The following is a 1,076,753-nucleotide window of genomic DNA, read 5'->3' as shown; positions in this document are numbered from 1 at the left end:
AATGAAATAAACAATTGTTAAAATACAACAAAATATATTTAAATTAAAAGTTGAAATAAAAAATACAAAGACTGTATGTGAGTGATGATTAATTGCTCGAGGAAATTGGGATTTTAATAAATGAATGATATAAAAAATGATAATATAAAATGTTTTTTTTTTTTTTTTCAACAAGGGTGATGGACGCGTTTGTCACATGATACTGTCCCAGGAGATTCTTTAAAACTTTTGGTAGGTATAAGAGACGATAAATTTAAACAAAAAGATTTTATTTTTTTTTCACAGTATTTTTAGTTCAAAGTAGGTTTATTTAATTTCAAGATAAATTTACGTTTCAGATTTTTTTTTTTTTTTTTTCATTTCTAATTATGCACTAATTTTTGTTTCTTTATTTATTTATTTATTTCTAGGTTTATTTTAGAAGATCGATATTTGTTGCAAATTATACAAATGATTTGTCAATTTTGAGCAAAAAAAATACGAGGCAATAATGATTGATGTATTATTGTTTTTGTTGTCAAATATTTTCATAAATAAAATGACGAAATTTTCGATAAATAATTTATTTTAAATTGATAAATTAATAAACAGATAATTAACAAATAATTATAATAATTTATTTAAAATATTTATTGATACTTCAAAGACACTGGATGAAAAAATAAATAATAATTTTGTTTTTTCTTAAAAGTAACAAACGTCAATGATTTTAAATAATCATAAACATCTCGATGTCATTAAAATGGAAAAAAATAATTTTATTATTTAAAAAAAAACGGTAAACATTGTTAATAATTAATATATAAATAAATCAATACTTTAATCACACTGAATTTAATTAAAAAAATAATAATTTATCAAATCAATGAATCTCCCAATAAAATTCTAAAATCTCTACGGATTTAATATACTAAATCCAGAGATTACAAAAAATACGAGTTTAAATTCATGTTCTTACACACTGAAAAATGTTATAACTATTTTTAAAAAATAGAAAACTAAATAACCTTTTTTTTTCAATTACATGTACGAATAAAATTTTTTAGATTCTAAAAATTTAATAATAAATTTAGTGATGTGAGAAAAAAGTATAAATCTAATGAAATGAATAATGTAGGTCATACAAAAAAAACAAAATACATTTTTCATATTTTTCTCGTATTTTTTTTTTCGAAACTACAGGTCACTCGCTAATTAATTTTGTATACATTAATTCTCTTGTTTTCAATTAATTTTATAAAAATTAAAAAAACATTTATCGATAAAATTTCAGCATTTAAATTATCATGAAAACATTAAATATTATTATTTACAATTTAACAATCTTTACAACTTTTTATCACTAAAAATTTCCAAACATAACATTCAATATTTCCAAGCTAACAATAAAATTCAGGCTATATAATTTTAACAGAAATAAAAATTTACTTTTTATTGCTCATCTTTAATTTCAAACTTTTGTTATTCATATTTATCATAATAAAATGTTGAAAAAAATCTTTTTTATTATAGTCTCTATTACAGTTCAAACACCATGATACTTGTAAACGTTTATTTTCTCAAATCATAATTTTATATTTATCCATTTTGTAAATATAAAAAAAGACATTGTAATATATTTTTTTATTTTCATGAAAATATCGTTGAAACTTTATGTCAATCTTTACATGAATAATTTTGTTTTTCCATCAATTTTACATGTATTTTTAAATCATGTTTGGATAAAGCTTTTTTTATTTTACTCAAGTGAACATATTTGTATTAAATTTATCCGTCGTTATTCCAACGATACTGTAAGTGTTATAAGTACCAGTGTATGCATTCACTTCAAATATTTCGATAAAAAATAAAAATATAATATCTTTTACGAGGCAACATTGAACGAAGTAAGTGAGTAACTTTTTCGACCAACAATGCCAAGCTTTTTCAATTTTTTTTTCATCTTTTATCCAAGGTACAGAATGAGCATTAGTTTCGCACGTTGAGGATGATCGAAAAAACTTTTTTTCTATTTTTTTTTTCGGTTCTAAAAAGACTAAAAGTGCTTGAAATTTTTTTACTGAGAATAAAGCTTTAACTGAACAACCAAAAATTATTTAAAAACTTTAAAAAAAAAAAAAAAATTATATTTATTTTTATTATTATAATAAAATTTTTTTCAATGCTCTAATTTTCTTTTAAACTTTTTTCTTTAAAAGTTTATTATTTAGTAAAATAAATAATACTAAAAAAAAAAATTATTATAAATTATTATTATTATAGTTTTATTATGCCCTATTCAATCAAGTACAATGTTTTTTTTTTTTTTTTTAATTTTATTTTTTCATTGTTAAATAAAAATACAATGTATGAATGAACGAGTAGATGAATGAACCAGTCAATAGCCAGAACCGTATAAAACGTAAAAAAAAAAAAATAAAATAAATATATATTTAGGTTAGCTTTGGTTATTGCGGTTTTATGTTGAATTTTATTCATTACCCTCAACCTATGACCCTCGTTTTATTTAACCTACATGCCTCCGCTTTTATAATATTTTTTTGTGAATAATTTTAAACAAAAATTTCAATAAATTCTATGCAGTATACTTAAAAAAAAAACAAATATATTGTTTGTATATACTCGATAATAAAATGTATTATTTAAAATTTTTTTTTAATATAAAAACTTGAGCAATCATTACGACCACTTATTTCATATTGAAAAAAAAAAAAAACACCCTACCATTTGAAATTAAAATAAGTGAATAAATCTCCAGATAATTTATCCATTCAACTGGAAATAATTTAACAAGAAAAAATATTATAAATAATACACAAAAATGTATAATAAAAAAAATAAAAAACACTTGAATGAAAAAAAAAATTAATTCGTATATGCATATTGTAATTATAATAATGAAAAAAAATATAATTAATTGAATTAAAAAATTAAAAATAAAAATAATTATATCAGGAATAATATTTATAATTTAACAAATAATTAAATGATAAGTATATTCTTTTTTAAGGATTGTAGATAAAAAAAAATTAAAAAATAAAATAAATATTATATTGTACTGTATGCTATTAAAAAAATGTTATAGAGTATATGAAAAAACAATGGAAAAAATAAAAAACATATGAAGAAATTTTACAAGTGGGTTAATGTTACGTATCCTTTTATCATCGAGCTTTTTATTTCTAATTGAATCAAATTAAGTACATCTCTTTCAACCACTGATATTTTATCCTGAAAGCATTACGACATCTTACTTTCGTTATGTTATATACAATGGAAATATTTTTTTTTTCTATTAGTTTTTTTTTTTCAATGGTGAAATTGCACTTTAGATTTAATGTTCTGAATTTTTTTCTTTTTTTTGTCGATTGAAATCTGATCCATGGGATTGATAGAGAAAATATTTTTCAATTTTAAAAATTGAGAACAAATTTACTTTTTTTTTTTAGTTTGTAAAATTACATTTTTAATATTTTTATATTTTTCAATAGTGAAATTGCACTTTGAATTTAATGTTATAAATTTTTTTTTTTTTTTTTTTTTTTTCGATTGAAATCCATGGATTTGATAAAGGAATTTTATTTCAATTTTATAAAATTTATTGACAATTATTTATACAATTTTCTTCTTCAATTTAAAGTGCAAATTTTGTATGATTATTTTTTTTTTTTTCAATAAATTGAAATAGAATTAAATTATCTTGTAATTTACATTTATAAATTTTGATTATTTCGATTTTTTAATTTCATCAGAGTCACAGGAAAAATTTCTCCTTTTTCTACAGCTTGAGCTCTGTAAAAATGATTTATAAAATCACAAATCGTCCAGCAATATTCTCAAGATAATCAACTCCTTCAAAATAAAATTAATCCCAAGTTTCATCGATCAATTTTAATTTTTTTTTCAATTTTTTTTTTTTGCCTTTTCAAATTCGCCAAAGAAGCAGCGTCTTCTCTGCACTTTTGACTTATTAAAAGTACTTATAATTTTACCAATTTTGTGAAGAATTATTGTTCAAATAAATAAAATAACATAATAATAAATTACTCCTGTAAATTACACAGATAAATATCAATTTTTTTTTATATTTTTAAATATTATTAGATCACCCAGGCAAATCGATTTACCATTTACTCCGATAACATCAAAAATCACATAATATCATGGCTCTAATAATTAAATTATATAAAAATAAAATTAGTTAATTATAATTTTATAATAAAAATAAATTACAAAATATATTTTTTCTTATTTGTATTATTAAATTTATATTATGTTTTCTATTTATGATTTATTTTCAGTCGAATTATTCGAAGAGAATATAGTAACATGTATTTCGTTCGAAGAAATAGTAAAATTGGATATAAAACTACGGAAATTGGTCGTTGCTCATGCAAGTCCAATTTGAATAGACATTTTCGATTGCCAAGTGATGCACGTCTTTGACTGAATTTTCATGTACAGGTAATATTATATTAACTTCATATACCAATACATCTTTTCAAACATATTTCCATTAAAATGAAAATATACATTATTTCAAATAATGGAAAACTTAAATCATTTATACAAGAATAATAAATGTTAATTTAAATAAACAATGAAAATAATAATATTAACGAGATAATAAAACAAAAAAAAGGCGACAGAAAAAATAGGACATTGTAATTTTAAATGAAGTAATTTACAATTAGTCTTTATACAAAACAAGAGTAGTCAAATCAAGGAAATGGATAATGAGATATTTTTGTATTCATGTCACGAATCTTTTTTGTTGGTTTTCAACAATTGAAGACATATAAAATGCAAACAAAAAAAATATATAATTTTTTTGCTTTTTAAATAAATAAAATTTTCATTATACTTTTAATGAATGTTAATATTTTTACATCATTGATATATATTTTTTCCTTGACCTTTGTAATTTAAAAATAAAAAATTTCCATTTTATAGAAAAAATATTTAGAATAGAATATAGAAAAAAAAATGTTAAATTTATTTTCGGTAAAATTTAAATATGTATTTTATTTTTTTGTAATTACTTTTAGATATTCATTGTCATTTAAAAATATTTTATGTAAAATTAGGATAAAGAAGGGTTCAAAGAAATACCACTAAACATTTCAAGTAAACTATTTTCATCGACAATATACCAAGCATACTAAACATAGTACGCTTTATCAGATTCAAAACAACGAGTAAACTTTGAGGAGAAAATAATTTTACCAATCTCAAGTTTATTCACGCGAGTTTGTATATACTATGCCTAGGTATTACAAAATATATATATACAAACTTTATAATCATCGAAAGTTTCTTAATCGATTGACGCACATCAACTGACATAAACTATTTCATTGATCTAGTACTTCAACCTCGAAGCAATCATTTCATCCAATACAACAAAGACCACTTTGTCAGTTGCACACTAAACCACATGAAACATCAATTAATTTTTATTATCAATATACTTGATAACCTTATGATTAATTTGAAAATCAATTTCATTTTAATTTTGTGCTATTTAATTGATCATCAGAGACTTGATGTTCTTGTTACAGAAATATAAATAAATAAACATTTCATAAAATATTTGAAAAGTAAATTAGAATTTAATTTAAAATAATAATAATAATAAGATTGAGTCATTGCAATATACAATGATTAATAAATTAATTTTCCAAATAAATAAATTTAAAATTTCGAAAAGATAATATGATAAAAGTAAATTTAAAAAAAAATCAAATAAATTGTTAAATGGATGATTGATTTATTTATCATAATTATTGAGATGATTTTAAATAGTCATTGTGTGATTTTGTTGATATGTTACTATGCTTGTATTATTTTAATAATTATTCATTTTTATTTTAAATATTTCATGCATTTTCATACCAACAAACGCAACAACATGTTTTTTTTATTTTTATTTTTTTTTTTGTAGAAATAATTAACCAGGATATTTCATTTCAATATTACTCGGTGTTTAGAATATTCTTTCAGCAATAATAATTAGTCACGATATCCATAAATCATGTAATTGATATAATTATCATTTAATTATAAAATATACATAATGAGATAATTAATACATAAATAGAGTAATAATTTGTCTGTTTATTTGATATTAGTATTACCGAATACAACATTTAATTATACATATAAATATAAATCATAGTTTCCGTTATTAAAATTATATTCTGTAATTTATTAAACATTGGATATTCATAGAGACAAATAGATATTTAATAAATTAATAGATTAAATTTTAATATAAGTATATATACTTTTTTTTTAATTATTTAAAATATCGAGAAGAAAAAAAAAAAAAAATTAAATTAAAAATTAATACAGTAAATTATTGTTTGTTTTTATTTAAAATTTAAAGTTAATTAATTAATAATTCTTTTATTATGTAATTTATCATAATTTTTATTTTTTAATTTGAATAAAAAAAAAAAAATTTTAAATGAATTAATTACACTTGTTTTTATGTTCCCTCTGTTTGAAACTAAAAAAAAAACGTAAATTTTTTATAAAAAAAAAAATTAAAATGTTGAGAATTGCAAGCTTGAAATAATTGTAACAATGAAAAATATAAAAATACAAAATAAGTATACGTATACAATAAAACAAGTGGCTAAAGTAAGTTTTTTTTAAAAAAAAAAATCAAGTATTGAAACGACTTGAGTAGCAGGAACGTTGTCTTTGTTAGATATTTTGCTTCAAATGTTTTGAAATCATTGCACAGACGATGAGAAATTATAAGAACTTAAAAGGTTTTTCCGGTTTCAATTGCATTGACTCACTTTTATTTATTTTTTATTTTCTTTATATTATTTTTCTTAGCTTATATTTATACAATCCCACCTCTTTCGGTCGTCTTTTATGCTACAAAATATATAACAAAAAGATAAGAAAAAAAAATTACAAAAAATTCCTCAAAGTCCAAATGAAAGTAAAAATAAAAAATTATACATCATTGTTTATTTTTAAATTTTATATTTCCCAATTATTTTATTTTTTATCATTTCAACAATCTATTGTACAAAAAAATAACATTCTTCAAATATTTTTCTTTCTTTTTTTACACAACCTCCAAAAGTCGACGTTTTTATTTATGTAATTTAAAAACAAGTTGATAGAAAAATTTTTTAATAAAATATAAAAATTAAAAGTAAAAAAAAAAAATATACGATAAAAAAGTAACTTGATTTATTCATGCAAAAATATTATAACGTTTGTATTCTTTCAAATATAAATACATATATAATTTTTTGTATTTTGAAAATGTCATCAAGGATGTTAACGCTTCACCGAGCGAAAAACCAATTTACGAAAGGAAGCTATTTAATTAAAGCAATTCATTCGATATATAAAACTTTGAATATTGTATTTTTTTAATTTTTTTTTTATTTATATTTTGTTCATTACAATTCAATAGAAATAATATAATTGAGAGAGGACAGTTAAAAATAAAATAGGTGCTAAAAATACGAATGAAGAAGAAAAAACAAATAAAATATTTGCGACAGCTTCAAAACCAATTTCCTCAATAAGTTTTGTTTGTTTTTTTTTTTTTTTAAATATATATTTCCATTTTTATTCAGCATTCAATTTATTTATTTTAGAATTTTTAATTATTGTTTTAATTAAAATGGAAATCTGATGTTGTGTGTGTTCATTGGCTGTTGAATTTTTCCAACAAAAAAATAACTGTCAATTGAGACAACCCACTAAATTTAAAAAGAAAATAAAAGATAATTTTCTTAAATATTATTTTTATAAATATATTTCAAATTGTGTAGATAAAATATAAATTTACATTGTAAAAAATTAAAATTTAGTAGCTAAAAGTTGTAGAAAAATTATAAAATATACTTAAATATATTTGTTGACTTTATAAATTGTTAAATTGTTGTATTGCAAGTCAAGAATGAAGATAACACAAGTGTGTTGATAACAATTATTCACAAGTACACTATATTCATGTTTAAAACGTTTATAGAGTTAACAATTCATATGGGTGTGTAAATTTTATACCTTGTGAAATTCATAGTGAATAACTTTGTATACATGCTGGGATTAAAATAGATTCACACCCTTTTTGTTGACTTGTTCAACATATAAATAAACATTACAATATTTATTTAACATAAACAATAGAAAAAAAAAATAATCTAAAACCTTAAAAAAATGTGACAAATCAAATGACAAAATTCATTCAAACCAATTGTTAATTTTAAATTATTTTTATCCTCATTCGATAGAAAAATTAAGAAATAAATTTTTCAAATGTCATATTATCACAAATTGCAAATTGATTTTTTAAATTTTGTTAAAAAAATAAAAATTATAGGTCATTGAACTACGGTTATTTTAGATAATCAATATTCTCAGATTATTCAGTATTAATATTGTATTTTTAGATTTATTTTAAAGTTCATTAACCCGACATTTGATTGAAAAAGAATTATGATATTATTTTTTTAAAATTAAAATTATTAATTTTGATGGACGTGGTTAAATTGTATGACGTATATATGAAAAATTTACATTTATGGTGAACTATTTAAAACGATTAATCACGACTATGATCATCGCGACAGATGAGAGAGATTTTCACATATAAACAGTCACTTGGTAACTTGGCACTAATAGATTATCCCAGTGTCCTCACAAATGTTGAAAATTTTCAAACTCAAATGTCATTATTATCATGATTATTATTCAGTCAATCTTAATTTTATAAAATAATATTTTTAAAATTGAAAAATAACCTCTTTAATGTTACTATTATTAAATTAAAAAAATATTATTATAATGTAGCTATGGTAAAGTGAAAATGATGAAAATTTTAATACGTTAATGAAATATAAATAATTAACGACCCATTAAAACTATTGTACTGTGAAAAAAAAATGAAAATGAAAAAATAAAAAAAATTGGATAAAATGAAAAATGTAAATGATGATAATAATATAAAATGTTAATAAAAAATATTTATGGGGATGATTGAGAGCAAAGCTGGTAAACAGAGTGAAATTAATTTTCATTTTTATTATCACGATTTCGAGGCAATTTAAAATTCGTCTGGCAAAAAATAAAAAAAAAATGAAAAATTAAAATTGATTAATTTATATAATATTTATTTTAAAGTTGATTATGTTAATAATAAAATAAAATTATAAATATATCGTTTACCATTTAAACTGAATTTTTTTTTTTTAAATAATTTTTTTTTTTTCGTTTTTGCCAGAAAGATATATAGCCAGTAAAAAAAAAAGGTAAAACTAAATGAAATGAATAGATAAAAAAGAAAAAAAAATAAAATAAATGAGAGCAAGAACTCATCGACAGAGAAAAAAGCAAAAGGCGACAAGAATCGCGAGATAAGCCGGGCTAAAAGTCGGATGAGGACAGAGTGGAATAATTAAAACGGGCTTCACGAAGTGGAACACGCTGATTTGGACGGTATACACGAGAATAGTTGGTCATCCTCAGCTCGTGCATGTTCAACGCCAAGTTTTACTCGTAAAAAAATTAAAAGAAAAAAAAAAGAAAATTAACTAGCTGAATTTAATTAACAAAAATGAAAGAAAAAAAAAAAGTTAAAAATAATAAATATATACATAAAACATCAAAGAAAAATATACATAAATTTATATTCTCACTTTATTTAACTATCAAAAAACTAATATTAAAATGTCAATTATTTAAAACTATTAAATATTATAAAACTTTAGATAAATTTAAATTTTTATTTATCACAAAAATAATCATTCAATTTTTAGCTAAAAAATTTATGGCTAAATTTATCAAAAAAAAAAATTCTATTTTAAATTAAATTATAAATAAACACCACAAATAATATTATTAAAAATTTTCAATTATTTACTAATAATAGAAAAAATAAAAAAATAAAAAAATAAAATTTCTCACACTTGGCTGTTTACAATGAGATAAAAATAATAAAAAAAGAATATGATAAATATTTTATTTAAAATGTCTGTTTGACATTAAGACATGTATGGTATTCAAGATATCTGAATGACGATGAGATAAGTACCAATCCATGCAAATCTATCATCCCCTTGACGATGTTGGATGATAGCATCATCGGCATTGAAGTCAGCATACGTCGCGGGAATAACCCAAGTGGATATACGAATTTGATCAAATATATATGTATATATTAAAACATACATATATACATACACATTTATGAAAGATAGATCCAATAGAATGGAATGATATGGAATTGAGAAATGCTGTGGATGGCAATTTGGATTTCTCTGTTGTCACGGACCAACTTGAATTTACCATTGAGAATTTTCATATATATATTAGACCTGTCCAAAAAAAAAGAATTTTTTTTTTTGTACCCTCCTGAGGTCTAAATTTGTTCTTTATGATGACACAAAAAAAAAAATGAAAAAATATTTTTTTTAGGATTTTTTTTGAGCCTGCTCATCGGGTTTTTGTATTTCCCATTTGATTAACACGCGCGCGTATGGCTGTATATCTTTGACTTTGCATAACTCAGTCAGCTTTAATCCTAGAAAGTTGATATTAGTCTAATTTTGTTGCTTATGAAAATACCTTCAAATTGTCACTGTACATTTTTTTTGTACTGTTTCGTCTCAAAAAGCTTAAAATCATGATTTGCAATTTAACTGCTAAACATATTTTATTTAACATGAAAATTTTCTTCTCTATCAAGCTCAACAATTTTATACTTTCGAATAATAATACTTATCCTACTAATAATATTATTAAAATACGTTTACAAGTTAAATGCATATACCTATAAGTCATAGTTTTGAGGTTTTCTTGAAACAAAACTTTTAACAGTACAAAAAAAATGTACAGTGACAATTTAAAGTTATTTTCATGAGCTAAAAAATGAGACTAATATCAACTCTCTAGGATCAAAACTGACTGAGTTATGCAAAGTCAAAGATATACAGCCATACGCGCGCGTGTTAATCAAATGGGAAATACAAAAACCCGATGAGCAGGCTCAAAAAATCCAAAAAATTTTTATTTTTTTGTAATAAAGACCAAATTTAGACCTCAGGAGGGTACAAAAAAAAAATTCTTTTTTTTTTGGACAGGTCTAATATATATACATCTATGTACACATCTAGGTTTGTATCACACGCGTTCTCTCACCAAGCATACACACAATATATATATATGCATATGTATATATGTAATATATATTTGGTTCTTGCATATCCGGCAATTCGTAACTTGGCTTCATTTGAATTATCGGTGTATCTATCAAGTGACGAGCATGGTGGTTCGTACATATTATCCTTGGACCACTTGCCTAGCTTTTAACTCATCTCTGGACCACCTCTATTTTAACTCTGATGGACCATGTCTTTCTCTCTCTCTCTCTCTCTTTGTCTATCATTTGTTCACTTGCACTGATGGTCACTGGTTAAGATGTGTTTGTTACGTAAATGTGTCGGCTACACTTGAATTTATATGTGTTCAGGGACCAAGTGTGTAAACATCTCTTCAACATTGAACAGGATCACATATCCTACTTGTTAAATTCAAGTACACCTGTGTTAAATTTGTTGTCTTGTTGTCATATATGTTTTCTATCACTTTGAAAATTTTACAATTTAGTTGTTTGTATTTTACTAACAAAAATATTTACAATATTGCTTTTTTTTTTTTCTTTATATGTATTTGGTTTGGTAATTTTATAAATTTTTATTAAGAGCTTTTTTTTTTTAAATTAATTAATTTAGTTTTTATATTATAAAATATGTTTATTTTTATTTGAAAAATAATTTTATATTTTTTTTATTTACAATTAATTGTGTTAGTTTAAAAATTTTTATAAATTCATTTATAAAAATTTAATTATTTTTTTTTTAATTTTATTTTTGATGGATAAGGTTGTTTATTTATTTATTTATTTTTAACGCTTGCTCATTAATTTAGATTATTATTATTAAAATAAATTTTTATAATAAAAATTTTTAATATATATTTCATGATAAAAAAAAATCGGATTTAGTATTATTTTTTAATGATGGAAAAAAAAAAATTTTTTAATATTTATTTAGAACGATATTTTTAATAAATCTTACAGATGAAAGGATCTCATTAATTTTTATATTATCAGAAATAGTGCATATATACTCGAATTGGAAAAAAAAAAAATTGTATATATATTTTTTTTTTAAAATAAATAATATATTTATAATTTTAAAAATATTTATGGAGTACTAATTAATGTTTGAATAATTCAAGTACGAATGCAATAACAAATAATATTATTTTAGTAATTAACTGATCATAGTGTAGATAAAAATAGAAAAAAAAAAAAGCTCATAGATTTTTATTCGTTTGTTTGACTCGCAATTTCATGCACGTCGTTGAACGCGTGCTTTAGCTCTCTTACCTTTTGGAGGATTCATCATCTAGACAAAGAGCACACTCGTGACAGGAAGCTTTTCCACTTTGGTGCGCATCATTTGCACGTCATTTTGACTGACTATGTATCATTTTTTTTTTTTTTTTTGTTATATTTTTATTCTGAAATTGTTCATCTTGTTTATCAACTCTAAATTATCAACTTCTTCCAGTACATACTCCAGAGCTTTTTAAACAATGAAAAATATTATTATGATTATTATCTTTTTATTTGTTTAGTATTAAAAAAAAAAAATGATATATACATGTATTTATCTAAAAATAAAATAGATGAGAAAAATGATAAATTTAAAACAAAATTAAAGTCTAAATTTAAATGATTTAAAATTGATATATGAAGAGTAAACATATTATAAGTGAGTATAAATATTTGTGTTGTTATTCTGGGCTTGTCGCCAACGAGGTTTGCATATTTATCGATTATTTAATACTTGTTATAACATACATGGCCTAATTTTAAACCATGTGAGTATACATACAAGAAATTCCAAGTCTTAATCATCAACATTTATAAATTGAAAATAAATTTCAATTAATATTTATTCATGTCGGTTGTATTTAAATTTTCAATGGAAAATAATATACCGATATTTTTTATTATTTTTTTATTTTATTTTCTATATAAAATTATATGTATTTTAATTATAAATTTAATTAAATTATAATTAATAATTATTATTATACAATTAATTTATATTTTTTAAGATTTTTTTGTATTTAAAATTCATTTTAATTATTTCTATGTAGAAAAATATATTGAAATCATTTTTGAAAAATATTTTTATTGTATATGTGTAAATTTAGATGTAATTTATATTTTTTTAATAATAATTTTTATATTTTTTGAATATAATTAAACTTTATTTGTTTATCTGCATCGAAATGTAAATTGTTTTTCTTTAGCTTGAAAAAACAATTACATTTTTAATATACATTTGTAATATCAGATTACATAATATTGTACAGAGAATTTCAAATCACAAGATCAATTAGTTGATTAATATTCAATGGAAATTGAATTGATAGAAATACAATATCAAATTTCATTCAAACAATAAAAACTAGCAAACATTATATACAACACAAAAATTATAATTACAAAAAAAAAAAAGAGATGAATGAGAAAATTAATTTTAAGTAATTAAAAAATAGTGTAAGATATAAATTTTACAAAATAAATGGGTTACTTAGTTTTTCATGTCTGGCAGTCAACGATATAAGTCTTATGAAATGGTTTTTCGCATTTGAAACGTCAAAAATGACCTACTTACTAAAAAGCAAGTGCAAAAAAATATAAGTAAAGGAAAAAAAAATAAATATATAAAAGACAAGAACAAGAATAAGAAATAAAAGAAAATAAAAAAAATTAAAAAATTAAAAGAATTTATAGTGGGGATAGGCGTGGTTGATGAAAACTTACGAAAAGCCTATTTTAGAGATTTGAAACGTAGCCAATTTGTACGACCCGGATACTTCCATTCTCGTTAAATAATACCCCCTCAGTAAATATAACAAAGAATCAAAAATAAAAAACTTTATAATAATAAAAATAGTTAAATCAAGCTTTCCTTTTTTTTTTCTTTTACTATTCACTTTTCACAAGACGTTTTTCTTATTTTTCAAATGGATTTTGTCTTTTACATTTCATTGTTATTCGTCACCTGAAAAGCTTGCTGGACAGATATCCTCAGTGATTTCTTTGTTAATAAAAAAAAAATGAAAGAAATGATACAAAAATTATTACCGCTAGTTTGATCATTGATTTAATTTTTTACATATTTGTTTTATAAATTTACAAAAAATATTTTGACACTAAAAATCTTTTTGTTGGTCCATTTAATTTTATAATTATTCAGAGTATATTTTTTGTAATATTTTATTTAATGTACACATATAAAAATGTTTTATTTTTTGATTGAATTTGGGTACTAGTCACGTTGGGTGAGATTTGTATATCGCTTTTCAACGCACGTATTATGCTAAAAAAATTTTTTTTTCATTTTGATGTCTTCCAATTTCATGATAATGTTACAACTCAATAAGCAACTCTACAAAATCATTTCATACATCTGTGTTAAATTTATAATAGAGATAAAAAAAAATATTTTGACATTATAAATATTATTCAATCTAGATTTTTTATATTATCATCAACATAAACTGGTTCTTGAAATATTTTTTTATGAAAATAAATAATAAATTTTACTCGGAAATAGAGTTTACGTACTCGGAAAATATAAAAAGTAAAAGCTTATATTTACTTATAATTTATAATTTATATATAAAATTTATGCTCGTAATCAATTGCAGTATATGCAAGTGCATTTTACAGTATAATCTTCAAAAAAAACTTTTCAACTTTGACGGATTTGAACTCTATTTAAATAAATAAAATATAAAAAGTTATAAATACACTCTACATAAAATTAAATATTATTTTTTAAATTTATAAAAGTAATAATTATTTATATAATTAATTAAAAAAAAAAAAAAAAACAAATTATAAACTAATATAATTATTTAACGTTCAGTAATATTCAAAATAATTTCACTCAAATGGAATAAATATTTGCAATTTATTAAATTCACGGATGCATAAAGCTCGTGAGTGTGAAAAAAAAAAAAAAAAAATAGCTGTTTGTGTAAATATTATTAACCTTGCAATTGGATTTTTATTATATTTTTTTTTCATTTAAAATAAACATGAATTAAACTGATTTTAATGAACAAAATTTGCCATGCGTATATTCAATTTTGTGACTGTTGTTTTTATTTTTTCATTATTAATAATTATTAATTTCAAAAAAAAAAAAAAAAGTACAATCGAGGATAATACAAGGATTAATTTCCATCCACTTTGTCGAGTTAAGAGAGCACATTGCTGAATATTACACGAAAAAAAATATAAAATAAAAAAGTATATTGAAATAAAATAACTTTGTTTGTAGCACTATTTATTTTTGTTGAATAAAACGATGAGAATAAAATTTTCAAATCGTGTTCAAGTGACAAGAGCTTATTGATTTTCAATACTTTTTTTATTTTATTATTTTTTTTCGTATAATAATGATCACAAAAATGGAAAAAAAATATATGGATGATGGTGATGTATACGTAACGTTTCTCTTCAACTTCGACACATGTGTATCAATAAATATCTGTCAGCATGTGGTCCACTCTTGACACGATCGACGATTCCACTTTAATTTTTTTTGCCTTTTTTTTTTATTTATTTCTATTCTACCTGAGTAAACCAATTAAGATTATCGGATAAAAATAAATAAGTTTAAAGACTATCGAAATAAAAACAAGAGTAGAAATAAAAAATAAAATATACAAAAACAAGTAATGATGCAGAATAGAAAACTTATGATTGAAAGATTGTCATGACAGTTGTAAAAAGTTTAGTAAAGTTAAAACTTAATGGGAGTTAATTTTTACATTGATTACTTATATAAAAATAAATGAAAATAAAAATGAAAAAATAGATCTGTATATTTTATAAAAGACTTACAAAGTTGTCAAGAAGTTTTTATCGCTTCATGACTACACTAATTTATTATAAACGTTCGATAATCAATTTAATAAAATCACCAACAATTTCAACAAATTAATCAGTTTAAACAAAAAACAAATTATTTCTGATTACAAGCTGCTTGTTACTTTCATTAAGTACAGTGTAAAAAACAATGATAATTATGTCTGTAAAAAATGTCTGACTATACAAGGATATTTCTACTTTTTTACTACAATTTTTTCATTTATTTTTTATCAATAGTTTAAATAAATTGTTTGATTAAAAATAAAAATTATAATGACGTAAAAATGTCTGACTATATATTGACTTTTCTACTTTTACAATTAATATAAATAAAAAAAATAAAGAATTAACATCAATTAACATTTTTTAGTATTAATTATTGTTTTTATTTTAATTTTCATTTTAAAAAATAATAATTTAATTATAGAGAAACATTTTTACTTAGCTTTAGCTTTAATCTTTAAGAAAATAAAAATAATAATGAAAATGGTCAAGTAAATTTTGTTGAATCTCAGTTTTTGGTGATTCAGCAATTTCGATAAAAATCAACACTCCGTGATGGCTGAGTGCCAAAGTTTCAAAGTTCATTTAAACACTCAACGATACCAAGTGAATTTAATATAATTAAAAAAAGACAATACAAAAATATATATTAGAACGTGAAGAAAAAAATAATAGTGAATATAAAATTGCAATATAAAAAGTAGATTTGTTGATTAAAAAAAAATACAAAGATATGAAAAAAAAAAAATGCAAGAAAGACAAAGAGATAAAAAAAAAGAAAAAAAAAAATCAAGTATATTAATCATTCTACTCATCAGTGCAGATGTTGAGCTTTGCATCTAGGATTAAGATAGTTGGTTACCTTCAAACTAGAAGCTGTAAAAAATTTGACATGGACAATGGTGGTCAAAGTCTCTGAGGGTTTTCTCTTTCATTTATACATACACATGCAAATAAAAAAAAATGAAAAAATAAAAAAACCTATAGATATATAAATTTAAAGAGATGGAATTGAGCCAAAAAGTCAACCTGATTCAAGTTGGGTCTACTGACCATTCAAGAATCCGATTATCCCTCTAGCAATTTTGGACGTGTATGTGTTTTATGTGTACATATATATTTGCACATCAACATCAACCAACACTGTTATATTTTTACGACCACATACGCATACATATATACACTGTGGAAAGATAAAAGTTTGACTATCCAAGCCGGATATAAACCTATCCTTTGACACCCTCTTGCTCTTGTGTGGCTTTTTTTATTTTTTTTTATTTTATTTTTTTTTTTGGTTCTAAAGCTTTGAACATACTCGATGCACGAATTGATGCATGGACTTTCTACTTTTGTGAACATCCAGGAAGTCATAAATTCACCTATCATTGAAAAAAAATTTATCCTTAATTTTTTTGTTTGAATAAAAAATAAATAAAAATTATTTACAAAAATAAAGAATTGTTTTAAAATGTTTTTTATACATTTATTTATTTAATTATTATTTAAAAGTTTTTTAATTAATTTATGTTTATGTTTTAAAAATTTATTGATAGTAGTTTTTAAGTAATTTAATGAATAAAAAAATTTAATTTTCATTTTTTATTTTTAATTGTTTTAAATTGTTAAAGTGAAAAGGGAAAATAACTTTGTTACCTCAAGTTGTTTTATGCTCGCTCGTTGATTGATCATTTTGGAATGTTTCAGGTATTTTTTTATTTTGATATGACATACAGAAGAACTGCTATGTATTCAATTAGGTATAGTATATATATAAAATACCAATAAATCGGCTTTAGTGTAAATTCACGTTGCAATTCTCTCTCGGTCATCTCGTGAAAATCCAATTTCCATTGTTTATTTAAGTTCTCAATCGTGATCACGTCTCTGGTTATTTCTATATACTTGAATCACAATTCAGTGTAAGCTTTTGGTCATTTGAAAAAAATAAAAAATGGCTTGTGTGAATAAATTCGTTGGTAACAAGTCCCACAGGATTTCAAGTGCCAAATAAAAATAAAAAAAATCAAAATTGATGAAAAATTTTTTAATTTTAGAAATTCATTTATAAAATCAATTTAAACAATTTCATTTTATTCTCAGTCTATATTCAATACACAGAATATTTAATAAATATATATATGAATTTTTCATTGTTAAATGATAATTTAATTTCAATGAAATAATTGAAAACGTTGATTGCAAATGTTAATTGCAAATTCAGCTAAATAAGCAAAATTCAAAATTCAATTTTATAAGCTTTTAAATTATATTTGTCTTTTCTATTCTTTAATAAGATTAATATAAATAGGAAAAAAATAAAAATCATACAGCTAGTTTATTTTGAAAAAAATTATTTAAACTTTTAAGAATTTTCAACTTCATAATTTTCGACTGGTCTTTTTATTTTTAATATTTTTTTTTACAATGGATATTTGTTGCACAGTATTTCTAAAATATCCATTGAATAAAGGACATCATGAAGAAGTAAAAAATATTTTTTTTTTTTAAATTCTACTGATGCATTTTTTTATAACAATAAAGATCTGAGGTGTCGTGCAGTCGATCACACGCTTGTGATTTTAAATAATACATGTCAATTTTTGTTTTAAAATTTTTATATTTTTTTTTTATTTATTTTTGTTTTCATTATTTGATTAAATTGTAATGGAGTAAATAAAAAATCAAATTGAAAATATTGTTATATTTATAAATCTCTGTTTGGACTGTCTGTAAATGTTAAATTTAATTTTAAAATTTTTTTCAGACTATTGCATTATTATGAAACTTGTATCCAACATATCAAACAGCTTTAAATTTCCGTCGAGGAATCTCAAAAACGAGCTGGTTACAGACACAAACGGAAATGATTTTCTACAACTATTTTCATCATGTATACATTTTTTTTTTTATCGCATTTTGTCCAAGAGTATTTTTTTTACGGTCGTTGACATATGTGAAGTATATACATTTCCGTCGTTCTTTTCATAAACGTAGAAAACCACCTCAGGACATGAAACATGGATTTGTAAGAAAAAAAAATAAAAAAGAAGTATATTCGTAAAGTGAGACCGGTTTAGTGAAGCATCATGTGGAAAAATCGAAACGGTTATTGGAAGGAAAAGTCACTTTTCTCACATAATACTTTACATTACTCGAATTTTCATTTTTTTTTCTTTTTTTTCTTCTGTTTTTTGTTTGCTATAATTTTATTTTTTTTGTTCAAAATTTATAATATATATTGTTATCAATTTTTTAAATCAAATTTAATTATTATTTTTTGTTTTATTTATATTTATAATATTAACAACAATTTAAAAATAATTGTTGGTCAAAAAAAAAAATTATATCTCATTTTAAATTAGCCTTTCTATTTAATATTCATTAATAATCTTTACTATAATCTCGTAGAAATTTTTGACTAGATGTTTCTACAGTAATGCTTATACTTGAAAAAAAACATTTTGTATTCATCTATTATCAACAATTTAAATAAATTAATAAATTTGTACTATTATTATTAGATACATTTTTTTTCCTCCGTAAATATTTTGAGTAATTAGTAGAAAAATCTTGATACAGTCAGACATGTTTACGAGTCAATAATTAAAAAACTGTTTCTTCAAAAATTTAAACTAAGTATAAAAGATTATTATTTCTTTGAATTTTATTAATAAATTAATTTATATTTAAAATTAAAAATCAACATTTATTTCATATTCAACATTGAATACATTTATTGATTTATTTTTCTTCAATGTATATGTAGTTTTTTTATTTTATTATTTCGATCAATTTGATTCGCTCTTGATCGTATTTCAATGGCTAAAAAAAAAAAAACCATATGAAATAAAAATAAAATAAAGTGTTAAAATCACATGTATCAACATTAATGTTATTTTCAACGCGATAAGAAACTAAACTTGTATTTATTGTAATACAATTTATACCTCAAAATGCATCTTAAAAGGTATGTACATACAACCTCTCACCAGACTTGTTGATGGTTTTTTTATTTTTCTATTTTCTTTATTTTTTCAACAGGGTTTTTTATGGTATTTTAATAGTTTATTTACAGAACATTTATAAAGTCAGTTGTACATATATTATATATATAAAATACGTGAAAAATACTTTCACGTTGAACTACAATTGCCAGATAGTATCGTTTGGTATTTACATTACAATGGGCAAAGGTCTTTTGGTAACAGTAATAAAACGTGTGTTCTCCATTTCAAATCACCTTTTACAAGCCCCGAAGCGTAACATTAAAATTGCCTTTCATTGTCCCTTGCCTACTTGTCTATACACAAGAAGAATTATATTTTTTTGTTCAAAAATAAATGAAATAAAACAAAAATAAAAGCCAAAGAAATAAATATAAAACTACTACTTGTTTATCATCCATAAAGTCATAAAGTTTTTTATCGTATCACTGGTTTATTATAAAAGTTCAATAATTCCAATAAACAAAAATATGTCTGACTACAAACTGCTAATTCTACTTGTTTTTTTTTCTTTTTTTTTTATTTCAATTTTAAATAAATAAATAAATAATAAATAAACCAATAACACCTGATTATTATTTTTACAATAATCTTACAAAAAAATTAAAACTAAATCCTTTTTTTTTTCGTACAACTTATAAATTAACAAAAAAATATATAGAAGCTAGATCAACTGGTATTAAAAAAAATAAAAGAATTTATCTTGTCATCTACTAAAAAAATAAAATAAATATTGTTAAGTAAAATAGTTGTAATAATTTATTATTATTATTATTATTTATAGTATTAATCCAGTTGTTGATCCCATGTGTATGTATTATATTTTTTGGTAAAAAACTTTTTCATAAAGCTTAAAAATAAATAGAAAAAAAAAAAAATGTATAAATGAATAAAAATAAATTTTTGTCTGATCTCATATAAACCTTTACTACTTTGTACAGTAGTCACGTTAAATTGGTCTCAAAGTATTATCACTATTTATTAAAACATGTGTCTGTGTATTTTTAAATTGTATAATATGACACATAATGTTTTCCTTTTTTTTAAATCAAGCAAACACAGTGCAGCTATGTTGGATAATTGTAAAATCACCAGAGACAAGGAAAACCGCAATCTGTATGCTTCGTGAGAGTTGATGGAGAATAATTCTCATGTGGCTCATTCACTCTGTATATATATATTGTATAACCAACATTTGACGCATGTGTATACCTTCTTCATTTACAATTGTAAAACACTGTGTCAATTCATACAGTCATTCCTTCAGGGAATAACTTGAAATTCATTGTTTATACTATTTATTTTTTTAAATATATTATTAAAATAATTGAAATTTATAATAGTGTATTATTTTTAAGCATGTAAATATGTAAAAAAGTATTGTGCAAATATTTTCATCTCAATATTTTGTAGGTCGTTTTAGACATGTACATTTATCAACAAAACACATGTTCAATTTTTATGACAAAAATTATGTAAAACAGTCTAAACAATACACACAGTGGTCGAGAATATTTTTAGATGATGATGACAGTACTTCAATTCACATATGACAGTATAAAAAATATTTTTGTTCTTTTTTTTTTTATTTTTACGTGACATTTTTTTTCATTATTTCAATGTGAAAAAAAAAATAATGAAAAAAAAAAAAATTGTATATAAAAGTGAATGAAAAAACAACAAGAAAATAAAACTTTAAAATTATTTTTTGTTCTTTGTATTAATTATGATATTTTATCTTGGTTTATTTTATTTTATTTTATTTTTTGTATCAACGAGATTAATGCTTTCAAAGAGTAATTGAATTTTTTAAGTTTTATTTATTCTTTATAATAAAATATATCATTTATTTTGTAGTGTTTTAGTTACACTGAGATTGTTATTTCTTCAATTAAGAAACTGTATATTTCTCTTGTGCTGAATGTCTCCAACGTAATCTTGCAAAGTGCAAAACCAAGGTGCTAAACATCTTTGATAACTTGGAGCAATAAGAGAAATGATACTCAAGCCACTTCTATTTCTGTAAATACATGGAGAAATGTTGGTCTTCATTGTGCATGTATATTCACTGTAAAACCACAGAAATCATACGTCTCTTGAAGTAACTTAAAACATTTTACTTTAGATAATCACTGAAATACACGAAATTATCTTGTTTATATATCTTCGTGGTTACTTGATAACTATCTCGTTTGATATTAAACTATTACATTAAGACTCATGTTTCTGACGTTATTTCAACTTACAACACAATCATTATTATAATAATACATTATTCAGTTTTTTATTTCTTAACAAACTGTATTATTATTATCATGATTCATTATACAAAATTTATATGAAGCTTTTGTTTATACAAATGTATGAATTACTTTAATTTATTTCACTTGCTTGATGATATTTTTGTAGAAGGTTTTTAATACATCCATCTTTTTCAAATTATTTCAACTAATATCAAACTGATTTTAACAAGTTTGTAATAATTTTCGAAAAAACTTATTTAATAAAATTGATAGAAATTTAAATTTTATAAACTTTTATTTTGCAGTAAGTAAGTATTAATTTTTTATTTATATTAAAATTTTTTTTTTTTTATTTTTAATTATATATATTCAAAGTCAAAAGATATATAATGAAATTGATTTTTTGGATTTTTATTGTAAAAGAATACAACTCAATAAAAAAACTACAATTTTTGAAAAAATAAAAAAAAATTTAATTCTTGTATAATATATTATATTGTCTTGCATTTCCCGAGTGGGACTATAATAAAAATAAAAAATTTGGGTCAAGTAGGGATTTAGAAGAAGGTGCATTTTATAAAAAAAAAAACTTTATTTTTATTTCAGACCAAGTTTATTTAAAATAAATAAAAAGAAAAAGAAAAATTATTAGCTTATTTTTAAAATATAAATTTTTACTTTTAACACGTCATTCAAATATTAATATTTAATTAGTATTTTATTAGCTAAAATGTAGTATGTATATGAAATATTCTCTAAAACTTGAATAGTTAAAAAATCATAATCATAAAATATAACTGTCATGATTTTAAATCAGTTCAGTCAATAAAAAGTAAAAAAAAAACTTTTCCGTTTTGTTAAATAAAATAGTTGCCTTTCAACTCTAAACGAATGAAAAGTTATATAGTTTTTGTTACCAAAATTTTAAAGGATAAAATTGAGCTTAAAAAAATAAATTTTATATCAATCATAAATGATATAAAATCACTCTCTGCATTTAAACTTACTTTAAAAATTTTTCAACAATAAAAAGACCTTTCAAAAAGACTCACAAATATCCAAATATATTAACTAATAAAAACTTTTCAGCTTTATTTATTTATTTCTTGTTTAAAAATCTTTATGAATAATAAAAAATTCAAGTGAACTGAAATTTCAATTTAATAAGTGATTCACTTGAAAAAATCCAACAGAAAAGTCATGTCATTAACTGTGATGAGTACAAAAAGTAAAGTAAAAAAAATATAATATTAAATAAAAAAATAAACTTTTATAAACAAAAGAGTCTTAAACTTTTAATACAGATAATGTTACAGTCTTATATACAGACTTTCTTAATTCACATACTATAATCTACAATTACAAGTGAAAAAGAGAATAAAAGTCATTAAACTACAAATATTTCCCTCAAATTAAGACTTCTATGTTTAATGTTTAATGTTATATCATTGTGATGAAAGTAACAAAGTAGTTACTCTAATTAAAAAATAAAAATAAAAACAAATAAAGTACATTCTTAAAACCATAAAACAACAATAATAATAAAATAAATTAATATGATTTATAACTAAAAAAATATTACAAAAATAAATATTAATTTAATTTTTGTTAAAAGCTTTTGTATTATTCAAAGAGTATCTATCAAACAATACTATTATAATGAAATAATTTAAATTTATAAGTATTTAATAAACTTTTACGTTGATAAAAAATAAGTATAAAATTATTTAATATGTTTTATTAATAAATATCCTTGATGAATTTTTTTTTAATTCCTTGTTTTTCAATTTTTACAAAAACTGATTTTTTTTCTTATCACATTGTCGTTTTATGAGATTAAAGAAGAAGCTTAAATAGGATCAAATTGAGTATTTTTAAAGAGAATAAAATAACAATTGAGAAAAAAAAAAAATAATTTATTAATAAAATTATTGAAGACATGGAAAAAAATAATATTAATGTCACAGTATGTCTGACTAAAAATTGATTATATCACTGAATAATACAACGTTGTATTATACATTCAGATGTACATCAATCCCAGTAACTTTGCATATCACTAAGATGTTAATCAGACAGTTAATATAGCCAAGTGTTCTATCGTAATGTATATTTCCTCCTCCTTTTCCTCTGCTCACAAACCATAATAATAGTTGGCATAGTTAAAAAATAAAAATAATATACCATTAACCACGGATAAATTGTTAATGGATACAAGTATACATTAACATAATATATCTGATGAAATTTAATGTAACACTAGGGAGTAAAATGTCACCTGACCAAGATTAAAATTATAAATTAAAGTGTAGATATAGACAAGATAAATTAAAGAGAAGGATGAAGAATGGTTTCTTATTGTTCCATTATAATTCTATATATATTAATGTGCAATGAGTATACACATGCATTTAATTTGGTTCATTGAGGATGGGTGGTATTGATGTATAGGTCAAGAATTTTCGTTCGTTCATTGGGTTTGATTAATATGACACAGGGTATCCATGGAATATTCGATAAAGTTCGTTGCTGGATGGATGGATGGCATATTCTTGTATTTATAGACTATATATCCCATGGCCGGGGTTTTATCCTTGCCATATATTTTTTTGGGTGTCAAGATTATCCATCCTATGTTAATAATTTCTACAAAAAAAAAAAAATAAATAAAAAAAACATGTTGCGTTTGTTGGTATGAAAATGCATGGAATATTTAAAATTAAAATGAATAATTATTAACAATATAACATATCAACAAATCACACAATGACTATTTAAAATCATCAATAATTATGATAAATAAATCAATCATCCATTTAACATTTATTTGATTTTTTTTTAAATTTATCATATTATCTCTTTTAAAATTTTTAAATTAAATTCAATCTCCATTATTATGTATTTCAAATTTAATTTTAATTTACTTTTCAAATATTCTACATAAAATGTTTATTTATTTTAAATTTATAATTATAAAATATCAATTAAATAATTATTATTTTTTTCTAATTATTTTGTAATTAATTTATTTTTTATTGTGGATTTATTCTTAGAATATTTAGAGATGTAATAAAAGGACTATATTTTTGATTTGATTGATTCAAAATTTTTTGACAAATCCAATTTATCATGGATATATTATTATTATTATTATTCATGACAAAATTTATATTATGCCTTTGTTTATTTCAACATTTGCATACTAATCGATACAAAAATGTATGAAAAGAATTTTCATTTTATTTTTCTGTGATCATCAAGATGAAATATTGTCAAAAGAATTCAATCCAATATTTTATATGTATATCATCATTTTTAGAAAGTCAACGGTTAATCTGTCATTTTTTAGTTACAAAATAAAATGAACTCTCTTTGATCTTTGATTTTTTTATTTTTATTTTCAAAAAACATCATAACTTTTCCATTTATTGGAAAGACAGTTTTGACATAGACAGTTTATCAAAAAGAAAAAATATTTTTTAATTTAAAAAATTGTTTCTTTAATGAAAAACTTTTAGCAATTGATTTTGTGAATATTTCATGTATATTTGTGGCTAATGCCAAAAGGACTCTGGAGAAAATTTGACCACTATATATGCATTTTGATCAGTCACCGTGAAATTGTGTCCGAATGTTTTAATTTCCCAAGAGAATTACAAACATTTGGGGTTAAAATTTGTTCTCTTTTTTTTTAATTTCCATATAATGCCCAAAAGATTTAAAAATTTAAGTCAATTATTTTATTAAATTTTCATTTTCTTTTTCAAGAAGACAAAAAAATATTTGAAATAGAATTTATCTCTAATTTTTTTTGTTTCAACTGTAAACTGTTTATAAAAATGTAAAATTTTGAATTCTATTAATCTTTTCTTTGTGATTTAATGTCCTGTAATATCATATAAATTATATGATACATAAAAAATTAAAAAAAGAGGGTTTATAATTATTTTTTTTCAAAGTTGTAAGTAGTCAAAGTTATCCTGAGATATTTAAAAAAAATAATATAATTGCAGTTTGTTTATTATCTGAAATACATAGTCAACAACATTTTGCTCTTTTAATTTTTTTTTCCATAATGTTTATAATTAAATTAGCAATCACCAGTAATTTTTCTATGAATAACATAAATGTGAATTATGTGCAGGGCTTTGTTGAATCATGAAAGATAAGTGGGTCAAAAGAGTTAATCGATAGTAAATTACTTTGAACGTGAGTGACTTATTTAAACCACTCAAGTGTCATTTAAAACACGTGTTCTTTAGAATTTCTATTTGTTTTTTTTTTTTATTAAATTTATCTTCTTTTTCTTCTTCTTCTTCTTTTCTATAACTTTGAGTTTCATAAAAAAAAAGAAGAGTATAATAGGTATTCTAAAATTATTTTAAAAATTTACATTATTTAATGACAATTCACAACTGTGAATAAAATTCATGTTTTGCATTTTAATGACTACTTTGTTGGTCTATTGTTTTTCATCGTTTTAACTTGAATATTATCTTATCATTTGTTGTCAACTTTAATAATTATTTTTATGAATATTTCCGATTATTATTATTTCATTCATTTGTAAAATATTATCTTGAATAATTTAATTTTATTTTACTTTTTTAATTATTATTTTTTTATTCATTTTCTATCTTTATTTTTATTATCATATATTTATTTTTTTTTTTACATTAATTTTTATATTTCTTTGGAATAATTTAATCAGCTTCACTCGAAATTATTTAAAACAAGCAGACGTCATTCATGCTTTGTTTTTTCTATTTTAATTCTCACTTTATTTTTAATTTTTCAAACTATTGTTTAATAGATTAGTAACTTTAGTAATTTTGATTTATTGTAAAAATTAAAAGGAGTCGGCGTAATGCGTTGATAAATTTTTATGATTTGCAGTCGACTTGTTAATATTTTAGGAAGGATCTAAAAGAGACGTCTGGATATTTTTAGGGTGGCATTAAAGGGGTGGCTTCTAGAAAATATACTTTGCTATAATTATAGTAAGTAAATCCTTTGCAATGTTAAATATTTTATTTATTCGTAAAAAATATAAATTCAATTTAATTTTAAATCATTATGTTTTTTTACTTTTAATTTTTACTCTTTTTTTATCTTTATATTTTATTTATATTGTTATTTTTTAACTTTTGTTTTTCCTCTTTACAAATCGATATATCATTGAGTATTTTTATTTCTTTTTAACAATTTTCAACAGCCAATTTGTATTGTAATTTTTTGCTACGCTCAGCATTGTCGATACGGAAATTTGAATAATATTTGTACACTGAAAAAAAAAACAGAAAAAAAATCTCAAGCGTAATTACGTACTCTGAGTAAAATATATTGGATAATGATGTATATTTGTATATTTTTTATTTGTTATTTATTAAAAAAAAAAAAATGATTATTTATAGAATTTTAACAACAGTTTAATATTAGAGTGAAATTTAAATTTACACATGAATATGCAATTGTTAATTTATTTGTTTGTTATTACAAGAAATGGAATACAGTATTTGTACAGCCACACAGTAAATGTATTACAAATTAATGTAAATTTTGTAAATAATTATTTGAGAAAAAAAACACTACTTTTTTTTTTATTTACCTGTTATATTTTTCATTTTTAATATCTAAAAAAAAATAATTTTTTTTTTACTCAAGTAGCTTGAACGCTTAGCCAGTTATTTTATTTAATTTTTTTTTAAATTTTTTATTTTAAAAACTTGATAAAGTCACTTGAGGCATAATGCTAAAAACTTTACCTCTTAGCCATTATAAAAAATATCAAAAAACTAAAAATTACAAAAAAAAAATTATGTCATCGATCTTGGCACATAATAAAGAAAATTTTCAATCCAATTATTTTTTAGCAACCAATAATTATATATAAAAAAAATGATGCACAAATCGCCAGAGGAAATGAGAAAAAAAAATAAATAAATATGAAAACAGAATATAAAAAAAAAATCTTAAGATTATACAGATGAGAAAAAAGTAGTCTAATTGATGAAAACTCGTTGAAAAGAATTCTCAACAGATTTAAATAAAAAAGAAAAATAAAAAAAACCAGCCATTGTTTTCATCATTCATAAATAAACCCTCGTATATTTTTATAAAATTAATCCGAATTAATAAAACTGATAAGAAATATTCTTTATTCTTTTAAAATTAAAATTTATAAATCTTAAAAATAATTAAACATTTAATTTTTCATATAAAACATAATAATATGTATTTCATAAATTAATTCAAACAATTTTTTATGATTAAAAAATAATAATTCATTAATAAATAAAATCCTTTGAAAAAAAAAAAAGTCAAACAAGTTTAAATGAATTTATACGAAATTAGATGAAATATAATTTAATATTATTTTAATTCAATTTATCTCATGAGATATAAATTTATTAAAACATTTAATTTAAAAATTAATTTATTACATTTTAGACATGCCATCATAAACACGCTCAAACATCAAAAAAAATTAAAAATAAAAATGAAAGAAAAATGTTCAAATGTACTTAAAATGTTAAGAGCATCATGTCATATTTGCGTTTGAACACAAAGTACGTTGAGTATATATTTACAACTTGATACACTTTAGTATTTTACGTTGTGTCAAGGGACATTGTACAATTCTGTGTATAGAGAATTGTACTGACGTAATCTTGTAAGCAACAATACAATGTTGACACTCTCTTAAGACAGTTTGTGTTTTTGATTTTTAGTGTATCACTGAGAAACAATACTAAAACTCAATGCATTTTCTCATTATATGTTTCGTAAGATACATTAAAATTCATACAACCGTTGCTTTAAAACAACATCAATACTTGCAAGCTATTCTTCAAAAGATAACATCATTATTTTTCATTGTGAAAACATCTAATTAACACATGAACCCAATTAAAATTATTTGAAATTTTACAAATGAAAAAATCATCAGTATAAAAATGACTGAACATTTACGAGCAACAAAAATATAATATCTTTATAAATTTTTATTTTATGATATAACTTTTATAGCTTATCATCAAAAAAGTCTCACTATGTACAAAAGTATCGATTATTTTTCTGTGCAGTAGTTGCTTCGGGCGTAGTCTCAAATATCTCATATATATTTTTTTAAATTTACCTCATCTTTTGCCAGTTTTCTCTCTCATTTTATCACAATATTTGCCAAAATTTTATCATTGTTTATTTTTATACATGTGATGTTAAATTTTATTATTCTTTTACATATATATTAAGAAATATATAGCTTTTAAAATAATGAAAAATATATTATAAATATGAAGCCATTAGTAACAAGTTTTTAATACTCTTGTACTATTTAAACAAAATGATTGATAGTCAAACAAAACTATGTATTTACTGTAATACATATAGTACATAACACTCAAGTTACTCAAGCATCATAGAAAATAATTTGACCGTTTTGTACAAACATCAGATCTACATACTCAACTTGTTTATTTTAAACAGATAATGTCTAAACAAGATCCAATCTATACCATTAATTTATATAAAATAAATTTACAGTGAAAAACATAATATGAAAAATAGTAATTGTTTCAACTTTTAAAAAATTTTAACTTCATAATTTTCTACTGGACTTTTTATTTTCAATATTTTTTTTTTACAATAAATATTTGTTGCACAGTATTCCTGAAATAAAGGACATTTTGAAGGGTAAAATATATTTTTTTGTGATTTTCTACTGATGCATTTTTTTTATAACAATAATAAACAATAAACATTTTAGAAATTATGGATACAGGAGCACAGATAATGTGCTCGTAATTAAAAAAATATATGCATTATAATTATCCAAGAAAATGAAATAAAACAAATTTTATTTTCAAAATTAATTTTAGATAAATTTTGTGTATAATTTATATTTTATATCGTAATATAAAAAGGACAAACATCATCGGTCTTCCGGACATTTGATTGGTCATTGTTTTTTTCTCACTTGCTCTCATACGAATTTCTTTCTGTTTGCCTTTTTCTATTATTTTTTTATTTACTTCGTTAGCAACGAAAAAACAAAAAAAAAAAGCGAGTAAACAAAATTTTTTTTGATATTTTTTTTTTAAATTGACATATTAAGCTAGAGCACAACTTAGCACAACTTAGCACAACTTTCTCAATAATCATCGGATCTCAATGCACTTGGGCTCATAATTTTGCGCGAATTATGTGTTTTTTATGTGTAAAGAAATAGATTTGAAAGAAAATTTTTTTTTTTATTATTTACATTTTTTTAAAAAATTGACATATTAAGCTAGCACAACTTTCTCAATAATCATCGGATCTTGATGCAATTAGGCTTAAAATTTTGTGCGAATTATGTGTTTTTTATGTGTGAAGAAATAATTTAAAACAAAATCTTTTAAAATATTTTTTACATTTTTTTAAAAAATTGGCATATTAAGCTAGCACAACTTTTTTAATGATCATCGAATCTCAATGCACTTGAGCTCATAATAATGTGTGAATTATGTGTTTTTTATGTGTGAAGAAATAAATTTGAAATTTTCATATTAAGCTAGCACAACTTCCTCAATGATCATCGGATCTTAATGCAATTGGGCTTAAAATTTTGTGCGAATTATGTGTTTTTCATGTGTCAAGAAATAAATTCAAAAGAAAATTTTTTTTTTTTTATTATTTACATTTTTTTTAAAAATTGACATATTAAGCTAGCACAACTTTTCTAATGATCATCCGATCTTAATGCACTTGAGCTCATAATTTTGTGCGAATTATGTGTTTTTTATGTGCGAAAAAATAGATTTGAAAGAAAATTTTGTTTTTTATTTTTTACATTTTTTTAAAAAAATGACATATTAAGCTAGCACAATTTTCTCAATAATCATCGGATCTCAATGCAATTGGGCTTAAAATTTTGTGCGAATTATGTGTTTTTTATGTGTAAAGAAATAGATTTGAAAGAAAATTTTTTTTTTTATTTTTTACATTTTTTTTAAAAATTCACGTATTAAGCTAGCACAACTTTTTTAATAATTATCGGATCTCAATGCACTTGGGCTCAAAATTTTGCGCGAATTATGTGTTTTTTATGTGTGAAGAAATAAATTTGACAGAAAATTTTTTTTTAATTTTTTACATTTTTTTTTTAAATTGACATATTAAGCTAGCACAACTTTTTTAATAATCATGAGATCTTGATGCAATTGGGCTTAAAATTTTGTGCGAATTATGTGTTTTTCATGTGTGAAGAAATAAATTTGAAAGAAAATTTTTTTTTTATTTTTTACATTTTTTTTAAAAATTGGCATATTAAGCTAGCACAACTTTCTCAATAATCATCGGATTTCAGTGCACTTGAGCTCATAATTTTGTGCGATTTATGTGTTTTTCATGTGTGAAGAAATAAATTTGAAAGAAAATTTTTTTTTTTATTATTTACATTTTTTTAAAAAATTGACATATTAAGCTAGCACAACTTTTTTAATGATCATCGGATCTCGATGCAATTGGGCTTAAAATTTTGTGCGAATTATGTGTTTTTTATGTAGGGAAATATAAATTTGAAAAAAAAAAATTTTCCCATTTTTTATATTTTTTTTAAAAATTAAGATATAAAGGTAGCACAACTTTTTTAGTAAACATTCAATCTTGATGTTATTAAACTAAAAATTACGTGTGAATTATGTGTGATTTATGTGTAAATAAATAAATTAAAAAAATTTTTCGTCAATTTATTTATTCTTTTTTTTTTTTTTTATGATAATACTTGTGTTCATAAATCCAATGAACAATAAACCTTTCAGAAGGTATGGATACAGGCGCGCGTAGCGCGCCAATGTGCTCGTATAACAAAAAAAATAAATAAATAATTTATTTAATTGCAACAATAGTGACGGTAATATTTGTGGCAACAAAATTACCTCAAGACCCTTAATAGTATTTGCTGAAGATTATTAACTATATGGCTTGTTCCTAACTCTGTATACTCACAAATTTCGATTAATAGCACATATATAGTATATGTCTCATTTCAAGTGGAGCATATGACAATAGAAATTACAATACACACATGTATATACTATAAACAGTTAGCATCTTACTGGACAATTGTCCTGTCACATGTAGATTTAATGTCTCTATTGTACAAATGATATTAATAAATATAATAGATTGTAAAGGTTAATAGTATTTATAATAAAATTTAAATACTTAAAATTACTCTTAATTACTTTTTGCAAATATGAGGTAAAACTTTATTAAATAAAGTGGTTTAATTTGTTTTTGTATACGATTTTTAATGCTTCTTGTTATGTAATTTATTATACGTATTCATCAATAGGATAAATTTATTTTTTATATTTTTTAGTTTATTAAACAAAACATGTACAAATTTTTGTAGTGTTTCTACAAATAGACCAACAAAATAAACAAGTGAATAATTATATATGTAATAATTACAAAAAATATTTCACATTAATTTTTTATTTAAATTATTATATATCATGAATTATTAAATGAATAAACAATAAATAAATAAATAATAAAAATTAAATTATTATTGTAATACTATTTGCAAATTTTAATTTTCAAAAATAAATTTAATGATATATCTTCTAATAATTATAATGTTAATATTATTATAATTTAATTTTGATTATTAATGAATTAATTTATTCATTAATATTTATGAAAAATATAATAATAATTTTATTGTAATTAAAATTTGTCAAAATAAAAATAAATAAAAAAATATAAAGATAATGTTTATATTTTAGAAGAAAATATTAGTTGTTAATTATACATTGTATTATAAATTTACAGTATGCAAGTGGTATATATAAAATACATCTATTGAGTTGCAGTGAAAATTGCACATTTTTAAATTTACGCTATATCCCAGATTGAGGTTGCAAGGTAATTCAAAATATTCATGAGATGTGGCCTCTCTTTCGTACGATACATGTATACTTATATTTATATTATACCGAGTCTTCATCATAAATACAATGAATTTTGTATAAAGTCTTCTCTCGTGAGTGTGGACACGATACGACATTACACAAACCTTGCCAAGAGATTTTTTATTTTTTTAAATTTACTCTTCTTTTTTATTTATCACGTTTCTATTTTTTTTTTTTTTTTATAGCTATACACCTTTATCCAATCATTTCCTGAGGTTTGCATTTTTTATTTATTTATATTTTTTTTATCTATGGTATTTTTCCTACAGCACGGCATAAATATGATGCGTAAACATTTTTTTTTTTTTTTTTTATTATCAATAGTTATGTCTCTCACAAAAAAAAAATAGAAAAAAAATAAAAAAAAAAAAAAAAGCTCTCTAAGGTATTGTTAGATAAAAATGATGAAAATAAAAAAATAAATAAATGAAAGAAAAATATATAGATATAAAAAAATGAATCAAGGAAATATGTCGTTTTTTTTTTCACGCATACGATGGCAACGTTTTAGCTGATCGTGCTAGACACTGCTTGGTACACCCTTCTGTCGTTTGAATCCCGTGAGAATAGACCCTTCTGTCTTGAGACTAAAAAATTGCACGAAATTTAACTCAACCCTTTTTTTTCAACATCAAAATTTCTCAGTTTGGCAATAGTAAAAATATATTGTATATTTTTTTTTATCTTCTACAAATATTTTAAATTTTCTATATCTATTTATTTTTTGATTTAAATTTTTTCTATAAAAGCTTGATAAATTTAAAAAAAAAAAAAAAAGTAAATTGAAAACTCGGTAAAAGATAATCGAATTGACGGAATTCATTTATTATTTTTATTTTACATTTTTGAATTCATTATTTATTTTTTTACTTGACTCAAATTCACATATTGGTTATATAATATTTTTTTTTTTTATTTTTATGGTAATATAAATTGATTTTTTTTTTTTCTATGACTTTTGGTCTCTTTGTTTGTGTTTGATATATATAAATTTATTTTATTTTTTTTTTTCATTTCGACATGAATGCATGCAGAGCCGTCGTCAGCGAATTTGTTTTTCATTCAGCATCAGAATTGCAATCAACCTCACGACCTTTCTCATGCCAAAGCTGTGCCTGAACCTTCTGACTCTGGCATTCGATTGATCGGCTTGTCGGCAACCATACCAGACAGACAAGGATTATTGGATTCTGCGGTGATGTACCGAGTTATTTGAAGAATAATTTTACTGCAAAAAAAATATTAAAAAATTATTTACTTTATTATTGTTTAATAAACCACAAAATATAATTCAAAAAGGAAAACAAAATTGCAAAAAAAAATAATATCCATAAATTGATTATTTTATTATTTTAAATTTATAAAATTAACAAAATATGTTTTGTATTATTGAATTTTTTTTTTTTTTTTAAATAATTCAAACAGTTTAATTTTAAAATCATCTGAAATTATTTTAAATCATTCAATATAAATACTATTACATAATAATATTTATTTTAATATGTATAAATTATTGAAATAACGATAATTGGAGATTATAATTAATTGACTATTTCGATGATGTGAATTACAGCTGATGGGCTTGTACTGAAGAGATAACAGTGCTTAAAAATAAAATTGATAATGCTCATTTCTAATGAAATAAATTTTTAAAAAAGAGTATTTTATTTTATTATTAAATAAATTAATAGAATTAATTATCAATTTATTAAATTTAATAATTGATAGTTTAATATTTATCTCAAAAATGAATGATGACAATGATTTTTTTGGTGATTTAAAAATTGCACAATTATTTAAAATTATTTGCTATTTTTAAATCATCTGATTGCACTAAAACTTCAAGTGCGTAAATCCTCTAAATTAATTACTGTTAATTACTGTCAAGTATTTTTAAATTTGTATAAATTATTAAATTAGGTTACTTTAATTTTTTTAATATTTTTATTTCAATCACATATCCTGAAATACTATTTTAACGTCTGACTAAAACTTGAGATGTTCTACTTACGCCAATTTGAATTACAAGTTGTAATAAAATTATAGTAATTTTAATTCAATGAATAACCGTTATTAGGAAAAACTTGAAAATACGTCAAGTCATTTAAAGTTATATATAATTAATTATTTATATTATTTTTAAAATTAATATATTTTTTAGTTTATCCCGAAAGTGTTTTTGTTTATTTTTGTTTTTCTCCAATTAAATATATTTCAACATTTTTTTCAATTTAACCAACAAAATATAACAAAAATTCCTCGACAAAAAAAAATTAAATAAAACGAGGCATCTTGTTAGAAAGTATTTTTTTTCCCAACCAAAATACTAGAAGCCATTGTCATAAAATAGTGGTATAAAAAAAAAAAAAATAAAAAAATAAAAAGAAAACAACAACCCAGTTTGTTGTCCTGAAACTTTTCGTCATACAATGGCCATAGTGTTCCGAATATTCGTAATGAAATGATGAGGGAAAAAAAAGGAGATAAAAATACCACAACGAGATCATAAAACATATTTTTTCGAAAAATAAAAATATAACAAAAATAAATAAATAAATGAATGTTAAACGAAACAACTTTTCCAACCGAATTTACATGTACATAAAGAATGTACGTTATATAAACATATTTTGTAAAATTGTTGAATAAAACTCAAAGCAGATTATCGTGTTTGCTTGATGAAAAAAAAAAAAAAAAAATCATTGTGACGAGTTGGATTTTATAAAAATATGTACAAAGCTATATATGACATATTCACAAGGGACAACAAGGACTCAGTATTTTATATAAACGTCACTTAATACTTCTCTTTACTCAACATGTATTTCTCATTTTCATTTCGTCTTTTGTTTTAAATAAATATAACAATATAATTAATATAATTATTATTCCAAATATAATATTTTACTATCCATTATATAAATTATAATTAAAAAAATATAAATTAAATTTTATAATTATAAAAATTGAGAAGTAAACTAATAAATTTGATATTTAATTTTAATTTTTTTTATAATTTTATATTGTTTTAAATTCATATTTAAAATTTAGTAAAAATGTGATATCGTATAATCCCAAGAAACACACAACTACGTACTCTCAGTACTGAAAAAAAAAAAAAAAAGTAAAAAAAAAAATTTCTTTGTCCTCAAAACGTGACCATTCGTTGTAGACATTTACACACACAGAGACACAAAAATTTACTTTGTACCAAATATGTTCTATTCAATTTCTATGATTTTATATATTTTTTTTTTCTTTTATATTATTTGGTTTTTATATATTATTTAATTTTTTTATTTATATATTTTTATCTCTATCCAACTTTCTCATAGAACAACTGTAACTTGATATACAATATCATATATTTGTAACGTGAAATTTTTTTAAAATAAAGCTCTGACAATTTTAAAGCTTCACTGAAGTATCATAAAGTATTATAAACCTTAGTGAAAAATGTTGAAATAAAGAGTAAAAATATGAGATGACGAAAATATAAAAAATTATTTTATATAAATTTTTTGTTATATAAAAATTAAGATAATCTATTTGACGATTTTTTCACGTATCAAGTGAAAAAAAAAAAATTCAATAAAGTCTATTAAAAATAATATAACATCTACTTGTTTAAAAAAAATAAATTAATTAAATTTATAAATAAAATTATATTCTGTTTTAAAAATTAAAAAATAAATTCAAAATTAATTTTAATTTAAAAATTAAATTGAATTTAGATTTATATTATAAATTAATTTATAAAATAATTCAAATTTGTTTTTTTTTAAGCTAAATTATATTGATGTGCGTTTACCAAGCAATTTACCCATCATTTATCGATAATAACACCCCTTTTTTTCTGGTAGGATAGTATACATTTGCATCTCTCTTTTGATCCTTCCTTTATCTCTTTACCTTCGTCCAACTATTCTCCGTAGCGTTCCTCGTTTCCATCAGCATCAGCCGGTCTGACTAAATCTAGAGCATTTCTACTTTACATCGTCTTGGTCCTCAATTTTCTCTCAATATTGCACGATGCCTTCCGGGCATATTGTCATCAATTTATTTCATAAATTGAAATTTTAATATGTTTCGTCTGAGGGATGAATCAATGTGCCCTTTACCTATATATATCCAAAATACATTTACAAAAAATTGCATTTTATATTACTTTGTTTTTCTTATTTTCCATAGCTATTATTTATTCATTTTTTAAAATTTTTTCTTCAATTTAAAAAAATGTGATTTGTAATTATATATCAATTTATTATCATGACTTATCGTTGTGTCATTATCACCTTGCATTAATGCTCTCTCCCTCGTTTTCGTTTAAATAAAAAATAAATTAAATATAAGATAGAAAAGAAAAAAAATAAATAGTTTAAAAGACAGATGAGTTGGATATATATAATGAAAGGGTTGAAAATGAGTGTAGCAATATACAAACGCCTGCGGCTTTACTTCACAGTCGTCGTCATTTCATTCGCGACGTTTCTTCCTTTTTGTGGTATACACTGGACTGTTCATTACACGTCCAATAATCTTGAGTACGGACGTTAATCTTCGTCTCTTATTGCCGGGTGAACGATCTTGAGTTTAATTGAGAAATGAGAATATTCGCTTTCTCAGTAAAGAAAACGGAGATGCTATTTTATACCAGTTAAACATTTTAGTGTGATAGGACATTTTTATTTTTATTTTATCATTATATTTGTGTGAGAAGTTTGTATTTAAGAGTGTAAAAGTGTGTGTGTGTGTGTGTTTTGTGTCAATGTATATATAAATTGTGGATTTATAAAGATAGAAATTGAGAAATGATAGTCGTCGGATGCTTATTACGTTTCAATTGGAATATCATTTGTAGATGGCTTTTCTTCATCAATAAATTATTTTTAAATTACTTTATTATTGTCGTGGATTTTTAGTTTTTAAATAATCGAAAAAAAATTAATATATGTATTTAAATTTAAATGAATTAAATTAAACAAAAATTTATCAAGTAAAATTTATTATAAATAAATAAACACTTTTTTTTTTTTAATATAATAATTATTAAAATAAAAAAACATTAGATAATTAATTTAGAATAAATAAAATAAACAATAAAATTAATTATGTAACTTTTATTTTTAAAATAAATATTATTTAACAATTTTACAAATTCAAAAGATGAAAATATATTTGCTAAAAAGCTTGAAGCTATTTGTTCAACTGAACTGGACACTTCTTGCTTTTGTAAAAGGTACAACGCCTGCGGTTTTATTTCACAGTCGTCATATTTCATTCGCGACGTTTCTTCCTTTTGTGGTATACACTGACTGTTCATTACACGTCCAATAATCTTGAGTACGGACGTTAATCTTCGTCTCTATTGCCGGGTGAACGATCTTGAGTTTAATTGAGAAATGAGAATATTCGCTTTCAGTAAAGAAAAACGGAGATGCTATTTTATACCAGTTAAACATTTTAGTGTGATAGGACATTTTTATTTTTTATTTTATCATTATATTTGTGAGAGAAGTTTGTATTTAAGAGGTAAAAAGTGTGTGTGTGTGTTTTGTGTCAATGTATATATAAATTGTGGATTTATAAAAGATAGAAATTGAGAAATGATATCGTCGGATGCTTATTACTTTCAAATTCGAACATCATTAGATATTTTTCTTCATCAATAAATTATTTTTAAATTACTTCATTATTGTCGTGATTTTTAGTTTTAAATAATCGAAAAATTAATATATGTATTTAAATTTTATGAATTCAAATTAACAAAAATTTATCAAGTAAAATTTATTATAAATAAATAAATATTTTTTTTTCTTTAATAATAATAATTATTAAAATAAAAAAACATTAGATAATCAATTTAGAATAAATAAAATAAACAATAAAATTAATTATGTAACTTTTATTTTTAAAATAAATATTATTTAACAATTTTACAAATTCAAAAGATGAAAATATATTTGCTAAAAAGCTTGAAGCTATTTGTTCAACTGAACTGGACACTTCTTGCTTTTGTAAAAGGTACATCTTCTGTGGATAATTTATTATATCACGAGGTTGCCAAGTATTGAAAAGAACAAAAGCATTTTCAGATAGTTGAAGAGAGAAATCTATATATACGTTATGGACGTTATGTTTTTAAGTACGAGTTTCTGCTCATATAGAGGATATTTAATGTACATAGATTTTACAAAAAAAATATATTATTGAAAGCTGATATTTGGAATAAGAAGTGTATATGTATATATTTTTTTTTATTATAAATTGAAGTTGATGAATAAATTATGAGTTTTCAACTCTTTTTATTCGTAAGATATTTATAAAATATTTTCAACAGTTTTTGAATAAATTATCAATCATACAGAGGTAATAAAAATCTTGGATAGATCAATTTAGTTGAGATTTTGAAAACAATTATTTAAAATAATCATTAAATATATTGCTATTCGGAATTTATGTAGAAAATACGAAATATCTAAATCAAGCTGGGAAAATTATCTATTCCACACTGGCAATAAAGACACTTGTCAGTTTAAACTTGCCAACTTACATATTTAACATCTTGGCAAATAAACAGCATCAACATATTACAACTACAATCATTCGATACATTCGACATACACAATTTACACGTAAGCAATAAAAACAAAAACAATCAAGTAAATTAAAAAAAATAAACAAAGACTGCTTTCTTTTTTTTTTTTTTACTAAAAATCAATTATTCAACTTGAATTTCAATTTACAGCTTTTGACAAGCGTCCAAAATTAGTTAGTCAAATTCTAAAAAAAATTCAATCATGAGATAAATTTATTTTTGCATGTATTTTACAGTTAACTTGAAAAAAAAAATATTTTTCATTAATTATTTTAGATATTGAAATGGAGAATGGATGGACTTTCACATAAAAATATATTATGATTATTTTTTTTTTTTTTTTTTAGAAAATATTACAAAGATAATTATAATGAATCCACTGGAAATATCGATAATCTTAATGAGTGTATGCTCGATATTTACGAGCCGATAGAAAGTGCTTTTAGTTTATGGACTTTTTTTAATGGTTTATAAAGAATTTAGAATGGAAAAAATTGATATCAGTAAAAATATTTTATTATGAAAAATTCAATAGATTGTTTTTAAAAAAAAATTAAACAGTGGAATAAAAAAAATTGAATGTTATAAAATGTGGTAATAATTTTTTTGTAATTAATTAATAATTTAAAATATTTTAAAATTATTTTTCAGTTCAATTCATTTATATTTTTTTGTAGAATAAATTAAATGTCGTATATATAAAATTTCAATTTCAATTATTTTTAATTTAAAATTTTCTAAATAAAATATAATTTTTAATTTTTTAAATATTATTATTTTGACAGGATATTATTTTAGAGGTAGTATCAAGTATCTGACGGATTCAAAAATCAGACAAAATATAAAAAAACATGTTATTTTTCATTGTCGAATATCAAATTTCATCAAAGGATTATCAAGATAAATTAATTGATATTAATGGGATCAATAAATAGTGCTGTCAACAACCAGAATGATATAAAAATTTTCAATGATTTATTTATAAAATTTAACAATTTTAATATCTTTAATTAAATTTCAAAATAATCAAATTGAATATTCATTTATTTACAAATTAGTTTATTTAAAAAAATTAATTTACAGTGTATAAAAAAAAAAGAATAAAATACTTTGTAAACTTTTCATAAATTTTTTTTTTGTTTATATTTATAATTAAAAATATTATATGAATTATATTACTTATAATATTCATATAAGTCAAAGTTAATATAAATTTACTCAATTAAAAAATTAAGAAAAAAAATATATGTATATATAAAATTTTTGATTTTAACAAGTGTTCAAGGTACTCATAGCAAAAGTTAGTGTAATTATAATCAGTTTATCAAAATTCAAGTAAAACCTCAGGGCATTGCTCTAATACATGAAAAACTTTAACAAGAGCAAAATTGGTCATATTAATGTGCAGCTAATATATCGAGGTATATTATCACAGGATAAACATATACATATACAAAATAACAAACTTCTTTGTATACATAAAATATAGATATATATTTTGTACATTGCAAGTGTACGTGCATCAAAAGTTTTAGTCAATTTTTTTTTTTCATTTTTTTTATCGCTTCTTTTTTTTGTTAACCCTTTCAAAGCAAACTATTCCCTTCAGGCAGTTTAGTTGCTTCTATAGTATCGACTGCTTTTGCGGTCAGAAGAAAGGCACAGAGCTTGAAGGCAAAGTTTTAATGACGATCCAGAGCTTAATTTATAATCCAACACTTTGCCTTTCAGACATTCTCGATTCACTTCGATTTTCATGCAGGTGTAGCAATCGATACGCGATAATCCAACTAACGGAATATTCTTTTTTTTTTTTTTACAAAATTGCATTTTATCTTAATCTACATTTTTTTATTATTTTTATTTATCTTTTACTTGTTTTTTTTTTTTTTTTTTTTTTTTCATTTACAAAGACTTGCCTGCAATTTTTCTCGCTCTATTTTTTTTTATTTTATTTTCAATTAATTATCATTTTTCAATAGCACTCTTGATCTTGCAATTTTTCAATGTCTAAATTTCATCTAGTGAATATTTTTTTTCTTTCTTTTATTATTATTTTTTGTATTTTTAGTTGATTTTATTTTTTCTTTGGCTTTCTTCAACACGTATTCCATTATACGTATGTGTTTTGGATTTATGGTGCACTCACATTGGAAAGATTTACTCTGGCAATGGGATTTACCTTTTGTAACTGGGTGCATTAACGTTAACATGGTCCATGCATGGCGATAAGCTCTCTCTAAGGGATAATTTTTGCGATAAACTCAACTAAAATGTGCGTCCTTAGTTTATGTTATCCTCGTGAGTTTTTAAGCACAATTCTCGTTGGTTACACCAGAGAGTTACACCAATGAAAAAAATTTGACCACAAAGAAATCAGAACAAAAAAAAATCATATATAAATTTAAATGTTGAAAAAAAAAATCTCATAGTGGAATCAAGCACTGGACATGTACAGTGTTTAAAAAATAAAATTAATGCTCATTTCTAATGAAATAAATTTTTAAAAAAGAGTATTCTATTTTATTATTAAATAAATTAATATAATTAATTATCAATTTATTAAATTTAATATTTATTTCAAAAATGAATGATGACAATGATTTTTTTGGTGATTTAAAAATTGCACAATTATTTAAAATTATTTGCTATTTTTAAATCATCTAATTGCACTAAAACTTCAAGTGCGTAAATCCTCGAAATTAATTACTGTTAATTACTGTCAAGTATTTTTAAATTTGTATAAATTATTAAATTATGTTACTTTAATTTTTTTAATATTTTTATTTCAATCACATATCCTGAAATACTATTTTAACGTCTGACTAAAACTTACGCCAATTTGAATTACAAGTTGTAATAAAATTATAGTAATTTTAATTCAATGAATAACCGTTATTAGGAAAAACTTGAAAATACGTCAAGTCACTTGAAGTTACATGACATCATTTAAAAATCTTCTTGGTTATTTTACCATAAAAATAACAAGTGTTTTACTCCTCGTTATTATGAGTTTTATATAAATAATATGATCCAGGCATAAAAAATATATCTATATAAAATAAAAAGCAAAGAAAAGTAAAGAAAAAAAATCAGTGAAATACCTGGTGAATTCTGACATATGAGACATGCCAAAATTGGCTCTATAAATAATAATTTTTTTTTTTTTTATTATTTTATATTTTTTTATAAATTGTCAATGAAGTGTCTATCAAATTGACATGGGTTTTGAGATATGCCAGAGTAACATGATGGTGACCGCGCATCCAATTTCCAGACTATCGCGATCGATAACAATATTCTGACAGTTTATCTCAGGTGTTTTGTGTAATAATTTATTTTAATATTTTACTAATATCATAGCTTATAATATTTCTTGGAAAATAATTTATTTCATATTCCGTTTTAATTTATTTTTAACCAGTTAGACTGCCACTCAGCTAGCTATACTAAAATTGCATAAACATAATTAATTAATTTGAAAAATTAACGAATAAAAAAGAAAAATTTTTAATCATTTTTTATAAAATTATGAGCTATATTTTAAGAAGTAAATAATTTTATTTATTTATTTTTTTTTATCAACTAATCTTTTAGTTAAATAAGTGATAATAATTTTTTTTTTCTTAATTCAATTGATGTTACTTAATGCTCGATTAAATTTATACTTCAATTATTGAAATTGAAAATCGATAATAAATGGATATTACAATTTCTCAATATTGAACAAACACTTTTTCGTGACAAATTTACCACCATCGTGATTAAAATCACTCAAATAAACGAGAATAAGTCCAAGTTATTTTTCAACTGTCTTTTTTTTAAATATAAATTTACTAGCAAGAATTAAATCAACGCGACAAAAACAACTCGATGGAAAATTGATTTTATAAATTGAAAAAAAGTTTTAAATTATAAGGAAAAATGTAATTTTTTTTTTCATCCATATGCATTGGATTTATCATTGAATAAATATTTTTACAGTGATAAAAACTTTGTCGTTTTATATTTTTTTTTTTTCTCTAGATGTCTACGCTTTGTTAATTCTTATTTACTCAAATTTCTCGCTTCGTCGTAAATTATCTTTTCTCGTTTATTGTTAAGTTTAATGTAAATTTTTTTTATTTTTTTTTATTTCACCTGCTATTTATTATTTTATTTACTTTTTCAGAGAAAAATGACCAAAGGCTTTTTTTTATTTTTCATATTTTTTAGTGGTCGTTGCTTTTTTTCTACTAAAGTCGTATTTTTTATTTTTTTTTTATATTCAAGTGAAACTTTCTTTTTAAAGTTGACTCATTAAGAAGCATTCATTTGTCATCAACTTTTAACGGTCTATTTATTTTTTTATATGTTTTATCATAGTTTTTCATATTTTCTTTTAAATACATTTTCATGTATTTTTTAAACTTTTAAAATACTTTTTTATTGAATCACACTGAATGTTTAAATTCTTTTATCTTATCAATTAAATATTTTTTTTTTTCTGGTCAAAATGAGCTTAATATTTTTCAATTTTTTCTATTATAAAAAAAAACAATAATAATATTAAATTGATAAATAGATTAATTAAAAAATCTATCAACAAAATAAAAAATAATCAAATTCATAAATAAAAATAAAAATCTCATCAAACTTATATACCAACAAATTCTATTTTTCTTTTCTATTATAAATAAAAAACAATGTAAAAAAAAAAAAAAAAAAAAAAAAACGGAAATAATACATATTCTTATACAGCGTTTTCAACTCTGATTTTATATTATATCATTCTCCTTGGTCTATTTTATTTTTTCATTTTTATACTTTTAATTTTTTGCGGAGTGTATTTATACATATATATATATATTGTCTAGCCCGCGGTAATTGATAAGACAAGTAGAGTTGCGAATACACTGCACACATTCATTTGAGCGAAAAGAATGCAAAGCTTCCGGTGACATACATGTGTGCACATATAATATATAACACACATAACAACCCTCTAGCTGACACCCTGTATTACACACATGCATATTTGTATTCTAAAATTTTGCACATATTTTATATGTGTTCATAGGAAGCTAACGCTGTAGGCGGAGTCATTATTTCGAGACGGTTTTCGAGTAGTTTACTAGAACCGCACATACACGTACACATTAATATATTTATTTTATTTTTTTTTTTAATATTTTTTATTTTTCGTATGTATTTTCAACATGTATATATTAACTGTCACATAGGCTGCCCACTATCTTAGTATTAGTATTTTTTTTTTTTTTTTTTCGTTTTTTTTTTTGTATTTTCTGGCTGGAGTATAACCACTACTTTTTGGTGCTGGTTATTCACTGCACCAAATGTTAAAATAAAAATATATATATGGTTAACTATTTTAAGTGCAACGAGGTGAAATAAAATTTGCCATTGTACGACTGGCTTAACTGTAAAGCTTAACTAAAATAAAAAAAATAATTTACTTGAAAATTTTTTTTCTTTTTTTTTTTGATAGATATATACACTGATTTTATTATAATACATATTGTATTTTTTTTATCCTGAATGTATGATCTGTATGTAATTTTTTTTTAAATAAATATATCTAGTTAATTTTATTTTTCTTTTATTATTTTAAATTTATGATTTTTTTACATATTCAATTGAGAGATGAAAAGAAAAAAAATATGAATGTTTGATTAGTATATATGTACGTGTTAAAAATATATATTTGACATGTATAAATTGTATATTTGTAAAACGTGATACAAGCTTATTGAATATTACTGTTTGACTTGGAATCATTTTAAATTGAATTGAGTTTCTGATTGTGGCTGGTATTGGCAGCTTGTGGTGGGCATTCAATGCTGTGAAATTTGTTAGATCGATAATATACTATTTGTTATTAAATTACTACAATGGCTAACTATTCTAACCACTTATTTAATACAGAAAAATAAAAAGAAAATCATATCAAGAATAAAATCAAATAATTCTGAAATAAAATAGTCTGATTAATAATTGCGTCTCGGGAAAATAAAAAAGCTTTCTTACAAATGAAAATTAATTTTGGCTCTTGATCTTTAATCTCATCGAATTTAAAATGACGTTGAAAAGAGTTTAATCAAAAATTAAACGATGGATTTTTTTATCATGACAAAAATTCATTAATTACATACCTCTAAAAGAATCAACGCTCAAGTGAATTGAAAATTTAATAGAAAATTATTTTAAAAATACAAAAAAGCTTCTAAACGTCAAGATACAGTTTATAAAAAATTAATAAATTCACCATTATTAAAATTAAAGTTAAAAATACAATTGTACATATTTTTCGAGTAAATTTTATCAGCAAATACTGAATGTTATTATTTGATATGAAAATAAAATACATAAATGTTAATTAAAAAATAATGATGGCTTGTTTTATATATAAAAACTAACTAAAAACAAATATATATTAAAAAAAGTAATTAACTTAATAATTCCCATGCGATTGTATTTCATATTTCTTGGTAAAATTTAATTAATCATTGTATTGTAATGAATGTTTTTATTTATTTAAAATTTAATTATTCAAATATTATAAAATATAAAAGATTTTTATTTAATTTTTCTATTATTTAATATACCATTTCACCAATAAAAAATATTGAATCATAAAAATAATAAATATAAATTATTAAAAATCATAGTTTATCATGATACATCACTGTTGAATACGATAACAGTGTTATTGACACAAAATCCCTCGATATTTTCTTCTCTCATCCACTCAACTCAGCAGTGGTTTTGTCATCTAACGTTAAATGGAATAACCAAGCCAAAAGTTACAGTGTTGGCAAAGTACGAGATGTCATTTGAAAGAAAAAGTATAGAGTAGAAAAAATAAATAGGGAAAAAAAATATTTAATACATGTATATATAAAACAAACAGAAAAACAAAGTATAGGTAGAGTTTGAAATAAAAAGAAGAAAATCTTGGTATACTTGTATAAATATAAACTAACTGTATATATGTATTATGTATATATGTATTTATATATACTTAGGCAGGAGGATAAAGACAAGGGGAAAATAAAAATACAAAAAGAAACAAAAATTGAAGATAAAGGCAAGTCAAGGGGGTGAAAGTTGTGCAAATGATAAAAAATACAATATAGCATATATTTATCTATAGACATATATTTACACATCAATTTTTTATCATCCTTTGACACTTTGAAAATTTTAAAATATATTTAATCTTTTTTATTTTAATATATAATGTTTTTTAAATATGCTTATTTTTTTTTTTTGATTGTCTGAACCTTTTAAGTGCCTAAAATTATCCATAATTTTTAAAAATAAATTTATAAATAATATATAAATTTTTTTTAAACTTTTTTTTTAATTTTGAGAATAATTTATATACTGTATTGCAAATATGTATATGTGAAAATAGTTGACAATGTTATTGAAATGCTTATTGAAGCAAAACACGTATTACGAAAATTTATCTAATGATTCTTTTTAAATAAAAATTCGCATAAGTGTTATGTTTAATCGTATCATTATATTTTTTTCAGCAAATTTTAAGTTGAATATTTTATTATAAATATTATTTTTATTTCATTTATTTATTTTTTTGGATCGCGTGAATAGGAATTTTTTTTTATCTTCTATTTCAAGAGTTGTTATTATTTATTTTTATTCTCAACTTGAGTGATGTTTTTATTATTATTATTATTAGTATTTTTTTTTATCATCATTCAACCTTTTTTGGTCGTTTACCTGAATGTACTTCTCAATCAAGATAAAAAATATATATATTGAAAAGAAAAGCTCATCGATTTTCAACACCTTGAGTATCAAAATATAATTTATCTCGGTCATTGGCCAACACGACTACATTCACATCACGTGAGATTCATGTCACGTGCGTAGAAAAATTCATGAGAGTTCACAGTTGGACAGAATGGGTCACACACATAACCGACGAGGTGAAAAATACTCTGATTTCAACCAACGAATACTTGATTTTTTTTTTTTTCACTACCTTTTTTTGTATATAATTTTTCGTGATTATTTAAAATGGTTTTATTTTTTTTTTTTCGACACAATATTATTATTCTAAATGAAGGGAATAATAAAATTTCAAGATTGAAATTTTTTTAGAATTTTTTTATTCAGATATATATTGAGCTTGTATTTTCTCTTCTTTTTTTTTCTAAAGAAAATTTGCTAGAATGAAAAAAGACACAAGTTCAATCTACTTGTAGTTTTTCTTTTGTTAAAATTTTTTTTTACATGGCATATTGAGTGGAAAAAAAAAGTATGTTAAAACACACAAAATATTTTTGAAACCATTCAACGATTGTGTATTTCGATAAAGAAAGAATTGAAAAACAGGAGAATTGCCAAACGTTTCAGGCAAATGACTCGAAAAATATAAAATGGATATAAGTTTAGAAAAAAGAAAAAAAATTGCGGGTGGGGAAAAAAATTAAACGAAAAAGTTTTATGTTGATTTTTAAGTACAGTGTGTATGTGTGTGTAAAGTCATTTGAAAAAGATTTCAACTGCCTTTATCATGTTTAAAAAAAAAAAAAAAAGAATATATATATTTATTGCTACTTCAATGGCTACTTTTTAAATCACTTTTTTTTTTTTTTATTTAGGATAAGTAAGTCGGGTTTTTTCATGGCAATATTCAGGTTATTATATCCATTTAAAACATTCTTATCAATATGAGATTTTTGATATCATTTTCGACCCTCTTTTACTCCACGCATTATTACTATTATTATTTTTTTTAATTTTATTTATTTTTATTGCTCAATTTTATTTTATATTTTTTTTGTCAAGGTCGTAGATGGGGATTAAGAATCAAAAGGGAGATGAAAGAAAAAAAAGTAAATAGGGTTCTGTTTTACGCAAGAAAAAAAATAATATCCTCTTATTTTCAAGAAATAAATATCATACAACAAAATATTAAGCTTTAAGTAACACATATAAATTAATTATAAAATAATCAGAAAAAAAAAATTATTATTTAATTGATTATTTTATAATTATAAATTTAAAAACAAAAACAAACATTCTATTGAATATTTGAAAGTTAAATATTAAAAAAATTAAATTTGAATTTAGAAAAAAAATAAATAAATTGTTAAACGGATGATTGATTAATTTATCATAATTATTGAGATGATTTTAAATAGTCATTGTGCAATTTTGTTAATCGAAATCGTTATTGGCACCGATACGGAGATTTCTACGGGATTGTACGGGATAGACGGGGACATTTACGGCTGTAAGTTTTCCCGTAACTTGTATAAATGTCCTCGTAAATTCCTCCGTATTCGGTACCAATGGCGTTACCGTTTGTTGATATGTTACTATGTTTGTATATTATTTTAATATAATGATTCATTCTAATTTTAAATATTTAATGATTTTTCATACCAACAAACGCAACAAGATATTTTTTTTTTTTATTTTTTTTTTGTAGAAATTATTAATCAGGATACTTTATATGGCATTTATTGTACTGGTACATTTGTCTTTGAAATATTTTAAACATAAAAAGATTGATTTGCACGATCTATGTTTGATGCGCATCCATCATCTTTTGCGATTGACCCCCTGTATTTATTTATTTAAAAACAAACGTTTCGATTGAAAATTCAAAATACGGATTTTTCCGTATTTCAAAATGATCAGAGGGTTTTTTTAATATATATTCACAAATTTTGAGAATTTTTCAGCTTTGCGTTTGTTGTTAAATAAATAAATAAAAAACACGAAAAAAATGCGTCCGTTCCATTTCCTGTATCTCGCAATCAACTCTATACAACCAACAATTTGAGTGACTACAAATTCTTAAGGGTCTCATCAATTATATATAAGTACCTACTATTTTCTTTCTCGTACAATTTCAAGTCGTATAATTCAGCATTCACTCTATCTTTTTGTTTTGTTCTATGCGACTTTTACAATAGCTATTATGCAAAATTTAACAAGGACATTATACTATTGTGATATTGTATATGAACTGGATAATGCATATATATGTTTCACGATTCCAAATAATCTAATAACATCGTTAATATGTGGAACGCACATTGCCAAAATACTTGCCATGTTGAACCACGTCTTCACATCAGCGGTTTAAATGGCAATTGTATTGTACCGTCGTCTGGTTTTCATAACAAGTTAATATTTTCAAATAATGTACATGTTATTTTATATCAAAACTTTATACGTTTTATAATTTGTTTCGACTCTTGTTATTCATTTTATATAATTTCCTTTTTTTTTGTTATTTTTTTAAATTTAACAAACTGATATTATCCTGACCAACAGTTTTTTTTTTATCACCTTCTATAATAATTAAATTTATTTTAATTTAAATTTTTGGTAAATAAAAAATTTTTTTATTCAAATAAAATTAATTGAAATAAAATAAATACAAATTTTCATTTTCATACAAATTTTTTTCCATTATCACTATGATAAAATTTAAAATAAAAAAACCTTCTGGTTATATTTGTATAATTTTTTTTTAAAATTAAAATTCATTTTAATAAAAATAAAAAATTGAAAATGAAATTTTACTATATAGAAATAAGAAAGTAGATCAATTTTGAAAATAAAAAATTTTAAATTTGAGTAAATTGAACAATTTACTATAGGATTGCATAAAGAAAATCACAGTTAAAGCAGAAAATGAAGATAATCAGTATAATGAAAGTAGATTTGAAATAATGATAATAAAAGTAGCAAAAAAAAAAAATCAATATAGTAGAACATTCTGTGGAGTTAGTCTAGTGAAAAACACAACACAGATATACCAAGTTTATATACCACAACTGATTATATCACTTTGCACGAAAATTTTAAGTGCATGCGAGCTTCCTTGTGGTATAAAATACAAACATATATACATAAAAAATATATATAATAATAATAAATACATATATCATGAAAACTTTTCGAGATTATTATACAATATATGCATATCCTCTAAATCTGAATTTCAAAAACAAGGTAAAACACTGTGTTGTATTTGATGTCTCCATTTATAGTCATTTATTATTAATATGTTAAACAGGAAATTGATGTTTCTTAGAAAACTTTTACTTCTCTTTTTTTGGTAAATTCCCTTGAGTAAAAAAAAAGGTAGATGATGAAGAGCAGATAAGATAAAATAATGATAAGAAAAATAAGAAAAAAAAACTTCTTATTGCCTCAAGGTTTTTTTCACTTTATATTTATTTATTTATTTATTTTTTAATTCAAAGGCGCCTCAGAGGATTAAGGATATTTTTACAATTAACACTGTTCATTACTTTTTTGGGTAGAAATAATTTTACAAGTGAGATAATTACCATCGGCATTTAACCTTTTTTTTTATTTATGTATTTATTGTTGTGAGCTTTATATTTTTAATTATATACTAGTATTATTTTCTTTTTTAGATTGTCTTTTAATGATGCATCTTTTTTTATTAAAGTAAAGATTAATCTTATTGATAGTTTAATAGAAAAAAAGTTTGTCTTCCAGTGGGTAACCATATGTGAATAATTGACAAAGGAATTAACAGTTGGAATTCACAATACCGTCGATCATGAGTTTGATAGAATAAAGGCTGACTAAACGCAGACTTGTTCCACTGAATTATGCATTGTATAAAATACATACTATTGTAAAATAAATTTCTTTTTGTTAATGATATTGGGTTACTAACAAACATTTCCTCGAATTTGCATATTGTTAATAATTTTATATTAATATTTCATGAAATAAAAATACAATTAAACATTTATAAAATTAATGAAAATTAAATTCATAAAAATCAGCTCTTTCTATTTTATTTAAAAAATATTTAAAAAAAATATTTTATGAAATTAATAATTTCATAATTTTGTATTAGTTTTTAGCAAACGAATTCTTTGTATATTAATTTTTTTATCATGTTTAAAATAGTCAAACAGCCAGAATGAAACAAAATTAAATTAGAGATAAATTTTTCTCATTTTTATTTCAAGTTTTTTAACAGTTAAGGTTGTTTCTTAGAAAAACAAGAACATCCAAGTATTTTCCACGAAATTATAATGGCTAAAATATATTTATTTAATTTTTATTTTAAGATTTTAATTGGTTTCTTTTTTTTTGCATTTTACCACTGCGAATATAAATTTCAGAATAAAATTTCAACGCTGTAATTATTTAGATTTAGAACGATTGAATGAAAATTTGTAATTGTTACATATTATATAAAGCTATAGCAACATACATTGACCTGATTATAGACCTAAATATATATGTGTATTTTTTATCAAAAATCTAATGAGCTTACTGCACGCTATTCATTTGTTTACAGCTCAAAATTTATGCATATTTTTTATAAAGATAAAATAAATAATAATAATACTTAAAAGCTTTATTTAGAATAAAAAAATACCTCTGAATTATTTAAATGTAATTTTCTTATTTAAAAATCAATTATTTGTATAATTTTTTTATTTTTAAACTTGAAGAAAGTTGATTCTCTTGAAAGTATTCACTTGGAAATCTGATGTATATTTTGAATTTTTTTTTTTTTTTCTTGTTACATTTATTTTATTCTGATTTCTTATTTTTTGTTTCTTTTCATATATGTGTATTTATTTATTTATTTTCTTCGCTTAAAGTCTGATTTTACAAAACTTTTCGATATATTCGCACAGCAAATAAATTTAAACTCCGCATTGCAGTATTTTTCAAACATATTTACTTAAATCTGTACAAATCTTTACTCTCATTTTACCAAAAAAAAATAATTTTTTATGTTGTTTTTCATTTTTTTTATTTAACATTTTCTTTGTAGTTATTTATTTTTTATTCATTCAAGTTTTTTATTATTGTTATTTTATATATTTATTTTATTTTATTATTTTCTTTTGTATATAAATATAGATATATAAATTCTATAGGTATTTTTTTTTCCGAGTTGTAAAGGCACCACATTGGCGGTAGTTTTTTATTTTTTTTTTTGTTAAAAACCATCATATAAAATACAACAAGTAAAAGTTGTAAAGAGAAAAATTTTTAGCTACCAGTAGGATAAATTTTGTTTCAAGTATAAAATTTAGTATTAAAAAAATTGGACAATATTTTTACATTTCGAGTATGAGTTTGTCGTATGGCTCAGGAAACAAAACGGCTATTGACGCCTCTTGTGCTTTGACCGAGACCTTTTTTCGTCTACAACTGCACAAAGTATTTTATATTTTTTTTTTTTTCAATATTGTTTATTTTTTTATTTTCTCTCTTGACTTTTTGAAGCATGTATTTTACAAATAACATCCTGTATTTAAAAAAAATATAATACAAAATATCTTGATGTGGTTGTCGGCATAAATTTGTAAAGAAAAAAATTTAAAAAAATATTATAGAAAATTTTAAATCACACATTTTATAGCAATATTCAAGTTTAGAAAAATTTACCATTATGCTAAATATTTTATTAAAAAATAAAAAGCTAAAATTTTTAAATTAAAAAAAAGGAAAATTTGTATTTTTAATTTTTTTAATATTCAAATACAAAGTTTTTAATAAAAATTTTCTAATAAAACTTATAACAATGAAAATAAAAAAAATACAGTTTTTTCTAAATAATAAATTAAATCTTTCTTATTCAAAAAAAAAAAAAAAAAAAAAACAAATGAATAAAGTAATAATCAAGTTTTTACGATGATAAAAACAACTGACATTTATTTTTCATATTTATAATTTTATTTTTTTTCTTTTGTCGTCTGGGATTAAAAAAGCAACCAGTTTGAGCATGCACTCGAGGTCATTGCTCTGGTTTATATAAACTCTTATTATAAACCCACGTGTATATATACTTAAAATATATATGCATATATAAACTACGTGCATAATAACGCAGGTTGTTCGCGACAGTCGCGGCGGTACAAATTGAATTTGTAGTTTACGGTTATATTCTTAATTAACCATAAAAAAAATACTGTGTTATACCAAGCGAATGATAACGATACATATATCCATGATATTAATAATTTAAAAATATTATTATTATATTTAATTTAATTATAATTATTATTTTTTTTTTTAATTATTAAATCTTGAAATTTTTAATGTTTATATTATGTTTAATTAGCATCTCACTTTTCTTAAATTTGTGTCATTCCGCACTGAAAAATTTTATCATTAAAAGTGTCGAGTTAATTAAAATAATGTTATTAAAAAAAAACTTTATATAATAATGTAATTTATTTATTTATTTATTTTTTTTGAAGTATTTTGTTTAGAAGTTTTTCTAAATTTTCTTTATAAAAATTGATAATAAAGAAAGAAAATGAATATAAAAAAATATGAGGTATATATAATGGCTTATATTGTGATCTGTATAAGCGTGCATTTTTCGACTATATGAATTGCAAATTGTTACAAAGTTGTTCACCTCACGTAGTGAGCTTTTGCAATCGCATTGCTCGGCAAGTTTTCTTTATCTTCTTTCTCACAATATACATACATAGACTCTCATTTTATATGATAACAAATATATATATATATAGTATTTGCACAAAGTGCAAAACGCTTTTTTGCTGACCCCGGAGTGTCATCATATAATGCAAACGTAAATATATTTTATTTGAAATACACAAGTAGCTGGAAATAAGGTGGTAAGTTTAACACTTGTTTTTTATATACTCATTTACTTTTTTTTTATTATTATTGCTATTTCAATATTGAAAAATTTATTTTACATTATTTTAATAAATTTCAGGTTTATTTAAATTCATTATAACTGAATTGATATACATTCAGCTGATGAAATTTTACTTGAAAATTTAAGTTTAAAAAAAAAAAAAAAGTTTCATTTCCAATGGAATCAATTTTTTTTATATAAAAATAAATAAATAAAAAAAAAATTGTTATTATTTTATTATTGAAAAGTTGACGCAATAAAATATTAATTAAATTTTATAAATAAAAGTTTTATATTTTTTTTAATATTGATTTTTTGGTGATTTTAAAAATTGCAGAATTATTTTAAATCTTTTGCTATTTTTAAATCATCACTAAAAACTCCATGAGATTATTAATAATTAGTGAAAAATGTTTTTAAATTTGTATAAAGGATTAAATTGTGTTTCTACAATTTTTTTTATTTCAATTACATATTCTGAAATACTATTTTAACGTCTGACTAAAGCTTGAGTCGTTCTACTTACACAAGTTTGAATTACAAGCTATAAAATTTTGATAATTTAAGGTTAATAAATAACATTTATTTGGAACAACTTGACAAGACTTTAAGTCATTTAAAATTGCATAATATTACTTAGAAAAATCATCTCAATGTTGAAATGACTTGATGACTAAAATAGCCAGTGTCAATTGAAACAATTAATTTTTTTTTTATTTTCATTTAATGCCCTTTTATTTTCATTCGAATATTATTTTGTCATATAAATTTATAAAATACTTATGTCATATAAATATATAGCCACATGTTTACCGATAAATACATACACACTTGTACGATATCTTATTTCGAATCTTAAATAAAAGAAACAGAAAAATATAAGGATCACTAAAATGGCATATTATTATTCCATGTGTGTTGTCTAACACTCTTTGAAAATATATACATGTATACATAAAAAAAAAAAATATCGAAAATAATACAAAGTATGTATACGTAAGATAAAAAATATATATCAAACTTAAAACAAAGAATTCATATAAAATGTAAAAATGAAAATAAAAAAATAAAATAAATGAAAATATGGATCTTTGATAAAACAGTTTATACAGTCCAGGGAATAAAAACGTGCACATATTTCCATATATTTTTTATTTTACATATGTACGTGTGTAAAAGAAGAAGAATAAGTAAAAAAAAAAAAAATTATAAAAGTTTTTTTTTATATTCTTTTAAGTTTAAATTCTGACGGTTTTTAATTTATTTTTAAAAGTTCACAGCTAGCTTTGAATATGGTATATAGTTTTTTAGAAAAATATATGTCCATGAGGCTACGTATACCTATATATATCCATAATTTTTTCTTTTCCAATGCGAATAGACACGAGAGAAAAATTCCAAAGACACGAACGACGCCCGGGATCTCGTAAATCTTTGTCCCTTTAGTATAAAAGTGCAAGCTAACTTTGCAATGCATTCTCCATAGCTATCATCTTTTTATATATATACGTATTTTTTTTTTTTGTTTTTAAAACTTGAGACAAAATGCTGGGGATCAGTGCCTTGCGGGAGTTTTTTTATTTTTTTTTTTTTCCTCCGGGAGGACACACCTTTTCCACTTGGATATCACTGCTGATCGATCTATTTTTTTCTTTTTTTTTTTGTTCTTCATATCAATAGATATATGTACACGTAAAAATAAATAAAAAGTTTTTTAAAATGAAAGAAAAACAAAAAAAAAAAATACACGTGAGCACACATGCTCGATAAACTTTTATGAAAATAAAATCTTCAAAATCTCTGATGCTTTTCAATTACAAAAATTTACTTTTTATTTTGACTTTTTTCATCTATTATCTACAATTTTTTTTTTGTTTTCTATTTATTTATTGTTTGCTCTGTCTGTTTTATAATTTTTTTTTTTTTTTTTTCGATAAAATGCATCGACATTTATTCGAAATGTAGTACAATTTCAGTTTGTAATCACATGAGTGTTTACCATCGATCGATATATACCTATATACATATTTAGTAAACACAAAAAAAAAAGAGGAGAATAAAAAAAAAAAAAAAATATTAAAACATGAATAAAAAAATCAGATTGTTTGCATTTTCTGTAGGGTTTAAAATTTATATAACATATTTCAGATCAAAAAATAAGCATCAATTTTTTATCTACCATACATCTAATTTATTATTTTCATTTTTGATTTTAAAAATTTATTGTATAAATTTATTTTAATCCCATCAAGTGATAAACAAACTGTGAAAACAATAATTACAAATTTCGTCCTTTTTCTTTATTAATTAGAAATTAATTCAAATATCATAAAAAAAAATAAAATACAATATAAAAATAATAATCACAATATCAATAATATTTAAAATTAAAAAATCAAAATAATAATAAAGTCACTTATTAATTTATTGGCAAAACAATCATCGATTTTTTAAAAAAGTTCAATGTATATTTTATTAAAAACAAGATGAATGTATTAAAGATTGAAAAAAAAAAAAATTGATGACTTGGTATATAAATATGTATATAAATTTTTATACATATACAATATCGATATATTGGCTTTTATAAATATATATGAATTCATGTATACTTAATGTCGATATACCTATTTATATATTTTTTATTCCATTATGCACAGTTGAACACCGATCACTCTTCTCTTTTTTTTTTAGCGTCATCCAAAGTACCATCTCATACCCAATTTTTTTCATATTATTTACTTATTTTTTTTATTTTCTCTTCATGACATCCTTACTCTTATCCTTCCACCCCTTTTCTACCACCCTACACTTTTATTTTTTTATTTATTTATTTATTTTACTTTTATTTTTTTTACTTCGTTGAAGTCACCTTTCCTCTCCATGTCGTGTTCCTATCTGCTGCCTGATGTTCGCATTCAACAAAAGCCAATAAGAAGATTACGATACGATGAGATTGGATTTTGATACTCAAGTTACTATCACATTGACAATTCTAAAATTCGAAATTAAATTCACTTCAATATTCTCGACAAATTGCCAATGAGAATATTTTTTTTTTTTTTTTTTTATTATATTCATTTGTCATTTAAATGTTCGAAAAAATAAAATTATATAATTATTTATTTAATTTTTTTTATAAAGATACTTTTGTCCCAGACACATTGCACAAGATTTTTTTAATATAATTTTTTTTTATTGAATAAAATGTTATTATAACAAAATAATTATTCAATTTTTAATCAAAATTTTTATCAAAAGATATATAATTATTTTAAGATACTAAAAAACAATTTTCATTGATTTACAAGTAAAAATAATTATTTAAAATGTATAATAATTAAAAAATAGTATAAAAATTATTAGTTTTAAATTGCTAATCAATTGCTCTACATCTGATAAATTAAAATTCAGCTTTCACGATAAAAATGTCACATGCAATATACAATTTGAAAAATTATTTTCAATCATATCTTTTATCACGATAGATGAATCTTAAAAAAAAAAAAGAAATTCATACAGTTAATTTTCATTTCAATGTCCTTGACATAAACCTGAATATTTTTTTTATATATATTTTTTTTTTTTCATATAATTAAATTCAATAACCATTGAGATATTCAAAGCAGCACGTTATTGATTTCCAAGTACCATCTTTCATATTTTTTTTTTTCAAGTAATAAAAATATCCTAATATAAAAAGGACAAACATCATCGGTCTTCCGGACATTTGATTGGTCATTGTTTTTTTCTCACTTACTCTCATACGAATTTCTTTCTGTTTGCCTTTTTCTATTATTTTTTTATTTATTTCGTTAGCAACGAAAAAACAAAAAAAAAAAGAGCGAGTAAACAAAATTTTTTTTGATATTATTTTTTTTTTTTTTAAAATTGACAAATTAAGCTAGCACAACTTCCTCAATAATCATCGGATCTCAATGCACTTGAGCTCAAAATTTTGCGCGAATTATGTGTTTTTTATGTGTGAAGAAATAAATTTGGAAGAAAATTTTTTTTTTATTTTTTACATTTTTTTAAAAAATTGGCGTATTAAGCTAGCACAACTTTTTTAATAATTATTAGATCTTGATGCAATTGGGCTCAAAATTTTGTGCGAATTATGTGTTTTTTATGTGTGAAGAAATAAATTTAAAAGAAAATTTTTTTTTTTATTTTTTACATTTTTTTTTAAAATTGACGTATTAAGCTAGCACAACTTTTTTAATAATTATTAGATCTTGATGCAATTGGGCTTAAAATTTTGTGCGAATTATGTGTTTTTCATGTGTGAAAAAAAAAATTTGAAAGAAAATTTTTTTTTTATTTTTTATATTTTTTTTTAAAATTCACATATTAAGCTAGCACAACTTTCTCAATAATCATCGGATCTCAGTGCACTTGGGCTGAAAATTTAGTGCGAATTATGTGTTTTTTATGTGTGAAAGAATAAATTCGAAAAAAATTTTTTTTTATTTTTTAACTTTTTTTTAAAAAATTGGCGTATTAAGCTAACACAACTTTTTAAATAATCATCGGATCTTAATGCAATTGGTCTCAAAATTTTGTGCGAATTATGTGTTTTTTATGTGTGAAGGAATACTTTAAAAACAAAATTTTTTTAAATATTTTTTATATTTTTTTTAAAAATTGACTTATTGAGCTAGCACAACTTTTTTAATAATTATTAGATCTTGATGCAATTGGGCTGAAAATTTTGTGCGAATTATGTGTTTTTTATGTGTGAAAGAATAAATGTGAAAAAAAATTTTTTTTTATTTTTTACATTTTTTTCAAAAATTCACATATTAAGCTAGCACAACTTTCTCAATAATCATCGGATCTGAATGCAGTTGGGCTCAAAATTTTGTGCGAATTATGTGTTTTTTATGTGTGAAGGAATAAATTTGAAAGAAAATTTTTTTTTTATTTTTTACATTTTTTTTTAAAATTGGCGTATTAAGCTAGCACAACTTTTTTAATAATTATTAGATCTTGATGCAATTGGGCTTAAAATTTTGTGCGAATTATGTGATTTTTATGTGGGGAAATATAAATTTGAAAAAAAAAATTTTTTCTATTTTTTATATTTTTTTTTTAAATTAAGATATAAAGGTTGCACAACTTTTTCAGTAAACATTCAATCTTGATGTTATTAAACTAAAAATTACGTGTGAATTATGTGTGGTTTATGTGTAAATAGATAAATTTAAAAAATTTTTCGTCAAATTATTCATTCTTTTTTTTTTTTTTTTATGATAATACTTGTGTTTATAAAATCAATGAAAAATGAACCTTTTAGAGGGGTTAGCGCGTAGCGCGTCAATGTGCTCGTATAATAAAAAAAATAATAATCATCTTGTTATAGACATATTATAATAACTATGTAAATATTCAAAAAAAAATGACAATAGAAAAATCATATAATATATTTAAAAATAAAACAAAATGGTTACCAAGATATTCACTACTGAATAAATCTTTTGTTCATAATTCTTTAAAAGTAAAAAATGGAATAATAATTAACAATTCTTATGAGGGTCATTGTTCATCATATTATGCTGAGAGCATCAAAAACCATTATGATGAATCAAAGAAATTTTGATTATTATTATTTAATTTAAATAGTACCTAATTTGCAATTTAAAAAAAAAAAAAAACAAATATTATTTAAATATTTATATTTGATAAAAATAATTTCATTAAATATTCTATTATTTTAGAAATGAAAAAATAAACTTTAAAAAGATTAAATAAATTTTTAAATTTTTTCAAGTGATTATATAATTTTTTTTTAATTATTTAAAAATATTTTTGTAAAGTTTATGAATTTTTTGAATATCTGGTTGAATAATAAATTGAAATATTTGATAAATTAATTTCATTGAATATTTTATATAAAAAAAAAACTTGAAATGACATTTTTTTTTTTAATTATTTTAAAATATTTTTATAAAATTGATGAAAAAATTAAATTGCAATATTTATATTTGATAAATTACTTTCATTGAATAATATATTATCTAAAAAAAAATAACTTAAAATGATTAAATGGCTCATTCTTTAAATTATTCAAAAACATTTTTATAAAATTGCAAAATAAATAAATAAATATTATTTTACTTTGATTTTTCTTTTCCTAATGTTCATTAAAAGGATTAAAAAATATATACATGTATATTTGCATAAAATAAAATATGATTGTATCGAAGAAAGAGCAATTATTCAAATGAAATTGTAGAGTGTTGATAAAATATTTATATGATTTATATAACGTGCGTGTGAATCTAAACAAGTAGCTAATAAACTAGATGGATTTGCTTGCATAATACATGCAGTAATTGCAAGTAAAGTTAGCTTTTACTCGAACGAACGGAAATGCAGTCAGTCGGTGAATTAACCTGCTCGATTCTCTTTGGAATATAAACTTGAATCAAATTCCAATTGGCTAGTTATTAATTTTATAAATAAAAATTTAAGAAAAATGAAAAAATAAAAAACAAAATATGAATTTTCATAAATTTAAAATATTATTATTTATTAATAATTGTTTTGGATTAATTATGATGATTAATATTCCAAAAAATGAGACAAATTTTGGTCATATTATTGATTGTGCTGCTCAATTAATTGACAACATATTAAGAAATACAGATACTGTTAAAATTTACGCAAATTTAACTCAAGAATCATCAACAGATAACGCAATATTATTGGTTAAAAAATTATTTGAGCTCAGTAAACCAGTGGTATTCATAACAAATGATTATCATGGCAACACATTGTCAATTATGGGAAGAAAATTATATGTTGCATTTGTATCTGAAATAATGGAACTTGAAATGATATTAAAATTTTTTTATTATGAAAAAAACCACAAGCAGTTTATTATTTGTATAACCTATACAAATTTGAATATACTCGATGACATTTATAATATTTCATCAAAAATATGGATCAAAGGAATACCAAGAAATGTGATATTTGTTGCCTCAAAACAAAAAGATAATAATAACCCTTTTGTAATTGGAGTTAGTAGTTATAGCGAAGGAAATTGTAAGAATCTATCGTTTACTCACGTAAGTGTTAAATATTTTAAATTTTAATTTTTATAATTTTTTTTTATTCTTTTTTATTAACAGTGATAATAACGTTATTAATATTAATTTTTTTATACATTTTAAATTAATATTTTTTAAATTTTTTTGTCTTTACCAATAACTAATAATAATTTTATTTCATAATAATTTATTTATTAATTTTATTCTTTAACTACATAACTATAAAAAAATAATAATAATAATCAAAAAATCAATTAACTTTTAACTCATATTTCCACAACTAGTTCATCATATTTTTTCTTTTTTTTCTTTGACCTTTATATTTTTTATTTTTCATTGTAAAAATAAAAAATAAAAAAAATCAACACACAAAGAAACCTATACGTCTTGTTATTGACCATTAAAAAAAAATTTTTTTTCCCTGTATTTTGACAGATTGGTCAATACTCTAATGGTGTACTGAAAAATAAGACTCTCAGTTATTATCCACCAAACGACAATTTAGGTGGTTGTGAATTGTCAATAATGATACAACCACCATTTTTACCATACATTGAAAATATAAATAAAAGTAAACCTGATGGTTACATACCTGAGCTTATTGACATGTTATCAGAATCAATGAATTTCACACCAAAATACGAGACATCATGGACACTCGATCGTGTGATTGAACATTTAAATTCAAGTGATTTACATATTGCTTTTGATATGTTACCACGTTCATCATTAGTTGGTACAAATTATAAATTTTCCATTGGTATGACAAATAAAACATGGGCTGTAACAAAAGGTGGTTACACATCAATATGGACAAAATTATTAACACCATTTGATAAATACATTTGGCTATTAATTATTATTATGATAACATTACTTTTAATTGTATCAAAAATTTCAAATGATCCTGATACACTTGAAACAATGTTAAAATTATTTGGCAGTTTACTTGGTGTTGGAGTTGGTAATATAAATAATACAAAATGGTTAAAATTATTTTTTTGTTTTTGGTTATTACCAACTTATGTATTAACACAATATTATCTTGGTTATTTGACAAATTCATTTACAATATTACCACAAATATCAGAAATAAATACGTTGAAAGATTTACGTGATTCTGGTATTAAAATTATTTGTACAAATTATGGAAAAAATACAACAAATAAATGGCTTAGTCAAAATGAAATTGAATTACTTGAAAAATGTCATGTTCTTAGTGATGATTATTATTGGAATGATTTTTATCAAAGATTTTTAAAAAGTGGAATGCTTAATAATACAGCGATTGTTGCAAATTTAGAATACGTTGATGGAAATGAAGCATTTTTAAATTTACATACCATTCAAGAAGGAAGAACAAATGTAAATCAACTTGTACATGCTAAACCTGGTAGTGATTGGATATTTCATATGAATAAATTGTATAATAGAGTTTATTCAACTGGTTTAATTGAACACTGGAAAAATAAATATAGTACTAAAAAGAAACGACAGGAAACAAATGTACGAGATGAGTATATTCATATTGATATATTAAAATGTGCATTTATACTTGAGCTTATTGGACTTTTGATAAGTTTCATAGTTTTCATTGGTGAATTAATTATTCATTATAATATTAACGATATTAATGAAATTTAAAAATGAAAATTTAAATTCATAAATAACGTATGATTAAATTAAAAATTTGACTATGAAAGTATTTGTATAATTAACTAAAATATAAGTTAGCAACTGGGTCAATTAAATAACAACATAATTAATTGCATTATAAAATCTTAAACATTGATTACAGTTTACAGCTGGAAAATAATTATATGAAATAATTTTGTTGATGATTAGAATAGCATGTGTATTTTCATGTATTAGAGTTTTGAGAATATTAATTATTGATAATTGTTGTTGATGTAATTTTGTAATTATTAAAATTTTGTGCATTATATTTAGTTTAATATTTAATCAAGGTATTTGTATTCTCTGCAGAAGATTGAGTTACAGAGAAGTTTATTTTGATATTGATTATGTAAAATGATTTAAAAATAAAAATCAATAACTGAGTGTTTAGCAAAGAAAAAAAAAAAATAAATAAATAAAATATTTCAGTCAAAAAAAAAGAAAAGAAAAATAATGTTTTTAATTTGTTTTTCAATTTTTAATATATTATTTATAATTGAGTGCTGTTTTTTCAATTGTAAACACGTTTTTACATGTGAAAAATATAATAATTGTTATAAAATTAATTCAATAAAATTAAAAATAAATTCACAAATAGCACTTTAGAATAATTACTCTAAATATTAGCAGTATATATTTATAAACAAAAAAATTAATATAATTTTGAATTTGATGAAAATAATTAAGCTTAATGAAAAATGTAATTTGCATAAATTAATAAACACAGAAAAGAAATTTAAAATAATTCAAAAAAACAAAAAACTAAAATTCATTTATTTATACCTAAATTTAAAATTTTAAAAAAATTATTTTTTTTCTTTTGATATTAATTTATTTATATAATAAATATTAGTTGATATGGTGGAGAAAGGCTTTTCATTGTTATCAGTGGTTGTGAATACGTAATCAAATAGGCCGTGAATCTCACGGGGATTACGTGAACGTAATCGGCTTACTGTATTTCGCAATGGCCAGTACCAAGAGAGTCATACAGAACTAGATTATAATTTTTTTTTTTTTTACTATTTTAATCGTTTTTTTAATGAAGTTTAATTGTTGCTATACGATAATTGTAGTATCCTATTAAATAAGCCTTCAATAGTTAAAAAAAAAAAACAAAAAAGAAAAAACATTATAAAAAAACTAATAATAATCATTAGACTAATAATGAATTAAAAAATAAAAAAAAAAAAAAAAAAGTGATAATGATTTTCTTGGGTGTACAGATAGACATTAATATTTTTATATCAGCTATTAAAATTTTATTACAACTCGACAATCTGCCTTTAATGTTTTTCCTTTTTTTTTTTTTGTTTTGTCTGCTTTATACATAAGTACATCCACTGAGATGACAAGAACGAAAAATGTTGAGAAAAACATCTCGGGTTTCCCACTTATATATCCTATCAAATATAAAAAATAAATAAAAAAAAAAAAGAAGATAACTTAATCCAGTTTCGTGAGTATATGCACAGCCGGTGAGAATCTCATGTGGGTATTTTTTTATTTTTTTTTATTTTGAATTCCATCGTACCTAGAATATCGATATATATTTTCCCTTTCTAACCACTAATGGATATTTCTTTTAAGTGGTATTTTACTTGGTAAATTGATGTACCAATTTTGATGGATTTATTTGTCACCATGATAACGTAATTTATTTTATTCCAAATTTACTTGATAAATTATAATAAATAAAAAAAAAATTAAACACATTTTTCGATATTTTCTATACGTATTTCATTATGACATTTTTTTTTTTAAATAAATATTTATTTTCAAAGTTTAAAATTATAAAAATAATTAATTATTGGAAAACTGATAATACAAAAGTTTAGAAACTATGTAGTTATTTTAGTCATCAAGTCATTTCATAGTTGAAGAGAATTTTTAAAAGACATAAGGTAATTTAAAGTTAATTAAAATGACAGTTATTCATTGAATTTAAATTACTAGAATTTTATAACTTGTCATTTAAATGCGTGTAAGTAGAACATCTCAAGTTTTAGTCAGACTTTAAAATAATATTATATGTTTAAACATAAAATACATATAAGTATCAGAGCTTTAATATTTTATTCACGTCAAAATAATTTCTATTTGATTTGATTAGCTGATAATATAACCCATCACATAATCCCTTTGCAACCCTTAAAGTAAAATAATAAATGAATAAATAAAAAAATATCAAGTAAATGAAAAATTTCTAGAATTTATACAAAGTAAAAGTTTTTAAGTAAAACTATGGAGAAAGATATCTTTTAAACAAAATCAAGACAAAGTAACATTCTTTCTTATAACCCTCAAGATAAACATTCCAAAAAACTTTTCATCAAAGATTTATTTGTCTTTATCATGATGTTGAATTTGACTTAATATATATTTAACTTTAAAATAATATAGAAAAATTAATAAATAATTTTAATTCACCTCAGTGAATAAAAGTTAAATATTAAATTTAAATTTTTCATAGAAATAATATAAGGGTGTTTGTTTTATAAAAGTAACATAGTAAATTTCTTTCTCTATTCAGTAAAATATTTTTGATGAAACAAAAATAACAAATGTCGAAATTTTATAATTTAATTTGTTACAAATTTCTCAAGTATTTTTAAAACACATACAAAAATTAACTCTCAACATTTTGTATACAATTTAATTGCGTTAATTACCTACCTGATGTTTAAGTGGCCTCACGAGACTCAAACAAATTTAACGCTTTGCTTTCATAAAGAACACATATAAATAAAATATCGTCTTTAAAAAAATTTTAAAATAAAAAGAGAGCCAGTTTTTTTGTGTAATATTACAAGATTTTATTATTCATCAAAAAATAAATGTAGACTGTAAAAAAAATTTTATACTGCCTCACCAAGTTGATATTGAAAAATAAAAAAAAAGTAATGAATAGATGATAATAAATAAATAGGCAAGAATAAATTTTATGTCACATATACAAGAACAATATTAGAAGCTATAAATCCAAGATGTAGTTGACTTGAATTTATATATTATAAATATACATGTGTTAAGTATATTCATGTCTTGTGTGTTTTTGTTTCATTATATTTTACATTCAACAATATATATCTACCATTTATGCGACAATACATTTTTGATTTTTATTATTATCATAAATACAGTGAAAATTGTTTTACAAAAATTATTATTATTTTTTCATAAAAATCATCAAAAGAAAATTTATTTTTTTCAAAATAAAAATTTTAAATTATATTGCCATTTTATTTTACATTCTTTGTGTACATAATAATGTTTTGTAAAAAGAATTGAACTAAAAAATATTAAAAAATCAAATTTAAAAATATTTTTTTGTAAAAAAAAAAAATAAATAAATTGATTTTTAGGATTTTTGTTATTTTATTAATTTATTCATGATAATGTTTTATTAGAAAAAAAAAAAAAAAAAACATAATGATATACACAGTGTGGTTTAACTTGTGGTAAATGGAAATAGTGATGACGTCCATTGGGAACATTTTGTCGTGGTCATTTCGCGAATCGTTCGCGACTAATTAGTACACACAAGGCTGAAGCCATAATGATCGCTTAAAGCCGTTCACAGTATAATACTTCGAGCGTGAAAATATATACAGATTTTACAATGCACATGTGTGACGATTCATGACCACGTATTAACCATTTATATATCACAATAAAATACAAAGGAATTTGATCAACGATAAAATTATCATTTGACTGATTTATATTTAATTTATTATCATTTGGCTTTTTAAATACCAAAAAATCATTATTATTTCAATAGAAAATTACTGTAAATATATAAGTCATTAATTAATTTACATAGTATAATTTAATGAATTGATTTTAAATTTATTTTTCATAAATTTTTGGGTTAATAATAATTAAATATAAAACAATAAAATTATATTATAATAAACTAAACTATAAACTTTCTATGATGTTTTTCAATAAAAAAATAAAATAATATTAAAAAATTCATTTTTAAATGTTTAAACAAGGGCAAATATACACATTAGGATGAATCAAATTGCCTGTTACTCACAAAAATAAAAATGATAAAATAAAGCTTAAAAAATATCGTGTATTTTCAGTTGGATCGTTATCTTTTACGATAGTTCGTTTTAACTTTTTTCAACGTTTATTGTAGGTATGTTATTATACAAGAGTCACATGCACACACACATATATAGACTATAAAATCTGTGATTTGAAATAATATTAAACTATTTTTTTGACTGTTTCTAGTAGACATTCACGGGTGTGTCTGACTAAAATTGCGTCTACACTACTTGTTTCAAATTGATTTGTCGACAAAAAAAAAATGTTTTTTATTGAAAAAAATATTTATTTCTTTTTATTTTTTTACAACCAAGATGCAATAATTCTTTTTCATTCGCAGCTGAACACAATGTATGAATTTACTTGTAAAAAAAAAATTGTTTTCAATTTGTTGTTATTTAAAATAATAAATAAATTGAAACCCTTATAATTCATTTGAAATATTGAAATATTTATTATATTTTGTATATTTATTTTTCAATGCACGATAAAGAAAATATTATTACCCACGTATTTTTTATCGATAAAATGATGAAAACATATTTTTTAATTTATCAAAAGATAAAAAAAATTATTCATCAATAAATTTTAAATTGCAATCATATAAAAATGTAAATATTAAAAAAAATAAATATTATTATTTTCTAAGCTAAATTGAATTTTAGTTAACCAATTAATACAATTATTTTATAATTAAATAAAAAATAATTTAAAATCATAATTAAATAATTTTTTTTTATTTAAATTTAAAGATTGATTTGACCAGGTTCAAGTTTTCAAGTACGGTCTTAAACGCCAAGTTCGATGCACAAATAAAAAAAAGAAAAAAAAAATAGAGACATTGAGAAACTAAGCTTTCCACGCCTCGAGGATTCCAAACGGGATTTTCGGTCTACTCTTGAAGCGTTTCTTGTTTTAGACTTTTTCACTGGTTTCATCTATTTTTTTTTTTTTTTCCACTACTCTCGTATACCGACCTAGATCCGTCGAGAGTCTGCTGGATCAATCGTAATTTTTTTTTTCTATTCTCTTCAACGTTGATAAAAGTGGTCCTTGAAATGTCCTCTTTCTTATAAAATTTTCTACAGCTATCAAGCAGTTCATCCTCTGATTCAATCTCATGTCATCTTGAGACATCAATAAAATTTTAAATCTCAATATTTACAAAAATAAATGTTCAATAATAAATTCAATATAAAATATTATTAAAAAAAAAAAAACAATTCAAACTAAAAGCTTTCAACAAAAATTAACTAATTTTTAAATAATGTTAAAATTTTAATATTTATTAATCAATTGATTGTGAATCTTTGCTATATAAATAAATTAAATTAAAAGCTGTGTACCTATATTTATCCTTGATAAACTGAAAAAGGAAAATTGTAGAAACACATATAAATATAGTAAATTGAATAAAAGTTGTATCCAATTTAGAATTCGATTTCCGGTTGCGTCAAGGGTCTCGTTAAGCTTAGTATATGGTGATCTGAATGAACATGGTTACAAACTTTAGCTTCGCACTGTTAGTAGCCAGGATATTGGCTGACAAAGACAAGGATATTGGCTGTGTTTGTAATGTACATCCCGAAGGCTCACGTTAGATAGTTTGACCCTTTAGGTGATTTAACCTCTTGTACTTTATCAACACGATATGGACTTGTTGTACAGCTATCCTATGTATTGTCCATTTTATTATCATCGCCATCATCAGCATCATCAACTGGTACCATTTATTGTTTGATGTAAACCAAGACAAGCTGCATCTAATCAACCTTTATTTTCATCTTGTGTCTCTGTATATCAACTAGAGCATTTATTGGTTACCACATTATTTTGATGATAAATTTACAAAAAAAAATTATCATTAAAAGAAAAATTTAACATTTATTCAAATTAATATTTATATTATTAATTTAAATAAATTAATTTATTGTAAAAAAAAAAACAAATTAAAGAAACAAAAATTTATATTATTGGCAATTTATTTATATTTGTTTATTTATTTACTTTACTTTATTTATTGTACCCAATATTTTTTTTTATATAATCATTATTGTATTTGGAAAAATAAAATAATCATAAATTTATTATTAATTAATTATTGTAATAAATTATCAATAAAATTGTCATATATAATCATGAAACTGAATGATTATTTTTTATTTATCTTATCATTTGAAAAATTGTTGGCAATAAATTGTTGGAAAGAAAAAATAAATAAATATATGGTCATGCTTATCACGAGCATCGAAGCATATATATTCAGCGTCGATAGAATTCACCTGCATCAGTCTCTGGTATCTTTTTCTCATCCTATCGTATAACACACAGGCGATATATAAAGTACCTGCTCTAAAACAAATGGAGCGAAGCTTGCACAGAATACACATATATATATATTATTTTGTATATATGTGGAAAAGAAAGACTGATATTCAAAGTGACGTACGTTGGAAAAGCAAATGAAAAGAAAAAATAAAAAAAGATAAAACTAAGAAGAAATGAAAAGAAAAAAAAATGAAACAAACGTTCGTCCAAACGGTTCGATGGTAATTCGACAATGAGGATTACTTTTTATCTTTTTTTATTTTTATGTAAATAAAATGGAATTAGCCCGGCGGGCAATTTAACTTCAGTAGAATATAATATAAAAAAAAAAAAAGAACAAAAAGACAATTTAAAAAATAAAATAAATAATAATAAAATAAAAAAAAATATCTAGAGGTTGACATAATTGTTACTTCTTTCAAAGTCATTATTCATTATTTTATTTTTTCAAAGTTGCAAAAGAAGTGTAACTATAAACGACAAAATTAAATTTTACTTTTTTTTTTTTTCTTTTTTTTTTCTTAGTCTTTTATAAATAATAAAAAAGCATTTTAAGATAAAGTATAATAGTATATACAAGTATCATTTTAACAAAAATGTTCATTGACCGAAAGTTGAAGGATCATTTGTAATACAATTTAACAAACTTTATGAATTATTCAAAGTCGTTGGGATTTATAAGATATTAATTTAAATATAGTGTTAATTTAAGTCTGTATAAATAATTTAAAGTTTAATCTTTAAAATTTTTTGTTATTATTTTATTATAAAATAGTATTAATCTCAGTCTTTAGAAAAAAATTAAAAAGCATTTTAATTGTTTTTTTTTAGATGAAAAATTTGAATAAAGTTTATGACATTAATCAAAATATCAAAATTTTGATAAATTATTTTTTTTAGTTTTAAAATTATAAACGTTTCATGGAGTGATACACTTTTGAAAATTGTAACCATTATTATAACGATATAGAAAAAAAAAAAAAAGACACTTTATACATATATACATTTTTTTTTTTTTCACCAAGTCTATAATAAGTTTTAAAAAGATAGTGGTAAGTAGGCAACTTATCTTGAAGAGAGAGTGGTGTGATGAATTGAACAAGTTTTATCCTCTACTTATCGTATAGCTCATTCTGCCCCTCTGGCGTTAAGTTATAGTGGCATGACACAATTCCAATATTGATACTATCGATTATACTTGTAATAAAAATTATTCTTACTTTCATTATTATTTTTTATTTTACCTAAAAAAAGAAAATAAATATAATTGCTATATTTTATTTTCAAATAAAAGAAAAGAACAAGCTGTTATTAATTTTTTTTTACTTTTTTTTTTACATATTTATTTATCATTTTATCAGTTTGACAAAAAATTAATTATTATTTTTATTTACGTATTTGTTTTTTGTATTTTTCATTTTGTCATCTTATCAAAAACTTAAGTCTATCAAAATTTATATATAACTTTTAATAATTAAAACAAAACTCGTCAAATGTCCTTTATAAAATTAAGAAAAAAACTTTTTCTATAGCAAAAAAAAAAAAGTATTTTTAATTAGTCAAAAAATAATATAATTGTTATAAAAATATATAACTACAGTTGATGTTTATATTAAATAATAAATTGAAGCAAAAAAAAAAAAAAAATTTACATTACTCACAAGTGTCGTCAAGTATAAGAAATAAAAAACAAAAACGAAATTTAAAATTAAAAAAAAAAAGCATGATTTATAAAATTAATAAATACAAAATAAATATTAATCAGATTTTGTTTCTTTTTTCATCTGTACATTGTTTACTAATACGTACAAGTTTACTAGCTGGAATTGGTATGCGATTAAACAATTTTTTTTGTGCTTCAACTACCTGTACTTTTGATAAATCAACATTACTATTTTTAACCTTATCATTTGTATTATTTTTATCATTAATCATATCATTATTTGATAAATTATCAATTTGTGTTTTATTTACATCATTTTTTATATTTAAATTTGTTGTCACATCATCATCAGTGTTTGTCATTAATTTCGAATTACTTGATTTATTATTATCATTTTTATTTATAATTTTATTTATAACATCTTCATTATTTTGTTGTTTATTATCATCATCATTCAAGTTATTATGCTCTTTATTATTATGCATTTTTAATGAATCTTCATTTGCAAATTTTATATTACATATTTTACAACTATGTAATTCTTGTAATTTTAATAATTGTTTTGTTGAAGTTGGCTGTGAAAACATAATACCATTACGATCATCAAGAAATATATTACAATCACTGTTAACTAATGTCGTATCATTATTTTTTTTTTTACCATCATCATCATCATTTTGTATAATTATATTTTTAGGTGATGGAAATAAATTGTGTACTTTTTCAAGATGTAAAAATAATGTTTCAAGATTTGGTGATATTTGACCACACAATGTACATGCCAATGATTGTGCATAAATATTTGGTGAATTTGAAATTTCTTCTGTTGTTATGTATTTTGTATTTGATGATTTATCAGTTTCATCAATTTGTACTAATGGTATTGATGTTGATGCTGTTGATAATCCTGGTACTTGTTGATTTATTGATGGTAAATTTAATAGTGTTGCTAATTTTGAATTTTTTATTGATAATGAAGATGATACTGTTGATGTTGATGGTGTATCATTATTTGTTTGTGATTGATATGCTTCTTTTGATATTGGATCAACTGTAGATATTAATGATTCAGAATATATTGGTTGTGATTCAATTGGATTACAAAAATCATCATCTTCAGTTAAATCAACTTCTTCAATTTGTCGTGGTTGTGATTGAATTGACGATGTTGATGTTGTTGTTGATGTTGCTGTTGTTGTTGTTATTGTTGATGATGATAATTCATTTGTATTATTTTTAGTTTTATTATGTGAACCATTTGATAAATCAACAAGTGCACTTACAATTAAACTATCAGATTCAGAATTACTACTTACTGGTGAATAACGTCGTGTATCATTTATTGTATCATTTAAAAATGTTTTATGTATATGTGCAAAATGCATACGTTTTGATAAAACTGTTGCAAATACTTCATCACATTTTTTACAATAATGTTGCAATGAATATAATGTTTTTTTTTTACGATTTTCATGTTTTAATATATGCTCACGAAATGCTTTAGTATGTACAAATTTTCTTCCACATTCATCACATATATTTGTTCCAGAATTTGAATATTTAATTTGATGACTTAATAATGTTTTTAAACAATTAAATGGTGCTAAACAATCTGGACATGAATGTTTTGGTGGTGCTAAAACTGATTGTTGTTGTGAATTAATTACATAAGATGATGAAGATGATAATGGCTGTAGTGGTGGTGGTGTTGTTGTTGTTGTTGTTGTTGTTGTTGTTGTTGTTGTTGATAATGATCTTGATGTTAAATTATTTTGATATATATTTGTAGAATTTGTTAAATTTTCATATGCTGATAAATCAACTGATCTTATATTTGATATAAATAATGATGTATTATTATTAATATTTGTATCATATGTTAATTGTTGTTGATTTGAAATATTATCATCATCAATTTCACTTGATATATATGTCAATGTTTGTTGTTCTGTTAAACTATCATTATTTAATAATCCAACTTGATAATTTCTTTGTTGTTGATTATTACCTTTAATTGAATTATCATTATTATCAATTTTATCATAACAAATTAAATCATTTGGTGGATGACTGTTACGATGGATTTTTAATTCAATCTCAGATACAAAATTTTCATCACATATTGCACATGTATATTCAATGTGTGTATTCAATGATGGATTTAATATATTATCAGTCTCAGTATCACATAAAATTTCAGCAATTTCACCAGTATCAGATAATTGTAATGATAATGAATCATTGTCATTAATTGAATGTAAATTTTTATCAATTTCTAATGGATCTTTTTCAATATGTATATGTAAATTAATAATAATATCAATAATATTATTTGAATTAATTTCTAAAAAAAATTCAGATATTGAATTATTATGTTTATCATAATGAAAATGTTTTAAATGATGTATCCATGATTTTAATGTACGTGATTTATTATAACAAATTGAACATTTTATACGTTTTATATTATTATCATTTTGATGAGTTAAATATTTATGATCATTTAATGCAACAACTGTACGAAATTTTCTAAAACAATAATTATAATGACATTTAAAATTACCATCATTAGAATGTTCTGTTTCATGTTCTGATAATAATATTGTTGATTGAAATTTTTCTTCACATACTGTACATGAATATATTTTATTATTTAAATCATAAATATTGTTATATGCAATTGTTACATTATGTACATGTGACATATGTGAATTTAAATGTATTTTATATAAAAATCCTTCGTCACAAATATCACAACAATGTGGATATGTGTCTTTTAAAATTTTTTTATAATGTACTTTTTTATTATGATGATGTATACGATATTGTCCATAAAATTTAACATCACATAATTCACAATTATATATTTCTTCAGCAAAATAATACATTGTATGTTCAATAAAATTTTCACGTTTTTTAAATTCAACATTACAACAACTACATTGCATTTTTATTTTTATTTGATTATTTTTAATTATATTTTTATCATAAAAATAATCTTTATAAATCCATTCACTACGATGTATATGTAATGTATGCATACGTAAATTTGTTTTTGTTGTAAAATTTTGATCACACACTGGACATGATAGCTTTGAATATTTTGATGTTTTTGTTGATGTTGAAGTTGATGATGATGATGAGGATGACGATGACGATGAAGATGAAGATGATAATTCTTTACAATGAGTTGTTTTTGTATGTGCATTACGTAAATTTATTGATGGAAAAAATATACCACATATTGGACACATTGAACATTCACGTGCAATAAATTTACGTTTATGATCATTTAATAATTCCTCAGTTGGAAAATATGTATAACATATAATACACAAATATCCATTGTCATCAATTACACAATCTGGACGATATGGTACTGGTAAAATACAAAAAGTTAATGGTTTATTATTATTTTTATTATTAACTTTTGTAGGCTTTTCAATATTGTCTTCTTTAATTGTTTCATTTTCTTCAAATGAATTATTATTTTTCATTTTTTCAGATAATCTTCGAGAAGTACGTGTTGTTGGTATTATCAATTTATTATCATCATGATTAACGTCATTTGTAACTGGTGATTTTTCAATAACACGTTTTTTTTTTATTGGTGTTGTTGTTGTTGCTGATGCTTTTGTGTTTGTATCATCATTAGTAACTGGTGATTTTTCAATAGCACGTTTATTTTTTGTTGTTGTTGTTGATGGTGATTTGTTGACAATTTTTTCTTTATAAAATCTACAATGTTGTATATGTTTATTCATACATGATGATAACCAAAAACGTTTTTTACAACCAATACACATATATTTTTTTTTATATGTTTCACATGGTCCTTTAGCATCAATTGGTGAATGATCATGTTTTGATGCAACAATTTTAATACAATGTAATAATAAATGTTTTTTTAATTTACCTGAATTTATAAATTTCATACGACAAATACCACATTCACGATTACTTGAATTTGTATGAAAACATAAATAATGATTTATTAATTTGTATTTATTTGTAAAACGTGAACGACATGCACTTGATCTATATATATATTTATTTAATTTTATTGTTTTTGTTGTTGTTGTTTTTTCATTTGTATTATTATTAATTAAATAATTTTTATTTGGTAAATTTTCTTTATTCATTGTTTTATCATTAAAATTATTATTTGATATATTTGGTTTTTCCAATTGTTTTAATGCAATATCTAAATTACGTAATTCAAGATCAATTGGTCGTTGATATACACTATCAATATTATTTATTTTTTTATTATTATCATCATCATTATTTTTATTATTAGCTATTATTGTATTATTTAATTTTTTTCTATCTTTTGGTAGACGTACTTTTTCTAGTATAATATTAAAATCACGACAATTATATTGTTGTTGTAAACTTTGAATTTTTCTTGCTGATGAACGTGATAATGGTGGTCGTGATGATAATGATGGTGATGATGATGATGTTATTGTATTTGAATTATTTAAATTTTTTCTATTATTAACAGTAGTTTTTTCAGGACTCTTTGATCTTAAATTTGTCATTGGAATATCATCACAATCACCAAGTAATGCTTCAAGTTCTTTTGGAATAGCATGTATTTGTACCAATGGACTATTTGCACCAGATCTTGATTGCATATTGTTATTATTAAATTGTTTTTGTTTTACATTTTGTTGTTCAATTGAATCATTGATTACCAATGATTTACCAATTTCTTTATTTAAAATTACATTATTTTTATTTGTTTTTTCATTGTCTTTTGATGCTTGTAAATTTAGCCTTTGTTGATTTAATAATTTTTCTCTATTACGTCTTCTTATTGATTGACCAATTGATTTTCTTGATCTTGGTCTTTTTTTAGTTTTTTTTGTAGAATTTAATTGTATATTTTTTTTATTTCCAGTAATGACATTTCCATTATTATCAAATGTATGATAATGATGTATATGTTGTTGTAATCCATGTTTTCTTCCATAAAAAACACAACAGTAATTACATTGATATCTCACTCTACCTTTTTTATTTTCATAATATTTTTCATGATCATTTACTTGATGTTTCAACCATAAATCAGGTGAATCAAACATAATTCTACAAAGTGGACATCTTAGTATCTTTTCTTTATGATATAATTGATGACGTTTTAATGCTTTAATATTTGCAAATTTATTTGAACAAACATCACAAAATAATGAATCTGAATTAATAGTCTGATTTTTTTTACGTAATTTTGTATCAATATTATTATCTTTTATCAATGAATCAAGTTCACGACTTCTAGTAGTACGAGGCGATCCTTGTTGATCATCTTGATTTATTAATTTTTTTGAAACATCTAGCTTTTTCTTTTTAGCCGGTGGTTTTTTTGTGTCATTATTTGAATCTAATTTTTGTTTATTATTTGATGGTGATGATGATGATGTTGATGGTATTGTATTTTTTGTAAAATCAATTGAATTATTTTTTTCATTATTATCTTTTGATGAATTGTCATTTATGATTGTCTCTGGTGCATCAATTGGCTCCTCTTTTATTGTGATGACCAATGGCTGAAATACAGATACAATATTTATGATAATTTTAATTTTCACTTACACTTGTTCTTGTGTTAAATTTTCTTCCACCAAATTAATTCAGCAAGCACATTAATAGCAGAGATAAAAATAAAAAAAAGAAAAAGACAAAATTCCAGTACCATATTATCACAACATTATTTTGTTTTTTCATACACCCTTTAAATATAAATATGTTGTTTTTTAATTTTCATATTACTAGGAATTTTTTCAAGGAATAAATCAATACATGGTTGAATTAAAAATTATTGCTGAGTGATGTCATGCATAGCTCAAGTTAATTTATAATGTCGTTATGGTTACTCATGCTTTCATTTTCCACGTTGATATTTTTTTATCAAAACAGTTGATTAAAATTTCATTAGATAAATTAATAATTACTCCATAAAAATAGCCACGTATTGAAAGAGAAAAAAATTAAAAAAAAAAAACAAAAAATAAATAATTGCCCAAGAGCCACATTTTTTTTATTAAAATGGAGTCGTTAAAAAAATTAATAAAAATAATTTGTTAATTTTTTGATAAAAATATTCTAATGCCAGTAGATAATTGTTGAGTAAATATAGATAAGATATGAAATGTAAATTAACAAAGAAAAAAAATAAGCAAAATTTATTGTTAAACAATATAAAAAATTAAAAAATTCTAAATAATAATTAATTTTACTCACCCTTGATGATGACTCAATAATAGGAATAACACTGAGATGTCCTGTGTACACAGTGACACGTGCCATTTTATTGTCTAATTAACAATAATATAAACACTCAATTATTTATTAATTTACATTAAATATTGGACAATTCGGCGTTTTGAGGTTAACCACAAAATTCACTCAGGTGTTTGATCAGCTAAAAGCTGTTAAAACCGGCAGTGATTATTTTAACCACGCAAAAAATATATGACAATATTTGGATAATTAATAATCACTTGATTTTAATGTAATAAAGTTATTTATTAATATCACTTTTAACACTATTTAATATCAGTGTCTTTTCATTTTTTTTTTATATTATAATAATGTATTTATGTATACCATGTTCATGTACACAACAACGCCATTCTTTAATCAAGCGCATGCGTCTGTTGATTGTTGAAAAAAAAATATTATTATAAAAAAAAAAAATAAATATTTATTATCTATTTTATTGAAGTTTATTAATCTATCTATATGTTATTAATTATACAATCATAACATCAGTTTAGAATGTAGTTTTAATAATTATCTATTTGTTTATTTATTTAATGTCAAAAAAAATAAATAAAAAAAAAAAAAGGCGATTGTTTTTACCGAACGAGTTGAAAAATATTTCAGTCGTGTCATCTAGCGTTTGAATTGTGAATAATAATTGGCGCAAGTTTTTTGGAAGATATTTGAAAATAGTTAATTGATTTAAAAAATAATAATAAAATTAATTCAGGTGGAAATATATGTGGGATCTAAATTGAATATAGTAAATGAGAATAAAATAAAGTTTTCACGTGTGTAATTTTAATTGAAAATGCAATTTTAAAAATTTAACCAATTTATTGTAATATTATTTTTATGATTGACCCTATTACTCAACAATAAATTGATAAAATATATACTCTAAAAATTGAAATATAAAAATTAATAATTCATTGATATTTGTAATTTATATTCTGTAAATATGAAACTAATAATTATTAAATTTTATTTTTCATATATTTATTTATTTATTTATTTAAAAGTCCAGCGGTATTAAATATATAATTTTATAAATAAATTAAATTTATTTAATATTAATTCTATGTATCATCTATAAATACAATTGAATATGATTTTTTATAATTTTATTACATTAAAAATTAAAAAGAACAAATAAAATAAATTTATTTAAATAAAAAAGTTGATTAACATCGTTTTATTTTTATCGATAATAAACACTGAACAAAGAATAAAAATATATATTGAAAAACAATGAATATTATAAAGAAAAAATAATATTAATCATAAAGAAAAAAATATAAATAAGATTATAAGCTTGACTGCGCTGAAAAAAAAGCTTGAGAGGAAAAAGATAAAAAGAAAAAAAAATCATTCAAGAGTATTGAGTTTGAAATAAGAAGAAGAGTATAATAATAATAATAAAATAAAAAATAGAATAAAATTGTGGATAAAAAAAAAAATATCTATATGTTCGATAGAAAAAACAATCCAATTTACTCGTAACGAATTTGATGGAATAAAAAATAACTTTTTTCTAATCAAAAAACGAAATATCATTTTTTTTTTTTTTTTATAATATGATTATTATTTGTTAATAAATTTAATTTTTGATAAATTTTTTTTATAATAAACTGTATTATTTATGTTAATTTTTTAGTTCTTATTTAATTTTGTTATTTTTTTTTTTCTCCTGAATTTATGTTTTTATATTTTTGGTAAATGAAATTCTGGTATAATATTGCCAGCTTGACAATTTATTCGAAATTTTATTTCAAGCGTAAATTATATAAAAATTTGTGAACCTATATATAGGTACACTCTTATATGACGTATTTTTTTTTTTTTTACTTTACTACAGCAAACGAGGTAATTCCCGTGACAAACGTAAAACTCATCCTGAACAAGCTTTTATTCGTTCAAAAAAAAAAAAAAAAAAAAAAATTATATATGATAAAGAATAAAATAAAAGAAAAAAAATTAAATAAACGAAAATATTATCTCATTGTATATTTTTAAAGCGATTAACAAATATAATTTATGTTTAAAAATAAATTAAAAAAAAGCTCCAGGTGATATAGTTTTTATTTTCGCTAGATATTTTTTTAATATAATATTACTTAAATTTAATGAAAAAAAAATTCTTTAGTTTTTATAAATTGGGTATCACGGTTATGAAAAATATTCAATTATTTTTGAATCATCGTGGTTTTTCATTTTAAAAATACTCGACAATATAAAATATTATAAATTGCGAGTGTAGAAAAAAATGATACAAAATTGAAAACGGTATTTAATTAAATATAAAAAAAATTTATTTAAAGTACATCACTCACTTTTTTTTTTTTCAACAGCATCAAGTAACTGCACAAAAAAAATACAATAAAAAAATGAAATAAATTGTTTGATTATTAATTAAATTTTAAAATAAAAAAATTTTTTTTTTCATTTTTTAAAAAACATTATAAATAAAAAATATAAGAATTAAATTTTAAAATCAATATTAATAATAATAATAATTAATAATAATTAATAAGTAATTTTTATAGTAAATTTTTCAATTGTTAGTTTGAATTATTAAATAGTTGAAGTATTATTAAATTTTTTCGAGAAACTAGATTAATAATTTAATGGCTGTTTAATGTAAAGTCCAATAAACAAATTAAATAATTAATTAATTAAATTAATTCCAATACTCATTAAAATAAAAAAATTCTATATAATAATATTTTTTTTAAATAGATTTTTATTTATATATATATTAACTAATAATTCATTAATTAGATAAGACATTAAAAATTTACCACTCATTTGGGAGCAATATATGAAGTTTTAGATTAACTCACATAAAGTTTAACAGACAACACACATTATTATTATTATTATTATTATTATTATTATTATTATTGCCATTATTATAATATACAAAGTGCGATGAACTTTCGGTTTAAATATATAACGTGACATGGCCTCGATAACTTTACAATTGTTCAAGTAGAACATACCCGATAATGAATAACCTTCAGTGTAACGGATGAACCAATTTTATATTAAATATATATGTATATCATCTACATGCCCGAGATATTAATATAAATTATCAATTGTCATTTCAATAAATTCAATAAATAATTTATATAATTTCTCTTTTCATATTTAAAAAAAAAATACTGATTAAAATTTAGATATTTTTTTCGAAAACTATTTATTTATTTTTATCAAATAAATTAATATACCTATATGATTTTTTTTTTGTATACCTCAATGAATAAATATTCTATGATACTGCTATTTTTATTCAATGGATTTTTTTTACAAATGCAAATTATATAAATTTTATTTTCCTTTTGTATAAAAAATTTGTAATTAGTAACGTCATTAAAATTATTAACCCACATTTATTTCCTTCTGAAGATTTTTTTAAAAATTTCAAACAATTTTTTTAAAAATTGTGTGATATATATAAAGGGAAAAATTTTAAATAATTTAAGCTCAAAAAATCCTTACAAATTTGTATTGTTTGACACTTTAAAAATATTTTTTCATCGGGTGTTTACTTTGACGAGGGAAAATTATTATTATAAAATATTGTGACCATGATATTTAGTATCATAAGTCTCATATGTCATATTTTAATGAGGTTCTTAACTTTATTGAGGGTAACTTGGTTCATATGAAATTTCTTGTATGAATAAACCAAGTAAGCAAGTAAGTAACCACCCGTTGTGAACATCATTATTATCATCAAATATATATATGTATATTAAGTTTATCCAGGTTCGACGTTGAGTTAAACAGCTGAAGAAAATTGAGTCAAATATTCTAGTGCAGCTTCTGGTTCTACATGATACCTTTATCCTTCAACAACTCATCCACTAAAATTTTAACTTTGCATCTTCATTGCTGATACATATATATATATTTACATAACACCCTCTATTTAGCATATGCAATATTGTTAATATCCAGTTGATAGATGTGATGTATATCAAGAAAAGTTATGATAACAAGCTGTCTGCTCAAACTGAAGGCCAATGTGGTCAATGTGGTTACACATTAATTATTATTTCTAATCTGTCGTCATCATTTTCACTTCAATAATTACCAAATAATATATAAATTTCTTTTTAGTAAAAAAACAAAATAGGTCAAACTTTAAAAATTTTATCAACTTTTTTTTATTTTTTTATTCCAGATAGATAGAAGGGATAAAAAGAATTTTTTTTTTTTCTTTTATAGCCAGTATGATATGGCTAGATACTGAGAAAATTTTTCTGATGATCTGCCAATGCAGCAGGATATTTTTTAAATTTTTTATCAATCCCCCTAGCTTGATGGCTCGCTCTAGACTAAGTTTTCATATTTTTTTATTTTTTTTTTTGTTTTATTTTTTATACAACTTTGATATTTAAAAAAAAAAAAAATAGAACGGAAAAAAAATTCCTCTTTTTTCGTTATGAATATTGAAAAGATAATGTTTGTAATATTTTTGATAATTTTTTAGAAAAAATACACAACGAAAATATTAGAAAAATATTTAAATCAATTAAGATTTTATTTTAATTAAAAATGAATATAATAATTATTAATAGATTGATTTTTAAATTATTTAAATTGGTTAGTAATTTATTTACATAAACTTATCATCACCTCAATTGATATTCAAATTAAACAACTTTTAATTGTCATTATGATAATGAATCTATGAAAATTTATTGTCCAGTATGAGTAACAAGTTAATAACATGAAAATTAATGCAAATAGGAAAAAACAAAAATTAAAAATAATTAAATAAAAAATTTTGTAATTTATTTTTTTTTCTTATAAAAAAATCATATATTATTTTGCAAGTTTTTATATTTTAATTTTTAATTTTTAAAATTCATCATTGATAATGATTTCAAATATTTTAATTTACTTTTTATTATTTTTCATTGAAAAATTATAAATAATAAATTGAAGCTACTTTTGACAAGGTACGGCCGATTGATCGGACGCATATTTTCCTGATTCTAATTTATTTATTTAACAACAAACGCAAAGCTGAAAAATTGTAAAAATTTTCTAATATATAAAACGAATTCACAACCGAAACGTTTGTTGTTAAATAAAAAAATACAGAAAGTCAATCTGTTATAGAAATAAAAAAAAACCTGATTTAAAAAAATCTAATTTCATGAATAATTTACTATTTTAAAACTCAAAATATGTAAATTCTTTTTTGTCAATTATAATTTGAAAACAGTTGATAAAGAAAAAAAAAAAAAAACAATGAAAAACTAATTTACGAAATTTGATGAGGGTTATTTTAATTTGAACAAAAAGTTTTGGTCTGCATTTGGCAAGAATCATTAGCTTTTTATGTAATTATCTACCAGCACAATGTAAAAGATAATTGTGAGGGATAATTATATAGCTGTGCTAAGCAATTTTAACAAAATCACTTATATATATATTGATAGTACGTGAATGAATCAAAGGGATTACACGATCCTATTAACACCTCGTAATTAACTCGAACACGCTAACACAATATATTTTCAAAAAAAAATAAATAATAAATAAATAAAATAAATAATAATAAATAAATCCAAAAACAAAAGCTCAACTTGTCAATGTAATTTACATATAAATTTATAAAAATAAAAGCAATGCAAAAAAAATTTTATTTATCTGAAAATTTTGTTTTAATATGCAAAGAAAATATACATCAATTTAGATTATGTCAATTTTTTCGATAACGATAATAATAATAAATAAAAAAATATATATTTTTATATATAAAAAAATCTGTCATAAAAACGTGGTACAGAAAACGAGTTGAATACATGAATATGAGTCTGGTCCATGTCAGACAAAAGATGTCGAATTTTGAAAAGATATGAAAAGAATATATTAGATCATTTTAAAATAGAAAAAAAAAAATATATATAATGAAAATAAAATAAAAACTTGAAGATATAACTATATATTTTCACTGACATTTTTTTTTTTAGTATGCATATAGTATTTGACCCGAGGTAAATCGTATTTTTTATATTTTGTCAATATTTTTTTTCTTTTTTTAAATGTAATATCAAAATTTATCTTACGTACTTTAATTTTTTTTTTTTTTTTTATATTATCATATTATGATGCTCTCAATTTATTTCAATTTTTTTTTTTTTTATTTCTTACTCTGTATTTTTTTATATTGATTTTTTGTAGTATGAAAATATTTTTAATTAAAATACTAATAAAGTTATTAAATTACGTTTATTTAAAATTATCGAATATCATCGAATTTTGAAATTTAAAAAACACAATGCTATCGTTTGTGGTATTGAATAAAATTTTCAATAGACATTAATAATTATTTATCGATTTATTCAAAGTATTCAAGTATATTTTTTTAATTAAATATTTACTATTTTATTTTTTAAATCAGATATTGATAAATATTATCCTCAAAATTTAAAAGCTGAATTAATAAGAACAATTTCCACTAAATAATAATTAAAAATTTACTTGATTTAGCTATCATTTAAAAATAAAATAAAAATAATTTTTCGAAATATTTTTTAATTATTGATTCAAGCTTTTGGCAATTGTTAAAGCTGTACAGATGCTGATTGAATATAATTTGTAAAATACTCATTACATATACATATGTATATACAATCATATGTGACGATAGTAAACATAAACAATAGCAAAACATGTTGACTATATATGAACAACAAATGTTGATAATGTAAATTTCCATGTTAATACAATTTCAAACACTGATAACAATGTTACACATTGATGCTTGTCAATGAACGCATAAACATTTCATAAAATTGATTTGAAATAATTCAAATGGTCAAGTGGTCATTGGACTCCATACCACTATATCATTTCTCCAGATTTATAAAATATATTTACAAATATATAAACACGCGTGTACATGATGCGTTTGTCATTTTCGGTATATTGCCGAAATTAATGACTAAAGATTCACAATATGACCACACTTCTGTCCAATAAATTTTCAGCTTAATTTCATTCATCTATCAAAATTTGCGGTTAACATTTCAATAAACCCTTCCAGGTCAATCAATATCTGTCATCATTGATATTATTATTTTATCAAATTCATTACGTGCGATTATAATTTTTTTTTTTTATTTATTAAAAATACATATAAACAAGAAAAATTTTATCAAGTGCTTAATAAATTTTTTTAATGATAAATAAATTCATTGACATTTAAAAGTGACATTTTAATGATCAAATATGACCTTATTTTTTTTTTCTTTTCATATGAATTTTGTATGACTTTTTTTAAAATAAAATTTTTCAACAATCTAAAAATCAATACTGCAATTTTTATCTCTTTCTTTAAATAATAAAAAATATAATAATCATATAGATTTATTGTTTGTCATTTGATCATTTATTTGTACGAAAAATATTTTCTTTAATAATTAATTTATGTTTCAAGGTTTTTCTGTCTTTTTTTATTTTATTTTTTTCTTATATGAATATGTATATAATTTATGTATTAAATGGATAGCAAATATTTTGTTTGATGTTAAATGTATAATTATTTTGTAAGAAAATACCTTTGTTATAACTTCAGTACTCTCAAAGTATAAATTTCATATTAGTTAATGTACTGATGATGCTGATTATGCACAAAGTTATATTTTCTATTCTTCTTTTTGATTCATCTTACTAATATTCTTGTTTTATCCTTTACATATACGTTTACCTTAGCATCAACGATATTATATTCGAATAGTTAATTCTCCAAGGTACAACACGTACAATCCACATGCCCAGAATATATTTATACAATATCATAATACATAAATATATTTCCTGATATATTCTACATGTTTTCCCTGAAGGTCAATGATGCATAAAATACATTAGAATTTAAAAAATGATTTTTTACAATGATATAAATTACCAAAATATTAATCGATAATTTATTTTTCAAATAAACAAATGAAAATGTAATGGAACAATTTTTTTTTATTACTAAAACAATTGTCACATTATTAACAATTGTTAAGAAAAATAAATTATCATAATATTTTTTTTTCATATAAATTACATGGTTTAATTTGAATAAAAAAAACAATTTTAAGGAAGCCATTGTGTCTCTTTATATGAGCAATAAAAATATAAATAAATTAATTTTTTTAACGACTTAATATATCTTGAATTTTTTTTTTTTACACTTAAATTCATCAAGTTATTAGATATTATTTAAGCAAATCATCCAGGGATGACTTGGTATACATTTTTGCATACACTTAAATCAAGTCTTTAATTTTAAAAATACATATTATATTCATTTGTTCAGTTCATTATTAACTGACTTGTTCTTAGCCTTCTTCTTCGTATTTTACTTTTAACCAGGTCAAACTAAAATCATTAGTAACCTTCTGAAAGTTTAACTGAACTTTAATTTTCTATTTTTAAAATATTATTATTTTACTGTTTTTACAGATGGTTGATTTTTTTTTTTATTTTTATATTTTATTTTCAATTTTAACAGTGGTTTTTATATTACATGTATTTTTCAACATCTGTTTTAAGCACTGTTTTTTTTTTTCTTGTATGATATACAGAAGAGATCATTATTCATTGTTTTTAAATTGTAAATTAAATGATTTATATATTTCTACATATGAAGTGTATATTTTTATGTAACAAGTTTTTTTTTTTTTTCTTTAACTTGCAAAGAGAAATAAAAAGTTTGAAATAAAAATTACCTTGAAAGGTGATAGGATGATGGTAGGGTAAGTGATAAAATTACTTGTCTGACATTTTCCCAGGGCATCTTGTATATGCATTATACAAAACACGTGTTTTCAAATTCAACCCCAAGGTGAATAACTTCACATCTCAAAGCAATGCTAAATAAAAATTAATATTTAAAAATGTAAAAAATATAATAAATACAAGAATAAATTAAAAATTCATATGTAGAGATGATGAGATTTAAGGAAATGAAATACAAAAAAGAAAATACAAATTTTTTTGTAAATTTTTAGGATGTGTGTATAATAAAAAGTGAATATAATTGATGTTGAATAATTTTATAAAAGCTTGCAATAATGTAACAATTGTATTATAAGAAAAAATTAAGATATGATGAGAACTGAATATACACCTTGCCAAGATACATTTGTAATTCATGTTAACAAAATTTATTCATATTTGGTTAATTCAAGTTGAGGACAAGTGTGGCTAAACAAAGCTAAAATATAATTTATTATTATTAAAGTTCAAAGTTACTTGTTTATACACCGTGAAAATGTTTAACAAAACAATTAATCTCCAAAATAGCGTCTAATTGAACAAAAGAAGTGAAATAACATTAAAATAAAAATCAATTTTTATATACAAAAGCGACTCATGATGCATTTTTTCCTTTTTTATTAAACAAAAGATGTAAAATAATAAATTTATGAATAAAAAAATTAGGCACTTTTTTGAAAATTACAAAATCAAATTTACAAACTATCGTAAGAAAACTGCCTAATTTTTTTATTCATATATTTATTATTTTACGTCTTTTTACAACATAAACGTGATGATGAGGATGATGATCAATCACTCACGCCAAAAAAGATGATGAAAAGATATCTCCTTACTATATTACATAATATTGTAACCGCAAGAAAAAATAAATATCATCATCAAAAGCGAAAATTGATGAAAGTAATACGTTGAAACAATATAAAACAATATGTGAAAAACTAGAAAATAAGTTAATAACACATAAAAATCGAATATACGAACGTGGAATATAAAATAAATTGCAAAAATAATACAATTCATAAACAAATGCAAAAATTAAAAGATTTTCTTAGATTTTTCTTCGATTTGCTCTGATTTTTGAAAAACGGAGTAATTCGGAAAGTATCGGAGAAAATATGCAGACAAAAATCGGAGCAAGTCGGAGATAATCGGAAAGAATGATTTTTTGGCGCAAGTTTTTCAGAAGATATTTAAAAATAGTTAATTGGTTAAAAAAATAATAATAAAATTAATTGAGGTGAAAATATATGTGCTCAAAATTGAATATAGTATATAAGAATAAAATAAAGTTTTCACGTGTGTAATTTTAATTGGAATTGCGATTTTAAAAATTCAACCAATTTATTGTAATATTATTTTCATGATTGACCCGATTACTAAAAAAAATTTTTTTTTTTAAAATTTATTTTAACAAGTTAATAAAATAAATAAAACAAATAAAACAATTTATATATCCTATTTTATTTAATTATGAGAACTGAAAAAACAAAAAGAAAAAGTTTATATCGATTCAAATTTAAATACTCTTTTTTTATTTAACTTGACATTATTGTATTTTAATTTATATGATAAAAAAATAATATTAATCAATTTTTAAAAAGTAATTTAAAAAAAAATCCCTTAAAAATTGAATTTTGAATGAATAATTTAGCTATATTAAAAAGTAATCGATCAAACAAATATTTGTTATTATATTTTTAACAATTTTTTAAATATTAAATTTTGATATTATTCATTCATTCACGTGACTATTGAATTTTTTAAATTTTTGTTATATCAAAAAAAATAGTAATTTATGTTTTTTTTTTTATAATTTTAGAATTATTAAATTATAGAAAATAAATTTTCTAATAAATCATAAAACTATGTGAATATAAAATACAAAAGAAAATTTGGTTATTTAATAGTTGTAAAATATATATTGTCAACGTATTTTCTCAATGAAATATTACTATGTTTTCACACTTAATTACCGCAGTGGGTTTCCTCATAACTCCCATAATTAAGGTATAACAATGCAAACAAAAGACTAAACTTATACCAAGCTACATGTCACACTGTTTCTACCTTCTAAAACAATCATAACAATATACACTTGCAATAATTTTGTACGTGATATACCTGGGTGTAAAAGTAGAATTTTTTTATTTTTTAATTACACTGAAATAATAGTCTTAAAACATTTAAATTTATTAAACAATTATTCAAATTTATGGAGTCTTGTGCATCGTATAATATTTAAAACAAAATAACAATAATAATCCACTTCAATTTATTAATCCTTGATCCACTAGATAGCTATTATTTAATAAAGTTTTTAAAAAGTCAAAATATTTTAAATAAATTATCAATTGCTTTAAAATAATTTTATCGGAAATACCATTTATCAATTGAAGGATTCAACATAGTAACAAGTAACTTGTACCATAGCTTTTTTTTTTAAATGATTTTTTTTTTTTTTTTTTTATTCTACTCTTTTACTCTTCATATTATTGCAGTTCAATGTACAACAATTTTCAGCAGCCGCTACGTTTCAATTTCATTTCTCCCTCTGATTCTACTTGATTTTTATACAACCAAATCCTCCCACAATGCCTCCCACTATTTTTCTATCATCCATTTTATTCAGCTTCTTTTTTTTATTTTTCCTTTTCAAACCCCCTTTTGCCATTTTTTTGCTACATGCGATATTTTCTCTTCACTCAAGCACACGTATATATTCACATTTACACACTGCATACATATCCTTGGGATTTTTATTGTCTGCCAGTGAAGAAAATCGAGCTGAATATATACATAACATACAACACACATTGGTAAAATTGATTCAACCCTTGTTTATCGCTTCATAAATAAGAAAAAAAATATATATCAGACACATTGTATTGTATGTTGTACAATATATATGGTTTTTATTATTATTATTCTGCAAAAGTTAGTCACTCCCAGCTTGTTTTAAAATCAATTTAGTGGTTTGAAAAGTCACGTGTTTTAAATCATCAATTTATTTTTTATATATAGTTTTAAATTTATCATTGATTAAATAATAATTTGTCAAATGAAATACGACAATTATTTGTTTATTAATTATACAATTAAATAGTAAAATAAAAATCTAATAAAAAATTATGTATATATAAATTTGCATGGATGAAAATCAAAGTTTTGGTATGCTAAATTCACATGGTTGATGAAGGGTTGATTATAGGATTATCAAATGATGAATAGGCTTTGGGCTTGCTTGCAAAACGCTCCTCGTTATCGAGTCGAACAGTGATGCTATACCACAATGATTAAATCATCCTTCCATTCACACATACACATCCACACACATACCAATATTCAAATACATGTCTCATTGAAACGCCTATTTTGCATCGTCGATATACTGTGCAACTCACTGGCTATAAATAATTTTTTTTTTTTACCAATTATGTCATTGATAAACTCTAAATTATGTTGAAATTTTTTTTTTTTTATTTCAGTTTTTTTAGCTCCCTAGAATTTAAATAAATTTTATATAAATTTAAAATACTTGAAGGTAAATAGAGGTCAAAAACAGACTGAAAATATTGCAGGAAAAAAAAAGTGTTTTATTTATGATTTTTTAAGTATAATAATGTGACAAATAATTATATAATGAAATTTTTTACAATTTATAAATCTCATTGTTTCGAAAAATGTAAAAAAATTTTTTTTAGGTTGCGTTAATTATCATGTTGAATATATACAATGCAAGAACAAGTATAATTATTATCTAAAGAAAAGAAAAAAAAAAAAAGGTAATAACAAGTTTTTAAAAAATTTTAAAGAATAGAAAATTAGAAGTAGAATTAGAGAGAAAAGAAAAAGAGTAGGTCTCTATATTTTGCAGCACCTCATCTAACATTTTTCAAGTGTAAAATGACAAAAGGTTGTACCCACTTGAATTTTATATTTTTTTTTTTTACTTTTCCATCTGTTTTTATATTTATTATTTTTTTTTGCTCTGTAGCAAACTTATTATATTTTCTTGAGCTACAAATTTTATGTATCATTTGTTGAATAAAAATTTGGTGTCTTTGTGTTTATAACGGGAAGGTGTATTGTATGTGAAGGGTCTTGCAATAAAATTTAAGATGCTGAGATGAAAAGTCTCATCTTGGGTGGATATTATCTACCTCGTTGCCAATAAACTTGTCAGTATGCTAGAATTTAATACATACAAAAAATTTTTAGTGGATAAAAACAAAACTCATAAAGAGTATCCACTTGACAAAAGTATTTCAACATTATAAAATTATTTTAAATTGAAATATATACAATTATACATTATAATAAAATAAAAATAATAAATCAACAATTTAATTTCAATTTTAGTATTCGTTCAATTTAACAAAATGTTTTATTGTTAATTTTTTTTTTTAGAATGATTATGATTGTGTAAAAAAAAATATAATAATAAAAAAAGTTATATGAGTATCAAATGTAAGCGTTATTGCCGAGTAATTAACTCGACACATTTCAAATACAGTTACAAGGTGAAATTGCTTGTTTTACATTTAAAAAAAACATAATAATTATTTACACAACAGTGATTATAAAAGCTCAAATTTTCATTTATAATTATTAGTGCAATAAATAAAAAAATCTAGATTTTTAAATATTTAGAAATTGTGCTTTTATATTTAAAATAAAATTAGAGAAAAAAGATTAAATAATAATTATTTTTTTCAATTTAAATATTAAAAAATTAAAGTCAAAAAATCAAGGTGGCAGATTATATTCTCCTGATACAAAAATTTAAATTTCTTGAAAACTGCCGGACCAATTTTTTTTTTTTTTTTGGCGATTATAAAATAGAAGAGGTGAAACACCTCTTTACTAATTATATTTTCCTAATGAAAAATTAAATTTTTTCAAAAACTGCTGGACCAAATTTTTTTTTTATTAGGGAATTATCAAATAGGCGAGATAAACTTTATAAAATACCGAACAACTCTTTGCTACTTATGTTCTCCTCATAAAAAATTAAATTTGTTCGAAAACTGCCGGACGAATTTTTTATTTTATCAGGGATTTAACACATCTTTGCTAATTATATTCTTCTTATACACAAATTGATTTTTTTCCAAAAACTGCTGGAGAAATTTTTAATTTTAAATGATGAATAAAATGGTAGAAGAAAAATAGCACGGAGGAAAAAAAAGAAAGCCTCGAGGGTGTTATTTAAAAAATCAATAAATAAAAAATTTTAATGGAATATTTATCGAGTCAAAAAAATTAAATAAATGAAAATAAAATTTGGGGATATTAATTTTTGGTCAAGACAATTATTGTGACATATATTAGGTGGTGATAAGATAAGACACACTAATGTATTGTCAAGACGATTCTATCACAGTATCATCCGTCTCAGTTTATTCTGATGATTAATGTAATCTTGTAATCATTGCATATTGTACAGTTAATTAACTGTCATGTTATTAATACTCACTGATCAAAGTCAACATAACACACACTCTCTAGCACATAGATTAATTATCATCAATCATCAATTTAATATTGATACTATTAATATTATCACAATATTTTGATCAATAATAATCACAAATACAAACAACTTGAATAAATAGTTGAAATAAAAATTTTAAAAAAATAAAAATACTATTATTCAATTATTTATTGATTAATTGAAATTATCATGAGTATCATATCAAAATAATCTCAGCATATATACAAATTTTAAATTAATAAGTGATAAATAAAATAAATACGATTAAAATTAATTGAAATGATTTTGTGTTGTGATAATCTCGTACTAATTACTGTGATTTTTTTATTTTTATTTTTATTGAGTATGTACTCATCGACAATTATCCCAAAACCATTGAAATATTTTTTTTTTTTTGCTTTAACACCTGATTGGTGATAAAAATATAAAAAAAAACGACGTATTTATTTTTAACTGAATAACAATAAAATAATAATTAAAATGAAAAAAATAAAATACAGATAACATAACATTCAATTGATAGTTTGAATGATATTATTATTTTTTTTTCTTTTCAAATATATTTAATATTTGAAGCTTTTAATGAGTAAATCTATGAGCTTTTTCATTAGCATGGATTTTGAACTGGACGATTACCATAAATCGATGTTATCTCATGTGTGTCAGTGTATTGGAATCTCGATTATACTCAATTTCCATGAAAACACATCAAAGCATAGGTATATAAACATTAAATATTTGTGCAGTGTGAATGTATGTGAAAAAAAAAAAATACATATAGAGAAAATAGAGAATGTAAAATTGAGAATGACAGGTCAACATGGCCAATGTATTTTAACAACATAACAACTTAAATTATTTGTCTCTATATCATAATAGTGTCAAAGCCATTTAAAATATAAAATACATACTATTGAAAAATGATATTAAATAAATGATAATTTATTTTTCTTCTATATAAATAGTATCTATGTGTTTATAATGTTTTTTTTTTTATTTTTATTATTTATATGTGTGGATTTTAGGGTTGTCGAAAATTTCAAATATGTACAGTACATTTATCATTGATAATTGTATTTGTAAATTTACTGCATACACATAAATTGAAATTTTAATTTTTTTAATAAATTCATTATTAATATTCAGTTGTTATATCAAATTATTATAATTTTTATTTTACATTTTATATTTGTTGTTGCAAAATTAAACAAAATTTTGTTTTTGTTATTTAATAATTTTCTGGGTTTAAATTATTATATAAATAAAAAGTATGAAAATTAATTTAAAAATTACATTTTTGCATGGAAATAAATAAATTGAATTTTAGTTTTTTTAATATTTAATTGTTATAATATTATAATTTTTTTTTATATGTATTTTCTTTACCACAATTGACATACAATTTTGTATCAAAGAAAAAAAATAAAATAAAATAAAATAAACAATAAAAACTCTAAAAAATACAATATCAATGTATAAATAAAAAAAAAAAAAACTTTGAAATTCCGTTTTCGTGTTACTTTAACGGTCAAAGCAATAAAATATTCAACCCCCTTTGGAATTAGATATATAACCAACGAGGTTGAATGAGATTCGTATGGACATGGTACTGAGACATGGTACTGTGTGTCTCAGTCAACAAGACCAATACCAAGAAATGAAAAAATAACAAATTATCCAGCTTCTACTTTTTTCATGACACTCTGAGGTCATAAAAACTATTTTATCAGGTACCAATGCAATTCAAAAACTATGTAGCTCCAATTCTTTGTTGTTGTCAAAAACTTTATGACTCTTCAGTCTATAAAGTTTGTTTGTTTTTTTTTTTTTTTATAAATCATTTTGTATCAACTACAAAAATACAAATACATAATAATTTACATTTCTTCAACCAAAAATACTATTAAATATATTATTTATCTATTTTTTTCTGGCTTGAATAATATATCAATTTTAAAAGTATAATTTTTCTTTTATGTTCGATTGTGAATGTCGTGGATTTTGGTAATGTAAACATTTGTAGGAAAATTATATTATCTTTACTATTCAGTGTATAATTAATTAATTTAATAATTCATTCATCCATTCATTCATTTATATGAAATACAAATAGTTTTGTTGATGGGAGAGAAGAAGACATAAAACATTTGGTGAATTGATTTTACATACGAGAGAAATTTATACATGACGAGATGAAAACATGATGAAGAATTGCTTTTGACAATACTAAAGATAATTTTAATTAACCAAGAAAATTCTACAAGTAGTTTTTTTAGCTTCATATAATTTTATATATTGTTTTTTTTCAAATTAAATATTTAACAATGAATTGAAGATTAATTAAAATTCAGTCAATATTTATTTTTTAATTGAAAAATATATAACACATCACAGAGAGAATATTTTTTTTATTTGATATTTATATATTAACCATTTGAAATTTGTGAACCTGATTGATTGAGCACTCTTTGAATTCAACACAATATTTAATTAAAATATTATAAAATAGTTTTTAAAAATTTTAATAAATTATTCGATTTTATGAATATTATATTGACAAGTGTTGAGAAATATTTTCGATGCTTTGGTAAATGTATTTCCACTTAATTAATATATATTGAATTTTTTTTCGAATTCACACTCAATAAATTATCATTGAATTATCTACAAATTGAATAATTTAAACAAGAAAAAAATTTTCAAAAAAAAATAAATAAATAAGCTCTTAATATTGTTCCCATCTAATTAGCCTAAGTTTGATGGAATTAGAATAAGTTGTTATATTTATTCTATTGGAGTTTTTTTGGAGAATATTGGAGTGAAGTTAATTTTCTTTGGGAGTTGATAGTTTAATTAATAATAATTAATTAAGATTTGGGGGTGCAGGCAGCCTGAACTTTTTTATTTTTTAACTTATTTAGGTTTTTTTTTTTGCAATCTATAGATAATTCTTTGGAGAATTATAATATGCAAAAAAATCCCATTGGGAGTTCTTCAATTTATTATTAAAAAATATTATAACTTTTAAATTGTTGTTATGCGCTGATTAATCATTTCGGTCCATTGCGCATCCCTACTCTAAATTTTCCCTCCATGCACTCTAATCTCTATCATACTCCTGGTTTTTAAAGATTAAATTATAAAACAATAAATTAATGATCAAGAACTTTTTTTATCATAAATAAACATTTCGGAGTAATTTGGAGTAATTATAAAAATAACGCTGTCACTTTGTCGATGTATGGGATTTGTGAGAAGGGATGCGCAATGGACAAAAAAGATAAATCAGCGCATAGCAACAATTTAAAAGTTATAATATTTTTTAATAATAAATTGAATAACTCCCAATGGGTTTTTTTTGCATATTATAATTCTCCAAAGAATTATCTATCGATTGAAAAAAAAAAAACTTAAATAAGTTGAAAAATAAAAAAGTTCAGGCTGCCTGCTAATCTTATAATTAAATTTAAACTATTAACTCCCAAAGAAAATTAACTTCACTCCAATATTCTCCAAAAAAACTCCAATAGAATAAATATAACAACTTATTCTAATTCCATCAAACTTAGGCTAATTAGATGGGATCCTTAATATTTGTCATAATTTATATTTAAAAAAATTAATATAAAAAATATTATTCAATATTCAATTTGAAATAAAAAAAAACTTGGCAAAATGCCTGTAATTTTTAAAATGTTTTTATGACCAGTCGTTTTTTTTTTTTTTCTTCAATGTTGAAAAGGAAGGTCAAGTGACTTTGCGATTAAAAATGATTTCGAATAATTTCTTATGATTCCAAATAATTTTAAATTATTTCAAATGGCATTTATTTATTAAATTTACATTTATTAAAATTTCAAAACTTGTAATTCAAATTGACCCAAGTAGAACAACTCATTTTTAGTCAGACCTAAAAATAATATTTGCAAATATCTGTTTAAGAAAATATAATAATAAATAATAGTTTAAAATAATACTGTAAATGAATCATCAAATATTTATAAATAATTATTAAAAATTTTATGAGTCTAGTAATTTTAGTAATAATATTATTGGATTGAAATGATGATTGAAAAATTATCATTCAAGTAAAAATAGAATATCTTGAAAAAAATAATAAAACAGTGGTGTGATGAGTAATTTTATATATGAAATAAATTTAAAAATTTAATGCTGTTGAAAAACAAAGTAAGAAAAATATACTTATATATTTATATATGTATAAAATATATGTATAAAGGTGAGAGTTTTGACTTTAGTAAGACAGTCGAGAACTCTTACGTGACTTCCATTGTACACCTTCATTTAATTTCAACACAGCATCTTCACACACGACTTCAAACTATATCTTTTCTTTTCACCTTTATTTCCCTTTTCTCTTTACCAATTTTCATACAAAATTTTGTACTCGAACGACAGTTTTCAAGTACATTTTCCATCTTGGCAAACGATACCCCAACTTAAACTTGTTTATCTTCTGAAAAAACCGTTTTTACACAAATGTATATATAGGCACAAATATTCAAACTTAATGTCTCATCCTACATCAAAAAGTTTTGTTAAAATACACTTTATATAAATTTGTATGTATATATTAAACAGCTCAACTCTGTATTATCATAGACTTATATTCTTTTTATATTTCTACATATATACCCAAGATTATTACTAAGTAAATTATTTAAAAAGAATAATAAGAGCATTATAATAAAAACAAGAAAAAATATATACAGAAACTTTAAGATATGAACTGTATAACAAAATATAAATAAATTTTAATAAACAGTTACATTTTCATACGTTAAAATTTATTTTAAATATTAAATATATCAAGCATCGTTTGCCCAGTAAAATACTTTGATTAAATTGCAGTAAAATTTTGAAGAGTAAACATAAAATATCTCAACTAAAAAACAAAGAAAATATGACTAATAAAAATATTGTTATACATTTATAAATGACCTATGGTATTTACTTGATATAAAATATAAAAATTCATGTCAAGCTTTTTTTTTTATTGATTTTAATGTATACCTATATAAATAGAGTCATACTTTTTAGACCCTATAAAATTGTTTTATTTTTATCAGTACCTTTATGTATTATTTTTTATCATACACAAGTAGTTTTTTTTTTTTTTTCAATTGGGTCAGATGTGCAGAAAAATTTCAAGTTGAAATAAAATAGTTAATCATATTTTATTGTTTTTTCATTTGAAAATTTATATGTATAAGATTCAAAATTTTGCTATAAAAATAAATAAATAGATGAATAAATAAATGAATAAAATATTAAAGTAAAAAAAAAATCAATTTAATTAGCATAATATAAAATAAATTGAAAATTTTTTTTTATATTTTATTTTTGTTAAAACACTTAGCTGAATTTTCATTATTTCATACCAACTTTCAAAAAAAATATTTCTAATATTTTGATACAATAGTATCAGTTTCAATTTTTATCACCTAAATTATTTAATTACTTGGTAATAATTGATTTTTAATAATACGTATTATTTTGTTACATTCTTGTCGACCATTTATGTTTGATATTTGTCATTTTAAAATCAATTGTGAACTGATTATTCATGAAAACTAAATAGATTTATTTATCTTTATAATTAAAAATTTAAATTTACTGGCCATAAATTCGTTTTTAAATTTTTCTTTAAATTTAAGTTGTACTGAGTTTATTCCTGGAAAAAATAACAATAATATCGAGTTAATAGTTTGTATAATTAAAGACAAAAAATATTAATTATTACTATAACTAATAATAACGTGATTTTTTATTTATTTTAAAAATAATCCCTGGTAGAAAAAATCGGGGAAAATCTGGAGGAAATCCAGAGAGATTTTTTCTACCAAAGATGTTTCTTGAATTTCAGATAAATGATAAAAAAAAAAAAGAAAAAAATATAGTTTATTGTAAATGCAACAAAGAATCACTCACATGTGGTGCACGCGTAACATATATTATTTTTTGGCCGAGTGGGCGGGATACACCCGTTCGTCACCAAGAATTTGTTAGGCTATAATCACATACTTTGCGCCATATATTCATGGCGTCAATCGGGTATTTCTTGCCCGCCCGGCCAAAAAAAAATATATTCGGCAAAAATTTCAACCCTGATGAACAAAAAAGTGTAACAAAAAGCAGTTCACCTTAACCTCTGCAGAGCTTTATTAAATAATTCAAGGAATGTGACGGATCACTTGAAAATACAAAAAAAAAAAAACCAAAACAAAATTGAATCATTGTAGTTAATTTTTAACAACATAATACAAAAAAGTTCAGTAAATTTAATAAATAAATATAGCATATGTTGTTTCATTTACCCACAAACTATAAAGTGTCAGTTAATTTTAATTTATTTAATTTTTAATAATTTGAAGATATTTAATTTTCCAGCGTTAATTTTTCTTTACTGATCGTAACCCTGGTGGAAATATTTCTCCGCCGTTTGTCAACTATTTCTCCGTCTTTTCTTCACTTTTTTGACCTTCTTCCGAAAATAACCCATGATTGGAGAAATGATGGAAATTCACAAATATTTTAAATTGAAATACTGGTTCCTCTTGTACATTATATGTTGACACAGTATATCAAATTGCTTTTCACACATCCACTTCATGTACTAATGCAATTCAATGATTTAAAAAAAAATAATAAAAAGAAAAAAAAAAGATTCAAAAGAACATGGATATTATCTTTTGAGAATTTTAAATCTTTTTAGTGGTAAAATGAAATTTAATAATATTCTTGAAGGCATTGATCGTGTAGATGGGTTAAGATGAATATCTAGAAATATTATAACAAAGTTTCACTGTCAACCTATTGGTTTGAGTGGATAAAAGATAGACAAAGAGAGAATTATATTGAGGAAAAGCTTTTAAGGAAATTATTGGATTTTCATTTTGATATTGTATTACTTGAATATATGCTAACAAAAGTTCAGCTAACTAATTTTATCTATAGGTTTTCATATTGTGGTAAATATTATTCATTTATATTTGAAATACCTGGATAATTTTAATTCGTTATATTTAAAATTATATCTGTAAATTTTTGTTAATACATTTCATTTAATTTAATTATTTTTTTTATCATTAAAATTTATCACTAATTTGTTTTTGTAATATTTTGTAAATTGTTGTTTAAATTTTTTGCAGTAATTTAATATTTTTCTTGAAAGTATATGAAGTAGACAAATTGATAAATTTTGATTGATGATTTTGAGACTTAAGAGAATATTTCATGAGTAATTTTTAATGATTAATTAGTGTCATTCAAAAACAGCAAAATAAATAACTTAATATGTTTTTTTTTTGTACCATTAGTCTTTTGTGATTTTTATAATATAATTAACATATTTTTTAATTTTTTTTCAGTTAATTTATTTGTAAATAAAATACTTGTGTTGATTGAAAAATTTATATATAATCAAATTAACTTAAATTGATTAAATTATTTAAATAATTAATGAATAAAACGTTTGACAAAAAATTTCTTTGACTTATTAAACTATTCTGAAAAATAGTAATTAAAATTTTATTAAAATGCACTTTTGTAGTGGGTTTTTGTAAAATGCATCAGATAATTAACAAATAATTTTCTGTATTTTTCAATTTAAAAATTCATCAGTACTAGTATTTTAATTATTACGTCGATATTAAATTGTAAATTGACTATTGATAATTGTACGTTAAAAATAAAATAAATATAAAAAATTAATCAATTAAAATTAACTATTCAAACAGTAAAAAAATATATTCTTCATTTTTTTAAATATTGAAAATATATTATATTCAATCTACAAAAAAAAAAATATGTTAAAAATTTTATAAAAAATTTTTTTCATCATTCCCAAGTAAAAAAAATATATTTATTGGAAATATAAAATAAATTTAATTTATATTTAAAATATATGTGAATTAAATTTGATTAATGTTTTAAAAAATATAAATTAAATTTAATTTACATATTATATTTAATTCATATGTAATCTATATCTATACAAAAAGTAAATTTATTTCATATGAAAAATATAAATTAAATTTGTACATCAAATTTTTCAATGTCAAAAATTTTATAAATTTATTTTATGTTTTGAAAATATAAAATACATACTATATAGATATAGATTACATATGAATTAAATTAAATAAATATATTAAATTAAATTATATTTTAAAACTTAATTTATTCACATATATTTAAATATAAATTCGATAAATATCACTGTTATTCAGTCATATAAATGTATAATAAAAAAAAACCAAAAAATTACATTCTTTGGTAAACAACGCAAGGTAGTATAAATGAACTTTTATTTAAAAAAAAAATTTCTTTTAATTAGCGAAAACACTATTATTTTATGAACCGCAATTTACAAACTTTTTAATTTTTTAATCATTTTTTTAATCTCAAAAAGTATTTAAACGAAAGAGGAAAAAAAAAATATGTATTTTTAAATATAAAATCAATACTTTTGATATATATTTAACGAGTCTGTTGAATTTAGTCAACATCATTAATGATTTTGATTAATCAACCATATATATCTTAATTATACCAGCGATTTTCATGTTAAAATTATATACCAAAACAAGTCAACGATTTATTCAAGCGAATACACTCAGCATGTTACGTAACATACGTTTAGAATAAATTAATGACAACAACAATTACCGAAAAATAAACGCATGAATGATTTAATATTATGAACAAAGTTCATACCAAAAAATTCCATCAACAATTTTTGATCATAAAAAAAAAAAACTACTGTCAATAAGAAAATCATTTAAAATTATTTTTTAATTTAAAACAAAAAACATATTTCATTAATAAAATATATTTAACCAGGTCATATGAATTTGATAAACAAAAAAATATATAAATAAATATATTTTTCTTTCTTTTTTGTGTATATTTTATTTATTTATTTTCAACAAAAAAAAATGTGATTGGAAGGGCACATGTAAAGAGAATATCGAGGTTGTGTATTGAAGCGTAGATTTGAATCGTTTTGTTATATATGATATATATATACTCGTGAAAAACACTTGAAGCAGCAAAGCACTTTGGCTTGGGCGTTGTTCATTCAGGCATATATAGCCTACTCGAACTCACCGAATAAACATGATTCATGGAAAAAAATAATATGAGGAAAAGGGGTTAAAAATGTTGGATAGTTTCTGTGTTCATTTTACTGAATTTTACATTGGATAACTGGACAATACAGACATATGGCTGTTTCCATCAAAAACGATCATTCAATATTTAAATTATCCAACCAGAATCAAGCTGTCTGACTTGATTCACTTTGAAAATTGAAATACTTGATTTTTTTGGTTTATAAAATATTTTTTTTTTTTTCTTTAATTTATCATTATATTTAATGTAATAATAAAATTTATTTATTTTATTAAATTTTACTTGTTTTATATGCTGTAATGGTTATAACAATTTTAGTGGTTACTGGGTTAATGGTAAAAAAAAAAAATCTTATGAATATTCAACGACTTTGAGAATACGCCCTTTTTGTATATACTTGGTGCTTCGTTTCGTGTCAATTTGCCGACTTAAAATATATACACAAGAGAGGACTAACTTAATGGTTAAAGAAAAAAAGAAAAATCGAAATAAAATTGTAAAAACAAAATTTTATGAAAAAGTTAAAAAATCTAAGAGACTTTAAAATTTATGTTTAATTAATTTCAAGATATTTTTATATAAAAGTTTTTTGTATTTTTAATTTTAATTTAAGTTGTTGAATATTTATAGTTTTATTTTTTTTTTTCCTTAAACTTTTTTGATGAATTATCAATTAATTAAAAATAATAAAAAAATATTTCTACTGTTAATAATAAAAACAATTGTAAATTTTAAAAAATTATTTAATATTATTTTATGAAAATCAAATAAATTATTGCTTTTGATTTCTCTTGAAGTTTCATTTTGAAATTCTAAAATTACACATCATTGTCAAATATATATGTGTGTTGATTTTAGAATATTGAATACTACTTGTAAATTCAATCACGTCGTATAACCATCTTCAATTTATTTCTGACAAGTGACATCAAGATCTATCGAAAGTCTTATCAACTATATGTCTGACTATTTTCATATCTGTTCTACTTGTTTAAAAATTCAGTAAATAATATATAAATATTATCTTTTAAATAAAAACTAAATGGAATATAAAAAATTTTATAATTCATATATAATATTTTTTGTTGCAAAGTATATAAATAAAATATAAAAAAAAGATAATAAATTTAAAGCGATGATTTTGAGATTTTCAAGGATAACGTTTGGATATTCTTGGATAAATAAAAAGTCTTATGGTTGTTGGATCCAAGCCAATGGTTGACACCAAAACCAAATTCAAATCTTCTTCTCTCTATTTGCACATGGAAAACTTGATTGTTAATGTATCCGTTAAAAGTTGTGGTCAAGATGACTTAAATTGTCTAATCGAGTCAAAGAGTTAATGTGTCTCTAAATGTGTGAGCATAAATTATTTTTAAATTTAAATAATAACTTTTTAGTAATCATTTATTTCTTCAATATACAATTATAATTATAATTTAAATTATATTGAATAATTATTGTTCATAATTAATTATGATATACCACATGACGTTACTCCAGATTTGCATTTAAAAATTTTAAAATTCATACTTGAATTTACAATTAATTTGATTAATATTTTTTTATTTATTTTGTGTATATAATATTAATTTAACAAAAAAAAATAATTACATAATATTTGTATGAATAAAAAAAATTATATTTATCACTGTCTTAATTCATCACAACAAATTTTTTGAGGATCACTACACGCATAATGAGAATATTCTGATTTACGTGGACAATTAGATGGTGTTACACAAACACGATGTGATTTATTTTCACACCATTGTTTTCCATCTGGTGTATAACCTATTATGGAAAATATTTATAAAATAATTATTAATTAGTAAATAAAAAATCAATGATTTTGTATTAAAATATATAAATATATTGGTTTTAAATTTAACTTACACTGACACCTGATAATAGCTAAAAATAAAATTAAAGAAATTTCAAAAATTATAAACAACTTCATATTCGAAATCAATTTAATATAAATTTATTTAAAAAATTAATCCACTGCAGACGCTTACGAATAAATGAGTTTTTTTTTTTTCGAAGCGAGTATTTATAAATAGTTAACAAGTGTTATCTTATCACTGGTGTTTCAATTATCAACTTAAATATTTATTCAAAGTTTACAGTTTTTTTCCGCCTCACTCTCATTACTGACGTAAAGAACACTATAATTTATTGTATGTTTGATATTAACCAACCACATGAACAAATTAACGCTACACGTTTAAACAAGTGTCAAAAACAAACACACATCTTAATTTTTAAAAAAAAGAGTGATGACTATAAATTACATGTATGTATAATTTTATTTTAATTTGTTAATTTGACACGTTTTTTTAAATAATCATAGGAGTGATGACTATAAATTACATGGATGTGTAATTTTATTTTAATTTATAAATTGAACAGGTTTTTTTGAATAAATATTACACATTTTTTTTATATTAGCATGAAAAATATCTGTCACTCAACGAAATACGTTAAAATATAATTAATTTTTTTTTTGTCACTTGGTAAATAATAATTAATTTTTTGAAATATAATTTGTATCAAATTATACTTGAGAAATTAAATTAAAAAGAAATTTATAATACATAAAAATTTATTAACAAAAATCTATGAATAAATTTAAAGTACATTGGAAAATTATTTATTTTCGATATTTGTGTGATACATATGTCCTGGCTGTCCCATATATGACAAAACTACTTGGCGTTATGATAAAAATGCATACTTGATATGAAAAATTTGAAAAAATAAAAAAAAAAAAATGAAATCCAGTCTTTCATATAGATACTTGGATATTTCCTTGGATAACCACGACGATATTCAGATGAAATACTGGCAATGTTGAAAAAATTTTGGAATGAGGCAACGAGAAAATTTTTACGAGCTCATCGATCACGTAAATTTACTTGCCATCCGAAAATTTGTCTCAAAAATAAAACAAGAAGAAAGAATAGAAAAAGAAGAAGAAAAAAAAATGCAATTCTGGCAAATATTCACGACATTGAGTTTAATGTTATTAGCTGATGACATTATATTATTTATTGATCATACTTAAAAAAAAAAATCTTTGTTATGAACAGAAAATATGTGATGATAAAATATATTTTTTTTGAATTAGTCAAACTCTTTCCAACACATTATAAATTAAATCTACGAGACGAAATTTTTTTTTATATTTATTATAAGAAATAAAGACTTGAAAAAAAATTAAACATACATACTTTTATTTAAATTTTTTAAACAGTCTTGTTTATATGAATATTTTTTATAAAATAGAAAAATTAAAATACTAATTTGTCATGTGATTTTTGTATCAAATGCCAATGCATCATCGACATAAAATTGCTTGGCAATCGTACCTTAAAAAATCGTCTTTCAACTTTTCGTATTATATATTTTTATATCGACTAAAAAATAGAAATTGTCAGAAGGTTAAAGAAATGTAAATCCAGGTGAATAACGTTAAAGAAAATCCGTGAATATTTATGACAACATTTTTCCATTTATATAGTTCTCATTTTAAATTTTTAACTTTTTTTTTTTTGTAGTTTTTATACTCGATACTGAATGCATTTTATACTAGAATATTTTTGTTACACAGTTAAAATGAAAAATAAAAAAAAAAAAAATTATAAAGAAAATATTGAACCCATGGGATCGAGTACCCATGTGTCTCACTGGTTGAAGTGCCCCATTGATCACTTGAAAAATAAAAAAAAATATTCAAAAATTTTATACTATAAATGTCAATAGATAAAAACAAAAATTTTTTTTTATATTGACACTTGAACCGTATCTGTTTTATAACATAATTCAATAAATATCAATTTTGAATAAATTTTTTCATTCAAATAAAAAATAAATATAATAATAATTCATAAAAATATAATTAATCAAATTATTAAATTTTATTTATTCGTAATTTATTAACAAATAAAAAAATTCTTTAATAATTTTTATATAGAAAAATTCTCATTATGATAATTAAATATATAATTATTTATTAATTAAATTCAACACAAAATTACAAGTGTAACATGAGTACTTACCCCACCACTTCATCAAGTTATTTACTTGTTATTTTGTTCATAAAATCTAGTTCAATTTACTCTTTACTTTGAAGTTAAATAAACTCATTAACACTATTTTATATACAAAAACAATTTATTCAAATAATGTTACAGTAAAAAAACATTAACAATTTAAATTCCTCAAACAAATATCATGTATTTTTAAAGTTTATATTTAATTTATTTGAAAATAGTTTAAATTTTTTATTCATTATAGTAATATGTTAATTTTTAAAATATAAAAAATATTTATTCTTGATTATTCAAAGTATGCAGAGCTTTGAGAATTTCCAATTAATGGATTTTGAATAGAAAAAAAAATGTATAATATAGTTATCAAAACAATTTCCATATTGTATATTGGTTTATTGTTTTTTTTTTTTTTCATTTGGAGTAAATTTATTGGACAACTTCTTGAGTATATATTGAGAAATCTAATATAAGCAAATGACATACAAAATTTTTTGATGAAAAACAGTGCAAAAAAAAAAAAAATGACACATATAGGTTGATGGAAAAAATAAAAATGAAAATTGTGAATTTATTCGTGCAATTTTGCCACTTGACTTACCCAAGAACCTTTCGTTATACAATGTGTCATCTTAAATAATGGTAATTCATGAAAATTACCATAGTGTAACCATCTTGAATTGTTAATAAAGATATCTTGATATTCAACAGTCAGCTTTTTTACTTTTCCACATTTTTTTTTTTTCGTATATTAGCAACGGTTAACATATTTTTATCATCATGTTCATTATCATCATGATTTTGATGTAAAAGAAAATTGATATTTCAATTTTGCGAATTATTATATTGCATATAAATTTCATATTTTATTTTTAAAAAATGAAAGAAATAACGTAAGGAAAAAAAAGATGATAAATTAAATTTTATATAGTGTTCACAATTGCTGATATGTGTTACCTATAGGTGTCAAATTTTGATTAACTTTTAAGTTTGTTTAGGTCCAACAAACTCATGTATCTCACTCACTATCTTGTGTCTTTGTTCAATGATTTTATATGCTACAACTTGCTAAGTGCTTTTATTCGTGGTTCAAAGATTTTACAATTTTGCTGACATAATATAAATTTCTTAGTTCGCATCAAATTTATATAACCGTAAAAGGTTTCATTATACTTTACCACATCTTTACAATTGATTAAATTTTAAAAATACAAAATTAATTTAAAATCAATTTATTTATAAAATAAAAATTGATAAAATATTTATTATTAATAGTAAATTTTATAATAATTTCGCTACATTATTAATCATTTATTTATTTATAAACAATAGTAATTTAATTAGCTTAAATAATTACGTATATTTTTAATTTTTACATAGCTATTATAATTTTTTAAATAACAACTAATACCATTTAATTATTTAAATTAATAATTGCATGTAAATAAAAAATTATATGCATATTTAATAGCTGTTAATTAATGGTACATTTAAATTATTTAAAAAGCCATTATTTATAATTATAATAATTGATTAATATTCAACGAAAAAGTAATAATAAAAAAATCATTATAACAAATATTTATAATAGATATTAAAATACACCCCTTGAATAAAAAAAAAATATGTGTATACATAACAAACAAATTGATACAGAATGATATATAATTTTATTTATCATTTTTTACATTTTATAATTTACAGCAGTGATGTTACATCCCCTCTCGCAATAAATTATGAACATTAGAAAAATAATATACCTTTGGGAAACAACAATAAGTTTAAATATTTAGTGTTGACTGATTTACAATCTTTAATATATTTTATTCATACGTATTCATGAGATTGTCTAATAAATTGTCACAAAGTATAAAATATATATCAAAAAATTTATTTAAATAAAAAATATTTTATTATTCATTTTAGCCGACATTATATACTTGTCGATTTAACACGTATTCTTATAATAATTTTAATAATAACTATTACAAAAAAAAAATAAAGAAAATACTCGAAAAAAATTCGTTAAAATTTATGATTGGAAATTATATAAATATGTTAGAAATTTAAAAAGAAATTTTTTACATTTCTTGAATATTTTTATTGTTTATTTATTATTTTTTTTGTAAACATTAGTTTTAGTAGTACAGTTTTAATGACAAAATATGTGATGGCCCAAAAAAGATTACAAAAGTTTTTTTTTTTTCGTTTTCTTATGTATTTTTTATATATTTTATTTGAAAAAGTTGAGAGAGGGTGATATCATAAATAAAACGACTGAGGGTGTACGTGAGAGTCTGAAAGAATGTTAGATTTTTTTGTTCTTCTAGTATATATATTTTTATTTTGTTTTATATTTAAGAAAGTATGTACAAAGATGTATATATATTTTTTGAAGATAAAAAAAGAGGATAACAACAAAATCATTCTTTCAATCCCGACAATATTTTTTGGTTAGAAAAACAGAAAACAGTAGGGTTTGAGGTAAAAAGCATCAAATTAATGTATTATTTTTTTTTTATTATTATTATTTTTATTTTGCGTAAGTGCCAAAAGTTTTAGTTGGTCATTGTTTTTTTTTATTTTTATTTTATATATTATATTTAAAAATTGATACATTTTAAAAATAAAATTTTATATAAAAATAAAAAGAAAAGTTTACTCAATATTTTATAAAGCTTCAAAGCTCTTTTTTTTTTATCATACGGTCTTGATTGAAATAATAATTTTTAATTTTTAATGTTTAAATTCATAGTTGTTTTATTAAAAGAATTAAAACTTAATAAAACTTAAAAAAAACCTGAAAATGGGTTTTATTTTTTTTAACAATAAATAATGCTTGGCCTACGACGAAATTTTTTTTGAGAATAGTTGAAATCTGTCTCTAATTGCCTGATGAATTTTAAAAATATCTACCAATGCATTTTCCAGGAGAATTTTTATAAAAGTTAAATCTTGAAAATGCAGAGTCCAAAATTAACACAGTACATATTTCAGTAGTACAAGTCAAGCAATGTCAGGCTGAAGACTGTATGACATTCAATTCTTCTAATAATATTCAATAAATATACTTTTACCATTCAAAAAAATATTTAATAACAAAAAATTGATAAATTATTAATATATTAATATAAATTTTAAAGTTTTAAAAAAAAATTAACAAATAAATTAATTTTTTTGTTTATTTTTTGTTTACACCTTAAAATTTAAATATTTAAATATAGTTAATTTAAAAATAACTAGCTCAATATTTCAACAAGTATTTAAATAAATAATATCTATATTAAAAAGCATAAAATATTTTAATAAACCCAAACACATGAGTTAAAATATTGTTAAGTTATTAAGTTTAATACAAAAAGTCATTTTGATAAAACTTTTTAAAGTGTGTATTATGTTTATCCATTTTTGAATCCTTTCAACGTATTAAGATTAAGAAAAGAGACAGTTAACATATATAAATTGTCGAGTCTACTGGGATTTAATATACATTTGAAGTAGCATCACGTAAAAAACAAGTTTTCACATTTAAGCCACGAAACGATTCAAAACCTTCTAATCTCCCACATACATATATAAAACTTTATTTTTATATTTATTATTATGTCTTAAATATTTTTCTTATATCCTTTTTTTTTTCTACCATCAAATTTTTACACTATTAATTTACTTCAATTATTATTTTTTATTAACAATAAATAAACCATACAAGTGTATACATATTTTTATTATAAATTTTGTTTATCATAAATTAAATAATAAAAAAGACATAAAAAAAAATTTATTACAAACACTAGTAATAAAGAAAAAAAAAAAAAAATAATAAACTCGTAAAAAAATTACTAGTGTAATGGATGAAAAAGTATACATCTTGGAAAAATAAAAAGCTTAATTATTTACTATTTTTCGAACAGATTTACAGCCAGTAAATAAAAGCACTATTAAATTATTTAAAAAAAAAAAATATATACCAGTTTTATGTGTATTGATGGGAATCGACAAATCGATACTGTGCACTATTACATGTCATGTAAATTGATACAAAGTAATGATATATCAAGAAGCCTACATTGAGAAATAAAAAAAAATAAATAAAAAATAGTTTGATGTATCCATATGAACAAATAAAAATCTCAAGGTTCTATTCGTCTGTTATAGTGGATATTGTATGTATAAAATTTATACAATATTGAGTTTATGACATAAATTTATATCTGTATTAAGAAGTAGAATGTTACGCTAGTTTCGGGCGTAATTTTCTTGACCTATCCTCTTCGAGCCAAGAGCCACCAAGACGTGAGCTTATTTCTTATTTTATATATATTTTTTCTTTCTTGTTCTTTCTTTGTCTTACACCCAATTTTATATTTTATATACATTTTTATTGTCGCGCAAGTAATGCAAGTCCACCGAGGATCGATGAGATTAAAGATAAAGACTTGAAAAATGTTACAACAATATATTTCATCTGTCCAACTAAATTCTTTCATTTTGCTTTACGATTTTGTAATCTGTTGGTAAAAACAAACTATATGTACTATTTTTTTGTAATGACTTATGTATATATATTTTAACTGAGTTTATCTGACTGTATAATAATTAATTTTTCATTAATAAAAAATTTAATTGTGACATGATTTTTTTTTATTTTTTTAAATATCATTATTATGATATTTTACTTTTTTAAAAACATAAAAATTTTTAGATGTATTTTTTATTATTACGACTGTAATAAAGATGCTCCATAATATATCACACTTGACCACATATTTCCTCCTCTAAATGTAATATGAAAAGTCACTTAAATTTTTTTTTTCAACATTAAAAATAAAAATATAAAAATATTGATGTATTTTTCTCGTCAAATAATTTTTAATTAAAGTAAAATGAAATATATTGTTGACTGTAGAGAAAAGCCTGTTTAAAAAATGTATTTCTAAATTTTTTTTTACCACAAATGTTTCTTACAAAAGTTGCATGATTAAATGATAAAAAAAATTTGAAAATAATGTTATTTAACAAAAATTGAGTACAATTCAACAAATAATATAGACATATATAAATTTGAACATTAAAGAGATAAAATAAAGTACCTTTGGGTTTTCACTTTAGTTGTGTATGCAATGTATATCGTAAATTTAGAAAGGGCATCGATTTCTTTGCCCATGAGAATTTGGCTACTGGCGTTGTGGCTATGTATGGTTTTGAACACCTTACCGCGATATCACCTCGCTTCCAAAACAGACACCACGAATCAATGTTCTAAATTTAATACAAACGATAACTCCAAGGTCTGATAAATACCACACATTTTTTTATTATTATTATTATTGATTATATAAAAATTCAGAGTTCATTACTCTTGTGGTTAAAAAAGTTAATTATTATTGAAATTTTTTACCTCATATTTTAATAAATTTATATAGTCAATATTTTTTTTTTAATTGATATTTTAATTTTGAACGTCAATTTGCTTTTTAAATAATTTTTTTTTAGCATACTTTTCAAGTCAAATGAACAAATGAGTTACTATTTATTCATTTGACTTGAAAAGTATGCTAAAAAAAAGTGCATAAAATTGGTCTAAATTAGAAAAAAAAACGAAGTAAAGTATGTAATTGCCATTTTTGAATGTACTGCTGAGTATAATCAAAATAAATAAATAAATGAATAAATAAGTAATGCAAAACAGTAGTTTTTTTAAATTTATCATCTAATAAAAAATGTAGTAATTGTATTACTTGAATCGAGGGGCTATTCATTGGTGTAGTCATGGTGTCATTCGGAGTGTATAGTCATGGTGTAGTATATGTACTATATACTATATAGCATGTAGTCAAGGTGTAGTCACGTTTAGTTATGTATAGTATTTGTCCTTTTTCCCTACAACTTTTTTAAAAATATTTTTCCAAATTTTTTCGCGATTACTTTGAATTTCTCCGTGATAACTCCGAATTTTTCCCTCGTTGACCTATATACGGAGAAATGGGGAGAAAATTTTTTTATTTGAAAAATACGGACGCGGAGAAACGTGAAAAGAAATACTTAATAAAAAAAGCCCCTCGATTTGAATACTAAAATAAATTAATATATTTACAAAAAATTATTTTTCGTAACATAAACTGATTAATTTATAGGATCATTTAAAAATATTAATTATTAATATAAATTTTATATTAAAATAAATACTATATGGTATTTTAATAAAAAATTTATAGAATAAAAAAAAAAAAAAAATGAAGAGATATAATGAAAGAGAAAAAAATGCCTCCTCTGTTGTGTCTTTGTTTAGTTGGGTAAATCCAGGCAATGTTTAGGGGATACAACTGGGTGAAACACAACCGCCAATAAATTGTGGCAATCAGTGAGACTGTCGGGTTGTCCTAGTATATCTTACTCCAACAAACGGTGTGTTTCGTTTTCGTTATATATATTAGTTTACTTGTGTGTATATAGAATGGACTGAGTTGACGCCACTTGGGTTGTGCCCAGTTGCACGTGACTTTTCTATATACAATGTTAAATATATATATTATATAAGTCAACTGGCTATAGTGTTGTGTACCTCTTTTTCAACGTCTAGTTTTTATTTACAATCCAATGAGTATCAAGGTGGCAGTATTTTGAAATGAATCAGCGAATTCAAAGCTTTAAAAATAACAAAAAAAGTCAAATAAAAATATTTAAAAATTTTAACTTTCAATTGCAAGTTAATGTTTAATCTTAAGATACTTGAATTAGGTGTGATGATTAAAACTTTTATCTTAATTTTTAAATAAAAATAAAAATTTATTTATATATTTAATCCTTTTTTTTTATCTTTAAAAATATTTTTCTTTTAAATTTCATAGTAAAAGTATTTTTTGCAAACTTATATACTTAGTCAAGTTTTATTTTATTATTTTATTTTTCTAAACAACAATAATAATATTTAAAATAGAAAATTATTAATTTAATTCAGTTGAGATTTAATGATAAAATAAATTATAAAAAATTTATTGTTGAAAGTAATACTCAATTTACGTGAGTCTTATTTTCAATCTTGTTTTTGTGATATATATATCTTAAATTTTCATTTCAATTTAATACCTTGAAAATTTATTCCGTTAATATATACAGTGGCAGTAGAGTTGTCAGACGAAGAGCTTTTGAAGTTTACCAATGCTAAATACATGTATAAACAAATTGAATGTATAAATTTTGTACACAGTCATATCTACAGACTGCCCCAACACACATATCTCAATTCAAAGTTTTCAAAGGTATGTCTGGACTTTGTCTATCTCCTATTCTCTCATTTAATTTGCGTCTTTCTCGTGCTCACTATCTGTACTTTGGGCAACTGGTATGCCACGATTTTCTAATAGGATTCTAGACGAGTAGAGATGTCGAGGATTAAGATCCGGACGTGAAAGATAGCCAAGATTAAATGGGTAATCCTTTAGTGCCTGATTCACTTGGTAAATCTTCAATGACTATTTATTTATTTATACTTATTTATATTTCAAAAAAAAAAAAAAAATCATTTTACAATATATTAATTTATAAAATTAATAGATCATAATATATTTATATCCTAGCAAAAATATTCAAGTGGAAATATTTATTAATTAATTATTATATCAGCTAAATTATGTACTTAATTAGAATTAAATACTAATTTTAATTACTGCATGAAACTTGACATGATATTCAATGAAATTTTATATGTATAAAATTATAATAAATGTAGTTTAAGAAATTAAAAAAAAATCTACATTGAAAAATACTGTTCTTATATATTTTAACATTTCGTAGACAAATTAAGGCTGTTTTAATTACATGAAAAACTTGATGAGAATCATAAAACTTGAGTAAATGAAATGATTCTAAAAGTGTTTGGGTTTTGGTTTGAATAAATTGGTGTCGTATACTATATACTTGGTTTGACCTTTTTTTCGCTTGAATGTTTGTGTCAAGGCTTTTGACTCTATTGACTAGGTGATTTTACTATTATAATTACTTAAAAATTTTTTTTACTTAAACTACTTTTACACTTTACATCAGCGTTGGTTGATAGCTTGTTTTTTTTTTTTTTTTTTTGGTTTGGTTTTTTTTTTTCTAAACTATCACTAGATATTAATTCAATAGATTTTATTTATGTAATTATTTATTTTGAAATAACAAAGTAGACAATATTCTACAATAAAATCTATTGACAAGTTAGCTACATCTTTTTTTTTTTTTTTTAATCACTAAGAATCGTCTGAAACGTCGAGAAAATTAAAAAAAAACATTGAGAATTTTGATTCCTTTCAGCTCAATTGCTTAGTTGATGAATGATGAAGGTTGACGAAAGCTAGTTCAACCAGGTAACTATTTATAATTGTATATATACGTCTAACTTTACCGGATAACTTATACTTAAGGCTATCTGTTTAACCACTTAAATTCTTTATTGGTCACAGAGAAACCAGTCAACATTAACCCACACCGCATATTTTTTAAGTACGCAATACTCCTCTCTAATTATTTTAAAATTAAATTAACAAAATACTTATCAGAATTAAATCAATCAAACAAAAAAATAAAAAAATAACATTCATTATTAAATAATTGTTTGCAAACTAACGAGCTTGCAAATTGTGAAAAAAATTTAACGAACAACGGAACAAATGGTAAAATTTAAACTTGACAAAATTGGTTCGTTTAGTTATTTTTTATTTTTCGTTCCAACAAAACTTGACTCTTGTGTGATAGAACTCAAGAACTCTTGTGTGGTATATCAATTATATAATTATTTTTATTTTTCACCTTCTGATGAACAAAAAAATATAATTTTTAAATTTTTTTCCTCGATCAGTAAAAAGTTTATTTAATTTAAAAATTAGAGCAACATTGTTCCAAGACTACATGAATTCTAGGTACCAATTATATCTATTTTTTATTTTTTATATTTCACTTTTTCATTGTTATATTTTATCATTATTATTTATTCATTTTTTTTAACTGTAATTTGGTGAAAAATAATATGTACACATTGTAAACAATGAACAGAAAATTGATAGGCCTTATTGATTAATTTTTTTTTTAACATGTTGCATCATGTGGCAAGTTACTTTTTTTTTCAACTCCAATATTTTTTTTGATCAACGAGGTGTTTTTAATATTCCATATGGTTTATGGGTAATCATTATTTTTATTTTCCATTTTTGTCTTGTCAAAAACATTGATAAAAACATATGCGTTATTTTCAACTGGATTTTTTTTTTTTGTGGTTTGCATAACTATATACATGAAAAAAAATAAATAAAAATACAAACAAATTTAATAGTCGTGTGAAATGGCCCAGTGAAAAACATATAAATAAGAAAATAATAATAATAAACAGCAATATAAAAAAAAATAGAATTATGTAAAAAAAAACAATTAAAAAAATAAAAAATAAAATTTTTTTTTTTTCACTGATGCGTGAAAAATTTGCAATGTACAAATATAAGAGATGAAAAATATAGAACATTTTTTTTTTCACATTTTGCGAATGTTTCATCATTTCAATTTTTATATACAATTTTTTTCATATTGTAACTAAAAAAAAAAAATATATATTTTTTGAACAAATTTTACATGAATTTATTGAGAATCCACTTTAAAATTTTTTGTTAAAAAAAAATACTAATAAAGTTAAAACTTTTGATGTAAAAAATTAGATGACGAATTGAAAAAAGAATAAATAAATAAATTCGATTTTTTATATTTTTACAGAATTGATTAAAAAAAAAGATTTTGAAAATTAAAAAATAAAGCAATGAACTGTAAAAAATTTAATATCAGCATGATAATAATAATCCAAATTTAATAAATATTTATTCGTTAAAATTAAGAAAAAATAAAAAAAAAGAATTTACAATAAAAATTCAATATTGTATTGTGAATAAAAAAAAATATATCTTACAAATGTAATAATAAATGATACACGACAATGAATTTATCTAAAAAAAAAAAAAGTTTATATACAAGACACAAGGAATAAATAAATAAAAAAAAAATGAAAAATTTATGTTGTACTTTTGTTTTCATGTAGTCTCCTTGGGTTTCCTGATTTTCAAGCTGGTCAAGCACATTTTCTAGTCTTGGGGGGATAAACTCTACTTTCCGGTGATACAAAATGTACTCTACAATAGAGTAACCATAAGAAAGGACAAAAACTCCAAAGAGACTAGCTAAAATAAAATACAAAAAAAAAAATAAAATAAAAATAAATAAATAGAAGAAGATGAAGAGGTAGATGAAGCAAATGAAGAAGAAGAAAGCCTAGAGGGTATTATCTATTTTGCCAATACACATACAAGTTGTATTGTCTATCTATCTATCTATATACTACATGTATGTAGTCTATTTATTTTCAATACTACTCTCTAGTGTGCCATTATCAATTGGATTCATGATGTTTATAAGAATCCAATGTGGGGCCTTTTGTGTGATTCTCCATCAATATATCATTATTACATATTTTTCTTTTTTACTATTTTTTCTTCTAAATAAAGTTTCAAAATGAACGAAAATTTTATTTTATTTTGATAGATATTATTTTTACAATGAAAATAAAACAATTTATTAATTTTAAAAAATGTTTTTAAAATTTTTATAATAGTTATTAAATTTACTGTTAAAAAATATCTAAAAAATTCAAATATTTATAGAGAATTGAAAAGAAAATAATTTTACCTTAATATTAACTTAACACAACTTTTTCAATAATCAACTTATATCAATGAAGTCTTGACCAAAATTATGTGCTTTTTATGTGTTTTCATTCTACGTTTAAGTTAATTTTTTTTTTTTTTTATTATTAGGAAAAAAAAAAAATTATTTTTTTTTTAAATAAAAAGTTATTGAAATAAAAAATTAATTTAAACGTAAGATAAAAACACATAAAAAGCAAATAATTTTGATCGAGAGTTTATTAGAATAAGTTAATTATTAAAGAAGTTGTGTTAACTTAATATTAAGGTAGCACAACATTGTTAAAAAAAAAATTATTTAAATAAAAAGTAATTAAAAAAAAAAATTAATTTAAACGTAGAATGAAAACACATAAAAAGCACATAATTTTGGTCAAGAGTTCATTAAAAGCCCAAAAATCGCGAGTTCCATTTGCATTTTTTTTTTTTTTATAAATAAATTTTTAATTAATTGAATTTATTTTTGTCAAGTTTATACAAATATTTTTAATTTAAATAAAACTATATATTTATTTATTTAACGTATACTTGAAAGAAATAAAAAAGGGTTGAAAAATGGTAAAAATAAAAAGAAAAAAAAAAACCTTAAAGAATAGAAAAAATTTAAATTTCCTAATAAAATTTTTCTAGAGAAAGATTAAAAAAAAAAATAAAAAAACTTTATTAATTAAATTTAATTTTGTGGTGAATCGGTCAACGATTCAGCAATATCTTATCAAAATACACATCTGTGGTGGTCACGAAGAGAACATTAATGTTCTAAAACGAGCGAGGAAACTGTGAGGTAACATTTAACTCACAAGGGTGGCACTCAAGTCATAAACTCTGGTCATTAGATTGTGTTCCCATGGGAAGTACCGAGAAAGTCTTATTACCCCCTTGTATTCATAAAGGACAAGAGAAATAAGAGAGAGAAAGAGATGTTGATTCACAAGAACCAAGATATAATCATTCACCATAAAATCATGCCCAGATTAAATTCAATTCAAAATAATAAATTATATATAAATATTCAAATTGTACAAATTAATAATTGTTAAAAATAAAGAAAAAGTATTAAAATATTTTTCAGATTATTTGCAATTATATAAAATAAACAAATTGCCAATCAAAATAAAAGTTTTAATTTATTTTATAAATTTCTTTTTGGTTTTTTCGTTCAATAAAATACAATTTCATCCTCTTCTTTTCCAATCCAAAAGCAATTAAGGAATTTCCTTCGGTGGCATTTAATTATATATCATGACAAACAGAGGGTAAAAACTTGAATTGAAAAGTTTTAAACTCCATTGAGATTACAAATATAATATATATAGATTATGTGAGTATAATTCAAATTTTAATTATCAAAATATATAATTATATTCTTTAAAAATTATACTCATTGAATTAACATTAAAGTGTCAATAAATTACTGGCAAATCTCATGGGATTTAGAGTTAATTTATCATTTAATAATTTCCAAATTTTTATAAATAGATAAAATTATCAAAAGTCAATTTATTATTGCAATGTATGAGTAAATTAACATGGATCAATAAACATTTATTACATTTACTTTTATTTAAATAAAACAATATAATAAAATTAAATAAAAATTTACAATTATACAGTGTCTTATTAACATGATTATTACGAGTAAGTATTAATAAAAATTTCTATTCTTAAAAAAAAGTGTAATAAAATATTTTAACTATGCGAAAAAGTATTTTTAATCAGTATTTTAATTTTAACTAATTATTTTACTTTAGTATGGGTTAAATAAAAATTAATACAAGCTCTCAGAGGAGATAGAAAATTGTAGAAAATTAAATAAACAAATTTAAAATCTCTCCCCGTGTCTCTCCCACACATATGCGATTGTGTCCATATTACCGTGACATCATTGTGTCGGTGAAACTCGTGGACACTCGTGGAGACTGGAGAGCGGTGTAGTGACCTATCTCAACTTTTAACTTTTATTAGAAGAAATAGTATAACAATAAATACAAAAATTATTATATAAAAATTATTATCAAAATAAATAGACATTTGTTTGTTAATTGAATTGATTGACGTAAATGTAATTATAAAATTAATAAAAAAGTATTCTAACCTCTAGAATACCCTGACATTGTAAACAAAAAAAAAATGTTATAAATTTTCAAACTAAACATTGATTATTTAAACGATAATAATAACTTGAAAAAAAAAAATAATAAAAAATTAATTAATTAAGTAAAAATGAATTTATCAAGACAGCTAATTGTCAAATGGTTAAGTCAAAAAGGAGTTGGTATTGCATCAGCCAGTAATAAATCATTGTTACGTTATTCAACAAATTCAAAACCATTTTTAACAAAAAATTATGTTAAAAAAGTTGAACCATTTGGTAAAATATTTGTTGATATACCTGGTGATGTTGAAATAAAAACAACTGATCCACATAAATATTCTGGTGAAAATACATTAATTGTCAATGTTTATTCTAAAAATAAAGAAACACCTGATGATATCATCAAGGTGAACATGTCATCAGACACTTGTGAAATAAAATCTGTTCAAAGTGATAATATTTTGCAAGGAATAAAATGTTCAATTCAAGCACCACCACGTTATGGTAATATTTAAAATAAATTATAATTAAAAGCATCAATTGTATAGTTAATAAATTAATCTTTATTTCATTTATTAGATGTTGAGGTGAAAACAACTGGTGAAGGCAACGTTGATGTAACTGGCATGGTGTCAGATATTATTAATGTACAAACTGAATTTGGTAATATTTATGGATCAAAATTACAAGGACAAACAATTAGTTTGTCATCAAGTGAAGGTGGATCAGTTACTTTAAAAAATAACATACAAGGAGATATTGAAATTAACACAGCAAAAAATGGAGTAAGATAAAAATTGACTAATGAGTTGTTGTTTAATAAATTTTTAAATTGTAATATTCTTTGATGTAAATAGACAATTGATGCTGAAAAATGTATGGGAACAAAACTTGATATATCAACTGAAAGTGGTAATGTTACAATTGGCAGTAATTATTGTGAAGCTGCAACATTTACAACAGCTGATGGAAAATTAAATTTGAATAATCTTCATATGGATTCAACTGTTGACATAAGTGGAACTGGAACATTGAATATTTGTACGTTGTTATCTTCAACTAATAATCAACTTTTTTTTATGCAATTCTAATAATTGTTATATTATTTATTTCAGCATGTTTGGATGGATCTCTTCGTGCAAATATTGGTGAAGGTGATGCAGTCATTCAAGTCGCCAGGATAACTGGTAATTCATCTGTAACATCAAATGGAAATATATTATTAAAAATACCAGAAGACAGTGAAAATTCAATTTCACTTCAAGCTGATAATTTAAATATTGACAAAACAATTGATGGACAATATTCAGATGATAAAAAAATATTTACAATTGAAAAAAATGATTGTAAATTTGATGTTAAAACTGAAAAAAATATTCAACTTACACGTGCAAGTTGGATGGATGGTTTGAATTTACAAAAACGCTCAGGATAATTGTTATTATTTTTTGTGTTTTTTTTTTTTTAATTTCAATTTGCCCTGACTGCAGGTATTTTTCATCATACTCACGTTTTTTTTTTTTTGATAATATATTTTTAACTAGAAATTACACTTTACCATGGTGAACATGGTATTTAATATTTTACACAGTAATTTTCTATTTTATTTTACTTGAACCTGTCATTTAAATTTCTAATTATTCACGTAGTTACCCATTTTCTTAAACAGTCAATACATAATTGTATTGACAGCATTATCAATTGTCATCTGTAGTTGCAACAGGTTGCAAAAAAAAAAAAATAAAGCTGTGATGTTGTAATTTGATTAAATTTAATTATTAAATTAAAATGTGTATCAGTTATATAAAGTCTTAAAATTTATTCATTCAAGTGTAAAAACTAACCAGCATTATTTCAGGACTGAGTGATCTGCAATTAATATCAGCAGTTTCCAATGTTTTAATTGTCTAATTAAAAATATCAAAATACAGAGGAAGTCATCAGGATTATATCTAAAAATAAAATAATAATACAGTAAAATTATTTCAAATTTGTTTAATTTATTTTGAGTTGATATTATTAATAGTTATTTAATTTTTTCATTCGGAAGTATACAAAATATTATTGGAGTATAAAAAATATTTATTTAGTATTTTTTTAAAAAAACCATTATAAAATTGAGATATAAATTGAGATTACTATTTTTCAACAACAAAAAAAAAAAAAAAAAAAATTGTTAGATTGTTCTTTGATAGTCGCACATCACAGTTTTTAAATTAAAAATGTAAAATTTTATGATGAAATTTGAAAAAACATTATTGATGTATTCAGACTATTTTCTTGTGCATTGTTAATAATATTTATTTGTATAAAAAAAAATATAAAATTGCACAAATAATGTTTATTCGAGTTTTTTATATACGCACTTTTAACTTACAAACTAAATGATTATTATATTTATTTAAAAAAAAAAAAATATATGGCAATGACGTTACAATAAAGGGGGCAAGTTGAGTCAAAATTAAAAATTATAATAAATACAATTTTTAATAAAAATTATTTTAGTATAAAAAAAAGAAATTGTAAGTAAAAATAAGTTTTTTTTTTTTTTTCTTTCAACATTGAGAATTCCAAGGCACTTGTCAGATCGATAATTATTTTGATAATGAATTAATTATTTTGATGAATTAGGTTTACAAATATAATATTTTGTTTTTCTCGTTTTGTTTTTTTAAATACTGTTTTTTTAAAAAAATATATATTTATAAAACTAATTTTATTATCAAGTATTATAATGGAATAATAGTTTTTTGATTTTGTTGATGAAAATTAACGGAATAAATTTATCATTAACATGCAGATAATGTAATATTTAAAAAAACCGTTATTAAATATTGATGCTCAACTGTTAATTGTAAATGAATGATGATATTTATTTTGGCACCTGACAATACTCAGCCCCCCTCGTATTTAAATTCAGCAAATAAATTTTATTTTATAATAAATTAATTTTATGGCTGTTGTTGTTGCATTTGAGCTTTCATTGCAGTAAGCATTTCTTGCATGCGTCTTAATTCAGCTTCTTTTTCTTGTAATATACGATCTTTTTCAGCAACCACAACTTTCTCTGGTTCACCAGCTCTGCAAATAATAAAAAAAAAAAATGTATAATATTAATTTACAATTAATGAGTATCATGTTTTAAACATGATTATTTATATGAATTTATATCAATTTACGTTTGTCTTCTTGGTGGAGCTGGAGCACCTTTGGCAAGTCTTTCACTACGATAATTTTCATAATGAACTTCTTGAGTAACTTCTTGCAAATCTTGCATATGAGCACTAAAAATAATCAATAAACAATTAATTAAAATAAGCAAAGAAAACAATCAATAGTTTTTTAAAAATCAAACAGCTGTATTTAAAAAAAAAAAACAAAAAAACGATTGATACTTACATGAGCATAGTTCTGAGTTTAATAAAATCACAATGATCTGGATTTTCAACTTCAACAACGCCCCATGGATATAATCTTCCACGTACTTTTCTTCCTTTAACTTCAAGTAATGTATTAGCACCACATACAGCAAATGGCATTGCTTCTTTTAATTGTCTAACTTGTTCTTTATAATCTTCATCTTCATCACTATCACAATCAGGCAATGAATATATTTTAATACCATTTTCTTCAATTTCTTCCATAATACGTTTTTTTAAATGCAATACTTCTTTTTTAGTAAGTACATCAGCTTTAGCAATAACAGGAACAATATTAACTTTATTATGTAATTGTTTCATAAATTCAATATCAAGTGGTTTTAAACCATGACCAAATGGTGATATAAAATAAAAACAACAATGTATTCTATTATCAACAATATTTCTACGATTTAAACCACTTTCATCACGTAAAAAACGTTCAAATTGATCATCAATATATTGAAATATTGCTTTAAAACTGTCTGTATTATCAATTGCATCACCATAACCAGGTGTATCAACAACAGTTAAACGTAATTTAACACCACGTTCTTCAATTTCAACTGTTGATGCATCAAGTTTAACTGTTTGCTTTGTTTTTTCTGTTAAATAATGCATTTATTTATTAGTTTTTTTTTGTCTGTTTATTTATTGTTCATTTTATGACTTACCAATTGCATCAGGAATTGTTCTTTCAGGATAAAGATCAGTCAAGAATAAACTATTAACAAGTGTTGATTTACCAAGACCAGATTCACCAACTACCATAAGAGTAAATTCAAAACCTTTTTTTACTGATTTTCTGTGTACTTGATTTGGTAAATTTGCAAAACCAACATAACCTGCTGTCTCTAGACTTGAAAACTATACAAATAATATAAATAGATTATTAATATTATATATATTTATCAAAAAAAATAAAATAATTATTATTAACAAAGGTATTTGTTGACTGAATCATTTTAGATATTTATAAAAAATTCATATAATGCTCACCGCTTTTACACTTTCATTGGACATCTTGATAAATCAAAAGAGCCTTCGTTATCTTTTAATTTTTGTTTAATAAAAATTATTTAATATCAATTTATAACTATTGATTTTTTGACAAAGCGTTGTCGTCTGTCACAGTCTGTCAAAAATGACAATTGAAAAAAAAAAAAAACAACAACTGTCCAATTTGGAAACAGGAGTGAATGAAAAGTAATTGCAACGCCGAAAAAAAAAAGGCTAGATGAGTAATATGTACTTTTTTTATTATTTTTTTTTTATTTCAATACAAAGAAGTACTGTCATTGGCTGATAATAAGTGTCACGACCAATAAGCGTACAGATCCAGAAGAAAAAAAAAACTGATAAAAAAAATAAACAGATAAGTTTGCGGGGTGCAATGTCGGAATTAAATTGAAGGGGGGAGTAATTCTGAAGGCGTGGCAAATACTTGCAAAAAAAAAAAAAAACACTATTTTTTTTGATGACATGTTATAAATATTTAAATAAATTATTATTAAATTGTCAGACGATGGAAAAAAAAAAAAAAATCAACAAAATGCTTGGACATAAAAAAATTAATTATTAAATTTGTCAATATTATTTTTATAATCTGCACAATTAATTTTAATTATTTATTGTTATTAATTAACAATAGCATTGTTGTATTTTTATTGGGCCAACAATTAAATGACTAATAATTTGTTTATAAACAACAAAAAATAACAAAACAAATTTACAGAAAAAATAAATTTTCTTATTTATTAATTTATTTGGGATAAATAAAATAATTGTTATTAATTAATAATTGTTAAACTGAAATTACAAAATACTTAATTGTTAGTTTAATAAATTCCAACAATTAATTTTCGTAAATTATAAACAATAATAAATTAAATAAACAAATCTATTTTTTCTGGTTTATTATTACAATTTTATTATTACAATTATTAGTCAAGTTTGACATTTATTTATTATTACGAGAAAAAAAAAAATTGTTAATTAAATCAATACAAGAAATAGCTTCACATTAATTTACATATTTCATTGTTAATAATTAACTTTTACTTTCTATATTAATTAATTATTAATATATTTATTGTTTTTTTTTTTACTCATTCGTTTACACTGTTTTTTAATTTTTAATTTTTATTATTATTAATAACATACTTGTAATAATTAATTAATCAAAAATTTTATTCTCATACAATTGTTAATTAACAAAGATCATTTTAATTATTTTAAATCTATCTACACTAATTAAATTGATCATCCTGTTTTTTTCTTGTTTTCATAAATTTGCCACACATTCATTCAATTTAATAATTGTTTAGTTGTTTTTATTTATTTTTCTCATCATTGACAACAATTGTCCATACCAAATGAAAAATAAAAATTATTTCTTCTATTAATAACGAGTAAAAAATATCTAACATGAAGATTAAATTAAAAAATGTCATTGGTGTGTGATTAGTGGAGAAGGAAAATATTCTTTGTACCTTTTTTTTGTTATTTAAATGAGTGACACTCTTTTTTATTCTTTTTTGTTTTCTTTTTCATTGATTATTTTGTACATGTTAATTTTTTAATTATATATTTCTTTATCGACTTTATTATCTGGCAAACATTCATCGACAAATCCAGATACAATAAACAATTAATATTCAATTTTATTTTTTAATTATATCGAACGCATGATTATTTATTTTTTGAATATTATTTTTTTTTATTCTTTTCAATTGATGGATGACTAATTAACGTGATGATTTAATTGTACAAAGATGACAATGATGTAAGGATAAAATATAAAATAAAAAAAAAAAAAATAAATCATTTTTTTATTATTATTATTTGTATGTGAAAACTACGAGATTAATTATTTCAAGAATATATTTTTCTCTTTGTTACAATTTTTTTTTTTTCTTTTTCAAATCTTTTACTTACTTTTTTTTTTTTTTACTCCAGGGAAGACAATATCCACCCGAATTTATTTATTTAAATTTAAATTGGAATTTTTCAATATTTTCATTAGTGTAAATATTAAAAAGAATTTATCTTTTTAAATAATAAAAAATTTAAAAATTAAGAAAAAAATAAAATAATAATAATTTTGTGAAGCACCTTGCGTTGCTTTTAATTTTTTTTTTTTTTTTTTGTAGTTTTCATTTTATAATCAACGATATTTCCTTCATAAGATTATAATTTTTTTTTTTTTTTTTATTTATTTATCAATTTTATCCCCAGAAAATTATTAATGTTTGTTTTTATTTTTTCTTTTTTTTTTTATTTTCATTCATTTGTTTATTATTTTTTTTTTCACTTTTTATTTAATTTTTTCTTTTATAATTACGAGGAAAATTTAATACACTTAAAAAGTGGATATTGTTAATTTAATTTTCAGCAACTTTGATTTTTTCTTCACGTGGTTTAGCACCACCATAAATGCTACTGCTTTGGCTTGATTCAGCCAGTGAATTCAATGGAACAGCAACAGTTCTTTTTTCCAATTTCAAAGGTACTCTACCTGTTGTATCTAGATACAAAAAAAAAAAAAAAATTTACCATTAATTATTTGACTCATAAAAAAAAAATAAAATTTAACAAAAATAAAATTTAAATTACCTGGAATTTTAGGGAATGCCGGATCATCTTGATATGATTTACGATCATATCCACCTGGTCCACCACGACGAGGACCACCTGGACCTCCAGGACCACCTTGTCCACCACCGTATGATCTTGGTCCACTTGGTGGTCCACCACGAGAACCATAATCTCTACTGTTACGATCATCATCACCAGCAAAATTACCATAATTACCACGATTGCCTCTCATGTCACCTCCTCTATCATTTCCATAACCACCTGGGCCTTGTCTGCCACCACCTCCCTGCGGCCTTCTGTCATTGTAACCACCTTGTCCTACAATACAACATAAACAAAACAATATAATAACAGCAAAATAAATATTTAAATCATTTTTTTTTTTATCAATTAATAATTACCATAGCCACCACCTCCAGAATTTTGTGGACCACGTCCACCACCTCTTCTGTCAAAACCACCACCTCTGTCATTTTTTTTGCCATCAGCGACATCAATTTTAATCATTATTCCTTCAACATTGACATTTCCATTCATTCGCAATGCAGATTCTAAATCTGACAATGTATCAAATTCAACATAACAGAAACCTTTAAATCTGTTTTTAAACAAAAAAACAAAAGTTAATTCAATATTATCAATTAATAATTATAACTTTTTATATTAAATTAATTGAATATATTTTTTTTTTTTTTTTGTACTATAGCTTACTTATCGGTTTCACGATCTTTGACAAGTCTGACATTTTTAACTCGTAAATTTTCAAAAATTCTATCAATGTCACGTTGAACAACACGATCAGGAAGATTTCCTACGTATGCTGTATATGGCGGTTCAGTTGGAAGTGGCTTTCTTCTGTAACCCCCGTCATTGTAGTTATTAAAACTGTAAAAATAAAAAAATTAATAAATATAAAACAATAATTAATTAATTAAATTATTATTAATAAACATATTAATATATTAAAAATTAAAAAATAAATTATTCATGTCAAAAAATAACAAATTTTATAAATATAAAAATTACATTGATAAATAATATAATAATAATAATTGTAGATACTATTGTTTAAATAAAAGACAATTGTTTAATAATTAAATAATATAATCCAAAATAAAGCCGCGTGCTCGACACCCATGTTTTACAAGTGCCTTGCGCTTCGAGAAAATGAACGATTCGCCCCAAGCATTAATCTAACCTTCAAATAATATAATTAATTATTGATATTAAACAATGATAATTGTTGATAAATAATATATTTATATTATTGAATAAATATATAGTCAATTAATTATTTAATATTAACATTAATGTTTACAATCAAGTTACTTGCCTAGAATCATCATAACCACCTCGGCCAGCCATGTTTGATGCACGAAACTGAGGGAAACTGAAAAATAGAAAGGGGGGGCGTCATTCCTCCTATCCGTCCTTAATCGTAGTTTTAATTTTTAACACAATGGGGCTACTATCGTTTGATCAGCCATTTTTTATTTTTGAATTTCGAAAATCTACTTGTTATATAAAAAAAAATTTATATTTTGTAAATTTTTTTTTTTTTTTTTATAAACAATTATTTATGTAATAAAAAAATAATTGAATTTTTTATTCTAAAATTATTAAAAATTTTTCTAATAATAATTTTATCCAATAAATAAAAATAAATTCATAATATTTTCATAAAAATAAATTGTTTATTTATTTATTTATCATTCATTCGTTAACATAATTTACAAAATATAATTTATAGTACATAAAACATAATAATAATAAGAAAAAAAAAAAAACTTTTAGACAAGTAATATATTAGACAAATTCAGGAATATTTACTGATACTTGATAAGCACAGCCATGTTCATTTGTTTGTATTTTAATTTCATATCCAGATGGTAAAAATAAATTGAGACCTAAAAGTAATTCTGGATTTTCTCGAAATAAATTACTTACTTTTGTTATTCCACTGGATGTATCAATTTTTTTAAATTTAATATCTTTCATTGTATTGAGAAAATCACTCCATACTTGAGGTTGGTCATTGAATGTTAATTTAATTTGATCAAGATATGACAGTGCATCTTCAATTTTTAAACATTTATATTTTTGTTGTAATTTTACACTTGATTGATTCTAAAATAAAATTATTAAATATAATTATTATTTTTATTGTTGTATAATTTAAAAAAAAAAGTATATTATTTACCGGTGAATGATGTATATTATCCTCACTTGACGTATGTGGAACACTCACTGTCACTTGAGAAACACAGCCTTGTTCGTCGATGTGTACATCAACTTTATATCCAGCTGGTAAAAATATATTAAATCCAAGGAATAATTCTGGATGTTTTTTAAACAAGTGAGCAAGTCTTGTTACTACTCCAAGTGTATCAAGTTCTTTTAATTTAAACTCTATCATAATGTCAAGAAAGTTATTGCACACTTGTCGTTGATCATAATATTTAAATTTTATTTCATCAAGATATGCCCATACTTTGTTCTTCAAGCTTTCTATATTATCTCCTGTACTTGAATTTGTTGTTTCTGATGCTGTTGATGGAGATGCACCTGAACCAATCTGAAGAAAATTTAATAATTGTTAATTAACATTGCCTTAATTATTTTTTCATTAATAATTTTTTTTTTTTTTTTCTCCGACTGGAGAAAGTACGGAGAAATATTTCCTCCAGTAAGCTTGACTTTATTTATGATCTATATTTACTAAATTAATATCTTACTTTGTTAATTGGTGATGGGCTTGATACAATTACAACATATCCTATTTCGGTCGGTCGTGATGGTTTTTGGACTCTAACGATTTCAATGAAATCTAAAATTGAACTCAGTCCAGTGGATGCATTCGAACAAATCTAGAACAAATTTCATAAACAAAACAATTTAGATTTTTATTTTTTTATTAACATATTGATTAAATGCCTTACATTGTGTTCCGGCGGTTGTGTTATCACAACATAATCACAGCCTTGAAACGCTTTGCTTTCTTCATTTATTCCAAGTTTAATTGTATCTAGCATTTTCTGTTGATGGAATGTTGATTTTCTCACTGCTTAATTTCAAATATGTCCAATTTTGATTCCACTTCTAATTCTACCTTAAACAAAAAAAAAAAAAAAATTAAATTCACATTATTATAAATTTGTACGTTAACAATAAAATATTTTATTGTATTTTCCATTGTTTTATTTTTATTGACTTATTTTGTTTTATTTCTAGCAGTTAGTATTCTGGTGAAAATAATTGTTCCAAAATATTTCTCCGGATTTCTCTGAAATTGGCTCCCATTTAAATTCTGTAAAAATGTTTTTCGGAATTTTTTTCCGGTAAAACACCGGGATTTTACAAAGTAGGTCAAACACGGAAAAATTCAGAGTAGTCCGGAAAAATATTTTCATCCAAGGCTTAATACTTTTTGTATATTTTTTTTGCCTCCTTTTTGCACATGTGATTATTTAACGCCTACTTTTTAACATCCCCGACGCATGTGCAGTTTTCCCAAAGAAGCTTAGCAAAGCTTAGAGTCTTCTCGAGTTATTCGAATAACGGTACATAAAATTGACAGATCGGACGCGCAAAAAAATGGCAAAACACAACGCACAGTAAAATGCCAAAATTTCCTTAAATTATAATGAGAATAATATGAAAAAAAAAAGTTGCTATGTAGATAAAAATTCAGGGAAAATTGCATTAAATTTAATTAAACTAAACCAAGTTAATCATTTAAATTCAAAAGCTTTAAAAAAAACCATAATTAAAGAAAAAAAAAAAATTCTTTGGACCACAAATAATGCACAATTAATTTTAAAAAGAATAAATCAATTATTTATAAATAAAAAACGTAACTAGAATTTACAATTTTTTGAAATATATTATTATTAAAAAATAATCATTTTTCTTACTTGATGACCTCGTGGGTGGTTTTTTTTTTTTTTTTAAAAAAAGCGTGCTATTGAAAAAAATTTTCACCCAGTTTTTTTTTTATTTTATAATTATAATTAATTACAATTATTATTTAACAAAATAAAAAAAAAAAACTACTTGATATAAAAAATGATAACACTTTTTATTTGTAAATTAATCACTGATATTTTTTTTTGCAACCAAGAAGACGCAACACTATTGAAAAGCCTAATTTGCTAAGCTATGAGAGAATACTTATGTCACTCTGTAATAAACGTCAAATGAAAAGAAAATATTTAGAGAAGGGAGTTGGGCGAAGAAGAGAAAAGAGAAAACTGCAATAGTGCATTTATGCCCATTATGTGCATTCAAGCTTTCAAAAAATATTAGGTTTTCTTTTATTAGTTTTTTTTTTATCAGTGGAGCAAATTTAAAATAATATTTATTACTTAATAAATATAAGTATAATAAATTTTTAACTCCTTTCACCTCTTTCAATAAAAATAAAAAATAATAAATATTTTTTTCTTTCTTTATTCACGAAAATTAAATTATTTATAAATAATAGCTTATATATTATTAATATTAATCTACAGGTGTTTCGATCGTTGAAAAAATAATAAAATTAATAATTAAAAATTTATTTTTAAATTTCCAGGTAAAGCTAATATTAAATATAAAATATAAATAAATTAATATTTTAATGTGGAAAATATATGGATAAAAGAAAATTTACGTGTCAATTTTAACTAAGTGATGGCACATTTATTAATTCAAGTAATAATAAAAAATAACAGGTAAATAATTATATATAAATCTATAGATTGGAAAGATGAAAACAACGGTGAATGCATTTGTTTTGCTGTCATTTTTTATATCAAACAAACTGACAACAAATTTTATTGTCATCAAATATTTATTATTAATATATTTTACTTTTAAATTAAATTGAAATATTTTTTAAAATTTCTTTATCATTATTTATTAAATATTTAATAACTATTACTGTTATAAAATCAAATTTGATACCAATAATTAACGTTAAAATTTTTTTTTTTCACAATTTATATTTTTCATATTTTACTATGTTTATAATAAAAAAAAAAAAAAAACAATAATTATAAACATTTTGCACATTAAATTCAAATTTCGCGCTAAACAATCACGTGACAAGAAAAAAAACATGGCTGCTAAGAAAAAAAAAAAAAGAGAATAAAAATAATAATTATAATAATGAAAAAAGACAGATAATAAGTAGGGGAGAGAGAGAAATTAAAAGTGAGGTTATTGGCTATCATTAAATAGAAAAAAAAAAAACCAACCAAAACCAACCGAAAAGCGCGGCGCACATGGTTGAGTAAAAATTAAATATAAAATAGTTGCTCAAAATTGTAAAAATGGATAATAATACAACAGAAAAAAAAGAACACTTTGTAGGCTCAAATACTCTGGATTCATTTACAAATATAATTCAAGATGATAAAGCATCAAGAATTAATGGTGCAGTTGCATTAATCAAACATTTGTCAAATAAAAAAAATGTAAGTACAAAATTACACTAACCTAAAATTATTTTTTACATCAATACACAATTGTTAATAATAAATATATTATTATGATTATTATTAAATTTATAAATTAATTTATTTATTAGGAAGAAGGACCAAGCAAAGAATTTCAATATTCACTGAAAAGATTGGTCAGAGGATTGAGTGCATCAAGAGACACATCAAGAATTGGTTTTTTTACAACACTAACAACATACTTGAAGCTAAACCAAGAGACAAAAGTTGATGATTTAATTCAATTAATGGATGTTGAACTTAAGCCCAATAATAGCAATGCAAAAAGTGAAAATGCAAATATACATCTTGGCAGGATTCTTCTATGTGGTGCATTAATTAAATCAAAAATTGTTGTTAATTCAGAAGTAGTTGATCAATTAAAAATAGTATCAACATTACTTGAATCTGGTAGTAAAAGAAGTTATCTATCATTTTATTCAACATCATTTTTAGTTGAATTACTTAATGATTATGATTCAAAAACACTTAAAGCAAATATATGGCCAATAATTAAAAAAGAAATTGGAAAAAATTGGAATGAACAAAGTCTTGATACATTATATATTATATTTATAATGAATGATAAATTTCCAAAACTTGTTAATACAAAATTTTTAAATGAATATCTTGATAATGATAATATAATATCAATTGATACAATTGATAGCTTGATTAAAATTGTAACAGATATACCAAGAATTCATTATTGTCATCATCCATTGTATAAAATTTTATGTGAAAAATTAGTAGCATCAAGCTGTCTTGATAAATTTTGGTCATGTATTGATAAAAAATTTGATAAACCATCAAAAACAATGGAATTTTTATCACTTGAATTATTAAATATATTAGTACCAATGATTAATGATAAATCGATAATATCATCATTAATATCACCAAATTTTATTCAATACATGTTGAAAAGATTTAATGGTTCTAAAAAAAATCGTAAAGATGTTATTGCAAATTTATTTCGTAAATTTTTTAGTAATATTGTTGTTGCATTGAATGACAAAGAATTATCATCAAAAGTACCAATTGATATTATTAAAAAACTTATAATATATCCAGGTGATTTGATGATTGAAAAAATAACTGGTACAAAAATATTACAAATGATAACATCAAATTTAAATGATAAATCAGTTAAAAAATTATCAAAAGTATATCATGAAATAGCACTAAATTCATTGCCAAAAATAATTAATGAAAAACAAGAAAATTGGATAAATGCTGAACGTCTTTATGCTGGACAATTATTAACAAAATTACTTGGTCATTCATCAGTTAATAATGAACATACATGGCGTCTTGAACAACTTAAATTTTTATTTAATAGTGGTTTTTGTGAAATGGAAAATATTGGTGTTGAATTGGCATCCCAATATCGTGATATGTTTTATCGTTCACTTGATCATAAATTACCAAAACTTGATGATTTACGTGATGTATTAACAAAACTTGTTGATTATATTAATGATAATGTTATTATTGAAAAAAATAAAATTTTAAGAACACCAATGAGTGATGAAGCAATTGAAGCATGGAATAAAATGATAACATTTATTAAAAAACCAGAAAGTGATTTTAAAAATAAACATGTCATATTAATTTTCTTTACCATGGAATTAAGTATGGGTTTACATTTATTCTTTGATACTGAATTGGCAATATCATCAATAAATGAAATACAAAGTTGTTCTGAGCGTTTAATGACGAAAAAAATTATTAATAATAAAAAAAATAAAAAAGAAACAACAACAAATGATACAATTAATGGTGATGAAGATGAACCAGAATGGGTTGAAGTTATTGTTGATTTATTATTATCATTATTATCAAGAAATAATCATTTATTACGTTCACTTGGTAAATGTGTATTTCCACATCTTTGTCCAGAGTTAACTTCATCATCAATACATCAAATTCTTGCTGTATTAGATCCAAAAGATGAAAGAGGTCCACTTGTTAATAAAAATTTTGAAGAAGATGATGAAGATGATGATGATGATGATGATTCAGATAATGATTCACAATCTGATGATACTGATGAAGATGAAGACAATGACAACGAAGGCGAAGAAGAAGAAGAAGAAGATGATGATGATGAAAATCAAGCAACATCTGATGATGATGATAATGTTGAAGAAGAAGAAGATGACGAGTCTGATGAAGATGAAGATGATGATGATGACTATGATGATGAAGATGAAACAGTTACTGATCGTTTGAAGGAAGCACTTCATCAAGTACTTGGTGCATCAGCTCAAACAGATAATGATGACAATGATGATATTGATATTGATGAAATTGACGAGGAAGAAGGTAAACGTCTTGATGCCAAATTATCAGCAGCATTTAAAATATTACGTCAAAATCGTCGTAATCAAAAGAAAAAACAAAAAAAAACAGCTGAAGCATTGACACATTTTCGTGTACGTGTTATTGATTTATTAGAAATTTATATTGATTGTGGTCCATCAATGGCAATTGCATTGGATATGCTTGTGCCATTATTTGCATTACTTGAATTTAGTATAAAAGATCAACATCAAAAACCACTTGAAAATCGTGTTAGAAGTTGTTTAAAAAAATTATCAAATGTTAAAAAATTTAAAGATCATGATGGTGTTGATGAAACATTAATATCTGATATGGCAAAATTATTAATATTAAAAGGTGAAAGATCAACATCAATTTGTCAAGAAATGGGTGATAAATTAGCTCAATGTTGTACATTTTTAATAAGATGTACACAGCAAGCTGGTTTACCACCATCAACACTTGTTGATATTTATAGTGAAAATTTAACATCATTTTTCAAAAAACGTGATTGTATATTATCTGCTGTTTTATTTAGAAGTGCATTACAATTATCATGGACTGGTACATGGCAATTAATACCAAGTATTATTGATTTTGCATTTGATAATACAACACGTTCTTTTAGACGTGGACAAGCACTTGATCTTTTAACAGTATTTTATCATAATCATAGAATGATTACAAGTGAAGAACATCAATCATTACGTGAAAAATTGGAAGTTAAATTATATAATTATTCATTAAATTGGTTTAAAGAATTTAATGAATCACAGCTATCAACAAATGATGATAAAAAAAATACTTGTATTGGCAAAGAAGCTAGACAAAAATTTGTTTGTTTATTATGGACACTTCTTAAAGCTGTACATTCACGTCATATTAAAAAAGCATGGAATTGGAAAAAAATTGGTGATGCTATGGTTGAATACAGAAAACAAGTATCATTATCAAATGATGCCAAGAGTGCATACAATAAATTGGCACAAGCAATTGGTGCTCCAATAAATATCAAAACAATAATTAAAAATCCAACAACACCAGCAGCAGCAGTAGCAGCAATAAAAACAACAGAAAATGGTGATGCTACCGCTAATGACAAGGACAATGAATCAGATGATGAGGATGATGTTGATGTTGATGTTGATGATAAAAAGAAAAATAAAAAAAATCATAAAAATAAAAATGATGTTAAAAAACAAAAAAAAGAAGCTAAACAATTAAGAGCCAAGGCAATGGCTAAAGGTTTTGAGGATGTTCATTTTGTTGATCTTGATATATTAAATGGTGATAATGATAATGATGATGCTGATGATAAACAAGAAGAAAATATGGAAATACAAAATGGTAATAATGACAATAATGAAACTGAAAATATCATTGATGAAAGCAATGATGATACATCATCTAAAAAACGTAAATCAGTAACATCATCTGATGACACTCCTGTTAAAACAAAAAAAAAGAAAAAAACACAAAAATAAATAACTATTTTTGTCATTAGTTTTTAATTATTATTTTTTATATTCATTTATGTATAATATAAATAAATTTACAAATGAAAATAATAATATATTTGTTATTTTTTTATTAAACCCTTTTTTAATTTTAATATTAATTAAATAATATTTAACAACTTGATTATTTTATTATTATTTTATTTAAATTTTTCACATATTATTATGACAAATTAATTTGGCAATAGATAAAAATAATATAAAATTCGTGCCAACAAACAAAATAATAATTCAGATACATTTTTACTGTCATTTTTTTTTTCTTCATTCAATCTTTTGTTAATACAGTATATCTTAATCTAATTGCAATAATTATATTATAATAAAACGTAAATTATTGATAAATAATATTAAGTCAAGTTAACTACGAAAAAAAAAAAAAAAAATTTATATTATTTTTTTCTTGATTTTAATATCAATTTAAAAAAAATTAATTTTAAACAATAATTAATAATAATGGTCCTGACACTGTCATTAAACTGTGTTTATTATTTTCAACTATTTATTTATTATTTATCAAAATAATAATTAAACATTACACTTGACAATAATGTCCAGAGTCTAATTTTATTATTTATTGATTGATTATTTTTAAATATCAATTCAATATGACAAAAAAAAAAAAAGAAAAAGAAATTATTGTTATCTTAAATTTACTCAGGAATTATTTAAAAATTTTTCTTTCATAGAAGTAAAAAATATCGCGATATACGCTTTCACCCGGAATACGTTGATAAACAATTTTTTTTTTTTTTTTTAATTTTGTGTAATAGTTTAGAGTGTGTGTCCAAAAAATTGATGTTTTTTTTTACGTTTTTTTTTTTTTTTTTTATTTAATAATCTAAATGTAAACAAAAAAAAAAGTTATATAATTAATTTTTATTTGTTTTTATTATTAATGTTATTAATTCAACTTTTTGTATATGTTTTTATTAGTATTATTGTTGTTGTTGTTGTTTTTTGTTTGAGTTTAATTAGAAGGCGATGCTTAAGTACTATTCTGGATCAACTTTGTTTCCACCTTCGTCATCATGTGATGGACTGTGCCATGTTAGTCGTTCCTCATAAAAACGAATGACAATTTGTGGACATTTTTCATTAGCAACACGTGCAGCAACTAAATCAGCATCATCAGTTCCTTTCCATTTCATCAAAAACATAAGTTCACCACTTGAGTCAGTTGCACCAATGATACGTTCTGGATCTAAATTTCTGTCAAAACCTAAATACCAAATTTAAAATTAAATATTACTAATCAATTATAAATAATTATATTATTAAAATGAGATAAAAAATAAATAAACAATGTATTAACGTTTTTAATAATAAATTTAATGTCTTCTCAAAAGTCTACAAAAGGTAAATACCTCTCGAGCTTATGGAAACCTATAAAAAAAAAAAATAATATATAATTTTTTTCTATTTTTATTATTGTCAATACAATCAATTTATTTTAAAATTAACAAATTGATATTTATTTATTTATCCTTTAAATTAAAAAATAATATTTGGCTTGTTTGTAAATTAAGTTCTTCTTTTTTTTTTTTTTTTGTTTGAGGGGATGTTAAACTAACCTTCGAGTTTCTTTTCTTCAGTATTTTTTTTCTTTGTTGCAAGTGTTGGTGTACTTGAACTTTTTCGTTTCTTTGATTCTTTTTCTTCATGATGACTACTTTTTCTTGAAGATGCTTCTTTTTTCTTACGTGCTTCTTCAAATTGTGAAATTAAATCTGGACAATCAAGATTTTCTTCTGGTTCCCATGTATTTTCATCATCTGAATAACCTTTCCATTTGAGAAAATATTCAACCTACATTGTCATTAAACAAAAAGAAAATATATAATATTAATAAACAAATTAAATAATAATTGTTGTTTTTATTTATTGATAATATTATTTACCTTTCCTTTGACAACTCTTCTGTCGAGTACTTTTTCAACGCTGAACTCTTCTTCAGTTTCTCCCTCAGTGGTTGGTGAGTCTTTTGTTGACTTGCTCATTTTGACCTTCAAAATTTTACAAAATTAGAAAAAAAAAAATTATCATCTAAATCAACAGGTTATCATGCATCTATTTTTTTTAAAAACAAACAACAAATCAAAATTTATTTTTCCGATTAATTAGAACAAAGAAAAAAAAAAAAAAAAAAAATTATACGTGTTTGGTTATTAGTTTGACGCACATTGGCCACCACGAGCCATGTTTAGAAAAAAAAAAAAAAAGTTAACAAAAGCCGGCAAAAAAAATAATCACCTTTAAATTGATAAACAATATAATAAAATTTAATTATCCAATATGACACACAAATAAACAATGCCTAAATAATTAAATTATTAATGACAATATGAAAAATAAAAAAATAAAAAAAAAATAAATAATAAAAGGACAAAAATGCGCCTAAAAACATTGTCTCTTGACGCAAAATGGCGGTAAAAATTTTATCATATTATTATTAATAATTAAAACAATAAATAACACAACTTATTATTATAATAAATAATAAATAAATTACTTACTTTTTTAATTGTTTTTTATGATATTTAATTAATAATATTTAATGAGTGTTTATTAATTGTGTTATCAGAAATAAATGCTGACTGTTTGCGTGAATTAACGGAACAACGACGCCTCAGTGTGCCTCGAAATTTTTTTTTTTTTTTTCTTCTCACAAATACCCTCTCGTCATACCACTCACGTATGTATAAATTTTTGTTTATGTAAGAGTGTGGTGTAACAAACGGCGTCAATTCTTACCGCTAAAATTTTACAACAAATATGGCGGAAAAAAAAAATTCAATCAATTTCTACGCATGCGTCAATTAATTTAACAATAAAAATTAATTAATTATAAATTACATTTTATTTATTAATAATTATATATTATTTATTTATTTATTTTTATAATTATTACGATTATTGGTATTAATTAATTTTTATAAATTTTATTATTTTTTTTTTTTTGTAGCTGTGAACCCAGGGTGTTCAGTTGATTCATCAAAAAAAAAAAATAATAAAAGAGGGGAGGAATAATATAATTGAAAAAAAAATGGCAGATTATTTAGGGATGATTAGATGTGATGAGAAAAAAAAATATGCTTAGAATATTGATGTAATTAAAAATATAAATTAAATGTTTATTTGATTATTGTTGTTAATATGATTATTGTTTTTAAATGATGATATCGGCTATGAAGTTTTCTGTAACATCAACTGGGTTAAATAAAAAAAAAAAAATACCGCCCCCAATTTTTTGGGACATCAGTGACGAATGCAGTGAAATAAATTTATTAATTTGGATTTTGTAAAATAAAAATTTGACAAATAAAATACCAATGATTTTGTACATCACTGGCAAGGTCTCTTCTGGGTTATTGTTAAAATAGATCATACACATCTTCATTGAAGAATAAGAGAGAAAAAAAAAGTAAATTTTTAGAGGAAAAAAAAAAATAATTAAATAAAAAAAACAAGTAAGTCTTAAGTAATAAGTTGACATATAAAAAAAAAATTTATAATAGTTATTTAATGATGTGTGTTTAAATTGAATGACATAATAATTGTTAAAATTAAATATAGATTAATGTTAATTATTTTTATTTAAGGTTTAATTAATTTTTTTGATAACCATGGCTGCAAGATCGTTGGTACGATATGCACAATCAAAAAATGTAACACCTCAAATACATCGTTGTGCAGCATCATTGTCAGGTTTTGAAATACAACATAAGACTCCAATAATATCAAAACGAATGCCAATACCAAAGGCACATTATGGTGGTCGTCATACTGTGTCATTGCTTCCTGGTGCTGGTATTGGTCCAGAATTAATGAAATACGTCAAAGAGGTAATGGCAAAATATAAATGATTAATTGAAAAACAAAAAAAGAAATAATTAATTTAATTAAAAATAAATATAGGTATTTGTATTTGCTGGTGTACCAGTTGATTTTGAAGACATTGATATTAATCCAAATGCAGATAATGATGATGATTTGGACTATGCAATAGCATCAATACGTCGTAATGGTGTTGCATTAAAAGGAAATATTGAAACACGTAGTACAGAAGCTGAAGTTAAATCTCGTAATGTTGCACTACGTAATGAACTTGATCTTTATGTTAATGTACTTCATTGTGTATCTTATCCAGGTGTTACTTCACGTCAAAAAAATATTGATATTGTTATTATTCGTCAAAATACTGAGGGTGAATATGCCATGTTGGAACATGAGAGTGTTGATGGTGTTGTTGAAAGTATGAAAATAGTAACACGCCCAAATTCTGAACGTATTGCACGTTATGCATTTGAATATGCCAAAAGAAATGGTAGAAAAAAGGTGACAACTGTTCATAAAGCAAATATTATGAAATTATCAGATGGTTTATTTTTAGAAATATCACGTGATGTTGCTAAAGAATATCCTGATATACAACACAATGATATGATTATTGATAATACATGTATGCAACTTGTTTCAAATCCTCATCAATTTGATGTTGTATTAACAACAAATTTATATGGTTCAATTGTATCAAATGTTTGTTGTGGTTTACTTGGTGGTGCTGGATTATTATCTGGTAAAAATTATGGTGATCATTATACTGTATTTGAGCCAGGTACTCGTAATACTGGTGGTAAAATTGCTGGTAAAAATATTGCTAATCCAGTTGCAATGCTTAATGCTGCTGTTGATATGTTACGTCATTTAGGACACAAACATCATGCATTAATTATACAAAATGCAATTAATAAAACAATTAATGCTGGTATTCATACACGTGATCTTGGTGGTACTGCAACTAGTCGAGAAGTCATTGATAGTATTCTCAAGCATATTAAAATTCAATCAAATTAATTATTTTTTTTTTTTTTTTATTTTAAATTATTTTATTTTATCAACAATAACAATAGTAATAATTTGACAGTTTAAATTTTTATTGATTAACTAAAACAATAAAACATTATTGATAATTCATTTATTTATTTAAGCATGACATATGGAAAATAATTAATTTTCAATTAATAATAATTATTGTCAATGAGTGTTTTGTTTTCATGATTAAAATCATAGTTGTCACGATTGTTGTACAGTCTAGAAATGTAATTGTATTTCTCATTATTTATTAATAAATTATTGTTGAGAAATACTTTGTAATATATGGACATTGTTGTTATCAACATAATTTAATTATTATTTATAAATAAATTCAAAAGAATAATAAGTTGAAATGAAATATATTTAAAAATGTCAAGAAAATTATTTAACTTTTTTTTTATTTATTTATTTTAATGTTAATAATATTTATAAAAAAAAATTATTCAAATTGTTATAATTAAATTTAAATTTCAGATGATTCAAGGCTTTTAATTATTTTTATTTTACTTGATGATTAAAGGAGGAATTAATCATTAGTTTTTCAAAGTCTAAGAATTGATGAATTTGAATTATTTGGATAATTTGTTATTTATAAATTATACAGCAATTTTTTGATTACAAGATAAATAGTTTTAGTGGATTTTTGAGTAAATAAATGAGTTAAGAGTCTACTCATTTGATATGATCAAGGTATACTAGAAGAGCAGGTTCATTCTACAAAATAAATTGTAAGTATGTATTTACATCATTAAAAAATAATACTTTTATTAAAATGATTGAATTATTGATATTTTTCTATATTTCTCTGCAACACATTAAATTCTTTTGAGTCCAAATTAACTTATTTATTTTAGATAATTTTAATTATTGAAAAATCACAATCTGATCAATAAATATAATTTTTTTATCAATTATTTAATGTGAACTTGAATTTAAAAATAAAAATAAAAATTTTTTACTTGACCTACTTTGGAAACTCTTTAAAAAAAATTAAATCAATTGAATAAATGATTACAGATTTATTTTTATCCACATTTATAAATGAATATTTTAAAATTAATTTTAAAAATTTACACAATCATTTACTTTTATGTGAATTAGTCCAAAAACCTCATGAGCTTTTCAAAAATATTTTTTCTACAATATCCCAGACATTGAATTCATTGATGTTATAAAAAAAATGATAAAAAATTTTTAAATGAAATTAAAATATTTTATTACTAAACTTGATTTTATTGTAAGCTATCACACGGTCAAAATTTTTAAAACTAACATAATTTCAATAAACATTTATTATTTGATTAAAACATAATGATTTGTTGATAATTGATAAAAAATTAGTTCAAACATTATGTAATAATTAAGTTAGATACTATCAATATTGATTATTATTATTATTTTTGATTAACAAACCTACTTGAGACAATTAATTGATAATTTTATATCCATATAGTTAGTAGATTAGATAAATTAAAGGTCAGTTTGTTTTTTGCTTATATAGACTTGATGATTTTGATGTTTGATATTTTCATATAAAACACTGCACTTGTAGTACGATTATATTTCTAGATCATTAATCTACGTAAAATGTATAAATCTGGTGCAGTACAACATTAACTGTTTCGAGTTTGATGTGTTGTGTAATATTTGTTAAATAATAAAATATATTGTATATAAAAATAAGTTAAAATGAAAATATTATTTAAAATTTTAGTGTTATTTTTTTTAATAATTGAAATTGATAATTGTGTTGGATATAGAATCCTTGGATTATTTCCATTAAATGTAAAAAGTCATTTTAAAATGTATGAGAGATTAATGAAAGGTCTTGTTGAACGTGGTCATCAGGTAGATGTTATTAGTTGTTTTCCACTTGATACACCAATAAAAAATTATACAGATATTGTCATAGATGAACTTGCTGCTGAACATATTGATGAATTTACCTATGATCTTCTTCCTGTATATAATGGTTTAAATCAGTTTAAAGTAATTGCTACTATGGTTGGAAACGACGTTTGTGATGGTATTGTAAAAAATTCTAAAGTTCAAGATATCATTAATAATCCACCGAAGAATCCACCGTATGATTTAATCATCATGGAAGTACGTATATACATTATTGGATAAATTATTTATAAATATTAAGGATTATTTTAATTTAATTGAAATTGTTTATAGTTAGTTGCTGGTAATTGTTTCATGGCACTTGGACATAAATTAAATATACCAGTTATTGCAGTAAGCTCGTCATTTTGGCCATGGACTTCAGCCATGTTTGGTAATCCTGAAAATTTAGCCGTAACAGCAAATCTATTCACTAATAATTTTGATAGAATGAATTTTTTTGATAGAATGTATAATGTTATTTTTACATTTTATACAAATTATATATTTAATAAACTAAGAACACCACAAGATGAAATTATTAAAAAAACATTTGGTCCAAGTACACCTGGTCTGATGGAATTGGAAAAGCAATTTGATTTATTTCTCCTTAACACACATCCATCATTGGACGATCCAATACCAAGAGTACCAGGATTGATTGAAGTTGGTGGTCTGCATGCTCTGAATGATGATGGTCCTGAATTATCAGTGGTAATTTTTTTGTTTATTTTTATTTTTTTATTTTTGTATATTAATAAAAGAGTAAGCTGTATTTTTTAAATTTATTTTCATCAACAGGCTGATAAAAAATGGCTAGATGAGAGCACTGATGGATTTATTTATTTTACATTTGGATCATTTGCCGTAACTGAATCATTTCCTTTGTCAACAATTCAGGCATTTTACAAATCATTTGCAAAACTTGCTCCAATAAGAATACTCATGAAAGTTAAACAACCTGAAAGACTTCCACCAGGACTTCCAGACAATGTTAAAATTTTTACTTGGATATCACAACCTAAAGTACTAAGTAAGTTTTTCGAATAATTAAAAATTTTATTTTAATTATTTACCTATATTTATTCAATTAATTGTTAGAGCATAAAAATATTCGTGCATTTATAACACATGGTGGATTAATGGGAACTCAAGAAGCTGTTCTTTATGGAGTACCAATGATTGGCGTACCACTTTTCTGTGATCAATTTACCAATGTTGATCTGTATGTAAGGAAAAATATTGCGATTCGGCTAGAACACAAAGAAATAACTGAACAAAAATTAGATTTTGCCTTGAAAGAAATTCTTAAAAATCCCATGTACAGGTAAGATTCAAAATCAACTTGAAATTTAGTGTATAAAAATTATTATTATGTTTCATTTTTCAATATAGAAACAATGCAAAAAAATTGGCTATCAAATTTAGAGATCGTCCATCAAGTCCACTTGATACAGCATGCTACTGGATTGAATATATTGGTAGACATGGAAAAAATGCACTGAGATCACCAACTTTGGATTTGGCTTGGTGGCAAGTTCAACTACTCGATGTCTATGCTGCAGTTTTATTTGCCATCACAATTATTTTAATAATCTCAGTAATTTTAATAAAATACATAGTTAAAAAATTTACTTTCCATATTTCAGACGAGAAAAAAAATAGCTAGGAATGATATAAAAACAAAAACATTTGAAAAAATTAAAACAACATTGATCAATTGATCAAACGATTACAAAACATTTTTTTTTGTTTACTATACATTATTGAAATAAATACTTCAAAGTTATTATTAAAAACTTATAGAATCATTATCAGAATCACTTGTATCTAAATTAATCTTAAATCATTATCAGTTTTTCCAAAAAAAATTTTTTCAATGATATCCCAGGTATAAAAGCCAATGATGTTATCAAATAAAAATGATAACAATTTTTTTTTTTATTAAAATATTATTCTATCTGTACTTGAATTGATCGTAAGTTATCACAAGGTCATAAAAGATTTTGTATTTCTATTTTCAATGTTAATATTCAAGTATCGATTTTATCAGCAACAGCGTTGATCATATATTTTCTTTTACATCAATTCAATGCGATATTTTCAATTAAATAAAAAATAAATGTAAAGTCTTTCAACATATTAAAATCAATTTGGCAAAAATAAAAATAAGTAAAATACAAAAAAAGCTGTTTTAATAATAGTTTATCTTTATGGAAACTATTCTAGAACTAAATGATTGACAATGATTGATCAATATAACAGATGCATCAGCATTTTAATATAATTTTTTCATTGATGTATCATCTGCTGACAATGACATTCAAATTAACTGATTGAAAATTCTTAAATCTCATATGTAATCTGTCTTTAAGACATAAATTCACCAAACATGTATTATTTTATTTAATTAAAAAATACTGATTTAGTATTGTCATTATTAAAAAAATAAAATTAAATGTTATGTAATAATTTAGCTAAATATTATAAACAATTGGTATTAATATTTCTCTAAATTTAAAATAAACTTGAACCAATTAATTTATTAAGTTTTTGAGACATATAATTAGTAGATTAAGTAAATTAATGATTAAAATGTTTAATATCAAGTCAATGTAAGTGGGAGAAAATTAAATGCACTATCAATTGGTTCAACGTAATATTTTTTATCATTATGAGTGGTTTTTTTTTTTTATATAAAAACAGCACTTGTGATACTTTCATATTTCAAGATCATCAATTTACACATGTACAGCTTGAGATGTGTAAATCTCTTGCAGTATATCATTAACTGGTTTAAGTTTTTGTTGAGTAATAAATGTTTAAGAACAGAGTGTTGTGTAATATTTATTGAATATAAAATATTGTGTATATAAAAAAAAGTTAAAATGAAAATATTATTTAATATTTTAGTGTTATTTTTTTTGATAATTGAGATTGATAATTGTGTTGGATATAGAATCCTTGCATTATTTCCATTAAATGTAAAAAGTCATTTTAAAATGTATGAGAGATTAATGAAAGGACTTGTTGAACGTGGACATCAAGTGGATGTCATCAGTTGTTATCCACTTGATACACCAATGAAAAATTATACAGATATTGTATTAGATCTAATAGCTTCTGAAGATGTTGATGAATTTACGTATGATCTTCTTCCTATATACACTGGTTTATCTCTGTATAATATGCTTGCGACTTCGGTTGGAAATGACCTTTGTAAGGGTCTTCTTGAAAATTCTAAAATTAAAAATATCATAAATAATCCACCAACAGATCCACCATATGACTTAATCATCATGGAAGTACGTTTATATATTATTTAATAAATTATTTATTAATATTTAGAATTTTTAATTTGATTGAATTTATTTATAGTTGTTTGCTGCCAACTGTTTCATGGCACTTGGACATAAATTAAGCATACCAGTAATTGCAACAAGTACATCATTTTGGCCATGGACATCAGCAATGCTTGGAAATCCTGAGAATTTAGCAGTAACACCAAATATATTGATCTATAATTTTGATAGAATGAATTTTTTTGATAGAATGTATAATGTTATTTTTACATTTTATACAAATTATATATTTAATAAAATAAGAACACCACAAGATCAAATGATCAAAGAAACGTTTGGTCCAAATACACCTAGTCTGATGGAATTGGAAAAAACATTTGATTTATTTCTCGTAAATACACATCCATCATTGAATGATCCAATACCAAGAATACCAGCATTAATTGAAGTTGGTGGTCTTCATGCTCTGGATGATGACAGCCCTGAATTGACCATGGTAATTTTTTCGTTTATTGAATTAATAATTTAAACTCTATTTTTTTTAAATTTATTTTCATCAACAGGCTGATAAAAAACGGCTAGATGAGAGTACTGATGGATTTATTTATTTTACATTTGGATCATTTGCCGTGACTGAATCATTTCCTTTGTCAATAATTCAGGCATTTTACAAATCATTTGCAAAACTTGCTCCAATGAGAGTACTCATGAGAGTTAAACGACCAGAAAGACTTCTACCAGGACTTCCAGAGAATGTTAAAATTTTCACATGGATATCACAACCTAAAGTACTTAGTAAGTGTTTTGATTAATCTCAAATTTCACTATCAATATATTTATTTGATTAATTTTCAGAACATGAGAATATTCGTGCATTTATAACACATGGTGGATTAATGGGAACTCGGGTTGGGGTAAATTTTCTGTGATCAATTTGACAACGTTGACCTGTATGTACGAAAAAATATTGCTATTCGTTTAGAACACGGAGAAATAACCGAACAAAAATTAGATTCTGTGTTGAAAGAAATACTTGAAAATCCAATGTACAGGTACGATTCAAAATCAACTTAAAATTTAGCTCATAAAAATTGTTATTAATTTTTTTTTTTTAATATAGAAACAATGCAAAAAAATTGGCTATTAAATTTAGAGATCGTCCATCAAGTCCACTTGATACAGCATGCTATTGGATTGAATACATCGGTAGACATGGTAAAAATGCACTGAGATCACCAACTCTAGACTTGGCCTGGTGGCAACTTCAACTATTGGATGTCTATGCTGCAATTTTACTTGCCATCACAATTATCATAATAACCTTAGTAATTTTAATGAAGTACATAATTACAAAATTTTATTTCCATATTTCAACAACAGACAAGAAAAAAAACTGCTAGTTTAACATCTCAATATGAATATATAATTATACAATATAAATAAAGTGATTCAAATTAAGCAATATAACTTTTAAACCTTTCACAACTAATTATTCATCTTTTCTTTATTCAAAAACTTTTTTTTGATTATGTTATTTTTCTTTATTGAATGAACATTGAAGACCAAGGCCATAGTCCTATACTTTTTAATAGAAGGGTTTCATCATCTAGTCGTATAATTTAAATCAAAGGTGGCTTATTTGTCTACAAGGCATATGCTTAAATTGGGCTGAGACATCGTAGCGAGCCAAGTGTTGCTGGTGGTATATCATTGACTGTTTAAATTTTGGTTGAGATATAAATGTTTAAAAACAGTGTTTTTACGATATTTCAATATTTGTTAAATAAAATATTGTGTATATAAAAATAAGTTAAAATGAAAGTATTATTTAATATCTTAGTGTTTTTTTTTCTAACAATTGAGATTGATAATTGTGTAGGATACAGAATCCTTGCAGTATTTCCATTAAATGCAAAAAGTCATTTTAAAATGTATGAGAAATTAATGAAAGGTCTTGTCAAACGTGGACATCAAGTAGATGTTATTAGTAGTTTACCACTTGATACACCAATAACAAATTATACAGATATTGTATTAGATCCAATAGTTTCTGAGCATATTGATGAATTTACTTATGATCTTCTTCCTGTATACACTGGTTTGGCTCAGTATGATATACTTGCGACTGCAGCAGGAAATGTCCTTTGTAAAGGTTTTCTTGAAGATTCTAAAACTAAAAATATAATTAATAATCTACCAACAAATCCACCATATGATTTAATCATCATGGAAGTATGTTTATAAATATTATTTATCAGTTATTATAATTTTTATTATACTTGATTAAATGTATTCACAGTTATTTGCTGCTAATTGTTTTATGGCACTTGGACATCGATTAAATATACCAGTAATTGCAGCAAGCACATCATTTTGGCCATGGACATCAGCCATGATTGGAAATCCTGAGAATTTAGCTATAACAAAAAATATTTTTTTAAATACTAATTTTGATAGATTGAATTTTTTTGATAGAATGTACAATGTTATTTTTACATTTTATACAAATTATATATTCAATAAACTGAGAGCGCCACAAGATAAAATGATTGAAAAAACATTTGGTCCAAGTACACCTGGCCTGATAGAATTGGAAAAGCAATTTGATTTATTTCTCGTAAATACACATCCATCATTGAATGATCCGATACCAAGAGTACCAGCATTAATTGAAGTTGGTGGTCTTCATGCTCTGGATGATGATAGTCCCGAATTAACAGAGGTAGTTTTTTCATTTATTTTATTGATAATTTAAATTTTATTTCTTTTGTTTATTTTTTATCAATAGGCTGATAAAAAATGGCTAGATGAGAGTACTGATGGGTTTATTTATTTTACATTTGGATCCATGGTTGTAACTGAATCATTTCCTTTATCAATAATTGAAGCATTTTACAAATCATTTGCAAAACTTGCACCATTACGAGTACTTATGAAAGTTAAACGTCCAGAAAGACTTCCACCAGGCCTTCCTAGCAATGTTAAAATCTTTTCATGGATATCACAACCTAAAGTACTCAGTAAGTGTATTGATTAATCTCAAATTTGACTTTTAATTTTTTCTTGATTAATTTTCAGATCATGAGAATATTCGTGCATTTATAACACACGGTGGATTAATGGGAACTCAAGAAGCTGTTCTTTACGGAGTACCAATGATTGGTGTACCACTTTTTTGTGATCAATTTGACAATGTTGATCTGTATGTACGAAAAAATATTGCAATTCGTTTAGATCACAAAGAAATAACTGAACAAAAATTGAATTTTGCTTTGAACGAAATACTTGAAAATCCAATGTACAGGTACGATTCAAAATCAACTTGAAATTAAGAGTATAAACATTGCTATTAATTTTTTTTTTTTTTAATATAGAATCAATGCAAAAAAATTGGCCATCAAATTTAAAGATCGTCTATCAAGTCCACTTGATACAGCATGCTACTGGATCGAATACATTGGTAGACATGGTAAAAATTCACTGAGATCACCAACTTTGGATTTGGCTTGGTGGCAAGTTCAACTACTCGATGTCTATGCTGCAATTTTATTCATCATCACCATGATCATAATTATTTCAGTAATGTTAGGAAAATACATAATTAAAAAATTCTATTTTTACATTCCAACATCAGGCGAAAAAAAAAATTACTAGTTACGATACGAAAAATTTTTTAATACTAAAACATCGTGATTAATATTGTTCGTTTTTCTTTTCACATTAATGTTAAATATTAATTAATATTTTTGTAAAATATATTACAGCATTACAATTTACATTCCTAATTAAATGATGTATATTTATTATTAAAATAAATATTTCGCAATAACTTAGTAAAAAAAACCTTACTCAATTTAAAAAAAAAAAAAAACAGATGAATAAATCGAATAAAATGAATGTCATCACAAGCTTATGAAACATTTTTCTAAACCATATTCCAGATATTGAATAGTGTCATTGAAAATTTGTGACTCATTTAAATATTAATAACATCAAGTTTTATCTATACTCAATTTCAACAGAATGCATAAGTTATTTCATGAATATTTTTAATTAATTAATCATAAAAAAATGTCATAAAAATCATGCAGTATATGGTAATTGACAATACTTAAAAAATACCACAATCATCTTTTCTAATATTTTAATATTCATGAGTTTTCCATATAAAATACCTTGCTTCTTCGTATTATAAAATTTTATTTAAAAGTATTATCACATAGTTTAGAATTTAAATTTATACAATTTTAATATCAACTTGTCGAATTAATTTTTCTATTTTTATATATTTAATTCTGCTCCAAAAATAATATTCTTCTTGTGTAAAATTTGTTCAATATAATATTGTCCAATAAATATTTAAAATGAAAATATTATTAAAAACATTTGTGTTATTTTTTTTAATGATACTTGAGTTTGATAATTGTGTTGGATATAGGATACTTGCATTATTTCCATTGAATGTTCGCAGTCATTTTAAAATGTTTGCAAGATTAACAAAAGGTCTCGTTGAACGTGGTCATCAAATGGATGTCATCAGTTGTTATCCACTTGTAATGCCGATGACAAATCATACTGATATTACTATTAGACCACTTGTTACTGAAAATCTTGATGAGTGTCATTATAATTTTTTTTATGTGTACAATAATGTGAGGCAATTTAAAACATTCGCAAGTCAATTAGGTAATAAAGTTTGTGAGGGCATTTTGAAGAATTCTGAAATTCAAAATATTATTAATAATCCATCAACAAATCCACCGTATGATTTAATTCTCATGGAAGTATGTTTATAAATATTATTTATTAATTATTTTAATTTTTATTATACTTGATTCAATGTATTCACAGTTATTTGCTGCTAGTTGTTTTATGGCACTTGGACATCAATTAAATATTCCAATAATTGCTGCGAGTTCATCACTTTGGTCATGGTCATCAGCAATGCTTGGAAATTCTGAGAATTTAGCTGTAACATCAAATTTATTCACTAATAATTTTGATAAAAATAATTTTTTTGATAGAATGTATAATGTTATTTTTACATTTTATACAAATTATATATTTAATGATCTAAGAGCACCACAAGATGCCATGATTGAGGAAATGTTTGGTCCAAGTACACCTGGTCTGATGGAATTGGAAAAAACATTTGATTTATTTCTCGTAAATACACATCCATCATTGGACGATCCAATACCAAGAGTACCAGGATTAATTGAAGTTGGTGGTTTACATGCTCTGGCTGATGATAGTCCTGAATTATCAGTGGTAATTTTTTTGTCTATTTTTATTTTTCATATTTTAATAAAAGAGTAAGCTGTATATTTTTTTAATTAATAATTATACAGGTTGATAAAAAATGGCTAGATAAGAGCACTTATGGATTTATTTATTTATCATTTGGATCATTTACCGTGGTTGAATCATTCCCTTTATCAATAATTGAGGCATTTTACAAGTCATTTAATAAACTTGCACCAATAAGAATACTCATGAGAGTTAAACGACCTGAAAGACTTTCATCAGGTCTTCCGAGCAATGTTAAAACTTTTACTTGGATATCACAAGCTAAAGTACTCCGTAAGTTTTTTTAATCATTTCAAATTTTATTTTAATTATTTACTTATTTGATTAATTTTTAAGAACATAAAAATATTCGTGCATTTATAACACATGGTGGATTAATGGGAACTCAGGAAGCAGTTGCTAATGGAGTACCAATGATTGGTGTACCACTTTTTACTGATCAATTTACTAATATTGATCTGTATGTACGAAAAAATATTGCCATTCGCTTAGATCACAAAGAAATAACTGAACAAAAATTAGATTTTGCCTTGAGGGAAATACTTGAAAATCCCATGTACAGGTAGGATTCAAAATCAACTCGAAATTCACAGTATGGAAATAATGATAATAATTTTTTTTTATCATCATAGAATCAATGCAAAAAAATTGGCCATCAAATTTAGAGATCGCCCAGCAAGTCCACTTGATACAGCATGCTATTGGATTGAATATATTGGTAGACATGGTAAAAATGCACTGAGATCACCAACTCTAGACTTGGCTTGGTGGCAGGTACAACTACTCGATGTCTATGCTGCAATTTTATTTATCATCACAATGATCATAATAATCCTAGTAATTTTAGGAAAATACATAATTAAAAAATTTTATTTCCACATTTCAATATCAGATGAGAAAAAAAAAAGTTTGTAGTGATAAAAAATAAATTGAGACAACCTCGAATAATAATTTATTGCACACGTTTTTTTTTATTCAATATATATTATTAAAATAAATACTTTGAAGATTTATGAAAAATTAACACCATCATTTACCAGTTTCTATTGTTTTTTTTTTTTTTTTTTATTTTAAAAACGATAATAAAAATGACAATTATTGCTATTGGTTTTTTTTTTATTCTCTGTGTTGTCAATAAAGTAAATAAATTATTTTTTTTTAATTTAAAAAATACTTGAAGAAATTTTTGAAAATTGAATAACGCCACATTATAAAAAAAATTATGGTTCTTTTTCATTGTAAAAAAGTTGAAAATCGCCACTCTTCTTAGTCCTTGCGAGGAGCGACATACTAGAAAATATAAATTAAACAAATAAATTTAAAAAATTCAAACAATCTTTTGATAAAAAAAAAAAAAATATGAACAAGCATATTTACAGAATGTCAATTAAATCAATGTCTCCTCAAGCTTATCGAACATTTTTTAATTTTATCATATTCCAGATATTAACGTCATTGAAAATTTGCGTTCTATTTAAAATTAATATTTTATCTATTTTAACAGAATGCATAATTAATTAATCATGAAAAATTGTCATAAAAATAATGCAGTTTATGTTAATTAACAATTGATTGTGCCTACGAAAATATGACAATCATTTTTTTTTTTTCTATTAATATTTATGAAGGTGTTCTATATAAAATACCTTGCTTCTTCATATTATTAAATTATATTTAAAAGTATTATCACACGGTTTATTAATTTAAATTTTCAGCTATCATTTAATTGCTAGCTCATTTAATTTTTAAAGTTATTTTATTATTTTAAAAAACTAATATTCAGCCCATCGAGAGTAAATCGTTGAATATAATATTGTGTAATAGACAATTAAAATGAAAATATTATTAAAAACTTTAGTGTTATATTTTTTAATGATACTTGAGTTTGATAATTGTGTTGGATATAGGATCCTTGCTTTTTTTCCATTAAATGTAAGAAGTCATTTTATGATGTTTGAGAGATTAGCTAAAGGTCTTGCTAGACGTGGTCATCAAGTGGATGTTGTTAGTCCTTATCCACTTGTTACGCCAATGAAAAATTATACTGATATTACTGTTGAACCTCTGGTTACTGAAAATATTAATGATTTTAGTTATAATCACTTTTATCAGTACAATAATATAATGCAATTTGAAATGTATGCAACTCAGATAGGTAATGACGTTTGTGATAGTATTTTAAAAAATTCTAAAATTAAAAATATCATTAATAATCCACCAACAAATCCACCGTATGATTTATTCATCATGGAAGTATGCATAGATATTTATTATTTTATTTATTGAATTATTTATTAATTATTATAAATCTGTATTGATAATTTCATTGAATTTTTTTATAGTTACTTGGTGGTAATTGTTTTATGGCATTTGGACATAAATTGAATATTCCAATGATTGCTGCGGCTTCATCTAGTGTTCCATGGACATCAGCCCTGATTGGAAATCCTGATAATTTAGCTATAACGAACAATATTTTTCTAAGTACCAGTTTTGATAGAATGAAATTTTTTGATAGAATGTATAATGTTATTTTTACATTTTATACAAATTATATATTCAATAAATTAAGAGCACCACAAAATAAAATGATTGAAGAAACATTTGGTCCAAATATACCTGATTTGATGGAATTGGAAAAACAATTTGATTTACTCCTTGTAAATACACATCCATCATTGAATGATCCAGTACCAAGAGTACCAGCATTTATTGAAGTTGGTGGTCTTCATGCTTTGACTGATGATACTCCTAAATTAACAGAGGTAATTTTGTTATTAATTTTATTGATAATTTAAATTTTATTTCTTTTATTTATTTTTATCAAAAGGCTGATAAAAAATGGCTAGATGAGAGTACTGATGGATTTATTTATTTATCATTTGGATCCATGGCTGTAACTGAATCATTTCCTTTATCAATAATTGAAGCATTTTATAAATCATTTGCTAAAATTGCACCAATTAGAATACTCATGAAAATTAAACAACCTGAAAAACTACCACCAGGTCTTCCAGATAATATTAAAACGTTTACATGGATATCACAAGCTAAAGTACTCAGTAAGTGTTTTAATTAATTTTAAATTTAATATTAATTATTTACGAATATTTATTTGATTATTTTTAAGAGCACAAAAATATTCGTGCATTTATAACACATGGTGGATTAATGGGAACTCAAGAAGCAGTTGCTCATGGAGTACCAATGATTGGTGTTCCACTTTTCTGTGATCAATATACAAATATTGATCTGTATGTACAAAAAAATATTGCAATTCGGCTAGAACATAAAGAAATAACTGAACAAAAATTAGATTTTGCCTTGAGGGAAATTCTTGAAAATCCCATGTACAGGTAGGATTTAAAATCAATTTGAAATTTGTATGAAAATAGTATAGAAATAATAATAATAATTTTTTTTTTTTTTCAATATAGAATCAATGCAAAAAAATTGGCTATTAAATTTAGAGATCGCCCAGCAAGTCCACTTGATACAGCATGTTTTTGGATTGAATATATTGGTAGACATGGTAAAAATGCACTGAGATCACCAACTCTGGACTTGGCCTGGTGGCAGGTTCAACTCCTCGATGTCTATGCTGCAATTCTATTCATCATTACAATGATCATTATAATCTTAGTAATTTTAATAAAATACATTGTTAAAAAATTCCATTCCCACATTCCAACATCAGATGAGAAAAAAAATAGCTAGGAATAATGAAAAAAAAATATTTGAAAAAATTAAAACAACAATCGTTTACATGATTACAAATGTTTTTTTTTTTTTCTTTTTTTTTTTATATTAATAATTGAATACATAAAATATGTCACAGCATTACAATGAATATTGTAATCAATAAAAACTGACAATAATATTTCTTATATTTATTCATACTTTTGTTCTTTTTTTTTTTTTCTTGACAAATATAATATCAATAATAATAATAGGATCAGAGACATCAGAGTCATTTGTCCGGTGAATGTTATTCGCATCAAATATCATGGATTTATATAATTCAATATGTTTTTTTTCTATTTTAAAAAGGACGGTTGGAATTATTATTATTTTTAAAATACAAATTTGTTTTGAAAAAAAAAAAACATTTTAGCCAATTTTTCTGTTTATTTATTTTATCTCGGATGGAATGAAAAATTCGTTGCGAATCGACGTCACCGATCAAATTATTTCAAGTCTTATATTATTTTTATTATTATTTATTCTTTTATTAATTTATAGTATGACTAAGTCCGCCCATTGCCAATTCGACCCAGTCAATTTTTTAATTATCCAAAAAAAAAAAAATAGTCATCATTATTTCTAATCAACAAAAGTTATTATTTATTAATCATTCACCAAATCACAGAATCAACAGTTCAAACATTAACAATAAAAAAAAATTATTAATAATTAACTAATGACTTAAATAATTTGTTTTATTTATTTTTTTTATTTTATATATTTCATTTTGATAATTAAAAAAATTTATCTGGTCATCTTAAACAATTAAATTGGCAGTATTTATTTTTCATTTATTTTGTTTTAATTATTATTAAATTTAAAAATACAATATAAAAATATAAAATGAAAAATTAATTAAAAAATGAATTGTTAATATCGAAATTATTTTTTAATTATAATGAGATCGAGGCTGGACGGATCCATCTACACATTTACTACGTCATATAATTTTAATTTTATTTTTTTTCTTTTTTTTTATTGTTGTTTACGTATATACATTTTGTTAGGGTTGGACATTGGTTGTCCAACTTTGAAGAACCCTAAATGCTGTTAACCACTTATTACATATTATTTTAACTACTTGGCATTTTTTTTTTTTTTTATTTAAAGGGATCTTTATCACTCTAAATAATCATTTGTTAATTGTTTTTTTTTTTCTTTAAAAAATGACTGTTTAATTGTCGAAATAATTATTCGTAAGTTTAAAATTTTCTTAATCAACTTTTTAATATTGTTTAATAAATAAAAGCATAAAAAATAAATAAATAAATTTAATTGTTCCCCAATTTTTCAACTAAAATTTATAAAATAATATAAATTATAATTAAAAAAAAAATAAAAATAAAAATAACTTTACTGTTTTGTTTAACAAATATTACATCAAATTATTATTTCAATTAATTGTTATTTTTATTTATTGGCCCATAACAATGATTATTCATTAAAAATCTTTCCTATTTTTCAAGTGATAAAGATACCAAAAATTTGAATTAATAAATTTATAAAACCTCATTTTAATAAACGCGCACACACATGTACAAATATTTAATAATTTGGTTTAAAATTTTTAATAAATAATCTAATGAATATTAATAATAATTCACTACTTATATATTTTATCGATATGAAAAAATTACATATTCTACGGAAAATTTTTCAAGAAATATCAAGTTAACAATGTCATCTAAAATTTCAATAGTCAAGTTATAATAATAAAATAAATATAATAATAATTATTTAATTAAAAACAGCACTAATAATGAAATTAAAAAACATGAACATTCGCAATTTTTGACCAAATCATATGATTTAGTTATTGTCGAGGTCACTAATCATTATTCTGCGAGTACAAACATCATATATAACTTTTTTTTTTTTTTATATTTTCTTTATTTTTGATTTTAAATATTTTCATATAATATATTAATTTTAATTTTTCTCTCATTTTCTATATTGTCTAGCAGTAGTAGTAGTAATAGTAATAGTAGTAATAGTAGTAGTAGTAGTAGAAAAAAATTTATTTTGTTGTTGATGTTGTTGTTGTATATTAATTAATTATTTTTGATTATGAAGTTTGTTTAATGATAAATGATGAAATTGATGATTTACGTTTGTTGATAATTATTATAATTTAAATTAATCCAGAGACAAATTGTGGCTGTCCATCTCTATCAAGTGTTAATTGTGGCACAGAATTTGTTGACGGTTGAAATGTTGAGCCTTGAAAACCCATAGCTGATTCATAAATACAATTATTATTACCTGGTAATGTTGTATAATCAGGTGTTGTTGGACGATGCCTAGTTGTTGCTGTTGATATTGATGTTGTTGTTGTTGTTGCTGTTGTTATTATTGGATTAAGTGGATGTTGAATTGTAGCATATGTATTGTCTTGTGATCCAGCACTACCACGTCTATCATTATTTAATTGTAAATTTTCTGGTTCATTAAATACTTGCATTGTTAATTCTTGTTCTTCATAAAGTTTTAATTTTTGTTCAATCCATAATGGATTTTCAGTTGTATTTAATTCATCAATAATTTGTTTTTTAATTAAACCATCTTTTTTACGTATATTATTTGGTACACTTATAACCCAATGACGTAAACAACAACAAACAACTAAAAATGTTATACCACCAACAATTAATACAATAATTAATGCAATTAATGCTGCTAATGCTGGATCAAATGTATCATCTTGTGTACCATTTGCATATGCTGGTAATACATTTTCAATAGCATAACCAATATAATATTTTTTTAATACATCATATTTTTCATCAATTGATTTTAATACTTTTTGTACAGATGCAATTGTTTTTGTTTTTGGTTCAACAACATGTATATACATATCACACCAATCATGTTTTATTGAACGTGCTGAATCAGCATGAAAACGTATTTCATCAATAACAACACGACAATTTGTTGCATTTGATAATTCATATATTATTTCATCACGTTGAAGATTAACTTCAGCTGGTGGACGTGAAAATATAACACGTATTAATTGAGTTGGTTCATATATCCATACATGTACTTTAGTCATTGCATAACGTTCTGGATATGATGTTTCTTTAGCAATTATTTCAACAATAAAACGATTTTGATTATATTCAGCCATATAACCACTTGTTATTAATTTACCATCTTGTGTTACATTAAATGGACTTGGTACAATAGCACCACTTGGTTTATCTGATTCATATTTATATAAATTTGAACTTGATACATAATAATGTAATGTACCATTTAAACCAGCATCTTTATCAGATGCTTTAACTGTTGACACAAGTTCATTTATATTTGCCATTGAATTAACACCAGCAAAATATTCATTACGTTCAAATATTGGAGGACAATCATTTTCATCAAGTATTGTTATTGTTATATTAACACGACTACGATTATTATTATTATTCCCATCATCATTGTCATTGTCATTTTCATTATTATTGTTATTGTTATTGTATGATGATGACATGTAAATATCTGGATCATTTGATGCAAATATTGTTAATAAATATGAATCTCGAGTTTCACGATCAAATGATTTATTTGTAAATATTGTACCATCAATTTTATCAATATAAAATGAATAATCATTATTACCAGCTTCAATATAATAATAAATACGTGCATGTCTACCTTCATCTTTATCCTCAGCATTAATTTGTCCAATAATTGAATTTTTAGGTCTATTTTCTGGTATATTAAAATTATATATTATATTTTTATTAAATTCAGGTACATTATCATTTGTATCAACAAGTAATATTGTTAATGAACGTAAACTTTCATAATTTGTTGGACTACCATTATCAGTTGCAACAAGTAATAATTCAAATTTATTATTTATTTCACGATCAAGTATTATTTTTGTTCTTAGCTCACCACTATCTTTGTCAATAATAAATTCATCATTTTCTTGTACATTTTTATTAAATATTTTTAAATGATAATTAACATGTCCATTTTCACCAGGATCATTGTCAATTGCTTTAACAGTCATTATAAGATAATTTGGTATACCAGCATTTTCTGGTATTTCAACAGTTGCATTTGTCAATTCAGGCATTATAAATTCTGGTTTATGTTGATTTATTGGTAGCACATGTATATTAACAGTAGCATGATCAGTATTATTACCTTTACCATTACCATCACGTGCTTCAATTTCAATTTCATGATTACCAGATTTACCAATCAAGCCTTTTGATGAAGGATATAAAAAGCCAGTTTCATGATTTAATAAAAATGAATTATCATCATTACCTTTTATAATATTATATGATATATGACCATTATCACCTTCATCATAATCAGTAGCTTGTACTTGTAAAATTGTTGCTGGTGGATTAATTGATAAATTTTCAGCAATTGTTGCACGATAATGATGTTGTGTAAATATTGGTTTATTATCATTAATATCATCAAGTTTTATTAATACTGGTACTGTTGTTGTTCTACGTGATGATACTGGTGCATTATCACTAGCCATAACAGTTATACTTAATTGTGGTGTATCTTCACGATCTAATACTGTTACTGGACCAACAATTATTTCACCAGTTTTATTATTAATTATAAAATCAGATGCATGATCACCAATTAAACTATAATTTATTTCACCATAAATACCATCATCCATATCAATTGCTTTGACTGTTGTAACATGTGTACCTGGTAATGAATTTTCAGCAATATTAATACTATATGATTTATTTAAAAATTTTGGATCTTCATCATTAATATTAATTATTTTAACAATAATATTTGCACTTGATGATAACTGTGGTACACCAGTGTCATATGCTGTTATTGTAAAATTAAGTTGTTTTGTATCTTCATAATCAATTATTTGACTTGTTCTAACAACACCAGTTATATTATCAATTGTAAAATATGAACTTGGTGGATTTATTTCATAACCAGATATATTACTATCTGAATCTGTTGCTGTAAATGCACGTACTATTGAACCAACTGGTTGTTCTTCTTGCATTTCAATATTTATTATTGGATTATCTTTTGTCCATGGTTTTAAAAATTCTGGTGGTAAATAATTAACATCAATTATTGTTATAACAAGTGTACCACTATCTTGTTGTAATACACTTGCTGATGTATCACTAACAATTATATTTAAATTAACTGTTGCAGCAATATCACGATTTAATTTACTAACAACTGATACTTGTCCAGTTTTTTTATCAACAGCAAAAAAATTTTTATATGATAATGATATTGTTGTATTATTATTATTATTATTATTTTCATTATCATTAATTAATTTACCATTTTTATCAATTGCTGTTATTGGTTCTGTTATTGAATATGCCAATACATCTTGTGTTTTACTATCTGGATCAATGGCTTTTAATGTTGTAAATACAGTACCAATTGATGAATCTTCAGTAACTTCAGCACGTTGTATTTTTGGTACAAAATACGGTGATTTATTATTATCATTTTCAATTTTAATCATAAGTGTTGTTGTACCAGTTAAACTTGGTACACCACAATCATATGCTATTATTTCAATATTATATAAATAACGTTTATCATAATCTAAATTATCAGCAACTGTTACAATACCAGTATTTTCATTAATAACAAAATCATCAAATGCACCTTTTTGTATTCTATATTTAATATCAGCATTAATACCACTATCAGCATCATGTGCTTTTATTTCTTGTACAACAAAATCAATTTTAGCTATTTCTGGTACACTTGCTGTATAATTATCATTTAAAAATATTGGTGAATTATTATTAACATCACGTATTGTTATATTAACAATTGCTGTATCAATATATTTACCATCATTTGTTTCAACCGTTAAAATTATCCAATTATTATTATTACTAGTTGAATTATTTGTTGAATTATTTGTTAAATAAATTTTACCATCTTTATTACCAATAATACTTATTTCACCAGTATTATTATCAATATTAAATAAATTTAGCTCATTTCCATTAATTATTTTATATGTTAATTTTGATGTTTTATCACGATCACGTGCTTGTATTTTTAATTGTGGTTCAAATTTTTCAGCACCTTCATCAACAACAGCACGATATGTTTTTTGTAAAAATATTGGTGTATTATCATTTGCATCAGCAAGTGATATTCTTAATGATACAGTTGTTGTTTGTCCATTACCATTATCATCAGTTGCTTTATATGTTAAATAATATTCAGCTTGTTCTTCATAATCAAGACAAGGTGATGAACCTGGTGATGGACATGGTGCAACACTTATTGTACCATTATTTTTATCAACAATAAAATGTTCTGAGCCTTGTCCTTGTAGTTGATATATAATACCATTTGTACCATATTTATTACTATCACGATCTTTAGCTTTAATTGTTACAACTGGTATACCAGATGTTGCTGTTTCTGATACAATTGCTGTATATGTTGGACTATTAAATGATGGTGCATTATCATTTTCATCAGTTATTGTTATTGTAACTGTTGCTGTTGATGATAATTTTGGATTTGTATGTAATTCTTCAGCAATAACAAGAATTATAAATTTTTGTTGATTTGGATTTTCATAATCTAATGTTCCATTTTTAACACGTATATTAACTGATGTACTACCAGTTGCTTGTTTTGGTTCAACACTAAATGCACCAGTAATATCATCAAGACGTAATGAAAATACTGAATTAATACCAACATCTGGATCTTTAACAATCATATCAAGATTTGGTAATGGTGTACCATCTGGTACATTTTCTGGTATTTCAATATTATAATCAATTTTATTAAATTTTGGTGGTTCATCATTAACATCTTTTATTGTAACTGTTGCTTCAGCAATTGTAACTGTTAAATTATCATTACCAATATCATTATTATTATTATTATTTATTATTTCACGTGCTTTTATTATTAATGTTAATACACCTGATGATGAATTATCAATTGCTTCACGATCAAGTGGTTTTGCTGTACGTAATTCACCATTATCACGATCAAGTAAAAAATAATCAAATGGATTTGTAACTAATTCATATATTATTTTACGTGGCATACCTCTATCACCATCACGTGCTTTAACAGTCATAACAAGTGTACCAATTGGATCATTTTCTTGAACAATACCAGTTAATGAATCTAAAAATTCTGGTGGACTATTTTGTATATCTGTTATTTTTATTTCAACACCAGTTGTTTCACTATTATTTCCATCCTATTAATCAAACAAAAATAAACAAATTAATCAATATTATTTTTCATTTAATTAATTATAATTAATTAATAATTATAATAATATACTTACACTTGCACGTAAAAGTAATTGATAAAATGGTCGTTGTTTATAGTCAAGTGGTTCACGTAATACAAGTGCACCAACATAGGTATTTTGACTTTGTTCAACATTGACAATACCAAATTTGCTACATGCATCTGGAAACTGTTTAAAATAATAATTTTATTAATTTAAAATTTTTAATTAATCAACACATATTTCATAGATAATTAAATACTTGAAATAATTTTATTAATTTAATTAATATAATAATTTTACCTGTGCTTGTGGTACACATTCAACAACTATATTATCACCAATTAAATCAGGATCAGTAACACGTATACCAGGTAATATTGTTGTACCAATACTTGTATCTTCAGCAGCAACAGCTTCATATGGTGTACCAGTAAATTTTGGTGGATTATCATTAATATCAATAACCAGTACATATGCTTCATGACGTACGACATTTGGCTCTTGACCATCTGGTACTTCATCCTCAAGTGTTACAAAAAAATTTATTGTATCATTTATCTACGAAAAAAAAAAAAGATAATTAAAAAATTATTAAAATTAAAATTCAAATATTATGTATCACCACATCAGCGATAATGATGAGTTGGAAAACGATGACTGATGTGATGTTAAAATTTTTTTCAACATTTAATTTTTTTTGTTGTTATATTTTTAAAAAATAATCAAGTTAATTAAAAAAATATATTAAATATATATTGTATAAAGCTTAGTTTATTTTCAAGTAGTTCATGCATATTATAAAAAATAAAAAAATCTCTGTTTCAATTTTATTTGTATAATAAAATTTAAAATTGATAAAAAATTTTTAAATATGTTAAAACAATAAAAACTAATTTACAATAAATATAAACCTTATTTTTGAAGTCTAAAAAAATTATTTTATAATAAAGCATAGCATTGAATTATAATTGTAAAATAATTTTGATTTAACTGTCTGATGATTCTCAAGTGTATCTAGCTATTCACCAAAATCTTTGCTATTTTCCTGGCTTAGTATTTCGTAATGTAAAAGCAATTTGCATGGAAGCACCTTGGGCTTTAACAATAACCACAGACTGAGGTGGTTAGCTTTGAATTAGACTAAGTTTGTTAAAATTTAGATAAAGAGAAACGAAAATTAAATAGAGAAATTTTAATCAACTATTCAAGGTATGTTCAACTTTGTCATCATGAACAAGCAAAATATCATAATATTAAATAGATTTGTTCAAAAAAATTTTATCATTAATTGATAATTAATATAGATAATTTAATAATACAATTTTGAAAAGTTCCTTATCATTTATTTTATTTTATTAAATTTCTTTTTGAAAATTTAATCTCAGAATTTTTTTAACAAAAAGAATATAATCATAATTGTTACACTGTTATGTCAAAGTACTTTCTTTAATGTAATTTCAAGGTAGAAACTCTTACTCAGCATTAAATGATAAAAAAAAAAAAAAAAAATTAGACGCAAATAAATGAGAACAATGGGGTTTTTTTCCTTTTTTGTTTTTTTGCCTGGATGTGGGGTGTTGGTACATGAATGTGTACATACTGAAAGACAAACCGATAATACAAACTGGACAAAAGGCCAGTGGACTTGATTTTTTTTTTTACTAGTAGTTTAACACGCTACCATATATATCAAATAAAAACCAGACATACGAAATAATTTTCTCTTTTTATATAACGATAAATGTTTTTATTTTTATTGATATTTTTTTTTCTTTTATGATTTTTTGTTGGTGAATATTGAATTTTATATATAAAATGTGTTAAATTTACCTCACGATCGAGTGGTTTTGACAGTGTGATGACTCCAGTTGATGGATCAACTGTAAATTTATCAGTTGACTGAATTCCATACTTGACATTTGAATTTTCTGGATCATGACCTTTTAGTGTAAATACTCTTGTACCAACTGGTATATCTTCAGACAATGGTAGACCAATTGGAAATCCACTAGCTTCAAATGATGGTGGTGAATTAACATTGTTGTTTGCTGTAAATTTATAAATAAAAAAAATTAATTTATATTCAATAACTAATATGGAAAATTATTTTAAAAATACTGATGAATAAATTGTTATATTTTGATTTTCATTTGGAAATTTATCATGATTTTTATTGATGAAATAAATTGATAAAAATATTTCAATTTAAAAAAAAACATATTGACTTTTGCGTTACAATTTTTGTTTAATAAATAAAATAATAAATTTTCAATTCAAATTATATTCATGATGAAATTTATAGATAAAAATAATTGTAATTTTTTTTTTTTAATTTCAACAGATTTATTCTGATTTTCTATTTTATTGGAATTCGAAATATATATAAAATATTGTATGTTAATTTAGTGAATATTTTGATGAAATATATTCACGACAATTTTATATTTTTTATTATCATTTTTATGAAAAATTGTATAGAGAAAAAAAATAAAAAAAATATGAAAGACTATTTTAACAATGACAGAAAATAAAATGACGTGTAATGAATCGTCGTTTGACATTGTGAATATATAAAAGTATGAATGATTTCGATTGAATATTTTCAAGGGTTAAAAGAAGAAGAAGAAAAAGGAAAAATTACCACAGTGAATATAATTTTTTTTTTTTTTGATAATGCGGTATCATCTGGATTTTATTTTCTAGTCAAGATATAGAGATTGAGCCAATCGTGATGCAATAGAAAAAATAATGAGCGAAAAAAAAAATGAACTAAATCGATTGAGGGATAAGAAAAAAATAAGAAAAAAAAAGCTTGAGATTAGAAAATGGCTGGCGTTGCAGAGAGTTTTTAAAAGAAAAAAAACCAAAAAAAAAAAAAAACATTTTAAAAGAGTATTATGTCTTTTCGACTTTACTATTTTTCTTTCTTTTCTTTTCGGAATTTTGCTTTTTTTTTTTTCTTATCTCTAAATAGGTTTTATTTTGCTTTCAAGCAATTACAAGTTTTTTTTGTTTCTAATTGATATATTACTATCAATTTATTTCAATAATAAAAAATTCAATTTGAATTAGTTAATCTTCAGAGAAAAGAAAAATTATCCTGTCAAAGATGACAAGATGTTTTAAAATAAAAATAATTGAAATTAAATTCTGGAAAATTTAGGATAATTATATTCAAGTGTTGTTCAGATGTTAGAAGCATAATTTCATGAAATTTATGCTTTGAAATATTTTTTTTTTAAATGAAATAGATTGTCGAATTATGGAATTTTCTCTATTGTTCTCAAAAAATATAAAATTCAAAAAAAATTAAAAATAATTGAAATTAAAATTTAAAACTTCTAGGACAATTATATTTAAGTGTTGTTTAAATATTAAAAGCATAATTTCATGAAATTTTCATTTGGAAATATTTTTTAATAAATATGACCTGCAGACAAAAGTCCCAAGTATTTTTAATCTTAAAAAAAATTTTTAATAAATAATTAAATTAAATTAAATTAATTCTAAAATAAACTGATTAATTATTCAAAGAATTTTAACAAATTATGTCAATAATTATTCAACATTTGAATATAATTTTTTTTTTTTTATAAATACATTTCATATGAACTTTAAAAAAAAAATTTTTAAATGTCAAATTATTAATTATCAAATGTACTATTTTTATAATTAATTTCCTTCGTATTGATTATAAATTTGAAAGCTAAATTTAAACAACAAAAATGTATTTTTTAAATATTTAAAAAATGTCATATTTAAATTGATAAATTTTAAATTATTCATAAACACATTGAGGGTTTATACAAATTTATTAATATTTATCATATAAAGTGAACGTGAATTTACAAAATATATGAAGCTTAGCTTATTTCTGTATCGACATTTTATTATTATCCACATTTATACCCACTGGGATAAGCTTCTCATACATGTGGACATCGAATCAATATATAATATATATATTTAAAAAAATATAGTAGTAATTTTTTTTTTATCTATATTCGATTTTGTACGGTTATAAACCTGTCAATCTTTACTATCTATCTCCATTCTTCAGAATTAAAAAAAAAAAAACAAAAAAAAGTGTTAAAGTTAAAGCAGTAATTCTTCATGGTGTGTGTATTTTTTTTTCTTGTCAAAAACTATGGCTACATATTACAGAATCGACAATTTTCTTGCACCACCTGTGAATTTTCAACTAAAATTGGAATCTACCAAATTCTGTTTTTACCGAAATATATATATATATCCGGAATGAGGTCTTTTCACGATTGGAAAATTTATTGCAAATGAAAGTCACGGAAATTGTATTTTATGATGCCATTTTCAACTTGCATATAGATTTTTAAATTTAATAAATCAATTTATTTGTGCATCAAGCATAATATCAAAAAATCAAATTGACATAAAAAAAAACCATTAAATAAATCAATGAATAATAAAAATTAAGGATTTTTTGTTTTAAAATTTAATGGGCTTTTAATTTTCAAGGATATATAATTAACAATAAGATATTATTTATTATTATTAACTAAAAATGTAAATTATTTTTAAAAAATTCACAAGTAAATTAATTTCGACAATTAGGTTTGTAATTTTTTTATGGTTTTTTTGTTGATGGATAAATGATTTTAGAGACTAATTTTTTAATTTATATAATAGTAAATTAAATTTATTAGATGAATATTTTAGTTTTGATAAGCTTGTGTGTTTTAATCGATACAAAAGCTCTATGGCTTTGTTAAATTTTGTGGTTGCACACACAGGGAGAGAGTATTATATGTGCAGCAGCTAGAATAGTCTCTTTCAGGCCATTTATAAACACAATAAAAAAATATATATGTATAGTTATCACATTGAGAGAAAATCGATGATCTTATATTATGTGCATAAAGCTCAAAAGGATGAGAGGTAAAGCTACTTAAACTTTGTTTTTATATACTGTTTCACATGATGAAAAAATAACAAAAAATTTTATGGAAAAGTTGTAAAAAGTTTATATACAATGAGAATAAATATAGATATATTAATTAGATAGAAAAAATCATTGATTAATATATGTGTATAAATTAAAAAATTTAGAAAATATATTTCATTTGTTTTTTTATAATGAGATGAGACTGTATGAATTTATAGAAATTAAATATCTTTTGGTGGAATTTTGTAATTTTATTATAAATTAAATAATTTATTTAATGAAATTATTATAAAAATAATAATAATCATAAAGATAATTTTTTAATAATGTTAAATAACTTTTGGTATTTTTTAAATGGTGAAATTTTATTATGAGAAGACTTACTTTTAATAATTTAATTTTGCAAGTTTTTTTTTCTTTGAAATATTTGAATGAACATGAAATGAATTTTAAATGATTATAGAGTTTGAATTTTGTAGTTTGAATTTACGGTATAAATTATAATGTAAAAATAATTATTATTTAGATGTAAAATAATATGTTTTTTTATATTTTTAATTGCTAAAAATTCTATTTTAAAAACTGTTAAATTTTGTTTCTTTTAATTTTCCAAATAAAAAATTAATTTAATGATTTTTTTGTTATATTCAATTTGCAGATTAATTTACTAATTATTTTATAAAAGTATAAAAAAAATAATATTATTGTGTTTAAATAATAATACAATGTAAATTGTTATATATTAAAAAATTAAAAAATTAACCAAATTGGATAAATATAAAAATAATTAAATTTCATAAATAAATAAAAAAAACTAGATGACTAATAACTATCTAAAATTACAGACAATTTGCTTGTGATATTATTGATCTATACTAAATGCATAATATTACATTTTAAAAAATAAATTAACCAAATTTATTACCATAATAATTTACTTATAACATCATTAAATTAAAATCAACATAAAAATATCAAAATTATTATTTTCAAATTAATTTTCTTCAATTTTAAAACAAATGAATAATTTCAAAACCACTAGCATTAATATTTTTTCATAATTGACATTTCATTTATCTTAAATAATAATAATAAAAAAAAACAAGTCCCATAAGAATTAAATTAAAGTAAACAAAATAAATAAGACAAATATAAATATATTGGTAGAGTCATATTGATTGAAAGTATAAACATTTTTTTTTTCTTATCAAGATAAAATATATGAGATAAGAAAAAAAGCTTCTATTAAATTGATAGGCTTTTGTATATTTAAGTAAATTTATATGTCAACATAGTAAAACGGCTGAATTTAGGGTGTGAAAATTACTTAGGGTTTCCGGCACCTCTGTGTATAGTTAATTCAATTTACCCGATGAATCGAAGTCACTTGTGTCACTCAGTCACCTGGAATATTGGCTTTTTCATGCACCTCTCTATATACATCCCACCACTTGATTAAATACCTCTATATTTTTTAACTGTTTTTTTTTTTATTTTTTCAATTTTTTATCTCATTCAATTTTTTTTTTTTAGTCATGAAAAAAAAAAAGAATTTTCTACTGTTTGATTGTAGATCCAATTATCAGGGTTCAAATGAACTCTAAAAGATTTTTTTTTTTCTATATTTTTATTATTTTTTTTTATCCTGCAAATAATTACCCCTATTTTTCACTAGCTACCATATTTCAACTGTCTATCTCTCTAACTTTATTTTATAAACTCCTCAGTGTATACTAAAATTTTATTTTTTTTTTCTTTTCAATTTAATTTTTATTATTATTTTTATGTTTTTTTTGTTTGCGTAGAAAATTACACGTCCTCGCTGGTTAACTACTCTTGCACATTGTGAAAAAAAAATTTAAAATTAAAAAGAATTACGTATAACACAGGGTTGCTATTTGTTTTATTTTTTTTTATTCATTTTTTCTTTTCATTATTTATTTCGCATTCGTTAAAATGTAATTATGCCATAGTGTGTATTTTATATATTACAAGAATAACTTGTGAGCTTTTCATATTGCATAAAATTTTTCTATGCTTTTTTTTTCGATAAGAAAATAATTTGTTTTACGATAAAATTTAAACGAAATATTTCTAGTATAAACTATAGATTTTTCCTCTTAATTTATCTGGACTCATATTTCATAATTATTTCGTCTCAATAATTTGAGATGAAATTTTCACGTAATATTTTTTTATAAAAAAGCTCTAATCAAATTATTTTCAGATTTTTCAGATTAAATTTAATTAAATTTAAAACTATAATGATTTTAAAATATCTGGAAATATTTAGTGACTTTGATTTGTTTTTTGTTTTTTTCGTCAATTTTAGTAAAATGTTTTGTGCATGCCAATGATGTGGATACAAGCACTCGTGGAATTGACATCTATACTAATAGAATTGAACAAGACGAAATAAATAAATAAAAAAATTTAAAAAAAAAAAACAACCGAAATAAAGGAATACAATATGAGAAGCATTATCCGATAAATGTGCTTGGTTGACTTCAACGTTATCGGAAACTCGTTCATGTCCATTTTACCCCAAACCACTACTTTATATTTTTTTTTTTTTTTTAGATAAAATATATACACACAACAATAAACCCCATGTCCAATCTCATGAAACCCCATGATTCTTTGTGTTCACAACAACAATATACATAACTATCATCCTGTCTCAACGGACTTTTTGTTTGTTTTATTTTTTGATTATTATTATATTTTAAAAAACAATTTAATAATCCTAAAAAACTTTTGAATAAATATTACAAAGAGAATATTATATTTAAATAACTAAACAAACACCTACTGTACAATCATGATAATAATTTTGATTCATACATTTATCACAAAAAAAAACGAAAAAAAAAATATATAAAAACGAAAGATCATATGTTTGATAAATTTAAAACAAGCAAACATAATTTAATTTTTTTTTTTATCATAATGAAAGAGATAAAAAATAATTATAATTATAATCATCATTAACACGTTTATTATTTTTTTTAATTTACATTTTGAGTCTTGAAAATTAAAAAATAATAAAACTGGATATATAGAAAAAAAAAAGATATAAAAATTGCAACTAATTTTTTAATAATAATAAAAATTATATATATACAAGATGATGAAGACAATCATTATCATCACCATCATCATCATCTTGAATCTTGTATTTTTATAAAGCCTTTAATGAGAGGCTATTCATGAACAAATTTAGTGACATCCATGGATAAATCCCTTCAACTCTTTAATAATAAAAAATAATAAAAATATTATCGAATGGATGAATAATAAAAATTGGTTAAATTTTTTTAATAATAATTAAATATGTACATGATGATGATGATGATGATAATCATCAACATAATTATCTTGCCTTTTCATAAATATTTTTATAACAAAAAATATAACAAAAAAATAAAAATAAATTCAATTATTTAATAATAATAAACAAAATAGATATAAAATAATACAATGATCATTATCATCATCATTATTATCATCATCTTGTGTTTTTATAAAGTCATTCAGCCATATAATCCAAAAAAAATTGGGTATATAAATAGCCCAAGTTTTTGAAATAACAAAAAGCATTTATATATTTGTACAATATGATGATGATGATGATGACAGAGATGACAATCATCATCAACATCATCAACATGATTATCATTATGATGTCATGGTGATAACATGAGTAACTGTATAAATATATATACCTGTAACTCATATATACCTTTGGCTTTTACTACTACGATCGATATAGCTTGCTCGCTGCGCGACAACATTTGAGTTGCGGATTCACTCTCCTAGTCCTGATGCAGTCTCTGGACCCGTGCATACATACATTTACAATCAGTCTGTACATACATACATACAAATACGATATGAATTTACATATATATACATCTAGTCTAGTAAATATATATAATATATATACTTGGTCGTATGCTTAACTGTTTCTCTCCACGAAATTCAATTGAATGAACGCCGTCAAAGCTCATTTGTAATTATTCAAACTGAATAACAATATTTTCATAATTATCATTAAATAACAAACTTAATAATAAACAAAAAATATATATTAACATAAATTTAAAAAAATCATAACAAATTTCATTATGATGAATAAATTCATCATAATTTTATTTTTCAGTTGAAAAATATATTTTTTCTTTTTTTATAAAATTATTTGTTTATTAGTATTAATAATAAATAAATTAAATTAGCTATATTATTTAATTTATTTTTTTTAATTATATAAATATTTATATTATTATTATTTATTGTTATATGATGATAATGATAATATAATTTAAAATAAAATACTTTTTTTCTTTTTAAATTTTTTTTGTTATAATTTTAATGGTATTTGGTCATTGTAAATGTATGTAATATGTAATATTAATATATACCTATATATATAAGATTGTCTGCAATAGGTTATTCACGGTATTGTGAATTTTTTTTGAAAAAGACATGTCTTGAGAGAAAAGTGTTTTTCCATGCGTTGCCTTCGGGCAAACGATACGAGACGAACTGTAAAGCTTCCGGTTAAACCACTTTTTTTTTTATTACTATTTTTTTTTTTTTCTTATTTCGTATATTGAGAGAAGTGGTAAAAGGATATATATCTTTACTATGTAAGTAGTTATATGGCGTGGGCGATTTTATTTTTTTAAAATATATATATAAATCAATTTATTTTTTTTTCAAACTTGATAAAATGGGCTTTTTTATGTATTTCTATTTCTTGAAAAATAAATAATGATAATAGTAATAGATTGAAAAATGAAAGATCAAAGAATATGAAAAATATATATTTGAATATTGTACGTGTTATATTTATTTTTTATTTTTTATAAATAATTTTATGGATTTTTTTAAACTTACCAATGCATGAAGACAAATGCCAAATAAATACGACAAAGAAAATGCTCTTCTTTTTGAATCTGTAAATAGAAAGAAAATATTTCATTTAAACACGAGTTATTTTTTGATTATATTTGAACATAATAAATTGAATAAAGAGAAAATAAAATGAAGAAAAAAAAAAAACAAAAGGATAGGGCAAGTAGAAATAAATAAATGAAAAAGGAAAATGATGAAAAAGAAATAAAAAAAAAATTAAAAGAGAAAAAAAATAAAATGTATAGTCAGAATGCTGAGGAAAAGATTGAAATGTATTTCTTAGTCAAGTTTGCAAACTTCCAACATCTCAATGGAAAATAAAGAAAGGAAATTCAAATATCGGATTGACATTGCAAGACTTTTTTTTTTTCTGGACGTTATTTTTTTTTTATATTCTTTGGTTCACAAAATTTTGTTGTATTTTAATATTTTCATATTATGTATTATTAAATCAGTATGAATAGAATTATTTCTATAGGATTTCAGAGTTTTTTTAAAAAGTTTGTTGATATTGGGCGAGTTATATATGAATAGTAACTGTATTAATTTCGAATCAATATTTCGAAATATATATTTACACTGGGGTGATAATTATTGGGACGTCAAATGATGTATGTATATATAAATGATATTTCAAAAAATGTCGAATACAGCTTTGGTAAAAAATTGATATTTAAAAATGAAGATTTTATGTTGAGACAGGAAGTAAATATATTTTAAATTTTAATTTAAAATTTTTGTTGTATAATAATAGAAACTCGATTAATTTTTAATCAAAATAATATGATCTTTAGAATAATTAATTGTTTAAATAATATATGTAAAATGATTTTTTATTATTTTTAAAATTGTGGAAAATTCTATTTTGAAAAAAATTAAATTGCTGCTTTTTTTTTTAACGATAAATAATAAAAGATTTTATAAAAAAAATTGGTAAAATTTTTTATTATATTTTATTTGAATAAATAAAAATATATTTTTGGGTAAAAATAATGATACAATGTATATTGTAATTTTGAGATAAATTAAAAAATTTGTCAAATTGGCTAAATATAAAAAATTGAAAATATAAATAAAATAAATTAATTACTATCAGTCTAATTTACAAAAAAAATTTATAATCATATTATTTAACTATCCATAGCATTATAACATGTGAATTTTAATTTTAATACTCATTTTTAAATGTTAAATCAATAAATAATTTAAAAATAAATTAACTTAATATAAAGCTACGAAAAAATTAATTAATTATAACATTGTTTTAACTTGTAAAATAATTTGTAAGACAGTATATAGATTCAGTAATAGAACAGTCTTCCCTCGATGATTTAAGAAAACATAAAATTCAAACTTGTGCAAATTCATTTTGGTACAATGATTTTCAATTAATAGACAAATAATAATCATGTAAAATTCAATTACAAATTTTTAAATAAAGATAAATTTTCAAGCTTGAATTCAGAAAATTGAAAATAATATTAAAAAAAAAAATATCCTAAATCAATTAATTTTCATTATTCCAACTTCTTGAGAAACTTTATTATCCAATATTATCGAATCAATAAAATCATAAAAGATAAAACAACGTAACTTATTAATTTAAATTTCATTAATTTTTTGATTAACAATCCCCGTCAATTTTTCTATGATTTTAATTTTCATCAGCTCAAAAATCATCACAATTAAATCACCAAAAATATATATTACCCATTATAAAACATTGTCATCCAAAAAATCAAATTATTTTATAACCAAAAATAAAATTTAAAAATATATTTTACAAATAATTAATATAAATACAATAAAGTTTTAAACATTTTTCCAAGTCCTACTTGTTAAAAGTTTAAAAAACAGCTTTAAAAAAAAAACAAAAAAAATAAATTAACAAGCTTTTATCATGATGAGTTACTATCTACTACTTTATTGCAAAACTTTTTTTCGCCACATATCATTTAAAACTTTACTCTCATTACTTGTTTATTCATTTTGAAAAAAAAAAATATATATTTTTCCTTCTAATTGTAAATTATATATAAAACTTTTGTAATTGTTTTTTTTTTTTAGTTGAATACTTTCAAGATGAATTTATGACAAGAAGAATCATTCAATTGAAAAAAATTAATTATTATGCTTTCCAAGATACACAATGGATATTTGGAATTGTTCGTTAGTTAGTCGGGCTATTGAAAATTATTTTAGTCACAATTTCTCGTTATCAAAGTCGTCTACAATTTAATTCTATAGTCCACGTTGAGTTACGACTTACGACAAGCCATTCGGCTTTTTCACTGCTTTCATTCATTTACTTTCATTATCACCAGGTGCACATGGCAAGTGGTATTTTCATAATGAACATTAAAAGAGTTTTTATAGAAGAAAGCCACTATTTCTTTTACCCTTAACTTTTAAATAAAAAAAATTATAAATAGAACAAATAAAGCTGAATTTTATTTTTTAAATTTTAATTAAGGAAAAAAAAATATATGTATGTATATATAATTCACACTTTTTATATTTTAATTTATTATCGTTTATTAATTTTCAAGTGATTATATAAAAGTAGAAAATTTAATTAATTTTGTTTAACGATTTTTAATGAGTTCAGACTTTATAAATTGCTTTACATATAATATTATATTGTTTTTTTTTTTTTTTAATTTTTTATATTACGTTGTGTAATAAAGGTTTTTTTTTCTTCTTTAAATTAAAAAGAAAATGTATGAAATTTTAATTGAATGATAAGAGTGTGACTTTTTATTATTTTTGTTATATTTTCATTGCAAAATAATTCTGTCTCCTTTCATTTTCCCAATAAAAAATTAATTTAATAATTTTTTGTTATATTCAATTTGCAGATTAATTTACTAATTATTTTATAAAAGTATAAAAAAAATTAATATTATTGTGTTTAAATAATAATACAATGTAAATTGTTATATATTAAAAAATTAAAAAATTAACTAAATTGGATAAATATGAAAATAAATAAATTTCATAAATAAAAAAAAAAAAAACTAGATGATTAATAATTATCTAAAATTACAGACAATTTACTTGTGATATTATTGATCTATACTAAATGCATAATATTATGTTAACTATCATTAAAACAATAATTTAAAATTGCACAAATCAACGTAGAAAAAAATAAACTTTTTCCATTTGTCTGGTCGTTAAAAACATTTAAAAAAAAAAATTAACCAAATTTATTACCATAATAATTTACTTATAACATCATTAAATTAAAATAAACATAAAAATATCAAAATTATTATTTTCAAATTAATTTTCTTCAACTTTAAAACAAATGAATAATTTCAAAACCCCTAGCATTAATATTTTTTGACTTGCATAATATATCATTCAATATATTTATTTATTCTTAAAATTCCAGTCAACTGTTGTTGAATTTTTTGATATTTTATTATCTTCGATAATATCATTTATGATTAGTTGACATTTTCGTATTGGAAAATGTACCAAACAAGTAGTTTGAAACATCTGTCGTCATTGTACTATAGGGGTTGGTTTGGTCGTTGGTCACGTATACGAATAGTTACAAGTAAACTGAACATCACGAAATATATATAATACATATATGTATACATAGTAAAGCATTGAATTCATGTTGAGATAGGGATGGTGGTGGTGATGATGGTGGTAGTACAAACTGGATAAAGTGTCTTTTGCATACAGATAGATAGGAAAACTTGATATATACAGATGCTTGCTTGCTGCTGTTACTGCTGCTAGTTTTGCAAAGCCATTGCCAAAAGTTATTTTCTTCTTAAGAGCATTTGAAATTTGCTCTTGTCAGTCAGCAAACAAACAACATCTTTGTATATTAAATTTATAAACAAATATATAAAACACATAATTAAATTATCAATGACAAATTATCTTCATCTTAATCTTCATCATCAACATTATCATCAACATCATCATAACTTTAATTATATACACAACATTCCTGATGTAATATATAATTTTTATTTTTTTCTTACAATTGCCTTTTTAGTTTTATTTAATTTTTTTCTTTCTCACGAAATAAAGTGAAATACTCGTCTCTTGAGACTTGTAAATTCTCACATAATTTTTTTTAACTTACCACATACTAATAATGATAATAATTTTGTGTATTAAATTATGATGAATTAAATTTAAGTTAAAATATATGTAGAACACAAGTTTATATGTATGTGTATGACTAATTAAGATAATGAAAATTTGATTTAATATATGTTTGTTAGGATATTATTATAACATTTGTATCTACTTGTTGATATTTGTAATTAATTTGTATTTAGAAGTGTCACATATGAAAATTCAATAGACATCAAGTTAATATATATGTGCAGTATATATACTATATTTATATATTTGCAGAGAGATAGAAATTCGTTTGGTACATTTATTATACAGGGTTCATTATGGTCATACTGGTGTGCTTTTTCAGAGCTTTTATATATGTGTGTATAGTAAAAAGCATTTGTGCAGCAATAACAACACATAAATGAGCATTGCAAACGCTAATATCCTTCATTATTCGTTGTAGTAATAAATATGTGGAGTGTACTGTGTTTTTTTTATTTTTTTTTAACACGAAAATTAGTATGCTATTTTTAAGTTATTTAAAAACACAAGCTATATGGTTGTTGATTTTTTTTTTAATTTTTAATTAGAAATACCTTTAATAAAATCTAGTTGTTATGTATTTTTTTTTTTAAGCTAGATTATATACTGCAGCATTGGTATTATATTACAAAATCTAAAAAACATTGATGATTTATTTTTATATTCTAAAGAACATATATTCTTTGGAATAATTAATTGTTTGAATAATATATATGTTAAATGATTTTTATTATTTTTAAAATTGTGGAAAATTCTATTTTGAAAAAAATTAAATTGCTGCTTTTTTTTTTTAACGATAAATAATAAAAGATTTTATAAAAAAAAATTGATGTAAAGATTTTTTATTATATTTTATTTGTAAAATGATTTAATTGTTATTTTATTTGAATAAATAAAAATATATTATTGGCTAAAAATAATGATACAATGTATATTGTAATTTTGAGATAAATTAAAAAATTTGTCAAATTGGCTAAATAAAAAAAAATTGAAAATATAAATAAAATAAATTAATTACTATCAGTCTAATTTACAAAAAAAATTAATAAACATGTTATTTAATTATCCAAAGCATAATATCATGTGAATTTTAATTTTAATACTCATTTTTAAATGTTAAATTAATAAATATTTTAAAAATAAATTAACTTAATATAAAGCTACAAAAAAATTAATTAATTGACATTATTTGAACTTGTAAAATAACCTTAATTATGATATTATTCAACTAATAAAACTTTAATATCATGTAAATTCAAATTTCACGAGTAATTTCAAATTTCTAAATACATTAAAATTCCCAAGCTCAAACTAACAAAGTACGTGAATTAAAAAAAACGTTAAATCAATTAACTATCATCAAACTTTTAAAAAAATTTGAATATAACATTATTTAATTAATAAATTTATAATATCATGTAAATTTTCATGTTTAAATAAATTTTAAAACTTTTAGACCAACGCGAAAAAATTTCTGCAAGACTGAAGAATTTGCTTCCGTTGGTCTTGCCAAATATAAAAATTAAAAAAAATAAAATCACATGGTAATCTTTATATTTCTAATTTAAATAATGCCTTAATTTTTTTTTTAAATTATATCTGTCTTGTTCATGTGTATCCAACAACAAAAAAAAATTGTACAAAAATATATTTTAAAAAAAGTAAAAAAATAAAAATTAATAACCGAAAAAGAAAAAGTAACTGTGATTTTTCAAGTAACATTAAAATATCAAATGACAAAAAAAAAAAAGAAAAAAAATACATCTTGAAAATAAAAACACCGCATGCATGTTTATTATTTTCTCGGAGTTGCATTGAGGAAGTTTTGATTTATGAAGCAGAAAGTCTGCAATTTCATTTAGAGTTAGTGGTAAGAAACTAAGTGAGGAAGAACCACCACCATCACCATCAACCTGGGGGAGTTAAACAAAAAAAAAAATGTATATTAAAGAGAAAATAAAAAATATGAAAAGAAAAAGAGGGAAGAAGAAAAGAGGCTTGGCGTCATCTCAAATGTGCAAGGTGGATTGGCCCCCAGCTAGATCCCCAGCTAGGCACCGAGACTCTCAAGAGTCCCGGATGTCGATCGAGCTAGGACTAAACGTTATTTCAAAAATACTAAATTCCATACATGTTACTCTACATAAATCTACATTACTGCCAATTTAATATTTTTTTTCTCCTTCAAATATTTCCTTAAATATTTTTTTTTTCATACAAAAAATATAGCCTATTTACCAAAAAGAAAAAATATTAAATATATTTTTTTAAATAATTATCATCATTTTTTAAATCTAGATTTATGATATTATTTTTTTTTTCTTTTTTCTAAATTGAGTTTGATAAATTTAAATAAAGAGTTAGTGATACTTGGCATGAATAAATGACAAGAGAAAAAAATAGAGATAAATAAAATGAAAAAAAAAAAAATAATGTGCTTGAAGAATTTGTACGTGACTATTTTTCATAATATACTTTTTCTATTTTTTTTATGTTTAAAAAATTGAGTGTTTGTGGGAAACATAAGTTTGAGTGTTTAGAAAAAAGATGACAATAAGTGAGACGAGACATTCATTAGTGGGTTTTATGCAAATTAAACAAGTATCAAATAATGATAATAAAGATGAAAAAAACGAAACGAAAAAAAATTCAAACCAAATAAAAATGTTGTTTTAAATATTTTTTATTATTTACTTTTTACGAGATTGTAATTTTGGAAAAATTTTAGAAAATATTTGTAGCTTTTGTGGAGAAAATTTATAGGGAATTATTTATTTTTTTGATGAAAATTTAATTAATTAAGTTTTGTAATAAAAATAATTGAAATTAATTTCTAAAAAATTTAGGACAATTTTATTTAGGTGTTGTTTAGATACTAGAATAATAATTTCATGAAATTTTTATTTAGAAATATTTTTTTTTAACAAATATAACTTGCAGTAAAAAGTCCCGAATTTCGTCTGCAGATAATGGCAAATTATAAAATTGTAAAAAAAAATAGAAACAATTGAAATTAATTTTTATAAATTTTAGAACAATTATATTTAGATGTTGTTTGTATTTTAGCATAATAATTTCGTGAAGTTTTTATTTAGAAATATATTATTAAACCAACACAACACTTTGCAAAAAATACCAAATCCAAAAGAGAAAAAAAAAATAAAAGCCAAAGAGTAACATTGTCATTCAAAAAAACCCACGACCACTGAAGTGGACATTAAATTTCGTATTGATAAAAAAAAAAAGAAAATATATAGTAGTCATATAAAGGTATGTATAAATAGCGTATATACCTATATAAATCCGGAAATTAAATATAAAAAAAACTAGATCAAGCTTCCACATATAAGAAGTAAAGTAAAAGTAATACATATATTAAATCTCTCTCATGTGTTATGTTATTTCCTCAATGTCATTGACACTTTCACAACAAAATCACATTAAATATATTATTTGAAAAGTTGTAATATTTATTTATTGCTAATTTATAAATTGAAAATTCAAAATTAAGTTAATGAGCTGTTTATTCAATAAAACAACGGATATTAAAGTGTCACATAACAAGGAAACAAAATTTAATCGAGAGAGAGAGAAGAGAGAGAAAATTGAGAGAATGAAAAGATAAATGATGAAATCAATAAAATTCCCTTTTTCTCATTAATTCATAAAATGATATTGAGGAGGAGGAGGGCTCAATATCAATATAAATCTTCCCACATAATACATTCCCATCGTTGATACGATCAAATCAATATATATGTCATATCAAATATGACATCAACATTCATCAGTTTATTAAATAATCATAAATAAACTCATGTTTATCAAAAATTAAATGTAATAAACTAAATTATTTCATTAGAAAAATATAATAGTAATATTATATCATTTGTTTTTTTATTTTAAATCAAAGAAAATTTTTAAAAATAAATTAATGTTATATAAAATTTAGAAAAATATAATAATTATTATATTAATATTAATGTAATGTAATTGAATTAATTAATTAACATTTTTTTTAGTTGTAAAATAATATTATTATCAGTATATTAGTGTAAAAGAATTAGGGGTATTTTTGAAATAATGGTAGAATTTCGAAAAATATTAAATTGCTGCTTCTTTTTTTTAACGATAAACTTCTAAATTTAAAAAATAAAATTTTAGTAATAATATTTTCTGTCTTCAGTGGCAAAACACTAACGGTTTTTTTTTTCAGTTTGAAAAATTTTTATTATTCAAAACGTGTCATTGAATAAGTTGACCTCGGTATGAGTCAACAAGATACACGATATTTGCGTTTTTTTTTTTTTTAAATATTCTTTATAATTACCAGTATGTAATTAATATTTTTATATAATAATTTTTTTTTTTAAATTACCTGATTATAAATAAATAAATTGTGATGATGATTCTCAATAATTTTATATTGAATATATAAATTAATTAATTTAACTTTAAAACTATTGGAAAATAAAATTAAAAATTATTTTTCTTTTTGCATTTTAACAGATAATCTATCAATCAATTATAATGAATAAATATTAAAATTAAATTACCGTTAAATACAAGATTATAATTCAATACTAAAAAAATTTAATAACAATAATTTTTATTGTTATTAATTATTATAAATAATATTTCTGAAGATAATAAAATAAATAAATTTTCTAAAATCTAAATTTATTTAAATAAACATAAGTATATCAAATTAAAATTTCACACACTGATAAAACTTGATAAAAATTAAAAAACTATTCAAATTATCAATAATTAGTATCATTAAAGTTAACAATTCAAATAAAACCTCAAAATTTCAAGTTTAAGTTTGAAAAAAAAAAAAAACTACTCCGAAAATTGTTGTGACTTCTGGCTTAATATTAAACTGAGAGGAAATAATTAAGTCAAGCTTTTGAGTTTGAAAATTATTGCGGTTTTTCTGTCAAAGTATATATATCATATATTAATATATATTATTATTATTATCATCATCATAGAGACAAACAAGTTGAGGAGTAGATTGCGCAATTCGGGTGAACGTAATCGGTGGTTGTGAATGCTTATATATATACATATATTTTCTAGCCGGCATACCAAGTCTTTGTTAAATTCCCAAGACAGCAAGTTCTCAACAACAAAATCTCCTTTCTATTTTTCATTTTTTTTTTTTTCATTTTTATACCCAAAAAAAAATTCCAACCAACTCTGTATGATTTTTTTTTTCTTTCCCAAATTAAAACATGTGTGTTTCCTTTCACCCCTTCAACATAATTATTCAAATTCCTAATAATATAATTATTATCCAATAATTTAATAATTTGTTTAATATATTTTTTTAAATAATTTAATAAATTATTTATATGCAAGTAAGGTCGACGGCATGTCATACATGAAAATAACGGGAAAATCCGGATTGTTCGCGCCATCATCTTTCCACCTGTTTCTCTCTTTTTATTAACCAACAAATAATAATAATAATAACAGACATTTTTTTTTCCTTTAAACAATTGTTTTACTATTTAAAAAAAAAAAATTTCTTTCAATTGTTATTCATTCATTTAATCAAAAAGAAATAAACACAATATAAGCCAGATAGTTGCATTATTGTGCAATAAAAAAAAAATATGAATAATATTTTAATAATAATAAAAATAATAATAATAATATTGTATTGTTATGAAGGTACTTACGACACGACTCCTGCGAACCCAGTCATTCTATTATTTTTTTTTTTTTTCGCTTTTCTTTTGGCAATAATTTAATCTTCGTGTCAAAAATTAATAATAATTTTTTTTGCTGGTTTTAACTAACACATATTGTTTATAAATAATATTTATTAAATTTATTATTTATTTGTTGATAATATTAACCAACGCCCACGATGATTTTTTCAAATGATGCTGAGTGATTTTATTAATATTTTTTCTCCTTTTTGTAAACAAGTTTATTTGACTTTTTATTCTCACTCAATCACAACAAATAATATATTGTTATTGTTTATCATTGGCATATAATTATTAGACAATTATTTTTTAAATATTATAAAACACTTACACACAGACACAATATTATTATAATTAAAATTATTTTATTTATAAGAGTTAAAACGTCAAGAATTTAATTTAACAAGCACACAATAATACCGTTTGTTTATTTGATAATTTTTTACTCATATTTTTTTTTCTTAAAATTTTTTAAACTTTTATTAGACATTGTTTTGTTATTAATTATTAAAAAAATAATAACAAACAATTTAGATATTTTATTAGATTAATTTTTTTATTTTTTATAAAATGAGTATTTTTTTGATGGATTTATTCCATCTGGAATTTTAGACAGAAATTCGATTACATCCGATCAAGGGGGCTCGTGAAAGGCGACTGAAATGCGATTGTGCACGATAGTTTAATTGTGTGTGTGTATGTGAGCCTTCGGGAATCCTCGGTAATCTACGTGGGAGGATAAGCGGGATTTTTTTTTTTTTTCATCTAAATAAAAAATGAATAAAATTGCAGCATCTCTTTTGCTTCTTTAATCTTATATTGTCATCATTTTATATAAATTTTTCACTCTCACTTCTATTGCTGAAAATTCAATGAATCATTTATCTTTGTTTTGGGAAAAATTGCTGCTTAAATTTATCATTTTTTTGAGTCATTTGAAATGATTTTGGTATAAAAAAAAATCACAGAAATATCCTGCTAATGATAATTAATTCATAATGACTTTTATACCAACAAAAAAATTATTTATAAATTATAAATAATTTTGAAAATTAAATTACTGTAAAAAAAAAACATTTATTTATTGTAAAATTCAAATTGTATTTTTTTTTATTGTGAAATGAAACTTTTACATATGGCTTTGTGTATTTTTTTTTTGTATTTTGTTATTAAATATATTTAAATTAATTAGCACGTTAATTTTCAACGTAAATTATTAAATTTAATAATTATTTACTAAATTTTTAATCTATATTTACGAAACAGGTATTAATTTGAAAAAAACAATAATAATGTATTATTTTATTTAAATCACGAATAGTAATTTTTGTTTTTTTAATTTAAATACTTAATATTTTAATGTATATATATATTTGATGATCAGAATTGGGTGAAATTATATTGTTCTTTATTTGTATTTTATTATCAAACGTATTTAATTGAGGTTTAATTTAAATTAAAAAAAAAAACCACTTAGTTTTACAGAAAAGTCAATAAAACAGTCAATTATTTTAAGTGTTATTAAATCTAGTATGCTATACATTTTTATTTTATTCATTTCATTTATCTTTCACTCATGTGCTGGTTGTTTTTTTTTTTTTTTTCGATTTTATATTTTTGAATATTTCGTAATTATTTAAACGAAATTTGAGAGAATAAAAACGACCCAGTTGATTCATTGATTAATCAATGAAATAAAAAGAATTCTTTTCAACAAATTTATTTAAAAGAAAAAAAAAACGCAAAATTTGCAAGATAATTTGGGTAATTACTTTCTTTATTTGTAATTTTTTTTTTTTTTCCTTTTTAATCAAAAGATAAATAGCTTAACGATCAATCTAATCGACATTATTGATAAAAATAGACTTTGAAAATAGAACGATCGTTACAAATGTTGAAAAAAAAAAAAACAACAAAAATTATCCCTCAGCAGTTTAACGTGCATTACACTCACATTTTTACACACAAATTTCAATTTTTTTTATTTTTCTCACCACTGCTTTGATGATTTAAAAAAAAAAAAATAATAAAATTGACCCAAAGATCTTGCAATTAACCGTATAAATTATTCCTTAAATATAATTTTAAAAAAAGTTAAAAAAAAAAAAAAAAAAGGATTTCTCTTGAAACTGAGAGATCATAATAAAATAATTTTATAATTTTTTTTTTTTTTAATAAACTGGAATTATTTATTCATAACTAAAAACACGCGGAAATAAATCAAATGAATATTAAATATATTCATAACTCTAGATAAGTTTTTAATATAAAAAAAAAAAAATAAAAAAAAAATTTTAAAACAATTGACATTCTGTGTTTTTGTTTTTAAATTATATTTTGTTTTCACGGTAAAAAATGATGAAAATTATTATAACTATTACGCAATCATCATAATAAATTAATTACCAAAAATTAATTTATTCTGAATGACAATGAATTATTTATTTCGGTTTTATCAAACGTTCCTTTTTGCCTATTAATTTTCTTTTTTTTTTTATTTTTTAATTATTTATTTATAAACTATATATATATATATCACTCCTGTCCTTGATTGTTTACTTATTTTTATTATTTTCATTCCATTCAATACACTCTTTTTAATCTAAAAATCACTCGCGCAATTTTCATTAAAAATTTTTATTTTCATTTATTTTTTCAAACTTTATCTATCGACATTTGTAAAATTATTTTACTTGTCAAAAAAAGTTTAATATTTCCACGTGTTTTTAAATTAATTTTTTGTTTTTTTTTTTTTTTCAAATGTTATTATTATTATTTTATTTTCTTATTTTTAACAAAACTAAATATTTGATAATTATGCTGGTTTTTGCGAGCCTTTTTTGCCAATGAGCGATTTGTGAATATGTGGAATAACACCTGTAAAATTAAATAACAAAAATAGTATAAATATTTATTGTATTTTTGTATTTCTAAAATTAATATTGATGAATAATTACCTCCTCCAGCAATTGTTGCTTTGATAAGACTGTCCAATTCTTCGTCACCACGAATAGCAAGTTGCAAATGTCTAGGTGTGATACGTTTGACTTTCAAATCTTTTGATGCATTACCCGCCAATTCAAGAACCTACATAATTATAAACATTGAATATCAATAATTTTGTATTAAAAAAAAAAAAATTTGATATTTAAATTGAGATAAATAAAAGGCGGGAAAGTCAGCCATATTGGCAGCGTCAGTGACGCCACTCAACGCGTCTTTTTTACTCTAAATAAATTTTTTTTTTTTTTTGCAATCTAACGCTTTGTATAATTACAACAACATGTTTTTATAATTATATAATTTATATTATCATAAATTAAATGAATAATATTTGAAAAAAATAAATTACCTCAGCTGTAAGATATTCCAAAATAGCGGCACTGTAAACTGCTGCTGTTGCTCCAACTCTTCCATGACTTGTTGTTCTGTTTTTCAAGTGTCTGTGAATACGACCAACTGGGAACTAAAATTTAAAAATAAATAAATAAACAAACATTAATAACCAATTACCAAATAAACAAAAAATTAAGTTAAAAATTCGAAAAAAAATAATAAACAACTCAAAAGATCAATGTTTGTTGTAATGATAGTAAAATATAAAAAAAAAAAAAATGATGTTACATTCAAAAAACATTTTAACAACCAAGCGTCATCATCAGCAGCTCCAAAAAATTCTTATAACCGTATTGAACGAATATTTTTATGAATATAATAAAATTAAATTCAATATCATTAATTTTGTTTTTTTAAAAAAAAAAACTTGAATGTCATTTTTTACTCATTTATAAATTAATCATTCATCATTATTATTATTATTATATTTTTAAATTTATGTTTGTTTACGGAAATAGCCTTGATTATTATTATTATTTATTATTTTCATTATTATTATTAAATTTGGTAGTTATCGACAGTTCTCTGCGCAAAGTTTCTGTACACAGAATAGATATTGAACGGTTGTATTTAACGACGGTTCATTAAAATAATATATTTCATCATCCAATTTACATTGACTCTTCTTTGTCTCTTGTTTATCATTATTAAAATATTATTTATTATTTTTTCAAGTCAACAATGACACACAAACACACTCACTAGCATAAAATTTTAACGTAAATATTTACTCAAAAAAAAAAAAAAAAAATCGTCAAAATGTTTATACCCTCTTAACAATGCCCAAGATAATTAATAAATTTTAAATTTAATAAATTAAAAAGTATCATAATAAATACATTATTATTATTTATAAAATAATAATAACTCATATATATTATTTTTATTTTTTATAATAAAAAAATGAGTCAACATTCAAGCATCAAAAAAATTCATCGCTATAATTATCAAATTTCATGAATAAAAAGATGATTAAAAAAATTAAATATAAATAAATAATATATTAGCATTTTGTAATAATTAAAAAAATTATAATAATATATTAATAATGACTATTTAATTAATAATAATAAAAATAATAAAATATTTTTTCGCGCCATTGTCGTTATGCAGCGTTGCCATATTTATTATTGTCGAAAAAAAAAAAAATGAATAAAAAAAAAAAAAGGAAAAAAAAAAACAAAATAATAATAATAACTTGAATTTTATGAATATTTAAATAAACCCTACTAGCTAAATAATTTAGAAAAAAAAAAAATAATAATATTTGATTGAATCAACGTGTTTTTTTTTTAAATAAAAATAAAATAAAAAATAAAAATAATATGGGCGTAAAAATGGATGAAACTGACCTGCAAGCCGGCCCTCGCTGAACGTGAAACCGCCTTTGCTTTTGCTTTGCCAGAATCCTTGCCTGTCTTGCCGCCAGCCTGTATTAATTTAATCACACACAAAAATCACCATTAGACCAATGAAACTTTGTCAGTATAATTATAAAACAATAATAATTACAATATTATTATTATTTATAATTAATAATTAATAATGTTGTAATAAACTCGCGTTTACTTACCATTGTAAAAAATTTATTTTATTTTATTCGTTGAAAAACGTATGTGAATGTTAAATTTATATATGTATATACACACGATGTATATATAGGTATAATAATGTGAGGTTAACAAGAGGGAACAACGAACCACACGCCAATGTGCACTGTAAACTTCCACCGAACGACGCCGTATGCTTTGGGAGAGAGAGAAAATGTGTGTGTCGTGTAGAGCAGTGTAGAGAGAAACATGAAGAAACAATTTTATTTTATCAAGCTTCTATAAAATTACGTTGATCCCGCCAAATACCAGTGGCGCTGATGTTGGGAAAATTGCTCCCGCGATATTAATCACGTGATGCGATTTCAACCAATCACAGTTGAGGATTAGGGGAATTGAAAAAATACTAACCTGTATTCATGAAAGTGGAAGGGGAAAATGTTTTGTTGGTGATTATTCAACGCAATTCAACGAGAGGGGGAATATTTTAGGAGTTTTTGCATTTGCGCATACACATGCGCAATTTTCTTCTTTTCTTTTCTCTTTTTTTTAATTGTTTTTTTTTTTTTTTGTTTTCCCGTTGAGCTCGATATTCAAACGGTCACCCGGGCAAAGTTTTATGTATTTTTTATTTTTTTTTTTTTTATTATAAATTTTATATTGAGCGAATATTTTTAATTGGGGGATTTATTATTTTTTTTTGATGATTTTTTCAGTTTTTTTTTTTTTTTGTAATTTGTATAGATTTTTTGGTAATTAATAAAGACTAGAATTTTATTTTTTTCTTTTGTCAAGTAAAGGTTTTAATTAATTTTAGCAAAAAATTTTTGATTAAGATTTAAAACTAATTTATTTTTTATGGGGAAAAAATTCAAGATTAGTTCAAATTTATGTCTGTCTTCTTCATTTAAAAAAAATAAAAAATTAACAAACAAATTAAGATCCCTGAAATTTTTTTTGATAAAAAAAAATGATTGAACTTTTTTTTTAAATTTAAATCAAATTTACTAATTAAGTTTTTAATTTAAAAAACAACAAGCTATTAAATTGACAAAAAAAAAAAAAAAAAGATAATAAAATAAACATACACTTACACTTGGTAAAAAGATCAGAGCTCTACTTTGCAAATGAGATCATTCATATTGATACTGATACAGAGAAATATATGTATATAAACTATAAAGCTTTTGATTTTTCAAGCAAATCAAGAAGCAGACTTACTGGGCAATGCCAGTTAATACGCGTCCACCAAACAATTCGCATCGAAATATTAAAAAAAAAAAATAAATCCATCACGTTCCAGAAGGAAAGAGTATAAATAAATTTACAATTTAAGAAAAAAAGGGTACGTAGCAATACCTTCCATACAATATCATAAATTAAAACTAAAAAAAATTACAAAAATACAAAAATAAAATTTTCCTTTTGTAAAACTAAAATTCAAAAAATTATAAAAAATAAGATATTAATAACAATGGTAAAATTCAGACTTTATTTTTGAATTTAAAAATTTATAAATTATATTTTATAACAATTTTAATTAAAATTTTAAATTTTAAAAAACAAAAAAATTAAATTTAAAAAAACAAACAATTAAATTACATGAAAAATATTTATAATAATTATTTAAATAACATATAGATATTGACAATTTTAATATTAAAAAATAATCTTTAAATAAAAATAATAAAATTCAATAGAATAGATAATTTGAAAAAATAACATTCAATTTATTGTGTCCCATTAAATTTTGATAGACGTTTAAAAATTGAGGACACATAAAAGACGAAAATTGACATAACATAAAAATATATATATGACATACATTAATAAACATTAAAAAAATAAAATGATAAATTATTATAGAGATAAAATATATATATAAAAAAATAATGATAATTTATAATCAGTAAATAAATCCATTTATGCTGAAAAATAAAATGAAAAATTAAGAAAATTGGATAAAATTATAAAAAATGTAGAGTCAAGTGATCGCACAACTGCCCTGAGATGTTTGTTAACAATTTGTAACAATATTACTCCGCATCATCATCATCATCATCACCATCATCATCACCACCACCAACTTCTGGAGATTTGGCCTCTTTATTTCGTTGTATTTTTTTAAAATAAACTTGTCTCGTTTTTTGTATACGCCTTGGTGCTGTTCTGCGGTCGCGCTACAGAATAAATTGTGTAGGTTGATATGAAAAGAAAAATAATAATAAAAAAATATTAACACAGTATTCATACGCTGACTTTGGCAAATATGAAAATTATATTCAAATTATCCAACAAAAAATAAATTGATTCTATTTTTATACAACGAAAAAAAATAATAGCTATATTAGATTTTATTATTAATAATTTAATTTAATTATTTTTTTTTTTCAACAGATATTATTGCAATGCGGTCGTTGCTGCAATTGATGATGATTATTGGCCTTATTGGGTCAATTTTAATCACCGAAGGATATGCTGAAGTAATTATTTTTAATTAATTAATATTATGATGATTTTTTATTCCTAAATTTATTAATTAAATTGTTCATAATTAGCGTCGACGTAATAAACAACGTCGTAGAACAACAACAACAGAAGTAGCATATGAAAAAGATATGAATATACTTGGTGATGAGGAGCTAAATGATGAAGCTGCTGCAAGTTCATCTGAAGAAAATGATTCTGTTTTACGAATGGATCCATGTATGGACAAGCATTGTGGTGCTGGTAAAATTTGCAAGGTATAATATTTATGTTATGAATTGATAAATCATTTGATAAATAATGTAATTAATATTTAAAATTAATGATTAATTAATCAGACAAATGGAGCTGGTAATGCTGGATGTGTTTGTATTGATAATTGTAATGAAGAATCAGATCCACGTCGTAAAGTTTGTACAAATCACAATGTAACATTTGGCAGTGATTGTGAAGTTTATCAGGCAAGATGTTTTTGTGATAGTGGTGATTCAAGATGTCGTAGTCCAGAATTTCAACATGTTCATATTGAATATTATGGCGAGTGTCGTCAAATGCCTGTAAGAAATAAAATATATATATTTAACATTCATGACAATTTGATGATTAATATTAATTTATTTTTTATGTTGTTGATAGTCATGTAAAGAAGAAGATTTGATTGATTTTCCAAGACGTATGAGAGATTGGTTGTTCAACATAATGCGTGATTTAGCTGATCGTCATGAATTACCATCTCATTATTTAAAAATGCAACGTGAGGCTGAAACGAATATGACATTACGTTGGACAAATTCAGCAATATGGAAATGGTGTGATCTTGATGGACATCCACATGATCGTACTGTATCACGTCATGAACTATTTCCAATACGTGCACCATTGATGGCACTTGAACATTGCATTGCACCATTTTTAAATAATTGTGATGCTGACAATGATCACAAAATAACACTCAAAGAATGGGGCAAATGTTTACAGCTTGATGAGGTAAATTATTATTTACATAATAATTAATAAATCATTAAACCGCTATATACAAATTAACATAAATGTATCATTGATTTTTTTGGTTTTCAGGATGATCTAGATGACAAGTGTGACGAGTTGGCTGAAGCTGCAAATGCACAATAATTTATTTTATTTATATTGATAGAAATACAATCATCAATATCATCAACATTATATTTTAATGATCTATAAATTATATATATATTAATATATTATCAATACTCAAAAATATATATTTGATTTTTTTTTTATACACAATGTGCTATTTATAATAATATGCAAAATAAATGTTGATAAAAAAAATACAACATATCTATTTTATGGTGTCAATTATTATCAATATTATTATTAATTAATTGTCTATTTAAATTTATTTTATATCAATAAATATAAATTATAATCAAAGTAAATTGTGGTGTATTTTTTTTTTTCAAGATGACCTACGTCATCAGCAGCTCGTTGCCATCTAGCGACAGTTGCATTGAACATCACCATTTTTTTTTTAACAAATGCATATAAAAAAATGCTGTCCACGTGTGCATTTTTTACTTGTACATGAAAATATTTAGCAATTATATCCAGGTGTTGGAAAAAGCACACACACAAAATATATATATTTTCTTTTTTGTTTACACGTGTCAAATTTGTTTTGGTTTCGTATTTGTGGTTGTGAAAAATAAATAAAATAAATAAATATAAACAATATTGTGATTAAATTATTGTTAACAATTGAATAAACTATAGTAAAAAAAAAAAAAAAATAAATAAATGCCTTCAGGAGCTTTGAGTTCAGCGCCATCATCATCAGTCCAACAAAATTGTCAACAACAACTATTGTTTTTTACTCTTTTATAACAATTACTCCAAATTGTCAGTATAGTAAACTTATAAGACATAATTATTAGAATTTTTATTTTGTTTTGAACAAGGAATTAATAACAATGGTTAAATTACGTGAAGGTGTTCGTAAAAATGACGAATTTAGAATAATAAAACAACAAAATAGCAAATTATCAGTCAGAGAAAAATCACGTAAATGGGTTTATGATAATTTTTTATTACATAAAAATAATAATAATAATGAAAAAGTAACTGAATCAATGATTGTAAACTGGGCAGTTGAAGCTAAAAAAATTTTTATGTCACCATCATCACCAATGTACAGTTGTCCACCATCAAAAGATTGGGTTTCGAATTTTAAAGCTCACTACAATATTACTGGTAAACCAAAAGATTTACAAATTAATCAAACTGATAAACAAATAAAACACTCAAAAAGACTTGGTAATTATATAGCAATATTATTTACTTAATAAAATTAATTTTAATAAATAATTAATTTATTTATTTTGACTTTTTCAGATAAAAAAATAAATGAGGTTAAAAACATCCAAGATGTTGATGTTGATAAAAAAGATGTATCAAATTTATGGATTGATAAATTAAATAAAAAAGATCAACAACAATTTTTAAAAGAAAAAAAAAAAGTTGAAGATTCAGTATATAATAAATATATTGAATATAAAAAAACAAATAATAATATTAATATTAATTTAATAATGTTATGGGCAATTGAGGCTAAAAATAGATTATTGTCAAAAAAATTTTTATACTCTGATGAGCCAGTATCATCAGCATGGGTTAAAAAATTCATGGATAATTATGATATCACTGATGAATCATTAAATTTAAATACTTCAAATAACAATAATAACACTAATAATAATGTGGTAATAAATAATTTAAATAAACAAAATGATGGAGTTAAAAAAAATATAAGAAATACAACTGAAGAAGAGCTATCAAGTTTGACCATTAAAAAATATATTCCATATGAATTTAAAAAATTAGTTGTTGATGCAAGACGTAAAAATCCAAATTGGTCAATTGAGACAATAAGAAAAATAACAAATTGCAAATTTATTATTGATTTTAAACAAATTGACAAATGGGAAAGTCAAGTGTCAAATAAATATAAACCACATTTTAAAAAAAGACAAATACATTTGGCTGTTTATAAAAAATGTATTGAACATAAAAATAAAAATATACCAATTAATTTATCAATGCTTGTTGAATGGGCTAGAGATGCTAAAAAAAGTATATTATCTAAATCATCACCACAATATGGAACTCCAATATCAAAAAGTTGGGTATTTAGATTTAGAAAAAGTTTTGGAATAACTGGTTCACCAAATGATCTTCAAATACCCAGTGAAAAAGATTATATCAAAAAATTTAATGATATTCTTAGTAGTGATGGTAATAGTAAAGATGATGATGATGAAGATGATGAAGATGATGATGCTGATGATGATGATGATGAAGAAGGGGAAGACATGGTAGAAGAAACTGATGATAAAAATGCTAATGAAATGAATACTATTTTTAAATCATCAAATGAAAAACCAATATTATCCGGAAGAAAAAAAATTCATCAATGGGTATTTAATAAATGTCTTGAATATAAAAAAAAAAGTTATAAAATTAATTTGTCTTTGTTAAAAAAATGGGCAACAGAAGGTAAAAAAATGTATTTAGAAAAAAATTCATTGTATTATGATACACCAGTATCAGATCATTGGATTAAAAATTTTAAAAAGAAATATAATATAACTGGTAAAGCATCAGATTATAGAATATCAGGTATTCCAAATGATTCGTATAAATATTATAATGAAGATGATGATGATGAACAAGAAGAAGAAGAAGCAGAAGGAGATGATGATGATGATGATGGAGATGAAGAAAAACAAGCAGAAGAAGAAGATGAAGAAAAACAATCAGAAGAAGAAGAAATGGATGATGATGATGATGATGAACATGAAAATTTAAATGACAACAGCAACAGCAATGACGATGATGATGATGATGAAAAAGAAACACAAATGAATCAGTGGATTTATCATAATTGTCTTGTTCATACAAATAATAATTTAAAATTGACAACTGATATAATATTAAAATGGGCAAATGAAGCAAATAAAAAATTCAATAATAATGAAAATATATTACTTGATAAATCATCATTATGGCTTGAACAATTTATGAACTTTTATGACATCAATGGAGAACCATCGGATCTTAAAATATTAAATTATCAAAATAATGATAATTCATTTGGTAAATATTACTTTCTATATGATGTTTTATAATTATAAATTTTATTTAATAATGTTTTTTTATTTTTTACATAGATGAGGATGATGATGTTGATGATATTGATGATATTGATGACTTTATTGAAGCTGATAAAAGTGATATTACTGCTAATGACGTTAATATGGCTACTGAGGAAGTTGGCATGGTTTCTGAGGAAGTTGGCATGGTTGGTAATGAACCTGTTATGATTGCTGATGAAATTGACATGGTTACTGAGGAAGTTATTGACAGTAGCATTGATGCTGATGAAATCAATCAAGTTGATGATAATTATGAAATGAATCAAATTGATGAATATGAAATTGATCAAGTTGATGAATTACAAAATAGTTTATTACATAATACTGTTAATAATAATGAGCCAGTTAATAATGAACCTGAAAAAATTATGGAACAACAAAATGATGGACCTGAAATAAATATTGTTATATCTTGTGTTCGTTCAATTTCAACTGGTGTTGTTTTTTATCCAGGTTTAACAGTTAAATAATAAAACAAGGAAATTTAAAATTAAAAAAATAATTAATCTCTTGATTTTGTTCAAAACAAATCAATTTTTTTTTCTTCTTTTTATCAAGTTACGAATTATAAATACATAAAACTATATAATCATGATGAAATTATTAAAAGTATTATAATATAAAACTTGATGGTTTGCTTAAAAAAAAAAAAATTATTGTCAATAAAATAATATATTTCTTGAATATTTATCTTGTATTTTATTTATTTTCATTTTACAATTGATGGTCTGAATATAGTTTATTCAATAATTATTTTTGTCATTTTATTTGGATAATGATTAACCCATGCTAAATAATATTCTAATTTTTTAAAATAAAATTGATATTTTTTACTCATAAAATTAACACATTTATCATCAATTTTGATTTGCATTTTTTTTGGTAATTGTGAGACTGAATTTGATTGTTCCTTTGATGCTTTTTGTTTGGCTTTCGTGAACATGTCATGTAAGTCTGATAAAGCTGTTAAAATATATAAATTATGTTGTTGTTCACTAGGTCCACTGATGATTTGCTTAAGTGAAGATTCAATCGCTTCTTTGCCTTCGTCAATATCATCATCAGGAAGTAATCCAAGCTAAAATAATATATTTTAAACATTAATAAGTACAATTAATTTATTACTTTGTTAATTCATAATTATATTTACTTCAAGTGCTTTATTGACAACACAATCAACAGCTGTTCTTGAATCGTCAAATACTTTATTGTTTTTTATATTGTCATTTAATTCCAGAAACATGATGACAGCATCATCTGGTGAATTTTGATGTTCACCATTGTAATGAAGTACAGTGCATATGTAAGAACTCAATACGTTCAACAAATTATATGCAACAAGTGGTGATGCTTTCTGAAATAAATTAATTTATTTTTAAGTTGATAAAAATAATAAATTAATAACAGCTTTAGTTACCTCTAATGATTCAATGACTGGTATGTTCATGACAACTGGTAAATTATTATTTAATTTTTTCTCAGTATCATTTGATTCATCAACAACTTCAACAAGTTTTTTTTCATCAACTTTTGTCCACCATGGCTCCCACAATGGCAATATTTTATCTTCTTCTCCATTTTTAATAATAGCTTCGAACTCTTGACGTTCAGATTCTGATAATACAGCCCAAAGTTCATCAGCATTATTTAAATCAATATTTTTTATTCTTTCAGCAAGATCAGGTAGCTAGAATTAAGTATAAAAATTATTTATCATTAGTATATTGCTTAGAAGAATTAAATATAATTATGATATTTTCAATGACCTCGTCATCGTCGTCAGAATCAACATCAGAACCATCATCATTATCTTCACTTCTGTCATCAGGATAAGAACCATCTGATTGATAAACTCTTTTTAATATTTCTTCCATTTTATTTTTATCATTTTGATTAACAGGATTTTTTAATTCTAGCTCAACACATTCTTTGTAAAATTCTTCTGAACAATCCATATGTGAAGTTGATTTATAACAATCAACTGAACAATAACACACTGAGCATCTTGGACATGTATAAATTGCTCGACCATTGTTACATCTGTTAAATTTATTAACAATAAACAATAAACAATTAAAAAAAATTCTAATTTAATTACAATAATGTTACTTACATTTTGCATATATTTATGCTACTTGAGCTATTATTTTCACTCATTGTTATATTAAGTTGTTGCTATATTATTGTAAACAGTAAAGTTGTTATTTGTTATTTGACAATTGACAAGATGTGGTTCCTGTAGTTCCATGTGGACATGTGGTTGATCAACCTCAACAAGTAGTACCAACTCTAAAAAGTACAAACGACCAGATGGCAACACTGCATGTTAATATGTTATTGTTTATATTTGCAATATATAAACACGTGTTTATTATTTATAAAAAATAAACAAATAAATAGTTAAAATACTGCTTTAAATTTATAATAATAGTTCCACTTTTTGTCTTTTAAAATTAGCAAAATAATAAATTAATTATGACTAAATAAATATTACAAAAAATTAAAAACAATTTTAATAGATTTTTATTTAATTATTATTATTGTTGCTCAATTAACAATCCATTTGGCATTTTTTTATATTTATAAACAAGACCTTTTGGTCTTTCATTCCAATATTTAATTTCACATTTATTTAATATCCAATCTGGATCAACTGCTGCTTCTTTGCATCTACTTGCCAAGTTAACATTATTTTTTTTACAAATTAATTTTCTTTTGTTATTAATATTTGGATTATCAATTAATAAATCGTCATTATTATTTGTTAATATTGTTTTTGATTCATTGAATAATTTAACACCAACTGAATCATTGTGCTTTTTAGTTTTTTTCTTTTTTGATTTTTTTTTATTTTCTACATTATTTTCTTCAACTTCAATATCTCTGTAAATAAATTAATAAATAAATTAGATTTTTATTTATATGGTATTTAAATAATTAATTTACCTTTCAAGAATTTCAGATAATTTTTTAGCAACATTTTCTTGATAATTTTTTGTTACTCCAAAATTAACAAAATCATTTTCTGATTGATTTATTCTCAATGAGGCTTTTACTCCATTTTTATCTTTAACAAAAAACAATAATTAAAATAGATTAAATTATTAAATTAACTATAAAATTAATTAGAATAAATAAATAAATACCAGAAGATGATGAAGTTGTTGATTCATTATTTTTATCACACTGTAAAAAAAGAGAACCCATAGATTCTTGAATTGCTTTTTTGGAAAATTTATCTTCAGATGAATCACTATCACTCATTTTAAATTAATCATCAAATATAATTATAAAATTCAAAATATATATCTGTTTTTATTCAATTGATCTATACTTGTCAACAATCTAATGTATTATTTATATTTATTTATTACCATTATTATTATTTTATAAAATTTTTTAATATGGCAAGTTGGCAATACTGTTTAATATTTTCTGATTGGTTGTTGAAGAGTCCTGTGATAAAAAAAAAAATCTTAAAAAAATATAAAAAAATGAAATTAATATTTGATAATATTACATCATCTTCACTGATAAATTTACCCCGTTAATTTTACTCCAAAAAATCATTATCCTATTACATTTAAAAATAAAAAAATATTAAACTTAGTTTTATAATCAATCTGAGTGCTTTTTTTTTATACTAAAATAACTTTTATTAAACTTTAATAACTTATAATTTGTAATTATTTTTTATTGAACAATTGCACAAACTATTATTGTGTTCTCTTTGATTTTTTTTTATACAAGCAATTATAATTTTTTTTTTTTTAATTTTATAAACTATTCTTGATGTTATCTGAGTAATTAGCCATGCATGTAATGATCAATTACTGTTGAAAATGCAGCAAAACCAGCAGCTCCAATTATACCAGCTTTAACACCAGCTGTAAAATAAACATATGAAAATTAATAAACTCTGTCTCTCTATTATAACAATAAATAATATTATTAATTACCTCTGAGGCCAATGATTCCTCCAGTAAATCCACCAGCATATGTACCATTTTTCCAATCACTCTGACCACGATACTAAAAATGAATTAATTAATTATTAAACAATTAATATTACTGTGTTAAAAAATAAATAAATTATTACTCACAGATTCTATGACACATTCAATTCCAGAAAATACACAGCCAATAACAGCAAAACTTTTAGCTGATGCTAATGTTGATGTTTTTATTTCACGAAAAACTTCTCTAGCTGTTTGTTGTTTTTCAACAGCAGCAACATTTGGATTAACACTTGATGTAAATAAACCAAATGCTGCACCAAGACCAAAACCCATTACACAACTCATGACACTTTTAAAAAGACAACTTTCCATAACCATTTCCATTTGTTTTTCTTGATTTGTTTTTATGTAAACTGGAATTGGTCCTCTTGGTATTATAATATTGTCTCTAAATCTAGCCTGATTACCAATTAAATGTACTGCAATTTTATCGAGTGTTGGATCATTTAAAAATACTCGTCTTTCACTGTCTGGAATTTTTGGTGCTACTGGCATTTTTGGTGGTGTAAAATTCAACATTTTTAATTATTATTTATTTATTTTTATATTCAACTACTAATTTATTTATTTTTTTTTCATCAATAATAGTAGTATCACTTGAGCAGATGTTATTTTTGTTTTAATATAAATTAGATAATATCAACGTCATTCTGTAAAATCAGCAAAACAAAACCACATATTATTATTTATTATTAATTAATTAATTATTATTGTCAAACATTGATCAACTACTCACATGTTATTGTTGAAATTAAGGTTATATACTTGAATAAAGTCTTGATAATTATTACCTATGTCTAGTAAAAAATGATGATTTAATTTAAAAACAAACAATTGACTTATCTATTTCTTTGTTTTTTAAATGATTTATTAAATTGTTTGAAATTTAATTTAATTTTTTTTCATTGAGTTTTCCAATTCTAATTCTTATTTGTTGTTGTTTATTATTATTATTATTAAATAGTGTGTGTGTGGTGTAAACAGATCTCATCTAAAATTTTTTGGTGTTTAAAAAAAACCTTAATTTCTCCGATAGAAATCAAAAGAAATTTTTGACAGAAAAATTTTTAGCCAACAGGCCATTATCGGCAAAATATATTTGCACCAGATTAAAATACAATTAATTATAAATAATTGCTATATCATAATATTAATATTGGATTAATATTCTGTCGAAAAATTTGTCTAAAAAAAATTTTTCTCCGTCATAAGTTTTTGCCGGAGGAATAGTTATCTGAATTATCGACTGAAATAATAGAGCTTGAGAGAGTAAAGAGAGTAAAAGAGAGAGAGAGAAAAAAAAGTGTAAAAACCACAACGCTGAAATAAACATAAAAAAATTAAAGCTCTAAAAAAAAATAAATAGGTATATTTAATAACCAACGCCATTATGGATTCACTTGCAAATTATGGTAGTGATGGAGAAAATAGTGATTATTCAGAAGATTCAAAGGTAAATAAAATAATTATGATTTATTAAAAAATAATATACAACTTGGGCTGAACATCCATCAATAAATATTTATTTTTACTCTTTTTTTTTACTAATCAATTAATACACCCTCACATCTACACATACACACACATCATACTTATCGAATTTTTTGTTATTAATTTTAATTTTAATCAACTATTAAATCAATTTTTCGTAAAATTTATATTTTAAATAATAACAATAGTAATCATTTGTTTATAATAATAATAATTAGTATGAGATTTTTAATTGGCTTTTTTGATGACATATCAAATTACAAATTTATGTTGTTATGATTTATTGTTGATTTATATTTGTTTTTTTTTTTCATTATAAAAATAGAATATCAAGGGGAAATCAACATCCACATCAAAGGAACAATTGAATGACAATTATGAGCCAATGCAGATGGACATGAGTGAGGTATTAAATAATCAAATGTATAAAATTTAAATTTAAGAAAAAAAAAAACAAACAAACTGGTAAATAAAATGAGTAAATAAGTATTTAATGATAATGATAAAAAATAGATGAGGTTTAGGACATGGATGTAGGGAGTACCAAAAAATATTTAATTAAATTTTCTATCAATATGATTATTATTATTATTAAATTGAATATAAAATTATTATAAAAATAGAGTAAAAAGGTCAAAGATAAAATGAGTATATAATGTAGATATTATTATTGATTATTTATTTTATATTTTTTTAATTGATTGATGAAAAAAAAAAAAATGAAAAAATCTATTTTTATAAATTGGGAATAATTGCCATTTCGTAAAAAAAATATTAACACGTAGCCTCTGTTGGTAATTCATGATACAATATCTACGCACCTTCGGCAAAAAGGTCAATGCTGATTACGAGGGTCTTACTCAAGTCTACCCCCAAGTCCTATTCTGAAGATATCGGTGAGTAGAAAATGCTGAACCAAAAAGGTAACAAAAGAAAATACAAAAAAAAAAAAAAACAAAAAATTTAGGAAATTATTTCAACTAACTTTAATTAACTAATTAAAATGTGATTTATTTATTTTATTTTTTTAAAATTAATTTGTTAATTTAAAAAAAAAGAAAATAAAGCACAAATGTTATTAATTTTAAAATCAAACTGTAAAACGGTTTTGGGAGTATTTATATTTTTTTTGAGATATAAAAATGATGAAATTTATAAAATGATATATTGACTCGAGTTAAAATGAGTCATGAGTCATGAAAAAAATGACCCAGGATAAATTGAAAATACATTTTTAATTTAAATTTTTTGCTATTTTATCTTGAGTCATTTTTATTAATTTTTTAATTTAGTAATATTGATAAAATAAATATTATATATTTTTTTTTTGTATTGGTATTTTCTTTAGGAAAGCAACAACAACAACAACAACAACAATAATTCAAGTGAAAATAACAGTGAAAATGGAAGAGGAAAAAGTCAATCACCAGTTGAATCATGCAGTGGACCAAAGTCAGATTCATCATCAAGAAGATTATCATCAAATCAGAGGTATCATAAATTATTTTAATAAAAACAAAAAATAAAATTAAAATCAAACCCGTCACAGTAAATTTGGAAACCTTTTTGTTTGTTTTTTTTTTTTTTTTTTCAATCAAAAGAAAAAAAAAGAAAATATTTAGCTTATTGAATAATAACAATCTGTGTGGTCATATCCTGCAGAATCGTAAATGTTTTACAGGAATTCAGTTGGTGATGATAAACATCGAGAATCACGTGGTGCCAGTGGTGATAGCAAGCATGAACGTCATCGTCATGAAGACAGAACATCATCATCATCATCATCAAGAAGACACAATGATGATAAACGTCGTGAAAATGATTATAAAAATAAAAAACATCATGATGATGATGATGATAATAGAAAATCACGTGATTATGAACGTAAAAAAGAAAAATATTTAACAAATAAAAATGACAAACGTGATGATAAAACAAGTGATAAATTTGAACGTGATTATCGTGATGATTCGCATAAAGAAAAAAAAAGAGATCGTGATAGAAGAAATTCTAGACGTGATAGAAAAGAAAGACATCGTGATGATATTAGTTATCGTTCATCATCATCATCATCATCAAATTATAAAGATAGACGTTCACGTTCAAGATCAAAAGAACGTACAATTCAACAATCAAGACCAATGAGTTATCGTGAAGAAAAAAATCGTAATAAATTAGCTAAACTTGAAAATCTTGGTATTGAATTAAAAACGCCAGATAATATTATTCCAACAAGTGGAATTGAACAAAATTATTATAATCCATTGACAGCATCAACACAAGGAAAATATGCTGAACAAATACAAAAAAGAAAATTATTATGGGCAAATAAGGTAATATATAATTTATAATTCAACAAAAAAAATATGTTTTACAATAAATATATATATTATATTGATGTTTTAATTTGTTGCAGGCAAAACAAGATGAGGGAAATAAAACAGCTGCTGTTGGTTCAACAAACACATGGCTGGCAACGACATTTACTCAAGATCAAGATGGTAAAATGACTGCAAAATTTAAAAGATTAATGGGTATCAAGGGTGAAGTTGCAGCAACAACAGCAGCATCATCATCATCAACACAATCACCTGGACAAAAACCAGATATACTCAAAAAACAAGAAGAAATGTTTAGTAATATGGAACAACAATATGAAGTTGCAAGAGCAACAACACATACACAACGTGGTGTTGGACTTGGTTATGCAAGTAGTGGCTATCAATTTACACGATAAATAATAATATCAATACTTAATCAAAGATTTATAATATTATTTACATTAGTACAATTAATTTTTACCAATTAAGTTTAAAAATTAATTGTCGATATTTTTTCTTTTCTTTTTTTTTTTTTTAATTCAATATCTAGATTAAAAAACTATGTGACTTATTATAATGTGAATTTTTCAAATAATTATCAAAACAACAATAATTAAACTTGTAATTATTATTAATAATAGTATCTTGTAAATGATGATATAATAATAATTAAAAAACTAAATTTTTCAAAAAAAAAAAAATCCTCTAAAATAATTGTTATTTTAATTAAGTGTAATTAAATATTATTTGTGATTAATTTATTCTCTTGGTATAATTATTTAAAAGATGCATAATTATTAACTGAAATTAATTGATTGATTGATCAATCATTAATTAATTGTTGGTGGATTTGATGTCTAGAGCTGCTGACATTGACAAAATAATTGATGCATCAAGTGGTCCACTTTCTTGTGATGCAATGTCACCAGTTGGTGTTGTTGACATTGATGATTGTGATCTTGGACATGGTCCACTTGATGCTGATCATTATTGTTGTGAGAGACATGTTTATTTTTTCATTTTTCTTCATGGTCTTTTTGAATTTCATACATTTTTTTTCAGCCAATCCAGTGTAAAATCATTCATGCCATTTTTGTCGATATTGTTTAATTATTATTATTATTATTTTTACTAGTAAACAAATTAAACCGCCTTTTTTTTTTTTTGTTGTGTATGAGTATATGTGTTGATAAATGTTGAAACATACACATACACACACACATAAACAACATAGCGCCCCCATAAAAAAAAACATTAAATAAATGTTTGAATTCTGAGCGTTACAAATGCTGAATGTCCAACGAATATATTTTTTTTCTCTCATGCAGGTGTAAGCATCAAATCGTCAATATAAAATTACAAAAATTAATATTAATAATTTAAAATAATTGTTATATTAATTGAGTGTAATTAAATATTGTTTGTGTTTAATTAATTGCCTTGGTAACATTACTTAAAAAATGGATAATTTTGTGAGAATCGAAAAAATTGGTGAAGGTAAGACAAATTAAAAAATATTAACAAGAAGCTTTGCTTTTATTTAAGAAAATAAAAAAAAAAAAAATTCTTTCTCTCTCTCTTATGCATCCGGTGTATTGTCCTCATGTTAGAGTCCCCATGTGCTTGCCAAAAAAAATATGAATAATAATTTGTTAAAAAATTATTTATTGTTACCTTAAATATTATTAATTTATTAATTTAATAATTCAAAGATGTAGCTAAGAAAGAAAAGCCCAATTATTTATAATAAAAAAATGATGATGATGATGTTGATTGAGCATGAGGACCAGCCTCAGTGTCCTTGTCTTTTTTACAATTAAATTATTAATTTATTATTTTGATGGTTTTGATAACCTCACAATTATCAATTGACAAATAATTAAAAAATAATTAAATTATGTTAACAGGTACTTATGGAGTTGTTTACAAAGGTAGAAATAAAAAAACTGGTCAAATTGTTGCCATGAAAAAAATACGTTTAGAAAGTGATGATGAGGGTATACCATCAACAGCAATTCGTGAAATATCATTGCTCAAAGAATTAAAGCATCCAAATATTGTTGGTTTGTTGGATGTATCAATGGAAGAATCAAAGCTCTACTTGATATTTGAATATTTAACAATGGATCTTAAAAAATACATGGACACATTGGGCACTGGTAAATTGATGGAACCAGAAACAGTCAAGTCCTATTTGTACCAGGTGATTATTTATTTGATACAAAATTGTCATGTTTTGTTTTGTCTTGTTGGTTTATTTTTATATTGATGTTTTTTGTTGTTGTTATTATTTAGATAACAAGAGCTGTATTATTTTGTCATACACGTAGAGTTCTTCATCGTGATTTAAAACCTCAAAATCTTTTGATTGATAAACAAGGTGGTATTAAAGTTGCTGATTTTGGTCTTGGTAGAGCATTTGGTATACCAGTTAGAGTATATACTCATGAAGTTGTAACACTTTGGTACAGAGCACCAGAAATATTACTTGGTACAACAAGATATACTTGTGCTATTGATGTTTGGAGTATTGGTTGTATATTTGCTGAAATGGCTACTAAAAAACCTCTGTTCCAGGGTGACAGTGAAATTGATCAATTATTCAGAATTTTCAGGTAAAAAATAATCAAGCAATTATCATTTTCTATTTATTTGTTTATTTATACTTGGACAATTTATTAATTTTATCAACAGAGTTTTGAGAACACCAACAGAAGAAAATTGGCCAGGTGTTACACAGCTTTCTGATTATAAAGCAACATTTCCAAATTGGACATCAAATAATTTAGCAAGTCAGGTAAAACCACTTGATGAACAGGGTCTTGATTTACTTCAAGCAATGCTTATTTATAATCCAGAAAATCGTATATCAGCACGTGCTGCACTTCAACATCCTTATTTTGATGATCTTGATTTGAAAAAATTACCTGAAACATGATTAATATTATCAACAATCCAATAATACCACTTGCTCGTTTGGATAACAGGGTCCAAGACTTGACTTATCTTTTCTATTCTAGAATCGTCATTTCGTAATTTTTTTTTTTTTTTTTTCTACTTTTTCCACTAAATTTACACTCGTGTTAGCTTTAGATTTATTTTTTTATAATTATTATTATTGATTTAATTGTAAGTAATTGTTCAACAAATTATTTGCTGACATTTGAATTATTATTTTGATAAAAATAATTCGTAGTTTTTAAGTTTTTATATTTCATAAGTTTTCAATTTAATTTTTTTTTTCTTTTTTTTCCGGTTATTATTAAAATATGATATTATATAAATTTTTTTTTTTTTTTTTGCTAATACTGAATTGTCAATTCAAATAAAATTAATTCATGGAAATGATATTTAAATAATTAAATATTTATCCTTGTTTGCAACGTGCCAAAAAAAAAAAGAAAACAAATAACATCAAACTCGGTTACTAGTAATAATTATTAGCTCTTTATTTAAAATGTACATAGTACTAAAATAATAAAAAAAAGAAAGTAATAAACAAAAGCAAAAAAAAAGGAGCAGACTGTCATATATATTTTTTTTTTTTTAAATTAATTAATTTGTTTTTTTTTTTCGATGGGTTTATTGATAAATTATTTGGAAATAATTGTTGGCATTTTATCTGTTGCCAGTGTTTATTATTATCACATGGGTTTAATTATTTTTTTGCTTTTTCATTCGATAAATTACTATTCATTTTTAATAATTATTATAAAATAAAAATAAATGGTGATAAGTAAAATGTTACCAATCAAGTGTTCAGATAATCAGCAATAAATATTAAATGATATTTTAAAAATTGTTATAATAATTTTTATACCAATTTAAAAATAAAAAATTTGATTAAATTATATTATCTACAAATTCAGCAGGTCATAGAGTTTCATATGAGTCATATAATGATTCTTATCAATCAGTAAATGTCAAGATGACTCTTGTTGTTAAATACAACATGATTAATATTTCCTGTATATATTTTAACTACTAAATTTAATTATCATATTGTCTAAAAGAAAATAAAATTTAATATTTAAATAAATATACGAATAATCATTTGTTATTTATTTATAATAATTTATTCCTAATAATAAGATAAATATAATGAGACAATTCAGGGAACAGGGAGATGTTGGTTCGTGCCTGAGAGGAAGTCAAATGATTCGTCACTCCCATTTTACTTGAGGGAGAGAATTCAGCTTATGTTTATAAACATTTTTTCTCTTCTTTTTTTTTTTTTACTGATGCTGATACATGTACCAACAACAGATGCCAATGAAATAATTATTATAGTGGGGATAAAGATATATAATCCCATGCCAATGTTCAACCGGTTGCAAATGATTTGTAAAAGTCATACCATCGTCATCGTCATCTTGCTGCTCTCAACAATACAACAACAAAGAAATATTTAACAAGACAATGTAAGTACACTCTTTTCTTCTAATTATTATTTTATTTATAATAATAAATTTAACAATAAAAAATAAATAAATATTGTATTTTAAATTATTATTTTTACCAAGAAATAATAAAATGATTAATACATTTATTTAGATACGCAATAAAATAAAATATTTTAATATAAAATTGCAAAATTTATTTCGAGGTCTTTGCTCCAAAGAATTTATTTTATTTTTTCTACTCAAGGTGAAATAAACACACATGTTTTGAAAACCAGTTGCTATTAAAGCTAATAAAAATTTATTAAATATACATGATTTTTTAAAATGATGAATTTGTTTTTTTATTTTTAGATGGGTTTGTTGATAAATCATTTGGGAATAATTGCTGGCATCATTGCTGTTGCCAGTGCTCATTCTTATCACATGGGTTCATGTCCAATAGTTCAACCGATGCAAAATTTTCGGATACATGACGTAAGTCAAATAGAATTCATAGAAAAAAAAATTGATAATTATTTAAATATAATAATTATTAAAATTATGTGTGATTTAGTTTCTGGGTCACTGGTACGTGATACAAAAAACATCAACAGGTAGCAAATGTATTGGATATAATTACACCCGAGGTGATGAGCCTGGCCTGTATACTATTAAACAAGACTCCAATCATCTACTTCTAGGTAGTAATAATAATTTTTAAATTTAAAAAATATAACATGCACTACATAAAGCAAACTTGAATATATAAAAAAATTTAGCAATGACAAATAAAATATAAATGTTGAAGGACAATTTGAGTGATGAGTCACAAATCAAGTCAAATACAAAATGAAATAAAAAATAATAATAAAGGACTAATAATAATAAAAAAAAATAAAGAGGGAATGTCAATAAGATAAATGCTCAGTCAAGTGGTCATTGTGATCATCTAAACTATACTTAAAATTTATTATTATATATATTTTATTTTTATTTTTAAATGTTTCAGGCTTGACTCCACTTAAACATGAGTATCGTTATACTGGTGAACTTACTGTTCCTGAACCAAGTACACCAGCTCTTATGACTGTTAATTTTCCACTGAGTAAGTTTAATTTTGAGGCTTGTAAATTGGGATAAATAGTCTATTAGTATATTAATTTATAAATTTATTTAATTAGGCATTGCTGGATCAGCATCACATGTTGTTTTTGCAACAGATTATAAAACATATGCTGGTATATTTACATGTCAAGGACTTAAAATAGCACATCGTCAAAGTGCCACAATATTATCACGTAGTAAAGAACTTGATCAATCAGTAATTGATGATTTACGTAGTAAGCTAAGTAAATTTGGTGTTGATCCATTTGAACTTAGTATTGTACCACAAACTGGATGTCAAAATGGTGATGATCCAGTTAATATTGATATTAATCCTGGTACATTTAGTGCTGAAAATTTTGGTAAATTATTTAAAAAAGCTGGTGAAAAAATTGGTGATGGTGTTGAATGGGTTGCCAGTGCTGGAAGTAAAGTTTATCATAAAATAACTGGAAAAGAAGAAACAAATAAATCAACAACTAATAAACCAATTCCACGTGAAAAAATTGAAACAAATGAAGTTGAATGGATTCCTTAAATTATTTTTAATATATTCTTTTTATTTTTTATTTTCCTCTTTTTATTCATACAATGTATTTTTTTTTTTTTTCTGACATGTTTCTTTGACTGAGAATTATTTAATGATGAAATACATTGTCATTAGCTCATTTTTATATTTAAAAAAAAAAAAAAAAATGCTAAATTATTGTAATTGACTTGTTGCATTTTTATTGTGTAAAATTATTTTTTTTTTTAAATAGAATAAAAAAAAAAAAAACAAAACAATTGATGGTATGTTTGTTATAATTTATTGACTGACAATATTTAATTTTTTTTATTTTGTAATTTTTTATTTTATAAAGTTGATGTTTATCAATACAAACCAGTTCCTATCATAATAAAAAAATAAAAATTAAAAAGCTATTTCAAACAATAACAAATCTATTTTAAATTATTGGAGCAATCTAATCATCATCCTTGATACTTAAATTGAGATTTGAGTCACTCAATAAACAGTAAAGTGTAAACACACTTTGAAGTTTGAGTTTTGACGCAATTTAGAGGTTGGAATAAATTGACAACACTGCACTTGACACAAGTCAACAACAAAAACAACAACACAATAATTTTGAAAAAAAAAAACAAAAGGTAAACAATTACTCAATATAAATAAAATAAACTAGTAGGATATAATTGTTGATTATAAAATAAATAAATAAATAATTTTTAGATGACTAAATTAATGGAATGGCTTTTTGGTGGGGCACTTTTTCTTGGTCCCTGGACAGCAATTGTAACTGGAACAGTATCATCATCATTAACTTCACAGTATCATGAAATAATATTATATCTTCCAATTGTTTTATTATTTTTATTTGCTATTTGGGCAGCAACTGTTGTTCTTTATAGAACTTTTACCTTCAACAATTGTGAAGAAGCAGCTGAAAGCCTTAAATTGGTAAAATATTTTTTGACGAATAAAATTAATAATATTCAATTGAACAAAAATAAATTAATGTATTTTAATTTTATAGGAAATTAAACAAGCACAAGCTGAACTTAGAATCAAAGGAATATTACCAAGAGATCCAAAAGGATCAGATCTCATGTAAATATCAACAAAATCCAAAAAATAACAAAATTATAATCCATCAATAATTTGTTGTTTATTATTTATTTATCAATCAATTGTTTTTTTTTTTAATTTAACAGTATATCATAGATTATATACTGTCTTTTTATATTGATTTTTTAATGTATATTTATATCAAATTGCTGTCAAGTCTTGCCAAGATGTGTTGATTAAAAAAAATAGCATCAAATTTACAAATTGTCAGTGTCTTAAGCAAGTTGATCCATTTTATATCAGTTGTCCAATTAATACTTTTAAATTGCCAATAAAAATCATAATCAAAATTATTAAAAAATTATATTTTTAATTAAATAAATATTGTTAATAATAAATGAAAAATAACGTTAAATATTTCACAAAATAAATTATTTATTTATCAGTCAATTGATTATTATTTTTAACAGGTTCATTGTCATAACTTGTTGGTAATCCACTTCGTCCTTTTGTTGCAATTTCAATATTATTTTCACCAAGTTTTTGTTCAAGACCTTGCCAAGATCTATTTAACAAAAAATTAGCACCAGATTTACCAATTGCTACAGTTCCATCAGCTTTACAAGCAACTGTATCCATTTTATCAATTGTACAAGTAATTTTATTTGTATTTCTTATTTCATTTGACAACATTGATACATCAGAATCATCAGTTGGTTTAAATTCAACATAATTAAAACCACCAGGTAATAATTGTCGAAAATCAAGACAATAATTAGTTGTAAAGCTTCTAGAATTATTAAATGCAAGCTCAACTTCAAATGGTGTTAGCATTGGTTTATAATAATCTTTTGAATCAAATATATCATTTTCTGGACATGCTATAACAACAAATGCATCCACCTGTTAATTAAAAAAAATAAATTAATATTTATAATAAAAATATAATTAATAAATCAATTATTATTTAATTACCTCTGGAAAATTAGCAAGTTTTGATGGATTTGGTTTTCCAACACTGAATACATATGATTTTTTATTTTTTTGTTTTAAAATATTTTTAATATTTGACAATGCTTGCATGTAATCCTTGATACCCAATGTTGCAACAACAATTCCTACGGTGTTTGCATCTTTTAATTTTTCAACTAAAAATCTTCTTCTTCTTAGCCAAGGATTTTTTGTTACTTCAAATGTCTTCAACTCATCATCAACAGTATATTGCCATGTCTTTGTTGGTATACTCATTGCCAATGATGCCAAAGTTTTGTCATTGTCACCAATAAATACACCATGATAATCTTCAAGACAAGTATCATCATTTAATATCCAACTTCTTCCAGAAATAATAGCACTTGTTGCATTTTTTGTATCAACAAAATCAACATTTGACTTGCAATTTAATGTTGTCAATACAAGATTTGGATATTTATCTTTTAAAATATTCCAAATTGTTTCTGTAAAATAAATTGATTCAATATAATTAACAGCTGATTATCAAAGTAAATGATTAATTATTTTTTCATACCAATTGAATTAGCATAATAAACAGAATAAAATAACAATATTTTTTCATTATTATCAGTAAAAAATTGTTGAAATTTATCAATAAAAGCTTGAATATTGATATTATTTTTTGGCAAAATATGAAATACTGGAAGTCTTGATGTTGGATTTAAACATGCATGTCCAAAATGTATAACACCATCAGCACCAATGTGATTGGCAGCAACTTCATCAATACAACAACTTCCACATGTTGTGTCACCAAGTATATAAACATTTTTTTTCAATAACTCTTCAATGTTTATTGCAATTTTAGCTGATTCAGATAATAAAGAATCAGGAAATTGTAAACAAACCTGTAAATATTAATAATAATGAAAAATTAATTATTTATATTATCAATAAACAAGTGATACGTGCAAAATGGAGTAATCTCAATGGCGACAATAGAAAAAAATAAACAAAAATCCACAAAACTTTTATGTAATTTTACGAAAAAAACATATAAAATTTATATTGTTATTAAATTATTTATCAGTCAATAAATATTTAATATATTTTGTAAATAAATATTATAAATAAACATATGTTATAACCTTTTCTAATCCACGTGCATTGATCCATTCAACACATTTTTCATAGCTATATTTATCACAATTAACAGTTGACGATAATATGTCCTGGTTAATTGAATCTTCTAATTGTTGACAATTAATTGTATTTGACGGTGTCATTGTTGGCAATATAATTAATTAAATAATTAAGTGTTGTTTTTTTTTTTTGACATTTGTGGTTCTGCCAATATGTCGTCAGAGGGCTAGATGTTTATTTATTTTTTTCTTCAAGAAAATAACACACACACACACACTGGGAAAATTAAACAAACATGGACGATGTCATGTAGACATAAAAAAAAAGATACATAAAAAGACTAGATAACAAAAAAAAAAAAGACATCAAAGACATCATCAAAAGCTCAAAGTTAATTGAAATGCAACAGACAAGCCCAACAGCTGCACCTTTAAGTCAAATAAATTATTAAAAACCATCAGGTAATTAAATTATAAAACCATTATTAAAAAATTATATAAAAAAAAAGAAAAAATATAATATACTTAGTGTGTAACGACATCGTGTGTGACCTTATTTATTATGATGATATATATTTTTTTTTTATGTTCAAACAACAAAATAACAACTTTCTTTAATTCACATGTAAAAAAATATTAGTTGGCCAAGTTAGTAATCATCATTATCTAGTAGGAGTCACCCAGTCATTTGTTTTTATAATTATTACTCATAAAATGTTTTAATAAATACAACAGTTATCATTTAATAATACTAATTAAATTAAACAATTAGCAACTGTTATCAATTGATAAAAAAAAATAATAATAATAAATTATAATTGATGTGGTTGAATCAATCTAGATATAAATATTGTGTTGAATGATTTACCAATTGAATAATTGAAATATAATATCAACGTTTTATTGATTCAATCAACTCAATATGACCACATGTATTTTATCAATTTTATTGTTTCAGTATTATTAATGAAGGATGATCAATATCTTTTTAAAAACTCATGGATTATTTAAAATTTACAATTGACATTTAAACGTATAATTAATTAAAAATAATAATTAAAAATAAAATGCCAAGTTTAAGAAAAAAAGTTGTTGGTTTTATGCGTCATCTTTCAATTAGAAATTTGACTGCTACTGATGGAATTGATCAGGATGGAGTTACACAAAGTGGATCGAATTCACCACCAGCTGAAATACCTGGTGGTTGTTTTGTTACGAAATATTTAAATGGGTAAATAATTTTAATTATTATTTATTAATGCATAACGTATATAGTTAATAATAATATATTTATGTTATTATTTGTTTTTTAGATTAGAAAGTAAATGTGAAGGTCCAATAATATTACATGGAAGAAATCCAGAAGAATTACCATCAAAAGTCATTGATAAACTTGATGAAAATGAAGAAATATTTGCAGCATTAACTGGACCAGATCGTGGCTTAACATCTGTTAATTTAAAACAAAAACATTTGAGTATTAGTGATCCAGATGTTGATTATATTGATATACTTGAAAAAAATGAACAACAAACAACTGGTAAGAAATTTTTTTGATTTAATAAATAATAACACGAGTTCTTCCCTGATTGTTTTATTATCATTATTAATATTAATTTTAAATTATTAAAATCTAATAAATTACATAAACATAGACATATATTTTATTTAATAAATAAAAACGACAATCAATTGAGATCTTGTGTTTAATTCAAATAAATAAATTTGTTGATATTTTTTTTTAAATAAAAATAAATTAACAATATTCGTAAGATATGAAAATAAATTTAAATGCAGTTAACAACTCGATGGATTGTATATTTTCAATCGCGCATGATCGTTGGTTAGTCATACGAACAAAAGATTCATCACTGTGTCCAATTGATAATAGTACTGTTAAAATACGTGCTGCTGGTAAATTATATGAACCAGATAAAAAATATACAATTAAAGATGATGATGATATTGATGATATTGATAAAAATAATACAATTAAAAATGTAAAATTTATTGATGATAATGATAATTATAAAAATAATGTGCATTTTAATATAGCATGTAATAATAGTTTAAAAATTAAAAAATCAATTAATAATTGTAATAATTTAAAAGATGATAAAATACATGAATTATTATCAAGTGAAAGTACAAATGATAATGATCATTCAGATGATGATAAAATTGAATTAATAATGTCAAAAATAAGTGATGATTTATTGGATATTGATGATACTGAAATGGATTTTGATATAATACCACCACCAAGTGATTTTGCAACTGATATGATACCACTGAGAAAATCAAAAAGTGCACCAGCACCATTTAAAAAAAATCAACAAGGTCAACAATTATATTATTTATCAGCATGATAATATTTATATGGCTGTTTTATTATTTAATATTATTATTAATAATAATTTATTAGTTGTTTGAATGAAAATACTATTTTAAATTAGATGTTTTTTCGATTTTTAGTTATTTTGTTTTTTGCCTTGTGCTTGGCATGAGTATTGTCATATTGACACATAAATTAACAATTAAATTAAATAAAGTATAAATTATTTATTTGATAATTGATAATAATTAGTTAATTAAATTTACAGATTGTCCAATGATTGATGAAATTGCTGGTATTGAAAATTGGTTTATTCCAAACGATGCAGCATATGGTGTAGCAACAACACTTTATGAAAAAAATCCAACAAATAATACAAATAATGGTGAACCAATTGCTGATTGTTTTGCACTTGTTGCAAGACCAAATGCTGCTGTATTGGTGCTTGCTGATGGTGTTAATTGGGGTAATTAAATTTTTTAAAAATTAATTAAACAACAAAATGAATAAATAAAATTAATAATGTGTTAATAAATTAACAGGTGCTAAAGCATGTATTGCAGCAAGATCAGCTGTTCATGGTTGTATGGAATATTTAAATAAAGCATTATTTTCATCACAAGTTAATTCACAAATGACAACAACACGTGATGTATTTATAGCATTGTTGAGATCATTTCATGCGGCTCATTCATTAATATTACAAGAACAAGGAATGTTAACAACACTAACAGTATGTGCAATATTACCATTACCAAATTATAATAGTAATAGTAATAATTGTAAAAAATATATTGCTTGTACATGTAATGTTGGTGATAGTCTTGCATATGTTTATTCTAAAAAAACTGGTGTTAGAGAAATAACACGTGGTTCACATGATATACATTGTATGCGTGATATGCGTGATGCATTAGGTGCACTTGGTCCAGTTGATGGTTCAAATCCAGAATTAAATAATTTAACACTTGCTATGACTGAAGTTGAAAAAGATGATATTGTTTATTTAACAAGTGATGGTATATCTGATAATTTTGATCCAATTGTTGGTAAATTTGCAATATTACCAAATAAAAAAAAAAATAATAATGATACAAGACAAAATAATAAAAATACAAGTGCTTATCGTAAAACAGATAATTTAAGAAAAACAAATTCAGCTGGTTTTAATGATACAAATGAATTACCAGTTGTTGAAGCATATCAAAGACATGAGCTGACATTAATTAGAATGGAAGATTTATTAAATCGTGGTGTATCTGGTGAAGGACCACCATGTAAAAGTGCTAAAAAATTATGTGAACTTTTACTTGATTTTGCAGTAAGTTATTTATTCATTTTTAAAGAATATATTATTCATGAATCATTGAGTAAATTATTAATGTTTATTTATTGGATTTTAATGTAGGTTAGAATCACAGCAGCTAAACGTAGAATATTGGAAGATACTGATTTGTATTATTCACAGGCCAAAGATGGTGAATTAATTCAATTGACAAAACTTGAACAACGTTCAAGAAGAAAAAAAATGCTGGACATTATGTCAATGGTACCAGGTAAACTTGATCATGCAACTGTTGTTGCTTATGTTGTTGGATCTCATGGTATTATTGAGAGTGATTTTTAATTATCGCCAGGTGCGATTAAACACAATATTAACATAACATGTACACGTAAATTTATTTTTACTTTATATAACAATATTACAAATTTTATTTAACACAATGTTACTATGTTCTTTTTGTTTTTTTTTTTTCTTTTTGTTATCTACCTTTTTTTTATACTCTGTTTTTTTTGTAATGATTATAAACCAGTGTAAAACTATAGTCTCATATTGTAATGTATTATTAATTATTGTATACTAACGTTTCATTTGTTTGTCAAAAAAAAAAGAAAAAGAAAAAATGATAATTCTGACGAGGAATTGACCACAAATGTGTCTTCAAAAATGTCTCATATTTTTGTAGATGTTCGATAGTCTTTTCTCTAACGAGCAATAAATATATATATAAAAGAAAAATTTAACTCTACTTGATAAAAACCAAATAATATTTATTATAAAATTAATTTTTAATCAATTTAATTATATTTTATTTTGTAATTTTGGTTTTTATAATTTTTCTACCAAAAAAATAACAAGCAGCTATTATAATTAACAACAAAAAACGTTAAAAATACTAGTATTAGCTAAATATTTATATTTATAACGTGAAAATTTAAAAAATAATTAAAACTTGTCTTATTTTAATTTTCATTAATTGATATTAATTTTTTGTATTTTATTTGTTATTTTATCTTACTTTAATAAATAAAAAAAAAAATCAAATTTAAAATTATTTATTGTTTATTTATAAAATTTAAAAAAAATTACAATTTCGTTTATATTATTTGTCATTATTTTTTTTTGTTTAAATAAACATTGAATATATACAATTATATCAAATAATTAAAAAACATATATTTATCATTAATTGCAATTAATGATGAATTAACTATTTTAATTTTTACAAATTTTTGCAATTATAAAATTTTCAGTGTAAAAAAAAATCATTATTACATCATCTTTAAAATTTTCAAAGAAAAAAAAAAATAGAATAGCATTCAGTCATTAATAAAAAATATAGATTAATTAATAATATTTGATTGTTCATGACGTTTTTAAAAAATATATAATTTCAAGTCTTTTTCATCCTGCAAGACTTGTTTGTTTTTTAAATTTAATTTCATTGATTAATTTTCACAGCTATATATCAACAATTTCAATATCAAATTGAGCAATTCTATCAATTGAATTAACGTCAATATATATTCAATTTATTTACAAATAAATCATCGCTAATTTTTTCAAATTAAATAATTTTTTATCATCTCCAAAACACAATCATCAAGTTTCCATCCACTCAATTCAACAACTTGTAAATTATCAAATTTTTCCAACGACTGTTAAAAATAAAAAATACAAAATAATTAGTTAAATGACTTGTCTTGTTTTTTAAATACAAAAAAAAAGATAAAAAGCCAATACTTACTTTTGCAAATTTACGTGAAAGACAAACGTCTTTACTTGATGTTGTAAATTTAATACATTCAACATTTTTTTCACAACTTTTAAATATCAATGAATCATTTACTTTACAATTATCCAAATGAATATTGATATTTTTTAAATTCATTAAATTATCAAATGCATATTCAAAATCACATTCATTGTGTTCACGAAGATAAATAATAATACTTGTTATGTTAAAATAGAAATTATATACAATTTTTGTCATCATAATTGTATTAATATATTTTTTATAATTAAAAAATGTTAAAAATGCACCACTTTGAGTAAATAAACCTTCAATTGCACGTCTACTACGAAATAAACGATAGAAATAATCACTGATTGGACCAGAATCATATTTAAAGTTCATACTTTTTCTGTTACGCCTTACTGTTCTTATCCAACAATCATAAGCTAATAATAAAATAATAAATAAACAATTAAATAAATTAAATAAACGAATAACGAAATAATATTTTTAAATAAATGAAATACCTTCTCCTAATAATTTTCTATCAGTTATTGATATTCTAAGTTTTGGTTGTAATATTGATAAATCAATGAGTTTCCAATAACCACGTTGAACAATTTCATTATTTTTATTAACTGACTTTCTTATTATTTTTTTACAATTTGATGTTGAATCATCACAACTATTGAGCACGTAAAAATATCTTGGTGACATTTTATTATTTAATTGTAAATATTTATCAACAATATATACTATTTGTTTATTTAATAATAATTATTGAGTTTTGTTTGCTCCAAAATGTCACACGTGCAAATACCAAATGGCTTTCTTTTTTTTTTTCCACAACCGGTCACCGGCAGGCGTGCAAAATTGGTAGTGATTTTTCTTTCGCTCGTTTTCTTCGGCTTTTCTATGCAGTTACAGGTGTTTCGGCTAGGTGTTTACTAGACAATGCAAAAATTTTGGCGACAATATATGCCATCTGTGTCTATCATGATTAAGTTTCAAAAAAAAAAAAAAAAATAGGAATTATCATTTATCTATGATAATTTTGGAAATTGAATTTTGTTTTTTTTCTTTTCGAAAATTATTTACTCATTGTTTTGTCAATCCTTTAGCAGTTTTTTTTTTTTTTATTTTGGGTAATAGATTGGTGATTATATAGGTGTTTAAAATAATTAAAACATCTTTTTTTTTTTTTTAATAATATTTATTACAACAGGATAATATTGTTATGATTATTTCAATTTTATGAAAATTATTTAAAAAGTTATCGTCAAGCGTCTCTCTTTTTTTTCTGGATCAAAATTGATACATAAAAATTGATAAAATAAATAACAAAGTAAATTATTGCAATTATATTTTTATGATTTTTTTTCAACTATAATGTTCATTTGAATGATTGATAAAAAATTTAGAAAAATTTCAAACGTCTTTCGATTTTTTAAAGATAAAATTAAATATCAAAATAAAGAAAATTTATTAAACGATTAATAAAAAAACAATGCAATTATATTTTTATATTTTTTTTTAATCATTAATTTGGTTTTATTTTATTTCACCTGCGAGTTGTATGGAAATTATATTTAAAAAAGCGCCAGACGTTTCTTTTATTCTTTGGATAAAAATTGAATGGAAAAAATAAATAAAAGATTCAAAGTTATATGTAAAGATTTAATAAAAATAAATTGCAATTATATTTTTTATGAAGACTATTGATTTATAATTTTGGTTTATTTTAATTTTGACTTTTAAAAAAATTATTCAAAAAATTGTTAGAATTTTTTTTGATATTTTCTCTGCGGATAAATATCAAATAAAAAAAATTAAAATATTAAATTTATTCAAGGTTATTAATAAAAAATAAAATTGCAATTATATTTTTATATTTTTTTAAAATTTATCATTTTGGTTTATTTTATTTAACAATTAATTTTACAGATGAATCAGCTGTCCAAGCTTTGTCAAAAATAAATACGCATTCAACAGAAAAAAAAAAAAATAAGAAAAAAAGAAAAACAATTATATCATCAGTAAAAAAGGTTAAAAAATCACAAAATATAAAAAAAGAAAAAAAGTAACAAGTAAAATTCAAGAAATAATTTTACTGTTAATTTCTTTCTCAAATTAAAAATATTTTTTTTTTTTACAATGTTTTTTTTTATAAATTTAAGCTGTATAACATTTTAAATTCATTCAATCAATTTAATTTTTTTATTATTGTTAATTAATAAATAAATGTAACAATTATTTTTAAGAGACGCCTGACTAGCAGTTTTTAAATATTTTTTTTTTTTAAATCTTGTAATCAAACAATAAGAAATTAAATTAATAAAAAGGTTGACAATTGGCACTGAGGAATATTTAATTATACAATAAGTACAAAATAAAGGACAAAATAATATTACCTTACATCTTTATGAAACAAAAAAAAGTCATTTTTCATTTTTTTTTTTTTTTCCATCAAGATAAAAAAAAAAAAAAAAAAACAAGTAGTTATTTTACAGTGTATAATCAAGCATTTAACAAGTGAGTGTAACAGTGATGAGCATTTTTTTGATAATAAATTTACAATAAATAAACGATAATAAAAAAAAAATTAAAATATTCATCATGATTGATTGATTTTTTTACAAATGAATTATACAATTTCATAGATATAGAAAAATAATAATAATAAGAAAAATGCTCAAACACAAATACAGAAAAAAAATGATTATTTAAAGGCTAAAAATGCAACGATATTGTTGATTAAATCAAACGGCATCACAGTTTCTAATTTCACAAAGTAAACAGGCACAATTTGATAAAAAAACTCGAGAATATTTGTAATATTCAATTTTTTTTTTTCAACTTCAATTTCTAATCTTAATTTCTAATAAAAAAAGTTTTTTTTTTTTGTATTTATTTTTTCTGTAATTAAAAGATATTGAAATTGAAGTTTTTTAATTATAATTAATGGTCCTTTGCACCAGGAAATAAACGTATCTAAACTCTGAATATATATTGTAAATAAACAGAGTTGTTTTTCAAACGTAAGTAGAACTATCATATTCTATTTGTTTTTCTATCTAAATAGATAATAGATAATAATATAAAAAAAAAAAAAAAAAAAGAAGTACAAAATTGAGCGAAGAAATTTGATCTCTTATTGCTTTTTTTTCTTGAAACGATCGAGTATCATACGACACAATAATGACAAATTAAAAAATTTTGAATTTAATTTGTTTACCATTTAATAATTGTCATTAATTAAAATCACTTTTAACCATATTTAGTGTAATCATTTGATTAATTTGAACATTTGGACCTCTGTAAGAATCACCAGTTGTTCTAGATGATGATGTAGCCTCTGGTGCTGGACCATCATCACTATGATTGCTTGAATTTCTTGGTGATGAACAATCACCTCTAACAAGTACAGCATTAACAACATTGTCACGTTGTTCTGGTGCAAATTGATGAAATGCACGAGTTGAAACAGCCACAGTTACTGGTCTAAAAAAAAAAAAAAAGAAAAAACAATTATTAATTAATTAAAACATCAATGGCCTTGGCCTTGCAAATATTTGTAAACAAAAATTATATAAATAAATATATATATCAAGTTAATTATCTAAAAACTAAAATTAAATATTATTCAAGTTATTTTTATTTATTTTTAAAAAAGATAAAGATAGTTGAGGCATTAAGGACAGATGTGTTTACTTGGTGTATCAACACGTGCATATTATAAGTAATAAAAATAATGAAAAATATATTCTAAGCAAAGAAAGAAAGACAAATATCTCTGTATTTAAATGAAAAAACAAAAAACCAAAAATAAGTAAGCACTTGGTGTATTTGTATAATTATAAAGATACAAACTCGTATGCAATTTCCAGTGACTCATGAACCAGTTTAATGCGTAATAGTATTTTAACTTGAGGTGAGTGAACGATGACTGTATGTGTTAAATTTGTCTTATCCCCATGATGCTTTGGGATTTTCCCTTTTTAAACTTAAACATTGGCCAAGTTGCACAAATAGAATATGCATGGTGTTTTTTAAATTTTTTTTATACTTTGTTTTTTTTAAATAGACAACAAGTATCGTTGCAGGGGGTCATGATTTTTTTTTAGCAATCAACACAAAGAACCAAAATGACAAATGTAAGCCTGTTGTTAATGCAGATATATTTAGTTTAATATGGTTTTTTTTTTTAAACTTACTCTGGGGTCCAAGAACTCGGAGTTGTTTCTTCATCTTCAATATTTAATGTCGTATTTGACATTGTTGATATGTTTGTTGATGTTGATACATCTGGATCACCATCGTCATATGATGGATCAATGATTACCCAATCTGGTGCTTTTGATGGCACAGCATTTACCAATATATTTTTATCTTTTGATGTATTGTTATTGTCAACAACTGCTGAATAAATTGGTGGATCTTCTTCTGAATAATATGGTCGTTGCAAATGATATGCACCTGTTTAGAAAAATAATATATTATTAATTTCATGATTTTTTTTTAAATAAATGATGAATTTTTATGTGTTTAAAATGTGTTTACCAGTATCTGGTGGTGGTGCACTTGGTGATAGATTCCATGGTCTCATTGGAAACCATTTTTCATTCCTAACTCGTCCGTGTATGTGTTTTGTTGCATAAACAACAGTTGGAACAATTAAAAATATAAAAAATATTATTCCACCACATAGCCAAATGTCTTTAAAAAATTCATCATCTGTAAATAAATTATTAAATATTACAATTTGTTTTTTTTTAATTTATATTATTATTTTTTCTAAAACTAAATAAATAGATACCTCCTGGAGTTGTTTTTATGGGAATTTGTTCTTTTTTTAATTTTAATTGTATCTTGTCGATACAAAGAGATGATTCTTTTCCATCAATATATAATTCAGCAACAAAACTGTTGGTAAAAAAAAAAGAAGAAGAAGAGATTAAACAAATTGTTAAATATTTTTGTTTTTTGATTTATTAATAATTAGCTATTATATTTACCCAGGTAAACATGGTCCACATTGTGTGGGTTTTTGTGATTGTGTGTCATTTTCGTATCTATTATATCGACTACACATTGTGTAGCTTACACAAATTTTTGATATGTTATAGCAGTATTGGTCAGATTGACATTCTGAATCTTCTTTACATGGTGTTGCTTTATCAGAAGCCATTACCTTAAAAATTATTCATCAAATTAATACAAATAAAAGAAAAAAAAATTACATTAAAATAATTTAATTTTATTTATACTTACAATGGTTATCAATGATATGAATATTATTGTCCAAATGAATATGCTTGTTTTAATCTGTAACAAAATTAATTTGACATTTATAAATTTACTCCATGTAAAATAATGGTCAAGAAGAAAATAAACACAGATTATGTAATCGAAAGAATTGTTTTTTAATAGGTTCATTGATCTTGCAAAAATAAAAATATTTGGGTCCAGGTATCCCATTAGATTTTTTGAATAGTCAGGTGTTTCTAGTGAAAGCAAAAAAATCGAAATGAAAAAAAAAACAAGAAGTGAATGGAACTATTGCAGTTTTTAAATTCCGGTTTTAATATTTAACATGAGTAGGCACTAATTTTATGTAAATATAAATGAAAAAAAAAAATTCATGTACGTAAGAGACATACGTCTTTCGTTTGGAGAACAAAAAATCGGAAACTCCATACATTCCATAAGCAGTGCGTGGCGTTTGCCAAGTGGATGAGTTTCTCGTATTTTTATTTTTCTATTTGTAAAAAATAATATAATATTAATATTAAAAAATAAATAAATAACTCGTTTACATTTTAATCGTGCATACATAAAATGAGTTATAAAATTAATATATAGATAAGAAAAAAAAAAAAAAATTGATGATTACGTGGTGACTAATCTGCACTTGATTTTTCTTTATAAAAAAAAATTAAATAAATAAAATATTATCAATTTACACAGCTGTTTGTTGAATTATCATTTTGATATTTTTTTTTAAGGTCATTGAAAATTTGCGCACGTTTTTTGATCATGTTTTATTGAAATTAAAAAAAATAAAGAAAAAAAATTTTTTTACATATATCGAAATTGTGAAATTTAAAAAATCCAGTTTCTTTGTTCATTTGATTTATAATATTTTATCAAAATCAAGATCTTGAATAAAATAAAGTTAAAAAAATAAAATAAAGGGCGTGATAGAGAATTGATGAGTCATTTGAATGGTCTCGTCATGAAAAAAACTGGCGTCGATCAGGTCATAAATTGCGTATTTTAATTTCTTCAATTCCAAAAAGTAAGAGATATAAATATATTTAATAAAAATTAGAAAGCCGACAATTTGCTATAATACAAATAAAAATATGATATTGGATATTAATATTATTCAACATTGGGATCATCGCACTAATGTGATTTTAAATATACAAAGAGATATATAGATTGTCTCTCTTGAAAAATATAAAATAAAATAATATTAAAGATAACGAAAAATATATATATATTAGTAAAATAATGAGCATGTAATTTACGTTTTAGTTTTCCAAGAAGCTGACCTCAATTTTAATATAAAAAAAAGCAAATTATTATCATTTTTTTTTTTTCACCCTCAGTGCCAAGTGTACATCAAACGTAAACTTGACTATTTTTTTTTCAACAATTAAAATGAGAAATAAAATTTTTTAAAAATATAAATTAACAAACTAATAAATGGATAAATAAATAAATCAAAAATTAAATTATTTTAATTGTATTTTTAATTAAAAAATAACGAGTTTAGAATTTTTTTTTTTTTAAGCAATATTTATTTCTAAAAAAAATAATTGTAAAGTAGTTATTAATTTAATTAAAAAAATAGATAATAATTTAGTTGTTTTGTTTGTTTTATTAATAAATGAAATACTTTATTTAAATAAATATTATAAAATTTTAATTAAAATGAAGCATTATTAAATGTTGTAAATAAATTTAATAATAATTTTTTTTTTCTTTATTTTCTTAATCAAGTTATCTTTAATATTAATTTGTGATAATAAATTACAAACTACCATGTTATTTATATAATCCTTTTGTTTAATATAATATATATTTTTATATGATCACGCGACAAATAATAATCGTGTTATGATTTTACAACGACTACCATATCAAAATAATTTCCAAGAAATTATCTTCACCCTTGTGTTGCCGTTTATGACGCGGGTGGTAAATTACACTATCAACTTCTATTATCACAATTTATATATTTTTCATGGTCAATTTAATTAAAAAAAATATCAAGGCGTTAAAATTTGTTAACCTTCAATTAAGCTTTTATTTTGATTTACATTAATTTCATTATCTCAAATTAAAACTAATCTAAAACGACAAATAAATTTTTACTCATTAAAATTATTTAAAATAAAAAAAAAACATAATTAATTAATTTAATTTTTTAATAAAAACAATAAATAATTTATTATTATTATTATTATTATTTAATTTCGATAGATATTTTATTTTTAAAAAAAATATTCAAAATGGCGTTGACCACCTCCCGCAATTCTACTTGTTGCATCAGCCAAATTAACAAGTAGATAAAAAAAATAAATAAATATCAATTTAATAAAAAACAATAATAATAATAATAATTTTTCCATCAAATAAATCACATTGTTCTTTAAATAATAGTAAAAAAAAAAAGAAAGAAAAAAGGATTATTTTATTTGTTTATATTTAATTACAAAAAAAAAAATAATAATAATAATAATAAAAATGTATATTTCTATTTTTAAATTTGTCAATGCAAGTGTAATTTAAAGCTAAATTTTTTAAATACTATCATTAAAATAAACATATTATTTATTTTCCTTGATATTTATTTGTAAAATGTGTAAATAATATATTTGACGGCCACTGTTTTTGATGACTAATAAAAACATTTTTAAATGTCACTATAATTTTTATGACAAAGGTCATGTATCTCCTTATTGTTTGTCTTAAAAAATATTTAAATCTACATATCTATTTCTGCTCCAAAAAAAAAAAAAATACAAATAATTTAATTTATAATATAATAAAAAAATTTTAAAACGTTTAGCTAACGTTTAAGAAAGGTACAAATTAAAAAAGAAAAAAGAAAAAAAAAAAAAACTTAGTAAGTTAATTTAGCGGGTTTATCGAAAATCGAAATTTGCTAGTATAAACTGAATAAATTTAATAATTTTTGAGTTAGATATTAGTGTTCAATTTAATTAATAATAAACAAAAATTAAATGAAAAACTTACATTTTGAAAATATTTTGTGTTATGCCCCATCTTGAATGAAGGGGTCATAATTTAATGGTAAAATAAAATTAATGTTCCTGTCACTTTTTATCTGTCCATTCACTGAATAATTTATCATTTGCAAAACACTTATAATTTACCTATTATTTTGGTAATTATTTATAATTTTATAAAAAATTTTTTATTATTTAAATAAACAATATTGTTGGAGGATAAAAAACACATCCGACTTGTTGAAGTATCAAACTTTAACTGAAGCATTCGACAAACGTGTTCAGACACGTTTGGTTTACTTGTAAGATAGTGGGGGTGGTACATCTGAACAAGTATTTTCAATATACATGGGTTTAAAAAAATCCTTGACAACACAAACACATGGAAACGGTTGGTCATCTCTAACTCACGCCAACAAACAATCACTTGTGTTGTGATGATACATTTTTTATTATTATTTTTCATTCAATTTCCTTTTTTTTTTTTTTTCTTTTTCTATTTTATTTTCTGATCTACTTTTTTTTTCTTTTGCTTTTTTGTCATAGAAATTTTTTCTCGTGAAAATTTATTTTTTAACGTTTTTTTTGTTTTTTTTTTTATTAGATTAATATTTTCTTTAAAAAACAAATTTTAAATGGAGCAAAATGATAATAATAATTATTTTTTTAAATTCAATAATGTATCCTTGTTTTTCTTTTAATTTTTTTTCAAATTATTTTTCTGAAAATTTCTTATAGAGTATTTCTTAGAATTAAATAAATACGTTAATTATTTATTTGGTAATATATTCTCTTTTTTTTTTTTCGTTTGATTTTCGCAAATTTATTTAAAATAAAATCTACAATATTTCCAAAAATTAAAAAAAAATATATTTCAAATCGAGTAAATTTGCATGATGAAATTTTAAATATTATCATTATTTTTCTCAACTTCATAAATAAGCTGGGTTGAAAAAGAGGGAGGTACAAAAAAAAAAATAATACAGGTAACAAAAAAAAAAGAAGATTTATGGATGTCAAAAGAAAATTAAAATGAACTCAAAAGAAAAATTGTGAAAAAAAAAAAAATTTTTATAAAGTTAATTTGTCATTGAAAAAAAAAAAAAAAAAAAAAAAAATTATATTAAACAACAACAACAATCATAACAATACTTGATTATTAATTATCCTTTTGCTATAAATTTCCAATAATTAAATAGAAAAAAATAAATAAAAAATTGTCTCAATTGATATATCCTATTTTTGGTGATAAAAAAAACAAAAAAATTTACCTGTTAAATTGTTATTATGACAACTAATCCCTGTAAAATTATTTTCCCCTTATGTTTAATAATTAAATATGTACATTATTTATCTCAAAATTACTCCACAATTTTTTAAATTATTTATTAATTATTAATATACAATTGTAGCTACAAATTCACCTGCTTATTTCATCAGCCCACTGATCAAGAGGCTGTAAAATAATTTAATAAATCGATAAACGAAAAAAATAAGATTTTCCAAGAATTTCGGAGTTCGGCGACCCACATTAAACAAAGATAATGAAATACAAATATATTTACAAAACTGAGTAGGAGTGACAGAGAGAGGAACAAAAAGCAAAAGTATCTTGGCAACAAGTTGATGGCCAACAACAAGGTGCATCATTTTTATTTTTTCTATACATTTATTAACTCTAATAAAAATATCTATCTATCCTTTAATTTTTTTTTATTTTATTTCAACAAGTAACAAGTGTAGGTCATCCACGTGACGCACGCAGCCCCCTTCAACAGCCCCCCCTCAAACAGTATATTAAAAACCATAAAAAAAAATAAAATATCCGCATTAATTATGTTACTATTATTATTATTATTACAATTTTCTATTTTCAAGGTTTTCCTATTGATATGAAAATGCGTAGTAAAATAAATACATTTAATTTTTATAAAATTACTACTGATATTTTTTTTAAAAATTTTATTAATTCAATTGATTTTTTTTCATTTGTATTTTTAATATGTTAATTTATTTGCAAGGTGCATTTATTTGTTATGGAAAATAAAGTGTCAATGTCCGTCCCTGGATCAGTTGATGAGTCACAGATGAAGAGAGAGAGAGAGAGAGAGGCAGGTCGTCGGCTTTACATTTGTTTTCGAGGTATATATAATGATGAGACAACACACTCACACCCGAGAGAAAAAAAAAAAAGAGAAAGATAAAATATATATAAAAGAGACCTCGAGAGTCGAGCCGATTTATTATGTTTTTTTCTTTTTAACTTTACTTTGCCGCTTTACTTAACTTGTTGTTGTGGGGATGCTGTTGCTATCCCCCCGAAAAAAAAAAAAAAAAAAAAAAAAAATATAATATCTAAACTGAGAATTAGTATCTCACTCTTACATTTTATTCTTCATGATTTTGTATCCTCTTTTTTTCACTTTTCTATTTGGCCTTCACACGTTGAGATATTTTTTATTTTTTTTTTTTATTTTTCTTATTCAATTTTGCACTGTCACTATTTTTGATTCAACATAACCTCAAAAATACTTAAACACAAGTATTTTTTTTTATTGTTTAAATTATTTAACTTGATTTTATTTATTAATAATTTGTTGGATTTTTTAATGACTATTGAAATATTGCACATTGACATTTTTATTGATTATTATTTTATATGAAAAGGGATGATTATGAATTGTCAATTTGAATAGGCAATAAGATTTTAAAATAAAGATGGCCGTTTTTGCTGATAAAAAAAAAAATAAATAAAAAACATATGAAGACGCGGATTTCAAAGCGGGAATTTAAAAAGACGAATTGTTAAAATTCATAATTTATTGTTTATATGATTATTGGGATAAATTAATTATTTCTTTATTGTTTTTTTAAGTTTGCCAAATTTATAATTGCTTGATATTGTTTTGTGGTTTGCTGAAAAACATCAAGATGCAACAAGTTTGCACAGGTTTTTTTGGATAAAAAAATATAAAAAAATACCTGCAGCAACTTGGGTGTATATAAGGAGCATAGTGGTTGATATCAGTTAATACTCTAAAATACACCCGTATTATTTTATTATATGTTGCACATTGTCACCCTGTCAACCCTCGAAAACTTTCCCTTTCAGAAAATTAAAATTCTTAGAATTTAAAAAAAAAAAAAAAAATCTTTCAAAATTTTTACAGCATGTCACTGACAATGGAAATTGATATTATTATTATTTGTTTTATTGTTATAAACAGCAAAAAATTTTTTCCATTTTATAAGAAAAAAAAAGTTAATTAAATAATTAAAAATTTAAATTTTTAAATTTATTGTATAATGAAAAGTTATGATTTTTAAATAATAAAAACTTGTAATATTAAAACAATGAAAATTTAAATTTTTTGATTATAAATAATTGATTTAATTTTAAATAAAGAGAATAAATTTTGAAAATTTTTTATTTAATAATTAGGGAATAGTAATAAAAATTAGCAATAATTTTTATGATCAATCATTTCTTTGATTGGCATTTTTCAGTTTTTCACAAGAGCGTGAAATCATCTACCTGATATCCAACTAGTTCATCTGTTCCATCTGGTCAATTTTCTTATATTTTTTTTTTTTTTTTTTTTTCAAAATTTTACATTGGTAAACAACAGATTTAAGCTGGTATTAAATGCGTCATCATTTGTTGTTTTCCCTTTTCCTATCCACCTCGTGGGTTTTTTTTTTTTTTTTTCCTATTCAGCTGATTTTCATTCACAAAAGAAAAAAGAAAATAGAAGAACACCCAGTGTGGTAGATTGTTAACTTTTTTTATTATAAAAAAAAAGAAAAAAAAAAGAAAAATCCCAGTTAAAATAATTTAATTTATTTTAATATTATTTTATGAATAATGGTTAATTTATATGAATTTTTTAGATTAAAATTTGAAGTATAAATTGATGTAATTACATTAATTAATAACATACAGCTGTTGATGAAATATTTAAAATTGTACTTGTTGTTATCTTGCCTCAAATCATCTAGAAATAATAAAATATTTATTAATCAATTTGGCAAGTAAAATTAAAGCTAAAATTAACACAATATTAAATCAGTTCACAAAATATTTTCTTTTAACTGCAGGTGTATATTTACCTGTAGCAAAATTCTTTATTTAAAAATATATCTTACATTGGTACCAATTTATTCAACTCTGTTGGTAAGTGATCATCAATTTGTGTGTTGATAAGATAGATTTTTAATCTACCAGTCGAACAGTAAGCCATTTTGTTTCGTCAGCCAATCAGAATAAATGTGATAAATGTTTATAATAATTATTAAAATGAAACGTGCATAACCGTTTTTTTGCAAATGTGAAATGCGTGAAAAGATATTTGTTTGAAAACATTAAGCTGTGTACATTAAGTTGTGATTAAGGTTATTATCAAACAATTAATGTATAAATAGTATGTTAATAATAAATAATAATTTAAATAAACAAGTGATTCATCAATAAAAGTAATAAAAATAATAAAATAAATTGTGAAAAATCTTGGCATTGCCAAAAAGTCCAAGTGAAGAAAAATGAGTGAAGAAAATCACGAGAAAAAAAGCCAAGAATTAGCTTTAAAAGTTAAAGAACATACGAGTAAATTACAGGAAGTTATTCTTACAAATTTAAGTGAGGTCGAATCATTAAAATTAGAACTTGAAGAAAAACAAATTAAACTTGAATTATCAAAAAATGAAAATGAGCAATTAAAAAAAGAAAAAAATGAATTAATTGAAGAGTTGACACAAGCAAACGAAAAAATTCAACAATTCAAAATATCAAGATCAAATATAAGAAAAGACTTATTAGATATCAGAGAAATATTAGCATCAGCAATGCTTGATGAAGTATCAATACCGGAAGTATCGGAATTCAGGCCCGTGGCACCCCATGGTGGCCCCCATGACGGCTTATTGTGGAGTATAACTATTTCTCTATTCGTGGTTCTCTTTACATTTTATCTACTTTTGGCTTCAAAATAGAGGACTTTGTTTTTTTTCGTGAAATTTTCCGGTGAAATGTAATTTCTAGTTAAAAATATATTATCAAAAAAAAAAACACGTGAATATGATAAAAAATATCTCCAGTCAGGGCAAATAATTGAAATTAAAAATTGAAAATAAAACAGTGTAATTAAAATAAAAATATATCCATTATTAGTATTTTTAATATCAACAATAATAAAATCAAAAAAATGTCAATGCATATTTTCTTTATACCAAAAATCATATCCAGAAAAATATTTAAAAGAAAAAAATTATTAAAATAAAATACTATTAATGATTTAAAAAGAAAATAATCACATATTACCTCAGCCTTAATTGTTTTTCCATGATAAATTAAAATAATGATAAATAATTAAAATTTAAAACCAAATAAATTAAATAATAAACACATGATTATTTAAAATTTATAAAATAATAATTAATTAATTAACACAAGCAAATTATATACGCTCTCACAATTTATTTATTTATTCATCATCAAGATTCTTTACACAGTAAAGTATAACATAATTAACATCATTGAATACTATATTTAATATTTTTTTTTTAAACCAAAATTTATATTTGCACATAAACTCTTTCTAACTCGTGCATAATGCAAATTAAAATACTCTTTGTAAGTTTAAATAACAGCCGAGAGATCAACTCTGACAACAAACAAAATAAACAAAATAAAAAAAAAAAAACATTTTACATTTAAATTAATAATTATAACAACAACAACAGTACATTTATTCGATGATATGTTTTTTTTTTTTTTTTTTATAATTCTATTTTTCTTTATTCAATCATCAAATTGTGACTAAAACTTTTGCTTATATTTTATTATTGTTTATTTATTTATTTATTTAATTTCTATATTTGGCATTGTTGCCTGATATGCGTAGATTATTCTTGGCCGCAATGCGATCACAACTATTGTTTAAATATTCAAAAGAATATCATCTATTATTTTTTTTCTCTTGTTGAAATCGTCTTTTTTTTTTTGTATTTTTTATTTTTTTTTAAACCATCAAAAAGCATTTCGAAACACAGATATGTATATATATATTTTTTTTTTCTTCAATATACTTTTATGAATTATATATTTTATCTAAAAAGCATAATTACGTCAACGCTTTGATTATATAGCAACTAGAGATACGCACTTCAACAGTAACAGAAATATTTTTTTTTTCGTTTTTTTTAATATATTTTTTTTTTAATTTCTCGTCGTCAAACAACAAAAATACTCTATCAACAACAAAAAAATAAATTAAAGAAAAAGTAGCAATTAGCAAAGCAATATTTTTAACAGATAAATAATGAATTTTCCATTCAAATTTCAAATTGTTGTTATTTTTTTGTTTTAAGCTTTATATTATTACTTTCATTTTTTAAAATAATATTTGACTTTTATTTTTGCCAATGTCAACGTTATATAAACTTTATTTTTTTATTTTTCAAATACTATAAATTCTATCAACTTTCGTTATTAATATAATTTATTTTTTTATATTTTTGTACCCTCAAAGTAGTCAGGTGAAATAAAACTCATATCAAATATTTTTTTAATAATTTTTTAAAAGTACAGCCTTATTTCAAAACTTGCTGTTGATAAATTTTGATAAATATATGTTATTCTACATATCAAATGTAATCTCAAATTAAAATTGAAAATACCAACTTTCAAGTTGGCAGTATATATATTTTCATCATCAAGCAAATAAAATTTAAAGAGAAAAACAAATAATTGATAAAAATAAAATTAAAAAATGTATATAAGATTTAGACCTTTTGGTGAATATAACAGTGTGGTTCCTGCCACGTTGTACAAATATATTTTTAAATCAGTTCGACAGACCCTATATGTTAATACTTTTTTTCTTGTTATTATTTGTTATTTTTTTTTCAATTAAATGGACAGTAAAATTTACCCGAGTACTTATAGGGATGCGCCAGTTGAATATTAATTATTAAATAATAATAAAAATATCTAATTATGATTATTATTGCCTCAGGAAATAATTATTATTGATGATAATTAAATTTATCATTTATTTTTTGTTTTAAGCATTGCTGCCATTTCCCTGAGGCTTAATTCAAGTGCTTGTGCATATTTACGTGCACTTGTACGTCCATCACTGTGAAATGCTGAACATGAAAATATTATTGAATCTTTACGTAGATTATAGGCACAACCATAACCATCTGGTACAACTGGACCATATCCAACAATTGTGTCGTTTCTTGTTGTTACCTGTTGAACCAAAAATTACAATAATTTAATAACAATTTGTTTAAAAAATTTCATTTAAGATTTTATATTGTTTTATTGGTTTAAAATTTTATTAATAATTTTATTTATTTGATAATTTAATTTTCATTTTACCTTGAATAAATGAAAAATGTAATTTTACGTTATCTTTGTTGATTAATAATTGATAAATTTAATTATACTTTAAAACAATAATATTGTTAGAAAAAAAAAAAATTAATTGTTTTTAAATATGACAAGTAATTTCTAACAAAATTATTATAATTAAAAGAAAATAAAATTAAAGTTAACTAGATTTTCATAAAAAATAAATCAATTAATTTTCATTAGTCTATAACTTTGTTATTATAAAATAATATCACAATGAATTTAATTGAAAATTGTTATTTTAATTAATAATTAAATAGAAATTATAATACTTTTTATAAACATTAACATCAAAGTAAATTGAATATTTTTTTGATATATTTTTGAGCAATAATAAAAACCTTCTTAATCGGTCATTATATATTTTTAAATAATTTGTCAGGAAGTAGTTTGCAAAATAGTGACTAACTTCCGTTTAAAACAAGAGGGTAAAAATTGTTTCCTGTTATTTTCTTTGTTTGATAATACCCCCTTTGTATATGAAGGGTCGTAAACGCATTTGTACAGTTCCACTTTCTCTATTTCAAATTGTCTTTAATTTACTTTTAATTATTTTTTTATAATGTTATAAATAAAATAAGAAAAAAAAAAACATGACAACAATATTAAAATAATAAAATGGATAATATAAAATATACCTGTGATGTTGACAAAGCAAAATGATGAACAATTCCAAAGCTTTCATCAGTAAATAATTCAGGAAGATTATCACAAATTTCCATTGCAGCAAATCTAAGTCCCATAAGATGATTATCAATTCCACTGCCATAAATATTATCAGCAATTTCTTTTGTTTGTCTTTTAACAGCTAAATCAAATAATTCCATAATTTTTTGTTCCTAAAAAAAAATACCAGTAATTATTTTACTATGATTTTTTAAACATTGAAAAAAAAAAAAATTACATTATTAGTGCAAGCATGATTCGTGCAGGGGTTTAACTAAAAAATATATCTAAAAAAAAAAGCAACAAATAAAGATCAACACAAACTCAAGTATATTATTTAATTATTTAATATTGAAAATGAAAAAAAATTTCTTGAATAAACAATGTGTAATTGAGAAACAAGCTAAAAATAAAATGAAACCTAAGAAAATATATAAAAAAATGATCTCGTGATATTTAACTGTGAATCCTTCACCCACTTTAGTTTTTCATCCCCTTGGGCACTCTCGAGTATTCAGTAAACACTCAATCGCGGTTGTATCTAATTGATTGCTATTTTGAGTGTATATCCTGGGGATCTTATTCAAAGCCACAATAAACAAACATAATTTATTGACAAATAAATAAATAAATGAAATGAACATCTTGGATAATCATCATTTATCTTGATGTAAAAATTGTAATTAAATAATATACTTGTTTGATTGATTGTTTATATATAAACAGAGACATGTGAATTATAAAAAAAGAAATAATAAATTAATTTTATTATCACACGCATCAGCTTTTAGCAATATTTAAGAATAAAAATTTCAAATGATATTTCAAGGATTCAGTTACACTGTAAATGGTGAACTGTACTCTTTTGATGCCATCATCTGGCGTGTAGTTTTGTAGTTCTGGATCATCTTGACACATTGCTTTAACCCATGCTAACGATTCTGGACTTGCAGCACGTATAACATCAACACGACCTTTTGAAAATCTTCGTATACTTGCACTCTCATAAGTTGCAACTAAACGTCCATGAAGTCTGTTAATATTTAATATATATTTAATGGATTTATCATGTTTTAATTTTGTTTATTTAACAAACCTGAAGTAGGTCAATTGAAGTGCCAATTGAACATATGCATCTGGACTTATTTTACAAGCCTTGACAAATTCTTTTGAATAATCTTTAAACCAAAGTATACATAAATCCAAATCTTCAACCAATCTATATATTAAAATATTAATATTTTTTATTTATTTATGCTGTAATTTATGTTGTTTTTTTTTTTTATTTGGTTGAAAAAAAAAAAATAAACTTACGCATCAAATGTTGTCATTGCTTCACGTATATTACATCTACTTGTTTCATTAATATACCAGTCAAGTTTTTCTGGTGATGGTAAATGTGATGGTACTAAATTTTCAACAGTCAATGGCATTGAATCAACTTTTTCAGTAAGCATTTCAAAAGCATTAAATATTGCTGGTGCTTCACCAGCTGAATGTTCATATGTCATGCCCCAAAAACCATCCTTTATTTTCAAATAAAAAACATATAAACAATTATTATTTAAATATTAAATTTAGCTTTCTAGAAATATAATAATGTCACACATAATATACAATTAAATTAGTGAAAGTATTTTTTTCAAAAATAATTATTATAATAACTTTAATATTTCTTAATTACCTTGAATTTACAAAAAAAAAGAAAAAAAAAAAATAATAATATATAAATAATGATATGATTATTTATTTAAAATATAAATTTTTTTTTGTTTATTTAAACAAAGACTAACCTTGCCAATGATGACGTGTACAGTTTTATCATACCAACGATTTGCACCAAGATGACGTGATCCACCACCATGTAGACAATGATGTAATACATTAGCATAATCACGATCATTCAACCATCGATCATTTTTATTATATGGTTCATTAAATGTTACTGGTAATATATCCTCATCAATACAAACAACACAAAGACAACGTTCTAAAAGCTCAATGTTATGTCTATTTTGTTCATCTATAAAAATTAAAATATTAATTATTAAAACTGACATTTACAATTGTTGACAATAAAATTCATCAAGTATAACTTGTCAAAATATTAAAACAGATTATCCAAAAAGGGGTTGAATATGTAGTTGCAGGAAGAGTTAAGAAACATCGTTAGCTCATTAAAATTGATCATTAGATTTAAAAGTATCAAGTTAGCAGAGATTAAACTTTTCATGAGAAACAAATTTATATATTATCATTACAATGATTGATTATGTTATAAAAAAAATATATTAATTACTTTTCATTAATTCTGATCGTGATCTTGCCCATACTGGACGTTTAGCTGATGTTAATATTCCAACTGGTGGTGTTCTTGGATCAGCTGGTGTTTCCATTATTTTTTGAATTTGTTGAATCAATTCACTTTCTGTTATTCTTCCACGATCAGATGCTCTAACTGGTATACTATAAAACTATTTAAACAATGTTAATAATAACATGTACATTTTTTATTTTCAACATCTTGATTATTATGATTAATCATTCATCATCAGGAAGTTACTTTCACATTAGTTTATTTATAAATAACAAAACAAAAAAAAGTTAAAAATAAATAATTATATATAATAGAAAATTGTGTGTATTTTTTTTTTATATATTTAAATTAGGCAAGTGAATTAACAAAGTCATTAAAGTCATTTTGAATATTACATGTAACGTGTTATATAAATTTTTATATTTAAAAAAAAAAAGACTGTTGGAATGACTCAATGTCTTTATGAAAGTCGTTTGATGCTCTCTGATAGTGTAAATAATTTTAATGACGTCATTATATTGCATTTATGTCATATTATTATTTATATTTTTAAAAAAGAACCATCAGATAACAAGATGGTATTTAATTCATTATTTCTATGTGTTGTTTTTTTTTGTAATTATTAATTTAATTATAATAATTTACCTGGTTGTGATGAGCAATTATAATATGATCACCTGATGTTGTTCTGTCCAGTATTATTTGTTCATCACGTATTTCACCAGGTCTACGATATATTTTTAATATCTGATGATGTTGTGCCATGCATAATTTTTGTGTTCCTCTACCTTCACGACATTTAACAACATCAACATCTAGGTCATTTCTGTAATTTAAATAATAATTAATAATTAATTGATGTTAATTTATCATGACTAAATATTTAATCAACCTGTTGATAATTATTTTTTTCAGGAATAATAATTAATGAAATACAAACATGTTTTTTTATTTTTTTTTTTTTGCATATAATATAATTCTTGTTTGTTTTTACTTTTTATGTCAATTAAGGTCAACATCTAGGCCATTTTTTAAACATCAAAAATGAATTAAAAATTAATAATTATTTTTAGTTAATCAATTGATCACAGTGTTACAATTTAATGGCGCTATTGTCAATAAATTCCAGGAATAGCAAAAACAAAAACAAACATGGTGTCAATATCTTTAGTTGTTAATTTTTTTTTTACTCTTCATAATGTGTTGATATTTGTTTTATATCTGATAATATTTTAATTAAATTTTCTTGATATTTAATTCAGTGTGTGTGTGGGTATTAATAATTAAAATGTAATAAATTATTTTTATCTGTCATTTTGGTTATTATCAATCATCAAAAAAAAAAAAAACAAGCAAGGTCAGTAATTGTTTTTTTCATTTATAATTATACATCGCCTGGATAATCCATGTATTTACGATAATCTTTAGTATATTATTTTTGTAATAAAAAAATAAACAAAAAATAAATTAAAAATCGAAATTGAATAGAAGAAAGTCTCGAGTTACTTTTGGGTGCTTAAATCTGCTACCGGATATTTCAAGAAGAATTTCGTTTTTTTTTTTTTTTTTATATAAAAATAAGATAAAGTGAAATGAAAATTGTTGTTCAGTGTCTTATCCTCTTTGTGTCTTGTCAGGCTTCATTTTGACATTTCTTATTTCCACATTACATGTACATGGAATTTTTTATACTCCAAAATTCCAGATGAATATATTTTTATTTTTTTTATTTGATGATGATTGTACAAACCTATCTAGTGTTTCTTGATAGTCAAATAATTCCATGAGAAATCTGGCAAGATAAATAGCTGCATCACGTTGAGTTGAGAAATTCTTTGGTCTTGATGCAAGTCCTGGGTTACTATTTATTGGTAAACCCAATGGAACTGTTAGATACATATCTTCAAGCCACCATTCAGTTGCCTATCAAACAGACAAATTATTACACAAATATTATTTATTTATTTACAATACATATAAATTATAAAATAAACATAATTTATCATCGTTAACATGCCAAATATTTTTATTGATTTATATGATTAAATTTTAATAATAAATATATATAAAAAGTGAAAATTTAATCTCATTTTAATGACGTGTAATCCCTTTGTTAGGTGTTTTATTAATAACAAAAAAAAAAAGAATTACAATATTGACATTTTTATAAATATTAAATAATAAATAAATAAATATTATTTCAATTTATTTATCTATTTTTTGACCTGGATTTAATAAATTATTGCCACTTGAATTTTAAATTTTTATAATTATTGTTGACCTATTGTTTTCACTTTGACATTTTCAATTTTTTTTTTTTTTATTGTTTAATAATTCATTGCTTTAATTTACATGAGAATATTATTTTTTTTTAAATTCAGTTTGAGAGTATATTATTATTAATTTATTATAAGGTAATTTGCAATTTGTATTAATTATATTTGATAATGGTTTTTATTCTCGTTTCAAGTATTGATATGGAAAAAAGTTGTGATTTAAATAAACGAAAGTTTGAGCATTATTTATTGGGTTAAAAGTTCAGTTGGAAATAATTTTTCATATTAAATTTGTTGGATAAATTAAACGATGGTATTATATATAAGTTGAAGAAAAAAAAAAAATTAAACACGTCATTTGTTATAAATAAATAATAACGATAATTGTTTTTTTTTTTTCTTCGTTAACTCTCTTGTTTAAATTTTTTATAACTTGATAAGACAGTGCAGCTTTTACGTATACGAACTTTATAATTTTAGAATTTTTCTTTTATAATTTATAAATTCAAGTAAAATCCTTTAATTGTTCATCAAATATTCCCATTTTTTTTATTAAAAAAAAATTTTGTAGCCACTTTACTGTAATTGAAAAAATTTATTTTCAAGAAGAAATTTATATTTTAAATTATTTTATTCATAGCAAAAAAAAAAATAAAAATAGAATTAAACTTAACTTTTAAAAAATTCTCAATCCAGATTTTTTCATTTCAAATTTATTTATAATTTTAAATTGTAATTTTTCATATTTCCCATAATCAAAACAGTCATTTAACAATTCAATTTAATTATTATTTTTACCAACTAATTTTCAATTTCAATTTAAACAAAAAAAAAACAAATAAAAATTCAACAAAAAATTATATAACTACAAATTTTTGTGCAAAAATGTTTTGTAAATAAATAAATTAAATTTAAAAAAAATAGTCATTATGTGAAATTTGTTAACGATGAAATAATCGTGAGAAGAAGAAGAAAAAAAAATAAAATAAATAAATAATAAAAACGAGAAGAGGATCCATGAGGAAATCATCTGGCGCAATTGCAATTCGCAATAATCTTTCTAACGCGTGTTTTATTGCTAAACACAATTTTTTTTTTTTTAAAAATACACATATGGTATAAATATATGTGTGTAATTTATAAGAACATTTAAATAATCAACTAAAATGCCTGTGGGTTTGTGATTTTTATTTTTATTTTTAAATACATAAATAAAATAATAATCAGTCATGCATTGAAATTACTATTCAGACTGTTCAGTATCAACCTATCACATTTTTAAATTATATATATGTAATTTTTTTTTATTTTTTTTATTTACTATTTTCATATATACTTGGTGTAAATAAATAAATTGATTAATGTGTGAAAAACACGTGTAAAATAAATAAAAAAAAAACACACAATATATTAATTTAATATGAAAGAAAAAAATTGAAATGAATGTTTATTATAAAGTTTTTTTGTTGATGGATAATTTATTAGTAAATATATACTTATATGTTAAAATGATGGGGGTAAATATTGTATGTATTATTAATTATTTTTGAGGGGATGGAAAATTGTAATCGATGTTATAATCGAATATAATTTGATGAGGATTTGGTTACGTGAATTTTGGACTATATATGAAACAGGGTGATTCGTTTTCGTCGCATAACATCCCCTTCATCTTCATGTAACATACATGGATATATATTCTTCTTTTTATTTTATCTTTTCCTCTCTTTGTTGGTCTTTTTTTTGTATCTAACATCATCTATTTTTGATGGATTACCAAGACCACAGATATATATTATTCAACTATAATAATTTCGTGTTTTAAAAAATGAATAAATATCAATCATGTATAAAAAATAGCAAAAAAAAAATATAGTTATGTCTTGTTGAAAAATATTCAAGACGAGGATTATATTATAAATTGGAAAATTTATTTAATCTATGAATTAACTGGGAAAATTTTAGAAATTTTTATTTTTTACTTGGCAAATGATTTGTTTATTTCGTTTGCAAGTTTTTCAGTGACTTGAAATTTATTAATAGAAAAAAAAAAAAAGCAGATGAGTATTTGTATTTTCATTATCTACTTATGCTCTTTTAACCACAATTTTTTTTTCTATTGTTTAAACAACGTTAAAAAAAATTTAAAGATACATTTTTTGAGCTTTTAAACAGAGCTTTTTTTGTTTGTCTGGTTTTTTTTTTTATTTCTTTTTTGGCACTTGTGCATTGGTATAGTATATTACAATAAAATTAATCTTCAAATAAAAATAATTAAAAATATTAAAATAATATTATATTATTAGCTTTTTTAATATACGAGCACATAGGCGCGCTACGCGCGCCTGTATCCATACCTTCTGAAAGGTTTATTGTTCATTGGATTTATAAACACAAGTATTATCATAAAAAAAAAAAAAAAGAATGAATAAATTGAAAAATTTTTTTAATTTATTCATTTACACATAAATCACACATAATTCACACGTAATTTTTAGTCTAATAACATCAAGATTGAATGTTTACTAAAAAAGTTGTGCTACCTTTATATCTTAATTTTTAAAAAAAATATAAAAAATGGGAAAAATTTTTTTTTTCAAATTTATATTTCCCCACATAAAAAACACATAATTCGCACAAAATTTTAAGCCCAATTGCATCAAGATCCGATGATTATTGAGAAAGTTGTGCTAGCTTAATATGTCAATTTTTTGAAAAAATGTAAATAATAAAAAAAAAATTTTCTTTCAAATTTATTTCTTCACACATAAAAAACACATAATTCACACAAAATTATGAGCTCAAGTGCATTGAGATCCGATGATTATTAAAAAAGTTGTGCTAGCTTAATATGTCAATTTTTTAAAAAAATGTAAAAAATAAAAAAAAAATTTTCTTTCAAATTTATTTCGTCACACATATAAAACACATAATTCGCACAAAATTTTAAGCCCAATTGCATCAAAATCCGATGATTATTGAGAAAGTTGTGCTAGCTTAATATAACAATTTTTTAAAAAAATGTAAAAAATAAAAAAAAAATTTTCTTTCAAATTTATTTCTTCACACATAAAAAACACATAATTCGCACAAAATTTTAGGCCCAATTGCATCAAGATCTCATGATTATTAACAAAGTTGTGCTAGCTTAATATAACAATTTTAAAAAAAAATGTAAAAAATAAAAAAAAATTTTCTTTCAAATTTATTTCTTCACACATAAAAAACACATAATTCGCACAAAATTTTAAGCCCAATTGCATCAAGATCCGATGATTATTGAGAAAGTTGTGCTAGCTTAATATGTCATTTTTTTAAAAAAATGTAAAAAATAAAAAAAAAAATTTTCTTTCAAATCTATTTCTTTACACATAAAAAACACATAATTCGCGCAAAATTATGAGCCCAAGTGCATTGAGATCCGATGATTATTGAGAAAGTTGTGCTAAGTTGTGCTCTAGCTTAATATGTCAATTTTAAAAAAAAATATCAAAAAAAATTTTGTTTACTCGCTCTTTTTTTTTTGTTTTTTCGTTGCTTTTTATATTACGATTTTATATAATTTTCGTAGATTTTTAAAATTTTTGATATTTAATTTAGCACTTGTTGTTTGATCAAAGAGGCTTTAAATTATTTTCTACACTAATTTACAATAATTATGAAGCTTTTTAATTATCAAATGAAATTTTATTTACATACAAAACACAGCATCAACAAAATATAAATAATTAATTAATTAAAAAAAAAAAAAATACATATATACATCATGCGAGAAGAGAAAGAACCCTTTCAACTATCAGCCTGAATTTTTTAAAGCATATAAATATAAAGATAATAAATTTGATGATGCAGTTGATGCCTCTGGCAATAATCCTAGTATAATTAAAAAAAATTTTTTAAACAAAAACATGATATTATTGTTGTTAAATTACCAAAGAGTTCAAGAGACATCAACCCCGCGCATTAGATAAATGTTTGTGTGTGCTTATTATATTTTCTCGAACGGGTATTGAGTTACGGTGATTTCAACAGACGACTTTAACGCAAATTTTCAACACACATACTCAAAAAAAAAAAAAAAACATACATGCATTTATTTATTTATTTATTTTTCGTTCTCTGTGTACACAAAATTTTCAATTCATCAGTCAGCGCAAACGCGGTCTTATCGATCTAAAACTCATACACGAAATATCATGTGTACATAGTCCAAACCAACACATACAAATATATGAAATTTAAAAATAAAATAGTATAAATATTATTGAATTTTTCTAAAATAGAAAATTGATAAATACATCATGTACATAATTATTTAATTTAATTTTCATATAATCAGTTTGTATATTTTTTTGCCTTTAAAATTTCCAGTCTTTTTTTAAATTCATTGAATTTTTTATTTTCTTGTCAGTTGAATATACTGGAGAGGTTTTTAATTGCACCCACTCGAGGGATGTATTTTCATGTATGTATTGTAGGTGGACAAGTGAGTAATTTTAGTCGGTGGTACTACTACTCGACCCAACGCGACCCGTTGCTAATGAAGTATCACGTTATATACACGAGAAATACGATATAAATTAAAAATAAAATATAAAGTAGATGAAATCAGTGGCCAATGGAAATATAACAAACCAAACTAAACTCACAAATAAACCACTTTGTATCATCAACTAATGTAATGACCAAAAAAAGCAAAAAAAAAATTGAAAAAAAAAAAAATTTCATGCCAGAGTATAATATTGCAATCAGTTTTTAAATAACTGTAATTAAATATTTTTTTTTTTTCAAAATAAAATAAGCATTATTGTTAATTGTTTTTTTATTTTTTTTCTATTTATTTGAATATTAATTAATATATTTATTTGATTTTTTCTATTTACTCATTTTTTTATTTTTCGATTTATTTTTCATTATAATTTATTTGTTGATTGATTTATTTATTTACAATTTTTTTTAAATAATAGATCATTTTTATTTTTATATTATTGTTAAATGTCAGTAATTTATTATATTTCAAGTTTATATTATGATTTAATAATGTGAATTTTAAAAATTTGAAGAATATGCAAATTTAAAAAAAAAAAGGGATACATTCGGCCTTCGTGCGAGGTCGCAGTGACCCAGATCTTAACTTGGTTTTATTTTCCCTCTCTTATTTTTGTCATCGTCTCACCTGTATATATTTTGTTGGTATATATATCTATATATGTATAAACACACCTTCCAGACTTGCCTCAGTTTTCTGATGCAATCGTTACCGCGGATTCTGCGCACCTATACTCTTACAATATTTTTTTATATATCTATTTGTCTATCTATATCTATTTACAACACCTTTCTACATCTTTCTACACTACTTGAATTCATATAATACTTATATATTCAAATATTCGTAAAACCAGTTAAATCTCTTTATTTCATTTTTTTTCCTCATTTTTTTCATTCTTTTCGTTGTATTTTATTTTTTATTCAAAATATTTGCTCAAAGATTTATTTATTTATTCATTCATGTTTATTCAGTTTGTTTGTTTGTTATTTATTTTATTATAAATAATTGACAAATGATTAACAATTTTGTTCCTTAAAATATTAGTAGCCTGTCTATAAAAATGAATAAACAAAATTAAATTGAAATCATTATTTTTTTATAGTACCTTTAATTTATTTAAAATAAATAAAATAAATTAAATTTGAATTTGTACTGAATTATATGAAGAAAATTAACCAGACATCAAATCAATCGATTTTTTAAATTATAATAATTAAAATAATTTAACATTTTAATTTTTTCATTACAATTTGCGGTTATCGATACCTTTTTTTTTGTTTTTTCATCGTTCAGTATTGAATTTAATTTAATATTTTAATGGACACTGACATTTTTCAATAAATTATGATAATTTTAAGAGTGTTGGGTCTTGATGACGTTAGTAACCATCATTGATCCATTTGACCTAAAGTTTCATTTAACTATATAATCTATAAATATATAAACTTTTTTTTTTTTTTTTTTAATCCAATATAACAAGTATATCAAATTTAATTTATCATCATGTAGATAAATATTTGATTAAAATTTATATATATTGTTTTTTCATTTTATTAGATATTAGTTTTAATTTTTTTTATTTATTTTTTCGTTAAACTCACGTGCATGGATTATTGCGAGATTGTTGCTGAGTATCATAAACGGGAATCACGAGTCTTTCTCTATATATGCCGATCACGTTCTTTTATCCACGCATGCAGACATAGAAATTTTTTTTTTTTATTTTCTATTCACTTTATAAGACATACATATACTTATAATTTTAATACAGTCGGCAGAGGATTCTTCAAAGTAATTACCATCGATCTTTGAACTGTATTTTCCATCCGACTCAATTTTATTCGAAACAATATTTCAACATTGTGTAATTTTCTATAGCAATTCACCGAGGAATTTTTAAAAACAAATTAAATAATATCTTTTTTTTATTTTTTTATTATGTAAAAAAATAAAAAAACTTGACTAAAAATTGCTCGTTATTTCAATTGAATCATGAAAATTTGATTTAAAATTTTTTTTTTTTAATTTTATTTTTATCAGAGTTTTGAGAGAGAGTGAGAGAGAGAATAAATAAACTCACCAGTCTTTTCATGTTGAAATTTTTTTGTTGTGTCTATGACTGTATATTCAACATTGTAAAATAAATTTAAAAAATTAAAAAAAAAAAAATAAGGGGGTTGAAAGGGTTTTTCTTGAGAATCGAAAATCGAGCTTTATTTATTTTTAAAAATATTTTCAATTTCAATTTGAAGACATATATTTATTTGGTAATAAAAAAAATTTTAAATATATTTTATTATAGTTTTTTTTATTGAACAAATTATTAATCTATTGTTTTTTTATTTTTTTGTTAATGATTGATTGTTTAATTATTGTTAAAATAATTATAATTACAATTTAAAATTTTAAACTTTTAAAACAATTAAATAATCAATATTTCATATCTAAAATTTTAATTTTCAATTGTTTAATAATTTTATTATAATATCATTCAATAATAAAAATTATCATATATACTTTTTGCAAGTTTTAAAAAAATTTATATAAACTCCTTGAATTTTTTATTATCGTTTAGTAAAAAAAAAATATAAAAAAATTGAAAATAAATTATAAAAGAAAATGCGAAAATCTTGAAAAGAATTGCTCGTTATTTTAATTGACTTATGACAATTTGATTTCTTTTTTTTTTTCAATTATTATTTTTTTTTATCCGCGTTCCGGGAGAGAGAATAAATAAACTCGTCAGTCTTTTCATGTTGAAGTTTTCTTGTTGTGTCTATATGACTGTATATATTCTCAACATTGTGAAGGAAATAAAAAAATATAAAAAATATAAATTTAGGGGGTTGCTGTTGTATTGCTTCAGCTTGTCGAGTACTGGATAGAATTAAAGGTTAATCCCAGTGGGGGCTTTAGATAGAGAGGAAGAGCGAGAGATAAATGTGAAATATCAAAAGAAGGGTCGTGGATTATAAAAATGAAAAATAAATAATATAAAATTTTTTTTTTCTTTTCATTTTTGATCATACACCTTCATCTTTTCTACATAACTTAATTTTTCACGTTGATATATTTTTTTTATCCTCCTTTTCTTTTTTTTTTCGCTAAATATCGAGGGTTTAAATTTTAAATTTTATCAGACTTGGATCATCATCACGAGTGATGCTATAAATATTTGCCATTTTAAAACGTTTCCAGAATACACAGTATGTTTTTTTTTACTGTCTTAAAATATTTGACACGTATATAAAAAAAGCAAAGAGTAAAAATTGGTTTAAACTCGAATAGAAATAAAAATTATTATTTTTACTTTTAAATTTAATTAGAGGAAAAAATATAAAATATATTTTCCAATTGACGTTGCTTCTATTCCGCTCGTTTGAATCTCCAAAGATTCAATCGATGAATGTTCCATTCTCAATTATATTTTTTCCGCAAAAAATATTTGAAAAAAAAAAAGCTCATTATTTATTTGTTGAACATCGTGTCAGTGTTTTTATCGAATAATTTATTTTTTCTTGAGACGATCTAATGCCAGTATGATGAAATTTTATCCATCAGTCAGTTGGCAAGTAAGATGGCAAGTATGATGAAGAAAAAATAAAATACAAAAAGAGTGCAGATGAAGTAAAAAAATAAAATAAAAAGGGACGTGTTCACTAAAGAGGGCAACCACCGACAAAGGGATCCTTGTGTAGCTATAAGAAGAAAGAAAAAAGGAAAAGGTACTGCAAAAACGAATGAAAGAAAATATAAAATGAAAAAAAAAAATTGGTAAAAGAAATTGCGTGGAAGACAGGACAGACTCGTGCGAGGATATCGATTTACCTCAAGGTCTCAGTATCGAGTAACCCAGAAAGCGTTGTATTATTTTCTTCGATATAAAAAAAAAAGCTTGAAATTTGTTCTCGTTTTTTTTCATTATTAATACTATATATAAGTATATCCTTGAGATATATAATAAAAAATTAATTACATGAAAAAATTGAAAAAAATTAACTCAAAAGTGTTTTGTGTTTTTAATTAATTTTTTCAACAAATATTTTATATTTTTATTGCTAAAAAAAAATTAATTAATTTTCTGCAGTATTTAAATAATTATTTAATATTTAAAAAATATTATAACAACTGTGTAAATAAATTAATTTATTAGATATTTTTTTTCCAAAATAAAACGAGATTAAAATTTTAAAATTTAATAATTAATTTTTATTCATCAAGATTGAGTATATAAATGAAAAAAAAAAATTTTTAAATATTATTTTAGTTAATTAGCAAGCTTTTAGTATGAAAAAAAAAAAAAAACTGTTGTATTTTTAATAATAATTTTTAATTTAATTAAAAGAAATGAGAGAGTCAAAAAAACTAAAAATTAATTAATTTTTTTTCTCAAAAATAAATACAAACGAACGAATAAAAATAATTCAAAATATTATATTAATTAATTAGCAATCTTTTAATATAAAAAAAAATTATTCATACAAATTGTTGCATTTTTAATTATTATATTATAAAAAAAAAACGCAATTATAAGATAATTGCGTTTTCTCAAAAATAAAGATAGATCAACGAATAAAAATAATTTAAAAATATTATACGAGTTAATTAGCAAGCTTTTAGTATGAAAAAAAAAATATAAAAATTCAAATAAATAATTTAAAAATAGTATATATATATTTACAATGTGTTTGTACATAGGTATAACGTAAATACATAAACATAAAAACATACACGCATACGCCAAGTGTATTTTTGCCATGTACTTGTTCCCTTGTGGTCCCTTGAGAGTTTTCTTCTTCTTCTCATATATATAGTAAAATTGTAAGGGAGAAAAGTTACTGTTGAAGTTACCGGGGGTAGCTTGGTTGCTTTCCATTCCGCTCGACTTTCAGCCTCCCTCTTGGTTAACTTCCTCAACTTACCCCATACTCATCTAAGCGCTTTCCTTTTCGTTATGGGATTAGGTACTTTTCCCTTTTTATTTATTTATTTTTTTTTTTACCAACAAAACTATATCTTTATACTTGTATTTTTACTTCTACACGCATGAAGTAGAGAGTACTATCAAACAAGGGAAAGGTAAAAAAACAACAACAATAATTTAACAAAAACTTTTTTTTTTTTTCTTATTTTCTTCTTTTGCTTTTTCTTGTATATTATTTTCTACTATATATTTTTTTTTTATTTTCTTTTAATCTCGTTTCTATATAATAAATAAAAAAAAATGTATAACCACACCAAAGAGAAAAATTTTTCAAACTTTTACACCTCTCTTCATCTTGAGTATATAAAAAAAATAAAAATATATAATGATAATACAAAATGAGAATTTCGAACGAATCAAGGCAAGAGAGGATTAACGACCGGGAATAAAAGTTTAATTGCTGTTCAGACTCGAAGGCGCTGAGAAAAATCTATATAAAAAAAAAAAAATTAGATTGCAGTACAAATGAACGCCATTTAGATTGAAACATTATTCAACTTTACTATCATTTTGTAATATTTTTTTATGGTCAAGTAGAAAATGAGAAAAATAAAAATATTGACTTTTTTATTTTTTAATTGAAACATTGTAGTTTTAAGCTATTTTAATAATTTTTAAAATATTATTTTAATTGTTATTGTTAATAAAATAATTAACTCAAAAATTACCTAGACAAAAAAAAATAAAAAAATAAAGCTCAAATGTTTGATAATAAAGAAAAAAAAATTTAATATTTTCAATTAAAAATTTTAGAGTTTTTAAAAAATAATTATAAAAGTTTTTTCAAATTTAAATGACGAATTTTAAATTGTCATTTTGAGCTGTGTAATTTTTACAAATAAAAATATTATTTATTTTTTAAAAATATATTTCTAATAACTACAATATATATTGACAAAATAATAAAATTATTTATATACTTATTTATTTATGTTTCTGATAAAAAAAAACAAAAAAGTCCCAAGAGAAAAATATTGGAATAATTGTAATATTTTCTAAACGATTCTATCCATGTTTTCCAATATATCTTGATTTTGTTATTTATTTTTTTCTATATTTATGTGGTTATTGAGGGTTTAAGATTTAGTTGCACGTTGGATAACGGTAACGAATGCAATATATATACAATGAGGGGTAGTAAAAAGGGCTAGTGATAGTAGGACTGTGTCACATAACAAAGGGGAGATATTTTTTTACACAAGCCCTTCTGTCTTTTTGGTTATGCTATCTCTAACTACATAGTTTGTATATATGTATATATATATTGGTTATAAGCGTGCAATACCGCAGACAATCCAACAGGCTTAGCGTTGTTTCAACAAGGGATTACTGCCCGACAAAACAATGCATATATATATCAACGAATTTTTGAATTTTTCATCCAACTTTCCCCTTTTGTTATTTGTTTATTTAAAATTTTAGTTTTTTTTTTTTTTTTATCGAGATAAACATTTAAATTGCCTGGATTATCAATTTTAGATTGTTATCTTTAATCATTGTCGTCATGGAATTTTAGATAATGTTTTTTACTTGGATATATTTATCATAAATTTTTATAAATGTTTTAAAATTTTATACTGGATTCAGAGATAAGTAAAGGAAGTAGAATGAAATAAATAAATAAATAGGTTGGAGAGCTTTTTCTTTAGATACAAAATAGAGCTTTATTTATTTTTTATAAATATGTCAATTTGGATAGATCTTTGAATATTCTAAACAATATATTTGTGTAATTTTCTATAGCAATTCACCGAGGAATTTTTGAAAACAAATTAAATAATATCTTTTTTTTATTTTTTTATTATGTAAAAAAATAAAAAAACTTGACTAAAAATTGCTGGTTATTTTAATTGAATCATGACAATTTGATTTTTAATTTTTTTTTCAAATTTTATTTTTATCAGAGTTTTGAGAGAGAGTGAGAGAGAATAAATAAACTCGCCAGTCTTTTCATGTTGAAATTTTTTTGTTGTGTCTATGACTGTATATTCAACATTGTAAAATAAATTTAAAAAATTTAAAAAAAAAAAATAAGGGGGTTGAAAGGGTTTTTCTTGAGAATCAAAAATCAAGCTTTATTTATTTTTTAAAATATTTTCAATTTCAATTTGAAGACATATATTGATTTGGTTATAAAAAAAATTTTAAATATATTTTATTATAGTTTTTTTTATTGAACAAATTATTAATCTATTGTTTTTTTATTTTTTTGTTAATGATTGATTGTTTAATTATTGTTAAAATAATTATAATTACAATTTTAAATTTTAAACTTTCAAAGCAATTAAATAATCAATATTTCATATCTAAAATTTTAATTTTCAATTGTTTAATAATTTCATTATAATATCATTCAATAAATAAACTTATCGAATTTTTTATTACCGTTTAGCATAAAAAAATATAAATAAATTTAATTGTTTTCCATTGTTTTGTTTCCGCATTAAATTAAATTACGATTAATAATATTTTTAAAAATTCAAAGCAATAAAAATATCTCTTTTAAAATAAATCAAATATAATAATAATTTCAGCATATTAAAATTTATATCCAAGAGAATTTATATCTGAAGATGGAATATATATTTTTTTTTCAGATCAAAGATTTATATTATGGTCTGATGTAATTCTATATTCGAAACGCATTTGTTTTTCTTTGATGTGATAATTACGGCAACATTTGATGACTCAAGTATCTGCTCCAATTGCTTTTACTTTTTTTTTCTTTTCCGTATAAACATTTACTTTTTTTTTATACCCAGCATTATATAACTTTTAAAACAAAGAAATATTATTGTCATTTTTTAATGTTATTTTTTATATTTCCACCCCATTGTCTGCACTTTTTATTATTCTATTATTATTTTTTCTTTTTGTTCAACTATTATTATTATATTTGATTTTCATTTTATAATGTAAATCAGGTTGTAGCAAAGCAAGAAAAATAAAAATAAAAAAATTTAATAACATAGAGTTTGCAATGTGAATGAATAATGAAAGCTGCAATGAAATTTTCCAAGTTGTCGCCGCAGGATACCGTGATATTAGCTTATACCTAACCACCCACTGAGAACTATAGCATGTAACATTGAAACAGCCCTTTCAAAATAGAAAAAAAAACAATCTAAATTATATACATAAAATAATTATACACATTTTTAAATATTACCAATGTTTATTTCAATTATAAAAAAATATTTTAATTAATTTAAAAATCAATTGACTTGGTAAATATATAATTGATGAGGTGCTTTTGTCATATCCTGATTTATCAACGTCAACAATTTTTTGCTAATTCATATCCGATTTAATTTTATTTATATATAGATCGATATATATATTTTTATAGCATGTATATTTTGTATATATATTGAGAGCAAAACATCATTGATAAATTGATGTTACGAACCCTCTCGGCATTCACGCCAATCGTCACAATTGTCGTTTGAGATTTTCGATTTAGCTGGAATACATCCGGAAATACATTTTCTGGCTGCTGGCCTTTTTCTCACACCAGCTTGGCAATTCAACGAGCAAAAGAAATAAATAAAATAGCAAAAAAAAAAAAAAAAAAAAATCAAAACCAATCTTTCGTACAGTGCGAAAACCAAGATTCAATCTCTTTTTTTTTCTTTTTTTCTTTTCGATGTAACTGAAAGTCTATTTTCATCATTCTATACAAATTCAACAAAACTTTTTTCTCATATATAAAAAAATTAAAAAATAAAAACAGCCAAGACTTTTAGGACTTCAAATCTTCAATATAATTTATTTATTTTTTTGTTCATAAAAAGCTCTAAACTTTATTTCGTTGCGTATGGTAAAAATCAAGTAAAAAAGAAAAAATAAAATAGAGAAAAAATAGAGAAAAAGAGAGAGAGTAAAGTTGCCTCGTCGTAAATCCATTTATTTATTTATTTATTTATGTGCCACGGGGGTCTTAACGTGACGTGTAGAATCGGCTGAGGGGGTTTGATGGCTTATATAGGTTGAGGAGGGAGCGCGAATCTCATGGGATTTTATATAGAATCAAAAGCACGAGCAAAAGAGAGAGAAAATGAATCGCAAAAGTCATGAAAAGCTCGTACCGGTACTACTCGTATAAGCGACGCTCCACTATAAAGTCTCCAGAGGCCTCAACAGTCGGATGTTGAACGGGGGTTGAAACAAAAAAATATTGTGAAATGGCAAAATTGTGTCGTGCCACTTAGTTTTTATATATATGTACATAAAAACAACAAACAAACAATATTAAAAATTTATATTTCAACTTTTTAATATTTAATTTTATCAATGATTATTATTATTATTTATAAACTTACCCAGTTGGCTGTATTGTGTCTACGTTCAACAAGAAATTGTTGAAGTTTTGGTCCAGGTCCTTGCAAAAATGAACGAACAAGTTGTTTTGATTTTTCCAAATGACTAGGTGATATTGCCTCAATTTGAGCCAAATATTTTTGCATTGTTGTTTCTAAATCTGGAACTGGAAGACTCGGTAGAGGCTCGTCTCTCTATTGAAAAAATTAAAATAAATATTAATTTAATTATTGAAAAAAAAAAAATAATAAAAACATACATATCAAATTGGATTAATTAAAAGTAAATAAAAATTGTTTGTTTTAGTGGGCGAATATAATTATTTGCCAAAGAAGGGTTTGTTTGGTTTGGCTTGTTTTTTTATTTCATTTAGAAAAAGAAAGAAAAACGAGTAGAGTAATGAGGAAAAAAAGCTCGCTGACTGCATTTAAAATATTATTATTATATTTTTTTATATACGATGATAAAGTCCCCGCATGCGATGTTGAATTTTGTCGATTGTAAAATAAAGAATCAATTGAGAAACGAAGCGTGTCTCTTTGAGGGTCATAGTTGTAGAGTCCTCTTGTGTGTCCCTGTATGTGGTATGGTTCGTTGATCAGGATTTTCCCCTTTAGCTTGGCCTTAACAAGACCAACTTTGCGACCCGACGACCCTCGTTGTACATGTACACAAAATACATAGACATATATTTTATGCCATTGCCACTCTTTACACTGCGTATACAATATAACCTCTACAATTATTTTATATATAAAGTCTTTTTATCAATTTTTTCATAGAAAAAAAATTTATAAATTTTTAAGCTTATTTTTTTATACTGAAAAAAAATATTTAACTGTTTAAATATTTTATCAATTTTAGACATTTTTAATTTCTAAATATATTTTTTAAAAAACTTTTCATTCGAAATTTTTTTTAGCTTGAAGAAATTTTTTTAAAAATTGATTACTCCGTAGAAAAAAAAATTGACAAAATAAATTTTTATAAATATAATTTCTTCAATTTAATTTAAAAAATAAATTGACTGTTTATTTTCGATATTATTTTTAAAGAGTTTAGAAATAAATAGAAAGAATCTTTTGAGAGGAAAAAAAAATTAAAAAAAATAAAATGTATAGGTAACGAGTTCAATTATGTTGGCATGAGTCAGTTGATCCAATCCTCCCTAAAATACAAGGGTATCCAATACACAACCAACAGCCATGTTCCCTCTTGAACTGAATTTTATTTTTTTATTTTTTTTTCTAACGGGTGTCTTGGTTCCCAAGGGGTTTTCTATCCAAAGACTCATTGATATGCACCGTTTGTAGTTGTACTAACGACCTTCGCACGTATATACACTATACGTGCCTTCATTCAAAAAAAATACATACATCACATTTTATTTCTTTATTTTTATATATATTACTGCGATTTTTTGATTGACAAAATTCTCAATGTAGATTTAAAATAATACTCAAGCTTTACTAGGATTATTATTGATTATTTTAATCAAATTTAATATTATTTTTATATAAACCCTTTTTGATTAAACACATTTATAAATAATATTAATATTGAGTCGATGTTATGTGTACTTTTCATTTGGCACCTTTCATTTTGCGTCATAATTCCCTCCGGACATTGCGCGATGGTATGCAAACATTGCTTGAACAAACTTTGCGTGCGTTCGTATATATATTTTTTGAAGGGTGCAAGAAGAACGACGAAGGGTTCTTCTCAATGACGATGAAAAAAAAAACGAAGAAAACAGAAATAAATAGAGAAAGCTTCAGGCTAAGAATATGCTGTATATATATATTTTACATGCGCAAAAACATCAAACCATAGACGAATAGTTTATTTATCTTGAACTTGGCAAATACCATAACCAGACATACAAATAAACTTTGCGGGGGTGTTACTAATTGTAGGGGGTGAATAAAGGGAAATATCTTGTTATCTCTTAATTGCTACGACCCCTTGTTCAATGAATTTTTTGCATCAAAAATAATTGTTTGTACCAGTCATTTGCTTTTGTCATTTTTCTCTCATATTTTTTTTTTTTTGTGTTACTTTTCTTTAAACAAGTATTTACTTTTACGTGTTTATATAATATATAAAAATTATTATTATTATTATTTATTTATTTTTTTTTAAATGTATAATATACGTGTATTTTTTATTTTATATTTTTATTTATCAATAATGTAGATATGAATTTATCCATGCGTAGCAATTATATAAATTTTGCTCGAGTTGGTTTTGGTCGTGTGCAAAATTTACTTTCGTTTGTATAAACGAGGGTTGTTCAGAGTATATATGTATTTCGTCATTTTACAAGAGAAATAGTGTCGTGTTGAAGTCTCTATACACATTTGTCAGATAAAGATAGAAAGTTTATATAAAGAGAGAGAGGGAAAGTTAGTGAGCGTTATAATCACACGCGCAAATCGCACAAGTAATTGGAGATGTTGGGTTTACTTGTGTGTGTTTGTGTGTTGAGAGACAACTCGTAACAGAGTAATATTATTTCCCCTTTCTCATGATACAACTGAGTGTACTCTCAGTGCTATATAACACGTTGTATATATATTTTTCCCTCTTGTTTCATTTCTCTTGTTTCTAATGAGCCAACCGAGAACTTGACCCTGTCGTGTGTCACACACACACATATACTTGAACATGCCGCGGGTATTATCACAGACTATCTTGTTCTCGGAGTAGATTTACCTGGAATAATATATCTGCATGTTGAATTTGATACTGAACCATCGATATGTGTATATGTTTTTTTCTCGTTCGAAATAATTTCGATAGAAAAAAATTTAGTAAAGAAAAACGAATGTTGGTATAAAAATTAATAGAGCTTCGAGACCTTTTTATTTTACAATAAATAAAAATAAATTTTTGTCTTTGTCTAAATACTTAAGTGTAAATGAGAAACAAGATTTTCTCCTTCTTTTTTATCTTTTTTGCACTCATAGAAATATTATGTTTCTAAACGCCATCCAGAAGAGGTCTCTAGGTATGCGCGGGTAATGCCTTAATTGCAAACTTTATAAAAAAATAATAAACAATAAATAAACCACGTTGAGTGATACCATCTGTTGAGTGCTAGCATCTTTGGTAAAAAAAAAAATCTAAAGGTAAAAATTGAAAAATTATGTAAAATAAATTGTGTTAATGAAAGACAAGAAAATATAAAATTTTATCATTTAAATTGATAATTAATAAATATTTTATTGATTTTTAAAATTTTAATTAATAAATAATAATCTACCTGTAATTTAATTTTCACAATTTCGTTTTTCGATTATCGAAATTTTGATTGAAAAAAAAAATTCGAAATTTCGCTTTTTTTTTGTTTTTTAATAAAGCTAAATTGATGCACAATTTTTTTAGATACAAATCATTGTTCTGGCTGTATATTTTCATGATATTATTTAACACGAGTTAATTTTTAAAACAAATTAATAATTAAATCATTGATCTCAGCCGTGTATATTGTATATATATATTACTTAAATTTTATCTTGTTAATGTTTTTGATGGTAAATTATTCCCTTGACATGTTTTGATGTACATAAGTATAATATAGATATAGATATGATAACGAACACTCTTCCATCATCAAAATATAGTAGTACAAAATTTAAGGAAGGGAAACTAATCGAGTCCCATGGGATGCATCCCGTTGGCTTAAACACCGATCAGACACCGATCAGACATTAGACTATTTTGTGCGGTCATCAGCCAACACATCTTGACTTTTATCCATACAAAATTTATCGATTATTCCTTATACGTATATATAAAATCATTTCCTCATCTTAAATTATATTATTTTTATTTTTTCTCTCATCAAAAAAATATTTAAATCTATAAAAAAAACTAAACAAAAAACGTATTTGCCTCTGGCAATTTATTTCATCTCAAAACCATTAAAAATTAAATTAAGAAAAACAAAATTAAATTCTCTTTGAAGAGAAATAAAAATACAAAAAAAAAAATTTTATAAAATGAACAATTTGCACGTAAATTTTCATCAAATATTTTAGAAGATTTTATTTATTTTGGGAGAGACTTGCTGTCACATGAAAAACTCGTAAAAAACTTTTTGGGTATAATAATGGTAATGGCAATTCGAAAGAAGACCATTTTGCAAACCACTATAAATTTCCGGACAATTTGACGAAATTCATTTCTCATTGGGCATGTCTAATGGTACTGAGTAGCTTCAATTTGTCTACATATGTTATATACTGGATAAGCAATAAACATATTCCAGGCTTTTTCAAAAATAAAACAAAAAAATGCTCGCAATTATAGAAGCGTGAATGAAGCCTTGGCTATATCACTTTCACTCGGCCTATGTATACCAATTTATTATTATTATTATAACTTAAAAAAAGAAAAAAAAATAAAACAATTTTCGTCTTGCACCATTAGTAACATGATATGCTCGAACAGCATGAAGCGAAGGGGATATATATTTTAGCCTCGTCTTTAACCTTCATGTTATTTTTTTTTTTTTTATATTTTCCTCGAAAGTATCAACGTCATCATCATTATCATTATGACCAAAAAAAAACATTGAAATTATAGCCAAATTGAAACGAAAAAAAAAAAAAATAAAAAAAAATTTTCGCTATTTATTTGACTAGAGTTTATTGATTTAGATTTTTTTTTATTTAAATAATTTTTTATATTTTAAGCTCTAAAAATTTACAAGCTCTTTTTTAATTATTTAAAAAATTTTTATTATTATTTTAAAGATAGAAAAAAATTGATTTAAATGACGCAAAAAAAATATCTATTTTATTTTAAAATATTGGTCTTAATTTTTTTGACCAACGATGGCTTTATTTATTTATAAATTTGTAAATAAAATTTTACACTTAATCATGAAATGGATTTTACATTGAAAATGGCAAAACTTTTTGTATATATATTTAGCCCCTCTTAGTACCATCAACTCTGGTGTATTGCTTTACTTTACTTTATACATTTTCATTGAGTGATCAGGGTATTTTATGTTTGTAGAGTTTATTTAACGACACGTATGTATATAAAATTCTTTGATGTTACTATTGAGATAGTCTTTTCATTTGTATATAAATGTACAATATTAATCATTTATTTAAAACATTGACGATGCTTATTATCGAAATAACGTGATAATGGATTGGAATCACCATCAAAGTAATTCATATTGAATTTGCTTCATTTTCAATTTGGTTTTTTCCTTTCGAAAATAAATATTAAATATAATTTTATATGGATGGAAATTCATGTACAGTGCATGGGCTTTGTACTTTGTAAAAAAGCAACAAAGTATAAGTAAGTAATTGACTCGAAGAAAAATGATAGCGCGTGTCATAATAGAGGGCAGATGGCACGTGACTCATGGTCGAGGGACACCACACACCGCGTGTTTTTCGACCCACGGTATGTCTATATATTTATCTACCTTATGTACAATAATAAACTCCCTTTTCTGTACACACATACCATATCAAAATTTACAAAAAAAAAAATATAATCTACAGGCTACCAAAAAAAACCCTAACAATGTTTATTTTTTTTTCTTTTCCTACATTTTTACCCTAAATTATTTTTTCTTTTATTTTATTCGACTAGATGAGTTGGTAGAAACATCTTATCATCATTATCAAGGTAATAATTTTTAATAAATAAATTAAATGAAAATTTATTAATCATAAATTTGTTACTTTGCAATCTTAGCCTCAATTTAAAAAATTATTTTCATGAATTTTTAAAAATTTTTTTGCTACTATTTCTTTTGTTATAAATAAAGTTTTTTATTGATTGAAAATTATTTATAAATTTTATTAAAAGAATGTTTTAATGTCTAACTTGATTCGATAATGTCTCAATATTACTATAAACACAATGAAAAAAAAAAAATCATACATTGTCAAGTGAATAAATTGTCAATTGAACAATGCAGAATTCACAGTTTAATTTTTAACTCAGTAATTTTCTTATAACCTCAGATAACAATAGAAATTTTTTTTTAAAAAAAACTACAATACATTTATAAAAAACTTCTATATTATATTATTAGATAATTTATTTTTAAATTTTTCATAAATTGATTTCAATTCGAAAAAAAAAAGAAAATTACAAAAAATTCATTTTAAAAACTTTCCATCAATACAAATATTGATAGAAAAAAATGGCTGAATTATTTTTTCACGCGTTGAATTGAGGTCATTCTGAATTTGATAAATTTTTTTTTGATATTAATTAGAAGTTTGTTGGGCGTGGTTCACCCAGGTTCACCTGTGCCAAGAACTGATCGATAACCCAGAGGCCCCTGCGGCCATTCCACTTCACCCTCGTATTTTCGTTTTCATTCCCCTGGCCCTCAACCCTCATCCCTCTATAATTTGTCTCTCTCTCATTCGCTTTTAACCTTTTTTTTTTTTTTCTTCATTCTATTCCTTTGTACTTTAATAATCCTCTGCGTGTTATTTTTGGCGATTATATTTCCCTCTGCTCATTATCAAGGACCATGTTATTTAATTTTTCAAATTGATCAATTTATTGGTTATACATATATTTTTTTTTCTTTTCATCTATAAAATAAGTCTCTCTTTTTTTTTTTTTTTTTTCAAACACACACAGATGTATATATTTAATGGCTTCTGGGTTTCAAGCAAAAAGTAATTTTCTTATGGTATGTCTGGGACACATCTTTTCACCCTGGCACTCTACTTTCGCTTCAGAATTATGACTTTATCTTTTCTGCACCCTTGTAAAATAAAAAAAAATAAAAACTTCAAAAATAAGAAAATAAATAAAATCTTACATTATATTTTGTTGGGTGTCGTAATACGAGTATTGCGTTTTTAAGTACAACTCAAAGTAACCGCTACTACATTGAAACTTTATTCTTCTTTGTGCTTTTAACAAAAAAAAAAAATAATAATAAGATAAAAAATATCTTTCAAGACACTATAGACTATAATAAAATACAAAAATGACAAAAGCTCATCTGTTAAATTTTAGTGTCATTGACCAATGAAAATATCAAATATATATAATTTAAAAATAAAAAAAAAAAATGACTGCAATTAGTATTGACTAGTGTGCATGTATATAATTTTTAAATTGTGAATTTTTTTTTTTATGTTAATATTGATGATAGTGATGGTTGGAGTAACAAGATTTTATTCGATGCATTGGATGCTTATAATTTACATATTTTTGGCCAGAAGGCAAAAAAAAAAAAATAGCGTTTCGCCTAGGCAATACAAAATTCAACGTGGATTTAGTCTGATTTACATTTCACGTTATGCCTTGAGGACAACTCGTAACCGCATTTTCAAATGGGGTAAAACAGGGGAAGAGAAAAAAATATGTAAAAAAAAATAATAATAAATATTATCAAAGAGGGGATACTTTCAAGCCCCTATCAATCTTTTTGGTGCGTGTTAGATATTAACCGCGATATAACTACTAAAATCAACATATATTGTTTTTATTTTTTTTTTTTTTTTACATAGTATGTAAGATGGATTTTTGAATTTCTTTTTTTTAACTTACCGGGGCAGAACAGGGTGAGCTGTCCCTTGAGAAACTGCCAATACTGGTCAACAGGCGTCGGGGGGCACCCAGCACTGAGTCTCGCCATGCCTCTGCGAAAGAAAATATATATAAAATCAATAAAAACTTGAATTATTCAATGGAAAATTTGAAATAAATGTTTATTTTGTAGGAAAAATATTTTGTTGAATTGAAGATATACACTGTTCAATTTTTTATTATTTTTTTGTTTGTTTTTTCTTTGAAAATTGAAATTTTCATGTTGTTTGGAAATTTGGGAAAAATTATTTATTGATCTTAATTTTTTAGATTTATATTTATATTTTTTTTAAATACGAGCACATTGGCGCGCTACGCGCGCCTGTATCTATACCTTCTATAAGGTTCATTGTTCATTGATTTTATAAACACAAGTATTATCATAAAAAAAAAAAGAATGAATGAATTGACGAAAAATTTTTTAAATTTATTTATTTACACATAAATCACACATAATTCACACGTAATTTTTAGTCTAATAACATCAAGATTGAATGTTTACTGAAAAAGTTGTGCTACCTTAATATGTCAATTTTTAAAAAAAATATAAAAAATATTTAAAAAAATTTTGTTTTTGAATTATTTCTTCACACATAAAAAACACATAATTCGCAAAAAATTTTAAGCCCAATTGCATCGAGATCCGATGATTATTGAGAAAGTTGTGCTAGCTTAATATTTGAATTTTTAAAAAAAATGTAAAAAATAAAAAAAATTTTTTTTTAAATTTATTTCTTCACACATAAAAAACACATAATTCGCACAAAATTTTAAGCCCAATTGCATCGAGATCCGATGATTATTGAGAAAGTTGTGCTAGCTTAATATGTCAATTTTTAAAAAAAATATAAAAAATATTTAAAAAAATTTTCTTTCAAATTTATTTCTTCACACATAAAAAACACATAATTCACACAAAATTTCAAGCTCAATTGCATCAAGATCTAATTATTATTAAAAAAGTTGTGCTAGCTTAATATGTCAATTTTAAAAAAAAAAATATAAAAAATATTAAAAAAAATTTTGTTTACTCGCTTTTTTTTGTTGTTTTTTCGTTGCTAACGAAATAAATAAAAAAATAATAGAAAAAGGCAAACAGAAAGAAATTTGTATGAGAGTAAGTGAGAAAAAAACAATGACCAATCAAATGTCCGGAAGACCGATGATGTTTGTCCTTTTTATATTAGGATTTACTAGATAAAAAAAAAAAAAATGTTTAAAAAGAAAAAACATATTAAAATCGTATTATTGAATTATAAAAATGATTTTTTTTTTGAGGGAATTTTTGCGTCCGTTCCATCGGCAGTACTATAAGATTGACCTTCTGTATTTATTTATTTAATAACAAACCTTTCGGTTGAAAATCCATAATAGGGATAATATTCATGAGGTTTTGAAAAAAAATTAATAAATTAATTTTTCAATTAAATTTTGGATTTAAAAAAAAAAATAAAAAAAAACAAATTAATCTCTAATTAAAATAAATTTTATATAGAAAATTAAAATTTCACAAAATAAAATTATGAAAATGAATGAAATTCAATTTCAATATATCAATCATTATTTAAATATTATATAATTTCATTAAAATTTACATGTATTACAATATGTTTTTCATCATATTTAAAATTAAATTAAATGAAAATTTACTACAAGACAAAAAAACAAAATTGTATATTAAACTTTCCGAAGATTTAAGATGAAAATATATATACACGTTGTATATATTGTTCATTAAAAATCCCTTTCTATATACTGTGGGTGTCTTGAGCCACAAAACTTGACTTACGACCGCGATTTTCATTAAACGTTTCGATGACAGATCGTCTCGTTTGCTTCATTCGGTTATTCTCTTTTGGTTGTTACTTCATCAAGACACAAGGGTGGGTCCGAGATTGAACGATGTCGCACGTCTTAATATCCCCTCATCTATACATATATATATACTAAAACTCGTTAACGTGACGATGTATTAAGTTCAGACCACCATCACCACCAAAATATAGGGACAATCTTTGATATAGTTTTATCACAATAATAATAATAATAATAAAGTAGTGATAAACTATCTTGCTTCAGCAATATGTTTCAGTATAAATATTATCTTCAAATTGAAATTGAAAATTGATAAAACATTTTACAAACTCATCATGTTGTAATATTTTGTTATTATATGACAAAACAAAAAATAAAATTTGATATTTGTTTATTTATTTTTATTTATTGTCTATAAACAAAAGAATGTAGTATAATGTTTATTTTGTTGGACATAATAGTTGTATATATATAGGTATAAAGAAGGGATGAAACACCCTTGTGTCCGGTTTCCTGTAAAACCCGGTGCGAATATAATTTTATCGTGAACCTTCTCAGTCTCCTCATCAACCCTATTTTATTATTAACTTGGGTAATTGAGATTTATTAATGGATATATATTTTACGTTGTATACACAGTTGCTTGATGATAGAAGAATGCTTATAAGGTTATGCACTGTGGATTTTTTATTTTATTAATATACGTTACGATGAGTTACGCTGCAAAATGAATTCTTACAAAACCACAATACAATCAACGAGGCTTATTATTCATCATTATATTATTATTCATAAATACATTTTCATTTAGTAGGGACCGAAACAAAAGGAAAATCGAATAATGTACTCTATTTTTTCTGCTTTTTGTATATAACATAAAAAAATTTGAAAATGTAAAAGAATGACTTGTTTATTTCGTTTGCAAGATTTTCAGTGACTAGAAATTTATTAATAGAAAAAAAAAAGCAGATGATTATTTGTTCTTTCATTATCTACTTACACTCTTTTAACCACAATTTTTTTTTTATTGTTTAAATAACGTAAAAAAAAAAAACAATAAAAACATTGTGGTAAAAAAAGAAAAAATTTAAAGATATATTTTTTGAGCTTTTAAACAGAGCTTTTTTTGTTTGTTTGTTTTTTTTTTTTATTTCATTTCATTTTTGGCACTTGTGCATTGATATAGTATATTACAATAAAATTAATTTTCAAATGAAAATAATTAAAAATATTAAAATAATATTTTTATTAGATTTTTTTAATATATTTTATCAAATTTTTGTAATTTTTTTAAATTTTTGATATTTAATTTAGAACTTGTTGTTTGATCAAAGAGGCTTTAAATTATTTTCTATACTAATTTACAAAAAAAATAAATAAATTAAAAAAATAAAAATACATATAGCCATGAGAAAGAAAACAGAATTTATTATATATTTTCTGTCTTTTCTAGCACAATTCTCAACAACTTTTAATAATGTATTTTATTTTGTTTCATTAAATAGAAATAATCAATAAATCCAAGTCGATAACGACCTGGCAATTTTAACACGACTATAGCTAGACATTGACAGATGACATTGAATCATTTCGATCTATATATTTATATGAAAAAAATAATAGAAAAAAAAAAGCCATTTTAGGGGAAAATTAAAGACAGAGATACATGTCCAAACAGTAAAGTCCAACTGGCAATCGATTGTTTTGACTGGTGCTATATATATATGTCCATAAACTACTTAACCGTATGTGCCAATTGATGCAACTGCAAGAAATAAAATATATATACTTATACCGGATTTTTCTTGTCAAATATAAAAGACTAATGATACTAGCTCTAGAAGTTGCAAAGCTTTCATTATACATATCCACGTGGATTTGCAAATAAAATAAAAGCAAACTTTTTTTTTTTTTTACATAAATATCGATTAATAAAATTCAACTATTTATTTATTTATCAACATTGTACATCAACAATCATTTATTCTATTTTCAAAATTTATTATTCAATTAATTTAATACAATAAACTGTATTGTCTGTTTATCTTTTGTTTCAACTCCCTTATAATTGATTTAATTTTTTTTTTCTTTTGTGTACATAAGCGAATTAAATGGAAATAAATCATAAATATTTAATGATGATCTTTTGAAATAATAGTAGTTGGGATTACAAGGGTGTGTCATTAATCTCACTGTCATCATCAACAATATCTTTACCCTATATATGATTTTATTTTATTTTTTTATTTCAAATTGTTTCGAGAACATTTATTGAGATTGGATGCGTACAGGAAATTTTGAGGAGATATATTTTATGTAACTGTCTTTTATTGTCATTTAGTACAATGAACATGAAAATTTCAATGACAATAAAATGGTTCCGTATCAAGTTGAAAATGGACAGTGCCAATAAATATATCTATGTATTTTCGTCTGTTTGAATCACTTCTTTCAGGTGGAACGAATGAGTTTCCGGTAAGGGTCGGATTCAAATATAATTGGATCCTCGTCAAAATCTTTTCAGTTCGAAATCTGTTTGATATAATATATTTATACTTTTTTTTTTTTTTTTATCAATTTATTTATTTATTTAAATTTTAAATTTTAAATTTCATAAATTTTATTTATTTTTTTTATTAATTAATTAATTAATTAATCTATTCATTTATTTATTTTTTAAATTTTATATTGATTTATTTTTTTGATAATTTGTTTATTTATCTATTTATTTATTTATTAATTTGTTTATTTACTTGATTAATTAATTAATTAAACTTTTACAAAATTTAAAAAAAAAATTGAGAAAAAAAATTATATATATTTATGATTAAATGAAGATTGATTAATTGATTTGAAAAATAAAATGAAATTTATAATGAAAAATAGAAAAAAAAAAAAAAAAAATATTAAAAGTGATTATAGACTTGTTACAAATGATAGACCTTACTATTAACCAAGTTAGATTGAGAAGATCCGTGTTTTATTGCAAAATTATAAACTTTCTATTAACTTGGCCAAGATAATATATCCTTATTTATGAGAAAGATGAATTGCTATAGTTTTTCAATTACAACAAAAACGTACAGACATTTTTATCGTTTAATAAAATAATAATAATAATTTTACATTGCTATTTAAAGTATATACGTAATCCACTTGACTATATACTTTTTAAACAAGATTATATTCTAGTCAATAAAATTTTATCCATTTAACAATATTTTTTTTTTATTTTTAAATTATAAATTAATATTATAAATATAAAATTTACTTTATTATTTATTTTTTTATTGTTTATCTTTATAATTATTAATAATTATTGAAAAAAAAAAAAAAATCTATTTAAAAAATATTTATATAAAATTTAATATTAATTATAATAATTGTTTAAAAAATATTTTTTTTTTGCTTACTATTAATTTTATTCCTTTTTTTTCATTCTTTTATTAATATTCCGATTATATAGCTATTATTATTATTTTATTTTCAAACTTGAATACATCGAAGCCTAATAAAATTTAATTTTTTTTTCCATTTCGATTAACTATTTTCGTATAGAAAAAAAAAATGATGATGATAATAAAATAGGGTGTGCAGTTAGACGCCCATTTTAGTAAAAAAAAAAAAAAATTTGATTCATCCTGTCTGATCGTGCAGGTTTTTCTTTTATATACCTAATAAAAAAAAGTAATCACAAAAAAAGCATTTTTTATATATCGTACCAGCAAAAAGTATATATTTTTTTTCTATTTGAAAAAAAAAAAAAAAAAAATAGATAATGTTATTTCAAAAATTGCTGATGAATGTTTTTTATGAAAATAATAAAAAAATATTTATATTTTGATAATAAAATAATTCAATGAATAAATATTAAAACGTTTGGTAATAAATAAGTGTGTTTATTATTTTTCCACAGGCAAAATTCGATATTCGATATAATAAAACGTTAAAATATCCTCAAATAAAATCCACAAAATGACACAATAAGTTTTTCATTTGATTTACGATTACCAATGTTGAAGATTTCACTGTTTTTTATTGTCTATCTCTGTGTAACAAGGTATTTTTTTTTATTTACAAAAAAGACCATTTGCTTTATCTTCAAAGTGTGACTGCTCACACACAAATATATAAAATAGACCAAAAAAAAAAAAGAATCCCATGGCATTATATTCAAACACCCTTATTTTTTTTTGAGTTTTCCTATTTTCTTTTTATTTTCCGGAGTTTATTCTCTTTCATTGGATATATATATATTTTTTTCTGGAGTATAAATTGCTGGCATTGGCTTGAACATATGGGGAAAACGTGCTAATGCCAGTTTATGATTCTCGTTGATAGCCATAACCCCAAGGTGGTGATGGTGGTGATGGTGGTAGCTCCATTTGATGACACCAAATGAATATATATGTGTGTGTGTTCAAGACAATGTTTGTTATGCTATAGCAAAATGTTTTTTTGTACTTAAATATATAATATGTATGTGTACATTATGTACAAGTTTAAGTTTTGTATGGTTATGTGTTGCTGATGTGTAGGTGGGTTATACAATATATACCTACTGTTATATTCTGTGTGCACATACTGGGGAGAAAATAAAGTGGAAAGGATGAAATAACGTCTTATTTTATTCATAAGGATTGGGCTACCCTCTTGTATTATTGTTGTTGTTGTTGCTGTTGTTGTTGCTTGTCGTCGTATATTTTTTCTTCAGCATACAACATATACAACTATTTTTTTTTGCTGAATGGTTGAGCATTCTTGCTTAAATTGTTATTTACTTTTTACCTTTTTTATTATTTATTTATTTAAATACTTGAATAATGATTAGAAAAAAAAATTATTATTGATTTTTTTATCAATTATTTTAATTGTTATATATTAATGGAAAATTTGGACAAAAAAAATTATTTTTTCTCTTCATTCAATTATCAATAATTAATTATGTAATAAATATTTTTTTTTTGAGCTATTTACTAGTAAAAAGATAATTTAAAAAATTTATTATCAATTTTTTATATTTTATTTTAATCATGAAATAATTTTATAATAATGGTAAAATTAAATTGATATTTTTTTCATCTAATTATGTAATTGAATTTTTTTTTTTTTCATTGAATTAATATTGACAGTAATAACATTCTTAAACTAATATAGTAAAAAAATTTATTATTGAATTTTTAATTTGAAATTTAATAATATTATAAAAATAAAAAAATTGAAAAATTTATATTTCAATAAATCATATGGTTATTTAAATTTTTAAATAAATATAAATTTTTTTTTTAAAACTTTTTAAATGATTATATAACTAAATTTCAAGTTTACAAATTTATAAATTTATTTACTTTTTTTTTCTGGTCAATTCAAAGGACAATAAAAATTTTTTTAAAAGTGGTGTCAAACGATTGTTCTGTAGTGTCAAGTCGATTGTTTGTGATGATACACGAATAAAAAAAAAAAATAATAATAAAAAGGTAAAATTAACAATGAAAAAAAGGAAAAGAAAAAAAAAAAAAAAAATTATGAAAAAAAAGGTTTAAAGTGTAGAGGGTAAAGGGCAACAATGCCGTAAGCTCTTGAGCTTTTTTTTATTTTTTATTTTTTTTTATTTCTTCATTGTCTAGAAAACTCAAGAGAATTCCCCTTTTATTTCAAAGCCCCTTTTGAAATCTTCTAAAATATATTTACAAGGACATTGCAACATAAGTAAACACTTAAGCGTAATAAAAATAAATATGTTCACCCTTATACCTGAGTTCCCAAACATGGGTTTTACCTTTTACTTCGTTTTTACCATTACCCTCTTGTTTAAAGTCTACCGACAAGTAAAAAACTAAATATGTTTTTCTAACACATGATAATAATAAAAATTAAATTTAATCATCTTGACAATTTATAATAATGTCATTATATAGTTTTATGCTGAAATATCTTTATTATAAAATTCATATTGAGTTATCAGTTGTTGAATTTATTGCTCAAACATATGAAATAAAAAAAAATATGTGTCATTAGTTTCGAAGAAGCCTATTAACGACAAATAATGATTTTTATTGGTTTGACATTCAAATTGTGTAAATATACGTGTTGGCATTGTTTTAAATTTTTAATTTTTAATCTAAATAATTTGATTTATTTGCAAAGTTTTAAAAGGTTAAGGTTATTTTCAAAACTTTAAATAGAATTTCGATATAAAAAAAATTTATATCGTTACATTAAAGGTAAAGAAGCATGAGTGCAAAAAAAAAAAAAAAGCTTCAAAAGGTATAGAGAATAAAACCACGTATATTTATCAATTTTTTATTTCGATATAGTCTCTGCTCTTGCTATGGATTTTTCTTTAATTAATTATTTATATTTTTAATTAATTTTTATATTTATCTTTAAATTAATAATTGGAAAAGCTTCATAATTATTGTAAATTAGTATAGAAAATAATTTAAAGCCTCTTTGATCAAACAACAAGTGCTAAATTGAATATCAAAAATTTTAAAAAATTACAAAAATTATATAAAATATATTATTAAAAAATCTAATGAAAATATTCATTTAATATTTTTAATTATTTTTATTTGAAAATTAATTTTATTTTAATATACTATATCAATGCACAAGTGCCAAAAAAGAAATAAAAAAACAAAAAACAAACTAACAAAAAAAGCTCTGTTTAAAAGCTCAAAAAATGTATCTTTAAATTTTTTTTTCTTTTTTTACCACAATGGTTTTATTGTTTTTTTTTTTTACGTTGTTTAAACAACAGAAAAAAAAATTGTGGTTAAAAGAGTGTAAGTAGATAATGAAAGAACAAATATTCATCTGCTTTTTTTTTTTTTCTAGCTATTAATAAATTTCAAGTCACTGAAAATCTTGCAAGTGAATTAAACAAGTCATTTGCCAAGTAGTAATAAAAATTTTCAAAACTATATATTTGGCTTTTTTTATTTTATTTCGAAAATGTTCTTTACGCTTTTCCTACTTTTACCTTGATGATATATTCTTACAAAGTACCACATTTATTTTATTCTCTGGTCAATGTTACCAATTTATAACATTTTTTTTTTTTTTTTATTCTAGTTTGCCCTATTCTTGGTCTTAATTTTTTTTCCTGTTGTCTGGGGTTCAAGACACGATCTCATTTTATCTGTACACCACCCCAACACGATTCATCCGTTTGTTCTAGCCAACCTACCGACATATTCTCTGATCATTTATATATATATCTATATATGTCTATGAATTGCGCAAGAGGGTTGGTTGGTTGGTTGGCTGGTTGGTTGGTTGTACCAGAGACAAGAAACAGGGTAGTTTGCCTCGAGGCTAAAAAAGAATAAAGATAGGGCACGTTCAATTGTAGTGGTTAAAAGAGGGCCAGGGGTGCCACGTGCACACGAGGATTATACAAGTGGATCCCTGTCTTTACTTTTAACTTTTATTTTTTATTTTTATTTTCTTTATTCTTACTTTTCTTATCTTTTATAAATCATTGTCTTTATATTTTGTCCCCTTGCACACGTTTTGCAACTGAAAAAAAATTTACGTTCAATCATACATAAAATCTTCAAAGCTTATCATCAACGAGATATCAATAGCTCTATCTATATTCTCTCTTGTAATTTTTTTTTTTTTTTTCAAAAAATATATCTTACTTTTCTTAACAATAAATAAATAAAATAAAATAAAAAAACATGTTCACAATCTCATCGTACAAAATTAGGTATAATTTGTCACCTTCATGTGTATATACAGAGCTGGTCAACCCCAATGTGAATTTACCCTTGTGACAATTTAATAAATCATACGATAAAACTATTATTTTTATTTCGAAAAAAAGCAAAAAATAAAAAAATACATATTTATTTTTAAAATATATACCTAAATACATTTTCAATTTATTATATATTTTCATTAAAAGAAAATTAAACTGTCAATGTATAATAATTGTTTAGAATATATATAACAGTGTTTTTGATAGGTAACTCTTTGAGATTTAGACATGCACAGTGGGGGTGATTATGGGGGCGTCAAATATCCGGTGATTCACATTTGAAAATTGTCAGTCAGTCAAGTACAGAATACCAATAACAAGTATATACATATATAATGAAAGCCTCGGGGGCCCCCTGTATATATGTATATGTGTTGTCATGACAACGTGTCCTGAAATAGTTATTTATTCACGCGACTCGCCTCTGGCCTCGGATCAGTCAAGTCTCCACACTCTCTTGGTTTACATATATATACATATACACAATTGCCTAGACTCTCTCTCTATATACACACACATATTTTACAACCCTCACTTGATACACCTTCTATGCACACATCAACTACCCTAGCCTACCATCCACCCATCCACCCACCCAACATAACCAATACCACCTTAACTTACTGCTCAAACATGAATCCATGTGTTGGCCTTTATAATTATCTCATTTGCTCCTTCAACCAATATTCCTAATTTACCTAAAATCAATTTATCGATCGACTTAATTTTATTTTCTATTTAAATTTATCTGCATTGTTTTTTTTATTTTTTAAATCTAATATATAGTTTATAAAATTATCATTATTATTTTAGGTATTGATAAAAGCTCTAAGCTGTTTGAATAAATATTTTTGTGTCTTAGAAAAATTTTTTGAATTAAATTTGCAATGAAATATTAGTTGTTTCATTGTTGACTGAAAAAATTAAAACTTGAATTGATATAATGGAAATTGAGCTTGAATAAAAGCTCTAAAATTAATGTGAAAAAAAATTTATTAGTCAAGTAAATTAGGGGTAATTAGGCACGCATGCTTTATTTAATTTTTTTTTTTTTTTTTTGAGTCGTTTGATATAGTATTTAGTAATTATTTTTGTGGTATTATTTGAAATTTCATTTATTTGATTTTTGAAATTTAGATGTGTAGATTTTTTTTTTTTCTTTATGACAGTGACAATCATCAAGGGGTGACAGAAGACAAGTAAGAAAGTGCTAAAATTGGCTAGTCATGATTAATTGACAGTAGCAAGTTGAACGAGACAATATCTTGTATCTGACAGTCCAGATGTGAAATGTATGTTTGGGGTGCGAATAAGAAAATTGACTGAGAAAAGGGAGAACAAAATTATTTCAGGGAGAAAAAAAAATAGAAAAAAAAAAAAAAAGGGTCTTGAACTAGTGAACACATTACAGTTACTTTTGGTATTCAACGAATTTGTCGTGATTGTCAGTATCTATCTGATACGAGATGAGATAAGCCACCATCAACATAACACCCAAGGGAATATATTTCTCTCTTTCTCTTCCTTATTTTTGCTAACTATAAAAAAATAGAAAAAAATTTTTTTTTACAATATAAAATAAAGAGCTAAATATAAATCCAATTGCATTGTTTTCCAATATATTTCTGGTTGAATTTATTTCAAATAAAAAATATGAAACTTGAAATGGTATTGAAAATCTCGAGAAAACATATTTTTATTTTTATTATTTATTTATGAAAAAATGGGAAAATTGTAAGCCAAGAATATTGTGAGTATGTAACTGGACTCGAGGAAAGAAAAAAAAAAAAAAGATAAAAAATTGATTGAGTGGTAAAAGAGGGTGCTTGCTGGTGTTGTTGAGGACCGATGAGGCGAATAATCGGATTTAGGGATTACTTGGCTCTTTGCGTTATACCAGCAACACTATCTATTGCTACCACAATATAACATTTTTACACTCTTCTTCTTTTTTTTTTTTGTAGTTTATTTTTTCATCTATAACATATAGACATGACTTTACAAATTTTATTAACACGATTATCACATTATGCGAAATCATTTACTTGTATTTTTATATTGAAAAAGAGAAAAAAATAACTTTATACTTGATCGAGGGTTCAAGTTTTGTCAAAAATTTTATTTTTCATATTAATGGGATAAAGTTATATCCACTTTTTCGTAATTCTTTTGACCTAGATAGTCACAAAAAAAAAAGTAAATTTAATTATAAAAGTTTGACAAAAGATTAAATAAATTTTTTTTGTTTTTGAATTGAAAAATATAATAAAAGAAAGTTCTTAAACAAAATAAATTACTTTTATGATAATTTCTTTTTTAAATAAAAATATTTTAATGTACTCATGAGCTTTGTAATTTTTTGAATACATTTAATTGTTCATTTATTAATTTATTATTATTTTTTTAGATTTTAAAAATCATAAAATTATTTAATTTTTCAAACATTATTTTTACATGATAATTTAAAAATTAATATCTTAATTTTGATAATTTAATTTTTAATAAAGCTATCAAATTCAAAAAAAATATAAATAATATTTTTCAATGTGATTATATTTGAGGATAAATAAATTATTTGAAATTAAATTCATTAACTGTAATTTTTTTCAAATAAAATAAATTACATATTTATTTGCGAATAATAATTTTTTCCAAACAAAAAAAAATTGTTTTATTCTCTGGTAGTAATTGTAATTAGCCTTTCTTTGCATTAAATTTTTTATTAAACAACCACCAACATGGCGTCTTTGTACTATGCAAGTAGCAAGTAGTTTCCAATTTCCATCAAAGCATTCAACGCGGTGCATATAATTTTCAGCACCCTGCGCATTATTTTCCAAGATCGCGGTTTTATTTAACAAATTATAACTGTGTAATATTAATTTCTAAATAATCTTTATATAAACAATTATTGTTGACTTGTATAAACAAAAAATGACCACTAAATTTTAACCAGTAAAAATATAAAAAATAAAAAAATAAAATGCAAATTTATCTTCAAATAAATACCAATAAATCATCAAAGGATAAAATCATAATGATGACTTTTAAAATTACATTCATATCTAAACTCTTCAAATAAAATAATAGAGAATAAAAAAAAAAAAAAAAATTATGAAAATAGCACAACTGTTGTGAATAGCGATAATGCCAATTTGATATGGCTGTTAGGGCGTTACTAGGACACCCGGTATACATCGAAAATGTCACCCCATCTTTCAAGGGTAGAGCAAGACGAAGAAAATAGGGTTGAAAGAGGCCAAAAAGAGGTGAAGAGAAAGAATAATAGATAGAGAAAAAGAGGAAAGGGGGTCACCCTTGTTCGGACTGTACCCTAATATAAATATTATTACACTTTGATAGGGTTAGCTTGACACTGGTGCATAAATTTATATTATCATTTTTTTTTTTTTTTTTTCTTTTTATTATTATTTTATCCAACAATCTTTTGGTCATAATAAAATTCCATTTTATGGCACGTGTGGCTGTAAATACCTGCTTCAAATACAGGTACATGTATTTTTTTTTATTTTTTTTTTTTTGAGTATTAATTTGAAAGGTATACATGATGACCTGATGACAAGTAGATTATTTTTAATATTATTCAATAGATAAATTATTGTTTCAATGACAATGAGAAATAATAAAAAATAAAAAAAATAGTCAAGTCATATGTCACGTATTTAAAAAAAGGGGTGATGACTTCAAGTGATTCTCGTTTGCATAGCCATGTTTTTCAAGTGACACTTGAAGAGGATTACTTCGTGACCCATCCGTATATATATTTAATCCACTAGATATTTTTTTTTATTTATTATTTGTTGAAGTATATTTGATGATATTAAATAACCAACAAATATAGCTTAGGAATAGCAATTGTGCTATATTTATACAGTTTGAAAAAAAAAATGAGAATGTTAAATATTTGACATTTTAATTAGTCAATTAATTATTAGTCTTGATATTAAAATTGGATTTTAAATTTTTAAATTAACAACTAGTCTAAATGTGAAAATTAAATTTTGAAAATTTTTATTTTTAACATATGACATTATAATAAATGTCAAAGTGAAAAAAAATTCTGAATTTAGAATTTTTTATGTTTCTATTTATATATGATATTAATAAAACAACAAAAAAAAATTTAATTTAATTTTAATAAGTAGATAATAGTTTATTTTTAAATTTAAAATGTAAAAAAAATTTTTTTTCAAGTTAAAAAAAAAATTTTAAACAAGTTAAAAAAAAAAATTGTAGATTTGGATTTTTGGACTTTTAAATTATGTTGAATTTAAAGGCTTTTTTTTTATTCAACTGTGTAATGTAATTATTTGATATTTTTATTATTATATTTAAATTTACGTTGCTAGATAATTATGATTTCTAACACGCGAGATTTTTATCAAAATGTGTATTTTTATTCAAGCACTATGTATGAAGGTCAACAATGTATATTATAAAACAATTTTTTTTTCATTAACTGTAAAAAATAGTTGAAGACCTTCTGATAAAAATAAATAAAGCAACAATAATAATACTAGTTTTATAAATAATAATAACTGTAGTTAAAATAATAAATAAAAAAATGAAAAAAAAATTTTTTCTGCTTCAAATGTTTTCCCAGTTAAAATCCGAATAAAAAATAACAAAAAGGGTCAACTAAATATTCGATATACTTTTTCAACAATTAAAAATGTTTATAATTAATAATAGAAAAAATTTTAATTATAAAAAATTACAATTAATTCGAAAAAAGGAATAATAAAATGTAAAAAATTATAGTTCGGTAACAATGACATTTTTAATAATCGATTCAACAATGTTACAGTGTTCATTTAATATTTTTTTTTTTTTCCAATTACATTCGCAATAATTAAATTTCTTAAATATACATACATACATACATTTTTTTTTTTTTTTTTATATTTATTAATGAAGATGAAGATTGACGAAAAATTCGCACGTATTAATCTATCAGTGCTTTATGAATTTTTTAAAAAATTATTTAAACAATTAAAATAATTATTTATATTATTTAAATAATTTTCTAAATTTTCATCATGATTTTACTATTGTTTAGTGATTTTTTTTATTTGTTTATTTGTGTATGCACAATGTGCTTTTATTTTTTTAATTTTTTTTCAAACTTCAAAATGAAATTTTAGAAGATTCATTCACATACTTGACTAAATTATTGCATATACGATTAAACATATTAATTTTTGTTAATTTTTATTAATTATTTACCTTTCAATATATATATATATAATTTTTTTTTCATGTGATATGCTTGGGTTTATATACTTTCATCGACGACTTTCATTTTAGCGAAATACATTTATGAGCCTGATTACTTTATTTATTTATTTTTCATTGTTTAAATATTTAATATTTATTATTCTACATAATTATTATTTTATTATTTTTTTTATAACTATAAATTTATATATTTTTGTTTAATTATTTTATTTTTATTATGGAATCAAAGAGACAAGCTCGAATCGACCTTACTTTCATTTTTACTTTCTTTCATTCAATTTGTTTTTTTTTTTTTTTTTAATTGATATATAGATTTTGTTTATTTTTTTTCTTTTATATATTTTTTATTACCACGACATTCGCGTTATATTACAGTAGGCGAATTGCAAATATCGTGGAAGAGAATATTTTTTTTTTAAATATTTATTATTCATACTGAATTTATTTATTTACAATAAAATTTTTAAGAGATTCTACGAAGAGAGAAAATTAAATATTCAAATTATTATTTTTTATAATTTCATTTATTATTAATTGAATAATAATATTTATTTATAACATTATTATTTTTTTATAACGATATATAGCCACTGTATATTTATATATGATTTTTCATATCTGGAAATAAAATTTCAATTGAATTTCGTTTGCAGAAAACACACTTGAATTTCTCACTATGAATAATCTAATTTTTTTTTTCTTCAAAAATTCATTATTAATGACTAACGGGAGTTCAAACATCGAGATTATTAATTATTTCAATCAAACAAAGGTATATTTCCTCAGTATATGTTTTCATGTCTTTTTTTTTTTTATAATTTTTTAATATTTTTTCACATTTAGGCACTGCAATATCATCGAGCATCCAGTGCATTTACAATTTATTTTTCCATTTATTTATCTTCATAATATATATGCAGCTTTATTTGTTTATTTTTTTATTATTATTATTTTTATTTTTTTTCATTTATTTCTTTGCTACATAATGCATTCGAGTATTGACGAGTAGGTGAGGACTTTTCACACAATACTGTGCAATCCTCAATTTATTAAATTTTTCAAAAAAAAAAAAAAAACAAAATAAAATAATCTATGTGATTTGTGTTTTTAATATACTATATATATTTTAATATTATTATTTTTAATTTTTTTTTTGGAAGATAAATATATCTAAATAATATATTGAAAATTTTTTTTTCAATTTAAATTGTTTTAATTATGTTTAAAATGAAAATCTTTGACTTGCCTCAAAAAAAAAAAATAAAAAAAATCTCATAAAAATACAGATATGTTTTGTTGTTTCAGAGGTGTAATTTTTTAACGAAAACACTTGAAACTTAATTATAATATTCGCACGTACGCCCCCAACCTCATTCATCCAGAGTAATCTCTGGAATTAATAATTATTCAAGCACCTAAGAATATCCTCTTTCTCTTGATATATATTTTTTCTAAATCTAAGATACTTACTTGCTAGATATTTATTTATTAATTTTTTTGGATCCTTGAGTATAGATTTTGATGCTGATTGCAATCAATTATAATCAAATACTCAAGTTCCTGATATGTTATCCTGGTTCATCAATATAAATATATTGTATTTTAAAATCAACGTAAACGTTAACTTATTGATGGAGCAATGATATATTAAATTAAAACAAATTAACCTAAATATATGTATAAATTTTTTCTCTTGGATATTTTGGATGATTTTATTATTTTTTCTTGATGATAATTCATAAATATATATTTCCATTGATCCAACCAATTTTTTTCAATTTGATAACTGATGCGTCGTCAAATTTGAGGTTCAACTTTTTTTTATTTTTTCACTATACAGTTATAATCACCAATAAATATCACACATCACTGCATCACGAAAAACTCAAACAAAAAAAATCAAGATAATACCAATAAATTAAATAATTAAAAATTTATAAAATAATAAAAAATAATGCACTTTTTAAATTTGTTTTTTTCTTTAATTTATAATTTTTTTTTTTCATCATCTTCGAGGTAGACGCGATCAGCAAATAATTGGAAGCCTGCCCTTGAAGACTAGTCACATATTTTTTTTATTTTCATCATCATCATCATATGAATAAAGATATTTTATTTTTAATGAAAAAATAATTAATATGAAAATATTATTTAGTTGATTCCCTGTCTGAAGGGATTACTTGTTCCCGTCGGGCGATGTTGAGTTTCCGTCGGTCTTCTAAATGGATTTGGATTTGCTTCGTGACTTGGTTCATTATATCTAAGTGAACTTGGCTGTTGTTGTTGTTGTTGTTGTGATTGATTATTGTAATGATTATTTGGTGGATCATCCCATGTTGGATATTGTTGTTGTTGTTGCTGTTGTTGATATTCTTGATTATTTTGTTGTTGTGTATAACCAGAAGATTGATATGTTGATTGTATACTTTGATCAATATTTGTTTCCATTTTAGTTTGTGTTAAATGATTACCAACATCACTTGACATTGGACGTTGTTCTTGTAAAACATATGTTTGATATTCTTTATCTGGTGGATCTTGCATAAGTACATTAGCCTCATCTTGAAATGGTTTAAAATCATAAATATTACGTAAATAATATAAAACTGGTACATATAATAAATTTGTAATTGCAATGCCAATATTAAGAGCTGTAAAACCAATGGCTTCAACAACACCACCAGCAATTATTGGACCAATAGCATATGCAAGACTGTATGATATATCAGCAATAGCATATATACTACCATAAACTGATACATATCTAACATCAACAAGATAACCAAGTGTTGGTAATAATGCTGTATCAATAAGTGCAATACCAAAACAAATACCACATATTGGTATCATTAAAAATATATATGATGTTGAAAATGGTATGACAAAACAGCATAAACCTTCAAGTGCTAAACCACCAGCAGCCATTAACCATTGATGTTGTGGATATTGTTTAGCCATTTTAACTGTTATTATAACACCAAATACATGAGGAAAAAATGCTGGTAACCATATCATTCCCATTTTCCAATTATCTTTTGTAATATTATCTTCCATCCATAATGATATTGTTGGTTCTAAAAATGCAAGTGCAACATTTGACATCATTAATGCACCAGCACATACAGCAATATATGGATCCATAAATAATCTCCATATTGGTACTGTTTCAACTTGTTCACGATTTTTACTATCACGTATTTGATCTTTTAATGGTTTCATAACAAGTAGCAACATAAAACCATCAGCTAAACTAACAAATGCTAATATTAAAAATGGCATTGATTTACCAGCAAATTGATATAATGCACCACCAAATGGTGGTGCAACTAAACAACCAAAACTAATAAATGCCAATGCAATACCAAGTGCTTTTGATCTTTCAGCTTCTTCAGTAAAACGATCAGCAATCATAGCTAATCCAGATGTATCAGCAAATGCTGAACCAACACCTTGTAAACTTCGAGCAAAAAATAATACACTATAACTATTACCACATGCAAATACAATTGTTGATAAAAACATAATACATAAACCAATCATCATTGGTATATCATAACCAATTTTATCAATAAGTGCACCAGAAAATGGATTAACCATTAATTGTACAATTGCTTTTGATGCAAATAATAAACCAGTTGCTGAATCTTGTCCATGATGTGCTCGTGGTCCAGTATAATTTGCTGGATATATTTCTTGATCACCAAATGTACCAATTTCTTTTAAATAATCTGGTATTATTGGTACAATAACCATGTACAACATATTATCAAGCAACAATGCTATTGATACTATAACAAGTATCAATGCACGTTGTGATTTTGGCTCTTGTAATTTATCCCATACTATTTCTTTTACCTCACGTAGTTCCAAATCAACTACTGGTACTTTAATTGAACCAATAAAATTCATGATTGCAGATTTTTTTCTTTCAACTTTTTTATCACTTTAATATTTATTTATTTATTTATTTATTTCAATTAATCAACACATACGATTTGCGAGTAATGTGATGGTGTGGCGCTTGTGATCAAAGTGCGGGGCGCATCAGGCCAGGCCGGGGACAACCTACAACAAATAACCCGATCACCCTTAGTTTTATTATTATTTTTTAATAATTATTATTTTTTATTTTTCATTATTGAGCCTGTAACGTAACTCTGAGAGAGACTACTTGATGAGGGAGCCCTGGCCCGGCCTGCTTTGCACATCCGAAACGCGATTATTAATTTTTTTTTTTTTTTCATTTTTAATAATAAATTAATTTAAATAATAATAATAGTTATGATAGTTGGAAGAGAGAGAGAAAAAAAAATTCATTTTCTATAGTTTGTCAATATATATTATACGTGTAAATATTTGATATAATGATTTTTTGTATATTAATTTATTATTCCAACGCAGCGCCAGGTGAAGGCTCCCCTCGATCAGGCGCTCTCGATGTCAACCCAAAGGATCGATATCCACGTGTCAAGTTACAGGGACACTTTTTTTATTTTTATATTTATTTATGAGTTTTTTTTTTTTTTTACATTGTCTATACGTAAGTTTTTTTTTTTTAAATATCAATAATTTTTCAAATAAAATTTATTCATTTTTTCAGATATAATTAGATTATTTTTGATTAATTAATTAATTTAAAAAAATGAGGTCAAACAAAAATGTTTGATAAAGATTTTCATCTGACTATTGATTTTTAAAATTTTTAAAATTTTTAATTAAATTTTTAAATATAATAAACTTACCAGAATTGTTGGAAAATTTTTGTCTGAGTGAACTGGCGAGACGCTGGGGCCCAGCCAACGCCGGTAAACCAGAAAATAAACCCGTCAGGGTGGACGTAACACCGTTAGTGATATCGTCAATATCCCTCGAGTCACCCGACGACTCCTTGGCAATTTCTGTCCTTGGGCCCTCCACCTTTTCAGCCGAGTCCTCTACCGAGCCTGCAAATCAAATCGCGTTGTCGTATCGAGCGCTTTTAAGTTGCACCTGGCGACCCAGAAAACTATTCTTCATATAAAAAATTTTTTTTTTTTTTTTTAATTTAAAACAAAAATAAACTACCCTTATCACAATACAAAAATATATTTATTTTTTCTTTTTTAATATCACAATTTTACATAAAAAAAAATACATAAATACACTTTACATGAAATAAATTGATTTTTTTCTTTAAAAAAAAAAATATACAATATTAAAAATAATATATTATTAACAATTATTTAAATTTTAATAAACAATATAGCATTGATAATTTAAATTTATTAATAAAAATAGGAAAAAAACATTTTTTTTTTAAATTAATAAAAACACTTGTAACTTTTGTTTATATATTGAACAAAAAAAAAATTAAAATTATTTATAAATAATAGTAAAATAATATTGTTAAAATTGATATTTGAATATATACTTACGTAGACCGATGGGCTCCCGATGTCAGGGGTGTCCCGGCGTGTCACTACGTCGGTTAAGCTTTGCAACGTCTGCCAAGTAAGTACTCCCCGCCACCGTTTGTGACGATAAAATTCATACCCCACTGCAATAACCATCCCCTGTATCATCAACACACAACTACCCTTAGTAAAGACAAAAATTTTTCATCAAATACAAATGCGCAAGCGTTAATATTATATCTTGTTTATGATTGGTTGAAAAAACGCCTCTCAATTCATCCCTACATCCCACTACTTTTAATATATAAAATATCCACCCACATATCTCAATACAATCAAATACTACCCCTATGTTTAACGTTGTATTTGCGTCGTTGTGTGTTTTTTATTTTTAACTTTTATTTTCCTCTCCTACATTTCATCCCCTGGGACGCTATAAACGCACGGGCCAGGTATATAACAAAAAAACCACGGTCGATGCTGCACGGTATTTCTGGCACCAGGTCGATAGCTCACCTGTACCACCCTCCCCTCCCCTTTTATCTACCCCTCTTTATTTCTCACTCGACTAACATACATTTATATTTAATTTTTAAAAAACCATTTATTTCTATTATTATTTTTTATCAATCAAATTACATTTTAAAAATTACATAGAAATTTTTTTTTTTTTTACTTGGAATATTTATTTATTTATAAATATTTTTTACTAGATTAATGCATATATTTTTTAATAAACAAATATTGATTTTTATATAAATAAAAAAAATTAGAGCATTGAATGAGTAGTGGTGGTCCTTATTGAGCAAGACTGCGATCATTGATGTTTCCACAATTTTCATAACATCTTTTAGTGGAGAACGCAGTTGTTCGATCATTGAACTTTCCATGGTGTTGATTTATTTATTTATTATTTATTATTATTTTTTTGTATAAATTTATACACAAAGATATTTTTTTTATGCATATAATTTTATTGTGATTCGCTTTATAACTCTATACTATTCATAGACAAAGAAGTACGTTATTTTTATGATAAAAAAAAAACTATGCATTGTAATTATTTTATAGAAGAGTTATTTTTATGTGACATCGATTTAAGTTTTTTTTTTTTTACTATTTTACATCAAAGTGTATGTCAATAATTAAAATGGCTATGTAAAGACACTGATATATTTTCTAATAAAATAACTTGGGTGTATATTTATATTTTTTTTTTTGTTTTAAAGATTATTTTTATAAATTTGTTTTGATGAATTACAATTAATTTTGTAAAATAAAAAATTTGAATCGTTGTACATATTTATTTTTAGTAAAGACAATGATATTATTTTAAATTTTGTAAATTTGAAATACACGTGATGATATTTTCAATTGAAATTAAAAAAAAGTAATCTAAATATTATTTTATTTTTAAATAATAAATAATACACATGTTTTATTGCAATATTTGAATGGATTGTAAAACTTGTAAGTGCATCACGTTTACCTGATGTAAAAAAAGATGCAACAAAATCGTGACCTGCATTTCCCCCGTTGATATATTTTTACACATCATAATCATTTTTTTTTTTTCTATAAAATTTTAGATAATATCAAGTCATTAGTAACCATTCAAATTAAACAATTAAATTAAATTGTTTATTTTTTTTTTATTTATTAACAATATTTATAAAAATAAAAAATTAATTTTTTTCTTTTTTTTTAAATATCTTTTGTTATATTTATTAATAAATAGAAAAAAAAAAAGTCAACTATTTGTTAATGTCAAAAAGTGAATGTAAATCATCATTTGATTTTTATTTTTTATATTTTTTTTATTTATAGATATTTCAAAGTTATGCATGTCCAAAGATAAATTTTGTTTATATTTTATTTTTTTATTTTTCATATTAACAAACACCATTTGAAAATAATATAGCAGATAACTTGATGAACATAATATTTCTCATGCAGTATTAAAAATATAAAAAATATAAAATATATTACAAAATGATCTGCAATCTCCACACTGACAATCAATTATCATTTTTTTGTTTCATTCAATTTATATATTTATTTTTTATTACTTATTTTTAAGTGATAAATAAAATAATCATCATAAATGTACAAATAAATTATTTATAAAAACCACAGGTATTTTATTTTATTTAAAAAAAAAGCAAAAAAAATATTTATAAAATTTAAGGGGATTTTGTTATTTATCAATTGAAATTTTTGCAATACTATAAAAAAAAAAAATAAATACTTTATACAAACCAATGAAAGATGGAATTTTTTTTTTCTTTTAATTTTAAAAAGTTGTCACGTTTTTAGATCGCGGTGGTGATTCAGTGTACAATGTTATTTTTTATTTTTCTTTTCGACAAGGCGGCAAGTTGAATACCAAATTGGGTGATGCAAAATACCGTGTAATTCGTTTCCTTCCGATCGGTTTTCTTTCAATTCTTTGCGAAATTTCATTTACGATGACGGGATAAAAATCTGATAGTTGTTAAATTGTTTTTATTTTTTATCTCAAAGGCCTCAAAGCAACACACACAAAAAAAAATTAAAATACAATTTTATTTATATTTATTTATTTTTTTTTCATTATTATTATTATTTTTTTTATATTTTATTTTTATAATTTATTTAAACAATGTACAATCATAGTGCATATTTATTTTCTCAGAATGAATGACGCGAGCAAGATTGTGAGATAATTTCACAGCAATAAAATGTAGGACAAACGAGTTTGAAAATTAAATAAACACTATAATTAAAAATTAAAAATTTAATATAATTATTAATTTAAAAATCAAATAATAATTATATTTACATTGAATAATTTTATAATTACAAAATGAAATAAAATAAAATTGTTAAAAAAAAAAAACAGGTAAATGAATAAATTATTATATCAAGATGAAAAAAAAAATATATACAAACTTGATAATTATTATTTATTTTGATTTCTAATCATTATCATCTAAATAAAATATAAAAATTATTTTTTTTCAATCAAAAATCTGAGCAATACGTAATTTTAAAAATTCAAAAAAATTTAAAAAATTAATTTAATCACCGTGTACTCTCAATTGCATAGAAAAACTATTAAAAAAAAATAAAATTAAATGAATTATATTTTCACTATCTAAATGAAGCATATATGTAAATAAAAAATTTATATATTTTTATTAATTCATTGTTGTAATTAATATTTAAACAAGTAAAAAAAAAATTTCTAAAAAAAAAAAATATTATGTCTGTATAGGGCTCGAGGCAAAGTGTAAGTTTCGAACATTATTTTTTCAATAGAAAATAACCAAAAGAAAAAAAAAAAAAAAAACAAAAAGTCCCTTTGTTTGATGAGCAAACAATGTAATTGCCTAGAATATTATATCAAGTACACCAATGTGTACACTAACGATCTTGTATTGAATAATATATAAACAATTTTTGTTTTTTTTTTTCTTTATTTATTCAATCTAATTGTTGTTATTATTATTTTCACAATACATTAGTAGTCAGTAATATTGATTGAATATTAAACAGTTAAACAAAATTTCGTAAAAGACATTTTTTTATTGTTTATCATTGTTTTGTTGTATAAAAAAATGTAGAAGCAAAAAAAAAGTAAATAACATTTCATTTTATATCAATTTAATTGATAAACATTGTACCTGACGTATGTTGTCAAATAAATAAATTTATTGCTTGTAATCGTCAATAATTTAAAGAAAAAAAAAACTTTTTGTTTAAAGATAAAATGTAATTGTTCACGTGTCATACAAATTTTTTGAATATTTTAATGTTAAAGTACATTGAACTTTATTTAAGATAAAGAAACCAAAAATTCCATAATCAACTGTCATAAACACAGACACGTGCCAATGAAATAATGACATTTTCATTTTCATTTTAAATATTTTTTTTAAACATATAAGTATATACAAACTTCAATATATGTTTATTTAAATTTATACTTGTAACATTATAATCCACAAATATTTATATATTTTTTTTCGAAATATCTTTCTTTTTATCTAATAAATAAATATATTATGTAATTTTTTTTTTCTCTTTATTTGTTTATTTTCAAAATTATATTTCATGAATATATTTTAGTTATTATTTTATGTATTTGTGGTAAACTCGATCTTGGATTTTATTATTACATAATTTTCACTGTCCTCAAAACCTTTCTCCTATCTTCATCGATACCTGATTAATGTTTGCAAGTTCGTTACCTGTCACTATATCATCAGTAATCCAATCACGATTACCTTCATTTTTAACTTTATTTATTTATAAAAAATATAAGGAAAAAAAAGAAATTTCTATTTTCAAAATATATACACAAGTTAATTTATAAAAAATTAAAATATAAACTCAAGTAATATTTAAAATCTCTTGTCATATTTGTAAAATTATTTGCATTTTTATTTTTTATATTAATTTAATTTCGATATTTAATATTAACTCATTGAATTATTTCAATCAAATAAACACTAATAAATTTTTATATATGCAATAAAAAATAATTTAAAAATACAAAATTTAATATTTTTCCAATTTTTTTTTGCATATAAATTATTACTTTATTAAATTCTATTTTTTTCTAATTAAACGATTGATAAAACAATGCTCTATATCTATATTGCTCCAACAAATTTTTCAATTAAAAAAAATAAAAAATAAATAATTTTTATTTTAAAGTTTAAGGCCAAAGGGCATTTAAATCGATAACAATAATATGACGTAGGCCATGGTCATCTATACTTGCACATATATCATGACTCTATATTTTTATTTTATTTTATTTTCATTAATTATTATTGTTTTTATTATTAGTGTCATGTAAAATTGATTTTTTAATAAAAATCTTCACACTTTCTTTATATATCTAACACAAAATATATATTTGTTCATATGACCTTTTTTTTTTCTTATGTCACCTGCAGGTTACATGCGATTGAATTTCTGATTTCGGCGATTGTATTTTAAAAACATTTTTTTTTTAATTTTTTAAATCAAAAAAATTATCTGTCGTGGCATTTTCAGTTAGATTTATAGTAGAAAGGAAATACAGAAATATAAAGAAGTAAAAAATAAAAAATAAAAAAAATATATATTTCAAGAGAAAGAGTTGAAAAGTCGTGGCAGACGTTGCCAGGCAAACATCTTGTGAATATAAATGATGTTAAAATCGATAATTTTGAAAATAAAAAAATCAACACAACTAAAAAATCTTAACTAGATGTTTTTTATTTTTCTAAATTTATTATTATTATTATTTTCATTAAAATGACCGATTTACCTTGTTCCTCAATGCATATCAAAATTGAAGTTATATATGTTTATTGATATGGTCTACAATATAATATCTTGGTGGATAAATTTACCCCACTTTGTACCATTATTGATCCAACCAGCCACGCCTTCCACCCACGTTAAAAGCCACTCCCCATTTTGTAATTTACCCCTTAGTTTCCCTCTACTATTATTACTACAAATAGTCCAAAAAAAAATCTTCTTATTTTCTCACCTCTTCAACATTTAAAAAAATATTATTTTATTCTATACTATTATGTATACCTATGTATAATAAAACCCTGAAATAAAAAATACAATAAGAAATTCAATAGTATAGACTTTGTCTTTTAATAATTCACATTGTTTTTATAAAAATATTTTATTTATTCATTTTTTCATGTGTAAAATTATAAAAATTTTATTCTCATTGTATTTGGCTAATTAATTAGTGTGAAAATTAAATTTCTTTGAATGAAAAAGATAAAAAAAAAAAAGCGAAAAAATTTTCTCATGTTTGAGAAAAAAAATATAAATTTCTATATTTATTTTTTATAAATGTTATTATTTATTAAAAATTGAAAAAAATTTATTCAACATTACACTAGTTATTCTATTTATAAATTTAATAATGAAAATTATTTTTTAAACATTATTTTGTTCGTGTAAATTACAATTTTACGACAAATTTTTTATTTAATAAATCAAAGAAAAAATTATATTATAAATTTTGTTTTTTCAAATTAAATACTTCATATGGAAAATTTTAATTTAAACACGATCAAAATTATTTGTCATTGGTTGAAATAATTGGATGATAATTTAAAAATGTTAATACATTGTTAGATAACAATTAAAAAAAAAAAAAAAAATTTAAAAAAAGGGTGAAAGTAATGTGAAGGTATATTTTCTTTATTATTCCATAAATTAAGTATCGCCTTGAGCCACCAGATATATATGCAATATATGGAACATTTGTGAGATGATATAAAAAAATTTTAAAAATATATTTGAGACCTTTCAAATGTTACCTCTGTGCATGTCTTTTTTTTTTTCTTAATTTTAAATATTGGACCTTTCAATTTTATTTATTTCGTCAGTTTGAATATCGATATTATTTATGTGCATCATCAAATGAAATTGATATAATTTTTCAACGAATAAATAAGAAGAAATATTGATAAATTAATTAACGTAAATATTATCCAATGAGTTTTTAAAAAAATATAAAGCCGTATTGATAAATAATTTTTTTTTTAAATTATGTTTGTTTAGTTTTTTACCTTGAGGATAAATTATGTGTATGTGCAGTAATTTTCTAATGTTAAAAATTAGCTATATATTTTATGAGAAAGTGAGAAGAATATAATTAACCACTTTGTGGTTTTTGTGATTATTCAAGTAACTTGCACGATGGTAAATGAAAGGATAAAAATATTTTTATTTTAAAATATGAATGAATGAATGAATGCGTGTAGGATATTTGTTGGTCAAGATATATTCAGATAAAATATTTTAAATATATATTTGTTTTACCTTTATTATTATGATAATCATTTTAGATTTATTTTTATATTTTTTTTTCTCATGCGAATTATTTTGTGTGACGACACGTACGAGCATTGAATTCACGCAATTTTATTATTTCAGTAAATTTAATTACTTGTATTTATATATAAACAAATGTAATGATTATAAAATTGAAAAACAAAATTAACATATTTAATTTAGTATTTAAGATAAGACAATTGAATTAAATATTGAATATAATTATAGAATTTTTTTTTTTTTTATATTGTGTAAATTATCACGTTGTCATGATTAAATGTTTAAAATTTAAAATTATAAATGCGTAATAAAGGGTTAATAAACTTGTGGATATTTTTAAATTTTTAATAATTTTAAGTTTTAGGGGATGATTTATTGATGGACAATATAGAATGATTCATCGAAAAATATTTTGATAATTTTTTTCAATTATTAATCTATTTATTTACTCAATAATTGTTATTAATTATTTTTTTATTTATTTGTTTACTTGTTTATTCATTTATTTACTTAATTTATTTTATATTCATTCAATTATTTATCAACTTATTTAATGATTTATCCATTCATTTATGAATTTTTTTCTTTATAAAATTGAGACACTATTAATATAATTACTTTAATCATTTACATTAAATTAAAAAATATCTAGATAATTTTTAAAAATACTTTTTAATTTTAAAAATATATATATCATATATTTAAAATTTGTTTTTATATTTTTCTTTGTTTTATCACACGAGATTATCATGATATAAAAAATACCCAAGTAGATTAAGGTGTATACGTTGGCCAATTAAGGTATATCACATGAAGTAACTATATAAAATAATAATAATAATAATAAAAGACAAACACAAGGATATATTTATTCAAAAAAAATTATTTTTATAATGTGAAAGAGGAAATTCCTTGAGCAATATTTAAAAAAAAAAAAAAGGAGCAGATCCAAGACAAAAGAAAAAAATAAGCACGCTTTTTTTTTTTTTCTTCAAGATTCATGTTTTAAAAAAGATTTCGTTAATTGAATCTCCCCTCAAGAATATATATATATATTGTTTTTTTTATTTATTTTTTATTGTATATACCTGTGTGGCCCATTATCTTGCTGAGAATATATAAAAAAAATTATTATGCAATTCAGTGAATCCGCATGTTTTTAAAATATAAAAAATAAAAAATTCATCTCTTTATTTAATATTTATATACAAACAATATATTATTATTTTTTATTTTTATTATAAATCAGTGAATGCAACCGAAAAGTAAATAGCCACAAGGGCATTTAAAAAAAAAAATGATGAATTTTATTTAATTTCGTGTGTTCTTAATTAATAAGCAATTTTTAAAAAATTAAAATTACCAATGAATTTAATAATTTAGTGTCATAAATAACACATTCAATAATCAAGAAGGTTATACGCTAAAAAATTACACAATATATATTTTTTTAACTTATTACCAATAATAAAAAAAAATATATGATTTTTTTTAATTTACATCTTTCAACATTTTAATCATTAAACAAGTGAAAAAAAGAAAAAACAAATTGAGAAGATTGAAAAATCATAAATAAAAATATAAATTAATGTAATTGTTTTTATCCATAATTTTATTCAACATTGAATCACACAATACAAATTATCATTAATTCACAATCGTTCATAAAAATGCACACTCCTCGCCATTGAAATATTTATATTTTTCTATAAAAGTTTTTTAAAAAATCAAATTACTTTGAGTGGTATTTGAATGACATATATCACCTTCACCCATTTATCAAATTCTAATACATTTTACTATTATTATTTATATATATAAATATATTTTTATTTTTCAAGTGTTATTTAAAATAATATAAAATTTAATAGCCATATTTAAAATATATTTACATGTAAATTAAAATGTAATTTATATTTGAACATAAACATTATTATTCAACACTTGACAAATATAAGATAACTAACTTTTTTTAATTAAAATAATAGTGTCTTTAAATATTGACACTGTAAATTAATAAAATAATAGTAATCAAATATACAATGGGCTTTAATGTTTGATGATAATTTGTTATTTTTATTTTTTAGTTAATAACAAGTAGGGCAAGTAATTACAAGTACCATCAAGAAAATTGAATAATTAAATTTCACAATATTTCAATGTATTTATAATGATTAAAAAAATAATAATTATATTGATAATTATAAATAAATAATCCCTTGAATTATCAATTTGTCAGAAATAAAATTGGGAAATATATTTATATACAAAGAGGTGCAATGATTGGTTGAATATCAAAATGTTGTATCGAAATATCGTTAAAATTATATTTTTAAATAAATAAATATCAAGACATATTGAAAATGATGAGATGGTTACATCTACATGAACGATGTCTAGGTAAAAAATAAAATAAAAATAAAAAAATAAATTTATATTCAGCACGGATATTAATTATCTGGGGCACAGATGAGAGATTCCTCATATGTATTCATATACACAATGGGCAAATGAATAAAAAAATAAAAAAAATCACGCAACGCATCATGTTATATATATATAAATTTTCTTAGTATGTGCATGATGCCATCAAGAGTATATCTATCACACTTGAATAAGATGCAGACACACACAAATAGTGTACATAGTTGCTTCACTTTCGCTTTTTCGCTTTAACATTTTTTTTTTATTTATTTTTTATATTATATTTTTTGCCTCAAGCCACAAATGACGACGTCATTGTTTCCATAATATTATTAATAAATAATAATAATAATATATTAATAAATAAATTAATAAATGAAAATTTTTTTTGTTATAAATGTATTTTTTATTTTTTAATTTAAAAAAAGAAATACAATAATTTTGTTATAAATTATTATTATTATTTTTATTTGTTTATTTATATTCAGTATTTAAATTTTTATTAATTATAGTGTTGATAATAATAATAATAAATTGATGATGAATTTTTAAAAATAAAAATTCATATTGCATTGAATTTTATTTTGAATATAAAAATATTTTTTTATTATAAATTATTATTATTATTGTTTATAATTATTTATGAATATTTATTATTATTTGTACTATTGCTTATTATTATCTATTTATTATTAATAATAACAATAATAAATTGTCTATCAATTTTTAAAGGGCAAAAAATAATTTTTTTCAACAAGTGAAATATTTAAATTTTTGAAAATATAAAAAATACATTTTATTTATAAATTATTATTATTTATATTTATTTATAGATATATTTTTTATTTTATTAAGCTTTAATTGATATTAATTTTGTGAAATTTATTGGATTTTTTTTAAATTGGTTAATAATTTTAATTTATTGAAATTAAATACAAAAAAAAAAAGGTGAAAATAAAATTTTTAAAATTTATATTAATATTATTTTTAAAAAAATTTATGATTATTAAAATAATAATATATAAATGAAAGCATATTTTAGAAATATATATATAATATAAATTGAGAATTGAGATGAGTTTTGAATATTCCACTAAATGCAATAGGTAAGATAAAATAAAATAAAATATATAGAAAATTTATTTCAATGTTCATATCTAGTCACAGTGATTCCCCACTTTTGAAAAAAATATATAATACTACAACAAATATACCCCTTCTTTTATGAAAAATATTACACTGATGTATCCTCCTTGCACCTTCTCAAGACTTTCTCCAAAACGACGGTCAAGTATATAAGACTGATCCATCGTTGATTTTAGACATGTTGGAGCAAAGCGTGTCTTCAACCTGTGCACAATTACAAATTTTTTATTATTATTTTTTTTAAATAAAAAATAATTAATTTAAATAAAAAAAATTAACGCGAGTTTGTTTATAATATTTGTTTTTATTAATTAATTTTATTTATTGTTTGATAAACAAGTGAATCATGAGATCAATTAGGAAATTAGCCAATAAGGCTTTTGGTACTATTCTTGCAGTTGCACTTGTGTTACCAGCATGCATTGCTGAAGGTAAATTTTATATTATTAAATTTAATTAATAAGTTTGCTTTTGTTTTTAATAAAATATAAATTATTCTATTAATATTTTAATTTAGTTAATTTATAATAATTTCGAGGCAATTTACTGTCTAGTATAATTTATTTAAAAAATATTTTTAAAATGATATAAAAATTGAAATAAATTCACACAAATTATAAATGTTATTTTCAAATATATATTTAATTTTTACATTGGTGTGTAAAATTATTATTAATATTTTAAATTAAAAATATAAAAAATAATTAAACCAATTTTGGATTTTTTTTAAAAGTTAAAAAAAAAAAAAAAATGATTTTTAAAATTCTGGGACTTGTTTATCACGCAAATTTAGTGGAATTTTTGGGCCCAATTTTAGGGTAGTTTTCTGGTCCAATTTTGGAGGAATTGTAAAGGCTTTTAAAAATAATTTGCCAAGTGATTTAAAATATTAAAATTTGAAACAACGATAGTGTCAAATGTTTTTTTATAAATTGAATGAAGAAATGAATAATTGAAAAGTGAAAATGAAAAGAAATAAATATGGAAAGTCAGGGTCAATAATAGTTTTTATGTTGATGATGCTGCTGCATCAATAAAAGATATAAATCTCGATGTCGTGATGTTTATTTCTTCCAACAAGACAAGATGATTCTAAGGTCAATAATCTTGTTTTTTTTAACTACCTTGTTATTCACTCTCTTTCATATAAAATAAAAATCGTGATGATTCTTAATGCAATAAATAGAAATTTATTTTGTTATTAATTTTCAACAAAAAAACAACTCCCACAGTAGATATTATTTATTTTTATATCTTCATATTGTCTCACGATCAAGGACAATAAAAAAGATAAATATATATTTTAAAAAGTCAACAATGATGACAAGATGCACGATTTAAAATAAGATAATAATATATTTTTTTTTTCAAATATCATAATGCATCAGTGAATTTATTTGAGTAATTTATTTTTTTTTAAATTTAATGTTTTATGTACTTTCACCTTGGCAAACAAATTACAAATGAAGATTCACTGTTCAAAATTAATTTAACAATATAACAAAAGAGAAAAATTAAAATTTTTTTTTTCTCATTTTCACTCACAGTAAAAGTGTATACTGAGAAATATTTTATAATAAATTGTCGGGTAATTTAATTTTACAACTTAATTGTCTAAAGTTTCCTATATACATATTTATTATTAATTTGAATGACAAAGACTATTGATAATTTACAAGTGAAAGTTTATTCAACTTGTTACTTATAATTTTCATTAATTATATTATATAATTTTTTTTATTCATTGTTTTGAATAGCTCCACTTGGTAACTATCTTCCTCCATCAACAAATTATGGTACACCAAATCTAGGAGGTGGTAGCTTTGGTGGTGGCGGTGGTGGTGGTGGTGGTTATAGCAGTGGTGGTTCAAGTGGAGGATACTCTGCTCCATCATCAGGATATGGTGCTCCAAGTACCGGTAGTTTTGGTAGCGGTGGTGGAGGTGGTGGTGCACCATCTCAATCTTACGGTACTCCAAGTTTTGGTGGTAGTAATTCTGGTAGTTTTAGCAGTGGATTCTCTGGTAAATAAAATTATAATATTTAAATTAAATATATAATTATTAGTTTATTTAATTTATTAATTTATCTCTAGCTCCATCACAATCATACGGTGCTCCAAGTAGTCCACCATCACAATCATATGGTGCTCCAGCTCAAAGACCACAACAAAGTTATGGTGCTCCAGCTCCAAGACCACAACAAAATTACGGTGCTCCAGCTCCAAGACCACAACAAAACTATGGTGCCCCAGCTCCAAGACCACAACAAAATTATGGTGCTCCCGCTCCAAGACCACAACAAAACTATGGTGCTCCAGCTCCAAGACCACAACAAAACTATGGTGCTCCAGCTCCAAGACCACAACAAAATTATGGTGCTCCAGCTCCAAGACCACAACAAAGCTATGGTGCTCCATCTCAAAAACCATCATCAGGCTATGGTGCTCCAGCAATACCATCAAGCAGCTATGGTGCTCCAAGCACTGGTGGTTACTCTGGTAATTTTAATTACTTTTTTATTTGAAATAAAAATATAATTGAAACTTTATTTTTATAATTGGTTTTTATTTTAAAAATAACTACAGGATCAAATGGTGGAAGTTCTGGTGGATACAGTAATGGACCATCATCTGGCTATGGTGCACCAGCACCAACTGGTTCCGGATACAGCAATGGTGGTGGTTCATCTTCAGGTGGATATAGCAATGGTGGTTCATCAGGTGGATACAGCAGCGGTGGTGGTTCATCATCCGGTGGATATAGCAGCGGTGGAGGTTCATCATTAGGTGGATATAGCAGTGGTGGTTCATCAGGTGGATATAGCAGCGGTGGTGGTTCATCATCAGGTGGATACAGCAGCGGTGGTGGTTCATCATTAGGTGGATACAGTGGATCTTCATCAAGTGGTTCCAGCAGTTTTGGAGGGTAAATTAAATACATTAAAAAATATATAATATATTATAAAAATAATTATTAAATTAATAACAATATTATTAACAGTTCAAGCAGCTTTGGTGGATCAGCTCCATCAAATGAATACGGTGCACCATCAAACACTGGAAGTAGTGGACAAAGTTATGCCAGCAACGGTGGTTATTCATACTAATAACATTTCAATTATCAATCCTCACTGAGTAACCTTATTTCAATTGATCTTGACTGTTTTTTTTTTTTTTTTTTTAATTTTTCGCTTCAACTTGCCATATTCTTACAAGTGAATTTTATATTGAAGAAAATTTATAAACAAAAAAAAAAAAAAAATCCAAAACCAAGTTTCGAGAAATATCTGTATTTTATCATTGAAACTTTAATAATATTTCAATTGAAGAAGGCATCACTTGAAAAGGGAAAGAGACAAAATTTTTTTTTTAAAAGAAAAAAATGATAAAAGTGAAAAAAAAAATGATGATATCTCAAATCAATGGTGATTTTTTTTAAAATTCTTTATCACCTGTTAATTATTTATTTTGTAAAAATGCCTTTTTTTTATATGTATACTAATAAAATTGCTGTAAAAATTTAATAAAAAAATAATAAAAAAACAAATAAGTTAATATTTATTTTTTCAATAATTAATTTTAATAATTTTATAATTTAATGGTTAATAATATGAAGTAATTTATCTAGTGTCTTGATGGCTAGGTCAATTTATTGATTTGACTATTTAAATACTGGCAAAGCATAAATAATGTAGAGGTATTTTTTAATATCAATTTATTTTTAGTTTTGTTGAAAAATAAAACTATTTTCAAAAATCCAAGAAATATGACAAATGCTATAATTTACAGCTATTTTAAGAAATAAAGGTTGAAAATATCGTATATATATTTTTACAATAAAAAAGAAGAAAAAAAAAACTAAACTTTATAAATAGTTGGAAATGAAATTATAAATATTTAATATCAGTTTTATTTTTACATGTTGGTGCACTTGACTACAGTACAACGTGAATCATTGTAATTTTTTTTTACTCTATTTTTCCATTGTTAGCTCTATTGTAAAGTTGTAAGAATAATGTCATTATTATTTTGTTACATAACAGTGTATACAATTTTATACCAATATAAAAAAGTCTTTTTATTTTCTATTCAAGCATTAATAAAATGATACAATTAGCTGGAAAATTATTATTTAATACTTGAAAAAAAAAAACAAGCTGATTTTGCAGATTAATAGTATACAATAATAAAAGTGTAGTGAAGATTAATTAATTTATATTGACCTTGAACTTTTAACTAATTACTTTTGAAGCTGAAAAATTGTAAAACTTGAATTTTCTATTGAATAATAATATTTATGGTAAAAATTATTGATAAATAAACAAAATAATAGAAATCGAAATAAATGACAAAAAAATCGAAATAATAAAAAGAATAAACTAAAAAGTTAATTTTAAATTACAAAATTTATTTCGTTACAAAATTGAATTTCGATTTTCAAAATAAAAATTTTGTTTCGTTAAATTTTCAAGTTAAGCAAGTGGTTTTTTAAATTTATTCTGTGAATGATAAGTAATCTGTTGATGAAATATGAATTATTTAAATAATAAAAAATAAATAAACCAGTAGAATATCGATGAGGTTATTCAAGTGTTGCGTTGATGGTCGCTCGATTTATTGATTAGGCCATTTTATATATACTGGGAACCCATAAATAATTGAGAGGTCTTTTTATATTTCCACTGTAGTATAGAATAATTTATAACTAAAAAAAAAAGCATAAGAAACTTTAAAACAATTCATTTTTTCATATATTTTTTTATTTTCTAACATTTACGTTTGACAAAGTTTTTACAATTTTTTTTTATCAATTATTTATTAATACACATATTGCAACATTATTATTATTAATTTTTTTTTTTTTTTTTTGCTTTATTTATTTTGATCTTTTTACACTTAACTTTATGATTATGTAAATTATTATGATTTATTAAAATTTATCAATTATTGACAAATTAATTAATAAATTAAATTAAATTTTTATTAGAATATTATTTTCTTTTTTTTTTTTTTTTTGTTTATTACATTTATTTTTTAAAATACACAAAAAATTTGATATTAATTTAATAAACAATTGATTTAATTTGATATTTTTGTTTGTTAAAAAAAAATCAATTGTTTAATTGTTAATTAAAAATACATTTTATTTATTAAAATTTAAAAAAATTTATTATATTTTTTTTAATCACAATTTAATTATGATTATTGATATGTTTATTTTTTTGGTTGATATGCTTTTTTTTATTTTTTAAAGCACTATTATTATGATTTTATTTTTTTTTAATTATACTAATTTAATTATTGATTGTATTTATTATTTTTATATCGCGCTTAAAAATACAACAATATATGTGAAATAATTTTTTTCGTTTTCTTATATTTTGATTAATTACAAAATCGCGAGATTAAACAAAAAACTTTCATAAACATTTAATTGCAATTAATAAATTTAATGAATTCAGAGATGGCATTTTTAGTATTAATTATTTTTTTTTTATATTGACAATGACAGACGGGTGACATAATGTCTGATACAGTGAAAGTTTCGTCGAATCAATGTCTTTTGATTAAAACTAAAATATAGTTTTTATGGATTTTTTAATATTTTTTTTTTAATTAATTAATTCTTTTTTTTTTTTACAAAAATACGAGACTGTGGACGAATTACTTTTTAAAGTTTCACTTTGTCCTCAGTCTGTGGTTATTTTATTAATTTAATGAGCGAGAATATTAAAATTATTAATTCTCATACTCTTCCTGTATTTCCTTTCTTATTATTTAAAATATGACTATTTTTTTATTTTCAAATTTTTTTCTTACTATTCCATTGTCTTTATAATTGTCTCTACTATTATTTTTCTTTTTATTTTATTCAGTTATTGTTGTTGAATATAAATTTTAATTATTATTATTTTTTTTTTTTTTATTTTGCAAAATTAGAATATCTAGAAATTTTGACGGACAGTAATTGAAAAATATTGATAATATAAAGTTAATAAATAAATAGAAATTTAATTTTGAATAATTTGAGAATAAAAATTGAATTAAAAAGTAAAATTTGATTTTTTTAAATAAGCTTAATAAAAAAAAAATTATTAAAAAGATAAAAATTCAATATTAATCTAAAAATTTGATGAAATTAATTTGTATAAACAACGTTTTTTAATAATTTATAAACTATATAAATAAACACAACAATTTTCAACATCAATAAATAAATTTATCTTTTTTTTTATATTTTTAAATATTCTATAAACATTAGAAAATTAAATTTAACTAAAAAAACATAACTTGCTAAAAATTTCAACATCAATTTATTATATTTGAATATCAATAAAACTATTGAAATATGTATATAAATAAAATTTTTAATTTTCAACATTATCACACGAGTGATTATATAATTTGGAAGAAATTTAAATCAACAAAATTCTTAAGTCTAAGGTTGGTGATGCAGAGTATCTCAAAGAAAAAATTACTAAAAATGAATAATAAAAATGGAAGAAATCTAAATTAAAAATCACAATACTTATAAATTAAAAAAAATTATTTCAATTGATTATCAACATACAAAAATTGAAACAATGTAAAGTCTAATACCTCAAAAAAATAATAAAATAAAAAAATTAATTTTAAATACTAAATGCATTCAACTACATATCTGTCTAAAAAATCTTTAAAAAAATTAAAATAAACATTCGAAAAAAATGGCACAATAAGATTTTAAAAAATTGACAATTATAAATAAATATAAATTTCATTATTTTTTAAAATTGAAAATAGAATAAATCAGTTGAAAAAAAGATACAAAATATTATTTAAAATCGAGTATTTTTAAATTAAAGCTAAGTACTAAATGATAAATTAAAAAAAGACAACATCCACATCACCTTATTTATTGTTGGTCACAGCTAGTGATCATGAAACCAGACATTAATGAAAAAATAATTATTCAAAAGACCGTATTTAATTGTGTTTTACATGATGATAAATATTGATTATTACTTGATTCCAAAAAATCATCATTACCATCATAGCAATCATTTGATATTAATTCAATTGTATCTGATTTCATGTCATTGTCCGGTTCAAGTGTTTTTTTATCAACACAACCGTTAGCTTTATTCTTACTGCCATAAATTTTACCAACTCCACCAGCAAGAACAGCCATTTGTTCATCTTTATCAGCTGGATTATATCCAACTATTTGTACATTTTCAGGTATATTAATAACACACCTAAATACATCATAATACGGTGATAATTTACCATTTATAAATATATTATTTGTCCAGTATGATATTACAATTAATGTCAACAATGATATCAACATTGCCATTGTTTTATATGGAAATAATTGTATATTATTTATTTTATCATAACCAGGATAATGTATATACGCTGGAAGACCAATTATATTTTCGCCACCACTCAATCTAATTACAAATGCAATAATATATGCTGACAAACTTCCATATGTATTGCAATAATTTTTAAAATAAACAACCATTAATAATTGAGGAAATAATATAACGTAGACAAGATCAGAACACAGTGACCATAATCCATATACTGATTGTATTTTCAGGGCAATTATTGTACTTGACATACCAACAATACAAATTCCAACACGTATCACCCAGATTATTTCCATTTCAGTTGCCTAATTATTCATTTTATTATTTTTAAAATATTTTTGTTGATGTAATAAAAAGATATTGACTTACCCTTTGTCGAAATATTAGCTTGTAAATATTACGTGCAAACATTGAACTTGCTGATAACATACAACTATCAGCTGATGACATAACAGCTGCTGATACAGCACCAAGACCAAAAAATGAAATAACATTTGGTGTTAAATTTTGTAAAACCATTGGTAATATAATACTTGTTTGATTATTTTCAATTGGCCAAGATCCCACATAGTTAGTCTCATTCCATGCTGAAATAAACAACAAAAAAAAAAAAACAAATACATAATCATTAAATGATAATACACATCATTCAATTTTATTTTATTTATATACAATGACAATAATATTGTAAGGTTTTGTAGACATTATCAAAGAACCACATGTTAAGGATCACACGGTATTGTATTGCCAAAGTATATATATATTTATATAAGCATCACCCTTCTTGCAATTCATGCCAACCAATATCAACACTATCCTTTTTTTTTTTCGTATATATTTTTTTTATAACGGCTTGTAAATACCATCACCATCAAACGTCAAGTATATCAGATAGAAAAAAAAATAAACTAAAGGGAAAAAATTGCATCAAGCAAGGCAGCATCCTCTTTTTTATATTTTTTATTTTTTTTTTTGTGTATTTATAATACCTATATATATTTATGACAACTAAGGGTTGCTTGGGGTGAACCCCGAGACTAATTTAATCCCCTTTTGCTACACGCTACGCGAATAAAGCCGAAATGCCGGAATAATAACTCATAAATACGTAAATTATTATTCATCATTTAAATATTGTTAAAATGAATAATTTTGTTTTTAGTTTTTTTTTTTTTATATAGTAATAAATTTTAAAATAAACGTACCAGTTGATTTTGCAATTGCACCAATTAGTACAGCTGGTATTGCCATAATAATACAAAAAAATGCAGCAATGTAACTTAATAGCTGTGCTTGGATAGATGTCTTTGATGATAGAATATGTTGAAAATATATTTGCCATGGTATACCACCGAATATTAATAGTAAAGCATTGTCAATGTATGTCCAGTATTCTTTCGGTTGGATTGTACCGATCCAGTCAATTTCCAGTGAATTTAAAGGATGGACTTTGGTGTTCATCCAGGCAAATGGAATACACAGCCACTGTTGTAATTTTTTTTTTTTTAAACAAAAAGAATACAATTTATTTTTTTAAGATTTATACAAATTTATTTAGCGATTTATTAATATTTAAATTATTTATTTGATATTTTAAATGAAGCTAAATATTAAAAGCTTATTTGAATTAAAAAAAAATATCATTTATATTTAAATAAATAAATAATGAAAATAAAAAATTGGATAATCTATTTATTGTGTCTTTATAAATACTTGTATGGTTTTTATTTGTTATAAAAGAAATTGAATTCAAATTTACTATTACTATTCGAAATATTGAAGGAAAAAATTTTAAGGATTCCTTTTGGAAATAATCTAATCGGATAATCATATTGACTATATTAATAATAATGATAATATTTCAGTAAAAAAAAAATATATAAAAAAGATGTAATAATCTTACCAGTCCAATGAAAATACAAGCAAGTTGAATAACATCAGTATAAGCAACAGCATATGAACCACCAAATAATGTATGAAAAACAGCAATAAATGCACTAAAAATAATTGAATGACTTTGTTCCATATCAATGATGATTGATATTGTTGCACCAAGTGCAGAAATTATACCAGCAGCCCAAAAAATTTCACCAAATAGGGCTGGTAAAAATAATAAACCACCCATTCTTTCACCAAATGCATCTTGAAGTGGATCCAGCATTGTCATGTACCCCTGCTGTCGCATTTTGTTGGCAAAAAATATACCCCCTATTTTAAATATATAACTTGTTATTTTTATTTACAAATATTTTTTAATTTAAATCATTTGATAAATTTTAAATATTTAATAAAAGAAAAAAATTAAATTCAATTGAAATTTCAATTACAAAATAATATTCATAATAAAGTTTGAAAAAATAAATTAAATAAATAATTAAACAAGGAAATAAATTAAATAATAATTAAACAAAAATATAAATAATTTAAATAATTTTTAAAATTATAAATAAATAAATTTATGATAAAAAAATTAAATGAGACATTGAATGCTTACCGAAGACGAGACTCAGTGCATAACCAAACGGAGCTTGACACCAAACAAGACCCTTGGTATAAATTATTTCAGCAGTACCATTGATATATCCACCACCAAACCAAGTTGCAGTCATAGTGAATATACCAAAAAATAAACCAATTGAACGTCCAGCAAGCATAACTTCTTCATCAGAATTATTGTTGCTTCTTTTTTTTTTAGCTGCCCATATACCAACACCAAGAATTGCAATGTAAAAAATTACGATTGATAAAAAACCAGCAATATTTATCATTTTTGTTGATGATGATAAATCAATTGGTGTTGATCCAAATTTATTATTGTTATTCAAGTCTGATAAAATATCTTGGATACGATCATATTTATTTACGTTTGGTAGCCTATTTTATCATCAAAAAAAAAAAAATTATTTATTTATTATTTTATTTATTTATCATTATTAATTATTAACACGTTACGATAATTATTTTTTTTTTCTAATATATTTTTTAATCTTTCAACTGGCATTTTTATTTTAACTTGGATTTTCTTGTTTTTTTTAAATTTAGAATTTTCTTTCTGGAAAAATAAAATTGATGGAAAAATTTCATGAACAGATTTTGATTTCAAATAAAAATTCCTAGTGAAAATAATTTTTTTCATTTACTAATTTTTTTTTTTTCTATTTTCTAGCGAGCAATTACGTTATCTTTTTTTAACGAGAAAATTAAAGATCGATCGGAAAAAAATTAAAATAAATCAAATCAACCGATGAAATTTTTTCAAACTTATATTTCTTTGATATTCTATATTTTTTTTTTGCCAATAAGAACTATGATTTTCTTCGATTTATTTAAACACAAATTTTAAAAAATAATTTTAAAAATTTTTATCGTAACGTGGTATAATTATTATTAATTTATTATAATAATTTTATTACCTCTGAAGACCCCGTGGGGTACAATCACGCAACAGCGGGGGACATCCTCAAACCGATACAGGTGGCATATTTTGTAGATGACCCTTTAAAATGGGTGATGATACAGGTTGATTTAAATTTTTCGAACAACAATCGCCCCACCTCAATGATGTTTTTTGGGAGGGGCTATTTCTCGTTCTAAATCCAAGACCACCCATCCTCACTGATGGCCATCGATTTTTAATCAATAATTTTATTATAAATTTACAACTCGACTATTAATAATTCAACCCCTAACTCTTTTATTTATTTATTTTATTTTTTTTCCATTATGCTTAATTATTTTTTACTGAGCTAATGATTTTAAATTAATTTATTTTTTTTTATTCTATTTATAATTATTATTATATTTTTTATGTATATTTATATACAAAATGTTTTTTTTTTGCGTGCGGCTAATGATGCTTCACTTGTCACCTGAAATAAATTTATCATGCATTAAATAAACAAGTAATTTTATTTATCAATAATTTATTTATAAACTTGAATATAATATATTTAAAAAAATTTTAATTTATTATAAACAATTATTATATAAATAATAATAAAAAAAAATCAACCCGTAAATGCCTCCAAATTTCTTGTAAATTTCTCCGTATATTAGTGCCAATAACGATTTCGATTTTAAAATATTTTAAACAAAATAATTAATTTACAAATTATTCATTAAACTTACCAAGTATTCAGGAGGCAATTTGCAACTTGAGATCTCTCACGAGCGACTATTTTCCGACGGTTGAAATAATATTTAAAAAAATTAAAATCACATAAAAAATTGCTCAAAAAACTACAAAATTTAATAATTAAAAATATAATATATAATAAACAATAATAGCAAAAAAAATAAAAATAAAAATAAACAAGAAAAAAAAAAAAAAAAAAATTCAAACCAGTTGTGATGTTGTGAAACACCGGATAATTGTCAGGAACGTAACTGTCTGACGTCTCAAGCGTCGCGGTGATCTCCCCGCACTGAAAGCACTTGGTTTAGTCTCATTTGTTCCATCGTATCAAGGATTGTTCAAGCCATAACAAATGTATATATATATTTATAAAACGAGAGAGTAGGGAAAGCAACATGAAAAAAAATTCACCACGAATAGGGATCTATTGATTTGGCAACCCTCTATGACGTCACGTACATATAAAAGGGGTGTATGTGGTTGTGTTCATTTCATCCCTATAAATTTATCATCCCCACTATCAACACTAGCACCACCAACACCACCAGGATTATCATCAACATCACCAATGTTCCAAATGTAACAACGCAAATACAAACTAATACCCAGACAAAATTTATCATAGTGATGGTGTTGATGGTGGTGGAGGTGGTGGAGTTGGTGCTGGTGGGAATGAAGCTTTTATACATATATTTTTAAAATCCAGTATGAGGGCGTGTCATCACCCACATCTTGGTGCTTTGCAATTTCAACTGCAAACATGCGCAATTGTTGTTGATATTATATAAAATTTTCATTGTAGTGGGAAAACTTGTAAATTGAGGGGAAATATATCTTGATGCAATTCAATGGATCCAAAAGTCTTCAATGACTTTAACATGGCTCTTGTAACCCTTGACATATTTTCAAGTTTTTTTATTTTCATTTTTTTTTTTTTTTAATGATTCAATTAAGGACAAAATTAATTATTAATTATACATGGTACAATGATTTTGGATTTAGCTTGTATTGTGGTTGTTTTTCTTTGGTTTTTGAATATATTTTTTTGGTTGATTAATTTTTTTGATTGATCAATGAAACGGAAGTTAAGTTACCGATGTTAGGGGAGTCAAGTTGTTGGTGTCAAGAGTCCGTTTTTATATATATAACAAAAATAAAATAATAGCTAAAAAATTGACACGTGTCAGGTGAAGCACTGTGTGTGGACAATGGGCACGTGTTACATCATGATAACATGGGGCTGATTATGGCAAGGGATCTATAATGATTTTTTTTTTTTTTTTATTTTGTTCAATTGGTTGTTAGAGGATCAGATTGAATATTATATATTTGACTCGGCAGTTTAATTGATGTCAAATTTAGCTCGTTATTTTCAAATGATTATAATGAATTAAATATTTTATTTTTTTTCTTTTCTCATTTTTGATAAATTGAAAAAAAAATTATACTTAATTAAAATTGACTGATTAAAGAATTGAAGAAACATAAATATTTTTAATTAAAAATTTTCTTCTCGTCGTTGATTTCAGAAGAATTTATCCACGGTAAAATTATTTTTTTCACAAGCTTCTGCACAAGTTTTTTTCGCGGAGAAATATTTCCAAACGTTTCTTCATCCAAGTCGACTCGGAGATATGTCGGAAAAAAAATTTGATACCTTTCTCCGCTCATTTCTCCGCCCGGATCAATTTGGGAGAAATTCGGAGTAATCGCGGAGAAATACCCGGGAATATATGAACGTCGATAAACAATCTAAATAGGTTTAAATAAAAGTTAATTTTATTCATTATTTTCATGGAAATGTGCATAAAGTTTAGCAAAAAATGTCATAGTTCATGTAAGTTACAGGAATAAAAATATTTAAAAATTCAAAATAAATCTTTCTATAACATTGCTAATTCAAAATTTTTATGTCAGATGCTATTCTGAGATATTAAAGTTTTTGTTTGCATAATGGAGCCACGCAAAAGCTTGCATATACCATGCAGTCAAGTCCGCATTGCCAAATACAATCTGCTTTGATTTGCAATACAATAAATCGTAAATCACAGAAAATTTTATTTGGGAATGCTGATACACAAGGTAGAAACTAATGTCAATTTGACGTCAATTGAGACGTCTCTGAAGTCTAGTAGTTGATGTCAAATTGACATTAGTTTCTACCTGGGAACGTTCGAGAGAATAGCGATCTATGTACTTCCCAATAATTTTAGAATCACAAAAAAAAAAACAATAACATATTAAATAATTACGTAAAAAAATAATGAAAAAAAAAAAAAAAAACGAATGAATTTATCAAAATTATAGATACTCGCAATTTACTAAAAATAATTTGATTTGAGTAATTAATTTAATTTTTTTTTAATAAATCAACAGGCTGTTTTTTTTTATTTTTTTGTAAACTATAGAGATATTGTAAAAAGCAACAAAAGCTACAAAAGCTAAAAAAGGATTTATGACCCTAAATAGAAAAAAAAACTACGTATTTATGAGATAATTTAACAATGAAAAACGAGAAATATTAAATTTTTAATAATTAATTAATTAATTAATCTATTTATTTAGTTATTGTTACGTAAAAAAGCTGCTGAAGAATTGTAAAAATAACAGGAAAGAAAAGCTGCTAAAAGAAGACGTATTGAATTGAATTTCAATTCTTCGGGACTTGATTTTTTTACAATTCATTTTGTAAACAAAAATAATCAACAACAAATAAAAATAACAAAAATTTTTTTTTCAATCAATATTTTCATTACAAAAAAAATTTATTATGGCGAATTGGGACCTCAAAAATTTATAGATAGTGTACCTTATTAACAACCAGTTTTTTATTTTACCGACGGTAGTGTGCCATCTTTGGGCCTTATAAAATAGCACCAAGGCCCAATTTTGACGGATAAAATAGTGTGAAAAAAATTAATCATGGAGGCGTGAATATTTATAATAAATATATGGTCTTATTTGCTGGTCTAAGGTCTTTACTCTTTACTTTTATTATCAAATGGCAGAATATCAACAAAATAGTGCACTAGAAGGAGAATCACAACAACCTGTTCAACATCAACTAGAACAGGTAATAAATAATTAATCAAGTAAATTTTGTAATAAATTATTATAATAAATTTTGAAAAAAATATTTATTTCGATTTTTAAATTATCAGAGAAATGAAAATCCCTTGGCAAATTCATCAATGGCAGCAGCAGATTCATTAAACATTAAGAATCCGTATGTGTGGTTAACTCAACAACCATCGGTTCACGGCCATTTCTTTTCGCCAGATAGTATTGCTTATTATTTAATAACTAATCCGATGCCACTAGATGAGTTGATGAGGAAACAATATCATCCTGGATATTTATGGTATAATTTAGATCCATCTTTTAGTCGACTAAAAATAGTATCAAAAGAATGGCATCAAACACTAACATCAGATATACGTATTAAGATGATGTACAAAGTATGCAAAGGAATATTTCCAAAAAAACAATTAATACATTATTTTACTGATGAATTGGAAATTAAAAGTATTGTATTTATGTACGCAATAATTTATTTGAATATATACTATATCATTCAAAATAACATTGATACATCATTATGTGAAAGACGTCGAGAACGCAAGAAACAGCAATTAGCTCAGCAACCACCAAAACAACAACAGCAACAGCAGCAACAACAACAACAACAGGTAATAAATAAATAAATAAACAAATGATTAATCAAGTGAAATTTGTAATAAATTATATTTAAAAAAAATTTATTTATTTTAATTTTTAAATTATCAGGAAAACAAAAATCTCGTGGCAAATTTATTGGTTCCATTGATCATGGCAGGAGGTTTATTAAATAGTAAAAGTCCAGATATGCAATCACCACCAAATGTATCAGTATCAAAAAATGTTGTTGATCAACAGATGATTCACAGTTTGGGTAATTTTCCAACGAAGAAACAATCATGTGATGAAAAAGATTCTGATAATTCAGAATCATCTGATAGTGAAACAGATTCTGATGATTTAGAATTATCTGATTATGAATCATTTGATAGAGAAGAAAGTATAGAAATAGAATTAGGTATACATCAAACACTAACACCAGATTTACGTGTACCTAAAACAAAAAAATGGCATCAAACAGTAACATTACGTTTACGTATATATATCATTAATCAGATACTAGTCAGATTATTTCCACAACACTATAAGCGTAAATGGTTTGATAATGGATCATATAATATATATGCATTTGCGAGAAGAGTTGAGGCTGATATATATGAAATGGCTAATTCAAAATCTGAATATTATCAGTTGTTGGCTGAAAAAATGTATGAACTTGAAGATAACCGTGAAGAGGAATTGAAAAAATCATGTAACGTACAACAACAACCATTACCATCAAGTGAACCAAGTCCAAGATCACAATCATCAATGTCAACAACACCAACTGGTGGTGGTTTAAATGCTAAAAATGATCTAGCATTTCTAGTACAAGAAAATAACGAATGGCATCAATCAGTAACACCAGATTCACGTAGTCGTCTTGTTTTTGAATTAGTACGAAAATTATTATTTCGATCACCAGATACACAAGCAATAGTTCATAAAAGTTTGCATGATTTTATTGAATATATTAAACAAATTGAGAGTGATATATATAAAATGGCTAATTCAAGATCTGAATATTATCATTTGATGGATGATACAGATTACAAAATTCAACAAATATATATGATAAAACATTTATTGAAAAACTCCAAGAACCAAAATTAGCTCAAAACAACAACAACAACAACAACAACAATTATTAGTAAAATTGCATCACAAGAAAGTGCACCACTTGATCCATCAATCATTTTGTGAATATCAGCATTAAACATCAAGTCCACCAACAATTAATAATAATAGAAATAAATTAAATATTAAATTAATAATCATTTAGTTTCAGTCAATTATTCATCTTTTAAATTCATCTTAAATCAAGGCAATAAATAAATCACGAACAATATTTGTAATTAGTAATTACACTTAAATAAAATATAACAAATTTAAATATTGTTGTTTTATTAATTACTTGAAAAATTCACGTTATTTTGTCACATAGTTTTTTAATCTAAATATTAAATAAAAAAATAAAAAATGGACAATTAATCTTTAATTAATATTATTATTTATCGTGTAAATTGATATCCACCACTTGTTGCTCTTGCAACTTCATACTGTTGTTCCATATTGCTAAACATTTCATCTTGTTTTTTGAGGATATCTGGTGTCTGTCCAGGTGATGGTATTGTTGATGATGCTGCTGTATGATGTCCATTAATCTTTTAAATTTTGCAGTCATTTTACAATTTTAATCTTGAGTAAATGTCTGTGCCAACCATGCAACAAATTAAATTTAAACAATTTAAATATTTAACAACAATTGTTTTTAATAAAAATACCAAGTTGACGTAAATGTTCATTTTTCAAATTTTTCGATAAAATTTAAATTCTTCTGTAGGAGGATTTAAATATAATTCTTGAATATTTTTTTTTTTTTTTTACTCAATTTAATATTATTATTTAAAATAATTTAAAATACAATTTTTAAATTTTTTTTTTTCTTTTTTTATTATAACAATAATTAATTTATAAAAACAAAAATATATATTAATTTTGTTGTTGTTCATTGGGTCCATTGATGAAATGTTTGACTAAGATTTTTAAATGAGATAGCTTTTTGAGTTTATGATTTTATGCTTTAAAAAAAAAATCTCACATTATACTAAGATCATCTCCAACCGTGAAATATGACTAAATAATTTTTAAAATAATAATTGATTCAGTTCTTTATTTAAATTATAAATATAATTAAAAAAAAAATTTATCTTTAATTAAAAAACTTCTATTATTAATTTATTAAAAAAAAAAAAAAAAAACTCTATAAAAGTGTCTGTATTAACGGTGCTATTGGAATTGGACAAAAGCTCTTATCAACAAGACAGCCGTCATTTTAGACAATTTTAATACATTTCACTGTACTCGTTACTGGTCTTTACTCTGCAAATTATTGTTTTACTCTTTACTTTTTACATAAACGTGGTCTGTTAATTACTTGTGAATTCTTTGCCTTGTATCCATCAAATATACAACTGTCAAAATATACAAAACAACAACAACAACAGCAGCAGCAGCAGCAGCAGCAACAACAACAGGTAATAACTAATAAATAAATAAACAAATAATTAATCAAGTGAATTTTGTAATAAATTTTATATAAAAAAATGTATTTATTTTAATTTTTGAATTATCAGGAAAATAAAAATCTCGTGGCAAATTCATTGGTCATGGCAGCAAATTCATTAAATAGTAAAAGTCCAGATATGCAATCACCACCAAATGTATCAGTATCAAAAAATGTTGTTGATCAACAGATGGTTCTCAGTTTGGATAATTTGTCAACGAAGAAACAATTATGTGATGAAAAAGATTCTGATAATTTAGAGTCACCTGATAGTGACCTGGTGTCAACAACACCAACTGGTGGTGGTTTATATGCTGGAAATGATCCAGCAATTCCAGTACAAGAAAATAACGAATGGCATCAATTAGTAACACCAGATTCACGTAGAAAAATTGTTTATAATATAGTACGAAGAGTATTACCAGATACAGAAGCAGTATTTAATAAAAGTTTGCATGATTTTGTTGAATATGTAAAACAAATTGAGAGTGATATGTATAAAATGGCTAATTCAAGATCTGAATATTATCATTTGATGGCTAAAACAGATTACAAAATTCAAAAAGAATATATCAAAAAACTTGAAGAACGAGAATTAGCAAATAAACCAGCAAATTTACGATTACAAGCATCTATAGACGCAGCACTAATTGAAATTGCATCATTTGATAGAGAATTAATTGAATCAATGATTTCAGGAATGTCATCATCAAACATCAAGTCCACCAATAAATAATAATAATAAAAGTAAATTAAATATTAAATAATAACTATAATTGATTAATAAATAATCAATTAATTTCAGTGAATTATTCATCTTTTAATCACAAACAATATTTAATTACACTTGAATAAAACAACAATTATTTTGGAGCATATACGAAATGGTTTTTTTTTTTTTTTTAAATTATCATTATCATCATTTACAAGATACTATTATTAATAATAATTGCAAATTCAATTATTGTCGTTTTATTAATTATTTGAAATTTGAAAAATTCACATAGTTTTTTAATCTGGATATTGAATTAAAAGAAAAACAAAAATGGACAATTAATTTTTGATTAACTTTAAACTTAATAAAACGTGTAAATTGACAGCCACTACTTGCATAAACAAATCCAACACCACGTTGTATATGTGTTGTTGCTCTTGCAACGTCATATTATTGTTCCATATTGCTGAACATTTCTTCTTGTTTTTTGAGAATATTAGGTATTTGTCCAAGTGATGGTGTTGATGCTGCTGCAAGATGTTCATTAATTTTTTAAATTTTGCAGTCATTTTACCGATTTTATTTTGAGTGAATGTCCTTGCCAACCAAGTGTTTGTTAAACCAACGGTAGCTGTTTTATTTTACTTGTCTTGTTTTGCCTGCAACAAATTAAATTTAAACAACAATTGTTTTTAATAAAAATACCAAGTTGACGTAAATGTTCATTTTTCAAATTTTTCGATAAAATTTAAATTCTTCTGTAGGAGGATTTAAATATAATTCTTGAATATATTTTTTTTTTTTTTTACTCAATTTAATATTATTATTTAAAATAGTTTAAAATACAATTTTTAAATTTTTTTTTTCTTTTTTTATTATACAAGTATTATCATAAAAAAAAAAAAGAATAAATAAATTGACGAAAAATTTTTTTAATTTATTTATTTACACATAAATCACACATAATTCACACGTAATTTTTAGTCTAATAACATCAAGATTGAATGTTTACTGAAAAAGTTGTGCTACCTTAATATGTCAATTTTTTAAAAAAATATAAAAAATATTTGAAAAAATTTTGTTTTTGAATTATTTCTTCACACATAAAAAACACATAATTCGCACAAAATTTTGAGCCCAATTGCATCGAGATCCGATGATTATTAAAAAAGTTGTGCTAGCTTAATATGTCAATTTTTAAAAAAAATATAAAAAATATTTAAAAAAATTTTCTTTCAAATTTATTTCTTCACACATAAAAAACACATAATTCGCACAAAATTTCAAGCCCAATTGCATCAAGATCTAATAATTAATAAAAAAGTTGTGCTAGCTTAATATGTCAATTTTAAAAAAAAATATAAAAAATATTTAAAAAAATTTTCTTTCAAATTTATTTCTTCACACCGAAAAAACACATAATTTGCACAAAATTTTAAACCCAATTGCATCGAGATCCGATGATTATTAAAAAAGTTGTGCTAGCTTAATATGCCAATTTTTAAAAAAATATAAAAAATATTTTAAAAAATTTTCTTTCAAATTTATTTCTTCACACATAAAAAACACATAATTCGCACAAAATTTCAAGCCCAATTGCATCAAGATCTAATAATTATTAAAAAAGTTGTGCTAGCTTAATACGTCAATTTTAAAAAAAAAAATATAAAAAATATTTAAAAAAATTTTGTTTACTCGCTTTTTTTTGTTGTTTTTTCGTTGCTAACGAAATAAATAAAAAAATAATAGAAAAAGGCAAACAGAAAGAAATTTGTATTAGAGTAAGTGAGAAAAAAACAATGACCAATCAAATGTCCGGAAGACCGATGATGTTTGTCCTTTTTATATTAGGAGAACAATAATTAATTTATAAAAACAAAAATATATATCAATTTTGTTGTTGTTCATTGGGTCCATTGATGAAATGTTTGACTAAGATTTTTAAATGAGGTAGCTTTTTGAGTTTATGATTTTATGCTTTAAAAAAAAATTCCCACATTATACTAAGATCACCTCAAACCGTGAAATCCATGGTTCGCACCCAGCAGCTACCCTTTTGTGAATTAAAAATTATTACAAGCTAAAAAAATATGACTAAATAATTTTAAAAATAATAATTGATTCAATTCTTTATTTAAATTATAAAAATAATTTTAAAAAAAATTTATCTTTAATTAAAAAACTTCTATTATTAATTTATTAATAATAATTAATAAAACAAAATTAAACATGACAATATATAATGTAAAAAAACAATAATTGATTTTATTTTAAAAAAAAATATTTATAAATTTATTTTTTTTAATTTTTTGCTCTGTTAAAAAAAACAAAGAAATTACAATTTAAATTTATTATAATTTTTTTTTTTTTTCAAATTGAATTAATTATTTAGCGTTGATCTAAATATCTAATCATCATAGGCGTATTTTATTTACTTTAATCGTTTCCAACGCTAAAAAAAAAACAGATAATATTTTTAATAGCCTCGTGCTTTTTTTTTTTTTTGCGATTTTGATTATTTACTTGCCAACGAATATATTAAAATAATTTTTAAAAATTCATACTCATAATTTGATAATTATTGAATTATTATTTTGAGTAATAATTATTAATATTTATTCAAGCTTATTGACTTTAATCGACTGTTATGTTTTTTTACATATATACTTATGATGCAAGATGTTACTCAAGACACAAAAATATAAATAATATTCATTCATTCAATTTCCAATTGGAATTATGTAAAGAATATAAATTAATTTTATTTCATCGATTCTTTTACTAATGTATTATTGTGTCAATTTTTTATTTTAGAATACTCATAATATTTTTTATTTACAAAATTTATTATAGAAAAATAATAAAATCATCTGCTCAATACAAGTTCAAGAAAAAAAAATGAAAGACTGCTTATTGCGTAAAAGATTTTAGTATATAATGATGCTTCAAAAATTAAATAATCAGTTGAGTCTCAATCAAGGGAATGGAAAGTTATTTTTTTATTTGTATTGAAAGATAGGTACGAATAAAAAATGCAGCGTTATTCACTATTTTTAATAGTGTTCTTTGCTGTACTTAATTTGTACATTATTGATGCCACCATCAACGATGTTCCTGAAGACGAATGGTGGCACAACTCATTTATCTATGAGCTATATATCCAAAGTTTCAAGGACAGTAACGGTGATGGTCTTGGTGATTTGAATGGAGCTACAAGTAAATTGGAACACATAAAAGATCTAGGAATTTCAACAGTATGGATAACTCCATTTTATAAAAGTCCAATGATTGATTTTGGATATGATATTACTGATTTTAAAGGTATTGATCCACTGTTTGGTAATTTTAATGATTTTGACCGACTTATTCAAAAAGCCAACTCATTGGATATGAAAATAGTACTTGACTTTGTGCCAAATCACACATCTGATCAGCATCCTTGGTTTGTTAAAAGTGTTAAAAGAATAAAACCATATGATGATTATTACATTTGGTTTGATGGAAAAATAGTCAATGGAACAAGACAGCCACCAACCAATTGGCTGAGTATTTTTCATATTTCAGCTTGGACTTGGAATGAACAACGACAACAATATTACTATCATGGATTTACAAAATCTCAACCAGATTTGAATTTTCGTAACCCACGAGTTAATAATGAAATGAAAAAAATTCTACGATTTTGGCTTAAAAAAGGAATTAAAGGTTTTCGAGTTGATACTATTCCTAGTCTTGTTGAAGGAAATCCAGATGAAGAATTTCCATTAAAAGATCAACCAAAAAGAATAAATTCCCCCTTTCCAGATGGCCATTATCTCAGTCAAGTTCGACCGTACTCGTATGATCCAACTGGATCTTATCCAATATTTAAAACTTGGCGTGATGTTCTTGATGGATATTCAAAGCAAAAAAAATTACTTCTTGCTGAAGCATATTTTCAACCAGAAAAACTAAATTACACAATGAATTATTACAATTATGGAGCAGATGTGCCGATGAATGTATTTCTCATTGGTATTTATGAAAATAAAACTTCAATAAGTGGATTATTGAATCTAATTGAACCCTACTTGGAGGCGATTCCAAAAGGTAAATCGCCAAATTGGGTATTTGATAATCATGATCGTTCACGAGCTGCAACACGATTTGGACGAGATCGAGCTGATCAAATGACAATGTTTACAGCAGTATTACCTGGTATTGTTGTTGTTTATCAAGGAGGAGAAATTGGTATGGAGGATCGTCCAACAACATGGGAAGAAACAATTGATCCACCTGGTTGTAATTTGGGTCCTGATGAATATCATATTGGATCGAGAGATCCAAATCGTTCGCCATTCCAGTGGGATAATACAACTAGTGCTGGTTTCTCGAAAAATAATAAAACATGGCTACCAGTACATGAAAATTATAAAACATTAAATCTTGCTGCACAAAAATTAGCACAAAATTCACATTATCATATTTTTAAAAAAGCTGTTGCGTTAAAAAAAATACGAGCTATTCGTGAGGGTAAAATAAAATTTATAAATGTCAATGAGAAAGTGCTAATTGTTATTCGATGTCCAGATGAAAATCTAGAAAATATCGAGAGTCTAGACAGAGATGATTTAATTGTTTTACTAATTAATTTTACTGATGGTCCTATTGATGTTAATCTGGCTGATTATTTACATGTTAAAAAATTTAATATGATGGTTTACGTTGCAAGTCTTACATCACACATAAAAGCTGGTTCTCGAATTAAAACTGATAATATTTATCTGCCACCTGCTGCTTCAGTTATATTGAGACAAATTTAAAAAAATTGTAGAAAAATAAAATATAAATAAAATAAAGTCTCAATATAAACTAAAAAATATTATGTATTAATTGTTTTTTTTTTTTTATCAATTTGAAAATTAAATAAAATGGAAACGCATCAAACGAATGAATTTAATTTATTTTCTTTGGTTTATAACTTTTGATTTACATGTATATTAAAAATATCAATAATTTCAAGGTATAATTTTGTTTTTGAAAATATTGAAGCATTCCACAAAAAAAAAAAAAAAATAGAAAGTTTTTTAAAATTTATATTAGAAAGATAAAAATATATTGAAAGTCTAACTGGCAATGATTTATAGCCACTTGAAAATTCTGAGTATATAAAAAGACCCCAAAATTAAAGAAATCAGTTGAATCTAAGTCGAGTTATTAAATATTTGTATTTAAAAAAATATTATTTGAGAATGTTGATTCAATGGGTATTTTTTTTGTCAACATGTCTAGTTATAAATTTTAATATTATTGATGCCACCATCAATGACGTTCCTGAAGACGAATGGTGGCACAACTCATTTATCTACGAGCTGTATATTCGAAGTTTCAAGGACAGTAACGGTGATGGTGTTGGCGATTTAAATGGAGTTACAAGTAAATTGGAATACATAAAAGATCTAGGAATTTCAACGGTATGGATAACTCCATTTTATAAAAGTCCAATGATTGATTTTGGATACGATATTACTGATTTTAAAAGTATTGATCCACTGTTTGGTAATTTTAATGATTTTGACAAACTTATTAGAAGAGCAAAATCACTGAATATTAAAATATTGCTTGACTTTGTGCCGAATCACACATCTGATCAGCATCCTTGGTTTGTTAAAAGTATTAAAAGAATAAAACCATATGATGATTATTACGTTTGGTTTGATGGAAAAATAGTCAATGGAACAAGACAGCCACCAACCAATTGGCTAAGCCTTTTTCATGGTTCAGCATGGACTTGGAATGATCAACGACAACAATATTACTACCGTACATTTACACCATCACAACCAGATTTAAATTTTCGTAACCCACGAGTAAATAATGAAATGAAAAGAATTCTACGATTTTGGCTTAAAAAAGGAGTCGATGGTTTTCGAGTTGATACGATTCCCAGTCTTGTTGAAGGAAATCCAAATGAAGAGTTTCCATTGAAAGATCAGAAAAAAAAAACAAATTTAATAACGATACCAGATGATGTTCATTCTACTCAAGAGTCAACTTACACGTATGATCCAACTGGTTCTTATAAAATTTGTCAAAGCTGGAGTCACATACTTGAAGAGTACAAAAATTCAAAAAAATGTCTTTTTTTAGAAGTTTATTTTCCACCAGAAGAACTTGAAAAAACAATTAAATACTATAATTATGGAGCAGATATACCAATGAATGTTATTTTATTAGAATTTTCAAATAAAAATTCATCAATTAGTGAATTAATAAATCTCATTGATCCTTACATTAAAGCAATTCCAAAAGGTAAATCACCAAATTGGGTTTACAGTAATCATGATCGCTCTCGTGTTGCAACAAAATTTGGACGTGATAGAGCTGATCAGATGATCATGTTGACAACAGTATTGCCTGGTATTGTTGTTGTTTATCAAGGAGATGAAATTGGTATGGAGGATCGTCCAACAACATGGGAAGAAACAATAGATCCACCTGGCTGTAATATTGGTCCCAATAGATATTTTAGAGCATCAAGAGATCCATTCCGCACTCCGTTCCAATGGGATGATACAACTAGTGCTGGTTTCTCGACAAATAGTAAAACTTGGCTACCAGTACATGAAAATTATAAAACATTAAATCTTGCTGCACAAAAATTAGCACGAAATTCACACTATCATATTTTTAAAAAAGTTGTTGCGTTAAAAAAAATACATGCTATTCGTGAGGGTAAAATAAAATTTATAAATGTTAATGAAAAAGTGCTAATTGTCATTCGGTATCAAGATGAAAATTTTAGAGTCGAGAGTTTGGACAAAGATGATTTGATCGTTTTATTAATTAATTTTACTGATGCTCCGATTAATATTAATTTGGCTGATCATTTAAATGTTGACAATTTCATAATGACTGTCTACGTTGCCAGTCTTACATCACACATAGAAGCTGGTGCTGAAATTCAAGCTGATAATATTTTTCTACCATCTGCTGCTTCAGTTATACTGACAAATTGATTTATCATCAACATATGTCTATCCATTATTGTATTTTTATTGTAACAATATATTTTTTTTTCTGCTAAAGTTGATAATATTTCAATAAATTAAATAATACTGTTTGAGATAAAAATTTATTATGATAAATTGCAAGACGTGTTTCATTATTTATACAAAATTCTAAAATGTTAAATAAAATAGAATAAGTTGATTATTTTATTTAAATCAAGACAAAATATATAGAAATAACAAAAAAAAAACCAATAAATTGGTTTGTAAAAAAAGTTACTGTTATTAATAATATCAATGTTGTCAATTTTTTTTACCAATGTTTTAATTTCAAATACACATTCAATTTAATTGTTAAATTAAACCATGTATCATGCAAAAAATAATAATCAAAAACAAAAAAAAATGACCATGTTTTATTTAACACAATTTGTCTCGAATATATTAAGAACTCGTGAAGAGGTCAGAGTCCTTCATCTCCGAATAAAATAACGGTCAAATAGTCAAGATATATCGAAGTAAAAAGAAACTGTTGATTAGTACACATATTGATATACATTAATTTACATCTCGTGCGTCATGTTATTTAATTTATTGCTTCTCTTGTCACCAGAACCTATTCGAAAGAAGTCTGGTTGCTTTTTCACCTTAATATTATCAACTCGTTGGCCATACCTTCAGGCTATATATTTCATTGCCGATTACATGTTTGACTGCTTAAACGTGTCTCGACTGTCACGAGTTCAAGGTCATTGACTTATGTTAATTTATTCTCGTGAATGATTAGGATTTTGTTACTCTTAAATCACATGTTCGTGAATTTAGGCTCTGGATATAAAAGCAGTCAGCGAGACATGGATAATCAGTTGGTCCTTGATCAAGTTATCAACAAGTTATTTCAATAATTCTATTGTAAAATTATTTAACTAAAAAATGCTAATTCGTTTGGCATTTTTTTCAATGTGTATTGGTGTAAATTTTTTTATCATTGATGCAGTTATTAATAATAACAGTCCAAAAGACGAATGGTGGAATGATTCATTTGTTTATCAGTTATATATTCGTAGTTTCAAGGACAGTAATGGTGATGGTCTTGGCGATTTTAAAGGCATCACAAGTAAATTGGAGCATATCAAAGATTTGGGAATGACAACTGTATGGATAAATCCATTTTATCCAAGTCCAATGGTTGATTTTGGATATGACATTACAAATTACACAGGTATTGATCCACTTTTTGGTAATTTTAATGATTTCGATGAACTTATTAAAAAAGCAAAAATATTAAATATTAAAATTGTTATTGACTTTGTGCCAAATCACACATCTGATCAACATCCTTGGTTTTTAAAAAGTGTTAAAAGAATAAAACCGTATGATGATTATTACGTTTGGTTCGATGGAAAAATAGTCAATGGAACTAGACAACCACCAACTAATTGGCTAAGTGTTTTTCATACTTTAGCATGGACTTGGAATGACCAACGAAAACAGTATTACTATCATGGATTTACAAAATCCCAGCCTGATTTAAATTATCGTAATCCAAATGTTAATGAAGAGATAAAAAAAAATTTAAAATTTTGGCTTGATAAAGGAATTGATGGTTTTCGAATTGACACGATTCCCAGTCTTGTTGAAGGAAATCCAAATGAAGATTTTCCATTGACAGATCAGCCAAAATGGCCCAATACAGATCTACCTGATAGTGATTATTATAGTCAAGTACGAACGTACTCGTATGATCCAAGAGGTTCATATAAAATGCTTCAAAGTTGGCGTAATGTTATTGATGAATATTCGAGTTCAAGGAAATTATTAATACCAGAGACGTATTTTCGACCAGAAGAACTTGAAAAATTAATAAATTATTATAATTACGGAGCAGATATACCAATGAATATTGTTCTAGTAGATTTTTTTCACAATTCTTCATCAATAAGTGAGTTGATAGAGCTCATTGATCCTTACATGAAAGCAGTTCCAAAAGATAAATCACCAAATTGGGTTTATGGTAATCATGATCGTTCACGTGTTGCAACAAAATTTGGACGTGATAGAGCTGATCAAATGATTATGTTGACAACAGTATTGCCTGGTATTGTTGTTGTTTATCAGGGAGATGAAATTGGTATGGAGGATCGTCCAATGTCATGGAAGGATACAACAGATCCACCTGGTTGTAATTCTGGTCCTTTGAGATATAATTTAACATCAAGAGATCCATATCGTTCACCATTTCAATGGGATGATACAACTAGTGCTGGTTTCTCGTCAAATAATAAAACATGGCTACCAGTACATGAAAATTATAAAACATTAAATCTTGCTGCACAAAAATTAGCACGAAATTCACACTATCATATTTTTAAAAAAGTTGTTGCGTTAAAAAAAATACGAGCTATTCGTGAGGGTAAAATAAAATTTATAAATGTCAATGAGAAAGTGCTAATTGTTATTCGATGTCCAGATGAAAATCTAGAAAATATCGAGAGTCTAGACAGAGATGATTTAATTGTTTTACTAATTAATTTTACTGATACTCCTATTGATGTTAATCTGGCTGATTATTTACATGTTAAAAAATTTAATATGATGGTTTACGTTGCAAGTCTTACATCACACATTGAAGCTGGTACTCAAATTCAAGCTGATAATATTTATTTACCACCTGCAGCTTCTGTTATACTGACAAAGCTTTAAATAAATTAACTTTGAAAAATATTGTAACGGAATTTTTTTCATCTTTTAAAATTAATAATCTGAATAAATAAAATAATTTTTCCTAGAATAAAAATTCATTGTGATAATAAAATGTGTATTCCATTTATTTCTCAACTGTTATTCCTAAAAATGTCTAATTAAAATAGTAAATAATTTTTTTATCATTATTTATTTATATATTTTATTATTTATATTTAATTAAAAATAAAAAAAAATTAAAATATCAAGTTAAAAATTTTTTTTTGTAATTATTAATTATTTGTAAATATTTTTTTATTTAATTATTAATTAAATAACATAATTTATAATGATTTATAAATTTTAAAATTAATCGTAACATTTTCTTTTAATTCACCTGATTAATGACATGGTATTTTTTTTTTTTTTTTTTCGAAATAATCCTAGAGGCATTAGCACTAGATTTGTCATCAGCTAAAAATTCAAATCCTAAAATTGAAAGTTCATTATCAAATCCATCGTCCTCGATTTAATTATATTTTGATTTAAAAATTTTCGCGTCATGAGTAGTCCCATCTCTCGTATTACTAATAAACTATATCGAACTCTATGTATATAAAAAACTCTTTTCTTTTTAGCCGACTGTACGTCCACACACACACTCATACACAACATATATTTGTCGGCTTCATGTCCAAATATGTCCATGATCCAGCAAACATTCATCTAGAATATTCAATCATTATATTTCTCCAAAAGAAAAAAAATATAATTAATTGTCAAATATTATATAAACAATTAAAATGACAACAGTTGCGAGTGCCTTGGCCTTGGCCGGTTCTCGTCAATCTGGTGCATCAGTTCGTGCTCAAAATGGTAATTATCAAAAAAATTAATTATTATTTATTGTAACCTTAAATTCTAGACCCACCCAATAAGTATCACGTTTTTAATTTTTTTTAAATTATACATACTCAAAAATTGAATTTAAAAAATTGTTTTATTTTTTTTTTTTTTTAAAGTGTTTGACGTAAAAAATTAAATTAATTTTTTATTTTATTTTCTAGCAAATGCTGTTTATGCCATGTCCAACATTGTCAAGAGTTCACTTGGTCCAGTGGGTCTTGATAAAATGCTCATTGATGATGTTGGTGTATGTATTTTTATTGATATTATTATTTAAAAATAAAAATAAAAAAAACAAAACTATAATTTTTATTTTTTAAATATTAGGAAGTAACAGTGACAAATGATGGAGCAACAATTGTTGCAAGTCTTCAAATTGATCATCCAGCAGCTCGTGTTGTTGCTGAACTTGCACAACTTCAAGATGTCGAAGTTGGTGATGGTACAACATCTGTTGTTATAATTGCTGCTGAATTATTAAAAAATGCTGATGAATTGGTACAACAACATATACATCCAACATCAGTTATAAGTGGTTATCGTTTAGCTTGTAAAGAAGCATGTAAATATATACAAGAAAATTTGACAATTGCTGTTGAAGAACTTGATCGTGATGCAATTGTAAATGTTGCTAAAACATCAATGTCAAGTAAAATCATTGGTGCTGATTCAAGCTTTTTTGGCAATATGGTTGTTGATGCAGCAACTGCTATTAAAATAAATGATGGTAAAGGTGGACATTTATATCCAATTAAAGCTGTTAATGTATTAAAAGCACATGGTAAAAGTGTTAGAGAATCAAAGCTCATTCAAGGATATGCATTAAATTGTATTGTGGCATCACAAGCTATGCCCAAAAAAATAGTAAATGCTAAAATAGCAATATTAGATTTTTCACTGCAAAAAACTAAAATGAAATTGGGTGTTGAAGTACTTATTAATGATCCAGAAAAATTAGAAGGTGTACGTCAACGTGAAATTGATATCACCAAAGAAAGAATTGAGAAAATAATAAATGCTGGTGCAAATGTTATTCTATTAACTGGTGGTATTGATGATCTTTGTCTTAAATATTTTGTTGAATCTGGTGTTATGGCTGTTAGAAGATGTAAAAAAGTTGATTTAAAAAGAATTGCAAAAGCAACTGGTGCACAATTTTTAACATCATTAACAAATATGGATGGTGATGAAAGTTTTGAAGCAAGTTATCTTGGTGAAGCTGCTGAAGTTGTACAAGAAGTTGTTTGTGATGATGAATTACTTCTTATTAAAGGACCAAAAGCAAGAACAGCAGCATCAATAATCTTACGTGGACCAAATGATTATTATTGTGATGAAATGGAAAGATCAATTCACGATGCACTTTGTGTTGTTAAACGTGTACTTGAAAGTAAAAATGTTGTTGCTGGTGGTGGCTGTGTTGAAGCAGCACTATCAATATATTTAGAAAATTTTGCAACAACATTAAGCTCACGAGAACAATTGGCAATTGCTGAATTTGCCAAATCATTATTGGTTATTCCAAAAACCCTGGCTGTTAATGCTGCACAAGATTCAACAGATCTTGTTGCTAAACTTCGTGCTTATCATAATTCATCACAAACACAAGTTGAACATGCCAACTTAAAATGGATTGGTCTTGATCTTGTTGAGGGTACTGTAAGAGATAACAAAAAAGCTGGTATACTTGAACCAGCAATATCAAAAATTAAATCACTTAAATTTGCAACTGAAGCTGCCATCACAATTCTTCGTATTGATGACATGATTAAACTTGATCCAGAACAAAAAGGAGGTAAATCTTACAATGATGCTATGGCTGCTGGTGAGCTTGAAGATTAATTTTAACATTAATTTTCTTTACCCGTTTTTTTTTTTTATAAATCATTCTTTCTGTTAATGTCATATTTTTTTTTTTTTTATCTTTTTTTTTTTATATTAAAAAACACAATGATTTATTTTAAATTTTCACAATATATTAATAATTAATTACTACTCGCTTGTATAAAGTATGATAAATACTTCATCTTGGAAATAAAATAATACTTTTTAATCAATAAAAAATAAAATTATTATTTTCTTTATTATTTACATTATTATTGGTCCAATTTAACATTGTATTTTTTCAGGCAATAAAATTAGTTAATTTGGTAAACGTTTATTATTTGTTTTTAAATAATCGAGTGCCTCTAAAAATGCACGATAATTAAAATCGATTCTTCCATTTTTATCAATACAAAAACATTTATAAATAATATCAAATTCTTTTAAAGACATTATCATTAATGATTTTCTAATTGACAATACTTTCATCAATTGTTCTCTAGTAACTGTTCCTGAATTTGTTTTATCGAAATCCTAAATAAATAAATAAATAAATAATGAATTTAAATAAATATAAAAAACATAATTAAATAAAGCAAACCTTAAATAAATCAATATAATTTGGTGAATAAATTTTAACAAGTTTATCCATAACTTGTGCAACAGTTTGTCTTTCTTGATAATTAAGAAATGATTTTGTTGTTGTGGTGCCTGGTGTTATATGTTGACAAGGCACCAAAAGTGGTGATTTTTCCAGTTGACCAATTGTAACAGCTTCTTCAATGGCATTTGCAAAACGTTCATACTCAACATATCCTGGTCTGTATAATACAAATTAATTAATTAATTAATAAATATATTAAATTGAAAAAATAATTATTATTATTTCAATTTTAGATGAACCTAAATGGAGCCTTGAAGATGTCCATAATTGTTTCAAGTTCAGCTTTACTCAAAACACAACGTAATTGATCAACACCACGAACAAATTCATCTCTTTTTATTGACATCTCATTGTGAGTATCAAAAGGTCGAAGAAATTCAGTAACCTAATATAATTTTTAAAATGAAATATTTATAAATATTTTGTTTATATAAATTAAAAAATAACCTTAATTCTTTGTTGAATAACTTTAGCTTTAATTTTAGCTAAAATTAAAACAATATCTTTTTCATCTTGAGTTGGTACTGGTGCTGGTTTTTCAAAATTTATTAGCTTTTTTTCTTCAAGCATTTCATTATAATATGGTACAGTTATTGGTGATGCTTCAATGTCATTTAAAAAAAGGCCATAATTAAAACCACGATCATCATTGTAACGTTGTTCAAGTGCAAATAACTCTTCACTTGCCAATAAAATACCAGCAGTACCAAGAATTTGTCTCAACTGATTTCTTGATACATGTCCATGATTTAATCTAAAAAAAATTAATATTAAAATGTAAATTAATAATTTAGATGTTTATTATTAGTTATATATTAACTTGTCATAATCTTTGAATAATGGTTTTATTATCATTTTTCTTTCTTCAATTCTATGACGTATTTTTATAATTATTTGTTCACATAATTCTCGAGTATTATTTGATACATCAATCCAATTTCTCCGGCCTTTTTCGGGTAAATTTATTATTTCTGGACCTGGTGGATCTATACGTAAATTTGGCATTTTTTCTAATTCAGCTGTTGTAAATACTGAAATGATATTTTAATAATTTAATTTAGATAATTGTTTAATGGTGGATCTTTTATTTTTTGGATTTATTTACCATGATTGATGTCATCTTCAAAAAGCTTCCAGTAAACTCGTTCATTGTCATTTGGATCCTTGTAGAGAATTATCAGTTGGTTTATTTCGTCTTCTGTTAAATGGAGTTTACCAATTGATGACAGTTGCATGGAATCAAGACCTCGACGAAATTGACAAATACTTACTTTGCCAGTATTTAAAATATCAAAATGCTTTTTTTAAAAAAATAAAGAAAAATATTATTAAATATTAGAAAAATTAATAAAGACTAAATTTAGATAAATAAATATATTTAGATTTAAATAAACAACAATTTAATTTAAATTTATTAATAATTGTTAATTAAAATTTCGATTGAAAAAAAAAATTTAATAGATTAAATTAAATTGTAATTCAATTTAAATATTTTAAAAAAATTTAACAAAATATATTGTTAATTATTGTAGCTAAATTTTTCATTAAAAAAAAACATTTTTAAAAGAAAAATAATTTTAATTTAAAGTTAATAATAATTTGAATTATTATTTAAAAAAATATACCGTAAAAAAATTCTTAACAGATAGACGACGTTCCAAAACATGTCTCTGTATTCGATGAATAATTTCAACAATTGTCATATGACTATTTTTATTATCCAAAGCTGGATGAAAAATAGTATCTTTTTTAAATGCATCACTGACTAATATTTTACCAACTTCTGGTCTTGGTAGCTTTGGCAGTTCAGCAGTTATAATTCTTCCTGGAAATTGATCCAACAAGTCCTAAAATAATAAAACAAAATTAACAAATAATTAAACCATCTTTCAGTTAATAAAATTATAAATAAATAATTTTTTTTCATTGCCCCAGAAACATGAAGCATTCCATATTCATCCATGAAATTTTGTGTGTCTTCAATGTCTTTGATAAATGCAACATAATTAATAGTATAAGCATGTCTTTCATATCTTTTAATCAACAATGAAAATTCTTCAGGTGCCACAATGATTCCAAGAAAATTTAATATCCTTGCAAAATGTGTTATTGTTATATTACCAGAATTTTTTGTTATCTAATTAAATTAATTTATAAAACATTTCAATATTTAAATTCAACAATTATCAAAAATAAAATTACCAATTCATAGTCTTGAAAATAAGGTCTAAGTGCAATTTTTCTTTTATTAACATTAATTGCAATTTGTGTTATAATTAATTTAAGTTTTCTCAACTCTGTTTTACTCAGTCGATTAACATGATCTGGATCTTGCCATTCAAGACCAGTTATCAATGGTTTTTCAGCTAATTTTGGTTCTATTAAAAAAGTAATTAATTTATCAATTTATTTTAGCTATTTATAAATTAATATTATTATAACCATTTCCATGAATTACTTCACACAATTGTGAGTATAAAATTCTTCCATCTTGAACACGAAAATAATCAGACAAGTTAAGAATTTCTGAATCTGACAAACCAATTAATGATTTTAATTGACCAGATAATATTCCAACAAATGTTGATTCTAAAAAAAATATTATTATGATGATTTTTAACCTTGAGTGTCAATGATTTTGGTGTGAAAATTATACCTGACACAAGGCCACTGGCATTTGGATCAACCGGCTTAAAAACATCCCAAATATTCAAAGGAAACCGGAAAATTGCTGCTCTTATTTTATTACAAGAATGCCAAATATCTCCCAATTTAATATTCTAAAAAAAAAGGTTTGCATTTAATGTAAAATAATGAAATAATAACCCTCTGTACCTTTTTCATTTTGTAAAATTAATTTAACATAAAAAATTTTAAAATATAAATTTTGAAAATGATTAATATATTTGATGAAAACAAAATGACAAAAAAAAAAAAATAATAATAAATGTTTACTAATGAGCTGCTTGAAGTTAGTGATCTATTTTTGTAAATTTATTTTTGTAAATAATTTTCTTAATAATAATGGCATTTTCAGAAAATCACGCTTGGGCATTCAGTGCATCCAAACATGATTTATTTTTATTTTTTTTATTTCGTAGGGTAAACTAAAAATAAATACATGGGGTTCCAATGTGTGATTCTAAAATACCAATCATTAATTCATTATTCATTGAAAACTATTATTAAATTTTCAAATATAAAATTGATTTTACAATGCAAAAAAATACGCGGGAATTAAAATTTATCATGTCATTTTTTTGGTTTGCAATATTATTATTATAATTAATTTTTTTTCCCAACAGGAAGCAGAGAAAAAAAAGGGAAATCACAGAAGGAAGTGACGCTGTAAATTAAGCGGGCTTTTTATTGATTGGCCAATACTTAATTCGCCGGTTTCTCTTCTTCTTTCTCTCCCTTAATTTTAAAGCAATTTTTATTGGTTGATTTTTTATGGAAAAAAAAAAAATTCCACCCGACAAAAGCGCACTCTTGTGTTAAATTCTTTATCCAACAAATCGATACAATTTTCAATACCGTAAAGACAAAAATAATTCCCCCATTCTTTCCAGCCTCCAAAAACCAAATGAAAATTAATATTTTGCAAATTTTAAATTTACAAAAAAATAAAAAAGCTAAAAATTAATTTTACATGTTTATCAAGTAAATAATTAATTAAAATTTTATTGTAAAAATAAAGGATAATAATTTTTAAATAAAAATAAGTTGAAGGGTACTTGTTTTTTTTGGCATGTACCTGAACCATATGCTGGCTTGGCTGGACTTGGATTTATTAATAAAAGAGGGAGGCCAAGGGAGATGAAAGGAGGGATGAATTGTCTGCGTTTAAATATTAAATTTGAACCAATGAAAATTGAGTGTGATGTCAGTAGCGTCGGTAGTGAACGCAACCCCCCAAAAATCACCGAATCACAAATACACACAAATAAATTATCCATATACATATACACAAAATCTACCAATATTGTTAAATTTTTAAGTCGTCGTCTTTCTCGTCTTTCTGATTGTAGCCCCTTCTCCATTTGGCAGCCAAAGTGTTCGGACGTTATTTTACAATAAAAATTAATTTCCGCGTTTAATTTAGCGTGGAATAAATCAAATTGTATAAAGTTTAATTAAAATATATATATCATAAATATATATATTTTACTTTTTTTTGTTTTTTTTTTGTTCATATTATAAATATTTATTTAAATATTTACAAATCAGTGTGCCGGAAAAATTAGAAGAAAAAAAAACAATTTTAAACGTGTCGATATAATAATTTATTTATTTTTTTTTTAAATTAATCTAATTTATAAATAAAAAATAAACGATAATAATGGCTGACCAGGAGAATAAGGATTTTAGCGAGGACATTGCTGATCAATCATTTGAGCAACAAAATGGTGATGCTAACAACACCACATCTAATACAACTACCACCACAACCACAACCAACACCAATACTACAGCCGCTACAAATAATGGAAATAGTGGTAATGGTACTGCTGAACCAACTGAAAATGGCCAAGATTCACAAGAAGAAAGGTAAATTTCAATTATTTAATCTCATTTTTTATTATTATAATTTTATTAACGCGCTTTTTTTTCCTTCCAATTATGAAAAAATTTAAAAAAAAAAAAAAACATTTTTTTCTCAAATAATCCTTTTATTTATAACAAATACATAAATCAATATAGTTTTTTTGTTTTTATCATAAACAATGGTTTTTTTTTTCTTTTTTTTTATCTATATTTAATAATTAAAGAGTGATAATAATAAAATTGAGTGCCGAGACGATGCTTGGATGAAAAACAAAATGGCAGACACGCGTTGCCGCCAATCATGACTATTATGAGTCATAATAATTTTGTTACATCCATTTTAATCTTTATGATGATTATTAAATTTCATGTTAAGATATTTTTGCTAATAATGAGCATTGAATTGGCATTAATTTTATATTATTATTTTTTATAGTTGTTTATTTAATAATGAGTAAAAATTAATTATAAAGTTGAATTTAATAATTTAAAAAAAAAAAATGGATGAGTGGAGACGCCGGCCAAAGGCGCACCCACGCAATGCCGGTTGGCTTGTAACCTATCGAGATTAAAGACGCGCAATAAATACATCAAAATGGCTAAAATAATAATAATAATTATTATTAACTATCTAATTAATTATCATCTCTTTATCATTGCTCCAAAATCAGCCAAACACTGATAATTTTTATCTCAATTTTACGTCCATTTTCTCGAATATTCTCGCTTTTTTTTTCTCTGCAACGCGTGACAATGATTACATCACAATAATTATTTTATATTATTAATTTATAAATGTTTACTTGTGTTAATGGGGTTGTTTAAATATAGTTTATAAGATTTTTCTATTTTTTTTTTTCATTTTTTTTGGAGCATTAGGCCTAAAATTTTCAGAGAAAAATATCTGCAAATTGTTTGTAAAATGGAGCAAATAATTTTTTTTATTTAACATAAACAAATATATATTAATGTCGACAATATAATAATTATTATTTTAAAAAATAAGGGCATTATTTTTACTAAATAATAAACAAAAAAAATATTTAAATACTCCAGAGAAAATGAACGTAAATTTTTTTTTTTTATTGGCACAAAAATGATGGACATTGATAAGAGATTATTATTATTTTAATTTGAAATTTATAAAAGCCAATGGCCGGCTACTCCATGACCATTAAATAAATTTTATTTCCCATTATAAAAAAATAAAAAATTATACATGAATAATATTAACATTAAGTAGTCTAAGAAATAATTTAATTATACCTATTTTATTTTAGCAATAATTGACATAAATTTTCTTGTAAAAAACAATATTTAATGTAAAATAATAATGATAATAAAAAAAAAAACCTCCATTTCGTTATTATCCAGTGATTGTAAAATTTGTTTTTCATATTTTTATAAAATATAAATTGTAAAAGTTAACTGTCAATCGGTAAATTTTTTTTGTATTTAAATGATAATAATATTAATTAATATATGTCTATGAAAAACACGTTCACGGTTTTTTGAATAATGTAATATTTATCTAGCCGTAGAATAAATAATTTTTTTTCTTGTAAATTTCATTTGATATTTTTGCAAATTTTTTTTTTTTCAAAAAGAAAAATAACATTTTTCTCGTGTGCAAAAAAAAAGAAATAGAAGAAAAAACGTGTTTTTTTTTTTTTTGTTGATTAATTTGCAGCTGGCTAAATAATTTCATCAATTATTTATTGAAAATACTCAAAATAAAAAATATATAAACGTGTGGATTTAAAAAAATAATAAAATTTTTTTACTGGTCGTATTTAAATTGAAGCCTTGTGAAAATAAATAAAGTTTTCATCTTTCAACGTCTCATCACGGCACAAGCACTGGAAATTCGAATCACATAATATAACTCTGTTGCACAGAAAAAATAAAAATAGATAAACTAAACAATATATATAAAAGTCTAAAATAATAATAAAATATTTAAAAAAAAAAAATAAATAGATAAAAATCACACATCTTGCCTGCTGGGTCACGCAGTAGAGTTAAAACTTGCAAATAAATAAATAAAAAAAAGTTAAAAAGTAAAGCAGTGATAAATATTTGGGCGTGACCAAAGCAACAGAGTCACTAGGGTCAAAAAAATTTAATAAATAAAACAAAAAAAAAAAACTACGAAAATTATTGTCAACAGACTACGTGGAGTGTGCCATTAACCCAGTTTATGTGGCTTGGTCTGCAGGTGTCAAACGACCCAGTGCGATAATGGGCGAGCGGCTCTCGAAACCGGCTAACCAAGATTCGTCCGACAACTCTGAGTAACGACGAGTGACTGGTACCCACGGTATTTATCACCAGCCCTAGATGATATATATAATATAAATATATTGAAAAATCATAAAATTGAATCTCAATCACCAACACACTGAGTAAAAAAAAAAAAAAAATAAATAAACAATATATATGAAAATATAAAAATGAAAATATTCCACCGCAGCTTGTGTTTTGAGTACAGATAATTAATTAATTATAAGTCCAGTATTATAAATCAAGTCAGTTAAAACAAGGATCATAAAATAATATTCATCATGACAATAAATAATCGATTATAAATTAACCGAATGATTTTTAATTTAATGACAACAAATTTTTAAATGTAATATTTTTCATGAAAAATTAATGTGCGAAATTTTTTAATTGTAATATTTGATTTGAATATAATGATAGTAATATTAATAATAAAATTTTTATATATTACATTCAGTTGATTTGAAATATTCAAATATAAAAAATTAATTTTTTTTTTTCTTTCATTTTACAACATAAATTTTAATTATTATTTTTTAATTAATTCTTTTTTTTTTTTTTTTTTTACTTTGTCTCCATTTTTTTTAAGTGATAATAGACATATTTTTTTTTTTATATGTATATTTATTTATATATATATAAAAAAAAAATATCAATAAATACAATAATTATAATTTTTTTTGTCATTGTTTTTGCAGGACTGCTAATGCAAATAATCCAATATCAATTAACGAGAGGTAAATATTAACTCGATAATAATTATTAATGAAATTTAATTTATTGAATTTTATTTTTTGAAAAAAAGCTATGATGAATATTCTTAGGACACCTTCAGACATCAGGATGGCACTGATGTATGAGATAAATTAAATTAAAATTATCTGAGCTTTAAAATAAAATTCAATAAATAAATTTGATTAATTTAAAAAATAAAAATAACATTGTACATTTACTGGATATTAATTTGAGATTAATTTTTTTGATCTAGAAAATTGTTCGTTGGAGGACTTAGCTGGGAAACACAAGACAGTGAGTAATATAAATATCTAATAAATAAAAAATATAAATAAATAAGCAATGATGCAATATCTTAGGACACCTTCAGATTTCGGGATGGCACCGATAAATGAGATCAACATTGATTTTTATCTTAACTGAGCTTATATATTTAAATTAATAATTTTTTTTAAACAATTAATAGTTGATAATAATTGCTAATGATTTTTTTATTAAATTAATAATTATTTTAGAGGAATTAAGAGACCATTTTGGATGTCATGGAGATATTGAAAGCATCAATGTTAAGACAGATCCAAATACAGGAAGATCTAGAGGATTTGCCTTCATTGTCTTTAAAGATCCTGCATCACTTGATAAGGTATATAGAAATTTTATAAATCGTTTTTTTTTTTTTTATTAAACAATATTTGCATTATTAATATGATGATTATTTAAGTCAGTTCTGCTACTGATTAAGCGTTGAAGACAATTTAGACTCCTGAAGAAAATTAATTAAATCTTAAATTATATTTTTAAAAATGTATAAAAATAATTTTACTAATTATCTTGTTTTATTTTTTGTTGTATCAATAGATCATGGCAGCTGGTGATCATGTTATCAACAATAAAAAAGTCGATCCAAAAAAAGCTAAAGCACGTCATGGTAAAATATTTGTTGGTGGTCTTTCAACAGAATTATCAGATGATGATATTAAAAATTTCTTTGGACAATTTGGTACAATTGTCGATGTTGAAATGCCATTTGATAAAACAAAAAATCAAAGAAAAGGATTTTGTTTTATTACATTTGAATCAGAACAAGTTGTTAATGATCTTTTGAAAACACCAAAACAAAATATCAATGGAAAAGAGGTAATTTTTTTATATATTTAAAAATCATTATTTTTGTTGAAATAAAAAAATTAATAAATAAAGCAATGATGTATTTATCTTAGGACACCTTCAGATATTAGTATGGCACTGATATATGAGAACAAATTTTAATTGAATTATCTGAGCTTTAATTATTAATTTATAATTTAAAAAAAAAAAAACACATTTAAACACAGTTTAATTGCTTGTTGATTGATAAATTAATTGATTATTTTTTTGGTGATTTAAAGGTTGATGTAAAAAAAGCAACACCAAAACCAGACGGTATGGGTGGCATGAGAGGTGGTGCTGCTGGTAGCCGTGGTGCAAGAGGTAGTGGACGTGGTACTGGTGGACGTGGTAGAGGCTTTGGTGGACAAGGAGGCTGGGGTCAAGGTGGATATGGAGGTGGTGGCTATGGTGGTGGATATGGACAAGGCGGTTATGGAGGCGGATATGGAGATGGCTACGATTATTACGGCGGTGGGTACGGCGGATATGGTGGATATGGTGGCTACGACTACAGTGGATACGGTAATTAAATTCATTACTAAGTCGCTCGTAGACTCGATTATTATAAATTCAATTTTATTGATAATATTTTTTTTTTTTTTTTAATTTTTTTTTATTCATTTTATATTCATTTATAAATCAAATTAATTTATTTTATTTTTTTATATAAAATGCAACAAATTACTAAATTTATTATTAATAATTATTTATTTTATTTTTTTTTTTATTTATTCAATGCAATGAGTAAATAATAATCACACTTGAAAATTAATTATTTGCGATTTATCAATCAATTTTTATTTATTTTTTATTATTTTTTTAATTTAAAAATCTTGATTCTCTTTTTTTATTTTTTATTTTTTATTTTTTAATTTAAATCGATTCTAAAAGCGACATTAGTACAGATTTTTTTTTTGTTAAGAATCGATCAATTATGAGTAGTCCACGCTTGAATTGAGATTCTTCTCTTTTTTTTTCCTTTTTTTTTTATAAAAAAAAAATATTAACTTCTTGATGATAGCTTCACTTTTTCTTTGAATAATTTATATAAAAACACTTGACTAATTCTGGTTTAATGGTGAGGATGGTGTGTGTGATATGTTACAGTAAAAAGTGTATTGTAACATAAATAATACATTTAAACAAAGATAACCAGGTTATTTAAAAAAAATGTACATGATCAAATTGAGATGTGTACGACAAGCCTGTTTATCAGTCATTAAAAATAATAAAATAACCCTCATTATCATCCAGCTTAAATCAAAAAACATTCTCTCCATCAAGCACGATCCTAAAATTATTTATTTTTTTTTAATTCATGAAACCCCTGATAAATAATTTCAAATTTAGATGATTTTTTTTTCCTCTTTTTTTAAAAACAATTTCAAAGTAAAAGTAATTTTTTTTTTTAACAAATATCCACCACATATTTATCAACAAATGCACCTTGTCCTTGATAAAAAAATAATTTAAAAATAAATAAAAAAAAAAAAGTAATTGATAAATTAATTATTAACAACATGATATAATTTATTTGAAAATTAATTAATTAAAATCTTTGAATATATATAATTAAAGAATAAAATTTAGGTGCATTTAATATTTGTCTTATACAATTGTGTTCCATGAATATACTGCAGACGGCTATGGCTATGGCGGTGGTAGTTACGATGATGGCTACAATGGTGCTCGTGGTGGTGCACGTGGTAAAGGTACGCATTAGCGTCCCTTGTATCTTTTTTTTTTTTAATTATTTTTTTTTTTTTAAATCCCATCCTACGTTTGTTTACACACCTCTTCTTACCTTTAACCCAGAAGTTTTAATTTTCAACTAATGCTTTATTATTTTCATATCATCTTTTTTTTTTCTTCTTGCATTTTGGTCTGCGTCTCACTGGATCCTCACTTTCCATCTTGGCATTATTTTATTCAGTATACAAATACACTCAGTTATCATTTTTCAAAACCTGCATGAATTTTTTTTTTTTTTATTTCAAAATTTTAATATCATATAGGAACACATTTTATCACAACTATTTTTCATATTTTTTTTATATTTTTTCAACACCATTTGATATCACCCCCCGTCCACCAATTTAAAAAAAAAAAAAAAACACTTACCACGTGGTTGCTTGTTAATTAAATATTATTTTCCGGTTTATTAAATTTTTTTTTTCAATTTTTTAAATAATTTTTTCAACGTCATTTCTCATATTTAATTCCACTTAATTTCTGGCTTTTTTTCGCGCTCCTTTTCTCACAACCCCCTGGAATAAAAAAAACGAATATTTTTTTTTTTAATTCGCCATTTTAGGTACTATGGGTTAACAATATTTTTGATTTATTTTATTTTTTTTATTTAAATAAATAAAAAAAATAAAAAAACAGGATGATATATAAAATTGGGACGCAGCCTACAGCTTACTACCTTAGCCTGTAGCCTCTATGTAGATAATTATTCTTTTTTTTTTTTAAATTTTTTTAATAGTCTTCTTATTTTTCGTTCTTTATTTTTTTATATTTTTGATATTAAATATATATTTATTATATACACCTACATGATAACAAAAAAAAAAAAGAAAAGAATTAATTTTCATAATAATAATAATTACAAGTGTGCGTGTGGTAGTTTAATTTAATTTTTAAAAAATTTTTAAATTATCACAATAAGAAAGAAAAAAAAAGAGAGTCAAGCTTTAAATTAAAAAATAATCAAATAGTTATTAATTTTATAATTTACCATTTATAAATTCTATAATAATTTATATATTTCATTTGGAATTTTTTGATTTTAATATTATAATAATTATTTAAATAATAATATATATATTCTATTTGTTGTTGTATTTTTTACAGTTTAATTATTTAGTATTTTGTTTAATAATTAATACATATAATATAAAAATAATAACTTCGGTTTGATGAAGATGATATAATCGTTGAAAAAAAAAAAAAAAAAAGAAAAGGGGGGGTTTAATTTTTGAATTAAAAATGTCCATAAAATTGGACTAACATTTTGCGTCATGGGTGTGTTTCAGGAGGCTCAGGCTACGGCGGCAAGCAGAGGGGTGGTGGTGGTGGCGGTGGTGGTGGTGGTCGCCAGAACCAAAGGCACCAACCCTATTAATGGAATTTCATTAATCGCGTGACCATCAATGCAATAATGTATTGTTAAACCGCTGGTGAGTGTCCCCTTAATCTCTCTTTCCTTACCGTCTCTCTCTTCTTTCTCTCTATCTCGTTTAAGCCTCAGCATCAAAAACAACTATCTTCCATTTTATTTTATTTATTTTTTTCTTATAAATCTCTTATCCATATTATTTATATCCCTTATCAATTTGTCCTGCATTTTTAGATAAAATACATTTTTTTTGTATATTATTTAAAATAATATATATGATCATTCAAATTAGTCATCATCATCATCATCATCATCAAAATTATGTGTGTGTGTTCTAATATGTGTGCATGTTATTCCCATAATTATATTATTATTATTATTTATTGTTGATTATTGTTTTACATCGGTTAAAATTATTTTAAAAAATTAGAGTTTACTGGATATTAATTTTTATTATTGTTAAATTAAATATTATATTTTTAAAAAATAAATAAGCTATGATGTACTTTCTTAGGACACCTTCGGACATCAGTATGGCACTGATGAATGAGAAAAAATTTTAATAAATTATCTGAGCTTGATTTATTAATTAAAAATTAATTATTTTTTTATATTTCTTTTGAGAAAAAAATATCCAGTTTACTTGGTTTTGTTTAAAATGAAAATTATTTTATTTATTTATTATGTTAATTTTTTCAATATTTAATTAATGTTTATTTTTCAATTTCAGGTTCCCATACTAAATCTCATAATGCGTCGAATCATCATTCCATTAAACCCCGTCATTATCAACAACAAGATCGCAGACAACAGCCACAAGCCAACTACTCTAATCAAGATCATCATCATCAACAGAAACAGCAATAGTTTATCTGATTGTTTATTTAAAAAAAAAAAAAACAATTTTCTTTTTTCTCTCTTAAATTATCTCTCGCGCAATAACATTAAGATAAACTATTTCTGTTTCAAGAATATATTAATATCTCGTTCACAATGCAAATGATCAACTGGCTGGATTGTTTATACATTTAATTAATAAAAAAAAAAAAACAAAAAAAAAATTAATAATAATTAATAGTAAGATAAGAAAATATTAATTAACATGTGTATAATTTTGTAATTATACATGTGAATTAATTTACGTATCGAATACATTTTTCTAGTTGGTATTAAAAAAAAAAAATATTGTATTAGATTTTTTTTTTTTCTCGTCTCTTTCTTTTGTACAAAAAAAAATAATAATATCACGTCATTATAAATTAATATCTTTTTTTTTTAATACTATAAATTCTCATTTATCCATAAAAAAAAAAAAACATATATCTTAATATTTTGTCCATTGTTTATTCGTTATAAATTATGGTGTTTTTGTGCGAAAGATATTTAATGAAGAAAAATAAAAAAATTAAAAAAAAATTATGAATCAAATAAAATAATAATTTAAAAAAAATATAAAATATGTTTTGAAGATAAATTTTAAACAAAAACAACAACAACAAAACCCACAAACATAAAAAAAAATATTGACTTGCTTTTTTTTTTTTTTTTAAATTATTTTTAATTTTTGATAATTATTGATAATTGAAATTTATTAAATTATAGTATACTATAGTCATGTAAGTTGGCAATGTACTTTTTACATGAAAAAAGAGATCAAAAACAATAATGAGTTAAAAATTTTTTTTTACTGTTAAAATTTGACAGTATTAAACGAAATTGACAAATTGAATGAAAAAAAATGTCGTAAAAAGATAATTGCTTCCTTATATAAATAAGATTAATAATTAATAATTAAATAAATTCATTTTGTGTACATAAATTGGAATTTGTTTTATTTTATTTATCCATTTCATTTTCCAAATAATACATGACAATTGATGACAACTATTGTCCCTCATAAATCCATAATTTCATTTATTTATATCAAAAAAATATTCCAACAATATCTATGGATTAATCCTCAATAACAATAACAAAATTGATTTTTTTTAAATAAACCAAGTGTCGACTCATGGCCTATCAATATTGTTATTGTTATTTTAAAAAACAATAATCAAAAAATGAAAACGTTGCTCTAGACATTTACCAATAATTCACGGACAAGCTGAATAAACAATTATTAAAATTTAAATAATTAATAATAGCAATAAAACATGACAATATATTTATTAACAATTAAAATTATTTGATTATATTTATCTATTTATTTATTTCAATAAATATTATATTGTTGTTCATGAAAATTAACCCTAAAATCGTACGACAAATCCGCAAGATGTCAGTATTTATTGCAAAAAAAAAAATGGAGCGGCCAATGAAAAACGTTGAATATCAGTGACGTATAATAACTCAAGTACCCTGTTTAAAGAATTAATAAAAAAAAAAAATTTCAGTTCAGATTGTAGACTCATACCACGGGTTCTTTCTCTTGTTAATTTTTTTTTAGTCATTGAAAATAGACAAAGAAACAATAAACAGAGATAAACTATAATAACCCCCATTTTATTTTTTTTTCAAAGTAAAAACGTAATAAATAAAAATAAATATTTTATAATAAATAATAATAATTTCATTGTTGTATTTTTAATAATTTTTTTCTACATATTTTATAAATATTATCTAAATCAATAGTATTTATTTGCTGTGTTTTTGACCATTAGTTGCATTTTTTTTTTTCTCCAAAGCTCAATATAGGGTTAGTGGTTTGAAGAGTTTGTTGTTTGATTCGTTCGTACAACGTCGTTTTTTTTTTTTTTTTTTTCTCGTTTTTTCTATTTCTTGTCCCGGCACGGAGTTAACCGACATCCCGGCATTCAGGGCAGCTCAACACGAGGTCAAGACAACGAAAAATACACCATTAATTTACAATTAACCAGGGTAAGTTGTTAATATTTATTATTTTATTATTTATATCAATTTTTTAATTGTTTATATATCCGCATTCCCGGAAAATTAATTTGTGTTCGGGCATGGCAGGTTGGATGGTTTTTTTTTTTTTTTTTCTTTTCATTTTTTTTTTGTCAAATTGTTTTAAAGAAAATAGTTTATATTTGTTGTGTATTTTTTTTTTTTTTTATTGTAAATTTAATTATTGTCTTGTTAATAATTATTGATAAAATTTTTTTCGCGCTCGACAGCGTCTAAAAAAAATCGCCATGCAGCACCGGGGCATTTTCCCCCCTCTGTCCTTAAAAATTTCCCCGGCCATTCCTTGAATTATATTTTTTTTTTGTTTTAACATTTTTTTTCCCGGAATAATATTTTATCAGCATTTGTGTGTATCAATTAACTCGTGGTGATGATTAATTTTTTTCAAGCTATTCTTCTTTGTATTTTGAGTATTTTTGCTTATTTCGTCGAGTGATACTGACGCCGAGGAAAAGTTTTTTTTTTTTATTGCGAAAAATCCTTTTGATAGTTTGAAGGAGATGCTTGAAGGCCGCGTGTGTGTCTACGTGTATGTGTTGATATATATTTGAGTAATAAATTTCACCATGTGTCTCTTGATGATTCATTAAAAAATTTTATAAAAAAAATTAATTTTCTTATCTGACAAACAATGAAAAAGAAATAATTTTTTTTTTTTTCTGTTAATTTTCAGAAGCCTCATTTAAAAAGTATAAAAACTTTAAAAGTCAAAATATATTTAAATATATATAATAAAATATCAATTGAGATATTTTATTGTGAAGGATATTTTGTTGTTAAAATTAAATAATTGATATAAAAGAAATGGTCATGGAGGCAACACCCTCTGCACAGTCTGTTGGTCGTGAGTTTGTTAAGCAATATTACACATTGCTTAATATAGCACCACATCATCTTCACAGGTAATTAAAATAATATTTAAAGATGATGATGATAATAATAATTGTATGTTTAATATATATTTTTTATTAATTTATTTAGATTCTATAATAATAATTCATCATTTATACATGGTGGATTAAATGCAATGGATCGTGCTGCACTTCCAGCAATTGGACAAAAAGAAATTCATCGTAAAATAACTGAACTTGAATTTCGTGATTGTCATACTAAAATAACTCAAGTTGATGCACAATCAACATTGGCTGATGGTGTTGTTGTTCAAGTTACTGGTGAATTATCAAATGCTGGTGAACCAATGCGTCGTTTTACTCAAACATTTGTTCTTGCTGCACAAGCACCAAAAACTTATTATGTACATAATGATATATTTCGTTATCAAGATCTTGGTATTTATGATGAAGAAGAAAATGAACCAGGACAAAGTGAAACAAGTGAACGTGAAATTGAAGATGTACGTTCTGAAAATGATGATGATGGTGGTGGTAGTATTGCTGTTACTCATCATGTGACAAATGTTGTTCAAACATTACCAGAACAACAAGTACAACATCCATCAATTATTCAAAATCAACAACCTAATATTACACATGTTTATTATCCACCACCACAGCAACAACAACAACAAGTTCATCCAAATATGCAACCAGTTATCAATGGTTCTATTCATGAGGATAGTCCTCTAATGAATCAACAACAACAACCACAACCACAACAGTTACCACCACAACAACAACAACAACAACAAGCTCCAATTTTGACTCAGCAAGTTGAACCACAACCACCACAACAACAAGTACCATCTGTTGTACCAACATACGAAAACGATACAATTAATCAAGAACAATTTATTCAGGAAACTGAAGTAATTACTGAAAAACCAGCACCAGTTGGTATTGTTAATGATGAAGTTGTTGTAAATACAACAAATGATGATGTTGTATCACATGAAAATCATCAAAAAATTGATAATTTCCAAGAAAATATTGTTGTTGAAAAAAATCAACCACGACACAATAGTGTTATTACAAATATTCAACCAATAAAACCAATGTCATATGCTGGTATGATATCTGGTAATAGTTTACAACAATCAAAAACAGCAGCAATGTTACCAAGATTGATGAATGCAACACGTATTGATGAGCAACGTACATCAACAATTGCCCAATCAAATCAAAATACACAATCAGCAGCAACAACAACAGCAACAACAAATTCAACATCGTCTTCCAATCAACAAAATCAACGTTTATCAAATCAATCATCATCACAACGTGAACAACGTGAACAACAACAACAACAACATCAACAATCATCATCACAAAATCGTCGTGATAATCAACAACAATCACGTGGTGGACAAGGTGGTCAAGGTTCATATGCAAATGCAATGCATAAAGAAAATAGACGTCGTGATTGGCCAGATCATCATCAATTATTTGTTGGTAATGTACCACATCAAGCAAGTGAATCTGAATTGAGAATTATATTTGAACGTTTTGGTAAAGTTGTTGATTTACATATACATTGTAAAACAACTGGTGGTAAAGGTCCACAAGGACAAAATAATTCAACAAGAGTACCAAATTATGGTTTTGTAACATTTGAAGATTATGCTGTTGTTGCTAAAGTTCTTGAAGCCCTCGTAAGTTGTTTATTTATTTTTTTTTGTTTATTTTAATTTATTAATTTATTGCTTCATTTATTTAATTTATTTATTTTTAAATTACAGCCAATATGTTACCCAGATGACAAAGGTCTTAAATTGAACATTGAAGAAAAAAAAAATAAACCAAGAGGTCCAGGTGAAGGTGGTAACATGAGATCAAACACAAATGAAGGAAATGTAAGGTCGTCAATGGGTGGTGGACAACAACAACAGCAACAACAACAGCAACAACAAAGAGGACAAGGTTAATATTAATTAATTAATTAATTTTATAAATTATATTTAATTTATAAATTATTATTTATTAAATAAAAGGTGGACCAGGTGGTTCAATGAGAGCTGGTGGACAACATGGTGCACGAGTTAATCGTGGTGGTTTTTCACGTACTGGTGATCGTGATGGTAATCGTGGTCCAAGACAACAAAACAACATGGCTGGTGATGGTGGTGCACCAAACTACCAAAATCGTCGTTAAAATAATAACTAAATGAAAAAAAAAAAAAAGAAAAAACAACAATAAAATGCTTTGACATTTTATTTTACAACAAAATCCTCATTGCCAAATTATATTCTTCAAATATTGAAGATTATTTTGGATTTAAATCCCATTGGTTAAGTAAAAAAAAAGAAAAAAAGAAATGACAAATACAAAAACAAAAAAAATAATAATAAATTTAATGGCCGAAATATAAAATCTATGTGGTTTTAAATGAACATTAAAATATGTTTATTTAAAAAATAATAATTCAGGGTTCCAGAAATATTATTCAGAGTGCTTAATTAGTTTATATATTATAGATTTGTTTTGTTTTTTAAGCAGTCAAGTTCATTAGTCGTGTCCAATCGTTTTTATATAAGTTAAATTAAATAATATATAATAATTTTTTTTTTTTTTTTTGTTTGTTCAATTGTATTTTTAAAAAATAATTATTATAATAATTTCTGGAGCTCGGAAATAATAGATTAAAGTCTGCTTGTAATTCTAAATTTCAATAATTATTTTTTATTATTATTTAAATATCAATGTCCGTCAATGAAAAAAAAAAAAATAATTAAAAATTAAATTAATAATAATCATGACGGTCAATGTCAATTTATTATTTTTTCAAAGAAATGAAAATAGACCAATCATTATTATATGAAAATAAAAAAAAAACAAAAAAATAATAAAAAAGAATAATAAAAATTAATAAAAGCTTAATCAACATTCCTTCTGCAAATCATGTGCCAATGTATCCTTTTTAATTGTTCAATTTTCATTTCTTTTAAATTGACAGATATTTAAATGAAAAAATAATATTTTTTTTTTGTCAAAATAAAACCAAAATATCATTTAATTGATACGAATAATAAATGCCATAGAATTATCAACTGATTTATGATGCACGTAGTAGACTTGCACATTTAGAAATTATTTTTTTTCTTTTCTTTTTTAAAAGTATATGTATAAATTAAATATTTTGTGGAGTTTTGATTTAGATCTTACGGCCTTTTTTTTTTTGTTTCCTTTTTTATTAAAAAAAAAAAAAAATCATGTTAAATTTGAAAATAAAAAATTAGTAAGCGACACAATTTAATTAGGTAATTAATTGTTCCGTCAAAAGAACTGCCGTAATATGTCAATCGACCGGAATCGACTGATAAATCATCAAAAAAATAAAAAATAGAAAAAAAAAAAATCCTCGACTGCGGCTGGTCTCGCCGTTTTGATCATTGATCCACCAAATATTTTTTCATCCTTGTCCTAATATCTTCCCGTCATCTCTCCATTGTCTCTCTTTCCTCTTCCAATTCCAGCTATATCGTAAATAAATTAACAACGTAAAATAAAATCTAAAAAAAAAACGAAAAAAAAAAATGTAAAAATAATAAGAAAAATTCCTCACAATCGCAATTGTCATAGAAAAATTCCTCTTTGCCATAAAAATTTAAAATTTTGTTTTTTCATTAAGTATCTGTATGACAATGAAAAAAAAAAGAAAATAGTTGATAATTTGCATTCTCGATTCGTCGTTTATTTATAAAATAAAAAAATGACAAACAACCAGATTTTTATAGTCTGAATGATTTTTTTTTGTTCTTTTTCTACTTGTCATTTTACAATTTTATTTAAATGTAATAATAATAAGATAATGCATAATTTGTAAAATAGTGCTACAGTGTTAATTAACAATTATTGTTTTTTTTGTATTTTTTATTTAATTTAGAATTTAAGGTGAAAATGTTTTTGCATATACGACGAATCGACAAGCAATATTACTAACAGCGAAAAAATAAATAAAATAATTAAAAAATAGTAATGTATAAAAGCTGAAATAAAAAAACAATAAAATTAAAATAATTAATAATAAATTAATAATCGGTGCACACAATGAATTGAATATTTTTTTTTTTCTATTTTTAGTTATTCTCAATTATTCAATCAATATTTATAAAAAAAAAAAACAAAAATATGCGTAACCAGTGTGCCTACTCTACCTTTTACTCATAGAAAAAAAAAAAGAAAATAAAAATTACATGATTATTAAGTGAATAAATAAATAGAAAATTGATTGATAATAATATTTAGATTAAATTGTTTATTAAAATTAAAATAATACACTTTCCATTGATTTTTTTTTATGAAAATAATTTTAAAAATCACAAAAAATATTGCTTAATAAACTGTGATAATTAAAAATTTCAAAAAGAAAAAGTAATTTAAAAATTTGTCAAGTGTAATAAACAAAATAAACAAAGACAAAAATTTAAATTTTATTATTAAAGTCAATAGCCAATCCTAGATAAAAGAAAAGATTTTAAAAAATTTTTTTCGACGTAATTTTATAATTTTTATTTCATCGATTGTATTTGTTGATAAAAAAAAAAAAAAATTGAGGAAATTAAATTTGCGATTGTGAGGGTAAAAAAAAAAAAATAAATTTTTAAATTAATAAATAAATAATAATACGACGATTATTCTGGCCTATCGTACAAAAAAAAAAAACAAAAATTAAAATGTAAAAATAATTGTAATTATTGTCAACGGTTTGGTCTTTTTTTTCGTCTCATTTTATTTATTAAAAATCGTTTTAATTCATTGTACAATAATAATAATTAATGAATAATTGTGTTACGTTAAAAAAGATGAAACCCATTGACAAAATTATTATAAAAAAAAAAAGTTATAATTAAAAATAGCGAGGTCAAAGTGGAATTAATTAAAAAAAGAAACCTCAGCCTTGTCACATCGACTCAAACGAAATAATAATTCTTTTATTACAAAAAAAAAATTTTAATAAACGTCAAATCAATTAATTATTGGTCAAGACTGCATAGAAATAGATCATTTTTTTTTAATTTTTACTATTACTATTATTTAAAAAAGAAAAACAATGAAAAAAAAATTCATCGAGAAATTTTATAACGTTTGTATTTTCTCGATAAATCAATTAAAATTAATAATACCTTGTAATGTTTTTTTTTTTTTTTATTTTGTAAATCAAGATGAATTAAAGAATAAATAAATTATATAATTAATATAGTAATAATAAGACGCAAATAATTATAACAATATTAACAATAAAAAATTGAAAACAAAAAAAACCTCAAATATAATTTTTTTCCTTTATCGATAAAATAATTTTCATATCGAATGTTTATTTAAGCAAAAAAAATTGAATTATTTATATAATTAGATTTTACAATTAGTTACACAAATAAAAATGATAATTTAATCATTTATCAATTAATTATTACAGTCATCACATTTATTTATTTATTTTGCATTCAAGTGTATAAATTTTTTAATAATAAAATCAGTGAAATAAAAATATTTATACGAACAACACAATCTTGGTGCATTAAAAATAAATAATAGATATTGTCAATAATTATAATAATAATTATTATTATTATTTAATTATTCATTTGTTTAAAGTTTGATGGATAAATAACTTCTCCTGATGATAATGAACCAAATGATATTATTTCAATTTTCATTGGCTGTTCATTAATTTCTTCTTCTTTTTCCTTTTCTTCTTCCATTGGTTCTTTTTCTTGTTTAATTTTTGTTATCAATTCATTTTCTGGATGATTATTATCATGACTATTTCCAGCAATATCAATCACCTTGTATCCTGCAATAATTTGAAGAAAATATAAATTAATTAAATTTTATTTCAAGTTACACGATCCACACAATCATTAGCATAAAATTTTTGGATTATTAAAGTAATTTAATGATTTTAATACATAAAAATATTTAAATTTATAATGAATTGAATAAATTTTGAGGAAATTTAAATAATAATATTTAAAAAATTCGTAATAAAATCTTGAAACAAAAATCTACTTTTTAAAATAGAAAAATACATTTAAAAAAAAAGCAAAAATTTAATTTTAAAAAATAATAAATAAATAATTACCATTATTTAATTTTTGTTGATGATTAAAATAATTAATTTCAAGATTACATGGTTTACCAGTAATACCATAAATATTGATAAAATCTTGAATCCATTTTTTAGTTGTTGGACTATTGCATGTATCAAAAGCCTGACAATTTGATAAATATATTTTTTTAGCTTCATTTGCCCATACCATTATTGTTTCCATGCTAATTAATAAATTATTTTTTTCATACTCAACACATCTTTCATAAACCCAATTTTGTACTTGTAATAATTTTTCATTTTTCATATCATCAGATATTATTTTTTTACTACATTCAATATCATCATTATCATTATTTATAATTGTCTTCTTATTATAATTATCATTAGTTAAAATATTATTTGGTTTTTTATTTGTATATTCATCATTTAATATGTACAATTTTAGATTATTTGGATCACCAGATATATTGAATGTTTTTTTAAATTTATGAAGCCACATTGATGACAGGGAAAATTTTGTTAAACGTGAATTTTTAATTGCTGCACGTTGTATAGCATACTTGGCCCATCCTAGAATTAAATTATCACTTAATTTTGTATTATTTTTTATTTGTTTAATACACCTTGCATATATTTTATTGTATATTTTTTGTTTATCTTTTTTAGTTTTATCTTGTTTTTTTAATATTGTTGCCCAATTTCTTATTTGTATGTAACTTGTTATACCATCACAGCCAGTTCCTTTTTTTAATTCATCAAGTGATAATGTTGGATGTTCACGAAAATATCTGACAATATTTTTTTTCATTTCATAATTTATAAATTTTCTTTGTTTACATTCATTTTGTTTTTGTTTTATTATTATTGGTTTTGAAATTCTTTCACTTTTTTTTGGACGTCCAACTTTACGTTTAACAATGCCATTTCTATTCATGTTATTAATTATTGGTATTTTGTCATTTGATACTGGTGTTGTATTGTCTATTTGATTGATTGAATTTTCCATAAACTTAATTGGCACTTTTAATGTCACAAATGGCGGTTGTTCTATATCCATTTTTACTTCTTCAATTGTTTCTTTTATTTCTTCATGATCGTTATCCGAATCTTTAAAAATAAATTAATAAAAATATCAAATATGTTGTGTGATTAAATGTAGTAGAAATATTTTTTTTTTTTAAATTAGAGGTAAAATAAATTCTGATAAATAGCAAATATTTAATAATTATTACAAAAATTATTGTAAATTAAAAATAAAATAATTTAAAAATATGACAACTTAATTTTTAAATTATTTCAAATTTAATTTATTATTTAAATATTTGACTGAATGTTTATATTATTGATAAGATAATTAATCTTTAAAAAATTTTCAAATTGATCAATTGTTACTTGATATATTTTTGTTTCTAATGTTTTAACTGGGCAATGATTATTGGAAATATTTAGACATTATTAGAATGGTAAAAATTATAATTTCTTAAATTTTATTAATTAGTTTGTTGAGCTAGAGAATTAAGATTATGTTGTCTTTAAAAGCAATAAATAAATAAACAAATTAAATAAGTAAAAAGAAAAATAAATAAACAAACAAATTTATAATTAAATGAATAAATAAATGATTAATAATTACCAATAGTAAAAAGAAAAATAAATAAACAAACAAATTTATAATTAAATGAATAAATAAATGATTAATAATTACCAATAGTAATAGTTTCTTCTTTTCCATCAACTTTATCAATATAATGATCAAATGTCAATAAATCATTACCAACAATACCATATTTTTTTTTAAAATTACGTAACCAAATTGCTGAAGCTGGTACATTTGAAAATTTTGATAAAAAAATTTTTTTAGCATCATTTGCCCATTCAAGTAATAATTTATCAGTTATTTCAATATTTTTTTTCTTATAATCAATGTATCTTTTATAAACCCAACTATGTACTTTTTTTTTTTCATCCCATGGTTTATAATTTCTTGCAACTTGATCAGCCCATTGACGTAATTGATGAGTGCTATTTAAAAAATCACAACCAGTATATTTTCTTATTTCACCAATTGTCCAAGTTGGATTTTTTTTAACAATTTCAACTATTTTTTTCTTTTCTTCATATGCAATAAATCTTTTTTTTCTTTTAGCATAATTTTGCTTTGATATTTCATATTTATTATCAATTTTTATTGTTTTTTTAATTATATTATTATTATTTATTAATTTATCATTATTATCATTTTTTTTTATTTCAATGTTATTTTTATCAATTGAAATTTTGTTACTTGTTGATTGACGAAATTTTTGTTTATCTAAAAAAGTCAAAATTAATAATTTACATTAATTAATTTAGTATTAATAATTTATTGTTGTTTATTATAATAATTACCATATCTAATGTTATTTGAAAATTGTAAATCATTTGGATTTCCAGTAATCCCAAATTTATGATGAAAATTTTTCAACCAGCCAGAAGTTGCTGGTATATTTGAATTTTGTGATAGAAATTTTACTTTAGCTTGATTTGCCCATTCCAATATAATGTCATTTGTCAATGATAAATTATTATTTTTATGTTCAATACATTTATTATAAACCCATTGATGTACTTGTAATTTTTCATCAAGTGGTTTACTATTTTTCTCAACTTGATCAGCCCAGTGACGTAGTTGATGAAAATTATTTATTGAATTACAACCACTTTGTTTTTTTAATTCATCCAATGTCCAGCCTGGATTATCACGTGCTAAATCAACAACTCTTTTTTTTTCTTCATAAGAAATGAATTTTCGCATTCTACGTTTAGAACGTTGTTGTCCTACAATAAATGGTGGTGTTTTTTTTGTTTTTTGATCATCTGATTTTTGATAATCAATTATTATTACATCTTCTGGTTCATTTTTTATTTTTACATTAATATTATCATCAATTTTGTTTGTTAAAATATTATCTTTTTGGCCTGTTGACAGAAAAATTTTCATATTAATTTCGATTATTTGTTTTATGTTTTTATTTGTAAATTTACCAATTTTTAGAGTTTCAGTTTGATGATGAGAAGATTTATCAATGATACCATTGATACTGTGTGTAAAAATTGAAGATTCCATTGATGGTGAACAGCCAAATTGCTGGGATATTTGACAAGCACTGGTTACATTTGTTATAACCAATTTATCCGACATTTTATTTGTTAATTATTTAAATTACCAAACAATATTTTTTGTACAAAATTTAGACTGAAAATAAAATAAAAAAACTTGTGATTCATCAGGGACAATAGACCAAGTGTTAATTTATTTTGGGGTTAGATTCATCAGGAAAAAAATGTATCTACTAGAAATTAAATATTTCTAAAAATTTCTACAACTTTCTACATAATACAACAATTAATATAAAAAATTATTTTAATAATTAAGAATATCAATAATGTAACTAAGCAATTCTTGTATTATTATTACAATAATTTGGTTGTTGATTGAAAAAAAACATGAGAAAAAAAATGTCTATAATATTATTTTGTTAAAAAAAAAACGTAAATATATTTGAATAAAATTGACAATTAAATACCTGGTGTTAAATAATATTTGTATTAAGACAAATTAATCCATTAAAAAAATTGAAACACGATTAATAACAATCAACAATTGTCAATTGTTTATTTTTATTTTTTATATATATTTTGTTTTTTTTATTTTTGCATTGTCGTCAGGTGGTGCCACAAGTAGAGTTTGCTAAATTTAAAAAAATTTTATCGTCTATAAATTTTATCGTACATAAATTTTCTTTTATTTAAATTTAAAAAAACAAAACAATAAACATTATTAATAATAATAATACTAGGAATGTTTATAAATACTTTATTTTTACAATTAATTTATGGAAAAAAAAATTAAAATTTAATTGTTGAAATGTTATTGGGATTTATTAAAATTGTTATTGTTAATTAACAACAAAAATATAACATTAATGTTTATTTTAAATTCAACTATATAATATAGAAATTATTTATTTAAAAATAAATGTTATTACAAATGTTTTTTGTTGGCTTATTTTATTTTTTTATTCAGTCATAATCACTCTAACAGGATTTTGTTGAATCCAATATTGAATACGCTGGTGCATGATGTTGATGTAACAATAAATTGTTATAATAAAATTTGCCTTGGACCTTGATAAACACGTGCTGATATTATATTGTTAGAAGGTACGTTTAAATTTTTTTTTAAACAACTATATAAATATTGAGAGAAAAAAAAGACAACAAAAAATTCATATTTTTAAGATGTTGAATAAAATTCATTTAGAAAATTTAAAATTGTGTTAAAAGTATTCGATAAAAAATAAAAAAAAATGAAGAATCAATTGATGAACATGTGCTGATAATATAATCTCGAAAAAAATGTTTAAATTTTTCCTTAATTAATTATAAATATTGAGAAAGAAAAGAGAGGCTTATATTTTCTCGAAATTTTTAAATTTGTAAAATTGAAACTACTTGATAAAACAAAAAAAAAAAAGATATCAATTAACAATTTAAAATGCTGATGATATACAAATAATAGTTAAAAAATAGTGCAAATAATATTCAAGTTTTTAATAAAATTCAATAATGCAATTCAACTTGTTGCAACAGCTTACTCAAAAAAGAATCACTGAGGTCAGCATTGACGATGTCAAGAGAGTCTAGAATGAAAGTAGATCGACCCAATTTTTCAAGAAACATCAAGATTATAATAATATTTTATTTACTCGACAAACCTTGCAAGTAATTATTGCAAATTAATTAAATATTTATATATAAACTTAAAAAATAATTTATTCATTTTGATTTTTTTACATTTATTACAATTTTTTTTTTTCGTTTTGATTTTTCATATATAATTAACAAGCAATCAATATAATTATATTATTATTATAGAAAATTAAGTCTTGAGATGGACACTAATTATATCCATCAAGTTTATTGACTTATTGATTTTAATTTTTATTAAAATAAGTTTTAGAAAAAAATGAAAAAAAAACAACAAGTTCTCATTAAAAACTTTGATGTACTTTGAAATTTATTTTTTCATTAAAAAATATTAAAAACAAACTTAATAGATTTTTAAGTATTTCTTTATATTGTTAAGATTATAAATATTATTAATAAATTAATAACAACTGCTGGATGATTATTAAAAACATAGTAATTTAAAAAACAAAAAGTTAAATTATCGTTTGGTTTTGAGCTCTAAAGAAATCAAATTTGATTAAAGTTTACATTTTTATCTTTTGGATATTTAAAAGACAACTAATCTCTTCTTTTTTTAACTGTAATGAAAAAATTATTAATTAAAAATAATTTATATTTAATTATTAATTTATAAAGAAAAAATAAATTAGCAACTACCTGTTATTAATTTAACTTGTCCTTCGGGTTTGTAGCTTGACTGTGCTTTTTTGTTTTTGCTAAAAAATCCAAAGCCATATCCAACTTTGTAATCTGACAGAGGTATTACTGTTGAAGATACTGGCACCATAACTAATAAATTAAACATAAAAATATTGTTATAAATAAATAAAATTAAACAAATTAAAAATTAAAAAAAAAAAAAAGATAAAAAATTGATTGCTTAATAATAACAATTATTTACGATATTAATTTACTGAATATTTATATTAATTTAATTCAAAATTTATTTTCATTGTTTGTTTAAATCAATATTTATTCAGTTAATTAAAAATCGTAACAATAAAACTTGATTATTATACAAAATATCATAATTTTAATTTTAAATAATAAATAATGTATAGAAAAATTTATTATTTATTTAAAAGTATTATAATTATTATTAACAATATATTTTTTAAAAAAATATTTAATAATTTGAGTTTGAAATCATCATAATTGATTAAATTTTCAACAAGAATTTCAGACGTTTTTCACAGATAAAATTATAATAATTAAAATCAACAAAACATATATTTTTTATAATAATAATTTTGTTCATTTATAATTTTTTTGTTTATTAAATTTTACATTATAAAATTATCTGCATATAAATATAATTTAAAATACTCCCATAATTACCAAATTAAACAAGCTAAAAAAATAATTAAATCAATTAAATTTAAATAAATTTAAATTAGATGAGAAAATCTGTAAAAGGCTTGATCGCGAGTTTATTTTACTTTACTAGATTTAAACCTACGCAATAATGACATCATCATTCCGTTATTTCCACAATCGTATGTAAAAAAAAATTATTAATAATATCCTTTAACAACTTTCAATTAACAAATCAAATTAATTATTATTTTTTTTATTTCCATAATGTCTTCAAGTGAAAGTATATATTTTTTAGCAATTTTTTTTTTTCATTTTGAAATACGAGGGCGCGGTTATTAAAAGAAAAAAAAAAAGACGTTGACAAACAAGTGTCTACGACATTAACGTTAATTGAAAAAAAAAGAACCCAAAATAATAAAAATTTTAATTATTAAAACAATTGAAAATATAAATTACAGATAATTTTTCAAGAAAAAAAAATTTTTAAATGAAAAAAAAAACAAACACAATCACCAGGTTCAAAAATGTTGTCCTCATTTCTTTTGTAAATAGTTGGCACTCCAATTGTTTCATTGATTAAACAAATAATTAAAATATTAATAACAAATTTAATCATTTTTAATTTATAATTTAAAATATAAATTTTTAAGTCTAAACTGATCAGTGGCAGTCGTTTAACTGAATCTTGTTACTTCACGTGGGCACTCGCCTCAAAATAAAAAAATACACATAAACGCAAAAAAAGAGTGACAAACGAACACAACTTATATCAAGGGAAAGTTGCAAGTGAAAAAAAAAAAATAATAATGTACGTAGAAATTGTAGATGAATTAATATCAAGGTGAAAGTCAAGAAATTAATTTAAAAAGAAAAATTTAAAAATTAGTTATTCGTTTGATATTTTTAATTATTAATAAAAATTATATTATTCATCATTAGTATTTTTAATTAGGTAAAATTAAATTTTAAAAGTAACGAGATATGATGTTGATGAAACTGGGTTAAAAAGTGAAAGGATATTAGTAGAATATAATGAGAATATCAGTAGAAATATAAAAAAAGTATTTATATTATATTTTTTATATTTATTTTGTTTGTTAATTAATGCTGGTTAAATTTGCATATTATAAGTTATAACAATTTATAACAATAAGTTATAATAATTAAAAATGATTTTTAAAAATTACTATTGCAAATTATTCATAAATAATAATTGGTCAGTAGAAAATATCAAACAAGCTTGTGGCTAAGTAGTCAAGAGCCGGGTTTACACCAGAGGTATCGTAGGTTCAATTTCAATCTAGTGCACTTAATTTGTTCAAGATTTTGAAATATGAATGATGTCCAAATATGTATTTAACTAAACTAAATTAATATATTTGCATCATCAGAGCACATGGAACAAATATCTCCTGGTAAAGAACGAGCAAACTGCAAAGATAGTCTTTTTCCTGGTTCTTTGCTAGAAAATATTTGTCCCAGTCGTCAGAACATCATTTTGCATTTCATAATTTAATAATAATTTTAATAACTTGTTTTTTTTTCTAAATTTATAATAACACTGTTCTTATCAAGTATTCCCCCAAATAATTTAAAAAATAATACAAACATGCCACGCAATGACTATATCATCAAACGTCTCAAAAAAAATAATGATAAATATTTGTTAAAATTTATTTTTATCATAATCATTGGATAAATATAAAATTAATTAGCTAAAAATAATTCAATATTAATATTTCAATTATTATACATATATTTAATAAATTTATAATTAAAATTTTTGTATTTTTTCAATTCAATTCAATTTAAATTTTAAAAAATTTAAAAATTCATTTTTTAAAATTTTATTATCAATGCATTTGATTTATTTATTTATTTATTTATTTATTTATAACTTTAGATAATCACTGGATAAATTTAAGGATAAAATATAGATACATATAAATTATGAAAATCATGATTTCTTATTTTTCATTGACCCTCTAATTGAGAATGGGGAAAGAAATAAGAATGACGATATATTCAACCCCGATAAAATACAACAACTCACGTCTCACCCTACTGTTGGATGTATAAATATGACGTCATACTGGTTTGTATATATATGATACAATAGACAAGATACATAGACGAAATTGAGAAGTCTAAATATGTACATATATATATAGACAACAATATAACAACAATGTATTCTTGTATGTCTATCTATCAAATAATCTTTTTCTCAATCCACTCGATGTGTCATCATGTTTGGACATTAAATCGATTCATCTACATCCCTTGAACTAGTCAAACTTTTACTACAATTTATTTTATATACTCTCTGTATATGTATTTCTATTTTTTTAATTTTTTTTACTTTTTTTTCCTCTTTACTCTGCTTATTTGAGTCACTTGAGTAGTAATATTTTACTCCAACGCCTGAAAATAAATCCTTCGTATATTCGTCACAACTGAGTCGTCAATTATTATTTAGATTTTTTTTTTTTTTTTTTATTTCTTTTATTCATCTTCACCCTTCTCTTATAATTTACAACAACGCATTGAGGGTGACTGATGGGAAAAGAGAGACATACTCATCTTGCACTAATTGCAGGCATTCAATTTTTTTATTTTTATTTTCTTTTTTTTTTTTCAAGTACAAGTTTATGTGATTATGGAAAAAAAAATATTATTTGTACATTATATTGTTTATTTATATTTTAATTATTTAAAATTTATCATAAATTTAATTACAAAATTATAGGGTAATTAAAAAAAATAATTTGTAAATTTTTGAAATTAATTTTGAATAGAAATTTTGTTTGGATGATTTATCAAGTAGATTCTAAATTATACAATAAAAAGAAATAGAAAATAAATAAATAAATAAATAGTTAATTAAATAATTTAAAAAATTTTATTTTAAAATATAGACATTTTCTTTTTTTTGTTTCAATTTTTCATATAAGTACATTTTGTTTTTTTTTCTGTCCATTATTTTGTCCAGTCTATTTAATTTTACACATAAAAAAAATTAAATAAACAAATTTTATTTATAATAAAATAAAATAAAATAAAAATAAAAATAATAAAAACAGTATGTATATGAATTCGTGCATGATGAAAGATAAGAAAAGTCAAAGCGCAGTGAAAACATTTCGTTCGATATTTCCTGTATATCGATCTTTTTTTCTTCATTGTCCCTCAGGCAAAAGTGTCCCTGTTCTTGACTTGTCTGATATTCCATTTTTTCGATCCCTTTTTTATTTTTAACATTTTATTTCTTTTATTTGTATATTTTTTTATTTTTCATCCCTCTATTATTTTTATCCTTACCCTCATTTTTACCTCTTATATATATTTATCTTTATTTTATATTTTCTGTGCATTTATATTGTTGCACCACTTGTTTTTTTATATCTCTCTCTTTAAAATAAAATAAAAAACCACTAAAATATATAATAATCAAAATACATACTACAAAATCCATAACATTATTCAACGATTTGTTTATTTTTTAAATAAAAATAATAACTAATTGCCAGTAAAATTATTAATACTAATTTAAAAAAAAACCATATTAACATTAAATAAAAACACCAAAAATTTATTATTAATTAATTAAAATACAACAACAATAAAACTCTATCAATCAATCAAAAAAAAAATAATTAATTCAATTTTTTATCAAATTATAAATTAATACTAATTTTTATTTCAAAAAAAAATTTATTTTCCATCCAAATAAAATAATCAATAAATTAATATATATTTAAATATTTATATACTGCAGGTGTAAAAATGAGTCATAACATGAATTTCAAAAAAGAGGGTCAAAAAAAAAGAAACGAAAAAAATAAAAAGTCTATATTTCCAATAATCATTTAAAATTAAAAAAAAAAAATAGATAAATAATTAAATGTTTAGTTACAACAACAAGTACCTATAAATATAAATAAATTTATAAAACAATGTAAAGGATGTTGTATTTAATTTATATATATGTTTAAATGAGAAACGTGTAACGAAGCCAAGCATGAAGACACAACATATGAAAGAAACCAAAGGAACCAGTGCACAGTGTTTGTACGTATATATATTCAACGAAGGGTGACTCGCGTCTGGCACCTCAATACACCCCCGCACAAAAATATATATATACATACATTTATATTTTAAACACAATAGTATATATGTATTATGATAAAAACCACCCAGTCAATATATATAGGGGATGATGTGGGTGGTTTGTTGCGCGCGCAATAAACTCAAGCATATAATCGAACTGGGAGCGCCTTCCACCCTTGGCTCTGTTCCACTCTGTTCTATCTTCACTGGCTTGTGGTTCCGTGTTTTAAAGGGATAAAAATCTTGGTGCGAGTACAACTTTAATTTTCATTTTTTATTTTAATATTTATCCAAAATTTATTGTCACTATATTAAACAACAATTAATTATTAATTTATAAAAAATTTTCGATCTTTTTTTAAGACAGAGCTTTTATTGCTTTTTTTTCTTTAAATTGTTTTGGATTATAAAATTGTATAGTTACTGTTGTTTTATTTGAAAAAATAAATTAAACAAAATAATCAATATTTTTGATTTGTATTAATTCTCTGTGGGGATTTTTTTTTATTATTTTTATTTTGATTTTACGAGCAAGACACTTGGGGGTGGTTTTTATCTTTTTTTGATCTTTTTTGTTTTTTCATAGGTGGTAGATGAAAAAAAAAAAAAGTGAAATAATCAAGTGATGGTGAATTGATGAAAAAAATTAAATTTGTGAAAAAATAAAATTTTTGTTTTTTAAATTTTTCTTTGAGGTGGAAAATTGGGGAAAATATGGCGACATTTATCCATAGATATTCAGTGTGTGTGTCGATGGTGAGCGTCGTTGTTGGTAATTCTCATGAATCGTGACTTTCAAATGACCACTAAAAAAATTAAAATATATATTATTAAAAATAATAATTAAAAATTAACTCTGATATTTAAATAACACCAAGTATTTCAAAGCTAATAATTACGGAATTATTGATTAAAACGAAATATAATTTTAAAAATTTATCAATACCTGTTTAATTGTTTAATAAATTATATTGATAATTATAAAATAAACATAAATAATAAATAAAATATGAATTATTTATGGAAATACAATAGAATATGAAAAAGAGGACGAGGCCTCGGCCTCAACGGCCAAACCGGCATCGTCCAATTGATGATTTTAAAAACGTGGAAAACACGCGCAGCACAACGAAGGTGAATAATATATTTCACCTCAGTGCATTACAATTTTACTTGTATAAAAAAAAATAAATAAAAATAAAAAAAAAAACATTAATAGGAAAAATGAAAATGAAGATTAAAATGAAAATGAAAAAATTCAAATATTCTTGTGATGGTTTTTTAATAATCACTGAGTAAAACGAAAAATAAATTAAAAAAATTATTAAGCTTTTTTTTATTGTTTATTGTTATTGCCGTTATTATTATTTAATTGAAAAAAAAAAAAATTATAAATAAAAAGAGGATAAAAGTTGTTTGAAATTACGGCTGGATAAGGGATAAAAAAATAAATAAAATGCAGGGAAAAGATGGACCAATTGGGTCTAATGCCCAAGAGACACATCAATATGTTGGACCTTATCGTCTTGAAAAAACTCTTGGAAAGGGTCAAACTGGTCAGTTGAAAATAATATATTTATTTATTTAAATTATAACAACAAAAAAAACATGTAAAATTTATAGATTTTTTGTTTTTTTATTTTATTTTTTTTCTCTGTAACATATAAAAGATCAAAGACACATTTTTTTTTTGTTCATTTTGCTATTATTTTTTTTTCTATTTATTGTGCTTTATATATTCATATTTTTTATATTTTTTATTTTAGAATTTTTATGATGGTTTTTATGTAAAATTTAAAAAAGATAAAGTTTTTTAAATTGGTAATATTATTCCTCACTTTGATATACTGAGCTTTTTTTTTTGTTTCATGCATATTTATTTATATTTTTTTTAAATAATAAAATTTGAAGAGTATTCGTATCGAACTTGAAAGTTAAATAAAAAAGGATAATTTTTTTTTTTTAAAACCCCCTTCTCAATTTCACCACCCCGTTGTATAGACTCCGCCCCATTTCAATCACATTCCACTGCACACCCGGTGAATATTTGCTTTTATAATATATCTCCCTAACGTGAATAAAATTTTTTATTAATTACTTCAGATGAATTAAATGAATTGTGATTCATGATTTGAGTATATGCACAGGGCGTGTCTCAAGTCTCAGCAAATTATTCATGTATCGTCGTTGCATTAAAAATTTAAAATCATAACTGTCATTTTTTGGAAATTTTATTCTCGTATGATTTCTCGGTGATTTAAAATTTATTAATACTGAACGAAGCGTATATGTCTCATTTGTTAAAAGTAAAGAAGCGTATCTCAATTATTATTAAAACCAAAGGGTATGCATAAAGGTCTTGTTGATCTTTAAATATATTATAAAAATAATTGAAAATAAAAAAGCACAAGTTTATACGGAGATCCCCATATCCCCATATGCTTTTTAAACTTTAACTATTTTTTGTTTTCCATTTAAACAATGTATTTGTTGCAAAAAAATAAAAAAATTTTGAGATACATTTTTTCAACTTTTAAACAGAGCTTTTTTTTTTTTCCTTTTTGCACTTACAAATTGTTTTCCTCTTTAATTCAACAAGCATTATAATTTTCAATGAAAAAAATTAATAATTAAAACAAAAATAATAATAATAATAATAATAATAATTTAGTTGATTAATTTTATCAATTGATATTTAATAAATATTTAAATTGTAAATTTTCAATAAATATATATTCAAATCGACACGTTATTTCAATGAACTTTTTAATTTTTCCATAATTTAATATTCAATGTGAAAAACAAATAAACAATAATCTTAATTTATTATTATTATTATTTTAAATTCAAATAATTATTTGGTGTTGATCTAAATATATTACTAGTCATCATGGGCGTATGTTTTTTTTTTTTTCTTTTTTGTTATTGTTTACATTAACGTATTATTATTATTTGTTTAATATATGAAATATATTTTTTACGATTAATCAGCCACTGGATATGTTTGTTGAGAAAATATATATATAATCATCTCGTTAAATATTTGATTAATTAATTAATTATCAATAACTAGAAATATATATTTTTCTTTTCCTTCACCTTTTGTTCAATTCATGAGATAATTTCTCTTCACTCTTAAACAGAGCTTTTTTTTGCCATTTACAAATTTTTCCTCTATTAATTTATTAGATAATAATTGTTAATAACATCTCTTCTAAATTTTCTAAAAATAATCTTTCATTATATAGCTGAATATTTTTTTTCTTTCGTGTAGTAATTTTTTTAATCATCAAGTATTTATTTAAATTTTTTATTTTACATTGCCTGTGGCACAATTCCACAAATTACTATACCCTCAGTAATCAATAATTGTTAAAATTTTATTATTATATTTTATTACCAACGGAAATTTAAAATTGCATGCCACTCGTAATTAATCCAGTAGACAAATTTTCTTTTGTTACAACGAAATAATATTTTTTTTTTTAAATTTTCTTTTGGCTAATTTTTGATTACCAGAAAGCACATGTCATAATATGACATATTATTTTTTTGCGCATGCTCTTAATAAACGAAAAAAAAAAAACAATTAAAATATAATTGAGAAAAACTTGTGTTCTTGAATTAATTGAATGTCTTTTTTCAAATTTCAAATAAAAATTTCAGGTTTGGTAAAGCTTGGTGTTCATTGTGTACTTGGTAAAAAAGTGGCAATTAAAATAATAAACCGTGAAAAATTATCAGAATCTGTGTTGATGAAGGTGGAACGTGAAATAGCCATAATGAAGCTCATTGATCATCCACACGTGCTTGGTTTATCAGACGTTTATGAGAATAAAAAATATTTGTAAGTAATTATAATTTATAACTATTTTATTAATAAATAAATTAAAATTTTAAATATAATTATAGATATCTCGTATTGGAGCATGTATCAGGTGGTGAATTATTTGATTATCTTGTTAAAAAAGCACGCTTAACACCAAAAGAAGCTAGGCGATTTTTTCGTCAAATAATATCAGCATTAGATTTTTGTCATAGTCACAATATATGGTAAGATAAAATAATATAAAAAGTATCTTTAAAGGAAATTAATTATATTGTTTGTTTAATTGTATTTAGCCATCGTGATTTAAAGCCAGAAAATTTATTACTCGATGAAAAAAATAATATTAAAATAGCTGATTTTGGAATGGCATCATTACAACCAGCTGGTTCAATGCTAGAAACAAGTTGTGGTTCACCACATTATGCATGTCCAGAAGTAATACGTGGTGAAAAATATGATGGTAGAAAAGCAGATGTATGGTCATGTGGTGTTATATTATATGCATTATTAGTTGGTGCATTGCCATTTGATGATGATAATTTACGTCAATTATTGGAAAAAGTTAAACGTGGTGTATTTCATATACCACATTTTGTACCACCAGATTGTCAAAATTTACTACGTGGAATGATTGAAGTTAATCCAGATAAACGTTTAACACTTGCTGATATTAATAAACACATATGGGTTACTGCTGCTGGTAAAGGTGAACTTGAATTAGAATTATCAATGATGGAAGTTGTACAAACACATGTTATACCATCAATTGATGCTATTGATCCTGATGTATTACAAGCAATAGCAAGTCTTGGTTGTTTTAAAGAACGTGAAAAATTAATACAAGAATTATTAAGTCCAAAGTAAATATAATTTATACAACAATAACAACAACAACAACAATACTTATTAATAATAATAAAATTAAATTTATAATTACAGTCATAATACAGAAAAAGTTATTTACTTTTTATTACTTGAACGTAAACGTAGAAGACCAGCATGTGAAGATGAAATGGAAGCAATGAGAAGTGGTCTAAGAAATACATCTGTACAATCAGAATCAGATCCACCAAAAAAACGTGTTGATACATGTCGTGTTAATGGTAGTGCAGCATTAAATCTTGGACAAATTAGTCATGGTTCACCATTAACACCAAGAAGACAAACAAGGTTAATAATTTAATTATTTAAAATACAAATTAATATTATTTCTATTAATATATTCGATTATTATTTTTAATACAGTGCAAGACATCATGCAAGACGTTCACCATCAACTGGATCACATACACACTCATCATCACATTCACACTCATCAACACCAGTTGGTTCACCACTTCATAGTCCAAATATTGCTGGTTTATTAAGTCCACATAGAGCATCACCAAGTTCACATCATGGACAATCATCACACAGTCCACATAGGCTATCAATTGGTAGTACAAGTAGTGCAAATGGACAATCAACTAATTCAACAATAATAAATTCATCAACTACAACAACAACTACAACAACAACCACAACACCAACAACACCAACAACAACTGTACAACCACTTAGTAGTGTATCAATTGAACTCAATGAAAATCAATCAAGTAATTATTCGAAATTATTATTTAAATTATTATTTTATTTTTTATTATATACTAATGATGTGTTTTAAAATAAATTAGTTGGTCTAACACCACCTGGATCACCTCATACTGGTGCTGGTTCTGGTGCACATCATTGGAGATCACGTTTAACAACAATTAAAAATTCATTTCTTGGCTCACCAAGATTTCATAGACGTAAATTACTTACAAGTACTGAAGAGGTACATTTAACACCAGATTCATCACCAGAATTAACAAAAAGATCATGGTTTGGTAGTTTAATGGCTACTGAAAAAGATGAAACATTTACAATACTCGTCAAGGGTAAACCATTAGCAAGTGTTAAAGCTGATTTAATACATGCATTTTTATCGGTAAGATACATATTTATTTAAATTAAATTGGACAATATTATTGAATCATATGATTAATTGGATAAATTACAATTTTAGATTGCTGAATTATCACACAGTGTTAGTTCACCAATGTCATTTAAAGTTGAATGGAAACGTGGTAATACTGGTCCAGCAATGTTTCAACGACAAGTACGTTTTCAAGTTGACATTAGTGCAATATCGAAACAACCAAATGAGCCGTTATTTGCTATAACATTTACACTATTAAGTGGTAAGTTTTTTAATTTAATTTAAATTCAATTATCATTATTATTATCATCACTTTATACTTGTAAGTGTGTGTGTTTCTTTTAACACACGAATGGATAAACACTTTAGCATTTGGCATTAATCCAATGGCCAAGTAAATCGATGCTACCTTGGCACGTATCACTTGCTTCAACTGCCAGGAAAAAAAATAATATTTTACAAAATATGTATTATCTAGTTTATGTATATATTTTTTTACTTGATCATTATTATAATTTGAAACATGTTGTTGTTGTTTTTATTTAATAATAAATTGTATTTTTTTTAATGATTTTTTAGGTAATATTAGAAGATTCAGAAGAGTTTGTGAACATATACAAGTACAAGTTTGTTCGAGAAATGTTGGTATATCATTTGGTGGACAAAGTCGTGCAGCACCACCAAGTCCAAGAGCATCAAGAAAATTTACCACAGATATGAGTGAAAGTTCCAGTTGTGGAAGTGATACAAGTGAACGTTTATTTTTAAATCCACATCCAGCTACCAGACAGGTAGTTTGTTTTAGCAAGGTATCACATGCTCATCATCATTCCATTAATCAAATAAATCCTTCATAATAAAATTCAAAAAAATATACATCTCATTATCTCATTGGGAAGCAAAATATAAATTAGAAATTTAGAAAAAAAAATACCTAATAGCATTAAATAAAATGATAGTATTCATTTTATTTGAAAAAAAAAAAAACATAAATAATTTTGTTTGGATAAATGCAGATTGACTCGGACCTGGATTCTGATAATTCAGCATTTGATGTTAAATCGCCAACACATGAAAATGGACGTCGTAGTTCAACATCTGGTAATAACAACAATCAATTGACTCGTGATGATTCAACAACATCAGGTAGTCCATCAAAAGCAGTACGTAGTAATTCTGAAAGTCAAAATACACCAGAAAAAAAATGTGTTACAACAATGAGTGGTAATAATATAGCGTGATACTATAAGAATTTCCAAATGGAATTATTTACAAATGTTGGAAATTTATGGAATGGTAAACGTCGATTTTGGTGATTACCCTTTTTTCATTGTTAAAGTGTTGATTAGCAGGGGAAGAAAAAAAAAAAAACTATTAAACTATTTAATTTATTTTTATTTAAAATTAAATGAATAATTATTGTTTATTAAATTGTGGTTTTAGTTGATAAAGTGTGTTGTCGAATTTGTCGAATATGGGCATATATATAATTCGTAATTATATAAATATATATTTCGGGACAATTATGTGCAATCAACATAAACTTGCTGTGTGTAAAAATAAAAAAAAAAACTATTATTAAATATTATTATATATATATGATAATTAATTAATTAATCAAATATTTAACGAGATGATTATATATATATTTTCTCAACAAACATATCCAGTGGCTGATTAATCGTAAAAAATATATTTCATATATTAAACAAATAATAATAATACGTTAATGTAAACAATAACAAAAAAGAAAAAAAAAAAAAACATACGCCCATGATGACTAGTAATATATTTAGATCAACACCAAATAATTATTTGAATTTAAAATAATAATAATAATAAATTAAGATTATTGTTTATTTGTTTTTCACATTGAATATTAAATTATGGAAAAATTAAAAAGTTCATTGAAATAACGTGTCGATTTGAATATATTTATTGAAAATTTACAATTTAAATATTTATTAAATATCAATTTATAAAATTAATCAACTAAATTATTATTATTATTATTATTCTTTTTGTTTTAATTATTAATTTTTTTGCATTGAAAATTATAATGCTTGTTGCAAAAAGGAAAAAAAAAAAACGTTCTGTTTAAAAGTTGAAAAAATGTATCTCGAAATTTTTTAATTTTTTTGCAAGAAATACATTGATTAAATGAAAAACAAATGATCAAAAAGACCTATATGTAGACTCTTTGATTTTAATAACAATTGAGATACACCTCTTTACTTTTAACACATGAAGCATAGGCTTTTTTCAGTATTAATAAATTTTAATTCACCGAGAAATTTGCAAAGGGGTCGACAAGTATTTTTCAAAAAAAAAAGTTTCAAGTCATTTTCTTGTTTTTAATGTTAAATAAAAAATTAATAAATTTCCAAATTGATACTTACGCTTTTTTGCCTCTAATACTACGATATTATTATTATTATTATTATTATTATTATTTTAATTTTGAATGTTAATAATTGATACACCAAGAAAGAATTTTAAAAAAAGTTTAACAACAATATTAATTTGTCATTCTTACATAGATTGAATTTTTTATTATGCTTTTCGAAATATTTAAATTTTATAATAATAATTATACGGTAATGCTGTGTTGTCACCGTGTACGAAGAAATTTACGGGGACATTACGATATACAGGTTCACGGAAAAACTTACGGTGAAACATTTTGTGTAAAATCTGTAAATGTTTCCCCGTATTTTCCGTAAATTTCTCCGTATCGGAAAAGCCGTAATGAATTAGTTGGCTGAGTAGATAGTCAAGATTAAATCCACGACAGTATTTTCAATTTAATTTTTTTTTGTTTTTAATATATGGTCGGCATTATTGCAATACATAAAACAAAAAAAATTAATAAATTTAACTAAAAAATTATATATTCGAAATTATTAGCTAGTACATATATAATATATATGTACAGCTAGCTAATAATTTATAATATAATAATATATATTTAATTTAGAATAAAACACTTATATTTACTGAAATTTTTTTTTTTTTTTTGAGGCTGAATAGGATTCACGCACTTTTACATAAACATTATTGTTTTTTGTACACACTTCTACACAATTAATTGAACACATCGATAAATAACACAAAGATTAGAAGACACATGGGCAATTGAACACAAATTAAAATTTATCGATGTGTTCAATTAATTGTGTAAAAATGGCTTGTGTACGTACCGTTAAAAATTCAACTAGAATTTTTTTAAATATTAATATCAAAATAAAATTTCAAGTGACAAACAAAAAATCATTCATTAAATTACAAACATTCAATTAATTTAATACAAATTAATAATTTAAAATATTATTTGTTTATTTAATTCAAATAAAAATGCAATTTATTTCAAACGAAAAAAATTATTCTCTCTTTGTGCTGTATAATTATATACATAATATAAAATTGTTGCAGTTTTTTGTTATAACAACACAAGGCCCATAATAAATAATCTCTAAAAAGAGCAGAAATTTTTTTTTTCTAAATTAATTAACAATTAATACAATTAAGTATATAATCGAAATTTACAAAGAAAAAAAACAAAATTTATTATGGAGCCAATTATTTGTATAAAATATTATCTCTACTCGATGTAATTATAATTTATTAACTTTTTTTTTAACACACAATATAATTAATTATAAAAATGTTAATTAATAATATTATTAATTGTATATGTAAATTGATAATTATATTAATTTTTTTTTTTCTATTAGCTAGTCAAGATTTTTAGTCAGCGCAATCTGTGATTCGTTGCAATGTTTATTTCATTATTTAAAATTAATTTTATTTATTTATATTATTTAAATAATTATTCAGTATTTTTAAATTATATTTTTTCAATACACACAACATTCATTTGTACATAAATATTCATTAAACAATGAAACGTATTTATTTATGAATAATTGCCATTTAAAATTATTTTTCAATTTGATTTTTCATTATTTAAATTTGAGCTTGATATAAACAAATTGATACTAAAAAAAAAAATCAAATTAATCTATTTATTTGCAATTATTGAAATGATAAAATTCACAGCTAATTATTATTATTATTTATAACAATTAATTGTTCACAACGAACAAAGAAAAAAAAATTTAATATAAAAAAATAAAAAAATATATTTCAATATTAAATGCAGTTGCATGTCACACGAGAAAATTAATTAAATAAAAATTTAAACAAGCGTATGTATTAGTCAATTTGGTGACACGTCCATGACAACTGACAATAAAAAATTATAAATAATAATTAAAATAAACATTCAATATAATTGAATAATAAAAAAAAAAAAAATTAAAATTTTACATTCTCATTAATGAGGCTCAAATTTCATATACCAATTAATTTATTAATTTATTATTATTATTTATTAAATAATAAATTAATTAATTATAATTTTGTGAAATTTGTTTTTTTTTTATTTTTTAGCTTTTTTTTCTAGCGATGGTTGGTCCATAGAATGGACCACCATCCCCGTCCCTGAAAAAAAATTAAAAAAAAAAACTAGTCATTTAAATTAATAAATAGTTAAACGAAAATAAAAGAAAAAAAAATTCAAATAACAAAAAGAAAGAGAGAAAAAGAGAGAGAAAAATGATAAACAATTATTTTGAAAAAAAAATGTTATTGTCCGTATGAAAATTTATAAAATACGGCTAAATGGCATTTGATGTATATGCGTATAAAATGTGATTCACATAAATGTCGTTAACTCAAATATAATTTTAAATAATCCAATAAATCCTGATAGATTGATTAGATTGAATTTAAAAAAAAATAATCATTTTTTAAACTAGGCAAGGATAGCCATGTAATCCAAAATTTTATTGAAAAAAAAAACATAAAAATCATTGCAAAAGGACAAAAAATAAAAAAAAAAAAAAAACGCTTTGTAATAATAATAATATTAATTATAATTAATAATAATAATAACAATGATAATATTAAATTTTTGTAAGTATGAAATGAAACTTAACTAAAAAAAAAAAAAATGAGAAAGATGGAAATTTTTTTGTGTAAAAACAATCGTGTTACTCGTTTGTTATAAAATTTGTATTAAAAAAAATAATAATTGACAATGAATTTATCGGTATTTCATAATGTGACTTAATATATAAATATTTAATTTTTTTTTTTGCTTATTAATTGATTAGTTTAAAGTATTATAATAATAAATGAGTTGAAACATTTTTCATGAAATGTGGCTCAATAAATTAGATAAGTAAATGAAAATTGTACAGTTGACAGTCATTAAATTATTGCTACTAATTAATTGTATTATTTATTTATAATTTTATTTTTTTGTTATTAATATACCTGTCTATGCAACGACACCATAAACTTGAATGCCTTTTTTAAAATTACATTTAGAGTGAAAAAAAAGACAAAAATAAATTTAAATTGTTTTTTTTTTTTTTTTTTTTAATAATTGCTATTTTTTTAATTAAAAAAAAATTATTATTGTTAATTTCTAAGCATAGGGGTTAATTGAAAAATGTTTTTTATTATTTTAATGAAATTTTAAATGAAATTTTTTATTACAGGTGATATATAATTTTGTTTTGAAAAAAAAATTCATGCAGATAAAAAAGATTGGTCTAATGTTCCAATAACATCGAATATTAATCCTGGACCTAATGGCTGTTTTTGTTCGTGTACTTGTTCTTATTGTTGGGCTGATTGTTGTTCTTAAATTTCCATTCGATTCAATTTTATATAAATTTTTTCGACTAAACGAATAAAAAGTCTGCGCACTCTGCAGCGATGAGACGAGTGTTCATTATTCTTCTTACAATAAAATTCGAATAACTATATTAAAAAAAAAAAACACAAATGAATTTTTAAAATATAAAAAATAATCATTAATAATAATTAATAATAAACAAATAATTAAAAATTAACTTGACTGGTATAAATAAAAAAATGAAAATTTTATTATTTTTTTTATTTTCTATGATCGTGTATATTTTTAAATATTCAATGTCTATACATATACGACCAGCATTTAATATTTTTTATTTTTCATACTTGCAATATTGTTAATTAAATATATATATTATATTATTTATTAAATTTAATTATTAAGGGTACAAAGAACAAGAAGATATTTTAATACGTATCTGTACATTGAGCGCTTTACGTCCGAGCCATCGAAATTATTATTTATAATTATTTTTTTTCCGGTCATACACTTATATCTATCAGTAATTATAATAATAAATAAATATTTTTTTATTTATTTAATTTTCAAAACTACTTATTAATATACATTTAATTATTATTATTATTTTATTAATGCATATATAAATTATAAATTATATATTTACATTTCCGATTTTTTTTATTTTACGTTAATCTCTTTTTCTCGTTGCTATACTCACGTGCAAATTGTACTTGATATTTAAAAAATTATTATTTTCATTTATCTGATTAACAATTAATTATATATATATATCTATAGGTGTGAATTATATTTATCAAAAATTAAACAACTTATTTATACTCCGTTAGAGGCATATTCAAAAAGGGAAAATAACAAAAATTAAAAAAAAAAATTATATATATATTTTGGTGGTATATTTAAAAATTATTAATTTTAATTTAATTAATGATTATTATATTTATGATTTTTACCTAAAAAAATATCTATAATTTATATTGATTAATAATTAGATAATATTAGATAAAAATTATTAAATTTGAAAGAAAAAAAATAGAAAAAAAAGAACTTTTTTTTCTTTTGTTCAAGGAGAAAATTGTTGTTCGTATTATTTATCAGGATAACAATTTTTTTTTTATTGTTTTTCATTGAGTTTCATAAAAATGGATTATAAAAAAAATTGACATGACGAAAATAGCATGATGGATTTATTATGTCAATGTTTAAAAATAAAAAATGTGAAAAAAAAAATTTTTAAAATAGGCCGATATATAATAAATTTTCTTTGTGTTTTTTAATTAATTAATTAATTAATCATTTATCCAAAAGCTTCAAATTTTCGTCAATCAATTTAATTATATTGTTTTTTTTTTATTTTTTATATTTTTTTGTATCTTTTTTGTGTTTGTTTTGTCATATTTTTAATATTTCAATTTTAAAAAATCTGTTCGACTTCAATCAGGCGTTGGTATACGCTCAGCGTGCTAACATAAATTAATTAAATAATTAATTATGTATATTAAATTTTTATCTATAAACTTATATTAATAATTTAAATTAATATATCAACACCCAATTTTAATAATTCAGATTTACAACACTCCCCTAAACACAGCCATACTAAATCCAAATACTTTTTGGGTTTTAAATTATTAATTATTAATAATAATAAATAATTAGTAGTTTATTTCAATTATTGACAATCTAGATATCTTTACTGCAACATCATTCATTCACTGATAATTTTTTTTTTTTTATATTTATATTGCAAATTTAAACAAAAAAAATAAACAAAAATAAAAATATTTGCATTTCACGAGTTGATCGGTATACTCCTGTCTATTTAACCCATAATAATAATAGTAATTATAATTAACGTATTAATTTTCGTATCATTTTAATTACGTTATTATTATTGTTGTTTTTATTTTCCTTTTTTTAATTAAATCTCGGCCACCCGCGTCGAAATGAAACAGCAAAATAAGAAAAAAAAAGTAAATAAATTTTATTTTAAAAATTAATTAATATTAAATTAAAAATAAAAGTATATGGGACAAAAATAAAAAAAAAACTGCAATATATATTGTCAAAAATTCAATAAAACTGAATAAAAAATAATATTAATTTATTAATAATAATAATGATATATATTTAATAAACTAAAATAATAAAAATTGTAAGAAAAATAAAATTGAGTATATAAACTCTTTCTCTCTCTTATACTGAATAAAAAATAACAACAATGATTATTTATTTATTATTATTTTTTAAATTAAATAGTAATTAGAAAAAAGAAAATAAAAAAATTTCTAAGAAAACCATACAGACACACGAGTGACCGATAATCGAAAAGAACGTAAAGAATTTTCATGATTTTTTTTCTTTTAATTATCTTTATCGTTTTTTTTTTTTTTTTCTTTTTATATTAATTGCAATAATAATAATTAATAATAATCAATAAATTTATATATAAGCAAAATTAAATTAATAATAATAAACATTATTATTTCGTATTTTTTTTTTTTTTACTATAATTGTGGTAATAGTATTAATATATTTACAATGTTGTAATTAATTTTCATACGTTTAAAGTACACATTTTTTTTTAAACGTGAATTCTTATAATAATAATTTACCTATTAATAAATTGTTTATTTTATTATCTCATTTTACATTAATTATTTATTTTTGTTCACTTAAAAATTCTATAATTTTTTTTTTACATGTTTTTATCATTTTTTTTGTTTTTCAAATTTATTATTTATTAAGCAATTGCCATTCATTCTACTTAAATTTATGTTTCACGTACAATAATTCGTTTTCGCCATAAGCAACATATTTTTTTTATTTTTGATTGGTCTGTACACACGGAGAGCCCGGCGACTTCGAAATACTCTTTACAGTCAACACGATTTTACAAATAATTATTTTATTTATTTCCTCTCTCTCTCTCTCTCTAATTCACTTTTTATTTTCATTTATAAATAATAAAATAACAAACCATTTGAATTATCAACAGATATTATTTAAAAAAAAAAAAATTCAATTACTAACTCATTATTGAATATATATAATTTTGTTTTTTTTATATAGAATATTAAGTTTGGTAATAAATAATGAGTTAATAAAAAAATTTAAATAAATTAATTATCAAATAAGCTGCTATTATTATCAAAAATCACATTAAAACATATTAAAAAGAAAAAAAAAAAAAAAAAAAAGACAAAATGCTTTTGAATCCAACTATGCAACACTTTTGTTATTATTTTATTTTTTGTATATATTTATAAATCATTATAACATTTTTGTCATCTAAGAAAAATTGATATTTATATAATAATAATAAAAAAAAAATAATAATTTAAAAAAAAAAAAAAAAAAATGATTGCTTTAGCTGCATTCAATGATATTATACTTAAATATTATTTAACGTTAAGTATACACAACACATTTGTACGATATCGCTCGAGTCCGCAAAGCAGCAGTTACGAGAATTGTTTTTTCTTTTTTTTTTTTTTTTTACATTGTTTATTATATAATATAATTAATTGTTGGGTGGAAACATATAGTGGCAAGGGGTCATTTTAAACAGGCAAAAAAAGGGAGAGAAAATATCTAAAAAGAAAAAATATGTTTTGGTGTGGCGAGATAGTCTTTGTCTATGAAATATTTCGACTAAAATTTCGTTTAGTCTTTGAGGTTCTTTAGCATTATTTAAAAATCCCATTCGGCATTTGATATATAACTAAGCCGCACCAATTAGTCACATTATTATTAACAAGACACTCACTCACACATTATTATATTGAAAATTCATTTTACTTTTTTTTTTTCTAAATAAATCAGACAATCAGCAACTCAATATACATATACTTTCAACATTTCATTTATCCTCTTTTTTTTTTTTTTTTTTATTTTTTATTTTTTTTAAATAATTTATATCACGCACCAGTTCAGTAAAAATTCTGTTTATTTATTATTTTTGCAGTCAACGTCACCGGGAAATTGATTAGTATAACCACGCGTTTTGACCCTTGGCTCGGAAAATGTTATCGCAAAAGGTAACACACAACACAAAACACACAACACACAAATACACACTCTTCTCAATAAACATGCATTCATCAATTGGTATACACATAAAATATTACAACAAAAATTTCATTAATAATATTATATTTATGTGTGTATGTATGTGTATGTGTTTACCTTTATTGATGACTTTTTATTTAAAATATTAAATTAATTTATTTTATTATCTATAATTGTTATTTTATTATTCTATTTTTATTTTTTTATTTTTTTAATCTTTTTTAAACATAATAATATATATAAGTAATCAATTTTTTATTTGTGTACAAATCTACAAGTCAGGAGAGACTTTTTTTTTTTTTTTTTTATCACGAGACTTAGGAACATAACATCACCATCATCATCATCATCTTCATCAACATCATTTTATCGCGCACATAATTTGTTTTTAAATATAAAAAAAAAAATGCAATGATTGGCGCCACAATAGTTTCAAATCCCGTCAATGAATATTAAATTCAAGTGCAATCACTGTTTTATATATTAAAAAAAAAATAATAAAAAAAATAAACTTGATTTAAAGCGTCTTGTCACTAATTTGTTCGTTGTCGATCATTTGAATAATTGGGATCGATCATACGGCAAACAATCACTACAATCCTTCAACGAATTTTGATAATTGATCTTGTGGTGTCATTGGTGTAACATCATTTTGATCATTACCACTTGATGCTGGTGGTACTGGTGATGGATGATGTGGCATTGTTACTGGATGACCAGTTGGTGGACCACTACCAGCACCAAGTGAAAGCATCATTTCACTTGGTCCACTTAATTCATGAGCTGGTGAATGTGTTGGTGTACCATGTGATGGATGATGATGAGGTGATGGTACTGGACCAGAACGTGGTGATGGTACTGGTTGATTACGTGGTGATGGTACGGGTCTTGGTGATGGATTTGGTTGTGGTGAACGTATTGGTGGTGGTGAACGACCAGCTTGTATTAATTGTTGTTGTCCTAATATACCAGGTGGTCCCATAACACCCTGTGGTGATTGCACTGGTGGAGGTGTTGGTTTTAAACCAGGTTGACCATATGATTGATCATTAAAACCACCATAACCTATTGATTAAAAAATACATTAATTATTTTAATTCATTCATTCAATTCAATTCAATTCATAAATATTATTAATTAATTTTCATTAAATAATTACCAAGTAGTGGCCTAATGGCCCTTTGTTGGCCATATGGTGGAGCTGGTGGTTGGGTAAACGGTTGTTGCTGTTGCTGCTGTTGTTGTTGCTGCTGTTGTTGCTGTTGTTGTTGTCTCATTGCTTGTTGTTGTTTATACCATTGTAATTGTTGTTGATTGGCTTGATGCTGTTGATTAGCTTGATGCTGTTGATTGCCTTGATGCTGTTGATTAGCTTGTTGTTGTTGATTTGCTTGTTGTTGTGATAACATTGCTTGAATTTGTATCCTGCTTGGTTGTTGTTGAGAATGAGGAACTTGTTGTTGCGGATGTTGTTGCTGCTGCTGTTGTTGGGCCATCATATGTTGCAAATTACCAGCATTTTGTTGCTGCTGTTGCTGTTGTTGTTGTTGTTGACTAGGACCCATTTGATTAACAGCTCCAGCATGTTGTTGACCACTTTGTTGCTGTCTTTGTTTTATAAATGCAGCCATCAAAGGTGGATTGCTTTTGAGTATTTGTAATATTTGGCTTTGCTGTTCTGGTGTACTTGGACTTCTGAGTGTTTGTAATAATTGTTGAAGTGGTTGTTTTGATTGCATATTTACATTTGCATTTGGTGGTCCTACACCAGGTCCACCACCAGGTACAACACCACTTCCAATAACACTTGGTAGCCTTGACATGGGACCAACTCCCATATTTAATCCAGGTTGACCAGGATGTTGTTGTTGCTGTTGTTGTACTTGTTGCTGTTGTACTTGTTGTTGTTGTTGCTGCTGTACTTGTTGTTGTTGTTGTTGCTGCTGCTGCTGTTGTACTTGTTGTTGTACTTGTTGCATTATTTGTTGTGGTGCTTGTTGTCGAAGACCAGGATTTTGTTGCATAACAGCATTTGGTTGATATCTTGGTCCCCATTGTTCCATTGGCATAAGATGTGTACCTTGTGGATTATTTGACATTTGTACAGGCATTGAACGTTGCATTGTTGGTGGTTGCATAACACCACCAACAATATTAACATTACCACCAATATTACCTACAACACCACCCTGTACACCAACTGGTCCAATATTTGATTGATTAACTTTACCATAACCACCATGTGGTGCTTGTTGTCTTGCTGCTTCTTCTTGTACTTGTTTAACAACTTGTAATACATGTGCTGGTGGTGTTTGTGTACCAGGTTTTAAACCAATACCAGTTTGATGTGGTGATGGTAAATTTGTTGGACTTATGCCTGGTTTCATAGCAATACCACCAATAACATTACCTCCAACACCACCAGGACCAACAATACCAATACCAACACCACCACCACCACTCATTGGTATAGATGGTTGTGATTGTGGTAATGATTGTGGTAGAGATTGTTGTTGTTGTTGTTGTTGTTGTTGTTGTTGTTGTTGTGGTAGAGATTGTTGTTGTGCTTGTGGTGGTGGAGCTGGTGGCTGTTGTTGCTGTTGTGGTATTGGTGTTGTTGGTGTTGGTTGACTACCTTGTATTGCATTAACTTGAGCACCAGTTTGACGTCCATTCATTGCAGCCATTCTTCTTCTTAATAATTGTGCTTGTTGTAATCTTTGTTGTAATTGTTGTTGTTTCAATTTGTGTTTTATATTTGAACAGAATGGTACGAGACATTTTGTTTCTTGGCAGTGTTTAGCATGATAACAACAAAGTGCAATAAGTTGTTTACATATTGGACAACCACCATTTGTTCTACTTTTACATACTTTAGTATGTGTAACAACTCTTTTCATTTTACCACAACTTGGTAAACGACAATTTGCATCCCGACATTGACATGCATGCACCAATGATTGTATACATCTTTGTATTGATAATTTTCTAGCTTCTTGTGGATTTTGTTGTTTTGAATTTGCTGGTGATGAACCATCATCCAAATCAAAACCAAGTCTTTTCATTTGATGACAATGACCATCTTTTTCTTTACAACTAATACATAAATCAAAATCATCACATACTGTACAATGAAATCTTGTTTCAACATGACTTTTACAATTATTACATGTATAGACAAATTTATCTGATCCTTGATTATGTAATTCATAAAGCATTGACATTGAACTAAATTTCGCTCTTCTTAATGATGAAAATTCATAATGTTTTTCACGTGCCATTGTTAAAAATGCATCACGTCCATCCATTAAATCACAATTTGTTACTGGATCAGGATCTTGTATTGGACCTAAACTTGCTGCACTTTGAGCACTATGTAATCTTATTACAAAAAATACTTCTTTATGTTTTTCCATTTCAGTAAATATTTTTGCTGATAAATCATTTCCCGTTTGTGGTGTATTTGATTTTTTACTATTTTTACGTTGATTTGCTTTTGATTTATTTGATTTTTTAGCTTTTTTTTGTCCTTTTTTCTTACCATCTGACCCAGTTTCTGATTCATCAGCTGTTGAAAATATTGCATTTGTTGCTGCTGCAGCAGCTTCAGCTGCCTCAGCTTGTTTACGTTTTTCTTCTTCTTCTTGATCAAGTTCTTTAATTTTTTCTTCCAATGAATTTGGCCAAAAATCACCCTCAAAATATGGCAAGTCAGCTGCTGATGATAATTTATCCTCCATTGCTTGTTTTAAAATATCCTAATGAAAAATACATTCAACACACATTTTAATAAATTATAATTATTATTTTTGAAATAAAAAATAAAAATAAAAATACTATTTTCATGTAACCAGTCAATCAAGTGTTTAAAATATATTGTAAAATATTAAAAACATAAATTATTGCTACTGGCAAATTAATATCAAGTCCCTTCAGACAATTGTATAAAAAAAAATTTACATTATACAAACAACACAGGGACTAAAAAAATATAAATAATTAAATAAACAAACTAACCTTGTAATCAAGTACTATTCGTTCAACAATTCCTTTGTCCAACATTTTTTTATACCATTCTTGAAGGCGTTTAGGTTTTGGAATTTTTTGATCTTGTGGATGGCAGTGAAATATATAATCATCACCTTCAGATGGTGGACATGCCCAAATATGAGCCATTGTATATCTAAAAAATGTAAAATATAAAATTAATATGATATTCGTTATAATCATAATAATAATCATCATCAATTAATTAATTATAAATTATAAATATATTTACCCAAGTTGTTTAGCATAATCTAAATAACCAAGTAATATTTCATGATAAACAGCTGTTCTAAATTGTTTTGGATCGAAAAAATGTACTGAATCAAGATATGCAACATAAACTCGTCTTGTATTTGGTGGTGTACATTCACTTCCATATTCTTGTACATGCATACCGAAAAAACAGACATCAGTACCATCAATTTCTTCAAATGCAAATAATGCTTTAGCTCTGTATGGAAATTCACCAGGCATATCACCATTTTCAACAAATCTACTTCTCATACCAGGTTTAACTTCAACAACTTTATCACTTGATGCAACAACACGTATTGCAACTTCACCAGCACGTGATTCTTTTTTACGTAGAAAATTATTAACACGTGTTTCAATATATGTACCTAATTTTGTAACTGGCAAACGTTTTGCATTAAATTTATTGTCTTTTCGTTTTTGGCCTTTTTTCTTTAAACAATTATCACAGGTATGTCTGTTGAAAAAATAAAAATAAACAACATTAAATTATTTCATCATTAAATATATATATATTTTTTTATTAAATTAAATTTAATTAATTAATTACCCTTGTGGCCATATTGAATCCATATGAAGAACACAAATTTGATGAACTTTTCTTTTACAATCAGAGCAATAAACAAATGGTTCCAATTCTAAATGATCATTTTTCATTTCAAGAAATTCGACTTTTTTAATAGCACTAGAAAAATAAAATTAATTTTTATTAATTATAATATATATTGTTTATAATTATTTAGTTATAAATAAATAAATAAATAAATATTTATATGCTTACGTTTGTGGTTGAGTGGGATCATCTCCCAAGGTAACAGTATCACCAGGAATGTCGCTGAAACATTTCTGACAGAAGGTGTATCTGTCAGAGGAAGGAACATAACTTGTTATACTGTTTCTTTAATTCATAATATTAATAATCACAGATATACCAATCCATAATTAATTTAGATTTATAATTATCCCAATTATCGTAGTATCATCCAAAGTTATTAATTAATTAATTTAATTTTTGTTTTTTGGTTAAATTAATTTTTTAGATTTTGAAAAATTATTATTTTATCATATCCAAATATTTATTATCCAAGATGACAAATAAATTAAGGACGTCAGGATGTAACACAAGGACCAAGTGACAAACAAGAATGTGTAAATGTTTACATATTTTTTTTTTTCCATGTTTCATTATTAATTCGACATAAAGACAGAGAAAAACAAAAAAAAAAAAAAATAGAAAAAAAAAGGGATTATGTTAGAACAAATGAAATGTATTATGTTTGATTAATAATAATATGATAAATAAATTAATAATAATATTAAAAATAACAACAATTACTTGTAATAAAAGTTTTTCTTTTTTTTTCTCTCCCAAGTTAAAAACAAAAAAAATTAATAAACAAATTTTAGAATAATAATAATATTGTTGTTATTGTTGTTGTTATTGTTAATAACTATTAATAATTATTATGCATTTATTTATATATAGTATTAAATAATTAATAATAAAATAATAAAACTGACCTGTTTTTGTAGGAATAATATTTAGCATCTCTTGGTATTGTACACAATTGTTTTCCATAACAACACAATACTTGTGGATTAAATGTATATTTTCTACCACAGCAATAGCCAAGCGATTGCATAACTGGATCAATTTCTTGTTCAAATACTTCTGATAATCTTGTACAATGTTTATAAACACGTGATGTTTTTTTATTATAAAGCCATGCATTATCAAACATTAACCATACATCATCAACATATTCCCATGGATCACTGTACTGTCCTGTGTCAAGTTTTTTTTTAATTGTTGATAAATCAATAGGTTTCTTAACAATATCAAAATAATCTGGAATGCCCAATGCTTGTGGATCAACTGGTTGACGAAATGGTAATGATTCTGGTACAAGTCTATATAATTTTTCAAACGTTGGCATAAGTGCTTGTCTTAGTTTATCTGGTTTAAATAAGCACAATTGTTTTTTGTCAATTGACGTGCCCGTTTGTTGTTGTATTGGTTCTGGTACCATTGGTTTTGTATCAGATGATGTATCACCACTACCACTGCTTGACATTGGTGTTCGTGGTTCTTCTTTTATTGATATAGTATCATCTCTATTATTATTATTACTACTACTACCACCAATATTACCACTATTACCATCACTACTTGTTTCATCCATTGGTTCAGTTTTTATTTCACTTTTAACACCAACTTCATTAACATTTTTACCACCATCCATACGATGATTATTATCACCAAAATCTTCTTGTTTTATTTCCATTTTAATATTTTCTTCTTTAATTGAATCTAATTTACCTTTATTATTATTATTTGTTGGTGGACTTGGTGAACTTTCATTATCTAATGCAGCTAATGCAGCCATTTGTGATGACATTGATGAATTACGTGGTGCATTAAGTGCTGCTCTTTCTTGTGATGTCATACCTTTACCAAGTGATGCAATACCACCAGTTGGTGATGGTGTTGTTGATGAACGTGGTGGTGTTGATGGTAATAATGGTGGTGTTGATATTGATAATAATGATTGTGGTCCATTTGTCGTTGTTGTCGTTGTTGTTGTTGGTGTTGGAGTTGGTGTTGGTGTTGTTGTTGCTGTTATTGATTGTGGTCCTGGACTTGGTCCACTTGATGCTAATGGTTGTTGTATTGTTTGTGGTGTATTTACAGATGGTATACCATTGTCATTTGGTGTGGTTGATGATATTGGCCGTGTATTTGAAAATTGTTGATTTGTTTGATTATTTTGTTGTTGTAAACTACTAAAAGGCGATGGTGCTTGAGGAATTGAACTTGTATTTTGCACCGGTGTACTTGGTGGTTGTTGTTGTTGTTGTTGCTGTTGCTGCTGCTGCTGCTGCTGTTGTTGTTGTACAGCTTGAGCTTGAGCTTGTGCTTGTGCTTGTTGTTGTTGTTGAACAGCTTGAGCTTGCTGTAATTGTTGTTGTTGATGTACTTGTTGTAATCTTGCTTTAACCATATCTGGAAATTGATGTTGATTTTGTACTGGTGATGTATTTGGTAAACCTGAAGTACCATTTGACGTGGGAAATTGACTAGTAGTTGCCGATGATGATGTTGTTGATGTTGTTAAATTTGCTTGTGACATTTGTTGTTGTTGTTGTGAAGCAAATGGTATTAAACCAGGATTATTAACCATATTTGAATTTGTGTTTGCTTGAGCATTTGGACTTGGTCCAGGTGGTCCAACAAGCATTCCTGGTTGTGTTTGTTGACCTGAAATTGATTGCTGTTGAGGATTTTGTAATGGCTGTGATTGTGGTTGCTGTTGTTGTTGTTGACCAGGAAATTGCATACGATTATGTTGTAAACCTGGCATACCTGGCATATTTCCAATTTGTACCATACCCGGTGAATGACTACGTAAATTTGGAGGTACTTGTCTGGGTGATGGAACTGCTGGATTAACAACATTTGGTGGTACGCACGGCCTCACTCCAGGTGGAGGACCACCTGGCCCTAATGGCTGCTGTTGTTGCTGCTGTTGCTGTTGTTGTTGTTGTTGCTGCTGAGCTAATTGTTGTTCTTTACGTTTTTGACGTTTTTCTTCAAGTTCTTTTTGAATTTTATATATTTTTTCAGCCAACAAATGATAATATTCAGATCTTGAATTAGCCATTTCATACATATCACCCTCAACTTTCCTCGCATATGCAACTAAATTATGCAATCTTTTATCAAACATTGCTTGTGGATCTGGTGCTGGAAATATTGCTTGTACTAATTTATGAACAAGATGATTACGTAAATCTGGTGTTACTGATTGATGCCATTCTTTTGTTCCTTGTACTGGATTTGCTGTAACTTGTCCAGCATTTAAACCACCAGGTAATTGTAAACTTGGTAAACGATTTTCACTAATATTTGCTGGTTGACCAGATTCATTTAAACCAAATAATTGTTGCATATTAACTGATTGATGAATATTGGCTGCTATTGATGATGGTGGTTGTTGTTGTTGTTGTTGTTGCTGTTGTTGCTGTTGTTGTTGCTGAGGTTGTGGTGGTATTGTTACTGAACCAGTTGTTGTTACATTTTGATTAACAACTGGTGCTGATACTGTTGTTGGATCAGAATTTAATGGTAATGATACATTTGGAGCAATAACTTGTTGATTACTAGTTAATACTGGTTGTACAATACCACTTTGTTGAACAGTTTGTGGTTGTGCAAGTCTTACATCAGTTGGTGTCATTGCACCTGGCGGTGGACCTTGCATAACTGGTCCAGGACCACGTATACCACGTCCTAAACCACCGGGCATTAAACCTGGTGTTGTTGTTGGACATTGCATACCCAATGAATCATATGCACGACGCATTTCTGATTGACTTGGACTTGGTTGTTGCTGATTATTATTATTATTACTGTTATTATTATTATTATTGTTGTTATTATTATTATTACTACTACTATTACTATTATTATTGTTGCTGTTGGTATTATTAATATTGTTATTGTTGCTACTATTGTTATTATTATTATTACTATTACTATTGTTGTTATTATTATTATTTGTTTGCTGATTTGTAGCAGTTGCAACAGCTGTTCTTGCATTAGCATTGGTTGCTGCTTTCATTTTATCAGCTTGTTTTAATGGTAAACATACAGGACAATCAGTGCGTTGACATTGTTTCCAATGTGTTATTATTTGTCTAGATGAACTACAATGTGGCATTGAGCATTCTTTACCGTCTTCGCATGTTGTCATATGTGTCAATACATTTTTCATTGTTTTACAATGTGGTAATGTACAACGCCATGATTCACCATTTGTTGCTGAACGTTCACGTATTTGACATTTATGTGCATGTAATAATAATACAAGTTGTTGTTGAATTAATTTACGATGTTCTGGATCAGCTGGTTGTCCACTTGTTTGTGTATTACCAGTTGATTGTCCTTGTGTTGCTTGTTGTGGACCTGGTTGACCACCAGTTGGTGCACCAGATTGTGGTTGTGCTGGACTTGGTGTTGGTGGTTGTGTTTGTTGTGCCATTCCACCTTCTTGACCACCAACATTAACATTAACATTACCTACACCAACTCCACCACCTACACCACCAATATTTCCAACATTTCCAACATTTCCAACATTACCAATACCAGCATTAACCATTGGTACACCTGGTCCACTAAAACGTCCACCTTGCATTGCCATATTTGGTCCAACTCCTCTTTGAAGTGGATTAACATAACCATAAGGACCGGAAGAATTTAATTGATTCATATTTGTCATATTTTGTTGCATATTTGGAGGTGCTTGCATTCTTGGACCACCTTGTCCAGCACCAACAATACCACCTTGATGTAATTGTTGATGTGGTGATTGTCCCCTCGTTGGTCCAACCATATGTGCTTGTTGTTGTTGTTGTTGTTGTTGTTGTTGTTGCTGCTGCTGCTGTTGTTGTTGCTGTTGTTGTTGTTGCATTGCAGCAGCTCTTGCATTTATTAAACTTGGACCATTTTGCATTTGACCAACTCCATGTGGACCTTGTTGATGATGTACACCTTGTGAATTAGGACCCATCATTGTAACAGTATTTAGTGGTTGTTTATTTAAACTATTTGCAACAACTAAACCACCACCAGCCATACCACCCATATTATTATTATTACCAGTTGCACTACTTGTCATAATTAATGCAGAATTCATTCCACCACTTGGCATTGACATTGATGGATTACTACCAGCCATACTCATTGATGACGGTTGTAAACCACCCATTGAATTAACTAATGACATTTGATTATTTGCTAATGAACTTGCAATACTACTTGGCAAATTACCCAAACTGACAACCATCTGTTGATCAACAACATTTTTTGATACTGATACATTTGGTGGTGATTGCATATTTGGACTTTTACTATTTAATGAACCTGCTGCCATGACCAATGAATTTGCCACGAGATTTTTATTTCCCTGATAATTTAAAAATTAAAATAAATATATTTTTAAAATAAAATGCATTACAAAATTCACTTGATTAATCATTTGTTTATTTATTTATTTATTTATTTATTTATTACCTGTTGTTGCTGCTGCTGCTGCTGTTGTTGTTGTTGCTGCTGTTGCTGTTGTTGCTGTTGGAGGAGATGATGTGAAAGTTGTTGTTGTTGTTGTTGCTGTTGTTGTTGTTGTTGTTGTTGAACATGCTGACGTATTTCCGAGTCTAATGCTCCATTTTGTTGACCTGGTCCAGGACCTGTCGCCGGTGGTTTTGCACTTTCAGGTGCTGAACTCCAAGAACCCGATGATAACAAATCATCAGGAAGATCATTTTCAAGATCAAACATGTCATTGTTTGTTATATAATCTAAGAAAATAAATGTTAAGAAAAAAAAAAACAAAAACATTAATAACACATTCACAAATTTAATAATTTTTTTGTGTTTTTTAAATTTAATTTATATAAGATATATTTGAGCTAATAATCAACAATCATTATTTAATTCTTTTATATTTTTTTTTCTTCTTTCAAGTTAATGATGTACCAAAGACACCAATGTCATTGTTAGTTTATTTAATAATGATGGTATTATTAGTACCGTCACCATAGCTGCTCTGATTTATCAAGCTTTTTTTTTATTTTTCAATAATTGTTATCTAAGTAATCTAAATGATAATTAATAATTTATACTCTACTGAATATTTATATAAAAAAAAACATTTCAAAACACATAGAGCAATAATACAAACAAGAGCATTTTCTACATCATGAGGATTTCAAGGTACAGACAAAAATAAATAAATGACTAAAAAATAAAAAAATAAGACATGAGACAATACACCGCACGTTAAATAATAATTATTATAAATTGTTATAATTTTTTTTTTTTGTTTAAATAAACCGCAAACGTTGTTGTAAATTCGTGCTATCAAAAAGCAGCCAAGAGCTACGATATTTATGCAAACTTCAAAGATAGTACAAGTCATGCGAAGAAATTTTAAAACAATTTTTCAAAATTTGTTTATAACAAAAGGCACCCGAGTAAATATATCAATGAAATTATAAGACAATTACTAATTTACTAAATATTTTTTTGGATCTTTTTTTAAAAATATATCAAAACTATCTACACACATGTAAAAAAAATAATTTTTTAAATAAAATAAATTAACTTTTTTATTAGTTTTAATTGCACTTTGTTTGTTTATTTATTTGTTTTATATTTTTTCATTAAACACAGTCATACCCAAATATTATTTCTTCTTGATTTTTAGATATTAATTTATTTCATATTTTCTTCATAAGCGAATGTGTGTGTTGCCGCATGTCTTTTTAAATATTTTATTATTTATTTTTCAATTATTATATTTGTCATTTGCCTGTCCAGCTTTTTTTTTTAATATTTGTGGTGCTCATTTATTTGTGATATAATTTTCTCGTCACAAATCAAAATAATCCATTTAATTTTTATGATTTTTTTTTTAATGAAAAAATGATGATGTCAAGATTTTTTTGGGGAGGGCAAGTGAATTTTGCTTTTAAAATGAATAATATTTAACGAATAAAATAAAATTAAAAAAAATAATATAATTAATAACATTTATTTGTCATTAAAATCAGCTTCTTTTTTTTTTCTTTTAATTATAGTTTTGATTGTTTAATTTTTTTTATCTTTCTTTGATGATATTTACTTCTTCTTTGGGTGTTACTGTTGTTCCAGTGTTGCTGCATTTGATGCTGTTGCAGATGTAGTTGTTGTTGCTGTTGTTGTTGTTGTTGTTGTGGGCCCTGCATTTGTTGTAAGTTACCACTGCCACCTCCCCCATAGTTATAAGAATGGTGCATCATTATAGGCGCCATATTCACTACATATCACATTTTATTTTTTAGAATTTTTGTTTTTTTTTTTTTGCTTTTAATAATTTTGTATCAATCTTTGTCGATTATTTTTTTTTTTGTTTATTTCATTTATTTTTCTCTTTATTATTACTTTTAAAAAATTAATTATTTATCAAAAAAAAAAAAAAATAATAAAAAATAATTTTATTTATGATTTTTTGAACAAAAAATGACTGGTTTTTTTTTTTTAAATAATAAATAATAGCACTCGGGTGGATATTGTTTTTTTTTATAAGAAAAAACAGTTAGTGCAGTAGCTCATGCGAGCAACAATAAAAAAAAATTAAAAAACAATAATTTTAATAGATTTTATAATAAATTTAAAAAAAAAAAATAAATAAATAAATAATTTTCATCATCAAAAAATGCTTGTATAATAACTATACATACAACATGCGCTACAATTCTAAAATTATTATTATTAATAATATATTCAAGAAAATAATATTTAAAAAATAATTACAATATTATTGGAAAAATTATTATCATTATTAACATGTATATTTACAAAAGTTAACTAGAGGAAAAAAAAAGCTACATTGACCAATTTATAAGTTTAACTAATTAATAAAAATTATATTTAATTATAAAAAAATAGATTAATTAATGTAAACTACATGCGAATAATAATAATTAATAAAAATTATTTATCTCAACAAAATGTTTAAACATTTTAATATTGTTTTTTAACATGTAAAAATTAATGCAATATTGTGGACGTTAACGTAGACAAAATGCGACTTTTGACTGTCATGTATTTGAACCTTATGGAGTCTAATAATTGACAGCTTAAATTGTCAAAAAAAAATAATCAACTTTGTTGAGATAATAATGGCTTTAATAAAAAATAACTTGAAACAAAAAATTTAACATAAAAATAATAGAAAAAAATTAAAATAATTTAAGGTCAAAAAAAAAAACTCACCTGAAGAATCAGAAGGTCCTTGAAATGTGTCTCCAAGTTTTGGACGCTTATTAGGCGGTCCATCAACCATATGATCAGCCATGATATAGATGATAATTTAATAAATTAATAACAATATTTTGATTGAGGGATTATTGTTGACGACACACCAACAATCAACACTTGATAAAAATAACGACTCCACGACGTTTTTTTTTTAAATTTATGTTTTTTGTTTTCTCTTCTGTTTTTTAATATTAAGTCAAAATATTATATTTATTTATATTAAATACATTTGTTTATATATCTTCATTTGATATATACAATAAATACCAATTACTGGTATTATGTCAATATAATTACTATATTTTAAATGTAAAAAAAAAAAGGAAAAAAAAAATTGAGAAAAAAAAAAAAGAATTTACTATTTGTCTGGTCCACCAATGTTATGTTTAATATTTGTCAAATAAAATGAGGCTTTTGATAAATCCTCGTATACGCGGTGGAGAAAATCTCCTACCGCGTTAAATTCATTATTACAATTTTGATATAAACAATTTTGTAAATAAACGCGGCGTGCTAAGCGTCCTCGTACACGCTTTGCATCGGCATCAGCCATCGGGCATTATAAATTAAATATCATTTATTGAGATCAAATAATGATCTCAATTAACTCCATTAATAATTATCACCATCAGCACCACAAATATCCATGTATCACTTGTTTATTTTGTTTATATAAACACCACATAAAAACAACAATTAATTCTTCTTTTTTTAGGTTATTTTTTTATTTTTTTATTTTTGATGATAATCATTAGTCAATAAATATACACATCAGTATGTCCAATAAAATTATTTTACTTTTTGACATAACCACCTTGTGTGTATGTTGTTGCTTTTTTTTAAATATATTAATATATTTTTTGTTTATATTTTGTTGTTGTTGTTTTATTGCTTTGTATTATCAAATTTTGATATTAATTTTAATATTGATAGGTAGATTTTGTTGAATTAATTATTAAATAATGGATGATGAGAAAAAAAAAAAATTGCGTACAACAGCCGGAGTCACAAATTGAAGCGATCGTAGCGCTTAGGTTGTGAGGATGATCGCGGCGGCGGGCAACGCTGCTTCGACGCGATGGCCCTTCCACGAGATGATAAATCAGCAAAGTCAGCGCGAATTTACACGCACTTAATTAATCATCAAAATATATATATTAAAAGCTAGATAATATATATTTATTTTTCTATTTATTTTTTTTTTTATACTGTTTCACTATCAATGTTGTTTTTTCTCTCTTTTTTTCTCATTTTAATAAACTTCTTCTTCTTCTCTTTTTTTTTTTTGCTCTGTTGGTTATTACTTTTTAATTATTAACAAAAAAAAAAATATAACCAATAAATAAAAACTTTTTTCTTTTATTTAAAAAATTTATTTATAAACAAACAAACACACACACACACATATTAATAATATATACACATACACAAAAACATTGATGTTTTGTTGTTGTTGTCGTCGTCGTTGTTGTTGTTATTTATTTTGTATAAATATTTGTTTGAATGAGATGTTTGTTGTTGTTGTTTTTTGGTTAAATATAAATTTGTTGAAAAAAAAAAAAAAAAAAAAAAATTGAATTTTGGTTTATTTGATGGATGAAGTGTGATCAACACTGATCAACACACCGTGTCAGACTGGCTGGGTGCACGCCGTTAAAACTTTTCAACCAGCCAGCGACGATAACGCACCCGCGACGGCAACTGGCACCATCTTTAACTAATATTAAACACACTACACAAAACTAATTTACCAGCACTTACTCTTCATTCATTTATGTCTGTAACACCTTGGTTTAATGGGCGCGCAAAATAGACGCGTACATTTTTTTTAATAATATTATTTTATATAATATCACATCACAATAATTCAATGTATATTTTGTTTTATATTTAATTTTTTCAATTATTATTATTATTATATGTTGATGTTATTATTATTTGCTGGTTTTTTTTTCTTCTTCTTGTCTCTCTCTTTTTTTGTGTAATCCTTATCAATCCATTTGCACTTGCTTTCCCTCGTGATAATGTTGCAATGTGTGATTTGTTTAAATAATTTTACGAGGTGATAACAAAACGGCACTTTGCCGAAATTAATTTATTTAAAAAATTTATTAAATTCACAAAAGTTTATATGTCGCGATGGGGTGTTCACAACACACACCGCGCGAGTTATCGGCCTAACGTAAAATGGCGGCCGTCCTGTTGACGAGAGTTTTTCTACGCTTGTCAGAAAATGCCTGACTGGTGGTGTCTCGGTTAAGTGGACGCCGTTGACACTCGTCAATTTTCATTGGTCAATATATACACGTGACTTTATCATACATCCTCATTGGTACATTATAACCTAGACCATTTATTTTATGTCTAATACAACGCCGACCGTTGATACAGACTATTTACATTTAAATCACGTTCATTGAGATTTTATAAATTTTTACTCATTTTTTTCAACTTTTATTGTGTTTATTAATTAAAAAATAGCTAAATAAATAAATTATTTAACAATTATAATTATTAATTTTATCAACAACAATTATTTATGATTATTATTTTTATTTATTTTATTAAATTTTTCATTGTTTTATGGAGAATGTGTCAAAAAATAAGGTTAATTCATTTTTTTTTTTTTTAAATTTAATAATTATTTTGGTAAATATAATATATTTTTTGTATTTATTATTTTTTTTTGTATCAGTGTATAAACAACAAATGTGTTGCTACCACTGTATTATGAGACCATATGATATTGACAATTGGTAGTTTGACATATTAATGTGTTCCAACACAAATTGTACACAATTTACAGCTGACTGACATTCCCCTTCTTTTCTTTCCTTAGCAACTTGTAAATTTATATTTATTTTTTAGCTCTTTAAAATTATTTTTGTTTAATAAAAATCATTCTCAATTGATTAACCTATTAAATTATTTATTAATCTACATATTAATGAGGTAATTAATTTAATTTAAAGCTATTTTTTATTAAAGTAGATATATATTTTATTGTTTGCTTAGAGTAAAATAAAAAAATCTTCAAACAAAGGGAGTAAAATTCATACACACAAATACAACAATCAAAGCGAAAGTAGCATCTATAAAATCTGTGTGTTATATATACAATATAATAATAAAAGCGCGCTTTTGTCAGGGATTGGACGAATCGGTGTATAAAATTTACAATCAGATGGCGAGAGAGTGTGTCGCCCCGTCGCAAGATGGCTTAATGATTTTTAATTTATCCTTTACATTTATTAATATATATTTATCACAAACAAACTATTAAATAATTATTTATTAATTAACAAATTTTTTAAATACCCATATTTTTTATTTTAATTAATTTGTCAAATTTTTTATACAAATTTTCATTCATTTCTTTTACTTTTTCTCTCTGTCTCTCTTTTTATCTGTCTGGTAGTTATTGTTATTATTTTTTTATAATAATTTTATAATATAGTTTAGTTAATATTTGTATTTATGTTTTATTTTTTTCATTATTTATTTTTATGAATGCAGATAGAAGTGACCCACATAGAATTTGTAGATCATGACCTTGTCCTTTAATTCATGGGGTTAAAGTGTTTATTTTTATTTTTTTTTTTATTTGTTTATGTGTACAACACGGAAGTTCAAGGAGCATACAAAATAAAATAAAGGGTATTCCCCAATTTATTTTTTTTTTTTCCTTTGTATTATATGAATCATTTAGAAATTTTTTTACTCCAAAAATAATTAAAGTTAAATTTAATTTACAAATAAAATAAAAACAAAATAAAAATATTTATAATTTAATTTTTAATTTATAAATAATTGTTTTGTTAATAACAAATTATTATTATTATTATTTAAATAATTTGTTAAATTAATTTATTTTTAAATATGGTTTAAATAGTTTATCCAAATATGGATAATTAAATTATTGATATAATTTTTTAAACAAGTGTTAAATTGATATATAAATAAATAAAAAATACAATTTGATAATAAAAAAAAAAAAAAAAGAGTGGACGTGCGAACGGCACGCGACTCTTAAATCACTCAATTCAATGCTGCCCAACAAAAACATAAATATAGCAATTCCATTGTTATAATAATAGTATTTATGGGGTTAAAAAAAGACTAACGCGGTTTGTCAAAGAGAATATGGTCTCTTTGATATAATACATGTAATAATAATAATAATAATAGATAACGTATACATAAATATTGTGTCAATTTGTTGTTGATGTTGTAGCAGACGGTGTGACGACCTCGTTGATAGACGTCAACGACCAAATGACATTTATTTGTTTATATTATTGATATTATATAAAAAATATATAAAAAAATAAATAAACAAATAAATAAACATTACAACAATAAATATTGTTTATTTAATTATTTAAATTAGCTTGTTATTTATTTTTAATAAATTTATATATTTTTTTATTTATAAAAAACACTGACGTGGTAGTAGACAATTGGTTGTATCTTTTTCTATCTATTTACTTGCTGTTTAATGTATATTTTTTTTTTTAAATATATACCTACACATTGTATCAATATATGCGGTTTGTATATAATTAATATGATAAAATTTAATTTCATTAATTTAATGATTATTTATGGATGATTTTTGCAATTATATATTTTTTTTTTTTTTTGGTCGGGATAGGTTGGGGTTTTTATTTGTTTGGGTGGTAAATATGGTTGATAAAAAGTGTCTGAATATTTGCAATAATTTTATAATATAGATTGGGTAATTATTATATATTGTGTGTGCTTTCACACGGTCGAGTTATTTGAGAGGCGCCATCGCTTGATTGTCGGGGCACGCGTACACCTCTTTATGTGCTATATATATACATATTGTACAATGTTGTAAATTTTTTTTTTTTTAATTTTTGTAATCTTGTATATTTAATTAGCCCATTCATGATGTATATTGATTTTTTTTTCTTTGTTAATTAGTGTATTTAATTATTTTGGGAATTTTTTTTTTAAAAAGCAATTTTTAATTTTATATTTTTTAATTTAATTTGACTTGTGTAATTAATAATTGTTATAAATAATAATAATAATTATTATTATTGTTATTAATGTTAGTATATGTATTTCAAAAAATTTATATTTTTTTATTTTAATTATTGATAGCTTGTGGGTAATTAAATTATTAGAGGAATTTTTTATGATTAAATTTTATTTGTAATGAGGAAAATTCATTTTGTTGCCGACAATTGTTCTTGCAATTTAATATTTTATTTTATTTTTTTCCAAGGGGTGATCAAATTATTATGTAACAATAATAATATAATTTATAAAAAGGATATTATTATAATGTAAAGTCACAATGTATGGCCTAAATTAAAATGCATGAGTCGTATTTAAATTAAAAATGAGTCCATTAAAAATCATAGGAAAATGAATGATTATATTTTGAAAAGAGTTTAATAATTTGATAATATAAAAAAGTGCTGAACATTAATGAATAAATTAATGATTAATTGATTATAATTAAATTCAAATGAAAATCAAAATTTTTATTTGTTAAGTTTTTTATTGTTAAATTTAAAATAGTTGAAAAATTAATTTTAAACATTTGAGATACAAAATTTATAATTTTTAATTACAATTTGTTTTTAATGATTTTTTTTTCAATTAATTTCCAAAAGTTTTATGAATTTAAATTTAAATTTTTTAATCTTCTTAAAGTCCTTATTATATTTTTATATGAATTTTTTTTTAAATTTTATTTATGATTTTGATATTAAAAGTAAAAATTTATTATTCAAATATTTTTATTTTTATTGAAAAAATTTAAAGTTATTATTGCTGTTTGAAAATACATGATTTGTAAATTTTGTTTTTTTTTTTTTTAAATTTTAAAAAATTATTATTTGATTTTTTAAATCACATAAAATATATTCTTCGAATTTTAACAAAATATTATTCTTTTTTCCGTATTTAAAAAAAAATTCCCATAATTCCCATAACTTTACTTAAAATATTAGTAAAAAAATTAGTAAAAATATCAAAAATTAATAAAAAAAATTAGTAAAAAAATAACCACGATGTATTTTAGTATATAATATTTTTAAATGATCGTGATTTTTTTGAATAACATTTTTGTAAAATTTATTAAAAAATGCATGTGCAATTTTTCAACGATAGTATTCTCTGGAATTGATTGGCTCTTGGTTGATCAGCCATCCTTGGTTCCAGTTTGTATCAAGTTGTTCATGGCTGCTCTGTAAATAAAATATAATTTTTAAATAAATTTATTTCAAGTTCAACACAATTATTATTCTACAATTGAAGATTTTTTTTTTTTAAGATTGTATATTTCCTACCATCAGAATAACCAAGTCTTTTTAGAACCGGTGGCATTTCTTCGGCAAATACTTTTGATAATGTTTTAGAATATTCATAATCACGTGATATTTTTCGATGATGGAGGTCTGTATCTCCATGTGGACCTTCATGATTTTCATAATAATTCCGGGCATTATTAATCATCAATCGTACATCATCACGATATTCCAACGGATCGCTGTATTTTCCAGCATCAAGTTTTTTTTTAATTTTTGATAAATCCATGGGTTTTTTAACAATTTTCAAATAATCTGAAAATTCTTCTAGATTAACTTGTTGACGAAATGACAATGATTCTGGTACATGTTGATATAATCTTTCAAACGTTGGCATAAGTGCTTGTCTTAACGAATCTGATGTAGTACGACCATCACCATCACCACCACCACCACCACCACCACCGCCACCGCCACCGCCACTACTACTATGACTAGTCGATGACAATAAATTACCGATTGAATTTGAATTACCCATCGAATCTACAATTGGAGCGATAACTTGATGATAATGTATTAAAACTTGTTGTACAATAGCACTTTGTTGGACAGTTGGTGTTTAAAAAATTAAATTGGACTTGGTTGAACTGGGTTAAATTAAAGAATTTCAGGGCGTGAACTCATAGGACGCAAATGTTTTTGGCAAAATGGAACCGGCTGAATGAATGAGAATGAGCAACTGTGATCAACTTGTAAATTGTAATATGTATAAATTGATTACTTATAAATATTTGAAAATTCCGTGGTGTTAAGTACTTTTGCCGTTCTCCGTGAATTTAGTTTTTACTGAAACAAGAAAAAATTAAAGTCACGACAGCTGTGGCCATCTTAAAATCGACCATCATCAATGATCATCATTCATCAATAACTATTAATTGTCAATAACAACAAATATTCATCAATCAGTTAATATGCAACAATTATTTGGTTTAAATGAGTCTGGTGATATGGTGCAACCAACACAACCACAATATGGTGCACCAATTGGTGGTCAACCAGGTCCACAACAAGCAACACAAGGACATTCACCTGGTAATACACAAACAAGTGGACAACCAGCTGATCCAGAACATCGTAAATTAATTCAACAACAACTTGTATTATTATTACATGCACATAAATGTCAAATACGTGAACGTTCAGCAACAATTGGTGATCCATGGCGTTGTACATTACCACATTGTACAACAATGAAAAATGTATTGACACATATGACAACATGTGAAGACGGTAAACAATGCTCAATGCCACATTGTAGTTCATCTAGACAAATAATAACACATTGGAAACAATGTCAACGCACTGATTGTCCTGTATGTTTACCATTAAAACAAGCTGATAAAATGAAAGCAGCAACTAATGCTAATGCAAGAATAGCTGTTGCAACTGCTACAAATCAGCAAACAACTCATAATAACAACAATGATAGTAATAATCAGCAACCAAGTTCAAGTCAGTCAGAAATGCGTCGTGCATATCATTCATTGGGTATGCAATGTCCAACAACACCACAGAGTTTTATGCCCGGTGGTTTAGGACTTGGTACCAGTCAATCAGTTAACATGCAACAATTATTTGTTTTAAATGAGTCTGGTCAGGTACAAGGAACAGAAGAACGGCATCAATCAGTAACACCGGATATACGTAATGATATTGTTCAAAAATTAATAAAACTACTATCATCAGCACCAGAATCACATGCAATGTTTGATAACGAATTGCATAATTCAGTTGCATATGCAATAAAAGCTGAGAATGATATATATGAAATGGCTAATTCAAGATTTGAATATTATCATTTATTGGCTCAAAAAATATATAAAATTCAAAACGAACTTGAAGATAAACGTCAAGAACGTAGAGAACAACAACAATTAGCTCAACAACAACAACCATTACCATCATGGAGACAAAGTCCAAGCTTACAATCATCAATGTCAACAACACCAACTGGATACATTGCATCACAAGGAAGTGCACCACTTGATGCATCAATTGTTCCATCAATGTCAGCATTAGACATCAACAATCAATATCAATAATAATGATAATAATAACAAAGGTAAATTAAATAAAAATCTAAAAAGAAATTAAATATTCAATTGTAGAGTAATAACTGTGTTAACTTGAAATAAATTTATATAAAAATTATATTTTATTTACAGAGAGAATAAAGCAGTCATGAAAAATTTGATACAAACTGGAACCAACGATGGCTGATCAACCAAGGGCCAATCAATTCCAGAGAATAATATCATTGAAAAATTGCACATGGTCTTTTTAATAAATTTTTCTGTAATATTATTCAAAAAAATCACGATCATTTAAAAATAGAAAACTAAAATACATCCTGGTTATTTTGTTTTCAATTTTTCCATAAAAATGAAAATAAAATTAAAGTTTTAAAACTTTTTCATTGTGACGAGATGTTTTATATATACTAGCACCATGACTAAAACGGATACGTACTGTTGATACAGACTATATTGAAATAATTTAAAATTTTTTCATTTTACATTTATTTAAATAATAAAATTAACTATTAAAAAAAATTTATTTCAGTTTTTTATATTACACAAAAAATATTTCATTCACAAAAAACTATTATTATTTTATTTGTATTTGATAAAGATTAGTGTATTTAATTATTTTGGGAATTTTTTTTTTAAAAAAGCAACTTTTAATTTTATATTTGTTAATTTAATTTAATTTGTATAATTAATAATTGTTATAAATAATAATAATAATAATTATTATTAATGTTAGTATATGTATTTTAAAAAATTTATATTTTTTTATTTTAATTATTGATAGCTTGTGGGTAATTTAATTATTAGAGGAGTTGTTTTAGATACATTTTTTTTTCTTGAGAAATGATTTTGTTAGATGGAAATTAAAATTATTATGAAAATTGTAATGAGGAAAAATTCATTGGTAAGTTGCCGACAATTGTTCTTGCAATTTGATATTTTATTTTATTTTTTTCCAAGGGGTGATCAAATTATTATGTAACAGTAATAATATAATTTATAAAAAGGATATTATTATAATGTAAAGTCACAATGTATGACCTAAATTAAAATGCATGAGTCGTATTTAAATTAAAAATGAGTCGATTAAAAATCATAGGAAAATGAATGATTATATTTTGAAAAGAGTTTAATAATTTGATAATATAAAAAAGTGCTGAACATTAATGAATAAATTAATGATTAATTGATTATAATTAAATTCAAATGAAAATCAAAATTTTTATATGTTAAGTTATTTATTGTTAAATTTAAAATAGTTGAAAAATTAATTTTAAACATTTGAGATACAAAATTTATAATTTTTAATTACAATTTGTTTTTAATGATTTTTTTTTTCAATTAATTTCCAAAAGTTTTATGAATTATATTTTTATATGAATTTTTTTTTAAATTTTATTTATGATTTTGATATTAAAAGTAAAAATTTATTATTCAAATATTTTTATTTTTATTTAAAAATTTAAAGTTATTATTGTTGTTTGAAAATACATGATTTGTAAATTTTGTTTTTTTTTTTTTTTTTTAAATTTTAAAAAACTTTATTTGATTTTTGAGATTACATATAATATTTTCTTCTAATTTAAACTAAATATTTTTTTTAAATTTATATTTGAAGAAAAATTATCATTTTCATAACTTTACTTAAAATATTGTATAGAAAAATTGATAAAAAAATAACCACAATGTGATTTAGTTTTTATTTTTAAATGATCATGAATTTTTTAAATAATAATTTTGTAAAATTTATTTAAAAACGCAATTGCAATTTTTCAATGATATCATTCTCTGGAATTAATTGGCCCTTGGTTGATAAGCCATCCTTGGTTCCAGCTTGTATCAAATTCTTCATGACTGCTCAGTTCTTTCTGTAAATAAAATATAATTTTCAAATAAATTTATTACAAGTTAACAAAATTATTATTTGCTGTTGGTGTTTGTTGACTACCTTGTATTGCATTAACTTGAGCATCAGTTTGATGTCCATTCATTGCAGCTGTTCTTCTTATTAATAATTAGGCTTGTTGTAATCTTTGTTGTAATTGTAGTTCTAATTTACATTTTATATATGGACAGAATGGTACATGACAATTTGTTTCTTGGCAGTGTTTAGCATGATAACAACAAAGTGCAATAAATTGTCTACATAGTGGACAACCACCATTTATTCTACTGGTACATACTGTAGTATGTGTAACAACTCTTTTCATTGTACCACAGCTTGGTAAACAACAATTTGCATCATGACATTGGCATGCATGTGTCAATGATTGTACATGTCTTCTTATTGATAATATTCTAGACCCTTGTGAATTTTGTTGTTTTGAATTTGCTGGTGATGAACCATGACGATAATTATGTGACTCCAAAACCGGTTGTATGATTTCAGTAAATACTTCTGATAATCTTGTACAATGTTTATAAACACGTGATGTTTTTTTATTATAAAGCCATGCGTTATCAAACATCAACCATACGTCATGACAATATTCCAATGGAGCCTTATATTTTCCAGCATCGAGTTTTCTTTTAATTGTTGATAAATCAATAGGGTTTTTAATAATATCAAAATAGTCTGGAACGCCAAGTGCTTGTGGATCAACTGGTTGACGAAACGGTAATGATTCTGGTATAAGTCTATATAATTTTTCAAATGATGGCATGAGTGTTTTTCGTAACTGCTCTGCTTCGGATTGTGCTTGAGGAGGTGGATTACCACCACCACCACCACCCACACAAGATGATGAAACTGAACTACTCATTGAATTTACGATTGAAGCAATCACTTGTTAAAACTTGTTGTACAATAGCACTTATTTGTTGAACAGTTGATGTTTAAAAATTGAATTAGGCTTGCTTGAACTATAATACAATGTCAGGGTGTGAACACATGGTACGCAAATGTTTTCGGTAGCAGTTGAAGTTGTGCGTTGACAGCGTTGTCTGACGGTCGGAGCAGGTCTGAGAATGAGGAGAATGAGCATGCACTCAGAGCAACTTGTATCTAAATCATCTAAATTGTAATAGGTGGAATAGTGCAGAATAGGGGGAATAGGTGCGTTAGGGATACTCTTTTATGGCAGATTTTCTGGCGGATTTCCACCTCCACTAGATATTCCTTCTTTTTCTCAAGATATTGCTGTACACGCAGAAATAGGTTTGTGCGCTGGCAGTTTGAACATAACTAATTGAAAAGGGTATACATAATTATTAGACATCTAGTTGGAGGTGATTGGAATAGGGTCAAATAATGAGAATGGGTCAAGAAGACTAAATAGAGACTACATAGGTCTCTGTGGGTCTCTGCCCTATCTGGTTTTCATAGTTCATGGAATGGGTATAAAAAAGAAGAAACATCTAGTGGAGATGGAAATCCGCCAGATGTCTCTTGACTGCTTGTGACTGCTCTTGACTTTAGAAATTAGAATTTCGTTTCATTTTGTTTTTCATTGTTTTTGTTAGTCGAACCGGCAAGACGTTAGATTTATTTATTTATGTACTCATTAGTCATTACACGTGGCGCATAATTAATCACGGCTATTTTGCTGAAAACTTTTATCTAACCCCAATCCCCTGACATTGTATAGTTCAACTCAGTTCAACTGTTCAACCAGTTCAACCAAGTGCAACATAGTTAATGTTAGTAGTCAAGAAGGTAATATGGCGCAATCAACACAACCACTAACACCATATCCAGAACAACCACAATATGGTGCACCAACTAGTAGTCAACCAGCTGATCCAGAACATCGTAAATTAATTCAACAACAACTTGTATTATTATTACATGCACATAAATGTCAAATACGTGAACGTTCAGGAATAAATAGTGAGTCATGGCGTTGTACATTACCACATTGTAAAACAATGAAAAATGTATTGACACATATGACAACATGTGGAGACGGTAAAGAATGCTCAATGCCACATTGTAGTTCATCTAGACAAATAATAACACATTGGAAACAATGTCAACACACTGATTGTCCTGTATGTTTACCATTAAGACAAGCTGATAAAATGAGAGCAGCAACCAATGCTAATGCAAGAATCAGTCAATCAGTTAATATGCAACAATTACTTGGTTTAAATGAGTCTGGTCAACCAGCGAATATTAGTGAAAATCGTTTACCAAGTTCACAATTACCTTGTGATTTAAATGCTGGACTATTTACAGCAAATCTAGTACCACGAACAAAAGAATGGCATCAATCAGTAACACCAGATTTACGTAATCATCTTGTTCATACAATAGTACAAGAAATATTTCCAGCACCAGATCCACAAGCAATGTTTGATAAAAGATTGCATAATTTAATTGCATATGCGAGGAAAGTCGAGGCTGATATGTATGAAATGGCTGATTCAAGACCTGAATATCATTGGTTGGTGACTGAAAAAATATATAAAATTCAAAAAGAACTTGGAGAAAAACGTCAAAAACGTAAAGAACAACAACAATTAGCTCAACAACAACAACAACAACAACAACAACAACAACAACAACAACAACATCCATTACCATCATGGAGACAAAGTCCAAGCGTACAATCATCAATGTCAACAACACCAACTGGATACATTGCATCACAAGGAAGTGCACCACTTGATGCATCAATTGTTTCATCAATGTCAGCATTAGACATCAACAATCAATATCAATAATAATAATAATGATAATAATAATAAAGGTAAATTAAATAGAAATCTAAAAAGAAATTAAATATTCAATTGTAGAATAATAACTGTGTTAACTTGAAATAAATTTACATATTTAAAAATTATATTTTATTTACAGAGAGAATAAAGTAGTCATGAAAAATTTGATACAAACTAGAACCAATGATGGCTGATCAACCAAGGGCCAAATAATTCCAGAGAATAATATCATTGAAAAATTGCACATTCATTTTTTAACAAATTTTTTTATAATATTATTCAAAAAAATCACGATCATTTAAAAAAAAAAACTAAAATACAACATGGTCATTTTTTATCAACTTTTCCTTAAAAAAGAAAATAAAATTAAAGTCCTTTTGAAAATGTAGGGATACACTTTGTGTGATATAAAAAATAAAATAAAGTGTTTTAAAATTTGAAAAAAAATAACTCATATATTTAATATTTAAATAAAAAAAAATATAATTTTTTAGAAAAAACAATGTTGATATTTTGTTGAATTTAAATTTTTAAAAACTTTTATATTTTTTAAATTTAAATCATGTAAATAATCAATTTTGTTGTCCAAATAATGTAAAAAAAAAAAGTGGAGTTGTTGATGCCAAAAGACCCTTAAAACCACGTGATACTTTTTCATTGTGACGAAATGTTTTATATACTAGAACCATGACTAGAACGGATAGGTACTGTTGATACAGAAAATTTTAAAATCATTTAAAATTTTTTCTTTTTACATTTATTTAAATAATAAAATAAAATATTTAAAAAATTTATTTCAGTTTTTTATATTGCACAAAAAATATTATTCCATTCGCATAAAACTATTATTTTTTTTGTCTGATAAAGATAAAAAAAAAAAAAATTCCCATAATTTTACTTGAAAATATTTTATAAAAAAATTACCATGAGATATTTTCGTTTTATTTTTAAATGACTTGATTTGTTAAATTTTAATCAGTAAATAAATAATTTAGACAAATTTAAAAAGTGTAGAATTTTTAAATGATATTCTCTGAAATAGATTCATTGAAATTAATATTAATTATTTTGATATTAAAAACAGAAATTTTATTATTCTAATATTTTTATTTTCATCTAAAAATTTAAAGTTAGTATTGCAGTTAAAAAAAAATGATTTATAAATTTTCAATTTGAATTTAATTTCAACATATAATATAATTTTTTTTTTTTTTTTTTAAATTTTAAAAAACTTTATTTGATTTTTGAAATTACATAAAATATATTCTCTTAATTTAAACAGAATATTATTCTTTTATTTATATTTAGGTGACTTAGTTTTTATTTTAAAATAAACGTGATTGGTTGATCAGTCATCCTTGGGTCCAGTTGTACCAAATTCTTCATGGCTGCTCTATTCTCTCTGTAAATAAAATATTATTTTCAAATAAATTTATTTCAAGTTAACACAATCATTATTTGCTGTTGGTGTTTGTTGACTACCTTGTATTGCATTAACTTGAACATCAGTTTGACGTCCATTCATTGCAGCTATTGGTGGAGGTGGCTGTTGTTGACCATTGTTGACTCAGATCCATTTGATTAACAGCTTCAGCATGTTGTTGACCAATTTGTTGCTGTCTTTGTTTTATAAATGCAACCATCAAAGGTGGATTGCTTTTGAGTATTTGTAATATTTGGCTTTGCTGTTCTGGTGTACTTGGACTTCTGAGTACTTGTAATAATTGTTGAAGTGATTGTTTTGATAGCATATTTACATTTGCATTTGGTGGTCCTACACCAGGTCCACCACCACCACTCATTGGTATAGATTGTTGTGCTTGTGGTGGTGGAGCTGATGGCTGTTGTTGCTGTTGTGGTATTGGTGTTGGTTGACTACCTTGTATTGCATTAACTTGAGCACCAGTTTGACGTCCATTCATTGCAGCCATTCTTCTTCTTGATAATTGTGCTTGTTGTAATCTTTGTTGTAATTGTTGTTGTTTCAATTTGTGTTTTATATTTGAACAGAATGGTACAAGGCATTTTGTTTCTCGGCAGTGTTTAGCATGAAAACAACAAAGTGCAATAAGTTGTTTACATATTGGACAACCACCATTTGTTCTACTTTTACATAATTTAGTATGTTTAATAACTCTTTTCATTTTACCACAACTTGGTAAACAACAATTTTCATCACGACATTGACATGCATGTGCCAATGATTGTATACATCTTTGTATTGATAAATTTCTAGCTTTTTGTAAATTTGCTGGTGATGAACCATCATCCAAATTAAAACCATGACGATAACTATGTGACTCCACAACCGGTTGAATGGTTTTGGCAAATACCTCTGATAATGTTGTACAATCTTTATAAACACGTGATGTTTTTTTATTATAAAGCCATGCATTATCAAACATTAACCATACATCATGACAATATTAATGTATTCTCCAGCATCGAGTTTTCTTTTAATTGTTGATAAATCCATGGGTTTTTTAACAATATTAAAATAATTTGGAATGCCAAGTACTTGTGGATCAACTGGTTGACGAAACGGTAATGATTCTGGTACAAGTCTATATAATTTTTCAAATGATGGCATGAGTGCTTGTCGTAACTGATCTTTTTTTGCTTTAGATTGTGCTTGAGGTGGTGGATTATCACCACCACCACCCACATAAGATGATGAAACTGAACTACTCATTGAATTAACGATTAGAACAATAACTTGATGATTACTTGTTAAAACTTGTTGTACAATAGCACTTATTTGTTGAACAGTTGGTGTTTAAAAATTGAATTGAGCTTGTTTGAACTGGGTTGAACTATAATACAATGTCAGGGTGTGAACACGTGGTACGCCAATGTTTTCGATAGCGGTTGAAGTTCTGCGTTGTCTGACGGTCGGAGCTGATCTGAGAATGAGCAACTCAGAGCAATTGGCAATTTGTATCTAACGCAATCTAAATCATCTAAATAAATTGTCAAATAAACAATCCGCCAGATGTCTCTTGCCTGCTCTTGAGCACTCTTGAGACTTGACTTTAATTTCGTTTCATTTCGTTTTTGTTGGTTGGACCGACAAGGCGTCATTTGAGTACTTATTAGTCATTACACGTGGCGCATAATTAATCACGGCTATTTTGCTGAAAACTTTTATCTAACCCCAATCCCCTGACATTGTATGGTTCAACTCAGTTCAACCAAGTGCAACATAGTTAATGTTAGTAGTCAAGAAGGTAACATGGCGCAATCAACACAACCACTATCACCATATCCAGAACAACCACAATATGGTGCACCAACTAGTAGTCAACCAGCTGATCCAGAATATCGTCAATTAATTCAACAACAACTGGTATTATTATTACATGCACATAAATGTCAAATACGTGAACGTTCAGTAATAAATGGTGAATCATGGCGTTGTACATTACCACATTGTAGAACAATAAAAAATGTATTGACACATATGACAACATGTGAAGAAGGTAGAGAATGCTTAATGCCACATTGTAGTTCATCTGGACAAATAATAACACATTGGAAACAATGTCAAAACACTAATTGTCCTGTATGTTCACCAATAAAACAAGCTGATGAAATGAGAGCAGCAACCAATGCTAATGCAAGAATCAGTCAATGCAACAGAATCAGTCATATGCAACAAATATATAATTTAGATGAGCCTGGTCAACCAGCAAATATTAGTGAAAATCGTTTACTAAGTTCACAATTACCTTATTGTGGTTTAAATGCTGGACAATTTACAGCAAGTCTAGTACAAGAAACAAAAGAATGGTATCAATCAGTAACACCAGATTTACGTAATCATTTCGTTCATACAATAGTACAAGCAACATTTCCAGCACCATATCCACAAGCAATGTTTGATCCAAGATTCCATAATTTAGTTGCATATGCGAGGGAAGTTGAGGGTGATATGTATGAAATGGCTAATTCAAGATCTGAATATAATTGGTTGGTGACTGGAAGTCCAAGCTTACAATCATCAATGTCAACAACATCAACTGGATACATTGCATCACAAGGTAGTGCATCACTTAATGCATCATTTGTTTCATCAATGTCAGCATTAAACATCAACAATCAATATCAATAATAATAATAATAATAAAGGTAATTTCAATAGAAACCTAAATAGAAATTAACTATTTAATTGTAGAATAATAACTGTGTTAATTTGAAATAAATTAATTTAAAAATTATATTTTATTTACAGAGAGAATGAAGCAGTCATGAAAAATTTGATACAACTTGGAACCAAAGATGGCTGATCAACCAAGGGCCAATTAATTCCAGAGAATAATATCATTGAAAAATTGCACATGCATTTTTAAATAAATTTTTATTGAATAAAAAATTAAAAATGATACACTTTGTGTGATATAAAAAATTAAATAAAGATTTTTGAAATTTAAAAAAAAAAAAAAAAACTTATTTATTTAATATTCAAATAAAGAGAAATATAATTTTTTAGAAAAAACAATTTCGATATTTAATATTCAAATAAAGAGAAATATAATTTTTTAGAAAAAACAATTTCGATATTTTGTTAAATTTAAATTTTTAAAAACTTTTATATTTTTTAAATTTAAATCATGTAAATAATCAATTTTGTTGTCCAAATAATGTAAAAAAAAAAAATGTCGAGTTGTTGATGCCAAAAGACCTTTAAAACCACTTGAAACTTTTTCATTGTAACGAGATGTTTTAAATACTAGAACCATGACTAGAACGAATAGGTACTGTTGATACAGACAATTATTTTAAAACCATTTAAAATTTTTTCATTTTACATTCATTTAAATAATAAAATTAAATATTTAAAAAATTTATTTCAATTTTTAATATTACACAAAAAATATTATTCCATTCACAAAAAACTATTATTATTTTATTTGTATTTGACAAAAAGAAAAAAAAAAAAAATTCCATAATTTTACTTGAAAATATTTTATAACAAAATTACCATGAGATATTTTCGTTTTATTTTTCAATGACTTGATTTGTTAAATTTTAGTCAGTAAATAAATAATTCAGACAAATTTAAAAAGTGTACAATTTTTAAATGATAGTCTCTGAAATAGATTCATTGAAATTTATATTAATTATTTTGATATTAAAATAAAAAAATTTATTATTCAAATATTTTTATTTTTATCTAAAAAATTCAAAGTTAGTATTGCAGTTAAAAAAAATGATTTATAAATTTTCAATTTGAATTTAAATATATTCTTTTGAATAATATTCTTGTATAATATGATATTATTCTCTGGAATTAATTGGCTCTTGGTTGATCAGTCATATATCCTTGGGTCCAGTTGTATCTAATTCTTCATGGCTGCTCTGTTCTCTCTGTAAATAAAATATAATTTTCAAATAAATTTATTTCAAGTTAACACAATTATTATATTTGCTGTTGGTGTTTGTTGACTACCTTGTATTGCATTAACTTGAGCACCAGTTTGACTTCCATTCATTGTAGCCATTCTTCTTCTTAATAATTGTGCTCGTTGTAATCTTTGTTGTAATTGTTGTTGTTTCAATTTCTGTTTTATATTTGAACAGAATGGTTTAAGACATTTTGTTTCTTGGCAGTGTTTAGCATGATAACAACAAAGTGCAATAAGTTGTTTACATATTGGACAACCACCATTTGTTCTACTTTTACATAATTTAGTATGTTTAATAACTCTTTTCATTTTACCACAACTTGGTAAACAACAATTTTCATCACGACATTGACATGCATGTGCCAATGATTGTATACATCTTTGTATTGATAATTTTCTAACTTTTTGTGGATTTAGATAACTATGTGACTCCACAACCGGTTGAATGCTTTTGGCAAATACCTCTGATAATGTTGTACAATCTTTATAAACACGTGATGTTTTTTTATTATAAAGCCATGCATTATCAAACATTAACCATACATCATGACAATATTCCAATGGAGTCCTGTATTCTCCAGCATCGAGTTTTCTTTTAATTGTTGATAAATCCATGGGTTTTTTAACAATATTAAAATAATTTGGAATGCCAAGTGCTTGTGGATCAACTGGTTGACGAAACGGTAATGATTCTGGTATAAGTCTATATAATTTTTCAAATGATGGCATGAGTGCTTGTCGTAACTGATCTTTTTTTGCTTTAGATTGTTCTTGAGGTGGTGGATTATCACCACCACCACCCACATAAGATGATGAAACTGAACTACTCATTGAATTTACGATTGGAGCAATAACTTGATGATTACTTGTTAAAACTTGTTGTACAATAGCACTTCGTTGAACAGTTGGTGTTTAAAAACTAAATTGGGCTTATTTGAACTGCAGGGTTGAATTATAATACAATGTCAGGGTGTGAACACATAATGGTACGCGAATATTTTCGGTAGTGGTTGAAGTTGTGCGTTGTCTGACGGAGAGAGCAGCTGAGCAGGTATGAGAACCAATAAAAACTGAGAAGCAATTCAAGCAATGAGAAGATTGGAGGAGATATTTTGCGTGGAATTGAAAGCGCAACAGACACTTTATGTATATTTGGAAATTTGTTATTGCGCTTCTAATCTCACGCAAGTCGAACGAAAAAAGTGGAAAAAAGGGGGAAAGAAAAATATATAAGGAAATTACTAGAAGTGGGGATACAGCAACTCAGTTCAACTCGTCAACCAAGGGCAACAATTTACAACAAACAGCAACAAAGTTAATGTCAGTGGTCAAGAATAAGTTGATATGGCGCCACAACCACCAACACCAAGTCCAGCACAACAACAATCTGGTGCACCAACTGGTGGTCAACAAGGTCCACAACAAGCAACACAAGGACAATCAACTGGTAATATACAAATAAGTGGACTACCAGCTGACCCAGGAAATCGTAATATAATTCAACAACTTGTATCATTATTACATGCACATGAATGTCAAATACGTGAACGTTCAGGAATAAATGGTGAATCATGGCGTTGTACATTACCACATTGTACAACAATGAAAAATGTATTGGCACATATGACAACATGTGAAGACGGTAACGAATGCTCAATACCACTCTGTAGTTCATCTAAACAAATCTTAACACATTGGAAACAATGTCAACGCACTGATTGTCCTGTATGTTTACCAGTTAAACAAACTGATAAAACAATTAGTGAAAATCGTCTACCAAGTTTACAATTACCTAGTGGTTTAAATGCTGGACAAGTAACAGCAAATCCAGTACAAGAAACAAAAGATTGGCATCAATCAGTAACACCAGGTTTACGTAATCATCTTGTTCATAAATTTGAAGAAGTACTATTATCAGCACCAAATCCATATGCACTGTTTGATAACAGATTTCCTAATGCAACTGCATATGCAATAAAAGCTGAGAATGATATATTTGAAATGGCTTTTTCAAGATCTGATTATTATCATTTAATGGCTGAAAAACTATATGAAACTGTAAAAAAACTTGCAGTAAGACGTAGCGAACAACAACAACATCCATTACCATCATGGAGACGAAGTCTAAGCTTACAATCATCAATGTCAACAACACCAACTGGTGACATTGCATCACAAGGAAGTGGACCACTTGATGCATCAATTGTTTCATCAATGTCAGCATTAGACATCAACAATCAATATCAATAATAATAATAATAAAGGTAAATTGAATAGAAACCTAAAAAAAATCAAATATTCAATTGTAGAATAATAATTGTGTTAACTTGAAATAAATTTATTTAAAAATTATATTTTATTTACAGAGAGAACAGAGCAGTCATGAAGAATTTGATACAACTGAAACTAAGGATGGCTGATCAACCAAGGGCCAATTAATTCCAGAGAATAATATCATTGGAAAAATGGGCACGTGTGAAAATAATTTAATTTTTTTAAAAATACAATGTTGATATTTTGGTAAATTTTAATTTTTAAAAACTTTTACATTATTTAAATTCAAATTATGTACCTAAATATTCAATTTTGTTGTTTAAATAAATGTAAAAAAAAAAAGAATTTGGAGTTGAAGTAAAAAGACTGCTCACCCTTGAAATTTTTTTGTTGTGACAAGACGTTTTGTATACTAGCACTATGACTAGAACGGATACTGATGATACAGTTAATTTTAAAGGCATTTAAAATTGTTCCTTTTTACTTTTATATTTGAATGATAGAATTATAAATATTTAGAAAATTTATTTTAGTTTTTTATATTACACGAAAAATATTATTCTATCCACTAAAAACTATTATTATTTTATTTGTATTTGATGAAGAGAAAAAAAAAAAATTTCCTATAATTTTACTTGAAAATTTTTTATAAAAAAATAGGTATACAAATTATTTTAAATGACTTGATTTGTTAAATTTCAATTAGTAAAAAAATAATTCAGACTAATTTAAAAAATATACAATTTTTAAATGATATTCTCTGAAATAGATTCATTGAAATTGATATTCATTATTTTGATATTAATATCAAAAAATTTATTATTCAAATATTTTTATTTATATTTGAAAATTTAAAGTTACTATTGCAGTTTAAAAATATATAATTTATAAATTTTTAATTTGAATTAAATGTCAACATTTAATATAAATTTTATTTTTTTTTTAAATATAAAAATATTATTATTTGATTTTTTAAATTGCATAGAATATATTCTTTGAATTTTAACAAAATATTATTCTTTTATTCTTTCATTATTGTTTTATTTGTATTTGAAGGAAAATTCTCATTCCCATAACTTTACTTAAAATATTTTATAAAAAAATTAATAAAAAAAATAACCACAATGTGATTTAGTTTTTATTTTTAAATGATCATGATTTTTTTAAATAATATTTTAGTAAAATTTATTTTTAAAAAGGCATGTGCAATTTTTCAATATTATTTTCTGGAATTAATTGGCTCTTGGTTGATCAGCCATCCTTGGTTCCAGCTTGTATCAAATTCTTCATGACTGCTCTGTTCTCTCTGTAAATAAAATATAATTTTTAAATAAATTTATTTCACGTCAATTATCATTTTACAATTGAATATTTTATGTTACACAATACACGTGGATTAAATGTATATTTCTTACTATCACGATAACTATGTGACTCCAGAACTGGTTGAATGATTTCCGCAAATACTTCTGATAATTTTTTACAACCTTTATAAACACTTGATGTTTTGTTATTATAAAGCCATGCATTATCAAACATCAACCATACATCATGACAATAGTCCAATGGAGCTCTGTATTCTCCAGCATCGAGTTTTTTTTTAATTGTTGATAAATCCATGGGTTTTTTAACAATATCAAAATAATCTGGAATGCACAATGCATGTGGATCAACTGGTTGACGAAATGGTAATGATTCTGGTACAAGTCCATATAATTTTTCAAATGTTGGCATGAGAGCTTGTCGTAACTGATCTGCTTTGGATCGTGCTTGAGGCGGTGGATTATCATTACCACCACCATCACCAACCACGTAAGATGATGAAACTGAACTACTCATTGAATTTACAATTGGAGCAATGACTTGTTGGACAGTTTGTCGTTGTGCAAGTATTAGATCAGCTGGTGTTATTGCACCTGGTGGTAGACCTTGCATAACTTGTCCAGGATCACGTATACCAACTCCTAAACCACCAGCTGTTCTTGCATTAGCATTGGTTGCTGCTCTCATTTCATCAGATTGTCTTAATGGTAAACATACAGGACAATCAGTGCGTTGACACTGTTTCCAATGTGTTATTATTTGTCTAGATGAACTACAATGTGGCATTAAGCATTCTTTACCGTCTCCACATGTTGTCATATGTGCCAATACATTTTTCATTGTTGTACAATGTGGTAATGTACAACGCCATGATTTACCATTTGTTGCTGAACGTTCACGTATTTGACATTTATGTGCATGTAATAATAATACAAGTTGTTGTTGAATTAATTTACGATGTTCTGCATTAGCTGATTGTCCACTTGTTTGTGTATTACCAGTTGATTGTCCTTGTGTTGCTTGTTGTGGACCTGGTTGACCACCAGATTGTCGTTGTGCTGGACTTGGTGTTGATGGTTGTGGCGCCATATCACCGCTTATTCTTGACCACTATCATCAACTGTTCAATCTAGTTTAACCAAGGGCAACTTAGTTAAACTACACAATTTACAATGTCAAAGGATAGGGCCTAGAGATGAGAGAAAATTTTTTGACAAAATGGCCGTGATTAATATTGCAATATTGACAATGCGCCACTTGCAAAATTGCAATGACTTATGACAGTTCACAGTTCCGACCAACGGAAGTAAATTTACTGTCACGGTAGCGCAACTGGCCTGTACGTCCATCTTGAAATCCATTATCAACAATAATATCAATAACGAGAAATGTCAAATATTTCTCACTCAGTTAATATGCAACAATTATTTGCTTCAAATGGGTCTGGTCAACCATAAAATATTAGTAGAAATCGTTCACCAAGTTTACAATTACCTGATGGCTTAAATGAAAATCCAGTACAAGGAACTAAAGAATGGCATCATGCAATTAAGAATAATTAGTTAATAACAATAATTAGCTCAACAACAACAACAACAACCATCATCATCATCATGTAGACAAAGTCCAAGCTTACAATCATCAATGTCAACAACATCAATTGATGACATTGCATCACAAAAAAGTGCACCACTTGATGCATCAATTAATTTATCAATGTCAGTATTAGACATCAAGTCTACCAATAATTAATAATGTAGGTAAATTAGATTAGAAGCTGCTTGGAATAAATTTATTTAAAAATTATATTTTATTTACAGAAAGGAGAATGTAGTCACGACAAATTTTATACAACTGAAACCAAGGATGGCTGATCAACAAAAACCAATTATTTCTAAAGAATAATATCATTGGAAAATTGGACATGCATTTTTAAACAAATTTTTCAAAAATTAAAAATAATTTAATTTGTTTATCAAATAGGGGATAAAATAATTTATGATGATAAATCAAGATGATTTATCAAATTTGAAAAAAAAAAATAAAAATAAATCTATTAATCTAAATTAAAAATAATATAATTTTGTTAAAAATACAATGTTGATATTTTGGTAAATTTAAATTCTCAAAGAGCTTTTTATTTTTAAAATATATTATGTACCTAAATATTCAATTTTGTTATTTCATTCACAAAAAACTATTTGTGTTTGATAAAGAGAAAAAAAAAAAAAATTCCACATGATTTTACTTAAAAATATTGTAAAAAAAAATTGGTACAAATATTACCATGATATATTTTCGTTTTATTTTTAAATGACTCGATTTGTTAAATTTTAATCTATCATGATTCAGTAAAAAAAATCAATTCAGACAAATTTAAAAAGCTGTACAATTTTTTAATGATATCATTATCTGGAATTAATTGGTTATTTGTTGATGAATCATCATTGGTTCCAGTTGTCTCAGATCTTTCATGACTTCCTTCTCCTTTCTGTAAATAAAATATAATTTTCAAATAAATTTATTTCAAGTCAACACAATTATTATTTTACAATTGAAAATAATTTCATCAATTTGTCTTAGCTTCTAATTTAATTTACCTTTATTATTAGTATTATTATTTGTTGGTAGACTTGATGGAAATCGTTGTCGTTGTTGTTGTTGCTGCTGAGCCAATTGTTGTTCAACTCGTTTCTGACGTTTTCTATCAACAATACTATATATTTTTGCAGCTATCAAGTGATGATATTCAGATACTGAACTAGCCAATCGATAATTATAGACCTCAACCTTTTTTGCATATTCAACTGTATTTTGAAATCTATCAGAAAATGATTCTTGTGGATATCGTTTTGGATATGTTGCATCTAGTATTTTATAAATGGAATCAACACGTAAATCTGATGTTACTCTTTGATGCCATTCTTTTTTTTTATATACTGGAGTTGGTGTTATTTGTTGACTACCAAGTGATTTTAAATTATCAGAATTATTTTCATCACATAAATGTTTCCTAGCGAATGATTCATATGTTTTTTTTATTAGTGAAGTCAATAATGGTGGTGCTAGTTGTTGATGATATCGTTGGCTTTGTGGTAGTTGTTGATTGTTAATCACTTTTTTATTATTAATATTATTATTTGGCTTATTTGTAGGATTTTTTACAGATTTTTTTGTATTTAAATTAGTTGATGGTTTTATGTTATAAGTTTGTTTTACTGGTAAACATAGAGGACAATCAGCACGTTGACATTTTCTCCAATGTGCTAGTATTTGTCTAGATGAACTACAATGTGGTACTGGACAATCTTCACTATCTTTACATATTGTCAAGTGTGTCAATACATTTCTCATTAATTGACAATGAGGTGTATTACAATGCCATTCACTATTTTTTGCTTTATGTTTACGTATTTGACAATTATTTGCATGTAGTAAGTATACAAGTTGTTGTTGAAGTATTTTATGTTGTTCTACATCAGCTGATTGACCACCAGTTGATACATCAGACTGTGGTATTGATGGATTTGGTGTTGGTGTTGGTTGTTGTTGTTGTGCCTCAGCATCTTCTTGACTATTAACACTCACATAATCGTCATCAGCTCCATCAACATTGTCATAAGTGGCCATTGTTGTAACATTTTTTTTCCACCATTTCGAATCATTCATTTCAAACTAAATTTTATTGATAATATTTATAGTTTTATTGGATTAATTAAGAAATTAAAAATAAATTGTGTACAGCAAGTAGTTAGTCACCAATATAGCATGATTAAATTAGCAACAATGAGTAATGAATAAACTTGTCAATGCTTGTCAACTTGTACCCAACTGCTGGACCATGCTGGACTTGCTCCAAAATTAAAGCGATCGTAGCGCTAGGTTTGCGGCAGTGGGCAACACGAGATGATGATCGATGATCTATTGATGAATCATTTAATAAATTATCAAAATTAAATAATGTTATTTTATTAATTATCAATTAACTTACAAAATAAAAATATCTGCAAATTTATTATTTATTTTGATTGTTAATATTAAGGATAAAATCATCATGGACTTTTCCAAGCAATATAATGTAAAAAATTTTATAATTTAATTTCAACAAGACTACATTGTTGTTGTTGTTTTTATTTTTTTTGACTCGACTATCTCAATTTTAATAAAAAAAATTCATAAAATTTATACAAAAAAATATGGATAATTTATATGAGGGTTTAACAATATACAGTGTTTTTATATTATATATTATTATTTATTATATATTGGTCAATAAGTTGCATCAGAATCTTATTGACTGCCTTTTTATTTTTTATTTTTTTTTCATCATCTTGAACAGCACAATGTGTTGGTACTTTTAACTGCTTTTAACCGATTGAACTTGTATTTTGCATTTGTGTGCTTGGTGGTTGTTGTTATTGTTGATTATCTTTCTGAAATTTTATAATCAAGATTTAGCTAAATAATAATTAATTTATAATAAAAAATATTTATATTAATGTCATAATGAAAATGAATTAACCATTAACTTTTTGTATTTAATAAATTTCGACACCAGTTGTGGATTACCCAGGAGCTTTCGGTATATAATATTAGCCTTATTTGGTAAATTTGAATGAAATATTTTCTTTAATTGTTCAAGTTGCTGCTGCTGTTTTTGTTGTTGTTCTAGTCGTTGTTGACGACAACCTATTTGGCTAACAGCTTTAGCAGGTTGTTGGGCCATATGATGCTGTGTTAGTTTGCTCAATGCAGCCATAAAAGGTGGATAGTTTCTGAGTATTAATAATATTCGGGTTCTCTTTTCTGGTGTACTTGGACTTCTGAGTACTTGTAATAATCGTTGCACAACAACCTTTGGTTGATATTTTGGTTCTAATTGCTCCATTGGCATAAGATGTGTATCTTGTGGATTATTTGACATTTGTACAGGCATTGAACGTTGTATTGTTGATGGCTGCATAACACCACTAACAGTACTGACACTACCATCACTTTGTACACCAACTGGTCCAATATTTGATGGATTAACTTTTCCATAATCACCATGTGGTGCTTGTTGTTTTGCTGGTTCGTTTTGTAATGGTTCAAAAACTCGTTCAACAATTTGTAATACAGCTGGTAATATTTGTGTGCCAGGTTCTAAATCAATACAAGTTTCTTGTAGAAAGACAGCCATCAAAAGTGGATTACTTTTGAGTATTTGTATTATTTGGCTTTGTTGTTCTGGTGTAGGTGTATTTGGACTTCTGATTATTTGTAACATTTGGTCAAGTAGTCGTACTGATTCCAAACCTAGACCTCCAATTGGTGATTCTCCACCTGCAGGCTCATCACCACCTGCATCTGCTCCATTATTTGGTAACATTGACATTGAACGGCTGACACTTGATTACACTTGATGAATTGAAAATATAAATATTGATAAGTATTTTTGTTGGATTAAATATTAAACAACGGATGAACGAAAAAAAAAAAACAAAGAAATATTGAGTACAATAGGTGGAGTGGGTTAGCCGCTGAACTTTGAAGACATTTGAAGATTACACCCACTATTGCACTTTATCTAAGTATTTATCCCAATTTATCCAACAATCTGAGTGACTCTAAGCAAATCTAAGGGTGGAAATTCACGAAGACGCTGGACGCGCAAACTTGAAAGTTTAGCGTTTTAACATGGCTGTCGAAATTCTATTCACCCGATTGTAGCGCCTAGTTTGTGGACGTAATACTGGACCATACTGGACAATCTTCATTATCTTTACATATTGTTAAATCACAAATGTGTCAATCAGTGTCAATACATTTCTCATTGTTTGACAATGAGGTGTATTCCAATGTCATTCATTATTTTTTTCTTTATGCTTACGTATTAGACAATTGTAGTAAGAATACAAGTTGTTGTCGAAGTACTTTATGTTGTTCTACATCAGCTGATTGACCACCAGTTGATACATCAGTGATCAGATGGATTTGGTGTTGGGGGTTGTTGTTGTGTTGTATCTTCTTGACTATATTAACATTCACATAACATAAATAATTAATAAAGAAATAAAAAATGAAGTTGTGTGCAATAATAAATTAATCACCAGGGCCAAAGAGTTCAGTCAATTTTGGATGCCGTATCAATTCGCGGTTAGAATTTTAATTAAAAAAATCGAAAAAATGTATCGTTATATCGAGGTTATTAAGTTAGAGTCTACAACAGGGATACTCGATATATTGATTTCGTGTCGACTTTGTTTTTTGTTTCAACAGAGCCTTACTGAAATAAATTATTTATTTATTTTAAACTTTTATTTTATTTTTTACAATAAAATTATGCATTTAATTTAATTTAAAGTACTGAATAAAGTTTTGAAATATAACACTCTTTTAACACTCAAGTGTTAATTTTATATTTTTGATATTTTTAATTCTAAAAAAAGTACTTCTTAGAAATATATTTAGAACTTTATTTTTATTTTTTTCAGAACATTTTTTGATATTTTTTTTTGAGAACTTTTTTGAGAACTTTTTTGAGAATTTTTTTGAGAACTTTTATTAGAACTTTTTTTTGAGAACTTTTTTAAGAATTTTTTTGAGAACTTTTCTTAGAACTTTTTCTAGAACTTTTTAAAAAGTTCTAACAAAAGTTCTCAAAAAAATTCTCAAAATAGTTCTCAAAAAAGTTCTCAAAAAAAAATATCAAAAAATGTTCTGAAAAAAATAAAAATAAAGTTTTGAATATATTTCTAAGAAGAACTTTTTTTAGAATTAAAGATATCAAAAATATAAAACCAACTGCCAGTGTTATATTTCTTTCAGCTTTACAAATAAATTAATGCATAATTTTATTGTAAAAAATAAAAATAAAGTTTAAAAATAAATAAATAATTTATTTCAGTAAAATGTTGTTGAAACAAAGTCGATGTTTGAGTTCCAGCCAATAATCCCAGCAATAACACAATAACTGATGACATTTTTGAATTAAAATTCTAACCGCGAATTGATACGGCATCCAAAATTGACTGAACTCTTTGGCCCTGTTAATCACCAATACAACATGATTAAATCAGCAACAATGCTCCAAAATTAATGGGATCGTACCATCGTAGCGTCTAGGTTTGCGGCAGTGGCCAGTGGGCAACAGTGGGCAACACGAGATGATGATCGATGATCTATTGATGAATCATTTTATAAATTATCAAAATACATCGAAATTAAATTATATTATTTTATTAATTATCAATTAACTTACAAAAGAAAAATATCTCTAAATTTATTATTTATTTTGATTGTTAATATAATGATAAAATCATCATAGACTTTTCCAAGCAATATAATGTAAAAAATTTCATAATTTGATTTCAACAAGACTACATCGTTGTCCTTGTTTTCATTTTTTTAAAAATATGACTCGACTTTCACAATTTTAATCAAAAAAATTCATTGAATTGATACAAAAAAATATGGATAATTTATATGATGATTTAACAATATACAGTATTTTTTTTCAAATAAAATATATTAGTCTGTGAGTAGCATCAGTTTTTTTCTTGACTGCCTTTTTATTTTTTTTATTTTTCATCCGCATCTTGAACAGCTTAATGTGTTGGTACTTTTAAACGACAGAAAGTGCTTGACGAATTAAACTTGTATTTTGCATTGGTGTGCTTGGTAATGTCTATTGTTATTGTTGCTGTTGTTGTTGTTGCTTATTTTTCTGAAATTTTATAATCAAGATTTAGCTAGATAATAATTAATTTATAATGAAAAAAGAAATATATTTATATTAATGTAATAATGAAAGTAAACCAACCATTGACTTTCTGTATTCATTAAATTCCGACACCAATTGTGGATTACCCAGGAGCATTTGGTGTATAATATCTGCCTTATCTGGTAAATCTGAATGTAATATTTCCTTTAACTGTTTAAATTGCTGTTGTTGTTGTTGTTGTTGTTGTTGTTGTTGTTGTTGTTGTTGTTGTTGTTGTTGTTGTTGACTAGGACCCATTTGATTAACAGCTCCAGCGTGTTGTTGACCACTTTGTTGCTGTCTTTGTTTTATAAATGCAGCCATCAAAGGTGGATTACTTTTGAGTATTTGTAATATTTGGCTTTGCTGTTCTGGTGAACCTGGTGGACTTCTGAGTGTTTGTAATAATTGTTGAAGTGGTTGTTTTGATTGCATATTTACATTTGCATTTGGTGGTCCTACACCAGGTCCACCACCAACACCAACACCACCAGGTACAACACCATTTCCAATAACACTTGGTAGCCTTGACATTGGACCAGCTTCCATATATAATCCAGGTTGACCAGGATGTTGTTGTTGTACTTGCTGTTGTTGTTGTTGTTGTTGCTGCTGTACTTGTACTTGTTGCATTATTTGTTGTGGTGCTTGTTGTCGAAGATCAGGATTTTGTTGCATAAAAGCATATGGTTGATATATTGGTCTCCATTGTCCCATTGGCATAAAATTTGTACTTTGTGGATTATTTAACATTGGTACAGGCATTGAATGTTGCATTGGTGGTGGCATAAAATGTGTACCTTGTGGATTATTTAACATTGGTACAGGCATTGAATGTTGCATTGGTGGTGGCATAAAATGTGTACCTTGTGGATTATTTAACATTGGTACAGGCATTGAACCTTGCATTGGTGGTGGCATAAAATGTGTATCTTGTGGATTATTTAACATTGGTACAGGCATTGAACGTTGCATTGGTGGTGGCATAAAATGTGAACTTTGTGGATTATGTAACATTGAACGTTGCATTGTTGGTGGTTGGATATGAACATTGCCACCAATATTACCAACAACACCACCCTGTACTGGTCCAATATTTGATTGATTAACTATACCATAACTACCATGTGGTGCTTGTTGTCTTGCTGCTTCTTCTTGTATTTGTTGAACAATTTGTAATACGTGTGCTGGTGGTGTTTGTGTACTAGGTTTTAAATTAATATCAGTTTGTCTTAAAAATTCATCCATCAAAGGTGGATTACTTTCGAGTATTTGTAATAGTTGGCTTTCATGTTCTGGTGTAAGTGTATTTGGGTTTCTCAATATTTGTAATATTTGTTCAAGTAATTGTTTTGATTGCACACTTAGATTTGCAATTGGTGGTCCTACACTCGCAGGTTCATAACCACCAGATATCCCATTATTTGGTAACATTGACATTGAACGACTAACACGTGATTAAACTTGATTGATTATCAAAATATATATTAAAATTAAATATATATATTTATTAATTTATCAATTTAATTTATAATAATTTATTTTATTTATAATATTGATAAGTATTTTTGTTGGATTCAATATTAAACAATGGATGAACAAAAAAAAAAAAAAAAAAATATTGAGTACAACACGTGGAGTGGGTTAGCTGTTGGGCATTGAACCTGGAACTTTAAAGATTAAACCCCCTATATCTAAGGGTGCAAACTCACGAAGACGCAAGTTTTACCAGGGCTGTCGAAATTTTATACATCCCAAATTTAAGGCGATTGTAGCGCCTAGGTTGTGGTTTTGTTATCATTCATCAATCATCATTAATCATGATTCATTAATTAGATTGACTTGAAATAAATGTATTTAAAAATTATATTTTATTTACAGAAAAAAGAAGGTAGTTTGAAGGATCTGATACAACTGGAACCAATGATGATTCATCAACAAATACCCAATTAAATCCAGATAATGATATTTAAAAATTGTACAGCTTTGTAAATTTGTTTGAATTATTTTTTTACCGAATAGCTGATAATATTTTAGCTGATAGCTGAATAATATTTTTTGTGTGATATTATATCACTGATATAAAAAAAAAAATGAATCTTTTAGATTAAAAAAAAAATTTTTTTTGACGTTTATTTAAATAACAAAATTGAATATTTGAATAATGTAAATTCAAAAAAATTTAAAGCTTTTTTAAGATTTAAATTTATTAAATAAATAAGTTTGCTTTTTTTTTTTTTTTTAATTTTATAAATCATTATTTTATCAATAAAAAAAAATATTCTTTCATTTAAAAAAAAAACTACTATTACTTTGTTCCTTTTTTTTTTTTAATAAAAAAATTAAAAAATAACTACGACATTTTTTAGTTTGTATTTTTAAATGATCGTGATTCTTTTGAATAATATTACAGAAAAATTTATTAAAAAACGCATGTTCAATTTTCCAATGATATTATTCTTTGGAATTGATTGGCTCTTGGTTGATCAGCTGTCCTTAGTTCAAGTTTGTATCATGACTGCTCTGTTCTCTCTGTAAATAAAATATAATTTTTAAATAAATTTATTTCACGTCAATTGTTCTTTTATAATTAAATATTTAATTTCTTTCAAGATTTCTATTTAATTTACCTTTACTATTAATATTATTGATTGTTGGTGGACTTGTTGTCCAATGATAATTGATGAATATTTGCTGTTATTGATGATAGTGATTGCTGTTGTTGTTGAGGTTGTGGTGGTATTGTTACTGAACCAGTTGTTGTTACATTTTGATTAACAATTGGTGCTGATAGTGTTGTTGGATCAGAATTTAATGGTAATGATACATTTGGAACAATAAATTGATTCCAAACTTGTTGTACAAAAGGTCTTGGTTGAACAGTTTGTGGTTGTGCAAGTCTTACATCAGTTGGTGTCATTGCACCTGGTGGTGGACCTTGCATAACTGCTCCAAGACCACGTACACCAAGTCCTAAACCACCAGCTGCTTTTATTTTATCAGTTTGTTTTAATGGAATACACACAGGACAATCAGTGCGTTGACATTGTTGCCAATGTGTTATTATTTGTCTAGATGAACTACAATGAGGCATTGAGCATTCTCTACCTTCTTCACATGTTGTCAAATGTGTCAATACATTTTTCATTGTTTTACAATGTGGTAATGTACAACACCATGATTTACCAATTGTTGCTGAACCTTCGCGTATTTGACATTCATGTGCATGTAATAATAATACAAGTTGTTGTTGAATTAATGCACGATATTTTGGATCAGCTGGTTGTCCACTTGTTTGTATATTACCAGTTGATAGTCCTTGTGCTGTCTTATCTGGTAAATTTGAATGTAATATTTCCTTTATCTGTTCGAATTGTTGTGATTGTTGCTGTTGTTGTTGTTGACTAGGATCCATTTGATTAACAGCTCCAGCATGCTGTTGAGCAGGATGATGCTGTCTTTGTTTTATAAATGCAGCCATCAAAGGTGGATTGCTTTTGAGTATTTGTAATATTTGGCTTTGCTGTTCTGGTGTACTTGGACTTCTGAGTACTCGTAATAAATGTAGAAGTGGTTGCTTTGATTGCATATTTACATTTGCATTTGGTGGTCCTTCACAAGGTCCACCACCAACACCAACACCAACACCACCAGGTACAACACCACTTCCAATAAGACTTGATGGCCTTGTCATTGGACCAACTCCCATATCTAATCCAGGTTGACCAGGATATTGTTGTTGCTGTTGTTGTACTGGTTCCGGCTGTTGTATTGCATTAACTTGAGCACCAGCTTGACGTCTTTTTATTGCAGCCATTGCTTTTCTCAATGATTGTGCTTGTTGTAATCTTTCTTGTAATTGTTGTTGTTGTGCTTGTGATCGTGGAGGTGGCTGTTGTTGCTGTTGTTGACTAGGACCCATTTGATTAACAGCTCCAGCATGTTGTTGACCACTTTGTTGCTGTTGTTGACTAGGACCCATTTGATTAACGGCTCCAGCATGTTGTTGGGCCATTCGTTGCTCTCTTTGTTTTATAAATGCAGCCATCAAAGGACGATTGCTTTTGAGTATTTGTAATATTTGGCGTTGCTGTTCTGGTGTTTTTGGACTTCTGAGTGTTTCTAATAATTGTTGAAGTGATTGTTTTGATTGTGGCATCATTAGTGGTGGCTCTTGTTGTCAAAGATTAGGATTTTGATGCATAAAAGCATATGGTTGATATCTTGGTCCCAATTGTTCCGTTGGTATAAAATGTCTACCTTGTGGATTATTTAACATCGGTACAGGCATTGAACGTTGCATTGTTGATGGCTGCATAATACCACCAACAGTATTAACACTACCATCACCTTGTACACCAACTGGTCCAATGTTTGATGGATCAACTTTACCATAACCACCATGTGGTGCTTGTTGTCTTGCTGCTTCTTCTTGTACTTGTTTAACAACTTGTAATACATGTGCTGGTGGTGTTTGTGTACCAGGTTTTAAATTAATACCAGTTTGTCTTACAAATTCATCCGTCAAAGATGGATTACTTTGGAGTATTTGTAATATTCGGCTCTGCTGTTCTGGTGTAGGTGTATTTGGACTTTGGAATATTTGTAATATTTGTTTAAGTAGTTGTTTTGATTCCTTATTTAGATTTGCAATTGGTGGTCCTACGCCTGCAGGTTCATCACCACCAGATGCTTCATTATTTGGTAACATTGACATTGAACGACTGACACGTGATTACACTTGATTAATTATCAAAATATATATAAAAATTAATAATATATATAGGTATTGATTTACCTATTTATTGATTTATCAATTTAATTTATAATAATTGATTTTATTTATAATATTGATAAGTATTTTTGTTGGATTATAAATTTTAAACAAGGGATGAACAAAAAAAAAAAAAAAAGAAATATTGAATGTAACAGGCGGAGTGGGTTAGCTGTTGAACTTTAAAAATTAAACCCACTATATCTAAGGGTGCAAACTCACGAAGACGCAAACTTGAAACACATTGAAACATGGCTGTCGAAGTTCAGTACACCCTAAAGTTATGGCGATTGTAGCGCTTAGGTTGTGACTTTGTCATCATTCATCCATCATTAAGATCATTAATCATTAGGATTTAAGATCCTGGATTCCTGTTAGTGGACAATGTGTTTCAATACAATGGCCTTTTCCTGGGATTATGTATCAGCAAAAGTCAGCGCCAATTTACATTTTACACACAGTTCAATAATTATCAAAATCTATTATATATTTCTTTAATAATAATTAGTTAAATTATTTTTTAACTGTCTTAATTTTTTTTTAAATCCACAGTTTATCTCATTTTTAATGAATTTTGCATGATTATTTCAATTTTAATTTGAAAGTTGTTCCAATTATTATTACTAATAATTTATTACTATTCGAAAAAGATAGAAAAAAAAAAGATTATACGTATACAATAATAAATTGAAGTTTAAAAAAAAATTAAATTTTTTTTAAATTGAAATAATAAAAATATCTACAATTAATAAATTTTTGTTTTTTAATTTTCAATAATTTTATTCCATTTTTTAAATTGCACAAAATATATTTTCCCATTTTCAACAAAATATTATTCATTAATTTGTATTTTCATAAAAAAAAGAAAAAAAAAATTATCTAATATTTTTCATTATTGTTTTTCAAATTAATTTTACCAAATAAACAATCACCAAAGATACTTGTTATTATTTTCATATAATTTCACTTAAAATATTGTATAAAAAAAATTGTTAAAAAAATTACCACGAGGTAGTTTTAGTTATTTATTTAAAAATAATAAAAACAAAATTATCGTTTAAAAAAAAAAAAAAAAAAAATTTAATTATATTTTTTAGATTAATTTTAAAAATGGAGATAAAATATAATATTTTTTAATTATCACGAGATATTTTTTTAATCATCGAAAAATGTAATTGACTTGATCGAAATATAATCACCTTATTTCGATTACAATCAATGGCCAATTATCAATTTTTTTTTAAACACAATAAAACCTTGAATAATTTTTTTTGTTTACTTTATCATTGACCTTGATTAAATTATAGAATATTTTATAATATAACATTCCACACAAAGTGCGATATAATAAAATACAAAATAAAAAAAAATTTATCATTATAATTTTAAGAAGAAGAAGAAACGCGATAATTAAAATAAAAAAAAAAAAAAAAATATTATCTTTGTTAATTAAAATCTATACATGAATTTATTGTTATTATTTTTTTTTTTATAATTTAATTTTTAATAGCAGTGTCAGGATGATTTTATGATTTTGTTGTTTTTTTTTCTTCCAAAATTGACTCAATTGTTTTTAACTTTTAACGTGATTTTAAAAGAAAAAAAATTCACAAAATTTATACAAAAAGGCATGTCAAATTTATGATAGTTTAACAATATGCAGTGGTTGTTTTTAAATACCATTTTTCAATGATATTTGTAATCGAAATTGATTGGCTATTTATTGGTCAATCATCCTTGTTTTTGGTTGCATCTGATTCTTGTTGACTACCTTCTTCTTCTTCATCAGAATAATTTGTTGGTACTTCACCTGGTTTAAGTAGTTTACCAACGTAATCGTATCTTTCTGCAAATAAAATATATAATTTTTATATTTAACTCAATCCTACAAATGAATATTTAATTTTCTTTTTTTATTTTTTTCCCTGTTACGTATCAACAAGTGATCTTTGATCTCAATAAATAATGAATAAATAATTTTTTTTTTAAATGTAAAATTTAGCTATGAAAAAGAAGCTAGTTATATCATTTAAAAAAAATAATTATAATTTTTTTTTCACTTAATTTAAATTATACATATTGTAATTTATCATTACATAATATCATTTTTTTTTACCTTATTTATTTTATAACAGGATAAAGTTTATCATGAGTAAATGACTCAACAAAATATTTTTTAAATATTTCATTTGATGTTAAATAAAAGTGGGTATTATAAATAATTTATTGTTTATGGTAAAAATTATTGAATTGTCTAGATATTTTACTTGCCTTTAAATTGTTCCTCCCACTCAAGTATTGAATTCATTTCAGTTGTATCTAGATCACTCAAATCATCATATTCATCTTTACCTGGAACAACTGAAAATGTTGCCAAGCCTCGACTTGCATCACGTCCACCAAATGCTGAATATGGTCCATCTATAAAAACAACATAAAACAGGAAAAATTAAATAATCAATTTTCATAATTAAAATAACAAAAAAAAAAAAAAAAAACAATAATAAATTTTATCAATACGTTATTAATTACACAGTCGTATAATCAGTAGAAAAAAAAAAAAAAACAAACAAACGATGCATTAAAAAATAAATGCAAAAAACAATGATTTCACATTTTTAATTTTTAGCTCATTTAAAATAATAATATTTTAAATTATCACAATGAATAATGACAATAATTTCAAGCAAATTTATATGCTCCAGAGGACAGACAAACCTAGAACATAACAACTGATGATATAATCAACAAATGAGATATTTCCTTGTGAAAATAATAAAAAATAAAAGTATCATTTTAACTGTTATTCAACATTGGTGATAAATAAATTATTATTTATCAATTATTTAATCAAAATGCAAGATTAATATTGATTATTGATTGATAAATGATACGAGGTCATTTGGAAATATTTGTGACGCAGGAAAAAAAATACATGTATAAATTAACAACAGTGATAACTGCAATAACATGAACGAGTAGTCATCATCATCATCATCATAAATATCTCAACAAATGAATAAATAAATTACAATAAACAAACAGATGTTTATAATATTAAAATTGATATAAAATAACATATGTTCATGTAGCCTAGGTTAACAATTTTTTTTTTCTTTATAACTTTCTTCTAATGTCAAATAAATATTTAATCTTGTGACAATAATAAGCATTTATTTATTTAAAAAATAAGACAATTAAAAATACTTCAAATAACAAGTTTAATCTTATCTTTTTTTTATATAAAAATAAATTTAAATAAAAAAAAAAAAACCACCTGTAACGACATTGATACTTCTCAAATTACAAAAACAAAAAGTTATATAAAATTTGTGTATTTACCTGGACCGTAAAATCTTTTTCCCCTGGTGACATCATAAACACTACCATTAACAGCAACAAGAATACGTCCATCACTACCTTTACCATCATATTTTTTTAACTCTTCAACAGTAAAATCACGTCGAATTTTTGGTAATTCTGGTGTTTGTTCAACAGGCATTTCTTCAGGTTTATTTTTACTTTTAAATATTTTATATATTAAAAATATAATAACACCAACAAGTATAAAATTAATTGGTGAATTAATTATTTCATGTATAAAATTCATTATAAATGAATTATCCTGTGATGATGGTGATGATGATGCCGGTTCAGAATCACCAGCTACAATATTATCGGCCATTTTGACCACTTTTACAACCAAATAAACTATCAAATTATTGTTTTATTTTTTATAATAAAATTATTGTATTATTTAAACAAAATATAGTATTACTGTAGATGTTTTATGAAAAAAAAAAAAACAGACAAGACGTTGTGTCGTCGTGGCGTGATTATTGTTGCTGTGTTATTTTTTTTTTTCATTAAAAAATTTGATGTTGATATGTGTGTGTCGGCCTCAAAGCCTAGACTTTAAAAAAGTGGGGATTTATCAACGAATGACGACGTTGATCTGATGATAAAATAATCATAACAACACCAGTTTTTTTTTTTTTTTTTATTTACACACCTTTCTTTGCTGATATTTTATTTTTTTTATTTAAAATTTTTGAGATTAAAGAGCAACTGATTATGTTTTATGAGAAAATATTTATGGCCAATTGAATTGGCAGTATTTTCAATGGAAAATTGTATTAAATATTGTTTTTTTTTTTTATCAAACATGAGTGCATTCTGGTGTGTAGATTATCAAGTTACAGGTATATCGAAATTAAAAATAAAAATAATAATTGTTTGTTTTAAATTAATTAAAATAAATAATATTGAAAAAATGTATTTATTTATTTTATTAATCGCTAATTAAAATTTATAATAATGACGAAATTATATTTCGTCATTTTGATGATAAAAATTAATTATGTATTTTAAATATTGAGTTGCATATTAACATAAATAATTATTTTTTTCATTACAATATTTAGCTTTGTAATAAAACGCAATTGAGTATTTTTTTTATTTTTGTGGATGTATAAACAAAGCCACTCAATTGTTAATTAATTTTACAAAACGATATTATTTTTTTTTTTTTAAATTTTATACTTTTTTCTTTTTACAGGTGCTTGTAATATATATTTTTAAAATTAATGATAAAATAAAATTACTTTTGGACGGTTGATGATTTAAAATTATAAAGAAATTTGTTTTTTCTTTTCGATTATAAATATGTAATTATTAGCTAAATTAAAATATTATTTGGACGGATATAAGTATATATTTCCTTTGATGAATAATGATTCATTTTTATTTTTTGTCATCTTGAAAATAAAGATACGGACGTATGTTGATATTTTGAGGTATAATTTTTGCATCAAGTTGTTGATTACACATTGGACAATTTTCTTCAGTTTCAATAATTCTATTAAAATAAATAAATAAATAATTAATCAATAACAATAATTAGAATTTGTTAATATTAAAATAGCTACCTTAAAAATTCACTTTTAATTGCTGGAAAATCACAGTGTGGACAAACAGTAAAATCATCAGCAACAATATGACGACCCTAAAAAAGACCAACAAAACAAATATTATAAATAAATAAATAATAATAATAGTTAATAATAATTAATAATTAACTTACACTTGCAATACAAAATGGAATAGTATTTTTGCATTTATCACATGTTATTTCAGTTTCTGGTATATTATTTTGACAATAAGGACAAGATGTCAATGGTTCATCTTCAATATTATGATCTTTATTTCTCGGTGGTTTTCTAACAATAGCTTCAATTTTTTTACTATATTTAGCATCAACTTGCATACGATATTCTGGTCTCATAAGCATTGCAGCAAAATTAAATGCTGCAAATTTTAAACCAGCTCTATGACATTCAATAACAGTTGATGTTAAAATTGGTACAATATGTGATGGAAATTTAGATATATTATTAGCAACTCTAATAAGCATTCTAGCACCACGTAAATGATCATTACGTTTAACATGTAAACGTACAAGTATATATGAATGCAATAAACGTATATTATTAATCATTTCAGTTGGTATTTTAATATGATTTTTTTTTAACTCTTGATACATACCAAATAATACATCATGTGCATTACGATAATTACCATTAATTTGTTCTTCATTTGCAATAATAATTGCTGTTTTAGATGCTTCATTGTATTGTTTACGTGCCATGTAAAGTCTAAATAAATATTTTGGATCTTTTGGTAATTCATCACCATCATTACCCAATAAATAATCAATAACTTGATTTGTTAATTTATCATCATTTGATGATGCAACAGTATCAATTGCCAATGTTATTGCTTCATCATTATCATCATTATCATTTGTTGTTAATTTTGCTGATTTTAATAAATGCTTTATTGCTTTTTGATAATTTTTTGAATAATAATAATATTTACCAGCTAATAAATTATTTTTTTGTGTTTCAAAATATATTGCAAGACTTTTAAAATCTTCATATCTAATATTGTTGTTAATATTGCTGTTGTTATTATTTAATAATGTATCAATTAATATATTACCATATAATTCCATTTTACCATGTTGATTTGCAAGTTTAAATGCTTCATCATGACAATTTGATAATATTAAAAATTTAATTGCCGAATTATAATCATTTAATTTTTGAAAATAGCTGGCAACCATTTTAGCTCCTTCAATGCTATTTGTTTTTTGTACAATTTCAACACTTTTTGATGGATTATTAAGATAATTTAAATTTAATCTAATAATATTATCATAATCTTTTGCTGTTTCATATGCTAATTCAGCTTCCTCATAATTACCATCAATTTCTTTAGCTTTAGCATATTGTATATTTATTATTGGTGATGTTATATTTTTAATTAATTTACCAACTTTTTGCCAATTTTTTAATTTAATATATGCTGATGCTGCTTTATCATAATATTCAGATTTTTCATATAATATACCAGCTTCATTAAATTGTTTCATTTGTTCAAATATTTCAGCACATTCTTTTTTAACTGATCTTGGTGTATCATTATCAATTGCAATATTCATACCTCTTCTACTGTCACCACATCTTATTGATGTTCTTGCAATACCACATAAACACTGTACACGATGATTTGAATTTTCATTTTCATTATTATTATTTGTTAATGCACGTTCATAATTAACAAGTGCCTTTGGATAATTACCAATAAATTCCAATTGTTGTGCATATTCTTTTGATATCAATGGTATTTCATCTGGTTTTAATTTTTCAGCAATAATTAAAGCTTGTTCCCATTGCATTAAATCTCTACGTAAGTATAATGCTTCAATTGGTTCATTTGATTGTAAAAAAAATACCTCAGCTTTATTATAATTTTCTAATAATGTACAAACATGACCAGATAATAAATTAATATCTTCAATATATTGTATTTTTTTTAATGCCCATACCATTGATATATTTTTAATATGACAATATATTTTAATAGCCATATCAATGTCCAAATTTTCAAGACAATATTTACCAAATTTATTCCAACAATCATTGTCATTTAGGATTTCACATGTTATCCATGTTTCATGATATTTTTTACATTTCAATTGATTATCAAATATTTCTAATATACGTTGATTATCAACAATATTACCAACATCTTCATGTGATGATAATGTTATTTCCATTAATTTACCACCAGGTATACCAAGTGTCAATTGTCCATTGTACATTAATATTGGTGTTGTATCAGTTGGTAATTTTGTTTCACATATATTTATTATTTTAGCACCATCAATATGATATTTTATAAAATTATATGTTACTATTGCTTGTTTATTATAAATACAAAATAATGTTTTATCATAAATATTTTGATTCCATATTATACCTTGTATGTCATTTGGACAATCATTAATCATTATTGTCATGTCATTTATTGGATCATATAAATAAACATCATTATTATCATCAATAAAACAAATATATGTACCATTTATATCTTGATATATATATTTAATACCAATTTTATGTAAATATTCATTTGAATAATTAAATGTATCAATATAAAAATATTTAATTTTACCATTATTTGTTGCGTATATTAAAAAATTATTTGTCAATACATGACATGTTATTTTAGTGTTGGTATTATTGTTCATTGTATTTTGTTCATTAAATAATTTTGTATCTTTGCTGGTATTTGATAATTCTTTGTTTGTTGTTATAGTATGTAGTTGTAATTTACCATCAAATAATACTGATGAATAAATGTCATTTAATTTAATTGAATCAATTGTTGATAAATAATCACGTTCAATAGGTGATGATTGTTTATTAATATTATTTATATTCCAATATAATGCACGATTATTTAATCCAACAACAACATGCATTGGTCCAACAGCTAGTACTGATGGTTCAATAATTGTATTAATAATACGTGATTCAAATTTAGTACTTGTTCCATCAACATCATCATCATCTTTATCTCTATTTACACTATTTGTATTATCATCATCATCATTTGTATAAAAATAAACAATAGCTTCATTTAAACTTGATAATATACATATATTATTATTACAAACACTTATTAATTTTGGTATTTTAGTTAAATAAATATTAATATTACCACTGTGTGTTACAGCAGCAAGCATTGTACCATCATCAGACCATGTTACACTACTAACACCAGCTTCACCAATAACACTTATTATTTTTTCAGTATCTTGTAAATTTTTAATATCATGAATTTTCAATGTATTATCACCACATGTTGCTATTTTATTATGTATTTTATTTAATGATAAATCATTTAATGAATCACGATGATTTTTAATTTGCATTAATTCTTGTCCAGCTTCTTTAATATGAGTTGATATTAATAATAAATAACCAGCTTCAAAACCAATAATAATATAACAATCACCATACCATTTATATGTTACAATTGGTCCATATGATTTTTGAAAACCAATGTCAATTGGATTATCTGGATTTTTTAAATTATACAAATACAAGCGTGTTTTATTTATAATTAATGATATTGTATTATCACCATTAATACGATTTGATTTTTTAGTTTCACTAAATTGTAAATCTTGTGGATCACCTTGTAATGGTATTTCACAACATGTATCACCATCAGATGAGCTTATTGTTAATAATTTATCATCACCAGCAAGTGCCAATAGTCCTTCATTTGACCATTCACCACATGTTATTTTTTTTTTATGTTTACCAAGTATTGGAATTCTACGTGAATTCATATGATCGTAAATTGATAGATGTCCTTTTTGTGTACCAACAGCAAGTAGACATGAATTTTTTGACCATGTCATACATGTTAAACCATCTCTAACACCAGCATCAACCTGAGATTTTTTACCAGTTGCTGCATCCCACAGTGTTATTATTGATGAATTATGAGTTATTATTGCTAGTACATCACCATCAGTATCCCAACCAAAACCAGTACATATACCAGATAATTGTATACGATCTTGATTTTCACCTTGACGATCATATATTGATACAACACCATCACAGCCAGTTGTTGCTAAATGTGTACTGTTACCTGGTCGCCAACATAAAAATACTGATCCAGGTCCATGTGGATGATCCAATTTATACAAAATCTATTTGTAATTTAATGATGCATATATTATTAACAAATTATTATTATTTTAGTTTATTTATTTTATTTTTTTACTAACCTTGTCAGATGACATGATGATGATTTGTTGCAACTCACTGCAAATTGAGCTCTATTGAGTACCCAAAAATATATTCAACATTTAAAATTGGGTCACATAATTTTATCACTATGAAAATATCAACATTTTATGTGTCTCTCTGTTATTTTGTTATTGATTTATTGAACCGGCTCAATGACAGTAGTCATGTATATTTACACCTGTCCATTTTGTAAATAAACTTTTGTTGTTATTATCATTTTTTAAAAGCGTGTATGTGTGTGTGTAAAATAGAAATTTATATTATCAATTTTTGGACAATTAGAAAATATACTTTTGGTGGAAAAATTTTAAATAAATAAATCATTTTAAATGTTGTTTGTAATAAATATAAAATTTCAGTAAAAAAAAAAATGAAAGAAATAATTATTTCGAAATTGCTGTTTTTTCATATTTCGATTGGAGTAATAATTACGTGAAAAAATTTCTTAGAAATTATAGAATCATAGACAAGGCAAGAGTATTTTCAATATGATTTTTTTTCCAAGAAATTGTGGGTTCATGGTTACATGGCAAGTGTCACGTAGGCCCATGCAAACTTTTAGCATCTAACACTAGAAAAATATTAGATAACTTTGGCTTGCTCTAGCTTGATCTAGCTGTCAGGTAGTTATTCAAGTTTTTCAATGCCTAGACTATATTTATAGGTTAAAAAAATTCGTACAAAATTAAATTAACTAGCTAAATTACTAGTAGCTTTATATAAAATTAATAATTAATCATGAAGTATATTGTTAATAATTTTTTAATGGGAATTTCGACAGTGATATTAATTTTAATTTTACCAATATATGGATATAACATTCGTAATGACGTTCCTAAAGCTTGGGAGTGTCACAGAAATAATACAAATTTTGAAGATTGTTTGATAGATGTGTTTCCAGTTGTAATGAGTCGATGGTCGTATGTAAATAAATTTTACAAAGGCGGTAAAACTGAATTGGCAATTAAAGATTTTACAATAAAACCTGATAAATTCCAAAGTAAATGTACTCATGTTAAAGTTACTGGTATGGAAAGTGGATGTACAGTGTCAAATTTTTATGCTAATATGAGAAATAATGTATTTGAATTTAATTCTTATAATCCGGAGTTGAGGATGACAGCATCATGTGTTTATGAAAAATATGATTCTACATTGAATGAGGCTAATGCAATTGACATTGAAATGATAATGTGTAAGTTTTTTATGGCAAATACATTTGTATTAATTAGCTTTTTGATTATTAATTTTTTTAATTATTATATATTTTCTATGCAGATGAGCCACCAATTAAACACTCCATCAGTTATGGTGTTGATCCAGTGACACAAAAAATTTACATTGGTGATTGGAATATATTTTTTGAAAGCAACCGGGTTTTTATTGATGACACAGATTCACTTGGTGTTAAAAGATATTGTAATTTTTGTGCAAAATTATTTACACCTGATCGTTACTCAAAATTGGCATTTGAAAGAATTAAAGTAGAACTTGAAAATGGAATTGGAAGAGAATTAAAAAAAATTGCTAATCAAGTTAAAGATAGTACAAATTTATAATAATTTAGTAAATTTACTAAAGTACTAGTTTCAATCTCTTCTTGTCTGTTTTTTTTTTCTTTGGCAAAATAATTTTTTTATACAAATTTATTTTTATATAAACAAACAACTAAAAGACTTGTCCTGTCGCTGATAAGCCTAGCTATTGATGCGACATTAAATAAACAAAAAAAAAAAAATAATAAAAAGTACTGCAATTATAAAATAGCTATATTTTTACAACTATTTTAAATATTTTTTAATAAAATAAATAAAATTAATTTACAAAAAAAAAAAAAAAAAATCATTTCAGTGTTTTTTTTTTTCAATTTTTAAGTTTGAAATTTTTAAATATGATCCATTGTTTTATAAAAAAAATCCAATAACCCAAGCCAAATTAAAAATAAATTTTTCAAATTATTATAAATTTTTTTCACGACTTTTAAATATAGCACGATTGAATTTTTAAATTTACCCACTTAAAAATGAAATTAAAAAAATGTAAATATATTTTTTATATCATTGCGCATGAGTATTAAAATAACAATTCGATAAATTTGAATAAAAAAAAATTACAACATGGATTATAGTAAAATTGTGTACAATATAAACAACCCGAACAACCCCAACAATAACACGATAGATAACTTGTCTAGGTTTGCAGCAGGTGATTGGTTGGTGTCCCCATGTTCACCCACACGTTGATTTGATACCTCGTGTGTTTTTGTAAAACGTCATAAGTATATATGACAATAATACATACTTTTTTTATGTATAGCAATATCAGTTTGAGCAGTGAGCGTGTGCACACAGCAATGCTTTGCAGTGTTAATTATATTTTTTTTAATATTAAATTGTTTAAATTATTGTTGAATATTATTGTCATCGAGGCTGCACTACCACCAGGAACTGGTTTGTATTTATCTTATATTTTTAACTATTAAATATATAGTTTATTTGTTTATTTTTTTATTAATATTTTTGGCTACGTGTGGTATATATAGCTTAGGGTCGATGCCGTAATATATTTTATTAATGACCAAAGCAGGTGTAGCACCTGTACTCAATTCACCTTGTACCTTCAATACACAAAAAAATTTATATTTTCTTTAAAATTAATAAAATTATTTTTTAGTTGTTTTTTAATTTTTTTAAAAATATTTTTTAAAATTTATTTTGATGAATTATTTGCCCGCAATTTTTCAAGCAAACAGGTGGCATAATTACATGAATTTTTTTTAAAATAAAAATTTATTTATAATCATTTAAAATATACAGTTTATTTTAGAAAAAAATAAATTTTTTATCATTGGTTTTTAATACTGAAATTTATATTTTTATTGTGTAATTTGTTTACTTGAAAATTAATTTATAATTTTATGTTTTAAGTATAATATTGATTATGAAAAATCAAGATTTTATTTGAATAAAATTTGATGGTTTGTTAGATACATTTTGGCATATTTAAAATTCACCATAGGAACTTGTTTATTTATTGATTAAACATCACAATATCGTGTTTTATAAAAAAATAAAATAAAAAAAATTGTCTGTCTGGATAATTTGATACACAAAGATGTAATTTATCGACATGAATACAAATTTTTTATATTAAAAATAATTGCAGATATTAGAATGATGAGAAAATCAGATGAAAAAAAATTATAAACAATAATTATTAATTAAACAAGTATTGTTGACATTCTTGTATAATAATTTTAATTTATATATTTAATTTTGTTTTTTAAAATTGAATAAATAAATTTATATGATTCTTTTTTCATCTCACGTGAAAGTTTGCAATTTATTTTTATTTTTTTCTCATAGCAATAATGGCAATCACATATTGCAATTATTCTATATGTCAACTTCCGGACCGGAAACACAAACGAAGCGTGGAAACAGGTCATTTAAATCAATATTAAAAATAACTTAAAAATTTTATTTTAATTATTATTAATCAAATAATTTAAAAATTTAATAAAAATAATTTTTGATTGAATTGCATTATTTATTTTTAATATACAATTGAGAATTTATGATGAAATGAAATAGCAAAAATTCCATTAATTTTCTTAATAAAAAAAAAAAATTGTGAAATCAATGTGACCATCTGTGTCAGTCACTATTATTTATTAAATATCATATATATCTTTTCAACAAAAATTAACCGGTAAAATTATTTAGAAATAAAATTCCTTGATAAATTACTTCGTCAATTTTTGTTTGAATTTGTTTTTTATTTAAATTTGTGAAAAATATATATAGATAAATGATAATTAGTTAATTGAAAATATTCAACGAGCTTGTGGTTGAGTAAGCAAGCGCAGTGGTAATCGGTAAGCGTAGGTGACGGTTCAAAACCATATGCTGCAATTATGGTTTTTATATTAAGTTAGTAATATCAGATTAAAATGATACATTATCACTCTTTTTCTCAACTGGGTAACTCGTTCCAAAATTCAATTATGTTTTCAATGATTCCTGGGGAAAATACCATCTGGTAAAGAACGAGTGAAGATAATCTCTATCCTGGTTCTATGCCAGGAAGTATTTGCCCCAGATAATAATTTTTGCAAAAATATCAATTTAAAAATAATAAAAAAAGTTTTATTTAACATTTAAAAATATTAAAAATTTTACATTTATTATTCAATCTATTTACAATTAATTTTTTTTTTTCAACAACATTGTGCATGAGTTTATCTTTGCACAGCATAAACAAGTTGACTTTGATAAAAAATTTGACGATGACAAGACACGTGATCGCGTGTCTAATTTATCTCAATCAATACATTGTAATTGTCAATAAATAAAAAAAAAAATAATAATGAAAAAAATACTTAAAATTATGTTTAAATATAGAAGACGAAATTGTACTGATTGAACACTTGCCTGGTAGACAAATACATCTTCAGGATTTTTTTTGGACAAATGCTGATGATGCACCATCATGGCTAGATCCAGATCAAACATTAAATTTTTATGAAACACGTACAGTACATCATACAGCAACGGTTTATCAAACAGACGATGAACAAGATCCTACAAAATTGCCAGTATCTGGACCAATTGATCCTGGCTGTGTTAATTGCATTGAGCCAACAGCAACTTTAAATGATCCAGATCAAGATATGGGTGTTCTTGTTGGTGATGATCCAGGTCCAAGGTAAAATATTCATTTTTATTATGAATAAAAAAATTTACAATGTTTTAAAATAAAATTTATAAATAATTAAATAAATCTCATTTCATTTGAATTTTTATTTTACTTTTATTTATTTTTTTTCAATTAATATTTATAATTTTAAATTGAAAAAAAACTTGCTAATTAATTTAGCAGTAAATATATTTATAAGTTGAATATATTTATGAAGATTATTAATTAAATTAAAATTGTAATTTAAATTGCTAATTTAATTGTCATTTTTAGTTTAAATAAATTTTGAAATTTCAATCAATTAAATTTAAAATATAGTCATTAATGGTAAATTAATTTGCAATGATTTATTATTTTAAAATAATTAAGATACTGGCTACTGACTGTTCTTCGTCCTGGTGAAAATGTACCTCCAAAAATTGAGCTAAAATTAGCGCGTTTATATCGTGCTGCTTTTGCCAGACAACAACAACGTCATCTTGGACTTTTATCAATAGATCCAAGACTTCGTAGAGCTGCCAAGGGTATCATAACAACTGAAAATTATAATCCTATTAATAATGAAAAAATAAACACCGTAATAAATTTTTTTAATCATAAAACTATCTAATTTAAAAGAGAATTTTAATTTAAAGAGCTTTTACTTTCTATTTTTCAGAGTATAAATACAGTACAATCATCACAAAAAATAAATACAACTCAAGTTAAAAAAATGCGTCAAATAAATTTATCATCTGGTAACAAGTATTTTCGTACAAATAGAGCTTCTGAAAATTATAATATCAAGCCAACTCAATCACCACAATACCCTGATTATTCAACGACTAAAACAAAAGATAAATTATCTTCTACAATTTTAACTTTAACTAAAACCACAACCACTGTATTCACAGACAATGAAATTATTTTACAATCACAAAATCAAGATTCAACATCAAAATTAACAAATGATGATAATAATATTACTGAAATTACAACACCTGACTATTTAATTTTAAAAACAAAAGAAAATAATAATAAAACTTTACAAACTGATATATTTAGTTCTGAAAAAATAAATTTAAATGTACAAAATATATCAACTTTAATTGTTGCAGAAAATATAAATAATACTGATGATGATTATGATAAAAATAAATTATTGACAAATATAACAAGTGATAGTTATAAATTGCAAGTATCAAAAATTGAATTGGTACAAGTAAGAATGCAAAATACAAGTATTCTAGATGATGGATCAACAAGATTAATATATTCAGTACATTTAGATGGTAAACCAGTACCAGCTGAGACAGCTGCTAAAGATATGTCATTACTTTCATCACAAGAAGTTGCATTAGAACTTGGTGCACCAGTTATTATTCAAAGTGAACGTAAATATTATATACTATTATAAATTATAATTTTATTTTTAATATATATTGTAATTTAAATATATTTTTTCAGCTTATTTAAAGGTAACACAACCACTTGCTTTATCAAGAAAAAGAGATGCTATTTTACTTGTTGGTGCTGCTGGTGTTTCATTAATTATTTTAATAATACTTGCTGCTATTATTATTGTTGTTAAAAAAAAAAAAATTCAAAGCTCTGTATCTGCACCACCAACTCAAAGTATATTGAAAAAAAATACAAGTGAATATACACCAACAACTCCAGGATTTGATAATACTGGATATACATCTGAAACTGAGGAAAGAGTATGTTTAATTTATTTATTTAATTGTTTAATTATTGATAATAATATTTATTTATTTATTTATTTAAATAATTATTCCAGCAATCATAAAACTCCAAATAATATTGAATAATATTTTTTATTTTATTATCAACTAAATTTAGTCTAATGAAATTTCGATTTACATTATTTAAACAATTTATAATTGTTCTAATAAATTTAAAAAATTCTATACTTGCTTTAAATTTTTTTTATTAGATAATTTACTACAAGGAAATAATTTATTTATATTTTATTTTTAACTTATCTTTATTGAGTCTAAAAATAAATTTTTAATGTTCAAGAATATTTGAAAAAAAAATTGCTTTAGTTGATATTTCTTTTAAATATACAAAGAGTCATTGTCTGATTATTAACGAGCCAGAAAATTTATAATTTTAAAATTACATCGCTTTAATAAAACTTTCAATGGAGACAGATATATATAGTATGAATTTTTCACAAACTTTGTGTATTGATTACAACAGAATCACCCTTTAAAACTTTTTTTTTTTTTGAATTTTATTCAAGTTTATAATATACAAGAGAATAAATTGTGAGTGGATTTTTTTTTTTTGTTATTATTTGTAGACGGATGGTACCAGTCAGCGACAAACGCCCGGAGGTAATTCGAGGTCATTGGATACTTTGGTAACTCCAAACACTTTGAATCGAGAAAATCAAGATTTGTCAAGTGAAAATGATGAAGAAAATGACGACGTTGATGATGAAGATGACGATGATAAAGTTAAAAAAGATATTACAACAAAAAGACGAGTTAATGATTCATGGAATAGCAAAAGTTATACAATTTCTGAAAAAGAAAAAAGGTAAAATGAAAATTGTGTTATAAAATAATTACAAATTGAATTTTAATTGATGAAATTTTCATATAGCTCTGAACAAAGAAAAATAATAAGAACGAATGTTGTGGAAAAATGTGAAAGTGATTCAGAGGATTCATTGGTTGATCAGCAAGATGAAAAAAATTTAAAAGTCAATAAAAATGAATTTATTCAAACAATTGAAGAAACAGGATCAACACATTCATATTTGTCTATGCCGTCTTGTAAATTATTTCCAAATATGAAAAGTGTTGAGCCACTATCAAAAATTCTTGAACCAGTCGTTGTGAGTATGAATAAATTAATTTGTTTATTTATTTATTGTAAACAAATTATTTTTTTATATAACGCAAATAATAGTTTTTCAATAATTTGTATTTCATAATTTTTTACGATTTGATTTTTAAATTTTTATAAAAAAATAACGCACCGAAGAAATTACTTGAAATTTTTTCTGAATATACTTAACTAAACAATCGAAATATTGATAAAATAAAATTTCGAAAAATATAATTTTTTTATGGAAAAATAAATTAATTAATTCAAAATTAAAAATTGTTTATTTCCAATTTTTTGTATTTGATTTCGATTTTTTTTCTACGACTGCACGCCCCAAAGAAATTACTAGAAATTTTATCGAAATATACGCGAATAAATACTCGCTAATTTAGCTGCATAAAATCATGGAGAATTTTTTTTTCCAAAGATATAAATGAAGAAAAATAAAATAATATTTAAATTTATATTTATAAAGTTTTTTATTTATTTTATTCAAGATACAACCCTTGGATATGGAGTTTGAATCACCCGAGATGCCAAGAAAAGAAAATATTTTCATCCCAAGAGATAATAAACAACTGCATAGAACAAGAAGTGCATACAAAGATCCAGGAGTTATTGGTCCTATTGTTTGGGATCTCAGGAGACAGCAAAAAGCTCTGTCAGGTCAGAATAATTGACTTTTCATCTTTTGTTTTTTGTATATACAAAAAAAAAAAATAAATAAACCAAACAATAGACTCATATAAATTTGTCAAAAATTATATTTGACAATTTATTGAGTTTATTTGTTTATTTAATAAATATAAATCAATGATTTGTATTTGTTTTTTTAAAAGATGATAAATTTATTTACAGAAACACCAAGTCAAGATGTGGAACGTCAGCAATTATCATCGGGTCCAGTTGGCCGAGCAAGAAGAAGACTTCACGAACTTCTCGAGGATTCATTAAATCTGTTTGGAACGATGAAGGATACCAAGATGAAAGATCAAAGCGCAGTGTCTTCTACATTACATCCAAATTCAATGGTAACATCACCAGACCATCTCACAATAAATTCCGAGTCTCAAGGAAAGTCTACTCAAGTCAGGTATAGCAAAAATAAGAAAGTTAATTTACAATTTAAATTGTAAATAATATTTATATATATTTTTTGTAATTAAAAATTATTCTAGTCCTGTCGAAAGTCCAATGAACCAAATGAAAAATCGTCCACAAACATCATTAGCTCGAAATATGATAAATCAAGAATTAATAATCGAGACTGGGACAAATGGAGTTCAAGCACGTGGAGCATGGGGATCGAGACCTCTGAGTGCTGGTCCATTTCATCGACCGATTCTACCGGAGGTCAATGTGACAAGAATACTAACAGACACACAACTTGCACCAGAGGATCCAGCTGTTCCTCTCATTGCCGCTATTAGAAAAGAGCTCGAAAAATTTACACCAAATTAATATTATATAATTTAACAAATAATACATCATTTCTAGTCTTTTTTTTTTAATTAAAAATTTATTCATGTCATTTTTTTAAAATTATTACAACAACCACAGTCATTGTATATTATGCGCATTAACTACAAAAAAAAAAAAATGTTTTATCATTGTGAATTTATTTTAAAATAATTTTACTTGTAATTTTGAGAAAAATTTTAGGTTTTCAATGAGATAATTAAATAATCAAATAAATTGATAAATAATTTAGTAATTTGTTTAAAAAATAATTGAATAAATAATCCATTTATTTAATAAATAATTTATTTAAATAGTTTTTTAAATTTTTTCTAATTTAAATTTGTATCATTTTGCAGAGAAATAATATAACTAAAATAAAAAAAATAAATGAACAATTGAAAGAATAATTAAATGAATAATAAAAAAATTGAATAAATAATTTAATTGTTTATTAAATAAACAATTGAATTAAACAACAATAAACAACATAAATAAAAAATTAAAATTTTAAATTTAAAAATAAAACAATTTTACAAATATAAACAATGAAAAAATATAAAAAGTAATAAATAATTTTAAGCAAGATAATTATTTAGTGATTGTATGCAATGTTCTGGCTTTTTTTTTGACTCTCTATGGAGAGGATGAGCAATGGGTACATTGGTATACGAGTAGACGAGGTCGGTTCCGTTTACAGATTGATATTATTTTTGGATCTTGACTGTAGCTCCAACATTGCCTTGTCTAATTTAAAATTTAAACCAATCATCGTTTACTTTTAAACTTGGTATATTGATGATCACGTGGTACTTTAAATGTTTCTAGCAAAAAAGATCAAATGTTAATTTTAGGAATTAAATTAGAATTTAGTTAAGCACAGTCAAACACAGTCAGCTGCTGATAGTCCAGTTGACTAGTCACATTAACATTATTATTCAGGTAAAATTTTTTTTATTCATTTATCATTAATACTTATTTATTTTCATTTAAATGATCATTTTATTTTCCATCAATCAGTATCACTTTGTTAATTTTATTATTTAAAAAATTAAAAACAAAAATTTCGATGAATTTGTGATTTGTGCTTTTTTTTTTTTTTTTAATTTGTGAAAGTGATTTTTTTTAGATAATTTTATTTCAATTATTATATAAACGCCGAGATATAATATTTAATTGAAATCAATAAAAAAATTTGAAAGAAAACGTAGTATTGATTTTGAAAATCTTTTTTTAATTAATTTAATATTTTTATTTGAAAAAATTGATAAAAAAAAAAATAATATGCAGATATTTTCAATTTGGCACTAAAAACTAAAGATTCAATTTTTTATTTTTTATATTTTAAATCGAATACATTAAATTTGCATATAATAGTTGAAAATAGAAATTGACTACATGGCGCCAATACCAGAGACAATTTATCTTGAAAATAGAAAAAAAAAATATATTTATAAACTTGAAATTTAAAATATTAAAAAAAGAAAAAAAATTACTCAATTTTATTTCATTGACTATGTAACATATTGTTTACGTTATTTTATAAATTTGTAAATTTTTTTTTTATATAAATAAATATTAACGAGGTCGTAATTTTCATATTTCATTCATAAAATTTTGAGAAAAACAAACTACGTTTTCATTCATAAAACTGGATAAATATATTTTTAGCTAATGATGTTTAATTCTCACGAACTTGTCATCACCTTTTCCAGTTTATTTATTATCATTTTGGAATTATTTATATTCATAATAATTATTATAAATAAACATTTAACTGAGCCAAAAATATTATGCCAATTTTTTAAATTTTAACCAACTAAAAAATCTTCTTTAAAATAACTCAATTTTCATGTAATTAAAAAATTTTTTTCAACATGATAATTTTTTTTTTTCATAGTTTGTTAATTTTTTAAATAATTTGATCGTTTTTGCATTAATTTTATGAGCATAAATTACGCAACAAAACACGTCATTAGTTTAAACCAAAACCAGTGTGTTCGACGTAATCAGGTCAGCCTCAAAGAAGAAAAAAAATAAATTTTAAAAGAATTAAAAAAATATATATATAATCAAATACATTGAGGCTGTTAATAAATAAATTCACCCTAATTATTTATTGACTAAAAAACATTAATCGATAATTTAATATAGCAATAAATATTTATCAAAAATTAACATAATTATGATGAATTTTTTGTTTTCTTTTTGTCTGACCACTCTGTGTGTTTCAAGTAGTTTCTCTTTTATTTTTTTAAAAAAGTATTTATAATAAAAATGTAAAATATTTAAATAATAATAGTATCATTATGAAATTTTGAATATTTAATTTGTACAATTAATTATCCGAGGTAAGTGCTATCCAGGGATTTTATTATACCTTTGGGAGCTTTAAAGTTCAACGATTTGTTTTAGCTTTAGTGATTAATGTCTATCTCGTTGGATAATATTTTCGACATATTTATTATTTAAACAATATAATAATTGTTTTTAAAAAATTACTAAATTCAATTTAATTAATTAACAATAAATAATATGAAATTAATTTACTGCAAATCAGCTGTAAAACTTTTTAATCAAAAAAAAAAAAAATAAATAAATCTACTTTTCTAAATAAAATAATTTATAACATAAATATAAATTAATTTTTAAATTTATTTATTTTTAAATTAACATAATAAATAAAGAAAACAATATTATATGTATATTATTTTTATTTTTATGTTAATATTTATTATGCCAAAAAAAAATGACAAAAAAGAGTTTTTAAATTTTCAACGAAATCTTGTAATTTGACGTTTGAAAATTTATAAAAAATTTATTATTAATATTTTTTAGTTGAATTATATTTATATCAAGTAAATTTTATGATATATTTATTTTCTTAAAATTTGCATAAACCAGTGTATTGCCAATAACATGAGTAAATAATTTAAAAAAACTGTTAAATTTGTTGTAACCAAATTTGGATCGTTGATGATCTGATTCTGATCATGAATACCATCAAAGTAGTGATCAGGGGTATGAGGTAAAAGAGGAGAAGAGTAGAAGAGTATGATCAAGCAACTTACATTTGCTATTTTCAGACTAACCGGATACTTAATTATGTATACTTGGCAAGTTAATGTACAACCGAATTTAACAATCCCAGCCAACATGACCTACAACTCCTACTCGTATTTCGTACTCGAAAAAAATAAATAAATTCACATTAAAATAATTTACTAAATATTTAAAACAAAATATCAAAAAAATTTATAATAATATTAATTTGTTTCCTTTATTTTTCTCTATTTAATTACAGATTTTTTGGAGTTATATTTGTTGATTCACCATGGCTGATGATGAGGTTTGGTAAGTGCTCAATTATTTTCCTTAAAAAATAAATTTTTTTTTTTTCCAATTAAAATATTTATAATCGTATATAATAATTTAATTTTCCTTTTTTTTTTTTCTTTTATTTTTTTCATGGTATTTTCATGACGCTGTTAAATGAACAAATAATATTTAAATTTGTTTAAAAACTTATTTATGGATGCTCAAACTTTTGCAGTATCAAATTATTATTATTTAAAATAAGGTATGTTTTAGTGTTTATTGATTTTGTATTTATAATTGTTAAAAGTTTTAAGCTACAAATGAAAAAACAAATACGTGTAATAAAAAATAAACTGTTTTACATTTTAGTGTTGTTATTTTCTATGTTTCTATGTTGAAATGTAACACACGAGTTTAGAATAAATTAGCAATACAAAAGCGTCTCAGAGAGCGAGCTTTTGCTTTATATAACTCTACAATTTTATTTTATTTTTTTTTTCAAATTCTGTATAAAAGAATTTTCTTTATTTAAACTCAGTATTACAAGAATTTTATTCATCAAGAATCTGTTTACGATTTAACTCTAATTACACAAATACACTCTGCATAAAAATAAAAATACCAAAAAAATATTTAGGTAAAGTAGAAAACAAAACGAAAAACAAAATCTATCTAATCATAAATAATTACTCATCAACAGGCTTAATAAAAAAATAAAAAATACAATTATTTTGTTGCAGTTGATGCATGTTTTTCTAGCTTTTAAATAATATTAATATTCTGAATATTATTATAATAATAAAGTATTTATTTATTTTTATTCATTTTGTCATTTCAGAAAAGATATGTATTTGACAACTGCAAAATAAAAAAAAAAAAAATAATAAAAAGAAACGATAAATAATGGAGACGTTGAAAATAAAATATAAAAAAATCTTGAATTTAATATATAATAAGAATGATGAGAAAAAAAAAAAAAAAAAAAGAAAATGACAAAAGATTGATGGAAAATGTAGGAAAAGAAGAAGAAGCAGGCAGAAACTGAACGAAAACGGGCAGAAGTGAGAGCCCGTCTTGAGGAAGCATCAAAAGCTAAAAAAGCTAAAAAGGGTTTTATGACCCCAGATAGAAAAAAAAAACTCAGGGTATGTATTTTTATTGATAAATGATAAATTACATAATTTAACAATGAAAAACAAGGATTATTAATTTTTTTAATATAATTAATTTATTTATTTATTCAGTTATTGTTACGTAAAAAAGCTGCTGAAGAATTGAAAAAAGAACAAGAAAGAAAAGCTGCTGAGAGAAGACGTATTATTGAGGAACGTTGTGGCCAAGCTAAAGATGTTGACAATTCAAGCGAAGGTATGTTATTCAATGACATAACTATACATGTAATATTAAAGACGAATAATTTTATTTTAAATATATAACTGATGGACAAGTATCACGACTAAATACTCGAAATATTCTCAACAAAAATTAACCGGTAAAATTACTTAGAAATGGAATATCACGGTAAATTGAAAAAAAAAAAATTTTAACATAATTATTCTCTACGGCGAAATTAGTATACAAAAAAACATCAGGTGTATATATTTTTTTGAAATGAAAATTGATTATTTATAAAAATAATATAAACATGAAAATTGTATTGTTTATCATATTCAAAATAATTTTGCCTCATACGGAAAATATAGACTCATGAATAACAACTGTCAATAAATAATATCAAGCAAGCTTGTGGTTGAGCGAGCAAACGCGTATAATCTTGCGTAGTGGATTGATCATCAGTTCAATTCAGATGTAGTACAAAAGTACATGGCTTCATAATTAATTAGGATAATGGACAAGAAAATTGACAAATGTAGTTTTTTTAACCATGTTGTGTATAAGGCAAATACCTCCTGACAAAAAACGAGTGAAGATAATCTCTATCCTGGTTCTATGCTGGCAAGTATTCGCCTCATACATCCAATATTTTTTGCAAAAAAAAAAAATAAAAAATTGACAAAATAGTAACACTGACATTAGATCTTATTTATTCTTAATTTAATAATTTTAATAGCTTATTTTTTGTTAATTTAAATAACACTATTGTTGTCAAATCAGTCAAGTATTTCCCAAACGGTTTAAAAAATGATACTAAAATAGAAAAATACATATATAAAAATAATGACACTATTGTCAAAGGTCTAAAAAATTATAATCAACAAATAAATAATTCATTAAACAATTTATTTATATTTTTTAAATTTACTTTTATCATATTTATTGGATAAATTTAAAATTCATTAATTTAAAAATAAATTCATTAGTTATTCAACTAAATGCTATTACTATTTCAAATTTGCAAATTTAATTTTTTTAAAATTAACTTTTAAATATTTTTATAAATTTTTTATATCACTTTGCAAATTAATCATTATATATTTTAAATTTACTAGTAGATATTTTGATAATAATGAAATATTTATTATTTTTTTTCTTTTGCGATATATTTACAGCTCATGATTTTTTAACCGGATAATTTTTGTTCAGAATATTGACGAGGATATTTAGTCGTCTTACCAATAGACAGTTACCAAAAAAAAAAAAAAAAAAAATTTAATAATTTACCACTAATTTAAATACCTATTATTATTATTTAAACAATTCCTTATTATTATTTATTTATCGTCAAAATACAACACTTTATCAACGTAATATTATTCTCACGTGATAAAAAGTTTCATCAAATATATAAAATTAACGGTTCATACAATTAACAATACACAAATAAAATTCATATATTTAATTGTTAATAAATTGTTAATAAACAGACGCGGTGAAACGCATACTAAATGATTACTACAATAAGATCTGTTCTTTGGAGGATAAAAAATTCGATGTCGAGTATATCGTTAGAAAAAAGGACTATGAGGTATTAAATCATAAAAAATGAGACAACAAAAAATACTTTTTAAATGACAAAAAACAGTATTTCATTTTCGGCTATATATTCGCAGTGTCAGTCAATGTTTTGCACGATAAAAAAAAATGAAAATGAAAAAAGATATATCACGGTTGCTTTGTTAAATGCACAAGACAAATGAAATTTAATAATTTCATATGGCTGTATGTTCAATTTTTTGATTGTATTTTTATTTTTTTTTTTAAATTGCAATTTGTTTTATCGTCTATGATTCTGTCTCGCACATTATTAACTTGTTTGTTTAATTTTGCAATTATTTTTTTTGCTCAAGCATCTACAACTCTGTCATTTTATTTTTAAAATATTTTTCTATTTCTATCATTTCATTGTCATTATGTACTTTCGCTATATGTGTATGTTGTTTTTTTAAAAATTTTTTTATTCTTCTAAAATATTTAAAAATTAATTTATTATAAAAAAAACTTTTTAAATTGATAATGAATTTTTGAAAATTATATTAATTTTATTTTCTGACAATTGTCAGCAATGGTGAAGTCAATTGTTCGCCAGTATCACAAGAAGATTTCGATTCTTGAGGAGGAAAAATACGATCTTGAATTTGACGTCGACTTTAAGGATTATGAGGTTCAATTAATATATTAAAAAAAAAAAAAAAACAATAACGTATGAATTAATTACGTAGAAAAGTATTTAAAAAAAAAAAAAACAAATAAATTTATTAAAATTAGATATTCGAAATTTACTAAAAATAATTTAATTTAGGTAATTAATTTTATTTTTTTTTTTATAAAAATCAACAAGCTGCTTTTTTTTAGTAAGCTGTAGAAATATCGTAGATAATTATGGATAATACATATTTTTTTTAGCCGCCAATAAGCACTCACATTAATATTGTTTTCAAAAAATAATTACAAACATTAATAACGATTAAATTAAATTTTAAAAAACAGATTTTAGATCAGATTTTAGATTTTAGATCAGATGAATTGTTATAATTTTTTTTTAGCTGAACTCCAGACGATTTGCACAGCCTATTGGCACAGAATGTTCGCCCTCGAGGGTGATAAATATGATCTTGAAAGAAAAAGTAGAATGAAAGATTACGAGGTAATTAATAAGCGAAAAAAAATCTTATAAATCAACATACAAGCTCCTGCTGCTATTGAATTTTTATAATAAAATATTAAAATATATTCAATCACACAGATTATACACAGATCAACAACAAAAAAAAAAACAATATTCAGATTTAATTTATTCTAAAAAACCAATTAAATTTATATATACACACATACAAAAAAATAAAAAGACAATAATAACAATTGCTATTTTAAAATATCAAGTTTTAAAAACTATAATTTTTCATAGAAAAAAAACTTGATTTCCTTTTTCCAAATAAAATTGACATAATTTTTTTATTAAAAAAATTTGACGTTACTTGACAAAAAATATTATAATAATAAACAAAATAAAAAAATATTATTATTTTTATTATTATAAATAAATAATGACAGAAATTTTTTGAAATATGAAAAAAATAAAAATAAAAAATAACTCGAAAACTTGCAACAAAAAAATTATATACAAAAGTAAAAAAAAAATGAAATTAATTAAATTATATAATGAAAAAAAATAAAATAAATGTGACAAGTTGAGAAAAATAATATTTGAGGCCAATCCGTATTCTTGTAGACGACTTGAAGGAGATTTGCCAAGAGTATTACGAACGCGTCTACGCGTGTGAGGGTCAGAAGTGGGATTTGGAGCGTGAAGTACGGAAAAGGGACTATGAGGTACATTATATATAAACCCCCAATTGTATTATTATTATTATTACGTACCTCACCCTGCCCACCCACAAACCCAACCCCCTCTTACACCACCTTTCTTAAATAAATATTTTTTAATTAATTTAATTAGTTTGGTTTAATTATCCCACAAGACGGTCACCAAGCAATTATAAATATTTTTTTTAATCGTCAATTTAATTATATTTTTTTAAAGATAAATAAATAAATAGATTAATTGATAAATTAATAAATAAATACCCTGGTAAATAAGCAAATTTTTACTCAATTTTTTATGGCTATTTTTGTAAATTCTTAGATATTTTTTTTTGTGGAAATGAAAATTATTTAGCGTGAGAAAATGAGGAAAAATTTTAGAAATAAAAATTAAAATTGTAGAAATATTAACCAGGGTAAATATTATATGAATAAATAAGTATAATTTTTTTAACATTGGTATTATAATATTAATGAGAAAATCTGAGCGAATAGTAGTGAGTGTTTGTGTATACGGTGCAAAATCATGTAAAAAATTAATATTGTTTTTTTTTTTATTTTTTTTTCTAATAATGTTTAATTGTTTATTAATTTATTATTTCATAAAAAAATTGCATGATGTTATTATTTATCGTTGTTATCAGTATCATCACCTGCTTGGTTGTATTTTTTTTTTTTAATTTTTTTTTTACAAATAATTTCATGTAATTTAACAATATTTATAAATTAAATTAAATGTTTAAATGATTTCATTAATTTATTCTATTAATTGATTTATATTTTTTTTTTAATTCCTTAATTTTATTACAGTACAATAATTATTAAACTACTTGCTTTATTATATTAATAATTTTTGTAAATTTGTAAAAAAAATATAGAGAATTTATTTATTTATCATTTTATGAAATTATTTTGATGTACATGTTTATGACTTTTTTTATGTGTTTGAATGTTTATGAGATGTTATCGAAAAGCTCCTTTTACGTACTTTCGCGCTTCGTAAAACCCCCCTGTCCCTTACATGTATAAAAAATTAAGACTCTCACCAACATGGACGTTTTTTTTTTTTCACGTTAAATTTTCTCCTCGTGGCTGATATGTGTGTGAATTAAAATAAAATAAATTTCAATGAAATCGATTAAAACAAACCTCTGTGAAAAATTATTTATGTAGCAAATATATTCATACAAAAATTGCTACATTTATTAATTATAATTAATCAACCTTTGTTATAGAAATTTAATTTTTTTTTTCAATTTTCTTACATCAAATATATCCCTGTAAAATGTTTTACCATTATTTCCTCGTGTTTTTCTAGCTACCCTTTATTTATAATTAATTATCATTATTATTTTGTTCGATTTTGCACCGAGCCACAAAATACCAGCTGATAATCAGCGAATTATTAAAAAATTAAAAATTTAAATTTGAGATTACTTAATTTATTTTATTATTAATTTATTAATAATATTTTTTAAATAATTTTTTTTTTTTTTTATCAACAATTTAATAGTGTTTTTATTTTTTTATTTATATAAAATTTTTATTTACAATTTTAACTTGTATTTATTTGAAAAAAATAAGTATAGATCTTAGAAAGAAAAAAGTATTAATTTATTATTCATTGTGTGATGCTTTTAATAATAAATAATTTTTTTTCATCAGCTTATTTATTTATGCTACATGTGAATAGTCAAATTTGTAAATTTTTGCTTTTGCATTTTATTTTGCATTATAATGAATTATGTATTTTTGGTTTTTTTTTGTAAAAAAAAATTATATAAATTTATATGAAAATATAATTTTATTAATTTTTTTAAATAAATATAAACAATTGATTGTATTTTTAATTTTTTTTTAAATTATATATGTAGATTGCCGAACTCAACAGTCAGGTGAATGATCTCCGAGGCAAATTGTAAGTGTTTTTTTTTTTTTTTATAAAAAAGTATAATAACTAAAAATTTGTTTAATTTAAAAATTAAATATTTCAGTATGAAACCAGCTTTGAAAAAAGTTTCAAAATATGAAAATAAATTTGCCAAGCTTCAAAAGAAAGCAGCAGAATTTAATTTCAGAAATCAACTGAAGCAAGTTAAAAAGAAGGAATTCACTCTTGAAGAAGAAGACAAAGAGGTAAATACAAATTATTTATTTCAAAATTATATTCTCTAGTATAAATTTAGGAAAAAAAAAACAAATCAATATACCTGAAATTTTGACTGTCTATTATGAAATAGAGTAAATATTTTTTATATATTTATTATTTATAAGAAATGGGAAATATAGACACATGAATAACAATCTGTCGGTAAAAATATCGTGCAAGCTTGTGGTTGAGCGAGCAAACGCGCTTCTGATGAGCATTGCAGAGGGGGGTTCAAATCAAACCTGTATCCTTAGAGGATTATAATATAGATTTCAATTTAAAATAGTTCGCACATAAGATAAAATACCTGTTGATTTGAGAATGAAAATAATTGTTAAAAACTGCAGATGTCTAAGGCAAATATTTACTGGCAAAAAACGAGTGAAGATAATCTCTATCCTGGTTCTATGCTGGCAAGTATTCGCCTCATACATCCGATATTTTTTGCAAAAAAAAAAATAAAAAATTGACAAAATAGTAACACTGACATTAGATCTCACTTATTCTTAATTTAATAATATTAATAGCTTATTTTTTGTTAATTTAAACAACACTATTGTTGTCAAATCAGTCAAGTATTTCCCAAACGGTTTAAAAAATAATACTATAATACAAAAACACAAATATAAAAATAATGACACTATTGCCAAATGTCTAAAAAATTATAATAAACAAATAAATATTTCATTAAACAATTTATTTATATTTTTTGAATTTACTTTTATCATATTTATTGGATAAATTTAAAATTCATTAATTTAAAAATAAATTCATTAGTCATTCAATTCAATGCTATCAATATTTCAAATTTGCAAATTTAATTTTTGTTAAATTAACTTTTAAATATTTTAATAAATTTTTTATATCACTTTGCAAATCAATCATTATATATTTTTAATTAATTCATGTTAAATTTACTAGTAGATATTTTGATAATGAAATATTTTCACAAGATTTCTTCAGTTCAATTTTGTTTTATAGACTTTCAATAGTAAGATTTCAGGATAAACGGCTATAAATTTTTTTATCATTTGTCTATTAATATTGCAAATCATATTTATTGTCTATTTGTTTATTATTCGTCTTAAAAAAAAATTAAATGTTTGTATTGTTCGTGTAACCAGACAGTAGCTTGATTTTCTTTTTATTAAATTTTTCAGTCAGAGAAACCCAAGAAAGCTGAATGGCAGATGGAGAAATAATAATACCCCAACTTTATTCCAATCCTTAAATTAAATAAATAATAACAATGATTAAATTTACAAATGAATAATTGTAAATTAATTCAAATTATTCATTTATTCATAAACTTTAAATTAATTTAAAATTTCGTTTTTTTGTTTTACCCAATTCTCACATTTTTATATGATAAAAAAAAAAAAAAAATTTACAAAAATAATAAACAAAAACTTTTAGACAAGTTAAATATTTACCCTAATATTAAATTTCAATTTTTTATTAATTTTTTCCCAATCATGTTGCATTTATTTATTTACACAATTTTTTATTTTTCATTCGAATATATTTTTTACATATTTTTCAAATAACATACAATCAAAATCAATAAAAAAAAAAGTTATTATATAGTTTTACGAGGTGAGAATGCCCACAAACGATTTTAAAAATAATCATCATAATATTTATGATAATATTAAATTGCATGATTCATTTACAAAATGCTTTTATTTGTCAAATAATATTGTTCGTTATTTTAAATAATTTTTCAACTGAGGATTCGACAAATGATACAACTGTGAAGCTTCATCGATGCAGAAATATAATTTTTTGAATTAAATGTTTAAACAATGTCCATGTCTATTTTACTTTTTTATTTATTTTTATCTGTACATATAAATCAAACAATCGAAATCAATATTTGCATATTAAACAAAATTTCGAAATATACACTGACTATTATCTTTTTTTTTACAAATGTTGTCAGTGAAAAAAAAATTATTTTTAAAACGACAATAATGCTTTTTAATAATTTAAACAATTTAGTATTTTTTTTAGACAAATTTAGATGTAAAAAATGACGTATCAATTGATTTAAAGAATAAAAAAAAAAACATTTAAATTTGGCATTTTTTTCTCTGTTAAATAATATCATATTATTTAAATAAAAAAATAAATAATATATGCAAATATTGATTTTGTATATTAAATGCAAAATGATGATACTATAAAATAAATAATAATTATTATAATATTTATTTATTGATAAATAGTTAATTTAGTTCGCAAATAAGAAATAAAAAAAAAATCATCATCTCGCAATTGATATAAAATTTGTTAAAAATTATTTAACAAAAATCAACAAGTCCATGTCTCAAGTAACTAATATATATGTTGCTCTTGCCTTATATGTTCGCAGAATCCTTCGAAAGATAAGGTAAAAATTTTACACCAATCGCAAGTCAAAAAAAAAAAAAAATTTATAACATTTTAATATATAGTTTTTATTTTTATTTATTTATTTAGTTAACTTTTTTTTTTCTTTTGCGATATGGAGATTAAATTAAATTTCTAACTTATCTAAAAATTTTAGTAGTGCCAATAGTAAATCTAAATAAATTTAAAAATAAATATTTACATTTTTTTTTTTTTAATAGCACACATAGCTTGTCTAATTTTAGATGAGGTATTTTGGATATTCAAACTTATCAATTATCCATATACCAGTAGATTTAATTTGTAGTAAATTATTGACATTTTAATTATTCAAATTAAAAAAAAAATTAAATATAATTAAGATGCATTAATTTATAACAAATTGACAGTTTTATTCAAATAAAAAAATTAGTTTAATACAATGCAAGTGCTTGTAATTAGATAAAACCATAGTTTTAACAAAAAATTAGTAACATTTTATTTAAAATGTAAAATTAATATTTAATATTCAAATAATATTTAATTATCTTTTTCTAATTTTTACAGAAAAAACCAGATTGGTCGAAAAAAGGAGATGATAAAAAGGTAAAGGAGGAAGAAGTCGAAGCATAAACTTTATTTTTTAATTATTATTATTATGATTATTATTATATGGATAAAAGGATCAATATTATGATCAAAAACATTGATGAATTATTAAAATTGTATACCTATTTGTGTTTCCAAAATTATATATTTGTCTTGTGATTAAAAAAAAAAGAAAAATTTTTAAATTTACATAGCCATGATCCTTGCATTGTTCTATAAATGTGAATATTTTCGTACTCGTTGTGGTTTTAAATTAAAAAAAAAAAAAATCATTGTATTATTGTTTTAATATTTTATGTAAATTATAATATCCTTAATGGTTTATAATATTATAAACAAAACTAACACAAAATTGTGATCAAACATAAAACAAAAAAAAAAAGAAAAAAAAATTAAAAGTCTTGATTAATTTATTTTCCTGTGATTGTTTTAAGCAATGTTTATTTTTTTTTTTTTAATTTTTAAATTTAATTCAATTATTTTGTTTAAAAGATAGTGTAAAAAATATAATTTTGTTTATTTTTATTTTTTCAAAAATAACAAAAATTAAAGGAAAAAATATCTATCAATTTAAAAAGAAAAATTTTATAAATGTTTATTTTTATGTGAAAATAAATAACTAAACAATCCTATGATAAATATTATTTTTTAAAATTGTAGCATGTTGATTATTAATAGCATTAAAAAAATAATAAATGTTTTTATTTGTTCAATTTTTTTTTTAACTTTCATTTTTATAAGAAAATTATTATTTTTAATATCCAAGTGATTATGCGAAAATGTTTCCCAAATGAATGCATAAATTATCATCAAAAAGTATATAAAAATAATCGTTGAAATATATGTGTCTGCATGTAGATCCATTACGATGGTAATTTGAGTATAAACCCTGATGAAAGTGAGATTTTATTACAGGTAATTTGATTTCAGTTTAAAATTCAATGGTTAAGGTAGGTACGTTACTAACGAGTTTTCGCTTAATAACAATTTGCTATATTGAGTTTAGTTTGATTACAAACAATTGGCATATTTGAAACAAATATACTTTTGTCCATTTAAAAAATTGCACAAATTTATATTCAATATTCAAAATCATTATTTTTCAAGTAGATTAAAATCCCCTAAAAATAATTTAATAAATTTTTTACAATTGTTAATTTCAATTTTACAATCAATACGTAAAATAATAATTAAAATACTATTTACAAATTTTTAAACTTCTAATTATAATTGCTATCAAATTAATTTTATACAAATCAAAGACAATCATAAATTATTTCGAAACTATTATTAGTTTTTCAAAGAAAAATACATTTTTTTTTTTTCGGATTACACTGTTATTATTTTATTGTTAATATTATTTTTAACCAACTCAATGTATTCATGAGATCAAAGCACATTTGCCTCCTCCTAATTGCTGGTTGAGAGATTCAAATCAATGTGCGATCCCAGCAAACAACAACAACCGAAACACGTGGTGGGCGTTATAATGACACGTAATTTGAATGTAAAAAAAAAAAAAAAAAAAACCAAGAAGAAGACGAAGAAGAATATAGTGTACTGAAAAAATAATGTGATTCAACACGAATATAATTTTGCATCAATTTTCAGTATATATGAACATAATGATATTCGAAAAAAAAAAATATGTGTTTTATTTTGTAATCAAACTGAACGTATATGTATTTTAAATTTTATTAAAATTTAAATTAATGATGGATAAAATTATTTTTGTAAAGGTACCAGAACCAATACCTGAACCAACACCACCAACTCCAGATATATCTGAAATATCACCAACACCAACATCAACAGCAGCAACAACGCCCGCAACAACACCAGCACCATCACCATTGCCTCCATTGGATTCATTGCCAATTGATCCATCACCAATACCAGATATATCACCATCACCATCACCACTACCACCATCTGAAACAACTGAGCCACCTTCTGAAGCTGCTGATGCTCCTGCCCCTGCTCCACCTACTGGTATTTTTTTTTTACAAATATTATTATCGAAATGCTCATATTTATATTGTTAAAAAAATTAAAAAATAATTAATTTAGATGGAACAGAAGCACCACCACCAACAGCTGTTGATGGAGAAGCACCAGCATCAGATGCACCACCACCATCATCAGATCCATCAGCTGAAGGACAACCACCAGCTCCAGTTGCTGAAGGTGATCCAGCAGCTCCTCCACCAGCTACTGATGCTCTACCAGCAGCACCACCAGCTGAAGGTGATGCACCAGCACCAGCTCCAGCAGCACCAGAATCAGGAGATCCACCACCACCACCACCTGCAACACCAGCAGCAGATGTACCAGCAACAGAAGCACCAGCTCCAGCAGCTCCAGCTCCAGAAACAGTTCCTGCACCAGCTGTTGAACGTAAATAAATTAATATTGATTTAAAATAAAAAAAATAAAATCATTAATATTTTTGATATTTTTTTTAAATTAAAAATTTCAGCAGCAGCATCATAAATTTATTGACTTCAACAAGTTCATCATCAGTGTATACTAAATTCAATTTTCAATAATAAATAAAAATATTATTATATACAAAAAAAAAATGTTCTTTTTGTTTTCTAATATTTGATTGAACACACACTCTGTTGAAAAAAATATCCATATGACACATTTCATTGTTTTGTTGTACTTTGAATGATAATAAAAATATCTTCATATGATAAAAAAATATAAAAAATAGAAACGTGCTTATCATTGAAATGGCATTGAATGAAACATAACTACATTATGCAAAAAAGTTTTATTTCTTTTTTTTTTTTAATCAATAATAATTATCAATTAGTTCATGATAAATTTAAATAATAATATTTAATTATTCTATTTTTAATAAACATGTTAATATTATTATTTAAAAAATATTGAAAAATTGGAAACTTTATAAATGTTACTGACGAAATTTTCGCATAATCATTGATTGGAAAAAGAAAAAAAAAATATCTATACAACATTATTGTGATAAATAAAATATAAATAATATATTATTTAATAAATTGTTTATAATATTAATAATAAATTTAAATAATTGAAATAAAATTTTTTTTTTTTTTTTTCAACGAAAATTCGAAGCAATCAATGTTGCTGACAAAATTTCCTAATGATTATTAATTAATAATATTTAAATAAAAAAAAAATATGTATATTTCTTCATTGTTGAAAACAAAATATAAATAATATAGTACTTAATAACTTATTTTGGTATGGAGAAATGCGGTGGAAAAAGTTGGAATAGATTTCTCCGTCATTTCTCGAACCACGGGTCGTTTTTGTAAAAAGTCGGAGAAAGATCGGACAAAATTCGAAAAAAGACGGAGAAATATTTCCACCGGAGAAATTATTAGATTATACTCATAGTTCCCGTAAAATTTAAATGAAAACGATATTAAAATTCAATGATAAACGGATCTTTGGATATACACATTCATGAGAGACAGTGCGGGGGACCGTGTTTTTCGCTTTTTATTTATTCATACCCATTTTTTAATTTTTATTTATTTTCAAAAAACGTTGATACTTAAAAAAAATTAAATTATTCAAATTTCAAATATTAAACTTTGTTTTTTAAATACCTGTAAGAAGTTCAAAAACTGTCTCCATATTGACCTTAACGTCTTGATAATTTCTTGACTTTGAATATCTCGTTTTGAAGTTTATGGTCCAGTTTTTAATGACTTGTGGATCCTCAATATCTCCATGTATAATAATCTCATGGGGGCCGTTTTCCATGGCATATACCATCCATAGATAGGCATCAGCATACCACTCCATTAGATTATCATCGGTGTAGCTCATATCTGCGTTTTGTTTGTACCAACACCTTTCCAATACAAATCGGTCGACAAATTTGCTGATGAGTACACGGCCAGCTAGAATACATTTTAATTTATGTTTAATAAATAAATTACTATATGATATGCAATTTATTTGTTAAACATAAATTGAAATGAATTCTAGCTAGCCGTGTACTCCTTGGAAAATTGACATTAGTTTCTACCTGGGTGATTGATTAATTAATTTCAGTGAATTTTTTATCTTTCAAACAAATATACCCAGGCAATAAATTAGTCACAAACAATATTTAATTACACTTGAATAAAATGACAATTATTTTCAAGTATATCCCTGGTGAAAATATTTCTCCGTCGTTTTTCCGTCATATCTCTACCTTTTCTCCACTTTTTTCCACCTTTTTCCGAAAATGACCCATGGTTGGAGAAATGGCGGACTAATTTCTCCATCCTTTCTTCACTCTTTCTCCATCATTTCTCCACCTAAAATTTATTCCGACTTTTCTCAGACTTCCAACTGAAAATAATTCCTCTATTTTTCTAAAATGATTGACCTTTCTCCACCCGAAATTTATTTTGACTTGTGCTCTAAATTTATGCTAAACAATAATTAGTTTTATTTCAAAAAAATATTTATAAATTTTTTTTTTTTTTTAAATTTTTTGGTGTTTGTAAAAAAACAAATAAATCATTACAAAATGTTTTTATATATATATATACATTATCATGTGTGACAATGTTTTTCGCTCTTAATTCCATTAATTTACAAAAATCAAAAAAAGTCTAAATTTAAAAAATAAATAAAAAAAAGCCAACCCAGGTAGAAAATAATGTCAATTTGACGTCAATTTGACTTCAGAGAGGTCAAATTGACATTATTTTCTGCCTGGGAATTATACAAAAATAAATAATTTTATAAATTTATTACTCACTGATAGTTAAAATTTTTTTTCCTTCAGGTAAATCATACATTTGATCAAAAAGTGGTTTATCTGCACTTTGTGGTTGAATGCCCCTACGAACTGGTTGGATAACACTTGAACTTGATTCACTTGAACCTGCACTTTCTTGAAAATTCATGATTTTAAATTCATAATTAGATTATTGTTGCAAATTTAATTTTTTTGAATAATCAATCTCGTGTAATTATAATATGACAGAAAATGGAAAATATCTTAAATACCCGAAAGAAGTCCGGAAATTGTCCCCGCATTGACCTTGACGTCTCTATTATTTCCTGACGTTGCATACCTTTTCTTGAAATTCATGCACCATTGTCTGATGATCTTTATCTTCAAATTTTCCATATATTATAATTCCATGAGGGCCGTTTTCCATGGCGTATAGCAGTCATAGATAGGCATCACCATACCACTCAATCAGATCATCATCTGTATACGTCATATCTGAATTTTGTTTGTACAAACACCTTTCTAATACGTATCGGTCGACAAATTTGCCGAGGAGTACACGGCCAGCTAGAATACATTTTAATTTATGTTTAATAAATAAATTACTATATGCATATAAATTAAAATGTATTCTAGCTGGCTGTGTACTCCTCGGCAAATTGACATTAGTTTCTACCTGGGTAATTGATTAATAAATAATCAACTCCAACCTTTCTCCACCTAAAATTTATTCCGACTTTTCTCCAACTGTTCTCCACCTTTCTCCAACTTTTCTCCGCCATTTCTTCAACTGAAAATAATTCCTCTATTTTTCTACAATGATTGACCTTCCTCCACCTAAAATTTATTCTGACTTGTGCTCTGAATTAATGCTGATGACTTTTGGGCTATAATATCAGAATCTGAACGCCAAGAGTTTGAAGCTATTATAAAAAATGGAGAAGATATTATTTTTATCAAATTGAAAAAAAAAAAGTATTTATTAGACTTGTTTTGTCATTTAAAAATTATAATTAAATAACAAATAATATATAAGTTTTACAATACAAATTTTAATGTTCAATTTAAACACATTAAAGTACAGTATGCAGTTTTTTAACGTCTGCATATATTTTTAAAGTTTTTTTTCATTTTTTTTTTATTTTAACAACACATAAAACTGTTTATACATATTCTATTCAGTTTACCGCACATTTTTATTATTATTCTAGAACATTAAATTTATGAAACCATGCAAAACAATTTTTATTTTGACAGGTAATTTATATGTTTTTTTTTTTATTATTTTAAATGAATAATAAATTTTTTAAATTTCTTCGATAAAATGTATATTCTTGTGTTGGAGGATTTAAATATAATTCTTGAATTTCTTTTTTTTTTTCTCAATTTAATATTATCACTTAATAATTTAAAATACAATTTTCAAGTTTTTATATTTTTCTTACAACAATAATTAATTTATAAAAACAAAAATATTGAATTAAAAAAAAAACTGTCGTTGATTTAATTTTGACTTTCTATTTAGGCAATTAATTAATTACATGTCAAATTAATTATTCAAAAAAAAAAATTACTAATTTTTAATTCACTTATTCCAGCTTAAAATTTAAATAATCCAAAAAAAAAAATATTAATAATAAATTAAATTATAATGTAAAAAACAATAATTAGTTTTATTTTAAATAATATTTATAAATTTATTTTTTTTAAATTTTTTGGTGTGTTTAAAAAAACAAATAAATTACAATTTAAATTTATTGAAATTTTTTTTTTTTTTCAAATTGAATAAATTATTTAGCGTTGATCTAAATAACTAATCATCATGGGCGTATTTTATTTATTTTAATCGTTCTCAACGTTGAAAAAAAAAAAGATAATATTTTAAATACCCTCGTGCTTTTTTTTTTTTTTGGCAATTTTGATTATTTACTTGCCAACGAATATATTAAAATAATCAACTTTAAAAATTCATTCTCATAATTTGATAATTATAAAATTATTATTTCGAGTGATAATAATTATTATTTATTCAAGCTTGTTGACTTTAGTCGACAGTTATGTTTTTTTACATATATTTATGATGCAAGATGTTACTCAAGACACGAGCAAACATTTTAAAAATGATAAAAAAAAAATCAAACAAAAAATTGACGTGATATTTTTTAAATCTTGGCAAAAAATATAAAATAAAAAAGATATACGAGTTTTAAACTTTTACCTATGTTTACCTGTGTTTAATATTATACCTATAGTTTAGTCGCATGCTGGTCCATTCTCATCCAGTTCCAGAGTTTGTCAGTGCCTCAGTCAGTATGCTTCAGTCTTGCTCCGGCACTCGCACCGTTAACACTCCTCATATTTCATCAATTTTCAAAGTGACAATATTTTCTATTTCATCATAAATCATACGATAAAATATCAACAAAAAAATACGATAAATTTTTTTATTTATTAATTAAATAATAAACAATATTTTACAATTAGAAAAAAAATTTTTTTTTACTCCAAAATTTGTTTAAACTATTTTGATTAAAAATATTTTCAAGTGATTAATTTGTGATTTAATTGGAGTACGTTGTAATAAACAAAAGTGTTTTTTTTTTAAGTGTGTAGAAAAATTTATTTTTTAATGAATTTAAATATAATTTTTTGGTTGTTTTTTTTTGAGTTAAAATTATCAGAGTGATTTGAGGAATAATTCAGTAATTGACGGATGAAAATTTGAATATAAAAAATTGGTGAGTTGCTAAGAAAATTTATAAAATAATATTGTTGTGATATAAACACTGGTTGATGTATTAATTATAATTTTGTTTGTTTATTTTTAATAAGTATATAAAACCGTGTTGTTATGTGATATGAAAAAAAAATATGATAGTTATTTACTTAGCTAGCTATAATATGTATTATATTAGTTTTGTCTTTTGTCTTTACAACTTCCGCAATTTTATTTTTATATACATATATAGTTGTTCTTCTAACAAAAGTCATATACATTACTTGCTCATTCTCGTCATACACCAACACAATTATGCACTACTCGTTTTCATCGTAGTATTATGAACAGTAAAGCAGTTGCTTCTCTCGACCATGAATGCAAAAAATAAAAATATAAAACGAGAATAAAAAAAATATGAAAACTCTGGCAAGATTACCACTATTCTATGTGACACGGTGATCTCTTTCCATGCAACATGCACTTCTTCCGGCAACTTTTTTATTTATTTTTTATTTTTTTTATTATTATTACTGCACGACCTTTTATTCTCGATTATTAAATAAATACAAATATGTATTGTAAGCTAATTAGTCTTTCGAAAAATATACTATTTTTTTTATTTAAAAAATTATTTCATTTAAAATATTATTGCGTTGATATAAATTTTAATTAATGTTTAACCCATTAGACATACGCCTTTTAAGTATTAGCAAATTTTGATTAACTGAAAAAATTTGCAAACAGACTAGACAAGTTATTTGAAAAAAAAGAAAAATTTTTTAACATCAATTTATTTGTTAAATTTTGAGTGAAAAAAAATTTAAAAAATTTAAAAAATGGCATTTACGTTTTCCTTGATCTCCAGTGCAAAGATATTAATTTATTAAAAATAAATTTAAAAATATAATAATACGTATATATAGCAATTTATTTAAATGATTTAATAAAAAAATAAATGATGATTATTTTTTAAATTTAAAAAATAATATTTATAAAAATATTTGGATATTTTAAATTGATGCAATTCAATATATTTATTATATTTATTCAACGACAATGCAATATTTGCAGAGTACAATGATGATTATTCTGTGACACCGGTTTGAATTATTTTCAAAGGTCAAACAGCAGAGTAAATATACACCAAGTAAAATTGTTGAATTTGCCAAAGTTATACATAAACACATGGTTACTGTGATAGACGCCCCGAAAATAAATATAATATAATACGTAAAAGCTCTATCAAAGTTTTAACTACAAATCTTGATAATGATTTAGTCGATCAGTTGTTAACATGGAAAATTATAATATTATAAAATGAATAACTAAATCGTTCATTAACTTTTTTATTTTTTTATTATACATGAATTGTAAACTGCGGAGTTGTATTTTTTTTAAATGAAAATTCACTGCGAATAAATTCTTGCTGAATTGTTATAAAAGTGACGCTACTGATATAGTAGAAATTATTTCTATTATAAAAGAAGTAATTTATCAGATTAAAAAAATTTATCAAACGTTAGAGATAAAAAATTATTTTTATACATATTTTTTTTTGTCAAATAAAAATTGAGATCATGTTATAAATTAAAACATTTATTTTTTCTTTTTCTCTGTATTAATGATAAATGATTTGTACAGAAAAAAAAAATATAACTTATACTTTTATTATTATAAAATTACCGTGTTAAAAAATGAGAAAAATAGACGAAAGAAAAAAACAACTGTCAAACGATTAATTAAAAAAAAATAATAAAGAAAAAGAAATAAGTTGAATAAAAAAAAAAAAATACAAAGTTTTTTGTAAAAACTTGAGTAGCAGAAAGTAGGAGCTAAAGACTCTTGTAAAGAGTGAAAAAAAAAACGAAAAAAAAAATTAACCCATCCCTCGGGGGAATTTTTTCAACGTCTAGGGATTATAAGTGTATATAGACTGAATTTCAAAATGACATCGCAAACTAACCCACATTGAACTCTCTAATGAAAATGACAAAATAACAAAAAAATTGAAAAAAAAAAAAAATAAAACCACCCTCGAGACTACTCTCAATATCATGATGCCAAGTCATCATAAATTTATGTCATCATTCTGTCTTTTCAATTCGTGTCGTATTTTTAAAACCAAAAAAAAATATAAATAAATTTTAAAAAATTATTATTATAAATTTTTGAAAATTAAAAAGAGAAAATTTTACAAAGATTTTTTCTTTTTTAATCATCAAAAGAATTATTAAAAAAATCATTAAGATCTGAGGATTATTTAAAAATCTAAAGAATTTTTTGAAAAATAATTTTATTATTTAAAAAAAAATGATTAATTATGTTTATTCAATTTTTTAAATATTTTTTTTTTCCTAACAATTATTAAAAGAAGCTAAAAAAAATTACTAAATAATTTTTAAAATAATAACTAATACAATTCTTTGTTTTAATTAAAATCAACCATGACAAAATCAATTATTAGTTTTAAATTTTTGATAGACATAAAGTCAATAAATAAATTAAACAAAAAATTTCAAACAAAAGTTTTAAAGTCCCTATATATATTTATTCTCAAACTAAAACCCAAAACAATTATACAACAAAGTTTGACATTTCGTTAACTCTTTAATAAAAATCTAAAATAATCAATATAACTAAAAAAAAAAAATTAAAAAAAAACTTTTAAATCAAGATGACGTTTATCTAAGTTTAAATATAATTAAATCAACCTCACAATAGCATTTCAAAGTAAAAAATAATAAAACCTAGAACTTTGATCAAGAAAATAAATTCTTATCTTGTTATTTAACTCAAACGCATAAATTTAAATTTTCGAGTTGATAAATCAAGTCTCGACAGAGCCATTAGAAAAAAAAATAGAAAATAATAGTATATATCTGTGGATTCTTTAATGTCAAAATAATATTGTAATGATACTGCGAATGTATATTATAAAATACAGATTGGGTGAACAAAGGATCAATTAAACGTAACATCGATCCGCAAAAGTAAAAGAGTCGCGTGTGCGCTTCGTCCTTCATACAATCAAACGAAGAAGATACATATATTTTATGCATTTGTGTTTAGCGATATGCAATGTCTCGAGACTCGATTTATCCAATTCAAGTTGTTGGAATTAAATATACCATAAGGGTTTTTTTTATTTCCGTAAAAGGAAGGCGCTTTAACTCGCGTAACTATATCTACAATCCGGCAACACATTTGCAACAATTCAATGGTCTTTACTCTTTATCATTTATATTTCTTTTTTTTTCCTTACAAATGCAAATTTGATCGTATAAATAAGAACTCGTGCCACTGCCAATTAAAACACTCCATATTTAGAATATACAAAATAAATATTAGCAATTTATTTTTCATTAAAATACAAAATTTCTTTCATTACGTTTTGCTTTTTTTTATCGTGGAGATTTCTTTTTTTTTTTTTCTTTTGATCATCACGATGGAATTTGTGGTTGTGGTATTAATTAAAAATTATATTGTTATTATTTTATAATGATTTAATAAATTTTGTATTTTAAAAAAAAAAAATAATTGGATTTAGCAGAGCATGGTTTCGATCCACGGACCTCTGGGTTATGGGCCCAGCACGCTTCCACTGCGCCACTCTGCTATTTGTTAAAATGAAAGCGCAAATAAATTTACATTAAATTTGGTATTTTTAGTTATTTATTTAGTTGGTTAATAATTAATTTTTAATGATTTATTGATAGCCATTTGATTTATTTAAAATTATGAAATTAAAGTCAAATATTAAAATGAAAAATTTTAATAAACAATTTTTTTTTAAATTAATTTTTTTCTTTATAAAAATATTTGAATTTATTTATTAATGCAGATTCATTTATTTAAATTTAATTAAATTTAATTTTATAGTAAAAAAGTTTGAATTGAAAAAAAAAAATATACATGAAAAAATTCCGGCTGTTTTATTAAATTTTTAATTTTTATAAGTTTGAATTGAAAAAAAAAAATATACATGAAAAAATTCCGGCTGTTTTATTAAATTTTTAATTTTTTCATCGTTTAAAAAATTCATAGAAATATTGCAATGGATACATAGCTTTTTTTTTATTACTCAGTGAATGAAAATAAAAAAAATTTTACAAGAAATATTTTATGAACAAACAAACATTGAATTTTTATAATTTGATTTAAAAATTATTGTAAATTAAAATTTAAATTCATGAATTAATTACTAGTAAAATTCACGCTCAGCTGGTATTTTCTTTTTTATTTTTTTTTCCGAATATATATATTTTACGTTGAGTTTAGAAAATTCTTGATGAATACCTAGCCACCCTGTGATTTTATACAAGAAGAGATCTGAATAGACAATATAACCAACTACTTGGAAAAAAAAAAAAAAAATCAGATAATGGGTGCGGCACCCTTGGTGGCACCTGTTTTTCAGGTACAAAAAAAAAAAAAAAAAGTAAATAATATTTACGGTATATAATATATATTTTTAATTCTCGCACTTTTCCTTATATCTGAAAGTTGTATATATAATTATACTTGTTACATTAAAAACCAATTTACCTCGATATTATTTTTCTGTTTATTATTTTAATATAGCAAAAAATTATCTAGCTGTAATATTTTTAAGTGAAAAAAGACATGAAGCTTAATAAACATGCGAGACAAATATTTATTCAAATATCATTAAAATAAATAAACACAGTGTTTTTTTTTTTTATCTAAATTATATAAATGACTAATTTTATTTTCAAAATTTCTAAACGTAAAATTTATTTATTTGTTTAATTATTTATCAACTATTTTATTAAGTTGTTTAAATTTTAATAAAATAAACTAATAGTCAAAAAATCATTCGACTAATTTTATTTTTTAACATCACTTGTAATTTTGTTTTTATCTTTTTAATTATTTCAATTTGTTTATTTAAATATTTAAATTAAAATTTCATAAAAAGCTTTTTTTATTTATAATTTAATTTTAAATATAATTAAAAAAATTAAGTGTTTTTAGTTACCTGTTACTTTTCTAGCCACCAAGGGTGGTGCAATTTCCTGTGTCACTCCAGGAGTCTAAAAAACATACCAACGACCAGCAATAAAAAAAAAAAAAGAGATTTAGCTGAATACAATAAAAATTTATGGCTAATTCTATTTTCCTCGAATTGATATATCGGAAGTTTACCCCACAAATTCTCATGTCAAATAAAATAAAAAAAAACAAACTAAATCTATTGCAATTTTTTGTTACGCAATAAATATTTATAGTTTTATTAAAATAATAATTAAATTTCAAATCTGCAAAATAATTTATTAATACTCGATCGAATCTATATATAATAATTGTTTTTTTATCCATCTGACTTTGATCCTGATAAAAAATAAATTAATAAATTTAGTCCATCACTTTCAGGAATTTATTCTCACACTTGTTAATCTTGATATGAAATTTAAAAATAATAAAAATTAAATACAAGAGTGAAATAAAAAGAGTATCAGTTGCGATTTAAAAAATATATCAAACAAGATTATAAAAATTAAAAAAAACAAATCATAATAATAAAATTGAAAAAAGGAAAAAAAAAAAAATATACTGAAGTTAATAAAAGTGGTATTTATATTGTGGCTGATAGTTGGTGAGTTTAAATACTTGCTCAAGATATATATCATCATGGCAAGATGTTGGTGTGTTGTATATGTTGTTACATGTTACCTGAGGCTGATGTTCGTTAACGTAGAAAGTGGCGCGGCTTCGTTAGTTTCACTCATGCATATATTAAATCCTAATTGTCCGTCTTTTACGATGTGCGCACGGTGGACTTGTCGATCGTTCCTATATATCGAGATATTTTTTATTTATATATACATGTATGCAAGGTCGTTGCACCTCAATCCTTTTATGGTGTATATAAATAAAAAAATTATTATTTATTAACCGATATTCTCACAAATATTATGTATATCAAACCACGTGTTTTTATAATTTTATTTTTTTTTGAAATTTTTATGTGCGTGACAGCTAACATGAATTGATGGATATATTAAATGATTTAAATTTTTCATATTCCAGTAGAAATGATTTATAATTGATTGATATGTATTTTATCAGCAAAATTATTATTATTAATATTTTTTTTTTTATAAATTAAAAAAGGGTTTTGTGTAATAAAATTTTTATTATATATAATATGCAATATTGTTTATTAAAATAATTATTTTATGAAAAATTTAATAGAAAAGCTCTTTTGGATTTGTCAAGAGAAAATCTGCTATTACATTTTTTTGAATAACAGATGAAAATCTTGGAAGAAGATAATGCAGCTGAGAAAAGTTTTCATACAAAAAAAAAAAAAAGAAAAGTAGATGTAATTTTATCTCTGAAAATATTTTTATAATTTAAAAAATATTTACTAAATATATTTATTTTATATTTTAATTGTCAATATAATAATTTAAAATTTAAAAAATTTGATCAGGAAAATCATTGTGATTATTATTATTTTTTTTAAATTAAAATTCATGCAAACAAACTTGTTGACATTTTTTTTTGTGTTTTTCATGAAATTATAATTTCAAAGGTTTTATAAAAATATTATTAAATCAACTATATTGTTATGATAAATTTTTTTAAATTTATATATTACATTACATCAAAAAAAAAAATTGATTAAACAATAAATTTATGTTTTTCAATTACTAAATTTATTGAAATAATTGAGGAATAATTTATTTGGCATTTTTTCAAGAAATTAATTTGATTAGATATATACAAAGCTCATCTATTAACTTGGTAAAATATTTTTCAAATAAATTTCCATTCAAGCAGTGATAAAACAGCCCTATTCAAAAACGTCGATAACCAATTACCCAGCATAAAAATCACGAATCTCTTTTTCAAATCGAACCATACCATTAAAACATAAAAAAATAAAATAAAAAATAAAATTTAAGCAATGATTTTTCAAATAAGGTTGTGCAGCAAGAGTCGTTTCCGTAAATGACCCTGATGTGAAGTTAATAATTTATATACCTATATACATACATCCTACGTTGCGGGGTTATTTATCTGCCAACGTGATGTGTTTACGTAGGTTTCATTGTGGGGGTGTGTGAATGATTTTCATATGCAAAATTGTTCTGAATATCGGTCGTTAACAATACTATATTATAATATAAAAAATATTTAAAAAAAAAAAAAAAATGAACACATATATAATACATAAAGGATATCACCTGGTACGTGAGGTGATCCTTTTGAAAATAATATAATATATAAGAGACGATGCTACATGACGATGGTAGAATAAGTAGGATGAAATTTATCGCAAATCAATATAGTTATTATCAAGATATACTTTGGTTAAACACATGTGGCTAAATTCACTATTTAAAAATAAAAAAATTTCTATTTTATATATTACAGATCATTTATCATGCATTTTCATCAATATGCCATTTTAAATTATTCACATATTGGATATAAAAAATAATTTCCTTTTTTTAAATTTTATAAATCAAATGTTCTTTTATGTTTTTATATATATATTATTATTTTTTTAATAATAAAATATAATACCTTTTGATGAGACGAAAAAACAATAATGACAAATTCATTTTTAAATTAATTATTAGCATTTTCAATTGTCATTTAAATTTTGTATTCATAGATGTATCATGTGACAAATATTCGTCGGCATTGAAACTCAATTTTGGATTTTAATTTCCGTTTGTAAAATAGCTTCTTATCTTTGCTTCGAAATCCGGAGCACGAACTGTTCTCAATGGTTTCTCTGTGATGTATCATCAAGCCAGCTGTGGAATTTAACTTCTATTTGTATACAGCACGTATATGATTATGTCACAGATGAAAGAGAAAATGAAATAAAATGAATGAAAAGTGTTTTATATAAATAAATAAATTACAAAAAAAAAAATACAGTTATTGACATTTTTTGATTGAATAAAAAGCAATCTTTTAAAAATTGAATTTTATATTTTTTATAATTGAATTTTATATTATTTAAATTGCATTATATCTACATTTAATTATAATATTTTTAATTGGATCAATTCCGAGAAAGCACAGAGTAATTATCAAAAAACTCCTGAAAATATTTTTGGTAGAAATATTTCAATATTGCTATTAGTATAAAAAACAATTAAATATAAATGAAAAATTTTGTAAATTATAAAAAATATGATATTAATTAAATATAATGTTTAGATAATTTTATTTTAAATTCATAATTAGTTCAGCTGAAAACTGACGACACGAAGTCAAGATGCATGAAAATTTGCAAACACAAAATTTGAAAATAGTCTATTGTTGTAGTATCAAGTTGTATATTATCATTCAAATGAATTTTAATTAGGTAAATTTATACATTAAAATAAACATCTGTATATTTATTAAACTGCATTTAAATTTTAATATGAAAAAAAAATATACAGTTTGCAAAATAAAAACGAGAAAGATCAAAGTGGTTGAAGAAAATAAATTGCAATCATATTATTTAGCTTTTTTTTTTTTGTTTAAATTTTTTAATTATTATTTAGTTTTATCTGCAGAAATTTGTCGTATCAATTTACAGTATTTGGCTGTATAAAAACACATTCAAAGCATATATATTTTATTTTATTTTTTTTTTTTTATAAAGCTTTTAAGTCCAAAGTATGTTTTTTCTTTATAGCCTCGTATATTTTATTATTATTATTTTTTTTTTTGCTCAATACTGTACAGAGTAAAATTCTGTTCTCGACACATAGTAAAAATATATATTTGAATTAGTAAAAAAAATAATTTTAAAAACCACCTTGAGAGGTTTAGAGATCTAATTTTTTTTATACATTTTTTACTGTGATAAATAAACCAAAAAAAAAAAAATAATAAAAATTTATAAATTATTTTTTTTTGTTTTCATAAAAAACTGCCATCAATGAGGTAAATAAATTTTTTTGTTTTCCGGATATTTTTTATTTATGTGTCGTTTAAATATTAGAAGCGTAATTTCATGAAAATTTGATTGAGAAATATTTTATTTAACGAATATTACCTTCAGCAAAAAATGCTGAATTTTCCCTTCAAAAAATATTTAATTTATTCATTTTTCCATGACCAATTTCAAGTCTATTTTTTTTTTTCATATTATAAATAAGCTGTTGGTAAAAGTATTAGTAGAAAATCATCATAGCTTGAAAAATATTTATGTAATTACGCATAGCAAAATATAAAACATTTATCTAGGTCATTGCGATGATTTAAAAAATAAAAAAGATAAAGAGAAAAGTGTATATACTGATAAAATTATTTACAAAATATATAATATATTAATATATAGCATAGGTGTATATATGAACTAGCTGTTTCATGGTTCATGTATATGTATATCAATAAATTACAGATGACTTGTGTATTATATATATTTACATGCTGAAAGGCGAGAAACGTTTTCGAGTCACGCAAACATTTTGATATAGCCAACAAATACAAAAGCCTTGGAGTATATATATTTAGTATGAATACCTTCGGGTGACAACTATACAATGTATTAACTTTCAAGTTATATACACTGTGCAAATGTGTACATGTATGTATATTTAAACATGTACATTCTATACATGCGTTCAAACTACACTACAAAATATATATTCATAGTTTTACAAAATAATTTTAAGTTTCGAAATAATTTATTTAATTGTCGGTAGCACTGTGTTTGCAAATTTAAATAATTTGAAATCTTAATTTAATAATTTATATTTAAATTAATTGACGAAATATTTTGAATAATTTTTTTTTTTTATTATTTGAATTCTATAAAGTGTATTCAACTAAATACATATTTTTTTTTTCGTTTTTAAATATCGCTGAATTGTAGAAATATTTTATTTATTTTTTAGCCTTTTGTCTATTTTTTTTTAATTTAAAAAACTAATTTTATTCTGATGAATTATTTTAGTAATACATGTTCAATTTTCATAAAAAAAAATTATTAATAATTATTGGATTAATCAAATCTTTTTCATCTTGATATCGTATGCTAAAAATAATTTTACTTTTTAATCGCAATTATTCTTTTTATCTCCATTTTTTTAGCTCTAAAAAATTTTATCTAGTCAGTAATTTCTCCTCTCGAGTGTAAGATAATTGCATAATAATTTTCAAACGAATAAAAAATAATTTAACCTAATTTTTTTATTCATTTCATAAAAAATATAATAATAAATATTCAATTAAATTTTTATCTAAATTACATTTATTAATTTCATTATCATCATCATTAAAATTGTTTATATAAATAGATATATCTTAGACATAAACAATTTACAAAATGTCCTAGATAATGTTTTATTTATTTATCTTTTTAATTGTTTCGATTGGAGTAAACTTGCAAAAAAAATAGTAAAAAAACAAAGACACATTCGAGATACTCAGGGATAATAAATAGCAAATATATATCAACAAAAGTATCCAACTCTTCAAGAACACGTGATATTTTTTTTCATTGTTTTTTGACATGAGATTCCATGTCCATCATTGAATATAAACACCAACACAAACAGATAAAATTGTACACAGTATAAAATTCTATGTCAGATACCCAATTAAATTTTAAATGCATTGCACGAATTCTCTCTTTATTGTCAAACATTAGATTTTATTTTTTACTTTACTAATTTTATATACTATTTGTTTTTTTATTTTTATTTTTAATCATCTCTATATGAGACTTGAACTGAATTTTTTAGTATTTTAAAAAGCATCGAAAAAAAAATACGAAAACGTTGAATTATAAACGTGATAGTAGTAGTAGTAGTATAAAAAAATTCAAAAAATATATATAATGATAGTCAAAGTGCAAGGGAGAGATAGGAAATAAAGCAAAAAAAAAAAGAGTTGGAAGAGGACTTGTGCCTTCATTTATACCATCGGAACAAAAGATAAAAAATGTAATAAATTATGTAAAAAAGATTTATCCTTGTTGAATTAAAATAAATATATACAGCTTGATTTATTTATTTTTTCAATTTAAATCAATAATTATAAGCTGTGTGTGTGTATTTTAAATGTAAATTGAAATTTGAAAGAAGCCATAGTTTTATAATATGAGTGATCTAATTTTGTTGTGAAGGCATGTGGTACATGAAGTATATTTTAACACACGTGTGCATCTTGGTTTAATATATATATTCATCTGGTGTATAGCTGCTGTATTATATTCACCAATTTATTCATATTTTAATGATTTTCCTGATAGTTTTCACTATGTACTTTACATAAATTGAGAGCATATAATTTATAATCAAATTTGGTATTTTTTAATTTGTTTTAAATGCGGGGTTTATATTTAAATTTGAAGGATAAAATTATTTTTATATGTTTCATTTTATTGTTTGTATATAGATGAATGAATTAATTATTAAATATTTTGTTCACAAGTAGAAAATTAATTAATTAAAAATGCATAATGATTAATTTAAAGAATAATGAAAAAATTAAATATAAAATTGAATATAAAATTAACAAAAACACTATTTATCTGATTAACAAAAAATTTAAAAAATAATAAATTCTATGCTTCTATTATTTTTCTAACAAATAATAAATTTTTCATTTGAAAAAAAAAAAAAACCTCCATGCTTTTAATGCAAGATACTTAGATGATGTTTGTTAATTTTTTTTTAGAAAATTGTTTACTATTTATCGATAGAGGTCAATTGAAAAGTGGAAAATAGAGTTTTCATACAAAAAAAAAAAAAAAAAAAAATAATATAAATAGTTAAATTACTATGAATGTTGTGTATAAATTTATATGCAAGATGAATTCATACTGAAAGTAAAGTGTTGTCGGGCGCCTTGCAAGTTTTACCTCGACTTATTCTTTTTTTTATAAAATCTTCAAAAAAGATTTTTTTTTTTATATTTTTTTGTTATTACACTTTGAACAGGAAGAGGAAAAAAGAAGAAAAAAATAAAACCACTCGTCAAAATATGTCCCTGAAGTAATGTAAAGATGTTTCTATTCAAAACTTTTATTTTGATGGAAAAGTTTTGATAAGAAAAATAATCTATTTACTTTTCTTTTTTATATTATTTTTTTATTAACAGTTGATAATGTTTGTTCAATTTCAAAATATTAAAAATTTGATAAAATTAACAACAAATAATTTTTTTTTTCATTAATTTATTTACAACGAAATACTTAAATATCAATTTGAAAAAAAAAATATTTAAACCCTAAAATTATAAAACAATTTAAATATAATCGTGATAAAATTTTTTTAATAATTTTTTTCAAGTATTTAAACAAAGTATAAGCTGAGTACTTTGACACGTTGAAGATGTATATTCACAAAAGTTAATTTAACTTTAGTGTCCAACATTTAATAGAATTTCTCAAGTATTTATTTTTCAAAAGTAAATCTCTATCTTTGTACTTTTCTTAATAATATCATGAAAAAAGTTGAGAAATAAAAAATTATTTTTTAATAAATTAAATGAAAGAAAATAAATGAAAAAAAAAAACAAATAATAATTCCAATTTTTATGAAATATAAATATTAAATATAAATAAAATAAAATGATAAAGTTATTAAATTTCTTTTTTATCTGGTAAATATTATAAATATATATATTAATGCAAATGAACGTGACTGAGCTATTAAAATATTAAAAAACGCCTGAAGCACAAATACAGACGATAAATTTCTATGCAAATTAAATAATCTTTTTCAAGTTGAAGATGCGATAGTGATGCACTTAATTTAAAATCTTCACTCACCTTTACTCACTTTAAAACCACTGATATGCATGACAAGCCCATTGATATTGCTATTTAATATTTTACTAAAAATTATATTTATAATTCAAGATTCGAATAAATATTTTCATACGATATTACTTTATAAAAGTTTCATAAAAAAGCTCTTTCGGATTTGTCAAAGAGAAAACCTGCTATTACATTTTTTGAATAACAGATGAAAATCTTGGAAGAAGATAATACAACTGAGAAAAGTTTTCATACAAAAAAAAAAAAAAGAAAAGTAGATGTAATTTTATCTCTGAAAATATTTTTATAATTTAAAAAATATTTACTAAATATATTTATTTTACATTTCAATTGTTAATATAATAATTTAAAATTTAAAAAATTTGATCAGAAAAATCATTGTGATTATTATTATTTTTTTAAAATTAAAATTCATGCAAACAAACTTGTTGACATTTTTTTTTGTGTTTTTCATGAAATTATAATTTCAAAGGTTTCATAAAAATATTATTAAATCAGCTATATTGTTATGATAAATTTTTTTTAATTTATATATTACATTACATCAAAAAAAAAAATAGATTAAACAATAAATTTGTTTTTTAATTATTAAATTTATTTAATAATTGAGGTATAAGTTATTTGGCATATTTTTATAAGAAAGTTAATATTATAATCATTTTCAGCATGATAGCGATATTATATTTTTAAATATTAACCGATAACTCGATGAGCTTTAAATTTAGTTCAAGAGATTAATAAGGAAAAAAAACCTCTTGATATAAAAGCCATGTTACATTTGTATCTAATTATTTCTCTTGATATACAAACACATGTATAATGTTGAGCCATGTGGTAATCCGATGGTCATACAAGTATACGCAACTGCTAAAGCCAAAATAACAAAATCGCCTGATGAATTGATGATGGGATTATCCGATGGCCTTTGATACCTTATTATATTCAAATCATTATCCGCCTACATCACATACCAATTTTTTTTCCTCTGCCAATAATCAATAATAATAATACTCTGCAAATGAACAACATGATTTTCAAATTATTTATCATAAATTAATAATAAATCCTCATTAAAATAATTATCTACAAAAATATATATCACGAAAGAAATCAGTGAGCTTGAAATTAAAAAATAAATATCTATTTTTTGTGTGCAGTTTTTTTTTTCAATATTAGAAATACAAATTAAAAAAATATTTATCCATTGGAAAATTTATAAAATAAAAACATTGCTTTTTCGTGTGTGTACACTACAACGAATTAATTTGTAACATTTTTTTTTTTATAAATAAAGCTCGTAAACAAACAAAGAGAGATTGAAAAGCTGATGAGGCATACAATAAATTGGCTGGCATTTAACTGCAATATTTTACTGTTTTTCTCGATTGCAATTTCAATGGTAACAGCTGCATAAGTTAAACTTTTCATGTGAAATCACATTCTGGAAAACCAAAATACTCGTGTGAATCTCCGACTGTTTTTTGGTTTTTCTTTCTCTTTTTTTTTTTGTTGATAATAAATTTTATTTTATATATATTTGAAATAAATTCACGATAAATATCGAGGGGCTATTGATTGGTGTAATCATGGTGTCACTCTGAGTGACTGGAAAATTCTGAAAATTTGCTAATATATAAAACGAAACTCTCTGAATATTATCCATATTATGGATTTTCAACCGAAACGTTTGTTAAATAAATAAAGTAGCGCAGTCTCTTATAGTTCACGGTGTCACTAAATCTGGCCGAGAATACCCTTTTGATAAATATATTAATTTATTTATTTATTTTTTGTTATATTGATGGATTATAAAATAATAATTCACTCGTTGCTTAGATTCGTTATACCTGGACAACTTAAGACATTTTTTTTTTTTTTTTTTCCATTTTTAATTCTCGCGAAATATTAATAACTGTTTGAGGGAACTGGAAACCTTCGAAATCTATAAATATCAAAGTCAATGAACTACAAAAATAATTTTTTTTTACAATAAATAAATATACTCTAAAATTTTATAAGGCTCAAGATAATAATTAAACACAAAAGTTTTCAAAATATACAAAAAAAAAAAAACCTTGTTAAAATAATTATAAAAAAAGAAACATAAATATTTCTACTAGATTATTTAAATAATTCATCTCTATTAATTTAAATCAATGCAAATAATTAATTATTTTCCATTCTTTTTTTTTGGAATTTTTAATTTGAATCATGTAATTAATGTGTAATGAATTTTCATTTGAAAATATTATTTTCACATATGTAAAACAATATAATATCATAACAAGACAGGAAAAAGTTAATAGGAATTGAGGGTCGGATTTATTTGCGTGAATGTCCGGCAAGGTTAACACGCATAAATTAAATGATTGACTAGATTAGTTAATTGTCCTCTCTAGGGTTACAATATTGAACAAATGAGGATATGCCTCTCCTGGGAACTAATAAACTACATGTTACTCAATCTCAACATATTCATTAACTAGTATACGTATACATTAACAGCTACATAATGTAATATATATATATATAAATATTAAATTTATATCTCACAACAAAATCAGCCTCATTAAATTTAAATCCACATGTCACAGAATTTTTTTCATCTTTTTTTTTTTATTTTTTTAAGTAACATATACTTTAACCGGATTTAACGGGATTGAAATATTTCAGTGAATCAGTTGATTTTTATTTTTTTTTTTTATAGATTTATAAAGGTGGACCATGGAATTAGTAACCAGGTGATTTTGTCATTTTTACAACACATTTTATAGTCATCAAACACCAATTTTTTTTTATACAATTTTATTCAACTTGAATAAATAAATTAAATTAATTCGTTGTAATTGATTTTATAGAAATTGTTGAATTTTTTTTTTCATATATAAATAAACAATTAATCAATAAACATAAAAATAAATATAATTTATTAATTGGTTAATTAATAAATCAATTATTGAGTTAAGATTTTATATCGAAGTAAATGAAGGAATAAATAATTAAATAAATGAGTTAATAAATCAGTAACTGATAAATAAAAAATCAAATTATTAAATAAATAAATAGATAAACAATTGAATAAATTGAAAAATGAATTAATGAATAAATAAGCAAATTTATTAATTAATAAATGTATTAACAATTGAATAAATAAATTCAAAATATAATTCATAAATTAATTTATTGATAATCAATTTTAACATGAATTTCAATTGCCAAATCTATCGAAAATAAAAAAATAATAAATATGATGAGTTGATGATACCGATGGGGCTTCAATGTGAATATTGCAGATCATATAATATATCAACTGATTGTTGGCCACAAATACCAGTTGAGTTTAAACCAGCAAGCTGTTTGGTCAAACTCATAAAAAAATTATTCAATTTTTTTTATTTTTTTTTTTTATCGGTATTATCTCGTTTGTGCTCACGAGTTTTTTATAAATCACTCGAATTATTTTTTTATAAACATGTTTGTATGTTTAACATTATTATTGTTGTATTTTTTTTTAAATCATCAATATATTAATTTTATAATTACACTATAATTATTCGAAAATAATTTTTTTTTAAATCTTTTTTTTTTATTAATTTAGTTTTAATTATTAATTATTCATTAAAGAGTAATTTAACATTAATATTAACAATATAAAAGTGACGAAATTTTTTAATTTGATAGTTTAAATTTCAAACAATCAAACAAAGTGATTATATTGTTTTTTTAATTTTATTTGAAAAAAAAAAACATTTTACAAAATTATAATTCATGTTCTGCTTTATGTTCATGTACATCAGACATTTGTTTTGTCTACAATGATATATATATAAACATAAAAAATTTATAGAATACACCACAAAATGTTAACGTAAATTTTTTATTATATTTTTATTTGAACTTATGTTATATTATACGTGGTAAACCACCCGTCGAGGACGACATTTCCAAGAGTAAAATACATCTTGACCCTTTATATGTATATAAAATGTTTTTTTTTTTTATTTATATATATTCATTTTCTTGGTATATAACCATATATAATTATGTATATACAAAATCGTATAGTACTCGCCCACACATCAGGATATTATTTAAAGAAATAAAAAATACATGACGAGTCACACCCTGAAACAAACTCGTTGAAGGCGCAATGATTTTTTATTTTTAAACTGCTATTTTTTTTTGTATTTTATTATTGTTTCGTGTTTAATATTTTTAATGATTATATTAATATGATTTCAGATGACATGGAGAGGTAAAAAAATAGCCTAAAACAACAGAGGTGATTTGAATTTTATTAAAAGATTTAAATAATAAGGAAGAGGATTTTGAAATATCAAATAAAATGGCTAAAGGCTCGGAAAGATTACCTGGTACATCAAATAGAATTAGAACTAGAGATGATGGTTGCTGTTCTGTTAATTTTTTAAAATACGTACTTCATATATACAATGTTGTATTATTTGTAAGTTTTAAAAATTATTTATTTATAGCTTTTAATTAATTTTTTATTTTGTAATTTTATTTAATTTTTTATAATTTATTTATTGTTAATTGTTTTTTAAAAAATATTTAGTTTTTAAATTTTTAATGTTAAAATCATTAAATTTTAGTTTTTGAGTTTTAAAAATTTTAACAGTTAATAATTATTTAATTTTGAAATTATTATTTAAGAAATATGTATATAAATAATAATTTGTTGGTAAGAAATATTGAATGAGCTTGTGGTTCAGTCAGCAAAAGCACTTACTTCTTGGCTAACGTATGCAAGAGTTCGAATCCGTATTGAAAATACTGAATTGTGTTATTATGAAGATTATATTAAATACAATATATATAATAAAATATTTAAGGATATGAAAATTATAAAGATAGATCCTTACTCGGTATGTTACTGTTCTATATACTGTACTGTCTTAACTATTATCGCAATTGGGCTCTGAGGCAAATACCTCCTGGCAAAGAACGAGTGAAGATTAATCTCTATCCTGGTTCTATGCTGAGAGATATTTGCCTGATACTTTTTGCAAAAAAAATATACAAAATAGTATTTGCATTTTCAATCTTTTTAAAAATTAATATATTTTAAAAAATAATGATTCAATAGTTGTTTCAATAGATAAAATATAATCGACATTTATATATAAAAATTATTGAAAAAAATAAATAAAATAAAATATCTAGCAATTTTTAGATCTAAAATACAGAACAGTACAGTAGTAATTTTGATGAATGAAATTTCAAATTTTTTAAATAAATTTTCGTTAAAAATACATATAGACATTATAAATTTCTATATATATATTTTTTGACGAATAATATATCCATAGATGGTAAACGATATGATAGAACAGGAAAAGAAACTGGTTTTTTGGAATTTGGGCATAATCATGCCCACGCATATAAAACAAACGGAATATCAAAAAATCAAAAAAAATATATACATCATACTCGAAAGAATAAAAAAAATCAAGTGACGAATATCATGTTTATTTATTTTAATATTTTATTTAGGTGTATTTGAAAATCATCGAGTCATAATAAAGACCTCATTAGCCTATGTTTACCTACATTCTATTTTTTTGAATTGAAATAATTCAAATAAAAATCCGTCGAGTCATAAAAATAAAAAAATAATTTAAACTGTCATCCTTTTTAAATTTTTTTTTTTTATATTTATTTTCTTTTCTATTTCTCAACACCTTGGAAAAATAAATTTTTATATTCTATCTAATTTCATTAGTACCAACACAACACACACTCGTAGAATAACAATAAAAAAAATAAAAAAAAATTTTATATATTTAATTTTTTTTTATACAGGTATCATTTTGTATTATTTTTTTTTTTTTAATATCATTTATTTTATATATATTAAAAAGTTTTTTATATATTTTGAGAGTGTTTCTTTAGTTAAAATATAAAATAGTAACAATAGTAATGGAGAGAAATTTATTTTCGCGCAAATCCTTATCTAAAATTAATTTTAAACTCAGCATGACTTGATTGAATATTATTTAATTAAAAAATATAAAAAACGAAAAATATTAGTAATTATTTTCTTAAATTTAACTCAAGCTGTTTGATTTTTAATTTAATTATTATAATAATAAATTTTTTTTTACAGTTAAACTGCAAATAAAGTTTATTTTTTAAAATTTTTTTAATATCATTTTCATTAAATTTATCTAATTATAAAATCATTGATATTTTTATTTTTTAAATTATTTAACACTATTCAATAATTATTTACTATTTTTAAAAAAAACTTAAAATTACAATATTAATAATTCAAATGAGTTTAAATTGTAAAAAATTGATGAGAATGAATTTTTTTTGTGTTACAGCTTTCGGGACTGATAGTAGGTGGAATAGGAGTATGGACAGTTATTGCTAAGCACAATTACATATCACTCATGGCAACATCAATTTATCCAATTCTAGCATACGCCCTCATTGTTGCTGGTGGATTGGCTATTATTGCAAGTTGGCTTGGTTGCGGGGGAGTTTCCTCTGAGAATCGTTGTATTCTTCTTCTGGTAATTTTTTTTTTTCAATTAAATTCATGAAAAACTATTGAATATGTTTTTTAATTTTAATTATATATTTATTTTTACAATTTTAAATATTACCAAGAGATATTTGTATTGAGCAATTTATCTTGTACATTAGATTTTCAATTTCCTTGTTTGTGACTTGTGTCAAGGATGCTGATAATGCTTCTGTACATACAGTGTCTTGAATATTGTCTCTTTAACGAGGTAATTTCGTCGCATCAAGTACATACACATATACATACATAGAAAATACTCTTGTAATTGATTGTTTGAAATTACCATAATAATGTTGAGGACTATTAATTCAATACCATATGTTTAGGTATATATATATTTCATCGTGTTCAAGATAAAGAAACTCAGCTGTGATATATTATTATTTTTTTTATTTTTTAAATTTTTCAACTTTAGCTTTTGCGTATTATATTATATTTATTTTCGGGGCGTCTATCACAGTAACCATGTGTTTATGTATAACTTTGGCAAATTCAACAATTTTACTTGGTGTATATTTACTCTGCTGTTTGACCTTTGAAAATAATTCAAACCGGTGTCACGGAATAATCATCATTGTACTCTGCAAATATTGCATTGTCGTTAAATAATGCATCAATTTAAAATATCCAAATATTTTTATAAATATTATTTTTTAAATTTAAAAAATAATCATTATTTATTTTTTTATTAAATCATTTAAATAAATTGCTATATATACGTATTATTATATTTCTAAATTTATTTTCAATAAATTAATATCTTTGCATTGGAGATCAAGGAAAACGTAAATGCCATTTTTTAAATTTTTTAAATTTTTTTTCACTCAAAATTTAACAAATAAATGTATGTTTTAAAATTTTTTTTTTTTCCAAACAATTTGTCTAGTCTGTTTGCAAATTTTTTTAGTTACTCAAAATTTGCTATTACTTAAAAGACGTATGTTCAATGTATATTAAAAATTCATAAAAATTTATCAACACAATATTTCGAATGAAATAATTTTTAAAATAATGTTGTTACATAAAATTGCCAATAACTTTACCTATAGAAAAGTAAATACAATGGAAAACATTTGAAAATCAATTTATATATTTTTATTCAAAAAATAAAATTGTGTCAAGATTGTAGTCAAGTGTTGTAAATCATTTTTGACGAGGTGATAACATAATCGATCGTTGCTCTAGGCATATAACGACCAACGGGAAAAACAAAAAGTTATCTTATAAACTTGGTCTTGCAATGTAAGCTATATACACAAACCCATCATCATCATGTTGAATTTTACATTTAGTTATTATTATTATTATAAAAACATAATGTTGATAGATACATATTGATATTAATATTACACGTGGATAAATGTACCAACCAGTTTATTGCACACCATTATCATGATGTCGTCATTTTTATCATTTAATAAATAAATATACATCAAGCCCCACGTTCTTTCATAAAATTCATGATCTATAATACTATATATTTACACTAAAAGATAAATTATTACTTTAACATATTTTTAAAAAAGTAATTATTTTTATCAGTAATCCACTTGTTTTTCTATAAATAAAAATAGACGAATTCATATAGAAAAAAAAAATAAATCAACAAGTAGACAATTTTCTTTAACACTCTTCAAATCAATACACAGTTAAAAATTATTTTTAATTTATCTTTACACAATTATTTATTCCCTTAAAACATTTAATTAATTAAAAATTCAACTAAAATTTTTTTTACTATAAAAATAAAAACAGATGAAATTCAAAGTCAATTAAAAATTATATAAAAAATTTATAAATCTATGATAAAATTATTTATATTTTTTAAATTAATTCATTGTTAAATAATAAATAAATAAATACCAAGTTGACAATTTATTTATGAATTTTTTCTATATTAAATTTTATTGTAATATATAGAATTTTTTTCATTGAACTTTTTATCCACAAACAAATGGAGTTGATGGTGTTGTTCATTGTACAATTGTACAATTGTACACACTCACCGGATATGTCTAATAATTTATTTTTAACACAACTAAAAATAATAATAAAATAATCATCTTATTTTCATGATGTTATTATTTGCGAGGTCATTCACTGATTCATATCTATAGAATAAAATTGACAGCATTACAACTTCACAACAATAATTAATTAATTGAATAAAAATTTTATTTTCACTTTTGTTTGGTATCAAGAATATATTTCAAATTTAAAAAATATTATTAATTTTATTATATAGTTGTATTAAAATATATAAATAATATTTTCTTTTTTATATTTTTCAGTATATTTTTGTTGTCATGACAATTTTGGCACTTGAAGCTGGTGTTGGTGTATTGGCAAGAATTCACGAAGAACAAGTTGGTCCAGAATTAAAGGAATCATTAAATCGTACATTCCTTGATAATTATTCCGTAAAATCAAGAGAAACAAAAGCCATTGATCAAATGCAAATTGAAGTAAGTAATTTTTATTTTTTTGGTATAAATTAATCGACATAGCTAATCGAGAGATTAATAATTAATTTTAATTAATTTTTACAGTTCAAATGTTGTGGTGCACGAAGATTTGAAGATTGGCTTGCAAGTGAATGGTACAAAGATGAAAAAGTTCAACATGATGGTAGTGTTGTGCCTGATAGTTGTTGCAAAACACCAACTCTTTTATGTGGGAGAAGAGATCATCCATCAAATATACAATACACTGTAAGTTTTTATGTTTTTTTTTATTAAACTTGTCTTGAATAATAATGGATAGCATTATAAATTTAAATATCATTGTTAAATTGTTTTTTTATCACATCTAGCTTTATAGAAAAATAAAATTTTCTACAATATTTTTTCTATCATTTACTTTTTTTTCGAATCAATAAAAATTAAATAAAAAATAAAGTAAATTTTTTAAAATTTATTTATATTTTTCAGGGTTGCATATATAAATTTTTGGAAACAACTAAAGAACATTTAATAATACTTGGAGCTGTTGGACTTGGTCTATCTGTTCTTGAAGTTTTCGGTATAATACTTGGATCATGTCTCTATATTAAATTAAGACATGATTTTGATGACTGAGTGTTACTTTATCACAACGAATATAATAATAATATTAATATTATTAATATAAACAATAATAATAATGGTCAAATGTTGTGCAGATATGCACAGTATGAAATAACTTGACAAACAGATATAAATCACAATCAAATTGACCAATAATATTAACTAAATAATTTAAAAAATATAAATAATTATTTTAAAAAAAAATAGAAAACAATATTAATTAAAGTCTATTATTATTTTACAATATCTATTTTATTTTTTATTGTCAAATAAAAATTTATTAGTATTTTTAAAATATAAATAACGCTGGCGTTTTTTTTTTTTTTCTTCAAAATTGGCAGTGTCATTATAACTGCCATTATCATAAAAAATTAAAATATTTATATTAAAATTGTGTATATTAAAATTAATCAAATTTTGAAGTTTTAATATTAATAATAAAATTTTCAGTAAATAAAAAATTAATTTTTTATATAAAATAAAATTTTTAAAAAAAGTAAAATTATTCAGTATAAAAAATCATAATAAGAAAAAGAAAAATAATAATAATCAGCTATTTTTAAATTGAATTTTGAAATATTTAAATAATTATTAAAATGTAGGTAAATTGGTTTTTTTTTTTATAATTAATAGTTACCTGTTTTGTTTGATTTTAATTTGACAAATTAATTTGATAAATATTATATGACTGATTGATTGATAATTATTATAATGTAAATTATATAAATAGTATTTATAAATGTAGTATTAATTTACATTTTACTTGTCTGTATATAAAAAAATAATTATAATAATGAATGATAAAAACAGTGCCTTTGATAAAAATTATGTAATAAAAAAGAAAATAAATAAACAAATAAATAAAAATAATTTAAATTTGTTGTAATAATAATTTCTATTGGCTGAATAATAATAAAATTAATTTAAAATTTTGTTATTAATGTAAATTATTGATAAAAATTTAATGTTTTTAATTAATAAATTTTTATTTATATTTAAAATTTTTTTAACAATATTTATTATTATTTGCTGAGTTGACAATTAATATTTTTAAAAGGATTTTTATTTGAAAAAATTAAATAGATAATAATTAATTAAAATGCATTATAATTATACTGGTACATCAGGATTACAATATTTTTCAGGACATTCTTCTAAAGAACAACAAACTTTTCGATCTTCACTGCGTGCAGGAAAAATATTACACTAAAGAGAAAAATTAATAAATAATTAATTGATACTAATAAACTAAATTAATTTTATTATTTTTAATAAAATAATAAATATAAATACTGGAGAATTTGATCGATCTGATTCACGGCATTCCCTGTATTTGTGTTTTTTTTCAGACAATGCACAAATTTTTGAATCATTACAAACAAGATCTCCACAACAAAATTTTAAGCTATCAAGGCCACACTGAAAAATTGAATTAAATATTATTTTATTATTTTAATTATTATTATTTATTATTATTATTATACTTGCACTTGAGTTTTCCAGTTCACATAGAATACTGTATTTTTTTGCATCAGAATAAATAGTCAAGCAAATAATATTGAATAAAATTATTATCCACAATAAACAATTTTTTTTTAATACAATCATTTTGCTGGGTAATTTTTTCTTTTAACGAATGTAAAAATATTTTATTATCAATATTATTAAGTATTATTGAGGTATTTAATATATGAATATCCCAGATTTTCTTTTATCCGCATATAAAAAAGAAGAAATAGATAAATAAATAAATAAAAATTATAACATTTCAATAGTCTTGATATAAATAAATTAATAATAAATACTTACATAGGCTGAGGTAAATCTAATTCAAGTCAACTCTATTGGTAATGTCTTGATTATTTTAAATCAAATGAAGCGTCATGTAAAAATGTACAGCTTTTATATAATTTTGTAGACAAATAAATTGAGATAACTTGGTACCGTGACATCAAATAAAATAAAATAATATAAAAAATTCAAATAATAAGCCTATAAATGTGAAGATTTTATTTGAACAAAAAAAATAATCTTATACTTTATTTGTTTTACAGCTTTTAAATGAGATAAATTTTATTTTTTTCTTGATGACGTGTACCAAAATGACTTTATTATTATCTTTTTATTATATTTCAAATTATTTTTAATATTTACAATAATTATATATTTTTAATACTAGAATATTTTTTTACTCAACACAATTAAATTACATAATAAATAAGTACAATACCATTTAAAAATAACGACCTGTAAATTAATGAATAATGAAGTATTTAAAAAATACAAAAAATTAAAAAATTCAATAATATAAAATTTAAAAATTCGAAAAATCTCAATAAATTTGAAATATTAAAAAATATTAAAACCTGTTATCCATCAAGAATAAAAGATAATAAAATCGAAAAAACAATAAATACAAAAAAATTTTTTTAAAAATAAAACAAAATTATATTAAAATTAAAAATAATTTAAAATATTACACATCACTTAATATTTAATAATAATAACGAAAACAAAAAAAAAAAATTACATCAAAATTATATTAATATTATGTAATATTGATGACTTATTTAATTGAACTTTTGATGACGTTGCATTTGATCTTGTCATCTTCAAGTTCCAATGAAAGATTTGTAATTCCTTTGACATTGGAGCTAGATGATTTTGTTGCTAATGAATCAATAAATCTTTTAATTGGTGGACTAAGTAAATCACTATCTAAATCAGCTGGATTTTGTGGTCCAGTTAATAAACTAACAGCAGTACCAACAATGACTGTTATCATACAACCAATCATACTGTACCACAAATAACTTATCTGTAATAATAAAATACAATGATAAATAATATTTTTTTTTCAACACACAAGTAATAAAGAAATTATTTACCTTATAAATTTTTGATATTGTTGATGTCCATATTGTTGTTTCTTGAGTATTAATTGATAATAAAATAGCTGTTGTCTCATTGATACAAGGACAATGATCAATTGATGTAATTTTACTATCTAAATTAATTTCATCATAAAAATTTTCAACCTGTGCACCAATGCCAATCCAAAGTACAATTATTAATGCTGTTATTGAACCAATAATAGCACCTTTTCCATTTGCCCATGGTATAAACATACCAAGTGTAAACATACCAAGTGTTACACCACCAACCATACCATTAAATGATAATGCAACTTGCATAACACTACCAAGTCGTTCAACAATAAATACAAATAAAAAACTAAGTATTCCAAAAAATATACTTATTAATCTTGCATATAATACAGCTTTATTTGATGGTATTTTAATATTAAATAAACCTTGAAATATATCTTCACATGTTATTGCCGCTAATGAATTAAGTGCACTTGCAACTGTACCCAATGATGCAGCAAATATACCAGCAACAAATAAACCAGGTATACCTGGATATTTACCCATAATATTTATAACATAAAGTGGCAATAATTGATCTGATTTTGTTATATAACCAGCTTTTTGTGGATCGCAATCTTTGTAAACAGTATAAAGTATCATTCCAGTTATAAAATTTACTGTATATATTATTATTAAACTTATTGCTGATACCCACAATGCTCTGTAATAAAAAAAAAATTAATGATTAATAAATAGCTATCGAAAAGAAAAATAATAATAATTACTTTTTAACTTGTGAAGAATTTTGGACACTTAAATATTTTTGTATTGATGATTGGTTACTACAAAACATTGTTGCCCAATAAAATGAACCACCAATAACAACACTCCAAAAACTATGACGTACTGTTAAATTTGGATCAATATTAAAAAATTCAATTCTATTTGTATTTTTACTATTATTCCATATATCCATAAAATCACCAATATCATTTATTCCCAATAAAACAATTATAAATAATGATAACATTAGTATTATTGCTTGAAATGTATCAGTCATTATAACTGCTTTCATTCCGCCCTTTAAATAAAATTTAAAAACATTAAATTATTTATTATTTTGTGCAAGAAAAAATTATTATTGTATCAAAATTATTTACCTGAGATGCGTAAAATATACAAACAACATAAACTAGTGTTACTGCAATATAAGTATCCAAGCCAGTAACTGAAACAAAAAATTATTTAAAAAACCATTAATAAAAACATGAATAAAATAAATTGATAGCTTAAATGAAATAAAATGAAATAAATAATATTGATAAAAAAATAAATAAATCATATGATTTTTATTAATTTTTATATGAAATTTTAAATTTTCAAATGAATAAACAATTAAACAATCAATTTCCATGTAAACTATTAAATTTTAAAATAAATAAATAATTAAATGTAAATAAATAAAAAAGATTAAATATAAAAATAATAAATTACCATGACTGAGTGCTAATGCTGGTGCATAAACAGCAACTGATGTATAAAGTACCATTTGAATCATGTAAAGTAAACTTGCTAATAATCTGCAATGTTTATGAAATCTTAAATTAAGATATTCATAACTTGATGTTAAACGTAATTTCATATAAACTGGTAAATAATATTTTGATGTTATTGGAACAACAATTATAAATGATAAACATGTCATCCAAAATTGTGTACCCTGTTTAAATAAAAAACAAAAAAAAATTATATAGCAGATATAATATATTAGCTATTAATAATAATAATTAAAATTATGAATATTACCTGTCCATACATTTCAGCTGGATTACCAAGTAATTCAATAGCTGTTATAAAACTTGCTGCCAATGACATTGCCATTGGTATAGTGCCCATATGTGAACCACCAAGTAAAAAATCATTATTTGTTTCTTGTTTTGATGATAGAAAACCATAAAATGTACCAATAAGACACGAGACAATAAGCATTATTGATAATACAGTATAATCAATCCATGAAAAAAAATTAATTATTACTGGATTGTTGTCATTACATTGTTTTTGTTGTTCATTTGTTTTTGATAATTCAGCTGATGACAGTGATATTCCAATGATAAATATTATTAAAATATATTGTTGCTTCATTTTTGTTATATATGGACGTTTCTATTCAATAAAAAAGACATTAATCTTCATTAATTTAAATTAAATGCACTTTGTAAGTTTTATTATTGAAATGATAAATTAATTTGTGTAAATTAAATTGTAGATGTATTTTTTTTTTTTCTAAATTAACATCTTGATACTATTTCATTTAAAATATTTATCATAACTTTTTTTTTTTTTATATTTTAAATATTGAAATAAATAGTTTTAATTTTTTTTTAAACTACAGCCAATAGCAGAGTCAATTTCTTGAGTCAATTTAAAGTCATGCTACAATCAACAATGCATTTCGAAAATTTAAAATTATAATATTATGATGTTATTTTAGAAATTTAATATTTTTTAATTTTTATTATTTTATATATTAAATTACACGATATTATTTATAAACAGAGCCAGGACGTTTGTCTGTTATTTGAGATTGCTATAAACACCATGGCTCTGTTTATAAATTAAAATTAATATTTTCAGTATTGTTTTTTTTTTTTATAATATTATTAAATTGTTGTTTTTACAATTTTTTTTTTTTATCAATCAAGGAAGTCATTAATCACACTCTTTTATTTCCTCAATTTAAAAATCACACAATTATGATTTTCGTTATTATTAACTTAAAATATATAACAAAAAAAAAATAATTTATTTAACAATCAATTAAATTAACTTACCTTTTGTTATTTTTTTAATAAAAAAATTATTATTATTATTTAAATTTTTTATAAACAAAACACATATAAATTCTTCATTAAAAATATTTTTTTTTTGTTATTTTAAAATTTACTTTTTTCAATAGTAAAAAAATTTAGTTAATAAATAAAAAATTGAATTCTTTTTTTGTTATCAATATTTCGAATTTATAAATTTTATAATTCAATATTTTTTTGATATATTTTTCTAGTAGTTGATCTCGATAACTCAATACACAAATGTAGCAATTAGGTCAGTATTTAAATGTCGATAAATAATTTTAAAAAATTTAATAAATAAGGATGAAAGAAGGAACAACTACTGAGATCAGTACGACTGAATTAAACCGGATTTTGTTTTAAGACTGTTGCTTTTAATTGTCATATATGCGCCTTTATACAATATGTGTCCCTACCACCCAACTGATCAAGATCGTTTCTGTGTTGCAGATTATTTCACATGATAATATTTTTTCATTATTATTATTATTATTTCTATCATTGCATATATATATAATATTTGCAAGATCAAGTTGTCTAGCATGCGACACACACACGTGCCAGATTGAGAAGAAAAAAATGATTAATAAAATAACTAGGAACCCCCTTTGATGAATCTTCTTTGAAATGATTGCCTTGATTCATCAGCAGCATCATATCCATAAACTTGTATAATTGATGATTAAAATGATGAATTATAAATTTAAAAAAAAAAACACACACACACAACTGTCAATAATAATTTAAAATTTTATTAAAATTACATATTTTTTTTTTTATACATTTGATTTTCATTTAAAGAAATAATAAATTTATAATTTTTATAAATTATTTTATATAATGATTTGTTTTTAAATTATAAACATTTAATTATTTTAATTATTTTAATAGTAACAAGACAAAGGTGTTGGAATTTAAATATAAAAATAAAACACTAATTACATATTATTCCGGTAAAAAATATTTTTCTATTTTGTTATTGTCACAAAGATATATAATTAAAATTTATATTTTTTTTTTTAATTAAAAATATTACGTTTATTTGTTTTTCTATTTTATATGTTGTATAAAAAAAAAAGAACGACAAATGTTTGTCGTGAAAAAATTGAGACTAACGTAAAATTGTCAAGAAGTGTTTATATATGAATTAAAATTGAACAAGTAGATCATTTAAATAGCTGATAAAAAAAAAGCTAAATTTATTTTCTTAAATATTTCGTTACAAGTTTAAGCCAGTTATAGTTACTTTTAAATTTTCAATTTTAAAAGAATGCAAGCTGTAATTATTTCGCCATATTATACAAAAAAATTTATAATAATAAAATTTTTAAAATGCAAAAAACTTGATTGACATAAAAATTAACACCATAATAAATTGAGACAATACGTATGCAATTATGTGATAAATTTACAGCAATGAATTAATTGACATTTATAATTATGTATCTTGAAAATCATCATCCTGATGATTCAGTATACAAAAAAAGAAAAAAAAAAAAAAAACAGCAACAGCAGCATTGCTTCTCATTGCGTGATGAATTTCGAAAAATAAAAATAAAAAAATAATGACAATAATAAATGAAATACGAAGAAGGGCCGAGTTGATAAATAGTAAGACATAAATGTTATTTGTAAACGGTGTACATATGAGAATTTGAATTAAAACTGGCTTGATCTAGTTGATATTGGAAAAAACCAGATGATGCAGTTTAAAAGACGCTAAACAACCAAAAGATGAATTTTTTTTTTCTTCTTTTATTGTTCATATTATTTTTTTTCTTGTAATTGTCTAATTAACAGATGATGAATTCAATCTCCAAACTTTTTAATTAACATTTTTTCTTCAATATACTATTCTCCTTAAATAATGATTCACAATTTTTTTTACATTTTTTATTTGGATTAATTAATAATAATAATAATGTTTGATATGTCAATCTTGAAATAAAAACATACACAATTTAATAAACATTTTTTTTTTTTTATTTCGTTTTATATAATCATACAACTATTATATTTATTATTGTCATTTATATTGTCAATTTTAATTTATTATTTAATTTATATATTTTTTTTTTTTGTACATATTATTCATAAGTTTAATTTGTTTTTTTAGGCTAATTGTAATTTGTATATTTTTTTTATATTAAAATTAAGTAATCACAATGCCATTGGAAGACGAATTTTCTTTATATTTGTATGTATATTTTAAAAATTTAGATAAATAAATCTATTAAAATTTGTAAATTATTCTTAAAAAAAAAAGTTGGAATATTTCTAGGCAATTAAGTATGAGACAACTATTAAAAATCCATCTACATTTTTGTGGTATCATTATCTAAATAATCTGAATTTTGATTATTTGAATATTTTGATTGTAAGCTTGTATTATTTAAATTACATTGTTGTCTTGTTTTAATACGATTAGCAATGAATGGAAAAAATAAATCAGGATCGATATAATTTTTTTTGTCTCGTGTAATATTACTAACAATCCAACCAACTGCAACAGTAATAAATAGACCAATTGGTGCATACAACATGTATGATATTTTGTATAAATAAAAATAATCGTTTGAATTAAAATTATTAATCAAATTTGTTGTGTTTGATGATACTGTCACAGTACAATTATCAACAGATGTAGGTAAACCAATTGGTCTTGGTCTTGGTTGACCAAATGCAATCCAAGTTAAAAATAATAGAGCTGTTAATGCACCAGTTATTGCACCATTTTGTTTAGCTGTTTCACAAAGCATACCAAGTGTAAATAATCCCAATAATGGTCCACCAACAACACCAAATATTGTCAAACTTATTTGTAATACACCAGATAAATATTGTGCCAAATAAGCAATACCAATACAAATAATACCAAGTATAAATGCCAATAATTTACTCCAAATAATTGAATTTTTTTGTTTAAATTCATTACCAGTTATGCTTGAATATATTGGCTTAATATAATCTTCAAGAAATACTGCTGATAGGGAATTTAAAGCTGCTGATATTGTACTAATACCAGCACTTATTATACCTGCAATAAAATCATTCATATTAATAATTAATAATATAATAATTAATTCATTATATGGTCATTTAACAAACCTGCAATAAATAAACCAGGTAAACCAGGAACTGATGACATTGTATCCATAACATAAAGTGGCATCAACATATCCATACCAAATCCTTTTCCTTTTGTTTTAAGTGGATCACAGTCATGATATTTACTGTAAATTGCTAAACCAGAAAAACATGTTGTCACTGATAATGCTGTTAGTATTGGCCAATTTATCCATAATGTTTTTCTTGCTGCTGATAAACTTCTATTTAATTTAGAGAAAAAGAATCATCAAATTAATTAAATACATGAAATATTTATTGATATTTGTTTTGTTAAATTTTTATTTAGTGGAAAATTTTATCATCATCTTACTTGACAGTTAGCATTCGTTGAACCTGAATTTGATTGACCCCATAAAGTGATAAAAATGTACACATACCACCAACAATAAGACTGAACCATGAATGACGTTCAGTTGGATCAAATGAAAAACTGAAAAACAAAAAACATCAAATAAATATTAAAGTATAGTTCAATTTAAAAATATTATGTAGACTAAAATAATGACTAACTTGTCGAATTGTATTCTTTTTCCATCTTTAGCAATTTTCCATATTTCACTAAAACCACCAGTATCATTAACAGCAGTACCAATGACAATAATTAATGATGCAAACATAAGAAATGCTTGAAATACATCTGTTGCTAATACTGCTTTCATACCACCAATACTTGAATAAAATGCACAAACAATACCAACAAGAAGTATACTTGTTGTTTTTGATAATCCAGTTGTTGTTTCAAGTGCCAATGCTGGTGCATATAATACAATGCCAGAATATAATATTAATTGTATTGATAATACAATACTAGCAAGTAAACGTGTTTTAATACCAAAACGTTTTTCTAAATATTCATATGCACTTGTTGCTTGTAGCTTATAAAAAACTGGTAAAAAACCATAACAAACAATTGGTGTACCAATTAAATATGATATATTTATAACGACAAATTGTGTACCATATACATAATTTTCAGCTGATACACCAAGTAGTGTTATTGCTGACATAAATGACACCATCAATGCAATACCAACTGGTAAAATACTCATTGATTTATTTGCTGAATAATATTCCTATTACAAAAAAAATATTTTGTTATCATTTAATCATTTGTGGTGGAAGGAAGTTTTTTCTTGAAAAATTACCTCAGTTGTTTTTTGTCTTCCTCCAGTTAATCTGTAATACAAACCAATACCAATACTTATCATCAGCATTAGTCCAATAACCAAATAATCAACCCATCCTAAAATTGCTGTTGCTTCCATTTTTTTAAACTGAAAAAAAATTTAATAATAATTTATAAAAATTAATGTATTATTGATGTTTGTAAAAGAAATAAAAAATAAATTTATTTATAATCAGATTCAAGGTCATTTAAAATTATCAAATTGTCAACAAATTTATTAATTCAGGGATTTTATTCTCATTGGAGATTAAAACATAAAATGTATATTTTAAATTGAGTAATTTTTATTAAATTGAATTTTTATATTGTCAATGTCAATTTATAAAAAATATAAAAATTTTATTTTATTATATAGCTTTATGCTCTTGTGTTATCCAGTAAAATTTGCATTTTTTGAAAGTAAATAATTTACATATTTAAATATTGAATAATATATTATTTAACTCACCAGTATAATACTGTTGAATTTATAATTTTTATAATCAACTTGTTGGATTGCCACGTGATCACTTTAATTGAAAAAATATAAAATAAAAATATTCATTGATGTAAAATTCTGTAGACTTGATTTTAACTGTTGTTCACTTGATTCAACTCAGTCAATTAATTTGGTGCTTAATGTGTTGCATTTAAAAAAAAAATAAAAAATAAAAAAAAAAATTAATCGTTGATGATAATAACGATGAACCAAGTAAAGCTGAACACACAAAAAATAAATTTTACCGATTAGATAAAGATAATGATCATCATTAAATTTTTCCAATATACTATAAATAATAATAATTTATACCCAATATTTGTTAAGTAAAAAAAAAATAAAAAAATGTCTATAATCTAGTGATAGTACTTAAAAAACTAAAAAATATAAAAAAAAGATTTTCTAACTTAAAATCAATTACATAAACACATTCGACCACTGATCAGAAAATTCTAATTGATGACAATAATAATAATGAATAAATAATAATAACAAAACTTAAATTTCAAATATTTCCCACCTAAAAATTGCGGCATTACCGACAGTCGATAAATTTCAAAAATGGAGAGAAAAATTTATAAATTCATTGTTTATTATTAATTTTTTTATCAATTGTTTTTATTGACTTGTATATTTTTTTTTTACATATTAACGTCTAGACATCTTGCCTGATGTGTGCTCCAATAAAATTTTTTCATTGGACAATAGACAGCTGTGCATTGTCATATTAATTATTAATTCACCAATGATAAAAATACACACACACACTAGTATATATTGTCAATGAAATGTCTATTCTATTATAACACTTGAAAAAAAAAATTAATATATTTACCTGAAGTAAATTAAATAACAAATAAACACAATAAAAAAAAAATTAAATATTATTTATGTGTGAGATTTTGATGACGCACAAGTAACAACACACATTTGTGTAACAATAGGATAAACTTTTGGATAAACTGATCAATGTGTTGGTAAAATAAAATGAGTATTGGTAAAATTATTTCATGTACATGGACTTTGTAAAAATGAAGGGATGACGTATGAAAAGAGGTCCTCGTAAAATCAAAAAGAAATATTTAATAAAATTTGTCTACATGTCAAAAACATTGTGTCTTAATTTTGTTGACGATAATTAATAATTTATAAAGTTTAATATAAAAAAAAAACAGAGTAATAGATATAAGTTAATTCGGTTTAAAGTGATAAAGGATTTGTCAACATGTTGGTATTGATTAATCGTATTTTAGACTGGTTCAAGTCATTATTTTGGAAAGAAGAAATGGAGTTAACACTAGTTGGTTTACAATACAGTGGTAAAACAACATTTGTCAATGTCATTGCTGTAAGTTAATAATAATATTTTAATTATTTATTTGTTTATAATAATGGAGCCCAACCCAGTATGTGTCATTCATCAAATCATCAAGTAAAATGAATTATTATTTTACTCATTTTATTATTGGAGTAAATGACATTTGTTGTTGATAATTTGATAATGCAATTACAAGTTAATTAATGATGATTATTTATGTTTTTAGTCTGGACAATTTAGTGAAGATATGATACCCACTGTTGGTTTTAATATGCGTAAAATAACAAAAGGAAATGTTACAATAAAAGTTTGGGATATTGGTGGACAACCAAGATTTAGATCAATGTGGGAAAGATATTGTCGTGGTGTTAATGCTATTGTTTATATGGTTGATGCTGCTGATCCAGAAAAAATTGAAGCTAGTCGTAATGAATTGCATAATTTATTGGATAAACCACAATTATCTGGTATACCTGTTTTGGTACTTGGTAATAAAAGAGATTTACCACATGCACTTGATGAAAATGGTCTTATAGATAGAATGTAAATATTTATAATAATCATACAATGTTAAATGAACAAACAAAATTAACACAAGTCTATTTTAAAATATTATTTTATCAATTTTTTAATTTGAAAACAATTAGTATATTAATTTTTTTACATTTATTAATTAGTTAATTAGCTAAACAACTTTATTATAATTTATTTCAAATTAATTTTAATTTTGTGTTGAAAAAAAATTGTTGAATAATTTATTTTGTTCATTTTACATGATATTTATTTATAGCTTTAATAATCGAATTGTTTTTTAATTGTAAATTTTATAATTTAACAGGAATCTTTCAGCAATTCAAGATCGTGAAATATGCTGCTACAGTATTTCATGCAAAGAAAAAGACAACATTGACATAACACTCCAATGGCTCATAGCTCATTCAAAGGGTGGAGTTCGCTAATTATTATTATTCATTTTTAATATATAATGATATTATGATTTTAATTATTATTATGAGATGAAAAAAAAAAAACATATAATTTGGATATATTTCAATGAACAACAATGATTATAAGTCATGACAACAACTTTGGCAAATAATTCTCGGGAACAATGATGATTTTAAAATGAAAAAAAAATAATAAAAATAAAGGAGGGCACATACTCGGGAAAATAATAGTGATCATAATTTGTTCATAGTTCGTACGTTTTTTTAGTCTAGAAAAAAAAAAAATATAACAAAACAAGTTATAAATTATTAAATTAAAAAAATAACAAGTTTTAATAATATTATTATGTTGAATGTTTGTTTGTATGCAAAGTGCGACAATTATTATTAATTATTATTGTTTAAATAATAAACATTATTTACACAAAAATCTCATTTAAAAAATATATCACATTTTACAATTTTAAAAAACAATTACATTCATTTTTTCATTCATTTATGTATATTTTTTTTTCTTTTGATTTATTATAAATTTATTTTGACAACGATTAATAAACAATTAATTGTTTTAAAGCCAAAAAAAGAAATAACAATTTTTTAAAAATGACTTATTTAATTATGGACATTTTGTTGTAAAAAATACTTAATGTATATTAATTTTTATTATTAAGCATCCAATAAAATCGTCAAATAATAAATTGTAATTTTATTTTCGTTGAATTTATTTACAAAATTTTTGACAGCGAATGCATGAAAAAGGAGGAAAAAAAAATAAACAAACTTGCTTGTCATTCATTCGGTGAATAATAATTATGTCAAACACACACACACACATTTATAAAAATCAATTTTTTAAAAGAGTGCATAAAAGAAGGATATATATTTTTATCTCTTTTATTTTTTATTTTATCAACACACACACTCTCGAGCAAAACACAAATTCAGTTTGATATAAAACATGGCAGCCGCAACAGACGAATTGGGTAAGTTATTATTTTATTAAATATATTTATAAAAAATATACAACAAAATATAATTTAATAATAATTAAACTTGTCAAGTTTATTAATTATTATTGATAGTCAATTTTAGTTTCAATGGATTTGTAAAATTTGGATCCATCATTTTCTTTTTATCCTTTGCAGTAAAAAAAAAAAAAAAAGTCAAATGTCATGCCACTAAAATTAATTCAACTTTAATATTAAAAAAAAAAAAAAATTTAATTGTTATTTGTAAAGGCTTGAAATTAATTAATAAATGATGTTTTTTCAGTTCTTTTGGAACGAGTTTTTTTGTGTCTTGGAAGTGCTGATACAGATGAAAAATTACAATCATCAATATGCAAATTTTTACCACCAGTTTTATTGAAATTATCAAGTCCACAAGAAGGTGTAAGAAAAAAAGTAATGTCATTATTAATACATATAAATAAACGTGTTAAAAGTCGTCCAAAAGTACAATTACCAGTTGAAGCATTATTGCTACAATATCAAGATCCATCAGCAAGTACATTTGTTATTAATTTTACAATAATATATATTAAAATTGGTTATCCACGTATGGATATTAAAAAACAAGTTGAACTTGTACCAAGTGTATTAAATGCAATTGATGGTAAACCATTATCACATCAAGATAGTTTATTATTAATAATAATGCCAATACTTGGTCATATTGAAATACCAATGGATCCAGAAAAAAGACAAAATTTATTGGGTTTAAAAGAAAAACGTAATATTGCTGCATTAATGGCAACATTTATGGTTGACATGTTAATATTACCATATGGCTCAGTTGGAACAAGTGATAATAATAATCAACAAGGACAAAAAACAATTGATTGGTCACAATTTCCTGTACCACCTGGTTTATGTGAATATGCATTTAAACGTGTTGTTGGTGATACACCACCAATACCAGAACAACTTGAACAATGTAAATTAGGAATTGTCAAATTTATAACACGTAGTTCATTTACTGAAATTGATATGTTAACACCATTAATAATAGCATCAGCTGATACACGTTTTTCTGTAGCAAATTTAGCTGATATGGAATTACGTAAAATTGTTAGTACACTTGATTGGTCAGCACCACAATTAGTACTGCCATTGTATATATTATTTCTTGGTTCATGTTCATTTACAAGTACACAAAAAGATATTAAACCAGAAATGAAAAGATTACCAGCAAATACAAGAATAAGATTAAAGCTATTACAATATTTATGTCGTGTTAAAAAAAATGCAATAATATTACCAGCAGCAATACAAATTATATTTGATTCATTGTATGGTAATAATACAAATAAAAAATTAAAAACACTTGCATTAGATTTTGCATTAAATATGGTACAACAATGTTCATTAACACCACTAACAAGTGTTGCACCAATAATTCTAAATGGAATGATTAAGCTAATAGCTGAAGGTGAACAAGAACATAAATCAATGGCATATACAATTATTGGACAACTTGGTAAAAGAATACCAACTCTAGTCAATAAAGATATGAGTTTAGTTGAAAAATTTTTTGAAGCATTAACAACAACAAATGATAATGAATTACGTAGAACAATTAGAGATGCATTAGTATCAATGTCATCATCATTTATAATGAATAATGATAATGAACAAAATATTACATTAATGAATTCATTATTATCATCACATATTGAATCAACAGAACCAAGTGTTAGATATGTTGCTGTGCATTATGTTGCAACAGTATTTCCACAAAATCATGGTCCATCACGTTATCTATTGTTAATTGCATGTGGTGATGAAAAACCAGAAGTATCAACTGAAGCAATTAAAGCATTATATGGTACATCACATAAAAATGAAAGACATACTAAAGATCATTATTTACCTGATTTTTCAAATCTCGTAACATACATTAATTGGCAATTACAAACAAGATTAAAAAATAAAAATCAAATTGTACAAATTGGTAATAATACATTGCCATATAATTTAACAACATACAATGAAATAATAACTTACTTGAGATTATGTCTAGCTAAAAGTGCTGATATTAAATTACAAGATGGTCCTGATGATAATCATCCAAATGATAATTCACCAATAATGGCTAGATATTTAAATCAGCTATTAGTCAAAGATACAAAATACATTGATGCATATTTAAATATACTGGAGCCATTAAATCGTACAAGTGCTGATAAAATATCATTAAATGCGTTGCTTGAAATTATTGGTACAATACCAGTGACAATGACATCAAGATTTGTCAGTGAATTAACATGGTTACGTACACTTTTAACATCAACAAAAACACATGTACGTGAAATTGCTGCTAAAATACATGCAATTATAATAACACATAATTTGAATCAAGAAGAATTTGATAAACAAGCTGATGAATTTATAAATACAACAATGAAAAATAAATTAATTGAAACACAACATGGTGCACTTGTTGCATTACCATATATGATTGAAAGTAAAATTATGTCAAATAAATTATTAAATGATAGCAAATTATTGTCATTAAATAATTGGAATATATATTGCAAAACAATTGATTTAATATATTTATATTTAAAAAATCCAACTGGTATTCTAGTTGAAGCAGCAACACAAGCAATTGGTATTATTGGAAAAACATATTCATTACCAATACCAGATGATGATGATGATGATGGAGATGAAAAAGTTTTGAGTAAAAAAAAAATAGTCGATACATTATTTTCAATTTTAACAAATGCTAAAATAAGTCATAAAATTAAAGAAAATGCAATAATGTCATTGGGTTTAATATGCATTGGTGAAGAATTTCCATGGACAAAATTAATAATTGAAAAATTTATAAATTTATCAAAAGAAACAAAAGATTCATCAATACATTTTACAATTGCTGATGCACTTGTATTATGTGTACAAGGTAAATCAGCACCAGAAGCAAGAAATGCATGGATTGAATTACCAATTGAATATGAAAATAGAACAGTATTTAGTTCAAAAAGTGATGAATTATTAGAATTTTTATTGAATGAATTATTAAAATTAGCACCAGATCCACATCCAAATTCACGTCAATCAATATGTATATGGTTATTGGCTATTGTTAAAAGAAATTCAAAACGTAAAGCTGTTATTGATAAATTATCTGAAATACAAAATGCATTTATGAGTTTTCTGTCTGAAAACAATGAAATTGTACAAGATGTTGGTAGTAAAGGTATATGTTTAGTATATGATACAAGTGAAGAAAGTGGAAGAAATGAACTTGTATCAAATTTATTAAATCAATTATCAGATGGACGTCGTGCTGTAACACAAGTTAATCCAGATACAAAATTATTTGAAGATGGTGCATTGGGTAAAGCACCAACTGGTGGAAATATATCAACATACAAAGAAATATGTTCATTAGCATCTGATTTAAATAAACCAGATTTAATATATAGATTTCTTCAATTAGCTAATCATAATGCTGTATGGACATCTAAAAAAGGTGCTGCATATGGTTTTTCAGCAATAGCAAGTGTTGCTAAAAATGAACTTGATAAATATTTACCAAATATTGTACCAAAATTATACAGATATCAATTTGATCCAACACCAAAAATACAACAAAGTATGTCAAGTATATGGCATGCAATTGTACCATCAACACAAAAAGCATTGGAACAATATCATGATGAAATACTTGATGATTTAATTATAAATTTAACAAATAATCAATGGCGTGTTAGAATAAGTTGTTGTTTAGCATTATCTGATTTGCTAAAATCAAATGCACCAATTAATTATGAAAAACGTTCACCAGATTTATGGAAACAATTATTTCGTGTTATGGATGATGTACATGAAGATACACGTAATACAGCAACTAAAACAGCAATGTTATTTAGTAAAATATGTATTAGACAATGTGATATTGCATATGGTAAAACAAATGTACTTGAAGCAATATTACCAGTATTTCTTGATATTGGTATAACACATAATGTCACAACAGTACGTTCATTATCATTACAAACAGTATCACAATTTGTGACAACTGCTGGACCAATGTTAAAATCATCACTTGTTAATTTAATACCAGCATTATTAACAGCAACTGATTTAGAAAATACAACACTTAATTTATTAAGTACACGTTATAGTGGATTATCAGATGATTATCAAACAACAATTGATAATGTCAGAACAAATGTTGCTAAATCACATAATGCAACAGAAACAATGAAAAAATGTACACAATATATTGATTCAACAATTCTAAAAGAATTAATGCCAAAAGTTATTGAATTAATTAAATCAAGTATTGGTCTTGGTTCAAAAGTTGCAATATCACATTTTTTAATATATTTATGTATACAATTGAAAAACGAATTACAACCATATACTGGTAAAATAATAACAGCATTATTAAATGGTTTAATGGATCGTAATGCAGCTGTTAGAAAAACAAATGCAATAACAATTGGTCATATTGTTGGTTCAGCAAAAGATACACATTTAGATAAATTATTTAATACATTAAATAAATGGTATATGGAACGTGAAGATGATTCAATAAGATATGCTATTGGACAAACATTACAATCAATTAGTAATCAAAATTATGAAATAATTAAAAATTATAATGATATTGTATTACCATTAACATTTTTTGCAATGCATTGTGTTAAAACAGTTGATAATGAAAATACAATAACCCTATGGACTGATTTATGGAATGAAATTGCACATGGTACTGAGACAGCAATTAAAAAATATTTAACAACAATAACAAATACATTAAATCAAGCATTAGAATCAGCATCATGGACAACAAAAGCACAAGCAGCAAATGCTGTATCAACAGTTGCTATTAAAATTGGAACAAGTATGGATGATACATCAAGATATACATTATTAAAAATATTATCATCTGGTTTACAAGGACGTACATGGAATGGTAAAGAATTGCTTCTTAATGCATTATCAACACTTGCATGTAATAGTAAAGAACCACTTAGTAAAGATCAACAGCTAACTAAAATTGTCACTGATGCATTATATAAAGAATGTAAAAAAGATAATTTAGAATATCGAAGACATGCACTTAAAGCATTTACTGATGTTTTACATGAATTAGAAATTGATAATTTTGTTCAACTTTATGATATTGCACAAGAAATATTAATTAAATTATCTAAAAAAAATAATGGTGATGATGATGATAATGATGAGGATGAATCAAGTGCTGGTACAACTGAAGAAAGTAATAAAAAACGTGAAAATCAAATGAAATTACAAGAAGTTGTTTATGAATCACTTGGTAAAGCATGGCCATCAAATCCAGAAAGTAAAACAACACAAGATAAATATTGTCTTCAATTTGTAACACATTGTTATGAAACATTACCAAATAGTACTAGAACAATTCAAGTTGCTATTATGACAACATTAAATCGTTTTGTTGAAAAGCTATTATTATTTAAAATGACAAATGATCAATTGACAATTGATGATCATAAAAAAATGAATAAAATATGTCAAACAATTCATGATATATTAAAAATATCAATTGGCATATCAAAATATACCAGAATTCGTAAAGAATCATTAAATATATTTTTAACAATGTCCAAAAAATTTATTGACAATAAACATGATAAACAATTTGATAATTTAAAATCATTATTTTGTCAAATATTGCCAGAATTAACACTTGATAATCAGCCAGAAGTACGAACAAGAATTGTTGATATTAAATCAATATTTGAAATTTAAAAAAATAATAAAAATAAACATTAACACATGATATTTAATAAATTACTATTTTTTTTCAATTTTGGTTTTTTTTTTCTTTTTTTTTTTTATTTAATAATACAATTTTTTTTTCTCCTCAATATAATGAAGTTTTATAAAAAAGACTGTATTGAATTTATTATTATTATTATTAAAAATTAATTGAATGAATTAAACAAAAAAAAAATGAATATTTATTGAATTTTTTTAAGTAATATTGATGCACCAGAACCTTTTTGATTTTTCAAAATTTTAGCATGTTTTTTTAATTTATTAATAAGTTGATTTTTAATATTTTCATCTTCATTTTCAATTAATAAAACAAGTAAAAAGCATCCTCTATTAAATGACAGCCATCTTTTAATTTCTTCATCATCAAGTTTATCAATAATTTGTTGACCAAATGTATTTTTATTATTTTCCAATAAATTTTTATCAGATTGTATGAGTTTTTTAAACATCATATGTAAACCAGGATGTTCAACAATGGTATATTTAGTTTTATTATCCTCCAATGTAATATCTGGATTTGTTAAAACATCAGCAATTGATTTAAATGCTTTATCAAGACTATCACCATTGCATGATTTTAAAATAGCAAGTGTAACCATGGCAATTGAACTACTACCAAGCCAAAATATTGCTTCATTTGATATGGCATCTAACAATTGATTACCAACAGCTTCAAGTAATTCTTTTTCTCTAATATCAGCTGGTTTTTTACTTGTTGTATTAGAATCACCTTTTTCTAATTGTTGAATAAATGATGGATGAAAATTATGACTGTCTCTTCTTGCAACTAAATATAATAAAACTTTTTTACCATGTTCATCATTAACAATGTCATTTAAATTATTAATTAATTCAGGAAATAAAATTTTTTTCATTAATGTTGTATCATCAATTGAATCAAAACATGCCATTAATATAATATGTCCATATTCTGATATTGCAATATCTTTAACATGTTCTTTCATTGATTTTAATGATAATTTTCTATCTTTTGTTGTACCATGCCAAATACAATTAAGAGCAACTTCTGCACCATCTTTTGTTGTTGATAATTCATATATTGAATCTCTAAGCATGACAATTAATTCAGCACGATCTTCATCATTACATTGTGATAAAAATTCTGATAATATTGTATGTACTATTGAATTACCAATTGCATTTTTATTCATAACACGAATTAAATTCATTTTAACTGCTGATAAAGTTGCTGTTTTCATGTCAGTTGATTTAGCATAAACATCAACAAGTGTTTTAATATTTTTATCTTTTGAATTTTTATACATACCACCATAAAATTCTTGTTTTACTATATTTTTTGTTTCATCATTTGCCCATGTTCTGTAGGCTGTATCAATAAGTGGTCCTGATACTACATTACTAACTAATTCAACAACATGACCACTGCAACCTAATAATATTTCTTGTCTCATATTATCATTGCCGTATTTTAAGAATTTTTTTAAACAATTTTTAGCATATTTTGAATGAAATAATTCAGCTGTTTTTGCTTTAACTTCATTAAATATTGATTGTCTTTTTTCATCTGTTGAAAATTTTATTAACCACTGAATTGTTCTTGATAAATCATGGGTAAATATTAATTTTTCAAATTTACCATCTAATAATTTATATAATTCATTTGTTAATTCAATTTTTTTATCACCAATGCAATCAGAACGTCGCAATTTTTCTTCAATTTTTTTAGCTTTCACAGCAATGTCATAAACATTTTCTAACTTTTGTACTCTACGTTTTTCTTTTAAATCTTTTTTTTCTTTTTTAAATTTTTGCCAATCTGGTTTTTCACCAGCTACTGTTGTTGCTGGTCCATTCATACCATTTTGTGGTTTTTTTTTATTGTTATTATTAAATTTACCAACATTTTTTTTTTCAAATTTTGGCTTTTTATCTGTTGTTGATTTATTATTATCAATTGATTTTTTGAATTTTTTATTATTTCCATTCTCTTGCTTTGCGTCTTTACTTAATTCACGTTTCATTTTTTATTATTTTTTTAAATATATCTAGAAAAATTAACAAGCATGGAATTATTAACCTCAAAATTGTATTAAATATTTATTTAAAGAAAAACAATTAATTAAATTAAAATTAGTTGCTGTTATTTGATTTTATTACCTTTTATTGTTATTATTAAATATAAAACTATATTTTATTTTCACTAATTTAATAATTATTGTTATTTAAAAACAACTACAATGTGGAGCAATGTGGAGTAAAAAATATCACCCTCGTGGTTTACTTGGACAATTTATTTTTCCAATTTCCAATTGCTCATTTTTGTGACGTCACGAGAAATATAAAAAAAATTCTCGGTGAATAATCGGGAATCTCCGTTCAATGGAGGAAATTGGAGGGAATAATTTCTTTTTTTTTAAATTGCCAACTAAATAAAACTTTTATTTTTTAAATAATTTAAAATATCGATAAAATTAATATTAACATTTAGAGTATGAGAAACTGATGAGAAAAATTTAATCAAATTATCCATCTAATCCTAATTAATATCTTGATTAAAATTTAAAATCTCTTAAAGGTTATCAAACTCTCTACAAAGAGAAACTCAATGCAAGGATAGTGTTTTGACCCTTTGATGTTGTACAATGATTTTTCTTACCAAATAATACTTGTTGAATTAATTATTTCTTTGATCATCATTTATGAGCTCACTAGAGTTTCATGACAGTTATCAAACCCACCAGTTATAATCTTATTATAAACTTCAAAGATCCATTGAATCCTAAATAATCCTTTGATCAAACATTGTTTAAATTTTTTTTTTATAATTGATTTAATTATATACTCACACAGTGATGTAGAAATAACTCTCCGGAGAAAATTTCTAGGCGGAGATGTTTGTAGTTCGAAAAAAGTCGGAGAAATATTTCCATCGGGGACCAGGGTTTAAATGTTAAATGGTTTTTTTAGAAATTTATTTTGTTATTTTAGGTGTTATTGTTGAAACGTGAAAATCATAATTTTGTCTGGTGAAAATATGCAAATTAAAATAAGATTTTCTTTTCTTTTAAAGGTGTTTTTTTTTAATTGAGATCAAGAAACTTTTTATCATAATCTAAATAATGAAACTTAAATAACAATAATATATACAAGTTTAAATAATTTACAAACATTTTTCTTATTTTTTTTTTGTTTTTGAGGTAAGTTTTTTTTTATGATTCATTTTTGCAAGAAAAAAAAAAAATAATAGTATCATCTTTTCTAATTTAATATCTACATTAGATGATTTCTTATTTAACGTACAATATGTTACAATTAATGTCTTTTTTTCTTTTTTAATCACATTGCTAAAAATTATTTTAATCATTAATTATTTTTTATTTCTATAATTAATTTTTCTTTTTATCAATAATACTCGCAAAATTTTAATTCCCCTGGCTTTGTAGAAATTAAATTTTTGTCATATTTGTTGTACAAAACAAAATAATAAAATCAGGACGAAATTAAGTTAATAATTAAAAACAAAAAAAAAAAATACAACAAAATGTTAAACTATTTACATTTTTGTTGTACTTGAAAATCTGTCTTTTTTTTTTTTTTAAAATTTCTAAATTTTAATTTTCTAATCTCTATCTATACACTTACACAAATCTAAATTTTTTTCAACATATTTTCTGATCATTCTACTTTCCCTTTTAATCTTATCATTTAATTTTCAACTTAAATTATTGCTGATTGTTTTTTTTTTTTCTTTTTTTTTCATTGCATAGAATTTAATCACATAATTATTAACAATTTTAAATATTTTTTCTATGTACAATCAGTATCTGCACCTGAAATTACATATTGTTTTTTTCTCAATCGAAAAATTAACTTACTATAAAGAAACAGTGCGGAAAAAAAAATCGTTTCGAAATTAAAAAAACATTTTCAAAGTTTTTTTTTTTTACCACAATATTTGTATCATTTTTTTTACGTTAATTACATAAATAAAAATTTAAATCAATGATTAAACCTGGCTGGTTTTTATGTCTCTTTCGTATTTCAAAAGAAAAATGGCATATGTCTAGTGGATTGTCAATGAATTTTTGAAAATACATTTTTAATCTGAAATAAGAAAAAAATTAGCACGTTTGCTTTTTTACTATGATAATAATTAAAATATATATTTAAAACAAATTCTGTATCACTATCAATCATTCACATTTACAAGGAAATAAAAAAACTAATTAAAACAACAATTATAAATTTTAAAAAGGATAAAATAAAAATTGAACTAGAGTTTAAGATGAAAAATTATCATCAATCATCAATAGTGATGCAGTATTCGTAATTCATAAATGTATTTAACAAAATTTACATACCAAGAATGTAAGAAGTGTTTAAGAGTGAATTAATAAAAAAAAAAAAAAAAACACCATTTAAAGGCATTTATTTGGCTGTAAATTACGTTGATGAACTTTCTTTTTTTCCAGGAAATGATACAATACTACGAATTCCCTTGACAGAAATCTACAATTTAAATGGAAAACGAAGAACCTTAATTATTAAATTAGTTTTATTCACTAAAATACATACAATTTAATATAAATAAAAATTATTTATAATTATTATATACCTTTTTTTTAGATCCATTTAAAAAATCTTTGTACATTTCTGATCGTAAATAACGTGAATAACTATCACTTTTCATAAGATGATAAACATGTGCCTGTAAAATTAATAAATTTACATTAAATTACATTAACTGTAAATTAAAAAATATTTAATTAATTTAACTTACAGCAGCAACATCAAATGACCAACGATCAGGTTCTTCAATATTTTTTTTTGTCATTTCAAATGATCTTGAATCAACATTTATTGGACAACTAGCATCTGGTCCTAAATATTCATTCCATATTTCTTGTACTTTAGCTTGTACATGACGTTGTGGTAATGTTTTTAAATTTTGTACAGCATCCCAAAATTTTAAATTTTCACCACTAAATTCTTTATCAAGAAATTTTTCAAATTGTTCACGACCAACTGGATCTTGTAATAATTCTTTAAGACTAAATGCCCAACGTTTAACTTTTCTAGCTGATATATCTTTTCTATTTATTAAAAAAAAAAAAGCAAATAATTAATTTATTAGAAATTAAATTTTATTGTTAAATTATTTAATGTAAATACTAACGCAAGTTTTTCCTGTTCCCATAATTCTACATTGTCTGATATCCATGGATTACAAAACTCTGGTTGTGTAAATAATGGATCATATTCAACGTATTGTTCAAAGTATCCAATCATTCTGTAAATAATAAATAATAATTATCAATTTATTTTTATTTATGCTTGTTTTTTTCTATGATTTTTTTAATTTGTTCTTTTGAAATTGAAATAAAAATTTTACAATAGGTCAATACTAACGCTTCAGCAACTTTTGATATCTTGATATTTCTTCTGTCTAAACGTTGCCTGAGAATATCAATTTCCTTTTTCATAGCTTCTGTTGAACGATTAATAGGCATATCAGTGTGTGTTGGTGATATTCTACCACCAGCAACACCAAGTTGTGAATGTTTACTTGCTTTTATTGGTTTTTTAGTTCTACATGCTTTTTTTATATCCATTTCTGTAGTATTGACACAACCAGGCTAAAAAATAAAACAAATAAAAATAGATAATAAAGCAAAATTATGTCGTTTCATGTCAAATGCATGTTTTAATAAAAAAAAAAAAAAAAAAACAATAAATCAAGTTACCATTGGTCTGTGAACATCCCAAAATGCACGTTCTTGACTGTCAAGTACTTTACGTTCTAATTTATCACGTTTTTTATCAACTTTACTTTGTGCTTCAGCTTGCATAAATATAAATTCCCATTTTCTTGAAAACATTTTTTGTAATTTAGCTAAATTTTCAGCTTCATAATCAGCTAATTCTAATCTTGCTTTATTTTGCATTGTTCTTTTACATAAATAAACAGCATAATCAGTGTTTTCTGGTTCCCAACAATTTGATGGCCAAAAATATGGTGTTTGAAAACGACATAATGAATGATCATTTTTAATAAGCAATGAATGGTCTTCAATTGGAAATAAATAACCATGTGATGACATTAAATGAGCAACATGAAGTGCCTCTTGATCATCAATATCCATATTTTTAACCATCCAACTTATTAAATCCATACCAGTAAATACTGATGGTATTTTTGTTATGAAATTCTTTATTGTTCTAACTGGCACTCCATTTGTTTCATCAAGCATTTTTTCAATGATAGATTCCATCTAAATACCAGCAAAAAAAAAAAGCAAGTCAAGTATTAGAAAAAAGACTGAAAAACAATCGATATTACATTTTTTTTCGATAAAGAATAAGAGATTAAAAAAAAAAAAAAAATGGTAAAGTGATACGATAAAAGCAAGCACAAGTTTCTTTTTCAAAAAGACATTTAAGATTGACATGGCTATCCAATCAATCAGCTGACCTAATTTTATATTTTTTTTACCAACAAAATAGACAAACAATTGTTCATAATTATTGACAAAAAAAATAACGAAGAATGTTGAGTGCTTTTTAATGTAATTAAATATATAGATATTTATTTATTTGATTTCATTGTTTTTACCTTTTTATAAACGAGATAATTTGGACTGTCATCTGGACATGTTACAACTGATTTTGGTACATCAGTTGTTTTACAATTTGAAGTATCTGTTGATGTTGATGTTGTTTTCGTTGTTGATTCACCATAAAATATACCAGTTGAAAATCTATTTTTATTAACGGCATTTAAATTTTCATTTGAGCCCTTAGATGAAGAGCCATCACCAGTCTCATTGGGTTTTCGCCGGGTGGCGGATTTTTCGGAGCTCATAGTTACCATATCAAAGCTAAAGGAGGTGCACCATTGCCCTCCTACAAAAAAAAAAAAAAAATTCAAAAATTTAATAAAAAAAACAGTCAATTATCTCATAAAAAAAAAGAACAAAAAAAAATAATAATTATCACTCAAGTTCTACTTGTTGCTATGTATATTAAAAAGACCAACAAAGTCAAACAAAAATTATCTTCAAAGAAAATAATAATAAATAAAAAAAAAAATTTCATCTCAAGATGGATTGAAAAATTCATTAAATTTTTCATTATTTATTAAATTAAAAAATAAAAAAAGAAGAAGAAAATATTTTTCTTTTCATTATTTTATCTTTTTAAAATTGAACAAAAAAAAAATTAAAAATAATTATGCCAATATGTCGATAAATATAATCAAACAAATATATTAACAATTAAATTATTAATTAATTTAATTGATAAAATAAACAATCAGTTAAAAATCATAGAAATAAATATAATAGATATATATTTTTTTTTTTAGCATTGAATAGAAGTGAGAGGAGACGAATGAGTATTGATTACCAGAAGTATATACTCCTCCTGCGCGAAGCAATCTACAGCTATACACATTTTATATATCTATATTTTATATGAAGCTAAAGGTGCAATCGACCGTTATGTTCAAGAGGAAACACGAGTTTGTGAGAAAACGCGGGCGGATAATCACAATTTCCCTTTGCCTTGCAAATTGTACTGATATAAAAATAAAAGAAAAAAAAAAAAAGTAATTTTGAATAAATAATGGTAATAATTTTTAGAACTACCACCTGTAGTTTTTCCCATCTTTAATTTTATTTTAGTACATATACATATGTATACCTAGATTATATATTTATTGTTTTTTTTTTTTTTATAGTACTTGTTACAACAACGAGAATTATCGTCAACGTTCGATGGACCTCGACACCCTCAACAATGCCCTACATGACTTATTCCCTCCTGCTCTCTTTTTTTATCATTTACCCACCCACATTTTAACCACCACCTTCACCACATATATATACACCATTTAAATATCTAAAAATATTACAATTGATTCTCTTTGTTTTTTTTTTTTTTTTTTATTTTATATGTACACTGAATTGGTAATTCAATCGAATAATTTCTTTTCTTGTACTTTTTTTTTTCTTTCTTTTCTTGGAATTTTTATTATTTCTTTTTTTACTTATTAATTAATTGCATTCAATTGTCGGTATTACTATATTTCTATTCAATATATTATATTTTTTTATTTTATTCGTGTGTAGAGTTAATTAACTATCAACAGCCGGAAATAATACAATGACGTCATTATTATTTTGATAAAAAATAATTAAAAAATTTATTTAAAGTTTATAATATTATTTTAATGTTTGAAATTTTTTAAAATTCAAGTTTTCATTTATAAACGTATTCTTTTGTTTGATAAAAATATATTTTTTTTGATAAACTTAGATAAATTAACTTTTGTTTTATTCGTTATTTCAATTTAATTTTCATCATAATCTTTTGTTTAATTATTTTTATTAGAGTGTCAAGGTTTTCTCTTAATTTTTTTTGAATTATTTTTTATTTTATAATTTATTAAGGGCTTGAATTTTTAAAATTATGATGTTAATATTTAATAATATTTTTTGCTCAATATTAATTCAGAGTGAGTGAGCCAAGAGTTATTCTAAGGTTCGTCAACGATTACTGTACACTCATAGCGGTTTACTCATTTTTTCTTGGTTTATATTTATTTTTTTTTCTTGAGTACTTGAATATTTTTTTCATAAAATTTATTGCAGACTATTCACTTTGACTTAAACTTGCCCAAGGACAATTATTATACGATGAAAAATAATTAGATATATATATAAAAATAAAGTTAACAATTTATTTGCATCAAAAATTTGAGTAATTGTTTATTAAAAAAATATCTATAAATATATTTTTCATTATCGACAAATTTCAAACTTTATATCACAAAAAAAAATATATATATTATCACGTAAATTAAGAAAGTTAAAACATCATTAAACGTAATAATATTTTGATTAAATTTTTAAAATAATTACACGTATATTACGTTGATAAAATTTGATGATTTTTTGTAAAGAAGATAATTAATCTCAAAACTAGCAATTACCCTCTACTCGTAAATATAAAATTGTTATAAAATAATATGCTACAGTTATTTTTTTTTTTTATATAAAAATTTTATAATGAATATAATTAGAAAAAAAAAATGATACAGTTATACTGTGAGATTCAACAAAAAAAAAAAAAATACTTGAAAGTTAAAAATCTAAATTATCAACAATGACCATTAATACTAGCAATAACTTTACAAATTAATTTAATAGTTTTTTCTTTCTATTACCTTCAATTACCGATAAAAATTTTTCACAAAAAAAAAATTGTATTATTTGTTTTTCACACATTTTCATTCAACTTTTCCCAATATTATTGCATTTTTATTCTATAAATAAACACGCTGATTTTACATTTATTATTTATCAAGTTTAATTTTTATAAATAAATAAAAAAAAACTTCCATTTTTTTACTATAAAAAAAGACGAAATTAATATAGTACACAGTAAAGATATATATTTTTTTTATTTTTATATCTTTGCCCGTTTAATTTTGTTAGTTTATCAAACTCGTTTAACTCGTTCTCGTCTATTTATTTTTTCATAAAGTTTATTTTTTTTTTTTTTTGTTACTTGTTCCCTTGGGTATCCATGAAACCCTTGACAATTCATTAGTTATTTTTTTTTCTGTTAATTTCATTTAAATGTACACATAAATACATGCACAAATTTATTTCCTTTATAATTTTTTTTTTCACCTATAGATTTTTTCTCTTATAACTTATTCAAAATTTAAAATAAAGCTACGTAAAATGTGGTCATGTAATTGATTAAAACATAAAACTAACAAGTATTTTATTATACATAAATTTCATGTATATTTTTTTTTTTTTACAATATAAAATTTAAATAAATAAAATTACGAATTTTGTTCTTTTTTTGTTTTAGTTATTTTTAGAACTGTGGAAGTTGAAGTTTTATGATAATTTTAATTCTGATAAAATGTATTTTAATAATTTTAATCTCCAGTTAATTTTTTATTAATTAAATGAATTATAATGTATGCTTAATTTGGCATATTATCACTTGAAATTCGCGCAGCCACTTAAAAACTACTCAATGTCAAGTACAATGAAATATATTCGTATTTAATTTGACACGAGTTCTCAAGGGTATTTATAATAAAAAAATAAATTATAAAATTGTTAAATATGATTTTATAGAATAATAAAAATATGATTAATATTTATTGTAGATAAAAAAGAAGATTAACAAATTTAATCATCAAAAAAAAAAAAAAAAATATTCTCAATGAAAAATTGTCAAAATATTTTTTGATAAATAAAAGATATATTTTTTTTTTTAATTTAAAAATATTACCTTGAAAATTTTATAACGAGCAATATTAATCGTCAGGTTCTATTGATCATCTGTAAATTAAAAATATTATTTATCATTATTCCCAAAGTCAAAAAGTTTTAAAATTATTACAAAAAAAAGATAAAAATATTAATAAAAAAGGTAAAAAAAAATTTCTTTTTATATTTAAATGATAACCTATATTTTATTATGAATAAATAAATTTTTACAATAAGTATTATATTGTTAAAAAAAATAAATTATAAAAAAAGAGTAAAAAAAAAATCCATTTGAACTCTCGTCAATCACCGGATAAGGGACAGGAAGAAAGATAAAATTCAACAGTTTATGGTGGTAAGAATGAAAAAAAAAAAAAAAGAGATAGAAAATAAAAAATAAATGTTGGGCACAACCAAAAAAAAATACATGTATACAAAGCAAATCTCACTGTCAATAATTTGACATAACAAAAATATAACTTATTGACAAAACCATAACAAAAAATATACTCAAAAATTAATTAAAATTTGTTAAATATCAAAAGTACTTAACAATGATAATGATAAAATATAAAAAAATTAATAAAATATACTCACTTTTTGTTAATGTTTTTTATTATGAATGAAATTGGAAAGGTCCAAAAAATATATGTGTGTATTTGGTTATAATTCCAATTTGACTTAAAAACAAATATCCAAATAATCACTTAGAAAAAACAAGGTACAACAAAATTAAATACCAAGAAAAAATTGGTATGAACTTTAATAAAAATATTTTGTAATATGAAAAAAAATATATTGTTGTTAATTGTATGTATTGTGTAGGTAGATTTGCGACAATGTCCCAACTGGCACTGATTTTATGATTCTGAATTTTACGAATGCAATGGCGCATGCGTGTGTCATTCTATCTTTGTTTAAAAAAAAACAAAAAAACAATCAAGATCTGCCACCAGGTAGCGTAGTGCCTTGACCACTTTTTTTTTTATTTTTTTTTTTACTGGGGGGTGTGTGTAATCGAGAAATCAATTTTCCACCCAAAATTGCAAATTTTTTTTTTGGCAATTTTATCAAGCAGTGATAAAGGAAATCAAAAAGAAAAATTTGGCAAAATGTAACTCTGTTAGTAAGACAGAAGACTGTAAACAAAGGTAATTTCATTTAATTCATTTTATTGTTGATGATTATTATTAATATTTGCAAAGTAGTTTAGAAAATAATAGTCAACACTCGGTTGACAATGAAAATAAATGATTTTTTTTATATTTACAATTAGAAATACTAGCAAACTTAATTTAACATTCAATTTTTATTGCAATTACATTGAAATATTAAAAAAATTTATAATTAATAGTAATTTTCTATTTGAGAAAAATTTTTAATGTAATGAATTGAATATTAAATACAATCAATACATATATTTATTTATCAATATAAATTATAAATAAATAATTTATTTATAAAAATAAAAAAACATAAATATTTTATTTTTCAAGTAAATTATTCCAATGATTATTAGACAATTTTGTATAACAATAATTTAACTAATTTAAACATGAAAGTATAATAGAAAAAATAAGTAAATAAAATTATAAATTTACAGAAAAGAAAATCATAATGTTTCTTTTCTTTTTCTATTTTTCATTCGAAATCTATTTTTTTTTTCCATTTTAATATTTCAATTAAATTTTGCATCATTTTAAACTATTTCTATTAAAAAAAATGATTACTTTTTTTTTGAATCGCCAAATCATCGATGACTCATGAGTCATGAGTAAAAAAAAAAATCCATAAAAAAGTCTTTTTTTATTTTTTATTATCTCATCAAATTTTCCTTTTCTTTTCTTATCAGGAATTATTATTTTCCATCAGGCTGACTTGTATAAAAGTTGACAAAATTGTTATTTTATTATATTTTATTTATTTCCAACATAGTCATCAGTCCACGTCGATCAGTACAACCAACTAGTCAAGTCATCTTTTGGCTTTTACAAAATAAAACAAAAATATTATAGAGACATATTAACAAGTGGCAGTAATAAAATTACTAAAATTAATTTTAAAAAAAACTCATTTTAATTACAAATAAAATACAAAGTTTAATAATTAAAAAAAATATAAAAATATGAGTGTTGAAAAAAATATAAAATCAATTAATAAAAAGCCATATTGTGAAATAATTGAACAGCCAAAAAAATTAGTAAGATTTAGATACAAATGTGAAGGATCAGCTGCTGGTATTCAAGGCATAAATAGTACACATGAAAAAAAAACATATCCAACAATTAAAATAAATAACTGCAATAATTATAAAAAAGGTGTTGTCTTGATATCATGTGTAAATAAAGAAAAAATTAATGGTAAATATTCTGTTCATCCACACAAAATTGTGAGCAAAGATTCCAAAGAAGATGGTACTGGCATACGTGTAATTGATTTTAAAATAATGAATAATACAGTTATCCTTGAATGTACTGGCTTGGGTATACAAAATACAAGAAGAAGAGATATTAAAAAAATAATTGAACAACGTGAAAAGATGGAATTTGATCCATTTAAAGCTGGTTTTGATCATAAAAATTCACTAAGTACAATTGATGTAACAGCTGTCAGATTTTGTTTTCATGTGATATTAATAAATGATGATGAAGGAAAAACAATTGTACTTGATCCAATTGTCACTCATGTGATGAGTAGTATTCGTAAGTTGAAATAAAATATATATCAATTATTAATTAATAAAATAACTTGTTGCCTTAAATTAAATTGTTTTTTATTTTTATTTTCAGTTACAAATAATTTGCGAATTTATAGATTGAATCGTTGCTCAGCTCCAGCAAATGGTGGAACAGAAATAACATTATTATGTGATAAAGTATCAAAAAAAGATATAAAAGTATTGCTTTATCAAAAAGATGATAATAATAAAATAATATGGAAACGTTATGCTGATATTATTGGTGTTCATAGACAAATTGGAATAACAATTAAAACACCAAAATATAATAGACAATCGACTGAGATAATTAAAGGATTTATTCAGCTTGTTAAACCATCAGATGGTCAATCAAGTCAACCACATGAATTTGTAATAATTCCAAATAACATTACTAGTCATAAAAGAAAATGTAAATTTTTAGAAAAACATGGATTATTTAAAAAAATACGATTACAAAAAAATACTGGTAAATATATCAATTTTTTATATTAAAATTTAATAATTGTTTTCATGTATTTACATTGATTTTTATATTTTTTCTAGATGATAATTTAAATGATTCAAATATTTCTGGAGCAAATGATTTTTCAATTAATCCAAGTAATTTTTCATCAGTATCAAATAATCAATACAGGTAATTTTTAATTTAAATTATTTAAAAAAAATAAATGACAAGTTTATGATCAATTAGAGTATGCTAAATGATTTTTTCAAATAATTGATTATATTTTTTGTTATTTTAGTGTAGATAAAAATATTAATTTGGAGGAAAATGGAACATCGTTTTATAACTTGGTGAGTGAAAATTATGAACAGCAACAAGTAGTACAACATCAATATGATCAATTTAATTTTTCATCTCAACAATTGGGACAACATCAATATGATCAATTTAATTGTTCATCTCAACAACAATTAGAGCAAAATCAATATGACGAATTTAGTTTTTCATCTCATCAAGAGTATTACAATTCCCATATGATAATGAACCACCAAAATGAAAATTATCCATTCAATAATCATGGTGGATATGATGAACAAGACTTTAATCAAATATATCCAGATGATCACAATCAATTTGATACGTTAAATCAGAATGATAAAAATTTAGCAGATCATATTCTTAATATCATTAATGAAATGTTACCTCAAATGAGTCATCAAGAATTGAATGGAGCAACAAGTGATGAAACAACAACACCACAATCAGTCTTATCATCACCATCACCATCACCATCATCATCATGTGACTATTCCATCAATGATAATTCAAGTGATTTATCAAGTGTAATTGGAAATTTATTAAGTAAAAGTCTTGGAGATGTTTAAAATATTAATTTTTAAATATTCATATTTAATAATAATTAAATATTTTTTTTTCTTTAATAATTTATCAATTGTTAATTAAAAGTATAACAAAAAAAAATATATTAAATAGACATTTATTTATCTAAATGATGTTAAAATTACAAAAAAAAAAATTATAAATTGATACTAAATTATTTCGACAAATATATATGAAAAAAAAAAAAATGAAAATTCATTTAAAATGAATGAAATTATTTGTTTTTGTTGGAAAAAAAAAAAAAAAAAGTTATTTTAAATTGAAAATAAAATAAATATATAGAGAATGTGTTGATTAATATTTTATTTTTTTATATCTTTAAATTTTAAATTAGTTGACACTTAGCTATTAAGTTGTTTCAACTAATATAATTATTATTTTTCTTAGTAAATTAAGATTAATAAAATATCATGTTGCTTGCAAAAGTATTAAAATAATTTTTAAAATAACAACAGAAACATTTCCACCAGGATTACTCTAATTATTTTTCTTGTAAACTTTAAATCTTGTTTTTTTTTTTCATTTATATTTCATATGCCATTTACATTTCAATACCCCAATTCATTGTAAGTTTCTAAAGATAAATTAAATATACTCATTCCAAGAAGATCATATTTAAATCTTCATCGATGTGATCAATAGACAACTCTGTATTGCCTAGGCCTGCCTAGGCCTAAAAAAATAATACACCAAAAAAAAAAGTTGTCAGAAAATGACAGAGAAAAGAGAAAAAAAAGGCTCCATAATTCACAAAAAGTTAGAGAGATCCCAAGTCCCAGGTTGCTAACAAGCACAGTGGTCTTCTTTGTTAGTCTACATAATAGTATAGTATAGAGACCTTGAGATTATTTCATCCATCCCGGAATGCTGACCGTGTCATCTGTGAATGGAAACAAATGCTGATTTTTTTTTTTTTTTATTTCTTTTTTTTCTACAGGCGCCACTGAAATTTTGTGTCTGGCAGTCTGGATGTGTTTAGTCTTCAAGTGACTTTCAAACAGTCAAGACAATTAATTGATCTTTTTTATAAATAATTATTCTGTTTATTTTTTAATAAAAAAATTTATAATACAATGTTGTTGTTGTTAATTTTGGGATGTTTAATAACATCAACAATTGGAGTACCAGTTGATAATGTTGCTGATAATACAAGTCAAATTTCACCTGTCATATCATCAACACCACCTTGTGTTAAATTAGTTGATGATCGTAATTTACCACAACTCAATTTTCCAGTATGTACAAGTAAACATAGTAGTGACACTTTGACTAATGTTATATTACATGGTATGGCTTGTACATGTGATCTTAATAATAATATTCAAACAAAAAGAGATGATTATCATTATGTTACTGGTGTTGGAGCATATAAAATTCATACAAGAGGTACAACATTTAATAATGCAAGAAGAATATGTGATGATGAAGGTGGTCATCTAGCTATTATTAATTCAGCACGTGAAGAACAGGTATTGTGTTTTATTATTTTAAATATCATGATGATGATATTAAAAAGTTGATTTGTTTTTCTTTAATTTCGTTAAATAGGTATTACTGGAAATTTTTTCACAAATTAATGTTGAAAATTTTAAAAATGTATCAAATCGTGAAGAAGCATTTATTGGTATTCATGATTTATTTGAAGAGGATCATTGGGTAACAATATTAGGTGATACACTTCATAAAAATGGATATTCTAAATGGAGTGAAAGATGGGGTGGTCAACCAGATAATGGTGGTGGTGTTCAACATTGTGGTGCTTTGATGAAAGAAGGTGGAATGGATGATGTTAATTGTAAAGCTAATTTTGCATTTATTTGTGAAATACCAGAAATTAAAATTCCACGTTATTAATTTAATTAATATACATGTTATTTTTACCAAAAAAAAAAAAAAATATATATATAAAAATTGTAACTTTAATTTTATAAATATAATTTTTAGAAATTTGCATTAATTTTTGTATGAAATTTTTTTATCTCAATCACTAAGAGATGAAATTTCTATCTGGAATCATCAACAAAAAATAAATAATTAATTAAATAATCATTCTAATTGATTTTATTTAAATAACAAGGAAAGTTGTTTCTAGAGGTGTAATAATTTAAGACATTTTTATTATTTAAACAAAAAAAATACGGACAAAATGACAAGCTACATGGATCATCTATACTCAGTAGATCTATTTTCATTTTTATTCCGGGTAATTATTTTTACATTAATCCTAATTATATCTTGTATAATTTTTTTGAATAAATTTTACATTTTTTTTTTTCAAATAAAAATCAAGACTTTTTAGTTTATTTATGCTTTATTTATTTTTTATTATTAATTTTTTATTATTAATTTTGTTGCTGCTTTTCATTTGTGTCTTCATAAAAAATATATATATATTTTCTTTTTATTAATATGAAAATAATAGACAGAATGCTGTGTAGAAAAAACAAAAGAAAAAAAATAATATTTATTAAATAAGTACGTTTGTGTGTTGATGATTTTTTTTTTGTGTTATTAATTACAAAAAAAAACTTGCCAATATAATTATTATTTTCGAGAAATAAATCCCATCAGATAATCATTATCAGTATATTAATTTTATAATTAAAATATTGTTTGTTTATTATTTTAAATTGGTAAATTTTTCTAATATTATTTTGTAATTATTTTAATTTTTTTTCATATACGTGTATTTTGTTCAGTAATAATTATTTATTTTTAGCCGTTCTATATAATTTTATACTATCGAAATTATTTACAAATAAATCACTCTGGTTAATAACATGTATAAACTCTATTAAATATTATCAACAGAATACTGAAAAAATAATATGTACACAAAGAGAGGATTTTTAAAAATTTTAAAATTCATCATCCAACGAAAAATCTCTCAGTACTTTTTTTTTTTTTTTTGACTTCATCTATATTATTTTTCTTTTTTTAAATCAATCTTTTACTCGTGATTAATTAACACTAATGTCTACCTAAAATTTAAAATAAATGATATATAATTTTCTACAGAATATACTACATTGAAATACGAGAATGGCAATATTTTTTTTTTCCTCAAAACTTTTCTAATTCATTTAAAGAATCTTTCACATTTTACGGTATTATTTTTTTTTTTTCTTACCGTAAACTCAAACTTTAATTAACATTAATTACATACATATAATTTTACACACATTTAAACATTATTTATTATGACACTTAATTATAATATTAGCTTTATTTTAAAATAAAAAAACAAAAAAAAATTATAACGACAATTTATTTGTTCAATATTTAACATGAATTTTTTTTTCCCATTAAATTGTAAATGTATTTTCTTTTTTTTTTATGCAAATTATTTGATTCACGTGTTTTAAATTATAAAAAAAACAATTATAATAATTATTATATTATTTACAATTATGTCATTGACAGTTTTATCAACTCTCTCGTCTTACATTATCCACAAATAACATTTAAAATTAATTTTTTTTTAATAACATTTATTATCAATGATTTTAATCGAAATCTTTTTTTTTTTTTTTTTAATTTTTTATACGATAAACAAATTGAGTTTAAAAAATAACTGTTAAAATTTTTTTTTACAATTTTTAAATTTAAATTAAAATTATTTATAATTTGTTTATTTTTTTTTTAAATTTTTTTATCGTCTTTCTCATGCTATTGTGGAAATTAAACTGGGATTTTTAAATTGTATATATTTATAAAAAAAAAAAAAAAAATTATAATAAACAAAAAATTTTGTTTTTTCAAAATATAATTTTGTAAAATTTATTTTTTCATGATAATAGTAAATATTGCTCAGTGGTTAAAATTGAAAAATACTTTTCATTTTTATTTTTTTTTTATTTTGGACCCCTCCGTGTAATTTAAATTCGCCACTTTGCGTATCGTTGATATTTCGGCTCAAGTTGACATCTTAATTCTTCAAAAACATTTGATGACTGATAGCCAAGTTGTTGTTGTTCATAAATTTTAATTTTTGATATAATTGGTTCATCATAAGTAACATCAATTGCTTCATCAAAAATTTCAGGCATCTCTTCAATCGACTCTGTCGAAAAAAAAGAAAAACAAAAAACATTATTAATCAAGAATAAAAATTATTTAATATTTAGTGTAATAAATAAAGCCTGATATATTTATATAAAAATAATTTGTTTTGAAATTAATAATTAATAAGTGTTATATTATTAATTATTTAACAACAAATAATCATTGGATAACATATTGGATCATAGGATTTTAATCATGCAGGATACAATAATAATCAAGCAATAATAAATGACATTTTTTGTTAGATAAAAAGAATTAATAATAAATAATAATCACGTATTTAATAAATAAATAAAATTTAAAAAATAAAAGTTGACAACTACATCCAGTGAATTTATAATAAATATTAAATTTCTTCAATAATAAAATAAGCAAAATGACGAAAATTAAAAAAAGCAAATTTCTAATTTTTATTTATCCAGCAATAATAAATTTTTCAAAAATTTAAACTAAAAAGCCTATTGTTGATAATATTGCTATTATTTTTATATTTTTCGAAGCAGTTGGTTTTTTTTTTTTTTTGTTTTCAAACTTACCTCATACAACTGTTGTTGATGTTAATATTTTCATCATTAATTTGTAAATGAGTTTCATCATGATGATCGTTATCACCATCAGACCTTGTTGAATTAATTATTATTTCATTATCATCATCAGTAATAATATTATCATATTCATGATTTAATTTTATTATATTATTAATATCTGGAATGTTATGATTCTTGGCAGTATATGATGTCAATTCATTTTTATGAATATAAAATGATGAACACTCTGAATCAAATCCAGAATCAACACTTTCTTGAAAACTATTTCTTGCTTGTAAATTATTTGTTAAATCAATTAAATTATCATCAATTATTGATAAATTTGTTTCTTCAATTCCTGAATCTTGACTATTACGATGTTTTTTATTTATTGTATCATCAATAAATAAATTTGTTGGTGATCTTGATGTATTTGCTTCAATTAAATCTTCAATAATACATAATGATTTATTATCATTAATATTTTGATAAATTATTGATACATTATTATCATCATCTTCATCTTGATCATCTTTATCATCATTATTACCAACAATTAATATTGTATTTAAATTATTTACACAATCATTATCAACAATCATTTTTAAATTATCATTATCATGATTTAAATTAACACAATTATTATTTACATTATTATCATCATCATCATCATCATCATTATCATCTTCATTATTTGATAATAAATTTTGTTTTTTTAAATTAATTATATCTGGTATATTATCAAGTATTGATGTCATAATATATTTAACATCATTATCAATATTATCATACTTTTTATCATAATCAATATTATTACCCTGATTATTATTATTATTATTATCTTTATCAATATTATTATTATTATCATTATTAATATTACTATTTTCATAATTACATAATAAATTATCATTATTTGAATGAAATATTTTATGTACATCAACCGTTTTTTCAATCACACAATCATTCATATTTAAAATTTCATCAATATTATTACACTCATTATTACATACGGAAGCCATCTTATTATTATTTAATTTTTTATTATTAATACTGTCATTTGTGCTGCTATCACATAAATCATCATCATCATCATCATTAGATACAAAAGATTTACATGCTAGCACAGGTACATTATTATCATCATCAGTATTATCATCAACATTTAATTGATAATTATTAATTTTTTCTTTATTATTATTATTATCATTGTCATTAACAACAATTGATAATTGTGATATACTTAATGATTTAACTGGATCATTATTAATTTTAATAATATTATTATTTTTTGTTGCATCTGATGTTGATCTTCTTAATGATACTGGTCTTGGATTTTCTTGTTTTAATAATTGTTGAAATTTATCACCAAGTAACATAACATTACTAACACTTTCTTTAACTGATTTTTTAAAATCATTTTTATCTGTTGATGGAAGTAATGTAGATGATATAAAATCTCCTGGATGCTGAAATAGTTCAAGTAGCCTTTCCAAACCTGATGTTTGTTTTGGTATATTATCATCATTTTTTAATATATTATCATCATCATCATTATTATCATTATGACAATTATGATTATTATTATTTTCAATATTTGATTGTTGTAAATTATTTATTAATACAGATGATTTATTGTTAATATTTATTGTTGATGATGTTAATGGATTATTTATAGGTAATTTTGGTAATAAATTTGTAATATTATTATCAAATATTGGAATGGAATTATCATCATCATAATTATTATAATTTTTTGGATTTTTATCAGTATTTAATGTACTTGTGTGATTTTTAATATTACTATTATCATTATCATCATCATCATCATCTTCATCACTACGAAAAACATTGTCTGAATCATCAGAATTAATTCTTTTACTTTGACTAAAATTGTATTCGACTTTTGTACTTGTAGAACTATTACTATTATTATTATTATTATCATTAATTTTACTATTATTGTTATTGTTGTTGTTGTTGTTGTTATTATTATTAGTATTATTTGTTATGGAATTGGAATTTGGTTCAACAATAGTAACACGAAATCTTGATCTTGTTTTTGTTGGTGTTGTTGTTGCTGTTGTTGTTGGTGGTGGTGGTATTTTTGTTGTTGGAAAAAAACATGTTGATGATGTTATTGAGGGTGGTGTTATTGGTGATGATGAGGCTGATGAATTTGTTGAACTTAAGGATGTTTCAGAAACACGTGATACAACAAAACGACTTCGTGATGGACTTGGTATTGGACTTGCAACAGGTGATGGTATTGGACTGGGTGCTGGTGAACGTAGACGTCCCCCTGTTGTACGTTTTGGCTCAAGCATATTTGTACGATTTATATTATCTGCATTATTTGATAATGCAGGAGGTGAACGTGGCAATGTTTGGCATGTCAGTGATATCTTACGAGAATTAATGCTTGATAAATGACTTCTATGTTGTTGACTACTTGTATCATCAGTACTTGAATCAGTTGATGATGGTTCCTCATCATTTCTCGTACAATAATCACGTATATTGATAACTTGTTCAAAGTATGGCTCAATAAGTGCTGGCTAAAATATAAAATTTATTATTAATATTATTATTATGTAGTTTAAATATTTTTATTTATATATTTTCATACCGATTTACTCCATGTTTTATCATCCAAATCAATTTGTGTAACTGTTGTATTTTTTTTCATTGCCAATGAAAGATAAGTAAGACCAGTTAGCTGAATATTATTATCTCTAAGATCAATTCTTTGTAATACTTTATTAACATCAATAACTTCAGCAAGTGCAATTATACCAGAAAGCATTAAACCAGTTGATTGCATTCCCAATTGAAGTAAACATGTATTTTTTTTTAATGAATCTTTACAAACTTCTAAAGTTTCATCTGTCATAATATTTTGACCTATATTAATTGTCTCAAGAGTTTTTGATTTTTCCTAAAAATAATAAAATCAATATAAATTAATATAAATTAATAAGAATAATAATAATAAAATAAATAATGATAAACTTACAAAGGCATGAGAAAAATAATTTGCTGAATTTTTAGTTAAATGATTATTCCATAAAACTAATATTTTAAGTCCCTTTGGTGGTCCATCATTTTCTGATTGTGTTACAACACCTTCTAAAATATGTTTAACACCTTCATCTTTGACTTTGTTATTACTAATATCCAATAATTGTAAATTATTATTAATTCTAAATAATGAACCAAGTTGTATTGCATCTTGAATATCAAAATTATTATCAGCCATATGAAGTTCTTTTATTCCAGTATTAACCTTGAGTGCACCTACTACAAACATATCATCATTAAATCATTATTTTATATATATTATAAAAAAAGTAAATGTAAATTGAAATTTTAACGTACTAAAAATGACAAATGCTCGTCCAGCAAGTGAACAATTTTCAAGTTTAAGTATACGTAAATGTGTTACAAATTGTAATGGTCTTTTAAGAATATTAATATGTTGTTGTGTTAAGACAATATCTTTAGCATCTAATTGTTCAAGTGATAATGTTTTTTTCATCATTTGTGCACATGATACCCAACCACGAGCACCAATATCAACATTACCAGATATATTTAAATTTTTAGCTGATTCATAATATTCAATCATGTCAAATAATGTTTCAGCACTTTCATCATCAAGATTTGCTGATTCTAAATCAATTTTAACAAATTGTATACGTTTAAATATTTCCTCAAGTGGTTCACATACTGATTTTTCCATATTTTCACGATGTAATGATAATTCTTCACATCGCCAATCATTTACTTCAAGTATCTATTTGGTAATTAAACATTATAAAACAAATGAAAATAATATAAAAATAATATTAAATAATATATAAAATTTAAAAATTAACAACAAATTTATTATTTAGCATATTCATTTTAATTAAACAATTTTATTACCTCAAGTTGATCTAATACTTTTTTAAGTGGTTCCGTGCAATGACGTTCACATGATTTTTTGTATGCCGATATCAAAATTTCCCGGTTAACATCACCAGCTGTGAAAAATTTTAATCCATAAATTGTTAAACGATTATTCACATTTTATTTTTATTCACACAATTTGAAATTTATTTTTCATTATTATATAATCAATTATTTATTCATCAATCAATTTTTTTCAATGATTTAATGATGAATTAATTTAATTTTAAAAATACATTGGTGATAATGGAGGTGGATGATTAATGGGATAAATATTAAAAATACAGAACTTAATGTCTGCAAAAAAATTTGTATATATTTATCAATTTTAATTCATAAATAATAATAATTATTTATAATTTTTAACAATAATAATTTTATTTTTCATAATATTAGGAGAATGGTAAATACATAAAATATTCATTGTAGATATTATATATTATTAAATCAAGGTCGTGATTTATTTATTTATTTTTTTTTTCTTGATAATATCTTGCTCTAGGATCACCGATTTAAAAAAAAATTTCAACAAAAATTTTTATTTATCATAATAAAGTATACATATATATATTTATCTATTTTTAATATTATATTTTCACTTCAATCAACGTCAATCAAAATATTTTATCAAAGAGCTAAGTGCAAAATAAATTTTTATAAATTTATTTTTTAAAAATGATAATATATATCTATATATAAAATATGAAAAAATAAAAATCATACAATTTTATAAGAATGTGTACGTGATTTAAATTGCATAGTTGCATCATAAGCATATTTTTTTTTTTTTTTTATTTTTTTTTATTTTATTGCATTTTGTGTTTTATTTTTTTCAAATGAAAAAAAAAGTTAGAGAAAGAGAGAGAAATAGAGACTGAAAAAAAGGAAAAATCAATGAAAATAGTTTAAACATTTATTTATTATTATTATTAATATTATTTATCGGGTAAAGGTAATATTATTCAACTATTTGACTATTTTTATATATCATTTCTTTATTTATTATTATTATTTTTTCCATATGTATTTTATTTTTTTCTAGTTAAAATTTTATTTATTTATTCATATATATATATTTTTTTTTTATATTGTCAAGTGTTGATTACAACATCAACAAAGAGGGTTGAGAATCTTAACATAGCGTACTTAAAATTAGTATACAGTTTACTTTTGAGATTGTGAAATCTTAGAACATTCTTTGAAGTGACATGTGCTATAAAAATAAAATAAAAATAAAAAAAAAAAAAAAAAAACCGAATAATGTTGATCAATATGTATGTCAGAATTTTATTTTTTTAATTTTTAAAAAATCATTGCACAATTATTATAATTATAATCTCACTTACAATCAATCATCACAGAGACAATTAAAAAGAAATAAAAAAAAAAACCTATAAACAATGGTAATAAAAATAGCAACAATGAGAATAATATAGATACAAGTTTAATTGGTCAATTATTTTATTTATTTTGGATCCAATGAAACTGATAGGTTTTGTCATGCAATGATGAAAATAAAATCAATTTTCATTACACATATTTTTATATGAAAAATTAATTATTAAATATAACTGTAAAATATTTATTAGTAATGTTTATATTGTCATGATATATTGATAAATAATTAATTTGATATTTTGACTTACCATGTCTCCAAGGATTTGCAGGCTCATGATAACCCGTGACGATATTTTTATCATTATCAGGAAAACTAACCATTTTAAGTGGCCATTTTTTATTTGAAAATATTGCACTACGTACATGTTTACCATCATAATCAGAAAATTTTGGTTCATTTACTAAAAAAAAACTTTCTGGTATAGAAATAATTGTATCTGTTGGTGTTGATGGTGTTGTTGTTGTTGTTGTTGTTGTTGTTGTTGTTGTTTCTGATGAAATAGTTTTATTATCATTTATTTGATTGTCATTATTCAAGGTCATATCATCATTTTCATTATTAACAATATCAGCTGTTGTTTCTGTTGGATCAATTATTGAAATATTATCTGATATTTCAGCTGATGATGATGATGCTGATGTTTCTGGTGATGGTGATGATGATGTTGTTGATGACTTGACCTTCTTTTTACGACGGCCAGTCTTTGTTGAAACCCGTTGGCTCATCTTCGAGGTCGAATTTTATTTCTTCCTCTCAATGAGCCCTTTTTTTAACCCAGCTTAACAATTAAATTTTTACTCCCACTTTTAATTATTATTTTTTATTTAATATTTATCACTTTTTATTAACTTGTTTTTTTTTTTTTCAAATTATTTATTCATAATATATAAAAATCTGTTAAGGTTTTTTTTTTTTTCAACAATTTAAAAACACACTGACATTGTTCTTTTTGTGTGTGTGTTATTATTTTAATTATTTTTGTCTGGAGAATGAACGATTAATTACAAAATTTTTATGTGTGTGTTTTATTATTGTTGTTATTAATCGTAATTTATTATTGAAGCACTTGTGTATTATTTTTATTGATAAACAATAATAAAATAAAATGAAGAAAAAAAAAAAGGGAATAAAATTAAAAAAGAAACAAGAGAAAAAACAATATATATGTTAACTGGGGAATCTCACTATTTTGTTGTAATAATTTTTACAACTACCTTGTCTTTGCCGTGGCCATTATTGTTTCCGTCAAAATAAATTATTTGCTCCATTATCCGATATCATGTACATGGCAAATGTTGTACACAGTACATACGCTCATTAAGTTTTAAAATAAAAATACATTACTCGTCGATTTTCACAATATTTTTTAGTATTAATTTTGTTTTTTTTTTATTTAGTTAATTGACACACTATCCGCCATTTTGCTGGGTTAAATAATAATAATGTATTTAACAACAGCGCTTTGTTGATATTATTGGAAACAATTAGAAATAAAAAAATTACGCCATTTTGAAAGAGGTAATTAATTGTCGGTAAACTATCGACACATTTTTATTTATATTTGAATGACATTTTAAAAATAGAATTTAATAATTATTATTATTTAAAAAAAAAAGAATTATTTTATATTAAAATTGATTAAAATATTAATATTTATTTTTTAAATATATATTATTGATATTTGTTTTAATTAAAAAAATATGTTTTGTTCAATTGGTATTTCTAAAAAAAGAAATATTCGTTTCATTGGTTTTTTTTGACCAAGAGATAAGGAACCGATTAGTTGCAGGAAAATAAAAAATAAGTGATTAGGCGATGATTCATCTAATCCGAAATTTATATTGTCATTTTTTTTTGACAATATTTAACACCTGATTTTAGTTTTTTTTTCTTTCTTGACCGGTCATCAAGAGAAACACAAAGGTTTTTCAGTGAAAATTTGCAAAATTAATGATTAAATATTTCTGGATGCGCCTGCAGAAAAACACAGTATAACACGTGATTCAGTATTAGACATTATTATTATTAAAAAAATAAAATAAACACGTGTTAATAGAATTAATTGTTTTGTTGAAAAAAAAAAAAAAAGTATTAAATCTTGAAGATAAATAATAACAACGGATTGATTTAATTTTGACGACTAAAAAAATAATTTATCAAAATGATTTTATCCTTTAAAAGTTGGTTTGTTTTGTTAATTATTGTAAAAATTATTGATGGTAAGTTTATTTAATTTTTTTATATTTTTTTTGTAATAATTAAAATCACTCCTTATCAATTATTTATTAACCTCAATAATATTTATAACTTTGGGTAAAAAATAAATAAAAAAAAATAAAATTAACAGGTTAAATTTCAAACATAAACAGTAATTTTATAATTGTTATTTTTATTAATTTATAATATCATAGTTTGTTTAAATATTTAATAAATATTTTTATTTAATTTATTTTTTTATTTATCATGTTACCACATGTTTGCCAGATAAAAAAAACAAACAAAAACTCCAATCCCCAAAATAAATTTACAATTATTATCATTATTTTTTTTTTTTAGTAAACAATTTAAATAATTCAAAACAATATTTTTTATTATGAAAAATTTCCCAACCCTTGCCAACTAAAATATTTGTCTAAATGTTTATTTATTTTTTCTCTATAGAAATTAAATTTCTATGGAGAAAAAAATAAAAAACAAAAAGAAACAGTCAATAATAACAATAATAAATATTAATTTTTATTGCAGGATTACAATTGGATTATTTAGGAATAAAAAATAAAGAAAATGCTGAAATAAATGAAAAGGAGGAATTAACATTTTCATGTTTAAATGACGACAACAATATCAATGATATTTCATTAATTTACCCTGACAATAATCATCATGTAAGTTGTTTTTCAACTACTAATTATTAAAAAAATATAAAATAAATTTACTATTTATTTAAATGAATAATTAATATATGTATTTCCTTTTTATTTTCTTTATTTTTTTGGTATCAAGGTTGGATTATCTACATATGAAATATTAATAGATAATAAAACAAAAACATATAAAAAAAATAATGCCACTTATAAAGATTCAGGATGGTATGGATGTTCTGATAATGAAGGAAACACAAAAAATATATTTATTTGGGTTAAATGTGAGTCATTTATATTGATTAATTTTAAATAAATAATTATTACAATTAAATATTTTTATTTTTAGCAATGGAGCATTTTTTTTTAACAAATAAATTTGAAGTACCAAGTGAAATTGAATTTCATTCATCACTTGTAGTTCCTTGTATTCCTACTTCTCAATCGTATGAGGTTCAACTATTTACAGACTCAGAGGTAATTAATAAATACATAAAATTATTAAAACAAATAAATATAAATTAAAATATATCACAGAATGGAAATTTAATATTGTCATTATATTGATGATGATAATTTATCTTTAAAATTGTTACATTTATCTTTTTAATTTGCAGGAAATTCCTATTAATGTTTCAAATGGTATCAAGTTTGATCCTCAAGTGGGCTTTTTAATAAAAAATAAAAGTTATATTCATGATCCTGTTGACTTCACCTGTTCAATAACAATGTATAATCGAACAGAAAATTTGATATATCACTTCCAAAGTCCAGCAAATTGTAAGTTGCTTTTTTATTAAAATATAATAAAATTTTTTCAATAAGTTGAATTTATTACAAGTATTATTGTCAATTAATAAACAAAAAAAAATATAACAAATCAATGGAAAACTTAGTCAAGAAAATTGATGAATTTTTTACTAGTAGAAATCATTAATTTTAAAAAAATTTTAAGTCTTTAAAAATTACATTTAAAATTAGTCAAGAAAATTAATTAATATATTTTAAATTTTTAGATTCTGGAGAACCGAAAATTGATACAAATAATCCAGTTGTTAATGCTATCACAGGAGATGATGTTAGAATAAATTGTACAATGTATTATGATATATCTAAAAAATTTAAAAACATATTTTACTGGATAAAGTTATCAACAAAAAATAAAAGATTGAAATCGGTTATACACTATTCAGACCTGATAAAGGCAAAGAAAACCATTGAATTAAAACTGTTGAACGTGAGCCATGAAGATGCTGGAGAGTATAAATGTATCACGATTGGTGTTAATGGAGAAAAAAGTGCATCAGTCCACGTATCAATTCATGGATCTGATGCACTAACTATAAATTTAACAGCACCTAAACAGTTTTATAGTTCAAAGTTGAACAAGATGGTTATTTTAAAATTAAATACTCAAAGCCATGCAAAGACAAACATAACATGGTACAACCCAGATGGATATAAAATCGTTCCAATTAATTCTAATGGCAAATATGCTATTAAGAACAATGACAAGTATTCAGCATTATCAATAAACAATGTCCAACTAAATGATGCTGGCAATTATACAATCAAAGTCCAAATATCTTCATTTAAAAATATGGAAAAAATCATCACTCTACCACTAATTATTGAAGGTAATTATTAAATTAATTTATTAAATATTATTTTTACTATTTGAATGTTAATCAATTTAATTTTTATCATAGGAACACCTGTCATCAAAACAATGGATAAATTACAAAATTATTATATGATTAATGATTCTGCAGAATTGTCTTGCTATGCAATTGGATTTCCCACTCCAAAAATTCAATGGTCTATTGATAAAGACAATTTAGATTATCAAGACACAATTAATCTGAAGAACGAGACAAAATTACTTGAAAAAAATTCAACATTTAATTGGAAAGTTAAAACAGCTGGTACTGTAACATGTAAAGCATGTATTACTGATGATAATTGTACAAAGAAAATATTTAAAATATCATTGGTTGATGTACCAGGTGGTTTTGGTATTATTCCAAATGAAAATAATACAATAACAGCTGGTGATAAATTTGAGATATCTTGTCGAGCATCACTGTACATATACAATCAAGTTAACTGGTACGATGAACATGGGACAAAAGTTGTATCAAATGATAATATTATCATACAAAAAAACACAACTGAATTGAGCCATATTTCGTCATTGTCAATAAAGTCAGTACCAAATATCAAAAGGTTAATTTATACATGTGAGGCAAGAAGAACACAAAATAATATGATTTATCAAAGAAATATAAATGTAACAATTCATGATGAAATGAGACCATATTTTATTGACACAAATATGAACAAGACAACAGTAACATATGACTCGGATACAGCTCAATTAATTAAGCTAAAATGCTATGCTGGTGGCTACCCAATGCCATCAGTAAAATGGCTGATGAATAACAAACCAATCAACAATACAATATGTGATTATAATATCATGAATAACAGCCAGGAATTAATTATAAAAAATTTGTATGAAAAATGTGCTGGAAAATATAGTTGTTTAGTGCAAAATCGTCTTGGGGAAATAACAACATTTCAAATGGTACAGCTAAAAAATACTCATGATAATATATTACTAATATCAGTATTAATTTTTGTCATAATTATTGCAATAGTATTATTAATAATTATGTGTGTAAAAATTTGTAATGATAAATCAAAAAGAAGAAACTTAAATGATGGTATGTCACAATTTTTAAATGGTAAATTAACAGAAATAAATCCAGAGCTTACAGTTACTGATCAAATTGAATGTCTACCATATGATAAAAGATGGGAATATTCATCTGATGATTTGGTACTTGGTAAAAAATTAGGAAGTGGTGCATTTGGTGTTGTATTGCAAGCTGAAGCAAATGGAATTGGTGGCAATGCTGGTAGAACAATTGTTGCTGTTAAAATGGTCAAACAAACAACTGATCCATCAAATGTAATAGCACTTTCAAATGAATTAAAAATAATGATACATTTGGGAAAACATGTTAATATTGTTAATCTACTTGGTGCTTGCACAAAAAATATTACTGATGGTGAACTATACGTTATTGTCGAGTTCTGTCGTTATGGAAACTTGCATGATTATTTACAACGTAACAGAAATAAATTCATCGACCAAATTGATAATGATGGAAATATTAATCGTTCAATTGGCAGACAACCTAGTGATGCTACTAAAAATTAGTAAGTTATTAATTTATTTGTTAAATTTTTATTATAAAAATTATAATCTGTTTATTTTTTTTTTTTTCTCAGTGATAATAAATTAAAATACAATGATATATTGATACATCGAAGCAATGTCAAGTTGAACAGTGACAGTATCATTGATGATAATCATGAAGGAAAAAATTCAAGTTCAAGTTCAGATGGTACATCACTGTTGAACAACAGTAATTCATCATCAAGTAATGATGATGGAAGAACATATTATCGTGGAGATTATAAAGATAAAAATCTTCGACCCATATGTACTGATGATTTGATTCTATGGGGATTTCAAGTTGCCAGAGGCATGGAGTACCTCAGCCAACGAAAGGTAATTTTTAATCATTTATTATTAATAAATAAAATCCTGTCAATGTAAAAATTTATCTACTTTTAAAAGTACTTGATTATTTTTAGTAATCTTTTGTTTATTTTTCAAGGTACTGCATGGTGATCTCGCAGCTAGAAATATTTTGCTGACTGATGGAAATATAGTCAAAATTTGTGATTTCGGTTTGGCTAAAAATATTTACAAAAATGGGATCTATGAAAAAAAGGGTGATACACCAATGCCAATTAAATGGATGGCCCTCGAATCAATGCGAGATCACGTGTTTTCAACTCAATCAGACGTGTGGTCATTTGGGGTGGTCTTGTGGGAATTATTTACATTATCTGGTACACCATACCCAGGGATGGATGGCAGAACACAATACCTCCAATTATCAGAAGGATACAGACTAGAAAAACCTCAATATTCGACCAAGGGAATATATGAATTAATGTTACGTTGTTGGAACGAGATACCTAAATATCGTCCCAGTTTTTCTCACTTAGTATCGAAATTATCTAATTTACTTGAAGAACAAACAGTTGTTCACTATATAAATTTAAACATACCATTTTTAAATGCAAATAAAACATTGCTTGAAAATGGCACAAAGGACTACTTAGCATTAATGTCAGCTCCAGATCATGATGTTGTATCATCATTTGATTCAACACTATCACCTTTGAAAATAACAATTGATGATAAGAATGAAAGTGGTACATTTAATGACGATTATTATTTAACTCCAATTAATGTTGAGGAAAGACGTAAACAATTTTCCAAACAACGTGCTGTAAATATTGATGATAAGACTGATAAAAAAATTAATTTGAATTATTACAATATTGATCCATTAATTGAAATGAATGAAATTTATCATGAAGATATAGTTGAATTAAATAATAATAATTACAAAAATGATTTAAATCAACAAGTTTGTGATCATGAAGAAAATGATATTGATGAAAAAACACCGATGATTGATCAGGCAGCAAAAAGGAGGTCAGTTTTAATGTCCAATCCACTTTACATGTTGTCTGATAGTACAACATCATTACATTCAACTTTGGTTTAATTTAATTTTTAAAATATTTCACTTTTAAATTCAATGATAAGTTAATCATCAAATTAAAAATAATTTAAATATAAATTACAATTATTCAACTAATTATTCATGTGTTAAAGATTTAAAATAAAATAAATATAGTTATCAATTTTTATTGTGTTATTGTTTATTAAATTTTTACCATTCAATTGCAGCAGGTAGTTGTTAAACAAATTACTGGTGAAGTAAAAATTTTATTTAGAAACAAAATTCAAGAAGGACTCAACTGGAAATTACTCAGCTTCAACGAGAGGACAAAAAAAAATTCTTCCTCACATATTAATTTATCAGCCATTTATTTCACTGATAAAATTAATTTAATCAAAGCCCGTGAAATGGTGTAATATTTTTTCTGTCTTTCCATGCATTGTTATTGAACAAGTAAAATGAATAGGAGCATAAATATAATCTCTATTTTTTATTATGAAACCTTCTCGAGGATCAAACTTAATATTATTTGTCTCATTAACTGCAACTTCCTACAGATCAAAAAAAAAAATATAACAAAATTAATAATAATATTAAAGTTATAATATTCTTGAAAAATATAAAATTTTATTGATTTACTAATTACCCGTGAGTCTGCAAATAATTTCACATTGTAACATGGTGAAGTTGGTATACAAGGAACGTGTAATAAGTCACGAGAAGGAATTGTAGCTGTTTCTTCATCTGCCCTTGCCAAAAAATGACGGTTTGTTGCTAAAAATTGAAAACAAAAAAAATACAAAATGAATGGTTTTTATTCATAATAATTATTATTTTTAAAAACTCACTTTTAATCCATACATATATACTAGACGAATAATTGTAAAATTCATTGACACATGTATAATATCCTGCATCCCAATAGTATACTCTATTTTTTTTTAAAGTTATTGTTTCGTTGTTGTATGGTCTTGCAAAAATCATGAGGTTACTGTTTTTCGTTACTTTCTTGATACCAAAAAAAAAAAAAGAAAAACAAATATTAGGCTTTGAAGACAATAACAATAATTTATTTTAGTTTTATTTTTTATTTTTTAAATAATCATTCATCAAAAAATTGCTTACTTGGGTATCATTCACTGGTTCATTATTTATTTTAAATGAAAGACGACTGAGGGGATTAACATCATCCGAACATGAGCATGTAACTGGTTCATGTTGATTTATTATAGCTGTGTCCTTGCTTATCATTCCTCTACACTTGAAATTCAATTCTGAAAATATTTTGTAAATTTATTATTATTATTTGTATCATTGTTTTTATACTATCAATAATATCATAGTACCAAAAAAAAAATTAAATAAAATAAAATAATGATGAATGTATTAGAATACGAGTTAATCATCACGTAGACTTGATGTCACAGGTGAGTTGCTGTCGACATATAGACAATGCAAAGCTGATACCAGCACTCGAACATGAGGCCAAGTCAACGTGGTGAAGAACCATGCTATTTTACAAATTATATTATTCCCAATTAAACTTTAAAAATCAATTTAAAAAAAAAAACAGTTGATTATTATTTGAATTATTTATTTTATAAATTTTATAACAATTTTATCATCTTGAATTTGCCACGTGTGTTCCTTAATTTAAAAAATAAATTATACTCACTACAACTTCCTCCCAAAAACAACAAAGAAAAACAAAAAATTTTAAATATAAAATTCATTTTGATTATTAATTATTTTCTTTAATAAAATTGACACAATAATATTTAGTAATGCTTTCAAGACAGATATATATATTTTTTTTTTTTTTCAACATCCGTTTGGTAGCTGAGACTCTGAGATGCACTCAGATGCACTGCAAATTGTTGCAAATTTGCAATTTTTAACGCAGCTTGGCTTGGGTCCAATTGGCAATACTGCTGTGGGCCCTTGCCGAAGCATCCTTTCCTCAAGTTGATAAAAGAAAAACTTCTATTACTCTGGTTTTTCATCTTTTTTATCATTATTATTTTTTTTTATTTTTCTTTCAAGCTGAACTTGACAATTCTATTCTTTTTATTTATTATCAATTTATAATATATCTAATCTGATGTATACTACAAAACACTGTGTATAATTTTAATGCTGATATAATAATGGTCCATTAATTGAAAAAGATAAAATATATATTATCAAGATAAAATTCAATTGAAAAATAGAAATAACAAATAAATATAAATTATCATTGCATTAAAAATAATTCAAGTTTAAATAATGATTTTTTAACTAATTGTTTATGTATTAAAGAATCAAAATAAAATAAATACAGTAATCAATTTGTATTGTGTTATAAATTTATTAAATTTTTATTAAATTTGGAAATGAAATCCAAGAACTTAGCTGTGAATTACTAAGCCTTAACAAGAAGAAAAACAACTTTTCTTTCACACAATGTCAGCCATTCATTTCACTGTTGCAATTAACATTAGTTGATTAAAATGACCTATTCATCGTTAAATTTAGTGTATTTGAGTGTCCAACTATCTGTTCGTTCATTAACTATTATTTTACAAGAAAATTCAGTGGGAACATGTATATAACTTGGATTTGTTATTGTAAAACCTTCTCGAGCATCAAATGAAATACCGTTTGTCTCATCTACTGCAACTTCCTACAGATCAAAAAAAAAATGATAACAAAATTAATAATAATCTATTATTAACAATAATAACAATGATAAAGTTATAATATTCTTGAAAGATATAACATTTTTAAAATTAATTTTGTTAGTTTATTAATTACCTGTGAGCCTTGAAATAATTTTACATCAAAGCATGGTGAAGTTGGTACACAAGGAACTTTTATGTGGGAGCGATAGGCAATTCCCATTGTTTCGTTAGATTTTCTCGTCACAAAAGCACGTATTTTTGCTAAAAATTAAAATAAAAAAAAATATTAAAATAATAATTTTTTATTTAAGATAATAATTATTTGTAAAAACTCACTTTTAACCCATACGTATATACTAGCTTCATCATTATATTTTTCATTAGTACATGTATACAATCCTGCATCTCCATAAATTACTTTTTTTTTTTCAAAAGTTATTGCTCTATTGTGGCTTGATGCTTCATAAATCAAACCGTCATCAAGTCGTGTTGGTTCCTTGATACAAAAAAAAAAACAAATATATTATTAATTGAAAATATATAATTAAAAAAAAAAGAAACAAATATCAGGCTTTAAAGACAATAACAAGTTGATTTTCGGTTTTTTTTTTTTTTTTTTTCAATAATCATTAAATAAAAAATAGCTTACCAGAGCAAAATTTACTACAACATAATCCATTTTCATTGAAAGAGGACTGAGATGATACTCATCATCTGAACATCTACACATAAGGTGATCACCCTCATTTATTACAGCAGTGTCACCACTTATCATCCCTGTACACTCGAAAATCAATTCTGAAAATATTTTTAAATATTATAACATTTATTATTGTTTGTATCTTTTTTTTTTTTTTATATATTATTATTGTTAAAGCCAAATATCTGAGATGATAGTGATTGTTAAAATGTTTGCATCATTAAATAAATATAATAGTTTAATGAAAAAAAAAAAAATTAATTTATTAGAATACGAGTTTATCACCAGGTGAACTTGACTTCACGAGGTTGCTGTTGATGCAAGCTCATGCAAGCAACTCGAACGTGAGGTCGAGTCAACGTGGTAAAAAACATATGCTATTTGGACTATTTTACAAATTATATTATTTTATTTATAATTAAACTTTAAAAATCAATTAAAAGAAAAAATAACACTGTATTATTATTTGAATTATCTATTTTATAAATTTTATAACAATTATTTTATCATCTCTAATATTTGCCACGTGTGTTTCTTAATTTAAAAAATAAATTATACTCACTACAACTTCCTCCCAAAAACAATAAAGTAAAACAAAAGATTTGAAATATCAAATTCATTTTGATTATTAATTATTTTCTATAATAAAATTAACACAATAATATTGAGTAATGTTTTCAAGACAATTTTTTTTTTTTTTGTTTTAACACGTGTTTGGTAGCTGAGACTTTGTGATGCTCTGCAATGCTCTGAGATGCACTGCAAATTGCAATGCTGATGCACCTTTGCTAACTTTGGGACTTGGGTTCAATCAGTCCAATTGGCATTTTGGCAATAGCAGTTGGCAAAACTGCTTTGGGCCCTTGTCAAAGCATTCTTCTGCATTCTTCAGTCTTTACTCAAGTCGATAAAAAAAAAAACTTTTATTACTCTAGTTTATTATTTATTTTATCATTAATTTTTTATTAATTTTTTTTTATTCTCAAGCTGAACTTAACAATAATTATTCTATTCTTTTTGTTTATTATTTATTTCTAATATCTTATCTGATATATTAACTAATAAAAAAATCATATCAACTTTTACATCAAGTCACATTCAATTATTATTATTATCGTTTTTATTTTAAAAATAATCTTGTTTTTTATTATGTATTTAAAAAGATAGTAGACGAAATTGAAGCGCAATTTACACTAATGTGTTTTTTACAAAGAAAAAAATTTATAAATAAATTATCAATTCGTTAAAATTAGTAAACGATTTTATTGCAAAATAATTATTTTCAATCGATACACGATGTCAATATTATTATCAAGTTAATCAGACTGAATTATTACAACTATTTTATTTTTAAATTTCTTTCGTATTGTGTTTTTTTCAATTAAATAAATAATAATCATATTTAATTAATCAAATTCCGTGTAATGATATATAAAACTTTCTGTACGTCCATCCAATGTTATTGAACAAGTATAATTAATAGGAACATAGATATAACTTGGATTGGTGATGATAAAGCCTTTTCGAGGATCAAACTCAACACCGTTTGTCTTATTAATTTTAAGTTCCTACAAAAAAAATATAACAAAATTAATAATAATATTAAAGTTATAATATTCTTGAAAAATATAACATTTTTTTTATTATTTTATTAATTTATTAATTACCTGAGAGTCTTTAAATAATTTCACATCGTAGCATGGTGAGCTTGGTACACAAGGAATACTTAGCCACCTACGTGATTCAATTGAACCTGTGTATATAGATGCCACCGTCGAAAAAAAACTTTTTTTTGCTAAAAATTGAAAAAAAAATTAATTAAAGTAATAATATTTCAATCGAAACAATTATTATTTTCAAAAACTCACTTTTAACCCATATATATATAGTAGCTATATGATGAGAATTGAAACATGTATAATATCCTCTATCCCAAATAGCTGCTTCATTTTTTTTAAAAGTGAATGTTTTATTGTCATATGATTTTTCAAAAATCATATTATTTATATCCTTGAATGGTATCTTGATACAAAAAAAAAAAAAAAAAAATACAAATATATATTATTAATTACAAATGTAAAATTAATAAAAAAAAAACAAATATCAGGCTTTTAAGACAATAACAAGTTGATTTTTATTTTGTTTTTTTTTTTTTTAAATAATCATTAATCATTAATTAAAATATAGCTTACTTGATCATCATATACTTCACTACCGTTTATTAGAAATGAAAGAAAACTGTGGGCATTATCATCATCTGAACATGAACATACAAGCTGATCATTTTCATTTACTACAGCTGCGTCCCTGCCTACCATCCCTGTACACTTGAAAATCATTTCTGAAAATATTTTGTAAATATAACATTTATTATTATTTGTATGTTTTTTTTTTTTTATATATACTAAAATCATAGTCAAATATCTGAGCTGATAGTGATTGTAAAAATTTTTGCATCGTAAAAAAAATATTATTGTATACGAGATACGAGATAATCACCACGTGACCTTGATCTCACAGGTGAGTTGCTGTTGATATATAGACAATGCAAAACAACACACACGTGAGGCCGAAACAACGTGGTAAAGAACCATGCTATTTGCACTATTTCAAAAATTATATTATTTTATTTATAATTAAACTTTAAAAATCAATTAAAAAAAAAACACTGTATTATTATTTGATGATCTGTTTCATGGAATTTGTAATAATTTTAACATCTCTAATTTACCATGTTTGTAACTTAATTTAAAAAATAAATTATACTCACTAAAACTTCCTTCCAAAAACAATAAAGAAAAACAAAAGATTTGAAATATCAAATTCATTTTGATTATAAACTATTTTCTACAATAAAATTAACACAATTATATTGAGTAATGTTATCAAAACAGACGTTATCAACAGTAATGTTATCAACACGTGTTTGGTAGCTGAGACTCAGGGATGCACTGAGAATGGGAAAATGGAAATGATGAGAATCTGTGATGCTTTGAGGTCCTTGGGTCCAATTGGCAATAATATAGATAATATAGTTGGGAATACGGCTTTGAGCCCTTGTCCAAGCATCCTTTTCTCAAGTTGATAAAAGAAAAACATTTATTTATTTTCTCATTATTATTATTTTTTTTTTATTTTATTTTATTCTCAAGCTGAACTTAACAATTCTATTTTTTTTTTTTTCATTATTAATTTCTAATATCTAATTTGATATATTATACTACAAAACACTGCGTATAATTTTAATGCCGCATAATTCAGTTAATTAATAAAAAATCATTTCAACTTTTACATCAAGTCACATTAAATTATTATTATTATCATCGTTTTTATTTTAATAATCTTTTTTTTTTTTATGTATAAAAAAAGATATTAATTGGTAAAAATTTGTGTAAATTGCGCTTTAAATTCGTCTACTGTGTTATTTACAAAAAAATTTATAAATAAATTATTATTTCGTTGAAATTAATAAATGATTCCATTGCAAAATAATTGTTCTCAATCGATACACGATGTCAATATTATTATCAAGTTAATCAGACTGAATTATTACAACTATTTTATTTTTAAATTTCTGTCGTTTTTTTTTTTTTTTTTCGATTAAAATTGTTAATTAAAAAATACATATTATTCCTCATGTCAATATAATTAATGCCTATAAATAATCGTGTATCAATGAGTTTATTATCAAATGCTCAAATTTTTGTTACAAATTAATTATATTTCGTAATTATTTAAAAGGCTTCGTTTTCAGATTATTATACTCGGATTAAATCGAATGATATTGTTATTAATTAATTATATTATTTATTTATTTTTTTGTATATATAACTGTCATGGTTGTTGACAATTTAATTATGTACTAATTTGACTTTATGACTGTATTATTGTTTTTTTTTTTTTTTTTTTTATAAGTTTATTGAATTTTCATCTCACATATTTCAATTGAATTTTTATATTTTTAATGGAAAGACCATTCTATTGGAAGCTAAGATTTTCATTTCCATTTTCATGGGATTTTATATTTTTATTATAATAATTTTTTAATTAAAATTAAAAATATTAATTTTTCAGTTGTCATGATTATACAAAAAACAGCCTTTATAATTTAGTTTTAGTCAGTATAAAAAATTCACACATCATTATTATTTTTTAAAAAAATTTCACAATAAATATGACGAAAAATGATAAACAATTAATTTATTTTTTTTTTTGACAATAATGAAAAGTATAATAATTATTTATTCAAATTCAAAAAAATTGATTCATTTCAATAGAAATTATTATTTTTTAAATTTATTTATTATTATCAAGTCATTTGTATTAAAAATTTTTAAAAAAAGATTATTATCTTTATTTAATAATACGTTAAAAATATTACATTTTTTTTTTTTTTGTTTTTTTTTTTAAATAAATTATTGACGATGCTATAATCAAGTGACTTTTTCTTGATTAATTTAATTTATGTATAAGAGATTGCAACAAAATTAATATGCTTAATTTGATATTGACACTTTCGGTGTTTAATTATAAATATTATGCCAAAGAATTTTATGAATTTGTCATATTTTGTATAATAAAAAAAATTGTCAATTTATAAATCATTTAATCATAAGGCATTTAGTATAATTTATTAATTTCTATATAGTTGCCTTGAAATATATTTATTTATAATAGTTAAATAATTAATTATGAATTTTTATATTTAAATATAAATTCTTTTTTATTTATGCTGCTCGTTATTTTTATATTTTAGAAGTTGATTAAATCGACTAATTGATTATAAATATATCCATTATAATATTATATAATAATATATAACAATTATATTTATTGCTAAATAATTTGACTGTTTTTGTCAGATTTCTTATTACAAGAATATCAATGACACTATTAAAACAAATATTTTTCATTATCATAATTTTCACTTCAAAAAACAACACAATATACACATGTAAATATGTCAAAATTAATCAAGACATTATACGTGAATGTAAATTCAAAAAAAAAAAAAAATCTTATATACAATTTTATAATTAATAATATGTCATACTTTTTCATTTGATTAACTAATAAAAAAAAAAAATTAAATAAATAAAATTAAAATATAGTATCCACCGTTTACTAATTCCACAATATTTTTTTGATGATTAATAATATTAATAATAATTTATTAATAAAAATAAAAATGCTTTCTATCTTTGATTCGTAATTGAAATAAATTAACACGACTATAATAAAGTCAATCAATATAGTTGCAACAAAAAAAGAAAAAAAAAACAAATTAAACAAACAAATAAACACGATTTAAAATTTAAAGAAAGATACATTTGTTATTAATTAAAAAAAAAAAAAAAATCTCATACCTTTAGTAAAATTCTAGCATATGTTATTTGGCAATTGAACGGATTTTTATCATAATCTTTTTTTATTATTCATTTTAAATAAATAAATAAATAAATAAAGTACATTTGTACTTATGGCAAAATTAACAACCATAAAAATACAACTGTACTTTAAATTATTTTTATTATTATTTTTTTCATCCACTTGGTGCTTTCAAAGCCATTAATATTATTATTAATATTATTATCATTATTATTATTACTATTACTATTATTATCATTATATCCAAGAGGAATATAAAAATGATTTAATTTAAAAAAAAAAAAATATTCATTCGCATTTATCATCATACCTGAATAAAGTCTCGTGTATTAAATAAGTACCCGGCCGTTTTTTTTTTATTCTTTGTCATTTGTTTGATGATTTTCTAATTATTTTTATGTTTTTTTTATGAGTCGTATGATGATGATCCATGATCATGGGCAGGACTTGGTGGGGTTGATGGATTTGAACTGTTATTTGATGCTATTGAATGTCTAGGACTTCCTCCAGTTGCATTATCCTAAATAATTTGATAAATATAATATTAGTTAAAGTATTAATTATATATTAAATAATAATATTAACCTTTTCTTGTAAAGATGCAATACTTCCAAGTGAAATTGGAGTATGTGAACGCATATGCAATGATTCAGATTCTGACTGATCAACTGGAGTGCGTGGTAATGATGGTGGAGTTGCCGTTGGTCGTGGTGGTGCTGGTCCCCTTCTTGATGATGTTGAACCTTTGATAAAAAAATAATTATTATTTTTTGCTTGTTAATTTTTTATTATTTATTTTTTTTTTAAATATTATACCATTGTGTGGTGAGTAGCCAGTGTTTCTTGTTATATGAGAACTTAAACGTCTCGTATCAGATGGTGGATGTCTTGGTGGTAATGGAGCTGGTTTATTTGGTGGTTGAAGTGGTGTTCCATAATACTGCTTTAAATAAATCATTTAATAAATTATTTACAATTTATAAAATTAAATTTTAAATAATGATTTGATACTTACTCGTTGTTGCTGCTGCTGCTGCTGCTGTTGTTGCTGTTGTTGTTGCTGTTGTTGTTGCTGTTGTTGTTGTGACTGTTGTTGTGGATTTCCATGCAAATGGGAGCTACTGTGATGACTTGAATATTGCTGTTGATCAGCAGTTTCAAGGGTCGTTGGTAAATCCAACAATCGTTGAATCTAAATAATAAAAATAAATAATTAATTTCAAGTAATGTTGAATTTTTAATAATGATAAATTAAAACATACCTGTATACCATTTCCAGGACCCATATGACTTATGTGATTAAAATTAGTTGGTGCTGAAATCATTTTTGAACGTCTGTCAGTTGGACGAGCACTTCTATTTCCTTCCCTGAGAGAAAAACGTCTTCTTGGTCTTGTCATTTGTCTACCACTTGCATCTAATGGTGTCAAATTAAGTAATTCCCCTGTAATAATATAATCCAATTGTAATTCAATATTAAGAAAATAATAATTTAAAAACTTACGTTGATGTAAAATACTAAGATAAATAACATGTGGCATATCATTGATCATACAACTTGTTAAAGAACCAGAGTTATTTAATGGTCTTGCACGTTTGACATTTAATGTCTGTAGCCAATCACCACTTTGACAGTCAAATGCATCGACATGTGTTTCACTATAAACAAGTAAATATCCTTCACAATAGCCTGTTGAAAAAATATGCAATTTAATGAATCATCTTTTGTTATTTTAAATTTTTTTTCTTTTCATTAGCAAAAATAAATTTAAAAAATACTTACTGACTGCAGTTGGAACAGCAGGATACATAATTTCTCTATCTCTATTTTTTCTACCTTGACTATCAACATAAACTGCCAATGTTTGAAATACTAGTAAAAATTCACCACGAGGTAATTCAATACAACGTAATGCATCAACAGCACTATATGTTAAAAATCCAAGTAGAGTATTTTCTGGATGTACTAATGCTATTTAATAAACAAAAATTAATAATATTAATTCAATAAACACATTTAATTAACAAATAAAAAGGATAAATAATAATTACAAATTGGATGATGATCACCAAGAATACTGTAAATTGAAAAGCCAGATGGATAGCCAACGCAAAGACGACCCTCTGATAATATTTGAAGTGTTTGTGCATGACAAGGTAACATTAATTCATGAATTCTTTTGTGTCTTGTTTTTGTACGTGTTATTTCGTAAATCATCACATGTGAAGCATTCTATTAATTAAATAAATAAATATATATTAATTAAATATTATTTTTTAATATACTTGAGTAAATAAATATATTACCTGTTTTTTAATAGCAACACATAAACAATAAGTGAGTGGATTACGTCTAACAACACCAGTTGTCAATGTAATACAACCCTTAGTCTCAGCAACTTTAATCCATTCAACTTCATCACCATCCAATGCACGTACTGGTACTAATCTAACATGACGTTGTTTACCACTTAATACAACAATTAATTGTTCTTCAATAATATATTCAAGTAAATATATTTTTTTTCCTTCACCAACTTTAGCAATTTCACTACGATCTAAATCTAAACAGTATAGTCCCTCTTCGGTACCAATGACTAGACGATCAGGATCAATAACTGAACCTGACATCACGTTTTTAACAATTGCCAGTGTATTATCAAGCAATTCTTTTGCACGAAATATCTGCTAAAACAATTACAAATTAATTACAATTATTTTTTTTTTGTTAAATATACCTATGTTATTTATTTTTTTTTTTTAAATTTAATTATTATACAAACCGTTGTATTTGGAAGATTATTTCTTTTTAATATTCTATGTAATTCACTCAATGCAACGACCCATTTAGTTTTTTCACTTTCTGTATCAGCCAACATTAACGTATGATTTCTTAAACCAGGTGGTTCCAGTAAAGACGTTGTAATCTATTTATAAAAAATAAATTTAATCATTGACAATATAAAAACAAATAAACAAATAAAAGTTATATTTACCCTGAATATGCATGGAATGTCTTTTTTAGTTGCATGAATAACATCAGACTCACGTACTGAACTAACACCAAACTCTTCGTCTCTCATGTCTAATACTTGTGATACATATACTGATGGTAATGCATTACGATCAGGTGAAATGTCATATAAAAATAATTTAAAGTCACAAACAACAACGAATTGACGTATCCATCCTTTTTTAACACCTCCCATTTTTGGTACTTTTACGTAACCCTCATATGCAGTGCCAATGCCCCTGGTTGGGTCAATGCCCAAAGGTCGTTTAGCTGTTTTAAAAATAAATTCATTAATTAATTTTAAAAAATAATTGAATATACCTATTTATATATATTTTTTTTTAATTAAAAAATCTTACTTTTATCATGGGGAACTGGACACATTGCTGGTACTTTATCACAACATGGCATATGACAAGCAAAACCACATACTTCACAAACAACACCTTGTCTTGTTAATCCAACCATTAATGATGTACAATGATTACATTTTGTTGGTGCTGAAAATGTTCTTACTAAAAATTGATGTGATTTTGGTTTTGGTTGTAAAATTGATTGACTGTGTGATGATGATGTTTTATTTAATAATTCATGAGACAATGGAGATGTTGGATCCTGCAAAATTAATATAAAATTTTTAGTTTAAAAACAAGTGTCTATTTTTTTAATTGATTTAAATTTTAAACTTACAATACTCAATTCAGATAAATTACTCTTGCTACTTGCAATACTTGGTGCTCTGTTATCTTCAATATCACCCTCAACACTGTCGACACTTCCATGACGTGTACTACCAGCTGTTTCTTTTAAAAATCTCTCAAGATATGACATTTGCGATGTTGGACGTTCCAAGACTGTAAAATCATCAATAAATAAAAATTAATATTTTAAAATAAAATTATTAACATAACAATTATAAACTTATATTTATATTATTATTGAAAAATTCTTTTTGCCATTAATATCAATTCAATAAAATTATATAAATTAGATACAATCTGTAAGATAATTTGTTTTTTTTTTTTTTAAATTAATTTACAAATAAATGCCAGTTATTTTTTAAATAATAAAAATTAATTAATTATACACAGGTATTATTATAAACAATAATATAGGAAAAAAAAAACATCCAACCTAAATTAGCTTTGATAAATTATATGCTATTTAAAAAAATAATTAATTTTACAATAATCTAGACAATCTCAACAATTAAAACAAAAATACAATTGAATTCATGCGCCTTGTGAATTATTATCTATAAAAAAAAATTAAATTAATTGTTATTTTGCGGCTTTTTTCTTAATTTGTTTTTTTTTTTTATCAACATCAAGTACTTACGGAATTTCGGAATACAAACGGGCACACGTAAAATGGGTATATATATTTTTTATTGTACACAGATGTTTTTTTTATCAGCTTTATACGTTTTTAGCATTGATGCTTTGTTAATTGCGTAATGAAAAATAAAAATGCATCCTCCGGTTGTTCCAGGTCGAAAAAAAGCTCGTAATAATTGTTTAAATTATAAAATAATTTTTTTCATTTAAATAATAAAATAATAATATCGAGCTTGATATAGAAATGAAACTACCGGTTTCGATAACATAACAAAAAAATCAAAATTTCAAAAGAAAAAAAAGACGAGTTTTAATATTTGGATTTAGGTTTTTTTCGGTATTTAAAAAAATATGTTTAGGTTTGTTTTTTGTGTGTGTTCATTGTAAAATTTACCAGACGACGATACGGTGGCAACAGTATTTCGATTGATGATTGAGTTGACCGATGTAAAACGATTAAATAAACGACACGTTGTTATTCGGGGTGAACGCATAACTGGTAAGGGTGATGATGGCTGATGAACGATGATACGTTTGGGTTTTGTCGTAATGATGTTTGTTGATAATTTTCTTGTTGATAATGGTGATTGTTGAACAGCTGTCACAAATACAGTTTGATGATGAGCAACAAGAGGCCCCACACGCAGCTCGTTGCGCCAATAAACAGGGGCACTTTGTAGTCTAGAAATCAGAATTGCATACCGTGCCGGCAAAATTGGGTTACTTATTCTTCACATTAATATATATCAACCCCATTTTTATTTTGACTATTTTTTTTAATTAAAGAATCTACATGTCAATAACTTTTTACAAAATTAATTTAAACAAATTTCATTATTTTTTTTTAAAATTATTTTTACTCAATTTTAATAATAATAATTATTATTATTAAATTAATAATTTTAGGGGATGATTATCTGACTCTGTACTGTCAATTCCAATTTCTTAAGTTTCTACAGTATTAATATTATGTATGTATAATTATAATTATATATAAATAATATATATTTAAAATTAGAAAAAAAAAAAAGAAAATATTCATTTAATTTTTCAGTATTGGTAAATTAAATATGTACTTTTTTTCTTTTTTTTTTTTTTATACTTATTTTAAATTTGTCTATCAACTACTACAAGCATGCTCAACGATTTTTCGTGCTTGACTACATTTTATTTAACTACTAGAGAATTTATGTGAATTTAAAGAAAAAAATTGATAAAATAATTGACGAGTTTTTCACGAATTTTCTGAGTAAATTTAAGTAAAAACAAATTATTGGAAATCTAATCAAATATTTTGCATAGTTTGATGATTTTAGTCGTGAAAAATTCCTCGAAAAAAAATCATAACTAGGTGTAAAATAACTTTATGCTAGATAACTACAACATGCAATAGTAAATTATTTCTAAAGAGAAAAAAAATATAGAAAATATTTGTATTTTTTTTTGAAATATAATTTAGATAAATATCCGTTGTTTGAATTTATAAATTAATAATAATATAATGATATTTATTTATCGACCAAACAACCAACGTGAAAAATTAAAATGCTTCCAAATAACATAAACAGCATGCACCGCTGTTGTATGAGTAACAATCATGAATAAAATATATTCATATGAAATATTTTTTTTAAAATAATTAAATATTATAAATTTTTTAATATTCTTGATATTTTTAATTTTTTTACTATTGGAATTATACTTACAACCATCTGTTGAATCAATACGTGATTGTAATTCCTTGATTTGCAATTCTTTTCTTTTAGTTTCATGTGACATTGAATCAAGACGTTGTCTGTGATCTCGAAGTTCTCTGTAAATATGAATGAAATACATTTTTATTAAATAAAAATAATAATTAATAATTGTTAATAATAATAATTGAACAACATACTTTTGTGCAGCAATAAGGTCTGATCTTGTTTTAGTTAATTCTTCGGATATTGCTTGTTTAGCTTGTATCTCACTTTGTAATGAACTTTGAAGATTTAATAATTCCATTTTATCAAGTTTTTGTGATCTACGATTACGCCAATTTTTATCATTAATTGTTGATGTTGAACCAACACCACCAACACCACCAGTATGTTTTAAAAATTCAAGTTCTTCAGTCATTTTAGTTGCAAGTGCTTGTAAATAACCACGTGCATCTTTTTCATCAGAAACCCATTGTATTATTTCAGTTATTTGTGCTTCCCATTGTGCAATAGCTTCTTTTTTATTTCTAAGTTCTTCATATTCATCTTCAATTTGACGTCTTTCATTTTGTATTCTATTAACACTATCTGTTACTGAATTTAATTCAATTATTAATTTTTTATTTTCTTCAGCAAGCATTATTTTTTCACGTTCATGACGTCTATTTAATTCATTTATTGTTTCTTCACTATCTGTTATATTTTCTAATCTAGCAGCATCAAGTTTATCTTTTGTTAATTGTATTTCACGTTCTAATAATTCTTTTCTTGTTTCTGAATCATTTAATTGTTCTTGTAAACTACGTATTTCAATATTATGACGTGATTGTTGTTGATTTAAATTTTCATTATATTGTACTTCTAATTTTTCAACTTCTGATTTTAATCTATTTATTTCTTGTGTTGCTAATACATTATTTGTACTAGCATCATTAACAGCTGAACGTTGACGTATTTTTTCAGTTTCTTCTTGCATTTGTTTACAATATTCTTCACTTCTTTCACGTAATTTACGTTCTTTACTTGTTTCAGCCATAGCTTCTTCAACTCTATTTTCTAATTCTCTACGTAATTTTTCAGCTTTACGTATATCATGACGTAAACTATCAACTTTTTGCATGACAACTTCAAGTTCTTCTTCTTTATCACGTACTTGACGTGAAAATTTTTGTTTTTGTTGACGTAATTCAGATAATTTATCAGTAACTTCAGTATATTCAGCCATTGCTAATTTTCTTTGTGTTAATGCATCTTTGAGTTCTTTATCTTGTAGTTTATATTTTTCTTGTAAATCTTGTTTTTCTTTTATTATTTCTTCTTTTTCATTTTTTAATAATCTTATTAATTTTTCTAATTCAGCTAATTTTGTTATATCACTATTATTATTATCAATAATATTACGATTTTCACGTTGTGGTAATTCCATTGTTTTTAATTGTAATTCTAGCTCACAATTTTTTTTAGTTAATGTATTTATTTCATCTTGTAATTTACGTGTTGCATTATTTGTATCTGGTGATGATGTTGTTGTTGTTGTTGCTGCTGTTGCTGTTATTGCTGCTGTTGTTGTTGTTGCTATTGATGATATACCTTGACCAATTTGATTTTTTAAATCATCAATTGTATCAAGTAATTTTTTATTTTCATCTTCAAGCATTTTTTTAGTTGACAATGGTAATACCATTTCACATGTTATATTATTTGTTGTTGTTGTGGTTGTTGTTGATGATGTTGATACTGTTAATGTACCTAAATCAGATATACAACTACCTTGTGTAAAACTAAAACCAATAAATGGCAAATGTAATGCTGAAAATGCTGAATTTGCTGATGGTGGTACTGCATCTGAGCTACGTACATCTGTATCATCAACGTCAAAATTTGATGTATCTGTTGGTGATGATACTTCTGGTATATATGGTGCTGTACTATCTCTCAATGTATCCCAATTAAAATTATCAAACCATGGATGTTTTTTAAAATCATCAATACCATTTTGTCCAAGACGAAATTCTGAGCTACATATTAATTTTTTCATTAAATCTTTTGCTGAATCAGTAACATCAAAACCATCATCAATTGGAAAATCAAATGAATTTTTATGATTCATTATTCTTCCATATGTTTCAACTAAAGATTCAGCATAAAATGGTGTTTCACCATAAAGCATTTCATACATACATACACCAAGTGACCACCAATCACATTCTGGTCCATATCTACCTTGTCCATCTTCCATTGCCTATAATGATTATTAAATATTAAATTAATTATTAATTTAATAGTAAAATAATAATAAAAAATAATAAAATTACCCTCAATATTTCTGGTGATATATAGTCTGGTGTACCAACAGCAACATTACTTTGTACAGTACCATCTTCAAATAATCTTAAACATGATCCAAAATCAGCTAAACGTATATGACCATTTGCATCAAGTAATACATTATCTGGTTTAATATCACGATGTACATAACGTAAATTATGTATTGATGCAACAGCAAGTATCATTTCAGCAATATAAAAACGTGCCATATCCTCAGGTAATCTATCTTCAAATTTACTAAGTAATGTTAATAAATCACCACCACAATAATAATCCATAACTAAATAAAGATTATTATCATCTTGAAATGCATAATGAAGATTTGTAATCCATCTTCTATCACCATAAACTAATACATCACGTTCTTCTCTAAAACATGCTGTCTCAGCACGTTTAAGCATTTCCCATTTATTTAATATTTTCATTGCAAATACTTTATCTGATTCACGCATTTTAACAACACATACTTCACCAAATGCACCACGTCCAATAACTTTAACAATATCAAAATCATCACGTGATAATTGTAAATTTTTAATACATGTTGCAACTGGTTTAACAAATTCAATAAAATCAGATACTGTTTTTTCACGTCTCAATGATGAATTACAACATTCATCATAAAGTATTAATAATACATCAATCAATGTTTCAATTGAAAATGTATGACCCATACGACCAACTTCAATTGGACGAGTTGTAAATAAATTTTCAAGTTGACGTAATCTACCACTAACACCTAGAAAAATATTAAAAAATTAACAATTTTCTCTCTACATTATTTTCTTTTAAAAAATTTATCAATAAACTTACCCGTGGACACAATGTCCGTGGGTGTTTTAAATGTATTAACATCAGTATTATCCATTATTTGTGGTAACTTAATTGGTGGACCTTCACCACAATCCCTTGGTGATATTTCTGTCATTATTGTACCGGTTGATAATAACACCCTCACTCATACACAGCCACATAACTAAACAATCACTGTAATTTAACAAAAAACAAAAAAAAAAAAACCATAAAATTAATCAATAGAAAAAATATATTATTTAAAAAATATACAAATGTTGTTTTTTTTTTTAAATAATATAAATTCATTTATGAAGCCACATAAACATTACGTAACTCTATTAATAAAATTCATGTCATATTTCAATTTTTTTTTCTTTTTTTTTTTAATTAAAAATTTAGAGCTATCGGATATTAAAATCAACCCTCTTCCAATGACTCACACTGATTTTGTATATTAGGAAAACATAATAAGTTTTTTTTTTTTTTTTTTTGTCTAAATAGAGTAAAAGAAAGATAGAGAAAGACAAATAATGATAATAATATCGTCAAAATAATAAAATGAAAAAATAGATAAATAAGAGACTTATGAATAGGGTCTTGAAAGTTGATTATAAAAATAGTGTGCAATGGTTTAGCAGTGAGTGGTATGTGACAATCGCGTGTGGATTTTGTCGACTCCAAATGCGGATAAACTCATTACAGTACAATATATATATATACATACTAAAACACAAATAAATTTATGTACAAATGGTGTTATACAGCTTACAATGTATAAAAAAATAATAATAATAAATAATAATAATAATATATACCTATAGTTTATCAATAATAATAAAAATATATTTTGTTTTTTTTTTTTTCATAATCTTTAAAAAACCATTTGTTAAAAAATTAAAAATAAATGTTTAATAATACGACACAAATAAAAAAAAAAAAACATCACTATTTTTTTATAACTCCAATAAATTTTATTTTTTTTTTTCCATGATTTGTTTAATAAAAAAAAAAAAAAATATATATAAATCACTTATGCATGCACATTTTCCACGTAGGTAATAAGTAGAGGACAATATTTAATGTCAATTTATTTATTTATTTTTTTATATAGGTGTATATACTTATGCATAATATTTGTCGTTTTTTTATTATTATTATTATTATTATAAAACACACAACGTAGAGTAGAGAAAAAAAATAAATAAAGGCTTGTCGTTAGGATAAATCACATTGATATTTAATAATTTTTTAATATTGTAATATATTTGTTTATTTTAATAGTTTTAATTAACACACACACACCATTATCTCAAAACATTGTAGTGGCACTTCCAAGCCCCTAGAAATTTTGGCTGACCCCCTGGTTGTGTAGCAAGACTCACATATACATTCAATATTTATATTTGTGTATTTACGTGTGCATTATGAGAAAGAGAGAGAGAGAAAATAGATTAAAAAAACATAAAAAAAATGAAAGCTCTCTTTCCCATTTTTTATGTGAATAGATAGTGTGAATTTTTATTGTTAGAAGGCGATACTGTTACAATTAAGAAATAGCGCTACATGATTTTTCCTCATGGAGAATTTAAGCGGAAATATTTGAAACAAAAAATAGATTATAATACTTGACCTAGTGCAATTTTAAAAAACTTTCAATTAAAATTTAGATAAACAGTCAGCCTTTAATTTTTAAATAACTATTTCAAGTTGTAATTGTTTTTTAAATCAAAAAATTATTTTTTGGAGAATTAATTATACCAAATGGAAAAAAAAAATAATAATAATAATACAATTTAGAATTGATTTTTAAGTTAAAATTATTTAACTATAATTCGATAATATTATTTTATTTTTTTTTTATCTTATCTAAATTTTTTTGCTCTCGAACACTCTCGAATGTGCTCGATGTTTTGCACACTTTTTTGGTTTCATAATGCGCACAATCGAAAAATAAAAAGTGGTGGGGGATTGTCTACCTGATTGTCACTTGTTATCCATTTTCTGTCTCGCTTTCAGTACCATATTGCACCATTGCGAGAAAAGCCACTTGGCTGTTCTCGTCATCAGTGCTTAAATTTATTTGTCAACGAATTATCGCATCATGCTAATGAGCTATAATCCAATTAAAATTATTGTTAATAATAAAACGTGTAGTGGTTATAATATACGAAAGTGCATAACAATTAGAACAAGACACTTACCATCTTGATTATATATTTAAAAATAAAAATAATCATTGTTTTTACATAATATTTGAAGGTTAATTATTAGCACAAGTTAAATTATCATCACATATTGTGTGTGTGTGCAATAAGCTGGGATATTTTTGCTTATTTTTACAAATTAAATTAAAAATGCCAGCTAAAGGAGATAAAAAAAAAGGTAATTTAATATGTCGTTGAATTTATTTTTAAGATATTTCATTGTTCTTACTTTTATTTATTTTTTTTTCTATAAATACACACTGTTATAAGTGTGTGTGTGCATGTGTGTATTTGCGTTTGTACTTTGGCCTGATTTGGCCACATGGTTGGCCAACAATATTGGAGTAAAAAATTTGAAGAAAAAAATAAACAATTCAATATTTACATGGCCACCTAAAATGGCCGTGAATAATTAGCATGTTATATAAATTTAAAAATTAAATATTTACCTAGCTTTTTAATTATATAATTTGTATTTATGATTTTTTTTTTTTTTTTTTTTGAAAAATATAGGCCGTATACGTGGTAAACGTGCTGAAGGATCAGATGATGAATACAACAGTAATGATGCTGCAAGTTGTAGTTCTGAAAATAAAAGTGTTGATATTGATATTGATACTAATGACAATGATGATAATAATAATAATCAACAAATGTTATTTGAAGATAAGTTGAAACAAAAAATTGATGATATGACTGATAAAAGTTTAAAAACAAGAATTGATTCATTTATTGCTATTGAAAAAATATTTGCAACAAAAGTATTATCTGAATTTGTTGATGAACGTAAAGCAACATTATCTGATGCTATTGAAAGAGCATTAAAAAAAGGTGATAGTCAAGAAATTATTATTGCTGCTAAATTAACAACATCATTGTGTATACAACTTGGAGCTTATGATACAACTGAAGTTATATGGGAAAATTTTAAACCAATTCTTATGACAATTGCTAATGATCATACTGCTTCACCAAATGCCAGAGCTGAGGTAATATATTTAATTAAATTTAAATCAACTTTTTATATTTAAATAAATATATATTTATATATTAATTTTTTCTTTTTGATTAACAGTGTTGCTGGGCTTTGGGTATAAATCAATTTTTAGCATGTGATGATGATCTGGATTCACTACAACTTTTAACATTATTTTATAATATTTTTTGTGGATCATTTTTAAAAGGTAATGGTAGTGTTAAAATATTATCAAATGATGTACATTCATTACATTCATCAGCACTTGGTGCATGGACATTGTTGTTGATTGAGTTATCACCATCAAATTTAATTAAATATTTAACAACAATTAAAACACCAAATTCAATAACACCACTTGAAGGTTTATGTGAATTATTAAATTCAACATATCTTGAAACACGTGTAACAGCTGGTGAGGCATTAGCAGCAATTATTGAAATAACACGTGATTATACAGATGATTTTGAGGATGAATTACCATATGATATTGCTGATACACTTGAAAACTTATCAAAAGATGGAACAAAATATCGTAATAAAAAAGATCGTAAAGAACAAAGAGCTGAATTTCGTGAAATACATAAATATTTTACTGATGATATTGTACCAAGTGTACATGTTAAATTTAATACAAGAGAAAAATTATATTTTGATACATGGACATCTAGAATACAATATAATGCATTATGTCGTCCACTTGGTCCTGGTATTAATACACATCTTGCTGATAATATGATGTTACGTGATATGTTTCAACTTGGTAATCGTGTATCATCACCACTACCTAAAACACAGAAATCAACTAAACTTGAAAGAACATTGCAAAATGCTGCTGCTTTTAAAGCTCGTACTATTCAACGTAGTCGTAATCGTGATAAAAGATCAGCTGCAATTGCTCAATGACTTTTATAATTATTGACTTGTAATTCTTTTTTTTTGTTTAAATTGATATTTATAAAATTAATCGTGTTTTATTTTTTTCATATTATGTGTCATGTACAACCAGTTGTATCAACTAATATATATATATATATTATCTAAAAGCAACAAGTTTTATTTTTTTTATTATATACCTTTTAATTTTATTTTTTCGCTCTAAACTTTCACTTGAAATTTACCTATATTTTATTTTTAAATTTCTGTCGTTTTTTTTTTTTTTTTTAGATTAAAATTGTTAATTAAAAAATACATATTATTCCTCAGGTCAATATAATTAATGCCTATAAATAATCGTGTATCAATGAGTTTATTATCAAATGCTCGATTTTTTAATAATTTATCAATCTATGAATTATTGTTTTTTTTTTTTATTTTTTATAAGTTTATATTGGATTCTATATTTTTATTATAATAATTTTTTTAATTAAAATTAAAAATATTAATTTTTCAGTTGTCATAATGATACAAAGAACAGCCTTCATAATAATTATTGAGTTTGAGTCAGCATAAAAAATGCACACATTATTATTATTTTTTTTAAAAATTTCACAATAAATATGCCGAAAATTGATAAATAATTAATTTTTTTTTTTTTGATAATAATGAAAAGTCTAATAATAATTTATTTAAATTAAAAAAAAATCAATTCGTTTCAATAAAAATTATTATTTTTTAAATTTATTCATTATTATTATCAAGTATTAAAAATTAAAAAAAAGATTAAACAAAAAATCATTTTTTTCGATTTTCTCCGACTCGTTCCGATTTTTCTTGGATTTTCTCCGACTCATTCCAATTTTTTTTTTTTAATTTATAAAAAAAAATTTTTATATTTATTTACACATGTAGATTTATTTTTTGATTAATAAATTCTTTTTCCGATAACATATTCCATCTATAACCAAGTATTTTTGATATTTCATGTTCTGTTTTTTCATAAAAGCTTGAATTTATTTTAATCCATTGTTCATGTTGTTGACTCGTGTCTGTTGTTGTATTTTTCCATAATTTATCAAATTTTTTCAATACATAATTACGTCTTACATGAAGATATTTCAATGATTTTGTTGTTGATGCAATTTCTAAAATTGTACTTGTTGATATTTTGTCTCGAATCATCTACAAATAATATATTATTAACTTTTATAATTTCAACTAAATAAAATACCCTGTTGGAAATATATTACTCTGGCATTACTCTGTTTTTTGCCCTGTCGGAGAAATCGTGGGAGAAATTACTCCGCCATGAAATTAGTACCGACAAAATTATTTCGGTATGAGATCAATGAAGAAGACAACAATCCAGCATTGATCTCATGCCTAAGTATAATTTAATCTCCGTCAGTGGATGAAAAATATTTCCACCAGGGTATATATTAAATTATTTAAATAAAAAAATTTTAATTACTAACCAGTGTATGAATATTTGGGCTACTTTTACAAAGTTGTAAAATATTTCCATCGCATCTTTTCGAAGAATTACGATCTTGATAATATTTTGATAGACCTTTCATTGCAAAAACTTGAATTGTTGGGAAAAATATTATCGATTGGGCAAGTAAAATTGAAGCTGAAACCTTAAATATTATTTGTTATTAATTATTAATTATTATATCATTTAATAATTAATAATTTTATTTTTGAATTTTATTAATTACTCGGTCAAATGGATTATTCAATACGATACTGTGACATGGTATCATACTGTGTCCTGGAAATTCAATTGGTAATTTTGTCTCTATTTTATTACTCTCAATTTCAAGATGTACTTTTAATCTTGGATTATTTTTTCGTAATTTTATCCAGCTGTTATTTTTTGGCTGGAAAAAAATCATATATTTCCATGATATTATTCAATCAATATTTAATGATTTTATCATTACCAATTTGACAATGTCTGATGCAACTGGTGAATATATATTTTGAAAAATATGAAGATGTTCTAATTTAGTATACCCAATTAAATCCAAAACATCAGCATCAATATTTTGTGGACTAACAATTAAAACCTTTAAATAATTATCGAAAAAAAAAAACATCAAAAATATATAACAATAATTTATATAAATGCTGAAAATAATAATTGATAAAATTAATAATTTACGTTTAAATTTATAAATACTCCAATGTGTATCAATGGACAATAGAATTTTGTGGTATTAATTAGCACAAGTTTTTTTAATGTCTCAGTACAATTAATACAAATTTCATCAAGTAAAACAAGTGCCTCTTTGGTGTCAAGCATTAAATCAATAAATTCCAATATTTGCAAATTTAAAAAATTAGCAGCAAGTCTTTTAAGAGCTGCTAGAATTTCACCACCAGTACCAAATATTTTTATTTCACCTCGTTGATTATCATTAGCCATATTACATGGAAATTTAAATTTTAAATAACGTATATTTGTACCAACAGCATTGTCAATGTCACTGGTAAAATCACAACCAAGATGACGTTCAGCATACCAAGACATCATACTCATAAATTGATACAACTGTTGAAAATTATTATTTGGTTCAAGTATCAATGTTTTAAAATTTCTTCCAATTTTATTAAAACATGTTGATGCTCTAATGTGATCTAGCACATATTGCCAACCACTGTAGTAATTAAATTTACCTCGTGTTAAAGTTGTATCATCCAGAACAAATGTCGACCATACTTTTGGTAATTTAAATGCACGATACCAATTTTTACAAACAAGCGAAGCATAATAACGTTCTCGTCTTGTTAAATATTCATATATTTGTTCTAAAATAATATCTGGCAATTTATTCCATGCATCTTGATATTTGTTATTATTATTATTTATTATATTTTTATTATTTATAATATTTATATAAACACCTGGTAAAAATATAAAAAATTAATTTTCATTTTTCATCAATTGAGCATCAAATGAAAAAAAATGCTCGAGTTATTTTTAAACTTTAAATTGAACAGTGTGTGTTGGATAATTTTAGAAATTTTTCAACTGCCCGGGTTGTTGGTAAAACGAAAAAAAAAAATAGTTAATTAACTTTATGAATAAATTTTGTGATTTATACTGATTTAAAAATTTTTTTTTTAGTTTTTTTTTTTATTTTTTACATTACCTTTTTCTTGTATATTATTATTGAAATTCCAGTAATGATAATTTTTACTTAGTGCCATGGTGAAAGGGTAAAACACTGAGAGAGAGTAAAACACTGCTGAGTGTATTTTTCATTGTTTTTTTTTATTTTTATTTTTATTATGTAAATGCAGTTTTATATGTGCTATGTTATGTTGTCGTTATACACACTCACTGAGACAAAAAATTTTCAAGTTAATTGAAGATTTTAAAATTTAAATATCGTTCGTACAATTAATTAACTGATTAATTAATCAGCTTGAAGAATTAATTATTTTTTAAATTATTTGAAAAATGACACAGTATTTAATATTTAGTTAATGAATTAATAATTTTTTTTTTGTAAACAATTGTTTTTTTATTTTTAAGATAAATTAATAATACAATTTTTATAAATGAAATATCTATGTTGCTATGTTAATAAACAAAATTAAATATATTGATAATTTTTATTTGTTGCATCACAGAGCATTTATATTTTATTTATTTTATTTTTTTTTATTTACAGTGATGATGTTGTTTTTTGTTGTTGTTTTCTTTTTTATTTTTTCTATAAGTAAATTATTAATTAATGTTATGATAATTGCTTTTTTTAATATATATATTTTATAGGGGGGCTGGTTGGTGTAAAAGATGATAAGATGAAACAGCTAATTATTCGGTTAAATTAATATTTATTGCGTATCAAATTTATTTTAATTATTGTGAGTTTTTATAGGCACTTGATTATTTAAAAAAAAAAATTATATTTAAACATTTATTTTATTTTCAAGATGAAGTATTTATCATACTGTAAAATTTACAATTGTTTGTTATTTTTAATGTGAGTTAAATATAATTAGAAACACAAATTTATTTAATTTTAATTTATTAAAAATATTATTTATTTATTTTAAACTATAGACTATTATCTTAATATTATAATTTTAATGAAGTCATGAAAATTAATGTTAAAATTAATCTTCAAGCTCACCAGCAGCCATAGCATCATTGTAAGATTTACCTCCTTTTTGTTCTGGATCAAGTTTAATCATGTCATCAATACGAAGAATTGTGATGGCAGCTTCAGTTGCAAATTTAAGTGATTTAATTTTTGATATTGCTGGTTCAAGTATACCAGCTTTTTTATTATCTCTCACAGTACCCTCAACAAGATCAAGACCAATCCATTTTAAGTTTGCATGTTCAACTTGTGTTTGTGATGAATTATGATAAGCACGAAGTTTAGCAACAAGATCTGTTGAATCTTGTGCAGCATTGACAGCCAGGGTTTTTGGAATAACCAATAATGATTTGGCAAATTCAGCAATTGCCAATTGTTCTCGTGAGCTTAATGTTGTTGCAAAGTTTTCTAAGTATATTGATAGTGCTGCTTCAACACAGCCACCACCAGCAACAACATTTTTACTTTCAAGTACACGTTTAACAACACAAAGTGCATCGTGAATTGATCTTTCCATTTCATCACAATAATAATCATTTGGTCCACGTAATATTATTGATGCTGCTGTTCTTGCTTTTGGTCCTTTAATAAGAAGTAATTCATCATCACAAACAACTTCTTGTACAACTTCAGCAGCTTCACCAAGATAACTTGCTTCAAAACTTTCATCACCATCCATATTTGTTAATGATGTTAAAAATTGTGCACCAGTTGCTTTTGCAATTCTTTTTAAATCAACTTTTTTACATCTTCTAACAGCCATAACACCAGATTCAACAAAATATTTAAGACAAAGATCATCAATACCACCAGTTAATAGAATAACATTTGCACCGGCATTTATTATTTTCTCAATTCTTTCTTTGGTGATATCAATTTCACGTTGACGTACACCTTCTAATTTTTCTGGATCATTAATAAGTACTTCAACACCCAATTTCATTTTAGTTTTTTGCAGTGAAAAATCTAATATTGCTATTTTAGCATTTACTATTTTTTTGGGCATAGCTTGTGATGCCACAATACAATTTAATGCATATCCTTGAATGAGCTTTGATTCTCTAACACTTTTACCATGTGCTTTTAATACATTAACAGCTTTTATTGGATACAAATGTCCACCTTTACCATCATTTATTTTAATAGCAGTTGCTGCATCAACAACCATGTTGCCAAAAAAGCTTGAATCAGCACCAATGATTTTACTTGACATTGATGTTTTAGCAACATTTACAATTGCATCACGATCAAGTTCTTCAACAGCAATTGTCAAATTTTCTTGTATATATTTACATGCTTCTTTACAAGCTAAACGATAACCACTTATAACTGATGTTGGATGTATATGTTGTTGTACCAATTCATCAGCATTTTTTAATAATTCAGCAGCAATTATAACAACTGATGTTGTACCATCACCAACTTCGACATCTTGAAGTTGTGCAAGTTCAGCAACAACACGAGCTGCTGGATGATCAATTTGAAGACTTGCAACAATTGTTGCTCCATCATTTGTCACTGTTACTTCACCAATATCATCAATGAGCATTTTATCAAGACCCACTGGACCCAGTGAACTCTTGACAATATTGGACATGGCATAAACAGCATTGGCTAGCAAAAAAAAAAAAAAAAAGAAAATATTTTAATTCAATTTTTAAAAATGCAAAAACAAAAAAAAACGTGACAAACTCGTTGGGTGGATCTATAATTTCAGGTTACAACAAATATTAAATTAATTTTTTATATTTACCATTTTGAGCACGAACTGATGCACCAGATTGACGAGAACCAGCTAAGGCAAGAGCACTTGCAACAGTTGTCATTTTAATTGTTTATATAATCTTATACAATTTATTACAATCAATTATATTTTTTATATTTCTTTTTGTTTGGAGTAAATTGTCAATTTAAACAAACTGTCAAAAGAAATCAAAATATCATGGATCCAACATAAGACTATAAAAATACCCGAGAATTATTTATATAGAGATTTTTATTTATTGTTTTTTAACTGTTTTTAATTTTAAAGCTATAATAAATTTTTTGTAATAAAAATATTGGTGAAAAAAAATTTTTGTTATTTATTTTTATTTATTGTTATTTATTTTTGTTTATAAACTAAATTGTAAACAAATTGTTTACAAAATCAAATCCCTAGGAATTCGGCTCAACTGGGCTCAACCAATGAAAATCGCACCGGAAAAAGAAACAAATCCGGTTCACATTGAGAAAAAAAAAAAAAAAATTCTTTCATTTGGAATTTTGGAGCACCCCAAAACACATCCCAACACGAGGTAATTTTTTTTATAATTAAAATTAAATTGTCGATTTTAATTATTTAATAAAAATAAATTTAATCATTCTTACTAAATTAATTAAATATCAAATTTTAAAATATATATTTTATATGAATTATAAAAATTTAGTTTATCTAGACCACGTGCTTGTCTAGAAATAATTTTTTTCTTTTTGCTAATTTGATAATTTATTTATTAACCATATCAAAAATATAGTGTTGAACAAATTAAAAAAATTAATTAAAATTACAATTCAATATTTATTTATTGAAACTAATTTGTATTTTCCATTTAAAATTATTATTTCATGTGATCACTAAAAATAACCTAAAAAAAATTTAATTTTCACTGATCAACATTTATTAATATTGTATTTTTTATTTATCTTTCTAGATAATCCAAGATGTAGTTCTTGATACATTAATAATTATCCAGCTTCAACTTGAGCTGAATAATGACTTGAAATTTCCTGAAAAAAAGAGAAGCATCACCATGCTCATCTTCCTGGTAAGAATACATTTGAATAACTTGGATCCCTGTTAATTTCGATAATATTTAATAATCAGCTTCTGTTAATTATATTATTCATAATATTTTTTTTAAATGATGATACTCTCATACCACCAAGATCTATGAATGCCATGATTAAATTTATAGTATTTGCTAATCTGATTAAAAATAATTCCCAATAAAACACAAAACAAATCAACATATTTTAATTCTCCAATTTAATAATTTCTTTTTTTGATTTAATTACAGATACCAGAAAGAAGAAGAAAGACCCTTTCATCAAAAAAAGCTTGATGTTAATTTTGGTAAGTTTAATTGAATAACTTGATTGTCTTTTTAATTTTAATTAAATGATGAAACATACCATACCACCAAGATCTATGATTGCCATGATTTTACCGTATTTGCTATCTGAAAAAAAAAAATATAAATTATAAATTAAACAACATTGAACTTTGACTGGATTAAAATTTTTCATTTTTTATAATTACAGATATGTTGAAGATGACCAACACTTTTATATTCAACAATAGAAACAAAAAATCACAGAATGTCTGACACATGGCACTGGTAAGATATTTTCCTTTCTTAATTTTACAATTTATAAACAAAGCTAGTCTTGATAATTTATTAATTGTGCGTATTTTATTATTATATTGAAATTTTTTTCTCATAAAATTTTGATTGACGAAATACGCAATATTAAATTGAGAGGATAATTAGCTGGTTTCAGTTGTCAGTGCTGGCACCAGCCAGTCCCCTGTACTACATTTATTAAATAAAATTTTTATCAAATTCACCTGTACTTGATTCACATCATGTGTATTTTTTTGATAATTATTTTTTATTCATTTTTATTGTATTTTATAATTAATATTTTTTCTTTTTTCAATTACAGACACAATGTTGATGACAAAGGCAGGGTTAAAAATGAGACACAAATAATTCTTGCAATTAATGGTAAGATGATTAGTATTGAAAATTAATTTTTTTTCTTTTAAATTATATGAATTATTTCAATTTTTAAATGATGAAACATACCATACCACCAAGATCTATGATTGCCATGATTTTACCGTATTTGCTATCTGAAAAGAAAAAAAAAATACTACTTTTCTTTTATTTTTATAAACGAAAATTTGATTTGTCTTGAAATTAATTATTTTTTTTATTTTTGTTTACAGATACACAATGATGCAAAAGAAAATCTATTTTATTTATTGCGGAGCTAATTAAATTGTTATATTCACTGGAAATGTGATTGGAATTATATCTATCTACGTAAATATAAGGTAATTATCATTAAAAAAAATTACAGTAATTATTTACAAATTATTAATCTATTTTTATGATGAAACATACCATACCACCAAGATCTATGAATGCCATGATTTTACCGTATTTGCTATCTGATTTTAACTCCAAATTTATAATTTTTAAAAAATGTTATTTATTTTCGTAAATTAATCTTTGTTTTTTTTTTTTTAAATTTACAGATTTGAAAGCTGAGTTGTCATTTCAATGCAAAAAACATCTTTAAGAAAAAAATAATTTCGTAAGTTTATTAAGATTATTAAGATTATTAGTATTAAAATTTTTTTTTTTTTTATTGATGATGATTTATATTACCACCGAGATCACTGAATGCCATGATTAACACGTATTTGCTAATCTGATTTTATTTTTTATAAAAAATTTACAATTATTAACAAGTTTGTAACTTTATTTTAATAACAAAATATTATTTTTTTTATTTTTCCAGGTTCAAAGATAAACACACCAATGGCCCATCAGAGAAATAAAAATTAACACAATCAATTTTTATGTAGAAAAAAAAAAAAATAATAATAATAGCTAAATAAAAATGAATAAATTTAAATTTTAAATGTGTTGATTCTTTTTGTTAGAATATATATTTTTAAAAAAAATCCTCGTAAATTTAATTTTTTGTTTATAATTATATAGAGAATCTAAAATCCTTGTGGTCATCCTGCCAACATAATTAAGTCAATCTAATGATTGTCATAAATTCTCGAATAACAAGGTCGAGACCTTGAAAAATATATTTATTTTAAAAACATAAAATTATAAATTCTATTATTTATTTTATTTTTTTCCTGGTTCATTACTCGCCAAACTGGTATTCTATATATGAAAATATTTTAAAAAAAAACATTTATGATGGGGATTTCCTGCGGTTTTTTGTCTGATATATTGACAAATTAGCATGTCAATTAGTTCATGGACAAAGTTCCACTTGGCCTCCTGAAGGAACTTGACAAATACGTCAATTTAATTTAAAAAAAAAAAAAAAACCACACAAAGTCCGAAATTGTATATTTATTTTATGTTTTTTTAGACAAGTCAATAATTGTTTTTGTGAATTATTATGCTGACGTCAAAGCCTATCTCACGATAAAAAAAATAATAATTTTAACAAATAATACAACATAAAACTGATGAATATTATAAATAATTTTAATAATTTAATTTTATAATATTTAAATATTTATAAATATCACAAATTAATTTTCATAAATTGGATGTCTTTTTTTATTTTTGGATTTTAGAAAACTAAAAACAAATTTAATTAAAAAATAAATATTTATTTAATATTTAAAAATCAATAGCGAAATTATCTAGGTAAGTACGTAAAAAATTATTCCATAAAAAAAAAAATATAAAGAAATTGGTTTTTTCATCACATACATTGAAAATAAAAAATAAATAAATTCAGATAGTTTGAATCAACAATAAAGCATAAATAACCAATGGTTTTTTTCCATGTTTAAATTAAAAATATAAAAAAAAAATGTTAATAATAATCAAAAAAAGATAAACACGTCTTTGAATTATTCTTTGCAAATGGTATTTCTTGGCATTGATGAACGACAAAGTTTAAAGAACACGAAGAGAGACAACATCTCATCAGTATTCAGTGATGTTAATGTAAATAGCCATATGTAAACCCCCGCATATTTTTTTTATTCTTTCTTTTCATAAAAAAAAAATAAAAAAGAAGACTGAAGTAATAAAAAGAAGAAAAAAAAAAAAAAAACAACAAGAGTGGGCATGAGAAAAACTTGTAGTGGAACATGGGAGAGTTTGGTAAATTAGGACCCTGGACATTGGTGAGTATAAATGGTGGTGATCGAACAGACTCCAGTCATAGTACCACAATCTTCATCACACGAAAAACAACGAAATAATTTAAATACATAAAACAAACATGAAGGTAAATTTAAAAAGAATTATCAAAAAATAATTCATCAATTTTTTCATCCATTCAATGATAAATTATTTATATTATTTTGTTATTAGGTGGCAATTTTATTACTTGGATTTTTTGCTGTTGCATTAGGACATCCACAAAGTACATACACTACAAAATATGATGGTGTTGATATTGAAATGATTCTTCGTAATCCAAGATTACTAAATAATTATGTGAATTGTCTCCTTGACAAAGGAAAATGTACTCCTGATGGAACAGAACTCAAAAGTATATTTTATTCATTTATTTATTATTAATTATCAAAAAGCTTACAGCTATTATAACTTTTGTTTTTTTTTTTTCATGATAAATAGCTCTTCTTCCTGATGCTATTCTTTCTGAATGCAGCAAATGTAATCCAAAACAAAAAGAAGGCAGTGAACGAGTCATTACATTCTTAGTCAAAGAGGTATGTTATTTTTAAAATTTTTTTAATTTTCATTCAGCTTTTTCTACTGCAATTTTAATAATAATATCTTGTTCAACGAGTTATCCAGTTCATTGGTTGATACTGAAAGTGAATTTATTTATTTATTTTTCAAATAATAATGTTTCTTTTTTTTTTTTTCATTGAAGGTTTTTTGTAAAACTCGTTTGACTTTCACATGTCCCAGTTTTAAAAATCTTGTTATACCATAATTTATTTATTTTATGTAACTTGTAATAAACAAATATATAATAATTTTAATAATTTATTATTATCAATAGAAACCAGATATTTGGGCCAAACTTGCTGCTAAATATGATCCACAAAATACTTACAGAGTCAAGTTACAACAAGAAGCAGCTAAACGTGGAATTACTCTTCCATAATAATTTTTACAATAAATAATACAACTATATTAAATAATAATATACAAAACAAAAAAAAAAAGTAAAATAAATACTTATCTATTGTACTCTATATTCATTATCATAATAATTATAAACTTTCACTATTTTTTATCTCAAAAATAAATTGTACCATTTGTGATTATTTCAAATAAAAAAAAATCTATATTTAAATAACATTAATTATTGTGTAATTATTATAATTACTTGTATCATTTGAAAAAAAAAATAATCATTATAAAAAATGTGTCTGATTACAAAGTCTGGACCACAGTATTGCTCAATCTAAATGAAAATTGATATTATTTATTTATTTATTTTTTTGATGGGAGTGTCAGGTGTCACGCGTGGTCAAACCTTTGATCCAAGATGATGATAATAATAATTATAACATGCTGATACTTGTTGCTTACTTGTTAAAAAACAACTTACTCACAATTCACAAACATTTTTCATTACATCAATGTGCAAACAAGACACCATCATATCTAAAAAATCAACAAAATAAATAGTAAATATTACAAAGTAAACAACACATATACCTATACCTATACCTATATTATTTTTGAAAGTAATAATAATCAATAAATAAATAAACAGCTGGAAGGATACATGTCCTGTCAATAGATACACATATTGACCAAGTCATTTGACAGGTAAATAAAGTTTCAAAAAAATTTTATTTATCATTAAAATTTTGATATTATTATCTCCAAATGAAAGTAATAAAAAAACGAAATTTAGCAGTGATGATTCTTGATGAATAATTAGTTTGTTTAATAATCTGTAGGTTATTTTTTTTCGTGTAATTCATCAAGAGTATCTATAAATATTAACAAAAAGAAAAAAAGAAAATTAAAAAATGACACCAGAAGCATTAACAGGCAAAGTATTCATCTTAATAACTGGAGCAAGTCAAGGAATTGGTCGTCAAATTGCAATAACATTATCTGAAATTGTTGATAAAAACTCACAAATACTTTTAATTGCTAGAAATGAAAATGGACTAAAAGAAACACGAGATAAATTATCAAAAAATATTAATGTTAATTATGCAAGTGTTGATTTGGGTGTTGCAACTGATGAACAGCTAACAGGTATTATTAAAAATTACTTTTATAAATTAGCTGCAATAATATTGAATTTATTTTAAATGAAAGCAATTAATATGATTTTAGAAATAATAAGTAATGTAACTGATGTTGATAAATTCGATCGTGCTATTTTGATACAAAATGCTGGATCAGTTGGTGATGTTACAAAAAATACAGCTCAAATGAATGACATGGATTATTGGAAAAATTATTTTGCTCTTAATGTATTTTCAACAGCAATATTAAATTCAGTATTTATGAAATTATTCAATGACAATGTTAAAGCTAAAAAATACATTATTAATATAAGCTCATTGATGGGAATAAAACCATTTAAATCAATGGGTTATTATGGATCTGGTAAAGCTGCTCGAGAAATGTATTTCAAGGTAAATTAAATTGCCATTAATTACATCAAAATAATAAGAATAATAATATATTTAATTTGTCATTATGATTAATAGGTATTTGCTGAAGAATTTCCACAAGTAAATGTGTTAAATTATTCACCTGGACCAGTTGAAACTGAAATGCTAGTAACTGTTGCAACAAAAGCTGGTGATGATGAAGTGCGAAATACAATAAATGATACAAGAATTCAAAAAAAATCATTGACACCTGAACAAACAGTTAATCGTCTTGTTAATATACTACGTGATCAAAAATATAAATCTGGTGATCATGTTGATTACTTTGATGAGTTTTTAAAATTTTAAAACACATAATACTTGAAAAAATATATATTTTATTGAAAAGTTATATTTTTTAAAAATATTGCACATATTATAATCACAATTATAAAAATATTAAAATGTTTTTTTCTTTTGTTGTTAAGACACACTGTGTTCATCACTTCCAAGTGGAATAAATATTGTCAAAGATTTATTAATACTTTTTTCAATATAACATATAATTATAATGATAAATAATAATATTGTTGATGATAATAAATAAACTGGTGATGGATAAAATGGTGGTAAATATTTAGCATAAATAAGTGTATAAATTGGTCCACAAATAAGTGGTAAAATAGCTTCAACAGATGTTGCTAATGAAAATACTTTTCCAACATCTTCTGGTGGTACAGATTTGGATAATACTGATCTTATTGTTGGTGATAATACACCACCAAATGAACCAGCAAATAGTACAGTATACATATGCCAAGGTTTTAATGTAAATGCTGTTATCATTGATGCTGTAAATGATGACACTGCAGCAATCATAGCTAAAGCTGTATCAGAAAATCCTTTAAAAAGAAAAAATACAAACTTTAAATATATATTTCAATGATAAGCCATACGTTGATTTAAATAAATTATTTACCAAATGTTCTACCAAATAATCTAACTCCAATAATTGTACCAATAATACTTATTGCAATAGATAAGCCCTTGAATCTTGAATACTCAATTGTATTCCATCCTAATCTAGCACTTGTAAAAAGATATCCAACACTTATATCACCATTTAAAATGACAATTAATAAAGCCAATGTTATAATACAACCCCATAAACTTTTACGATTTAAACCAACTTTTTCTTTTGTTGATGTTTCAATTAATTCCTTGACTAGTTTAAAATCAAAAACACTTCCCCATTTCTAAAAACAAAAAAATAATTAAATTTAATAAATTAGTTAATTATAGAAAATTTATAATAAAAAATTTTACTTGATTTTCACGATTTATAAATACTGTTTCTGGTACAAAAAATATTATAAATAAAAGTGAGCAACCAGAGCATGTACTAGAAACAATAAATAATTTTGTATATCCATATATTTTAAATATCATTGGTCCAATAAATATTCCAACCACTAAACCAATTGAAAGACAAGCTTCAAACCATGCTAATCTCCAAGCTCTAGTATCATTATTTGTAATATCAGTTAAATAACAAAATGTTGCAAGCATCAATACACAAACTCCACCAAGTAATGATGATGGTATAAATGCAATTAAAAATATCCATGGATCAACATCCCATTTTGATAATATAGTCATGAGTACATACATGAGAAATGATCCTGAAATTATCATAATTAATCTTTAATGATTAATACTGATATTGTTAATATAATATTTAATAATTTATATTCAAGTCTTGCCAGTATAGGCAGCAATTAAAAGTGGCTTTCTTCCGTATTTATCACTCCAGGGTCCTAAAAAAAGTGATAAAAAAGCTGGTAGTACACCCTCAACAAGACCTTTCCACATGAGAATATAACTAGCCAAAGGTTGTACCAATCGTACCAGTTCAATTGCCTCTTCACTGCTAGAATTTGTATGTAATATTTCACACTTATAGTTTTTAGCTTCACCCAATATTTTTCTACATGTTTGAAAAACAATTAAATCTGATACAACTGTTCCTAAATAAACAAAAATAAAAAACAAATGATTCATCAATGTTTTTGATTTTTCATTGTCAAACTTACCTGACAATGCCAAAGCAGTGAGAATTAAAAAAGTTGGCAGTTCCATTAATGTATATTGTCTCCATTTTGGTAATTTTTTAATAATTTCATTTTCTTCCATTTTTTATTGTTTTTATATATTTAAATAATATTTAAACATTATCCAAAATTATAGGTTATTATTTTTAATGAATAATTTTATTACAAATTAATAATCAATTGTAATTTAGACAATAATGATTAATTTTTTATTCAACAAATATAATACGCACAATTATTTCGTATGTATTTTCAAGTAAACTGTATTTTATTTTTACAATTTTATCAATGTTTACATAATGTATGATAGCTTCTTGATGTACTAGTTGATTGGTTTTATTTTATTTATCATTAATTGTACTCTGGTCGATAAAACAAATTTATTTGATTAAAAAAATATTCAAGTGTGTTATCTAAATGATTTTTTTTGTTCATTTTGCATTGTTGTGGATGACAAGAATATTTACAAACAACGTCATTTAATATATATATAAACACAACTAATACTGTTGCACTTTTACTTTTATATATTTGCAGGCATGTGCTAAATTGGGATGAAATTATTTGCGTCATTGTGATTCATCATTCCATCATAAATCTGAGTATCATTAAACAAATAAATGACAAGCAAAATATTATTATCAATGATAAATAATTAATCAATTTAAAAAATGTGTGATGATGATAATGATGACCGACCAAAGACACCACTTCAAGATGACTGTTGTAAAAATGATTGCAATCCATGTATATTTGATGTTCACAGAGATATTTTAAAACGTTGGGAAAATAATAAAAGCTATAAATTAGGTCAAAGAAAAAATATACTTTTACAAACTGCTTATAAATTATTTAAAGTATCTAAAATATTTGATATTAATGATGATTATGTGATGATATCATTGACTGCAAAAGGTACAGTGTCATAATTTTCTAGATGATGATGATCAATTAATAATTATTATTTTACTTGTTAATCAGAAAATGTCAATGATGATGAAGTGATCCTTCTAAAACCTGGACAACATATTATGCTGTCATGTTTTTCCTGCACCAGGCCATTTACTCCAATATCATGGAACAACAAAGACCTAAATATTCTTGTTAGAATTTATAACACCAGTTTGTTTACAAATAAATTAAAAAATTTATCAATCGGAGATGAAATTAAAGTACGTGGACCATATGGTAATTTTGAGTATAAAAAAAATAGCTATAAAAATATAATTATGTTTGGAATTGGTAGTGGAATAGCAGCTCTTTATCCAATTGCTAAAAATATTATAGATGATGAATCTGAAGAATCTCGAATTAATTTAATTGCTGGATTTTCATCAGTTGATCAAATTCCAATGAAACAAGAACTCAAATTACTAACTGATTATTGGAATTTTCAGTGTACAATTTATCTGACAAATTGGAATGAAAATCCATTAAAAACTATCAATGGAATAAAATTAATATCTGGAAAAATTAATGAAATAATTGTTAAAAAAGTACTTGAAAATAATATACCAAATAATACGTTAATTTTAATTTGTGGTAACAAAGATTTTAATAATTCCATGGAAATATTTATAAATAAGTTTGGCTATGATAATTATCACGTTTTTAAATAACATTAAAATAAAAATATTAACTTTGTGTTTTATATTTAATTATTATTTTTTTTGTTTTTAACGATTGGACATGATATGGCTTCTTTGCAAGCTGGACATTTACCATACAAAACATCAAAAGCAACATGATTACGAGCCCCCATTTCAAGCCACTAAAAAAAAACAATGAAAAATATTATTTAATTTAACAAATATAGTTTATTAAAAGTAATTAATTAATTATTATAAAAAATTACCTTGTACAAACAAGCAGCATGAAAATTTTTGTGACACTTTGAATTGTTGCAAATGACTTCTGGTATTTCACCATCATCAAGCTCAAGGCAAAAACAAATGCAACAATCATTTTCACCAATGAGAACATTATCATGTTGTCCTCTATCAATTGGAGGTTTTGGTAATTCATCAATATTTAATAAAGTTTGTAAATTTTCAATGATTGTTAAATCATCATCCCACTTGTCTGTATTTTCAGTCATGATGTCTTTATATTTTTTAACTTCACTATCAGTACCAAGTAGCTTCATATCTTGAATTGCAGTTGAATCAAATGGATTCATTGTCAACAAAAGTGACAAAGATGAATTTATATTAATTCTTCTATGCATGTGACTTGGTTTTGGATTTATTGGATCAATAACCCAACAGTATCTGTTATGAATAATTAATAATTCACATCAATATAAAGAATATAATTTTTTGTATATTTTATAAACTTACTCATCAATGAATTTTAAATCATCCCAAACATCTTGTAAAATATCTGTTCTTGCTTTCAAAGTTTTAGCAGCTTCAACAAGACTTGGAACACATTTATCAAGTGATGGCCAGACTGAAAATGTTGGAAGATCTGATGAAACAACTGTCCAAGGATTATGTATCAATGATGTTTGTTCAAGAACAATTGATATATTTTTGTAGGTCAATTTTATGGCAGTTAAATCATTATTTCCTAATACAGCAACATCCTAAAATTACAGCAATATATTTATTAATTTTCTATTTATTGTTATTTTTTTATTAATAACGACAAACTAACTTACAGAATCTTTTAAAACACCAGTCAACTCATCTAGAAGATTATCATTAAATACTTGAAGATTATTGTTTAAATAATCTTTTTTTTTCTTTATGCACGTATCCTAAAATAAAAAAATATACAATTTAATTAAAAAATATTTGTCAAGATGATGATTGACATGGAAATTTTATTTATTTACCATGAGTCTTTGTAGCTGTCTTAAAAATGTTGGTACTGAAATTGCTGAGTGTAGCAGTTCCATTGATTTTGTTGAAAAATCAGTATTATGCATGTGATAAATATTTTTTCCAAATCTTAAAATTGAATTTTTCATTGAAGGATAATTTGGAACAATTAATTTAATTTCCATTTTTAATTTGTTGTTGTTTATCAACAAAAAACCATGCCATGATACTGGATTATCATTTATTAAAATTAAATAAGGATGTTCTTTAATTATTTCACTGTATTCATCCATATTTTATTATCAATATAATTAACAACAATATAAATAGGTATAATTATTATCTTTTATTTTTTTTACATTAATCAAGTTTATTATTTTTGTTTTTGTTGTGACGACATACTGACTGGATGATTCATTTGACCGTTGTTGATGTTGATATAGTAGGGATTCGCTATGTAATTTAATTTTTTTTATTATATTTTTTCTCTACTGCAATTTTAATAATAAAGTGAATTTATTTATTTATTTTTCAAGTAATAATGTTTTTTTTTTTATTGAAAGTTTTTTGTAAAACTCGTTTGACTTTCACATTTTCCAGTTTTTAAAATCTTGTTATACCATAATTTATTTATTTTATGTAACTTGTAATAAACAAATATACCTATAATAATTTTAATAGTTTATTATTGTCAATAGAAACCAGATATTTGAGCTAGACTTGCTCCTAAATATGATCCATAAAAAACTAAAATACAGAGTCAAGTTACAACAAGAAGCAGATTACTCTTCCATAATAATTTTTATAATGAATAAAACAACTATTAAATAATAATTAGAAAAAAAGAGTAAAATAAATACTCATGTTATGAAGGAATTGTAGGTTTTGTTTGTTAAATAAAAAATAATTTTAAATAAACAAGATAATGATTGATTTTTATATTTTCAAGTATTTATTAATTGTAATGCAGTTCAATAATTATTCAGCTTTCTTGGCAGCACGGACTTTTTTGACTGGAAGAGGTTTTTGTGATCTCAAAACAGCACTGGCACGACGAAGAGCAGCCTACACAAAATATAAATAAATAAAATTAATAAACTATCAAATTATTTCATCAAAAAAAAAGAATTTAATATTAAAAAACAAGTGTGTACCTTGGTGAGGTCACGTCTGTACTTGTTGGCTGAAAGGAATGTCTTCAACTTGTAAAGTGAACGACGTGGTCCAGCTTTCATTGTACGTCTTTCCAAAGCCTTTGCTGGTTTTTTACCGCATTTTGGTTTTTTTGTAACAACAGTGAATCCTTTCTTGTCTGGTGCATCAACAACAGATACTGTTTTGTTGTGTACTAAACCAGAGTAACGATAGCTGCTCAAGTTGGTCAAATTATTTGCTTCCTATATGAAAAAACAAAAATGAAAAATTAATCAACACATTTAGACAATTGTTTTAAAAAATATTGTCAATTAATTTGGCTGTTTTCTTACAGTTGAGAATGGTTTGTTGATGTTTCTCTTCTTAAGAAGGAAAGCATTGTTGTTACGGATGATCATCCAGTTCAAAGCAGACGACATTTTGAATTGTCTGTAACAAATCATTAAAAAAATTAATAAATGCATGAATTGGCTCACATCATGTTTTTAGGTTATAGGACATGTCATCATTAAAATTAATTCATAATAATAATAAACCAGCTTAATTTAATAACAATTATTTTAATAATAATAAATAATCCATCATCAGATTATTTAACACAATATTTTGTTAAACAATAATTAAAAAATCAATTTAAATATAATAAAATTGATGGACAACTAGACACATGCACATGGTTGAAAACACAATGAATTAATTTTTCTTCAAACAAAATAATATATCATTTCACATGTAAAATTTTATAGAGAAATTAATTATTATTAAAAACTGGTTTATTTTATTGAGATTTAATAATTAATAACACAATTTATTTGAGCACTTTGTTAATTATTTACCTCGTGCGTTCAACGGATCGAGAAGGAAAGAAATAGTTATCGTTTTTTTCACACACAGCTCCAATCTGAATACATGAACATCAAGCTTTTCCGGTTTTGGACTTCATTGTTGCCAAATTAATTAATAAAAAAAACAACTCATTAATTTATTATTAAAATTAATTAATTGCCATTTTATTATATAAATTTAATAAATTAAATAATTATTACTATCTGCTTTTAATTAAAAAATTAATTAATTGTACAATTTTGTGGAAAATTTTAATTTTTAAGTTGGTAGTAATGTGCTCTGAATATTGCAATTTGCAATGACACGAAAATTCAAAAATCATAGATAAAAAATGGATCAACAATCAAGTAAAATAAACAATAAAAATAAAATAATTGCAAGTGAAAAACACAAAGAACTTGCTGGATTTATAAAAAATACTCACAATCGTTTGCGAGAAGAATCAAAAATTTATGGAGCAAATGAAGCTTGGAGTAGACATCTAGCTAGAAAAAAAGACTTGCAGGTTAGATAAACAATGATTTATTATTGTTTATAATAAACAAATTATTGTTGTTTTTTTTTGACTAGGATTATGCTTGTTCAATGCAAGAGTTAGCAACATCCCATTGGAAAAATAATGACACAAAAACAAGTACCAATTGTCGTATCAAGTGGATAAAAAATCAGTGTCACAATTATTTTTTTAATGATGGAAAAATTAAATTTTTTGATCGTGAAAAACAAATTCAAGAAAAGATAAATGATTTATCAAAAACCAAAGACAATGAATTACCATTTGATTTACCGAAAATAGAAAAAATAAATTTGCTAGATGTTGGAAGCTGTTACAATCCTTTTGATGATGATGACAACTTTGAAGTGACTCCAATAGACCTAGCTCCATACTCCAATAAAGTCTATCAATGTGATTTTCTTAATGTAGATCTTGGTCAAGAGAAAATTACTTGTAATGACGAGAAAATTATACAGTTAAAAATATCTTCATTTGACGTAGTAGTATTTTCTCTGCTACTGGAATATTTTCCATCACCAGATCAACGATTTAATTGTTGTCAAAAAGCCTATGATGTTCTAAAACCAGGTGGAATATTAATAATAATTACACCAGACTCTAAACACGTTAATGCCAATGCAAACATCATGAAATCATGGAGATTTGTTTTGTCAAAAATGGGATTTATGAGAATTTGTTATGAAAAATTAGAACACATTCATTGTATATCATACAGAAAATGTTTTGATAAAAATGTTGCATCAAGATGGGCTGATATGCAGATAATTCCAAAAGATAATCATCTTTTTAAAGCAGCTAATAAAATATTTATTCCACAAGATTTTAATTCTATTTCTCTAAATAAAAATTGTGATGATGAAATAATTTATAATGTTGAAGATATGATATCTGGATTTGATCAGTTACCTCAATATTTTTGACAATAATCAATTTGTAATTGAACATAGTAAATTGTATTTACTGTTTTTTTGATAAAGGCATAGATTTTGAATTAAAAAAATAATATTTGTTTAGAAAAATACAATAATTTTTGGAAGCACATTATAACATGATGAAAAATTAAATGTTGATTTTTGTTAACTGTCTAGACTTTGACAATAGCTTTACCAGTATTTTCACCTTTCAACATTCCAGCAAATGCATTGAACATATTTTCAAAACCATGTGTAACAGTTTCACGATATTTGAGTTTTCCTTCTTGAATCCATTTAAGATTTTGAGCGATTCCTTCTTGCCATTTATCTGCCCATCGAGTAATAATAAATCCTTCAATTTTAAGTTGACTAGAAATAATTGCTGGTTGTAAAATTGTTGTTTTTGGTTTTGCATTAATATCTGTATTGTATGATGAGATATGACCACAAACCGATACTCTACCAAATAATTTCATTTGATACATAACAGTTGTTGAAATATCACCTCCAACCTGTTGGCAAAAACAAATAAATTAATTATCATTAATGAAATGATTTTTTTTTTTTTTAAATTATAATTTAATTATCTTACATTGTCAAAGTAACAATCAACACCATCAGGTGCTAATTTTTTTAATTCAACATCAACATTTTGAGTTTTATAATTAATTGTATGATCAAAACCACATTCATTTTTTAACCATTGACATTTATCATCAGATCCAGCAATTCCAATGACAGTGAGACCTTTTATTTTTCCAATTTGACCAACAAGACTGCCAATAGCACCAGCAGCACCAGAAACAACAAGAGTTTCACCAGCTTTTGGCTGACAAATATCCAAAAAACCAAAATATGCAGTATTACCAGGCATTCCAAGAACACCAAGACCTACAGAAGCTGGTAAATCACCAATTTCTGGTAATATATAATTGTGAGGTAATCCCATTGAATATTTCTTTTCATCTTCAATATTTATAACAGTATGTGTACGCCAGCCAAAATTACCTACAACTCTTTTACCAACTGGATACTTTGATGATTTTGATTCAATTATTTTACCAACTTGAATGCCAATCATTGTTATTCCAGTTGGAAAACTATCAACATGAAGTCTCATATAAGGATCAACAGATAAATACTCTGCTTCAGCCAAAATTTCTGTTTAAAAAAAAAAAAATCATAATTGATTATTGATAAAAGATAATAACTTATCATGCTGTCATCAATTTAAATATTAAATATTTTTTCAACTTTACCATTATTTTTAATTGCTGGAAGTTGTTCTTCAACAATTACAAAATCCGATGGTTTTGGTTCACCTTCAAAATGTTTAACCAATACGTATTTTTTACAAGTCACCATCATGTGTGATTTTTTTAATTTGCAAATCAAATATTAAACTGCGTTTTGAGAATGTGATTACTTGACTAAGTCGAGAAAACATTGACTGTGATAATATATATGATGATGATGATGATGATTATGCAGGCAATATGTCAAGAGCTGTCAAGAGCTGTCAAAGTTAGTCAGCTAGATTATATAAATTCTACAAGTAGATAGTGTCAACTATCAAAGAAGAAGATTAAAGAAGATTCACACATTTCCATATGCAAATGAAAATAAATTAAAATTAAAATCATCATGAAAGAGCAAAAAAAATTATTCAATTCATTAATTTTAATTTAAAATACTTGATAGACATATGTGACTTAGAAAATAATCGCTAACGATAACACAATAATTATATTTTATCACTTTTTTATTTTTTCATTTTTTTCAAATACCAAAAATACACGAAAAACTTGCTGGATTTATGAAAAATAATTTAACTAAAAATTAAAAAATTTATAATGATGAATATATGATATCTAGATTTGATCAGTTAACTCAATATTTTTGACAAAAATCAACTTGTAATTGGACATAGTAAATAGTATGTATTTTTTTTTTTTTTTTTGATAAAGACATAAATTTTACATTAGAAAAATAATATTTGTTTAGAAAAATGCTTAGGTGTAATCATTTTTGGAAGCACGTTATTAATTTACAAAATTATTCTATAATGAAAAATTAAATGTTGATTTTCGTTAATTGTCTAGACTTTGACAATAGCTTTACCAGTATTTTCACCTTTCAACATTCCAGCAAATGCATTAAACATATTTTCAAAACCATATGTAACAGTTTCACGATATTTAAGTTTTCCTTCTTGAATCCATTTAAGATTTTGAACGATTCCTTCTTGCCATTTATCTGCCCATCGAGTTACAATAAATCCTTCAATTTTAAGTTGATTAAAAACAATTGCTGGTTGTAAAATTGTTGTTTTTGGTTGAGCATTAACATCTGCATTGTATGATGAAATACTACCACAAACCGATACTCTACCAAATAATTTCATTTGATACATAACAGTTGTTGAAATATCACCTCCAACCTGTCGACAAAAACAAATAAATTAATTATCAATTACAATATTTTTATTTTTTTAAATTATAATTTAATTATCTTACATTGTCAAAGTAACAATCAACACCATCAGGTGCTAATTTTTTTAATTCAACACCAACATTCTGAGTTTTATAATTAATTGTATGATCAAAACCACATTCATTTTTTAACCATTGACATTTATCATCAGATCCAGCAATTCCAATGACAGTGAGACCTTTTATTTTTCCAATTTGACCAACAAGACTTCCAACAGCACCAGCAGCACCAGAAACAACAAGCGTTTCACCAGCTTTTGGCTGACAAATATCCAAAAAACCAAAATATGCAGTATTACCAGGCATTCCAAGAACACCAAGACCTACAGAAGCTGGTAAATCACCAATTTCTGGTAATATATAATTCCCAGGTGTTCCCAATGAATCTGCTTTTTGATCCTCAGTATTTATAATTGTATGTGTACGCCAGCCTAAACTACCCACAATTCTTTTACCAACTGGATACTTTGATGATTTTGATTCAATTATTTTAGCAACCTGACTTCCAATCATTGTTATTCCAGTTGGAAAACGAGCAACGTATGGTCTCATATAAGGATCAACAGATAAATACTCTGCTTCAACCAAAATTTCTGTTTTAAAACAAAAAAACATAATTGATTATTGATAAAACTTATCATTAATTTAAAAATTAAATATTTGTTTAACTTTACCATTATCCTTAATTGCTGGAAGTTGTTCCTCAACAATCTCTAAATCTGATGGTTTTGGTTCACCTTTAAAATGTTTAACCAATACGTATTTTTTACAAGTCACCATCATGTGAGATTTTTTAATTTGCAAATCAAATATTAAACTGCGTTGTGAGACAGTAATTACTTGACTAAGTCGAGAAAACATTGACCGTGATAATAATTATGATGATGGTAACGATGCAGGTAATTTGTCAAAAGCTGTCAAACGTAGCCAACTACATAGATTGTATATTTGTATACATACAGATTCTACAAGTGGACAGTGTAAACTATGGAGGGAGAAGATTAGAGAAGATTTACACACTCACATATACAAATAAAAATAAAAATCATCATAACAGAAAAAAAAATATTGAATTTATTAATTTTAATTAAAAATACTTTATGGACATATGTAGACAAGAAAAAAATTGCTAACAATAACACGATAATTATGTTTTATCATTTTTTTATTTTAATTTTTTTTTTTTTTTCATATTGCATAATGATTTTGTTTATTTTTTCACCTCATCTTTAACTTCATTTTTTTTTTTTTTTTCAAATACAAGAAAGATATGTACATTTTATTATTTATAAATAATCAATTTAATAATTTAATTAATTAATTTATTTATTGGAGTGCTAATCAAGGCTGATGGCAGTTTTTGTACCAGTCACTTTTAATAATTTATTATCAGAAGTCTTTGATATTTTTTTATGTTTTTCTGGTTTTAATATATCAGCAATGATTTCTTCATCACTTAATTTATTATCAGACTTTTTAATTGTTGTCTCTGGTATTTTAAGACATATTTTTTTATCAACTGTAATTGTATTTTCATTTAATTGAGATGTTGATGTTGTTGTTGTTGTTGTTAATGATTCATCATTATTATTTATTATTATTTTACCGTTTATTTTATTTATCATTGGATTTTTATGAATGACGTTATCTGTTGGTGTTTCGTCAACTGCTTTCATTAATTCTGGTATATTTAGAATTTTTTTTGGTTCATTGTATAATTGATTAAATTCCAAATCTAAAAATAATTCTTGAAGTAATATACGAGCACTTAAACGATATGTTCCAGTACCAAGACGTGATGCAACTTCACAAAATAAACATGTATCTTGAAATATTTTTGGATTACTTTGACGAAGACGTAAAAGTGCACGACGATTTTGACGATATTTTATTGGATTTGATAAACGTTGAACATACCTCAGTATTTTTCTGTAAAAAAAAAAAAAAAAACAAAAATATAAAACACAAATAACAATATTAAAATTAACATTAAAAAAAATATAATTTACCTTTTTATTTTAATATCAGTGTCATTATAATTTTCACTATTCCAAGTTGATTTATTTTCTTGACAAATTAAACAAATTTTCCAATGTTTTTCATCATCTTCATCATTAGCATTATCATCATCATCAACATCATCATCAGCAGCACCAGCAGCACCATCATCATCAGAATCATAATCAACAAAATTTAATCTATCATTATTATCACTATCACTATTATTATTTATAATATTATTGTTATCATTATTATTATTATTATTATTATCATTCTGAAAATTGTCATTTGTTTTTTCAATTGATGATTTTGATGAATAATATGGAAAAATACTTTCAAGATTTTTAGGTAAACATATTCCTAAATGACAATTTTCATTAGTATCTTCTTCATCTGTTGATACTGTTGGTAGTGTTGTAGTAAAAAAATTATCAAATATTAAATCATTTGATGTTCCAGTTTCAGCTAAATTTTGTAATGATAATTTATCATCATACGAATACATTTCAGATGTACTTTTTGAATAATTTGGTCTTCTATAACGTTGAAGACTTCGTAATTTAGCATAACCATCAGCATCTTGTTGTGATAAACGTTGTATACTTGATACTGGACTTGGTGTATCACCATGTTCATTATAACCAAATTTTCTATTTTCTATATCAGTTGCAGCACTTTCGGATCTATTTCTTGTTCTTTTTTTATTTATTTCTGGTATATCTGGTTTTCCATCACTCAAACTACGATGATGTTTTTGTATTGGTACAGGACTTGGTATTGTATATGATGATGTTGTTGGCATAACAATTGGCCAATAATCACCACGTTTATATCTAACACATGGCCAACCATATGATGTTAATGCATCAGCACCAAATTTTGTTGTACTTATTAAACACATTGAATAAACAGCTGTTGCACGAACAGAATAATACTGACATGTTTCAGCAATATTTGTTAATATATCAATTATTCCATAATGTTTTAATATATCAACTCCAGCTGATGATGTGCCAACATGTCCAAATGACCATATTGCTGCTTTAACACGTAATATTTTATCATCAATATTTAAATTATTATTATCATTGTAGTTATATGTTTCTGTTGTTGATGTTGATGTTGATGTTTCAATAGTTTCATTATCAATAATTGTTTCTAAACGATTTGATTCTTCATTACCCGATTCTTCAGACATAATATATGTATCATCAATAAATGGTTTATTTATAAAAGTATTATTATCATCATTACCACCACAAGCACCACCATAATCTATAGAAAAACGTTGAACAAAACGTTTTAATATTTGTATAATATTTTTACGTGTTATTATTTGTAAACCATGTTCATGTTTAACAAATTGACCAAATATATGTGGTGGTATAAATACATCTTTTGGTAATATTAATTTATTACTTTTACGACGTATATATTGTCCATTATCAGATTTTTGACGACATGTAAATGAATCATGTATGATACCTTCAATAAAATGTACATATGTTTCATTAAAACCACCTGGTTTAATCCATTTATCAAATTCTTCAAGTGGTGATGGTAATTTATGAAATATTGTTGATAATGAATAAAATTTAATATTTAATAAATATGCATTAAAGCCAATTTTTTTAATACAATTTAACCATGATATATAATTATTTGTTGGTGTAGAAATTTGTTGATATAATGATAATAAATAATCTTGATCTTCACATGCTTCATGTAATAATTCAAGTGCAGCAATTGATACAGTTTTTTTTTCATCATTTAATTTATCAATAATAAGTTTAAGTGCCCATTTAAATGCATCAGTCATTTTAGCTCGTAATATAATACGTAAAAATTGAATGACATATAATATTTTTTGTTCAGCAATACTTGTTGTTTCATTTGTTGTTATTATTTTAAATAATATTTTACGATTTGGTCCATCACGTGTATAATCTAAACTTGATACAATTAATTTAACATAACAATCATGTTTTGTTGTTAATGCTAATTGTTCTAATTTTAATAATAAATTAAATGATTTTAATATAACAGTACCTTTTGCTGATTGACTTAATTGTCCCAAAAATAAAAAATATTTTTGACAACATGTTGTTGTCATATGACGTGGTGAAAATAAACAATCATGTGCTGATGGTAATGTTAATAATAATGTTATTTGTTCAGTAATATCACCAATTAATTCATTTAATAATTTTATACTTTCTTGTTGTTGTAATTCAAGTAAACAATTAATTAAATCACAACCAGCTAATGTTATTTCACGATATTCATGTATATTTGTAGATAATTCAACACGACTATATTTATTTGATGATGGTTTAAAATATCTAACAATTCTTTTTAAAAATATACGTTGATCTGAATTACAAATAAGACGTGATACATCATCACGTGAACGTAATATTGATCTAACTGCTGTCCAATTCCAACCAAGTGAATCTTTTGTATTTAATACTTGTGATTCTTTTAATAATGGTGTTATTGGTTGTTCACGTTTTAATAACCATGTTTTACTTTGTATTGGACGTTTACGACGTGGTGGTGATGATCTTAACCAATTACCAGCTTTTAATATTTTATCAAGAAATAAACTTGATGGTATTGGTTTACGTTTCATCATAATATGCATACGTTCTAATATTTTAACAGCAGCAAGTGCTTGATGTTTACCAAGACTAGCATGTTCTAATAAATTTGGTAATGGTGGTGTTAAATCACATATATCTTGTGGTAATAATGAATGTGCTAAATTTAATAATGCACCAAGTAAAACAGCAGCACGTACTGATATAAATGTATCAGATGTTACAATTGTTTCAGCTAATGCACGATGTAAACCACATTCAATTAATATATATACTAATAATGATAAATGTAAATCATATAAATTTGGATAATTTATTAATGTTATTGGTAATATTGTTTTACCTTCAGCAGCAACAAAACCTTCAGATAATTTCCAATTATTACGTGGTCTAAATGGATCAACAGCTGCTAATGCAACATCTGGTTCATCTGTCCATACTGGAAGTGGTAAACCAAGTAATTCATAAAATAATTCAAGTACAGCACCACGTACTTCTAATTGTTCAATATATAATATATCTGATATTGCTTTTATACCAGAATTATCATTTGGATTACAAAAACATAATATACCAGGATATGAACGTAATATACTTAATAATGCTTGTTTACTAGCAGTAAATGCAACTTCTCTATCAACACGTGAACGATCATTTTTTGATGTATATAATTCACAGTATGGTGCTGCTAATAATTTTAATGATATATTATTTCGTGTATCTGGATTTGTTAATAAATGTAGCAATACACCAACAACTGATTCAACCATTGATGATGATAAACCACGTGATGCTGATCTTAATAATGTACCAGTACCACCACAATTTATAAATAAATTTGAATTTAAAATACCAAGTTCACAAAGTGTTGCTAAAAAAACACTAACTGGTCTCTCATTATCTTCAACATCATCATCACAAAGACTTATTAATGAACGTGCTAATATTGGACTAATATCATTTGGTGATATTACAAGAATTTTTCTAACAACACGTAATGCTTGAATTCTTTCAATATCATTACGTATAAATATATCCATACTTCTTGCTATAAAATAAGGATAATTTAATTTATTTATTAATATAATATCATCTTTATTTTTAAGAAGATATCTTATTGCTCGTAGTGCTGCTGCACGTACTTGTGTTGTTTCTTGTACAAGTCCAATTCTTAAACATTTTAATAATTCTTCTGACGTAAAGCCATATTCATGACAGTCAATACTGTCATCATTAATAAGACCAACAAATGCATTTAAATATCCTAATTTATCAGCATTTGTAACACCTTGTTGTTGACATATTTTTGTTAATACATCTTTGATGTCAGCAATCAAACTTTAAAAATAATATTTGGTAATTACGTATTACCAATAAATAAATAAACAAATAAATAAACAAAAAAACAATTTGAAAAAAGTAAAAAAGTACATATTTGATTAACAAAACTAAGTTTGGATAAAAGAACAAATATTTTAAGGATGCAATGTTTTGTTGATTTGATATTGTTAATTAATAAATATATTTAATATTTTTGTTAATAGACATAAACATACTACGTTGTGATCTGTTAATACGTAAACTTCTTCCCCATCAAGATGTATTTTATTTTTTTATTTTTTTACCATAATTCAATGTATGTTTATGTATTTGACAATTTTAATCATTTTCATTGAATAATCACAAATACACAATTATTATTGTTGATTATTATTGTTTAACTCTGGCATTGATATTAACTCTTTTTTTTTTTTTCTTTTTTTTTACAATTGATAAGAATATTTCGTGGCATCCCCCACACACACATATACATATACACTTACTTGTGTTTTTTATTTTTATTTTTATTTATTTTTTTTTGACACAAATACACACTGACAGCTAAATGCCAAACACACGTGTTGTCTGACTGTTCAGCACGAGGGCGCACAATGTAATTTGTTTATTTTTTTTTTGCATTTGTTCAAATGTATTGTTAAATTGATTAATTATTTTTTTAATCAATAAGATAATTAAAATATATATGAGACACTTATTATTATTATTATTATAAACAATGTGTGTTTTTGTTTTTTTTTTTTTTGAGCAGAGATTGTTGTTGATTAATCAAGCCTAGATGACGTGACATGATTTTTCTTTTTTAAAAAATAATTATTTTTACATTTAAATTTATTTTCAATGCAAATTTAATGATTAAATGTTGAATTTTTATAAATCAGGACAATTGTTAATAATAATAAATAATGGAAAATGAAATTTTTTTTTATATTTAATCAATTAATTCATCTAGATGACGTTTCATGATTTTTCTTTTATGTAAATCTGCAAGTGTGTATGTGTGTGTGTGTTTATTTATTTTCTGTCATCTTGATTTGATTTTTTTATTTTTATTTTCATCAACAGTGCTTCCTTTTCTGGTAAACAATAATTTCGAAATAAAATCCAAAAATAAACTATCACAAGAAGAAGCCATCTAGATGCCTCTAGAATTTTCTTTTTTAATTGTATTTAATTGAGTGCATTGGTGGTGCACTATTCAGTTAAATTTTGACAAACAAGTGTATAACATTTACAAGAAAAAAAAAACAAAAACAATTCAACAACAAAAACAATAATAAAAAAAATCAAGTAAGTTTTTTGATAAATTAAATTATTTATTTGATTAAATTATATTACAATTTTCTAATTAATGCTTTTTATATTTTATTTCAGAAATGACTAAAGATAATTTATCACCACAAGAATTAAAAGAAAGAGGTAATGAAGAATTTAAAAAAGAAAATTGGTCTGGTGCTTTGGAGTACTATACAAATGCATTGAAATTAACAACAATTGATGATTCAGAAAAAGCTGTATTTTTAAAAAATAGAGCAGCTGTTTATTTGAAACAAAAAGATTATGAAAATACAATAATTGATTGTGATGAAGCATTAAAATTATCACCAAATGATCCAAAAGCATTATTTAGAAGATGTCAAGCACTTGAAAGTTTAAAACGTTATGAAGAAGCATACAGAGATGCACGTCATATTATTAATATTGATCCAACAAATAAACCAGTTAAAACAATATTATCACGTTTATTTGAGATAGTACAAGAACGTCATAAATATAATTCTCAAACAAGTGCAAAAGTACAAAAAATGTTTGAAGTTGCATTTGATATTAATGTTGATAAAGATAAACGTGAAACAGCAATGAATAATTTACTTGTATTATCACGTGAAACAGCTGGTGCTGAAATAATGTTTAAAGCTGGTGTTATTGGTAAAATATTACAAATATTAAAAATTGAAAAAACAAATGAACTTGTTATTCTTTCTGGTATACGTATTATTGCTGAGCTATGTAAAGATAATGCTGATAGAACAGAAAGTATTATTCATGAAATTGGTATACCATGGTTTTTAGAAATAATAAATAGTAATAATGAGGATAGAGTTACAGCAGCACAATATTGTATGCAAACAGTATTAAATAGTTACAGTGGTATGAATAATAAACCAGATACAAAACCAAATAAAGAATTAGCTGAAAAATATAAAAAAGAAATTGATACATTATTATCATGTTTAGTTTTTTGTACAACAAATCGTACAATAACTGGTCTTGCTAGAGATGCAATAATTGAATTAATAATGCGTAATGTACATTATCAATATCTTGATTGGGCTGAAAGATTAGTTGAAATACGTGGCCTACAAAGATTAATGGAAGTTGCTAGTGAACTTGAAGAATATAAATATGAATCAGCAATGAATATAACATCATCAACAAGAACAGTAACAAGTGTATGTCTTGCTAGAATATATGAAAATATGTATTATGATGCTGCTAAAGAAAAATTTACATCAGCTATTGATGAATATATTAAAGATAAATTATTAGATCCAGAAATTGAAGCAAAAGTACGTGTTACTGTTGCAATAACAACATTATTACTTGGTCCACTTGATGTTGGTAATGCAATTATTGCCAGAGATGGAATATTACAAATGATACTTGTTATGGCAACATCAGATGATATATTACAACAAAAAGTTGCTTGTGAATGTATTATTGCTGCTGCATCTAAAAAAGATAAAGCAACAACAATTATAAGTCAAGGTATTAAAATATTAAAAAAATTATATCAATCAAATGATGATGCAATTAAAGTACGTGCTTTAGTTGGTTTATGTAAACTTGGAAGTTCTGGTGGTAGTGATGCAACAATAAAACCATTTGCTGATGGTGCAACATTAAAATTAGCTGAAGCATGTAGAAGATTTCTTATTAATCCAAAAAAAGATAAAGATATGAGAAAATGGTCAATTGAAGGTTTATCATATTTAACATTTGATGCTGAAGTTAAAGAAAAATTAATTGAAGATCAATCAGCAATAACAGCTATGATTGAACTTGCTAAAAGTGGTGATAAATCAGTACTTTATGGTGTTGTTACAACACTTGTTAATTTATGTAATGCATATGATAAACAAGAAATAATACCAGAAATGATTGAACTTGCTAAATTTGCTAAACATCATATACCAGAAGAGCATGAACTTGATGATCAAGATTTTGTATCTAAAAGGCTAATATTACTTGCAAATGCTGGTGTAACAACAGCACTTGTTGCATTATCAAAAACAGATAGTCAAAATAGTAAAGAATTAATAGCACGTGTATTTAATGCAATATGTAGTCAACAAGAAGTACGTGGTATTTGTGTACAACAAGGTGGTGCTAAAGCATTATTACCATTGGCACTTGATGGTACTGAAAAAGGTAAAAAACAAGCATCACAAGCACTTGCTAGAATTGGTATTACAATTAATCCTGAAGTTGCATTTCCTGGACAAAGAATTATGGAAGTTATTAGACCATTATTAAATTTATGTAGTCCAGATTGTTCAGCATTAGAAAATTTTGAAGCACTTATGGCATTATGTAATTTAGCTGGTGTTAGTGATACAGTTAGAAAACATATTCTCAAGGAGGGAGGTTTTACTAAAATTGAAAGTTACATGTATGAAGATCATTTAATGTTACAAAGAGCTGCAACACAAGTTATGAATAATATGATGATGAATGAAGAAGTTGTACAATTTTATGAAGGTGATAATGACAGAGTCAAGTATCTTGTTATTTTAGCTGAAGATGAAGATAAAGAAACAAGTCTAGCTGCTGCTGGTGCACTTGCAATGCTAACATCTGTCAGTAAAAAAGCATGTTGGAAAATATTTGATTCTAAAAATTGGCTTGAATCAATACATTATTTATTGGCAAATCCTGATTCTGATGTACAACATAGAGGTGTTGTTATTGTATCAAATATGATACAAAGTACCAAGGAAGTTGCTGCTAAACTTATAGAAACAGATGTCATGGAAATATTAATGGCACTTATCAAAAGTGATACTGTTAAAAATCCAAAAATTAAACAAATTGCAGCATCAGCATTGGAAGCTGCTGCTAAATGGCAGCTCATATCAAAACAAGCTGATATTGATCCACCAATAATTGACACATCGACTACTAATCCATTAGAAAATATGGAGTAAATCATTAATATAAATATTGTGCCTTCAACTTTTTTTAATTCAATTGTTAATTTCATTTGTTGAAAAATAATTATTACCATTTTGTTTTAAAAAATCATTTGCATTTTATTTGTATTATTTAAATATCAATTGTTGTACTTTTAAAAAAAATAATTATAAATCTGTATTTTTAATCAATGTATAAATTGATATAATAAATTTTTTGTTTAAAGTTTACATCATGATTGTTTTTTTTTTATCTCTTTTTTCTTTTGTTAATTAATGTAAAATATATATATAAAAAAAAAAATTATACTTTTAAAAAAGGATGATTCAATGCTTCATCAGCAGTTATTCGTGTTTTAAAATCAACATCCAATAGTCTCGTAAGTAAATCATATGCTTCTGTTGAATAATTTTCTTCTAATGGGGTCTTTTTGTTTGAAAAAAACCAAAAATAAAAACCAAATAATAAAAAATATAAAATAAATAATATGTAAATTAAAAAACCAAATAAAAATAAAAAAATAATACCTTATCATTTTGAGGACTTTTGCTTCTTGATCTTAATTTTTGACATAATGTTTTTAGATCAATACCTGGTAATGTTTCACTAGTAATAAATTTTTTGCCTAAATTTTCATTAAAACAATAAATAAATAAATAATAAATTAAACAATAATTAAAATAAAAAGAAAATAAATTAAATTAAATAACAAATACCTAATTTTCTAGCACATTGTGTCATTTTTGTTGTTCCAAAAACAGTTGTTATTTCAGCAAGTGCAGTGCAGTCATCAGGACAACGAAAAAATGGTAATGTTGCACTCATTATACAAAGCATTATTATTCCACTAGCCCAAATATCAATTGCTAAAATAAAAAAGCAAAAAGAAATTAATTATAAATTGAATATAAAAAGAAAAATATTTGTATCAATTAATTTAGCTATTAACCAGATGTTTGATGAATATATTTAAATAATACTTCAGGAGCTCTGTAGCCTGGAGTACCAGCTCTTGATGCAACTTGTGATGGCTTAACAGTACAAATTGAACATACACTTGGTTTACCAAAACAATTACATGTATTTAAATTTTCACTTTTATTCAGTGATTCTGTTGACAATTTACGATTGTTCTAAAATTAAAATTAAAACATATTTAAGCATTATTAAAATTATTTTAATATTTATATATAATTGATACTCACTTCATCAGTTTTTTTTCTTTGACGATGATCATCAACTTGTTGTTTCGTGACTAATGCTTTAGTGTCATTGCAATTTTGAGCCAGTCCAAAGTCAACAAGTAAGTATCTATTTATAAAAAAATTAATATTCATTAATATTGGACTTTAATCAAGCCAAAATCATGATGATGATGATGATGATGTTGATGTTGTTACACTCACTTTCTATTGCGTCTGTCGTATAAAAAATTACTTGGTTTAACATCACGATGAAGAACATTAAATAAATGTACTTTTCTCAGGGCTATCATCAGTGCTCTCATGTAATTTTTTAGCTCCAAATTATCCATATTATAAAAATAATCCTGAAATTAAATTTTTAAAAAATTAGATTAACACTTGATAAGTGTATATTGTTGTTTTTACTCACTGTGAATTTTGTATGACGCATGTATGGCATTACAAATGCAACTGAGCCTTCATTTCTAACACAAAATTCAATTCCAACAACATTATCAGCTCCACTAAAATTAATTAATCATATTATAATTTATTTTATAGAAAAATAAGTACTTGTTAATGATTAAAATTTACCCAATTTCTTGTAAACATTGAAGTTCACGTGCAATTCTATTTTCTGGATAAGTTGGTATTAAATGTTTAATTGCAAATTTTTTACTTTCTTTTGATGATTTCATTGTTGCTAAATAAACATTACTAAATGTACCTTCACCAATTTTAAAATGTACATTAAATAATTGACGTAAAACTGGTAAATTATCTAACATTTTTTCAATAGCTGCCTCTTGATAAGTTTCTTAATATAAAAAAAAACATGAAAAATTAATAAAACATTTTTATAACCTAAATAATTAATTTACATAATAATTTTATTATAGGCAATACATTGTTGTATTGTTTTTTTTTTTTTAAATAAATACCTTCTTCTCCATTTTGACTATTATTAGCAGCAACACTCATTGTTTTATTAATTATTATTTATGTTAATTAGCTAAAAATATATGACAACTTTATCAAAAAAAATAAATAAATAAAATCATCAAGATTTGGCGCCAAACAATTGTTATTATTTTTTATTTCTATTTTGTTTGCTAAATAAAAAAAAATATAGAACACTGTGGATCCAATAGAAAGCCTGGATGATTCTGTTTTTTTTTTCTCTCTCTGTGTGTCACTGTGTGTTGACAAAAATTAAATGCCAACAACAAACAGCTGATTTAAAAAAGAGGGATAACTTTGCACACAAATACACACATGACAGTTTAAAAAACAATGTTAATTTGTAATAAAATTATAAAACAATAAAATGGTTATACAAATAAAACGTGTATTATCAAAAAAGCTACACTTTCGTTTAAACATTGCAACACTAATAATAATTACAATGATTATACTGGCATTTTATTTAATTATGACAAATAAATGTTATAAAAAAAATAATGTTAATAATAAAATAAATAAAACAAAATATAGATTATTAATTGTAATATTAACAAGACCTGATGGTATGAAAAATCGTGATGCAATAAGAAAAACTTGGTTGTCAGATAAAAATAAAAATATAAAATATTTATTTGCAATTGGAAACCTAGATGTTCAACAAGAAACAAAAGATACATTAAAATCAGAACAAGATAAATTTGGTGATCTTTTATTATTATCAAAACATCAAGATCATTATGGATCATTGAGTTTAAAAATTTTACAAGCATTTAAAATGATACATGCTGATTATGATTTTGATTATTTGTTAAAGTGTGATGATGACACATTTGTTTTGACTTCAAGATTATTAAATGAATTGGATTCTTGGGAAGACAGAGGAAGTAAAAAGGAAATTTACTGGGGTTTTTTTAATGGTAAAGCTCAAGTTAAAAGAAGTGGTCCTTGGAAAGAAGCTGGATGGAATTTATGTGATTATTATTTGCCTTATGCTGTTGGTGGAGGATATGTGTTGTCTTATAGACTTGTTGAATTTATTGCAATGAATGCTGATAGACTGAGGTAAGATGTTGTTAATTTTATTAACTTGTTACTTGACTGATTGAAAAATATTGTTATTTAAAAACAGGTTGTTCAATTCTGAGGATGTATCAGTTGGATTGTGGCTGGCTCCAGTTGCCAATATTGAACGTAAACATGATGTTAAATTTGACACTGAGTATCGATCAAGAGGTTGCTCAAATAGTTATATTGTAACACACAAACAAAGCCCAGAAAATATGCAAAGTTTACATGATTATTATCAAAGCACTGGTGTATTATGCTCAAAAGAAATTAGAAGCAGAATGAGTTATAATTACAACTGGACTGTTCCACCAAGTCAATGTTGTCATAGACAAGCTGGAATCATTTAATAATTGACAAATTAATTCACTGTTATCTTCTAGTCATAGTAACACTTGCTTCCAATTTTTTAACTTAAAAAAAACAATAAATAAAAGACTTATTAGAATTTATTATTACAAAATTTTGTATTGTTGAATTATTATAAATAAATATTAATAATGCAAATTTAAAAAGTTTCATTGGAAGTTTATTTTTTTCATCTTCATTTATTAGGAGGACTTATGTATAAAAAAAAAAAACGTATAATTACTTATATGACAATAATTGTTGTTGCTGTTTTTTTTTTTTTTTTTTTAGATTTTAAAATTCACATTTATAAAATATAAAAACATTAATCAACTATTAATAATAATAATATATATATATATTTATACAATATAGAGTATAAGATTTTCGTTAATTTTTTTGTTTTTTTTTTGTTTAATACTTGCCAATGTGAATAATTATTTATAAAATTAATTTATTAACTAATTGAGGTAGATCACAGAAATTCAAGAAACGGCCAAATTAAAAAATAATTATAATTACGTATAAAAATTAATAATAACAATATGATTATTATTGATATAAATTAAAAATAAAATAATATGTATATAATAATTTATTAAATAATTGCAAAGACGTTGTAAAAAAAAGTTTGATGGCCGAGTCTCAAAATTATTTGATAATCTGTGATAAACCATTTTATAACTATTTTTGCATTACATCTAAATTCAAATGACATGTATGTATAAACATAAAAATAGTGTTTTTTTTTTCTTTTAAAAATAAAAGAAAAATAAAATACTTGATTTTAATTAGATGCAATGCAAATACAGTCTCAAGTATTTAACTATTTGTTTGTTTTTTTTTTTCAATTTACAAAAATTTTTAAAAAATTTTTCTTTGACGTAAATTGATTATCATCAATGTGTTGCAAAAAATGATAAAATAAATAAATTATTACTGGATGATGATAAATTGCAATGTGATTAGTACATTAATTAATTAAAAAATAATAATAATAGTAATAATAATAATCGACACTGTCGATGATAATCACAATTAACAAATAAAAAAAAAAAAATTATTTCTTTTTTCTATCCAGCGTACATTTTGGACAAAACCATTTGCCTTTTGGTTTTGTCGTCAGGCCAACACATGAAAAATGGAACCATTCAATTGGACACTAAAACAATAATAATAATATAAAAATTAATTAATTGAATAAAACATGTATATTATAATAATACAAGTTAATATATAAATACATACATCAGGATTGTCACAACCAATCATTTCACCATATGATACTTGATGACATAAACAATATGTTGGTTCATTTGGATCAACTGGCATATCAAGTACATCAGCTGGATGACCAATATTTGATGAATCAACAGTTGCACCACTACCAACAACACCAGTTGATGCTGATGATGTTACTGAACCACCTTTTTTTTGTTTTTTTCTTGCTGCTTTTGTTTCATCTTCACTACTTGCACCAGCAATACCTTTTTTTCTTTTTTCTTTTTCTTTTAATTTTTTTCTACCTTTTTTACTAGCATTAACTGTTTCTTCTTGTATTCTACTACTATTTAATGCTTTATCCTGTATTTCAGCTTCAAATCTAGCTAAATCAGAATCTAATCTTCTAATATGTTTATCAACTAATTCATATGTTTGAATTGCTAATTGTACTTTATCATCACCATATTCTTTAGCTTTATTAAATAAACTTTGTATATGCATTAATTGTTCTTTTTTTTTATCTGGTAATTCTTTTTTTAAATTTTTTAAATAATCATCAGCTAATTTATCAATTTCTTTCATAAGACCTTGTGCTCTTGCATCAAGATCTCGCATTAATGTAAAATTACGTTGAAGTTCAATTGGAAGATGCTCCAAACCTGGATAAATAAATTATAAAAATTAAATAATCAAAAAGTTAAAAATCACCTCAAAATCATATTATTATTATTGTTATTATTTTTCTACAATATTTATTAAATTTATTAATACTCTTTCATACTGTGTATTATTATTATTATTGTTATTTATAAATTAAAAATATAAATAAATAAAATTGTTGGAGCAAACAACATACGCATTCATATACTCACTGTCTAAATAGTGCTCCAAATAAAGTGCAGTCGTCATATTATTTCCTTAAAATTATATTATTTTTGTCTTAATATGTTGTGACTTATATTAATATTATTAAGTGTAAATTTTTGTTGTTGTTGTTGTTTTTTTTTTTTTTTTTATTGTAAACATCAGTAACCTTCAGGATCTTCAGCTTTTTGATGCAACATTGTTGTACAATTTCACAAACACATTTATAATTATTTAAAATATTATTTAGCTACTATTGTTATTAATATTTATATTATAATTTATTATTTTTTATTTTTTTTTTTTTATATCAACAATTTATAATTTATTGTAATTTTCTAGGTAGAATGCACACGATCGATGATGGAAAATGTTTTTTAATATAAAACGAGAGTAATGATTCAATAATCATGGCTGCCATAATGAAATTATTATCTTGTCTGAAGTTGCCGACAATTAGACAAAAAAAATAAAAATAATTATTTATATTTTATGATTAAAAATTATAATTTAATTTATTTATGTTTTTTTATAAATTTTTTATTTATTATTTTTATTTTTTAAAATGAAAATAAATATTGATTAGATTTTTAAAACTCCAAAATAATAAATCAGCAGTACCAACTTTAGGATCTATTTCTATTTTTTTTTTTTTTTGAGTCTCTCTCTCTCTCTCCCCCACTCTTTAATTTTCTCTCTCTTGCACACAACGGTGACCAACGGGCAACGGGCAACGATTCAACAAACGAAGCCATATTGTTTCGTGATCTCTCAAAGAGAGGAAACATTTTTTTTTATTCTCTCCAACAAATAACGCATTTATATTTTTTAATTAAAAATTTATAATAAATAAATATAATTTATTTAAATGTATATTTAACAATGCTAAGATAATTATTATTTGTAGGTTACAAATATTGCTTTGTCATAATTTTAATTAAACAATTAAATAAACAAGTGGTTGGGTGTATAATTATTTATATTTTTTATAATATATTAATATTATTATTTAGGAAAAAAAAGTGTGGTGGGCTTAAGGTTTTTCCAGGTAACAAAAATTTGTTGATAAAAAAAATTTTATTTGTACACAATGGCAGATGAAAAAGTTCAAGAATTTGTAAGTAATTTATCATTATTATTATGATCATTATATTATTTTTATGTTAATAAATAAATAAATGTTTAATTTATTTTGTTGGTTTTTTGAATATATTTTTTGCCTACATGATTATGTTGATTTAATTTTTTTGAGTTAGTTTTTATTTATAACCTAAAAATTGTATTTAATTAAAATTGTGAAAATTGTTTAAATTAACATTTTGTAGTAATAATAATTTTATGGTTTGTTTAAACAGGATTGGGGTAATGAGAAACTTCAACGAGCCCAAAAAACAGTTGATGAATCACCATATGATTTGGAGGCATGGGGCATCCTCATCAGGGAAGGACAAAATAGAACAATAACTGAAGTACGTCCAGTGTTTGAAAAACTCGTTGGAATATTTCCATCAGCTGGTCGATACTGGAAAATATATATTGAACAAGAGGTAAATAAAAAAATTCATTATAAATCATTAAGCAATTATTGATAATATTTAATTTATTATATTAATATTATTACAGATGAAAATGCGCAACTTTGAAAAAGTCGAAAAGGTATGTTAATATAATTACTTGAAAATTACAAATGAAAATTTATGTCATGGTTTTGTTTAAAAAAAAATCTTTAATATGTCTAGCCAATGAAAATTAAAAAAATAATATATTTAAAATGTTTTTTTTTATATTTTTAATCTTCATTGACTTTTGATATGAAAAAAATATTATTATAAACAGCTAAATATTTATTAAAAAATATATTTAAATAAATTTAATAATTAATAGTTTATGAAAAACAAAAAATCAAACATACAAAAAAAAAAAAACAAGCCAGTCATTTTTTTATTCATTAATTACTGTTTTTAAAAAACATTTGGGAGGTTGTTTTCTTTGAAGTTTATGTATTTTTAAAATACTTTTTATTATGAAAAAATTATTGTTAAATTATTTATAACAATTGCTATATATAATACTTCTTGGAAGAAAACTTTCTGAATGTTATCTTGCCTTGTATTCCTTCCTGAAATAAATTGACAATTTATTTATGTTGAATTAAATCTCATCTCGACGTTTCTAAATATTCAAATGAAAATGAACATTTTTTTTCTTATTTTAAAAAATTTCGTATGGTATTATTTATTTTTTTTCAAATTATATTTGAATGATGCTGTTGAGTGGATTTTCTGAAACCTGATAAAACCCAGAGTGTTGGATCTGCTTGATATTTGCTGCTATTATTTATTTATTAATTTCTTTTTTTTTTTTTATTCTTTTAAATAAATCGTCAGCTCATCTTTCATCAGGAAAAATAAGCTAAATGAAAAAATGGTACTCTCATTATTATCCCAATTTATTGTAGAAAAATAAAATCTATTTTAAACATCGGTAGAAATATTTTTTTCTCTAGAATTTCGACGAATAAATTATTTCGAAATGTACACTTACTGATGACTAATTGAATAGACCAATAAAATTGTATTTAATTAAAGAAAAATATTATGATAATAATAATAAAATCATGAAGAAAATTTTTTTAACGTTCTTATTGACTATTTTTGTGATTATTATTGTTATTAACAATGGACTAATGTTTAAGTGGAAAGTAAGTAAGGGTGTAGATATATTTTATGTTTAAAAAAAAAAATTAGATTAATAGGGATTATTCAATATTTTCTTAGTTAATAATAATTATAGTAATAAACGTCAACGTTATTTTTTTTCATTTTTTTTTTTTTTCATTTCTTTGCTAACAGCTTTTCCAAAGGTGCCTCATGAAAATCTTGAATATTGATTTATGGAAATTATATCTGTCATACGTTAAAGAAACAAAAGCCAGTTTAGCAACGTACAAGTAAGTTTGGAAATTAAAAAAAAAAAAAAAATACATACAATTATAGTTAGAGTGAAATTAAAATTTTAAAAATTTAATTATAGAGAAAAAATGGCACAAGCATATGATTTTGCACTTGATAAAATTGGAATGGACATTCACTCATTCAGTATATGGAATGATTATATATCATTTTTAAAAAATGTTGAAGCTGTAGGAACATATGCTGAAAATCAACGTATAAGTGCTGTCAGAAAGGTTTATAAATTGAATTAAAAATAATGGTAAATAGTAAATGATAATTAATTAATAATAAAATTATAAAATGTAGGTTTATCAGCGTGGTGTTATAAATCCAATGATCAATATGGAACAATTGTGGAAAGATTATATGGAATTTGAGCGTAATGTTAATCCAATGATTGCTGATAAAATGGCTAGTGAAAGATCGCGAGATTATATGAATGCAAGAAGAGTTTCTAAAGAATTAGAAGCTGTTACAAGAGGTCTTAATAGAGGTGCACCAAGTGTACCACCAACTGGACATCCTGAAGAAATTAAACAGGTAAAAATAATAATAATTGTTGTTGTTTTTCTTCATCTTTGTTTGTTTATTTGTTTGTTTGTTTAATTGAAAATATATTGATAATTGTATTTTTATTAAGGTTGAATTGTGGAAAAAATATATTGCTTGGGAACGTAGTAATCCATTGAGAACTGAGGATACATCACTCGTTGCAAAAAGAGTTATGTTTGCAATTGAACAATGTTTACTTTGTCTTGGTCATCATCCAGCAGTATGGCATCAAGCAGCTCATTTTCTTGAATTAAGCTCAAAAATATTAACTGAAAAAGGTGATGTTAATGCTGCTAAAAATTTAAGTGATGAAGCTGGTACAATGTTTGAACGTGCAACAAATACATTATTATCAAAAAATATGTTACTTTATTTTGCACATGCTGATTTTGAAGAGGGACGTGTTAAATATGATAAAGTACATCAAATATATCAAAAATTTTTAGATATAAGTGATATTGATCCAACCCTAGCATATGTACAATATATGAAATTTGCTAGAAGAGCTGAAGGTATTAAATCAGCAAGAACTGTATTTAAAAGAGCACGTGAAGATAGTAGATGTAAACATCATGTATTTGTTGCTGCAGCATTAATGGAATATTATTGTACAAAAGATAAAAATATTGCACATCGTATATTTGAATTAGGATTAAAAAAATTTAGTGATAATCCAAAATATGTATTATGTTATATTGATTATTTATCACATTTAAATGAAGATAATAATACACGTGTATTATTTGAACGTGTATTATCATCTGGTAGTTTAGAGCCAGAAAAATCAGTTGATATATGGAATAGATTTTTAGAATTTGAATCAAATATTGGTGATCTTGCTAGTATTGTTAAAGTTGAAAAACGTAGAAGTGCTGTTTTAGAAAAAATTAAAGAATTTGAAGGTAAAGAAACAGCACAACTTGTTGATAGATATAAATTTATTGATTTATATCCATGTTCACCAATTGAATTACGATCAATTGGTTATATTGAAGTATCAAATCTTGGTAGAAATAATCCAGGTGTATTACCATGTCAACAAGTTACTGAAGAAGTTGTTGTCACCCTACCAAAACCAGATATATCACAAATGATACCATTCAAGCCAAAAGTTAATCCTTTACCTGGTGAACATCCAGTACCTGGTAAGTAAAATAAATAAATAAATAGATAATGATTAACAATTTAATTATTTATATAATATATATTTATTTTAATTATTTTTAATTATTTAGGTGGAGCTTTTCCATTACCACCAACAGCTGCTCAACTTTGTACAATATTACCACCACCAGATTGTTTCAGAGGACCATTTGTTCATGTTGATACATTGATTGATGTTTTTGGAAGAATTCAACTTCCAGATCATGGTATAAAATTAATCAACCATTTTTTTATTTAATTTTATTTTTTGTTCATTTAACTTTGACTTGTAATTAATGTTTGTATATTTTTTTTTTCTTTTTAATACAGCACCACAACCAATTGCTGACAATGGCTGTGATACAAAACTCTTTGATCTTGCTAAATCCGTCCATTGGATTGTTGACGAGAGCAATGATGGCTCGTCAATTGTCGGCAAAAGAAAGCGTACACGTGTTGGTGGTGAAGACAGTGAAGATGAAGATCTACCACCACCTCCAGCAAATGATATTTATCGTCAAAGACAACAAAAACGTGTCAAGTGAAAATAATATTTTATATTTCTCTTCTATATTTCTTAACAATAATATATATATATATTTTTCCTTTTTTCAAGTGATCAAATTTATTGTCATATCGATAGTCATATCGATAGTTATTCTTTTTAAAAAAAGTGACTAATTTTTTTTTTTTTTTTTTCTTGCTAAAAAACAATAAGAAAAAAAAAACGAAAAAAATTATTTTAAACTTCGAAAATACGTAAAGCAATTATTTAAATTTATTTGACGTAAATTATTTTTTTTGAAATCATTTTTTTATGAAAAAAAAAAGTTAATTAATAATTGATGCTAATGAATTAAATAATATTATTAATAATGAATGAGAACATGATATTTTGTAAATATTAAATGTTGCCAATGGTAGATAGTGTATATAAATAATTAAAAAACATGTAATTTTTTTTCATAATAAACCGAAGCATAATGGAATCAATAAAATACAAAATAATGAATTTAATTAAATCCCAAGTATAAATTATTTTTAAATAAATATTTACATTATTTAAGGTAAATTTATTCTGCTTTTGACAGATAATAATAATAATTATTTTTATGATAAAACTTGTCATATTACGTAATAATAAACCCTCGTTTATTTTAATCAGTTAAAAATTTGTAAGGATAAATCAATCAACAATTTCTCATTATTAGAATTAATTTAAAAATAATAATAAAAATAATTTCATTATAAAGTTTAGTCATTCATCGACACGTGACTAAGAAGCTCAATGTAAATGTTATTTACCGTTGACTCTCAAACTTTATTAATAATAATTTACGTTAAACTTTATATCCCAAACTCTTTAATAATAATAAATAAATTAATAACAATAACAGTAATTGAACTAACTCACGTGAAAATATATAGTTCACACAAGTTTGCCTTGATTTTGCGTAGTTTTTTAAAAAAATTAAAACGATAAAGTTGGATCAAAGGAATAGGATATAAAATTAAAATTCGAAATAAACAAGAAAAAAAACTTGTATATTAAATTTTCAGCAAAAAAGAAGTACTCTTTAATATCATAAAAAAAAAAAAAATTGTATAAAAATATTTAACAAGATGGTATATATAATAATGGAAAAAAAAAAAATTATGAAAAATATATTATCATCAACAATTATTTCTTTTTTTTTGATTCTTTTAGTTTTCTTTTCATTTCACGTTTAAGTTCTCTATCAACAAGACTTTTGTACAGTTTGTATCCAAAGAAACCTGGAAAAAAAAAATAATATAATAATAAATTAGTAAATATTAATAAAAAAAAAATTAGATAAATAATATAATGTAAAAAAAAAAAATAATTACTAAAAATACAGCCAATGATACTGAGCATTCCAAGAAGTGTCATTGTTTGATATAAAAATCCACTAGTTGTTTTTGGTGGTGCTTCAGTATCTTCAATATTTTTCATTTGTGCTTTAGCAGCAAATGAACGTTTTAAATTTTTTTTGTCATCATCAGATAAGCCTTTCATTGAATCTAATATTTTTGATAGTTCTTGTTGAGTTGGTATTTTTCCATCTTTAAAAAATTGATTAACATCAATATTTTCTATGCTCTCGGTATCAGCTGGACCATCTTCATTTTCAACAACACCATCATCAATATCAGCTGGTGATTCAGCCAATATTCCATTTGTTGCCAAACACAGTCCCAAAATGAACCAGATTCCTCGATTCATATTTATTTATTAAAATATAGATCTAAATAAATAATATTATTAATTATATTAATTTAATAATTTAATAATTATGTTTTTCTATCATTTATGTAATTATAATTTGTAAAATTATATACCAATTGACACTTACTTACTTAGTGAATGATATTTTTCAACTACCGGCAATATGTGAAGCAAAAGCAATGTGTCCAAAGAATGTTACACGTCAGCGTTGTGTGTAGAACTGGCTTGTGGGCTGTTTCTTCCACGCCACTTTTTTTACCACGTATGCTTGCTCTGTCATACAGTCAAAATAAGAGAGGGCAATGCTTGAATTTACTTGTATCCAGGCTATCCAGTATCAATGATGCTAGCGTTATTATCATCCTCTCTTATCACCATTTTCTTTTTTTTTATATAAAATTAAAATATTAATAATATCATGGCAAAAAAAGGCGCCTATATTTAAAATTACTCCGAAAAAATAAAGCAACAAAAATTTAATCAATACAATGCTATCAAGTTGTCATAATCAAAAGTGATTTGACTTGAGATATTTGCAAGATAATATATGACTCAATGCAAACATAGATAGTAAATTAAATTTTATTTTTAAATGTTTATTAAAAATAATAATTTGTATTGGAATTTTCAAGGAGAATCGTGATACAACCACTTTAAAAGCAAGTGATCTCTCAAGCATATTAAAAATAAAAAAATAAATTTACTTGTTTAATGTGAATGGAAAAAAATTTATTTGCAATGGAAAATATAAAAATTTTTATAAATAAAATATAGTTATAGATATGTACGTGATATAAATTTATTAATATTAATTTATTATTTTTCTTTTTTTATGTATCTTGCAATATGATCAGCGCAATTACATTTAAAAATCGAAAGATTCCCTTTCTATTAACTGCAGGATTCAAAGGGATACTTGCTCCTTTTTTTTTGTTCGTATTCACAAGCGCTCCTTTTGCTTCGCGAATGAACTACTAAAAGAAAATATATAATCAGTGAAAATGTTTTTCCGGATTTTCATCTAATTACTCCGAATTATTTAATAATTTGTAGCTCATCTTTTATTTTTTTTTTACTTTCTCCTAGAATCGGCGTTATCTAGAATTTTTTTTGAGCTAATTTTGGAGTAATACGAATTAATTACGGACAAAATCCATAAAAGTATTTACACCAAGATTGCAATAATTTTTCTTACAAATTTATATTTATTTTAAGAGCAAGAAAGACACTGGTAAATTATGAAAAAAATATAAGAGTAATTACTTGTTCAATTATGAAAAAAAAAAAAAGCCGGAAAAGCCGGAAGAGACGAAAAAAAATTAGACTAGTTACGGAGCAAGTGTATCATTGTACATATTTTAAATAGAAAAGTAGATGGAATAAATTTGAATTTTCTAATTTAAAAACAAATAAAATAAAAAAAATTATTTCAATAGATATGTATCGATAATTTTAACGTTATTATTACGGAAAAATATAAATTACGGAATCCCCTTCACCGTGGCAAGTTACTTCGGATACTTGAACACGAATAATTATTCGGGTAAAATCGTATCCCGCCGAATAAACACGAAAGTATAAACTTGTATAAACGCGCGACAGACAGTCTTCGCGCGTCGAGCTATCCAGTTGGCTCCAGTTTTTTTACTAAGCCCTTTAGTTTGCACATTAGCACAACTCCAATAAATATTTATTATAATATTTAATAATAATTATTATTAAAATATAATTAATCAAATCAATTTAGAATAAATATTAAATATTTATTTGAAAATTAATTTAAAAAGTTACAAGGAAATTAAGGTGACGCATCTTTGCGTACCAAAACGGAGTTTTAATAACTAATAAAATTTGTTTAAAAAAAAAAAATAAATAAAACAAAAAGCAATTAATTTGTGTTATTATTATTTATAATTTTTTTATAAATATTAATCAACGTTTTAAAGTGTGAATTTTTTGTTTTTCTTCTTTCTAAAATATAATTAATTATAATTAATTTATTTTATTGTTTATAATAGTGTTTATTTGTTTATAATTTTGTGTAAAGTGATTAGAAAAATGGCAATGATGATGAAGAATAAAGGAGAATCATTCAAGATGTTTTTTTGGAGCTGTTTAATCCTGTGTCTCGGCGCTTCTGTTCAAGGTGTGTAATAAATTAATAATATTAACAAAAAAATTAAAATTTAATTTTTTTTATATTCTTAAAATAAAAACAAACAATTAAAAAATTATTATAAACAATTATAGCGGTCACTAATTATATTAGATTTAATTAAACAAAATTAAAAATAAAAAAAAAAAAATTAATTTGGTTTTTTTTATTTAAATAATTAGTCTTGAAATTTTAATGCAAAAAAATTATGAAAATATCTTGACTAATAATAAAAATTAATAATTATAAGTGTTAGGTACTTTGATAAATTTTTAGTTTTAATTTTTTACTAAAAAAAATATATTTTTATTGATTTTTGAGGTGAAAAAAAGATGATTTTTTTAAATGAAAAAAAAAAAAAAGCTTTTTTGTTATTCTGAACATGTTTTAACGTTGAAAGGTTGATATGCATATGTATGTAGCACATCAACATCTGACTATATATAATTCATAATTTATTTTTTAATTTTTCAGTAGTAAGAAATTTAAAATATGGTATTTCGATGGTTATCATTGTCACTTTAGTTGTGTTATTAGTTTAAAATGATAATATCTATTTTTATTTTTTAAACATCAATTTACTTTTTATTCATGTCACGATTAAAAGTATGTATATACTCAGGTGAAATACCACATTTTTGTGACACAACAAGTTTTTTTTTCCCTATTGATTTTAATAATAATAGAAAAAAAAATTTCTATCGTGTGTTAATGAGGCCTACAAATATTTACAATATATTTTTTTTATTTACTCTAATAAAACCATACAAATAATATTTCATTTTTAAATAGTAATAACAATTCTTAAAATCAAATTAAAAAAAAAATAATTTATATCATCAATAAAATAATATTATCGTTTAATTTATATTAAAAAATAAATTGAAAATATTAAATAAAATTATCGTCACGTGTGTTGATAATTAAAAAATTAAATAAAAAATATTTTCGTTTTTTTTTTCAACAATAAAAACACTGCCAGTGTTGTTTATATTATTTTTAAACAAAAAAAAAAATTACAAACAACTCAAATTTAATAATTTAAAAACACTGACATTTATGCTATATGCAGAGATGGTTTGTTGAAATATTAGTTTGATATAAAATTTTCGTCATTGAGTGAATTAAAAGTTGTATTAATTATTTCTACGAAATTTCTGTAAAGCAGCTGTTGCTAGACAAAGTCAAGTTTAATTGTTAATAAATAAACTTTCACTGTAATAATTTAAAACGTGATATTTAATAATTTTTATATACATTATTATTATCATTTTATTTAATTAAATGTTATTATTATTATTTGTCAGGTCAAATTTAAAATAACAATTCCTTTCTCTTTGTTTTATATTAAGATATTATATTTTACGTTATTTTCACCTTGAGAATTACTATGAGCCAAGTTTGTGGTTGCACATGTTATGCAATATCCATTTTATTACCATTAAAATCTTCTCAATTAACAATAAAAAAAAAATAAATTATTATTATAAATTAAAATGTTTTTAAATCAATAATATCATAGTTATACTTTCACCTATTTTTTCATCTATTATTTTCGTTTTTTTTTTACCATTAAAAACGTGAGAATTTAACGATTAATTGTTTATTTATAAATAAATCAAAAAATATCTGCGTTGAAAATTTTTTCTTTTTGTTTTTTAACTAATTGATAATTTTTTTTTTTTTTTACTTTTACCGTGAGAATTTAACTATTAATAGTTTAAAAAATATGACGAGATTTAATTATATATTTAAGTTAAATTGTTGAATAAAAATAAGAAAAAAAAATGTTACTTGAGGAGAGAAAGGAAAGATGAAGCGAGAATAAACCCTGGCCAGTTTGAACCTTATTATTTCTTGGGGCAACTGACTATACCTAGTGCAAGACATACTCACTGAGAGACGAGAAGAGAGAGAGTAGGTATCATCAGAGTCAATGACCGTGGCTTTTGTGCTACGATCACGATTATGCTCTTTCGGCTTCTCTTCAACTAATAGAATATATATTTATTTCAAAATTTTAATCATTTTTTAGATATTTTAATTAATTAACGAATTAATAATTTTTTTTCTTAAAATATATATAATTACAGTTTTTATATTTTTAGTTTAATTTTCATATGAAGAGAAAGTCAAAGATTTGTTGTAAAATATTTATTTGCATGTAAGAAATAAATATTTTAATTTTTTATAATATTATTTATGAATGTGGTTTGAGGTAACGTTCTGTAATTTTTTTTATTTTTAATTATATGATAAAATTGATTGAAAAATAGAAAAAAAAAAAATAATAATGCAGTTCTTTTAGTTGTAGAATTTAAAGAGACACTTTTTTTAATTTTTAATTTACATTATTTATTTAAATATATTTCAAGTTATTTAATAATTAATATTTAATTTTATATTTTTTTTCATGATGGTGCATGAGTTGTCAATTTTTCCTCAAAAAGCATTCCATGAAAAAATAAAAATACCTGTTAAATATAATTGCTTGCTTCCCGGGTTTTTTAATTTTTTCGAAAACAAGATTAAACAGAGTAAAAAAAAAAAAACAAAAAAAATAAGGGGCCAGGGGGACAGGTGGTAGTGTTATTTAACCCTCATATATTTTATTTTAACACATATATATATCTAAATGTGTATATATATATGCCGAAGGTTGCACATTGATGATTTCCATCTCTCTAAATTTTTTTTTATCTATAAACCGAAGGGTCAGTTGTGAGACTTGCAGGTATACGGGCGGAAGGATCAGTGACCGTTTTTTTTTTTTAAACCCTATCAGCCTAGAACGATTGCACAGCTACACCGATAAAATTCAAATAATAAAAAATACAAAAAAAAAAAAACTCAAAAGGAAGAAATAATATAACGACCGGTCGTAGACCCCCGGCTTAACTCTTTTTATTTTTTCTTTTTTACTGCACTATTTTTTTTTTTTTCTTATTACACTTGCTGCACAAGAATTATTCCTCTTTTTCTATACCAATTGACTTTTTGCTATATATTTTTTTCTTCTGTAAATACACGACTTGTAAATATCGAAAAAATTGAGGAAATATTTATGCTCGTACAGAAAAAAAAAAACAAGTAAAATCATTAAAATAAAAAATTAATTATTTACAATAAAATTTATTGAAAATTTTCTTTTTATTATTAGTGGGTAATTTTTTTTTTTTCGTGAGGTATTGAATTATTTCTGTGAATGTAATGAAGGAAAAAAAAAAATAATTTAAAAAGGGTGAGAAAGACAAAAAAAAAAACAGTGAGAAATTTTTAGAGTTGAAAATATACATAACAGAATTTGTGATCGACATTTTCCTCAAGTATATATAATATATTTTTTTTTATTATTTCAATTTCTTTGCTTCGTTTTGTATAAAACACTTTAATATTTTTTTATTTATTTTCACTGTTTTTTTGCTGCTCTTTAAATTCAAAATTACATGAAAAAAAAGGCAAAATATATATAAATTTATTGTAAATCTCGCTGAAAATTTATTGTTATAAATATTTTTTTTGACATATTATTTTTATTTGAATTGTAAAACAAAGTTTCAGCTTGCTTTCAGAAAAATGAAACCAATGACGAAATATAAGAAGTTATTATAGTTGACGATGCTGGTATGAAATATAACACTGTTCATTGAATTAACACACTTATGTATATATAAAATAAAAAACATATAATTTATTTAAATAAAAAATAGCAACATGAATAAAAAAAAAAAGTATAAGTATATATATAAAATTTACTTTGAAGTGAGTGGCGGTGATGGCAGCGGGTGTCACTGCATGATCACACTGTAAACACCGACCTAATTACAAATACGTCTTTGATGATGCATATAAAATATATGCAAATTTTAAATGCATCATGTATGTTTTTTTATTTTTTTTTTCATACCATACATCTCTTGGCAAAAATATTTCTCCATATTAATTTAAATACACTCGATAATTACTCTGAATTTTCTTAAATTTTTCTTCATTAATTTGAAATTTTTTTTGACCTCGATTGTCGCATAAAACATAAAAAAATATATAGCTTAAATTTTTGACTGTTTTCTTCGTCAAATAAAAGTAAAATTTATTATAAAATAAAATTCAAAAAAATTATAGTAAATAAAATAAACATCAAGGTAAAATAAAATAAATTTATAAATAATTTTAATGAATTTTTAATGATTAATAAAAATATTGTATATATATTATTATATTATAATTATTTGACGATCGATTTTCATTGAAACCTGCTGTATTTACTATGATATTTTTCCCACGGTTAATAATAATATCATGAAGGTCTTGATAATATTCCATACACGCCTATTCACCACGATGAAAAATATACATAAAAATTGACTATCTCACTCGACAATTTCATTATACATACGCACACAAAGTAACCACCTGATTCTCTCACGGTGTTTGATAATAAATTATATTATTACAGCTTTGTTTTGCGGTTGACCAACAATATATATATTAAAATATGAATGAAAACAGCAAAAAATATAATGCGTGTGTTTTGAGTTACGTCAAGATGTCATAAAAAAAAAAAAAAATGAAAAAAACGTATTGCACTGGGTCTTCTTTTCATTTCAAAAGAAAAAATAAAATTTTTAAGTGATGAGGATTAAAGAGGCTGTGCAGCCACTTGAGAAAATAAAAAAAAAAATTAAAAAAAAAAAAGGGACGTTGACCGAGACAGGCGTGCAGGTGCTTGTGCTATTGTTCGGTTTGCCTCGACAGGTATTTTTATATTTTTTTTTTTTTATTTGAAATATATATCGAGGGGAAGAGAAAAAGAAAAAAAAAAAAAAAATAGAAAAAATAGAAAAAAAAAAAGGAAATGAACAGGTTGCTGGGGCATTCTGTTGCACTGACTATGCCTTTCTAAAATTCTTCTCGTATTACATTATAATGCTGCGCCCCCTTTTCGATATACCAACATACATAGCCCGCCTATATATATCCTCTTGAAAATTTTACCAAATAGACCACTTTAATTATTATTATTATTCATCTTTTGTGTGATGATTAAAGCCAGTTGTCGGCTGTATTATATATACACAAGATTAATCTTTTGAATTGCGTTGATAATAGAGTAAAAACAAAATTTTCATTTAAAATTATAAATTAGGTTTTTTTTTTTTGATGATTATTATTGGCTTTTTAATATTTTTCTTTTAATACATCAGTGTGTATACACATTTTGATTTGACTTAATGAAATTGGATAATAATAAATTATTTATTTAATTATTTAGAGAATTTTTATTTTTATAGGTATTAATAAAAATTTATGTATAATATTCAATTAATTTTATAAAATGTGAATTTTATATTGTTTGACACTTGTGATTAAGTGAATTCACTCTAATGCTTTGGGAAAATAAAAATAAAATAAATTTATACATGAAGGATTTAATACATAGTGACTAGACAAATCGATGAGTAATTTAATTTATAAAAAAGTATATTTTAAAATAAATGACAAATTTTATTATAATATAATATTTAGACTAATTGTAATTAATTTATATGAAAAATTAAAATACATATTAAACTAAAAGGTTTATTTATTATTTATAAAATTATAAAAATTATTATTTTTAATTTAGAAAAATACTCATTTGTAAATTTATAATGATTATTATAATGACATATTTATTATTAAATTTTTGATCAATTTTAAAATTAAAACAAAAAATAGTTGGCTTGTAAAAGAATTGATATTTATTTTGTTTGCTAAAACAAGAGAAATTGAAATTGAAATTAAGGGTCTTCAACTTGATGTGTCACTGTCTTTCAGAAATAAAAATAAAATTAATTTAACAATTAATTTAGCTCCATGAATTCAAGATGGAATTTAGGAGCAATTTTAATACGAAATTTCGTGACAACGTTTGAAAAGTATAAAAATTTAAACAAAATAGCTGCAGTTTGATAATTAAATTATGACGTATATGAAAATTTATTTTATTGACATTTAGACGAACTTTAGACTGATTTAAATCAAGAATTTTCTTGAAAGTATATATGTACAGCATGTGTGACCGCATTTCGAGGCAATCAAACGGTGCAGCCTTTAACGTTTTATATCGAGGGAAAAAAGTAAAAAATAAAAAATAAATAAATAAAAAAAGGGGGCAATGCCGTGCAGTCAATGGCCGGATTCTATACCTACTTACTGTTTCGATAGTAACCATCAAGTTTATACCAAACAAGCCGATATACTCAACTCATTTATTCTCTCGTAATTTTGCATGCAAAAAAATACACATATACACATTTAATGTTAAGTTTAGATGAAAAAAAAAAATCAACAGTTAAACTTTTATTTTTTTTTCTATTTTTATCTAGATATATACTATACGTGTTTTTTATTTTTATATATATACGAATGTTATCTTTAATATATTATTTTACGCTTGAGATAGTGAGGTTATATATCGCGAATCTTTTTTTTTTTAGATCGATATAAATATATAATAAATAATAATAACAAATCATTTGGTGATTTTATGAAGTATTTATTACTTTTTTTTTTTTATTTATTTATTTTTTTTACACACTCTCTCTCTCTCTCTCTGTGTTATCTTGACAGTAAATTATTGCTATCTGAGATGTACCACACACCCCTCGTTTTTTTTATTTTTTTTTTTATATTTATTAAAGATTGCTAGAATTTTTTATATACAAATACACGATTTTACTATTATTTATATATATATATTTTTTTTTTTATTTTTGAATTTAAATTATGTGATGAAAATATGGCATATTGTGAAATGCTTTTACGTTATTTAGCTAGATATTTTTGAAGCACTTTATTCTTCGGAGAAAAAAGAAAAATATTTTTGTTATAAAATTTAATAATCGATCTTTGAATAAACATGCTTAAAAATTAAAACAAAAAAATATTTGTATTTTTATTTTTTAAATAAATATATTTATTAAAAATTTTTTATTTAAATTATCAATCAACAATTTTGCTTCGTAAATAATTTCAGTATTTTCAAATTCAAAATTTTTCCCTCGCAACTTTATTTAGTTCTTTTTTTCGCCGCAACGAGCACTTGGCGAAAAAATAAAAAATATTAATAATAATAATAATAATAAAAAACGATGACCTGCCATTTTAATTTTCATTGTCATGGTCATGGTGCGGGTAAAAAAAAGTGCTCTTAAATTTTTATGATATTTTTATAATTTATAATCGCGAATCAATTTTAAAAGTGTATTAATTCAATACCGTAAATCGATAAGATAACGTGAGTGTATAAATATTTAATAATTAAATCCAATTACATGATTATTTTTACGATTAAAAAAATATCTAAAATGACGCTGTTGTTTGTTGAGAATTGGCTTCATTTACTCATGTACGTATTTATATATTTATTTTTTTTTTTTCTATTTTTATATTTTCGATTTTCATCAATAAATAATAATCATCGACATGAGAAATATATATTTTTTAATGATTAGTTGTGATGTTGTGAGTTTGATTCTCAGTGTTTTTGTGCAAAATTAGTGTTTTTTTTTTTTCCCCCAATAAATGCGTAATATTTTTTGCTCCAAAAAAATATCCGCCATGTTTATTTTTTACAATTTACATTTATCCCGATTAATTATTTTTTTTTCTTTTTTTTTTTTTTCAATCTCTAAATTGCAATATTTAATGCCGGAAAAAAAATACAAAAAATTGAGCAGAAGGTTCATTGTGTGTGTCACTCTTTTTTTTATTTATTTTTATTTTTTTTTCTATTTATTTTTTTAGTCATTATTATTATAATTATTTGAACTTGATAGTCAAGGAAATGCTAGTCATGAAAGTCACTATAATCATCGAGAGGATAAATACTAATAATTTATTATTATTTTTATTTTTTTTGGTAGAGTTTTATTTTCTACCTCTATCATTATTATTATTATTTTTTCTTTTTTTAACATCCGCCATTTTTTGTATTTTTTATTTTTTTGATTTTCCCATGCATTGCCGATGAAGAATAGGCATAGAATATAATATATTTGCTGACTCAACATTAAAATTATTATCGATAAAATTCTCCCTTCGTCTTTTGTTGAATTATTATTATTATTATTATTATTTTTTTTTTTTCATTTTTATGATTATTATTATATTATTAAGGTTGAATTTTGGTACATTCGTATTCAACAATAATCCGAGATTGCTAATTTTTTTTGTGATTTTTTTTTATATTTTTCAATTTACTTTGGATTTAAAGTTACTTGGCTGGTGTAATATTTCAGACTTGACATTTGAGTTTTATATGATGAGTACATGTACTATCAAGTACCGTTAGATGAATTTAATTTTTAACCTTGGGGCATAAAAATATTCTGTGTGTGTGCGTGGATATATAATAATAATGTAAAATAATCTCTACCCATGAAAAATCACAAATATTTTTTAAATTTTCACTGTTTTTTATACTAAATTTTCATTGCTTTATAAATAAAATATATATAATTATTTATTTAATTAATTTTAAATGTATTTAGACAGTTTTATATTTGAAATTTCTTGGAATATGTTTCGATGGGTTTGTTAAGTAGCTCATCAATGAATTACATTTAAAACTTTTGATTGAATAAATAAATAGTCGAATAAAAAATTAGCAGATAATCCAACTCATATATTATTTAAAATTTTTAAATCAAATGATGCAAGCCAGTATAATTATTTATTTATTTTTTAATTGATTCTATGATCATCAATTAAATATTTATTTTATCTTTTCATGTAAAATTTGTTTAAAAAAAAAAAAATTATGATATTTAAAAAATAAAATTATATTTAGCTAGTGGATAGATGTAGCCTGACTATAAAACTTTTAATAAAGTATAATAATAATTATCTAAAGTACTTATAAATATTATTATAATAAGTAAAGTTGTAAAATAATATCATTGATGAAACTTTTAGTGGTGAAATTTAGTTAAAGACATTTTTAAAAATAAAATTAAAAAACATTGTGATTTTTTTTTTAATTTAAATTCTCAGAGTCAATGTAAAAGCATTGTTTTTTTTTTTTTTTCTTGAAGAATAATATGCAAGTAAATTATTCTCTAATGTATACTTGATTTGTCGGAATATAATGTCAACTTGCAAGTCTCATGATTCAAGTAGGTATATAATAAAGTCTTAGGTCGCGTATAAAAAAAAAAAAAATAAAATGCAATGAAAAATAAAGAACGAGAGAGTTTAGTAACTATGAGAGACCACATATATATATTTTCATCCCTGTTTAGAAAGAGACAATTCCTCTTGGGGTTTAACTTGGAGGTTCACCCTCACTATTTCCCTTGAATTCTCATCTATCGTTTTCGTTGATTCTCCAGAATAATTGTAGGCGTGGCTTTTTAGGGTAGGTTAGTATTTTAAGGACTGATATATACCAAGAAAGATAAGACTAATCGGTAACAGTGAGAAGGATATTTATATTTTCATCATATAATTAACGAAGGGTTGTAATATGCAACATGACGAAATAAGCGTTGTTCTTCTCTTTGAAATAATAATTTAAATTTACCAAAAGATAATTGATGTTTAGTTTTCTTTTTTTCAAGTTAAAATAATATAATATAATATTTTGTTTTTAAATTAAGTGTCGAGTTATTAGTTATTTTTTCATTTAAACATCTAAGCGATTTCAATTTATTGAAAAATGATTTATGAAAAAAAAAAAACACTTCAAATCTTTGACTTTATTTTATTAATTTTTAAAATTTAGTGATTATTTTATTTGATGTTTTTTGGATATCCAGAAACATTTCTCTAAAATAAAATATTAAATTTTTCGATAAATAATTTCCTTGTAAAATTTAAATACTTTGTTTTCTTCAGGAAAAATAAAAGATAATCACTTTAACCCTTTGCCCTAATTTTTCAAATTTTCTAAATGACAGACAAACAATAATCAGTCATTAATTTCGAGTAGCCTCCCGGATTTATCGAGAAAAGAAAATTAAAACTTAAGAAAAAATTAAATTTTGCGGTTTTAACTTTTTTCTACCCCTTTAGTCCGATTCAAATTGCGTAAAAAAAATTCTAAATTATCTTCTCCCACCCACAAACAATAATCAGTCATTAATTTCGAGTAGCCTTCCGGATTTATTGCGAAAAAAAAATTAAAACTCAAAAAAAAATTAAATTTCGCGGTTTTAACTTTTTTCTACCCCTTTAGTCCGATTCAAATTGTGTAAAAAAAATTCTAAATTATCTTTTCCCACCCACAAACAATAATCAGTCATTAATTTCGAGTAGCCTCCCGGATTTATCGCGAAAAAAAAATTAAAACTCAAAAAAAAATTAAATTTCGCGGTTTTAACCCTTTTCTACCCCTTTAGTCCGATTCAAATTGCGTAAAAAAAATTCTAAATTATCTTCTCCCACCCACAAACAATAATCGGTCATTAATTTCGAGTAGCCTTCCGGATTTATCACGAAAAAAAAATTAAAACTTAAGAAAAAATTAAATTTTGCGGTTTTAACTTTTTTCTACCCCTTTAGTCCGATTCAAATTGCGTAAAAAAAATTCGAAATTATCTTCTCCCACCCACAAACAATAATCAGTCATTAATTTCGAGTAGCCTCTCGGATTTATCGCGAAAAAAAAATTAAAACTTAAAAAAAAATTAAATTTCGCGGTTTTAACCCTTTTCTACTCTTTTAGTCCGATTTAAAATGTTAAAAATCAAAAAAAATAGTGATTTGTTACTTTCGTATTCCACTGAACTCTCTTATTTTCTTGCCTATGTTTTTTTACAGTCGTTGTTTTATAATATAATGGTCGAAAAACCCAGGGCCCCCGATACCATCTATTCGCCCCTGCCCGTCGAGCGTATTTCTGCTGAAATTTCTGCTTACTTCAGCTCCATCTGTTATTATTAAAAATTGAAAGCATTAATTAAAAATTAAAAAAAAATATTAGCTAACACAAAAATTGAATACAATATTATTTTTTTTGTTTTGTTTAAAAATATAGGTCACCATATTGTGTCATAAAAATTCAAATAATATTTTTCTAAACTTCTTTTAAATTTCATTATTATTTCCTCGTATTAAAATCTATTATTTATTTTTTGTTGCTTACATAATGAATAATAAATTTCATTTGTCAAAATTAAAGTCTTTCTCACAACTTTTCATACAAAACAATAATTTATTGCAAACAGACGAAATAATATCAGCTCTTTTTTATTCAATTCACCAAAAAAAATAAAAAATAAAATAGTATATATACACCGAGCCCTAATGTAACCAGAGATAAGAAGTCAAACAAAATTTCCGGGAGTGGCTATTAATACGTTATAGCAACTTTTGAGGTAAAAATAGCAAAAAAAAAAAATAAAAACTTTCAAAAAACTTGAAATTCTTTGAGCGGAACCCACCTTTGTTCCTTCCGGCACACCATTTCATTCTTTTTTTATTTAAAAAGAATTTTTTATTTTTTTTAACAAGTATTGTTATGAGTATTGACTCTTTCCTCAAACGAATCCTTTTTCCGTCGTCGTAGTTGTGTTCTATTTGTCTCTGTCAAGTAAATGTCTTGACGTCCATGTGCATTTTCTTCATTCCGGTTTCTAATTTTTTTTATTTTTCCTCTACTATTTTCTTTTTGAAAATTCTTTTCTTTATCGATATATACATTTATCGTCCATATTATATTTTTTTTTCTTTTTATACAAAAGGTAATTTCGTCTCGCTTCAAAGAAACTTTCCGCTCGTAGTTTACACCCTTTTCTCGTCATCATGATACAAGCCTTACTTTTGTTGGATCATGCACTCTTCATTGCTTTTAAAATTTAAAAAAAAAAAATAATATTTCAACGAAGAAATCATTTCCGGTGATTTTAAAAGATAATTTAAAATTTTTTTACGTCAAAAAAAAAAAGGGCACCAAAAAAACTATACAACATTTAAAGGACCATTTTTCTTCAATTTTTTTTCTGTTTAAATGACGATGACGCTTTTTTTTTAGAGAATCATTAATCACAAATAAAAAATATGAAGGGATTTATGAACAATCTATCATTTAGCCTGTGTAAAAAAAAAAAAAATATATATTTATTTGGATAGATTGGGTGCAATGCAGCGTTTAGGCGTGGTCCATTTGTACCAATGGAAATTTTCTACTTCTTCATCTTACTGCTTACAGTACATATAGTTAGTGCAAGTATTTAACTTGGCTTTATGTGCATGTGCCATATAATATTCTATCATATAACTCTATGCATACATGCCATAATGTTTAATATATATTCTATATTTGTGTGTGAATCTGACAGAGAAATAATGAGTCAAAGCTGTTACTTGACTAACCGGTCAGACAGGTTCTTCTTGATACTCACACATTGCCTCAACTAAAGCCAATCTTTTACTCCGTTACTATCTCTTTTTTTATTTTAAACTTATTATCAAGGCTTCTGTCTTTTATTTTTTTTATCAATCAATAATAATAATTATCTAAATCTTGAGTCATTAAAATTGATATCGATAAAAGTAAAAATAGAAATTTTCATTTTTTATTTTTCTATCCATTATTTTTATTTATCTATTTTTTATGAGTTAGGTAGGATTTTTTATTTTAATCTTTACGATAGTAGTAAATGCTGGAAAAACAGATTTACATTGTTAAATAAATGGTTGACTTTTCATATCGATTTGAAAGTTTGATACAGACATTTAAAAAATTTCTTGTTTAATAAATATTGTTCGTGAGTTGTTGTTTTATTTTTATCGTCATCATCATCATCATCATTATCATCATTGTGGCAGTATGAAAGTGTATTTAATATGAAATGATTATTGAAAAAAAATATTATTTTAACAATGGAGAATTGATTGTTTGCATAATCATGATTTTAAAAGTACTAATGATGAAAAAAACGAAAAGAAAGTTCAAAGGGCTTGTTTATGAATATATACTTAACAATGATTTTTTTAAGACTTGAGTCATCTTTTGTATTGCAAAATTAACGGTTTATTTATGATAGAGTATTTTCGTTTTATAGAATATAGATAATTAAATTTTTCTATTGGTAATATGTATTGCAAAAAATTGAATTATTATAGTAGATGCGATGATTTTGATTATGTCAGCGGTTTTAATGCTGATAAATACCTGGCAATAAAAAAACAGTCGAAAAGAAATACTGAGTCTTTGTCTTCTCGGTTGGTGGAACGACTGGTATTATAACGGTGTTCTGGATAAATAAAAGAATAAAAAAAAAAAAAAAAAATTGAGGTGAATAAGAATCAACATAATATAATGCATGCCGTTAGTCTTACTTACATGCATATACCTCTACAATTTTTTCGTATGTTATAAAAAAATAATAATAACATTTAAATTGAATATAATAATAATTTTATATTTTATTTTTTTTTTAAAAAAAGGAAGGGCTAAAGAATAAAAAATTTTTTAAAGCTTGAATTTTTGTTATTTTTCATAAGCTATAAGTTGGCTTCAGTTTTGTAATTTCAAAGTTGAAAATTTGAAATAAAATTCAAATTGAACAAACACATAGTCATGACGAAAAAAAAAATAAAATATATATAAAATTTTTTTCTCCATAAAAGTCAGTTAATTATAGAATTTAAAAAAAATATTAAAAACTTGAATTGAATATAATTTTTTTATTATTTAATAATTTTTTTTTTTCATAATAATTAGTCAAATTAAATTAACAAAAATTTGAGGTAATATAAAAAAAGCTGACCTAGATAAATTTTAAATCTCGATAGTCAATTTCCGGAGCTTGAAATAATTTTCATTTTATAAAAAAAAAAAAAAATGGATTTATTTGATATTTTACTCATGGGTAATATCCATTGATTTGACTTTTGTTGGTTTGATAAAAAAGGATAACAGGCATCATCCAAAAAGTAAAAGCCGTGTGTATATTCGTTTCTTGTGTTTTTTATAAAATTCGTAGCAGCAAAAGCAGCTATATTTCCAAGGCAAACCGTGGCTTGAATAACAAGACTCTTTCAAAAACCATCTAACCGAACATCTTCTCTTGTCTCCTCACTCCTTTATTCAACCTTCATGTTGTATTTTTTATTTTTTTTCTCATTTATTTTGCTTTCTCAGACACACATATACACACAAAAATTGTGATCCTCTTTTCTAAAGGCCCAATGCTTCAATTCGTATTCCACATGCAGACCCAATCTGACAAATGCGTCGAATCAAGATTGCTCGTTTCAAAATTGCGGGTTTCATACCTCGTTACCTACAGACTTTTCGCAAATATATATATAATCAAAGTTTTCTAGCTTAACAATTCTATGCATGATGCTTTATATCAAATATTATTTATATTTTATTATTATTATTTATTTATTTTTTGCAAACTGGAATTGTCTTATCATAAGTTATCAAATTATTTTCATGCATGATGCATGCTTTTGTAAGTTGCACGTATTGGTTATGGAAATTTTTTGAGATCATTTGTGCATACGTGACCATTTTGATTTTATTTTTTCTCATATTGCATTTAGTATTTTTTTAAAAAAAATATATATAAATGTCCAGCTTGTTTTATCCTCTTGATATGAGATCAAAGTCTGTTTATTTTTTTGCAACATTGTTGCCGGATTTTGTGGACAATACAATTGTTATTTTTTAAATTGAAAAGACAAAGAAAATTTCTAAGATTGTTTGGCGAAAGTTTTTTTAAAAATTTAATTACTTTAACCTCTTTATTCGTCTTTTAATGAAGTTTTAGAATTTTTTTTTCTTTCTGCAATCGAGTAACATGTTTGCAAAATGATATTTAAATTATATCAAGTTTTTTTTTTTTCTCAAGTGGTCATTCTCACATAGAATTTATATTTTTTTTTTTTTTGTCTATTAAATATATGTCAAGCTTATATTATTTTTTTTAAATTATAAAAAAAAAAACTTAATTTATTTTTTAACATCGTTGCCAGTTTGTTTACACCACGATTGTTATTTTAGATAAGAAATAAAGAAAAAAAAAAAAAGAAATTTTCCAAGATTATTCGGCGAAAGTTTGCGAACAAATTGAATGAGAAAAAAAAAATAACGCCGGAAATGTATTTATATTTTTACTTAGTTTTCTTTGTTTTAATTTTATTTTTAAATTATCTTAGAGTTTTAATATTCTTTCAAAAAAATATTGTGTACTTTCACTTTTTCTATTGATCGTTAATATTTTACTTGATAATATTATAGAAAAAATTTTTTTTGCTTATCCTAGAATAAGCGAAATAATAATAAAAAGAAAAAAAAATATTTTAAAAATTATTTACACTGTGCTACAAGGCAAATCAAAAATACATTTATTATTATTTTTAATATTTTGTGTGTGAAAATAATTTTGCATTATCGTGTGAATAGTGAGAAAAAAAAAAATAGTATAATATATTTATTAAGGTCAAAAATATAATAATCGCTTCGAGGCGTTATTGTGAAATCATGCATAAACTATTCCTCCACAATTCTAAAAATACAAATTTTAAAAAAAATTAATACACAAATATTGAATGAAAAACAATTAAATTAAAAATACAATAAAAAAATATTTTATATAATTGATAATCATAATTTTTTGGGACTTTGAAAAGCGACTTTTCATTTATTCATAAATAACTTTCACTAAAAATTTTCATCCTCACAAATAATTTTATTTATTACAACAAAAGAAAATCGTTATAAAAATGCATTTTAAATTGTTTTAATAATATAAATTAAGAGACACTTGTCCCATCAATTTAAAAATATCTTCTAAATTTATTCTAGTCAATGAATCAATTTAGCTTTCATCATAAATATTTTATCATTTGATATTTAATTTTTTTCTTTCACTTCAATAGTGTAAAATAAGTTTAGAAAATTTAATATACACACAGATGTATTTATATATAGGTATTATTGGCACTTGGTATTCAATGAACGTGTCTTACATAACGCCTCTTTTGCACACTCTTAAGAAAAAAAAAAAGAATACTTTATGAATGTGAGTTTAAAACTCCTCCACTCTTGAAATTTATATATTTTTATTCCTTTCGTCGTTTTCTTGATCTGTTTGAGACATATGTGTCGTAACATGCAATACTATTGTGCATGTGCAGTCAGTAAAATCTGTTGAATAATAAAAATTGAAAAATAAAAAAAACATACAAAAAATTATTTACATATAACTTCCGTTTTAAATTTTCATAAAAATAAATAAAATTATAAATATAAAATTTTTTAAAAACAACTCCACATGTAAACACATAAATTTAAAATTTATTTTTATATATTTTTTAAGTGAATTTTTAATTTCAAGTAATTAAATATATTGTAATTTTATTATTCTACTTTATATATTTATTTATATACTTTTTTTGCCTTTTTTAAATCAAATAATATTCATAACTGTTTTTATTTTTTATTCATTCTGGTTTTATACACTCACGCATTTCATTTAATCGTGTTTTGCATTTTTTATTTATTTATCCATGACCCCCTCAGTTAAAATTTAAGTTTTCTTTTTTTTTTATTATTGTCATAAAGAAAGTGCTTGTTTTTTTTGTACCTTGAAGTATATTTTGTTATTTTTATTGTATATTGAATTATTATGCGTCAAATAAATAAATCAGTGATTTTTTTCTCGCGTGCTACACGATACGTGTGAAAAAAATTTAATTGGCTCGATCATCGAGTGGGCTCATGATGACTGACAGCTGAAAGTAAACCCTCATCATAATTTATCGTTAAAAAAAATAATCAAAATTCTAAAAAAAAATCTATGAAAAAATTAAAAGATAAAATATTTTTTTTTTTTATTAATTTTTTTATAAATAGAATGATAATTTTAGAAATTCAATTTTCTTTTTTTTTTTCTACAAGAATATTATCATGTTTTTTTAATAGTTTTCTGGAACATAAAAAAAAAATCAGACTTGAACAAAAGAATTAAAAATATCAAGATTACGATCGACAATAAAAATATGAAAAAAGAAAAGAAAAAAAATAAACTGTCACGAATATAAAATAGCAAAATTTTAATTTTTTTTTTCAAATAAAAAAAATTTCCATCAAGTTTATTTGCTTTTTTTCTTTTTTACGATTAATTTTTATTATTTGAGCTTTTATTTTATCATAATAACTATTAAACATTTCGGTGAATTCAATTTTTGAATTTTAAAATTTAAAAATTTTCTACAAATCAATAAAAGTTGTTGATTTTAAATAATTAATTTACACTGATATTATTATTCCTATTTTCTCATAAATAAATCACAAATGAAAACGTTCCACTTGTCCACAAGAAAAAATTTCTATCCTCATGATAACGATTAACAAAGTTATCGCATTTCAAATCAAACTCAATATCTCAAACAAAAAAAAAAAGCAATGACTTTTCGTTCCATTTATCAATGACCTCTTCAACCACCTGGCAAAAATATTATTTAGAGCATGAAAAAAAGTCATTATAAACAAGTTGATGATTATTTATTATCAATACTATTCATTCAAGCATTAAAAATTTTCAATTTAACACAAATTATTTATTATTTTACCAAGTAAATTCATAAATCAAAAATAAAATACATAAATAAAATAATACCGTTAATATATTATTACAATTTATTGTTAAATCTTCCGTGTAATTTTTCCTCTTTTATTTATATAAAAAAAAGAAAACTGAAAAGAAAAAAAATTACAATAATATTTTCTTTATATAACATACAATATATATAAATAAAAAAAATAGTTAAATTTTTTTTTTTGCATTTAACAAACAATAGTCTTCTTCAATGGTTCTATATTTATAAATAAATAAAATAAACATTGAATATGTATTTAATACTGTGCGACGAATAGAACAAAAGTTGTTGTTGGTGTCGCTGGTGCGATATAATGTATAAGTAGCCATATGGAACGCTTCAGAAGTTACCTTGTACAGCGTATATCTGTGTTATAATAATGCACTATGTTTATATACACATGTATAATATTGCAATTGTATATACATATGATGGCGATGCAGACGCTTGGACACAAAAGGACGTGCAACAGGTCAGTGTGCGCGTTGCCCGGAAAAAAAAGGGGTATAGGTCGGTGTACAGGGTGGCATCACTGCATCGCTTGGTGACTTGACTTTTCTTCTCATTTTTTTACTTTTATTCTTATCTGACAGAGCATGGTCGTGAGAGAACGTACGTGCACCTCAATACTGCCTTCTTTATGTCATTTTTTTTATTTTTTATTTCTTTTTCATATCAAAATTGTGTACAATGAAATTTATTATTTTAAAAAAAAAAAAATTGTATTTATCCATTTTTTTTGAACCATGACAAATGATTCATGGAAATATTTAAAAAAATGGTTATATTTTTTTTTGAGTTGACTATATTTTTAGCTGTCTAGTTTAAATTCTTCATTTTTAAAAATGACTTTTGGAATTATTATTTTGTGGGTTTTTATTATAATTTTTGAATTTTTGAATTTTTAAATTTTTGAATTTTTAAATTTTTTTTTTTTTTTTTTGTGCATTTTAATATTATTTTATAATTATTTTGAAAATTTTTTATCCTCCCATTATCGTGAACCGTGACAAATAATTCATAATATTAAAAAAAAACTGAATATAATTTTTTTTTTTTTTGTTTTGTTATATTTTTACCGGCCAGGTTTTAATTTATAAAAAAAAAATAATTTTAGAATAATTATTTCATGTGTTTTATAATATCAAACTTTTGACTTTTCATTTGATGTTTTTTTTAATAATTTGAAAACGAAATTACCTTTTGCGTTTGGCTAGTGGAGATATATTTTATTATGTATAGATGTGAACCTGACAAACGGGGGTTCACGTAGCGTGACGATAGCCAAGGTTATGTTCTCTCTTGGTTCAACGCACTTCCCGTTGTTGTATTGGTTTACTATACCTGTTTGTATGTAAACCATGGTAATACTATAATTTTATTTGAAAAAAAAAATAAATTACGGTTATTTAAAATGAATATTTATTAAAATAACTATTTTTTTTTCTTTCACCAGCATCAGTATTAAATTTTTTATTAAACAAAAGTATGATATTTAACAAAAAAAAAAAAAATTCTAAAATAAATTATCAACAAGAAGAAAGGTTTTGCTAATTGCATCAACCTCGTCTTTTGTATAAAAATAATTAAAACCTCTGCTAAAATAAATATGATAAATATGACAACATAAATTTTTAAAGCTCTAAAATTTGTTTTTTCAAGTTTAAAATTTAAAACCACCTGTGTTAAAAATTTAGAAATAATAAAATCATGTTGTCATTGTTTATTCATAAAAAAATTTAAAAAAAAAACAATAAATACATCACGATTGATTATTGACTTGGCTAGTTTGTACAAATATATTTATAGATTTTTTTTTTTCAAAAACCTTGTTGTATGTTTTTTTTTTTAATGGTTTTTTTTAGCGTCCAATGTATATATAGACTTGTTGATCCGGTGACTTGTCGTTCATGAGTGATTATAAATAGCTTGCAATAAATAAAAAAATATAAAAAAAAAAACAATATGTAAAGAAAATAATACATATTGATTTTTTATATACAAAAATAAAAATACCAAAAAAATTATAATAAATACATATTCAACATTATATTATCCTGTTTCTAAATTTTTTTTTTCTAAATTACCTCATAATTATAACGGAATTATTCACCTGGGAATAAATAAAACTGACAAAATTAAAGTTCACACATTTTACATTCTGTACCTTTGTATTTAGAAAAACAAAAAAAATTAAAACTATTTTTTTGTCATTTTTTCTTGACCTTTGAATTTCTGCTGATTCAATGTGTGTGCCAAAAAGAATCCTAATTACTCTCGAATAATAATAATATTATAAAGAATAAAATAAAGAAATAAAAAAAAAAATAAAAATTGTTGTTTTTGTTTGCGTCGTTTACTCAGGCATACAATCAAATTTATTTACGAGTTGAGTCCAAAGCAACACTCTTTGTTTAAGTTGTTCTGGCTATATAGCAAGGTTCGTCCCATGTAAATTACCATGGTGAAAAAAAAAAAAAATATAATATAAAAATGGAAGTATATTTCGTAGAAATCTCGCATCTTTTAGCCACAATACACCCACTCTCTTTTTGACGCTTATCATTTTCCTTTTGTTGATATCTTTTTTTTAAAAATATTATTTTCTGACTTTCTTTGAGCACGTTTGGTTGACACGCAAGGTTGTCCACGTCATTCCCTTACTGATGATGTCATTTAATGTGTCATTATTATTATACACTAATTATCATAGCTAATTTATTTATTTTTTCCATTACTGGTATAATAAAATTTTTAACATATTATTTACGATTATAAAAATTATAATAATAGGCTTTATCAATTTTTCATGAAACGATAAAACCTTTAAGGCTTTAAATAACTTGATTACAAAAAAAATATAATAATATACTCACTTTTTTAGGTCAGAATTTTTTTATTTGTATTTTTATAAATTTTATATTTTTTGCATTTATTGGTATATAAAAATTAAATTAAATATACAATGAACAATTTATGAGAACAATATAATTTTTTTAAATAAAAAATTATATTTACTTGTATCCTAATTCTCCTAATATAAAAAGAACAAAGATCATCGGTCTTCCGAACATTTGATTGGTCATTGTTTTTTTCTCACTTACTCTCATACAAATTTCTTTGTTTGCCTTTTTCTATTATTTTTTTTATTTATTTCGTTAGCAACGAAAAAACAACAAAAAAAAGCGAGTAAACAAAATTTTTTTTGATATTTTTTATATTTTTTTTTTTTAAATTGACATATTAAGCTAGCACAACTTTTTTAATAATTATTAGATCTTGATGCAATTGGGCTTAAAATTTTGTGCGAATTATGTGTTTTTTATGTGTGAAGAAATAAATTTGAAAGAAAATTTTTTTAAATATTTTTTTAAAAAATTGACATATTAAGCTAGCACAACTTTTTCAATAATCATCGGATCTCGATGCAATTGGGCTTGAAATTTTGTGCGAATTATGTGTTTTTTATGTGTGAAGAAATAAATTTGAAAGAAAATTTTTTTAAATATTTTTTATATTTTTTTAAAAAATTGACATATTAAGCTAGCACAACTTTTTTAATAATCATCGGATCTCGATGCAATTGGGCTTAAAATTTTGTGCGAATTATGTGTTTTTTATGTGTGAAGAAATAAATTTGAAAGAAAATTTTTTAAAATATTTTTTATATTTTTTTAAAAAATTGACATATTAAGCTAGCACAACTTTTTTAATAATCATCGGATCTGGATGCAATTGGGCTTAAAATTTTGTGCGAATTATGTGTTTTTTATGTGTGAAGAAATAAATTTAAAAGAAAATTTTTTTTTTATTTTTTACATTTTTTTAAAAAATTCAAATATTAAGCTAGCACAACTTTTTTAATAATCATCGGATCTCGATGCAATTGGGATTGAAATTTTGTGCGAATTATGTGTTTTTTATGTGTGAAGAAATGAATTTGAAAGAAAATTTTCTTAAATAATTTTTATATTTTTTTAAAAAATTGACATATTAATCTAGCACAACTTTTTCAATAATTATCGGATCTTAATGCAATTGGGCTCAAAATTTTGTGCGAATTATGTGTTTTTTATGTGTGAAGAAATAATTCAAAAACAAAATTTTTTTAAATATTTTTTATATTTTTTTTTAAAATTGACATATTAAGGTAGCACAACTTTTTCAGTAAACATTCAATCTTGATGTTATTAGACTAAAAATTACGTGTGAATTATGTGTGATTTATGTGTAAATAAATAAATAAATTAAAAAAATTTTTCGTCACTTTACTCATTCTTTTTTTTTTTTATGATAATACTTGTGTTTATAAAATCAATGAACAATGAACCTTTTAGAAGGTATAGATACAGGCGCGCGTAGCGCGCCAATGTGCTCGTAAATTAAAAAAGTTGACTATAAATTTTAAATTTATTCTCGTTTTCTTTTTTTGTTTATTATAAAATAAAAAATTGAATTTGCAAAAAAATATTGTTTGGAATTTGAGAAGTTATATTTATGAAGAAAATTTTCATGGTCGTGTGAGAAACAAATAATTGCAACGATTAATCATTTTCTCGTGGTTGATGGATAAAGAAAGGGTTGAAAAAAAAAATAAGGTTTATGAGTGAATCTGCGATAAAGTTGTTGTAATTTTCGAAAAACAATTTCTCAGCCTTTATCAAAATTGAATAGAGTATATCTTTCTTTATCACTTTGGAGCTTTTTTTTTTTGATATTCTTTATAACACTATACCTTTGTTAACATGTGAACAAACTTTCGTGTAATATATTCAACTTTTATATATACAAAAGTTGTGTAGTACAGTTTCATGGTATGTGTGTTATTCATGTTTAAAATGTTTTGTTGTATACACAAATGTTCATCAATGAAACGCCAATTTTACATTAATAATAAACTGTTAATATCGCGTGTATAAAATACAATGTGTACTCATCTATTTTAGAGCTTTACATATGTAAGTCATTATGAAATATCAAAGTTGCTTGAACAATAATTAGTACATACAAGTGGCGGTTTTTTTATTAATAAAGTTTTCATCATGATGCTTGAAAATATTTTTAAATTTATTTATTTTGATAATACCATATAATTTATGAATTTTTTGAAATTCATATTTCATAATTAATAAAATTTTAATTTTTAAAATTACAATAAACTATAATTATTACATATAAAAAAGAAAAAAAAATTATTAATATTGTAAATTAAAAATTCAATGGGGAAAACTTTATTTATCGATTGAAAAAAAACTTGCATTTTTTGATTGAAATTCCATGTATAATTTTCAATGATTATTAATTTATTAAAATTATTATTTTTTTTTCTATTTTTAAATTGACAATTACATTTTACGTTTAATTAGTGAATAAATTATTTTTTAAATCAAATTTATTTCTAATTACTGTAAATTCAAAATAATTACTAGATTAAAATTTTAATTAAAAAAAAAATAATTAAAGCTAAAATAAAAGTTTGTTTTTTTTTTAAAATTAATTTTTCTAAAAATTCTTTGATTTAGAATTTTATTAATTTAATAATGAAAAGAAATTTATGCCAGTCATGTTTTGTAACAATTTTAAAAATAAAATAAATTTTTTCTTTAAAATTAACTTTCTTTGTTTGTAATAAAAAAAAAAAAAAAAAGTTATAAAAAGTTATATAAATACTAATGAATTTTTCTTATTTAATTTTGTTGCAGGTATGTACAAGAGTTGATGTCAATAACAAAAGCTAAAATTTCGAGTGCTTATAAGTTTCGAATAAGTGATGATTTTTTATTTCTCCAAGTGTCTTATTTTTTTTTTTTAAATATATATATTTGGTGTCTTCGAGTGGGTATGTGGCAGTTTGCTAGAACACCGATAAGTTATAAGGTATGTTCAACTTTGAAAAGATACTTTAAAGCATACCGACTGAAAATCGAGAAATAGAATAAAGGGTATATAAAGGGTCCTTTTTTTTTGAAAAGGGAAAGAAGAAAAAATTTAAGTTGCAAGCTAGAAATAAAATTGACTGCTTGAAAAAGTCTTGAAATGCTCTTTTACCAACTTTAAATGCTTTTTCTGGTGATTTACTATTTATTATTATTATCATTATTATTATTTTATAAACTCGGATAAAAATAATACAAAAAAAAAAAAAAAAAAGAGGTAGGAAATCCACTTGAATCCTTTGAATTTTATTTATTCTTGAAATAGTCATAAATATTCAATTATATATATTTTATCAAAATATCTTAACACACTTCAAGAGATAAATAATTGGACTTGAAGAATTTATTTACTGCTTACTTTTTAAAATATTATTAAAAAAAAACTATTATTAAAAAATAAATGACAATATATTTTTTTTTTTAAATATTTTATTTTTTTTTTCTCACATGAAAAAAAATTATAATTTTACGTGGCTTCTTTCTCCAATGAAACAAAGCACAATTGGCTAGTTGTGAAAAGAAAAAAAAAAGAAAAAAACATTTTCTCACAAAGAAATTATTCAAAGTTAGTTGCAAAAATATTTTATTATTTTTATCTCTCAAAATTTTTTAGTAAAAAAATAAAATAGCTATTATTTTTTATATTTCATTTATTTTTTTTTTTTACGTCAAATATTGTCAAAGTGAGTTAAATATAATAAAATAATAATAATATTTTAAATAAATGTGTAATGTTGAAATTGTCCAGAGAGAAAGAGAGAGAAAGACAGAGCAAATATGAAAATTTTACAACTGATTAAATTAGCCAAGTGAGTGTCAATATTTCGTTGAAATTTCCGAGTTGGAAATATGATTATTGTGGTGGTAACATGCAGAGTACCAAGAGCATATATACACGATGCGATTAAGCGACAGGTTGAAGTCGAATAGGATTTTCTCTAAATTTTACCAAGTTTGTATTTTGCCCTCTGGCATACAACTATTCTATCAAACATATATATCTATGTGTACAAAATGATTATGTAGAATTTCGTACTGCGGTTGTTGTATGTTTTCTCTCAACAAATTGTATCTACCCTACACTGACCGGATTTTAGCATCTCCAACAATCCGCAAACCCATGACAAACGCGTTAATGAGTTTTCCCGCATATTCTACTGTATAAATAATTTTATTTGTGACAAATTTCATTTGACATATAGTGTGTGATAACAGTCCAGATGGATCTACACATGTCAGCCAAATATTTATCTAATAAATAATATTTTGTCATATTATATATTTTCATCGTAAATCTCATCAATCTTGATCAATCATTTTTTTTTTTTTCATGATAGATAAAATATAACATGTCAAATTTAATGGCAGATGTTAATTTTGATTTACTATTTTTAATCATTTTTTAAAAATTCATTTATCGGTTTAATTTTTATTTGACTGAATCAATTATTATTTATTTTTTTTTCAAATCCAATATGAAAAAATATATTTATAAATTTTTTACAATTTAGCAAATTCATGATTTTAAAAAAAATATATTTATGGGAAAATCTTGTAAACTTGTTTTTTCAAAAAAAATTTAATTTAAAAAAAAACGTGAAATAATAAAAATTGAATAGACACGTGTATGTACCACAAAATGCTTGGAGTATAGCCAAAGCCACGTGCATGTGTGTTTGTGAGACGCATTTGACATAACGTCAAATAAAAAAAAATAAATAATAATCTAGATTGCATTATAGAGCAATTGATCATTGACACACGTCAATTTTACGCTTAAAAATTTGATTATTATTAACAATAGAAATAAAAAAAAAATTAAATAAATAAAATTCAATTTCAATCATTTATCGAGAAGTATACACACAATCATTGTGAAAACGACAAAAAATAAAAATAAAATAGCCTTGAACAATTAATCATTTAAACAACTAGTTCAATTCCCTTTTCAGACGCCACTATACATATATAAAATTTTTAAAATTCACTTGCGTTTTACTTGAACCCCATATGTTCAATTCGTACAAACATAAACGCTTTTGCCTCGTAAATAATCAAGCGTAAAATTCATTTTCAACCTTGTATTAATAAATTATAATATATATATATATTACACACATCCAGACAACGTGTTGATTGAAATATTCAAATTAACAAAATCGACATAACTATAAATAATAACAGCGAAAAAAAAAAAAATTAAACAAACAAACAAACATCAATAAATTTCATTATAAATTATCAAAAAAATGTCATTAATAAAATCACATTAAAATGATAAAATGTAAATAATAAAAATAAATTTACTTAAATTTATAATTAAAAAAAAAAACAATTATAATTACAGTTGCAATTAATTTAAATAAAATAAATTATGGTAAATTAATTTGTTTTATTATTTAAATAAATAATAAAATAAAAAAGACATATGGATATAACAAAATTAACTCATGTGCACTCATGTTGAAGGTTATTTTTCTCGTATCAATGCGCTCCATTTGATTTTAGTAATTCAACTAAATTGCCAATATCGTTTAACAAAGTTTTAGCTGAAAATCTCTGTCCTCCCTCTGTAATATATATGTACATTATCTAACGACTCACTTTTAAAAAATTCACCAGGCTTATGACATCTTATATAGACAAGATTTATTTTTTCATTATATATTTTTTTCTTTTAAATATTATTTACTTTGTCGGTTGAGTGAATTTTTCATTACACTGTGTGTTTAACTATTATTATTATTATTTTCTTGCGTAATAAAAAAATGCAAAATATGTTTTGTGTGTCATCAGTGTATGATGGGGTAAACTGCCTGCAAAATTAAATTCAAGCTTGCTATGATGACGTGACGTGTTTTAATAAAAAGAAAAAAAAAAAAACATTATTGAATAAAATAATAATAATAATATTGAAAAATAAATATAGGGGTGCTAAATTTATGTGTACATAGATGTTTTTTTGATACAAGCATGTCACTTGCATTAAAATTAAATTTAAATATTTTTTAGTTTAAAAAAACAAATTATATTCGCTTATTTAATTTATTTATTCAATTTTTTTTTTTTTTTTTAATAATTGACTGTATAAACAATGATTGTATGAAAATATTATTTTTTATATTTTCGATTTTTGTTCAGTTGACAAAGGACAATGAACCTTCTTGTTTTTTTCCTCAACAACATATTGTTTGACCCAATTTAATATTATTTTTTCAACCCACAATTACAAACGCAAATAATAAATACTCGGAAATCGATGAAGTCCCTCTAATGTAAATTGCAAATGAGCAGTTTTATTTATTATTGTTATTTAAGTGGTTTTGTATTTATTGTTTTGAATGATTTATATACAGCCACATGAAATATTTATTTATTTATTTATTTATTTATTTTGTGTGTTGTGTGTGTTGTATGTGTATTTCATGATGATCCATTTTCGGAATATTACATATACAAACTTGAAATAAATTATCTTTCTTTTCGTTTTATCTCATTTTTATTTATGTAATTTATTTATTTATTATTTTTTTTTTGTTTGATTGTAACATTAAATTTCCATGATTTCATTTGTATTTCGACAACAAGTATAACTCGGTTTGCGAGTGCTTGTGGTGATAATTCACCACACAATGCTCGTCAAGACCTTTATGTTAGCAAAATGAAAAAAAATAAACAGTTATATATAGCGTGGGATAAATGACCATCATATTGCTTTTGGATCTCAAAAGGCGTGCGACAATTTCTCTCAACTTTTATCATTTTCTTTTCTTACTTTTTTCGTTCTTGTAGAAATCACCCTTTTGCCCTTATCTATTTTTCTTGCGGTTTAAAAAAAAAAAAAACAATGCATCGAGCCAACTTTTCATAGAGCCGTTTTTCGTGAAAATTGCACTGCTAACCTTGTACATGCATATTTCATACGAAAAGATGTAAGCCGCTGGCCACCAACCTTAACCATCGCTCTATATTTTTTTTTTTTTACTTTTCATTCTGGTTCCTTTCCAGTTTTCTCAATATACATGTATATATATTCACCGGAAAAACTTTTTCCGGCAAACTTTGTCCATCCCTTTTCTAAACTCCTTGTTCACTACAAAAAAAAAAAAAGAAAAAAAAAACTATTATACTCCGCAGTATGTTTTTGTCTTTTTATTCACGCGAGTTTTTTTTTTTTTCTCAACCAGTTGTATAACGACGACTCGGTCATCCTGAGTCGAATAATGTATTATCTGACTGCGGTTTTCGAGGTTGTATAGAGCAATTCGTATATAATCTGTTATTTCTCTATTTTTTTTGTACATCAAAAGTATTTTTTATATTTTTTACTTAATTTCTCATTCAAACACCATGTTTTGTAAATTTTTTATTTTTAAATTCACATGTATATGCACGTAGACACATACGTTAATGGCAATGAAATAAAATTGTGTGAGCTGAATATTTTTTCTTGCAAAAGAAAAAAAAAATTATCTAGCATGTCGTCATACATATTATGTTGTAGTATCATTATTATTATAAGAGAGAAAGAGAGAGGGGTGATTAGCAGTCGGGCATTGCCTCTGTAAACTGTTATGTATGTAGACGGAATGCCTGACAATGACAGTGACATACCGTTATGAAAAACGATGACATTAACAAACTATAATATACGTATACGCCATACCAGCCAATTGATGAGATGGCATTTATATTGTGGACTACATTTAACAATGTGGATGATAGACCCACCCCTTCTTGTACCCTTATTTTATATCTTATTTTATATTTTATATTTTTTCTTATTCAATCAAATCGAGACGTATAATATTTACCAAGTAAAAATATTAATAACTTGTGCATACAAATTTTATATTATTTTACCCGAAGGTATATTCATAATTTTTAAGTAAACCATTTATGTTGTTATCTTTTTGATGCTCATTACATTAAGTGCTTGTAGAACATACTGTATATAGAAACAAATTTTTAGCCTTGAGGCTAAGACAAAAGCCATCGGTAAAATGTCTTCTTGAAACAACTTGCTCCGTTAATGTTAAACTCGTCTTAAAGCTGTCGTGAATTTTCTCTCACTTCTTCTTTTTTTTTCCTCTTTATTTATCTCATCTTATAATCAAGTCAAGTTAGCAATGATAATAGCCAGTTAATTTTTTTTTCTTCTTCTTTTTTGTTGTTGTTGTTATTTTATTAACAACTGCTCATTATGTGGGCTACTGTTTGAAGAAAATAACGGTGGCCTTATTGTGGTCAATCAAAAGAAGAATAAATGTCTCGAGCGTCTTGAAAAAAAAATGAAAGATAAAAAAATATATTCAGCTGCTGCATAATATTATTCGTTGAGTGAAGAGGTAAAAGTCGTAATCTACCTCATAAATCTTGCTTTATATTACAAGTATTTATTTTTTGTTAATTGTCAACGTTGATACTTTTTTTTTTTTCTTTGTTTTTTCCTACTTGGAAATGATGCCACAACGAATGACAGTCTAGATAAAATAAAATTATTTTGAAAATTTTGATATTATTATTTTTCTTCTTATCAGTTATATTACTTGCTAAGATTTATATCTAAAATTGCAATTGGTATGTCTAAATTTCTCTCTTTCTCTCGACATCCAAATTGTAATCTAACATTTTTTTGATGGTACTTTATCCAGAAAAAAAAAAACAAACAAAACACTTAAATTCTTAATGCTGGATTTTTATTTTTTCATTATTTTTTTATCTTTAAAAAAAATGTCATATCACCTATGAACCCCAGCAAAAGATTTATCGATAAAAAAAAAAAAGTAAATATCGCAACTGTAAAATCTTGACTTTCATCACAACAACCAGACATGCTTGTGGCTTTATTGCAAAATCAGCAATGTCGATGGTTGAGTAGTTTCTTATTTGAAAAAAAAAAATGATCGATTTACTGATATGCACTGCGTGTCCCCATTCACTGCACACAAAATTGATTGGCAGAATTATTATTACTTTTTTTTATTTTTTCATTCAATATGTTGTAGTGAGTGATGCTTGGTATTTCTGTTGATATTGCTGTTTTTAAAATCTAAAAAATACCAAACACAGAATTCAACTACTTTGAAACTTTTCAGTCAGAAGTTTTATTAAAAAAAAAAAAAAAAATAAATAATAAAAAGCTGTCAGGTATAGCTCTACCAACGACTCCAACTTCATATATATATCTATGAATATAAATAATACAAAAAAAAAAAAAAAGAAGAATAAAAAATAAAATAAATATAAAGTAAAATTTTGTAAATGTATTGGTCTTGCCACTACCCACGTTAACACACCAAGTATCTTATATTTAAGTCTTTCTTCCCACATCTCTAGACAACATATAACAGAAGGACTTTTTGCCTAACGCGAAAACTTTTGTCGTTGGCACGATGCGCAGCTGACAGAGTCCAACATTACTGAATATAATTTTTTCTGTTTTTATCTTTCAACGTATTCAACATGAACTAAGTAACAAAAAAAAATGAAAAAAAAAATAGCTATGACAAGATTATCTCTACAGTTATATTGACTTTTTAAAAGTTGGTTATCAAAATTTTTACAATCATTGAAATTCAAATGAAAAAATAATAAAATTTTATAAAAATATTCTTATATTTTTTCTTCAAGATGAATATAAAAATATATTGTTTTATTTTCCTCAGAAAAACAATTGTTTGAGTCATTGATAAATCATCTAGATTTGACCTCATTTTATTTTTTCTTCAGTGTCCATGTCGTATAGTTTTTTTTCATTATTTTTTTCTAATGTGTGCATGACTGTCCATGAGTATGCTTCGTTGCGTTTCAACGCCAGTTACATTCACAACACGTACTTACTCTCAGCAAATCCACACACTGCGAATATGTGCATCACCATCAATTCTATAATATATATATATATGTTACAATAGAGTAAAGAGTAATGCAATGCATGACTGTATACTAGTACATTTTATGTCTACAGTGTATACAATAGACAAACGTTAATTCAAAACTCGAGTCAGTTTGGTGAATGGTGACACACACTCACATATCTAGGCAAACCTAATCCGGATATGTGTGTGCACAGTATAGTAACGTATTTGAGAATAAAGTTCTGGCTTCAATGTGATGAACATGTATACTCAAATTAGTCCACTTATCTATAGTTATGCTATCATCATCATCATCATCATTATGATCAAATAATAATTTACATTTGACCTACTCATATATTTTTCTATGGAAAAAAAATATTAATAATCATTCATTTTAATTAATTATTAATTAAAAAAAAATAATTAATAAATATATTTTCTAAAGTTAAATTTGATAATAATCAATTTTAGTAATTTTCTGTATATCTAATCGTTCTTTGAAGTTGGTATATATGCTTAGTGTGCATTATTGAATGACCTCACGTTTCACCAACTTTCAGATTGTGAGAAATTAATTTTACACCGAATGGAAAATTTAATTCAATGAGTTTTAGAAATGTTAAGACGCGTTTGTAATCGATCTTTGTGACATACATTTTCAGTATATATTCACATACATATAATTGTCGGTATAAAGCATTCAAATTGTCCAAGTGATGGTAGCAAACAGAAAGAAAGAGAGAGAAGAAACATGAAAGAGAAATACTAAAGACTGTGCAGTTTGGACGTATATTGTGAGAATATGTGTTTGGAAAATGAGAGGATTTTAGCTGGTGTTTTTGAAGAAGAAGAGATGACTTGCAGCAGCTAAATTATATATATATGTGTATGCATATTCTAGTGTGCAGTTTTCGTTGTTGGTTTCATCATAAAGACAAGGGCAAAAGGAGGAAAATAGTGGTTTGCCAGAAAGACAGTAGAAGGAGTTGTCTTCTTCGTTTATTGAAGAAAAGCGTTAAATGGGTCTGGCAAAGGTATACAAAGCGCAAAAGATCCAAGTGAGACAAACCGAGTGTGGTTGATTTGCTTGGTTTGGCACGGACAATGCACCAAACGATGGCTTTGTTTCGACGTAACACCGTTCAAAGACTCTAAATCTTTCCTTTTCTATATCACTATTTCACTTGATCTTGTTATTTTATCTTTTTATGTTTTTTATATTTTATATATATACATCTAAACTCATCGATGCTTGGTTAGTACTTGGTCATCTATACATACAACACGACAAGCAACCATGGTGGCTTTATTGAATTGCTGTTCAATTGGGATCTTCTGCTTGAAGCTTTCTATTCTTAGCTTAATCGTCTGATCCCATGTTATCTTCACTCATATATATGTGTCGATAAGACCAATCAATATTCTACCTGGTAACTTTGGTTAACCATTGAGAGTCCAACTATTGCAACCATCTATTGATCTTCATATGACACAAGTCTGACCACTTGCTGCGAATATTATCCTTTTGAAATTATATCAATTATCTATCAACATCAGCAATCATCAACTTGACACCAAAATTATATCAATAATACATTGTCTAGAATCAAATCAATACTGATACGAGGTTTTTAAAAAAAAATTTATAAAACATTTCACCACAATGTATTCAAAATCTTTTGAGGATTTCAGGAAGCAAGGTATCAAGTCAACGAACTATACATCGCTTATACTTGTTTTCAAATTTCTGATTCAAACACATATTCTGTATATCAACAGACACATACTATCACACGGGAAAAAGAAAATATGTTATAGAAAGTATCAGCATGGATCGTGTTACATCAGATTCGTAATACTCACTCGCTATCTTCATACCTACTTTTAGCATTATATGTACTTTTTTTTTACTTTTTTCAGTGCAAATAATATACACATATATCTTTGTTGATGTGATGATGTTGTGCAGCTCTGTTGAATCACCAATGTGCGGTAGAAGAATATAAGATTCTCTGGTTTTATGGCCATATTATACCCAACTTCTTATCACTCTCTCCCTTTTTTTCTTTCACCTATATATTCGAGACATAACTGTTGGTATATTTTTGCTGTATCATGATGATGGCAAGACTGCACACATGAAGTCACTGGGTTGAAATGTCTGAGTAGAATGTATATGGATCATTATTGCAATTGGCCATTCAAGAAACCAGATCATCATTGCATTTGATCAATATATTTTTTTGTATGTTTGATTTATTTATCAACATACATGTGCTAATGCAAAATTGAATGAGCAAACAAATTTATGAATGACATTTCTATTTACACCTGATGTCAGACATACTAATTTTATTATTATAAACATTAGAAAATTCACAAGCAATGTCTAACTCTCTTTCTTATTGTTGATAATTTAAATATTTTTGTTTTTTTTTGTTTTTCGGTTCGTTGATCAGGGAGTACTTTCAACAGTCATCTTCATTTGTAAAACCCCAATCTGTAACTATTCATGAACCATGAATAATTGTTTCTTTCATTTCAAAGTCTCAGTGAATAGGTACTTTTTTTTTTATTTTATTTTTATTATTTTACTTGTTTTAAAATTGACTTTGCCCAGCTGATTAACGAATAAAGTTTTAAAATTTTCATTGAAAAAAAGTTTTATTTGTTTTATTCAACTCAAAACTTTAGTTGTTGAATTTTTATTTTATTTTTTTATACATTTTGAATGACAAGTTTGTATAAAATATATTCAATGTTATTTTAAGTACATTTACTATTGCGAATGATGATGATGATGTCATGTCTCAATCTAGCCGATTATTCTTTTGTCTGTTAGCTACCCCATCATATGTCGTTTCATGCTTCACTGTTCTTCCTGGCGATGCTCATAATTTATTCTCCATCTTTGTCCTTCTTCCTTTTTTTCTACAGTCTATATAACCAGCACCCTCTTGTACATTTTAGTTGTTCGTTATCCTGGTGATTTTACGATATCAAAAAGTACATCATACATATATACAAACTCTTATGTCAGGACCTTGATTCGGTCACTTGAATTTATCACAGTATGAGACATCCTCCTGAAGTTGTAAAAAAAAAAACATAAAGCAACAAATCGATTGTTCAAAATGTCATTTTGATTTTTATCGTATAATGAAAATTCGACAAGCGATGAAATCACTGCGTAGATTTTTATGTTTATTTTTTTTTTTTCTATGATTCATCGATATTATTATTATTATTTTTCTACTATTATTCATTCATTGACAACAATTGTCGTAACAGTTTTGTTTCTTTCGGATGTTTATAATGCATATCACAAATTTAATATGAATGCACATGATTTATCAAATGGTACATCATTATTCATTGCAAAATCGTGCACACACAATCGACTATTCCAATTGGTCGACTTTTGGCAAGAGAATATCCTACACTTTTTCTATATGCATCAACTAAATTTCATGATTATTGTTCATTCAAGCATCTCTTGTATTATCAACAATAGTCAAACTGAAAAAAAAAGACATTAACTTGATTTAAAAAAATATTTTCTCAACAATATTTAAAAAATTGTTAATTGTTAATTTTACTTTTTACAATTTAATTTTTTTTTTGATATAATAAATATTTTTGTTCACGTGTATGTATAAAAAAAGGACACACTGTTTGACATAGTGGTCTCTGGAGTAGCATTATTGTATATTCATTGTGTAGAGTTACACCAAGGGCTATTGCAATTTACTGAACACTACCGTCATTAAATAGTTTTAAGCCCAATAGATGGTACACAGAAATATTGCCAGGCTATACACTGAAAAAAGGGAAACTTGTTACTTATTATATTACATATAAATATAGCTGAAAGAGATGATAAAATTTTGAGAGAAAATAAATTCAAAGAAAGGACAAAGGACAAACACAATAAATATAGATATATGTAATGTTTAAGGCGGGTGGTTGTTATTTCAGTATATGGTTAAGGGTGATTTAATATACCAAGAGTAGTCTCAACTGTCATTTTCTTTGACTCATTCTGTACTTTGTTGTGTACATAACCCTCCCCCTTCCTCCAAACAAAAATTATTATGAACCATGACACAACATTAACAACAGACCAGGGGGTTTATACAAGTCACATTCATATATAATTGTGAAAAAAAAAATATAAAAACTTTGAAATATTTATTGTCCATTTTTTTTTTTAACTTTAAATTTTAATATTAAATTTATTATTTTATTTTTTTAATTTTTCATGTCATCGAGTTGTGATGTTAATGATATAATAAAAAGTAAAAACTCAGGTCAACACAAATTAGCCACGTAATGTAAATTAGAGAATACAAAATTTTATATATGTGAATTCAAAAGGATAATTTTGGTGGTTTGATATATATAGTATATGGTGGTAAATTGATCGGGATTCACATCGTATACGAAGCGTTAAAGTTGGCAGTTGTGGGCAAACTTTATAGAGGTGTGACTAAAATCGGATTGGTGAATCCTCCCATGGTTAACGTTCAAGCCACTACCGGTAAATTGAATCACCTCTTCTACTGCACTTTGTCGTTTTCGTATATATACAAACTTTATACGTTTCTCACCCTCATGATCTCTCGATATATGTATTTTAAATATATTTTCATATTTAAAAATCAAATTGTATGAATTTAGTTATTTAATATAAATTAAATAATGAAAAAAAAAAAAAAATTTAATTTAAATATATTTTTATGGCTAATTATTATTTATTATTTTTATTCTTTCCGTTCTATATTTTTTATTTTTTATTATTATTATTTTTATATTGTTGAGTCATGTGATGAGTATTGTTTTAATTTTAGGCTTTATGGTAATTACAGCATATTGACTTTATGATGATGACCGGACATACTTGCGAGACCTTAATTGTATATAAAATTATTTTTTTTTCTCCAATTTACTCAAGTAGATATTTAAATTAATTTTAATTTTCAAATAACATACTTATTGTGATTCATTTTGTTAAATTTCTTGACCCACGTTGGCGTTGATGTATTAATTATTTTAATAACGAGTCAATAGTCTAATTAAATTCAAATGGCCGCTTTGACACTGACACAACTATTAATCATTTCATATGCATCGGTTAATTTTTATTGAACTTGTCATTCAACAGCTTGTGTAAACACACACACACACACATTTGTCTACCTGCTGTGACTAACTGAAATAATTGTTTATCATTTATCACAGATTTTTTTTTTAAATTTCTCTGACTTTTTTTTTTTGTATTTTGCCATGTCACACGTCACTCTTGTATCAAATTTATTTTCTATGCGCTTATGTAATCATAAATTTTAGAGTTGATTTTTTGAAATTATTTATTTATTCTAATTTAAATAATAATCCCCATTTGGATAGACGTAAATTCTGAAAATGTCCAGAGGCAAGATTACCAGTTTCAACATTTTAAAAATATTTCCCTAAAAAAAATTCACAGGTAATCTTTTCTATGCCAAGTTGAGAGTGATGCCTTCAACCAGTTGACGCTCAAATTATATATTTTTTTTTTCACCTTAAAATTTAAATAATAAAAAAAAAACAATTTAATAATTCCTCGTTACATTTTGGCATACGTCAAATATTATTTTTCTTTTCTCCAAATATTTTTTTTCATATATTTACATCAAATTTTATTTCACATATTTTTTTTTCTTTTATTACATGAAAAAATTCTTAATCAGATAAATTTTTTTTAGCACATGTCAATAGTACATATTGAACAAGTAAAAACAACAAAAAATATTTTTCAAAAAAAAAAAAAATAATATCTACATGATGCTCAGCCTTGTGGAAAATTAAATATAACCAGGTTTTTTATTTTTTTATTTTTCCTTAATCCAAATAATACATTCCATTTCGTTTTGCGTTTTTATAGAGGTCGTTGAGCTTTCAAATAACCGTAAAAAAAAGCAAAAAGCTCATCACTTATTCTCCTCTCAATTTTCAAGAAATATATAAAATTATTATTTCTCTCTCAAGTATTTTAATTAAAAAAAAAAAAAAAAGATACTAAGCCAGACTCTCATGTCGATATTGTCGCAATCCCCCTGGACTAATACTCATCTCGTGCTACTTAATTTACCGCCAAAGTAATTCATAATCAATGTACTTTAATGTGTACACTTGAATATTTATCTGTAAGCTGCAAAATGGTGCTTTGGGAGTACCTATTACTCGTTAAGCTAATTTAAAATATCGATAAGATACTCGTTGCATTGAATATACACAAGACACACATATAAATGTTAAAAATAAAATCTATAAAAAATATAAAAACTATATCATAAGATGGTAATGTATTCATAAATGTCCTCGTAGCAAACGGTATCATTTTTTAACCTCAAAAAGTCTTATCCTCAGCACACGACATCATAAGGGCTCTAGAGCACAAACCACTTTCCATTTACCTTTATTTTTTTTCTCTTTATTTTAGCATCCCCTATTTTCAGTATCATTTATTCTTCACCGTAAAAGTGCATCGTTTCGTATTCCCAACAGCCTCAGTGTCCTATTGTTTTTATTTTTATTATTTTTTTGTCTAAAAAATATAAAAAATATATAGGGTATTTTTATACTTCAACAAAATATATATAAAATTATTATGAAATTTTCAATTTTCGATATTGAAAAATATTTAAAATTACCAATACAAGTTATATTTTTTTTTTTTCTTTTATTATTAAATTTGGAATTTTATACAAATTTTATTTTCATCTACATGTGAAAGTTGTAACTTTTATAACAAGTGGAATTTTGAACTTTATTTTATATTTGATATTTAATTTTTAATAATTTTTACATGGCAAAGTTTAGCACAATTTATTTTAATTTTTGTTTTTTTTTTTTGTTCAAATATCAATTCAATAAGTTATTAGGTTTCTGCAAAATATTATTTAATTAAATATATAGTTTTGTACAATTTGAAAATAGCATTTAAACTGATGGAAAAGTTATTACAAATTAATAACATGACAAATCAGTATTTACCTTTGATATTTTCAAAATGAAACATAAATAATCTAGAATATAATTTTAATTAATAATTATCATGAAAATTCAAATAAAGTTGATGAAAATACTTTGATAAATCATATATCAAAGGCTTAAACAATTCAAACATAATATTCAAATATATTTTATAACCAATAACGTCAATCCAGTATATAATCTCAGTAACCTCGAGGGTATTTTCATGCATTTATAGATATAAACAAACAATAATATTATATACATCATGAATTTAATTTTAATTCAACGTCTGTCTAACGTTAATCCAGTGTGTTTAGTCATTTACATGATGAAATGTATTCGTGAAATAATAATTCAACCATTTACCATCAAAAACATGAAACGACCAAGTGAATATCCAAGATGACTTGATAATCAAATCACTGCAAGACCACTTATTTGATTTATCTGTTGCATTTATATATTGATTTTGTGTATGCTGTATGTTGTCATCAACCTCAAAATTCTCCTCACATGTTCAAATAATTGGTGAGAATATCTGTGCCTCTCTGATGTTATATACCATAAGTGTATCAACTTGAAACATGTATTTGTATGTCACAGTGTACATCGATAACACATATATATATAAATCCATTAAACTGAGATGTTGAAAGATGAGGTGAATGAGGTGAATGAGAATGAGAACAACAAGGATTTGGACCAACAACCAAACGAGACCAGGTTGCTTGATGCTGCTGCATCATATAGGATGGATTGGTTGGGTTGTTTGACTGAATTAACACACCAACCCGTATGGAATATGTTGTATACAAGTTTGACCATATACTACTTGTAAATTGGTTGGCAAGTGAACTGATGGCTTGATGAGGACAGTTGAATGTATTATTGTATATGTACGGGTATCTCGAGAGACAAGTTTACATATAGATTAAGTATATTACTTTGATTCACTGTTGTCTAGGATATTTCTTTTCTATCTTTTTTGCTTTTTGTTGATGTTTTTTTTTTTTAATTGCTCTTCTTCTTGAATTATTTTTATATGGATCTCTTCGATTGGTACTTTGAAATTATTTATTTGTATGGATACACTCGTGTTTATTGTTGAATGATCACTGTTCCACCTACATGAAATCTCTCTCGTTATATTTATATATAGCTTCAATATTCTCAATTCTAACAATTTCTCAGAAATAAACACAATACACTGCTTTTGGCCAAAGCATTGATACGTGTTTCGTCTTTGCTCGTTCAACTGGATTATCGATTTACAAAGGAACACAAACATATGGTTCATTGACCATTTCTCATGTTCAACAATCGATTTTGCAAATCCAAGATATAGTAGTCGTCAAATATATATATGTTTTTTTTATTATTTATTTTCATTTCATTTTTCTACCCACGATTTTATGTCCCTCAAAATTTCAACTTGTATATTACACATTTGGCGTGTTCTGATTTTTTATTTTATTGTTTTTTACCATCCTGAAATGAAAAAATAAAAAATATATAAATAAATAAAAAAGTTTGTTCAGAATTTTTAGTCCTTTTTATCAGTCAAATTCTGGATGGAATTTTTTTTTTTTTCCATTTTTAGAAATATATATTTTATACTTGTTCATTTTTTTTTTTTTTTTTTTTTGTCAAGTATCATCATTCATAAGTGATGTATTTCGAAATATATATGTATCACGTTAAAAACTGTGTGAAATAAAACTCTTGAATAAAAAAGTTTATTTCATTTTTTTTTTCTTTTTCATCAGATTTTTTATTTTTATGTGTTTTAATGTGAAAAATTTCAGTACGCAAAAGTATGTTGAGCTAAAAAAATAAAAAAAATGACAAACTTTCAACTAAAATATATTTTTTTTTCAAGTACAATTCAAGTGGTTTAAATTTAATAAATTTTTATATATTTAATTAACCATTTATTGCATTACGTATAAGTCATGTTTTTTGATAATGAAAAAAAATATTTCAACCGTGATTGTCTTAGTTGACATGTACAAAATCACAAGTGAAATGTATGAATTATTAAATCAGATTTATCACGCGAGCATTTTTTTTAATTTTAAATTATATTTTTCGTTTTGTATAAAACCAATTGCAAATATGTCTAGAATAAAAATATGTTGTGATATGTCAGGTAACTGTGTTTTATAAAAATCAAAAGAAAAAAAAAATATATATTAATGTAGCTGAATGGCCATATACATTCGATAACGCGCATTAACCCTGGAATATTTTTACACACTTTAATGCATATCATATAAAATATTATATACACATTTTGTATACATCAAAAGTGCACGCTACATATAGAAACAAATTAAACAAATGTATGACTAAGAATTGAGGTGACTCACACATGCAACATCATGATAAATCATCAATCTTTTTTTTTTTTTTTTTCTCCGACGAATACAAAATTATTTTTCATGCCAATTAGCAAAGTCAGATTATTTTTTTCTTCTCTCATCTTTATTGTATATTTTTTTATTTTTTGTTTATTAATTTGTTAATGTATTTTTATTTTTTTGTAAGAGGTTTATTTATATAACACGTCACGTTGAGATTTTGCTACGTGAATCACTACCAAAGCTATCTTTCTCCCTGTTTTTTTATTTCAAATTTAATTTTTATTTTTTGAACGCACTTGGAATATATACGTGTGTAGTCTTGGTTTACTTATTACTTGCTTCAAACCACCCTTATATATATTGGCCTCAAGCACGTTACGCTTGCCAGATTCAGCCTTTTTCCTCACATCAAAGTCTCTTAATTTCATTTGGTTTTCATATCCATACCTCTCATTCAGTGTTACTTTATTTATACATTATATACATGTATATGCACTCAACTCGTACTTTCTTTTTGAACTCGTGTATATGCCCTTTTTTTTTTATCTCTAAATAAGATGAAAATAAATTAATAAATTCATTAAAAAACACACAGCTCTAGTATATGCATTTAAAAAATTTCTTTTTTTAATTTTTTTATCATCTAAAGTAAATTAATAATTGTTATTTGATGATTTTATAATTTATTTTATTTCTTTTTATATTTCTGATATTAAAATAATTTATGTAAAAATTTAAATAGATATAAATAACATTAAATTGTATAAAAATGCAAAGAAAAAGAAGAAGAAAAAAAAAAAACCTCAAAGTTATAAAATCATTTTTATTCAATGTATTCTCACTATTTATTTATGACTCCGAGGGTGCGTTTAAATATATTTGTTCTTTCAATATACACACAGTAATATATTTTAAAAATGACCTGAGGCTTGCCCCTGAAGAATGCAACTGTATATATGAAAAGGGATTGTATATACATCTCGTTTATGTTTGATGGTAAATATTTGACAGGAACAATTTTGTAACTTGATGTGATTCAACTTGCTAAAGGGCGCATTATACACACTGTATCATCTTAAAATATATTTATATGTATTTTTTTTTCTCTCTCACCCCATCAAAATCAATCGAAAAAATTTTCCCTGTATTCTTTGATATTTACTCACACCCTTTGCTCTTTTGGCTCGTTTGGTATTTTTTTTTCTTTTGATTATTTCTGCACAAGGATGTATCGAAAAATTGGAATTTAACGAAAATAAGTTTTTTAATTTGTTTAAGACACTCTTGCCCTTCTTCCTGTTCAATGGTCCAAATGATATATCAGTTTTAATTTACAAGACACAACGTGGGATAACATATTGAATCGCTGAAATAAATAATAAAAATTATTATTATAAGTATTGACTTGAAAGCTTTAAAATACTACGGGATTTATCTTTTCTTATATAGTTTAATATTTTTTTTTTTTATAAAATTATTATTATTGTTGTTATTTTTATATATGAAAAAACAATTTCATTTTTTGCTGTTTGAATTCTCAGTGTGAGCCAAAGAGCCAAAGGTTTATATATAAAAAATGAAAAAATATTTCATCTCTTTTGAAGGGTCGAAAGAGCAAATATAAGGAAAAGCACCCTTTTCAAAGAAAAAATAGTAAAAATAATTATTTGAGAGAAAATATTCTCGAGTTACATTGTCAATTTTACTTGGAAAATTTTATTTCATTTTTTCTTTTAATTTTAAAGGCTTTTATTTTGGTCTTTGTTATTCAAATTATTTACTCAATTCAATTTTATTTTTTATTTTTTTTTTTTGATATTAAATTATTAATATTGATTTTCATTTTTTTTTGGCTATCGATGAATATCATTTTGAATAAATATTTTATTTTAAAAAAATAAAAAAAAACTTTATCCTTCTGGCTCTCAATCTTGCCTGTTTGCGTTACACCCCATTTATTGGCCGGAGACTGTGGATTTTTGCCAGCATTCGATTTGGCCCGTTTTTTATTTACAACCATCTTCTATGTTTTTTTATTTATTATTATTTCCCTCAAAAATGTAACATTTAAAATTGGCATATGAAAAAAAATTAATCAAATGCTCCGGGCCATTATGTGATCTTCGTTTAATAATTTCTTTTTTCTCCAAAATAAATAACGTTACTTAAAAAATATAGGTACTAATTTTAAATCTTCTTTAAAAATATAATATATTTTTCTCTTATTCAATTTTACATCTCGTGACTTGATTCATTCATCAAACAAAAAAAATATGATAATAAAAAGCATCATACTAAAAAATCAAAAAAAAAGTAAAATGAAAATGTAATTGCAAGTTAACCCAATTTACTTTCGTTCAAATATTTTCCACCCTTGAATTTTTTTTTTCAATATACTTGACATTTTATTGGAGAACATTTTTATATATTTTTCCATTATCTGCATTTAATCGATTTTCAAATATATATGGATTTATTGTATGTCCATACAACTGGATGTTCATATTTATTTTTTTATCATAATCCCTCGGGTAAAATTTTTATTATGGCAAATACATAACCCACAATTACTCGAGACACTGCTTATTCATTTCACGACACCCGTGTGTAAAACTATACTATATATGTATATATTGTTAGTTCTTATTGCCCCCCTGGCCCCCTTTTCAATACAGTAAAAAATATAGCAGTTTGAAGTCACGGACAACGATCGCATGAACACTATAGAAAATAGGCCCGATCGTCGTTACGCTCAGGGGGGTTAATATACTTGCCATTATTGCAATAAAGTGTTGAACGCACTGGGGAAATCCTTTGCTTTATATATAAGACTATTTGTCGACGGGGAACACTTAAGTGATATACAAAGTGTTTTGAAATAAAAAAAAAAAAAAAAAAGAAAAATTCATTTACTATTGCTTACATCCCTTGTTGGGTTATGCATATATAGATATTTTTTTTTTTTTTTGATAGTTTTATTTCTTTACTTTTTTACTTTGTGTACACCACACATATGTAGTTGAAATAAAAAAAAAAGTTCTCGAAGGGATGTTGAAATAAGGAGACGTCCAGCCTCGAGGCTTTTCATTTTGGGGTGAATGGATATATATGGTACTCTCTTTTTTATTTTTTTTTTTATTTTTTATTCTCGTGTCGCTCCAGGTCAATTTTTTTTCTCTTTTTTCTTCTTTTTTTTTTTCTTTTAACAAGTATAGAAATTGCCTGGATTGCATACATATTTACAATTAAATCCAATGGATTTAAAAATGTATGAAAAAAAAATTTAATTTATTTAAAGCCAGTTGTTGTATTTTGCATTTAAAAAATGAAATGAAAAAACATTATTTATGGAAGTAGATTTATTGAATTGCTGATGGTATATGATTTTGGAATTTTAATTGGATTGTAAAATTGTAAAAAATTTTTATACACATTTTTATTTTTCATTTCAAAGTTTTAATATTTTTTTTTTTTCTCTGCATTCATATATTTTTTGTTTTTTTAAATTCTACTCGATTATTCAAAGCTGAATTTTTTCCATGATTCAATCAAATCTCACGAGATCAATTCTATTGTCAAACTGTCGAACAAATATAAAAATTAAAAAAAAATATTATCAAAGAATTACCTGTAGACATATCTATCGAATCATCAAACCCATTGTGTAATTGAATAATTATATCTTTTAATAAATATAAAATTGCATAAAATTCACAAGAGAAATCGAAATATATACTTTCAATATTTTCATAAATCTAGTGCATGCATATACATGCAATATTTCAATCTATTCAATGAAAATACAAATTAAATTAAAAGTAATAAAAAATGAATTCCCTCATTCCCATTGTTCATTATTCTTTTTTTTTTTTTTATATCAAGTTTGATTGACAGAATTGCGGCAACAATGTAATGGCTTTTCGTGGGTTATAAAGTCGCGGATGCAACATCAATCACGTCAAGTTTTTTTTTTTCGTCTCTGTTCATCCATATAAACCCTATTCTCATTTTGGCTTTAAACTATATATAAAGTAACGCCTTTTATCTTGGTTCCTACTGTGTTACATTTATATAATATATATAAAAAACAGTAGGCACACTCATTGAAAATAATCGACCTTGCGCAATTGTCACTTCTCCATATGCAAAAAAAAAAAAATAAATAAAATGAAAAAAGTATTATAAAATCACATATGATTTTTATTTGTATAGGTACTCAACATGAGGCAACTTGGTTGGCAATTTTAAATTGGGAGTAACCCTAGACCGCCCAAAAAAGGCCCTTCCAAAACCATATATTTATTCTCATGTATTGCAATTGCAATTACGTCTTCATGTGTAATATAAAAAAAATAAAAAGGGAGGATATATTATAGGGGGGTTAATTACCATACCAAATATGAATATCAAGGTTAGCTTTGGAACATTGTATGTGCGTCTTTTGGGGTCGCTTATTAGCCAGCTCGAGGGAATGGTGTGTGACATGCTGAGTAGTACAAAATAAGGGCTGTTACTATTACCGTCAACAATTCTCTCTCTCTCTCTCTTTTTCCTCAGGGCTGAGCATACATATATAGAGAAAAGACTAGAGTGAGAATAAAAGGGGTAAAAGGGTGCTAAAATAAACTCCCAACTCGTGGTGACATCTGACGCTTTTGTATAATAAGGCATATTGAATAATTAAAATTAAAGTTGAATTTTTTTTCAAATCAATAATAAGTGAGTAAAATTATTTTACTTAGTTCATCGAGTTAGCTTGATGGTTAAGTCGGAAAGAGCCCTGCCTACAGTGCTTGTGGTCTCGAGTTCAAATACTGTGTTTTTTAAGTTTTTGTCGATTTTGGATGTGTAGATATATGTGTCATCTAGAGTTTGGGGCAAATATAATCTAGCACAGACCACGTGAACTAACGCACTTGATCTGCGCCAGGTACTATTTGCCTCAGATTCCTGATATCTGTTTTTATTTTTTTTTAAATAAATAATAATTTAACACACTCACACAAATTCTATCTATCTATCTCTCTCATAATTATCGATGACAACTGTTCTTTTTATAATAGAAAAAAAAAATAAGGGCTGGCCACTTTGTCATTCGTGCATGTGGGCACATTTTATTTATTTATCATTTTGTTTTTTAAATTTAGCTTCCAGGCTTTTTTCTTTTTTCTGTCACTAGACTATTTTTATTTATCATTATGTATTTTCTATATACGAAAAAAATTGCTCTTATTATTTTTTTTTTCCCCTAAAATAAAATTTGTAAATAAGAAATTGCTCAATCAAGATTTTATCAACGCAGATATAGGATCACTATCAGGATGGCAACAAAATATTTTTGTGATTTTATTTTTTTCCCCTTTATTATATTCGCATTGGTATATATATCAAATTGTTCCTTGCCAATTGTTTTTTTTTATTTATCTTTTGTTTCTTTTGGTCAACTTTGTAGGGAAAAAAAATAATATATAATTTTTAGCCCCTCAATAGTTTATTTCAAAACGTAAAATTATATTCATGTGTTTGATGCATTAAATTATCATAAAAATTCAGTTCAAAGTAAGAAGTAACGTTAAAAAAAAAAAAAAAAACGAACGACAATTTATTTTTTATTAAGTATGTATAGCTGGCAAGTGAATGAACTGCGACGTGGTTGATATTAGTCATAATAATAATAATAACAATAGTAACAATAATGAAGTATAAAATATATGTGAAAAAAAAAAGAAATACATTTGAAGACCCTTTGATAGTTATTCTTGTCGTTAAAAATGAGGGTGTATAATAGGGAAAATACGAGTGGCTTGCCAATACTTGGCAGATTATAAATAGTCGATTTTGTGTCATCGTTGAGATTCAAGATAAGATATTCGGCGTGTGCTGCTGTGTTCCATGAACAAAATAAACAAAAAAAAAATAAAAGATACACTTGAATGAATATTCTCATAAAAAGGGCGCGTATAGTCAATTTAAAAATGTTGTCTTTACAACCCCACTGGCATTTATTTACCATAAAAAAAATTTTCTCTCATATGATGTTTGAAAATTTATGTATACAGTAAAATTTCATATAACTCTGTATACACACTGTTGACTACATGGCCTGTCTCAACTGATTAATGATAAGATAACTTTTTCAAAAACATCACTTTGCATCTACAATATTGTCAGTTCTTATCTACATAATTTAATCAGCTTTTAATTTTTTTTTTTTTTCTTTAGCTATCCTACTTTATCCTACTCGCAAAAGTGCATTAAAAAAAATAAGATGAATGGTTTTTTTTCAATTTTTATTCTCTTGTTTAATATCAATTTCTATGAATATATAAAAAATAAAATATGAAATATTATTTTGATAATAAAAGGATGAGAAAAAAAAGTAGAAAAAATTAATCAAAGAAAAATAAATGACATGTGTCATGTTGATTTTATTCATGCAACATGTTATTTCATCACTTGAATAGACATAAAATTTGTGTTTTCTTCACAAAAGCTAATGAGACATCCAACAGTTGTGTAATACCTTGAAATTACGTGGCAGGTGTACAGTAAAATTCCTTTGACAAGAAAATATCAAATCCCTATTTATACAGCATCATGTGTTTTCAATAAATTTTTTTTATTTTCAAACTACTTTGTGTCAATAACATTCCATAGAATTTTATAAAAAAAAAAAAAAAAGGATTTAAATCATGCAAATTTTAAATGAGCCAGTGTGTACTTGTTACGTAGTAATGTACATGTGTTGGGGTATTCATTGAAGCATTGAAAATCCACAAAAAGAGCCTGACAAATTTTTTTTTTTTTTTATCGTTGAGTTAATAAATGAATTTAGTGTCTTTTCTGTGTATACGAGAGAGATAGTGCCAGACGGTACTGCACGCCCTGGTAATTCAAATTGTAAAAGGGGGAAAAGACAAAATAAAAAAATATAAAAAATGATGATGATGATGAAAAGTATACATGAAAAGAAGAGAGACAAATGTTTTATCTATTGCGTCAATACTGCTGAGAATCAGGATGACAAAAAATATATAAAAAAAAAAAAAAAATGTGGATACGAGAGATAACTGGATTGAAATCAAGATCAAAAGACGAGTTGTACGCTTCGATGAATTATTTGTTTGATTTTTTTTTTATATGTATATGTTTTTTTTTTTTTATTGAAGAGACAGGGATGTGTATTCATAGAATCACATGGGTTGAATAACATCTATCTGTCAATTGAAAGGATTAACAGTGCCGGGTGCACATCATGATAATCTTGGATTATCATCAGTTCAATTTTAGAAAATATACCTGTTATTATTTATCAATTCAAATAGTCCAAAAATAATTTAACTTGTTCATTTGTTTATCTGAAAAATGTAACTCTATATATTTATTTTTTATTACCATGGGAAAAAAAAATTTTTATATTTTTTTTTATTTTAAAAATTAAAGTATTTAGTTGAATTTTAAATTAAAAAATTATTAAATTACAATATTGATTTATTTATCATAATTTTTATATGCATCATTTTATAATTTCATATTTTTTTTTTCAACTGATGAAGCGTTCAGTGTCTCTGTCATTATTTTGTGATATTTATAACTCTGCTTTTTTTTTTTCTCTATTCATTTTCATAATCTCACTCTTTCATAAATTTTTTTTTATATTTACTTCTTTGCTTTCATTTTATCCTTAATCATCATAAGTCTTTGATGGATGACCCGAATACAACCCTCGGTCTCTTCGAGGCGGTTGATCTCAGTGGCAGATAAGCACAGGGAAAAGTGAGCTTGCTCTGGTTCGTTAGTCTCACCCCTATATATACATTATATTTTTTTTTATTTTTTACCCATGTATGTGTATTTGTTTTTCAACCCCCTCACTCTACATCATATAATTTTTTTTTTATAATTCCTTTTTTTTTTTTTAATATTCATTTTTATATTTTTTATCTTTTGCACAAAATGACATGTGCAAAGGGTGTGGTTGGTCTGTCCAGTTTGTATTTGTCACTCACCGTGATAATTCAATTTTTGTAAACGAGTCCTATATATCATAATGGGCGTGGTTGTATAAAAAAATATTAAATAAAAAAAAAATTACACTCAGTAGATGAATAAAATGACGAATTAAATTTATTCCAAATATTTTTTTTTCTTTTGATAAACAAACATTTTGTTGAAACTAAATTCTTAATTATTTAGTATAAATAATAATAATAATAATAATAATTAAATGTTGAATAAATATACACGTGTTAGAATATATATAAATGACAAATGTATCATGTCAACCCCATCGTGTCCTCGACTCAACTCAACTGAATAAAACATATGATCTGCAAAATAATATATCCTAAATTCAAAGGTGAATGTATACATTACAATTTTAGTGTGTATATACAAAACTTTATAAAATTGGATCATCTCATTCATGCTTATTCAGTGGAAGCACATTTAAAAATAAAAAAAATAAAATATAATTTCTACGAATGAATAGAAAAATAAATAAATAAAAAAAAAATATAAATGTAATTCAATTGACACTGTGTTTAGCTCTGTGATATTATATTTAGACGTATATTTATTTTATTTTTTAAAAAATATTTAATATGTTTGTTTACGGGGTGCTGGAAATCCTAGTGTATTTACCATTGAACCTGAGCCACCTGGTTCCAGAGTGTATGTTCACTGAGCCAATGGGATTATGCAATGCAATTAATTTAACACTGCCAACTGGTCTCACCAAGAACCAGCTTTCAATTTTCATTGTTGATTTGTAAAATTTGTTTTTTTTTTTTATTTTTAATTCTGAGATTTACCAAATACTTGGATTAATTGATAAAGAATAAAAAAAATAAAGAGAAAATAATTTTCTAAAGAATTAAAGACGTGACAGAAAAAATTTGATAGAAAAAAATAAAAATGGAATTTTGATAGTGTGAGATTAAATTCTAATTTGATGGTATATAGAGGTGGTTGCTAAAAGGGTGGTGGTAGTGGTATATTAGATGGTGAAAAGGACAAATCGGACAGAATCTCCATTAATCTCTCTTAGCCACACTGAGTGCGGTGTCTGTCTGCTAGTGCTTTTTCCTACGCGCTTCATTGTTGAAGAAAAACATAAAAAAAAAAAACAAAAAAGTCAACTTCCCATATACCTATCTCTGGGAAAAAAAAAATAAAATAAAAAAGAGGCTATTGAACAGGGAAGAACAAAGTGAACATATATATGTATTACATATACCTAGACTATGATAACGAAAAAAGTAAATAAAATACATGTATAGGACAGGTCGAAAAATTGACAAAAAAAAATCTTGCTATATTTTTTCATATATATATTTATTTACGTTTATGGTTTTTTTATTTTTTTTCTTTTTTAGTTGGATAATAATTTACTTTTTATCCTGTGGAAAGATAATGTATATAAATATTATATTTGAACCAATTTAGAATTATTGAAATAAATCTGAAAGAAAATATTTCACTACAAAAATATCAGCTAGGAAGTTTGAAATGTTTTTATAAAAAATTCGGTATTTTTTGATAAAGTTATATTAAAAAAAAAATATTTCTAAATGAAAATTTCATAAAATTATTTTCCTCATATTTAAACAACAACAAAATATAATTATCATAAAAGTTTTAAAGCTCAATGTCAATTATTTTTATTTTTTCTTTAATTCTATAACTAAACGATAATTAAACAAATATAAAAATTTTAATTCATTTTAAATTTAACCCAAATATTTAATAAATATAAAATTAAAAAAAAAAAAATTAAATAAAACCATTAAATGCAATATATTTATTCATCATAAATCATAATTTTAAAATAGTCATTAAAAACCACTTGCACAATTTTAATAACAATTTATCAAATTAAAAAAAATCAAAAATATATTTTTCACATAAACACATTCAACAGGATGTTTATTTTTAATTTTTTTAAAAAATTATTTATCAATAGTTAAGATATTTTAACAAAAAGTTTCATACCAATTTTTTTTTTTGTCTTTCAAGCTTATTGTTATCATTAATTTCATTAAATTCATTCCTTTTTATCCAAGCACAATGAAAAAAAAAAAAAAAAACATGATCGATCAAGGTGTGGCTTTACATTATTATTATAATGATTATTATTATTTTCTTTCATCGATATAAATACGTGTTGGTTTATTGGCGTAGGCGAAGAAAAAATGAAGTCATGCTGCACAAGTTGTGTAGTGAGCATATTGAACAGATTGAACTCAACCTTGATAGCTCTATGACTCACATTGCCTATATAAACATCAATATAATATTGTCATTCCAAATACATTTTTTTTTTTAATCAGAATCATCATCAACATCTCGTCACGTATGTGTCATACAAAATTATGCATTCATTCATTCGGAATTCTTTCTGTGATAATAAAAATTCACAGAAATTATTTTTTTATTTTTTTGCTTGATATTTTTCAACTATTCTCATTATTTCTATTTAAATCTTTTTTGTCATTTTATTTTTATCATAATTTATATGATTATACAGTTGCTTAATCATATGTAATATCATTGTGAATCATTTTACAACAAACTACCGGAAACAACGGATTATTTTTCCGGTTTTAAATAAACGCATGTTGGCTTATTATTAATTTTTTTTTTTTTTCATTTCTTATGACACACATGTAAATAATTCTCACGAATAGATGAATTTTTTTTTTTTTTTTGAAAATTCAGTACAATTATATTTAATAAAAATATTCTTAATAATTTACAATATTTTATATTGACATTTGGATTTTTTTATTTATGTTTCAGGTGAGGATAAAATAAATTTTTCATTGATGTTTTAAAAAATTTGATATATCTACTTTGGTGTTTGTCCGAGGGATGGAAAAAAATTTCAGTCGATCGACTTGGTCATTCTCGAGGTATAGTACTAGTAATACGATGCAAAATAATAATAAAAAAAAAAAAATTTACTATAATACGAAAACAGTAAAATGAAATGAGGAAAATAAAAATAAAAAATTGTAAAATATATATATAAAAGTAATGGTGAATGTGATGGGCATAATCGCGCTCAAGTGAATTGCGAGTAAATGCAGTTATATATTGTTTATATATTTTTTTTTGTATGGTAGTATAGACGAATCATAAATTGTGAAACGATAAAATGACCGAGAACGGTAGCTCGTTTCGTGGCCTATATCGTCAGGGACTATTGTTCTCGTTCAACAAAATGAGCTTCCACCCTGATTTACGATTATGTGTGTTACTGTTATGCCCACCCATGTTGTCCAGTCGTCAGTAAAAGACACTATATATATTAAAATTATTTGACGAAAAAAATATACATCAAAATATCAATTGATACAACAAACAGTATCTGATGATAATTCAAACGGATTATTTATTTTCAATACTAAAATATATTTTTCAAAAATTAATTCATTTCAAATTTTTTCATGAATTTTTTTTTATTTTGAAATTTTAAATAATTGTATTGAATTTTTTGAAATTATTTTAATGATTTTTAAAATTTATAAAACTTATTATTGATTTGAAATTTAAAATCATTTAGCTATATTTTTTTATTAATTTATTATATATTTTTTAATAAATAAATAAATTGAAATCCGGTTAATTTAACGTGATAGATATAACTTGTAATTTTATACAAGTGTTATTAATATTTTACTAATTTGATCTCATCAAATGTCCATAAATGATATGAAAAGTAAACTGGTACCCTTGTCAAGATTCTCGTCCATGCTGTCATGGAATATCCTTCTTCCAACTTGGCTGGATCATTTGTGAAACCTTAAAATGCATGAGACTGATATTCTCATCCCCAATATTACTATATATATATTCTATCGCTTCAATTCAACCCTACTAAAACTTGCTGCTGTCTTGGAAAATTCAAAATTCTCAACATGAAGGTAGATAGATGTGTCATGAATCGTGGATGACCAATTTTTATTTATTTTTTTTTATACGATATTACAGACGTTTGATGTCACTGTCAACTAAAAAAAAAAAAGGATCTAGAAAAATCTCATGTACGTCATTCTGGAGTCTATTTTATTTTCATCATTTATTCAACTGATGATTCTTATTTATTCAATAGATATTATAGATATATTTTTTTCTTTTTTTTCTCTTGATATTTTTATGATCAATGTCTTGAGGATAAAAATAAGCGTGACAAAAATGTCATTAAATACAATTCATATCATAAAAAAAAAAAAAAAAGAACATAGTAATTTGATTGATTGAAATTTATAAAATATTTTTATATTGATCTATGAAATTTTAAATTCACATACGTCTATTTAATGGGAATATAAATTTCTTTGTCAATTTAATATTTATATTTTATTTTTAATGCAACACTCGTACTGTTGGGCATACACTGTCATCATCAAAATTCAATATTATTTCATTAAATTTTCATAAAGTTCCTCTATATAAATAATATTTCAATGAACTTGAATTTATATACGTATATTTATTGAATTTTTATTTTTCTATACCATCAACATTCACATCATTTTTCATATTTTAATTTTATTTTTTAACATCCAATTATTTATGCAACTATTGTACAATTTTTTTTTTTTTTTTTTCAAAACTTCCATCATTATTTGCAGTTATTTCTGTCACTTTATTCAAAATAAATATATATTTTTTAGATGAAAATTTTTTCAAAAGCCTTTACAATAAAATTCTATTGTGATTTAAAAAATCTTCAATAATAAATTTAATAAAATATTATTATGCAATGTAAAAAATAATAAAATATATTTATTTATAAATTAATATTGATTTTTAAATTGCTAGATTGATGGAAATTTTAAACAACTACCAAATAATTTTATTATTTTTAAATTTCAAATGAATAATTTGCATAATTGTTTTTGTAAATTGATATATAATAAATATATTTTATTTAATGTCATAATATTTTCTTATGACATGGACATTGAATATAAATCAAAGACTATTGTTATATACATATGCTTGTTTCATCATGATCATATTAAAATATAGGTGTGTGTGTGTGTGTGTCATGTTGTGCAGTCTGTGTGTGAATGTTGTAAATTTCATTAAATCGATGAGCGTATCGGAGCGTGTGCAGGCCTTGCTTGCAATTTAACCGAGGACAACGCCTTGCAAAATACAATATATATAGAAACTATGTATCTCGATATCCAAATGAACAACCATCCATCTTTTCATCTTTATACATATATGTGTGTATACACAACACGTCTATTTGAAACGCCGCGTGTCGTTGTTGTTGTAGCTCGTTGTCCTCGTGGCATTTCAACTCAGAATGTCAAATGAGCCATCAAACCCCCCAGGGAAATTAATTTTCTATATACTCATATCAACATTGTGAAAATATATATATTTACAACTCGTGAAATACTCTACCTACTATTATTTTTTTTAGCCTATTTTTATTTATTAAATTTTTTAAATTTTATTTTGAAAGTTTAATTTTTTTTTTTTTTTTTTTATATTCGGTATATAATAATTGGACCATCATTGCAATTTAAAAATTGTTTTTTAAAAATTTCATTTTATATTAAAAATAATAATTATTATACTCGTTATTAAATTTTAAATTGTTTTTCTAAAAATAATTGATAATTTAAATTTATAAAAAAATTTTTTAATTTTCAATTTAATTGTTTTTATTATATTTAAATTATAAAATTAAACTTGATATTATGATAAAATGAAAATTTGATACTCGGAAAAAGAAAAAAAAAAAAAAATTAATAAATCAAATAAATCAAATGTCAGGTAATTAAATAAATTAGCAATTTACTGAAGTAAAAGCAATGCTGTTGAAAATTCTGAATATTTGCTGATGCAACAAGTTTTACAAGGATACATAATGCAAAATAAATAACCAATGGTATTTAGCAAACAAGTCAAAGAATTTTTGATGACTTAAAAATTTCCACAGTAGCTATATAATGTATAAATTATTTTTTAATTTATCATTAAAGTTATTAACTAATTATTTTCATAAAAAAAAAAAAAACATAACCCTGACATTTTTATAACTTCTTATTTAATAAAAATTATTATCTTCATCATAAATTGTTTACATTTCCGTTTTATTTATTTATCTAAAAAAAATATATACATTTTTTCACACCTTTCAATAGAAACAATAACAATAGTAGTTAAATTATAAAAAAAAAATACTGTTGTAATATTAGACTCTGATTTTGTTCTCACATTTCGTCTATACAATAAAAAATACTCATTTGAAGGATTTTATTCAGTGTCCACCCAAGCTTACATGCAAATAACAAAAAGTCATTAAAATATGTAAAAAAAAAAACATGAAAAAAAAACAATACACAATGTTAATTTGTATGTTATTGTGTTAACAATATCTCGAGTGTCAGGTAAAAATGAAAGCTGATTCTCTCATACTGATTCATGATTGTATATTTATTTTTTGCAATGACAAATAAAATTGATAAACAAAAAAATTATGTCTCGTAATGAATGAGGCATTTAAAAATATATTTAGACATAAAATACTTAATAAAAAATATTAATATAAAATATTTTTTCTACTTGATTTACTGCAAAAAAAATTGTAAAAATCATGATTTACAAATAATAATATTTCAAACACCTTGTAGGTTTAAAGCTTGCGTCATCATCTTGTAAAAAAAGCATTGCACCCTTGTAAGAATATTAATACCCCTACACGATATACTGTATATTTTTTTTTTTTTTTTTTAACTGAAGGAAACATGGCTGAATGTTAAATGTATCGTATTATATTCACACAACGGACGGTTATCAAGTCGCCTTCTTGTGCAGACATGTGTAAGTCTCCAACATCTTCACGATATATATATAAAACTTGCCTATAGGTATATCAAATATTTTTAGCCATGAAAAGAAATTGCATATATATGTTTTTTTATATATACTGCAGGCTTATGTGCATCTATCTTCTTTGGTCACCATACAGCTACTTTTCATAAGTTTTCTCATGTACCTAAACAAGCATCACTGTATAATATTCAACCTGTTTTTTTTTTTTTCACTATTTTTATTTTCTAAAGAATTTGAAAAATATTAAAAATATATTCAGCTCGAAAAAATATATATCAGAATGAATATATTCTATTCATTTTTAACAATATATATTTTTTTTTTCATTTTATATTTTGAAAATTGAATGTCTCATTTTATTAATTTTATTGGTCATTTAAATTTTGTCATTACAAAAAAATAATAATAAACAATTTAAGAGGTAACTTTTTACCTGACACAAGTTGTATTTTATTTTTTTATTTAACATATTGAAAAATAAATATAATCACTTTGTGATCAGTCATTTGGAAATGTATTTCGAGAAGAAATTCAAGGTTTTAATATACTCTCAATGACTTGATGGAAAAAAAATAAAAATAATTGATTTGTGTGTGGTCTTTTATTCTCAAGTGATATTGAGTTTTCTTCTTGTGTCTATATTTCTCACATAAAAATAGAAAAAAATCTCGACAGTTGTTACAGCGGATGTTAATGGATGCTTAAAAACCATCCGGAAACGACAAAACGATAATTTTTCGTGGATATAATAGCCACCCGTAACGAGTTTACAATTTATATGCTCCAATTTTGTAGTAACAACTTGAAAAAATTGTTACATGACATTCACATATACAAAAAATGTATACATATATACAACCAAGTTTTTTTATTTTTTTTCAACATCTCTTCCCTCTTGTCACAACGAATTTTACTCGTTCCTCTTCACTTGTTAGTGTGACATTTTTTATTTTATTTTCCTCTTTTTTAGTTTTTTATTTTCATCCACTTTTTATTCTCTCTGACCCTTGATTTTATTTATACATATATATATTTTTTTTTTCATCTGGTCCCTGCGTTTTGTTAGAATCTCCCGTGACATCCTGGAACATAACTCTCTTATATATACTGTGTTTCTCTTTACCCTGGTGTCCACAATTTCTTTAATTTGTTTTTCTACATGCAGCTGGAAGTCTAATCATTTTAAAATTAATTTACTGTGATTTTTATTTTCTTTTATAATAATAATAAAAAGTAAAAGACAAGAAATTAAATTGAGTTTATTTTAAAATTAATTTTACAAATAATACTATTGCACATAAATAAGAAAAACTATTTTTTTCCACTAGATAATTTTCATTTTAAAATTATTATTTTTACTTTTAATATACAACAATAAATATTAACAGTATTATCTTCAATATGATACATTTCTCACCCGGATATATACAAGATACATTGTCACGCATTTAAAAAATTTAATATTAAATCCCTTCTTGACAACACCTTGAATTACTTGAATTAAACCCATGAAAGCCATAAACTATATGCACATGTACACCCTCAATTTCAACACTAGATTTTAGTAATCGACACATTTTCAACAACGAAAATACACCTCACTCCAAAATAAAATTTATTCGCTCAAACATTACACACACACTGTTAAATAATTGAAATAAATTAAATTCACACATATAAAATAAAACAATGTCTTTATAAAAAACAAAAAATAATTTTAACATTTCTTTTGTTTACATAATATATTTCCAGTTAATAAAATTGACGCTTTGTAGTAATTGAACTGGGGGATAACATATATTCACTTTAATTATATGCAACCCTTATTGAGAGAGTTATATGGGGTGCAAGTTTAATGATAGGATCATTACGATTATGAAAATTTGATCATTCATGCGCTATTTAATTGCCGAGACACGTATGCCATTATTTATATTCAAATATATTTTTTAACATGATCATTTTTTATCATAAAAATTTTCATGTATCTTTGTAATGTAAATTTTATGATGAAAAAAAAATTCATAGTAATGATTTGAATCGTTGGTTTATTTATATTTATATATATTTTATTTTTCGATAATGTTTTTTCTTTTTCTTTATGAAATATTCAAAGTTTGCGTTGGTGTTTGTTGTGGCCATATTGTGAATAATAAATAATTTGAGTATATAATCGATATGTTGGTATTCCTTGGTATATACTGGTGATTTTTGATATATATCTTTTTCTTTGGTGTACCATGTAATTATATTTTTGTATATATATATGATCAACGAGCTAGAGAGAATATAACCCTGCAGGCGAATAAATCTGGTCGTTGTTGTACGTGCAGTATATGAAACTTGAATTACCAACTATGGCTTGTGTATATCTTATTAATAATTTATATTCATACACAGTATATATAACAAATTTTTTAAAAAATTAAATAAATATTTTTTAAAATGAAATAAAAAAAATTACAGCTTTAAAATTCACGCCTATTTCATGCTAGAAAAATTGACTATTATACGAGGTTTTTTTTTTTTTTTTTTTTAAATATAGCTACTTATCGCTCGTGTCGAGAAAGTACTTGTGCAAAATGTTTTATTACTTGCGTAAACATACATTTTGTTTTAATATATTCAATGATTCATTTTTTAACGTAATACGTGGTTATGAAAATTCAGTATATTTTTAAGTGATTTTTAATTTATTAAAAAATAAAAAAAAATAGTTCATTCAATCTGTAATAATAATTTTATAAAAAGTAATTTATAAAGATTAAAAAATATAAGTTAATTTTAAAATAAAAAAATTTTTAATATATTAAAACATGCAAGTTAAAAAAAAAAAAAGAAAATATTCAAATTATTTGTAAAGAAAAAAAGTTATTTAATATGTATGATTTCACGAGTGCAATTTTCTAAATATATACATACAAAAATATAAATATGAATGGTCAATAATAAATATATATAAAATTTTGAGAAAAAAAAAATATGTGCGTGATTGATAAGTTTTTCGAGACGATTGTCAGGTTTGCGTGTCAATGAACAATATAATTATAACAAGCACAAAGTATTGCCATAATATACATCATCATCATTGTATACATAAACACACGCACACTAAAATAAATTAGCTAAAATATTTTAACACAAACACACTGAAGCTTTCAATGATGATGAAAAAAAAAAGCACCAACATTTTACCACGCCTTATCGACCGGTACCACACACTGATACGTCAACTATACAGCTAAAATCAAATGTAAATATATATTTTTCAACGCCCTTATTTATAGTAATATAATTTCTTCAAATTATATCATCCATCATGTTTATTAATAATATTGTTAGCTCCATACTCGAATAATATTTTGAATGATATCTTAATTCTTCAAATATTTATTTATCAAGATGATATCATTGCAGTAATTGTCGGCTTAATTATCACCACAATTAAATTTTATTCCATCGTGTTCCCCTTTTTTATTTCTCTTCTTGATTCGTGTATATGTGTTGATGCAATTTTATATATTATTCTTTTGTCCACGAATATATACTTATACTGCTGATAGAAACGCACTTTTATTTTTTTATTTTTGTCGCATGCGAAAAAGATAAATATTTATTAACCCCAAACACGTAAGCACATATAAATTTTACATTTTGCAAATATCATGTGACTATTTTAAAAATGTAATAATACATTTAATAGATTATTTCGAAAAAAAAAACATATGAATTAGAGAATAATAAAAATAAAACAAATTGACAAAATAATAAATCTAAAAAGTTTTACGGAAAATTTAAGTCACGTTTTGTTGGAATGACTTTTGCAGATGCTTACTTAGTTTCTTACTTGGATAAAAAAAAAAAATCTAAAAAAAAAAATAGTGGATAAGACATGAGTTCCCAGGAGTCGTTCGAAAAGTGAGAAGTCATGCGGGAGTGTCTTTTTATCGATGGATTAATCACGATAAGAAACCAATGAAATATATATCGCTTTGATAAATTTTCTTTGTTGGTATAAAATTATAAGATTTGTGATCAATATATACCAAAAAATTTAAAATAAGTATAACAAATAAATTTCCAGGTGAATTTGTTAATAATGATTAAGAAATAATAGTAAAATTTTTGAAAATAATATGTAGATTTAAATAAGATATAAAGTCAAACTCACGTGCTATTTGAATAAATGTTTATATACTTATCTTGATAGCTACAGTAGCTGATTTAAGAATGAGAAAAGATAGTAAAATTATATTAAATGGTTATATATACTTTGTGAAAGAACAAGTCACTTGAATTCAAGTCACAAATTATAAACTTTTTCTGCCATAGGTTAGCATGAAAATCATTGCAAAGTTGGTACTTCCTCACGTTAAATTTCAAAGACACAACGACATTGGACAAGTAACTGTATAAATTTATACTGTCCAACTCTACTTTGTTGCTCTAGGGATTTTGTACAATTTGTAATTACTAATTACAATGAAGCAATGCGAATTAAACCAACAACAACATATCTAATTTTAACAAACTATCATAATATCGTTAAAAAACATTCAAAAATATTTACAAATATTAAACTTTCATCTTAGCTATCTCACTCTCTTCAGATGCATATAGTTTATATTTTAAAATGGTTTTAGAAAATTGTAGCAGCTTGGCGCGTTCTGCACTCTGACTTTTCCGCTTTTAAACGATGAAAAAGGCTTTTTGCGGTTACAACTTTAACTACTACAATTCTCTCTTCCGTTACTCTACACTCTCTAACAATACAGGAAGTACATCCAAAAACTACTTTGAGTATATACAGTACTTTCCATTTACTTTATACTTCATTCAGACTATACTGAATCAATGTGACTGTCGGTTAAATGCCTAATGATCTGGAAGCAAATTTTTTATTATTCATTAAACTTTTTTTTTTTTATTTTCTTTTTATTTGCATGTACTTGTATTTTATTTTTTTTTTCTGCAACTGCATTATAAAAAATTTCAAATAAAACATAATAATATATAAATTTAAAGAATTTATTTAGTCTTTTTTTTTTGGTTTGTTTTTAATAATTATTTTACTGTTACTTTTATGAAGGATCATTCAGTATCAATTACTACTACAATGTTAATTTATTTTCTTGGAATTTAATTTTATGAGAATTTTTTTTCGACAAAAGAATCCAATGGTTGTACAAATTATTGATGATTGCAGAGCATTAAAGTATTATTGTTGTTCTCATGAAAAAAGTCATAACATTTTGATGAAAAAAGAAATTTTAAAACCTATTTATACTGTCAGCCGTAAAATGATGTTTACAAAAAAAAAAACAAACGGAACTTTTTGAACGGGATAAATTTATGGTAGATCAGTTGGAAATATTTAATAAACACTTTGTAGTTGTTGAATTTCAAATAATTTTTTACATGAAAAGTGTGATTTTTAACGAGATTTTAGCAACAATATAAACAACTTGGTAAATTGCCAAATTTTAAACATATTTTTGTTGTTGGCATGATGTAGATTTTAATTGTCAATTCAATAAATGATCCTTTTACTTTTTTTCATCTTGACCAAGAAAATTTTTGCTTTTATTATAAATCTTGTAATGAAAAATGAACAAGTGTTTTCACATTAATGAAACTTGAAAATTAGTGGTGTCGTAAAATCCAAAACTTGTCAATGTCGTAAAATTTTTACCATCTCCGTATATTATCATCAAAAATGTCAAAGTGAATCGGTATTAACGCAATTTTAATTAATTTTCTTTTACTTTTTATGTCTAACCTTTTTTTTTTTTTTTTATTCATCAGTCTTAATTATTATCCAATAATTCTCTTGAGGGTTTAGTGTGACATCTGTTAATTTTCTGGATAAAAAATAAATTGAAAATTACATTAATGAAATGACTAATTTCTCTCAAGTTTTATATCTTTTTTACCCTCGAGTATTTAAATGTTTTTTATTTTTTTGTAAATTCATTTCATTTAGATTATTATTTTTTTATTACATGTATTATATATAGTTTAATGTTTTTTTCATTCTTCTGGGACAAGAGTTATTGCTATAGGCTATTCGTGCTGTGTAATAATTTGCCATGAAGGCATGCGCTCGTAAACATTTTTGATCTAACGCCCTAACGCAGAGGTGATGGCTTCGATCATTATTGTCCTCATGAAAAAAAAAAATAAAATAATAATGCCTCCTCCTTGGGCCGTTTATATAAATACTCAGTGCGTGATAATTAAATTTTTTTTTGGCAGTTTTAACTTTGTTTGCCAAACACACAGTGTATATTTATGCGAATCATTATTTAATTATCAGCCTAATATTGTCTGATAGGTGCGGTAAAAAAAGAAGTAAAAAAATTAATAATTTAACGCGTTTATCTATCATAACACGAGAGATGAATGAATATTGCAAAGAGGGGAACAAAAATGTAAATATGGATGATGATACAAATCAGAATATCCGGCGGAAAAAGCGAGGTCATTTATACGATCAACTAAAATCCCCGGAAGTAAAAGTGTCGAGTGATAAGAGAGAAAGATCAACTTAAAATTTGCATCAACTTTATTCATTATTAATTTTTGATGAAATATTTAACTACACATATTAACCTATAATCTATTTTTCAAAATTTTACCTTTTTTTTTTCTTTTAAAACTATATTTTATTATATTAAAAAGTTTTTTATATCATAATTTTATGGAAATATAATTAATTCATAATTTTGTTGCACGAGCAAAGTGTCGCAAGAAAAATGTTTTATAAAATAATAATAACCTAGTAAATTATGTGCATGCAAATGTTTATTTTTTTTTTTTTTTTACTACGAATGACGCCATTTGTAATTTATTCGTTAGAAATTTTTATTTTATTTTTTTCTCGTAAGTGGGTCGTTATAGTGGACACACGATTACATCGCACAGTATAAAAAGTAACAAACTCGGTCAAGGGTTTTATCGATTGATACAAATAACCCTCAGAATTATACTATAAATTGGTACATTATTCACAGCATTCTCATTTATCTTTATTTTATTTTTTTTACACCGTTAATATACGTATTATCTTGATGGTCGATGGACATAAAAAATATATTTAAAAAAAAAAAACAATCAAAAATATTTATTATATTTTCTATATACAGATAAATAATAATTGAATAATAAAAAAAAAAAACTAAATATATCTGATCATAAATTATTATTTTATTTTAATTACCGTTTTATATATTTTATAAAAAAATTTAAAATTTATTTTTCCACTAAAATTGATTGCAATTTTCCATGTATAATTGAATAATGTATTTTATGCTTTTAAAAAATTTAAAAATGAATTTATAACGGATTATCTGTTCAGTCAATTATAGTGATATCGATTTTTTATTTATTTCCGTAATTTATTGTCTGCGGCTAAGGATAAAACGTAAATGAGAAACAGGAAAAAAAAAAATTAGAAAAAATAGAAAAACATATTGAGCAAGAGTATAAAGAAAATGAGTAAAAAAAAAAAATAAAAACAAGAGTATTAAAACGATATTGTCTTTTCTTTGTTGTTTTGAAAGTCCAGTTAATGTATATTTAGGATAAAAATGGTTTAACATATAGTTTGCGTAAAATGAAGCCGGACGTTAATGGAATTGAATAATAAATTTGAGGTGAGGATATATAAAACAGCAGGAAGGAAAGAAAGGTTACGCCAACCATCTGACAAGTGCGAATGACGAGGATAGATAAATAATTCTACCGGTTATATACCTTAAATTTTTTTTTTTTTTTTCTTTAGGATCAGTGGCTGCACGCACAAGCTTATCCCAAAGGAAAAATATTATAAAATATGTAGCAATTATTTAACGAGGCCACTGTAGACACACCCACTCAGATATCATTTAATAAAAATATATAAATTAAATTAATGCTATTGTAAAAACGATTTTGTGATTATGGTTTAATATATGCATATAGTAAAAGTGTGTGTGTGTGTGAAATGGTGCAAAACCAAATGCAGATATGAACCATAAGTATCACAGAGGTAATCTTCTTTTTCTTGTCTTATTTTGTGCACGTAAAACTCTTGGGTGTTATGAGAGAGCAAGAGAGGAAGAGATCCACACACGAGGGAATCATTTCATCCCCTCGTTTTATGTATATTTTTTTTTATCGAGCAAATTTTCTAATGGCTTCTGCACTGAGAATACCATCCAGAGATATAGTTTAAATTTGTACACTCTTCGTATCATATAAAAAAAGAAAAAAAAAAAAATATATATACACACGCATTTACCACCTTGCCTAGTTTGCATTTATTATCATCCATATGATTGTACTATTTTATTTAAATTTAAAAAAGTATTTTTTAATTTATTTTTTTTTATTAATTTATTTTACATTTTAAATATTTTTTTATTATCTGATGGTTTTTAATAGTAGTTGGGTTTATTTTTATGAAGAAAAATTTTAATTAGATGTTCTTGATTGTCAAATGCATATGGTGCATGTGTTTATTTATTTATTTATTTTTTGATATTTTATCTATGTTCTTCCCTCGTTATTTATGATATTTAATATTTTTTTTAAAATGGGATTCACATATATATGCGCAGGATGTGTAGAGGAAATAAAAATGGGGCGGGAATGCTAGGCACATGGCTAGATCAAAAATAAAAAAATAAAAAATAAGGATGTCTGCTCATTAACGGGACAACTAACTATTCATTCTTTGAATTTTCATTTTGATGTTATTATTTTTATATGTATTCATATATTTATGTTATTATTATTTTTTATTTATTTTTATTTTTTATTTTAACGTCACGGGATCTGCTTGTAAATGAGATTTTACTGAATACTTGTCTAGGGGAATAGAAGCCATATACAATGTAATACGATATTAGTTTGTGTATAAGTTTTTTGTCGTAAAAAGACCATTGACCTCTTCTTTGACTCTCGTCTACCGTACATAATACAAATAATATTTTTTTCAAAATTATTTAATCAACAAATACAAATTAAAAATATTTTTATTATTGAAATTTATTATTACAAAATCAATACAAGTATTTTAAATAAATATTTCATTTAAAAATTTATTTATTTTTTTTAAAAATTTAAATTTACTTTTATCATTAAAAAACAAAATAAATACTATTTTTTTTTTTTATCTTAACACTTGTTGTTGTATATTTTTGTTTAGATAATTGTGACCAAGATATTTACAGTCATGTCATTATTAAAAAAAAATAAAAAATAAATTTACCTTGTATAATGATCCAAATGCATATATGTACATAAAATTATATATGCAAACAATTATTAGTTTGGATGAGAAATTTTAGTGTAAACTATGTTTCTGAGTTTGAAATTTGCTTTAATATGCGAGGATATATTATTTTGCCTACTATTTGACGAAGCTAGATTTCTCACTGACTTGTGTGTATAATAATAATGTATATCCCTTGTTAGTGCCATAGATCTGAGAAACATTATTTCAGTCTGTTTAATCTTTCCTGAATTCAAAACCATTTTGTATCGATTTATTGTCACAATTGTAGCTTTGAAATTATCTCACATTGCCTATGGCAACTTTAAATGTCAATAATTTCATGTTGAAGCTTGTCATTGTAAAATTTTGTGATAAACAGAGATAATATTCGTTGAATTATTCACAAAATAATCAAGAAAAAATTAAAACAGCTTATATACATTAGATGTGTTTGTTTAACACACCAAACGCTTTCATATAATATCATATCATTTTGCTTGTTACATAATTAAACTTGAATTCTCTGTGTAAGGATTTAGCAATTGTCAAATCAGTTCAACTAATATATAATCCATTCGAAGCATTAATGCATATGATGTGATTTACAGTTTGTCAAAATTACTTTACAGCAAAACTATTGATTAGTATATATACTTACTGCATCTCCAATTGAACTGTATAATTTATGTTAATTATATATCTTTAGATTTATTTTTAAATTATGTAATTAATAATTTAAATTTGACCATAAATATTAAAAGTAAATCATTAATATTGTTTGAAGAGTTTATGACCAGACACGCTTTAAATTATATCCTTGAACAATTGTTTTTCCCCAAGTTTTCTTAAAGCCCTCAAAGTTAAACGAGAAAACGCATGAATTTACCGTAAATCAAGATGAAATAGTAAAGGATAAAAAAAAAAAAAAAATAAATAAAAATGGTATATATAAAGTTTAAAACGGCTCTTCAAAATTGAACAGGAATAAGCAAATTGGCTTTTGCCTATTATCAGAAAATGTTTTCACAAACTAAAGTGCATTCAATTCCAAGGGTGTCGGACTTTCAATTGATTTTACTGAAAAGTTTACAATAATTTACATACCAAGTTGGTATAATATTTTCATTGTCAGTTGTTCGATGCTTGGTGTCAATAAAACTTGGACAGTTTTTTTTTTCTAAATATATGCAAATCGAATGAAAAATAAAATTTTTCTAGACAGGAAAAAAAAAATGTAAAAAAATATTGTCAATATAAATTTATTAGAGTGATGGAAAAATGTGAATGTCGAATAACATGTCGTATATACCAGTAGCCAGATCATTTTTATCATCGATATATATAAAATCATTCAAGCATAAAAGACGTTGTACCGTTTTCCAGTATTTCCAGACACTCCAGCGCAAAAACACTCCATCTACTCTCCAGAAATATCCGTTATATACAACGCTTGATATTATACAGATATATATACAATTTATCCAATCGAGACCAAGCATTCGAACTTTTTTTTTTTCATTTTTTCTCATCTGTTTGCAATTCACAATGCGTACAAATTCGATTTGTTGAAAATTTCAACTGAAAAAATAATATGATTATGATAAGTAACTACAATTTTTATATAAAGATAAAAAAAAAAAAAACAAATATATTGAAAATGAATAAAAAAAAAATTAGTATGAAAATGTAAAAACAATTTGTTTCAGTTGTGAAAATTATAAATTCTTTTTCTGGATGACATAATGTAAGATTTTTCTACTTTATTGTTCTACTTCTACGTCGTTTTTCACTCAGCGAAAAGCTCCAAGCATCTAGATGGTTTGAATATGCAGAGCTTGGATTCAGTACTCACTATAGATTTTTTTTTTTTATTTATTTTTATGTTCTTCCTCTTTCACTCTTTGCTTTTACTGTTTTTTTTTTTTTCTCATACCCCCGGAGACGTGCATCTTCTTGAGGCTTCCTTTGCTTTATTCCTCCCTTGTCTCTTTCCATCCTCATATTTTCTAGACTGATCCACATTTTTGTTGCTCTCTACCCTAAAAGGGGATCCAAGTCTCACGGCGATTCTTGTTTAAAAATAACGTCGACATAGTCAACCATTTTTTTTTTCTTTTTCTTTTTTATATTATAAAAAAACCTCTCATCTTTTGGTATCTCTCTATGCCTTACTCTCAACTTTTATTAACCCACCTGCACCAATCGGTAATACTCCAAGGACTCAATTCACATTCTTTTTTTTAAAAAAAAAAAAGATAAAGAAAAAACAAAAACTCAATTTTCAACTGTAGTTGCTGCTTGGATTATTTTCCATTGGCTATTAGTGATCAAAAGTCAAATTTTCAAAACTTTTTATTAAAATTAGTAGTCAATGTAAATTCAGAATACTTTAAACTTTTTATTCTTAAAAATTGAGTTTAATTTTATCAATTGAATTGAAAAACTTTCAAGTGAATATTACGATTGAAATTTCAAACTTTCATTGATATAATACTTTGTATCAAATGTATATTGTTATGAAAAAATAAAAAAAGCTCAATGAATAGGTATTGGATTTCATAAAAAAAAATAAAAATATCTCTATTATTTTGAAGTATTTCATTGTTAACACTTTTGTGTCATTGAATTGAAACAAATTGAATTTCACTTGTATTGTACAAATGTTGACTTACTGTAATGTTGTTCCATTCACCCTATATACATATATTAAAGAAAGGGTCAGACATTTTAGTCTTCATATATTTTGATAATCGATTTTGTATATTGAATGTTTGACCCTGTCGTTTTTCTTATCCAAAGAAAGGCTTATGTATTCAATGTGTATATTTACATGACCACACACACACACATATTCTCACTTTATATTTATAAATGTTATATCAATATATATATATATTGCAACATATATATCATCACGTCTCTCGCTTGCTTTTCTCATTTCCCGTTGTCGTGGTCGAATGCTCAAAAAATATTAGGATTTACCTACAGGACCAACTACACCAACACCATCAAACTACGTCTCGATTCCGATCACGAATTTTATACTAGCTCGCGATTTTCATATCAACTCTTATATTCCCACTCTACAATATTTTATACACAACTATATATATGTATATTTTTTTATAGCCACATCCATTTCGTGCAAAGTTTCACTCTTTTATACTTCAACAAGCCTGTATACTCTCTCAATTTATATGTCTAGAAAAATATGGAAATAATAATTTTTCTATTTTTCTTTTTTTTTTATTTTCTAGCTCTATATATCGATTGTCAATCTGCTTTGTATGTCTTGAATAAAAAAATAATATTCTACTTCACTTATTTTCATAATGTATATGTATATATTTTTTTTTTTTTTCACTTGAAAAAATATTTTGTTGTCTATTTTGTTGTTGATGGATAAATTCGTTGAATAGTTTTGTTTATTTGTAATTGTTGTTATTGAATTTTTTATGCGAATCTGTTGAAGTAAAGTATGTTGTATTGCAATTTAAGTGAATATCAAGAGTAATTGTGGTTTTAATGGGATTGCTGATTCGGTGAAATTTGTCTAAGCAACATAAAATTCGATCATTAACATTACTCGTGGGGATTATGATAAAATATCTTAAATGTCAAATTGCAATTTGCTTGTAGCTTTCTGCATTGCAGTTAAATGAAAAGTTCAAAGTGTAGAATTTCTTATGTATATATATAGACGATAAATATAAGTAAAGCTTTGTAGAGTGAAAGGAATGAGATCCTCTGGACGTCACCGTTGGGATTAACCGTTGTCTCACTTGTTCATTCTCCACGGTCATTTTGAAACTATATTATCAGAAGCAATGTTCTTGTAGACTTTATTTTATACATCTAAAACTCTCTCTTAATATTTTCATAGTAGTTCAGTAGAATGCCGATATTTAAAATATATTTTTTTGAAAATTATTAAAAATAAAAATTGAATTTAAGCTGTTGACTTTTGTGATATAAGCAATTGAACTCTTAAAGGTCAAAAGGTTAAATTGAATATTTTACCTTGGAAAATTCAATCGAATTTTATCTTTCATGCTTGTGGTAATATCAAATATGGTTAAATTTTCCTTTCATATATTTTCAATCATATTGGTCAAAGAAATCACTTCAAAGAATATTTTTCAAACACCATCATCTGGAAAGATTAAAAAATTTCTCAAAAAGACTTGTTTTTTTTTTTTAAATTTTTTATTTTAATTAATTATTTTATTTGTATGTACAAGTATGTATTTAAAAAAATATATAATTATTAATTAATTAAAGAGCCAATTGAAAAAGTATGCCTGTTGACTTTTTTTAATTTAATTTTTTTTTCATTCACGATGTTCATGGACGTGCAAGCTTTTTATACAAACACACATATATTATATATAGCATCTCATCGAACTAAAGCGGAAGATGAATTAGTGCGAGCGTCATTCATTGTCATGTTAAGTGTGCAATGAATCATGAATCATGACTAGGGTCATGGCCAGCTCATTTGTTCGATCTGTGTCGGTCGAGTGGGCTAGGCAATTCAAATTGCTCAACAAGAGCATTCTTTTATTAATTTTATTTTTCAAATTCTCTCATCCAACGACATATTAATATCTATATTTTTGTTCGCTCTAGTTTTACATAAATAAAAATAAAATAATAATGAAAATTCAATTTAAAACAATGACCACAATAATCTACATCTTTGGGATTGAGTTTATTTTGAAGAAGCTTTGTTTGCATCTAAATTGTAATTTACTAAAACGTTGCTTTGCCGAAACTGTTGTTGAATTGTTGTTTCATATATAGGTTGTCTAAACCAGCCATCATAATGACTACAATGTCGATGGAAATTTTGCCAAGGAGATAACCTTGAGTCAGTCATTTTCCTTCGATTACTTGCGTTACGATATAAATATTTCTGGTATCTCGAGGAATAAATTCAAGATTCAAGGCTTTCAACCAAATTCTCCAGAGATTTTATTTCACCAATTTCTCATCCAACTATATTGCAACTCTAGAACAATCCTTTGTCTCACTTGGATATATATTTTTTTTTTATTTTTTTATAATTCCAATGTGGTTCAATACTTTTGATTGGATTCACTGATTCCTCAGATCCGATTTCTCCTGGGTGATTGACTGTATATATCCAATGTCTTAAATATTTACAATTTATTTTATATATATCTAAGTGAATTTTAAAATAATCCTTACTTTATTTTCTAATATATATTTATTGTTTAAAATTTACGGTAAAAAAAAAACGACTATTTTTTTTCACTGTCGTATTTTATATCAATGAAATTTTATGTGCCTAGAAGAAAAAAATTTAGTCATTCGCTAGACACTTTGTAATACTTTGCATCTTAAAGAATTCTTTTTATTTTTTTCTTATTATTATTTTCCCGGGATACTTGGTATTCTGGCTATTGATATTTCGATAGCTTGCCTCGAGCCGAGTTCAAAAAGAATATCATTTGGTGCTTTTTTATTTCTTAGAAATTGACTGCCCCAACTTGGTATACATATATTAAATACCAGAAAAATTCAGCAGTATATTATTAAGTGTTGAAAAATTCAATAATAAAATCTATTTTTTATTTTTAAAATTTTTCGCAAATAGCTAGATATATATTTTCTGTTCATTGTAAATTTAATAACTAGTCATAAAAAAAATTCAGCTTCTCTTTCCAAGTCTCCTTCATTATTATTCAATTTATTTCTTTCGTTACGGTGGAGAAAAAACTGATCAGTCTCAAATTGACATAAGCAGCTCAAGCATTGTATTTTATGTTGAAAAAAATCAATGAAGCACTAAAACAATATTGTCAATCAAGGTGTACATACACAGGATGTTGTGGTTCATTGAAAATTATCGATAGATAAAACTTTTCAAGACATAAACCTTGCCACGTGATTGATGATATTTTTTAAGTGCATGAATTGAAAAAGGCAACAATAAAATAAAACAAAACTCACTTAGTTCCACTCTCATTACAAAATGAAAATAGGTTATATTTCTGTTTAGCAACAATGTTATATATTATGCAATAAAAATAATTTCAATGCATCAATTGAATCCTTCATTATATTATTACACATGAATTTTTCCATCTAGCCAGTAGCTATTTGAGTATAAAATTAAAATGATCAATCAATGGATATCATCCAGTAGTTGCATTGAGTTTAAACACTAATTTTGAACATTGTATACGAGCAATAAAGGACTAGAACCACAAATGAGTAAAAGCCCTCTAGAATTGTATAAGCGTCAGTTGGTTTGAGAGAAATGTAACGATCGTAACCCAAGCGTAATGATCAGACAACCGAATGTTCTGCTTTGCCATATCTGTCGTTATTTCACTCACTCACTCTTTAGCCTTTATCTTTGTCCTTTAATCTTGAATTCTACAATATACATAGAAATATACTGAAACTCTCATGGGTCCACTGTGTGTCCGTTTGGTACACTTGAAATGTTCGATCAACTCGACATTTAGTATACTGACATCACAATTGCACTCAACGACTCAGACACACTTGCTGTACCTGAATTACACCTTCAAGTTGCTCTCAGTATCAGCTTGAATTTCAGTCAAAGTTAACAGTAGTGTGACGTTAAGTGGTAAAGTTTAGTTGATGGCTTATGTAGTTGTCCAAAAACTATATATAAAATTTTGCTGATGTCTTGCAATAGTATATAGCTCTGTGTCAATGAAATTTATATACTCAAAACTTTATAATACATTTAATAGCTTTAATTTTATATATTATTATTTGTTTTGTTATATATAAATTAATTTATTTTACACAATAAATCTTTTATAGCTTGATAAAAATATATACACATAATTTACTTAGTAAAAAGAAAAAAAAAAAAAAACATTTATTTTATCTATATATTGACACAAATCGGTGAAATACTTGGCTTCTAGATTTTTATTGGTTTTTTTTTTTTTTTTATTTTGAAAATCGTTGAAAGCTCGTTCATGTTATCGGGGGTAAATAAAAACGTTAATACCCTCTGTAACTCTGATGTCGGTCGATGCTGAGGCAAAAACATGGTAGACTTGATTCGGGGCTTTTTCGCGCATACTCAGATTTATTTTCAAATGTATTTCGAACAAAAAAAAATATATATATAAACCACCAAATAATATACACAATACATGAAAACATTTTAATTTAATACCAGAGTGAAAATAATAATCATAAAAATATTTATATTTAATTTATTTTTTAAAATAACGAATTTAATAATTTATTTATTGTGATTTATTTTTTTTGTTTCAGGTAATTACATTCATCCACAAGTGTACATGTAGAAATAGTTGGAAATGATTATTATTAGTTCACAAATGAAAGTGGATATAATAATAGTTTTTATGATTGCTGTATATCCCAAGTGTGGAACCACTTGAAAACCACTGGGTATGAAAGAAAAAAAAAAATGATAGTAAAGATCTTGAAGACGCATTTACTTTTACGATTATTGGTAACGTTGATGATCATGAGAATTGTCAACACAACACTCATAATATCTTTTTAATATATATATTTTTTTTTGTTTTATTTTTTTTTTGTATGATGCTCATTCTTATAATCTATATAATATTTTTTTATAATTAATGCGATAAGAATTAATAACCTAGAATTTCAAGTCATGGGCAATCATGAAAATGAAAATGAAAAAAATAAAATGAAAGTAGTTTAACAGAGAAGATTTAATGGATTGTGAATTAAGTGGTAATAACTTAATCTGGTATTGAAGAGGGTATATATACGATGTGGTTCGAAGTAATAAACTGTGCTTGCTATGAGATATGATGAACCATTCATGAATTTACAAGTTTTTAGTTTATGTATATATTATACTGTAATAATTCAAGTGATTACTTTACTCTTTTGTGGATATATCAAAGCAGTCTTTGTGCTTTTAATTTTAATTTATATTTTTTTTTTTTTTGTTTCATGTTTTTCTAAAACATGGCGGAAATATCAAGTATATAATTACATACACACACGTACACACAAGCACAGATTATCTTTTTAATTTTCTTATGTCATATTTGTGTGTGCCAAGTGTTTGGCGCCTTGGTTTAATATATAATATAGTCTGCAGCTGTTTCATAATCTATCGAGAACGATACAAAGCCGCTTAGACACGATATAACGTTTTTGTATTTCCATCATATCCAACACATCAGTCATTCAATAATCCTTAATCGTTTATGCTTTTAATTAATCATCATCTTCTTTTTAATAAATCCATTATTTTTTTTTATTTAAAAATTTTCATTAAGAATATATTCAAGTTGATAAAATACATATAAATTATATTTTTCGAAAATTTTTTAGTTAAATTTCGAGTGTAGTAAAATTTATTTCATAATGAAGAAAATACAATTTATAAAAATTCAGTATAAATAAATTTTAAATATACATTTTATCAACTTTGTTAAAATTTAAAAAACAATTTTTAAAGTTTTTTTTTTCAACGCAATATGTGATGCAGTTATTCTTGCTCAATTGTCATATCAATTTTTCTAAAGCCCGCCACGTTTGAGTATTGAGTTTTAAAAAAATATAGTCATAATTTCAAATATCAATATTTTTCATTTATTTATTTTTGTATTTTTCAGTAAATATTGGGTTAAAGCACAGCGTGGGTTTTATTTATTTTTTTTTGAACGATCAATCATTGTCAATCATTCAAAATTTAACAAACGAACAAACTGTAAAAACAAAATTTATATTAATTCCATACGATTTTAAACTGACGATAGTATTTTTCTAGTTTATATGTCAAAATTTATTTTGTCGTTATATTGTTTTTTATCGTTAGCTATCTTTCAAATGTTTTCGTATATGAACAATGTCCTGGACTTTTGCCATAGCTATTGAAAGATATACATGCTCAGCAACAGTCCATTTTTTTTTTTGGATATAAAGTCTAGCGAACAAAAAAAATTCACTATATGTTCTTCGACAATGTCAACTATCCAATTGTTGCAACGAACAATTTCTAGGTATCGGACAAAGTTCTGATTAAATTTATCCAATAAAATGACGTACTTTTTCAACAGTCAAGAATTTTAATTGTACAGTTTAAATATATTTTAATTTTAGTTTAGTTTAGTTTACAAAAAAAAAAAAATAATAACCAATTAATCAAGCAACCAACACTATTTTATCTATAAAATTACTGCAATATTTTTTCTTTTTTTTTTTGAGCTTTTTATTTTTTACTGTGTTTAATACTCGTTTTATTAATTATCCATCTGATAAAATTTTAATATGACGTCTAACTGTCTTACCGATGACAGAATGAAAAGTTTGGTGTTAATGGATTTTTTTTTTTGCTTTAGTTAATTGTAATACTGTGCAGTGGTTTATGCTGTATTGCCTGTTTTGCATTGCAGTATAAATGAAAATTTTTGTAGCTCAAGTCAAAGTTGCTGATGTAATTTTAACGTCACGGTTTAAGATATTATCTGTAGGCGTTACTCACCTCGTGACTACATCCGTAGATACGATTCCTAAATGTTGTATACAAGCTTAGATAAGAATTTTTTATAATTTGTTTTCTAAAAATAAAATAAAAGAAAATATTTTACGACTCGAAATATTATTTCTATGTACAAAAAAAAATTGATAACATCACGGTAAAATTGAAGCATAATATTTTATTTTATTTTTTTAATTAAAAATTCTTGTATTCATTTGTTTTTTTTTGATTGTAAGTTGAGTGGAACCACTTGTCGACACATTTATACATTATTTTACAACTTGACTTTTATACTTAGCTGTCATGCCGACTGCTAGAAATGATGAAAGAATTAAAATTAAAAAAAAAAGAAAAAAGGTACTTTAAGACAAGTCACTGACTCGAGAGTTTTGCAATGAGCTTTTTAGCCTCGTTGAGTTTTTGAAAAAGCTAAATGAATTTATAAATAAAAGTACACACTGTGGTATTAAATCGAAATAAAAACAAGCCTCTCATAATGCTTGAAAAATACTATTTTATTATTTTTTATTATTTTCTTTATTATTCTCATGGGCTTTTGGATACTTGCAAACGATAACACTGTCTTTTTTTTTTCTTTTCTTATTCAAGCACTCTTATATTTATCCTTTGTCTTTTTATGTCTCTTTGTAAACACACTAATATCAAGCCAATATATGTCCCGACAAACTTTTCGACCTGGTTGTAAACAAAGTGAGCTTAAGATGTTTTTCTTTTTTTTTTTTTTTTTTTTTTCATCCTTTTATTTTGCAAGTATTAAAAGAAAAAACATTGAAAAAAAATTCAATGAGCAATGTTGCTTTTGTTTTGTCGAATAAAATTAATGAACGCTTAAGTGTCTTTTCAAAGACAAAAAAAAATATTTATAAATTAAATTGAATGTTAATATTATGGTATTTTCTAATTACTTTGAATTTGAATTATTATTAAAATATATTTTCTTTTTTCAACTAGAATATTTTGCATTATAAAAAATATATATGGCTTGTTTTAAAATATATATATATTCAAAAAGTGTTTGTGATTATGGTGCCATGATAAATCTATGTAAATGTATTTTAATCTCATGTTGAAGGTGTTGTGGCTTATAAAGATTTTAAATCAGAATTTTAATATCTAAGAGGGATTCACACATTAGATTCTTGTCGTATATTTAATACAAGCAAGGGTGTTATTATTATCTTGAAAATTTTATATATAAAACGATATGCAATTTCATTCTGTCGATCATGATTTCCATCTTCTTCTTCCTGATGGCATAGTCACACGCAATATTTAAATTTAAAAAATCAAAAAGAAAAAAAAAAAACTCGTCAATATATACACCCCGTCAAAGTGATTCTAAACGTTTCCTATAAGCAATCTTTACTAACTCATCAATATATTGATATTTCAATTTATGATGAAGCATAGAAAGAGAAAGAGATAGTTTGTATTAAATCAGTTTTGTGTTAGTCATCCGGTCACGATTCACCGACCTCATAATAATTTCATTACATCAGTCTCCATCCAAATAACTAAAATAATATTATGTATAAAGTTTGTACAGAATATTTTATACTTTAAATTGTGCTTACGTTTATATTAAATACACAAAACTTTATTCAAAGGTGCGATGAATAATTTTAAAAAATGTTTAAATCCTTTTTATTTTTTATTTTGATTTATTGTATTATAATGCCGTAATTCATGATGATAGCTGATGGTAGCATAACAGTAGCATATAAATAAATAAATAAAAGTTATGCGCCGATCGATTTAAGAAAGTGGCGAAAGAAAGAAGACGACGACGACGACGACGACGCCTCGGGGGCCAACCATCATAGACGTCCATTGTCTGGCAATTACCCATGATAAACGGTGTTATGATAAAATGGTTTTAAGCAGACGCCAAGTGTTGAGGTTGTATATATAAATTGTGATTTTGAGGGATCATATATTTTCCACCCTTGTGTGTCTTGTATACTTGTACTATTTTTTTCACACTTGGTTAAACCACATCATTAATATTTGTCGTGTATTTTTATTCACCTAAAATATGGGGCTCTTAATTGTTCAGAGAAAAAAAATATTATTTATATATATTATCGTATCTAAAAAACTTGTGTTTTATTATGGTATTTAAATTGTTTTAAAAAAAAAATTTGATAAACATTGTGACTAATAAAGTTTAAAATTTGTTTTTTTTTTTTTTTTAAATTATATTTTAATTTTAAATATTTAAATTTTATACATGGTTGTATAAAAAATATATATAATTTTTTTTTTAAATTGGCACTTGTGCAAGGATATATAAAATTCAAAATGATACTTTTTTTTTTTCATCGAACCACAAGCTCACCTATCGGTAATAATTTAAAAATATTTTTTTTTTATTTTTGTTTTTACTGTTAAATTTTTTTCTATTTTTCTTTGATTTCCAATATCACGTTGCCTCAGTTTCTTTTCTATATTTATCCACGATAAATGTGAAAACTTTAATCGAGGCGACTTATGATCGAAAATTTTAGAAAATACGTGCAAGCACGAACTTGTGATTTTCTGAATTCAAGCTGCTGGAAATAGAAAACCGCAATGGCATATATATAGTATTGTAAATGGAGGCTAAAGATGCTACAATTGTGGTTTCGTGAAATAAAAACTATTGTGCAGTGAGAGATAGATTTTACCAAAAGAGGTTTTGAGATATCCACAAACAGACAAGTACCAGCTTTAACCCTACTTGACCCTACTATCATCTTTTTGCGTTTCACTTGTTTTACAAATAAAGCTTATGCAGTTTATTCCGTATTTTTTTCCTCAGAAATATCTGATTTTATTTTACCAAAAAATGTCTATTAACTCCCTGCAAAATTAACGTCAGAAATATTTTTTTATCAACTAAATTAATAATTTTTTATTGTAATTTTTATCAAATTAAAAGTTCAATATTTTCATCTTTTTTTTTTTTCTTTAAAAATATTATTTTATAATTAATTTCTATTTAATAAATTTTTTTCTTTTTATAATAATTAGTATGCCTAAAGTTCAGATAAAAATAAATTAAAAAAAAAAAAAAAAAAATTAATAAACCATCATCGCGTCTAGCAGGATATTTAAAAAAAAAAAAAATTATTATTTTTCAATTTGTCAATGCATAGATGCACCAATGAATTTAATTAAATTTTTTTCCTTCTATCGTGTGAAAAAAATGTCAATTTTTAAATATTAATTCATAATTTTATTAATAATTTACAGTGAAAAAGTTTTTTTTATTTTATTTTATACACAGCTTAATTACTTTATCACATGGAATTTTGTAAAATATATATTCATTAAATTAATTTTACATAATAATAATTCAAGAAAATTAGTCTCTTTGAGGCGCTGTTAGCTGCATGCCTCGATACAACATTGGAGCTTTTGAAATTTAATTTATATAATATCGTATTTGTCAGTTGCCACGATTCAGTCAATTTTATTATTATCAATATCTCTTAATTACATCATTACATGTATAATTTTTATTTTTATATAAAAAGCTTTTTTATTAATCAATTTTAATAACATATATCTACTAGTTTTTATTCTTAATTTTTTTTTTTTGTATTATACAAGTTATGGAAAACTGCTGCACTCGCAGATGACTTATTAATATTTTTTTTCCATCTCGGTAATTAAAAAAGATAAAAGTTTTTCTACTGTACGTGACTCGAGTGATTAAATAAATCAAGTGTCACTTTATCGACATTTTATTTAATTAACAAAAATTATTAATTACTAGTTTTTTTAAATTTTTTATCAAGTTTTGATCTTTTGACTTTTTTAACTTTGAAAATTCATTCATCAATGTTCTATTGTTAATAAATTTTTTTTTTTTTAATATTACTTTTTCTGATGAGAATTTAAAAATAAATTATAAAATAAAATACTCTATTGTATGTTTTTTTCTTTTTCTTTTGGATTAATATCACAAGTTTTTTTATTTCATTTTTTTTTTTTTTTTAAATAGATGAATATTTTTCTATTTTATTTATTTTGTTGTACAGAAAATTGTGTATAGTCACGCAGTTTATTTTCGCTGCTGTGAAATCCAATTTCACTGGAATTCAAATCGTAATCTCAGACTCTCTTTTATTTATGGTGAAAATAGGATACACAAGACGATACAAAAAGGTGTTTTGTGTTTCTTGAATTTAGTACTTAATCAAATGTAATACAAACTTTAAAATATATTTATTTATTATATATACAACTGTCAAAAGTTGACCAAGTTTTTTTTTTATCTTTTTCATACAATTATACTATAAATTTATTTACAAAAGTTTTTGTACTTGTTACAATTTAATAATAATAATTCTATCAACCAATTTATAAAAAAAACAAAAACATTTAAATAATATTTTTATTTATAAGAAAATATTAATAAAATGTCTTATAAAATTTATAAATATATATTTTTCAAAATCCTCTCATTTTTTAAAACTTTTTATGAATTAATTAATTTATTATTTAATATTTAAATTTAAATTTATTGTTTGAGTTATCTCAACTGAAATATTTACAGCTTCGTTGACAAATATAAAGTTACATTTATTGAAAAATATATTTTCATTATTAACATCCATATTGGCTATAACTTTTTATTTTTTTAATTTCAATTTGAGTATTATAATACGTGTGAAACATAAAATTTTCAATGTGTACAATAAATTATTTGTTGTACATCAATACAATTGCCCATTAATTCATAGAGCAAAATTTTATGCCTTTACAAATACAAACTGAATTTGTGAAAATACCAGTTAATTCGTAACATCACTGCATTATCATATATTTTGTGTTAATGTGTGATACATTATTGTGGTCAATTTCCATATGGTCTTTTGAATATTTACAATTCTCATGATGTGATATTTAATGTTACTTTTAGTGCCAACAGCAATAAGTGATTATAAAACAGTTATACGAAAATTAATATGTCTCAAATAATAATAAATTATTTGAATCAATAAAAAATAAATCAATTGTTTTTTTGAATTATATTTATTTAATACTTTTTGTGCTAGTATTATTTTATGTCAAAGCGACAGATATAATTTGAAATAGAAAAACAAAAAAAAACTAGAAATAGAATAATTTAAATAATTATATTATTTTTTTCCTACGATTTGTTGGTTTTTATTTTTTTTTCTTTTGATGGAAAATATAGAGACAGGACACACGGACACTTGAACTCATGTCACACGTGGTATGATGCCAAGTGGTGACGACGAGGGTCGATTAAATCGATCGAGCAAGGTTATCGAACGTAAAAAATTTATATACAATTTTAAGATATATATAAATTGTGTTAATATGGATATATGAAATTTAATTAATGTTTCCACACAATGTGCTCCAATAAAGAACACCCAATTTTGTATGACGTGAAGTTCCTCTTTTCGGTTTATATAAATTATATCATAAAAATATATTTTTATTTTCTAAATAAAAATATTAAATTTTAATAATTTAATAAACTGTCGAATTTTTTTTTTTATCTGTTATTTTTAAAAAAATTTTTTTGTTTTGTGAAAACTTGAAAAAATAATTTCTAATTAATTACAATATTTTTAGAGATAAATAAATTTTAGAATTTTATTTTTACATAAAATAAAATTATAATTTTAATTAAAAAAATTAATGCACAAAAAAATTAGAAAAGTTTTTCCGTTTGTTAAATTTTGATAATATAATTATTTTTTTTATTTTGGAAACCATATGAATTTTTGAGATATAAAATATTATACAGGTAATATTATATTATTGTGCACATGTTAATGTAGATTTATATCTACTCGTGCAGATGGAGGAAAAAAAAAATAACATTAAAAAAGAACATAGACTACAAGTCATAGATATTTTTTTACCCCTCTTGAATTTCCGTTTCTAGCAATAATAAAAAGCTGCTATTGTCTATAAAACAGATGTGCAATAATTATATATTTTAATATTCTAAATTTATATTTCAACTACATAATTATTATTCCATTAACCACAAATAATAAATTAAATAAATTCATCTGATAAAAATTAGCAGTTGAAATTAATTTTTTTATTTTTCAATATTTAATGTAAAGTTCTCTTTTTATAATAAAATCAGTAATTGGAAAAAATGAAATCTAAATGAGGTAATTCCAACATTCCTTTGAATTATAAAAAAAAAAATTAAATTCTCTTTTTATTATTATTTTTTTAAACCTTACAAATTTTCATCAATTGAACTGAATGGTTTTTTTTTTTTTTTAACTTTCTTTTACAAAAGTTTAGTTATATATATATTATTCAAACTGTGAGCTGGAATATATAAATTATTTCGTTTTTGCATGTTATTAAAAACATTCCCCATTTCGAATAATATAATAATAACAAAGTTTTTTTTATAATTCAATTAACAACTTGATAAACTTTTTTCTGTTGTGATTTTTTTTTTTTTTTTGACATTATACATCTATTATAATTTTTTTTCTCATTTTTAATGACCTATATAATGCAAAATCCTATTATTTATTATTTCAAGACAATGTTTTAAATTTAACTTGAAAAATCATGAATTTTTATAAGCTTTAAATAATACTTCAAATAAAAAAACTATTTTTTTTTTTTCTATTATTTCATAACGTTAATTAACATACAAAAATTAAATTAACAAATAAAAAAAATGATAAATTTTTACATAATTTATATGTCATTAATAAAATAAAGGAAAAAAAAAAAACTATATTTTATTATTTTGATCAACTAAATCAATTTCAAGTGAATAAATTATTAATATAATTGAAATATTAATTAATAATAATAAATAATTCATGGTACTTCTCTCGAGTTATTTGCAATACAAATTGAGTTAATAAAGTTACTTACACTTGACTTTCATATCGACCACTTTAGCCTCTCGACCTGATCCAAAGAAGAAGACCCTTAGAAATTAATATTTGGATAACGTCAAGTCCATTGATGTTAAGCTCAAACGTCAATTTTATCTTTCTACTGTCGCTCTGTAGTGAGATGATATATATACACTTTCAAATGCACTCAATGACATACACATATACATATTACTAAAAGGTTATATTTACATAAGTCTTACTTCATCATCTGGTTTTCATTGTCAACATTTAAAAATACTACTGTCTTTACGAATTTCTCACAAACGGAAATAATGAAATATGTCCTTTCTCAACTTTGAACTCCATTCAATCACTCAAGCTTCAATAATTACAAAACTAATTTAAACATAAATTAATTTTACTTTTAAAATTGTTTTTTAAATTGTCATCAGTGTGGTTTATATATATTTTACATAATTTATCATCAAACTAAATTATTATTTTTTGATAAATTGAATTTAAAAAAAAAATAATCTCAACATAAATATTTTATAAAATATTTTATATAATACATTAATCAATTTTTTGATTAATGATTTTATTTATTGCAAACGTAAAATATTTTTATTTTTTTATATTAGTTGTTGTATAAAAAAAATGAGTATATAAATTGTGAGCTTTAATTGGAGACTAATTTATGATACAATATATAAAAAAATAAATAAATATTAAAAATCAATTTATACTCATTAGTAAAGTGAAATCAAGTTTTAAATTTATTGAAAATTGAGAGCTTTCTCAATTCTTATTCGTGTTCAAATGCTTACCAAGTAGACGTTGGCTTACGATGATGAGTTCTAATATTAATTAAGAGTTTATCAGAAGAAAAAAAGAGAATAAAATATGAAAAAAAAAGCATTGAGAAAACTAGCAAAACCATCTGAGATTACGCTTTTAATACTCCACAGATGACTTGACTTTTTAATTAATTCTTTTTGACATTTTTAATTTTACCATTGAATAATTATAATAATAATAAATAACATTATTGATTTTGTTTAACAAAGATATTTTTTTTTATTTTCTTTAATTTTTTTCTTTACTCACAATATTCGTAATATTATTAAAAATATAAATATAATTTTTTTTAAATTGAAATATATTTTTTAATTGCATATAGAATAGATAATTTATAAAACGAAATTAAATTATTTTCTTTACTTAAAAATTCATAGTATTATTAAAAATATAGTAATTTTTTTTAGCTTTTTTTTTAAAGCCATATTTAGAGTATATACATTTTAATAATTAATTTGTCGAGTACAAAACTGAGTCGATTAAAAATGTCACTTTGACAGTAATATTAATAAAATATGAAAGAGAAAAAAAAAGAAAAAAAAAAATGCAACTAAGTATTTCAAAAGAGCAGTGGTTTTTTCGACATGAGTGAAGAGTAATTTTTTCTCATTTTTTTATTTTTTATTTTTATGATAAAAGCTGATAAAGTACGTTCATTTTAGCTTACGAAATGAAGTTCCTTCTTGGGGTAACTCATTTCATCGTGCTCCACATTACATAGTCAAGGGTTGAGTAGATGGAAGCTTCGTCTCTTACCAACGATTAATGTTCATTTACCTAGCAAAAAAAAAAATTATATATTTATCTCAAGAGACAGTTGGTAATGATAATTATATGAATTTAAAAAAAAAAAAAAAACACAAATGTAACATTAAATACAGCATTTTTATTTAGTTTATTTATTTTTTAAAAATTTTTATTTACCAATAATGTTTTTTCATTTGTCTATTTATTTTTTCATAGTTCAGGGAATTTAATTTTAAAAAATTGATATAAATCGCCAAAGGATATTTGTCCCTGGAAGATAAATAAATTTTCAAGTTTTTTTTTTTTATAAATTTCTTATAAAATGATATTCAAATTATTTACTTACTCTGTATAAATAATGTTTATTAAATTTATTGTATTATGTTTACAAAAATTTTATTTATTAATTTTATTTTTATATAAAACTAAAATAAATATTTTTTAAAAAATATGATTTCTTTGATAAAAATTTTAATGACTTTGTTGAAGTTTTGTTAAATTATCAGATGAAAAATTGAATGGATATTTAAATAACTTGAAATTAAATATGATTACATCAATATTTAAAGCTGCACGTTGTTGTTAATGCAATAATAATAATAAAAATACTGACAATTATTATATAAGTTGGTTAGTTATCGGTGGAAATATTTCTTCGATTGTACTAGTTGGTTTTAACAAAGTTACAAGATGCTACTTGTTTTACTAAGTTTAATCAAGTTTCACTATTTTCTTACAAATATTTTGTGTGTAAATGTTATAAGCCACAAGTCGATAAGATTGATGCAGCTGTAGGTGTAAGTGTGTGTTGATTTTAACGTCAATTTCAAAATTTAAATTAATTCCAAGATTGATGGAAATCATACAAGCATGTTTAATGCGTTTTTCCATCAATTTTATTCGTCTATAAAATGTCTGTATATAGATAAAGAAATACCGAAAAAGCTTTCAAGTCTACTCTCACAGATTAAAAAGAAAAAAATATATATACAGCTACGTAAAATAGTCTAGGAAAATAACACACAATCTCAACAAATAATAAATGAGACACGAAGATATAAAAAAAAAGAAAATTCCAGTTTGAAAATTCCGATAGTTCAAGGTTTAACAAAGACAATGAACTGATTGATAATAGATGAACGACTTTTTTTTTTTTTCCAACAATTAATGATAAATCTCAATCACATTAAAATTTAAAATCTTGAATTTTATTTTCTATCAATGTTTAATTTTGAAACTAAATATCTGAGAAAGAAAATACATTACATGACTCGAATTATCTTGGAAAAAAATATCCACAAGAAAAAATAAATTAATTACAAATTTATAAAAATTAAATGAAAATAAATACAAGCATTTATTTGACATTATTAATTCAAAATAAATATTTAAAAAAAATTAGTTTTGAAATGATGATAGCATTAACAACGACTAATTATATAATTTTCCAATTATTTTCTTCAAATCCAAGATGTATAATAAAAGTGATTTAAAAAAATATAAATAATTTGTTAAATCTAATTTTTAAAATATTTAAATGAACATATTTTTAATTAATAATTTTTCTTTATGTTGCAGGTAAAATATCAAGAATATCGATAATTTGATTAAAATTAAAAATCCAAAGCGTGTGAAATCATGAAGGTGTATTTAACTTATTTTCATAAAGAGGTAATGTAGACTTGCATAAAGCGACTAAAATAGTTATACGTATGAAAATTTTGCTATGTAGAAAGTTAATGTCCATTATGAGGTAAATTATCAGCAAGTGGACCCACTAAGTGCTACAAAATGTTATTCAATTAAAAATCCATCAGCTCGATCCCAGGTGAAATCGTCATCAACTCTCATGAAATATATTATTATTAAATAACGAGTACATTTTATATTAATTTTCCTATACACTATACACATATAGATTGTCTTTCAATGTCAAATTAATTTAACCACAAATTTCAATTAAATTTATCAATGCCATGCACTTTATTTGTTCAATATTTTTTTATTTTTCATTATTTATATAAAATATTGACAATCTGGTATTTCATCAAAGATTCGCGTATATAGATTTTTTTTTTTAGTGATTTTCTGAGTGTCGTAAAGATGAAATTGCGTTGGTACATTGAAGCAGAAACAATTCAAAAGATATTGGATATCGATGCTGTTCACATTTATCTATGTTACCATCAGTGTCATCTATTGATTGACCTTGTTTTATTATTTATCATTATGATCATTTATCCATTTAAATTTCATCAAAAAGATTTTAATATTTTACTCTTTTTATTAACATAACAATCAACACAAATTTACTGTCATTTTATTAACAAAAAAAAAAGCTTGCAGCTTTTGATATTTACAAAAATTTGAATATCGTTATGAAAGTTATTTTCAAAGTTTCATAGAGTCAGCAAGTCAACTTATTTATTTTGGTATTTCAACAATTGCCTTATTTAGGTATTTTTTTATTTTATAATAGTTTGACAATTTTATAAAATTGAAAAAATTCTTCTTTAACATAAAAGAAACAAAGAAAAAAAAAAGATATCTCATTTGCTAAAAATTCCAGTAAACAATTGAATTTTTTATTATCAAATATTTGAAATGATTTTATAAAGTAACTGGTCAAGTGTCATTGAATATTTGAAATTGTTGTTTCCAATCAAATTACAATTTTTTTTTTTATATTTATTTATTTTTAAACAAAGTTTAAAGCTTGTTGTTGAAAATATAGAATGACTCTATTCGCTTTAAACTGTTTTCTCTGTGATACTACTGGCTTTAGATTATTCACTACATTTAAATTCAATTGCAGCCGAAGCAACCAGTGGACATTTGCTAAGAACATAAGACCAGTAATTGTAATCAATATCACCAGAACCATGGTGTAATTATTAAATTCAACTCAAGAAATTACATTTGATTCTATATTATAAATTTAAACAATGTTAATTAATATTATAAATTTGTTAACCAATAAATAAATAAATTGCAATGTAAATAGTATAAATAAGTTAATAATATTGGTTTGACATCAAACTTGAAAATTTTACCATGTATATATTTGATGATAGATGATGGACCAGTAACATGCAAGAAATATATAACAATCTACATTATTATTGTATGGCATCACTGAATTCAAAATATTTTTGTCGAGCTTGCAAGAATCAAGCAAAGCTCTCTCTGTGTGTCACGTTGTACAATTTTCGGTCAACAATTTTCAGCGACAATGTTATCATATATATATATATGAAATTTATTAACGCATGGATACACTCAATTCAACACGTTCAAATAAAAATTTTAAATTTTCTAATTTACATTTACTCAGGTATACCTATATAATTTACAATCAAAAATATATTTAAATTATATCAAAAATAAATAAATAAATAAAGTGTCTAAACACAAATTAAAATAATTTAAATAATTTTTTTTTTTACATTATTATTAATAATTTATTTAAAAATTCAATTTAAATTTCCAAGAAAAATTTAATGACTCTCTATTATCCTCTACAAATGATGTCATTAAGTAAATATACAATTCGTAAGCTGAATACATTTTTTAAAAAATATATAATAGGATAGTAAGATATTATCTATTCACTATTGTCATTTCATTTACGCAGAATTGTATAATAATGTCGTATATACAATTGATCAAAGTCGTCTTTTCTCTACTCTGCGCTGACATATAGATATATCTCTGTTTGCAATTGAGAAATTGAAATGTATATATATAAGTTTTCCGCCTGCTTACATTAATAATATTATTATCAATAATAATAATAATATATATATAATTATGCATGACATATATAGCATATGGTCTTGCTCTTCAATTGTTCCTTTGTACATGATACCATGTACAAAGCAGAGGGATGATATATTCAAACTTAACACGGTACACACACATATCCTTCTTGCCTTTGGATTTGCGTATATGGATGATAGTCGTTGGTTGGTTTAATTTAGACAGGACAGAGATTAAGTACAATTAGCTATTACATGTCATTTGTTGAGGCTTAGATAAATATAGAATATGTCTTAACATGTGATGATGATGATGGTATAATCATAATCCCATTTGATGAATTCACAATGTTTCAAATTAATCCGACAGTTGGTTTTAAAATTTACCGCAATATTTTAATTCAAAATTTTTATTTATTTCCACCTTTGTCGAATTTTTTTATTTATTCATTTTTTTTTTTATGTCATTATAGTTGTTGTTTGGTTATGTTCGTATATTTGGGGCAATTTAACTTACATGTGTGGAAATTTTTTTGGAATTGACATTCTTGAATAAAGTTTATGAGTTACGAAAAAATAAACAGTCATTCAAAATACATATAGCAGGATTTTTTTTATTTTTTTTACACTATGTACTTTTAAGTTTTATACACGTATGTTTAGATAAATTGTGAACAAATATTTATACTTTTTTTTCTATGTTTTGTCACTTTGAAAAGAAAACAGTTGGGTTGAATTTTTGAAAAATATTTTTACTAGGATTATTGTGTTTATTTTTATGATCTTTTTAAATATTTTAGAAAATAAGTAGACTATATTTATTGTTGTTATTCTTTGAGATATTAAAATATTTTATTTTTCATTTTTAAATGAGGTTAGTTGCGATTTAATATATACGTTTAAATAAATTCTAGACCGACGAGAAATTTTACTAGATTTTATAATTTAATAAAAATATAAATATTAAACGTAATAAATTTTTTTCCCTTTTTTTAAATTGTAAAACAACACATTCTCGTAACTTACCTATAAAATTCAAGAAAGCCAGAATAAAAAAATTAGTTTTATTATATTTTTTTTCTTTTCGTTTTAAAGTACATCAGAATGTCAAATATTCACAACGGGACCCTTGAGTCTTGTCTTTTACGATAGGTCTTTCGTAAATATACAGGTCACGAAAAAAAAATAAACTAAAACTTTCAAAAGAAAGATCGAAAGAAAAAGATAATAAAAAAAAAGAAAAACAAGGAATGGTCTCGTCGTCGACACAGTATGTATACCATTTTCCCGCCGAAAATGTAATTTAAAAGTTGGCAAGGTTTTACCCCTAGTATTTGCTTGTCCTAGCGACACCCTCTTTTGTGTTAATGAAACTTCCTTTCTACTCACACTTTCAATTTACTACCTCTGGTACTCCCATGACACAGCTTGGACTTTGCCCTGGTTTTTTTTTTTTTACTTTATTTTTTCACTATATTTTCTTACTGCAGTTATCATTAGTGCGATTTCTTGCTTCTACATTTTTCATTATTATCAATCATCAGTTAAACTCAATTTTTTTTTTTTTTTTTCATTAAATTTATTTTCTTTGAAAAAGAAAATTAAATTTGTAACTTTATTTTTTCTATGAATAATATTTCATTAATTTTCCATGAAATTGTATTAAAAATGTACTTTTTTAAAAATTAATAATGGAATTCCGAAAATCGAGGATCACCAACTAGTTTCATGTTTAAAATATTTTCAACGCAACTTTTCTCGGAAAATAATTGCACAGAAAAATACATATAAATGTACAAGTATATAAAGGACATTGGGAATTTTTTTAAATTAAAATTTATCATTATAAAATACAAGCATAGAAATATTTGAAATTTATTTGATTTCTTTTAAAGTAGTAAATTAAAAAAGCCATTTTGTTATTATCCTTAATTTTATTATTCTAATATTTCTAATTTTTTTTTATAAATAATCATTATTTTCTATTTATTTATTAAAACTAGTATTATATATTTTTCATAAATTTGTAATCAATTTATTTTCTAATTGCTAATAATTATATTTTCAGTTTTATTTTTTGTAAATTAATTAAAAATATAAATAACGTATAAATATTTTGAAAAAAAAAAATATGAATATTAAATATTTCCTCACTCACAATATAATATTTTTTAAATAAAAAAGCGAAAAATTCATTTGGTATAATATTAAATTCTTTGAAATAAACTGTCAATATATTTTCACATTCTTTCATAAAATTCTAAAGACAAATTCAATAGTTTATTATATAAAAATGAAATTTTATTCATAATAAAATTAATAAAATACATCAGATGATTTTTATTAACTAAAAAATGCCGGATATTAAAAAAAAAAAAAAAAAATTTCTATTCAATGTTGTGATTCCTTGTTTAATTCATGTAAACCAACCTCACATTGTAAACATCTTGAGCATGTAGTGTCGTAAATAAATTTATGTTAAATAAATCAAGAGTGATATTAAAAAAAAAAAAAACAAGACAAATATAAAAAAACTCACACACATACGACATTTATTGCAAAAATGTCACTGTTTTTCTATCTTTCTTGAGCACATATACAACGAGATAAATATCTTGGCATTTTGCCTGAGGATATTGCAAATTTTATATAGAAAACAAAACCTCAAGAAAACATAAAATTACAAGAGTTTATAGTCTTCAAAAAAAAAAAAAAAATTCACTCACTTGAATTTATTTCACTCAAGTATAATATTTATTTTACATTTAATACTAACACTATTAATTAAACAACATTGATATTATGTTTTTTTTTTAATTTGAAATATTAATAATATAAATTCAAGGAGTAACTACAAGAATAGCATTTACAAATGTCACTGTGTAAATTCATTTTAATCGCTGAGATTATAAAGCAACTTATAATTACAAATGTCGGTCTCATTATCTTTCAAGCTTAGAGCTTAATTATCGTGCTTAAATGTCATTAGTATCGTTGCTTCTACAAAATTTTGTATAGCTATCAAATATTAGATCGTCTAATATGCAAACATGATGTTTAATATTATTTTGAAATATTATATCCATTTACATGTGTTTTTTTTTTAAATTAATACTTGAATAAGAATTTATAATATTATATTTTATTTATTTTAAATCCAATTAGTCGTGTATATTATTATAATACTAAAAATAATATATTTTTATTTTTTACTAATTCTAAAGCATAGTGAGTCATTAGAGATAATTATATTTTTAAAAATGTTTTTTACAGCTTTTTCTTCATTTAATATTTTCTTCTGTCATTTTTTATTTATTTATGATTATTTTTCTTTGTGCTTTTTTGTTCTTAATTTTTATATTTATCTCTTGGTTTATTTTTCATTCATTATAAATGAAAAATTATACAATGAATTAACTCAATTGATGACTTGTACATCCTGTTGACTAAGCATCATTGCAACTAGACTAAAGTAATAATGTATCGACGAAAATAATCTAGCCAAGTTTAAGTCGGTAATCTGTAAGTAAATGTCTTTTGGCACAAAAAAAAAATACACTAAATAGATACAAGCATTAAATGACAATTTCAAATGTAAATCATTATTTACATAAAATTGCAAAAAAAAAAAAAACAAAATAATATACAGCATGAAATAAATAGAAAAAAATAAATAAATAAATTTATTTGCGAGTCATAGAAAAAGGATGAAATTGAAATAGAATAAAAAAAAAAATTCAACTGACTAGACCAAGACGATCTAATGAAACTTTTATTGTTTTTCTAAACAATTAGCTTTTTTTAATGATGTCAGTTAAATATTAATAGAAAAAAAAAATTATTCAGAAAAACTAAAAGTAAATTGTCAATTTAAAAAATAAAAAAAAATTAATTAATGGTTAAATGAAGAAAAAAAAAATTATATAATAAATAAACAGTGGGAAATGAAAAAAAAATAGTCAACTTATATAAGGGGGTTGATGAACATGGCTCAAGTGAAGACCCTTGAAAAATATATAACAAAAATATCTCAAGAAAATTCTTTAAAAAAATAAAACCAAGATATACAATTGTCATTTATATTAATTTTTTTTTTTTTTTATCTTTATCATAAAAATAATAAAAATAATAATATTATTATTATTATTAATAATAATGCTAAGGTACTTGACTGTTTTCAATACAATTGTTCCTTACAATCTTATTGTTCAAACTTGGCCATTGTCATTATTTTATTTCATAGTGTGCTTTATATATATGAACCAAAAGATTTATGAGTTTTTGTATTATTTCGTACGTAAACTTGAGTGAGAAAGAAAAAGGAAGAGAGAAAGTATTTCGTGCAATTCAAGCAAAATCTCAAAACAATAATAAATAAATATACTACCATAATCTATGTGTGTTATATTTCAAAAGATTCATCATCACGCAAATTTAAACTTTATCAAATTTTTTTTTATTTTTTTTTTATTGTTGAATTTAATGTAGATATAAATAATGAAATATTAATTTGTTTATTATTATTTTTTTTTATAATCTTTAGTTTTTATAAATTATCAATAGAAATATTATTTTAAAAATAATAAATTATTGAATGAAATATTCGATTGTTTATTATATCAGTAATATTATAAATATTATTTATAATGATTAATTTTAATTTTAAAAAATACACTTAATATTTTTAATACACTCTCACTGCATACATGATTTTTTTATCTGTAAATTATTTACGTAAATATTTTATTTCTCCACAATTCGACCCTAAAATTCTTCTTAAAAATAATTCTAACCATGATATTCTGTAGTGCCTCTATCTGCCATTGATTTTTTTATTATAAAAATTAATTTTTAAATTACATTGTTGAAGAATAATTGGATAATAATAATAATAAAAGCCAATTATCTAACATCAACAAGTGTAAATTGCTTTCGAAGAAAAAAAAAATAAAGAAATAAATGAAATGACTTGATTTATATAAAGGTCATACGTTTGTGTGTGTATGTGTGTTTGTATTTCGAGTAAAAATAAGGGTAGGTGTAATATGGATAAAAAGATGCGGGACACGATTCGTCTGGTGATTCTTTGGCCATGAAGCAATCGTGATATTGCCAGGGATTTTCGTGGCTTTTCGTGGCTTTTCGTAGAGTTGCCTGTTAGCTTTGTCCTTTTTATTTTTTTCTATACGCTGCAGTGAGAAAGATCAGACACTTTTCTTCTCAACATTTTATATATATATCTGTATGTAGTTGAGTGGTAAGCTACATATATATATGCAACTTTGTGGCTCCTAGAAAATATACTCAAAAACGTTTTTCTATCCGTTCCAGATTCAGCCACCAATCCACTTGTTTTTTTTTTTTTTTTTTTTTATTATTTTGTTACCCTCCAGGCTTTTTCACTGCGACGAACGAATGAGATTAATTATAACAAAATTATACACGATGCGGATGATGGTAATTCACCTGATTTTACCCCCTCATTCCTGTTAAATTAAACACCAACTCTCTTCAGCAATAAAAGTTTTTTTTTTTTTAAAACTTTTTATTTAATTTTTAATTTAACTATCGATTTTTAATGTTTTTTTTTTTTTCTTTTTATAATACAGAGAGGGTTTTAAGTTTTTTTTTATTCATCAAAATGTTTTTTCTTTTTTTATGGTAATTTTTTTTTTTTTTTTTTTTTGTTGATTCTGATCATTTATGCAATTTCTAGATAGACTTAATGAATCGACAAGGTAGAGAAGATAATCCAAGGGTTTTTACAAATTTTTTTTTTTTATTTTTATACTAATGGTTTTGTCTGTTTTTATTCTATTGTCTGGTCAACTTGAAAGTTGGGTAGTTGAAAAAAAAAAAAAAAATAAACATAAAAGTTTAAAAGTTATTGGAATAAAAGGTATTTCGATAAATGACAATTAAATGATGAAATTATTTATGCAAATTATTGTGGTACTTTGAAGTAGTTGAAAAAAGCGTGGATTATTTTTTCAAAAAAAAAATAAAACCGATATTAAATTGTGTTTCAATTATTAGGTGAGTATTTTTTTTTTCTTGTAATTTTTTTTAATCAAAAGATTCAATTAGGGAAATAGATCGATGGTAGACAAGGGATATTCTGCAGGGAATTATTCGATGTTGCAACTCTTTAACTGTCGGATAAAGGATGATAAAAAAAAACATTGAAAAATAAATGAACAAAAAATGAAATGAATGAAGAAAAAAGTGGTTCAGGTCAAGCGGTCGACTTTCAGTCAGTCGATTCAAGGCTTGTGTGGAACAAAAAAAAAATACGATAGGGTTTGTACATGTCGCAAAAAGCTCGATTGTAAAAGCCTGCTGACATTGCTCTCACGAATGTGCCCTCTCTTGACCAAGAGTGATCCTCTTGAAAATAGAAAAAAAAATAACTCAAATAAAAAAAATCGAAAAAAAAAAATAAAACGTTTATTCAGTAAATGAAAAAAAAATATGTTTAAAATCTCAGTAGTAACCAACCTAAATGCTGATGTGCATAAAAAATTTAAAGATATTTAAATTTTTATTTAAAATAAATTTAAAGAGTTTCAATTTTTTAATTTTTTTTTGGCTGGAATTGAGGGCTGACCTAATACTCAGTCAAACTACTTGAATTAATTTTTATTAAATAATTTAAATTATAAATAATGTTGATAAACAATTGACGAAAAAGAAATTGAGATTTTTATTTATTTAAACAAACGTGAGTGTAATTTTTGATATTTTTTTTTTTTTCATTGGAAACGCATGGCTGACATAATATTGATAAGAACTACTTGAAAAAAAAATATTCAATTGATAATAAAAATTATAAATAATTTTTTTTTACAATACAAATTTGAACAAATAAACACATCAAATAAAAATCTAATTTTCTGACATGTTCAGAATTACTTTACTTCGTTTGAGGGGTAAAAAAATGAAATCGATTTGTAAATATGACTCATACGCAATAAAATGATATTGATATCCCTAGATAGTAATTCTAATAATACCAGTCATTTTGGAGCCTTCAGCCCTACCCATTATTCTCAATATTTTTCTGTCTATATAAAATATATTCGTAGTAATTATATTTGAAAAAAAAAAAGAAAAAAAAATATTTTCAGGTATTTTATTATACCTGGAATAATATTCGATAAATGAATTTTTTTTATTTTCTATTTATTTTATCAATTTACACTTTGTAAATATAAATATTATCTTTTTTTTTTTTGATATATCATAATAGAATTATTAAATTTTACAATTGTACAAATATTCTCGAATTTTTACAGTTGTTGTTTTTTTTTTTCATGGAATTGTACTGGAAATTTATAGGTGATATTCGAAATTGAGGATATTCGTTATAGCTTGTACAAACGTAAAATATGAATTTGATTTTTGCTGGTTTATATTGAATTGGTGGAAAAAAAAAATCAACAATGAAAAAATAAAAACAAACAAATTTTCTGTATACGTGGATATATTCAAACAAAAATGAAAAACGTGACAAACATGGTTTTCAAGAGAATACATCCTATTAAATTCAGTAAATTTATTATGAAATATAAAAAATTGATCAAACAATTTAGTAGAATTCCACATAAAAAATAAATATCAAAAATAATTTCAGTTAATTAATGTTTCTGTTATATTTATTATATTTTGTTTTCAAATATCAAATATAAATAATGTGGAATAAATTTGAATATAAAAAAAATAATTATTATAAATTTAAAAAATCAATATTATGTATAAATCAACAGACAGATGTTGTGTTAAAATAGTGGTTAAAATAAAAGTGAGCACCCTAAATTCCAACTAATTTAGCACCATAATCAGCACCAAGCAGTCTCATCAATAACGAGATAATAATCACACCTCTACAACATTTAAAACATGCTCACTTGAATTATTTCAATTTGATAAAAAGCAAAAGCAAAATTATAATTTCATAGCTAAAAATGAAAATTAAAAATATAAATAATTAAAAAGTAATAATAAAATCTCAGAAATGATTCTTGAAATTCCATGGTAAATTTCACTAATATTCTATTTAATATATTAATATAATTATAAAATAGTCTTCAAATTAATTCACCTAGAACTTTCATGCTAGAATTGTTTTATCAAATTACGAAAATTCCATGTAAATCGATGCTCGAATTCCTACGACACGTACTATATTATAACTGCGTGTTGGAATCTGATATTTCTAGTTGGTAATATATCCTTTACGTATTATAATTTATAATAAATAATATATATTATTTTTTATTGCGTGATTTATTTAATTAACGTGCAATTGTTGAGTTTGTTTAACATTACAACAAATTGTAAATTTTAAAAGTAAAAAATTACAAGCTGAAAGAAATAATATTTACACTTATTAAAAATTAATTTTAATTATATATCAAATATATTTTTTATATTTTTTTTATATTACTATATTAAAGGTAATATTTTTTTTATATTTTATGCGATTTTTTACTTGTGACAATATAATTTTATACAACATGATTTAACGTGCAATTGTCGATTTTTTATTTTTTAAAATAACATTAATTTAAAAAATCTTCTCAAAATATATTGGCAATTTTAGTAGTATGTTTTATTTATTTTTTTTTTAACCATAAAATATACGCATTAAATTTTAAAAGTATATATATTTTAATAGCAAAATAATCTAGGTGTTTAATTTATTGTTAACGATTTATAAACGAATATTGTTCGTCAGAGTCATTGGCCATCGTACATTACATCTCGTTGTCGTTTATTAAAAGTACCTCAGTCCATTTTTGTTGCCCATCAACGTCCCATCCATCACACTCACACCCAGGTGCCATGTGAACCATTATTTTCTTCTTCAAGCATCAGCAGCAACGGCCCTTGAGGGTACATAAAAAAACCTTTTTTTTTTTTGTTTATTTACTTATTTTATTATTATTATTTTGTTACAAATACCTTGTCACTTGCAGACGATTGTTTATAAATAAACATTTTTTGTTTTTTCTAATATAAATCTTTATGGAAATTTTTTATTGTTGAACTATTCAAAAATAATAATAAAAAAATAATAAATGTCAATTATTATAATGTACCTGGTGTTTTATAATAATTCAAAAATATACTGTGAATTTAATTATGACAATCATTTATTGCAAGACAATTAAAATGACAAATCACGTGCATCAATCTAATTTATATAATTGCAACAATATACATATCCATTTTGAAGACACAATAGAACTTTACTTTGTATTGAATTTTCTACTGGTGAATTATATTGTCAGCAAAAGAAGGGATGTGTTTCATGTTCAAAGTGAGGGATTAATATCTGTACGTGTGTCATGACGTCATGGCAATCACAAAAGGAAATAATTTTGTCATTCATATGTTGCTTGTCAAATTAACGGTGCTTTTAACATCTCAGAAATCTCACGTGTGACCCATTTTCTATAATGTTCTTTTTTCATTATTTTAATAATAATAAATCATTTATAATACTAATAGACACAAATTACGTGAAAATAATTAACAAATAAATGAATTTTATATTTTTACATAATCATATTTAAATATAATATAATTTTTTCATAATAAAAAAATTATAATTTATTTGTTGATTAATTTAAAAATTTAAATTCTCTGAAATTTATATTTTTAGTATATGATAAAAAAAAAAGCTGCTATAAATATCAATAAATTGACTAAATTTTATGTAAATTTTGATGATATATACGTAAAAATTCTATAACTAGTTAATATTCTGATGAAATTGAGCATTGTAATCCATTGGCGGATGTACCCTCGGTTAGCCAAATGCAAAATTGTTGTCGGTTATATATATGAACTCACATGGACTATAAACCGTTTCCTATTTTCGATTGGTTCAGTGTGCCCTGTGCTACAACATTAAAGTAAACTTTTGGCATATATAATTCGATATAATAAATTTATATATGATTGAAAATTTTATCGTTAATAGACAGTCACTTTGAGCTATAAAAAGATAATGATTCATGAATAATATATATAATAACAATAAATATAAATAGAAAAAATATATATGAAAATAAATCAAATGATTATAAAATTATTGGCAATTTGATTGGTTAAATCCATCATGAAATTCTATGAAAGCCTGGCATGGATTGACTCATTGGCTGTAAAGATACGGGTTGAATACGATAATATAATATATATATAGACAATAGTTTGTATGTGTACTGTCTGTGTTAATTATTATTGCACTTTTGGCATAGTAGTGTTGTCCGGGTCTACTAACTTACTGATGAGAACCCAAATGCCCGAAGGGGGGTCATCGTCAGGCAGACTAAATTTATATTATACTCTCTGTCTCTCTCTCTTGTCCTTTCTATATACGAGACTTGATCCTATATGTCCTCTGTGTATAGGTGTGTCAGTGTGTGGGTATTTGTAACCTGTCATTGATAGTTGTGATTAATGCACTATGTATTTCAACGTTAAACGTGATTATGTGGGTTACTACCTCGTGGCTTGGCACTCAATACAACTTCTGATCAAAATGTTAATTATTCAACAATATTTAATCAATTTTCATTTTATCAAAAAATAAAAATAGTTTGATATATTATTTTTAAACTTTAATTATTCATTTATCAATTTATAAATTTTTTTTTTTTTTTTTTTTTTTTTTTTTTAGTTTGCTAAATGTTTTACATTGTTTAGTTTTTTTAAATATTCAAACTTTAATTTTTTTTTTTTTCTTTTAAATTTTATTGTAAATTTAATTATAATAATTTTAATACTAAGAAAATATTTTTTTTTAACGAAAAAAAAATTAAATCGTTGATGGAAAACTTGTAGAATTTGTAAACAAGTTATTTGCCAAAAAATTTTTAAATATCCGCGCATAAAAAAAAAGTTATTTCAATTTAGAAAAAAAATAAATAAATTTGTGCTTTTTATATTTCAAACTTGCAAGAGTTGATATGAACAACATTAATTTAAAGTGTAACCGAGTACTATATACACTGTTGAAAAAAAACTAAAATATATATTTTTAAGAGTTAAATGCGTGTAGATATATAGATATATATATTTTGGCAGACCAGTGATCGTATAGAGAGGTATAATGTGAAACGATTCAACAATCAATTTTATTGAAAGGGCCGATATCCATGGTACTCTCTCAACAACCGTAAATTTGTGCGAACAATCCATGAGTCGTGTATTATTCTTCGTTTCCGGTCAATTCAAACATTCGAATGCACTCGTTTTTATCCGGTTGCAAATGCTTCAAAGTGCAATCTACCCTCTTTATGAGATCCTCGATATTTCACTGTATTTTCTTTATTTATTTTATATTTCATTTACCCTCTATTTGACGGAGTTAAAAAAAAATAGCATAAACTTTTTCTATAATTTTTTTTTTCATATTTATTCATTTATATTTTTATTCAGCGAAAAAATGATAAAAAAAAATTTTTAAAATACTCTTTAGATGGATAAATAAATACAAAATATGTATATAAAAGTCGTTTTATCGGATCACATTATTTATCCTTGCTTGGAGAATGATATAAAATGAAGAAAAAAAAAAAATAATAATAATCTATATAAATATATCTTTTCAAAGATGGAGCTTTTATATATTCTAGATGCAATTTTCAATAAGCCAGTGAATGTCGTGATAACTTTTCGATTTAATTCCGGACCACGTTGAAGTAGTTCACGAAAGCTCGCCACCATCTCTCGCGTATATTTTACTTTTTATTTTTTTTTTTTATTTTTTTCTTATACCCTCTGTCAGAGTCTGCAACTACTGTTGTGAATTACTTACCACTTTATGCTGCAAAACGACTTGAACGTGTCGCGTGTCTTGATAAAACGATCGATAATTTGCTTTGTAAAATTAAAAGTCCTAAACGTTGTTGTTGTTTTTCTTTTTTTTTTTTATTAGTTGTTTTATTGATTTATATATCTTACAATGTAAAAAAAAAAAAACAAATAAATATCTAAAAAAATTAGTTCAAAGCACGATACAGTTTTTACAAGTATTTTTTTTTTTATTCGAGTTAAAAAAACTATTGAAAAATTGAAAAAAAGGCTTTGACTTTCATATGAATATTTTACATCAACTCAAAGTCCAAAAATAAAACTATAAAGTTATTATTTTTAAAACTCATGAAAACTTTTAAAAAATTTTAAACATTAAATAAATTCAAGTTAAAAAATAATACAAGTTGATTGATTAATGAATTTTAAAATGAAAAATTACATAAATATTCAGATATTAAAATAAAAAATATATATAAAAAATTTTAAAATGTATTTTTGAAAGATTTGTAAGTATATATTTTTTAAATAAAAAAAAGTTGAAATAATAATTATAATGTTTCAACAACAATTGCATAAATTATATTAAACATACAAATGTCGATAAATAATATAAAAAAAATTAAAAGTTTTATTAAAGAATAAAGCTCAGTGAGTTTGTATCTATTTTTTTTTCTTCAATTTTAATTTGCATTTTTCTTTTTAACTATTCATCAGAGTTGTATATATAGCCACATTTATCTAGCCAAGAAGTAAAATTCTTGGATAATTCCCACGTTGCCTCAAGCCCTCAACTTTTGAGTTCATGGCATCCGACTGGTCTAACGTGATTAAGCTAAAAGCTTCAACCGAAATAAAAGTAAAGATGCAATACCGCAGTATTCAACTTTTCATCACCTCTTTATTTATTTTTCATTTTTCTTTTATTTCTCACAAGCCTTTTTTATTTATTTATTTTGTCTTTCTATTTTTCACTACTTGATAAACTCTCAGTTAACACATTGATCCCAAAAATAAAAATAAAAAAAGCAAAAACTACAATAGATTTTTACGAATAAAGTTTTTAAAAATAAATAAAATAACAAACGAACAAACAGCCAAACAAACAAAACTATCTTTTCAAAAGAATTTAAAATTACAAAAAAATAAAATAAAAATTCACATTTTACAAATGGCTTAAAGAGTAAAAAATAAAAAAATGTGCAAAGACAGAATTTATAAGAAATAGAGTGGTAAAAAGTTGATACTGTTTGAGTCAAAGATAATAAAAGTATTGGCACTTGAATCACGAGTTTGAGACATTAATCCTAAAATAAAATCCATATGAGACCACAAGATGGATTTTACTGGAGTGACCATATAGAAACTTGACTTTGTTTTATTATTTTAGAAAAGCTGGTGCTTATATATGTATATATAGATCAAACACGATAAATTTGATAAAATATATTGGCATCAACAAATGTATAGATGTGTATATAAAAGTTGAATGATATTTGTTCAATGAAATAGTCCAGCAATAATCAATCATCATCCATTCAACTCTTTACTGGGCTAGTGACGTTTTTTTTTATTTTTTTTTCGACACTGTATGGCACTCACTCAGTCACATAAATTTAATATATAAGTGCATGCGAAAATTTTAAAACTCTGAGGAATTCATAGGTGATTTTTTATCGCAAGAAAATATTTTTATCTTGTCAGACAATTTAGCTTTGTTGTATTAAACACCTGAGGTCTGTAGAAAAAAATTACATGGAAGGCAAAGAAAGATACTTTACATTGAGAGATTTTTTTAAATTAGAAAATTTAATTTTTTTATAATTTAATTAATTTTATTCTTCTTTTTAAATTGTCAATTCGAATTGAGTAATTTTTTTATTTTTATATTTTTTCATTCAGATAGACATAAAGAATATTAATTTAAAAAATTAATCTTATTTTAAATTTAATTATTTATATTATCAATGAAATTTTTTTTATTTGTTTTTGTGTTTTTTATATATTTTTTTTTTTCATTAAAATATCCAATAGAGTAATTTTTTAAATTGTCAAAAGCCACTGATCAAAGAGATTTACTTTTATTTTTTATTGTTTGATAGAAAAAAAAATACTTTTAGAAAAATTTTTCATCAATTTTCTTTATCGTTTAATTTTTTTTTAAATTCATTTATCGTTTTTTTTTTTTTTTTACAAAACAATTGATACAAAGTGAGAAATTCCATGGCAAATGAATTTTTTTTATTTTGCTTGACAAAAGGGTGCAAGAAAATTATTTTTTATTTTTTTAAATTGGAATTTTATTGGATATTGCATTTTTGATTTAATTTGGTAAAGTTCTTTGACTGATTATTTATTTATAAATTAATTTTTATTTTCTATTTTTGTGTTTTTCAAAGATTTTTCTTTTATTAATTTAATTAAAAAAACAATGATTTAAATTAGTAAAACATTATACACTACAAACGACAATTAATTATGTAAAAAAAACCAAGTTAGAAATTAAAAAAAAAGTATATACCAGAGACAAATACTCAAAAAACAATGAATTAATTGAGCTTTTTATGCAACTCGCGTGTTTCTCAACGAGTACAATATACAAAAGAGGGTTGAAGGATAAACATCAGTTGCTCTTGAATTCAAGTTACCCTTTGCATACATAGCAATGTGCTTCACATGGTAGATGAAAAAAAAATAATAAAATAAAATGTATCAGCTACTATTTAAAAAGAAGCAAAATATTACTACAATTACTTTTTTTTTCATAAATAAAAAGCCTCTCACAAAAAATAATTTAATAATAAACAATTCCATAAAAAATAAAAATACACTTTGTTTTAAATATAAAATAAGTGAGCAATTTTATTTTAATACATTCAATAAATTCAATACTTGAATGAAAATAAAAATAATATAAAAAATTAAAAAACAATTTTTAAATTCAGGCAATCATAGTATGAGCTTATTTTCATATATGGCTTTATCTACATTTATTTTTTAAAAATACAGTAAATAATAAAAATAAAAAAATGTATATAAAAAAAAAAGAAAATAAACAGGAGAGAGTATGATGGTCCATTGGGACATGTTTCTCTCTGACTTGGCCACGTTACGTTGGCAATTTTCCCAGGGGTATTTCATTGGTCTCGCGATCCAACTACTCCTCCAACCGAACACTGGTGGTGAAGGTGAAAAAAGCGTGAAAAGAAACGAATGATATAAAAGTAAAAAAAAAAGAAATTTGATGTTCGCAAATCGTCGGGTCGCGTTGCCTTTTCAACATTTTTTTTTTTTCTTATTATTTTTATCCTCTATCACAGAGTAAAAATAATAATAAAAAAAACAAGCCACTCCTATGTTTTGGCTTTGCCCTTGTTGACAATTCGTAGTTCGTACCACTTTAAAAACTCGTCAAATACTCTAATTTATTATAAATCAACATAGTCATAAAGTATCTTTCAAACCTTGCAGACTATTTACATATCAATAAAAAAAAATAATTTATTATTATTTTAAATAAATAACTGTTTGAATAATGATAATTTTAATAACTTTGAAGAAAATAATTCAAGTTTTAGATACATATTTAATTATTGAATAAAAATATTTTTTTAAAACCTTTTATGTTGTAAAAATAAAAGAAAAAAACTTGATCAATAAACGACGTGATAATAATTTTTTTTTTTATTATTAAAATTGTTATTTTAATTAATTATTTGAATAATTAAATTTTTTACTAATAAATTTTTGTATTTTTGTTACAGGTAAGCATACTATGGAAATAATAAAATCAATAAAATATCTCAGGGTAGTTTTTCTTTTGTATTATGTCATGAATAATGACATTGTCAAGTTGAGAAATAATACAAGTGGATGACGAGACACTGTTTCGATCTGGGTATGTATTATCAAGTGAATAATATATCATTGAAAAATCAATAAAAGACACTCGGTACATCTATAATTACGTGACAACTATTATCTATGAATTTTATTTAAAAATTTATTTTAAATTCAACAAAACTTTTAAATAACAAAAAAAAAAAAAAATTAAACAATATTATTACTAAAATCTTACACTATATAAATAACAATTTATTTATGAATTTTTAATTTTTCCAAATCGTAAAATATTCAAAAGTCTAATTCCAATTTCCAAGTAAAAAAAAAAAAAAGAAATTAAAATAAGTTTTATATTTATAATTTAAATATATCTAAAATAAAATTCAAACATATTTTTTTTTTTTTTCTCTTTAAAAATATTAAACCAACAATAAAGTGGCCAAATTTTTTATGCAAATTGTGCCAACTATTATCAAAGAATTTTATAAAATACAGTAAAGACTGTGCAATAAAAAAAAGCAATAAAAAAAAAAGAAAAGCAATTTCAAGAGAGGGGTTTGAAAATGTAAGTACATGTGTGAATATTTTATTCGCTGATTGCATGTATACTCAGCAGTCAGTATATATAGATAAATGAAAAAGAAAAAAAAAAAAAAAAAATAAGTTTATAGTTATGACAGGTTGATGCTATCAAATGGTATAGAGGGTGAATGATAAAGGAGTGCTTGATGTATTGTTGAAGCATTTCCTCCCTCTCGATTTACTTTTAGTATATATAAATTGACAATTTTGATAGTTGTCTATATGGTATATCAATAGGTATGATGTTAAAGGTATATACATAATAAAACCTTGTCATTTTATTAAAAAACATTGTATTTCCAACACTTGGCAACATTGCAAACCACCAGACAAAAACCTCTCATGATAAACAAAAGACTTTATAGCTGTTATAACGATACTGTGAAGCTTTAAACAATACCCTCTATACAATTGCTTATTTTTATTTATTTATTTATTATTATTTTTTGGTTTTCTCTATAACAAGTGTTTGGCTGTCTTTTGTTTTTTTTTTTGATGGCCATGTTACAATTGTTTGTTTCATCAAGCATCCCTTTAATTAATAATTTAAAAAAAAGTGAATAATTCAATAGATAATAATTGAATTGATTTTTTTTTTCAATTTATATATCCACGATTTAAAATTAAATAAGTATTTAAATTAAAACTTAAATTATATTAAAGATAAATCAAAAATTAATTTTTATTTTTTATTTTTTATTATCAATTAGATAAAATATCTTTTAAATTGATTTTAAAATTGTTTTAAAATTTTAAAATATATATTCTCGATAGTACATCCAATATCTGTTTAATTTATTTATTTATTTTTTTTGTTGTTAAAAATTAAGAGACAATTTTTAAATCTCGAGATATATGTCCTTGCAACAGTAGCCTTGGTAAAACCGTTATAAATTTAACGATGTAATAAAACAAAATATAATAATAAAACTAAGGAAAAATAAAAGTGTAAAAAAAATATTACTAGGCCACTCGCGTTCGACAAGAAACACATATCTATGGTTTTATACTTTTATGTCTGTTTTTGTTTGTGACACATTTTTTATTTTTTATCTGATTATATTTTTTTTTCTATATATGTCCATTGGTAAATAAACTTTTTCTTGATAATATTGGATTTATTTTTATTTTATGATTTGATAAAAATTATATTAAAATTTTAACTTGAAAATATATGTTTGATAAATCATGTCTGATGATAAGACAAAGTATTTTTATTTTAAATTGGTTTTTTTTTTTTTTTTTTTTCTTGAGGTAATTACGAGTTGAGCTTTTGCAAAATTAATTTATTACATGTTCAATTTTATTTTAAAAAGATTGTAATGAATTTTAAGTTTTTTTTTTATTTTTAAATTTATTATTCTCGTGAGACTGTGTTGTCGTTGATGAGACTAACAATGAAATACGACGATCAATAAGTTGGTAGACTATTGACAACCATCAATCGATATAAACAAAAAAATAAATATAATAAATAAAATTATTAAAAATAAATTTGTTATTTTAATATTACGATTGTATGGAAAATTTTTTGTACTGACATTTGTCAATCATCTTTTCAAATATTTAAATTAAAGTAAAAATGAAATTTTATTTTCCTTTTTCATAAATAAATATATATTTCTATGTCAATATTTAAATTATATAAAATAGTTATTTGAAATTTAATTTATCTTGAATCAATTATAATGAAAATAAAATAATAATCAATATTTATTTTTTTCTATTTCAATATTTAACTTGCGTATTTCTTCAAAGTTGAAATGTCTTTTTTGTTTATTTAAGTTTAATGATAAAAGTTTCAACAAGTCAGTTAATTATATTAAAATAAGATCTTTTACTTTATTTTTTATTATTTACAGTTTAAATTGACACTTTATTTTAATTGATTTTAATGTATAAATAAAATCAACAAAGTTTATTATATTTACGTTATGCAAAAAAAGCTTTTAATCAATTTTTAATATTCATGTTTGTTTATTAAACTAGTATATTTTTAATATAAAGTTTTATGGAAAAAAAAATTTTATTCATTTAAAGAAAAATCAAAGTGCAACATTCACTGTAACTTTTTTATTTCCATTAGCAAAAAAAAGTGAAATTACTTACTTAAATTTCATTGAAAAAAAAAAGCCGAACTATACTTTAATCAAAATAAAAAAAAAACCATATCCAAAGATTAAATTGAAATTAAATTGAAGATAGAAATACCAATTGCAAATGTTTTTTTAGAACTTTTTTTTATCTAAAAAAAAAATATTTTAAAAAATTTTTTTCCCTTCGACATACGTCTTTTATTTATGAAAAAAAAATAAAATTTAAAAAATCACAATTACATAAAAGCAGTTCTATTTTCCATTATAAATAATAATTTAATTTAAAAAATTTTTTAAACTCAAAAATCAGCAAATGCTATAGCTCGACAGTAGTACAAGTGAATATATAGTCAGCCACTGCCACAGCAATATTTATTTTTCCTCACGGTATTTTATTTTTTCAGTTAAATTTTTTTTTTTCTATTTTTCAGTTCTGCTGCTAGCTATTTAATTCCGTGCTCTATATAAACATTAAATGAGTCTTGCATGTCAGATTAAAATGATGATTTCATAAACAAATGTGAAACATCAAGTAAAATAAAATGTATAAAATTTACATACACATATTGAAGTGGTAGTATGTTATCACAAGTGTTATGTCTAAATTGTAAATTTCTTTTTATTTTTTTTTTCATAGTCCATCAGTAAATTTACATATATGTGTTTGTTAAAATGCGTCATTGTGAATTACAACAACTAAACTGTAAAGATGTTGAATATTCGTTGTTTGCATACATATATTTGTGTGACCATGTACCAAGCCGTTAACTTGACGATCACTAAAGTTAATCGTCACTTTACACAGACTACACCAACCACGTCCTCATACTTTATTGATATTCTCTCTTCTTACTACTACTACTACTACTACTACACTTTTAAATCGTTAATGTTTTTCACAATTTTATACTCTATTTTATTCGATTTATCTTTATCATTTTCTCTTTGTTTTCATTACGTCATTTTTTATATATATTATTATTTATATTTTTGTTTATCCACTAAATATTACTAGTGTATATTTAATATTTTCATTTTGAACTTTTAATATGATTTAGTAAATTTATTATTATTTTTGTTATTGGCTTTTTCTTTTTTTTTATACATTCAAGTATATACTTGGAGGTTGTTCAACGTTGCGTTATGTAGAGAGATCGTCATTACACATGAAGAAACATCAAGACGAATTTAAAAGATGAAACAACCTTCTTCTTAGTCGGTCATTTTGTACATCCGGTGACTCGAGCATCAAGGGTTACTTAGAAACATAAAGAAAAAGGGTAAACTTTACTCTGTATGTTATAGGTATTTCTAAGGTATTTCTAAGGATGTGTTTTTTTTTTTTTTTCGTCTTCATGTCGTTAACTCAATGTCAGTGAAGACAGCTATAATCGTGAATGGTGCAGAAATATATATATTGAGGGATAAAAGGTAGTAGTGTGGTTAAGCCAACCAGGCGAAAACTAGAAATTGAAAAGACGATGTCTATCTACTTGATATCATTGCTTGGAAAATACTCAAGAGCTATGATATTATTGCGATCAACGAAATCATTACATGATTAAATATATTCTTGTAAAAAATACAGGATTTTTTTTTATTTTTTGGGAAATTATTTCATTTTGGGATTATTTCATTTTAGAATTTAGTATTATTTGAGTCGTGATAACGGAACTTAAAACTTGATTTAAATAATCAAATAAATTAAACAAATATAAAATTGGTTTTTAAATTTATTCAAGCTAAATAAACTTAAAAAAAAAATATAATTGTTAAATGCAATAAGTAGGTTTATTTATTGATTAAAATTTAATTTTAATTTTCAAAAAAAAGCTAGTGTTTTTTATGCTAATAAAAGCTCCAAGCTTAGTTGTATTTTTTTTTTAGATTATTATTAACAAGGACATTTAATTTCTGGATTAAACATAATTTTATTTTCGATATTTTCATTACAAAATCTAGTCATGATAGCCCATATTAAAAAAAAAAATAAATCAAGCCTTGAATATAGTTGAAAAATGATCATATTTATTAAAACAAAATTCAAGTTAAATTTATTTTCATAATTTATATTATAATTTCAGTAGTCAAGTTACCTTATCTCGGGTTCATTATAGAAAACTGGATAACTAATACTACAATTAGCAAGTTATACTGTAGGGATAATGGCTTCTCGATGTAACAGAAATTGAACCAGGTTGTCCTAATTTTATGACAAGTGATGTCCATATAAACTTTATATAACTCATCATAATCAAAAGATACAACATCATTCAACAAAAATACACAACAACAAAAAGATTTATCATCATTATAATTGATGATTATTTATTTATTAACAACAAAAAACAGCTGTATAAAATAATCGATTAATCAAATTATAACATCACTGATCCATTTGACATGATTTAAAATTAAAAAAAAATAAAAATAAAAAAAAAAACAAGTATAAATTGTTTAATTCAATAAAGAGTTAATAACATCTGCTTGTATTTCAAAATAATTGAAATGAACTAAAATCATTTACACAATGCCCTGTTGGGTTACTGGATTTAATTTTTTTTTTTTTTTTTTTTGTTCATTTATTTATTTTTCAATGTGAGGCTGTAGCCAACTGTATCATTTTTTTTTTATTTATTTTTTTTTTACATTGGCAATATGTACAAATTTTCAATTGTCAATTTACGGTTGAATGCCATTGAAACTAGCATACATATATTATTATTTTTATTATATTGAAGCTGAATAATGTTGCACATTGCAAGCACAAAAAACCATTGCTTTGAAAATATATAAAATTCAATATGAAAATTTAATAAATAATAATTTAAATGTAATTTAAATTTGTAATATATAAAAAAAATTAATAAATATATGATTGATGTCAGCATCGCAAGATTATTTTGTTGGAAAAAGGAAATTTTATACGAAAACTCGTTGGATCGTTTGTTATTATTTTTTTTTTATTTTTTGAGAAGGTTCGTTGGGTTTTGCCTTGGCTAGAATCCAATCGACCTACATATATAAAACTTTCGTTGAAATGTAGCATCGTTTTGCCCACACCAAAACCGAAGGAGTTCGTGAAAGTAAAAAAAAAGATTTGTAATCCCTCTGCTTCCCTTTTCATTTATCTTTTCTTCATAGAGCTCGATATTCAGTCTAGAGTTCACTGCGGAAACTGCTTAAAGCGAATAATCTGTAATAAAATAAATAGAAATTTCTTAAAAATACGCAAGAAAAAAAAAAGATTATTTGATTTTTTTTTTTCTACAATGATTGTTGATGTTGAGGCTTTGTTTTTAAGGTTTTAAAGGGAATTATTATTTTTTTAGTTATAGTTAATTTTTGTTATCAAAAAAATGATGAAATTATAAGATTATTATAAATTTTTTATACCCTGAGAATTTTTTATATATGAGAAAAGGTGCACGATAGTATACATAATGACGATGAGATAGTTTTTAGTCGGTTGAAGAAGCATTCGTGTTTTTATTTTGCGCTTACTAAAACCATCATTTTTCTCAGTGTAAAAGCACAAAGTGGAAGATGAGAGATAGCTAAGCGTACATATCCCACGAAGGTATCAACATTGTATAAAATGAGGATAGTTTCTTACTCTCGTTTGCGAATTTTTTTTTTTTGTTTTTTATTAGATGAGGAGAATATATCGTTATATCTTCGTCACGTCATGGTAAATAAAAAAAATCATATGAAAAATGAATATATACAGATGAGACAAATGTACAGAGTCTTTCATCGGCATCACGATTAAATTATAATTACAAAATTTAACACAAATTACATAAATTATATCACGGATAAATTCAAATTCAGTTAATTTAAAAATAACGTTGTATATTTATTTTATTAATTAATTTATCTACTTATTTAATTATTAATTTGTTTAATTATTTAATTCAAGTACTAGAATTTATTATCACAACTAAATATCATAGTCAAAATATTTTAAATTCCATAATAAAATATCTTGGTAAATAATTTGCCAAAAACAAAAAAATAAAAATCATCCTGTTGCATGTATTTTTTTAAATAATCATTAGGTATTTTTTAAAATTAAAATTAACCATTATAAAAATATTTTTACCATTTTACCATATCTCAAAATTTATAATAAATAAATAAATATTTTATTTAACAATTTATTCATTTTTTTTTTTTTAAATTTACTTTTCATCATATTATCTTGGATAAATTTAAAATCAATTAATTGAAAAAGAAAATTAATTAGTTAGAAAATTAATTTGATATGAATGACTCAATTCTATTATTATTTCAAATATTGATATTTATTTCCTCAATTTATTATTACGTTTTTGGACATTGTCATCGTAAAAATACAAAATAAAATTTCACCATAAAAATTTGATTAAATAAAATGACTCTATCTGTCATTTGTAAAAATAAATATTATTTTTAAAAAAAAAGTTAATGGATTTGACAGAGTAATTCTATACGTCGAGCATTGATTCAATCACTCTCATCCAGCATATGTCATATCAAATCCCATTTTTTAAAATTGAGACAAGATTCAAACTTACGACCAACTATTATATATACCAAAGATTTCAAATGACATATATAAATTCGTATTTTTTTTTTTTTGCAAATGTTTTTATATTTGTTTGATTTCCTGTATTTTTCCATTTCCGTGGATGACGAAATATCTTGCTTGACGAATTATTTATTATTACTTATATGTATTCTCGAATGAATATACATGGAAAAAATATATATCTGGCTTCATATGTTTCGATATTTTCATTCTGTAAAAAATTCAACTTTATATCAAACATAAAATAGATATTATTATTAATATATAAAAATTTCTCTCTGACATTTTGAAAAATAAAAATTTTCCTCTAGTAGTAAACTATTTTTGTAATAAACTTTTCAATTTTACAGATATTTTTGTTCTATTTTTTTTTCGCGTGAAAGAATTTCATTCAATATGTTAATTTTTTTTTTTTTTATTAATTTTACCAATATGTAAAATGTCCTTGTATATTTTATATTTTTAAAATTTATCCAATACACGAAATAATTTAATAATTTAATATTTAATAATTTAATAATTTAATAATTTAATAATTTAATAATTTAATAATTTTTTTTTCTAAAATCAATGCGATTAATTATATTGAGTCTTATTTAATAAATAAATAAATTAGTTGTATTTTAAAAATACATTTAAAAATATAAAAAAATCTCAATGCACTTGGGCTGAAAATTTTGTGCGAATTATGTGTTTTTTATGTGTGAAGAAATAATTCAAAAACAAAATTTTTTTAAATATTTTTTTTTTTTTTTTTTAAATTGACTTATTGAGCTAGCACAACTTTTTCAATAATTATTAGATCTTGATGCAATTGGGCTCAAAATTTTGTGCGAATTATGTGTTTATTATGTGTGAAGGAATAAATTTGAAAGAAAATTTTTTGTTTTTATTTTTTATATTTTTTTCTAAAATTCACATATTAAGCTAGCACAACTTTCTCAATAATCATCGGATCTCAAAGCGCTTGGGCTCATAATTTTGTGCGAATTATGTGTTTTTTATGTGTGAAGGAATAATTCAAAAACAAAATTTTTTAAAATATTTTTTATATTTTTTTTTTAAATTCACATATTAAGCTAGCACAACTTTTTCAATAATCATCGGATCTCAAAGCACTTGGGCTCATAATTTTGTGCGAATTATGTGTTTTTTATGTGTGAAGAAATAAATTTGAAAGAAAATTTTTTTTTTATTTTTTACATATTTTCTATATTTTTTTTAAAATTGACATATTAAGCTAGCACAACTTTTTTAATAATCATCGGATCTCGATGCAATCGGGCTTAAAATTTTAGAAGAATTATGTGTTTTTTATGTGTGAAGAAATAAATTTGAAAGAAAATTTTTTTTTTATTTTTTACATTTTTTTAAAAAATTCAAATATTAAGCTAGCACAACTTTCTCAATAATCATCAGATCTCGATGCAATTGGGCTTAAAATTTTGTGCGAATTATGTGTTTTTTATGTGTGAAGAAATAAATTTGAAAGAAAATTTTTTTAAATATTTTTGATATTTTTTTTAAAAATTGGCATATTAAGCTAGCACAACTTTTTCAATAATCATCGGATCTTAATGTAATTGGGCTCAAAATTTTGTGCGAATTATGTGTTTTTATGTGTGAAGAAATAAATTTGAAAGAAAATTTTTTTTTTATTTTTTACATTTTTTTTAAGAATTGGCGTATTAAGCTAGCACAACTTTTTTGAGAATGATAGGATCTTGATGCAATTGGGCTTAAAATTTTGTGCGAATTATGTGTTTTTCATGTGTGAAGAAATAAATTTGAAAGAAAATTTTTTTTTTATTTTTCACATTTTTTTTTTAAATTGGCGTATTAAGCTAGCACAACTTTTTTAATAATTATTAGATCTTGATGCAATTGGGCTTAAAATTTTGTGCGAATTATGTGTTTTTTATGTGTGAAGAAATAAATTTGAAAGAAATTTTTTTTTATTTTTTACATTTTTTTAAAAAATTCACATATTAAGCTAGCACAACTTTTTAAATAATTATCGGATCTTGATGCAATTGGGCTCAAAATTTTGTGTGAATCATGTGTTTTGTATGTGTAAAGAAATAATTCTTAGAAATAACTTTATATCAAACATAAAATAGATATTATTATTAATATATAAAAATTTCTCTCTGACATTTTGAAAAATAAAAATTTTTCTCTAGTAGTAATCTATTTTTGTAATAAACTTTTCAATTTTACAGATTTTTTTGTTCTATTTTTTTTTCGCGTGAAAGAATTCCATTCAATATGTTAATTTTTTTTTTTTTTTATTTATTTTACCAATATGTAAAATGTCCTTGTATATTTTATATTTTTAAAATTTATCCAATACACGAAATAATTCAATAATTTATTTTCTAAAATCAATGCGATTAATTATATTAAGTCTTATTTAATAAATAAATAAATTAGTTGTATTTTAAAAATACATTTAAAAATATAAAAAAATAATTTAGTTGATTGATGTTTCCGAGACGGTATTAACGAAATGATAAATGAGTCAAAATGAGGATCAGAATTTAACCTTGAACATCATGAGCTTTCTCATCAAGTTAATCACTAAAGTAACAATTTACTAATTTTAATTTTTTTTCAATTTATAATACTCATTTATAAAGAAAAACTAAATTCATTTTCTCAGATGAAAATTAATTTGAAATAGTTGAACCATCAGAATCGACAGATAATGCGACTAAATAAAAAAAAATGAAGAAAGAAAAACTTTATATCTAAAATTGGCTTTTTTGTCTGAATGTGTTAATTGATTTTTCTTGTTTACTGGTGTTTCTTTTACAACGTGAGAGAGACGAGTGTGGACATGTAAGAAAAATCCCTTGTGACATCAAATAATAGAAGACTTGTGTATACGATAAGATAAGCGAGCTTGATAGCAAAAATATAGCGAAAAAAATAAATAAATAAATAAGAAAAGAAAATAACGATGAGAAAAAATAAAAAAATAAAATTCTCAAGACATTTCGAAAGACAGTAAACCCACTCCCTTGAGGCACTTTCGATGCTCGTTTGCTACCACGTGGAAGCCAATTTATTTGTTTGCTCGACAATCGATGAGAGTATAGCTTCTTCTTTTATATAATTTTTTTTTTTTTTTCTTTCATGAATCCTTTTTATTATTTTTATTTTCCACAAAATAAAAAATAAACAGTAGAAAATGACATACTCACTGTGACTATTTGTCGTCTTTTGTTGATGGAAGTCTCGTTGTTATATTGATCCTAAATTGAACATATAAAAAATAAAAATTTCAAATCTTAAAATAGATGTACAATATAGTAAAATAATAACAAACATTTTTTTATTTATTTTATAAAATATACAATCATTATATTTATTTTTATAAAATATAATTTAATTTAATTTTTTGTTTGATTCTTAAATCTTTAATTCTTCATTGAGACTTGATAAGAAAATAAATAATTCGAGTAAAAAAAAATTATTTTTATATTATAATATTTTATGCTTACTTTAATTCAATTATATATATTTTTTTTTATTGAAAATAAATAGTAGAAAATGACATACCCACTCTGAGGACTATATTTTCTTCTTATTTTTCTTGATAAAAATCTTATTGTTAAATTGATCTAGAATTGAACGAATAAATGTATTTAAAAAAAAATATATTAAAATATCTGTAGACTAGTAGAGAATATAATAAAATAAATTCAACAATTTTGTATAGTACAGTATATTATTGGTAAAGTGTATTTCACAATATGTGTAATTATATAAAGTACATAATTTTACAATTGAAATTCAGTAGACATGACACCCTGAATCTTAATGAAACACGTGACAGTATCCAACTGTCTGATTTACTTAGTTTATATATATGCATTTTGTGATATTGAAGATACTTGTGCATTTCAGTTTGTAACCACAAAATCCTTCTTGCACAGTGCATTTGCAACATGATGACGTAGACTGTAATTAATCCAATGTGTTAAATCAAGTTTGCAAATATATATGTCATTTATTTTTTTACTATAATATGCTTAATTAACATTTTAGAATAAATATAATTTTTTTTTTTTTCTTTAATTTTATTGCATTTAAATTTTATAATGTATTATGTATTTTAGATAAAATTTATATGAATATATTTTAAATACAATTGAAATATAAATTTCAAAAAACTTTATACATTTATTTCAAATGTATAAGTTAAATATTTTATTATATGTTTTTTCATACATTTAATATTTATTATTTCATATATTATAAATATATATAAAAATTATAATTTTGTATAAAACATTTAAATATATTTTTTCATAATATTTTTGACAATATATTTTTGTTTATTAAAATCTTGATGATTGACAATGACTGATGGTTTAAAAAATATACTAAGTTTCAAATATTGACTGAAAAAATATAATATAAAAATAAACAAAGTATCAAAGTATTTTTGAAATTTAATACTCAAACGTTGGCTTTAAAAAACTCATGTGATTGTAAAGAAAAAATAACGACATGACACAATTTATTCTTTAATTTTAACCAAGTCAAGTAAAAGATAATAAAAAATTTATATGTATTGTAAATATATATTTAAAATCTGAATATCCAAGTAGCTCAATGATAAATGTACACAATTTATTTTTCATTTCGTAACAAATTATAAAAAAAAAAAACTTTCAATTCTTCAACCAAAAAATAATAAATTTACAATCTTCATTTGGTAATGCTTGTATAAAAGTTTGATCATTTGAAGCTTCAACTTAAGCTGATGAATTTGAATAATCTAAAAAGCATCAAGGGAATATCAAAGTTTTGACTCCTCGAGGTATTATTAAATTATGAAAATGAAGATTTGTCTTGATTTTTATTTTTTTCCATTGTAATAAGTAACTTTTATCACTGATAACCTTGAGCAATTTATAAAACTAAAATTGTTAACTTTACTTTTCACCACAATATGAATATTTATTATATTTATATTTTCTTTGAATATATATTTTGATTGATTACAATTATTAGCATAACAATATATATAATCCAACAAGTACTTTGTTAAAATTTATATATATTTTCATGTGAAAGTGCAGTGTATGTTTGCAATAGTAACAACGATAAATATATGTACATAACCAACCAACCGACAATTGTTTGTCTAACAATACGATGAATTAATTATTCAACTCAAGAGTATAACTTTGGCAATCATGGTGTGCTATGGTGCTCAGTAGTAAAGAGATGTGTGTATATAGAATAATTCAATGGCATACATATATCCGTTGTAAGTTTAAGTGTAGTCTGAAGACACTTGACTTAAAATTGTGGCACATGTGCATGTTTTACTTCAAGTATCTATAACTCTGTTTAACAATATAAAGCCATGTAGGCATTTACATATTATGTGAAAAGCTAAATTAAGGGTTTAAAAATTATCCAGGTTTAGAATATTTTTTCAATTTGATTATCAAGCAATTTTATAATTCAGTATGTGATGTATCGAATTTGACAAATCATCTATTGTTAAATTCATAATAATAAATAATTTAATAGAAAGTTAAATTGAAAAAATAAATTAATTTTTATCATGACATTTATCAGTCAAATATTTATGCCTATGTTATTATTTAAAAATACAATTTTATATATGATTTTATACACCGAAGATGTACAATCGTAATATTGAAATTTTATGAAAAAAAAAATTGAAAAATATACTGATTTATATAATGCTTTGTATAATAAAAATGGAAGATGAATATTATCCATTTGACACTAACCACACGTATCTGTAATATTGCTACGAATTTTACGAATGAAAATATACATTTTCAAAACTTAGTACAGAGATGCATACACCAAAGGCTTTATTGAACATGCTATAATATATTACCAGCATATTGCAACCAGTTATCGCAGTGCCAAATAAAAAAAAATATATCAAAAAATTTACGATCACCTCCAGACGATTATTAAAATTCACAACGACTTTTCAATACATGTGTGCAATTGAATATTTTATATAAAATATAATTTGTCTTAATTAATAATTTGAAAAAAAATTCATCTCATTAAAATATACATATCTAAATGATAAAATAATAATGAATGTATTTTAAAAAAATAGACTATATCAAATGAAAAAAAAAATTAAAAAAGACAACCACGCAATTCGGTATATAGAACTGTACAGACATTTTCAGTTGGATAAATACGAAATAAAAAAAAGAAAAAAAAAAATGAAATAAAATGTCGAAATAAAAGGAAAATAACGAAGGGAATAAAATGAGGGTAGAGTATGGGTGGCTCGATGGAATTTACTGCGCGTCGGAAATATTCTAAGAGCTTGCAAGAGTTGCTTCCACACTGTTGGATAGGACAGAAAGAAACAAAATAAATAAATAAAAAAATAAATAGAAGGGGAAAAAAATAGAAAAAAAAATAAATATAGTTAAAAAATAAATAAATAAAATAAAAAAGATGAAGAACTCAACAGCAAAAGCAAGTAAAGGAAGCAGTATAAAGCTCGAATGCTTTGCTTGTTTATATTTTGAATGCCTATATCTATACTTCAATATATATAAATATAAATATGTGGATTGCTTACTTGTCTACTACACGTATTGTAAAATAGTCTCATGTTTTTGTATTTTTATCAAAAAGCACATGAAGTTAGAAACGAGACCAAAGTTGAGATTCTTTTTTTTCTTCATCATTTATTCAAAGAATATAAAGTTTTCTTAGCTCACAAATAAATAATACACTATGAAATTCATTTTTTAATTTTTTTTTATTATCAAGTATTATTGTGGTTTGAAAAATAGAATATGAATAGGTTTTTAGTATAGGTAATCCATGTATATATTTAATGAGAAAGTAGGATGCATTGGTTGTATAAATTGTTGGTTTGTGCTACGGTTTAAATGCGGCTCATTATTGCAGTAAAGTAGTTAATATATTTGTGTGTGTATATATATTCAAAAGAGTAACTCGAAAAGTCATGGTATTATTATATACACAAAAGAGAAGAATAGAAATATATACAAAATAGGAAAAACCACATTAAATTCCAACTTGACTGAATTAGAAAGAGTATTAAGAACAATTTTGACATATATTTTATCTATATGAATAAAATTTTTTCTTTTTTTTTTTTGATACTTTAATTAATGATACACTTGGCAATTTAATAATGCATTTTATTATGAATAAATATCCTTTTTTATATATTTTATAAAATTTTTAATATCAAGCACAATAATTTTTTGATCAAAAATATTAAAAATAAAATTTTCTCAGTAAACAATTTGTTATTAAAAATAATTTGATAATAAATTCTCTCATTTTAATTATTAATTCATTAAAAAAATTAAAAAAAAAAACCATTTGATATTTTTTTTTAATTAAAGTTACTCATTAAAAAAAAATAATAATAAAAAGATATATTGTTTATTTTTTTAAATTTATTTTTATATTATTTTATATATTTTTGATGAATTTTAAATTAAATTAATTAATCATTAATTTATAAATAGTAAATTTCATGATAATTAAAAATTTAATTTTTTAAACATTGTATTTAATGTTTATATTTTATTTTTTATAAATAATTAAATTATAATATATTTTTATTCCGAAAATTTAGTAACATAATCCATCAAATTTTATAATTAATTATTTTTTAACTTCTGCAAATAAATTTAGCAATTCTAGCCAGGAGAATAATGACATTTTCTTTCATGTCTAATTCATGAACATTACAAAGGTTGACTGATTTAAAGTTTTTTTTAAATTCTTTTTATTTGGATTTTTTTTATTTCATTATGTGGGAAGAACTCAATGTCATGAACAGTAATGTGGTAGACACCGGGGTATAGTTGAAGAAGTGTCCAAACGACCGATAAGGATAAGAGAGTAGACAAGTCGAGCAAAAGCACTAGGACAGTAAAATCCTGTTGTATAACAGCACACAAGGTCCACGTCATTTTGACAAATGATCATGCGGTCAACCAATGACTCGCTCTACATTCTACGAAAATCCCCATACCTACATTTGCCAATTCTGACATTCGATGCGTTCAACATTATATAGATTTTGTAAAATTTACGAGAATGCCCTACGGGAATTCATCATAGACACCAAACATTGTTATCCCTTAAATTACTTTATGTGTATATTACACGAATATATTTGTCATAGTTTACAAAACAGTTGTAGTACAATCAGAGTTATACTTGCAAATATAACTCTAGTACAAATTATTTTGATATTATCTTAGGTATCTGATTACGTGTCTATAATTTCATTTAGTTGTTTATTGTTTTTGATTGGTTGAGAAGCCAGTGTATATGTATCTAGATTAAATTACCAGTTGATTTTCAACTGGGGCACAATACTATCAATACTGCAGTATTTTGATGAAACATTGAAATTAAATAATTACTCAATGGTTATGCAATCCTATTTTATACAAACTATGATCAAATTTTTCAAGTATAATTAATATGTTTTGATGGGAAATAATTTATTATACATAATATATTTTTATGAGAACAACATATTTATTTAAGAGAATAACAACTTGATCTATAGAAATGAATTTATAAATTATTTACTTCAAGTGTCATTTGTGACAAAGAAATTCTATTCAAAATGATTGAAATTTTGAAAGTTTGTTTGATTTTTTTTGAAGAGAAATAAAAATATTCTGTAAAATAGGATTTCCTTAAAATGAAAAATTTTAATAAAAAAAAAATTATTTAAGCTGTAAAAATAAAATTAAAACTAGTTTAAACACATAATATTATATAAAAATAATATATTATTTTTATTATTTTGATGACAAAAGTTTTATATTGATTTTGTTTGGATATTGAAAAGTCCAAGCATCTTGCTTCACTACTAGATGCCACAAAACTCTTGCTATCAAACTTTACAATTGTTCTGCTTAGAAACAAAATAGTTTGAGCGTTAAACGAGAAAATTTTGTATCAGACTATTTCAAGAATTGAAAAGCTCTAAAAACTTTGTATACATTTCCAACATTTGTATATATGTGAACTTGTAAAGTTACAACATTTCAGAGAATTTCATACTTTTACATATATAATTATGTTAATTAAAAAAATTATTAAGTAATTTCTATCTAAAGCATCTAAACATCTATCAAATCATCATTCAAAAAACAAACTAACAAAGCTACAAATTTAAATAACAACAAAAAAACAAAGACAAATAAAAACATTCAAAAAAAAATTACCAATTAAGATTAATTAAATCCCATAGAAAATTATTCATTACATAAAATTTAATTAATTATTATTTTTTTTGAAAGATAAATATTTATTTCAAAAGATTGAAAATTTATTCAATTTTTAGTTATAAATTTTTTTATTTTTTCAATACAAATATAGTCAGTATTTATTTCAAATAATAATAGAAAAAAAAAAAATGACAAATGAAGGAAATAAATAAAAAAATAAAATAAAGGATTTGCCAAAAACAAAAAAAAAAAAAAAGACGACGTTGAAAATCTCTTTATTCGCGAAATTGGAATGTACGGATAAAGTCAGACGATTTGGAGAAAATCCTCCGGATCGTTCCTAATTCCCACAAAAATGAAAGAGAAAATCTAAAATATGGTCACGAGGTAGAAAAGCTTCTATTCATAATGCTGAAGGTCGTGCACAAAATCATCATCATCATCATCATATACCTCAAATGCAATTCAAACACCAATTTCTATTCTCTTTTCTTTTTTATTTTTTATTATTTTTATATTCAAAAGATAATATATATTATTTTATATTGTTCAAAAACAAACAACATTTCTTACATGTTAAATAAAAAACAATTAAAATAAATGTTCTTTGTTTTTGGCCAGTGGCTCAACAGTATTATATTTGAAAATGCTGTAAACGTAAATGTTAAAGCTTCGTATTCGTTACTGGACATACAAACTCGTAGCAATGTCTTTTAAATGAAACAAATTGCCACTGGGCTTACAAAATGCCATTCAGAATAAGACGACTATACAATTGTGGATAAAAAGCTTTGCAAACAGTTAAAAAATGGAAAAAAATTAAAATTAATGTGCCAATTTATCATTTAAAAAAACAAACGACAAACAATTTGTGAATAAATATTTTATCTTATTTTTTTTATTGTTCATCTCGTCATAATAAATTATACTAAATAAATATATATCATGTATAATATTTTTTATAGAAAAAAAAAAAAAAAAAAAAAAAAAAAACAATATGACAGTTTAATTGATGATACAGTATTTATACACAGTGCTAATCGCAACAACCTGTTTCGAATATTATCTCAAAATTTAACATTAAAAAACAGCTCTTGCTCGGTACAACTTGGGAATTATAAAAATTTATAAAAATAAATTGTAATGAATCCTAATATAAAAAGGACAAACATCATCGGTCTTCCGGACATTTGATTGGTCATTGTTTTTTTCTCACTTATTCTCATACAAATTTCTTTCTGTTTGCCTTTTTCTATTATATTTTTATTTATTTCGTTAGCAACGAAAAAACAACAAAAAAAAGCGAGTAAACAAAATTTTTTTTGATATTTTTTACATTTTTTTAAAAAATTTAAATATTAAGCTAGCACAACTTTTTTAATAATCATCGGATCTCGATGCAATCGGGCTTAAAATTTTAGGAGAATTATGTGTTTTTTATGTGTGAAGAAATAAATTTGAAAGAAAATTTTTTTAAATATTTTTGATATTTTTTTTAAAAATTGACATATTAAGCTAGCACAACTTTTTCAATAATTATCGGATCTCGATGCAATTAGGCTTAAAATTTTGTGCGAATTATGTGTTTTTTATGTGTGAAGAAATAAATTTGAAAGAAAATTTTTTTTTATTTTTTACATTTTTTTTTAAAATTCAAATATTAAGCTAGCACAACTTCCTCAATAATCATCGGATCTCGATGCAATTCGGCTTAAAATTTTTTGCGAATTATGTGTTTTTTATGTGTGAAGAAATAATTCAAAAACAAAATTTTTTTAAATATTTTTTATATTTTTTTTTAAAATTGACATATTAAGGTAGCACAACTTTTTCAGTAAACATTCAATCTTGATGTTATTAGACTAAAAATTACGTGTGAATTATGTGTGATTTATGTGTAAATAAATAAATTAAAAAAATTTTTCGTCAATTTATTCATTCTTTTTTTTTTATGATAATACTTGTGTTTATAAAATCAATGAACAATGAACATTTTAGAAGGTATAGATACAGGCGCGCGTAGCGCGCCAATGTGCTCGTTATTTAAAAGTGTAAAAGCATGTTGTATATATACAAATAAAATAAAAAATAATTATACAAGATGAAGCGATGAAAGTCGACTGTATTTATTGTCGACTAAATTGTATTCTCTAAATCCCCAAAATTGCTTTCACTGATTTAAATCATTATTTATTTTATATACATGTACATCGTCGCTTTATACTAACAAAAAAAGTGTGACCACAAAAAAATTTACTGTTTAAAAATAATTTAAAAGAATAAAAATAGTTGCAAATAATTGATATAAAAAAAAAAAGACTAAATTTATAGATTTGAGCTTTTTTTATTTTCAAAAATTTTATTTTCATGAAATATTTTATTAAAAATCAAGACATTAATTCGTGGAGATAGACCCTTATTCCATTGATGAGAAAAAATTATAGGAAAATAGACATAGGCTTTTTTTTATCGCTAATAATAGGACATAAGCTTTTTTGTCATATAATTTTTTATCTTCGCAAACAAGTTGAAAAAGTGTTTGACAATTCTTAAAAAAATGTTATATATATTTTTGTATAATATTGAATAATTTTAATTTCTCATTTCTTATTCGTTTTTCTAGAAAAAAAAATAAAAATGAGTGGATAAGTCACTCGAGAATAAAATACGTGTAGAATATAAAAAGAAAAAAATAATAAAAATTTTTTATAAAATGGAATTTACTATATAGTAAAATGCAAATTACCATTTATTCAATTGATATTTTTATTAGCATATTTTTTTTACTTCCGTATATAAATTCGTTCGTGAATATTAGTAAAGTATTGTTAAGAAAATGTAAAAGAAAAAAAAATATAATAAAATAATTCCATTTATGATGTGACGATGAAATTCCCAAGACGATCAAATACTTGGAGCTTTATAAGTTTAAATTCCCAATACTGTAATCGACGTAGAACACAGTGACTAAGAAAATCACTTGCAAAAAAAAAAAAAAAAAAAATACTGAATTACCATTGTGGATCCATTGCAGCATGGCATTGAAATGGAAAATAAAATTTACGATTTCATGTGATTGTTACTAGTTTGTTTTTTTTTTTTTTTTCTCTTCTGTATCGAAAAGTATCCAATGAGTTTTATATATACTCGTACAATTTTTTTTTATATTCTTATTTTCTTTTATTCTTATAAACTTTTACAATAATTTTTTTTTTATTTTTTCTTTTTTTTTATCACAATAAACTCGAAATAATTCCACACTCGTTTCGATCGTATTTACGAATTGTAGTGGCAAGTTTCTATGACCACTGGTAATAGAAAAAAAATATAAAAAAAGATTTTTTTTTTTTAATGTGAAATAAATGCAAACGATTGGTAATTCAGTTGGTCAATTTTGTATACTGTACATGTTGAAAGCATCATAAAAAAATCAAGCACTGTCCACCTGTTCTGCTCTGAATATTTACTGTCAAAGACATAATACATTTTTTTTTTCGATAAATTCATTTCAACGAATGACATGATAAAAAAAAAAATTATCAATGACAATAGAAAAGTATTATCTCATCAATATATCATTGTTTGAATTTTTTTTTAAATATATATTTTACATGACAAATAAATTGAAAAAATGTATATCGCTATTCGATAAATCAATAATGTTGAAAATTAAATAATTAATTAACTTTTAAATGCTAGTTATTTTATTATGAAAAATTTAGTTTTATTGTTATAATTTTCAATGAAGATTTAATCACGAAAAAAAGTTTTTTTATATGTGATTATTACTATTTATTTTTATTTTTTTATCTAAGTATATACTATAAGAGACTGCTACTCTATTTATTTATGTAACAAGCGTTTCGCTTGAATATTCAGGAGGTTTTGCTATTTATATATTTACAAATTTTTAGAATTTTTCAGCTATGCGTTTGTTGTTAAATAAATAAATTAAAAACTAGAAAAATATGCGTTCCATCGGCTGTGCCTCGCAATGGCATTCAATCGGCTAGAAAATTTTTGCTTTCTTTTGATTCTCTATATATAAAACCAAGTGTCCCGTGAAATTGAATATACGTCCAGACCTAAAATCTCATTGCTGCGCGTTTAGTCATTTATTTAAAAAAAAAAATAAAATAAAGGTTTAAACGAACCTCCAATGTCCTTCACAATGCTGACTCGGATCGTCGTTAATCGAGATAACTGTAAAGGGGTTGAAAGCGATGAGCCTGGAATTCAGCAAAATAGGACAGTGCAAAGGAATGAAAAAAAAAAAAAATAATATGACAAAAAAAAATAAAAATCATTTCAAGTTACGAACACAGAAATTTTTTTTTTTTTTCCAACACAATGACAGAGAGCAACCCTTTTTTAGCTCAATCGATTTTTAGGTCATTTGATTATTAAAAAAAAAAAAAATAATAATGTATATATAAATTATTATTATCGTGAAAATGTTGACAAAATTTTGGCTTATCTTGGTTTGTCTCTCGTGGGACTTTGTCTATTCCACAAAGTAAAAAAAATGTTCGGTCACGTTGAGAAAAAAAAAAAAAATAACACAAAAGTTGTGAAAATGATAAAAAAAAAAATGGAAAAAAAAAAGGATAAGAGTTTGGTATATGTAAAAACAAATAAAATAATAAAAAAAGAAAAGAAATATCAGCACCTTTTTGAAATGAGTATACAAGAGCTATGTTAACTCTTAGAGTTCAGTTAAACTTTGTGATCCAAGTACCAGGATAATGGCAATCTTATGAGTCTTGTGAGTTGAACACAGTCAAGATGTTAAGATCACATATATATATATATATACATTTATCTGTGGATGGATTTATTCTGTATACAGCTACTATGTAAATGACACATACATATCTAACGACATAATATGTATACGGAAAACTTTATTAAACTCTTAAAGCATGTACATATATATATGTTGAAGGACGTTGTCGAGTGGTTCCTAAGATCATTTGACTAGACTTTGTTACCCCTAGGCATATTCGCATTACTCTACTGACAACTTATGCCTTAACTCTTAGTTAATATGTAACTTTTCATTGATTTTAATATTTTATACATACGGCTTGGATATATGTAAGTGGCTTCGTAATTTTGTTTGATTTGAAATAACAAATAGAATTTTTTAAAAGAATTATTATTATGAATTATCATATTAGTTATTTATGAGATGAAAATAAGTGGAGATGATTGGCTTTAATTGAATGAGTTAATTAAATTTGATCATTATACAAGGATTGTAATGTTTAAAAAGAAACTCAAATCTCAATTTTATTGTAAATAAATTAGTACTGCATTCAATAATTTATTTATTTATTCAAATTTTAGATAAAATATTTTAAACTTTAAAATAAAATATCACGGATTCAAAATGAATTGATTTAAAAATAAATTTGTATATTTATTTTATTAATTAATTTATCTACTTATTTAATTATTTATTTGTTTAATTATTTAATTCAAGTACGAGAATTTATTATCACAACTAAATATCATAGTCAAAATATTTTAAATTCCATAATAAAATATCTTGGTAAATAATTTGCCAAAAACAAAAAAATAAAAATCATCCTGTTGCGTGTATTTTTTTAAATAATCATTAGGTATTTTTTAAAATTAAAATTAATCATTATAAAATTTTTTTTACCATTTTACCATATCTCAAAATTTATAATAAATAAATAAATATTTTATTTAACAATTTATTCATTTATTTTTTTTAAATTTACTTTACATGAAATTAATTAATAAAAATAATATTCAGCAATTAATTAAAAAATGAATAATTAATAATGTTATAAATAAAATCATTTATCTGAATATTTAAGAGTCTTAAATATAACCCTTCAATTATATTATTTTAAAAAACAAAATTTATTCTGCAGTTGAAAGTTATCTGGTAACCACTATGTTGATTTCCCCCGAGGATACCTTAGTAGGAAATGCACTTTGATGCATTTCTACAACATCTAGATCTTGCTTCCTTTCCATCTATACATTTCAAATTTATCAAACCTAGCTTTGACTTGTGTCACACATATACACCATTCATTTACCACACAAAGAAAAAAAATGTACATTCATAACTCACTGCAAAACATTAACAATAACATTTACATGTTTATATAATTTATTCAAATAAATTATTTCCATACAATTTGTTATTCAATTGACATTTAATTAACTGATTTTCATTGATTCACAATTTATTATTATAATTATTTATTGTAAATATTGTGTTTTAAAATCAAGATTTAATATTTTAATGTTTTTATCTTGTATAATTTTGTTATCAAAATGTTAAACTATGCATTTGCACGTGCAGCATAAATTCAACTTGTTCATCTCTCTTGATGTTTCATATAGCTTTGCTTTACCTTTTCTGTACTTTTATATATACATATATTTTAAACTTGCACACATTCATCTCTCTAACGAACCATTCTTAGTATAAATAATTTCACAACAATTTGTTGTTTCATCTCTCAGAATACCTTTATCATTTTATAATGAGACAAAACCCAAAAAAAATAAATAAAACTCAAATAGAAAAAATTATAGAAATTTATAATATCATATTTCATTGTGTTATTTATGATATTATTTTTTTTAAGTATTTTATATTGTATTGTCAACAAATATCGTATTTAAAAATTGTTTTTTTTTTTATGTAAATATTTATATAACTAAATCCATTAAACTTGTTCAACGTTAAATCGAAAGTATAAACTTAGTTATGGTGGTGATGGTGTCATTGAAAAACTTGTTGGTTATAAAAAAAAAATAACAATGAATATTTTACGTCAATATTTTAAACCACTGTGTATATTATCACATTGTTTTAAAAGTTTATAATATAAAAAATTTATTTTTTCTTTCATATTCTAATTTTTAATATTTAAAAAACTTTTTAATGTTTAATAAAAATATAAATTAATAAATTTATTTTTTTTTCTGTTTCAGGTATATAAAAAGTGTGGTCTAAGCTATGCATAATTATTAACTCGATTATTATTCACTAAGGTCTGTAAAAATAATTTCTTAAAATCAAGGAAAAAAGTGTTTTAAATTTTTAAAACAAGAAATTCTTGATAACAAATATTTATTATACATTGTATATAATAGTTAAAAAAATTTTAATTAATTTTTTATTTGTTCTAAATGAATTAGTAGAATTTAGAAAAAAATTATTTCTACAATGAATTTAATTTGATTTAATTAAATAAGCTAATTAAATTCTTTTAAAAATAAATTTAATTATTTATTTAATTCAAGTAAAAAAATATTCTAAATTCCAAATCAAAGCCAAAAAAAAATCCACAAAATAAAATATTTCAATTCTTTTCCAGTCCAAAAAAAAAAGAATCTATTTTTTAAATTGTCTATTATTTTTTCAATGTAGATGTATAATTTTTTTTCACCAAAAAAAAAGCAATATCATTCATAAATTTTTATTAATTAAAAGTAAAAAAAAAAAATATTTAAACAAGTAATTTTGAAGATAAATGCTTGACTTATCACAGACATATCAAGTAGCTTTTTTATTTGCTGATTATAAGAGACAAAAAATTTTAACTACAAAGGAATATAGTAGTTTCATCGAACTGGAAGCATATATGTGCACTTGCCTCCACTTGTCTGCACTTGGCTCTCTTGTATATGTCCGTTGACGGTTTTCGTGGTCGTCCAACCAAATGTGCATATCTATGTATACATTAACTATATATCTATATATTATTTTATATAAAATGCTTTCAGGCTTTTCATTTATTTTCATACTCAAAAGCCGTACACCAGTTTTACTCAATCCTGGTCACATTTTTCTCTCACTATTTTAAAATTTTTATTTATTTATTTTTACATTTTTTCATCCATCCCATTATAATTGTAGGCATAGCTACAGATAAAAGCTTTTTTTTTTTCATTTTATTTATTTTTTTTATTTATTTTTTTTATCAATGAATCTTATTATTCTCATCTTATTCAATGCAGGTATATCCCTTTTTTCCCACAGCAGATGTACACTTGACAATTTTTTTTTTTCCTCTATTCCATTCATAGGTTATTTTAATTTATGAATGAAAAAAAAAATATAATAATAATCTCACAATTATTTTTTAAATTTAAAATTGCAAAATATATTATAATAAAACTAATTTTATTTTTATAAAACTTGTGGATGGGTTAGTATTTTTTTTTTTTTTTAGTATTATTTGAAAATTTTATTTTTATTTTTTTTGCTTCAATTTGCTTGTCGTCGTCTGTAGAAATATGTATATTGTCTGATGGATAAGAAAGACCGTCTTGTTGAATGAAGTATATATATTTTAAGTAAAAATTTTACAATGGCTTCTGTCTCGGTAGCACCTTGGATATAGACTTATGTAAAATTCACGAGTATACACAAAGTAAGAAGAACACTCTGAGCTAAACATAATAAAAATAAGAGAGAAAAAAATTATTCTTTTTTTAAATAAATGAGAATAATATAACAGCTGAATTGAGAAGTAAAAAAAAAATCTAGAATATACGCTGAGGAGAATGACTGTGCATGATAATTTGGTCTTGAAGATTTGTGCTTATATATAGCAAGATATTTTTTTTTTTATTGGATATAACTCGGTGCATGTACAACTGGTAGAATTTTTTTTTTTTTAAAATATATTATATAAAGATGAGCAGAAATTGCACTTGAATATATTACAAAAAAAAAAATAAGCGAGATAGCTTTGTGGGACATTCAATTATCCCTTGTTCCACATGAATTGAGCAAAAAGATCTGGAAAAAAATTGAAAAACTTTTGAGCAATTGTATCCATTTACATCGATTTATATCTTCAAACTTTTACGTGATAATTTTTTTATTCTTCTCATTTGTTTATTTTCTTATCTTTTATTATTATTTTTTTATTTTTTTCATAAAAAAAAATAGTAAGTAGTATATGTGTGTAATTTTTTATAACCATAATTTACTTTTCACGATCAGCAATCTTCGTAAAATGTGCGAAGAGCATCATAAACATGCGCTTTACATAAACCACAAATTTTATTTGTCAAAATGTTCGTTTTTGTAATAGTAAAAATTTTACTTTTATATTTTTTTTACAACTGGTTGTTTTTTTTTTTTTTTTACAGACAAAAATATCTAACTGTTTTAGAAGAAAATTATATTTTATTTCACTGTCGATTTGTTATTTTCAAAACAATAATTACTTAATTTTCTAAATTTTTCAAATACTACAAATGGCATTCAATTAAAATTTTATAATAAATTTTAGATAGAAAAATAATTAATCATTATTTTTAATAAGTTTTTTAAATGAAATTATGTAAAATTTACTTTGTGGTTATTTTGTCATGTATATTTTTTAAAAAATGTTAAAAAAAAATAAAAATAAAACTAAGACAATGTAAAATGTTGGTAAGAGAAACACAGGTGTTTTTACTTGTAATTCTCCAGAGTCCGAGTAAGCACGTATATAGTTTATTGGACGATGTTGCTGTTGAAAGCTGTCTAGTACTTTTCCCCTTAGTGTTTTTAGCATTATGCGTCTTTCAAAGTACCAACATTATATACCAGCCATAAGTATACTTGTGCACTCTTTACATCTATATACATATACAATAGATAAATGCAACTACTTACTACAAAATGCACTTACATTCACTTTATAATTGTCTAAATACTATTTTATATATTTCTTTATTTACTTTTTTATATCTTTAATTCAGTAACCTATGGTAAAGTATCAATTTCACAACTTTTAAATTAATTTTCAATACTTCAATTTAAATATATTTAAGCATTAATTTTTTGCTATGAAAAATAATTCTTTAAATTAAAATTTTAATACTGATGTTTAAATTAATTTTTATTTATAAAAAATTATTAATATCCCATAATAATTAAATTAATTTTAAAGTATTTCATAAAATTAATTTAAAAAATATAATACAGCTCATTTAATTTAATTTATGTTTTATAAAAAACATTGACAATAATATTTTATTTATTAAAATATTTTTTCGTGAGTTTATTGGAATGTAAGATATTCATAAATATATATTTTGTTTTTATTTTATTTCATTATAAAATTGAAGATTGATGGTAAATTGATGTAAAAAAATTGACATTACATAGACATTTAGTTGTAAGAAAAAAATATCATCAAATAGTGTCTTCGAGGGTGACATTTTTTGATGCAGCATATACGCAAAGTGGCAGTGTAATATACGAGCCTGAATGTATACCAATTACTCTCACTGGGAATCGAACTTTGCAATCCATTGGATTGAGAAAAAATAAAAAAAATAATAATCATATTTATATATACAAGTATAAAGTATAAAGAGTATTGCCTCAGGGATATATACATTCGGATACATTTGGATAATGTCTCTAAGGAATTCAAAAATAGAAAAAAAATATTTAAAATATTTAAAAAAAACTTGATGATACGTGTTAGAGATAATGAAAAAATTTGGTTAAAATCAAAAAATTTAAATCAAAAGTTTTTGATTTTTTTTTTAGACACAATCTTTACTTGAATCAAAAATTGATTGATTTTTATTTTAAAATGATAAATTTATTTGTCATTTATTAAAAATTTTTTTTGATAATATGTCTTGAAGTTTGAAATTTGTATATAGCATCAGTTTAAGGGAAATAATGTGGTGATAAGATGAAATGAAGACTTGCATATTATATTATCTAGTGTAAATTTGTCGGGTTTTATATAAGGAAAAGCTCGAGGAAACTGGGTAAATGTGCAGAACGATGAGACTTGAAATACACATGATTATTATTATGTTAAAATATAACATGGATGAGACAGTGTGAAAGCTCACTCAGAAATGTGTCTTGTAATTAAGTCTTATCATCATTGCAATGGATTCCAGACCATTATCAACTAAAAACCTCTCATAATTATTATTTTGATTAAGTGAATATATTTATGTCAATATTTTAAACTTTAAAATATCTACTAATCAAAACTTTTAATTGTTCAAAACTATCAATATTCAAAAAAATTTAATTCAAAATAATAATACAGAGCTGAGGCATTCATATCAAAATTCAAATTACTATTAATAATTTATTTTGTTAAATAATTGATTTTAAATTTATCCAAGATATTTTATAGTTTGAAAATAAATCTTTCTAAATTAAAAAAAAAAAATAATAAGAAAACATTGAGATGATAATACTCTTATCATTTTTTGACAAAAGAATTTTTTTTTAAATATATTTTAAAAAAATATTTTTGTCATTTTTCTAATTCTTTTTTTTTTTTTTTCATATTTTTTTTTATCTCAGCCACTGATGCTGAAAATAACTTTACATCGTTTTTCTCGTGTATCGAGTTCCTTTTGTTACACAGAGGGCCAGTAAGTTTGAATAAACTTTTTAGTAAGATAACCCAATACACCATACAAACTTTTAGATTGCTTGAAAAACGTGAAATGAAATTCAAACTGAGTAATTTTTTATATTTTTTTCAAATCTTATTTTTATTCTCGCGAGATTTTTATACTCAACTTTTTCATAAATATAATAAAGAAAACAACTTTTTATACATATACTGTATTACAAATAATTTTTATTTTTTTTTCATTATTATTGACGTTAATTTTATATTTTTTTTTCCAAACAATTATCTTAAATTGAATTTGATAAAAACAAAAATTATATTAACGTCAAATATTAGTACAGTGTATTTTTTTATTTAAAAACAAAAAAAAAGAAATGTAGTATCATAGAGCAATTTTCATTATCGAGATTTTTATTGAAAGGGTAAATATAGTTTTTTGAAGCATTGATGTGAAAAACGTGTGTGTGTGTATACATGACCGACGAATTTATCGGCTCATCATTATATTTGCCTATCACTCTTGAAACCTCGTGTTCATTTTAAAGTGAATTTTAAAAATGAGGCATAGATGCTATATCGAGGTATTGAGAGGGCCAACTGATTGAGTGGAGCAGCCAATGTTCAGCTAATATTTTTTATATATATATATTTATTTTTAATGTCAATATATATATAATAATAATGTAAAACTGGTAGCACAATGACTCAATGTGTGCACAGAGGCGTAAAGAAAATTCAATTTCCTCGATTGAAACCGAAACTCTCACAAAGCCGTTTACCAAATCGATTTATCATTTCGTTTAATCAACATCAATATATATATACATTTTTTTTTTTTTGTAATACTATTGATATATAATATTGTAATAAATCAATTATATTATATCAAATAATTACTTTTAATCTTCCAACAAAACGGTTTGAAAAAAAACTGGTAAAAAATATCCTACAACATATCTAGTAGCTAGAAATAAATTAATTACAAATTTAACAGAGATATATAACATATAATCCCATCAATTATTTAATATTAAATAATGATATAAACATTTAGTACAAAATATAAAAGATAAAACATTATTTTATAAATTAAATTTAAAGTAATAATACAGTTGAGTCAATAATATCAAATGACTAATTAGTTTTCTTTTTTAATTAATTGATTTTAAATTTATCCAAGATAATATGATGAAAAGTAAATTTAAAAAAAAAAATGAATAAATTGTTAAATAAAATATTTATTTATTTATTATAAATTTTGAGATATGGTAAAATGGTAAAAATATTTTTATAATGATTAATTTTAATTTTAAAAAATACCTAATGATTATTTAAAAAAATACACGCAACAGGATGATTTTTATTTTTTTGTTTTTGGCAAATTATTTACCAAGATATTTTATTATGGAATTTAAAATATTTTGACTATGATATTTAGTTGTGATAATAAATTCTAGTACTTGAATTAAATAATTAAACAAATTAATAATTAAATAAGTAGATAAATTAATTAATAAAATAAATATACAACGTTATTTTTAAATTAATTCATTTTGAATTTATCCGCGTGATATTGTGGTTCAAATTTAAAATATTTTTATCATGATATTGATGTCGTCACAATGCCAAATAGCCTGACGAGACAGCGAGAAAGAGATGATAGTTGATAAAAACACAAAAGCGAGGTGCAACAAGGTCGAAAGCATGTATGCAACATCGTTTGTTCATCCGAAAAATTTTTAAGCCCCTTCTCACTTTGCGTCTGTTGGTTGTAAACGAAACACGAACCACCAAATTTCCAATAATCAACCTACCAACTGATGCACCGCGTTTTGCACTTAATCTATTCCTTTCATCATTATATATATTTTCGTATTTTATTTTTTTCTCATTCTTTCATTATCCTAAAAAATAAATAACGCTCACTCAGCCATTACTAAATAAAAGCTATGCACTTTGTCTGTTCCTTTTTACTTTTACCTCTGATTATTTACAACTCCTTACACTCGGTAGCATTTTATTTAGCTTTTGTCGTCGAAAAATAGAATAAAAAATTCAACTATTTTATTTATTTACTTGTACATAAATGATTGACAAAGATTCAAGTCTGATGGTATTTATTTTTTTATCGATATACTTGAAAAATGTCATAGACACTCACGCATACATGTATAGAAAATAAAATATATATTCAATAGTGTCTCCAAAAATAAGAGAGTACAGTAAATAAAAGAAAATATAAAGAAGAAAAAAAAAAAATTTTAAAAAACATAAAAATTGAATAGAATAAAAAAAATAAAAAAAATTTGAGTACAAAAGAATTGAAGAGATTGTTGAAAGACATGGTCGAAAAGTCGATCTTTTCCATGGTTGGTTCGACCGACCGACAGACTGATCTTTATTATGGTAATTTGATTTCACTGGAGGCACTGATATCTCCAATCCGCTTTCAATTCGCATTGAAATAAGCCAGCATGTCTATTTTTATTTTTATCAGTCATCCTCATTTTTATTTTCCTTAAGAAATTCATTTTTTTTTTTCTTCAGCAATCCAAACCATGTCGATGATCTCGCTTCCATAATAAACGATAAACGTCAGAATACATAAAAAAAAAAACTTTTTAAATCACTTGCATGCAAAAAAAAAAATAATACAAGATAATAAAACTAAGTTGAGAAAATTTTTGTTTATGAAATATTTCTCACCTCAGTTTATCTCAAAAATTTATTAATTCATACTGTGTAATTTTGTTCTTGATGTCTGAAACAAATAAGATGAAGAAAGTAAAATGTTTTCTGGAACAAACCAACAGTGACTTTTAATTATGACGTTGTCTTTCTTTCTCTCTTTGTGTACTTTACGTATGTATATTTGTTTTTTTTGTAACATTACATTTTACACAAACACACGAAAATGTGTGCAATGTTTTAAAATAAAAAGCAAAGTTAAATAACGTGGCTACACATCTGGTGGTGAGATGATAACATTCATTTTGTGAAAGGGTTATGCGTCCACCCTCAAGTTGAGACAACGTGAATTTTCATTACAAGCCAGTGAGATGAATGAAAGAAATAAAATGAATAAAAAAAAAAAAAAGAGATATTATACTTCAAAAACAAAAATAATAATAAAAAATTTTCAAGAATGAATCAGTAAATGTCGGGCCTAGAGCAAGGCCAACGTGCAGAGATAGTCTGACATGAAGGCGGAGTTAAGGCAACCAAGTTTCATGAGAGATAAATTTGAAAAAAAAAAATATATATATATTCACCCTCATTAGGAACACCAGGCTATATTATATATACACTTCCCAAATGATGAGATCGCTCCAATGTTTTTACTTTGTACTTTATCAAACCCCAAACGTAATGCTGAAGATTCATTTTTTTTTTTTACTTTTTTTTCCATCAACCCTCTGTGTTATATAGACATCCACTTGTAATACAATATCGACGAATATGAAATGAGTAAAAAATCACTGCTTATCAAATTTTTAAATCGATAAAAAAAAATGTAGCAAAAAATTTTCATACATATGTACATTTGAGATAATTTTTTTTCTCTCTTGTTTGAATATAAATTTTTTTTTAATTAAAACAAAAAAACCTCATTTATACTTTTTTATATGTTTTTATTTTTATTCATTAAATTCAAAAAATAATTACATTTGTAGTTTATTAATTTTAATATTATTTTATTTATTTAAAAATAAAATTTTGCCAAATTATCATCGGTCTTCCGAACATTTGATTGGTCATTGTTTTTTTCACTTACTCTCATACAAATTTCTTTGTTTGCCTTTTTCTATTATTTTTTTATTTATTTCGTTAGCAACGAAAAAACAACAAAAAAAAGCGAGTAAACAAAATTTTTTTTGATATTTTTTTTTTTAAATTGCTAGCACAACTTTTTCAATAATCATCGGATCTTGATGCAATTAGGCTTGAAATTTGAAAATTTTGTGAATTGTGTTTTGAAAGTGAATTTTTGAAAGAAAATTTTTTTTTAAAATTCAAATATTAAGCTAGCACAACTTTCTCAATAATCATCGGATCTCGATGCAATTGGGCTTGAAATTTTGTGCGAATTATGTGTTTTTTATGTGTGAAGAAATAAATTTGAAAGAAAATTTTTTTTGATATTTTTTTTTTTAAAATTGACATATTAAGCTAGCACAACTTTTTCAATAATTATCGGATCTTAATGCAATTGGGCTCAAAATTTTGTGCGAATTATGTGTTTTCTATGTGTGAAGAAATAAATTTGAAAGAAAATTTTTTTTTTATTTTGTACATTTTTTTAAAAAATTCAAATATTAAGCTAGCACAACTTTCTCAATAATCATCGGATCTTAATGCAATTGGGCTCAAAATTTTGTGCGAATTATGTGTTTTTTATGTGTGAAGAAATAATTCAAAAACAAAATTTTTTAAAATATTTTTTATATTTTTTTTTAAAATTGACATATTAAGGTAGCACAACTTTTTCAGTAAAGATTCAATCTCGATGTTATTAGACTAAAAATTACGTGTGAATTGTGTGATTTATGTGTAAATAAATAAATTTAAAAAATTTTTCGTCAATTTATTCATTCTTTTTTTTTTTATGATAATACTTGTGTTTATAAAATCAATGAACAATGAACCTTTTAGAAGGTATAGATACAGGCGCGCGTAGCGCGCCAATGTGCTCGTTATTTATAAATAGAACAACCAATTAATAAATAAATTTTATCTTTATATAATAGCAATTTTTAAAAAAACTAAAATACAAAATTTAAAATGAAAAATTTACCTATGATTTTTTATAATAAAGTTAAATATATTTTTCATAGTAAATTATTTTGATATAAAATATAGATTATTTACATTTTGATAAATTGTCGTTATATATTTTCATATATATCTTAAATAAAATGATAGTTATATAGTTGTTTTTCCGAGGAATATAATTTGTCTTTCTTTGTTAAATGTGAATGTAAAATACGCGCTTTTCTTATGTGTCGCTAAAGTTGCACGATTACACGAACAATTTCCGAATACGATACGCTTGTATATATATATATAAATACACCCCGTTAGACTGTCACGTATTCAAGTATAGCCCCCAGTTAAATAAGGAGAACAAATATATTATATTCAAGTTTTCTTTGCATTTACCTCCCTTGAGAAATAAAAAAAATAAAAACGAAAAATCATCTTTGTATATCTAGGCATACCACAAAGTTTCTCTAATAGTCGCATTATATCTTTCCTGTAAACACACAGAAAACTTTTTCTTACCGACGACATCACCTCTATTTGTTCAACTCATTGTCATCTATCTTGTTGAAAATATTTTGAAAATAAAATGAGAAAATTATTTTAAAATTTTAAAATATTTCCTTTCTTTTTCTTTTTATGAAAATGTAATATTAATTTTATTTTCCAAAGAATAGAATTTAAATTAATTAACTCGACTGGAAATTTTGTAAACATCAAAATGTAAATTTTTTTTCTCAAGTTTAATTAGCCTGTTAAACATATGGAAATTAAATTCAAACTTGTCGACAAATGGTATTGTAAAACACAATAAAATTTGATGCTAATTTAGTTAAAAATATATATTTTAATTAATAATAACAATTATATTTTTATTATTTTTTTTATAATAACCAGTCGTGATTTTATAATAATAAAATTTATTATAAATTAAAATTGTTTATAATATATATAACGTATTTTAAAAATTTGAAAATTCATAGTTTTTTATTTAAAAAATTCATATATATTTATTTTTTAAAAAATATATATGTATGTAAATAATTTATTATTATGTTTTTATTTTTCCTGCTTTATTCAACTTTATTTTTTACTGTTGAACGAGAGGTTATTCACAAACCTTTTCCATCCATATACGAATGTAAATGAGCCAGTTGTATATACGCTGAAATTCTCGTAAAGTGCTAAACCGCAAAAAACTTTCACCCTTGCTCTTTTTTTTACCTGTAAAACAGAAAAAAAAAAAAAGCAAGCACGTCGAAACTAGCCCATAATCCCAAATGAAAAAACTTGAATATAAAATAAAAATAAAATTTCAAATCCCTCAGCGAATAAAAAGATTTCTGTAAATTAAAAAAATAATAATAAAAAAAATATATATAAATAAACATTCATCTTTTTTTTACTAATAAAAAAAATCATCAAGTGGATATGTGATAAAAAAAAGCCTCCATGTATAACAAATAAATTGGAAATAAATTTTTTTACATAAAGCTATTTGTTCCCAAAACCAATGAACCAAATAAAAATAAATAAATAAAAAATACAAGCAAAATTTCATTTGACAAATAGAGATAAAAAATTAATAATTAAATACAAAAAAAAATAGTGAATGATGAGTTAATATTTATGATAAACAATGAAAAAAAAAATAATTAATAATTTAAAAATAGATAATTTTAATTGTAAATTATGTATGATTTTGTCGTTAATAATAATTAATCAATGAGATAAGTCAAATAGCATATAGCTTTGAAAAAAAAAAATAGTAGTACATACACATTAATAAATGAGGTACATTTATGATTACATTTGTTCGTTACCCATTGTGATTTATACATTATAACATGGAAAATTTGAGCTCGTGTTTATATTGTTTGCCAGTGACCTTTACTACTCCATTGGGATAACTTTGGATATATAATCTATATCCAAATAAATTTCAAACTCATCTATGACTTATTTTTTTTTAAATTTTTTATTTATTTTTTGATTTAACAAATTACTATATGACACACTTTAAAGTCATTATAAAATCATCAAAATTATATAACAATATACCAATTTAATATATAATTTTTGATGAAATATAAAAGCTTGTTTTTGTTTTTGTTAGTCTGTTATTTCCCTTGGGGTTTTCATAATTCAATTGCTCATTTTGACGTATGATAATTTAGAAATTTAATTTATTATCACAATTGCATATTCATATACAAAATTATTTCATCAAAGATGCTTTATTTTTTTTTTTTTTTTTTTTGTTTTAATTTAACAAGAGAATTAGTATGAATGTTTTTCATTATTTTTGTTTAATTTATTGACAATAATTTTGTATTTTAATTTAAAGATTTTTGTATTTACCAATTTGGCTTTTTAAATTTACATTTATGCGGAAACAAATTTTTAATTAAATGACATGAAATATATAATTTTTATTGAGTTATTTCAGTATAAAATTATTTTTTAAATTATTTTCATAAATATTTATTTATTTTATTTATTTTTCAATCATTACAAGTGTTCATGATAATTCGATAAAAGTTTATACATATATATCAGTAGGATCAATAGTTATTCCAGAAGATAACTCAATTCAAATGTCATTTTCTTCGACGAAGGATGAAAATCGTTTAAATGCAGTCATGCAAATGGTACTTGTAGAAATATTTTTTGGACCAAGATGATGGTGATGTGGTACGACATATCAAATATAATTCATGATAAATTTTAAATTATAAAAAATAATAATTTTTATATATGTTATTTTTTTGATGATAATTTTCATTTATTTATGATAAATAAGATCAAGTTATTATAAAGGTGAAATATTTTTAAGCCACAAATATACTCACTTTTTGACCCTAGTGAAATTCAATTTATGTTATATATAAGCAGTCGATCAGACTCGGATTATCAAGTTATCCGTAAACCGTCCAGTAAAATCGATTGACGTAAATCAGCTAAAACGGGATGATTTTTTGTATTTTCTCTCATTTTTTTTTTTTTGAATTATCTACGTTATTTTCTCGGATTTTTTGTATTCACTTTTTTGTTTATATTTTTTCTTTTTTTTTTCATTTGTTTCAATGTGTATATGCGGGTTTTTTTTCATGATAAAAACGATTAATAACGTATTGATATCAGGATATTGTGTTGTATGTTTTTTAAAACAATTTTTTTTGTTTCACTTTTGTTTATTTGTCGAGAAAATAAAAGACAATTTTATCAGTATTTTTTTTTATTAAACGAAGGGTTGTATTCACAAATCATCACAGGTGTTATTGGGAATTTTTTGTTGGTCATATTGATTGTGTCAGTATGAATTGACAGTTCAATTCAGAAAATAAAACAAAATAAATAACAAAGTTATATTGAATTAAATATAAAAATAATATTATCACAATTATATAGCTAAATAATATCTTTTATTGAAACAATTTTCTTTATTTTTTTTTTTCTCTATAATTTTGTTTTATCTGGTTTCTAGAAAATCACGGACGAACAATGCTTGACTCGTACTACTTGATTCATTTTTTTTTCTACAGTACTTAAAAAATAATAATAGAAAAATAAATAACACAAAGATATAATTTTTTAAGTGTATAAAAGTTTAAATGGAAATAAAATAAATGAAATAATAAAATTTATATAAATTTCATTTGGTTTATTTTTTATTACATATTGAAAATTAAATTAAAAAAAAAAAATATTTAACAAAGCTTTTATTTAAATGCACGATAATGTATTTGATGACTTTACAAAGAATTTAATTTAGTTATTTATAAATTATATTAAAACAAAGTTAATGGATGATACCGGTATTTATTTATTTATTTTTTTTTTGTTGATTATTTGAGTAAATTGAAATACCATCAGGAAATTAAATATTAAATATTTTTTTAATTTTTGTTTGTGCTTAATTATACGCTGATATTACTGTCAATGCAATATTGTTATTGTGACATTAAACAATAAATTATTATCGTCATCATTCATATACAAAATAATCCAATCACATTTTAACAAATCAAACGTAAAATAAAATTGAAAATTTAATTATTATCAGTTGATGAATGAAATAAATTTACAAGATTAAAAATTATTTTCATTATTTATTTATCATGGTTTACAAAATTTATAATTGACAATTTCATTCAAACAAAGTCATGTTTATTTAAATGTTTTAATAAATTAATTAACAATGAAATTGGTGAGTTTATTTTTTACATAAAATTTGAATATTATTTTTAATAATTAATTATTTTTTATGCTTTAAATTTATCTAGAAATTTTAACTGACAAAATCAACAGTTTTTTGTAGATTTTTAAAAAATATTTCATAATTTATTTATTTCATTGACAACAGAGAAAAAATATTAACAAATTAGAGCGAGTGAATGGCATCTAAATATGCTATTTAAAGTAGTTTTTTTTTTTGCTTACTTCTAGCCTGGTTCACCACAATTGATTATTTTTTTTTTTAATTAAACAAAACAACAGTACTTTATTTTTTTTGTTGTACAATTGTAATTGGTATTTTTGTGGTGTATTTTTTTTTTCTACTAGCTTGTGTTTTAGCAATTTCACTATTTTCTTATATTCTCATTTTAAAAGACCAAGCATTATTATTACTATTATATAAATTGTATGAACAAGAAATATATAACTTTAAACAAACGTCATTTCAAGCGTGAATTTGAAACAAAAGCTAATTATTATGTAATATTTATAAATTTCCGCAAAACAAACTTTCAAATGAAAGGCTTAAAAAAATATTACAATCTATGCTTGATGAATTTTTTATATGACATAATCATTTTTGCATTTTAATATAATATAAAAAAAAATCTCAATCTATAAGTTACTGTATTATATCTCAAAAATACAAGCCTTTAAATGAATTTACCAAATCAAAATGAATATTGTGATGCCATGTGCATTGAATGACACAAAGATTTAATAATACAAACATGAATTTATTTTTTATTTTTTTAATTTTAACTTATTTTTATGTGTTCTCGTAAATCTCATGTTGCTGGCGTGTCTTTTTGATGATACGAACATGGCTTTTCTTTTATATGAGAAATGAAGAATGCTGAAGAGTTTACAGAGAGATAAAAATAAAGAGAGACAGGGAGAGAGGGTGTGTACTTGATAACTGCATGATGCATTCCAAAGCATCAATTTTTTTTTCCTTTTATTTTCAACACCTGCAAGATGAAAGATTTACTTGGAACAATATTTTATTTTTTATCTTAAATGGCATTTGTATTAGCCTCAGGTGTATCATATTCAGTTGTCTTATTTTTTTATTTTTATATCAATGATAACTCAAGTAAAAAATAAAAATAAAAAAAATACATTTATCAATAATTTTATGTTGAATAAAAAATTTAAAAAAAAAAAAATAATTAATCAAAAGTTTTTAAATTTGTCTTGAATTAATTTTAATAAATTAATTTTTTTAATTATTATAGGAGCCGGGTTAAAAGTTGAAATGGAACTGTCAGCACCAGTTGTTCGTGAAGGTGGAAATTTGACCATCAGATGTTGGACAGCAAATACACCTCATTCATGTATTATAAATCCTCCAAATAAAGATTATGTATCATTAACATCAGGATTTAAAAATGCAACAAAAGATGGAGTTAATTATGATGGTTCAAATCTTGAAAGAGGTGAATGTATTGCTAGAATTCCATTTATTGAAGAAAAACATAATGGTAATTGGACGTGTGATATGTCAGCTGGACTTCATAGTGGTTTAGCTGTTCGTGAAGTTGTTGTTGCAAGTTAGTATTAATTCAGCTATATAATTATCAAAATATTAAGCAAAAAAAAATAGAAATAATATTAATATATAATTATAATTTTTAACAGAGGCACCTGGACAACCACAACTTGAGCTTAGCCGAACTGAAATTAATTCAAAATATCCATACACATACAGAAAAGGAGAGACAATGATCATCACTTGTTCTGTTAAAACTGGACGTCCTGCAGCAAATATTTCAATTTATCTTGGTAAATAATTTTATTATTAATTTATTAAGCTATTATTTTATATATATTTATTAATTAATTTATTTATTATTCAAGGTGATGAACTTTTACCAGAAGAAAATAAACCATCATACAATAATGGTGTCCAGGATAATTCACAAATGACTAGAGGTACTGCAAAACGTACAATGCAAGTTAATGATAATAACAAAGAAGTTAAATGTATTGCAAATCATGTTGCACTTAAAAATCCACTTGAATCAATCAAACAAAGAGTTGAAGTTTGGTGTAAGTAATGCCTTTTTTTGTTGTCATTTATTTAATGATTATTAAATTAATATTTTTATAATTTATACAACAGATGAACCACAGCCAATTGAAGAACATCCAATTCAACATTATGGCTTTAGAATTGGACATGTTGAAACAATCAAAGTTGAAATTGATGCTAATCCACAACCAGAATTTGTTTGGTCTGTTAATAATCAAGAAATCAAAGTTGGTCCTTATCAAAATCAACGTATGAGAGTTTTACCTATTGAACCAGTGGTAAATTAAAAAAAAACTATTATAAATTAACGTATTAATTTTTGGTTTATCTACGAAATGTTTTATATTATTTATATTTGAAAGCTACGAATTAACATTACCATAGCTATAAACATCAAGAATTAATTTGATTTTATTTAAATTAATGAAAAATATAATTAATATGAAATTTAAATTATTAACTTGTATATTTTAATTAAGTATAAAAATGATATTTTAATATTTGCTTTTGATTATTTTAATAGGGAAATGGCTTCACTGGAAAATGGCTTGCCCAATTGGAAATTGACAGTGTTCAAAAATCTGATACTGAAAATGAATATACACTTGTTGCTAAAAATTATGAAGGTACTGCAGCACCATATAGAATCAAAATTTCAACATCAACAGAACCAGAAAGTAAGTTTGTTTTTTATTTTATAAATATAAAATTTATGTACATTTTTTTTACTAACAACACTAAAAAAATGAAACAAATTTCACCTGAGTTACACACACATTCACTGTCAAGCTAAATATCACGTGTGATTTTTTTTTTTTTAAATATATTGTTAATTAATATTTCACTGAAAAAATTGCAAAAGTCTAAATTAAAAAAAAAAACAATTCACTGCATGCTCACGCAGGAGGACAATTTGCTGGTCTATATGAAAGACTCTCAGCGAGTATTAAAACTCTAGGTAAATTTAAACCTTATTCAATGAAAAATATAAATAAAAATAATAATTTATTTATTTTTATTTATTAACAATTGATTTTTTTTTTTTTTTAATTTCATTAAAAGTTTTTTCATGATTGTTTTTTCTGTGCTTTTCATGCAGCATCCACAACAGTGCTTGGTATCAAATTTCATATTTTATATTGTACTGCTTTTTTTTTTGCTTTTTTTCACTTGAAAAAAAGTTGATTCGTTAAAAAATAATATAACAGCATGTAGATTTAAATTGAAAGAAAAAAAGTGTAGTACTGCAATCAGCTATTTATATGCAAAACAAAAAATTAATTTGTTTGTTTTTGTTTTTTTTTAAATATAACTTGATACTAATGATTATTGATGATTACAGGTTCTGGTTTTGGTGCTGTTCATATTGTTGGAATTGTCGTTGCAGCATTGGCACTTTGTCTACTTGTATTTATTGGTGTCTTTGCTCGTGCAACTGGGCGTTGGTGCTTTGCAGGTGAGTTATTATCGGATGTCTAAAATATTAATCCGACAATCAATTAACTTTAAAATATTTTAAGATAAAAAATAATGCAAATTACACTTATGTCCTGTCTAATTAATATCCTTACATCCTCAAATGTTTAATTATATAAATTATTTAAAAAAATCATCAACGTTTGGATAATTCAATCAAATCAATTTTAAATCCCCAAAAAATATAAATTATTTTTTATTTTGTATGTGGTGTTTATTGATAATTATTATGATTATTTTAAATGTGTGTAAAAAGAGGAAATTAATAATAATAGAAATTGTCGAATATATATAAAATTATGTGATGAAAAAAAAAAAACAAAAACAATGTCTTGTGTGTTGTGCGGCTACACCAAAATAGGACAGCATGCAAGTCGAGCCAAGTAAAGTTTACGGACACGAGTCAGCATAATCCATGCGTATGGACACTGTCCAGGGGTAAGTCACCTCAGACAGCATAATAAACGAAAAAAAAAACCTTTTTTTCAATTTTTTAGATAAAAAAAAATCCATTATTAATTTTAAATTGAAAAAAAAAAAAAAAAATAGTATTATTTGTTCATCGCTCATCCTGTTTGTTGTTCTTTTTTTTAAAAAAAAAAATATATTCAACCTGTCATCGCAAGTAGAGATAGAAATTCATGATAACTATTTTACAAAAAAAAAAAAAAAAATGAGAGAAAAAATAATAGTCTTTCATTTCTTTTTTTTTTTTTTCATACAAATATTTTTTATCTAGTTGCCTTATAAAAAAAAAAAAATAGATTAGTTATGAATTCAGTTGAAAGTTGATGTAACCTGCATGGAAAAAATTTTATACTTTCCATTATTATTTAAAAAAAAAAAAAATATTAAACTTTTTTTAAATGTAAAAGGGGATTTGAATAGAAAAAAAAAAAAAAAATTTTTTATGTTAATGTAACAAGCAACCCCTAAAATCGGCAAAGGCAAGTGCAATCGATTGAAATATTTTTTAAATTTTTTCATTTGATAACAAAATTAATATTAAAAAAAGATTAATTAATTTTTTTTTTTTTTTTTTTAACAAATTTAAAAAGCCTGATATTTTTTTTTAATTTTCAGCTCAAGCATGTTTTATTTTTATTTTTTCATTTTATTTTATAAAGCTTATTATTAAAATCTTGATGTTATTTGTCGTAATAATTCATATAGATTATTTCCTCATCATTGTAATGATTATCATCCCCACGCATTACCTATATAAATATTAAATAAACATTAAATAAATAAATATGAAAAAGCAAAAATAAATAAAACAATCATGCATATATATTTAATATTTATGTGTTGCATTCTCACTCCAATTGCATCAACAAATCATCATCACTTTTGCAAATATCCCTGTAAATAATAATAATAAAAATAATAATTTACATTTACCAGTTAAATTGAATTAAAAAATATAAATAAATAAATAAATAAATAAATAATTAAATCCAACAATTTACAATACAAATTTTCCTTTTTTTTTTTTTTCAATATTTAGCATGTAAAAATATTTGCAGTTCATATATGCAAAAAAAAAATACAATATAAAATTAAAAAATTTATTTATTTATTTGTTTTTTATATTTAAATTTTTATTTATTCACCCCATTTTAATTGAATTTGAATATTTAATAAAATTTGTTATTTTTTCTCACCATGTATTTTATTTATTTATATTATATATTTAATATTTTTCCATTATATTAATTATCATACGCACGTATTAATAAACATGCATTTAAATACAAAAACACACAAAAAAAAAAAAAAATATATACACACATACACTCGCTATTGCCTTGACCGATCGTGGCGTTGCTTGTTGCAGCGAGACGTCGCAATGATGAGGAGACTGCTGGTGGTGCTGGTGCTGGAAGTGAAGCACATATAACACCTGATGACAATGATTTTGAAGCACCACATTATGATGAAAAAATACCACATGGAGGACAGGAAAATCCAATTCATGCTAGTACGGAATATGTTAATGGAAAAAATGACATCAAGGACGTCAAAAGAATGGATGAAAAGAAGACGGATACACCCGTGTAATAAATTTCAATTTAACAAAAAAAAAATTAAATTAAATAAACTTAAAATGTTTATTAAAAACATTATAAAAAAAAGAAAAAAAAATAATATATTTAAATGTTTTTTATTGTGAGTGTCATGCCCAATAAATGATATTTAAAAAATTTTTTTTTCTTTTTTTTTCTTTAATTTAAAGAGTGCGCTACTTTGTTATCTCTTTAATTGAGATAATACTGAGAACTAGAAAAATAATCTTAAAATTTTAAAATGTTAATACTCGTTATTTGCGGGGATAAAAAAAAAAAAAAAAACGATGGAAAATAATAATTATATAGACTTTTTGTAATCCGTGGAAAAAAAAAGATAAGTTTTTTTTTTTTCAAACTGAAAATTAAATAAATAAATAAATATGGATTTGAAAATGAAATTAAATTTTTTTTTAATATCGCGATAGACTGATATTCAGGCAGCTGTTATTTTAATTTAATTATTTTCATTGTGTAAATGTATTTTTTTTTTTTCAAATATCAATCTATCGTGGAATTAAAAAAGTAAATAAATTTTAATTATTTATTTATCTATTTATTTATTGATTTTTTTGTTTAAAAAAAAAATGTCGATTTTATAATCTAATAATGTCAAATTTCATTTAACGATAAAAAATTAATTTTTTCATATTTATTATTATTTATTTTCCAGAAAAAAAAAACAAAAAGATCAATCGTTTGTTTGAGATTAACACTGCTTTATTTGTACTAAACCATTCCTTCCAATTATTATTTTTTTTCTTTTTTAATAATTATTTTTTTTGTTCACATTTGTATTCTTTTTAGCTCGTAAGTTACTTTTCAATTAATGTGCACCAGTGTTTGTGTGTGATTACATTTTATTGTTCTCACAAAACAAAAGAAAAAAAAAGTAAAAAAAGAATCTCAATTGAATCTCTTTTTAATTTATGTAGATTTTTTTTTGTCATAAATATTTTTTTTAATATAGATAAATTTAATTTATCAATAGAAAATTGTTTTTTTTGTTTTGCATAAAAACTAATAATTGATAAGTTAGATTAATAATTTATTTTATAATCACAGCCTTTTTTTAAATGCATTTTTTATCTCATTAAATATTATCTCGGACTGATTATTAACAATTTATTATTAATAAACTGTACTTGAGAAAAATAATTATAATATTTCAACGATAAAAAAAAACAACAACATTCCAAAAAATATCAACAACTTTTTTATTTCCTTTCATATACAATGTTTGTAATAATAAAAATATAAAAACGAAAAAAATAATTTTCCTTTTTTTTAACGTTGAAATAATGCTAATTATAAATTAATAAATATAATTATTAATATTAAATTTTAATTTATCATTTTTTTCACAGCAGTTTATTTCAAAGATTATCATAAGCTGTAATAATCATGATTTCTAAAAAATCATCACTATTCAATATAATGCTTTTTTTACAATGCACTATTTTAAAATTAAATTAATTTACAAGAAAATAAAAGAAAATAATAATTAGTTATATTAATAAATAATAAAAAATCAATAATTTTTTTATTCAATTTATTACTTCGACAATAACGATTATTTGTACTTTTGTAATGGCAGTTTTTACTTGTTCTTATGACTATTTATAACAAACATCAAAAAAAAACAAAAATACTATAAATAAAATTTAAAAAATCCTCGTTCAATTTTAATTTCAGCGCACTCTCAATTAAAAATTAATTAAACAAATTTTTTTTTTATATTATTCAAATACACTGAATACACAATTTAATTAAATTTTCAATTAACATTATTATTTTTATTATTATTTGAATCCTTAATAAAAGTATTTGTCTGTCGATTAAAGGGCCACATAACTTTGTGTTGTATATATTAAAATATATATATATAAAAAAAAAAATAAGATATATTATAAATACTGCGGAAAAATAAAAACAAAAAAAATATTATTATAATAATAAATAGCTGAATAATATTAATAATAATAATAATAATGCGATGTGATTATTATAATTGTGTCAAAGGCACTTGGTTTGCAATAAATAATAAGTAAATTGCATCCATAATGTCGAGGACCTATCGTTATCCATATTAACAGAGAAAATATTAAAAAATAAAAAATAGAGAACGAGGATTATATAGAGCTGTTAAATGTAAGCACTTTGTCAACATAATAAATAAATTATAAATGTTTTTAATATAATAAAAGAGAATAATAAAAAAAAAAAATTCATCATCATTAAATATTGTCAAGTTTTAATAGAGAAAATTAATATTAAAAAAAAATTTATAAATCATATTAAAATGTTTCTCATTTATGAAATTATAATTGAGATTTACTTATTTTCTTTTTTTTATTTTATTTTCTTCTTCAAATGTTTCAATGAATTTTTAAAATTTTAACAAATATATATCCGAATTGATGTTTAACAATTTTAAAGTTATATATATTTTATAAAAAAAAAAACATAAACTAAAAAATATTAAAAATTGATTATCAATTTAGCACTGGTCCAATCATAAATATCAAAAAAAAAAAAAAAAACGACAAACAATTTCAAAAACACTGCCAAAGCCAAGTAAAATTTTCAAATTTAATTATCGTTAAAATATAAAAAATGATTTATCAATTTAATCATCATGGAAAAATTCTTGAAGAAAATAAAAAAAATAAAAAAAACGTAATTCAATTATTCAAATAAAATACTAAGAAAAAAAATTTTTTAAAAATAATTTACACTGTAAGATTAGTTATATCTATAAATCAAGAAAATAAAAAAAAAAAAAAAACATTTTAAAATGTACAAAGAATCTTTGCGTAATAAGATTCATAATATTATAATAAAAAAAAAAAAGTTAATTGTATTTTTTATTTTTCCTTATAATTATTTTCACTGATATTTAAGATAATTATTAACAGGATAATTTTAATCAACCGTGTTGGTATTTTACTTAATTTTTAACACAATGATCATGCTAAAAGAAAAAAATCAAGTATAAATAAATTGTTTATATCTGCCGATGTAAAAATGGCCCAAAGTCATTTAAATAATCTATATATATTATTTGTGGGAAGTGACTCGCTTTAAATAAATAAAATAATTAATATTTAAATAAATGGTATTAAGATGATGAAAATAAAAATACTAGATAATCATCACACATACTCGATGGATTTTAAATTAAAACTAAAATATATATTAAAATTTTTAAAAACAAATTGTTTATTAAAAAATTCATAAGCATGATCGTTGGCCATACAATGGAGTACATGATATATATATATAAATAAACAAGCTAAAGATACAACAATTAAAAATTAAAAATTACAAAAGCCACATATATATTATTTAAAAAAAAAAAGGAATCAACAAAGAAAATTTTAATCAATCAGATTCGAAAAAAAAAAAAACATAATTTCTTTTGTGTTGAACCATTTGATACAATTTTACAATAATTTTTTTCAATAATTTTGTTATTTGATTGAAACAATTTACCAATAAAAAAATATATATATATATCAGAGGTCATTTTTAAATTTAAAAAATAAACGAAAAACTTTTAATTAAAACGATACGAAATGAGTTGTTGGTCTGAATATAAAAATGAAATAAAAAAAAAAAAGGATATGACTGTTGATGGCATTTTCAATCTGCATGTGTAGATACAAAAAATAAAAAAAATAATAAAATAAAACAATGCAATAGGCATAATTAAAATTCCATTCATCATTGTAAGGTTAAGGAAAAAAAAAAAAATTAATATATTACGAGATAAATTAATTATAATAATGTAATAAAATGTATCAATTATAAGTTCACCAATTGCAGCGATATTGCAACTTATAGGTATGATTTTTTTTTTTTTTTTTTTTTGAAATACAGTTGTTTTCAATACAAAAAAATAAATATAAAATTATACAAAAAAATCATAAATAATATATTGATTGAATGATGTATTCCAAACGATCCTATCACTGCTTTTATTTGAAAAAAAAAAATAGACATTTATTGCAAAATATAAACAAATAAATTTTATATTTTTAATTAATTATTTTACAGATGGCTCGACCAGGAATATCGGTGAATCGTGAGTATTTCATCAAAAATTTCGACCCACTAAAAATTGCCATGCACGGAATACACGCTTTTTTTATAAATAAATTTTTATATTTTTTATTTATTTTTTTTATTTACTATCTATTACAATTAATTTTATTTTTTTTTTATTTTTTTTTTCTACTAAATTACGCGTGTTTCGTGTGTTACTAATAAATTTTTAATTAGAAATTTTTTTTTATTATTATCTTTAAATATTGCAATGGCTTTAGCATTGAATTATTTATAACAAATAAAAACGCGTATTGATATTAACTTAGATTTGTAAATAGAAAAAACAAAAAAAAAAAAAAATCCGTTACAGAGATGTAGAGGATCCGGCATCGAGTATTAAACTTCTTCGTTTCTACAAGCCAAAAACCGGGGGTGCCAATACAACCGGGGAAAGGCAAGAATAAATTATTAAAAAAATTTTTTTTTTATTTTTTTTTTTAATTAACAGTTTATATATTCTTTTAATAACTACCGCGTATTTATTATCAATTTTATTTTTAGATCAAAGTAGATTATTGGATACACCTTCCGGCACTATTGCTATATTTTTTTTCAAATTTATATTATGCTATTATTTATTTAAATAAAATGCTTTTAGGTTTGCTTTATTTATTAACACATCAATAATATAAATACGTCAAAACAATAAAACATAATAAATAAATTTTCATATTATATTTTTGTTTATTTATATCAATTACATTGAATAGAAATAATTTTAAATTGATCAGGTTTCAATAGTCAATTTCAATTAAATTCAAATGGCTATCAATAAATAAATATAATTATTTTACAATAAAAATACATAAAATATTTAATTAAATACCCTGATAAATAAATATATATCAATAATTATTAAAGCAGTAAAAATTAAATATAAAAAAGAAAAAAAAAAAGATGTACTTGAAAAATAATTGAGTAAAGTAGTTATTATATGATCAGTCTCTAATTAACAGTTTGAAAAATTAATTGATTTTAAATTGTGTATAATTAAAGGTAGTATTTAATGACATAAAGTGTCAATTTAATGACAATTATTATTATATAAAAATATAAAATCAGTAAATGATAATTGAATAAAAGTAGATTTTAATTACAAGCATTATTATCACAAAAGTTGCACACTTTTATCATATAGTTATAATCAATTAATATTCATAATTTTTCACTTGAAATTATATCATAAATATTTATATCTTATAGATCAGACATGTCTTTTTTTTTTTTTTCATTTTAATTTATTAATTTATTAATTAAATACGATAATAATATTGATAAAAAAATTAATTATCATATCGAAATATATAAAATACATGGTTATCATTTAATAAAAAAAAAAAAGAATATATTTGCAATTAAAAATAACTAACAAATTAATAAATTAGAAGCGACACAGAAAGTGCCGGACGTTACTCGAGAAGTGAGGTTGACAATTCATCTGGAAATTCGAAAAAACCAAGGATTATTTTTTCACAATTATTTCGTCGTAACAAGGACAAAGTATCGGGCACTGATACTGATACCATGAGAACCGTTGTTAATGTTGATGATGAAAAGGTATTTTTTCTACATAAATAATTAATTATTAAATTTTTTTTTTATTAAACATTTATTCATAAATAACAAGAAAACATTATTTTTAAAAATGATACAATTTTTTAATTATTTTATTTTTTTCTATAACAATTATCTTCATGATAATAACATGTTATTTTTTACAAAGAATTAATGAATAATTGTGTCATTGTTTTTTGTTATAAATTAAACATGAGAAAATAAAATGTTAAAAAAACATATTGTACATTTTTATTTATTGTTTCGATGAAATTAAAATTTTTTTTTTTCATATCGTATTTGTTACTAACAATAAAATATAATTTATGATTTTGTATTTTTTTTTTTTTACTTCTCAGATACCAGAAACAATTGACGTCACTCAAAAAATAAATCCATGTGGATTGGTTTATGCGGAACTTGATTTGACGCAGAAAGAACTTGTTTCAACACCAAGACGAGTTAGTGATGACAAAACCGAGTATGCTGAAATATTATATACTAAAACCGAAGATAAAGATACAAAATAATAATAAGAATTAACAATTAAAAATCTTATTTGAATACTATTTATAAAAATGATATTAATATCATGAAATTTATAAAATTCTCATTAAATTATTGTCATGAATTTTATTATTTTTTTAAACTTCAATATTTTATATTTATTTTTTTTTTAATAATAAAGGTGCACAGTATCGAACTGTAGATTTTATTTCAAATCATCTTTGGCGCTAATAACGTACTTAATTGAAAATAATTAATTTAAAAAATAATAATAATTAAATGCTGTCATTTGTAGTAATTTTTTTCTATCGTTTTTTAATTGTGTGTAACTTGTGCATTGTCGTGCTTTTTTTATAACTATTAATTTTTTTTACAATCAACATAATAATTATTGTTATATAAAAATAAAAAAAAATTTACAAAAAATTTATATGTAAAACTCGAGGCTACGAGTAAGATCAACCGTCCGATATGTATCTAAGTTTCCAAGTATTGTTTTGTACGTCTTTATTTTATTGAATAAAAAAAAAATAATAATAAATAATAATAAAGGAAAAATTATAATTTATAAATAAAATAGATAATTTTTTTGTTTATTTATTTATCATTTATTCAAGGTGACTTATCAACATCTTCAACTAATTTTTCATCAAGATCTTCATCTAATTGTTCATCAGTTTTCTTCTCAACTTTTGACTGATGTTGATAATTTTTATAAACATCATCTGACATTTCAGCAATTGTTTTTTTATATTCTTTTTTATTTTCTTTTAATATAAATTTCTTTGGTGGAAGACAATCCAAAGGAATCGAAAGAGATGTTTTATTTTTTTGCTGCTTAATTTTTGATTTAATTAATTTATCGTCAATGAAATCAATTGTCTTTGGATAGTCATCACAAACATCAAGAAATGAAGGTGATGAAGATGTCATTTTAGGATTATCATAGATATTGATGTCATCAATGGGAGATGATGATTTTCGTGGTTGATTTTGACCAGAATATTTATGCCATTTTGTGCTAATCATAAAATTCTTGGTTCTTTCATCACTGAGATGTGGAATTGGTGATGGAATAATTGGATTTTCTAGTTCACTACCATGTTCCATTCCAAGTTTAATATTATTTTTGTACTCTGAATAGATATCTTGATTTCCAGCAGTAATTGAACCAGGCACTGGAGTACATGGTCCACGAGTAAAACCAGGTTTTGTATCTAATGGTTCCATAAATATTTTTTTTTTCATTGTTTTAACATTTGATGATTTACAAATTTCTTTTTTATATTCAAATATAATTGGTGTTATATTAAATTCAAGACGTAAATTTGTATTAATCATTTTAATTAATGCATAAATTAATGCACTTATATTTCTACATCTTAATACATAAACAGCTCCATGATTTCTTATAAATAATGGTGGACCAGTCCAACATGGATCAACAGCATAATAACCATCTTCACATTTAATAATACCAATTGTTATATTATCACAATTTAACAATATATTATTTGATTCTTCAAGTGCTAGCTTTAAAGTTACAGCTAATGATAATTTATCATTATTATCATAAAGTACACCACATTTTTTTGGTAAATATTTAATTTTCCAAATGTGAGGATATATTTTAAAACATGACTGTAAATTAAAGCCATCATTATCCATTAAATTATTTCGTTTATTTTTTATACTTTCAATGTAATAACAATCACCACAAATAACAGCTGAATCTAATATTGCTGATGTCCATTTTGATGGATGACATAAATTTTGCATTGCAATTATTGATATACAAATTGCCATTTTATTTTTACCAATACGATTTGCAAAACGTTCATCATAAGTTCCAATTGTTCCCCAAAGTGAATATATCAATTGTGGAATTTCAATAACATAATTATTCCAATATAATATATTTTTATTTTGATCATTATCATCATTTAAATTTTTACAAATATTATCATTTTTTTTACGTTTTTTATTAGTTTTATTATCTAGTTTTTTATCCAAAACAGATGGTAATTTTTGATGACTAAAACTCCAATGATAATCAAGATAAATCCACATAAAATCTTCTTTAAAATTTTTATCAGTCAATGCATTTATTGATTCAATATGAATTTGATGAATAAAAAAACCAGTTGTATTATTTATTTTATTTTTGCTCATTGATTCAATCATTTGACATAACGTAGAAAATATTTTTAAACAACTATTACCAATATTATTTAGTTGTCTCTTTCCTTTAGCATTACATCTATAAGGATCCAAATAATAATAACAATTTGTCGACTGTGAATACCAAAAACCATAGCAACAATTTGAAAAATGTATAACACCATCATTGTGTTTATTAAAATATTTTTTTAACTCTTTTTTAACAGTAGAAAAAAAATTATTTTTTTCATGATTATTATGTAAAACATTAAGACTCGATGCAACATCACGAAATTCAAATATTCTATTCATCAAATTGACATTGTGAATGATGTGTTCAGTATGATATTTTGGTTGGTTAAATTGTCGATATAAATCTTCAGATAGTTTTATTATTTTATCAATGATACTTGGCATTGGACTTTGTATAATATCTCTCTTCATCATCACCGATAATATGCCAACAAAATAACAACGTTTTACATTTGGCTCATTGATAATATCAAATGAATCCAGTGCAACAGTTCCAAAGACAAAAATTGGCTTTAAACCAGGTATCGTTGGTTTAAATATTGCATGTAAATCATATGGACCATTATTATTTTGATGAATTTGTGGTAATGATGATGATGGCATTATTTCATCATGTAAACCACCAATATCACTACAATTTGGATCTAAAATTTTAGCATATGACACTGTTATTATTCTTATTTTAAATTCAATTTCTTCTGTTATATTAATTTTTTGTATTATTATTTTTAAATAATCTTCCATATTATCAGACATTATTATTTTTATATTTTTAGTATCATCAATACACCACCATGCATATAATTTATTGAGCTTTTTCATAACACCAATATGTGAAGTACCACAAAATATAATAGCACCAGTATAAATTGAATTATCAAATATTTTTTTTAATGACATTGATAAATTCCATCCTTGATGTGAATATAATTTACCAATATGTAATGGTGCAAATACAGTTTTAAAATTATAATTACCAATTTCAAATTCAGTTAACATACCATCAATCATATTATCAACAGTAAAATCTTCAGATGATAATAAACAATCAAATGAAATGTCTTTACTTGTTTCATAAATTGCTTTAATTATATTTTCACTCCATTTTGATGGATCAATAATACAAGACCATGATATAATACATAAATCAATTGGTAATAATATTATTGATTGTTTATTAAACTTTCTTATGTATGGTTTTTTTCTTATATATTCATTTGTTATATTTTTATCTTTTGATAATTTAAATGGTGTTAATATTGCTTGTGTTATGTCATCTTCAACAACTGTAACTTCTAATACAGATGCATGTAAATTATTTAAAGCAACATAAGCTGGTTTTGGTGTTAAATTAGTATTTGATTTTTTATTTTTATTAACTTCATCAAGCCATGATGTTAATTCAATCAATGATTCTTGACTTTTTGATTTTAAAATTTCTTGTTCTTCTTCGTTGTCATCTTCACTCTTATCATCATCATCATCATTATCAGCATCAACAACATCATGATAATCTTCTTTTTCATATGCATTTTCATCATCTGATTTATTATTTTCTTTTAGAGTAAATTTAGTTTTTTTATTATCATCATGATTAATCATTTCAATATGACCAATTGATAAGTTATGTATTCTGTATGGTTTTGTCACATCAACACCACTGTAATTACTTATTTTATCAATCATATCATCAAGCTTACAATATTTTAATACACAACCAGTACCAGTGTCACTGGCATGACCTTCATCATCACATGGATATGGATCAAATATATAATAACATCCATTTGAAAACCAAAATGCATATGATGCATTATCAAATATTAATATACCACTTGGATATTTTGATAAATATTCTTTAATTTTATTTGTTAATAAATCATTTTCATAATTTTCTGGATCAGCATATATTATTTGTTTAACAATAATATTAAATTTTATATTTAATATATTTATATTACGAAAATTACGTACTTGTTTATAACGTAATAAACCAGTTTTATTATAATATTTACTTGCCAAAATTATCAATTGATCCAACAAACTTCCATAAAATTCATGAATATTTTTAACTGTTTTAGCAAGTATACAAAGTATTGCTGCATAATAACAAGCTTTATGATGATGTTCTTCTTTATTATTACGATTTTCAAGTTTCATATTTGCTGATATTATAAATATACTATCATTGTTTGTTGATATAAAATCTTCATTTTCTATCAATGATTGTGTATCAATATATTCATCTGATGATCTATTGGCATTCATTGATATTGATGAATTTTTTTTACCATCATTAGCTGTTTCTATATCTCTGTTATTTTCTACAATTTTAAATTGTTCATTCTGCAAAAAAATAAATAAAATAAATTACATTTTTTTATGATAATTAATTTAAAAATATATATAAAATATAAATTACCTCATTGTTTATTGATTTCATTGGAAAAAGCATGTTAAATAGTATATCCTCAGTATAACAAACAATTTTATCCAACTTTAAATTGTCTCTTTCATCAGCTGAAAGTTTACATTGACGTTTTTTATTATTTTTCATACATGGTTTTGCAATTTTAACTGATATTGGAGTTTTAATAATTGGACCAATTGGAATAATCAATGGTTTAATATTATTATCATTTGTAAATTTTGTTAATTCATTAGAAAAACAAAGATTTTCATTTTGAATTATTAAATTTTTATCTTGACATTTTTTCATATTAATAATATCATCATTTTCATCATGAATAAATATATCATTAATTGCACGAAGTGGAGTAAAACCAATTGGTGATATACGTGATATTAAATATTTTTTTTTTGGTAATTTAATTAGCTTTGTTGATGTTATATTATCATTTGTTATTATTGCATTAATGTCATTATTATATTGTGTTAAATATGTTTTAATTGCTAGTTTTGAATCAATTGAAAAACATGATACCAATGATGATATTGATTTTGATGCTTTTTTAGCATTTAAAAGCATTTTTAATACTTTTTTTTGTGGCAATACATATGGAGGTGGATGATTGTATTTTAATTTTTCATATTCAATTGCTTCTTTGGCTTGTTGATCAATTATTTCATCTTGTAAATTAATATTTGCTGTTAAAAGAAATAAATTTAATTTACTTGGTGTATCTGGATGATTTTGTTCTTCAACGATTAAAAGAGGATCAACTAAAATTTCATCTTCTTCTTCTTTTTCTTCTTCAACTAATTTATCTTTTTCTTTTTTATCTTCTTCATCATCATCATCTTCTTCATCTTCATCATCATCATCATCATCATCATCTCCCTCTTCATCTTCATCACTTTCATCATTATCTTTTAATGTTTTATTTCCTTGAGGCTTTAATGCCAAAATATCATCATCAGTAAGAGGCAAAAATACAGTTTGATATTTTTCAAATTCAATACCAGTCAAATCAATACTCAATGGTGATTTGTATTTATTATTTGGACCAATTTTTTCAATATTAATAAAATGCAATTTAAATGTTTTATCATTAAATTCTAATATACCATAAAATAAATCAACAAGTTCTGTTATTTTATCTGTTACAACAAATGATGCTGGACAACCATAATATCTCCAGCCTTCTTCATCACCACCATATGGATTAAATGTAAAATAATTACCATCTTGTTTCCAAATAATATATGTTAAATTTTTATTTTCAATTATTAATTCATTGTATTTACGAAAATATTGTTCAAATGCTTCACCAAGATTTACCATTGGATCAGCATTACCCTCGATTATTGATTTTATTATTTTAAATTTAACAGTATTATTATCAATTTTCAATTTTTTTGGAAGCATTTTAATATCAATATAATTTGGTATTTTTTTAATTAATTTTACATCTTTTTTTTCTTCATTTTCTTGTATTTTTTCTTCATCTTCTTCTTCGTCATTCTCGTCATCATCTTCATCATCTTCATCATCCTCATCTTCATCATCATCATTTATTTCAGGACTTCCACGACAAATCCAATCAACAAGTTCACCATGTGTTTTATCACCAAAATAAATTATTTTATCTAAATCATTAGTCTGCCATTGTGATGGATGTTTTATTTTTGAAAAATATATTGCTGACAATGCCATCGACAAACCTTGACGACCCTGTGATGTTACTAAAAATTTATCATCAATACAACTACTTGATGCATGAATAATAAATCTATTTGAATTAATAATTTTATAAAATTTCAACAACTCTTCATTTTCATAATCAATTATCATCACTGAAGTTTGTTGTCTAACAGAAACATAATCATCACCATTTTTCATAATATCTGGATACTGACAATAAATATTTTTATTTTTTTCATTATTATCTAAACGTGGTTTTGGTGTCATATCAATTTCAACAATACACTCATCTTTAATTGGTACAACATTATCAACACCAATTGGTCGACGGTTTGTATTTTTTTCACGATAAACAATAGTCTCTCTTGAATTTTCATTAGTTTTAATATACAATACATTAATACCATGAATGAAAAATGGATCTTTATCAGTGTTACCAGTATTTTCTAATATTATTTCAATTAATTCATTTATCGAACTATTCATTATAACACAACCACTTGCACTTTCATATTTCAATTTATTATCAGGATCATTTTTATCAACTCTATAACCCTCATCATCACATGAAAATGGATCTAAATAATAATACTTATCATCATCTTTCCAAATGGCATAATATATCTTTTTAATTTCCAATATACCACAATAATTATCTTTAAAAAAATCACGTAAACCAATTTCAATATTAATTTTTCCTTTTTTACCTTGACCTGGTATAACATTTGTTGTTAATTTAATTTTACAATGATAAATACCAAGATAAATATTACCAAATATATCATCAATTTTAATATCAAAAGTATCATCAAATTTTTTACCAAGTACTCTTGCTAAATCAATGATAAATATATGTGATTGATTAAATATTAAATCAATAATCGGTGTTGTCCATTTTTTAGCATTTATTAATTTTGTATAAATAATTGCTGCAATTGATATTATTAAATGACCACGTCCTTGAAGTACACTTGTTACATTTGAATGATTAATATGAAATGTACTTTTGACAATTGCACGAAATTTTTTATCAATATTATATGCACTTGGACGTCTTTCTGGTTCATTTATATGATCAATGTCATCTGGATTTATTACAACATTAGCCTTGATACTAATTGGATAAATAACAAAATTTTCTTTATCAATATTACTTTTTTCAAGTATAATATATATAACATCATCTAAATTATCAAGTTTCATTAATTTAACTGAACCATTTACATTATCAGGAATTAAATTATCAAGTCTTGGCTGTGCATCAAAAGCATTTAAAAATTTATCTTCACGCCAAATTGATATGTTTAATATTGGTGATGTTATTATACAAGCATTATGTGTATTAAAAAATAGTTTAATTGCTTTTACAAAATGCATTTCAGTTGGATTATCTGTACGAAATGATCCAGTATAAACAGCTTCATCAATATTCATATAAACAATATTTTTTTTTTGTATTATTAATGATGGTAAAAGATTTAGCACTGTTAATAAACGACGATCAGTTGTTTTATTATTATTATATGATTTACAATACCATGTATCACCATCTTCAATAATATCATCAATAATTGTGTCGGTCCAACAACTTGCTTTTGATTGAGATGTTGTAGCAAATGCTGCAATTGCTATTGCAGCACCCTATTAAATATCACATTTAATTAAATTTATTATTTTTATTATTGTTGTTAATATTTTACCTGTAAGCCACGTGATAGTGGTGAAAATTTAATCATATTCATATGTGTATGACCAGATTTAATGCCATATTTGGCGTCATTTTGTAATTTTGTTTGAATCCTTGTAAGTGAATATGTGTCAGCAGGAAGACCGAGAATCTTGTTCAATCGATGACGTTCAGTTTCAAGATCCTCATCTACTTCATCATCAGACACGTTTTCATCAGCTTCAGTAACCTCGTTTGCTGTCCAGCCATGTTTATCAATTTCCTTGTTGGATATGACCTTGTCACATTCAGCCAGTTCCATCAACCACTTGTTTCTCGACTCCATTATTATTTTTTTTATCCACACTTATTTAATTGATCCTTTAACATGTATTTAATTGATATTATTATTCGTTTTTTTTTTTTTTCATTAATTACTTTTAATTATTGTATTTTATAACAGCTTTACCTGGACTATTTTAACATTGTAATAAATTAAATTGACAATGTAATAAAAAATCATTCAAGCTTCTTTTTTTGGGCTTTTTTTTATTTTTTTAATTTGGAATTATAACTAGAATTTTTAAATCACATATTGTGATAGCAATGAATTCAATATTTCATTGAATTTTATCTAAAAAATAAAATAATTATTATTAAAAACAAATGCTAATTGATGTGAAGTCATCAAGCTCATCATTCAGTTATTAGAAAAACAAATTCTCGTATTTTCTTCCGCGTTTTAAAATTATTCATCAGTTTTTTTTTTTTTTCGTAATGAAATATATTTTTTTAAAACGAAATTAAATGTTAAATAAATAAATAATACGTTGGTGTAGTCAAGGTTTTTTAGTAAAATAAAAATATTTATTATTCTGGTTTTTATAAATAAATGTTTCCGCTTGTTTAAAATTTTCAGTGCAAATATAAAAAATAATGTATTTTATTAATCACATTAAATTATCCTGATTTTTAAATATAAAAAATAACGAAATATATTATTTTATAAAGAAAATGGGTTAGTAAAATTATGCAATTTAGTATCAATATTTATGTCACGAATGGTCATTCAGGAAATTAAATATATCAAGTTTTAATTTTATTATTATCATTGTAATTATTATTATTATTATAACTTGTTACAGGAAGTTGAACAAACGGATATATTTAAAAAGATTAAACAGGCACTTTAAGCTTCCTCGTATTATTCAGTTTAAAAATTAAAATTTCATTTTATCAAAACAATGAGATTGTTGAAAGCATCAGCTTTACTTTCAAGATGAATTGTTAACTCGTATATAATCTTCTCAAACTTGATGTATATTATCTGAATTAATTTTTGATGGTTTAAATAATAATTAAAATGTCAAAAAAGATGATAAACAATTGTTGTGCATTTGAGGATGAAATAAAAAAACTTGGAAAAGTTAAAATTAATAAAAAATATAAAAGAAGAATTAAAACTGGTAATTTTGGTGATGATGAGTGTGATGATATTGATGATGATGATGTGAAAATAAATGAAAAAAGCATTTTTGGATTAAGTGGTAAATGTAGAGATTATGCTGAGTTTAATTTTGTTGAAAGAATTAAACCTGGTATTTCAACAAGAGATGAATATTCACTTTCAAGACATGCTCAATGTGTCAATGATCCTTCTATGAATTTGAAAAACAACAATCAATCAAGTATGTTAAAATAACCTGATCCTCCTGATGACAACATATATTCTGAACAAAAATTTCCACGCGGGAATAACCCTCGGATAAAAATAAATTTAAAAAAATATTTATTAGCTATACTATACTAGCTAGATTTAAAAGATACATATTAAAAAAATTTAATTTAAAATAATAATAGAGTCGAGTCAATAATATCAAATGACTAATTAATTTTCTTTTTTAATTAATGGGTTTTAAATTTATCCAAGATAATATGATGAAAAGTAAATTTAAAAAAAATAAATGAATAAATTGTTAAATAAAATATTTATTTATTTATTATAAATTTTGAGATATGGTAAAATGGTAAAAATATTTTTATAATGATTAATTTAAATTTTAAAAAATACCTAATGATTATTTAAAAAAATACACGCAACAGGATGATTTTTATTTTTTTGTTTTTGGCAAATTATTTACCAAGATATTTTATTATGGAATTTAAAATATTTTGACTATGATATTTAGTTGTGATAATAAATTCTAGTACTTGAATTAAATAATTAAACAAATTAATAATTAAATAAGTAGATAAATTAATTAATAAAATAAATATACAACGTTATTTTTAAATCAATTTATTTTGAATTTATCCGCGTGATATTGTATTTTAAATTTAAAATATTTCATCTAAAACTTGAATGAATAAATAAATAAATAATTGAATACAATATTTATTTATTTATTGTTTTATATTTATACTGATAAATTTAAATTCATTATACGCAATAGAATGTTTTTGATTCTTCTGGAAAAATTATTTACCAAGATATATAATTAGACCAAGAAATTTGTGTTCAGAATATTTTGACCATGATTTTTCAAGTAATAATACCAACATATCCCGTTTGCCTTTTAAAAAGTTTTTTTTTTTTTATATCCAAATGATAAAGAGTAAGTTGTTTCAAGAATACTACTTAAAATTTTTATATTTCCTTTTTTTTTCTTACAAAGAAATCATAAACAATTATAAAAAAAATATAAAAACTATAAATAAATATAAAAATCAAAATATCTGGTCGTTATCAACAACATCAGATGATACTGATATTAATTCTGATTGCGATGAAATTTGTTCATTCGATAGTGACATTGATTTATCTGGTAAGAATAATCAAAAAATATATCTGATTTTAAATTTATAATAAAATGCAAAATTTAATATCCAATAAACCTATAACAACTTGAAAATATTTTTCAAAAATTTAATTTCTTTTTTTTTTTTTCAGGACTAACCTTCACTTTGAATGATAAAAAAAAAATAATCGATAATATAAAATCACAATCTAGAACTTCAATAACTAAAAATACTTGAAAAAATTTAAAAAATAATAAAGCCTTCAATAAATGAAGAAAAAAAAAAAAAAATTATCAAATTAAGGAAAAATAATTATTACGTAAATAAATAAACATATTTCGTATTTATAAATTTTATCTAAAAATTTTTTTAATCTTCAGTTTGATAATATTTTAACATTAGGTCACCAAGGCCATAATAAAAAAAAAAAAAAATAATATCAGTGTAATATAATTATTTGATAACTAAAAAATTTTTGTAATGACAAAAAAAATTATTTAAAATTATTTTACTAATAATTTTTTAATAACTTTTTTTTTTTTTTTTGTAATTTAATTATTCTAAACTTTGTAAATTAAATTTTTTAATAATATTAGATTAGATAATGATAAAAAGTAATGAACTTTATAAATTATTAATTTTTTTAAATCAGATGTCTCCTTCTTTTTCTCAGCCAAGTTATTATCGACTCCACCACCACGATTATTACACAGACTCTTGTCACGTTATCATCAAGTATTATAGTCTCTTCTCATACTTAATAATAAATATACGAAAAAAAAAAAATAAAAAAGAAATTATATATAAATGATGTGATATACTTATCACAACAAATGCTCACTCAGTTTCTCAACAAATTAACTTCCGAGTGGTCGTGAAATATAAACTAACAAATGAAATTATTTATAAATCATTTACACAATAATTTCATCTTGAAAGTAAATAAAAAAACTATATTTATAACAATAATGTCATTTAAAAGAGTGTTAATAAAATTTATAAATAATTAAATTTAAAAAAAAAAAAAAACAGTGAAAATAAAAAAAAATTTGCCATTCAGTTTTTATATATAAAAAGTAAATATTTTAATTTTTAAAAATTAATAATTAGTATCAACAATGTTCTCATATGCTGGATTATCAATTCGTAAGTTGATTTTTTATTATTTTTTAAAATAACTAAATAAATTTTTTTCCATCTAAAAATTAATTTATAATTTCTTTTTTTTTTCATTTAACAAATGCATGATGTTAATATTTATTATGCCTCTTATCATGTCCCTATTTTCTCCGAACTATCATTAAAGCAGAGACTTAAAAATTATAAAAAATTAAATATAAAAAATATTAATTAATAATATATATTTTTTATGTAATCAATAAGAGTCCAAAGTATTTTATATATTATATTATTTGAAGTTTATTAATAAAAACTATTTAACTAAAAAATAAAAAAAAAAACAAAAAATTATTATTTTATTAATAACAAACTAAATAAGTGAATAATTTTAAATTTAGAAAATTTTTTTTCGTTTTATTTTCTCTTGTATAGCATGATTTTTAATTTGAGGAAAAAAAAAAGTAAATAATTTTTTTATGTGTCAATGTATTATTCAATAAATAATTATTTTTAATCACGATAGGTGCAAATAAACCACGTATTTTTCTAGCTTATATACACTCGTATTATAAACATTACATTTGTGATGATATATACTTTACTAATGCTATATCGATTTAATTGCAACTCATATCAATTTTATGTCTGATGATAATTCATGAATATATTTTTTTTTTTTTTTCATTTTCAATACAAAAATTTATCAACTACGTATTATCAGTATCACTAGTACAATTAACAGATTTGCACACATATTTTATTTTTTATTTTTTGCATATATCTTTAATATTTTTTTCAAATTTTTTTATTTCATCGCTTATGTTTCTCTGATTAATTTTATTTTTTGCATACTTCTTCAATTAATTTTTTTTATTTATTTTTCTTACATTCTTACGAGATTTTAGTTTTCCATTTTTCTCAGGTAAGGTGTTGGAAAAAAAAAAAAAACTAATTCAATATCGTGTCATGTATATAATGTAAAAAAAAAAATTCAATATCGTCTGATGTATGATCGACAACAAATTAAAAATTCTGATACATGTTATTATTTTATATTTAATGTTTATTTTTTTCTCATAAAATTATTTTCTCGTATAATAAAATACAGGTAATTAGAAAAAATATAAAAAAATAACAAAACATTATAGCAACTTGTTGATAATTATTTTTAAATATTATAATATTTATAAAATAATTTATATAATAATTAATAATCATTTTTATTTTTTATTGAATAATAATAGATTTTTTTTTTTATTTTTACTTAGTTTGGTAATCAATAAAAAAAAAATATAAATGTGGTTTTTTATTATTTTGGTAATTCAAACAAACTGGTCTGGAACATGCCAGTTGTTTTTCCAGTAAAAAAAAAAAATATATATACAATAATAAAACGTAAGCATTTTGATCGTTTAGTTCGAGAATGAATAAAAAAAAAATAACAAAACAAAATTGAATTTTTAGCAATGGAAAATAACCAAAGGTATATTATCTGCGTCGGAAAAAAGGGTTAAAAAATATAACTCGTTTCTTAATCTTTTTATAAGTGATGTTTCGTTTTTTTTTTTTTTTTAAATAAAAATAACATTTATAATACGAATCTTCTGACGTTCAAATAATTTTAAAATAAAAAAAAAAAACACACAATGATAATAATAATTAAAAAGAAACCCCCATAATGAAGCCCTAATGTCCATCAAGATTATTTTTATTTGTTAAATAATTTAAATGATCCATTAGCAAGAATTTTTTTCTTCGTATTTTAATGATCAAAAAATTTGATAAAGGATTATGTGCTAAAATCAAAGTACAAAGTTTTATTTGAATTAGTCAAGAATAAATTAACTACGACGTCATTAAAATGATCGAGTTTTAATAGAAATAAAGTTTAACATTTTATTATTTTTATTTTCATTATTTATCTGATTATTTGATGGAAAAAAAAAATAACAATTTAATGTGTGTAATTAATAATTTTGCATAGAAAAACTTGATATGCCAATATGCCAACAATTGAAATAATCAATGTCATAATTATTTTCCCATCACTCATAATCATCATTTATATAACAATAAAAAATATTGTAATTATCATTGTGATTAGTTTTTTAATAAAAATAAATTTAATATTTATTAGAATTTTTTTATATTGATTTACATTATTGAATATTAATAAATATCCTTGTCTATTAAAAAAAATTTTTTATTAAATAATAATATTCATTTTGTTAAAATATAAAAAAAATTATTTTGATAATTTCTTGGTAGAATTTTAATTAATTTTTTAATAAAAATAAAAAACATTTGAATCAAGTAAAATATTTATAATTTAATCGAAATAATATTATCATTTTATTGACTGGAATTTAATTAAAATATGGATAGATTTATTTGGATTATTGTTTAGTGGAATTTTTATTTAACAATATATATATTTTTAAATAAAATTTTTTTTTAACAATATTAAAAGATTGCTACATATTGCTACCAACTGCATAAAGTCTGGTGAATTTATAAGTCTAACAACAATGAAATTTAAACTGTAAAATAAATTAGAAATACAAGAAAGTGTCATAAAAGTTTCTTAGGTGTACATCTGGTAGTTATTTACCACCCCAAAGGGACCGAACAAGGGCCAATTTTGTATGCCAATTTCTAACAGACTATTATCCTTTCTAGATTTAATTTTATGACCTGAAATGCATCACCACCACCTTCTCTTTTGTAAATTTTAAACTTCAAGTTAGTTACTATATTTTTATTAATTACTTAAAATTATAATAAAACAACAATTTATATTCAAAGTAAATTAAAATCTAAATAAATTTTTATCTTTGTTTACTTATAAACAATGACAGTGAGGTGCTCCAATTTAATCAAAGATCAACGTTCATGTGGTAATATATTAATTGCGAAATAAATTTCAAAATAATATCAAAAATAATTTTTTTTTGATTACAAGTTCAAGAGGTTAATGAAATTTTTTTTAAAAATAAAATTCAATGAGTGACTGTAAATATAATTTCAAATTACATGTAAATATATATTTATAATTTTTTTCGCAATTTTAAATGTTGTAAAAATAAAAGTTAATCAAATATTTATTAAACATTTTTATTTGGTTTTATTTTTTTCGAAATAAAAATAGTTTAATGCAGTTAATAAAAGATATAAAAATGAAAAAAAATAGTTAATTTCAATAGGTGATATTTTGCTTGTAAGGCCATGAAATGTAAAAAAAAAAAAATAATAAAAGTGTAATGGAAAATTACATTAGCCCAATTAGCCCAATTACAATCAAGTGATTTACGTGATGGAAAATATTCAAAGCTAGATTATTGTGATAAATTGATTTTCAATCATCATCATCATCATCATTATCAATAACCTTCTCAGAATGCAATCAGACTTTGTTTATTTCCTCTTGGGTTTTTTGCATCCCTTTTAATAATACAAAAACTCAAGGAGTTTTTGTTTATTAAAAAAATATAATTTCGCCTCAATTGACCACAAAAATTGTGATTGCGTAGACTCTGAGGTTTGCAAATGTATTTATTTTTTTTTTTTTCATTTTTTTCATTCGTTCTATAAAAATAATTATTGACTACTGGACAAAATTATTGGTTAAGCATTTTGTGCATATTTTTTTTTTCAACATAAATTACACGATTTTCCAATGACGTCAAACTAAAATGAAATCATTTTTTTTATTATAATTTGTTTTTCTATTTTTAGATCAAATTATATATCTTCTTCTTATTTATTATTTTATTATTTTTTGTTTTATAACTCAATTTATCAGAATTTTTTTAAATATAAAAAATAAATCCACTAAAATTTTGTCTGAATAATTTATGAGAAATAAAAAAATTAATTTTATAATAAATTTAAAAAGAAATTATAAAATGTTTAATGTCAATCATGTAAAATTTATTTGAAATATATATTTTTTATATTTTATTTTATATCAAGGTTTAGTAAATTTTTTTATTTCTAATCGAGATCAAACAATTAACTAAGCGTCTTTGACATTATAAACCACAATAACCTTCTTGTATAAATTCATCAAGGTATATATATAAATCAATCGTCACCACACATTTATAAATAAATAAAATAAAAATGCAATTATTTATCCATGTTGTTGTATATAATATTAAATTAGAAAAAGTAAAAAAAATGAAAAAAAATTTTTTGACATAATAAAAGTGTAATTAATAAAATTGATTATGTAAATGTTAGATGATGAATTATCAAACATGAGTGTTAAATTGATTGTTAATGATAAACATTGTCAATAATTTACATTTATGACATGGTCATTTAAAATATTTATTAACTTATTAATAATTTTATCTCATTTTTCAATAAAATATCTATTATAATTGTTATGTAGTAAACATTGTGATGTAAATTAATATTTAACAATTTTATCAGATAATATTCTTCTAGGATTGAAAAAAAAATTTAAAATAATTTAAATTTTCTAGTGAAATAGTATTATCACTATTTAATTATTTATTTATTTAAATTTTTCATAAACAAAGTAGAATAATTTATCTGCCAAAATAATCTCTTGATTGAAAAATTTGAATAAAAATAAATAAAAATATCTTAGGGTAGTTTTTAATGAATAATTTGATGAGTCAGTAAGAAAATGAGATATTAATATTATCATCTGATTTATTTGTTGATTTATTTACGACAAACAGTATAATCCCTGGACCAAAATAATCCATTGATTAGAAATTAAATCTTAGGGTAGTTTTTGATGAACAACATTGTAAATTTCTTGATGAAAACTGAATAATAAATTTTGAAAATAATTTAATTTAATAATTTAATTTAGCAATTTAATTTAAAAATTTAATAATTTAATTATTAAATTAAAAATTAAAGCACAAGGGAATGTTTGTACACAACTTTGATACACATTGACCTTCGTATATCCTGTTGTTGAAATGCGTCTTCCCTACGAGGTCTTTGACTTTCAACCAAACAGGTCCAAGTTATATATATATGTGAATTGATGAAACCATTGGTCTTCACATAAAGGGCCTACACCATCAGCAAAAAACAAAAACACCCCATTCCAAATATCCTCATTCCATAAACATCAGAATAACATCTCCTGCTGCTTCCAAACATCAGCAACAAAAAAATTATAAAAAAAAAAAAAAAAAAACCTGTAAAAAAGCCAAATTAAACGACAGAAGTAAAAAAAAATCTGAATATAATTTAAGTCTGAATAAATGTTGAAAGGAAGAAAGAGAGTCAAGTGAAAATAAATTCCCATCACGAGTCTTATTTTACAGTAAAATTTTTTTGTTAAAATGTATGGAAACAAAGAGTTTTAAAATAAAAAAAATAGTATTAATAAATACAGAATTTTTTATCCTTGGCAATGCCGATGACTACAACTTTGTAAATTTTATAAATCGTGGAATATTTATCAAAATCATCATCAACATAAACAATGAAAAATTAAAAAATAAAAAATATCTACTTTTTATTTTTTCTAATATAATTTTAAAAAATATAAATTAATATTTTTAAATTCAAATTTTAATTGATAAAAAAAATAAATGTTAAAAAAAAAAAATATAACGAGAAAGATGCAAAATAAAAGGAATCAAAGTGAATGTTGATTGGTTGATAAATCCACGTGCAAACGGCCACCTCCACCTTGACCAGGTAAAGAAAAAAAAAAAAAAAAAAAAAAATTTATCTGGGTGGGAATTGTTGTAGTTGTTTCTATACTTATTTCAACGTATATTTTTCTAAAGTAGCTCAAACTGTTTAGCCACACTTTGGCACGGTATCACAAAGCGATAGGATCAAGTTTAATTTTTTAATCCTGAAAATAAACAAACATAAATACAATTAATTTACTTAAATAAATTATTTTTAATAAATTGTCTTTGATATTTGGGTTTGTTTTATGGTTTTTTTTTTTAAATAAATTGAGCCCAAATTTTGGAGATTGATGAGTGGTTTTAATTCAACCAAGTCATATTTGATATTGAGAAAAAAAAAAATTATTAGCTATACTCAGTGATTGAACTTTATACTAGTAAAAAAAAATATATTATTTGATTATTTTATTTGATATACCGGTGAAGTGTTGGTGATAGAGATAAATAAATTTTAAATAAAAAAAAAAATTATAAAATGAAGGATATAATGTCAATTTGGAGTAGATTAGCAGGTCGTAGTTATTCATCAGTGAGCACAAATCCACAACCAAGTGGTAATGAGTCTGATGATTATTCAGATAATGATCCAAGAAGTCTTCAAACAAAATCAACAATTGTTGTTAATAAATTTTTCAATAAAGCACTTCCAGTTTATTCAGATGGACGAAGAAAATGGCCAAAGAGTAAGTTAATTATTTACAAAAAGAAAAACAATTAAATTACTATTTTTTTTCGACATATAAATATAGAAAATTATTAAGGATCAGGGTAGTGTTTACTTTAAGGTATTAATTATCACATAAAATAATTAAATAATTAATAAACATAGTGAAAAATATTTAAAAATATATCCGTGTCATTTTTTAATTATTTAGAAAATTTGTGATCTCATGAATGATTAACATATCTGCACGTTTAATGATGGACCACCTGGTGATTGAGGAATTTATTTGAAAAAAAAAAAAACAATAAATTTTTAAATATACAAAGAATAATAATTGTATAAATAAATATTTGAAAAAAATAATTGTGAATATTGTTGTAACCAGTTTTGTTGTGATATTTTCGTTGTCAATGTCATGTTGACTTTTTTTTTTTCCTTTTTTAATCAATTCAAAATACTTGACCTTTCAAGTTTTACTTAAATTAAATTCTATTTTAATTACTGAGATCATAATAACCTTGATTATTAATTTTTGCATATTTATTTTATTTTATTTTTTCGAAACGAGTAGAGGGTTGATGACCACGTGAAGGTTAAGGTCTTGATATTATACAATATGCACATTTCAAAATATATTTCACTTTTAAATGGCTAAATTTGTCATTTATTTTTTCGAAAATTTAAATTAAAATTTTCGTTACCATTGAACAATTATAAGGTTAATAGAAATTTGAAAAAAAATTTATTTATTTAAAAAAATATTATAAAAATTGTATGAAATTTAAAGGTCTTTTTAAAAAAAATAAATGATGAATCATTTTTTACTTTTATGACAATGTACCAGGTGATAATAATAAAATAAAAATTATTATAAAAATGGATAAAGCAATTAGAAAAGTAAACAAAAGTAAAAAAATTAAAATTCAATATAAAAAATAATAAATAAATATTTCTTGAAATGACAAAAAGAAAAATAAATAAATTTTAATCAATTGATACATGGTGTCAATTGTTTTCAATTATAAATAATAAACAGGAAAAATTGTCTTTTTAATTCAATTAAAATTCAATGTTAAACAATGACAAATAATAAAAATAAAATTTTTTATTTTTACCCAACTAGAAAGTACGACTAAAAAAAAAAATTAAATTATTGCTAAATTAGTTAATTCAAATTCGTCGATTGCAATATTATTGATACAATAATAATAACAGTTCAAGTATCGTAATAATACACCTGACTAATATGACACATTCTAAATATTCTTTAAATGAAAAATAAATATTTAAAAATGGAAAAAAAATAAATGCATGTCCTTGAAATTTTCACAATAAAACAATAAAATTGTCAAAGAAAATTTGAATAATAAAATAAATAAATAACCATAAGGAAATTTATAAAAAAAATAATGATTCAACAAATAGTATGGTAATAAAATAAAGCAATGATTAGAATCTCGAATGAATTGCTTTTTTTTTGTATTTATTATATATTTATAAAAAAAGAAGATAAAAAAACATTACGCATTTTTTTTTTCACTGTATTTTGATGAAACTGAATCAAATTGAATATAAAAATTATTACTAGACGAACTACTAACCACGCAAAATCGTGGTTTGAATAATAATGTGTCTACCTGTTCATACTCGTCATCAACTAGTAACTATTAAATTTATTTTTTATTTATTTAAAATTTTTTTATAATTGTTTATATATTTATTATTATGTTAAACAACTTCCTGATATCTTTCATCTAACATTAATTACCATAAAAAAAAAAAATATTTATTATTTCTTTTATTGTTTATAAATGCAGTAATAACAATTATTTGGGATATTTTTTTTTCAATAAATTTGTCAATTTTATCGTGAATTTGTTTTTATAAAAAAAAAAATAATAAAAGTAATTACGTTTGGGATTATGATTTATTGTTTACTGAAAGATGAAGACTACGTGATGAAAAGCTGCAGAAGAAATCAGTTTGTTAGTTCAGATAGGTCAGGAGATGATGACCTAACTCTTTTTTAACAAATCAAATACATGTTCAATAAATAAGGCTAAGAAAAATCATAAAAAATATGTATTTATTTTAAATTATAATTAATGATAATTATTATCAATTATAAAATATTTATATATATTTTCATGTGAATTTGTTTTTTGCTATTACTTTTTTTTTCACATCAAAAACAAGATGACTAGATAAAATTTTTATTTTACAAAACAAACAAGTAGAAAAAAAAAATAGAAAAAATAGGTTAATGAATCAGATTGAGTTTACTAGAGTCATTGTAACTCACGTGAATTACCAAAATAAGAAATTGATTATTTTCATGATTTAATTATGGTCATAAATAATTAAGTGATGTATTATTGAAAAAATTTGTAATAGTAATATTTAAAATATTTATCAGTGATATTTATAAAAAAAATATTACTAAATTATTATTGATTTTTAGTGATGATGTTATTGAACAATATTCATTTAATTTTTATTTAAAATTCACTTTTTTTTAATTTGAATGAATTAATAACTTAAATTAAAAATAATAAAAATTATTTTTAAACAAAAAGTTTTAATAATTATCAAAGTATTATTAATTATATATTTTTTTTTCATATATATATAAAAAGGAATAAATTATTATCAATGACACTTTGAATGATACTCGGAAAAAATTATGTATCACTAATTTTCTTGACAGAAACACAAGAATTTGTTGATTAATATTTTAATTGATTCATGGAATTTCTACCGACCTAAAATTACAATTTATTTTCTTTGATTATTCTTCTCCATTTTATTTATTTATTTATTTTTTTTCCAGTCAATGTGATATGATATCATCTAAACACGAGAAAAACCAACTCATATTTTACGGGGTATCAAGGCTAAATTTTTTTTTTTTCTTAGAAAATCTTGTATATAAAATAACATAAAAAAAAATTGATGTAATAATTTGAAATTATTACTATAAAAATCAATGATTTAATTATCAAAGTTAAAAAATTATTGCAATTGTTAATTAATTTGAAAAACTATTAAACATTTAAATGTAATAAAAGCCAGTAAATTAAATTAAAACAGGATTTACACGTGTGCCAAGAATAAATGATTAATTTTATAAATAAAATGTTTAACTATATTTAATATAATTACAACAATTAATTATATTTAAAGAAAAAAAAAAAAAACGAAATTGTAACAAGCATGAATACGATGTGTGATAAAAAATAAAAAAATACCTGGACAAGCTGGATGGAAATTTCCATGAATAATTATATGAAATTACGTTTAAGAATTGCTGGACAGGATGAGAGTGCATTGGACCCAACGTGATAAAATGATGAAGAGCATATAAAATAACTGAAACAAAAAAAAATAAATAAACAAAGATTAATATAAAAAAATAAAAAATAACATGTTGCAAGCAGGATATCAAATTTACCTGTACAAAATGTAAGGAAAAAAAAATATTAAAAACAATAAACGTTAATGCATCCAGAGCGTGTATAACTGACCTGGCGATGGAACCGGTTCGTCGAAGGATAATCCTGGTCCAGAAAATTCTCGAAGTCTCGTGGCAAAACAAATTTTTATTATTTCGATTAATATTCATTTCAGTAGCATCAACTACAATCGAAATAATTTTTTTTTCTTTATTATTTCTCCTATTTTCTAGATTATATTCTTAAAATATTTTTTATTTATTAAAAATTTACGCAAAAATTATCATTCACGATGAATTAATTAATTAATGACATTGGATCAAATAAAATTATTAGATTGAATAAATATTTACAATTTAAAAAATCTTGAATTATTATTTTTTTTTTAAATAAATATTTAAACGGATATTTTGTCATAAAAAATAGAAACGTTAATTTAAAAATTTAAACGACAAAAAATATATTTCAATGATTATTTAAAATAATTTTTTTAATCTAAAAATTAAATTTTCATAAATGCAATTTTTAGTTTAATAATTAGATATTTAATTTAATTTTTATTGTTAATATTATTTAATAATTTTAACTTTTTATATTTAATTTTATTTGATAAAATTTTCTTTGTTACTATCAATGGGGTTAATGTTTATTCACTCCAATTCCTGTATTGATAAATGAATGAATAAATAAATAAGAATAATAATTAGATAATAAATAATAAAGAAAAAAAAAAATCTTTGCGTCATGATGGCTCATCCCATTAAACTCGATCAATCACCAAGTGAAAATGCACCAAGTAAATGTGTCTGCACTCATCAATCAATCCACTATCCTCAACTTTTACTATTTAAAATTTAACAATGTGTTAACAATAACATTACAAACAATCTACAAATTTCATCTTTGAATTATTATTATTTCATCAATAGTATTTATATTTATTTTCTTCTTGAAATAGTGGAAAATGTCAAACTACTTGCGCAAAATGCAAACTATTATTACTACTTTAATTTTTTAAATTAAAAATTATACAAGAAGACAAATGTCAAGCAGTTAAAAATATTGAAAACAAGCTCTCTACGTGTAGAATTAAATAAAAAAAATTAAATAAAACTAATCAACTATTGGCCTAATAAATGACGCAAAAATAAATTACGTGACAATCATCATTTATTGCTTTTATTCCTCGCACTCAAATATAACATTGTGCAATGAGATCAAACTTCAAATGACCGATAATAAAAACACTAGGTCAATATTAATCTCCAACGAAAAATAATCTAATAAATAATTAATAAAAAATGACTTGAATTTATTACCATTTAAATGAGAAAAACATTCAATAAATTTATTTACTTTGTTGCAAAAAAAAAAAATTAAAACAAAAATAATAAATAACAACTTTGTTGCAATAGTAGAAAAAAAAAAAACCCGATAATAATAATGTCTATTTCATTATAATTATTTAGATAAATAGATAATAATTTAAATATAATTTTCATCACTGAATGATGAAATAATTTATAGTTCCGTTAAGATAATGTGCGATTACTCAAATGATTGGTTGACCATTATAATGATACCTTGATTTTTAAAAAATATGAAAACTTACTGAAGATAATTGTTGCTCAGGTGAGGGTCTTTACGAGTTCAAGATGCCATCATGCAACCTGGATCAAGTTGTTTTGTATTTATTTATATATATTTTTTTATTTTCATCACAAGATGCAATCAGACAAACGCCCAAATGACCTTGTCTTGAACAAGTCTATCCTGTTGTTATTATAATTACCAATGATGTTTGAATTTTTCATATATATTTCAAAAAAATATCACACACACAATTATTAACCTGGTACTTTTATCAAGCCCTGAAAAATTTTATAAATAGGTATAATACAATATTTAAATGATAAAAATTAATTTGACCTAAATTACAGTATTTTCAGAGGTCAACTTGTATTTTGAAATGATATAAATATATATTATTATTTATTATGAATAAGGATTTATTATGTTGCATTATCATGAGCAACAAGTGTATATTTTAATGTTTTTTTATTTTTAATATTTACAGGTATTTTTATGCTAATGACACTTGGATTATTGGGCATAGCATTTGGATGTTTTATAATGGTTGTACAACCTTATGAGCTAATATTTAAATTTAAAGTAACATTTTCAAAAGGAGGTGAAATATTTGAAATGTGGAGAAAACCACAAGTTGAATTATTTTTAAAAGTTTATCTTTTTAATGTTACAAATCATGAAGAGTACATGTCGGGTAAAGCTGATAAGTTACATTTCAAACAAGTTGGACCATATGTTTACAAGTAAATTTAAATAATTTTGAATATTTGCTTGATTAAAATTATCATTGTTTATTAATTAACAAGTATTTTTTATTTAACAATTATTTTAGAGAAGGACTTGAACATGCAAATATTACATTCAATGATAATGGCACTGTGACAGCAATACCAAAACATCCATTGACATATATTGCTGAAAAAAGTGCTGGTGCTGAGGATGATATATTATTTTTACCAAATATTGCTTTACTGGTAAGTTGAAATTATTTATAGTTCAAAGTTGGAAAGATCAACTACAAACTCATGTTTGAAAACGTGATTTTAAATGTTTGACATATCACATTATAAAATAGATCGATAAAAATATTATAAAATTATGATTTATATGATTTATATGATGACTCGAGTAGTAATTACAGTTTTATTATTATGATAATATATAATTTTCTAAACAACGAGGAAATACTTTTATCATATGATGTCAAAGTTTATCAATGACCAGTTTTTTTTTTTTTTCAAAATCTAGAAATTAGATATACCTACTTACATGCAAAACGTGACTGTAAATTTCTGTAAGAAAAAAAAGGTATTTTTAAAACTGAAGAGTTTCGAAAAATTAAATTGGCACAATTTTACTTTTTTAGGGAATTTTTAAAATGTCAAGTAATTTACATAAAATATATTTTGTTATGCACTACCTCGTGATGAATATATTTATAAAAAAATAATTTGGGAATAACATTTAGTTAATTTACATAAAAGTGCATCAACATTGCCAACAGACAAACAAGTTTTATATATTATTATAATAAATAAATAAATTTTCATATGATAAAAATAAACTTGCAGAATAATCACAAATAGATTTTGAATTTATTTTTAAAAATTCATGTAAATTTTTTAGTAATATATTTTAAAACAATGGAAAAATACAAAAAAAAATTAGTGACGTATTTTTTTCATATATTAAATTATAGTTTTATTATAAATATATCATCATCATCAATATAACTTGATTTTGTATAGAAAATTTACAACCGGATCGATTTGGCAAAAAACTGGTTCGTGGAATTTTATCATTTAATCGATGAAAGTTATTTTTTTAATTTACTTTTTTTTTTTATATATATTTATAACATTACATTAAAAAGTAAAAATAGAGATGAAACTTGGATGACATTGAGCTTAAGAATATTTACAAGATAATATCTAGTTTGAAAATCGATTAAATTGAATTTTAATTATAAAAAATTTATTATTTTCAAGGTTTTGTCTATAAAAATATAATTTGTTGACAATTTTTTTTTTTCAAAACAATTAAATAATACATGAATAAATTATTTATCATTATCAATTTTCAATTTTCATTATTAATAATATTAATCCAATAAAATAAAGAAGAAGAAAAAGATAATAATTTTTTTTCAACTCACCAACAATAAAATGCTCGTTGCATCATTAAAATTATTACCAGTTTAATTATTTATTCAAAAATAAAAAAATTGCCAACAAGACTTAAGGTAATATCAATCATCACGTAAATATATTATTTATAATTTTTTAAATTCATTTATGAGCTGTAAAAATGTCGTCAAGTAAGTTCATAAATTCTTAAAAATTACCATCCACGCAAAATGCCATAACGGTCAAAAAAAAAGCAATAAAATTAGGTCCACTCACGTGTTGATTACAAAAATAAACAATAACATAATATATAATTATACCATACTCAAAGTATATCTCAACAATATGATAATTAAATAAACAAATAAACAAAAAAAAATGAAAGGAAATTAATAAAGTAATAAAATTAAAAATTAAAATAAATGACAAACATGTCAGTTAATGATCATATGAACATCATCAGTAACAACACAAGTAGCTGTTCAACAGAAGTCATTTATCGTTCAATAAATGGAATATGTCGGTAAATATATAATCAAATGTTATTATAAAAATAATTACTAGACTTAAGTCTAGAAATTAGTACCAAGCCTGCAATTGTTGTGTCAAGTTTATATTTATCTTTGACAAAATACAAAAAATAAATAAAAATAAATATTATTGTTAATTAACCAAGACACAAGTATATAATATACATATATTTATAATTTATTGGTGTGTTTAGTTGATACTTATCTTTTCATCAATAAATACACACTAGATGAATGAATCATTATGATTCTTTATGATTTTTTTTTTTTTAACAAATTTTCTTGTACGTAATAAAAACACGCAATATAAAATATTATTCATCAGGTAAATTCAGTAAATTGTTTATTGTCGTATTAATCATATATTGCATAGATATATACCACATTGTTGGTAATGGAATTTTTTATTATTTTTTTTCATTAAATCCGGTTTTTAACGATATTATTTATTGCAAATGTAAAACATTGAGACAACTGACAATAGATAAAATTATCATTTAGATTTTTATTAGTTTGTTTTTTTTAAATAAGCAATTTAATAATTATAATTATTTTTAAACAATTTAATTGTTTAGAAATTAGGAAATATAATTAATTAAGCAAAAAAAAAATGATTTAAAAATTTCAATTTTTATTAATTTTTTCAATTAAACAAAAATACTCAAATAAATGAAAAAAAAAAAAAAAAAGCTATGTATAAATTTAAAAACAAGTTATAATTGTTATTTAATGAAAAAAAAAAAAATTTAAATATCAATATTTAAAATGACAAAAATGACAGAATGAAAAAGAAAAAAAAAAAAAAAAAGAGTAAAATTTGTTACGTTTGAAACAGGATGTCAATAAATAGATGATTGTAAATGATGTACGTAATATTTTTTATAGACAAAAATATAGTTTGTATAGGAAGTCAAAGTATCAATAGTCATAAACAATCATTTTATTATAGCTAAACTAACTATTTAATGAAATTTTAAACATTAATTTAATCTTGTATTTTTCCATGACATTTTAAAATAATCATAAATATATTTATATATACAAAAAAAAATGTGTTGTTTTTAAATTTAATCTAATTTATTAATAAAATTTTGTTTTTTATTATAGAGTATTGCTAATGTCATGAAAGATGCAAGTTATTTTACAAGATGGCCTCTCAATCTATTGATAAAACAAACAAATGCACGTCCAATTGTAAAAATGACTGCAAAAGAATTTATGTTTGGATATGAATCAGCACTTGTTACATTGGGTAACAATGTCATGCCATCTTGGATTAAATTTGATAAACTTGGACTAATTGATAGGGTAATTAAATTAATCAATTAATATTATATCAACTAATTTTATATATTAAATAATAATTGTTTCAACAGATGTATGATTTTGAGGGTGATTTTGAGACAGTATATACTGGTGAAACTGATGTACGTCTTACTGGTCTTATTGATAAATATAATGGTGATAGTAATTTACCTCAATGGACTGGTAAATGTGCAAATGTTGCTGGTGCAAGTGATGGAACTAAATTTCCAAGTTACATTGAACCAAATGATACATTACTTTTTTTTCGAAAAAGTCTTTGTCGTAGTGCAAGAATGGTAATTAAATTTATAATTTTAACAGGTTAGTTAATATTTTACAATTATTAAATGTTAATTTATTTTTAGGTACGTACTGGTGATGCAGTTGTAAAAGGTCTTCATTCATATCGATATAAATTTATGGATGATGAATTAGATAATGGAGTTAATAATACTGAAAATAAATGTTTCTGTCGTCATGGAAGATGTCTTCCAGCTGGTATGATTGATGTCACTGACTGTTACTACGGTATATTACTAATTTATTATATCATGTTAATATTTATAAATTTTTTATTCAATTTATTTTATTTTATTTAATTTTATTTATATAGGTTTTCCAATTGCATTGACATTTCCTCATTTTTACAAAGCTGATCCATCATTGTTAAATGCTGTTGTTGGCTTAGAACCACGTCAAGATCTTCATGAATCTTATTTTATTATTCAACCAAAATCAGGTCTACCAGTTGATATTGCATTTAGATTTCAAATAAATATGGCACTTCAAGATATCAAAGCAATATCAAATACTGATGGTTTTTCAAATATGGTACTTCCACTTTTGTGGTTTGAAATTGTAAGTTTAAAAATTATTTTATACAAAATTAATTTATCAAAATACATTTGACAATTTAAAAGAACATTATTTTATTATTTTTATGATACGTAATATCAATATCAAGTGTATATTATTCAAGAGGAAAAGAGAAAAAAAAAAATGTGTTAAATTTTTTACATCTATTTTTTATTTTACAAACAGGTCATGAAAAAAAATAGTTGATATAAAAATTTCTTGCGTGACAGAATGTGTCATGTATATTGATAAGAAACATGTTAGATAAATGAAAAATGAAAAAAAAAAATGATTTTAATGATTAATTAATGAATTTTTATGTTTGAAAAAATTAACAGGGTATGTACGAGTTACCAGAGAGTATGAACAATCGTTTTCTTCTTTATCTAAATATTGCACCAGTTGCTCAAGACATTGCAATATATGGTTTATTTTTCGGTGGTGCAATATTTCTCATATGGAGTGTATTTAAAATACTACTTTATAGACCACAAGGTGCAAAATCAACACCAGCAAAATGGATTGAAACTGAATTACAAAAAAAGAGACTTAATTTTTTGAATGACAAACGTTCATCATTCAGGGGCAAACAAATGGATACATATTATAATTCATTACTTGAACCAAAAGAAGAATCAACACCAATGACTGCAATGGATAATTCAGAATGTTTCAAAGAAGATCTTGTGTAATTTATTATATTTAAAATACATTTTCATTCAATACCAAACTTTAAAAAAATAACGAACTTAAAAAACATCATTTAAATAATCGTGATAATAAAAAAAAAAATATAAATTATTGCTGGATCATGTAAATCATCATTTTAAAATGCAACATAGTTTTTTTAGTTTTTTTTATTTTTTATTTTCGATGAGAGAAAAAAAAAACCCAACAAACGTCTCAATTTGAAAAAAAATTTTTACTACATTTTTATAGTTAACTGGACATTTTTTTTATTTTTCTACTCGAAAAAAAAATGCATATAATTTTTTTTAAATGAATATAAATCGTTAAATCTGAGAAACAAGTATTACATTGCAGAAAATTTTTCATCCAGCAAAACTGCTAGATTTTAAAATATTAAACAATTTTTTTTTTCGTTTTTTTTTTTTTTTTTTTGTTATATTGTTTAATGATATCAAAACAGTATTTTATTACTAGACCATCCGAGTATGCGGATTAAAAACAACAAAAAAAAAAAAAAAACACATTAAATGAAAAAAAAAAAAATTGTTGTATGAACGTGAGATCATTTTTGCCTGACAAGTTTTTTTTGTCAGATAAAAATTTTTGTAAATATTGTAAATATAAATATTGAAAAAATGAACGCAAGTTAAAATAAATTAGTTTATAATAAATTAATAACTAACAAGTTTAATATAAAATGAGCAAAAAAAAATTTTTTTTTAAATAATAATAATAGATTGAATAGCACGAGCAGTAAACTCAACTATAAAATTTAAAAAAAAAAATGTATTTGCACTGAGAATAAATCTTGGCGTAAATTAAAGTTAATTGTTATTAAAAAAATTATTAATAATAAAATATCTTGACACAGTCGATCATTTTGACACGAATTAAAATTAAAAAAAAATTATTTTATTTAATAATAAATATTTCAAACACAATAAGTTGCTTTTCTTTTTTTTTTTTTTAAAATAATTTATAAATATTTAATAATAATAATAATAATCAAAATATTATCATTGAATCATGTTGATTTTTTCATCCATATATTTATGGCTTATCTATTTAATTATAATTAATAAACTTGGTGATATTTTAATAGATAATTTTGCTATTATCATAGAACAAGTTTTACGCAATTTAAATAATGTCTTAGAGAACTAGTTTTTTTTTTTTATAATATCAGTAATGTTTTTAACAGAATGTTGAATGCTGATATTTTTTTTCATATTTCAAAATTAATATTATTATTGTTTTGGATTTTGTTAGTGAATGATTATTATGATATTTTATGTACATTATATATATACATAATTATATGGTTCCTTGGAAACATTGCTCAATAAATAATTTTTTTATATAAAAAAAAAAAGTGAAGTTGAATTAAAAATTATTTGTGTGATGGGTCTTGATTATTCATCCTTGTGTTTTTGTAATTTATTTATTGTTTGTTGTTGTTGTTGTCGTCGTCGTTATTGAGTAGAAATATTGTCGTAGAAATGATTGGTGACAAATAGTTCTTTAGATTGTGTTGAACAATTTAAGAGCGATTATAAAAAAAAGTATATAGCTGTTGTGAATTAGATGACAATTACTAGAAAAGTAATCTCGTAAAAAATTAAATGAAATAATCAAAAACAAGCGAAAATAAATATGTAAACATAATTTCACATTAAAATAACAAAAAAATAATAAAAATAATACAAAAATCAACATGTAAGACTCAAAATAAATAAAAAGTATTGTGAAAAATTAAAAAAGTAAAAACATCACAGCTCGATTGATGTTTACCAGTTAATAATAAATTTATAAAATTTATACTTTTTAATAAAAAAAGGCCATAAATAAATTAAGCAGAAATAAATTAAATTCGAGTATTGACAGGTATCAATCATTATTTTATTCAGCATTGTAAAAGTTTGCTCATAAACAAAACGACCTGTGATTGCCTGGCAATATGGTCAATTAAATAAAATTATTTATTCTATTACAATTATTAATTTTTTTTCATTATACAATTACACTTACGTCAATCGACAGATTTTAATTTAATCTAATAATTGCGTTGTATGTCAATTTTATGACAAATGCACTTGTATTGATGTTATAAATTGAAAATTGGTTCATTTATATAAATCTATTCAGTTTTTTTTTTTTTTTAATTTAAATATATCGATCAATTTGTTTTTGTAGTTTTGATTCGTTTAAAGATTAAATATTTTTAATCTTTGTGCGTTCACAACAACAATCTAAACCAATGTGTCAAATTAATTTTCAATTATTCAAAAGAAAAAAAAAATATTTATATATTTTAAAGCTGAAATAATGATCATTAATTTTTCTACTTATTTTGTTTTTTGTTTTAAAAATCTGAATTGTTTTTTTGCAAAATTCATTACAATTAGCAAAATATTATTATTACTATTTTTTTAATGTTTTTTTTTATACTGTCAATGATTTAAAACTATCGAATAAACAATCAAAATAATATTGACTGAATTTAAATTTTAAAATAAAATTTATTATTTTATACTGATGTGAATTGTCTTTGTTTATGAATTTTATATTAAAAAAAAAAAAAAAAGAATACTCAAGCTAGTATTAATTTGACAATTTGATTACAATATTATTTAATTTTTTTGACACTTTCATTTTGATGAAATTAATAAATGTTCCTCTATAAAGAACACACTTGACATTAAATTTATTATCAAACAATGAAATAATGATTATTATTTTTTTTTATTTTTTGTACTTTTAACAGTATTTTTATATATTTTTTTTGTTTTTGTTAATTTTTTTTATTATTTTTTCCATGAGGCTAGTTAGCAAAGTCAATAATTTGAAAAACAATTAGTCAGATAAATAGTTAATTTTTAATTTTCAAAGAATATGAAATGTATTTATTTTACAAATCATAAACTATTAAATATTTATTACTGTAAGTTGATTTTAAAGAATTCATTTTTGTCGTTTAATAGTAAATAATATAATAATAGAATAAAAATTACGACAAATTACATGAAAATGTAAATAATATCTTGTGACTAGCACAAATGGATTATCCTTTGAAATACAATACAATTATTTTTTTTCTTTGATATTATTTTATTCGTTCCATGATTGAAATATTTTTTTATACATTCACACTATCATTATTATGACTGATAATATATTTCAACTAATAAATAAACACACATAAATACATTCGAAAGAAAATTGACTATAAATAATAAAGAAAAGAAAAATTTAATATATTAGAATTTATTTTTTTGTTTTTTTTTTTTTCTTGTCATATCAGTTCATAATTTTATTTTTTAAATTAAAAAAAAAAAAGTTATGATAGTGTGAACATATCGTCCTTATTTTTAAGGACAAAATCTAGGCCAGCCATTTAAACTTTTTCCTCAAATCTCTCGTGTTTATTATTTATCATTCGTTGAATCGTCGCAATGTTAAAAAAAAAAAAAAAATGCAACACGAGTTGATTGCCTAATCGATTAATATCGACAACGTATTTACATAAAAACTTTATTTTTTTTTTCTTTTTTTATTTGAATGAAGACAATGTGCCAATTGTTCCCGAATGATATTATTAAATCACGAATTATTAAATTCATTAGCTAGTTGAATTATTAATTAAAAAAATTGTACGGAACAAATTGCACTTTTCTTCACTCATCTAAGGATGGACACATACTAACACTCATTACTTTTAAATACAATAATTCACACATTCATACTCAAACCCTTGATTCGTTTTTTTAATATAATAATTTTTTTTTTTTGTTTTTAAATCCTTTTAATGTTTTTTTTTTTAAATTTATTCTATTGTGTTTTAATTTTCTGGTACCTAGATATGATTATTTGAGATTAAATTAATTATTTATCAATTGCCAATTTAACAAATAAGTTAATTAATTTATTTTCAAATATATACTTAAAAAATTATGCTCAACAAATTGATCAGCTACTGTTTAAGTTTTTTTTTGCTTTGTAACAATTAATATGTGTGTTACAATTAGCATTTATTTTGTTTTTTATTGTAATATTATTTACTAATAAACGGTGTTATATATAACTTTTTTTTTCGATAGATATACCTAAGTTTTTTATGACAGTGAATTATTTTTCATTAAAATCACTGTCAATATTGTATCACATTAATCTTTTTTTCATTCATAATGTTTCCACAATTTTTCCAACCGCCTTTTTTTTTTTCCTTATACATTAATTTATTAATTTTTTTTTTTTTAGTTAATTTATCTTTTTAATTTTTTTTTTTTTTTTTTTTATGTTTTGTTCACAGCTCTCATCGGCACTTTCTTAGCAACCTCAACATTTAAATTTAGAATATCTCCAAAACGTGATAAACATCAAATTATAATATTAATGAAGAAAAAAAAAATTTTGATAATTTTAATAATTGATTATCTCAAAAAAATTTTACGACAAAAAGAAAATTGATTATAAGCAGAAGATGAGAAACTGTATCAAGTAATTACACAAATACACACACACATTCAAAATTCAACATACGTACAATCAAACAAGTACACTTGTAAATTTACTTATATAATTTCTTTCTCCTGGATATTTAAAACGTGGATCAATCAGCAATTTAATTTTTCTTGTTGGATGAAAATTAACGTCTTTTGTTGTTGTGGCGTCTTCCAAACTTTCTACTTTTTCTGTAAATCAAAAAACAACAATATTAATAATTTGAAAATAAATATAAATAAATGAATAAATAAATAAATTAATGAATTTTCAAATTTACCTGACACGACTTGGTGATGGAACAGGTGCATGTTCAGCAATAACCGGTAAAACAGATGTAAATTTATCAGTTGGTCTTAGTAATCTTGCTGTTCTTGATGATAATCGCCATATTAATCTTTGTCTATGTGGTGTTTGTTCTTGAGCATTATATTTACTCAATATAGCACTGACCAATTCATGAGTAGCGAAGAAACTCTCATCTGTTATTTTACATATTTTTTGTAATTCAGATGCGAATTCAACAAGCCTCAACATTTGATGTGCATGAGCAGTTTTAATATCATCCATTGTTGATGTACCAGGTATAATATTTAATGTTGACATTGTTATATCAGCATTTGTATCAAGACGATTAACAGCTGTATCAAGATATGTACATAATAATACAAGTGCTGTTTCAGATGGTCGTAAACTAGCACAATGTCCATCACAAACAACCATTTCTAAACGTAAAAATAATTCAGATTCAGTAACAATACTTGCATATAAATCACCAAGACCCATTTGTGATGCAGCAGCATGAAACATAACATGAAATAAACGTAAAAATGTTAATGCTGTTACTGGTGTTGTACCTGGTGCCCATTCTAATTTATTACTAATTAATTCTGACATTCTTTTTAAATCACCACCAGTACATTTACATTGTGATATTGATACAAGATGATCAGCATCAAGTGATTGTGCCATTTGGACGGCAGCAATATGAAATGATGCAACACTAATACATGCCATATGTTTTGGTCTTGCTTTCATTTTAGTTAAAAAACGATCCATCAAATTTATTCCAATAAAAAATACATCTGATGGTAAATCATACCATACTTTAAGACAACGTAATACATGAGCTGAACCATCACGTGCACCACTTGTTATTTCATCATTTTGTGTGGCAATTGGTAATTGAAGATTTGGCTGATATTTTACCTCCAATACAAGAGCTTCTTGTAATTGTTCAACGAGTGAGTGGATTGCATCCGGTACAAGCGAGCCTGACGTGTCCATTCTATTGATGTGTGTGACTAGTTGATATTTATTATTTCAAAAATAATTTATTATTATTTATTTTTCAATGAGTGTCACACACAATTTTTAACGTTGACCCAGTAGTATAGCCTTTTTTACAAGGCTGATCACACTACAAGAATGGCCCAGCTGGCTAGCCTAGTATCTGTAACATTCAATAAAATAAATCATAAGTTAAAATTTACTATTAGACACTTTGAGAAATGAGGTCTGACCATAGACTACTATTATTAAAACATCATCATATTGCGTCATATCAACTTAAAGTACTTATTGCGTCATTGAATTTATTTTAAATGTCAAATTTTATTTTGTATCAAAATATTTTGTTTACAAAACAAACATAAATTTATTTAATATTTTTTAAAAATAAAAATACAAGGTTAAAAACAATATTGTCGTTTGGAAATTCCAAATGACGAGATGAATTTTTAATATGTATATCTTTAACATAGAGGGAAAAAAAATTGATTAATATTTATTTATTTATTTATGATTGTATCCTGTTTGTTTGTTAGCAAATAATAAATGGAATTTGTGAGAATAAAATAGTGAACGTATTTTAAAAATACAAAAAACAGCGAACGTTCACCTTGAAGAAAAATAAAAGGGAGCACTCACACGTCAAGGTCGTTGGTTTAAAAATATAAAATTACCAGAATAAATAATATACTATTAGTTTATATTAAAAATTATTAACTTCATCAAATAATAATCGTTATCAATATGAAAAAAATGATAATGAATTTTCAAATAAATAATTTAAAAAAAGTACAGTGCGTAAATACAAAAAAAATAAAAAATAATGTAAAATAATATATAATTAAACACAATATTTATAAGAAAAAAAAAAAGTCAACGAACTTTAAATAATTTTACTGATGTTTAATAATATTTTAAGAATTAAATTATTTATACTTTTGATTGTTTAAAGCCTGCACAATATTATTCTTTCTCTCACCAGATCTCAAATTAAACTGTTAAACTTTGTTGGAGTATTTTCTTTAAATCAATTTATTCGTCATTCGATTTGGTAGGGATAAGAAAAAATAAAATTATAAATTCTGAATAACAAATAAATAAATAAAAAAAAATAATAAACAAGTGATTTGTGTTAATTTATAAACAATCTTTCAAACAAAACAATAATAAATAATTTATAAATATAAAATTATTTTTTTTAAGCTAAAATTATTTTCCTTAATTATTGTAGATAAATAATAGTACCTTGTAAAATGAAAAAAGATAAATAATAATTTAAAAATATATTTTCCTGGTTAAATATAAATTAAATATATTTTTTTTTATCTTTAGTCACGAATTGAATGTTTTTTTTTTATTTTAAAATAAGACGGGTAAAAATATTATATTTCGTTATAAAAAAAATGTTGAAATATAATCATTAAACATGACACATCAAAATGATGACTCAAGCTTAATTTTGGAGTATTAATTATCGATTAATAAATTGTTAAAAAATATAATGCGAGCACGTGTTAAAAAAAAAAAAAAAAAAGAATGATGGAAATATGGAAATTGAGTGAAACTGGCTCATACATGTTTCAACAATTATTTTCAGGTAAAATCGTACACAGCGAGATACCTTCTAAAAGCATCTACACACCCACAAAATCATGCTGTGTTTCACTGTGTGAGTCATTGTTAGTCACGTTTATACAGTTGACAGGCTCCAACACGAGTCACGACTCACCTATATCATACAAGCAAAAACCTGTCTAAACTTGTCCCAATAATAATTTCCAAATGCTTTTCTTTTTTCCACCCACTTATTTTGCATTAATAATTTACACTAATTATGCAACTAAACAACACAATTTTCCGTTTTTAAATTACTTTTCTTTAGTCAATTTTAAATTATATAAATAAATGAGGTTTAAAAATTACTTACATAGATTATTATCACAGTTGTATTCCCAATTAGATGGAAAATATGGTTTTTTGTTTTTTTTTTTTTAATTAAAAAAAAAACGAGTAGATTTGATTTTACTATTTTCAATAATGACGCAATAAAATGTCAATAGAAAAACCACGCGTTAATATAAATATTAATTTATGTATAAATAAATATAATTATAATTTTCTAATTTTTTTTTTCTGATAAATAAATATATATAATTTTTTTTTTTTATTGATCTATTTTATAAACCAATTATCAGTCTCAAAGTTACGTTTGTCTCGTGGTGAATTAATTTGTTGGTTATGTCACACTTTAAAATTTTTAAAATATTATTTTATTAAGTCGATGATAACTTTTTTTCAAAACAATAAAAATAATTATTTTGTCACTTTTATAATCAATTAATTTAATTAATGTAATTTTTGTAATTAATTCAATGCTAAATTAATTTTATAAATTTATTTTTATCTTCAACACGGTAAGCCTTGTAAGAATTTCACTGGTTTTTTTTTTCGTTTTTTTAATTCGCTAAACTTTTGAATTTTATTTTTTTGTTTTAACTTTAATTCTTAAGCTGTGATTTATTTAAGTTACTTTTGGAATTTACTTGTTGTATTGTAGACTTGTGTTTTACAACTGACGAAAAAAAAAAAAAAAATGTAAATAAAAAAATTTACTCCGGGAGGAGCGTTTGTCTGGACGGACGCGCTTCTGACGTTTCCCGAATATTCGCTCGGTTGAAGCCGTACATAAAATCGAGTACAAACAAAGGGACCAGATTGGACCAGATGGACAAAACACGGAGGGGAAAGGGGGCTAAATAGGGGGAAAAAAATGCCAGATGTGATTGGCTGTTTCTGAACAAGGGCGCGCAACTTTGATCGAAAAAATAACTACTTTGCGCACACACAGCTGACGCAATTTCCTTTTTTTTATTAAAAAAATTAAAAAAAATCATTAATAATAAATAATAATAATTTTGAAAATTAATAAATAATAGCTTAAATAATTTTTCAACATTTAAACAATTATCATAATAAATTAAATAAAAAAAAATATATTAACAAAGGACAAGGTTTTTGACCTGATAAAATTTTTTTATTTGATTTGATTTTATTTTGTACTTTGGCTATGTAAAGATACAGTTTTTTTTTTTAAATTTTTTAAATATTATTATTGTTATCACGATATAGCCAATTGACCCGGGCATTGTAATACCCTCAAGTTCAAAATAACTACCAATATATATTGACTCAAATTTATTTTAATTGAATGATTTTTATTTTTTAATTTTAACTGTGTCAAGTTTGTGCACGTATGCATCATGAATAAATAATGCAAATAGTTTTTAAAAAATTATCATCATTTTATAAATATATTTAAGAACCTTGAAATATAATATATATTTTTTTTTTCGGAGCAGATATTTTATCTCGGTTTGTAAAAGACGGATAAAAAAAAATAAATAAATTTATGATAGCCTTGCATTTCTGGGAGCGTCAAAAAGCAACTTCTTTGTTCCACTTTGTTTACAGTGAAGATGTTATTTATTTTCTCAATTTCATCATGAAGAATTCAAATGAAATCTCAGTGTGTATTTTGCAATACATACAAAGTTTCACTTCAAAATCATAATAATGATGATAAAAATATAAAAAAATAAAATATACCGTTGTGTCGATTTCAAAATTTAATAGTTACGTCAAACAAATGAAAAAACCATTGTTATTTATCAACAAAATATTAACAACAAATAGAATAAAAATAAACTATATTTTATATTTTAAAAAAAAAACCCAAGAAGATGAGTTTATCTAATTAATTTGTGAAAGTTGTTTTCTTTTTTTATTTTTAATTAATTATTAATGAAAATTCATGATGCATGATTAAAATTTCACTTAGTTAAAGTTAAATCTACCTAGATATACACACAATGACGCTATGATAATAAAAAAAATAATAATATTACTTTATATAAACAAATTAAATTAATAATAATATATTTTGTTGAATAAACTTACCCGGATGCGTTCCTGAACGCTTTACTTGATTTTTTTAACCAATAATGGCTTGATTAATAATTTATTTGACTAAAAAAATAAGGAAAAATATATAGAAAATAATTTTGACGTAAGACAACAGAGATGTGTGATGGGCTTTTGACAGTTACTTGGTCAACAAAAGCAATGGCGTCGGTGTCCAGCTGATTTCACTGCGCCTCGTAAACTACGCATTGAAAAAATAGTTCTTAAACTTTTTTTTTTTTCAATAAAAATCATAACTCATACTGTTATTGCATTAATAAATAAAATTTAAAAAAAAAATAAATTTTAAAAATTAAATAATAATATTAATTTAATTTACAATCATGCTAGTTAATTATTAATTTTAATTTTTATCAAGGGGCAAGCTGTAGTAAATTTTATGTCACGCGCACCAATCGCAGATGTTTGTTATGACGTCATTCAATATCAGCCATATGTTATTGTTTCATAAATAATTTATAAATATTTATATATTTTTTTTTCCTAAAAATTCGAAAGACAAGATAAGAAATTATCGTGAAAATTTCAAGTTTTTAACATGTGTTGTCTAATTACACATACAAAAAAAAAAAACAAAATTAAAATTAAAATTGTTTATTAAATACAATTAAAATTACATGACCAATTTACAATTTTTACAAAAAGCTGATAAGATGAAAATAAAATTGTTTTAAATTTCCTAAATATAATCAATTATTTCCTCTATCTAAATAATTTTTTAAAATATTTATATAAAATAATTTATCAAAAAATGTATAATTTGTTAATCAAAAAATTGGAAAATGATATGAATTTATTTTACTATTTTTTTGTTAAAATTTTATTAGAATGTTCATTCATCTTGATTAGACGGAACAGTGTTTGTCTCTAATTCTTTGACAGCATTTTCAAGTGTAAATAAATGCTTATCAATAACACCTGGTGCAATCATTCTCATGGCAGTAGCTAAATTATAAAGATATTCTTTATTTGAACCACTTGGTCCATGAGCATCAACAATATGTCCAGCAATTGTTTGAATACTTTCAGTACCAGCATAATTTGGATTTGATTCTTCACCAATATAAATTGTCAATGGAAATGGCATTTCTTCTGATGGTGTTGGTGTCAATGGTACAATTGGCTGATTTTTATTACTTGAATTTTGACAATTATGCAATAAACTTGGATCATGTTTTTCTTTTGGTTTACAAGGATGGAATAAAACTGTTTTACGTTGATAACCACCACGTTCTCGAAAATCCAAATGATTCATAACATTTGCAGCATCATTTTTTGATATTTTATATGCTATTCCCCATACTTCATCATCTTGATTATTTGAAGCAATAAGTGTCACAACTCTACCTGGCTAAAATTTAAATTTCAATATTTATTTATCATTTAATTTTATTTTTATAATTATTATTACCTTGCTTGGTACTCCACGATGATCAGTACTTTTTTGATAAAATTTTCTAGTATATCCTTTTATGTAACCAATGTATTTACGTTCATATGGAAAATCAACTTTCCATATTAGCGATCCATAACCAAACACCCACATAATTTTTTTAATTAAATTTTCTTAATTATTTATTTATTAAACTGTAAAGAAAAATTTTAATACAAATGTATTTTAATTATTTTAAAATTTTAAAAATATATTTCAAAAAATATTTTACCATTTGAAGTTTCTAGATAATATTATGAAGATGTCAATTAGCTTTTTTTTTATTTATTATTTGTTATTGTAATTTATTTATTGATATTGATGATAACAACAACAACAACAACTGTCATCCAGAAAATATTTTGCACACTGCATTCTCTCTCAAGATGAAAATACTTTTTTTCTTGTCGACGACATGACCTTAGTTTTTGTTATTATTTTTTTTTTATTTGTTATATATTTAATGACGTCATGGTATGTTATTGTTTATTGTAAAAAATTAATTGAATCAAATTAAGTTTCCATTGGAAATAAAAAAAAAAAAAAATGACAGCTTTGACAAACAATGGCGCTGATGAGCCAACCTAACCTAATCAACATGAAAATAATAAAATTGTAGTGTTTATTATTGTGTTTTTTTTATGTCAATAAACCACGTGCATTATTATTTTAAAAATATTCAACAACAATGGAGTCAATTGCACTGTGTCGTGATGTTTTATCAATAAAATGTATCAAAGAATTTATTTTTTTGGGTAATTAACAACAATAATGATAAGAATTTATTTAAATTATGATATTTATCAATATGTTTAAATTTATTATTTATTTATCTAGGTGTTGGCAATCAATTGAGAGCATTTGATAGATCAAATTTTAAAAATATTGGAATTATTGATGCTTTTCCAATAGACGTTATTCATGGAATAATTGAAGGTGAAAATAAAATCCTCGTTTTTGGTGGTAGAAGCCTTGGAATTTTTACATATAAAAAAATAAAAAATGATGAATTACAATTTGATAATATTTTTTATCATTACTTTAGTGATTGGATAATTTCAGCTGATTTTTATTCAAATGAAAATCAAGATAATGTATATATTTTATTTGCTCATAATAATTTATATTTATTTAATTTAAATACAAAAAATTATAAAAATATATTATGTGAAGAAAAATGTATAATTTACAGTGGTTGTTTATCACGTGAAAATTCAAATGAACTTGTTGTACTAAGTGGTACAGTATTTCAAGAAATTTTATTATGGAAAATTAATAATAAAAAAGATTATTCAGCAACAGATGTGCCAATTATTCATCGTTTAAAAGGTCACAATGGTGTTATATTTTCAATATCATATGATCCATCACAGCAATTAATAACATCAACATCAGACGACAGAACAATTCGTCTTTGGAAAATAAAAAAAACAGATGTAAAACAAGATGATGATTTAACAACCTCAACAATTGATATTGTAACAACAATGTTTGGTCATACAGCAAGAGTATGGAAGTCAGTGATAATTAAAAATTATGTCATCAGCATTGGTGAAGATTCATTGATTTGTATTTGGTCACTTGATGGTAAACTTTGTAATAAAATAATTGCTCATGGAGGTGCAACAATATGGAGTATTGATGTGTCTGATGATAGATCAACAATTTTCACTGGTGGTGGTGATGGAGCTGTTAATAGTTGGCCATTAAATACCGGTGATAAATCTGAGCTAATACCATATTTATCATACGATAATAAAACACCAAAATATGTAAATTATTTAGCATCTGGAAATCTCATTGTATTTATTGATGGTGGAAAATTATTAACTTATAACTCAAATAATTTAATGCCAAATTTAACAATTAATTTAACAAGATATGAGAGTTATTGTTTAATGCAATTATCACCAAATAGAAAATTAATTGGTTTTGCATCTAAAAATGGTGATTTAACAATATATCAAGAAATATTAAATGAAAATTTTAAATTACAAAAAATAATTGATCAAAAAATTGTCGAAACGAAAATATTTTCTTTGCAATGGTTAAATGATGAAATGTTGCTATTATGTGCTGATCGTGGTGCATTAAAAATCATAAAAATAATTGATAATAAACGTATTGATGTATTTGCTGAATTTACATTACCACCAAATCGTGAATGTTGGACAACAGCATCAATATATATTAATAATATATTAATATGTGGTGATCGTTCTGGTAATGTATTTGTATTTAATTTTGATAAAAATCCACAACAAATATTTTCAAAAATACATGGTAAACTTGGTGTACAATCATTTGGTTATCTTGGTAATAAATTAATAAGTACTGGACGTGATGGTACAGTTAGATTTTATAAAATATATAAAAATCCATCAACCGCATCAATAAAATTACAAATATTACATTGGAAAAAAATACCAATTGAATGGGGAAGTAAAATAATTAAAACAAATGATGATACATATATATTGGGTTTTAAAGAAATTGAATTTATGATATACAGTTGTCGTCTTGATAGATTAACACTTAGAATTGTATGTGGTGGTGGTCATAGATCATGGGATTGTATATTTAATAATAATAATGTTAACTTTGTTTGTATACGTGATAAACAAATTCATTTATTAAATAATCCATCATGTTTTATGAGTAATTCAATTATTTCTGGTTATCATACTAAAGAAATTCATTCATTGTCATTTATTAAAACACCAACAAAACACAAAATAATTATGTCTGGTAGTGAAGATTGTACAATTAGAATATGTACATTTATTAAAAATCATTTAAATAAATATGATATTATTCCATTGGGTACATTTGATGGTCATAAATCAAATGTAATATCATTAAAAATTGTTAATTTACATGAAGATAATGATATTACAAAAAATCTTGTATTCTCAGTTGGTGGTAGAGCACAATTATTTGTTTGGCAAATAAATGTTAAAACAAATAAACAATTAATAAGTATTGAAGATGTAACTATGATTGAATTAACATCATTTATGTTAAATAGCAATGACAAAGATCGACGTAAAACAACAAAAAATAACAAATATTTAATGAATCCTGATACTAGATTTATGGATATAACTACTTATCAAATTGATTCAAATACTATTATTTTATTTATTGCATGTTCAGATGGTTTTATAAGAATATTTACTTACAATATTACAAATAATATTATTTTTTATGCAACTGAATTGCTATATATGAATCGTTGTATCATTAAAATTCATACATTTTTACATGAAACAAATGTCATTGTCATGACAATGGCAACTGATGGTAAAATTAATTTTTGGCATATTAATAAATCTATTATAAATAATATTTTATCACAAAAAAATGACAATAATATTGATGATTTAATAAAACCATTTGGTTCTTTGTCAATTCATCAATCTGGAATAAATAGTTATGATTTAAAAATGATAAATAATTTATATTATTTAACAACTGGTGGTGATGATAATAAATTAAATATTAATATATTTAAAATTAATACATCTGAAGCTAATGAATTATCAATTTTTGATTTAGCCAATTGGTACACATCAACAGCTCATTCAGCACAAATAACTGGTGTTAAATTTATTGATGATAATCATATTGCAAGTGTTGCTATTGATCAAAAATTTGTCATTCATAATTACACTTATAATAATGAAATTTTAAAAGTAAAATTATTTAAAAATGAACAATTTTTTATTGCTGATGTACAAGGTCTTGAATTAATTCATGAAAATAATAACAAAATTATTGCATGTGCATATGGACAAGGTTTATCTATGATTAATTTTCAATAATAATTATTTAATTTTAATTAACAATTTTTGTCTTCCAAGTGCCTATGAATGTTGTTTTTTTTTAATGTAAAATTTTTAAATAAAATTAATTAAATAAAGTTTATTCGTTTTTTAATTTCTTGCCAAATGTCATCACCATTTTTCCAGGGTATTATTTCAGCTTTTGGTGTTAAATTGTCACTTCTATTATGAATTTGTTTCATTATTGGATAATTTATTCTTGGAAATATCATATCATCAATTGATAAACGTATCATTGGACAAAAATCATTTGATCCATCACCAACATATCCAATTTTATTAAATACAATTCCCTCATTTTTTCGTTGTTTTATATATTTATCCATAACATCACCTTTGCATAAATTTTTAACACTCAATTTACACCAATTTTGATGATGATAATTTTCAATATTCAACAAACCATCATCATCAAACCAAGCTGGATTTGAAAAAATTTTTTTAACAGTATTATTTAAGTTCCAGTGTGTTAGCCATTTATCAATAAATATTACATTTGCATCACTTATTATTATTATCTCACAATTATTTGAGTTGAGATTTTTCATGAGATTTACAATTCCATCAATTGGCTGTATTTCTTTGACAATATTTTCAATTGATTCTTGACTTATTCCATTTGTATGAAGAAGTTTAAATACTTTTTGCATATATAAAATACATCCATCTTCAAGACTCCATAATTTTTTAATATCATCTGGTAAATCATCATGTATCAAAGTACGTGCTGCAAAATCTGAATCTTTGCTGATAATTGTCTCGTCAAAATCAAATGCCATCAGTAATGGTATTGACATTTTTTTTATATTTTTGACGAGAGAATACACTACCTAAAAATTAATAATAAAATTATTAATAATGACTTGCGACTTTGTTAATAATTTACATACAACTCACTTGTGATTATAAATAAATTGTGAGATACAAATGTCTTCCTTATAATCAACAACTAGCATAATAATATATACACTTATATAACTATTTAATTAAGCAATATTTGTTATATTTTATATTTACAGTCAAGGGCAAAGTCAATGTTAATTTATTATTGACTAGTTAAAACTACTGTTGATGCAATATAAAATAATTTCAAATAATTTAAAATACTTGATACAATAATTATTATAAATTATAAATTAATTTACCTAAAAATTGTATTGTTTTTTAATAATATTCCAAATATCATTAGCATCATTCCATGTTGATATTTTAGCTACTGGTTTTTTTTCATCATCAGCATCATTAAGCACTTTCATAATATGATATCCTAAACGAGGAAAAGCCATATCATCCAATGACAGTTTCATCATTGGACAGTAATCATTTTTTCCATCACCAGCATATGCTATTTTATCAAATGTAACATCTTCACTCTGTCGTTGTTTAATATATTTTTCCAAAACATATCCTTTGCATAAATTTTCACTGTCAAGATGACACCAAGTTTGATGTTGATAAGGTGAAATATTTAACAGACCTTCTTCATCAAACCATGCTGGATTTGTAAATATTTTATCAACAATATTATCAAGATTATGTGCTTTTAACCAACTATCAATAAACACTGAATTTGAATCACTTATTATTATTATTTCACAATTATTTGAATGTAAATTTATCAACAAATCTTTGATTCCATTTACACCTGGAATTTCTTGTATACTGTTTATAATTTTATCTTTTTGTATATTATTTTTATGTAAAAGTACAAATATATTTTTCATATAATCTGTCCAACATAATTTTTTTTCTTGAATTATAATTTTTTCTGGTATTAATGAACGTGCAACCAGGTCTGTATTTTTTTGAACAATTGTATGATCAAAGTCAAAGGCAAACAGTAGTGGTTTTTTCATCTAAAATGACAAAAAAAAAATATAAAATTATACAGCACTGACAAATCAATAAAAGTATGTTTTGGTTTTTAAATGAAAATTGATTTATTTTTTTTTTTTAATTATAAATAAATCATTTTCGTTACCTTGAATGTCGTCGAGGTTACTCTGCCAAATATTTTATTTAAAATACTGATTTTTACAATAAAATTTATGTTATTTAATTATTATTTTTTTTTTTTTTGAGTAGAATATTATTTAACACATGTTCCTATTTATTTTCCAAGAATTTGGATGAGTTTATATTTGTGTTTTTTTTTTTCTATTCACACACAGTGACGTCACTGAGTCTAAAAATTTTTTTTATGTAAACAAAGGAATAAATATCAAACCGGCATACTGTGTTATTATGACAACTATTTTTAAATTATTAAAGTAATAAATTATTAATTAATAAATATAAAAAAACAATGTATCGTCCAGCTGGAATGTCTGATTCATCAGATGATGAGTATAAAGACGTCGAGGGCTTCACTTTTCATGACGAGGTAATTATAAAAATTCACGGTCACAACATAACCTTGAAATAAGTAAAAAAAAAAAAAAAATCCTACTTTATTTTTATCAATAAAAAAAAAAAACTAAATCAACCAAATAATAATAACAATAATAATCAATTGATAAAATTATAATAAATGTGTTTTTTTTTCTGAATAATCATTAATTTTAGATAACACCAAAAAATAAAAATAAAAAAAAAACAAATTATGGCCTTAATAACAAAAACAACAACAACAATAATAATGATAACAATAATAAAGAAAATTATGATGAAATGCGTGAAAAAAAACAAGATCTTGAGTTTCAATTGATAAAAGCATGCATGAATGGTGACATCAATGTGATAGATCAATATGTCCAGGGTAAATATATTTTTTAACATAATTAAATTATGAATAATAATGTTATCAAGAAGAAGAGTCTCTAGTCTTTTTGAATGTTATTAATTAAATTGTTTTATTATAGCTGGTAATGATGTCAATGAATTTTTACACACTGGCTGGACCATGCTTTTGTATGCAGCATCATCAGTCAAGCCAAATGTCATATTGGAATTATTAAATTTAGGAGCTGATCCAAATGTTCATAAAGGTGATGAAAATGAAAATAAATAAATAAATAAATAATACTATTTTTAAATGTAAAATATGTACTTAATTATTTATTTATTTTTTTATAATTTTGTTTAGATGGATTGACACCATTGATGGTTGTCTGCAGCTCAGGTCTTGGTGATGCTGAACATGCTCTTGAATGCATAACATTGTTGATTGAAATGGATGCTGAACCTAATGCAACAAACAAAGACAGGTTTAGAATTTATTATTTCATATTTATTTGAATGGCTTATTTAATTTATTTAATTGTTTTAATTAGAGTAACAGCATTGATGTTTGCCTGTGAATACAGAGAACCAGAAGTTGTATCTGAACTTTTAAAACATGTTAAAGACATAGAGGCTAGAGATTGTGATGGACGAACGGTATAAAAAAAATTATAAATTAATAAATTAACAAGTTAGGAATAAGTATATTAATATATTTTTAATTTTCAGGCTGTTTTTTATGCAGTTGTTGGCAACAAGGTTGAAAATTTAAAATTATTAATGAAAAATAATGCATCAATATCAATCACTGATAGAAGAGATTTAACTGTTCAAGAAATAGCAACAACAAAAGGATATGATAGTGTAATTATTTATATTAATTAATTGTTTTATAAATAATTTTAATTTATTAATTTAATTTTTATTGATTTTTTAGATACTTGAGCTTCTTAGTAATGAAGATTGTGACATTGAAAATTATTGTATAACTGGAAAAATAACAAGTTGGGTTGATGCATTTCCTTCAATTAAAAAACTAGATGAAAATATAGTTGACGAGGGTGTATCATCAATTTTAAGTGGCCTTGGTTTGGAACAGTATAGATCAATTTTTCTAGGAATGGAATTAAATAATTTTTTAACATTAACTGATGATGATTTAATAAAACTTGGTATGGATATAGAATTTCATCGTAAAGAATTTCTTGATGGTTTGTTAAAATTTCATAAAAAAAAATGGACCAATAAGAGTATTGGTGTTGTTAATAAATCATTGCCATATACAATTTACAATGGTGTTGCTTCACTTGGTAATATTGGACGTCAACTTGGAGTTATTGGAGCTAGTTTTAAATTTATAAAAAATAATTTATTGAGTCTCAATGAAAATGAGATAACTTTGTCGGATGTTCAGAAGAATGATTACATTGAAGAACTTGCAGCAACTGAAAAATCATTAGTATCATTAAAAAAAGATCTCAATCAAATGCTTCACTTTGCTAAAAAGGTATTTTTAATAAATCAATATTTAAAATTATTCAATTAAACTAGTTGATTATTTTAATTTATTGTTATTTTAATTAGGTTGAAATGACAGATCATGTGGATCCACCAGCATCATACATTGACAGTGAAAAAAAAAAATCAAATTGGCCAATTTATGCTGGTGTTACATTGATGTTTGGATTTTATCTCTGCAAGACAAACATCATCAAGCAGTTATGGAATAAAATTTAATAAACAATTCTATAAAAAAAAAAAAAAAAGTACTCCATGACAATAACAAAGTATTAAACTGCCAACTATAAATTACCTCAATTATTAAAGTTGTTAAAAAATAATTATATTATTGCTATTTTTATATGGCCATTAACCTCAGGAAGGTATTAATAATTATAAAAAAAATTTTCACTTGTTTGTACTCATGTTATAAATTATTCAAATGAAAATAAAAAAAAATTATAAAAAATATTAACTGTGTGTTTGTTGACAATAATTTTTTTTTTTTAAATTAATACTTGTTTTTCTTCTGCAAAAAAAAAATAAAATATAAATAAATAAAAGGAAGTCCATGCAAAAGAAAAAATAACATTTAAACTTTTTTTTTTTTAAGATTATATTTGTTAAATTTAAAAAATGTTACAATTTAAATGTATAAATGATTATTTATAAATCATGCGATTTAATTATGAAAAAATATCCTCACTCAGAATTTGGCTTCATTTTTTTTTCTGTATACGAGTATACATAATATAGTTGCGAACAAATATACTGGGACGGAGTTCACATCAAAACATTACATAGATATATTTACATAAATGAAAAAAAAAAAAATTATGAATATTAATCTTCAAGTTCATACGAAAAAGGATGTTCCTTGAATGCATGCTCTGTTGATAATTTGAGTAAATTTAATTGTAGATTTGTTTCTTTAATAAATGGTAAAAAATTAGCACTTGTATAAATTGTCAATGGAATATTATTTTTACGTTGATTTGTTAATTTAGCAGCTATATTAAATATTTTTAATGTAATTGGATTTTGACAAATTACAAGCTCCTCTAAATTTGGACAATTTATTAAAAATTTTTCAACATGTTCATCATAAACTTTATGTGATTTAGAACAATTAAAATATTTTAGTTGAGGCATTTCAGTTGGTATTGCATTTTGTGCATCTAAACTATGAACAATAACTAATCTTTCAAGATTTTTTAATTTTGCAATATCAGAATATGCTCGTTCACTTAAATTTGTTGAATTACTTAAATCAAGATGTTTTAATTTTAAACAATTAAATACAATACTTGCAATTAATATATTATTAACACTATTAACACGATTCATACGTAAACTTTCTAAATCTCTCAGTTTACCAATAATTTCAATATCATGATGTGTTAAATTTTCAGCATATGATATATCAAGATGTTTCAATTTTGTAGCATCATCAGTTAAACTAACAATAACATTTTTATTAACATTATTAACTTTATCAAGATTTAAGTATTCCAAGTTATTTAATTCACCAAGTCTTTCAAGTACTTCTGATGATATCAACGCGCAACAAGCAATATCAAGGTGCTTTAATTGTTTACAATTATCAATGATATTTGTTATAAATTCATCATCAATATTTAAACAATGATTTACATCTAAATGAACAAGTGTTTTTATGTATGATATACTGTCATACATTCCATTGCCAAGACTTGAACAATTAATATCAAGATACTGCAATTTATTTAATCTTGGTAATTCATCTATTAAATTTTCATCAATATTTGCAATCCATGATAATGTAAGATGCTCTAAATTTGTCAAATTTAATATTGGCATTTGATCATGTATATGACAACCATGGAGATCCAAGTGAATCAAGTTTATCGATTGGCATATTCCCACCATTGCATTCTCATCCAATTCGAAATGACGAAGTGTCAAATGAGATAATTTTGAAAATCCATCAATAATCTAAAAAATAATTTTATTATTAATTTAATTCATATTAACAAGTGTTATTTTTTTTTTTTATAAATAAAATATAAATTAAACTTACCCAAGCAAAATCTTCACTAAGTAAAATCATGGTTTTTTTATAACTATTACTTTGAAGATATAATTCATTTATTTCTGAATTAATTGTTTGAAGAAAATAATGATAATAATCAATAGTATTTGATAGTGATGAATCATTAATAACTGCTTTGATTTTAATTGATTTTAATTTATTTAAATTATCAAAGCCTTTTCTTAAATAATTTTTATTAATTTTATTTAAATATAATTTAAAATTTAAATAAATAATATTTAAACAATTATTGTTAATGTAATTAACAACAGATGAATCACATAAATAATCAGTTATTGTTAGATGTGTAAGAAAATTTGAGTTATGACGTAATTTTGCTTCAACGTTTGTACTTGTTAGTAATCTTTTAATTTGATTTATCCATTTTGTAAGATGAATCTTTTTTGTCTTGCCCCATTCACATGTATTTGCAACTTGCCAACGATGACAAACTATATGAAAAAATAAATATTATTATTTACATTTCAATTGTTAATTAATTAGAAAAAAATTTTAATTATTTATATTATTACCTTGATCCATTTTGAGTCTTTCAGATAATGGTAAAAAAGTAAATATATTTGCAAGAACATCATAGGTAAGACGATCAGCACTTGACTCATTTCTACGTTGATGTTTATCAACATCATTATGATTAGCCCATAATTCGATCCTTTTTCGTTTGTATGGAATTTCAGGACCCATATTTTTTTTTTGTATTAATTTTTACAAAATGATGACTGAAAAGTTAATTTAAAAAATCACGTTTTAATTTAATTTTGTTATACGATCGTTTTTGTTTATTTTAAAACAATTAAATTTGTTATTTACATGTAATATTAAAGAAAATTAATGTATTAGTAATGGAGCAGATGATTGGTAGACAAGGAAAATGGACATGTGAGAAACCATGTGCGAAAATTGTTAGTGAAGGTTATTTTTGACAAAATAATAATATTTACTCACGGTTTTAATAATTTTGTAGATGCACGATTGATTATTTAGAATTGATTGTTGATAATTAATTATTATGATAATTTAATAAATACATTTAATGAGTTGAATATATGCTTGTTCTTGCAACACCTGATTCAACAACAAACCTGTGCCGAATAGTGCACATTACTCTTTGCGGCTGTTCGACACAATTTGCCAAAATTAGAAATGGAGGGGAATTTTCTAATATTATTAATTTTTTTTTTTTTTTTTCCTTTTTTCATTTATTATTGTATACACAGTGTTATTTATTGTCTATATAATAATTTTATTTTATCATTTAAATAATAAACTTAAACAATTGAAAATAAAAAGAAAAAAAAAAATTAGGAAAAAAAATTTTTCTAGTTACTTTTTTGGATTTAATTAAAATTATATTAATTAAATTATGATGCACTAATATTTATAATTTAAGAAGAATAATATTCGATTACATTGTTATATTTTTTTTGATTAATAATTAATTTTTTGTTGAATAGAAAAAATTTAATAAGAAAGTTAATAAAAAACAAGTGAATATTATTTCGAAATTTACGATATTTTTGTTATTTTCGAATTGACGAATACTTATTCTGGATTACTCGATATTAATCAAGAGTAATTTATATTCAATAGAATAAAATTATTATTTCATTTCAGGGATCTGGCCATTGCTGAAAAAATAGAAATTAATTACTGGAAAATTCAGGGAAATTTTTTTTTAACCTGGTCTTTTTTATTGTTAATATATTTAGTTGTTAAAACTAAAAAACATTATCAAATACGACAATTTTTTTAGTTGTTTATGAAATTCGAAGGTAGCTAAAAAAATAAAAATCAATTGGTAAAATTTAATTTTAATCAGCAGAATTTAAATTACATTTGTATTTTCGGAGCAATATTGAATGACCTATAGGTCAATATATTGACCAATTAACCACATCAGATCTTATCATCAAAATTATTTATTACATACAAAAAAAATAAAATAAGTTAGCCATTTTTACGCCTAGAAAGAGAGACGAGTATATAAATAAATAAATAATTAAATAAATAAATAAAAAAATTAATAATACTAATATATTTTTACAATGTAAAAGAAATTATAAACGATAAAATGAAAACAAAATTTAAAAAAAAGATGAATAAAGATAATAAATATTATTAAAAAAAGGAAAAAGTTATAATTCTTAGATCGTATTAGTTACTAAATTATGTAATAACAATAATAATACATTTATACATGACTCCAGTAGTCATGTGATTTAATTAAAAAAATAAACTATTAACTAAATAAACAATTAAATTATTTAAAAAAAAAAATTAAATTAGTATTTATTGAATAAGTTTTAAGAAAGCTATAGTATATTATTTTTATAAATTTTTATATTCATAAAAAAATACATGGAAAATGAAAATTCCAAGCCTATCTAAAAACCGGATATTTACTCTATATTTATCATTATTATTATTTATTTGAAAAAATATAAGCCTAGAGATAAGAGTAAAATAAATAGTGAAGAGATGCATAAAATACACATTGGCTTGTTTTAAGATCGTGATTATGCTATTCTCTTAATAGACGAGAGTTGATGCATATGCAGTTGGTGTGTGGTTCGGGCCAGTGTTACAAATAAAACTCTTGTTAAATTTTAAAGATTTTTAAAATTAAATTTAAAAATTACTTGAGTTTTAATAAATTAATAAAATAGCCAGTATAAATAATGAAGTTTATTTTAGTTGTATTTTTATTTTCAATGAATTTACGAGAAAATAATTCTGAAGGATGTTATAAAAATCAATCATTATTATTTGATGAATGTATGATAAACTTTTTGCCAAAAGTAATGGATCGCTTGAAGGATGGCAAAATATTAAATGATAGTAATTTTTTAATGGAACCATTATCCATGAAAAATATTACAGTTGACAGTAAAAATTATTTATACACAATAAAAGATATTGAAATACATGGTCTTGTTAATGATTTAAAAATTGAAAAATTTTTAGTCGATTGGCAAAATAATATATTTTATCTTGATACTTATAATCCAATGGTAACTATCGATGGTAAATGTTATTATGAAAAGACTGATACTGAATATAAAATTAATGGACAAATGTGTAGTATTAAACTTGGTAAGATTTAAAAAAATATATTTTATAAACAAGTGGATTTAGTAAGACATTTATTTGATTTTTTAATTCATTTATTTTGTTAATTATTTACAGAAAATTTACATACAAGTCATGTCATTGCAGTCATTCAAGGAAAGGCCAAAGCAAGTATTAAAAATTGGGAGATTTCATTGAGTCCAGTATCTGTTTTTACAAATGAACCAGAAAAATTTGGAAAGCCAATTTTGGGATTTTTATCATCCATGATGTTTGGTAGTAGTATTTCGGGGGAAATATATGAAGAAATTCAACAAAGTCTTGAAGATTCATTGAGTCGTAAATTTATAAAACTTGCTAATGAAATTTTGGAAACACCCTTAGAATCGTTATCTAATTTGTAATTTAAAAAAAAAAATAAAAATATTTGTATTTTAGTAAAAATAAAATCATACAAAATAAAAATTATAAATTAATTTAATTGTTAAAAATTAAAAATTTCCATGATTTTATTTTATTAATATTTAATAGATAAAATTAAGATTCTATTAAAAATATAAATTTATATCACATTTATTAATAGTAAAATAAAATTACATCATAAAAGTCTTTAAAATATATATATTTTTTTTTTAAACCTTTGCTAGTAATCGAAATATAAATTTAAAAAAAAAAAAAAAAAACCAGATTTAAATGAGCTAAAATTAATATTATTTTTTTTTCTCTAACTTTGATGTTTTCGTTCGTTTTCAGCAAGTTCTTTTGCTTTTTCTAAAGCTATAGTTTTTAAAGCATCAATTTCTGTATAAGAAGTTGGACTTGGTGGTAGTTTTGCTGGTGATAATTCAGTAGTTGAACAACTGTCGGATTCATCAAAGACAACTTCTAAATATTTTAAACCAGGAGTAGATTTATCAAAAGACTTGGCAATTCGATGTATATCGACATAAAACAACTGCGTATAAAAATATAAAATATTATAAATTAAATAATAATTGTAAAAAAAAAAAAAAAAACAAACAAACAAACCTCATCTGCTTTATCTTTGTGTAAATCTTTTTCCTCTTCATCTGATTTATAAACAAGATCATCATCATCATCATCATCATCATCATCATCATCATCATCATCATCATCATCATCATCATCATCATCATCATTATCATTATCATCATTATCATTATCATTATCATCATCATGTTTAGGAATTGTTGAGGGTGAAGAACATGGTGTTGATTCAATTGTAATCTTTTCAGGAGGTAAATCTGAGCTTGTTGGTCCTTGTGGAAATCCCATTAACCCACATACTCGACAAACAATATCAACCCATCTATTCATGTCTGCTTCAGTCTCAGCAAGAAGATAATATGTTCTTTCTGTAGTTATAACACTAAACATATATTGACATTTTTGTTTTCTATTTGTATATTTTAAACCAGCATCAATCTGTTGATCATTCAATTATTTTAAAACATTTATTATTATTATAGCTAATTAATATTATTAATACCTTTTCACACTGATCCAGATCAATATGTCCTTTTAATTTTTTACATCCTTTTTCAACATAATATTTTAAAAAATATTGTCCAGGTAATTCAGCATTGTGTCCAAGAACAAACCATCTTTTTCTCCATCTCTGTTGTAATAAATAAAATATAATAATTATTTATGATATAATTATAGAAATTAATTTTACACTGACCGAAAACAAACGCTTTGTTGGAGGTGATTTAACAAGAAATCCATGATATAAAACATCCTGGCTAGTTTTAAGATCTTCCATGATGATTGAAACACGTTAATAATAAAATTATTATTTTATATTTAAACATACAATGATAATAATTAATTATAAATAATAATTTTTTAAAAAACTAAACAATAGAAGCTTACAGAAATCTCAATAAATAAATAAATAGAAAAAATAAAATTTTTTTACATGAAAATAAGTTGAAATAGTTTCCGCGTTTTTATCTATTTTAGGATGTGAGGGTTACCATATCGCATCACTAAATAGACCCAACAGCTTTGTCTGGACATGGAATATAATTTTACATTATACATTTTTTCGTTATAGAATCTTCGTCATCATTATCAGTATTTTTCGTTTTAACACAACTACAAATTCGTTACTCATCAGTCATCACGATGACGATAACAACAACATAAACAGCATAAATATATTTTAAAAACAACAACAAAGACATTTGATATTTTTTTAAATAAATTAAAATTTATATTATTATTATTATTATAAACACAGTAATTATATTATTTTTTTTTGGTCTAATAATTATATTACTTCATCTCAATTCGAAATATTTATTTTATTTTCATTAGAAAATATAATTCTATTGCTTTTGTGTAAAATTATAATTAAATGTCTGTATACATTGTTGATTAAATAAACAAAAACAAAAATTATAACAATGAGTATATTAATTTGTAAATTAAAATCCTAAAATAATTAAAAAATAAAAAGTAAAACAAATTTCATTCAATTTTTTTACGACTTGTTATTAATAAATAAAAACAAAAATCTTTTATTAACTGTATAAACTTTTTATATTTATTAATAGCGAATACAATATACATTGATATTAATCGATATTTATATTTTTTTATAATAATAATAATAGTAAATAAAAATACAAACGGTAATTAAAAATTGTATTACACATTTGTATATATAAAAAAAAATTAACTTAAAATTAATAAATTTAATTTAAAAAAAAAATAAAACGAATTGTTTATGAAAAAAAAAAAAAAGTATTTTTTATTAAAAAAAAAATATTAATTATCTAGCGTTTCTCTTTATATTCCGTTTGTTAATTTTATTCATTTACACTTTGTACAGTAAGTGTCAATTTTAATAATATATATTTATATAAATATAATATCTACTTTTTATTATTTTATATTTTTACAATAAAAAAAAGACCTGGTGGCTAATGATTAATTGATCTACTTATATTTAATAAATGATGTGATCAATAATCACAAAAATCGTTTAAAGCGTTTGGTTTATATACTCAAATGTACATTATTATTAGTTTTATTTTTTTTGTATCTAATTATATTATTAATTATTTTGTTTTATTGTTAATAGTGTGACTGTTTAAATAATTCATATTTTTTATAAAAAAGTTATTAAAATTCATCATTATTTATCTAGTTAAAAATTATTGAATATTTATTATTATTGATATGATAAAATTTATTAATTAAAAAAAATTTATTATCATCATTATTGTGCGTTTTTAATTATTATTAATTTCGAAATAATTATATTGATAATTTTTTCTATTAGAAAATGCATTTTTCTTTTTTTCCTCTATTAGATTTTCTACTTATTCATTGTATTATTATTATTATTATTTAAAATATAACAATACTGTTATTATAAAAAATAAATGTATCTAATTTATAGAAATTTTTTTTTGTTCTTGTCAGTAGTCATTGACATTTAATTTTTTAAATTTTTGACAGTCATATACACTCTCTACTGTTTTAACAGAAAAAATTATTATAAATTTTTTTTTTTTTTTCTTTTTAAAATCAGTACTTGTATACTAGTATAAAAAACCAAAATTATTTATTAATTTATTTCAATGGCAATAAAAGAAATTGAAATTATGGAAAAAATAAAATATAAAAAATAATATTAATATTTATATATCGAACATACTTAAATAAATAATAATAAGTAATCACGTATTTTTATAATATAATTATAATAATTATAAAATGGCAATTTTTGCAGCGATAAAAATTTAAAAAATTTAATAATTTTTATAATGAAAAATACTCAATTATTTTTGTAAAATTATTGATTGAGTTATTTATCATTTTTTATATGAAAATATTTAATTTATTTAAACAATAATTTGTTGAAAAAAAAAAAACCACATTGCTTGGCAATTTTAAAATAATTTTTTTTTGGTCCATAATTAAAATATTATTTAATAAAAGTTTTATCAAAATATAAAAAAAATTGTTCCCAATTTGTTTTTTTATAAAAAACAAACTAAAATAATATAATAAAACGTTTTTTTTTAATTTTTTTGAGATACCAATATGATATGTGCTGGTTTTTGTATAAAAGAATAATAAAAACCTCAGTCTACATCTGTTCTTTTTCGTTCTTCTTCAACACGTTGTCGTGTTCTATTGAATGCTTCAGTTTTTAAAAAATCAACAGTTTTATAAACAGTTGTATTTGGTGGTGATTGGGCTGGTGGTAATGTTGTAGTTGCAAAATTATCAGATACATCAAGATCAAGATCCAAGTATTGTAACATTCCAGCACGTGATGCAGGTATAAATGAATTTTGATCTTGATAATAATATATCTTTGTATTTAAAAATAAAAAAATACAATTATTTATCAAAATGGTAATTATTAAAAATCAATAAATAAACAAAAAAACAAACCTCATCTTTGTCATCATTCTGTGTATTTATATCTTCATCAGAAATTGAATGATGTCTATTACCATATACATGATTCATTGGAGGTGTTGGACTTGGTGCTGCTCTTAATCTACCTCTTCCAGGAGGTGAAGCCAATTTCAATGGTCTTGAAACTGTATTAAAATAATAATGATTTATTTATTGTTAAAAAATTAAAAATAAATAAATAAATAAATAAACTTACTTTCAATAGGAGTTCTTATAAAAGCAGGCTTAAGTCTTCTATCGATACTTGGTGGCTCAGCTGGCGAATGTTCAGCAGAGCTTATATCAGGAATTGATAATACAGGTCCAGGTGATGGTTCATTGCTAATAATTGATAATGAATCACTTGTTTTTCTTCCTGGTTTAAGTTCACGATAAACAACTGGTGGTGTTGTTGTTGATGTTGATGATGCTGTTATAATTGCTGTTGTTGAAGATGATGATGGTGATGATGCAACAATACTTGTTGAATTAATACCACTAAATGAATCACGAATTAATGGACTTGAAAGATTTGAATATGTTGCTGTTGTTGAACTTTCTGATCTTGGACTTGATGGTTCATCATCATGAAAATCATAACGAAATATACGATCATCAATAGTTGATGGTGCAGCATTACTATAACAATGTTTTGATGATGAACGTCCAATAGTTGATGTCATTTGTTGTTCATTATCACAATTTGGTTGATGTGATCTTGGAAAATCATATGTATCATCAGTTATAATTGCTGTTGATGCTGTTGATGGTGCTGGTGTTGCTGGTGTTGCTGGTGTTGTTGGTTTTGAACTATCAATTGAACCATCTAAATTTAAATAATTATGTCCTGGACTATCATTAGTCATATGTGATGGTTTTGGTGGTCTTGGTGGTGCTGGTAATATTGTATTATCATCATTTGGTAATATTGATGAATCAACAATTCTTAATTTACCAAAACGTTGTCTAACACGCCATGAACCAATATCATTATCACCACCACCACTGCCACCACCACCAACACTACCATTAACACCACTTTGTGATGCTTTTGAATCACATGACGATGGAAATGTTTCCCAATTAACACTTGGTACTGGTGTTGTCCATTCATCATCAGTAAATACACTTTCAGCATCAGTTGTTGTTGGTGAACGTGGTGGTGATGGTAATGGTGGTGGTGGTGCTAATTTTCTTGGTGCATCATATAATTCTGGTATTTGATTTATAATACCAGAATTTAATGATGATGTATCATTAAAACGACGACCAGATATACATTCGCTTATTGGTATATATGGACCAGATATTGTACTTGTTGGTGATATTGGTGGTGACTCTTGTGTTTCATAATTATTAAATAATTGTTGTTCTTCATCTTGTGTATATGCTTTTAATCCACATACTTGACAAACAGCATCAACCCATTTATTCATATCTGTTTCACTTTCAGCAACAAGATAATATATTCTTTTTGGAGTTTTAACATTAAACATATATTGATATTTTTGTTTTCTATTTTCAAATCTTAAACCAGCATCAACCTGTTGATCATTTAATTATTTTTTATTTAAAATAAAATATTTATTATTATTATTATTATTATTGTTATTACCTGTTCACACTGATCAAGATCAATACGTCCTTTTAATTTTTTACATCCTTTTTCAACATAATATTCTAAAAAATATTGTCCAGGTAATTCACCACTGTGTCTAAGAGCAAACCATCTTTTTCTCCATCTCTATTTTGATAAATAAAATATAGCAATAATAATAATTAATTAAATAGATGTAATATATTAATAATAATGGTAATTTAATTTTAAAAAATTTATATTACACTGACCGCCCGCCAACGCTTTGTTGGAGGTGATTTAATGAGAAATCCTTCATGTACAATTTCCTGTGATGATTTAAGAGCTTCCATGACCATTGGAACACGTCAATTGACAAATAAATATTATATTTTCCATCAACATAAATTGTCAATAATAATTATTATTAAAAAATAAAAATTATAACAATTATATTTTTACTATTAAAAAATTTAAACAACACAATAAAAATAAAATTGTTTTATTAAAAAAATTTTTATTTGTTTCTTGAATTGTCATCTATTTTTGGATGTCACTGTCATAATCATGAACTAAACAGACCAATAAACTTTGCTCAAACAGACAATACACTTTATATTATAATATTATATATTTTTTTAATTATAAAATATTTATTAATTTTCGTTGTATCAACACAATGACAAATGTGTGTATATAAACAGCATCAATTTGGTCAATCAGTACACAATCAAGAGTGTATATACAACAACATCAATGAATATCATAAACAAATATGACAACAGAATACAATAATATATATGATAATCAAAAACAAAAACAAGACAAACATTATAATATCATGATACATAATATTTATTATACTTATATTTATTTATAAATATTAATATTATTATATTATATTATATATCATCTAATTATGATAACATTATTATTATCACATATTGTTTATTTATATGTATTTTATTTATTGATTTTATATATATTTAGATATTTTAATATTTAAATTTTTTTTTTTTTTTTATTAGACAATCTATTTGCATTTGTGTGAGAGATTATAATTAAACGTCAGTGTATATTGTTGATGTAAAAAAAAAAAAAAGATGATTATGAAAATGATGATGATGATGATGATGATGGTCAGCAAATAAATAATAATAATCAACAACAACAACACCAGCGACATCTTTTTAATCAGCGGCCATTTGTCAGCGGAAAATTTGAATTGATTTAAATCATTAAATTTAATAAATAAATAACTAAATTTGTGTATTTAAAAAAATATATAAATAATAATAATAATTTTTTATTAAAAAATTAAATTCAATATTTGTTTTTTCATATTTAGGTATAGATTTTTTTTTTAATTTATTTTTTATTTTTATTTATTATTTAATATTATTGATATTTAATACAATATATATATTATTTATTTATAATTATTAATATAATTTTAAAATATTTTTAAATTAATTTTTTTTATATTATTAATTTTGATTAATTATTTAAATAATTATATATTTAAAATAAATTTAATTAATGTTTTGAATAAATTTAATATATTTATTTATAGTTTATTTAATTTGTTTTATTTATAATCAAATAATAATATTAAAAATTATTTAAAATATTTTAAAGTATTTGTCTTTTTAAGTAATTCAAATTAGTATTGAATTTGATTATTGTTATTTATAACCTAACTATTAAATTAATATATAGGTTTTTTTGTTTCAGCTTAATTATTATTGTCAATGTATTTTTTTAAAGACTGAAGATGAGACAATAGCATGTCTTTTTCTGGACCAAGTGAAATGAATAACCATGCCAACACTGAAATACCATTTTTCGTCAATGTCAAAGTTTTCCAGGTTTCGATTTCTCCAGCTGTTATACTCCACACTTTCATAGTCTGCTAAATAAAAAATATAATTATTATTTAATGAATTAATTACAAACATTAATCAATATTATACATACATTATTTGCTTCATTTGTTGTATAACTAATGATTGACAATTTATCATCAAGAGCCAAATTAATTTGATGCAGAAAAAAAACAACAACATAAAGTGGAACAGCAATTATTGATTTTGAATGATTATCATAAATTTCATTGAAGTGAGTCAAGTTCAAGTGAGCAAGATCATATCTAATTATTAAAAAAATATAATAATATTATTATCAATATCCAAATCCATCTAAAAATATATTTAAATAAATAAAATACAAACTTGTCAAAAGCAGAAATGATGCATATTAAAATTAACAATGAAAATAAATTTGTATAAATTTCTGATACAGCTGAATAATCATTGTAAAATGCCAAGTTAAATTTAAAAAATTTTTGAATCTGTAAATAATAAATGTTGTTGAATAATTAAATTAATAAATAATAATTTAAATATAAACTTACAAGTAAAAAATGCATCAGTGAAATTCCAGCAAGTAAACCTTGACAAACAAGTCCAAAATTTTTCCATATTTTTTGTGTAAATATTGCAACTTCAATTGGATATGTAACTGGTTCAAGTGATGATGTTGGATCATGTCTTTTTTTATTTGTATTATTTGGTATTTTAAATGAACTAAAACCATTTCTACCTTGAATATAAATTGTGTCTGTTGTTAATTGAGGAAGTGGTGTTGGTTCTTCATACTGGATTCGTGAATTTTCTTGAGCTTTTCTTAATATTTCAGTTATTGGCAGTTCTTCATGTTGATCAACATCATCATCATCTTCAACAACACCATCATCACCACCACCACCTTCTAAATCATCAAATAGATAAATTATTTTTCATGTTAAAATATATTTTATATATTATTAAATTAAATTACCTTTTGTTTGTTTTTTTTTCTTTTTTGATCTACGAACACTACGATCACTACTGTCATTATTTTTTGATGATGATGAATGACGTTTATTCATAGTATACCTATTTTTATCAATGTTTTCTTCACTGTTTTTTCTAATCGTTGTAATATTGTCATCTTGTAATTTTTGTCTTTTTGTCCTTCTACATTTTTTTTTTTTATCCAAAATTTGTAAATTTTTTTTGTTTGATTTTTTGATATCAACATTATCGGAAGTATTTTCGTCTGATTTTTCTTCTGTATAAGTAAAATTTCCTCTGAATGATTCCACGTTTTCATCAGTGTCTTCTTCATCATTATCAATTTTTTTATTTATTATTTTATTAACGTTGTCATATGTTGTTTTTGATCTTGTTAATGGTATTTTTTTTATTTTTTTATGAATTTTATTTGATGTATCCGAGGCTGATGATTCATCAAGATCTTCAACTTGATAATCACTTATTATGTCTAATTGATGACTATCGTTTGAAGATTTTCGCTTGTTATCACGAGAATATCTACGATTTTCCATTGACTGCATTGAAATTATGACTGCGGTGAAACTTTATGTGCCTAGCAACGTTGTACTCGATTTGTTGTGGTAACCACAAGACAAGCAAAAATAAATTTTCTAAAAAAATAATAAGAGTAATAAAGTTATTATGTAAAAGATGAAAAAAATAATAATATAATTTAGATAAAGTATGTTTACTATTGTTTGTAAAAAAAAAAATATTTATATTGTAAAATACAGTGATATAAATATATTATATAATCACAAAGATTTTAAACATTTCAAAGTACACGAATCACGTGATATGTTCCAACACACTGAATGATATTTTCTAGTGGTAGTAGTTGAGATTGCTCGAGGGATAAAATGTAAGGGTCAAAAATGTAAATGTAGTATGTTATAATAGCTGTACAAAAATAATTTAATGAATTATTTGATTTTTATTTTCCGAAATTTTACATTAATCTATATGTAATTTTCATTGGAATAATATTTTTATTTTTTTACGAATTCAATAGTCTTTATAAACCTTGACATTAAGCTTTAATTTTTTTTTTTTTTTTTGTTGAACTTAAATTTATATTTATTATTATATAAAATAATTATTTGATGTCAAAGCTTTTAATTATAAACTAATTTTTAAATATTTTTTTAATCCAAGAATTAAATGTCTCTTTATCATATTAATTTTATGCTCTTAAAATTGATTTTTTTTTTCATTAAAAATAACTTGAACTTGCAAGGTTACTTGAAGAAAAAATAAAAAAAACAATCATGATAAATTTAAAAATTATTGATTCATATATAGATAAAATTTAAAAAACAAAAAATTTAACAGAGTTTATGATAATCTTTGTTTCTCGTCAATTTTTTAAATTTTTTCAAAAAGAAATTGGCTCAGGAAAGTACGCTGGTACACCAATATCACTCAGTAAAACAACCAGCAACTGAAGAACCAAGTAGTCCTTGATCATCATCAGTCAGTCAGATGTCAGCTTCAAACCTATCTTGTTCAATGGGCTTCTTCACCCAATTACCAAGTTGAGCACGAGCAAATGCCTCCTTCAATTGACGCTTAGCAAGCTAAAATGATTTATCAAAAAACACACACAAATTTTTTATCAATAATAAATACATATATACTTACATATTCAACATTTAATAATTTATAATATTTAATTTAAATCAATATAATAAAAAAACTACTTTACCGAATAATCTTGAGCAAATAATTTTGCATCCAAATAATGACGACATGATTCACGTGCAGCATCATCAATAGGAGTTAAATTACCAAGAAGTGTAGAAAACATTTTAAATAATCCTTTTTTTGATATTCTTGATGGTTTATCAAGTTCATTTTTACCAGTTTTACAAATTATAATTTCAGCTTCATTTTGACCTAAATAAATTATCATAATATATATATTTAATAATTATTAAATTTTATAATATTAAAAATAATAATTATTTACCAATTGTCCAATTGACACTGTAATTTGGTGCTTTGCTTGGTTGTCGTACTTCAGGTGATGTAATTAATCTCATCAATGGTTTATTTAAACGATATGGTGGTGGTAATCCTTGAATTGTATTTTCAATTCTACCACAAACAGCACGATACATGTGAGTTGAATTTAACATACTGCCAAGAACGATGCTGTTTAAATAAATGGGCTCGATGAAGTGGCTGAGGAGTGCACCTTGCACACCTAGTACATTCCATCGAGCTATTTTATCTGAACACGACATCGTCAGCAGTCTTTGACCCTTTTTATTCGAAAGAATAATGATAATAAAAAAAAAATGAAAAAAAACAATCAATAAATCTCACCTTGCATGTTCAACTAGTTTTGTTTTGTTTTTTTTAATTTAGAATTTAGACTATACGAGATAATTATCTACATTGATTCTAAATTGTTAAAAAAATGAAATAAATAATTTACCATCATCACACCATCCCAGGTTTGTATTCCTTCACTACTTTTGGCTGGTATAGTGCCTTCACCAGACTCAATTTTTGTTCTCAATAAACCTCGTGTATTTCTTTTTTTTGGATGTTTATCAACTGATTCATTTTTTTCGTGTGGTGAAAATATTCTTCCATCACCACATGGTGCTGTACTAATATACAAATGAAATTGTATACCTGGTTTTAATTTATAGCCTTTTTTAGCAACTTCAAATATTGATTCATCACTACGATTTTCCATATGTAATGATAATTGTTTGTATAAATATTCACAAAGACAACGACGTGCAACAATTTCAGCATGACAATCATTTAAAGCACCACCAGTGATACTTAAATGATCACCATATATACATTTTGTACCTAAAATAATAAATATACAATTATTGATAAATGAAAATTTTATTATTAAGAACAATAAATTATAAAATTAAATAATACCTGTTGTAACGCAAATTAAATCAGCATTTGTTCCTTTTGTTTGTACAATGCCAGCAATTACTTTACGTCTAGCATGTTGTGGTTTACTTTTCATAAGTTCAGTAAATTTTAAATTAACCATTTTACCAATTTTATCAGCTAACATTTGTGGTAAATTTGTAAAATTTGGTAATATTTCAACTGGTAATGATATATCAAATGTTGAACTAGGAACATTTCTAAGTTGAGTTAATGCTGCTCTACTTGCTGCTGCTTTAGCAAGTTTTTTACTTGGACCAGTACCCTTAAATATTCCACCATCAATTGATGCTAATATTGTAAATTTTGAATAAGTTTCACCATTATCAGAAATACATGTAAAAATAACACCAGGATATAATTTATGAATTAAAGCAACTGGTCCTTTATCAACAGATCTATTGGCATTTTTTCGTTTTCGTTTTCGTTTTTTTGGTTCTTCTGGTGTATTTTTGAATTGTACAATGCTTTTAAGTGCAACTTCAGCAGCAGCATGTTTTGCCATTTTTTTCGTGTATCCATCACCCAGATATTTTTGTCCATCAATATGTATACACATTGTAAATATTGGAGCGTGTAATGGTCCTGAACTTGCTATCTCCTCGAAAGCAATTGTTTTCAATTTATTTAATTCACAAATTGCATTTTGATGTTGAAGACTCTTGTGTCGTTTTGCTGGTATTTCAGCATCTATTTATTTATAATTAATAATATGTTATTTAAATTGTTATTTATTTATAAAAAATTAATAATACCTTGATCAATAATAGAATCAGCAGATCGTTTTTGACCAGCTGATGGTGAATTTTCCATTCCCTCCATCTAGATAATTAATTCAGTATAAAATTAGATAAAATAAAAAATAAGCCAAGCTAAAACAATGTTTTAATTTTTTAATAAAATTAAAACCTTACAATTTAAATATTTGTATCATTCATTTTTTATTTTAGAACGTTTTTGCATTAAAAATTGTATTTGTTGTTAAAAAAATAATAATTAAACTGTCAATTATATGAATTTATTTTTTTTTTTTATATATTATTTGACATAATGTAATTAATTACAAATTAAATAATTATTTGTCTAATTTATTTTTTTATTTTTTAATATACACTTTTGTATGGATAAAAAAATTTTTTTTTCATTATGCTACTTCTACAAAAAAAAATAATTAGATTTAATAAACTATTCAAAATATAATTTATAAATTTAATGATAAACTTACTTGGAAATTTATAACAGATGACAATTATTTTGTTGTTAAAAAATATTTATATTTGAATTGTTTATTAATTATTGATCTGCCCACTTGCTTAAAGAAAACAAAATCAAACAAAGATTAAGACTTTTTTCATAGCCTCCATTACAACATCAACATGTGTTAACGGATGATTTCAGCAGATTTTAGAACCCTGCATCGGCCATCGAGAGCAATCGAGAGCATGCCAATGATAGGGGGCAACAGGGGGCAATCCAACCATGAACAGGTTAGGGTAGATTGAAGCAGACATTCGTTATTCATTTTTCAAAAAATGGATTTTTTATTGACACTGACAATTTAAATTTCAATGAATAAATAATCATTAATATTAACAAAATAATAATAATTTAGATAAAATTAAAAAAAAAAAAAGAAAACAATAGTGTTAAATAAATAAAAAGATTTATTTATTTATTTATTTTTTTTCTTTTTATCAATCTCTTTCAGTCATTGACAAATTAAATGCAGTATATATATATTTATTTTTTTTTAAACTCATTATGTTATACAATACTTCTGGCAATGTACATGTTTTTTATTTATTTATTTTTTTATCTATTTACTTTCGCTTATTAATCATATTCAATTAAATACTTTTCAGGATAAATTTTTTCGTTTGATTTTTATAAATAATATTAATAATTGCCTTTTTTTTTTTTTTTTCATTTCACTCATCAATTTATTATATTTATCAATGACTTTACAATGTTTTTTGTTGTGTTTTTCTTTTTTCTAATTTTGACATTTATTATTTCAAAAGTTATTGGTATTTTTTTTTTTAAATAAATTATTACCATTAGCTTTTAATCATTACAGAAATGTCAATTACAATATTATTATTATTTTTTTAAATTTAAATTTCGATATATTTATTTATTTTACTTTTGGCAGGAATGTTATAATCATATTATATTTTTTAATTATAATTCGAAATTTAGCAAAAATTAAATCAAATATTTAAAAAATAATTTTAACATAAATAAATACAATAAAATTTATTTTTTAATAATCATAAAAACATTAATCATTGTGTTTATGAAATTTATTTTTAAAAAAATTTGGTCCTATTATTAAATGACAATTTATATCAGCATTAATTTCATCTACATCAACATCTATTTATGAATTCTACAATGTATTTTTTTTTTTTATGCGCAGCGATTTTTATTTTAATAACATTTGGATATTATTTATAAATATTAACCATTATTATTTAATTTTGCAAAAGGCAATAAATTAATTCAAAAAAAAAAAGAAAAGAAAACAAGTTTATTTTATTTATTTATTTTTTATTCATTCAGGAAGGATTTTGTTTGATGAAATTTTGTAGTTATGTTTAATATTTTTTATTTTTGTATTTTGCTTTACTTAATTAGTCAATAATATATTTAATTAATAATAAATTGATATTCAAATATGTATAGCAATGCTAATTTGATATATACATTTTTTATTTTTATTTTTAATAATAAATAAACCATCATTGTAAGAACTGACTTTAGATTGCCAGAGTATTACATCGAAATATCACCAAAGACAGCTCTTTTTTTTTTTTTTATTTTTTTGTTTTTTTGTTGTTTCTATATATACCTATTTTTTTATATATAAATTTATATACAAGATAATAAAAATTGCACGTTAAACATTTAGAGAAAATTGTGTTTTTTTTTATTTAATTTTTATTTTTAATTGTTGCTATACATCTAGCATGAGTATTTTTTAAAAAAATTTTATTTTAATAAATAAACAGAGGATTAATTGTTTTTATTTTTTTTTGTTTTATTATTTTTTTTTTTTGTCCAGTGAATGGAAGGAATACGATCTATCTTACAAGCTCAGTGTGATGGGTTGTGATTATTTTTAATTTATTATTTTCATTTTATAAAATAACACAATGCAATTGCATTATTTTACAATTAATATTATCTTAAGCTAATCATCTTACTTAATGACTAATAATATTAATTATTATTTAACTTTTAATAAAAAAAAAAAAAAACGATATCTAATGACTTGGTGAGTAGTTTTGCGTTATAATTATTAATTATACTTTTGAGCAGTAGTATGTCTTAGAAAAAAATATAATTCAAAATTATAATTAGTGTTTATTTTTTTTTTTAGATTTAATCAAAAAAAAAAATTATTGGAATGACATATTGGACCACCTGATTTTTAAATTAATTTACATTAATCATGACAGTTCTGGTGTTGATTTTTATTTTTTAAATCTATCCTCATTCTAAGTTTTGGTTTATTTTTATCTAAATATTTTTTTTTCATATAAAATCATATGAAATTTACGTTATTATTTATTTATATTTTTTCAGCTGAAAAAGTATCAAAAAACACGCATTTAGATTTTTTTAAATTTCATAAAAATGTGAAAAAATGTAAAATAAAAAAAAAGTCAATTTAATTAACAAATTCATTAATTTTTTTTTGTATTTACCTTGAGAAAAAAAAAAAAGAAAAAAAATAGTGTATTATTTTATATCAATTACTCTTATTATGTTTTTTTTTTTTTTTAATTTTATTAAATGGTATTGAAAAAATTGTATTAGGCCTCAACATCAAGATAAATGTTTGCTCCATATTAACACTATGATTAAAAACTACGATTATTTATTATAATAACATTAATAATATGAATTATTAAATAAATATTGTTTGCTCAACTTGTTTTGGCATGAAAAATAAAATAAAAATTTAAACAACATAATTATAAATTTACTGGCTTTGTAAACGTCCAGTTGGTGGTTTAACCTGATTATTGCCAACCTTTGGTATTGCCCCAATAATTTTAACTCGTTGTTGTTGTTGTTTTTGTTGATGTTGTTGTTGTCGATTGTCACAAAATTGTGGTGGTGGTGCAAATACAAAATCTCCATTATTACCAGATGGTCCAGCATTAAATTCTGGTGGTGGTGGTACAAATAAATCATTATTTTGTTCTTCAGCATCAGCTTCAATTGGTGGTGGTAATTGTGCTAAACTAACAGCATGTCTTGTAAGCATACCACTTGAATAATTCATTCTTTTATTAATATTATTATTATCTTTATCATTAATTAATTGATTATTATTATCATTTCTAGATGTATCATCAAAACCAGTTGGTGGACCAACTGGTACATCTTGATCTGAGCTAACACCACTTGAACTATTGTCACCATCTTCAACTAGTTGTTGTTGTGTTTGTTGATTTAATAATAAAAATTCATTTGGATGACTTTTTGATGATTTTAATTGTGTTCTAACTTTTTGTATTTCTTCAACACTAAATGAATGTGGTAATGAACTACTACCAGATGAGCTACTACCAGAACCATTTGAATTACCAGATGTTTCTCTCGTCGATTCAAGTTTATCTCTTGCTGCTGCTTTTTCTAATTCTTTTGTTATTTCAGATTCACCAACATCAAATTCTTCATCATCATCATCTTCATCCTCATCATGATCATTATCATCATTATCATCTGATTCTGATAGACTATAATCTGGCTCTGGTATTGGTGGTACTTGACCACCAGATAAATTTGTTGCTGATGTACTTGAACTTATTAATTTTTTTTTATTATTATTATTTTCACGATTACATGTCATACTGTGACTACGATTTGTTTTTAATGGTTGAGCATATTGATTACCACAATTATTATTATTATTTATATTATTATTTATATTATTATTATTATTGTTAATTGTATTTCCATTAATTGTGTTTGATACTTGTTGTGAATTTGGTGATTTAAATACTGATGTACCATTTGGTGATCTAAGACTGTGTGATTTTCGTAAATGTGATCGTGATGATGTTGTTCCAGGTAAACTATGTGAACGATAACCAACATTTTTCATATCTTCTGGTGATGCATATAATTTAGCATTGTTTGCTGGTCTAAAACTTGACATAACACCGTATGCACATTCAGCTGAAGCTGCTGCAAGTTCTATAATTATATAATAATAAATATATATCAATATATTATTAAGAAAACAAAAAAAAAATAGCTGTTGATTGTTGTTTTATTTATATACAATACCTTTGACTTGTTGTATATGTGCCATATTATCATAAACTGATGCTGGTGTTATGGCATCTGTTGGTGTTGCACCAATATTAACTTTAATAACTTGACCAACTGGTGGTGGTGGTGGTGGATGATTTGGTGGTGGTAAACAATTTCTACTTATTATTCCATTAACATCCTCTTGACTACGATGACCTTTTGCACCAATAAATGATGATTGACCTTGAATATTTAAATCTGGTGTACTGTGAAATTCTCTGTGGAGATCTGAGCCACCTCCAAGACCACCAAAGAAACGTATACGTGAACTTGACTGGAAAATAATATTTTTAATTATTAAAATTATTATTTATTTGATTGTTTTTAATTATTAGGTTTTATTATTATTTTTTTTTTTTTAATTAATGCTTGCTGATTTCTGTAAGACTTGCAATATGAATTATTATTTTATTTTGTTTATTTTTTATACAACGAGGATGATGATGAAGATGATCTGTATTTGTTTTCTAAAGGAAAATACAGGTTTAATTAATAATACTGAAGATAAATGTTGCCCGTTATTATTTGAAGCGTGGATAATAAGCCATCATGCAATTTTGTTTTTTTTTTTATTCTTTTTTAATCTTTTTCTTTTTTTTTTTTTTTTTATTACTAGTCACCTGGAGTAATTTCATGCTAAGATATCAGATGTTTTGTAAATACATTTATGGTATTATCAGGATCAGTAATATAGATTGTAGTCCTCATTTTTTTGGCTCTTATTTTGTTCAATTATCCTGGAAACCATTGGTATTTTTGAACACTACAACAAACATGCAGACAACAACCTAATTTACCAAATAAACATGCTTTTTTTTATTTTTATTTTTACAAATAAGTTTTGTTTCTTTTTCTTCTTCTCAAAACCTAAGAGCGTTTTTCAGTATAAATCTTGTTTTTTTTTTTTCATATTGTTAAAAATATTTAAATATTTTCTACTAATTTTTTACGTAAACCAACACCACTAAGATAAAGAAAAATTAAATTTACTACAGAAATATATATTTTTTACTGAGTTAATATTTGCACATAATCATAAAATAATTAACAATCGATTAATAATATTTTTTTTTATTAAAAAAAATTAATCCATGATAATAAATGTGTAAAATTTATATTTAATTAATTTTTATGAAAAATAATTTGTTAATTTTCGTGGAATAATAAAATTATTTTTAATATTTCTATGAAAATTATTTTCGCGGAATAATAAAATTAGTATTATTTTTAATAGTCAACAATAAAAAAAAAAAAATACATTAATCGATATTTAATTATTTTCTAGATGAAAAAAAAAAAAGCAGCTTGGATTTAAAAAGTTTAAAAACAATTGTATCATGTGCAAATATAAAATCTTTATTTATTTAAATGTTTATTTTGTTCTAGATAAAGAAAAAAAAATATATATAATAGAATAATTTTTAAACGCTCTTAGAGTCTTACTTTGCCCTTTCGTTTCATCTCAGCAACACTTGCATAGACCCTGCCATTTTTAGCTGGTGATGAGGGATGTGATTTAGTCATAGTTCCACTCTGAAAGTGAGAACTCATCATGTTTGTGCCATACTGATCACTCGTACTTCCCTGTTGTCGTTGAAATAATTCCTGCAATATTAAGCAATGCAAATGCTCGTTTGTTTCAATGCAAATAAAAAAATATAAAAAAAAAAAACAATTACATTCTTGAATTGATGAATGAATAAATGATTTAAATAAATAAGCGCATACATAATGTGTTTGTGTTTGTGTGTGATAAATTAATATTACATTGTAAATTCATTCAAATTTTTTCAAAAAAGAATTTTCATTAAATTATTTTTAAATTTAAATAATATTCATGTACTAACTTGTAATTCAGCTGCAGTTATTCTACTTGATGTTGGTCTTGATCTGATACTAGCTGTTCTTGGTTGTACTGGTGTATTTTGACCAGTGTTTGAACCAGTTGATGGCTGTTGTGGCATGTGAATTGACTCTGCACTACTTGATTTACCACCAGTTGAGACAATATCATCTCTGTCATCTTTATCACCAGCACTACTACCACCACCACCACCTCCACCTTCTATCAAAATAAATATATAAATTAAATATATCAAAATTAAATTTTAAATATATATTTAAAATAATAATAAATACCTAAACCAGCAACCATAGATCTTGCTCTAGCACGTCCAACACTCAGAGTTGTTTTTGGATCTCTTCTTGGTGGCATTGGTGCTGGTGATCTACCCAATGTACCACTCATTGGAATATTATTATTTGTTTTACGTGGTAATGTTGCATATTGTCTTTGAATTGATTGACTAGTTGGTAATGCTGCTGCTGATTGTGAATTTGTTATATTTGCAACTGGTGACACAACAGTCATTCTTACTAATTCACCAGATTTTTTAATCAATTCAACAACAGATTCATGTGATGATGTTGTTACATCTTCACCGTTAATCTATAGCCAAACAAAAATTTAATTAATTATTTATTTATCCTTTTTTTTTCGATTTTAAATTGTAATTTTAATTTTATATTAATTACCTGTACAAGAAAATCTCCTTTTCTTAAACCTGCTAAATCAGCAACTCCACCAGGACTAACATCATCAAGATATTGTGCTGCTGGTGTAAGACCCATTAATATTGATGGTGTTGTTTTAGCACCACGTAAAATAAAACCAAAACTTTTTGTTGATTTATGAAGAACAACTGTTCTTGGTTCTGATGTTACACTGCACATTGAAATACTGTTGATAATAATTAACATTAATTAACGTTAACATTAATAGAATAATAATTTTAATTAATTATTCTTACGGTTTCTTCATTCTTGGTGCTGTTGCAAAGTATTTATGTTGTGATTCACGACGTCCAGCAACTCTATGACGTATTCCTCCATCACGTATTATTTGTGGACCCATTGGTATATTTGTATGTCTGAGACGTACTTCTTGAACACAATGAGCAGGAAATAATCCTGTACCTTGACCTCTAAGTACACCCTCAAGTAGACCACAGTCTGTTGAGCCAGTAACTATTTTTAAAACAAAAATTAAATAACAATTAATTATTGATGAACAGTTTAATGTTTTGTATAATAATAAATAATTTTACCTTCAATAATATCACCCTGATTAATAGATATATGTCCAGATATTCCACTACTGTAACTTTCAACACATACCACTGTTGTACCAGGTATTGAAAGTGAATTTGTTGTGTCTGATTGTGATGTACCAACTCCTGAACTGTCACTAATAACATCAGATGCAGTATCACCCAAACTTTTATCTGTAAATTGAATTTTATAAATCAACAATATCATCAAATTAACATTTAAAAATTTAACAAACAAATAATTTAATATCAACTACAATATATTAATATTAACATTTCATTTTTTTTTTTTAAATTTAAAATAAAGAAATAATTTCTATTTAAAATCAAAACTATTTCTGATTTATCTATAAAAAAAAAAACCCGATATTTTTTTTTTTCTTATCGCGATTTTATTATAAATAAAAAATATTTTTATATTAATTAGCATGTAACATTGCGTATGCATGCTTGGCAGAGTTATTTAATGACTTTGATGATGAAAAAAAAAATAATTTATATATTGCAATGGTGAATGAATAGCACAAATGAGATAATAACAAAAATTTGATATTTAAAAATGAAAAAAACATATAAAAAAGGTTCAGTTGATTCTAGTAAAATTTGATAATAATTAATTAATTATTTACTAAAATACCCAAATGACAAATTTATCATGGAACCAACTGAACTCAATTATTATTATAAGTAACAAATATTGTGTATAAATATAAACAACACATAATAAAATTTAACGCGAATGAGAAACATAAAATTCACAACATCCTTTTTAGATAAAAAAAAAAATAAAATATTAATCGCATTTCCTGAATTATTATTATACACAATACATAATATATTTGAAAAAAATTAAAAAATGAAATTTATAATATTATCGTTGATTCTTGGAATATTCTTGACTCATTTGGTGGTGATGGTTTCAACACACATCTTCCATCAGGAGCATCACGTGAATTTATTTATCTCGTTGTTTGTTGAATATATATTTATTTATTTATTGATGCATGTTGTTTGTGTGTGTTGTTTTTGTTGTTTTTTAATGGGAATATAATTGTTTTAAAAAAAAATGTAAAATAATTTTCTCTTTTTTAATATAAATAAATGAGTTGTGTATGTACCTGTGACAATGCTTGCAGAGTCTTCATTTGATGGTTGATTACTTCCATCAGATAAACTCGAACTTGCTGAACTAAATGGTGCTAGACTACGACTGGATGGTGATGGTGATGGTGGCATCTCCATTGTTCGACTGTGTATATCCAAACGATGTTTTAAATCAATTCGATGCTCTTGAAGTCTTGTTAATCCCTCTATTCGAAGATTTTGATAATGCTCCACATTCGGTGATCTTGAATTTTTATTATACATTTTTTTTTTTTTTTTTTTTTCTTTATATTGTTGGCTTAGTTTATTTTTTATTTTGTGAGAAAAAGCGTAAAGTGTCTTTGCAACTGGTTAAACCATTACTGAATCATAATTTGTGTTTTTTTTTTTTTTCTTTCTTTTTCTTGTCATTTAATTTTTTTATCATTATGATATTGATAAAAATAAAAATGTATTTTTGTTCTATTAATCATCAAACTGTTGGACTGTAATTTTATTTTCATTGTTCACGTGATATAAAATAATAATAAAATAAATAAAAAAAACTATTCAAGTGGGTCATTAATGATAATACAAAATACATAAAAATAAAACTAAAAAATAATTTTAAATTTATACCTCAAATAACATTTAAAAAAAAAAAAAAAAATCACAAATTATGTTTTTCATTTATTAAATCTATAAAATGTATTTTTTGTTTTTATTTTTTGCTTTTATTTTTACAGCAAAGACAATTTATGCATACCTCAAATTTGGATCACGTAATGCTGGTGTCTGGTACTCGGATGATGATGATGATGATGATGGTAATCTATTGATATTATTTTGTAAATGTTCATTTCTTGTTAAATGATTAATTGTTGATTGTTCCAATGTGTAACTTAATTTATCCATTGGATTAGATTTTTTATCAGAGGACGGTATTCTTTGATTATTCGAATCACAAATAATTGTATCAATGGACGGTAAACGATTTAAACAACTATGATGTGATTCAGCTCGTGTTATTCCATTATATTTTTGTTGATTATTTTGTTGGCTATCATTGGACGGTGTTCTACTCAATGATGAACATGTATATTGTTCTGTGGACGGTGTTTGACTTTTACTACTTGTACTACTATTACAACTTGATTGTTGATCAACAATTGGTAATCTAGTTAATGTTCCTGATGATGAATATTGATCAATTGATATTGTTCGAGTAAGTGTACCACCACCACATGATGTTGCCTCACTTGTTGTTGGTATTCTTGTTAATGTACCCAAATTCATTGCTGAACAACTTGTTGTCATTCCACTACCAAATGCAATTGAACGACGTTTTGGATTGTAACGTGGTGGTCCTTTAAATAGTACTGTAAAATATTTTTTTTATGTTGCAAGGGTAAGTAAATCATAATATTACTTAGCCTTACAATATATTTTCACATTCACATCACATACTATTCATTATCTTTTTTTCATTTAATTTTATATATACTTTTTTCTTCATATACTTGAAAAAATCATTGTCAATTTAATTCTTTTTTTGCTGGACATTTATTATTGTAACAAACAAAAAAATTAATAAATAAAACACAAACACCATACAGTCATTCCTTTCAATCAAATTTACAACAAGTATTTTTAGTTACTAAATATTATTTATTTTTTATTTATTTTTTATTTTATTTTTAATTATTAACTCATCAATTCTACGTAATATATATTTTTTTCATTTTCTTTTAATTTCATCAGATAATATTAAAAATAAAATAAAAAATTGATAAAAATAAATAAATTTGTTGGAGTCATGTTTACAATACACCTACGCGATTATTATTATTTTTTATAATATTAAAATTTATATTACAACCCATTTGGTATTAAAATATGTTTGAAATATTTAGATGTATCATTAGGATAATGATGACAAGTTATTACTCGGTTAGTGGTACAATTTATTAAGCGAAGCACACACGTACACCCACATAAATACTTTTGTAATATTTTTTTGTATTTAGTATACGTTGTTTTTTTATTTTTATTTTTATTGCTTATTGTTGCAAGGAAAATATATTTAAAAATCAAGGAACAATAGTATCAAAATTACCAAGGAATTTTATTACTCATATATTTTATCAATTTAAAAAATAAAAAATAAATCTATTATTGTTTTATTATTTTCCCATTCAAACATTTATTTAAAAAAAAAAAAAAATTCAACCATCACCACCAAAAAATTCCAGATTAAATGATCATATTTTTTGTTTTAATTAAATTTATTAAGTAAAAAAAAAAAAAGAATGAATTTATCAAATAACTTATCAATATTGGCGCCGATATTATTATCATCATCATCGATAGAAAAATAAGATATTTCATAAAATTACATATATATTAATGTGAATGAATGATCGTTTGATGTAGAAAAAAAAAAAAATTAAATATATACAAATGAGCATGCACATGCATTCAATTTAAAATTATTTATAAGCATTTTTTAATTATATTTATAATAATTATTATAACATGCAATATGCAGTATATTAAAAAAAAAATAATTACTAGTTTTTATAATTTAATATAAAAATAGGCTTAAAAAATAATAATTTCAAATCGAGTTGTTGAATTTGAGTTACTTGATGTAATGAAAGTGAACGTTATGCACATCATAAAAACTAACGGTATTTACCGTAATTCACTTTTTAAATAAACACAGCCACAACTCATCATCAATCGTGAATTTATTATTTTTTTTTTTTAAATATATTAAAATAATAATCATGCATTTTAATTAACGTTTATGTAAAATATAAATATTAATAAATATCGTAAAATAATTATTGTTAAATAAAAATGATTGATGTGATAAATAAAATAATATAATATTGACTTACCAACTTCTTCAAGCTGATAATTTTTGATGACTTCCGCAAGTTCCATATTACCAGCAATAACGGCAACTTGATATGGTGTTTGATTTGCGTAATTTAAACTGTCTTTTTGAGCACCACGAAATAATAATTGGCGTATACAAGATGCATCAGTATTGTTGACAGCACATACATGAAGTGGTGTATTACCAGATGCATTTCTTGCATTCATATCAGCACCATAAAATAATAAATGATCCAAGTGTTGTACAAGATTATTACGGCATGCCTAAATAACACATTTAATTTTTTTATTGTTAAAATTTAAATATCGTATTGTTAATTTATACAAATTTATAATTAAAATTACCTGATGTACTTCTTGCCAACCCTGAAGATCCTGTGCTCCAATCGATGCATGATCATGAAGTAATGTTTCACAAAGCATTGGATCTGTTTTATAAATAACACTGTAATACAAAGGAGTCAATCCTTTAGTATCTTTATAATTTGGACTTGCACCAAGTTCTAATAATGTTTGAACAGCTTCTAAACTATTTTTTTCAACAGCACGATGCATTGCTGTTAAGCCTTCTTTTGTTCTATAATCCAACAATGCACCACCATTAACCAATGCAATTATTACTTTTGATGGTTTTTTTAAACCAGTTGCCAATGTTAATGGAGTTTCTAGATAAATTAAAAGTATATATTTTAATTAATTTTTTTATTTTATTATTATTGTGGATATTTAATTTAACAATAAAACATACCACCAGTTTCTTGACAATGAAAATTTGGATCCAATCCTTTACTACACATTTTTGATATTTTTTCAACTTGACTATTTGCAACATATTCAAGTAATCTTCGAAGATTTGTTCTCGTATGCATTGCCTTGAGTTGTTTTTCATCAAGATGTAACATTTTGTAAACTCGTCTTTTATATTTGAGCTGTAAAAAATTTAAAAAAAATTAATTTAAATTAAATAACAAAGAAAAATATTAACAAAAATAATATTTAAATAATTTTATTGTTATTGTTTATCTCCCATTTCTTAATTAATAATATTTATCAATTAATTATATTTTAAAAATATTTAAAAATAAATTACAATCGATTTATAATTTTTTCTATTCAATTTAAAACAATTTCGACAGTTCAAGAAAAAGCACCAACATCTAGACTTGTAAATCCATAATAATAATAATTTTTTTTTCACCAAAACTTGTTAATAATAATAACAAAAAATTTATTGACATTTATTGCATGCATTTATACCTACATACTGTAATTCTATATAAAAAAAAAAAAAAAAAGTAAAATATCGCAAAGATCCAGTCTATCGAAACGTTATTGCCTATCGATTCGTATATCCACCACCATTACGTTATGATATACCCAACGATAACTATCAACTTTATAATAATAATAATAATATTAACAACAACAACTGGTACTACATAACATACAGGCTTTTCTAGTTGTCGCCGTGCGAACGATTCTCATAACGGTGCGTGTTAACCGACACGATCATCACTTTTTATTTATTTAATAAAAAAAAGTTTTCTATATACCGCATTTATTCTCATCTTATTATCGTTTAAATTTCGTATCACATGGTGATAAGATTTTTATCATTTATCTTTTTATATTTTAACATTCTTCATTGGCAACATATTATTGTGTATTTATTTTATAATATTGAATTTTTCATTTTAAAAAGTAATATTTGATTGAAAAATATTTATTATAAATTTATAAATGAATAAATTATTATGAAACTTGTTAAACTAGATATCCTTGTTCTTGTTATTTAAATACTTAGTAATATTCTTCGATGAAGTATATCGTCTATATAATTTGTTTGCCAAGTCAATCTTCACTTTGAAAATACATTGCTCCATTAAATGCAAATGATAAATTTTTATTTTTTATTTTTTTGGTAAATTTATATATATATACTCATCATGTATGGATATTATTATTTATAATATTTATTTATAATGTGTTTGTGATTATTTTATTTTTATTGGAAAGGTTGAATGGAGTGGATGAGAGAAAATATATATGTCGAGTTGTTACGCAACAAACCGCGAGTAAAGGAAGAAGAGGAAGAAGAAGAAAAATAAGCGGTGGTATGTCTAGAACTTGTTAAACCTGGCAGGATATTTGTTTCAGTCTTTTTTGCATTCATGAAGAAGAGAAGAAAAAATATGAAGGAAGCGTAAGATGACATGTTTCAGGAAGAGCCAAACGTATACTCACACCAGGAGATCATTGACTTTTGCCAACGGACACGATAAAATAATTCATTGTGATTTTTTTTTTTAAAATTTATGTTTAGTGTTTGTAAGAAACACTTTTCTCTAGATGATCGAAATATAAAAATCATATATATTTAAAAGGTTTATTATGTTTTTTTTTATTTATTCAATTGGCATAAAATTATGTGAATTTTTATTTTATAAATTTTTTAAAAGATAAATTGACAAGCTATTAGAATACTGAGAAAATTATATAGAAAGTAATTATTTTTATTAGTTGGAAATATAATAATTTAAAAAAAAAAAAAAAAATGTGCATTTTGTTTTAAATTATTATTTCCTATTTGGTATTTTTTTTTAGATTAATATTTATTTTTGATGATTTTTTGGCGAAAAAAAAAATAGCTTCTACGTGATGAGAATAAAATCAAAAGTACTGAAAATTACCAAATTTTATATCGTCGATATATACTGCTGATAATAAATATATTATATTTTATTATCTTGTTATCCCTGTTGGTGTGTGTGAGAGTGAATAAAGGATATGAGTCAGGATGAAAATAATGCTGCAATAAGCCAGATGTTGGTGTGTCGTTATATAAGCTCTATAAATTGACATTGGCCAATAAAATAAAAACAATTTGAGGTTTATGAAACACAGTGAAAATGCATTTGGCTTAGAAAATAAAATAAGAAAAAATAAAATAAATTAGAGACAGATTGGTGTGTTCAATGGCAGTGTGATACTGAAAAACTTATCATGTCAACACGAAACTAATTTGAAAGGCCGTGTGTCTTGAGACACTCGTGTCAATGCAAGTCATTTACTTTTTTTTTTTTTAATTTTTATAAACTTGCTTTCTTTTAAAAAAAAATATTTTTTGTTTTTATATAATTTTCTTTTCACATGAAAATTTATATTGTTTTCTATTTTTAAAATAAATTTTTGCATAGATTTGCTTGTTATTAAAAATATAAATGATAATTTCGATTGGAAATATTTTGACGATCATTTTAAGGATGTATTTAAATTTTGTTATAAAAAATAAATAATTTTTACCTCCAAGTAACCAACTGGACCATTGAATGGATAATCTCCAAGACGACGTTCTTCGTCTAAAAATTTTCCAGCTTTTCCATTAACTGGCGGACAGAATAGACCATAATTGAAGCTCTCCTTTAATTCCTGAAATTTTTATATGAAAATTATAATTATTGAAAATTCAGTTCAATTAAATACAGCTACTTGTAAAATTAATAACTATTTATAATTTATTTTATATACATAATTAAAAAAAAATAATATATAAACACAACATTCATAAACATAATAATAAATAATTGTTTTAGAAATAATTTCATACTCTTCAATGAATAAGTATTTATCTTTTAATTGATATCAATTAAAAAAAAAAAAAATACAAACATGCGATTTGGCACGAGTGGCCCTCAATACCCGAGTTATTTTCCAGTACAAAAACCGGTTTAAATCGTCGTGTAAATTATCTGCGAATTTTTAATCTTCATCAACAATTAAAGAGAACAAAAAAATAAAAAAAAAAACCCTCAACAATTAGCCTGATTGATAAAATTAAAATTTATTTTCGTGATGATATTTTAATTTGATTTTTTGGGGGGAAAATTTTTTTAAAAATATTTTTAAATTATAAATAATATTTGAGAGAGTTTAATAAATTCTAAATTTATATTTAAAAAATTTTAAATAGTCAATTGATATGTGATTTTGATTTTTTAATGATTTCGTTGATACATAAATTATTTTTCAAGCTTTAATTTTGCGAAAATATGGTATTTACGTGTAGGGTAAATTACAGTAAAATATGTAAACATGTTTACTCGATGTAGAAGGACATCCAGATGAATAAAAAATAAATAAAAATGTACTTCATTAGTCTGATATTGTAAGACTTTAGATACGCCTATGTACAAAACACTTTCCAACAATCATCCTATACTAAAAATAATGACTTAAACGTGTCTCAATCGTTAGCTTTATGGGGTGTAATTGTAGCTTAGCAAAAATAATAATAATGATAATAAATACTTTATAAAAAAAAATAATAATAAATAAGTAAAGACCACCTCGACTTAAAATTATGAGCACAAAGGTGCTACAATTTTTTATCTATACGTATTTTCTTCTCATATATAAATTTTAAAAACCAACAAAAATGACCTTAAATTTTTTATTTAAATAAAACAAAAAATTTTGTGAATAAAAAAAATAAATAATATCCATAAATGACCTTTGTAAATAATAAATAAATAAAATAATAACAACCCAGTAAAATACACACAACCATTCATTACATTTAAAATAAAATACAGTGAAAAAAAATGCCTCGAGTAATTTTTTTTATTAATATCTTCAAGTTGAAGTGGAAAAAAAAAAAATATTAAAAATTCTGTAAACGATTGAATGAAAAAATAAAAAAAATTATTGAGTCAACTGTAATGAGCTTACAAAAAAGTGAAAAAATAAAAATAAAAAATAGGAATATATTAAAAGTGGAGCATAAAATTAAAACACAACAAAAAAAAAAAATATATATTTTAAATTGATGATTTGGAAAATAATTAATTACGAATGAAACATGTAATTGCTGTCGTCGTGACAACTATATCGATACCAATAATTTTACGGAATACCTTGTACTTCTTGTAATGAGAAAAAATAAAAGAAAGAAAAGTAAAGCAGTTGGATAAAATAGCCAATCAGCGTAAGTCAGTAATGTCTTTTCTTTCTTAACAATTCTGCAAAAAACATTACGAGGGTGAATTGGATAAAAGATTAACATTCCCATTTAGTAGTTGGAATTTAATTTAGATTGATGATTGGTTTTACGCCTATTGCAGGGACACACCCAACAATGACACGGTACTTGGTAGTTGTTAATAAATATTAAATTGAGGCGTTAGAATTGAGATTTAAGATATAAGGTTTTAACAATATTATGAAGTAGATAATATATAACAAAAATAATTTACAGATGTTAGATGGTATTGTCGTAATTTTATCTATCATGGAAATTACAAAGATGGGAAATATTATGTAGTAATTTTATAGAATTATATATTCAAATTTTCCAAAGATTATTAAAGTTACGATAAAATAGTAGAAATTTATCAATGTAAAAGTTATTTTAGTTTAACTAATAAAGTTTATAAAATTATATGTACAAATCTTCTTTAATTTCCAATATATGAAATATATAACTGTTAATATATAGAAATAAAAATTGTATATGAATGAATAAAAATATATATATATATTATATGAATAGCTATGAAAAATATAATATATCAATGGTAAAATCACCAATAACGCATAAACACACGTATATGCATGAGAAAAATTAATGATACGGTATGCGATATAATGTGAATTTCAACTTGAAAATTTATTTTTAGTAAGATTTAAATTGAGTTGTATATTAATATTCGGTAGAAAAATCGAGAGTAATTGGAAAGAGAGGCATCATATATATAATGAAACTATTTTTATTTTTTTAACATTAATTAAAGAGATAACAGAAATAAAATATACAGATGACTTAAAATATTATAAATCTTAGATATTTAGATATAGTCTCTTGATATTTATACTAGAAAATTATGTAAATATATATAAAGCAAAACCCCCTGAATATTATTCATATTATGAATTTCCAACCAAAACGTTGGAAAATAAATGAATACGGTAGCAGTCATCAAAATCACGTTTTTTATTTTTTAAATAAATAAATAACATAAATAAATAAAAATTTAAATTTTTTAATTTTATTATAACGATATAATATACGAAAAATAAAATTCTCAAATAATCTCAATCCAATTTACATGTTTTCATTAAAAATTAAATGAAAAAAAAAAAAAAGAAAATTGCAACGTGTATTATTGAGAATATAATAATTTTATAAACAAGTATATTTGAATGGAATTAACATGAACATGTATTAATACAAATTGACATGAATCTGGCTATTTTGCTACCTGTGTTATTTTAAAATAGTATTTATTAATATAATATTACACAGTGACTTTAAAATGCAAATTCAAGACATTGGAATTCATACAACATGTTATAGCTCGAGGACAAAATATATTTTTTTTATTTATTATTATAAAATTTTTATTTCTATAAATATATTTTTTTTTTTTATCCTGAAAAATTTGCAGATTATATGTTTTCCTTATTCTCAAGTTTATATTTTATCCTTATTTACTATAAAGCCATATCAAGTATTTTCGATTGACGATATATTCAGTCGCATGTTATGCAGATTTAGTCTGCTACTGCCTCAGCACATAGATTTAAATTCAATTGGTTTTTTAAATTTTATTTTTACACATTGAGGGAGAGAATTTTTATTAGTCCTATTTGCCTGCTTCATGTATGAGATAATTTTTATATTTTTTTATTTTTTACTTGACAGTATAGGCAATAAAGTTAGACCGTGTGATTTGTTGTTATTGGAAGAACTGATTGATATACGACGAAGGTGTAAAATCGGTAAATACGCCTGGAGGGATAAACAAATTAAATATCACTTTCAATTAGTCTACGAGCCATCAGTTTGTTGATCTATTATAAAACAGTGTGTCTCTCATGCTCCATGTTGTATATAGACACACACTGAGGAAGCTTGTAGTTTGAGTCAATTTCCGCTGGAAAATTTGGCTAGTTTAAACTCATTATTGCAAATAAAAAAATTACAAGCAACAAAAAAGAGTTAATTTAATATTGCAACAATAATCCTACGAAATTTGCAAAAGACTGAATTTTTAAGTAAATAAAATGTAATTTTTTTATGATATTTATAAAACAATTATATTCTATTATTATGAAAAAAAATAATGCCATGAAATTTGTACTTATAAAAGTATTTTTAAAAAAAAGTTGAAAAGTACTGAATTTTGTAAACAGGTACGTTGAGTTTAAAAGTTAATAAAAAAATTAAAATAAATGAAATTCCTTTATGATATTTGCATAATAATAATATTCTATTATTATTTAAATAATAGAAAAAAAAATCCCACGAAATTTGTACTTATAAAAGTCTTAAAAAAAAAACTTTCAATTTTTCTTAAAAAATAAAATTGATAAAAATATTATTTTATTATTATTAAAACACGCTTAATAAAGTTAAAATTTTATAATTATATATTTATAATAATTCTACATGACTTTGCCAGTAAAAAAAATCATGAATAAAAGAAAAAAAAAAAAAATATCTGGGAAAATTATTATTCCATACGAGTCCTTCGAGTGACGAAAAGGTAAAAAAAACAAAAAAAGTTTTTTTTATAGAGAAGGAGAATTTCCAATAAATCAATCAAATTGTAGAGTCGAGAGGGAAAATAAATGAGGGAGAGAGAGTGATGAGTGCAAAGGACTCCGCCCAGTACCTTGCAGCTAGGATGAATCTCTTGATTTTTTTTTTGTCGTTTGTCTCTGTTACTCTCTCATCGTCGACAAAGTCAATTTCCGGCAAAAGGATAGCGCGAGTGCCATAAATATACACGAGGCGATGAATCGAATGAATATACATTTAGGCAAGAGCAGCTTTTAGGGAGAACACCGGAGACAATTTAAACTTGGTATACCTGTCTGCTTTGGCGACATACTGAATATGAATTTTAATCAATCATTAATCAAGATAATTAACTGAGGAAATTATCAAATAACTTGTTTCAATTTTCATATACTCTACTTTTAAACTTTTATATATAAAATTTAGCTAGTTATTTTATGACAAAAGTACTATGTACACTATACAACTCTGAGGAGAGAATATATTTATATAAAATAAATTGATTGTCATATTTTGATGATGATCAGATAAAATATCATTTTAAATTGAGCCAATTTCACTATTATATCATGTCATATTTAAAACCACAAAAATCAATTAATTTTCGTAACTGTAAATTAACTTTCACTTGTTTAAATGAACCAGACAATGACAATCTATGAAATTTGATGATATTTATTCGAAAAAAAAAAAAAAGACTTTTGAAGATGATGGAATTTTAATATAGAAAGGAAGATAATAAATAAGCGATTAAAAATCACTGTCAGTATATATTTACTTTCATCTCGTCCTTGACAAAATTCCAAGATTTATTTTCAAGATGATATATAAAAAAAAATTAAAATACGATTTTATAAATTTACCATAAATTTAATAATTAAAAAATATTGTGAAATTTAAATATAAAAAGGTATTGACTCTTGTCAGTCTTGTGTCATTTTTTTATAATTAAATAAAAAATAAAATTTTTTTAAATCTATACGAAAGTAATTTGATCTTCGGTACATACTCACAAATTAATAAACTGATACATCATATATTAAGTGTATATTTAATCGTTATCAACAAAGAACACAATAAACTAAGCATAGAGTTCCATAAAATACATATACATTATAGACATAATAATAACAAAGACGATCACAAATATATAGTATATATATATACCCATAATCATGAATATAATTGCAATTATTATAAAAATATAAAAATATACAAGACGAATAAAAATATATAAATATGTACATGAATATATCTATAAATAATATTTTGGGGCTCTTGATAAGTTTTATTTAAAATTCAACTAGATTCAATTTCAATTTATTTACTTCATTTAATTTATGAGTTTAGGTCTATTTTATTTCAGTTTTATATACCTACTTAAATTTATTTGTTCTAGTTTGAATAAGATTGGCAAATAAAATTTACTAAATAATAATTAATATTATAAGTATAAATGTTAAATTATTTATATAATTTATAAAGTAAAATAATAAATAATACAATAGGCAAGACCAAGAAAATACCAAGACTGACCCAAGACCAAGACAAGACCAAGACCAAGACTGAACCAAGACCAAGACAAGAATGACTTTTTTAAAACCAAGACAAGACCAAGACAAGATTCGCATATTTCGTACCAAGACAAGACCAAGACAAGATTGAGTCCAGTCTTGGCACATTCAGTCTTGGAGCCAGCCCTAGCGAAAATTAATTTAATATAATTAAATAATAAAATATATATCATGAAATTGATAAAAAAAAACAGTCAATATGGATTTTTCCTTCGAGATAAGATTAAATGAAAATAATGTATGAAAAAAAAAATATACTATCTGATGAAAATGTGTCAAGTTAATAAGATATCATGGCAATTAATCATTGAACCTTGTCGAGGCCATCAAAAATGTCAAATTAAAACCAAGTTTAAATAAAAAAACACACTTGTAAATGTTGTAAAATTTCACATTATAAATCAACCTTACAAAAAAAAATTAAAAAGAAACTAAAATGTCGGAATTATTATTAAATGTTTAATTAATGAGGTGTTAAAAAAGTCATCATGAATCAATCCTACGACACATAAACTCAATAAATTTTATTTAAAAGTTTAAAACTAAACATTATTTTATATTTATCACAATGTTTTTAATTTTTTTTCAATATGATTTATAATTTCCAAAAAAAAACACAAAGGTTAAAAATAAATATCATCATCAAGAATTATTTAAATGCAATAACTATTTTTCTCTCATTTCAAATTAATTTATCAAAAGTTAATTACTGAATATTTTTCGATTAACAAATTTACCTTTATCTCAAATAAATAATAAAATCCAATTTTATTATTCTCATCCTGAATATAATACCAAACCCCAATCAATAATTTTTTCAAATAAAAAAAACAAAAAGTAATAATGATGTCTAAATGGTAATATATAAAAATCACCTGTGACTCGATAAATATCTCATGTTGAACATAAAAAAAATACATACCACCAACAAAAAAGAAAATTAATATAAAAAAAAAATAAATAAACATGTATAAATCAACAACAATCTATACCTCTTGACAATGAAAAATGATAAAATAATATTTTTTTTATTTATCAATGAAATAAGTAGATACAGATAGGACATCAATCTCTCACATTATGCACACCAACGACCTTGCAATAAAGTCAACAAAAATAAGCAACTCAAACATAAAAAAAAGATTTAAAAAAAAAAAATAAATAAATAATTTCTTCAAGCTCTATACACAAGAGGCGTATTGAAGAGAAAATTCCATCACCATGGGGGGTCATCTTGAGTTTAGTTTATAACATTGGCTGAATATATAAAAAAACATAAAAAAAATAAATAACAACAAAAACAATAATAATATTCATCAATAATTTACACCAAAAGTTATAATAATAATAATAATAAAATAATAGTGAAAGAAGAAAATATTGTTGGATAATTATTGACATATAAAATTGACTATTCGAGTTGACGTAGGAAGTTTTATATAAACATTGTTGTTATTATTATTGTTGTTATATTGGGACGTTGGAATATCTTGATGGCCATATAACTTGGCATGGTACAATCATGTCCTCATAGCCAGATCTTGTACTTGCCTTAGGCACATTAAACAGAGCTATGCTAAAAACTTTATATCCTTCAAAATAAACCACAAAATACACGAGGATATTATACCATATATACTCTATACTATACAATGTTTTTAAATGTTTAAAATTTTTTTTTTTTTTTTCTTTTTTACTAAATTATATACATACAATATTTTTATTTATTTATTTTTTTTGTGTGTTAAATTTATGAGTTGTTTTATCGCTTCTTTTGTAAATTTTTTACGGTCAATTTTTAATGATTTTTTTTGAGATGATTTGTTCTGCAAAATTGTTTATGACATTATTATATTTTGTTGGAATATTTAAATGGTTTTTTTATTTATTTATTAGCACCCTCTTTTGTTGAATTGTTTGATGGAAAATTTTTTGTTATGGTTTTGTTTGAAGCTTGTGAGTTGAGACAGTTAGAGTGATGCCACCCAAGTCAATTATTATTAATAATCATGGGTTATAAATTTTTTTAGTTTTATGAGGCTCGTGATATTTTCTAAGAAACTGAGACAAAATATTATTGAGGATATATTATGGTGGTTAATTTTTATCTTTTCACTTAAATATTTAAACAAGATTGTTGTAAAAATAAAAGTGATAATTTTATTGAACTAGTAAAATTTATTATATTTTAAATGAAAAATAATAATATGATTGGATTTTTTAGTGTACAAGATAATTGCATCCCCGGAAATGTAATTTTTAAAACGAAAGTATTTTTGTATTTTTAAAAGAGTGCCCAAGTGGTAAAAATAAATATCAATTACATTATATTACTAATAATTTTTTATATTTTTTTCTAAGACCATACGAAAATTGAAAAAAATTATAAAATATATGTAAAATTTATTTGGCCAAATAAAATTGTAATTAATGAATTAATTAAAAAATAAAAAAATCAGTATAAAGTATGACATAATTTAAATTAGCAAATTAAATATTTTTTTAAAATTTAAAAATAGATTATTTATTTATAAATATATAATATTCCATAATTTCAAGATGGTACAAGATATGAAAATGAATCGAAACATGTAAATGTATCTCCATCAAAAAAAAAAAAAAAAGAAAAGGTAAATAATAAAAAAGTAATACAAAAAAAAGCAAGATGATCAGAACAAAGTCGAGGGTCACGCACGATTGCTTCAGTTGACTTGGCCAGTATTTTCAAATGCAAAGTATATACCACTGTAGAATATATACACCTACACTGCCAATGGGCTTATTTTGCTTATTTTGCTTCTGGTGGCTTCGAAAGAGACTTGGGCTTTATAAAATCTGTATGTTTTGTGTGTGGTATTCGAGGCCATATGACTAACATCTCACATGCAACCTAACGTTCATGGCACGAGTTTAATATTTGCCTTTTTTTATTATTCTTCTACTACAGTAAACAAGAAAAATAAATAAATAAATGGATAAACAAAAAATAAATAAATAAAAGGACCTTTTTTTACTATATGTTTGTGATGATTGTATTGAGGGAGTCATTTGCGTATGTACTGTTGAGCTTTCCGGGCATACAGAGAATTCATGAATACCAAATGATAACACAAAATGATAGAGTGGTCAGTTGGAGATTGAGAAGTACCAAAGAGAAAAAATAAAAAAAAAAAACAACCAACTGATTCTGATGTTGGCAAGAAGCCGTGTAACATCAATTAGACTTGAATTTACTCACAGTGATTATTATCTGATCACGCGATAACTTGCCTTTTTTTTTTTTTTGTTTTTTGATTCATCATTTTTTTTTTGCTCTTTTATTTATTTGAAATTTATATTTATTTGAATATTTATTCAGTTTTATTGCCTAGAAATATTGTCTACTAGAACAAACATATTTTTTTGATGAAAAAAAAATTTAATTAATTTTTTATTTTGATGAAATCAAGTCTCCTCTTTTTAATATTAATATAAAATTTTATTAATATCATATCAAGATTTTTTTTCATCATAAAGTTATTTGATAAAATTCAATTTTAAATATTTTTTTCATTGTGCTTTTATCAGGTGATATTAAAATTTTATTTGAAATTGTTTTTCTGTAATTAATTTGACATTTTTAAATTTTTTTAAAACTATTTTATTCGAGTGTAATTATTTTAAAGAAGAAAATTCTATTTCGATTTATTTTTAATAAATTGTTTGATGATTATTTTTAGATTAAAGTTAAATAGTTTGAATGAATGCATTATGTAAGAAAATGCACCCAAAGATATTTAAAATTCATGAGAAAATATCTATCGAATATATGAAGAATCAATTTTTCATTTGGCACCCATGTATGATCTAGTTGGCCAGACAAACAGACAAAGCATCATGGGTGTCATGAAACTTGGATACTTTGGTTACTTCCTTTTTGTTTTTTTTATTTTTACATATAAATTCTCAAACACTTGAAATTCAAGTTGTAAAAATTCAAAGGATCACGTGCTGGAATGCACTTCCGTATTTGAATTTTGATGCCAAGAAAATATATATTTTTTTTTATTTCAATTTCATTGTGATCTTTAGTCATTCATGAAAATTAATTACAATTCATGAATATATTATTTTATATGTATTTTTTATAAAAACCCAATAATTTTAAAATGTTTACCCGTTGAATTTAAATTGAAATAATGAATTATTTTTTTATTATTTTACTCAGCACGTATGGCCATAAAGTCTAAATAAATTCGACGCAAGGGTTCGGGGTGATGATGGTCTTCTTGAAAGGAATTCCCTGTGGTAGTGGTTGATGAGTTTGATGGTGGTTCTGCCCAGAAATATACATCACCCTCTTACTCTCCTCTCTTTTATTTTTTATATATTTTTTTCATCTCCCTTTTGGTTTATTTATCTTTTGCAGCCTCATACATCCGGCAATTCCCCTCCCATTTTTGTAAAATCATCGTTGATCTTGGGTCTCGGATAATTGGCTGTTTCTTTAACCATCGAAAATCACCGAATCATCCAATCTCACATATATTTACAAAAAAAATTTACTGGTAAACTTCAAAACACAACCAAAATACTAAATTCCATCTAATTTTCTTTTGTAAATTTTTTACATTATAAATTACATTTTTAAATAAATATTTATATTATTTATTTAAAAAATTAATTTCATATTTTTTATTGAATAAATTATTTATATTTAGTGTTAATAAATAACATAGTTTTTTTTTTATTTATTATATTAAATGAAAGTTGAAAAAAAAAAAAACAACAAGATTTATATTGTTGATATTTTTGAATGTATAAATTGAAAGTTGTCTATATATTGAGTGTCGATATAAAATGTTTATGAGTTATACAATGTAACTGCATGTGCACAGTTGGGTTCCGAAAATGAACAACTGATTTAGCTTAAAATATATTTAAATCCTTTGACGACGTCTCGATTACATTTACGTTTCTGATACATTTAATAATATGTATTTCAAGCTAGATATACATTGTTTTGTTGGATATATATTTATTATCATCACGAACATATTTACACAATGAAAAAAAAAAATTCGATCAAGAATTTTATTATTTTATTTATCTGTTTTATTGTGTGGAGAAACTTTTGAAAACGATTAATCGATCGTCGTCGTTGCCAAGGTGATAGACAAAATAAAATAATTTAATAATAAATATATGCACTCGAAAAATCATTTGATAAATGACAGAAAAAAATTGCTTATTATTATTGTTAATCAATTAAATAACAATAAAATAATTTTGAAAGAAAAAAATTTTAAAAATTGATGATAAAAATTTATAAATATATTTAATTAAAAAAAAAGCAATTATATTGTTATAAAGATAATAATTATAATGAAAATATATATTTTGAAAATTTAAATTTATTATAAAATCAATAAATTGATATTGAATTTGGCAATTTCATCAAAATCCGGTATAAAATTGTGCGAAGAAAAAAAAAAAAATTCTTGAAAGTAGTAAAAAAATTTTATATAGAAAAAATGAAAAAAAATATATTTAAAAAGTTTGATTTCAATTGACTAGATTTATTTTATTGGTCTTGGATGTGTACGGATGTGGTGGGTACGTTGGGAGGACGATGAGGGCGTGGACCCCGACAACGAGGAAGCACGGATGCTGGTCCGCGTTTGTTCGCGGTGCATCGCCCTTTGCCTCTACTAACGTTCATACATGCACCACAGATATTTTTTATATACCAATATATATATATATAGTCTTAAATAAATATATCTATATTGTATATCAACCAAGAAAAATTCTCCAACCAACAATGTACCCCCACACACACATAAATACACAAGAGAGAAATTGAAACTCCAACGACGGTGTAAAGAATAAAATAAATAAATATAAAACTAGTGATTTAAAAAATAAATAAATATATAAATAACGGATAATAATATCAAGTATAAATACGCAAATAAATAAATAAATGTAAAAAAAAAAAAAAAATATAAAAGGGATGATGCTTTTTTTTTTTAATTTAAATTTAAAAAAAAAATATCAAACGTACGTATTTGAATAAATAAAAAAATTAATAATAAATAAATAAAAAAATAGATTTAAAAAAAAAATAAATAAATTATAAATATACGTTAATAATTTAACAAATAAATAGATTTAAAAAATATTTGAATTTAAAAAAATTACATCCTATAATTCATTTCTTTTTTTTTTTTTTTCTTTTCTCAGGAGTAAATTTGTAAGTTTTTAAAATTTTAGTGGGTAAGTGGCTTCATCTAGTGATTTTTCAAGAAACTTTTAGTGGAAAGATGGCGACAGAGTCTGGCAACGCTGGCAACACTGGTGTCGCATTTTTAGTGTACGCTGATTTTCTCGAAGACGAATGCTTGGCTTAGTTGCGTCTTTTCGAAATAATAATCCGCCATTGTTGTTGACATATTTATTATTTGAGGTTAGCAATATGTAAACAAATAAATGTCAACAACAATGGCGATTATTATTTCAGCAAGTCTGCGTCAAACAAGCACTGCGCAAAACACTGCGTCAGTCACTCACAATGAATCATCCTTCACGAATCATTCTCTGATTACGTAATATTATTTATTAGCTCTGTTAATTGTGTATTAAAACAACAAAAATTATTAATTAATGAAGCACACGTAAAAAATTAAAAAATCTATTGTTGTCACGTAAATAGCTGACTCAATTATTTTGGCTTTTTTCATTACTTGGGTAAATAAAAAATCATTCAATACTTTTAATTTTAAATTTGTATAATTAAAAATGTATTGTTTAACCTCAATCTATAAAATATAATATATTTTTCATGTTTACAATATTTAAGTATATAAAAAAAATTATTATAATGGTTTTTACTTTTCCTTTTATAAAGAAAAAAATTATAATATTTTTTTTGTCATTAAAAGCTGACACAGTTGTTTCGTCAATAGACTAATGACAATTAAAAATAAAGTTCTATATACCTATTTTAATAGAAAAAAAAAAAACACTATCATAGATAAATTTCAATAAGTCAATTATTGTAATACACATATTGATTTTTCATTATTTAATTGATAGTATTTGTTGATAATACTGTCATAAACTTATTTTAGACAATGTAATATATGTATTTGTTATCAGCTTACAAAAATAATAATGATTTATTGTTTTTTTAATTTTTCAAGGATTCAAGTATCGTCATATTGTGTCATCGACGTATCATCTCAATCAAAAAGTCACTCATCCAACAGACGTTGAGGAGTAAATTTAATATCAGAGCTGAACATAAAAATCTATATTGATATATTGGCAAAATGTGAGTAAATTTATCTATTATTTATTAACTAATTATTATATATTCATTAATAATTAATAACTCAGAAAATAATACTATCAACAACATTGACAATACACGTATGACTTTGACAATCAGCATAAACTTAGTCAGTATATCTTGAAATAATTAAAATTATTTTTTCAGTTTCAGCTTTTTTTTATTGATAACGGATATTGATCAGCAGATATTAGTAAGTTTTCAAATTTATTTAATAAAATTTTAATTTCGTGTTATTAAAACTCAAATATGAAACTTTGGAATATTCAATTATGTTTTAGTCATGGATACAAATATTTCAACTTCAAGTATTAAAAGCAATAATAAATACTTTTGTAACCCAGAGTCACCTTATTATGATCCAGAAATTTGTGAGTTGCTGTGTAATAATGCTGAAAAATATGAAATGGACATTGGTAAACGAGCATTAACTATTCTTCCAAGAGATTTATTTCATGGTCTCGAAGACCTTCAACTTAAAAAATTAAATATTGGGTATAACATGCTATCAGAACTGCCAAAAGATATCTTTCAACCTCTTGACGATCTTCGTACGTTGATCATAATGGGCAACAAACTAACATATCTGGAGCCGAGTATTTTTTATGATTTATTACAACTCAAAAACCTTTATCTCAGCAACAACAAACTAATAACTTTATTAAAAGATATATTTAATGGTCTGCAAGATCTATCTGACCTACTATTAGATTCGAATCAATTGATTCACCTTGAGATAGGTACTTTTGATGATTTATTGACACTAAATCGTCTTAATATCAGCGATAACAATCTCACAACTTTATCGAAAGATATATTTAGAAATTTAAAAAAGCTTCGTCAGCTTGATTTGAGTTCAAACAAACTACGAAATCTCGAGTTAGGTTGTTTTAATGGTTTGTCCCGACTTACAGAGCTTTATATGAGCAACAACAGTCTAGCAACAATATCCAAAGGTGTTTTCAATGGTCTTGTAAGTCTTCAGGACTTAAATTTAAACTCAAACACATTAAGCAATCTTGAGTCAGGTTGTTTCGATGATTTATCGCAACTTACGCATCTTCGTATCGGAAACAACAGCCTGACAACATTGTCCGAAGGTGTATTCAATGGTCTCGAAAATCTTAGTTACCTATATTTATATTCAAACAAATTAGATAATCTTGAGCCAGGTATTTTCAATAATTTATCACAATTAATGACACTTGATATCAGCAATAACAATCTCACAACTCTCTCAAAAGATATATTTAGAGGCTTAAGAGTGCTTGGTTCACTTCATTTAGAGTCAAACAAACTAGATAATCTTGAGCCAGGTATTTTCAATAATTTATCCCAACTAACTACACTTGAGATTAATAATAACAACCTCACAACTTTATCTAAAGATATATTTAGAAATTTAAAAAAGCTTCGTCAGCTTGATTTGAGTTCAAACAAACTACGAAATCTCGAGTTAGGTTGTTTATCAAGTTGAGGAGCTTTATATGAGCAACAACAGTCTAGCAACAATATCCAAAGGTGTTTTCAATGGTCTTGTAAGTCTTCAGGACTTAAATTTAAACTCAAACACATTAAGCAATCTTGAGTCAGGTTGTTTCGATGATTTATCGCACCTTGAGGTTCTGGATATCAGCAATAACAACGTGACAACATTGTCTAATAGTGTATTCAATGGTTTCAAAAATCTTAGTTACCTATATTTATATTCAAACAAATTAGATAATCTTGAGCCAGGTATTTTCAATAATTTATCACAATTAATGACACTTGATATCAGCAATAACAATCTCACAACTCTATCAAAGGATATATTTAGAGGCTTAAGAGTGCTTGGTTCACTTTATTTAAAGTCAAACAAACTAGATAATCTTGAGCCAGGTTGTTTTAATGGTTTGTCACAAATTAAGGAGCTTAATATGAGCAACAACAGTCTAGCAACATTAAGCAGTCTTGAGTCAGGTTGTTTCGATGATTTATCGCAACTTGAGGTTCTGGATATCAGCAATAACAACGTGACAACATTGTCTAATAGTGTATTCAATGGTTTCAAAAATCTTAGTTACCTATATTTATATTCAAACAAATTAGATAATCTTGAGCCAGGTATTTTCAATAATTTATCACAATTAATGACACTTGATATCAGCAATAACAATCTCACAACTCTATCAAAGGATATATTTAGAGGCTTAAGAGTGCTTGGTTCACTTTATTTAAAGTCAAACAAACTAGATAATCTTGAGCCAGGTAGTTTCAATAATTTATCCCAACTAACTACACTTGAGATTAATAATAACAACCTCACAACTTTATCTAAAGATATATTTAGAAATTTAAAAAAGCTTCGTCAGCTTGATTTGAGTTCAAACAAACTACGAAATCTCGAGTTAGGTTGTTTTAATGGTTTGTCTCAAGTTGAGGAGCTTTATATGAGCAACAACAGTCTAGCAACAATATCCAAAGGTGTTTTCAATGGTCTTGTAAGTCTTCAGGACTTAAATTTAAACTCAAACACATTAAGCAATCTTGAGTCAGGTTGTTTCGATGATTTATCGCAACTTACGCATCTTTATATCGGAAACAACAGCCTGACAACATTGTCCGAAGGTGTATTCAATGGTCTCGAAAATCTTAGTTACCTGTATTTACATTCAAACAAACTAGATAATCTTGAGCCAGGTATTTTCAATAATTTATCACAACTATCTAAACTTCATATTAGCAATAACAATCTCACAACTCTCTCAAAAGATATATTTAAAAGTTTAAAACAGCTTTATCAGCTTAATTTGAGTTCAAACAAACTACAAAATCTCGAGTTAGGCTGTTTTAATGGTTTGTCACGACTTGAAAAGCTTGATATTAGCGAAAAGAGTCTAGCTACATCTTCTAAAGATGTTTTCAATAGTCTTGTAAATCTTCAAGACTTAAATTTAACTTTAAGCTAAAACGCCTAAATTAATTTTCATATAAAAATAAGAGTATAAAATATGGTTTCATTTAGTTTCATTAACCTCGTATTGAAAATGAAAGTCGTCAAGCAACCTATTACATACACAGTATAAATAAATCTTTAGAAATATATTTTCATTAAAAGACAAAGTAAATTGTTTTTAAATAATTTTTGTATCCACTTGAAATTTATCAAATTTAAATAAAATAAAAAAAAAAAACATATCAATTCAACTACCTTACACAATTATTAATTATTTTATCATGCATTATTCTTATACTACTAAATAAAAAAAAAACAAAAAATGAAAAATAAATAATAATACAACAAAAAGCACATGCAATTAGTTACGTGAGACAACATACCCTGTACCAAGTGGCCACCTGCACATCGAAAATAGGGGGTGGTGAAGCGGTGTCGTTGATATTGCCCAGGGGTATGTATTAAATTATCCAACACACATACATTTATTTAAATATGATTATTATTTTTTTGTATGTGTGTGTAAGTCAAGTGTTTTTGCATTTAATTATGCATACGAACACAAAAATTTTACACAAAGTGAAGTGATATTTAATCATACGCATGTGTTGATTGTTGTTGATGTTGTTGTTGATGTTGTTGATGAATCCACAAGCCATTGTTGTTGCGTGTTCCGTGCGTGCGATAACGATTAAGCGAAAATAAAAAAATAAAAAAAACAACACCATGGGTAAGAATTAAAACAATCTAAATAATTTTATAATATTATTAACTAATTAATTAACTATTTATAATTAAAGGATTTAATTATTAAGAGACAGTTTGAGAATAATATTGTTATGATAAAACAGCTAATTGATATGTGGAATTATTTTAAATGATTTTTGAAGTTTTCAAAGTGGCTGGATTATAAAAAATAAGTGAAAGCATTTACAAATCATTGCGGATGAGTTTGTGGTCATTGATTACTCGGTCAGTTATCAATAGCTTCGGACAATAACACTTAACCATAGTCAATGAAATTCTAAAATACATATGTACACGTTTACAATCGAAATACTACATGTGCATTTCGATTTTCGATAAACTATTCAATAATAATAATTTTTATTTTATACTTTTTGTAATATTAATTAGTAATTAAATTATCTATAGATTATTTTGTTTTAATTAAAATACTAAATAATCAACAACAAAATTCTCAAACTGTTGGAAAATAAAAATTAATTAAATGTAAAAAAAAAAAAAAATCATCTATGGATAGTAGTAATAAAATTTAAATATATATATACCAATGTTGATAAATATTGATATTTCCTGCAATGTAATATAATATAGGAAAATTGAAAAAAAAAAAAATAAATAAATAAAAATAGTTATATATATTTAAGGCTGAGATAATAAAAAAAAAAATTGTAAAAAAAAAGAAGGAAGCTTTAAAGGAAATGAGATGACAACGTGGTTAGTTTTTTATGAGACTTTTTGAGACGGATATTGAAAAGTGGATTACTTGGTTATTTTAAATATTGGGATAAGTAAAAAATAATAATTAAATACAAGGGTTGCTTTTTAATGTGTGTTTTGCTGTACCTCCTGGCATCCCGGAAGGCAAGCATGTGAAAAAGACAAAAATCATGATGATACGCGTGAAAAAGTAATACATTAATTATATTTTTACATATTATTATTATTGTTAAATTAAATATAAAAATTATTTATCAAAGCAGCGTGATGAAAATTATTAAAAAGCAATAAAGCAAATAATAAATAATCCAAAAAAACGAAAAGAAAAATTCAAAAAAATACTTGATTATTAATAAACTAATGAATTTAAATTTAAATTATAATTTTTTTTTGTAAAATTAAAAATTTATATTTATTAAAATTATATAATTGTTAGTTTGTTAATATTTAAAATGATATTAATTGTAATATTGCTTGTTGATATATAAAATTTGATAAATAAAAAATAAAAAATTACTATATATATTTGTTTTATAATTTTAAAAAAATAATTCATACCTTTGGCAATGATGCAAGACACTGTTGTTTAACATCCCAAACAAGTTGATCCTTGGGAAATTGAAGACACTTGCTGACATATAATTCTGGTACATGAACTCTTGCTAGTAATACACCATCGTCAATTGGTCCAGTATCATCTTGGCCTTGGGCCATTTGTCCAGTGTGTCCTCCGCTCATCACACTGCCAATTTCACTTGTCTGATTTTGATGATCCATTGCCAAATTAATTGTATCAACCACCAACACAATCACACAATATTATGCGGTCACTTCCTATCAAGGATTCACCGCATCACCTTTATTACCATCTGTAAATTTGAAAAAAAAAAACTATTTTAATTTTAATTCAATTATCTAAATGATTAATTTTAAATCATAAATAATAAAAAATGTGTTTTTAAATTTTAATTCTCTTTAAAAATACACGAAAATAATTTTTACAGATTTTATTTATTAACTTTTAATATAATAAATAAATAAACAATTAAGATAATTGCATTTTATGTTTTTTTTTCAAGTTTAAAGTGACCATTATTATTGCTTGTAATAAAATTGCATAATTTATTTTTTATATCAAGTTTATTTCCGTCTTGTAATACCAATAATTTCACAAACATAACGGTTATAAAATTTTAAATTTTGGTAGCTTAAACAAGTGTTAAAAATTTCAATATAATTTATATTTCGAATTTGTTTATATAATAAAAATATTTAAATGAAAAACTATGTTGTTTAAATATATATTTGTAATTTTGTTTGTCGTTTTGTTTTTATATTTTATTATGTAAAATAGTATAACGGTTTTGAAAAATTTTTTTTTATCCAATAGAAATAAAAGTAAATGCTCAAGTTGAAATTTTTTTATGATCAGTTAAAATATTTTATATATGCTTTAACATTTTATTGCACATTGAATTTTTAAAAGTTGGATAAATTTTTTCTTTTAAATATTTATAATTTTTCACTTCTACTTTCTTGCTATTTGTTGGTTTATTTTATGGACTTGTTTTTTATTTATTCAATTTTTTATTTTCTATTTTTCTTTTGGTAAATATTGGCTGGTTATAATCCACATCAAGATGAGTATTTCAACTTTAAGATGAAAAAAAAAAATTAAGTAGTTGGGAAAACTGTCGCATTTGTGGAGAATAAAAACTTGATGCAAAGCCAGTGGACAAGAGACGTGTCAAACAAGTCAGTAAAAAAAATCGTAAAAAAATTTTTTTAGACCGCAAAGTGATACGATTAAGGATGAGGTAAAAAAAAAAGTTGATTTTAACATTTAGATAAGTTCTTGCACATTTCTGATGACAAGTTTTATTTAAAAAAAAAATTATATATATATAAATAAATACTACTGCCAATTGGCTTGATGAAAAATATGAGAAATAAAATAATTCACATCTTTATTTTTATAAATAATATATTATTAATTTTTCTTTTTAATTTTTAAATTATTCGAGTGAAACATTCGGTGGTTTATAGTTGTATAAATTGGAAAAATTTTATGTGGAAAAATAAAAAATTTAAGAGGATAAGTTTATGTGATTATTTTGCAAAAGTAATGCCGCTTGAAATTTATTAAATTAATATATTAGTTGAGGTGAAACAATTGAGACAAATTTCATAGAGTAAAATTTTATTTTTCACATGAAAGCTAAGTTGATTGATCAAGTGACAATAAAAGCTCTACAAATTTTTTGACGCAAAATTAATTTTCTATATATTTTTTGTAATTTAAAAAAATAAATTCCAAAATTCAATTTGACTTTTTTTTTTAAGAAACTTTAATGGAACTTATGAAAATAAATTATTATTGAAAAAATAAAATTTATTTAGCATAAGTTTATTCAGGAAAAGGAAAATTTAATTATAAATATTGAAAAAAATAAATAAATGAATAAAACCTCGTTAACTTTTATGAAAGTATAATTGGTTCGAAAGATTTTTTTTTCTTGAAAAAAATAATTGAAGAAATAATAATAATAATATCAAAGGATGGAAAAACTTATTTTTTCTAGAATTAATATTCTTAAATTATGAAATTTTTTAATAGATTAATTTCAAATTAAAAAAAATAAATGGCATTTTAATTTTAAATTATAAAAAATTCAATAAATTTAATTTTACATTTTAAATATTTTTGTACCGATTATTTCAAAAGTTTTAAATAATATTTCAAGTTGTAATAATTAATTTATAATTTATTAACAACATAATAAAAAAATAATAATTATTAAAACATGTACACTTGATGCTGCAACGCATCTCATTGTGTTTCGCTGCACATGCTGTTGTAATATCGCTTTCATTTAACCAAATAAAGTATTGAATTCTCTTTAAATATATAATAATTTAGTGTATATATAAAATAACTCATTCAAAATGACTTTCAGAAGTCCAGCATGCATATACAAATAAACCGCCAAACACAATAACTTGACCCAAGCAATATATATCCAAAAAAAAAAAAAGAAAAAAATTGTTACGTTAACTTTCACTCAAAAGCTTTGGGCTATATGCAACGATCCTTCGAAGAAAATAAAAAGAAAACAAATTTTTTTAAATGAGATAAGACGATGAAAAAAATATAAATAAATTAATAAAAAAAAAATAATTTTTTTGATGCGGGTTGGTATAAAAATATACAAGTCTGTATATGGGTTTGAAATTCATATTACGTCGGCATTGTGTTTGGATAAATGGAAATGCATTTGTGTATATATTTGGACATTAAATTTATACATCTACATCATGACGAGGCTTGGAGTAGAAATAAAAAAAAAAATATAGCTCTTGCCTAAATAAAACTAAATTAAAATGAAAAAAATCAACATTGTATTGTCAAAGAATAACAGGTATATGGCTTGTCTAAAAAACATTCAGTGCGACTGAAAAAATCATTTATAAATAATAAATGCGGTTGACAGAAGATGAGGTGGATGCTTTTATCATATTGCTGCGTCAAGAATTTTGAATAAATAAATAAACCTTTTTTTCAGGAATTTTTAACGAGTTAAATCATCAAATTAATTTCTTGGAAATTATTTGGAATCAGGTTGATTGAATAGAATTCTTTTTTTTTTTTTTGAAAAATCATTTTATTGTTTTTTGAAAATTTAATTTAATTTGTTTGTAATTTTTAAGTTATTAAATTGTCTTGTGGATGGTGGATTTTAATTAGTTCTAATTTTTTTGACTATGATGGGGTCGAGCTATCCTCGTAATTTTTTTTCTATTTGATTGTCTAAGATGTAAGCTAGTTTATAAAAAAAAACTGGAATTTTTGAAATGGTCAAAAGGGGGTAGAGGGTTGATTTCAATTGTTTCCAATTTTTTTGACCACGATGGAGTTGAGCTATCCTCGTCATTTTTTTTTTATTAAATTGTCTGAGATCTAAGCTAGATTAGAAGAAAAAATGGAAACTTTTGAAATGGTCAAAAGGGGGTAGAGGGTTGATTTTAATTGTTTTCAATTTTTTTTACCACGATGGAGTTGAGCTATCCTCGTAATTTTTTTTTTATTAAATTTTCTAAGATCTAAACTAGTTTGGAAAAAAAAATTATAAGGATAGCTCAACTCCATCATAGTCAAAAAAATTAAAAACAATTAAAATCCACCCCCTACCCCTGTTTGACTATTTCAAAAATTCTCATTTTTTTTTCTAAACTAGCTTAGATCTTCGAAAATTTAATAAAAAAAAAATTACGAGGATAGCTCAACCTCATCATAGTCAAAAAAAAAAAAAAAAAATATATAAATGAATTTCGCATAAATAGACAAACACTTTTCTTTTTATATAAATTAATATTAATTAAATTAATTCTGTCTGTATGCCTGTATATTAAATTTAAATACAAAAGTCTTAATATTACTTTGAATTTTTTCTTTTTACTTTTAATTTTTTTTCTATTTGTATTTAATGAAAGTAGTCATTGTCAAAAGTCAGAATTAAAAAACAATATTTTTCATATGACAATCTCTTTTGTCATTTAACATGATACATCATAATATTATTTTATATATTCTTTGAATTAATTAAAATGAAAAAAATTATACATCTTCCGGTTCTCATTGTGTATTGTCTTATATTAAATTGTGAGAATATTTTAAATGCTAAATATGGAAACATGCAGTATTCAAAATAATTTATATTTTGTTAAATTTTTTTATTATGACTGTTTTTGTTGTGATTGAATTGACTGTAAATTTAAAAAGGTGTTGCTTAAAAATCTTCTTGAAAATTTAAATTCACATTTTGTTGATTAACCTTGGCAATGTTAAACCGCAGACATCATTACAATTATTTACATCAGACTGAGATTTACTCGTAACAATTATTATTAAATATATATACACTTTCATAAATATATTTTTTTTTTAAATGCAAATAGTTTTTACAATAAAAAAATACATTTGAATAACCTACTGACCGCATAATATTCCCAGTCGGTTTATGAATATACGTGTATGCAAGTAGGTGCGAAATATCCTGAAATATACCATTTATTTTCAAGGTCAATACTTTGTACATATTTTATGAACATGAAATATATGAAAACGAGTTTCCTTTTTTTTTTTTTTTTAAACATCTTTAAGAGTTATTCATGACTCAGGAGTTTAAAGATCTAAAAAACTTAGGGATGACTTTTTTTTTTTTTTTTTCATTAAAATATTTCTCAACACTTGTTGGAGAACAAAAAAATTATAATACACTTTTTTTTTTTTGGTAGATTAAAACTGACCATAAAATTGGGTAAATATAAATATATAATAATTTTTTTTCATGTTGATTCAACACTATATACAAAATTTGAGTTTAAAATTTTTTTGTATTTTTAAAAAATTATTTCAATTAAATTTTTAAATTAAAATTGTTGTAAATTAATAAATAATTAATTGAAAAATAAAATAAATGAAATTTTTTAAATGTATATTTATTAATTAATTGTTTTAATAATTTTTTTTTTTTATTTAATTAATTTTGTTAACAATAATTCATTATTCATTTTACAAGAATTTAAAAACTCATTTTTTTTTCTAACAAATATCCTCAGCCCCACAAAAACAATAAAAAATAATTCCAAAACTTTAACATTACTCAAAAATATATCAAATATAAATTTTTATTATTATTTTTACAATAAACCAAGTTGAATTTTTAACAGTAAAAAAACTCTGACCACTTAATGATAATAAATCCCAAAGAATAATAAAAAAAAATCACGAGGGTGTTTTTAAGGGAGTAAAAAGCCAAAATAAATTTTAAAAAAAATTTAAACTGCAATCACATAGTGTGTGTATGAATAAGATGAATAAAAAAAAAAATTAAAAAGATAAAAATGTTGTTGCATTGAAGCGGTGAAGGTGAATACATCAGTGACAAGCGGTAAATCATAGTTTTACGGCTGGTCGTTTATGTGGCCCTTATTTAACTGCGGTACTCATCGAAGAGAGAAAGAAAAAAAAAAAATTAAATTTTATATTTTCTTTTATTTTAAGAATATAATTTTTTTTTTTTTTTTTTGATGAATGAGTTTCTTATACATACGTATGTTTGGCGTGGGCGCGTTGATTTTTTTATGGACGACCGATAACTACCTACTTGGTAAATTTTTATTCTTCAAAATTTTAACATCAGTCTACCTACATATAGCTTTATCCCTTTTAGTTAATCGTCATTTTGTCTTTTAATATGTTTTTTTTTTTTCAAGCATAAAGCACACACACACTTTAAAACTTGCGGCAAATCGGATGTAATTAAAATCAAGGCCAGACTGCATAAATGGAAAACCAGTCGAATAATACTGAGAATGTTATTGCTGCTGCTTTGAAATATATGCTAGTCAATATATATATTATTATTTTTTTTTTTTTCAAATTTTTTATAGTACTCTGACAAAGGAACGTATAAATACATAACTATGGACCATTAGCTTCACAGCATATAGGCAGCAAGGGTTGATAAAAAAATTTAAAAAGAAAAAATGTTTCACAAATTTACGATCACGTTTGAATATTTTTATATATTAACAACATGTAAAGTATTTTATTTTTTCAATGCTTTAAATCATTCATTTTAATATTCTTTAAATAAAAATTATTAAAGTTTTTTTTTATGGGGAAAATAAATTGACATAAATATTTAAATTTTAAAAATAATTAGAATATTTTTGAGCTGATGATTTGGATAATGAAAATTATGAATTAAAACTTTTTTTTTTTTCATTGTTATTATTTCATAAAGTTTTAAATATTTTTGACGATTTTTTGTAAACTTTTAGAGGTGAGTGATAAATTTTTTTTTACATCGATGGCTTTTTTTTTCAAGTGTCCCCTTGACAGTCTCAAAGTTGAGTCGAAATTTTGGAGGGTCAAGCACTCAACAGGATCAGTGTGCTTCAACGCGGCTTTTAAAATAAAAATAAATTTAAAAAGGGAGAATCGAATAGAAATAGAAAAAAAGTTTAAAAAAAATATACATCAAATACATCCCCTTGTCAACACGTGAGGAAGTATTTATACAAACATGTTAAATTATTTTTTTTCTTTAAGTAAGAGTATGTATATAAATTGAAGTTAATGTTTCGTCGCAGGGGATTGACTTTTTTTGTACGTGACTTTTTTGAAAATCTAGTCTTCAAATATATAAATTAAGTCATAAACTATTGGAGTATTTTTTTGAAAACTATTTTGAATCAAGTCGATTTAATAGAATTGATTTTTTGAAAAATCATTTCATTGTTTTTTGGAAAAGTAATTTAAATTGTTTGTAATTTTTAAATTATTCAATTGACTTGTTATTTTAAGTGATAGTATCCTAATGTAGTTATTAAATTTTTATAATTTATTGTCGAATTAAAACAGTCTTTTCTTTGCTATAAATATTTAAACTACAATTATATTTAAAAAAAATCAAGCTGTATTTTATTTTTAAAATAATTTCGAGCTTTTTTGTTTGTTATTGATTCTTTAAATTGAAATATTTATTCAAGACGTTTATTGAATCACATATGACTCAAAATAACTTGAAATAATTACAAATTATTTTAAATATCCGAAAATAATTTAAAACAATTAAATGTAATTTTTTTATAATAATTTTATTTTAATCATTCTTTGAAAAATCAAATTAAAACTTTTTCAATTATTCAAAAATAATATGTAAATCATTGAATGTGATTTTTTATTGAATTCCATTTGATTCATTCACATTATATAATGTTCATGACTTTGAAGAAAACCCAAAGTCTTTATATAAATTTTTATACAGAGAGTGTAGAATAAAGTTGAGAAAAAGGAAAATTCACTGAAGCGTAATGCTTTCAACAAATCTATATACGACAAAGACAGCCAAGTTCATTTCTCTGTCAGTCCAAAATAAAATGTCGAAAAATAAACCAAATAAATAAACGGAAATAAAAATGAAGAAAAAGAAAATAGAGATAAAAATAAAATTTGTGGGTTTACTGTCTTGTCGTATCTGTCATGAAAATATATTTTCTCAAACTCTTCTGTTTTTTTCTGTTTCATTTCCCCGCGGGATTAAACCATCGAAAAAAAAAAAAAAAAATCATTTCACTGTTTTCCTTCACAAAAGACAAAATGCGAAAATTCAGTAATAGTGAAAGATACTAAAGTCAACCAAGCTCATGCTCATTCTTTTCCAGCATCACACGCGGCTTGTCGTTTGAACTTTTTATCATTTTTTTTTTTCCCCTTTAAAAACCAACTCCTTTCACGTTAAATAAAAAATAAAATGAGATAGACATATTGAAAAAATTCACTTGCTCTGTGTACAAGTCAATCGTAAGCCTCTTTAAAAAAAAGCTCACTTTTTTTAGTACTTAAAGCTTGTCAAGAATATATATGCTATAATTATTTTACAATTTAATTTTACACCAGGACAATATTAACATTTTAAAAATAAGCAAATATATAAAGTAATGGTGTTTAATGGTTTTGAAAACATAACAATAAGAAAGGCACTGTAAAATTACAGCAAAAGATTAGCTCGTTAAATTTTTTTTATTTTTTAAAGAGAGACTTCACTGAGAGAAGTCATTTCAGTGCAACATATCAATCTTTATTTTTTCTTGTATGATGGTTTTTTATTATTGTTATTATATCATTTAAACTCCCACACTTTTTAGTTATCTTGTTGCATTTATTTGCCTGTTTTAACGTATATATTCTTGTCATGTATAATATATATATTTTTTTTTTAAATTTATTTATTATTTTGAAAGCCAGAAGAGTAAAGTGTAATACAGTAATAGACCTCAAGAATCGTGATATTCTTCCAAGTTATTATTTGTTATATATGTAATTTTTTTTTTTTTTTATTTTGCCACTATACAGACAGCTGTGGTTGAATCGTGGCTTTCATCAATTTTTCATTTTTTTTATTTTTATTTATTTATTTATTTATTTATCAAAAAAAAAATATATATTTATTTTTTATGTGTCTTTTTAATGTCATTTTAACGCAATCAAGTAAATTTGTAATTTAATGTTTTTTATTTTTACTATTTAATCAATATCGTCACTTGTTTTGAGCAAAAAAGTTAAAAAAAAAATAGCAGAATTGTTGATAGAGCTGGTGCAAAATATTGTGGTTATTTAAAAAAAAAAAAATGATAATAATAATGAGTAAAAAATGAAGATAAATGTATATTGAAATGAAATTAAAAATTTTAAAAATAGTAAAACTAATTATTGCTTGATATTGAATTTTTTTTCTACCAAAAAATTAATTATATTAATGAAATTTGATGTTTATTTTAAAATCAATAAATATACATATATATTTTCAATTAAACTATGAAAAAATTAAAAAATAAAATTTAGTTTTTAAATAGAAAAAAAAAAATAATATAAAATTAACAATTTTCTATTTTCATTTTTATATATATAAAAAAAAAAATAAAAATACGTAGGTAAATTTATGTTTTTTTTTTCTCATGTTTACGCTGTTTAAACTACTCTTAAAAAAAATCAAAAGTGCATAAGTACTTATAGATATAACGTTAGGAAAAAAGGCGTATTCAACATGCAGAAAAAAACTAGACAAGTCATTTGCAAAAATTTTTTATCAGCTACCTTTTTTTATACCTTCCGGAAAAAAAAAAAAATATATATCTGGTACTTCTTTACTTCTATACTACGACGCTATTTATTTTCTTTGAGTAATTTTTTTTTTTTTTTTGATATTACAAGGGTAGTAGTCTGGCGTCGTGTGATGCGGTTTATATCGACGTCATGTAACAAGTAGAGTTGGGGTTGGTCTCGACGTTATATATTCGCATCACCCCTGCTGTCTACTCGTCCCATCACAAAAATGACTGAAGTGGCAAGGAGCGTTGGTCTGTATAGGATACAGTTACATAGACGACGAGAAAAAGCAAAAAATAAAAAAAAAGAAGACATACACGAAAAAGGGGAAAAAAGCTGTCTCGTGAAGGTACTAAAAAACAGGACACATTTGCAATGACAATGTACGACTAGATGCATATGTGTATGTAAAATAAGCTTTTAGAAAATAAAACAAGAAATTTCTTTCGTTATCATTATGATGCTGAGTATTTCATTCATTGAATTGTGAATTGTCAAAGAAAATAAAAGTGTTTCATTATATTTAGTTTTTTATTTTTTTTTTTATATTTCAAAAATAGCCATGTCACGTGCTGAAGGGTGCTACTGTATAATTTCAACCCTTGCTTCCGTTTTGGGGGGTAAGATCATATACGCATGTACTTTATTTAAAATTTTATACAAAAAAAAAAAACTAGTGTAAATGAGTAATGACAGCATGCGTGCGGCTCTCTCCATCGGTATGTCTTATGATAAAATTGACTTGACGTATGTACGTTCTACTCAACACGTCAAACAAACTCAAGATTAATGTTCGTCTTTATATATATATAAATACACTCATCCAAAATAGTTATATCAATCTATACAATAAAAAAGGAGAGAGAAAGAGAAAAAAAAATATATTTATAAAAATAAAACACACACTATACCTACATTGTATTTTACACATAATATATCCTCACAAAAAATAAACAAAAAAAAAAAACTCAATAATCAATTAACGAATTGAATAATAAATAAAAAAAATTAAATATATATACCACTGTGTTGATCACAAAGAACCATCACTTCACAATGAGTACATAAATACAAAAAAAAAAAATTATATAATAATCACATTTAAAAAATATAAATCAACACTAAAAATACGAGAAAAAAAATATGTAATGAGTGCAGAGGGAGCATACACCCTTTGTGAATCTCAGGTCAAAGGGTGAAAGCTTAAAAAATAAAAAAAAAAAATACTGCAAGCACTGGAGATGCAATAATATTATATAATAAATCAAAAATTAAAATTAATATAATTGCATGTTTATAAATAATATTTTAATAATAAAATTTATAAATAAATTATAACAAAAACGACAAAATTATTATAGCTTTGAGTCGATCGATAGATAACAATGAAACGTCACTGACTCAAATGTGAATTGACGTCTAGTTGTAAATGTTTGCGTGTGTATTAAAAATAAATAAATAAATAATTATTAATAATATATTTATAAAAAAAAAAATTTATATACCTATGAAAATTCACAATGAAAAAAATGTATTTGTTGATGATAAAACACTGGTCAATTTATCACTGTGTAATTGAAAAAAAAAAAAAATAGATAAAACACTTGTTTAAATGTAAAATGAAAAAAAAATAATTAGATTTATGTAATATATTTGAGATTAAAATGTAAACGTCAGGGGCACGGACAGAGGCCGTGCCTCGCGATCAGTCTTACTCGGGGCGCATCTCGATACTGGAAGGGCAGCAAGGGTAGCAGGTGGCGCCACGGCACTGACTACTGCTCCTGAGGTCGGGAGGCTGGGAGGCGTGGATCCGGTCGCCTGGCAACCACTGGAGATCGACCGGGAGAAATTCTATCTCTATTTCTATTTTTTTATTTTTTTTTCTCTCACAAAATTATACCACTACTGTATCATATCATCAACACAACCAAAATAACGTTCACATATAAAAATACATTTTGATTTTTTTTGTTAGTCGAGATTATTTATTAATAAAAATATTTAAAATATTTATTTAATTTTTAGTTTTATAATTGTTTTGTAAAATTCTGTAATTGAATAGTAAAATTTTATGTAAATCTGGTGGATAGAATATGTTGGGATATTTTTTAAAAGAATTATTTTGAATTGAATTTTAGAGAATGATTTTTGGTTTTTGTTTTTATTATTTTAGACAGTTTTAAAGAATATTAAAAGTGTTAAAATTGATATTGAATAATTGATGTATATTAATTAATTTAGAGAGAGAATTTATTTTCCTCTCTTCGGCTACATATTTTAATTTTATTTTAATTTTTTTACTCTAGTAACTAGCAAAAGAACTACAGCAAGAAAAATAGTTACGCTAACGGATAATATTTAGATTTAATTTTTAAAAAACAATGCCACGATTATAAATCGAAAAAAAAAAAATCTCAAATTTAATATAAGTGATTAAAAATTAAAAAAAAAAAAATTTTAGATTTATTTAAACAATTTTTTCAAAATTAAAATTATGTAATTAAAATACTTTTAAAATCACAACTTTTAAAATTTACCTAAAAACTTTATAAATAATTACAAAGATACATATTTTTTTTTTCATAATAAATATGAAAATAATAATATATGATTATTATCTTGACAACTTGAGTTAAAATTTTTCCAGTCAAATGTAAAAAAAAACAAGTTAAAAAAGTTTTGAAACTAATTTTTTTTTCTTCAATTTTAATGAATAATAAGATTCTTATTTAAAAGTAAGCTCAAAGTAAATTAAATGTTAAATATATTTATAAGATGTATATATAAAAAAATTAATTCAGCAATGTACTAATGGAATATCAAGTATATAAATATACCGATAAAATAGAGGTGAGATTAAAGGTCAAATTTAATTAGTCAATGTGATATTATTAAGTTCAATGTAAATTTTAAGCTTGTTCAAAGTATGAACTAGATTGGACTGGAGTTTAAACTGTTAAACTCGTGAGGATTAAAGCTCACTAATGAGAATATGTGGATGTTAAAAAATAAAAACTTCCATCGACCTGGTAATTTACTCGCTATATTCCCCGTCACACTAAAAATTCTTGTGGTTATATATAATAAAAAAAAAAAGAGGGATGATGCTGAGAAATACCATCAGGATTGTGTTGAGCTAACGGCGTTGGAAAAATGAAAATATTGAGAAAAAAATTAAATTTATAAAACTTGTAAATTTCTAGAAGCCTCAGGAGAATATCAAACTTTAATATAAAAACTTTTTTCTGAATATTTTCAGGGTTAACTAACAACAAATGATACCACGAGTATTTTTTATTTTTTACTTCTGATCTTTATCGACAATGTTAACATTATAATTTTTTATTTTTTCTTTTAATTTTATTTCATTTTCACGCGGACAGTTAAATTAAGTTGGTCATGATAATAATGTACATTTAAATAATATATGCAAATGTCACTTGCCTGCTCGATTTACTCTTCACCTTCTTCAATAAAAATAAAAAAATTTAATTTTACAATTTACAGACGCTCTTCTTCATCGAGCGACCCTGTTTTATTTATATTTTTTTTTCTTTTGATCAATCGTAACTCATCGAAATTGAAGTCTACGCCCAGCAACTGTAAAATAAAAAAAATTAAAAATTACAATTATAATAATGTATTAATTTAATTAATTATTATTATTTTATTTCAAATATATTCAATAAATGTTAATTGAAAAATACATATTTATTGATCAATAATATTTAATATTTAAAAAAAAAATTCATGAAATATTGGTTTAATTTATATTTAAATTAAATTGAGAATTTTTTTTTTTATTTGATTTATTGTTTTTTAAATTATATTTGTCATTAAGTCTAGACAGAAATTATTTACCAAAGCCATTGTTAAAATAGTACAAAAACAATGCGAAAAAATTCTTTTTTTTTTTTCTCAAAAGAATCAGATAAATTTGATCCGATTAAATAAAATCCTTGGAAAATTTATTTTTTATTTTTAAAATTTCATTGACTTTTTTTATCAGCAACCCCTAAATAATATCATCATCCTCGCAAATAGAAAAAAAATATATTATAAATTGAAAATATATTTAGAAAAATATTTAAATTTTATTTTAAAAATATTATAAATTCAATTTTGGCAAATAAAATTTAAATATCTTTTTCAAAATATTATTTGAATATCTATCTAAATATATATATTTTTTACTTTTGTTCAACAAGATCACATTTTTCTTTTTGTAACAATAAACCTGACAAAATTTTTGGAATATTTAATATTTCAATGCATCATTGAATAATATATCTATCGTTGACCCATGAGACTCATGTCTCGTAATTAAATGTGGCCCTTCCTGAGACCCCATATATATACGTAATATATTGACACACCCTGGTGTATCATTTACGAGGGCTTTTGACAATACTGACAAATAAAACAACAGAAGTTACACGAAATAAAACTAAATATGATTAAAAGTTAAATTATCAAGTTGTGAACAACATATGCCTTCTAAAAATTGTACGAAATACTGTCATTAAATTATTAATGAGAAAATAGAAGAAAGAAATAGATAACGAGAAAAAATAAAAAATAAATTATTTTAAAACCGACAGAGCTTATGAAATTTATTTGAATTTAAATATAATAATCATTTTAAAGTTTTCAATGCTCAAATATAGAAGACCCTGATATATAACAGTGTGCAAAGACACTTTGAGCTGCTCTTGAAATTCCCTCCAATCACTTTATGCCTCTATTATATAAAATTTTCATTCTCCTTTCCTTCTAATAAGCCTAAACTTTTGCCAAGTGCACACTTTGATGGAATATTTTGAATGATATCTTATTGAAATTATAATCACGGTTTTGTTCATTTTAATTATTTATTATTATGAAAAGAAAATTATATATACATGAGCTTTTTATAATACGCGCGCCTGTATCTATATACCTTCTAAAATGTTCATTGTTCATTGATTTTATAAACACAAGTATTATCATAAAAAAAAAAAAGAATGAATAAATTGACGAAAAATTTTTTTAATTTATTTATTTACACATAAATCACACATAATTCACACGTAATTTTTAGTCTAATAACATCAAGATTGAATGTTTACTGAAAAAGTTGTGCTACCTTAATATATCAATTTTAAAAAAAAATGTAAAAAATAAAAAAAAAAATTTCTTTTAAATTTATTTCTTCACACATAAAAAACACATAATTCGCACAAAATTTTAAGTCCAATTGCATCGAGATCCGATGATTATTAAAAAAGTTGTGCTAGCTTAATATTTACATTTTTTTAAAAAATGTAAAAAATAAAAAAAAAATTTTCTTTCAAGTTTATTTCTTCACAGATGAAAAACACATAATTCGCACAAAATTTTGAGCCCAATTGCATTAAGATCCGATGATTATTGAAAAAGTTGTGCTAGCTTAATATGTCAATTTTTAAAAAAATATAAAAAATATTTAAAAAAATTTTCTTTCAAATTTATTTCTTCACACATAAAAAACACATAATTCGCACAAAATTTCAAGCCCAATTGCATCGAGATCCGATGATTATTGAGAAAGTTGTGCTAGCTTAATATTTGAATTTTAAAAAAAAATTTAAAAAATAAAAAAAAAATTTTCTTTCAAATTTATTTCTTCACACATAAAAAACACATAATTCGCACAAAATTTTAAGCCCAAATGCATCGAGATCCGATGATTATTAAAAAAGTTGTGCTAGCTTAATATGTCAATTTTAAAAAAAAAAATATCAAAAAAAATTTTGTTTACTTGCTTTTTTTTGTTGTTTTTTCGTTGCTAACGAAATAAATAAAAAAATAATAGAAAAAGGCAAACAGAAAGAAATTTGTATGAGAGTAAGTGAGAAAAAAACAATGACCAATCAAATGTCCGGAAGACCGATGATGTTTGTCCTTTTTATATTAGGAAAACTAGAAATAACAATTATAGAATATATTTTTTTTATTTAGACATGTATACTAGAGTATTGCCAAGGTCGAGTATAATTTAGGTCGTAAATAAAAAAAAAATCTGCAAGAACAAGTTGAAAATTTTAATATTTGCAGGTGTTGTATTGAAGAATAAAGAGAAAAAAAGTGATCAATAAAATTGCAAGTACATATTATAATTAAATGTTTGAGATTTGGACAAGTGCGACTTGAAAATTGAAGCTTCAAGTGGATGATGAGTTTGATAAGTTTGATGGTGTATCAGTGTTGTTACGTCGTTGTCAATTGACACGAGACGCATGCCAGTGTCGTCAAGGGTGATGCTGATCGATCTTCCAACCCGGTTGTCTAATATCAATACAGGCTAAAATATTCTATCCAAAAATGTAAATTGTCGCATGACAAGTAGGCATATGTAAGTGTGCATTTAATTTATAATAATAATAACAATACAAAAATTTTGTTTGACATATAATTTAACAATTGCAGTACATTTGTTTATTTAAAGAAAAAAATAGTAAAAAATGTTGGCTATTTTTAATTTTTTTTCTATAATATTTATAATTAAATTAACAATCACCAGTAATTTTTTCTATAATTTTCTGGACAGATTTAAAGAGCGAGGACCGTAAATAATATTCAAAAAAAATATAATTAAAATTTTCTATTTGAATTTAGTTGATGAAAATTTAAAGGCACATTTTTAATTTATCCTAAAAACAAGCTTTTATTAAAATTGTTCTTTTTTAATTTTTGACAATTGAAATAATTGAAAAATTATTAAAATTATTGATAATGGAAATTATTTATAATCAAAAAATTAGAGCGGAAATGTTTTAAAAAAAAAAAATAGATATTTAAATACATCAGGGGGATTAATGAATGACAAGGCCATTTTTATAAAATAGATGATGATGATGTTGATTGAAAATTTTAAATTTATTGGGAAGGCACATTTGACCTCGATCTCAGGTGCAATGTTCATCAGCAACAGTCTACATGACGATGGGGAATACTTGTCCCTTCCATATCATTTTTTTTTTTTTTTTTTTATACTAATAATTTATACAGGATGTGACGTTTAGCTCTATTTGCCTTGTTAACTAGAAATCATTATAGTTTGCAGCACTTAACATCTGATGCCTTGGATTTTTTTTATTTTTTTTTTAAACCCAGTCACTCTCTTCAATTTGCAATATATTTTTATAAAATAAAATATATAAATTTAATTTATTAATTTTATATATTTCATTTACTCCTTTTTCATTATCATAACATCTCAAAATGAGTCCATTTAAATTGAATTTATCGTCAATATAATATCTAATTAAATTAAATGCAAAAAAAAACAATTTAATAAAATAATGTGTTGTTTTTTCACGTTTAAAATAGATAATAATTATTTTACGTATACTTGAATGAAAAAAATAAAAATATATATACAAGATCATTTAATTTATACTACTATATTATTATATTTATATAATAAAAAAAAAAAAAAATGATAATTTCATTTGATATTAAATTAATTTTTATGACTCAAAGATGATAGTAGAGATTGAGTTGTTATATTGTAATGAAAAATAAAATATAAAAACATGAAATAATAATATTAATAACAATAATAATAATCATAATAATAATAATCAAAGAGCTCATTAAATGACCACCCTGTGATGTCAAGTCAACGTTTTCAAGAAACACGATAATGTCAATTAATTTAAAGACCCTCCCCAGGAGTGGCAGAATTGAGTTAAAGAAAGAGCATCAAATGAGAATGAAAATAAATAAATAAAAAATTTATTTACACGTGGGTAGAAAAAATAAATAAATAATAAAAGAAAAATAAATAAAAATAATTTGTGATTAGCAAAAGGATGCACATACCGTTAGACATATATTTTTCAATATAAAATATATATTGTTGAGAGTGAAAAGAAAAATATACTGGCATTATAATCAGTGCCAGTTATTCTAATTTTAAATTATGTCGGTGCAATCGTTTGTCCCAACTCATGCTGGTTTTTTATAGGAGCTGGATGATATAACTGGACAAGACGATGGTCACAAAGTTAATAAAAATTGTTGGTAAACCCACACAGGCATACAGTATTTATTTGATATCATAAATATATAAAAATATATATAAAAATTTATTAACTTTTTTTTGTTATTTCGACAATAATAATGAGGATTAAAAATATATTATTTGAAATTTAATTTAATTAGTATTTAATAATATAATTTTTAAAATTAAAAAAAACTTAAATTAAATTAAGGGTTCAATTTTTATAAAATCGAAATTTAATTGTTCAGCATGATGGTGATTTTTTGTTTAAATATTTATATTTATTTATGATTTTTTTGTTGTTGCACATATGTGTACAATTCGAGCAATTAAAAAAAAATTTTAAAAATGTATTTTATCGGATTTGAATGAGAGTAAAAACGATCGAGTATAAAAATTTTATAGAAAAAAAAATAAAATAAAAATAGACACAGATTGTTCATAGGGTCGGTTGGATAATGTTGGATCCTTTCATTATATTCTCATGACCTCGCATCTGACCACTTGCCTGATTCACTTTATATATTTTTTTTCATCTAATGACTGTTTGGTTCTCTTCTTTAATCTTACCTTCGCACCATGACGAAAATAATAATTATTACTGTTCATTTTATCGCGTGTTAATAATTTCATCTTTTAATTTTTTTTTTTTTAATAATAATAGAAATATATTGTTTAAACAATAATTTATTCAAATATAATATTTTTTTTTTGTATAATAATAGTATCAATGAAACATTGCAATTGTTGTAAATATTATTTAAAATTTTTAAATGAATTTTTGTCATTTTTTTAAATCAATGCAGGTGTTTTAATCGATGACATAATTTGTGCAGATTTAGATCATTGAAAAGCACTTTATATAAATATTCACTTGACCTAAAAAAAATATAAAAATCACTCAACAATGTAGGTCAGTTTAATAGCAACAAAAGCACTATAATTAAAAAGAAAAAAAACATGAATAACATGATGATGAAGACTTTGATTTCAATGGCTTGCACCAATTTTTTGTTCTATATATTTTTATTTATTTCTATATGGCAATATATAAATGCAGATGTATATTTTGTATATATGATATTTGATGCCTCAACAGTTTGCTCTCATATTCTGATCACGTGTCTGGCATATTTCCAAAAAAATCATGTACCTCTAGATATTTTATTGTAAAAGATAAATGAGATGGTACATCCTTCTCTTGTCGAAAGCTTTTAAGGGTCAGTGCCACATGTTATTCAACTGCAAATTCAACTACTCTACATGAAAATCCATTAGCAGCAAAAAAATTTAAATAATTTTTTTTATTTTCCTTAATTAATTTTAAAAAATTTAAAATTATTTATGATAATTTATTAATACAATTATATAAATTGTTTTTAATTGAAAAAAAAATTATTTTTGTTGAAAATAAAAACATAAAAATCTATCAAGAAAAAAATTGAGATAATAAATAAATTTAATTGTAAAATTATCAACAAAAATAAGATAAATAATTTATTGATAATTTATTGATAATTAATTAGTAAATACTTGTTAATAATTTATTAAAAACGAATTTCATTGAAAAAAATTCTTTTTTTTTTTTAAATAAATTTATTTAACATGAATTTTATTTAGCTGTTTTATAAAATTATATTAACAAATTATCAGTAGCAATAACAGAAGTATATATTGAATAATATTAACGTGCGTGTTGTCTTATTTATTTGTACAAACTCATCATATAAAATATATTGTGTTGCAGCAGCAGCAGCAGCATGTACTTGCCGCAAGCACTTTTCTTCCTGGCAAAATAATATTTGAAAAATAAAAGCTGGTGTGTATGCATTATGATAGATGTAAAAAAAAAACAACAAAAACAACAACAACAACAACAACCAGAAAGATATTCACTGAAAAGTAAATAAATAAATAAGATAATCATAAACATAAATACAAATCAATTGAAAAAAAAAAAAATTAAAATAATATAATAATAAAAAGGGTCAAAGAAAAAGCACTTGGATTTTAGTAATAAAAGTATTAAAAAATAAAAGACGAGTATAGAATAGACGTGTATATTTATTTTTATATTATATATAAAAAGGGCTAATTCCTGGATGAACATTAACGACTTATATACCAGCTACTTATCATGATTAACATCCCGTGGAGATTGGCGCCTCGGAATAAATCTAAGACGCAATTTTTAATAATTTCCGCAATAACCATAACCTTGGTGACTTCCCACGCCTTGTGCACGACGATTTTGCAATCTTTTTTTTTCATTTATATATATTTTATTCAAAGCGAATCGTTCAGTTGAATCCTCGTTATTTCGCATCAACAACACCACCGCCCATTGCGTTATCGATGCATTTCAATATGCGATAGAGTCATATAGAAATATACCATCAATATATATTCTTTTTATAGTTATTGTTTAGGGTTTTATAATTTTATACAATTGTATATTTATTAGTAAATTAATACTGAAAAAAAAATTTAAGCTGTAAATTGATTAAATGTCTGAATTTTTTTATTCATGACAGATATTTTAAATTTTATTAAAAAAAACATTCTTCTTTTTGTTATAAATTAATTATATATAGCTGAATTTTTTTTTTGCCGATGAAATAAATACCTATGATATTTAAAAAAGGAAAAAAAAAAGTACAGTATATTTTAAAATTTGCTGATTTACAAGGATAAAAATGTATATAGAATATAAAAAAGAAATCTAAAAATAAAAAAAAAAAAATAGCAGTGAGACAGGAGATTTTGCAGTGAGATAAATAAACAAATAAATAAGTATGAATATAACTAAAATAAATAAATTGTGGCGAGTTGTAAAAGGGGCGATGGTGCGAGATATAGTGTCTAGGTTACGTTTTTTAAAGATCGGCAATGGTATCCGCTTCGTGCTGTGCATGCTGCTTCTTAACGAAAAGACGTTAAAGAAGAAAATAATAATAATAATATATAAAACTAAAAATTATATAAATCATGAGGAATATTTAGTATATAGGATCTTCTTGATACCACCCGGTGATTTTATAGCACACAAAAATATGTGCAATAATATAATTTAAAGTATATAAATATATCCTTCGACATTTGCAGATGTGTATTAAATGTGGTCGTTGTAATATTAATTGCCAAGTAATTAACGACAAGTATACTATAAATAAAATTTTTTAAATAAACTTTGCAGTAGTAAGATCAATTATTCGGTTGGGGAACCAGCTACTATCACTTTCCACAATCTCATTTGATATATCATAATTTATCAATGAGCTCGCAGTCTTTCAATAAATACTCGACATATTGTATTTGTTCATTTATTTATTTAAACATTTTCATATTAATTTATAAATAAAAGCTTTATAGATTTTTTTTTTTTTAATATCATTTTTATATATTATAAATATACATCAAGTTTTACACTATCATTTAGTAATTTTTGTTTTTCATAGTTATTTTAAAATAACGTACATAAATAAATTCTCCAAAATTATAAAACCATAAATTACCTTCAATTATTCTTTCATTTATTATAATTACTTAATTTTTTCATTCATTTTTAAATTTAAAAAACACCTGCTTTTAATTATTTATAAAAATACAGTGTCCATTTTCTATATAAATCATTGTCAAATAACATTTATTGTTAAACTTATATAGTAATTTAAAAAATATATTATTTTATTTTTCCTATAATCTCATAAATTCTGAAATTTAACGATTTTAAAAGTATATATATTTCTAATAGATGAGTAGGTTTATGTGACTTTCACAGCTTTGCATTGGTTTAATATATATTTTGTACGACTATTAATATTGTATATATGAACAAAGTACTCTATTTATTTAATAGCTAAAAAATATATCGTAGTAGTAGAGTATGACCTCGTTGAACACTACCTGTGAGCCATTTAAAAATCAATATACTATTAAACATGCGAATACGGGTGTGTTAATGTTAATGCTACTGCATTAAGTCATGAATAAAAATAATCACTGTGATTAAGATGAACCTTGTAGAAAATTTTGCAAGGCACGAGCCATCATCTTTATATTAATTTTATCTATTTTATAAGTTGTTTTTCTGATTGTCGTAAAACATGCGTAAATTTACACTTCTCATTTACTGTATATTTTATAAAAAACCTAATAATCCTCATACCATGATGAAATTTTATTTTCAAATAGTTAAAATTTATTAATCTATTTGCATGATTATTTTTAAAATTATCCACTGAAGCCGTTTTGTAGGAGAGGCCCACAAAAAAACCACGTAAAAAGTTAATTATTGAAACATAGTTTTTTAAAATTGATTAGAAGCTTTTTATTTTTATTCAATTAATTTAATTATCATTGAGATAATTAAAAAAAATTCCAGCACTTGTTAGTTTATGGCACATAATTTTTATAAATTAATCATTTTAATTTTAAAAAGAGTATTAAACTACTAAAATGGAAAGCTTCGTATATATAATTGTCAGTCTAACGAACCAAGTAGCAAATGAAAAAAAAAAAGAAAAAACTACGTTGATGAAAAACGTATGACTATACATATGAGAAAATTTAGTAGTAAAAAAAATAAATAATATATATATGGAAGTGGTTTATGATGAAATTGAGCGAGCAATTAAAAAAAAATTTGTTAAGATGAAACGTGAAGAAATGAAATAATAAATAAAGACAGTCTAATGATTAACAAATATAATTTTATAAAAAAATTCATTGTAATATAATAATTTTGTATTTTTTATGATTTAAATCAATGCAAAATTTATAAGTTCATTTTTATATTTTGTGGAAGTATTTATTTTGCAAAATAACATCCCGCTTTTTCAAAAATTATATTGTTATAAATTGTATCAAACAAAAATTTATAATAAAAAAAAAATATAATGGTAAAAATTGTTCGAGAGATTTAAGGAATTTGGATTACGTAATATAGATCGAGAGAGAGTATGGGTTACCCTGGGGAATTTGAACGTGATAAATTTCTCACTCATTTTTGCCAAAGTGTTTTGTTGCATTCCTTGATGGTTCTAACAGAAACAAGCCAACGTACAAGCATGTAAAAGTCAAGTTGTTTAATGTGAAAGATAGAGAAAGAAATAATAAAAATAAATAAAAAGGTGGCACACCCCGCTGCCATACTGACTTTGATACACAACAAAGATATCTCCGAGCAAGATTTAGTGCAACGTTTGGTAAATAAATAAATAAATAAATAAATAAACAAATAAAAAATAAATAAACAACAAAAATATATATATAGATTATTTGATGCTGAGTCTAGCCTCGAAGACGACTATAAAAATAATAATTTTCATCCCTAAAAAAATCTGAAATAAAACTTAGATATAGAAACTGAAGATGCTGCTGCTTGAGGTGTTATTTTCATTCAGAGAATAAATTTTGTATAAAAGTAGATGTAAAAAAATAAATTCACTATAACCATCGAGAGTATTTATTTTTCACTAGATAAGTAAAATAAACTTACTCATGCAAAATAAAAATAAATAAACTTCTACATATATATATCTGTGGACATTGAAAAATAAATGAATAAAAATAATAATAATAATAAAAGTTATTGTACGAAGATTCGCAAACGATATTCCAAGATGGGATACACATCCGATTGTAAATAACAGTAACGATCCGTTGGAACTTGAGAAATGTACACATTTATTTATTTTAATAGTTGCGGAAAGTCCAGAAAGATCCTGTTTTTGTTTTTCATTTTTTTAAATTATTATTATTTTTATATTTTACATTGATAAAAAAAATTAAGTAATTAATAAATGAAAGAATAATTGAAGGTAATTTATGGTTTTGTAATTTTTGAGAATTTATTTATGTACGTTATTTTAAAATAACTATGAAAAACAAAAATTACTAAATGATAGTGTAAAACTTGATGTATATTTATAATATATAAAAATGATATTAAAAAAAAAAAAATCTATAAAGCTTTTATTTATAAATTAATATGAAAATGTTTCAATAAACAAATGAACAAATACAATATGTCGAATATTTATTGAAAGACTACGAGCTCATTGATAAATTATGATAGGTATATCAAATGAGATTGTGGAAAGTGATAGTGGCTGGTTCCCCAACCGAATAATTGATCTCACTACTGCAAAGTTTATTTAAAAAATTTTATTTATAGTATACTTGTCGTTAATTACTTGGCAATTAATATTACAACGACCACATTTAATACACATCTGCAAATGTCGAAGGATATATTTATATACTTTAAATTATATTATTGCACATATTTTTGTGTGATATAAAATCACCGGGTGGTATCAAGAAGAACCATTATTTATTTTTTTAATTTTCCAAAGAATATTGTTGCTGAAAAAATGATAGCTTTTACTGGAAGTAAATGCAATTTGTGTTTTTATTTTTAAATGTACAAAAAAAAAAAGCTATGATAAAAAATTGTAGAGTTCTTAGATTTTTTTTGTCTCTACAAGTTTAACCCAACAACATACATACACGTATAATGAAGTTGACTATTTTTTCAGCTAATTAACAAGCTTATCAGTTTGTGCGCACGGGTGGCTAACGATCCATGAGAATCCACAAGATATCCTGACAATTATTTCTAGGAACAATAGTCGACAAAAATAAATTGACTTTTTTGTGTTTCATTTTTAAAAAATATATATAATTTAAACGAACCACTATATATTTTAAAAATAATAATATTTGATTCAATAGAAAATCAAGTAAATAAACAATCAAAATAGTAATTAATAATTTGAGATTTCATAACGAATTGAAGGCGGGTCATTGGACGCGGGCGCGTCATGAAGACGGCCCTGCTGCTGCATTTCTGGACCAGACTATTGATCCAAGCGAGATAGAGTAGTAGGGTGAGTGAGAGTCAGTGAGAGTGAGGGTAGTAGAAATTTATAATAGTTAAAATGCCTGGCAAAAGAGGGCGATTCTGTTACAGCCAACCAAAGAGGGAAAAAAAAAACAAAGAATCATCCAGAAGTAACAGCATCTGCATCATTAATTTTTTTTACAATGAGTTAAATCTTTCGAATTAGTTGAGCATATATATATCTATCTAAATTGCGTCCTTTGTAAGTCCTTTTTTTTTTTTAATGATTTATTAAATCCTGTTGCGAGACATTGGATTCTTCGTTGCCGACATTTCCGGCTTGGTAGTAAGATGGATGGGGTTGGAACAACGCAGAACAACGACAACGACCACAATAACAACGACCTGCGCAAAAAAAGCTCGTCATCTATAATATTCTGACCTGTTCACATTCAATTTATCATCCATCACAAAAAGATGATGTGACAATTTAAATCTTTTTTTCATTATTTTCTGCGTCATTCAGGCCAAAAGTTGTTGTCAATAATAACCAGCTAAAAAATTATAATTCTTAAGGACAAAAAAAATGAAAATAGAACAATGATAATTAGGGCAAAAAAAAAAAATATAAATAAAAAGAAACTTTTGTCTTGTTAATCTGTATACTTCACTTGGCTTGAAAAAAAAGGAATTTAGAAAAAAAAAAAGCAACTAATAGTAAAAATTGGGTCACTTGGAAATTGACATGCCAATCCTCTTTTTTTTTTTTTTTTGTTAAAATGTTTTCAGTTCAAATTTATTTCTCAATATTTAACAAACGGTAAAACGCAAATTGTAAAATATAATAATATATAATTATTTATGCTTTGTGATTTTATTATTTAAATAATATAATTATTATTAAAATTTTAAATTCAACTCATGTGAATTTATTCATAAATAAAGCTACAAAACTTTAAAATCAAGCAACAATAAATTGTAAATAATTTTTAAATTGAAAAATATATATTTTGTTTGAGTTTAAAAATAGAGGGTGTTAAAACACGCGATTGTGAGTGTGAACTTTGTAGATTTTCATTGCGATGTAATTTGTTTATAAAACATCCACGTGCTCATTTCATCGTTAGCATCGTTAGCGTCGATCAAAATAATTACGGTAATAATAATATACACTTTTACATATATATATCGTCTATACACGCAAAACTCACAACACCACATCAAATATGATGAGTACAGTTACCACATTAACCCAACAAGTGAACACATAATTTTACATTTTTAAAAACAAAATAATTGTATTGCTCAAATACAAATAAAACTATATAAGCTCGCAAATAATATCCTTGAGCTATTAATTGATTACTTTGATAATTTTAATATTAAAAAATATATAAATAAATATATTAATATCTCATTAGTATTTTTTTTTTTTTTATCATCATTCATTCCATCACTTTTTGTAAATTATTCTCGGAAAAAGTGAAAGACAAAAAAAAATTCAAGGCATTTGCATGTTGCGGTGGAGAAAAATGAATAAAAAAAAATTGTATATAATTTTTAAGAATTTACGCAAATGCCCAGTGGCAGTGTTGATGTATCAAAAAAAAAAAAAATAGCATCATGCAATAAATGAGAGGTAAAATGTTTTTTTTTAGTCAAGCTTCGAGGCATTTAAAAATTGAGAGTATTTTTGATTGGTCGAAGGTATGTGACACAGGTGCTGTTTAAAAAAATAAAGCGGATAATAAATTTTTTTTTTTAATAATTAAAAAGTAATTGTATAAAGAAAAAAATAATATATTGATGAGGGACATTATTATGTGTAATTGTATATGAAGAGTTGACGGAAAATATTGGCCCGAAGGTTTGTGATTTCAATTAAACCTGATCGCAATGATCAAGAGTCTTTTGCTCACGTTTACGATGCGCCTGATGGTTGATGACCCGCCAACGTAACAATAATTTATTTTTCACAAGATATCGTCACCCTCAAGGGTATTTTTATAAATAATTTTTTTATATTTTTTTCATCTTCGTGATACAGAGTTGTTAGAGCGTATCCTTTTTATTTCCGGGTTTTGACTTGAAGCAATATACAAACTCAAGATCTGTCACGCCATTCAATGTTGTCCCTCAACGTCTGACTTGACTTTATTTTTTTTTACTATTTAAATCTTTTTTTTTTTTTCATCAATAAATACTAGATAATAACTAGAATTTTATTATTAATTTCAGAGTATAGATTTTTATAAAAAATAAATTGCACATTAAGTCAGTGTGGTGGTGACGATCAACCTGACATTTCACTTCCGGGATCAATATTTTTTTTTTTCTACAAGGTACTTAACAAATTTTTTAAAATATTTTTTTTTTTTGCAAAGCACATATGAAGTTCTATTTTTAAAAATCAATATGACCTAAAACCTTGTTTTTTTTTTTCTTAAATATATTTGCAGCAAATGAGTTTTTTTTTTATTTAAAAAAAAAAAAACTGTGACGTGATATTATAATCTTGACTTTTAACTTTAAAAATTTAATTTATTTTTTTTCTTCATTGTAGAATGAGGAAGCTGACTTAGTGCAACTGATGCGGGTCACCTGGCAATTGACACTTGAAGCATATTTTATGCTTCGAAAATTTTAATCCTCTAAAGTACCTCATATAGCATTCGATTTACATTTTTTTTTTTATATTTTTTAAAATAGATATACACCTCGGGCTTCTGATCTACCTAACAAGCGGAAAAATATAATATATACACACATGTGTTGTTGTATAATACTTGTATTATAATTTACTAGTATTTATTTATTTTTTTTAATTCATGTTAACATCAAGTTGACATGTGTTCTTACAATAAACTAGCACTATAAAAATATTTATCAATACAATGCGTGTATGGACACATGACAAGCGTGTGTGTGTGTTTGTGTTTGTTTATTACAAAATTGATCGATTTATCCAAACATTATTTCCGGGGCTGTCAATCAATTGGTAATGTAATTTCCTATTATTATTATTGGCTGGTTAATTCATATCTAGAAATAATTGTCATCGACATACTTGATAATTTCATGATATCTATTTCATGATTTTATATATACAAGTTTGCATTAATATCTAGTGATCGAGTATAACAGATTATAATTAGTCTATCAAACAACAATAATTACTAGATGGTTTATAATTAGAAAAAAAATATAAATCTTGTTTTAAAAAATAAATAAATGAATGTGTGAAATTTACAGGGTAATAGCATTTTCATATTAAATTTAAAATTCAATACTTGAATTATATTTGAAAAATTCATATTCTCATGTGATTTGATTTAAAAATAATTTAAATACATTTTTTTTTTCTACTTGAATTATTAATATTGAAATTATAATTTTGCTTATAAATTATAATAAAATGATTGCTAATATTGTTAATATTAATAAATAAATTTTATTAATAATAAATATTAGTTTTTAATATATTTTAGATAAAAAATTGATATGTTTAATAAATTTGCGAAACTTTTAGAGGATAGTTTGAGTCAATTACTATATGAGAGAATAATAATAAAACACATCAACTTCATATGATGAAGTGAATGGATATAGCAAGTGTAAGTTTTGTGGGAATATCAGCTACTATAACAGATATTATAATATTCAACAACTAGACCATCAACATTGTTGCATATTAAAATTAATTTGTATGTGTATGTGGTGGTTTATTTGGGACAGTTAGGTTGTGAGAAAATTTAAAATGTAAACTATATATATATTATATGAAAAGTTTTAAAACACATGTATATGTAAACACACACACACACACATTCTTGTTATGGTATAATTATGGTTTGGCAATGAGAAGTTGTAAATCTTGTGGAAAGCAAAGTTGGTAGTGTGTATTTGATGCAACAAAGTTTTTCATATTTTTTTGATAAACTTATACAATTTAATTATATGTACAAACTTTGTTGCAATAAATTGAAATTTTTCTTTTTTTTTTTTTTCTAGTTGTATTGTTAAAATAGTTATTAATTAAATCAATTATTAAAAAACTTTTTAACTTTGGTTTATAATTATTTAAATATAAATTAAAAATTTTGAAATTATTATTGATTTTCTTTTTTTTAATATTTCAAAATTTAATAAACAATTTGTTTATTAATTTTTTATGTAAAAATTTTAACTTTTGAAATGGATATAAATTAATTAATGTTATTTGAAAAAAAAAAATTGGTTTTATGGTTCATTTGAAATTGAAGAAACTCTATTTGTTTTTTTCATTGGCACATTTTTTTTTTCTTCTATTTACAATTTCATATTTTAATATAGATTTGACATAAAAACCAACACAACGGTTTTCAAGGTGCAATATTTATTTTTTAAATATAATTTTGTAAGAAAATTTTCTATTGATTATTCTCCAACTTGTACAATCATTAGAAACAATTAAAAAAAAGAAATTTCATTTTTAAAAAATTCTACCTAATTCTATTTTGCTTCAAAAACCAAGTTTTTTTTTATCAATTACATTAAAAATATCTTTAATTATTCTCGTAATTATAAAAAATAAATATTGAAAAATTAAAATCACCCATCGACGATATATTAATTATGATTTAAATAATTTTACCGATAAAAAGATGTCATTACTTGATGAATAAAATGAACTAAATCTGAGTAGAAAAGTAAATTGCATTTAGCGATATATATATACAAGTTAATAATAAAAAAAAATAAAAAAATATATACAAGATTCTGTAGGTCAGTTACTGTTACTGTAACCGTCGGCTATTACCGGTTATCCTCAGGCAACGGTCGATGGTATGCACAAGCCTCAGCACGATCACTGCACTGAAAATTTACTCTTGGCATCTTTTTTTCAACTCTCGTTTGTGCGTATACATATATACACACAATAATAATAACAATAATAAAAGTAGCCAAGTAAGGAATTAGTATAAAAATCAACTCATGACGCATGCGTATATAATATCCAGTCAATGATGTAATTATCGATCGATCGGCAATCGATACTTATGATCACGAATAACGCATAAATATTAAAATAATTAACAGCAACCAAACCAACTCATTAGATATATATATTTTATGAATGTTGTGTGTTTTTGATTGATGAAATAATAATTACTACTATAAAAATCATTTTTTTTCTTTTTATTATTTTTAAATTTTATAATCAATAAATTTAAGTAATTACAAAATTGAAGGGACGGATGAAAATAATTTCGTTGTTTGTCGGTGTACAATAAGTACATCAATTTATCAATTCAATTTATGTGTGTGTGGGTGTGTAGTTGTACCGGTGAAAGTAATCAAAAGGCGAGAAAATTTTTATATATAATTAATCGTTTTGTTTGATGATCAATTTAATGAGTCCGTCTTGAAACTTGGATTTATATATTGCACTGAAAACTTGAAAGGGAAATTTTTTATTTCAAGTTTTTATTCTGTAAAATTTTGATAGACAAATACACAATTAATTTGATATTATAGGTATTTAATTTTATGATTTTATTGAAGAAAAAAAAATTAAATGTATTTTAAAAATTGAGAAAAAAAAATAACAACTTTTTATCTTTTCATGTGTAAAAAATTATTACGACTCGACTGTTATATCATATGCCATGTGTTACAACCTGTTAAGGACTTTCTCCATTCGTGAATCAAAAGAAAAAATTCATTTTCTTTTACTGATATATTGTGTGTTTAGAGATAATATTTTTTTGAAGTCATTTCCGATTAGTGATCTTTCTGCACTTGTCGTTAACTATTATTTTTGATATTAATAAATTATGAAAATGCAGAAAGTGAAAATTAATTTTAAAAATGACAACATGAATGACATGTTACATTATCATGATAAATTATATACCTGAAATATATTGCTGACAACGACGTTATGAAATTTAATTTAACGCAAATATATTGGGGTGCAAAAAAAAAAAAGAGTCTAGTCTATTATAAAATTTACAACTTAACGGAGAAAAAAAACGATATTTCTCAATGTTATTTAAATCAAGATGTATTATTATTGCTGAATCAAAAAATAAATAATAAAAAATTATTATATTATAAATCTCAAGCTTCAAAAGAAAAAAAACCAACAATTTAAATTGTAATTTTCGATTTTTTTTTTTGTTCAAACAATCAATTGTTTGATGTTAAAAATTCACAATTTAATTTAATTTTAATTTTTTTATTTTCATGTTATTTAAATTGAAAATATAAAGTTAATTTTTGGTAAATATAATAGTGTGAACAACTCAAAACTATTCAGTCATTATTGTTGAACAACTAACAAGCCTGTCGGTGACTTTGATCTCTATAATATTAGATTTGTATTTCAGTTAATTTATCAAATTTCAACCAATGAATAAAAAAAAAGATTGCTACCTCACTGTAATAATATCCAACAAAATAATTTTTTTTTTTATTGTAAAATTTAACCCTCTGCCTTCGAAAAGGATTTGGATTCGTGCCATGTTATTATCTCACTCACTAGCTGCTGTAACATCGCCACCATTTATTGATTTTGAAACACGTTCTTCCTGTTCATCACTACTTTATTTTAATCCAACATTAATTTTTTTAACTTTTTCCTTTACCCTCGACACCGAGCAATTTACTAAAATTTATTTATATACGACATGTCATCTAAATTTTTTCATATATTAAATTTTTTAAATTTTTTTATTCATTGGCAGCTAATTAATTTTTATAAAAAATCATAAAACAATAATTGAGGCTAAACTGGTCATGTGTTAAATAATATTTTTCATTTAGAAAAATCATCAAATTGATGCGAGAAAAAATTGTAGATTCTGTAATCTATTTTATCAAAAGAAAAATTACGAAAAAAAAAGTAAATTGACTCGCGATTATTTTTGTAATACTCAAGTAATATTATTATCAATCTAAAAATGATGAATCACAATTCTTAATTTTGTTGGTATATAACAACAATATACACACTTGTCGGTTGATAATATTTCAAAGCACATGTGGTTGTTTTTTTTCAAAATTATTTTTTCTTTGAAATAAAAGAAATAATAAAAAAAAAAAAAATTGAAAACTGTAGCCATCGATTGTATATGTTAATTTGAATCATGCTGAATAAATAAATGTATGTAAATTGTATTGGACGTATGGTATATACACAAACGGCCTTGGTGATGTTGAGGATGTATGTATATTGTATACACTTTGATACTAAAACAAGCCAGGCAAAAAGATATCTTAAACAATGAAACTCGACATGAACAATTTTGCAAAAGTTAAGTTACGATTGTGGTGGCATCGACATTGATAAACTCAAGAAAAACGAATTGCCAGTGTCACTTGAAGTGATCAACAGAAATCACAACAAGTATCTTAAAAGTTTATTAAAAATTTAAAGATACATTGTCACTAAAAAAACAACAACAACAACAACAGCAAGATAAAAAGTAAATTTAAAAATAAATATGATATTAATATATATAAATATATTTTGCTGATATAAAATTTGGGTGGTCGAATGATTGGCTCTTGCAGGCAAATGCCCAGAGGTGGTTAAACTCGTAAATTTCTTGTTTGAAGATTTGTATATAGTTTTATAAATATGAACATGATGGTGAGCCACCCGATGATACCTGATGGCTGCTGTGGACCCTGTAATTATAAGGGACCGGTTCTTTTATTTATTTTTTTTTTTATTTTGTCTTGGTACCATCTACGTTTCACCACCAACATCCAAGCTGCAACCATAACGTAATAGTCTGCATAAAAATATTATTTTCATTTCGCATTATTTGTTATATTAATAATTGATTAACTTAAATATTTTTTAGATTCAAAAATGGATCGAAAGTTAATCAATAAAAAAATTAAATAAAAATTGTTTGTGGTAAATTATTAAATTGATAATTCATTTGAATTGAGTCACGAGAATGATGACGTGATAGAGGTGCAAAGGCGTGCAAATATTTGTCAGCCACTGGGTAGTCCTCCTCCTCCTCCTCCACTTTTTCTTCTTCGTCTTTTTCGTTTTTTTATTTTTTCCTCTCACTTGTGCAACATCAATTTAGATCTAGCTGGTAATATATTACAGATCGAAATCAAATTGTTCATTGAGAAAATATCTACATGAAAAAATTTTCTGTTACGTGGGTTAATATTATTTTCATCTCTTGTGTATTTTATCATACACATTTACTTTTTTAAGTATAAATAATGAGATAATAACAGTTAACATAAAATACACATATTGTTTTTTTAAAAAAAATATTATTTAACTTTCTTCACTTGTTGAAAATTTATTTATTTATTATTTAAAACTAATATGAAAAAAAAATATAAATAACTTTTACTTTTTGCAATAATAAATAAATAAAATTTAAAAACAACATATGGCAATAGATCTTCAAGTTGTATATGTAATTTTTTTTTTAAAAATAATTCAAATACAATTTGTATTCCAGCCATGAGTTTCACTGGCTTTTGTATGCGCGATTTCATCAAAAACTTGGAGACTCAACACAGCATCAAGTGATCGGCATGATTGCGTGACCACTGTACAGATGTCTCGTTGTTGTTGTTGTCATCTTCAGTTAGCCTCTGGCAAGCCAGTTATATATCCAGTGAATATACGAGATTCACCCTCAAGCTTCTTTTGATAGTCAACTTGACGCCGATCATCAAATCATGCGACTTTTCCATCACCACCATCACCAACCATGTGTGGTTCTACAAACTCACACGCAACTACAAACACCCAAGTGATAATAATCTTATTTTTTATTCCCATGCCAACATTTACAAGTTACTATATATTGTTATGCAATCTCTGACCTCTGCTGTTGAATTAAATATACATTTTTTTTTTTTTTTTTTGTGAATTGCGGAAACTATTATTTCATTTGTATATTAAAAATTATAAAATAAAAAAAAAATTGTATAACTCTATATTTTTTTAAATGGATGGATTAATATTAAAAGTCACCTTGACCACTTGTTCATTTATGACCTTGATAAAAGCAATATACACAATTTTTTTAACTCAATGTATTTCATGCCGTGAACGTTTAAATTTTTTTCATATAAATTATGAAGCACCAGCAAAAAAAAATGATGAAAAAAATCAATAAAACAGGTCGTTTATGTTGTCATGAGTTGGATATATAGTAGATTGCTTAAAGTGATGTGTGTGGTAACAAAATAACAAATATATACAAGTGAGTTTGTAACAGATAATCGAACAAGACTTGAAAAGAACTACTTTACTAGTAAAGTGATGTATTCTCGTCGTTTTTACTATCATGAGACAATTTTTTTTCCTTTTTTTTTCTTAATATTATCATCTGGACCCCGACAGTGCGTGACTGTTTGAAGTAAAACTCTGAGAGTTGATGAGATTAAATATAAAACTAATATATCTTTAGAAAAAGATGGAAAAAAAATTGATAATATATTTAAATTAAGCTCAAACTGTATAATATTAGAAAATAAAAACATGCAAAATATACAATACGACTCTTTTCTTGAGTGTTTATTATTGGCATGATAATATTCACAAGTGTAAACCTTGATGCAGCATACAAGCAAGCTAGCAAAACATATTTTTAAAAATAAAAATAGACATGCGTGACTTTGTGTCATTTAATAAGTTCACTGTCAAGTCCATGACAGACACTTACGATCATGTGCTTGTCTGTGAATTGGCTATTTCACAAATAGATCTTTATGGACTATCAACTTTTTCAATGTCAAATTTGCATGAATATCCAATTTATTATATTCATTTTTTTAATTATTTTAAAACCAACAATATATGACAAGTTGAAAATATAAAATATTAGATAACAAGCTAATCATGCTGTATTTAATTATAACAAGTGAATTGCATTTTAAAAGCTTTATATTATTATTAACAAAAAAAATATAACAAGTGAATTTTAAAAATTACATTCATCAATTTATTAGAAATAAAAAAAATGATAATAATTCGCTCTACAATGAATATTGATGCAGCAATTTATTTTGTTGATAAATATAACACAATAATAATGATAAATAAATAAAAGAAAAAAATAAAATAATAAATGACAATAGAGAATATTGTTGAGTGATGTTATTCAAAGTAACAACAAGTCAACCAACAATTTCAGATGATGCATATACATCAAGAAATTTTTTGCATCGTATTTATATATTATTTTTTTTTTCTATAGTTGCATTATAACTATACATTTCTTGGGTCACTAGCCTGTGTTGTGTACATGTGGCATTGAATATCCTATTGTAAATATGTAGAATGCAATGCCATCAAATCATTCCCTCTAGGTGAATTATCTTTTATTACAATAATAAGAATCAATTCAATTTAAATGTTTAAAAAATATTAGTGAAATAATTAGATGATGAAATTGATATTTATTATTTTTTAATTTAATAAATCATTAAATGTAAATTATTTATGGGTTTTATTAAAAAACTAGATCAAATCATGTTTTTTAATTTTGTTTTTAAAATTTTTGTTTTTCTAAGAATTTAAATTTAAAGTTTATTTTTACTAAAAATAATATAGAAATTTAATTAATTTATTGTGAAAATGTATTTTAATTATTTAATGATAATAGAGAGAATTGAGTTGTTATATTTGAATGAAAATAATTAATTTTTAAAATAATAATAATTGCATTATGTAATTATATACACACCTGCACTTTGAACTAATTTTTGAGTCATCTAACGGAACTATTAGACAACTATATATATATTTTTAGGAGAAAAAAAAAAAAGGAGAAAAATCACTTGACCCAATGTAGTACCGTTAAGGTGAAAAAAAAAATATCTTTAAACTTCATTTATTATTTATTTTTTTTTCTAAATGTTTACGTACAGCTAGGTGGGAAATTGTTGAAAAGAAAAATAACAAAAAAAGGAAAAATAAATATTGCCCCTCTAGGTTTAAATAGACTTGCTTGTGTTTGGTGAGAAAATTTTTTTAATCGTTACAGTTGAGAGAGTATTTCTCATCGTCTTGAGTCACTTAACAAAATGAGTTACTAATTTGTGATGATTGTTGGATTGTCATATCTGTCATTGACTCAATGAGTTACTTAACTATCAAAATTATTTACAAATCATTATTAAAGTTGTGTACAAAAATCAATCGAGAAGATAATAATACATTTTGTCCACAAAAATAAATTAATTGCTATTTTTCTTCTCGGGTTTAAAGAGTAGTTAAAAATTCAATTGTAATTTTGATAAAATGACGAGAAATATTTGAACACATTCATAAAAAAATTTACTAATTTTACAAACGAGTAAATTAAATTATAAAATAATGATTTAATTATTATTACGACTAATAAATCTGGAGAAAAAAAATTAAAATAATTATAATTTTGTCCAAGTGTTTTAAATAAATTTTAAATAAATAAAAATTATTAAAAATTCAAGGCTAGATAAAAACTAATAGTGTAAAAATAGTGTCGGTAATTTATGGTGTGTCATCAGTGTACAAAATGGATCTATATAATTTAAATTATAAAAAAAAAAAAAACTTGAAACGTGTCTTCCGGGTCGCTAAGCAACCACATTGAAACAATGCAAGTCATATCTCTGTTTCATTATTTATTCAATGTTTTCAAGATGAAAAAGAGAGTTTTTAAAAGCACGAAAGGGAGAGCTTTTGTTTTGAGATGAAAAGGATTTAAAAATTTCTTGAGCGAACGATCTCGGGCCATGGTCGTTCGTTCGCGTCACGAATTTCATGCATCTCAAGATAGTTGGGGTCAAGAGACGGACACGAATGGCAATTCATTTGATATACATGCACTATTTATATTCAAATATTATTTAAATATAAATAAACATAGGTAAAAATAATTATTAACAAAAAACTTACTATTAATTTTCAGCGAATATTTTATTTTCAAAATTTTCCAAACAATTAACGAGCATCTGTAACAAAGTAAAATAAATAAATAAATTATAATTAAATTTTAATAGATAAATAAATTTATAATTAATCTTAAATTAATGTCAGATAAATTGTAGATAAAATTTTTATAAACATAAAATAATTTAATCATTCAAATCAACGTCCAGGAAATTATCGTACAAGATTTAAAGTTGTGATGTAACATTTGTTGTTGATGTTGTTGGTAGTGTTGGTGATGGTGGTGGTATATATTTGCACACCGGAAGACGTTGAGCTTGACGTCCGTGAACTTGTGTTTTTGTATATATAACAATGTAAACATAGACCATCACAATAGAACAAGAGAGAATGAGAGTCTTTCACTACATCAAAATAACCCAAAGTATAATCTATTTACAACATGTCCCAAAGTGCTTGCGGTTGTCTTGCAGATACCGTCAAATTCACTAAAGGAAAATGTAAATGACTTTGTGTGTATATTTATATAAAGCTTGTATTTTAGTTCTCAAGACTTTGATTATTTACATGATGATTAAATGTTATCATTTTGATAGAGATAATGAAACAAAAAAGCGAAAATTGTTTCAAGGAAACAACTTGACTAAATTTATAAATGTTAAAGGTAAATTTTGTAAAATGTCTACAAAAGTTATTTGCAAATGAGAAGTTGCTAAATTTTGTTTTTTATTTACAGTATAATTTTAGAAAGGGCTCATGGGTTTCGTGTTACTTTAAGCGAAAATAATACAAAAAATAAAAGGTGAAAAATGTACGAGTGAACCGGTGCATCCGGTGTCGAATTCGTAGCGCACATTCGGTCTGTGTTATTTGGGTTCATAAGGGTGTAAAATCAACATCAACGAAAATGTCGGCAACGTAAATATTAAAATAACAAAAAAAAACCATTTTACATAGAGTGTGTCGGTATATATGTCACTGTTGATGCAGACGACAAGGAGTACTTGATAAAAAAAAATATTAAAAACAAAAAAAAAAAAATCATTAAAAGAGAAAATAAATTATTTGTCAGATATAAATAGTTATAAAATTAAATTTATAAAACTGTAAATTTTTTATTAAATATTATTTAATAACACTTTATATATATTTTATGTTTTTTTTTATTATAAAAGAACGTAGTAAGATGTTAGTAATAAAAAAAAAAAAAATATAGTCATGTAGACAACTGAAGAAAGAACAATGTAAAGTGGCATGGATGAAACCGGCGTCTCTAGTTCCGATGGCATTGCTTTGAATATATGAAAAGTAAAATGAAAATTGAGACACAAAAAACGTTAATGTTAAAAGCTTTTTTTTAAATATTATATTGTTTTTTTTTTTAGTACTTAAAAAAGTTGTTAAATTATGTTTTTGATGATGATGTTGAAAGTGAAATGAATACTTGTTAAAAAAAAATATGAAGCCTAATAGCCATGGAGTTCATTGGACTGGAAATTAATATATAACTATAAATTTATATTAGCTATTAAGTGTATTATTATTAACATATATTTATTGTATTATTATTTCAAGTTTCCCAAATGATTAACAGGATTAAATAATAAAAAAATTAATTTATACGGAGTGTGTGTGTGTGTGTGTGTGTGTGTGTGGATAAATATCGAGTTGGATTTTGTTTTAATCTGACATCTAGCCAGAAGCCGTATGCAAACAGTAAGCTTGAATAAAAAAAAGAATAGAGAAAAAATTATATTGGTAGCGTTGAAAGACAAGACCTCACGAGACATTCAGCTAATCCAATAATGCAATTTTCATTCTACAATGAGCACACAACCTCAATGCACTATACAAATAAATTGATAAGTATATATATTAATAAATAAATAAATAAATAAATATAGTAAATATATTAAAATTTTCTATTATAAAAAGAACAGTTGTCATCGATAATTATGAGAAAGAGATAGATAGGATATGTGTAGCTGTGTTACATTATCTTTTTTTCAAAAAAAATAAAAATATATGTATCAGGAATTTGAGGCAAGTATTTCCTGGCATAGACCAAGTGCGTTTGTTCACGTGGTCTATGCTAGATTATATTTGCCCCAAACACCACGAAGTCCAAATCGCTGTAGATGCGGAATTTCGAATGCCACATCTAAGTAAAGATCCAAGATAGCCCTGAAACCATCAATTCCGATGCGGTAGTTTTTCTTACAAAATTTTAAATTTATTGGATTTGAACTCGAGACCACAACACTGTAGGCAGGGCTCTTGCCGACTTAACCATCAGCTCACTCGATGAACAATGAATTATAAAAAATAGCCTAAAATTAAAAATTAGTTTATTACTAAATATTATTTTTTTTTTTATTTTTCAATATTAATATTTTTGATGACATGATTTTTTTTAATTTATCATTATTATTTTTCAATGTCAATAAATTTAATTTTTTTTTACATTAATATTTTGTAATTTTTTATTTATTTTATTTTCAGTATTAATTAGATTAATGTTGATTTTCAATAAAGAATAATTTAAATAATATTTATCTGGTTTTACAAATAAATAGTCGAAAAAACAAAAAATTACAAAAGTCAAACAGTCGCTGAATTTAATTTAACTAAATTTACATTTTAATATGCTCGTGTTTTCTATTTTCCTTGTATAAATAAATAAATGAATAAATAAATGAGTAAATAAATAATTAGATGAATTAATAAATAATTTAAATAGATAAGTAAATTAATTAATTAATTAATACATAAATAAATAAATAAATAGATAAATAAAGAATAATATAAATAAATTAATAAATAAACAATTAGAAATGAGAAAAAAAAATCAAGTTGATGTGATAAATGAAAAGTCGCGATAAATAATTTGATAGTGGGTTTGAAATTAAATCGCAGTTTTTAAAACTCTTAAAGTGTATGATTTTTAAATTTATGTATAGTTGATGAGGGCTTGTACATGTAGGCGTTAATAGTCGCTTTCATAACTAAGCATACAAGAACATAATAAAAATTCAAATGTATATATAAATTGTGGAAAAAAATTCAAATGTATATATAAATTGTCTACTTTATTAGAGGTACGCGAGGTTAAAGTGCAACGCTAAGTCGTCGAGATTTTTTTCAACACTTTCACCGAAATATTAACGACAACACTAACAACACGCATCCATACACTGCACAATTATAACACATGATTAATTGTTATTTTAATAAACAATAATCATGAATTTTTAAATTTGTGATAATAAATTTTTAGAGCCAGAAAAAAAAATAATAAAAAGACAAATTTTAATACAATGAAAATATAATTTTAAATAACGGGAAAAAAAATTAATTTTTGATAAATTGTAAATTACTTTTAAATTATAATGTTTGGTAATTTAATTTTTTAATAAATATCATTTGTAGATTGATTCTAAAAAATAAAATTTAAAATACAAAAAAACAATATAAAAACTAATGACAAAAAATGAAATAATAAAAAAAATATGTAACTGTGTATATCATTTGTATATATTTTTAAATATAAAAATAATTTTTTTTTCAATTTATCTTTTCGTGATACAAGAGCCAAGCGAGGTCGTAACTAAGAATCACGCTCAATTTAATTCACCAGAAAACTCGTGCTCAGTCGCGTTAACCATCTCGAACAATATCTGACAAGTTTATCTGACTTAAAAAAAAAAAATCTATTATTTATTAATCTCATTTCCTTAATTTACAAAGAAATTTACAAAGAAAAAAAAAATGTAGATAAATTATTCCACGGATGATCAGTATAAAATTCATGTTTGCAATATTTATTTTTCAAAAAATCCAATTGATATAAGCTCCATAAAAAAATTTAAAAATACACAAAATATGAGGATTAAAATTAAATTATTATTTAAAAAATCTACACTTAAACATTAGCGTGTATTTGTAAATCAACTTGATATAATACAAAAACGTACATTACGTAAAGACACGTTTGTTAAGATTTTATAAGAATTCGATATTATTATTTGATAAAAAAATTGTTAGGGATATAAATATATCAGTCGTAAATAGTTAACTTAGTGTAACAAATTAACCCCACGGGGTATTTTAAAAAATAAAAAAAACATAAATAATTTAACATATTATATATGATTAATTTATGAAAAAAAAATTTATCCATTTCACCTACAAATGAAAGTTTTATTTCCCATCAAATATTAAAATATATAATAAGTAGTAACTGACTTTGAGTTATAATTTTCAAGTACCCAATGACCCGGTGGTATATACTTGAATAAAAAAAAAAAAAAAAATATTTTTAAAAAATTACAAAATATTATTTGTATACTATTATTATTTAAAAATTAGTATATTTGTTGTGTACATGTAATTTAAAATTAAATATATTGAAATATAAATTTTTTTTGTTTTTATAAATTCCATTTTCACTCTCGACGATGATGATGATTCAGAGGAGGCATGCTATATTGAAGAAAGAGGATATATTGTGTGAGTTCAGTGACCTGTTTTAATACCACACGATGGTGGTTTGTGTTGCTGCTGGTGCTGCTGCTGGATGCAGATGCAGACAGCCCACCGTTGACCTCAACCATTCTGGTGGCATGATATAGGTACACATATACCTTTTATTATTATAATATTCTCAACTTAAAATGACCCACCTACTTGGTTTTTTTTATTTTTTTTATTTTGCGTATACACTTCAACATGTTACCCACGTTTATTATCCAACGCAATATCCTGTGATTTTTTCTTGCCTCTTTCTTAGTGTCACTGCACTACTAATTTATTTATTTATTTTTTTAATCTATTATATATTTTTTAAGATGAATTATATATGGACTTGTGTGCTATTATTTATATGATAATTTTAGATTATATAAATTGTGTATTGTTAATAATTAATTGCATGGAAAAATTGATACATTAGTTTATATCTCGGGTGAATATTGGAGTATATAATTTATTATTACTTTGTTGATAAAAAAAAAAATTGTACAGATGATTATTATTTTTGTAATGACGTGATTTTATATGTATACATACAGGAAGACAAATAATTGACAGAATTGTGTATGCACGTGTATCCTCGAGCGACTTTTGATGCTGACTTTTTTATATTTTCAAGATTTGCGAGAGTCTGGGTCAGCAATAAAGAAAGTGTGTATATACATTTTATTTGTGATAATAAAATCACAGTGGTTATATATTTATTTGTTAAATTGACCAACCAATATATGCCGTGATCATTCATGTTGAACGTGTGTTGTTTTTAAGTATAATGTATACCCTACGCGCATTTAGTATAAAATGTAAATAATAAAAAAAATAAAAAAATGAATCAAGTCGATCGATCTCACCGAATGACTGGTTTAAATATATAAAAAATAATAAAAAATAAAAAAAAAATATATATATCGATAATTGAGATTTATCGCGTGCAGACCGACACTTAAATCGAGAGATAGACTATAATAAACACTGCTTGTGCGGTTTTTCGCTTTTTGGTCTTTGACCGACCGACGCCTTTACGAGAAACACCTATTAGTCAATATATTGTAAATTCGTGAGTTTTACTTTCGCCATATCAAACACACACTTACAAATATACATATAAAAAAAAATATATAAATATAACTTGTGATTTGATAAATACGAAATATAACAATTCATGAATTTTTTTTTATATTTAAATTTCGTTATAATAACAATGTACGATTTAATTAATCTACATTGAATAATAAAAAAAAAAAAATCATACAACAAATTGCAATAAAGATGAAAGAAGAAAAATTAAATTAGTAAACAAATTTATGTAATTTAACATATGTTTGTTGAGCATTATCTTGAGGATTAATTTGAAATAAAAAATAAAATAATTATAATATAAAAAAGATATAGTGAGTCATTGCCAGGGTGGGTATATAAATGTATATAAATGTATAGCAAAGCGAGTAATAATGATGATAATATTTCGCCAAGAGGAAAAAAAGGTAGATTCCCGTGGGGATGGTCTTGCGAATCATGAATCTTTAATGGTACATATATCTTAGCATAAAGGAATTTGTCCGGCGCACTTGTGGCAAGAAGAAGAAGGCAACCTTGCAATATGTTGCTGAACCAAATAAAAGCTGTGAAAGCGAGATGATAGCAGCAATGTAGCAATTGCTGTATCATCTTAACAACAACACAATGATGACGACAATAAATAAGTATATATGCGTGTGGATGGACTTTTTTATTTCATTTTTATTTTTTGCCCCTGAGCAAACTATTAAAATAAAATCAAGCAAACCTGTCGACCTGCCTGTTAGATAATAGAATAAGACGTGATTGTTATTAATATACAATCATTTTATGATATAGATTCTTTGAGTATTAATGATGTATATATAGTATAAATAACATCAACAAATTCATCATCGACAGTGCATTTTTTTTAAATTTAAAACAAATTTAGATTTTTTTTTATTTCTTGCAGATGAATGGACAGAGAAAATTACTTGAAAATTTGATGAAATATACTTGAAATAATATGAAATTATTTAATTAATTAAAAAACTAGGAGAGATAATTTTTTAACGAGTAAAAAAATTAATTAACTCGAAGCTTGTATAGTCGTTTTTTTTTTATTTTGTTTTTTGCATTTTATTTGTTTCAGTCAAACAAAAAAAAAAACGAAATTACTTTGAAATTTTATAGAATATATGATAAAAATAATACAAAACATTTTGGTGCATTTAAAATTTGTTAAAGATAATTTTTTAATAGAAAAAAAAATTAATTAGCAAAATGTAGTTTTTTAATTTTGACTAAAAATATAATTTTGGAAATTTATTTCAAGCCTAAATTTAACTATCAAATTAATTAATATATATCAATTTGCAGTTTAAATTTTAATTTAAAAAAAAAAAGGAAAAAATTTATTAACAAATACCGATGAAACAGGTAAAAAAAAAAAAAAAAGTAAAAACAACCCTGAAGGGTTAAGCCTTACAAGTAACCATCAGCGACAAGTTGAACCTTGAAATTCCAAAGATTCCCCTATTGGCTTATAATATACTGTTGGCTTTGCATGTGTGTGTGCACATATAAATATATTTTTAAAAATTATATATAATGGTGTTGCGAATTGCGATGCGCGCATAAAACGACCCCCGCATAATTCAGTGGTCCAACGGCCCCCGCAAAGTGCATGCAAAAAAAAATACTATATCAGCAATTTTACCATCACTGTAATATAATGTATATTATAAATAAATAAATTTATAAATTTATATATATGCATAAACACCAGTATGAATTTTACATGCACATACATTTGAAATATTCTCAAGCGACCAGCAGAAGCTGTAACGAAAAAAAAAAAAAAAAAGATAAGTAAAAGTTTTTAAATAAAAAAAAAATCATTGATTTAAATATTGATATAGTGGATCGAGGCTAAATTCTCAAAAGCATCTTGTACGATTATCATTAAAGTATAATTTTCAAGATCTCATTGCAACGTGATATCAATTTTTAAATTTATTATTTTTTATTATATTTAATAATCAATTCATTACTTTTGCAATGATTGGGTCTTTTTTCTTTTTTTAGTTTTTTTTTTTTTATTTTTTTTTTGTGGTTTGTGATTAATTGAAACAATTTAAATATCCAACGGATGATTGATGAAGCGCATCTCAATATCACTTCAAACAGGGGAGATAAAAAAATGAAAAAAAATAAGAGGATGAATATATTTAATTTTTTTTTTTTATAACTGATGCAAGAGACCTGTGTTGAATATCAAAATATTTTATACGCAAGTAGTCGACAGTTCGAGTAAAACACACGCATGAGAAAAATAAAAAATTAAAATGAAGGGGACATTTAAAAAGGAAAAAGCGCAAGTGAATTCCAATGAGTAAGTTGAATATATAATAAAAAAAAATTCAACAAAAGCAACGTGTTTTTTTTTGTTAGATAAAATAAAAAAAATTTAATTTTATATTATAAAAATTTATCATCAATTTGTGTAATTAATTTGTCACTTATTTACTTGAAAAATTTTATCAAAAAGTTATTAAAAATATGTATGAAATATTGTTATACTGATAAGGCAAAAAAAATATATATTTTATCAATATTTTATTTGTAAATTTAATTAGAAATAATAAAAATCTATATGAAATTATCAATAACAAAAAAGACATTATTGATAATACTGAGATTATATTTTTTTTAATCTAAATAAATAAAAAAATTGAACTTTAATTATTTTTTTCATTTTAAAATTTATTGCTGAGTTAAAAATTTATAATTTAATAAAAAAAATTTAGGATTTCATAAAAGATTTAGATTTTAAAAATCTGTAGCGAGTTGAATTTTAATATTTTATTTTTTAGAATAATAAAATTTAATTGCCAATAAATCAAGTTAATTAATTAGTTAACTAAAATATTTTTTTTTTAATAAATAAATAAAAATTGTATAAATAATTCTTTATATATTTTTTTTTCAATAATTATTTATATAAACTATAATTATTATTGTTTATAACAATTCAATATATTATTATTTATTGTTGATTTAGCGGCAGTGATGGTACTACCGTGAATACATTGATGATAGCGGTGAACGCACCCACAATATGTTCAAAATGTCCAGTAAAAAAAAAAGAAAGAAAAAGATAAGAGAAAGCACCATGGCTTTTTTGCGTTATATACATTATAAATTTTATCAGACGATGAGTCAACGATGCGCCTTCTATTCGCCGCTGCCAATACTACAGCCCAGATGAGACAAGAAAATAAAAGGAAAAACCAAGACGAAAAAAAAACAATATAAACATACGATCAACGATTTGTATGCAACGTACAATTCGCAAGAAATTGCTGGTACTGGGATCCAAGGTTCACCACCACCACCATCATCATCATCACCAATTTTTATTTGTCTCTCAATTTTTTTTTTATCTTATCATTCTATTTTTGTACTTGAGATTGTCATTATTGTTTAAAAAAATAAATAAAAAAAACACTCGAATTTATATCAGAGTCGCACGTGGCAATTTTAAGAATTGGAACAATTTCTTTTTTATTTATATTATAAATATATTAACAAACATACACTTACACATGGTTTACGCGTGAATGCACTTGTCAAGTGTTTCAATGAATTACTGGTAATATTAATTTATTTATATTGTTGTGAAATGTATAAATGAAAAATAGAAGAAAAGGGAGTTTGAACAATTGACGAAATGTATTTTGTTTATCGTGGGGGTTATTGTGGTTTAAAATTGTTGGCTTTCGGGCCTTTCTACTCCACCTAGATTTATTTATGTTACATATTATTATAATGTTACACACAAAACGTGACGGAACGTGGTTCACATTATTACGATTAAACGCCTTCGCAGTATGTAACAGTGAGACCAACTAAGCACACACACTTGAAATGTAAAATTATTGTCGTTTTTTTTTTTTTTTTTCATTTGAATTATGAGTAAGATCTTGGATTTAACTTATCGCAAAGTAAATTTATATTTATTGAATTGTTTTTATTAATGGTTGTTGTTGTTGAAATTTAAATTGCTGGGGAATATTTTTTGACCTCACCATATTTGATAGAAATTAAAAATTTAGTCATGAATGAATTTTAAATATTACTGAATTTTTTATACTATTTCCTCAAGCCGATTCTACCAAAATTTTTTATAGAGCCTAGAGTCACGCACAAATAAATATATTTCCTAGAAAAATAATATTTAAAAAATTAAGTCTACTGGGAAACAAAAATAACTGAAAAAATAAAATTCAATTTTGAAAAGGTCAGCAGATAAAAAAGATATATAAGAACAAAAATTATTTTTTAAAATGAAAAAAAAAAGGAAAAAGACAATATAAAGAAACTTGAATTAAAAAGAAAAAAATCAGCTTGCTTTTTATTGGGATTTATTGCAGACGGTGTCTGTAAAAGACAGGCAAAAAAAAAAAACAAAAAAATATGATAAGATGAGCAATCGAGAGTAAAATAAAATTAACCAAGAATTGTCTCAAAGGAAAATTGATAAATACAGAAATAAAAAAAAAAACACAATATTGTCTTGGGAATTTTGAAGATAATAGTACAAAGAAAAATCATTCAAGAGTTAAAATTCAAATAAATAAAAAAAAAATATAATAAATATCAAAAGAAAATATCTAAAAGAAAATTATAAAATTTATTAATTTATTTTTCTTTTGAAAAAACACGATAAGAATGTTGAAGATATTTAAAAAATTGTCACTGCAAAGTAGAGCAAATATATGCACTTATGATAATAAATTAGAAATTAATTATAAATTTTAAATGTGTTTGTATAAATTAATATTGTAAACATGAAGGCAAATTGCCAATTTGGATTTTAATATTTACAATACAAGACCAATGTCATCCTCTCTCGCCATTTGATTTTTCTTTTCGAAAATGAAAAGAAAATGAAATAAAAAAAATTATCAAGAATTTTCAGAGAACCGTGGATACTTTAAACATGACTAATCTGATAATAATAAACCCTAGCTATCAATTTGAATGATCAAATTAACCTACCCAACATTTATCAAATAAAAACAAATTAAATTCATCATAACAAATTATACAATTTAAGAAAATAATATTGCATGCGTTGTAAAGCAATAAAAAAAAATCTAAGCTCTAATTATTTTATTAAACTTTATTCACTTCCACTGACTTCAACTTCAACTTCAGTATAATTTTCTCTTTACCAAATGAAAAAAAAAGAAGACTACCTTTAATTCGCATGCGCGAAATATCATGCACGCGTAATTTTATTGAACGCCCATCAGATTATCATCATAGGAATTTACACACGTACTTAAATATACACCCAATTACACACACCTCATTGGCGCAAATAAAAAGTGTGGAATTTAAAAATAAAAAACATCAAATGACCTTGGTATACATTTTTAAAATTTATCGTCTTTTGGGTCTTTTTTTTTAAAATATAATTTATGTACCTGAGCTCTTATCAACACCTAAATCAGTTGACCTGTATTTTTAAAAAAAATTTTTCATTTTATTTTTACATATTGAGTTTATCGTTGCACTTGTATACAACACTTGGAATTTATCGGTTTATCATTTGTGCATACGATTAGCACAGACAGAAACATTTTAAATAATAATATTATTTTTTTATTTATTTTTGTTTTGATAAAGTTGTTGTAATACTACATGTGTCATGACTGTCTGATTATATATTTGAGCAATGAAGACTTTAAATAATAATTAAAATATATAAAAAAATAATAATGTATGTTGAGAGATATATATCTTAAATCATTGTTGTTGATAATGATCATGTATTGATATGTTGATTTTGTTAAGGAGGAGAATAGACATCAGTTGTCTAGTTTCAGTGATTGACTGCTTAGTGTAGAATTAAATATAACATTTTCTTGTTGTTGTTGGTACTTTATCTGTTTAAACCAGTGCATTATGTGCTGATATTTTTTTTTTTTTTTTATGTATATGCATTGAATAGTGCAAGGGGGATAAGGTCATTTGTATCCCATGCTGAAATAATCATGCATTCACCAAACGAAGATCAATTTATTGAATCAAGTCAACTACAAAAATTATTCTTGTCGTTTATTTCTTTTCCGGTTGTGAACTGTTATTTTAAATTTTTTATCAAATGTATTATACATATAATGATAAACTTGAAAATTATTATTTTAAACTAAATTCTGTTAACAATAGTTGAATGGAAATTTTAAAAATATATAAAAAATATTTCAACAAGGTTTTTTTATTATTTATGAAAATAGTAAAATTAAAATTAAAAATTTTATAGTATAAAAATGGAAAAATAATATTGATTTTGTTTCAAAAGAAAATTTATTTTTATTTTTTATTTTAAATATTTATAATGACAATAAAATTGGAAATATTTTATTGAAAAAATTTGTCTTTTTTTTTTCAATGGAAAATTTAACAAAAAAAATTCAACGAGATTTGTGGTGTGTATCACAATAAACATGAAATTGCAGATAAAATGAAAAACATGCTGATAAAATGATAACACAAACATGTTAACTTGCATTGAAATTTTTTTAACGAAAAAAATTTGAAAAAAAAACAAATATCTCAATTCTTTAAAATATGTATCATAGAATATAATAAAATTAGAGAAAAAAAAAATTTATACAGTCGTGCAATAAATAAAACAAAATTGATATCATCTCAACGTGAGAAAAATCCAATTTATAAATACGAGTAACAAATTTTATATAAAACAATTTATCAACAAATCAATGCGCGTAAAATTTAATTTAAATAAAATAAAAAAACAAATTAATCTGATATATAATTGTGCACGATATTTTACCACAAACACTAATTGATCATCCAGTTCATCAATATTTATTTTTTTTCCAATTTAAGATATCACTGTAGACTTAGTTAATTTAATTTGATAAATGTAAAAATAATAAAAATAGTAATATCAAATATTATATAATAAATAAAAAGAAATTTCATTTAAAATTCATTTTAAAATTGAAAATAATACTAACTAAATTTTTAAAATAATAAATTTTTAATGACAAATTAAAAATAAAAAAAATGGGAATTTTTGAAACCGTCAAAAGAAGGTAGGGAGTGGATTTTAAGGATTTTTAATTCTTTTGTCAATGATTTTAATTGTTTTTAATTTTTTTGTCTATCGTAGAGTTGAGCTATCCTCGTTATTTTTTTTTTATTGAATTGTCTATGACCTAGACAAACTTAGAAAAAAAAATGGGAATTTTTGAAACCGTCAAAAGAGGGTAGGGAGTGGATTTTAAGGGTTTTTAATTCTTTTGTCAATGATTTTAATTGTTTTTAATTTTTTTGTCTATGGCAGAGTTGAGCTATCCTCGTTATTTTTTTTTTATTAAATTGTGTAGGACCTAGACAAACTTAGAAAAAAAAATGAGAATTTTTGAAACCGTCAAAAGAGGGTAGGGAGTGGATTTTAGCTGTTTTTCATTTTTCCGACTATGATGGAAATGAGCTATCCTCGTTATTTTTTTTTTATTGAATTGTCTATGACCCCAGCAAGTCTAGAAAAAAAAATGGGAATTTTTGAAACCGTCAAAAGAGGGTAGGGAGTTGAATTTAAGGATTTTTAATTCTTTAGTCAATGATTTTAATTGTTTATTTGCCAATAATAAGACCTGCAAATTAATTAACTAAATTTTTAAGTTAATTAACTAAAAAAAAACCAAATAAACAAGTAAATTTAATTGTTTGTATTTTAAAAATCATAGATCAATTTGTTTTTTAAATAAAAAAATTAAATAAATGCGTATTTTTAAAAATCATTAAATAACAAACAATCAATATTGAACGAAATAAAACATTTAAAAAATTAAAAACTTTTTACAATTCCCAAGGTGACTTGACTTACGTGGCATGTGAATTTATTGACCTGGGAAAATAAAATGTTGAACGAGAAATTGTGTATAGATCAATAGAGCAATGCCACATACACAAACAAACAATGTCGTGGATCTTCAATGTTTATCAAGTTCAGGATGTTTTATTTATTTGATAACAAAACAATGTACAAATAAACCATCAAGTTTAAACGATTTAATAAATTTACCAGATGAGTTTGAATTAACTGGAGACTGACTTACTGACTAATTGGCTAACTGACTCAATGACTGACTTGTCTACAATGTCTACAATGTTAATCTTGCTCCAACATCAACAACAACCACAACAACAACTACAACAACTACAACAACCCTTTGTTTTTTATTGTTTTTTAAATTTTTATTCATTTAAGTTTTTACTGGTTTTACTTGTATTTTCATTGCCATCAAGAAATTTTTTATAAATATCAATGAACATTGTGGTGGTTGTGGTGGTGGTGATTGTGGTGATGTATATATTTTTGCTGATGTGACTGTCACGTTAAAACCTGCTGAGTATATATATTATGAATACATGAATCCATGGCAATTATTCAGTCGAAAGATTACTATCACTTTTCATCCAGCAAGAATCGATTTGCATATTACAATTTATCGGGATCAGCATCTTTCTTGTCTCAGCAAGACTAAATGCTTTATAATTTGATGGAAAGTTCAAAAGACGATTAATTTGTATACATTATTATATTGACACTTGAATAATATGTTTATCATGAGTTTTTTCAGTTTGAATATTAAAATTGTATAAATTTAAAAAATACATAATGTAGTTTTTTAATTTTCAAAATTTATCATTTAGACAAGTGCTTATCATTTTTAGGTTTTTTATTTTTAGTTAAAAAAAATTTTAAGTAATGAAGTTTTAAAGTTTATGGGTTTTCTGATTTTTAGAATTTTTTTATAGAATAATTTTTATAATTTTTTAATTATTATTCTGAAAATTATGAAAATTAATTTCAATTATACTTTTATTATTTTTTTTATCAATTTAATATTTTATAGAAAACTGGTTAATTTTATTTTTTAATTTTTTAACTTTAAATTTTCATGAAAAACAAATTAATTAATTTTCTAAAAAAAAACCGTTTACTATTTAAAATCATTTAATTTTTATTTTTCGAAAAAAAAAATTTCTTGACTTTTAATTTTTAAACAACTTTGATTTATCAAATTCAATGTCTGTCTATAAAAAATATATATTTTATTTATAAATAAAATTAAAATATAAAAAAAAAAATAAAACTGGACGAGTCGTGCAATACAGATTCGATCGACATTTCGTGACGTCCGTGACTGGGCGTCCGCCTCCTCCACCTTATTTTATATATTTTTAAAATATAAAACATTAACAAACTTTGTGTATAAAATAAATAAATAAATAATATATATAAAATTGTTAGCTAAGACCTCGTGATGGCATTAAAATTTTTCACATCGAATTTGTCACTCGAGGGTATTTATATATATTTATACAAGTATCAAATGAAAACACTTATTATAGACATCCGAGGTCGATCTGATCAATATTAAATATTCTAAATAAACCAGTTCTTACCTATCACAAATACTTTTTTTTTTTTTTTTTAAATTTTTAAATGTGTATTTAAAGAAAGTAAAAGTAAACTTTTTTTTTTTTTTTATTAAATATGATAATAATTATAGACATGATGTAATTATGAAGGCGAATGCGCCTACATATATTTACTCAGTTAAAAATCACTGCAAGAGAAAATAATAAATTGAATATTATTAAAATTTAAAAAAAATGATAATTCATGATTGACAGGTGAGAAGAGGAATTATTATCAAAAAATTTAATCATCATGAGTTGTTTACTTGAACTTTAAAACACGAAAAGGCAAAAAATTTATTTAAAAAACGCAAAAAAACCAATAAAAGTTTAAAAAAAAATTATTATAATTCAAGAAAATTAAATGAATTGGAAAAATTGGTAAATATTTTTCTCAACTCTTTAATCATTGTAATTTAAAAAATATAAAAAACAAAAAAAAAGAGTTATTGATGGATTTGCAGTGTAAAAAAATAAAAATATAAAATTGAGAAAAAGACAATGTACTTGTTATTCCATCAGTAAGTTTAATATTTTTTTTTTAAAAATATATCTTATTTGCCACTGTTTTAAAAAATATAAATAAAAATATACAAGTTGAATGTCGAATAATCACGCAGGTCCATCAGTTAACGAATGAAAATAAAAAAGAAGATTGAGTGAGAGTATAAAGAGTATAGAAAAGAGATGATTACGTGCAAAACAACCTTCGCAAAATAAAATACTCTTACTGAGTTTTAAAAAATAAATAAATAAATGAATAAAAAAAAAAAAAAAAAAAGAAAAAGAGACAAGTTGAAGGAAGCAAGCAGCACGTGCCATGGTCACGCGTATATATAACCAGCGAGATATCTTTCAAACGATTTACTTTTATTCAAGTTGAAGGCGTTGAGTATGATTTTTTTTTATTTAAAATTTTTTGTACATCATGATGAAGGTGTTGAGCTTTCACATTTGTCAATTGTCTATTAGCAATTAATTTTCATACAATGTTCCTCAAGCTAATCTAGTTTAAATTTTATTTTTATTTTTTATTGTGTCAGCAGATTAATAAGATAACGGTAGAAAATTGACTCTGCTAAAATCAAGAAAATTGCTAAGGCATTTTTGAATATGAATTATATTCCGTTAGACTTCTTACATCATCACCATCATCATTACCATCACTATCATCATCACCACGATCAACAAAAGCCAAACTTTAGATTTTTTTTTTTTTTGCACTGTACTATTTGTTTTGTGCTACTTGGCTATTTTCATATAATTATAATCGATATACAGCTTATAATTTTTTTCTATTCAATCATTCTCAGTAAATACCAATACAGTAGTCATGAAAATTTGTTTGTATTTATCTTTTAACACAAGCCATTATCAATTTATTGTTTATCAAAAGAAAAAAGGATTTAAAAAAACCACAAATTTTCTCTCTAAGCTGTAATTTTGTAAATAGCTTTAAAATACAAAACATTATTTATTTATTAAAATTATTATTATTTGGAATAATTTTTAATTAGAAAAAATAATCAGTTACATTAATTTGTACTTAAATATGGTATTTTGTTGAATAAATAAAATGAGATAAGAATTATTTATCTAAAAAGAAAAATCAATGAACCGAGAATTTAAAAAAAATTTAATTAATTTGATTTCATTTAAATTATTGCAATTAATAAATATTTATTTATGATAAATGATAATAATTATTGAATAAATATGTATATGAATCAAAAGAAAAAAATTAAATAAAAAAAATTTTGTTTAAATAAAAAATGTTTATTGAAAAAAAAAAAAATGAAAAATATATTTTTATTGATAATATATTTATAACTAGAAGAAAAAAATTTTATTATTAAATTTAAATTTGATAATTTGTTTCTTAGAAATAAGTGAGAGTTAAATAATTTTAATAAACATTTATTTTACAGTTATCAAGATGAAAATAAATAAATAAATAACACAGCAGCAAATAATTTACCAAGAAATAAATGATACGGTAGTAATCGAGTAAATAAAAAGAGTTGGATTATTCATCGACATACAATAACTATGTGTACTAAGTATACAGATAAAATTTTGTAACAATAATACTAGTAAAAAAAATATGTATAATGATTATAATGATTCAAGATGTTGACTATATTGGTCTCTGTGAAATTATTGATAAACCGTTATTGCTTTGAAAATTCATTCATATTGTAAAATAATAAAAAAAAAAAACTTGCAACATTTACTACTGTGTTCATTATTTTACACACCAAGTGCAAATCCATTGTTTCATTTTGTAAAAAAAACATAATACATGCAATATAATGATAATAAAACTACAAAGTAAAAATAAATTGTCAAATTATTATTATACAAATAAATAATTATTAAATAATTTTAAATAGCCTTTTTGGTCTTTTTAATTTATTTAAAAAAATATAAATAGTTGTAAATTTTTTAGGACTTTTGATGATAACACTGAGCCGTCATCATTGTCATCATCACCTTTGTCAGATAAAAATTTAAATCTCAATATACATTGACTAAAAATTAAATTAAAATTATTCTTTTTTTTTTTAAATGATTATATGATTTTACTTTGTTAAAAACACTAATAAAATTAAAAATTATTATCACTTTTTTTTTCAATAAATATCAATGACTAAAAAGGCTACAAACTACACTCCAAAAAATTTATTTAAAATGTACAAACAGTCAACAATAACTTATAATTAAATAATTTTGATAAAAAAAAGAATATATAATTTTCAAAATAAATAAAATATATTTATAAATAAATAATAATAATAAATGAATGATCTAATGTGCTGATCGATGAATATTTCAACTCAGGAAATACCACAACAGCACATCACACCATGCCACCGTAGAAATGAAATCGAAATAAAAAATATATTGATATCTTTTCTACGGATAGCTTCGATATATTTAAAAAATGGTGATTATATGATGTTGTAGTTTCCCCTGAGTCAACAAATGTTCCATGCAGTGTCAATGTTCCCAATGATGTGATCAGTAATATGATGATCCCAGAAAATAATTAAAAATCAATCTGATCATTATTTCAGATTAAAATTCATGTATTTCTGGGATTATTTATCAGGTGATTATGTTTTTTTTTCCTTCACCTTTTTGACACCTACAAAACCATCACCATATTATAAATTAATATTATAAATAAAATTCAATACAACTATATTTTACTTTTAAAATATATATTTATATAGTTGCTAGAAAAGTATATAAAAGCAATAGAAAAAAAAAAAACATGCCGGAACTAAAGCATCAAACAAAAGCAAAAAAAAAAAGTATATTTTTAATTCAAAAAAGTTTTTCAATTCATGGAGAATATTTAAAAAAAGAAAAATTTATTTTTCAAGTTCAGGTAGTACACGTGTATTGTCATGCAAAATAGTACATAAAGTTTAAGTAGAAAATAAAAAAAAAAAAACTAAAAGGAAATTATTAAAAGAAAAAAAATTTTATATACTGAATAAAGAAAAAGTAGAGACATTAATTGTAACAAAAAATAAAATATGTTATAAATGTTAAAATTAAAATATATGTGAGTCAAAAAAAAAAAAATATTTTTTAAAAAATGTAGAAAATCATATTTTAAAATTTTTTTTTCACAATTAATGTATGTCTCGTTTTTGTTGTTAGTTTTTAACTACTAAAAAAAAAAATTATTTTTCTCTTTTATTGTGCTTAAAATACTATTTTATTTCACCACATACGCCTTTTTAATATTGATAAATAATTCAGTAAAAAGCTTGCAGTCAAAGTCAGTTGACAAAAATCGTTGAAAAATGTTTTTTTTTTTTTTTCCAAAAGTTTTTTCCACCAGTTTTTAAATGGTTGATCAAGTTTGTTAATAAAGAAATTTAATATTGTTAATAAAATAAATAAACTAAAGTGTGAAAATCCAAAGATGATGTTAATAAAATCCATCAGACAAGATCAGACACACAAGAGCAAGCCATTCACGATTCTAATTAATTATAAATTATTAATCTTCCTTTATCAAATTTATTTGATATTATTTATCAAACTATTGCGTGTACATGTTTAAAATAACAAGCCAAAGGCACTAGCTGTATGACAAGAGGCGCCATCATTATCAGATTAAATCTACTTATAAAAAATAATATTAAAAGCTCCTTGTTGGAATATTTATAAACACAAATCTGATATAGACTATTGACAGTTTAAAAATAATACATAATAATGTTTAGTGTGAAAAAATTAAACGGAAATGTATGATATATATTATCTACTATGAGAATTTTATTTATGATGATGATCAGTGAGTTTATATACATTACAGTCTGTAAGATGTAACACAAGAGTTGTAATTAATGAAAAGGCGGATCCCAGAAATAGCGAAAGTATTCAAGATTTACTATTTGCGATTAGATGTATTATTATTGCTTTTTTTTTTTATCTTTTTTTATTTACCGATATGTTTAAACTACCGTGTATTATATAATTATCATTTGTTAATGAGTAATTATTATTAATATTTGAAATATTAAAAATGAAAAATAAAAAAAAATAAAAATTCCAAATAATTTTGACTGGGGTAATCATCAACCAAGTAATCAATCATGATATTAAATTGAGGAAAAAAAAAAAGTATATGTTTTTACTTTTTTAAAGAGATTGTCAAGGATCCTCAAATTATTTTTTTTTTTTAAACTCATTTTAATTTATTTACATTTGTATATAATGAGCGAAAGTGATTCAAATATTATTTAAGTGCTTTCAACTTGTGTGTAATTATAAATACTTAAAATATTTTAAGTATATTTTTATATGTTTAAATTAATTTAAACATGACTAGAAATGTAAAGACTAGTTTATTTCAAAATTAACAATTATTAAAATGTAATAAATAAATAAATAGATAAATAAAAAAAAAATAATTTAAAAAAAGAAAATACAACAGTTTTATTTTTATAAAATCATTGAGTTGACAAAAAAATAAGTAGACATAAAAATATAAATGGTTATGAGTTAATTATAGTATTTTACATTTATTTATAATAATCAGTTTGTCGTAGTTGAAAAAATTAGAAAAAAAAATACGAGATATGTAATGGAAAAAATAAAAAAAAAATAAAATGCGTGAAATTGATGTTAACAAAAGGTGCGGCAATGTCACGACGACAATGCCACGATAGAAAAAAAAATTTTTAAAAAACATAGAGAGTAAATTTCTAAGATGAAAAGAAGAATTATAAAAATTTATAAGGCGTTACCGTATTAAATTGTGTAGGACATTGATTTTGGAAAATTATTGTCGACAAAAATAACCAAGGCGTGGTCAAGCTATACTTTGTGATAATTATTCGAAAGTCATATATAACCAATTAGTCGCTTGTTGTCACACATTACATCTACATTAAAAAAATATAAATAAATTTTTATCAATTACAAGAAAATAAAAACATAGAAACATACAAGCTGAATTGACAATTAAAATGATTTAAAAATTGATGAATTTTTTTTCAAATATGCGCTTTAATTTTTATCTGTAACACGACGGTAAATATCAAAGAAAGAAAAAATAAACGACTCGTAAATATATCCCAGTGAATAAATAAAATTATATTTTTATTTTTTTAAATATATATGTAACAAGACGCAATAATCTAAGATAATAACTAAAGTTGTGTTTCACTTGAAATTGCATGACGAATCAATGCACTTATATGCACTTTGAATTTTAATGTGCATTTATTTATAAATTTGTATATAACCTAGCTTATTGTTACTTTATTTAATTTAAAAAAAAAAATTAAATTTATCAATGACTTTAAAAATATTAACCGATTGACCAGTATATTTATATTTAAAAATTGAAAAAAATGAAAATAAATAAATACATATCGTCTGCTGAGAGAAAGTAATAATTTAAAAAAAAAAAAAATATATACAGTCAAGTGTAGAATCAAGTGTAAAATAAAACACTCAAAGGAAATTCTCTAGACCCAAGAAAATATTATTGAAAAAGGGAATACAATATAAAAGGGAAAAAATAAAAAAATAAAAATTAACTTAACAATTTGGTCACGAAGACAACATTAATCATTTGTTATTATTTTTTATTTTTTTTCTAAATAAAAAAATATAAATTAACCACACGCATAATTATACCTGCATTTAATTAAATATATCGTGAGAATAATACAAGTTGATTTGCAAGACAATCACCTACAAATAGACCAAGAATGGAATTTTTTTTTCCTCTTTTTTGTTATTTTTAAAAAAGGTTGTTTGTGGAATATAGTTAGTGCACTGTGTTTTAATTTAATTCAACTTTGAAAATATATAAATAATATATTTTTTATATTTACTTATGGGGGTAATAATAATTTCCCACGTATATACAATGACTGGGTCAACTACTGCAAACGAGAACCTGACAAGCGGTAAAAATTATACTATTTTTTAAAAATTTTATCATCTTCCTCATGAAACTCGAATAATGTCGACTTGTTTTTCCAACACACTAGAATTTTTTTCAGTTTATTTTTATTTCAATTATTTCTAAAAATTGTTATTAATTTTTTAAAATAAATACTAATAAAATAGAGCAATAAATAAAACTCAAAAATTAAATAAAACACTTGAGTATATTTTAAATAAATATTCATCAACTTTGTAAATGTTAAATTAAATAATCAATAAAAAATAAAAATAAATGTGTCAGATAAACGATAAAAAATTTAAATACTTTTGGGATTTATTACTAGACCAAAATTTTGAGTGACAACTTGAGAATGAAAAAAAAAAAAAAAAAAAATCAAATTGATTTTTATTTTTTATTACATGTTTTTTTTAAATCGGAGCAAAAGTGATATTTGAGACGTTGAAATACACCAAGATAGGGCAGCAGTGAGATGAAACAAAGAATTTAGTCATAAGAAAAAATAAAAATAATAAAATAATAAATAAATATACGAAAGGAAATGAAAAGGAGATTAAATATAAACAAGCTTGAAAGCTCTGTACCAAATCAACTCGAATAACTTAATAATATTTCTTTGAATTTGTCACGATTATTTAACGTCTCAACAAAATCTAAATACAACAAATAAAACTCTTGGTTTATGTCTTGTAATATTTTAAAATAAAATAATAAAAAAATATATATGTTATAAAATATTTAACTCCATAAGTTTCTTATTACATTTTCACACTAAACTTACACATTACGTTGGGGAAAAAAAATAAAATAAAAAAATCAACTGACTCTTTGTCCTCTCAGCCTGATCACATAACTATATTATGTATTTTTTTTTTTTCAAATTAATAATCTTGATGATGATGATGATGATTCTACCCACTCATTTGTTTTTTTATAATATTCAAATTTTTTTAAATGAAAAAACAGCAAAAACCTTTTAAATCCAACCACGCAAATTGATTTTTTTTTTCTTTAATATTCCATCACGAATTTGACAGGGTTTATGTTTTTTTTTTTAAAATTTATCTCCCGAAAATTAAGACAATAGAAAAATTTAAAAAAAAAAAAAAAGTTGATTTAAAATATTAACAGAAGAATGAATTTGATAAAATTATAATTACATGACAAAATTTGACGGGAATAATTAAAATTTATATAATGAGTATTTCAACAATTTAATAAAATTTAAAAGATGAAAAAAATTTGTCAAATTTATCTTCAAGTATTTAAAAAAAAAAAGCGATTGTGAAATAAATTGCTACCTGATTCTGCTAATGACACTGTGATTGACGTTCCAATAGAAATGAAAAAAAAGCGAGTAACTGGTATCGGATTTGCGCCCACAATGATTTAACATACAAAAGCAAGATCATATATATATCTAATTCATTGGTGAGTGATTGATGCCCCAGGGTGTGTATATTACAAACCACCTTTTGAATATTTGGTTAGAAAAAAAACCACTCTAAGTAGGTCAAACAACAAAATAAAAATACAACTATCATGTTTTAAACTAATCAGCACACAGGACCACTACGAAAAAAAGGACACGTTATTTAAAACAAAGACACACACATGCCAGACACACAAAAAAAAAAACAAGTAGAATCACCATTTTTATAACAAAGAAGAAAGTTAAGTGTCAAGTGGTTGAGTAACAACCACCTGGCTATTTATCAAACTCGACAGTTATTTTAAAAAAAAATTACCAAGCAAATTAATAATAAAAAAAAAAATGACGAAGAATAATCCCATCAATGTAACATTGAATTATGAAAATAAAAAAAAATTAATTCTTACCTTAAAAATAAATTGATTGATTCCATGAATAAAAAAAATATCGATAACATTTTGAAATTTAAATTAATATTTTGTTTAAATTGATAATTTATATAAATTTTATAAAAATAATAATTTAATAATGTTGATAATTTATTATTGAATGAATTTAAATAAAAAAAAAATAAAAAACTAAGAAGACTTTTAAGTTTAGTGGACGAACAACTGTAACAAACTGAAACTCTGAAAGTAAAACTAAAGTGATTGAGACGCCAAAGCACCCTCTCGACTTTACGTCACTCTTGGTTCGTCATTCGTCTCGACAAATCATCGTCGTTTAAATTTTTTTAATATATATTTATCCACAGCATCAGTATACAATAACTGGAGTCAACGGTTTTATGAGTTTCATTTACAGCAATTCGTCGAAAAGGTTTTTTAATGTGATATATGAACCAAAAGAATTGTTATTATATTTTTTTTTTTACCAAGAACATATAGAGGATATAGAGTTTCATCATGGGGGATGATGGGGACACCAACCATATGAGCTGGTTCACCAGCATTGTCATCACAACTTATCGATAAAAATTATTCTTCAGAAGAGATTTCAACCAAGACGCAACAAAGAATATATTTTTAACAGAGCAAAAAAAATTTATACGCCTTTTTTGAGTTGTTTTTATCAGTCACTATCTTTATCAATGAATTTTTTTATTATTTTTTTTTTTTAACAATTGCTACGTTACACTGACCAACAATAACCGTTAAATATTTATTATTCAAATTTTTCTTGCATTTAATTATCAATTTGATGATTAAATTTTAAAAATATAATTTTAATTTAAAAAAATCATTATTTTGAAAATAAAAAAAAAAATAACTACTAAAAAATGTAGTTAAATTTTAAATAAACAATTAATTTTGATTAAAAAAAAAAATAAAAATATTTTTCAGTTTGTTTTTTAACATTAACAAGATGATATAATAAATTAATGTCAAGTTCAAAAAGATTGAAAAAAAAAAAATAAAAAAAATAGTGTTGACATAGTTTTAAGGTTATTTGAAAAAAAAGAAATATTTTTTTTTCAACAAATCTAATGCGCTTGATCGAATCTATTGAATAGTACTTAACACAGTGGCAATGGCATACAATAGAATAAATTTTAGCCTGTGGCAATGCGATACTACTTCACTTAGCAATTGAGCTCTGAAGCAACCAACGGAATTGTATTGTGTGTGCAAGCACCGGATCTGTTTATATTCATAAAATATAAATGCACACTTGAACCCGCAGCTAAACACATTAGAAAAATAAAAAAAATATATTTAAAAAAGGATCATTTTTCCTATCGACATCTTCATTTTAAAAGGATAAGATTATTAAAACCTAAATCTCCTTTTTATATTCAAACAAAATAATGCTTTAATTATTAAAAATATACTCAATAAGTTTGTTAAATAATTTCAATGTTTACTAGCCATAACATTGGCTTGATTATAAAATCAACTACTCAAGCTAATTAACCATCATCTCCCAGTAAAAAATAATAAAATATACAAAATTAGTTTGCGGTTTTGTTGAAAAATAATATAATTTAAAAAAAATCAATTCAATAAGTGTCCTTGTAATTATTCCATTGTTAATTTCTAACCTAGTCTTGTCTATTATTTTTTTTTAAATCTCTCAATGATACATTTATATAAAAAATAAAAATAAATCCTTGTAATTAAATTGGTGGGTCAGTTGGTCAGTCAATTTTTATTATTAATCGTCTCGACATAAAATACGTCATTTAAAATAAAATTAATAAACCCAATAATTTATACACACAAAGTATTCAAATTAATAACCAAAACATATTTCCAAATGAGACACATTGACATACGTCAAAGTTCATAATTGAATATCTAATATTTTTTTTTTTTCAAATATATATTCATCTAGTAATATTAATTTATTTTTCCTTTCTAATTTATATCATATAATATGAATTTTATTATTTTCACTACTCGTAATAGAAAATACAAAACGAAAAATTTATTTTCATTTTTTTTTTTTTAAATATTAAAAATACTGGAGAACGTATTTCTTCTATCCGGTATTTAATAATAATAAAAAAATAAAAAAACCAAGTGAATATAGTTGGTAGTGTGTTGTTGTTGTTGATGTTGGTGATGTTGGTGTTGTTGGTGTTGTTGACGAGTGTGGCAAAAGCGCATCGACCGCATGGTCTACCAGCAAAACTCGCTCTCTTTCCCACACGTTTAAATAAACAGTATAACAACTTGGTTTGCAATCGCGTTGATTAAACCTATACGACTGTAATGCGCGACGTTGCAAAAAAAAAAAAAATAAAAAAACTACATCGCTCCAAATACAGACGGAAACGAATGGTATATGGCAATATCTGCACATATATATATGAAAAAAAATTTCTATCAAACACACAGTGGTTTTATCGCGTGGACTGTGAAGTGTGCATCTCAAAATATATATCAACTCTAAAAGTGGATTATTCCAGTCGAGTTTATGGAAAAAAAGGGAAAAAATAATCATCATAAAATAAAGCTGAAAAAAAATATATGATTTGTAGCGAAGCAACGCGATGATTCATGTTGCTATTAATGCATATTCATAATTAAAAAAATATTAAACTAATTTTATATGAAAATTAACTTAATAATTTGTCAAATGAATTAAAAATAAACCTTAAAAATTAACGGTAAATAAATTATATTATTTTTGTGTTTGTAATTTTTTTTTTTTTGTCTTTAAATATTTTTGTATTTATAAATGAAATTTAGGTCGACTGTCAATGTAATAATCCAACAATTGACTGAGACACATTTGTATAATAATTATAACGGTTATAATTAATTTTTTTTTTTTAAACCAACCCCACATTGTATCAAGTCACAATGATGATTTTAAAAAAGAACAACAATTTAAATCTTTTCTTGTCTATCCACTCTAGTAATATGAAAAAAAAAAAAAAAAACAAAAAATTATTGTAAAGTTTTCCAAGAAATATCAAGATCAGTCTGGCAATGTCCTTAATCACCTCCCTGTCTTTTACCTTATTTTTTATTTTATTTTTTGCCACCCAAAACATGCATGAAATGAAGAAAAAAATCATTCTCATCATCTGTATGAATAAAAAATTCTGAGAATAAATTATTGGGCCTTATTATTATTTTTTTTTTGAAAGAAATCAAACAGTTGTTGGTTGGCTGAATGAAAAAATAAATTGACACCAAATAAACGTGAATTATATATTTAAAAAAAAAAATAGATGCCTGAGTTTTTTTCCAACCAACTGTGTTTAAAAATGTTGGTATATTTTAAAAAATTTAGTTTTTCACATTCGAGATTTATTTGTGTTGTAAAAATAATAATAATAATAATTATTGTTAAATATCTATGAGATTGATGTATGTGTGAAAGGACAAATATATGTGGATGTATGAAATACGTATGTTGAGATGAAACATATGTACAAGTTACATCAGGAAGCCCAACGTAAGTGAGTATCCATCGAGCAAGTTGCACTCATTGCTAACGGTAATATACCTTTAAAAGAGTACCGCAATACAACTATCCTTGCAATAGTTAAACTCTTGGTGGATTTTTATTTTTATGTATAGGCATGTTGCAGTTGTTACATCAGAATAACGATGACTTGAACCAGATGAGATGTGCATCATCTCTATCAGCTACTATCATCCAGAAATTATTTTTTTTTTCTTTTAACATTATCATCATCATCATCATCTTGAAGAACATACTTTTATTTTTATTTTATTTTTTTTTTTGTAATTTTAATTATTTATTATTTAACTTTCAAGTTGATGGGTTTTTTAATTTTTTTAATTTTATATTTTATCAATGAGTAATTCAAAATTAAATTTAAAATAATTTTTGTTGTTTTTGAAATACAATCTGAACAGCAGATTTGAATTGTTTAATTAAAAAAAAATTAATTTTGAAAAATTATTTTTCATATAGAAATTTAACTCGATGAATCATTTTGAGGATAAATTTATAAATTTTAATTATTACTCGGAAAAATAATATTCATATAATTTTACAATTTAAATCACGTCATTTTTATAAATAAAAAAAAATTATTAGTCACTTTTAATCTAAGAGCTGATTTTTTTTAACAACAAAAAAAATAATTATTATTTTTTCAACTGATAAATAATAATAAGACTTGTTGGATAAATGTATATATTTTTGATGAAAATAATACCAGTATAATATATATCATGATATTAAAAAAAAAAAGGAAAAATAAAAGTAAAATATGCAGGATGTATCAGGCGTGCTGGAGAAAATGTAACAGTAATAAGACGAGAGAGTATGATACAAGTTTTAAACCGCCCACGTTGGTACCAAGTGTGTGTATTATCATTGGAGTCGATTTAAGCTTGTGATTGTCATTAATGTACAACTCTGGCAAGTTGTAAGCGACAACAACAACAACAACAACGCGACAACCGTATCACTGATATATGGATATCAATTTTATTCGAAAATAAATTAAATGCTTTAATGGTAAATACACACACTCAATCATATGATTGCATCTTGATGCCGACACCACCACCAACACGACCAACATCACCAACTCCACAACCACCAACAACAACATCATCATCATGTCATCTATTATCATTTTATTATTTATTTATTTATTTTTACTTTTTTAAATTAATTTACCGAGTACACTCAACAATGACAAATTTATTTTTCATTATTTTAAATTATTTCTGTTAATTTTTCAATTTTATATTGTTTTTTTTTTTTTGATAATTAACTCACTTAATTAATTGATTTTCTTTTTGTTGTTATATACGTTAATTTATTAATTGATTTTATATAAAATTTATTTAATATATTATATTTTAAGTATTTAAAATATTGTCGTCGTTGTCGTCGATATGTGTACATGTTCGTATGGAGAAAATAAAAAATCATATTGGGTTACATTCGGGCAAATAAAGCGTCCACCTACGTTTGGCTTGTTGTTGCTGTTGTTGTTGCTATAACAAGAAGTGAAATTATATCGAACGTCAATTCCCACACGCGATTGTCACGAATTCAATGGTATTATACGACATTGTAAACATTATTCCAAGTAAATGAGTCACAAATATATATACTGACCAGAAAAATAATTTCTTTTCTTAAAAAATACATATAAATATCTTTAACGAGATACTTAATTCATTTACAATTAATAAATTTATAAAATATATTTAGTTTTAATGCAAAAAAAAAAGCTAAAAGTGTTAAAAATTCCCAGTAAAACCAAGTTTATGTCCAAATATAATTTCTATTATTATTTAAATAAAATATTATTAAATGATTTTAAAGAGTGTAGATGAGAATCATTCATCGTATCGTTTTTCCACGCTTCAAATCGTAATTCCGCATAATTACTAGTAATTATGACGCGTCGCATTACCGCTTCTTGCTCAAGTACCAACTTGCTATTATATACCTGATGTTACTTAAGGAGGATCGGCTACGCTCCGGATGCACCACTAGTTTTTTTTTCCATATAATATTATCTCATTTTAAAGTTAAAGCCCTTGACTGCACAACGTCAATGTCCTAACATTATTTTTTTATATATATTCTTCCGGATTAAATGAGCGATAACAGCCTTTGCCAAACAAAAAAAAAATGTAAAAATTTTTAAATATTTAATACTTTTTTTAATGTTACAATTTTTTTCATTTTTAAATTTTTAAATTTAATTTTATGAATTATTGATAAGAAAAAAAAAATTGTAGATTTAATTTTAATTAAAAATCAACATTTAAAATTTGTTAATTTGACACAAAAAAAATATAATAATATGTTTTTTTTTGATAGTTGAGAAAACAAATCATTTAAAATAATTTGTCAATTTTTTTTTCGCTAATTTAATAATGATTTAAAATTTATTAATAGTAACAAAGACGTCATAAAAATAAAAAGACGTATCCTTGATATTATTAAAGATAAATTATCCACTCATTAATTTAAAAATATTTCAACAGTCTTAACAAGATTTTTAGAATTTATTTTCGTCAAGTTAACATAAATAAAATTGGATTTATCAAAAAAAAATAAATAAAATAACACCCTCGTAATCTTCTTATCTAACAAAAAAAAATCTTTCAGCTTTTAATCCACTAAATATTATAACTCAATTGACAAAAATTTGAACAATAATAATCCAACAAATTTATGAAATAAATTCTAGTTGTAAAAAAATTATATTAAATCAAAATTTATGTATGCATATCCTCAAAAATAAATTATAAAAAATGTAAATTTAATTTTTCATAATATACTATAATGTTTATAAACTAATGACAAATGTGTTTATAAATAAATAATGTTTTTTTTTGTTGTCTCAACTTGTACATAGGGCTGTATATAAATTTTAAATTTATTAAGATTTATTGTTTACATCCTGGATGTATATGATACTGCTGTAAATTCTTTAAACGTATTTAAATTCATTATAAATATATATAAGTATACATAAACCATCAGAGAGACAATTCATCTTTTATTTTACAATTGGCAATGTCTACTGATAATACAATAATGACGCAACAAAACAAACACGTATCACCCAAGTCAACTTTGTTGTAAAAATGCATATTTTTTTATTATTTCAAATACAACCAGTAGCTTGTGTTTTAAGTAAATGTTTTTTCCATTTACAATCATATACATACCACCAACGCAAAAGAAAAATATAACAGATAAGAGGAAAGAAAAAACAAGTTTATATGGAAATCGAAATGACATTTATCATATCAATTTGAGTGAGACACAAAATCACTACTTGACGAGATAAAATAATTTAATAATTGTTATTCATCATTTTACTTTCTTCAGTACTTTATATAATTTTTTTTAAAATATTTTCAAGGACAAATCGATTAATTAATATAGCATATGATTAACTAATAATAAGACAATTGTGTCCAAAAAAAAAAATAGATATGCCGATGATTTTTGTGAAAAAAAAAATCTTATTAATTTTTAAAAATCATGTAAATGAATAAATTAATGTTTTTATAATTTATTATTATTAATTTTCATTTATAGATGATGATTCACAAACCTTCCGAGAATACTAGAAATATTATATGAAAAAACAATAAAATATGTTTAATATAAATTGTCAAATTGCAGTACTTGATAGAAACTATCATCATGAGTTTTATAATAATCGTCAGTCAGTCAGGTAGAAAGAAGATAAAAAGTAGAAAAATAAAAATAAAAAAAAAATGCGTATACATGGATGATAATCATAGACTGTCTCGTGATTCATTTGAATCGTGTATTACGGCAAGTACCGGTACTGAGATAAAAAAAATAGGCAAAAAAAAAAAATTAAGAATAAAGTGACCTCGGTAGATTGAATCCCTGATGGAAAATAAATTATCTATATTTTTATTATTTTCCTAAAAATAATAATTATTAAAATATGATCTAAAAAATTTTTAAATAAAAATTTTTAATTATTGTAAATAACATAAATAATATTGAAATATTATTAAATAATTAAAATTAATTAATTTTTAATATTAAAATAATTACAAAAAGAAAATTTTAATAATTGAAAATGGAATTGCCTTAAGGGTTTTAATTCCGGCAATCGTAATATCGGATGTTACCATGATGATAAATCTTTCTCTCATCTTTTAATTAATTATTATCTCATTCTCGTCTAAAATCAACTTGTCACATTCATCAACGACAAATTGATCAATTTATTTGTCTACGAAAAATCAAAATAAATATTTCATATTAATTGAAAAATAATTCATAATAACAACAATGTATAAAATTTATTAAACATCAAGTAAATAAATAATTTTTAATATGAATATCCATTTTTTAAATAATAATTAAAGAGATAAAAAAAAAAAAAAGAGGGTTCTGGATCGTTACTTCCGGTGATGGGTTAATTAATTAATCTAGTGTGTATAAACCAGCACGGAAACTGATGATGATGATGATGCTCTCATCACGGTTGTGTTATTATTTCACTCAAAAATATGTTTATGTAATATTACAATAACAAAATATTCATATAGAAATTTAATGCAAAAAAAAAAAACATATTTTCTGACTGCGTGATGCGATTATTATACGGTGATGATGATGATTTTAATAAATGATGATAATATATTAATATAATCTAATAACAAGCATCACATTTTTACAATGACCTGGTTTACGTTATAATATTATTATCAATAATAAAACTGCATCACTATTTATATTTTTATATAAAATATTTTTTTTATTATCATCACCACATTATTGTCATCATCATGAGAAGAATAATAATGATGAAAAAAAAAATTGATGTCTTTTTAAAATTAATAAAACTCAATTGATATACAAGCCGGAGATGAAATCAAAAAGAAAAAGCCGAATGAAGAAGATGCCGAAAGACAAAATGTCAAAAAGCTCAGACATTAATTTGTCTCAGAGTTAAAAAGATTGTACTGTATTTTATATATGGTGAATGAATATCGACAATTTTGTATCGAATAAAATAAATAGATATAAGAAATAACCTAGCTAGAAATAATAATGAACCAATATATTTTAGTCTATGAAAAAAAATAAAATATAAAACAGATGGAGAAAGATTTTATGTATTTAATAGGAAGAAGGAAGCTTGTGGTATTTGCGTTTGAACATTTACCATTTGTGGAATTCACGATAGATAAACGTGGGGATTTTCACATGCAAAAGGAAAAATAAACATTCACATATATACGCATTTAAAATTGATATAATATGCGTGCACACACAATGACTTCACCAACAACTGAAGATTGCATGACTAACGAATCTAGTGAAAAAATAACTAAAAAAATTTTTGTTGTTATTTTATTTTTTGATTTTAAGACTGTTCAATATGATGATAAAGGAATTTATTTATTTATTTCATTTACCATTTGAAAATATTCTTCAAGAATATAATAAATAACAGAGTGGCTGTACCGTCAGTCAAACGAAAAAGGGATGCGAGAGTGAGGAATAAATAAAATAGGGAGAGAGCTTGTAATAGAAAAAATAAAATAAAAAAAAAGATTCATTGATTGAAAGATATACTTTGGAAAATAATTTTTGATAATGCTTTTTTTTTTTTTAAATATTGGCAAAACTACTTTCACTGTGTGTATATTAAAAAATAATTTTTTAAAATGTAAAAATGTTTCTTGTCAATTGACAAGAAAATAAATTTTTTTATTTCAAATTTTCTTTATCATTTCAATTGATTAATTTTAAAATAAAAAAATAAAATAAACATTTTAATGTATTTTATCAAAAGAATATAATGATAATAATGTTTATGTCATTTTTCTTTTTTTTTTTTTTGGTTTTGCAAAATGCAAAAGTTACTTTTGTTTTTTATTTTATTTTTTTTCAATGTCGCTTTCTATTGGAAATGCTATTTTATATTTATCGACACAACAATTTTGCTTCCGTGCTGCAATGTGGCTAGAAATGATTGCAAATCTGGTGATTTCAATCGTTTTTATATTTTTATTTTTATATTTACTGACTGCATAACATGTGTGTGTGTGGTTCGAGGTGAGCAGAGACCCAACGACGAGGAACCAAGATTATCGAAGCAAAAATAATAATACTTTCAATATAAAAAATGCGTAAATTGATATATATATAAGTAAAAAAAAAATATATACATTCATTGAGATGAAAAATTATATAGCAAATTAAATAATCTATACTGTTACTCTAATAAATATGTATTTTTTTTTCTATAATATTTTTTCATCAACTCCAAGAGTTTAATTGAAAAGAAGAAAAAAACATAAATTAATTTAAAAATGTAAATAGCAGTACATGAGGTCAATTTCCGTTCAATTAATGCAGAAATAAAACAATTTTCTGGTAAATTTATAAAAAAAAAAAAAAGCTCAAATTGACCGGAGGTGTCACAAAAGTGTGAAAACAAATTGGATAAATTGTTAGATGAAAAAAAAAAAAAAAACAAAATGATCAAGCTGATGAATTTTGTTATTTCAATGAATAAATATTTAATAATTAATAGCACAAGTTTTAATTTAGTTTAGGATTGTGCATGTATGTAATTTGATGCATAAAAATGCAAGAAAAGATAAAATAAATAAAATATATACACAAAGTGCAACTATGAAGTGGTGGGAATCAAATACGACTAACTATCTATCAGAGGGACTGAGTAAACCACCACAACCAGCTTTTGTACATTGCCTTTAATTAGCATAATCCCAGTAAATTTATCTATTTTGTCGACATTAACAAACAGCTACTACCGTCGAGACTAAACAAAAAAAACTCCTGTTTTTTTTTTTTTTTACAAAATTCTTTTTTAAATAATAATCAACACACACGAATATGATTAATTATTTTTTTCTTTTTATTTTAAATAATTTCTTAATGATGCAATTTTTAATTTTATCAAAAAATAAAAAAATCAGCAACATTTTTAAATGCATGTATAAATTTTATGGCTCGAAAAACATACGTCTGTCTGAAGAGGGCGATAAACGAGCTATCGGTGGATATGTACCAAAGGTTTCAGCAGCTCCAAAAAATTTAAAAAAAATTAAAAAATAAAAAAACCAACGAGCCAATGCAATAATATCGTAACGAGCTTTCCCTTTTGATTTATTTTTTTTTTCTCAGCCATTTAGTTAACAAACAAAAAACAAAAAAAAAGTGGAATTAAAATTTTTAAAAAATTCAACTATTTTGAAGAGAAAAAGAGCTTTTTTTTTTTTTTTAATTTTTAAATAAAAAAAAAATGATTATTGATAAGACTCTTGAAATTTATTTTTATAAAATAATAAAAATATATATTTATTTTATTTCCACATATAAATACAGCGGTCAGGTTGGAGTTTTTTTTTTTTTTGCAAGTACGAGTAAAAAACCATTTGCTGAGTGATTTATTTGAGGTTATTGTCCGGTCCATGGATATTTTTTTTTCTCTCCCGTTGAAGTGCAACTACCCGATGAATTTTTATTCACATTTTAACATTTACAACTTTACATTTAGTCAATATATTTTTAACAATAAAAAATACAAAAAAAAAATAAATAAATAACAAGTGCATAATAATAATTATATCGTAACTCGACTGAGAAATTTTTTTCATTAAAAAAAAGGATAAAAATAATAATCTATATAGGTCAATCAATCCATGAGGATAAAAGCTCACTGACCGATTTTTTTTTATCTTCTATTTTTTATTTACATTCCAGATCAATGATTTTTCAAGCAAGAAAAAATCTTTTGCATTTAGAATATGACAAACAAAAGTGTGTAGAAAAAAAAAAAAAAAAAAAAGAAAACAAAGGGGGAGCCTGTAAAGATATTTATTATATAAAAGCTTGCAAGCACAGCAGCAGCAAGAGAAGCATACCCTTGCTTGAAAATTCCATCATTCAATGTGCATCATATCGGTCACACACAAACTGTGCAATCTCCCCTAAATACAAAACTTAATTGATGAATCAAAACGCCCTCATTCAGGCGCAAAAATAGGGTACCAAATTGTTACGTCAAAACCGCATACATGCACACACAAACAAAATGCCATTATTTTTTTTTTATTCATTTTTTTATTGCGTGGGGGTAGAAACAATTTCATAAATATTATTTTACTACTACGATATATATATTTCCTTCTTGTTTTGTATATAATAAGCAATAATTCTTGATTTTTTAATATAAAAAAAAAAATGAATTATAAAGATAATATTTATTTTTATGAGGCTAAAGTTCCAATTGACTTTGAAGAGAACAAGTATTGATTTTTCTCCAAGTAAATATGGTAACCCCTGCTGGCACAGAGAGAGAGAGGAGAGACTATGAAAGTTTGTTGAAGCGAAAATGGAACAGGGGTATAACTTTATGAGAATAATGTTTATACTGGTCCCTCGTTGTCGTCGACGACGACGTAGGAAAATCGTCGACGGTCAGAGACACATAAATTTTTACTTGAAAAATTTTTTTTTTACATCAACAACAAAAGTACTAGTCAAAATTGCTTTATTTATAATTTTATTATTGAAAATATGGGTGTTGCATTGAAGGTAAAGAAAGAAAGCACAAGTGCCAAAAAACGATCAAGTTTTATTCGAAATTTCTATAAAGTAACGATTTTTTGTATGTTTAATTTTTTTTTTTTAATTTTTTAAGGTGAAGAGGCGTAAGTTTGATCAATATTTAGATTGAATTGTATAATATTTAGTAGATTAAAACTTGCAAAAGCTTTTTAAAAATTTCTAGAAAAGTTTCGGTTAGAGATAATAAGGGCTGTTTTTGTTTTTTAGAAAATGCAATTTCATTTAACCTAGTAAAACTAAAAATTGCTCGTTAAAATTGTTAAAATTTTAAGACTTATAAACTTGCAGATAAAGCAAACAAATAGTTGCCAAAAAATTTTTAATTCTACATTTTTTTATACTTCAAAAATAAATAAATAAATAAAAACAAAAATTCAAAAAATAGCATTCTCTAGAATTAATGCAACGATATGTTTGTAAATAAAAACAATGCATGACATTAATAATAAAAAAAAAAAAACATCATCATTATTGTCAATATGTTGAAAAGCTTTGATAAATGCAAGTTTGAATAAATGACATTACAACATGAATGAGCAAGAGAGAAGAGACAATATAAAAAAGAGGGTAAAAATATATATTGGGTGTTCATGTTGAAAGTATCGATTGCATTGTCGGCTTTAAAAACTTTTATTTATATTAAATAATAATAAAGGATCGATTCAAGTAACACCAATGCCTATCCTTGCCAGTTGAAACTTTGAATAAACTCATCCCCTAAACCCCTAAACGCGTATATATATTTTTTCAATGAAAAGTTATAAATTATATATTTGTCGGGTTTCAACGCTCAATACCAAATGTATATTAAAATAAATAAATAAATAAATAAAGGTTATACCAATTAAATGTAATCCAAAACTCAATACATAAATAGCAAAGTGAGTTGAATTTAATTAGACCACATCAAGTAGTAGTTGTAATCCTATCAACCTGTTAAATTTTTTTTTTTTTAGACAAGACACGGATTAAGATTGGTGTTATTGATTTTCAGGTGAAAATTTATTAATGTATATATTATATTTTACAGCCAGCCAGGTCATAAAAGACCTTACAATTTTCCCCTTTGAGGAAATATATTATGAAACTTGTACTTGACTTTTATCACAATCTTGAAAAAAAATAAAAACCCCTCAATCTTTCTCGTTGTCGTCTCTCTTTCTCTCGCTCTCTCTTCAATTGTTATAATAATTAAAATATTGTCGCGACGACAATGTAAAGTACACACCAACCCTTTGGAGAAATTATTATTTTTTTTCTTTTTAACATTTTGGCACTTGTCTAAATGAGGCAGACTGAATTCAACGCTTGTTTACGAAAAAAAAATTTTTTAAAAACCACCCCTAGTTTATTATAAAAAATATAAAACAAAGAAAAAAAAAATTAACTTTAAAATGGCTTAATTTATTGAAAAAAACTGAATGAAAATTAAAAATAAATTTTTAAATATAAATTATGTTAAAATAAAAATAATAAAGTTTATGTTTTTTTTTTCAAATTGAAATAATTTTTTTTTTGTTTTGTTTACTGTTATAACAATTGTATTGTAACATACACGTGTAACAACATAAAAGTACTGTAATATACACACAGACTTAAGGGCAATTGTGTTTGAAATTTAAAAATGCATCTTTGTTTTATTTTTTTTTCAACTGAGGTACCCTAAATATTCATGTATATGAAAAGAATAAAATTAAAAAACAAAGGTATGATGATGAAGAGAGGAGAGAAATAATACAGAGAGAAAAAAACAATATAATAATATCGAGAATTACCAAAATACAAAGTGCATTTTTATGTTTATCATATGTATATGTGCATAATAATAATAATAAATTTTTGTATGTGTGTGTGATACAAAATCAAGCAAAGCTTGAAACCCTACTCGGCACGTACTGACTTTTATATATCAAACAAGTTTGAATAAAATAAAAAATAGTAATAATAATAAAACCATACATATCATACAATCAACGAGTACCTCAAAATTAACAAATTAATATTAACAAATAATAAATTATCAATTCTTTTATATATATTTTTCAATAAACTCATGTTAACGACAAAATTCATCAACATTTACTCGTAAAAAAAATTTTTGTATGCATTATAACAAACCGTATTATTATTCATAAAAATTATAAATAAAAAATATTATAATTTAGCACATAAACATAATTTCATAGTGTTATAAAAAAATGTTTAACCTTGAGTAGATTAAATAATAATTTATTGACTTTATTGTAAAAGAAAAATTTTTTTTTTTTTCAAAACGATTATGTTTTAGATTTTTTTTTTTTAAATATTAGAATAATAAAATTGTCATTACAATAAAAAAAAAATCACAACCATGCAGTTTAGTTTTATTAGAAAAAAAATAATTATTATGGTTAATAAAATATTACGAGTACCCATAGGATAAAATTGTATTAATTTTCATTGAAAAATTCCCATAAAGATATGAAAAAATAAATAAACTGATGGATTTTTCAATAAACATAAATAGCAGAGCATAAAGATTATTATCAAATGATCAATATCCCGTTGTATATATAGTTTGTATAATAGATAATGCAAGAGTCATCGTGTCGATAATGATAATGATGATGATGGAAGCTTCAATCGCTTCTTCTTTGATTTTAATCTAACTCTCTCTCTTTCCCTCAATGTTCACCTGCTATTCATTGACATGACACTCTCTCTAATATACATTTCAATATTACATAAAAATACATAATATATATAATCTTTGAAAAATTAAAAACAATTAGTCTTTATATAAAATTTTTATGTGGAAAAATAAATACTGCAAATCAAATAATGATGATACAAAAAAATATATTTATCAGAATATAAAAAACTCATAAACTCATCAGTTGAAATATCTTTTTAATAATAAATATATAAATAAAAAAATAGTCATAAAATAAAATCGAGTAGTTTGATTTTATGACTTTTATTTTTATATATTTTTAGATCATCATTTGATAATATTGCATACAGAAAAGCATTATCGATTTGAGTAGCAAACAAGTTTTTTTTTTTTTTTTTTCTATTTTACGATAAATTGTATTCATCATGATTCACATAAATCATCAATGATTGATTGTTAATGAATACATAAAATATTATTAGAAAAATAAAAAAAAAAAAAAATTATAAATGAATTCTAGTAATATTTAAAGGGACAATTTTAAAATCCTTGAATATATGAGGAAAAAGAATGAAGCTATTTTGTATATGGGCGTTGCCCGTCATCATCATCACCATCATCATCATCAACCACATTTTAAATGATCCAAGGAGACGATAAATATTTGACGAGTCAGGTTCATTACCTTTTGTACGATATTATTATTTTTGTGCTACCATTAAAGATGTAAATCAACTGATGAAAAGAGATACTCTTTTTATTCAAAATGACGACAAAAATAATTTAAAAAAAAATACATAAACTAATTATAAATAAATTAAAATAAAATAATAAATAATAATTGTTGTTGTTAAAACAATTGCTAATCATTTAAAAATATTATATTGATTTTTTTTTAATTTTTAAATTGGATCACAGCTGTTTGATCATATTGTTTTTTAATTTTTAAACCCATGGCTGTCAATTGACCACATGGTAATCCAATGAAGCCTGATATTTTGCTAATTTTTTTATAAAAAAATTCTTTATATTTTTTTTTGGATAAAAAATATATAATATTTTTTCAACACGTAGTTTGTTCGTGTTGGTTGTTAGATAGACAAGACGACAGACACAAAATACAATAAACAGCTGTACATGTTAAACAAGAAAAATAAATAATAAATAAATTTAAAAAAATGATTATGAAAAGGTCTATGTGTATGCTTGACCCCTACAAGGTTGTCAAGACCATCATTATCAAGTTAAAATAAAAAAGTAAATAAAAAACCTGTTGTTTGTCTATATCATCAAAATATCATAATAATAGTTATTTTTAATTATATATCGATTTATAAACTAATAAATTATCTATCTTAATAATATTTTTTTTTTTTTAGAAATAGGTCAAGTAATAATAAATTTAGTTGATTATTCATTTTTCAAAAATATAAAATTTATCATTTCACCTGTCTGACAATAGTCCAAGACTGGTAATATTTTATTTTGATTATTGAAATAATAATTGTTAATTAAACAATTGAAATAAAATATTTTTTTTAAAACCTCGTAATTAAATTTAATAAAAAAATAGAAATTGTCGTTTTATTTTGGTGTAATTAGGCCTTAAATTTATATAAATCTTAGCCAATATTATTGTTAAAAAAATACAACGTATTATCAATTATTATTGTAATAAAATTAATTGTCAATAATCAAATAAAACTGTAAATAAATAAATTGAAATATTTATAATTTTATACTCAATTTAATAATAAAAAAAAATCAAAATCAATTGTTGGCAAATAAGTCGCAAAAATAATTGTTAATTGTTAACAATGAAAATATATTTTTAATTCAGTACTCACATCAATTGTTGGCAAAACAAAAAAAAGATGATCCAAGGTAAAAATTTATAAAAATTTGGAGAAAAATCTCAAGTCCACTGAGACGACGTTATTTCAATGCACCTTTAGAAATTTATGTGTTTCACGTAAGAAGAGGAAAATGGACCGGGTTTTTTACCAAAAAAAAAAAAAAAAAATGGAGGGAAAATGATTACACTTTACTCATATATTTCAATAAAACTCACAAATTGACAATTAATTAAAAATCACACAACACTTTAAACACAAAATTTAGCACAATTGTTAATGTCGTTTAGATAATTTCCGGGTTATTTATTTAATAATTATTATGTAATAATAAATACACGTCTTAACAGTTCGATGTCGCACTCGAGACTGCTTGAGAGACTCTCTCTCGTCAACTCTCTCTGCTTGGTGTTGTTTTTTTTTCTCTTTTTTTTTTTGTTCAAGCAGCGCCACGTAACGACAATTTAATAAAACAAGTTTTAGTTGAATCAAGTTTTTTATTTTATTTGTTATTAAATAATGTTTTATTATTATTAATAATTATTTATTATTATTTTTACAGATATATTTTAGTCTTCAATGTCTCATTGCAGACCAATAATTAACCTGTTTTTCAAGCCGACAATTTTACACGACACGATGCAAAATATGAAAATAAAAATTACATGTTTTGAAGAAACTTGTGTCAAATGTATCTGAATTTTTTATTTATTTATTGATGTTGTGTAATGTACGCATACACGTTGGGTAATGAAATTTAATTTTTTTATTTAATTTCAATATAAATTTGTTGTTTTTTTTTTTGTTTATTAAAAATTTATTTTAAAAATTGTATTGAATGTTGGGTTTTGTTTTGAGACAAGCCTACCTCAATAATTTGCCATGTAAAAAAAAAAAAATCAAGTTCACTTATTATTATCGTATTTTATTGAGATATCACATGCTAACGTGTTTTTTATATTTTTTTTATTTAGATTGATGTCAGCCTTGAAGTTGGTCTTGTTGTTTGGTCTATTTGTTTAAACGTTAAATAATAATTAAATAATAAAGTCCGTTGGAAACGGCAAGTAAGAAAAATTTTTTATTATTTTTTCTATGAGCAAGTAACAATTTTTATTACAACGCAGTATAATGTAATAAATTTTTCTATAACAATAAAATGCGTTACAATGTTATTTTGTACTTTGGTGCTCGATGAAATTTTAATAAATGTCAGGATTTTTTAATTAAATAAATAATAAATAAGTCAAATAAATAATGTAATAAAATAAACAGTAAAATTATATTTGAATCAATTGAATTAATAATTTTATTTGAACTAGCGATTCAAAATAAAATTGAAGTAATGTAAAATCATTTAATAAAAAGAGAAAAAAATAAATAAAAAAGTTAAAACATAAAGTAATATTTGTTAATAATAAATAAACTATCGTTTTAATTTAATAATAAATAAATAATTTTAGAAAAACTATTTAGAAACTCAAAAAAACTCTGCTATTTTTATATGATAATTTTTAAAACATTCGAAATACATAAAAATCTATTGTTAATAAAATAATGAATATAAAAATCTAATAGTTTATCATTAAAAAAAATAATTTGAACAACAAATCAATCAGATATAAAAACAAATTAAAAAAAAAAAATATACAATATAAAATTTGATTGTTTAAAATTGCAAAATTAGTTTTTAAAAATAAAAAAATAATTAAAATACAAATATAAATGAATGACAAACAAATAAAATAATTAAAAATAAAAGAAAAATAATTTTAAAATGAAAATTATAAAAATAATAAAATAAATAATTAAAAAATCAAAAAACTACTTTGGCAAATTAAAAAATAATTAAAAATCTGTAAGAGGGTCAACTGTCAATGACACATTCAAATAATGTTTAAATTTATAAATTCATAAACTAATTTACAAATCGTCAATGATAATAATCATTACAATTTTTTTACATTTATAATAATTTTATAAATATATTCAACAACAATTAATGCACACTTATATTTAAATATAGCTTATTTCTTGCTATCGTTGCCCATCAATATAAATGAAATTCATTAAACCGTAATCTTGCCAAATAAAAAAATAAATATATATTAACAACGCGTTCACGTTAATGATCTACCGATATTTTTATAAACATATTTATTATACTTTAATCTCAATCGATTTAATAAAAATTTTATCTGGCCACTTAAAGAAAGTGAATATTAAAATTTAAATTTTTTTGACGAGTCATTTTGTAATAATAATAGTCAATACTATTGTCTATACAATTGTATCATTTTTATTTCGTTTTGTTAGTCATGCAATTGGTAATAATGATGATTCTCGGAGGTCCAATAAAAAAAGTCCCAATAGAAAAAGGTCCAGAACAAAAACAAAAAAAAACTTTCGGTTGTTTTAATTGTCCACTGTGGCACGTATAGAAAATAAAATAAAAAAAAAATTATTAGGGATTTGTTTTGTTTATTAATCGATCCGTAAAATTTATCAAATCGTTAAAGAAAATTTATCTATTGATGTTGATATTGTTGTGTGTAGATACAGTATAAAGATTGCAAGAAAAAAAATTTAAAAAAATGTAAAACAATGTTAAGAACAAGTTTAATTGTAATAAACTTAAATTCCGAGCAATTAAATTATGGAATTACGGGGGTCAATATATCCCAACGGTTCGCGTATATATATATATTTAATTGTCTCCATTGCAACGGTGATTTTTAATTTTATTGCGGTAAGAATTGGCGTGCACTTGCAGCATCAACAAGCACGACGTGTCCTTAACTGTAAATGTCTGTTGAGGTGGGCAAGTGAGATGGATAAATGCAACAACATCACAAGAGATGAAAAATCAAGAGGGCAAATACGAGAGCAAGAAATTAAACTCGTAATTCCATCATCAAGCATTGACCATTCAACTCAACTCAACTTTGCTATTTATATTTTTATGATATGATGACAATGGTGATACTCTCTCTCTCTCTTTTTTTTCTCTCGCACACTTATATATTGTTTTTAATTTTTTTTCTTTTTTTACAAACAAATTTGACTAATATTTAACAAGCAAATTGAACAAGTTAAATTATAAATTTACAAAATTTAAATAACACTAGGAAATACTTTTGTTTTTTTTTTCTAAATTGTTTAAAGTTTTAAAATTGATTTGCTTATTTATTAGATAGATTGTTTATAATATTATTATTGTTTTGATTTTAAATTATTTTATTTTTTTCAATTTCAACGCGAATGAATTGATGTGAGAATTTTAATTTTTTTTTTTTTTCAAAAAAGTTAACATGATTCATCAAAGGCTCCACGAGTTTGTTGATCTTTTTTTATACGAATTTTATTATTTTATAAAATTTTGAACATTCCAACAGTTGACTGTTATTTTTTATATATTTTTTTTATTTGATAATTAAATTAACTATTGAATTTAAATGTTGAATTTTAATTTATTTATTTTCAGTGAAATTGCTTGTTTATTATTTAGTCAATTTTGTTTTTTTTTTTTTTTTTTTATATAAAGAATGTTACAGTAGTTAATGGTACAATATGTGAAGTCTTTTCGATAATATTTTATACCGAAAATATAAACGAATGCAAACACTCATAGCATCACTTCTTATAACATTTAAAATTATCAATACATATATTGTTTTTTATAATTGAGTATGTGTAATTATTTTTTTTAACTTATTTTTGGTGCAAAAGATTTATGCTAATTAATCTATTTTTTATTTTTTTTCAACAAATCAATTAAATAGTAATATATTAATTTGATGAAAGTTAAGCTGAATTTTAAGAGTTTCAAAATTAAATGAAAATTGAAAATATAAAAATCTAGTTTAGGAATAATTTTACAAGCTGATTTTATTTAAAAAAAAAAAGAAAAACGTAATTTAAAAAATTATAAAGCTATAGTTTAGAATATTTGAATTTAAAAATAAAGAAAACATTATTTTTAAAAACTTTTAAAATAAAACTAAAAAAATGATTTTATTCGCAAATAAAATTGTCAATGTTTATTTCATTTAGAATAAATAAAAAAGCTAATTTAATTATAAAAATAAAACTAATAAATTAAAAAAATGATTTTAATTCTCAATAAAAATTTGACTATAATTTAAAAAACTAAAAACGATAATTTATTATTAAATTCAAATAACAAATAATTTTAATTATTTAATTTCTACTATTTATAGTTAATTTATCAATAATCTTTTTGCACTTACAATAATATTTCATAGACAATTATTAACTTACAAATATTTCATCTAATCATCGGGAATTCGCGATTCAGGAAAAAGGAACGTGTTCATTACACAACAATATGAATTATCAATTAAAAAATTATAAACTAAAATGAAAAATAATTTCAAAAACAAAAAGAAAATAAATATAAAATCCAAACATTATAATTAATTAATAACACGTTATAACAATCTCCAAACAAAATTATAAAAAATAAAAAATAAACAAAATCAAATTAAACAAAATAAAAATAATATTATTTTTTTCTTTTTTTTTTTTGTATTTTAATAAAATTGTTGTTTTAATACAATAGTTTAAATATACATTGCTATTTTCTATGACATAATATGCAGGCTTTTTCTCGACAGTTTCTAAAATATACACAAATTTGGATTGATTATTAAACAAATAAAAATAATAATAGTATTTTATAGACAAATATTTTTCATATTAAATTCACGATTGAATTTAATATTATACAATGGTCATCATGATGATCGAAACCACGTGTCCAATTCATCCATTATCGCGAATACCCAATTATTAATTATTATTATTTATTTAATTATTTAGAAATTTTACTTTTTGTCATTTTATATTATTATTATTACTTTTTGTTTTTTTTTTCTCTTTTGATACACTTATTACTCAAAAAAACCTCATATATTTTAATATATTTATATTTATACTTTTTTTGTTTTTTAAATCATTATCTCGCACTCTACATAAAATTTATAATAAATGCAAACACCATTTATTTAATATAGCTATAATTCATCACGACTCCACGTTTAATTTTTTTTTTTTTAATTTTATTTTTTAATAATTCACGCAATAGTTATACCAGTTATTATTATTATTATTTTTATTATATATACATTATACATATTAATGGGATTTGAATTATTAAATATTAATCTGATTTTATATCGAAAAAATATATTTCGAAATAATCGATATATTTCGAAAAATATTAAGCCCATTTATTTTTATTTTTATATATTTATTATTATTTAATTTGCATTGATTATATCTCATTTATTTAATTACATTTTCATTCATCAATTTATACATTATTCAAATAAATGCTGATAATTAATTTAAAGAAAAAAGAAAAATATTTAAAAGTAAAAAAAAATAGGTAGAAAAAAAATGAATAAAGAAAAAAAGAAATTATTTTTTTATTTTTATTTAATAAACAATATACTTATATATTTTTAAATAAATAAAAATCTATAATAAAATTTCAATCATTCATTTTCAAACATTCGTTATTCGAACTTTGATATTTGGGCCAAAAAATTTGTATTTATTATTTTTGCAAAAATACGGATTTATATTATTATTTTATTATATTTCCGTTATTATTTATTTGAATATATATTTTTTCTTTGTCATTAAATGTGCACGCAGTTGTTTTAAATATTTATATTTTTATTAAATTGTTTTATTTACAGTTTTTATTATTTTAAAAAAAAATGTATTATGGTCGTTTTTTGTTGGTTTTTTTGTTATTTATTTTTAAATATGGTTCGTGTTTATTAATATTTTTCATTTGGATAAAAATAAATGATTATTGAAGAGTTAATTATTACGAACAGATTAAAATTAAAATAGTCATTTTGTTTGGCAGTGACATAATATAACGACTCTGCATATATAATATATTTATGTATTTTTTTTTTTTTATTTATATATTCTTTCGTTATACCTGGACTAAATTAGTCCATTTATTAAAATTAATATAAAATCTTAAATTGATAAATTCATTCGCTCGATAATAAATTTAATGAATATGCTAATTTATTAATATTGTACAATACATTTCTGTTTGAATACACAGTGTTACAGTCAAACTGAATTTCTTTTTTTTTTTTTTTTTGTGATTGCTAGGAGCATGAATAACTTGTAACAATTACAAAAAAAAAAAAATAAATAAAATAAAAGAAAGGCAAAATAATAATTTAATAATATTATAAAGCAATGAGAATTTTGTTGTTTTGGAAAAATATAATTGTGACGATATTGTGAGAAAGGACTGTCATTGACTATCGTCAAAATAATAAAAAATCGCAGTCAATTGTAATAAAATATCTCAATTAAATTTTATAACGCTCAACGAATTTCACGGTGCATGAAATCCAATTACAGTCTTCATGAATTATTTATTTTTTACACATATAAATTAAATTTTATTCTTTTATTTTAAAAACAACGACAATTTCATCGTGTAAATTTAAAAATAATAAATAAAAAAAACTATTATCTTTATAATTAAAACTAAAAATTTTCTAAAATTTATTTACGTAATTTTTAAGTCGTCAGTCTAAGATTTTAATTAAATAATTTTATATAATATATTTCTAACGAGTTTTATCATTTTACTAATAAAAAAAAAAAAAAATAATTAAAAGTCAAAGTCAATATTTCGAAATTTGTTAGTTTAAAATTGGTCCCATTTGTTTTCAATAAAAAAACAGTCAATTGAAGTTAATTAAATGACAATTTATCACAAAAATAATAATAAATTTATCTATGACAAGTTGACAGACCTTTCTCAAAATGCTTCATTAACAAATAAACAAAAATAATAATAACAAACACAATATGTATCAAGGAAAGGATAAATTTAATTTCTTAAAATAAAAAAAAATGAACACAAGTTTAATTTAATTCGGCCACTTTTGTTCACAGATAATTTATTCAACGACTATTGGCAGTGTCAATTTAAATTGCTCTAAATTATTACTAATGTGAAAAAAAATAGTCACGTTATGGCAGTAATAAATTTATAAATAAAAAACATAAGGAAAAAAAAATTTTCAAAAATACTTTTGCAAATCACTTTTACACGAAAAAAAAAAATAAAAAAAGTTTTTTTTTAATTTCAAATCTAAAAATTATTTAGGCAGTGCTGTGTTTGGCAGTGAAATTACAAATGAAAATAAATCAACTAATTGTTGAATATTCATATAAAATTGTGCGTATATAAAAAAAAAAAAAAAAAAAGAAAAATTATAAACAAAATTATATTTAAATACAACGAATTAAATGCACTAATTATTAAAGCTAATAATCAATAAAATTGAACTATCTATTTACAAAATAAAAAAAAAATTACCGCAAGTTACAATTATTTAAAGTCAGACACGTTATCAATTGAAATATATTTACGAATTATTAATAATTTAACGATAAAACGTGTGACAAATGAGCAACTTGATGCAAATCTACAATAAACTTTAAATTACATTATTATTACTAAACAAATATTAAATTATTACGATAAATTCATAATAAAATAATGAATAAATCAACTAATAAGTTAATTTCAAATAACACATATTGGCAGTGTATTTATAGCTGTTGTGAATGTGTCAAATATATATGTCAATTTGGATATTGTCATTTCTAACAATTACCCTATTCCGACGACCATCATAACATTCAATTTACAAAACATTCATTCTTACATTATCTATCTTATCATTTAACTTCTTTTTCTTCTTCTTTTTTTTTATTTTATCTTAGCTTTATGTTTAATCTTTTACTTTGTATTTTTACAATTAATTATTTATCATCTTTTTTTTTATATTCAAACAAAACTAACTTGCATTTTTTATTATTATTTAATTATTTTCTTAGATCATTCATGATTGTATCTTCGAATTATTATAATTATTATTTTTCATTTTTGCAATTAAATCGAAATACATTATTCCCACCCGGTCATTTCTGTTTTTATAATATTTTTTTTTTTTTCTTTTATTTAAACTAAACAGCACGAGGCGTGGAAATATGTGAAAACACAGCCTTTGTAATTTAACCCATATTTATGGATTTAGCTCATCGATTAGTTGTCAAGTCATACAGCACAAAACGATATTTTTAAAATAAAAAAATACATCAATAAATTATCAAGAAAAAGAATTTAAATTATGAAAAATTTCAATTATTGAGCAAAATTATTTTGAGTTAAAATTTAGTCAAATAATTATTTAATGTAAATTTTCTTTTTTTTTTTTTTTCTAATACTTTGGAATAGTGTGCTATTATGCTGATTTAATTGGAAAGAAAAAAAATTAGAAAAAAATATTTAAATCAAAGACAACAAATTGAGCAAAAAAAAAAAAAGAAAAAAGCCTCATATTTTCTATGCCTCGTCGAATTATTGAATAAAAATATAATTTTTTTGTATTAAATTTACATTGTAAATTTCATCAATAATCTCAATATTATCAAAAAATTATCATGTAAATTATTTGTTCAAACAAATCACATTGATAATTTCTCTTATCAATTTTTTAAAAGTATCAAAAACCAATTGGTAAGGCCACCAGAGTGATTTTTTATTTTACTATAATCATTACAAGACTTAATAATTAATAAGTAATCAATAAGTATATCATAAGATTATCTATTTTTTTTTTTAACTTTAAATTTTTTTTTATCCAAAAATGTATTTTTACTTTTCAAAAAACAATTGCATATTATTTACTAATAATTCGACTTAGATAATATTATCAAACTGTCCAAGTATTATTAAATATATTTCAAGTCAAGTCAGTCATTGGCAAATGCTACAAATTTTTCTATACTTTGAGGCACTTTTTTCGGATTGTTTATGATACTTTTTAAAAATAATTTTATTGAGATTAATTGACTATTTACAAAATCACAGACATGGTGATGAGAAACCTGCTCAATGTCAAGTGTACTATGATTAATTATTAATTTTTTTTCAAAAAACTATCATTTGATAATTATATTCGACCCTATTAAACTCACTCCAGGCATTTTTTTTTCTACTAAACAATATTAGACAAAATATTGCTCAACTTTTTTAACAACGACGACGACGACGAAGACGACGATGATAAAGTTGTTTGTTGTTTAACTCTTCATGATGTTATTGGCTTTTTAATTTTTTTTTCTTCACTTATTTTTAATATCGAAGCGATGTATATTTTGCTGACTTGATAATTTGTTTTAAAAATTAAATTTATAAATGCGTCGAGACTTAATTATTCTTAGATGATAATGATGATGATGATGTTGTTGTTTTTATTTGTGTGTGTTTAAATCGATTAAACTGATGAATGATGACAACATTCTGGTGATGAAATAATTTATTGGCACTCTCACGAATTTTTAACTGGTTTTCGTCGTTGTTTTATTCGTATTGGCGATGGTTTACCCCCGTGTAATGCTGGATGAAGTATTAAACTCATTTCATCTGTTGATACAGACGCAGCTTTTCTTATATTTATATTTTTAGTCATTTGTACTTGTGACTCGGCAACCCACTCGTCCGGTTCACTAAAAAGTATTATTATTAAATAAAAATATAAGCAATCATTAATTTATTTTAATTATTATTTATTTTTAAATTAAATTAAACTTACATGTCTCGTGGATACCATCGTAAAAGCACCTTTGTTTTTCCATCCATTTCAACTCTTTTTGCTAAAATCTATAATAAAATATAAAGCAAATAATTTATTAAATTTTTTAAAAAGTTAATTGATTTAAATAAATAAATTAAATAAACATACTTGACTAGTTAAGGCTATTGAATCACCAGGTGTTTCAGCAAGTTTTCCTTGTGTTCTGGTTTTTGCTATTTCTAATAATCGATGCTGTAGACCCTCCATAACACCGGTATCAATATAATCAAATAATCTCGCTAGAAAATAAAAGTATAATAATAAATATACAAAATACAAGTTATTAAATTGTATTTATATTTTTTTTTTTTAAATTAATATACATACCCGACCATGGTTGTCTTCTGTATCTCAATTTTTTTCCATTTCTCCGAACGAGTTTTCCATTCTCACAACTTTTTCTACTACTGCTGCTACTTGTTTCTGATTGATTGAAGTGATTGTTGACATGTCTTTCTAAAGCAGGCTGTAAAATTAATTAATTTTTATTATTAGTCAAGTTGAAAATTGGACATTGCCCAGTGTGACCTTTTCCAAATATAAAATAGCAAGATTTTAATTTATTTGAAAAGCTTGATTGATTCAATATTCAATCATCATAATATATTTGAACAAAGATAATTATTTAAATAATTGATTTGATAATAATAAATGGATTTTGGTGTTGCTGGACAATGTCCATTTATTGAAAGCCATATGAGTTTTGCTCACAATGCAATACCAGACACAATTATACAAATCAAATTCAATTTTATGATATGTTTATTCAAGATAAATATTATCAATAATTTTAATAATAAAATTGAAAATTGATTGATGATTATTGGAACAATGATGACGGTCACGATAGCATTATTGTAAAGATTATTATAATTTTTTTATTTTTCTTAATTGAATTATTCTTTTGAAATCTACATTTCGCGATGACATTGTGACCGACAAGGATGACCATGTGAGTGTGTATACGCACTCGAAACAAAGATACATTACCAATTTGAAGAATATATTTTTTTTCTAATCAATGAATATGTAAAAATAACAAATTAATGTTATCAAAAGCAAAACTTCCAATGCTTAATGTTACATATATTGATGGGGAAAAACAAAAAAATTCATTTCATATTAATTGACAGTATGAAAATAATATTGATGATTCAATTTAAACAAATTCAATACGAATATTGACAATAAATCAACGATGATTAATTTGATGAAAATACAAAACAACGTTGAAATTAATTCACAATATAATAATAAAATAAATAAATCACAAATTGTGTTCATTTATGTTTTTGTAGATCGAAAAAAATACACAATGGTTTCTGGATTATTATTTTTATAAAATAATAAAAATTGATGATTATTAAATTATCCAGTCAAATCGTTTAAATTTTTTGATAAATCAGTTGAAGAGTTAGCTCAATTTGAATATCACTTTTTGTTTTTGTTTGTTTTGTTTTTTGATGAAAACAAATTACCAACAAGTAAGAAAATAAATACACTATGAACATCAACACTCACGTCGTTGTTATTTATCAATAATAATTTCACACTAAATTTTTTTTTAAATGTAAATTAAAATACGTTTTATACCTGTGAATTGAAACTACTGCCACAACCATCAACGATGCATCTAAATGGTTTATTTCCACCGTGTGATAATACATGTCTTTCTAGCCATCTTCTTGAGCATGATGATCTGCCTTGAACTTTGCATCCTTGCCATTGACAAACAAAATTATCTCCACCAGTTTGTGAATTTATATGAGCATTCTGTAGAAAAATAAATCATTAAAAATAAATCATCAATGTACAAATAAATAATAGAAATATATTATAATTATTAATAAATAAAAATACTAACTTGTAAATGTTCAAGAAGAGTTATATTACATTCGAAATTAATATCACATTTATCCCATCGACATATGCCACTGTCATTTGTTGTTCTGTTATTTTTAGTTGGTACTCTAGCTGGAAATCTTATAGTTGTTGGTGCTGTTAATATTGGTGATATTGATGATGGTTTTGATTCACTACTTCTTGATGATTCATCTTCTTCTTCTTCCTCATAATCATCATCCAGTCTTCTAGACGTCGTTGTTGTCGTCGTTGTTGTTGTTGTTGGCAATGTTTTTGCATTTAAAATTCCAGAAGATGATAACCTTGATAATGAATTTTGTTGTCCATTTGTCCTTGCATGATTTGTTGATGTTATATTATTATTATTTTCATTGACAATTGATTTTTTATGAAATGAAGTAAAATCAATTCCCACAGGCTCATTATTATTATAACTATTACTATTATTATTATTGTTGTTATTGTTATTATTGTTATTAACAACTGTTGGAGTTGAAGATGGCTCAATAATTGTTGCCTTTGGACTTGCTTCATTTGTCAGTCTTAATGATGATATTTTACAACCAGTTATACTTGATAAAACATCACTTGATATTGGCAATCCTGGTAATGCTTTTGATATTAATTTTTTATCAAGTTTTGTTACAGTTACACGTGGTGTATTTGCTGATGTTAATTTTTTAACATTTATTGATGCTGTTGTTGTTGTTGTTGTTGTTGGCGATGGTGTTGTTGTTGCTGGTGTTGGTGGTGGAGCTGGTGGTGTTAATGTTTTTGTAGCTGTTGTTGTTGTTATTGTTGGTGGTGATGATATTTTTTTAACATTCCAATTATCAATTCTTCGACTATTTGGTAATACAACATTTAAATATTTAGCTAAACCATTTTTATTTCTTTGAACAGTTTGTGGTCGACGAAATTCTGGTGAATTTTTAGCAATTAATACAGACATTTCAGTTGATGTCTTTTTAATCTATGGAAAATATAAATATAAATAAATAAATTATTATAAAAATAAATAATTAAAATATTAAAACAAACCTTGGGTTGTTGTGGTTTAATTTGTGTTTTAAAATATTCAGTTATTTTTCCTTGTGTATCGTGATGATTTTGTAATTTAGATGTTTTATTATTATTAATTCTAACTGATGGATCAGCAGCACCAGATTTTGGTAATGTACCAATTTCTGGTTCATTATTTCTTGTTGTATTATTTTTATAATTTGTTGTACATGCTGTTGCAGCTAGTGGTGGGGTCCAGGGCCACTGGGGCCTGGTCCCATTGTGGGTACTTGTTGTGGGTGGCGCCAGTTTTGGTAATGATGGTAATGGACTTTTTGATTTAGCACGATTAATAGCAACACCCTCGTCACTACTACTTGTACTACACGGTGAACCTGGTTCAGTTATATCACTTGTTCCACTACTACTACAATCACCACATGATACAGCAACACCACTGTAACAATAAAAATATAACAAATATTATCATCATCATCATCATATTATTTGACATTGAATCAACCTTGCAGGGTTAAATCATATATATATATTTATATATAAGAAAATATGTAAAATGAGACTTGATGCATTTGCCTGCAGCTTTGTAATTCTAAACGAACGAATGGTAGTGCAAAAGGGACCTTCGAAATTGCATGCTTACCAAGTAATGATATTACCGACAACATAAACCTAATTACAGGGCCAGACATTGGCAATCGGGGCTTGGTTGCTACTTCAGGGCATCCCAGAAGTCAACACAGTGCCTTCAGTCTTTCCACCAAACGATATTTATTTATTTTTATTTTTTAAACTAAAATATTTCATGATTTATTTATTTATTTATTTTCCTAAATTTAAATAATTATTATTGTTTTTTTCAATAAAATTAAATTCTTAATGATTCAATTTAATTACAATTTAAATTTATCAAGCATTTGATGGCCTTGCTTTTTTTTTTCACGCAAGGAATTTGATGACTTGACATTCAGCTAAATGAATATATATATTTGAAAATTAACTGAATAATTTTGCAAGTGAATTTTTTATTCATCACGTTTAAAATTAAATAAAAATGAGAAAAAAATTATATTTATAATTAAATAGACACGCTAGAGATAAATATATTTAGTGTGCGAAAGGTCAAGACGCATACGCAATAATCATTACGTCAGAGTCGTGTTAAATAGTAACTCCCACTTTTTTTATTTTTACATTTCTTTCAAGTTATTTAACTTGTGATTGATAATTACCTCAAGTACTTTCATTTTTACAAATCAAACGAGTCAAAGTTTGGGTTCATTGTGCTCAAAATATCAACAAAAAAAAAATCAATTTAAAATGTATTTCTTCATAATCGATAACAACCAGATGATTATTAAATTTCTAAAATAAAATATAATAATTATTTTGAAAAATAACAACAAGCTTTAGTGTGTAGATTAATTTTTTTTTTGTTTTTTTATCGTCGGTAAAATGAATGATGAATAGTCACGCGATATATTTAAGTTTGTGAAGCTTCGCAAATCATCAAATATTCACGAGGCCAAGTGAGTCTATTTTATAAAATTTGATACTTGACTATTTGTAAAATTAATCAAAGATAAAATAATAAAAAATTCAAGTATTTGTCTTTGTGTTTAAGATGGCATATCATTGATCAGACCAAAATCGATATTGTTATATACATATATAAATTTACAACGCATTATTATCTACCTTTGGCCACCAAGTGAGTTGGGATCAGTGAACTCATTAGAATCTAGATTGCGATATGTCTGAATTGATGATATGACAATGCTCGAGACTCTAGATATACCATATTGAAATCCTTTGATAAAACTAGTTTAATATTCGTCTGGTATTTGTGTTTGAACAATTCCAAATTATTGACCAATGTAAATATTCAAACGATTCAATTAAATCAATAATAAAATTTTAAAAAAAATTATTTTCATTTAAATATCATAAATGCAATTAATAATAAAAATAAAAATACATTGTTGCAAATGGGTGGAACCTTGCAGGTGGCGCCACTACTTAATCGAAATTTCATTTCTAATCGTATTTCGATTTCGAAATTTTATTCTTTTTTTTACAGCTAATCTAAATTATTATTTTTTATGTTAATTATAAATTATAATTTTTTATAAAGAATTATGTTTTTTTTATTCTCTTGTTATTGATTTATTTTTTTTATATATTTTTTTGGCAACAATAATTCTAGACCATGTGTAATTATTGAAAGAAAATGAAGGTGTCAATTTCTACTAGATAAAAGTAACAATCGAAATTATTGTCATAGTAAATTGAGAGTTGTATTATTATTTTCGCATTTTTATTGTAAAAAAAGCAGCTTCTCATGTCAACCGCTATGTGGCCATTTCGTTTTTCATATATATATAATCTTTCTCTCGTGTTCTCTTGGAGTCTTGGTACCACGTTTTTTTACCTCACGTATATATTTACTCGCCTAGCTTGGCTGCCTCTGATCCCTCTCATTTCTGGTTTATTTTATTATTATTTTCATTTACTTCTAGTCGCTCTTCTTACATCGCCCTTCTTTTCAATACAAGTCTCGTTTATTACACACCAACACTATATCCTCCATATTTTTTATTTTTTGCTTTCGCATATGCTAGTAGTTTCAACTACACACTCTCTGAAACTCTTTGGTCTTATTATATTCACACAGTCATTACTTTTAGTTTTTTATTTTATTATTATTTATAACATTATTATTATTGTTTATTTTTTTCTTTTTTATCCTTTCATAGTACAGCAATAGACTGGTGTGTGTGTGGATAGAGAATAAAATGTACACTCTCACCTAAATACCAAAGACTATATTCATGTTTCTGTTTCAGACTAAAACGCACTATTTTTTTTTTTTTTTTTTCATTTCGTCACGCTTCTTTTCAATTTTGTCTGGCTCAAACAAAATTATAATCGTACATTTTTAGTTGTTGGGCAGGTTATGGACTGGAGTTAATTTTATTTTTTTAATTTTATGAATAATATTTTGATACAATTATATCAATACCTACGCTAATTTTTGGAATTTTGTTTGTTTTTTTTTTCTATTTTTGAACTTTAGGCAATTTCAGAAACTTGATGAGTAATTTCACGAGATTTTTGTTTGAATTTTTCGAGGAAAATTAATCCGGAGTAATTTGTTTTTTCCTGAAATATCTACTTGAAAGTTACGAAAGATCTGGAGAAATATTTTCACCAAGTGATGATATTAATGTCAAAAAAAAAAAAACCATTGTTGTTTTGTTATTATCCAAGAAAATATGAAATTATTTTATCACGCGTGTCAACTGCAGGGTTAGTTATAAAATTAAACTCAAACATATGCAAATATTAACCTTCTTTATACAAAACTTTAAACTTTACGATGTCTTTTGTTTAGTTTTACTATACACATTAAATATGCCAGAGCATTAATGTCATTATTATATTTTTTACTTTGTAATTCACTGAAAAAAAAAATACTAAATTTATGCTAATTTATTTTCATCAAACACGTTTTTATGATTTTCATTGTTTTAAATAATTATAAAATTATTTTTATTTACAAAAAATAAACTAATATTCTAAAAATTCTACTTCTCAAACCAATTTACATAATAAATTTTTTGAAGAATCTAAAAAAGTGTTTTTTCAATTGCTTTAATCTCCTATGAATTTTAATATTTTTTTAAAATCAACCACTAAGGCTAAAATGGTGAAAAGAAGTCCCTTTTTTTTCAATCAATTTAAGTAAATTAAATCGACTGTGTTTTATATTATCTTGATTTTTATTTTCACTTTGTTTTGTTTTTCTAATAATCCTGTAATGAAAAGTAAAATAGAATTTTTTTTTCTCATCACAAACAAACCCCTCGCTCTAATCATCAAAACCTATTCTCTTCGAAAATCGAAACTTCACTGCTACACAACATATTTCTCTTCGAAATAAACCTATATATATATTTTTTTTTCCCGTGCACCACTCTACCCTTTGTGATGCGAGTAAAAAAAAATTGAGATAGACCATACCCTTATTTTGTCTCGCCTGCCCCTTTCAGATAAAAATAAAAAAAATAAAAAAAGTAAAAATAAAAGTGTCGTCCCTTGATTCCCATCAATTTTGGTAAATTTTTTAGCACTATATAGCAAAGACGTAAAAATATACACCCCATGACCTCGAAAAATTGGGTAAAGTACTTTTCTGGTCAGATCAAAAAAAAAAAAAAAAATTCTAAAATCCTAAATCTGTGAATAAAAGATATTTCTTTTTTTTATTTTTATCAAAAAACGAAAATAAATAAATAAGTGTATAGAAAATATTCAAGTGTTTTTAAAGGGGAAAAATAAAATTGACTTGACGTTATCATTTTATTTTTTTTTCTTTCGAACAGTCGTAAAAATATTTGTTCTCACCCTCCTATAGCAATAATTTTACATTGTTAAAGCGACTATTCTATATGAATCATCTAAAAAGAAAAAAAAAACCAAAATGTTGAATAGTAGTAAAAAAGATGCTTATCGATATTTGTCTTGAATTTATCAAGAGCCACAGCATATGTGTGCATATAAATATATAAATGAACAATTATTTTTTTACTTTCATCAGGTTCATCAGTAAAAAAATTTTCCCAGCTAAAAAATAAGGGGTTGTAACCCCCAACGAGTTGTAAAGTTCCGGGGTGGTGTTGTATGACGAGACCCGAATTCGATCGTGCTTACGACGACGACGATGATGATGACGACGATGGTGCTGATGGTGGAAGTAGGACGTGATTTCTATTCTTTAACACTGCATGTATACTTGCACAAAAATATATACCCCCTCAATATAACCACAAAAAAAATATATATTTATTAAAGAAACACTTCAATATTATATATTTTTCACACGAAATTTTTTTTTCGTTTACAATTTGTTAAATGAAGCATAAGTAATTATACAATACAAAATATAACCACCAATGTCAGGTAATAAATAAAATAAATAAAAATATAAAAAATTATAAATTCTCATTTATTGTTGCATATTAATTTTTATTTTATTTTTTTTGTAAAATAATTAATTCAAAAGCATGCCATTTTATCAGACCACCTAGTGTATGATTTTATGATTATTGGATTTAATTATGCTGTATTAATATTCTTTGTACAGGGGATAAAAAAAAAAAAAAAATTGGAAGCATCATCAACAAGGTAAAATCAACAGCAGCCATAGGCAGATGTTCATATAATATTGTATATAGGAGAGAAAGTGAGAGAGTGAGGAGAGGAGAGAAAAAAAAATTTACTAATGGGAAAAATTCTTGTGTACACATGCGTTTCATATGAAAAGCTATTATGTATATTTGAACGTTGATTGTTTTACATATATGATAACCAAATGAATGCCAAAGGGGTGTTCATCCCTTCCTCCCCCTCCCCCACTATTCATACAATCATAATTATAGGTAAACACAAGTTACTGATTTGTGTTTACCTGTGGAATTAATTCTATCATTTTATTAATTTTAAAATAGCTTAATTGGTTTTTAATTTTAACGCAATGATTATTTAAGTATGTCTTTTTTTTTTTTTTAAGAAACATATGGAAGTGTGTATGTATGAATTTTTTTTTTTTGCCATCATCATTGACAAGAATTTCCCTGGGAAACTTAATCTAATATAACGTAGGTGATCATTAACCCTCGTGTATTCGAATGACGCCCTCTTTAGACGCGCCTTTGGCAAATCCATCGGGGGTAGATTTTTTTCTTTTTCGTTTTTTTTTTTTTTTTATATTTCTTTTTTTGTCTACTTTAACCCCTCGGAAGCCCTGATAGCTGATTGGCAGTCCCTTGCGTCTCTTCTCCTGCCAGATTGTCCAGCATACAATTCTTCGACAATGAGACCACACTTTTGCTCGCTTTTGCTTACATCTAGTCGATTCATTTATTTTATTATTTTTATTGTCACTATATAAATATATAAATTTGAGGTATAAATTTTCATATATAAATTTATTGTATTTTTAATATTTTTTTTTAAAAAGTAAAAAAAAATTACTACAAATTAAAATCTATATCTATTTTAAAATTTTTTTAGAAAATTCACAGTTACAGATTCACACTGCTAATAAAATCCGTGTATATATTTGATGAGTGATAGAAAAAAAAAAAATATGTTATTCAATTGATTGATGGAAATTCAAATAAACCGAGAATTTTCTTCATAACGATATCAAGTACATTACAAGCATTTCTGACGTATCTGATTGCTTCTCTTATTTTTTTTTTTACCTCTTTCTCTATATGTATGTTTTTTTTTTTTTTTTTTTTTCATAATAATATATAACTATATCTTCTTTTTCTTTTTCTTATTGAAGGAGGAGACACGTGCTTCGCATTGGAATTCAATGACGGATGTACCTGGTGTAACTTAAATATTTTTTATTTTATTTTTCTTGTTTTGCAAACTGTACATCCGGGGACGGAATCAACTATATATACTATTACAAAACATATCATATTGTACATAATAATATCAAAAAAAAATAATAAATAATAATGTCTGATGAGTTTATAAATGTATAACAAATTTCCTGTTTGATTTTTATCAACAAAAAAATTTGCTAAATATTTCGAAACTGTAACTTGATATATATTTTTTTTCTGCAATTCTTTTTTGACATTTTGTTGTCTTAATAATTAATTAATACAGTCAAATAGAAGCATAAAAAAATTGAGTATATAGTTTGTGAAATTTGATGAATAATTTTATTTGAAAAAGGTATTAGATAAAATAAAATTTCTTAGAATAGTAAAATAAAGAAATTAAATAATTCTGAGAATAATAATAATTTGGCATTCACTTGGATTTATCTGGACAGGTTATTTAATTCTGCACGTAGGACATGTACAAAAATTTAACACAAAAGCAAAAAAAGAAAATGAGTTTATATCGGATGCGGTACGCCCACTCGGTAGTACACACAAAACAAATGCAAATCCGTGGGCGAGAATAGGCGTGTAACCTGTTGTAGCGCGAGAAAGGAACACTATATACGATACAGCTCACTAAACATAAAATAAAATTTGAAAAAAAAATTAAAAAAATCTACGTAAAGTATGTTTAACTGTATTTGCATGAATCGGTGTAAACCTGTTGTAGAAACAAGATGCTGATATTTAAAATAAGTACCAATTTATACTATGAAGTGAGAAAAATATATTTTTCAAAAAAAAAATAATAAAAATTACAAATATGTATATAAAAAAAAAACAAGCTATGAAATAAAATAAGCAAATTGCAATTCTCAATCAAGATTTTAAAAATAAAAAAAATAATAAATATATTTTCACATACTATAAATACCATGATGAAAAAAAAAAAATGTAAAAAACTTGATGGCCAATAAACGGAAATTAAATGTCTTACAAACTCCATGAATTATTTTAATAGCTAAATATATATATTTTTTTTTTAATTCAATGTTGCATGTGAAAGATATAAATATATATTTTTTAATTTTATCATTATTTATTAGCATAGATTTGTAGGTTTTTATTTTCTGCATAAATTTAAAAAAAAAAAAATATTTCCTGATGAAAATATGTGTTTAAAAATTTTTTTAGAATTATTTTTGTTAATAAAAATTATTGTAAATTGTTGAATTAATAGTAAACAAGTGTAAATAAATTTATTTTTACAAAAAAAATATTCAAAAAAAATCTAAAAATATAATTTTTCAAAGGAGTGTTTTTTTTTAATTTAATTTTTTTTTTGGTTGTAATTATTATTTACCTTTGACACGATAATATTCATTGTTTTGAATGAAAAAAAAAATGAATTCCATCAGTGTGTTGTATAGCGTGAGTTGTGACGATTAAGAGTTATTTAAATGTGTCCACACTCAGTATGTCTAAAGGCTAATGACCTAAATTTACATTGCTTATTTGCACGCAATTTTGCTCCCCTTCTTTGTATGATATCTAGACGGTATTTATTCAAAATACAACCAAGTAATAAATAGTATCATTGTGAGTGTCTTGAGAAGAGGGGACACGAACAAACAATGATGAATGACATTTTTATTAAATGTCATATAAATAAAATATCTCAAACTATGAGAGAGAAGAAAGAACAAGTGTTTGATGATTGTCAAAAATTTTATTTTCATCATTGTTTAAACAAATGAAAAAGGACTCATAAACAATTAATAATAAGATTAAAATAAATGACATCAGTTGGTTGATGATTTTATCTCGCGGTTGTTGATGTGGGACGAGAATATAATTTGATTTTCTTCAGTGAAACTGGTTTTAAAAATGAAATGGAGTGTGTTGTCAGATGTCTTTTCAAATACATTATATAGAAAATAAAATAAAAAAAAATAAAAAAAAGTGGAAGTGCTTGACAGAGCATCCGATTACCATGAAAAGATAAGAATAAACATTTGCAGGGTAAAGGTAAAAAGAAAAAAAAATAAAGAAAATGGAAAAGGATTGGATATTCCCTTTGGGAAATCAGAAATCCAATCGTGTTGGTTGAATTTATAAGAGAAGGATGATTTTTATCCATGAGAAATTGAAGGATCATTTTCGATCTTGAGGGTCAAAATATTTAAGAAAAAGTTTACTGACATATCAATTCATTTTACAATAATGATGTGGATTTTATATAAATGATATTTCATTAATTTTCCAACTGAGGATTGGATTTAAAGACGCATTTTATTTTACAAATTTTTTTATTTATAGATTCAAAATTTGTCTAAATAATTTAATTAATAAAATTATAATGCCATGTATTTTATAATAATTAAAAATATTATTGATTGACCTTATTTAAATTCTATTTTAGATAACAGCTTATCATGTAAATTTTAATTTTCAATAAAATTAAAAATTCATTAGTTGAAATATAAATTACCAAAAATAAATTTACAGGATAAATTGTAATAATATTTTTTTAATGAATAAAACTATTTTTCAAATTTTTTTAAAAAACACTAAATACTTTTTTAAAAATATTTTAAACAATATAATCAATTTATTACAATTATTTTCAAAGATATTGAATATTTTTGAAGACAATTATCGAAATTAATAAAAAGTATTTAAAATATTCCGTCTTTCATTTTTCCAATAACAATAGAATTTCATAGCTGATAAAAAAGGAAAAAAAAATTTGTTTAATAAATTAAAAACGATTTATAATGATAATTTTAATCAAAGAAAAGTTATGAATATGTGAGTGAGATTACAAAATGAAATACTGTCAATTTGTTGGATAATATAAAGAGGTAAATGTGTGATGTTTCATGCTCGACATGTATACTTGGTTGTACTTATCCATAATAAAAGCAAAGAAGGAAAGAAATTTTTTTTTTTTATATATAAAAGATGATGAAGAATGATGAGAGAAAAAGGGATGATTTCTTCTGTATCCAGTTCACGTACACGTGAGTACAGTATACCAATCGGCATCTGAGTTTTACTCTTTTTATTTTTTTTTATTATAATCATAATAATTTTTTATTCTTATTCATCAACAAAGTCACCATTATTTTTGATTATTTTTTTTTTTTCAAATGATATACGAAAGATGCTCCATAAGAATTTTTCGATTGAAATTTTACTGTTACTTACAAAAAATAAAATAATGTTTCTAATTTTAATGCTGAATTCAAATTTCTTAGATAATCTAAAAATAAAATAATTAAAATAATCAAATATTAATTGTAAATATTGCTTTCAACAAATTATAATTAGAACTCAAATTTTGTGCTTTTTTTGTGCTATTTTTTCTGTGGAACTCGCGATTTTTGTGCTTTAATATATTTTTTTTATGCAATGTTGTGCTAACTTAATATTAAGCCAACACAACTTCTTTAATAATCAACTTATTTTAATGAACTCTTGACCAAGATTATGTGCTTTTTATGTGTTTTGGTTCTACGTTGAATTTAATTTTTTATTACAATTACTTTTTATTTAAATAATTTTTTTTTCTAACAATGTTGTGCTAGCTTAATATTAAGTTAACACAACTTCTTTAATAATTACCTTATTCTGATGAACTCTTGACCAAAATTATGTGCTTTTTATGTGTTTTCATTCTACGTTTAAATTAAATTTTTTTTTCAATTACTTTTTATTTGAATAATTTTTTTTTTTTCCTAATAATTAAAAAAAAACATTATTTAAATAAAAAGTAATTGTAATAAAAAATTAAATTAAACGTAGAGCTGAAACACATAAAAAGCACATAATTTTGGTCAAGAGTTCATTAGAATAAGTTAATTATTGAAGAAGTTGTGTTGGCTTAATATTAAGTTAGCACAACATTGCATAAAAAAAATATATTAAAGCACAAAAACTATATATTAGTTTGTGCCCATTGTGGTGTGCTAACTTTCTAGAGGTTTTTAAAATTACTTTTGTTAAATTATAAACAAATTTGTATATTTATTTAATTCATGTTGTACAATTTCTTGTCACAAGTAAATATATCTAATAAAAATATTTTCTAAACTTCAAATATTCTAGTAAATAATTTCCAAAAAAAATAACAGCAAACATTTTATTGTATGTGTTTCTTTACAAAACATTATACATTTCTAAAAACTTATTTAATTTAATTTTATCATAAACTTTGGTTAAAAATAATATTCATTTTTCTAAAAATAAATTAATTTGTAATTGTATCGACTAAATTTTGTTATTATTTGAAAGTTAATATTCATAATTATTTAGTATATAATTATCGAGTAATTAAATTATGAAATAAAATATTTTTTCATATGTTGTATTATTAGTTTTCCAAAACACCCAATAACAATAAAAGAAATAATAAAAACTCTTTGGATTACGTGCTAATTCACTGTACTTTATATAAAATAATAAAAATAAAAAAAAAAAATATATCTCTTGTGGTTTTCATATAAGAAGAAGTTTGCTCGAATGCTCAGTAAACACGTGGGAGTATCAGATGGTTTTTGGTCTTGAATGTACAAAATATTCTCCAAACTACATGATGATGTTTTTTATATTTTTTTTTTTCAACAAAATAAAATAAGAGGGAATGTACAGCTGGTCTTCTGTAAATGTCCAGGCATATATGTGTATATTTTTATTTGTGTATACCTAACAAGTAAGAAGGGAGCAAGTTTTTAAAAAGATGAACCAAAGGTTTTATTGGTTTAGGGCGTATATTGGCTGTAAAAACCATATTGTAGATTTCACTTCCTAAATTTCTTTCATGGTTAAATAATTTTCAATAAAAATCAATGAATTTTAACGACAAACTACTCAAAATTATCAAATTTATTATATTTATTTTTTCATGATTTATTGTATTTTTTTGTCATCACTTAATAAAGTCAATTTTAAAACCATGACCTTTCATATAACCAACATAACTATTAGCATACATTGAAGTTTAAAAATCAACATTTATTATCATGACTTATGAATACTCAAAAAAAGGTAAAACTTGATTTTCTGTCACGTATAATAAATCAAAATTAAAGCATCAAAAAAGGGAGAAACGAAAAAAAAATATTACAATGTTTCTAGTTTGTCTATTTTTTAGTAGAAAAAATATTCAAGTAATATTTCTTATTTTCAATTGACCCTCCAAAGTAACAATCCAACAAGAATAAAAAGCCTTTTAAAGAAAAAAAAAATATATATATTTCTCAGGTAAGAAGATTATCTGGCTTAAAATGACTTTTTTTTTTTTCTATTATTAAATATATATTCATGAAAAAAATTATATGTACCTTTATTCTCAAAATGATGACTCGAAAATTAATTATTTTATTTCTTAGTATTCCTTTTTATAATTTATTCCATATGCACACTAATTTTTTTACACTAATTAATTTTAATCACACACCACAATATTCCAATTCCGATGAGAAAATAAACATCAAGTTATCCAATTGATTATATGTAATATTGCAACACTGTCCAAGTACTCAACAAAAAAAAAATGATACATACACTTAAAACATTTATCACTATTTTTAGTTAATGAACTCATTCAACAATTTAAAAATAAATTAATCCAAGTGTGCACAATAATGAAAAACTAACCAAAAAAAACTAAAAGAAAAATGAAAAAAAAAAAAAAAAACGTGGAAGATTATTTTGTTTTTTTTTGGAGCCCTGCGGATGTGAGTTGTAGCAGGGCACGGGGGCGACTGGCATGAAAACCAAAATGTCGAATAGAAAATATTCAGAGGGGGCGAATTCTGTCAAAAGAGGGGTGGCATGACTGCAGTAGGGTCGGTTGTTCTATCGTTCCAAGGTCTTCCTGGATAGAAAACATCAGGGGCTACATTCACACTTATAGCTGGGTATTTTTATTTTTTTTTTCTTCTACTTTTACTACTACTACTAGGACATATGGGTGTATCATATAGAGTTGTAGAAACTTGCCTATGGCCAATGTGTAAATAAAATGCATGTGAAGGTATAAAAATCTATTGAAAAAAATTTCTAGTATTTAACTCAGGTAGAATATCGTGCCACAAACTCGTGTTGCTTCAATTCCACAACGCACATCACTACATTTACAATAGAAATTCAAAAGAACAGCTGGAAACAACTATTCAGATACAATGCATGTTATTTTACTTTTTTTTTATATTTATTTATTATTTTTTTTAAATTTATCATGTTACTTTGCGTCATTTTTATGTAATTTTTATCTGGTATTTTATTTTTAAATTTATTTGAAATTTTTGGGTTTAGAAATTAATTGTTTTGAAAAATTATAGGCGATACTTGGGGATAAGAATAGTTTTGAAATATATTTTCAAGGAGATATTTTTTTATCAGGCTAGGTTTTTCGAAAAACCAATGGAAAAAAAAACTTTTGTTGTTAAATTTCAATGTGAATTTCGAAAATCAACTGAGTTTATTATTATTTTAAAACGTAAATATTTTTATGGTAGGTTGATAGTCACCAAAGTTTTGTCAAAAGAGGGTAGACTTACGTGTATGTATTTTTTTTCGACCCCCCAAGAGTGAGAGCTCAACGAAATATTCTCTAAAATATATATGAAAGCCAAGTGCGACGAATTTTCAAGTGGCTATTTATGTTGACCTTTTATTTATGTATTTTTTTTTTTTTTTATTTCTATAATATAATTTACTATATACCCTATAAAAATTGTCAAGTTGAAAATTCAAAAAAAAAAAAAGATAATATAACTTTAAAATTTTCAAGTATTTTTTTTTTTTTTTTCTTATTTAAAAATATGCTTTTTCATTTCTTATTGCATCCAGTTTATTTTTATTTCCAAAAGGGTAGTTCAAGTTTATGTGTAAACTTTTAAAGCAAAGCCATAGTCACGTACAAGCCAAAACAGTTGAAATCACGTTTGATAAGTGGTTATTATTGTTTTTATTTATTTTGAAAAAAAAAAAAAAAGTTTTTTTCTTACAAAGAGTTGAAAAAATAACATAAAATCAATAAGGTCAAACATAGCGACTATCTGTTGTAGGAAAACGTCATTTCCATAGTTTTTTTTTATTTAACATTCACTAGTTTGTAATGCTATTGTTGAAAAATAAAATCTAGATGATATTTATATAAACACATGATCAACTACTCCATTAAATTATACCCAACACACACACACACACACACACGAGCTCCAAGCCTCCAACTATAATCAAAAACTTTTTATGTAAAATACAAATATACTTTGCCAATTGTACACAAGTGCCACACACATACACACATATATTTTACATAACAATCTAGCTTGTGAATGTGTGTGTGAGGTTATGCAGACTATTACGTGATGCAAGTCAAGACCATTTCCGACCGGACGTGTTTTTTTCTTCATTAAAAAGTCGAGTATCTCTTGAAGAAAGATACTTTTATGTTTTTTTTTTTTACTCATATGTATACATACACATTCTATATATTGATTCATTTCTATGAAAGAAAAAAAGCTATAGAAATGGACAAAAAATATATTTAACATTATTTTTCGAGCTGTATATATACTAATAGAAAAATATTTAAAAAATGCTAGTTTATTGTTTATATAATTTTGGAGTAAATAATTATTTTTTTTGTTTGACTTTTTTTTCCAAATGATTAATAAATTTTAATTTTCAAGTTACAAATAAAAATTGTGTTAAAAAATAGTACAAAATTAACTAAAACTTTTTAAAAATTAATTTTAATAAATTTTCTAAAACTTCTAGAAGTTTTAAAAAATTAATTTTTCATTCTACAAATTTACGTGTTGGTAAATTTTAATTAACCAAAAAAAAAATATAAAACATTCTGTAGGCGTACAATAAGAATATTTAATGTAGAAAAAAAAAAATAAATAAATAAAATAGTTTACTTAATTCAAAGATAAAAAAAATACAATATGTAGACATATAGAGCCAGTCGATATGAAGCAAGAGTCATATATCCCACAGACATATATTATTCAACCACCTGAATTATAATTTTTTCCATAAAAAAATTAAATAATTCATATGACAAATATAAACCCCCCAAAGTTCCAGTTTAAAATTTTCCATAATATGATAAATATATATTTTGATTTTCGCCTAAAACATGTGAATCCTGGGTGTAAAATTTGATTATTCCGAAAATCAAATAATTCAAAATGAACTAAGTGAATCGTAAAAATAGAATGGACGTATTTATATATATAACAACTAATTTTCCCAAGGTTTGTTAGACATATAGAATTTCATCTGTTTTCCCTAATGTACAAAACAGCCACAGTTTAACCCCATAGACATGTGAGAGTGTGTGTGTGTGTGTGTATTATATATTTATATAAACCGAGCAATTCTCATCTGTCTCAACCCCGATATATTTATTTCTCCCTTGGCGAAATTCTACATAGTCTGTTTGCATGGTGGTTCTGAATTTGGCATTTTCATATATCATATGTACAGGTATGTGTGTGTGTATGGAGGATCAAGGGGTGAAAGAGGGTAGAGGGTAAAAAGAGGTCCATTCTTTGTAGGTATTAATGCTTATCCACCTAGAAACAGTTACCTTTGTACACCCGCACTATTTGTTCATACACATTTTGGGGTGTAGAATGAACGACGAGGTGAAGTCATATTATGGAAATAAAAATATATATATATATCTTAACGACCTTGCGTGCTACACAATCAACACACAATTTTTATGAAAAAAAATATATATTCACAGCTATTGTCGGTGACTTTTTCATTATTTTTTAGTCTGATGGTTTTTGTATATATTTTTTAATGTGATAATTCAATTTAATTGTACAAAAGAAAATAACAAAAAATTTAAAAAAATATATATTAATCTTTTAAAGAAAATAATTAAGTTTATTAAAAAATATATTTTTTTTTAATGATTGATTGATGATAACTTTTGTTTTTTCTTTTTTAGAAAATTTTAAAAATATAATTTTTGACTATTTAACTTTGTGATATCATCGATAAGATAAAAATTTAAAAAAAAAAAAAAAACGATTTGTAATTGTAAATTAAGAAAAAAAAATAAATAAATATAAAAAAAGGAGAACCGATGAAATAGGATAAATTAAAAAATCGTTTACATGATTTTACGAGGTTATAAAATAAATATATAAGCAACAAGAAATTCTCTCGAGTATCCTTAAGTACAATTTTATCACAAAAGTTTTTAGAATTTCTTGGTTGTCATGGAAACGAATAAACCCTTTTCTTATTGTCACCCGGTTAAAGTTGACGGTATTTCTTATCAAATGAAGGACAGAGACCGCGAAATATACAGCTTGCAATGATAAAATGGCTGCCAAAAACTTATTAAAATTTCAAGCGAGTCATGAGACCTTGTCAAAGCTCACGATGCGCAAAAACTTGGTACTTAAAGTAATTGAAAGTCTCCAATTTTAGCTTGTCGTTTTATTTTAAATATACATGTATTATTTGATTTTATTTTTATTATTTTTAACCTTACATACCCTTATTGAATAAAAATAAGAAAAAAAAAGTGTAGGACGAAAACCTGGCTGTGAAGAGTTCGGTCCTTTTGAAAAAAAATTTGATGCAGTTTGGATGTGACAAAACTTACCTGAAACAAACAAAATAATTTTTACATGTTAATATATATTTTAATTAATAGTTTCATTTAATTATTTTACATTATAAAAATTATAATTAGTAGGCTTTGTTGTTGGCAAATTGTTTTGTAAATTAAATATGCTAAAAAAAGGTTAAATAAAGATCAAAAAGAAGCTTTGAAAAATTCCAAAGCTTATAACAAGACGCGCATGATGAAGACAAGTTCAAAAAGAAAGGCTTAAAGCAAAAATAATAATAAATGTTTTTTATTTTTTCTATGATAGACTAGTTTCAAAAGAAATGCCGCAAAGTTTTATGAAACAACATTGACGAATGACGCTACGCCATATTCGCATCAACTTAAAATTTTTTTTTTTTTTTCTTTTTTGCCTGGGTGGTCTTGGATAATGTTGTCTCAACGCCTAATATTCTATATAACAAAAAAAAAAAAAATCTTTTTTGGCCAAAAGTACTTTCCAAACATTCCAAAAGACAAATGATTTTGAAAAAAAAAATAAAATAAATAGAAGAGATGAAATGAAAAATAAAATTTTTTTTTTTGAAATATTATACTTTTATTTTGAGATGGATAATTCAAGGGCGTGAAATTTCCTTCTCAAAATAGAATAAAGAAAAAGTAAAAGTTCAATGTCAATTCCTTGAGGAAGATAAAACTTTTTTCAAAGATTTTAAAAATTGTTAACGCTGTCGATACATCATTCAATCCCCAATCAAAAAAAAAAACGAGCTTTTATTTTATTTTTTGCGTTATGTTGTCACAAAACAACAGGAGGGTGTGTATTATTTTTTTATCTTGATAAAATCAAGTCTTAATAAAGTTTTCGAAAGTATCAAAAATATATTGGCAATAAACACTTTGAAATCAGTAACAAAAGATTGACAAATGAGAAGATAATAAGTAGACTCTATCGATCATCCAAGTACCTCCTCAACGATTTTTCTGTATCCAACGAATGATTTTTTTTTTTTTGTGTCATTTTCCCCAATCCAAGCACACAGCTGTACATCCTAAAGCTTTATAAACTTCCAAAGGGACACTCGTCTTGCTCTTCTTCATCCCTTGATGCTCCTGGAGCAGTGTCTACTGCTACTTCCACCACCAATTTAGCAATCCTATATACCAATGTCTCTCTCTCCCTTTTTCTCTCTTCATCCACTAGCTTCAACAAAATATTCCTGGTGTACTCACCAAGCAACCAAACCAAAACGAACCAAAGCAAAAGCAACCAGGCAAGTACGCGCAGGGCACAACTATTTGTTCACGACTCGACGATTCCCACTGGTAATTTTTTTCTTTTTTTTTCTTTTCTTTTTTTACATTTATAAATATTCTTCATGTCTCGCTTGGGCCCATACTGTAATTACAATTTATACCAAATCATACAAACGTGAAAATTAAATTATCATCAACATTTTCAGTATTATTTTCTCACACAAACTTAATAAACTTGATTCTTTTTTTTTTTCATTTTTCAACTATCTTTTTATCGGATTTGTCTATCGTTGATTAATTGAACGATTAATAAATTAAATATATATATTTTTTTTCTTGTTTCTACATTTGCTCATTTTGCAGATGAAGAAAGCACACGAGGATAATTTATTTTCACATACGCTGTTATTTATTGCTAGTCGTTGGAATCCTGTTAGTCTGCCCATTGAATTTCCCTTTTTTTTTTTTTTCTTCCTTTTTTCAATTATGTATATTTTCTAGATATGTGGGAATGCTTATATCAGCCAAAACTTGCAAATAAGCAAAAGCCTTTTATTTATTTATTTATATATTTGCAGAATAATTATTTTTCTCTCAAGATCATCTTACGATTGCATAGAAAAATTTAATAAAAAATTAAAATTATACTTGAGCTCAACATTTAATATAATAACTAATCAGATTTAAATTTTTTTAAATAAAAATAAAGATTATTTATCATGAAAAATCATAATCAATATAGAAAAATAATCGGCATAAATTGAATAACAAATTTGACGGTCAAAAATCAAAATTACGTCATTTTAAAAAATAAAAACGGCGCAGTCGCGAATCATGAGCTTAGAGCTTTCATCACTAGTTTAAAAATACACGTAACATAATTTTAAAAAATAAATATTAAATGTGTAGTTGTAGTAGACATTGGTATGCATCGTCTCAGAAGTAAACGAACCTCAACAGTTCGTCCAACAGTTGCTGACCTGGGTTAACGCCCCTCTGCACCACGCACAATGCAACATTGTTTTTCAGGTTACGCGCTGTGTACTTTCGCCGTTCACAATTCGCATATATACACTTTGATGTGATCCTGCAGTATTTTTATATTATTGTTGTGTGAGTTTAACGCAATGAAATGTAATGTAGGATAATGCATGTTTGTTTCCCCTGCCCCGGAACTTTGCTTACAATCCAATGAATACTCGTAACAGGTTACACCTTTTACACTATACACGTGCACTATTATATACACGGTATAATATCTCATTTAAATCATATACAATATTATGCTGGAATTTCTCGTTACTTTTTTTTTTTTAAATATTTAATTTTTTAAAAATCTAGGAGTAAAAGTTGCATGATAAATTGTTCATATGAATTATATTGAATGGAAGAAAATTAAAAAAAAAATATTCTTTCAAGCTTGCTTTCAAGTATACATAACAGTAAATTTATTTATTTATTTATTCTATTATAATAATAATAGAAAAAAAATAAAAAAAAATTTTGTAAAATTGTTATTCCATTGGCTAAACTATTTTGTATATTTTTTCTCTCTCCCGGATTATTATGATACAGCAATTTGTTAAAATATCTCGAAATATTTTTCGAAAAATTTCTTTGATAAATTCTTAATTTTGAGAAGATTACTTTCAAAGTATTTAAAGCATCGTGCAAAACATAAACCCGCGTGCGCATAAATAGTAAATTTTTCAAGACTATAAGTCAAACTGCTTGCAAAGTTATTCATAATAAATATAGTTTGTACAACAATACAATGAATTATTTTGATCTTCAAAAGAAATATTAAATGTAAAAAAAAAAAAATGGATAGTTTTAAAATTTATTGCTGATGATGGAAGTGCAGTATATAGTTGAGTTGTCTATACGTTGCTGACTTGCGCGTCCCTGGCCTAAATGAATATCTTCATCCGCTTTGGCGTAATTAAATGACGCCGTCGATATATAGTCAAGTAGTTGCAGGTTATTTGCGCAATCAATAAGTATATACACTAGTATACTTATAGAAGAAAATGCCTTGTCATGACTTAATATTGAACCAAAGAAAAAAAATATAATGAAAGGCATATGGATGGTGGATTATTACAGGTATCGGCTGGAAATTATGAATTATTTTTATGATGATTATTACAATAGAAACAATGTTGTTATGAATTATTTTATTTAAAAGAGGGTATTTTTTTGTGTGTATTGTTATATGTTGATCAACAAAATATATAGATTATATATATTATTTTTCTTTTCTTTATATGTGCAAGAAAGAGCATGTAATGCAGGGCGCTAACCCCAAGTTTGCCATTTGCTGTAGTAATAATACAACTCAACAAAAGTACTGATGGGGAAACACAAGACTTTATATCGTGGCTCAAGCAAAGTGTTTTGTAAATGATGGCTGATATTCGCCCTTATTTTCGGCAACAGCTTGAATCCATAAACGAACTAATAAACGAAATTCAACTATTTGTAACACTTGCTTGATAAAATTTTACTTTTAAGATGAAATATTAAGTATTAAAAAAAAAAATTATATCATTTGCAATTGGTGATTGTAAGGATTATTTACTTTGAAAGAAATTATTTAAAACTTTTTTTTTTTCATTAAATCATTCTATATTAAAGTCACTCATATTTTTGAATAAAATTGTAAATTTTTTGAAATTAATACTGTCAAATAAAAGGCTCGGTTAAATAATTAAATATGAAGAAAAAAAATTAAATCTAAAGAAACAAACATTCGTAGAGTGATGCAAAATATTTTGGTTATTTTAAAAAAGAATAAATGTTGAGGCAAAAAAATTTTGAAGATACGAGATCTTTTACATTTACAACAGGGTTTTTTTCCTTATTTTTTTTTTTCTTTTGGCACTTGTGCTATGGCACTTTTTATGCGACAAAGAATATATATAAACTGAGATGACTCTTAGACAGATGAAGGGTGACATGATAATGTGAAAAAAAAAATCTCAAGATTTAACCTTTGACTTGGTTTTCAGAGGGTCCAAAAATATTGGGGGACGATGAAAAAAGAATAAAGTAAAAAAAAAAAAAATAAATAAATAACTTTTAGCCCTATCTGACTGATGTTCACAGGTCATGTATAAAATTTATATATATAAAAGTTAAAAAGTACAGGCAACACTCTGGGCATAAGGTCAACGCTCCTTGTCCAAGGACACATTCTAGCCCCGGTGAAGATACGAGCCGCTATTCGGGCCCCACCATCATTCGCCGTCGGGGTCTTCTCACGTGTATATACATATATATACATATTGTGGATAAGAACCAACCACTATAGCCGCACATCAACGACGGACCCCATCAATATACTCTCTCTCTTCCAGCTTCACAAAAAATAACACACACACCAACGCCAACACCAACTTTACATAGTTTATTATTTCTTAAAATATTTTTTATTTTATATCGCGTAAAATAATTTTGATCGTTTCGTTTGTAAATCTTTTTTAAGATTCACAGATATTAGAATATACCATTGAGATAAATTTACTTGTCTTTTTTATTTTTTGGTAAATTTAAAATTCAACAAATTGAGCTGAACTTTGAGGAAAAAAAATTACAACTCAAATTGAATAAGTTTTTCTTTATGATAATATTTTTTTTTAATTTTATATTCTAATTGTTCTGTATTTTTTGTAATATTTTCTTGAGTAATTAATAATTATTTATTAAGTATTGTTAAAAAAAAGGAAAAAAAAATTAATCAATCAGTTAATTGAATTTCTTTTTAATGTAAAAATACTCAAGTGATATTTACAAATTAGTTTGATAAAAAAAAAAATAAATTATACTCGTTGAGTTAACAAATTTTTTATTTCTCTCAAAAAATTTCTCATCGTGATAAAAAAAAAAGCAAAAATTGTTGGATAAATAAAATAAAAAAAAAGTGAATAAATTACATTTGAAATTCAATCAAATCATATGTATAAAATAATATTTTTTGTATCATACACACATGCACACACATATTAGATAAAAAATAATAACAAGAATTTTCAAGATGTACTTTGTGGCTTGTCTAATATGCCTTGAAAGAATTTATATCTCATAAATTTATAATATATACATATAGCAATATTAATAATGTGACTTAAAACATGACCAACATTGCATATACGTACTCACTGTGCTACGTGTGTATGAAACTTGTTTTAAAGGTAAATCATAATATTCAGAAAATGCAACAAGTATATAGATGTGTATTTTAAAAAATTATAAATTAATTGAAATAAAAAAATATATTTATTTTCAATTGCAAATAGATAAATTATTAGTCATAAAAAAAATCATAAATTAAAATTAAAAAACAAATTAATTATAATGTGACAAACTAACATACAATGTATGAAATTATATTTTTTTTAAGTTTAATAAATATTTTTCATATGATAATTTATAAAAAATATTTACAAATTAATTTTAAAATATATATTTCATTTTTTATATACCCAAATGCAACTGCAATTTATTTTGACCATAAATATATTTTTAAAAAATTATTTTCTCAATATTTTTTTGCCTTGAATATTGTTTTATTTTTGAATTTAATTTGTTGATAAAGTTTGCTGATGTGGATATTATAATAATGTGAATCTGAGACAAGTGATATACAAAAGATCATGAGAGCTGTTAAAATAAAGACTAAGCTGCTTGATTAAATTAATACTAAAATCGACTTTAAAACTTAAACTTGTATTTTAATACGAGTCAACAGTGTCATGTTAACTCAAGTATATTTATATATACAGAAGAATACACTCAGTACGTTTACGGTTAATAAGTAAATTTACTAAGTACATGCTACAAGAAATGCTAATTATAAATTAAAGGGTGTGTTGGTATTTAAATAGATATATGAATATATGAACTATCACTTTGAACAAAAATAGATTAAATAAACTAAATGTGTTTTCATTAATGATCATGAGAAGTATAATTAATATTTATTGTTAATTTGAGTTGAAAAAAAAAAAAACAAATGAATTACAATTTAAAAATAAATATCTTGATGGATAAAATTGGGGTGATACACATGGATATATTTATTTTTATTTTTATTAAATCCAATGATTGATTGCGGGTATTTAATCTAGTTTTCCTAAACTTGGCAATGTAGTAAACCACTGCCAGCAAGCAAACAATTATCAATTTTTCATCTCCAGATAACAAATAAAATAAAAGAAAAAAAAATATAAATGAAAAAAGCAAGTTGTGTATTTAAAGATAAAGTAGATCCAAGGATTTTAGAGCTTGGCTATTGGTCTTGATTGTTTTACTTGGTATGTTTTTTTATCCTTCTTGTTTATCCTTATTTCATTTTAATCTTTGTTTTTTCATTTTGTTGGGCTCTGAGGTAATTGCACCCTACCAAGGTCGACAGCTGATGCACCACTACCACCACCACCACCACCATCGTCGTCATCATCATCAATACTAACATTATTAAACTATCACATCTGTATATATTTTTTTATATTGAATTTAAGTTTATTTCCTGTTCTCTGTATTTAAAATATACATGTATATATATATGTGAGTTTATTATTTTCCTCACGTGTTTATATAAAAGACTTGTTCATGATTTTAACGTTGAGCATCATCTAATATCCAGTGGGAATTAAATGTCCCTCAAGTATATTAATCACTATTTGTTCATCGAATTTGTTTTGTCAATATAAATTACATACTTTTATTCTCTCTTTATCTCTTTTTATTTCATCTAATTTATAAATTATTTTCAATTTTACTTTAAAGAATTATTTTTTATTTTTTAAATAAATAATAATAACAATTGGCTATTGAAAAAAATTGTTTATTGAATTTTTAAAAAAATAAAATAATAAATATTTTTAAATTCATTCATGATAAATTTTCTGTGCGAGCTTAAATAGAGGGATAAAAAAAAAAAAAAAATGATAAAAGAGAATTAAGGATGATGATGGATATAAAAAAAAAAAAAAATATTAAAAAACTTTTTAGCCAAGCAACGAAAAGAGAAAAATCTACTTAAAATTTTACATACATGTATGAATAATACTTGTACAAAAAAAAGGCATCATGTTCCCGAAAAAAAAAAAAAATTTTTTTTTTAAAATAAAATAAAACCCTTAGGGATTCTATAGAGAGCCCTTGCGTAATCTGGATTACGTGCGATCTCAAATGGGATAATTGGAAGCATCCTCAAGCTGTCTCGCATTTATGTGTCCTCATTTTAATTCTTGTTTGGTTATTGAACACCTGACGTTCGAGGACAAGAAGATAGAAGTAACAACAACCAAAAGACACTCAACAGCAGGTTGGATGACAGGTGGAACTGGCTGTATGTTAACATATGCACAAATGAATATGTCACTCTTTTGAGTATATATATCTCAAATGTGAAATGATACATACAAATCATCATACGTACATTATTTTCACTGTATGAATTATTAAACTCATGTCAATTTTCAAAATTTATTTTGTCATATTAGATTCAACATAAACTATACAACTTATGCATATTATTACATGACTGAGAATATATTTCTTGGTCAAAAAAATATCAACAAATAAAACACGAAAAAATACCAAAAAAATTGATAACAATTTTATCTATTTATCAGATAAATATTATAAACATTTAATATAAAAACTGGAGGGTATAAATATTAGAAAAAAAATTTAAATTTAAATAATAATTGCATCGATTAATTACACTGATTAATTAATTTATTTTTAATTTAATTGATTTACAATTTAACCAAGATTTATGATGATAATATTTAGATTAAAAAAAAAAAAAATTAAATTGTTTAATGGAATTATTATTTAGCATTAATTTAGGGGATGTTTAAAATAGTTGTTAATATTTTGCCTTGCTTTTATTAATTCTATAACGATTTATTTAAATTAAATAAAAAAAAAAAATGACTAAATAGTTTATCGATACATTCCAGAATATTTTAATTTATTTAAAAAATTATCCATCAAGTTGCGTTATATCCTGATAATAATAAACCAACAAAAAAAAGGTTAAATATATTTTTAGATAATTTATATATTTCACCCTTATTATGAAACGTCAATATATAATTCTTTAATAAATATTTTAAACTTTGTATGTCAGTTAGATCATCAGCTCCAGTATAATATTAATATAACTTTTGTTGTTGATGGAAATATTCTTGGTTACCTTTGCATTACCTAACCAACCCTTAACAACAACAAAAACAACAACGACATTGACAATTCTATATAAAATTTCAAAGAGAAAATTAGTTGCTTTTTCAAGCGATTTAAATAATACCTGATGGGATACTATTGTGTTAACCCTTTTGTCTTGCTCAAAGACAATAATATATACTAAATTATATATATTCATTCTCATTGGTTAATGCTTTTGTTCTATATTTGTCCTTTTGTAAAATTCCAAGAAATAAAAAAAATATCCAAGCAACAAAAAAAAAACCATACCTCATTCATGTTATTTTTTTTTGGAAGATATATATTTGTACGTGACCTACATACTGGTTAGCAGGTGCTCAGACAACATTATCAAAATATATATCATATCCTGTATATTACAGATGATATGCCTGATTGAAACCGACCAAAAAAAAAATATATGTTAAAATTTTTTCTTATACAAATGCGGTTTAATAATAAAAGAAAAACATGCTTGAATCTTGGCAGGAAACCAGGATCACACGCACCATTTCCGAAACAAACTTTGACGGTATATTTTTTACTTATCACGTTTTTAAATTGTTTTAATAACCGGGGTTGAACATACGTATATGAATCACTATCTCAACACTTTTTATTTTTTTTAAATATCGCACATATTTACCTTGCTTTTCACATGATTAGATTGTGCAATGTAATTCGACATATATATTTGTCTTTTTTATTATTTATAAAACAAACCGGATGAAATATTGTTGGGCGTTTAATATCCTTCTTGAAATTGTTAACTTTTGTTGAAATATATAAGTTAAATTTAAATGAGTATTTAACAGATATGTATTGAGTGGACAATTTAGCGTAGTTCCGGTTAACGGATATCATCGATTACATGACAATAAATTTTATCTAAAATTTATGCTGATATACAAACAATAAATACACTTAAAAATTGCTTTACCTTTTTATTATTATTTATATTTTTCATCTGTTTTATATATTCAATCACTCATCACACACAAAACTGACAATAAATTATTGTTTTTTTTTTTTTTTTCACAAATAATTCATCTCACAATAATAATTCATATGTACGTTTGAATAATACTTATTATTGACGCTTAACTGTGTTGATTGATCAAAGAATAAAAGTGATATGAGATATATAAATTAATTATAAAATGAAAAATAAATTTAATATACAAGAGTTGCGACGATGAGTGCATTGCGTTTGAAGTTTAAAACAGATCAAGAGCTACAAATATACTGAACCACGTGGGGGCTAAATGCCCATGGCGTTTTCATCCATCCAAGGGGTCTTCATTTATTTTTGTCTGTTATTTTTATTTCATATATATATACCCCATGCATTGGCCAAGTTAAAATACCGTGCCGGTTTGTACCACCATCAACGATTTAAAGCACGCTTATAACACGCGACCAAACCAAAATAATTAAAGCGCAAATAAAGAAAAAAAAAAAACATTTTTTAAATCAAAAAAGATAAGATCATAAATTGTGCTAAATTTTTAAACTATCTTTGAGTTGTTGGTATTATTGGAAATTTTTTAAAACTATATTTACTTGAGTTTTAGTTGAAAAAGAAAAAAAAAAAATAAAAAAGTTTTTCTTTTAAATTAGAAGCTTATTGTTTATATACTTTACTGATTTAATTAATTTATTTTAATTAATTAATAAATTAATATTGTTGTATACTGCAGTTATTATTTAAAAAATTAATAATATTTATTTTTAAATAATGAATCTCGAGGTTGTACCCACCTGCAACATAAAAATAAAAAAAAACATGTTAATACAATGTGTCATTTTGATGTGAATAAAAAAAATAAAAAATAAAATGTTAACAATGGTTATTAACTTATTATATACATGTGACATCAATAAATATATGATTAAAATTAAATTAAAGTCATTCTGTCATATACGGGTTGGCGATTTTAATTTAAAATATAAAAAAATATCAAACCCGCATTAAAAAATCAATTTTAATAATTATTTCAAATGAAATTTTAATAAAAAAAAAAACTCATGAAATTTATTGAATTAGAAAAGGTAAAAACATTATTATTTTAATTATAGAAAATTTAAAAAATCAAAAAAACGAGTGAACATTTTTATTTTCCGAATTTAATTATTTCGGCAATGTTCCAATATGAATAATTTTTGTAGAAATTAAATCAAAGGTAAGTTTTAAAAATATATAGCCAAAGGAAAGTTTAAAGTATTTTTTTAAAGGTATATATTATATGTATATAGTTTGGATGGTCGCCGGGACGTCGGAGAATGTGCAAGATGAACGATCGCCTTGTGCCATGAGTACCACTGACCATCACCAATATAACAACGATCTAACAATGTGATAATAGCTTACGTAGTTTCTCATGCGCTCACTGATGCTCATTTTAACAACAAGTTTCTCTTTCCTTGCATTAATAAAATAATATCATTTAGATAACAATAAATGTAATATTAAAATAATTTTATCGAAATATTACAGCAAATAAAATTTCATAGAAAAAGCAAAATAAATTGAATAAACTTTTTGAATTTTATTTGAAATATTATTACATTAATCCCAAAAATAAATATTAATTTTTAAATTCAATTAACTAATTTTTTTTTAATAATTCTGGAATTTTTATTTTTAATTTTGCAATATTCAATTTAATTGTTTACTTTGTTTGTTATTATTTAATTATTATTTAATTATTTATGAAAATTAAATTAAAGAATAATTTTAAAAAATTGATGCTTTTGCTACTTTAATCTTATTTTTGAATTTTATGACTTTGGTTAATATGCAGTCAAGTTGCAATGTCGTAAAATATATATCATCAGTATTTATGTTTATATATTATATTTGGTTCCTGTGTGAATTTAAAAATACGTCACAAAGACTTTTGTGGTAAAATACAATAAAATAACAAATTTATTATTTTTCACTTGCTCGTAAATTGATACTTTGTTTTAAATGACCTTCATTTCACGTTTGCCTTCGAGAGAAGATACCTTTTTTCCTTTGATTTTTTATTATTTTTTTATTTTAACGCACAAACATCAAAAGACACTTTGGATAGATTGAAGCTCGAGGCTTGTCAGCTTTGAAGAATATACTTCAAACTTTGGCTCTATCTTCTACAAAAGATAGTGATTTTAAAGAAAAAAAATATATATTTATATATACAGGCATTATTTGTGTCTGAGTCAGGAAAATATAACGGTTGTTTATCACTAAATCATAAGGTATATATGTATACACATGTGTTTAGCTTTTAAATATATTCTGAATCACGAAAGAATTTTTTTATTTTGCGAGCATGTACAGAAAAATCAAGGATAAATTAAAAAAAAAAAAAAATCTATTGGCAGAAGATAATTATCAAGCCTTTTGTTATTAAACAACACATTATTATTTTCTCATGTCGTCACGAAATAAAACATAAAGAAATAGAGAGCGTCAAGACTCAAGTTAATAGTTTATATGTCGTGGCAAAAATATATACCTCTGTTGTACTCATAGACCTTGTACTCAATGAAACAGTGAATGTTTTTTATCAAATAGCATGTGTGCCATTACAGTTTAATATAATTTTTAATCTGAAATATTTAAAAGCACATATTCAATTTGTTAATAAAAAAAAACATTAAATTATATTCAATGAAAATAAAATTTGATAAAAAGCTGAGAATATTTCAAATAATACAAGTAAAATTGAATCTATTTTTTTGTATTTTATCTTTGTTATTTAGTATTTAAAAAAAATGAAAATCAGACCATTTAATATGTTAATTTTGAGCTGTAAATTTATTGGAAAATATTACAGCTCGTTTAACAATAATTTATGCTAATTTTTTTCGACAATGAAAAAACTTTTTTGGGTATATTGTCACACATATAAAAATACTGTACAGCTATGTGGTTAAGAAAAAAAAAAATATACATCTTCATTTCAATATTTTCCTTTACGTTTCCGTTTTGCAAATACACAAAAGAAACCAGCCAAGGTTTTTAGTCAATTTACTTTTTTTTTTTTTTTTCTTTTTTTTTATATATATATTAGGGTGTTTTTTTTCGATATTTCTTCACCCATCTTCATACAAGTTTATACAGCTCTAAATCATCAGAAAAATTTGAACGTAATTGAAAAATATTTAATTCAGTCATTTGTTTTTTCCATTTGATTAACAAGTTTAATATTTCATTCACATTTTGATCATAGGTTTAATTTTCAATAGTTCGCGTTTCAATTTTTATAGAGTATTGAATTTTATAGCATATAATATTCATATTTTGATCATTTACAATTTGTTTTTCAAAAAATTTAAATACTACCTTTTGAAGCATTATTTCACTATTTTTTTAATTGTAAATGATCAAACTATGAATATTATATGCTATATTTAATACTTATCAAATGAGACAACGTGAACTTGAATGGTCGAAAATTAAAGCTCCATGATCAAAATATGAATGAAGTGTATTAATATGTTAATCAAAATGGAAAAATAATGACTCCTGAACCAATTCTAAATATTTTCATTGATTTCAAATTTTTCTTCATTTCAGAGTTGTATGAACTTGTATAAAGATACAGTGAAGAGAAAAATATCGAAAAAAAACTTTCTATTTTTATATATATAATTCAACTTTAATATCAAAACTTTTCTTATTTATTTTATTATTTCTTCTTTTAACGACAACTATAAAGAATCCAAAATAAAAAAATGTATAAATTTTTATATTTCTAATTGTAAAAATAGCTTAAATAAAATATATCACATCCTTTCTAAAGGAGCTGATCTTAGATGCCTTTGTCCTTGATCCCATCGCTTGGAAAAATACATCTCAGGTCTATTCTTCGAAACAAACCAAGACGTGTTTCTTTGCGCAACATTATAAACTCATAAAAAAAATATATATAACCATAAAAAAATATCCTCAAACATTTTTTTTTTTTCATATATATAATTATAATAAAAAAAAATTATAAATATTTTTTAAAACTCAATTAAGCACATAAAATATATATCGATCTAATTTCACCTATTCATATGGACGTTATGATGATAACTGATGTGTAAAAATGAATTTAATTTTTTTTAACAGATAACAGTGTAAATTGTAAATACATAGGTAGTCAATTCCTTTTTTTTTTCTTCTTTTAATATAAAAATTTTACCGGAAATTCTTTGTTCAATAAAAGAACATATATAATATTATTTTTTTATATTTTTTATTTTATAATATGTTGTTCATATTGCTGACTATATTATTATTATTTTTGTTGTATTATTTATAGTGAAGTTTCGCTGTTTGATATTAAGCTAGCTGGTGTATGGCAGGTCACGCGATTCGTCATTGCCCACCTGTACCTACACACATATATATATCTCATCATCATCATCATCATCATCGTCTTGATCATCATCATCATCATCATCAGAGACACACCAGGTTTTAGAACCGAGGCCGGACCTTCGACCACACGCATCCGCCGAGGACATGCACAATACCATCTATTTAAAAATTATATTTAAAAACACATCTTCCGTTTTATTATTTCATTAATTTTATATAATTTTTATTCGCAGCTGGTGACTTGTGATAATTAACGATTAATATATATTTATTATTTATACTAATTTTGTATATTGCAAATGTGTTTAAATAAAATTTTGATTCATCAAATGAACATTGAATATTATCAGCTAAAAAAACAAAAAATTATGAGCATGATTATTTTTTTTTATTCTTTCAATCAGCGCAACATTGTAAGCTTGAAATAATAATATAAAAATAAATATTTTCTTTTTCTATATATACCGGATGATAACGGTTATTTAAGTGGCTTTTTTTATTATTGATTTTAAAGTGAAAATTTTATGGGTTTAATTGAATATCATGTAAATGAAATTTATAAAATTTATATTGTCTTTTATTATTTGTCAAATTGATAAATTCTTTTTTTTATTGTTTTACTGGAGTATTATTTTGAGAGTGTATGAGAGTCTGGTGTAAAGAGAGCGACTAGGGATCGTCTGCTTTTCGTAATCTTCACACCGGAAGTTGGCACCCCACGCAGAATAAAAGGGCGTGGTCCTCAGTTTGCAATATATATATATCTAAACGCAAGAAGATCCGGGCTTGCGCGCGAAGAATACCTTTTTATTTTATACAAAACTATTTTCAAGGTTTTTTTTTTTTTTTATGTTTTAGTCATGTGTGTTTATTTTATCTCAACAGATCAAAAGATTTAAAAAAGAAATTCAAAAAAAAAAAAGGACAAAGAGAAATAATAAACATTAATAAAAAAAATTTTCAATAAATAAATAAATTATTAAAGTGGCAATGGATTGTTCTATTTTTCATTTGTTAATTTATTTTTATATTATATAAATAAATAATTAGACGGTATGAATTTCAGCATCGGTTGGCTGTGCAATTATTTTACATTTTGGTCTTATTGCTTGTTCCAGCAGCACCTGTTACTCAAAATTCAAAAGCCAAGTTATATATTTATAAATATAAAATATAAGCTGTCAAACAACTTTGCTTTCAGCATGTTATTATTGCAAGTAACACTCTTTGCAACTTTTATTTCTACCACCATCACTATCATCATCATCAAGTTAATGCAAATATCACATCTGAAATGATAAATCTAGCGCGTGTCAACTAATTAAGGAAATAATTTTAACTTCATCAAAGTATATACAAAATATACATTGAAGAAGATTTAAATAATTTTATTTTATAAAATTTAAAACTTACAAAATATATGTATTATATATTTTTAAAATTAAAAAATCGTGAGGATGCCATTTATATAGCATCTGGCGCACGAAATTGCCACATGCCCTGACACTTGAAAAATAATCATAATATATTAATAAATAATAATGAATAAGTTAAAAAAAAAAAAAGGTGATGCTTTGTTTTGATTTATATAATTTTTTTTTTTTTATAATATTCAGCAAAGTATATAATGAATGGGTAAGTACAAGTGAGTGTACATCGAATCGAGACAGAGTGTTTGATAGGCAAAGGGGGTAGTAAAAATAAATAAATAAAAAAAAAAAAAATAGACATAGAATTGTCGTGTATATAGTCTTCAACGCATCTACAACCACCAAACACACTTCATCGTTCATTCGACGTAAAAATTCGCTGACGCGAAAATAAAAAAAAAGATAAAAATTGCATGAGCGGGTGAAACTTTGCCAAGCAAAAATAAAGAGCCGATACGTGGCTTAAAAAAGGGTGCTCAAAGGGGTTGATTATGTCAGCCAGTAAAGTATCATTTTAACTGGTATTATCATGTTTTTTTTTTTTATTGTCTTTGATTATTATTTAATTGTTAAAAAATAAAGAAAAGATTTTTTTTTTTAAATTTCAAAGTGAGCTTACGGAGTAAATCTTCGACACAATGGTTATATATTTTTAAGATATAGCTGAAAGGAAAAATAAAAAAGAACCAGATAATATATTGAGAATAAAAAAAGAAAAAAAAAAAAAATTTGTGTTGAAAATGAACGCGTGACATCGTGCTCCTATCTTACTTCCGTCGCCCTTCATTTTTCGACAAAGTAAAAGTTGTCTGTGACTCTTTGGAGGGTGCTTTTCCTCAATCCTCTTTTGCGCGCGTCTTCTACACACCATCCAACGACAATATATATATATTTTTTGAATTTACAAACTTGAAACTTTATACCAGAGTTGACTACAAAACTACCCCGCAGCCATACAATCTATATTTTTTTTTTTCTTTACTTTTTTGTCTGTGCATCCCTTATTTCTAACCATTACCATTGAAAGCCCCACCTTTTACACGATATATATATATTTTCTACTTTGTCGATCGATACTTTGCCCACCTATATATACCTCCTCATCTCTGTACACACACACATACACAATATACATACAATCTACTCACTTCAGTCTTCCTCTGTATCCAAAAAATTCAAATAATTCTTTTTTATTTTCTTTTTTTTTTTCTACACTTTGTGTACATATTTCCTCCATCATGCTTTACACACCTTTTCGTTCAATCGTTCTATATGAAAAAATTTCAATTCGTAAAGCTTGCAAAGTGTTTTTATTTTTTAAATAAAATTTGACTCGTGCATTGCGTGTTTAAAATATCTAATTTTTTTTTTTTTTGCTCTGTTTATTCATTTTGTTATTATAATTTATCTTTTATTAAAAAAAAAAAATTTTGTGACGTGGTACGGCTGCTGTTGGACAGGGGGTTATTTGAAAATAAAAAAATGAGTTCTCACGAGGTGGTATAACCGGTGTGACGAGATATACATGAGCATTGTCAAGTATCACATCAACAATATATTTTTTTTTTGTTTTTCAATGTTTAACTAAATAACTCGTGTCTCTTGATTTGCCATTATTTTAACTTAAATAACATAATATTTTTATACCTATTTGTTGTCTATTTTTGGTGGTGGATTGTTACAATTTTATTCTGTAACGAAGGATAATTAGCCAGTGCAAGAAGGCACAACGAGCCGCATGATACCAAGTTGTTGGTTTGTTGTTGTTGTTGTTGTTTTCGTATCGGTGTGTCAGTTAATTTCTCGGTGGAATGAACGACGATGAGTGCGTGTCGTTTGACGAGACTACGATGAGAGTTGGAAAAAAAAAAAAAAAACGAGAAAAAGTGTGTGTGTGTCGAGACAGGAAGCCATAGGTTTAGATAAGATCAGCCAACTTGAAGGTTAATATATAATACATGTTCTCATCCCCTTTGGTCAAGCAACGCAACTCTCTTTTACCTTATAATATTTACCCTCTCTTTCTATTTATATATAGTAAATTTATGATTATTTTCATCCTTATCCATCAACTCGTTACACCCCATAAAACCTGTGTATACTATTCCCTTCAACGACTAGCAATAACTGACACGGACCCTAGCCAAAATTGCGTCGTGATTTTCACGGCTATGTGTACATATATAAACTCTCTTGCATATACATATGTATCAGTCTCGTCCTAAGTAATCTTTGACTTCTATTCCTTGATATGCCGCACACAGAAATGAACGCATGTTTGAGCAATCAATTTAAACTTTTGATAATTAGTACAAATTCACGAGCAGCAAATGTTTGCCAAGAATGATTTAGGATATGTCTCACCACATTTTATCCTTTTATCCTTATGAAGACATAAAAATATAAAATAAAAAAAATAAAATAAAACAGTTTTGATTACTTTATATTATTGACAATAAAATATTAAATTATTTAAATAAATTTTGTTCAATATTTAAAAAATAATATTTGTTTTAATTTTTAAAAACATTGAGGCAAAAAAAATATAGGGATGATTTTTTTTAATCACCAATATGACGATGTATATTTTATCAAAATTAAAAAAATTTAATAATAAAATATATACTTTGTTATAAAAAGGAAAAAAAAAAATATATTCATTAAAGATTTATTTTGGTCAATAATTTTATTTGAAAATCCGATTTATAACGAAAATAAAATTAAAAAAAATATTCAAGGATTGTATCAAACAATATATGTTAGCGAGGTCAAAAAATTTATTCATGCGAAACTAAATTGTAGATGTGTTTTATGTGTATATATGGGTGATTTTATATACATACACACATGGTATTCCAATTAACATGCTTCTCGCCCGACAAAGGAAACACACACCACATCGGAGAGTCGTTCGAAAAGCCTAGTGCTCGGTGGGTCTAGAGAACTGTTTATTTTTTATTTATTTATTTTTTTTTTTTTTTCTTCACTTTCATCGTAGTCGTTGTGGGCACACACAGTTTATAATACAGTTGGCAATGTTGATGGCTAGAGAGAGCTGTAGCCAACAAGAGGAAGTAGAAAAAAAAATGAAAAAAATAAATATATAAAATATAAAAAAATAAAAATGGGTGAGTTATATTTTGCTCCTACAGAAACCTCTAGCTTCAAAGAGAACGACAAATTGAATATTAGCACTGCTATAACCCTCGTTGCTTTTATTCTTCCAAAAAGTTTTTACCACCCTTCGAGAAAATGCAATTTTCTTTTTTGTATTATAAAAAGATAAGAAAAAAATAATTCGTTGAAATAAAGACATCAAATAAAATATATATCAACGTGATTATTTTGTTTGTCTTGAAGTATTTTATATTTATTTTCACCAGAATATCGATATGTTTACGTGAAATTGATTTTAAGCTAGCATATGTAAAAAAATTTGACAACAGCTGTCTTCAAGCTCGCAAAAGTAAAAGTAAAAATATATATGCATTTTGTTGGGAGTAATATTACAGAGTATAAAAAAATTATTTTGCTATATACATATTATAAATATAAGTTTGTGGATTCTATACACATTCAATCGATCGTGTGCCTTGACGATCCTGTTTGCTGAATAAAGAAGGCGCGTGCCTGCCGCAGCTGTCGCAAAACTCGTCGACTTTAGCCGCACTGTACTCTCTGCGCACATCAGTTATCATAAATATAAATATATTGTAAAAAGTAATAACAGAATATATAAAAAAACACCATTAATATATCCAAAGAGCAGAAAAAAAAATCAACAGCATGCATTTTTAATCCATATACGGGTTATAAATAATTGCCTTGAATCGAATTAAAAATTAATGTTGCAATAATTACATGGATTAATAAATAAAGAGACAAATCGTCTTGTAACTTTTTATTATTTTCAGCTTGTAAATATTTGATCAAGTTGATATAATGGATAAAAACTTCTAATGGCAGTGGTAATATCATATTAGACACTTATCTAACGAATGAAAAAAAAAAAAAAAGGCTTTATATCAAGATCGAAAAGAAATCGAGTTATAGAAGCAATATGAAGATTTATGAGCCAGAACCTATATAGTAGCCTGAAAATGACAGCAAAGTTTAAGGGGAATTTATGGAGGTACCAACAGCAAATTGGCCCTTTCGGGAGTTCTATATGGAAAAAGTGTGAGAGAGAAAAAAAAGAGTATATAAATTATTTTATGGCTGTATATTGGAACATGCTAAAAGCAAAATCTAAAAAAAACTCCTCTTTTAAATAAAACCATTTTGCAAAAAAAAAAAAAAAATATAAATGTCCGCAACTTGATAAAGAAACAAATTGAATAAAACAAAAAACTATTTTCAAGTGACGATTTATCATGATGATTTTTCATGTATTAATTAATTTCCTTTTTTTTTTTTTTTTCATTATAATTTTTAACTGAACAAAAAGGAGTCTATATATAATCCTTGTCTCGTGTCGTATAGTTGAATTTTTTTTTTCTTATATATTTTTTGTTGGATGTATTTACAGGGTAAAAGTATTGTCAACTAAAAGTGTATATGAAGGGGATAAACTAGCAAAACTATATATGTGAGTAAAGAAAAAAAAAAAGAGTAAAAAAAATACATGGATGAAGGGGAGAAACACGTGGCCCACCCTATACGCTGGACCTAACTATATACAATACTTGCTGTAAACGACACATGGCGAGAAAAGATAAAACCATAGGCGCGTGTCAGACTGAATGAGATCGACGAGTCGTGATGGCGACAAGGGACCGTCAAACTGAGGAGAGGGGTTGTGGGGTTATAGATATTCCATACGACATTTTGAATCTACCGAGATTCCAATAAGACAGTTATCCAATTTTTATTTTTTTTTTTTCATATTTTTTTCTCACTTCATATGTATGAAATATCTATAGGCGTAATCAAGCAGTGTTCTCATTCCATCATCAATAATTCTTCTATCAAAATTGACAATATTATATGAGGGTTGTAAAGCTCATAAAAAATATCATGCATAAGAAATTAAGCACGTATTTCATTCTTTTTTTTTTTTCAACTTTTGACTAAATAAACTACGTATACAATAAAAAATAAAATATATATACAATGTATTAGCAAAATAAAAGCAATTATTATCAAGCATCTTCTCCGCAAAATGTAATTTCTGTAAAAGCATATAATTCAAAAAAAGAAAAAAGTATTTACACTGACATTAGTCAAGTTGCTTTTCAAACACACTTTTTCTTATTTATTTTTTTTTTGTAGCAAAAGATTTTTCAAACAAGTAATTTCTCAAAGTCGATTTGATTGATTAAACAATTTGATATTTTATTGATTAACCAGTTTGAATGATTTAATCTCTATGACGTCACAAATAGTAAAGAAAAAAACTAAAAAAGAAAAGATCAAAGTGTTTCAATAAAAAAATATATACATGTATTCTCGATGGATAATCCAAACAAAATGCATTTTATAAATTTATATTATTATTTGTATAATACCATACAATAGATAATAAGCATGCAAATTGAGCTTTGCGATGAGCGCACAATCTTCATGCATTACTGACATAGAGATTGTATTAAAAATGAAAAAAATAAAAAAGGGTTGTATAAGTCTAAAATTCAATGGGGGTAGATTTTGCATGCATTCGTGAAATTAAGTACAGAGGGTTAGTAGTAGATATATATATGTATATATCGATAGGCTAGAGATGATGTGTATGCAATATGCAATACACAGGGGTCTGACGAATTGTGGGAGAAATTTACAAGCCAGCAGCTGAGGGAAGAAAATAAAAAAAGGGTGTATAGCTTGATCACGTTGAATCGAAACGATGGATTACTTCGCCACAGGGTGCTGCTAATTTAATGACCACTCACTGATTGCCAATACACGCATATAGACATACAATTCCAGGACCTCTATGTAACTCTTTTTTTTAAATTTATTTTTCTCTTACTCTCTCAGTACCTCCAACAGTTAGATTAAGCTTGTATATTTTACCTCGTAATGTCTTATGTTTAAGTCAATAAGAGAAATTAAAAAAAAATCAAATAAAAAAAACAAGTTTGTGGTTGACCGTGAGAGAAACATTTGAAAAACATAAAAAAAATAAACAAGCTTTGAAACTATATGTATATCCTTGAACCCTTGCAAAATAAGTTGAATATATATTTATTCATCGTCGATTAAACGTGATTGTATTCTACCAGCGATATCATTTCCGACAATCATCATGGGGTTTCTCATATATAGACGATGTGCAGCTCTATATTATGCACCATCGCACATTCAATACACGCATTAGTATTCCATTTTGAACTTTCTTCAAGAGAGACAGAGAAGCACCTCCTTTTTTGTTTAAAGGAACCATCCAGTACGTGCAAAATATTTAATATATACTAATTTAATTCTAATCATAAGAAAAGATATATATATCTTAAAAGTTGCTATACTTAGCAAAATGAAAGATGAATAAACTTGACCAAAATCTAAAGTCCTTTGAACACTGAATTATATGAAACACGCGCTGTAGCTTGAATCCAAAGATAACCGCACGAGAATGGAACGTGCGTAGCATCACAAAGGATTTACTATACCCAAATATAAATTTATATAGGTATATATAAGGTATGTATACGTACATATACATACACTCACTCATTCTCGTCAGCCATGACTCATGCTTAGCCCCTCTTGTCTCTTATATTTCGATCCCCTCGACCACCTAATTCAGGGTCCAGTTCTCAATCGGTGGGTCGAATAGTAGAGTTTGTTAAAATGCACACTGCATACTGCGTTCAATAAAATTCATGGTGCTACAGTTTGAAGGGCGATGCATTTTTTACAATGCACCCTAGTTAATGATGATTACAAAAAAATATTTGTAACAATTTAAAAGTCATTTTCTAGAATAATTCTTATCGTATAATTATTTGGCTTGATAAAGATTTTTCATTAGCCACAAAATGATGAAAAGATTTTGCTTTATTATTTTTTTGAAATTTATTGCAATTATATATCAGATAAAAATAGAAAAATGAAAATGATAATATCGATCAGTGTAGGGGGCGCCCTGTTGGGTGAGCACAATTAATGTATCCTGCATCTGTTCCTGCACCATGGGCAAAGCGCATGGTATAACGCCGCATAGCATGTATAATAGTCTGCTTATGGATCCGTACCACCGTGGGCGATTATTCGGTCTTTGAATAAAGGGATGTATATGTGCGCCGAGACTGCTGAGAGCCAACCATCTATACTTATTTTTTGTTATATAGAAAAACTTTCGTGCAGAGCTCAATATACACATGTATATTTTGATGCGATGTTGGTGTGTTGTATACGTGTATATAAACATTATACACACCCATACTTAATCATTATCAATATTGAAAATATGAAGAAAATAGTTTGCCAGTAAATTTTAACGCAAATCGAAAGGGGAGCCTCTCATTTTAAGGGATAATGACGGGGGTAGTTTAATATTAAATTGCGGACACTGACCAATCTGTCAGTGAGAGTGATGGTTACTTTGAAATTCTAAACTAGCATTAGCAATCGACAGATGCCTCAAAATTAAATAAATCAATGTTACTAGATTATAAAAAAAAAAAAAAACTAAAAACCACAAATGTCATTGAATGGGATATCTTGAAATATTTCGTTTTACTAAATTACTAGAAAAAAAAACGAGAAAAAAAATTTGTAAATTGATGTACATTTTTTAAAATACTCTTTACAAATTAGTAATCGAAATTGAAATAAAATTTATACACGTACATTTATTTTTATTGCTTGTATATATAATTGTGATTGCTAGTAATTTTATCATTTCAATTCTTTCGAAGGATCAATAACAATTCGACTTTTCTTCCTCCAGGAACAAAGTTTTATATTTTTTTTTTGCTTCCTTTTTTTCATTTCACGTAGTACACTTATTCGTGATCAATGGACTTCTCGTGACTGAAATACATCAGAAAATATCCACGCCCTCTTCCCTCATGGGTTTCTTCAATGTATATAGATATATATAAATATTTTTTTTTCCCACTGGTAAGATCATTGTCCGCGAACAGGAGGCATACAACAAAAAGTATATAGAAAGAATACAAGTATAGAAAAAAAAAATAAAAAGAAAAAAGCTGAGACACTCGATGGAATTTTTAAAGGCTCGCAGTTAAACAACATCAAAATTGTTGAACACAAAACATTACGATCTTGTAAAACGTATATAGCAACGTTGTTCGTATATATTTATTAATTATCTGTAGCAGATTCTAATTGAAAGCCAATTACGGTATATCGCATAAACGATGACTTTTTTATTTTATTTTATTATATTGTGAAGAACATCAGATTCGATCAAGGGTCGTTACAACTTGCGAGGTCTCACGATCATGAAGAATCGAAAGTGCCGCCAACGAAGAGAAAATTCAATGGCTATAAGAAACATCTACTAAAAATAATACAAGTGGAAAAAAAAATCAGAGAGATAAAAATTTTCTGTAATGGTTTATATGGTTTATCGAACAAAATGTGTATCGATTAGTGGTATCCAGACTTGAGAGGTCAAGTTATAGCGTAGTTATAGGGTTTTTTTTTCCTTCTCCCTTTTTATTCTATCATCCCTCGAATTTTTCTCCACTTTTTTTTCTATTTTTTTTATTTTTACTCCCACACTATCGTTTTTCAACGAGGGTTGAATTTTCAGGCTGTCAAAGAACCGTGGAAATCTTTCCACAATTCATCGCTCACAAGGGTCATAATTGAATCAAGCTGATATTTTTAATAACCACATAGTTTGCGTGAAAAAAAAAAACGACTAATGAACTTATTGCAAATGTTTGAACATGGTTCAAATAAATAATGAAATAAAAAAATTAGTAATAAGTTAGAATAATAATAATGTACTGTAATAAAGAAGCGAAGACAACGCGAAAAGTGCCGAGTGCAATTTTATGGTTTCTTAATGGCACAATAAGGATGGCGAAGCACCCGGCTACTGAGATTTTTCTACTTGCGCTTTAACCTGACTTGAATGAAAAAAAAAAAAGTAAAAAAAAAGGTAAGGTTTATGAGGGAGCTGAAAGCAGCTGAAAAGACGAAACGAAAGGTGAAGCAAAAATGCGGGATAAGTCGAAGTAGAGGGTCTTTTAAACTCAAGGATTCGTTTGCTTCTTATTTTTTTATTTTTTTTTCTTTCATGATGAAGTATATACGGAATGTGAAAGAACATAGAAGCCATTAGAATAGTAAATGCCTCTCAAAATGGAGCAGAATATTGAGACTTAGATATATCATCAAGTACATCAAGTCATTTAATTTTGTTTTTTTTTTCTTTCAATGATAATAACTATACTCGCAGAGAATACTGTATGAAAAATATAAAAAATATTTTCCCTCGAGGATTAAATTTATGTCGCGCACATTACTTTGTCGATAGATGTCTTTGACATCAAGTTTATTTCGATCTCAGTCAATTTTCTAGTTGCACGCTTGACTCAACTTAGCTATCAACTTTTGCATCCGGTGTCATCGATGTAATTTAATTTTTAATTTTATTTTTTTCATTGCTTTAAATCAAGTCTATGAGAAAGTTGTTAAACTTGAATTAATTATTTTTTAATTCAATTGAAAGTAACGAGTATGACGTTGATCATTTTTGAGAAGCATAAAAATATAAAATTTGCATAAAAAATAAACAAATACAGACATGTGGTTATGTTGGTATGCAAGTTGCAACTTCAAATGTTGAAAAGTTGTCGAGTTTTGATTTAGTTTGCAATTCAAAAATGAAATAAATCGATTTTCACCACAGGCAAGTTCACAGCACTTATCTTGAAATACCAGGAATATATTTTCTCGGGTTTCTTCACAGCGGGATGTTTAAAAAACCTTGGTACAATTTGGGTCGTCAAAAAGGTCCAAGCCATATAAACTTACACACTAAAATTATTGTGAAGACCATTCAAAAGGTGTTTATAAAAAGTAAACTTTTAAAACACAGTTCTTTCTATACATAAAACCAGTTTTTTTTTATTTTTTTGTTTCATTTTTTTTATTTTTATTTTAATGCCTCTTTTGTGATGGTTTTGAGTGGATAAAATGAGCAGACAGGAGCCAAGATTGTCTCTCTCTCTCTCACAAGTTTAAAATAATTTTGAAAAATCAAAATAAAAAAATTCATGTGGTTACATGTTCATTGATGCATTTAAACATTTTAAATATATTCTATAATAAAATATAAAAATAAAAAAACAAAGTTTTGATTAATAGATAAATGTGGAGGAAAAAAAAAAAATTGTGCCCACGAAAAGGCGTGGCATATCGTGACAGAATCGTTAAATCATAATCAAACGTAGAAATAAATAAAAAAGAGATATAATAAAAATAGAAAAAAATTATTATACCAGGCAAAAAAAAAATAGCAACGATATCACAGGGAAATTATGACTAACGTTTGTGTGTGCAATTAGTAATTGTAATATTTTTCCTTGGCTATTTTGATGATCTCACATCCTCATCTTCAACACTCGACGTCATTATGCATCTATTTTTTTTTTTTTAATAATTCTCTCTAATCAGGACATTAAATATGCAGTAGTACTTTACAGCAACCACTTGAATTTTTTTTACATTCATTCATTTTTGTTTTAAATATTAAAAAAACTCATGATGTATGACTTTACGTTGCGTGTGCGCGTAAACATGATATCATGCAGTCAAGGCAAAATTTTATATAGTTATTAAAAAATTTTAAACACTCGTCCCTATGAAATAAACAAATAAATAATGAATAAAATTAATGAGTGTTAATTTTAAAATTACAACTTGCTAATAAAAAAGAGAAAAAAAAAATTTTGAAAATTTAAATAATAAAAATTGTATTTGCAAATTAAGAAACATTATAATAAATTAGAATTTTTTAATAAATAGAAATGAATTGAAGCAGGTGGCTTTTTGATACACACAGGTTTTTTTTTTTTCATATATTATAAACTTGTTTATTGGGTGTTAGAAAGGATGAGCATTGGCCATGAGAGGGCGCCCAAAATTGGCAAGAAAATATTCGAGACAAAAGTGGGCAGAGGTCCCGCGGGATAGAAGGCCCCTTCGACGCTGAATCCTTTTTGCAATTAGTAAAACCGGACGAACGAGTTTTCAGGCAAAAGCATTCCGCAAATTTTGAGTTAGTCCCCACCAATTTTGCCTTTTTCTCTGTCGTCGCACCCTATACAAAATCGAGCAAATCGATAACTTTTCAAGTATATATTTGAACGCATATAATATATATAAATGCACAGACTGAAAAAATAAATAAAAGAAAAAGAAGGAAACAAAGAGTCAAGCAGATTTCAGAAGACTAAAAAATAAAAAATAAATCAGACGAATGGTAGACCAAATAATAATAAAAAAAAGCCAAAATGAAAAAAAAAAAAAAATACAACAACAAATGAAGCACCTCTCTAATTTCGTCCAGTCAAAAAATTGAAAGCGATTTAATTTTAATCAAATTGTTTATAGCCACTGCACGTAAAAAACAGTTATTTTGTGGAAAAAAAAAAATTCTCTTATTTCATATTTTATTAGATTATTAATATTTATTTAAAAATATAAATGAAGCATTTATTTCAAATCTTATCTTAAATGATTTTTCAAGGACTTAACCTTGTTGAATATATCTATATATATTTTACCGGTATTAACAGAATAATTAAGAAACAGGATAGTGAGGAAAAAAAAATTAAAAAAATAAAAGATTTAAGTGAGCATGGCTGCACATTGATCGACTGAAAATCTCGAGGATGGATAATGAGCTCTGTTAATTAACTAGCGATGCAGGGGGGAGGCCCTAATTATTATTTTTTTTAAACCTTTCGATCACCCAGTTCATAACGTTACACTATTTAAATATGTATGTATATAAAATAAAACTAGTATGCACTTAATCAGTTTCATAATTATCCTTTAATTCCTACGAGTATCAAAGAAAAAAAAATAATGATTTAAATAATGCAACGTATGATAACAACAATCAGCATAAGGTATCATTTTTTTTTTTTTTTTCAAACACTTCACACACAGTAGGCATAAATGTAATTCAAAACGTTCACGTGATATTTGAAACCAACACTGATATTCCAGCACGCATAATATTTACTTAATTAAATATATAGTATAATTTTTTAATAAAAAAAATGACACATGATTGGATAACTACAGTTATAAATCATAATAAATGATGGAAAAAAAAAATCATATATAAAAACATATTGAACGAATGGTTCGTGTTTGTTATTTGTCCTCCGAGACGAATTTTGCAGAAATGGTGTGACCTCCTCGGTCCTCGAGGGTCCAGTCAAAACATATATTTATACTAAAAAAAAAAAAACACTAAAAACTAAACATCTGAGATTACAAATTTTTACTATTTATACTTTTTCAAAATATAAACAATTTATTGTTATTGCTGTTGTTTATTCAACTTAAACGAAAAAAAAAAAAAAAATTAAACGTCAATTTATTTATTTAGATTTTTTGTGTTATATTTTTTAAAGAAAAAAAAATGAAAAAAATCATTTCGCATTTTTATTTGAGTATGCTTAAAAGTCCTTGATGATTCATTCACTTTTATTTATGAAGCGTATATGAAATACGAATATCGCATAATAATTGAAATTTTTATTATAAAATATTTTAAATATATTTTTTCGAAAATATAATTCAACAGAGTACAATGCTCTTTATTCGTAAACATAAATGATAAAAAGAAAATTCAGAAAGATGATAAAAAGAAGAAGAAGAAGAAAGAAAAAAAAAAAAAAATACTATAGTAAAGTTTATTAATATGTCAAAGAAAAATGGGCTGTTGCCCTCGAGTTACCTAAGTAACTTGTGCTCAACTACAACTACGTTGTATAAACACAAGTACATATTAAAGTTGTTAACATGTGTTGAATAAGTAACATACGTGCGATATCTACATGTATACATAGTGCACACACAAAAACAGTATGATGTGGTGGATAAAGTTTTCATCGTTAACTCTTTTTTACTTGCTCAAAATGATTATCAGTAAAAGTCGTTATCACAAGTAAAGATATAACACATTCAAACCAAGTAAAGTTCATTGCTATTAATGTTATTTTTTAATTTTTATTATTATTATTAAACTCTCAAGATTATGATAAAAATTTTGATGTAATTTTAACTATCTATTCATGATAAAACACATATTTGATAAATAATATTTAAAAAATTAATCGAAAAAAAATATTAAACGAGTTTTCAGTTTGAAATTTAGATGTAATTATATTTTAATATTTATTTGCCAACATATGAGTTGATTAAATGAAAATAGTTTGTTCAGTAACATGAACGATTGCAGTAACTTGATTACGCTGATTTCAGTACTTTTGACTTTCCATACCAGCTGACATCAGTTTCACTTGGTAGTTTAAATTAATCATAATAATTTTTTTTTAAAATCAACAACACTAATTTAAAATGATATAACTAATTTCATTTTTTTTGTTAATATTTTCATTCAAGACATTAAATAATTTTAAAATTTTTAATTATATATTTTAAAATCGTGGCCTTTTGTAAATTGAAATGACCTGTTGATGATTTTGCAACTAAAAATATAATATTTATTTTAATGACAAGTGCAGTTAAACTGTCTCATGACACGTGAAAAAAAAATAAATTAAATATGCAGAATATTGTGTTGCTTAATAACATGTTCATGTTGCGAAATATATTTTGTTTAGACTGGGATTAGATTTGTAATTCACCCCAGTAAAAAGAGAGTAATAAAATTTAAAAAAAAAAAAAAAATAAAGAATATTTTTCAACTCGAGGCCACGTTTATATATATTGCATTTTAATTTGACAAGAATGTCAATAGACATGTGTGTATTCAACTTTCAATTTCATGTAATCAATGATCCCATAGCATTGATGAAAAATAAATATATATCACAACATAATTTAGCTTTGAATAAATGGCCTGATGTTTAATCAACAAAATAATAATGTTTATAAATATTTTTATTTATCAATATAAATATATACTAATTAAATTTAACTCCTCTCAAGTTTATTATCAGTCTTGATGTATCTAATGATTTATATTATTTTATACTTGTAGTTTTATTAGAAAAATATAATATAAATAAACAAGTAATGATGTTGAATAAAATGAAAAAACATAATAACAATATTCGTGGTAATTAAATGTCAAGTTTGTCGGTGATACAAGTGTGTGAAAAATGATATGATAAGTGTATATGTGATGGTGGTAGTAATGAACGAGGATAAGTGAAAAGATAAGATCTCAAAATGCTTGTGGCAAATGTAAATTGTGATACAGCCAAATTACAAATAAAATTCGCAAAAGTATGTTTATTTAATTATTTGTTTTTAAATTATAAATAAAATAATATATATTTCTGTGTGTGAAAATTGATGGAAATATTTTTAAAATGATTTTATCTTTAAATATAAAATAAGGTGTTGCAAAATAATTTTTTAATTAGATTAAATATATATTTATATTGTAAGATATTTTATAAATTTTATATATTATTTGTGACAATTTCGAGTTATATTATATAAAAACAGTGTGTGTCTGTTTGTCTGTTTATTTATTCTTGGTAGTAATAATAAAAATAGACACACTATAATAACGACCGTTCTAATACTTTGGCTTAATCTTTTTTATTATTTTTTTTTTTTTAGCTTGAAACCTACACACTTTGGAGGATATATTCATTAGCAGATATTTTTACCGCACACATATAAAGATGAAAGCAATACGTAGCCTACTCATCATTTGCAGGCATGATGAACTTTCACTAATTCCAAACTCAAATTTTATTATTATTCCAGCTGATTGTATAATGTAGTATGACTGATAATTTAAAAGCCATTAAATCAATCGACAAATTATCATTATCCAAGAGATTAAAAATTATGTTTTTTTTTTTTTAAATAGATGACAAAATAAATTATATATAAAAAAAAGGTCAGTAATATCGAGATTAAATATTTTTCATTTTATGTGAAGTGATGCGTTTAATTTTTGATGTTATCAATTATTTGACAGCTGTGTGTCAGGGGGAAGGAGGGCTATCAAAACATGATGATGAATATTTTTTAACTCTACAAAATATATTGTTGTTAATTTTTTAATAATTTTTTTAAAGCAAAAAACGATGCTGTGTTATTCAAGCTGAAAGACCCTTTTAACTAATTTTTTTTTTATTCCAAAAATGTCTTTGAATTAAATAGTGCGGTTAATTTAATAGATAAAAATATTTAATTTTTAAATTTGAGTATCTAATTTAATTATATTTAATTGAATTAATGGAAGAAATAACTTTATTATTTATGAAAAATGGAAAAATTAGTTTGAGAATTTTTAAATTTTCTTATATCATTTTTTACTGTTGGATATTTGAAAGGGGATGTTTTTTTACATATAACCAATATGTATGTGTACAGTATTGTACAGTCAACACGTACGAATGTGTAGCCGAGGTATTGATCCAACTATGTAGCGCGCGTTGCATTTTGAGTCTGACATTCGCGGCGTCGGGCCGCACACCGGAAATTGACAAATCGCCGGCAGCCCCTTCTATCATTTCTCTATTTCAAAAATAATAATAAAAAATAAAAAATATATATAATATATACAGGTATACAGTTTTGTTATTTCGCTTTATCATCGTCCACCTTTTTTTTTTTTCATTTTTTTAACCGCACAATAATTTACCCATCGGAGAACGAAAAATCATTTCCCTCCGACTGAAAAAAAATTAAATTGAAAATGGGGGAAAACAGTCATTAAAATTGGAAAAAAAATTAAAGGCAATATTGATACTTTAGTAAATATCCATGTCTGTTGTATGGAAGGGTTTGAAAATTAAAATAATAATTGATATATTTTTGTAAAATATATTTTAAATTGTTAATTAAATTGTAAAAAAATTTTATAATTATGTCTAATGATTTATTAATGAATGTAGATAAGAAAAAAAAATAAATATGTTTAATTGTGTAGATAATAAAAAGTAGGAAGTTTATAGTCGTGCAGTGCCACACGATGCAGTGTATCTTGGCAAAGTTTCTATGGCTGCTGCATCAACTGTGCTTTCTAAAATCCAACTATTGCAACATCAAAAATTTAATATTATGTTCAAATGCGAAATAAAAAAAAATAATAAAAAATATAAAATCATAGAATCTTGTACATTCCACTGTTACTCGCATCTTAAATATTTATTTATTATTATTTTTTTTTTTTCTAATAACGAACAAGCAATTATTTCTATAGCCATCGACTCAACGACAATTGGACTTGTTCGACAATCGCCCTCACTTTTTATCGAAACTACTACTACTGTATATACTTAAAATGACAATAAAAAAAAATAAAATAAAAGTTATCTGTAATAATACTTTTTTCTTGCACAATACTTGTTAGAAATTTTTTTTTTTCTTTGTTTACCAGTTTACAGTAGCATTTTGCAATTTGATATTTTTTTTTTCTTTTTGCTGATGGTTATTAATTTTTTTTAAAGCGATCAAGTAATTTTTAAAAATACTTTTAATATTTTTTTTCCTCCGTCGGATCATTTCATTCATTTTTGTTTGCCATAAGATCGAAAAAAAAAATTTTACAAAAATCTACAAAGCATAATAAAACTTGCAAAATTTTAAAAACTATTAAATCAAAATTATCAATTGAAATTGTATCAATTACAAGTCATTAAATAAATTACGTAATAATATTGAATAATTTTTTATATAAATAAATTATTACGTCAAATAATAAACTGTATTTAAAAAAAATAATTTAAACAATGCTTTTAATAAATAAAATGTAAAAACAATGTATAAATTTTTTTAAAAAAAAGCATTTACAACACTTTGATAAGTGTGTCTTGAGTGTAAAGTCTCATACCAAGTGGGAGTCGATATAGTAAAACTGGAAAGTGCAGGTTTTGTTATTTTTCGCATATATATATCTTTGAATTTCAACAACTATGTATGCATCGTAGCTATCAGACTACAAAACGAACATTGCATAATTTATATTTCAAAAAAAAAAGAAAAAAAAACCAGTAAATAAATAAATAAACGAATCGAGTTTATAATAATAATGCAAAAAAAATAAATAAATAAAAGATAAAAAGACAATTTAGAAAAGAAAAAAAAAAAAAAAACCACATATATCCATCTCGTTTCCATCGCCCTGTTCAAAAATATTTTTACCTCGACTACTTTTCTTCTCTGGCAATGGTTGAGAGAGGAGGAGGAAGAGGAGGAGGCCATCGAGCCCTGCTGCCGGCAGCCCACACTTTTTTCTTTGTCGTTTCATCTATCTGTCTGCCTCACTTTAGCAATTTTATATACCTTTTTTTTTTATTTTTTTTATTATCTGGCCCTCCCTCAACCCTATACTACATACATATATATTTATATATCTTTTTTGCGCATTCACTCTTACATCCAAGGCTTGTAGGGCACCCACAAGTCCAATTTTATATATACATATACATTATACATATGCAGTATTATTATGTACACTGCATATAAGTGCACACGCGACAAATAAAACTGCACGCATTCATGTACCATCCGTCGCGTAACTGATGCATGGTGTGGTGCAACGACCTCATTCGATACATTTTTTTTTTTTTGTTGTTTTTTCTGTGTTTCATATAAATATATTATCAATTTTATTAAAATCAAACGAGAGATACTGGTTTGTTGTGCTCAAAAATAATTACCATGTGTTTAAATAAACAGAGTTATATTTATAATATTTTATGAATTTTTATCAAGACCTGTCAAATGAAAATAAAGTAAAAAATATATAATCTCAGTATCTCACCTGTCGGAGCTTTCGGAGCTGTCATATCGATCGGCGCATCGCTTCTTTCCGCAGGGTCCAACAAGACTATCATTGGCACTTCTAATCTTTCCTTTGTATGATGTAGCAAGCATAGCAACAACATCATCGTCATCATCATCGTCATCATCATCACAACGTCTTTTAATTGATTTATTATTACATTTAATTGTTGATGATGTTAATTTTTTAATTTTCATATCTTTTATTGCTTCTGGTATTGCTGATACAGCAACAGCAGCTGCTGCTGAATCAACCACTGTTGCTTTTGATTTAAAATCAACATCAACATCATCATCGTCATCATCATCGTCGTCATTATCACCATCATCACCGTCATCTTCATCACAATCAATACTATCACTAAAATTAACCATTACTGGTTTTATTTTATTTTTTCTTTCTTTAAACACATTTTTAATAATATCACATTCTGATTTAACAATACTATTTTCATCCAATGTTTTTGTTGTTGTTGTTGTTGTTGTTGTTGATGATGATGATTTTTTAAATATTTTTTTAATTTCAGAATAATCAATATTGAACACATCAATTTTATTATTATTATTATTATTATTATTATGACAGTCATCACTTGAACAAGATGATATTTCACTATCACCACCATCATCACCGTCACCACAACTACCAAGATTCGATGATGATGTTGTATCATTAACATCTAAATTATCATTATTATTATTATGCATGATATGAGAATCATGATGATCTAACATGCGTTTTTTGTGTCGTTCACGCGGCACGCGACTATCGTCACACAGGTCGGTGGCCGCGGCTTCCTCCGCGAACCGCCTGTCTGCCATTTTGACGAGGCCCTATTATCCAAAATAAAAATAATATAAAATATTTTTTATTTATTTATTTTTATTATATATATTAAACATATATACACACTTGTAAAAACACACACGCACAATAATTGAACACACTATTTTATTTTTTATTTAATTTTAAAAATAACTAGAATGTTTGTTTTTTTTTTTATTTTGTTTTGAATGTCTTATCTTGTATTGTTATTAAATTTGATAATTTGTATATAGTTATTGTCTTTATATTATTTGTAGATGTTTTTTCTACTATTATTTATTTTTTTTTTTATTATTTCGGAGCACTGAAGAGTGAGCAAAAAAACGGGGGCCGCGCCACTCAACACAAACTCAACGACGAGCAATGACGACGCGCAACCAGCCCTTTTTTTTTATTATTATTATTTATTTTTTGTTTATTTGTTGTTAATTTAATCCAATGATTTATTTGCACTGATAGTCAGTGGGTATGGTCCCAGTATGTATCTTCACTCACACACTGTACTTAATCCATTTGATTTTTGTGAATTTTAATTGTCACTCACTCATTCATTTGTACTCACTCACAGAGACACACGGGGACGCAGACACCGACTGACTTGACTGGCCTTAGTTTGATCCTTTCGTTGGTATCCAAAACAATAATAATAAACACACGGAGCCTGCGCCATTGTAACACACATGAGATTATTGTGCGACTACGATTAAACACGAACATTTACGAATAAAAACGATAACAACAGTGGCGTCTCTAATGGTCTTTAACGAGAAAATTTACAAGCTATAATATGTTTTTCATTGATTCTCATTGGTTGTACGGTTTTGGAGCAACCAATCAGCTATCAGTTACAACAGAATGAATCAATTTAAATTATTTGATTTGGGCTATTGTTGTGAAAATTAATTGATGACTTGTATTGATTTTGTTTAAAAATTAATTTAATGAATTTTTTTATATTAATAATTGCTTGGTTTAGCTGAGTGTTTATAAATATAATTACTATTTTTTTTATTTTTATTTTATTAGAAATACTAGACATCTGTTGGATAAATTAAGTAACAAATTTTTTAAACTGTCGGTTATATTGAAATATGAAGATAAATTATATTTTGTTGATAAGAATATTTAACAGGTGATGTGTTATCAATTTTAGATAGAGAAAAAATTTTAATTTTACCAAAGAAATTTTCAAATAAATACAATAATGCAAATTATTATTATTTTTGTATTTTTAAATTATCAATAATTTTATTTATAAATAATAAATATTATTAAAATGATAATTAATAGTCTAAATTAGAAAAAAAACAAAATATCTATTTCAATCATAATATTTATAAATAATTTGTAAGATGATAATTAATGTAAAAATAAAATTTATAAATAAAAAAAACTTAAACTATTTATAGAAACTATTTTAAGAAAAAGAGATAATGTTATCATGTTATTTATAAATACATGCATAGTATATATAATAATATCTTGAAATTATTGTTTCAAATAAATATAGTACATGACATAACTAGAAAACAATGTAAACTTTATCACAAATAATAGTTATATAATCAAGATATGCATAGTTTAGTATGTACTTTTGATGATGATAATAAAGTAAGGGTTAAAAATAAATATATATATATGTATAATAAATACAAAGAGAGGGTAAATAAAAAGAGATAGAGAAACACATAAAGAGAGAGAGAGAGAGAGAGAGAGAAGCACAGTTGAAGCCATGTCAGGGTAGTTGACCTGACATGACTGTTGCCACGACAACAATCCCCATGACGTCACAGGATAAAATCAACTTTTATGGGTGACCTACATTCTAATAATAGAAAATGACCTATCTTTTTTTTCTCTTCTATTTTATTTATGTCTATGTGTTTATGTGTGTGTGTTGTATCATAGCAAAATAGACATGCGCATAATGCATTTAATATAAAACACCCTTTACAGTGCCTTATTGTGCACTAAAGTCATTCTGCAAATACTGAAAATATACTCCTTTTGCACAATCATCATAATTATATTATTATCTTTTTTTATAATTTTATTGTTGACAATTTAATATAAATTAAACAAATTATATAGATACCAGTTAAATTTATAATGAACAGCATAATAAATTTAAAATTTTTTTTTTTTTTTGAATGTAAAAGGTTTTTGCATTATTGCTGTTTCTCACAGCCCACAAGGGTTGCTGTGAAGAGTAGCAATATTTTAATTTTTGTAAAAAAAAAAAAACATCATGAAATTATATTTTAATTTTCAAAAATTGCTTTTAGTTTTCCTGGATTTTAGGATGGTAGTTTGTTTTTTTTTATTTTCCATTTGTCTATACCTATATAAATTCAAAACTGTTTTTGATAATACGATTTATATTTTTTTGCAATAAATAATGCTTGGCACAGGATGGAAATTTTTTTGAGAATTGTTGAAGCATGTATCTATAATTGCTTGACAAATTTGAAAAATATATCTACAATATATATGCGTTTTTCTATGAGAGCGCTTATAAATAAAAAATTTGAAAATACAAAAGACTGATGACAATTCCCCTTTTTATAATAGGAGATTATATTAATTATTATGTAAAAACAAAAATTATTTTAATTTTATTTTTACAATTTTTTAAACTACAAAAACTAACTGATGATAATTTTTTTTTTTTTTTATCAGTTAGTAAATTTGTCTTTGAAGACTGTTGTGATGATTTTTTATAAAATTTATTTATTCAATATATTTTTGAATAAATTATGTATGACAATTATTATTTTTTTTTTTTCTATTTCCATTGAATGAATCTATTAAATTACAAAATTTTATAATAATACTATAGCACAAGATATTTCATTGTAGATAAATAAATCCATATAAAAAAGAGAAAAAAAAAATTAAATTGATGAGTTTTATTTATTTAATATATATAAAGCACCTTGTTTTGTCGTTATTATTGTTTGATCGATCAATTGTCCATCAAAACTAGCCCAATTACTATAGCCAACTGAGGTGCTATGACCCCACGACCTATTTTATAACTGTGATGACGTCATGTGGAACCCCCAACGTCATTGCCCGGGTAAAACTGGGTCATATAGAGCCCTGGTTTCAACACAAAAGACAGGACAGTTTATTGAGAAAATTTATGCAAAGCTTAATTTTCTGTTTATATATATAAATACACCTCGAAAAAATAAATAAATAAATAAAAAAATAAAAAATTTCTATTATTTTCTTATCTTTAAAATACAGTTAAATAATATTACCTATAATTTTTTTTTTTACTCCATTATAATTTTATTTTTCAAATCAATTTATTATCTTTAAAATTATGCTGAAAAAATATTTTTAAAAATCATTATTTATCAATGTTTAAATAACAATAATAATAATTATTGAATGAAAAATAAATAAAATAGAATGGCCAAAGAAAAATTGAAAAAAAAAAAAAACAAAATGGCAAATTCGACTGGTTAGCAGATCTCATGAATGGCCGCGTAATGTGAATGAAGTTCCAGTGACCTAGTTTTGCAAAAGCACCCCTTTGACTTGATTTTCCCCTTCACCTTTTAAACACTAAACCCTTCCACTGTCGATTTTCTCCATGTGTCTATTTTATTTAAAATATATATAAAATCCTGATTGTCCTGATTACAAAGTTACATCATTCTCTAATGTCGTCAGCAACTCTTAAACCCCTGAAAATAATTAACTAATTTTTCTACAGACTCAATAATTTATAACGACAATTTACAAAAATAAAAATATAAAATGATATTTAAAATTATCAACGATATATATTTGAGATTAATATTTAATTTTATAATTTATAAATATTATTGTTGTTAATAAAAAATAAAAAATAAATCGTAAAATATTTTGTAGATTTTTTTTAAAATGATAAAATGATTTTGATAATGATCGATGATGATGATGATGACGATGATGATAGCCTAGTTTGGAAAATTCAGTCCTGACCTATCCAACAAAATCCTGCTTGTGGTAGCTGAAGCACTGTTGTATTTTTTTTTTCATATATATATATTTAACTAACATTCTCGTATCATCGTGTGCACATCGAATGACGTCATTACGTTCTGGGCGTCGAACTCCCGGTCGTGTCAGTGCATCGACCTGAAAGCCCAGTTTCCTGCCTCGACCCTCGACATCCCAGCAGCTTCACTACTATCCTATTTAACAAGAGGACCAGCAATATACCCCATTTTATAACAGGGGGTAAAAAATAAAAAAATAAAAAAATAATAATGCAGTTGTATCATCAATACGTATACGTCATTTGAAGATCTGTGCCACTGAACAAGATATCATGATGCTCAATTTGACAAAGATGAAATTCTTTTTTTTATTTTTTTTTTTTTCAATAAGGGGTGTATTGCTTTAAACAACGACAAACTCAAAACGGTTTATTGATTGAAAAATCATCAAAATATATATTGAGGAAAACTGGGTGAATATAAATAAAGATTATTTTTTTATTTGATAATATATTTTTTATAAACAGCTGTATTATCTATTTATTTATAAATTGTTTTTATTTTTTTTTTATTGGTTTGTTTATATAATACGAATTTTATTAATCATTGAATCGCGTGAGAATTAAAAATATCGATTTACAGGTATGAATATAACATTGAACCTGGTAATAAAAAAAGTAAATTTAATTATTGAATTTTTAATGAAAAATTTTATAATTATTAACACGATTAATAATTAACGAATCGATGTTTTGAACCAGTGACCTCATTTATTATTTTTTCTTCTATAAATAGACATTGATAAAATAATTTGGTAATAAAAATTAAATTTTTAAATAGACATTATTTAGCAGTAAATAAATTAATATTATTAAAAAATTAAATGGAAATATTAACACTGCTGTATTGACGATGAAAAAAATAATATAAATATTAACGAAAAATAATATAAATTTATTGAAAAATATATAGCTAAAAAAAGTAGAGATATGTAGAATAAATAATTGTTAATTTGTTGATAAAATAATAAATAAATAATTTTGATAAAATATGATAAAGCCAGGTTAGATAAGCGAGGGGAGACACGTGGTTTGTATGAAGCGCGCGAGACAATCAATGTAGTGACGTCATCATGCAATAGACCAATCACAAAGTTGCTTCATTCAACCCGCCAACCTTCCTATTTTTTCCAGTAAAATAGCACCAAGTTTCACCAGACTTTGGCTGACTGCAGATCTGTCTCGACCACTGAATCGCGCGGACAATTATATTTTTATCAGCATCAACTGTTTTTTTTTTTCTTTTCTTTTCTCTTATTTTTGACCAGTGTTTTTTATTTTTTTTTAGCTACATCACTCAAATATTGTCTAATTAATTTATTTCAATAATTTTACTGATATATTTGTTAATAATAATTTAGGTTTTGGTTTTTTTAATTTTAGTGAATTAAAAAGTTATTTTGATAATGATTTTTTTTGTTTTTAATTACGAGGTAAGTAATGAGTATATTATTCATAAATAATATTAATTTAAAGAGATTTTTTTTAATAATAAAATAAATATCTACACTATGTCAAATTTTTGCGATAAAAAAAAAAAAAGCATATAATAGAGATGAGATTTTCCTGCTTAAAATAAAACAAAAAATAATAAATTTTTTAAAAGACAATTTAAATTAGCCCAAGTGTAATTTAAAAGTAAAAAATTTTTTTATAATTAAATTCATATTGTATCAGGTAGTGACGTCAGAAAAATGCAGTAACAGGATTGGACAGTTGTGTGTTTGACGTCACAACCGCTCAGGCCGATTCGTCTAAAAAGCTCTCTTTGATTTACCTCTTTTTTTTTTTTTTAAATTGTGTATGTGTGTGTGTTGTTGTGAGTGCGTGAAGCAATGGTATACTTACGTGTGAAAATGCGCCATCGTCATTCGACAACCCCGAGAGAGAAAAAATTCGTAGAGAGTGCATAAAGGTTCAAAGTTCCAGTTTTACAAGGCTATTCGTCCAGTGGGGTTGATCAATTATTAGGTATCATCTCAATTTTCTATCATCAAAATTTATATTTAAAATAATCTATTAATTATTTATAATATTTAGATGTTTGTTATTTAAAATTTTAATAATCAGTTAAATTTAAAATTTAAAATTAAAATAATTTTGAAATAATTTATTAAATTTAATTTTAAATTATATATTAAAAAATTAACAATAAAATTCGTTTTTTTTTATTTTCATTATAATTATAAAAATATAAAGAAAAGTATTAGTAATTTTTTTGGTTTTATTATTTCGAATTTATTTACTGATTTCAAGTTATTTAAAAAGAAAAGTGATACAGTGACTATGTTCAAAAATTAAAATAATATAAAAAAATTGCTGCATTTTTATTTATTTTTTTGTATTTAATAAAACACAAATTCTATGAATAATTAAATGTTATTTACTCCAATCATCTGGTGAACTAAAAAGTATACAAGTTTTTTTTATTTTAATTTTTTAGGCAACTGAAGTGGTGAAATTGCATAATAAATATATATCCAAGATGTATGAGGATGTACTGTTGATGCACTTGCCTTAGTTTAATAAATAAATAAATAAAAGATCTGGTATAATGGCTAAAATTCATAAATAAAATCCCATTGAAAAAAATAGCGATTGAGAACGATGCAACATGACCCGGTGACCTGCATTCACGTCATTCACAATTTCATTTCATATAGTGTGTATATACACTTTTCTCAGTCGTCTCGTAGTCTGGCCTTCTGTACACTGCGACAGGCACATACAATTAAAAATAACACAACTATTTTTAATAAATAAATATTATTAAATTCATTTTTTTATTAAAATAATTATCAAAATATTTTTACATTTTTATTATTTTTTTTTTTTTTGTAAATTAATTTATTCATACTAGAATACTAAATAATTAATTTTTTTTTTTTTTGATATTTTAAAATTATTATCAGTTAAATGGTTGAATTTAATTATTGTAAATTTAAATTTTAATTACTAATTAAATTTTTTTATTAAAAATATATTTTAATTTTTTATTTTCATATTTTTACTATTTGAAATTAATTTTTTTTTTATACTAGATTTATTAATAATTAATTTTCATATTATTTTGAACAAATCATTAGTGTAATGGTTCAATTGAATTATTGTTAATTTAAAAAAAAAAAAAAAAAAATGACCATGATGACTTGCCAAGTAATTAATAGAAAATGTTCAAAAAAATTTAATTAAAAATACGTATTAAACGTTTATTTAAATACTCAATTTTATTATTTTTTTTTAATTCGATTTATTGATTTTTTTATTAGAAAAAAAATCAGTGCAAAGGTTAAATTGAATTATTGTAAAATTAAAAAAAAAATGACTATGATGAATTGAGTTGCCAAGCAATGAATGGAAAACGATCACTCAAAGTGGAGAAAAAAAAAATCAAATAAAAAATTAGGTCAATGTGTTTTCTTTTTCTATAAATTAAAATATAAATAAAAAAATCACTTGTATTATTAAATTTAATATTTCCAAATAGTTTATTATATTATAAATGCTTGAAAAATATAATTAAATTTATTTTTATAAATATTTTTTATTTTGTAAATTTGAATAAAAGTGTTTTATAAATTTTACTTGAATAAATTGAATTTTATCTTTTTTGTTTAAGGGTTAAAAAATTTACAAAGGAGATATGTAAGTCAAGGGGTATTGATAAAAAATTGAATGGTGAATTGACAGCGATAAATTGAGTGTTTAAATTTTTTTTGAAGCTGCAGAGTCATCGATCCAAATTATACAAAAGGTGCAATTTATAAAATATAAGTACAAAGAGATAATTTGGATTGAACAAATGACGTGGCCTTGGCTTCCCCTGATTGCTGTTAACCACAGTGACCCGAATTTAATATAAAACGACTATAAAAAAATATTATTCTATCTTTGGAAATCATCCCTCAAATTTATCAACATAAACTTCAAACTTTTATATTTTTTTTATAACGAAAAAAAAAAGTATTACAACAACCAGTTTTTAAAAATAATTTAACCTAGTTAATGAACTTATTGTTTGATTATTTTTATCTTGGCTATTTTTAAAAAATAATAAATATTTAAAACATGATATAGTTAATCTTAAATTCATTTTTTTTTTTTTTTTGTTAGCGTAAAGTTTGTAGAATATCAAATGACGGTTAGTGGAATAGAAAAAAAAAATTGTTTACTTCTACTTTGATGAAACATGTATAGAAGTTACTGCGGAAATTTTTTAAATTGGCTCAAACTTGTTTTAAATATTAAAATTATTTGAATAATTGAAATAATAATTTTTTTATTTTAATTAAAATAATTGAACAGTTTATTTTAATTTCATCGAAAATTTATTTGTAATTTATTGTACGAAAAATTTAAATAAGCACAAGCTTTTTTTAAATATTAAAACTATTTGAATAATTGACATAAGAATTTTTTTGTATAATATCATCAATTAAATTAATTAAATCTCCTATTATAAAAATAATAGTTGTCATCCATAATTGTGAAAAAGAGATAGAGAATATGTGTAAGTGTGTTATCTTTTTTTTAAAAAAAATAAAAAGAGGTAACCAGTGTTTACTGTTTAGGGCAGATATTTTCTGGCGTAGACCAAGTGCGTAGTTCACGTGGTCTATGCTGGATTATATTTACCCCAAACACCAGAGAGAATTAGAATACCAATCAGTGTTCATATATACATTTGATCTCAATTCAGAAGACAATATTTATATCCAATATCAATATAGTTAACTAAAAGTAGGATTTGAGCCCGAGACCTACAAGCTCTGTAGGCTGGGCTCTTGACGACTTAACCATCGGCCCACTGGATTAACTAGGATAAATAATTAAACTTTATTATTTATTTGAAAAAACATTCAACTCAAATTTAAATTATTCATTATGTTAATGCATTAACTAAAAAACAAAGCATGTATTAAAATATATTTCAATTATTTTTTTTAATTATAAATAATTATCAATAGAAAAAATAAAATATTTTTGTTATAAATTGATTTTTAAAATTAATATTTTTTGTATTTTATAACAAAGAAAAAAATAATAATTTATATGAAATATTAATTTTTTTTAAATTATAAATTAAATTAAACATTTAATTTTTAAACTTTTAAAAATACTGTAAAAATTTTTATAAATTTCAAAAATTATTGCAAGATCATTTAAAATATAAATATCATTTAAAATAATCGTTTTTACTATTTTAATTTTCTTAATCTTGATAATAAAATAATTATCAATAATCATTATTTAATTTACTCATTGTTTTTATTTTAAATTTTTAATCTAAAAAGAAAATTATTATTTACAGTTTGTCGGTCGATAAGAGCAGTGAGTGGTTGGTATATATAAAAGCCGGTAAAAAAGTGTTATAAAAAAAAAAAAAAGCTCGAAGGTAAGCTCTCTGAAAAGAATACTACAGTGAATATAACCATGTAGGGTAAAAATGTACTGCATTATTGAGTGAGCTTTTGTAAACTCAATACATATTCTTAGTATCTAAAAAATATCACAAGCGCTTTTTTAAATTTTTCCTCTTTATTTATAAATAACATGTATTTTTTTTCATCAACTTTCTAACTACAACAATTTAAAAATGAATAAAAATAAATAAAAATAAATAAAAACAACCCAAAAAATTACATGCATGTATTAATTTTAAAAATAATTTTACATAAAAATACATTAAAAATTTTTTTCCAACTTTGAAATAAATTAATTTTCAACCATTAAAACATTGATATTAATTTTTTTTTAAACTTACTTTTTACTTGGTTATATATGTTAAATTTATTAAATAATAATTTTAAATTATAAATAATTCTAATTTATATATGTAAAATAAATTTGTTAAAAAAAAATACATGTTTAAATGTGAAATTAGATATGAAAAAGAATCGGACTACGCCAATGTATTAAACAAGGCTTCTTGAGAGGGTGGTCGGGATTAATCCAGTTTACTCGTTTGAAAATTTAAAAGGTTTCTTATGCAACTCAATACGTCGTATATTGTATTGGCTATTTAAAAGCGTCATATGTCCCTACCTCAAACCCAATACAACATGGATTTAATCGATTTATAATTAAACACATATAGATAACAAATTTGTAATAAAAATATATTTATTATTTAATAAAACAAAATTAATTATTCAAATTTTAAATTTATAAATATCTACATTATCACATGATTTATCATCAATGAATTTTGTTAAAAAAATTAAAAATTTTACTGCACTGTAACTGATAATTGGCACAGTAGTAAAATAATTAATATTCATATCAATTTTATAATTAAAATTTGCAGTTGGATTCACTGGATATCAGGAGAAAATGATATTTTAAAAAATTAATATGACAATCATCATGAAGAATAAACATTTTAGTGAAATAAAAAATAGGCAAGCCGTCTTATGTTTCTGTCTTATTTCATTGTTCAATTGAAATATGAAATATGACATAAACTTAAGGTGGTTTCCTATATTATCATCAATTGAAGATTTATAAATTATTTACAACAATACCAGGTACAATATTATTAATATAATAATTATAAAAAAAATTTAAGACTACTTCTTTTTTAATTTTTTTTTCAAGTTATAATGTAATTTAATTGATAATTATGATAATAATAATGAAGAAATTATAATTGAGAATTAATCAGTAGTAAGTCCAAATGTCAGGTCAGACGTGAGTTGTTTTTTTTTTTTTTTTTATTATTTAAAGAGGGTAGCTAAGCTGAATCCTTCAAAGTTACGTTGAAGCTTATTTGGCTAGCATTACAACATACAGTTATTGTTGGTATATTGTATAATATTCAAAACAGGGATATTCTATTCTTTTTATTTTTATTTTTCAAGCTTACATTCCATCTTTATTATAGATTCGATCAATGTGCTTTATCATATCGTCGTGCTCAATGTCAAACTACAAAAAAATCGCAAACAAAATGTTAATTTTCAACGAAAAAAAAATATCAAATTACATTATTTTTTAATTTTAATTATAAATAAATTATATTTTTATAAAATTAAATAACGAAATATTGAAATACATTGTTAGAGAATTTTTAAAATACTTTTTTATGATTATTTTTTGGAATAAAAGTAAGGTCAAGAAAAAATCGTAATATCTACTTATCACGGTAAGATAATTATCTAGATCAATTTGTGATTTGCAAAATTTTTTTTTTACATTTTTATGGATTCAACGTGACTTCAATGCATGTAATTATTTTATCGTGTAATTTTTTTTTTATTTTCCCAATAAAAATACTATTGTTGTCCAAAAAAAAAAAAAAAAAATTAAAAGATAAAATTTATTTAAAAATTTGATATTTAATTTATAAATTAATTGTAAAATAATTTGGTAATTCTTGAAAAAGCTGCACAGTAAAATTATAGAAATAATTAAATAAGAAAAAAAATAAAATGAGTACAATCAATAGAAAAAGAACGACAGTTTTTTTTTATAAAATGATAAAATAAAAATTATTAATTCTTTTAGTTACTACTATTGCATAAGTATTTTGGCCTTATTTAATTTTTTTTTTGTGATACACGTGTATGTTTAATGGTTGTTATTTGAAAGCTCATTGGTTGGGGGTATAGATAGATGATGTTTGATTGGTCAGTTGATAGAGTGACCACGTGAGGTGGTAGTATATAATCAAGGGTGAAAAGTGAATTCACCGACAGTTGTTCTGGGTACTTGTGAACAATACGTATTATCAGTGAATATAATTATTACTATTCGATTGTGAAGTGTTTTTTTTTTTTTTAAATAATAGCATTTTCATTTAATTAATTATTAACAATTGGCGATAAATTAAAAGATCGTGGAATGGAAAAATAAATTTTAAAAAATTCAAAATTTAACGAGCAAATCGAATCTAAAAATGTAAATTGCCTGAAAAATATTTTTCAACAAGCTGAATTAATTTTTTTCTAAATTAAATATGTTTCAATTTTTAAATAAATAATTTATAGACTTGAAAATAAAAATTAATCAGAGTATATTGGACAAAAAACATTTAAAAATTTAAAAAGTGTAAAGAATGATATTTTGACTGAAAAAAGAAATTTTAATTATTTGTAAAATAACTTTTTTTTTAAGTTTAATTTATTTAATTTTTTAATAATATTTTATAGACCAATATAAATTAAAATAATTCAAGTATTTAATTAAATTTAAAATTGAAAAAAAAGTGAAGATAAATTGATATTTTAGTTTGAAAAAAAATATAAATTATCAGCAAATAATTTACTTTTTAAATTTATCAATTTTTTTGATACAAAATAAATATGTTTGATGTTTTATTGGAAAAATAAATATAAATAAAGCTAATTCATGTACACAAAAAAAATTGAAAATGAAAAAATTGTATAAAAATTAGTATCTCGGTTAGAAAAAAAATATAAATTATCTTCAAATGATTTTCTTTTTAAATACAACAAATTCTTTTAGTAAAATATGGCTGTGAAATTTTCAATTTACAATTAACAAGCAAATATAAATAAAATTAATTCAAATATTTTATGAAATTTAAAAAAAGCCTAGAAGAGATATTTTGTTTCGAAAAAAAAAAAAGAATCTATATCGTGATTGAGGCCGAGTATAAAATAATTGTATGCCAACCCCGCATGAAAAGATCGAAGACGATGAATTATCCATAAATAAAAAAATAGAAGATTCTATAGCACCTCCAGATGTCAATTCTCATAAGTTATTTCTACTGAACGTTCGATATTGACACTAAGCTTTTCTTTAATATTTTATTTTTTTTATCTTTTACTATACCTTATGGTTGTTTGACCTGGCCAAGAGTATACTGTATTTATTTATTATTTATATTTTTGATAATACGACATAGATCTAGTGGCCTGATTATATTTACAACTTGAACTTATTGACATTTTAATTTAGAAAATTAAAAAATTTATTAACAAAAAACTGATTAATAAGCTCAAGTTGAAAATTAAAGTTCAGATTGCATTTTTTTTTTCTTGTTATTTATAGTGAAAAGTGAAATGGAATCAACAATTTGACATCATCAAATTATGGAGATTATTATTTGAACCCTAATGCAGCTGCTGGCCACTGCTCAAGATTAGACATATGACTCTTGTGCGTGTGACAGCGGCTATTATGGGGATTCATTAACACAACTATTTTTAAAAAAAACATATAAATTATATTGCAATATAGTTGAAGAATTAATTTTTATAAAATTAAATTTAAATAAATCATTTGCTTTTTATTTTATTACCGTTAATTTTAATTGAGATAATTTCAATTTATTTCAAATTTATTTTTACGATAAATGTTTATTTGTTTTGTAAATTTAATTTAATTATATAAAATAAATGCTAATTGATTATAGAAATAATTAAACAAGATAAATGAAAGAAAAATAAAACATTCTTATTTAATATTGAAAAAATTAAAAGTAATAAAAGAAAATTTTTTAATTTTTTTAAGTAAAAAATATAGTAATTAAAATTATAATTTGTAAAGATTTATTTACATATATTTATTGACGTAAAAAAAAGTATTATTATAATGATTAAAGATTTCATTTATTTTTAAAAATTTAAACTTGCAAAAATTATTAATTATATTCCATATATTTAATTTAGAAAATTTAAAATAAATTTATTAGTAAATTATAATAATTTTTTTTATTTATTATTGATTTATAAAAAAAAAAAATGTATTTTTATTTTTTTACGGTAGAAAAAAAATTATATGTTTCGTTGAACTTTTCTTGAATCAATAAAGTTTATTTTTTTTTTTCTATTAAGAACTTTTAAATCGATTTGCTAAAGTCAAAGCCTTAAAGTTTTATTTTTCAAATAAATACGTGATGTTTTTTTTTTTTTATTATTTAATTTATTTAATATGATTTTCGTATTCAAAGTCGTTTATATTTTTCTCTAATTTATTGTTTAATTCATTTCTAAAATTCTGTTTGTTTAGAAAAATTAAAAAAATGAATAAATTCGATTTTATTAATTTATGTTAAATTTTTACTTAGTGTCTAAAATAATTATCATCTCCATAAATGTCCAGGAAGCTGGTAAAACAGCCACTTGAATACTATCATTATGAGACTCATCTTCACAAGTCCTGGTAGCTGTATCAAGACAAGAAAAAATTCAAGAAAACATATACCAAAGAGAATAAAATTAAAATTTAAGATTGCTTTATTTATAATAATGTATACATGAATAATAAAAAATATGACAATTAAAAAAATGTATGACAAAGTCATTCGATATGTAAATTGATTTCTATAATTTATTTAAATCAATTAAATTGATTTTTTAAAACTTCAACGATGTATAAAATTTTATTTTTTACTATTAAAATTAATATATCAATCTGATGTATCGTCAGAATTCATTTTCATTGAAAAGCATTGAAGAGGTTTGCAGTCTGAACCATCACCAAGACAAAGAACTGTATCACCATCCTGCAGTTCATGTTTTGCAATAATTTCTGATGATGAATACGACAATCCACAGCTTTCAATATTGTCAATATTTTTTTCTACAATAAATTATTTAAATTAATAATTAACAAAACAAAAATAAATTATAAACAATTAGTGAAATAAAATTTATTGCTAAATACCTGCACGTTTACTATTTATTCTTTTTTGGCAAATAATTGATCTCAACAACATCAATGCTCTACCACTACCAACAGCATCTGGCTCAACTCTCAGTGTTTGTTTTATATGATGAATTGCACCTGTTAAATTCCCTTTAGCATTAAGTAATGCTCCATACAAATAATTTGTCATTGGCTAGATAAAATAATAATTAAAAATTAAATTAAAAAACAATATTATTCAGTTGATTTTTCGAATGATTTATTACCTCAATAGGATTAATTCTTATTGCTTCTTTTACAGCCTTAATAGCATCATCAATTAAACCAACTTTATGTCCAATAGCACCAATGCTAACTAATGGAACATCTTTAAATCTATTTGGTACTGTATTTAATGCTAATTTTAAACAATCTAATGCATTTCTTGGCTTTCCAACAACTCGCCAATGCAGAGATGACAACATTGCAAGTACCCACGGTGGTCCAACTTTTGTTTTTGTTGCTGTTAATATTCTCTGTCCAATTTCAGCAAGTTCAGCATTTTTAACTAAATATTTAAGATGTGATGCTAAATTTCTTTCTGGTAAATGATTTCCGGTAGATGTTGCCTTGAGCAATGCTTGGCTAATAAATTTTTCATTGTAAGTATCAGGTGGTTGACATACTGGTGGATACCAAGGCAGTGTGTGTTCTTTGTCTGGATCAATGCCAATTAATTCATTCACAAATACACGAGTTGCATAGCCTTTATTTTCTGGTGGTAAATATATTTCTACATATTCTTTACTATCATCTAATAATAATGATTTTTTATTACATTCTGATGAATCTGGCCAATTTTTATTTTCAAATAATTCTTTACTTTTTTTAATTTCATAATTATGATATTTTTGTGGAATAATTGGTTCCATAAAAACTGAATAACCTTCTATTTTTTTTTCATCATTTGTTTCTTCATCCAATGCTAAAAATAAATAATCAAATAAAATAATTTTTTATTTACAAAATTAATTTAAAATATACTTACGATATAAAACTTTTGAGTTTGTCATTAAATCATTAATTTTTTCAACTTGACTTTCAACATTTTTTAATTGTTTTAAACTTATTCCAATGTCTAATTCAAGATTACGTGCAAATATTTGATTATCATTTATAATTTTACATGATAATGACGGTTGATCTTGTTGTTGTATGCACATTTGTCCTTGATTTATTATAACTGGTCCCAATCTTGTTGTAAAAAAATTAAAATAATCAATTAATCAACATCAATTGATAAATATTATGATAATATTATCATACCTGCTCATCTTATCACCCAATTCACATAATATTTTTTGTTCAAGTTTAAGCATCTCAGCATAATCACTTTGTTGTGCATTTAGCTCTGATACAATGTCATCCAATCTTCTGTAAAATAAATAATAAAATCAAAGTTTAATGAACATTTAAATATTAATTTAACATCCAGCTCATTGTTATGATGATAATTAACAAACTTGTGTAATGCTGTAAGCGAATCTTCTAAACTTTGACAACAATGAATAACAAATTTAGCTAGTTTAGCTTGTTCCATTGATGGTGTTAAACGTAATGAATTATCATAACAAGCAATTGATTGACTGTAAAATCCTAAAATAGCATAAACATGACCAAGTGCTAAATGTTGATGACTTTGATCTGGTGCATGTTCAATAGCAGCATGTAATATTATTGCAGCTTCTGCTGAATGTTTTGAAGCATGAAGTATACCACCAGTTGTTAATAATGGTATATCACGATATTCATGTGGTGATGTTACAATTGCACGACGTGAACATTCAAGTGCTTCATATGCATTACCACGTACACGCCAATATATTGCTGCTAAATTTAAATGTATCCATGATGTATTATTACGACTTAAACCATAATAAATTTGATGACCAAATTTATTTAAATCTGTTCCTGGTGGAAGATACTTTATCAAATCTTTTTCTTCATGTTGAGTTAAATTTTTTCGATTTTTCATTGCCTAGAAAATAATTTTTCATAATATATATAAATGAATAATTAAAATATAAATTTAACATACCATTTTTTATGTTGAATAATTTTTTTTTTTCTTATCTTATCTTATCAGTTTATTTATTTATTTATTTTTGTGTAAATACTTACACTGAGATGTTCAAATGTATGTATACTAAATTCAAGTGGAAATGTTTTTTTACAATCAGGTATTTTAAGTTTTCCCTCATTTGGAATTCCATCTAATAAATAATCCTTTTTTCTATATAAAAAAATTAATTTGATATTCATTAAATATTGTAAATTAATTAATTTTTTTTTAAACAACTTACGATATGCCTTTACGATAACCACCATCAGTTGCTACGCTGGCATAAAAATCAAATTCATCTAGTAGCTTTTTATTTGATATACATTCTGGATTTGATGATTGAAGCCAACTTTCAAGATCACCAATTGAATTTAATACAGCCATTTGACTGTCTAACCCAACTTTCCTAGCCATTATTTTTTGATATAATAATTTAACATCATTCATACGTTTTTCTTGCTCCAAAAAACCTGGTAAATCATGTGGTTTTTCAGTATAAAAAACCGATGCCCTCTGTAATTATTTAACACAATAAATATCATAAAAAATCATCAACAATAAATATATTATTTATCATATTAATATTACTATTAAATTATATATTTATATAATTTTTATTTATCATTTATGATGATAAACAAATAGATAAACAAACCTGTGCTTGTATTCTTCCATTTTCAGTGACAACCCAGTGTGTTGTTGACGAAACTTGAATAATAATTGCCTCCAAAAATATAAATATAATTTTACATATTTGTATTCTTATCATTTCAATGTTTAAATTAATCCAATTAATTTTTTTTTCAATTTGTTTATTATTTATGAATATTTATCTACACACTGTTGACATTGACAATTTGTTGTTTTTATTTACTTTTGATATATAAATTCATGATTTATGATTTAAAAAAAAAATTATTGAATTCACAATGTCATTGTACTATCAAGTACAAATTAATTTATAATATTTATATTTATTTATTTAATTAATTATCAAGTGGCAGTGTATGACAGTGTCGTTTGATAGTGATGTTTCAACTTAATAATAATAATCACTCGGTGATGTTTATGTGAATGTGTGTGTTATTTTTGTCGTACACAAGCGACATCATCATCAGTAGAACATGAACTAACCATAAGCCAATCAAATCATTCTAACGCATAATTATCATATCAGTATGAATTTTCATTGGTTTAAAATAAAATACGCGGTTTGTTTTTACTCACGTGTTAATAAACACAACAATGAACAATTAAAAAATTTCTATAGAAAATAATTATCTATTTAGAAAAAAATAATTTATTAATTATTATTAAAAATTTCGTTATTAATATAAAGGTTTTTTTCTACATAATTAGCAATCAATTTATATCAGTTATGATCATTCAAAGTGATCGTGTCTTTTTGATACAATAACAAAAAGAATATTTTTAAAATTTGCTTTGTTTAAAACCGATTGTCTTAATATATTTTCTCCTGGTCATTATCATTTGTCTATCAAGTGGTTAATCGAGTGGAAAAAAAAATAAAAATACAATCTAAATATAGCAGATATATTTGTGGCTTTTTTTTTTTTATAATTAATTTGTATCTGCTTTTGATAAGAACTGACAAAATTGTTGGTTTGCAAAGCGCATGTCTAAACGTGTGTGTTATTGCGTCGTGGATTTATAATATATATTTCCAAAAGGATTGTCGACACAGGCCAGTGTCTAAGCAACAATCGACCCAATTGCATCGAAAAAAAATATACTTGTAGCATATTGTAGCATCGAAAAAAATAAACTTGTAATTTGTATTAACAGTGAAATAATTAAAAATGAGTTTAGTAAGACAAAATTTTCACGAGCAGTGTGAAACTGGTATCAATAAGCAAATTAATTTGGAATTGTATTCGAGTTATGTATATCTTTCCATGGTAAGACGTAATTTAAAAATAATAAAAAATAAATTAAAAAATATTATCAACTATAATTGATTTGTTTATTTAATTTATAAATTTTGTTTTTTTTTTAAAATTTAGGCATCATATTTTGCAAGAAGTGACGTTGCACTTCCAGGTTTACATGATTATTTTAAAAAATCATCAGATGAAGAACGTGAACATGCTATGAAATTGATAACATATCAAAATAAAAGAGGTGGTACTGTTGTATTCAAAGATGTCAAAGCTCCTGAACAAACAACTTGGGCTACAGCAAAAGAAGCTATGTCAGCTGCATTGGATCTTGAAAAAATAGTTAATACTGTAAGTTTTTGTTTTTTTCGTTTATTTTTTTTAAATAATACATATGGCAAAGCTTTGATATTTATAAAATTTGAAATGGGGGTGTAACTCAGTGGTAGAGTGCTCGTTTCGCATACGAGAAGTCCTGGGATCGACCCCCAGCTCCTCCAGTTATTTTTTGCTTTTTTTATCAATTTACATTTGTTAATTTAACAATAATTTTATAAATTGTAAATATTTTTTTTAATAAATATGAAAATATAAAGAATTTTTTTTAGAATATAAATTCATTGGAAATTAATTTAAATAGTGTCATTTGAGATGAAGCGATTGTAACATGACTATTTTATTTTTTTAATTTTATTATTTCAAGAATTTTATTACGTAAACAAAATAATTTCTAATGACAAAAAAAAAAAGGAATATCTGGTGGAAAATTATCGCAATTATTTTATCAATTAAATAAATTAAACAATTTAAATAATTAAAAATAATTTGTATAATTTTTTTAGAGTTTATTGGAACTTCATGGATTGGCATCAACTCATAATGATGCACACTTTGAAGATTTTTTGGAAAGTGAATTTTTACCAGAACAGGTTGAATCAATCAAGGAACTTGCTGATCATATCACAAACCTTGAACGCGTCGGTGAAGGTCTTGGTGTTTATATGTTTGATAAACATATTAACGAATAATTTCTTTTACTTATATAACACATGATTATTAACGACAAATATAATATAATATACTTGAAGATAAAAATTAAAATTTCACGGTCAAGTAATCTATCGATACATATTGAAATTAAAAAAAAATTTTCTTATTATTTTGTAATTTTTAAAAGAGAATTAAGTAATTTAATAATTATGTAATCATCCAATGTATTATTTAATCATCAAATCATTTTTAATAAATAAAAATTGATTTAAAAAAATAAAAAAAATGAAATAATTTTTCTATTAATAGACATGAAGTCCATCACTTATCAGCTGTTATTTTTAAAACTTTTTTTTTTTTAATCATTTTCCTTGTTTTTATAAATAAATATTTCCTCGTTTATTATACTTGAAAAAATATTTTTATTTAACGAGCTATTTGACACATTTAAAATATATAAAAAAAAATAAAATGTTTATTAATAAATTATTTAAATATGTAGCTACTAATAAAAATAATAATTTATATACAAAATTATTGTCAAATTTAAAATACCCAGCTAATTTAAATTCAATAAATCAAAGACGTTATTATAAAAAAATATATCAAGTTAATAATGAAATAAATAAGACTGAAAATAAAACAGAAACAAATTGTGATGGAAAAATTAAAAAATGGCCTTCAGATAATAAAACTCAATATAATTTTCATCCTGAAATTGAAGCTGCATTGAATCAACAAATAAATATGGAATTCAAAGCTTTTTATAATTATTTATCAATGGTAGATTATTTTTATCAAAAATATGAATTTTATATATATTAATGTTTATTATCAATTTGTTAGGCATCATATTTTGGTCGTGTTGACGTTGCATTACCAGGATGTGAGTCATTTTTTTTACAAATGCATCATGAAGAACATGAACACGCGCTGATACTTAAAAATTACATAAAAATTAGAGGAGGTACTGTCAACCTGTGTACAATAAATCCACCAAATGATCAAGATTGGAAATGTCCTCTCAATGCATTTAAGGTACACTGATTAATTTTATTTTCTGTCAAATTAAATTATTAAATTATTAAAATTATCTGGGTTATTGAGAATGACAATTGAAAAAATAAAATTTGTAAAAATGTTTGTGCTGATATTTTAAGTTCATATTTGAAATTTTACTGTAAATTTGACTCATCTAAATATGCTAAAAGCTTTTAAAATTATTTTTAAAATTTCTTCTTGAAGATTGCACTCGATTTGGAAATGAGTGTCGCTGATGAACTTGTTGCAGCTGAGGTAATCGCTCAAAAACACAAAGATCAAATAACCAGTGATTTTATCATCGATATGTTGCTGAAAGATCAGATGAAAAGTATCAATGAAATGGCTAAATTTGTCAATGTGTTGTCTGGCATTGGTGATCAATCATTGACGCGTTTTATCTTTGACAAGGATCTTTTGAAAAATTATGTATCACAAAAATTTAATGTCATAAAAAATAATAAGAAAAATACATAATTGAAATTGAAACAAATATAACGATGTTTATTTTATATTAATTAAATAACGAATAATAAAAATATATAATTTTTTTTTTTTAAGCAAAAATAACAATTGGATAAAAATAAATATTTAAATAGAAACATTATTCATAATTTTAATTAAATTTTTAAATGTTAATTTCAAATTTTAATTACATTTTTAATATGCTAATTTCAAATTTTGAGTATTCTCTACCGGAGTGTTGGTAAACTTGGTAAATTAAAAATGGCGAAAGTTGACTTAACTCAAGTTGGCAACATTGTCAAGTTTGAAAAAAAACACGTTGGCGGCAGCATAACCGTGTGGGTGTGTATCAATGTGTTTGTAAAACAATCCAGCTTACAATTTTATTTTTACTACGAAAATTATAATACGTTGCAAGCATCATTTATAAATATTTATGATAATAAATAATAATTAAGTATCGTCTATTATTGTTAATTAATTTTGATTGAGTCAGAATAAATACAATGGATCATTCTCATCGGAGGGGACAAAATAACACTGACACAATCAATGCTAAAGGTTAGTTTTTTTTTTTTTTTTTGCATCTTTCTAACAAACAAGTTAATAAACACGAGTCTGGCAACTTTCTTGACTTATTCAGGTAAATGCGAATAAATTAGCATATAGTTCGTATCCTAAATAGTCTCGTTAGCTTTGCTTTCATAAAAAAAAATAAAAAAATCCTTTGATGAATCTAAACCTGGTCAAGGCATTTGTTTATTTTTTTAATGTAAAAAATAAAATATTTTTCCAAGCTTTATTAAATAAATTATAACAATTATATTATTCTTAAAGGTGATACATCATGTATTGATTTGTCGTCTTCTTCCTCTTCTTCTGATGATGATGCTGATGTATGTATACTGGGTGAGGTGAGCAGCAGACGCGATGATACCGGTTCATCAACGCAAAATGAACGTGAATATCATGTTATGGGTTGCAGTTATCGTCATACAAACACATGTCTATGCAAAGACATAATAAATTTAGAAAAACGTAAAGCAAAATTATCAACAATGTCATTTAGAGATAATAATAATTCAGTAAGCAGCAGTGCACATTCATCAATTCTTGCTGGACGTTTTTATGATATACAATCACGTAGTTCATCTGAAACATCATACTACAGTGCACAAACAAATAATAATGTTAATGATAAACAAATAACATCTGAAACATCATCATTATCAAGTAATTATTCAACTGATAAATGGAATAAAAATATTGAAACATCTGTTGAATTAACTGAAACCTCAAATAAAGATTTATCAAATCAAGATACATCTAAAGATAAAAATACAGGTGAAGACGATGATGATGATGATGCTGATGATGATGTTACACGTGTTGAAAATAATAATTCAATAACATCAGTTGAAATACAAGAACCAATTGTTAATGAAAATATTGTGTTGGATAAAAATGATAATGAACAACCAGTTAAAATGAATTCATCATTTCTTAAAAAATTAATAAAAGTAATTGATTCACCAGTTGAAGAAGATAGTATTAAACCAACTGAATTTTTTTCAAGATTATCACAATCTTACATTGGTAATACAGATAATTTTAAAAGAAAATTAATGACAATTATGGAAGAAAATAGTATGAGTCAAAATTGTACATTGAGTGATGATAATTTAACTAAAAAATATGTTGATATTTGTCAATATATACAAGATGAATCAATGCCATCATTAATGTTTGGCTCTTCATTGTTAAATGCAACTAATAATAGAACAAGTGAAGTTCATTTATCACCAAAATCTTCACCAGTTAAAAAATTAATAACAAATAATAATAAAAAAAATATAAATTCATCACCATTGTATAAAACAGCATTGTCAAATAATGCAACACCAAATAAAAAATATCAAAATAAACAACAACAACAATTTGCCTCACCAAATTCACCAAGCTCACCGAATACACTTTGTGGTGATTCATTTATACGTCTTGAAAAATATTGTGAACAAATATCAACACCAACAAGTGGTAAAAAAAATAATTTACGTAGAAGTTTTTCTGTTCCTGATTTTGCTGTTTGGACAGCTAAAGAAGAATTTTTAAAAAAATGTAAAGATCAAGAAAAATCACTTGATGATACAATACCAGCTGTTAAATTATCTGATGATGTTACATCTTCAAGTTATGAAACATTTGAAAGTCATAGTCGTCGTGATATTGATTATCATACAATGGATACTTCAATTTTAGATGATGAAGATGATTTAACAAAAACAATTATGATTGAAGTTGCTAAAAAACGTAAACGTTGTTATGAAACTGAAAAAACAATTCGTGAAATTGACGCAGCATCAAATGCATCATCTGAAACATCAACGACATTTGAATCAGATAAAATATTAGAAATGTTTGAATTAATTAAAAAATCAGAAGATTATTATAATTATTTAACTGAACATAAAGATACTATTCGTGCTGTAACTAAAAGACTAAGCTTTGATTCAGGTGTTGATTTATCAGCTAAAACACCCGAACATAAAAGTCCAAGAAAAAAAATTATAGAAAATACAAAATTAACACAATTAAAACCAACAAAAGCAGTTGCACCAAGAGCAAAATCACCTGGACGTTTAACAGATGAAAAAATTATTAAAAAACCTAATAATAATAATATTAAAACACCAGGTCAAAAATTACAAGCATCAACTCCACATTCAGCTAAAAAAATTGGTTCTTTAACAAATCTTTATCCATCATCATCATCATCATCAAGCAGTTCAACAAAATCATTAGCATCAAGTAAATTGAATGTAAATTATCATCAAACACCAACAAGATCAATGACAAAATTACCACAATCAGTTTCACCATCATTGAAGCAACAAGAAACACCAAAACTATTGTCTTCTCAATTATCAAGTACAAGAAAATCACCAGCAGCAGCTAAACAAACAACTCCAATGTCATACATAACATCAACAATTAAATTAACACCAACAACACCAAGAAAAAATGATCCAATTATTTCACAATCACCAAGACAAGTCAGTTCATACAACAAGACACCAGTTACCACTGATGCTAAAAGAAGATTTTTCATAACTCCAAACAAAGGCAATCCATCACCATCACCATTAAATAAAATAAAAGTAAATAAACCTAAAAATTATTTTACTGGTTTAGATGATGCTTATGGTTATAAAACAGTTAAATCACCAGTTGCTGAGTATATACGTGGTACAGATACACAGCTTGTACAAAATGTCAGAGCTAAAAGAAATAGTTTTTTGCTAACACCAAAATTAAATACTGCTGATACACAAAATGAAGATCTTAAATTTAAATTAAATAAAAATGACGATAGTCCAGTTGGTTTTAATCATATTTTAAGTCCAGTTTTACAACATCAGGCTAAAATGATGCTTGCTGAAAATGAAGAAAATGTACCAATTGATTTTCATCTACCACAGACAAATTACAAGATGCCTGATGAAATACATGAGGTTCGTATAAATTTAAAAATATAAAAACTCAATAATTTAGTTGATATATTTTGATTGTTTATTTTATTTTATTTTATTTGTTTGATAGATTATTGGCAGTCCTTCAAAAATTCGTGGTGCAAGATCACGTTTATTGCAAGAAGTTAATGAAAGAAAAATAGTAACACGTCATGAAGGTCGTGTTGCTACTAGTTTTATTGATTCACTAGATGATGACATGGCTGATATGTCAATTCATGTTACAAATCATGCAAATAAAACAAATTATACTGGCTATTTAAGACGTGTTAAAGACTGAAATATTAATTCATGATATTAATAATTAATAACGAAAATTAAAAAAAAGAGAAAGTATTTTAATTAATATTTTATTGTAAAATTTTCTATTATCTATATGACAAGGAAGGGGTAAAATTACGAATAATATTTTAGCGTGTTGATTACGCCCATGTTAATTATATTTTTTACGATTTTTTTATAATAATTATAAAAAAGAAAAAAAAAACTATCACATGTCGCTTAAAATATCTTTCATAAATAAATAAATAAAAATTTATTTATAAATTAATATTGATCATTTAAGAAAATGAAAAAAAAATAAATAAATATTATTTAATTAAAAGACGAAAAATAAAAAAAAATATTGTACCTCATAGATTGTAAATTAAAATGTAAGATGTATAAATTGTAACTTTTTTTTTTTTTATTTTGGTAAATGACTTGACTCAATAATACAGTTATATATTTAATTTTAAGAAATCGAATTAATCAAAAGTGAGAAAACGAAAAGAGAAAAAAAATAATAATTCAAAGTTTTGTGATTAAACAGCAGAACAATGACTATTATTATGACATTGATTAAAAATTCCACAAATTATATTGTAATAATATTATATTGACGCATTCCTTTGAGCCATAAAAATATCTCAATTAATATATTTTTAGTAAGAAATACAATTATGTATCATCGAATAATACTTTTGAGATTTAAAAAAAAATTAAAACGTAAAAGCGTCGTACTTAATAAATATTATTTAAGAGGAAAAACCAGTGTGTCAATTGAGCAATAATAAATACAATTTTAATTTAAAAAATTTTTTTAATATTTCAATAATTACAAGGTTAATAATAATAACAAAAATTCTCTAACAATGTCGATTGTTTTGCTTGAAATAATTTCGGTCAATAGAGAAAAAAAAAATTATTTAATTTCTAATAATTATCGAGGATATTTTTTTTTTTTTTACAACAAATAAAATTGTATTTAAAAAAAACTGTTTCTTCTAATTTTATGGTCTAATTCTTTTTACATTCAATAACAGACAATTTAAAGTGAAAAAATTCATCAAAAAAATATATAGGTATAGACAATATATAAACAAATGTTTTTTGAATAATTAAAAAATTTTTTATTAAATAAATAAGGATGAAAAAAAAAATGAAAAACATGTTTTAATTTGTTTGAAATAAAATAATTAGTCATAATTATACCGGTGTTACTCCGTTGTTTTGCGCACGGCACGTTATTTTAATTTTAAACCAATGAAAATTGTTATCGTCATTGAAATATTTTAATATTTAAACCAATAGAAATTAATGTTTAAACTTTGAATGTTCTCGATTGTTAGGTGCGCACGTTGAGTTGCACACGAGTACACTTTTTTTTATTACGTTGTGTGCAATCGTGTGCAGAGAATATTTAAGGCGGGGATAATCAATAAAATTCGAAGCATCAGCTTGATTTATAATCAAATTGTTCACAGCAACTGATCGTGAAAGATCATTATAATTTTATCAATTTACACTTGAAATTTTAATTCAAAATCATCAAAATGCCAGGACCATGTAAAGGTAAAGTTTTTAATTTTATTTTTAAATTTATTTACTAATTATTTCGTTATTATTTCATTGTGTTATTATTGTTTATTGGTTAATTTAATTTATTAATACTGTTTTAATAATTTATTTATGATCATTGGTAATATTTTAAAACTAATTTATTCAGCTCGGAAATTTAATATAACGGTTTGTGTTTGTTTCATCATTTGATGCAATATTACCGATAAAACAAATTTCTAACAGTGAATTAGAATTTTTTTTTTACGATTGATTAGTTGAACTTGATTTTTATAACGTTTAATTAATTTTAATAATTAATTTTATTTATTTATGTATTTTTTTTATTAATTACAGAACAATGCAAAGATTGCAAATGTGCTGGTGACTGCAAATGTTGTTCGACTCAATCAGAAGGTAACATAATGTATTTTTAATTAATTAATTTTTTTTTTTTTTTGCGTCTATATTCTTTTTTTAATCTGTAATTTGACTCTTGAGTATTTATTCTCTTATTTTATTTATTTTTTTTTCTTATCTCAAGTTGTTTCTATTTTTATATTTTAATTTTGTCAATTATTGTAACACTTTTTTTTTTATTTATTAATTATAGAAAAATGTAAATGTTCTACTGGAGGCAAATGCTCATGTGGACCTACATGTACTTGCAGCAAATAAAATATAAAATAATGTTGAAAATTAATCAACTATACATTCCTTGGCTTTCAAATTTTCAACTGTCTTCAATTTTATAAATTATTTATCTTCTCAACTTCAAAGTGCAGCTATTCTGGTTAACGATATGACAATAAAAAAAAAAGAAAAATCAATAAATAAGAGCCTATAAAATGAAAGTTAAAATGATAAAAAAAAATTCTATTCTTCAAGCCTTTCGAAGTTTATAATAATTGAATTGAAATTGTATTGAAATTAAAAAAATAAAATGCATATTATATATTAAAATTGTTGAATTTTTCAAAACAAACAAACAAATAATTTTATATTTATTTTTTAAAATTCAATTATTAGTTAATTAAGTAAACATATGTTATTTTATGTTTAAAAATTTATTCATTTTAAATCAATAAGATAAAATTTTATTATTTTATTTTTATGATTTGTTATCTCCCATCAAGTGTCAACGAAATTTTCCACGTTAATAATTCTTTTTACGATCAGAAGAAAATTAAATACCACCATTGATGAAATATTTTTTTACTATGAAAAAAATTAAATTAAATATCAACTAAAAATTTTAGTAGAAAACTTTTACAAAATTTAAATATAAATTTCAATTTTTTTGTTAATAGAAAAATTTCTTTAGCATGTCTCTCCTCACAGGAGCTGTAAAAAGTGGTGATTTTCTACTATTGTTTCGAAATAATTAAAGCTTGTCTCTATTTGCTTGACAAAATATAAATAACGAAAAAATATTTTAAAAAGTTGTAAAATAAAAAAATAATAATCTCACTATAAACATTAAATTTAAAAATATAAAAATGAATAAATTTAACAATTTGTTAATAGACATAATCACATGTGTTTATGAACCTTTATAATTTTATTATTTTTCAATATTATTATCATTAGTACAGTTTATTATTTTTGTCATTCAACAATCAATTTTTAAAGTCGATTCATTAATCATTTATATTCAATAAATATATATTTTTTATGCTATTTTCAGTGTCCACAAGTCATCAATCATTAAGTAGATCGTAAAATGATTTAAATATTTTATTAGTATCTCAAAATTACTAGTGCCATATGGACAATAGAAAATAAAATACTGATAGTTATTTTCTTTTTTTTTTTTTTTTAAATTTAAAAGCATTAGAAATGTTTTTTTTTTTGTTTTTATAATTTGTAGTATTATAGAATTTTTAGAAGAAAATTTTTAATATATTGTGATATATATATTTATGTTTATGAGCCAAAAGAAAGACTTGATTTTTATTTTTATATTTATATTGTTTTGTTTATTACTAAAAGAAATTTAGGATTAGTTGATTAAATTCATATTGGGTCATTATATCTATAGATTGAGTCAGTTTTAACAATGTGCCCTTATTATATCACAGAAAAACGTAATAAGATTTTCAAATTATACACTCTTTTTTTTCTAAATAATTTAACTAATTTTTTTTTTATATTAGCAATCGATTTTCTACAATCATTGTTACAATTATTTTTTTTTTTTTTAAAGATATTTTAGCCTTTCTGCTGACATCAAAGTGTAACAATGATTTTTTATTTTTCAAAAATAATTATTTGATATATAATAAGCCACAATATTTTTTTAATTTATAAAAAAAAAAAAAGCTAAAATCTACTCAATTTACTTGAAATATTTCATGTTCATTTTGTAATAATAATAATAATTTTAACTGCTGAATATTTTAATAAATGGATCTAGTTTTTAGCGATATTATTGTCATGAATCTTTTGTTTATTTTTTTTCTTAAATGATGATTCCCGAAAATATACAATTCTAAATATATTCTAAATTTTAAAATAATAAAAAAATTAAATTACAAGTATAATGCATGATATTTAATAAATAAAACATAAGCTAAAATTTTTTGGTATGCTTTATTTAAGCATAAATAAACGACATTGATGGAACTAATATATTTTTTTTTTGAGGTGCAATTATTTAACAAAAATATATAAGGGTACAGCATGTTATAACAGCTTAATTGTCAATAATATATTTACATTTATTTATATATTTTTTTTTCAAACTAAAACAACTGCATAAAAATTGAGGTATTAAAATATATCAGGTTCCTTTTTTTTTTTTTATATATTTTTATCTTTTAGGAACAGTTATGTAATAAACAACAAGTATATAGATGTTTATATAAGGTATTTAAAATAATATTTTATGATTAATTTAAAAATATTTTATTTATAAAAAAAAAACATAATATTTATTAATAAAAATATATATCTCAACGAGAAAAAAAATAAAATAAATGTCTTTTTATTTTAATGAAAAGCTAGACAATAAATATAATTAGACAAAATAGAGGAAGTATAAATGATAGATAGAAAAAAGAAAATTAGTATCAATAATAGTAATTTTGAATCAAGTGAGCTTGTGGTCGAGTAGTCAAGGGCCCTGACTCCATTAATATCTTTTGTTTAATCCGAGTTCAAATCGGATAAGTGATATTTTATGGCTACTTTCGTGAGTAAAATTACCATTCACGTGGACCAACAGCAGGAAGGAGCAACTACCTTCCGACATAGAACGAGTGAAGACACCTCACTTTTTCTATGCTAGAATGTGTTTGCCCCAAATGCCGAGGCAATCTTTTGATTTTTAATTTAATTTAAAAAAGTAATTTAGATAAAAAAAAAATTTTTTTTCATGTTTTCAAGGTCGTGTGGTGAAAATAGGACTAAATTGTAGAGTAATGTCTTGAAATATTTTTAAATGTATTTTTGTATAACAAGTTTTAAAAATAAAAAAAAATTAAAAATACATTAAATAGTGAAAACATTGATACATTTGGAAAGTAAAAAAAAAACACATGAGACTTAATTATACAACAAAAATTTGTGCTTACAATAATAGGATAAATAAAACACACCATTTCAAGCATGCACTGTTAATAATATATAAAAAAAAAAATTATATAGGCCTATTTTCATTCAGGCAAATGAAGAAATTAATAATTTTTTTCTTATTTTTTTTTTCTGTAATAATGATTGTTTAGAATATTTTAAAATTCTTAGGCTTTTCATTTTGATATTGAATACACATGAAAATTTATAACAAAGAATTTTAACTTTGTTATTTTTAGTTTCTTTTTTCGGTTATATTATCGTATAATAATTTTTTTTTTAATTTATTTTTTTTATATGACAATAGTGTATGAAGATTTGTATAATAATGGTGTATAAAATTTAATGATTTAAAATTGTAAAGTTTTATAGTATATAGCTGAGAAGTTTTCAAAAATTTTTCATTATAATATAGTTAATAATTTTAGTAAGATAAGATTAATCATTTTTTTTTAAAACAATTTTAGTGCGAGTGTTTGAATTTTGGCAATTTTTTCGGTTCGTTATATCAACTTGTATTTTAATAAATAATTCAGCACCATGCTATCAGTACTAACATGAAAAAAATAAAATAATAAAATCAATTTTTTGCTTTTGCAACTCTCATATAGATAATTGATAAATAACAAATTGTTTAAATTAAATAATATTAACGTTAAAATTATTTCTATGCAACATATCAATTTTTTTTTTAAACAAATATATAAACATTAATTTTTAAATGCCTTGTTCAATACGTACAAGCTAATAAACTCTGTACAAATATCAACATTTTTTTTCTCCAAAACAACACCATCACTTTGCAATATTATTTCTTTTTTTCTTTTTTTTTTTTCGTAACAATAGAGTTACAAGACTGACTGAGCTTTTCACATGAAAATGATTAACTTTGCAACGATTCACAAAAAATTACAAGAGATTTATCTCTTGAGTTATTATTTTATTTTTAATCAATATCATTTCATTATAATTTATCTAACTAGACTAATAATTGTCAACAAATATTAACAACAAAAAATAATATTATTAATTATTTTATATATTTTTGTTAATTTTTTGCATGATGAATTTAAAATTAATTATTTTTGTCAAATTTCTTAACTCTCAACAAATAATTCAACAATAATATCCGACTTGATTATCAACAAATATTATAAGCTTCAAATGAATCTTTTTTTTTTTTTTTAAAAACAATGACATGAATTTAAATTTTCATAATAACCAATTCCATTTTTTTTATATAAATTATATTTTTAATTAAATAATATTTATTATTTTTTCGAATACTGAATGACTTAAATTTTAATTATTATTTATTGTATAATTTGAAGGTGTATAATTAATATGTTTTGATATTCAATCGAACACTTGACATGTTGATTTTACAATAAATTATATTTTTTATTATTGATTCAGTATTATTTGTTGAATCAACATGAACATTTAATCAATAATATGCATGTTTTGTTTTTAAATCCACAAAAAAAGTATTGGATTTAATATTTATAATATTAATCATCACGTATTATTAATAATATCGAAATTTTGAGATTTGAATTATTGGATCCTGTGCAATCATTTGTATTTTCTTTTTTTTTTTCTGCCATAATGATCCCACTTTGCAATTTGAATTAGTCTTGTTAGATTTATCTTTATTTCATTAATGTGAAATAATATTTTTATTAAGTTCTAAGTGGATGCCACATAACAATAGGACGTCGAAGTGATGCAAGCATTTGTTTCCAATGTGATAAAGATTTACCTGCACATGATGAACCTATTATAATGTGTCCAACTGTTGAAGTTTTTGTATTTGATGTTACCTCAGCTACTGTCAGTCTCAACTGCATACTCTATATAAAAAAATATAGATACAATAAATTACTTATTTTATTTCAATTGAAAATAATATTTTCATATTTTTTAAAAATATTTATTTACCTGTAATGAGTGAGCAGGTATATTAAAAATCATCGCCTCATTGAATGTTGGGCTTTTTTCATTTTTTTTAGTTGATGTTTTTTTTTTGTGCATTTTTTTTCCTTGCTGTAGAAGATATACCTTTGAAAAAAAATTAATTTATATTTAATAAAGTATTTACAATGATGTATAATTTCTAAAATTACCTTTACGAAAAAGTCACCAGGTATATCAGTGATACCTCGAAGATTTCGTGCTTTAACAACGACCAGTGTTAATCTTTCAGCTGTTGGTAGATAACTCAGAGATATCATAAGTTCACCAAGTCGTGGTACTGGTAAATTTAAACTTATTAATGGAAGCCAAGTTGTTGCTGGTGGTCGAGCAGCAGGTCCTAATTTTAAAGATGCTTCACCCAGTAAAGATACACCACCTCCAAAGCTAACATCAAATGAAAATACCTAAACGAAAAAAAATGACAAAATAATTAAAAATAAAAATAAAAAAAATATTCAATTTACCTCCACTAATAGTACTCTTCCAACAGAACCACCATCCAATGAAAATAAATATTTTTCTTGATAACTCGGTGAAGATGAGCCTCTATAAATTCTTGTTTGAGCACGATTTTGTCGTTCAGGCAAAAGGCAAACTCTAATATCAACAAAAAAAAAAAAAAAAAGTATTGATTAAAATAACTAATGAATGTCAAGAGCCACTTGTAGAAAAAAAAATCAATACTAAAAATAACAATAACAACACACAACCTTGCAAGTGTATCAAGAGCTGGACGTCCATCGGGTGAAATAAGATCTCTTGCTTCTAAAATACTAACTGAAAGATCAGTTTCAGTATCAGCACTACTTCGTCCACCCCATCTTTCAAATTCAAAACCAATACATATATGACCAACAATTGTTTCATCATCAATATCATTTAAAATAACACTTGTATCTGATGATAAACTTTCACAACTAATTGCTTTTTGTAAATTTCCTTCATCAGGTGGTGGTTCAGGTTCTGGACCTTGTGAACCTCTTCTTGATAAACATCCATTTATTTCTGAATTTATATAATTACTACCATATGATTCTTCAATACTCTTGAAATATAAATAAAAAATAAAAACAAATGTCACATTAATAATAATTAATTGATTGATTAATTTATTTATTAATCAATTTATCACTTGATAATTTTTAATATACATTTATTTGACTATATGAAAATTTATGTATGAATAAATAATATCATGAGCAACAAGTGGATTTATTACCTGTGACAATCTTCTCATAATTTGTACTTCTTCAAGTGCAGCATATAAATCTTGACTACTTTTTCTTCTACAAATAAATTATTAATTTGATTTAATTATCATCTAAAAGTCGCCAATAAATTTAATTAAAATTTTTAAATACCTGGCTGGTTCATTCATCACCTCCAATTCACCATGTTCATGAAAACCATTTAGACGTTCCATACTTTTTCTTCTTTGCTCAAGGCTGTTAAAAATATCCTCCGATGTTCTTGTAAAACTTGGATCAGACATATATGGATATGGCTCTTGGCTCATGTCTTTCAATAGTAGGGGTGATGATGGTGGATCCTGGAGACTATTGTACACCTAAATATTCAATGTATAAATTTATTTTCATAACAAAAAAAAGAAACGTGTATATTTTATTATTCAAGCATTGAATACATGAATAATATTGAAAACAACAATGGTCTTTGTATATTGTATGTATATATATTGATATATTGTTTGAAAATATACAAACCTCCTGTGCAGTACGATGAGCTTTCAAATTTAATTCAGGACTATATAGATCATAGCCACCTTCACGTTTTGAAACATCCATACCAATATCGATTTCACTTTCAGTATAATAGTCACTATTTTCATTTTGTCTATGGTTCAATGAACTTTTGTTTAACAATTGTAACGACGTTTCTGTCATTGATGAAAATGTTAGCTTTGGTACTTGCTGAGCTGATAACAATACAGAGCTGTAAAATAAAACATGTTTTTTTTATTTTCTTACCTATACAACCAATTACCAAAAAAGAAAGTAAAAATTATTTTTATATGATGTAAATTTAATAATAATATAGAGAAAAATCTAACTTGTAAAATTCTGATGCATCAATATAGCTCTGTGATGATACAGATCTTAAAGCACTAAAAATTCTTTCACCAGTTGTAGGAGTATTTTTAGTATGAATATCTAAATGATGATTTATCGGATCTGGTGGTGCTGGTGGTGGTACAGAATTATAAGAAAATTTATCATCATTATTGCCATTTGATTGATGATTATTAAAATAATCATGATATGTTGTTTGTTTTGTATCATCATGCTCATCATCACAATGATCATCAATAGTATCATATATTGGTAAATCAGGTAAACTTTGTATGTACTGTGATACTCTTTGTAATCCTTGTTCTTTGAAATTATCTGTTATATGATAAGACAATTCTTCTTGTGATTTACTTGAATTTTTAAATAAATCATTATTATTTTTTTGTTGTATTAATTGATTTTTCCAATCAATATTATTACAATAATTTTTTGTATTTTTATTGTATTTTTTAGCATAAAGTGAATCAATTATTGTTTGTGATGTTGTGGTACTTTTTATATCTGGTATATCAATTGTATAATTTTTATTATATTGACGTACTTGATTATGATTTTTAGTTGTATATTCATAGCCAGGAAAACTTGATGATATATAACGTAAATTATCTTTATTTAAATTATTATCATGATGTAATGTTGTTGTTGGTATATTGTATTTTGTTTTATTATTATCATCATCATCACCATCATCATCAATATCATTGTATAAATTAAATGTGTTATCTCTATTATTTATTCTACCAAGATAAATATCTTTCATTTGATTTTCAAGACTCTCAATTCTTTCAAAGCTTGTTTCAAAATTCGGCACTTTGGTTTCTGATGAATAAATATATGATGTCATTTGTATATTTTCTGGTATTGTTGGCTTTGTATATGTATCAAATTGTAATGTTTTATCTTCATCAATAGATCGATTAAATTGACTGTATAAATTTTCTTGTAGTTGTTGTTGTTGTTGCTGTTGTTGTTGATGTTGATGATGATGATGATGATAATTATTATTTTGAAATGTAAACATTGATATTTGATTTCCACGATTTGATGATGTTCCTGATGTACGTGGTGCTGGTGGTGGTGTTAGTGGAGCTGATGTTGGATCATTTAATCGTAGAAATTCAATTGGATTTGGTGGATTAAATGGGGTTGGTCGAGGACGTGCTGTTGGTCGTGGTTGTGGAGCCGGTCGAAGTGGTTGAGGTGGAATAATTGCACTTCCGCTTCCCAAGGGAGGATGTAGGTCTCTATCGACTGCCTCAAACCTAGATTTTAAGATTAGTTTTACATTGTTATTTTTTTTTTTTCTATAGATAAATAAAACGGTAAATAAAGTGATTTTTTTTTCTATTGTATATAACTAACTCTCCCTTATTTTATTTTTTATTTTATATCAAATAAAGTATAACAAGTACAAGTATAAATATAATTATTAATTAATTATTACCGTGTAAAAGCTCCTTGAGCATCTAGCCGAAGATCACTGTCACTATTTATGAGATGTTGTCCATTATCTCCATGTGATGAATACAATCCAGGAATCGTCTGGGCAGTTGGGTGCTGAGCCTTAACAAGGCCCACCTGGCAAACACCGGGGGTAGCTTTTCAATCACATCCTATATTGTCATACGCGAACATCGATAAGCCCTTTTATCAGAGCTTGCGTTCAAGATGATAAATAAAAAAAAAAAAACAAGCATGCATTGTCGCACAAAAACTTACCTTTTCTTCTCTAGGTGCCCAAAGCCAAGATATTCTTTGACGCCATTCATCATAAATACTCTGAATATTTCGTACACTCCATTGCCAGTTGACACAAAACCTATTTATAAAATTTAACTTTTTTTCATTAATATAATGCTTGTGTTGCATATTTTAATTTATAATTTTTTTAAAAATAATATAACAGTTAAATGCGTGTAAACATAATAAATATTGATATGATATTATTATTCTTTATTTTTAAATTTTCTTATATGATTCTTGTGAAAGGAAATTATCTTAAATATATTATCAATATATTGATAATAATTTTAGATAATATCAAACGTAATGCAATATATAAAACAAAAATTTAATTTCTCAAAAATTAAATTTAAGATTACATTGTTAAAATTTCTGATGTATAATTGGAATTTTCATTAAACAATCAGTGAATACTTGCTTTGGATTGTGTAATGTATCATCGTGAAATATGCGATTGTGGGTATACTGCTATTTCGATAAAATCAAGAGTTAATTGAATTTTGAAAATGTAATTTTTATGTATTAAAAAATTTTTTTATCATTGGTTTATTTAATTATTATTATTTATTGTTAATTTTATAAACTATTCTAATTATTATTTTGATAATATTTCATACAATTATATGTGTTAGATAAATAATGGTGAAAAATTCAGGTCCATAAAGTTAGCACAGTTTACTTGGCACTCGCTACTTTGGCAGTATAATTTTGTGCAATTTTTGTGTGCCTTTCACAATTATTTTTGTGCACTTGTGTTTTTTTTTTTTTCCATACTTGTACACATACGTCGTGAATTTCGCACAAAACTTACTCGAAATTCCTGTCCAAGTTCCGAATGATTGTGCTAACTTAATGGACCTAAAAAAGCTTTCATATATCTTTATATATTTAAATAAATAATCAAACAAATATATATAAATATATATATAATAAAAAACACCTATTGCGATCTACCGAAATACTTAAATGCACATACTGGCTGCCGATGGTGATGACTGATGACGATGACTGATGATATATAGATGAAAAAGTATGCGAAATTATATAATATTATTATTAATTGAACTAGCAATAATAGCGTTAATTTATAATTGAAAAAAAAAATAAATAAATAAATATATTAGCTAAATGATGAAATATATTGGAAGTAAATAAATTAAATTGGATGGATCTAAAAAGGTAAAAAGAAGCAACACTCGCCTACGGCGGAGTGCCAGAGTAGCTCCAGCAATGATGATAATCATCAGCATAATTCCAAGACTGGTCAATATCAAATCACCCATGCTTTGATTTTATTCCAATTCCAAAAATCACCTGTCAGACTCTGAAACACATGTTCCAAATTCTATATAGCCTTATCATCAAAAATATGCAATATTACTTTTATTTTTTTACAATTTTATTATTCTATTATTAAACTATTTAGATATTTAAATTATATCTAGTTTTGAATACATGCTTAAGCAAACAATTAAATAACTTAAATATTAAATTATTCTAATTGTTCATTTATCATATTAAATGCACATCTAAGTTGATAAATAATATTTATCTATTCAAGCATTATTTTATAATAAGTCTATTAATTTATTCAACAAAGCTCAATCATTGTTTCTTCTCTCCATCAATAGTTTTAATTTTTTTAATTTATTTTATTATATTTTATTTATTTTTAATATTCAATTAATATTATAATAGTTGGAAATTTCTTACGAAGCCTGGGAGCCATAAGCTCAGCTGCAGTATTCATTTTTAAAATGATGAATTACTTTTTAAGTATAAAATAATATGATTTTTATTATACTGGTATATACAAGTAGATATTTCACACTGAGATGTTATCAAAATATTGATCGAACGTCTTGATGCAGTATAGATATATTTTTTTTATAAAACAATTTGTAAAGAATTTGATTAATCCTAAATAAGACTGTTTTGAAAATATTGATTATTGGAATTTAAAAATACAAATAACACTGTGTTATTTGAGAAATAAATTTTCAAGATTTATAAAAAAAAAAAAATTTTTATCTGTACATAAGAGTATATAATAAAAGATGTATAGAATAAGATGAATGAAACTCCTCATGGAGTGAATAGTACGCAATCATTGTGTAGACTGTATAAAAGATACACACTCCAAAAAAAAAAAAATGTGTATTCTTTGAATGAGTGCACTTTGTGCTAAGTATCCTGGTTTGGTGATATAACTATATATAAATGTGTCACTGTGATTGTTCATTGGACAAGATAATCAAATATCGACACTTTCACAAGCTGTCTGTAGAAAAAAAATAAAAAAATAAAATAATAAAATAATAAATGCAGGTATACACAAAGGTAAGTGAAAAAATAAAATAAATTTATACAAAGGTAAGCAAATAAATTCTTTTAGTATTATCATTGACATTGTTATGATGTTTGAATAAATATAATTAAATTTGATATTATTTTCAAAGAAAAAGTTTATTATCTACTTAAATTTTTTTATTGAACTTGATTTATAATTTTAATAAAAAAAATAATATTATTTATATAAAAAATTGAATTCAATAAAAAAATAATAAATATAAATTTTAATTTATATTATAATTATGATTAAAATGAAATATAAATTTAATATTTTTTGTAAATAATAAAGCTTAATAAATTAATTTTTTTTTTACAAAATATGAATTTTTATTTAAAATATATTTTTTTTTTTTGTCAATGTAAATTAATTAGGATTATTATTATTGTCATTGTAATATTTATTATTAATTTTTTGTGGCTATATTGTAGTTTATGCTTTCATCATGTTAATTAGATAGATAGCAAGTATCATTGATGTAAAAGCTCTTTGGCATTTTGGCAATAGTGAAAGCAAGTAGAGTGGCTCAATATATGGTCATACATTTACGTGTGTGTGCGTTACTCGATTAAAATGGACATAGTTTGGTGAAGTTTGATAGGACCATGTAGCTTTGTGAAATATCTACATCACGTACATACTGTATAACTCATTTGATGAAAAGACACAATTTTAGAAGCAATATATAAAAGCTGATGGAAACCAAGAGTCCAAGTAAAGTGCAACTTGAGTGATGCACTTGTTACTAAATCAGATTATGCTTTCTAAAACATCCATTATCATCTATAACATACTTTTCTTTTTATCAAATTTTTTTAAAATTAAATTTAAAAGATAAATAAATGTCTTTTTATGATAGAAAAAAATTTATAAATTATTTAGAAAAAAAATTATGTATTGAAAAAAAATAAAATATTGAAATATCGTTTTTTAAAACTCAAAAGGTATTGAGTTTGAAGGGCTTATCCGTGATATTGAAATTTTTTTTTTATAGATGCAAGTGCATGCACAGTATGTGTTTATCTTTAATAAAACTTATTCATGAAAAAAATTATTATTTTTATTTTTGTTTCAGGAAATAATAACTTTATGTGTTTCGAATTGATGGAGAATTTTCGTGAAAAGTTTTATAATAAATTGCATAATAAACATTGAATATATATTTTAATAAAATCAATGTTATCATAATTTTGATTTACAAATTTATAATTAATATCTTGACATATAAAAATAAATATTTTATAGATTTCCAAATAAATTGAAACATGAATTTTTTTTACCTCTGCTTCTGTATTTTTTTGTAAATTTATTTTTGTGGAATTTTCACATTCAATCATAATATACACAAAAAAAAATAAAATAAAAATGATGGATTTGAAAGAGAAAAAAAAGAATTCGATACTGAAAATTGAAGTAGACATTCTGGCATGTCGTGGGAGTTTCGATGTTCTATATTGGATTTTAAAAAAATAAAAAATATTTGCAGTAATGCAAAATTTCATAAACTCAATTCACTAAAAAGAAATAAATTTATATATAAAAAAAAATTAACTCATTAAAATATACATGAAATGGCATTGAAAAAATATTAAAACTCAAAGTATTACAAAAATTAAATACGTTTGAGATGAATATTGAAGGTACTCAATCGCTTTGGGTACTTATCGCTTCAATTGCATTTTCAACAACGATCGTTTGATGTATTTTTTTCCCCTTAAAAATTTATACAACATATTAAATGAATAAAAATAAAATTCAATCATGCAAAAACCATTCAAAATATTCATATAAAAAATATTATTTTTAAATTTTTTACTCTTTTATTTATAACAATAGAATTTTTTTATAAAATCATATGATTTTTATTTTAAATTCAAACAAACATATCCCAGTTATTATTAGTATTTTCATAAAAAAACTACCAAAAGTATATAGAAAAAAAAAAGCCAATAATAGCTTTGTCTTGTTTTTCATTTTTATCATCATTATTTTATTTATTTTTATTTTTTTCATTACCATAACAGCTCTACAATGCGTATGTATCCATTTGAATAAAATCATACAAAACGAAATACGATATGACTACAATAAAATCATAATAATAATTCAAAAAAAAAAAAATAATAAATAGACCATAATTTGATAAAAACTGAGAATCCATATGTCACGCAATTTAGTAAAGTATTTCTTCATTAAATATTTACTTGTCGAGTAAATACATTTTTTTTTTCAATATAATTTGAAGAAAAAAAAAAGTATCATAATGAATATCGTAGCAATCAAAATAATGTGATAATTAATTTTTTGAAAAATTTACAAGCTACAAGTGTGAAGAATATATATTTATACAAAACTTCATTAAAATATTTTTTTTTCTTATTGATTATCTAGCCTACCATTAGCCCATCAGCAGCTGGAAGAAACACTTAAACTCGTGTCAAGATTTTCCTTATATAAACAAGTTTAATTAAGAAAAAAAAAATTAATTAAATATATTAAAAACAATTGTTAATTAATTTATAATTAAACAACATGTATAGTAGTAAAAAAAAAATAAGATTATAAACATATGTCGAGAGTCTCATGAGTGTCGAAATTTATAAAATAGTAAAATAATATTTACACATTTAAAAAAATGTACATTGTTTAGTATGTTTGAATAAACCTCATACAAAATTATCTGTTTACACAGGATTGTTAAATACAGGGTATTCGTGTTACCATAAAATTTAGGTCACCCCAGTTTTTTTGTCCTTAAATATTTCTATTTTTGTTTTTTTCACAACAGATAGGACTGTGTAAATAAATAAATTTTATTTGTATAATTAGTAAGTTTATTTTTCATTGAGTTGATATTTTTATGTCATAAATAATAATTAACATTATTTATTTATTTTACTCACATTGGATTGTTGGTTGACCTTCCCTCTACTTGCTTGCTAGCCAGTCCATTGAATTTGTGCGTGGTAACAATTATTGTTGCACGATATTTCAGTTTTCATTTTTAATTTATTATTATTTTAATTGATATTTTTAATAATATATGTTAAATAACACAGCTTTTTTTTACATTATTCTAATGTAGCTTTAACTTGTCATTGATAAAAGTTACAAAATGATGAGTAAAATTCATCAACAAATAAACTTGTGCTTTTATGATATTTTATTTTTTTTCTTTCTTTTTTTACGAGGCCAAAAAAAATACGATCCTTTCATAGAGAATCTTCTGAACTGACTGATAAACTGGGTGAAATAATAATACGTATTATCAGGGTGGTGGAGGGTGGCTTGCAGTGGCTTGTCTATGACAATTCGCATTGCAGCCAACTACGCCAATGGCGCCACTAAATTACTTGTGCGCAAGTTAAAGCTTTAAAATAATAAAAAAATAAAAAAAAATAAATGAATTTACAAATAAAAAATAAAATTTAAAATTTTTAATATCGTACAATTTTGTTTATAAATACAATTATTTCGTCACGTTGATTAAAGCGATAATCCGATCAATTGATTAAAAAAATTAAAATAATTAATTAATTATATATATTGTTAAAAATAAAACATTGATTTAGTCGGTCTATGGAAGAATGATTATTTTTCTGGTACAACTTCGGATATACTGTACATGCCAGCAAGAAGTCTACCATGTGAAATTGATACAGGATGTTCTTTGGGTGTTAAATAAGCACCTTTTTCTCCCATATAAACATATGGTAAACGTAAAATCCAATATGCACTTTGTGATAGCTTAATTGGTTCCTCACAGCCAGTTACAAATATTGGACATGGTGGTGGACCAGGTTGAACACGTGGATTTAATGTAACATGAACAGGTGCTTTTGGTGTGACCACATGAATTCTCATAAGTTGTGCAATCAATGGTTTTACTTGTCTAAAAATATAAAATATAATTATCATATTGCTGTTGATAAATAACAAAGCAAGATTAATAAAATAATTTACCTGCAAGGACATGGAAAGTAGAGTGGCATATCAGCAGTACTAGAAGTAACTTTATTACCACTGTCTTTAACAATTCCATTACCAGTTGCTTTTAATACTTTATCAGGTGCTGAAGCCATAAATCTATGCCCTCTTGGACATTCATATTCAACACCAACAAATATTTTAACAACAAATTCTTTTCCTCCTTTTGATTTTCTACATTTCATTGCATTTGTATTTTGAAAATTTTTACCACGTCCACTATATGCATGTGATGCATGATCACCAACCATTGGCCAAAATGAGCCACGTTCTTTTTGATGCTCAAGTCGAACAGTAACATCCCATGGTAAAAGAAATGCTGAATTTGCTAATACACCAGTTTGATGTTGTAGTCCAAGATTATGAGAATATAAACTACTTGGACCCAGACAAATTAATGACCAGCTTGAAAATTGAGGAAGAAGACCAACTGGTGATTCAGTGTGTAACATTCCTGGTAAATATTCTGTTGTTGATGGTTGTCTTACCAATGATTTATCTAAAAAAAACAAAAATGTTTTAAATTATATATTATGTACTGTTATTATTATATTTTATTATTAATTACCTTTTGTTGTTTCAGGCTCACTGTGAGATACTTGAATAACAACTTTATGAGTATCATTTGGTGTTAAATTCATTTTACTGACAATTCTACGTCCATCTTGTGCAGCAGCATCATTTGTCAGTTCCGAGTGTCCTCCACTTCCATATCCTTCAATATTGTCTTTTTTTTATTATATTAAATAAAAAAAGAAACGACACCAAAAAATTCGAAAAAACAAAAAAAAATATAAAACAAATATAAAACACAAAAATATAAAAAAAAAAAAAACGAACAATAAAATATAAAATAAATACAAGCAGACAAACAAATTTATATTCAAACAAAATTAAATATATTATTATTATTATTTTGATTATTTTACCATGAAGAGTACTGTCTGCTAGACTACAAGCTTGAGTTGGTCCTTGAGGAGTTGATAATTCCCATCGACCAAATGAATCCTTGCGTTTAGTGTCAGGAAGTAATTGTGCAGCTCTGTAATTATGTGTGCTTGGTTGAAAAACTGGAAATTCAATTTTATCAAATTGTCCACAGCCACATTGTTTAGCCAACATTTGAAACCAATCATAATTAGCATGTCTTAAATTATAAGGATCATCTCTTGGTCCTTGATGTCTTCCACAGTTACAAGCACATATATATCTAACACCACTACAATGTTCAACATTTAATAAATCAATATCATCAATATCAATATCAGAATGTTCACCACCACCAGCACCTTCACTTCCACCTTTATGTAATGGATTTGTACATGGATTACCAGTTAATGATAATACTTCACACATTTGTCGTCCACTTTTCCAATGTTTAACACATTCAGCTTCAAGTTTTTCACGATATTCATCAAATAATGGACCTCTTGCATGCATCTCAAATACAATCATTGAATGTGATAATTTTGTTTCATGATATGTACGTCCATAATGCATTGGTAAATTATCTTGATATGCTTGTAATGCTCTTGGCAACACTTTATTACATCTTGATTTACTAAATTTAGCATCAGTATCCAAAAAACCATGTAAATTTTTTAAATCATTATTTTTAGAATTAAAAAAATTAAAAAGACCATTTGATACTTGTATAAATTGTGATATTGTTGGTATTTTAAAATGTGATGGTGTTGTATGACGACCAACATTATCATCAAAACCTTTGGAATATGCTAAATTAATATGTTGTTGAAGAAATGAACGAAATGATCTTTTATCTAAATCTTCATTCATAAACTCTAAACTTGGCTCAATTGAAGCAGCATTACGTAGTGATGATTTTATTTTACAACTTGAAATTAATTCATTCATCATGTAACCAAAGATATCATTTGATTCAGCTGAATTTGTATTAATATATACAAACTCTTGATTAGCAGGAATGGCAAATAATGAATTTGAACTGAAAAAATAAAAAACATATTAATTTTTTGTTATTAATATTATTTGTTTGACAAGTAATAAATTTAATTAATTTACCTAATGTTTGTTACAACACGATGTTTACGTAAAATATGATAAATTTGATCTTCAAGTGCATGTTCTAATTTTTTAATATTTGCTGTTGAATTTGGATCTCGAAATACAGCTGGACTTTTTTCAAAATAAAATAATACTCGAGGTGAGCATGGTCTACCTGTTGTCATCCAGGCATCTGGTAATCCTGCTATTGTGCTCAAAGGACGCCACAATGATCCAACACAAGCTACCCTAATTAACAAAATCATAAATTAATTAAAGTGTTGAGTTGTTTTTATTTATTTTTTTTTAATTTACCTGACAACATCAAGTGCACGAAATAAATGAACATAACTGTAGTCAAATGTATGAGTTGGATGACTCAATATAATAATATGTGATATTTGAAAAAGTATTAAAAGTGCTCTTGCATATTTATCTCTCATATGAGCCCATGCACTTAGAAAATCTTTACATTTTTGTTTATCTAAAAAATCATTGTATTGATTGACGATTGTATGAGTGTCCAAAATTCCTCTCAGATGTAAATAAATAACTTGGTCCTCAGGATCGTAGTAACCTTCAATTTCTGACTGAAAACATTATTGGATCAACAAAACTGAAAAATTTTAAGATTATTAAATAGAGATGAAATAATATGACAACTACATTTTCATTTTGAATTGATATCCATTTTGTGAATTAAATGATTGACTAAAAAAAAAAAATATTTAATAAAGATTACTTATAATTGAATAATATATTTAATTGAAAATACGCTACCAGGTTGTCATCATTAACAGTTGGATCATCAAGCAAATCAACTAATAAATTTTGTCCAAGCATTTGTGTTTTGCATCCTTTTGCTCGATATTGAGATTTTCCAAATACTGATACTATCACAACTTTTTCGTCTATTAATGATGAATAAAATTGATTTTCCACGTTGCATGGTAGTGTAAATTTTTTTAGTCTCATGGGTTTTTTTAATTAAAATGAATTAAAATAATAAACAAGTAAATAAATAAATAATTTTCTGTGCAATAATAACCTCACACTCACATACAAAATAATGTTTCGGCCATTTTATTTGTAATTTGTAAACCACCCAAAAAACAAGTTTGCCAATTTAATAATTTTATATCATTAATTTTTATTGTTGTGGCAACATTGTTATCAACAAAAAACTCACACAATCAACCATTTTTATTTTATATAAATTTTTATATTATTTAAAATTGTCATATGTTTATTAAAAAATAATAACAATTTGAATTAAAAAACAATAATTAATTTTGTATATTTTTTTGTGAAAATGTTATGCAATTTTTACGTTAAAAGTTTGATTGTTGTTTATTTATTTTGTTTGTCAATGAGTCACATGGTTTATATTGACCAATTAAAATTCGATAAACATTGATAAACATAATATATTTTTTTCTTGTTTTTTCTGTTGAAAATTTATGGAGCAAAATTTTGTCAATTATTTATGCATTTGTTTGTGTGTTGTAATTACATTGTTAAATCAAATAAACAATTGAAAATTAAAGCCACTATAAAAGTGATTACATTTGAAAGCAAAATTATTGATTAATTGAAAATTAAAATTTACATTGAGAAAATTCAAGATTAATAAACATGGGTAAGTTATTATTATACCTATATTAAATATATATCATATTATCTAAATAAAATGAATAATTTATACCTATTATAATATTTTTTTAGACTATGAAATAGACAAATTGATAACTGAATTTAAAAATTTAGTTGATCAATCGTGTGTATCTATGAAAAAACATCTTGATGAAAAAAATGCTGAAAAAGTTTTTGATATTTGTAAAGACTATCTTGAAAAAAAAAAGACGTCTTTATTAAAATCATTCGATGATGATTCTAATGAAAAATTAATCGATAGTGATCACATTTTTAATAATGAAGAAATTGATATTTCACAAGATGATGGTGGACCAGATGAAACTTATGATATTGTTGATGAGGTTGTCAGAAGTTTTGATGGCAATCATGATATAATGAATATGAGTTTTTACAAAGTCAATGTCAATGATGTAAATAGCTCAGCATCAATCGTTATCGAATCAGATCATGACACAGATGCCGATGACATGCATGGTGAAAAATATTTAATTAATATTGATGAGCAATCTTCTGTTACTTGCAGACGTTCATTTTCCATGCATGATGATTCATTTACTCTCCAAATAGGAGACAATGAACCTGATGGTAGACATGTAACATTTAATGAAACCATGCTATTATATAGTTATGAAAATGAAGAAGAAGGAGAAGAAGTAAATGATTCAAATAAAAAAACTGAAAGTACAAATGATGAAAAAGATGATGATGAAGAAGAAGAAGAAGAAGAAATAAATGATTCAAATAAAATAACTGAAACTACGAATGATGAAAATGATGAAAATGACGATGAAGAAGAAGAAGAAGAAGAAGAAGAAGAAAAAGAAGAAATAAATGATTCAAATAAAATAACTGAAACTATAAATGATGAAAATGATGAAAATGATGATGAAGAAGAAGAAGAAGAAATAAATGATTCAAATAAAATAACTGAAACTACGAATGATGAAAATGATGAAAATGACGATGAAGAAGAAGAAGAAGAAGAAGAAGAAAAAGAAGAAATAAATGATTCAAATAAAATAACTGAAACTATAAATGATGAAAATGATGAAAATGATGATGAAGAAGAAGAAGAAGAAATAAATGATTCAAATAAAAAAAAAAATAAAACTAAAAATGATAAAAATGATCTTAATTTGAATAAATCACAAAGAACAACAAGATCACATAAACATGACAAGGAAAATGCAAATGTTTTATTGATAAAAAATAAAAAAAGTAATAAAACACCAAAAGAGAAAAATACTGATGTTAAAAATAAAATTGATAATAAAAAATCTACTTCATCAAAAAAAAATAATAATAAAAATGTGAAAAATATAAAAGAAAAGCAAAGTAAAAAATCAAAAACACCAGAAAAAACAGTTGTAACTCGTTCAGCTTCTCGTGAGCGTTATGACTTGTAAGTACAATAATTAAAATTATAACATTTTTATTAATTTGAACATTTAAAAAACTTTGTAATAATGATTTTTATTTTATTCTTATTTCAGGAGACCAAGAGTTTAATTTTCTTCATTGGTAAAAATAGTTTGATGATTTATTTTCTAATTTGGCTGGTACTTTAAAAGTCAATAATATTTTTCATCAATTTAAACAAAAGCAGTATATTATTTATAATTATTAAAAACTTTAAAATAAAAAAAAATTTAATTTAATAGAGGCAGGATCCTCAAAGTAATTTAAAAAATATTTTTATATAAAAAAAACTTTAGAATATATTTATTTTTTATTTAATAATCATTAAGAGAATTTAATTTTCATAATATTTCATTAAAAACATCTGATTTTATCGACAAAAAAATAAAGAAAAAAACCAAGATGACTAATAAATTTAAAAAAAAATAACTTGAAATTTGTGTTTTTATTTTTAAACTAAAAAACAGCTTCTTTAAAATTTATTCTCAACTTTTATCAACAAAACTTGTTAAGTAGTTGATAAATCATAAAACCAAGTAAAAAAAATCATTATAAATAATCCGTAAATCTTCAGGGTTATAAATAAAAAAATAAATTTTAGAAATTGCTAAAAAATTAATTCAAGAATTATGTCATCGACAATCAGCTGTTTCTGTGGAAAAAATTTTTGCTTTTGCTTGTTTTCCCAACAAGATTGTCCAATAAATTTTTCTCTACTTTTTTATCCACAGATAAGACATTTAAAAAAATATAAATAATGATAACAAATTTTGATATTTGAATGCCTATGAATTTTTAGTAAGTATGGTATTTTTAATATTATAATTAATCAATTTATTTAGACATAAATACATTTTATTTTTAAATAAAAATTTGAAAAGAAAAATAATTATTTAGACAGGAATATTTAATTTTTAATTTAGATAATATATTTATAATTATTAACAATTATTATTATAATATTAACAATATAGGTTTATGAAAAAATTTCATACAATTAATCGAGAAAAAATTAATAACATTTAATTTGATTTTTCATTTAGATATTGATTTTTTAATGACAATATTTTTAAAATATTCATATGATTATTATTTTCATATTGATATAACTAAAAGAATAGAATTAATAAATTTCTGAGCAATTTTTTTTTTAGAAATTAAGTATGAATTAGATGGAAAAATAAATTTTTAACAATAGTATGATAATTTCCATTTGATTGGGGTCATAATAAAATATAATTATCAACAATCAAGACGTTCAGGACAATAACCATTTTCATTGAGACTGTCAAATGCTTCTTGTGTTATCTTTTTAAAAGTTATATTGATTGTAGATTTAACACTGTAACGTGGTACAGTCTCACTTTCTTTAAAAACTTTAAATTTAAGTTGATAATTACCATCAGAAATATTCATAGCAGGTGTTATTTTACCAGTATTAAAATTCAAATCAAAATTATTATTTATTTCACCATCCCATTGAAATGTTTTGTCATCCCAAGTTGAGTCATCACGATCAAAAAAAGGAACATAAAGTGTATCAATTCCCAATGATGATCCATTAAAATGACGAATTACGACAGACGTTGAACGACCCTCCAGTTTTTTATCATCATCAGAAACAATTATAACACTAAGTATTGATAATCCTGTCATTTTTGGTGTTCCACTGTCAGTTATTAATATTGGTATATCATATTTTGATTGTTTTTTATAATCAAATTTAACTTTAGCCCAAAGTTCATCATTTTTAATGGCAAATTTATCAGAAATATTTGTATAATTAATTGTTTTATTGTCAATGAAAAATGTAAAAGGTGAACTATGATATTCTGAATCATAATCAAAAGCAACAAGTTTTGTTATCATACCAGGTGGTTTATTTTCAAACAAATAAATTTGTTGTTTTTCTAAAATTGGTGGATTATCATTGACATCAATTAAATTAATATCAACTGAAATTCCATGACCCAATGAATTGTATGTATCATTTCTATCATATGCTTCAACAATTACTCTCCATGTTGGATAACCAAATGGTGGATCTCTATCAAGTATAGTATTCAAGGTCATACAACCAGTTAATTCGTCAATTGAAAAAATTAAATGATGCTGTTTACGATCTTCCATCTTTGTATAGTATCTAATATTTTGATCAATACTTTTGTTTTTTATGTCTGGATCATGAGCTTTAAATATTCCAATACAACTGTCATTGATATGTTCCTCAAGGATATTTATATTTGTTTGAAATATTTCAAAAACTGGAGCATTATCATTTGTATTTTCAATAATTATTATAACAGTTGTTGTTATTTCATAACTTTCATTAATTGATGCTTCAACAATGAGAGTATATTCTGATGTAATTTCATAATCAATTTCTCCATTAACATAAATATTACCAGTTTTTTCATTGATGCCAAATAGTTGATTAATATTTCCAGATCTTATTTTGTATGTAACAGATGTTGTAGAATTTATATTTGACAATTGAACCTTTACAATTGACATATTTCTGTAATAATTTTCAGTTAAATTATTTACAATGTAAATTGAGCTGGTAAATTGAGGTCCAGGTTGTTGTCCTTGTAAATCAATTTCCTGTTCAAGATTATTTGAACTTTCATTGTCTTCTTTTGATATGTTGGCTGATGAATTTGATAAGAGCTCATATTTGTATCTAGATTTTTCGTGATCATTCAAGGTATCAGCAATTGTTGAGCCTATTCAATTTTTATAAATTAACAAACGCATTTTAACAGTAATAATTATCAGTTATTTTATCAACTTACCAATCAACTTGTTGAATAGAAATATTAATGAAATTATTATACATTTATATTTTTTATTTTTGTGCATCTTGTTTTTTTTATTGCTGATGAAACGATTTAGTAGACGAACAACTGGACCAGTTTTTTTTCTACAATGTTCTGCCAAAAACTGTGAAGAAATGAACCAACATGTTGGGTGTAGCAATGATAAACGTTATCATCAACTGAAATTAGGACAACAATATCATAACGTTAAGTTTGCAAAGTATTATTTGTTTTTGTCAATTTGTTTTGTCATCAGTCATCACGAGGTTTTACCCAGTTATCTAGGTTAATACCCAAATTTACATAAATCAGGTGATGATTAGTCAAACAAAATTTGATGATGATGATGTGATATTGTGATATTGTGATAACGATTTGAATTAAAAGAAAAATGGCAGCAATTTTGATACAATCATTTGTTATTTTACCGAGTTATTATCGGTAATACAGGACACTGTACAACTTTGTTTATATCTTTTTTTTTTTTTTTTTATTATCGTCTCCAAGAACAGCAGCTGATCCAGCTGATAATAATTATTATTTATTGTTCAACAAGAGGACACGTGAATTTATTTAGCATATAATTGTTTATTGTTTATTGTATTACTAAAATGTCAACTAAATTATTGACAAGATTATTGACGAGAAATACTGTCAATCATGTTAGTTTTATGAAATTCAATACAACTAGAATAAAATTAAAAAATGAAGATATTTTAAAGAAAACAATTATACCAGAGCCAGTTAGTGGTATGCATCAAGCAGCGGTATTAAAATCATTTAATGAACCACTTGTTATTGAGAATATTGAACCAGTTAAAGTATCAAACGATAATGAGGTATAATTTTTTTACTCTATATATAAATTATGGTTAAATTGTAGTGAAATTATAGTCTTTACATAAATATATTTTTGATTATTTTTTAGGTTTTGATTGATGTACACTATTGTGCACTAAATGGACCTGATGCATTGTTAGCAAAAAATAATCACACATTTGAGCCAGCTTTGCCAAACATACTGGGCTATGAAATTGCTGGTAAACTTGTAGAAGTTGGTGGTGAAGCTAAAAAAAATGGTTTTAAAATTGGTGATAAAGTTGTTGCTCTTAATAAAACAAAATTTGGAGGTTTTAAAAATCAATGCATAGCAGAAATGAGTGTAAATTAATTTATCATTTAATAATTAATGAAAAAACAAGTATTTAAATTATTTATTTATTTATTTAGGATATTTGGAAAGTTCAATCATCAGATAAACTACTGGATTCTGTGTGTTTACTTGAAAATTATATGACAGCATTGATTGGTTTAGATAAAAAAGCCAACTTGCAAGAAGATGAAATGGTGCTGATAAATGTTGGTCTTGGTGGTATTGGATTGGCTGCTGTTGATATTGCTGTTAATGTATTTAGAGCCCAAGTTATTGGTGTCAGTGCATCAGAAGAAAAAGCAGCAATGGTACGTGATAAAGGTGCATTTGCATCATTAAAATATGATGATAAAAAACTTGTCAAAAAAATTGTTGAATTTGCTGATGAAAGAGATATTGAAGATGTTTTTGATGGACCAGAAGGAGAAAAATTCAAAAAAATGTTAGACTGGTAAGTTTATCATTATTCATTTGACATAATAAATTTTTATATTATCATTAAATAATTTTTTTATCATTGTTTTTTAGTTTTACAAAAGTATACGAAGAAAAGTATCAAACCAATATGTTGAGAGATGATAATTTTGATGTTCTTGTTGAGCATTTATCACGAGAAGGTCGAATGATACTTGCTGGTTTTACAGCTAAAAATGGTAAAAATGGTTCAGAGAAAAAAACTGATGATGATGAAGATGAAAAAAAAAATTCTTTTGTTCCAAGTGGAATTAATCTTCTTAAATACAAATCAATTGATTTCGAAGCATACAGGTAATATGAAATACCAAAAAAAAAAATTAACCTAGATTACAATTTTTTCATTTCTAATTGTACTTACATCACAAAAGAAAAAAAGGCCTATTTTGTTAAATTAATAACATGAAAAATAATATAATTATTACTTCACAGAGAGGCGGGTCAAGATGTCTTGCAATACTACGATGAGGGCTTGATTAAACCATCATATTCCCTAATTACTGGACTTTACAACATAAACGATGCACTGAAATGCACAACAGACATGAAATGCTTTGGAAAAGTACGTAAAAAAAATTTAGATTATCCTTTTATTTCTCTTTAATATCATCAACCTAATTATAATTTAATAAACTAAAAAAAAAATTATTTTTACTGCAGGTAATTATTGACTTGAAACATCCAGATCTTGAGACTAAACAAACTTCAAATAATTAGTAACTATATATAAAAATTGAACAAAAAAAAAAATATATTTATTTATTACCTTTGGTGAATAAATAATAAATAGTTTTTTAAATTTATTTTATTTATCTTGGAATTTTTATTATCTATTTTAATATTATTATTATAGGTGTGTTGTTTTTTTATTTTTCTAAATAATTGAGCGACCGGTCAAAGAGTCGGCAATTGACAGCAAAAAGTCCTTGTTATTTTTATTACATGTGTATATATTTATTTTGTTTTATTAAAGACCGAATGGCCCTCAATAACGAGAGGGATCTTACAAACATGTGATATGCGTGAGACCATATACGATTGAGCTATAAACATTGCAATAGTACTCAATAATAACACAATAAAATAGAAACAAAAATTTTATTGATACTTTTTTTTCAAAATTATCAAACACATTTTTATTAATCATAAATTTTCATTTTATTTTATTGACATTTTAAAATTTAACGTGACTTTTATAATATATCGATTATTTGACCTAGAGATTAATTAATTATTTACCAATTTTAAAAATTTGTTAGTTCATAATTTGGTAATTAATGACACCATGCAAATTAATGAATTTTCAAATTATTTTATTTATTTTTTATTATAATTTACTTTCGTATTTTAAATACGAATATAATGATAAATGATTTTTCAATAAGGTCAAGTTTATCTAATGTATCAATAATTAAAAAAAAAAAAACTAACAAAATGATCGTGTAATTTGTTTTTTTTTTTTTTTTTTTTTAAATTTTTGTTTAAATTGGTATTTTTAGGCTGTTATTATTATTCAATCGTCATTCTTATACAGTCAATAAATAGCTACAAGAAAGAAAGTGAAAATTTCCTCAACATTGTTATTTTATTTTTTTATTTTATCTTTTATACCGTAGCATTTTTTTCATTGGTTTCGATTGACGTGAACTGATAGCTCAATTAAACACGAAAAAAAAAAATATCCGGCATGAAAAAATAAATGAAATTATACTTTTGATAGAATAAAAAAATAATTTTTTTATTCATATTATAAACAATAATTAAAATATAAATTTAAAAAAGAAAAAAAAAGAAATCAAATTAATTTATTAAAATGTAGTAAATTAAAATAGAACTTAATTGACTGTTGAATTTTTAGATCATCAAAGATATATAAAATTTTTTTAGATCATCAAAAGATAGATAAAATTTTTTAGATCATCAATAGTATATAAAATTTTTTTTTATTTCATTTAATAATAACATTATCGTGGGAAAAAAATTTGATGCTGCTGTTGAGATATTTTTCACGCAAGCAGACGCGATAAAATAGTGCAATAAATTATACTGCCATATCATGCAATCAATACCTCCATTTCAATCAGTCTTTATATTACACTCTTTATCCTTCAAATATTTTTATTTTTATTATTTTATTATTAACGTGTAAATTGCAAAAAAAAAAAAAAAAAAAAAACATTAACTAAAAAAAGTTTTTCTCATTAAATCACAGTAAATTCCTACAACAATAAGAAAAAATAATTGAAATAAATCAATTTGAACTATTATTATAAATTTTGATTTATATAAAATAGTTTTAAATTTTTTAAATATTTTTTTATCATGCGTTTGTTGTTGAGGGCATGAAATAGATAATCAAAATTCAATGAATAATTCAATAGATATATTGGTCATGCCAATCAATGGTAAATTTATAAAAATTATTATTGCAAAATATACTTTTTAATTTATGAGTAATTTAAAGAATTACAAAAAAGGATTACACCAATTTTTTATTTATTTTTTTTCCATTAACAATAGTATTATTTTATTACAAAAAATAATTGATGAAAAATTAAAATCTATAAATCACAAGAGATATCTTGAAAACTAAATTATGTAATTTTTAAATGAATTTTTAAATTTACTTGTTAATTTATAAAAAATATAAATTCTCAGCTGAAAATAATAGTCAATTTCTTAATTATAATTTTAATTTTTAAATTTCACTGTCGCTGCTAGATCAAAAAACATTTTTTAACACCATTAGAAGTGTTAAAATTGTAATCAAATAATGTTGGATAATAAAAAAAAATTCTTTGTATTTTTAAAGAAAGTAAAAAATGTAAAAATAAAAAACGCCCCCGCTAAATTACTACTCGTTCAGGGCTATCTTGGGTTCAAGGAAAAGGACCTCTGGGCAATGGGCGTGGTGGTTGTTACTGTGATTGTAACCATACACTCGATGACAAACCAGTGTCCAATACAACCAACTTTCAGGATCTAACACTCATATTATTACTCTTATATATAAAAATAAAAAAACATTTTATTTTTCATTATCTTATATTTAAGCGTTATTTCTACACAAGTTACAATAAAAAAATTTTTTAAAAAATAATTCTACGTACTATTACTTTCCAAAGTACATTTTTATAATTCAATAATTACCTAATAATCACCCTAAAGACAAATATCTATTTGCAATATTCAAACTGTTTATTTTTTCATTGAAAACTATTTTTGTTTTAATTTTAAAAATTTTATAATATATTTATGTTATGGTTCAAAAAAAAAATATGACTTGGTAATTCAAAAAATTTGAATAAATTTAAACATACTTTAGGCAGTTTTTTTTTTAAAATATCTACATCAATTACAAATGTTTTTTTTGTATTTTTTTTTCTAAAGAGATGTCAGTTTGTCTTGTCAACTATTGGTATTATAATTTTGAAAGGCATCGATTTATTTAACTCCAAAAATTCTCATGTATTCTTTAGTCATCAACACCATTATTGTTATATTTTTTTTTATTTTTTTGCAAGGTATATTATTTGTGTAACTGACGTGGTGTGGAGAAAGGCGACCACCCACTTGATTACGCAACACTATGCTCCATTTATTAGTGTGCGACTTATTTTGATATTTTTTTTTTATTTTTATTATTCTTTTACTTTTATGCATATAAAGACATGAACCAGATAACACCAGGTATTATCTCAGTCCAATGAAAACAAGAAAAAGAACAAAAATTTTTATTTGAAAGGAAAAAAGGTAATAGTTTATTCTGAGTTTCTAAATTGGGGATTGAAATGAAAAAAAAAATATAAAACATATAATAATACAGTAATAGACTAGCCATTTTAAAATAACTGGTACAATTTTATTATTTTTTAAATTATTGGATGAATAATGTAATGAAGAAATAATAAGAAAAAAAATGATGAGTTTATATTCAATTTATTTATATTTTTCGTAACAATGAAAAATAATTGACTCATTTATTTATTTTTTGAGGTGAAAAAAGGATGCTGTATTGTGGTAATTTATAGATTTAAAAAAAATAAGGACAAAAAAATATTTAAAATATAAATAAATAAAAGTGAGTGCAATGTCGTGAAGGCCAGCCAGATTATTTTTCCCCTTGTGTGTCACCCTCTCTGTCTTTTTTTTATCTTATATTATAACTCGTTGAAAAAAAAAATTGAAATTCCATCCGAATTCATTCTTCGACCCTGAAAAGAAACTTAATTCCTTCTTATGAACAAATGAAATCGTATAAATGATATGGAAAAATAAATAAATAAATAATTAGCTATATATTATAAATTTTAGTGTCGAAGATAGAACAGAGTGATAAAATTCTTTAGGAAATGTATAAACTTTTTTTTTTTTTTTTTTTTTTACATTTAAACCACATCAATTATTTTTTTATTTTTTTTTCTTAAATTATTCTAATTGAAATAAATATAATTTATGTATGCATAATTTTTTTTAAGTGCAAAAATTTTCAAGTTATTTAAAATAAAAAATTGATACAACCTTTTAAATAATTAAATAATATTTTTATTTTTTTTTTCAATGTCTCGTAACTTGTCTAAAAATGAGCCAACAAAAAAATAATAAGAAAAGGAAAATAAGAGAAAATTGACTAATATTCTAATTAAAAAAAAAAAAAAAAATTATTATTCTACTTAAACTATTGTAAATTAAATATTAATGCAATACTCTTAAAAATTAATGAGTGAATTGCTAAAAGAATAAAATGTAATCGTAATATTACAAATAAAAAAAAAAAAATAATATTAATATACTAAAAAAAATATATAAAATTAAATCAACAGATGAATTATATTCATTGATGACTATTTGTATAAACAAGAAAATTTTTTTAAAATATAAAATTAGCATTGAAGTTTAAGTGTCTTGTAAAGGTAGAAGTTGGCGGGGATTGTTTCGATAAAAGTGGGTATATTCATACGCAGCCCACGGATTTTAAAAAGCTGGACAGTAGGGATAAGAAACACGTTCACGTTGTCTGCTACCATTCGCTCAACAACTTAGTATACCGATTGCTTCGCGAGATCGACGTCATTTTTTTGTGCATCTTTAAGAAATATTATTTATTTTTTTATCTTTAAACCTTTTTACTTCCTTTTAACCCTTCCTGCAGTGCCAAAAAAAACAAACAAAAATATTTAAAATATAAAGTAATCAAAATTTGAAGAAAAAAAAAAAATTAACAAGATTTTAATGATAAAATTATCAGTAAAAATTGAGTGATTATATTGTGATTAGTTGGAAAAAAAAAATAATTGTTTACATTTTTTGGTTGAATAACATTTATGCGCAATTGATGAAAATTGCGAAAATGAATTCGACGAAACAATTGATAAAATGAGCTCAAGGATTCATAATGATTTGTTGAATTAGTTTTTTTTTTTTAATTTTTTTTTATATAATTTTGTATTAATAATTGGTGATTCGTAATTTTTTTTTTTTTGTTAATAAGTGGAACTAGAAAATCGTGACTGCTTCAGACAAACAGCTGTTTGTGTTTAGTTCGCTTGATTGAGAAATACGCCCACTGTTAAAAGTACCTTGTCGACTTTCGATGGAAGAAAGTTTACGGGTGTCAAATGAACAAATAAAATAAAAAACAAAAAAACTCAATCAACCATAAAGTATCATTCAAAAATAAACATATCAATTAAATTTTTTTTTTTGTTTATAATTAATCAGCTATCTATTTTTTATATATGAAAATAATTATTAAAAAATGGTTAAATTTATATTTTTAATTCGTATTAAAACAAAAAAAAGCCCGCCTTTTTGAGGGATTAATTTGTGGCAATGGACTGGCGGAATGATTTTTACTGTTACAAGACGATGAACAGGTCACAGACAATGAAATGTTTCAAGTGTCTCAGGAGGGATTGATTTGTGTTATTATAACTCGTTAATTTTTTTTTTTTTTTCTCCAATCTTATCAACTACCACTGGATTATATCGATCACCAAAACAATTATAAAAAAAAATACATATAATTAAAGCAAAAAAAAAATTCAAAAGAAAAAAAAACGTCGTCAATAAATTTCGATAAAATTGATTTGTTGGATTATTCACAATACATCAGGTGCGTTTAATGATTTTTTATTTCAAATTAAAAATAAAAAAAAAATCAAAAACATATATTTAAAATTCTTCAAGTAGAGATAATTTAATTTTTTTTTTTTTTTGAATAATAAATTTTTAAATTTAACAGCATGTTAGAATAAAATAATAAATTAAAATCAATCCATCAATATTTTAAAAAGGATAAAAAAATAAATAAACTTCCGTATTTATTTATTTATTTTTTTACTTGACTTTTTGAATATATAATTTGAAATACTCCAACGAGTTTTTAATATATATTATTATCGTTGTTATTTATCATTTATTATAAATATTATTTTTTCATAATAAAATTGTATACATATGAAATATTTCTAATGTTTTTGTGTGATGATATTAACTGACACTGAATGGATAAATGAATGAATGACCAATGACCATTAATAAAATAAACCGTATATAAATTGACGATGGGTTTCACGAGGAAGAGATCTTGTGTTTCGATCTAACGGTAAATAAAATTGACAGTTGCTACTTTCCTTTGCTGGTACTATACTTACTGGGCCTTCGTTAATCGTTAGCTCCATTTATTAATTTTTTTTTTATATATTATTTCATGTATAATATATTAACATAATCATTATAATATTCTTATCATTTTATTCTGATGATTTTATTGCCATGTTGCTACTGTTTTTTATTTTACTTTTTTATTTTTTTTCAATTACGAAATATAATAATTTTGCCGGTGATTAAACAAGGAGAGATAATTTTTTTATTTTTTTTTTTACGAGACAGGAGAAAAGGGAGGAGGAAGGCGTCGATTAATCGTGCAGATTATAACTTTGTCTTTCATAATATAATAATTTTTCTATACTTTCGAAACCGATGAAATAATAAAGTCCTTGTCAATCTCTCTGCGTATTGAAGTTGACATGTCAATTTCTTTTATATATATTTATTATTTTTTTTCAAAAATCATAATGCATATTCGTCTACTATTTGTTTTTATAACAAACATATTTATTAATTAACAATTTTAATTAATAATTAATATTGAATAATATTAAAATTTTACTTTTTATATTTTTTCAAAAAAAAAAAAAATCATCTTAAAAGTATTTTCTGAAATGGCGGGAATTATTTTCAAATTAATTCATATTATTTATTTAGCAAATTTATAATTTCAAAAATTTAAAGGTCATCAAGATCGTAACAAACATGCATATATGTTTTTAAAATTACAACCGCGAGTTTATGTTGAGAAAAAAAAAAAACCGGGCAATTTTTTAAATCATCATTTATTGTATAATACTGTGTGCATTCTGGTTTTTTTTTTTCTCTTTTTATTTATTTATTTTTTTGTTACTGAGATCTGCGAGAAGCCATCGAGTCAACTTGCATCACAATGCACCGCAAAAAACTGCGTTAAATCCAATTTTCCTTTCTTTTTTTGTTTTTTTTTTTCTTTCTTGATTTTTTTCATCCTTGCAATTTAATTTTCTGCAAAACGACACTGGAGTCACCCGCGTTGGACCAAATAAATAAATAAATAAATATATATATACAGGATTTATCTCGGTCGCAATTATAATTTCCCAGTTTGTTGGTAGCTGTGAACCGGCTGCTTGGTCGCGTATACAACTTTCACAAATGGCTGACTATACTGCCACACTCCTCTTGTTTCAGGACGAAAATTATATTTGTTTTTTGTTATTTTTATCCATGCATTATTGCACTTTTAATTTTTTAAATAAAATTTTATTATTATTTTTTTTAATTCAAATACTAGTATGTCTAACCGGTGTTAATTTACATAATACACATTGACAAATAAAAAAAGCTTTAACTGTCTCAACAGAATATACCGATAAAACGCCTACAATTTATACAACTTCCTTTCCCTCTACTGTTTTTTTTTTTTAAATTCTTTATTTTTCCGTTTATTTTATTCCTTAAATTTATATATAAATTTTTTCTTCGTTTGGAAATTTTACTTTTTGCAACATAGTTGTCTATATGTACACGTGATGCATAAAACATGTATGAAATATATACAACCAGGAGACAAGACACCACGTGAGTTTAAGACTCGACCATCTTGAAATACCAGCAAGGATATCGACTTGTCTTTTGTGGAGGCGAAGAACTCGTGCATCTTCCTTTCTCTCTTTTTTTTTTTTTTTCGCATACTTGCTATTTTTTTTTACCTTATGTATATATCTTGAACTCGTTTGATTTTTTTTTTATATTTTTAAATATTATTTTTACTCTTTTATATATATATATTGTACTTTGATATTTATTTAAATTTTATTTTTTTCATTTATCGTGAGCTTAGTCCTTGGTGTAGTTTATATATGGATAAATATCTCATGGCTTTTGTCCGAAGAGTGAAAGCTATGTAAGCGCCTACGTGCATTCAGACTCATCCAACTCGATTATACTATTCTATTTCCAATTATTCAACCTCTTTTGCATCGTACGACGATCGTGACTCAACAAACCAAGTCAACTGATGGTGCTCTTAAACAATCGTCTCAGTTAGAAAGTCACCTGATGTTTCATACATGAAATATATGTACTTGTTAAAATGCATTTTAACAACTCAATAAAACATTTTTTTTTTCACGTTAAAAAATTTCATTTTTTTTTATAAATTATATTTTTTAATATTTCAATTCAAATAATGTTATATATATTTCTATAAAATATATAGATTTTTTAGTATCATTTTATTATTTTCATTGAAACAATTTTAGTACATTACAAGTTATAATTTATAATTTATTTTTATTTTTTACACTCACCATTAAATCATCGACTTTTATGAACAAATTAATTTAACATAATCGCGTGTTTTAAAAATAGCTTGAATTATAAAAATTAAAAATTATAATTTGTTCTATTTTTTTATTTAACTAGTTTGCAATGATTTTTTTTTTTTTTTCTTTTATCAATATTCCTTTGAATTATTCATATCTACAAATATGATTTCTTTTCTTATAACCAATGTTTATTTTTTATTTTTATTTACATATTATTTTTATGAACTTTTTTCTTGTTTATTAGTTTAAAAAAAAAAAAAAAAACATTTCGCACATGAATGAGCGCCAATTAATGGTTATTTAGACGACGCCCATAAGTATCCAAGAGATGTTGTGTTGCTTTCTCCAAAGTGCCAAAGAAGAAGGGGTTTTCTCTCGCTCATATTTTTTAAATATATTTTATAAATGCTGCAGCTAATCGATTTTAATCTTTCCAAGGATTATCATATTTTTTTTTAATTATTTAAAATGAGTAATAAATATAAACTATTATGATCATTAGTTTATTTTTTTTTCATCATTATGGGGTTGTCTTGGTTGAAAGAATATTTTCCAATGAATAAAGTGAGACACCAAGTTGTTATTGGAGACTTTTAAGTGGTTAAGTATATTGAGAGTTTTAATAATATAAAAAATAAAAATAAAAAGGCAAAAATGTGTGAGCACGCGTGCATGAAAATATTTATATGTAGCTATAATATGGTCAACTTTACGTAAAGGTGAAAATTAAATTTCCAGATGGTGATTTTTTTCAATTTGCTTTCCGGCCTTGCCAAGGTGTTTCCGCTCTAGATTCATATATAAAATTCTCAATCCTTGATTAACCATATAATACACATACACCATTATATATATTATTATAAAATTTTTTTTTTTTTTTTATTATTATCGTCATTTTCTTAATCTTATATTTCCATCTTTGGATGATTTTAAATTTGGCAGGAAATATAGCTTTCATTTCAATTTCATAGAAATCAATTTTTTCTTCTCAATCATCATATAGTCTTATTATTTTTTTCTCAATTGGATAAATTAGAAAAAAAAAAATTTTAAATTATTTTTCATGTCACTTTCTACTAAAATTTTTTTTTTCTTTTGTCTAATGTAAATATAATTATTATCAAGCTATTAAATTTGACTTGGAAATAATTTTCTGGTTCATTTGGAGTTTTGATTTTTTTTTTAATATAATTTTTTTTTAAAATAATATAAATTATAATTTTTTAATATTTATTTTTGAAGGTCTCACGTGTCAAATACAGTCCTTAGCCATGAACCTCGCGCTGCATGGAATTTTACTGCAGGGTAAGTTTAAAATATTTTTTTTTTACAAATTTAATAATAATAATGGTTAATTTAAAAATAAAAATATTATTCATCAAATATATGAAATAAGATAATGCCACTTAAAGAATGATGAGACATCACGCAAAACACGTTTGAGGAGATGACGCGAGAATGGAATGTCGCATATATACAATATGCAATACGGTCAAAATGCGTAGGTGTTGTTAGTATTCACAATTTAGTATATAACCATTGAGTTTTATTATAATTACGTTTGTTGATGGCCAGGATGTGCGGAGGATTCTTCCGGCAATTATGAATATTAGTAAAAAAGACTCTTTCATCAATCCACTAAAATTTAAAATTTAAAAAAATAAATAATCTAATTAATTTAAAGAAAAAAAAATACAAAATATATTTATAAATAACTTCAATATCATCAATTATAATTTATTATAAAAAAAAAAAAAAAAAAATTAATTATAATAATGTTAACCATCATTAAAATTAATTCAAGATTTTTTTCGCTGCCAATTTATATAGAAAAATTTTGTAGTATTTAAATTCGATAAAATATTCCCAAGTTTCTTGGAATTTTTTTTTTTTTTTTTATAATCTTTCTATTATCTAATATTATGTGTTTAGAAAGATTCATCAGTAAATAACCTCTCAACGAGTTTATAGAGTGTATCAGCCGATAAAACTTGTTCACAAGGTTGACGCGGTAAAGGTCAAGTAAAATTATTTGTTGACTCGTCATTTCACTTTTCATTTAATTTATAAAAAATATTATTTTATAATTTAACAAAAATTATATTCACATATTATTTATCATTTGAAAAAAAAAAAAAATTTCAATGTAATTGAATATACACAACACAATGTACTATCAACAAAACCCTTTTTTTCATTTATTTTTTTTTTGTCGCATTTTATAATGAAGAAACACGGTAGACACGAGCACGCGTGGCTCTTATTCATATATATATACCTATTTATGTTACTACTTCTTGTTTCTATATATGAAAAATATTGCGTAATCCTGTAACTCCATATCATCCGTACACAATTCAAGTTTCCAGTCATGACGCTTTCCAAGTGAATTAGAGATTTTTAGTTACTATTTATATATTTTTGTTGTTGTTGTTGTTGTTGTTAGTCACGTAAGGGTGCATGTGCAAGTTGTCACGATTTACCTCTGCATTTAAAAATATAAATATAATATTAATATAATAGTTACAAAAATTAACAACACATTTTTCTTGGATAAATAATAATAGCACAATTTTTACGAGTTTACACTTTTTTGCAATATAAAAAAACAATTTCACTGGACAAATATATATTCTTTTGTTTAAGTTGATATTTAGAAAGGTGCTTCCGGTGATTGAAGGGTTCTCACGACATTATAATTGTTGCCAATTACATACTTATATGCTGCATGTTTTTTATTTTTTCACCAGAGTTCCATTAATTCTACACGACCTCCAAATTCTCTTTTTTCTTTTTCATCATCTTGATGTTCAGTCAAACCATTTTAAAATATTTAAAATATTTATCTTTATATTTTTATTTAATTACATTTTTTTTTTTTTTGCAAATTATAAAATATCTGAATGTTATTATTTATGTAATTGAGTTTAAAGACAGTTCAATTTGTAAACTGTATTTTAATGTAATTAATAATAATTATTAAATATTTTTTATTTAATTATAGTGTTGAATTAACACAAGCTATTTGTATTGAGTTTAAAATATAAACAGTGTCATTTTTCATTTAACATATAAATAAATTTATATAGTCAACAAATACATATACCAATAGCCAATGTATTGCCAACTTTTGACAATATAATTAATGAAAATTATTTATTATTTTCAAGCATTTAATTAAATTAATTTTTCGTAGCAAATAAATGAATTATAAATTAAAAAAAATATAAATATTATGTTGCAGTAAAATATTAATAGATAGGGTAATCAAATAAATGTAGTAAAATTATTTATACATATTTTAATTTGACTAATAATATTAATTCAATAATTGTTAATTTATCGGTGCAAATAAAAGTACCATAATAATTATCTTAATATTTTTTTTTTTTTTTATAATTTAAGAGCTTTTAATGATATATATACCGGAAGTGGTGTATGAAACGTGTGTCGCGATCGTGTTTACATCACGTAACCCTGAAGAAGCAATAAATGCATGTTTTACCGAGTTGGATGATCCTTTCCTCGATACGGAACAACAAGTTATATAGCTTCTCGGTTGAACGCACGTGGTTAACGAGCCACCCATTGTGCAACAGACTAACGATGTTCGACCTTACCCATGTATATTTAACCACAAATTTACAAATAAAAAAAAAAAACAAAAAAAATCGGTCAATTTACTATTTATTTATTCTACTATTATTCTATTTTATATGTACAATTATTATTATTTTTTTACATTAACAATTTCAACTATTTATTTTTCATTTTATTTCATTTTAAATTTGTGTTTTGTCTTTAATTTAATTTTTATAATAAACCTACAATTTTTAATTTTATATCTAAATTTATATAAATATGATGATGTATATAATGTGGTTTTAAATATAAAATAAAACATCTCGTAAACTATTTGTGAGTACACGAAGCTATGGGTGAAAGGTGGATATATATGCGGCATCGTCTTACGTGATGCCCTTTTAAGACTAATAAACTCTTCTTCAATTCTTCTTTTAATTTAACAATAATAATTTATATATAAACCAATAATAATTGTCTGTTTCGAATTTCTAAATATTCTTTTATTTATTTTTTTCTTATTCATAGTTTGATTATTATAATCAGTTGAATAATAATATTATTATCATTGATTATTGTATTTTTATATTTAAGAAAAAAAATTACCTATATTAAATTCTTTGTAATTAGTTTTTTATAATAATTTTTTTTCTCTTTTATAATTGCTATCTTAAATATTTTTTTTTTCGCAATCTTTTGATTTTAATTAATCGTTACACTTATCATTATATATATATATTTTTTCTTTGCAATGTGTGAAAGTTTTTTTTCGTTCAAGGACGATGGAGGTCAGTTGAATTTATTTATATTTTTTATATTAATTTTTTTTTCTAGAGAAATATGTGGTTTATATTTTGTTTGAGTAATGAATATGCTATATTTATATATATAGCAGATGTAGGTTTACGAGTATTTATTTTATGGATGTAGAAATGAAGACGAGTCCAAGTTCCCTGTGGACTGCCAATCGGTATAAATGTCACGGGATTCACACAGCTATTACGCGCAAACGTTATATCATTTTGTTTGAATAAACTGTCTGTTCATCTTCGACATTTTTTTCCAATAAATACTCTTCAATTGGCTATTAAACTATGTATACCATATCGATAAGTTTATGAAGCCATCAATACATCTTGAACTAGTTGCAAAAAAATTATATCCAATCATAAAATATATATTTATAAAACGGCGATAAATAAATAATTATAAAGATGAAAAAATTTATATCGAGAAAATATAAGATATATAAAAATTTAATATATTTTTAATAGATGCTTTAAAGGTCTGTTGAATTTTTATAGACAGGAGAGACTTTAACGCCTTATGGCAATATAAATTTATTAATTCAACTTAACAAATTAATTGGATTATTTTAATTGGCAATTGATCATCTATTGCAGATAATATTTTGCATTTTTACAAGTCATTTTATTTATTTATTATTTTGTAAATTAAATCATCATGATTTTATTTTTTCATTTATTTATTTGATAATATTTATTGAAGCTAAAAAATATTATACAATTAAGGTTTGATCAACTATTGATTATTTGCGTAATAAATGTGAATACACTTGATGATTTTTCATTGGTTTTTATAAAGGCACAAGTTGAGGATAATAATTAGACTAATCAAAACATGTACAAGTAGTAAATTCAAATGTTATTTCATCATATTTTCACTTTTGCTTTATAAGGTCGAGGGTCACAGTCATCATTAATAAGTTATATTCGAATTAAAAATTACAATAATAATAATCTATTGAACAATAATGATACTACTAAAATATAATAATGAAAAAATATATTTAATCTGTACAATGATTATTTTATTTTTTAATTAAAATCACCTTTTCATATTTCCCATGAATTTTTTTTTATAAAACAAATAATTACAAATAATCATGGACTTTTTTTTTTATTTTTTAAATAAAAAATTCAATTAAGTCATAAAAATATTTGCAAGAAAGTAGAAAAAAATTTTTTTTTAATAAACTTTTATAGCCATAAATTTTTATATTTCGAATAAAATAGTTTTTGTTTTTTTTTTTAAATTCTTGGTTATTTAAAAATTTTTATTTTAAATGAAAATGCAAATTTGTAACACAGTGAACGTATAACCAATGGGATAGGTCGAAAGTTGATTTGAGGAATTGTAGGCCGAGGTCATTATAAAATGAAAAAAAATATATCTCAAGACAGTCCAGACAAAGTTTGACCTATTTAATTTAAAAACTAAATTTAAAAATATTTTTTATTTTTGCTTTAAATATATATATATAATTTTTTTTATTAAAAAAAAGGGTTTCTATACCTGAAATATACATTCAAGACACTGACATTTCGAATGAGGATGGTATATCATTGCACAATGTGAAAGTCCATTATCGAATGACTTGGCGATTGACTGTACATTTTAATTTTTTGATTTTATTTTTGACGTTTATTATTATCATATTAATCATATCGTAATAATAAATATACATGTAATAGTCATAATTCATATCGAGCTATCAATTGGTAGACAAATAACTCAGTCATATAACAATAATAATAATATTTACAAATTATTTATCACTCAATATCCATATATAAAATTAAATTTAAAAAATACGAATATATTTATTTATATTTTTTACTGTTTTAGTTTGTTGTTTTTATTTTTTTTTTATCGGCAAAAATATATATAAAATACTGGCAAAAGTCGTGTCACAGTCCACGGAACACAAACATCTAAAGAATTATTTATGAAATTTTTGGTTTCTACAGTGGAATCCGTGACTTTCCCTCAATCGTGTTAAAATAATTTCATTTAATATTAATTATTTATTTTTAATTTTTCTATTCTTCCGTATATAAAATTTTCATGAAAATTCATGTGTATTTTATATTATATTCATATTATTTTATTGCGTAATAATAATTTTATTTAAATAAAAAAATTAATATAGGAAATATTTATTTTAAATATTAATTTGATTGTGGATATAAATTTGTGAAGACGAACTACGGTGAAAGGTGTTTTTTTTTTTTTTTTTTCTTTTAAATTTTATTTATTTATTATTTGAATATGTTATTGATAGTCAACAAATATATTTTTATATGTATATGAATGTGCAGTATATTGCACCGGTACTCGGATATCCTCGTGGTGTTTACTCCCACTTCTATTGTCAGTGCAACGTGTTTTATATACAAAGTCTGACGTTCGCGATTTGCAGGTGTCGGATCGAGGTCATGCCACCTGATCCGGTCTCTTACCACGATTTATATCCTATCCTTTTTGTTTTGTTTTTTTTTTTTTCTACATATATCTTTATCTTTTTGAAAATTTATCTTTCTATTGTTTGCACAAATTTTATTTTTACACGTAATTTCTTTTTTATGTTTTTCAAACTCCGAAATTTTAGTAGGTATAGATTTTTAAATAAATCTTTGATAAAATTTTTTATATTTATCAAAATTTATTACACAAAAAAGTTGGTATTTTAAATGACTTAATGGAAAAAAAATCAGATGAAAAAGTTTATTTTTAAATATATAATCGAATTATCATTGTAGAATTCTAAAATTTCATTTTTTCTTATGTAACTTTCTTACTTAATTTGATATTTTTTTCGTTGTTATTTTTCAAGGTTAATTATTATTATTTATCACAAAAATAAATTGGTATTCCAAAGAACACAATGCAAAAAAAATTAGATGAAAATATTTATTTTTAAATATGGGATGCAATTATCAATTTGTAATTTTTTATTTATTTTATAATCTTGATATACAGCGGACGAGTATATCTTTAATAATAAAAATACAAACATATCTAATTTTAAATAAATAAAAATATTACTATATATTAATATATTTTTTCCTTTTTATTGTTTACAGTTATCTTGTCAATTATCGACTTTAAATATGGTGGATTGTGCAGCGCGGGGGAACCTGGTGTAAGTAAACGCAATTCGAAAAAAAATCTAACTCACAAAAATGAAATAAAATTAAAAAAAAAAAAAACCAATCAATTTATTTTGATATTTAGTACCTGGACTTTGACAATTTGCCGGAGACGAATTTCTCGTGTCAAGGAAAGGTGATTGGTGGATACTACGCGGATGTTGAGGCTGGTTGTCAGATGTTCCATGTTTGCACGATCGGTCAGAAAGGTAATAATTAGGTTTACGTGCTTGTTTGATTGAATAAAAAAAATGAAAAATTACTGTAATTTAATTTTATTTATCTAAAATTAGATAATAAAATGAAAGAAAATATATTTTATTATATCTAAGATCAAAATTCATCAAATACATATGCATTTGTGCGATTTGTAAGATTGATTTCACACATTGAACAAAATAAATAAAAAAAAAAAAGCAATTCATCGTCATCTTGCATATGTTGTAGTTTATTTATTATTGCATAATAAAATATTGTATAACATAAAATTAACAAGGACCAGCTGGGCCGCACTCGACGTTTTTTTTTACTTATAAATAATTTGTTTTTCTTTTTAATGTTTATTCAACTACTCAAGATTTAAGTTACACTGTAATGAGGCTCATTGCTTTTATGAGAAAGTCGACGTGTGTATATATATATTTATTTATTTATTCACTGTTTCAATGATAAAAGCCGCACTATTGATCAATCCTGTAAATGAAAAATTTATTTATATTGCTTTATCTCAATATATCGATTGATAATAATCACAGTAATTGTAATGAATATTATTATAAATAATTTATATGAATAACAATATTAATTTGTGTCTCTCTCGTGTGTTATCGTGAGATGTTGTTTCAGATGAAATAATGGATATTAAATTTCTCTGTCTGAATGGAACTGTGTTCGATCAGGAAACGAGGGTTTGTGAACGAGTTGATGAAGTTGATTGCAGTAAAAGCGAAAGATTCTACAATTTAAATCTTGAATTATATGGCAACAATGCTGTTACGCTCAGGTAAATAATAATTTAATTATAAATAATAATAATACACAATAATATTTGTTTATATTTTTTATGTTAGAGACTTGTTTATTCATGAAAAATTAAAATAATAAATTAACAGTCAATAATATATTTATTATGCATAACTAGTTGCGTGTAGATATGAACTAAATATAAATATTATTACTTATTTTTTTTTTTTTTCATAGATTTATGAAATATGTTAGAGTATGATATTGCCGGTACATTCACCTTGTTTTTATGTCGCAAGGACCGGTGACACTCAATGCCTTTCATATATGACATTCCGTTGCCACAAAATTAGATAAATAAAAATGAAAAATTTGTTAAATTTATAATTATCATAAATTAAAAAAAAGAAATATATATATACACATACAAATATCAAAAATAAATTAAAAAAAAAAAATAAATTATTCAACTGAAATATATATTTAGTTAATTTTTATTTTGTAAATAATTTTTTTTTAATTTTTACAATTTTTTTAAAATTTTTTGTACTGTAAATTTTAATTTTAAAAAAGTGTTTTATTACTAAAGTATAATATCTTGTAATGATCTGTGTTTTAAGTACTAATTTACTTGACTGTTTGATCGTTTGATATAGTCAAGATTGTCTGTTAATTATAATTGACGACTGTACAAAACTATTTCAATATCTTTGATTACATGTATGCGGAAAACAAGTTTTTATTTTTTTTATTTTTATTAAAATGTGATTAATTGTTGAATATTTCTAGAAAATTCTTATGTATGTAATTTTGTATTACAAATATTTATAGTTAAAATTTTTCAACAATTATAATTAAATTTTATTTTATTTTTTTCATTTAGTTTACATGAAGAGGATGATGATGACGATAATAACAACGCCAACGATGACAACAATAATAGAAATAATAATAATAACAACAACAATAACAACAATAACAACAACAATAATAATGATGATGATGATGATAATGATGATGGAGATGATGGATCATTGAATGATCATCATCAAGAGACATCAGCACGTCCAACAACAACAAGTCCAAGTCCAACAACAAGTCCAAGACCCTCAATATCATCAACAACAATATCTGGAGGTGTATCATATCAAAATGGAAATGGTTATCCTCAACATTATCAGCCACAGCAACCATTTCCACCAGTTCAAACTAGTCAATCAAATTCCGAGTACGATGACAAAAATGGTGGTTATCATCGTCAGTATATATATCATACAGGTGATCAACACAATGGTAATCATGATAATGATGATAATCAAGCAACATCCTATCAATTATTTAGTAATCAAGGAGCTAGTTCAACAACTGGTTCACCACAACATCATCAAATATCAACTGGTACATCACATTATCATGCTACATCTACCATTCAAACATTATTAAATTCAAATAATCCAAAAAATATTAATTCACTGTATCATAATCATGGTATTGCAAGTACAACTGAACACACATATACACTACATAATAATAATATTAATAATAATAATAATAATCCAAGAGACACATCTGATTATCATCAATCATCATCATCATCATCACAAGGATCAACACAAGAGCTATCTAAAAATAATCGAATGAATGTTGAACGAAGACATTTAGAGCCAGTACAAGCAACGAGTCAAGGAAAAATTTCAAAGCTTATAATATCACCAATTCCAGAACAAAATAATCAAAATAATAATCAAATGAAACAAAAAAAAATTGATACAAATGTACAACAACAGCAACAACAACAACAACAGCAACAGCATCATGTTACTGGTACATTTGTTACAATACCACCATCAAATGGTGGTAGTGGTGTTACTGTCAGAACGTTTTATCCAACTCCAAAAACATCAACATCACAAACAATAACACAACATATACATTTACCACCACCACCATCAATACCACAATTAAAACCTCATCAAGTTACAATTAATTTACCACCACCAGAAATACAAAGAATTGTACAAAATCCATCACCATTATTACCAACACAATCACGTGTTATTGTAACAGCTAAAGCAAGTGTTAGTGATGAATCTGGTAGACCATTAAATACAACACAATTAGTTACATTACCATTACCAACAATACCATCAAGTTATGATGATTATAAAGAAGGTGATGAGTCATTTGATCCATTCTATAGAGATGTACCTAAAATAAGAAATAGCAGAAGATCACAATTTGATTACAGATGGTCACCAATTAAATTTAGAATTTATCCAAGATATACAAGAAAAAAAAGATCAACTGTTGAAATTGTACAATCAAGAATTTTAGATAATAATAATAATAATAATAATGCAGCATATATAAATGCACATTTGAGTGGTGGTGAAGGAATTTCTGATGATTATATAATACCTGAAACTATGAGTAGTGAAACTGATTATACATCACAAGAATTACCAGATAAAATGACATCTTTTAATAATTATTCTGATGAAATATATGATGATGATCATCATAATCAGCATCAAGTAAATAATTCAAAACATTTTAATGATGACAGAGATTCCAATGAAGTTGGAAATACTGAAAAACCATTGGAAAATTCTAATGAATCATATGAAGATATTGATTATGATTCAGAAGAATATTCAACATTAAATGAGGTTACAACAACTGATAATACAAAACAAGTTGATGAGATTGAGACTGAATTTCCAACAGACATTCCAACAACTACACGTCATTTTGAGAGTACAACTACTGTGACTAAAATTGAGTCAAATAGTGTTAATAAAAATGAAGAAGATACAAATGGAATATTAAAATTTACTGATGAAATTCCAAAATTAAAGGATAAAAATAATAGCATGGATAGTGATGAAAATTTACCATTTCCTCGAGTTCCTCAAGATTATGTTGATGATAATTTTGAGTCATATAGTTATGAAAAAAATATCAAACCAATTGAAGCACCAATAAATAAAACTGATAATATAAATTTGATGAATTATTCATCAACAGAGAGTATTGAAGGTATGAATTTAAATGGAAATTCAATACCATTATTAAATACAATGGTATCAACAACATCAACGACAACAGTTGCACCAACATCAACTTCTACTACTACCACCACCACTACCACTATGAGTGCTCCAATAGTTACTCTACCAACATCAATAACAACATTGTTAATGTCAACAACGACAGTACCATCAACAACTATTTCAACAACTCAGTTGCCATCAACGACTGTTCCAACAACTCAATCTACATCCACGACTATTTCAACAACTCAATTTGCATCAACAACTATTCCAACAACTCAATCTACATCAACTACTATTCCCACAACTCAATCTACATCAACTACCTTGTCACCAACTACACCTAGAACTACAACAATTCGTCAAAAAGTGTACAAAGCTTTTACAACTCGTAAAAGTTACAATTACATTCCACCACCAACATTACAAACGCCTGTTGTGATAAAATCAAGACCTTCATTGCTAAATCCAAAACCAGCAAAACCACTAAGATCATATAATGATGGTGCACCAAAACCAATAATAAAAAAACTTCCACTATCAGCAAAACGTGACTGGAAAACAACAATTGATCATCCAAATGAAATAACATCAACAACAGAATTTTTACCTAAATTACCATTGGAACAAATACTTGAAGCGGAACGAATGGTCATGAATCAAATAACAAGTAATACAAATGTCAATCCAAACAAATTAAACGTAGAAATTGAAATTTCTATTTCAACAACAACTCCATCCAAGCCTGAAAAATTTTATAATGAAAGTTTTATTAAAAATTCAACGAGTAATAATTTTACTGATGAGACGTTACCAAAGTTACCAACTGGTGATTCAGATAAAATTAATGAGCATCATGATATGAAAGTTGAAGATGAATATAAATATGATAATAATGATCCAACAAAAAGTGATTTAATAACTGAAAATATAAATTTAGAAACACCAGCGAGTAATGTTGCATCATCAACATTAGCATCAGTTCATGTATCAAGAAGACCTGGTGGTTATTATAAACGTATACCTGGTTTTAATTGTATTGATAAAAAAATGTATTATTTTTATGCTGATGATAGAGATTGTCGTTTATTTCATTATTGTTCACCTGGTTTTACAACAAAACAAATACTTGATTTTCGTTTTGTCTGCGAAGAAGGCACTGTTTTTGATCAACAAACCCAAAGTTGTTTGCATCAATTGGATAATCCAATATGTCAAAAACGCCTTTGGTAATAATTAATAATATTAAATAGATAATTATTATAATTAAAAAAAAAAAAAAACAAACTTGTAAAACGCTTTTTCCATGTTACTATGAGATTATAAATTGTTTTTTTTTTTTTTTTTTTTTGTTTATCTTAGCCAATTTTTTTGTTTATTAATTTGTGTATCCAAAAAATGCTTCCTTGATTTTGATAATTAGTGAATCCTAACGAGTCGAGTGTTTTTATTATTTTATATAATTTTTAATTATTTTTGATTACTATACTGCCATAAAAGTTTTTTTTTCTTATTTGCATTTTATTTTCATCTATTGAATGTGAATATTTTTTTATTGATTTAATTATTTGTTGTGAATGATTTTAAGACTGTTATAAGGATTCACACTTATCAAAATTAATGCAGCTCGTATAAAATGGATAAATAACAAATGAAAATTATTTTTTGTAAAATTAATAATAAATTAATAATAGAAAAAAAAAAAAAAAATGAAATTATAAAATAATTTTTTAATTGTTAAATTTTGCTGAGTATAAATTATTGTACTTTGTTAGAATGACAGAATGTTGATTGCTCAAAAAATTGGGATTATAAAATTATTAAATAGTTTCCCATTGCAAAAACAAGTAGTTTAAAGTTTTTTTTTTTTTTCTTTTTTTCATAAAAAATATGAGTGTTTTGTATTTCATATTGTTCATTCGTAAGATGACACTTTGTTTATTATGCAATTTGAGGCTTTTGAGTGAAACGTCAGTATATGTAAACAATAGCCTCGAAAAATTAAATAAATAAATAAATATTATCCATAATGTTGATGAGTAATAATTAATTGTTTTTGTATATAAACCAGAGTCACAATTCTGGAGTCACAATTATCTTGAAAAAAAAAAAATGTTTATTATTTAGGATGTAATGTTAAATAAAATTTTCATGCATGAATAAATAATTGTGTTTAATTGACTTGTTTTGATTTTTTTGTCTTTAAAATTTTTATTATTTTGAATGATTTTTCAGCATAGCAAGAAGAGTCACTCATGATTTGATGAAAAATGATAAATTTACTTGTTCAAAATAAGAAAAATCAAATCCACTGGCGATGCTGATAAGTGCTGCCACCTTTAGCTAGATTAATGTAGGTTTTTAATAGTTACAATCTATATTATCATCATGATTAATCAATAATCATCATAGCATCATCACGTTGGGATTTGTGACTTGTGTGTGTACTTTTGTTAAACAGGTTATAAACATTTATTTTATGTTTTTAAATATATCTAAAACTTTAGTTAATAGTATATCAATAAAAACATTTAAAACAATTAAACATTTTCATTCAACAATGTCAAATATTACAATTGGTACACACAATGGATGTTTTCACTGTGATGAAGCATTGGCTTGCTTCATGTTGAAGCAACTACCGGTTTACAAAGATGCAACAATTGTCAGGTATTTTGTTTAATGAATAAAATTAATAAATAATAAATATTAACATTTATTTTTAATTACAGGAGTAGAGATTTAAAAGTTTTAGATACTTGTGATATTGTGGTAGACGTTGGTGGTGTTTATGATCATTCAAAAAAACGTTATGATCATCATATGAGAGAATTCAATGAAACAGCAGAAACTGTTATGAAAAAATCTGATTGTAATTGGGACATTAAGCTTAGTAGTGCTGGTTTAATTTATTGTCATTATGGTCATGATATTATTCGTAAAATTGTTCCTGAAATACTTGATGAAGATGATATTCATATTATTTTTAAAAATGTTTATGGATCACTGATTAAAGAAATTGATGCAATTGATAATGGTGTACCAATGTTTGATGGTGAACCAAAATATCGTATTGTTACAAATGTTGGATCAAGAGTTTCAAGTTTAAATCCAAAATGGAATAGTGTTGATGTTAATGAAGATGAACAATTTTTAAAAGCTGTTAAACTTGTTGGAGAAGAATTTATTGAATTTATTGAATATGCTGCTCGTGTTTGGTTACCAGCAAGATCATTAGTCAAGAGTGCTGTTGATAAAAGATTTGAGGTTTGTTAATATTTTTTGTTTTAAAATTATTGTACTTATTTTTTAAATAATATTTTTTTTTATTTTTTATCAATTTAGATTGATCCAAGTGGTGAAATAATGGAGCTTTCTAGACCACTTCCATGGAAAGATTTTTATTTTGATTTACAAAATGAATTAAAACTTGAACCAACAGTTAAATATGTTATTTTTCAAGATAATAGTAATTCATCATGGAGAGTTCAAGGTATTCCAGTTGCTCTTGGTAGTTTTGTTTGCCAGTAAGTTTTTCATATTGAATTATTTATTTAACATTAACAATAGAAATGTGTCTAATTTATATTTATTATTTTAGATTATTTTTGCCAAAAGATTGGGCAGGACTTAGAGATGCTGAACTCTCAAAAGTATCTGGTATTGAAGGCTGTGTATTTGTTCATTCAGGAAGATTCATTGGTGGTAATTTAACCAGAGATGGAGCACTTCAAATGGCTAAAAAAGCTCTTGAAATTGGAAAAAACAATTAATTTTATTATTCCAGTGAAGCTAATAAATTTTTAATAATAAAAGCAATAAATGATTTTTCTATTAAACCTTATTTTATTCCAATGTGATTATTACAAAAAAATATTTCCAATAGATCGTATACCTCGGTGTTAATTTCTACCGAGATAATGGCTTGATAATGGATTTCAATATAAGTCCTGTTTGACACTGATTGCATTAGTAATATCATACACCAGAAACACAAGGACATGAAAATTTAAAGACTTACTACAAAAACTTTCCCATGATCGGAATCGAACTGGAGACCTTTACGACACTAGACCGCAATTTTACTAGCCTACTATCTTGACAAACCTACTCACTCACACTTTGAATAATATATTAAAATAAAAATTCGGAATTAATACTTGAAATTTTTTATTTAACAATTTATATTTTTAATAAAAAAAAATTTTTAATTTGTGAAATTAATGTTCACGGTGAAAAACAACAAAAATTATGAGTGATGAAGTTAAAATTAACATTTTTAAGTGATAAAATTGACGAAGAAGTGATAGATTGAAAAAAAATTAATGATATTCAGGATATGCGTAACCATGATGAGCTGTTTTAGCTGCTTCTTTTTCCCAAGCAAGAAGATGATTTTTTTTGGCATAAGCAACATGGTCTTCATCAATAACTTGTCCAGTTTTATGATCAAGTGGAGCTGGTGGTCCATGATAATGTACAACAGGTGCATGAATATGTTCATCATGTGATTCTGATTTGTATGTACTTTCTGGTGCATATTCTTCACCACCACTACCATGGTTTCTTGATGCTTCTTTTTGCCAAGCATAAAGATGACTCAATTTTGCATGGGCAACATGATCTTCATCAATAACTTCACCAGTTTTGTGATCAAGTGGTGCTGGTGGTCCATGATAAGATGGTGATACATGATATGTCTCAGCATATCCAGCTGATGCAACAGCGATGCAAGCGAAAAGAGCAATCTAATAATATAAAAAATAATTTATTATAAATATTTTTCATTAATTTACACAGATTCTAATCAAATTGTTTTTTTTTTTATTTAAATTTGTAGCAGAAAAACAGTTTGGAATTTATTCATGTGACATAAATCATTTCTTTTTTATTGATTTCCTTTTATTATTCAATAAGTATATAATTTTATTATTTTTATTATGAAAATTAAATGACATGTTAATTTTTTTCATGTTAGATAAGTCAGTTTGATTTATTTGCACTTTTTTATTTGTAAAATTTTATCAAAAAAATATTGTGAAAGTTTAACGCTTATCGGGAAACTCGGTAGGGTTTTCCTCATTCTTTTTTTTGCAATATATTAAAAATTGAAAATAACATATTAAATAATATTTTTTCAAAGAGAAAGTTAACAATAAAAATCAACAGCTTTTTATTTTTTAAAAATTTCAAAAAAAAATATTTTTAATATATGTAAATATATTTATAATTAAAAATTAATTTACTTACAAAAACCTTCATTTTATATTGATTATATAAATATTTTTTTATATTTATAAAAAATAATAATATAAATTATTTTTTTTTTTTGTATTTTACTTGCTGACAGTACAAGAACACTTGATGTTTTAAAGTTGACTTGTGGCCCCTTATATATATGAAGTTGTTCAATTCGCGAATCTTGGGTAGGGAGTTGTAAATTATAAAATAGTTGAATCTAGTGTATAGTAAAAGGTGGGCAGTAGGGGAGAAAGAGTTACTTCAATTACGTGAAACATCAATTAATGTGTTTATAAAATACCAAAAGTAAACCTGACATTGACAATAAATTGTGTCGACAAGTGAAGAATTCACTAATTTCTATGACACTTGTGAGATAACCAAATGACACTGTTAATTTTTTCATCTATCAAAAGGCTCAATCATTGCGTTACAGGTACCATATCAATTACAAATTTTACCTGTTGAAAGGTATACATAATTAATTATTAACAAACAACATACTTTCCTGTCTTTCATAATTTCTGAATATATTTTTTTTTTTGCTCTATTATTTTATTGCAAAAAAAAAAGGTTTGATTAGTTGATTAATTTTCATTTTTTTTTATTTTTCTATTGGCTGAAGATGCAGAATCATGATGATAAAACAAGGACATGTCAATGAGAAAATTTAAATGATAAAAAAATTTAATAATATAAAATCACCATACACTTGACGACCATGGAGTTTCGTCTCTGTGATTTTATCGATAATAAACAAAATAAATTATAATATAATATAGATCAACGAGGTAAACTACTCCAATAGATTTAAAAAAAAAAAAAAATAAATATAGATTAATTTTATTGAGATAGGTAATGGCTTTAATGATGGTGTTGACCTGCAAGCTGTGATCTTGAATACTGAACAACTTCTGTAAATTTATTCATTTTAAAAATAAAAAGCCATTACATAATAATTGAATAAATTAAAAAACAAAATCGGATATTTCAAATTATTGATTTTACATGTAGATTAAGAAATTTAAAAAAGGAAATTGTATCAAGCTTTTGAGAATTGAGAGTGACTGGGCAAGGGCATTAAACGTCCTCGAGATTTTTTTTTTCTTTCATTTTTTATTTTTTGCTAATTTAAAATAGCCAAGTATATATTTTTTTTAATTGAATTTATTTTATTATTAAATTACGATTGAAATTAACAATCAATGAATTTTTCATCGATTTTGTTTTCTTTTTTTTTTTTAAGTAAAATAAAAAGAAAATTAAATAGACTACGATTAAATGTAAAATGTTGTAATATAGAAAAAAAAAAAAAAAAAAAGTATTATCTTGTCGACATGCACGTTTCGTTATGCACGCTTGAATCTTCAAGCAAACAAAACATGAATAATCATATATAAAAAAAAAAGCCTTCTTTGTCACCTGCATGAATCTCAATATTTCTATTTTTACAATTTTACATTTGATTATATTTGAAAAAAAAAAAAAAAATTAATTTTAATTTCTTTTCACATGATTTAATCATATAAAAGTAAAATTTAAAAGTCATGCAAGTAGCGTAGGATTTGAGCCTTTCCTTCTGGGCGTTATAAATAATTGTAGGCGTATAATGGAACCACAGTTTTTATTTCACGATGAGGTAATCACGCGACCTACCCGTCGTAACAATTTTACATCGTAACAAGAATATCTTTCGCATAAATTTCTCACTATTTTATTATTGTTTTTTTAAATATTATTTTTCCTGTTTTAATTTATTTACTGTATATTTATTTTTTTTTGCAATTATAATTCATCTTCAATTATTATTTCAAAGTGATTATTAGTTGACTTCTAGTCTTATGAAATAATTGGAGAGAAACAAGAGCTATATAAAAAAAAAGTATGTCAGACACGCGAGAGTGTAATATGACATCATAGAAAAAAATTATTATAAGATTCGATAATTTATTTGTTGAAAATTGGGCCATCATTTTTTAATATTAATTTTGCATTGCAGTATGGAGACTGTATATAAAATATTACAAAACATGTCAATGATTGTCAAGGTGTGTCTATCAGTGTGAATAATTTTTTGAAATAATTTGTTTATTAATTAATAGGCTGGGCTATATTATTGACTAGACACATTATTATTTTGATGGATTATAACATTTCGAAATTCAACAGTTATTTTTAGCTTATGTTAAAATTCACAAAGTTCAAATACAACAAACTTGATTTATTCTTAATTTTTTTTTTGAATTGGGATAATTATTGAAAAAGAAAGTAATAATCAGAGACAAACTAGATTCATTCATTCATTCATAAATGCAATATTTGTAAGATTAAAAAATAAAAAATAAAAAAGGTGTGCCTTGGGCTGTCTTACTAAGGCGGATATGTATATCGTTTTGGAATGTTCATTGTATCGATATGTCATTGAAAGTTTTTATGGTACCCTGTAAAATATTGACAATATAATGTGTTTTTTAATATTTTTTTTTTTCCACAAATCATGATCGGAAAAAATAAATCATCTAGATATGTACATAAACTATTAACGCAATTTTGTTAACATATAAATTTACAATTTTTATTGCAGATTAATGAGACAGTATATTTATTTTGTGTTAATAAATTTTATGTGTTAATAAAAAATTTCTTAAGAAATTTATATTGATAATTTTATGTTTAATTATAACGAGGCTAAATATTTATTATTTAGCAAAAGAATCATTTTTTTTTTTAAACAAAATACTTGTTTATAATTAAAATAACTCAACATATTTTTTCATTCATTTATTTGTTTATTTATTGTTAAAGACCAGTAGCACGTTAAAGGCTAAACAAGTGGTCACATAGTTCATTAAAAATACATGGATACAATATTATAATGTAAACTGAAATAATATAATATATTCAATTGATACGTTTAGTTTTTGGGTTTATCCACACAATCACCTTCAACGAGCCAATCCCATTTTCCTAAAATACCCCAACTTTTAATATCTGGTTTGTCTCGTAGATCAACTTCGATATTCAATGTGCCACATGGCCATGGTTCTTTAGTTGATATTTTCATTGGAGGATACTTTTTGTTTATATTACCTGTTGTATCCTGAATTTATTAAAATAATAAAAAATAATAATTATAAATAATTAATATAATAAGTACAGTTAATTATAATTTAATATTAAATTTAATTTACTTTTTCAATTGGACAATCATTACCACCTAATAAAACGTATTTCAAAATTTTTAAAAAATTATATTCATCAGTATCTTCATCAAATTCATCACAAATCTGTTCTATGCTATGATCTTTTTTAACATTTATAAGATACTTTGCACTACCATATCCCAGATATCCAGTTTTCTGTAATTATTGTCAAATAATTTAATTAATATTAATTTAAGTTATCTGTATTTTATAAATTAAAATTAAAATACTAACAATATACAAACAATCATCTTTTTCCATTTTTTTGACAACGGTTGATGTATAATTTCCGTTAAACATTTCGATATCATCAATAAAAATATAAGAATTTATTTCACCGGGTCTTGTATTATTATCGAGATAAATACGTCTGATTTGTATTGTATACTCAATTTTTTTAGATGGATCAGGATTTGCGACACCATCACAGGTAACATTATTCAACTTTATTGATAATGAAAAAAAAAAAATTATTAATAATTATAATAGAAAAGAATAAGTAAAAAATATATGATGATTTATTTTTAACTGGTAAACATAACTAGTAACTACTTACATCAATTCCAACATTGACTGAAGCTGAAGCATCAACATTGGCACCACCAACACCCATGGATCCACCAGCTGATCCTGATGCACTAGTCTTAACCTTCAGTTTACAAAGACAACGTAATATTGGCAAGTTTATTGTGCCAAGATGAAGTGCACCATTGGCTTTGTCCAATGTTTTTTGATCAAGTCCACAAGGAAGCTCAACACTTCCATCTTCATCAGATTGAGACAAGCATATCAATGCTTGACCAAGTATAAAAAGTCCAATAATAAAATTCATAATTATTACTTTTAGTAACAGTACTTGAAATGTAACTATACCTGATAACAATTTTCCACTCAAATTTATACAAAATTTTATCAACATTATTTAAAATTTTTTTTTTCATTTCTTTTGTAAAATGAAAAATAAAAAATGAATGATAAAAAATGCAAAACAAAATGATTATAAATGATTGTTTTTATGATAGCACTGAACAGCTTATTATCAGCTTGAAACAATTTAAATTTTTAGCCTTGACAATAATAAAAAAAAGCAACATGAAGAAAAAAGGTAAATATTTATACAAAATATTGTATAAAAACAATAAAATATTTTTTCTATTTTTTTTTCTTTTTTTTTCAACTGTTTTTTTTATTCACATTTTGTTAATCGTTTTATAATTACAATTGTCGTATGATAATATTGATAACATATTCAAGCCAAGAAGTAAAATAAAAAATAAATAATATTATTAATGAAATTTTTCAAATCTACAAGAATTAATGATAAAAATTAAAAATTAGTTTTTGCTGCTTATATCAGAGTTTGTATATAAAATTCCATGCCTATTAAATTTTATATCTTCAAATGAAAATTATAGTTTATTAATTATTCGTATTTACAGAATGCCCATAGTACTTTATAATAATATATAATTTTTCTTAAACAGATCATAATCAAGTTAATAAAATATTTAAAAATAAAAAAACCATATAGCTAATAGAATGTTAGTTTTATTTTAAATATGAAAAAATTATATAAGACATACTTGCATGCGTTGTTATTTATTTTTTTTTATATATGATAAAAAAAAAAAACACATGCTTTCACAATAATATAAAATTCATTGATGTCGATTACAAATCGCATGTTCTATTATTATTGAACCAATGAAAATATATTTTAAATAATTCACTGATTAAATTCTATAGATTACAAAAGTAAGGAATCATAATCAAAATCATAATTCAAAATGACGAATAGATGGACGTCGGTGTTAACCGGTTGAAACTTGGAAAAAAAAGCCCTGTGGTCTAGAGGGTTTGAATCCTGGCGGGAGAACTTATTAATTTCTTCCAAGTTTCTGTTTTTCAAAAATGGCTCTTTTAAAAATAAAAATACTTGTTTATAATAAAAAATTCAACATATTCTTCGATCCATTTATTGATTTATTTAATCATTTATTTATTGTTAAAAACCAGTAGCACATTAAAGGCTAAACAAGTGGTCACATAATTCATTAAAAATACATGAATACAATATTATAAACAATAGTGTAAACTAAAATGATATAATATTCAATTGAAATGTTTAGTTTTCGGGTTTTTCCACACAATTACCTTCAACGTACCAATTCCATCTTCCTAAAATACCCCAATTTTTAGTATCTGGTTTGTCTCGTAGATCAATTTTCATATCCAATGTGTCACATGGCCATGGCTCATTAGTCGATATTTTCATTGGAGGATACTCTTTGTTTATACTACCTTCTGTTCCCTGAATTTATTAAAATAATAAAAAATAATAATTATAAATAATTAATAATAAGTACAATTAATTATAATTTAATATTAAATTTTATTTACTTTTTCAATTGGACAATCATTACCACCTACTAAAACGTACTTCAAAATTTTTAAAAAATTATATTCATCAGTACCTTCATCGAATTCATCACAAATCTGTTCTATGCTATGATCTTTTTCAACATTTATAAGATACTTTGCACTACCATATCCCATTTTTCCAGTTTTCTGTAATTATTGTCAAATAATAATTTATTATGATATTAATATTAATTTAAGTTGTCTGTATTTTATAAATTAAAATACTAACAATATACAAACAATCATCTTTTTCCATTTTTTTGACAACGGTTGATGTATAATTTCCGTAATAATTTTCGATATCAGGAATAAAAATATAAGAATTTATATCACCGGGTTGTGTATTATTATTGAGATGAATACGTCCGATTTGTATTGTATACTCAATTTTTTTAGATGGATCAGGATTTGCGACACCATCACAGGTAACATTATTCAACTGTATTGATAATGAAAAAAAAAAAACTATTAATAATTATAATAGAAAAGAATAAGTAAAAAATATATGATGATTTATTTTTAACTGGTAAACATAACTACTTACATCAATTCCAACATTGACTGAAGCTGAAGCATCAACATTGGCACCACCAACACCCATGGATCCACCAGCTGATCCTGATGCACTAGTCTTAACCTTCAGTTTACAAAGACAACGTAATATTGGCAAGCTTATTGTGCCAAGATGAAGTGCACCCTTGGCTTTGTCCAATGTTTCTTTATCAAGTCCACAAGGAAGCTCAACACCTCCATCTTCATCAGATTGAGACAAGCATATCAAGGCTTGACCAAGTATAAAAAAGCCAATAATAAAATTCATAATTATTGCTTTTAGTAACAGTACTTGAAATGTAACTATACCTGATAACAGTTTTCCACTCAAATTTATACAAAATTTTATCAACAATATTTTAAAATTATTTTTTCATTTGTTTTGTAAAATGAAAAATAAAAAATAAATGATAAAAAATGCAAAACAAAATGATTATAAATAATTGTTTTTATGATAATACTGTTCATTTATTTGATATCAGCTTGAAACAATTTAAATTTTTAGCCTTGACAATAATAAAAAAAGCAACATGAAGAAAAAAGGTAAATATTTATACAAAATATTGTATAAAAATAATAAAATATTTTTTTCTATTTTTTTTTTTTTTCAACTGTTTTTTTTTATTCACATTTTGTTAATCGTTTTATAATTACAATTGTCGTATGATAATATTAATAACATATTCAAGCCAAGAAGTAAAATAAAAAATAAATAATATTATTAATAAAATTTTTTAAAAATTTTTCTATAAGAATTAATTATTAAAATTAAAAATTAGTTGTTGCTGCTTATGTCAGAGTTTGTATATCAAATTTCATAATTAACATTTACAAATATGAATAGATAAAATTCCATGCCTATTAAATTTTATATCTTCAAATGAAAATTATAGTTTATTAATTATTCGTATTTACAGAATGCCCATGGTAGTTGGTAATAATATAGAATTTTCCTTAAACAGATCATAATCAAGTTAATAAAATATTTAAAAATAAAAAAATCATAGCCAATAGAATGTTAGTTTTATTTTAAATATGAAAAAATTATATAAGACATACTTGCATGCGTTGTTATTTTATTTTTTTTATATATGATAAAAAAAAAAAAACACATGCTTTCACAATAATATAAAATTCATTGATGTCGATTACAAATCGCATGTTCTATTATTATTGAACCAATGAAAATATATTTTAAATAATTCACTGATTAAATTTTATAGATTACAAAAGTAAGGAAGAAAATATAAAAATTCATAACTCGATAGTTTTAAGTTTTGTAAATAAATAATTTATACAAATATTTATTGCAATAATATATTTATTTTTTATTATTATTATTTAGAAATTTGTTTCTTCCTTTTTACAATTATCATTTTGAAATATGTTATCGTGGTTTCAGTCAATATAGATATACAAATTTTAATTTTATTCAAGATTTATCAAGCGTTAATTTAATCAATTTATCAAGTTCTTCTTTGTGTAGAAATTATTTATTTTTTTTTTACATTAAATGCGGTCAAAACTGTCCACATTTTGTGGTCATCCTAACAGTAATTCACTGTGCATTATTTAAAATTACAATATCAATAAAAAAATTATTAAAAAAGCAAAAAAAAATTTACACCAATGAAATTAAAAAAATAAGAAAAACATGAAAAAAAAAAATGATTTATTAAAAAAATCAATTAATTGGAATACTTGGAAATGTTGAAAATACATGTTGTAATAATATTCATTTTTATTTAATTGATTATCGACAGCTTTTGTAATAATAAAATTACAGAATGTAATTTTTTATTTTTCAATTGTTTGAAAATATAAAATTTGTATATTAATTACAATTAATAATATTTAAAATTATTTAAATTATTTTATGATTCATCGGAAGTACACCTAACATCTACCTTCACACGTAAAATTGTGTTTTGCAATTCATATTTTGACTGAAAATTTACAACTCAACAAAAGATTTAAAATTAAATTGTATTCTAAAAAAATATCTATTGATCTTGAAGAAAAAAAAAAAAAATTAATCACTTCAATTTGAAATGCACATATAGTTTTTTTATTTAATTTATAATTCCTCAAGAATTTACAATCGCAAAATAAACACGATTGTAATCAAACGAAAGATAAAAAATTTAATAATCAACTTATTAATTTTTTTTTAAATAGATTTATATTGATATTTAATTATTTGTTTTTAATATTTTTTTATGAATGACGTTATTGGAATGTTGAAAGGTGATCAAATGTTTTGTGCTTGATACAATGTTGTACAACTCAATAGATATTTATTCAAAGGTGTATATAAAATTTCCGACAATACTCAGCGTATAAACGTATTGTCGCAATATCAAAATTCCAATCTTTAAATATTGCAACAGCATATATATTTATCCCAACTTGGATATTTTAATATCCTGTGTAATTTTTATGTAAAAAAAAAAATTAAATTATTAACATGTACTTGTAGAATAACCATAATATGTTTATTTTCAAAATATTAATACAACAATTGAATTATGTTTTTCATTTTATTTTAATTAAAGAGAAAACTACTGTATGATTGTTGATGCATGTTGATTTTAATTCCCTTGTATAGAGATTTAAAGAGTTCATTATATAAATATATACAGAATTCGTGTCGCTCGAACCAGGACACAATTTATACAAACCAATAAAAAAATAAAATCACACAAGTGTTGCAACATCATTGATACAATTGCAACAATTTATGGCACGTGGATAACTATCTGTCAACGTTTATACATTATCCCTTGTTTATATTTTTTATTTATTTTATAATTTAATTTCATCAAAAAATTAAAAACACATACCCTCGATTGATTAGCTAATTTTTCTTCATCAAATAAACAACCTGCTTATCTAATTACACAGCATGATTGACAGTAAAAAAATATTCAAGTTGACATTTCATAAACAAGATATTGCACTTAATAATTTTTCCTAGTATTTTACTGATTATTTAGATAAAATATTATAAATTATTAAAAATAAATATCGTCATGATTTATTCCACCCACAAATAAAATAAAAAAAAATAAAAAATTATCTTAATTTTAAAATTAAAAAAAATATAATTAAATGAAAAATAAACTTATCAGGGTGGTAAAGTATATCTTGTGAGTTGTGACATGGTCAATTGTCGAGGTGACACACTCATTATTAAATGTCAATGTTGATAACTAGAACGCCTGGTGTTCTATGTCTTCCAGAGCGTAACGATATTAATAAATCATTGTTGATCAAAAATAAAATACCAAGTGAGAAAAACTTGATGGCCGCGAAGAATTGTTCTCCTACGTATATTAATATCTACATTTTCAAAAGAGTGGTTTAATTTTTATTGTGGGTATATTTACAAAAGGGAAAGAGAGAGAGAGAGATTATAGTAGGAAAAATATTTTTAAAAATAAAAAAACATATATACATATATTAAAATGAATAAAATAGAATTGAATTGATTAAAATAGAAGTGAGGAAGGAGATCATATTGTGTTTGTAATGGTTGGGTGTGTCACAAAGTTGTTTGCTGGGGGGTTTTACAGATTGATGCGAATCTCTATAAATTGAACGATACTTTTCTGTATAAAGTCATGCAGACACAGAAGCTGTGACAATTATCATCAATATTAATAAGTGTGTGATATTATTAAAACTTCAATTCAACATGATTAGTTTCGTAAGTATTATTATTATAAAATTAATTTATTAATTTCACTGTAATTATGTGTTAATTGTGTGTGAGATGATTATTTTTAAATTTAATTTTTTAAGGGTGTATTGATTGCCTGTATGGTTGGTATTGCCATGGCTTCACCATCGTGGTATGGTGCACCAAGTGCATACGGTGGTGGTGCACCTCTTGGACCAGATGGCAGAGTAGTTGATGAACCAGCTGTAAGATTATTTTTTAATTTTTTATTTATTAAATATAGCCATATAAGTAAATATATATTAATTGATAATTAATTTACAGGTTGCCCAAGCAAAACAAGCACATTTGGCACAAGTTCAATTGGCAGCATCACGTGCCGCAGCTCCAGTATATCCAAGTGCATATGGTGCTCCACAAGGACCATCATATGGACCTGGACCAGCTTATGCACCAGCTGCTGCACAGTACGGAACATATCTACGTTATCAGTACGGAGCTACAATTCATCTTCATTATTTGCTTTTATATTATAAATCTTTCGGCAAACTCACTCACATTTTATTGCTACTTATTAATTTTTTCTTTTTATATTTAATTAATTAATTAGTATATAATTTTCATTATTTAATTTAATGCATAAAAATATTTTTAAACTTTGTTTTTTTTGTAGTGGACCACCAGCACCTTTGGGACCTGATGGACGTGTTGTTGATACTCCAGAAGTTCAAGCTGCAAAAGCTCATCACTTTGCTCTTTTCAATGCTGCTGCACAACATGCACCTGCTGGACCAGCTGGACCAGTTGTTGCACCATATCAAGCACAACATGCTGATTACAATGATGGTTCTTACAATCCAGCTTGGGATGCACCAGCATATAACAACTATTAAATATCCACAAATATATGAGGATTAACAGAAAAACAAAATTAAAATTTGACGCCACATATGACTTGATCTCTCATACTCATTGTTATATATATATACTGTTATTGGTAAATAATGTTTTGTAAATTTTTATACATATTTTTTTTTTAATTATCAATTGACTATTGTAAGACTAGGACGCGACTCTACCTCATGGGACTCTCAACCCAACTAGCCATATTATTCTTGGTGTTTTTTTTTTAATTTTTTACATGAGCGCAAAAAAATCATTGATGTCAAAATTTATTGTTTTATAAAATTAAAATTTTTTTTTTACAACATAATTTATAAATAATTTTATTTTTTCTTTACCTTTCCTTATAATTTAATGTTTTTCTTAAAAAAATTTTTCGCTGCAGATCAAGGAAAATATAAAATTGAAAAAATAAAATAAAAGTAATTGAAATTAAATTTTGAAAATTTCAGGATATTAATATTCATGTGTTGTTTAAATAATAGAGAAAAAATTTCATGAAAATTTCATTTAGAAATATTTTTTTTCAACAAATATTACCTGCAGCGAAAAATTGCCAAATTTGGTCTGCGAGCAATGAGAAATATAAAATTTCAAAAAAAATAAAAACAATTGAAATTAATTATCAAAGTTTTAAGGATAATTATATACAAGTATTGTTTTTTCTTATTGAAGTATAATTTCATGAAAATTTTGTTGAGAAATATTTTTTTTTTCGTCAGAGTACGACCTAGTATTTGAAAATAATTCGAGTGTTACTTGTTGAATTTGATAAAAGAAGAATATATTTTCAATATCATTATATTGTTATAAATAATAATATTTTAACAATTAATAAAATTAATTATCGAAATCTATTTGTGATTTTCTTTAGAATTTAGTTGTTTTACTTGAGTTTTAATTTATTGAATAATACAACCAGATGGTATAGTTGTGACAAGGCCATGATCATTCATGCATAGAAAGAATTTATCAGGAGTGTAGAGCATATTCCAATGTCTGTCTTTCTTCCGTGATAAATACTTTCCCATGTTGACAACCATCTAATTAATTTCAACTTAAGGTACCCATTAACTAAACACTGTCTTTTTTATTTATTTTTTATTTTAAAAAAATCACAAATCTTTTTTATACACAATATATTTTCACTTTTATTATATAATTTCAAACAATTTAAATTTAGATTAAATAATTTCATAGCTTTGGTTTATAATAACATTATGCAATAATTTTAATAAATAAAAAAAAATTATTTTAATAAATGATTCTCATTGCAACAAATTTCGAAGGTCAAAATGTCAAATGATATATTTTTTATAAATTAAACTGTCAAATTTTGAAATTAACAAACAAATCTGTCAAAATATTTTGAAATTTTAAAACCCAAAAAATATAAAATTCGATAATGATTATTATTAAAACATAATTTAATTTGTCAATGACATAACTTTTTTTTTTTTTCATAATATTTTTGTTTCTTCAAGTATCAATGAAAAAAAAAAAACAGCTACAGGTTTACATTTAAATTATGATCATAAATCATGTCCCAAATACCTTCACCTTAAATTATAAATTATTAGGTCAATTAAATATCATTCACACACACGTTAAATTATTTATTTCGTCATGTAAAAAAAATATAATAATACAGATTTTAATGTGATGATTTTATTAAATAAAATATAAAAAAGTTCATCATCAGAAGGTCCAGTATGCTTAAACATTCACTATTAATTATCTCAATTTAAATTCACATTTGTATTTGAATTTGAATTATGTTACCATATAAAACTATGAAGGTTTCTGACCTTTTCGATGGTGCCTCTTAATCGCAAATCATGATGATCGAGTTCTGCAAGTTCTCACGTATTAACTAAGTGACCTATTTCGTAATACCACACAATATACTTGTATCACAATCTAGTTTGAATTCTTCCGTTATTATTTCAAATGATTAACTTTATATATTCATTTTATTATTACATTTGTTTGACCTGATACTCTTGTAATATTTTAAATGAAAAAAAAAAAAAATAAAAAAAACAAACAAATCACTTCCAATCATGAATATAAATAATAATTTAATATTTACTATTCTAAATGTAAACAAATTTATATTATTATTTTATGTATTTTAAAACCACAAACACCTTCTTAGCCAAATTTAAATAATCATATCAAAAACAGGAAGTCATATTATTACGTATAATCACGTAAGATGAAAATGCACATTATGAAATATACATAAAAAATTAACCATGCGTGCAAATATATGTGAAAAATAAAATAAAAGAAAATTAACAAAATTAAAAGAAGAAAAAAAAAAGTATGTTTATAAAATGAATATATTTGTTAAACAAGTTGCGCGATTATTGCTTGTGGTTTATGGTAGAGTACACATTGTCTACCAATAGAATTAAATAACCACAAAGCGTATGAGGGCAGAGGTGGATTATAATACTATAATTTTTTTATATCAGTTATTTCATCGATGCAATATGCTTAGTTATTTTTTAATTTCTTTTTATTATTACCAAACGAGCCCATTTGCTCTATATATTTATTGTTGTTTATTTTTAAAGGTGGATTATTCAAGTAAAAAATTTAAATATTCATAAAAACACATGAAAATTCATAAAAAATCAAATTTATTTGGCCTAAAATTATGTACAGTTTATTTCAGAAATGTAAAATATAATATGATGATTTGTTGATATAATAATATATTTGTTTTTTTTTTCATTTTCTATTTATTGGATTTAATATGCTCCTAAGTGTGGTTGATAAGCAGATTTACCATAATAACTTTGTGGTGCATTGTAACCTTGATTGTATTGAATTGGAGCTGGTCCTTCATTGTATGCTGGTTCTTCTGGTCCAGCATTTTTATATGCTCTTGCTTCAGCATCAGCAAGTTCAGATAGTCTTTGATGTTTTAAAGCAGCAACTTCTGGTGTATCAACAACACGTCCATCTTCAGCAAGTGGAGCTGGTTGAAATGGTGCTTTAACAGCTGATGCATAGTGTGGAGCTGGTAATGCAGCTTGTGGATAACTTGGTCCAGCTGAATATTGATAATGTTGTGGTGCTGGTGCTGGTGCTGGTGATGGACTTCTGTAGGCTGATATTTGAGATGGAATATGACTTGGTGCTTGATAGATTGGTTTTGATTGTTGATAAGATTGATGAATTGGATATGATGGTCCTGGTTGTGCATATGCATCATCTTTTTGTTCAGCTGCACGTTGTGCTGCTCTTGCAAATTCAGCCAAGTGAGCAGCCTTTGCATGAGCAACTTCAGGAGTATCAATTACATTACCTGATTTTAAATGAAATAATTAAATAAATATTGATTATTAAATATTGATTGAATTAATAAAGAAAAGATTTTTTTTTTAAATCATTTTTAGTTTACCATCGTGACCAGTTGGTGCTGGTGGTTCAAATCTTGGAATGGCATATTCTGGTCCACCTAAATAACCAGCTTGACATACTGAGGCAATAGCCAAAATTAAAATCTATAAAAAATAATTTAAAAAAAATATAATTTTAATTAATCAATTTATTCAATGGTCTTACATTGTTTAAACAAAAAAAAAAAATACTTACCAAAGGAGTCATGTTGTTAATTTAATTAATTTCTGCTGTTTATCCAGTTTATATTTGATACAACACAACTCAATTGAATCGCGTTTGCGTTTGCATCTTTCTGGGTGAACGTTCCAACATTATATAGTTGTTCAAGTAAACCCCCGCTACATTTATCATTTCCCTCTTTGGTTAATACACCCGTATTAGCCACTTCACTGTAGCCAATCATAGATGTTTTATAAAAATTCATTATACACAGATCGAAAAACCGAAAGGATCGGCAAACGCTATTGAATATATTGGCATTTATATACCTATATACATATGAATGTGTAAATACTGTTTTAATGTATCTTTGATTTTTTTTTTCCTTGTAATATCATATGCGCCACGCCCGTTCTCTTTCGCCCATGGACCTTTTTTTTTTTTTTCCATTACCTTTTCATTTATTTATTTATTTTTTAGATTCATCATGTGACATGTTATACTTTCTGTCTCCTTACATATGTGCAATGTACTTAATATGTATATATTTCCTTGACCTTGACTTTTTGTATATTTATTAATGAAGGAACCCTGGATAGGCCGATGCCCGACAAGTTCAAACTTATTTACATGGTTTGTAATATTATTTTATATACATATTTATAAATGATTCATACTTGACAATTATTTTAATTGTTTTTTAATTTATTCATTATTTTTTAATAAACAATTGTTGAAAATGAATATTTTAATTTTATTATATAAGTTTTATTACAACCTACATGAGAATAAATTTTAAAATGAAAATGAAAATATTTTGAAATTTTTTTAAGTATACATTAGGTGAAGAAAAAAAAAAAATAAAAAAAAATATGACAGTCTATTGTTGAAATTTATGTAGTGAGTTGAAAGCGATGGTGTTTAAGATAGTAATATTGATCGAT

General features: G+C 23.7%; 118 protein-coding genes, 3 long non-coding RNA genes and 2 other non-coding genes across 187 annotated transcripts; 59 read left to right on the top strand and 64 right to left on the bottom strand.

Moving 5' to 3' along the window:
- Positions 1–65,558: 65,558 nt before the first annotated feature.
- On the bottom strand, positions 65,559–77,859 carry LOC122859726 (MATH and LRR domain-containing protein PFE0570w-like). The gene is made up of 4 exons (XM_044163408.1): positions 77,518–77,859; positions 73,793–76,823; positions 71,645–73,567; positions 65,559–65,605 (listed from the first exon to the last, which is right to left on the bottom strand). The coding sequence occupies exons 1-4, from the start codon at positions 77,581–77,583 to the stop codon at positions 65,559–65,561; spliced, it is 5,067 nt and encodes a 1,688-aa protein (XP_044019343.1). The 5' UTR covers positions 77,584–77,859.
- A 39,666-nt stretch (positions 77,860–117,525) lies between these two features.
- LOC122859125 lies at positions 117,526–119,503 on the top strand. The gene is made up of 4 exons (XM_044162506.1): positions 117,526–118,359; positions 118,435–118,640; positions 118,713–118,896; positions 118,971–119,503. Exons 1-4 carry the CDS (start codon positions 117,984–117,986, stop codon positions 119,288–119,290), a joined length of 1,086 nt encoding a protein of 361 aa, XP_044018441.1. The 5' UTR covers positions 117,526–117,983; the 3' UTR covers positions 119,291–119,503.
- Positions 119,504–120,051: 548 nt separating this feature from the next.
- Positions 120,052–122,519, bottom strand: LOC122859126 (septin-1). Its single transcript, XM_044162507.1, has 5 exons — positions 122,274–122,519; positions 121,949–122,141; positions 121,255–121,879; positions 121,035–121,139; positions 120,052–120,936 (listed from the first exon to the last, which is right to left on the bottom strand). Exons 1-5 carry the CDS (start codon positions 122,295–122,297, stop codon positions 120,807–120,809), a joined length of 1,077 nt encoding a protein of 358 aa, XP_044018442.1. The 5' UTR covers positions 122,298–122,519; the 3' UTR covers positions 120,052–120,806.
- Positions 122,520–124,032: 1,513 nt separating this feature from the next.
- Positions 124,033–126,293, bottom strand: LOC122859124 (eukaryotic translation initiation factor 4H-like). Its single transcript, XM_044162505.1, has 5 exons — positions 126,205–126,293; positions 125,583–125,756; positions 125,273–125,469; positions 124,890–125,189; positions 124,033–124,800 (listed from the first exon to the last, which is right to left on the bottom strand). Exons 1-5 carry the CDS (start codon positions 126,234–126,236, stop codon positions 124,658–124,660), a joined length of 846 nt encoding a protein of 281 aa, XP_044018440.1. The 5' UTR covers positions 126,237–126,293; the 3' UTR covers positions 124,033–124,657.
- A 3,810-nt stretch (positions 126,294–130,103) lies between these two features.
- On the top strand, positions 130,104–134,251 carry LOC122859122 (myb-binding protein 1A). The gene is made up of 2 exons (XM_044162503.1): positions 130,104–130,327; positions 130,441–134,251. The coding sequence occupies exons 1-2, from the start codon at positions 130,184–130,186 to the stop codon at positions 134,155–134,157; spliced, it is 3,861 nt and encodes a 1,286-aa protein (XP_044018438.1). The 5' UTR covers positions 130,104–130,183; the 3' UTR covers positions 134,158–134,251.
- Positions 134,252–134,653: 402 nt separating this feature from the next.
- On the bottom strand, positions 134,654–136,881 carry LOC122859123 (chromobox protein homolog 1-like). Its single transcript, XM_044162504.1, has 4 exons — positions 136,707–136,881; positions 136,092–136,196; positions 135,765–135,999; positions 134,654–135,412 (listed from the first exon to the last, which is right to left on the bottom strand). The coding sequence occupies exons 2-4, from the start codon at positions 136,188–136,190 to the stop codon at positions 135,186–135,188; spliced, it is 561 nt and encodes a 186-aa protein (XP_044018439.1). The 5' UTR covers positions 136,191–136,196; positions 136,707–136,881; the 3' UTR covers positions 134,654–135,185.
- Positions 136,882–137,234: 353 nt separating this feature from the next.
- LOC122859121 (isocitrate dehydrogenase [NAD] subunit gamma, mitochondrial) lies at positions 137,235–140,776 on the top strand. Of its 2 annotated transcripts, none has more exons than XM_044162501.1 (3): positions 137,235–137,660; positions 137,793–138,035; positions 138,109–140,776. In XM_044162501.1, exons 2-3 carry the CDS (start codon positions 137,817–137,819, stop codon positions 139,045–139,047), a joined length of 1,158 nt encoding a protein of 385 aa, XP_044018436.1. In that variant the 5' UTR covers positions 137,235–137,660; positions 137,793–137,816; the 3' UTR covers positions 139,048–140,776. The 2 variants fall into 2 exon arrangements, with proteins under 2 accessions (XP_044018436.1, XP_044018437.1); XM_044162502.1 differs by having other exon boundaries at positions 137,659–137,720.
- Positions 140,777–140,799: 23 nt separating this feature from the next.
- On the top strand, positions 140,800–143,336 carry LOC122859725 (UDP-glycosyltransferase UGT5-like; the record flags this gene model as incomplete). Its single annotated transcript, XM_044163407.1, has 7 exons — positions 140,800–141,174; positions 141,250–141,344; positions 141,477–141,669; positions 141,757–141,988; positions 142,057–142,282; positions 142,351–142,555; positions 143,331–143,336. Coding segments are annotated over 7 exons (1,332 nt in total), but the record flags the coding sequence as incomplete, so codon positions are not given.
- Positions 143,337–143,529: 193 nt separating this feature from the next.
- On the top strand, positions 143,530–153,284 carry LOC122859724. The gene is made up of 22 exons (XM_044163406.1): positions 143,530–144,260; positions 144,334–144,753; positions 144,821–145,052; positions 145,113–145,171; positions 146,121–146,489; positions 146,557–146,620; positions 146,789–146,979; positions 147,046–147,277; positions 147,336–147,561; positions 147,632–147,910; positions 148,349–148,354; positions 148,696–149,041; positions 149,109–149,172; positions 149,338–149,528; positions 149,609–149,840; positions 149,904–150,129; positions 150,200–150,334; positions 151,475–151,820; positions 151,910–152,332; positions 152,398–152,629; positions 152,698–152,923; positions 153,005–153,284. The coding sequence occupies exons 1-22, from the start codon at positions 143,844–143,846 to the stop codon at positions 153,282–153,284; spliced, it is 5,196 nt and encodes a 1,731-aa protein (XP_044019341.1). The 5' UTR covers positions 143,530–143,843.
- Positions 151,389–151,897, top strand: LOC122859120 (UDP-glycosyltransferase UGT4-like). Its single transcript, XM_044162499.1, has one exon. The coding sequence runs from the start codon at positions 151,401–151,403 to the stop codon at positions 151,851–151,853; it is 453 nt and encodes a 150-aa protein (XP_044018434.1). The 5' UTR covers positions 151,389–151,400; the 3' UTR covers positions 151,854–151,897.
- A 1,162-nt stretch (positions 153,285–154,446) lies between the features above and the next one.
- Positions 154,447–181,160, bottom strand: LOC122859119 (cadherin-87A-like). Its single transcript, XM_044162498.1, has 6 exons — positions 180,229–181,160; positions 170,387–170,445; positions 162,397–162,614; positions 160,867–161,124; positions 160,618–160,752; positions 154,447–160,527 (listed from the first exon to the last, which is right to left on the bottom strand). The coding sequence occupies exons 1-6, from the start codon at positions 180,252–180,254 to the stop codon at positions 155,443–155,445; spliced, it is 5,781 nt and encodes a 1,926-aa protein (XP_044018433.1). The 5' UTR covers positions 180,255–181,160; the 3' UTR covers positions 154,447–155,442.
- Positions 181,161–181,929: 769 nt separating this feature from the next.
- On the bottom strand, positions 181,930–185,461 carry LOC122859118 (histone H2A.V). The gene is made up of 5 exons (XM_044162497.1): positions 185,231–185,461; positions 185,010–185,087; positions 183,614–183,727; positions 183,219–183,348; positions 181,930–183,138 (listed from the first exon to the last, which is right to left on the bottom strand). The coding sequence occupies exons 1-5, from the start codon at positions 185,231–185,233 to the stop codon at positions 183,077–183,079; spliced, it is 387 nt and encodes a 128-aa protein (XP_044018432.1). The 5' UTR covers positions 185,234–185,461; the 3' UTR covers positions 181,930–183,076.
- A 1,770-nt stretch (positions 185,462–187,231) lies between these two features.
- On the top strand, positions 187,232–189,107 carry LOC122859721 (SPARC; the record flags this gene model as incomplete). The annotated part of the gene is made up of 6 exons (XM_044163405.1): positions 187,232–187,403; positions 187,605–187,690; positions 187,766–187,951; positions 188,033–188,251; positions 188,331–188,681; positions 188,772–189,107. Coding segments are annotated over 6 exons (1,068 nt in total), but the record flags the coding sequence as incomplete, so codon positions are not given.
- A 71-nt stretch (positions 189,108–189,178) lies between these two features.
- Positions 189,179–192,568, top strand: LOC122859115 (protein PFC0760c-like). Its single transcript, XM_044162495.1, has 3 exons — positions 189,179–189,986; positions 190,065–191,825; positions 191,900–192,568. The coding sequence occupies exons 1-3, from the start codon at positions 189,644–189,646 to the stop codon at positions 192,352–192,354; spliced, it is 2,559 nt and encodes an 852-aa protein (XP_044018430.1). The 5' UTR covers positions 189,179–189,643; the 3' UTR covers positions 192,355–192,568.
- Positions 192,560–194,157, bottom strand: LOC122859116 (zinc finger HIT domain-containing protein 2). Its single transcript, XM_044162496.1, has 5 exons — positions 193,998–194,157; positions 193,651–193,924; positions 193,302–193,571; positions 193,035–193,238; positions 192,560–192,962 (listed from the first exon to the last, which is right to left on the bottom strand). The coding sequence occupies exons 1-5, from the start codon at positions 194,039–194,041 to the stop codon at positions 192,624–192,626; spliced, it is 1,131 nt and encodes a 376-aa protein (XP_044018431.1). The 5' UTR covers positions 194,042–194,157; the 3' UTR covers positions 192,560–192,623.
- Positions 194,158–194,421: 264 nt separating this feature from the next.
- LOC122859720 (glycosyltransferase-like protein gnt14) lies at positions 194,422–195,224 on the bottom strand. Its single transcript, XM_044163404.1, has 3 exons — positions 195,031–195,224; positions 194,831–194,951; positions 194,422–194,767 (listed from the first exon to the last, which is right to left on the bottom strand). Exons 1-3 carry the CDS (start codon positions 195,146–195,148, stop codon positions 194,422–194,424), a joined length of 585 nt encoding a protein of 194 aa, XP_044019339.1. The 5' UTR covers positions 195,149–195,224.
- Positions 195,225–195,604: 380 nt separating this feature from the next.
- On the bottom strand, positions 195,605–196,509 carry LOC122859114 (mitochondrial import inner membrane translocase subunit Tim22). The gene is made up of 3 exons (XM_044162494.1): positions 195,988–196,509; positions 195,844–195,916; positions 195,605–195,771 (listed from the first exon to the last, which is right to left on the bottom strand). The coding sequence occupies exons 1-3, from the start codon at positions 196,420–196,422 to the stop codon at positions 195,692–195,694; spliced, it is 588 nt and encodes a 195-aa protein (XP_044018429.1). The 5' UTR covers positions 196,423–196,509; the 3' UTR covers positions 195,605–195,691.
- A 663-nt stretch (positions 196,510–197,172) lies between these two features.
- LOC122859113 (arginine/serine-rich coiled-coil protein 2-like) lies at positions 197,173–200,472 on the top strand. The gene is made up of 5 exons (XM_044162493.1): positions 197,173–197,356; positions 197,720–197,800; positions 198,743–198,885; positions 199,076–199,727; positions 199,811–200,472. The coding sequence occupies exons 1-5, from the start codon at positions 197,294–197,296 to the stop codon at positions 200,129–200,131; spliced, it is 1,260 nt and encodes a 419-aa protein (XP_044018428.1). The 5' UTR covers positions 197,173–197,293; the 3' UTR covers positions 200,132–200,472.
- A 498-nt stretch (positions 200,473–200,970) lies between these two features.
- On the top strand, positions 200,971–203,358 carry LOC122859110 (cyclin-dependent kinase 1). Its single transcript, XM_044162490.1, has 4 exons — positions 200,971–201,212; positions 201,623–201,918; positions 202,011–202,330; positions 202,410–203,358. Exons 1-4 carry the CDS (start codon positions 201,176–201,178, stop codon positions 202,651–202,653), a joined length of 897 nt encoding a protein of 298 aa, XP_044018425.1. The 5' UTR covers positions 200,971–201,175; the 3' UTR covers positions 202,654–203,358.
- Positions 203,359–204,000: 642 nt separating this feature from the next.
- On the top strand, positions 204,001–205,993 carry LOC122859111 (apolipoprotein D-like). Its single transcript, XM_044162491.1, has 5 exons — positions 204,001–204,136; positions 204,470–204,592; positions 204,672–204,798; positions 205,107–205,202; positions 205,279–205,993. Exons 2-5 carry the CDS (start codon positions 204,470–204,472, stop codon positions 205,737–205,739), a joined length of 807 nt encoding a protein of 268 aa, XP_044018426.1. The 5' UTR covers positions 204,001–204,136; the 3' UTR covers positions 205,740–205,993.
- A 248-nt stretch (positions 205,994–206,241) lies between these two features.
- On the top strand, positions 206,242–207,097 carry LOC122859112 (dolichol-phosphate mannosyltransferase subunit 3). The gene is made up of 3 exons (XM_044162492.1): positions 206,242–206,350; positions 206,433–206,660; positions 206,737–207,097. The coding sequence occupies exons 2-3, from the start codon at positions 206,433–206,435 to the stop codon at positions 206,812–206,814; spliced, it is 306 nt and encodes a 101-aa protein (XP_044018427.1). The 5' UTR covers positions 206,242–206,350; the 3' UTR covers positions 206,815–207,097.
- Positions 207,098–207,183: 86 nt separating this feature from the next.
- LOC122859105 (2-(3-amino-3-carboxypropyl)histidine synthase subunit 2) lies at positions 207,184–209,115 on the bottom strand. The gene is made up of 4 exons (XM_044162481.1): positions 208,871–209,115; positions 208,297–208,630; positions 207,744–208,225; positions 207,184–207,671 (listed from the first exon to the last, which is right to left on the bottom strand). The coding sequence occupies exons 1-4, from the start codon at positions 209,006–209,008 to the stop codon at positions 207,204–207,206; spliced, it is 1,422 nt and encodes a 473-aa protein (XP_044018416.1). The 5' UTR covers positions 209,009–209,115; the 3' UTR covers positions 207,184–207,203.
- On the top strand, positions 209,100–213,195 carry LOC122859099 (PP2C-like domain-containing protein CG9801). 3 transcript variants are annotated; one of them, XM_044162469.1, is made up of 7 exons: positions 209,133–209,326; positions 209,823–210,095; positions 210,178–210,404; positions 210,977–211,204; positions 211,468–211,665; positions 211,742–212,520; positions 212,608–213,195. In XM_044162469.1, exons 2-7 carry the CDS (start codon positions 209,932–209,934, stop codon positions 212,824–212,826), a joined length of 1,815 nt encoding a protein of 604 aa, XP_044018404.1. In that variant the 5' UTR covers positions 209,133–209,326; positions 209,823–209,931; the 3' UTR covers positions 212,827–213,195. The 3 variants fall into 3 exon arrangements, with proteins under 3 accessions (XP_044018405.1, XP_044018404.1, XP_044018403.1); XM_044162468.1 differs by having other exon boundaries at positions 210,662–211,204; XM_044162470.1 differs by lacking the exon at positions 210,977–211,204 and having other exon boundaries at positions 209,100–209,326.
- A 3,980-nt stretch (positions 213,196–217,175) lies between these two features.
- On the bottom strand, positions 217,176–225,040 carry LOC122859109. 2 transcript variants are annotated; one of them, XM_044162488.1, is made up of 7 exons: positions 224,863–225,040; positions 219,488–219,541; positions 219,232–219,407; positions 219,033–219,139; positions 218,777–218,950; positions 218,431–218,692; positions 217,176–217,717 (listed from the first exon to the last, which is right to left on the bottom strand). In XM_044162488.1, exons 3-7 carry the CDS (start codon positions 219,402–219,404, stop codon positions 217,468–217,470), a joined length of 966 nt encoding a protein of 321 aa, XP_044018423.1. In that variant the 5' UTR covers positions 219,405–219,407; positions 219,488–219,541; positions 224,863–225,040; the 3' UTR covers positions 217,176–217,467. The 2 variants fall into 2 exon arrangements, with proteins under 2 accessions (XP_044018423.1, XP_044018422.1); XM_044162487.1 differs by lacking the exon at positions 224,863–225,040 and adding an exon at positions 222,485–222,878.
- A 3,416-nt stretch (positions 225,041–228,456) lies between these two features.
- On the bottom strand, positions 228,457–276,999 carry LOC122859102 (vesicular acetylcholine transporter). 5 transcript variants are annotated; one of them, XM_044162474.1, is made up of 13 exons: positions 276,862–276,999; positions 276,190–276,452; positions 256,567–256,658; positions 249,012–249,203; positions 234,628–234,800; positions 233,523–233,703; positions 232,860–233,034; positions 232,354–232,583; positions 231,875–232,086; positions 231,657–231,779; positions 231,401–231,593; positions 230,533–230,733; positions 228,457–229,729 (listed from the first exon to the last, which is right to left on the bottom strand). In XM_044162474.1, the coding sequence occupies exons 4-13, from the start codon at positions 249,153–249,155 to the stop codon at positions 229,523–229,525; spliced, it is 1,839 nt and encodes a 612-aa protein (XP_044018409.1). In that variant the 5' UTR covers positions 249,156–249,203; positions 256,567–256,658; positions 276,190–276,452; positions 276,862–276,999; the 3' UTR covers positions 228,457–229,522. The 5 variants fall into 5 exon arrangements, with proteins under 5 accessions (XP_044018409.1, XP_044018408.1, XP_044018407.1 ...); XM_044162473.1 differs by having other exon boundaries at positions 276,190–276,436; XM_044162472.1 differs by having other exon boundaries at positions 276,190–276,390.
- Positions 277,000–287,391: 10,392 nt separating this feature from the next.
- On the top strand, positions 287,392–290,615 carry LOC122859106 (pro-resilin-like). The gene is made up of 5 exons (XM_044162482.1): positions 287,392–287,684; positions 289,011–289,277; positions 289,349–289,753; positions 289,841–290,180; positions 290,256–290,615. The coding sequence occupies exons 1-5, from the start codon at positions 287,600–287,602 to the stop codon at positions 290,359–290,361; spliced, it is 1,203 nt and encodes a 400-aa protein (XP_044018417.1). The 5' UTR covers positions 287,392–287,599; the 3' UTR covers positions 290,362–290,615.
- Positions 290,616–292,658: 2,043 nt separating this feature from the next.
- Positions 292,659–299,059, bottom strand: LOC122859103 (high-affinity choline transporter 1). Its single transcript, XM_044162479.1, has 7 exons — positions 298,741–299,059; positions 298,026–298,481; positions 297,107–297,486; positions 296,516–296,820; positions 295,818–296,097; positions 294,982–295,199; positions 292,659–294,917 (listed from the first exon to the last, which is right to left on the bottom strand). The coding sequence occupies exons 3-7, from the start codon at positions 297,378–297,380 to the stop codon at positions 294,207–294,209; spliced, it is 1,788 nt and encodes a 595-aa protein (XP_044018414.1). The 5' UTR covers positions 297,381–297,486; positions 298,026–298,481; positions 298,741–299,059; the 3' UTR covers positions 292,659–294,206.
- A 9,658-nt stretch (positions 299,060–308,717) lies between these two features.
- Positions 308,718–310,487, top strand: LOC122859719 (alpha-glucosidase-like). Its single transcript, XM_044163403.1, has one exon. It carries the CDS (start codon positions 308,718–308,720, stop codon positions 310,485–310,487), a length of 1,770 nt encoding a protein of 589 aa, XP_044019338.1.
- A 440-nt stretch (positions 310,488–310,927) lies between these two features.
- On the top strand, positions 310,928–312,683 carry LOC122859718 (alpha-glucosidase-like). Its single transcript, XM_044163402.1, has 2 exons — positions 310,928–310,931; positions 311,005–312,683. Exons 1-2 carry the CDS (start codon positions 310,928–310,930, stop codon positions 312,681–312,683), a joined length of 1,683 nt encoding a protein of 560 aa, XP_044019337.1.
- Positions 312,684–313,656: 973 nt separating this feature from the next.
- LOC122859717 (alpha-glucosidase-like) lies at positions 313,657–315,377 on the top strand. The gene has a single exon (XM_044163401.1). The coding sequence runs from the start codon at positions 313,821–313,823 to the stop codon at positions 315,375–315,377; it is 1,557 nt and encodes a 518-aa protein (XP_044019336.1). The 5' UTR covers positions 313,657–313,820.
- Positions 315,378–316,000: 623 nt separating this feature from the next.
- Positions 316,001–318,305, top strand: LOC122859104 (T-complex protein 1 subunit alpha-like). The gene is made up of 3 exons (XM_044162480.1): positions 316,001–316,232; positions 316,424–316,509; positions 316,590–318,305. Exons 1-3 carry the CDS (start codon positions 316,160–316,162, stop codon positions 318,102–318,104), a joined length of 1,674 nt encoding a protein of 557 aa, XP_044018415.1. The 5' UTR covers positions 316,001–316,159; the 3' UTR covers positions 318,105–318,305.
- Positions 318,306–318,308: 3 nt separating this feature from the next.
- LOC122859098 lies at positions 318,309–322,638 on the bottom strand. Of its 2 annotated transcripts, XM_044162466.1 has the most exons (12): positions 322,508–322,638; positions 321,407–321,530; positions 321,193–321,339; positions 320,953–321,128; positions 320,681–320,887; positions 320,376–320,597; positions 319,856–320,048; positions 319,571–319,781; positions 319,198–319,504; positions 318,990–319,135; positions 318,688–318,907; positions 318,309–318,620 (listed from the first exon to the last, which is right to left on the bottom strand). In XM_044162466.1, exons 1-12 carry the CDS (start codon positions 322,514–322,516, stop codon positions 318,405–318,407), a joined length of 2,178 nt encoding a protein of 725 aa, XP_044018401.1. In that variant the 5' UTR covers positions 322,517–322,638; the 3' UTR covers positions 318,309–318,404. The 2 variants fall into 2 exon arrangements, with proteins under 2 accessions (XP_044018401.1, XP_044018402.1); XM_044162467.1 differs by lacking the exon at positions 320,681–320,887 and having other exon boundaries at positions 318,371–318,620.
- A 103-nt stretch (positions 322,639–322,741) lies between these two features.
- Positions 322,742–331,604, top strand: LOC122859107 (RNA-binding protein squid). 7 transcript variants are annotated; one of them, XR_006374332.1, is made up of 9 exons: positions 322,790–323,301; positions 326,280–326,318; positions 326,564–326,610; positions 326,832–326,959; positions 327,175–327,453; positions 327,705–327,987; positions 329,106–329,177; positions 330,504–330,647; positions 331,317–331,519. XR_006374332.1 is itself a non-coding variant. In XM_044162484.1 (8 exons), exons 1-8 carry the CDS (start codon positions 323,093–323,095, stop codon positions 331,451–331,453), a joined length of 1,188 nt encoding a protein of 395 aa, XP_044018419.1. In that variant the 5' UTR covers positions 322,790–323,092; the 3' UTR covers positions 331,454–331,604. The 7 variants fall into 7 exon arrangements, 4 of the variants coding, with proteins under 4 accessions (XP_044018419.1, XP_044018418.1, XP_044018421.1 ...); XR_006374334.1 differs by lacking the exon at positions 329,106–329,177 and having other exon boundaries at positions 322,742–323,301; positions 326,570–326,610; XR_006374333.1 differs by lacking the exon at positions 329,106–329,177.
- A 1,373-nt stretch (positions 331,605–332,977) lies between these two features.
- Positions 332,978–338,347, top strand: LOC122859100 (ras GTPase-activating protein-binding protein 2). The gene is made up of 5 exons (XM_044162471.1): positions 332,978–333,463; positions 334,188–334,416; positions 334,496–336,062; positions 336,150–336,330; positions 336,402–338,347. Exons 2-5 carry the CDS (start codon positions 334,319–334,321, stop codon positions 336,560–336,562), a joined length of 2,007 nt encoding a protein of 668 aa, XP_044018406.1. The 5' UTR covers positions 332,978–333,463; positions 334,188–334,318; the 3' UTR covers positions 336,563–338,347.
- A 1,581-nt stretch (positions 338,348–339,928) lies between these two features.
- On the bottom strand, positions 339,929–344,119 carry LOC122859097. The gene is made up of 6 exons (XM_044162465.1): positions 344,030–344,119; positions 343,488–343,698; positions 342,852–343,421; positions 342,169–342,774; positions 340,494–341,570; positions 339,929–340,205 (listed from the first exon to the last, which is right to left on the bottom strand). The coding sequence occupies exons 2-6, from the start codon at positions 343,642–343,644 to the stop codon at positions 339,985–339,987; spliced, it is 2,631 nt and encodes an 876-aa protein (XP_044018400.1). The 5' UTR covers positions 343,645–343,698; positions 344,030–344,119; the 3' UTR covers positions 339,929–339,984.
- Positions 344,120–345,603: 1,484 nt separating this feature from the next.
- On the bottom strand, positions 345,604–347,250 carry LOC122859096. Its single transcript, XM_044162464.1, has 3 exons — positions 347,025–347,250; positions 345,852–345,983; positions 345,604–345,772 (listed from the first exon to the last, which is right to left on the bottom strand). Exons 1-3 carry the CDS (start codon positions 347,125–347,127, stop codon positions 345,753–345,755), a joined length of 255 nt encoding a protein of 84 aa, XP_044018399.1. The 5' UTR covers positions 347,128–347,250; the 3' UTR covers positions 345,604–345,752.
- Positions 347,251–350,822: 3,572 nt separating this feature from the next.
- LOC122859095 (serine/threonine-protein kinase BRSK2) lies at positions 350,823–358,497 on the top strand. 2 transcript variants are annotated; one of them, XM_044162461.1, is made up of 11 exons: positions 350,825–350,870; positions 351,320–352,180; positions 354,291–354,471; positions 354,537–354,677; positions 354,747–355,313; positions 355,393–355,623; positions 355,699–356,048; positions 356,127–356,422; positions 356,501–356,675; positions 356,993–357,222; positions 357,430–358,497. In XM_044162461.1, the coding sequence occupies exons 2-11, from the start codon at positions 352,081–352,083 to the stop codon at positions 357,652–357,654; spliced, it is 2,496 nt and encodes an 831-aa protein (XP_044018396.1). In that variant the 5' UTR covers positions 350,825–350,870; positions 351,320–352,080; the 3' UTR covers positions 357,655–358,497. The 2 variants fall into 2 exon arrangements, with proteins under 2 accessions (XP_044018397.1, XP_044018396.1); XM_044162462.1 differs by having other exon boundaries at positions 350,823–352,180; positions 356,993–357,204.
- Positions 358,498–365,600: 7,103 nt separating this feature from the next.
- LOC122859093 (histone lysine acetyltransferase CREBBP) lies at positions 365,601–381,586 on the bottom strand. 3 transcript variants are annotated; one of them, XM_044162458.1, is made up of 10 exons: positions 379,309–381,586; positions 378,176–378,349; positions 376,564–376,850; positions 372,009–376,456; positions 371,269–371,385; positions 371,038–371,172; positions 370,468–370,944; positions 370,206–370,371; positions 367,348–369,946; positions 365,601–367,253 (listed from the first exon to the last, which is right to left on the bottom strand). In XM_044162458.1, the coding sequence occupies exons 1-10, from the start codon at positions 379,388–379,390 to the stop codon at positions 366,781–366,783; spliced, it is 8,958 nt and encodes a 2,985-aa protein (XP_044018393.1). In that variant the 5' UTR covers positions 379,391–381,586; the 3' UTR covers positions 365,601–366,780. The 3 variants fall into 3 exon arrangements, with proteins under 3 accessions (XP_044018393.1, XP_044018394.1, XP_044018395.1); XM_044162459.1 differs by having other exon boundaries at positions 371,269–371,349; positions 379,309–381,585; XM_044162460.1 differs by lacking the exon at positions 378,176–378,349 and having other exon boundaries at positions 371,269–371,349; positions 379,309–381,585.
- A 3,791-nt stretch (positions 381,587–385,377) lies between these two features.
- LOC122859092 (histone acetyltransferase p300-like) lies at positions 385,378–386,409 on the bottom strand. The gene is made up of 2 exons (XM_044162457.1): positions 385,683–386,409; positions 385,378–385,580 (listed from the first exon to the last, which is right to left on the bottom strand). Exons 1-2 carry the CDS (start codon positions 386,176–386,178, stop codon positions 385,570–385,572), a joined length of 507 nt encoding a protein of 168 aa, XP_044018392.1. The 5' UTR covers positions 386,179–386,409; the 3' UTR covers positions 385,378–385,569.
- A 93-nt stretch (positions 386,410–386,502) lies between these two features.
- On the top strand, positions 386,503–389,169 carry LOC122859091 (histone acetyltransferase p300-like). Its single transcript, XM_044162456.1, has 2 exons — positions 386,503–387,762; positions 387,866–389,169. The coding sequence occupies exon 1, from the start codon at positions 386,612–386,614 to the stop codon at positions 387,740–387,742; it is 1,131 nt and encodes a 376-aa protein (XP_044018391.1). The 5' UTR covers positions 386,503–386,611; the 3' UTR covers positions 387,743–387,762; positions 387,866–389,169.
- A 295-nt stretch (positions 389,170–389,464) lies between these two features.
- Positions 389,465–390,697, bottom strand: LOC122859090 (CREB-binding protein-like). The gene is made up of 2 exons (XM_044162455.1): positions 389,679–390,697; positions 389,465–389,598 (listed from the first exon to the last, which is right to left on the bottom strand). Exon 1 carries the CDS (start codon positions 390,490–390,492, stop codon positions 389,746–389,748), a length of 747 nt encoding a protein of 248 aa, XP_044018390.1. The 5' UTR covers positions 390,493–390,697; the 3' UTR covers positions 389,465–389,598; positions 389,679–389,745.
- A 428-nt stretch (positions 390,698–391,125) lies between these two features.
- Positions 391,126–392,395, top strand: LOC122859716 (CREB-binding protein-like). Its single transcript, XM_044163400.1, has one exon. The coding sequence runs from the start codon at positions 391,391–391,393 to the stop codon at positions 392,393–392,395; it is 1,005 nt and encodes a 334-aa protein (XP_044019335.1). The 5' UTR covers positions 391,126–391,390.
- A 1,292-nt stretch (positions 392,396–393,687) lies between these two features.
- Positions 393,688–394,797, bottom strand: LOC122859089 (histone lysine acetyltransferase CREBBP-like). Its single transcript, XM_044162454.1, has 2 exons — positions 393,872–394,797; positions 393,688–393,791 (listed from the first exon to the last, which is right to left on the bottom strand). The coding sequence occupies exon 1, from the start codon at positions 394,792–394,794 to the stop codon at positions 393,895–393,897; it is 900 nt and encodes a 299-aa protein (XP_044018389.1). The 5' UTR covers positions 394,795–394,797; the 3' UTR covers positions 393,688–393,791; positions 393,872–393,894.
- A 25-nt stretch (positions 394,798–394,822) lies between these two features.
- Positions 394,823–396,631, top strand: LOC122859086 (histone acetyltransferase p300-like). Its single transcript, XM_044162450.1, has 3 exons — positions 394,823–394,933; positions 395,015–396,517; positions 396,621–396,631. Exon 2 carries the CDS (start codon positions 395,562–395,564, stop codon positions 396,498–396,500), a length of 939 nt encoding a protein of 312 aa, XP_044018385.1. The 5' UTR covers positions 394,823–394,933; positions 395,015–395,561; the 3' UTR covers positions 396,501–396,517; positions 396,621–396,631.
- A 1,058-nt stretch (positions 396,632–397,689) lies between these two features.
- Positions 397,690–398,886, bottom strand: LOC122859088 (CREB-binding protein-like). Its single transcript, XM_044162453.1, has 2 exons — positions 397,839–398,886; positions 397,690–397,756 (listed from the first exon to the last, which is right to left on the bottom strand). The coding sequence occupies exons 1-2, from the start codon at positions 398,623–398,625 to the stop codon at positions 397,737–397,739; spliced, it is 807 nt and encodes a 268-aa protein (XP_044018388.1). The 5' UTR covers positions 398,626–398,886; the 3' UTR covers positions 397,690–397,736.
- A 181-nt stretch (positions 398,887–399,067) lies between these two features.
- LOC122859087 (histone acetyltransferase p300-like) lies at positions 399,068–400,265 on the top strand. Its single transcript, XM_044162452.1, has 2 exons — positions 399,068–400,058; positions 400,161–400,265. Exon 1 carries the CDS (start codon positions 399,139–399,141, stop codon positions 400,042–400,044), a length of 906 nt encoding a protein of 301 aa, XP_044018387.1. The 5' UTR covers positions 399,068–399,138; the 3' UTR covers positions 400,045–400,058; positions 400,161–400,265.
- A 1,001-nt stretch (positions 400,266–401,266) lies between these two features.
- LOC122859085 (histone acetyltransferase p300-like) lies at positions 401,267–402,671 on the bottom strand. The gene is made up of 2 exons (XM_044162449.1): positions 401,484–402,671; positions 401,267–401,374 (listed from the first exon to the last, which is right to left on the bottom strand). Exons 1-2 carry the CDS (start codon positions 402,478–402,480, stop codon positions 401,355–401,357), a joined length of 1,017 nt encoding a protein of 338 aa, XP_044018384.1. The 5' UTR covers positions 402,481–402,671; the 3' UTR covers positions 401,267–401,354.
- A 1,094-nt stretch (positions 402,672–403,765) lies between these two features.
- LOC122859715 (histone lysine acetyltransferase CREBBP-like) lies at positions 403,766–405,021 on the bottom strand. Its single transcript, XM_044163399.1, has 2 exons — positions 403,992–405,021; positions 403,766–403,882 (listed from the first exon to the last, which is right to left on the bottom strand). Exons 1-2 carry the CDS (start codon positions 405,019–405,021, stop codon positions 403,863–403,865), a joined length of 1,050 nt encoding a protein of 349 aa, XP_044019334.1. The 3' UTR covers positions 403,766–403,862.
- Positions 405,022–405,695: 674 nt separating this feature from the next.
- LOC122859084 lies at positions 405,696–407,030 on the bottom strand. 2 transcript variants are annotated; one of them, XM_044162447.1, is made up of 2 exons: positions 405,921–407,030; positions 405,696–405,824 (listed from the first exon to the last, which is right to left on the bottom strand). In XM_044162447.1, exons 1-2 carry the CDS (start codon positions 406,763–406,765, stop codon positions 405,749–405,751), a joined length of 921 nt encoding a protein of 306 aa, XP_044018382.1. In that variant the 5' UTR covers positions 406,766–407,030; the 3' UTR covers positions 405,696–405,748. The 2 variants fall into 2 exon arrangements, with proteins under 2 accessions (XP_044018382.1, XP_044018383.1); XM_044162448.1 differs by having other exon boundaries at positions 405,742–405,824; positions 405,914–407,030.
- A 4,413-nt stretch (positions 407,031–411,443) lies between these two features.
- Positions 411,444–413,294, bottom strand: LOC122859081 (histone lysine acetyltransferase CREBBP-like). Its single transcript, XM_044162444.1, has 2 exons — positions 411,763–413,294; positions 411,444–411,664 (listed from the first exon to the last, which is right to left on the bottom strand). Exon 1 carries the CDS (start codon positions 413,292–413,294, stop codon positions 411,777–411,779), a length of 1,518 nt encoding a protein of 505 aa, XP_044018379.1. The 3' UTR covers positions 411,444–411,664; positions 411,763–411,776.
- An 18-nt stretch (positions 413,295–413,312) lies between these two features.
- LOC122859083 lies at positions 413,313–413,849 on the bottom strand. Its single transcript, XM_044162446.1, has one exon. The coding sequence runs from the start codon at positions 413,847–413,849 to the stop codon at positions 413,313–413,315; it is 537 nt and encodes a 178-aa protein (XP_044018381.1).
- Positions 413,850–415,027: 1,178 nt separating this feature from the next.
- On the bottom strand, positions 415,028–418,028 carry LOC122859082 (membrane-associated progesterone receptor component 1). The gene is made up of 3 exons (XM_044162445.1): positions 417,249–418,028; positions 416,178–416,327; positions 415,028–415,752 (listed from the first exon to the last, which is right to left on the bottom strand). Exons 1-3 carry the CDS (start codon positions 417,589–417,591, stop codon positions 415,634–415,636), a joined length of 612 nt encoding a protein of 203 aa, XP_044018380.1. The 5' UTR covers positions 417,592–418,028; the 3' UTR covers positions 415,028–415,633.
- A 594-nt stretch (positions 418,029–418,622) lies between these two features.
- On the bottom strand, positions 418,623–423,434 carry LOC122859080 (WD repeat-containing protein 19). Its single transcript, XM_044162442.1, has 4 exons — positions 423,058–423,434; positions 418,990–422,979; positions 418,835–418,911; positions 418,623–418,764 (listed from the first exon to the last, which is right to left on the bottom strand). Exons 1-4 carry the CDS (start codon positions 423,070–423,072, stop codon positions 418,650–418,652), a joined length of 4,197 nt encoding a protein of 1,398 aa, XP_044018377.1. The 5' UTR covers positions 423,073–423,434; the 3' UTR covers positions 418,623–418,649.
- A 98-nt stretch (positions 423,435–423,532) lies between these two features.
- LOC122859713 lies at positions 423,533–424,638 on the top strand. The gene is made up of 2 exons (XM_044163398.1): positions 423,533–424,274; positions 424,358–424,638. The coding sequence occupies exons 1-2, from the start codon at positions 423,818–423,820 to the stop codon at positions 424,636–424,638; spliced, it is 738 nt and encodes a 245-aa protein (XP_044019333.1). The 5' UTR covers positions 423,533–423,817.
- Positions 424,639–425,176: 538 nt separating this feature from the next.
- Positions 425,177–432,380, top strand: LOC122859079. Its single transcript, XM_044162441.1, has 10 exons — positions 425,177–425,529; positions 427,483–427,786; positions 428,147–428,354; positions 428,436–429,150; positions 429,224–429,477; positions 430,086–430,324; positions 430,391–430,625; positions 431,116–431,284; positions 431,477–431,711; positions 431,797–432,380. Exons 1-10 carry the CDS (start codon positions 425,364–425,366, stop codon positions 432,077–432,079), a joined length of 2,808 nt encoding a protein of 935 aa, XP_044018376.1. The 5' UTR covers positions 425,177–425,363; the 3' UTR covers positions 432,080–432,380.
- A 534-nt stretch (positions 432,381–432,914) lies between these two features.
- LOC122859077 (troponin I-like) lies at positions 432,915–448,216 on the top strand. Of its 9 annotated transcripts, none has more exons than XM_044162433.1 (12): positions 432,915–433,018; positions 435,381–435,425; positions 436,411–436,539; positions 436,639–436,762; positions 439,339–439,439; positions 441,991–442,034; positions 442,111–442,252; positions 444,640–444,657; positions 445,203–445,241; positions 446,984–447,236; positions 447,315–447,641; positions 447,724–448,216. In XM_044162433.1, exons 2-12 carry the CDS (start codon positions 435,411–435,413, stop codon positions 447,735–447,737), a joined length of 1,206 nt encoding a protein of 401 aa, XP_044018368.1. In that variant the 5' UTR covers positions 432,915–433,018; positions 435,381–435,410; the 3' UTR covers positions 447,738–448,216. The 9 variants fall into 9 exon arrangements, with proteins under 9 accessions (XP_044018368.1, XP_044018367.1, XP_044018373.1 ...); XM_044162432.1 differs by lacking the exon at positions 439,339–439,439 and adding an exon at positions 438,220–438,320 and having other exon boundaries at positions 432,916–433,018; XM_044162431.1 differs by lacking the exon at positions 439,339–439,439 and adding an exon at positions 440,025–440,125 and having other exon boundaries at positions 432,928–433,018.
- A 4,050-nt stretch (positions 448,217–452,266) lies between these two features.
- On the top strand, positions 452,267–476,316 carry LOC122859075 (CD151 antigen-like). 2 transcript variants are annotated; one of them, XM_044162430.1, is made up of 6 exons: positions 452,267–452,717; positions 469,710–469,932; positions 471,815–472,006; positions 474,312–474,485; positions 474,570–474,731; positions 474,951–476,316. In XM_044162430.1, the coding sequence occupies exons 2-6, from the start codon at positions 469,813–469,815 to the stop codon at positions 475,095–475,097; spliced, it is 795 nt and encodes a 264-aa protein (XP_044018365.1). In that variant the 5' UTR covers positions 452,267–452,717; positions 469,710–469,812; the 3' UTR covers positions 475,098–476,316. The 2 variants fall into 2 exon arrangements, with proteins under 2 accessions (XP_044018365.1, XP_044018364.1); XM_044162429.1 differs by lacking the exon at positions 452,267–452,717 and adding an exon at positions 468,797–468,945.
- Positions 456,243–456,314, bottom strand: Trnam-cau. The gene has a single exon. It is a non-coding gene; the product is annotated as a tRNA-Met (tRNA).
- A 759-nt stretch (positions 476,317–477,075) lies between the features above and the next one.
- On the bottom strand, positions 477,076–480,116 carry LOC122859074 (sodium-coupled monocarboxylate transporter 1-like). Its single transcript, XM_044162428.1, has 6 exons — positions 479,762–480,116; positions 479,450–479,675; positions 479,116–479,183; positions 478,741–479,036; positions 477,974–478,676; positions 477,076–477,903 (listed from the first exon to the last, which is right to left on the bottom strand). The coding sequence occupies exons 1-6, from the start codon at positions 480,098–480,100 to the stop codon at positions 477,652–477,654; spliced, it is 1,884 nt and encodes a 627-aa protein (XP_044018363.1). The 5' UTR covers positions 480,101–480,116; the 3' UTR covers positions 477,076–477,651.
- Positions 480,117–483,091: 2,975 nt separating this feature from the next.
- Positions 483,092–486,040, bottom strand: LOC122859073 (putative sodium-dependent multivitamin transporter). The gene is made up of 6 exons (XM_044162427.1): positions 485,571–486,040; positions 485,082–485,210; positions 484,447–485,009; positions 484,247–484,366; positions 483,916–484,136; positions 483,092–483,844 (listed from the first exon to the last, which is right to left on the bottom strand). The coding sequence occupies exons 2-6, from the start codon at positions 485,199–485,201 to the stop codon at positions 483,123–483,125; spliced, it is 1,746 nt and encodes a 581-aa protein (XP_044018362.1). The 5' UTR covers positions 485,202–485,210; positions 485,571–486,040; the 3' UTR covers positions 483,092–483,122.
- Positions 486,041–486,246: 206 nt separating this feature from the next.
- On the top strand, positions 486,247–488,152 carry LOC122859072 (ADP-ribosylation factor-like protein 8B-A). The gene is made up of 3 exons (XM_044162426.1): positions 486,247–486,948; positions 487,145–487,461; positions 487,757–488,152. Exons 1-3 carry the CDS (start codon positions 486,826–486,828, stop codon positions 487,875–487,877), a joined length of 561 nt encoding a protein of 186 aa, XP_044018361.1. The 5' UTR covers positions 486,247–486,825; the 3' UTR covers positions 487,878–488,152.
- A 503-nt stretch (positions 488,153–488,655) lies between these two features.
- Positions 488,656–494,823, top strand: LOC122859068 (proteasome adapter and scaffold protein ECM29). Its single transcript, XM_044162421.1, has 2 exons — positions 488,656–488,848; positions 489,138–494,823. Exons 1-2 carry the CDS (start codon positions 488,824–488,826, stop codon positions 494,612–494,614), a joined length of 5,502 nt encoding a protein of 1,833 aa, XP_044018356.1. The 5' UTR covers positions 488,656–488,823; the 3' UTR covers positions 494,615–494,823.
- LOC122859070 (pumilio homolog 3) lies at positions 494,663–496,912 on the bottom strand. The gene is made up of 2 exons (XM_044162422.1): positions 496,784–496,912; positions 494,663–496,671 (listed from the first exon to the last, which is right to left on the bottom strand). The coding sequence occupies exon 2, from the start codon at positions 496,645–496,647 to the stop codon at positions 494,827–494,829; it is 1,821 nt and encodes a 606-aa protein (XP_044018357.1). The 5' UTR covers positions 496,648–496,671; positions 496,784–496,912; the 3' UTR covers positions 494,663–494,826.
- A 1,576-nt stretch (positions 496,913–498,488) lies between these two features.
- Positions 498,489–505,776, bottom strand: LOC122859071 (regulator of G-protein signaling 7). Of its 3 annotated transcripts, none has more exons than XM_044162425.1 (10): positions 505,519–505,776; positions 504,944–504,993; positions 501,240–501,529; positions 500,371–500,898; positions 500,036–500,262; positions 499,803–499,916; positions 499,407–499,719; positions 499,242–499,334; positions 498,988–499,162; positions 498,489–498,730 (listed from the first exon to the last, which is right to left on the bottom strand). In XM_044162425.1, exons 3-9 carry the CDS (start codon positions 501,495–501,497, stop codon positions 499,136–499,138), a joined length of 1,560 nt encoding a protein of 519 aa, XP_044018360.1. In that variant the 5' UTR covers positions 501,498–501,529; positions 504,944–504,993; positions 505,519–505,776; the 3' UTR covers positions 498,489–498,730; positions 498,988–499,135. The 3 variants fall into 3 exon arrangements, with proteins under 3 accessions (XP_044018360.1, XP_044018358.1, XP_044018359.1); XM_044162423.1 differs by having other exon boundaries at positions 498,988–499,135; XM_044162424.1 differs by lacking the exon at positions 498,489–498,730 and having other exon boundaries at positions 498,945–499,162.
- Positions 505,777–507,367: 1,591 nt separating this feature from the next.
- On the top strand, positions 507,368–508,061 carry LOC122859712 (embryonic polarity protein dorsal-like). Its single transcript, XM_044163397.1, has 3 exons — positions 507,368–507,623; positions 507,711–507,983; positions 508,036–508,061. The coding sequence occupies exons 1-3, from the start codon at positions 507,368–507,370 to the stop codon at positions 508,059–508,061; spliced, it is 555 nt and encodes a 184-aa protein (XP_044019332.1).
- A 170-nt stretch (positions 508,062–508,231) lies between these two features.
- On the top strand, positions 508,232–508,969 carry LOC122859711. The gene is made up of 2 exons (XM_044163396.1): positions 508,232–508,274; positions 508,384–508,969. The coding sequence occupies exon 2, from the start codon at positions 508,619–508,621 to the stop codon at positions 508,967–508,969; it is 351 nt and encodes a 116-aa protein (XP_044019331.1). The 5' UTR covers positions 508,232–508,274; positions 508,384–508,618.
- An 870-nt stretch (positions 508,970–509,839) lies between these two features.
- On the top strand, positions 509,840–510,964 carry LOC122859067 (hemolymph lipopolysaccharide-binding protein-like). Its single transcript, XM_044162420.1, has 2 exons — positions 509,840–510,454; positions 510,534–510,964. Exons 1-2 carry the CDS (start codon positions 510,059–510,061, stop codon positions 510,837–510,839), a joined length of 702 nt encoding a protein of 233 aa, XP_044018355.1. The 5' UTR covers positions 509,840–510,058; the 3' UTR covers positions 510,840–510,964.
- Positions 510,965–511,933: 969 nt separating this feature from the next.
- Positions 511,934–520,362, bottom strand: LOC122859066 (protein phosphatase 1 regulatory subunit 37). 2 transcript variants are annotated; one of them, XM_044162419.1, is made up of 7 exons: positions 519,172–520,362; positions 517,502–517,599; positions 516,953–517,370; positions 516,591–516,871; positions 516,204–516,512; positions 513,587–516,132; positions 511,934–513,048 (listed from the first exon to the last, which is right to left on the bottom strand). In XM_044162419.1, exons 1-7 carry the CDS (start codon positions 519,647–519,649, stop codon positions 513,039–513,041), a joined length of 4,140 nt encoding a protein of 1,379 aa, XP_044018354.1. In that variant the 5' UTR covers positions 519,650–520,362; the 3' UTR covers positions 511,934–513,038. The 2 variants fall into 2 exon arrangements, with proteins under 2 accessions (XP_044018354.1, XP_044018353.1); XM_044162418.1 differs by having other exon boundaries at positions 516,591–516,874; positions 519,172–520,344.
- On the top strand, positions 520,204–526,440 carry LOC122859710 (vascular endothelial growth factor receptor kdr-like). Its single transcript, XM_044163395.1, has 10 exons — positions 520,204–520,228; positions 521,670–521,809; positions 522,403–522,565; positions 522,802–522,876; positions 522,979–523,422; positions 523,495–524,299; positions 524,495–525,010; positions 525,083–525,365; positions 525,475–526,132; positions 526,301–526,440. Exons 1-10 carry the CDS (start codon positions 520,204–520,206, stop codon positions 526,438–526,440), a joined length of 3,249 nt encoding a protein of 1,082 aa, XP_044019330.1.
- Positions 526,441–528,811: 2,371 nt separating this feature from the next.
- On the bottom strand, positions 528,812–530,499 carry LOC122859065. The gene is made up of 5 exons (XM_044162417.1): positions 530,321–530,499; positions 529,708–529,856; positions 529,395–529,554; positions 529,192–529,319; positions 528,812–529,060 (listed from the first exon to the last, which is right to left on the bottom strand). The coding sequence occupies exons 1-5, from the start codon at positions 530,376–530,378 to the stop codon at positions 528,893–528,895; spliced, it is 663 nt and encodes a 220-aa protein (XP_044018352.1). The 5' UTR covers positions 530,379–530,499; the 3' UTR covers positions 528,812–528,892.
- Positions 530,500–533,648: 3,149 nt separating this feature from the next.
- LOC122859064 (serine/threonine-protein kinase MRCK alpha) lies at positions 533,649–545,736 on the bottom strand. Of its 7 annotated transcripts, XM_044162416.1 has the most exons (19): positions 545,619–545,736; positions 544,335–544,508; positions 543,509–544,260; positions 541,391–543,435; positions 541,203–541,309; positions 539,891–540,094; positions 538,850–539,013; positions 538,519–538,774; positions 538,143–538,429; positions 537,930–538,073; positions 537,454–537,831; positions 537,199–537,379; positions 536,930–537,118; positions 536,651–536,836; positions 536,409–536,590; positions 536,162–536,338; positions 535,963–536,089; positions 535,732–535,889; positions 533,649–535,666 (listed from the first exon to the last, which is right to left on the bottom strand). In XM_044162416.1, exons 2-19 carry the CDS (start codon positions 544,447–544,449, stop codon positions 535,553–535,555), a joined length of 5,766 nt encoding a protein of 1,921 aa, XP_044018351.1. In that variant the 5' UTR covers positions 544,450–544,508; positions 545,619–545,736; the 3' UTR covers positions 533,649–535,552. The 7 variants fall into 7 exon arrangements, with proteins under 7 accessions (XP_044018351.1, XP_044018344.1, XP_044018349.1 ...); XM_044162409.1 differs by lacking the exon at positions 539,891–540,094 and having other exon boundaries at positions 537,454–537,834; XM_044162414.1 differs by lacking the exon at positions 539,891–540,094.
- Positions 545,737–546,302: 566 nt separating this feature from the next.
- On the top strand, positions 546,303–548,507 carry LOC122859056 (interferon-related developmental regulator 2). Its single transcript, XM_044162404.1, has 3 exons — positions 546,303–546,698; positions 547,034–547,509; positions 547,596–548,507. Exons 1-3 carry the CDS (start codon positions 546,671–546,673, stop codon positions 548,400–548,402), a joined length of 1,311 nt encoding a protein of 436 aa, XP_044018339.1. The 5' UTR covers positions 546,303–546,670; the 3' UTR covers positions 548,403–548,507.
- On the bottom strand, positions 547,690–551,685 carry LOC122859054. Its single transcript, XM_044162401.1, has 6 exons — positions 551,534–551,685; positions 550,543–551,285; positions 550,322–550,447; positions 550,097–550,258; positions 549,851–550,015; positions 547,690–549,557 (listed from the first exon to the last, which is right to left on the bottom strand). Exons 1-6 carry the CDS (start codon positions 551,589–551,591, stop codon positions 549,276–549,278), a joined length of 1,536 nt encoding a protein of 511 aa, XP_044018336.1. The 5' UTR covers positions 551,592–551,685; the 3' UTR covers positions 547,690–549,275.
- Positions 551,686–552,073: 388 nt separating this feature from the next.
- On the bottom strand, positions 552,074–554,555 carry LOC122859053 (T-complex protein 1 subunit alpha-like). Its single transcript, XM_044162400.1, has 2 exons — positions 554,247–554,555; positions 552,074–554,107 (listed from the first exon to the last, which is right to left on the bottom strand). The coding sequence occupies exons 1-2, from the start codon at positions 554,317–554,319 to the stop codon at positions 552,507–552,509; spliced, it is 1,674 nt and encodes a 557-aa protein (XP_044018335.1). The 5' UTR covers positions 554,320–554,555; the 3' UTR covers positions 552,074–552,506.
- Positions 554,556–554,699: 144 nt separating this feature from the next.
- Positions 554,700–557,158, top strand: LOC122859061. Its single transcript, XR_006374329.1, has 8 exons — positions 554,700–554,790; positions 555,187–555,300; positions 555,553–555,608; positions 555,797–555,873; positions 556,202–556,263; positions 556,488–556,595; positions 556,800–556,858; positions 557,066–557,158. It is a non-coding gene; the product is annotated as an uncharacterized LOC122859061 (long non-coding RNA).
- Positions 555,644–556,793, bottom strand: LOC122859062. The gene is made up of 3 exons (XR_006374330.1): positions 556,666–556,793; positions 556,345–556,391; positions 555,644–555,714 (listed from the first exon to the last, which is right to left on the bottom strand). It is a non-coding gene; the product is annotated as an uncharacterized LOC122859062 (long non-coding RNA).
- A 1,246-nt stretch (positions 557,159–558,404) lies between the features above and the next one.
- Positions 558,405–559,434, top strand: LOC122859060 (allergen Tha p 1-like). The gene is made up of 4 exons (XM_044162408.1): positions 558,405–558,538; positions 558,625–558,805; positions 558,892–558,986; positions 559,286–559,434. The coding sequence occupies exons 1-4, from the start codon at positions 558,533–558,535 to the stop codon at positions 559,388–559,390; spliced, it is 387 nt and encodes a 128-aa protein (XP_044018343.1). The 5' UTR covers positions 558,405–558,532; the 3' UTR covers positions 559,391–559,434.
- Positions 559,435–559,612: 178 nt separating this feature from the next.
- LOC122859059 (sepiapterin reductase-like) lies at positions 559,613–562,013 on the top strand. The gene is made up of 4 exons (XM_044162407.1): positions 559,613–560,064; positions 560,199–560,505; positions 560,587–560,891; positions 560,967–562,013. Exons 2-4 carry the CDS (start codon positions 560,271–560,273, stop codon positions 561,216–561,218), a joined length of 792 nt encoding a protein of 263 aa, XP_044018342.1. The 5' UTR covers positions 559,613–560,064; positions 560,199–560,270; the 3' UTR covers positions 561,219–562,013.
- On the bottom strand, positions 561,233–563,463 carry LOC122859055 (proton-coupled folate transporter-like). Its single transcript, XM_044162403.1, has 5 exons — positions 562,943–563,463; positions 562,613–562,876; positions 562,176–562,531; positions 561,829–562,105; positions 561,233–561,751 (listed from the first exon to the last, which is right to left on the bottom strand). The coding sequence occupies exons 1-5, from the start codon at positions 563,040–563,042 to the stop codon at positions 561,333–561,335; spliced, it is 1,416 nt and encodes a 471-aa protein (XP_044018338.1). The 5' UTR covers positions 563,043–563,463; the 3' UTR covers positions 561,233–561,332.
- Positions 563,464–563,628: 165 nt separating this feature from the next.
- LOC122859058 (NADH-cytochrome b5 reductase-like) lies at positions 563,629–564,579 on the top strand. Its single transcript, XM_044162406.1, has 2 exons — positions 563,629–563,875; positions 563,942–564,579. Exons 1-2 carry the CDS (start codon positions 563,632–563,634, stop codon positions 564,577–564,579), a joined length of 882 nt encoding a protein of 293 aa, XP_044018341.1. The 5' UTR covers positions 563,629–563,631.
- LOC122859057 (E3 ubiquitin-protein ligase FANCL) lies at positions 564,497–566,078 on the bottom strand. The gene is made up of 5 exons (XM_044162405.1): positions 565,800–566,078; positions 565,623–565,721; positions 565,300–565,547; positions 564,816–565,230; positions 564,497–564,731 (listed from the first exon to the last, which is right to left on the bottom strand). Exons 1-5 carry the CDS (start codon positions 566,076–566,078, stop codon positions 564,615–564,617), a joined length of 1,158 nt encoding a protein of 385 aa, XP_044018340.1. The 3' UTR covers positions 564,497–564,614.
- A 636-nt stretch (positions 566,079–566,714) lies between these two features.
- LOC122859052 (60S ribosomal protein L28) lies at positions 566,715–567,899 on the bottom strand. The gene is made up of 4 exons (XM_044162399.1): positions 567,777–567,899; positions 567,273–567,369; positions 566,940–567,182; positions 566,715–566,850 (listed from the first exon to the last, which is right to left on the bottom strand). Exons 2-4 carry the CDS (start codon positions 567,357–567,359, stop codon positions 566,764–566,766), a joined length of 417 nt encoding a protein of 138 aa, XP_044018334.1. The 5' UTR covers positions 567,360–567,369; positions 567,777–567,899; the 3' UTR covers positions 566,715–566,763.
- Positions 567,900–568,100: 201 nt separating this feature from the next.
- On the top strand, positions 568,101–569,223 carry LOC122859048 (S-adenosylmethionine sensor upstream of mTORC1). The gene is made up of 2 exons (XM_044162396.1): positions 568,101–568,291; positions 568,357–569,223. Exons 1-2 carry the CDS (start codon positions 568,118–568,120, stop codon positions 569,221–569,223), a joined length of 1,041 nt encoding a protein of 346 aa, XP_044018331.1. The 5' UTR covers positions 568,101–568,117.
- LOC122859050 (prostaglandin reductase 1-like) lies at positions 568,730–570,822 on the bottom strand. Its single transcript, XM_044162398.1, has 3 exons — positions 570,477–570,822; positions 569,810–570,378; positions 568,730–569,729 (listed from the first exon to the last, which is right to left on the bottom strand). Exons 1-3 carry the CDS (start codon positions 570,583–570,585, stop codon positions 569,388–569,390), a joined length of 1,020 nt encoding a protein of 339 aa, XP_044018333.1. The 5' UTR covers positions 570,586–570,822; the 3' UTR covers positions 568,730–569,387.
- A 138-nt stretch (positions 570,823–570,960) lies between these two features.
- Positions 570,961–572,721, bottom strand: LOC122859049 (prostaglandin reductase 1-like). Its single transcript, XM_044162397.1, has 3 exons — positions 572,384–572,721; positions 571,734–572,302; positions 570,961–571,657 (listed from the first exon to the last, which is right to left on the bottom strand). Exons 1-3 carry the CDS (start codon positions 572,568–572,570, stop codon positions 571,316–571,318), a joined length of 1,098 nt encoding a protein of 365 aa, XP_044018332.1. The 5' UTR covers positions 572,571–572,721; the 3' UTR covers positions 570,961–571,315.
- A 134-nt stretch (positions 572,722–572,855) lies between these two features.
- On the bottom strand, positions 572,856–577,904 carry LOC122859709 (rapamycin-insensitive companion of mTOR). The gene is made up of 3 exons (XM_044163394.1): positions 577,888–577,904; positions 573,719–577,648; positions 572,856–573,638 (listed from the first exon to the last, which is right to left on the bottom strand). Exons 1-3 carry the CDS (start codon positions 577,902–577,904, stop codon positions 573,047–573,049), a joined length of 4,539 nt encoding a protein of 1,512 aa, XP_044019329.1. The 3' UTR covers positions 572,856–573,046.
- A 769-nt stretch (positions 577,905–578,673) lies between these two features.
- LOC122859045 (protein unc-45 homolog B) lies at positions 578,674–582,074 on the top strand. Its single transcript, XM_044162393.1, has 2 exons — positions 578,674–578,938; positions 579,023–582,074. The coding sequence occupies exon 2, from the start codon at positions 579,025–579,027 to the stop codon at positions 581,854–581,856; it is 2,832 nt and encodes a 943-aa protein (XP_044018328.1). The 5' UTR covers positions 578,674–578,938; positions 579,023–579,024; the 3' UTR covers positions 581,857–582,074.
- LOC122859046 (cell division cycle 7-related protein kinase-like) lies at positions 581,936–584,311 on the bottom strand. Its single transcript, XM_044162394.1, has 9 exons — positions 583,968–584,311; positions 583,621–583,843; positions 583,457–583,550; positions 583,249–583,391; positions 583,048–583,153; positions 582,792–582,975; positions 582,559–582,708; positions 582,370–582,467; positions 581,936–582,268 (listed from the first exon to the last, which is right to left on the bottom strand). Exons 1-9 carry the CDS (start codon positions 584,005–584,007, stop codon positions 582,146–582,148), a joined length of 1,161 nt encoding a protein of 386 aa, XP_044018329.1. The 5' UTR covers positions 584,008–584,311; the 3' UTR covers positions 581,936–582,145.
- A 37-nt stretch (positions 584,312–584,348) lies between these two features.
- LOC122859047 (beta-1,3-galactosyltransferase 6) lies at positions 584,349–585,485 on the top strand. Its single transcript, XM_044162395.1, has 2 exons — positions 584,349–585,051; positions 585,119–585,485. The coding sequence occupies exons 1-2, from the start codon at positions 584,354–584,356 to the stop codon at positions 585,402–585,404; spliced, it is 984 nt and encodes a 327-aa protein (XP_044018330.1). The 5' UTR covers positions 584,349–584,353; the 3' UTR covers positions 585,405–585,485.
- Positions 585,486–585,663: 178 nt separating this feature from the next.
- LOC122859044 (inhibitor of growth protein 4) lies at positions 585,664–587,920 on the bottom strand. The gene is made up of 3 exons (XM_044162392.1): positions 587,499–587,920; positions 586,651–587,285; positions 585,664–586,564 (listed from the first exon to the last, which is right to left on the bottom strand). The coding sequence occupies exons 1-3, from the start codon at positions 587,533–587,535 to the stop codon at positions 586,463–586,465; spliced, it is 774 nt and encodes a 257-aa protein (XP_044018327.1). The 5' UTR covers positions 587,536–587,920; the 3' UTR covers positions 585,664–586,462.
- A 309-nt stretch (positions 587,921–588,229) lies between these two features.
- On the top strand, positions 588,230–593,156 carry LOC122859043 (protein suppressor of forked). The gene is made up of 9 exons (XM_044162390.1): positions 588,230–588,607; positions 588,846–589,037; positions 589,114–589,146; positions 590,343–590,440; positions 590,524–590,677; positions 590,751–590,984; positions 591,085–592,141; positions 592,232–592,366; positions 592,470–593,156. Exons 1-9 carry the CDS (start codon positions 588,581–588,583, stop codon positions 592,682–592,684), a joined length of 2,145 nt encoding a protein of 714 aa, XP_044018325.1. The 5' UTR covers positions 588,230–588,580; the 3' UTR covers positions 592,685–593,156.
- A 524-nt stretch (positions 593,157–593,680) lies between these two features.
- Positions 593,681–594,652, bottom strand: LOC122859042. 2 transcript variants are annotated; one of them, XM_044162389.1, is made up of 3 exons: positions 594,519–594,652; positions 594,009–594,406; positions 593,681–593,915 (listed from the first exon to the last, which is right to left on the bottom strand). In XM_044162389.1, the coding sequence occupies exons 2-3, from the start codon at positions 594,382–594,384 to the stop codon at positions 593,821–593,823; spliced, it is 471 nt and encodes a 156-aa protein (XP_044018324.1). In that variant the 5' UTR covers positions 594,385–594,406; positions 594,519–594,652; the 3' UTR covers positions 593,681–593,820. The 2 variants fall into 2 exon arrangements, with proteins under 2 accessions (XP_044018324.1, XP_044018323.1); XM_044162388.1 differs by having other exon boundaries at positions 593,765–593,915; positions 594,515–594,631.
- A 1,332-nt stretch (positions 594,653–595,984) lies between these two features.
- On the top strand, positions 595,985–747,081 carry LOC122859041 (fasciclin-3). 6 transcript variants are annotated; one of them, XM_044162381.1, is made up of 12 exons: positions 595,995–596,533; positions 735,995–736,309; positions 736,398–736,541; positions 736,617–736,808; positions 736,882–737,069; positions 737,315–737,468; positions 737,696–737,749; positions 737,891–737,908; positions 738,134–738,247; positions 744,393–744,420; positions 745,829–746,000; positions 746,357–747,081. In XM_044162381.1, the coding sequence occupies exons 1-12, from the start codon at positions 596,446–596,448 to the stop codon at positions 746,525–746,527; spliced, it is 1,638 nt and encodes a 545-aa protein (XP_044018316.1). In that variant the 5' UTR covers positions 595,995–596,445; the 3' UTR covers positions 746,528–747,081. The 6 variants fall into 6 exon arrangements, with proteins under 6 accessions (XP_044018318.1, XP_044018322.1, XP_044018320.1 ...); XM_044162386.1 differs by lacking the exons at positions 745,829–746,000; positions 746,357–747,081 and adding an exon at positions 744,754–744,975; XM_044162383.1 differs by lacking the exons at positions 737,696–737,749; positions 737,891–737,908 and having other exon boundaries at positions 595,985–596,533.
- Positions 747,082–747,089: 8 nt separating this feature from the next.
- Positions 747,090–751,948, bottom strand: LOC122859040. The gene is made up of 2 exons (XM_044162380.1): positions 751,120–751,948; positions 747,090–751,043 (listed from the first exon to the last, which is right to left on the bottom strand). The coding sequence occupies exons 1-2, from the start codon at positions 751,684–751,686 to the stop codon at positions 747,117–747,119; spliced, it is 4,494 nt and encodes a 1,497-aa protein (XP_044018315.1). The 5' UTR covers positions 751,687–751,948; the 3' UTR covers positions 747,090–747,116.
- A 6,019-nt stretch (positions 751,949–757,967) lies between these two features.
- LOC122859038 (scavenger receptor class B member 1-like) lies at positions 757,968–778,975 on the top strand. Of its 2 annotated transcripts, none has more exons than XM_044162376.1 (8): positions 757,968–758,413; positions 770,276–770,531; positions 770,621–770,762; positions 773,552–773,752; positions 773,821–774,045; positions 774,115–774,277; positions 774,363–774,607; positions 774,943–778,975. In XM_044162376.1, exons 1-8 carry the CDS (start codon positions 758,386–758,388, stop codon positions 775,294–775,296), a joined length of 1,614 nt encoding a protein of 537 aa, XP_044018311.1. In that variant the 5' UTR covers positions 757,968–758,385; the 3' UTR covers positions 775,297–778,975. The 2 variants fall into 2 exon arrangements, with proteins under 2 accessions (XP_044018311.1, XP_044018310.1); XM_044162375.1 differs by lacking the exon at positions 757,968–758,413 and adding an exon at positions 764,165–764,765.
- Positions 778,720–785,464, bottom strand: LOC122859039 (cyclin G). 3 transcript variants are annotated; one of them, XM_044162379.1, is made up of 3 exons: positions 785,042–785,464; positions 780,075–781,247; positions 778,720–779,985 (listed from the first exon to the last, which is right to left on the bottom strand). In XM_044162379.1, exons 2-3 carry the CDS (start codon positions 781,079–781,081, stop codon positions 779,940–779,942), a joined length of 1,053 nt encoding a protein of 350 aa, XP_044018314.1. In that variant the 5' UTR covers positions 781,082–781,247; positions 785,042–785,464; the 3' UTR covers positions 778,720–779,939. The 3 variants fall into 3 exon arrangements, with proteins under 3 accessions (XP_044018314.1, XP_044018312.1, XP_044018313.1); XM_044162377.1 differs by lacking the exon at positions 785,042–785,464 and adding an exon at positions 783,012–784,436; XM_044162378.1 differs by lacking the exon at positions 785,042–785,464 and adding an exon at positions 782,021–782,093.
- A 165-nt stretch (positions 785,465–785,629) lies between these two features.
- On the bottom strand, positions 785,630–787,087 carry LOC122859036 (putative glutathione-specific gamma-glutamylcyclotransferase 2). The gene is made up of 3 exons (XM_044162372.1): positions 786,730–787,087; positions 786,477–786,652; positions 785,630–786,416 (listed from the first exon to the last, which is right to left on the bottom strand). Exons 2-3 carry the CDS (start codon positions 786,609–786,611, stop codon positions 785,898–785,900), a joined length of 654 nt encoding a protein of 217 aa, XP_044018307.1. The 5' UTR covers positions 786,612–786,652; positions 786,730–787,087; the 3' UTR covers positions 785,630–785,897.
- Positions 787,088–787,114: 27 nt separating this feature from the next.
- On the top strand, positions 787,115–790,321 carry LOC122859037 (WD repeat-containing protein 6). The gene is made up of 2 exons (XM_044162374.1): positions 787,115–787,252; positions 787,335–790,321. Exons 1-2 carry the CDS (start codon positions 787,186–787,188, stop codon positions 790,319–790,321), a joined length of 3,054 nt encoding a protein of 1,017 aa, XP_044018309.1. The 5' UTR covers positions 787,115–787,185.
- Positions 789,098–792,769, bottom strand: LOC122859035 (pyridoxal phosphate phosphatase PHOSPHO2-like). 2 transcript variants are annotated; one of them, XM_044162371.1, is made up of 3 exons: positions 792,324–792,769; positions 791,488–792,198; positions 789,098–791,172 (listed from the first exon to the last, which is right to left on the bottom strand). In XM_044162371.1, exon 2 carries the CDS (start codon positions 792,196–792,198, stop codon positions 791,488–791,490), a length of 711 nt encoding a protein of 236 aa, XP_044018306.1. In that variant the 5' UTR covers positions 792,324–792,769; the 3' UTR covers positions 789,098–791,172. The 2 variants fall into 2 exon arrangements, with proteins under 2 accessions (XP_044018306.1, XP_044018305.1); XM_044162370.1 differs by lacking the exon at positions 792,324–792,769 and having other exon boundaries at positions 789,274–791,172; positions 791,488–791,603.
- A 184-nt stretch (positions 792,770–792,953) lies between these two features.
- Positions 792,954–795,032, top strand: LOC122859034 (ankyrin repeat, SAM and basic leucine zipper domain-containing protein 1-like). Its single transcript, XM_044162369.1, has 7 exons — positions 792,954–793,100; positions 793,204–793,329; positions 793,428–793,548; positions 793,615–793,720; positions 793,793–793,927; positions 794,001–794,570; positions 794,648–795,032. The coding sequence occupies exons 1-7, from the start codon at positions 793,013–793,015 to the stop codon at positions 794,798–794,800; spliced, it is 1,299 nt and encodes a 432-aa protein (XP_044018304.1). The 5' UTR covers positions 792,954–793,012; the 3' UTR covers positions 794,801–795,032.
- A 4,158-nt stretch (positions 795,033–799,190) lies between these two features.
- On the top strand, positions 799,191–800,189 carry LOC122859033. Its single transcript, XM_044162368.1, has 2 exons — positions 799,191–799,748; positions 799,842–800,189. The coding sequence occupies exons 1-2, from the start codon at positions 799,334–799,336 to the stop codon at positions 800,126–800,128; spliced, it is 702 nt and encodes a 233-aa protein (XP_044018303.1). The 5' UTR covers positions 799,191–799,333; the 3' UTR covers positions 800,129–800,189.
- Positions 799,798–801,523, bottom strand: LOC122859032 (GRB2-associated-binding protein 1-like). The gene is made up of 4 exons (XM_044162367.1): positions 801,430–801,523; positions 801,235–801,363; positions 800,754–801,170; positions 799,798–800,679 (listed from the first exon to the last, which is right to left on the bottom strand). The coding sequence occupies exons 1-4, from the start codon at positions 801,508–801,510 to the stop codon at positions 800,449–800,451; spliced, it is 858 nt and encodes a 285-aa protein (XP_044018302.1). The 5' UTR covers positions 801,511–801,523; the 3' UTR covers positions 799,798–800,448.
- Positions 801,524–802,277: 754 nt separating this feature from the next.
- Positions 802,278–806,845, bottom strand: LOC122859031 (GRB2-associated-binding protein 2-like). 2 transcript variants are annotated; one of them, XM_044162366.1, is made up of 5 exons: positions 806,016–806,845; positions 805,783–805,911; positions 804,385–805,711; positions 804,162–804,313; positions 802,278–804,079 (listed from the first exon to the last, which is right to left on the bottom strand). In XM_044162366.1, exons 1-5 carry the CDS (start codon positions 806,100–806,102, stop codon positions 803,846–803,848), a joined length of 1,929 nt encoding a protein of 642 aa, XP_044018301.1. In that variant the 5' UTR covers positions 806,103–806,845; the 3' UTR covers positions 802,278–803,845. The 2 variants fall into 2 exon arrangements, with proteins under 2 accessions (XP_044018301.1, XP_044018299.1); XM_044162364.1 differs by having other exon boundaries at positions 806,010–806,826.
- A 594-nt stretch (positions 806,846–807,439) lies between these two features.
- LOC122859030 lies at positions 807,440–809,224 on the bottom strand. 2 transcript variants are annotated; one of them, XM_044162362.1, is made up of 5 exons: positions 808,582–809,224; positions 808,157–808,512; positions 807,975–808,093; positions 807,721–807,892; positions 807,440–807,655 (listed from the first exon to the last, which is right to left on the bottom strand). In XM_044162362.1, exons 1-5 carry the CDS (start codon positions 809,138–809,140, stop codon positions 807,479–807,481), a joined length of 1,383 nt encoding a protein of 460 aa, XP_044018297.1. In that variant the 5' UTR covers positions 809,141–809,224; the 3' UTR covers positions 807,440–807,478. The 2 variants fall into 2 exon arrangements, with proteins under 2 accessions (XP_044018297.1, XP_044018298.1); XM_044162363.1 differs by having other exon boundaries at positions 807,440–807,652.
- Positions 809,225–810,033: 809 nt separating this feature from the next.
- LOC122859029 (double-stranded RNA-specific editase Adar-like) lies at positions 810,034–812,971 on the bottom strand. The gene is made up of 7 exons (XM_044162361.1): positions 812,770–812,971; positions 812,300–812,366; positions 811,527–812,234; positions 811,060–811,448; positions 810,589–810,883; positions 810,325–810,515; positions 810,034–810,196 (listed from the first exon to the last, which is right to left on the bottom strand). Exons 2-7 carry the CDS (start codon positions 812,364–812,366, stop codon positions 810,098–810,100), a joined length of 1,749 nt encoding a protein of 582 aa, XP_044018296.1. The 5' UTR covers positions 812,770–812,971; the 3' UTR covers positions 810,034–810,097.
- Positions 812,972–814,197: 1,226 nt separating this feature from the next.
- Positions 814,198–921,710, bottom strand: LOC122859028 (SH3 and multiple ankyrin repeat domains protein 3-like). 8 transcript variants are annotated; one of them, XM_044162353.1, is made up of 19 exons: positions 921,319–921,710; positions 881,330–881,385; positions 857,984–858,139; positions 845,419–845,729; positions 843,780–843,797; positions 827,276–827,401; positions 824,721–824,901; positions 824,318–824,637; positions 823,972–824,236; positions 821,835–822,447; positions 821,104–821,333; positions 819,983–820,159; positions 819,686–819,902; positions 819,411–819,615; positions 819,015–819,324; positions 818,723–818,940; positions 818,319–818,480; positions 816,849–817,149; positions 814,198–816,755 (listed from the first exon to the last, which is right to left on the bottom strand). In XM_044162353.1, exons 4-19 carry the CDS (start codon positions 845,635–845,637, stop codon positions 815,533–815,535), a joined length of 4,785 nt encoding a protein of 1,594 aa, XP_044018288.1. In that variant the 5' UTR covers positions 845,638–845,729; positions 857,984–858,139; positions 881,330–881,385; positions 921,319–921,710; the 3' UTR covers positions 814,198–815,532. The 8 variants fall into 8 exon arrangements, with proteins under 8 accessions (XP_044018288.1, XP_044018295.1, XP_044018291.1 ...); XM_044162360.1 differs by having other exon boundaries at positions 819,411–819,600; XM_044162356.1 differs by lacking the exon at positions 818,319–818,480 and having other exon boundaries at positions 843,780–843,799; positions 845,418–845,729.
- A 1,936-nt stretch (positions 921,711–923,646) lies between these two features.
- LOC122859027 (exonuclease 1) lies at positions 923,647–984,623 on the bottom strand. The gene is made up of 8 exons (XM_044162351.1): positions 983,131–984,623; positions 933,945–934,362; positions 932,905–933,876; positions 932,634–932,813; positions 931,368–931,506; positions 931,149–931,279; positions 930,999–931,066; positions 923,647–930,912 (listed from the first exon to the last, which is right to left on the bottom strand). The coding sequence occupies exons 1-8, from the start codon at positions 983,970–983,972 to the stop codon at positions 930,735–930,737; spliced, it is 2,928 nt and encodes a 975-aa protein (XP_044018286.1). The 5' UTR covers positions 983,973–984,623; the 3' UTR covers positions 923,647–930,734.
- A 13,594-nt stretch (positions 984,624–998,217) lies between these two features.
- Positions 998,218–1,001,916, bottom strand: LOC122859026 (tetratricopeptide repeat protein 17). The gene is made up of 9 exons (XM_044162350.1): positions 1,001,404–1,001,916; positions 1,000,990–1,001,261; positions 1,000,808–1,000,919; positions 1,000,150–1,000,664; positions 999,953–1,000,060; positions 999,675–999,880; positions 998,914–999,611; positions 998,666–998,840; positions 998,218–998,581 (listed from the first exon to the last, which is right to left on the bottom strand). The coding sequence occupies exons 1-9, from the start codon at positions 1,001,515–1,001,517 to the stop codon at positions 998,409–998,411; spliced, it is 2,373 nt and encodes a 790-aa protein (XP_044018285.1). The 5' UTR covers positions 1,001,518–1,001,916; the 3' UTR covers positions 998,218–998,408.
- A 507-nt stretch (positions 1,001,917–1,002,423) lies between these two features.
- On the top strand, positions 1,002,424–1,004,171 carry LOC122859025 (soma ferritin-like). Its single transcript, XM_044162349.1, has 3 exons — positions 1,002,424–1,002,667; positions 1,002,773–1,002,997; positions 1,003,489–1,004,171. The coding sequence occupies exons 1-3, from the start codon at positions 1,002,569–1,002,571 to the stop codon at positions 1,003,672–1,003,674; spliced, it is 510 nt and encodes a 169-aa protein (XP_044018284.1). The 5' UTR covers positions 1,002,424–1,002,568; the 3' UTR covers positions 1,003,675–1,004,171.
- Trnaa-cgc lies at positions 1,003,075–1,003,146 on the top strand. The gene has a single exon. It is a non-coding gene; the product is annotated as a tRNA-Ala (tRNA).
- Positions 1,004,172–1,004,263: 92 nt separating the features above from the next.
- Positions 1,004,264–1,005,130, top strand: LOC122859708 (soma ferritin-like; the record flags this gene model as incomplete). The annotated part of the gene is made up of 3 exons (XM_044163393.1): positions 1,004,264–1,004,419; positions 1,004,483–1,004,674; positions 1,004,882–1,005,130. Coding segments are annotated over 3 exons (597 nt in total), but the record flags the coding sequence as incomplete, so codon positions are not given.
- Positions 1,005,131–1,005,481: 351 nt separating this feature from the next.
- LOC122859023 lies at positions 1,005,482–1,009,171 on the top strand. The gene is made up of 3 exons (XM_044162348.1): positions 1,005,482–1,005,703; positions 1,005,980–1,008,654; positions 1,008,743–1,009,171. Exons 1-3 carry the CDS (start codon positions 1,005,649–1,005,651, stop codon positions 1,008,950–1,008,952), a joined length of 2,940 nt encoding a protein of 979 aa, XP_044018283.1. The 5' UTR covers positions 1,005,482–1,005,648; the 3' UTR covers positions 1,008,953–1,009,171.
- Positions 1,009,172–1,010,316: 1,145 nt separating this feature from the next.
- On the top strand, positions 1,010,317–1,011,324 carry LOC122859024. Its single transcript, XR_006374328.1, has 3 exons — positions 1,010,317–1,010,505; positions 1,010,848–1,010,907; positions 1,011,104–1,011,324. It is a non-coding gene; the product is annotated as an uncharacterized LOC122859024 (long non-coding RNA).
- A 2,992-nt stretch (positions 1,011,325–1,014,316) lies between these two features.
- Positions 1,014,317–1,025,238, bottom strand: LOC122859021. Of its 3 annotated transcripts, XM_044162340.1 has the most exons (13): positions 1,025,127–1,025,238; positions 1,021,074–1,021,197; positions 1,019,850–1,019,949; positions 1,019,575–1,019,708; positions 1,018,112–1,019,392; positions 1,017,765–1,017,993; positions 1,017,402–1,017,607; positions 1,017,260–1,017,326; positions 1,016,751–1,017,085; positions 1,016,505–1,016,637; positions 1,016,190–1,016,444; positions 1,016,005–1,016,124; positions 1,014,317–1,015,916 (listed from the first exon to the last, which is right to left on the bottom strand). In XM_044162340.1, exons 2-13 carry the CDS (start codon positions 1,021,154–1,021,156, stop codon positions 1,015,746–1,015,748), a joined length of 3,114 nt encoding a protein of 1,037 aa, XP_044018275.1. In that variant the 5' UTR covers positions 1,021,157–1,021,197; positions 1,025,127–1,025,238; the 3' UTR covers positions 1,014,317–1,015,745. The 3 variants fall into 3 exon arrangements, with proteins under 3 accessions (XP_044018275.1, XP_044018276.1, XP_044018277.1); XM_044162341.1 differs by lacking the exon at positions 1,021,074–1,021,197 and having other exon boundaries at positions 1,025,127–1,025,237; XM_044162342.1 differs by lacking the exon at positions 1,025,127–1,025,238 and having other exon boundaries at positions 1,020,828–1,021,190.
- On the bottom strand, positions 1,024,517–1,029,307 carry LOC122859022 (protein SMG8). 4 transcript variants are annotated; one of them, XM_044162343.1, is made up of 7 exons: positions 1,029,016–1,029,307; positions 1,028,551–1,028,825; positions 1,028,254–1,028,484; positions 1,027,140–1,028,176; positions 1,026,779–1,026,937; positions 1,026,187–1,026,709; positions 1,024,517–1,026,115 (listed from the first exon to the last, which is right to left on the bottom strand). In XM_044162343.1, exons 1-7 carry the CDS (start codon positions 1,029,208–1,029,210, stop codon positions 1,025,815–1,025,817), a joined length of 2,721 nt encoding a protein of 906 aa, XP_044018278.1. In that variant the 5' UTR covers positions 1,029,211–1,029,307; the 3' UTR covers positions 1,024,517–1,025,814. The 4 variants fall into 4 exon arrangements, with proteins under 4 accessions (XP_044018278.1, XP_044018279.1, XP_044018281.1 ...); XM_044162344.1 differs by having other exon boundaries at positions 1,025,471–1,026,115; positions 1,026,779–1,026,925; XM_044162346.1 differs by having other exon boundaries at positions 1,025,471–1,026,115; positions 1,028,551–1,028,821; positions 1,029,016–1,029,132.
- Positions 1,029,308–1,029,426: 119 nt separating this feature from the next.
- On the top strand, positions 1,029,427–1,031,739 carry LOC122859020 (myb-like protein X). Its single transcript, XM_044162339.1, has 3 exons — positions 1,029,427–1,029,874; positions 1,029,961–1,031,293; positions 1,031,385–1,031,739. The coding sequence occupies exons 1-3, from the start codon at positions 1,029,871–1,029,873 to the stop codon at positions 1,031,398–1,031,400; spliced, it is 1,353 nt and encodes a 450-aa protein (XP_044018274.1). The 5' UTR covers positions 1,029,427–1,029,870; the 3' UTR covers positions 1,031,401–1,031,739.
- A 795-nt stretch (positions 1,031,740–1,032,534) lies between these two features.
- LOC122859019 (DE-cadherin-like) lies at positions 1,032,535–1,034,482 on the bottom strand. The gene is made up of 2 exons (XM_044162337.1): positions 1,034,106–1,034,482; positions 1,032,535–1,034,036 (listed from the first exon to the last, which is right to left on the bottom strand). The coding sequence occupies exons 1-2, from the start codon at positions 1,034,170–1,034,172 to the stop codon at positions 1,032,553–1,032,555; spliced, it is 1,551 nt and encodes a 516-aa protein (XP_044018272.1). The 5' UTR covers positions 1,034,173–1,034,482; the 3' UTR covers positions 1,032,535–1,032,552.
- Positions 1,034,483–1,034,637: 155 nt separating this feature from the next.
- Positions 1,034,638–1,036,559, top strand: LOC122859018 (quinone oxidoreductase-like protein 2). Its single transcript, XM_044162336.1, has 6 exons — positions 1,034,638–1,034,968; positions 1,035,058–1,035,291; positions 1,035,360–1,035,733; positions 1,035,811–1,036,050; positions 1,036,189–1,036,318; positions 1,036,417–1,036,559. Exons 1-6 carry the CDS (start codon positions 1,034,741–1,034,743, stop codon positions 1,036,471–1,036,473), a joined length of 1,263 nt encoding a protein of 420 aa, XP_044018271.1. The 5' UTR covers positions 1,034,638–1,034,740; the 3' UTR covers positions 1,036,474–1,036,559.
- Positions 1,036,560–1,040,737: 4,178 nt separating this feature from the next.
- On the top strand, positions 1,040,738–1,058,102 carry LOC122859017 (homeobox protein 5-like). Of its 3 annotated transcripts, none has more exons than XM_044162334.1 (6): positions 1,040,738–1,041,871; positions 1,045,923–1,045,985; positions 1,052,150–1,052,208; positions 1,052,301–1,052,424; positions 1,053,062–1,053,218; positions 1,054,062–1,058,102. In XM_044162334.1, exons 2-6 carry the CDS (start codon positions 1,045,952–1,045,954, stop codon positions 1,057,462–1,057,464), a joined length of 3,777 nt encoding a protein of 1,258 aa, XP_044018269.1. In that variant the 5' UTR covers positions 1,040,738–1,041,871; positions 1,045,923–1,045,951; the 3' UTR covers positions 1,057,465–1,058,102. The 3 variants fall into 3 exon arrangements, with proteins under 3 accessions (XP_044018269.1, XP_044018268.1, XP_044018270.1); XM_044162333.1 differs by having other exon boundaries at positions 1,053,050–1,053,218; XM_044162335.1 differs by lacking the exon at positions 1,045,923–1,045,985 and having other exon boundaries at positions 1,040,739–1,041,871; positions 1,053,050–1,053,218.
- Positions 1,058,103–1,058,658: 556 nt separating this feature from the next.
- Positions 1,058,659–1,060,318, top strand: LOC122859015 (MYG1 protein C27H6.8). The gene is made up of 4 exons (XM_044162331.1): positions 1,058,659–1,058,901; positions 1,058,964–1,059,498; positions 1,059,577–1,059,758; positions 1,059,833–1,060,318. The coding sequence occupies exons 1-4, from the start codon at positions 1,058,711–1,058,713 to the stop codon at positions 1,060,002–1,060,004; spliced, it is 1,080 nt and encodes a 359-aa protein (XP_044018266.1). The 5' UTR covers positions 1,058,659–1,058,710; the 3' UTR covers positions 1,060,005–1,060,318.
- A 127-nt stretch (positions 1,060,319–1,060,445) lies between these two features.
- LOC122859016 lies at positions 1,060,446–1,061,600 on the bottom strand. The gene is made up of 2 exons (XM_044162332.1): positions 1,061,482–1,061,600; positions 1,060,446–1,060,979 (listed from the first exon to the last, which is right to left on the bottom strand). The coding sequence occupies exons 1-2, from the start codon at positions 1,061,491–1,061,493 to the stop codon at positions 1,060,554–1,060,556; spliced, it is 438 nt and encodes a 145-aa protein (XP_044018267.1). The 5' UTR covers positions 1,061,494–1,061,600; the 3' UTR covers positions 1,060,446–1,060,553.
- Positions 1,061,601–1,070,790: 9,190 nt separating this feature from the next.
- LOC122859014 (pupal cuticle protein-like) lies at positions 1,070,791–1,072,543 on the top strand. 2 transcript variants are annotated; one of them, XM_044162329.1, is made up of 4 exons: positions 1,070,791–1,071,357; positions 1,071,453–1,071,575; positions 1,071,655–1,071,797; positions 1,072,004–1,072,543. In XM_044162329.1, the coding sequence occupies exons 1-4, from the start codon at positions 1,071,346–1,071,348 to the stop codon at positions 1,072,221–1,072,223; spliced, it is 498 nt and encodes a 165-aa protein (XP_044018264.1). In that variant the 5' UTR covers positions 1,070,791–1,071,345; the 3' UTR covers positions 1,072,224–1,072,543. The 2 variants fall into 2 exon arrangements, with proteins under 2 accessions (XP_044018264.1, XP_044018263.1); XM_044162328.1 differs by having other exon boundaries at positions 1,070,823–1,071,357; positions 1,071,655–1,071,821.
- Positions 1,072,544–1,074,864: 2,321 nt separating this feature from the next.
- LOC122859013 (pupal cuticle protein-like) lies at positions 1,074,865–1,075,974 on the bottom strand. Its single transcript, XM_044162327.1, has 3 exons — positions 1,075,843–1,075,974; positions 1,075,649–1,075,751; positions 1,074,865–1,075,552 (listed from the first exon to the last, which is right to left on the bottom strand). The coding sequence occupies exons 1-3, from the start codon at positions 1,075,852–1,075,854 to the stop codon at positions 1,074,993–1,074,995; spliced, it is 675 nt and encodes a 224-aa protein (XP_044018262.1). The 5' UTR covers positions 1,075,855–1,075,974; the 3' UTR covers positions 1,074,865–1,074,992.
- Between the last annotated feature and the right edge of the window lie 779 nt (positions 1,075,975–1,076,753).

This window comes from Aphidius gifuensis, linkage group LG6 (genome assembly GCF_014905175.1).
Source record: "Aphidius gifuensis isolate YNYX2018 linkage group LG6, ASM1490517v1, whole genome shotgun sequence".
NCBI classification, from domain to species: Eukaryota; Metazoa; Arthropoda; class Insecta; order Hymenoptera; family Braconidae; genus Aphidius; species Aphidius gifuensis.
Note: the sequence above shows the minus strand (reverse complement) of the source record. Positions and strands in the feature narration are given on the sequence as shown.

Excerpts from the sequence above, each read along its gene's own strand:
- LOC122859726 (XM_044163408.1), bottom strand. The coding sequence starts at position 77,583 with ATGGCACGTGTCACTGTGTACACAGGACATCTCAGTGTTATTCCTATT. Across the intron at positions 73,568-73,792 it reads TTATTGTTTTAGAAAATTTC|ATATTGAAAAAGATCCATTA; the intron begins GTACAGTTGTTG and ends ATTTACATATAC. Across the intron at positions 65,606-71,644 it reads TGATAATAATAAATCAAGTA|TTAAATATATATTAAGTCAA; the intron begins ATTCGAAATTAA and ends ATTATTTTAAAG.
- LOC122859125 (XM_044162506.1), top strand. The coding sequence starts at position 117,984 with ATGAATTTATCAAGACAGCTAATTGTCAAATGGTTAAGTCAAAAAGGA. Across the intron at positions 118,641-118,712 it reads TTAACACAGCAAAAAATGGA|ACAATTGATGCTGAAAAATG; the intron begins GTAAGATAAAAA and ends TGATGTAAATAG. Across the intron at positions 118,897-118,970 it reads AACTGGAACATTGAATATTT|CATGTTTGGATGGATCTCTT; the intron begins GTACGTTGTTAT and ends TATTTATTTCAG.
- LOC122859126 (XM_044162507.1), bottom strand. The coding sequence starts at position 122,297 with ATGTCCAATGAAAGTGTAAAAGCG. Across the intron at positions 121,880-121,948 it reads AACAATTCCTGATGCAATTG|AAAAAACAAAGCAAACAGTT; the intron begins GTAAGTCATAAA and ends ATTATTTAACAG. Across the intron at positions 121,140-121,254 it reads AAACTCAGAACTATGCTCAT|TGCTCATATGCAAGATTTGC; the intron begins GTAAGTATCAAT and ends GATTATTTTTAG.
- LOC122859124 (XM_044162505.1), bottom strand. The coding sequence starts at position 126,236 with ATGGCTGGCCGAGGTGGTTATGATGATTCTAG. Across the intron at positions 125,190-125,272 it reads TTCTGGAGGTGGTGGCTATG|GACAAGGTGGTTACAATGAC; the intron begins GTAATTATTAAT and ends GTTGTATTGTAG. Across the intron at positions 124,801-124,889 it reads GGCATTCCCTAAAATTCCAG|ATACAACAGGTAGAGTACCT; the intron begins GTAATTTAAATT and ends TTTTGTATCTAG.
- LOC122859122 (XM_044162503.1), top strand. The coding sequence starts at position 130,184 with ATGGATAATAATACAACAGAAAAAAAAGAACACTTTGTAGGCTCAAAT. Across the intron at positions 130,328-130,440 it reads ATTTGTCAAATAAAAAAAAT|GAAGAAGGACCAAGCAAAGA; the intron begins GTAAGTACAAAA and ends TTTATTTATTAG.
- LOC122859123 (XM_044162504.1), bottom strand. The coding sequence starts at position 136,190 with ATGAGCAAGTCAACAAAAGACTCACCAACCACTGAGGGAGAAACTGAA. Across the intron at positions 136,000-136,091 it reads GAAGAGTTGTCAAAGGAAAG|GTTGAATATTTTCTCAAATG; the intron begins GTAAATAATATT and ends ATGACAATGTAG. Across the intron at positions 135,413-135,764 it reads TGAAGAAAAGAAACTCGAAG|GTTTTGACAGAAATTTAGAT; the intron begins GTTAGTTTAACA and ends TTTGGTATTTAG.
- LOC122859121 (XM_044162501.1), top strand. The coding sequence starts at position 137,817 with ATGGCTGCAAGATCGTTGGTACGATATGCACAATCAAAAAATGTAACA. Across the intron at positions 138,036-138,108 it reads TAATGAAATACGTCAAAGAG|GTATTTGTATTTGCTGGTGT; the intron begins GTAATGGCAAAA and ends AAATAAATATAG.
- LOC122859724 (XM_044163406.1), top strand. The coding sequence starts at position 143,844 with ATGAAAATATTATTTAATATTTTAGTGTTATTTTTTTTGATAATTGAG. Across the intron at positions 146,980-147,045 it reads ATAGTCCCGAATTAACAGAG|GCTGATAAAAAATGGCTAGA; the intron begins GTAGTTTTTTCA and ends TTTTATCAATAG. Across the intron at positions 150,335-151,474 it reads CCAACTCTAGACTTGGCTTG|GATCCTTGCTTTTTTTCCAT; the intron begins GTGGCAGGTACA and ends TGTTGGATATAG.
- LOC122859120 (XM_044162499.1), top strand. The coding sequence starts at position 151,401 with ATGAAAATATTATTAAAAACTTTAGTGTTATATTTTTTAATGATACTT.
- LOC122859119 (XM_044162498.1), bottom strand. The coding sequence starts at position 180,254 with ATGACTGGGTTCGCAGGAGTCGTGTC. Across the intron at positions 161,125-162,396 it reads CAAAACCACTCGATCGTGAG|ATAAATGATACAATAAATTT; the intron begins GTAAATTTAACA and ends TTTTTTTCGTAG. Across the intron at positions 160,528-160,617 it reads AATTACTTTTACGTGCAAGT|GATGGAAATAATAGTGAAAC; the intron begins GTAAGTATATTA and ends TTTGATTAATAG.
- LOC122859118 (XM_044162497.1), bottom strand. Across the intron at positions 183,728-185,009 it reads CAGCGAGGGCCGGCTTGCAG|TTCCCAGTTGGTCGTATTCA; the intron begins GTCAGTTTCATC and ends TTTAAATTTTAG. Across the intron at positions 183,139-183,218 it reads AGCAACAATTGCTGGAGGAG|GTGTTATTCCACATATTCAC; the intron begins GTAATTATTCAT and ends TTAATTTTACAG.
- LOC122859115 (XM_044162495.1), top strand. The coding sequence starts at position 189,644 with ATGGTTAAATTACGTGAAGGTGTTCGTAAAAATGACGAATTTAGAATA. Across the intron at positions 189,987-190,064 it reads AAAACACTCAAAAAGACTTG|ATAAAAAAATAAATGAGGTT; the intron begins GTAATTATATAG and ends TGACTTTTTCAG. Across the intron at positions 191,826-191,899 it reads AAATAATGATAATTCATTTG|ATGAGGATGATGATGTTGAT; the intron begins GTAAATATTACT and ends TTTTTTACATAG.
- LOC122859116 (XM_044162496.1), bottom strand. The coding sequence starts at position 194,041 with ATGAGTGAAAATAATAGCTCAAGTAGCATAAATATATGCAAAAT. Across the intron at positions 193,925-193,997 it reads AGCATAAATATATGCAAAAT|ATGTAACAATGGTCGAGCAA; the intron begins GTAAGTAACATT and ends TAAATTTAACAG. Across the intron at positions 192,963-193,034 it reads TTGTCAATAAAGCACTTGAA|CTTGGATTACTTCCTGATGA; the intron begins GTAAATATAATT and ends ATATTATTTTAG.
- LOC122859720 (XM_044163404.1), bottom strand. The coding sequence starts at position 195,148 with ATGAGTGATAGTGATTCATCTGAAGATAAATTTTCCAAAAAAGCAATT. Across the intron at positions 194,952-195,030 it reads AACAACTTCATCATCTTCTG|ATAAAAATGGAGTAAAAGCC; the intron begins GTATTTATTTAT and ends TTTTTGTTAAAG. Across the intron at positions 194,768-194,830 it reads TTATCTGAAATTCTTGAAAG|AGATATTGAAGTTGAAGAAA; the intron begins GTAAATTAATTA and ends ATTTATTTACAG.
- LOC122859114 (XM_044162494.1), bottom strand. The coding sequence starts at position 196,422 with ATGTTGAATTTTACACCACCAAAAATGCCAGTAGCACCAAAAATTCCA. Across the intron at positions 195,917-195,987 it reads TTGAATGTGTCATAGAATCT|TATCGTGGTCAGAGTGATTG; the intron begins GTGAGTAATAAT and ends ATTCATTTTTAG. Across the intron at positions 195,772-195,843 it reads AGGAATCATTGGCCTCAGAG|CTGGTGTTAAAGCTGGTATA; the intron begins GTAATTAATAAT and ends TTTATTTTACAG.
- LOC122859113 (XM_044162493.1), top strand. The coding sequence starts at position 197,294 with ATGGATTCACTTGCAAATTATGGTAGTGATGGAGAAAATAGTGATTAT. Across the intron at positions 197,357-197,719 it reads ATTATTCAGAAGATTCAAAG|AATATCAAGGGGAAATCAAC; the intron begins GTAAATAAAATA and ends TTATAAAAATAG. Across the intron at positions 199,728-199,810 it reads AATTATTATGGGCAAATAAG|GCAAAACAAGATGAGGGAAA; the intron begins GTAATATATAAT and ends AATTTGTTGCAG.
- LOC122859110 (XM_044162490.1), top strand. The coding sequence starts at position 201,176 with ATGGATAATTTTGTGAGAATCGAAAAAATTGGTGAAG. Across the intron at positions 201,213-201,622 it reads AATCGAAAAAATTGGTGAAG|GTACTTATGGAGTTGTTTAC; the intron begins GTAAGACAAATT and ends TTATGTTAACAG. Across the intron at positions 201,919-202,010 it reads TCAAGTCCTATTTGTACCAG|ATAACAAGAGCTGTATTATT; the intron begins GTGATTATTTAT and ends GTTATTATTTAG.
- LOC122859111 (XM_044162491.1), top strand. The coding sequence starts at position 204,470 with ATGGGTTTGTTGATAAATCATTTGGGAATAATTGCTGGCATCATTGCT. Across the intron at positions 204,799-205,106 it reads CTCCAATCATCTACTTCTAG|GCTTGACTCCACTTAAACAT; the intron begins GTAGTAATAATA and ends TAAATGTTTCAG. Across the intron at positions 205,203-205,278 it reads GACTGTTAATTTTCCACTGA|GCATTGCTGGATCAGCATCA; the intron begins GTAAGTTTAATT and ends TTATTTAATTAG.
- LOC122859112 (XM_044162492.1), top strand. The coding sequence starts at position 206,433 with ATGACTAAATTAATGGAATGGCTTTTTGGTGGGGCACTTTTTCTTGGT. Across the intron at positions 206,661-206,736 it reads CAGCTGAAAGCCTTAAATTG|GAAATTAAACAAGCACAAGC; the intron begins GTAAAATATTTT and ends TTAATTTTATAG.
- LOC122859105 (XM_044162481.1), bottom strand. The coding sequence starts at position 209,008 with ATGACACCGTCAAATACAATTAATTGTCAACAATTAGAAGATTCAATT. Across the intron at positions 208,631-208,870 it reads ATGCACGTGGATTAGAAAAG|GTTTGTTTACAATTTCCTGA; the intron begins GTTATAACATAT and ends TAATATTTACAG. Across the intron at positions 207,672-207,743 it reads AACTTGCTAATTTTCCAGAG|GTGGATGCATTTGTTGTTAT; the intron begins GTAATTAAATAA and ends TTTAATTAACAG.
- LOC122859099 (XM_044162468.1), top strand. The coding sequence starts at position 209,932 with ATGCCAAGTTTAAGAAAAAAAGTTGTTGGTTTTATGCGTCATCTTTCA. Across the intron at positions 210,096-210,177 it reads GTTACGAAATATTTAAATGG|ATTAGAAAGTAAATGTGAAG; the intron begins GTAAATAATTTT and ends TTTGTTTTTTAG. Across the intron at positions 211,666-211,741 it reads TGCTGATGGTGTTAATTGGG|GTGCTAAAGCATGTATTGCA; the intron begins GTAATTAAATTT and ends ATAAATTAACAG.
- LOC122859109 (XM_044162487.1), bottom strand. The coding sequence starts at position 222,532 with ATGACCCCTTCATTCAAGATGGGGCATAACACAAAATATTTTCAAAAT. Across the intron at positions 218,951-219,032 it reads CATAAAAACAACTCCAGGAG|ATGATGAATTTTTTAAAGAC; the intron begins GTATCTATTTAT and ends ATTTATTTACAG. Across the intron at positions 217,718-218,430 it reads CCGAGTTCTTGGACCCCAGA|ACCAGTAACTGTGGCTGTTT; the intron begins GTAAGTTTAAAA and ends TTTTTTTTTTAG.
- LOC122859102 (XM_044162474.1), bottom strand. The coding sequence starts at position 249,155 with ATGCAAAAATATTTGGCTCAAATTGAGGCAATATCACCTAGTCATTTG. Across the intron at positions 234,801-249,011 it reads GACACAATACAGCCAACTGG|GCAACTGAATGGTGGCTTGA; the intron begins GTAAGTTTATAA and ends TCTGTTTGATAG. Across the intron at positions 232,584-232,859 it reads ACGATCAGAATTAATGAAAA|ATGAACAAAATAGACATAAC; the intron begins GTAATTAATATA and ends TAATTTTTATAG.
- LOC122859106 (XM_044162482.1), top strand. The coding sequence starts at position 287,600 with ATGAGATCAATTAGGAAATTAGCCAATAAGGCTTTTGGTACTATTCTT. Across the intron at positions 289,278-289,348 it reads TTTTAGCAGTGGATTCTCTG|CTCCATCACAATCATACGGT; the intron begins GTAAATAAAATT and ends ATTTATCTCTAG. Across the intron at positions 290,181-290,255 it reads GGTTCCAGCAGTTTTGGAGG|TTCAAGCAGCTTTGGTGGAT; the intron begins GTAAATTAAATA and ends TATTATTAACAG.
- LOC122859103 (XM_044162479.1), bottom strand. The coding sequence starts at position 297,380 with ATGATAAATATTGCTGGTTTTTTATCAATCGTAATTTTTTACATTGCA. Across the intron at positions 296,098-296,515 it reads CTTGTATTTTCATTGGACTG|TGGCTGTGTATTCCATTTGC; the intron begins GTAAGATTATTA and ends AAATTACAACAG. Across the intron at positions 294,918-294,981 it reads AGCTAATATTTCGACAAAGG|GCAACTGAAATGGAAATAAT; the intron begins GTAAGTCAATAT and ends ATGAATAATTAG.
- LOC122859719 (XM_044163403.1), top strand. The coding sequence starts at position 308,718 with ATGCAGCGTTATTCACTATTTTTAATAGTGTTCTTTGCTGTACTTAAT.
- LOC122859717 (XM_044163401.1), top strand. The coding sequence starts at position 313,821 with ATGACAACTGTATGGATAAATCCATTTTATCCAAGTCCAATGGTTGAT.
- LOC122859104 (XM_044162480.1), top strand. The coding sequence starts at position 316,160 with ATGACAACAGTTGCGAGTGCCTTGGCCTTGGCCGGTTCTCGTCAATCT. Across the intron at positions 316,233-316,423 it reads ATCAGTTCGTGCTCAAAATG|CAAATGCTGTTTATGCCATG; the intron begins GTAATTATCAAA and ends TTTATTTTCTAG. Across the intron at positions 316,510-316,589 it reads TGCTCATTGATGATGTTGGT|GAAGTAACAGTGACAAATGA; the intron begins GTATGTATTTTT and ends TTTAAATATTAG.
- LOC122859098 (XM_044162466.1), bottom strand. Across the intron at positions 319,505-319,570 it reads TTATTCAAAGATTATGACAA|ATTAAATCATGGACATGTAT; the intron begins GTTAATATATAA and ends AATTTTTTTTAG. Across the intron at positions 318,908-318,989 it reads ATCTTCAAGGCTCCATTTAG|ACCAGGATATGTTGAGTATG; the intron begins GTTCATCTAAAA and ends TGTATTATACAG.
- LOC122859107 (XM_044162483.1), top strand. The coding sequence starts at position 323,093 with ATGGCTGACCAGGAGAATAAGGATTTTAGCGAGGACATTGCTGATCAA. Across the intron at positions 326,960-327,174 it reads ATCCTGCATCACTTGATAAG|ATCATGGCAGCTGGTGATCA; the intron begins GTATATAGAAAT and ends TTGTATCAATAG. Across the intron at positions 327,454-327,704 it reads AAAATATCAATGGAAAAGAG|GTTGATGTAAAAAAAGCAAC; the intron begins GTAATTTTTTTA and ends GGTGATTTAAAG.
- LOC122859100 (XM_044162471.1), top strand. The coding sequence starts at position 334,319 with ATGGTCATGGAGGCAACACCCTCTGCACAGTCTGTTGGTCGTGAGTTT. Across the intron at positions 334,417-334,495 it reads GCACCACATCATCTTCACAG|ATTCTATAATAATAATTCAT; the intron begins GTAATTAAAATA and ends TAATTTATTTAG. Across the intron at positions 336,063-336,149 it reads CTAAAGTTCTTGAAGCCCTC|CCAATATGTTACCCAGATGA; the intron begins GTAAGTTGTTTA and ends TTTAAATTACAG.
- LOC122859097 (XM_044162465.1), bottom strand. The coding sequence starts at position 343,644 with ATGTCGGATAAATTGGTTATAACAAATGTAACCAGTGCTTGTCAAATA. Across the intron at positions 343,422-343,487 it reads AACTGAAACTCTAAAAATTG|GCCAAAAAGATAATATTTTA; the intron begins GTAAATTTACAA and ends TTCTGTCAACAG. Across the intron at positions 341,571-342,168 it reads AGAAGAAACTATTACTATTG|ATTCGGATAACGATCATGAA; the intron begins GTAATTATTAAT and ends TTATTTTTAAAG.
- LOC122859096 (XM_044162464.1), bottom strand. The coding sequence starts at position 347,127 with ATGATTAAATTTGTTATTAATATTTTAATTATTTGTTTAATCAATGAA. Across the intron at positions 345,984-347,024 it reads GGACAACATTTTTGAACCTG|TTATGGTGCCAGTATCTTCA; the intron begins GTGATTGTGTTT and ends TTAATTTATTAG. Across the intron at positions 345,773-345,851 it reads ACAAGTTAAATTAATAACAG|TTAAAAAAAGAAGAGATTAG; the intron begins GTAGTTGCTAAT and ends TTTTCATTACAG.
- LOC122859095 (XM_044162461.1), top strand. The coding sequence starts at position 352,081 with ATGCAGGGAAAAGATGGACCAATTGGGTCTAATGCCCAAGAGACACAT. Across the intron at positions 355,624-355,698 it reads ACACCAAGAAGACAAACAAG|TGCAAGACATCATGCAAGAC; the intron begins GTTAATAATTTA and ends TTTTTAATACAG. Across the intron at positions 356,423-356,500 it reads TAATACATGCATTTTTATCG|ATTGCTGAATTATCACACAG; the intron begins GTAAGATACATA and ends TTACAATTTTAG.
- LOC122859093 (XM_044162458.1), bottom strand. The coding sequence starts at position 379,390 with ATGGCTGATCATATGGTTGATGGACCGCCTAATAAGCGTCCAAAACTT. Across the intron at positions 376,851-378,175 it reads CAGTAACACCCAAAGAAGAA|ATTATATAACAAACAATGAC; the intron begins GTAAATATCATC and ends TTATTTTCTTAG. Across the intron at positions 371,386-372,008 it reads TATTATTCCTACAAAAACAG|AAACAGTATAACAAGTTATG; the intron begins GTCAGTTTTATT and ends TATGAATTAAAG.
- LOC122859092 (XM_044162457.1), bottom strand. The coding sequence starts at position 386,178 with ATGGGTAATTCAAATTCAATCGGTAATTTATTGTCATCGACTAGTCAT.
- LOC122859091 (XM_044162456.1), top strand. The coding sequence starts at position 386,612 with ATGCAACAATTATTTGGTTTAAATGAGTCTGGTGATATGGTGCAACCA.
- LOC122859090 (XM_044162455.1), bottom strand. The coding sequence starts at position 390,492 with ATGAGTAGTTCAGTTTCATCATCTTGTGTGGGTGGTGGTGGTGGTGGT.
- LOC122859716 (XM_044163400.1), top strand. The coding sequence starts at position 391,391 with ATGGCGCAATCAACACAACCACTAACACCATATCCAGAACAACCACAA.
- LOC122859089 (XM_044162454.1), bottom strand. The coding sequence starts at position 394,794 with ATGTTTGATAATGCATGGCTTTATAATAAAAAAACATCACGTGTTTAT.
- LOC122859086 (XM_044162450.1), top strand. The coding sequence starts at position 395,562 with ATGGTTCAACTCAGTTCAACCAAGTGCAACATAGTTAATGTTAGTAGT.
- LOC122859088 (XM_044162453.1), bottom strand. The coding sequence starts at position 398,625 with ATGAGTAGTTCAGTTTCATCATCTTATGTGGGTGGTGGTGGTGATAAT. Across the intron at positions 397,757-397,838 it reads TCAAGTTAATGCAATACAAG|AGAGAACAGAGCAGCCATGA; the intron begins GTAGTCAACAAA and ends TTTTATTTACAG.
- LOC122859087 (XM_044162452.1), top strand. The coding sequence starts at position 399,139 with ATGGCGCCACAACCACCAACACCAAGTCCAGCACAACAACAATCTGGT.
- LOC122859085 (XM_044162449.1), bottom strand. The coding sequence starts at position 402,480 with ATGGCGCCACAACCATCAACACCAAGTCCAGCACAACGACAATCTGGT. Across the intron at positions 401,375-401,483 it reads GTCACATAGTTATCGTGATA|AGAGAACAGAGCAGTCATGA; the intron begins GTAAGAAATATA and ends TTTTATTTACAG.
- LOC122859715 (XM_044163399.1), bottom strand. The coding sequence starts at position 405,021 with ATGGCCACTTATGACAATGTTGATGGAGCTGATGACGATTATGTGAGT. Across the intron at positions 403,883-403,991 it reads TAATAATACTAATAATAAAG|AAAGGAGAAGGAAGTCATGA; the intron begins GTAAATTAAATT and ends TTTTATTTACAG.
- LOC122859084 (XM_044162447.1), bottom strand. The coding sequence starts at position 406,765 with ATGTCAATGTTACCAAATAATGGAGCAGATGCAGGTGGTGATGAGCCT. Across the intron at positions 405,825-405,920 it reads AAATTTATTAAATACAAAAA|AAAGATAATCAACAATAACA; the intron begins GTTAATGGTTAA and ends ATAAAATTTCAG.
- LOC122859081 (XM_044162444.1), bottom strand. The coding sequence starts at position 413,294 with ATGATGCCACAATCAAAACAATCACTTCAACAATTATTAGAAACACTC.
- LOC122859083 (XM_044162446.1), bottom strand. The coding sequence starts at position 413,849 with ATGTCAATGTTACCAAATAATGAAGCATCTGGTGGTGATGAACCTGCA.
- LOC122859082 (XM_044162445.1), bottom strand. The coding sequence starts at position 417,591 with ATGGCCGATAATATTGTAGCTGGTGATTCTGAACCGGCATCATCATCA. Across the intron at positions 416,328-417,248 it reads AAAAAGATTTTACGGTCCAG|ATGGACCATATTCAGCATTT; the intron begins GTAAATACACAA and ends TTGTTTTTATAG. Across the intron at positions 415,753-416,177 it reads GTGGGAGGAACAATTTAAAG|AAAGATACGATTACGTTGGT; the intron begins GCAAGTAAAATA and ends TTTTATTTGCAG.
- LOC122859080 (XM_044162442.1), bottom strand. Across the intron at positions 418,912-418,989 it reads TTCCATTTTGTATTGCAAGT|GGTCGTCATATTGTTGCTGA; the intron begins GTAAGTTAATTA and ends GGTCTTTTTTAG. Across the intron at positions 418,765-418,834 it reads ATTAAAAGTGAATTTTTAAG|AATTATTGAAACTGAAGAAA; the intron begins GTAGCTATTTTA and ends TTATTTTAATAG.
- LOC122859713 (XM_044163398.1), top strand. The coding sequence starts at position 423,818 with ATGAAGTATATTGTTAATAATTTTTTAATGGGAATTTCGACAGTGATA. Across the intron at positions 424,275-424,357 it reads TGACATTGAAATGATAATGT|ATGAGCCACCAATTAAACAC; the intron begins GTAAGTTTTTTA and ends TTTTCTATGCAG.
- LOC122859079 (XM_044162441.1), top strand. The coding sequence starts at position 425,364 with ATGACAATAATACATACTTTTTTTATGTATAGCAATATCAGTTTGAGC. Across the intron at positions 429,478-430,085 it reads CATCTGAAACTGAGGAAAGA|ACGGATGGTACCAGTCAGCG; the intron begins GTATGTTTAATT and ends TATTATTTGTAG. Across the intron at positions 431,712-431,796 it reads GGAAAGTCTACTCAAGTCAG|TCCTGTCGAAAGTCCAATGA; the intron begins GTATAGCAAAAA and ends AAATTATTCTAG.
- LOC122859077 (XM_044162433.1), top strand. Across the intron at positions 436,540-436,638 it reads ATAGAAAAAAAAAACTCAGG|TTATTGTTACGTAAAAAAGC; the intron begins GTATGTATTTTT and ends TTATTTATTCAG. Across the intron at positions 447,237-447,314 it reads TGCCCCTGCTCCACCTACTG|ATGGAACAGAAGCACCACCA; the intron begins GTATTTTTTTTT and ends TAATTAATTTAG.
- LOC122859075 (XM_044162430.1), top strand. The coding sequence starts at position 469,813 with ATGGCTAAAGGCTCGGAAAGATTACCTGGTACATCAAATAGAATTAGA. Across the intron at positions 469,933-471,814 it reads TATACAATGTTGTATTATTT|CTTTCGGGACTGATAGTAGG; the intron begins GTAAGTTTTAAA and ends TTTGTGTTACAG. Across the intron at positions 472,007-474,311 it reads ATCGTTGTATTCTTCTTCTG|TATATTTTTGTTGTCATGAC; the intron begins GTAATTTTTTTT and ends TATATTTTTCAG.
- LOC122859074 (XM_044162428.1), bottom strand. The coding sequence starts at position 480,100 with ATGAAGCAACAATATATTTTAATAATATTTATCATTGGAATATCACTG. Across the intron at positions 479,676-479,761 it reads CAGCTGAAATGTATGGACAG|GGTACACAATTTTGGATGAC; the intron begins GTAATATTCATA and ends TTATTTAAACAG. Across the intron at positions 479,037-479,115 it reads GTATATTTTACGCATCTCAG|GGCGGAATGAAAGCAGTTAT; the intron begins GTAAATAATTTT and ends TTTTATTTAAAG.
- LOC122859073 (XM_044162427.1), bottom strand. The coding sequence starts at position 485,201 with ATGGAAGCAACAGCAATTTTAGGATGGGTTGATTATTTGGTTATTGGA. Across the intron at positions 484,137-484,246 it reads CAACGAATGCTAACTGTCAA|AAGTTTATCAGCAGCAAGAA; the intron begins GTAAGATGATGA and ends TAAATTAAATAG. Across the intron at positions 483,845-483,915 it reads ACCTGGTTTATTTATTGCAG|GTATAATAAGTGCTGGTATT; the intron begins GTTTGTTAAATG and ends ATTTTATTGCAG.
- LOC122859072 (XM_044162426.1), top strand. The coding sequence starts at position 486,826 with ATGTTGGTATTGATTAATCGTATTTTAGACTGGTTCAAGTCATTATTT. Across the intron at positions 486,949-487,144 it reads CATTTGTCAATGTCATTGCT|TCTGGACAATTTAGTGAAGA; the intron begins GTAAGTTAATAA and ends TTATGTTTTTAG. Across the intron at positions 487,462-487,756 it reads AATGGTCTTATAGATAGAAT|GAATCTTTCAGCAATTCAAG; the intron begins GTAAATATTTAT and ends ATAATTTAACAG.
- LOC122859068 (XM_044162421.1), top strand. The coding sequence starts at position 488,824 with ATGGCAGCCGCAACAGACGAATTGG. Across the intron at positions 488,849-489,137 it reads AGCCGCAACAGACGAATTGG|TTCTTTTGGAACGAGTTTTT; the intron begins GTAAGTTATTAT and ends ATGTTTTTTCAG.
- LOC122859070 (XM_044162422.1), bottom strand. The coding sequence starts at position 496,647 with ATGAAACGTGAATTAAGTAAAGACGCAAAGCAAGAGAATGGAAATAAT.
- LOC122859071 (XM_044162423.1), bottom strand. The coding sequence starts at position 501,497 with ATGGTAACTATGAGCTCCGAAAAATCCGCCACCCGGCGAAAACCCAAT. Across the intron at positions 499,917-500,035 it reads ATATCAAAAGTTGCTGAAGC|AATGATTGGATACTTTGAAC; the intron begins GTTAGTATTGAC and ends TATTATTTACAG. Across the intron at positions 499,136-499,241 it reads TAAATGGATCTAAAAAAAAG|ATTTCTGTCAAGGGAATTCG; the intron begins GTATATAATAAT and ends TTTAAATTGTAG.
- LOC122859712 (XM_044163397.1), top strand. The coding sequence starts at position 507,368 with ATGAATAATACAGTTATCCTTGAATGTACTGGCTTGGGTATACAAAAT. Across the intron at positions 507,624-507,710 it reads TCATGTGATGAGTAGTATTC|TTACAAATAATTTGCGAATT; the intron begins GTAAGTTGAAAT and ends TTTTATTTTCAG. Across the intron at positions 507,984-508,035 it reads GCTTGTTAAACCATCAGATG|TCATAAAAGAAAATGTAAAT; the intron begins GTCAATCAAGTC and ends TAACATTACTAG.
- LOC122859711 (XM_044163396.1), top strand. The coding sequence starts at position 508,619 with ATGATAATGAACCACCAAAATGAAAATTATCCATTCAATAATCATGGT.
- LOC122859067 (XM_044162420.1), top strand. The coding sequence starts at position 510,059 with ATGTTGTTGTTGTTAATTTTGGGATGTTTAATAACATCAACAATTGGA. Across the intron at positions 510,455-510,533 it reads ATTCAGCACGTGAAGAACAG|GTATTACTGGAAATTTTTTC; the intron begins GTATTGTGTTTT and ends TTCGTTAAATAG.
- LOC122859066 (XM_044162418.1), bottom strand. The coding sequence starts at position 519,649 with ATGAGCCAACGGGTTTCAACAAAGACTGGCCGTCGTAAAAAGAAGGTC. Across the intron at positions 516,875-516,952 it reads ACGAGCATTTGTCATTTTTA|TAGGTGCACTCAAGGTTAAT; the intron begins GTACGTTAAAAT and ends ATATGTTTGTAG. Across the intron at positions 516,133-516,203 it reads ATAAAACATGGAGTAAATCG|CCAGCACTTATTGAGCCATA; the intron begins GTATGAAAATAT and ends TTTATATTTTAG.
- LOC122859710 (XM_044163395.1), top strand. The coding sequence starts at position 520,204 with ATGTACATGGCAAATGTTGTACACA. Across the intron at positions 521,810-522,402 it reads ACCCTGACAATAATCATCAT|GAAATTCCTATTAATGTTTC; the intron begins GTAAGTTGTTTT and ends TTTAATTTGCAG. Across the intron at positions 526,133-526,300 it reads AATTAATGTTGAGGAAAGAC|TTTGTGATCATGAAGAAAAT; the intron begins GTAAACAATTTT and ends TAAATCAACAAG.
- LOC122859065 (XM_044162417.1), bottom strand. The coding sequence starts at position 530,378 with ATGAATTTGATATTTCAAATCTTTTGTTTTACTTTATTGTTTTTGGGA. Across the intron at positions 529,555-529,707 it reads TTGTAGTAAATTTTGCTCTG|GAACCAACACGACTTGATGA; the intron begins GTAAGCTATTTT and ends TTTTGTATCAAG. Across the intron at positions 529,320-529,394 it reads TATATACGTATGGGTTAAAA|CAAAAATACGTGCTTTTGTG; the intron begins GTGAGTTTTTAC and ends TTTAATTTTTAG.
- LOC122859064 (XM_044162416.1), bottom strand. The coding sequence starts at position 544,449 with ATGACAGAAATATCACCAAGGGATTGTGGTGAAGGTCCACCAATTAAG. Across the intron at positions 538,775-538,849 it reads ATTTATCTGAATTGAGTATT|GATCCAACATCTCCATTGTC; the intron begins GTAAGTTTAAAA and ends TTAATTTTGCAG. Across the intron at positions 536,339-536,408 it reads GTCCTGGAAATGGTATACAG|ATTCAACGATTGTTGGATTT; the intron begins GTATGTTTTAAT and ends TTTATTATTTAG.
- LOC122859056 (XM_044162404.1), top strand. The coding sequence starts at position 546,671 with ATGCCAGCTAAAGGAGATAAAAAAAAAG. Across the intron at positions 546,699-547,033 it reads TAAAGGAGATAAAAAAAAAG|GCCGTATACGTGGTAAACGT; the intron begins GTAATTTAATAT and ends TGAAAAATATAG. Across the intron at positions 547,510-547,595 it reads CACCAAATGCCAGAGCTGAG|TGTTGCTGGGCTTTGGGTAT; the intron begins GTAATATATTTA and ends TTTGATTAACAG.
- LOC122859054 (XM_044162401.1), bottom strand. The coding sequence starts at position 551,591 with ATGGCACTAAGTAAAAATTATCATTACTGGAATTTCAATAATAATATA. Across the intron at positions 551,286-551,533 it reads TAATAATATACAAGAAAAAG|GTGTTTATATAAATATTATA; the intron begins GTAATGTAAAAA and ends TATTTTTACCAG. Across the intron at positions 550,259-550,321 it reads CATCAGACATTGTCAAATTG|CCAAAAAATAACAGCTGGAT; the intron begins GTAATGATAAAA and ends ATTTTTTTCCAG.
- LOC122859053 (XM_044162400.1), bottom strand. The coding sequence starts at position 554,319 with ATGACAACTGTTGCAAGTGCTCTTGCCTTAGCTGGTTCTCGTCAATCT. Across the intron at positions 554,108-554,246 it reads ATCAGTTCGTGCTCAAAATG|CCAATGCTGTTTATGCCATG; the intron begins GTAAATATAAAA and ends TTTTTTTGCTAG.
- LOC122859060 (XM_044162408.1), top strand. Across the intron at positions 558,806-558,891 it reads TGATGGAACAGAACTCAAAA|CTCTTCTTCCTGATGCTATT; the intron begins GTATATTTTATT and ends CATGATAAATAG. Across the intron at positions 558,987-559,285 it reads TTACATTCTTAGTCAAAGAG|AAACCAGATATTTGGGCCAA; the intron begins GTATGTTATTTT and ends TATTATCAATAG.
- LOC122859059 (XM_044162407.1), top strand. The coding sequence starts at position 560,271 with ATGACACCAGAAGCATTAACAGGCAAAGTATTCATCTTAATAACTGGA. Across the intron at positions 560,506-560,586 it reads AACTGATGAACAGCTAACAG|AAATAATAAGTAATGTAACT; the intron begins GTATTATTAAAA and ends ATATGATTTTAG. Across the intron at positions 560,892-560,966 it reads CTCGAGAAATGTATTTCAAG|GTATTTGCTGAAGAATTTCC; the intron begins GTAAATTAAATT and ends TATGATTAATAG.
- LOC122859055 (XM_044162403.1), bottom strand. The coding sequence starts at position 563,042 with ATGGAAGAAAATGAAATTATTAAAAAATTACCAAAATGGAGACAATAT. Across the intron at positions 562,877-562,942 it reads CACTGCTTTGGCATTGTCAG|GAACAGTTGTATCAGATTTA; the intron begins GTAAGTTTGACA and ends TTGTTTATTTAG. Across the intron at positions 562,532-562,612 it reads TTTAATTGCTGCCTATACTG|GATCATTTCTCATGTATGTA; the intron begins GCAAGACTTGAA and ends TGATAATTTCAG.
- LOC122859058 (XM_044162406.1), top strand. The coding sequence starts at position 563,632 with ATGTGTGATGATGATAATGATGACCGACCAAAGACACCACTTCAAGAT. Across the intron at positions 563,876-563,941 it reads GATATCATTGACTGCAAAAG|AAAATGTCAATGATGATGAA; the intron begins GTACAGTGTCAT and ends CTTGTTAATCAG.
- LOC122859057 (XM_044162405.1), bottom strand. The coding sequence starts at position 566,078 with ATGGATGAATACAGTGAAATAATTAAAGAACATCCTTATTTAATTTTA. Across the intron at positions 565,548-565,622 it reads CTGGTGTTTTAAAAGATTCT|GATGTTGCTGTATTAGGAAA; the intron begins GTAAGTTAGTTT and ends CTGTAATTTTAG. Across the intron at positions 564,732-564,815 it reads ATGCTGCTTGTTTGTACAAG|TGGCTTGAAATGGGGGCTCG; the intron begins GTAATTTTTTAT and ends GTTTTTTTTTAG.
- LOC122859052 (XM_044162399.1), bottom strand. The coding sequence starts at position 567,359 with ATGTCGTCTGCTTTGAACTGGATGATCATCCGTAACAACAATGCTTTC. Across the intron at positions 567,183-567,272 it reads TCAACAAACCATTCTCAACT|GAAGCAAATAATTTGACCAA; the intron begins GTAAGAAAACAG and ends TTTTTCATATAG. Across the intron at positions 566,851-566,939 it reads ACAGACGTGACCTCACCAAG|GCTGCTCTTCGTCGTGCCAG; the intron begins GTACACACTTGT and ends TATTTTGTGTAG.
- LOC122859048 (XM_044162396.1), top strand. The coding sequence starts at position 568,118 with ATGGATCAACAATCAAGTAAAATAAACAATAAAAATAAAATAATTGCA. Across the intron at positions 568,292-568,356 it reads CTAGAAAAAAAGACTTGCAG|GATTATGCTTGTTCAATGCA; the intron begins GTTAGATAAACA and ends TTTTTTGACTAG.
- LOC122859050 (XM_044162398.1), bottom strand. The coding sequence starts at position 570,585 with ATGATGGTGACTTGTAAAAAATACGTATTGGTTAAACATTTTGAAGGT. Across the intron at positions 570,379-570,476 it reads TCCAGCAATTAAAAATAATG|AAATTTTGGCTGAAGCAGAG; the intron begins GTAAAGTTGAAA and ends TTTTTTAAACAG. Across the intron at positions 569,730-569,809 it reads TTGATTGTTACTTTGACAAT|GTTGGAGGTGATATTTCAAC; the intron begins GTAAGATAATTA and ends TTTTGCCAACAG.
- LOC122859049 (XM_044162397.1), bottom strand. The coding sequence starts at position 572,570 with ATGTTTTCTCGACTTAGTCAAGTAATTACTGTCTCACAACGCAGTTTA. Across the intron at positions 572,303-572,383 it reads TCCAGCAATTAAGGATAATG|AAATTTTGGTTGAAGCAGAG; the intron begins GTAAAGTTAAAC and ends GTTTTAAAACAG. Across the intron at positions 571,658-571,733 it reads TTGATTGTTACTTTGACAAT|GTTGGAGGTGATATTTCAAC; the intron begins GTAAGATAATTA and ends TTTTGTCGACAG.
- LOC122859709 (XM_044163394.1), bottom strand. Across the intron at positions 573,639-573,718 it reads ACTGATATTAAAATAAAAAG|AAAAATACTGAGGTATGTTC; the intron begins GTAAATTATATT and ends TTTTTTTTACAG.
- LOC122859045 (XM_044162393.1), top strand. The coding sequence starts at position 579,025 with ATGACTAAAGATAATTTATCACCACAAGAATTAAAAGAAAGAGGTAAT.
- LOC122859046 (XM_044162394.1), bottom strand. The coding sequence starts at position 584,007 with ATGAGTGTTGCTGCTAATAATAGTCAAAATGGAGAAGAAG. Across the intron at positions 583,154-583,248 it reads TACGACAGACGCAATAGAAA|ATACTTACTTGTTGACTTTG; the intron begins GTGAGTGTAACA and ends TTTTATAAATAG. Across the intron at positions 582,709-582,791 it reads ATATATTCATCAAACATCTG|CAATTGATATTTGGGCTAGT; the intron begins GTTAATAGCTAA and ends TTTTTATTTTAG.
- LOC122859047 (XM_044162395.1), top strand. The coding sequence starts at position 584,354 with ATGGTTATACAAATAAAACGTGTATTATCAAAAAAGCTACACTTTCGT. Across the intron at positions 585,052-585,118 it reads ATGAATGCTGATAGACTGAG|GTTGTTCAATTCTGAGGATG; the intron begins GTAAGATGTTGT and ends ATTTAAAAACAG.
- LOC122859044 (XM_044162392.1), bottom strand. The coding sequence starts at position 587,535 with ATGACGACTGCACTTTATTTGGAGCACTATTTAGACA. Across the intron at positions 587,286-587,498 it reads TTTGGAGCACTATTTAGACA|GTTTGGAGCATCTTCCAATT; the intron begins GTGAGTATATGA and ends TTATTTATCCAG. Across the intron at positions 586,565-586,650 it reads TTGGTTGTGACAATCCTGAT|TGTCCAATTGAATGGTTCCA; the intron begins GTATGTATTTAT and ends TTATTGTTTTAG.
- LOC122859043 (XM_044162390.1), top strand. The coding sequence starts at position 588,581 with ATGGCAGATGAAAAAGTTCAAGAATTT. Across the intron at positions 588,608-588,845 it reads ATGAAAAAGTTCAAGAATTT|GATTGGGGTAATGAGAAACT; the intron begins GTAAGTAATTTA and ends TTGTTTAAACAG. Across the intron at positions 590,985-591,084 it reads ATCCTGAAGAAATTAAACAG|GTTGAATTGTGGAAAAAATA; the intron begins GTAAAAATAATA and ends ATTTTTATTAAG.
- LOC122859042 (XM_044162389.1), bottom strand. The coding sequence starts at position 594,384 with ATGAATCGAGGAATCTGGTTCATTTTGGGACTGTGTTTGGCAACAAAT. Across the intron at positions 593,916-594,008 it reads TATCATTGGCTGTATTTTTA|GTTTCTTTGGATACAAACTG; the intron begins GTAATTATTTTT and ends TTTTTTTTCCAG.
- LOC122859041 (XM_044162381.1), top strand. The coding sequence starts at position 596,446 with ATGGCAATGATGATGAAGAATAAAGGAGAATCATTCAAGATGTTTTTT. Across the intron at positions 736,542-736,616 it reads AAATATTTCAATTTATCTTG|GTGATGAACTTTTACCAGAA; the intron begins GTAAATAATTTT and ends TTATTATTCAAG. Across the intron at positions 746,001-746,356 it reads TTAATGTTGATGATGAAAAG|ATACCAGAAACAATTGACGT; the intron begins GTATTTTTTCTA and ends TTTACTTCTCAG.
- LOC122859040 (XM_044162380.1), bottom strand. The coding sequence starts at position 751,686 with ATGCTTTTAAATGCTAAAAAAGCATCAAAATCAATATCATCATTGGTA. Across the intron at positions 751,044-751,119 it reads TGAAATCAATAAACAATGAG|AATGAACAATTTAAAATTGT; the intron begins GTAATTTATATT and ends ATTTTTTTGCAG.
- LOC122859038 (XM_044162375.1), top strand. The coding sequence starts at position 764,558 with ATGAAGGATATAATGTCAATTTGGAGTAGATTAGCAGGTCGTAGTTAT. Across the intron at positions 770,763-773,551 it reads TACCAAATATTGCTTTACTG|AGTATTGCTAATGTCATGAA; the intron begins GTAAGTTGAAAT and ends TTTTTATTATAG. Across the intron at positions 774,608-774,942 it reads CACTTTTGTGGTTTGAAATT|GGTATGTACGAGTTACCAGA; the intron begins GTAAGTTTAAAA and ends AAAAATTAACAG.
- LOC122859039 (XM_044162379.1), bottom strand. The coding sequence starts at position 781,081 with ATGGACACGTCAGGCTCGCTTGTACCGGATGCAATCCACTCACTCGTT. Across the intron at positions 779,986-780,074 it reads CCATCACCAAGTCGTGTCAG|AAAAAGTAGAAAGTTTGGAA; the intron begins GTAAATTTGAAA and ends TTTGATTTACAG.
- LOC122859036 (XM_044162372.1), bottom strand. The coding sequence starts at position 786,611 with ATGTGGGTGTTTGGTTATGGATCGCTAATATGGAAAGTTGATTTTCCA. Across the intron at positions 786,417-786,476 it reads ATCGTGGAGTACCAAGCAAG|CCAGGTAGAGTTGTGACACT; the intron begins GTAATAATAATT and ends TTTAAATTTTAG.
- LOC122859037 (XM_044162374.1), top strand. The coding sequence starts at position 787,186 with ATGGAGTCAATTGCACTGTGTCGTGATGTTTTATCAATAAAATGTATC. Across the intron at positions 787,253-787,334 it reads CAAAGAATTTATTTTTTTGG|GTGTTGGCAATCAATTGAGA; the intron begins GTAATTAACAAC and ends TTATTTATCTAG.
- LOC122859035 (XM_044162370.1), bottom strand. The coding sequence starts at position 791,139 with ATGTCAATACCATTACTGATGGCATTTGATTTTGACGAGACAATTATC.
- LOC122859034 (XM_044162369.1), top strand. The coding sequence starts at position 793,013 with ATGCGTGAAAAAAAACAAGATCTTGAGTTTCAATTGATAAAAGCATGC. Across the intron at positions 793,330-793,427 it reads TGATCCAAATGTTCATAAAG|ATGGATTGACACCATTGATG; the intron begins GTGATGAAAATG and ends AATTTTGTTTAG. Across the intron at positions 793,721-793,792 it reads GAGATTGTGATGGACGAACG|GCTGTTTTTTATGCAGTTGT; the intron begins GTATAAAAAAAA and ends TTTAATTTTCAG.
- LOC122859033 (XM_044162368.1), top strand. The coding sequence starts at position 799,334 with ATGAAGTTTATTTTAGTTGTATTTTTATTTTCAATGAATTTACGAGAA. Across the intron at positions 799,749-799,841 it reads AATGTGTAGTATTAAACTTG|AAAATTTACATACAAGTCAT; the intron begins GTAAGATTTAAA and ends AATTATTTACAG.
- LOC122859032 (XM_044162367.1), bottom strand. The coding sequence starts at position 801,510 with ATGGAAGATCTTAAAACTAGCCAGGATGTTTTATATCATGGATTTCTT. Across the intron at positions 801,171-801,234 it reads ATCTGGATCAGTGTGAAAAG|ATTGATGCTGGTTTAAAATA; the intron begins GTATTAATAATA and ends AATGATCAACAG. Across the intron at positions 800,680-800,753 it reads ACAAAGATAAAGCAGATGAG|TTGTTTTATGTCGATATACA; the intron begins GTTTGTTTGTTT and ends TTTTATACGCAG.
- LOC122859031 (XM_044162364.1), bottom strand. The coding sequence starts at position 806,102 with ATGGTCATGGAAGCTCTTAAATCATCACAGGAAATTGTACATGAAGGA. Across the intron at positions 805,912-806,009 it reads AGCGTTGGCGGGCGGTCAGT|AGATGGAGAAAAAGATGGTT; the intron begins GTAATATAAATT and ends TTATCAAAATAG. Across the intron at positions 804,314-804,384 it reads TATAAGAACTCCTATTGAAA|TTTCAAGACCATTGAAATTG; the intron begins GTAAGTTTATTT and ends ATTTTAATACAG.
- LOC122859030 (XM_044162362.1), bottom strand. The coding sequence starts at position 809,140 with ATGCAGTCAATGGAAAATCGTAGATATTCTCGTGATAACAAGCGAAAA. Across the intron at positions 807,893-807,974 it reads ATCATTTCTGCTTTTGACAA|ATATGATCTTGCTCACTTGA; the intron begins GTTTGTATTTTA and ends TTTAATAATTAG. Across the intron at positions 807,656-807,720 it reads CAACAAATGAAGCAAATAAT|CAGACTATGAAAGTGTGGAG; the intron begins GTATGTATAATA and ends TTTTTTATTTAG.
- LOC122859029 (XM_044162361.1), bottom strand. The coding sequence starts at position 812,366 with ATGGAGGGAATGGAAAATTCACCATCAGCTGGTCAAAAACGATCTGCT. Across the intron at positions 810,516-810,588 it reads CAGTGTCAATTGGACAATTG|GTCAAAATGAAGCTGAAATT; the intron begins GTAAATAATTAT and ends TAATTTATTTAG. Across the intron at positions 810,197-810,324 it reads TATTTGCTCAAGATTATTCG|CTTGCTAAGCGTCAATTGAA; the intron begins GTAAAGTAGTTT and ends AAATCATTTTAG.
- LOC122859028 (XM_044162352.1), bottom strand. The coding sequence starts at position 845,637 with ATGGATCATCAAAATCAGACAAGTGAAATTGGCAGTGTGATGAGCGGA. Across the intron at positions 843,800-845,417 it reads TCTTGCATCATTGCCAAAGG|AGGTGGCCACTTGGTACAGG; the intron begins TATGAATTATTT and ends TTTTCGATGTGC. Across the intron at positions 820,160-821,103 it reads CTCTGCAAGCATTGTCACAG|ATAAAAGTTTGGGTGATACT; the intron begins GTACATACACAA and ends TTCAATTTACAG.
- LOC122859027 (XM_044162351.1), bottom strand. The coding sequence starts at position 983,972 with ATGGCAGACAGGCGGTTCGCGGAGGAAGCCGCGGCCACCGACCTGTGT. Across the intron at positions 931,280-931,367 it reads CAGAAGACAACCATGGTCGG|CGAGATTATTTGATTATATT; the intron begins GTATGTATATTA and ends TTTATTTTCTAG. Across the intron at positions 930,913-930,998 it reads CGATGGTATCCACGAGACAT|TGAACCGGACGAGTGGGTTG; the intron begins GTAAGTTTAATT and ends AATACTTTTTAG.
- LOC122859026 (XM_044162350.1), bottom strand. The coding sequence starts at position 1,001,517 with ATGATAAGAATACAAATATGTAAAATTATATTTATATTTTTGGAGGCA. Across the intron at positions 1,001,262-1,001,403 it reads ATGGAAGAATACAAGCACAG|AGGGCATCGGTTTTTTATAC; the intron begins GTTTGTTTATCT and ends AAATAATTACAG. Across the intron at positions 998,582-998,665 it reads AATAAATAGTAAACGTGCAG|AAAAAAATATTGACAATATT; the intron begins GTATTTAGCAAT and ends AATTTATTGTAG.
- LOC122859025 (XM_044162349.1), top strand. The coding sequence starts at position 1,002,569 with ATGAGTTTAGTAAGACAAAATTTTCACGAGCAGTGTGAAACTGGTATC. Across the intron at positions 1,002,668-1,002,772 it reads GTTATGTATATCTTTCCATG|GCATCATATTTTGCAAGAAG; the intron begins GTAAGACGTAAT and ends TTTAAAATTTAG. Across the intron at positions 1,002,998-1,003,488 it reads TTGAAAAAATAGTTAATACT|AGTTTATTGGAACTTCATGG; the intron begins GTAAGTTTTTGT and ends TAATTTTTTTAG.
- LOC122859023 (XM_044162348.1), top strand. The coding sequence starts at position 1,005,649 with ATGGATCATTCTCATCGGAGGGGACAAAATAACACTGACACAATCAAT. Across the intron at positions 1,005,704-1,005,979 it reads TGACACAATCAATGCTAAAG|GTGATACATCATGTATTGAT; the intron begins GTTAGTTTTTTT and ends TTATTCTTAAAG. Across the intron at positions 1,008,655-1,008,742 it reads TGCCTGATGAAATACATGAG|ATTATTGGCAGTCCTTCAAA; the intron begins GTTCGTATAAAT and ends TTTGTTTGATAG.
- LOC122859021 (XM_044162340.1), bottom strand. The coding sequence starts at position 1,021,156 with ATGGGTGATTTGATATTGACCAGTCTTGGAATTATGCTGATGATTATC. Across the intron at positions 1,019,393-1,019,574 it reads GCTCAAGGAGCTTTTACACG|GTTTGAGGCAGTCGATAGAG; the intron begins GTAATAATTAAT and ends CTTAAAATCTAG. Across the intron at positions 1,017,994-1,018,111 it reads GATGCATCAGAATTTTACAA|CTCTGTATTGTTATCAGCTC; the intron begins GTTAGATTTTTC and ends TTTATTTTACAG.
- LOC122859022 (XM_044162343.1), bottom strand. The coding sequence starts at position 1,029,210 with ATGAGACTAAAAAAATTTACACTACCATGCAACGTGGAAAATCAATTT. Across the intron at positions 1,028,485-1,028,550 it reads CGTGCACTTGATGTTGTCAG|GGTAGCTTGTGTTGGATCAT; the intron begins GTAAATTAAAAA and ends TTTGTTAATTAG. Across the intron at positions 1,026,938-1,027,139 it reads AGCAGACAGTACTCTTCATG|ACAATATTGAAGGATATGGA; the intron begins GTAAAATAATCA and ends AATAAAAAAAAG.
- LOC122859019 (XM_044162337.1), bottom strand. The coding sequence starts at position 1,034,172 with ATGCACAAAAATAAAAAATATAAATGTATAATAATTTCATTAATATTT. Across the intron at positions 1,034,037-1,034,105 it reads TCTATTCAACAAGTTGATTG|GCTCAACAATTGCTGATACC; the intron begins GTAAGTTGATAA and ends AAAATTGAATAG.
- LOC122859018 (XM_044162336.1), top strand. The coding sequence starts at position 1,034,741 with ATGTCAACTAAATTATTGACAAGATTATTGACGAGAAATACTGTCAAT. Across the intron at positions 1,034,969-1,035,057 it reads AAGTATCAAACGATAATGAG|GTTTTGATTGATGTACACTA; the intron begins GTATAATTTTTT and ends ATTATTTTTTAG. Across the intron at positions 1,035,734-1,035,810 it reads TTCAAAAAAATGTTAGACTG|TTTTACAAAAGTATACGAAG; the intron begins GTAAGTTTATCA and ends ATTGTTTTTTAG.
- LOC122859017 (XM_044162333.1), top strand. The coding sequence starts at position 1,045,952 with ATGAACCTCGCGCTGCATGGAATTTTACTGCAGG. Across the intron at positions 1,045,986-1,052,149 it reads GCATGGAATTTTACTGCAGG|TTATCTTGTCAATTATCGAC; the intron begins GTAAGTTTAAAA and ends TATTGTTTACAG. Across the intron at positions 1,052,209-1,052,300 it reads GCAGCGCGGGGGAACCTGGT|TACCTGGACTTTGACAATTT; the intron begins GTAAGTAAACGC and ends TTTGATATTTAG.
- LOC122859015 (XM_044162331.1), top strand. The coding sequence starts at position 1,058,711 with ATGTTTTTAAATATATCTAAAACTTTAGTTAATAGTATATCAATAAAA. Across the intron at positions 1,058,902-1,058,963 it reads AAAGATGCAACAATTGTCAG|GAGTAGAGATTTAAAAGTTT; the intron begins GTATTTTGTTTA and ends TTTTAATTACAG. Across the intron at positions 1,059,499-1,059,576 it reads CTGTTGATAAAAGATTTGAG|ATTGATCCAAGTGGTGAAAT; the intron begins GTTTGTTAATAT and ends TTATCAATTTAG.
- LOC122859014 (XM_044162328.1), top strand. Across the intron at positions 1,071,576-1,071,654 it reads GAGTAGTTGATGAACCAGCT|GTTGCCCAAGCAAAACAAGC; the intron begins GTAAGATTATTT and ends ATTAATTTACAG. Across the intron at positions 1,071,822-1,072,003 it reads GGAACATATCTACGTTATCA|TGGACCACCAGCACCTTTGG; the intron begins GTACGGAGCTAC and ends TTTTTTTTGTAG.
- LOC122859013 (XM_044162327.1), bottom strand. Across the intron at positions 1,075,553-1,075,648 it reads AGCACCAACTGGTCACGATG|GTAATGTAATTGATACTCCT; the intron begins GTAAACTAAAAA and ends ATTTAAAATCAG.